The sequence below is a fragment of the Schistocerca nitens genome, chromosome 1 (assembly GCF_023898315.1).
Source record: "Schistocerca nitens isolate TAMUIC-IGC-003100 chromosome 1, iqSchNite1.1, whole genome shotgun sequence".
Lineage (NCBI taxonomy): Eukaryota > Metazoa > Arthropoda > Insecta > Orthoptera > Acrididae > Schistocerca > Schistocerca nitens.
The window spans coordinates 576,967,740-578,121,172 of NC_064614.1; the positions used below are offsets into that span (position 1 = coordinate 576,967,740).

At 42.8% G+C, this 1,153,433-nt stretch overlaps 2 protein-coding genes across 2 annotated transcripts; one reads left to right on the top strand and one right to left on the bottom strand.

The window, feature by feature from the left end:
* Positions 1–105,598: 105,598 nt before the first annotated feature.
* On the bottom strand, positions 105,599–828,588 carry LOC126260842 (peripheral plasma membrane protein CASK-like; the record flags this gene model as incomplete). Its single annotated transcript, XM_049958286.1, has 10 exons — positions 828,420–828,588; positions 737,628–737,733; positions 692,748–692,825; positions 689,383–689,558; positions 677,164–677,235; positions 492,842–493,017; positions 468,878–469,000; positions 460,266–460,455; positions 369,898–370,019; positions 105,599–105,727 (listed from the first exon to the last, which is right to left on the bottom strand). Coding segments are annotated over exons 1-10 (1,341 nt in total), but the record flags the coding sequence as incomplete, so codon positions are not given.
* LOC126255223 (ejaculatory bulb-specific protein 3-like) lies at positions 241,768–274,677 on the top strand. The gene is made up of 3 exons (XM_049955376.1): positions 241,768–242,049; positions 262,604–262,884; positions 274,528–274,677. Exons 1-3 carry the CDS (start codon positions 241,836–241,838, stop codon positions 274,543–274,545), a joined length of 513 nt encoding a protein of 170 aa, XP_049811333.1. The 5' UTR covers positions 241,768–241,835; the 3' UTR covers positions 274,546–274,677.
* Positions 828,589–1,153,433: the final 324,845 nt, after the last annotated feature.

Below are 1,153,433 nucleotides of genomic sequence, written 5' to 3' on the forward strand. Positions count from 1 at the left end.
TCTTTAAAAATTAAGATCTTTCCAATCCCTTGGGCCATCTTTATCACGCTAAAATGCATACGATAAGAGGTGTGAGCGTTTGGTCTGCAGGAAAGGTGTCTTTCACAGTAATGAAGATAAATGAGTGCTCATAGCCCTTCAGGCACACACTTTAGAGCCGATGTCTACTGGGGATTTTCTCTCATTTTGGTCCTTATTGCTACCTCTCAAATAATGGAAAGCAAAGAGTTTGCAGTGGAAGAGATTTGCTTCATGATGTTGAAGCTGAAGAAGTGCTCAGAACTCTTAAGGTTCAAATTGTTGTTCTTGTTGTTGTTGTTATGGTCTTCAGTCCTGAGACTGGTTTGATGCAGCTCTCCATGCTACTCTACCCTGTGCACGCTTCTTCATCTCCCAGTACTTACTGTAGCCTACATCCTTCTGAATCTGCTTAGTGTATTCATCTCTTGGTCTCCCTCTACGATTTTTACTCTCCATGCTGCCCTCCAGTACTAAATTGGTGATCCCTTGATGCCTCAGGACATGTCCTACCAGCCGATCCCTTCTTCTAGTCAAGTTGTGCCACGAACTTCTTTTCTCCCCAATCCTATTCAATACCTCCTCATTAGTTACGTGATCTACCCACCTTATCTTCAGCATTCTTCTGTAGCACCACATTTCGAAAGCTTCTATTCTCTTCTTGTCCAAACTATTTATCGTCCATGTTTCACTTCCATACATGGCTACACTCCATACAAATACTTTCAGAAACGACTTCCTGACGCTTAAATCAATACTCGATGTTAACAAATTTCTCTGCTTCAGAAACGCTTTCCTTGCCATTGCCAGTCTACATTTTATATCCTCTCTACTTCGACCACCATCAGTTATTTTGCTCCCTAAATAGCAAAACTCCTTTACTACTTTAAGTGTCTCATTTCCTAATCTAATTCCCTCTGCATCACCCAACTTAATTCGACTACATTCCATTAGTCTCGTTTTGCTTTTGTTGATGTTCATCTTATATCCTCCTTCCAAGACACTGTCCATTCCATTCAACTGCCCCTCCAAGTCCTCTGCTGTCTCTGACAGAATTACAATGTCACCGCCGAACCTCAAAGTTTTTATTCCTTCTTCATGGATTTTAATACCTACTCCGAACTTTTCTTTCGCTTCCTTTACTGCTTGCTCAATACACAGATTAAATAGCATCGGGGAGAGGCTGCAACCCTGCCTCACTCCTTTCCCAACAACTGCTTCCCTTTCATACCCCTCGACTCTTATAACTGCCATCTGGTTTCTGTACAAATTGTAAATAGCCTTTCGCTCCCTGTATTTTACCCCTACCACCTTCAGAAATTGAAAGAGAGTATTCCAGTCAACATTGTCAAAAGCTTTCTCTAAGTCTACAAATGCTAGAAACGTAGGTTTGCCTTTTCTTAATCTAGCTTCTAAGATAAGTCGTAGGGTCAGTATTGCCTCACGTATTCCCATATTTCTACGGAATCCAAACTGATTTTCCCCGAGGTCGGCTTCTACCAGTTTTTCCATTCGTCTGTAAAGAATTCGTGTTAGTATTTTGCAGCTGTGACTTATTAAACTGATAGTTCGGTACTTTTCACATCTGTCAACGCCTGCTTTCTTTGGGATTGGAATTATTATATTCTTCTTGAAGTCTGAGGGAATCTCGCCTGTCTCATACATCTTGCTCACCAGATGGTAGAGTTTTGTCAGGACTGGCTCTCCCAAGACTGTAAGTAGTTCTAATGGTATGTTGTCTACTCCTGGGGGCTTGTTTCGACTTAGGTCTTTCAGTGCTCTGTCAAACTCTTCAGGCAGGTATGAATTATAGAGCGCATATTTACCTGACATTTTTGCTTCAAATGACCTTTACTGTCATATCTCTGTGTATAGACCATTCTTCCAGCGATACCCTGTGTACTTCACACTATACGCCGATGTATGTATTCATAGGAATAAAAAAATAAAGAAACTGATAAAACAGACGGCTGCCCTAGTAAATTAAACTATGGATTCGCGCATATGTGTATTTATTTCAATATTTTTGTAATATTTAACAGAAAATTAGCGTAGATTAACTATTGTACTGACAAAACTTGAAGAGTCAGCGAAAAGCGAATGTCACTCTCGGAAATTTGAGATAAATTCGGTACGATCTGTTATTTGTATATATGTACAATTAAGAGAAGTATTTGTTAAGGAGTAAATAAAAAGTAGGCGGCCATCTTAGCCAAGGACCGTGGGTCGGAGACTTTTCAATAGAACGAACGCGTATATCTATGAGTGATGAGTGAGTCACGACCTGAAACTGTTTGAAATTTTTCTAGGAAGTCAGGGACTTTTAAGAATACCGCACTTCGGGGCAAATTAGACGTTCTACGGGAGCAGCTTGTGAACTTATTTTCGCCAGTTAAAGCGAGCGGGACTTGTAGTAATTTCTCGCAAGATTGCCTGTCTTCAACTTGTAACAGTTCCGTGACTTAGCGTGAATTGGACTTGCAATAATTATTGACTCTAGTTAAATAGTTTTTATTTATGAAGAAACATTAAGAATAATTTACATAGACTTTTATAGGTATGTAGAAGAGAGAATTTTCGAAAGCCAAGTCAACGATGCACTTAAATCCTCTCAGCAAAACTAGTTGACGAAATCACATGGAAAGTTAGCAATTCCGGCACATTGTTGGCAATGATATTTGTATAGAACTAAACATCGGTCGTGAAACTGTCTTGAACATTACACAAACCTGTTTACTAATAGCTCGATTCCACAAGAGCTGCCGGTAGACCGAAATTCCAAATCTGAAAATAGCTGAATCGGACCGAATTTTGGAAATGTTCATTATAAGTGACAAATTTTGGCCACGTACATCAATAAAGCATGGTAAAGATTGTCGCTGAGGTAAGAGGAGCTCTGTCGATAAACATAATGCAAAAGTTGTCAGGAAAGTGCTACTGCTGTGTGTGGAGGAGTTGATTTGAAGCGTATTTTCTTGTACGAGAAATGGACAAAATCTCTAGTAGTTCTGATTCCTGCATCATGACCAATTAAGCAATGATAGTTCTATTGGCCGCATACAATGTTTTCACCGGACAGAAATTATGGTTTTGATGACATTTGGAAACAGTCAGAAGGAACAGATAGTACATGACGAGAAAATAAGTTAAGCACTCAGTGATATCTAACTGTACTGGATTCTCTTGTGAAGTAACAGCAAAAAGGAAATGAAGTCTGCAGTATCGGAACAACCATCCGAGCCAGCACCAAGGCCGTAATTAGAGAGGTTATGCGTGGATACTGACTAAACAGCAATCGTCTAACTGTACATGATGGAACTCAAGTCTTTGTACAACTATCAATATTTATTTTACAAAGCCATAGAACTTACAAATTTGTAGTTTATGACGAATGAAAGAGTAAACCGTCTAATTTGTTTACATATCTTTGTTGCAGGAAGAAGCTGAGTAGAGGGCACTACACAGCTGTATTTGTAAACTTGTGTCACACAAATAAAAAGACACAGTGAGTTCTGTGATATCACAAAATGTCCAATTACTGTGCAGTGAAATTTTCGAAGACAACACGGAAGAGAAGTACGTAACAGTCGAAACATTGTTGCCTCTTAAGTGAACTTTAAACAGATCCGCAGTACAATGGACCTTCCGCGAACAGGGTGGCATTCTGTCAGTGAACAAAGTGTCGGAGCTGTGCAACAGGCGTCCTTACTGAGCCCTTCCAAATCTACTCGACGGGCATCTCATGAATCAAGGTTTCAGAGAACCACAGTGCCAATAATTCTACACAACAGATTGCATCTGCATGCACGTAAGATCCAAGTAAGACACGCCTAACCTCTAGATGATGGAACTTGTCGAGCATCTTTTGCCACTGAGATACTGGCGGAAATTGACACCAGCAATGACTATCTCCAGCGAATTCGTTTTTTCAGATGAGGCTACTTCCCACATACCAATTAAAGTTTACCAGCGAAATACGAGGATATGGGGTTCAGAAAGTCCCCACGATGGCTTAGATCATGTTTGGGATTTTCTTAAAATCAATGTGTTACCCGGTTTAATGGGCAACAAAGTCATTCGAACTTCCTTTTTTGTCAGAATATTATTAACAGCTAACATTTATCTGGATATTGAAGAACTGTTTGCGGTGCCGCAACTGGAGATTTGCAGCCTGAAGTGATTTTCCAACAAGTTGGTACACCATAGCGTTGAGGATTGCATGTTACAAAAATTTTCAAATGTCTGTGAATTTTTAAGGGACCAAATAGCTCAGGTCATCAGTCCCTAGACTTATACACTACTTAAACCAATGTATGCTAAGAACAACACACATACCCATGCCCGAAGGAGGACTCGAACTTCCGGCGGGAGAGGCCGCGCAGTCCGTGTCACAGCGCCTCACACCGCGCGGTCACTCCGCGCGGCTGTATGTTACAAATTCATCATCATCTACAAAGGTCCCCAAACGGGGTGGCGCGCCCCCCTGGGGGAGCGTGATGATGCTGCAAGGGGGGCGCGGATGAGTTAGTGGTATAAACCTAATATTTCTTTTTAATATCGATATTTTAATAAAAATGAATGTGCAGGTATTAATGATAGATTATGGTGCTAAATGCAATCGTTTGGCGTCCCACTTCCCGCAATCCTATCTCAATAACCCATCCTAGAACATACAGCTTTTGAAGATCACGTTTAGAATGTTACGTTTAGAATAACACACACACAAAACACTCATAATGTGTTAAATTTAATATATCATATTTGTAAACAACTTACTTCTGACAATTGGAAAACAGAAAAGTCAGGTATTAACTATTCCGTACATTTGTACACATGAACTGAACGTAATCATGTTATAACTTTTAGCCGTAGTAGGCTATCTTTATCAGAGTAATAATCACTTATACCGCGTAACTGCAAAAATGCCGTTTTATTACCCTGTCAACCCGCGGATCCCCATGTGATATGCAAGCTCATCCTTCACATTGATTTATTTGTTTGTTTCTTGTCATATGTCTGTGGAAATAATATTTTTATAATAAATAAGTCACAGTATAAGAACTTGTTACTGCGGCACAACACCGAAATGGCGGGAACCACGGAAGCAGACCGTAGAGGAAAACAAGTTCACACCAGCACCATAGATATATAAATCGCCTTATGTTTTTTTAGATCGTATAAAAATGATAATTTTACTCTTTTTTAACTCTGATAAGTACAGATTTTAACCTTGACATCTACATATTTTAATTAAGTATTTTTAATAAAAAATGGTTCAAATGGCTCTGAGCACTATGGGACTCAACTGCTGAGGTCATTAGTCCCCTAGAACTTAGAACTAGTTAAACCTAACTAACCTAAGGACATCACACACATCCATGCCCGAGGCAGGATTCGAACCTGCGACCGTAGCGGTCTCGCGGTTCCAGACTGCAGCGCCAGAACCGCGCGGCCACTTCGGCCGGCTAAGTATTTTTAATATTAAAAAATATCTATTGAATACAGTATGTGCAAATGGAATGTAACAAATGTACCAGACGCCACCTGTCGGTAATAGTGTCATAATTAATATAAATGACGTGCACTCCGCCAACCAATTTTATGTGACGTAGCATGTGGAAGTTGCTGAATTTGGACGGGTTACTCCTGTAACTGAAATATCAGGTACGTTCTAGTACATTTGATGTTGATTAGATAGGATGAAAAAGATTTGCTTCCGTGAAATAGTAAGTTAGTATCATTATTTTTACAGATCTGAACATGGTTCTGAATGAACCGAAACCGGTCATATGAATTAAAAAAAAATTTTGCAATCAAGACAGATTTTAAGTAACATTATAAAATCACTGATTGCTGTTATCCCATAAGACATTATGTCTGTTTTTGCAAAGTTGACATAAATGCCAACCTATGCGCAATGACAATGGGGAGCGCTATAGGCGTACAAATCAGTGATGTTCGTTAACACCGTGACTGAGTGACTATTTTTGATAATGAGTGAAAGTAATAAGCTACACTAAACTTAAAATAATAGCCCGCATCCATAATCTGCAAAGGTCGCAAATATTTTTCCTTGTTTACCAAGGACTTTCTTTACTTTCGGAGTGGCTTATAATCACAAGACTAGACTGATGACGTAATAACTGCGACTCGATACATTAACAGCCCACCGTCATAAATGACGTCACCATCACAAATTTTTCAATAGTTTCTTTATAATTAATAAAAATCTCTATATATGTTTTTTTTGGGGGGGGAGGGGGACACGGAAGTTTTCTTTTCGGCAGAAGGGGGGCGTGACAAACAAAAGTTTGGGAACCTCTCATCTACATCTACATGGATACTCTGCTAATCACATTTAAGTGTATGACAGAGGGTTCATCGAAACACCTTCACAATTCTCTAGTATTCCAATCTCGTTTAGCGCGCGGAAAGAATGAACACCTGTATCATTCCGTACGAGCTCTAATTTCCCTTATTTTATCGTGGTGATCGTTCCGCCCTATGTAGGTCGGTGTCAACAAAATATTTTCGCATTCGGAGGAGAAAGTTGGTGATTGGAATTTCGTGAGAAGATTCCGTCTCAACGAAAAACGCCTTTCTTTTAATGATTTCCAGCCCAAATCCTGTATCATTTCTGTGACACTCTCTCCCATATTTCGCGATAATACAAAACGTGCTGGCTTTCTTTGAACTTTTTCGATGTACTTCGTCAGTCCTACCTGGTAAGGATCCCACACTGCGCAGCACTATTCTAAACGAAGATGGACAAGCGTAGTGTAGGCAGTCTCCTTAGTTGGTTTGTTTCATTTTCTAAGTGCCCTGCCAATAAAACGCAGCCTTTGGTTAGCCTTCCCCACAACATTTTCTTTCTTTGTATTCTTTCCAATTTAAGTTGCTCGTAATTGTAATACCTATGTATTTAATTGAATTTGAAACGTCCCCTTTGAACAATTATACATGACTGTGCTTAAACTGACACACAATATTTTTAGCGCAACGCAATCTGACTTTTAATAACCCTCTACAAAAGAATGGCCCTGACTAACAATAACCTATACCTTTCATAAATCACTTACCTCACAAAAATCTTCGTTACTCAAACTACTGCAATACAGCGAGCGCCACTACTGCCAGCTAAATAAAAGATTCAAACTACTGAAGGCACTAACTACTGATAGGCATAGTTAGCAAATGAAAGATTTTGATAGAGAAAAACAATGTATTTACCTTAATAGTGTTCAAAAGTCATAATATATATATAGCAGTTCATGACATCCAGTCTTACAAATTTACTGTCTCTAATGGACACACGTCCAGATCATCCGCTCTCAAAAATCCGCCATCTCACTTTCCCACATCCACCACTGCTGGCAGCTCACCCCCAACTGCACAACGCTACGCGCTGTTAACATCCAGCTGCCCAACACAACAATGGCAGACAACAATGCAAACTAGCCACAGACTGCACACACCACAGCCAGTGATTTTCATACAGAGCGCTACGTGGCGTTACCAATAAGAAAACCTGAATAGCCTACTTAGATAGCCCCCATGTTCCCCACAAAAAATTTTACAAATTGTTTTGGGCACTGGCCAATACATATTTGTTAAAATGTTTTCACAATTACAATAACAAAAAAATCAAATGCACACACTTATTGATACAATGTTGGTCAAAAGCTAAAATTTTCTCACAGTCCATAAATACAGTCCTGATCATTCATCACAGTAAAATTACAGTTTTTCTTCTTCTTTTTTTTTTTTTTTTTTGCAAAGTCTGAGCAGTAAAAGACAATGCACATGGAAGTAGTGGATTTCAATGCAGTCTTGCAGTCTTGAAGAAGTAGTGTTGTCCTTCCAACAGAAAGACAGTGCTGACTCTTGACATGCAGACAGGTAATGGGCCACAACAGAGCAAACCCACCGCAGAGTCCGTGGAAGTTTTGAAGAATATTTGTAGGGAGGTCATCACAGAGTAGACCCACTGTAGTCCTGGTAGAGAGTATGGTATTGATGAGCCATCAAAGGTGCAGACCCACTGCAGTCCTTGTAGAAATAATGGTATTGGTGTGTCATCAAATGTGCAGACCCACTGCAGTCCTTGTAGAGATGGCCAGCAGCCATCTGCTGTGACTGTGCAGGTGCACAATCACCATCGAAGAGTCTTGTGGACAATATAGCAAGTCCATGAACCACCACTTGTGCACTCACAAAATTTTATTTGAAATGTCTTTAGAACTAGCAATGCTGTTATCCAGTCCCTTGCTGAATTATTAACACATGTGCAAACACAATCAGTCCCTACTTCTCACATATTGTCCATATACTATGACCAACAGAAAGGTGTGCAGTGAAATGTAACTTACAAGTTACTTAATTTGATGAACTGGTGTCAATTACAATTTTATAACATAAGAATATAATAACAAAGGTACAAAATACATCATTAAAGAACATAACAGTACAGATAACATTTGTAGTAACACAGACTTTACAAAAGAATAAACATGCACATCAGTGCTACAAAAATTATGACGTAAGTACATACATAAAGATCAGAATAACTTTTGAAACATCAACTTCACTTATGAGCAACAAAACAGAACAGATAAATAATGTGTTAACATCTTTACAAAGTAAATAACATAGTATTAGAAAAATTCTGCAACATAACTCTCATCAGCTAAACACATAAAGACAGGAAAAACACAAATACACAAGGATACACAAACACATAGCAGAATAACACAAGAGGGAAGGGCAGGGTTTGTTTTCAGTGTAACATTTGGTACTGCAGTCCAACCCAAAATTTCATTCCATATATCTTTCGTCGTATTTCAAAATTTGTTTCCACCAAAAAAATCCAATCCAAGCATGCTTTCCGTATTTATATGTTCACATATTTCTTACCTCATTATTTATTTTCCATTATCTAACCTCATCATTTATTTCCAAGACAATCCTACCTAAACCTGTTGTCCCTAAACCCTACTTTTTTGTTAATATCCTCTTTCAAAATACTTTTTGGCCAAACCATTTTCTTATAGCTGCTCAATGCATTTCTTCCAATTCATCAGAACTCGTTCTCTTATATAGCCTACCCCATCTTAAGCTAACTTAAATCTACTGAGCTCAGATGCTAAACTAAGGGATGAGGCAATGCAGCAGCACAAAAAAATTAACACAAACAGCAATGACAAAAAAATTCAAATTGGCAAAGCAAGCAGCATTATAGAAACTAGCAAAGCAAATACAACTAATATGAGGCAATGAGCAGCAAACAAGAAAAATAAATCAGTAGTAAAACTGGATTAATAGAGTAATACAAAGTGAAATTCAGTAGCACTATGTCTAGCAAACAGCAGCAGCAAATGCACTAACTAATATCTAAACATGACAAAGCTCACAAGCAGAAAAAATAGTACAGTAAAGATGGCCATATCTAATTCCTATGTCACATCTTAACACTAGATTAATGCATCACGATAACTTACTCTACCAAAAAATTACCAAGTAGTTGAAAAGAAAATTATGTATGCAATTACTGTTATTAATCCCTTCTTATTGTTCTTTCCATTCCAAGTGCTCCTTTTTCGAAAAATGTGGATCATAAAATTATTATTTAATAGATCTGTTAGCAGAAAGTGTTCACATTAGCGAATGCATTTAATTTTATTTTATAAAACCAATGTTGCAACACAGCTGAAAACCAGATATCAAATATAATAAGCAACTATGTACAAAGTAAAGCATAAAGATATCATTCAGTAGTCATGAGGCATTTCATAAGTTAGTAGAAATTCTCACAATTCTCGTAGAAAGACACTTGTCATAAACAGGTGTGCAGATGTACGAATATTTCCCATCAATTCATAAGCATTTCAGTAAGTAGCACAAAGTACAAGTAATCATATGTTTCCAAGTAGTGAATGTGTCGTATTTGCGATGCTTTCTACAAAGGAATGTCAATAGCGAGGTTAGTGGCCTATTTTTTTCTCCTTTAATGGCTTTTTCTCCAGGCGTCTGACACAGCTGGCCGCTCAAGACGCATTACGTCAAGGTCACTTGGCTTTCTTACCGAAATATTTACGACAGCAGTTTGCACTACTGTGACAGTCTCATATAAAAAAGTTTCACAGGTCGAGAATTTGCGTTACAGATGAGTAGAAACAAAATCCTATAAATATAACTGTCCAATAAATTTTCGAAAGCATTGAAATACATTCACGCGTTTCACACATTTCATAATTCTTAAAGTATGATTCTTAGTTTCCAACATCCTTTTCCACAAATCAGAGTTCCTAACCACTACTCATTATTCCTTACCTTATTATACATATACATATTTGTCGACACATCTTCAATATTTCATCATAAGAAATACATAGCATAATCAAATTCCTCAGATACGGTAGCATCATCTTATTGATCATAAAAATGCCCCAACAGCATAATACACATCGCCGTCGTAGTAATATCATAACATCTCAGTCAATTCTCAAAATCGTCGTAGCTTCCTCCAATAATTTCAAAACCTAAAAAAAATTGGCTGCTCATTTCAATAGTGTCATCTACCTCAAACGTACTTTAAAGATCATGATCCCATACCAAACATATCATTCAAACCTCTCATAGTATCACAATGGTTCCGAAAAAATATGAACAGCTCACACAGTGCAGACAAAATACAATTTCATAAGTGTGAAGTTATCCAACTGTGTAATTGCGTAAACATGTGTCACTGACGTAGTAAAAAAAAAAGTTTGTTTCTCTGTTAAATAATCGGATAGCTGTGTAATTCTTTGTTAGAGGAATATGGTACCGATGTGTAAAGTTGTATAAGCAAATACCATATTAGCTAGGGCTCTTTGTGCTTGCCAAACACATGGTACACAAAGTAAGCATGTACCCCCCTGAGGATTAATGTAATTATCCCCTCAGGTGTTACAGAATATAGCAATGGAATGAAATGTATCACAGAAAACTTTCTTTGTAATTCAAAAATCTTTAAAAATAAATGTTTTAAGTACACAATTAACCACTCAAATGCGTGTCCTGTAGCGCTAAATTGTGCGTCTTGTTGTAACATGATCTCTGTAATTACTTAAGGGTAAAAAATGTGCCACGTGTCGTAATTATCGTCGCCCATAAGCAAAGTTCTGTGGAAGTCAATGTACTTACCTCGTAATAAACAAAAGCGAAATGCTATGCGTATAGATATCGTAGTTATTACGTACAGTACTGTGATCAAGAAAGTACTACACTGTAACGTATTGTTGTGCTACAAAAAAAAAAAAGGCTGTCTTATTGTAGCTATACCACAAAGTTACTACTAAACCATGTTTTACTTTCCAGAAGAATTCAGAAAAACTGTGCAGATATAAAACAGAAACACCGCAAAAGTAACATTGTAAATTTTCACTCATTAGTAGCGTCGTGATAAAATCGTGTAGCTATCACATAAACTAACAACTGTGTCATCTGGTATCTCACCGAAAGTACTTTAAATCCAGAATGTATTTTCAAGTAAACCAAAATGTTGCATTAAAGTCTCATTAGCAGTACCAGTATATTTCGTAAGTATGTAATCCTGATAGTCGTTACGTAATCGTGCAACACACAAGCAAGAATGTACAAATAACAACATTGTGTCGTCTGTTCACTATAACAATGTATTCGTAATTTCTGTTTAAATAAGATCTCTTGGTTCTTGACTGGATATTTAACTTCAAACATTGTTGCATGTTAACAGTTTCCCAGTGTGACAAATTGTACTAGTAGCGTGAAGTGAAACATTTTACGGCAAAGACTAAGTTAAAAAGCAGATTATCTTTCAATAAACGGTTTTACATATGAAATGTGGTGCAATCTTTTACTCTTTCTAGTATGCAGAGTTTCATCTTCAAAGCAATTGTCATGTTGTATACGTTGGTAAGGGACACTAAAATTTTTCTCAAGGTAACGTCTATGTTAGTTTTCTCTGAGCCAGCTGGCGCACGTGGCTGCCTGCGGTGCGAGTCATTGTCTGTTTCTTTGTTGGCGTGTGTCGTTATTGGGATTAGGAGACCTAACTTCAACAAATTCACCTTGCCGAGAGAGCCCTGCCCTGTTTGAATCCCGCCAATTCTGATGGAATTCAGGTCTGTCGTTTTGTCGGTAGTTTACATAGTTTCTTGTTTGTCGGTCATGGGGTGGAGAATTTCTCCCGGAATCGTAACTGTGCGCTGAACTGTTGCGTCTGAAGTTATTCTGTCTCCCTTGATAATAATTAATTTGGTTCCCATATTGTCTGTTTCTCTGGTCGTCTCTGTGATAGTCATTACTACGGAAATGCGATCTTTCTCTGTAACTATTACTACTCTACCAACGGTTGTCATACGGGTGGTGTCTGTTTTGGTCACGATTTGCGTTGTAAGAATAGCCTTGTCGTGTCCAGTTATTATTTCTTTCATCGCGGAATTGTGTTCCTGTTTTCGCGTTCCGCGATTGTCAGTGTCGATTTCGAATTCTTGTAACAGTCCCTGAAAAGCTTCAATGTCGTCTTTGCAACGTACTGCCAAAATAGTATGTCGTAAATGTTCAGGCAATTTGATTAAGCACATGCGGATGAGTTCTGAGGGGCTGTATGGGTTTGAAAGATACTGATTCTTATGTAACATTTCTTCGAAATATTTGACGAGACTGGAAAATTCAGAAAGTTTGAAATGTTTCATCATTATGATGCTATGTTTTACTCGGTCTTGTGTAGCTGGAGACCAATATGCTGAGAGGAAGGCATGATAAAATTCTCCTTCACTGTGGCAATCGTGAATAACCGATCGCATTCTTACAGCTGGTTCATTCTCTAAATAGCCACACATAAATTCTAATCTGTGCTCTAATGACCAGTTGGGAGGAAAACAATGAGAGAATTGATGAAGCCACGTTTGTGGATGAATGTCGTTGCCAGAATTCTTAAATGTTTTGAATTTACGTGTTGTAATGAACAGTTTATAGTCAAAATCATCATGTCGGTGAGTCCCACGTCGGTCATTGTTACGTCGTTTCGGCGGTTCCATCTCAAAATTCGGTGTACCTTGCCAATTTCTTTCATAATTTCCGAAATGCGCTGTGTTATTATTTTGTGGCTGTTCCGTATTTCTATGTCCCTCTTCCCGTATTGGAGCGCGAGTGTCCTTTGAAATATGTAATTCATGTATTACTTGTGCCAACTGATCTTGTACTTCTCGGATTTCTCTTTTGTGTTGCGTATTAATTTGATTCTGATTTTGTTTGAATTTCTTAATTTGTTCATACTCTTCTGTGTCAGTGAAGGCTACAGGTCTTGTGTCATTCAGATCATCATCTACCTTTGTAGATAAGTTAGTGAACTGATCCGAAAGTTCGGCTACTTTCTCCGATAGTGTACTTATTTCCTCATTGTGTTTTTCTGAACCAAGTTTCAGAGTGTCCATTTGTGTTGAAATCGTATCTACTGTGTCCTTTAAGTTTTCCTGAGTTTTTGCAAGTTGCGTAACCGAATCGGTAGATGCAACTGAGTCAATTTTAGCTTGCAAGGTGTCGTTTTTTTCATGAACAATAGTTTGCAGTTCTTTTACGGATGCTTCGTGATTCTGTAATGCATTTTCATGCTGCGAAAAAATAGGTTGGAAATGCTCACAAATTTGTGTTTTTACGTCATTACAGACTTTTTGACATTTCGATTCGATTTTATGTAACTCAGTAGTTAAATCTTCACGTGTTTGTTCAAGTGTGGTGTCTAACTTTTGAAGATTTTGTTCCATTGTGTCTAACTTTTGTAGCCTTTGTCCCATTTGTTGCATTAACTGTAATAACAATGCACTGGTGTCTGAAACATGTTCCTCAGTGCTTTTCGGCAGTGAAGTTGCACCGGCAACATTCACATTTTGACAAGCAGAAAATGTGTCTTGACTTATTTGAGAAAACGGTGAGGACCCAAAACCTGAATCTGCAGTATTTGCAAGATTGTGTCCTGTCATTCCCGATTCCTGAGGCGGGCTGTTGCCGACCGATCGATCGATAATGCTTCCCTGTTCACTAACTGTTTCACTGTCTACACCATTGTTTGCTGCCCGCTCCATTCCCCTATGCACAATTACCAAATTACTATGTTGAACATTAGTTAATTCATTACACGGTGGCGCCAACACACTGCTTTCGTCTTCACTGTCATTTCTCAGTTTACTTTGGAGCCTAGTGTTATGTTTTTCACACGCCATTATTGTCACAATATTTCACACGACAACACAGAAAAGGACAATTTGAAGAGTAAAAATAAGAGAACACATTAACATAGCACTGAAAATAATATCTAGTTAATTGCAAGCGCAGCTGCGAAATACTTGGTGCAAATCTACATGCATGCCACAACTGTTTTACTGTACAACAATGAAAGACTACAACTACAAAGGAGATTCTCTCTACAATTACGTGCTAGCAATAAACAAAAGCTACACTAATTACACAAACTACAAGAAAAAAATCAGAAGATTCCAGTGAGGTATCCTCGGCTAAGGGTCGACATATGTAACGTCCCCTTAGAAAAATTATTTGCTTTTCAAACAGCTGAGCAAAACTGAACGTACTCAGACATTACTCTCTTTACTTATCCTGATTAACATTAAACTTACACACAACATTTTTAGCGCAACGCAATCTGACTTTTAATAACCCTCTACAAAAGAATGGCCCTGACTAACAATAACCTACACCTTTCATGAATCACTTATCTCACAAAAATCTTCGTTACTCGAACTACTGCAATACAGCGAGCGCCACTATTGCCAGCTAAATAAAAGATTCAAACTACTGAAGGCACTAACTACTGATAGGCATAGTTAGCAAATGAAAGATTTTGATAGAGAAAAACAATGTATTTACCTTAATAGTGTTCAAAAGTCATAATATATATATAGCAGTTCATGACATCCAGTCTTACAAATTTACTGTCTCTAATGGACACACGCCCAGATCATCCACTCTCAAAAATCCGCCATCACACTTCCCCACATCCACCACTGATGGCGGCTCACCTCCAACTGCGCAACGTTACGCGCTGTTAACATCCAGCTGCCCAACACTACAATGGCAGACAACAATGCAAACTAGCCACAGACTGCACACAACACAGCCAGTGATTTTCATACAGAGCGCTACGTGGCGTTACCAAAAAGAAAACCTAAATAGCCTACTTACAAATTTACGGCTTTTAGGTTAGACTGATTTATCGTGTAACCATAGTTTAACGAGTTCCTTTTAGCACTCATGTGGATGACCTCACACTTTTCATTATTTAGGGTCAACTGCCACTTTTCGCACCATTCAGATATCTTTTCTAAATCGTTTTGCAATTTGTTTTGATCTTCTGATGACTTAATCACTCGATAAACGACAGGAAATCGCAAATCCAGTCACATAACTGAGACGATATTCCGTAAGCACGCAATTTAAGTACGAGCCGCTTGTGTAATACAGTGTCAAAGCCTTCCGCAAATCCAGGAATACGGAATCGATATGAAATCCCTTGTCAATAGTACTCAGCAATTCATGTGAATAAAGAGTTAGTTGTGTTTCACTGGAACGATGTTTTCTAAACCCGAAAGGAACATAATTGGTATACTGTCTGGGACCAGAAGACGTGCTTTTATTAAGTGATTTGAGTTGCTTCACAACTCCGAGGATATTTAGTTCCACGTTACTCATGTTGGCAGCTGTTCTCGATTCAAATTCTGGAATATTTACTTCTTCTTCTTTTGTGAAGGCATTTTGGAAGGCTGTGTTTAGTAAATCTGCTTTGGATGCACTGTCGATAGTGTCTCCATTGTTATTGCGCAGAGAAGGCATTGATTGTTTCTTGTCGGTAACATACTTCACATACGACCAGAATCTCTTTCGATTTTCTGCCAGGTTTCGAGACACAGTTTCGTTGTGGAAACTGTTATAGGCGTCTCGCATTTAACTCCGCGCTAAGCTTCGAGCTTCTGTAAAGGACCGCCAATCTTAAAGATTTTGCATCTGTTTAAATTTGGCATGTTTGTTTCGTTGTTTCTGCAACAGTGTTCAAACCCGTTTTGTGTACCAAGGAGGAACAGCTCCGTCGTTTGTTAGTTTATATGGTATAAACCTCTCAATTGCTGCCGATACTATTTCTTTGAACTTAAGCTACATCTGGTCTACACTTGTATTATTAATTTAGAAAGAGTGGAGATTGTCTCTCAGGAAGGCGTCAAGTGAATTTTTATCTGCTTTTTTGAATAGGTATATTTTTCGCTTATTTTTCGAGGATTTGGGGATTACAATATTCAATCTCACGACGACAACCATGTGTTCACTAATCCATGTATCGGTTTTGATGCTGGTTATTAACTCAGGATTATTTGTTGTTTCCTTAATGAAACATATCCAGATTGGTAGATTGGGCGTGATGATCCTACTGCTTGGCCTGTAAGCTCACCAGAGATAACGCGTTGAGATTTATTTTTGTGGGCTACGTAAAGGGAAAGGTTTACACTACCGAAGTACCTGACCTGGATACATTACGAAGGATAACATATGCTGTTGCTGGTGTTACCAAGGAATGTTGTTAAACGTAAGGCGTGAAACTGAATATCGATTAGACATTCTTTGAGCAACAAACGGCGCAAATGTGAAAGTTTATTGACGTCGTAACAAAAACTTGGTAATTTATTCTTCCATTTGTCGCAAAACACAAATATTTATGTTCTACAGTTTTTGTACAATAAATATTGATAATCTTACACAGACTTCAGGCATACCCTGTATAGGGCGTCAAATGCACAGAGTATTGCTGTTCATAATTACGAGTGCAGTCACTAAAACTAACGCCAAAGAGTATACTATGGAACATGGCAACAAAGTACTGGAAATAACATGAAATTGTGAAACGCAACAAATTTTTCTAAGAAACAGTGTGACGTCCTTCTGTTTTAAGGAGATTTCCATACGTAGTTACTGACAGAATAAATCATGACAGAAGTGACCTGATAGTCAAGAAGTGGAACTAAATTGTGCCACGATGTATCAGAAGAAAAGAAGAGGTAGGTCGAAGGAAATGGACCGAGATATCTCCGTAGTTTGCAAGTTGTTCCATTCATCTTGCGTAGTTTGCACAGTGTGGGGGACCGTCCCGGCAGTTAAGGCTCGTAGAGCAAGGGGTGTGAGACGGCACAAGAAGCTGATGGGTGAGGGGGAGGGGCAGACGCTCGGATGCTTCCCCCCCCCCCCCCCCCCCCCGTAGCACGCGTCGCCAGTAGTTCTGGGTCGCGGCTCCACTGACGGCCAAATTGAAAAAGTTGCCGTCTGGCCGCGGGGAATTGTAGTGGCGTGCTGCGTAGGGCGGGGGGGCAACGTGGAGATAACGTCGCCGCTTCCGGACCACGACCTGCTTCAACAACACCGGAAGCGCCATCTGTCAGCTGCATTCACCCGAGGTCTGACCGCTACCACGAAAAGGGAGAATGATGAAGTATTAAACTCGAAAAAGCATCTACCTGTTACTGGACTGTCGCCAGAAAACACCCGTTTCCATAAGTTATTATTTATTTCAAACTGCATTAATTGTTATACAGGGTGGTAAATAGTTGGACAGTTCCGTAGGGCTACATTTATTCCAACACTGAAGATATAAACATGATTATATACCATAATAAAGAAATAAGTTCAATTTTTTAAAATTGTCTTTTCTTGTATGTAGCATGTAGCAAGAAAATGATTCGCTGATGTTGGTCTGGAGCGATCTTAGCGCAGAGAGTAAGCTTTTTTACGACTGGGCTGGCCTAGGAAAGACACTCGTAACGACATGTAGTTCCTGCTAGATCAATCAGAATATGGTACGAATAATTTTGCAACGTAGGATGCATCCGTCATTAACGCATCGGTTGTACATGATACTTTGCAACACAAATCAACGCAATGTGTCTGCTAGTAATATTTAGTGATAACACCAACGAGGAAGATTCAGTGGTAGCAATTGCAGCTGATGCACTGCAACTAACTCCAGCGTGATTAACTATAAAAAACACACGTTTTGACAGAATTATACACCCATTGTCGCTGCAAATCAATGTTCGTATGTTTTTCGTCAATGGGACACCACAGCCGTATATTTGTTAAAGGAAATTATGAAGTTTTCCAGCTCGGTATCACTTAGAATTAAACTTTATGATATCGTTCAGTAATTTGTAATCGCTTTATATGCATTGAAGTTTGGTAAGTGTTTCAATTACCAGCATGTTATGGCTTTCCTTGACGAGAAACGATTTATTATCGTGATTCGATTGTGTACTCCACCCTTAAAAGCCAGGGTTGGCACCAGTTCTATAAGTAAAGGCCCCTAAAAGCGTCAGCTCATCCAAATGTCACTTCCTGATGTACACAGAAAACCGATGAAACTGCAGGAAGTAAAAATCAGACATAAATGGCTTATGAAATGAACTGTTTTTAGATTTAGAACTAAATGAAAATTGTAAATATCTTTAATTCCGGATCATTCCAGATTTTTCCAATAAAAAAAACGAAACGCATATGGTAAAAGAAACACACATACACACACACACACACACACACACACACACATTATATATGCATTCGAACTGATTCTTCCCCAAATCAACTGAAAAATTTAAAAAATATGCCTTCCCTAAAACTGTTGATAGGAAGCGGCATTTAATCAACAAACAATATATTGAATGTCTGGAGCCTGATTTGATAGATACAAGTCGTGTTCACAACAAAATGGACTATTAAAGTGCTAGTATCTGCAGAAGTCAAAAGAATTTCCCAAGTATTTCTTCTTAACCGAGCATTTGACAAACGAATACAATTCAGGTCCTTCCAATCCACGGAGAACAATTAGTTGAAATTAAAAACCTGGGTACAACCAAATACGGAACGCATGTTGACTTCTCTCAGCCCCAGCACGTTCGAATAATCCCGTGATCCTGTTAAGCACTGTTCCATTACGCCCAGTACCTCGCCGCTCCATCAGTGTGTACCCTTTAATTCCAAATGCAGCGCACAATTTTTATGGTTCGTTACTAACAGAGGATTAATTTCTCAAATAGACTGAGAACGGAGTAACCGAAAATAATTCCAAGTAACTATAATTCTTTCACATTCTGTTCAGTAAATCAACCGCTGTCACAGCACGAAAAATCTACTGAAAGAGAGCATTCAATACACTAGCTCCCGAGGTAAAATCTCGCGTTATTTATAAATCATGTTATCTGTTGGGATTATTATGGCCATCATAGATGCGTAGTAGTAGCGGTTAATTGTATGATTAATGAACGTTGTCACAGTAAAAAGCATGATGTTCAATACAGCACAGTATATTCGCAGTTTATGCCTGAAAAGAATCGCGCAGCTATTAAATCTTCATTCTTCCTAGGACTACGAATAGGGATAATGTTCTCGATGACTGTTAAATTACTGCTATGCCGAAGGTTCAGTATTTACAGTATCAATGGCTGACACTTTACGGGTTGTACTATGCAAAGAGTGAAGAAAAAAATTTGGAAATTTGTCCCATGGGACTAAACTGCTGAGGTTATCGGTCTCTAAGCTTACACATTACTTAATCTAACTTAAAATAACTTACGCTAAGGACAAAACACGCACGCACGCACGCACACACACACACACACACACACACACACACACACACACACGAGGGAGGACTCGAACCTCCGACGAGGGGAAGCCGCGCGAAACGTAACAAGGCGCCTCAGACCGCACGGCTATCAAGCGCGGCCGATAAAACAACCTAGAAGATTGTAATGAAGTTTCGTAACTGCGACGTAGGTAATGTAGGATAACCAATGCGTCAAAAGTTTTCTTCTAATTTTTGAAGTTAGACAGACACCCGAAGTTTTATTTAACTCTTTTATCTGTACTGTGTTCCGCAAGCTTTAACTAGCAAAATACCTATTTTTACATCTGTGCTCTACAAATTATCAAGAGTACTGTGGCGCAGGATACTTGGTTTTTACACCACATTAGTATTTCTTCCCGTTAACAGATGTGCTGTAGGACTACCGTTGGTGGAATCTCTTATTGGTCAGTTAGACGGACAAGTCTGTGACCACTCACGCTGCCCTCTTTCCGTGATTTCGATGTCCTTTGTCAGCACATTTATCTTTATTTCTTGTTTTTAATTTTAGTGTGAGCAATCTTTCTATGGATAAACTGCATTCATCCAACACACCACCAATCAATCGACTCCTATAATCTGCCCTACCCGCGAGTGAGACTCTATGTCTTAGATTATGCTTCTAAGATGTGTGATTCATGCAGTTGTGACTTACTACGTATCAAAGGCTACTTTTTTATATTTCTTGAAGTCGACAAATTTATATTTTTCTCTATTAAAAACTGCTGCCAGTCTTTGCATGTGCCTGATGTTTTGGACATTACAACATTTCTAATCGGTGACGCTTTCAAACCTTAACGAAAGGACTTAGCCTCAATTAATGGTGACTGTTAAGTTATTCACTTATAATATAAATATAAATACAATTGAAATTACCTTACTGTCTGTGGAATACATTCTGTTCGAATAATCCCATACGTTCCATTCCTCATGAAATTCTCAATCCAGTTGGTACTCAGTTCGCAGCAGAGCATTTTCTTTCGTGGGTCTTTAGGGAAACGTTTATTAAGAACATGTGTTTGAAACATATCATCATTGTTTTTGGAATTCATGCTTATCCTCGATCACGGAGAATGTTATTCTGTCTCAAGTACGTAATTATATTAGAATTCAAAATAGACCAAAGTATTTTTCTACAGGTGGGAGCGAGTGATGCGAGATGATAATTCTATGAATCAGTTTTGCTTTCTCTTCTGCCGATGGTAGGGCTATGGTCCCTTCTAATCGATCGGTGCACGCTCGAAGCAGATGGAACAAATTATAGTTAGGAATTTATCTGATTCACTTAAGAATTTGGGTTCAGAACTTGACGGGGACTTCATTGGTTCTTGATTGTTCAGATTCATTGATTTCAACTGATTATCGCCACCCATAGTAGCGATACCTGTATCACTGACCTCTGCACATTAACGGCAACTGAACAATCCCAGCATTTCTTTATTAAGATTAGAGAAGGAACATTTTAAAAAATTCACATGTCAACCTTACGTTAGCTAGTGTCTATTTTCGCTGCTGTATCATAAAACTAGTGACTGAATGCAAAGAAAATCATGTTTCTAAAGATGAAATTTAAGTTTATAATTAGCAAATTTGACACAAAGAACGCTGTGAGCAACACTTCACGTTGTACAAAACTTGCAGATAACCATGAAGTAGTAATAGTCTAAGCTTTAGCACCACAATGTGTGTAGGAAATTTGTATTCCTGATTTCACCACATCGTTTATTAACATTGCTTACTGTAGGTATCTGTACTGCTACAGTTCGTAATTAACCACTCTCTCCACTCGTAACAACAACGCTGTATCTGTCACTCCATTTTATTAACAGCCCATTACTCGGTACTTGTTTAGCTGAATATGATACAAGCTAGTGTAACGGAGATAAGACAGGGTACAAATAGTCGCTGTTCCAGACGAATTGCGAAGGAAGCAGCATATCAGTCACATTTCTTGCGCTGAGATCACAAATCGCTTTCCGATATCGTTTGGTAGTGAAAAGCTTTAACCTCTTGGAAGCTATAATATAGCACCAAGATTGTCGAAGCATATAGTAAATCGACAAAAAAGCTATATCTCATCCGAAGTATCCGGACACATATTAGCAGACATTAATATAGTGTGTGTCCATCGTTCGCCTTTATGATGGCTTGAATTCTGCTGGAGACATTTTTAATTAGATACCTGGATGTCTGTGGAAGAATGGCGGCACTTTATTCGTCAAGAGGCGAAACTAGTGAAGGTCTGTAGGCTCAACTGAAGTCGACGTTCTAACTCGTCCAAAAAGTGTTCTATTGATTTCGAGGTGGGACTCTGGACAGTACAGTCCATTTCAGGAATATTAATGTCCGCAAGCCACTGCCTCCCAGGGTGCACTGTCTTGCTGATACAATCAATCATCGACGACGAACTGTTCCTCTACTGTACGCACCACACAATGCTGGAAAATGTGTCCTTCCGCTTTTAGCGTCCTCTAAAGCGTAATAAGTGGACCATATCCTAACTGCGAGAAACATCCGTACATCGTAACATCGCCTTCCCCGTACTACTGGCACTACATTTGATGGTACGTAACCTTCTCCAGGCATTCACTCGATTCCAGTCATACACTGTACAGTGGCGGCTCTCTTTAAGCTGTCTCAAGCGTCGCTTAGCACTGATTACAAAAATGAGCTGCTGGACTATTGTGCCCATTCTTGTTAACTCCCTACGCACAAGCACTGTACTAGCTGGACTGCTGGTAGCTCTTTGGAACTTACATGTGATTCCTTTCGCTGATTTCATGCGAGGTTTCCACAGAGTCCCTTCGCAATGCTCGACGACCCCTGTCCGTCGTTCGTAAGGTTTGCCTAGCCTTGGTTTAGCGGTTCCGTTCCTTCCAATTTCCACTACACATTCACATTATTAACAGTCGACCTTGGCAGCACTGGAAGGACTGAAGTGTCCCGGATGAATCTGTTACTCAGGCAGCGTCAAGTGACTAGTCAACGTTTGAAGTGAATGAGCCCTGCCCTCGTGATCGACGTATTCCGCTGTTACTGTTTCTCTATAGACTACACAATACTCCTTGCGTAATTTATACTGACGAGTCCTCCTCTCGTAACATTCAGACGTCAATTAAGAATTACATAGGGGTGCTCAAATGGTTCAAATGGCTCTGAGCACTATGGGACTTAACATCTGAGGTCATCAGTCCCCTAGAACTTAGAACTACTTAAACCTAACTAACCTAAGGACATCACACACATCCATGCCCGAGGCAGGATTCGAACCTGCGACCGTAGCAGTCGCACGGTTCCGGACTGCGCGCCTAGAACCGCGAGACCACCGCGGCCGGCCATAGGGGTGCCTGGATGCTTTTGATCACATAGTGTAAGAAGCAATTACAGAACGAAATCTAACAATCTGAACACATTATTGGAACAGATAAAGTTTAGTTGCAGTCTTTTCTTTCTGTAGTGCACAGGACGAGTCTAAATTATTGGGAGATTTCATACAGTTTTATTTTTGCAACTCCTTTTAACAGACACCTCAGAGTGATGCAAGTTTCGAACTTCGAGGCAGACACTCTTTGGATATGTCGTCAACTGTGCAAGATGTATGTTGTAGCTTTACAGAACAATCGTAACTGATTTGTACGAGGAGCTAAAACTTGGCATTCTAGGAAATTCGTTACCATGCTGCAGCGAATCATGATTGGTAATGGGAAAGTTAAGAACTCCACCACAGAACACTGATGGACCATGCAGGATGACTTGTGCACCTACGTAGTTCGAGGTATTAATAGCAATATTGTCTATTGCTTTATACACTATAGGACGGGTACGCGTTCTTCTCCCGATCCACACTCAATTACAAGCTGGAATGAACAATTTCACAACAAAGCGGTTATTTGTTATCATCAGAAGTAAGGCAAACCTTAAGTGAAAATTTTATTGTCATTTACGAGTAGTAAGAAGGTTTTGCGACAGAATCGTTATGAGATGAAGCTACTTATCAAGCAGCTGGTATAGCTCAGAGGAACAATGCTTTGATACGGGAATACAGAACCCTTGCGTAATCACTGATATCGTATGAGAGAGCCCAAAAGTAAATACTGTTTCCGCTTGTAATGAATGACTCATTAGCATCCTTTCTCTATACCGAGCTAACTATAACGGGATGGGCGTATCAACCAAGCAACTACGGAAAAAATAGGAAATCTAAATTAAGATGGAATATAGATGGCCAGACGGGATCTGAATCGCCTCCACTCGAATACGAGTTCATTGTCCTGCCACTGCAACAGCTCGGGCGGTCCTATATAAGAATATTTTTCCTGAGAGCTTTGAGATGGAACGACAGCCGTGGAAAAGGCATTTTCAAGGAACGTTTATTGTAAAAATTGTGACGAAGTATGATTCACCCAGGAGGGAAACATTCTACAAAAATTCCTGTTCAATGGTTTGAGATCTATATCATGCAGATTAACGGAATAATCAAATTATAATTACATAATATCTGTTCGATTCGTCACAAGTTTGCTTAATTAGAGCGAGGGCAACAGGGAAAGGACGAGGAGACTCCTTTCGAAGACCACGGCACAGGAAGTACGTCTAGCGCGCGCACTGACTGCCGAAACGTGATTTTAAAGTACGTACACCGTTGTGCAGCGTCGGCGAAACGCGTCTCCAACGCGCCACAAAACCAAAAAATAGCGGAAAGAAATTCCGGGCGACATAACGAGTGTCGGGGCGCGTGGCTGCCCAGCGGGAAGTCGCATTTTGTGCGAGGCCGCAGTGCGGCGGCCCGGACGCGCGTCTGATAAATGCGCGCGACTGTGCCGCTGGAATGCGACTGCCATTGGTCATAGTGCGAAAGCGCAGGCGCGGAAGTTGGGCTGCCGCCTTCTGCACGTGCCCAACATACTGCGCGCTGCTGACAGGTACCTACCGGCATTATGGCCGTTTCCACAGGCTGCTGTTGGGTTTCTGAAGACTGATCACCAATCATGCCGGTGTATGTTCAGATACGATACACGATTAACACTACACCCACGATCACGAATAGCCTAACTGAAACGTAATTCTCTGAAATTATGGCTTGTGGACTACCGCCGTCGAGAGAAAGAATGTGGCAGAACGAAGAAGGCTAGTTGAATATCTTAGAGATTGTAAGAAATGAGTGGGGAAGTTTGCTGAGAATGTTTGAATTGTTACAGATATAATAGCATATTTCTCTACTACATCATTTAATATCCTAACTAGTCCCCCTCAATTCTGGCTTAAGTATTTGCTGCAATAATTTTATTGTTAGCTGTCGTATTCATTCTTCTGTTGTGGACAGTAAATTTCCAGTCCTCCACCAGTTTTGTTATAGTTCCAAATGTGAAGATATATTCATAATATATTGGTAGTAACTTATCTTATTGCGACTCCTCAGTGACTTAATACTGTTGTTACAGGTACCATATTCGTCAATCATCTAAAAATTTCATGATATTTATCATGGTATAATCTCACGTCTTTTGACGTTTAATGATTCCATCTATAACGAACATAACCTCATTTTCCTTTACGTGTAAGTTTTTGGCAGTTATCACTGACTGTAGTGATTTCTGTGACAAAAAAATCGTATAAGCTCTTAACGTCTATAATCGGTCATATGTTACTATGTTCGATTTGAATTCGGCTGGAATCAACTGCTCGTCTCTTTCTATATACGAACTAGTGTTTTGTCAGTTTTTCTAACCTTTATAACAGCTTTCTCGCGATACCACGTAAAATACAGATTCATGTAAGAAAAACCTTATGAATAGTCTGCAACTAAATCCTTTGTGAAACACCTGAGAACTGTGGCGGCCTTACATAACGTATCATCAAGCACAATGGATGTCACATTCTTTCTGGTGACAAACGTCGGTCCAGAGAGGATCTCGGGGTCTAGCTCAGAAGTAAATGTTCAGTCCGTCGCACACATAACGTCCTCCGAGCATAAAAAAAATCACCAAATCAAAAGAACTACATAGTGGTTTCAACATGCAATAATTTTCCATCCATCTGATCTGGGTATAAGGGTATAGACTACAAAATGATTGTGTATAGCTAATCTCTCACAAAGAGAGCTATGTATACTCTGTTGTCTTACTAAAAATATTCGAAACACCCATGTTACGGTCTCTCAGAGAGGTTAAAATAGAGTCAATGGAGCCCCGTCGCCGCCGCAATGCATAATGCGACCGCTAGAAGGGCTCCGTCATCTTGGCGTCATTGTAAGGCTGATGACCGAAGTAAGCGCCAGGTATTGCAACTGATACCTCCTAACGTACCAGCTAGCCAGTAGTAAATCCCCGACAACAGTCCTTCAACTACACTCCTGGAAATTGAAATAAGAACACCGTGAATTCATTGTCCCAGGAAGGGGAAACTTTATTGACACATTCCTGGGGTCAGATACATCACATGATCACACTGACAGAACCACAGGCACATAGACACAGGCAACAGAGCATGCACAATGTCGGCACTAGTACAGTGTATATCCACCTTTCGCAGCAATGCAGGCTGCTATTCTCCCATGGAGACGATCGTAGAGATGCTGGATGTAGTCCTGTGGAACGGCTTGCCATGCCATTTCCACCTGGCGCCTCAGTTGGACCAGCGTTCGTGCTGGACGTGCAGACCGCGTGAGACGACGCTTCATCCAGTCCCAAACATGCTCAATGGGGGACAGATCCGGAGATCTTGCTGGCCAGGGTAGTTGACTTACACCTTCTACAGCACGTTGGGTGGCACGGGATACATGCGGACGTGCATTGTCCTGTTGGAACAGCAAGTTCCCTTGCCGGTCTAGGAATGGTAGAACGATGGGTTCGATGACGGTTTGGATGTACCGTGCACTATTCAGTGTCCCCTCGACGATCACCAGTGGTGTACGGCCAGTGTAGGAGATCGCTTCCCACACCATGATGCCGGGTGTTGGCCCTGTGTGCCTCGGTCGTATGCAGTCCTGAATGTGGCGCTCACCTGCACGGCGCCAAACACGCATACGACCATCATTGGCACCAAGGCAGAAGCGACTCTCATCGCTGAAGACGACACGTCTCCATTCGTCCCTCCATTCACGCCTGTCGCGACACCACTGGAGGCGGGCTGCACGATGTTGGGGCGTGAGCGGAAGACGGCCTAACGGTGTGCGGGACCGTAGCCCAGCTTCATGGAGACGGTTGCGAATGGTCCTCGCCGATACCCCAGGAGCAACAGTGTCCCTAATTTGCTGGGAAGTGGCGGTGCGGTCCCCTACGGCACTGCGTAGGATCCTACGGTCTTGGCGTGCATCCGTGCGTCGCTGCGGTCCCGTCCCAGGTCGACGGGCACGTGCACCTTCCGCCGACCACTGGCGACAACATCGATGTACTGTGGAGACCTCACGCCCCACGTGTTGAGCAATTCGGCGGTACGTCCACCCGGCCTCCCGCATGCCCACTATACGCCCTCGCTCAAAGTCCGTCAACTGCACATACGGTTCACGTCCACGCTGTCGCGGCATGCTACCAGTGTTAAAGACTGCGATGGAGCTCCGTATGCCACGGCAAACTGGCTGACACTGACGGCGGCGGTGCACAAATGCTGCGCAGCTAGCGCCATTCGACGGCCAACACCGCGGTTCCTGGTGTGTCCGCTGTGCCGTGCGTGTGATCATTGCTTGTACAGCCCTCTCGCAGTGTCCGGAGCAAGTATGGTGGGTCTGACACACCGGTGTCAATGTGTTCTTTTTTCCATTTCCAGGAGTGTATATTTTATAACAGATGATACAGCGTCACCAGACTGTGTAACTACTAACTTGGTGCAACTAGCGTACAAACTGGATCGTTAACACGTACTATGTCACGATTCCGTGGTTGGAAATGTGGGTGTTTTGTGTCTGCCGCACGAATCTATCTTGGAGCAGGCCAGTACTGAATGTCATGTGGTGCAGTGTATTTTTAAATTTAAAAAATTGCAGTTACTGTGCTCACTTAGCAACACATGACTGATTTGAAAACCGTGTTCTCTCCCTTCGTATTGGATTCATCCAGAAAATCCTTATCCATCAAACCCCCATGCTGGTATTTCAAGAAAAAATAAGAAAACTCGTGTTACAATATATTTCAGAAAAACGGTTTCATTCAATTTTTAAAAATAATTATCCCACATTCATCAGTATTAGGTTAACGAGAATAAAGAAAAATCATTCGGAATGGTAAAAAGGCGACTTGAATCCCTCCGTTCCCAGGTTTACGTCTTGGAAAATTGCCGCTGTATCATTTCGTAATCTTGATGTAATGATCAAATATCGTTCATATGTATTAACAACCAACGGAAAGGGAAAGTGACTAAGTCCAAAGAATGCCTCAATTTATAACAAGATAAAAAATGGTTCAAATGGCTCTGAGCACTATGGGACTCAACTTTTCAGGTCATTAGTCCCCTAGAACTTAGAACTACTTAAACCTAACTAACCTAAGGACATCACACACATCCATGCCCGAGGCAGGATTCGAACCTGCGGCCGTAGCGGTCACGCTGTTCCAGACTGTAGCGCCTAGAACCACACGGCCACACAGGCCGGCGAAGGAACACACACAGAGCGTGAGCTTTCTAATTGCTCTCCCGAAACTCTACTGCTGACATGTGCGAATCAGTCAATATTTCACACTAAGTTGCGTAGTTCACGCAATAGCAGCTACTCGCAGTCTGCAGCTCACAGATTTTCGTCGCCGACCGCGGTGGTCTCGCGGTTCTACGCGCGCAGTCCGGAACCGTGCGACTGCTACGGTCGCAGGTTCGAATCCTGCCTCGGGCATGGATGTGTGTGATGTCCTTAGGTTAGTTAGGTTTAAGTAGTTCTAAGTTCTAGGGGACTAATGACCACAGCAGTTGAGTCCCATAGTGCTCAGAGCCATTTGAACCATTTTTTTGAACAGATCTTCGTCGTATGATGTTGGTTATCCCCAGAAACTCCATCCGCTTCCTGCGGAGAGCAGGCAATCCGATCTGCTTGACCGGGCGACCAGCTGTATTCACCGTCGGCCCGTGGGGACCACTCCATCAGCCACATTCACAATCGGCCAATGCTAATAGGGCTGCAATTGCGGATAAGCTCCTATCATTCGTGATCCGGACCGCGACGTGAATGACGAACGACTGCACATTAATCACATTCCAGTTCAAGCATAAGCAATTCTTTTACAGATACACGTCCAATTGATTATTGAAACTATAATGTACCTTCCTGATAAGACAGGCCATGATTTGAGGTATGATTACTGCTTAGGATAGTACATACTAATTTTCTTTTTTATGGAACTCTACTACTGCTGGCGATTAGGTAATGCTATAGAAGCTCCGATTTTATTGCGTACTTAAACGTTACTTTCCTTCTTAATATAAAAATACAGTGTTCTCTTCTTTTATGAAGTTTCCAGGTGTTTTTTTTTTAATATAGTGAGACGAAAGATATAATACATTTGTTAAGATTAACTTTTCTTTATTTTTCAGTTATCACGAATAGTCTGTTCACGTTCACTCGAAACACCAATTTATTGCCCAGCAATGGCTGTCTTAACACCGGTAACCTGATATGATGCTGTTCGTACAACATATATTTAGTGATGTATTCCTCCTTTTACCACTAGCTTTGTAGTTAAGGTCGATAGACAAACTCCGTTATACTACACAACTATCGACGGCGCTTAACTATTGAGTAACCAAATCATATCTACTTCTACGTCTACATAGAAACTACGCAAGTCACCGTACGGTGCTTCGCGAAGGATACTCCGAATCACAACTATTCATTTCCCTTCCTGTTCCACTCACAAACACATCGAGGGAAAAACGACTGTCCATTTGGATCTGAATGAACCATAATTCCAAATGGTTCAAATGGCTCTGAGCACTATGGGACTTAACATCAGAGGTCAGCAGTCCCCTAGACTTAGAACTACTTAAACCTAACTAACCTAACTAACCTAAGGACATCACACACATCCAGGCCCGAGGCAGGATTCGAACCTACGACCGTAGCAGCAGCGTGGTTCCGGACTGAAGCGCCTAGAACCGCTCGGCCACAACTGCTGGCGAATCCTGATTTCTCGTACCTTATCTTCGTGGTACTAACGCGCATTGTTTGTTGGCGGTAGTAGAATCGTGTGGCAGTCAACATCAAACGCCGGTTCTCAAAATTTCCTCAATTGTGTTTCTCGAAATGAACGTCGACATCCTTCCAGTGATTCCGATTTGAGTTCCCGAAGCACCAGCGTCCTATATGCGGTGTCCTTTACAGGTGAATCACTCTTTCCGAAAATTCTCCCAACAAATCTAAGTCGCCCATTCGCCTTCCCTACCACAGTTCTCACATGCTAGTTCTATTTCAAATCGCTTGCAGCGTTTCAACGTCTTAAATGTGTTCCTGTTTTAAGTATCGCTAAAAAACTGGCAGAACTGTTACACTCTGCCCCTAACAGTATATGAGGACGCCATAATGACATATCTGGCTTTCGAAATCAGTGAAATACAATAGCAAAAATAGTGCAGCAGCATTCTTACAGTGCAAGAATACCGAGAATGTATTTATGTCAGCTCATAAATTGCAATACGTACGTACGTTGTGAAAAGATATCCTTTTATTTTGATAGCCACGTCATTCCACGACTTTACTACGTATTAAATGGTTCAAATGCCTCTGAACACTACGGGACTTAACATCTGAGGTCATCACTCCCCTATAACTTAGAACTACTTAAACCTAACTAACCTAAGGACATCACACACATCCATGCCCGAGGCAGGATTCGAACCTGCGGCCGCAGAGGTCGCGCGGTTCCAGACTGTAGCGCCTAGAACCGCTCGGCCACCCCGGCCGGCTACTACGTATTATTCATTTTATGAACGTTACATCCTATTTCGTGTTTTCCTTGGCTGTAATACACAAATTTTTTGTGAAACGGGATTATTACTTTCCGTGCGCTACAACCATTATATGACAAGAAATTACAGTACCTGCAAAAGCCCACGACAGCTTCAAACTATGGTCTACTATGAAAAATTTGTGCTTGTCAAATATCGAGAATACTGTGGGCCTGCATTGAGAATTCCGTATTTCATTCTCATTAAGAACACGTCATCAAAAGCATACTTGAAGAAAGTGTGTATATTGTCAAAGAAACTTTTCATCAGATATCCATCGCGATATGTGACTTGTAAGGAGCACTGCTACAACATCAAAAGAAAATGGAGTTTTCATTAGCCATTCTAAAGCTGCCATTTCCGGAAGACAGAGTTCAGTATAGAGGCACACATTTCTCTGATCACTTACCTAACAACACAAAATCTCCGACGGTAGCAAATCAAAATTTAAATCTAATCTGAAATCATTTCGTCAAGTCAACTGCTATTCCATGGATGAATTCTTAATTAAACGCTGGTAGTATTATATTATATTAGTACAGCAAAAAATTGTTTACTTTTCTGTTAAATCTGTTTCACTTGTAACGAAAGTCCAACTGATGTAACATGTTCATTTTCATTGAATTTAGGATTTTGTAATAGTTAATATTCTGTAAACCAGGGCTTAACAACTGGCCGGTTTTGAGCGCGAGTACTCGCGTCTGCTCAGGCATGTGCTCGCGAGCAGGTGCAAGGTCGCGGAGTAGGGAAGGAGGGGAGGGAGGGGAAATGCGCGCGCACGTTTGAATAGGGCCGCAGCACGCCTATTGAATTCGCACCGACTGTGTAACGTTTAAAAGTACTACGATCAGCTCTAACAGTCACTTCGCTGGTTAAGAATCATGTCAAGTCGCCGTTGTGTAACCCCAACCATGCTTTCGCAGTTCGACCCCCATTGGGAGGAATTGTATCTGTTTACAGAAAAAGATGGAGTTGCAAAATGTTTAGTATGTCACAAAACGCTGAATTCTTTTAGGAAATTTAATTTGCAGCGACATTATATGTCGTACCACGCGAAAGACTACGGAAGTGGAAAATGTGATGGACCAGATCGTGCACAGGAAGTTATTAAACTTAAAAGGAAGCTATCCGAAGAAGATCTGGACGACGAAGAAAAATCAACTGAGGCAGCTCTCAGAGTGAGTTACAAAATTGCTTTGCTTTTAGCAAAATCCCTGCGCCCCTTCACTGATGGCGATTTAATAAAAGAATGTTTGGTAACTGCAGCGGAACATTTGTGTCCATCTCAAGTTGAACAGTTTCTGATTGTGCCATTATCTAACATGACCATTATGCGTCGCATACAGGACATGGCAGACGACGTCCAGAGCCAGCTTGCAAATATCTGTAAAGATTTTATGGCGTATTCTCTAGCTCTGGACGAAAGTGTTGATATCACTGGAACAGACAGCTTGCCATATTTATTAGAGGTGTTAATAGAGATCTTCAGGTGAGGGAGGAGCTCCTCGATGTAGTAGCCATGAAGAACATTGCAACTGGAGGTGATATTTTAAGTAGTGTTGAAGAAAGTGTTGAAAATATAGGATTGTCGTGGAATTCTTTAGTTTCAGTGTCTACAGACGATGCACCAGCGATGACAGGGAAAAAATCAGGTTTCGTTGCGGTGTTGAAGGAGAAAATGCAAAAACTAACCGTGCCGAATGAAATAAGGGGCGTTCACTGTGTGATCCACCAGGAAAACTTATGTGCAAAGAGTATCACTCTAAAAAATGTGATGAGTGTTGTTGTTCGTACAACCAATTATAGAAGGAAGCATGGGCTACAACACAGACAATTTAAAAGCTTTCTTGAGGATGTAGAAAACCAGTATGGTAGCCTGCCTTATTACAGCGAGGTCCGCTGGCTTAGTCGTGGCGAATTATTAAATCGATTTTTTTGCCTATTAGATGAGATAAATATGTTCATGGAAATAAATAACATATGTGTTCCTGAATTGAAAGAGCCTTCATGGAAATGTGATCTCGCGTTCTTAGCAGAATTAACTAGCCATCTGAATGCTTTGAACATTTCACTACAAGGTAAAGATCTGCTAATTACTCATTTCATAGATCGAATACGAGCTTTTAAAATGAAATGGACTCTTTGGGTGAGTCAGCTGGAAACAGGAAATCTAGTTCTTTTTCCTACATTACCATCCATGCAAGATGTTCACAAAAACTGTGAACGTTATTCACATAGTTTAGTTGCCCTTAAGAAAGAATTTGATCAACGCTTTCAAGATCTGACAGCACTAGACAGTGATGTTGATCTGTTCTCCTCTCCATATTCAGCGAATATTGAAGAGATTCGTCCTGAGCTGCATCGAGAAATTATTGACCCGCAGTGTGACAGAGAATACAGAGACAAATTTCAGAACAAGAAAAACATTTTGGAATTCTACAGACACTTCCCTCAGCATAGATTTCCTCGTTTGCCCAAACTGGCGGCTACAATAATGTCAATGTTCGGTTCCACGTATGTTTGTGAACAACTGTTCCCTGCAATGAAATGTAACAAGACGCGCCTGAGAAACGCATTTTCTGATCGAAATTTAAATTGCACGCTGCGGCTACAATGCACAAGAACAATCACTCCGAACATAAACGCAATTGTAAAGGGCAAAAAGTACAAGATAACCGAGAATCCCACACTTCAGTGACACCTTTTATTGTGTAACAGTTCACAAATTAATACGAATGTAGAGGCATACACTAAGCTAATAAAATTATTTGGCACGTGTACATTCTCCTTTATCTGTTTCATTTGTCGCAGTAATAATTCGTGAGTGATATCCCTGCAGGTGGCCGCGGATTTACATTGACTGGCGGCAGCTGTTGTGTGCCTCACATGACTCTCCCCACTCTCCGCTCTGGTCCGGTAGTGGGGGTAGCGTGCTCGCGCTGCTCCGTGCTCGCGCCTTGCTGCTCACAGCCTGCTCCGCGAGCACGTATGTTGTGAAGCCCTGCTGTAAACGGACAGCACGCTGCCATACACAAGCAAATTGTGTACACATAGCGTGTACACTGACTCGTTCCACATCATTTCGAAAACCAGCTAGCTACAGAGAGACGGGAATGTTTCCCGTCGGAACCATATGTGCTCAACACAATGAAGTACAAAAATCGAACAGTAATAAACATAAGTGACAGAAGCTGCGACCATCTGCACTGTACTGTGTTAAGGAATGACCGAGATGAGAGAATCGTGCCCGCTGCCCATTTTATAAACAAGTCCTTCATCTAGGCTACAAATTCAACTTTAATTTATAATAATATAACGTCTCCTTGTACTAAAATTCATTGCTATATTTTTAGATGAGCGACGGGATAAGTGTGTGTGTGTGTGTGTGTGTGTGTGTTTACAGCCAAACGCAGAGGCACAGGCTATTGTGAACGTTGTTCTGGAAATTACTTCTTGGAACAGAATATAATCTTCCACTTTTTGTTCCTCTCTTCATTTCGTCACCATCTTGATATGCTGTACGTGCCGTTGTATGTAATTAGAAACGAGAGAAAACAACGAATGGTCGTAATCCCCTCAAGAAAAATAAATGCAAAAATTTAAAAAAGTGACTTTAAATCTACACTTTCTAATCAGAAGAGAAAACTTTGAAAAATTTTATTATGTCCAAGTTCTTGTGTTAACATTTACTGAAGCGTAACCCAACAAGCATCCGCCATATGTTTGAAATCTGACGGAAACATGAAGTGAACAAAGGTTGCGCAGCATGAGTTTGTGGCATGTGACTACGTTACAAAGCTTCGCATGTTCAAGTACGAAAAAACTTCTGAATTTTAAAATCCACAGGGGAGCAAATTTATAACACAACTACTCTGCGTTCATTATGCTTACTCACTCGGCCATTATGAGCTAAGCTGAAAGAAGTAAAGAAAAACGGAAAAAGCACCAGCCTTTTCAGACAGAACGCAAAATAACAAAATCAAATTTCATTTGCATCACTAGTGATCCACAAGAAGAAACTTATTAAACTGTACGAAGTCTTTCACAGTTTATGTTCAAGGCTCACAGGCGTTGTAGAGAGGACATAAACTTTTTCATCAAGAATCCCTATCCCTAAATATACTATTGGTATGTACAATAACTCTGTAATAGGGACTGTGAAAAGTATCATCATCATCTTCTTCTTCTTCTTCTTCATCATCTTCTTCCTTGCCTGTTCCCGTTTCTCGGCGGGGTTAGCACTGTTATATGGGTTTTGGCACATGTTCTTGACATTGGTGGCCGGATACCCTTCCATGACGCCTCCACTTCCCCCGCAACGGACGTTACGTATTGTCCCCTGATGTATGAGTCTAGAGTAGATATGGCGTTTAAGTGTGAGGAAGTTTTCTCAATGTTTACGTAGCGTATATGTGAAGCTGGACGCGGGTACCAAGCCGCTTTTTACCTAGCTGGATGTGGGAAACCGCCTAAAAACCACGTCCAACATAGCCTGCTCACGAACACACGTCGTTAATCGATACTGGGCAGGTCTCCCATAATCCCGGAAGAGGCGCGTTAACGAACTCGGCTATCTAGGCGGATAGAAATTATGAAACAGGGTGTTACAAAAAGGTACGGCCAAACTTTCAGGAAACATTCCTCACACACAAAGAAAGAAAATATGTTATGTGGACATGTGTCCGGAAACGCTTACTTTCCATGTTAGAGCTCATTTTATTACTTCTCTTCAAATCACATTAATCATGGAATGGAAACACACAGCAACAGAACGAACCGGCGTTGCTTCAAACACTTTGTTACAGGAAATGTTTAAAATGTCCTCCGTTAGCGAGGATACATGCATCCACCCTCCGTCGCATGGAATCCCTGATGCGCTGATGCAGCCCTGGTTCTCCCGTAACACTCTCCATACAGTGACGTGGTCAACGTTACCTTGTACAGCAGCAACTTCTCTGACGCTGACATTAGGGTTATCGTCAACTGCACGAAGAATTGCCTCGTCCATTGCCGGTGTCCTCGTCGTTCTAGGTCTTCCCCAGTCGCGAGTCATAGGCTGGAATGTTCCGTGCTCCCTAAGACGCCGATCAATTGCTTCGAACGTCATCCTGTCGGGACACCTTTGTTCTGGAAATGTGTCTCGATACAAACGTACCGCGCCACGGCTATTGCCCCGTGATAATCCATACATCAAATGGGCATCTGCCAACTCCGCAATTGTAAACATTGCACTGACTGCAAAACCACGTTCGTGATGAACACTAACCTGTTGATGCTACCTACTAATGTGCTTGATGCTAGTACTGTAGAGCAATGAGTCGCATGTCAACACAAGCACCGAAGTCAACATTACCTTCCTTCAACTGGGCCAACTGGCGGTGAGTCGAGGAAGTACAGTACATACTGACGAAACTAAAATGAGCTCTAACATGGAAATTAAGCGTTTCCGGACACATGTCCACATAACATCTTTTCTTTATTTGTGTGTGAGGAATGTTTCCTGAAAGTTTGGCCGTACCTTTTTGTAACACCCTGTATTTCAAATTCAAACTGCAGATGATGTTCTCGTGTCCGGGTTCGGGCAGCAGGCAGTGACTCGCACAGGGAGTGTCCAGAGCTGCCTCAGAGAGCGCCTCTGGGCAGAGCTGCCCGCAGCAGGCACAGCCCCAAGCCCAGCGCTCAGCCTCTTATCTGCATCACATTTCAATCTCAAACAGTCCCAAGGGCTCCTCAAGAGGGCACAGAAGTTCTCGAGTGGGGCAATGAAGCGACCGAGACCACAATACGCAAGCACGCTTCGTGCCTCTCACTTTGCCGGATATTCACGTATTATTCAAGAACGTGAGTTACTGAGAAGGAATGCTGCCCATGGTTTTTAGTGGTACTTCACTAAAATTTGCTATTTTATCGAGAAAGACATAAGAAAACAATTTTTATTTATAAGGAATAATATTTTGGTCTCGGATTTAAATAAACCGTGCAGAAATCCTTGAAATACTTTGTTTACGTATCATGTGACTCGTCATGGCTACATTCTAAGTACACTTAGTCAATCTATACTCCCACGACTACTAAAATATAATTAATAGCGTCACAATAATTATTTGTAGACTACCTAATTTGCTGTACAGAACATGGCGTAACTTCTATTACTATATGAGGCTTATTCGGAAAAAAGTCCGATCGGTAGTGAAATGGCAACCATTATGAAAATCAAAAATGTTTTACTTGCAACAGTTAGCTATACCTTCCAGCTATTTCTCTACACAGTTGCCGCTCCGACTTAGACATCTGTAATAGAGTGGTACCAACTACCCAATACCCTCGTCATAGAAGGTAACTGCCTATGCATTCTGCCAATTCTCTACACTGGTCTACAGCTAGTTGTCTGTGCCAAAATGTTGTCTTCACAGCCAGCGCTTTACGTGAGTACAGATAAAACTCGGGGGGAAGGCGATAGAACACTTCCTATCGAAAACGCTGCAAGAGCATCTTCACAGCCTCTGCAGAGTGCGGCCGAGAAGAAGGAAATGCTTGGCAATTATGTTAAGTGGGCTGCATGACATCAGGCGAAATCTCTCACCAGGCCCTCATACTTAGCGAGAGACACTATTTTTCTAGGCATCTTTAAGCTCTCACTGTGTGCTCGGAACTGGAAAGAACGATGTGACGCGATCGGCAGGCATACTAAGGACACTGTAAGTAGGCTGTTAAGGTTTTTATGTTGGTAACGCCACATTGATTTTCATACAGAGCGCTACGTGGCGTTACCAACATAAAAACCTAAACAGCCTACTTACAACATTTCCTAACAGATGTGTCCACAGCTTCTGCAGTTTGTCACTATGGTTTCCATATCGCGCCCGATCGGACCTTACTTTCCGAATTGCCCTTGTATCCTTATAGATGTTTCCTTTGCTGAATAACGTTATTTCAATTTTAGGGCATTTACAATGTTACTAAGAGCAAGTTCTCTTTGTATATAAGACTGGACTGCTTCTTCCTCCTTCTTCTACTTACATTTACATTTAATACATGATGTTGACTCTAAGTCGGTTCGACTTCCATTGTAAGAATAAAACTGAAGGTAGTGAAACGACGGAACTCATTCGAAAATTTACATGGTACGTGATTAAATAACGGCGGAATGAACTAAAATGCTTTACGAAGTAACAATCTCTCCATCTAGAACGTTTTGTTCGAAACCTAATGAAATTTTTTAACGGAAATTACCTGACACAGCGTTCACAACTTTATGTAGCAACATACAAGATCTTGGTATAATTAATGTCACACAGAACATTTGAGGGCACAAGTACTGGAAAATGCCTTTAATTTGACGATGGACAAACGACTCTTCCTATTTGATTAGAGGTCTAATCAGTTCACACATTTATCGCAGAGTTATTGTTTTATGTGTTCTTTTTGCTAACTGAACTATGCGCAAAAAAAGATTATTAAGAACACCACTTACATGGGAAGAGCATACATTGGCCATAAATTACGTTAACTCATTCTGTAGGTGGACACGTCGGTCATTCCACTTTCTGAGTTGTTTCTCAATTCTTTGTACTAGCGATTCTTTCATTTTCCTGGCTTTTAACCTGTATCTTCACACGTGGGCGGCACGTTATTCAGGTTTTGGCTGCGTTATTGGTGGATGGTGGCCGGATGCCCTACCTATTGTCAACCATTCCTACTCCCCCTCCTCCCCCTCCTGCCCTCTCCAACCTCCCCTGGGAGGCACTTAGTATATCTCAACAGTTTGCGTCCATTATTATCCCATCTGAAAGTGTGCAAACATCTTCTAATGTTTGTGAATCGTGTAACTGTGGTGGTACGTGGGTACTAGCTCGGTGTTTAACTAGATGTGGTAAACTGCCTAAAAATCACAGTGAAGTAATACAAGTACTGCTAGTGTCAACTTTACAAATTCATAGTCAATACTATTTGCTCACATCGTCACTACAGACTCTCAAATCAAAAACTGTTGTTTCTCAAGTAACTATGATGTGAAAAAGGTATGGCCATAAGTAGCTGATAGTAAGTAAGTAAACAAAAAAAGTAATAAAAACAGTCATCCTGTGAAGTAATTATTACCAACTTTGTTATCTGGATGTTAATACCATCAATGAGAACATTTCACGTACTTGCCTTTCAGGGAAAGCATTACATAGCAGTACGTGGGTGATCGTTGAGTGGCACTTGAGACCAGTAGTGTTGTAATGTCGGTGGTCAAATACGGATTACACACAGTTCATCATAGGTAGCATGGAATCTAAAGTACGTGAGGTAAAGGAACAGCATCACGCAGCAGAACATATACGTTAAATGTACCCATTATTTTGAAAAAGGTGAACAGATTTTTCAAGGCGTCAGTATCGTTTACATCATGCTACAGAAATACAGAATGTCGCTACCACACGAGCTGTTGCTAATGCAACTAATATTTGAGCAGAAATGCTTAAAGAGGCAATATTCACCACTTCAAAATCGCCGCGAGATTCTGTATGTGATATTTATGGCCGTCAATTCTGAATACAGACAAAAGTTTGTTTCTAAAACGTTATCTTCAGTAACATACTTTCAAATAAGGTATTTACTTTATGTATGCTGTAGCAGTACAAAAATAAGATACTATTAATATTAACAAACTCGTACGCCCTCTCCCGAATTACGTAAATTTCCTACTAATCGATTCGAACGTTACCTTTTACTATCATGTTATCAGATTAATCCCATTAGCTGCAATCTGTCTGGAATCAGCCATCCCTTCTTCCAATATCGCGCATGAAATAACTCCAATGTGATTTGAATCTAGAACGCGAACCTTTCTACAAAAGAAGATTAATAGCCTATTTCGCAATCTTATTTCTGTATTATGCGCATCATAGGCTGAGTCATACACGTGGAGTGCTTGTAGTCTAAACACTAAGTACATCAATGTTGTTTTATTGCGTACTAATCGTACTAAAACATTTTTTTTTCATTCTGTCCGTTGTCTTTACCAAGCTGCAACCGACAGATTCTCAAGATCCATGCTTCGAGTCATAACAAAATACGAGGGCGTGCTGAAAAATAATGCCTGTGACTTTTTCATGTGAAAAATCTTATAGCTTTTTCAATGAGACAAATGTCACTAACATTCTGAATCTCTGTTCTTCAATTCTATTTATTTATTTCTCATCATAGTCATCCTAGCGACGAACATATTTCCCCTAACGATAGACCAGTTTGTTGTTACCGCCACTATAGAATATTTGATTCGTTGACGGAGCCATAATCTCACCTGTGGCTGCACCGCTTCATCGCTATCAAAGTTAGACCTCGCAGGTGTTCCTTAAGGTTTGGAAACCGATGAAAATCGCGCGGGGGCCAAGTCGGGACTGTATGTGTGGAGGGTGATCGATGACAGTCGGATTGCTGCAGATGTCGCACCACACGTGTGTGGTGTGGCGTTGTCATGCTGAACGAGAGGGTGCTCCATGTGTGAACTAAATCTTCTAATTCGAAACTCGATGCTGTTTCCCACGCACTAACACAGTTGCGTTACACACGGCCATGTTTTATTTAAAAATCTTTAAGAGCTTTCACGTAAAACATTATCGGTCACTACTTTTCAGCACGCCTTCGTACAACACGGTTGACACAACTATAGTTTAACAGTTGCTCGTGTGTTATCATTAACATCATTTACTTTCGTGCAATGGAATTATTGGACCGGCACAACAGATTTGTCACCAGCAAAAATTCTGTTCAGATTTTCAAACTTGCTGAACCACATACTTCCATTTCCAAGATTAAACACATGCACATCACATTTGACTTTTAAAGTCTTGCTTAATTTTTATGGGAGAACGCTTTAAAGTTTAGTAAGTTGCAGGAAATAAATATTACTGGAGGTACGCAGAAAGTCATACTACTACTTGCTCAACGCGAAAAAACTGAAACGCAGTAATTTTTATATTCGGAGGTGTGAATGACATCAGTGATGGAACATAAAATGAAACATTGTGGAAATAAGACAATATTACACGCGCAGGTCTCAGGAGGGACACTCAACCACGTGACGTTCCACGTGGACAAGTCAGAATCTGATTTTGTGAATATCTAGTTACATTTGCATTCAAGATTCTTCGATTCGTGTAATTTTTTATATTATGTCTCTGACAATGTTACAAAATAGTCAGTCTTAAACATCTACCTGACCAAGGAAAAAGAGGATCGGAAGATTACTCTCATGTTATTTGGTTGTGATTTTCTTGTATGAGATTATCTGCAAATGTGAAGTGTTTACTTTTACTTTTTAAAGCTCTGAGGTGTTCAGAATATTTAGTTTTAAAACGTACAATGTGTTTCGCATACAGCGGAGTTTAAAAACCACGAATTTCATTACCCAACAAGGAAAAAACGTCCACAGGAGATTCCAATCCAGCAAGAATGATTCTACACATACTTAATGTTCAGTATATTATGGGTGTATGACTGAAATGAAAGACGTGAGTATGGCAGTAATGAAAACATACCCAGCCAAATGGATGACTGATGAACCTAAAGAGTACTTTGTTGTATTTCGAGAGAAAAGACCACGAAGACGATCTAGTGGGAGTTGGATAGATGACATCAGAAGCCATGCAGGAACAGCATGGATGTGTATCGCAATACATGCAGCTAAAGGAATGGAAAAGCTTGAAGGAGATCTTTATCCAGCAATGGGCGTCAGGTGGCTGATGACGATTATGTATGTGCCAGATAAGGATGAACTATTGCGGTATCCCTTAGCGAACACGGTTTTACTCATCTGGGTTGCCATGAGCGCAATAACACTTTTTTAGAGGAAGTCTGGCAGTAACATTATTCGATGTAACCTACCGTGGCTAGAAGAACTCACAGTCTCTTCCTTTATATAGTACAGCTGTGAACTGGTAAAAGATATAATTACCTTAGGTACATACAAATTAGCATTCTGAAAAACAGACAGCGCCTGATACGTAACAATTATCGTTTTAATACACGGTCTACTCACTTTAATGTGACCGCAGCCTGTATTCGACATTAGTGTGCAATAACAAGTCACAGGCTGCAGGTGGCGGCACAAGCAGTGGAGGGTGTATAAACCGTGTCCGAAGGACGCGGAAGACAGTGCAATCATTGTGGTAATGCGGAACGGAGCGATTTATCTGACGTCAAAAATGCCATGATCACTGGATTTCGGGATCATGGTAGAAACTTTTCCGAAACGGCTAAGTTTGTAGAACTTGGTTAAAGTATACTGGTGCATTGCAGAATGGCGCTATTGAAAACCGACGCCGACGCAACTGTGACCATATATGAAAGGATTGGACGACGGTTACGGAGACGTGTGCGGGCGAATAGATGAGCAGTTGCTGGCGACATCAGATCCACATGAGCCAAGAAATGGCCACAGTGTCTCCTCGACGATCGTTCCGTGAAGGTTGCTGCTGATGGGACTCTGCAGCGGACGCCCGGTTCACGCACCCATTCTGACTGCTGTTCATCGGCGACGCAGACCGCAATGTGCACGCCAATACCAGAACTAGACGTCCGCTAAGTGGCCACAGGTGGCCCTTTCAGATGAATTATGTCTTATGCTCCTTCGTACACAAGGCCGTCAGCGAGTACGATGTGAAAAGTCTGAAACCAGACACCCCGCAAAAATTGTCGAAAGGGTGGAGGCCGGGGAAGGGAGCGTTATGGTCGGTAAATGTTTTCATGTCATTACCTCGGTGATTTAGTCATTCTGGAAGGCACAATGGATCAGTAAGAGTATACATCAATCATTAGGGACTATGTATACCCATAAATACAACCTGTTTTTTCCCCGGCACGATAGCTTCTACCAGTAGGACAATGCAACATGCCACAGCTCGAAGTGTACATGCGTGGTTCGAAGAGCACTAGCTTGAGTCTATCGTAGCACCTTGGCCGTAAAACTCCAAGCATTTAAACCCAATCGAGAATCTGTGGGTCCAACCTCGATCGGGCAGTCCGTGCCATGGATCCTCAACCGAGGAACCTGACACTGCTGGCCACAGCACTGCAGTCGGCATGGCTCCACATCCCTGTCGGCACCTTCCAGAACATCAATGACTCTCTTCCTGCACGTCTCGCTGCAGTCCTTTCTGCAGAAAGTGGTTATTCTGGCTTTTGACAGGTAGTCACATTAATGTAGCTGGATAGTACAGTTTCAAATAATTTAAGCTACGTAGAGAATTTGTGACTCGGCGTTTGCGATCGGTCTTAACATAAAATTTTGCTGCAGATAATATCTCGATGTTTCCATTTAGGGGTAAGAATATCATAGTTTAGAAGAGACATCCTCACTCGTGTTGTGGTGTATAACAAGTTCAGTGTCTTTGATTCTACTAACACGAGTTGTAAATGTTTCGTGACTATGCCATAACAACAGAAGTAAGTGGTTGTACTCTTGGAGTCATGATGCAATACTTGCGTTTTAGCAAGCTCTTTTGATCCCTATAAAGGTTAAGTAAGTATGTATACATGTTATATCATTCACGTACATCTACATCTATGTGATTACTCTGCTATTCACAATAAAGTGCCTGGCAGAGGGTTAAATGAACCACCTTCAAGCTGTCTCTCTACCGTTCCCCTCTCGAACAGCACGCGGGAAAAACGAGCACTTAAATTTTTCTGGTCGAGCCCTGATTTCTCTTATTTTAACGTGATAATCATGTCTCCCTATGTAGGTTGGTGCCAACAGAATGTTTTCGCAATGGGAGGAGAAAACTGGTGACTGAAATTTCATGATAAGATCCCGTCGCAACGAAAAACGCCTCTGTTTTAATGATAGCCACTCCAATTCACGTATCGTGTCTGGGACACTATCTCCACTATTTCGCGATATTACAAAACGAGCTGTCCTTCTTTGTACTTTTTCGATGTCATCCGTCAGTCCCACCTTATGCGGATCCCACACCGCACAGCAGTACTCCAGAACAGGGCGGACAAGCGTGGTGCAAGCAATCTCTTTAGTAGACCTGTTGCACCTTCTAAGTGTTCTGCCAATGAATCGCAGTCTTTGGTTTGCTCTACCCACAATATTATCTGTGTGTTCGTTCCAATTTAGGTTATTTGTAATTGTAAACCCTAAATATTTAGTTGTAGTAGTTTAGTTGAATTTACAGCCTTCAGATTTGTGTGACTCATCGCGTAATCGAAATTTAGCTGATTTCTTTTAGTACTCATGTGAATAACTTCACACTTTCCCTTATTCAGGGTCAACTGCCACTTTTCGCACCATACAGATATCTTATCTAAATCATTTTGCAAGTCGTTTTGATCATCTGATGACTTTACAAGGCGGTAAATGACAGCATCATCTCCAAACAATCTAAGACGGCTACTGAGATTGTCTCCTATGTCGTTAATATAGATCAGGAACAGTAGAGGGCCTATAATACTTCCTTGGGGAACGCCCGATATTACTTCTGTTTTACTCGATGAATTTCCGTCTATTACTACGAACTGTTACCTTTCTGACAGGAAATCACGAATCCAGTCGGACAACTGGGGCGATACTCCGTAGGCACCAGTTTGGTTAGAAGACGCTTGTGAGGAACGGTGTCGAAAGCCTTCTGGAAATCTAAAAATAAGGAAACAATTTTACATCCCCTGTCGATAGCACTTATTAATTCACGAGTATAAAGAGCTAGTTGTGTTTCACAGGAACGATATTTTCTGAAAACGCACTGACTATGTGTCAATAAATCGTTTTCTTCGAGGCTCTTCATAATGTTCGAATACAGTATATGTTCCAAAACGATACTGCAAATCGACGTTAGTGATATAGGCCTGTAATTCAGCGGATTACTCCCACTACACACACAGACACACACACACACACACACAAGCCTTGTTGTTAGTTAGTACTACTTGAATTTAACCATTTCTGCAAACGAGAGTTTGTGTTTGGAGTCGAGAGTCAACTGTGCTCTGTTGAACGTGTATTAACCGCTAACAGAAAAGAAAATTACTAAGAAAAGTTACCCGCCAAGAAACCATGGCATTCCAGATGATTCTCTCTCTGAGAAAGTGACGAAATCAAATAAGCATGACTACAAGCGAAGATTTAACTTGTCGTTATGTGGGTGCAACGTAAGGATACCTGATTTTCACCCCAGAAGTTAATTCGTTAACTAATACATAAATTAGGAATCTTGGACATTTGTCCGAAGAAACAAAAAAGCTCGGAAACTCCCACTTACACAAAAATGCGAAACGGAGAGTAGCGAAAGCATACACATTATTTCATTCTTGCCATAAACTGTACTTAATTATGTACAAAACAACAAAATAATTCTTCCTTTTTTCAGTCAAGGGATGCATATTATTATTATTATTATTATTATTATTATTATTATTATTACTGAGAGTGGTTGAAGTTGTTGATGAGCAGTACTGAGCTTAACTATTATACAGCAGCTGCTATTAATTTCGCACTCTCATATTTACGTGAATTTAAAAAATTTTTAATAGCCAGAAGGTATATATACGAGCCGCCACTGCACCTATCATGTAGGACCGGCCAATCTGTTATCTTATCACTACTTCAGTTGCAAATGCGGAACTGGATACTTAGATACGTATAATGATATTAATGTATGGGAATAGAAGGAAATTCTGTGTTATTCCAGTGCAACTGTGATACAGATCCTATTTAACCGTAGCTGATGACTACCAGTCGTTAGAAGTTAGAACTGTTCAGGTGCATTCCAATTACTACCAATATTTGCTATGTGACAGTACCGTAATTCTATTATACCAAGTTTAATTTGGTATCATATCCACTGCTACAAATAAGAATCACATTTTATCATGAACGTGTCTATAATGGGCTTTCACAAAGTCTTTTTACTTTCGTATGAAATTTCGATCATAGCAGACGATTAGTTCCAACAAATGAGTTTTAACTGAATTCAAATTCTTCATTCTACAACACACGGACTAGCTTCCAATCGGACTGAATCGTCGTCAATTCTCGGAGGTTTAGATACTGGAAATGGTGATAACGTGAATTTTAGAGAAGTAATGTGCCTCGGTTGAGGTCAAATGTTAAAAAGATTTTGTAGCATAATTAATTAAATCAAATTGTCCATGATATCAAAAGCAAAATCTGTGTCAGGCCTCGACGATGCCAATTGGGTGGCAAATTTAGCATTTTTTGTAGATTTGACTGCTCATTTAGGTGATTTAAACAGGCATCTTCAAAGCAGAAACCTACTCAGTACAATGCTTAAATTTAAATTATAGCAAGCACAAGTAAGGCAATTTTTTTCGTTTCAATACGTTTGCCTTACTTAGTCCTAAAGATGGGATGAAATATGCAGTTTTTCCGATTTGATGCAAAAATTAGCGAAACGATTCCTGGATTTTCGAAAACAGAATCAAAATTTTTGGATTTACGCGACACCTTTTACAAAATACTATATACAGATACTTTGCCAGAAGGTTTTCAGATGCAATGCATAGAACTGTAGTCTGGCCTCCAACTAAAAGAAAAATCTGACCATGTATCTTCGATGGACTTTTCCAAATCATACCTGCCCCGAGACAAATACCAGTTGCTGCATAGTCATCCATTATACATGCCATCTTCGTTTTGAAGCGTTTGTGAACAGTTATTTTCAAGAGTAAAACATGCGAAGAGTAAAAATGGAACCAAAATCGCAGATGATCATCTTGAGAACATCCTGAGAATTGCAACCACTTTGATCGAACATGGTATTGGTACAATGGTTTCCCAAATTCAAAGTCTGATTAAAACGAAGTAGAATATGAAGGAATGAAAAATATACAGGAGTAAAAATGCTGTAGTTCCAATGAAGAATGTTTGTCGAATTCCATAATCGATAATGATAAGACAATTTTCATCAGTCGTTTTATAAAACTATTTCATAAAAATGGAAAAGTAGGCTTTCGCGAACGGAGTAAGTAATATACAGAGTAATCATTGCCACACACACGTTTTCAACCCCAAAATGTTAAAATGGTTCAAATGGCTCTAATCACTATGGGACTTAACTTCTGAGGTCATCAGTCCCCTAGAACTTAGAACTACTTAAACCTAACTAACCTAAGGACAGTACACACATCCATGTTCGAGGCAGGATTCGAACCTGCGAATTAGCGGTCGCGCGGTTCCAGACTGTAGCGCCTAGAACCGCTCCGCCACACCAGCCGGCCCCAAAATATCACTTCAGTTTTTGTCTTCACAGATATTTGTTTGCTGACACATTTGTGAAACAATCTTTGTAAAATCCATGGTTATTTTATCCATTCATATTCAAGAAAACGTGTGTGAAACTTATTCATTAGATTTTTAGTAGCTCCGTTGTTCAATACTCAGTGTGACTACTTTAAGCGACAAAGGTATCACAAAAATAATGTCCATACTGAGTTTGTTTTACTGTATGTGTGAGCGACCTTTTGATGTCTCAAACCAGAATGAATACAAAGGTTGGATTTTGAGAAACTTCATAGTGTCAACCGTAATAGAACATTAAATTTCTGCGAGTACATTCTAACGCTTAGGTAAAATGAACAACAGGCTAGAACATTTGATTGAAATAGAATAGTTAATGAATTGTAGAGTTGGAATACCAATGGAACTATTCATGTCGCATGTATTGTGTGGTAACACTTATCAGAATAGTAAAAGCACATTCGTCCAGTTTCCGAGAGTCCGGCACGTTTAATGATCTTACATCACTTCACACATACTAAATAATTCGGACGCGTTCAGCGGAATTCCGTCGAGCTCGTCAGTGGTCGACAATTTCAAGTCGTGTAGCGCCAACAATCGTTTCAGTCACCTGTCAGTCACAGTGTTCCGAACTCAGCTTTCTTAGCGCTAACTCTGGCTTCTTTTTAATACCAATTATATGGCAAATGAGTGATTTAGCTGGGGTCCGGGAGTACGGCTTTTTTCACAATCATTTGGCTTCTTTTCTAGCGTTATTCCTTGACTATAGGAAAGCACCAAAATCCACGTTGATTAAAGGCAAGCCTCTAAACTTCATTCTATTGTGTATTCCGGAAGCTTTACATTTTTGAATATCTACACAACTCTCTCTTCGGCTACGAAAGCCATTAAAATGAAACGTTGTACACGCATTCAGGATATGATGCAAAACTCTGTGGAACAGCTGCTTCCTGAATTTCTTGTAAACTCAGTTACATACCTAACATGAGAAATTTCGATAAATTATCTTTCAGGGGCTTGATTTCAAATTAAAACATATTGCTATAAAAACAATATCAGTGTTGATTACATTTTGGCTTGTCTGTGGATAAAACTTGATCAAATTGTTCTGCACACAGTCGGAGTTATACAGGGTGATTCAAAAAGAATACCACAACTTTAGGAATTTAAAACTCTGCAACGACAAAAGGCAGAGCTAAGCACTATCTGTCGGCGAATTAAGGGAGCTATAAAGTTTCATTTAGTTGTACATTTGTTCGCTTGAGGCGCTGTTGACTAGGCGTCAGCGTCAGTTGATGCTAAGATGACGACCGCTCAACAGAAAGCTTTTTGTGTTATTGAGTAAGGCAGAAGTGAATCGACGACAGTTGTTCAGCGTGCATTTCGAACGAAGTATGGTGTTAAACCTCCTGATAGGTGGTGTATTAAACGTTGGTATAAACAGTTTACAGAGAATGGGTGTTTGTGCAAAGGGAAAAGTTCTGGACGGCCGAGAACGAGTGATGAAAATGTAGCACGCATCCAGCAAGCATTTGTTCGCAGCCCAGGAAAATCGACTCGCAGAGCTAGCAGAGAGCTGCAAATTCCACAATCAACTGTATGGAGAGTCCTACGAAAAAGGTTAGTTATGAAACCTGAACGTCAACTACCCGAGGCGATGGATTGGCCGCCAGGCAGCCCGTGACAGAGCACTTCATCACTGGCCTCCAAGAAGCCCTGATCTTACCCCCTGCGATTTTTTCTTATGGGGGTATGTTAAGGATATGGTGTTTCGGCCACCTCTCCCATCACCATTGATGATTTGAAACGAGAAATAACAGCAGCTATCCAAACTGTTACGCCTGATATGCTACAGAGAGTGTGGAACGAGTTGGAGTATTGAGTTGATATTGCTCGTGTGTCTGGAGGGGGCCGGGGGCCATATTGAACATCTCTGAACTTGTTTTTGAGTGAAAAAAAACCTTTTTAAATACTCTTTGTAATGATGTATAACAGAAGGTTATATTATGTTTCTTTCATTAAATACACATTTTTAAAGTTGTGGTATTCTTTTTGAATCACCCTGTATAACAACTGCTACCTTACTGAATTGTCATATTGGCGCTCTTTGTAGACACATTTAGCGTATTTCGTTTTGGAGAGTTGGCAACAATGGTTACACAGCTTCTGTCGCACACCAGTTGTCTACAGCGATTAAAAAGTGGTATTTTACAGTTTAATAACGATTAGTGTTTTCTATGTCGCAATTACAGTGGCGCTGCGCATTGTTATGGGAATGATTTCTCAACCAAGCACCACCTCTCTAAACAAAGTGGAAGTGAAACATAAACATGCTACACTTACGATACGACAAAGTTTTCACAACATTAATCGGGCTGAGATAAGTGAGAATAGAAATAATATTAGGGAAGTTGATTCTTCAACAATCGATGATACTACAAAAAAATCCGAGGTAACTTCAAAAGTTTGCCTCACAGACAGTTACAGGAAAGGCATTGAATCAGGGGAAACTTTGAAAAAGCCGATAGTAGATTAGCTACGTGAAGTTTTGTACGACTTGTTCTGTGCCAAAAGGTTTGTAGGAAAACTTGTAACCGTGTTTATGATTATGGGAAAATGTACACAGTTTCATGATATCTGGGGTTATCAGAAACTGAATGTGTATATTCTTACGGTTGGCTATAACCGATACAAAACTCGTCATGGAATTCGAAAGCTTGATTTAGGTGGAGCGTTACGATCGACAGATTAAAATACAGTACAAGAATAAAAAAACTTCGTAACTACTAGTCAGTTATACAACACCGACAAAACGGGCCTGCCTTGACGCTGTTTGTGTAGTCCCACTTTGGCAGATAGAGATAGGAAATGCACCCAAGGTTTTTTTTAAAGCATCAGTTGATATTTTTACTATATTCAAATGCTTCAGATAACCACATGTTGACTCTTTATGTTATTGGCAAGTACAAGGAGCCAAGAGCTTTTACAGGCCTTTTAAAATTTCCTGTAATTTATGGAGCTCATCCCAGTGCATGTGAGACTTCAGAATTGTTTCAGGACTGGCTTTTCTATAATTTTGTACCTTCTGTGAGAGACAATCAAAGTAACTTTGTTTGCTAGAACAGAGCAGGGTTCTACTATTGCTATATGAGTATACAACGCACCCTCCAGCGTCTGAATTGATTTGAAGGAACATTTCCACCCGTTTTCTTCCAGCAAAAGTTACTTCCCCGATTCAATCACTGGATCCAGAAGTAATTCATCATTTCAAGTTTTTTTTACAAATTTTACATAAAATACAGGGCTATTACAAATGATTGAAGCGATTTCATAAATTCACTGTAGCTTCATTCATTGACATATGGTCACGACACACTACAGATACGTAGAAAAACTCAAAGTTTTGTTCGGCTGAAGTCGCACTTCAGGTTTCTGCCGCCAGAGCGCTCGAGAGCGCAGTGAGACAAAATCGCGACAGGGGCCGAGAAAGCGCATGTCGTGCTTGAAATGCACTCACATCAGTCAGTCATAACAGTGCAACGACACTTCAGGACGAAGTTCAACAAAGATCCACCAACTGCTAACTCCATTCGGCGATGGTATGCGCAGTTTAAAGCTTCTGGATGCCTCTGTAAGGGGAAATCAACGGGTCGGCCTTCAGTGAGCGAAGAAACGGTTGAACGCGTGCGGTCAAGCTTCACGCGTAGCCCGCGGAAGTCGACGAATAAAGCAAGCAAGGAGCTAAACGTACCACAGCCGACGGTTTGGAAAATCTTACGGAAAAGGCTAAAGCAGAAGCCTTACCGTTTACAATTGTTACAAGCCCTGAAACCCGATGACAAAGTCAAACGCTTTGAATTTTCGGCGCGGTTGCAACAGCTCATGGAAGAGGATGCGTTCAGTGCGAAACTTGTTTTCAGTGATGAAGCAACATTTTTTCTTAATGCTGAAGTGAACAGACACAATGTGCGAATCTGGGCGGTAGAGAATCGTCACGCATTCGTGCAGCAAATTCGCAATTCACCAAAAGTTAACGTGTTTTGGGCAATCTCACGGTTTAAAGTTTATGACCCCTTTTTCTTCTGCGAAAAAAACGTTACAGGACACGTGTATCTGGACATGCTGGAAAATTGGCTCATGCCCCAACTGGAGACCGACAGCGCCGACTTCATCTTTCAACAGGATGGTGCTCCACCGCACTTCCATCATGATGTTCGGCATTTCTTAAACAGGAGATTGGAAAACCGATGGATCGGTCGTGGTGGAGATCATGATCAGCAATTCATGTCATGGCCTCCACGCTCTCCCGACTTTACCCCAAGTGATTTCTTTCTGTGTGGTTATGTGAAAGATTCAGTGTTTAAACCTCCTCTACCAAGAAACGTGCCAGAACTGCGAGCTCGCATCAACGATGCTTTCGAACTCATTGATGGGGACATGCTGCGCTGGGTGTGGGAGGAACTTGATTATCGGCTTGATGTCTGCCGAATCACTAAAGGGGCACATATCGAACATTTGTGAATGCCTAAAAAAACTTTTTGAGTTTTTGTATGTGTGCGCAAAGCATTGTGAAAATATCTCAACTAATAAAGTTATTGTAGAGCTGTGAAATCGCTTCAATCATTTGTAATAACCCTGTACGCTATTTCTGGAAATTCTTTGGCATGGAATAAAGTTAAGCCTGCTGCACTTTGGAAGTCTTGGGGAAAACGCTGGCCACACGCTTAGGAAGAAGAGACAGAGTCCACTCTTCCAATTAAAAATGCTATTTTTAAACTGTTAGATGTCGCTCAAAATGAAATAAGAAATTAACCGCAAGATGAAATTCTGGACTGGGTAGACTGGACAATAAAGAACCTTTACTTGAAGAAACATCACACGAACTGCTAGTAGAAAGCGTGATAGGGTCGCAACATGAAATTCAATCACAACATGAACTCCCACAATCAAATATCGAGTCCGATGAAGAAAAAGGGGTTGACGCAACAAACTCAGAACCTCCACCTACCTAGAACGGAGCAGCTGCCGCTATTGATACATTTACGTGTAAGATTTGCTGAAAGCAACAAATCGTACGACACTGCACAACTTGTAAATTTGTCTTCTATACGTAACGAGTTGATGAAGAAAACTTCGAAAAAAAAAGAGAGAGAGAGAGAGAAAGAAAAAAGAAAAAAAACGACGTTAGGGTCTTATTTTAAATGAATAAAATACAGAAATGATGTTTGTACTGTAATATAAAAAATACACAGAACGTAACATCAAATCTCAAAATTACGTTACAGGATGTATGAAATAAAGTTTTTTTCACTTGATCTCTAAAATGTTTTGTACACTATTATAGTTTTTATGGCTTTAACGGAAGCAGAGAACGCACGAGGAACAATCAAAGACCGTTCGCCGGCCACCCAATGTTTTATCTTGGCTCTCACACTCCGTACACAGTTATTTTTAGACGCCGCTCGATAATCCGACATTTTCTGTAGGCAGGTACCGTCGGTTTAGCCGGCTCCTACTTTTATCCCAGATAATGAGCCCCTACTGATGCAGTAGAATGTCGCCCAGGAAATGCTAAGTTTCTTCTAGATATTCACATTTCGAGAACTTCGCGTGATTTGTTCTCCGAGGTGCAAATAGCTCCGATAAAAAAAAGAGACGATATTGCTCACTTGAGTGAACAACAGTCGCTGTGTATCAGTGCGTCATTGTTTTCCGGTCTCGCATTGTGTCCTTAGGCCATCACAAATTTGTGAAAATCGGTGACATCAGAGACAGTGGATGGGCAGTTTAGATAAAAATGACAGAGTTCTTGCGCATCATCAAGGTGCATTACATGCATTAATATTCAGAGTTGTTTAAGGCACGAATACTAAGTGTCTGCACTACACAAGGGAAGCAACTAGTCGGGTAGCAGCGTACTTGTGGAGTGCACGTGAGAGTTTTCTAGGCTAGGTGCTCTGGTGGACACTCGCCAGTCGATATACAGCAACGGAAGTCAAAAGGCATTCAGAAAAAAGACACACCGACCGTCACAACTCTATTAGTAAAGTATCGAAGTATTTGTAATAAAGTTTCCGAATTTACTGCCCTCCAGGAAAGTTCTCGCGCTCAAATTCTTGGGACCGAGACCTGGCTGAAAGTCGAAGTGGGAACCTTTGAGATATTTAGCGAGTCGTGGAACGTATATCGGGAAGACAAATTAGAGGCCATAGGACGGGGAGTGTTCATTGCAGTTGACAAAAATATTGTCTCTATTGAAGTCGAAGTTGAGCGCGATAGAGAAGTCATCTGGTCGCGTATAACAAGTGTAGGTAAAACCACGTTAATTGTTCGATGTTTTTACCAGCCACCTGATCCAAGATCATGCAATACTGGTTGAAGGCGACTTTAACCTGTCGAATATAGAGTGGTATGTCTATGGATTCATTGAGGAGGGGGGAGGGGAGGGGGATACAAACAGACAGCCATGCGAAATACTTTTGAACACGTTTTCTGAAAATTGTCTTGAGCAACTAGGTCGGCAGCCCACATGTAACGGAAATATCTTAGACTTTGTACCAGCAAATAGGCCGCACCTTAATGACAATCTCAGTATAGAAACGGGGATTAGCGATCATGATGTCATTAAAGCAACTACGATCACGAAAGTTAATAAATCAGTCAGGAAGCCTAAGAGAGTGTTTCTGCTAGACAGAGAAAATAAGCAGTTATTTACATCTCACTTAGACAGTGAATTGGCATCAGTTAGTTCCAGTAAGATGGATGTAGAAGAATTATGGGCAAAGTTTAAGAAGATTGTAAATCGTGGTCTGGCCAGTTATATGTCTAGTACGGGGATAAAGGACGGAAAAGACCCACCATGGTTTAATAATGAAATTCTCTGGAGGCTGAGGAAGCAGAGGCCGTTGTACTTTCGGTTCAAAACAGAACACACAAACGATGACAAGCGAATGTTACTAGAGATACAGGATGGATACGGTGTTATGGGCGCTCAACAGTGTAGTCTCTAGCGCCCGAACGGAAACAATAACGGACGAGTTTCAAGTAAAGATACAGGCGTCTGTGAAAAGATCTATGCACGAAGCCTATAACAACTACCACCGTCAAATCTTAGCAAGAGATCTGGCAGAGAACCCGAGAAAATTCTGGTCCTATGTAAAATCGGTAAGCGGGTCTGAGGATTCCATTCAATCCCTCGTTGACCAGTGTGGTGCGGCGGGGATCATAAGGAGGCATACAAACAGTTGTTTTTCCCCGCGCTATTTGCGAGTGGAACAGGAAAGGAAATGACAAGTAGCGGTACAGGGTACCGTCCGCCAAGCACCGTACGGTGGCTTGCGGAGTTTTCATGTATATGTAGATGTTTGATCTTCGAAGACGACAACGATTAAAATAAACATATTGCTAAGTACCTAAATCTGTAAATTAAGTCTCTCTCTCTCTGTCTCTCTGTTTTGTTTCCCTGCAAAGGAACTCATTCATGACATTTTCCACCGAAGTTCTAGAACACTACCTTAAAGAACCTTTAACTGCTGCGTTTGACTTGAATACATTTAGCAGGAACACTACTGATGCATTCTTATGCAACACCGAACACTTGAAAACGACAGCCGCACAGTAACCTAGAAGCATCCAAAAACGGATCAATGGTGTAATACGGCTTTGGAGGTGTGGTGCGTTTTTCTAAGCTTTTAACAGATATCAAAGAGATGAAAAATACTAAAAATATATAATATACACAAACCATGACCAGATTTTATTAAACGGACAACAGAAAAATATCAACTCCAAGAATAATAATCCATTGGTCCTCCGAATTAAGAAAATCAATTAAAGAAATATAATAAAACATTTGTTACGTCCAGAAACGAACGAATAACAACGGTTCATCCGAGAGTGAGGCGTTCACTACTTAGTTTGTGCGATTCATGTAGTCGAAGATCATTTAAGGATTAAGGACAATGTGAGTTAAACCGGAAATTTATGTGAAAAACAGAGTGAATGCACCAACGTTGTATCTCGATATAGATCCAACATTACATCAGCTGAGTTAATAAATACATGTCATTTCAACAAAATGTCTGAAATAAAAGAGTTATCATTTTTCGCAGTTTGATGCCCGGTTACTTGAACCTGACGAGCCCACTATGACCTCATATTGCTACATGTGTACCATAGGATCGTGGAAAACGACTTGTCCTCAGAGTTAAATTCTCATTTTCTCTGGTAGACTTGCTGAGCTGTAAGTCTCAATTTTATTCAACTAACTTGCCCCATTACACCAACTCTTCACACAAAGCGGAAAGATTATGCGCTTAGAAGACGAATTAAAATTAAATGCAAATTACAATCAGTCGGAAGTTCACGAATCTGAATCGTCCTGCAGTGATTACTTTTTCTTTTTAATTAAGTCAGTCTGGGCTTGGTCTTTTACTGAAAAGTGCACTCTCAGGAGTGTGAGATTGCTGACGTGTTCCGACGACTCATATCCATATTTATTCTTGACGACAAGTTCTAACGTAACACCATAGTTTGATATTTATCTCGTGTCTTTGCCATATTACTTTAATATTGATTAGGTTTGGTATACCTTATCGGTGAAACCACTAATTATCCGTTGAAGCTTACGTAACGCGTGCATTATAATTTGCTCTATTAAAGCAATGTTGTAAATCGAATTGTTTACGTTATTAATACCTACAAATATATCTGTGAATAACTGACCCTTTCCTGAGGGAATGATATACTAATACGATCAAGAAGTCACTTCATGTTATCACTCTTAAAACTAGGGTACACACAGACAAAACTGGTAGAACTGCACCAAGTGATTGCTTGGGTGCTCCTGTCCTACTGCTTTGACAATGCAGCGGGTAACAGTGCAAGTGAAATGGGTTACAATTCCACTACGCAGCGCCAGTGACAATATGCAGTATGCAGTATTAAGAATACCCAGGATTATCTGTCACGATCTATCTTACATAAAACAATTTTGGTCACTTGCAGACTAAGGCGCTGCAGTCATAGACTGTGCGGTTGGTCCCGGCGGAGGTTCGAGTCCTCCCTCGGTCATGGGTGTGTGTGTTTGTCCTCAGGATAATTTAGGTTAAGTAGTGTGTAAGCTTAGAGACTGATAACCTTAGCAGTTAAGTCCCATAAGATTACACACACATTTGAACAGTTGAGCATCACTTGTAGAACGCGTTTCAGGAAATGTTTTGGATTTTCAAGTGCAGTTTTCGTGGTGTGTTAGGTAAAAATACACCAGCTAACGGAATTTGCTCGTCAGTCTGCAATTCTAGTCAGTTTGGATTAATAGATACGATGGTGAGTGGTACAATTATTGCGCAACTTATCTCAAATGCATCTTCCCTAAAAAATAATTAAGCAGCTAATTTTTCGCGAGAGCTATATTGTTGTTCTTCCATGGAAGCCTATTTTACTACGGAGATGGGAAACCAGTCCAGGATTTCCGATGTGTGTGTCCGAACAACTATCAGACCGAACCCTGGAACAGACAAACGCTTGCTAATCCTGCACACGTCGCAGATTAGGCAATTTTTCAATGTATCTGCTAATATCGTACGTATATATAACGCTGAGCCGAGTTCTAGATCGCCTTATGATTCTGAGTTGATCACATGATCGTAATGTCTCTTCCAGTTACGACTCCTAAACTAAACACAAACAGTACTTCTACACACACATTTCTACATACATTCATACTCCGCAAGCCACTATAGGGTGCATGATAGAGATAGCTTGTGCCACTCGCAAATAGAGCGATGGAAAAGAATGACTATTCAGATTCATCTGTAGGTTCCCTAATATCTCTCTTCTTCGTGGTCCTGACGCGAGATAAACTCTGCCGATAGCAGAGTCGTTCTGCTGTCCGATGAAAATGGTAGTTCTCTAAATATTCTCAACAGTGTTTTCGAGAAAAGAACGTAGTCTTCTTTACAAGAATTCTCATCTGAGTTCACGAAGCATCTCTTTAATACCTGCTTGTCGACTGAACCTACCGGTAACAAGTATGATTGACTTAGAGAAAGCCTTCAACGGAGTTAGTAGCCATAGCACTCACTACGAGAGGAGGATTTTTTTTAAATTTCTGCACGCAACAAAATATTTACTGCTACCAAATATAAGGTCTAGTCACATTAATGTGACCACAGCCTATTTCGACGTCAACGTGTAGTGACCACACAGAGACGGCACGTGGAAGACACTTCAGCTTTGGAGGGTATGTAAAGCACCTCCGCGGACGTTGGATGGTCAGCGGCAACCTTGCTCAGCTGTTGTGGTTAATTTGGATGTATAAATTGAGGCAAGAAGAGCTCGCGAGCATGTAAATTAGCTTCGGATGCAATGTAAAGTGGTTTATAGACCATGGTATCATTATTGGCACTGTCTGATTAAATTTACGATGCCAAGAAGACTTACATCAGGCTATGGCTAACATCAAGAACCATGGTTCTTTACCGCCAATTTTATAACCACTGTAATTTGCCACAAGCGCCACTACTTCATCAGAACTGTTACCTAAATATTTCCATCCAATGAACCAGGTATTATGTATTGAATAATATTTTTTGTGGAACAGCCGGCCGCGGTGGCCGAGCGGTTCTAGGCGCTTCAGTCTGGAACCGCGCGACTGCTACGGTCGCAGGTTCGAATCCTGCCTCGGGCATGGATGTGTGTGATGTCCTTAGGTTAGTTAGGTTTAAGTAGCTGTAAGTTATAGGGGACTGATGACCTCAGATGTTAAGTCCCATAGTGCTCAGAGTCATGTGTTTTGTGGAACTTCTAAATTACATGTGCACACCCCTGATTATCCCACGTCACATTCCTAGACAGGGTCCTTTCCAAGTGAATTAATTCCGAGTATTCTATTTTTATTAAACTGGTAATTTTGGCAGTGAAACATATTTCAGTTTGATTAATTTTGTGGAGTGTGAAGTGTGGTTAGCTACCTGTACAGAAGTAAATGATTTAGACCACGTATTTTTAATCTCAAAATTGCCTAAAGTGTGTTCAGAAAGGAGCTTTTCATTAAATAAGAAGCTGCCATTAAGGGGAGGTTTACTATCTTTGGTCCGTAAAAAGAATGTTCTTTGAGAATTTATTTCTCGGGATGTGTTATAGATATCAATGACAAATTTGATCAAAATGTTTATTGATATTTCCTCTACAAACTGGAATTTTTTAGACTGGAAATGTCGAAGACCAAAGGTGGAAGTGCCGTCGGAACGAAACAAAATTTCGATGTAGACCTCCACGCGCGATGTCACAGGTCAGCCGGCTCGTCTGAAATCAAAATTGAGTTGACGTTAGGGAAGTATATAAGATTCTTTAGGAGTTGTACCTCGCTGAAGTTATTTGGACCATAGTAAACAGCCGGCCGTGGTGGCCAAGCGGTTAAAGGCGCTACAGTCTGGAACCGCGCGGCCGATACGGTCGCAGGTTCGAATCCTGCCTTGGGCATGGATGTGTGTGATGTCCTTAGGTTAGTTAGGTTTAAGTAGTTCTAAGTTCTAGGGGACTGATGACCTTAGAAGTTAAGTCCCATAGTGCTCAGAGCCATTTGAACCATTTCTAACTTTACCGAGCGAGGTGGCGCAGTGGTTAGCACACTGGACTCGCATTCGGGAGGACGACGGTTCAATCCCGTCTCCAGCCATCCTGATTTAGGTTTTCCGTGATTTCCCTAAATCGCTTCAGGCAAATGCCGGGATGGTTCCTTTGAAAGGGCACGGCCGATTTCCTTCCCAATCGTTCCCTAACCCGAGCATGAGCTCCGTCTCTAATGACCTCGTTGTCGACGGGACGTTAAACACTAACCACCACCACCACCATAGTAAACAAAATGGCGGCCATTTGAAAAAAATAGGGTTTTTTCATAGATTTTTCGACTTCGTCGACCAAGTAAAAATATTTATAGTTGATGGATCGGAATAAAAGTGGTACAACTCTTAGACAATTTAGTTAGCTTCGGCGGAAACAAAGAATCATGCCAATCGGTTCAGTAGATCTGAAGTTACCATACCGCGCGAAATAAAAAGTCATTTCGAGAAATAAGCGTTTGAAGTTTTGACTACATATAAATGCAATATTATGCAACTTACGTTCAATCTGCTATTCCGAGTCCATAAACTAGTCCTTCCTCTTCGTCATAGAGGGCGTTCTGCTCGATCTGGGCCATCCTGCGCTGCTCCAGAGCCGCTCGTACGGCTGGTGACAAGCGGTTTTCGGCCGCTTGAATCCGGTGGTCGTCCGAATGCTTGGCGAACTGCGTCGAATAGCGTCCCAAGGTCACATCCATCGTTGTCATGGTCTTCAGAATTGCTGAATACCCTTCGTTAAAACAGCTCACTACGAGGAAAGTCGCAATCTCCACAGTCTTCGCACCAGAATGCAAATGCTGAGGGGCAACTTCCAAACACACGCGTTCAAACTTTCATTTGAACTTCGTGTGTTTCCTCCCAAGCACCGCTACAATAACCCGTCCTCCGAAAGGGCCTCGTAGATCGGATGAATCACTTTTTGAACTTCTTTCGAGAGCGGCTGGTCGTGTTGATATTCGTGCAGATGTCCGGTAGACTCCGCAATGCGCCACTTGCACCAAATAGTTTCCGCAGCCGGACAATTTTGTTGTTGTGGGTGGTCATCCGTCGAACACTTGTGGAAATACGTTGCCCAAATTGCCGTCTTCATCTGTTCCACCGAATTGGAAAGCCGTCGGATTGCCAAGCCCTAGTACGTCGTAAGCTCCTTGACCACTTTATGAGTTTTAGTCATGGGCAACCACATAGAATAATTTTTCGCGGCTACAAAGTCGAAATTCCCGAAAAAAATTGGTGCGCGAAAAAGGCCCATTTCAGGCAGGTGCATATTTTTGTTCAACCGCGAGTAACAAACATTTCCGTTCCGTATTCGCAAAACCGTTTCAGGGATGGATTCTAAACACTTTTATGGAACCAAAAATGCAATTTAAAAGATCGATTTTTTTAACCAAAAGATAGTAAACCTCTCCTTAAATTAACCAATGACGAAAATATAAAGTGTTTCTAGCTGTCTGTAAGTAAAAGTTACAAAACGACAACAGTTTTGTTTCACTTTGAACATGCTTGTAAACTTGTAACTATCTGTTTCTTTGTATATGTTGTTTCAAAGTAGTTTTTCAGGTTGTGAAGTCATTTACAAAGTCAGTTTGACTTTGAGTCCAATGAGAGCGTAGTTGCTTGTTAACTGTTGGACTAATTTTGCCTTATTCATTATAACTAAAGTTGTTACTACAAGTACTTACCATTTTCAAATTTGTGAGTTATCATCTACAACCGATTATGGTTCTTCAAACCATACCAGTTTAAGGGACCCCATAAGCTATTTAACGTATGTGATAAATGAAAGCAGAAGCTCGCTCTCAGCTACTGCAGCAACCAGTACAATTATTTATTCTGCGTCAAAACGTTTCTCATAAATAATGACTATAAAGTCCAGTTGTATATAATAATTTCATGAGCAGCTTTCTGAAGCCCATAATATTCAGTACTATTTCAAAATCATGATCTTTTTTGTTATAGTTAATTAAATTAACAGTAGTTCATGCTATTGGCAATCAAACTTTGTCAGTAGGTCTACATGCGCTTCTGCATTCTTTTACTATACTGCATAGTAGCTTTTGCCAATAGTAAGTGTTACTCTGAGAAAGTGTACTGCTGCATTTATTGAGCATTCTACACTTAAAAGCCAAAGAAACTGGTACATAAATCCGTAAGGGTACGAGGGCGTGGAGATCTCTTCTGAACAGCACGTTGCAAGGCATGCTAGATATGCTCAATAATGTTCATGTCTGGAGATTTTGGTGGCCAGCGGAAGTATTTAAACACAGAAGAGTGTTCCTGGAGCCACTCAGTAGCCCCTGCTGACAGGCAGGGTCTGTGGATTCATAAGGTTGTCTCCATACCCGTACACATCCATCCGCTCGATAAAATCTGAAACGAGACTCGTCCGACCAGGCAACATGTTTCCAGTCATCAACAGTCCAATGTCGGTGTTGACGGGCGAAAGCGAGACGTTAAGCGTTGTTTCGTGCAGTCATCAAGGGCACACGAGTGGGCCCTCGGCTCCGAAGGCCCATACTGATGATGTTCCGTTGAACGGTTCGCACGCTGACACTGGCTGATGGCCCAGCATTGAAATCTGCAGCAATTTGGGGAAGGCTTTAACTTCTGTCACGTTGAACGATTCTCTTCAGTCGTTGTTGGTCCCATTCTTGCAGGATCTTTTTCCGACCGCAGTGATGTCGGAGACTTGATGTTTCACCGGATTACTGACATTCACGGTACACTTGTGAAATGGTCGTACGGGGAAATCCCCATTTCATCGCTACCTCGGAGATGATGTGTACCACCGCTCGTGCGCCAACTATAACATCACGTTCAAAGTCACTTAAATCTTGATAACCTGCCATTGTAGCACCTGTAACCGATTTAACAACTGCGGCAGACACTTCTTGTCTTATATAGGCGTTGCCCATCGCAGCGTATTCTGCCTATTTACATATCTCTGTATTTGAATACGTATGCCTGTACCAGTTTCTTTGACGCTTGATTGTATGTTGTGCATAATGGTTAGCAGTTGTATTTTTTGCTAGGGCAAGTTGCTGTGTAATATTGAAAGTAACTGTGTTAGAAGAGATCTGTTGGAGTATCAAGTGAGATTAGCTTTATTAGGTGAAGTTTACTTCCACTTTGTCTTAAAACCTGATAGCGTATTGTCTAATTTGGCTGGCGACCGCTTGTATATATAATTACAGTTTACTTTCGTATTAGCAGAACGTAAGTTCAAAACCCATTTGCTTTGCTATTGTTACTGGTTCACTTACTTTGCAATTACGAAATTATAGTCCAATTCGTCGTCGGTAAGTACTGTCACGGCCAGGATAAATCCTTCACAGAAGGTTACCATCATCGGAGATGGCCAATTTGTTAAGGGCCGGTATTGTTACAGGAATAAATCCAGCAAAGCATCGATGCTTGTTGCAGGGAGAGGAAACTGAATCTAATGTATAGTCACACGATTCCATACAAATCATTGAAAGTAGCTATTTCCGTAAAATAGCTACAAGATTGCGTACGGTGCTATTTGACATGGAACATCATAAAATCAAAAGAGAGGTAGATGCCAGGGTGATATGTACTGAAGAACCCTCAGGAAATCTAGTCCGCAACAAAAGAAGTAGCTTAACAAGCACTCGCTCGATCAATAGTTTGTTAATGCTTGTCAGTATGGGATCGGCACCAGATATGGCAGATAGCGGACATAGAGAAGATCCAAAGAAGAGCAGCACGTTTCGTTATCGGTACATTTTGAAAACGCGAAAGCGTCACGGAGATACTTCATCAACTGCAGTGACAGACGGTGCAAGAGAGCCATTCTGGATTACTGTGTGGTCTACTGCTAAGTTCTGAGAGCGTTCACTCCTAGAAGAGTCAATCTCCGCCCCACGCATATCTCGCAAGAAGACCATGAAGATAAAATTCGAGAGACTCAAGCCCACACAGAGGCTCACCGGGAATCGCAGTAAAGCGAACTAGCCCCAACTAGAGCAGGAAAATGGGGAAATGACAGTGATACACTAAATACACCACGAGGTAGCTTCCGGGATACAGATTTCGATGTAGATGTAGAATCTCAACCCAGTTACACAGAAAATCATCAGGCTGCACAAAGAAGACTGTGTTGCTAACCCGAACGCTTTTTGATGTGTAACTTGAATGACAACACCTTACATAGTAATGTGCTGTTTGCCAGAACCTGTGACGCAGCACGAGTTTTAAAGCTTTTTTCGCTTAAGGCTCGTACTGCGGGTGAAGTACGCAACGGCGCTGTCAACTAGGTCGGGAGTGATCAGATGAGCGTTTCCCTCGGCTACAGCCATTAATCCCCGAGGCGCAGAGCGCTTGCGGCCGGGAGGACAGACGGCGCGTCCACTAACGACTGGGGCAGTGCCTGGCCGCGGGCACCAGCGTCCAGAGCGGGCGCCGCGCGCTCATCAGCCGAGTCGTTGCGGCGCAAACTTCGCCAATTAACAATGCTCCGGGCCTGATGAGGTGGCCGCCCGATCCAGCCACCCCGGTGCCTTAGCGCGGCCGACCGTTCCCCACTCTGGGGCCACTGACGAGGTCGGTGGTAATGACAGTCCCGGCTGGGAGCGCGAGCGAGAACTCACGCCAAACGAGGGAAGCGCGTGGACATTTATCAGGTGACCTTGCTACGAAACTGCTTTCGAAGCAACTTCAGAGTTGCATTTTAAATCAAGAATATTTCGGACAGCCGTGTTTCTGAAGCATCTTTACGTAACTGGATAAGCGATTTTTGGGGTAAACTCAAACTAGCGAAAGAGTTCGCAATGGGCATTGCGGTTTTTTTTCTTTTTTCTTTTTTGTGGCAGTCGCCCGCGACTCACAAAGACAAAACCAGTAATTGTATCAGTACGTTATGATCTCTCTGAGCATTCAGAATTCCCAAATTTGAGGATGTGATTTATTTTTTGTGCTAAATCCACCTTCAGAAGGAACTTAACCTTCACACTCATGCAAAGTGTTAACAGTTGCTATTAAAAACTTCATTTGGTAATGGGCACATCAGTGTACAGCGGCAGACAGAATAAAGAACCAAGAAACGAGGATCAGAATTCGATTGCTCGTCGACATATAGGTTAACAGATAGGGCACTAGTCCGGTTGGGGTGCGGCAGAGGAAGGATTGCCTGACATTTCCCCCTTGCGATTAAGGGAAACTTCGTTGTTGTTGTTGTTGTTGTGGTCTTCAGTCCTGAGACTGGTTTGATGCAGCTCTCCATGCTACTCTATCCTGTGCAAGCTTCTTCATCTCCCAGTACCTACTGCAACCTACATCCTTCTGAATCTGCTTAGTGTATGCATCTCTTGGTCTCCCCCTACGATTTTTACCCTCCACGCTGCCCTCCAATACTAAATTGGTGATCCCTTGATGCCTCAGAACATGTCCTACCAACCGATCCCTTCTTCTAGTCAAGTTGTGCCACAAACTCCTCTTCTCCCCAATCCTGTTCAGTACCTCCTCATTAGTTATGTGATCTACCCATCTAATCTTCAGCATTCTTCTGTAGCACCAAAGTTCGAAAGCTTCTATTCTCTTCTTGTCCAAACTATTTATCGTCCATGTTTCACTTCCATACATGGCTGCACTCCATACAAATACTTTCAGAAAAGACTTCCTGACACTTAAATCTATACTCGATGTTAACAAATTTCTCTTCTTCAGAAACGCTTTCCTTGCCATTGCCAGTCTACATTTTATATCCTCTCTACTTCGACCATCATCAGTTATTTTGCTCCCCAAATAGCAAAACTCCTTTACTACTTTAAGTGTCTCATTTCCTAATCTAATACCCTCAACATCACCCGATTTAATTTGACTACATTCCATTATCCTCGTTTTGCTTTTGTTGATGTTCATCTTATATCCTCCCTTCAAGACACCATCCATTCCGTTCAACTGCTCTTCCAAGTCCTTTGCTGTCTCTGACAGAATTACAATGTCATCAGCGAACCTCAAAGTTTTTATTTCTTCTCCATGGATTTTAATACCTACTCCGAATTTTTCTTTTGTTTCCTTTACTGCTTGCTCAATATACAGATTGAATAACATCGGGGAGAGGCTACAACCCTGTCTTACTCCCTTCCCAACCACTGCTTCCCTTTCATGTCCCTCGACTCTTATAACTGCCATCTGGTTTCTGTACAAATTGTAAATAGCCTTTCGCTCCCTGTATTTTACCCCTGCCACCTTCAGAATTTGAAAGAGAGTATTCCAGTCAACATTGTCAAAAGCTTTCTCTAAGTCTACAAATGCTAGAAACGTAGTGGAAAATGCTATTTCGGAACATGTGAAAACTATGTCAAAAAGGTGCAACGAATATATTTTTGAGATGATTTTCACATCTTCGGAAATACCATTTTTCAATATGTTACGAAGATTTAAATATGGGTTTCAGTCCGAAACAAATCATCGAACGAATAAAAAAAAGTAGAATTTGCAACTCTGAACTGGTTTTTCGTTGTATGATACAAGCTGAGATGTTGAATTTTCCTGAATACTATCTACAAATTTTCCTCAGTAAGGAAAATCAAGGAATGGCGAAAAGGCGGCATCTCTTGAGTATGCCGATTGCAGCTCTTGGTCTAGTGGTTAGCGCCGCTACCGCTACCACTGCCGCATATACCGGACTCAATTCTCAGCTGGGTTGGAGATTTTCTTTGCTGGGTGACTGGGTGTTTGTGTTATCGTAATCATTTCGTCTCTTCATCCCAAAGATGCACAAGTCGCCGAAGTGGCATCAAACAGAAAAAAAACTTGCACCAGGTGATCGGACCACCCAAGACAGGGTCTTCCGACCACTACCGCCATACCATCATTCCATTTTTGAGTCCACCAGGTAACGAGCTGGTCCTTTCCATACTGTCTAGTACTGTTTGGCATGGATTCATCAGGGACGTTGTGGATCTTGCAGGTGATGTGTCTTACCGACCCTGGGCGCTGTTTATACAGGATGTTCGGAAATTTTCATTACGAACGTCTAGGACTTGTAAAGAGGAGTGAACAAATAATACTTTGAACCGGAACCCTTGTCTGAAGACGTATCGTTTCTGTGCTACAACCACTTGAAAACATGTTGGTAACGCGACCACTTTTACAACTAACTGATTAGGCGTTGTCCATTATGTCACTCGGTTCACAATTCCAATCATTAATAGCCACAGAAATTGCTCGCGTACTCCGGTAACTCTTCAACGTGATGCAATACGGCCTCTTCCAGTTCGGGTGTGCGGCGTCTCCTTGGAGTAGCATAGTCACACCGGCTGACGGTTAAGGTACCCTTTGTCGAACCTGTTGCGTAATTGTGGCGAAGAGAGTATGCGATGAGTCGGTCGTTGTGGAGAATGATCTTGACAAAGACGACGAACAGCTCTTCCATTACAGTGAGCTTCGTAATTCAGAAGTATCGTGTCGGTGTATACCGCAAACTCGTACTCAACAATGTTGCTGTAACACTCACTGACACGTGAATGACGCTCGAACCAGGTCAGAGGGGGTGGGACAGACGTCAAGTGACATCAGCCGATCAGACGAAACCACCTCCCACCAAAACTACCCAGTTGCATACCTACATACATATGAGACACACATGTTAAAGTATGTTCAAGCTACCTCAAATAATCTTGCCACTGTAGAAGTATTGTTTTATTGGCTGCCTATACGCTTAATTTACCTTCTGCAAAACAAATCGTTTTTAATAAGAAACAAGAATTCTAACATTTCTTCATTAACGTCTGCCTAAGATATCCGACTTCCCGGTTTCTGTCGTAATACAAAGACATTTTAATTAATGGAAAGAAGGCTACATATAAAAGCAATAAGTAACTACACATGAGACAAGTATATTACACCACATAACTCATCTTATGAAAGCAAACACAAGAATGGAAGTCTCATCGATTAACAATCTCAACGGTATTTGGTTACAGAAGTGTTAGTTCTATAAGTTGACAAATACTATCATCAATATTACGATAACCATGCTTGTTCTAGTTAACCTGTGAAGCTGACGGTAGTCTCCGGTTACTGTGCTTATATTGTATATTGTATAAAAGTAAGACCTTGAAGAAATAATTTGGCGACCCTTAAAAAGAAGCGTAATTTCTGTCATGGTTAAATACGAAAACGAATGAATCGATACGATTTGTAGCACGAAGCACGCTATATTACGAGTATGCCACTGAAATAGCCGTGATTTGTAAGAATCCATAATTATTCGTTGTACCTCGGAACCTTTTCTTGATTTGGCCATACCGTTATTCGTAGAACATACATTTAAATTTTGTTTATACTGTCTCGTCTTCATTCAGTGGTCCGCTTCCATGTAATGCAAAACGGAAGTTACAGGATTTCACTCGGTGATCTCATTATACACGAAGGGGGAACAGAATATTTTCAAACACAAATCTGAGTGGTTCTCCTGAATTAATCATGAGTAATCCGATCCAGGTCTCCGCTAACAGTATCATATTACACAAAGAGAGAAACCGCGGCCGACATTTATTAACGATTTACCGTAAGTTACAGCTACACAGCCGGCCTCGGGGGCCGTGCGGTTCTGGCGCTGCAGTCCGGAACCGCGGGGCTGCTACGGTCGCAGGTTCGAATCCTGCCTCGGGCATGGATGTGTGTGATGTCCTTAAGTTAGTTAGGTTTAAGTAGTTCTAAGTTCTAGGGGACTAATGACCTCAGCAGTTGAGTCCCATAGTGCTCAGAACCATTTTTGAACCAAATCGAAAAACACGGCCACAGTCTGGGATTCCCGCAGAAAACCATTCATGACATGGGTGGACAAAGTAACGAGATGGTAAACTGCAGAACGCCGGGCTCGAAATCCACATTGTGCAGTCGTTAGTAAATTGCGAGACTGGAGCCACCATACCAGCCGGGCATGAATCATACGTACCATCACCTTGAAAATATAGCTGGTGAGAGAGTTAGGACGGTAGCTAGAAGGAAGGTTTTTGTCCTTACCGGGCTTAGATACGGGTATGACGGTGGCTTCACGCCAACGTCCGGGAAATGTGCCCTCTTCTCAGATGCGGTTGTATTTTTTAAGAAGAAAGCGCTTGCGGCAAGAGAAAGTTGCTGCAACATCTGAATGTCGACAGCGTCTGGCCCTGGGGCGAAGGACCGGGATGAACTAAGAGCATGATCTAGCTCCCTCATAGTAAAGGCGGCGTTGTAGTACTCACGATTCTGAGAACGAAAGGGTATCGCCCGAGCCGCCTCCACTTGTTTCCGATGGAGGAAGGCAAAGTGATTGTGAAAAGAGCTCGAAATTTCCGCAAAATGGCGGCTCAGGATGTTGGAGCCAGCAACAGGGTCCACGATAAAGTCGTCTGCTACTGTTAGGCCAAAAAATGGCGAATGGATCTTCGTCTCGGAGAGCCCTCGGCCGTTGGCCCACACAACAGAGGAAGGGGTGGAACTGTTAAAAGAATTATTCGATGAAATTCAGCTAGCTTTTTGCTATCCTGAAGAACGCGACGACACTTTGCCCGCATTTGTTTGAAATGAATGTAGTTTGCCATCGTAGGATGACGGTCAAAACCCGGAGAGCACGCCCCCGAGCGCGAATTGCGTCGCTTCATGCCTCAGTCCACCAAGGAACTCGGACACGGTGTGGTAAAGAGGAAGTGCCGAGGAACGGAACGTTTTGCAGCAGTAAGAATAATGTTTGTGAGGTAGTCCACCTGGTCATCACAACTGGGGAAATCCTGTTCTTCGGAGGTCGCCAGGGAGGAGTAAAGCCGCCGGTCAGCCATAGTAAGCTGCCATTTGCGTGTGCACGCAGATGGGGTAGGAGTTAGCAAATGGGAAATGGTCGCTGGAGTAGGTGTCAGAAAGGACGGACCACTCAAGACGATGGGCAAGCTGGGCAGTGCAGAAGGATAGGTCCAACTGGGAATAGGTGTGCTAGGAGTCAGAAAGCAATGTGGGTGCTACAGTGTTAAGGCAGAAGAAGTTAAGTTGATAAAGAAGATCACCTGAGAGGATACCTCTCTGACAAGCTCTGGGAGAAACCCAAAGGGGATTATGCGCATTTAAGTCACCGAGTAGCAGAAATGGGGGAGGTAGCTGCCCAATAAGGTGATGGAAGTCTGCCCTGGTGACATCGAATGACGGAGGGACAAAAATGGTACAAAGGGAAAAGGTCAGGTGGGGAAGGAAAAGGCGAACTGGAACAGCTTGAAGGTGGGTAGTCCGGGAGATCGGTTAACTATGAACGTCATCCCGTATGAGCAGCATGACACGTCCATGAGATAGAATGCCGAATTCAGGGGGAAGGTCAAAACGAACTGGGAAGAAATGTGAAAGCTGAAAGTGGCCATGAGGACGCAATTTCATTTCCTGAAGGCAGAGTACAAGGGGACGCTGCGATGCTAAAAGCAGCCGTAAATCCTCTTTGTGGGACCGAAGGCCATGAACGTTCCATTGGAGGAGAGTCATGATGAGGAACAGATGAAGGGGTGTCACAAGGTGGCTGCCGAGTGACAGACTGTGAAGAGTCGCTGCTACAGGGCACAGAAGCAGGAGGATCCTGCTCAATGTGGTCCACAGACGCATTGGCTTGCTTGTGCTGTCGGTCTGTGGAGTCAAATGCAGAAAAACGGTTGGTGGTGCGCACCGGCGGTACGGAGGCCGGCCGGGTTAAGGTATCACGTGGCAACACCGTCTAAGAGGATCATCGAGTCGACGAAGGAGAAGACCGTTTGCCTTTGGTGGACTTCTTCGAGCCTTTCTAGTTAGCAGAGGAAGACTCAGGTGTTGTTTGGCTGGAGGGACATAGGAAGTCTTCATGGGAGTACTCGTTCTGTTCTTTGCCACCTATTGGTTGTGTAGCTGGTAGCTTCGCCCCTTGAGGCGAGAGTTTGATGGCTTGTTGCACAGTTGGACATAGGGATGGCGATGCTACCTTGACACCTTGGCGATTTCACAACCTCAGAGCTGAATTGAAGGCTGCATGCGTGGGTGGCCATGTCCTCCATCTAGCGAGGGGTAACAAGAATACAACTATAGGTGTCACATGGGAGAAGACAGGGTTTGCGACTACCCAATAACTTGTGAGCGACTGGGTAAGGCACTTTTTCCTTTACCCAGATCTCTTGGACAGCCCACTCATCAAGATACATGGGACAATTCCGAGAGGAGGCGGCATGACCGCCATTTCAGTCGATACAGAAGGGAGGAGGAGGCAGACAATCGCCCTAGTGCGCATCCCTACCACAGGTTACACATTTGGCTGGGTGTCGACAAGATGTTCTAGTGTGATTGAAACGATGACACTGGTAGCAGTGCATCAGGTTCGGTATGTATGGTCTGACAGAGAATTTCATAGCCTGCTTTGATCTTGGATGGAAGCACCACTCTATCAAAGGGTGCGGGTGAGTACTGATGAGGAATCTACCTTTTTCATCGCCCAATGGACGGCAATGACATCCTGATCAGAGAGGTACGATTGGATTTCGGTCTCGATCAGGCCGTCGAGCAGCCTAGTGTAAATAACACCACAGGAAGAATTCACAGTTCTATGGGCCTCGACACAAACAGGATAGCTGTGGTGAAGTGAGGAGACAAGCAGTTGTTGTGCTTGAAAATCAGAAGTAGTCTCCAAAAGCAAAGTGCCATTCTGTAAACGAGAGGAAGATTTCACAGGGCCGGTAATTGCATCAACACCTTTCTGGATAATAAACGGATTGACTGTGACGAAGGACTGATCATCTTCAGTATGTGAGACCACGAGGAACCATGGTGCAGCTGGAAAGGTCTTTGAATCGTCAGCCCCATTGCGTTTACGTTTCATAGGTGTTGATGGTGAAGATGATTGAATTCATTGCGAGAAGATTCCCCATGATTGCCAGCGTTTCCGATGGCGCGCTCCTTCCAACTGGGGGCCCCTTCACAAGGGGGCGCACCTGCCTTACGTGATGTTCACACCTCAGGTCACACCTCCCGAACACCTGACAGAGGGACCAATCGGCAATTTGGTAAGGTTGCAGCTCATGCTGTCACCCCTCCCTGGGCATGGCCTGTACCCGGGGTTACGTGCGAAACCTACCTGTCGACCCGGGGCTGAGAATTATGCTTAACCCAGTCACCTGTTATGCGTCAGACGCGTGGGCCGGCCTTCAGGACCGCAAAGAGAGGAAGAAGAAAAAGAGGAACCTCAAACGCAGAAGCGGAGAAGCGAGAGGAGCAGGGAAACAAAGAAAGGAAAAGGGAGCGAAAAACAAAGGTGAGACTGTTCTTACGTCAGCGACAGACAATGCAGAACATCCCCAACAACAGCCCAGGAATGTTCGCCAAGGAAGGGAAAAGATGCTGCAAAAGGGTGGGCCACCAAAGAGAGCCGAGCCCCCTAGAGGCCTATCCAGAGTCAAAGTGAGGAATAATTACAGGATCTTCTGAATGGAATGAACAATCTACTGAGTGCAGAATACGCACTGAGAGTAAATCGAAGAATGACGTAAGTAATGAGAAGTAGCAGAAATGAGAACAGCGAGAAACTGAACAACAGGATTGATGGTCACTAAGCAGATGAAGTTAAGGAATTCTACTACCTAGGCAGCAAAATAACTAACGATGGAAGGAGCAAGGACGACATCAAAAGCTGTCTAGCACTGGCAAAACGGCATTCCTGGTCAAGAGACATCCATTAGTATCAAACACAGACCTTAATTTGTGGAATACATTTCTGAGAATGTACGTTTGGAGGACAGCATTGTATGGTAGTGAAACATGGCCCGTTGGAAAACTGGAACAGAAGAGAATTTCAGCATTTAAGATGTGGTACTACAGACGTATGTTGAAAATTAGGTGGACTGATAAGGTAAGGAATGAGGAGGTTCTGCGCAGAACAGGAGAGGAAAGGAAAGTAATATGTACAAAATACGGACAAGGAGAAGGTGCAGGATGATAGGACGTCTGTTAAGGCATCAGGGAATTACTTCCATTGTACTTGAGGGAGGTGTAGAGGGCAGAAACTGTAGAGGAAGACAGAGATTGGAATACATCCAGCAGATAATTGAGGAAACAGTTTGCAAGTTCTACTCTGAGATGAAGAGATTGGGAAAGGAGAGGAACTCGTGACGGGCCGCACCAAACCCGTCAGAAGAGTGCTGAGTCAAAACAAAAAAATATTAGCCCACAACGAAGCCGTGGCGTACTTCTTGCCAGCCACGTCGACGGGACGAGTTGCTCCCTATTTGTCTTCGCATAAGCCACAGCCCTATGATGCGTAACTTCTTGCTCCGGCAAGAGGAACCGCCAATGTGTGGCGCTTGTGGCGTACAGATGACTGTGCGCCATATTTTGTTGTACTTTGTTTTATTTTCGGACCTGGGGGCCGCGGCGGATTTGCCAACGGATCTGTCTTTCATTATTGGTAATTTTCAAACGAAAGTGGTTAGAGTTTTAAAGTTTTGTGAATTGTCCAATATTTTTCCCAACATTTCAGGGAGATGTCTTAATAGTGTGACTGGCTCACCCATGTTTTTTGTAAGTTGTCAGCCAGCGACTTTTTCCTGTGCCTTTCTTCTAGCTCCTTTGTCGTTTTACTTGTGTTCTAATCTCACGTGTAGCACCTTTTACTCCTCCTCCGTTGCCCTAGCGCATGTGCTATACAGTGACTGCGTGGTCAATTCGAGTGAGGTCGGAGTGAGCGAATGAGTCATTTTATAGATTTCTCCCTCACTGTATGATAACATTTTCGTAATTTTATCCACATTCGTTTCTTTAAATGTGCGTAAGGGCGCTGTTAACCTCGCCGTTGAGCGGCCATAAGCTTCAAACACAACATATAACTCTGGCTGCTATTTCCGCCGGCTAATTTTTGTGCTGTGAAGTTCATATGAAAGGGAGACATTTATAGAGAAGGAAGTGAGACAGGGCTGTAGCCTATTCCCGGCGTTATTCTATCCAGATACTGAGAGACTAGTAAAGGAAAGCGAGGGGAAATTTCGAACTGAATTAAATTTCAGGAAGAAGAGAGAAACGTTCTGGGTTCGCCCATGACACTGCAGTTCTGTCACAGACGCCAATGTACGTGACAGATAAACTGAATGGAATGTGAAGTACCTTCAAAAGAGATTATACAGGATGCGACAAATAAAGGTGGCCCGAAGAACATACTTCAAGGTGACAAAGAAACACACCAGAGGAAAGGAAATATAGTATTAACATGATTACGCATATGTTGAAAGTGGCCACCATTCATTCATCTCTTGGCACTATTGGGCCCTGGTCAACAAGCTGTGAAGGCGGATCAAAGCTGGACCGCTGGAATAGCCGCATTATCATCTGAAATGTTCTGCTGCAGTTCTTGAAGACTATGGAGCTGTTCCGATACATCGTAGATCTGAGGGCTTGCCACAGAAAGTAATCGCACACTGACGTATCAGTTTACCTGGGTGGCCAGCTAAGGTCGCGACCAGACTAACATCTGATAACAACTGTAAGGCGTGAAGATTATTATATAAGTTTAACTAAAATATTAATAATCTAATGTAATCGAATTAAATCAGACGTTGCCGAGGCAATTAGACTAGGAAATGGTGGTAGAGAAATTTGCTAACATCGAATATAAATTTCAGATTAGAAAGTCTTCTCTCAATTATTTGTCTGGCGTGTAGCGGTCGCGCGGTTCCAGACTGAAGCACCTAGAACCGCTCGGCCACTCCGGTCGGCAATTATTTCACAGACAATAAACAGTACAGATTAGAGGAGAACAGAAGCTTTTGTTACAGAGAGTCGGGGAGAAAAGATCCGTACGGCACAACTTAAGCAAAATGAGGGGCAGGTTGACAGGACACGTCCTGTGGCATCAAGCAACAGTTCTTCTGGTAGTTGAAGGAGCAGCTTGGGGGGGAGGGGGGGGGTTGAAGTAGTTATGGAGAAATCAAGATACTTGTGTCGTACAGTGTAGTATAGAGACCTACACCCAACTTGTCTTCGGACTACAGCTCACCTCAGCACTGTGCATATTTTTCCCTTTAGATATTGTTGTAGAATGCTAATTTACACCAGATTATAAAATCTGTTTGTTCTTTCTAAATTTACATGGTTCCCACAAAAACATTCTTCAAATTTTTTAACGATATATGACTATATTATAAAGCATTGCGTGCCACACAGGAGCTATACATGAGTTTTACATTGATCAGCACCGTTAAATTACAAAATAACGTGAACATATTTTTCATTATTTATTTGATACATTATTACACTTATGATACAATGATTTTTCAACAAGTAGCACAAATGATTGCATGTTGTCTGTTAAAATTATTACAAAATACGCTTGTTTTGCTGCTCGCTATTTTGTAAAGAATATTGTCGTGTTTTTTTATTAGTCCTCCTTTTCTTCTTCGATTTTACTGTGTCATTTCGACTAAGCAAAAGTATGGGAATTTAAATAATATTTTGATCTCTAATTGTAAATGTTTTGTAAGTAATGTAACATGATCTTTTGTAAATGTGGAAAAATACTATCGGTGTGAAATTTTTATTGTTATTTCGAGGTTTTCGTTGCGTTTGGTAATTAAAGTAATAGAAATGGCCACTTTCGTAATAAAATACTACCGCACTGTAGTTACTGTTTAGCGATTTCTTGTAGACATATTTCAACTTCGCTTAAGAAAATTATACCATAACTCTCTTTCCAGTTACTCCTCCGCAATATATACGATAGGTACAGATGAAGTAGGGTAAATGAGGAAACGACGGAAAAAATACGGAGGAGGACCCGGAAACTTTTTGCAACGAGATATCCAATCTAAGAGTGGACTGCCTCTTGCCGCTATGTCGGAGCTTGTTTCCTAAGGAGTGGAGGCTGCAAGCTGGTCCCCACGGTGAACTGCCTCCCTCGAACTTTTTCCTCTCAGAAGTCGCACCCACGGTTTGTCGCGTGCCACTTGCTCTCTGTCTGCACTCTCGATCCGAGTCTTCGGGTCACCACTCTGCAATGCGCCAGGAGAAGAAACACCGCTGTAGAAAAAGACTTAAGTAAAAGTTCGTCGCGTTAGGAATCAAGCTTGAGTGCTCCAGAATACAGTCCAAGTTTTGCTGCTGTTCTTGGCATTTTTTGGAACTAACCGGAGTCTCTGCTTCACACCTTTCGTAAAAAGGCTTGCTACCAACAAAACTATATCCTTCTCCTGGCGTCAAAGGTATTTTGTTCAAACACTGTACTCTATCAACAACGAAATTTCTCGGTCAGCAGTTTCCATAAGTGTATTTATACATACGATGCACTAACTTGAAACTTCCTAACAGACTAAAACTGCGTACACAACTGAAACTCGACCCCGGCACCTTATCTTCCGTGGGCACCGTTGTTTGTGATCTTCAGGCAGATCTCACGACTTGTCACCACAGCTGTTACTCGGGCTTGCATAGTTTAGTCAGTAAGTGTATGCGCAATTCTACGCTCCAGATTGGAGTTCTGGTCCGGCACACAATTTTATCTCCCTGGAAGTTTCAGAACAAGGGTCATTCTGCTACCTAGTAAGAGACTACGTACTGATGTATGATCTTGTACTAGGTGTAACGTAAAAATTTGCATCCGCAAGAAGTTGTCTCGTTACATTAAACCAGTTAAAAAATTCCCTTTACTCGGTGATATCCGGACGGTTTAAAGTAATCACATTCTGAAGCAACCAATAAGTACTTCTTCCGCTTTTATTTATTGATTGCTTCAGTGATAAGAAACATTTAATAATTACAAGACGCTATTGCTACTAAAGTGCATTTTGCAGTATACTGACATGACGATCTTAGGGCCAAAATGTGTCCATGACACGTCACTGAAATGTGAGATCCCAGTCAAGAATTGTTTATCCCGAGGTGTAGCAACGACGACGGTGTACGTTGGACACGAAGTAAAAATTTAGTTGTGGCAAATAGGAAGACTTGACTGTTATATGCAGGATGGTCAGAAACAGTCTGACAGCCTTATGAGGACGTTGCAGGTGAGACAGCGCTGAGAAATAATTGTTAAGAAAAACATTCGCTACACTAAGCCGTTTCCGACTTAATTAGCAATGAAGTTAGCCAATTAGGACGTTGCGTACGCAAATTCAAGCACTTGCATGCACTAAAATGCGGTAATGCTCAGGCTAATGTGGGTCTCTGAGTTGCCACTTGTTGAAATCCTCATTGCCAGTTAAATGTGCCTTTTTCGGAAGTGATAAATTGAAGCTAGGTGAGCAAAAGCTACATTTATTCAGTTTGAGAAAACCAAACGAGGCACGCGTTTGGCGACACCGCCTCTGGCAGATTGCCTGAACTTGTGCGCGCGACGACCTAACTGGCTAACTTCAATGTCAAAAACTCGGAAACGGCGGAAAGTCATGATTTTTTTTTCTTAGCAAATATTCTCAATACAACCTCTCTTGCAACATTCTTATAAGCTTTACAGACTGTTCCTCACAACCCTGTATTTCATAAATGCGGAAGTTGATTGTGTGTGTCTATTTTTTATGTTTGTCACTCGTTCACGCTGAAACGGCTGGACGGCTCTAGATGAACTTTCTAATACCGATAGCTTATATCTTAAATTAAAACGCCTTATATACACACCTACCTACCAAAAGGGGTAGGGATAGGGGTTAATATGAAGAGTAGCCCACGACAGGCGAATACCCATACTTTATTCATCCAGTGTTTGAGAATGAGAGCACTCAGAGAGCAGTACCAAACTTTGTACATAATATCAAACATTTACGAAACCACTTCTCGCTGACGCTACGCCACGAAATGATGAAATGAAAATAATTTATCGTTTACTACATTTTTGCAGTTCGTGTAGTAAAACTGCCGCATTAAGCATGACATTTTAAATTATTACTCAGTTACTACTAAGTGCATTCACGACATATTTTGAACACAGTAGTCGCATATACAGCTGAATGTACCACCAACATTATATCATTGTACAAAACATCGTTCAGGATGTATGACGTCTTAAGCACTGAGAAGAGCGAAAAACTCTCTCATCATGATTGACATTTAAAATAATAATAACAACACCACTATAACGACAATCTGTTAATCGCGAAGATCCACAGCAAGCTGTATTCGAACAAGGGATCAGGGACGAAAAACTAAATTGACACATGGAATAATCGTGCCAAAGTATAAGGGGCGTTCAAAGAGAAACGAGCCGGAGTCTGGAATGCGCAAACCGGTGATAGGAAGGTAATATCGTGGCGTGTGTAACGAGGTGTGGTTCCGACCAGAGCGTGGAAGTTCACAGCCCGTCGCTAAAGAGCACGCTTGCACATCACATGACTATACAGAGCTAGCAACAGCATGCATCAATCGTCCAACGCTGGCAGTCGCATTGCAAACAGTGACATGGAGGCGTCACAAGAAGGGCAATGAGGTGATGTTCGTTTTCTAGCAGCGTAAGGAGTAGAAGGAGCGGACATTCATCGACAAATGTCACAAGCGTACGGCGAACACTGCATGCCCCTTGCAAGGGTCAAGGCGTGGCACAAGCGCTTCAGGAAAGGACGGGTGTCGTTAGCCCGTCTGCAGCACCACACTGCATTACCGATGACATCGTCCAGTTGGTGGATGCACTCATTACCCAGGACCGCCGAGTGACAGTGAAAGCCATAGTCACCGCTGTCAGTTTGAGCATCGGAAGTGTTCACACCATCATGAGGAAACGACTGCACATGCGCAAAATGTGTGCGCAATCTGCACACCAGGAAGCACGTTGAATGGTTCAGTGTCTTGCTCATCCGCAGCGCTATGCTCGGGAAAGGAATGCGTTCCTGGCACGAGTAGTGGCTGGAGATGAGTCATGGTGTCATCACTTCGAACCAGAATCAAAGCAACCAAGTCTCCAGTGGAAGCATCCAGGGTCACCACCACCAAAAAAAGCCAAGGCCATCCACACGAGTGGAGGAAAGGTTATGCTGACGTTCTTCTTTGACCAAGATGGCCCCCTTCAGATTAACTTCCTGCAGCACGGGACAACAGTGATCGCCCAGCGTTAGTCGCAAACCTTGACCACTCTTCGCCAAGCGATCAAATCAAAACGGCCAGGTAATCTCACCCATGTAGTCATTCTGTTTCACGACAATGCAAAGACTCATACGGCCAACACAGTCGCGGCACTCCTGCAGAAATTGAAATGGGAGGTTCTCAGCCACCCTCCACACAGTCCGGACCTCTCTCCCTGTGATTGCGCCATTTTTGGTCCCCTTAAAAAGGCTCTGAGGGGCAAACGATTCACCTCGGACGACGACGTCCAGCTGTACGTGCGGAACTGGTTAACATCGCAGCCCCGGGAATTTTATGAGACAGCCATTCACCGCCTTGTGTCACAGTGAGACAAGTGTCTCAACAGCCAGGGTCAATACTTCTAACATACATGTACTGGTTTCTGTAATTATGCCTCCGGCTCGTTTCTTTTCGAACGCCCCTTATAAGCATCGACCATAAGTATTTTAATACCAAATATTCAGTGACAATTGAGAATCCGTGGCAGACAGAGACTTGAACCCGTATTACCTCCTTATCGGAAGCAGTCGCCGTAAGCAGTAGGCTATCTTGAGCACACTTCTCTACGCCTGGCAGAAATTTGGTCTGGAGATAGCTCGTGCATGTTATATAATGCACAGCTACTTCAATAGCTCAGCGCATAGATGCGCCTCCTGCCCACGCCCCTCTGCACACACTGCTTGGCAGCGACTCTGCACGTGGCGCGTCGGCGTGCACTCAAGCAAACTGGAGATGGGGGGACGGCACACACTGCGAACTATGCTCACCCGAACACCATCACTCATTATAATAAAACAATTGATATGCAAGCACAGCTGTGAGTAATAGCTAGTTAAATATACAGGGCATTCATTTTAACTGAAGGCACTGAAATACCTCGAAAACTACATATCGGATAAAAAAAAATTATAATTCCAATTTCTTTGTCTCGGAGGGGGACATTCGATGATACCACTATCGACCCCTCACCCCACCCCGTGCGTGTGTGGCGGGGGATACTTTTAACTCTTGAGCGGGAACCCCTGCCTTTTAATTGCAGACGACGATTCTACGGCAAAATGTACTTACGTTTTGTCTGAAGCATTTTCTTCGTTTCGCCACATATGGTGCTGTAATTGGAGGAATAGAAATGGGTACACAACTGCAATTTACGACATGCTACTCAACCGCCCTTTGATATCCAACGGCACCTGGGACCCCACGTCCATGCTGCGAGGATAGGACAGGCCAGTACTTCATAACTTATAATTGGAAACCCCATTCTCAACGCTGTACTCCTCCGACCTATCAAACAGGGGACTATTCGACGCGAAACCGTGGCCGTGTAGCGAACTAGGACGTATCATAACATTCCGTACACTGGCCGTGGATCGAGGCGAACGCTACTCTACTTCTACAACTAGAGTAGGTGTTCAAACGTAGTACCGCCAACTTCAATACCCTGTCATCAGACATAAAGGCGCTCACAACCATGTATAACAACAAACGAGAGCGGTCTTTCTCTGGGAAACGCTCGGCATACAAGGCAAAACATCCTCAACATTCCTCCTACATTCTCCGTAAATCAGGATCATTTCAATTTCTTTTTCTTCTGCGGTTGCAGCAACATTCATTATCCCGTTGTTGTCCAAATGATGGTTATGTGTGCGGGCAATAAACACTGTACAAGTAACGATGTTTAGAGCTGCTATCTGTTCCACGTCTGCACGATACATGAGCTCCGGTCGCACTGTACGGGCTGTTATGATACGTCGTAGATCGCTACACGGCCACGGTTGTGCGTCCAATAGTCTCCTGTTAAATGTGTAAGAGGAAACCAACGTTGCGAATGGGGTTTTCAATCGGAAGTTATGGAACACTGCCGTGTCCTACCCTCTCAGCATAGTGGGGTCCCACACGCCATTGGATATTCAAGGGCACTGAGTAGCATGTCGTAAATTACGACTGTGTATCCATTTCTTTTCCTCCGTTTACAGCGCCACCTGTCGCGAAAAGAAGAAAATACTTCAGACAAAACGTATGTAGATTTTGCAGTAGAATGGTAATCTGAAATAAAAAAAGAAAATGGGGGTTCTCATTAAAGATTTCAAAGTTGCCCCCGCCACCCACGTACGGGTAGAGCTGGCTGGTCGAGAGTGGTGTCGTTGGATGTCCCACTCCGAGACAAACAAATTGTAATTATAACTTTTTTGATCCGATAATGTAGTTTTAGAGATACTGAAATGTCTTCAGTTAAAATGAACACCCTGTATATCCCTTTCAACAGGGTAGCCACGGTCTTCAACCTACTTCATTGCCCCATTAGCGCTATTTCCACGTACGAGTACCCAGAGTGAGAACATTATACAGTACTAACCAGAAATCGTATGTGGGAGCATCAGTGAGGATTAAAGTTTGAGGCAGGATTATAGACGATCCCAGATAAGTAAACCGATAAGGTGATTGCTTTTGATGAACAGTCATTCCAGGTTAGATGGCTGTGAGTATTATGGGACTTAACATCTGAGGTCATCCCCTAGAACTTAGAACTACTTAAACCTAACTACCCTAAGGACATCACACACATCCCTGCCTGAGGCAGGACTCAAACCTGCGACCGCAGCTGTCGCGCTGTTCCAGACTGAACCGCCTAGAACCGCTCGGCCACAGTGGCCTCCAGGTTAGAGACTCAGTCTGCCATATTCATTACACTGCAAGTTCAGCATATTTGAAAGATCTGCACCAATATCATTTCGACTCGTTGCGATTCAATGATTTAATCCCCATCAAGCCATTAATTTCATTTTATATATTAGTATCATGAGATATTCAAAGGAAGGTCCATTTTATGGTCGTGACCTATGGCAAAAAATAAAATGAAATACTGGTTCGAGAAAGAAGAATTTGCATGGAAACCTTCAGCTACAACTACGCAACCAGACCTAAATGGTTCGTCACACACTTCAGTTGCCATGTTGGAAACCAAATCACAGTATTTGCCTTTCGCACGCAGTGTGCTTGTTAGTTAAAGTTTCGAAGACTTAAAAGTCTTTCTGGCCAACAGAAGTCCACTAGTATCAAACAAAGGCCTTGATTTGAGGAAGAAAGTTCTGAGTATGTACGAGGGCGGTTCAGAAAGTAACCTCCGATTGGTCACAGTGCGGGTTGTGGGGGGAGTAGCGACGCCATCTGTGCGTTCACGCACTCAACAGGTCAGTCGGCATCAAGCCGTGGTCGAGTGAACGCCGTACCTGCGCTAGTTTAGTTTTTGTGGCAGTTTGAAATGTGTGCTGCAATAGAAAACCCCGCCAAATGTGAAGTGCGTGCTGTCATAAGGTTTTTTACAGCCAAAGGATATTCTGCAGCAGCTATTCATCGTGAGCTTTGTGCCGTGTACGGACCAAGAGTTATGAGTGAATGAGTTGTCCGTGAATGGGTACGTTTATTTAAAAGTGGACGAGAAAACGTTCATGATGAAGAGAGGAGTGGTAGACCATCATTGGTGACTGACGAACTCGTTCAGACAGTTGATGCAAAAGTTCGTGAAAATCGACGTTTCTCAATGTCCGAGTTGTCTACTGGTTTTCCACAGATTTCTAAGACTCTCTTGTACGAGATAGTGACAGCAAGATTGGGTTACCGTAAGTTCTGTGCACGATGGGTGCCCAAAATTCTTACCGACCACCACAAAACTCAAAGAATGGCCTCTGCATTAGACTTTCTGTCACGTTATGAGGACGAAGGAGAACCATTGTTAAACAGAATCGTGACCGGTGACGAAACCTGGATTAAGTACGTGAACCCTGAGACAAAAGAACAATCAAAGATGTGGGCACATTCAAATCCGCCTACCAAACCAAGAAAAGCCTCGCAAGATTTTTCTGCCAGAAAACTGGTGGCAACGGTGTTTTGGGATGCCAAAGGGGTGTTGTTGGTTGAATTCATGGAACGTGGTACGATCATTAATCAAGACGTGTACTGTGAAACAATAAAAAAGTTACGACGGGCTATACAGAACAAACGCCGTGGTATGCTGACTTCCGGTATCGTTTTTTTGCACGATAACGCCCGTCCTCACTCTGCTCGCAGAACAACGGCCCTTCTTGAGTCCTTCAAGTGGGACGTTATCAACCATCCACCTTACAGCCAAGACCTGGCGCCAAGTGATTATCACCTCTTCATGCATTTGAAGAAATGGCTCGGGTCACAGCGGTTTGATGACGACGAAGAGCTCAAAGATGCGGTCACAGGCTGGCTCCAGGCACAAGCGGGTGATTTTTATGCAGAAGGAATTTCAAAGCTTGTGAAGAGATACGATAAGTGCCTCAATCGCTATGGAGACTATGTAGAAAAATAGTGCAAAGATGTAGTTGTAAGATGTATATATTAAAATATTTTTATTTAACTTGGTGTATTTTTTTAAATCAACCGGAGGTTACTTTCTGAACGGCCCTCGTACATATGATGCACAGCATTGTATGGTAGTGAATCATGGACAGCGGGAATCCAAGCGTTTGAGGTGTGGTGCTACTGAAGAATGTTGGAAATAAGATAAGGAATGAGGAGGTTGTCCGCAGATACAGTGAAGAAAGAAATGTGGAAAACACTGACAAGACGAAGGGACGTGTGTTACGACATCAGGGAACAACTTCCACTGTACAATACAGAAGTGTGGACGGTAAAAACTGTAGGGGGACCTAAATAAATAAAAAATTAAGAAAACCTTCCAACTAAAAACATGAAGTACGTAATTACACCAACTGTAGACGAATTATTGATCAGAACAAAAGTAAAATAATGCTAGATAATTGTGACATACGTTTGTCATACATACCGGTAATATAAAGTGAAGGATCGAGAATGGGAGGAGGAAACGAGTTGAGAGTGTATGTGGCGTTATTTCAGCGATCACAGAATGGAGTCCAGTTTTCAATGAACTTGACAATATGAGACATATGCGTACTGTAGTCAGGCCAATCGCGTATCCACTAACACCGCCTGTACATACGGCCCCGACTGGCAGGTTGCTAGTCTCCAGGCGTTGTTCGCCGAAACCAGCCATACGCGGCCCGTCACCCCGTGTGCTTCATAACCTAGGTGGACCAATAACAATAACAATACGCCAATCAATGTGCATGCCCGACGGCAACAGCAACACTGCGCTCTGTATACACTCCAGCCTCCAGCGGGTCCCACAAGATGTACCAGCAACAGCCACCAGCAGCACACGCGTCCGACAGCGGCGCTGCGACCATGACACTACGTTTCGCCCGCACGCCACATGATAAGCATTAGCACTTTACGTGATAACTCACGGAAATCCTTCCGCCGGATTATTTATCCTTCTGACTCCCAACAATACGAAAATTGTGAAAGTTAAATTTTTTCACATAATTAACCTTTATTAACATAGTGAGCAACTGAATACAAGAAGAAACTGGCCAAAATAAAACAACAATTTATTTTTTGGAGGTGGTTTCACTTTGGAATCACTGGGAACACAGTTTAAAACCACCCATCATTTCATGTGATATATCTGAAAGAAAATCCCCGTTTGAACAACACAAAATCACACATCTCGAAACTCAAATGAACTAATAACGCCTAAAACAAATTATAGTCCTAAAAGCACGCAAAAATGGACATAAAATTTAATAAATTTTGCATCAAAACTACATGCTACCCCAGTGGTTTCATTTCGAAGACACAAAAGACCGAGCGAGGTGGCGCAGTAGTTAGCACACTGGACTCGCATTCGGGAGGACGACGGTTCAAACCCGCGGCCGTCCATCCTGATTTAGGTTTTCCCTGATTTCACTAAATCGCTACAGACAAATGCCGGGATGAGAGCACTGTCAACATCCTTCCCCGTCTTTCCCTAATCCAATAGGACCGATGACCTCGCTGTTTGATCCCATACCCTGAATCAACGAACTAACCAACCACTCACAAAAGCAAGAGCACAAACTCAAATTTACGTTACAATCGTTTAGCTGCACTTACTCCACTGTCAATTATCTCCTCAGTACGGGCACTATAAAAAAAAAAACCACGCATATCACCATCTCCTACAATCACTTAGTACTCTGCGCCGAATGTTGATACGAACACTGTAAGCGACTATGCACTATATTCGCAGAAGTACCTCATTGTACCACTAGCTGTCTCCGTCTTGCAACAGCATCGGTGGTTTCATGCTAAAGGCACTGATACTCCAAAACAAATTTAATAAAATGGTGGTTCAAGCATAAGCCACTTGTACTGTAAGGCTTAAGACGCTAAGGGCTTAACTCCGGTTGTGCCTAGCAGCCTATTTGTCGGTCGCATTCATAAGTGGCAGTTCCAGCACAGTCCAGGACTCCGACGAGACGTCAAGTCAGCGCGGCCCACGTACCTGTACATCGCCGGCCTCCGCCAATACGAAGGACTCATCTTCCGGCGGATCCTGACCTCCGCCGATCAAGAGGTCTCACCTACCGGCGGATCCCAGAAGGGACACCATCCTGGACACTGGCCGGGCAATGTCTACGACGCTGTTTGGGCACCAGCTAAGAAAACGGACCAGTACTCCTGTTGAGAGACTTTAGCATTCCACCTTTAGCGGTTATTATTTCTATTATCTCATCAGAATTGCGATTTGTTGATATATGCGTTTACCAATACCTTTCAATGTACCCTGGGAGCCGACTTATTTTAGTGCTATCTTTGCCACCACGCAAGGACAAAGAAATGGAAAGCCTACCATCAGTATGACAGTGCATCCTCCTCCGGCCTTGATGCATACGCTGATTCGGTTGGGAGCCGTCATAAAGCCGTTGTATCCTTTCCTGAAGCAAGGTGACCAGTAACTGCTGTAAATGGTCCTTAATTACCTGGATACTGGCTCTGGAACGGAGTGGACGTCCAAACTGGTCCTCAAACATGTTCTATCGGCAACAGATCTGGGCATCGTGTTGGTCCCAGAGGACCTCGACATCGCACAGACAGTCCATAGAGACGCGAAGGCCAGCGTGGTCTTGTTGAAAAATGGCTCGACTATACTGTCCTATGAGAGGTGACAAATGAGTACGCACAAAGTCCGTGAAGCACCGTTCTGTTGTCAGTGTTCCCTTAGTTACTACCAGCCAAGACCCGAAGTCATACCTATTGGCTCCCCGTATCATGACTGCTGTTCTCCTCCAAACCACTGGAAGTATGGGACCTCTCCCAAGTCGCTGCCCTACTCGTCGATGATGATCGTCATCCGGGATGCGGCAGAACCAGTGTACATCGCTTTGTGCAATGGAGACACCATTCATCAGCCGTCAAATGCAGGTGTTTGCGTTGTGGTGTTAATGGCAGTGTGTGCGCGGGATGATGGTTACCTACTTCGGCTGCTGCTACTTTCTGATCAATGGTGCGGGATGACACAGAATGGTGCACAGAGCGCATAAACTAGTATGTCTGCCTTTATATTCCCATGTAGTACAACATCTGGCCACTGTCGCATGTGAATGCTCCAAAAATCTGGATATCACACGATTCGATCAGACGGCCAAATGGAGACACACAGCGAGGCCCCTTTCTAACTCTCTCCTTCACAGTGTTCACTCTATATTTAAGGCTGTTCACGGCCCTTATGTCGTAACAGGTCTCATGACAACAATAAAAACCAACAACCCTAATGCACTCTGATGTCTGTTCTACCGGTCACAGAGAACTACAACTCCAATAATTACGTACCCAACGATAAGTGTGTATGCATAAGAAGTTACACTGACATCACACCGTGTCTTCCGAGTGCTTCAAGTTTTTGTCAAGAACTGCTGTTGAACATAGACACTCAAACTGCATATGGGGGCGAGTATTTGGATTAATTTTCTGAAGCAATAGAGAACTGAACTAAGTAGCGAGGCAGGCTCTCAACCTAGGTTTCTTCATTATTCTATCTTGGCAGGTCTCCAACATTGAAGAAAAGGCATGCTGAAGAAGAGAAGACGAAGAGTGGGCTAAATAAATTACACGAGAGAAAGATAGCATTCAGCCTTTCGAAAGTATGCCACAGAATTTTGAAAATTACATCATAGCAATGTGAAAAAAAACACACAGCTGTAATAAAACTCAAATTATGGTAGTAATCTATTAAAAGTGAAGCCTAAATCTGTCCAATTAGATTGATACGATGGATGCAGTAAGAACAGGTTTCTATATAACTAACAAAGATGTTTTCAATAAATGATACAGAAGTGACATTCAATAACTTCAGAGAGTCTAAATAACAGAAAATTCTGTGCAATAATGACATTCTAGAGTCGATGAAGGTAAGGTACGATATAATTAAAACGAAACATACACTTGAAAGTTATAACGAAATTAATCAACGACTATTTCAAATAAAGGGAAATTCGTTTAGTAACAGAACCAAGTAACAACTTCTTTCCTATTTGCAGACCCATGATAAATAACAGGGTATTCTGAGGAACATTTTGCGTTGCCGTGGGGTGTATAGTGCAGCTCTGGAAAAAAGGTAACGTTTCTAACACTTTCGGAATTTGTTTTAATATTGGTTTACAGGAATCCTTATTTCATCGACTGTAAATAGTGCAACACAGCTGGCCTAACCGCTAGATAATAGTCAGCGACTGAAGATAACAACGAATCAAAGAGAAAGCATTTACCTTCGTTAAAACACGTCCGCGCGATTTCCCATGCATCGAAACAAAGATGAGTATGCCATGACGCTTGCTGAAGATATTGTACTGGTTGCAAAATCCGAAAATAAACTACAATAAAGACCAAACGTGTTTGAAGTCGCACTCAAAGCATGTTCGCTAAACATAAATTACGAGAAAATAGATACTTTTGCAAGGAGCAATAAGGTTCAGAGAATAATTGCAGTTATAACAGGTGTGAGTTTTCAGAGCTAAGCTAGTCACCTGTATCACTTGCAAAACATTGTTCGCATCATTGGCATAGTATCTGTGTTATAAACACACGGGCAGACTTCCTGAATCACTAAGCTCACAGCAGAATCTGTCTTACAAACACTAACAGCTAAAAAAACAAGTTCCATTAATTTTTTCGCGGAACGCTAAACTTGGCAAAAGGATAACGGTGTCACTGAAATCAACGAAATAGTGTGTGTAGAAACAACCTAACTGTCAGAGAGGTTATACTACTAGTCCACGGTTCCTTTAAGTGACAAAAGTGTACAAGAATTAGCGTTGGTGAAAGAACCAAACCAACTGACGGTGAAACTGGCATCTGAAATAGTCACACAAAGGAAGTTTCATAGAGGCCTTCTTAAATGTAAAGAACCACATGGGAACCGTTGCTTGACGACCACAGACAGCTAAGAGCTCGGCACGTAGAAGAATACGGAGTAATTAGGAACCCAGAAAAAAATTTCCATATCAAGGTAATGGTAGTTCTTAGTGCTATCGTCGAAATTCAAATCAGACGTACTATGGCAAAAGAAGAAAACAAATTTCTGAGAGATCATGTTTCTGTGCAATACTATTGATGGAAGTAGATTGGCCAAACACAATGTTATGATCTTTCATGTCTTTTACAAAAATCTCTTAATTTTCCTATAAGATCTAGTTTCAGCAGTTACTTTTTGTCTGTGATAAGTAAGTTATCAGTATATTTGCTGATATTGGTGACGCTGTCTGATGCGTCTACTGCTATCACTGAAATTCTTTAGTTATGATGTCAAATTTACTGAATAGGAAATGAGATGTGATGTTCCATAGCTTCAGCGACACCCTCTGACGTAACGCTTAAGAACATCGGCAACATTTAGAGAGAGCTTTTACCATATTTTTCGATAGTTGGAATGTATGATCCCCTCTTAGCTTAAGGCATAATATTCCACTTGCATTTTTGTTTCTGTGGAGAGAGTAATTTCATAGCGTTCTACGATAGCCCTATTTTTTTATCTTTCTTAATCTAGCTTTCCAATGTTGCAAGCGAGTCCAAGCATAAGCAATACTGTATACAAGGTGCCACAGGAAGAATGGTGTATGTTCACTGATATGACAGGCACGATCATTCGAAGCAAAAAAAGAGTAGTAAACATGGGCTCTAAAATACATACCTTACGAGCATTGAGCACTTGTTGAGTAGAAGAGACATGTTTCACAATAGTTTAGATGAATAAGTGCTCATAGCTCTGAAGGTATACATTTCCGAGCCCATGTTTACCGGGGATGTTTTTTCTTTATATGTGTCCATACTATCATCTATCAAAATATGGAAACGAAAGAGCTTGCAGTATAAGAGATATGATTCAGACCACCGAATATCAATAACTGCTCATAGCTCTTAATACATGGATTTTAGAGCCCTTGTTTGGCATACTTTTTTTGCTTCGAATTATCGTTCCTGGCATACCACTGAAAACTGATCATTCTTCCTGGGACAACCGATATATACTCTTATTTAACATTACTAGGCTAAACTTTATATGAGTCTCTAACACTGTCTATAACACAACACCAATGGACCTACATTTTATTCTTTAAAAGTCTAGAAATTTGTGACATCAGTAAGTACTTAAAAATCATCATTGGGTCTTCCTCCTTAATGATGTCTTTTCCTCTCTCAACCTTCGACACGGTCACAAACAGAAATAAGTTCAGCCACCAGAAAGGTTTCACGTACATGTACAAAACACATAGTGACTATTTTTCGAGATAATCACCAAGGCCCAACATCTTTCATAATAGTGTATTGGCTAAACTATAGCCGTTGCAAAAATGCCGCTCGTCCGTTGAACCACGTCGCCGGTGTACTCTGCAGTTTCATTTTAGGTGCATGATCAAACCTCTTAACATTTTGGAGAACTTATCCTTTCATCGACAATTATTTTCACACAAACCAAGAAGATGCTATCATCCAATCACTATATGGTGCTGCATGTGTACGTCTTTCACCCGACCTGATGGCCTTGCGTGTTAAAGCTCCCCTTCCGGGATGGGGTGGCATCCCCAGGTCGAATACGCACGGCGGATTAATGACGAAGGCTCGCCGGCCAGCTCGGATGTGATTTTTCGATGGGTTGCCACATCCGAGTAGGTGAATATCGGACTGGTACCCAACTCCAGCTTCAACTACAAGATTCGCAAGCATTTAGAAAACTTTCACCTACTTTCAAATAAGCAACACTTCACACAGACGCTTAGGGAACACAGATTCCGTCCCGAGAGGAAAAGAATGGCGGCAGAAAGGGCACCGGCCACCCCTTAAATTAACCATACAAAATCCGTTAATAGTAGTGCCGATCCTGCGCAGATGCGGGACTAAGGCACATGAAAAATATGTGTAGATCTTTCGGTTGGCGACAGTTTCGGAGGACTCACAGCGCTCTAACTGCCCCTGTAACATCGTGGCTGCTCAGAAATAAATAATGACACGTAGGATCATAATGTTGGGCGGTTTGGATGGTAAGCTGATAGAACCAAAGTTTTGCTACCGAAGGGTTACGAAATCAAAAACAGGTTGGATTCCCAAAATAAGCTGTAAAAATTATTGAGAGGTTCATGTGAAATGCTTCCCTTACGGAGACAAGAGAGATGAATAAAATAACTTTTCTGACGCGTAAGGGAGGAACTGTCGATTTGACTAAGTTTAGCTGTGCGCTGTTTCTATTTTCGTTACCTTTTACAATTGTCTGCGCAGCTCCCTCATATTCCAGAGCTTTCACATGAGCCGCGTGTGACTGAAAAATTCTTGGTGTCCGATCGCGATCGACGACTAAGGCATAAATATTGTACTGGTCGCCTAATGAGAAGTGACTCAGTTAACAAAAAAATGTTCAAATGTGTGTGAAATCTTATGGGAATTAACTGCTAAGGTCATCAGTCCCTAAGCTTACACACTACGTAACCTCAATTATCCTAAGGACACACACACACACACACACACACACACACACACACACACATACATGCCCGAGGGAGGACTCGAACCTCCGCCGGGACCAGCCGTACAGTCCATGACTGCAGCGCCACAGACCGCTCGGCTAATCCCGCTCGGCTAATCCCGCTCGGCTAATCCCGCTCGGCTAATCCCGCGCGGCCTCAGTTAACAGGCTGTTGCTTTTAAATATAGAGAGTGTTCGTGTAATACAACTCTTTCATCAAGTGGATGAAAGATGAGCAGAAAACCAATACGCTCATGCGGTCAACAAATATCGGTGGCTTATCCTATCGAAAACCTTGCTGAATCTGGGAAAGGAGATGGCTAGCTGTGTCATATTTTCAAGTGAGATTGATACCATCTCTGTATTCGGTAAGGCTGATCATCATCGAGCTATATAAAGCGGCGCTCGTTTTGCAAAGCCCCAAAATTTTCAAAATATTGGCAATAACTCATATCCCCGTGGAAACAGAGCCTGCTTGTACACCTTCGACTCATGATATCTATGGTTAACAAGCACGTCTGTGCTCACATTCAGTGAACAGAAGCAGTCCCACAGCACGAACTAACAATCAGCAATAAAAACCACCGGCCAAACGCGGCCATTTTGTCTAGTCCAGTGCACTGTAACAGCACACTCAGTTTGGAGTAAAGTATTTATGTCTTTATTTAGTACGTCCAGAACGCTGGTAGTTCATGTTTTGTGTAATTTTTGAAGCAGTAATTCCTCTTCCGCGCGCTCGCAATGTAAAGGGAACAACAGTTACACTGCATCCGATTCGCGTCAGTGCTGCACAGAGCTTCAATGTTACCTCTGATTTCTGGCAGCTAGTTGTGAGTAGGTAAGTTTAGTTTTGTCCAGTTAAGTGTATGTAACGTCCACGCCAGTTTACATAAATAAACAATGTAACTTCCCTCAAAAGCTTAGACATTCTTACAGAGATGTGGTTAATAACTGAACTACTAAGCATACACGATGCTAAATATTAAAAAGACTTATTCGGACTTGGTCGACTTTGAAAACGGGGGCTATGTCTTAAATGACCAGAAAGCATTGCTCGGCTTCTTGAAGGACCTTCGGAAAACCAGAAAACATGAGCCACAACAATAAATGAATTCGGCATTGCGAATTAGGATAATCGTCTGTTCTAAAGTGGAATGATGGCAAAGAAAATTTGTGCCAGAGAGGGACTCGAATCCCGATTTCCTACTTATCGCCAGCGCTCGCCTTACAATTGGGCTGTCCATGTGCGACTCATGGCGAGATCCCAACTCCCACATGTCGTTAACCACGCGCCTACGAACTCCCCGGATAAATACGATATTGCAGAGCCTGTGCTGTTCTGATTACGATGCATGCATGTCCAATGGAACTTTGCATCGTATTCAGAATAACACAGGCACTGCAACATCTTATGAGCTAAAACAAGTCGACTAAAAAGAGTCTACAGTATACACATGATTTTATTTTGTTGTGGAGCCACTGCCATACCACAGATCACCTGATGCAAATTGGGATGATGTTCGTTTCACTTATGTTTATGTCAGTGGCTGCTTAGACACAGTGTAGCGAAGTTTAAAACCTGCGATTTGGTCATCTTTTTATTCCACAACCATATCAAATGAAGAAGTTACGCTAATTGCCAGTAAATCAGCCTATTACACACACGTTCTCGCATTTAATTTCGACAAAATTGGTTTATATTGCCGAAGATGCACATTTTGACATCTCCTCCTCCGCCAGCACCACCTCCTTCCCGCTACCCAGTGTGGTTTCTGACCATCCTTCTCTACCGATGACCTTCTCCTTCACCTCACTCATCTCCTCTCCCAACAGCTCAACTCCCGTCGATCCGTCATCTTCCTCTCCATCGACCTTGAGCGTGATTACGACCGTGTATGGCATTCCAGTCTCCTCTTCAAGCTCCAAACCTTCGCCCTTCCTATCAACTACGTCCGTCTGATCGGGTCCTTTCTTTCCCAACGTCCTTCCTATGTCACCAACTGTAACACGGATTCCTACACCTTCTACCCCTCCACCGGTGTGCCCCAAGGTCCCGTCCTCTCCCCTCTTCTCTACCTTCTGTATACGGCGGACATGCCACCGCCTTCACCCTCCATCCACCTTCTTCAGTACGCCAATGACGTCGCCCCCACCCTGCAACGCTCCAAATACCTTCTCCAATCCCATCTTGACCGCTTCACCACTTGGTGCAACCAGTGGTTGCTCAAGCTCAATCCTTCCAAGACCCAGGCGATCATTGTAGGCAAAACCACCCCTTCCTTCCGTCTCCTCGACTTCTGTATCACCATTTATGGCGGTCCTATCACCCTCACCCCCACCCTCAAGTACCTTGGCGTCACCATTGACCATCGCCTCTCCTGGACCCGCCATCTCTGGACAATCCAAGCCAAGTGCTCCCGACTCAGTCTCCTCAAGCTCCTTTCTGGCTGCACATGGGGTCTGGACCCACCTACCAATCACTTATCAGCCCTATCCTCTTCAATGCCCACCCTGCCTGGATCTCCACCCCTCCTACCTTCTACAAATCCCTTCAAATCCTAGAATGCCATGCACTCCACCTCACCTATCGCATCCGTCTCCCCTCCATCATGCGGATCCTGTATGACCTAATTCTGTTCCCGCACACCCTCCTTTTCCTCGAACGGATACGGATCCTCTATACCTCCCTTAAACTTGATCTCCCTCATTCGCTTGTCTCTCCCATCCTCTTCCACCCCTGGCCGCTCCCGCGCCTCTATTCCCACGTCCCACCTGCTCTTCATCTCTCCACTCTCCATACCCTCGCCCAAGGTGGCTTCCACCAACTCCCCCTTCCTGATGATGCCCTCATCCCCTCCATCTACCCCTCTTACCAACTTTGATCCTCCCCTTCCACCCCTTGTGTGTTTTCCCAAGGGCACCCTCTCTCCCTTCTCCCTTCCTCCTCCCCCCCTGGGTTTCCCCTACCTTCTTTCCTCCCCCTCCCATCTTCTCTGCCACTTGCTTCTCCACCCTCCCCTCTCCCTCCTCCCCCACCTATTCCCCTTTTGGCTGGTCCCCAGACTCGTACACGTACAGTGAACATTTGCACGCCAGAGATCGTCGCCAATGTTTGTGTGTGCCATCATGTTAGTGATTCAGTGTTTCGTCGTTTGTGCTCCTTCGTTCACGTGTGTTATTTCTGTCGTCTCTGTTAGTGTCCAAGTGCTGCACGTTTTTATTTGGACGCTGCACCTGAATGTATTATCTGTGGCCGAAGAGCGGTGTAGTTTTGCCGCTGCCGGCCGACCTTGTATAAGGTGTTAAAATTACAATAAAGAAAAAAAAAAAGATTTTGACATCTCCAAGCCCTGCCCTCTGGCACGCCTTCACCCTTGTGTCCCCCCTCCCTCTATCTCTACACCCTTCACCTCTTTTCCCAAGGTGGCTTACGTCAACTCCCCCTCCCAGATGATGCCCTCTCTCCATCCATTTATCCCTCCTATTAACTCTGATTCTCCCCTCCCCCTCTCTTCCTCTGTCCTTTTCCTGGGCTTCCTCCCCCCCTTCCACCCTGTTTCTTCCCCACCTACCCTCTCTCTGCCTCCTTTCTCTCCCCCGAGTCCTTTTGCATTTCTCTCCTCTGCCTTTCCCCATTCCCTCTAACGTCTGCCCTTGCCACCCCCCCCCTTGAGCCCCTTCCTCCGTCGTTCCCCCCCCCCTTCGTTTTTCCTCTCCACCCCTCTTTTTTCCCCCCTCATCTGTCCAGGTCTCCACCCCCCCCCATCTGCCCTTGGCTGTGGAGTGTCATCTTCATGCCGACTTTTTAGTGCAATGTTTCCAGTAAGTGTTCAGTGTTGTGAGTCTTTTTCGAAGTGTTGCGAACGCAAATCATACTGTTGCTGGGTGTGATTTTTATATCTCTTGCGAACAGAAACCAGACTGTCGCCGCGTTTTTTTAATTGTCTGTCTACTATTTTACCTGTCTGCTTCCTGTGTATTTTATTAGAATCGCCAACCCTTTGTTTCACGTTTTAACTTTCCACAATTTTCCGCTGTTTTACAACTTAAGACACCGTTTTATCGCCTGCTTTTATTATTTCTTATCTTCTTGTTTTTTAAAAATTCTGTAGGCTGAAGAGCTGAGTATTAAGCTGCTGCCAGCCTGTCCCCTTCGGGGGGGAATCGAAATTCAATAAACGAAAAAAAAAGTATTTTGACGATGACTTTTGTTCTAAACAAGTCTGAAGGGTTATTATACTTTTTACATTTGAGAATGGCCTAAGGCCGAAATCTAGATTGTGGAATTAAACCTCTTGTACAGCAAGGGGCGGTTATATATTTCAAAAAGTATACAGATGAATTGAGAATGACCACTAAATGAGTAAAGCAGGCCAGAACAACATAGAAGAAGTTGGTATCACGGCCCAGAAAACGTTGAACAGAATTGGGAAAAAGAACTGCGCCAAAGTCATCAATAATTTCCAGGAAAAACTACATAGAAACAGATTCAAAGTTTTATGTATCAGAGGCCAAGAAAAAGATAAAAATTGAAAGAATTGAAGTTCTAAGTAGAAGAAAGAGATCGCCAAGGAAACGATGAACTCTATAGTATACACAGACCGACAACGTCGTGAACGCATACGACGGAATGGCGTCTGTCGTCTGTGTAGTAGTCTGGCTGTTTAACGGCAGCATAAAGCAGAACAGGATGACGTCAAATCGCAACTTAACAGCCGGCGAGGGGTGTGGAGCTGTTTAAACATAAAAGCAACATGGCGATTTTACGGGGGTAGTCGTCTCGTTCCGCGCCAGTAGCGGGACACTGATACGTACGAGGACGAAGCGCCTGACGCTTTTATTGTTTTAGGCTTTGGAAAATATAACCTGTAAACGTCTGAAATAACGAATTAGAGGGAATTATTTGCGGCGGCGGAAACGAGACGTTCGGTCCTCATCACACTAATCAGAACGGTCCGTTACTTACGATGACCATTTGTTACGTTTTGTAATAATTCTTCCAACAAATTGTGAGACAAAACGTTATTGCGTGACCAGTGTGACATATTGGTTACATCTTCTATATAATTATTTACTCTGAATTTTACACATCGTATTATTTGTTTTTACACCGAATACCGTTCCACTGTTAAGAAATTGGTTAATTTTAGCCATAGAGCCTCACTGAACTTATTTTTCGTTTCTGAACGCCACCATGCCTGCTCAAGTACATACTTTTCTAAAACAAATATAACAGACAATGAAAATCACACACACTACAGTGAATCCGCACTCGATTGTATTAACAGATAATGCAATCCTAAGATTCCATAACCGTTTGACATCAAAAAATAGGTCACTGTCATCCTATTCTGAGCTAGATTCCAAACACATTTAGGATAAAAGCATCTTAAAATTCCGTCAGGAATGTTATTCAGAAATTGCATCAATACAATCACATGTCAGTAGCCTATGATCTGATCAGCAAATCAGCACGTATGTTTAGATTAACGACGTTTTCCAACATCTGTTACCGCTTCTCTGTCATTTTCTGACCATACACAATAAGATATCTGAGAATATGAGATGAAAATAAGTATCTCAAGCGTAAATCCAAATAACTTACACTAATTTAGAGAAAACAAAAATGATAGTAATCTGGGAAGCACAAAACAATTACTACGAAAGAAGTGAACACTTTTATCACAGTATTTGCACTAAAATTCTATATGTAAACCACAGGCTAATCAGTCCGTTTGTGTCACATGTAGATATATAAAAAAAAGTTCTGCATTACTCCTGTATTTCGAAATTCATGGCACAAAAACTAAAATTGGCTCTGAGGCATGCATATACACTCCTGGAAATGGAAAAAAGAACACATTGACACCGGTGTGTCAGACCCACCATACTTGCTCCGGACACTGCGAGAGGGCTGTACAAGCAATGATCACACGCACGGCACAGCGGACACACCAGGAACCGCGGTGTTGGCCGTCGAATGGCGCTAGCTGCGCAGCATTTGTGCACCGCCGCCGTCAGTGTCAGCCAGTTTGCCGTGGCATACGGAGCTCCATCGAGTCGTTAACACTGGTAGCATGCCGCGACAGCGTGGACGTGAACCGTATGTGCAGTTGACGGACTTTGAGCGAGGGCGTATAGTGGGCATGCTGGAGGCCGGGTGGACGTACCGCCGAATTGCTCAACACGTGGGGCGTGAGGTCTCCACAGTACATCGATGTTGTCGCCAGTGGTCGGCGGAAGGTGCACGTGCCCGTCGACCTGGGACCGGACCGCAGCGACGCACGGATGCACGCCAAGACCGTAGGATCCTACGCAGTGCCGTAGGGGACCGCACACCGCCACTTCCCAGCAAATTAGGGACACTGTTGCTCCTGGGGTATCGGAGAGGACCATTCGCAACCGTCTCCATGAAGCTGGGCTACGGTCCCGCACACCGTTAGGCCGTCTTCCGCTCACGCCCCAACATCGTGCAGCCCGCCTCCAGTGGTGTCGCGACAGGCGTGAATGGAGGGACGAATGGAGACGTGTCGTCTTCAGCGATGCGAGTCGCTTCTGCCTTGGTGCCAATGATGGTCGTATGCGTGTTTGGCGCCGTGCAGGTGAGCGCTACAATCAGGTTTGCATACGACCAAGGCACACAGGGCCAACACCCGGCATCATGGTGTGGGGAGCGATCTCCTACACTGGCCGTACACCACTGGTGATCGTCGAGGGGACACTGAATAGTGCACGGTACATCCAAACCGTCATCGAACCCATCGTTCTACCATTCCTAGACCGGCAAGGGAACTTGCTGTTCCAACAGGACAATGCACGTCCGCATGTATCCCGTGCCACCCAACGTGCTCTAGAAGGTGTAAGTCAACTACCCTGGCCAGCAAGATCTCCGGATCTGTCCCCCATTGAGCATGTTTGGGACTGGATGAAGCGTCGTCTCACGCGGTCTGCACGTCCAGCACGAACGCTGGTCCAACTGAGGCGCCAGGTGGAAAGGGCATGGCAAGCCGTTCCACAGGACTACATCCAGCATCTCTACGATCGTCTCCATGGGAGAATAGCAGCCTGCATTGCTGCGAAAGGTGGATATACACTGTACTAGTGCCGACATTGTGCATGCTCTGTTGCCTGTGTCTATGTGCCTGTGGTTCTGTCAGTGTGATCATGTGATGTATCTGACCCCAGGAATGTGTCAATAAAGTTTCCCCTTCCTGGGACAATGAATTCACGGTGTTCTTATTTCAATTTCCAGGAGTGTATATTGATTCGAAATGTGTCCACATCACCTAATGAAAAATACGAATTTTTGAGTAAGGACAGAATCTTCTGTTACAGGTGGGGAGTTTTTCACGGCATTCCTTAGTAACGTCACCACGAGGTGGACCGCCCCCTTTCTTGAATCCGCTGTGACTTACCATCGATGAGTTCATCACAAGCCAGTCCTGATCCAAATTGTACGTCTCTTCAATCCTGCTTAAGTTGTGGAGAGTACGTGTCATCGTCGACGCCCAAAAACAGTTCGTTTCGGTCGACTCCACAAAGATTCGACTGGGGTGATGTCCGAGCTACAGGCAGGCCGCTCCGTTCTGGTGATCCTAGCATGCTGCAGGAGCATTCTTACGAGAACAGCACGATTATCACGCGAATTATCACCTATCAAGATGAAATTGTCACTGAATGGTTGTTGCAGAATCTCGTCCTGGACCACAAAGCAGTGAGATTGCCCTCAAGATACTTGAGAAGTGTACGGTGGCACCATGGAATGCCATCCCAGGACATCACTCCACCGTTGTATTGTTGAACATTTGGGACACACTGTAGGAGGCGTCCGATATAATCGGCATATCTCCAATTACTGCGATTACTGCGATTACCAGGATACCAGGATACAAACAGATCCAAGTTTCGACTGTAATCTACACCCTACGTCAAATATAGGGCGTCCGTTCTGCATGATTTTTTGCACATCTGTCCACGGTGTTTTGGTGTACGGTGGGGTGCTCGCCATGTTCGTCGGGCATCGAGATTCGTGTCGTGCAATCGTCTCCAACCAGCTTCATGCGATATGTGACGTCCTAGTCTTTTCGAACTCTGATTTCAATTCTGGAGCAGTCATCCCACGGTTTCTGTGACTCAAAAATCACAGACATCGATCATCCCGTGCACCTGCCGAACACGGACGACCTGTGCGGTCAAAGTCCTCAACACTGCCTGTCAATTGGAACCGATTGCATGCCCGCACCAGACCTCTTTGATCCCGGAGAATACGTCGAGCAACTTCATCGGGCGACAAGATTCTTTACGTAATGTGATGATGCTGAACCGATCATTAGCTTCTACTATCCTTCGTGGTATGATGTGTGTTCACTTTATTGTTCAACAGGTGTCTGTAAAGCGTCGCTGCTGGTGCTTTAATTTTAATTAAATTGCTGCAGTCCTTTCGAGTTCTGCGTACTGCCCGCAGGGAGAGCTCATCCTTATTGTGTGTATGTTTATGTTGGAGGTGATATTCCGACGATAATCTAACAGCCACAATAGCAACACACCTGCACGACACACCAGAAAGATGCAACAATTTTGTTGATGCGTGTGTATGGCAAATACATGCATGTCTGAGAGTCTACGGCAGTTGATGCTATGACAGTGAGATAAGGACCCCCATGTAATCCAACACGTCTAACGGCAACAAAGCATCATTTATCTAACGTACTGCAAACTAAATCTGCAAATACAAACAGGGAAATTCCGTGGCGATGTTACAAACCTTCAGGGATAATGGCAAAGCGTAAATTTACACCATGTGATCAAAAGTATCCGGACACCTGGCTGAAAATGAATTACAAGTTCGTGGCGCCCTCCATCGGTAACGCTGGAATTCAATATGGTGTTGGCCCACCCTCAGCATTGATGACAGCTTCCACTCTGGTAGGAATATGTTAAATCAGGTGCTGGAAGGTTTCTTGGGGAATGGCAGTCCATTCTTCACGGAGTGCTGCACTGAGGAGAGGTATCGATGTCGGACGGTGAGGCCTGGCACGAAGTCGGTGTTCCAAACATCCCAAAGATTTACTATAGTATTCAGGTCAGGACTATGTGCCGACCGTCCACAGGTCGTGCATTATGAACAGGTGCTCGAGATTGCTGAAAGATGCAATCGCCATCCCCGAATTGCTTTTCAACAGTGGGAAGCAAGAAGGTGCTTAAAACATCAATGTAGGTCTGTGCTGTGATAGTGCCATGTAAAACGACAAGGGGAGTAAGCCTCCTCTATGAAAAACACGATCACACCGTAACACCACTGTCTTCGAATTTTACTGTTGGCACTACACACGCTGGCAGATGACGTTCACCGAGTATTCGCCATACCCACACCCCGCCAGCGGATCGCCACATTGTGTACTGTGATTCGTCACTCCACACAACGTTTTTCCACTGTTCAATCGTCCAATGTTTACGCTCCTTACACCAAGAGAGGCGTCGTTTGGCTTTCACCGGAGTGATGTGTGGTTTATGAGCAGCCGCACGACCATAAAATCCAAGTTTTCTCACCTCCCTCCTAACTGTCATAGTACTAGCAACGGATCCTGATGCAGTTTGGAATTCCTGTATGATGGTCTGGATAGATGTCTGCCTTTTACACATGACGACCCTCTTCAATTGTCGGCGGTTTCTGTCAGTCAACAGACGATGTCAGCCTGGACGCTTTTGTGCTGCACGTGTCCCTTCACATTTCCACTTCACTATCACATCAGGAACAGTGGACCTAGGGATGTTTAGGAGTGTGGAAATATCTCTTACAGACGTGTGACACAAGTGGACCTCTTCTACTGCTAGCTCATTGCTTTTCGTATCTGAAAGGAGATAGTATGGATCAAAACAGGAAAAAAAGTCCAGTAAATATGGGCTCGATAAAGTGCATACCTTAAGAGGTATGAGCACTTTGTAACGCCGGAAATGCATATCCTTCAATTTCCATCTATTGCACTGCAAATTTTTTTCCTTATTTTGTTACCTGAAGATATAACATTTCTGTGTCTTTGTATATTGTAATTGTTTTACTATATATATATATATATATATATATATATATATATATATATATATATATATATATATATATATATATGCATTTATGTCGATGTATAATTGGTTCGTTTTGTAAATATTATTTGTATTTTACGCTGGGTCTTGCCTAGGGAAAACTATGCTATCGAACGAATACATCGATAGGTCGTGTGGAGAACGAAAGTGTTTAGGATCTTTGGTAGTGTTAACTCTGCCGCGTGGAGCGCGGGCAGAGCAGAGAGAGTCTGGCTGGGGTAGTGCAGTGGAGCAGGTGTGTTGTGTGATGCTCCCGCGAGTTGCCGCGCTTTCGGGGTTGGGCAGCATGTAATTGCGCTCGAGTTGCTATGATAGTTTCTGACACGGTGTCGCGGACGGGAAGCATTAGCTGGCGCACATTAAGAGCACGTTTCGCCTGGTGACCGTGTCGAGAAGAAGGCGCGCCAACATCCAGCTTCTGCAACAACGACGGCCGACAATGAGTGACTGTCGCCACCTCCTCGATCGACGGCTTCAAACCTTCAATCAACCAACAAGGAAGACTGGAAGCACGCAAAGTTTTAGAACTGTATGGCAGACCTCAGCTTTTCACACTTTTAAAATTGTTGCATCACAAAATTACAGCAACTTAGCATGAACCTTTGTTGCTCATTGTCCCAATTGCATTGCCAAGTAGGGTCCCTTCCTTTTCCGAAATGAGCCCGAGTGTCGTTGAAATTCAAACGCCAGCATCATTCGATTTCACTGCTTTAATTTCAAAGTTCAGTTAAGGTATTCATAGCTGGCTACACTATTTAGATTGCACAAGCACAAATTAAGAGTGCGAGTTTTGTTACCGTATTTTAGTTACCTGTGACTGCAGCTCAGCTTGGTACGTACTAAATTTTACTATTGTTAATTGTTCAGAATCATTTAATTCAAGTTCAAAGTTAAATCTCTTATTTCTAAATTGCGTAGATTCAAGTAGCTTTTGAAATGATTGTTGAGGTAGTCCAAGACTAACCGTATTTTACTGAATTTCGATGTGCTTCAGAAAGAAAGCTCACTATTAACTTCAGTCACTAAATTAACTTTCAATTTTCCGGTTTTATTAATTCTTTTGCTAAATTAAGTCAGAGTGTAGCGAAATTTATTACTTCTGACAAACTTTCAGTTTTCACACTACACGTGTCAACCTTCAGTTGCCACGCTTCTAGTGCTAATTATATGTGTAATAACCTTTGTTTTTTCAGTTACTATAGTAATTGTCCTTAGGACTGGCGACCGTAATTTCCCCCAAATCTCAAAATATCTAATTACCGCTAGTGAATTGTTAACGTAACGGCCACACCATTACTCTTTATTAACTTTACCCCTTTTCAAAATTAATTTCCACCAGTTTCATTTGCATTTTTCCTTTCATTTAGATGTAACCCTTTCCTCCATCTTTACCGACAGATTAACTTCGGTGACGATTGCTTTTCCCAAATTTCCATTAGGTACACGCGGTTTAATTTTTCACTGTCATTAAGGTCGATAAGTGAGGGGGAGGTTAGAACTTGTTCATCTTTCATACTGTGAAATGATCTTTTCTACTGAATAACGGTTCTCTAAACTTACCTAGAGGGTTTCCGGTGACAAATCAGGGGACCAGTAAGCCTAGTATGGGATTCGTACATCCCGCAAGATGTTTTTTGTGCGAACTGTAGGGAAGGCTCTTGCATTATTCTGCTGAAATATGGCATTAGATACGATGTTCACGAAAGGGTTTACTGTTTGTCACATAATAGGGAGCATTCAGTCTCTGTTCAACAATCTGGAATTACCCCTGATGTCATATGAAGTGGCTCGCCACAGCATGGCTCCAGGAGAGGTATGGATCTCGAGGATCGTTGCTTCCCGTGAGCTTTTACCACATCGTCTACAGGGGTGCTGGCGTCAATCTGACCACCAAAAACAGAAGCTCGACTCATCACTGAACATTGTACAAAGTCACTCTATATCTCAGCTAACTTCGGCTCAACACAGTGTAAATCTGTCTGTGGTACCATGTCAGTGGTAAACGACGCAGGACAACCTGAGATTTCGACCCAATTTCCGGTGACATATTTCCTCTGTTGACATCAGTCTAGTAGTCAGAGTTACTCGAGCAATCCTACGATCTTCTTGTGTTGCAGCCCACTTAGAAGGACCCGTGCCAGTTCTTCTTAATGCAATGTCGTCCTGGGTCTTGGTTGTGACCACTCGTTCTGCTGTCATTCAACAACAGTCAACTGTCTGCGCGATCTGTCGGTATGATGATTCCATGTCTCTCATTTCAATGATTCGTCCTTCTCAAAGTTCAAAAGATCGCGATGAGCAGAACTGCACGTGCACGTCCTCTGGGCTTGCTGTGCTAAGATTACCAATTGAAATTTTCCAGTATCGTTAAACAAACCCAGTACCTATCACACACTCGCATTATTCTTAATATACAGAACGTTTTCTTTTCGTACCGATAATACTGAAAATAAGCTCCTGAAGTTTTAAACAACATATCCCAAAGAAATGAAAATATTGTTTTGTCAGTTGGTTGCTTTTTTTTCTTCTTTTGTTTTCATTTCCGTCAGTTTATATCCATTCTCTTCACCAACGTGACGTGGTTTAATATGAAAGCGAGCTACTTCGCAGAAAAATGAGGCCTGGGTCCGGACGAGGTACGGTCTATTTTTGGTGTTTGTATCTTTAAATGTGCGCACATCCAAATTTTTTGGTTAGGCAGGTAAGTTCCTCCATACGGCCCAGTAAAGAACGCTTTTAGTCACATACACTCTAACATGCCCTTCAAATGTGTGAATCAATTGTAGCATGTGGCTTTAGGAGTATGATTGGTAGACACTGTCCTAGAGGTTGCACGTGGAAGTTGAATAGTTCGCATTATAAAACACGTAACTAACGCAGCCTCAATGTTTTATAAAAGACAAATGGTTAAAGTGAGAAAGAAATATTGGCAAAAGTTGCTAAATTTGTTGAGTCCAACGCCAGAATAGGATGACTCTGAAATACTCAGGAAAGAGTGGGCGCTCATAACAGTGAATGAGGTGGTTATGCACGGTAAACTATGGAGTCGGTGGTATAGGAGCAGCCGAATAAAGTTGAAAGAGACTGAAATTTATTGGCAAATTAAATCTGTATGCCCGACAGGACTCAAGCCGGAACCTTGCCTTTTGTCGACTGAGCAATCAAGGCACAACCTGCCCTTGCAGTCAATTTTGATAGCTTCTGAGGAACTTGAAAAATTACTTAGCAGGATTAGCACTCGTATAAGAAGGAATATTGGGCTTGACATACATTGCGTAGGGATTATTTCATACAAAATTGTGGTGTAAGATACGTTAGTAGATCAGACCAAATTCATGTGTAGGGTGTCATCTGAACTATAGTGATGTACTGTCCCACAAGTCTCATGAGATATCAAGATCACTACAGCATTTGTGTGTTAAACATACTAAAGTTTACGGGGGATTTAGCAGGACGCCTGCAGTATGACTGCCGCAAGGGCAGTATCCAGTATTACTTTTATTGATTTCGTTCGCAGAAGTCCTATTGACAGAAAGTTAACAAATTAAGCCTGGAATTGCTTCTAAATTAACCAGGACATTCATGGGTGTTAATGCCGGTAGTGGATGACTCTCGAATTGTCGTCCGATAATATCCTTTATGTGCTCGATTGGAGACTGGTCTGGTGATCGAACAGGCCAAAGCAGCGTGTCGATACTGTGTAGTGCATGTTGGCTTACAGCTACGCTACATGGGCGACAGTTATCCCACTGGAAAATATCCCCTTGAACTTTGTTCATGAATGCCACCACAATAGGTCGAATCAGCAGAGTGACGTACAAATTTGTAGACAGGATGCGTGGGATAACCACGAGACTGCTTCTGCTGCAATACGTAATTGCATCCCAGACCGTACCTTAAGGTTGGTTACAGGCGCTCACCATGTCTCCTTCGAACCAATACAAGACCATCACTGCCAACTACTTAGAACAGGCTAATAGTTTCTTATATATTAGATTATCACGATTGCTGACTTTGCTGCAATGTTGAAAGTACTAGTTAGAACAGTCTTTCATCAGAAAACAAAGCAGACCTTCACTCCGACCTACAATGAGCTCTCGCTTGACATCAATGAAGTCGGCCTCTGGCTCGGAGCTGTCATTGAAGTAACCTATTTGTAATTTCTTTGAGTCACTCTGGTGACAACTGCTGCTGGAGTTGCTGCTGCAGACGCAATACGATGCACAACAGCCACACGCCGAATACTACGGTCTTCACTCTTGGAAGTGTCACATGGCCGTTCGGTGCCCTGTCTTCTTGCCACCTTACATTCTCGTGATCACCGCTGCCAGCACTTACGTACAGGTGCTACATTCCCGCCAAGTCTTCCTGCAATATCGCTTTTCGTAGCCGACCTCGTTCAAACTCAGTGAGCTTTTGTGAATGGCGTCTTCGTCTTCTTAAAGCCATTTTTGTCTAACATCAGCTAACTACGTACAATCTCAAAGATAACTAACGCTCGCGACCATTACAGCGCGTATTTAAAGCAAACCTGATTTGTGTCCTCTCGGAGGTGTTACTAGCGCCACTCCTATGCAGCTGGCGCTAAATTTGAATAGACGACATGTTGCAGATGTAGAAACACGTCTTCCAACTTTGGTTTATCGCGCAGAACTTCTTTTTCGTGTTGGGAATTTTTTTCTATCAATGTGTATAAAACACAAGCGACAAATGTTGAGTGACTGTTAAGAGATACATTTTGAGTATTTTGGCATAAGAGAGCCACAGTCTTCGGGAGGTCGTTACATAGTAATACTGTAATTATAATTATTCAATCTGTTACTCAAATCACCCTTGTTCTGTGAAAATACCTTCACATCAGTGGAAAATAATCTAATTAGCAACGTCCAAAATGTTCAACACACAGCGCCGAGTAGTCCAAGAACTCTCAGACAGATGCCAAACTTCTGTGGTGTGGTTGCCATCACTGCGGGAACAGCTCAGCACAGCGTCGTCGTGGCGTACGAGGAGTCCATACACGGGGTGCATACTGGCCAACTCGTCATTAGGTAAGCTATCCATACTGCAGTGTATCGCTGCCATCGCACCACTTCACGCTCCCAAGAAAGCAAAAACGAGACAGAAGCAAGCACTACTGAACTCAAGGTTGAGGCCGTACAGTAAAGTGGACATTACTATTGTCAAAACGAAGTACCGTGAGTGAATGATCCAAGGTGTTGTCGAAACATGGCACACAGTACAGATCGTCGACATCTGCGTTGTTGTTCTTTATTTCCAGTGCAATACAGAGACAAAGCTAACTGGGAGCAAGAAACCAAACGACTTGCAGTAACACCGGAACGAGCTGCCGGAGACCGATATGGTTATAACAGGCAGTTTGGGCAGGACATCGGGACAGGCATCGCTGTGGGAGATGTGCTGGTTAATAATGACAATACGCGGCCGATATATATAACGAATAGTATGTTGCATTCGGTCGATGAGCCAATGCCAGTGGAAATAGAAGGGTTCACGACCCTCTTTCACTTGTAAAAGTAGGCTTCCACGGCGTTGTCACAGTCAATAAAATTCTTCTGGGCTTGAGGCCGCATTGTAATTACAAAATTCGGAATTTTATCATTGACAATGCGGCCTCAAACCCAGAAGAACTTTATTGACTCTTTCACTTGGTTCACTAACGGAAGTTCTCACGCTCTCTGTGATCAATGTGCTGTCTCTGGATGAAGCAGTTCCACCAAATTTTCATGATGTGATCATTATTTAATTCTATGTTCTTTCGACTTGTCGCCTGTTAGCTAGAGAAAAGTGTGGTATCTCTGTAAATATCAGGTTACGTGAAATAATAGTATATGCATTACTGATGTTATACTGAAAAATTACAACTTTAATTATCGACGTTTTGGACGGTACTACGCTGTAGTCTGAAATGAAGCAGCCACCGCTGTCTGAAAAAGAAGTCGAAGCAACTAAATGAGTGAGTAGCTACAGAGTTTAAGAAATGGGCGCGCACTCACCCTGAGATGCGGCCGCGCCAGCAGTTCGCGCAGCTCGGCGATGTCGGCGCGCGTGTCGGGTGTGGGCGGCGGCGCGGCGCGCTCCACCTCGCGCAGGCACTCGCACACCTCGCGACACTTCTGCACCGCGTCGCTGGGAGGCGCGCGCGTCGGGCTCACCACCTTGCTCGAGATGCGGTCGTACAGCTGGAACATCAAACCGCGCGCTGCGTCTAACTGTCTGGCACGGCTGTGTACTCGTCTTCTAGATATATTTATACTTTTGGGCTGGAATAAAATGTAACTTACATCCTCTGTTTCAGCATTATAAGACACTTCTCGTCTAATAAAGACGTTTGAATTTTTCATTACAAGCCAAGTGTTTTGCAAATAATCACACGACCATAAGTAACATCTCTTAGAAATAATTCTGATATATGGAAAATAAAAGACAGTTTCTCGCAGAAAACACTCGAATGGAAATACAAAGAAATAAAAGGCCGCCAGTTTGATGGCCTCGCTACCCTCCCCCTCCCCCTCCCCCTCCCCCTCCCCCTCCCCCTCCCCCTCCTCCCAGTGCCGCGACGAAACGAAGGCTACGCTCTATCCGCAAAAAGGCTATGCCCTATTAAGGACTGAGCGCCACAGACTTAATTTTTTTTTTTCATTTATATCAATGAAAGGATTTAGGGAGATCACGGAAAACCTAAATCAGCCGAACGAGGATTTGAACCGTCGTTCCCCCGAGTGTGAGTTCAGTGTGCTAACCACTGAACCACCGACCTCGGTAATTAATGAATACGTCGAGCATCATGTTTCCATCACAAGTACTCAATGGACAACGAAAGGAGAGAAATCTAATCACTTCCCACTTCGTATATCTTTCTTTGAGGACTTGAGCCATGAACAAAAATTAATAATAATACAATAAATAAATAAATAATACTATGTACAGTAGCTATGCACTGCCGAGTGGCGAAAACAGGTTGGTCACGTGACTAGATGTAGCCACTTTTCAGTTCGAATTAGTTACGATGACTCAGTATGAACAGCGAATGGGGTAAGGCGATGAAAAGGGATTGCGATTCTAGCATATACTCCAGAAGAGAAAATGTAAATTTCTCTGAGAGTTTTCAACACTGATCTACCGCTTTGCCGTCCAATACCATCGCTACACAACCACGACGGCGCGGCTCGTGCTTCTTGCTCGATATTGCGTATCTGGACCTTGGAGTGTTCACTGTTTCTATTTCTGTTCTCATGCTTTCTGAGGGGAGTGCGATGGGGAGTTTTCCTGGTCTCTGCCAATCAACGCGCCGACAGGATGCCGCCACATACTGCCGATGCCGCAAAGCTACTGCGGCCCAGCTCGGCCTCCACAACTGCCAAAACACGCCCTACCGGGTGTCGCAACGCTCACCGATTCGTTTCCTAACGTTACAACAGGACGCGCGCCCATGGCTGTATGTGTTTTTGAAGTTTGTCGTACCCTTACCAGGACGTACCGTCTTATAGACCGGGTGTCGCAACGCTCACCGATTCGTTTCCTAACGTTACAACAGGACGCGCGCCCATGACTGTATGTGTTTTTGAAGTTTTTCGTACCCTTACCAGGACGTACCGTCTTATGGACTGTGGTGCAAGCTACGTGACTTTAGAGACGACCGGCAGCATGTCGTACATGGTCGGTCTTTTCGAATGCGGGAAGTTCTGGAGTGCATTCATTCATAATGGTAATAAATTGTAATGTGTAAAGGTATTACGATATCCCGTTAAAATAAGTTCTTTTAACATTGAAGACAGAAGTGCAGTTGTGCATTTCCTTCTATGTATGTTCTGTAATTACCACCTATGGAATTACTGTTCTTGATTTTCTGATGTTGTATGCTTGCGCGTCTATTAACATGTACTTATTTTTGAATAAAATATTTACATATGCATAAAACTGCATATTAAAGCAAAATTCCAAATATACAATATTTTACGGGAGAAACGAGCTCTGAAAAGTATTGGTAGGACGCTTTGTGAAACGGCAACCAAGGAGTCTGGAGAGAATTGGGCAGACTGACCACTGATGTGTGTGGCGGAATGGAGTGTTCATAGTAGCAGCTTTATAGACTGTGTTAATGAGTGCACTGCGCAGACTGTGAAATACACAGAGGGGATACCTCCTAGTATCGAGCAGACCTCCTGTTGTCCGGCGTAGCGCAGCAACTCGACGTGACACGGACTCAGAAAACCGCTGGAAGTCCCTTGCAACAATATTGAGCCATGCTGGCTCTATACCCGTCCATAATTGCCGAAGTGTTGCCAATGCAGAATTTTGTGTACAAACTGACCTCTCCATTGTGTCCCAGAAATCTGGGTAACCAAATCATTCGCTCGAACTGTCCAGAATGTTCTTCAAAGCGATGATATGCCGCACTATTATCCACTAAAATTCCATCGTTTGTATGGGAACACGAGGTCCACGAATGGCTGCAAATGGCCTTCCAGTAGCCAAACATAACCATTTCCAATCATACATCGGTTCAGTTGGACCAGAGGACACAGTCCATTCCACGTAATCACAGCCCACACAATTATGGAGGCACCACCAGCTTGCATAGTACTTGTTGACAACCTGTGTCAGTGCTTCGTAAGTTCTGCGTCACACTCGAGCCCTACTATCAGTTCTTACCAACCAATATTGCGACTCAACTGATAGTGCTGTTAGCAAAGGCTCTCGCGTCGGTAGTCTGCTATCACAGCCCATCAACGACAAATTTCGCCTTTCGCCGGACTATTGTAATGGGTATGTTTGTGTTATGTCCCATATTGATTTCTGCCGTTACTTCGAGCAGTGTTGCTTGTCTGTTAGCACTGACAACTCAAGGCGAACGGCGCTGCTCTCGGTCGTTAAGTGAAAGCCGTCAGCTACTGCGTTGTCCGTGATGAGAGGTATTGCCTGAAATTTGTTATTCTCGGCACACTCTTGACACTGTGGATCTCCGAATACTGAATTCCCTAACCATTCCTGAAATGGAATGGCCCATGCGTCAACAGCCGTTCAGCGTTCAAAGTCTGTTAATTAACGTCGTGTGGCCATTATCACTTCGGAAACTTTTTCATATGAATCACCTGAGTACAAATGGCAGCTCCGCCAATGCACTGTCCTTTTATACCTTGTGTACTTGACACCACCGCCATCTGTATATGTGCATATCGCTATCCCATGACGTTTTGTCACCTCAGAGTGTAAATGTGGAAGTGTTTCTTCTCACGGACAACTGTTTCACAGAACAATTTGAAAGCTACTATATTCGGAAAGTGGAGTAACATATTTACGAAGAGGACTATTTTTGACACTGAGCATATAAATTTACTGATACGACTCTCGCCATAAACAAATATTTAAGAAAATAACATAAAAAGTTTAACTTTGTAACAGTGATGAGAAAAGTTTAGCACAGTGACGTCGTTAATTTTTTTTTCTGAGTGAAATACGTGTTGGTCTTCATCTCCATCGCCGGCCGAAGTGGCCGTGCGGTTCTAGGCGCTGCAGTCTGGAACCGCGAGACCGCTACGGTCGCAGGTTCGAAGCCTGCTTCGGGCATGGATGTGTGTGATGTCCTTAGGTTAGTTAGGTTTAAGTAGTTCTAAGTTCTAGGGGACTAATGACCTGAAAAGTTGAGTCCCATAGTGCTCAGAGCCATTTATTTTTTTCATCTCCATCGACAGATACTGCAGTCAACGATGAGGCTGTAAATAACTCACTTTCCACTGCATCGTTATAGAAGTGGCCGTTATAATAATGAATACGCTTCTGGTCTCGGGCTACCAACGTGTGACGACGATACCCCATTTGTCCACAGCTGTGTGTCTCATCATCGGACATCATGGAACTCTCTTCTCGTACATCTATTTCCAAAGGAAGTGTTTGATAAACATAGTTTCTCCCAGAAATTACACTTACGATTTCTCCATATTTTACTCAATTCCCGGATTTTTAAACCATTCTTTCAGCAATTTGAAAGAGATAAACAGAAACTAATTCCTTTTATTAAATTCTTTTTCATTGCAAAATATTATATATTTGTGAATATTTTCTTTTTCACATTGCTTCCATTCTTGTAGCATTTACGGGAGCTATATATTCATATGCTTTGATATAAAATATTTAATTTTGTGTTTTCTTCGCCGTTTGCTAAATATATCGAGGGGCATGGTTGGTTCAAATGGCTCTGAGCACTATGGGACTCAACTGCTGAGGTCATTAGTCCCCTAGAACTTAGAACTAGTTAAACCTAACTAACCTAAGGACACCACAAACATCCATGCCCGAGACAGGATTCGAACCTGCGACCGTAGCGGTCTTGCGGTTCCAGACTGCAGCGCCTTTAACCGCACGGCCAATTCGGCCGGCCGAGGGGCATGAAAGAGAGAGTGGTTGAGAAGAGAGTGAGGCACGGTTGTACCCTGTCGCCGTTGTTATTTAATCTATATACTGAGCAAGCAGTAGAGGAAACCAAAGAGAAATTTGGAGTAGGAATTTAAGTCCAAGAGAAGAAACAAAAACTTTGAGGTTTGCGAATGACATAATTCTGTCCGAGACATCTAAGGACTTGTAAAAGCAGTTGAACGGAACGGGCATCTCTTGAAAGACCAAAAGAAGGGATCGATTGATAGGACACATCCTGAGACATCAAGCGATCACAAATGTAGTATTGAAGGGAAGTGTTGGTGGTAAAAATCATACAGGGAGACTACGAGATGGATAAACTAAGCAGATTCAGAAGGATGTAGGTTGCAGTAGTTATTCGGAGATGAAGAGGCCTGCACAAGGTACAGTAGCCTGGAGAGCAGCATCAAACCAGTCTTCGGACTGAAGGCGGCAACAACAAATGTGGATTTACAGATTTTGAGTATTACTCACTTTTTTTGCACGTTTATCAAAACTGCACGTCGGACTGCTGATTTATGTAATGTGGTAGTACAATACGTGCATCGGCCATTAATCCAGGAAAGACTACATGAATTTTCATTGGTGGTGCATTTAGATCACATGAAAACTTTCATGTGACAGACGCGTATTGGTTAAAGTTTGTTTATACCTCAGAACTCGTCGTACCACAGTATTCTAACACCATTAGGGGACCTTTCTTACCTCTTCTGATAAATACCAGTAATTGTTTCAGTCTGAATTAGTGTGATATTCATTGAATTCTGGCAACAGTCAAAACGTTACGTTTTTAGTTTTTCAAAAATTACATATTAGGGATCTATAGTCGTTTCATTAGAAATGTATCAGGTATGTATTTTTAATACTTCTTTATTAAATTCTGCTTCAATTTGGAAGATCGGTTACTTTTATTACCAGGTTTTTTACAGGAACGCCGTCATTTCTGTCATAAGTAATATTAAGGAGGCTCCTGTTTCGTTGTAAATATTCGTTGTAAGTGTGATTTTCTTTTGTCCAACTAGCTGCATAGACTTGAGAATAGCCTAGTGGTAAAGCTGATAACATTATATTATCTCCTAACACTGTGAACTGGAGTCAGCGAACCATGGGGTTTCTTTATTTTATTTGCGTAAATACTACCTTAATACCAAGTGACAAGTAGAATTGTAAGTTATTGAAAAAGAGTTGCCCTCGACTTATTTTCATCATATGTCTTTCTGTTTTAAAGAGAGTCTTAATCAGACACTTTCTAATCACTTAGCAAGCAGGTAATAACTGAACTTCACATCTGCCCGTACCTGTCTTGGATCATACGTAGTTTCTGGCCATATTATAACACGTCAAATGAGGAATGACGCACGCGTATACTTGTGCACGTAATCTTCGCCATTACAATACGCTAAACTAATTAATTTCTGACAAATGGATTGTCAAATGGTCTTTCGCGAAACGTCAGAAAAGTTATAAGACAAACGTCGGCCAACAGCCCGAGATAGAAGAAAACAGGGAATATGTCAACAAACGGACCCGAAAGTCTTAACAATTTTGTAATTAATTTCTATATTTCATCTGTTTGCATAATGTATAGAGGAGACCTCACAGCACCAGATCCGTAATCAAGCAAACGAATATGGAAAAGCTGATCAAAGGAACACTCCTGTGGGCTAAGCATTCTGTACCATTAATCTTTCATTTATTCCGCTTCAGTTCTCGTATGCCATTCTATAAGCGACTAGGTTTAGCAAGGTCTGTAATATTACTGGAATATAACTTTACAGCTCTTCGTAAGAACTGTTTGGAAAATGAGCATAGAGAAACAAGTACAATAAAAGTAAGCGCGGGACCAGGCCCTCAGCCATTTTTCGGCTGATAGCCTCAGTTAACGGCCAGCGTCCAGGCGTGCCGTAATAGCGAGGAGTGCCCCCACCCCCCACCCCCCCTTTTTCCATGAAAGCTGGAGCAGTTACGCATTCGCGCCGCGGAGCGGCTGCGTGCTTCTTTACATTCAGAGCACACGCAGACCCTTCACGCAGCACAGCCGACGCAAATGGAATGTCTGATAGAATGCAGCCAAGAGTCCCCTACGCGAAGCAAGTTAAAGTTGGCAATCTTGTTTAGTGAAGTTCGTTGCGTGCCGCGATGTGCTTCATTAAACTGCATCCGCCCTTCCACTTGCGACCCGTGGCATTCTTTGCCTGTGGGGCAGACCTGCAGTTTCGCAGACAAAGACTATCTTACTCAAAAACAGCTTGCAGAGGAATGCACTGATCTGAACTTAATCCAAAGCGCAGAGAAACTAGTAACTGTAGTATACATAACTCTTAAACATGCAATGCGAGCTTTGTGCCATTTAGGGAACTAATTTCTTTCGTTATTCAAATGACACCATGCCACGATATGACCAGGAAGACACTGCCGTATTTCTTCATGCGCTAGAGCAAACACGGTTATTAAAAGATTGTGTCCGCTACTTTCGCAACAGTTGTACCATACGCAGAACTTCCAGACGAATGTACATCAAAATAAAAATACCACGATGCTCCTGACAGTCCTAAAAGCTGGAAATGTAATGTTCTTGTAGTTCCTACGTTTCAAAAAGGGCAAGTTAGATAGAATTATTTTATTGCCTTTCGTCACAAGTTTAAATGTTCATCGTTGGTGTTGGCGACAGTTGTAGTGAATCAGATAAAAATAAAGGCAGGAAATATCAGGGTTTTAATATCCCTTCGACGAAGAGGTCATTAAAGACGGGGCACAAATCATAATTGGACTGGAATGGGGCATAAAATCAGTCGTGGCCTCACAGAGGTACCTTTCGCAACGTTCATCTTAAATATGTTACGCAAAACACAAAAATCTTAATCTGGATGGCCGAGCGGCGATTACGTATGCCCCCAGGTACTTCCGGAAATGCAATCAAGACTAAGGCGCTACGTCGCCGTTGCTTGCCTGTTCGAGTACAAGACAAGATTCTTTCTTTTTACGACTCTTGCCGTAATGGTCAAATGAAGTAAACCAAACTCACTTGGCACTTATTATTTCGTCAACAACTTTCTTGAACATGTCATTCATCAACAAGGAGAGATAGTATCCGTAGGGAAAACCAAATAAAATGACAAGGACAATTTTCTACTCTGTATCCATCCAAGTGATAAACGAACAGCTGCCAAACTTCAACATGTATCAAATTTATACCACGGTCGACACCCTTGAAAATGAGTCCTGAAACGATTAAAGCATTAATAATACATTCCTAGGTGCAGCATTTGCACATCTGTAGAGAAAGAAGTGAAACAGTAGCTGAGTGTATCACAGGGGTTACAGCAGAAAACGTCCCTCAGTTACAAAGCCTTCATATCTCTAAATAAGTTTGTGTAACACGTCCAGATACATCCCACCAAGTAATTCCAGAATCTAGACACTCTTAGTACTGCAAAGATATGTACTCTTCATCGCTTGGATAACTATATCTATTACCGTTTTTTGCAAATTTTTTATTTTATTTTTAACGCAAGTTCCTTATGCTTGACGCATCTACAGTGGCCTACACAGAAATTCATTATTATTTTAATAATTTTATGCTCGAGTAGTTCGGATTTGGATATGTAGTGTTTCGCAATAGCGCTTTTACGTTAACTTTATATTTCCATTAGTTTTAAGCAACGAAACCCTGTTGCGCCTTTATTTTCATGTCCAGAAGGCATTACTCATGTCCAGGACTTTACAGTAAACACTTGTGGGCTCCTAAGATTCACTGTCCTCTACTATATATGAAACTAATATCTGTGATTTACAACTCAACTGGAACGATTAATTTGCAATCATGCGACGTAAGAAGATCAGTCTACTTTCGCAGTCCGTTGCTACGAAGTGCTGGGATAAGAGCACCCCTGTGCTGCTGTCGGAGAGCGGCCTCAGCTGAAAAACCGCTGAGCGCGAGGAAATCCGCACACAGGCATCGATTCATCTGCCGCTATTAGGGTAACTCACTTACAGCATCCAATTAATCGGCAAACTTGAGGAACTGGAGCCACTCCAAAAGCCTCAGAAACTTTCTGCTAGCTCACAAAATCTGAAAGAGGAAAGAAGATGGAAATTCGTAGATATAAGCGCTGCTGCGGATATATTTTTGGGTAATAGAAAGCTTCACATGATACAAGGGCAATTTTGCGAGATATTGATTCGCAAGTGGTTCTATAAAGCACGCTACTGAAGTAATTACTATTTTGGATATTTGATGTTATTAATTGTCACATGTACATCAGTGTAATGTAAACATGATACCTACATTGAATTATTCGTATTATAATGTGAAGGCCAAATAACTGCCAGACACGGAGGCGGGTCACATCTCAACCGAGTCCATACAACATATAAGCGATCATTGGTCTGGTACGACGACCGGCGTAGGAGTGATTTTGAGGGTGATGACGGTCCGGTGAAACGGGAGATTTGAAAGTGATCTAACCTTCAAATTTATTTCCGTCCAACTGGTACAGTTCTGCTGAAAGAGGGTTCCTTAACACTTTGTCTAGTAAGCCCCTCTATAACGCCTAGAAGCTTGTACTAGGAATTGCGAAGCACCCTGCTTACAGTTTAAGTAAATGGTAGTACCAAGTGCGGCAGTTACTTTTTCTCTGCTTCTTTAAGGTTACTACTCTGTAACTCCTGTACTACCGTCTTATTGCAACAAGTATGATTTTTTTAAAAATTGAATTGCATACTTTAGAGCGGCATTCGAAAGGACTTCGAAATATGAGTACGGATATGCCCTTCTTAACGTAGGCGTCAAAACTTTTTTCTGATTAATTTGTGAAATGCGCTACAATTCGGAATCATGGCGGCTCGTACGTGGGAGGAACTCATACCAGGCTTCGTCACTGAAACTATTAGATACACTGATGCTGCCGAAATGAATGATAAATTACAAAAGGTTAACAGTTTACGATAATTCGCTGCTACAAACTTGTTAGTAACAAAAAGTATATCGTCTGAATAAAGAACATAAGAGCTTCAACACCTCGGTAGTTGAAGAGTTACTAATATAGCAAACGTCAATACAAAAAAGTCACATGAAAACAGCACTGGCAGTTTCAACGCATGCGTCTACGTATTTAGCGAGCTATAAATGCACAAAGCTGAAACATCACATTGACACATGCCGACGCGCATGAGAGTATGCCAAATGGAAAGTCATAAGATCATGTAAGCCTCGGGGAATACTGGAGCCTTATCCATACGACAGACGTTGAATCTGATGAGCAACGGCTGTAAATGATTCATCAATGCTACTAGCCACTGCAGAAAATGTAACGTAGTAGTTACGAAAGAATGTTGTAACTATCTTCTAATTCGGCGAATACTGTGACTTTATTTAAATACTATCCGTATATTGCTTTGATGTAGTTGGTGAAGCACATGAGCGCTGCTGTTTTTGAGAACGAAGTCTGCACGAAGAGCTTTCAACGAGCCAAACCGAAAATCCAGAAAGACAGATAAACCAGGTACAGGGAGTTTGGCAATCACACAGTTTAAAAGTTCTCGTTACAATACTTTGTGGTAGGAAGTTGGTGTGAGTAACTGCTTCTGAGTAACGGGTGTAAACGACTGTATTAAAGAAATGCAACGACGCAAAACGTCCTGCACAGCACCTCCAAAGAAAGTTGACACTTATACCATTATTTCTACCGTTGCTACTGTTACAGACCATTCTTCTCGGGTAGTCGTTACTTGTGATTTGAGGAGAATTCCAACCAATTGCCGAAATTAATAAAATACCTTTTTCATTATAAATTACAAAGTAAACAGGATAACACCCTTCCCAGATACCTGTACATAAAGGAAAAGGTACTTTCTTATTTAATAACAATAAAACAATCAATTCTACGTTACTGGGAAGTTAAAAGCTTATATATTTCATTGATGATTACAATGTCTGTGTTTATACAGTGTCTGTCTCTTCACATCACAATGCCCTTCAGGGATGCGTACATGTCTGAAGGACATTGTAATGTGAAGACACGGACACTGTACACACACATTACAACCATCAGTGATGCCTCAATGCCTTAATGGGCTAAATGGTTCAAATGGCTCTGAGCACTATGGGACTTAACATCTGAGGTCATCAGTCCCCTAGAACTTAGAACTACTTAAACCTAACTAACCTAAGGACAGCACACACATCCATGACCGAGGCAGGATTCAAACCTGCGATCGTAGCGGTCGCGCCGTTCCAGACTGAAGCGCCTGGAACCGCTCGGCCACACCGGCCGGCTAACAGGCTAAATGACGGTAGCAAAATATTTTTCTCCGCTGTGTAGGAATCACGAAAAGTACGAGCATAAGGGTTGTGGATCCGCGACATTTGGAAGTCTGGGTAGTTCCTGCAGGCGTGCTCCAAAGCTGAAGTTGTTAAGACGATGGCTCGCGACAAGCAGGAAACGTGAGTTCGAGTCCCGGTTCGGCCAAAAATTTCCATCTATCACAAACAGCTGAAATTAATCCAGATTCGCATTTTGCGAATCAGTTTCCTTTTTTTATCTTAACATTCGTTTATTACTCGTGTCGTTTACTTACCCCTATTATGACGATATTCTTAAATGCGTTTTCTCCGTGAATGCATTAACAATGGAATATCCTGTTGCAAATTAAACTGTTCTACCATTTTTCATAGTTAATTGCAAGAACTGTTCGCCTGTGTTACTGTGTGACCCTATAAGGTTTATTTCGTAATTGAATTACGTACAGCTGTTACGTTTACACTGAATTGAAATAGACGCGCGAGAAATATTAATTCGCATACTCTGAATTATCCAACTATTTCTTAGAAATAGCATGTATATACCCGCAATGCAGAGTGAATTATGACACGATTTGTAACATAAAGAGAAATGGAGTAAGCAGTTCCACATTTGATTTACCACCCACGAACACTGATTCACGGTCTGCAATCTCACCACGAAAAAGCAGATTTGAGAAACGACAATAATACAATTCTACATCTAATGAGTTATTGACCTTCTAACGGCGACAATTTGTCTGCGACAACATTTCAGGTGAAAGACATCAATATGTGCGCTAACTAGGTTATGTTGAAATATTGTATACTGTGATTGGTATAAGACGTCGATCCTGATGCAACGATGACGACAAAAAAAGTTCTTAATTTATTAGGAATCTGTTATGTAGGCGGCAATATTTTTTTGTTTTTGTGACAGCTGTTAGTCTTTAGCACACCATAATATATTTTTTGTGTAACATTTTACTTGCAAGTACTCAACTTTATTGCAAATATTTACGAGATACGGCTGTAGTTGTTTTCCACATCACGTCACATTTTTCTTTTAAAACTAACTTTGAAGGGGTACATTAACTATCGATAAACTACCAGAATCTGCATCTGTCATCCAATCAACCCGCGTTTCATTTATTTTATTACACGAGAAAGAAGAACATAACAGAGAGAAACTTGAAAATTCAGCTTCAGCTTGCATGTTGTTTTCCAACATGCTGCTTCCAATTATCTTATGAGGAGAGGGTGCTAAGAATTACAGTTGCACTTGTCTCTTAAATATTCAAATTTGTTTTAGTTCACTGAGTATACGTGTTCGGATGCGTAACTGTCAACTCTGTTTGTCCTGTAAGGTATAACCACCACGAAATCTTTTGACGTATCATAGATAGATCGATCTTGGTAATTAATAACTGGCAGTTTTCCTGATGATTATTATTAAAGATACACAAAGGGAATCTGTATAGCAAAGCATGTTAGCGCTCTAATTGGAGCCCAAACGAGCTACGTGCGCTGCTTTAAGCCTTGTTAAGCTTTGGAAAGAAAGATGAAAATATACTTCGCATCAGAGAAAATGAAAAATGGAATACTTCATAGTACCTTTTCTATGGTTTGGTTTATTCTCTACCTGTAAAAGGAATATAGATAACGTCTATGGCACGTTGATTCTCAAGTGTTTCCACAAAGTAATACTGCCTTACCATTTACATACATTTCTTCGTCCGACCAAATGTGAGTGTAATTTATTTACTTTCGCTGATTCAGTATCAGGAAGCCAAGGTATACGGTGAACATGCGCTGATAGCTCAAGTGCAAAATCTTTCACGAAAGAGCAATGAAACTTAATTACTATGCTCAGTGCAAACAGTTTCTATTCGTTGACTTCACAGGGGGATGAGGGGAGCACGTCGTGTGGTGCGAGGAGAAGAAATTTTAAAGCAATACCATCTAACTATTGCAGTGTTGCTGATGACAGGGATGAAATGTAGTGGTACCAAACATTTAAATGTTGCATTTGAGTCTACATTAAATTGATAAAAAGGAATAGCTTAATGGAACACATTTTTTAAAGCTGTAATTTAAAGTACAAATGTTGCACAATGAGAATATGGATTCTTCGCTGCTGAGGTGCTGTTTGACAACAAAGGTTGACGATTCGTGTCACAGGTACGCTGATTCCTGGAGGTTTTCCACTAGAGAGTCTTGTGTCAAGCGGAGAGTGGACTTGGGGTAGGAGCCAACTAACAAACACGCAGATTGTTGGGCGTCGTCGAGCTCATTGGTCAGATGACACACTAGGTACAGTACACTATACAGAGACCACAGCATTCTGGTCGCTAGTTTAATCGTTTCGTTCGTTTGTAACGAATTTCGGACATCAGCAATCAAGGCGACCCAGATGCAGATTATTACAAACACATAAAAAACGATGCTGTCTGTTGGAAGTGGAAAGCTGGAAGTGCGCTCACCTTGTGGTAGCGGAAGAGGCGCCGCCAGCGCGCCCTGCGCGTCAGCCTCGCGAGCAGCAACGCCACCCTGGAGCGCAGCTCGCCCATCGCCTCATTCCACGGGAGGCCGCCGCCACCGAGTCGCCGGCTGCACGCTGCCTGATCGCGGTCTCGCTCAGCCGCAGCGCCCGCAGCTAAACATGCACGCCTAACGTTCACGGCTGATAACGACCAGCTGTCCTATCTACTGAACTGTGCTGTATTCGGTGACATTAATCCATTAATCGCTTTCTCCAGTATGTGTGGCCCTGTGCCCTGTCCCTGCTCTGCTACTTAGCAGGTCACAGCTGTAGTACTCACAAGTCTCAGCACGCTTCGCGGTCTTATTTCCAATTGGGCTCCCCTAATTCTCTTTTCTAAATGGCTCTGAGAACTATGGGACTTAACATCTGAGGTCATCAGTCCCCTAGAACTTAGAACTAGTTAAACCTAACCAACCTAAGGACATCACACACATCCATGCCCGATGCAGGATTCGAACCTGCGACCGTAGCGGTCGCGCGGTTCCGGACTGTAGCGCCTAGAACGGCTCGGCCACCCAGGCCGGCCGGTTAATACATAATTCGGAAACAGTTTACGATGTCACTATTCTTGGAATAGCTACAGTTAACCAAAATTTAACTCTAGCGCAAGCCACTAGTGTTGTCTTGGAACAGAAAAAATAAAAATTGAAGAGATGTTCCACAGTTCGGAAGAAACTTCTATTACAATCTGACGTAGGGCTATTGCCTGCCTTTCTTTTTCAGTGTATTTACAAAGCAATCACATATTCTTTTCCATTAGAAAACACTGCTGGGGAATATTAACCAATCTACAGGGTACCGCAGAAATGTTGCGATAAACTTCGATGGGTTGTTGAGGGCGTCTTGAGAAATTAACTGAGGGTACGGACCAAGGTCAGAAAACATCATCTAACGGCTCTACACAGGTCGAAGTTAATGCGCCGTTGCCTGCCAGTAAGCCACCGCTTCGGCTGATAACACGACTTTGTAGGCTGTCGGACAGTACGTGGACCGTCTCGAAATGTTGTTTGTTATTCAGTGATCGTGCTGGTTGCCACGGGCGCCTGTGGAGAAAACAGAGTTAGCTGCTTTGTTGGCAGACCTTGTCTAACGTGAATGCGATCCTCTGTTGCCTTGGATGATGGCGGTTTCGGACACGGCCAACCATCTACAGTTTATTTTTCTTCTCTATACCGAAGAACACTGCAGATTATATACGGTTGCAACAGAAAAATAAACTACGGATGGAATTGTGTGTCCAAAACCGTCATCCACTAAGGAAACAAGAGCATTCCATTCATAGAAAACAAAGCTTTTCTAGGCAGCAGATAGCGCAATATTCTCCACTGTCGATCGTAGCAATCAATCGCGATCACTGAACAGCAAAAAGCTTTATGAGATGTTCCTCCTACGGTCCGTCTGCGGTAAAGTCACGTTTACTGCCGAAGGGATGGGCTGTATCTTCGACGCTATGTAGCGTCGTTGAATGACGTATCCAGTTATCGGTCCCTATCCACGACTTGTTCCTCAAGACACCCTCTACAGCCCCTCGAAAGTCGCAACGTTTCTGTGAGACCCTGCATATTGGTCACGGAATTCAAGATGATTGTGTAACGACCCACATACATAAATACATACATACATACACACTTCGCAAGGCACCGTATGGTGCGAGGTCGAGGGTACCTTGTACCGCTACTATTCATTTCCTTTCCTGCACTCGGAAATAAAGCGAGGGAAAAATGGCTGTGTACAAGCCAATGTACGAGCTCTAATTTATCTTATGTTCGTCGTCCTTGCGTGAAATGTACGTTGGCGGCAGTGGGATCGGTTTACATTGAGTTTCAATTATAGTTTCTCTAAATTTTCTCCGCAGTGTCCGCCGAAAAGAATGTCACCTTCGCTCCAGGGATTCCCATTTCAGTTTCCGCAGCATCTCCGTAATAATTGCATGTTGTTCGGACTTAACGATAACAAATCTAGCAGCCCGCCTCAGAATTGCTTCCATGTCTCTCTTTAATTCGACCTGGTGGGGATGCCAAACGCTCAAGCAGCACTCTACAATGAGTAGCACTAGAATCTTAAACGCTTTCTCCTTTACAGATGAAACATACTTTCCTAAAATTCTCCAAATAAACCGAAGTCGACCATTCGCCTCACTACAGTTCTTACATGCTCCTTCCATTTCATATCGCTTTGCAATGTTAGGCCTAGGTATTTAATCGACGTGACTGTGTCACGCACCACACTATTAATGCTGCATTCGAACATTACGGGATCGTTTTCCCTACTCGTCTGCGTTGAGTACATTTAGAGCTAGCTAACATTTATCACACCATCTGTAAATTTTGTCGAAGTCATCTTGTATCCTCCTACAGTCACTCTACGACGACATCTTCCCGTACACCGCGACATCATCAGCAAATAGCCGCAGATTGCTGCTCACCCTGTCCCTCAGATCATTTACGTATACAGAGAATAACAGCGGTGTTATCACATTTCTATGGGACACTCTTGAACAGGCTGTTCCAACCGAGCTCCAGGGAGCTGGAGCGCTCCGGAGCGTTCACTGCGGCAGCTCGGAGCCCGCGTGGAGGGGGAAAGCGAACTCACTGCCCCCTGGCCGCATGCAGCCGCAACTGACACAATAATCCGTGTTCAATGACAGCTATGACTAGCCGCGGGAGCCCTGTACCTCTATTGGAGGATACCTTTCTATTCGTTGAGAGGGATTGTCGTCCGCAGTGTCTTGTATGTCATAAAGCATTTAATTCTGCGAAGAGGGACATTTACACGTCTTCACGCAGCGCACTACGATCATGTAGAAGGCGTTGCACGCAGGGAACTGGTAGCCAGGCTTAAGAACGACATACCGGGAGACGTAAGTTTAAAAACGGTTTCGTAATACGGAGGGTATCAAAACATACAACATAGTTAGTGTTCTGTAATGCGTTTATAATTTTCAGGTGAATGAGAGCGGAGAAAACACTACTGAATCTGCAATTCGAGCAAGCTGCAGGGTCGCTCACATCATTGCGATGAGTGACAAACCGTTTTCGGTGGGACTGCTCATAAAATCGTGCATGGTAGCAGTTGCAGAATGTTTATTTCCAATGGAGGTGCAGGCAATTGAAAGGGTTTGCCTGTCGAAGCAAACAATGTCTCGTCGAATCCTGGATATGGCAGCGGATTTAGAGACACAGTTAAGGAAAAAGGCGGAGAGCTTTGTTGCATTTTCGCTAGCGCTTGACGAAAGCAACGACATATCGGACTGTGCTCAGCTTGCAATCTTTGTGCGTGGTGTCGACATGGAGCTGCAAGTAACTGAAGAACTTTTGGATGTGGCACCACTCGATTACACCGCAACAGGACGTGACGCTTTTGAAGCTGTTTGTGAATCAGTGGACAATATGAATTTGCCGTGGGATGAACTCCATTCTGTAGCGACAGACGGTGCACCACAAATGATCGGGCGTCACCAAGGTTTTGCTTCTCGTTTGAAAAATAAACTCAGGGACGAATTCGGGAAAGACATTTTGACCCTTCATTGTTTTATTCACCAAGAGGCACTGTGTGCTGAAACAGTAGAGCTAGGTGACGTAATGAAAGATGTCGTGAAGTGTGTGAATTTTGTGCGGCGTCACGGTATGAATCATCGCAAATTCAAAGGATTCCTGAAAGATATGGAAGCGGAGTATGGAGATATAGCTTACCACAGTACAGTTCGTTGGCTGAGTCGCGGAAAAGTTCTTGATGTTTGCTTTGCCATTCGTCAGGAAATATCCCTTTTTCTCGAAATGAAAGGGGAAGAAATTCGTTGTCTGAAAGATATAAAATGGATATCAGAGCTGGCGTTCCTAGCTGACATAACTATGCATTTTAATAATTTAAATCTGTCATTGCAGGGCAAACGGTAGCTAACCGTTGACATGCACAACCAGATCAAAGCGTTCATGGAAAAGTTACGTTTATTTGAGAGGCAGATGAGTAATGGACATTTAACGTTCTTCAGTCGTCTTGGTTCTTTAAAACTACCTGAAGGTACTACTTTCGGCGATTACCAAGCAAAGTTAAAGCAGCTCATCACGTCGTTTGAAACACGGTTCAGAGACCTCACTAGTTTGGAAATGGAACTTCAGGTGTTCAGCACTCCTTTTTCAGTTTCCCCCGATGACTTGTCATCGTCACTTCAATTCGAGATTATTGATTTGCAAAATTGAACTTTGTTAAAAGAGAGGTACTACAACACGTTGGAATTATCACGATGGTATCGTTCATTACAGCAAAAAACATTTCCCAAGCTTCACAACAATGCCGCTCGGATCATGTGCACGTTTGGATCTACGTATTGTTGTGAGCAGCTTTTCTCAACAATGAAGAGAGTAAAAAGTAAGGAACGATCGTTTATTCAGAATGCAACAATGAAGGCCATCCTCCGCATTAACGCTGCGAACACTTTGACGCCTGGTATTTCCGATCTTGTGATGAAAAGAAAATGTCAAGCTACAGAGGCCCAATAAATTTAGTATGCAATTTCTTGTAAAACAGTTGTTTCTTATTTATTTCCTGAACATCATATTTCCCGGTGTAGCATGTCACCACGTCTTAGCAGCTAAGAGTATGAGGTTGTCGATCTTGTAAGACGCAGCCGGCACCTCAAAACGCTTGCCTTGCCGCCTGCCTCAGCCTGCCGTGCCACCTGCCGGCGTGCCGGCCCACTAGAATGGTCACAGCGAGCGACGCGGCTCCCTGGAGCAGGGAGCGCTCCGCGGCTCACAACGGAGCCGACGAGCTGGAACAGGCTGCTCTTGAAGATCCCCTTGTCTCTGATGAATACTCACTGACTTGAAAAACATATTGGCTTCTATTTCTTGAGAAGTTTTCGAGCCACTCACGTATCAGGAAACATATTTCGTATGCTCGTACCTTTGGTAACAGTCGACAGTGGGGCATCGTGTCAAAAGCTTTTCGGAAATCTATAAATATGGAATCTGCCTACTGCCTACTGCCCTTCGCAGCGCATCACGTGAGAGTATGTTCAGAATACTTGTAATTTTGCGGGTCTCTTTTTATATCTTTTTTGTGCATAGGAGTCACCTGCCCTTTTTTCCAGTCGCTTGAGACTTCTCGCTGCGCGAGGGATTAGCAATGAATGCAGGCTAAGCAAGGCACCAATGCCGCGGAGTACTCTCTGTAAAACCGAACCGGGATTCCATCTGGTCCTGGCGGCTTATTTGTTTTCGACTATTTCAGCTGCTTGTCTACGCCAGGAATACCCCTTACTATATCCTCCGTGGTTGGTTGGTTTTTGGGGGAAGAGACCAAACAGCGAGGTCATCGGTCTCATCGGATTAGGGAAGGAAGTCGGCCGTGCCCTTTGAGAGGAACCATCCCGGCATTTGCCTGGAGCGATTTAGGGAAATCACGGAAAACCTAAATCAGGATGGCCGGACGCGGGATTGAACCGTCGTCCTCCCGAATGCGAGTCCAGTGTGCTAACCACTGCGCCACCTCGCTCGGTCACTATATCCTCCGTACGGGAGTCTGTGACTGCGTAGAAGCATTCGATCCGCTTAGCAATTTTAGGTTGGACCAGAATTTTCTCGGGTACTCGGCAATATCTTTCGTTAAGGTGTGATGAGGGTACCAGTTCTATGCTTCACGCATAGATCTTTTCACAGACACACGAATCCTACCAACTTCTGCTTGTCACCATTTGCACGTTCTCTTTTGAACCGAGATTGCAGCAGTCTTTGCTTCCTCAGCATTTTCTGAATTACGTTGTTAAATCATGGTTTATGGCTCGTAACCATAGTTGCTATAATGACACCACGATCACTTATCCCTGTCTATTTGCTGACGCTGTCGATAAGGTCCAGCCTGTTAGTAGCTACATGGTCTGAGATACTTCCGCTGCGTGTGGACTTCCGAACTAGCTGCTCAAGACAGCTGTCACAAAACTTTGCAAGAGTGACTGACTGTATCCCCTGCAATGAGGGAACAGTCGTCCCTGTGTATACTCGGTAGGTTACAAGTGCTTCCAGCCAGTATTGCATGATCTGGGTATTTACGCGCTACCGGCCGTAACCTTCTTTGAATGACTGTAAAACTGACACAGCGGAATCGGGTGGCCAATAAAAACATCCAACAGTTAACTTGATTTCGACTAGACCTGTTATACACCTCCAGATAACTTCTCAGTCACGCTGAAATTCGAGCACAGTCGAGACAATATTTTCGTCAACTGTAAAGAATACTTCCCCTCCTATGGCGTCTAATCTCTCTTTCCGATATTCGTTTCATGAGTCGCTGAATATCTCAGAGCTTTATACTTCGGGTTTCAACCAGTTCTCAGTCCCGAGAATAATTTTAGCGGGAGGAATTTCTTAGAGGGCAGTAAATTCGGGAACTTTGTTACGAACACATTGACCAATTACTGATAAAAACACGTGTAAGGATCATAAAAGTAATTAAGATGCGAACAGGTACATTTGGACATTTTGTCCGAGTTTCATGCAAGGAAAAATAGGGAAGGTAGAGACGAATAGCAGCTTGGAGCACCCTCCGCTAAACATCCGACTATGCATTGTGGAAACTGATTGTCACTGAAATATGCACTCAAACATTTATTGAAAATAATTCCGATATTCTTTAACCATTACCTTAAAAAGATCGTACTCTTCGTAGTGACGGAGAACTATCTATTCCTAGAATTAATTTTTACGCCTGCAATTGAATAAAAATGAAACATGGAAATAGTTATTAAGTTTTTCGTTGTTTAAGAAGCAGAATGCGTTTTTTAAAATTTCCCGAAGAACAAAACTTAGGCTCTGTGCAGTATGACACGGAATCTAAGGAACGTTGTGCGCTCCTGAGGGTTCGATAATTACATTAGAGCTGCATAAATGTACTCAATTATTAATCCTGCACTGTGATTTATTGTAACCTGTGATACATTATCGAAAATTAATCAAATGTACTATCAATATTCGTACACTGTAAGCTTCTCTACTTGTTCTCAACGCAGAAGCTTGATAAACATCGTTTTTTCTTCGAGAAGAAACACTATAAGCAGAACCGCTACATCGTAAAGAAATGACACAGTTTACTTACTGAAAGCAATCTTAGTACTTTTCTAACCCAAATCAGACACTGTGTCCATTAGTACGAGGGGGGAGTAAAAATGAGGCTGCAAGAAAACACGTTTTGCGTGAGATTCCTGACTTATGATAGACATACCTGTAAGGCAAACGGGAGGTACTACATACATCATACACAATAATTCAACTGGTGACTAACATGATAAACAAGAACTAATTCTGCATGAATCTGTTCGGAAGAACATTCCCAGAATTATGGTTTTTACTGGCAGCGTAGTTAAATGGAAGCAAATGAGCACTACTGCAACTACTAGTGTGTGTGGTGTAAAATAAGCCAGTGTTTCATACTGTTTGGACTCATGATTTTGTATATTCACATTTACGTTTCTACATCTGCATCTACATCAGTACTTTACAAAGCATCTGAATTTGTGTGGCGGTAGGTACTTCCGGTACCAATATCTGTTCCCCCCTTCCCTATTCCACTTGCGAATGGAACGTGGTATGAACGATTGCCGGTACACCTCTGTATTAGCAATAGTTTCTCGACTTTTCTCGTTTTGGTCACTTTTCGTGACGAGCGGCAGTAATAACCTGTCCCTCTCTCGGAATTTCAATGGTAAAACGGTCCGTGGTGCACAACTCCTGTCTTGCAACGCCGGAGATTGTTGACCATATCTGTAACGCTCTCACGCCGATTAAACGAACTTACGGCGAAAGGTACTGCTCATAACTGATCTTCCTTATCCTTTCTATTAGTCCTAAGTGATAAGAGTCCCAGAGTGATGTGCAGTACTCAAGAACAGGTCGAACAAGTGTTTTGTAAGGCACACCTTTGGTGGGTGAGTTAAATTTCCGTAATATTTTTCCCATGAATCTGATTCTAGCACCTGCTTTGTTTTGTGTGTTCATTCCACTGAAGGTCGCGCCGGATGGTTATTACTAGACGGTTTACGTTATGTAATGTTTCCAGCAATTTATCATCAGTAGAGTAGTTGTACTGCAGTGGATTTCTTCTCCTATTTAAAATGTATTTATGTTCAGGATCAACTGCTACTCACTGTACCATTCATCAATCCTCTGCAGGTCCTTTTGCAAATCGCTACAATCTTCTGCTATTGCTAACTTCATGTAGACAACCGCATCATCTGCGAATAGCCTTATAGGGCATCTGACATTTTCTGCTACACCATTTTTACACGCACTGTAAACAGAAAGGATTTTATCACACACCCTGGTGTACTCCTGTAATTACCTTTCATCTATCGACTCTGATCAGTTAAGAGCGACGTTTTGAATTCTGTCTGCAAGAAAGCCTCGAATCCAGTTCTAAATCTGCTTCGATACTCGGTAAGCTCGTATTTTTTCATTAAACGGCAGTGTGGGACGGTGTCAAATGACTTCTTGAATTCTACGAACACAGCATCGTCCTGAGCGCTGTTGTCTACAGCACTGACGATCTCATGGAGCAACAAAGCGAGCTGAGTTTCTCAAATGCATGTTGACTTACATGGAAGAGATTTTCTATCTCCAAAAACGTCATAATACGTGACATAAGACGTGTTCCGTAACTCGACAACAGATTTACATCAGCGATATACGTCTTTAATTATGTGCATCAGTTTCTTGGTCTAATGTTGGATTAAAAAAATCGCTGTCACAACGAGTTTTCAAACTTATCATTGAAAATCGTCTGTGACAGACTCATAATCGCCCATAAACCAGTCGGATGTTTTATCATTTCCTCTTAGCGTCTCGTAATATATAATCTCAAATATTTTGGAGGGTTTTCTCAAGAAATTAACGTAACTACCGTAACCAATAAGCTGCACACTCCCACGCTTTTTGCTACAATTCTAAATAACGTTTCGTATTGAGCCAGTAGCTGCCTGTTTCCCGTTTGTTACAGTCCACAGTGAACGCTGGGCATTAGAAGTGTGTTTCTGGATTACTCCTTTAAACTCTGTCTAGAGGAGAATGTTTCATTACGGTCAGTTTGGTTTTGATGTATCCTATGACCTAGGTGCAGAGAAACTATTGGACACGCAAAGGTCATTGTGTTCCGTATACAAGGGAAAAGTAAGTACGATTATGAGTGAACTCTGTACAGTGTTTTCGTATACACTTTTTAATTACCGTTGATCAATCAACGTTATCGATATGTTCTGTGGAAGAGCAAATTATGTCTGTCATTGTTTCTGTATTTCTTGCTGACTAGCGAAGTAAGGTAACTTAACAATTTATTTTTTGTTGGAAGTGGAACTAAGCTTGAAGGGCGTTGTGTTTAAAGAACGTCAGGTAAACTACCGAGGCGACGATCTTTAAGTGACTGACATTCGATGTTATGAGAAAGGTATTAACACAATAGCAATAATGATTATGATTATAATAATAGTAACGAGTGTAAATAAAAAGTTGCAGACAGTTAGAAAGCGTTTCTCATGCAGCTACGGCGAGGTAGAAGAACAATCGGTCTCCTCAGTTTCTACTGATGATACAAAACGAAATGTCGCAGTGGTGAAGACAAAGGACTTGTAATATGGAAAAAAATAGTTCAATTAACTATACCGATTTGTACTTTTTTCCAGTTTCGCTGTACTGCTTTACCGTTGGAGTGATTATTTTAAATGTAGTACGGAGACTCCTTACTCCATTCTATGACTCTAACAGCTACATATGGACGAGATGATGTCCTGTAACTTCCCTAAAACCCTCTTTCCTTTCCCTCTTCCACCTTCAAAACTACGCCGTTACATTCCAATGCATTTCCTTACCAATCTACAAGAGAGACCAGCATAAGGGGTTTCAGTAAAATGCAGCTAACTGGACAAGTCTGGTTGATAAACACTTTTGTGTAGCATCTGGACCAATGAAGCTATGTTGCAAGCGTCTAGTTTCGCCCCACTACCCCTCCCGATGCACATCCTTAACTCAAACTTGATACTTCTGAAGTTACTGTCGAAGTTTGTCACAAAATGTATATCCAAAAATACCACAAGAGTATTTGAAATGAATTTAGTCACTAGTGAAGAAAGATTTAGATCCACATAAAACGTGTACTCAAGGAATTTCAAAATTCAACATCCATAATTATATTTCAGTTACAAGTCAAAGATAAATTATCAAAAATGTTCAAATGTGTGTGAAATCTTATGGGACTTACCTGTTAAGGTCATCAGTCCCTAAGCTTACACTAAATTATCCTAAGGACAAACACACACACCCATGCCCGAGGGAGGACTCGAACCTCCGCCGGGACCAGCCGTACAGCCCATGACTGCAGCGCCCCAGACCGCTCGGCTAATCCTGCGCGGCGATAAATTATCTCCAAATGCCACGAGACGTAAGTAATAGGAACCGCTCATGATTATTGACAAGATGACAAAGTAGCCTCAATTACGAACACGATTGGTACATAAGAGAGGGAAGTATAAGATTACCGCAAGATTGCAGAAAAGTACATGAAACAGAATTTAGCATTTTAAATTGCGGATGTCCCATGTAGTGACAACACAAAGAACACACATTCTAAAATCATAAATCCGTAAGACGGATAGTATTATGATGCGCAACATCCCAGCATAATCGGCGCTTCTTGATAGAAAAATCTACAAGTTCTGCTTAAAGATGTGAAAAAAGTACTTTAAAAAAGCTGTGAGGCAATTTATAAATCACTATTAATATTCCTCGCATCGATAACTATTTTTGCGACCTCTTTCTTTATATGAACAACTAGCGCATACGGAGGGCAACGCTTCTGTTTGACAGACATCTGTCTGTTACAACACGGTAATGTGCGCCTGTGAAGGCAAGGCGCAGCAACGCTGCCGCTTCATTGCCGTTTGTCTTGGCAGCGTGCACGCCTCGACACGGTTCTTTGCATATAGTCCGCGCACGTTCTCCAGCGACGAGGTAAGGAACAGAGCCACGAAAGGCTCTTCATAATGCTCCTGCCGCCGCCGACGCTGCCGAGAAGAGGCCTCCACATCTCTCCAAGTTCGCTCGCTGCGGCAGCGCAGGTATAAATTTTTAGCAGCGAGCCGCAAGTTAAGGCAGGCACGGGTAAGCTCGCTCTGGGCGCCGATGATATACGGGTCGCGCAGTCAGGGGAGTGCGCTGCAATTTACTAGCAGCGAGGGCTGCTGTGCGGGGGTGGTGCACCACCTATCACCAATGGCGCCAGCACTCTCTCTCTCTCTCTCTCTCTCTCTCTCTCTCTCTCTCTCTCTCTCTCTGCGCCGTTGCTCATCGCAACACTGGCCTAGCTAGCGTCTGCCTATTCGTGCGTCAAGTGAACAGCTCATACACTTTTTCTTCTTTTAAATGAACTGCCTTTTCCATAAAATTACACCTGCTCTTAAATAAAGTCACTGTCTCCCATGAGCAAGTAATTAAATGATGATGAAAAATTGTTCAGGTAACGACAGTGTTTTCCGTCAAATCAGCTTAAGTGTATACTATTTTGATACTATAGGGCAAATCGTCGCTAACAGACATGTAGTCGATAAGTGCGCTGAAACTTATTGCAAAGTGGAAACAATTTGGTCTACTCATTGACCGAGTGTTGTGATAACGTAGGAACGTCCGAAAATTCGCACGTTTTCAATTAGTGCTCTAGTGAGCGGTGTGTATATGTTATAGTGGAAGTGGAAGATTAGGGAAGGTAAACCTTCCCTAGTAGATGTACGCCATCACTAAAATGATAAGTGAGAGCTTACCATAGACAGAAAAAAACAAATCCACTAGGAAAGGTGCACCATTGCTGCTCCCTGATTATTAACGGTGCACCCAAAAACGCTACCAAGCATGAGCATGAATGTAATTGGCGTCAACTCGTTATTTTTATGTTATACAGTAATGCATTTATGGTTGACAGTGCGCAGTTACGGTTTACAGTAGCGCAGCTGTGGGTGACAGTAGTGCAGTTAAGGTTCGCATCAGTGCAGCTATGGTTGAATCAGTAAAGTTCTACGAACATCTTAGAGTGGAACGGGCAAATCTCAGTTATAATTCTGTCTTCATAGTTAGAGGAAAGTACGAGTCACTTACCAGCAAGGCTAAATCACTAAAATCTGGACGAAAGAGGGACGGCGACAACTACAAGTTTTTGAAGAGATATGAAGTGCTGGAAGTGAATGGAGTAACCAGACTAATACAATCTGTAACTGAAGAAGGTAAGATTAATACCATGTTTATGATGAAGCACTGTATGATATTCTGCATGATGCTCATGTAATGACTGGCCACGGTGGACGCGACCGAATGATAAAATGCTTGAAGTCAAAGTTCTATAATATAACATGCAGAGATGTCCAATTTTATCTTAGTTTGTGTGAGCCTTGTTTACAAAAGCAAAAAAAAGTCAGAAAAAAATATTAGTGAAGCCAATGCTGTTCAAGAAACTAAAATCCAGACGTGAAGTTGATGTCATCGACTTCCAGTCGCGAGCAGATGGAGATTACAAATTTGTAATGGTTTATCAGGACCACCTCACTGAATTCGTTGTTCTCAGGTCACTGAAGTCCAAAACAGCTGAAGAGGTATGCGGTAATATTATTGACATTTTTGCGTTGTTAGGCAGTCCCTCAGTATTGCAGTCTGACAATGGTAGGGAGTTCGTCTGCAAAATAATGAGCAGCTCAACTGAATTATGGCCCAATTTTAAGATTGTCCGCGGTAAACCTAGACACAGTCAGAGCCAAGGCAGCGTAGAGAGAGCAAATCAAGACATACAAAATGTGCTAACTACATGGATGCAGCGGTATCGTAATCTGACATAACGGCCGGGAGAGCGGTGTGCTGACCATATCCGCATCCAATAGCGCCTGTGGGCTGAGGATGACACGGCGTCAGGTCAGTACCGTTGGGCCTTCATGGCCTGTTCGGGAGGATTTTGGTTTTAGTTTTACATGGATGCAGGAGCACAACACCGCGGAGTGGAGCCGTGCATTAAGATTTGTGCAGCTAATGAAAAATAGCGCTGTATATTTTGGAATCAAAAATTTCCGTATGAAGCGATGTTTGGCTGCCCTCCTCAACATATTTCGTTTTCAACAAGATTACTTCCTGAAGCACTGATGAACGTTCATTCTGAGGATGACCTTCAAAATATAATTAATGAAGTGAGTGTTAGAAGTGAGACAGGGACAGAAACGTTGTAGGATAACATTCCAACAGGAACAGAGGTCGAGAACATAGAGAAAGAAAGTATTTTTGACAATAATGACAACTGCCTGATTGATTTAGATGAGTCAACTTGTGCTATGAAAAATAAAAAAACTGAAGCGTAAAAGTGCTTACAAGAACAATCGCAAAGAATGCGGCAGTGTTCAGATCGCTGCTTTCCAACAATGGAAAAGGGCTGCACTGTGAGTGTTTCAGTTCCCGACTTTGATAGAGGAAGAGGAGATGCTGGTCGATCTTGGGTGTCGTCCTGGAGACAACGGCCGATGGCTTCTACCGAATCGGGACGAGATTTGATGTGCTGAGCCAGCTATACGCAAAACTGTTTGTCTTTAAATAATTACGGAAGGGACGATACGATAAATCACTGCGGCTACAACTACAACATTTTGCCTCAGATCCCAGTTCAGTACTTGCCCTCTAAGAAAATCTCAGAGGAGGAAGTTCCAGCAGAGTAAACTGTTGCCGTGAGAACAGTTGCGACATCTCAGTCGACGGGAAGTGGCCAAGGATTCTTCAAATGCAACTGCCAGCAAAAATGTCATATTCTGAGATGGGCCGGCCGCGGTGATCGAACAGTTCTAGGCGCTTCAATCCGGAACCACGCAGCTGCTACGGTCGCAGGTTCGAATCCTGCCTCGGGCATGGATGTGTGTGATGTCTTTAGGTTAGTTAGTTTACATAGTTCTAAGTATAGGAGACTAATGACCTCAGATGTTAAGTCCCTTTGTGCTTACAGCCATTTAAACCACTTTTACTCTGAGATGCTTTTGCAAAAATAAAAATGTGCTGTGTAAATGGAAGTACCATGGTGCACGTCCTTGCTGCAGTAAATGATTTTTACGTAATATGACTGTTTTCAAACTACAGATTATAAATGCGAGTTTCGAAGTACGACTGTTTTGTTATTATAGCCATGGTTCACATTCCTTACTTCTTGGCAGTGAAGGTATACATTCAATAGTGATAGTGCACTATCCGTACTCAATGTGTATCGTTTGACAGAACTGAAATCAGTAATCCACTTCCACTAAGTGGGCCAGCGAAGGTGTACTATCACCAGTGATGGTATACTTTCCCTGAAACATCCACATCCTCGATAACATATATATTACATGCCAAATTTTACAATTCGGAAGCTGGAACGAATTTTGAGAAGCACCCTTTGGTATTTGTCTTATTGTAATGAATTCCGAAATTAAAGATAGGCACAAGTCTGGAATGACTAAGCATAATATTAGTTGGAGATGGAAGGCACAGCAATCCATTTGAAGCCTCTGGAAGAAATCACACTGGAAACTTTTACAAGTGAACACGGAAACCGAAATCAGAAGGACCTGAAGGCGATTTGAACCAGGTTACTTCTGGAAATGTGTCGAGTGTTTTAACCACTACGCAGCGCAGTCAGCCTCCACTGTTGATTTTTAATCAGTTACCTCCTGGTTGAACGCCTGCGCAGCAACTCAATTCACAATAGTGAAACAAATATCAAATTGGTTTGAACGGAACTTCATTCTCGCATATGTAAATGCTTAGTATTTCACCGCAACCGGACACAATTGCAGGATTAAAGCTATCCACATTCTACATTCACAGTGTAAGGAAAGGTTACGATGTGGGTTTCTCCTTCATGAATCGGATTTAAATGATGGTTGTTTTGTTTGTGAGAATATCTTGTAAGAACGGCCCCAGCCGACTAGCGCCTGAGAAGTGAGACACATTGTTCCCTCGGCCGTGCAGGATCGTACAGCCACGTCCCGTACCTTGAGTCAGAAAATGGGCTTGTTTGCTACAAGACGAGTATCCACAAGGACAATGCGAAAACGTCTTGAGCGACAAGGAAACTCAGCATGACGAACTTTCATGCTGCTTCACTTAACACGACAGCAGCGCGCAGACAGTGATGCGCTCGATGACAACACTGGCCACAGCAGATCCACCAAGTAGTCTTCTCAGACAAATCGTGGTTCGGGATCCATCACGATGGCTGTGAAAGCACAGAGGCGAACGAGCTTTACCAGACTGTATTCGTCATCGTCACCTGGGGGTAATGAAAGGGAGTGCCAATGTGTACGCAAAGTAATCATATCTGCATTTCTGACGTCTTATGGCCGGTGATTGTGCCTTACCTTCGAAGTCGCTAGGACGTTATCATTCAAGACGATAACGGAAGGCTTTACATTGTCCGTGCTGTCCTCATCTACCTCGATACAAGTCTTCTACGGTTGGACTGATCGGCACGTTCTCAAGCTCTCTGGCCTACTGAAAACATCCCCCAATGGGCTGCAAGAACAGCCTCGCCACAACTCGCCAGCCGTCGTGGCTGATGAGCAATCGCACAGAGCTGAAGCAACACGAAATGACATACCGATATCAGTCACCCAAGCTCAATTCGACTTCATGTCCAGCCGGATTAGTGCCACTAATTACTGAATTTAAGACCCTGCATGGACGCTAATCGCGTGCAAATGTAATCGTATTTTCTTCCTACCTTACTTATACGCAGAATAATTAAAATTTCATTATCTGCTACATTTCTTGCTGTTGCACTTTTAATGGCCAGCAGTGTAGTATGAAAACATTTATGAATATTAATATTGGTCATGCTCGTTTTGAAGTTTGGCTCCTATACGTGGTTGCATTTTTAATCAGCAAAATTGATTCTATGGACGAATCACGCGTATCACTCACCACTGCCATTACAAATGGAGTTCTATACGGTATACTTTCCAGTTGAATAATACGAGCGTCGTTAGGTAAATAATGCACCATTTTTACACAGCTGTTAAAATACAGAACGAGGGAGCTGTGACAGGCCATCCCAGATACATCCAGAATGAAAAATTATATCGAGGTGTGGGTCTGGTCAAGTATAGGGGGCAATGTGGCGAAATTCCTAATGTTCGTAAGTAATTTTTATCGTTTATAGTCGCCGAATTACGACATCGACTACGTTGTTGTTTTCTTTTTTCTAACGGAACTACATAATTTTTCCTCTGGCGTTTAAAGAAGTTTCTAAGAGAACTACATAACACGCATGGGAATTGATCAAACAGTATCAAGATAACAGCGCCGCAAACCACCGTCCCACCGTCAATATCCACAAATGTCTGCCCTATTATACGAAATGTAAGCAGACAGGTAACTCAGGTATAGTTCTTGTGTTTACGTGTGGGCTTGAAGGTCATCAGTCTGTTCTGCTGTTGTAGCAATCAGATAACTTGCTCGAGAAACTATTGAGACAGTCACAATGTATAAGACAGTCGAAAAGTGAACCGCTTATGGCGAATGTCGCTAAACTATTAGACCAGCAGTGCGGTAGACTGCTAAAGAGTATCCAGGCCATGCCAGGCACTCAAGATCTTTCCTTGTAAACATTGTTAAAAACGTTTTATAAACTGGAAGTGTGGACAGTAAAATACGCGAAAGAAGAACAACAACTAATGAAAGAAGTGAAACTAACATTTTAGCAACATTAACACACAACGCGAATGTCACTAACAGCCATTTCAGAAGTACGTGAGGAATCATCCAAATAAGTGTTCTGGAACTCTACATTCCATCGCATTTCATCCTCTTAACATTTCGCTGCATCTACAGCATCATGGTAGTGACTTCCAGAACTGGAGTCAGTTCTCCGAATGTTATCTTACGAAAAGTGCCAAGCGATGCGGCATATCCATACAAAAGTAAGTTTAAGGAAGAAGCATCGTTCACAAGTCAATCCCCGCAAAATGCACTAATCGTCAGTTGAAAATCCACGCAGAATCAAAGAAGTGAATAAGAACAACGTTCTTGATCTATCTACGTTTGGTGCGTGTTTTCAAGACCCGCATTATTGGTTCCTGTTTTATTGATGGGAATCTGAATGCACTCACTTATCTTGAGTTCCTAAGATATGCTGCTGCCACAGTTATTGGGTGACATCCCACTGGACATAAGGCACTCAGCGTTGTACCAACATGACAGATTTCCCTGCTATTCCGCACACCTAATAACAGACCTCTTAACAGAAAGTGTGGAGAAGACTGAACAGGTCGGCCAGGAAACGCGAAATGTTCTGCAGACTCACCAAATTTAACACTTCTATACTTTTATCTATGGCGAAAATTAGAACAAGAAGTCCATTAGGAAACACCGACGACTCTCGAAGGCATTAAATGCCTTGTAACACCGGTATATGCTGCCGTTAATTCCAGATGAAATCCAACGTGCAGTATTGTTTCTCCAGAACCACTTTATAGCCTTTAGCAACACTTTAGGTAAACATTTTGAGCACTTGGAAAAACAGCGGAGATGATAAACAAGCGAACTGTAGGTGAGTTATGTGTTTGCTTACATTTGATATAATAGGGCACACGTTTCTGGAACCTCTTCTCCTGACAAACGGACAGTGGTTTGCGATGCTGTTATCTTTATACTATTTGATGAAGACCTATACATGTCATGTCGTTGGAGTTCTCTTGGAATATTCTTTCAAATGCCAATGAGAAAAGTATATAGTTCTATTAGTAAAAAAACGAAGTCGGTGTCGTTATTCGGTGACTATAAACGATAAAAAAAACACTTGCAAACGTCAGGAAATCCGCCTTATTGTCCGCTATGACCTGGCGAAAATTTGATGCTTCTTCCGCACGTGTGCGAAGTTTCAAACAAATCCGACAGGTGGCACAGCCGCAGTGAACCATCAGAGTGGCGTCTACGCAAGACACTCGTTACAAGCAACATGCTGTAATTGAATTCTTGGTTGCGAAAAAAAAGAAACTGTTTGCTTGCGGTAATGATGCAGTTGAATGAAGAGCTGTTGGGCAATGGCTAAAGAGAGTTACAGCGTCAGGACATGCAGAAACTAAGCCCCTTGAGGGCTACATCCTGTCACAGCCTCATCCACCCGGCAGCCCAGACCTTATTCACCCTAAGGCCAGACCTGGCATCCTTGGAGTTCGATCTCTTTGGGCCACTTAAGGATTATCTACGTATGGTAGACTAAAAACAATCTGAGAGCACAGGACAATAGCTTTTACAACACAGAATACATGCTCCTAAACAACGCTGGCGCAGAACAATAGAACGTGGAGAAAAATACTACAAGAAAAATAAATGTTGACTAATTAGTCATCAAATTTTAAATCTTAAGAGTAAATACGTTCTGAGAAAAAAAATTGTGGGGTGTTATTTACTGAACTACCCTCGAATATAGCTGCGTACTAGGGACTGCTTGTGGTTATTGCTCGACGAAAGTGAATCCTATTTGCTTGTGATGCGTCTCTTCAACTGCAAAAATGATCTCACTGAATTCTGAATGTTTCAAAGTAAGAACAATAAAAACTTCCACAGAAACCATATAGTACATCCTTAGCCTGAACTAGAGCATTGGTTCCATTACTGATCAATTAGTTCAAAAATCTAGCTAATCTATTCGCAGTGCTTCACGAACAATGGAAACAATTACCACCAGTATTTCATCGAAAACTGGTGAAAACTTTTCTCCAGTGATGAAACTGTTTAACAGTTGTAAAAAGAAAGTGAGTTTCTGGAACAAATACGGATAGGTGCCCAAAAACATACGCCGATACTCGCTCTGAGAAGCGTAGAGCACTTTTTTTCTGATGTCAAGCTAATAGTTTCCACGAAATCTAAACTGCGTTGAGATACTCCGCGCCTAAATTCGAATCGGTGGTTTTGTAATATATTTTACTCTTCGGCAAGAACATTGGAGCTGTCGCGAAACTTCTGCATACTACTGCTAAAGGCAGTTCATAACAGAGTAATTTAGTTTCATATTCATCCAATTTGCTTATACAGTAAATAATTGTTTGAGTATTTCCATAGTGTCTTTGGTAGTTCTAAGTTCTGTAAAATATTTTTCAGAAACGACATGCAATGAAAGTAGTATTCTGCCTTTTCTGTAAGTCTTTACAAAACCGTTTTCACGTGTTATCTCAGAAAATGTATAAGCGATAAGTAGCGGACATCTCCCACCAGCCCAATCTAGCATCTACGAAACTGTCGAGCCGGCCAGTGTGGCCGAGCGGTTCTACGCGCTTCAGTCTGGAACCGCGCGACCGCTACGGTCGCAGGTTCGAATCCTGCCTCGGGCATGTATGTGTGTGATGTCCTTAGGTTAGTTAGGTTTATTTAGTTCTACGTTCTAGGCGACTGATGACCTCAGAAGTTAAGTCGCATAGTGCTCAGAGCCATTTGAACCATAGTGCTCAGACACATTTGAACCATTTGAAACTGTCGATTAGTACACATGGGGAATCAGGCTTACAGGTAGTCTTCGAAGTTGTCGCCCTGTGAATGTAAACCTACGGTCGGTGCTGGTTATTCGTGTTGTTCTGAGTTTTTTAATGTATCTAACGATTCGCTAGTCGAAAACGAACATTGGTGCCGCGTATACGCAACGCAGCGCGTCTCCGATGCGGGTATATAGAATCGACATTTACGCAAAGGATTAGTGTGCCATTCGTGTCATTCCGACGTTTCTGCGGTAAATGCGGAAACGTGAACCATGGTGACATTATTACCAAATGCGACCAAACAGAACCAACGTGCTGTTATTGTTTTCTCTGCAAGTTTTGCGCTGGTTGCGATTCGACAAAAGATGTCAGTCGATCGCAAATGTCTTAACGCAAGCATAACATCAACACAAGTGGGGTACACTCGAGCACCCGCCCTATAATCCTGATCTCTCCCCATACCGTTATCACGGCTTAATAAGGTCCCTTAATTAAGGCCTTCAAAGGTCAGCGGTTCCTATAGGGCGGGGATATACAGCAAGCAGTTACGGACTTCTTCACGCAGCAGACACGGTGTTTTCCATACGGGTATCTTCAACCTGCTGCGTCAGTAGGATGATTGCCTCAATGTTCACGGCGATTTTGTCAGACTGTCAAACCGTTTTGGACTGTACGGCCTTCGAACAGAATCTTTTTGGTCGCCCTTAATACAATGGCCACTGTTTTATCTCTAATAATTATCACCCAACTCTGACTGCGTAGGCCACTGGAAAAAGGACTCTAACGCCTCTAGTGTTTTCCTAACAACTCGCACGAAACATGCACTGTGTTTCTGGTCTGGTCGACGTTGTTCACATCGAAGGGCATGCATTTAACAACATTAAGCGTCTTGATTCTGTTTCACCAAGAAGCATATCGGCTGTGTTGTTTCGGATGTGGAGTAGCTCTTTCATCTGGTCACGCTGCACAGAATTCTGTTTACTTTTAGGCTATATCTACTTTTACTCTGTCAGTCGATATAAACTCTTACAACCATGGTCTGCTCGACACTCACGTAATCCACTCATTGACGCGATGAGAGCCCTTACTGTCCCACATGGCAGCTAATTCAAATTTATTTCATCATCGGGAAGTACTTGTTTGAATTCTGATTCTTTCGAGGATAAAGTAATATAAAGATGTACAAGTACAGTCTCAGGGACACAGCGTAAATGAGCCTACTTTTTAGATTTTTTCATTAATAATCATTTTTCATAGACTGATAACAATTATTATACATGAAAAACTAGAACAATGTATGCAACTTTCGAAGACTGACGACTTTCGCGCGAAATAGCGGTAACAGAAGACCTATGTGTGGGAGTTAGCTGCACATTTTACTCCAGCTGGACACTTTAGTTGAAACGTAAGTATTATCATAATTCACCCATTCTCAAAACTGAGGACAGTATCAGGAAGAACGTCAAGCATTCCACGACCCCACGTATAAGTTATTATTTCGTTGGAATTATACTCCAGCTAGCGGAACACCAATGTCGTTTGCTATGGAACAAAGTTGGAATTATGTATAGGTTCATACAAAAAAATAGTTCAAATGGCTCTGAGCACTATGGGACTTAACATCTGAGGTCATCAGTCCCCTAGAACTTAGAACTACTTAAACCTAACTAACGTAAGGACATCACTCACAGGCAGGATTCGAACCTGCGACCGTAGCGGTCGCGCGGTTCCAGACTGAAGCGCCTAGAACCGCTCGGCTACTCCGGCCGGCCAGTTAATACGTAATTCGGAAACAGTTTACGATGTCACTATTCTTGGAATAGCTACAGTTAACCAAAATTTAACTCTAGCGCAAGCCACTAGTGTTGTCTTGGAACAAAAAAAAAATAAAAATTGAAGAGATGTTCCACAGTTCGGAAGAAACTTCTATTACAATCTGACCTAGGGCTATTGCCTGCCTTTCTTTTTGAGTGTATTTACAAAGCAATTTCCGATACAGCTGCTTGATCTGTGAATGGCCGGGATATCTGACACAGGAGGTCAACAACTGCACTTCGTGCGTTACTATGAGAACGACGTGTTCTAACCATCGGTCCTTTTCTGTACGGGATGTAAAGAAGAGAGATTTAGGCCCTGGCAACTCCAGGGGGCCTGCTTAGGTGTGAGTGCTGTGGGGGTCTCGAGTGACGCGTTTATCTGGTTGCGATGTTATCTAACGCTAGCCAACCAGCAAGACCGCGAACGTGTACAACTTCGCTGCACCGTCATTACTGCAGCAGAACACACAACTCAGTTTTGGAATTAAAGTGTCCTCAATGTGGGGTGCAGACGGTATTTCATACTGTATAACAGAAGCAATAAAGCAGTACAACGATGATTATTGTGGAAAGTGGCGTAGAAGATATCCCATTGTAGCTCGTTAAGCAGATTCACATCACCGAAAATGAAGGCTAAGGAAGGTGTGTGAACGAAAATCGAACACAAAGGGTCTTGCGAGGAAGTATTTCTGGTCCAAGCACATCACACCAACAAGAACAACAGCACAATCACAACAAATGTAAAAGCAGCAGTGCCCTGTGAAAACTTTACATCGTTCAATGCAATCTAGAAGAATATTTTGCCTCTGTATGTTACAGCGATATCCCCACACACGCATGCACAGCCACACGAACGATAAAAGGTAAACATCGTTTGGCGTCATTGCCTGGTGCAAATCTCTCGATTCGACTCCACTTCGGCGACTTGCGTGTCCTTAAAACTAACGGTACCCGGTTTTCCCCGAACGGTAACCCATCCAAGTAGCCTACTAGCCGGCTCAGTGTTCCTTGATATTGCTGGTCGGGCGGAAGCGAGCGTCACCAACGTGACAAGGCTGTTGGCTGCATCTGTTGCCATAAACACTATTACAACTAAACGCTCACTAACGAATAGACGAACATGTCCACACGTAACTATGAGCATCCACACAAACGCGTACCATCGGCCACATACAAGAGCTCATGCACATACAATGTGCACGTACACGCGGACGCTCTTACAACACAGTTACGACAAATGAGTTCGTCTTTTTTCATAATCCACATGTTCAACGGCTAACTGTATTTGCAAACCATTGTAGCATTTCCCACGAGAATATAATCTCACGAAAATAATAAACCCACAAATCATGTCTAAGAAAAAGAATGTAACTGTTAATTGTTACGCCCGCGAATATCAAAAGCGATCAGTCGTCTGAATCGATGACAAACAGCGTGATATCTGTGATTGCTGTTTTTGTATTACCATCGATCCTACAACAGCAAAGACCACCACAATTATTATCAAAAAAGGTTCTGACAGCTTTCGCAGATGAGACCTTCCGGTTATACTTAACCGCCTATTTATCGTATCTAATTGATGAACAATAATCCAAGGAATCATAACTCGCCTTTAATGTTTTAGAGGATCTGCAATTCTGGCTATAAATTTACTACATTGCGGGGTGTGGATAGTGGAAGGGAAATACTGTGTAGGTGATATATTATAAGCTGAAAAAAGTATAACGCATTTCTCATTTTTATTGTTTTTTTTTCAGTTTCGTCATAAATCATAATTGGAGAACTACTTCCAACGTTTTTCTTGTTTCCCAAATGCTCAAACGTAAAATAGCATAGTGACGACCAAGTTTTTGCTTGTTTCTTTCAACTTGTTCAAATGGCTCAAATGGTGATCAGTCCCCTAGAACTTAGAACTACTTAAACCTAAATATCCTAAGGACATCACACAACACCCAGTCATCACGAGGCAGAGAATCTTTCAACTTCACAGAAACAAGCCACATGAATCGAGTGCTTCCAATTCGCAAAACTTACTGCATGTCTTAACATTATATGAACTAAGGTTTCACTGTACATCGCTTCATAATTTTCATCTTCTACTTATATAAGTACTTTGTCTCCGGAATATCACTGGCCGGCTGTTTGATTCAGTTTTACAACTGTGTGCCTCATAAATATCGTGGCGCATTTCGAGAACTGTTTCCCAAGTAATATAGTTCCTTCATAGGTCACTTTCGGGGTTCTGATAGCGTGAGCTGCGCTTTTTGACCAATGGATTACTAGTGAATGAACCGTATAAAGTGAACAACCTCTTTACAGAGTATCTGGTTAAACCGGGCCACTGTTGTCGGTCATTCGTCCAATGTAGGTTGCAATGTAACAACTTAGCTTTGCTACCAGAAGAGCTGCTGTAGTTCGCCACTGGGTTTCACTCTCTCCCACATCACCAATAACGAACAAACAATAACTGATACTGCCCATACCTTTCATACACTCATTCACTTGGAACTTCTATGATTAAAAATCAACTTCGGTCGTAACTGATGACTAAGATGCCAAGCAAGTTGCGCAACGTAGAAAGCGTTCAGTTCACCGTTCGACGACAGAACGTCGCTTTACGGTTACACAGTTAATTTAATTACAAAAATATTGTACGAAACGATCTAACCCTTTGTACCTACAGAGTGTGACACTGTGTTCCATTCCATACATACTCACGTTTACACGCCAGGGAAAGGAAATCTGTAGTTTTCCTCACAGGAAACACTCATACGGTACAGTCCACTACGGAAAATAAAGGAGCGCAAAGTGATGTCAATCGACGAATTTTCATTACTTCATGATGAACTAGAATAGTGTGTCAAACCCTGCTCACGACAGTGTGCGCTGATTCCGCTGAGCTACCCGCACAACCTTAATGAATCAAATCAAAGCTTCTATCTGTCAATGTATACGTCCTGCAGTTCCTAGTCTCTTCCACGACCCTTTCGAATTAGCATCTCCAGCATTCGGAAAGAGGAGGCAAGGGAATGGACTGAACACATCCTAAAGATTTATTTTCGAAATTACATGGCTCAAACGCAAAATAATTGGATGAAAAAGTTAGGAACACAGGTTGGATCGTCGTCGTTTCGTGAAAGGGCACAAACAGCGTGATAATCGGTGCAGTGTGCCCGAAGTAATGGCAACAACCCTCACGGCCACCACCACCACCACCACCACCACCACCACCACCAACAACAACAACAACGATGACGACGACGACGAGAAAGCACCTAGCTCGTGCGAACTGGTGATGTGATAATTACATTTCTATTAGGAATCGTGGAGAGCATGAGCAACTGAGTTATAAATATTATGATAAAAATGTAACCTAAGAACCTTAGTCAAAATAGCGCATGATACATACATGTCTAACTCACCACGACACTAAATATTAGAAACGATGGGGTCTTCTAGTTTACATTTTAATAGAAGTAAACGATTCAGACCGTTTCGACAAAACCGACAAGGGCGACAACGTGTAATACACGCATCCAAACACACGATAATATTATTCAGGAAGACCATGAGTGTAATTACACGCGCTAACTTCTGCCGTTTGCGTGTTATGAAAAAGGGTCGACAGTTTATGAAAACAATAATTAAAATGTTTAGTAGCATTAACTGCTGTCAACATATACAAGCACGTTATCAAAGCAAGCAATTAAAAGAAAATACCCTTCATGGCGGTACATACCAGTGTATAGTGTTATCAATATTGAGGAACAGACCGGAGTAAGAAAATCGATTAATCCATGTGATCTTTCGAACTTTTCGTATACTTCCTTTTCTCATAAACTAAATTTTTAGTATGACTGGCGTATACACTCCGTATTCCTGAATGCGAAATCCGATCTAGTATCAGTAGACATAAATACATGCTTCAGAATCCTAACAGGCTAAGAGCAGAGTTTATAACAACGTTACAGCATTATAATTTTATTTAGTTCACGGACTACTTTCCCACGTTTTTGTAAACAAAATTTTAGGCTCTTCGACAGCATACAACGAGGAAGTGTGTGGTAATGAACACTTAGGTGTGACGTTGCAGATTAACTTGATGAGTAATTCTTTAGGGGTGATAACTATTTCTATGCGTTTCAAAAGAATCTCATACCTACACATTTTCACCTCCGACAGGTGTCACCTGACAGTAGAAAAGGAAAGTGGCATAGGTTTCTCTACACTCAATTTTTCGGCTTTACACAGAAATTATTCACAAAACTGAGACACAGAAGTTGCTAAGAGCTGTATAGTTGACAGTTAAGAGACGAAAGTTGCTTGAAAAATTTTATATTTAAAAGTGATCCAAATATACCTAGGCATATCTTACAATAACATGGAATCGTGCGGAAGAAGAAATTCCTGACAGTGGAAGACAAGAATTTTACGTCTCTCATAATCATGAAGGACTATCTAATGGATAACTCCTCTGGCTTGTATATGACTAAAGGTATGTATGGTGTCTTGTCTTCAACAAAAAATGCACAGAAAACCAACAGGCAATACCGTGTGCAGAAAATGTCTCGAAAAATAGTTATACATACGTTCTTATGGCATATTAATATGGTAACGTAAAGGGGATGGGCACACGCTCTTACCGCATACATACCTGCACAGAGGTATGGAAAAACAATGAAACAATGACGATGTAGGGAGTTACATATTCTCAGACAACACAGCCACACCTTTGGTTTACAACAAAAATACTCGGAAAATCAAATTAATGATATGTAATTCTAGTTCTACAAAGCAAGTTAAGTCTGACATAATCTCAAGAGAGTCACTGTGTGTGTGTGTGTGTGTGTGTGTGTGTGTGTGTGTGTGTGTGACTGCAATGACGAATCGCGTTTCTGAATGCAAGATATAAACTGACGTTTCGCCACTGTTCACGACTGGAACTTCCCACGTGCCTAATAATATGATTTAACATGCGTGATACACACGTCCAGTTATATCGCAAACACGACGACAATTACCCTAGGTGCGTCTTGGTAAGGTTCCGCTGTGACACGAGCCTAGCGATAGAGACTGTCACTTCCGGTCGCGGCGAGACAGAGAGAGCTGCGCTCGCGTGGCTTGCGGCGTGGCGTGGCGTGGCGCCGCGTGCAGGCCACGTGCAGTGCGCGCCGCGCTCCGCGCCAGACTGAATGGGGCGCGCTCCCTCCCTCCGCCCCTCTCGGCACGCCACCCGCGCAGCACACCCTGCTGCTGCTGCTGCTGCTGCCGCCGCCGCCACTGCTTCGATCCGGCCGCAGCCGCCCCGCCGCTCCCTCGGCCGGCTCAGCCACTGCCGCTGCGGTATAACGTGTTGCTCTCCGCGCCCTCGCCGCCTAGGTCGGGAGTCACGCAGAGCTTTTCAGCAGGAAATCTAGCTAGTGATATACCGGGCGTACGAATCAGCATGCTTATTTTAGAGTGTTTAGAAGAGATGAAAACGAACCCTTTTTTATGTAACAAAAATATCGGAGGTGCGTCGTTTCCCGCTAGAAATCCTTGAAGGCTTTGGACGCTACATCACCGTCACCAAAATAGGCAGCTAAAGGCTACACCCGCTTCATGACATCTTCATGCGCAAAGCGTTGTGATTGGACCGCTTGACAGCTTTGTTGTCACACACACACACACACACACACACACTGTACCGGCGAAGGGGTTAGAGCAACAGCTGTGTGTTCTACATTCCCGTATCGTGTGTCCAAGTGTGGTTTCAATCTTCCGTGTATCGTTTAGTGAGCGTAATGCAGAAGCAATGGCCAGCGAGTAGTGCTACACCAGTCGGTGCGCGTAAAGGGCGACTACAATTTCGAAAACAAACTAAAATTGTCGTATCGAAACCTACTGAATTTTTTAACTGATCTGCCGACAGTGAACAAACCAGGAAAAATACATATTTTGCACAAGTTCACAAACAGCCAGCCAAAGCTTGTGCGATTTCGGAATCCGTTGTATGCTGTATTAACAGTGCTGTATTGGGGGAATCTCCAACTGTCTGCAAGAATTTTGTTTAACCAAGAAGTAGATATAAACGAGAATGTAAACCTTCGGAATCTGACAATTTTAACAAAAAAAGTAGTGCGGAGAACTGTACATCATTATTACGACGGAGGAAAGTATCCGACGGCTACCAAAGCACAGAGTGATCTCCGCGAAAAAAATCGTTATACTGGCTCAAAGACCTCCGTCTTCGTGCTCTTCGCTCACTTGATCTTCAATTAAAAAATATACTGATGGACGAAACTGTTTAATGAGATGTAGAGACATTGCAGCAGCAACAGCGAAGTTTTGCGTACAATGCACTTACTGTGTGCTGAGGACTTGGCTTGGCTTGTTTTAGGGAAGGAGACCAGTCAATGAGGTCATCGGTCTCATCGGATTAGGGAAGGACGGGGAAGGAAGTCGGCGTGCCCTTTCAAAGGAACCATCCCGGCATTTGCCTGGAGCTATTTAGGGAAATCACGGAAAACCTAAACCAGGATGGCCGGAAGCGGGATTGAACCGTCGTCCTCCCGAATGCGAGTCCAGTGTGCTAACCACTGCGCCACCTCGCTCGGTCCGTGCTGAGGAGAGCAGGCCTGTAGTAGACTCACTTGCTAGACAAAACTTCTGTTTCACAAAAACATGCGAACAAATACATTATGCCCGATTGCAACGGAATGTCCGATTTTTTGCCAATATCTGCACTTACTTTTGTACAACTTATACCGGCGTTTTGGGTGATAAGTGAAGTGATGAAGGGTTAAGCGAGTACCTTTTACTCGTGTGTGTGTAAATCGTAAATACAAACCTGAGAATGTCATCTAAAAACCTAAATGTGCTACTGAGCTCACAGCCACATTACTTACATGAAACTGAAAAGAATCCAGGGTGTGTGAAAACCAATCTCATTCATAAGCAAATAAATAAGGAAACAATTTCACGCTCAGTAGATTTGGTCATTGCGAACCGTTAAAAAAAAAAAAACGTAACTATAAAAAAAAGCCAAACTGTAATGTCGAGCTGTTTAAGAATACGACCTGAAACACACGAAAATTTCTGCACAGACGTATGACCCTGGTAACATAAAGAAACTGACAGAACCTACATTGCGCAGAGGAAACGAAACAATCCGGTACTATCAACCTCACCTGGAAAATGAAGTACTGGCAGAAACAGCATCACAGCAAGACTCCGCAAAAGCTAAACAATACTGCTAGAAACTAAGTACAGTTTTTTTCGTTATGACTGGCAAGAATTCTATATTGGAAAGTACTCAATAACATTTTAGACTAAAAATAGAGGTGTAACTTTTTCTGGTACGACGGTTATTTTAGTGACGGCTACTATAGTGGTGTTGTGTTCAAGACTGCCAAGCGACGAAAACCGTTTTAGGTATGTTGCTGAAAGTGACCGTTTACACTAGTCACAATTGCCATGTGTCTGCTAGCGATTGTATGACACGCTCAAAACAGTCATTTGTTTCACAAACGATGGCGGTAACTTCAGCCAAACGGGCAATCAGCTCTTCTGGAGTGTCTATTGATATCTCTCCCCACACTAAATGACATCCATACGAGTGAGGCAATGTCACGTGGCAGGGTAAACACCGTCCAAACCTCCATGTATTCCTAGCGGGGAAAAAGTGCATATGTGATATTCTTGTCACATGAAAAAGAGTTTCTCTTTATCTCCTTTAAAATCTATAAAATTTTGTATATGTAGTTTTTTAAAGAGTTGTACGTATATGTCTTATTTGCTAGCCGTTCAACGATAGTTACGGTGGCTCCCATGAATAGTTTTTCAGCCGATCGATCATAGTATCGTTTCGTTACAATGATTCTATCAACTATTTATCGTGCATGGACGATCGGAAAATTGGCCAATATAACAATCTACGCAAGACAAATTATCGGCCGATCGTCGCTGTCTTTGGAGGAACGGAGGGAGGGAGGCAGGGAGGGTGGGAGACATATAAAATATTGGACGAGACACTGTTAATAAGGGGTACATGACTGAGGCTGAATGACTACCTATAAATAATAACTGACCGTGGCACTCTGTGGCACATTAGAATCTCACACTCATTACTTTGGGAAAGTTCAGCCTGTGGGAGACCCGAATCAACCCTTAGGTAGTCATATAAAACACATTCATTTAAAATATGTCGTACTGATAGCTGTGTCCCGCATCTGTACATACGGGGGACTCCTCGCAACGTAAGATGAAACCAAGTGTTAATCGGCAATGACCCACTAAGAAGCCTTGTAAGGGACCGTTGTCGATGGAAGGAGTAAACCACAGTCGCACTGAAGGTTTTACAGAACGTAGTTCATTATCCTCACTTCCAGGCAATGAGCCTACCACCAACACATGACCTTACTGGTCACAAATGACGTGACAGTCTGCAGGGGGACTGAACAGCGAGCAGGAGGTGGAAGGGAGCTACCTTCCTTGGCAGCCACATCAGCGAATTCGTTTCTCCCAATCCCTATGTGCCCTGGAACCCAGCAGGAAATGATCTCCTTGTCTTGTCTTTGCAAGAGAAGGAGAGCGTCCTGCACTTCTTGCACCATCCGACCTGCTGGGTACATCTGACCAATGGAGATAACCGAGAAGGCCACTATCAAAATTGGAGCAGATGAGGAATGTTTTGTCAAAACGCCATCTCATCTGCTCCCCTGCTCTCAGGATAGCAAAAAATTCCGCGTAATAAACTGAGAACTGTTCTGGAAGCCTGTCCTGAGGACAACGTCGAGGAACACAACAGATAATCGATAAAATCTCCCTACTTTGACCTACCCGAGTAAACAGGAAAAAAAATCTGGGTTGCGATGTAAAATCTCGTTAAATTTAACCGAAAAATATAGTCTAGAGTACAATGCTTCATCGAAGCCATCAGTTCTGAAAGATATCAGAGCCTCATTAGAAGCCTGAGGGGGAGGGTGTCCTACTCCAGCACTGGCTTTGGTCCTTAATGTTCCCCACCTGTAATAACTCAATGCTCTCCCTTGCACGGATCGCAGATGGCTTCGTTGCCTGTGGATGATGACTCAACAGACGTTTCAGTGGCGACTGTGCAATGTAGATGGATGCTGGCGATGTAGGAACAGACAAGGCCCTATGTGCTTGGCGTATCATGAGCAGAAGACGTCGAATAGACAGCGGAGGCTCACCAGCCTCACAGGCTAGAAACAGAACTCTTGCGATAGGCCCCTGTTTACAGCCTAATACCCTCGTGGTGAGCTGCGCCCCGTATTTTGAGGTATGAAGGCCTTGCTGACCCATGAATCTGGTATCCGTATTCACGTCACGGTCGCACACGTGCCCTGTCGGCTCCCTAAGACCTATGACTGACGGATTTAATCCGGCCATCCTGATTTAGGTTTTCCGTGATTTCCCTAAATCGCTCCAGGCAAATGCCGGGATGGTTCCTTTGAAAGGGCACGGCCGACTTCCTTCCTCGTCCTTCCCTACTCCGATGAGACCGATGACCTCGCTGTTTGGTCTCTTCCCCCAAACAACCTAACCTAACGGATTTAAGGATTTTTAAGTCGTTGAGAAATCTCAGTTACAGTTCTTTAAGGTGTAGCAGCCCTTTTCAGCCTGTCATCAAGTGAGAACGGTATCCCCTGTTTTACAACGAGTAAATTACAAAGAGAGAGGGGTAGGTTAAAATCAACACAAACAGTTTTCTCTCAAGAAAATTTCAAACCTGTGTGTAAGACCATTCTTCCAACCGCCTTATCGTCAGCTACAATTGTCAAGTAGCCGTTACAAGGTTGAAGGATGCACAGAAAATGGAGAAGTCGTTCACAAACGAGTAAGACAGTACGGTAGTCGTACTGCGGACGTAATACTGTAATGGCGACTACTGTGACACTTAAAACACTCCCTTGATGGACACCATTCTCCTGTTTACAACGGTCATACAGGGCATTCCAACTTCGTATCTAAAATATCTAACTTAGAGAGAGGACCGTATGAAGGTGGGCAGACGTCCACAGAAAGCCCACTGATAGAGCTGCAATAAAATATTATGCCGCCAGGTAGTATCGTAGGCATTTTTCAAATTGAAGAAGACACCAATAATGTGTAACTTACGAAGGAAAGCTTGCTGAACTGCCGCTTCGAGCAGGGCCAGGTGATGGAGTGTGGAGTGATACGTCCTGAACCCATACTGGGACCGACTTAGTAGGGACCTTGTTTCCAGAACACACACTAGGCGCCGGTGACCATACGCTCCAATGCCTTTCCTACACAACTTGTCAGGCTAATCCTACGGTAACTACCGGTGTTCGTCCGAGCCTTTCCTGGTTTTGAAACTGGAATTAAAACAGATCCTTTCCACGAGTTGGGGAAGTCTCCCGTCATCCAAATTTCATTGACGAGCTGAAGGAAAACGTCCTTCGAACGTGGTCCAACTGTTTCAACATTCTGTACATTATCAGGTCGTGTCCGCGTGTCGTAACACGAGCTGCTGACAACACAGTATCTAACTTCCACAGAGAGAAACGGTATTTGTATTCCTCCGTGCTGATGGAACGGAAACCAAAATCAGTTTTCTCCTGTCTCTCCCTATATCGACGAAAAGCTGGATCCTGATTAGAATCTGCCGTAAGGGACTTGTACGATTCAGCCTTTGTCTGAGCTATGCCTCTCAGCGATGCTAGCTGACAGACTCCTGCACTCGTACAGCTACAATCAGCGGTCGTGAGTTGCGCCTTGAGGTACTCCTGATGGCTTTCCATGCTTTACTTGCGCAAGTGGGTCTATTGATGCAGTTCATGAACTCTTGGCAAAACCTCTACTTACTCCCTCGAATTATTCTCCTCACCTTTGATGGCACCATACGAAAGGGTGAAAGATTCGCATCTTCAGCGCACCGATTGAATCTGTGCATAGCCGCCCTCCCGCCTCTAATTGCAGAACGACACTCATTATTCCACTAAGGAACAGGTCGCCTCCTAGGTGTTCCCGTTGACCCCTGGCACGGTGAATCGCGGCTGTAATGTGATCCTTCCTGCTATGGACGTCGTCACAGTGCTCGAAAAAAGCTTACTGCCTGTAAAGCATCCCATTACCTTTACTAAACAATCACCTCGACAACTTCCTTTCGAGATCTGCTCCACCAGGCAGATGGATCCAGATAGGGTAGTGGTCGCTACCATGAGGATCGTCGTCCACTCCCGACTGAGAAGTGTTATTGCAGGCGAGCAGGAGGAGAGGTCTCTGGCTGTAGACGAATCGGTAGCAGTGCTGAAATGCGTAGCCTGACGCATGTTCATCAGTATGATATCTGTAGTGTTTATCAGATCCTGATGTATCCGACCCTTGGGGTAAGTGGTGTTTGAAACCCTACCTTGTGTACTTTTAAGTCCCCTAAAAGGAGAAAGGGGCGATGTAGATCATCTAGATGACGTGTGAGGACTTCACTGTCAATGAGTTCATGTGGCGGTAGGTACACAGGGCACAAGTAAGGAGAGGAAAGTGTCCTTGAGAAACACTGCTATACCACCTTTCGCCCTGTCACCAGCAAGGTATTCTTTTCTGTAGAGGTGATAGCCTCCAAGTATACGTGCGTCAGTCTGTTTAAAATGGGTCTCTTGGAGACAGAGGCAAAAAGGTCTGCTCTGTACAAGGAGTCTCATTTGCACCATCCCCCAGATTAGCACTGTGTCCATTCATATTCCACTGGAGTATGCGAGCCATTTCATTGGCGGGGTTTTGATTTAACCCTGTCCTTATGGCAGGGTGGTGGATGAGGCACTTGTAGAGTGAGAAGGGTGGAGGAGTTGCCTGGGTCCGATGATGAGGCATCAAAATCTATAACGTCCTCGTCCTCAGTCAGAATGACTTCTGATGGAGACTGAGCCAGTTTTCGACCTGAATGCTGAGATCCTTTCCATTCAAGGATGAGGGGGGAAAAAGAGAGGTTGAGAGGCACCCTATTTTGAGGACAGTGGGTGTTGTGAGGCACTCTGCTTGTTGGGTGCCTTCGTGATGCTCACAGCGAAAACATTTCTAGTCTATTCTGTCGTAGCTGCCTGGATCGCTATGTCTTTAGTAACCTTGTTTTCGTATGTGCAGCTGCAAGTAAGGGTCATAAGAAGTGGCAAAGACAATAAGTTCTGTCACCTTTACGCCTTTATGGTTTCTGCTTAGGAGATCCAGTTGGTCATTGTTATTTCCTGAATTTTGCGTTCCTCAGCTAAATAGGGCTGACTTGGCTGTTGACTGGGTAGCTCAAGTGCAGCTAATGTAGACTGCTGGAAATGGACAGTCAGTCCCAGCTGTATAGGCTGCCCTTCCATAGTTCCTACATGTCGCTTCGCCTTCGCAAATTAGCGTTGTATGGCCAAAACCCTGGCATTTGTAGCACTGCTTAGGTTTAGGTACACAAGGCCTAACCCTAAATCGTAGGAATCCTCCCATGACGTGCTCAGGCAGCGATGGAGAACTTAAGCTCACAATAAAAGGGGTGGTCTTCTCAGTTTCTCCATTATTCCTACGCGTCCTTTGCTTCACATCCACTATCCCCTTTGATCCCCATTCTTGTTTCAGCTCGGTTACGTCAAGGTCCACGATGTCATGGCACGTAACCACACCCTTGCTGGAGTTGAGGGAGTTATGCAACTCAACAATTATGTCAAAGTCACCAAATTTGTGTCTTTCTTAGTAGTTCCACATGCTTTGCTCGGTTAGTCTCTATCAGTAAGGAACCATGCGCAACCGCTTGATAGGCTTTAAGGTATCAGCAAACCATTCTAAGCCTTTATGGATATAGAAAGGAGAAACTTTTTTCAAACGCCCCCTCCTTCCTCTTGATCACTACAGAACATTCTAGTTTATGATTCGTTTTCAAACGTCCCCTCCTTCCTCTTGATCACTACAAAACATTTTAGTTTATGATTCGTTATCACTACAAAACATTTTAGTTTATGATTCGTTATCACTACAAAACATTTTAGTTTATGATTCGTTGGCCCCCATTACAAAAGGCAAGTTGATTATCGGGAGGACTAGTCTCCCTCATTCGTTTGGAGAGTTGGTGTGAGTACTTCTATGCGGTACATCCATTGGGCTAGAAGAAGGAGAAGAAGATTTCGAGGGTTCCATCTCGGTTCACCAAGCAGCCAAGGATATGAGGGTGCACTCAAGCAGAGGTCTGCTTGCATGAGTAAGCCTTATACAACTGGGACGCGGCACTTTCCACAGAGGTTGTCCGTTAACGACTGGTCCAACTCAACAGCCATGCATCACACAGACGTGCACCACACCTTGACATTGAGTGTTATTTTATAGACATCTGTCCCATCCTTGCGATAGGGCGGTCAAGCCAAGATCCCTGTTTCCTGCACCACACAACGTTCCACCGCTGCGCCGCACGGGGTTGCTGCCGAATGCCCAGAGCTTACAGTGATAGAGGGCTGCCGGCGCTTACCAGTGCACAGCTCACGAACCCCGGTATCGCTAGGTCCGTACCCAGTAAACGAAAACTGAGCACCTGAGGGCTAATATATCGATCCTTTTGACTAACATTCTGGTGTACTTCCAACTTTTGAGGTGCGTGGTCTCAGTTCTTCATGGGACCCGCATAAGCGACGTTTCACTTGTTTCGCACTTATTAATGGATGTGCTCCGTATTTTGTCAGCAGTAACTTCTGTCTCAGTTTTGTGAGGAGAGCGAAAACACTAGCTACCATTTCAAAATCGAATTTTATGGCAAACGTTGACCGACTCATAAATAGGTCACCAGTTCTCACCCAAATTACTAAAACTAGTGTCGCGCAGATTTCTATTAACGGTGGAGTAAAGTACGCCGAAAGGAAATTCGTTTATAGACTTTAAGCAAATTTTGAGGCACAGTGGATACTTGTCATCTAGTACTATTCGGTAGGGTATCATCTTATTAACTAATGATGTTCATGTCTCAGGTTCCTACCCATCAAACGATCACCAAACAAATGTTGAAGCGCATCGACTATCCGTCCCCTACAACGCTTCAACTGGGTGTCTTGTTTCGAAATGGTGATTTAAGGCCCACTTGTCTGAAGTTCCTGTACGACCAATTATTGTATTAAATTTTAACGACTTTCGAGGGAGCAGTGGATTTTATCTCTCAACTTTTTTCTTGGTGAAACTGACAATGTTACAAAGTAGCTGTCTTACAGGTTCCCTTTCATGAAAAAGAATTGTGATTAATCCAAAGTCAGCGGTGAAATAAATACGATGCCAGCCGGTAGAAATAAAAGCTACAGTTAGCAACACACGATTCCACAATCCCTTTCCCGTATTTCTATCCACTACGAAACTACAATAAACACTAGCAGAATACCAGTATGGACATCGCAATTGTTGGAAGTTCTCTCGCTAGTTAATGTTCTTACACTATGTACATTGGCTAGCTAAGAATATGTGTAGGCGTTGAAATTTTGTTCTATAGATTACTTCTGGATCATGTGTTTGTTGTTCCCGAGTGCAAGAAGAAAATTTCTCAGTTTGACAGCAAAAAAGTTAGTTCTTTAGTTATGAATTCTCTTCGATACAGGCCCCAATTATTACAGCAAAACAGATTCGATTCTGCAAATCGTGTTAACACTTTATTTAACTCATTTTGGAACACATACAAAAACAACAAAAATAATCACTGACATAAACCCATCTCAAATTTTTCTTCTTGCCACGATAGTTTCAAGAATGATGAGGGTTCCGGAATGCATTTAGTTCACAACTTACGTTATACGCATCTATTAAATACTTATAATCGAAGGAACGTAACGGCGACACGATACTGTTTACACTATCTAAAACTAATACGTCGTTCCCTTTCATGAAAAAGAAATGTAATTAATCCAAAGTCAACGGTGAAATAAATACGATGTCAGCCGCTAGAAATAAAAGCTACAGTTAGCAACACACGATTCCACAATCCCTTTCCCGTATTCATATCCACTACGAAACTACAATAAACACTAGCAGAATACCAGTATGGACATCGTAATTGTTGAAAGTTCCGACGACTGCATCACGCTCTCATTAACAGGCCAACAACTGCAAAACATTCGCCTGACAGTCACCTCTTTAACTCTAAACAGCTTTTCAACATTTGTCACACAAATTGGTGATGATTCAGTTGTACGTGTTAGGCTGTATCGTTTTGCGAAAGACGCAGATTTTACAACTACTGTTGGGCATTCCAGTGCCCTTATTCTTGAAGGTATTTCTTGTTTAATCAGAAGTGTGCTAGACAACCTGTAATCTCGGAAAAGAGTGAACTACAGACTGCATAAAAAGCGCAACGGAAAAGAAGAAGAAATTGTAATGTGCAACTACAACGTCGCAAAATCAGAGGTGTTATTATCACACGTGGATCAGTAATAGGTTGCAAAAATGGTTCAAATGGCTCTGAGCACTATGTGACTCAACTGCTGAGGTCATTAGTCCCCTAGAATTTAGAACTAGTTAAACCTAACTAACCTAAGGACATCACAAACATCCATGCCCGAGGCAGGATTCGAACCTGCGACCGTAGCGGTCTTGCGGTTCCAGACTGCAGCGCCTTTAACCGCACGGCCACTTCGGCCAGCTTAATAGGTTTACAAAGTAGCTGTCTTACAGGTTCAACCGAATAGGTGAAACCTTATTAAATTCGTCCTTAACAAGCGTTAAAAACAACTGTGATGTTGTTACTGCTTAAAAACTTGTTTTTCACTCGAAATTATGTCAGTAATGTTCCTTCTATTCCTGGAAGGAATTTCATGTATCAAATATCTAAGTTGCTGAAGGAACGATCTCTACATTTTTCTGAACCGACTTAGAAAAGCTCAGGAAATACAAAATCAGTATATCGAAAAAAGGATTTCAACCAACTCTTCCTGAAGAAGCTTTCAGCGCCCTAATCAGTGCAATGTCGCAGATAGTTACTACAAAAAGGACGAGTTCTATTCACTTTAAGGATGTTTCCTAAAACACAGGCGCCATAATTTAAGAGCACAGAGAGGGAGCGGAGAGCTACTGAGAAATAAGGAAATCAACTATAAAGACTGAACGGCATTACAACGTTGAAAAGAGCACACAGATTCTTCCAGCATCATGTCAATAATTAATAATGTCTTAGAGTGTACTGTACAACTATTCAGCACCCGCCAGATGCTATGGGCCAATGGTAGAGCTTCCAAATCAAAGTTCCTCTAAGAACTGAATTGGCATTCAAAACAAGAAGGGTTTAAATACTCCTTCGTCCATCATAATTTATATTTTCTCTGCTTTCCCTTAAATATTCAATATGAATATTCTATAATTTTCCGGTTCCCTCTTGTGCTCCATCTCTAATTACCTCGTCGTCGATGATACGAGAGGTCCTAATAATTTTCTAACTTCCTATAGCGTAACTGCTACCACTGACGAACAAAGCGAAAACTGTCGTTACATATTCTCGTGGCAGAAATTTACCGTTGTAACGGAACCATTTCATGACAACTTGTTTCATTTCGTTAACGACCCCGCTTTGAAACAACTAATACCTCCAAGCAGCACGCCACAGATTAGTGTTCAGTTTTCAGAGTGATGGTACAGCTGAAAATTTCACTTTCAGCTCTGAAGCAGAGCCTTCCCTTTACCATCTCGTCAACATTATGGCCCATCAAGTAACATACACTTCCCTACATCGGTGCAAAAGCCCTGTGTTCATGCATAAATTATCACTAATTTGCGAGGAACAGTATATAAGACCGCTCCATCCTAACTATGGATAACTTCAACGATTACTTTGTCCCCAAACAACTCACAAATCTGACAATCAAATGAAAGTGAATGTATACTGCTTTAATGTTCTATCCGTGTACGAATGCTTCTATTTATTCATTCCTACAGGCACCTGCCGTAAACCTAAATATACAGAGTGGGGCACAAAAATTGGCCCGAACGAATGGATGCGATTGGACGTCGCCCCGTGACGCGAATACGAAGTGTACGCAAGCCGCATCATCCTCATCGGTTCAGAGATTAATAGCACGTTTACACGATCTTCACGCCTGGCAGAGGTCAATCTGGTCGCGGCTCTAGCTGGCCACACAGGTCACCTGATCTGTCAGTGTGCGATTACCTTGTGTGGGAAGCCCTCAAGTCTGAGGTGTATCTCAACAACCCTCATAGTCTTCAAGAACAGCAGCAGAACGTTTCGGACGAGACTGCACCGATTCCAGCAGTCCAACCTCTATCTGCCTTCAGCGACTTGTTGACAGGTCTCGGAAGTGCAAAGAAATGAATGGTGGTCACTTTCAACATCTGCTATAATCACGTTAGTTCTGTGTTTCCCTTCCTCTGCTGTGTTCCTTTGTACCCTGGAACAGTTGTTCTCCGGGCCACTTTTATTTGCCCCACCTTAACTGTGTATTTCCTCACTAACAATAAGCTTTCCGTGGTGCATGTGCAAACTTGCAGGTAAGCAGAAAAGTCGGCTAATGCGTCATACGTTGCTTAATCTTTGAGCTCTGCGTTTTTGACGAAACCTCATTTAAAGAAAGGGGCATGAGGCAGTTCAAAAATGTATTTTGGAACGCTGGTAGCTCGAAGATCCATCACTTACCGTCTCTGCCCACTGGGAGATTTTGACACTTGCAAACATGCCCTGGCAGAAAATTCATAGGCACATGTGTAGTGTTAATGCACAGCAGGAACATAAGGCAAAAATAAATATCATCGTTTCACACAGCAGGATAACATGGCGAATGCAACTCGCATTGACAACTATTAATTCCAAGAGCTCAACAAATGCAAAGGCTGAACGTTCTCCTGCTATCGATAACGCGGTTTAGTAACATACTTGATATCGTATGCAAGCCACCTGTATTAACTCTGGAGGTCTAGATGTAGCTTATAACTCATCGGTACCGGTACTACTCACTGGTCCGCTCCCCGATAACCCCTCACATCCCGTCAGCAACTAATACGCGCGAAAAATGGATTGCCTACACATTTATGTATTAGATACCATTCTTAGAAATATTCAGACTTCATGTCATTACACGGAGTGTATCTCGTGAGAAACAGTTCGATCGTAGATTCGCCGAAGATTTTGAATATTACAATTAGCTCTACACGTGAAGTGCGACATCAAATTCACAGAAACTAATTACGTGGTGCAGTGGTTTGGATACTCCATTCGCATTCTGGATGAGTTGTTTCAAACCCCTATCTCGCCATCCACGTTAAAATTTATTCCATCCTTTTCGGACATACATGCGAAATATCATACAAATATTTTACTGGCTATATGTTTCGTACACAAATTACACCGCCACGTATGATTACAATTACCAGACATTTAACATCTGATAACTACGTTATTAAAAGAAAAACAAATTATAAACGCTCATCTTTCACGTTGTCGGACCAAAGAACGTGCATTAGAGCTATATATCTAGCGGACGCCATCTACTTAGCATTATGATTTTTTGATCAACCGTATCGTATGTTTTAGTAAGGAAGAGACATGTCTCTTTTAATCACGTGGAGTCGACCGCGCCGGCCGGTGTGGCCGAGCGGTTCTAGGCGCTTCAGTCTGGAACCTAGCGACCACTACGGTCGCAGGTCCAAATCCTGCCTCGGACGTGGATGTGTGTGATGTCCTTAGGTTAGTTAGGTTTAAGTAGTTCTAAGTTCTAGGGGACTGATGACCTCAGATGTTACGTCCCGTAGTGCTCAGAGCCATTCTTTTGAGTCCATCCACCGCTTTTCTTGAGAAAAGTGGTAGACAGCTACTATCAACAGAAATTTGGGCAACTTTATGCGTGTAAGAAGTAGACAACGTAAGTAAGAGGGGCCTTCATATGAGAAACTGCTTTATTATCTAATAGGATCTTGAGTGTAAGTTATTCAAAGTATATCATACAACGACAGTCAAATTTCGCACGTCTTTCAGAGTGAATGAAGATCACTATATAATGCTAAACTGATTTCTGCGATTTAAAACAGAGTGTAATTTCTGAATCATCAATGCTGATTGTTTCATTTTTCTAATGTACACACATAAAAAAAAAAAAGTTTTGCGTCACCTCGGTTCCGAGATTCCGGAACCTGTACAGAAAATTGGAATAGAGATCAACATAAACATCATGGTCCAGACTGCTGTACACACCAGTACCGCTAATACCCAGTAGCACACCTCCTCTTGCATTGATGCATGCCTCTGTTCGTCGTGGCATATTATCCGTAAGTTCATCAAGGCACTGTCGGTCCAGATTGTCCTACTCCTCAACAGAGATTCGGTGTAGATCCCTCAGAGTGATTGGTGGGTCACGTCGTCCATAAACACCCTTTTCAGTCTATCCCAGGCATGTTCGATTGGGTTTATGTCTGGAGAACATGCTGGCCGCCCTAGTCGAGCGATGTCGTTATCCTAAAGGAAGTCAGTCACAAAATGTGCACGAAGGGGGCGCGAACTGTCGTCCATGAAGACGAATGCCTCACAAATATGCTGCCGATACGTTTGAACTATCGGTCCGAGGGTGACATTCACGTATCGTACAGCCGTTACGGCGCCTTCCATGATCACCTGCGGCGTACGTCGGCCCCACACAATGCCACCCCGAAACAACAGCGAACCTCCACCTTGCTGCACTCGCTGGACAGTATGTCTAAGGCGTTCAGCCTGACCGGATTGCCTTCAAACACGTCTCCGACGATTGTCTGGTTGTTTGCCGGCCGCGGTGGTCTAGCGGTTCTGGCGCTGCAGTCCGGAGCCGCGGGACTGCTACGGTCGCGGGTTCGAATCCCGCCTCGGGCATGGGTGTGTGTGATGTCCTTAGGTTAGATAGGTTTAAGTAGTTCTAAGTTCTAAGGGACTTATGACCTAAGAAGTTAAGTCCCATAGTGCTCAGAGCCATTTGATTGTCTGGTTGAAGGCACATGCGACACTCATCGGTGAAGAGAATGTGATACCAATCCTGAGCGGTCCACTCGGCGTATCGTTGGGCCCATCTGTACCGCGCTGCATGGTGTCGTGGTTGCAAAGATGGACCTCGCCATGGACGTCGGGAGTGAAGTTGCGCATCATGCAGCCTATTGCGCACAGTTAGAATCGTGACACGACGTCCTGTGTGTGCACGAAAAGCACTATTCAACATGGTGGCGTTGCTGTCAGGGTTCCTCCGAGCCATAATCTGTAGGTAGCAGTCATCCACTGGAGTAGCAGCCCTTGGGCGGCCTGAGCGAGGCATGTCATCGACAGTTCCTGCCTCTCTGTATCTCCTCAAAGTCCGAACAACATCGCTTTGGTTCACTGCGAGACGTCTGGACACTTCCTTTATTGAGAGCCCTTCGTGGTGCAAAGTAACAATGTGCACGCGATCGAACCGCGGCACTGACCGTCTAGTCATGGTTGAACTACAGACAACACGAGCCGTGTACCTCCTACCTGGTGGAATGACGAACTGAACGGCTGTCGGACCCCTCCGTCTAATAGGCGCTGCTCATGCATTGTTGTTTACATCTGTGGGCGGGTTTAGTGACATCTCTGAATAGTCAATGGGACTGTGTCTGTGATACAATATCCACAGTCAACGTCTATCTTCAGGAGTTCTGGGAAGGGGGGAGACGCAAAACTTTTTTTGATGTGTGTAGATTCCAGATGAAGATAATGTCAAAAAATCGTTAATGGCGATTACAGGTCGGAGAAGTAAATATGATTCCAAAGGTTTACTTGGCGTACCAAATAACAGATACTGTGATGTGACACAGTTCATTAATCGATAGCTCGTTTCTGTACAGGAAAACTAAATAAAAATACCGAGTAATGACGACATTGCATCTAGGTTATCTCATTTCTATGGAATGCCATAATTAAATAACAAAAAGCAAAAGCATTTCACAGATCGTATATTTAGGATGGAAGTTACATCTTTACCCTGTTACAAAATACAAAGTCTCCCTATAGACTGACATGTGCATCATCATAGGAAGTTTCTCTAACACAGGAAGATTGCATTAGCGGATCAGTGATCTTCAAGTAATCCTACTGCTGGCTGATTAAAAAAATTAGCTGATATTCCTCACGTTACTGCATGATTACTTGTGTCGGTGTCACCAATACGGAATATCCGATCCACAAGGCGTCCACTTATGTGAGAGACCATCTCTATCGTCATTAAATATTATTTCTTTATTTTTATGGTTCTTGTGACATAATCCTGTAATCTAGCGTCAAAGAAACGTGACAGGACGTAGGATAATCATAGCTGTTTCTTTCAATAATGTACAGCTGTGTGTTGAAAATCGGATCACACTATCGGGCTCCTATATGTTACATCCTGTACATTGAACACTTCTCCTGAATACATAATCTAATTTCCTACGCAGGTATTCTTCGCATAAGGTTCACGTTCGATCTTCTTTGATGTATACAGGGTGTGCATCCTAAGAGTCGTCAGGTGCATTTTGTCTGGCGTTTCGCTAGATATTAGCAGTTTCTTTTTAGCAATGTGTAGCTGAAGTCGTCCAAACGAATACTGCTCGTCACGTCTTTCATGCGATGCCCAGTATCGACGGTAAACGTCCTTTTTTCTTCCATTTGAAAGCAAAGTGCTGTTAAAGTGGAATTTTTTGTGCCCATTTGATAGACCGCTCCAAAATTAACTCTAGGTTGCTATTCATTTTATCGATATGTAGTAAAATGGACAGTTTAATCGATACTCGAGCAGCGACAGCATCGCCATGGCCCGCGCCGTGCTACACTAATTGTGGACGCCTCTGTAGGATGACCGAGCGAGATGGCGCAGTGGCTAGCACACTGGACTCGCATTCGGGAGGACGACGGTTCAATCCCGCGTCCGGCCATCCTGATTTAGGTTTTCCGTGATTTCCCTAAATCACTCCAGGCAACTGCCTGGATCGTTCCTTTGGAAGGGCACGACCGACTTCCTTCCTCATCCTTCCCTAATCGATGAGACCGATGACCTCGCTGTTTGGTCTCCTCCCCCAAACAACCCAACACAACATTCTGTAGGATGGGCACATAAGATATTTAAAAATCATTTTGTTTGCAACGGGAAACAAACTGATGCTGTCCGCCGTATGAAAGATTCGATGGACAGTATCTTTTTTGGATGACTCCGGTTCTTCACTGCAAAATCGAAATTGCAAATGTCTGCCGACACATCTGGTAAGCAGTTTTTGTTGGTGCTGAGCAACAGTCACACAATAATTTTTAAATGAACACACTGGCATTTGACTGTATTATTGTTTATTTAATTACGACCCAAAACAACAATGTGAGCAGGTCATATTTAATAAAAAAATATTAAAATATTATATATGTCTATATAATATTAAACATGACGTGCTCCCACTATTATTTACTGATCTTTTTACAAGATGATGGTTTTACATCTGGCATTTCGTGAGGAGCGAAAAATTTTTCCTAGTTTTACGGCCAATTTTGAGCTTGATGTCCTGTAATATATGTTAATGACACAAACTCAATCATTTGAAAATGACATAAAAAGCCGACACCTTGGTAGTAATTAAATAAGCAACAATACAGTGAAACGGCGATGTGTTCATTTAAAAACATCAGATAAAATGCGTCTGACGCACACCGGGCCCAAGTGCGCTTTCGTCGCCAAATAACATGACTGTTGACGAGATATCGGCGGTGATAATTCAAATAGTGTATTTCATAGAACACGCACAGCGTCTCATTTATTGTGTATGCAGTATGTTCGTCAGAACGTCCATCTACATGTTTTACAGAGGAGCGAATAAAAAAACCTTTCCTTTGACGAGACACTTAAACCTAGCACAATTTTAATATGCTACCTGAACACGAGAAAATCGGCGAAGTGGGGTATCAGGTACGCTTGTACGGACGACAGTCTGCGCACTCACATTCTTTGTTCCCGCAAAGTTTGCTGTGACATGACCGAGTACATGTTCCTATCAACTAATCTGTGAATCGCATCAGCCTCTAATCACAGATCATCGTATCACTCTGTATAAGAATTATGTCTGATTGGTAAAGAGCTATGGGAGAATAAACTGAGTGTGTCGTTGCGTAGGAAACTTTCTAGCACTTGTCCATGTGTATTCTGTAAACCGTGGAAAATCTAAATAAGGATGGTCCATCTGTTCTCGAGCCCTGGTCAGACGAAAACGATTCTAGCATTTCCTCGATTTACAGATAAAGAAAATGTGACTTGTAAATGCAATTCTCTTCGAGGGAAGGCCAGGTATCCCCTCGACAATTTCAAACTTGCCAACAGAGTTCGATACTGCTAAAAAAAGAAAAAAGAAAACCTAGCGTGAAAAAGAGACAAAAGTTGATTGGTGCGCTTTCTGGCTAAACGAGAGGCAAGGAAGGGGGAGGAACTTAATGAGGGCACCAGAGTCCCTGCGGTCGGTGGCTGTTTTCAGCAGACAGAGGCATCGTGGCCACAGCAGCGCATATGATCTGCAGGGAACGAATGTTGCGACGGGATGAATGGATGATCTGGATAATGGGAAAATGCCACCATGTACATCTCTATACATAGCAGCATCATGACTAGAAAGCTAGTATGTATCTATGAGGAGGGAGTATACCGCGACTATACAAGCTGCCACTTTAAGTCATAACTTCTAAGTGAGGCAATGAAAGTAAGAGCATCTGTTCCCCCGAAAACTGAGAACATAGTTGTTAGATGGTTATTAATGTTACATGAATGCGAGCTACATTTTACCTCTTTCAATTTTTATGCATCTTCTTTTATATTTCGATATTCCCTGTTACATCAACGGATACAGCAGATAGAGGACTTCAGAGCGCTCTTATGTTACAACACTAACTACACGCCTGTTTAGGCAGTTTCAGCGTAGGTGAGACGGTGAAACATAATTATCAAGCCCGACACACAAACATTGGGATCTAATAAATCATAGAATACGAACTCATTTAAAGACCAGTAGGTTTTGGTCTCTTCATTCCCGACAAATTGAAAACATCACTTAATTTTTTTCGTGGCTGTTGACTCTATTCTATATCAATTCAGAAGACATCAGTAACATCTTTGGATCAGCAACACCAGAAAATGGACTTGAAAACCAAAACATGGGTTCTGTAAAACAAAATCTACTGACTTTATTTGATACGAAGGTATTAACGGCAGTACGTCTTTTTTTATAGCATGCTTCATTTTTCATTGTGTAATCTACCTCCTCTCAAAACTAGTTCAAGAAGATATCGGTGAACCATTCACGTAAACACGACATTATTCTAAACGTAGTACAAACTGACTTTAACTCTCTTGTACTAGTACACAGTGCAGGTACTCGGGGTGACGTAACTCATCCACCTGCTGCAGTAGACAGGGAAAAAAAATCGAAACACAAGGACAGTGCACACCGGTCATTTCGCCATCCGTTTTCAGTTCAAAGTTAATTAGAATGCGGCTTCCACGTACTACTCGTCTATGGAGGATGTAAGTTACTATGCTACATGCACCCATATTGTAAATAAGAGAATATTATTGGAACTTCTGTTCTTTTAACTTACGTTCGCCGTACACTAGTAGCATTGCTTCCTTGTCTTCGTTGGTGTACGCAGTGGCTCTGAGCACTATGGAACTTAACATCTATGGTCATCAGTCCCCTAGAACTTAGAACTACTTAAACCTAACTAGTCTAAGGACATCACACAACACCCAGTCATCACGAGGCAGAGAAAATCCCTGACCCCGCCGGGAATCGAACCCGGGAACCAGGGCGTGGGAAGCGAAAACGCTACCGCACGACCACAAGATGCGGGCGGTGTACGCAGTACTCACACAAATATTCAGTTGAAGACGGCTGACTGAATGATCGGTCTGCATTTGCCTTTTGTTGCCACTTGTTTATGTCAACTCCAGTACGTGGACGAGTTACATTAACTGGAGTACCCGCACTGTGCGCTACTCCAAGAGAATCTATGTCAGTTTTGCGTTACTTTTTAACGAAAAGGCAACGAAAAGTTATTAGATCTCTCCTCACAATTCTCCAACTAAATTACTCATGTTCGCCAGATCTGATGCAGGGAGATTGTATGTCCTTGCAGTTGGTGTCACTGGATCCACTCTTATGATGTCACATTTTCTGATGAGACAAGTGTCGGGTTTGCAGGAAACACAAATGACGGAGATGGTCCATGTGGATGCAAGAAGTTGACCTGCTTCTTCACATGTTTGTAAGACATACGCAACCCACCAATGACTGTCACACATACAGTCAACAAATCCACGTATATTTGTTAACAGCATTTCATTCACCATAGCAATCAGTGACTCTTCTCTACTCACTAGAGAAGCAGAATATATCCGTCTTTAGTAAACCTTTCTTAACAGGTATTGCACAATGAAGCTTATGCGTACCTGGAATCGTCGTATTTTTTAAATGTTGTTTCAGCTTGGCCGTATCTTCATCATGGTCGGAAACCGATGTATAATGGAAGACACTCGAAGGAATATTTTCCTTGCACCACTCAAACAACTGTCATGACGTCAAAATATGATTTTCGTAAGGTCGCTTGAGGCTGGCACGTCTTGCTAATCTCTTTACAGTCCCTGCTACCCCATCACGAAGTCCTTTACCATGCGCTGTAGCAAAAAAATACCATTCTGCTGTAACATTAAAATCTTCTTGATGGTAGGACAGATTCATAAAGTTCTTTCTGTTTTTGTGCTGGGCAGCACATCCATCAGAAAAGTAATAAATGTGCTTTGGATTTGAAAACTGACATTTTAAGAAATTGATGACATTTATCTGGAAAGAATAAACATACACTGTATCATGCTGAAGGCAGTCATATATTTCTACGTGTGATACATGTCGTATTTCATTAGTGCTTGAGCCCTTAGTAAGCCACAAATGGGTGAATTGTAGCCTGTGAATTTTTCCAATGGAATCCTTATACCTCATCCTGAATGGTGAAGGAGTAATTTTCTGCAAAGTCACTAAGAACAAGAAACTCATTTACTCTGAGACCTTCTTTAGTGATTTTACAGAAATTTAACTGCTGCTGGGAGATAAATGAGTGCGGTAGGAGCTGTTGTAAACTCGATGCAAACACCTCAATGATATCATTTGTTGACGTTTTTATAGCCTCTAGAACTACCCTGCCTGTAGTTAATCAACACTTATATGCAACTTCGTCAATGCAGTTCTTACCAAACAGCCCATACAGATAATCAGTTAGTCTTGTCACGCCTGGACAATAGGGAAATGAACCTAAGAAATATGCTGGTAGTGCAGGATTATGTATAACAAATGCTACACAGTGCTTGTATGATGGTAATGTGTATTCTTCTCTCTCTGTTAGTGCTTTAAGTTTACAACCTTCAATCATTAACTTGAAATTCTGGTGCAAGACACACACACACACACACACACACACACACACACACACACACACACACACACACACACACACACACACACACACACACAGCATGGGTTCCACTGGCATTGGCAAGAACACAGTGCTTTGGCCGCAACTCACAAAATTTGGAGAATCCAATATTTATATCTAGGTATTTATCATTGAAATATGCATACAGTTCCTTCAGGTTGTGCAACACTAGCTGCTTTTGTTTATGTACTGTAATTCCATTTTCTTTCACAGACACAAAGTCTTTTCTTCCTGGCATCATACGCCTCTCGTCATGATCACAGTAAAAATCATGCACACGCGGAACAGTTTTCTCACTTAATGTCTCACCTGGCTTTGGATTTGGTGTCACTAATATACCATGCTCTGCTACTAACTGTTTTGCTCTCCGTACTATATAATCTGAAGCAGAAAATTCTTTCATAGTTTTCCTTATACTCCAACTCTTTGAAAGTACAGTTAGAATTTGTGTTTTCTCGCACACACGGTCTGAACTGTGAAACTTATCTTTCAGCTGGGTAATAATTTTACTTTCTCCATTTTGACACTCTTCTTTTTCCGGTTGTGCCACTTAAGTATGATCCAACACAGCGTCTACTTTTTCAGTTTTTGCTTTGGAATTTTTTTCTCACTCTGAAGCCTCTTTTTCTTCACAGGAGATTCACCTAAATACTGAAGGCTACTATTTAAAGCATCGAGTGCCAGATCTGATGCTACTTCATCTTCACTTAAATCTTCTCTGGAAGTACCTGGCACAACTGAGGCAACATCTGGGTTGGGTTTTGCGATATTTTTTTCTACATTTACTGAAAATATTTCCACCTAACAATACATTAGTATATTTGTTTATCATCCACTCCTGAACATTCCTTAAATTCTTCTGCACTCTTGCATGACCTTCTTCCCTAAACGGATTGCAACAACACAATTTTGACTTGAAATCCATTTTTTACTAAATATTACTTTACAACACATTAACACTGCACTTCGTTGAACAAGCCACAGCCATAAAACATACGGAACAAAATTTGCATAATATATAGAGATCAGTGGATTAACGGTGACTAGTTGCCAATAAGAGTCTCTCTGATTGGCTGTTCTCTAAAACAGGCTAATGTTGATTGGTTGAAATAAAAATCTCTCTGACTGGCTGTTCATTATAACAGGCTAATGTTGATTGGTTGAAATAAAAGTGTCTCTCAATGGCTCTTCACAGCTAGAAATATTAAAGAACTGGTCTGAATAAAAGTAACTACTATTGGCTGGTGTTTAGAAAAAAGTGGATACATAGCTGCTTACTGCATGTTGATGGTGTGCTGAAGTTGACAAAATAATTTTTTGTGCATGATGCTGTGATGTCACCGCCAGACACCACACTTGCTAGGTGGTAGCCTTTAAATCGTCCGCGGTCCGTTAGTATACGTCGGACCCGCGTGTCGCCACTATCAGTGATTGCAGACCGAGCGCCGCCACACGGCAGGTCTAGAGACTTCCTAGCACTCGCCCCAGTTGTACAACCGACTTTGCTAGCGATGGTTCACTGAAAAAATACGCTCTCATTTGCCGAGACGATAGTTTAGCATAGCCTTCAGCTACGTCATTTGCTACGACCTAGCAAGGCGCCATTATCAGTTACTATTGATATTGTGAATCATGTACCGTCCAGACCGACGTTCACCATTGATGGATTAAAGTTACGTATTTCACCAGCTACGTCCTTTTTTCTAAATTCTAATTTCCTTGTCCTGTTCCAGACTTCACGCCAGCCTGCGTGAGCTAAAACGCGTGCCTTTCGGCCTCCTCTAGTAACACGGTGTTGGCTCTCCTGCCAACCAAAACAGATTCCTTTGATGTGCTATCTTGAAATTTCCCATATTTATAGTAACATACTGGAGCAATTAAATATATTTTTTCAAAAAAATTGAAGATGGGGTGTTTTGAGACATTCAAGGTCAAAGGTCAAGATCAATGACCTTTAGTATGAAAATTCTCAGAAACTTGCCATATAGCATATCAATGTAAATGTCTATTCGTTAGCTTTCCAATGGTACCATTTTCATTGCTGTAACTGAATTAGAACCAGAATTACTGTAATTTATGTTGTGACATATACATGTAAATTTAGCACAAATTCTAAACTTTCCAGACCTGTAACTTTCTTCACAGTTGTAATACACATCTGCACACTGGTAATTTTCTATCTCTTATCTGGGTCATTGAATGCACCAAATTTGAAAGAAATCCGAGAGCCTCGGGTTGAGAGGTACGTTGAACTGACATGGAATGACCAATTACTAAGACCTTAATGCATTACCATTATGTCCTATACTTAATTTTTTGCCATGGAAAATATGGTGTTCAGCTGTTGTAAACACGAGACAACCGCCGTTAATTTTGCTAAGGTAGAGCACAATAAAAAATACCTGTCGCTCCCTTGCGTTTTTTTTAATATTGGTCAATTATGTCGGTTTCTCCCGCAATAGCCTAATAGCGACAAAATGCTGAAACACTCCTTCGAATCGTCCTCTGTGATGCCAAGGTGTTGGTCGAAATCTCACGCGTCCACAGCCAGAATCTACGTGCTCCTAGTACCGTACAGTGCGCGAGATGATTTATTAGCAAACAAACCTTTATCGGCGTACTAGAAGAAAACTCGAAACTGCCACACATGTGAAATAGTCTTTGTACTGCTAGCGAACCTCACTTTGAACCAAATGATAGCGTTAAAATAATAACATCTCCAGTACCATGATTAATGCCGGCAACATTTTAATTGCTCTCAGAAACATTCCGAGGCCCGATACCAAGTTGGAAAACGTACACCGCTAACAGTGACATACTGCCTCCAAATTGTTTTTTGCAACTTTCTCAGAAATCTCTACAAAACGTTGAACATCACTACCAGCACAGAATGCTCACAAGTTGGCTCTTAAATCTAGGAGGGCTGCTGATGACTCATAGATTTCGTGTGTTTAATCATGGACTACCGCTTTCAACTTGCTATCTGTTTCCGTCTTGACGATGAACGATGGACATGGTTCTAAGCACTCTACCGCGCCGTGACTGTTTAAAAAACCTGTGAGTACACAACTTTCATTGATATATAGGTCTTTACGGTAATACCCATTTAATTCTCAAGTCACTAGAATCCCGTAATGTTTTAATTTCTTGTACAGATCATCTGAAGATGAATCTCTATTGATGCGAAACCAGTGGTGACTTTTTAATAAAGATATTTTAACAGCAAGGGCAGAAGATTTTATTCACCATGTTCCAAGTAACTCCACAAATTCAGGCATTTTAGCCAGTTAGACCTGAACTGCAGAAATCAAATGTCTGCATTTTCAATTTTCATCCCTTCCCTCCCGCTAACAACTCTTCTCTGGTAGCGCGATGTGTCTTAGAAGGATTTCTCACATTTATTATTTACGATTTATGGCACTGCGAGAAGACTTGACGTCATCGGAAAAACTCTACTAGTCCATGGGGCCTGAAAACAATTCGTGGAAACAACTATAGATGTTGACTGACATTTGTTTTGATGATTGCTAATGACATGTCCGAAGGTGCGGTCATCTATCAGGGTAGGTTCAAATGAAGATATATTTACTGCCTCAGATTTTTTTTTTTTTTTTCGAATCAGATAGCTGCCTTTGCGAAAACACGGCTCTAGACGATTGCAAATGACACGTTAAAATACTAGCATATATTTTGACCATATATTGGTGGAATTCTTCTCGAACCCTCCAGAAGTTTTTCAGAACACCCCATCTGCTAGTACTTTCGGTTACTAACTCATAGTGATGCGTGTGAAATGTTAGAATTGTGACCGCTTCCCTAATCGAGCAAAAACAAAAATTGAGCCTTTTCCAGATTTTCTTCTGATTGTCGTTCTCGCTATTATCGTCAGCTTCATGTTGCATCGTCACTGAAGGGAAAGTAGCTCAGTAGTAGTCAAGCATTCCGGAAGCAGGCTTCAAATTTTAATCGTGTCACCCGCACTAAAGCTGTATATGGTTTCTCTAAATCAGACCTCACAGGGCTATGCATATTTCCAGCCATATCCAGTCCGACCTTGTGCTTAGTCTCTAATGAGAGCATCGTCCTAGGCATGTTAATCGTGAACTTTCTTGAAGTTGTCGATTCTGTGGGTTATATGAAATATTCAATGAACAGAAAAAGCTTATCGGGGTGTTTGCCGAAAAATTTCACACTTTCACTGAGACAATCTTCAGGCGCAACTAGGAGCTCGGTTAAGATCTCTGAAGATATATCCAATGCAACGAGCCAATGAATAACGCGCTTAATATGCGAAGCGCGTCAATTGTTGTTCCACCTTCAACATTTCATCTTACCCAAAATCCGTAAGGAAGTAAATTCATGCATCAGGAAATTTATGTTTACATGCTGCGAAAACATAGCCAAGGAATAAAAATTCTAACATGCAACAGTTTTTTATAATATGAGCAACGACAAAATTGCGTCACTTACAGCGTTCTAAATTTCATTTTATAGTATTTTATTGTACGATAATACATCTCCAAATGCAGCATATATCAAGGATGCCTTTATCGCACTCCGCAGGTGAAAGCGAATTAATCAACTTACCGCCCAAAAAATCGGGGGATGCAGTGTTTTAAAATTTAGGAAGAATCACTGTCAAGCTCTAGTCTAGAAATGAAGTCATAATGCTCTGCATGACAGCATTACAGAAACTTTCTGTTCTCCTTCTGAAGTTCCAAGTCTGCTCAGTGTTATAGAAAAACTTTCTCTTCGGAAAACTCTAGTTCATACAAGAGACCAAGTCAGCTGGAAAACAAAACCGATGAGTAGTTCCTTCCGCTCCACTTTTTTCATACCCGCTAATCCTGTTCTCCGTGTTCGGAAAACCCTAAAAAGGTGAAAGCGATGGAGTATGTAGCTCCAGTGCACGAAGGTAACTTACCAGTATCAGATGGTAAGCTAGTTTCGTATCGGTTTGTGGTAACAGCCCAATGCAAGATGCAATTAGCGTCCTTCCCCTTGTAAATAAGAGTTATCAGCAACATATACGAAATTCAGCTTATTGTAACTGGCTCTAAGCATGAGTACATTTTTCCTCCTACATTATAGCGTGACACAGACACAGAAAATTGCGCTATCCCAAAAGGCACCTTCTCACACACATTTTCACCAACATCTACAGCCAGCGAGTTACTCTATGGTGCGTGAGTGGGTATTATCTGTTTCTATCTTTCCTGTTGTATTCGTAAATTGGACACATGAATAAAGACTGTCAGTAAACCTGCATAAGAATTCTAGTTTATCTGATTTTACTGTCTCGGTCATTTCGCGAAATGTATATATGAGAAAGCAATATACCGCATGACTCTTTTCGGAACTACGCTTTCAGAAATTTAACAGTGAACCTCCCCGTGATGCACGACTACCCGTATGAAGCGTCTGCCAATGGAGTGACGTAAGCGTATTCATGACGATCTGGTGCTCACTGAATGAACCAGCACAGAAACCAGCAGCTATTCTTTGGATTTTCTCAGCCTCTTTCACTAATTCTACCAGTCAAAAGTGCAATACAGACGAGTATTACTCATGAACCGATCGAAAGAGCGTGGGTTACGTCAGGGTTCTTCCATTTATTGATTCTTCCTTTCTTGCAATTACATTTTACGATGTTTTCCTACTTCAAGTCGCTGTAGTCGCAGACTTCTAGACATTTTACGCTTCTGTTTCCTGTAATTCATCGCCAACAAAGTAATCACCTGTAAAGGGTCTTCTCCAGTATTTATGAGAAATGTGTTATTTACGTTTATTAAATTCGACAGAATATCTTCAGTTAACTCACCAATATGACTCATACACGTCTAAAGCCAACAAACTTACAGTAAAACATTTGGCGTGCGTGAGCTGGTTGTTCCGCCTAGAAGAATCTCTCATCTTTTCAAGAAAGCAACGAAAGACTAGAACTTCTCTAAAGTGATCCAATTTTTAAATTTCGGAATGTGCTTCTTTTTTAAGCATTTGGTTCTCCGATGGTTATGCTTCTATTCCGTTGACACGGGAGTAGTATCTTCCTATAATCCGTCCAAGGTTTGTAATGTGTTAACGCTTTCTATTAATGGCAGCGTTGCATATTTTCGTATTTACCATATTGGTTTCCACTGTACGAAGTTTCCTCTTGATTCTACAAGGACGATGCTACAACTGGCAACGAAGTTCTGTATCTGCGCTTCCCATAAATCGCGAAAAACCAGTGACACAAAACAGTTTTTCCTATTATATCCTTTTTCTGGTGCTTACAACAGCATTGACTCAAAAGTCATGAGTGATAAAGGACAATAATATTTCTTCACATTCGTAGTTTCGTAACAAGTGCACTTACTTGGCTAAGGGTTTTTCTCTGAAGTTATTTTGCATTTATTAATTTTTTTAATTCTTCATAAACTGAAACAAGGACTTCAGAAAAAAATTCGAGACTCCTTTAATGGTTTCAGTTTGCTCAATATGACTTTTTACGAATTTCGCATCGATTAGTTGCAGTAATCAGAATGTGTTAGTACTTCCGCGTAATTTCTTTTCCGGCATCTGCACTCCAGTGGTTGCACGAGCGAAATCTGAATTAAGAAATATTTTAAACTGATTATTGATCTGCAGTAAACAGTAGATATCTCTCGTGAGATGTCAATAGGTGCAGGTATGAACCAACACGTCGTGCAGTCCACGCGTATCGATAGCCTGTCAGTGAATACAATTGCAACAACTGTGATGCTAATTCCATTTCGAAGACTAGACTGCAACAGCCAATTTCATATTTACTGTTGACAGCAAATCCAAGATACGTAAACAAAAACGACATGCTCTATTAAGTATGACGTAAATTTCAATGCAAAGATTTTTTGTTAGATTCCTGCTAGGTTAATGGATTAACCTATTTTCAGGTGAAATACTTCGTAGTTAGCCAAGTAAATAACCCATTTCGTTAGACGGTCACTAGACGGCTTACAACAGACAGACAGTAACCACAACGGGGCTGGGATTAACGACAAATCTCTTTGCAAAATTAACTATGTTTAAGAGATCGTTATAGAAAGCACATAACATGTTCTCCCTGTTCCGAAAACAATGTGAAGCAGATGCACGACGCATGTACTGCCGTCGTAGGAAACACCTATGCAATTATACAATAACCACATAGCACCGGAATAATTATACACTTCCATACATTTGCAGAGCTAACTTGTTGTGCACCGCCATGTTACATTAGAAATGTGTATTGGTGGACCGCATCAGTATTGTCGGTAACACGGAAAAACATTGTTTAAACATAGGAGATTATTATTTTAACGAAATGAAATCAGCATAGCTGCTAGGAGAGGTAAGTTACATAAACAGAAACAATACTAACGATATTACTGATAATATTAATTCATACGATTTGAAAGTGATGGTTGCTGTTAATATGATGCTGAAGCAAATGCATTTCTAATGCCCACAGGAATTTTTAGTTCTGTTATATAACAACGTCACGAACATCTGTATATTCAGTTTATTTTTCTAAGAACTAATTTTCACGGGACATTATTTCAGCAGACCGACTAAATGTATGTCCTCTGGTTCACTAATGATCTGTAACAAGAGCTTCTAGTTGTACATAACATTTAGGCAGGGACGACGTTACCATCCGTTTGACATTATAGCAAAAGTACATATTATATCTGCTAGGTACTGTAAACGAAATATGCAAGGTCCTGTCTAAAGAATGATAATCCAAAATATAAATTTCCATGCAATTTAGTAAGGAAATATATGTCTTACGACTGTATTCCTGTATTACAATTGCATCGGAATTACTGTTACAGCTACGAAAGTTGTGACGAAAAACAACATATTTTCTTACTAACTTAAAAGTTAACCACAATTTTACTAGATTACTTTAACTCTCTTCCCCCATGAACCATGGACCTTGCCGTTGGTGGGGAGGCTTGCGTGCCTCAGCGATACAGATGGCCGTACCGTACGTGCTATCACAACGGAGGGGTATCTGTTGAGAGGCCAGACAAACATGTGGTTCCTGAAGAGGGGCAGCTGCCTTTTCAGTAGTTGCAGGGGCAACAGTCTGGATGATTGACTGATCTGGCCTTGTAACATTAACCAAAACGGCCTTGCTGTGCTGGTACTGCGAACGGCTGAAAGCAAGGGGAAACTACAGCCGTAATTTTTCCCGAGGACATGCAGCTTTACTGTATGATTAAATGATGATGGTGTCCTCTTGGGTAAAATATTCCGGAGGTAAAATAGTCCCCCATTCGGATATCCGGGCGGGGACTACTCAGGAGGACGTCGTTATCAGGAGAAAGAAAACTGGCTTTCTACGGATCGGAGCGTGGAATGTCAGATCCCTTAATCGGGCAGGTAGGTTAGAAAATTTAAAAAGGGAAATGGATAGGTTAAAGTTAGATATAGTGGGAATTAGTGAAGTTCGGTGGCAGGAGGAACAAGACTTTTGGTCAGGTGATTACAGGGTTATAAATACAAAATCAAATAGAGGTAATGCAGGAGTAGGTTTAATAATGAATAAAAAAAATAGGAGTGCGGGTTAGCTACTACAAACAGCATAGTGAACGCATTATTGTGGCCAAGATAGACACAAAGCCCATGCCTACTACAGTAGTACAAGTTTATATGCCAACTAGCTCTGCAGATGATGAGGAAATTGATGAAATGTATGACGAGATAAAAGAAATTATTCAGGTAGTGAAGGGAGACGAAAATTTAATAGTCATGGGTGACTGGAATTCGTCAGTAGGAAAAGGGAGAGAAGGAAACATAGTAGGTGAATATGGATTGGGGGGAAGAAATGAAAGAGGAAGCCGCCTTGTAGAATTTTGCACAGAGCATAACTTAATCATAGCTAACACTTGGTTCAAGAATCATAAAAGAAGGTTGTATACCTGGAAGAATCCTGGAGATACTAATAGGTATCAGATAGATTATATAATGGTAAGACAGAGATTTAGGAACCAGGTTTTAAATTGTAAGACATTTCCAGGGGCAGATGTGGATTCTGACCACAATCTATTGGTTATGAACTGCAGATTGAAACTGAAGAAACTGCAAAAAGGTGGGAATTTAAGGACATGGGACCTGGATAAACTGAAAGAACCAGATGTTGTACAGAGTTTCAGGGAGAGCATAAGGGAACAATTGACAGGAATGGGGGAAAGAAATACAGTAGAAGAAGAATGGGTAGCTCTGAGGGATGAAGTAGTGAAGGCAGCAGACGATCAAGTAGGTAAAAAGACGAGGGCTAATAGAAATCCTTGGGTAACAGAAGAAATATTGAATTTAATTGTTGAAAGGAGAAAATATAAAAATGCAGTAAATGAAGCAGGCAAAAGGGAATACAAACGTCTCAAAAATGAGATCGACAGTAAGTGCAAAATGGCTAAGCAGGGATGGCTAGAGGACAATGTAAGGATGTAGAGGCTTGTCTCACTAGGGGTAAGATAGATACTGCCTACAGGAAAATTAAAGAGACCTTTGGAGAGAAGAGAACCACTTGTATGAATATCAAGAGCTCAGATGGCAACCCAGTTCTAAGCAAAGAAGGGAAGGCAGAAAGGTGGAAGGAGTATACAGAGGGTTTATACAAGGGCGAAGTACTTGAGGACAATATTATGGAAATGGAAGAGGATGTAGATGAAGATGAAATGGGAGATAAGATACTGCGTGAAGAGTTTGACAGAGCACTGAAAGACCTGAGTCGAAACAAGGCCCCGGGAGTAGACAACATTCCATTAGAACTACTGATGGCCTTGGGAGAGCCAGTCATGACAAAACTCTACAATCTGGTGAGCAAGATGTATGAGACAGGCGAAATACCCACAGACTTCAAGAAGAATATAATAATTCCAATACCAAAGAAAGCAGGTGTTGACAGATGTGAAAACTACCGAACTATCAGTTTAATAAGTCACAGCTGCAAAATACTAACGCGAATTCTTTACAGACGAATGGAAAAACTGGTAGAAGCGGACCTCGGGGAAGATCAGTTTGGATTCCGTAGAAATGTTGGAACACGTGAGGCAATACTAACCTTACGACTTATCTTAGAAGAAAGATTAAGAAAAGGCAAACCTACGTTTCTAGCATTTGTAGACTTAGAGAAAGCTTTTGACAACGTTAACTGGAATACTCTCTTTCAAATTCTGAAGGTGGCAGGGGTAAAATACAGGAAGCGAAAGGCTATTTACAATTTGTACAGAAACCAGATGGCAGTTATAAGAGTCGAGGGACATGAAAGGGAAGCAGTGGTTGGGAAAGGAGTGAGACAGGGTTGTAGCCTCTCCCCGATGTTATTCAATCTGTATATTGAGCAAGCAGTAAAGGAAACAAAAGAAAAATTCGGAGTAGGTATTAAAATTCATGGAGAAGAAGTAAAAACTTTGAGGTTCGCCGATGACATTGTAATTCTGTCAGAGACAGCAAAGGACTTGGAAGAGCAGTTGAACGGAATGGACAGTGTCTTGAAAGGAGGATATAAGATGAACATCAACAAAAGCAAAACGAGGATAATGGAATGTAGTCTAATTAAATCGGGTGACGCTGAGGGGATTAGATTAGGAAGTGAGACACTTAAAGTAGTAAAGGAGTTTTGCTATTTAGGGAGTAAAATAACTGATGATGGTCGAAGTAGAGAGGATATAAAATGTAGACTGGCAATGGCAAGGAAATCGTTTCTGAAGAAGAGAAATTTGTTAACATCGAGTATAGATTTAAGTGTCAGGAAGTCGTTTCTGAAAGTATTTGTATGGAGTGTAGCCATGTATGGAAGTGAAACATGGACGATAACCAGTTTGGACAAGAAGAGAATAGAAGCTTTCGAAATGTGGTGCTACAGAAGAATGCTGAAGATAAGGTGGGTAGATCACGTAACTAATGAGGAGGTATTGAATAGGATTGGGGAGAAGAGAAGTTTGTGGCACAACTTGACTAGAAGAAGGGATCGGTTGGTAGGACATGTTTTGAGGCATCAAGGGATCACAAATTTAGCATTGGAGGGCAGCGTGGAGGGTAAAATTCGAAGAGGGAGACCAAGAGATCAATACTCTAAGCAGATTCAGAAGGATGTAGGTTGCAGTAGGTACTGGGAGATGGAGAAGCTTGCACAGGATAGAGTAGCATGGAGAGCTGCATCAAACCAGTCTCAGGACTGAAGACTACAACAACAACAACAACTTTAACTCTATAAATGTAAAGCTGTAACAGGAATATTAAGTTGCTGAGGCAGTAAGAGCGGTACGTTCAGATGGAAAGGTCTCAAATATACGTTGAATACACACTTGCAGTGAATTTATGTTACTATTTTAAAACAAATTTAGACTGGTGGATTTGGTCAAAAGAAACACACTGAAAGCAAAATCATTACTGTTACAATCAAAAGTGTGTCTTTTATGAAACAGAAACATGACTAAAACTTAGTACCGTTAATTATTACTAAACTTCTTACTCTAAATCACTTCTAGCCTTGTTTTTGCAGATCTAAATTTCTTCCGTATCTCGGTGCAATAAAAATTGACTGATTCAGTTACTACCACGTTAAGTAAACAACGGTTCCACACTTTCGCAAGACTTCTCTCTCTCTCTCTCTCTCTCTCTCTCTCTCTCGGGCGCATTAGATTCAACACCGCGTTCACGTATTCTAATTCTCTTGGGAGCATTGGCTACGACACCGCATTCACGTAGTCTAATTCCGAAGGTGCGACATCTTTATCACCTTACACTCATCCCAGTTTAGGTCGTATGTGGCTGACTCATTTTATTCCAGGCGTGTTCCTTCAATTAAGTTCGCTACTAACTTCAACGTTTCTGTTTGTCTAAAGTCATCTCTGATCTCGACGTCTACGGGAAGTCCTACTTTTTCCTTTCTAGCCTACTGTACCTATTTATCTGTTAACTAGCGATTGTCTCACATATCTTCTTCATTTAGTAGCAAATGCCTTTACGTTCACTTTCCTGGCTTGGTCTGAAGCCGACTCTGTAACCATTCTTTCAAAAAAAGAAATTCGGAGCGTATAACGGCGGCTTGTGAGATGCGTTCTCAAACAGACAACGCTGTCCTTAAAATAGGGTTCAGAGAGTTGTCACCACCGCTAAGGGAAAAATTATTTCTATTTAGTACACTTAAAAACAAACACAGTGCAGCGTGCAAAATTAGCCTATTACATGACTGATTATAGTCAAGTGCTACGGAGAATAGAAGAGATGAAGGCAACAAATCACAAGGCGATGCTGGCGAACAACTACAAGTCAACAGCGGCGCTTCTCCCACGTTCAGTCACAGCATTACTTCAATATTTATTCGAACCTGAATGGTATCAACCTTTTTCGTTGTCTTATTGGTACATGGCGGAACACAGCTTTCATATCATTGGTCTTATAGCCATACAAGACCTCGAATACCTAAGAGAATATTTCTCCAGAAAAACTAATACACGTATTTTACGAGAGTGATGTGACCATTACTCAAAGCTTACCTTCAGCTGTGACACCTGTGGAGCAGGCAGTAACGTTTTGCCGGCTTCTGCCTAGAACACCAGAAACTCACCAACAAAATTAGATTGGAGGCACCCGGTAGCGAGTGTTCGGACGCTTTGTGCGACCATGTCCGCGAGGCGACTGCGTGGCCCGTGGCCGCAGACGGCGGAGGGTCGGCGAGCGCTCGAGGGCATGCAGGGGACCGCGTGCTCCCCGGGACCGCGGACCGCGATCGGAAACCGATGCGCGCACAGGCCAGGAAGCAGCCGGACGCGACGCTGTCACACACTACCCCATCTCCAGAGCAACTGCCCCACGGGGCTATGCTTTCCACGATGATCGAAAAAATCAATTAGGCCTGGAGAAAGTTAACAGAGCAGTCATATACTAGATATTTACATTGTTCTGCTTCGAGACTAATGTTCCTGATTATGTCACAATAGCTCCTGGCGACGCGCTACCTTACGCAGTTTTGCTCTATTCTCAACGTTTAAGTCGCTTTTTCATTTTCACCATTATACGGGCATCTATCCCTCATTTTTTCTACATTTCTTCTCTCATCCTCTCTTCAGTCTACTATTCTTTTTCTCCGCCTCTACTTTGCTGATTTAGATTCTCTTTTTTGTCTTCATAATTAGTCAATCCTACATTCGTAAAGTACGGTTAAAGATAGTAACAGTATGTTTGCCCTGGCTTATGTCCTATAAGGACATTATCCTATTTCGAACCGTTAGACCTGAATAAAAATGATTTTAAAATATGGAGACGCGGTAGTTCTAACACTCATCAAAGCCATCTGTTTGTGAAGTCTGCATTTGTGTACAATCGATATTTCGACATAAACGGATTTTGAGACTACATACGCACAATTCATCTAAGAAACCATACAGTAAAGCAAGTAGATTGTTTTTAGACATTCGAAACTCTCTGCTGCACGTCGTGTTGATTTTGTACGCTTGCAAAATGGCAAATGCAGGTTACGGTAAAAAAGGGGTATTTCGCCATCTGTCTTCACACTGTTATCTACTACCAATATCCACGTAGAGATACAGAGCTATGTCAATACATGCGTGGAGAAGAACTGGTTACGGCGTTCATGATCCTGTATAGTTCACTTGATGATGTGATCACTGTGGCTTTTGAAAGTCGAGCGCACCGAAAATTATGAAGCCTATCCACATGGTGTCCATGTCAATTGTAAATACTTTACCTCCCGCTGAATTCGCCCATGTCACGTGTGCATACTTTTACCTTCTGCTGTATTTTAATCAATTCACTGAAACTACGTACTTGCACTTTGTCAATAAATATATGGAAGGAACTTCTATTTTGGATGAACCTTAAGTCTATCGACGAGATTTCAGAGATATAGAATAAGAGTGACTCGTTTCAAACTAATTATGAATTATTCGGTTTGTTACCACAATCACTTTTGTTTTTATGCTGTTACCTCTACAACTGTGGAAAAGCCTGTAATATGCAATCACCAACACGTTCAACACGAAACAAATAATTTTTTATAAGATTTCTCGTGGTGAAACGGCGGTCTGTCTAAAGTACTTTACAAATGGATTACAAACAGTCTCGACCGCAATAAAACATTTACTTCAATGGTTACCTGTTTAAGTCAGAATGTGCCCATCCTCAGACCTTTTACACCACGATGATAGGTTGTGGCGGTGAACGGAGCAGGTGTTATGACTCCACAGCAATTGACATTCGTGGAATCATAACACCTGCTCCAGTCACGTCTATCGCCTACTATCATGGTACAAGTGGTCAGATGAGGGGCCGAAACCGGTAACCATTGAAATAAATGTTTTATTGCGATCGACACTGTTTGTAGTCCATTTTTCATTAACCGAAGTGTCACGGAGCATACCCTCGGAAGCATGAATAGCTCAGCGTAGCCCTGTTGTGCCGCTATTCCATTGCATTCAGTGAACCAATAAACGACGAGCATATCGGGTAGCTACTCACCTATAAACATACCCAGACTGCTATTTATCACTCTTTTAACGCGCAGTTATCACTACGAGAACAACAAACCCGAGACAGAACCGAGCAGTACTGTATGAAGCTTATGAATGAAGAGTAAAGTGGGGGAAATGTCAACATGAAGTACCATGAATGATTGGAACAAGTTTTTCTTTTTTTCTCCAAACAACACACAGCGCATACAGTCAACGTTTGCGATGTTTTGCAGATCTTTCCTGTGCAACATACATGCAAAAAAAAACGATGGTGAACAATCAGCCAAAATAGAACTGCCCTGTAACCAGCCACCGGAGACCACTGGTCCGTTGTAATAAAACAATGAAAAAATACCTCTCGACAATATTCGAAATTTTGTTGGTGGAATTCAAGTTCACTCTGCACATAGCGCCAAGCCAATGTTTCTTTCCGAACATAGTATCATTTATGAGTCGTGTAAATCTGTTGCTAGTTATTCTCTGGTAGATTGTATTATTTCTATAACGAATGGTGCTCATGTAATCTTTAGATTACTCACCATCAAATGTCTATTGCACACAAACGCAGAGTGTGTATGATCTTGACCTTGAATGGTTGTAGGAGAGACTTATCTCCGTATTTTAAGACCTTTTTTTTCGTTTTAGCCCTTCGCTTTGGAGTAGTTCCCTTATACGGGAAACTGATTTGTGATTACCTTACTCCGACAATATTTGAAGTACCAAATGTACTTGAGAGAGAGAGAGAGAGACGGACTCAATTCCTCTCTAATAGCACAAGCACAATCCCTACCTGTGTAATGTTTCACCAACATCATGCTTCGCCGGCCGGTGTGGCCGAGCGGTTCTAGGCGCTCCAGTATGGAACCGCGCGACCGCTGCGGTCGCAGGTTCGAATCCTGCCTCGGGCATGGATGTGTGTGATGTCCTTAGGTTAGTTAGGTTTAAGTAGTTCTAGGGGACTGATGACCTCAGATGTTAAGTCCCATAGTGCTCAGAGCCATCTGAACCACTTTGAACATGATGCTTCACCATCGCGAGACACTGAGCGCTGTTTGTTTATCAACGTAAACAATAAAACTGAGCGTAGAGTCAACAGAAGTAGTTCTGCAGGCGACATCCCGCTTGCCGCTGTATAACACGACAGGTGAGCGGGGTGAAGAGTACGAGTCAGAAAAACTAGAAGTAGTAACAATCCCCACAGATCGTGCCTGGCATACAGACTTACCCGTAGGAAGTAGCTTTCGACTGTGCCATCTAAACAGGAAGCAATGCAGTTCATGGTAGCCCTTGCTACAACATGACGATAGTTACCATAATGACACTAGAAAATCGAATACTGTTTCACCTGCTGATTCTTCCCCGTGGAACCGACACTTTGTCTTTGAATGTGGCCTTTTTAAGGAATCATCTCAGTATTCACCTCTAATGATACAGTGATACCACAGTAATTACTTCACTATGATCGGATACGGAATTTAATTTCGTTCCTCGAAAGATTAGCTAAGAAAACAAATTTTCTGTTCAGCAGGCCACATTATATTTCATTTGGTGTACTGTCATCTCACTACCGCAAGACATAAATTCCTGCGTGTACAATGTGACGTACTGAAATATCAGACGAGTCTTATTCTAATAACAGAAGTTTCTCGTGAATTACATCCTCAAAAACGAAGTCAACGCAGAATGCACAAAAAAGAAAGAATTCTAGATTAGTATGGTTAAGAAGGTAATTTTTTTAGAGATTATAACTGAACATATCCGTAATCTTTATCTTGTGACCCGGCGAGGTGGCACAGTGATAGAACACTAGACTCACAATCTGCAGAATGGCGGTTCAAATCACCATCCGGTCATCCAGATTGGATTTCTCTGTATCACTTAAGACAAATGGCAGGATGAGCTGCACTGAGAGGTACACGGTCGATTTCGATCCCCAATGCAAGATTGTGCTTCAGCTGTAATGATCTTGCCGTTGACGAGACGTTACACCTTAACGTTCTTTAACCCTACTTTGTAACTGCAGATTCGTCCTCAGACGCTCTGACACTACTAGCCTTCTTAAACTGCAATTAATAGCATGACAGTTGGAGTGCCTCTTTCGGTGATTCTAAGAACCGCGCGTTACACAGGATGCTATAAATTCCCCTTACAAACTTCTAGCACATGTGGAGGGAGGCAATATTTTGAATTGGAACCCATATCCGGACAGCCGATTGAAAAAACATGTTTGCTAGGTAGGTATGCAATGGGGTGGTGGTGGTATGGGATGCTTATGTCGGATCGGCTGATGTCATTTGGCGTCTGTCCTACCTCCCTGATCTGCTTCGAGCCTCATTCACGTGCCTGTGAGTGTTACGACGACACAGCTGAGAGCACGTTTGCAGAACACACAGACATGATCCAACTGTATGGCGAAGCTCACGGTAATGGAACAGCTCTTCGCCGCCTGTATCAAGATCGTTTCCACATTTCCGACGCCATCGCATACCCTTTTCGCAACAACTTCGAGAAGGGGGTACCACGCCGTCAGCAGACTTGACTGTGGTGCTCCAAGGACACGACGCACGACCGAGTTGGAAGAGGCTGTAGTGCATCACACGTCGAGTTCACTACTCTTCACCGATAGATGTAAGTTTACTAGGGATTGTGTTCTCAATTCTCGAGACAGCCATGTCTGCGCAGACGAAAACCCACGTGCCATGCATGTCCAGAGTTTCCAACGCAGATTTAGTATCAGTGTGTGGGCAGACATTTTGAATGGTCATGTGACTGGATCATACATCCTTCCATTCAAGCTCACGGGTCCCATCTATTTGACCTTCCTACAGCAAGTATTGGGCGTACTGTTGGATGGTGTGCCACTGAACTTCGTCAAGCCAGGCGGTTTTAGCATGATGGCGCGTTGCTTACGTTTGATGTCATGTTCGGAAATGTCGGCACCAACGATTCGGACACACATGAACCGGCCGAGGTGGTCCAATCGCATGGCCTCCACAATCACCCTACTTAACTGCACTGGACTTTTTCCTCTGGGGTCGAATGAAGAGTTTGGTTTCTAGGACTCCTCTGGAGACAGAAGAAGATCTGGTGGCACGAGTTGTGTTGGGCGCTTGAAAGATTGCGGAGACACCAGGTGTGATAGACCATGTGTGCCACATCATCATTCGCAGGTACAATGTGTGCACCGAACTTGGTGGGCGAAACATCGTACCTCACTTGAGGTAGATCTGAATGCTCACTCTCCTTCGTAATGGACAAAAGCGGTTCAAGTTCAGACAGTGAAAATTGGTTAAGTTTCCTTTTTTCTTTGGTTATTATTGCATGGAATTGTAAAACAAGTGATGTACTGGGCCACTCCTAATAAATTACTTGTAAAAGTGGTCGCGTCACCAACCTTTTTTCAAGTGGTTGTAGCACGGAAATGGTACATTGAAAATCATGTTGTGGTGTTGCAGTTCTTCTTCTTACTTCCGTGCTTTCTATGAAAATAGGACGAGCAATTCCGCCTTATGCAAGACACCTTTCCAGTTTTGTTTTACACAGACATGTTTCAGCACATTTTGTGCTGTCTTCAGTTGGTTATTTTTTTATATTATTACTATAAAATTGTTGTCACATATTAAAATTTAGCGAAACTTTTGGTATATAATATTTAAAATTGTGTATGAATAATTATTGTAAAATATTGTACAACACTTATTCATTGTTCACAGTTGAGATATGTATTAACAACCTGATGCACTCTGTGTTGTTTACAACATTATGTCTAAAGTTCTAGTTACAGCTTAATTGGCGAAAGAGTGGACGTATACATTAGTTTACATAGCTTACATGATACTATTGGATATTTATGTTGGTAGCTAGTCTGTTATCAATGTACAACTTCTCATCTGCAAACAGCAAAACGTAACTTTTTTTTATTTTTCTGTTGATTACGCATTTACAAACGGGAATGAGAATACACCACGTTTTTGTGTGTAACTTAACGCTTTGATGATTTAGTGTTTTCTCATAACTTGTTGGCGAGGTGAATAGGCTGATTTCGTGACCTATGGTCACTTGACAGCGCAGTGTTCATTTGTTTCGTAGAGCGCGCGAGTGTGTGTGTGTGTGTGTGTGTTTTCAGGACTTTATATATATATATATATATATATTAGAGAGAGAGAGAGAGAGAGAGAGAGAGAGAGAGAAACTTTCGTGTGGGTGTTATTTGTATAGTTCTTCAATTGTGGCAAAGAGTGTTTTATTGCACACTGATGTGTATTCATTTAGTGCTTCCTTTCCTTTGCTATTGATTTGGATGTGTAACTAAAAACTAGTAGCAGCTTATACCAAAAATTAATTATAGAAGAAAATCAATAGCCCAAGGAAAGGGAGTATTCCTCGTCCTGTAATTTCTATTCAGTTCCTCTACAACTTCTCGAGGTTTGAAAGTGGAATTTTAGAGCACCCCGTACAATAACACCAGACAGTTCGACACAAATTTAATTACACCAAAGTCAGTGTACGAGGTGCATTCAAGTTCTAAGGCCTCCGATTTTTTTTCTCCGGACTGGAAAGAGATAGAAACATGCGCATTGTTTTAAAATGAGGCCACATTCATTGTCAATACGTCCCAGAGATGGCAGCACCGTACGGCAGATGGAATTTTACCGCCAGCGGCGAGAATGAGAACTGTTTTAAATACTTAAAATGGCGACGTTTTCCTTACTTGATCAGCGTGCAATCATTCGTTTTCTGAATTTGCGTGGTGTGAAACCAATTGAAATTCATTGACAGTTGAAGGAGACATGTCGTGATGGAGTTATGGATGTGTCAAAAGTGCATTCGTGGGTGCGACAGTTTAATGAAGGCAGAACATCGTGTGACAACAAACCGAAACAACCTCGGGCTCGCTTAAGCCGGTCTGACGACATGATCGAGAAAGTGGAGAGAATTGTTTTGGGGGATCGCCGAATGACTGTTGAACAGATCGCCTCCTGAGTTGGCATTTCTGTGGGTTCTGTGCATACAATCCTGCATGACGACCTGAAAATGCGAAAAGTGTCATCCAGGTGGGTGCCACGAATGCTGACGGACGACCACAGGGCTGCCCGTGTGGCATGTTGCCAAGCAATGTTGACGCGCAACGAGACTTTCTTTTCGTCGGTTGTGACAATGGATGAGACGTGGATGCCATTTTTCAATCCAGAAACAAAGAGCCAGTCAGCTCAATGGAAGCACACAGATTCACCGCCACCGAACAAATTTCGGGTAACCGCCAGTGCTGAAAAAATGACGGTGCCCATGTTCTGGGACCCGAGGGCGTAATCCTTACCCATTGCGTTCCAAATGGCACTACGGTAACAGGTGCATCCTACGAAAATGTTTTGAAGAACAAATTCCTTCCTGCACTGCAACAAAAACGTCCGGGAAGGGCTGCACGTGTGCTGTTTCACCAAGACAACGCACCCGCACATCGAGCTAACGTTACACAACAGTTTGTTTCTTCGTGATCACAACTTTGAAGTGATTCCTCATGCTCCCTACTCACCTGACCTGGCTCCTAGTGACTTTTGGCTTTTTCCAACAATGAAAGACACTCTCCGTGGCCGCACATTCACCAGCCGTGCTGCTATTGCCTCAGCGATTTTCCAGTGGTCAAAACAGAGTCCTAAAGAAGCTTTCGCCGCTGCCATGGAATCATGGCGTCAGCGTTGTGAAAAATGTGTACGTCTGCAGGGCGATTACGTCGAGAAGAAACGCCAGTTTCATCGATTTCGGGTGAGTAGTTAATTAGAAAAAAAATCGGAGGCCTTAGAACTTGAATGCACCTCGTAGATTCCCATAAAGGCTGTCAGTTCCGTTAATGCGCTATGGTAATGCTGTAAAGTAATTTTGTTCCTTTTAAATGGATCTTTATACAGTTACACATTACAGCATAACGGATAAAATCTCAGTGATATGTAGTTTCAATAGTACCTCTTAGCTGGGATTAGAGTATTTAACTTTTACAACCGATAAGGGAGTTTAAAACAGGACTCAGTCAGCGACCTGAAATATAGGAAACGCTAGAGGATCAGTTTCTTTCCGGGAAGAAGCGGCGGCCTACTCCTTCTCTCTCGGGAATGGGAAGCGCAAAGTGAAGAACATAGTTGGCAGTGGTGGGCCTTGTTATTTACGGTGTCGCTGCCCGCCGCGACCACTCAGTCCATGAAGGGGTGGCGGAGGCAGCTCCCTCCCCCGTAACGTCTCCCTTGCCGCCTTCGCTACGGTTCCCCCCCCCCCCCCCTCCCCCAGCAGTGCTCCCTCGCCTGCAACATGGCCTCTCGCCCGCCAGCACGAGACCCGTGGCTTCGCGGGGCTTCCACAAGACACAATGTGAGAGTATACCAGACGGATTGAGATCAACGCGGCAGTATGTAGGAGCGTCAAACACGGTAGGCGCCACATTGTTCGTGAACGGGGACTCAATTTCACGCCATTACTCACAAGTATTTGTTTAACAGTATTATTCGTTTGAATGAGAAACAAGATGATTATTGCAGGACTGCCTAGTTGGCTCCTTTACCTTTCCTAACGTCGGACTGATCGTCATGTAACAAAACTCAGATGTTCTTTTCCACTATTCTTTATATTATAAGAAGAAGAATATACACTCCTCGTATCATGAAGAGTTATTTTGTGTCTCGTCGGAAACCTTCAGGCGAGAGTACTAATCACCGCTCTACTCACAGATGACAACGATGTTCATGACAAGAGAAACAAGCGTCAGCTTCGACTGTAGATGAATACCCCTACTAAAATGACCGAGGGTTAATACAGTTTACCCAAAAACTGTACATATCGCAGTACAGAAACAGAAGGAACTCAGGTCGGTATGTAATAAAAGCAAATAGAACACAACGAAAGCAATTTTATTATCATCAGAGGTGGAGACTAACACGCAAAAAACGAAAATATTGATATATTTATTGAATCCATCAGAAAACATAAGAGATGGCTGGTTCGTTCATTTAGGCATGGGGACCAAACAGCGAGATCACCAGTCCAATCGGATTAGAAAAGGATGAGGAAGGAAATCTGCCAGGAACTTATCTGTGAATTTCGGAACAGCCACCTAGATGTAGAAGTTTAGTAGAGACGTTTTTAAAGGAAACGTATGGGACAGTAGAGATCAATACAAAAACTTACGGACATTTTGAAGTTATGGTCTCAGAGAGGATGCTGCATTATTTCCGATACCTTTTAATTTAATGACACAAAAAATAAAGCCCAGTTCGAAGAAGACTGGGTAATAACGCAAAAGTCTGCTTGCTTATGAGGACAATGTGGTTCTGTCAAGTTATAGCGAAGATGAGCTTCAGCTCACGACATGCTGCAAGGGAAGAACGCTTACAAGCGTACATGGTCATGAACAAGGCACCCAATGATGGTACCCCATGATACCTGATGAATTCACTTTTAAATAGCAGACATATTTAAATACACTGCCAGAAAAAAAAATGCAGCAGCCTCAGGGACTGTTTTCAGTGACACCAGGCTACCGCACGTGCATAATGAGAGCTTGTAATATTAGTGATTCCTGTGTCAAGTTCATCGGCAATAAGATGGCGCTCTAGAGGCCTGCGTGTGCGCCGTCTATTATGGCTCTGCAGGCAGTAAATGTGCTGAGTTTAGAGGTAAACAGTGTCTGCAACATGCATTCCCGGATACAACCATGCCCCATCGACAAACACGTACTCCTATTGAAAAACATCAGACTTTTGAATGGGATCGTATTGCAGGCGTGCAAGACGCCGGACGGATGTACCAGCGAGCTGCTGCACATGTTGAGCACAATACATCGGTGGTGGGGTCCCTGCTTTCAGCACTGGTCTCTGGAACATTCTGGCCCCAGCAAATCAGGTTCTAGACGAACACGTTACACAGATTTATAGGAAGATCGACGCACTGCGAGATCACCAGTGACAGACGGAATATCAATTAGAGAAGAAATCTGAGCTCATGCTTCACCTGATGTGTCACTATGAGTGACTGGGAACCGTCTCCTTGCAGCAAGACTAAGATCACGTTTAGCTCTGGGCAGGCTACCAGTGATATCACATCGCCAAGCACGGCTACTCTGGTGTCATGAAAAAGTCAGGTGGAGATTTGAATGGTACTACCGTCTTCAGTGATGAAATCACTTTCTGTCGGTTGACCTATTCTGGAGTGTCTTCCCTAAACGCGTACAGTTCCCACCCCAGACTTCATGGTGTGGGGGACCATCAGTTACAATTCGACATTACGTTCTATGTTTCTGGAGGGTAAAGTAACCAGTGCCCGCTATACTACAAATGTTGTCACCCCAGCGATTTGTTCAACAGTAAAATGAGCTTTTTCAGCAGGGCAAAGCACGCCCACATACGGTTGCTATGACTCAACGTGCTTTCCATGATGCACAAGACCTGCCATCGCCAGCAAGATCACCCCATCTCTCGCCAGTTGACCACGTGTCAGACACGGTGAAATGGAAACTTATTAGTTTTCCATAATCTGCATAGCTATCACCGAAATACAACGAAAGGTGGAAGGAGCTTGTGACAGTCTATCGCAGGACGCTATTCAGCTCTTTACGATCATCTGCATGAGAGAATACACGCATGTGTTGCCACCAGAGTGGAGTACACTAGGTACTGATGCGACTGTTTGGGCGTCGTTTACTAAGACATTTGTGTGTCTTTGCTCTGAATTTATCACACCTCCTGCAATGATGATCTACTTGTCACATCACGTATCAGTAAAATGGCATTGTCCTTGAGGGTGTAGAATTTCTCTCTGGCAGTGTATTTGGAAAGCACGTTCAGCGAACAGGACAGAATAGAAATGGAGAACAAGGCAAGAATTGCAACGGCATATAGAGCAAATTTTGGCTTAGGGAACCTACTGTGCAGTAGAGCCTTTCGAGAACTTTTAAAATCAGACTATATCAGATTGTGTATGTCCTCGTAGCTCTACATGGGTTTGAAAAATTTACACTACGGGCAGCAGATGAACAAAAACTGTTAGCACTAGTAGCGCCACTTTGTGGCTGCAAATCGGGTTTCCTTTAAATACACACTGTAACAGTCCTGAGTGTTAGTTCTCTTTGAGATCGGACGTGGTGAGGTGAGGTTAATCAAGAATGCCTTTAGGATGACAAAGACACAATTATCATCACCTCACAGTTTGAACGAGTTCGTGTAATAGGGCTACTAGAAGCTGGATATTCCTTCTGCGACATTGCAGAAGGACTTGGCAGGAATGTAGCTACTGTACATGATCGCTGGCAGCGGTGGTCACGAGAACGTATGGTCGCAAGAGGACCAGGTTCCGGACGGCCGCGTGGCAGTACCGAGAGGGAAGACCAACAGCTTTACGCGTATGGCTCTAGCACATCGTACTGCGTCTTCAGCAGAAATTTGAGCAGCAGTTGGTACCACAGTGACACAACAGACTGTTACAAATCGGCCACTTCCCGGAGAGCTTAGAGCCAGACGCCCTGTAACGTGCATTCCACGAGCCCCAATCCACTGCCACATCTTTTACTTCAGTGGTACAAGTGGCAGCTCTTGGAGGGCACGATGGGGGTTTCTGGCGTCTTCTGATGAAAGATAAATTCTGCTTCGGTTCCACTGATGGCCGTTTGTTGTTTAGGAGGTTGCCAATTGAGAGCCTGCAATCAGCCTGTGCTAGACACACGGGACATATACCTGGAGTTATGGTCTGGGGAGCAATTTCGTATGACAGCAGGAGCACTCTCGTGGTTATTTCACGCATCGTGACTGCAGAACTATACGTCACTCTAGTGATTAAATCTGTTGTGCTGCGATTCATGAACAGCATTACAGAGGATGTTTTCCAACAGGATAACCCTCACCCACATACCGCTGTTGTAACCCAACACGCTCTAAAGAATGTCGACATGTTGCCTTGGTCTGCTCGATCACCAGATCTATCTCAAGTTGAGTACATGTGGCACAACATCGGACGACTACTTCAGCATTATCCACTAACAGCATTCATTGTCTCTGTATTGAACGACCAAGTGCAACGAACAGGTATGGAACTCCTTCCCACAAACTGACATCCGGCGTCTGTACAACACAATGCCTGCACGTTTGAATGCTTGCATTCAACATTCTAGCGGTTACACCGGTTACAAATGTACCAGCATTTCACATTTGCAATGGCGTATCTCGCTCTTACATTAACCAGTGATCTTGCAGTGTTAATCACTTAAATATGTTACCTAGACAAATGTACTCCCGAAATCATTATTCTATAATAGTTATTTTTTGGTGGTGCGATTTTCTTATATCCGTGTACTTCAGTATAGTATCGAAGAGATGCAATATTTAGAAGGGACGCTCGCCATGGCGGAGCGTTAGATCCTTTTCTGCAAGTATAGAAGCATTTCAATGGTGCACGGCGCTGCCCACTCTGGGCGATACAAAATACGCTTTAACTAGTTGATAAGAACACTGCAGTGACAGATTTTAAATGCTTGAAACAAGGCACTATCGTTGCTTATTTCTGATTACTATGAAACTACCTTGATTTTTCTATATATTAAAAGTTAATATACTCATCAGGCTATATTGTTATTATTATTATTATTATTATTATTATTATTATTATTATTACGAGTCGTTTATAGATCAGGATGTAAGCAATAATCGTAATTAGAGAAAGAAAAAAAAACCTTAGTTAGTCACTTGTTATGTTGACGTGTTGTTATAAAAATTGACGTCCGCAGTGCTTCCAAGGTAACGGACCTGTATATGTATCAGGAATAAATAAATAAACAGAATGTTAAGCACCCACCAAATTCACTATGTCCCCAAAATAGTTATGACTGATAATTACAAATCTGTAAATATAATAGTCCATGTAAGAATAATTCCATCATCTCCTGCCTCTTGGAAGGGATACAGTTTGTTATGTTGGAACGAAATAGAAAATTTTGCCTTTTTGTGTGTCTTTAAATGTATGTATTCATGTCACCATTATTCCATGTTTGTATGTATTCATGTCACCATTATTCCATGGTCTCGTAAATGCTCCATCTGTTGAGTATGGTAAAGAAAGCGACAATTTTGTCTTCATTTATTATTTGTCATCATCATAAAGTCCTCTCCCCAATCTCTCTCTCTCTCTCTCTCTCTCTCTCTCTCTCTCACACACACACACACACACACACACAAAAGCGCGTGCTTCAGTATTTAAGCGCTTGTGAGAAGGGGATTAAACAACTGGGCAGGGTCCAATTCCTGTTGCGGAATTCAGCTTTTGGCAGTGAATTCAGACGGAAGTTGTGACTGCTTGCTGCACCACCCAGGGAGACTGCAGTATTCAGCAGAGTAAACAAACGTATTATACTGCCTCTGCGACAAATCAAAGAGAGAAATATCTGAACGTGGGCATACATCAAACTGACTGCACTGCTTTAAGCTGTTGACAGAGTATTAAATCCTGATGAAACGTTAGAAACAGCTTTCATTTTGTAGGTAGTATTAAGAAGTATTTACAACACGTAAATATATCGTCATCCGATGTAACTTCTACCTACAACATTACTCACAATCTACCGACTGCGTATTGACTAAGACTTCGTGCTCACACTCAAAAGGATCGAGTTATAAATACTTGTTAATTCATCTTATTTTTATCTTTTCTACTGCTGTCTTAGTCACTTTGGGAACACGAAGGCTTGCTCTTTCAATTAGTACAATGTGCTGCACCATATTTCTCCGTATTTATCTAGATGGATTGTTTTTCTACATCTGCAACAGCGCAAGGAATCATTAGACGTGGATAGCTTCCTAATTTCGGCCAGAAGTGTTACTGGACGTACTGTTACTACAGTAAATTCTCACTACAAATGATGGTTGTCCGAATTCACATATACGTTGCCTTATTTCAAGGTCATAATTACTATCATCTGCCTGAAAATGTATCCGGAGATCCCTTATCTCCAAATAAAACTCTCTTACTCCTTACCAGAATAATTTTACGACAGGCATACAAAGAATTAGGTGTTCTAAAGCACGTGCTACTATGTCAAAACTTGTAGTACATCTCCTGTGTATTAATGGTGTCGGCATGACAAGTAGAAAGTTAATGAACTCTTTCTTTTATAGGAGCAGAAATAATAAGCAGCGAGATGGAAATTTAACTAGTAGAAGTCTTATAATCATAGCTCCAGAAAATTACGAATAAAGAACATTCGTATTCCACGGTAAAGAACTGAGCAGATGAACAGTCATGTTTAACAGCCACGCTCAAGTGGTAGCACGTACAGCCTCAGGACACTTAGGATACTCTGTTGACATGACAAACGATATTATTCCGATTTTAAGGAAATAATTTATTATTAAGTAGCCCAAATATTGACACATTCTCAAAGACTGTCTCACGTAACTGTTTTACGATTGGAAACTTGGCATAAAATATTTCGAAGGCGAGAGTGAGGTTAGGTTAGGTTAGGTTGAGTGCACAAAGGCACTGCAACTTTAGTGACATTCATCATCATCGCCAGCAGCAGCAGCAGCAGCGCAACCTTAAAAAGTCGAGAGCTCAGCAATCAAATGCGGAGGTTGCTGAGACAGTTTTTCTTGGATCCAAATGGAACGCTCCTGAGGAACATCATACAACGAGGTTCTGCGATCACTTACCCACACAGGGCTGCTATGAAACCCAAGCCAAGCGAAACCTTCCGCTTCAGTGTTTCTTCTTGGACGACAATGCTCCTAGTCCTATCGATCACAGAACCTATTTAACCTCGTCATTTCAAACTGTAGTATACATCTCGAAACATATGCCTAATCTCTAAACTAAAGAAAGAACTGTTTGCTAGAAGAAATTAATTTGAACATTGAAGCTGTGGATGCTGATGACTGGTGTTGCAGAACCAGGATTCAGAAGTATGTTGTTCTGAAACCGTCACGTTGGAAGAACGATGACAACTACGCTTATCACTTGCCGACTGTCTCAACACTGTGGGATTTTCCGTTACTGTTTCGGAAAGAGTGAATGACAGCGAACATATTCTGTAACGTTCGTCCAGTTACAATTAGCACAAAAATATCGCACAAATTACTTCCCACGTAAAAGAAGGACTCATGCATATTTTCATATCATCCAGCTAGTTATTGTCTTTATACAAAGTAAGATCCACCTACAACGCATCGTATACGGAGTACTGAGTACCCGTATTTGCTTTGGTGCGACGTATCATTAATCTCTAAGGACACATATGTATGTTTCTCATGATTAAAGACGTTTGCCCTATGGTGATTTTCGTATGCACAAACAGCTGAGAGTAGAGATTTGCTCACATAACTGGAGATACTTCGCTAAAAATCAGCCATGGTTTTCTTCCTCGGTAGGTCAGATATGGAACCGGAGTAACTGCTGCTGTTTCATTTACTTTACTATGGCTTTCGTTTCGAACTACCAATGTTTTCTACCCTGTCTATTTTATGATAAATAGTTTCGAACAACAGAGACAAAGTTTAACTGTTCTGTGATAAAACTACAGTTCACTCGTTCTGTGATCGCACACTTCGTATGTATCCGTGTCAATGTGGCAATTCTCATAACGTTGTTTGAGGTAGGCATCATCGTTGTTTGAGGTATGCATCATCGCTCGTAATATTGTGCTATAGTAGTTTTGCTGTGGAGCATGGTGTCGTGCTTCTAGATTGTATTCCTGTAATAAGCTTGCCGAACTAGATCCAGGGATGACATCTCGTGCAGAAAGCCTCGGCTGTACCCTGTCAGAAGTAAACAGTCTGAAGGAAGGAAGATGAAGATGCAAGTGTATGGAATTAAATTTAGGAATCGTACAAGACGGAAAAGTACCTACTTCTCCAGCATCGTTGCAACTCCCAGCAACGTTAGCAAACGAAGTCTTACATAACCTTGTATTTCATATCGCGAAGGTACCACTTAGATGTTGCTCAAATACGTTATAAGGAACTCGAAAGGACGAGAAAAATCTGTGTGGAGGAGTAACTGTGTTCATGCAGTGAGAAAATCTACATGGTTAACACGACTGATGAATGCACAGAAACATCACGCTATAGCTTCTCGCAAATGGTACTTCATACGCAGTTCGCTTCGAACGACCTCATTAAAACTGAAAGTGCTGCGCGGACCATTCAGATTAGATTAAAAGCGTTTCCCAGTTCTCCTTCATCAACGTCGCAGCTTTAGACATCGATTTAAATATCATTTTGCATAGCATCTCTAGAAGTTAACAGCTACAATTTTGTAAAGACTCGTTAAGTAAATCTTTAAAAACTGGCGAGATTAAGAAATTCTGGAAAAATTAAAAGCTAAATGAATGCAGTGATTCTTTACCTAAAATCGGGGATTTCTGGAATACTGCATTAATGACATTAAATCAATTAGCCTGCTTCTGCTCATGAAATCATTGCCCTACCAAAGGCTGAACAACTGCGATTTGGAGCAGTTCAGGAACTGGGAACAAATAGTTAAAATTAAAATCGAATTTTCAGTTTTCACAACTCCTTCTGTTAGGTGCAAAGATAAACTAAAAGAGACACCATCTAAGACGTCTTCTCTTCAAGTGTCCTAATGCAGTAAGAGAATAAATAAAGTACATGAATTTATTCTTTCTTTTTCATGAATTCACAAAATCAGTTACAAAGGAAGTGACAGTATAGAAATTCTATACTGTTCTAATTCCAAACTTGAAGTCTAAAAACACAGCTATTTGAGAAGAGTGAAGTTTTCCCACAGTTACAGTAACTAGTTCTATGATTAACTAAAACTACTGAGAACTATTATGCTCATGTTGTTTCCTAAAAGTTTCAGTATAACAAAAGTAAGAAGAACTACAGTTTAACGTTCCGCCGACAACAAGGGCCTCAAGATTCCACGAAGATGGGTCAGGAAATCAACAGTGACCCTTTCGAAAAAACCATCCTGGAATCCGCGTTAAGCGATTCACCAAAAACCACTATCGAACTAAACCTGGATCGCCGGAAGGGGAGCTCCGTTACTCCCAAATGCGAGGCCATTTAACCGCTCCGCAATCTCCATCGGTGTGGCTGATGCAGAACGTCGAGCTATGTCTCTACACTGCCTATCACTTCCATCAAATTTTGCAATTCAAACTCGGTAATCTCAAAATAGGCGTTATATCTAAAATACATTATTTAGTAACGTTTCTAAGGAAAGTGAGATTGTCTGACGTCACGATGTGCGTAACAAGTGGGTTAAAACTTTAAATAGACTGATAAGCAAAATCACTTTCCTCCTCTAGTAACGTGGGTAATTCTCCTTGAAGTTAGCATATGCTACCCAAAATATTATAGTTACCTCTTCTGGACCAGTCTAACCAGATTTTAACTATTTCCTACTACACAGTCATTCTAAACATCGTGTGTTTGGACGTTGGCTCGTTATACAGGGTATATATTTTAAATTCAAACAACTACAAATTTCGAAAACGACACACTGTACGAAAAGATGTTGTAGGTGAAAAGTTAATATTGGTAATGGAGACCACCTAACCACCCCTCCTGCATGGGCGGAGTCAACTTTCTACTTTCAAATGGGAACCTCTCCATTTTTATAGCATGTTCGGATTCTACGCTCAAAAGTACATATCGTTTATTCACACCATTGCTTTCTATTCGTGATAGAAGACGCTGTAATCCACAAATATCAAGTGTGCCTGGTTTTGCAAGCAGAAACCGACGCATTTGATTCTACACTTCATTTACAATGTAAATGCAAACCTTTGTGTTCTAACGGTTGATACTGATATTGAAACGCTACTTGGGTGTTGCAAATGTGATTGTGCACTAAGTTATATGGTTAGACATGTATGGTAATGTAGTTTTTTGTTCCCTAATGGGTAAATTGAGATGGGTCTCTAAACCATCGGAATAGGCTACTTGATTTCTGTGTCCGCCCTCAAACCCCGCCATCACGGTGACTTATTTCGGTGTGTGCTTCCATCCAACCGCCGCACTCTCGCGCTGGTCGCTACATGACTACCGGCGGAACACAAACCACAATAATTCCAGTAAGACAAAATATCTATGAAGTGAAAGTGACAAGCGCAGCTGATATGGACACTCATCGAAATCAAGCACCCCAGTTGTGAGACGCAAGAACACACCAAAATCAAGAATGACAGTGGTGAGAGGCAAGGGGACTTACCGATATCAATCATTCACTTGGCAACAGAAAACTACTACATCAATGTCATTGCTCCTGGATCGCGCTAATCGTAGTTTCTAAGCAGACAGTGAAACGGCTAGCCGTATTCTACTCTCAGTCAAACTAACATCCCTAAAGTAAATGTCAAACATTGAAATCACACAAAGGTTTACATTTACATCGTAAATGAATTGTAGAATCAACTGCATCGGTTTTTAATTGCAAAAAAATGGGGGGAAACCTGATATTTGTCGATTACATCGCCATCTACCACGAATGGAAAATGATAGTTTGATTACACCATACACATTTTTTGTGTAGAATTCAAATATGCAATAAAATGGAGGGTTCCCGTTTGAAACTACGAAGTTGACATCATCCAAGCAGGACATTTAGGAAGTGGCCAGTTGTAGCACAGACAGATGTCCCCTCTACTGTTCAAATGTGTGTGAAATCTTATGGGACTTAACTGCTAAGGTCATCAGTCCCTAAGCTTACACACTACTTAACCTAAATTATCCTAAGGACAAACACACACCCATGCCCGAGGGAGGACTCGAACCTCCGCCGGGACCAGCCGCACAGTCCATGACTGCAGTGCCCTAGACCGCTCGGCTAATCCCGCGTGGCTGTCCCCTCTACTAAATTGAACTTTTCACCGAGAATATTTTCTCGTACGATGCGTCGTTTCAAAATATTTAGTTATCTCAAGTTAAAATAAACACCCTGTATGAGGAGCTGGGACCACACAGTGGGAAAGTTTTCGCTTTTACGTTTTACTCGAGGCAGTAGTAGTGTTTGGCATTACTGGTAATTTGTATCAGCCGTTATCCTCAGTTATAAGACACGCTATCGTCCCTAGCGTTAGTTTCCTTATTAGTTCAGTATACGATCCCCATGCCATAGGACTTAGTTTTCCACTAAATAGCGTCATGAGATACTAATGAATAAGGAGACAGCACATTGGCAGTCTCAAGTAATAAGTGATGCTAGCCATCGTAACAACTGATGTGTTTGGGTAAACTGAAGCCAAAGAGTCCCTGCAATAAATTTCAACCAAATTCGTCTTGTTGTTTCTTTTTAGATTTTTGAAGTCTACCACGGTGCTCAGCAGATATGACTTTTTCCCCCTGTCCTGATTCTAAAAGACAGTACATCGGATCTGAATTCGAGAGTGACTGCAGGTAATGCATCACACTCACAAAACGTCTCGTCCATACGATGCATTAACGAGGTCATTATATGTTCTAAGGCAATGGATAAAATACACGTTATTACCACCAACAGTGCAAGTACTTTTATTAGGATTTAAAGATGAGACTAGAGCCAGACGGGATATCAGCACAGTGTGATTGGTGTGCGGCAAGAAACTGACCATGCTCTTTTAACGAATACAAAGAGTACTCCACGGCATTGGCTCCTTACCTAGCTTCGATTTATCGTGAATCTATCGTCCAGCGCAAAGACCCAAGCGAGTGAAAAAGCGCAGGTGACTCTGGTATATAAGAAAGGCGAAAGAAAGGACCCGCGAAATTGCACACCAATATCCCTAACTTCTGTTTGCACCAGAATCCTTGAACATATTCTGAAGTCGAATATAACAAACTTTCTTGAGACTGAGAAGCTCATACGCACGAATCAGCATGGTTTTAGAAAGCATCGCTCGTGCGAAACTCAGCGTGCTCTATTCTCACATGATATATTGGGAACTATGGATGAAGGCAAAACGCAGATTCCATAATTCTAGATTTCCGGTAAGCATCTAACACGGGGCCACTTTGCAGGCCGTTAACGATGACACGAGTACATGGAATAAGTTCATAGATATGTGAGTGGCAAGAAGACTTTTTAAATAATAGAATCCAGTATATTGTCCTCGACGGCGCGTGTTCATCAGAGACAAGGGTATCGTCAGGAAAGTGTACCAGGACCGGTGTTGTTGGTTGGTTGGTTGGTTGGTTGTTTGGGGGAAGAGACTAAACAGCGAGGTTATCGGTCTCATAGGGTTAGGGAAGGATGGGGAAGGAAGTCGGCCGTGCCCTTTCAAAGGAACCATCCCGGCATTTGCCTGGAGCGATTTAGGGAAATCACGGAAAACCTAAATCAGGATGGCCGGACGCGGGATTGAACCGTCGTCCTTCCGAATGCGAGTCCAGTCCGGTGTTGTTCTCTATGTTATATACATAAATGATTTGACTGACAAGGTGGGCAGCAACCTGTGGTTATTTCTGATGATGTCGTGGTGTACGATAAGGTGTTAAAGCTGAGGAACTAGGAAGATACAAGACGACTTAGATAAAATTTCCAGTTGGTGTGATGAATGGCAGCTAGCCCTAAATGTGGAAAAATGTATGTTAATGCCGATGAGTATGAAGAACAAACCTGTAATCGGCTACGGTATTACTAGTCTCTTGCTTGACACAGTGAAGTCGTTTAAAGATCTGGAAATAACGTTGCAAAGCGATATGAGGTGGCACGAGCATGTGAGAACTGTGGTAGGGGAGGCGAATGGTCGATTTCGGTTTATTGGGAATATTTAGGAAAGAGTGGTTCACCTGTAAACGAGACCGCATATAGAACGCTGGTGCGACCTGTTCTTGAGTACTGCTCCAGTGTTTGGGATCCGTACCAGGCCGGATAGAAGGAACACATCGAAGCAATTCAGAGGCGGGCTGCTAGATCTGTTACCGGTAGGTTCGAATAACACGTAAGTGTTTCGGAGATGCTTCGGAAACTCAAATGGGAATCCCTGGAGGGATGGTGACCTTCTTTTAGAGAAACGCTACTGAGAAAACTTAGAGAACTGGCATCTGACGCCGATTGCCAAACGATTCTACTGCAGCCAACATACATTGCGAGTAAGGATCACGAAGACAGGATACGGGAAATTAGGGCTAATTCCAAGGCATACAGACAGTCGTTTTTCCCTCGCTGTGTTTGCAAGTGAAACAGGAAAGAAAATAAGAAGTAGAGGTACAGGGTAACCTCCGTCACGCGCAGTACGGTGGCTTGCGAGGTATCTATGTAAACGTAAATGCAGATGTAGCTGTTTTGTTTATTGATTTATGAGAACCGCTATACCTAACTCGTAATTTGAAATCATCTTCGACAGAACACTTCGTCACTATCAACACTAAATGCTGTTGTTTTAGACTGAACAGCCAAAGAAACTGGTACACCTGCCTAATATCGTGTGCGGCCCCCGAGAGCACGCAGGAGTTCCGCAACACAATGTGCCATAAATTCGACTATTTTCCGAAGTAGTGCTGGAGGGAAATGACACAATGAATCCTGTCGGGCTGTCCATAAATCCGTTATGCTACCAGAGGGTGGAGATCTCTTCAGAACGTTGCAAGGCTTCCCAAATGCGCTCAATAACGTTCATGTCTGGGGAATTTGGTAGCCAGCGGAAGTGTTTGAACTCAGGATAATATTCCTGGAGAAACTCTGAAGCGTGTGGAGTGTCGCATTATCCCGGTGGAATTGCCCTAGTCCGTCGGAATGTACAATGGACATGAATGAATGCAGGTGATCAGACAGGATGCTTACGTATTTGTCATCGTTCAGATTCGTATCTAGACTATCAGGCGTCCCATATCATTCCAACTGCACACGTCTCACACCACCTTCGACTCCGAAAGCCCATATCGATGATGTTTCATTGAATGGTTCGCACGCTGACACTTGCTGATGGCCCAGCATTGAAATCTGCAGCGATTTCCCGAAGGGTTGCACTTCTGTCACGTTGAACGATTCTCTTCAGTCGCTGTTGGTCCCCTTCTTGCAGGATCTTTTTCTGGCCGCAGCTATGTCCGACATTTGATGTTTTACCGGATTCCTGATATTCACCGCACACTCGTGAAATGGTCGTACGGGAAAATCGCCACTTCATCGCTACTTCGGAGGTGCTGTGTCCCATCGCTCGTGCGCATTCCATAACAACACGTTTAAATTGACTTAGATATTGATAACTTGCCATTGTAGCAGCAGTAACCGATCTAACAACTGTATCAAATGGTTCAAATGGCTTCTGAGGTCATCAGTCCCCTAGAACTTAGAACTACTTAAACCTAACTAACCTAAGGACATCACACACATCCATGCCCGAGGCAGGATTCGAACCTGCGACCGTAGTGGTCGCGCGGTTCCAGACTGAAGCACCTAGAACCGCTCGGCGACTCCGGCCGGCAACGACTGTATCACACCCTTGTTGTCTTATATAGGCGTTACCGAACACAGCGCCGTATTCTGCCGTTTTACATATCTCTGTATTTGAATAAGCATGCCTATACCAGTTTCTTTGGCACTTCAGTGTATTTTGTTACTATGTTAACTTGCGCTTACAGTTTCCTGTCTAGTACTCTTGCAAGTTGAAACATTGGAGACGAGAGAATCTTCTAGCGTTAAAAAAGGTTTCTTATTTTAAGCGCTTCATTTGCGGCTGGTCACTCGTGCAGTGAGATCTCGGTGGCCTATCGGGCGTGACACGTGGAAGACAAGGCGGCGGGACCGGAGTAGCTGGGTGATTGCGGGGCTCCAGCCTTGTGACACAGGGTGCCCCTGGGACGCCGCTTCCCCACGCCGCCACCTGCAGCACTCTGCTTTTCAAGCTGACAGCTGGTACGCCTGATTTACTGGACAGCGTTAGATAGGGGCCAGGGTAAGACAGCAGCTTACAGCGACGTCACCAACAAAACATCTCACACTTCAATTGTGCTGATATTCGACGCACAAAAGTGCCATTGACATTACTACAGAATAATAATAATGGCACTTAGATTAACCAGACTCCGAGACTACCGCAACCAATCTCACAGAAGGATACGATGGGTACCGTACTTACTTCTATGCATGGCGTTTCAACCTTACTGCAAAATGCTGTCCGTATTTTTCATCTAGGTAACCGTAAGGCTCATTACATTCCGCTAGTGCAGTTCAGTCAAAACTACCTGAACATTTAAACTTACTGGCAGATTAAAGCTGCAAGCTGCAACGGGACTCGAACCAAAAACTTTGCCTTGCGTGGGCTGTGTTCATATCGATAGAGCTCCCCAGGCACGACTCGCAACCAGTCCTGAGAACTTCGCATTAGCCATTACCTTCGCCGGCCGGTGTGGCCGAGCGGTTCCTTGCGCTTCAGTCTGGAACCGCATGGCCACTACGGTCGCAGGTTCGAATCCTGCCTCGGGTATGGATGTGTGTGATGTCCTTAGGTTAGTTAGGTTTAAGTAGGTTCTTAGTCTAGGGGACTGATGACCTCAGATTCCCACAGTGCTCAGAGCCATTTGAACCATTACTTTCGATTATTTGTTGCTCAGCACGTATGGAATGCTCTCGTTCGACGCTTTCTTGCATTTAGGTTCCCTCGTCGAACCCTTCAACGGAAGTGCTCTCTGAAATCAATAAATATAAATATTCAGACTGGTGCAATGGCATCCATCGTGATTTGCAAATTTGTTGATCTAACTGGCTTGTGGAGTCGCACGCTAAAACCATCTCAATACAGCGGGCGCTCAATAGGTTTTCTTTTCCAATACGTATCACTCGACTGCAGACTTGCCTTTGTCCTCTACGCTATTTCAACAATACAGGCTGCAACATAGCAGGAATAGGCGGACTCTAACATACATTTGGCCACACAATACGCCAAAAAAGGAGTATCATGCGTCCAGCGCGTAACAGACCCAAACCCTCGACGCGGACAGGTCCAAATTACTTGGCAGTGCTCCAACTTCAGGCAAACACTGTAAACGTAGAAACAAGAACCGTTAAGGCAAGGCACACAATATCGTCATTGCTTCACATGGTTTTGTATTCACCAATCCCTGTGTACGACCCGTTTCTAGCCACACAAGCGTCACTGTGGTAGCAATATGCCAGCCCTGTACTACTCCAATTCCCGGAGGCCAGCCATTCTGCCTCTTACGTCCTCATTCACATTCAGACAGTGAAACACGTAATTCAATGTCTACGGGTCATACCGACACATGCTATTCATGTAACGACTGAGCTTTGCATAATACAGACTTTCGCTATTAGGTTACTGACACCTCGTAACATTATTTCATTGTAAATTGAGTACGTTGCAACAATTTTTGCAGACGTTACTGTGTGTGATAGCCTGGCGACGCTTCTATCACTGGCTTAGTGTAAAGCTCACCTCACTGCATCACACGATGTGACAGAGTCCGTGAGGGTTAAGGAAAATAAATCGCCAATATCTGCTGTTGTCAACGTTTGGCCACGAGCCGTATGTGCCATGAATCAAGTACTTGTGCGGCCCGTGGTTCTTAGGCGTATTTTATAACAGTACGCGTCTGGAAACTAGTAGCCGAACTGAAAAACGTCAAGTAACGTTTAAAGCTTCTTCTGGGTGTTGTTTTCTGCTCAGTAACAAACAAAATTACTTGCGGAGAGAACAATATATTAAGATGTCCTTAATTTTAATTGAGATTGGTGAATTCGGCCGCAAGCTAAGTAAAGTTGGCCGCTTATTTCACGAGGCAGAGGCGTGAGTAGCGCGGCCTCTGTGGGATTACGGAATGTTTGGGGAGAATGCTTTTTTGTTTGTCTTCCGCAACTGAAAACTCACAGGTGTGCGTGATTCGTATCGATCAGCTGCTAGGGTATAAATTTTGACACGGAAGTAACATGGAGTTGTGAATGCGCATTACGGACTATAGTCTTCACTATTGTCTTCAAATGCGGTACTCATTTTTAGCAAGAAATATGAAACTAAATCAAAGCTGCTGAAATACTAAGCGATAAATATTCGGAACATTTAGTAAATTTTTCTGACCGTGTATCATACCGCACAATGCGTTTTAGTATAAGTACAACTACTGTTGTTAATCAATTAACGATTCGATCTCACATACAATACAACACCACTTCTTCAGGCAGTTACAGTCTCGCAACTTTGGTGTCACCGAGGGTAGCAGGAATCATACAGAGAACAGTCGACACGAAATACTCCAAATAGTGCAGATTTTAAACTATCAGTATTTTGGGGCCGGTGGCTAACTTATCGCTCCCGTACTACAGCTGGTCTACTGGAGGCTCATAAAACATACGTGAATCGAGGTATAGGTCCACAATGTCAATATTGGCTCTCTAACAAAAAAATTTTGAAACTCACTGACCGTAACCTCGAGGTATGAAGAGAAAGAAGTAGGTAAATAATTCACACTCAATACCTGTAATTCTGTGAGTGCTATGCTCAATCTGTGCGCCAGCATTCGTAGTATTTGAATGTACTTTGTCTTTTCTTCATTTATGAAGAGCTAAGGCATACAATTTGAGATACTGGTACAGATATTTCGAAGACATGCACACTTAACCACTTAATATTAATGTAAATCTCAGTCCATCAAATGGTAATACGGATACGTAAATTCGTTCGTATGTTGAAAATATTCGCTGTGTAAAACAATGTAGCTGTTTCTGCAGTGGAAACACGTGGCATTATTGTAAATCTACTTCGGCTACATTTCCAAGACCAGCCTCATCACAACTTCACCAAGGACAAATGAATCAGCACAAAATCTCCTACCAAGAAACGACAGTAAGTTATGTAATGAAGATGGATGAGACGCACAGAGCTGAGTCAAGAAGAGTGAGCTGTATACAGCAACTCACAGCGTCAAAAGATCGCATGTACATTCTAAAATACCGTACGACGAAGGTATTATCCGAATAGGACGGAGTGCGGAAGATGTAATTAAGTACTTATACAGATAAACAAATCATTACAATTTCGGAAAAACCAGGTAATTTATTCAACAGAAAGAGCTTCAAAAACTGAGCAAGTTAATAACGTGTCGGTCCACCTCTGGCCCGTACGCAAGCAACTATTCCGTTTGGCATTGACTGATAGAGTTGCTGGATGTCCTCCTGAGGGAATAACTTCTTGCATAAGAGCCAGAAGTGGACCAATACTTTACTGACTGCTCAATTTGTGAAGCCATATCTCTTCAATAAATCATCCAGTTTTTATGAACTTGTAATGATTTATTTGTCTGTACTTGTACGTCATATTTACCGACTTCCGTCCCATTCGAATAAGTTCTTCGTGACGCGTGTTTTTCTTCTCTCCTTAGAGTGTATTACGGGTTTACTACATGTATTCCTTTCGTGTAAATAAATAGCCGGCCGGAGTGGCCGAGTGGTTCTAGGCGCTTCAGTCCGGAACCGCGCGACTGCTACGGTCGCAGGTTCGAATCCTGCCTCTGGCACGAATGTGTGTGATGTCCTTAGGTTAGTTACGTTTAAGTAATTCGAAGTCTAGGGGACTGATGACCTCAGATGTTAAGTCCCATATTGCTTAGAGCTATTTGAACCATTTTGTAAATTTATTAGGATCGACTGGGTAGGTACAGATAAACAAAGATGTTAATTCAAATTAACAACAAGTAATCAACATTTCAGGTCTTTTAGGGAGAGGGAAGGGCTCGCAAACCATGTGACCACAATTATTGGGACTCACGTCTAGAGCTGAAGTGGCCTTTTTCTCATGGCTCTGTCAACTCTCACGCTTTTGACCCGTCCATCTCTACGATGACTTTCAGCTCTATAATCAATCGCAGGTCTTCCATTCTTAGCAAGATCTGTTACCACGCAATACCTGTGATGTTGCGTTTAAAGAACGTCGCATTGTTGTTAAGTCTGCTTGAAACTGAAGCACGGTCCAGACATTCTTCCGTTACTGTTACACTGCTGTTGTGGAAATGACACACCGCAAAACCGCACAGTCGGCACGACGGACAAAAATAATATGTTCTGTCTCATACTGGTGTTCATTTATGAGTACGGCTGTACGCAAAGCATAATGCAAGAAATAAAGTTCTTCGTTATCTTCAGACCTGAGGATGTAGTAAGTGGAGCTAGTGATGTCAGGCATGGATGCATACAAATTTTCGGAATGATCGTATTCAGTATTCGACGTTTTCCGGAGTACAAATATCCGGTCCGTGTAGTCGCTATTGAGTCACTCACACTCCGTAACAACGTTTCACTGTCACATTAGAAGCAATCTCTCGCTTCCAAGTGATACTCGTTTGTCATGGTGACGCCTCACCGCATTTGACCGTTCTGCACTCTTGACATTCCTCACTTACAACAACAGACGCTACCTGTGAATTTCACGTCGCAGGTGACACCCATGTACCTCTGTTTTTATTTTTGAGTGGTTTCGCACTGAATGTAATCGCATTTAATCGAGTATTAAGAAGTACCTATTAATGATCAGATCAATGTTACTCCCTTATTTTGTAATTTCCTTTATTGGAATTTGAGAACGAGTCAGTAAGTACAATGCTAAGTGGATTGATTATGGACAACAGCCGATAGAACCCAGTATGTTGTCCTCGACGGCGAGTGTTCATCAGAGACAAGGGTATCTGCAGGAGTGTCCAAGCAAAGTGTGATAGGACTGCTATTGTTCTCTATGTACGTAAATGATTTGGCGGATGGGTGGGGAGCAATCTGCGGTTGTTTGCTGAGGTGTCGAATTAGAATGACTGTAGGACTTAGACGACATTTCCAGTTGGCGTGATGAATGTGAGCTAGCCCTGAATGTGGAAAAATCTAAGTTAATGTGGATGAGTAGGAAGAACAAACCTGTAATGTTCGGATACTAGTGTCCTGCTCTACACAGTCAAGTCGTTTAAAGATCTTGGCGTAACGTTGTAAGGCGATATGAGGCGAAACGAGCATATGAGAACTGTGGTAGGTAAGGCGAATAGTCGGCTTCGTTTTATTGGGATAATTTTAGGAAAACGTGGTTCATCTGTAAAGGAAATCGCATATAGGACACTGGTGCGACCAATTTTTTAGTACTGCTGAAGAGTTTGGAATCCATACCAGGTCGGATTAATGAAAGACTTCGAGGCAATTCAATTCGGAGGGGGGCTGCTGGATTTGTTACCGATAGGTTCAAACAACACGTAAGTGTTACGGAGAAGCTTCAAAGACTCACATGGGAATCCCTGGAAGGAAGGCGACGTTCTTTTCAAGAAACACTTCTGAAAAAATTTAGAGAACCGGCAACTGAACTGATTGCCACACGATTCTACTGCCGCTAACATACATTGTGCGTAATGATCACGTAGATACGAGAAATTAGGGCTCAATCGGAGGCTTATAGAGAGTCGCTTTTCCTCGCTCTATCTGCAAGTGGAACAGGAAAGGAAATGTCTAGCAGTGGTAAGATACAGGGTACACCCCGCGACGCGCCGCACGAGGGCTTGCGGAGTATCTACGTACACGTACATTCAGATTCAGACTACCACACACCTGTGCCCAGTACCTCGCAGATAAAAACGAGATTGGCAGTAGCAAAGTCCAAAATTTGTGCTGCACAACAAATATGAATTTTTAAAGTTATGACTTAGCGTGGGCGGCAGACAATCAGGTCCGGCTCATACCGTGTTGCTCAGTCGGTATCTGGTGCACGCAGCGAGTACTAAATTGCAGAAGGCAGAGCGCAGCTCGTAATACATTGCCACATCGAGCCGAGCCACAGTCAGGAAGTTTTAAACGGCGCAGTATGATGGCACCTAATGCGTCATTTTAGGAGCCTTGCACTACTGAGCCATAACATACAGCCACCGTGCGCGGCTGCTCCACGTCGTCATAGCACGGACGGGAAGTGAGAAGGCAAGGGGAGCGGGCAGTAACTGAGACACCTCAGGATAGTGAGGACAAATGATCGCATGCCGGCCGCGATGACATTACGTCTAGCTTTAAATACGACCGTTTCTGAAGTCTCACTCTCAGTGTCTGGCCATTGCGTCTCTATCTTGGATTCCGTCAGAGCGATGGTCTCGCTGTTACAGAATAACCTGACGCGAATTTTGATGTGCTAACGGCGAGCAAGAGAAGACTTCGCCTCCGAGACCACAGCCAGCCGCCTGTAGTGGGATCTCGCCGCTGCAAACTGCCACTGCTGTTTGTTCGCTGCCATGATTGAAGACGTGGGCGAGCCAGGGTCTTCCACGGTGAAATGTCGCACCGGGTAAGTGCAAACTTCCGTTTGCAACCTGTTGGGAATGACACCTGTGTACCGCCTGCCTGACTGTAAACTGTGTCGCCGATCTGGGTCTAGGGCTTCAGCCGTCACGACATCTGCCGTCCACGATATGCTGTCGGCACTCGCTTAAGCACACGTCACTCTTGGAGAGCGCCCGGGTGTGCAGCGCACGCAGATAAGCGCCTACGAACTCCTGTTAAGAGCTGCCTGCACAAAATCGCTGCAGGGTCCGGATCGGCACAAAGGACGCAGCCGACGCAGCTTTGTGATTGCAACGCGAATGCGAATCAGCGCCCTTCCACTGCACCGGACAAGAAATTCTGTACTGTACTATCACCAGTGAGAAACATGATTCCAGATAATGCTGCTTCACAGATGCCATTTGGGGTATGACAGTTACCCATCCCGTCTCCTGAGCTCGGCCTCCTACACTAATAGCGTCACCAAATCACCTGCTCAACCTCCACGCCCACAAGAAGTCCTCACCAGAGGAGTGACCGCTACAGTACTTCCAGATAGGAAACAAAGTACGAAAGGTGTCAAGTGTCAGGAGTGGTAATCAGGGCACAAAAATTATGTCTACCACGCTTTTAGAACAGTACTACATAGGTGAATGAACAAATGACAGATCAACTCTATATGTGAAATCGACTCCATTTCTTGCACTGCAACAAAGGGCAGTTAAGTATTTGTTGTTTACTCAAATTTGTCACAGATTTGTCTATAACAGTGTGCAACACGAGCAGTCTGACGGCTGCTCAGTGTTGTTGATTCTTCCAACTAATGTGAAGCCCTCTATCTTTCTATGAAATGCAAACAAACCACAGTTGAACATACATGCTACATCTCATTGTCTTCAGTAATAAATTCTGCTTCTGTTTCCTTCTGACGGCATGAAAAGTCTTCCGTCTCGGATTATGTCTTTGTCTTTGAGGGCAGTACATACTGTCGCTAAGTACGGGGTGACAGTTATTAAACTATGTGAAATAAAATCATAGTAAGTTCTGAAAGGTTTACGTTAGGGCCTTCAAACTGGACGGTTGGCTACGGGGCATGATGGGAATCAGAATGCGCACGTGCCTTGTTTTGCCGTCATTTTTCACGTGAAAATGTCACGGTACAGCATGCCTGAGGGTATAGCGCTTGTGAAGGCTTACTATGCGAGCAATAATAGCCGAACTGCGGCTCAAAGGAAGTTTGCGACCGAGTTCAAGCTGAAGATAATCGGTCCAAGTGTGCTAACAATCAAAAATTTGAATCGCAAATTTGAGAGAACGGGTAGTGTTGGTGATGAGAGTGCTGACAATGTCGGTCGTCCAAAAAGGGTGAAAACGCCTGCAAAACATCGCGAAGACACGCGCTGTGTGTCAAACCAGCCCCATGAAATCGATCAGACGAGCTGCACAACAGGTAGGAATCAACCGGGAGACACTGCGAAAATTGTTCTTGAAGACCTGCATCTCTTCCCATACAAAATTCAAACCCGTCAGCCAATAAGCCCCAGTGCCATGGAACAGCGGTTATATTTCGCCAACACTATTGTCCACAGAATGTGGAACAGGAATTTGATGTGAATATGGTTCGATTCAGCGACGAAGTCCACTTTCATTTGGTTGGGTTCGTCAATAAAGAAAATTGGCGCATGTGGGGGACTGAGAATCCGAATTTCGCGATCGAGAAGTCTCTTCACCCTCAACGGGTGACTGTGTGGTGTGCAACTCCAGTCACGGAATAATCGGTGTGATATTCCTTGATGGCACCGAGACTACCAAACGGTACTTGAAGCTTTTGGAAGATCATTTCATCTCAGCCATCCAAAGTGACCCTGATTTCGACAATATGTGGTTCATGCAAGACTAAGATCGACCCCATCGAAGCAGGAGAGTGTTTGATGTTCTGGAGGAGCACTTTGGGGGCCGCATTCTGGCTCTTGGGTACGCAGAGGCCACTGGCACGGGCCTCGATTGGACACCATATTCTCCGGATCTGAATACATGCAACTCCTTTTTGTGGGGCTATGTTGAACACAAGGTTTATAGCAATGACCCTAAAACCATTACTGAGCTGAAAACAGCCATTCACGAGGTCATCGACAGCATCTATGTTCCGACACTTCAGCGGGTCATGCAAAATTTCGCTATTCGTCTGCACATCATCGCCAATGATAGCATATCGAACATGTCCTAAACTAAATCCGAATATCTGCAGTGACGTTTACATGTTGAATAAAGTCTGTGCACGTCGTAGTTTGTAAGTAATTTAAGCTTTTTTATATAGTTCAATAATTGTCACCCTGTATATTCAGTGCAGCTCTCCTTGGGCGTGGTTGCATGCAGCAGTGTGGTGTGTAGGCACCAGGACGATTTCTGACGTCATAGAAAAAGCAAGGTCAGTTATTAGTTTATTTCATTCCTGAATAGAAAATTTGCGGTAGTGCTAGGCAGCGGTCAGTGCACCTAAGCCGCAGGCTAGCCTTAGACGGTGAAGCGTACCAAGATAGCCATAGTGTTTAAAAGTTGATTCATAATATCTGTATCCATCTTGTATGAACGCAGCATGAACGACGTATGCCCTGGCACGTTCAATAATTATGTCTTCTGCCCGTTATTGGAGCAGTTTCCGCACGATATTATGACAGCGTGACTCGCTGACTTGTTCAGGTGCTCCCAAGTCTCAGGGAGCGTCTGAAAAAGGCAGCGAGTCACGTGTCTAAATATCGTGCGACAACGAAGCTGACAACCGATTATTCAACATGTCAAAATGTCGCTGGGAAAGCCTGAAGAATTAGTTTCACCTTTATTGTAAAATACACATTTAAATAAAATCCATAATCTAGTGTACTAAAGCGTGACAACTTACATTTGTTACAACTCAAATTACCAATCAGTAAAATAATTTATATTACTATTTATAACGTGGAAGGCAACTACAGAATCGATGTTCAGACTCAACTTTATCACTATAACCCAAAACATACCTTATTGTACTTATGTACTACACCCAGTGTTCCAAACTGTTTGTATATAATCTTTGTATGTGTGATCTCAATCGCCGGCCGTTGTGGCCGAGCGGTTCTAGCGCTTCACAGTCTGGAACCGCGGGACCGCTACCGTCGCAAGTTCGAATCCTGCCTCGGGCATGGATGTGTGTGATGTCCTTAGGTTAGTTAGGTTTAAATACACTCCTGGAAATTGAAATAAGAACACCGTGAATTCATTGTCCCAGGAAGGGGAAACTTTATTGACACATTCCTGGGGTCAGATACATCACATGATCACACTGACAGAACCACAGGCACATAGACACAGGCAACAGAGCATGCACAATGTCGGCACTAGTACAGTGTATATCCACCTATCGCAGGCTGCTATTCTCCCGTGGAGACGATCGTAGAGATGCTGGATGTAGTCCTGTGGAACGGCTTGCCATGCCATTTCCACCTGGCGCCTCAGTTGGACCAGCGTTCGTGCTGGACGTGCAGACCGCGTGAGACGACGCTTCATCCAGTCCCAAACATGCTCAATGGGGGACAGATCCGGAGATCTTGCTGGCCAGGGTAGTTGACTTACACCTTCTAGAGCACGTTGGGTGGCACGGGATACATGCGGACGTGCATTGTCCTGTTGGAACAGCACGTTCCCTTGCCGGTCTAGGAATGGTAGAACGATGGGTTCGATGACGGTTTGGATGTACCGTGCACTATTCAGTGTCCCCTCGACGATCACCAGTGGTGTACAGCCAGTGTAGGAGATCGCTCCCCCCACCATGATGCCGGGTGTTGGCCCTGTGTGCCTCGGTCGTATGCAGTCCTGATTGTGGCGCTCACCTGCACGGCGCCAAAGACGCATACGACCATCATTGGCACCAAGGTAGAAGCGACTCTCATCGCTGAAGACGACACGTCTCCATTCGTCCCTCCATTCACGCCTGTCGCGACACCACTGGAGGTGGGCTGCACGATGTTGGGGCGTGAGCGGAAGACGGCCTAACGGTGTGCGGGACCGTAGCCCAGCTTCATGGAGACGGTTGCGAATGGTCCTCGCCGATACCCCAGGAGCAACAGTGTCCCTAATTTGCTGGGAAGTGGCGGTGCGGTCCCCTACGGCACTGCGTAGGATCCTCCGGTCTTGGCGTGCATCCGTGCGTCACTGCGGTCCGGTCCCAGGTCGACGGGCACGTGCACCTTCCGCCGACCACTGGCGACAACATCGATGTACTGTGGAGACCTCACGCCCCACGTGTTGAGCAATTCGGCGGTACGTCCACCCGGCCTCCCGCATGCCCACTATACGCCCTCGCTCAAAGTCCGTCAACTGCACATACGGTTCACGTCCACGCTGTCGCGGCATGCTACCAGTGTTAAAGACTGCGATGGAGCTCCGTATGCCACGGCAAACTGGCTGACACTGACGGCGGCGGTGCACAAATGCTGCGCAGCTAGCGCCATTCGACGGCCAACACCGCGGTTCCTGGTGTGTCCGCTGTGCCGTGCGTGTGATCATTGCTTGTACAGCCCTCTCGCAGTGTCCGGAGCAAGTATGGTGGGTCTGACACACCGGTGTCAATGTGTTCTTTTTTCCATTTCCAGGAGTGTAGTTCTAAGTTCTAGGGGACTGATGACCTCAGCAGTTAAGTCCCAAAGTGCTCAGAGCCATTTGAACCATTTGTGATCTGAATCATTCAACAGAATACCATTTTCGAAATTAATGTAAAATTATTTGCTTCTCTTTTCTATTATCAAATTCAAAAAAATGTAAATGCCGTGTGACTAGGGCGTCTCGTCGGGTAGTCCGTTCGCCGGGTGCAAGTCTCGATTTGACGCCATTTCGGCGACTTGCGCATCGATGGGGATGAAATGATGATGACAACACAACACCCAGTCCTGAGCGGAGAAAATTTCCGATCCAGCCGGGAATCGAACCCGGGCATTCTGTCGCGCTGACCACTCAGCTACCGGGGGCGGACGATTGTTAAATTAATTTCCTTGCATTAACAAAGACATATTTTACTGCGCCCATACACTTCCCTGCACAGTGAGGGAAAAAAAGAGGGCAGGTGGCATTTCTTCACAAACTTGAAGCCGATGTCCGCCATCTTAACTAGCCCAAAACACCATTAGGTTTACCGCATTCATACCGCCATAGCTCACTGCACTGACACTTCCCCGTGACGTCACTCTGTGTCATATTTCTAGAGCAAATACGCGTTCAAAGACAGAAAAACATTCAAAATTCCCTTCCTGACATTATGTTACTCACGTGAGCTCTATAATTTTTAGTGTTTAATACAGTTATTGCGCGCTCACGGCATAAAATTAACAATAAGCACTGGTAAACAGCAGTCTGCTAATGTTTTGGGCTACTTAAAATGGCGCCCACTCTGGCTTCAAAACAACGTACAGAGTAAGTCTGTAGTGCCATTTCCCTTCTTTTTTTTTACCTCCATGCCCAGAATCAGCATCAGTACCACTGTGACATCTTTGAAAATATTGATTGTGTTACTCAATAAAGGCGAACTACAGTTAGCGAACGTTTATCGTGTGTCCTACCATCACAAATAGAACGCTGTGGTTTAAAGTGTTTTCCAGTGAACTGAACAGCACTCACATTACATATGTCCAAAAATGTGTTTGGTTTTGAAATTAATAAAAAAAACACAGAATTACACAGTACATAAGTGTTCACTACATTTCACATATCACTAACTTTAAAACCGTTTGATGAATTTTTCTGAGTAAAGATCCAAAGAACTAGATCCCTCATAAATTAAAAAAACAATTTTGTCTATCTTAGTGGACAATCCAATGACGTATACTAAACGAGGCCCCAGCAAGAAAACCTGTGACAGTCATCTGAAGATGGATTTGTTAGAAATCCGAAACCAGTCATGGTTTGATTGACGTAAGCCTTTTTAAATGACGTCGCTTAAATTATCAACCTTACAGTACTACGGTGTTCAAAATGTGAATTTTCGACATCCCATATAGGAAACGAAATACAATGATTACCATTGATTCCCCTGAAACCAGTGCTCTCATCCATACATAACCACTAGTAAACTCCCAATGTGTCGGAAGTCGTGTGAACCTTTCACTTATCACCACACAAAAATTGTTTAGAGACACTACAACATTAATCTCGTATGTTCCCATCACTGCGCTACAGCACTAGAGAAAATCACTACGAATACCAGAGAAGTCTACAATGTGATCCACTAAACATTCCAACCATGGAAAAATAGATGCTATTATCATCATCTTCTTCTTCTTCTTCTTCTTCATCTGCAACTTCAGTTTCAAGCATTAGGCCTGTTGTGGTTTGCCCGTTAGTTCTTCCTTGCTGCTTCTCCAAACTGGCTTAAATCATTTTACCTGGAAACGCAGTCCTTCTCCACTCATTTTTTCGAGATGTTGATTCCAGTTTCTCCTATTTTCTTGTATTTCAATGAGGTCGTCACATATATCCAGTTTTTCCTAAGTTTACTTATAATTCACTATTCATTTCCGTAAACAAACTTTGGAAATGCGACTGTGTTACAGAATTTCAATCTTGTTTCTCTCCTCGTTTTATTTTTTAGACATACGTATATTGTTCTACATATATTCCCCAACTTTGCTAATTTATACTGTATGTCTTAGTCATACTGCTATGTTGTGTCACAACCTAAGCAGTTAAAATGTTTGATCTGTCCTATTGTCAGCCACAATTTTTGTTCGTACAGCATGTTATCCTTTAAAAGCCATTGATTGTCTTGTTTTCTGAAATCTTCAGATGGTACTCTTCTAAATCTTACCTAATAAATGTATTCCCCTTTGTAGCTCATCTTCATTCTCTGCCAGCAGTATGGCGTCGTCTGCATATGAGAGACAGTTCAGGCAGAAATTTATGATAATTTTAATTCTCCCGTTAAATCTCTTCTTTCATTTCCGAACTGCATAGTCTAAATAAATGTTAAAAAGTGTGGGTGACATGCTGCAGCATTATCTGTTTATGGCTATAGGCCGTGTTCAGAGTACGATTTCTATCGAAAATTACAGTCACATGTTTGTGCAGACTTTTTAAAAAGTTTATTAAGTGTCACGGATATCCTCTTTTCTTCATAATTCTCCACAGATTTTGTTAAAAATATCGTAAGCCCTAATCAAATCAACGAATGCTAAACAGGTTTCCCTACTATAAACTATTTTTTCGAGTATTTGTTAAATTACAAATACGGTATCTGCTGTCAATCTGCCCCTTCGAAATCTGATTTGTTTGTCGCCTAATGAATTCTCAACAATAACCTTTGACCTCTTGTTCACTATTCTCCCATAACTTTTGTACGCAGGTGTCCAGTAACCTGATTCCTCAACAGTTATTGCAGTTATGGCGGTCCCCGTTCTTAATACAGATATTACCTTTGGCTGTTATCATGCTTCCGGAATAGCTCCATTTTCCGACTTTCTCCGTCCAAAGAGGCCTCAGTACGTCCAACGTTACCGACCGACAGCCAAGTCATTCTCAACTGATACGCCTCACTGGATGCGGATATGGAGGGGTATGTGGTCAGCATACCACTCTCCCTACCGTTGTCAGCTTTCGTGACCGGAGTCGCTAGGTCTCAATTAAGTAGCTACTCAATTGCCCTCACAACGGCTGAGTGGTCCCCGACTGCCAACAGCGCTCAGGAGACGGAGACGGTCACCAATCTAGGAACTATATGAAGATGGTATCTGTTCTTTCGGACATGTCCGAAAGAACGGATACCATCTTCATTTGTTAAGGCTAACTGGCCATTGACCTCCTCCTCCTGTGCTGGATGCACACGCTCTACCCTAACTCTTACGGGACTCGGTAAGATTGTCTGCCTGCCTCGAGTAATGAGTGTAATGGTCAGGGGCACTACGAGTGTAGTGTGTGGACAGTAAGTTGAGAATGTGGGTCTCACGGGGAGAGAGCAAGGGATAAATCCCTGCAGTCGCACTATCCTCTGTGCCCTCGGTGGCTCAGATGGATAGAGGGTCTGCCATGTAAACAGGAGATCCCGGGTTCGAGTCCCAGTCGGGGCACATATTTTCTACTGTCCCCGTTGATGTATACCAATGCCTGTCGACAGCTTAGGGTCTTGATTTAACCATCATTTCAATCTAGGAGCTAGCCAAGCGCAACGGCGCCTAACTTCGCTCATTTGAATGGAACCGGAGTTACCACTGCCTCTACATTTGAGCAGTTCAGCGTTCATACCATCCATACCAGCAGCTTTTTTCTTTGTGGAGTTGAGGGTTTCTCTTAATTCATACATACTTAAATTGCCTACACATCCTACTTCAATTTTATCCTCATCATTCCATATGGAGCATGTTTCTTCATACCAAAAGTTACTGTAATGTTCTAACAATTTTCCTTGTTAAGTGTTAATCTGACAAGGGAACCTCCCCATCGCACCCCCCTCAGATTTAGTTATAAGTTGGCATAGTGGATAGGCCTTGAAAAACTGAACACAGCTCAATCGAGAAAACAGGAATAAGTTGTGTGGAACTATGAAAAGAATAAGCAAAATATAAAAACTGAGTAGTCCATGTGCATGATAGGCATCAAGGATAGTCTGAGCTCAGGAGCGCCGTGGTCCCGTGGTTAGCGTGAGCAGCTGCGGAGCGAGAGGTCCTTGGTTCAAGTCTTCCCTCGAGTGATGAGTTTAATTTTTTATTTTCAGACAATTATTATATGTCCGTTCGTCCGTCCGATGCGAGGTAACTGCGCCGTAGCATGAGGACGCTACATCTAAACAAACATCGAAACACACGACGTCAGTCGACTACAGCGCACGGAAGAGAGAGTATTCCTGCTAACGAGGCTCCCTGGCTGGCAGTTGACTGTTCGCTACTTTGAACGAGAGTGCATTAAATACGTGAGATGTATTCCGTGGGCAATATGAATCCAGCAAATATAGAAATATAGCTCGCGACTTCAATAACAAGGTCAATGAATATTTTCCGAACTTTAAGTTTGCGGTGCGGTCGCAGAGACGTCAATGAACGAACGGACAGATCATAACTTTGCGAAAATAAAGGAAGAAAACTTTTCACTCGAGGGAATACTTGAACCACGGACTTCTCGCTCCGCAGTTGCTCTCGCTAACCACGGGACCACGGCGCTCCTGAGCTCATACTATCCTTGTTGTTGGCTATCTTGCGCATGGACTACTCAGTTTTTATATTTTGCTTATTTTTTTCATAGTTCCACACAACTTCTTCCTGTTTTCTCGAATGATCTGTGTTCAGTTTTTCAAGGCCTATCCACTGTGCCAACTTATAACTAAATCTGAGGGGGGTGCAATGGGAAGGTTCCCTTGTGAGCAACGTCTCTTTCTGTTTGACTGAGCATTTTCAATGTTTTATAAACTATCATTTGCCTTCAGTGCCGATTTTCGGCACGATTGTGTTCCGGCCGCGAGTGTTAAGGTCGATATTGGTCTCGCCAGAGATACTGGGGCGCCGAGTTGGCGGCGAGTGGCCCTCTGGTAACGAGGAGAGGAGGATTGGAGAGTACCGAGCGAGGAGGACAGAACGGCCGAGTGTTGGGGGGTCCGGATGGTCCGAATTGTGCATTAATAATTTTGGACGCAATTTACGGCGAGCTGTGCCGATGTCGTTTGTGGGTGTTTTGCTACGGCAGATAAACAAGATAGCGTGGGCCCAACCTGAACATGCTGTGCTGTAGCATGTTCGCCCACAATAAGGATGTCATGATATTGGAGAAGAAAGAAAGAAGAAAGAAAGAAGTACGTGTATTAACCTTCAATGACTTCTGCGGTTTTGGTTTACTTAACTCTGTGGAGATCGAGCAGTAACTGTCACTTTTCAACGAAATTTACGATTGTGTAAAAGTGTGGCCAGTGCCGGATGGGCGTTGTCATAAAGCTATTACATTTCTTATTTGTGAACATAATTTTCTGTTATCAGGATTACTCATTGGACATATTTTAAATTGTCAGTTCTGCGCTGTAGTTCATCGGGTTATAAATACTGGAATTTGACAAATATGCCAACTGTGAATGTTGGATATGTTTTTATAGCTGCGTGTTAAATAAAAGTGAATTTTGAAGTTTGTAAGGTACCTTTCTACCATTACGATTGTGTAAGTTTTTATTTGTAAGTGATGTTTGCTACTGTTATTGGTTGAGTATTTATTACCCTGTTAATCAAAGGAACAGTTCTTTGACCAGGCTTTCTGTGAAGTGTTTTAAGACTTGTTTTTCAGTGAACTATTATTAATAAATTACATAAATCAGTAATGTCGTGTAAGCAGTTATTGAAGCCAATCAATCATGGCCAGTTGGAAACGGGCACTGATGTAACATTAGGGGACTAGAGATTATTTGTTAAGTAGTGGCAACGCTAATCCTGTTGTTTGTTGTCCTTGCTGAAGTGTCTAGTCGCCCCTAAATTAAATACTAATGCTTCCGTGAATATCGTCTTCTGTTACGCTCATCATCCTATCTTAAGATTCTTTATGACCTCGTTTCACTGCTTGATCTGCTGCATTTCTCTCTTCGGGTCACTCAGATTCTTAACATTCTTCGTAACTTCTGGTCTCCAAATTTTTAACCTTTTCTTCCTTCTTATTTTTTCCTTTTCTCCAAATGCTCATTCAGCTGCTTTCCTAACTGCAGTTTCTATGTTTTTCCATTACATCTCTCTCTTCTACTTCTCCTTTCTGCTGTAGTTCTTGATTGAGTCTTCTCTGGTACAGATGTCGTATGCTATGTTCAGTTAGCAGATGTGCTTCGTACAATGTGTAGAAGTATGAAACCGGAATTTGGCTGCAACAATTACACGTCTGTATTTTGAAACCGATAAACAATATTTCATTCAAAATAATCTTCACTGTTATTTATATATTTCTCTCGCCTCTCCGGCATTCCCATAGCTTTCAACCGAAGAGGAACGGTTTTCTGCGTCACACTCAATTGTTCCGCGAGTTCCTGTTGAGTTTGAGCATCATTTTCATCTAATAAGGCCTCTAATTCGTTGTCTTCGAACTTTTTTCGGCGGTTTACCGCGATCGTTGTTTCTCAGGTCAAAATCACCACTTTTGAATTTTTGGAACCACTCGAAACACTGACCGTGTTTTTCCAAGAGCATGCTCGCCGAAAGCTTCGACAAGCATTCCATGCGATTCTCCAGCAGTTTTCTTCAAATGATAACAGAAAACCAATGCTGTCCGCAAATCGTAGTTCGCAGACACAGAACTCGACATGTTCACGAGTTTGAAACACATATCAATGTATGGAACTTGGGTTATTGTGTGGTGATATTCGTCGTCAGCCGTTACAGGAAGAAGACAGCGCTGCAGACGCGGTCTCACGCAAGCTACACTGACGGCTCGCATCATGTAAAGCTAAATTTCTGTCTCATACTTCTACACCTGGTTTATTTCTTCCTTCTTTTCTTCTGTCAACTTTTTTTTGTTTCTCCGTTTTCTGTACATATCTATGTGAGACAGCACGAAGAATGGTAAGAACCTACGTCATATCCCCTGTTCACTCTTGTATCTCTCACTTTGCCTTCTAATTTTTCATTAACGATGATGTAGTCAATGGGAGACACTAAATCCTCGAGCTGACCGTATGTATTTAAGGATATCATTTTTGCAGAACTAAGTATTGATTATCTTCAGTTTTTTTAAAGAAACAACATCTGCAAACAATCTTACGTCGTCTCCCACCATTCCCACAATTTTTGGGATAGGTTTATTCCTTACTGGTCACAAAAAATGAACACACGGAATACAATGAAGAACGCTCTGATTGCCATAATCAACAAAAAGTCACATACATGAAAAATGCGAATGCTAAATTCTTCATAATGCACTCAGTCTCTCAACAAAATGAGACAACGATTCTGATATGCTACCTGGGGAAAGGAAGCTGAAATCACTCTCCCTCCCCTGGTATGGCGACAGATCTGTGATATCATGCGTTTTCGAATTGCATACTGTTATTTTCTATGATAAGAAAACATCCCGGTCATTATGTTGGCCATTTGGCGTAATAACTAAGCATCATGCATTGAATGCATTCCATCTTTCCACTAGCCTGTGAACATAATGGACTAGTTCACAGCTTGCAAATATTTAACAAGTGACAAACGTGCTTCATCATCAGTGACATACAGGTGATGCTGCAATCTGTGATTATTGTCTCTGGAAACCTGAACTTCAGTAACCAGTTATTTACCATCGCATGCACTACCGTGTCTCAATGTTGATTCGAAATGGCTAGTATTGCCACATATTGCGAAAAACAATGTACAACATACAGAAGATAGCGGTTTCCACCAGCCTCTGCCTAAGAGATCCTAAAATATCCATTTCAATCATCTTGAAAGACTTTGTCGCCTCTGTCAACTCCTGTGGCACTCGTCAATAACCTATATCTGGAGATGACAAATAGTTTCTTACATACGGATGTACACCTTGTTTCTTTGTTATCCACCAACAACGTTCAGCTACCTTCCAGCCTGTGATTATATGACCTCTGTGCCCAGATACTACATGACCGCATGTTTCCTTTACTACTACTTCCCACAGTGCAGCAGGCACTACCATGTGCAGCCCAGGCCGTCCTACATTGTGAACAGCAAATTGCAGCTGTCTTATGAATAGCCTACAGTTTGCATCAGCAGCTTGTGCTCTCTGCCATTCCGCAAGGCTAGAACCCAGAGCTCAGGTTACACAAATTGTTCCACTAAGCTCATTGTCATTGCAACGTTTCTTACCTGATCTGTGAATCACTTCAGAGTCAAATTTACTCAGTTTTAAAGCACCTTATGTCAGTCTACTTGATGGAGCTTTCGAAACCAACATCCACTTCAATATTATGTGAGCTATCAATATTTTAAATTTATTCCTCTACAGGAATCATCTAAAGCACGCCACACCATATATTGAGGTTAATATCACGTTCTCAGTGAGAGAGTATTTTGTTCCAGCCTTATTCAACTTTCATGCAAAGTATGAGCAACTGGATGCTCCTTACCCTTGACTTCTTGACTTGGAACACACCTCATGATTGCTATCATCACATGTTAAAATACATTCCTTTTCGAAATCTGGGAAGATCAAACCAGGGCTAGTAATAATACGCTTCTTCCTCAACAAATGCGTGAGTAGTCATTCACTGTATGCAATTCCTATTACAAACTTCCTATGAATATGATCATCATCCCAGTAGAGCTGCATGACTGCCCCACGAGATAGAATGCCATCCTCAGGTGGAAGGTCGAGGCGGACCTGGATGAAATGCGAGAGCTCAAAGCGATCCTGAGGAGCCAATTTTGTCTCCTGGAGGCAAAGGACAAGCGGAAGCTGCGACTCTAAGAGCAGCCGTAAGTCCTCTTTGTTGGATCGAAGGCCGCGAACGTCCACTGGAGGGGAGTCATGACGTGGAAAAAATGAAGGGGTGTAACCTCGGCGGCAGCCGAGTCCCAGCCTTCGAAAACTCGCTGCTACAGGGCACAGAGGCAGGAGGATCCTGCTCCATAAGGTCTACAGAGGCGTCGGCATCCTCCTTCTGTCAGTCTGTGGAGTCCAGGGCAGTAAAACTGTTGGTGGTGCGCACCAGCGACACGGAGGTCGGCCGGCCGAGGGTATCACGTGGCGACACCGTCAGAGACCACCTCTGAGTCAGTGAAGGAGAAGACTGTTTGCCTTTGATTGACTTCTTGGAGCCTTTCTGGCTGGCAGAAGAAGACTCAGATGTCTGTTGGCTGCAGGGACGTAGAAAGTCTTCGCAGGAGTATTCCTTCTGTCTTTTCCTGCCTGCCAGTTGTGTAGCAGGTGACTTCGCCGTGTCAGGCGAAAGTTTGGTGGTTTGTTGCACAGCTGGAGCAGGAGACGGAGACACTATCATGCAATAGGCGATTTCACAACCGCGATACAAAAAATAATGCCGCACGTGTGTATAGCCATGTCCTTCATGGCGTGACATGAGATGTAGCAAGAACAGTACTGTAGGTGTCCGATTGTGGAAAGCAGGATTTCCAACTAGCCAACGACTTGCGAGCGACCGGATGAGGCTCTCTTTCTTTCACCCGAACTGCCTCGACAGCCCGCATTATCGAGACACGTGGGACAACTGCGGGAGAAGGCGTTTATTATTCAGAAAGGTGTTGATGCAGTTGCTGGCCATGTGAAATCCTGCTCTCGTCTAAGAATGGCACTGACCGTCTTCAGTATGTGACACCACAAGGAACCGTGGTGGAGCTGGGAGGGCCTTTGAATCGTTAGCTTCATTTCGTTTAAATTTAGTAGATGTAGACTGAGAAGATGTTTGGTTCATTGCGAGAAAATACTCCATGACATGATTGCCAGCATCTCCGATGGCACACTCCTTCCAACTGAGGCTCCTCAGAAGGGGCCGCAACCGCCTATGTGACTGTTCATATCTAACATCACACCTCCCGAACACCTGACGGAGGGACTAATCGGCAATTGAGGAAGGTAGCAGCTCAGGCAATCACCCCTCCCTGGGCCTAGCCTTTACCAGGAGGTAGGTGCGAACCCTACCTGTCAACCTGAGGCTGAGAATTACGCGTTAGCCAGTTACCTGTTACGCACCAGACTGATGGGATGGCCGTCCGGAGAGTACAAGGAGGAAGAAGAAAAAAACGAAACTCAAACGCCGAAGCGGAGGAAGAATAGAAGTGAGGAGGCTGTTCTGATATCGGCGACTGAATATGCCGAACCCAACAACATTGCAGACACGTTCCCAAGGGAGGGGAAAGAGAACAGCAAGAGGATAGACATGCAGACTGAAGAGAAAAGATGCTGCAAAGGCTGGGTCCACATGGTAGCCAAGCACGAATCCGCCAAAGAGTGGCGAGTCCCCTAGGGGCATGACTCTGGAGAACGCACTGTTGTGGCCATGGGAGTAAGTTTTTTTTTTTTTTTTAGGGAATGGCATGAATTGAGGGGAGACAGCGAAGATTCTACGTTAACCATGTACATATAGAACTCTTTTTTTTCTGACAGAGTGCGTGTATAGCCTGCATAGCGGTACTTCTCTGGCTAAATGGTCTGTACATGCGTCATACAGAGAAATTCCTCTTCTCAGACTGTACATTAGACAGCCCTTCCTCCCTACGGTCTCCCCCCCCCCCCTCCCCCAAACCTCGCACACTCAAGTGCCTGATTTCGTGCCAATGTCTTTTCCTCCAGCAACCAGGTCAGTTGCATTGGAGATGATTAATCTCACATTGTTAAAATACTGCAGATTCTTGGGGGAGATGGGCTGGCGCTACGTGCTCTCCTATGCGGCCTAGGGTTGGTGGCAGCTGCGGTGGCAGTCACAGACACTCGAAGTGCTGCCTACTTTACTGGCAACTCACTGGTAGGGTTTGAGCCACATTTATCTGGTGATTCCACGGGCGAGTTCATTTAGGTACGTATATATGGCCGTGTAGTGCTACGTACATTGTATTTACTTTAATCTTGAAAAAACAGTGTAAGAAAGGGTTAAATTGAAGAAAATATGAAAAATACGAGAACTGATAGAAATATGGAGAATACATAAATAATAGTAAAAGTGTAGAAAGCATGGAAAAATGAGGAAAATACGAAGACATGTGGAAGAATATGGAAAAACTGTAAAATGAAGGAGGTGGGTAGGGGTACATTGCCCATCTAGAACCAGCAGATCCTTCCTCAGAAGTGTGAGCAGGCCTGGACGGGGGGGGAGTGGGTTAACGATACATGAGCAGAATGCATAACCTGACACTCAAGGCCAGGGTGGTGTTGAACCGGCATTGCCTCAAGCGTGAGGGGATATCCAGGAGGGAGAGGGCGAGGACTAAGGAGAGTGACCTTAAATAGAAGTTGCGGAATTGTGTAACCTGACACCAGAAGTCCTTACCACGTTTGCAGGCAGGAGGTGGGTGGAGGGTGACCTTGAATATATCCCATCCATTTGCCTCAGCTGTATCACAACCCTATCTCTCAAGGTCAAATGTGAGCTGACACACTAAGTGACGTCATCAAAGTCGAAGGTCAAGACTGGTACTACTATTCTAATAACAATCACAAAGTTGGTGCTGGTGCTGCTGCCTGCTGCCGTATTCAATAGTTTGTTCCCAAAGGGTATTAAGGAAAACCTTCCACCCTCTGGAAACGACTCACCTTTGAAAACAGCCTGGTCGGGCCTGACTACCTCATTTTAGCCGGATAAGGGGAATCTCGCCCTTCATCTTCAGGCTGGAGAATATCCCCAGTCCCGCAGAGGCTGGAGAATATCCTCAGTCCCGCAGAATCAGGTACTGGCGCTGCCGTTCAAAACAACGACCAGTTCTATAGTATGCATGTAATAAGGTGGCAGCATGATGTGTTCTGCGCAGAATGAGACGGAGAATACTCTGAGATCGTTTCTAATTGACTCTCCCTAACAGAATAAAAGAATTTACATACTCGAAAACTATCTGTGTCATTTCTTAACATATAATTGTAGTGTTTGCTTCGTACCGCTCATGATGTGAGTAATAGTGGCTAAGTAACCTCATAGTGGTTAAACTAACACGAAAATCGACATCAAATGTTCTATGTGCACCCTTCAGTGCACCCTGCAGTGTGGCAGAATGACTCAAGTATCTGGATGGCTGGTTCAAATGGTTCAAATGGCTCTGAGCATGACGGGACTTAACTTCTGAGGTCATCAGTCCCCTAGAACTTAGAACTATTTAAACCTAACTAACCTAAGGACATCACACACATACATGCCCGAGGCAGGATTCGAACCTGCGACCGTAGCAGTCGCGCGGTTCCGAACTGCGCGCCTAGAACCGCGAGACCACCGCGGCCGGCACAAGTATCTGGATCGTCACATGACATCGAAAAAGTACAAAGAAGGGCAGCTCGTTTTGTATTATCGCAAAGTAGGGGAGATAGTGCCACAGACATGATACGTAAATTGGAATGGCTATCATTAAAACAAAGGCGTTTTTCGTTGCTTCGGGATCTTCTCATTAAATTTCAATCACCAGTTTTCTCCTCCGATTGCGAAAACATTCTGTTGGCACCCACCTACATAGGGAGAAATGATCATCACGACAAAATAAGAGAAATAAGGTCTCTCACGGAAAAATTTAAGTGCTCGTTTTTCACGCGTGCCGTTCGAGAGTGGAGCGGTAGAGAGACAGCATGAAGGTGGTTCATTGAACCCTCTGCCAGGCACTTTATTGTGAATAGCAGAGTAATCACGTAGATGTAGACGTAGATGTAGATGGACGCCTTTAAAACAAATGCGTTTTTCGTTGCGGCGGTATCTTCTCACGAAATTTCACTCACCAACTTTCTTCTACGAATGCGAAAATATTTTGTTGACGCCGACCTACATAGGAAGAAACGATCATCATAATAAAATAAGGGAAATCAGAGCTTGCAAGGAAAGATATAGGTTTTCATTTTTTCCACACATTGTTCACTACTGGAGTAATAGAGAAGAACTATTTTGAAGGTGGTTCGGTGAACCCTCTGCCAGGCACTTAAGCCTGATTTGCGGAGTATCCATGTATATGTAGATGTTATGTGTACAACACTACAGCCGATGGGCGTAATTCAGTGCTTACACATTACAAGAACTGCAATGAACTAAAAGTATTCACTGACCATCGTGGCAAAGCGTAAGCCGCACAACATACTACTGATATTTTGAAATTCAATAAAAATAAGAAATGGCTAAATTATTTTAGCATTATGTACCAGACCATCTATGAGATAGGTATCGCATTAGTGTGTACTGTTTTTCTTGAGCCTTGTAAGAGCAACGGCCTGGAGAGAAAAGGAAGCATGCTGCAAGCAACACGTGGATTACACAGGGTGATTCAGCTGCCTCATCATTGTCGTTTTATGCAACCCCCAGTGTTATAGCTGGCCTTCATAAGCAAAGGGTGAGATTTTCAAATTCTCTCGCTCGCTACGTGAAAACAATTAGTCCTACAGAAAAAAAAGAATTGTACCTTTTTTGTAGGAAATTTAATGTAGTTCAATTTAGTACCGGGATACGTTTTCGCTAGAGACCGTAGTTCTGAATCATTCACGAAAAACGTTCAAAAGCGACCTTCAAACGCATCCCTATACCCACATTCAGCTCCCACCAATCAGTATTTCCAGTATGTTTTTCATGGCACTCCCTCCTACCAATATACAAATATTTGCGATTGCACCAATTATTTCCCACATTCGATCCTTTTTTTTAGTCTTCAATGACTGTCCCTGTAACGCCACTGGCTTAGTCGTAATTGTAAAAATTACTTTTGTGTCAACTTCACCTAACAATATCGTGAATTTTAACAGAATAAAAAAACAATTACATCACTGAATTCGTTAGGCCTTCTGACTACGAAACTAATGTGCTTGCAAGGGTTAAGTATGGATCGAATTGTCAACGTAATTAGTTTTAGCGTAAACTTTAACAAAAGTCGTTTTTCTGTCATTACTCTGACGGGCACGTTTAAATAAATTAATAATGTTAACAAAGCAGTCGACTACGCTAGTGGCGTTATAGACCAGTCAATAGAGACAGTTCGTGTAATCGAAAATTTTTGTACAGTGGCAGAACGGAGTGTCACGATCAGCATACGAGAAATCTTGCCTGGTGAAGGATGAGTGTGGGGTGGAGGCGCGTTTGAAGGACACTTGTCTATATGGTTCTTAAATAACCCGAAAACCGTCGTCTCCGGCTAAAACATGTCCCGGTACAAAATTTAATTGTGTTAAATTTTCTACAAAAAGTTACTGTTCATCTTTTTGTAGGACTAACAGTTTCCGCTTAGCGAGCGAGAGAATATGAAAATCTCGCTCGTGATTTATGCGGACCTGCTGTAACAATGGGTGTTGTATAAACCGATAGCGGTACGGGCTGCTGAATCACCGTGTATACTGGCGCGGAAAGAGCGGCGGTACCAAATTCATCAAGCCCAGGATTCCTCAACCATTGTAGCCACTACATCTGTGTTGGTTACTACTAACTTACGTTTCGAAGGAATCAGAGATAACACCAAAGTTGGACCACAAGGTCTTCACTCATTCGACAAACAGTTCTGACACATCACTAAAAACTGGAGGACGTAATTTGACGAAGGCTGCCATTATGCTACTCACACTGTAGTGCTTAATCAATATACAGAACTATGACTTCGACAAATTCAGAATTACAAGGGAATCTCTTGCTCAAGAAAAAGTTTACAGATTGTACATAAAAAGAGAGAGGGAGAAGGTTTTCACAGCCAGAGTGGGACAGGAAACAGGGCTATGTGGGTCTGCGCCTCCGTCCTCCGCATACCGGTCCGGTAATGACAGAGGACAGTAAGTGGGTGAACGGAACATCGATGGAAACTGGTTCCTTTCTCAGAAACCTGTCATTATGTTGGAGAAAATATCCTCTGCCAAACGAGTACTGCAGCAGTCGTTTCGATTTATACGAACTTTCGTAGCAGTTTTCATCATTCTTGAATAACTAGCTTTTCCTTAATGTGTGTCGGCAATATCACTCAAGTTCATATGGTTCAAAGGGCTCTGAGCGCTATGGGACTCAACATCTGTGGTCATAAGTCCCCTAGAACTTAGAACTACTTAAACCTAACTAACCTAAGGACATCACACACATCCATGCTCGAGGCAGGATTCGAACCTGCGACCGTAGCAGTCGCGCCGTTCCTGACTGAACGCCTAGAACCGCTAGACCACCGCGGCCGGCATCACTCAAGTAACAAGCTGTGACACACATCAGTAACCGAACGAAACTTTTTTGGTGCGATGATGGGTTGACCTTGGAGCAGGAGGAGTCTGTGTGATGAGTTCACGGTAAACGATAGCAGCCAAACTGTTCATAATTATGTTGTAAAAATGGAGATGATGTTTTAACTACTGACGACGCCTTTGGCACGATTGTTTTATGTATATCTACAGCAGGATGTGATTTTAGTGTATTTTACTTCTGATGAAGGTATATTTAGAGATACCAAAACCGTGGTCAAGGGTTTTAATAAATCTTTATCCTGCAACTGTTTGGCTGTTATCATTTACCGCGAAGAATTTCAACAGTTGCTGTTTCAGCCATGTTTAAAATCTTAATTTGTGATGAGCTAATGAGATAATTTGTAGCTCTCTAAACTTTTTCTTTTCCGACAATGGCCTAAAATGTAAAATAAAAATTGGATGCAGACATTTAATACAGCTGGATGCTGTAACTTAAATGTTCCACCCGCAAAACAACATTTTATCCAGAAACAAAATTGTCATCTGACTGCCTCAAACAGAGAGCTTTTCTATTTTTATCGAATCCAGATGAATGAAAATCAAATTTCTCTTAATCTATGCCTGGAGAATTTCCATGACAGGCACCAAAAAGATCACAAATACATTGGAAAGTCACGTGAGACTGCAGGTAACAACTGACACATATGAAGATCAGTTTTATTCAAAGAAATGAGATCACGCCGTCACTTATTGCTGTAATGCGACACTGTTTTCAAAAGCAATTCTCCATTCATTCACTGGAACATTAGACCCTTGGAATGTTTTCGCAGGCTGTCGGTCTCATAAAGACGAATTAAAATGTGGAATAGAAAGTAGCACATTTCCATCCATAAGAAATTAATGGTCCGTACGCCTGTGGAAGATTCTTCAACAAAGTAAGTCGCCTACCCTGTTTGAAACGACATCACCATTTCCAAATCAAGCTTTGTGCAGTATCAGTCTTGCTGTTGGCAAAATGTGTTAAGCCACCGTCTTGCCTTGAATCCTCCATTAAACAAAAATAAATGAGGTATGTTTGTTTTATTTGACACACAATGTTTCAAACATAATAGAATTTAACATCTGTCGTATTCATGGTGAATGTACAATTACAATAACACGGCGCCACGAAAGCTGGCAACTCCATATCCACATCCATTGACGACCATCAGCTGAGACTGAAACTGCGATCAGTCGATACGTTTGGGCCATCCGAAGCCTTATCGGACTAAGTTTAGTTTTAGCTTCTGTGTTAGAAGTAAAAACTGTTGAAGATTTTTATATTGGAACAGACTCAATTATAGGTTTCTTTGTAAAACAGACATTTGGTTGTTTCACCAGAAAACTGTTACAAACAAAAGCCGATGACACAAAATTTCTCATCAAAATCGAAATATCAGCACAATGAAATCTGCACGTGACACTTTCAGAAAATCCAAATTTCCGCTGGAGGAGCGTGAAAGTGATTTACACAGTGCTGAAGACAAAATCTTATAAGTGTAGAAGTTGAAAGTGCTGATCGACCAATCTTTGACATTTAGCAACTACGTAATTGGGGGCATTATCTTGGAACACGCTGTCTCCTACTAGGTGTAATGCCGGCGCCACTGGAAGCACATTTAGTCCAGTGAAACTGTCAGAAAAAAAGCGTGTACCTTACAAAAGGTGGGGTAGAAGATGTTATTTTTTTAACTCGTTCATATTGTTGGAAAGGTTAGAAAACTAAGTTTTGACAACAAAATTTCTCTTGGAAAAACTTTCTGCAGTCAAAAAACTTCGAAAATTTCGGACTTTCTTCAGTTTTTTCAAAATATCTCAGTTTCATTTGCTCCTATCACTTTGACGTCTATTTTCTTTTTTAAAGAGCACAAAATTCTCTACAAATTTGATTCTTGCCATTTTTTTCTACTCCCAATATCTAAAGCGCTACGGCGCGTCAAAAAATACCAATTTTTCAAATTTCGAGCAAAGTGGCAAATTACCTAATTTTGAACACTGTTATTTCAGTTTCTATTTGTGTAGTATAAACAAATTACTCATCATGTTATTAATTGGAATTTACCATCTCACTCTGCTGCAGGGCCAGGACAAACAGCATCATATTCAGTAACTACGATCACATTCACGTCGGATGGACATTGGGTATGATTCACATGCAGAACATTTGTGAAGAAATTGAGTCGTATTCCGAAGTGAGCGCAGTAACTTCAGAACAGCATGTAGATGCAGGAAGTTGTCGCATCGAATGAGATGGCATAGACTTGCGTAAGCGTCGTGATTGGTTTTCAGTGCACCCTCCCTTCCCTGAAAGTGATTTTATAATGTCTATCAGCAGTGGTGTTGTCGGAACGGAGGATGTTGATTGTCATATGTGTCACGAAAAGGGGGAAAAGGCATGAAAAGAATAGTTGGTGACAATTTCCACGATGTAAAGTTCCGTAGAAAAGATGAAGTTGTGACTCTCCTTTCTGCGTTCATTTCTGTAAAAGCTGGGAGCACTAAAATTACTCCTGTTGATCCTTTAACTCTTTTCCAAAGGATTTGTTTAATGAAACAAAGTGAAGAAGAGTTAAAAGCCTTTCTGAAATATGAACTTGCTCCTTACCCAATGTCCCTATTCTCAGAAAAAGGCATGCGAAAAGGAACAAGATCTTCATTCTACAATGCCTTCGTTCCAGTGGAAGATGTGAAGTCAAGTGGATCGAGTAAATTTTTTGTCATTGAGGGAGGGTACCTTATCCACAAAGTGACTTGGACTCGAAATGTTTGCTTCAAGTCAATAGCCCAAAGCTATGTTTCTTAGCTGCAACGTCATTTTGGATCTCAATTTGCTATTGTATTTGATGGGTATCCATTTGAGGGAGACAAATGTAGCACAAAGAGTGCTGAGAGGATTCGTAGGTCCAAAAAACATTCTTCGGTTGACGTTGTGGTTGAATCAGAGATGGTGAACCTAGTCCCTCAGGACAAGTTCTTGTACAACGAACGAGACAAGATGCGTTTGATCACACTTCTTAAAAAGGAATTTCTGGAGTGTAGCATTGACGTGCACCAGGCACAAGAAGATACTGACGTTATGATTGTAACATCTGCCATTTCAAGAACCAAAGATTTTGGAAGTGTTTTCACTGTAGGAGATGTTGACCTGCTTGTGCTCATGACCGGTTTGGGGCAAGGCATTGAAAACTTATTTTTCTTAAAGCCAGGAAATGCAGAAGACAAGTCGATTTCCACTGCATCTTACAAGTTTGACAGTGAATATATTCTGTTCACTCACGCCTTTTTGGATGTGATACAACATCCGCTTTTTGTGGTCAAGGAAAAATTGTTGCGAAAACACCTAACCTCAGCGCTTTGCACGTTCAATAAACCACATGCTACCCGTGAAGAAATAATAACAGCAGGAGAACAGGCTACTATCGCATTGTATAGTGGAGGTGTCAGCAGTTCCCACACACTAGACCATTTGCGGTACCAGCTATTCACCAAGTCTGCCACAAAAAGCAAACTGAATCTTGCACGGTTGCCACCTACACAAGATGCTGCACAACATCATTCGTTGCTGACTTACCAACAAGTCTAAAGTTGGATGGGAAACTGGAAACCTCCTGAGAAATGGGGCTGGAATCACAGTGACCACTGTCCAATACCCGTTATAATGAGCCAAGATCCAGCACCTGAAGCACTTCTTCACATAGTTTCATGCTCATGCAAGCTGAACTGTGGCGGAGAGTGATCCTGCAGAAAAGCGGGTTTGAAATGTTCTTCAATTTGCAAGAAATGTATTGGGGTCAACTGAGAAAATGTGCCAAAATTTGTATATGAAGACAGTAAAGATGATGTTATGGAGAATGTTGAGGAAACCGCTGACGAAATCAACGAACTTGCTGAGGCTGACTCGCTGTTTAAAGAAGAGGTCAATTTGGGATCAACTCTATGAACAGACCCTGAATCCGTAACTCAAGGTATTTCTGGTGACACTGAGGAACCTGGCCCATCAAAACGTTGGAAGTGATGCTCATATCTGTCTCAAGTGCGCTAAAGTGCGATATTACAAGTATTACACACCCAGAACTGTCAACATTTTTTAGTAACCGACAATGCATTTTAATTGTAATAAAGCTACCTATTTTTAATGTCAGCTGTGTGGCTTTTATACACAAGAATAATTACCTACCTAATTAGTTTGCCTATTGCAGCTAATAATAGTTCAGTTTCCTGAGACAATTCATTCTGTGTTTGTGTGTGCGCGCGCGTGCGTGTGCGTGTGTGTATGTCTATGTCTCTTAATGATGTATTTTTATATTTATAGTTTTACAAATACCAGGGCTGAGGTGGCCCATACTGAACTTCAGGTAGTGATGTAAGAATCATAATAATTGGGTGCCCAGCAATCCTCATGTTGCATACAGAGAAATTGAATACCTGAAAGTGAGGTGGTAAATTCCAGAATATAACATGATGTATAATGTATTTATAAAACACAAACGGAAACTGAAAAAATAGTGTTCAGAAATAAGGTATCTTGCCAGTATAATCAAAATTTGAAAAATTGGTATTGTTTGAGGCGCTGTAGCGCCTTAGATATTGGGAGTAGAAAAAAATGGCAAGAATCAAATTTGTAAAGAATTTTGTGCTCTTTAAAAAAGAAACTAGATGTTAAAGCGATAGGAGCAAAAAAATGGAATATTTTGAAAAAACTGAAAAAAGGCCGAAATTTTCCAAGTTTTTTGACCGCAGAAAGTTTTCCCAAGCGAAATTTTGTTGGCAAAACTCTGTTTTCTAATCTTTCCAACCATATGAACGAGTTGAAAAAATATACTCTTCTACCCCACCTTTTGCAAGGTATATCCGCTATTTGACTGGACTAATTGTCATCTAAAGCGGAATTAAACGCCTTATCGTTCAGTGTTCCCTCCAAACCTATTATGTAACTACCCAGATCATTTGCTCGTGAAATCGTCAACATGTTTCATAGTTGGTAGGATATCGTCTTATTTTTACGTTTATCCTGGTGTTTTCTATGACCAAACGTATCCTGAGGTAGGAAGTAATGTAGGATATACATGGAATAAAAACAGCCACAGTTGCGGAATGTAGCAGTCAAAAGCTCTTGATCTAGGTTTCAACCCATATAAATGGTCCTCCTTCAGAACTCTTGTTACGCAGAAACCAATACAAAATTCTGAAAGATACATCCATGTATTTGGTAGCAGCACTGGATACCTGGGCAGGTACAAACGTTAGAGTCTTAATAATGGCTGCAACAGCAAATCTGCAAATGTAATATATGGAATAAAATCTTCTAAAATTTTATACTTATTTCTAGGTAATAAGACATATGCGGAAGGCCCCTTTATATGGGATGAAACCTAGGTCAAGAGTTTTTGACTACTACCTGCCGCAACCGGTGGCTATCTTTATTCCTTATCTCAAATTTGCGCAGTTGCTGCTGCCGCCATGCCCAGTTTGTACCATCCCAGGTACCCACGGCTGCTAACAGATACATGTACGTATCTTTTAAAATTTTATACTGGTTTCTAGGTAATAAGACTTCTGAAGAAGTCCTATTTGTATGAGTTCAAACCTAGGTCAAGAGCTTTTGACAACTACCTTCTGCAACTGGTGGCTATTATTATTCCATATCTCACATTTGCACAGTTGCTGCAGCAGCCATGCTTAAAAAAGATTCTAATGTAGTTTAAGCGGATGCCAGACAGATTCATTGGGAGAATCCTAAGGAAATGCAATCCGAAAACAAAGGAAGTAGGTTACAGTACGCTTGTTCGCCCACTGCTTGAATACTGCTCAACAGTGTGGGGATCCGTATCAGATAGGGTTGATAGAAGAGATAGAGAAGATCCAACGGAGAGCAGCGCGCTTCGTTACAGGATCATTTAATAATCGCGAAAGCGTTACGGAGATGATAGATAAACTCCAGTGGAAGACTCTGCAGGAGAGACGCTCAGTAACTCGGTACGGGCTTTTGTTAAAGTTTCGAGAACATACCTTCACCGAAGAATCAAGCAGTATATTGCTCCCTCCTACGTATATCTCGCGAAGAGACCATGAGGATAAAATCAGAGAGATTAGAGCCCACACAGAAGCATACCGACAATCCTTCTTTCCACGAACAATACGAGACTGGAATAGAAAGGAGAACCGATAGAGGTACTCAGGGTACCCTCCGCCACACACCGTCAGGTGGCTTGCGGAGTATGGATGAAGATGTAGAATTTTCTAAACTGTTATTAAGCTCATCGTTCCTTTCGTGCGGTGCTTTTCTTACTGGAGGTAAAAGTTAGTTGCTTACTGAAGGTAACGGTACGTTCAGTTTGACATTCATTATTATTCCCGCAGAAGACGTTACCCCGTGAGGTGTGCACGCTGAACGAACAGCACATATAATAGCTGTAGACCCTTTTCAGTTGCGATTACTGAAGCAAGTAATAAGCGGTCATCTACAATTTACCATCTTTGGAAGACTGTATCGTTCGATATAACTGCAGATCAAGAAAATAGAACTACGTCATAAATGTGATATTGCTACAAACCATTTCCTCGAGATTTCACATCAGAAGGGGAAAATAAAATACCTTATCTGTGTTACATATAGCTCACACATGAAGTTCCAAAAATTACGTATTTATGTTTATGGAAAGATAATCACGCTTTTTGTCCAATGTATGTACACTGAGAAAACTGACGTTTGTCCCCACTGAATGCATCTGACTATAGCATTTTATTTCACTGCAGTAAAAGTCAGACGTCTGCTGCTGAAGTGCCATGAAGGGTTCGTAAAGATAAGGAAAAAGAACGCTTGTTACAGGCTGCAGTTATATCGGCGGAACGGTCATTGTCCAACTGAAAATACGGCCCCATAGACGCACGACGAAGGGTTATATTATTCGGAATTTCACTGTTTACGTGTCTCTGGACTAATTCCTTATTACAACGATTAAAGAGCTTGAACAAAAATTTGTTATTTCATTATCAGAATCAGAAATAAATTATTTCGTTAGTCACATCCCTTATGAAAACCCGAATAAAATTATTTATTTGCCTTTTCTGGTTCTACGGGGAACTTTTCTCGCTTTAGCATTAATGGAATTTAATACGTACTAGTTTACTGGACAGTCAACCGCTGTTGATCATTGTATCCTCGTATGTGGTACATAACGATACCTGTCTCGTTCGACACATATGATGAAAGCCGATGTAACGGAGTGATAAAAGGTGGTGATTGTATTCGGACGTATCAAACGCCATTCTGGGAACGAAGTGATCGATTTCGCAGTTGTAGTGTCACACGTTGTCCTATGTTTCAGCTAGATATGGCAGACATCCGTATCTCCGAGGAGAACTAAAATCTGTAGCCGAAAGATGCTCATCACGAACTGGCGTCGGAAGTATAAGTCTCAGCCTGTGTCTAGAAACAGCTTCAGTATAAGACGGGAATTGTTGAGAACGTCAATGCTGGTCCTTCATAACCAGCATTCGAACGAACACTCCAAAGAGAACAGCATCTTATGGATACTTCTGGCAGAAGAGCACACGGAAGAGCTTTGTTCACTACCGCTCCCAAAGCGATTAGGTTTCAACGGACGGAACCAGATCAACATTGAACCGTGGAAGATTGGAAAGGTTTTATGCAGTCACTGGAGTCACATTCCGTCTGATTATCAGATGCTCCATTTCGTTGATCGTACAAAGACTTCCGCAAGATGTGTTTGCGTGGAATGTTGTAAGCTAACGATCCTGTGACTTTTTGAATTTATGTCAACTACTACGAAACAGATCGCACTGCTGAAGTAATAAGTAACTTGAATCAGAAAGGCTGGGGAAAGATGGTCGACAAGGAAGTTTTGTTGTTTTAGTGAAGACCGAAGCTTTACCAAATTCCTCTTTCATAACGCCAATTCTCATGTTTACGTGGTAAACTGCCTTGCATGAATAGCATTCAGGAGCAATCTGTTCCACCTTACAATTTACGGGATTTAATAACACTGAAAATATTTGGAATTGCCTGGAATAATCCATTAACCCATAGAGAAAGCATACACACAGCCTCACATATCAGCGCGAACTGTTCTGGACGAAATGGTTGAACATCTTACAGGGTGATTATGAACAGTGAGAACGTACTCCGGGAGGCGATCCCTGAGAAAATATTGGACAAGAACATTCTAATGAATAACTGCCCGCAAAAAGTATGGTTCCGTGCTAGAGCTGATTTTAAGCATACCGAACAACAGTCTGTAGACAGTATTTCAATGGACTACAGAAATCAATAAAGCTACCCGCTTCGAGGCGAGGCGCATCAAGCACCGCTTGCGACACATACTGCTTCCCCTGCTGAAACAAGAGATTTTGGTTGTTCGATGGAGTCATGTGGCTACTACATGGTGGTGCACCTTGTAATGGAACTGGTCAATGGCCCTTCTTTTGTCACATACTGGAGTATTCAATACGTGCGATGAATTCAGGACACAATTCCACAGAGTTAAAATTGTGATCTTGCATTTATATTGTTTTAACGATAGGTTTTGTGCACTTATATCCAAAGTACGTGTTCAGGCATAAATGATAATGACTAATTTTTAGAAGCATCGTTTTACTTATTATATATATTTTATTTATTTCAAAATAATCGTAATTACTGAACAATGAGTTCACCTGACGTTATCGAAATTAAAATTATGAATTATAAAATTTCACAGAAAATGTCATCAACAGGTAGGTCAATAGCTACGTAAAAGAATCACTCTGATACGTACGTAATCTGTACTATTTGCTGGTTCTGTGAGGTGGCTGTTGTTGGAGGCTGGTAGCAACGTGCTAAGTCATTGCTGGTTCCGTAACAAGCTTTCCCTGCGTTAGCGGTGTATCTACAATAAGCTTACCTGAAGGATAATTACTTGAAAGCGTGCAATAAATGTGATATTTGTGAACAGCAAAACCTGCAACTTTTATTACAGATTTAAAGAAATTCTACAGTTGAAAAACCTAATATCTTTCTGCATCCATTAGGAATCTGTCTTACCTCTAGACCACTGTGCCTACAATGAGAAGAAAATTTACACGTTTTCAACAAAACGAGATAAGTAAAATTAATTACTTTCACTTTTGTAATTGGAAATAATATAAAAAATGTAACGTGTCGCCTCTGTTCTTCAGTTATATAATACCGCGAGGAGCAATTTCACCTAAACTGGTAGTTGTGTACAACGATGTCTGAAAAGACATATTGAATTTTTGATGATTTTTCGTACTTTGAGAAGCACCGCACAGTACAACCTGGATATCATCTTCCCAATCGATAAACCGCGTAAGGTAATACAGCTCCAAATAAACGGTATGAAGACCTGTATCCAACCCAGGAGTATATGCGAAAAATGTTCTCTTTCGAAGCTCCGAGATACGCAGGCAATGAAAAACGCATTCATGATGTCTATAAAGACATTCGGATGCATGTTGGATGGTAGTTTGGTTTAAAATGAGTGATCAGTGTACGTAGGGGCTTGTGCGTAAATCCGGGGAAGGCAATGACGGCTTCTGACAACACTGAGTAATATGGCGACGCGTTTTACACTGGAAAGCATTGTATAGAATATTACATCGTTTTACCATTTATGTATTTCTTATCCTATCCGTCAACATCTCCCACAGTTTGACCTATTTTTCAAAATCATAGTGTATTTTAAAAGACATGAACCTAGCCTTCGAGCGAAAAAATACTAATCTTTATTTGGTAAGAGATGATTAAGTAGAAACTTATGTCCTCTACTGAAGACAATGAGGAGAGTATGGTTGTCTGAGAAACTGTCTATGCGCATCACCTCGGTGTAGGTCAGCAACACATGGTTGTGGATAGTTTTATTTTCATAGATCATATTGACCCGATAATATGCCGCACTTTTTATCCAAATTTCACACACGGAAAATTAGGGTGCGTTTTATATCCAATACCTTGTCTTTTCAAACAACTGCTGTCCAATATTTAAGCTAATCTCCAACAATACAACAGCCGTTTGTAGCAGAACCTGGCGACAAGGCACTTTATAACGCAACAATGCAAATTTCTACCGGTGTTTTACTGACGTTAACGTTATAAAGGTCTGTCATTATAGTCCGTTAGCTTATAATTCAATTTCAGTTGGATGCTGGTAAGGAAGCCTGATTTATGACATTAACGACTATTCAGAGCGAAAACCACCATCGAGCCAAGTAATTTGGCACAGTAACGATGAAATTTGTAAGTTATGCCAAAACCACAACCAACAGAGAGGCCGGAAGTACGTATGGACTGGACGAACCTAATGAACGACAATGAGTTCCTTCAGAAGAAAAATGGACAGAGGCAATTTCAATGTAAAAGTCGGTCAGGCGACTGAAATGTGGCAAGTAGGCCGAACTTGAAGTTAGGGTTCTTTCCTAAGTGCAAGATAAGAGGAAAGATGGGATGCCAATCTCAAGAGAAATTGTCCAACTGAATGTCTTTAATATCGCAAAAGACTTTAGTGGCCAACAATGAGAATTTCGTGTGAATATTGGTTGGTGTCATCGGTTTATGCGGAGAAATGGCCTTGCTATCCGGCGAAAGTACTACGCTAGCACAAATAATGCCAGCAGATTTCGAGGAGAAGCTGATGAACTTACAGCATGACGTCATCCAGTTGCGATGGTGTCACCCATGCCTTTTTCATCAGATTGGCAATGCTGAGGAGACGCCAATATTTTCTGACATGCCGAGCAATACAACATTACACATGATACGAATAAAAAGTATGTAAGAAGAAGCGAGAATGAAAAAAAAAACAGAATAATTGTGATGTTAGCTGCTACGGCCGTTGGAGGAAAGTTATCCCGTTGCATCACTGTGAAGAGATAAACCATGCTAAAACCAAACTTTCCTAATGGGCTCCGTGATTCATTGCCAAGAAAAGGGCTGGATGACAACGCAACTGATGGATGACTGGTTGTCTAGTGTTTGGAATTGCAGACCTATGGCAACGCTTGCCAGGAAAGTCATGCTAGTTTTAGATGCTTTTAAGGGACATATAACTGCTGAAGTAAAAGATAAATTTGCTGTACATAACACAGATCTTGTCGTAATACCTACAGCAATGACTTCAAACTGCAGGTACTACTCTGAAGAGCCAAAGATACTGGTATAGGCATGCGTATTCAAATCCAGAGCTATTAAGCAAGCAGAATACGGTGCTGCGGTCGGCAACGCCTACAGTATATAAGACAAATGTCTGGCACAGTAGTTAGATCGGTTACTACTGCTACAACGGCAGGTTATCAAGATTTAAGTGAGTTTGAACACTGTGCTATAGTGGCGCACGAGCGATGGGACACAGCATCTCAGAGGCAGTGATTAAGTGGGGATTTTCCAGTACTACCATTTCACGAGCGTACAGTAAATATTAGGATTCCAGTAAAACATCAAGTCTCCGACATCCCTGGAAACAGAAAAAGATCCTGCAAAAACGGGACCAACAACGACTGAACAGAATCGTTCAACGTGACAAAAGTGCAACCCTTCCGCAAATTGTTGCAGATTTCAGTGCTGGACTATCAACAAGTGTCTGCGTGCGAACCATTCAACGTAACATCATCGGTATGGGCCTACCGGAGCCGAAGGCCCACTCGTATACCCTTGATGACTGTACGATACAAAGCTTTATGCCTCACCTGGGCCCGTCAACATCATCATTAAACTGCTCATGACTGGACACTTGTCACCTGGTCGGGTCAATTTCGTTTCAAATTGTATCGAGCGGATGGACATGTGGAGAGATCATTATGAATCCACGGACACTGCATGTCAGCAGGAGACCGTTTAAGCTGGTGAAGGCACTGTAATGGCGTGGGACGTATACATTTGGAGTGATATGGGACCCCTGACCCGTCTAGATACGACTCTGACAGATGACACGTACGTAAGTATCGTGTCTGATCAGTGCATCCATTCATGTACAACGAGCATTCCGAGGGACTTGGGCAATTCCATCAGGGCATGCGACACCCCACCCTTCCAGAATTGCTACAGAGTGGCTCCAGGAGCACTTCCGCTGCCCACCAAACTCCCTAGACATTGAACATTATTGAGCATATCTGGGATGCCTTGCAACGTGCTGCTCAGAGAAGATGTTTAGCCCCCCCTCCGTACTCTTACGGATTTATGGACAGTCCTGCAAGATTCATGGTGTCAATTCCCTCCAGCACTACTTCATTCAGACATTAGCCAAGTCCGTGCCACGTCGTGTTCGGTCATTTCTGCGTGCTCGCGAAGGCCCTACACGATATTAGGCAGGTGTACCAGTTTCTCTGGCTCTTCACTGTAGATAAACAAGCCGTTCAAGGACAACATCAGAAAAATGTATTCAGATTGGCTCCTGGAAGAAGATCACGTCCTTACACCATATGGTGCGAGTGGATTCTTACTGCATGGTCCTCAACATCATCAGAGTCCATCATGAAGGAGTTCAATAATGCGCTGGGTGGCACTGGGGATGACGTACTGTGGGAAGAGACGCACTGCAGGAAGATAATAAAGAAAATGATAGGAGTGAGAGTGATGGAGTGAATACCGGTACTAATAGTCACGAGGGTAAATAATACAATATATGTTACCCATGTGTTGCATCAAATGTTGGAACAAATGTTTATGGTACATACCTAAGTCTTACACGTAAGTACAAATAAATTTTTGGTAGTTTTTATTCTCTCAATCTTTGTGTGGGTTATTTTCATGCTTTTTTGTTTTTTTACCTTCCTCGAAATTTAGCAGTGCGGCTTTATGCGATGGCAGGTTATTTTCGACGCAATACAGTTTATGTAATTTTCATATTCAGTATTTTTCCAGCAAGAAGAATGGTTCAAATGGCTCTGAGCACTATGGGACTTAACTTCTGAGGTCATCAGTCCCCTAGAACTTAGAACTACTTAAACCTAACCAACCTAAGGACACCACACACATCCATGCCCGAGGCAGGATTCGAACCTGCGACCGTAGCTGTCGCGCGGTTCCAGACTGAAGCGGCTAGAACCGCTCGGCCACACCGGCTGGCCAGCAAGAAGATATGGAGCGCACATTTTCTAACTGGCAGACCATGAACCAATATGAGTTAAGTCTTAAACTTCTTCATAGAGTCTCCAGGAGTGAAATCCTATGACAGTCTGCGAATATTGTAATTCTCCAACCCAACAATCTTCGTCGCTACTGAGCTCTTGTCACAACGAAAGACCTATTTACTGTAATATTAAGGTGAAACGAGAATAATGATCCATCAAAAGTTTGTTTAGTGGAAAACTGCGAGATTTAACTGCGAAAAAGACGAATAGTTAATTAATAAAATGTCAAACACAGGAAATCAAGGAACAACACGGAACGTCTCACATTGTCACTGTTCTCAATACTGAGTATAGTCAGTCGCAAAAATGAGGTTAGTTAAATTCTGTAACATTACATCGATGTCGACGGAGCTTTGAAATCTAGCTTTCCTCGACTCCTTTTCAACACGTGGATGTTTCTGATAATAAAAATTGTTGGGACAGAGGTCAATGCTCTACTACGGAAAGAAATGTTACCGTGACGCAGTTCTTAGAATCTCACGATAATACCAGAAAAACTGTGCTGGTAAGGAAAAGGGGGGGAGGGGGGGCAGTGAGGAGGGCAAAATCGCAGCGGACCGGCTGGGAGGCAAGTCGCCTTCTTATTGCGCCGCTCGGCGGCGGGCTGGCGTTAACGGCGGTATAAGAGGCCAGGCAGTGCGCATTCGCCGCTCTTCTGACAGCAGTGAGGATGTGGGCGTGCCGCGAGCTCCTGCCGCTGGCTGCATTCGCCACTGTTGTTGTTGCTGTTGCTGCCGCCGCTGCAGGCCATCAGGACCCGTCTCTCACCGCATTTATCAACGCCGATTGGTCAGCTTATCTGTCGGACCGAGCTGCAGTCGAGCGCCACATAAAGTGTGTCCTCGACAAAATGCCCTGCGACGCCGACGGACTGAAGCTGAAAAGTAAGCATTCCACAACTTCCTCTGCTGCGCGCTTCCTTGAGGCCACTGTCAGAGGGATAACATTTTAATGCAGTCGTAACCTCGCAATGGTGTGGGACAGCTAACGCTACACTTCATTATATGCCTAACTAACAGGTTTCGAGATTCACTGCTTGGCTCTTTTATCAGCCTTCAGTTTATTAATTAGTCAGTAATACTCTGTATTCCGGATTTAGGATATGGAATTACTAAATTGTTACAGTAATTACAGTATATGTTTAGGTCTCGCTATATGCTTATGGAAAGCGACATGTTTCATTGCAGGTGCATTGCAACATAACGTTTGTGAATACACGTAACGCTCTAAAATCCCAATAATAACAAATGCCACATAGCACAACATCCAGAAGACCACACACAACCCGAAAGGGACCAAATATACTCGAGCCATATTTCTGCAAAACGGCCTGAATCTCTTTGGACGAAGTAGTGGCAAATACTTGAAGAGTTGTTTCAATATTTCTGCCGTATTATGTGCTATGTCAGCTTAAATATACAGAACGTTGCTGTTATTTTTTAAAAAAATCGCGTAGCCTTACGCAAAAGCGGGAGTTTATAAGTTTATTTAGTGGGAATGATTTACGATCATATTTACTCGTAATAAGGGACTATCTCCAACACAGTTCTGGGGGTTACTAAGTCCTTAATTTTTATGTTGTATTCAAAATGTTGTTGATATTGAGCTCATTAAAGACGAATCAAACATTAGTCGGGCGACGATAGGAAAAGAAACCGTCACAAGAATCTGACTGTGTATATTGCTCGAATAGAGTAAGTGGACTGTATTCTTTCTCCTCACTAGGCTAGTGTCTTAATTACTGCAAAACATTTTTATGTCTTAATACAATCTGCACTTAATTCCAACCGTAGAATTCAGGACGAGAGTTAATTTCTTTTGTCTACTAAAAGATTAAAAGTAGTGCAACCGTACATCCGTTTAATTAGCTGGAACAATTCCCTCGGTAAATTCAAAAAATATGGTACAGACTATCAGTGGCAAAGTAAGTTAACTGAACACAACAAAAACAACGACAGTTACGAGAACAGTTACGACCACAAATCAACCAGTCAATCAGTTATTCGAGAGTTCAATGTGTCGCCTACTGCTTTCTCGTAAATACGTGTTGGATTTTATTTGAATCTCATAGCTCGTACATACCTATAAGCAGCCGTAGTGGGTCATAAAAACATGACAGTGAAATTTTAGTACCGACTAAATTCGGATACATCGCTACGTACTGCGGCAAAATACGAACTAAGATATTCACACCTCATCGTTACGTCATACTTCTGATTACATATGAACCCACTTATCAGCAGCTCCTCTGCACGCACTCCCACAAACTTGGAAATACGATGAGAAACTTCGCTGGCAGAGAGAATCAACATGTAATTATCTGTAAAATTTGTGAAAATGTAGGCGAAGAGTCTACACTTACTGAAAAAGGTTACATAAAAAAATAAAAGAAACTAACAAATAAAAATTCTTGGGATTGAGCATTACACAGCTGTGGTGCAGCGCGTAAGTTCAGTCGAGCATTGCTTCAAACTAGAAAATCTAACAAGCGTTTGCGGAGTTGCTTGTTGTTGACCTTGGACGGAGCCAGTCCGCAGCTGCAGCGGCGATTCCAATTTCCACGCACGCAAGGCCTGAATGATTGTCGGAAACTGAGAATGGCTCAAAACCTAGACCTTCAAGCGTATCTCTATCGTCCCCTCAATCTATAGTCTAATATTCGTTAAAAAAAAAAAAAAAGAAACATGAATTAGCCCTCGGCCAGCTGTACCGACCGAGCATATTAGATAGGCAAGACTATATCCGAATTTTATTGCACAGCGTCCTTAGTGATGTTAAAGGCCTTCCACAAGAAGTAGGATTTAGCACTGTAGACATGATAGCAAACGTTATTTGAAAGCCACCCATACACGTCTGCTTAACTGCATTACTGAAATACCTTTCTCACAAGGGTATCCATCTCGTTTTCACACGAAGTAGTATTAAACCGTCAACAGATTGATAAACTGCTCCCTGCTCTTTACCGATCCGAAGAATTGCAAGTTCTTACTACTGAATTTCGTTTAACCTCGAAACGGCTTCTAACAATGTCCAGTGAGCTCAACAAACAAATGGATGAAAGTTCAATGATATGGAACTTAGAAATTCACTCCAAAATCCAACATTATAGATTTTACGAAAACAGCACAGTTTATTCCAGCTGCCACAAAATTCGCGAACCACACTGTGGCCCTGTTTTGAGAGACTACGAAGATCCATCGCAACTGAAGCACGTAAAATGACTCCCTGGACAAAAGTTCGGATGGTATAATTACTCCTTCGACAATTCATTCCAATCAACTTGGAAAAGATGCGTTACAATAGTAAATAATAAAATCAGTGCACCATTGAATATAACTTACCCTCAATATAGATTTCATTCTAAAAATGACAGGCAGCCAATAACTGGCCGTTAGGTTGTTAAGTCAACGGCAAATAACTGCACCGTCTCTTTATGCCCGTTGGACGTGGCAGGCTATGTACATCAAGCTGTTCCAATTATTAGCGAAAGTTCTTTTTCGTATAGTCTGAATGTTTGACAAATATATCTGTTGCCCTTGGTATCTTTTTGTATCTTTACGTGAGAGAGCCAAGTTGCCGAAATTTAAAATGCACCTTCCGAGCAGACGTAAGATTACATGAAATGTTGTAGGTTATGAGCGCAACAAAAAATTCAATGTCCATTTCGATTACAAACTGTGCGAATAGTTTTGCGGTATTTCCCGTCATAGTGCACATCTGGCTACTTAGAAGATTTCCGTTTCCATTTCCCTTTCAACTAATAATGTAGCGCCTCCTTTCGAATTGGAGATGTGAGGACTAAGACACGAAAAGCTCAAAATGGTTCTGAGCACTATGCGACTTAACTTCTGAGGTCATCAGTCGTCTAGAACTTAGAACTAATTAAACCTAACTAACCTAAGGACATCACACACATCCATTCCCGAGGCAGGATTCGAACCTGCGACCGTAGCGGTCGCCCGGCTTCAGACTGTAGCGCCTAGAACCGCACGGCCACTCCGGCCGGCACGAAAAGCGATGGTGAAACATATTGGTTCATACTCGCTGAAGAACAGCCTTCAACACACATACATAGTTTGCAGCAAAGTCAAACACACCCCGCGCCATTACCCCTTCTCTCCCTGATGTTTGTGATCGGAAAGAGGACAGGCAACTTTTGCGCACCACGATTACATCCTCATGTCCGAAAGAAGAGCATCTGATCATGATGGCACAGTTCTGGAGCGACATGTGATGTCAAATAGGTCTCCAGGCCCACGAGTTGTGAAACAACAAATGAACATGCTCTAGAACTGAGATGGATGACGCTGGATGTACGAGGGACTAAGCTCGTTGCAAAAGAAATAGTCACCACCTATCCATTTTACACAATGTTCCAATTAATATTCGACTGCACGTATATAATTCTACAATAGCTGCAATGCGTCTCCCAGGCGAACACATTGTCCGCAACAGAGGTTAATGACTAATGGTACTCGTTCTTGCAATGTTTATCCGTTCTCTTAAGTATAAACATATGAGTTACTGCAGAATGTGTGTACAATTACACAATCATTGCGAATTATCTGAAGCAACGTCAGACACGACTGAACAACCTACACTATGTATCCTGTGTAAACCGGTTAAGTAATACTACTAATTAAATGCAAATGCCGGCCGCGGTGGCCGTGCGGTTCTAGGCGCTGCAGGCTGTTCTTCAGCGAGTATGAACCAATATGTTTCACCATCGCTTTTCGTGCCGGCCGGAGTGGCCGTGCGGTTCTAGGCGCTACAGTCTGAAGCCGGGCGACCGCTACGGTCGCAGGTTCGAATCCTGCCTCGGGCATGGATGTGTGTGATGTCCTTAGGTTAGCAAGGTTTAAGTAGTTCTGAGTTCTAGGGGACTGATGACCTTAGAAGTTAAGTCCCATAGTGCTCAGAGCCATTTGAACCATTTTTGAACTAATTAAATGTTCTAGTGTAAGATTTGCTCAGATGGTCACGCTTATTCCAGAAATGCAATGCACTTGTAGGACCGCACCAAAAACTGATAGGAAATAAGTATTTTAAAGCCATCTCCAGGCATTAGGAAAACGGTCCACCCTCGTGTACGTAAGCATACTGAAAGCAGTGCCACTATACAGCATTATATTTAGTGCAGGCACTTACAAGGTAAGTATTTCTCTCTAAGCACTATGGGACTTAACATCCGAGGTCATCAGTCCCCTAGATTTAGGACTACTTAAACCTAACTAACCTAAGGACATCAAACACATCCATGCCCGAGGCAGGATTCGAACCTGCGACCGTAGCAGCAGCGCGGCTCCGGACTGAAGCGCCTAGAACCGCTCGGCCACAACGGCCGGCAGTTAATTATTTGTCCGTCATGACTGTTATTACACACTGCCTGAAAAAAAGTGAAATACACAGATGAAGTTGTTGGATGTCAACGTTACCTTCGTATCGTTCTCTTCATCAGCGAGTATGTAAATTATTAACAGTTGCAGTTCTCTATGACAGATAGAATGGCTATCAGATTCATTAGTACCATTCGTTTTTAGTGTTGTAATCAGGTCTGGTACGATGTACAAGAGGCGTGAAAAGCGTCAGGTGTTAGGTGATCACTACAGGACACTGAGATGCCGCGGCTGGTCGAATAGTGCGTTATAGAGATTTGTGGGGCATTCGGATGTGACAATGCCCTGACGCTAGACTGCATACGAATGTCAGAGCAGGCATACTCGTCGTCAAGGCTCCAGTCGACGGCGTCTGACCAACACAAGGGAGTATCGCCATATTGTGCACCAAGGACATCGTAACTTCTTCACATATGCGCCTACCATTCGAGAAAAAATAATGGACTCCCTGCAACATTCTGTCTCATCTCGCACCATTGGTCGGAGACTAGTAACAATCTACTATGGAATTACCGCCCACTGTATATGCTGCCGATAACACTACAACACAGACTGTTGCGTTTGGAGGGGTGCCGTGACAGGAAAGCATGGACTGTTGTTGAATAGCACCTCATTGTGTTCAGTGATCAATCGTGGTTCCGCACTACCCTAGACGAATATCGTCGGCGAGTATGGCGCCGGCCTTTGGAGGAGGTCCTATTCTTCAAGTGTTTCGGAGGGGCACTGCGATGTTACTTCTGGCGTCATGGTGTAAGGAGCTATCGTTCTCCGTGACTGAGGGAACTCTCACGGCGTAACGGTACGTCACGGACATCCTCCATCCTCACGTGTTAGGTCTCGTGCGGCAATATCATGGTGACATTTTCCAATGGGACAATCCTCGTCAATACAAGACACGTGTCTCTATGTACTGCCTGCGTGATGTCAAGAAACTCCCGTGCCCAGACAGATCTCCAGATCTGTCCCCGACAGAACACGCGTGGGGCCGGCTCCGTCGTCAATTCCGTTGGGTTGTTTTGGCGGAGGAGACCAGACAGTGAGGTCACCGGTCTCATCGGATTAGGGGAGGATGAGGAAAGATGTCGGCCGTGCCCTTTGAAAGGAGCTATCCCGGCATCTGCCTGGAGCGATTTAGGAAATCACGGAAAACCTATATCAGGATCGCTGAACGCGGGATTGAACCGTCGTCCTCCTGAACGCGAGTCCAATGTGCTAACCACTGCGCCACCTCGCTCGGTGTCAATTCCGTCACAGTGCCCGTATCGAGGACATCAAGTGTCACTTACAACAGTTGTGAGCAAGCTTGTCTCTAGAGAGGACACTAAGTCTTTATCACACCCTTCCCAACCAAATCAATACTTACATAGAGGCCAGAGATTGTGCAAACTCCCAAGCTCACTGTAAATTTGACTCCCTACCGTAATCGCTGAAATAACATCACATACCCTTCAACACTTTTAGTTTCATTTTGTTTCTTCCTCCCCTTCTGGGTGCTTCAGTTTCCTAGTGAGGCAGTATGCATCAGTTACATACGAAGAGTTCTGCAGTTATGGACAGGTGATGAAAATACGTTAGGGCCCAAAAGTTGAGCGAAGTCAAGAAAAGACGCAGCAGTGTATTAGGGAAATAATGTGCTTATACTTTCGTTGTGAGCTGAGTGTAGATCCTTGATAAGGTTTACAAAGTAAGGGCACAAAGACGCCCTTGCAGGATACTTTCCTTGTACGATTTGAAGTAGGTTAAAAATTGCAGCCTCAACAGCGTTGAATATGCCCTAATGACAGTTGCGATACTTAAGAAATTTTTGTCTTACGCCAGTACAGGATCGACCAAAAGTGACTGTCATATGGCAAAATCGATACCTAAGCGTAAGTGGACGACGGAGTCTGATGTTGCCGCCAAGATAACTGTTTTCATAAACTGAAGCTACATCGAGACTTGCAGTTTCCTCGAGAGTTGCAGTTTCCTTACAAAGTGTATACTCAATGCTCAGAGTAGATCGGGAAAAAAGGCCACTGTCCACTCTTTGTCTGCTGGGCGACCTCGTCGGAAAATTGCAGGAGACTGTCCCGGCAGCGACTGAGCGCCCTGGGTCATTCGGCTGCAAACTGTGGCTCATGTAGACACGACATTGCTGCCTCGGTTCAGAGGCCATTCTCGGTTTCTCCAGGCGCTGAAGACTCCTACCCCGCCAGGTGGAACCGGAGCTATCGTTTTGCAGCCTCGCTCCCAGAACGGATAATGGTCCTCTGGTTTCGAGCCGAATGGTTGGTCTAAATCAGAGGTTCAGATGATTTAGCGACGGTATCGGACGAAAAATTTTCGATCTCCGCTGTAGGGTGGAGAATTGAGAGGTTCCCTTTAAAAGGCCAGGCATGCACTATACGCAATGGGCGGCTACCTACGGTAGCATAATACGTGTGGCGTGCACATGTTGGTTTTTCAGGACTGAGAATTGCCTCCATAAGCCCGGTGAAATACCTTCTCTGTCCACAGTAGCATTCGTCATCGAAGACCCAAGAAATGTTAATATATTATCAGTTAAGCTCAGGAGCGTCTGTGGAAATGTCTCGTGACTAATCTCGCTTATAAACGGTAACAAAGCCCACATAGTACTACGGACAGAAGCTGGTTGAAATCAGATGTCAGAAGTCATTAGCAATGAAATAGTGAATCCCAATTGGAATATACATCGCAAAGGTAGGTTGACCGCTGGTGGAGAAGACGTGCTTATAGCCATAAAAAGATGATAACATCTGATGAGATTAGTAAATTCTGAATGTGAAATAATTTGAGTGAAGACAAGTATTAAATATGTATCAGTCATTGTCACTGAATCCTTTTACGAACCGTCTGCCTCAGAAACAGTAAAGGCGGAACAGTTAAGAGGAAACTTGGAGAGTACTTAAAGTAAATTTCCTTGTCACATTACAGTTTTTGGTTTAGATTTCAACTCTCCGCTATAGACTGGGAGCTCAAGTGATTAGGACTGGTAGTAGGGACAGAGAATCGTTTGAAATTGAGTGCCTTATCGGAAAATTACCTTGAACAGTTAATCATAACATCGACTCGTGATGATCTTTGACCTGCTAGTTACAAAGAGACTCTCACTTTCCGACTCAGAGTAGGACAGAGAATCAGTGATCATAAGGCCGTTACAACATCGTTGAAAACGGCTGAAAATAAGAATACAAAGGAAGGCAAAAAAAATTTTCTCCTAGCAAGAGCGACAAGAAGCAAATTTCAGATTACCTGAACGGAGAGTGCGAAAATTTCATCTCCAGGGCTTATTATGTTGAGCACCAATGGGCAAAATTCTAGAGTGTTGTACAATACGCCTTACGACGCATATGAACCGAGCAAAGTTGTTAGGGATGGAAAGGACCTGCCGTAGTTCGACAGCCACATTAGGAAACTGCTACGAAGGCCAAGACAGCTTCACTGCAGATTTAAACGTAGCCAAAGCCTCACAGACAAACAAACATTAAACGAAGCTAGAATCAGCTTAAGGAGAAACACGCACGAAGTGTTCAACGAATTAAAAAGTACAATTCTGTCCATCGATTTGTCAGAAACTCCTAAGAAGTTTTGATCTTATTTTAAATCACTTTATGGATCGAGGGCTCTGTCCAGACATTCTGTGACCATAATGGCATTGAAACGGAGGATGACACAGAAAAGGCCGAAATATTGAACTTCTTTTTCCAAAACTGTTTCACAGAGGAATGTCACACTGTAATACTTTCCGTAAATCGTCGCACGAACGTCAAAATGGCTGATACCGAAATTGCTGACATGGGACAGAAAAGCAACTGAAATTGCACAACAGAGTAAAGGCCACTGAACCTGACGGGATACAAATATGATTCTAAATACAGTACGCGAACGAACTTGCCCCTCATCTAGAAGCAGCGTAGAGTAGGTATCTGGAGGATCGAAGTGTTTCTGACTGGAAAAAAGCGACAGCCATTCCCGTTTTTAAGAGGGGTTGTCGAGCGGACGCACAAAACTATAGGCCTTTATCTCTGATGTCGGTCTTTTGTGGAATTTTGGAATATGTTTTATGCTCGCGTATTATGAAATTTCTATAGGCCGAAAATCTCCTCTGTAGGAACCAAAATGGGTTCCAAAAACAATGATCGTAAGAAACCCAGCTCACTCTTTTCGTCAACGAGACACAGAATGCATTAGATGCAGGCGCCCAGCAGATACCGCTTTCCTTGACTTCCGGAAGACATTCGATACTGTTCCGCACTATCGCCTAATGAACAAAATACGAGCCCACGGGATATCAGACAAACTGTGTGACTGCACAGAAGATTTTCTAGGAAGTACAACACAGCATGTTATTCTGAACGGAGTGAAGTCTTCAGACGTAAAAATAACCTCGGTCATACCTCAGGTGAGCGTTGTAGGACCATTATTTTTCGCAGTATATACGCTATGTGATCGAAAGTATCCGGACACCCGCAAAATCATACGTTTTTCATATTAGGTACACTGTGCTGCCGTCTACTGCCTGCTACTCCATATCAGCGACCTCAGTAATCATTAGACATCGTGAGAGGGCAGAATGGGGCGCTCCGCGGAACTCACGGACTACGAACGTGGTCAGGTGGCTGGGTGTCACTAGTATCATACGTCTTTACGCGAATTTCCACACTCCTAAACATTCCTAGGTCCACTGTTTCCGATGTGATAGTGAAGTGGAAACGTGAAGGGGCACGTACAACACACAAGTGTACAGGCCGACCTCGTCTGTTGACTGGCAGAGACCGCCGACTGTTGAAGAGGGTCGTTATGTGCAACAGACAGACATCTATCCAGACCATCACACGGGAATTCCAAACTGCAACAGGATCCACTGCAAGTACTTTGACAGTTAGGTGGGAAAACTTTCATTTCATGGTCTTGCGGCTGCTCATAAGCCACACGTCACGCCGGTAAATGCCCAACGACGCCTCGCTTGGGGTAAAGAGCGTAAACATTGGACGATTGAACAGTGGAAAAACGTTGTGTGGAGTGACGAATCACGGTACACAATGTGGCGATCCGATGGCAGGGTGTGGGTATGGCGAATGCCCGGTGAACGTCATCTGCCAGCGTGTGTAGTGCCAACAGTAAAATTTGGAGGCGGTGGTGTTATGGTGTGGTCGTGTTTTTCATGGAGGGGGCTTGCAGCCCTTGTTGTTTTGCGTAGCACTATCACGGCACAGGTCTACATTGATGTTTTAAGCACTTTCGTGCCCCCCAATTTTGAAGAGCAATTCGTGGATGGCGATTGCATCTTTCAGCATGATCGAGCACCTGTTAATTATGTATGGCCTGTGGCGGAGTGGTTACACGACAATAACATCCCTGTATTGGACTGGCCTGCACAGAGTCCTGACCTGAGTCCTACAGAACACCTTTTGGATGTTTTGGAAGGCCGACTTTATGCCGAGCCTCACCGACCGACAGCGATACCTCTCCTCAGTGCAGCACTCCGTGAAGAATGGGCTGCCATTCCCCAAGAAATCTTCCAGCACCTGACTGAACGTATGCCTGCGAGAGTAGAAGCTGTCATCAAAGCTAAGGTTGGGCCAACACCATTTCTAGCATCGCGACCTCTCTGCATAAAAAAAAACAGCACCCGCGAGAAGTCCCATGGAGCATCCGACGTCATATGCTACGTTGCTGCCATGAATATGCGGCATGTAGCGGAACAATATGCTCTGTAAAAGGTTTGTTGCGATGCAAGAGACTTGCCACTTCTTCTGTTTTCAGAACTTATCGAAAATCACATTTTGTATATTGTTGTTGGCTGCTTGTTCACGCTTGTCTAATGGACACTGGGGTATTGATACCATTAAGGAACATTCACTGATCACTAATCTCGTTACGATCCGAAAGTATGTGAAAGAAAGGGGAGAAAATCTGCTCTTGTCGCAAGCAGTTTTATAGGGCAAGGGGCTTGCTACCGCAAACAAACGCGTACTCAAGTGTCCCACTTCCTCTGAGGAAATACGACAATAATTAACTTCCTGTGACTGAAGAATTGCGGTACGTCATTCAAGTTTAACGTTCTGCTAACAGAGGTCATCCTCAGTTGCATGTCGACACTGGTAGTGTCCTCCACAGCTCACTGTAAGCAGCGAGATTTAGAAGCATTCGACAAGCCACCTGCCTGTTGCCTCAGCGCAGTTCAAGGACGCCTGACAGGTCACACTCGAGAAGCACGAAACCTTGTCGTTTCTTTAGTCAAGCTGTTTCTTAGCCTCGCGAGATTGAACGGGCTATCTATAATGTCTCCTAACCATAGACAAGAAGTACCGCAGAACCAATCAGCTTGACCACGCCAAGCACAGTGAGATAATCATTAGAGGTGACAGGCAATCTCCACAATATGAAATGCTTCAATATGACTGGATGCAGAGTGCGCCGGAGCAGGTTTACATAACTCAACCTACTTCAGGCACTGCATTACAAGACAGATGAATAACTCAAGATTTGCCGTATTACGCGCAGCGATCAAATCAGTTTCAAAAGTTTGTGTAAACTATAACGTCACTGAAGAAGCAGATATGGATGGATAAATATGGTGTGTGTGTGTGTGTGTGTGTGTGTGTGTGTGTGAGTGAGAGAGAGAGAGAGAGAGAGAGAGAGAGAGAGAGAGAGAGAGAGAGAGAGACCGAACTTGCTTCTGTATGAAAACCACGGAGCGTACGGCAATGTTCTTCGAAATAAGACCAATTACAGATCGCATTGTAAGGACATTGTTGAGTGGGTGTTGCTCAAATGCTTTTAAACTGCTACCTCCTGGAAATTAATATGTAGAATCTTCACTAGTAACTGCTTGCAATCACATGCGTCATGCGAAGGACATAGTACCATTTTCCAGAATTTGAGTAATACTGTAAGTATTATTAAAATAGAAACAAAACTGGGTCGTATTCTCAGCAACAACCAAGAGATTACACCAGTTACTTTATTTTCCTTTTTTATTCCCGAACTGCACTGTACAGGACAACACAATCTTTTCTGTCGTTCTCGGATTGGTTACTTGTCAAGTAAGAGGAGACAAAACTGAATTCCTGATTCCGGCAATAGCTTTGAAGCCAAGGAAACTTTTCAGGAAACCTTCAACAGCATTGATATCGGTAAATATATGGAGTGCTTGCTCGAAATATACCCATCATGTTCTATCCTAGCAACATGACTGCAGTCACACTTTAATGTTATACTCTTTCTCCGTGCAATATTGTATGTGCTGCAGTATTTCACACAATGTTGCCACTGTTTCAGGATTGGTTCCAATCATGGTGCTACAGAAATGCTCCCAGTGCACTCTGAGGCAGAGACAGAACGCTCAGATAGTGAAACAGTTTCTTCGCACCTTTTACCCTGGTGTGTGGCAGTCTGTGGAAGATAAGTACCGCGGATGAGCAGCACGGTGCCGACACCAGCGCGCCGTCTCGCTCAGCAGCGCAGACCATCTGTCCCCGCCGTGCGTCACAACCATCCTCATCTTATTTCTTTCGCTTTGTTCGACAATAATATTTATTTTATACATGCAAAAAACGTACTTTTATAAATAAAACATAACGCATTTATTCCACGTGCGAAATTTGAAAAAGTGCAGTTATAATCACGACAGTTTCAAAAACAAACTCAATATAATGCTTCCTCTTCCTTCATACCCTATATCATATGAAGTAACAGAATGGAACTGCCTCTCCACTCACTTTTTCTGAAGCAAAGTATTCTTCGGCGCAACGCTGGTTACTACAGGATCGTTAAAACACGATGATGGTGGTGGGGCTGACACATAGCTATACAGCAACATGAGGTGATTCTTGAAGCAAGAAATCTGAGTAAAGCTACACATGGACGCGAGTACAAACACATAAGGAAGTTATCTCACAACTTCTTCTAACAGTGATGGTTCAAATGGTTCAAATGGCTGTGAGCACTATGGGACTTAACATCTGAGGTCATCAGTCCCCTAGAACTTAGAACTACTTAAACCTAACTAACCTAAGGACATGACACACATCCATGCCCGAGGCAGGATTCGAACCTGCGACCGTAGCAGTCGCGCGGTTCCGGACTACAGCGCCTAGAACCGCATGGCCACCGCGGCCGGCAACAGTGATGAAACACATGTCTTTCTACTATTATTTTCCAGATACAGGGTACTTTTTGTAATGTCCGTGATTCTTACAGTTTTCCTTTAAATATACAAGCTCACAGCTGGAATTCCTACGGCGAAATTACCGCCGCCCCCCCCCCCCCCCCATTTGCGTAGTTGATGTCCGTACTACAATATAGTCGCTAATTCAACATAGTATCACGTGGAACTACTAGACCAGATTGACATTTCCGTGAGTCATTGTATCATTTATGTCAGATGCTGCGATGGTTACATGAGGACGGTAACATCCGATTTCTTCCTCCTCCTTTTCAAAACGTACTAGTTCTCCGTCTATAACAAATGCATGTAGATCTCTTAACTTGTTATTTTTCCCAGCCCCTTACAACAGCCTGAACAGGAATGTGAGTTTTCTTACACTAATGATCCATTGAATTAAACCCCAACTCGTACCATTCATTCAACAATCGCCTTCGCTCTGCTGACGACAGCCACGCGATGATGTGGACGTCACGAGACAGCACAAGCGTTGGGGGAGTGAGAGGGGGTGGGGGCAGGCGGCTTTCTCATCGCTCAAACGCGTCACACAATCTCAACTGACTTCGCGGTGGGAAGAAAGGTGCGCGCACACACATCGCTCGATGGCATCCCAGACGTGCTCAACAGAACTGAGAGCAAACGACCTATGGGATTGGGGCACAAAATACCCGTTCAAGAATGATGAAATGCTGCACTGGGATGCTGAAAGCTTAACTCGCCTGTAGGGTGCTCTAGGCAAACGATAGGATGCACATGATCGGACAGCAGCTTTCTAAATCTTCCACCGATACGATGCGGTTGCAAAGATCCTTTTCACGCCATGTAAACATCACCCTCTCGAGTACAATCTACCATCAGATTGAAAGGGGTGCCCTGTTGGCATGCGGGATGCTTCGTTCCAATTGGTTTTAAAAGTATTTGTTTGCTGCTCACCGGTTGTTGTTAGGCTTTGAACGCTTGGTAAAATGGTTTACTGTTGCTCCTATATTTACTATTACAACGTATTACAACCAACTACTACCACTGGTATCTGTTATTCAGAAACAAATGTCTTCTACATCTGACTTCGGTGACAGTAGTTTTCGCCAAATCCTTTACTAACGGGTTCACCTTTCACGTGCCAGCACGCGGAAAGTCCACAACCGAGGAGACGGAGCGCCGCCTGTACGCAGTAGGCAGCGATCAAATGTGCTGTTATCAAGTGTCCCGACCACAATGCGCTTTACTGTGTCGCTGACGGCCAGTACAAGATCTGTTAACATACCAGTCACTTGACTCACCGGAATAAACCATAGAATGTGACCACACGAGCATCGCTATCTCAAGCACTGCACGAGTGTATAACGGTTATATTTACAAGTCACTCACTGAATAAGATAAGCTTGTGTTCATCCGATAGGATCTAACAGAACCAATCGAAAAAATGTATATTTGAATTTCTTGCAACTCATTCTTCGATTATTCAATGTTCGAAAATTCTGCTGCGGCAATGTCGTCTTCTCATTACCGTTAAGATCACAGCTTTACGTGCTGCTAGAAGTCAATTTCCAGAAAGTCGTAACTCACTATTGAAAGACTATAGCGACTTATTGACAAAAACAGTAACAGTGAAATACACCGCCTGGCAATAAAAAAAAATTACTATCTAGAAGGGGAGGAGGAAATACGTTAAGAAAGTAGGTGATACTGTTTCACTAATTAAAAAATCGAGTAAATTTTACAATGAACTTGGCAGTATAAGCATCCCCTCTGGCCTAGGTACATGCACTGATTCGATTGGGATGGGACACTGTATCCTCTCCAGAGGCAACCTGACCCACAGCTGCTATTACTGGCCCTTGATGGCCTGGATACTCGTATTAGGATGGAGCTGACGTCCACGCTGGCCAAACACGTATTCTATCGGGGAGAGATCAGGGGATCAACATTAAGCAAACAGGTCATAAGACACTTGCTAGTTCTGGGCTGGTACTGACCTGTTAAAACATGGCACTGCAAATGCTATAGCATTTGAGGTCACACATGAGGACACAGGATGTCTGTAAAATACCGTTGTGATGTCAGAGTTCAATTACTCACGCCCAGCCGCGCCCTCAAGTCATACCCAATGGCTCCCACACGATAACACCAAGAGGAAATCGCCTGTGCACCTCCAAGACTTAAGAAGAGTGGGGCCTCTTCACAGGTTGCTGCCACACTCGTCGACGATGTTTATCTGGGGTAGTGCTGGAAAGCGATTTATCACTGATACAACACGCGCGCCATTCATCAGTAATCCATGTTTTCTTGTCTCGGCGCCACTTCAAACGCAGCCGTTTGTGTTGCGGTGCTAACCGCAGCCTAAGCTTATGACGGTAATTCCCTAGTCTGGCTGCTGCTTGTCTCTGACTGGGGTGGGGGATGACACTTCATTACTTGCTGTCGGATGACAGGTGCATGTGTGATGGGGTTAGGATGTTCTTGGTGCAAAATACTGCCATTCTCTCTAGACGCGGAACCTTGACGATGACTCTGACTCTGACTCCACTAATGTTCCTATGTAGTCCAACATGGCGCCAGTCACATCAGAATGCGCCATAAATCTGGATATTGCACGATTCGACCGGACGGTGAAATGGAGACCCACAATGAAGCCCTTTCAACTTCTGTCTGGTGCTGATAACGCTGTTGTATACTAGTATCCGCTATCTCTGTGCCCTTCGCAGTGGTCACTTAACACCTGAAGAGGTTCACGCACGTTATATACCCTATCAAGACTGGTCACAACACTAAACACGAGCAACACTAAAGCATCTGGTGTCTGTTCCACCTGCCACAGAGAACAGCAACTGTAATCATTTACATACCCGCCGAGCTTGCGTACGTGTACGAAGCACGGTGACATACGACCATGTCTTCTAGATGCATCACTTTTACTACCAGGCAGTGTATTTGCACGAAATTACCGCAATTTTGAATGCAGTAAATTCTGAAACTTAACGGTAGAATATACAGTATATTGAGAGAACGGTCATTGTTACCTTGTAACTACACAATGGAGTAGAAATATTTGTAAGGAAGTACGAGTATTTTAGATGTCACTTTTAGAAGTTACTTAAATTTCGTATGGCTTAATTAAACTGCAAAAAACTTTAAACTGGCTCTCAACGTTAATGCAGCAATGAGATGACACACACTCGAAATGTACGAAACTAGAAACAATATCGATGCCAAGAAATGAAAGGAGAAGTGGAAAAATGAAAAAAACGAAAACCTTCACGGCTTTGGTGGCTACTAAAAACAAAATACTGATAAGTAAATACACAGATTAATAGTAAAATACAATTCGTTCCACCCATCACTTTTCACAAAAAGAAAAGTAATCACTGAAATTTACAGGAAGTTATTCTGGCGATTGCTGCGTACAGAAGTTGGTACTCAATGGTACTACGTGCAGTACACAATTAATGCGCACGTTCTGCGTCAGGAAGTATTCATCGTGCCTAACCCTCACGGTTTCCTTGCATGTAAGCGTTGTTGCTTTACTGATATGTTATGTTTGCGTAAATTATATTGTATTTTAAATTCCAGGAGCATGATCATCTTTCCAACATGAGTCGAGGATCATTCTCCTATTTCCGAAAAAATGATTTGTTCAATAAATGTCATTGTACGTGTAACTGAAGTTTACATCAGTAGCTGAGTTGTCAGCAGGGGTTTTTCTCTGGCGGGAGGACTCTGAGCGTCGGTAGGTCAATTGAGGAGGCACTATAGAGAAAATTAACGGCTACATGGTCTGGCGGAGCGGTGTGCTGACTCCGTGCGCTTCATACCGCATCCAAATGACGCCCTAAGGCAGGCAATGACACGTCTGTCGGTCAGCACTGGATGGCTTCTCAGTGCCGGAACGCAGAGCTGGTATGTGTAACTGAAATGTATAACGTAAACATGAAATTATGTGGTACAAGAGTTACACAATACAATTCGTAAGACTGATTACAAATAACGACAAATTATGACTTTTGAATATCGTTTCGTCATTCCCAGGTCCTAACAGTGCATGTAGATGTGTAGTGCGAAAATTATCTAGATTAGTTTACAGCCCATTACGTACAATATTCCCAATCTATGTATTCCTATATTCTACAGAGAATAAAACTTTAAGACTACACCATCTATTTCTTTACCCACCAGAGAGTACTTGAGTGAATGATCTGTCATATGACCACATGTCAACGAGAAGATGAACTTAGTTATTTTTTGCAATGAAAATACAGCAACAGCAGCACCAAGCCTATGAACACACTGGTATCATATGTAACAGGAACTCAACTGACAGACTTTCAGAGTTGGTAATATGCACCAAAGCAAGGGTAAAAATTTAGTAAACATAGCGTCTAAAATGCTCACCTTAAGAACTATGAGCATTTGTTCCGCAGAAGAGATGCGTTCACAGTAGCGAAGATGAACAAGTCTTCAAATCTGTTTAGGTATGCATTTCAGTGCCCATGTTTAGTGGATATGTTTGTCTTGTTTTGGTCCATACTACCACCACTGAAAGTGTGGAGTTCTGTTTCACCCTGCATATACAGGGTGTAATTTTAAGTTAACAAACCAGAATAACTATAAAAATAAGCTTCACACGAAAAAATGTGTAGAATCCAAAGTTGATTAGTTTCGAGGGGACATCTGCTGGTGCTAAAATTAGCCCGCCACCCCAGCCCCCTTGTGTGGAAAATAGTTACAGATAAATAAAAAATACTTATTTACTTCGTAAATTTTGATTCGCTAAAACTAAAACTCTCCCTGTCTCCTCATAGGGTGAGGTTTGAGAGAGAAGAATTAGAGTTTTACAAATGACCACGAAACAAACAAAACTTAGCCGAATCTGCAGAAAAAATTAATATTTGGGACAACATTTGTAAAACTCTAATTCCTCTCTCTCAAACCCCACCCTATGGGGAGAGAGGAAGAGTTTTAGTTTTAGCGAATCAAAATTTACAAAGTAAATAAGTATTTTTAATTTATCCGTAACCATTTTCCACGCAAAAATGAGAACATGGATTTTCTTGAATTACAGCGCCAACTACCAAGAATCAAAACAAATGTTTAAGACAAAATGTACGTAGTTTTTTAAGTCGAATCTGATTCTGCAAAAAAAATGTGGGTTCCCATTTGAAATTTTAAAGTTGCCTCCCACCCAACCCCCACGGGGCTGAGGTGGAGGGCTAATTCTAGCACCAGCAGATGTCCCCCACGAAAATAATCAACTTTGGATTCTACACATTTTGTCGTGTGAAGCTCATTTTTAGAGTTATTCTAGTTTGTCAACTTAAAATTTACAACCTGTATAACAATATCTAACAATTAACACAATTATCGTCAAACAGAAGTATGTATACTGTAAATCAACGTAATTGCTTCATGCTTCGAGCGAACTGAAGGAAGGAAACGTAAGAAAACCTGCTGCGAAACGTACGAACTTCACCCTGTTGCAATACGAATTTTCTGTAGGTGGATGATAAAATCGTATAGCTTAAATATTTCAAACGAATGGTAATTAAATCAGCCGAGTTAGCGAGGATACAAATCGTTTCATTTCCAACAATTCGTGCAGCAACAACTCCTCATTCGCACGGCGATCATTTTAGGAAACCTTACTACAATTGGAGAAGACTAACACTCTTTGTCCGTGAAACACACAGAATTTATTAATGTTAAAAAAACTTTTGGTTAGTATCAGAGTTTCACTGAAAGTTTATGTCCCATTTCGCAGGTGGCGTTTTCTGGATCACCAAATTTTAAGTAGTTACGAATGGTTACACAATATTTGTTGTATGTTAATGATCTATTGTCTCAGCATACTTACATACAGAATGAATCGCACCTTTCTTTCCTTCCTCAAAATTTCAATGCTTATAGCCAGCTCAAAGCTACGCTACCTGTGTTCAATAGAATTCTCTCTCGTTTCAATACTTGGCCATTTTTCTGTTTGTTCTATCTAATGCCTATGTAATTTGTGTTATCAGTGTAACTGCACATTTGAATCTTATAGTATAGAATCACACTAAAGCTCTTTTAAGTTATTATACCCCCCTTTCCTCACACTCATTTCAAATTTTCCCGAACTCTTCCTGAATTTTTTGCATGGCGAAGTCCAGCAGCTCATTCTTGGTGTTTTTAATTATTTTGATTCTTGTACATATTTTTATTTTGTAAATAGTAATGCTCTTCATGATGTGTGACTTCCGAAATTTCCCATACCTCGATGCATGCACCCATTAGTCCTAAACTGAAGTTTGATCGTTTCTACGTGGATTACCGAACCTTTAACTACTCATAGTCCGAATCCTAACAGGAATTCCACCAGTGGGCATCAAAGCCGAGAGAATGGTCGCCAAGTTGATCGCCGATTACTCTTTTATCTTCTACTGTTATTGCTTCCACTCATTTCGTACGTCAACCGTTTGCTTTTTTCACAACTGTTTCCCCGAATCCTTCACAATAAAGGTGAATCTGCCCCCCCCCCCCCCCCCCCCCACACACACACAACACGCCCAACACGCGCCTGACGGCGAATAATGATACCTTCAGCGCGGATGGGGACTACTTCGAACTCTTGCGGGAATCAGACGAAGCTGCGAGCAATGAAGATAATGGGAAATGGAAGCTGCATATACAGTGTATAACAAATTGAGAATTTGGGTTGGACGGAAAGCGTGCGCGAGTAACCGAAGCAGTTAAAGCCACCGCTCAGGCAAAACGAGAAACCGAGGTTCGGCACAAATTTACACTTACAGCCACTGGATTTATTTCAGTGCCCAATTACGGCTGAGGTCTGAATTTCTTTCACATCATATATATTCACAGCTGCCGATTCAGAAAAATGGTGCACGTTCTCTGATACACAATCAAATTATTAGTTTGTAATGAGGTACAGGAAGCCACGAGTCCCTCATGCCAAAACACCCAGGTAATATTCCTAAACAGCCCCGTAAATTTAATCGTTTAACTTCGGGTTCAATCTGTGAATTTCCGAGTACTGCTCTTAAAACATCCATGTGTGATGCATCTCCTTATTTAATTAATTTTTCTCTTCCACTTAGACGTCCTAATGATTTCATGACTACAGTGACAGATTTACATTTAAACTATTTTTTATTCGTCCGAAAATATGATTTACCAATTTTGCCATCTTCCGATGACAGAAGTTGCGCTATTAACAATTACTGGCCTACGATTGTATAGTTGACTAATTTCCCAGTTTTTAGGAAACTGGTTTCTTAGGCATACTGCGCTAGTACACAGATAGAGGAGTGGAGCTGGAATAGTAAATTATTTGAATGTCTCTGAAGGTTTAAACAGAAGTCATCGTGTATAGTACAAATTGCTTAAACTGTTCCCATGAGACTTTTTCATATATTTCTCAAATGCACTTCTGTAGAAACAAGTCTGTCACTAATCGAGCACGTCTTCTTCCAATTCTCAATCCTATCAGTTTTCCAGACGTAATACAAATACAGTTTTTCTCCCTCTTCCTTCTGATCCACGCGCATGCAATTTTTTGCCTTGAAATCTGTTTTTGAAGATTAATATCATGAGGCAACGAAACAAAGGAAATACGATCTATAAACAGTTAAGTTCTAGGTTTTTGTGTAGTGATATGGTTGCTAAAGCTCTGTCGGCTTTATTGAGAGAAGATAAAGTTTTTCGACCCACTAAGATCTTCACTAAATGCAACTGAGGACACGACTAAGCTTCTAGCGTAGATGTGGTGTAATCAATGGAATGGTTAACTTGTTTGAACCCCTTCTACAAGCAGCATGATCTTCGGCAAATGTAATCACTGTCTGAACTAACCTAGTGTGTATAATGTGAGTGCATATTGTACAGGTTTGGTACCTTTCATGATGGACCAGAATTGTAGGAAATGTTCCAATAACGAGAAGCTGTTTACGAGGAAGCTGAAAAGACTGATGGCAAAGCATTACCCGGAAGCCTATCGCGATATGGCACTTTTGGCTCGCCGTCTCCAACGTCAGTCAGCCGCCGCCGCCGCCGCCGCCGCCGCCGCCGCCGCCACCACCATCAGAACAGTTAGCAGGACCACCGACAGGTCCTGTATCTACCGCTGTTCCTGGCATCGTCTCCGACATCGACACGGCTCTGCAATCGTGAGTGGCCGCACACACGAGTAACGTGGACGTGCTCTCATCCAGTCGTCTATTGTAGTCCTTGTAAATTGATCTAGTTAACCGACTTTTCTAATTACCTAATACATGATTTATTAACATTTACTAACAGGAAACTTAATTCCATATTATTCCTAGAATCACTGTTTTGCTCCTACCTACTACCTGTCAACTGTTTTAAGTTGTGTAATTAGTCAATAAAAATGTTCAGTTCACCTAAAAAATTTCAATGACGGCACCAAACATAGGGTCCTATATACTATTCCAAGATTTGAAGATTCCAATGTTTACTTAAAATATTCTCTTGTCTCCAGTGAAAATAAGAATTGGCAGCTTAATACACGGAAAATACTAACGAGCAAAGATTGAGATGTCCAGTCGAAGAAGAGGTGATCACCTCAGATTACGGAAAGACAGAAAAGGAAATGGACCCCTTTGAATGCGTCACCTACAAATTAAGAAATGCCCATTGTAGAAATCAGACGTAGGTGGCCTATGGACCATTTAAATGTAGCGCTAGTTTAAGTTACCAGAAGAACGTAAGTATGTTCTGGAAAACCCTTCCTTGTCGTCGTACGTGTTATATATTCACATTTCGATAAGGCTTCAGGAAACTGTTATCTCTGTAACCAGAAAACACTAAGTAGATTTCTTCTGCCGAAAGAATACACAGGGCCACTGTTGTCAATCATGTAAAAGGAATTCTCCTTACTGATTACTTTTTACAGTGTAAAGCAATAATGGCTTTGAATACGAAGGAAAAAAAAGAACTCATGTTTCATCGAACACATTCCCCCTCACCCCCCCAACCCCTCCCCCCGCGCGCGCGGGCTGCTGTAAATGTTAGATATCCTAATTACTCATCCATGTAAAGAGTGTGCGCCCGCGCACGCACACGCACACACACACACACACACACACACACACAGTCTCACACTCTCACACTCTCACAGTCACACACACACACACACACACACACACTCACTTTACATGGATGAGTAATTAGGATATCTAACATTTACAGCAGCCTTGGTACCATCTCACTTCTAATTATTCTCTAAAGAAATTCGTGGATGGAAACCATTCAGAGTCTGAGGAGTAAATTATCGTACCCGTAGATGGGTATTTGGAGACATTCCAGGAAGTATTTAGGCCATCGGATCTACTCATATGGAAAACATTCGCCAAATTTCGTTAACCTAAAACGAGATTCTGTTGAAATATGCACTTTTAACTTACAAACACAATCTTTCACTGTCGGCCGAGGGAACTTCTCGCTACGCTATTTCACTCAAGTGATTTGTCGAACTGCATGTGTAACAATATAGCACTGGTCATGTCAGTACATATCGTACTCAGCAATTACTACACTTATTCACTGAAGTGACATTTGTTCATCACGGAAGTGATCCGTCTCGGATATGCATTGCAAAGCTGATCAAGTCAGCCCGAAGAATAAGGACAAATATCATCCAACGGCACCAAAAAGATTTCGATGTGATTGCTACATTCAGAGAGGCATCGTGACAGAAAGGAGCTTCCGTTGTTTTGAAGACGAACAAGAGCACGCGCATGAGTGGTTATAGTCAAGTACGTCATAGTGCAGCTTTTTGTGAACGTGCCATCGTCTTTGTGGCTATAATTTAATAGCGCTGAAGCTCAACACTAGAAAATTACATGCCATCGAACTAACTTTTAAATCGCCTAAGCATACAGCAGGGTTTCCTATGGGCATGTGAAACAACAGGAAACAGATAATTACATTTGACGTATTATCATCAGGGCAATGAAGATATGAAGATGATAGCGTCTGCTGAGTAAAACTAGTAATAACTCAAATAACACGCGACCTGTGGTAGTTTATCGGTACATTAATTCCTTACGGTCGCCGTGTTTCCCGGAGGCGATGCACGCACTAGCTAAAAATTACTATACATTTTAAGATTTTGATCTGATCCCTTACATTAAAATTTGAAGATACTGCTGTGGAACATTAGAACTAAAGTGCAGTACACTTAACATAATCTTCTAAAAGATTACAGTAACTACCTCCAGTAGTATCTATTGAAGGGACTGCCTTCATCACGCTAGCCTCTCCTTTTCTGGAGTACTGTTGCGCGGTATGGGATCCTTACCTGACATTTATTTACTTGTTTATCTTTATTCATCTAAGGAGCGTCTCACAATCATACAGGAATTGTCAAGGTAATGCAATGCAGTAAAATGCTTTATGAGAATAGGACACACAGCCAGCATTTGCCGAAGTGATTTAGAAAATACGAGTACAAGGAAAACACTAATAAGGATGGCCGAGTAGAGTAACTCTATCCACCCGAATATGAGGTCATTGTCTTAAAAGCTGCACTGCGCCGTTCGTTTGATCCCTATTGTCCAATGTTCCTTCATATACACATAGTTTGTTTCAGGTAACTTGTAAAATGAAATGTAGTTTCGTTCTTCATCGCCGCACACACTGACACCCGCAGGCGATTCCTTCAGTGTGAAGATGCGACTGTGTCCCTTGCACCAACTCTAGCCTCTTCAGAAAGTCAACCCGATGCCCGAAATTTTCTACTATGCTCCTCGATCCATCTGAAAAACTGAGTCAGCCTCTCCTCACGATGAGCTGAAATCAGGAGAATGACAAGGCATTACTATCGTGCATTTTACATCTTGACGCATAACTTCCTTGTGATCATGTACTGGAATGTGACAGGGTGTTCTAGTTATTCCCTTTCATTACTACCCATCAATCTGAGTCATCTAAGTAGTTCTGTGTAGTATGCCTTACTTATGAAGAACGTTTTAACTGCCTTTTTAAACAGATGTTTCAACAATAATTTTCATTTCGTTTGTATTGCCTTACCAATTTTAAGTGCGAACTGGCTCTTATTCCATGATTATGTATAGAACTATTAGTGAAACACTTAGTAAAGTTTTCTCTGATATGCACAACAGAAGGGTAGATGTTGTCGCTTGGTACGGTGAAGATGCACAATTTTTTAAATAGCTCTTTATAATGAGCCCGACTACGATTACTGGTCATTGTTCTTATGGCCTTTCCAGCAGTTTAACACCCGTGTCCACGTTGTATGCTTCCGCTCTCCAGAAAAAATCCCATACCTAAGAAGTCACCGTATATCACTACAAGACAATGGCTGTTACGAACTGCCGGCCTGTGTGGCCGAGTGGTTCTAGGCGCTACAGTCTGGAATCGCGCGACCGCTACGGTCGCAGGTTCGAATCCTACTTCGGGCAGGGATGTGTGTGATGTCCTTAGCTTAGTTAGGTTTAAGTAGTTCAAAGTTCTAGGGGACTGATGACCATAGCAGTTAAGTCCCATAGTGCTTAGAGCCGTTTGACTTATTGTTATGAATTAATGCTAAACCTCTAAGAGAGTAACTTTTTGATGGCATTTTTATTCATATTAACTTTGTGTGTTCATTCCATATTAGCTGACAATCAATTTTCATCATACAAAGTCTGTGCTTATTACATCACTACTAATTTATCGCCCTTCTTAAAGCGACACAGTTGTGTTACATCTTTATGTTGAAGTGCGTACTGTCTGTTTTTATGTTATTGTACACTGCCCTATCGCAAACATCTTTGTGAGTTTCATTTCTCTTCTCTAATACAAGTTCTGGTGTTTCATCATTGGCTACGATGTTGCTGTGATCAGCAAGGAGAACGTTTTCTCCATGTCTTGTACTATCTAGAAAGTCACTGATACATATTAAGAACAGACCTGGACCCAACACACTACCCTGAGAAGAAAACTATGTTCATATATTTCTTGTCTGACAACTGTTTTACTAAAAATTTATCATAAGCTGACTTCTGAAATAAAACTATATTTTATACCCTGCTCTCCAGGTAAAACTAAAACCACTCGTTCGCTATTATTCTTAACCCAGCGTTCCTAGTTTGTTTAGTACTCTTTTATAGTCAACAGTGCCAAATGCATTCCGCAAGTCTAGGCATACACCTAACCTAACCGAACACAGTCATTCTTGTCAAGAGCTTCGATTACCAATTTTGTAAACGCTGCAATGGCCGATAACGTACTTTTCCCACTATGGAAAAATTACGGTATTTTTAATGTAACTCAACAGTCTATCTTCAATTATTCACTCCCTTATTTTTTTGGAATGCCAATAGCTGTAAAACTGGTCTGTAATTTTCAATGGTTTCCACGTTACTTTTCTTCAGTAAGGCCATAACTCGGTGCATGCATCGTGTACGCTGGAAAAATATGTGAACTACACAACTCATTTATTATGTTTGTTAATGGGATTTGTATGTTATCTATGCACACCTTCAGCACGGAGAAAGGAACCTCACCTATGTCTGCTGAATTCTTATTTTTAGCTGTTTTACTGCCTTCCTGACGTCATCTCTGCTCTGTAGGTCACTGTGTGTGCTGTGCCTGTTTAAGGTAGATTTTGCTCCAGTTTCTCCGCAATGCCAGAAAAATAATCATTTAGCAAATCTGCTAATTGCTCAGGAATTTTTATAATTCTGCCTCCACCTTTGATTTTTATGGTATTACATTTGCGCCTGCCTTTTTTCAGTTTCTTGTTTACCTTTTTTCAGTTTCTTGTTTATAACATCCTACATTACTTTGATTTTATTTTCTGTATTTTTATTTTGGAATTGACTTAAGACAAAGAGAAAGTTCAAAGAAGGGCACCTAGATTTGTGTTGTCCCGAAACTGGGATGAGACTAAGACAGATGTTATAAGTGAATTGGAGTTGCATCATGAAAACAATCGACTTCTTCTTTGCAGCGACATCTTTTCACAAAATTTCTATCACCAACATTCTCTTCCCAAAGCGAAAATATTTTGTTGACGCACATCTACCTACGGAGAAACGACCATCGTGATAAAATACGTCATAGGCCACACGAAAAATTTAGGTGTTCATTTTTCCGGAGTGTTAATCAGCAGTGCAACGATCAAGAAATGGACTGAAAACGCTTCAATGAATTCTCTGCCAGGCACTTAAGTGTGAACTGTAAATGTAGATTTTTGCTAATATTTGTACGTACATTCATGCCACGCAAGCAACTCGGGGCATGACGGAGAAAAAACGTACGAGCGGCTTTTACGTAAATGAAGCGGAATTCCTCAGAATTCAATCTATACTGCCTTATTTTATGGTCTTCCGCCACACACCGATAGCAGGTAAACTGTTTGCAGTGTTCTCATTCGCTGGCTCTCGAAAATTTGTCATTATCCTTGCTCTAAAAACTTGGCTCTGATTCTCCCTGTATGCCGTCAAGGCATTCACACCTGTGGGACAGTATTCAAGAATGGATGACAAGGATAAACTGTTTCCTGAAAGAGTAAACTGGCTGTAAGTCTTGCTGTAAGTGAATCTGTCGTTCGCTCCCCCGCTAAGTTTTTTTTTTCTGTTCTCACATAACATACCGCATAATTATTACCTCTAAATTCTATCGTCGTAACTACGGCCTGAAGTACGGCTGACGCCGCAGTAGAAAATTATTAAATCTTCCCCCGGTTACAGCGCTACCGTTCACCATAGAAAGCAGAAAACTTTGTAATCTTCCAGAGGGAGAAAATTTAATAAATAATCGCATCCACAGCGAATAAACAGACAGAACCTCCTAGCCTGTTATACATGTTCTTATTTAAAGTGCCAAATCATGACATCATTAAGTTCAAAAAATGGTTCAAATGGCTCTGAGCACTATGGGACTCAACTGCTGAGGTTATTAGTCCCCTAGAACTTAGAACTAGTTAAACCTAACTAACCTAAGGACATCACAAACATCCATGCCCGAGGCAGGATTCGAACCTGCGACCGTAGCGGTCTTGCGGTTCCAGACTGCAGCGCCTTTAACCGCACGGCCACTTCGGCCGGCACATCATTAAGTGTTTTTGATCTTCCTGTTTGGAGTTTTGAGAGTCGTGTTGCATAATTGCACATAAAATCAAAATTCCTGTAGTCACCTAGCATCTCAATTAAAACTTCGACTTGCTCGTGTAACCTTAATGAGTGTCCGTCTTCCTTATCAAAATGAAGTCTTGCGTTTTCCGTCCTTATGAAAAATTCTCAGTCCATTTCACTTCCTGGTTGAAGTCATTACGTCAGAAAGAGGAATAAATCAGCTAGCATCGTAGCAGAATGACCAGCTCACCGGTCAAATGACTTTTAAATCACCTCTCCGTGCGCCAAAGGAAACGACTGTTTCTTCCTGCAGCAACAAGCGAGTTGCGCAATCGTGACCAGATAGCTAAGGAACCGTACCCATTGGAGTGTTGCCTGCAACTCCGGTATAAAAGCGCCGCTCCGTGAGCATGTGGCCAGAAAGCACAGCAGAGCGCCATGCAGACGAGCGCGGTGATACTCGTAGTAACCTTGGGGCTAGCGGCGCTGACCAGCGGGCAGCAGTTGCCCTCACTTGGGGCACGCGACATCTCACAGCTGCTCAAGGACTCGCAGCTCGTCAAGAGGGAGATCGACTGCGTACTGCAACGAGCAGCTTGCGATAGGCTGGGCAGGAGCCTCATGAGTAAGTGGTACTTTACTTTGCTCATTTTCTAAGGCAAGCATCTTTCCTGTTACGCATCTAGATTTCTGCTAGCGCTCTCAATGTTAATCACGAGCAAATGTTCAAATTAGTGAATATGGTTTGCAATGAATATTACATTAAGAGATCACTCACGTGACATTTGCGAACCGAAATTTTTGTACCTGTGCCACCTTAACCGAAGGTCGTTTTAAGGCTGCGAGGAGTACTCGTGCTCTGCGGCACCTGGTGAATCTTCGCCATGGAACTCGTGGCCCCTTCCTTGAAGCACGAATTCACTCAGCCATTGACAATTATCGCAGTGTAAAACTGGGAGGTATTGTTCTCTCCTGCGCTGCGTTTTCGCTGATACTGCAGCCCAAATCTTTAGCTGTAACTCATCCACTGACAGTTACCTTTATAAAACAAAATCAGATGACTTTGTTCACCTTTGTCATCACACTCCAAAATTCTTGCTATCCCCTGAAAGGAGCAGGATTGTTCTTCGCAAGGGTAACTCACACTTAGTGCGCCCAGTTCTTCGATGACACAAAACCTGAGACGTATTACTTAAGTGACGGGAGCAATTAGATTTGACAACAAAGTAACTAAACCTGCAACAATACGGCTTTGTTTACAATCATTTCTTGATATGAGCACAAACTAATCGTATACAAATAATGTAATTAATATCAGGTTTTTCTCAACAGCAGAATAGAAAGGATAATACAGACAATGTAGCTGTAACATTAGCAGAACGTTGCCCAACGAAGTTCCGAGAGAAATAAAGAGTTAACTCAAATGATATAAGAAGCGTCTTCATGTTTTGTGTAACTTTTAGTTTTTACCATTCCACTTTCGATAGTTGCTGTCATCTATAGTTCTCACGGGGATCCTCTGATGGTGATGTTCGCTGTTTAGTAACAAAAGAACATTTCGTAAGACCGAAAAGTTTTGTTAACTTACTTCACTGTCCCTGTAGGTTTACGACTTACAGCACGTCTGATAGTCACGTGCTGATCATGAACCCCGTAATTATCTGATAAAATACCTAGTCCACTTGCTTCGATACAAATATGTACTCCGTCATGGAAAAACAGTCTACGTTAAAAAATGCAGACAACCCAAGTAGTTTTCTACAAAAACTACTGAATCAGTCACTAACGCTCGCAGTTTACATTACTGGCAAAGTGAATGACGTAACTGGTGTTTTACCGAAGTTACACATTCTTTTGCTTTTTAACCCTATAACAATGAAGGAGGGAAATGTTACACTGTCGCTAAACCATCGTAAATTTTAGCACTATATACTTTATTCAAAGGAAGTCATAATTTATAATTTATGCACTATAGTTGCGGTCACGAACGATGGCGGTCGAGTTTAGGCTTGTTCTGCGCACCTACGTCACGCATTCTCCAACAGCCTATTCTGAATGCCGTAGCTGATGAGAGCATTAAACGCGATCGTAGCGAATTGTTTAGTGAATTTTTATTCCATTTGCGCGGTGGTCTAGCGGTTCTGGCGCTGCAGTCCGGAGCCGCGGGACTGCTACGGTCGCAGGTTCGAATCCTGCCTCGGGCATGGGTGTGTGTGATGTCCTTAGGTTAGTTAGGTTTAAGTAGTTCTAAGTTCTAGGGGACTTATGACCTAAGATGTTGAGTCCCATAGTGCTCAGAGCCATTTGAACCATTTTGAACCATATTCCATTTGTTGCGAGTTGTCATCGCTGATGGTTATGGTAAGTGATACATTCCGCATAAGCAAGGGAGAGGCATAATTTACAGGATATGCGCTTTCTTCAGGCGGAAATCACGCGCATGCACTTAACGCAACTGTCGCTTGGAATCGTCAACAATGCAATCCTTTTCCCTGGCTCGACATGCGCGAACCGCCATCATTCGTGGATAGGACTATATTTAATTAAGATTATAAGGTCTCCAATGGTATTTCACATACATAGTAAGTACAAAGTGTTTTGTTTTACATCCCACACCGGCAATACCAGATTGAAGGGAACCGCAAATTGATACCAACTGCAATCGTAAGTTTTACGAGGGTTTATTAACCTAGGGTTAAATAGGAATATTGTGGAATAAGAGGGGAACTAAAATTCGCGTTCATGTACAGAAGCAGCACAGCTTAGTTGAATGTCGTTAAAAATAACTGAGCAGTACGAATTTCAGTTCGTATAATAAGCCAGCACATCAATTTACGAAACCATGACGAATGAGCTGAATAACAAGGTACTGGTCCCCATCTCCACGAAATAGCTAACAGATCCCACACTGAAAACTTCACACGCGTCTTGAGGTGAAATCAACACGACTTTTCACCTCACGTTTCCCCAAAAAAGGATTTAACCCAATCACAGTGACCAACAACCACTTATTTTTAAAAAAAACATCCAGTGTAAAACATCACAACAACTGTTATTCAACACTGGTTGAGACTGACCAATTCCTACCTAGCCTTGCCTTACAGATATGAAACTTCGGTAAGTTTAGGAAGACATGTATCCACTTATCACGATTTCCAGGACTGGCACGTATGTTTCATTCTGAACTGAAGCTTTAGTTTAACCACAGAGGCTACTGGGTAGGCTTGGTAAGTTACAGTAAGCCGAAATCTGTTTTCCTCATTCACTTTACTGAATTACATGCAAATAGTGAAGAACGTGGACGACGATATGATGCTTAACGATTATCGTTCATATTGCCTTCCTCCGCAAATGCAGAAGCATGGACAATTTAATGTAGCTTTAAACGTGAAATCTCTCTCCTCATCAAGTCGGTACTATGATAAACCGCAAAGAAATCACATAAATCCTTTGGTGAAAAGTACGCCTTCATCTACATCTACATCTACATCTATACTCCGCGAGCCACCTTACGGTGTGTGGCGGAGGGTACTTATTGTACCACTATCTGATCCCCCCTTCCCTGTTCCATTCACGAATTGTGCGTGGGAAGAACGACTGCTTGTAAGTCTCCGTATTTGCTCTAATTTCTCGGATCTTTTCGTTGTGATCATTACGCGAGATATATGTGGGCGGTAGTAATATGTTGCCCATCTCTTCCCGGAATGTGCTCTCTCGTAATTTCGATAATAAACCTCTCCGTATTGCGTAACGCCTTTCTTGAAGTGTCCGCCACTGGAGCTTGTTCAGCATCTCCGTAACGCTCTCGCGCTGACTAAATGTCCCCATGACGAATCGCGCTGCTTTTCGCTGGATCATGTCTATCTCTTCTATTAATCCAACCTGGTAAGGGTCCCATACTGATGAGCAATACTCAAGAATCGGACGAACAAGCGTTTTGTAAGCTACTTCTTTCGTCGATGAGTCACATTTTCTTAGAATTCTTCCTATGAATCTCAACCTGGCGCCTGCTTTTCCCACTATTTGTTTTATGTGATCATTCCACTTCAGATCGCTCCGGATAGTAACTCCTAAGTATTTTACGGTCGTTACCGCTTCCAATGATTTACCACCTATGGCATAATCGTACTGGAATGGATTTCTGCCCCTATGTATGCGCATTATATTACATTTATCTACGTTTAGGGAAAGCTGCCAGCTGTCGCACCATTCATTAATCCTCTGCAGGTCTTCCTGGAGTACGTACGAGTCTTCTGATGTTGCTACTTTCTTGTAGACAACCGTGTCATCTGCAAATAGCCTCACGGAGCTACCGATGTTGTCAACTAAGTCATTTATGTATATTGTAAACAATAAAGGTCCTATCACGCTTCCTTGCGGTACTCCCGAAATTACCTCTACATCTGCAGATTTTGAACCGTTAAGAATGACATGTTGTGTTCTTTCTTCTAGGAAATCCTGAATCCAATCACAAACCCGGTCCGATATTCCGTAAGCTCGTATTTTTTTCACTAAACGTAAGTGCGGAACCGTATCAAATGCCTTCCTGAAGTCCAGGAATACGGCATCAATCTGCTCGCCAGTGTCTACGGCACTGTGAATTTCTTGGACAAATAGGGCGAGCTGAGTTTCACATGATCTCTGTTTGCGGAATCCATGTTGGTTATGATGAAGGAGATTTGTATTATCTAAGAACGTCATAATACGAGAACATAAAACATGTTCCATTATTCTACAACAGATTGACGTAAGCGAAATAGGCCTATAATTATTCGCATCTGATTTATGACCCTTCTTGAAAATGGGAACGACCTGCGCTTTCTTCCAGTCGCTAGGTACTTTACGTTCTTCCAGAGATCTACGATAAATTGCTGATAGAAAGGGGGCAAGTTCTTTAGCATAATCACTGTAGAATCTTACGGGTATCTCGTCTGGTCCGGATGCTTTTCCGCTACTAAGTGATAGCAGTTGTTTTTCAATTCCGATATCGTTTATTTCAATATTTTCCATTTTGGCGTCCGTGCGACGGCTGAAGTCAGGGACCGTGTTACGATTTTCCGCAGTGAAACAGTTTCGGAACACTGAATTCAGTATTTCTGCCTTTCTTCGGTCGTCCTCTGTTTCGGTGCCATCGTGGTCAACGAGTGACTGAATAGGGGATTTAGATCCGCTTACCGATTTTACATATGACCAAAACTTTTTAGGGTTCTTGTTTAGATTGTTTGCCAATGTTTTATGTTCGAATTCGTTGAATGCTTCTCTCATTGCTCTCTTTACGCTCTTTTTCGCTTCGTTCAGCTTTTCCTTATCAGCTATGATTCGACTACTCTTAAACCTATGATGAAGCTTTCTTTGTTTCCGTAGTACCTTTCTTACATGATTGTTGTACCACGGTGGATCTTTCCCCTCGCTTTGGACCTTAGTCGGTACGAACTTATCTAAGGCGTACTCATTTGCCCTCTGATCTAGATAAAGCGAAAAATAACGATCAAAATGCTATATCCTAGCACTTCTATTTCACATACCAAATCAAATGTATGTATCCACTTTGTTGATTAGTTTTAATTCGAGTAAAAGGTCTCTGTTATCAATACTGCAGTGAGAAAACAGCAGAATTTGATCCGAAAAAAGTGCGAACTCTTAAAACATTTATGATCTATAACTAATGCTTTATATTGTCTCCTAGATAGGGTGATTTTCCTGTTACAGGGGCGATTCCGGAGGTAATAACCAACAAGTGCAGGAGGTGCACGCCCACACAGCTCGCTAATGTAAACAAGCTGAAGGCCTTCCTCCACCAGAACTATCCGGGTGTCTGGGAGCAAGTGGAGAGCAAGTATAGTAAGGCTTGATCGTATTCTGAAGACTGACTGAGTCACACATTTAATTTATTTATAAACAACATTTTTATGTCGACAAATAAACTAATTCTTTTCAAAAATTATCAGTTTTTGACTATAGCACTTAGGCTAAATCGTTTACCCCAAAGTTAATCATCCTGTATCGTGCTACTGTTTCGTACTGACGTTGAGAAAGCTACATGTGAAGTACAGTATTTCTCTACAGCCTAAGTATTGCACTACAAGTACATCCTCTCGCTGAAGTTACAATATTGCCATACAAACGTAAGAAGTGTCTGTTCAATACTTAAGACGTGTGGTTAATTCCTGAAAACTTCCTACACATACACCAATAATGTAACATTTACTCCCTATACGTCTGTGAACAAAGCTCGAATCCCTGTCGATAAATCGCCTTTCGCTTTGGTAATGAAGCTGAGGAGAACACTAACCGGAGTCGGCGAACAGTTATTTAACTGCACTGAGGCATAACAGTGGCATTTAGCCCGTCAGAGCGTAGACATGTTCAGCTTGTTGGCGCTTCTCTTGACAAGTGAAGCGGAAGAGTTAATGTTCATATGTGCAGAGATGTTGATTTGATTTGTAACCTAGCTATCTAATATTTTACTATCCTTGTTTTTATTTGTTTTTAAAGAGAATATTTTGTGATGATTTAATACGAAGTCGAAACCGATCATGATACCAGACATTCAGTCAGTTACGTTATTCACAAAACAGTATCAGTTCAGACTCCTGCGGGATGTGGGATGTAGGATGGAAAGGAAAATATTTATACGCTCAACGTATTTCCCTTTTGTCCTCCACAGAAGTTCGGTACCCTTGTTATGATTTCATGACGAAACCGAGGGAAGATCTTTCGGTTGAAGAGCGTCTAATGGGAAATCCTCAGTCCTTGCTGACACACATTGACTAGTGAATAATAACATGACTAACACAGGAGTCGCTCCAAAGTGTTTGTGTCCTTCAATGGAAAGGGAAACGACAGGCAAAATGCAGCGTTAAAAATAAAGCACCGCAGTGCTTGAACGTCTAACGCAGATAAAACCTACTACTTCATGTTAAGTAAAACTGAAAATCCGATTCGGTAATTCCCCATTACGAAAAATGTTTATTGACAGTTTGTCTTTTAGCTACACTGAAGTCAAGTACCCGTTGTTTCGCGAAGTTGTTAGTCTCGATCCGAAAGATAAATAAAACCCTCAAATTACAAATAAGATACAAATCTCAGCCACAGTTGATACAATTATCAACAACTGACAACATTACTGATAAGGTAAAAATAACATTACACGAAGATAATGCTCACTTACAGTTCCGTGCCGTTTTGTTTCTGTTAGCTGTCTCACCAATATAGCCGAGCTTTATAGATACCATATTTCTCACAAGAAGAATACCTCACAAGAGACACTGACTTCTACCTTGGTCCCAATAACGTATAGTTCACAGTAACTTTGAAACTGTAAAAGCTGAAAATATGTGATAAAAATACTTAAAAGACGCCCCATTAGCATAATTTATAATAAAAGTTTTGCTGTCAAACGGTATGTAAGTTATTGTAAACGGTATGTAAGTAAGTCTAACACGACCTATGTCGCTAATGAGTTTTTAGACAAGGAACCTAGTCTCAGTTTACGAACAGCAATGTTTTTAGCTGCAAATTCACCCGGTCCACTAAATCACTTGGTGGTTTAACATTCCGTTGAAGACGAGCTTATTAAAGACGGGACACAATCTCTGATTAGGCAACGATGTGAAATCATAACGGTCGCGTCATTTTTAAAGGAATTATTCCGTTATTTGCCTTAAATGATTTTGGGAAACAAGGAAACCCCAAATCTGAATGGCTGGACGGGGAACTGGATCGCTGTCCTCCCGAATACGAGTACAGCGGCTAAGCACGGTACCCCAGTGCTACAACCATAACGGTAAAATAATGTATGTTCTATGAAAATCGTTACCATGCAGTGAAGCAGAAATATCATCGAATTATCAGTTGATAACTCAAAATTATATTACTTCAGTGCAATGTGAATCTTGACAGACCCGACTGCGAAGGAGCTAACAATCCCACCGTATTCTGTACGTGTGCTTTCTATGGAACACAACTACCACACTTCAACAGGGTACACATTCTTTGTTAAGAAGCGGTGGTAATGACTGTCGGCGGAAAGGACAGCAATTTGGTAAATGTCACGTGCAACATATTTCTAAATATTCACTGACAGCAAGTATCTGAAGAGTTTGTAATATGCTCGACAGTATATAAAAGATTTTTATTGGCTGGCATAAAGCTGCTGCTGCTTTCATGGGATCGTATGAAAGTGATATCAGAACAGAAATGACTTTTTCATTTATTGATGTACGAGTATTTGAGAAGCCCGAGCGAGGTATGAATCCTCTCAAGACAATACTCTCCGCAGAGTTCGAAACAATTCAATATTTTTTCAAAACTTCAATAGCCTCTCAACAGCCTCTTCATAGAAGTTATCTTCCCGCTCATCTCGATACACTCGGTATCTAATATTTTTGCGAACGAAAATGGCGGCCGCTCCAGCTCCATTGTCTGGGGAAACGCAGATTTAAATGAGTTGCTTTCTCGCGGCTAAAAAGTATGGATGGATTTTGCCAGCCCGGAAGAACATGTCCAGTCTCGTCACAAAAGACGAAACTACCAGTAACAATGGCAACTTATTTGCTACCAAGTTAACTTTTGTCCCTGTAAAACAGCTGAGTATTGATCATTGCTACACTAATGGCGTAGTAGTGTCTGATAATTAAAAAAAAAAGATTCAAAATTATTATTAACTTATTCAGGACCAGAATACTGAAATCTGGCAGAACAAATTCAGTTTCATCGTATGCCTCTGGTAAAGTGAACACATATTCATTAAAACACGTGTACTCGAAATTGTTCTTCAGCGCCTCATTCATGAAACGATGCACGGATGTGTAACTGCTACGGTTTCCTAGAAGAAATAACATTTGAGTAACAAGTACACCGAACGACACAGCTGTAATAGTTTGAGTGCTATTGACTTCGATAAGAATGCAGAACGCAAAGAAAAACATAGCTACTATTACAAAAACATTATTGAAGTTTTGTGCATTAGGGACTTTTCTTACGCTCCCATACATCGCCCAAAAAGCAATGGCGACCGATCTGAGTGTGTTACCAACGCGACGCCAAAAGGAACTAGAAAGTTATGCTTGAACGTCGTCCGATGACATCCAAGAACCGTTATCACTTTCTCTGCGTCAGAAGCCGGAAGCAGCGCATGCTAACGCCTGGTCGTGTAATAGCGTCTACGTAGAACGTGTCTCTCACGCTAGGCTGTCTCACAGGGCCGCGAATTCTTGTTCCAAGCTGTTGAGTACAGCAAAACAACTAGAAGAAACTTAACGATTTAAGAACTGTAGAATACTCTTCCAAATTATATTACAATAAAGTGTGGCAGCATCCGAAGACCTGAGATATAGTAACAGCTCCACGAGAGACGCATTAATTCACCCCGTTCAAACTGACACAGCTGTGGCTCAAAGTACTGTGATTAGGATAATCCAATTTCATACATAATTTTCAGTTCATATTTCAATCGAGTCCTGTTCAAGGTACTGTTTTTTTTGTCTTTTTTATGATTATATTATTTAGCTTGGTCTACCGCGTTTCAAATACAAAGTGAAACGTAGGCAGCTGACCGCGAGAGAGAGAGAGAGACACACACATAGAGAGGGAGAGGGAGTGTGTGTGTGTGTGTGTGTGTGTGTGTGTGTGTGTGTGTGTGTGTGAGAGAGAGAGAGAGAGAGAGAGAGAGAGAGAAATAAAAGGAATGTAAAAACTAAACCTTGTTCGATATATTCAACAGTTCCAGAAGTGTATCAGCTTAACAACTGAAGTTAACTAGAGTCATTGGCAATGCCATTCGTAAGTTAAGCACAATTCCCGAGAATAGCAAGTCTTCTGCCACAATGACTCTCTCAACGAGATGGCACTAAGATTGCACGATTCCCACTTGTAAATCGGTCAACCCCTTATATTCCTTTCTTAGTGCAGATGTGTAACTATACAAGCGATTTTGAACGTTCTTTTAGTCATTTTCTTTCTCTACCCTCTGAACACTTGAATTATGTGTCTGTAAGTAGCCATACCATTCGACAAACATTATTAGTGAAAATGCAACTCTAGAGCTTAATCAAGGCATTCAAATGAGTATCTGTGGTCTCCGTGAGCCATAATCATTTTTATCTCTCTCCTTTATACGTAAGTGTCTTTGCTTTGTTCGTGTCTTCTTGGGTCTTGTGTGCCATATGTGTTATACGTTTGTTCGTTGTATATCATTTAGCATTGAGTGAGTGCAGTAGAATGTGCTGGTTTGTTTGAAGATGAAGTGGTCTATTACAGTGTGCAGCAATATGTCTACCAGTGTTGTCAATACAAGTAGATAATCGGCGGAAAACGCGTGCGACTGCACTCTGAACAGGTTACAACGTTTAAGAGTTGGTTGGTTTTGTGCACAAAGAGACCAAAATACAAGTGGTTAAGAGTTAAGGAATAACGTGTCGTTATCTGAACTCCAGGAAATACTGTTGTTCAAAAGAAGGCTTGTTTTACTCAATGAAGATGACGACCAATTATTTTATTGAAGTGCCGAAGATGAAGTAACATGAGAACTACGGAGACAGGGCAATCAGGAACGTGCTTGTTCTCGAAATACTGGTAAAATGTGTCTTAGAAGTAGCTGAAACAAAGATGACAAGGCTAGAGCGAAAAAATTCTTACTATTGATCAATCTTCACGTATGCACATAAAAGAATCAAAAACTGCAGTGGCCTTGTGGCAGAAACTGGAATCGCTGTTTGGCGACTCTGGTTTTGCAAGAAAAACAATCTTATTTCTAATGTTATTATCAACACACGTAGAAATATGTGATTCAGTGACAAGCTCTGTACATCAATTAGCATGCAATGCTCAAAAAGTATTTGGAATTGGTTTTGCGATTAGTGATGAATGGATTGGGTCATTACTGGTACGAGGATTACTCGAAAAATACTCTCCGACGATTATGGCTACTGAAAATTCATGAATTCTTATTACAATAGATGCAATTAAAAGCAAGCTTCTCGAATGTAAGATGACGTTGCCACTGGTAATGCCTTTAGAGCTAAGAATCGGCGAAATAAACAAAGGTATTTTCGCCAAAATAGGACTTCTGTGTTATCACTGAGAAATAACAATGAACCTAAACTTTTAAATCGTGTACGACACCTACATCAAAGCACGGAAGTTCTCCAGTAAGAGCAAAAAACCAGTACATCCTTAAAGTAAATGCCGCAAAAGAGATGATAATAATAACATCAGACAAAACAGAACTTCAGAAGGCTTCATTCCAACGTTTTTAAGTAGTTCATTTAAAAGAAGTGAATGGTATGTTAATTCGGGTGCTACATGCATCTCAGAGCAAATAAAAATTGGACGAAGGATATAGTGAACAATGTTATCACGTATAAAATAGTGGCAACGAATAAGACTGAAATCCCAATGTTGTGCTCTGGAGAAGATGATTTAATAACAGTAATTAGAAAGACATGAACCACGAAGTCTCATGGGTAGCTGCTTGTTCCGCATCAGCGTGATCCGAATACAGGGGGTTTACGTGGTTAATTCCTATCAACAGAAAACTTTGGTTACTGACTTAGTCAATAATTAAGGTTACACAAAAAAATTAAAGAGAAATTTTCGATTGTAAATTACCTGTAATTTCTACAGGCGGGGGTGCCGTACACATCGAAAAGTCATCCTGCATATGTTACTGGTAAACAGTTTACACAAAGTTCCACTATATGCTACGTCACTCTCTAAGCTGTACACAACTGACGCAGCCACCATCAATTCACGTAACTTGGTATATACGAGGGTAGGGCGGAAAGCTCTTAACCTGGCTCAGAGACTGCGTTGATGTCAACAAAGCTTTGTTTCTGTTATGCATTTGGGCAATCGCTAAGTACCAGCTTGACGTACAACAATGATTAGATTGCTAAACTTTTTAAATGCAGTTCTGTTTTGTTTCATTCAAATATAATTCTACTTTATCACAATATTATTAGTTTTTGGACATTATACCGCCAATTAAAAGTTATCCTTAGTTAGTGGATATTTATAACCAGACTCTTCCTTTATGTAAACCTTAACCAACAGAAGTCTTCATTCAAATGCGAATGTATGTCTATTGAAAATAATTTATATGTGAAGGACGTTACATAAATGTAACCACAAATGGAAAATAACGAGGAACACAGTACATGGCGACCGATGATTAAGGATTTAAGATTTAACTAAATGCTGCAGACAATCAAAAGAAAAGATAACGATATATTTCGCGCGATAAATTAACTGTGAGATAGCTTTGTGCTAGACAATATCGTAAACAGTCAAATACTGAAATAAGCCGGCATTTACTACAACCCAGACAACGGCCCACCACATCACATAAGGGACGGAGTAGCGGTGTGTGGAAGGCGATAGCCTAACACAAAAAATATCTAAGTTGATTTCATCAGCCGGAAAGGTTATTATCGATGTTCTTGGGTCTGTATCAGGGATTATATTTGTTATCCTGCAAATCGGTAAAACATTAACTGGTGAACCTTAAGAAAGACTTCTGGACGGAGTACATAAAAATTACGTGAAATGAGTTCTGGATTGTAAAATAAATCTTTCGTATATACGATGCACTACTTTGACTGTTGGAAAATGAAGGAAGAAATAGGATATGGCTTTGCTGAAATAATAATCCCCTCCGGAACTGTAGTGACTGAACACTTCAGAGAAAACTTGTAGAATACCGCGGATAAATTTCTTGATCATGTTAAGATATCATACTGGTCCTGTAAGGATAGATGCCAGACAAAAGGCCGAAACACTGAATCCCGTCTTCCAAAATGATTTCTCTGCGGAAGATCGTGAAGCGGTTCCCCTTTTCAGCCATCGTATAAAGCCGAAATGAAAGGTATTAAAATAAGTGATCGCACAGCAGAAAATTGACTGAAATCACTAAATATGCGAAAGAAAAATGAAGTTGATGGGATACTGACACGATTCTATGCAGATTATACGAAAATACCTTGTGCTCCGACTAACAATAGTTTATCGAAGGGTGCTGTAGCAACGAAGCGTCCTGTACGATTACAAAGGGCGCTTGTCATTTCCATTTTGAAGAAGGGCCGTCAGACAAATGTACATAATAACTACAAGCATTTATGATGGGCGTTTATTTACCACAAAATTATGAAACACGTTTTATGCTGGCGCATTGTGACATTTTTGGAGAACTAATCCTTGCTTTGTAGGTGTTTACATGGATCCTGTTACCAGCGATCTTATTGAAATCAACTCTATTTATTCCTGCATGAGATTCAGAAAGCGGTAGGTAACTGCGCCCAGATTGGTGACGTGTAGCTTGACTTCAGGAAAATATTCGATAAATTTCAACACTGTTGCCTGCAGAGCAATATATGAACTTACGAAGAATCGGACCAACTTTGTACGTACTCGACACGTTGTTTTTAGCGGCTCGAAACGTCAGATGTAAAAGCAATTTTGGCGACAGCCGAGAGTAAATTATAAGTGCGTCATAGTTTTAAAAATGTATAAACAACATGGTGGATAGCGTAGGAAGTCCCTAAGACTGTTCGCGGTATTTCTGTTGTATATAGTCACGCCACGACATAAGGAAACTGTAGCGACATACAGGAACGTCCAAAGCGTCAACCCTTGGATCAGTAATTGTTAGCTGTTTTTCCAACACAAAGAAAGTGTTCGACACACGATTGGTGATAAATCGCTAAAAACTGCTATAACAGTAAAATTTCAACGAGTATGCGACAGTAGCTATCTGAAGTGGAATGACCACATAAAACCTTGCTGGAAGAGAAGCCAATGCCAGACGGAGATTCGTTGCGCAGAAATCTTACGGAAAAGTAATTCGTCTTCGAAAGGACTAATTTATTAAAGCGCTTGTTCGACCGACTTTTCAATATTTCTCGTCAGCCTGAGACATTTGTCAGGTGGGTACAACTAAAAGAGTAAATAAGAAAAAAATATGGAGGAGAATCACGCTTTCCGTAACTGATTCATTTAGAATGCACAACAGCGTCGCGCGGATGTCTTGAAACTCTAGTGGCAGGCGCTACAAGAGAAGTGCTTTGCATCAGTGAAACGTTAACTGTCAAAATTTTGGGAATGTACCTTCCAAGAAGGTTCAGGTAATATATTACTTTATCCGCGTAGCACTAGTGAAGTCACCATGAAATGAAAACCAGAAAATACCAGCTCACACGGATATTTACCTACAGTCTTTCTTCCGTTCGTGAATACAAAAGGTGTGAATTGACAGCAGTACTTCTACACAACTACGGAAGGCGACTTCCGGGGTACTGACGTAGACAGCACTCGTACAGGCAGAAACGGAAGTCAACAATTTAGTCTCTCGCTTTTGTTTTTACTTACGGCGACGCCCGCACTATAAGTACCAGGGTATAAACGTCCTACACCGTAGGTATCTATAGCTTCAGTTACTAACAAGCGCTTGAGCGGTGATCGGTTTTAATTCAAGTGATTAAAAAAAAAGTCGTGATCGGATCCGGCTGACAAGGGGAGGACACGTAATAGCGTAAAATTACTCATCACAGGCTACGTGTCAACGTGCTGTGTTAATTTCACACGTCTCTGTATGTCTCACTGATCGTGGGTAGTTACCCTACGAACTACAAGAACAACGTGAGTTTTACAGAATCACTATTTAACTATGTGAAGTGGCATGTAAATTCTGCCGAAACGTTGGAAGAGTTACTCTCGTAACCGTTAAAATCAAGCGCGTTCTGGAACATTTGATTTTAGATATGGTATAACAGGAAATATGTACTTCGTAGAGTATATATTAGTTATTTTACTTTTATCTATATATTTGAGGATGGTTTATGTGGAACCGAAGCACGTCATATATAGAAATTAAAGCAATCAAGACTGACAAAATCTGTATTACAGCAAATAATTGTGGATTATCTCCGAAGACAAAGTCTCAATTTTTGCAGTAACTGTGATGTGTGTGTTTGACGGATAATCTATATTTGTAATCCAAAACACAGCGCGTAAAGCACGAATCTGGAAATATTATAAAAAATATTATTAGTTCTTCGTGCACCATGGCCAAATCCGCATTACGTGTATCTTGTTTAAATTTGAACATTTCGTACTACTTCCCAAAAATGCACGAGGACAAAACAGGAACAAAGCATCGTTCACTAGAGCAAATGCAAGGGTAGACAAATCATTCACTTTTATAGTTTCACTTGCATATTCACTGACATATTCTATACATTTTTTAAGTCATCCATACAGCACATAAAATGGCGCAAATCATACAGGGTAGGGAGCATTAAACTGGCCCCGAATACACACTGCCTGTAAAAAGGAGTGAAACAATCAAAAGGGGAAGAGGAAACGAAATTAAACTACAAGGGTTAAGAGAATATGTGATTTTGTTTCAGTGACTAGACTATAGTAACAAATAACTAGGCACTAAGAGCCCATTTATCAGCTTGACGTTGCACCCCTTCTGGCCTGGACGTATGTAATGATCTAATTGTGAAGAGATCACAAAACCGTCGTGTGCTCTCCTGGGGCAAGGTGGCACACAACTGTTGTAACTGATTCCTGATAACCAGGATACTTTCACTGAGATGCAGTTGACATCAGCGTTAGTCCCAAACATGTTCTATCGGGGACGGAACTGGAGATCTTTCTGGCCACAAGAGTACGTCAACATCAAGCAGAAAGTTCATAGAGACACGTGTCTTACGCTGACGAGTATTGTCCAGTTGAAAAATGTTTCCACGATACTGTCACACGAGATGACGATCGACGTCCGTGAAGTACCGTTTGGCCGTCAGAGTTTCCTCAATTCCACCAGCCGTGACCTGAAGTCCTACCCAATGGCCCCCCACTACGACTCCAGGAGAAACACCGTTGTGCCATTCAAAAACATTAAAGGAGCGGACCTCTCCCCAGGTTGCCGCCTGCCGCCGTACTCGCCGACATTGTTCATCTGCGGTAGTGCAGAACCGCGATTCATCACCGAAGATAATGCGGCGCCATTCATCACCAGTCCATCCTTGCCGGTCACTGCACCACTCCAAACGCAGCTATTTGTGTCGTGGTGTTTGTCGGAATCCTACGTGATGGTGCGGGGTGACACAGAATGCTGCAGAGAGTTACTTTCTCTCGAATGTAGGGCGCAGATGTGAAAGGGTTACGACGTGCTTGGTACACAGTACGGCGATCCTCCCTCGTGTCTGATAGGTGTGGTACGCTGGAACCTTGACGACGAGTGGCCTGCCCTCAGGTTTCCATGCAGTCCAACACTGGGCCACTGTCAAAACCGAATTCCCCACCAACAGGAATACAGCACAATTCGATCAGCCGGCCGAATGGAGATAAATACAAAGCACCCGAATACACTCTAGGGGCTATTCCACCTATCACAGAGAACTCCAACAGTAATCGCTTACGTATCTGCCAACAGCGTGTACGTTTACGAAGTTACACTGATGTGCGACCCAGTCTTACAGGTGCTTCACTAGTTTTGCTAGGCAGTATATTTACAGTAAGACTGGCGCAGGATTCACTCTTGTTAATGAATAACACAGAAGATGCTGAAAATAGCCACCGTTGAAGTCGCCCTACGACTTAACCAAACCACTTTGTCTTAAACTCTTGCTCTCTCAAATGTAATGACTCAGCGAAGCACTTTGGACAGAGCATGGAAGAGATTCACATCAGCAATCATGTGACAGCAGCTGACTGGGGCATCGAAATCACTGCTTCCAGTATTTTCTGTGATGGGCAATTCTCTTGTTCATGAAGAAGGCCCAGTTCTGCGTCAGTCTTAAAGTATTTTCCCGGTCAATTTCAATTGGGCTACTGTGTATAAACATTTTTATGTAGTAAGGAGATACTGACGATACTGATAGTGTAATGTAACTAATGTTGCCATGCGAAGACTGACACAATGGCCCGAAATAGGTCATGGCAATAATATAATACTTTTTTTAAACATATTTGTGGCTGGGCTGGTTTCTGTCTCCCTCATCAACTTTTAAGCAATACCTAATTAAGAAAAATGTTGGACATTATCTCATCGCTGAAAGGGAATAATAGAAGCAGTGTTTTCATCGAATTTTCTGGAAAATGAATGGACGTTAGTACTCGTCAAGGACCTGGAAAAAGTCTTCACTTTACGCCTCAGCACAGATATAAGGCGCCTTGCAGACAGTATCGCATGAAAGACTGAGGTAACAGATGTAGTACAAATCCAGTGGATCGAAAAAGTTGAGGCTGAAAAACTTGCAAAACCAAACACGTTACTTCCGTCGCTCGCCTTCTTTTTTTTTCAGAAAAACTGCATACCCATGGTCTAAAGCTATTTTCAAACAAATGTTTCGAACATGCGTTTACTTACGGTTCCCCGTGTCATCTGGACTGCTCACTGTTTGTCATGTTGCAATGCATCAGAACAGTGCGCAGTTGGATAAATAGGTATTCTAATAATACTGTGCGTCATTTTTTGTGATAATTTGTTTTGCAATTTTCGAAGAGTCTAAAAGATGGTTCAAATGGCTCTGAGCACTATGGGACTTAACTTCTGAGGTCATCAGTCCCCTAGAACTTAGAACTACTTAAACCTAACTAACCTAAGGACATCACACACATCCATGCCCGAGGCAGGATTCCAACCTGCGACCGTAGCGGTCGCGCGGTTCCTGACTGTAGCGCCTAGAACCGCTCGGCCACTCCGGCCGGCGAAGAGTCTACATACAAGACGTAGTTTTCCTGCGCACAGCGGTTCGGTTCTAATACAGCTTTCTACCGTTTCTTTTTTGAACAAAATGGGCTGTCATATTAAAGTAACGAAGGCATATGTCGACGATATAGGGGCACGTCTGTTTGGATACTATACAGAGTGTTACAAAAAGGTACGGCCAAACTTTCAGGAAACATTCCTCGCACACGAATAAAGATAAGATATGTGGACATCTGTCCGGAAACGCTTAATTCCCATGACGTTTCGTCAGTATGTACTGTACTTCCTCGATTCACCGCCAGTTGGCCCAATTGAAGGAAGGTAATGTTGACTTCGGTGCTTGTGTTGACATGCGACTCATTGCTCTACAGAACTAGCATCAAGCTCATCAGTACGTAGCATCAACAGGTTAGTGTTCATCACGAACGTGGTTTTGCAGTCAGTGCAATGTTTACAAATGCGGAGTTGGCAGATGCCCATTTGATGTATGGATTAGCACGGGGCAATAGCCGTGGCGCGGCAAGTTTGTATCGAGACAGATTTCCAGAACGAAGGTGTCCCGACAGGAAGACGTTCGAAGCAACTGATCGGCGTCTCAGGGAGCACGAACATTCCAGCCTATGACTCGCGACTGGGGAAGACCTAGAACGACGAGGACACCTGCAATGGACGAGGCAATTATTCGTGCAGTTGACGATAACCCTAATGTCAGCGTCAGAGAAGTTGCTGCTGTACAAGGTAACGTTGACCACGTCACTGTATGGACAGTGCTACGGGAGAACCAGTTGTTTCCGTACCATGTACAACGTGTGCAGGCACTATCAGCAGCTGATTGGCCTCCACGCGTACACTTCCGCGAATGGTTCATCCAACAATTTTTCAATCCTCATTTCAGTGCAAATGTTCTCTTTACGGATGAAGCTTCATTCCAACGTGATCAAATTGTAAATTTTCACAGTCAAAATGTGTGGGCTGACGAGAATCCGCACGCAATTGTTCAGTCACGTCATCAACAAAGATTTTCTGTGAACGTTTGGGCAGGCATTGATTGGGCCCCATGTTCTTCCACCTACGCTCAATGGAGCACGTTATCATGATTTCATACGGGATACTCTACCTGTGCTGCTAGAACATGTGCCTTTACAAGTACGACACAACATGTGGTCCATGCACGATGGAGCTTCTGCACATTTCAGTCGAAGTGTTCGTACGCTTCTCAACAACAGATTCGGTGACAGATGGATTGGTTGAGGTGGACCAATTCCATGGCCTCCACGCTCTCCTGATCTCAACCCTCTTGACTTTCATTTATGGGGGCATTTGAAAGCTCTTGTCTACGCATCCCCGGTACCAAATGTAGAGACTCTTCGTGCTCGTATTGTGGACGGCTGTGATACAATACGCCATTCTCCAGGGCTGCATCAGCGCATCAGGGATTCCATGCGACGGAGGGTGGATGCATGTATCCTCGCTAACGGAGGACCTTTTTAACATTTCCTGTAACAAAGTGTTTGAAGTCCCGCTGGTACGTTCTGTTGCTGTGTGTTTCCATTCCATGATTAATGTGATTTGAAGAGAAGTAATAAAATGAGCTCTAACATGGAAAGTAAGCGTTTCCGGACACATGTCCATGTAACATATTTTCTTTCTTTGTGTGTGAGGAATGTTTCCTGAAAGTTTGGCCGTACCTTTTTGTAACAACCCTGTATAAGGACAATATTTTACATCCATTAAAACAATGAATACAATTAATAAGAAATGAAAAGCACCAGTTTGCTTTTGTTCTACAATATTGGTGCTTTTCATTTACTATTATAATGTTGTTCTACCAAGAACCGACGGAAGATACTGTTAATATGATGAATACAATTTGTCATCTGCATGGGATGATGGGAGAAACGTCATCCCAAATACAGATCACTTTTATAAAAATTATATCTAAGCAGAACAAAATCAATTTTATTTCATTTGACACACAGTCAGAACATGAGAGACTAAAACACAGGATCCAGTGAGGTTTCTGAAAGACGACTTGGCAGTTTCATAAAGAATTCCCGCATTCTGTTTTTCCCATGGTAATTACATATCGGCGCGCTATAGCTTCGTATCAGAGAAAACGAAATGATGTGATTAGTGACTTGGCTACCTGATTTTTGTACGTAGTGTTTCCGGGAGAACCATACTCTTACTCTACACACGGAAGTTAGGCATCCTTGGGCAGTGGTTACGAAAGCAACGCAGCTAACGCCGACCAGAAGTGCAGACAGATTGGGTGCACGTCAATAACTGAGGACTGTGGCAGCAGATGGAGCATAGCCATCCATCACAGACTGCTATCGGAAACTGGGCTCGTATAGCAGATGCGACACCCGGTTCCACTGGCATCATATGAAGTACAGCAGTTCTACGGCACCAAATATATCCATTGGCACTGACGCCGCACAATTCTCCACAAACTGTAGGCCTATGATTTGGACTACCTTCCGTGCTACTACCAGGGAACAATGGTGGGGTACAGAAACGCAGACCATCGGGTACACACATACTTTTATTACCATTTTTTCTAAAAGGGAACGTTGTTTACTTTTAGTTGGATTTTATTAGGATATCATATTGCACATTTATGTCTCCTTCTAATGAGCGAATGAGATTCTACTGGTTTCAACTATCTTGCGTAAATGGGCAGTAAATACCTACGTATAGAGATAGTTTCTGAAGAAATATTTTAATCATTTAATATAACGAGCGCTGGAGATAGAGCAATACAGCACCGTAAAAACGGCCATCTGAAAAGATTAAAAAATGTCGTCTGCTATAAGTGCCACGCTAGAGAAGTTGAGATATAAATATCTGGTTCCTAAAAGGAGTGTCACGAACAATACTGTCGCGCTAATCTTATTAATGACGCAAATCCGGACAATCTATGTACAAATTTTTGAAGGTTTTTGATAGACTTCCGAGTGCTGCGCTGCTCCTCTCCAAATGCATCCAAAATACAATCAAGTTACATATTTAGAAAATGGTAACTCCAATAACACAGAGATAATGTAAGTACCATAGAAGACAAGAGACGAAATGGAAATATTGATAGCAAAGCATACTGTAGCTACTGAAGTGAAAATTTTGTTTGGTGGTGGTGATGACGACGATGAATAAGCTAACGGCGTTCTATACCGAACAGTACGAAAATTTGTTGATGGTAGGTATTAATAAGGACACGAAATTATATAATATGTTATATTGCTGAGGTAACATTTTTTAAGCAGAAAGGCAAAACAAAGACAAGTATTTCTGGACTTCTAGTTGAGAGTTCGGTGCACCTTTGTTAGATGTTCAACCGACAGCAAGCGTGTCAGAAGCAGTAAACTACTGGTAATTCCATAGTACAAGGACGGTCCCAACCATCACTACTCATTAAGTTATTTGGAATCACACACAACGAAGTTAAATCTGGATGTCTGGTGATAAAATTAAACTTGCCTTCTTCCGAACGCAACAAACTCTTATGCTTATTACCCGAGTACATCTTACTCCGACATTCATGTATCGTCGTAGCTAGCTGTATCTGTGTCCACATTACATGAAGGAGTTCCCATTCGCAAGCGCTAGTAGATGGAATCGCCTTGAAGTTAAAGCAGAAAGCGAGCATCTGTCCCACGCTGTGGCTTCGCCAACAGCGCTCAGCACTACACGGAATCGATATCCTTCGGATGGGCGCGTGCTCAGACGCAGCACGCCGGGGGCGCTGGATTCGTGATCACAATGTGCCGCTGTTGCGGTGGCGCATTTCGTGTTTACTTCCCGTGAACAAACAACGCGCTGTGCGCACGCACGAGGCTGTGTGGGCGGGAGGGACAACGCTGAAAGGGATGCCCTGCAGAGTGGAGCAGAAGGGAAGCATACTGCACGCTCTTTGCTCTGCACAGTTTACTGCGCTGGAGCAGGGGCGCAGCTGGCATGACTGAGCGTACTCCAAGGGGAGCACGGAGCGCTGTATTATCTCTCAGACTGCAGCCCGTTGAAGAGGCCTCTAAAGAACGCAGTGTACCTACAACACAGAGATTAACTTGTGGATTCGAATAATATTAACATATTTTATCAATATTTCTTGTAATCATGGCTTCCGTAATAGCACAATGTGGATGTTCGACAGCACTAAGATGTTTCGTGTCAAAGTCATTGAAAGGGATTACTATACGCTATTACACTTACACTTCGCTGTTTTCATAATTTATTATACAAAACTTAGTGACAACAACGTTAACTATTTTCTGATACCGTCTTAGTGGCAATTTAGCAAATTTTAAATATTACTAAGGAGAAGCAGTAAAATATCACAATTTGTACAAGCCGTTGAGTGACACTCACTGCCCCAAATGTGTCATTACATTTTTTCGTGTTCTTTTTGGCCACGTACAGAACGACTTAAGCCGCCTCCTGTCGTTCGCTTGTGACTCCCGTGACGTGTGAATCTCCAGTGTAACTGATCTCTCATTTGTTTCCTTTACTTGAGGATTACCTTACGGCCAGTCACCATTTAGATGTTTGTACCTTTGACTATCACACTGGCGAAATCCGTTTAATCGTAGGCGATATTCCTAGCTTTGGAAATGTTTGATTTTTCTATTGCTATGGTGTATCAGCCACCGCCTGGATGAAAAAATACCTTATGAATGATTGGAAATAGTTTAACAACCTCAGCTTCCATACTATTTCATATAAGTGCTCGATACTGACATTAACAATTTATCATGAGGAACAAAAAAGGTCATAACTAATATGCAGTTCTGTTCACCTAACGGATTCGCAAAAGAAAGCTCCTGTGATTCACGAGTGAGTAACGCTAATTCATTCAATAAATGTTTGTAAGACTCTATTTGGATAATAAACTAATCTAAATATAAACAATGACCATATACTATGAACATGGAACTTGGCTCACGAATTTTTAAATTATGCTGAAGGACAGTATTTCTATACCCTCCAACCATGTGAACCATCCCACATATTTTTATGGAAAGAGTCGTAAGAATACTTGAAACGTAACTGGCATCAACAGTGACCTAAAACCGTAGAAGGAAGAACAAGGATTCCGATCTGAATTCCAAAACTGGTTATGTAATTAATAATTTCTGCAGTTTGTATTAAAACTGCAGGAACGGCCCAGCAGTTATTTATTTTTTACTGCTTATTCTCATCTATAATCGACCCAGGCAGTTATTTCTCACAGATATCTCAAGACACAAATTATTAAGTCAAAATACTTCTCCCTATTCTTCAGTTCTCCACGACGGTATGACGTACCATCTGAAATGGAACCAAAAGACAAACCTACTCAACCTACTTTTTCACCATAGGCCAAAGCCTCGCCTTAAGACGATGTGTCCATTGTTAAACATGCACTTCATTAATTATTTACTAAGAATGTCATGTCAAAATTTTCAATTTTTTGTTGTTTTTTCGGTAGAATTGCTTCCCCTTCCCTTTTTTTCAATTAAAAGTGACGATCAGAAATTGTTTTACACGTTATTTTATCTTTTTCATACAAATTTAAATTTTAATTCTATTCATAACAGCGACACTTTCTAGCTATATTCTTTACTGCCTCCATACTTACCACAGCAATGAGTGAAAATCTTACCAATGCTCCAATGAACCCGAAGTGAGCATAAAACTCTTGTGTAAGACGTTTAATACTAGGCTCCGGTGCGCAGAAAGGGCAAGAGCGAGGAGTCTCTTAGTGCACGAAAGAACGAATATTAGCGTTTGGTTGTTTGGATGATATGGGAGAGGGGATTAAACAGCGAGGCGTCGATCCCATCTGAGTAGGGAAGGATGCGGAAGGAAGTCGACCGTGTCCTTTCAAAGGAACCATGCCGGCATTTCCTGAAGCGATTTAGGGACATCACGGAAAACCTAAACCTGAATGGACGGACGCGGGTTTGAACCGTCGTCCTCCCGAACGCGAGCCCAGTGTGCTAACCACTGTGCCACATCGCTCGGTCGGTTAGGCTTTAACATTCCATCGACGACAAGATCGTTAACGACGAAGCACAGGGTGATGACGGGGAAGGAAACAGACCGTGTCCTTTTCATATTTAGTTTGAACAACACTGACACTGAAGAAGACTGTCACCGATCGATACACAATAGTAAGCCTACTTCGTACAGGTCTGCTCGATCAAGAACATAAACACAGCGCCAGATGTTCTGGTTTGCAGCGTTTGTCAGAAACAGTGAATAACAGTGTAATAAATGGAATTTATTGTTGGAGTATTTTTATAAAATAACGATCACCATCGTCCCTGCTTTGTCAGCTATCACAAAACGTAAATAAGCCTTATCCTTCTTCTTCAAGCAGTAACAAAGACTTATATTTAAAAAAAGAAAGAGTGTAGGCATCCTGTTTGCTTTCGGGGCTGCAAGTGAGCTTCCGGCAACTTCGAACGTCAATTGTGCCACGACACAATTATGCGTGGGAGCCCTTTCTCCGCGACGCAGGTGGAGTCAGTAGACAACTTCAAAATCAATGCCGCACACAAGCGGACTGGGTAATTTCCGGATGTGGGGAGGAAGGCATGTATAGGACAGCTAGAAGCCTGACAAATATTAAAGAACGAGAACGTCTCCATTTGTTCTTTCTTCACTTACAAGTGGGCATTCACTAACATTCCTCCCACATTGTCAAACCTTCAGCCAATTTTGGAAAGAACGATGTTTTAGTCGAGCTAGAGCTAGCATTGTTGATCTGAGGACGACCGATAACGGATGAAATTGGTCATGTCGGTTGAAATTATTGCGATTGTGTTGGCTAAAAAGTTATTTTCAAACCTTCATACAAAATGTTTTTGCCAAGGCGATTCCCCTGCATAACACTGACGACTGTGCCTAATGGGGTTTTGTGTGATAATAGGCCAATACGGTTGCAAGATACAGATATCCCTTAGAGCCATGGTTTTCAACCTTTTTGAAGTCGTGTCTCCCCTGACCAACTACGTTGTTTCCGTGATGCCCCTGTAGGATACCGTGTAAAATTGAAATAATTAATAAAAAGTTACCAATAATATACTACTTACTTCAGTGATACACTTGAGCTTGCTTTTTGCTACAAAATCTGTCAAATCTTGGGACGAAATCAGATACAGCTACCTTCATTTCCTTCACCACAGGAAGCCTTGATCTGTACTTGGTTTTAATAACAGCCACTGACGAAAACCACCTTCGCAAAGGCGGGAGGCTGCAAAAGGAATTAATACCTTCCGTGCTTTCTTGCTGAAGCTTGGAATCTCTTTTCTTACTGAATACCTAAACGCTGACATTGATGAAAACTTCACTTTTAGTGAAGAACCTGATGAATGTTGTAACAATTCCTTCTCTTCTGCAGCACTGAACTTAGTAGGAGAATCTTACTGAAACCTATCACAGTTTTCAGGAAAGTGTTTTTCAAAATGAAGTTCAGATAAATGTCCTTCAATCATCGAAAAAGTATCTGCTGTAACGCTTGTCTCATTATTGTTAATAAAGTGCTGCAAGACGAAAAGCATTTCGTTTCTCTAGACTCGTTTACTTTTCTGCTCCAAAGAAAAGCTTCTCTCTGAAGGCCCAAACTTTATAGATAAGCTGAATGAAACGAGTTTCACTACCTCGCAGAGACCTTTTCAGTGTGTTTTAGTTCTCAAAGATATCATATAAGTACGCGACCTTTAATAGAATGTCAGTGTCTTAGAAGCACTTAACAGTGATACGATTTTCTGCTTCCAGGTAAGTACATACTTCTCGCCCAAGTTAAAAGTAGCGCGTTAACATAAAACAAGAGAGATGTATGTTCACAACCACCATATCGTGACAAATCTGTCTAAAACTTCTAGCTTTCTGAGGACAAATTATTAAAAGTTCACAACATTTATAACAGTATGCAGTACGTTATTTACATCAACACTCAAATACTACGAAACAAGTGCTTCGCCACGGATAATGCAAGGATCCGCATAGTAGTTGGAGCTTTGCCGCGGATAAGTGCTCGTAAACCACTGTAACCATCAGTACACACTGCGGACCATCAGTGCACACAGCAACAAAGTGAGCCCAGTTAATTTGATGTTGTAACGAAGTTGTGCACGGTTTCGAACAAATCTTTGCCTGTCGTAGAAGCATTTATTTCCTTTAAAAAAATCCATCATTCCGTTATTTTTTTCATCAACAAATAGCACAGTGAAAATTAAATGAGCATCTCTACTACTATCAATGGCCTTATCAAGCTGCAAACCAAAACCCTCTCCCATTTTTCCTATAATTTTTCACGAAGATCCTATCTTACTTCTTGAATTCGATGACTAACGGTAGAGTCAGGCAAAACGCTGGGCTAAAGCTGTTTTGTCTTGGATTCTCCAAGCATAATGGACACCATGTCAAATAGCACACGGTAGAATTATTCCTCCTGCAATCGTATGGGCTTTCTTACATTTTGCTACTCGGCAAACTACACTGTAGGTCGATCGATGTGGTTTATTCGAGATTTTCGTCTGCTTAGAAAATGATAGTTTTTCTCCTTTCGTTTGACTCAAGTTTCCTAAAAAAATATTATCTTGGTTTGACCATGTCGTTCTTATGTACACTTTCCAATAATTTTCTAAGTAGCATACGTTCAACAGCGAGTACTTTCAAGCACAAGACCACTGTGGACCGTCTTCATTGTTCAGAACACTGCACGTGAAACCAGCTATCGTTGTTTTTCTGTACATGCGTTTCGTACCGTCATTACCAATTTCCCTGTTGTCCTACGCAAGTTCTCGCTTTTACTTCCTAATGACAAATTTAAGAACTTTTCAATAGTTTGTCGCCTTTATCAGCATACTAACGAGTCTCTACATAACAAAAAATGGTTAAAAGCTCAACAGTAACTGCTGGTGCAAAGTACTAAGTGTAACGCGCGATAGTTCAGATTCGAAGTTGTGACTGCTTCTGCTGGCTGGTTAACATCTGTAGTGCAATTCCAACGAGGCTACACTACTACCTTCTTTGACCCCCAGCTGGGAAACAGATCCACGGCGCCCCAGGCGGTCATCCATGGCGCACCATGCCTGCGCGGCGCACAGGTTGAGTATTACTGCCTTAGGGGAAACACACATTCAGCAACAAGAAGAAAAATGTTAAAAAATAGTCAGGAACCAATGGGACTCATAAGTTACCGCTATTATATAGTATGTTCACCATCCGTGATGGAGTAAAGGCATTTTCGGTTCGTCTCCAGTTCTTTGAGTTAAGCACTGATTTTAAAGGCACAGTTTCACGAAATACCATCAGCTTTACGAAACAGCCAGAGTTACATACAAATAGACCTATTATTCTTGCCTTATTACAGAGGCCAATGAAAAAAGGGAAGTTGACAGTTAACGTTCCATGATATCACTATCACAGATGGAACGCTAGCTCAGTTGGGGTGGATACTGAAAGAATTGGCGTTTGCCGTGCTGCTAATCGCTGAAAATAATTTAGAGAAACTACGGAACACAAAAACATAACGAAGGGGCGAGGATTTAAAACCCACTCCTCCAAAATACGAGGCGTGCTTCTAGTTATTACACCACTTCACGCATAGTGTAGATGATACTAGTGTCTAGTAATATGGCACATTAAATAGTATTTGCCGAGTGAACTGGTCTGACTGGTGAATTTACTCTTCGACTCAACATCTTTGAGTGGAATCCTACATATCAATACACAAAATAGTAGTTAACTCATCTTCATCACCACCACCACCACCACCACCACCACCACCACCACCACCACCCAGCGGACATTCGCTGCTGTATGAAGATCTGTAGAGTTTTCATGTACTACGATTTTCTGCAATCTGCATCCATGTTGCTGCGGTATGTTTTCGAATGCTAGCTACTCATCTCCCATTACATCATTGCCTCAGTCTCTTCTTACCTCTTAGAATCCAATAAAGAACTCCTTGGTCCCTCTACCATCCATTCGTCTGGCTGAAGTACCACCCACGTCTATTTCATTTTCGTTATGGTTAAGTCCACTCCAGTGCGTTCTCTGATCCATTTGCTTGTCTTCCATCTCTCCTAGTAGTCGCTATCTGTATCTCTCCAATGATCTCTGCGTAATCACAACCACATTTGAAAAATGGTAACACACTCTGGTTGTGAAGATACCTTTTCAGATGCACCAAAAGAAGTTGTTACGAGAGCACGCCTGCAATATTTTATTCTTATATTTATTTGTTTTATTTCCACCTCATTACCTTCTAGCCCAACTGTGTCACTTAAAATTATCAAGATGATGGAAGTACGTTAGTTGAAATTGTAGTGTTAGAAGTGGAAATAGGTCAGTTAAAATGGTGGGATTGGCATTTTATTATTCATTTATAAAGAACTACACTGGAGCATACAGTTTTATGAGCGTTGGTGTAGGCAGCATCCACCTGCTGGGAGATAGCTGCTGACTTGGTGGAGGGGAGCGGCGAGGGGTTGGGAGAGAATTAAACACTACTGTGCAGTCGTTGACTGGGCATGGAAGCAAGAGTAGTGGAGGAGCTGACACACTTTCCTGATCACAGCTGCAGTCTGGGACAAGTTTCTAGCACCATCTGCAACTGCGTAGTGCGCATGCATGAGCTGTAAAAACCCAGAACAAACCTGCATTTTTCCCCACACATTCGAATCCAACCAAGCTACGTAACTGCATTTTTCCCATGCACCTGCCTGAGCTGAAAAGAAAAATGATACGGTGAGGTTTGGCTATGTATGCTGCAGGTATCAGCACAAGAATACGTCAAGTGTGACCCTGTGATACGTGGATCATGTTGTGAATGGGGTACATAGTAATAAGATATCCCCATGGGTATGACAGTTTGCATGGTCAAATTATGAACTGTAAACGTGAAGCATGGAGCAGCATTATCATTTCCATTTGCCGTAACATGGCAATAAAAAATAGCCTTCAGACCATATGTAATTATTAGTTTGTGGTGTGTGTGTGTGTGTGTGTGTGTGTGTGTTGAAGTTACTGCTACTGTCGCAGGTGAGTATCATTGACTACCTTCTAACAAAACCACAGTTTAAACCTTAAGTGGGGAAAATGTCACGCTTTAATACAACATATGGTTTGAATGTCTCAAAATGTATACAAAATCTTGTTGGTAAGGCATCAGAATGGCTGATCAATCCATTTGTGGTTTTCGAAAATCCTTGACATTGCTGTGGTTAACAGACACTACCCAGCACTGAGTGGCTTTATTTACGCAATAATTCGATGCTAACTGCAGCCATGTTTGGGAGAAATACTCAGTGGTATTAGGTGACGACACTGTCTGCAGCAGTAACTTTCCACGAACAGTGAAAATAGAATATGACGACACAAAATCCATGCATTTACAAGAACATAACAAGAATGTAATGTATGCTGTTGATGAATGCTTCAGTTGGCAGTCATATGTAAATAGGTGGAGCTTGAGCATCAGAGGATACAGACACAAGAAACGGCCATTACCCAGTATTTTGATGCACGCTTCGTGTCAATACATAATGATAATGATAATAATAATAATAATAAATCCCGTGGAGGCCTGGGAAAAGAATAGGCCTCCGGTATGTTCTGTCAGTCGTAAAAGGCGACGAAAAGAACAAACCACTAACAGGGCTAACCCCCCTTTTAGTGTGATGAGTTGGTTCAGGACAGAACTAAAGAAGTCTCGGACAAGCGCCGTCATGGTCGGGGACGACGCTTGAACCCTATGCCCGCCCCCAATGGTAACAACACTGCTAGCCAACTGGAAACTCATTTAAATCCAAATAGAGGTGTTTTGCAGGATATGCTTCCTGCAACCACCCTAGAAGGAAAACAGACAGAGGATGAGATGGTCAGATGAAGTTAATCGACACCTCATGTTCTGTTATTACCAAGCAACAAACCTAGAAACCAACACAACTGGATACAGATCACAAGTATAAACAACATTTATTACCAGATAACCAGAATTAAAATTTTTAACAGAACAGCGACTAGCTGATCAGATCCGTGTAATAATAAAAAATAACAGGATACCCCAGTCAGAATTAGAAAACATCAAATAACAAGTACAACAAATACTGGAACAAAATGTGCAATCAGAAGAAGAAGAAAATACAGTAATGGACTCAAACATCCCAGAGCAAACAAACAAAGAACAACACGCATCAATTAAACAATCAGAGGAAAACGAAATCTTAAAACAGCCACCAGAACAAGCACAAATAGAACACGAAGTGACACACATGTTAGATATAGAGTAAAAATTTCAGCTAACATATGTAGAATACAAAGACACAAATACAGACATTAGACCATTCTTGCATAGACCGCCAAATAACCCACAAGTCGAAACAACTATAAAAACTATCGACACAATCATACACAACAAAATAAATTAAAACACAGCTACGGAAGAGTTACAACTACTGGTTTATATAGGAGCACTCACTACACTAAATATACACACTAAGCAGAGATCAGAACCAACCAACACACAGAAGAACCCCACAAAACCAGCATGGCAACACAGGCTACAGATCAGAATATAAAAACTGAGAAAAGACATCGGACAGCTAACACAATTTATAAGAAATGAAATGTCAGAAAAAAACGAAAAAGGTTAGGTAAAAATCTCACAGCAAGAAGCGATAGAGCAATTAGATGAAAAGAAGCAGGAATTACAAGCATTGGCCAAACGACTTAGAAGATACAAAAACAGTGAAAATAGAAGGAAACAAAACCAAACATTCAACACAAACCAAAAGAAATTTTACCAGACAATAGATAACACACACATTAAAATAGACAATCCACCAAACATAACAGACATGGAACACTTCTGGAGCAACATATGGTCAAACCCGGTACAACATAACAGGCATGCATGGTGGATACAAGCAGAAACAGGCACATACAAGTTCATACCACAAATGCCTGAAGTAAAAATTTTGCAACATGAAGTCACCCAAGCAATTAATTCTACTCCCAATTGGAAAGCCCCTGGAAAAGATAAAATAGCAAATTTCTAGCTAAGGAAGTTCACCTCAACACATTCACATCTAACTAAATTATTTAACAGTTACATTGCAGACCCATACACATTCCCTGATACACTTACACATGGAATAACTTATCTGAAACCTAAAGATCAAGCAGACACAGCAAACCCAGCTAAATATCGCCCCATAACATGCCTACCAACAATATACAAAATATTAACTTCAGTCATTACACAGAAATTATTGACACATACAACACAGAACAAAATTATAAATGAAGAACAAAAACTTTGTTGCAAAGGAGCACGAGGATGTAAAGAGCAACTGATAATAGATGCAGAGGTGACATATCAAGCTAAAACTAAACAAAGGTCGCTACACTATGCATACATTGATTACCAAAAAGCTTTTGATAGTGTACCCCACTCATGGTTACTACAAATATTGGAAATATACAAAGTAGATCCTAAATTGATACAGTTCCTAAACATAGTAATGAAAAATTGGAAAACCACACTTAATACCCAAATAAATTCAAATATCATCACATCACAGCCAATACAGATTATGCGTGGAATATACCAAGGAGACTCATTAAGTCCTTTCTGGTTCTGCCTTGCTCTGAACCCACTATCCAACATGCTAAATAATACAAATTATGGATACAATATTACTGGAACATACCCACACAAAATCACACATTTGCTGTACATGGATGATCTAAAACTACTGGCAGCAACAAATCAACAACTCAACCAATTACTAAAGATAACAGAAGTATTCAGCAATAATATAAATATGGCTTTTGGAACAGACAAATGTAAGAAAAATAGCATAGTCAAGGGAAAACACACTAAACAAGAAGATTACATAATGGATAACCACAGCAACTGCATAGAAGCAATGGAAAAAACAGATGCCTATAAATATCTAGGATACAGACAAAAAATAGGAATAGATAATACAAATATTAAAGAAGAACTAAAAGAAAAATATAGACAAAGACTAACAAAAATACTGAAAACAGAATTGACATCAAGAAACAAGACAAAAGCTATAAATAGTTACGCTATACCAATATTGACCTACTCATTTGGAGTAGTGAAATGGAGTAACACAGACCTAGAAGCACTCAATACACTTACACGATCACAATGCCACAAATATAGAATACATCACATACATTCAGCAACAGATAGATTCACATTAAGCAGAAAGGAAGGAGGAAGGGGATTTATCGATATAAAAAACCTACATTATGGACAGGTAGACAATTTAAGAAAATTCTTTCTAGAACGCGCAGAAACTAGCAAAATACACAAAGCAATCATTCATATAAATACATCGGCTACAACACTGCAATTTCATAACCACTTCTACAACCCTTTAGATAACATAACATCAACAGATACGAAGAAAGTAAATTGGAAAAAGAAAACACTACATGGCAAGCACCCGTATCATCTAACACAGCCACACATCGACCAAGACGCATCCAACACATGGCTAAGAAAAGGCAATATATACAGTGAGACGGAAGGATTCATGATTGCAATACAGGATCAAACAATAAACACCAGATATTACAGCAAGCATATTATTAAAGATCCCAATACCACAACAGATAAATGCAGACTTTGCAAACAACAAATAGAAACAGTAGATCGCATCACAAGCGGATGTACAATACTAGCAAATACAGAGTACCCCAGAAGACATGAAAATGTAGCAAAAATAATACATGAACTACTTGCCATACAACATAAACTAATAAAACAACACGTTCCCACATACAAGTATGCACCACAAAATGTACTGGAGAATGATGAATACAAATTATACTGGAACAGAACCATTATAACAGATAAAACAACACCACATAACAAACCTGACATCATACTCACCAATAAAAAGAAGAAATTAACACAACTAATCGAAATATCCATACCCAATACAACAAATATACAAAAGAAAACAGGAGAAAAAATTGAAAAATACATCCAACTGGCTGAGGAAGTCAAGGACATGTGGCATCAGGATAAAGTTGACATCATACCAATTATACTATCAACTACAGGAGTCATACCACACAATATCCACCAGTACATCAATGCAATATAGCTACATCCAAACTTATATATATACAACTACAGAAATCCGTAATTATTGATACATGTTCAAATGGTTCAAATGGCTCTGAGCACTATGGGACTCAACATCTTAGGTCATAAGTCCCCTAGAACTTAGAACTACTTAAACCTAACTAACCTAAGGACATCACACACACCCATGCCCGAGGCAGGATTCGAACCTGCGACCGTAGCAGTCCCGCGGTTCCGGACTGCAGCGCCAGAACCGCTAGACCACCGCGGCCGGCTGATACATGTTCAATTACCCGAAAGTTCCTAAATGCAATATAACATATACCGTACAGTTAAAAGGAAGTCACGCTTGATCAAGGTCCGCGTCACTTTCCATTTTTGACCAGATATAATGTCTCAGAAAAGAAAGAAATAATAATAATAATAATAATAATAGTGTATATGACCTCAACATGTCAAGAGTATGCACAGAATTACCATCATATTTAAGCGTGTTCAGATAACAAGCAATAAAAAATATTTTATACTGTATCTAAGCATAATAAATAAAGTGTATGTCTTGCGTTTCTTTTTTTCCTCCATGTAACACCCCTTATCGAAATATGTAGTGGCATAGTCAGTATCATGATTGCATGGATCAAATATCCTCTTAACAGGGATTTCAAAATAACTGACTAGTCCTGCAGAAAAAATAATCGTGCAATTCTGCCTGACAATACAGTTTATAGCTCTGGGCCCGTAAGATTGTGGCAAGATGTATGTTATAACGTCACTGATTTCACATCCTGATGGATTTCGGTTTGGATATGTGTATGTATTTTCAAAAACATTATTATTATTAGAACCAGCTATTACAGTAATTACTGTGAGGCATTGATAGCGAAAACTTAAGTCACGCCATCACAAGAAAGGGTAAATCTGTTGCTATGGAAAACAAGGAAAACATACCAAAATATTTCTGTTTAGGTCATTACATTTATCTGAGTGAAACATCTTCATCGATTCAGAAATAGCTGGTAATGGATAACACAAACTTCTGTAGCTTTCAAACAACATAACATGAATTTAAAATACATTTACATAGCATATGTAGGAACCTACGTAACATCGACAAATTTAGAAATAGATGTAGAGATCCCTGGAATCAGTCACAGTACAGCTTTTTGGTTATTGGTACCACATGATAATACAATGATGCACAATACAGACAAAAATGCCTGCAATATTTTTTTAAAAAAAGATAATGTAAAAAGTATGTAAGTGCATCACTACAAATCTCATCGTACACCAATCTGGTCATGTGACATCCTCTCAAGCTTAAATCCATAACCTTCAGAGCTGAATTAATGATTGCTGTTATAGAAGAGTGGTCGTCAAACTGAAAACCGCTGACTGCATATATGTTTAGCAACTAACATCCATATCGAAAAAAGTCAAATGACGTTAAGGGTTTATTAAGAGTGTGATTTTCCGGCTCAGTAAAAAAGTACTTGCAGAGACAGTAAAATTTTAGGATTTGCTTAATTTTAATTGACGTTGAGAAATTCGCCCGTTTACCTCAGGGACATAGGGGTAACTAACATGGCCACTGCAGGGCTAGAGAAAGTGAGAGGGAGAACGTTTTATAGTCTGCCTTACAGTACTGAACCTCACTAGCATGTGCAGCTCATACCGAACAGCTGCTATAGTAAAAAGTTTCAAATGGAAGTAACTTGAATTCATGAATGCACATTTAGAGATGGTCATCTTCAAATGTACCTGTAGTACGAACAGGTTAACTGGATGATGGTGCTCCAATCTTTCAGAGATGATGGAGAACGGTAAATGAATCAATATGAGGTAAGCGAACCTTCAAAGGTAAACAGTATGCACAAAAAGAGGAAAAATGTACAGTAAACATAGGCTCTAAAATTCATATCTTAAAAGTTATGAGCACTTGTTCATCAGTGATGCTGTGAAACATCTCTTCTAATGCAAGCTCTTTGGTTTGCATACTGTTGGAGGAGATAATATGGACCAAAACAAGAAAAGAATGTCCAATAAATACGGACTCTAAACCGTAAAATGTACCTTAAGAACTATTGGCACTTGGTCAGTAGAGAAGTGTTCTTCACAGCAGCAAAGATGATGAAGTGCTCATAGTTCTTAAGGTACGGATTTTAGAGTCCCTGGAGTGTTTTTCTTATTTTGGTTCATTATTACCACCTCTGAAAGTTGCCTGTTCTACAATCTCAACATCAACAGTACCGACACACGTATTGTATGTCAAAGGTATCAAAAGATATTAACTTATAACTTTCAATCGGGTCATTTCTAGTTGAAGGTCCCTTACCTCAAACTGATACATTTAACCCTCTCCATGAACCTCCAGTTTCTAGCAAGAAAAATTAAAGCTGTCATAATACAGTGTGATAAATAAATGGAAAATGCCATTCAAACATTTAGTTAACACTCCTGATCGTGTCTTATGTTGCGTAACACTTATAAATACAATCACTCTTTTTAATCAATTAATTATCCGCTCACACAGACAACACAACAAACTTCATCAGTCAGCTACTGTGTCGCAACAACGGAGTTGCTGAGGCTGCAGGAATCTGAAACACAACGGTCGAGAAGAAGTGTTCCAAAAGGTACAGACTTTCAACTATCAGTCCATGAGGATGGGGAGGGGGGAGGGGGTGGCGGCCAACGTCCAACATATCACGACCTTACTAGAGCTAGTTCATTGGGGGCTCACAACACTCTAATTTATCTACGTTAACTATTAATAATTAGATCGGTACATATGCAGCCCGAGCTGCCACCACACAGTGTCAGTACTCGTTGATGAATAAAAAAGTTTTACAGTTACTGTTAAAAATTAAATATACTGATGCAAAGCACGAAATCAGCATCCAACAGCTATGAAACGCCATAGGAGAGCTTAATATGTTAATAGGCCAGGTGATACATTTTGAAACTGAACGAGTTCATACACTCAGAATATATCTCAAGGAGAGAATTACACCATAGTACATGGACAAATTTGTACGTGTGTCACACATTCTGCCCGAGAGAATGAACAGACAAGAATCTGTATTTCGCCGTGAAAATTGAAACAATCAGCAAAAGTCTCAGGTATATAAATGTCCCAGTATAAAGCCATAAAAAGTTGTTTATACAAAATTTGACAGCAATGTTCGATACATTAACACAAAACTCAATAAATTCTGAAGTACAATGAACACGTTAGCTGCCTTGGTTGTGGTACTTGAAAATATGCTAGCAGAGGTGAATGAAAGAACAACAACTATGTCTGAGGCTATGTAAGATACATATTGTCCCAGAGTCTGTTTAGCGCACAAGAAACAAGCACATATCGACCATGCTGAGGAAATAAGTCACGGAAAAAAGTAAGGCGATTCGACAGGACGTATGACTGCAAACATTTCTCGCAGTGAAATGTTTAATCCTGTTACTGAAACTCTTGAACGATTCTTGCAAATGACCAACAATGCAAATGGTGGATAAAAAGTAGTGCTGGCGATTTCATTAAATATCACAGCAATAAGATGGAACATTCAGAGCTAGCACAGAAGAACCGCATGTGTTAGGTGTAAGTGTAATCAAGCGAAAAAAACAGGTCGGGAATAGACAATCTGAAAGAACCTTGGTTTACTGAATTTGGTATTAAAAACGGATTTTATTTTTATTTATTTTTACGGGTTTAAAGTCGTTATTGTAAAAATACGGCAGTTATTAGTTTAATGAATAAGAGATTAAATTTTGCCAGTTCAGCATTTACATCTACAGTTAGACTGGCAAAGTTTACAGCAGTTAGAAGCAGCGTGATGTTAAACTGAGCTTCAGCTCACTACTTGTTATCAGTACATGTTGGTGCACTTCATGTAGACTGTCTTATGTTTCTAACTGCTGTCAACTCTAGTGATGTAACTGCTGTAGCACTATAGTAGGACGACAAACTTTTGACGCGTGTGACAAGTGAAAAATAAATAGCATAATGAGTATATCTGAATATGAACAACTTTACAACATGCTTTCACATACCCTTGTTACTTCCCTATGTAATTTATACCAAAGCTGCTGATTCTCTGCGTCCAGTTGCCTGAAGCAGTATCACTGAATAGCTGACTGACAACATTTCCCCCTATTCTGTCCCTCCTCAGTATGGGGACAAAATTCTCCTGCATGCGTTCTCTGCCCTGGCAACTTATATCGACTTGTCTCAATATCTATGGAGTCGAACTATGACGTCTGGGATCATTAAAACCCAAAATAGAAGAATCATGACGTAAACGAAACTGGAATTAACAAAAACTTTAAGGCTGTTAGTGCATTATACTTTCGATCTGGCTTTTGCATTCCAAGATTTCATGCAGTGCGCATGCAACATACATTACCTAAGATTGTGGAAACTAAAAGAATGTGGAATTGCAAATTTAGGTATTCTGAGAGGACCCCAAACTAACTGTGTGGAATATATTAAAAAATGAAATAGCTTCTTCTACTCCAATTCATTTGGAGACCTTCGCCCACCCCAGCAATTACATTACTGCTTTACTAACAGCCATGTATTCTACTACTTTCAACGTTACCAAAATTTAAATACATACGTATGTATACTTTTATCATATTCTCCTGACAACTGCAAGGAAGAATTATATGTATAAAAAGCAATCATTACACCTTCATTCACAAGTTAAGCATTAGGTGTGATGATGTACACACTTGACTTTAATAGGGCAGTCTTCAGTTACACAATCAAATTACGCTCTATCATCTGATTCAAGCGAAGGAGATCAAAGTAACACATTGGCTAATTTGGAAACAGCATTGAAAATATCAAGTTATCAAACAGTAAACTGCATTTGGAAGCTGTGCTAATATTCCGCAGTGTGTATGATACAGATGATTTAAACATATACTAAACATATGTTTAAAAGAGTACGTACATGTTTTTGAGATATGTGCAAGTGTCAAGACACTCAAAACTGAAATGACAACATAAGGGACAGTTGAGTTTGGACAGGAAGGTTCTAAGGCCTCCCTATTAAGTTTCTCGAAGAAACAACGCTAGAAACTGTATCCTGATAAATTTTGAGTCATTTCAACCAGCAGAGATAATACCACAGGTAATGTAGTTTGGAATACTGCAAGAAACGCGTAAAAATAACAATTTCGAGCAACAGTTTCCTTTATCAGGAAGAGAAATTTATGTAAGTGGATGGAGCTCCCATAACAACATACCATCTTACACACAATGCCTTTGCATCCCCGTTTCAGGAAAAAAGATATTAAATGAATTGTTTTTAAATGGATCATATAAGAAATGTGTAACAAACTCTTCAAAGATATGTTTCTGCATCCAAATCAGACCTGAATGGTATAGAAAATACATGATTGTTCAGGGAGACACAAAATCCAACACAAACAAACGAATACAAACACTTTAGTGCATTTTACCATTCAAGTTAGTAATGGTATACATCAAAGATATAAAATATGTTCTAATCAACGTAAATCAAGAACTCGTTCTGGTATGAAGCAGAACACACAGAAACACTAACACACTAGGAGAAAGTATGGTTGTGACTTATGGAATATGCCTTGTATTTCAGTAACTCCGCCAAGTTCTGTGTTGTGTCATGTTTGTAACCATCACGTATCCACAACACCTGCTACAATCTTTTACGTATACAGTTGTACCTGTAGGATCTAAGGTCATTAGTGTTGCCATCATGTCCTTACAGGTCAACTTTGACTCATTTTGAAATACTCTGTAATAACTGAGTGTTAGTCTCAGGGCTGCATTGTCCATCTCTTAACAGTTTTTGTGATGCAGCGTTTGTGGAGAGAGTTGCAGTAAGTTCACCATTCATGAACGCAAAAAATGCTACATCCTTAATTATGAATTGCCTGAATTCATTGTAGAAACCTAGGGTATTAATAACAGTACTTTCGCTATCAGATACTATCGTGAAATGCCTTGGAAGTGTGGCTACAGTTACACATGTATACAAGTTTTTATTCAATTCCTGTGAGTGGCGTACAATTCACCACAGGGTCATTTAATATTAACGCATATGCTGCTTTGTTTGATGGGAAGTTTTCTGACGATCACATTCCACACAAACATTGATAGAACCCAAATTTAACAATGCATTCTGTTTCGAAAAAGCTATTCAGACAGTCGCAGGTAACTTCTTGAATTCCCATGTATTGACCATGCATCTGAATTATTCTTCTTTCAATGCCTCATAGTACGAGGAGTAATTATTTATATATATATATATATATATATATATATATATATATATATATATATATATATATATATATATTACTCCAACCCTGTTGTGAATTATCATATTGGTAAAAATCTGAATTAAGGTAAACTTTGGTGTTCATTCACAATTGTCGAGTCGCTTGAATCATTATCCTGTCAGTTTACAGAGTGAATATGACGAATCCGAGGTATTGTTAGTTTGACTGTAGTTTTAATACTTCACCTTTGCCATTAAGTTGTTGATAGTACCGGATATTCAAAGGGTTCCCATGAATGGATACTTAAAAGCAACTGAAGTTCCACAGCCAATATCTGTAAAGACATGGTGCATTCCTCATTGGTTACTGAAATATGAGGCGTCTTCCACATAAGTTTATGACTCACAACCGTATTTTCTTCATATGTCTGTTCCTTGTATGGAGGTGTTGCTGTCTGTTCTGCTTCGTACCTGCAGCTCCCACTTTCACACGTAATCAACGAAAAAAATCTTTTTTATATTCATGAATGCTGTTTTATGCATAAGGTTTCTTTCCACATGTTACAGATGATGATGACAGTCAGCTACTCCCCTTCCTGGGACGAAGCTGCTTGATAAGAAACTACCAACTTGGAGAACATAAAGGGCACAGAAACATGGGGGCTGTAGGGCCAACATCACTGATCCACGAAGAACGTCTCCAAAAGCATCTGTCCTAGTTCTATAAATGAGTTATTCCTGTTGCTGCTACCTCAATAAAAGTAACGTTCACACGATGCCTTTCTTCTTTTCCCAGGAATTTTGGATGAGTGGGCTCTGGAACCAGCAACCAGCAGTTCATCACCTGTGTCCAGCCTACTGCTTATCTCTTGAACCAATGTCCAGCAGCTGATCATGGACACCAGAACTTCACAACAGACACCCACCAGCTTACTGTATTAATCCATCAGTCAGCAATAGCTCCTCAGCCCACCCAGACAGTGCAAACAATCAAGTGCACCAGTTATGTAGCACCACAGAATTACCTCTTACAGTGATATGGGGTGCACTTGGAGACAACATCTACATGCACAGTTTGAGGATTTGACGGGGGTCAGTCCTATTTCTCAGTGTGTCAAAATGTTTGGGAAGGGAAAATTCCAAGATCCTTGATGATATGTGATATTCTGTTACGAAGTACAAAGTCACATTATGTTTTGACTTCGCTGTCAGGAAGATTGATGTCAAATCGTTGCTGTGTTCATACATTTTTGAGGGTAGACTGGAGTGATATGCAGTCCGTTTGTTGAGTTGTATGAAAAATCTGTTTAAACAAGATACAGACCTGATTCACCGAATCTGAAGAATGAGAGTGAGGGGATCATTAAATTGGGCTCTGTGGTTGGACATTGACATGCATTTTTTTCATTCATTACATGAGGGTTTTCCTTTTTTCCGAGATATGTATCCCTCTTCCGAAAGAGATAGCTTACAAAGGAGCTATAATTAATGCGAAAAATTCCTACTAAGCTTGTTTTATTTGGTCTCTTCTGGCTTGTTTTGAACCGTGTTTAGATATGTGAAGTAGGACGAAAACTATGTATATGTATATACCATGTCTGTTAATATCGCGCTTAAAAATGGTGTAATAGATCAGCAGTACCCTAAGTTCTAAAAATGCTGTTCACTGACGAAGCACCGTAGCACCTGAAGATGAGCCCCCAGAGAGCGAAATGCATCGTGCATTGCAATAAAAAAAAATATTTGTGACTGAAGGCGCCTCGTTTTCGATTTTACGAGAGCTTAAGGTTCGTGGACCCCTCCACTATTCCCCATCGGTAGAACGATGGAAGAATATGCCTCTTTGTTGCTCATCCCTGATAGCATTGCGCGATATTATTGCCGGATAAAAAGCATGTCATGCCTTATTTCTTACCAACTGACCGCAAGTAAAAGTGAATTATAAACAGGGTTTCTCAGGAAGTATAGTCAATATTCAGGGATATGACAGGAACGATCATTCAAAGCAAAAAAGGTCTAGTAAACATGGGCCCTAAAACGTGTTCCTTAAGTGCTATTAGCACTTGTTCAGTAGAAGAGACGTGTTTCACAGTAACGAAGATGAGCAAGTGTTCACAGCTCTTAAGGTGTGCATTTTAGAGCTCATGTTTACTACCTCTTTTTTTTTTTGCTTCAATGGCTGTTCCTGACATATCCCTGAATACTGACCAGTCCTCCTAGAACACCCTGCATTTTTTCCCTTGGTGACTGAATTCGTTTTACAAAAACGCTCAATTGACATGGCACGAGAGGATTTCCCTACCCAGGGTCCTGAACGTGTAGAGACATTTACGTCGGCTCAAAAGTTCTTAAAGTTTAAAAACTTTTCGTACATGGAGCGAGTACCTTTCGTAGTGTATGCTGACTTCGAATATCTTCCTATTCCTGATGCTGACTCTGAGGGTGACCTCACTGCCTCGCATACAATGCTCACACATCATGTTCTGTGTTCGTGGGACTCAACCATAATTATTTTAAATACCGTGACGGGGACAGTTCTGTGGAATAGTTGCTCTCCAAGTTTCAAGCTCTTGCAGAGAAAGTCGATGAGATTAGATATATGGTATCACCATTCCTCTAATTGTAACGCAGAAAGTTCAATCGAAGTATGATAAATCTGGCAAGTGTCGTACTTTTAAGCTGTCACTAGCAAATACCAGAGAAATACGATGTATGGATCACTGTAATTCAACTGATAATTTTGCAGCACAGCACACAATGAATGCAACGTTACAAGCTCCCACGTCACACATTCCTAAGAAGTTTTCGATGGTGTTGTGCCACCGTCATGCAATATTTTTTTAAAGAGTAAACCGCCATTTGACTGTGTATTACCATATTTATCTCCTGTACTATCTAGATTTCGGCTTTTATGCCATTATAAAGTACAATGCTAATAGTTCTTAGACCATTAACGTGTAATATGTTACGACAGATATGCCTTAACAGATATGACATGTTAATGGTCTAAGAACTATTAGCATTGTACGTGATAAAGGCGTAAAAGCCGAAATCTAGACAGTACAGAAGATAAATACGGTAATACACAGTCAAATGACGATTTATTCTTTAAAAAAAAATCGCATATTCGTGTTTTCCATAATTAGAGTGGGTATTATGTTCTCTTCATTATCGAGCACTTTGTTGGGTTTGGTCCAGGCGATGACTAGGTTAGCAGCCTACACGAGAGCACGGATAAATGCATTTCATTTTCGAAGTGCATTACCGAGCATGTAAAATTGCGCTTACACGATTAATTAAGTTCTGTGCAGGCACCGCTTCAGAAGTCTGCTGCAACTTTACATCAGAGGGATGTGCAGCTCGCTCTCAAGCGCCCCACAAGAAAATCTGAATTTGGCGGACAGACTCTACGAAATTGCGCTACCTAATAGTATCTGCGTTCTCCACTAAATTTGAAGGCAATACCACAACGGAAGCAGATTTTATGCATGTGATGTGTGTTTGGCCCGAATTTTAACTCTGACTTACTGTTAGGGGAACATGTAAACATTTACATCGACACATACGTACACTTCCCTGCAGAAGTATTCGAACAGTTCTGGAGTGTCTGTCAGACAAGACACACAGCATGAATTCTGCCTATTAATACACCGACCTTGGGTTATGCTCAAAACTGCCCAGTCGAACTTGAGCTTTTAATTGATGTCGACATCATGTTCTTTGACTACAGGATGCGTGAGGGACTTTAGCCAATGTATTCATTGACACGTAAAAAAAAATAGCCTACAAATGGGTGAATTGTTCAAAAAACATTGTTGATTCAAGTTGCATCCTGTACCTAGTGTTAACAATTTGTATGGGTTCGCCACGCATCGAATTCTACCTACTGGAGGGTTTCGGTTGTCGACTCACGCTGAGATGGAATGGAATCTTCAAATTGCGCTACATGATTCTGGTGTAGCTAGATTCAGTGTATCTAATAACTTGCAAAACTTGCACAGTGCTTTGCTAACTTGTCCAGAGCACCACCTTAGGGACACAAAGAGGTATATTATACACTATAGAAACCTCAGGCAATGTATCAATTCGTTTATAGAACTGATTAGAGACACCCAGGTTATCCAGTTCAACCACAACCGTCGGTTAAAGGAAAGTATAGATTTAAAAACCAGTAAAAGATCAGTCCCATCAAGTGCATTTGCAAAAGATTTTTCGAAACTGATGAACAACTCAATTTTGGCAAGGCTGTGGACAATACTAGAAACGCCACGACATTTAATCAGCGATCACATTGCAATGGGCATAGGAGAGGAGGCCAAGCAGTTGATCACCAATCCTAATTTTAAATTGGGCACCATTTCCTACAAAATATTTGTGGCTCTGTGGAAATGGCGGAGGCTGCAGTATAGTTCGTGAAACCTGTTCATTCTGATATCTGTGTATTGGATCTATCAATGCTCCGCAGGTACCATTTTCATTATGAGTTTGCAAAAACTCATTTTGAGAACACAAAGTTCTTTCATATGGTTACAGACAACTTTATTTACTGGGTGAAGGAATGTGATCCATATAATGTGAAAAGATGCCATCCTCAAGCATTGACACACCAGAAAATAAACCAACAACAAGTATTGCATAAAGCCAGCCAACAGCAGGATTAGCAGGATTATCGGTCGTGTATACTGGACACCTCCAATCTCAACATGTACCAGTTCTACCAGCTTACTGAAACTCATTTTGTGGAACCCAAGTTACTTTATAAGCATACAGGTATCAGCTTCCTCTACTGGGTGAAGAACCGAAATTCATACGAAGTAATGGAGTGTCATGGTAATGAATTCGACACATCGGAATATGCAGCCGATAATTCTTATGGTATTGTTCCTCAGAACAAGAAGGTTATTGGTTTAATGAAAGATGAGGCAAATGGATTACCATTTGTGGAGTTTGTGGGTCTAAGATCCAATATATATGCAAATCATACAATAGATGGAGCCACACTCAGGCGGGTAAGGGTGTGCGACATACTGCATCACATGTCCTCATGGTCGAAGACTAATTGCAGTGCCTGTACGGTGGTGTTTGCAGTTCTCCACCGCAACCTCCGCATATGGTACAGCAGATTAGTTTTCGTTCGAGAAGTCTCGAGGTGCACACTGTGCTTCCATCTGAAGTCAGACTATCACTTAATAATGATAAAAGACCCATTTGTGATGACGGCATAAAAACACCCCTGTACTCACACTATTTACTTGAGGCGAGAGAGGAGTTGGTGGATCCAATAGTGTGTATGTGTGTGTAAGCGCCATTTGCTGGAAAAAATTATAAAAAGTGTAAAAAATTGCAAATCAATAAAAAAATATAGTTTTACAGTATTTTTCTCTTTTCCATTTCATGCGCATGTATGATTGTGTGAATGCACGTGTAAATAGAACAGCTTTTAACTTTCACCTACCACTAGCTGTCCATGTCATACCAGTTTTAAGTATAAGTTTCAATCACTTCATTTTAGAGCAACTATTTGGGACGAAGTTTTTACGGCCATCCACTTCATTGTATTATTAAATTATTTCAGCGGCTTGAGGTGGACAATGTTTAGAGCCACCAGTTCAACGTACAAATTAAGCCTTCTGTTTGGGTGGAATTTCAATACAAATAGTAATAATATTGGTATAAGAGAAATTGTACCTATGCAATACTGTAACCAGTACTGTGATGTAATGTAGAAATTTTCACGAAGTACTATTAGTGACGTAGGAATTTTCAATCAGTACTGGAATGTAAAGTAAAAAAATTTTTCAACTAGTACTATTATTTGTAGAACAAGAACTCTTAATATAAAAGTAGTATTACTTAGTGTACTGTAAAAACATGTATGTGAAAGTAAAGGTGTGTTACCACAGTGAATATTTTTGTCTGAATAAAAAAAATTGTTACTAGTTAACGTAAGTCTTTTTTGTGATTTTACAAATCCCTACCCTCACAAATGTATACAAAGACTGAGCTAAATACACAGCATATCAATTTGAAGCATGAAGGAGGTGACGTTTAAGATGGAGGAAAACAAAATATATGCAATGGTTGCATGGGATTTCGCGTATCGTGCTGCATGTGTAGATTTTTGGGTACACATGGTGAGTGATCGTGTGCCTTCCAAAGATATATAGCAAACATGTCTGAAATTGTATTACCTGTGCTTGAATAAGCCACAAACGTAGGATCTGTGGAAAGCTACATACCATCTAAGTAGGAGCTAGGTAGAAAGAAAGAAAGAAAGAAAAACCAGAATGTTACGTTAAAAATTCATTTATTTTCATTAATCCAACTTAAAATTAATTTTACATTTTCATAAGCAGACACTACACTACACTATTTTCACATATATTCTTCTTCTTGAGCTTATGGACAGTAGGGCACTCATGAAATTTCTTGTTTTGAATAGATGCAAACTTGAAGATTTGTCACATCGATGTGATTTTCTCCTCACATTTGACACGCGCGGTGGTGTCTGGATAACATAACATTGGAAGTGACATCATTTCGTCGTAAGGTAAACCAGGATCGTCCCAGTGGAGTCCATGGAAGAAACATGTTAACCACTTTTCACTCCTCCGTGTTTTAACACACTTCACATCCTTGAAAGAACTATGCAACGCAATGTTTGCTGATGATGTCTGTATTATACCAACATCAGCATCATCTGTGTATGCCATGAATGCAACATCTTTAAATATGAATTGTCTGCACTCATCATCATAGAAACCTTTAACGTCAGCAATGACGTTCACACTGCAATTTATCATTTGAAATGCTCTGCGGATGCTACAGCACTTGGTCGTTTAAACAGTGCGTTGCACAACACCAGTAAGTGGGCAACAGTTAATCACACGGTCATGTAGAACTAGAGCATACACTGCAGTGTGTTCTGGGAAATTTTATGAGGATACAAATTTGATCGCACATCTACTGGTCCTCAATTATTTCATTCTGCTTAGTACAGTCTATCACGATGAATGGTGCCAGCTCCTCGAATTTCCGTGGATTGAACAGGCATCTTTCGTCTTCAACACCTTGATAGTAAGAAGCATGGAACCTCGCATATGTCAAATGCTAGACTATACACATTCTGGTCCCATTGTAGCAGTAATTTGTCATATGGGTAGAATTCTGAATCCAAGTACACTCTGACAATAGTTAAATTACAGTTGTCAAATATGGTGGAATCATTTGCTAAATTCCCCCTTATATTGGTCTGAAATGCAAATATGACGATCCTCTGTGTTTCCAGCTGCACGGAGATTTTAATAGCCCATGTTTGTCTGGTCGCCGTCGGTAGCACCGGATATTTCAAAACCATCCAAGAGTGGAAAGTTACTGGCAGATATATACCGGTATTCAGAACTTTCAAAAGCTTCAAATGCTCCTCGTATGTCACAGTGATGTGCTGCATTTTGCATATAATTTTATTGAGGATGATATAATTTCCTTCAATGTATGAGTTCCTATCCACTGCACTCCATACCAGAATACGTTTCTGTTTAGCATTCATAATAATTCGCTGCATGTCCTCAAAGCATTTTTAGAGGTATGCTTGCAGTAAATCGGCGGTATCCTTCTGCTGTTCTGCCCACAGGCTCATCTACGAGCCATCCTCCATTTTCTAAACTATTCTCTTCAAAGGGTGACGATGAGACATATGTTTTAAGGGTTGATGCTATGTCTACACTATGTACATGGTCAATATCCACCCCATTCAATTCACAAAGTATTTTCTGCAACAAAAATGCTAAAGCATTACGTGTAACGCTTTGATCCCACTGCCTGAATACCGTCCTTTTCGTTAAATGATCCATCCAAATACATGAAAATCTTGCGTGGAAAAGTTAAAGCATCTTGGTGCTGGATGTCAATCCTGATTTCGTCGTTCTTGTTAAATGTCACTGAAGCATAAGATTATGCGAGAAGTATTCCTGGCATACGATTCCGGTGGGTGAGATATATTGAGCGACAACGTCACTGCGAGGTTTCAAGCCTACTAATTACAGAAACTCTTCGTTCATGTGTGTGATCACCTCGCGGTTCTGCTGCGAAATGTTGTGCTGTGCTGTGCTGTGCTGTGCGCTGGTTTTATGCCTTATACCCGTTCTGTCGTAGAAATAGTCGCACAATGATTTCCTGAACATGAAAGTCAACAAGTTGGTTGTTCTGGTCCACAATACGCAGCTGCTTCAGGTAGTCCAATATCCGAATTGTCACTGAAAGGTACACAGTAGTGGTAGGTATCTCAGGAGTCTTATACCCTATTCGAACTGATGGGAAGAATCTGCAAATTGGATCAATCAATCTATCTATCTATCGTTGAGATATGAGTTCGTTGCTGTTACATTCAACAAGAATCGTATTCACAGAGAGAATATTCACTGTCTAATCAGATTTGTAAAATTTGCTGGGATCTGTCTTCAAAACCTGCCCCTTTGTGAAACCCAGTAGTGGGCCTACTGAACCTTTCTGTTAAAAGTCAATCGATGCATTCGCCATCCTTATTTCAGATTTAAGTGTACTAATGTTTGTACGAAGCTCAATCCCTTTTCTAGACTCCTTCGTTTAAATCGTTAATATCATATGCACCAGGTTCAATTTCCACAATTTCGTTTTTGCCATTGATTTCTAGATGCAATTTATTGTTAGCCTCTGTGATATTTGGGATGGTATTGCACGTCTCCAGTCCAATCAGTACGATACTCCAATCTCCAATGCTTAACACAATTGGTGGGAAGTAATTTGCACGTAATACAGACAATAGTTTTGTTAAAGTCAGAGTGTACGACATTGCATCTAAAAATCAACTGCTGAACGTGTGCTTAATACCCGTTCTTCCATATCATTCGTAAACGTTAGGATGAACATGATGCATTCATGATCACACAGGAATGTTTAAGTCTTGGTAGCATCGAAAATTGTTGAGTACATGTCTTCTGCCTGTGAAGTATCGTTGTGATTCTTTTGGGGATTGCAGGACGCCGAATGAGTCCAAACAGTAGACGTTATTTGTATTTCTTTTTGTAACATATGCTACCCAGTGAATTCCAGGTCGTCCTGCTACATCCAGATTCACAACTCCACATTCTCCTGATTTTCACATAGTCTTCGGTAATTTATTTCATATAAGCACACCTCAGAATCTTGGATTGTTGAATTTCTTTTTAACAAACCAACTTAAGCATATCTGAATTTGGAAGCGCCCTGTCTGGTAGGACAGCTAAGTTGTTTGTTTGTTTGTTTGTTTGTTTAGAGAGAGACCTAGTCCTTCCTTGTATGATTTCAAGTGTAGTCTTTTTCCGATGGCTACTGCCTCCATCATGCTGTTATGTCTTTGTGCCTCCTGCAGTTGCTCCTGGCAGTTTTGTGCATTCCTCACTGTCCCGGCAACAGTCACAGAACTCCCAGCCGAAGACCGGCTAGGGCAGGAACTGGGTATTGGTAGAACTCTGGGTGGTTTAATTGGTCTTATTCTCGCTCCTTTCTGCTTCAGGGCGCTTTTAGCTACATATATCTGTCAGGATGCAGTTTTACATGCATCCTTTGGTTGTTTTCTTCTTCTTCTTCTTCTTCTTCTTCCTTAGCGCCCGACTTGCAGCGCTCGTAACGTGGCTGAACTTCTTCACATCCAAGCCCAACTTAACTTAATCAAGCATGCTTTTTTCAACTGTAAATGCTGCAATGCGTTGACCTATTACGAATATCCTTTCTCGCATGTATTACCTTAGCTTTACAGCTAAAATTATATCTGCCGTGTGACGATCTTCATTTGCTGTGTACGCGACGTCGTGCTCCATACACGCTTCATCAGCCAGATTTGTCTCTATCACCGCGTACCAATCGCTTCTGAAGTTTGTTCCATGTCCACAGTAGTTACATTCAGGAATGTTAATTCGACTGGTACTTTATAGAGAATACCATCACCTCCTCTAAAGCATCTCCTATCACGCATGTTATGCTACTGAGTTGATTATTGTCTGCACACCCTGTTATATAGCACGTCGTCAGCGCCTATCCAGCTGTTTTCTGATACGCGAAAACCAAGCCATTTAACTAATGCTCTATTCCCTCGACGCTGAATGACTCTCTCTATGAGATACACATCTGGTTCCGAGCTCTTCTGTAACTCTTCTGTGAGACAGCTTCCTGCAATTCCTGAAGCACTGCTGTCCTGTAAAAGGTGAGTTCCAAGATTCGTTCTCTGCACTTTGGGAACTGTGAATATCTTAGAATGAGATTTTCACTCTGCAGCAGAGTGTTCGCTGATATGAAACTTCCTGGCAGATTAAAACTGTGTGCACCGATCGAGACTCGAACTCGGGACCTTTGCCTTTCGAGTCTCGGTCGGTGCACACAGTTTTAATCTGCCAGGAAGTTTCCTATCAGCGCACACTCCGCTGCAGAGTGAAAATCTCATTCTGGAATCATCCCCCAGGCTGTCCCCGCAGTATCCTTTCTTTCAGGAGTGCTAGTTCTGCAAGGTTCGCAGGAGAGCTTCTGTAAAGTTTGGAATGTAGGAGACGAGATACTGGCAGAAGTAAAGCTGTGAGGACCGGGCGTGAGTCGTGCTTCGGTAGCTCAGAAGGTAGAGCACTTGCCCGCGAAAGGCAAAGGTCCCGAGTTCGAGTCTCGGTCGGTGCACACAGTTTTAATGTGAATATCTTGGTTGACCAGTGTGGCATATGTGAGTTCTCAAATACCATGTTCTGTTTTGAAGTATGTGCTAAATCACCTACATTAAATTGCTCTTTGAGTGAATCTAGCATTTTAATACGCTGTGTCTACGCGTCCTATCACAAACATTGAGTGATATCATTTTTACTGTGCAATGTTTGGTTCAATTATACTGCGCTATTATTTGCGGAAGAATATCGGTCGATTTGTGTGAGCCACGGACATTGGGTCACATCCACATTTGGGCTTTCACTGTTCTGTTCAGGTGTTCCATGATACTCGCCTTCAGGTTGGTGAATGGCGAGTAGTGACGTGTTCCATACTTCTCCATCACGTAGTATCTGTTGTAAAATTCGCCGCCGGGATCTGTGTGAACGTCGTCTGGACTTCGATTCGTCCCCGTCTGCAGCAAACGCTCGGACACATGCGCGACATCCTTGCCCATTTTCGCTTTCATGGGTAATGCCCAGGCATGTTTAGAGTAAGTGCCAATTACCATGAAAATGTATTTAAATTCGTTAATCACACGTGAATATTCCCTCATGACAACATCTGCCTGTCACAGGCCATCGGAACATTTATTCACAACGTATCTTCAAGGGTACGTTTTGTGTTCTAGTTTGTGTAGTTCTCGAACTACAGTCTCCATATTTATTTGATCATAACTTTGTCTCTAAGCTCAGAAATTATTGAAACAACTTCACTGAAATGAGATGTATTACCAGTGGCAGCTGATGCCATGAACAGTCATTGCCGATCTATCACCTCGTAGGGGTGGTCGTAAAATATATACTGTGGGAGTCGACTGCCCACTTTTAAGCTGATGTCAATACCAACACCGCGCTAGTTTTTTATCATCAAACATAGGTTTCATAAGGGATTTGTATTAGACATCGCTTCAGTTTTTCATATTCTTATGCAGATCAGTCAAATACAATATTTCACGATATATTTCCAGATCTTTAGGCGAATAATTTACAGTTTTGGGGGGTCTTAGAAAGATAAGGTTCCGTAGACCAGGTGTTCTTTGGAATTCCTTATCCCGTATCTGTATTCGTTTTTCATCTGAAGTACCCAACAAGTATGGTTTCTCTGTACTGAAACCGAATGTCTTGTCTATCCTAGCGTCGCTGTGATGGTTAATGAAACCGGCAATAGCGTCATCATCATCATCGTTGTGGAATTTCGCTGATAGTTCGAGAGATTCAGTAACTGGTTTAAAGCTTTCTCACGGTGTCTGCTCCCGCTTCAAATGCCTTAACCTCAGCAACCGTAGCTTCTTTATAACGGCGTTCCGTGCCTCGATGACTTCAAACTTAGTTGACATCTCGGTGTATACTAATAGGACTCCCGTGCAGCATGAGGTTTATCCGCAAGGTAGTTATAAAATTTTATGGTTACCAAATAGGAAACTTGCAATTACATCATTTTTCGACACAGGCTCCTTGCGTTTCAACGCACTTGGTCGATCGTTGTACAAGCTTCCCGATTCCCTCATAAAAGATTCTCGGTTGAGCTAGAGCCAGGAATGCACTGTTTCTTTCACTGCTTAGTCCGAGGCAAATCGACGGCCCCGTTATACCTTTTTGAGTGGACCAAACAAGTGATAGTAAGAAGGTGCACGATCGGGACTTCATGGAGAATGATCCAGTAATTCAAATGAGAGTTTCTGGAGCGTTTCAGCAGTGTGCGGACGGACAATGTCGTGCAACAACACACCACCTTTTGATAGAAATCCTCGGCGTTTGCTTCTAATTGCAGGCTTTAGCCTGGCAGTAAGCATCTCACTGTAACGTACACTGTTTATTGTTGTGCCCCTTTCCCGATAATGGTCCAGTACCGGAACTTGTGCGTCCCAAAAAACCGTAAGCATCAGTTTTCCTGTGGATGGTTGGGTCTTGAATTTTTTCTTGCACGGCGAATTTGGATGTTTCCATTCCATAGTCTGCCGTTTACTCTCCGGTTCGTAATGATGGATCCATGTTTCGTCACTAGTAATGATCCTGTCTAAGAAGTTGTCCCCTTCGTAACCATAGCGATCCAAATGTTTTTTGCAGATGTCCAAGCGCGTTCGTTTATGCAACTGTGTGAGTTGTTTTGGGACCCATCTTGCACAAATTTTATGAAACCCAAGTCTGTTGTGGATGATATCTTAGGCAGAACCGTGACTAATTTGCAGATGATTTGCCATTTCGTCAATAGTTAATCGTCTGTCTAAGAGAATCATTTGACGTTAACGCTCAATGGTTTCTTCATTTGTGGCGGCAAACGGTCGTGCGGCTCCATCGTGCGTAACACTTGTGCGACCATTTCCCAATTTTTCAATCTATTCGTAGACACTCCGCTGTGGCAAAACACTGTTCCCGTACTATACCGAAAGTCTTCGAAGAATTTCGGCCCCTGATATGCCTTCCGACCACAAAAAACGGATCACGGAACGTTGCTCTTCTTTGGTGCAAATAGACAGCGGAGTAGACATGATTAACACGAAACTAACCTAGCAGCTTCAAAATTGCGAAGATACAACAGCAAATAACCATAGCATGCATCATCAACGTAAAACCACCGCCCACAAATCATAGTGATACATAAGCGCCTGTGGAGTTTAAAGTTCTGTTGCCTTCATTAGGGCTATTAGTAATTTTTGAGAACATGTGTCTCCATGGAGTACACCGGTTTACTTATTATTTAAAAATGCATATAAACAGTCACAACCGCAATACACTTTTTTTCGTGTAAGGTTAGCGGTTTCAGTCCGTTTTAGACCAACTTCAGACCCACACCATGATGATAGATGGTGGCTGTGAACGGAGCAGGTGCTACACCTCCACGAACGCTAACTGCCAACAGTGGAGGTGTAGCGCCTGCTTCGTTCAGTCACCCCTACCATCATGGTGTGGGTCTGAAAAGGGTCTAAACCGGATCGAAACCGGTAACCTCACACGAAGGAAAAGCTTAGTGCGGTTGTGACTGTTTATATGCATTTTTAAATTATGGACTATACTGACCGCATAGGAAAAATCTGCTAGACAGATAACGTGGTAATCTACAAATCCACCGGAAGATAGAAAATCATCTAAAATTGGCCAAGGACGCTCGCAAACCGATGTAAAATGCAGAAATTTATAGGATTCCGTGCAATTGTGAGGAAGTGTACGTAGGTACCACGAAAAGAACGGTCAAAACACGACTAGAACAGCACAAGGGTCATTGCAGAGGGGGAAGATTGACTGTACAGCTGTTGTGGTACATGCTTTGCAGCCAGGAGACCACCACATTCATTTTGACCGGACTCAAGTCCTGGCAGACACAAGCTGACACCATGAGAGGCTATAAAGAGAGGCCATGGAAACTGAAAATCCCCCCAGAAATTTCATTAGGAAGGAGGAGGTCGTGAAATTGAATGACATTCGTATCCCGTTGCTGGAGAAGATGTGTACCAGTCTTACACCATGGGGTGATAGTAACAGCAGACGACGGCAGTCGACAACGGTCAATTGCGCTCGGGTTTTCAAAACGTGTGACGTCAGGCCACTGCGCTGAAGCACGCATAAACAGAATTTTCCTGCACTCAGTAGTGACCCAGGGTGTGAATCCGACACTCAAAGATTGTCCGCAGTATGGAGCGAAATGCTGGTTTTAAATGTGAAATCCATTCGACCACGGCATAACAGCCCGAAACATTTTATTAATTGATATTCCACGCGGTGAAATTTACATTTCACAACTACTCTCAAATTAATTTCCGATTTTCCTGCGACCGTTTTTTTTATCTGGTTACATACTATCCCTGTTGCTTAATGAATCTACGTTCGAATCACGTTTACAGCTATATGCTCTCCTTTTATCACTTAATCCTCGAAAATGATTAACGAGTGAAAAGTAATGTTATGTATTCGCAGTATCACTACAATAGGACAGTACATTCAGGATTTATTATCAGTGCTGGGTTCGTTTCTTTCTAATTTTTATTGTTACTCAAGTGTCACAAGATATAAAAAGATTGTAAAGATGTGATTAAAAAGCTGGAGCTTCTGAAAGATATCTCTCCGTCTTCCTCTTAATTATTCTGCCTATTTATGCATGAAATAATAAAGCTTAGATAATGCGTTTCTGAGAAGATACACAGCTACAGGGTTAGAAGAGACTGAAAGAAAGGAATATTTCGCAAGCGCTCTAATTACTGTCTCTTATCTGCTTCTTCCGTACTGAATAAACCACGATACGCTCGCCTGGCAGAGAACTTCCCCGAGTAGGCCGTCGCTTGTATCGCAGAAATCCCTTCCCTGAGAAAGCCTGGGGCGTAACTTGAACGTGTATCTCTCAGAGGAACGAATCTCCCACCAGTCCCTTAAAGAATTATTCTCTCTCATAAAATGCATGATGCTATAACGAGCCGTTCTCTCCAATAAAAAGCGTGTGGTGTAAGACTGGTACACATCATCTCCAGCAACGGGATACGAATGTCATTTAATTTCACGACCTTCTCCTTCCTAATGAAATTTCTGGGGTGATTTTCAGTCTCCATGGCCTCTCTTTATAGCCTCTCATGGTGTCAGCTTGTGGCTGCCAGGACTTGAGTCCGGTCAAAATGAATGTGGTGGTCTCCTGGCTGCAAAGCATGTACCACAACAGCTGTACAGTCAATCTTCCCCCTCTGCAATGACCCTTGTGCTGTTCTAGTCGTGTTTTGACCGTTCTTTTCGTGGTACCTACGTACACTTCCTCACAATTGCACGGAATCCTATAAATTTCTGCATTTTACATCGGTTTGCGAGCGTCCTTGGCCAATTTTAGATGATTTTCTATCTTCCGGTGGATTTGTAGATTACCACGTTATCTGTCTAGCACATTTTTCCTATGCGGTCAGTATAGTCCATAATTTAAAAATGCACATAAACAGTCACAACCGCACTAAGCTTTTCTTTCGTGTGAGGTTACCGGTTTCGATCCGGTTTAGACCCTTTTCAGACCCACACCGGCACGGCTGTTAATTTATTTCCTTTTCTGTGTAATTTTCTTCTTTTAAGTTGCGTTCCACCACCGCTTTATACCTTCCCATGTTTTTTCACATTTGAATTCTATTGAAACTTGCTGTTAGTACAAAAATACATAATCTAGACTTTATTCGTAACAATTTAATAGAAGATGAAATTGTCACCAATGAAAATGACGTGCTTGGAGACAAGTAGAAGTTAAGAAACAACGTAAAAAGCGCATGATTGTTTGCTAGAACACTAACCCCAACCTAAAGATGCGACAAGGGTGCAGATAAAAGCGACAATTTCATTTCCCTTAACGAACACAGTAATGCTTTATTGAAATGAATTTCTGTGAGAAATGAGTCAAAGTTTCATTTGTTGATAGGTAAAATATCTAGATATACGTATCTCAGAAAATCTCCGTTGTAATTTAGACTGAAAGTAATTGTTTGTAAGTGTTTTGTGGCATTGTTAAGCACTCTCATTAGTTTTTCTTTGATAACAGAACCACACCGGTCAATGTGTACTTGGGCGTCGATCACAGATTCACTCAAGATGGAGGAGAAAGAACCAGCGATACAGGGTATAAAGGTACTGGGTATACCGCGATCGCCCGGCCGTAGCATAGATCAAGTATGTACAGACGTCAACATGAAAATGTGGGTCAACACTAAAATTTAGTGGAGTGCCGCCGGGAAGACAGACAATTTTTCGTGGAGCTGCCGTTGATAAGACGTAGTGGAGCGAACGGGCGCGCAATCGATTTCTACCCAGCCGATAGCCGCCTGTAATGAGAAAGAAGCCAGAAGCCAGAGCACTCACATATCGCCTGTTCTCCGTCACAGAGAGAGAGAGAGAGAGAGAGAGAGAGAGAGAGAGAGACGACGCGGCACAGTCTGTGGCGAGTAACACATCAGCTCACAGCCAGAGGAGACAATTAAAGCCGCCGGGTAATCGATTGCAAAAAGCATCCCAATGAAATGAAGTTGTGAGGAAAGCCGTGTAGTTACACGTCTGCACTAAGAAAGGAATGCTTCTATATTCCGCCTATGACGCTGTCACAATTTTTCTGTTTTCTTTGATAAAAATCCTTTCCACATTTTCCTTTCACACACCAGGAGGAGGACTGACACCAACTTTGAGGGACAGAACAGTATCTAAACACAATATAGCTTTTCAGGCTTATTATTGCCACCGAAGTACATTCTGAAATGGCATGCAGGCTGTGCTGCATAAAAAATTGAACGTCAAAGGAAAACATAATAATAGCGTACTTGCTTCTCGCCATGATGCTGCATCGTGGGTATTCATAATTCACTGTGGTGTCCCACATCTATTTTCAGATTTTGATAGCGAGTTAACGCTCTTACTGACGGTATTTCACACTGCAGACTAGGTATCTTTTTTTTGGAATTTTTGCAGGTATCGGAATTCTCTCGCAACAAACACAGGTTTGTTTTCCTACCCGCCATCACTTCAGTTTCTTTCCTTGTATAACCGTTTTTATCGAATATAGTGTATAACTGATCAACAACTAATGACAGCAAATACACTACGGACGCACGAAATAATCACTATGACAACATAAAAACATGGAGACTAACAGATTCGCTGATGATTCTCTTCATAATGTCCAAACACAAAGGTAAGAAATCGAGAAGTGAACATGAATACAATGTGGATACATCCTGCTTTAACAGTGTGGTCCTCTCAGTCATTGGACATTGACATTGAGACGTTTGTGCAACTAGCACCTAACGTTTTCGCGAACTGCGAAAGAAAATCTGCTCCAATGAAAATAGAGCACCTCCAATAATGGAAACTACACACAGACAGCTGATTCTCTCTCGGAAAGCTTAACGTGTACTGCAACGCGGGAGAGGCTGGCACTTCCCCTGTGCAGGTACAAGTGGTGTATCCATCAGCCATATACAATGCCGTATGCAATTTACTAATTGCAAAAAAAACCTTGGCCTTCACTATGAACAACACCACATATCCTTGCAGCTTGGAAATTGGGCAGAGAAACAGCTGAAATAGAACCTGGATCAATGGCAACGTCTTCCCTTCACCGACGAGAACACAGTATATCTGATGCCTCATGATCGTCTGAAAGGTGGCTACACTGAGCCACAGCGCCAGAGATCGCTAGAGAGCATTGTTCCGCCGCCTCCACGGGCTGTCATTATTGAGATGTGCTAGAGGTCACTGCTTGGGGAGAGCTCGTAGTAGTCAGTTGGTGTTCAGATGTGCTAGTAGGGAGTGCTTGCTGAGATGTGATACTGAAAGGTTCTTGTTCAGATGTGGTAATAGCGAGGCGGTGTGGAGATATATTGTAATTATGAGAGTGATTTTGGTCAATATATGAAGGTAACGAAACTTGATTTATTTTTCATTATTTCCATGTTTTAAATAATGTGTCATTACAGGTTCAGTCAACAAAGCATCTGGCTTGGGTTCTTGGATTAGAGTGTAATTGTGGTTCTCTTGAGTAATTATGGTATTTGTATTTTCTTTAATTAATTCAGTATAATGTTATTTAAAAATTGTTGTGTTGTTGAAGAAGAACCGTGCCAGATGCGTACGTTGAGTCACACTCCCACACACAGAACAGTTACTCTTGTGCTTGTTGTTGCGTTGGTTTTATAGTTGCTGGGGGCTTAATTAATTAACTGTGTTAATGAAAATTTCCATTTCATTCTTTGTTATTGTTCTAAGCAGTCAGATTGCGTAACAATAACAGTCAGGGCCAACCGTTACGAGACTTCGTAATCGGACAGACAGCTACTAAAGCAAAAAAAAAAAAAAAAAATTAAAAGTATTTGCATTAATATTTTTAATAAGCCCCCATGCACGTGGCGACCCTGCCAGGATCGTCCCTTGGAATTCTTCTGATTGTAGAAATAGTAGACAGTAGGATTGTTGTAGTAATTTGTAGTTAGTAATTGTAGTCTATATTGCATGTGTAGATTTGGTAATTAGCATTCTTCTAATGGTATTTTTCAAAATTTAATTTTTCTTGCCTTGTATACGCGTTTGACAATTTAATGCAATTATTTCAATTGTTCGTTAATCGTGTTTGAGGGAAGCATTTCGTGTGAAGGGTATTGTAGGAGATAAAGAGTCGTTGTGTGTAATTTTCATATAGTGACGAGTTTTGTATATTTTGTAAATGATTACGCGATCAATGAAAAAGGCAAAAATGATGAATAGTGAGAATGACGAAATTGTTGACATGGCGAACTCGCCAACACACGAGAACAGTATGTTGAATAATGAAGTGGAAATCAATTTAATAAGTCGGGAAAGTAGTCCGGAACCATTTCAAAATTTTTCTCAATCAGAAAATTCACAGAATACGAGATTAACGATAGAAAATTCTGGAATAGCATCAAACACAGATAGCTTTACAGCTATGACGAATGAAACTGGTTTTGCGGGAAATGTTAGGGGCGAAAGGAATTGCGAACAAGCTAATATGGAGCAGTTGATGGGTGCAATATTAAATTTGGGATCACAAATAGGAACAATTAAAACACAGATGGGAACAATGGAAACACGGTTAGACTCACTGGGATCACAGTTACGATCTGAATTAAAAACAGATAGGGGAACAATGGAAACACGGTTAGACTCACTGGGATCACAGTTGGGATCACAAATAGGCACAATTAAAACAGAGATGGAAACAATGGAAACACGGTTAGATTCACGAATAGGGACATGTTTCAAAAATATGAAAGATGAATTAAAGAAAGAAATCAGAGAAGATGTACAACCGATTTTGAATGCTCACAATAATAGATTAATTGCAGTAGAGATTAGACAAAGGGAACAGGATAGAGAACAGGAGGAGAGAGATCGCGTGATAGTACAGAAATTTTCAGAGTTAAATTTACAACGTGCACACGATAAGGAAGAAATATTTGAGAGAATCGAGGAATCCGTACCAAATGACAGAATAAATAAACTAACACAACAATATGAACAGTTAACTACCAAATGTGTTAATACTGAAACCCGAGTCGCGACACTTACGGAAGACGTAAATAGACAGAAAGAACAAATAGGTGATTTATCGGAAAGAGTTGAGGAGATTTCAGATAAATTGACAAGTCTTAGTTTAAATGGGGATAGAGATTCAGATGATACAGCTCCATTACCATTTGCAGAAACCGAAGAGTACCAGAACATAAATAAGCATGTTGAAAATCAGGGAAAATTTAATGAACGCGTTAAAAGGGAAGTTGAGGCACTACGAAAGCAAGTCAAACAAATTGAAGGCGAAATCGTAGGAAAAGACAGCAGAAGAAATTTAGAATCACAGATAGCAGAGGGGTTTGAAGAAAGTAATTTATTTGATTTACGGGACACAACAAGAGAGCGCCAGGCGCGCGAACTTGACAATAATCGACATTCAAACTGGGACAGACGCGGTAGGTCTTTGTCGCCACGAGGCGAAAACTTTGACTATAAACACTTTTTGACTGTTCGGAAATTTAAGATCTTCCGCAATTCTAAAAATGACATACATCCATGTGCATGGTTAGATCAATTTATGTATGCACTCCCACCAAATTGGCCACTAAGTCACAAACTGGAATTTATGTGTGGATATTTAGAAAACGAACCGGCGACGCGGATGCGTGCACTCATTAGAGATTGTAATAATCTGAATGATTTTTATCATGCATTTCTATCGGCATATTGGTCCGAAAACACGCAAGACAGAGTCAAACACAGTCTTATTATGCAGCGTAATTTCAAACAGTCTGAATTCCGCACGCCAGCAGAATATTTTGAAGACATGATTCGAAAGAATCAGTTCCTTTCCAACCCTTACAGTCCGACTGAATTAATTCGCATTTGTTTAACTAAGCTGCCATAATCCATAAGACAAATTGCTTTAGCTGGAAGATGTAAAGACGACATTGAGACTTTTAAGACTTTGTTACAAGAACTTGAGTATGACAACGACGACGGGACTTCTTGTAATTTTTTCAGTAGCAGTAATTACAATACATTTTCAGAGAAAAGGGATAGTGATCGGAACGGACGTTATTTGGGTAACTTTGAGAATGACAGACGTAACAGACAGGACAATAGATACCAGCCTTATGACAATAACAGACGTTCTAACAGAAATTACACAGACAATTATAATAACGGTAATTCCTACCGGAATGATCAACCATACGGAAACAGTAATCGGTATCATCAAGATAGAAATTATTCATACAGTAACAGAAATTCTTACTACAGAAATAACCAGGGTAGTAGATACAACAATAATTTCAGAAGTGACAGTCGAAATTACACAAGAAGTAGTTATGCAGACAGACAGGAAAACAGAAATTTTAATAACAGACACAACCAAGAATTTGCATCTAACAGACAGGAAGGACCTAATTGGCATCCTCCACGTGACAGAACTTCAGAGAGACAAGTGCAATTAGTAGAAATTGATCCGCGAAATGACGCGAATAATCAAAGACGTGACGCAAACAATCGACAATGACTAGCAGCTTCGGCTTCTGGCAGCAATATAGACGGTTCAGAAAGTAATGACACTTCGACTTTACACTACGTACGACTGGAAGACATGAGAGACATTTTGTTAGACGAAAAGGAAACTAATGTAGACGCATTTTTACATCCTGTTATTGAAGTATGTGTGGGTAAGAATAAGTTCACTGCAGTTTTAGATTCTGGGAGCCCATTGAACGTCATTAGTGAATCAGTTTTTCGTATATGTGAAAGAACTATTGCCTGTCCCGTGTTACCTATTTCTAAAACTACAATTCGAGGAGCGATTTCTGGAAAAGGTGTGGAAGTTAAACAACAGACCAACCTAAATTTCATTTGTCAAGGATACGAATTTTCTGCTAATTTTATTATTGTTCCATTACTCAGTACACAGATTATTTTAGGTATGGAGTTTCTTAACGCACATAAGGCAATTTTGAACTTTAAAGAAGGAAGTGTGAATTTGACTGTTGCCGGAATGCTGAAATGTTTGAAATTTTTCGAGTGTTTAGCAAGATCTGAATCAGATACAAAATCTTTAAGGTTTCTTACTTCTGATGCTTTTGTTGAGCATTATGACGACAGTGTGTTTATTCATGACAATGACAATAGATACAGGGACGCGATGGATGATGTAATTAATAGCGAAGAATTAATTAATGAAAAGGTTAAGAAAGCTGAAGTGCCAGATGACGTTGCAAGAGAAGAGCTGCACCATATTTTGACTTCACATGCTACAGTGTTTAGTCATCACACAGGAACTATACAAGGCTTACAATATTTATTTAAAGTAAAAGAACACACACCATTTCGCGGAAAAACGTACGCTATTCCTTTGGCTTACAGAGACAAGGTTAAGAATGAACTTCAATACATGTTAGATCAGGGCATTGTTGAGCCAGCAGTCAGTCCTTATACCAGCCCATTACACGTTGTTCTTAAAAAGGATGGGTCAATTCGTTTGGTTCTGGATTCCAGACAGATAAATAATATTATTATTCCTGAAACAGACCGTCCACAAAATTTAGATGAACTTCTTCAACATTTCCATGGAATTAAAGTTTTATCCACGATTGATATGCGCGCAAGTTTTTGGCAAATAGAACTCCACCCTGATTGTAGAAAATATACTGCCTTTTTAGCCTTTGGTAACTGTTACCAGTTTCGGAAATTACCGTTTGGACTTACTGTATCTTCTGCAGCATTTATTCGCAGTTTAAATGAAATTTTACCTGTTTATCTTCGTGACAATATTACTTCTTATGTTGACGACATTCTTATTGCTAAACGTTCTTGGAGTGAGCACAACAAAATTTTGGATTCATTATTACGTATTTTTGCACGAGTTGGCATGACAGTGAACTTGGAAAAATCAGAATTTGGTCGTTCTCAGGTGAAATTTCTCGGTCACATTATTTCTACAGAAGGTATTCTCCCTGATCCAGAGAAACTAGACGCTATTCGTAATTATGCTGTTCCTTCCACAAAACGTGATGTTCGTAGTTTCCTTGGTGTTTGTAATTTTCTTAGACGTTTTGTTAGATTGGACAATTTGGCCACACCTCGTTTATGTGAATTATCTGGAAAAAATTCTAATTGGTGTTGGGATGAGGAAGCTCAATCAGAATTTGAACAACTTCGTGATGCTTTAGTTGCTGCTCCACTTCTTTCACATCCGGATTTATCTAAAGATTTTTGTTTGGCGACGGACTCATCATACAAAGGCCTAGGTGCACATTTATTTCAAGAGATAGAAGAAAACGGCGTTGTAGTACAGAAAACTGTTGCCTTTGGAAGCCGTGTTCTCTCTAAATCAGAGAAGAATTATTCGATTACGGAACTTGAAGCTTTGGCTGTTGTATGGGCCTTCACAAAATTTCGCACATTTTTGTTTGGCAGACATACTAAGGTTTACACCGATCATCGAGCTCTGGAATTTCTTATGTCGACAAAATTAACTCATGGCAGATTGTCACGATGGGCGTTGTACCTACAGGAATTTGATTTTAGTATTGTTTACATACAGGGATCTTCAAATATTGTTGCTGATGCTTTATCACGTGCACCTATGGGTTTGAAACAAAGTGCCGAAGAGGACGGCAAAGAAAACCATTATTGTTTGATGTACATTCAAGGTGTTGCGTTTGAGAACTTTATTTCGTCTTCGCTCCAGGACATCGCTAAGGAGCAAAATAAGGATCCAATCTGGAAGGACATTAAGGAGAAGTGGAGGAGAAAGGAAAGCGTAGCGATCAGACAGTATTATTTAGTTCGCAATGATATTCTTTTCAAACGAAAATCGGTCGACAACTCTGTTTGGTTAGTTTGTATTCCTGATGAGTGGGTCAATAAATTGATTTGGTACACACATTTCAGTTATGCGCACTTTGGTCCCAGAAAATGCTTTCATAAATTACGAGAAAATTGCTACTTCAGTAATATGGAAAAACGTATTCGATCTGTTCTTGCCAAATGCAAATTATGTCAAAAGGCTAAGCCGCCAACAGTTTCTCACAGAGCACCGTTGTTTCCTATCATTCCAGCGAAATTAAAGGAGATGGCTGCAGTCGATTTGTTCGGTCCAGTGGTTCGTTCTACTAATGGTTTTGCGTATATTTTCGTAGCAGTGGAATTAACATCAAAATATGTGTGTTTTACACCTTTACGCAAAGCAACAGCTCGTTCAGTATCTAATGCTTTCATCAAACATTTTCTTAAGGAAGTTGGTCATGTTGATAAGGTTATATCAGATAATGGATCACAGTTTCGCTCTAAAATTTGGCTTCGTACTCTACGGCGTCGTAAAATTAAACCAATTTTCATTTCACTTTTTCACCCTCAATCTAATCCTTCAGAGAGATGGATGAAGGAAATCAATAAATTGTGTCGTCTTTATTGTCATCAGAATCACAGAACGTGGGATCAGTATCTTCATCTTTTTCAAAACATTCTGAATGAACTTCCTAATGATTCAACTTCTTTACCGCCTACACTGATATTAAAGAATAAAGCACCGACAAATCGCATTTCTGAAATCGTTCCTTTTCCGCCTTCACGGAAACTGCGGCATTCTGAAGTTGTCAACCTGGCTCTACAAAATATTGCATCGGCGGCTGCTAGAAGAGAGAAATCAGCGAAACGTCCTGGTCGTTTAAAAATCTTGTCAGTTGGCCAGAAGGTGTTAATTAAGTCCCACCGTTTGTCTCATAAAGGAAAAGGCTTGTGTCGCAAATTTTTTCTGCTTTATAACGGTCCATATAGAGTTCGCAAAATTATACATGATAACACTGTTGAAGTAGAAACTCTTAAATCTCGACGCTCTAAGGGAATACATCACATATCTAACGTAAAAATTTTTGTGGAATGACATACTTGTGAGAAACCAACAGTTTACGTAAACATGGAGAGAGTACAAGGATACCGCGCTGTGTTTGGCGGCGGCACATACTCAAAGCAACAGTCAGTCTGCGCGCCGCACAAGGCAGTCGTTGACCGCAAACAATTACCTTCCTACGTCACGCGCCTACAGCTGATCGAGCGCTCAGTGCGAATGCACTGACAGACGTAAATAAATACACAGTTTAATTTCTCCGAATAAATTCTGTATAAAGCTATAAGGACTTCATAAATTATGTTATTAACGTTCAGTATTTTTCAGGATACGGTTGTATAAAGTATTTAAGACCTTCAGGTAAATTCTGTGCGTGTCCGACGTTAAGACGACTTGCTTTGGAGAAAATTTTCAGGAAGAAGGTCATTTCGAAGATGAAACTAATAAACTAAAAAGGGTAACTATTAATTGAGTTTATTTTTCAGGTAACATAATTTCACTTAGGTACGTACTTTAGACGTAATTTGCTGCTCGCGATTACGTGACTCATACTTTGTGCTAAATTTTATGTTCTATGAAATTACTTGTGAAGCGACGTGCTTGTGTACATTTACTGATTTTGACAATTATTGATTAATGAACAGTGTTATTACTTGCGTATATTATGCATCGCTTGGCTGCTATGCTTTTCCACTGACGTCATATTTTTTTTATTATGTGCCTGCTGTGCTTATTTATTTAAATTATAATTGTCACCTGATTAATTGTGCTGATGTGGTTAGATATGTAAGTTATACTTTGTGATTTATCTGCTTGCGCCTTCATGTTTACTTATTAAGATTACATATGAAGATTTATTTGCTTATGGCGATGTGATTCTAATGACCTGTTTATTGTGTAAGGCATGTTTGCTGCTGTGCGTATGGATTGCATATTTACACATTTCTGTTTTGTTGTCATAACTACTCTTCAATCTAGTATATAGAAATGCTGATATACTGTGTACAAATATAGAGTTTAGGTTACACTGTGGTATTAATTATAGATTGTTCACTTGGCAGAGCCTCGTTGTAGGGATTGTGCTGCATCCACTTGTTGACATTCTGTTCTCTACTGGTATATTTACTCGCTATTGCATGTTTTGCTTACGCTCAGTGCCTTATATTTTTAAGATAAGAAAATGAACTGCTATAATTCGACGAACGACATTAGTAAAAGAAAGTCATAGAAGTCACATGAGCTGAGGTTTTATGGAAGCTGTATAAATTTATGCTAATAGGAAGGAAGCTAACGACATGACAGACCAAAACTAGGTTTAGACCATTGACAGTATTACACTGCATTTTCGTGAGCAATTGAAATAGGAAGTGACAATTGACACAAAAAATACTCCACATGTTTGCTTCTGCTATGATTCTTGAAGTGGTGTACACACTGTGAAATATTATGATTATTCACACTCCGTAATCGTACTTAATTACTGAGAGTTATTCGAACTAAGTCTGTTAGAGGTCATGTATGCATTTCTTTTATTTAATGATGGACAAGGAACCAAAATGTATCTTATAATTTATAATGAGTAGAAAATTTGGGTCAGATGGAATACACAGAGGTTGTGTGTGGACAATGTGTCTTCGGACTGTATGGGATGCTGAATTGAAGTTGCACTAGGATTTTATCTGTACTTGTTCGAGGAGACTGACTAGAGGAAAGAGTTGTTATGGAAGTGAAATGATATTGGTGCTGAGGTTTATATGTATCGACGTATTATTGAAGTATTAAGATTAAGTGATGATTATTGGAGTTTGGTGGATAAGAGGTAAAGTAAGTGAGGAGCATATTTTTTTTTTTTTGTTGGTCCATATGGAACAAGGAGGATGAAGATGGCAGACTAGAACACTCAAGTAGAAAGAAGATTGCCTACACACACACTTTGTTAAATCAATAAGCAGTATACATTTTTTTTTGAAGAGAGGAAGTATTTGCATATCTTGGCTCACTGACAGTTGTTCAGCAACAGTACAATTTGATCTGGCTTGGCAAACATTGGTCTTGACATGATGATTATGACGTTGACTAACTATTATTGACTGTTATACATTGCTGCCACTACTACTTGGTACACATGATGAACATCAAATCTTGGACAGAGTTACATTTACACAGTTAACACTATTCAATTACACAGTAGCACTTAATGAGGATGAAAGATGAGTGGATGTGTTTTGTGTGTTTTCCTTTCCTAATCCTACCCACCTATCTCCTAAATATTATTTTATTTGTTGGTAGTGGCTTGCACTGACACCCATAAATATTATAGGTTAACTGTTATTGTGTACTGTAATAGTTAATGTGACAATTAACTGATATCATTTGTGTGTTTATTATGATTTGTATGTTTAGTGTAAGAGCATTGATTATATTTTGTTAAAGAAATTGTATGTGCATTCAAACTATTGTTCATGACTGAACTGTCTCAGTAGTTATGGTGAATAGTATGGACTGTTACTTGCACTTTTTCTACATGATTGGTGCCACAAGGACATGTTTAATTTCTGCTGATGAACTGTGTGATCAGTGATTGTAAAAAAAAAATTATGGACTGTTACTTGTACCTTTTCTACAATATTGGTGCCACTAGGACATGTTTAATTTCTGCTTATAAACTCTGATGAACAGTGTGATCAGTGACAGTGTATTTTATTGAACTGCTTCTGCTGAGAAATGTGACTTGTTGCTGTGTGTACCTGCTCAACATTGCTGGGTACCACTGATGGACTGTTTCTACTGAAAAGATGTCACCTGTTGCTGTGTGTACCTGCTCAACATTGCTGGGTACCACTGATGGACTGCTTCTACTGAAATGGTGTTACTTGTTGATGTCTGCACCTGCTCAACATTGCGGGGTACCACTGATGGACTGCTTCTACTGAAATGAAGTCACTTGTTGCTGTGTGCACCTGATCAACATTGCTGGGTGCCACTAATGGACTGCTTCTACTGAAATGGTGTTACTTGTTGGTGTCTGCACCTGCTCAACATTGCTGGGTGCCACTGATGGACTGCTTCTACTGAAAAGATGTCACCTGTTGATGTCTGCACCTGCTCAACATTGCTGGGTGCCACTGATGGATTGCTTCTACTGAAATGAAGTCACCTGTTGCTGTGTGCACCTGCTCAACATTGCTGGGTGCCACTGATGGACTGCTTCTACTGAAATGAAGTCACCTGTCGCTGTGTGCACCTGATCAACATTGCTGGTGCCACTAATGGACTGCTTCTACTGAAATGGTGTTACTTGTTGGTGTCTGCACCTATTCAACAGTACTGGGTGCCACTGATGGACTGTTTCTATTGAAAAAATGTTACTTGTGGTATTTGCACCTGTTGACCATTGCTGGGTGCTACTGCTGGAACTGTCAACTGCTTATTCTTGGGCTATGGAAAGCGTTTATGTGAATATTTGTATAAACTGATTTATTGTGTATTACTGTTTGTGGAAAGTTATGAGACTCTTACCTGCACATATTCGTCATTGCTGACGCTATTGATTGAACTGTTTAACCACATAATACTTGTATAAACTGTTATGTAAAGTCACATGTATGAAAGAATTTGTATTGCTTACTGTATTCTATATAATAGGTTATTGAAAGGTCAGTGCAAAGCCAAAATTTTATCTAGTTATATGATATTTACGTATTAATATTATCTTTTATTTTTGTCTGTATTTTTTTGACGAATTTGGTGGTATTTTCACCACCAATGCTGGCAAAAATACCATCAAATTCTAGCCGTGGAGGAAGGGCATATGAAAGGTGGCTACACTGAGCCACAGCGCCAGAGATCGCTAGAGAGCATTGTTCCGCCGCCTCCACGGGCTGTCATTATTGAGATGTGCTAGAGGTCACTGCTTGGGGAGAGCTCGTAGTAGTCAGTTGGTGTTCAGATGTGCTAGTAGGGAGTGCTTGCTGAGATGTGATACTGAAAGGTTCTTGTTCAGATGTGGTAATAGCGAGGCGGTGTGGAGATATATTGTAATTATGAGAGTGATTTTGGTCAATATATGAAGGTAACGAAACTTGATTTATTTTTCATTATTTCCATGTTTTAAATAATGTGTCATTACAGGTTCAGTCAACAAAGCATCTGGCTTGGGTTCTTGGATTAGAGTGTAATTGTGGTTCTCTTGAGTAATTATGGTATTTGTATTTTCTTTAATTAATTCAGTATAATGTTATTTAAAAATTGTTGTGTTGTTGAAGAAGAACCGTGCCAGATGCGTACGTTGAGTCACACTCCCACACACAGAACAGTTACTCTTGTGCTTGTTGTTGCGTTGGTTTTATAGTTGCTGGGGGCTTAATTAATTAACTGTGTTAATGAAAATTTCCATTTCATTCTTTGTTATTGTTCTAAGCAGTCAGATTGCGTAACAATAACAGTCAGGGCCAACCGTTACGAGACTTCGTAATCGGACAGACAGCTACTAAAGCAAAAAAAAAAAAAAAAATTAAAAGTATTTGCATTAATATTTTTAATAAGCCCCCATGCACGTCTGAGCCAGAATTTACACTTCCCGTGATGTGATGCGATGCGACGCGAAGCTGATTCCCCAAATCAATGCGATGCAGTGAGCGTTCACACTGCGTACGATGCAGCGCGATCTGCCCAACGGAAGCAGTAGTTGTTGAGCTGTCTTAGAACGATGTCTTTTTTTCCACGACCCAGTGAATCCGCTTTTAGTAGAAAACATTGTTCTCAGAAGTCAAGACAGTCTCGGAACAGTGCATAAAACCAAGAACGAGAAGAGGACTGTAGGTTAATTCCATAGTTTGTTTAGTGACTTGAGAAAATATGATAGTAAATTTTGGGATTACTTCAGAATGAGTGCAAACAAATTTGATTATACAGTGTCGTCTTTCTGAAGTAGGTTTTAGAAGCGGAACACGAATTTCTGGAAGGCTATTACCTGACAAAATAAACTTATCCATCACGTAAGTACACATTAAGTTCACAAACACTTTTTTGTTATAAAAATTTACAATTTGTGTTGTATTCACCATATTTTATAAATTATAACGTAGCTGAATGGGAGTGACAGTTCACTTTGGGGTTGAAATGACGATTTCAGTTTGAGGTTTTTCAGGCTCCTAACACGTCATGGAAGGACGTGCAGTGCAAGGTGTTGAAGAATGTTGCCGTTCTTCCAATAAAATGTGTTGCATTTCAAGTCTAGTTCTCAATTGAGCTTCAGGCGATAGTTTTCGCATAATGGGTAGAAAACTCAGTACAGAAAGATAATTGTCATCTTGCGTCTCCAATTTTGACATTTTTTTTATTTATAAGCTCCAACTTTTGTTTTTCCATATTCACCAACTTCATATTTGTAAATTTCCTTGGTCTTTATTTTGGTTTTCCGCGTATGGGCAGAGTGACGATCGAGGCAATGAAAAACTGCCCTTTGAACTTTCTGACAGCCTTGAAGAGCTGGCTTATAATGGACAGTGGTACTCTCGTCAGCTGAAACAGTCTGTCCATCTCTAACAGCCGTTGGCAACTGTACGTCGTCGTACTTAGATGCGGTTCTTTCCTATGTAAAATATTGCTTTGAGTTTGCCGAGGAGTAACACTGTCTCTCAATAACATCAGTACCTCGTACCACGGTCAACTGGACTGGAACGCTGGCGAGGCACCTTTGTCTCCTGAACGTTTTACAAGGGTCTTTTTCAATTGCGAGTGGAACGTGTGCCATGAACATTTCCACTTAGTCTTCACCACTTCGCCTGGAAACACAAACATGAAGATATGCATAAATAATTCACAGGACTTTATACCCAACACAATTTTTTTCCCTAGCACATTACTGGAAACCCTGAAAAGACACTTTGCATTGTTCATCTCTTTTCATTATTTTTTAGATATTTGTCTTTCAATGCACGTCAGTCATTTCGGAGGAATCTAACTACAGTGGCACGAAACGTGCGCTACAATACGGAAAATTCAGAGCCCTGTACACCTGCCTCCTCCTACCACACAACAGTTTCAAATCGTTGCACAGCACTTGTATGCCAATTGAAATTTTCCGAGTTGTGTGGGGCCACTGGAAGTAAGCACTTTCGGGTTATGTGACTCCGCCGCCCCCCCACCTCCCTTCCTCCTCACATTCTAGGACAACGTACTACAATTGCAAAATAATAATAATTTCGCTCACTTTAGTAGTGTAACCGATGCTAACTGCTGATTAATGGCAACTGACGTTGGAAGTTATGGCGAGCCATCAGATGGCAGGACATTTAGCGCAAGTTATTTGTACATATTTTGAACGTTCCGCAAAACTGGCCACCACTGAAAGAACTATCCGGTACTTCAGTACAGTCCTGATATCTGCTGACTGGATATGAAGGCTTTCCCTATTGGAAAATTTGATGCAAATCTTTCCTGGACTGGACTATCGAGGGCAACAACGGTGGTGGACAGCACGTTCTCAATTATGACCAGCAAGTGGCTTCTTTGCCGAAGTGAAACTGGAACTTCTGTAGAATATGCTGCCATTATTATTCAGAGTATATTCGTCCTGCCCAACATAATAATCGATGAAGATGGACTGGACGTCTCCCTTCACTTGTGTGCTGACAATTACATAGTCGAAAATAATGCTTTGGTAACATGATTTTAAAATGACAGATCATATAGTAGCGCTTCAAGAAGAGCGACGAGTATCAGAGGGGCGTTCATAAACTATGTCAACAGTCATTAACGCAAACATGTTTAATGACAATTTATTGAATACTTTACCTATTGTGGCCATCATTTCATTACGAAAATGATGAAATCTGTACGTAATTTATGTATGATACGTTTTGTGTTACTTATTTGTAGTATTTTGGTAGTTATTTACTTTCTTTTTTTTTTACTTACCGTCCGTTCCATGATCTTAAGCTACTTCATTCCAAGCTTGATGCAAAAAATTCCTGCTGTGGTAATGTTTGTTTTTCTGGTCCCTCAACATGGGACGTTCACGCTCGTTATTATTGAGCCTTTCAACGTCCATCGCAAGAAATCGCTGGATAAGATAGAACTAAACACGAACTCGCTTGCGATTAGATCGCACCGCATCGCTCGGCTTAGCCTACAGTCCAAACGGATGCCGTGCTGTTCCATTGTTAAGCAGAGCCCCTCCACTGCCACTTGAATTCAGCGTCAGCGCCCGACTCTGCATTGCATTGCATTGCATTGCATTGCATTGCATTGCATCGCGCACGGTGTAAATTCAGCCTTAGAAGAGTGTCGAGGCTGCCAGGCGTGAAATACCGCAGGTTCAATAGGAAGGTGGGTCGGCCACGTTTTGAGTTGTTATGATGTTCGGATATAGAACGCCTTTCGTTACACTCTAAGGTAATCTCAGAGTTTGAGCAGTATAGGGGCAGGCTTTTACAACCTACTGTCTAGCTCTGCAATAAACATTTCGACGAAGGGTTCTTCTATGAAGACGATAACGTACGATCGTGCTACAACCACATCGCGAATGCCTTCCTCCAAGAGGCGAGTATCAACCGAATGGAATTGCTTGTAGTGGTGTGATGATGCAAATATATCCCTTGTCGCCATGTATTTTAAATAAACAAGGAACTGCTTCTAAAATGAGTACGGAGAAGTACAAATAAACTTTTCCTGTCGAGTATGGAAGGACAGCCTTGTTTCTTTCTTGCAAATAATGGATTTTCTCGGGAAATGCAATTTTGGAACCCTGTATACGATTGATAGAATTCTACAGTTTGCTTACAAACGATAACATACATATTCAACAAATAGCGTCACTAAAAGTACACGTCAAATGGTAGTTTTTCGTGTGTGTACCTTTGTATTTTATAGTTTATAAAATTATATTACTAATCGACAATAATAAGCCAGAGCATTATCAACACCGACCTACTACCTATGTAAACAAGTCCAGGTGATAGCAGCGACACTTGGCGAGGGATGACTGCCTGCACGGTGCACGAATATTAGTGAGCGCGCTGACCGTATGTAGAATGGGGAAAATGCGCGGACTATCTTGAGTTTGACCGAGGGCAGATTGTGGTAGCCCGGAGGCTCGGCACGACCATTTCGGAAACTACACGACTTGGCAGGTGTTCGAGCAATGTTGTGGTGAGTGTCTTCAACACGCGAAGGAACCAAAGCGAAACCACTTCCCGACACCGTGGGGTTGGGCGGCTACTCCTCATTGCATATGTCGGACGCTGTAAGCAGGGCTGACTGGTAAACTACGACAAGCGGCGCGCTATGAACATCAAGACCTTCATGCTGGGCAAACTACAAGGGTGTCTGGACTCTCAGTGCAACGGAAACCCATAACGATGCGCTTCCGCAGCCGAATACCCATGCATGTGCCAATGTTAACACCACGACTGAAATGGGCACGTGACCACAGACACTAGACGGTGGCGCAGTGGCAGAGCGTTGCATGGTCTGATGAACCCCATTACCTAATTCATCATCATGCCGATGGGTGGGCGCGAATCCGTCTCTTCCAGGCTGACAGCTCCTTTTTTACCTGTGCTGCGGGACGGAGACAAGCTAGTGGCGTCATCATTATGTTCTGGGGAACATTCACGTGGGCATCCATGTGTCCAGTAATGGTCGTGCAAGGCGCCACAACGACCAAGGAGTATCGTACACTGCTTGCAGACCACGTACATCCCTTCATGACTATCATGTTTCCCGACGGCAATAGCATTTTTCAACAAGATAATGCGCCACATCGCAAGGCCAGGAACGTGATGGGGTGGTTCGAAGAACACAGTGGGTAGTTCCAATTGCTGTGCTACTCCCCCTCTCCCCACCCCCCAACTTGCCACATCTGAACCCGATCGAACACACCTGAGATGTGATTGAACGTGGCGTCGAGCTCATCGCCCCCCCTCCCCCTCCGCGGAATTTAGAGGACTCAAATGACTTTTCTATGCAGATGTGGAGCCAACTCCCTACAGCGACCTACCAAGGTCTCATTGCTTCAATGCCACGACGCGTCGTGGCTGTTATGCGTGACGAAAATGGACATACCGGCTATTAGGTAGTTGGTGACAATGTTCTGGGTGATCAGTGCATATTACTAAGCGTCTATTCCGAAACCCAATCCCACTTTATGTTATCTATCTAACGGCTTCCAGGGGCAACAAAAATTTGATTTCCATTATTTCGCGTGGGTATTAACCGAATTTACAAACTGGAAATGCCGTCAATCAACTCATTAGGAGGTATAATCTTACGTTAAAAGTTTAATACAATAAATATTACAGTTAGAAACTGTCTTTTTTTTTTTTGCGTAACTGACGATGTGCAAATACCCATGTATATAACAGCTTCAGACGTCTGGTTACTTTCCAAATGAGTTAATGTGTTAAATATTTGACGTTATGCATGTAAGCGAGAAAAATCTTAGAAGAGATTTGAAACAATGCTTTAAGTAGTGGGATGTCGCTAAGAGCTCTCATTATGAAACACTGGATGAATGTAGTGTGGGTAAATTGTGCTCCATGTTAAGCAAAAGCATGCCGTACAATGATATAATTCTGAATGTACATTCAATAACATTCAGGCTTACCCAGGAGGAATGGTCAAAATTCAGAGATGACAGGAACGATCATTGGAAGCAAAAAAAGTCTCAAACATTGGCTCTAATGTGCATTACTTAAAAGCTATGAGCACTTGTTCAGTAGAAGAGAAGTGTTTCACAATAGCAAAGATGAGTAAGTGCTAATAGCTCTTAAGGTATGCATTTTAGAACATACTTTCTTGCTTCGAATGACGTTTCCTATCATATCCCTAAATACTGAGCACTTCTCCTGGAGTAGGCTCTATGTAGATAATGTCCGCAAAGTGTGTTGCGAATACAGTTAACAGCAAAGATTTATAAATAAAAACTTCATGACTAATGCTGAACTTTTACCGCAAGAACGGCGAAAAATAGTAAGCGATAGAAGTTTTTCCTGTCATTTGAAGGGTGCCAGCGAGAAAAAGTTTCACGAAGGTTTGAAATTCTGTGTGACGTTTGTTGAAAGTCGGTAAGTGCTCTGATTCTCAAATACTGGAGTTCCAGTCTTTAAAGAATAGAGGGTTTGCTGGTACGTACTACGGTAGTTCTGTTACCTCTCTGTCTTTGCAATTAGGAGAGGATTTACTAAGATTCTGTATTGCCGCCATTATGTTCTCTGAAACTTTAGTCCAAAAAGTACCTCTCTCTTCTTTCCCTTCTTTACTTCGTCAACATGCAAATTAAACCCGATGTAGGCGAGCGACAATCTTACCTTGTTGTTTTCCTGATACAAAAAAAGCAAGTACTGTTCCGTGTAACCGAAGTTTCGTGGTTTTACTGTTTCTGAAACTTCCTCGCATCATGCACTTACAAAGTTATACCAAGTCTTGGCCCGTGTTACAAGTGCGTTCTGTTGAACCAGTAAACCCCCAGATTCTGTGTATAAAACAGATCCAAACTTATTACTTCACAAATGAGTCAAAGCTTTAAATATCTGATGTTAAGCAAGTAAGAGAGAGAAAGTTTAGAACAGGTGTGAAATTGTGTGTAAAGTTTGTTGGAAGTCGCTAAGTGGTTTCATTACCAGTGTACTCAATATCACATATATTAGAGAAAGAGAGCACAAGCATTTCTCAGGATCTAAGAAAGAACCGACATATCATTTAGAAACAGTTATGTTACAGACTAGAAATGACGACGTTAGCACCAAGTTTTCAGCGAGACGAGAAACGAACAGCTAATATTGACGACAAAACAAGAGATTGGAGTGCAATAAAGGTGTCTGACCTTGCTGCTCCAAATGCTCGATATTAGTATTCTGCGCTCTCACTACATATGACAAAGGGCAGATGTTCCGATATTAATCCAAGGTACCGGCATACAACTAGAAATCGGGATCTACGTTACGTCATCTCCTTCCTTGCCCGCTAAAGAAAATTCTGTCGTCCGCACATATGCAGGACTCGAATGCAATTTTATCAAAATGGTTCTGTTATCTCAGCAAGAAAGGTATTGCTGAATTTACATATACAGAGGGTATAAAATGAAATTTCCCACAGTCTTAAAGGCTAGAGTACTGGCCGAATAGAGAAAAAAAATCTACAAATTAATGTCCGGAAACAAGTGCTGACTGAGGTGTGGGCCAGTCTGTGGCAGCTGTCTGTCTGTCTGTCGATACTGCAGGGCATATTCGATGCGGTTACCATTCATTCCTACTAGCCATCTTGCAGACCCTCCCCCCCCCCCCCTTTCCTGTGAATCCACAAACTAGTACGAAAACACCTGGCTAGTCCCTGCGTTCTACGGATGATCTGTCACGCAGATGTTTGTGATAAATTGGAAACAGTACCTGTTAACTTGTCTGGTAACATGAACGGCCCTTTTAGTTCGTCACCCACAGTTCGTGCTCGTACTCACACAAACACACAAACACACAGAGACACAGACACACACGCGAAGCTGTTGAAACTGTTGTTTTGTTTCCATGATCGCTATAGAATTTTCATCTGTCCGCACGTAGTTACTGTGTTCATTTATTATTAAAGTTTTAGCGGATGTCACGATGACATGGCCTTGTTGCATGTCGCGATGACGATGCAGGAGGTTTGGAGGGGCAGCGGGTACTGGAAGCCAAGTGAATGGCCGCCGTTATTTATTCTTTGCACACAGCACAGCTGTTGAAAAATTGTCTTGCTGTGGTAAGCGCCTAGGGACGCTCTTAGGCCCAGGGCGGTGATGTGTCCTTAGCTCAGCACGCGGCCTTGGGGAAAGCCAGCGCCCGAAGTCGCCACGCCAGGTGGGCGGCAGCCGTGACGAAAGCTAATCGTCAGCACCTCGGAGGGGCGTAGTGCTGCGTCAGTCCTAGTCAGCGTGCTACGTAACAAGTTGGTCACATCGTATGGGGCAGATGAGCAACTCCAGGGTGGAGGCGAACCAAGGGCCTCACCGCAGAATCCAACGATAGTGGGCCACATATAGAAGCCTGCCATATCAGATTGTGTGCACGCAGAGCAGGCGGCTGCTCGGCAGCAAGTCTGGGTCAGGTACCAACCATGGACTCTCACGTAGGCGCCCTGAAGTCGGCTCAAGTCTGCCGGCAGATGGCCCCCAGCTGCAAGGTAACAGTTCAGCTCCTGGTGGCACCAGGAAGAGGCGCAGTCTGTAGGGCAGCAGGTAGCAGAGGCGGCGTCCAATAGCAGTGTGTTGGGTGAATCGCATCAGGTCGATGACTGGCGTGGAGTACCTCCCTGAGCTGGCTGCAGATTGCGACAGGCAATGCATAGCTGTAAAGGGTGGCATTTAAGATAGTTCGTCCCATTCGTGTTATGACAGGACATCACTCTTCCTCACGTAGGCCAAGGAAGTAGTGCAGTTCCATCAGGCTCGGACGTACAGTAACTCGGGTCACCACTGAGATAGTCTGGCCCCCACACTTTGCTCTGTCGACAGTTTTCCGGCCCTGTCAGCAGCATCAAGGGTGTACATGTGGTAATTGACTCTGCTATAGTACCAGGGTGGAGCCTTCTGTCACCTCAGCTCGGCCTCTCTATAGCTTCTTGCATCAGATTGCGATGACATCTTTCAGTTTGTTTGGTCACAGGTTGCAAACGTCAATTTAGAAGGCAGTGGAGCAATAAATATATGCAAATGCAAATGATGAACTGTAGCTCTTCACTGCTTCGCCTAAGAATACATTGGCAGAAATATAACCTGACATGGTGTTTTCCTGTGATTTGCCCATGCTGTAAGTAAAATAGATGGAGTAACTGCTAGCACAGAACACGCCTCGTCAAAGTGTTGTTCATGCCCTCAGCAGCTCTAATTCTTGTTATTGTAGATCGTCTGGTACTCGTCATTACGACAAGACTTTTACATATCCCTAATGGCTATAACATACAGATCCAACACTCGTGCGCAGATTACTTCCGGTCGCGCTTCTCCTTAGATCAACCATGTTCTCCTCGCGGCCATTTCAGACAACACATATAAGAATGCTCGGAGGCCTACGGAGATCCACTGATCCCCTACTGCATCTGGGCCGTACTACTGTGGCTTACTGAACATCGTTCAAAAATGGTTCAAATGGCTCTGAGCACTATGGGACTCAACTGCTGAGGTCATTAGTCCCCTAGAACTTAGAACTAGTTAAACCTAACTAACCTAAGGACATCACAAACATCCATGCCCGAGGCAGGATTCGAACCTGCGACCGTAGCGGTCTTGCGGTTCCAGACTGCAGCGCCTTTAACCGCACGGCCACTTCGGCCGGCGAACATCGTGCGAAGGACAAACAACCGTTCATCAGGATGATGTTCTCAGATTATTCCCATTTCTTGTTAACAAGCGTATGTGGGAAGTAACAATGAGAGTAGACGTAGAGTGCTAGTGCGGGAAGTATCATGAGAAATACAAGAATACCTCAGGTTTCTTCACAGCAATCACAGGAGAATGGTATTGCACCAAGAAAATTGGAAGATATACTCGGCTCTTTACCGGTGCAGTCAATTCTTAATTTAAATTTAGAGGACACCGACCATCCATATACATCAGCCAACGTTGATGTGAGACTAGTTTATGAGAACATCTTGCACACAGGACAGTGTACAAAATTACCCAGCTCAAAATTAACTAAATGCGTGGGACACTATTGATAGACGCGTGGCGAGGAGGATATCATTACCTGGGAACCATAAGGACATTAAAACCATTTTGAGGGCAGAAACGGGGTAACATCATCGCAAAACTTCTGAACCAACTCATCTTCGAAAAGATGTAGGTCGTACACTATTATCCGCAATGGATGCATTACTTAATGATCTGTTAGCATTTCCAGCTGCAATTTTTCTCATTACAAGATGTTGTGTGAGTACAGCTTTTTTATGTGGTACTATATTTACTCAGACTTCCTCCTCAAAACCTGTCTTTCTACTGTTGGTTGTCCCACGTTCATTACTGGTGGCCAATTAATCAGGGAGTACATACGCGTCAGGCACAATGCCAGGAATTTTCAGAAGTGCATTGACTCTGACGGAGTCGAGGTAACTAGAAGGTGATTCGCTTAAGACCAATGGGCGAAGCGTTTGTTCTGGGCAACGTATGATTCACGAGAGCGATATGGATATAGTTCTGAAAGAATGTTTGCCTACCAACAGAACTAAGCCACTAACCTCAGATGCAAGATGCAGCTATTGTGGAATTCTTTACGAGAACAATACAAATTTAACAACAGTCTTTATTTTGGTGACCTCTTACAGGATGCATCACTTTTTAGAATCAAGTTCCAGTTCGAGTGAAAAGTGATAAAAACAGGAGAGATCTTTACTGCATTATTTGCAGTTTCTATGTTAGGAAACAAGCGATAGGTACTAAGTTTACGAACGGAGCACTGTAGACCTTCGTCGAGAAAAAACTATCAAAACTCAGCCTTCCCGACAAGGGTTAGTCAATGGACAGAATCTCCTGAAAGGATCCACTGAATTTAGGAGAAGTTTAACACACAAAATAGGCGGAGTAGATTTTTTTCTTTTTGTACCTCCTGTCAAATATGGCGTAGACGCGAAAAGAGCTCGTCGGTGAACGTATTGCTGTGGGCGAATCTGATTTATTTATTCCATGAAATGGGTCCTGATAAAGTCTTTAAAAGTTATACATATCAGTCAAAAGAATGCAATGGAAGGACCTTAACTGCTTGCGTATTTCATTTACGTAATATTTAAACTTAAGTATTCTTACATCTTTCAGGCGTTGAAAACGAGGATGGCGCGTTCACAGGTTGAACTGATATCTGGCTCTGGGGGCAATGTGACTCCAATCCAATGTGGGGATTTTATGAGAGATCAAAACAAAAATTGGGAGGAACTTCAACTAAAACACACACACACACACACACACACACACACACATGCACGCACGCACGCACACGCACACGCACACGCACACGCACACACGCACTGAACACGACGTAGAACAACGGATATGTTTGGAGAAATGTATAAAACAACGTCGCTACGGCAGTTTGGCGTTGCAGTATCTATTTCAACCAAGACTACTATGCAATAAACATTAATTTTCCTGGATGGCTGCCAAATAGTTGAAGCATAACAGTGGTGCTTTTGACTGTGGGAGACAGGCTCTATAGTAATGACAGTAAAAGTTCATGAATATAAGAATTTTTCGGTAAGCCATTCTCCTTTAACGCAGTCCTTGATTTCGGAGCAGCATCCCTGCCCTTGCAAGCAACAGCTCGAGCTCACGTGCTCAGAATCGAATCCCCTGTGAGCGTCATCCGCAATAGAAGACTGTTGTCGCTTATAGCTCCCATGTGGTCGTCATGATTTACTGCAGAGGGACCTGAGACGGAAAAAAAGACCAGAAGAAAAGACTAGCATTGTAAACGACATAAAAAATTGACAGTCTCGGAGCCGAAAGACGCTTACCGGCAGTGACGAATAATACCTCCCAATTGCTCAAAAATGGCTCTGAGCACTATGGGACTTAACGGCGGAGGTCATCAGTCCCCTAGAACTTAGAACTACTTAAACCTAACTAACCTAAGAACATGACACACACATCCATGCCCGAGGCAGGATTCGAACCTGCAACCGTAGCGGTCGCGCGGTTCCAGACTGAAGCGCCTAGAACCGCTCCGCTCGGCCACACCGGCCGGCCCTCCCAATTGTGGTTTCTGCATATCTAAGCGCGCAGTGGCCTCCATAAACGTAAGTAATCGCCGTGTCATTAATGTAGACTCTTTTTCTTTGTAACTGAAATGCGAGAGCGTTTTCAGACGTATCTGCAGAGCAGGTCTTTTGACAGAGTTGGGGAATTCCGAATGAAGCATGACATCTAAGCTACATTTTACAAGAATTTGATCGTACTTACTAATGAAATAGGCGTTATAAATCTGACTTTCAGTTACAAACTACAACAACCTCCATTATTTTCTGACAAGTGAACCCCGTAACACTTCTTTCAGTGGAACTTATCCACATAAAGAAATGTGTTATTTCAATAGCTGTGCGTTGTTACTGCAGATCTTTATTTTTTTTAATAAAGTCATGAAGTGTAAGTTTAGAACAGTTTTCGGAAAATAAAAGCCACTAGGTTTGCAACAATCTACCGACTCGTTAGTTACGCCGGCTCTGAAAGCGAAGTAGTAGGGTAGAATTTATGCTAAACCAAAACTCCATTTCTGTCGAATTCGTCACACAAAATTCGTGGTTTCTAGTGAAATTTCTCTCAGCAGCAGAAGGGACAACAGATTTTTTTTGTCAATGATAACAGCAACAGTGACATATTTTGTATATTAGACTCTTTCCGATGCTATCATCGCTGCCGCCTTTCTTCTCCAGTGCTGTCTGATCCTAATTCTACGTCCCTGCGTACGTATCACTAAGCTATACATTTTTATCCGAACTGTTACATTACAAGTAGAATTAGGGTATTTTGGTTTCAATAAGGACTTAAAATCAGTGTATTAACGCGCATCACACTCGTATTACTCGAAATCCCTTTTTTGATACCGGACGAATATTTTTTTATTCTCCGTAACACAGCGCTAAGAAGCGATGAATGCGTAGTCTTCAGCGAAGCTTACACAGTCAAACTGAAGACAAATATCTGCGACACCTAACTGAATGTTTTTCGTAAGTAATTTTCAAGCACATTACTAATAGTGCCGGAAATTCCATATCTGTAAATGGAAAGAGACAAGAGACAACGAATATAGCAGAGTTAAAGTGTCACCGCAAGTAAGTGCAGTTGTGTTTCACAAAGTCATCCTTCAGTAACATTAAAACAAAAAAGCTATTGTTCTGCGCAAACCTATCGTGTTTCTCTCCCTTCGGCCAGTTATAATAAAAACCATTATACAGACGTAGCATTAAACCACATGCATTCGCACCAGTCTCTAAACGGTTAAACATAGATAAGCCTGAATGGTTGAAGAAAGCGACTATTTTACTGTTTTAAAATAATTATTTGTTGGTCTCATTAACTTCGAGCCACACGGTCCGCCCACTTTCTTCCAATAAAACGGATTTCATCTAATCTATCGATAAGGGATCTAAAGTGATGCACTACGTGATTGAATCATGAAGTTAAATTTTGGTAAACTAGCGTCTAGTCATTCAGAGGAGTAGGGCCCTACATAATAATACTGCATGACATTGCACAAAAAAAAAGAGAGAGAGAGAGAGAGAAAGCCAAGTAATCGATTTGAGAAATACAAAATAAATAAATGCTACAACAATATACGGAACCAAACGATGCAATATTATTTGGCGTCTGCGTAAAGTCTTTTCGTAAGACACTGAAACCTCTTGCTCTTAGCTACAGCCGTTCACAAAAGGGTAAAGCTCTAGAAGCTTTTATCCTGATGAAAGACTTAGGGCGCACTTCACGGAATGACGCACGTCAGACTGCTGGAGTAAACTGCAAACGAAGCCACATTAAAGGAAATGTATTAGAGATGTTTTAAAGATGTGCGAAAAAACGACGGACGAGAATCGTGAAGATAAATGCATTTTCCATGCAACTGATCTACAAACTTAGATGGCAGAAATACAACTATGTCTTTGCTTCCTTTTCAAGCGCTCCCGCTAAAGATACGGCAGGATAATGACATGTTCCATTTAGTGTTATGCTTGTAATATTTCCGTAAGACTTTCCATTTCCCGTGAGTGAGGCCGACGAGGCAAGTAACACAGCGCGATGGTGCAGTGCTTACTATCTTCACGTTACTTTATTTTTCATGTAACGATATGATGTTTTAATAAAAACATTTTATTGAGACAAAAGAAATACTTGAGAAAGTTTGAGAAAAAAAACTGCTTGTCAAGTTTGCTCTTTCGCAAGAATCTTAACAATATTTAAAAAGGTGACACTTTGAACATGTACTATAGTACAGCAACTGGCGTAAATCTGATGATAAAATCATGATGTTATGCAGGCGTATAGTAATAGAACTACGATATATGAACCTTGAATTCATATTGATACTGATACTTCGCAAAGACAAAACTACTATCTGGAAAATATACGTTTGATTTAATATGGAGTCATTGAAGCAGATTAGGGAAACAGTGATGACACGACGATGACAGACTCGTTGCCACAAGTATTCTTTCAGTTACAATTTACTAAAGTTATTGCTCCTATGCTATCACTTGGTAGCATGACGGCTGTTCGAAAGCAAGGGCAGTAAGTCGCTATCGTGCATGGCGCTGCAGCTACTTACGAGGAAAGCGAAAATTTGCAGCAAGTCAGATGCGAGCGACGTGTTGACGATGAAGAGACGCTGGTAGTAGTGCAGCCCCATGATACGTGGAGGGCTCCACGTGCGGCGTGCGCCGTCGTCATCCATGTGCCACCTTGAGGCGACGCGTGGCGCTCGCACGGGACGGGATCAATTTTCCGTGCACGTACGTTCCCCCGCTTCCATCACGCGTGTCACTCAAAATGTCAGCTGCCATCGTACGTGCGGCAGCCAACGATATTAACATAGCTCTACAGGCGTCACCTAGTTCTGCTCTTAACGATGCAGCAGACAAGTGCAGATGAATACTCACGGGGGCAGAAGTGACATGTGAAATCCTGCCACTATCACTGTAGTTCTGTTATTTCGAGAAGATAGTTTTCCCTTACATTAGGTTATCTTGAAGTAGCATTCTGTGCACTATAATGTAAGTAACATGCGGCATACGTCCAAAATATAAAACATGATAGTCTTTTCACAGATGTATTCGAAACAACCCAATTCCTCGGTTAAATTAACTCCGAAATTTGAATTTTGATGTGAAACGAGAAGCTGTAAATGAGCGTATACGCTACAAGTTTTTTACAAATTCAATTACACTGATAAGTTGTATAAAAAACTGTACGAGCGAACAATATACGGCGGATATATTGCACAGTAAGCAAAAGTCACACAAACAGGTGATACAACAGAGGTGTAACAGAAAGGCACTTCTGAAACTTGCGAACGTGTTGTCACATCATCACGTTCAAGTCGCTGCAGCATTTGTAATCGTTCCTGTTGCAAACGGACAACGCGCAACACAGCCACGCAGGTGATCCGGTATCACCGTTACGCACATATCGCAACGACTTTTGAAGCTGATGCACAGGAAAACACACACGTTACAGGGCGCAACGTCGCTCTGACTTCGACGGCGGTGCGCAGGAAGCTTCTTCGACACAGCTCGCACAGAAGCAAGTAATTAATCAAGCCGGGCACAATAACAAAAGCTCCGTCGGCTGTTCCACATTTCGCGGGGTAGGAAACGCCACAGCACATGCGCGTTGGTTTACGATGAGGGGCGGGGCGACGTCGGCGGCGGCAAGGACGCAGCGCGCGCCAGCACGTCCGGGCGGCGTCGTTCGGAACTACTTCGCTGTGAGAGCGGAAAGCAGCGCCTGTGACGTCACCTGGCCGGGCTCGATGCGACGCGTTGGAGGACGCCGAGGGAAGCAGAACGCCGTGTCATCCCCACGGCGCTTACAGCAGCATAGCAGCTCGCTTCCAACCCTTAGCCGACAGCGTTCGATCAATCCGATTGGAGAGCTCGCTGTGCTGCCCCGGGAGGAAAGGCTCGTTGCCGAAATAACGCTACCTGTTGAACACGGTCGCTCATCCTTTCGACCGTTCCTCGCGCAAATATGTGGACAGATAAACAAATTTATGTGCAAAATAAAATGATTTAAGCGGCACGTTTTCAGTCTTCCGCTGCAACTCATTTTTGTTGCCATTCCTGGGGAAGTACGCAGCCAATTTTCTTTCCGATCACCCCTTTCCCCCTCGTCTTCCACCTGTTAATAATAATAATAATAATAATAATAATAATAAAATAATAATAATACTACTATTGTTACTACTGCTGCTGTACAAATATTAAGTTAGGCCACAGCCTGTTACAATTACTATTTCTTTTTCAATCTTCGATGATCCTTTTGGAATACAATTCGTGGTTACTTCTTGAAATCAGTACCCTGGCATCATTCGCAGATATTCATATCATGTTCTGTTATTTGCTTATATTTCATACAGAAGTGTTTCCACTAGAAAGTCTCACGTACCAACTAAGTTTCTCTTTCCATTAAACAAATCACAATGTAATAGTGAAATGAGGTTTGGAAGCTTTTCGTTGACACGACTTACATGTACATTACACAAGTGACTGGATATCTCAAACTTTCCAAAACAGCATTATGTGTATCAGTCAAAATCTGTCGCCATCGATTTCCAAGACGCTGGTAAGACCAACACATGCAAGGAGCCCACAAAGGAGGTTAATAGTGGAGAGGCCCTGTGAGGTCCGTTTCACAACAGAGTGCATTTTAGATTGGTACTGTTGAAGCACAACTTTACTCCGAAGAACAGAAAGTTAACAGGGCACATCGGTAAGTTTAGCAAGTTATGGTTCACTTGACATCGATATCCTCAATTACATGTTAAGAATATAATGTAACGAGTTTACAATGTTTGTATAGCGTGACAAGTTCTCTTTCATCCCCAGTGTACCCCCGATCTCTGAACCAGACGTAGAATATGTATAACATTAGCCTCCTTGAAAACGCAACAAGAGACGTTCTCATTCTCTACTGATGTTCAGGAGTTTCTAAAATGCGAATACTGCAAAGTGACACAGCTAATGTCTACAAACATGTAGAGTCTAACCAAAGAATGAACGTGATTATAGAAATCAAGGTGTTTGTGAAGCACAAAGGCTTCGTTATTGTGAGCGCCTACAGAGCGTAAGCGCCTACGAACATCGACATGAGCTTTCTAATACTCTACCATTCCGCTTTTTTTAATATATTTCCTTAAATATAACATTACATAGCACCCCGAAATAAATCCATCATTGAGTGTATTCCAGGGCGAGAAATGATATCTGTTTCAACGTTAAAAACATCAACATTATATCAGTTTCATAGTAAAAATCATGGTATACTGAGCCTAAAGTGTTCGTAGAATTCAGTACCGAGATCTCTTACTTCTGGTAAACAACACGTCGTTGAAGACATGCATACATGGGATTTCCATGTCTTAAGAACAGCCGAATTACCCTTAGGATTATTTTTCTGTCTATCCATTTTGTCGCATTTACTATATCCAGAGCAGGATTACACCTCCGTGCCGCCCGCATTGTCCTCGCTGCTATTGTGAGAAGGTAATATCTTGCAAGCCCCACGGCCAGCCTCTCTTTGTAACACACCACATCCAGTGAGCCAGAGATTCGTTGCTGGAATGCGTTCCTTCTCTTCAGAAGTGAACATTTCTATCTTTAGGTGCATTAGTCATTCTCTGATCCAAGGCAGCTTAAATATTGCGGTTACTTCATACCTAACATAAAATTTCAATATGACAAACATGAGTTGCGTTGTTCCTAATAAAGGAAGTGAAAAAACCTCTTATTCAAAATTTTTAGCAAATTATTTCATTTCGACGATTCATTTACTGTATTATACGCAATGTTTATGTTCTTACAAATACAGTTGTTCATTCAGTTTCTTCACCAGTCAAACATACCAAGGGAACCTGCACAACTACTAGTGATACTATTTTTTGGCAAAATTCCTATTGAAACTGCAATAGTTGCTGCTCGTAATGGTGACCTGACAACATTTGCATGAAAAAATTATAACTTCAGTTTCGCGGAGCCCAGTGATTACTTTGGGAACGCGTCAGTACGGATATTAAAAATACATTTTTATGAAGTATTAATATGTAAATGTTTAAACTTTCTAAATTTAGGTATTCGCTATTTGCGAAAAACTCTTGAAACTGCACGTTCTTGGGACTTGATTCAACGTCAAGTCGAGCATCGTTTTGAAAACGACAGTAGTCCGTAGTTTTTGTTTTCTTGTTATACTTTTCCTGTCTTCAATCGGTATTATTGCAATATACTGTATGGTCTGTAATAGTATTACCCGTTCTTAACGCGCGTGATGTCGTGTTCTTTCCTCAGTCCTATGTAAAATAACTACATTTTTCTTATACAAGGACCCAGTTTCAAGTTTTCCATTAGATACCGGCAACGTGTAACCCTATAGTGGAACAGATTCATCAGCTTTTATTCGCCACTTTACTATAACAGTTTACTATTCGCCAGTTTCCACCTGAAGTCATGGTATTAAAGTTGCTGCCTATCGACGAAGAGTGAAACGTACTGGCTATTTTAATTAGTACGGGAACAACTGAATAAAAACCAGTTTTTTGTTAAAATCTAAAGAAACAAGTACGAAAATTTTGTATTTTTCATGTTCTACCGTTATTTGTTACTAAGGACGCCGAAAAAAAAAAAAAAAAAAAAAAACTAACTGTACGGCTCCGGCAAAGTGTAACTCATCCTCTACTGTTAACTATGACGCATTGCCTGGAATCCAGTACGGACGTTCATATAAATGCTTGTGAAGTCTAAATTTTCCTACACGATGACAAAAAAGTTTTCGAAACTGACGATACTAAAAAATTTGATCTCAACGTTTTTTTATTTATAGTTTTAGTTGACTTTACCGTTGATTCTTGGTGAAACATGATTACAACAAAAACACTCGCTTTTTGCCACTGTTTCACTAATTATTTATTATTTTTGCTAACATTATAATTTCATCATAGCGACAGACAATGGGCTAATAATACGACACTTAAATTAGCAAAAATAATAAATGACCAGTGAAACAGAGGCAAAACGTATTTTCTCTCTGTTTTTCATTCGTTCCTTTTATATTTACATCAGAAAACGAAGTAAGATAGTCTTTTCTCAAAATGTATGAATCTCTCCCAAATAGCGAACTTTAAGTATTGCACGAAACTTTTCTTCGCACCGCTTGCCAAAGATCGAAAGAAAACGATGATTGACCACACATACTTTCTGAAGTATCTTTAACTCATCGATCGAAATACAAATAGTTAAATCTGACAGGAAATACCCACACAAATACGTTTGGGAAGCATAGCATGTGTTCACATTTTGGCAACATTCGTAACAGGAACAGTTCACACTAGAGAGAGGAGGAGAATAAGTAACAAATTCCTCCCGTGGGAAGATCACTACGTGATGGGCGTAATAAAACTGGCCCGGAAAATATTTCGTGGACCATTCGATTGGCAATCCAACTTACATTACCTGCCCCTGGTTTGGATGATATAAGTTGGGTTGCCTGTCTTAAGGTCGATAAACTATTTTCTGGGCTTGTTTTATTACGCCGACCCTGCAAAACACTAGTTGGAAGTGGTGGTGAAAGGCATCGACACTGATCGACTTGAAAGATCTGTTACAGTATTGTTTTAAGTAGTTCACGAAAATGATGAAAAACATATACAACAATGATGGGGATGAGTGTTCTCGATTACTGCCTAGTTCGTCTTTCACAGTACAGTCTCGCTCGATACCACCCACGGCAATTTCGAATGACAAAAGTTATTTGAGATTCTTCATTAACCTTCGTGGCAGAGTCACAGAAAGAAACCCCAGTTGGAAAGGGAAACTGATGCCGCGTAACTTAATACGACTGAACTACTGTCCACTGCCTTTTCTAACACTGAATTGCCCTGTATCCAATTTACGTGATGGCGAAACACAATGATGGCCTTCCTTAGACCGATATTACACTATCAAATTTCCTTTGAGAAGAAAATATGGCCAAATATTCATCATATTTTATTTGACAAAGATATCTGACTTGGCGCTAACAGGAGTATTACACTGTCATCAAATTGCCTTTGACAAAGATCTTTGACGACATAGTTCCTTCAAAATGGCCGACAAAGACTTATTGCTGCACTGTGGTCTGCAGTTGCGTGTACTACAACTGCAGTGTATTTGCATTTTCAACAGGAGCAGAAGAACAGGAAACGGGAACGTACTTGGATTGGTTTTAAGGCGAGATGCTAAAGTCATCCAACAGAATCTGTCACGGATGTTGCAAGTCGAGGACGTTGTTTGAAAATTGCTTGCGAATGGACGAGAGTACATTTCAATGTGTCCTCAAGAACGCGGCCCATCATCTTACGAAGCAGAATACACACCTCACACTTACCTTGAACACTGCGATTTCTTGCAACAGGAGAAAGCTACTCTAATTTCTAGTATAGCACTCGAATACCATAGCGCACAACGACGAAAATACTAGAAGCGTGTGTAACTATTTATATAGCAGTGACAAAAAACTGTTTGGCACATACTGCAGGCATTAAGAAATATTTTGATTTCTACAAAAGCTACAGATTTTCTCCTTTATATCCCAGGGGTACACCCCGGCCGTAATGGCTAAAGGCTTCCGAAATTTTTATAGCTCTCACTTCTATTTTTATATTCTGGATGCCGCAAATTATAAAGTATTTCACTTGTCTCGTAAATTTCTATCAATTTCGTTGCAGATACGACGCACCATATAAATTTCGAAGCCGTATTGATAAACATTGTATTTCAGGCAGCTACGGCGAAGCTAACGCTCCGTCGGTTACGTTTCTACGTGCAACAAACCGAAGATGAACGCTTTCTTTTATCAAATCGAAGACGAGGCGCTAGATTTGAAGAAAAATTATCCGTAGCCTAACTTTTACAAACTTCCTTATTATAGTATCAACAAGTTGGGAAGGTAATACCGGCCGTAGAGTCTACCCGCGATGCATACATGTGACAAATTGTCGTTGGAGCCTGGGTATACGGTAGTCATAAGCAGCATTCCGCAAATATCAGCACTGTCAGCCAACAGCATCTGTTTATTAACTTTTCAAAGTGCGGAGCGCGTTAGAACTTAATCGTCTACAGACGAACGCGACACCGATAAAAGACACACACCTTGTTGACCGGTGGCGACAGTGCGGCTCCGCGGACAAGTCGCAGATAACGTCGCCGAAGCGCCCCATGCAAACAACAAATTGGGCCTGCAAGCCGCGTCGCCACGTTTTCGACCGTGCCTCAAGTTACGTATTGTAAGTCGCTTCGACCTCTAATTCCTCAGCAAAACGGTTACCGCGACGGTCAGATGGGATTCAATCTAAAACAAATTCGAGCTTAATCCCTCCGACTGTAGTTCCGGCGAGTGCGTGAATCATCACCTAATCTAAACTCTTGCTTCTTCTCGTCCTCAGCAGGATCCCTTCTACAACGGAGTAGTTATTCTGCAGAGTAAAAATTGCCTGTTGCACATCGGTCTAGTGACATCACTACCTGCTGACTTGAACTCTATGTCAGGAAAAGAAGTTTGTGGACTCTCAAAATTTTTGTCCCTAGCCCCAGCTCATTCGTTGTAGTCGTTGCAAAGTGAGCGTCTTTAAATGAGATGGGAGAATTATGGGAGCAGATCGTATTGCCAAATGCTTAAGTTGACCAGGGATTCGTCTCTAGTACCAGAACAACTGAAACATTAAAAAAAAAAAACCGGCTGTCCTGGAAACGAATTATCGTCTTCGGATAGTAACATCCGCATATCCTGTTCGATCCCTCGTTCCACAGATTCGTCGACATGCCCTGTTGCCAGCAGGCTTGGCACCGCTTTCGTGGACTCTTCTTAGGGCTGCTACCACAGCCCAAGACTTCGAATGCTATCGCAAAAACGCTTAAGCTACCGCCATCGATCCCACTCACGATGTGTACAGGCCACAGTAGGGCTGCCTTGCATCAGGCTTCGTGCGGATATACACTCGTGTTCAGTAAAAAACAGAAAACCTTGAACGACATGTACATTATTACTTTCTGCAGAAATGATTAGCATTTCAGTCACCTCGATTCAGCTTATGTCTTGTTGCCTTGTGGGCGCAAGGTCCGCCATGGACGGTGATAACTTGTTCTATGCTTGATGGCATCGACGCGTATAAGGCGCGAATGGCGACGCCTTGGTATAGCCATACTTGCTGCATTCACTTCTTTCCATAGGTCATTTGTGGTGGTTGGCACTGGATCACAGCACTGCACCCATTTTCGATCGGCGACAGTTTTAGTGATCTGGCAGGCCTGGCGAAAAGACTGACATCCTCTGACACCAAGAAGCCAGTGTTGGCGCAGCAGGCACTGTCTTGCTGAAAATGGCGTTGGGGGTGTTGTACAGAAAGGTGAAGGCTACGGGTCGCAGGATGTCATTCTCGTAGATCACCCTGCTCACAGTGCCCTGGACATGCGCGGACTGTGATTTGTGGTTGTATCCAATAGCACCCCACACCATCAGGCCTTGAGCTGGCGCTCTATGTCTTATGCGAATACAGTCACTGTGATGCCGCTCCCCCTGTCTGCGGCGAATCAAAATGCGACCATCATTTTCAAACAAACAGAACCTGGATCCGTCCGAAGACACTATCTGATGTCATTCCTGTCCCCTGTGACGTCGTTCAATACACCATTGTCGCATAGCATGATTTTGCTCATTCGTCAATGATAGGCAGAGGAGTGGGCGACGTGCACTTAACCCGTGCTGTAATAAATGGCGACTGACTATCACCCTTGATAGTGGACGATGTGTTACACTGTTCTACTGTTGCGCCAGAGCCGAGGAGGACGCAGATCTGTCCCGCAATGCCATTCGGACGAAGTGTCCATCTTCTCATGGAGTGGTCTGGATGGTGTGACCTGACGCATTGCGTCGTGTTCTAAACCCTGCAGTGAACCATTCGGCACACCCGTTTCACTGCCGAAACACTTCGTCCCACACGACCAGCAGTTTCCCGGATGTATGCATCACATTCTCTCACACCAACAATGCGCCCTCTTTCGAACTAACTTATGTGACGGTATGGTTCACGCATACGTCGTGAAACATCCTGAACGTTTGTTCAAGTAAAATTGATCCACTATCTTCGGTTTATGGAGACAACGGGAGCTCCAGGCACATTTTACCGGTAGGTGGTGTTGCGACGCGATATAAAGGATGATCATGAATCCGCGGGCCGACATGGTTCAAATGCTAATCATTTCTGTAGAATATACTACTGTATATGTCCTGTGAATACGTATGAACTTCCTTCATCTAGTGGTTCAAGGTGTTCTGCTTTCTCTGAACATGAGTATATGCAAGCACGACGGGTAATTTTCATCTACAAAGAAATGTCAGTTACCAGAAGAGCAAGAAAGCAAGAGACATACATGGGTTGGACAAAAAGCAGTGGCAACACTGTTCACACCAGACTATCTACAGACGTTCACCGTATTACATGCCGTCAACATAGTCGCCCCACATCTCGATCACGTTGCGCCATTCAGATGGAAGACGTCTTACACCATCTGCACGTACATCTCTATCGATGACTCGAAAAAACCACCATCTGGCAGAGATGATGCTTTCTCTTGTGTTGTAGCGCATGCCACGAAGAGGTTACGAACAGGTCGTAATCGCACGGACTCATGTCGGATGAGTAAGGTTGATGTTCCATTATTTACCACCCCAATGTACTCAGGAGCGCCTTCAAGGGGTTCGCCTTGTGGCATCGTGTATTGACATACTGTAAGGGATGATGGGATGCAGTGCCAGAGCCGGCCGGAGTGGCCGAGCGGTTCTAGGCGCTACAATCTGGAACCGCGCGACCGCTACGGTCGCAGGTTCGAATCCTGCCTCGGGCATGGATGTGTGTGATGTCCTTAGGTTATTTAAGTAGTTCTAAGTTCTAGGGGACTGATGACCTCTGAAGTTAAGTCCCATAGTGCTCAGAGCCATTTGAACCAGAGCAGTGCCAGAAGGTGCCGTCGCTTTCTTCTCAGGGCGGAACGAAGGTGATGTCGCAAGAAACTGCAGTAGTAGTAGGGGCCGTCTGTTAGGGTGCTTCGAGTGGCCTTCCGCACTTCAAACAGTACACACTGCAGCTGACTCAAACACAACAGTTGCTCACTGCACTACTTCAACTGACCTTCCGCTATAAGCTATCGACAGCGCACATTCCATCTGACGCAAAACCTTGATGTTACTGTGGTGTTACTATTTTTTATCCAGCTCCAGTACTCGTCTATCATACACTGACTACAGAGACACTTTCTCTTAAAATTTACTCTCTGCTTAAAAGCACAGTTCCGTGAAACAGTTTCTAAAGAAATTTTTGAAGCCTTCAAGAAGGTACTTCCTCTTCTCACGAAGGAAACGAACCCTCTAAATTTTTAAATTTTCTGAATGGAATTGAGTCCACCACACAGTTCTCAACTAGCAAAGAAGAAGATGATTTTGCGGCACAACGTTTATATAGAGGCCACTCTCATGGACGGGTCATTCTCATCAGGTATTTCACGTACACTGTTGGACACAGGCCTCCTTCAAACTTTTACATGTCTTATAGTTTTCAACAATATACAACTTATACAAAAAGGCCAAAGCGGGAGAGAGGAATAATGAAGTCACTGGTGGACTATAAGAATCTATGGTCCACGGTACTTGAAAATACAAATAAATCATTTGGAATTTGCCTGCCAAATAAACGATTAATATGAAAAAATATCATGAATCCCACTTACGAAAAATGAATTGTTAAAAGAAAGTTTATCATTCGTTGAACTACCACTGATTTGTTGCAGTTGTTTTAAAAAAATATATGACTGACGCAGTACTCAGATAGACAAAAATGCAGTAAATATTTTGAAACTTCCTGGCAGATTAAAACTGTGTGCCCGACCGAGACTCGAACTCGGGACCTTTGCCTTTCGCGGGCAAGTGCTCTACCAAGTGGTAGAGCACTTGCCCGCGAAAGGCAAAGGTCCCGAGTTCGAGTCTCGGTCGGGCACACAGTTTTAATCTGCCAGGAAGTTTCATATCAGCGCACTCTCCGCTGCAGAGTGAAAATCTCATTCTAGTAAATATTTTATTTCGGTAAAGGTCTGCGCCCTTCGCTGACTACTATGTGGAATCCCTTGTCAATGTAGTTACTTCTAGGAGTGTCCATAAATCTCCGGTATCATTTCAAAAAGTCATGCCTTGGAAACTCTTAGAGAATCGTAGTTTGTAGTTAAACATTTAGCATTTCTTAAAGTTCTTGTCCTTTGTCTTTTGTCGTAGATTTGTCTTGGACTGCATCACAATGACGACAGACCAGAAGGCGCAATGTGACATATGCTATGCAGAATCTAAATCTGTGACAACGGTACTGCGGAATTATCGATGGCTGTAAGAGAAGATACCATCGGCAAAAACAAGCAGAACGAGGTGGTTCAAAAACTAAACAATGTCACAGAACTTAACCGAAGCGGATGTCCCCCTGTGTCTGAAGCACAAACTGCACTTCAATGTATCCCCCCAGAAGTAAATTCGTCGTGCATCATGCACATTGCAGGAAACATGTCAACTGTCCACAAACTTTTTCATAAGCAGTTACGCCTTTTTTGTGTACAAAATGCGAAAAGCCCAAGCATTGCAGAAATGATGGTCCTCTGCGCCATGCATTCGCGTGATCCGTGCTGACCTCGATAGGACTCGACTAATGTCTGAATTACTGCTGGAGGAAATTGACGACATGAATCCTGCAGGACTGTCCATAAATCCGTAAGAGTACCGGCGGTGGGGATCTCTTCTGAACGCACGTTGCAAGGCATCCCAGATATACTCATAATATTCATGTCTGTGTAGTTAGGTGGCCAGCGGAAATGTTTAAACTCAGAAGAGTGTTGCTGGCGCCACTCTGTACCAATTCTGGACGTGTGGGGTGTCGCATTGTCCTGGTGGAATTGCCCAAGTCCGTCGCAATGCGCAATAGGCATGAATGGATGTAGGTGATCAGACAGGATGCAGACGTACATGTCACTTGTCAGAGTCGTATCTCGACTCATCAACAGTCCTATGTCTGTGATGCGGGGCTCAGGCGAGGTGTAAATATTTGTGTCGTGCAGTCATCAAGAGTGCACGAGTGGGCCTTCGGCTCCGAAAGCCCTTACCGATGATTTGTTGAACAGTTCGCACAATGACACTTGTTGATGGCCCAGCATTGAAATCCGCAGCAGTTTGCGGAAGGGTTGCACTTCTGTCATGTTGAACGATTGTCTTCAGTCGTTGTTGGTTCCGTTCTTGAAGCATTTTTTTCTGGCCGCAGCGATGTCGGAGATTTGATGTTTCACCGGATTCTGATACTTACGGTACACTTGTGAAATGGTCGTACGGGAATATCCCCACTTCTTCACTGCCTCGGATATGCTGTGTCCCATCGCTCGTGCGCTGACTGTAACACCACGTTCAAACTCACTTAAATCTCACGTTCAAACTCACTTAAATCTTGACAACCTGCTGTTGTAGTAGCAATAACCAATGTAACACCTGCGCCAGACACTAGTTGTCTTATATAGGCGTTACCGATAGCAGCGCCGTGTTCTGCCTGTTTACATATCTCTGTATTCGAATATCCGTGCCTATACTAGTTTCTTTGGCGCTTCAGTGGATGCTATAATACACAGACCAGTACAGTATAATTTCGTGTAAACTCAAACGTTGTGGAACAATTTTGTACAGTCCACTGTCTGTGATATGTTGGTCCTCGATGCGGATATCTGCGACCATAGCGAATATGTACATCGTATTGAAAAGTTTGATGATTTTTTGCTAACAATGCCGTAAAGCACGTTGGCAACGGATGAGCACTTTTAGACAGTCTCATAAAAGGACTGTAGTCAATCAAGTGGTCGACGTTTCTGTTTCACCAAGGACTTGACGTCTGAGTATTTAACCATCCGTATAATCTTCAATGATATCTCGTACAGCAGCATAAGGAACTTTCGGCAGAAATTATGCCTACCCTGAACAAAGGAGACCTACAAACATATGACTTCACGAAAAAAAAGCGAAAAAAAAAACAATCAAGTCTTTAACATCCGTAACCCTCATTAAAGATATCATCTACATCAATTTAATCTGTAAAGGAGAATTTACAGTTGTCAAATAAGAAGGAGAATTATTTTCCTTTGACTGTGTTGTCTGAACAAAAATATTTCGATAAACAAAAGAGCCAATGTTCGAAAAATGATATCCAATATATCTGAAAATGCCTGGCGCAGTTTAAACTTCAATATAGTGCAACTTTAAGGTCGCAGGAAATATTTTGCAGCGACTAGGCGTCTGTCTGACAACTCTTTTTCTGCTCGTTATTGTTCGAAATTTATTCCATCCCTTATTGAATCACAGTTGCACCTAGTACATTGACATTGCTAAACTTTTCACGGTTCTCCTTCACGAACCATTACGACAAGATGTAACAGCAAATTACTTTTTCCAAAAAGTAGCTTTTCCACGTCTGGACGACATATTTATCTTGCATACGTTAACTACGGCAACGTATAAAACTGTACTTTGATAGGAAAGGTAGAGGGTCACCATGATATCATCCTGCTGCCGCGACCGCTACGGTCACAGGTTCGAATCCTGCCTCGGGCATGGATGTGTGTGATATCCTTAGGTTAGTTGGGTTTAAGTAGTTCTAAGTTCTAGGGGACTGATGACCTCAGAAGTTGAGTCCCATGGTGCTCAGAGCCATTTGAACCATTTTAGCCATCCTGCTGCAAATACCACACCAATTTTCATACTAGATCTCTAAGGAATAATAAAAAACTGCTACGAATTAAAGAATTTCAATCGGTGGTAAACGAGGCTTTTAGTTCGAATGTATGTCATGCGGAACAATATTACGCTTCGGACTAGCTTTAAAATATCGCAGCCTCCCCAAGCAATTATCGCAGCTTCTCAGTCTGCTTCTTTGGCTGACTAATACGTCTTCCTTGCTATCTAGCCCATGTATCATAACTTACGAAAGAAATAACAGGAAAAAGTATTGGTTTTGTATTTGCTTAGAGATTATCGAGTCTTCTAGCACATATATCACAGTTTTCAACAGCACGCAGTTCGTAATAGATTTTCGATTTTAAGCCATCAGAACATTATAATTAAGAAACGACTGTAGCTTATGATCATGTACTCACTGAGGTAACGACATTGGACGAAACAGTTTGCAAGTACTATAATATGTACTTTCATGTAGAAACCGGGAAACGTAGTTTCATTTCAGACTATTGACTGCACGTCAGTAGATGTTCGATAACTTTATTGTCAAAAGCTAAACGTAAGAAAAAAGAGAGGTTAAATTTTAACTGACGATACCAGCGTCGTACAATAAATAAATTCATCGAAAAAAGTAATAGACCTTTTAAAAGTAGACAAAATAAATCAGCTATTCTATGACGGATATCTGAAACATCGATCCCTCTTTTTTTAGACTGTTACATCATGAGCATTTATACAATTCCGGGAAACCAATGCAACACCTTCAATGATTGTGTTCAGTGGCATCTGGGTATAATACGTGTGGTGTTACTGATTCATCTGTCATGGTCACTGGCGATCAGAAGGTGCTCATGAAGCCTGCCAGTGCACCCTCTATGTTGACTCCGCAGACAATAACTGTGCTGAGTTCAGAGGTGACCAGTGTTTGCAAAAATCATATTAGGGTACAACAATGCCCAGCTAACGAGTAAATACTCCTGTTGAACAACTTCAACTATTTGTAAGGGGTCGCATTAGGGGCTGCGAGAAGCTGAATTGGCGTATCGACAGACTGTCGCACATGTTGGACACAATGTATTGGTTTGTGTTGCTGATTTCAACAGTGGTCTGCGAAACATTCCCACACTAGTGCACCACCTTTTGGACGCCTTTGCTTGAACAGACGTACGTCAAATTCGATGCATTGTGCGAGAAGCGATGGCTGACCGACCATCATCCAGAGAAGTTGGGCCCATGTTGAAACTGCCACTGGGAACCGCCTGCTTGCAGCAGGACTATGATCATGGATGCCTCTGGCCAGGCTACTGCTGACATCACAACACCGTTATCACAGGTACTCTGGTGTTGTGAAAGAGTCAACTGGAGAGTGGAATGGCTCTGTTGTTTTAAGTGATGAAAGTAGCTTCTGTCCGTATGCGAGTGATGGACGTTCACTTGTACGGCACCTGGTGAGTGGCTTATACCGAAGTGCATTCGCCCAAAACCCACAGGTCCCCTCCTAGGCTTCATGGTATAGGGTATCCATCACTTACAACTCGCAGTCGCATCTGGCGTATCTTCAGGGTGAAGTAACCAGCGCCTAGTCTGCACACGTTGTTCCTCCTCACGCTTCTGCCCTTTCGTAACAGGAAGGTGATGTGCTTTCTCAGGATCACAATGCACATTCACATATGGCTGTTGCGACAACTTGCTCTTCATGGCGTACAACAACTGGTCAGGCCAGCAATCTCACGAGACCTCTTGCCATCTGAACACGTACGGGAACTTACTTTCCAGCGTGCAAGAACCATTGGCAAACGGCAATGAAGAGTGCAAGGGAATATGTGCAAAGCTTTTGGTAAAGAGGATCAGGTTATTGTAGTAGGTGGAGCAGGAAACAGTATAACTAAGAACAGAATTTTACAACATTCAAGTGACCTAGAAGAAATAGGAGTAGCAACTACACAAACAAATGTGAGTTTTGTGGAGGTCCTGTAGCGCCATGACTAGTCCTGGGTTAACCCTGCTGTGAAATCTGTGAACACTGAGTTGAGCAGACTGCTGCTGACTGAAATGAAATCCCATACACGTGCAGTGCAGTGGGAGATGAGGATATACTAGACATGGCCTACATCTGAATAAGAGTGGCACAGATAGGTTGGTTAAGCTTCTTGCATAACATACAGGATAAAGGGGTGGGAGTGGGGGTGGGGGTGGGGGGTAGGAACAGGACCATCACACAAATCAAGATCCTTGAGTAAGGTTAGCTTATTTCATCAATGTATCGAGGACTGAGTAATAAGGTAGAAGAGCTTCTTGCTGTTTGGACAATTTTGAGACCTGTGGAAAGATGGACATCTGTGACTGTCTGAGCACCACATAACCTAAAGGGTTAGAGGAGTCGCACATGAAAGATTACGCTCTAGCAGCTTACTCATGCAGAACTAATGTAGGAAAAAGAGGAGTTGTTACATATATTAAGGCAGAACGTAAGTCCAAAAATATTGAGACAATTAGATTTTGTAGTGATCAGGACACAGAAGTATGTGCTGTGAATTAATACTGAAAAACAGTTCGCTTTTAGTTGTAACCGTGCGGTTAAAGGCGCTGCAGTCTGGAACCGCAAGACCGCTACGGTCGCAGGTTCGAATCCTGCCTCGGGCATGGATGTTTGTGATGTCCTTAGGTTAGTTAGGTTTAACTAGTTCTAAGTTCTAGGGGACTAATGACCTCAGCAGTTGAGTCCCATAGTGCTCAGAGACTTTTTTTTTTAGTTGTAACTGTATTCAGATTCCCACTACGAAATTATGAACTTCTTATGCGGAATCTGGAGTCCTTAATGTGTTATCTGGTAGACAGCAGCAAGCAGTTAATAGCCTGTGTTGACTTCAACGTAGATTTTCTGATAGATTCTGATCGGAAAAATGACCTGTAAGTTTTATTTGAATCCTACAATTTGATCTCAGTAATTAACTGTAAATCATGGGTGGATAAAGACACTAGGACACTTACTGATAATGTTTTCTTTGGTGTAGCTCAAAGAAATAAAATAACTGGGTAACCAGTAACAAATGCTCACTCTGATCACGATTCACAGTTAGTTAGGATAAATAACATAGTGCCTTAAAGTACAAATACTTGCCAGGGGAAATCAGTTACAGTAATAAATGACTCCAAGACAAATGTCTTAAAAAGTAGTTTACAGGAGATGACCGGGAATGAAATTTACAGTGAACCAAATGCTAACACAGAATTTAATCTGTCCCATGATAAATTTACATTATTATTAGAAAATAGTTTTCCGCATAAGCTAATCAGTAAGGACACTAAACAGTCACATAAAAACAATGGATCACTAGAGGGATTTAAGTATCTTGTGAAAGGATAAGGGAAATGTATTTTTTGGTACGAAGAAGTGGAGATCCTGCGGTAGTTACATACTACAAAAATTACTGAAAATTATAAAGAAAGGTTCTTATAAAAATCAAGGAACACGCACGTGATGTCAGTGGAATATAGTGGAATGAGAGACAGGACAACCAGCCACAGAACGGGATAACATCACTACTGAACTGAATGGAAGATTCACAGGTAGCGAATGTATTTCATAATCATTTCCTAAATAAGTAGAAAGCATAGGGACAAATAATTCACGATAAAAATCACAGCGCTACGTTGAAAAAGTAACTCGCATATGATTCAATCATATGACTATCACCAACTTCTCCATACGAAATTAAGAAAATTATATATTCCCTCAGTTCTGATGGTGTTTCCAATAGAGTACTAAAGATTTTATCTGAAATATGTAACGCATCACCAACTCAGGGCCTTTTTCCAGAGAGACTGACATGTCACTGTCAAAATTCTTTAAGAAAGACGATTAGAGAGATGCCAATAACTAATGACCTGTTTCACCGCTGACATCATTTTCCAATATTTTTGAGAAGGTGATGTATTACAGAACAGTATCTTACCTTAGCAACAATAATACCCTCAGCAAATCACAGTCTGGCTTTCAGAAGAGTTGCACTCTTGAGAAAGCAATTTACATGTTCACTCACCAGATTTGACAAGCTTTAAGTAACAAAATAGCGCCAATTGGTATTTTCTGTGGCCGTGTGAATCACACTGTCATTCCGGATAAATTAAGTTTTATGGGATTGATGGCACAGCCAGTCAATTGACAATGCCAATTCATACCAAAAGAACGCAAAAAATTGTGCTCAGTAATAAAATTAATAGAGTCCAGAACATAATTCTGATGGGTCAATATTAGGTTCACTATTGTCTGTCACATATTTAGATGATCTTCTGTCCGATTACAATAAATAGAATTAGATCTTTTTGCAGATGACACTAGTATTGTCATCAATCCAAGCATACGCACAGAAACTGAAGAAATGGTAAACAAAGTTCTTAGAAGTATCATTGGCACATGCTGGGGTAAAACACCAATTGGAAGTAGAGCACAAGGAGACGAAATAATAAATACAGCGGGAACTTCAACATTCTTCTGTGTCCATATCAATGACAATTTCAGGTGGAAGAAGCACATTTGGGAACTCGTAAAGCAACTTAGTTCAGTCACATCTGCACTTAGAATCAGTGCAATTCTCGGGGAGCGACGAATCAGTCAGTTGACATATTCTCATTCAAGAAAGTTATATAGAATAATGTTCTAGGGTAACTCATATTTAAGAACGAACTTCGTCGTTGCTCAAAAACGTGCAGTAGGAATAATATGCGATGCTCACACATACCATCTTGTAGATATTTGTTTAAGGAGTTGGGCATTCTGACTACTGTTTCATGGTATGTTTATTCCCTCATGAACTTCGCTGTAAATATTCCACTGCAGTTCAGAAGGCGCAATGATGCACTTAATTGTAACACCAGAAGGAAAAATGACATTGATTACTTCACATTAAGGTTGTCTCAAGCACAAAAAGAACTTCAAAATGTTGCAACAAAACTTTTTAATCGCTTACCCAGTGAAATAAAATGTCTGACAAAACTGAGAAAGTGTGTTCTTGGTAACTCTTTCCAATCCACAGAAGAATTTCTGTTATCGTGATGGGTAAAAGCTGATGGGTAGTAACTACTAACTCACATGTGTTTATTTTTTTCCTATAAAAATCCTTAGAAATGTCCAGCATACATACAAATCAATTTGCGATATGAGCGTAAAATGACTCATTCCAACTCATTATGATTTATCGCGTAAAATGATCCCTGGAACTCTGAACTACCTCACTAACTAAAGATGCCTGGGACTATCTATCACTGGGTGTCATTCGGCAGCTTTATGACCGTTTGCATGCGAGAATACCCATATGCACTGCCGCCAGAGGAAAAGGGGGAGGGGGGGGGGGGTACACTGTGTACTGATAACGACTATTTGGACACTCTTTACTGTGACATGAGCGTTTCATTTGGTCTGAACTTACTACTGTATAGTCTTACAATTATGAAGTATGTGTCACATCATTTGTCAATAAAACGACCTTTTACTTTAGTGCGCTGCATTTTTTTCCAGCAATGCGTGTAGATTCTACAATGAATCATCCGTCCAAATTGTAAAAGAAAAATAACAGCAAGAAACTGTACTTTATCAGTTCTTTTGTACCGCCTCTCAATAATTTCTAACAACATATTCCACAAAATATAACTCCAGCAGTACATAATGCAAGCTATTGACAGAAGGAATACAATACATTCAAATGCAGTGGATCACACGAAAGAAGGAAATTTCGTAACACAAATACTGCTCTTCACTTGGTTTTACACTGAACACTCCTTCGATAATGACGTAAATCATACCACGCACTCAACTGCGAAGACTACGTAAAACGCAAAAAGAAAATGTTGACGTCTACTCATGGTAATTACATGTTACGTAGACAACCGATAATATGCAGAGAAGGAAATAAGGCGCACTTACCTCGAGCAGGGCGTGCAGTTGCCGATCCTCCAGAACCGAATGGAGGAAGTCACGGTCATTGAGGGGCGCTTCTTGTAAACAGTGGATGTCGTCGAGGGAATCGAGAACCAGGCTCACAGCTCCTTAGGGAAAGACAACACTCATCTTACAAAGCAGTACTTCAACATCAGTCAAGAAAAATTAGAACTAAAGCGTCGCAGTAGCCACCTCAAACGCTCAGCGTGAGCTCTGAAACACACAACGAAATTACCGTAAATACTTCACATGTGAAAATAGCGCAACTTTAGGTCATTTCTTGTTTTTTATTTACACATACACACTAAAGAATCTACAAATAACACAGTTTAAATCATTCATATCACAATCTGTTCACGTTACTTTGACTTTTAGCTGCCGACCGCTATTCCTACTGGCGGTAAGAAGTCCTAATTTCACCATTCGTCCACTTAAAAAGGCTTTTCTCCCCTATGCCATAGGCGAAATACACGCCACACTCATTTTTTATCATCCGGTTCCTATTTTTTTCTTGATCGGGCGACGAGTTCACATTATTGGTCACTTTTTGATGCATTTGGACAGAGAACCCATTTCAGCTTAACTTTATAAGTTATCATCAGATCTTAAAAAGAGCAACGACGCACTTAGATGTACTCAGTATGCGAAACGGGGTATCTCTTCAGATAAATCAAAATTTGACTAAGACTGTGGATTCTAACGTTTATTTACATATTAAAGTTACCAACCTACTCTAATAGTCCAAGGGACCTCACTTCAGGAAACTGCCTCCTTGTTTACTTTCGTCTCGAGCTTCTGTAATCTTTGTCTGAAAATAATGCAGCTGTTAGCATTAATGGCTTATTATTATTATTATTATTATAGCCGACCGCTGTGGCCGAGCGGTTCTAGGCGCTTCAGTCCGGAACCGCGCGATCGCTGCGGTCGCAGGTTCGAATCCTGCCTCGGGCATGGATGTATGTGACGCCCTTAGGTTAGTTAGGTTTAAGTAGTTCTGAGTTCTAGGGGACTGATGACCTTAGATGTTAAGTCCCATAGTGCTCAGAGCCATTTGAACCATATTACTAGAATTTCACGCAAATTTTATCTGACCTTTCCAATTTCATATTCTCCGACGGATTCTCGAATCCTGAATATTTAATATTTCCTTTCTTCAAAAAGATGTTCGGAACTTTCAACTCACTTTGTGAGTGGATGGATAAAGCATTGATCTTCGTCTATTTAAAATTTTCCTTCAAACTTCTCTATTTCTTCGTATATGACCAATTTTCTATTCTCCTTTTTACATTTTACAATACTGAGTCATTTGCCGCGTACTTTTAACGACTACAGGAAATTTCCGTATTTCCTTGATCGTTGCCTGCGTTGACACTTATGACTACCACCACTGCTCTTCCTGATTATTACTTTTATACTTCCTTATTTTGTGCTCTGTACTCATCACTAGAACACGCTCGCTTTTTTGAACACTTTCATTAACTCTCTTTTTATTTCTTTAGATCTAAGTCTTTGGTTTAAAGAAAAACAATATTTCGTTTCACCTGTTGACACTGTTCCTCTTCTCGCAAAATATCCTCTACTACTGCCGTCTATGCCCTTCTGTATAGTTCTATTTCGTCTCTCCACGTTTATTCCTTTTTTAATGATATTATTTATTCGCCATTTGAATGAAATTCACTAAAATAAAATAAACCGAATCAGAGGGGTGAAAAAAAATGTAGGTGCAACAATATGAAATAAGTGAGGTAACAGGTAGAAATGCTGAATTTGCAGTGTAATGAATAAGTTGTGACATACTAAAATTTGTGCCAGAGCAGGATTCAATTCCAGATTGCCTATTTTTCGCGATCAGACGCCTTAACCATTGTTAGGCTATGTCATCACACCTCAGTGTTACACTGATATTTTCACTGACGCTCATATTTCCTCCTACTATTTCCGAATACTGCTGCCAGAACTTCTCGTATGGAGTCTGTGGGAACACACAAATCTTCATTTCTTCTAACATCACTCATCTACTGCACCCTGCTTTAATTTGAACCCGCATGCTTTGGTCTCACTACAAAACTTTTATGCTCCATACGCTCCTCCACTACCATAGTAATTCTTCCTTGATGTCTCAGGCTGCATTTTATAAACTTATCCCTTGTTTTATGCCATGAAGCTCCTTGATCACCAATCTGATTACACACCTGATTAGTAACTCGATCTATCTACCCATCTTCAGCACTCTTCAGTACCACGTCATTTAACTACATCATCTATACTCTGAACCACTGTAAACAGTTTCCTAGAATCATCATTTATAGCTGGTTCTTTATGAAACTTTGAACGTAGGCTTTCTTGGGATAGTCCGTCTGTTTTCAATACTGCTAGTTCAGTTTCTTCAGCATCTCTGTGACTCTCGCCCTAACGTCAAACAAACCTGTGACCATTCGTGCTGCCCTTCTCTGTACACCATCATTATCCTCTGTTAGTTCTATCTGGTGCGGGTCCAACGCAAGTGAGTAATGTTCTAGAATGGGTCGCACGTGTGATCTGTAAGTTATCTCCTTTGTAGACTGATTGCAGTTTCCCAGTATTCTACCAGTAAGCCGCAATCTACCACCTGTTTTAGCTTACCCGCGACTAACCCTATGTGATCACTCTACTTCACAGCACTAAAAAGTGCGACACCGAAATATTTGTACGTGTTGATCATTCCAACTGTGTCGGCGATTGCTACGCAAACACTGTCTCCACGTACGCGTACACCATAATTACTATACCACGCAAACATTTTGGGTTACACTCGTCTGGTATGAGACGTTCCCGGGGGGCCTACTGTGAGTGGGGGCCAAACCACCCAATAACCCTGGGTTCGGTGTGGGACAGTGGTGGGATGGGTGGACTGCTGTGAACCACTGAGGGCTAAGGCGGGACGAAGCCTCTCCATCGTTTCTACGTCCCCGGTTTAAATACACAATACTTAGATACTGTAGTAATAGGATATTACGTTTTTTCTTGTTTTGTGATGTGATGTATACAGTTCTACATTTCTGAACAGTGGAAGCTTCCAGTCTCTGAACCACTTTGAAGTCTTATTAAGATCGGACTGAATATTTGAGCAGCTTCGTTCAGACTACTTCACTGTAGGTAACCGCATCCCGCAAAATCATTAACATACAGCATGAACAGCAAGGGATCCGACACACTTCCCTGCGGTACACCCTAAATTAACTACATTTGTCGATGACTCTCCATCCGAGATGAAATGCTGTGTCATCACCATTAAAAAAAAATCCTCAATCCAGTCACAAATTTTGGTTATAGCCCATATGGTCGTACTTTTAATAGTAAGCGTTAGTGTGGTACCGAGTCAAATGCTTTTCGGAAATCGAGAAATACTGCATCTACTGAGTGTCTTGATCCTTGGCTTTCAATATGTCATGGGAGAAAAGTGCGCGTTGTGTTTCACATTATCAGTGTTTTAGAAATCAGTACCGGCTGGCATGGTTATGTTCAAGATACAGTATTATGCTTGAGCTCACGATATTTCTAAGATCCAACAACAAATGGATGTCAAGAATAGTGGACGGTAGTTTCGTAGGTCACTTCTGATGCAGTTCAGGTAGACAGATGTGACCTGTTCGGAATAGCTTTTTGTTCCAGGGATCTTTAGTGTACGATGGTTAAAAGATGAACTAACACAGCCACAAATTGAGGACAGAATCTGATGATGATGTTTGTTCACCAATTATGATGATGTTTTCCAAAGCTCCACAGGTCCTGTCGTCCAAGACTGGTTTTGTGAGCACGAGAACGAATTGTCGCATCTCTCCTGGACACCACAGTCTCCAGATCTCGATATTATTGAGCATTTGTTTGGTTTGGAGAGAAGGGAGCGTAATTGCTACCCATTTCCATCGTCTTTACCTGAATTTGCCACTATTTTGGACAAAGAAGGGGGTAAGATTCCCTTGAAAACCATATACGACCTTTATTTACCCGTCGTAAGACCACTGGAAGCTGTTGTGAACGCCAACGGTTTTCCTACGCCGTATTAGGTATGGTAATGTGTTGTGTTTTTGGTGTTTCCATATTTTGTCTACCCTCTTAGCTGTCGGCAGCGGGTTTCAGCCTCTCCCTTCTCTCATACAACACAATCGTCCCATTACACCATACACGCATCCACAACACTCAGCTGCACTCCATTATTACACGCACACTATACAACTTTCGTATACACACATGGAAAGAGGTCAATGTTAGCGGCGGCAGAACGCCACATTTCATTTTCTGGTAACATTTTCATGAGTATTCCCTTCCCTATTTTACCCGAATGGGAGACTAATTTTCCTCGGAAATATTTTACCCCGTAGGCAGCTGCCAATAGTTAGTCAAACAGAAGCGTTACATTTGTTTGGGAAATGGAATAGCCGTATTTCCCCCTGCTTGCAGCTCTGTCACCGGCACAACATAACAAGGCTATTGTTACAAGGATAGATCAATCAACTAAGCTGCTGCACCTCTTGAGGAGCCATGTATTAGTCCGACCTCTCCTTATATATGCTTGGCTATATGTAACGTCGAAGCACATGAGCCATGCTACCGTGTCAAGATTCTTGGTTTGTAATAACAGGGGGGGAGAAGTAATATCAACACGCATAAAAATAGTCATTCCTGTCGAATTAAATCCGTAAATAGCGCAGCAAGAAACTTCGTATCATACAATAAGAGGTACACTTCAATCTTACAGTTGTTTACGGCGAACAGCTACGGAAACGCATACACTTGCTGTCTTAATTGGTCTCAAAAGACTCCTCTGTTATCTGTTATAGGGGGCGTAACGTTCAACAATGAAACTGAATCATCCGTGCAGTTGAAATATTTACGTTTCTCTTATCACTACGCCAGTTAATATGCCTTCACCACAAATCAATAGAAGTCCACTACTGATGTCCTTCTTCCGCCTATTCCAGTCTGAGTTTGAGCTCCATCTGTAACGACGATCTGTAATAACCATTCTTTCAACTCACTCTATTTCTCCCTGCGTCATAGATAATACTGACTTTGTACTCATAATCGAAATTGACAATTTTCATTTACAAAATATTCAGCGTTGTAATGTATTATTTTATAAATCTTACTGCTATTGAATTATATTTCATGAACTATCTCATATTGCAAAAGGAAGGCAATGTGGCTAACGTAAAATACCCTCTCTTTTGTGGCTGTATTACTGACAATGTGGTTGTAATCTTGAGTATTAAGATTGGTTTGATGCAGTTTCCAAGCTAGTCTTTCCTGTGCAAGTCTCTTTAACACTGCGTAACAATGGTAACTTAAATGCATTTTAAGTGCTTTCTGTAGTCAAGTCTTAATCTCTCTCCACAATTCTAACCTCCTCCTAACACTTTCCTCTATAACCAAATTAACTTTCCTTGATGTCCGGCCAGTCAATCCCTTCCACTAGACAAGTTGTGTCATAAGTTTATTGTCTCCTGAATTCTATTCAGTACCTACTCATTAGTTTTCCAATTTACTAACCTAATCTCTAGCATACTTCTGTAGAACCACATTTCAAAGTCTCCTACTCTCTTATTGTTTGAACTGTTTATCATCCACGTTTCACTTCTGTACAAATCTGTACTCCAGACAAAAACCCTCAGAAAAATTTCCTAACTCTTAAACTTATATTTACCAAATTCTTTTCCTCCGAAATTCTTTTCCTGGTGTTTTCAGTCTGCACTTCATGTCATCTCTACTTATGACACAGTCAGCCTGCTGCCCACTTTCAGTGTTTCATTCCCTAATCTAACTCCTTCAGCATTCGACTACATGCTATCACCCTTGTTTTGTCTTTGTAGATATTATTCATCAGATAATTTCTTTCTGTGACACTGTCCATTCAACTTAACTGCTCTTCAAAGTCTTTGCAGTAACTGATCAGATTGCAAACTCATAAGAAAACCTCGATGTTTTTATTTTTTCATCCTGATTTATCATTTCCTTTCCAGATTACTCCTTTGTTTATTTTACTGCTTGTTCGATGTACTTACTGAGTAACATCCGGAATCTACTACAATTTTGTCTCGCTCCCATCTCAGTTACCGCTTCCTTTTCACGTCCATCTGTTTTAAAGCAGTCTGGTTTTCTTTACACTTTGTAGGCAACATTTCGCGGTCTCTGTTTTATCCCTGATACAGCCAAAAAAGTCGAGTTTCTCCTCTAAATCTACAACTGCTATAAACGCTGGTTTGCCATCCTTCAGTCTGTCCTCTAAGGTAAGTCGTAGGATGAATATTCCACGGTCTATACCTTCATTTCCCAGATTCCACACTCATCTTCCCCGAGGTCGACTTTTAGTCGGTTATCCATCTCCCAGTAATAATTCGTGTCACTAATTCGCAAAAAAACATTGTCTGATGATCCTGCAATATCCATATGTCAGCACCTGCCTTTTTGGAACTGGAATTATGACATTCATCTGTCTCATACATCGTGCTATCAAAGGTGTGGGGGGGGGGGGGGGGGTTCAAAATGGTTCAAATGGCTCTGAGCACTATGGGACTTAACATCTATGGTCATCAGTCCCCTAGAACTTAGAACTACTTGAACCTAACTAACCTAAGGACAGCACACAACACCCAGCCATCACGAGGCAGAGAAAATCTCTGACCCCGCCGGGAAGCGAACCCGGGAACCCGGGCGTGGGAAGCGAGAACGCTACCGCACGACCACGAGCTGCGGACCATCGTGCCATCAGGTGAGACATGTTGTCATTGTATGTTTTCCCAAGGATCTCAGTAATTTTGCGGCAATGTCATCTAGTCTAGTGACTTGTTTCGATTTAGGTCTTTAATGCTCTTCTTCTCGCACCTATTTCATCTTTATCTACTTCCTCTTCCATTTCCATAATATAGTCTTCTAGTTGGTTTTCTTGGTAAAGCTACTCTATATACTCCTTCAACATTTTGGCCTTCCTTTTCTGTAAGAACTCGCTTGCCATCTGAGCTTTTGACATTCACACGGTTGGATTTTTCTCCCGCAAAGGTCTCTCTAGGCAGCATCTATCCAACATTGCCAAGCATGCTTCAACAACTTTGTATTTCTCCTCCAGCCATCTTGCACTTTCTGTAAATCCGTACTCCCTTTTGCTGGCTTCATTTTCTGGATTTTTATGTTTATACTTATGTCAACTGAATTCAGTATCACGTCGTGTGCTGTCCAAAGAATCCGGCTGGACCCTGCCATTTTGATCCTCTGCTGCCTTCACTCTTTCAACTATCGAAGCTACTCATTCTTCTATTATATTTCTTTCTAGTGGTTCAAATGGTTCAAATGGCTCTGAGCACTATGGGACTCAACTGCTGAGGTCATTAGTCCCCTAGAACTTAGAACTACTTAAACCTAACTAACCTAAGGACATCACAAACATCCATGCCCGAGGCAGGATTCGAACCTGCGACCGTAGCGGTCTTGCGGTTCCAGACTGCAGCGCCTTTAACCGCACGGCCACTTCGGCCGGCTCTTTCTAGTGTTTCAGTCAGTCATTGCCTAATGTTTCCTTTGGAACTCTCAACAACTTCTGGTTCTTTCCATTTATTCAGGTCCCATCTCCTTAATTTCCAACCTTTCTGTAATTTCTTTTCTTTTAATCAGCAGTTCATAACCACCTAATTATGAATAGAGTCCACATCTGCCCCTGACAATATTCTGTCTCTCATCATTATATAATCTACGGAAAGCTTCCGATTACTTCCAGGCCATACTTACTCTTACTCTCCTGGCCCCACAAACCGAAGTCAGATTTTGGTCTCGTCAAGTATCTTCTTCCACAGTATTCTGTCTTCGGCATTGTCTTTTCTTGCTCCCAGTACCTGGAGATCCTTGGCAACCTAATCTCTCCGTCTTATATTTGGCCTGCCTACAGGTCTTCGTCCTTCCAGTTTATTCCCTGAAACTTCTCTCAGTGAAGATCCCTGCTCTCTCCTATAGACAAGGTCGACATATCTTGTCTTGGCTTCCGAAACAACATCTGGCTCATTGTATAGCTACATGTTCTTCCTTCTTCACCATTCTCCTCCCTCATAGATTGGTCCAAATATCTTTGACGCGCGGTCTCAGGCGTCTATCACGGTCCGTGCGGCTGCCCCCGTCGGAGGTCCGAGTCCTCCCGCGGGAATGTGTGTGTGTGTGTGTGTGTTTCGTCCTTAGCATAAGTTAGTTTAAGTAGTGAGTAGGCTTAGGGACCCATGACCTCAGCAGTTTGGTCCCATAAGACCTTACCACAAAATTTCCAAATTCCAAATATCTTTCGCGAGATTTTATTTTCGAAAAATTTTATCTTTCTCTCCGTGTATTTATCTACTCTCCATATTTCTGCCCTATATAGTAGTACTGGTCTTATTGTGGTTTTAAATATTCTTACTTTGGTTCCTCTTGAAAAAATGTTAGATGGTGGTAGTTTGTTGAGAGAATATGAAGGTCTGGATACAGCTTTGATCATCGCCTCTATTTCTCGCTTCTTATCGTTTTTGTTGTTTACTACTACCCCCAGATATTTGAACTCGTCTACTTCTCCGAACATGTCATTACCGATTTGCAGAGGTTATCGATCTGCAGAGTTTCCCGTCTTTTTGTTCTGTAATTTCTTTCTATCCTCATGAATTTTGTTTTCTCACCATTTACTTCCAATCTAGCTTCCTTTGCTTTTTGAAAGAGTCTTTTTGCCGGTATTTTAAGGTCATTCGGATTTTCAGCGAATAGTGCTACATCATCTGCAAAGGGCAGTACATTTCTCTTTGTTCCTATTTTAATCCCCTCTTACGATTCACTTGCTGCGTCCAGCGCTTCCTGAATTACAATGTTGAACAAGAGGAGTGATGTTCAATCTCCTTGCATGACTCCTGTTTTTATGTCAAACGCCTTCGAGTATACTTCCATTTTCACTACCCCTTTCGAGCCTTTCAGTCTCACTTTCGCAAGGTTCATAATCTTCGTCAGTATTCCACATCTCTGCATTTTATTCCGTAACTTATGTTGTGTAAATCCCGCTTGTTTCTTATTTATTACCTCTTTTAAATATGGTTCTAATTTTTTTCTGGGGGATCTTAGAGAAAACTTTATACGCAGTGCTAATTAATGAGATGCCTCTGGAGTTCCTGCATTGTTGTTTATCACCCTTTTATGAATAGGTATTATTATCGCTTCGGTCCACTCCCCTGAAAATCTTTCTTCTTTCCAGATGTTCCTAAAAAGTTTACTTGTTTTCCAGTTTTTATTCCTTCCTCCTTAAACAATTCTGTTATTATGCCATCTCTCCCTAGCGCTTCGTTGCTTTTCAGTATTTTGATTAAGTCTATTGTCTCGTTCATTGTCGGTTCCACAAAAGGATCTAGACTCTGATACTCATCTTGTTGCTCCATTTCTGCCCTTCTGTCTTCAACATTTAGAAGCTCCTCAAAATATTCCCTCCAAATTTCCATACCTTTCGATCTTTCCAAAACTGTATTGGTACTTTTCATACGCTCGTTTACTTTCGTTGGAATCCTCTTGTAGGTGTTTTTTCTTCACTGCTCTTCTCGCTTTCTTTCACTTTTTGCCCACATTCTTCTGAAAACTATGGATTTTTCTTCCTTCTATTTCTTTTTCGGCATACTTCCATATCCATTTCTACCATTTCCCAGTGCTCTTCAATGTCAAAGTTGTCTTCCATTGTTAGAACATCAAATTTGCTTTGCAGCTTAATGATAAACTCCTGTGCTTCGCCGTTATCCTTCTATCTGTCTATGACAATGTTATGGTCTTAAATGCTCTCCTCCTCCCCCCCCCCCCCCTCTTGGTTTTTCAATGGTTATTCTTTGGCGCACCGCCGTTATGATTAGATAATGGTCTATGCCTGCCTCCTCTTCCCTTATCGTTTTCACATTCATTATACTGCTTTTATATCTTTCATCTACCAGGGCATGATCTATTTGGTTTTTTTGTTCTTTCATCTGATGATACCCAAGTTACCTAGAGAATGTCCATCCCAGGAAAGTGTGTGCTCATAACCCTTAGGTCGACTGCAGTTGCACAACTTAGTGTCCTCACTCCATTATCATTACTTTCAACATGTAGGCTTTCAGTCTCAGCTATTGCTTTCCAGATGATCTCCCTTCCAACTTAAGCACTGGAATCCCCCACAATGAGCTTCGTATCATATCCGTGTCTTACCAACTGCCTCTTCGAGAGTTTCATAATAGCTGTCTTTCTTCTCGTGTGCCATGTGTTTCCAAAGTCCTAATGTTCCACATTCCAAATCATAATTCCTTGTTCGTAAGCCGTTTTCTCTATTTACATTAAATTTATCGTTTTCCATGGATCCCTTGGAGAGAAGTCTCTGGGTACAATCCTTGTGAAGATTTTCATCGATGAAGTAGGACTCGTTGGCCAACAGGAAGATCTTTAATTCACTCTGCAACCGATCTTTATCACTTACAAGACCTTCGATATGCCCTGATAAGTTACTGAATATATGAGTAACTATGTATGTGACTGCTTTTTGTACTGATGTTAAGCTTTTATAGTCCTTATACAGATTGTTTTTGGTTCTGGTATTATAATCATGTTTTTCACTATTTTGTGTAAAAAGAGACATATTGGAAACGACAATGGATATCAGTTAGTACGAGGTGTGACATTAAAGTATTGAGACTGACGTGAAAAAAAATTTTTCTTGCCGTTTCAGTCACGTTTAGTGTTCTCCCCTTCAAAGCAGTTCCCTTCTGATTGCACACACTTTTTCCAGAGATTCTGCAATTTATGGTAACATTTCTGGAAATCATCTTCTGTAAAATCCTCCAAGACCCTCGTCACAGCTTTTTGGACATCTTGTGTTGTTTGAAAATGGTGTCCCTTGACCGCCGTTTGCACTCTAGGAAATCTGGTAAATAAGGTGGCTATGGTAGTACTGAAATTTGTTTTGAGGTTAAAAGTTGCTGCACTGACAGATATTGGATGGTGCATTATCGTGATGCAGAATCCAATTATCAGCAATGTTGGCACAAAGACGAAGAACTCTTTTATGAAGGCTTTCTAAAAATTTTTTGTAGTAATATTGGTTAACTGTTGGTCCAGGAGGCACCCATTCTTTATGAACAATTCCCTTGGAATCAAAGAAGCACACAAGCATGCATTTCACTTTTCACTTTGACATGCGAGCTTTTTTTGGTCTGGGTTATACCTTTGAGCACCACTGCAAACTTTGGCGTTTTGTCTCTGGATCGTACTGAAAAAAAAAAAAACCAACTCCCATCATCAGTGATAACACGGCTCAAAAATTCTGGATTTATTTCCGTTTGCTCTAACAGAACGGCTGCCTTATTTTTCCGTGTTTCTCGCTGTTCTGGTCTGAGATTTTTGGGGACCATTTTTGCACAAATCTTTCTCATACGAAGATCTTCAGTTATTATGAGATGAACCGTTTCTCGATTGATATTCAGTTCTTCTGCAATCAATTTCACCTTCACTAAACATTTTATGCCAACGAAAAACTTGAGCTCTTGACATAACCTCCTCTCCGAAAGCCTTCTGAAGCTTACCATAAGTTGCTGTAGCGTTTTCATCCAGTTTAATGCAAAAAGAAATGGCATACCATTGCGCAATATTATGCAGTTCCATTTCTGTGATGAGAGACACAAACACGTGTTAAGTTATTACAGCACAACACAGGAGTGAGCAGTTGCATCGATGTGCCGCTTGGACTAGAAGCAGCTTATAGACCAAGGTCAAAGATATTGTGCCTATGCAAGCCTGCAGGGTTGCCACATCTTGCAAAGAAAGTAAGTTACATATGTGTACTGAGAAGTAGTAGTTAGAATACCAAGTTTCTTAAAGAGGTCTCTGCATGGTGATCAAGGATTGACACCAGATATAATTCTATTTTGAAAATATTCTTTTTGTGAGAGGAGTTTCCCCAAAAGATGATTCAGTAACTCATTAGTGAATGGAAGTTGGCCAAATAAACTTTTTCATTTTTAAATCACTTATTTCGCCTATCATGCATACTGCAAATGTAGATTAACTAAGGCGCTTCATTAAGTCTAGAGTGTGAGTTTTCCAATTTATTTTGTGGTCAATTTGTAGCCCTAAAAATTTGACTGTCTACAGCTTTAATTTCATTGTTTGAATACATTATACTTATAGGGTCTGGTATTCTTTGTGAGGTGAGGTACTAAACTGTATGTACTGGGTCTTGTCAAAATTCAGTGACAATTCATTTGCTGTGAACCAGTGGTTTTCTTTGTGAGGTGAGGTACTAAACTGTATGTACTGGGTCTTGTCAAAATTCAGTGACAATTCATTTGCTGTGAACCACTCATTGATACTTACAAATATTTAATTAGCTGATTGCTCAGTGAGATCAATGGTGCTGTTTTTTTATACCAATACTTGTATCATCTGCAAATAAGACAAAATTTCTATTTTGTGACACTGCATATTGAAGGTCATTAATATATACTAGCAACAACAAGGGACCTAAAATAAAGCCCTGTGGCAACCCTTGTCTGATGGTTTCATATTTTGAATGACTATTGTTATGTGGTAAGCCTGATACAGACACCAACTGTTTTCTCTTACAAAGATAGGATGAGAACTATGAGCCTTCTTCTCCTGTTATCCCATAATATTTTGTATATCATGCTTAACACAATCAAAAGTTTTCATCAGATCACAAAATATTCCAAGTGGTAATAATTTTTGATTTATTGCTTTTAATATATCATCTGTAAAAGTGAATATAGCTTGATCAGTTGACAACCCTTTCCGAAATCCAAACTGATTGCGAACGAGAATATTTTACTGTACTAAGTGTTTATAAAGTCTATTGTACTTAACCCTTTCAAACACTTTTGGAAATATTGCCAATAATGAAATGGGACGGAAGTTTTCCACTGATGATTTGTCTCCTTTTTGTGTAATGTTTTGACAATAGCATATTTAAGCCTATCTGGAAAAGTGGAGGGATCGATTACATAACTCAGTATGTCACAAAATTCTGAAGAGCAAAATTTAATTATGGTGGTGCTGATTTCATCATAACCACTGGAAGATTTGTTTTTGACAGTTAATAATATTAGAAATCTCTCTCACTGAGGTAGGATGTAGTTGAATTTTGTCAAACTTTTGTGGAAATGCATTTCTTTATATTTTAAGCTGTCGTCTGAAGTACTATGCAAACCTAAGTTGTCTGCTTCTTAAAGGAAAAAGTTGTTGAAAGTGTCTGCAATTTTGGAGGTATCCCTAATCAACTCATTATTTACACTTAACATAATTTCCTCATTTGCCTGATTAGTTTATCCTGTTTCACTTTTTACTATGTTCCAAATAGTTTTTATCTATTTATTAAAGGCATTTTTTTTTGAAAAGAAATACATTTTGAGGTTCTGATTACTTTGTTTAGAATTTTACAACATAAATTGTGATTTAGCTCTGTAGTCACCGTTTTCCCTTGACATTAAGAACGACCTTCTTTTTCTTCTATTCCTTGTTTCTGTTTTCCCCAGACACATTTTCTGGACGTTTCGTAACAAGTTCTTTTTTACGGGTAGGGTTGTTAGCCGGTGCCCAGCCCCAAACCTGGAGGACCACTCCAGTTTTTTTCACAGTATTTTATTTCCTCACCACTCTTCGACTCCGCTGGCGGCAGAGCCAGCGAGATTTCCCCCAATTTCAATGCGGAACCGCCCGACGGAGGTAACTGGCAAATTGCCACACGGCCACGTGCAACCACTAATTCTCTACAAAAATTGGTTCTTCTTCGAATAGTAACAACGTAGTAGCAGTACAAGTGGGAAGTTCTATGCTTTTCTTACAATAGATAATGCTATCACCTGAGCGTTAGAATTCAGCAATTTCTTTTCTAGAGCGAAACCAATTCAACTGCCGACGTGACATGCAGCGTGTCTATCTCCATTACTAATCTTTTACTCTCCAGCTGTGGAACAGACATGAGTTGTGCCTGGATACGTCATTTGATAAAAGCATTGCCCGTGAAAGGCAAGAGTTGGAGTCCGAGACTGTGCTTGCCACGAATTTTGAAATACACTATCGATAATTTCGTAACAAATTTAACGTTTTGAACATCACCACATGTTTAGAAGTAAGTTACCTAGGGTGCAAGATTTATCAACAGAGAAGCTATAAATAAATACGAGAGTATGAATACTGATTGAATTTGTTAAAACTGAAGCACTCGAAAATTCCACTTCCGTAATTCACTCATGTAACATCTCATTTCCTCGAGTGGGAAAAAAACGGCATATGATTTACTGCATCGTCCACTGATATAGTAAATAAATTAGTCCATCGATCGTCACTTGAACAGCCACGTTTCCGTGACAATTGCTTGTTATAACAAGCGACACATTATTTAGAAATCTTTTCTGTAAATGTAAGGATTCTCCAAGGACCGTGCACGCCTTTTACACATTATTATGTAACCCGTCAGATTAAACCAAATGAAATTTAAAATCGTCAGATTTCCCGAGCTTCTGCAAGTGTCTCGCCACAAAATTAATAGGGATTTTGGAGGTAATGCTCGTGATCGCTCTTTCACATGGCGTTTTAACGCTTCTACCAATCTGTGGCTTCTTTCAGCATGTATGAGAAAGGGTCTTGTTTACTCAAAATCTAACAATTATGCGGCTGCGATATTCCGGTGGCACGTGTGTCTGAACACATGCTGCCCTTTTTACGTACACCTTTTCCTCAATAACCAATAGCTAACAGGATGCGATGATCGTTGTTGAGGCCAGTCAACTATCCAATCATCAAAAACACTTTGTATTACTGCCACACATGGGAGTACTGAAAAGTAATTCCTCCGAATTTTTTTATTCTGCTCTCAATACAGACTGAGGCATTACATGTGAGCTGTTAGTTCCTTAAAAAGCAGTTTACTGCTTAGTGTGTACATACCTATCAGAAGTTATTGTTTCATGGAATAATTGAATTCCAATCGCACTAACTGCATACCACACTTCTGTTTTCACGTCATGCAGAGGTTTTTGGCGTGTTTTGGAAATTCCAAGGTCGACTGTTCCGTGAATTTATGTACCCTAATAAACACAGTCATGCCTCATCAGAAGAACGAGCATTTTAGGAGCAACCTCCCCATCAGGCACAGAGTGTAACAGTCAGTTGCAGCAATGGCGTCGAGGAACACAATCTTAGTCAGTCAGCACTATCGTTATTTTGTATGGTTTCAGTTTGAGTTTGTGCACGCTCTATGAGCAGATACTGCTTACACGCCAGTCTGAAGCGCTCAACGGCACAATGATTTTCTGAAGACTTCTTTCGAAGGCCTCTCCTACCTCGTCTAATTCATTGTGAGTTGCAACACTTGCTTCTCTAGACATTCGTTTGTCTAACACGGATCCAGTCTCTCGAAATTTCTTCACTAACATACATATCAATGAATCTCTCAGAATTCAAACACCGGAAAATTTTCGTATGAATACAAGCCGAAATTCCACGTAGGATTCTCGGTTTGAACTATGAAAAAACAAACACTCATTAATCCTTTGAGTATACCATAGCGAATGGAAACTTAACAAAAGAAACTCAAGAAGAAAATTCCCCTACATTCAGTCGCGCGTATTTACATCATGAGTGGACTTCGAGCTACTGTATCTGTTCCATGTGAGAGGCGGCGGCTCGGGCAGAGTGTTACTGTTCGAGGACCGCACACAGTGACATAGGGCAGGTGAAGCCCCAAACTCAGCACAGCAATCGTGGGGCAGATGCAGGGGGCAATAGCCGGTGAATCTTATATAGTTGTTCTGTGGGTAAATCCCCTGCGCGTGCTGCGGGCTACCCCAGTTGTCGTACGTGGGATTAGGAACTGTACGATATCAAAACCTAGTAATACGTAATTCTTTACAATGTAGTCCATCTCTTGTCTCGCAAACCAGACAATTAATTATGTTTTCCTATCCAGTAGCCATGAATATACAATATAATAATGTGAAAATTACTAACTAAATTTAATATTACACTAAGATAGTCAGTAACCTAGTATATTGTATTGATAATATACTGTAGCAAAAATTTTATACGTTCTTACGTCAAAAAATATATTAATTAATTACACAAATTTATTAACAGACATAATCACATAAATAAATAAACGTCATACAAATGTAGGCAAATGTTACATCCAAAAACTAATAAAAATTTACGAAAAATACCAAATTTCTGAAGCCAAGAAGCTATTAATTAAAATAAAAAGGCCTGGGATTTTTGGAATATTAATGTCATCGAAACGTGTCAAGTTCATGTTCTAACATGAAAATTTGTGAAGTCATTTAAAGGTTTAGAATGACTTCTCGTGAAGTTTGAAACAATGTAAACTGCTGTAATTGTTATTGTGCTGTACATACACGGCAGAGGCAACTGAGAACTGTTTTTTGGTTATTGGGATGGTGTGACTAGAATAGGCCCTAAGGCTAACCATGTAGTGGCAGAATAAGATGATGATGAAGAAGAAGAAGAAGAAGATTATTGAGTGATGGATTTAGATGAGGATAGAATGCTGAAAACCCCACTCCTACAGTATTTAAATTGCATACCAACAAGTGAGCCAAGCCAATGAAGAAACAAATTCCTGTGATGCAGATCCTCGTTTTTATCTGATACAGGTAATGTTCCTCTAACACTTCTTCTATTGGACCGTAAGTTTCTATCTATATATACAGAAGCATTTATTTGAATTTACAAATTAAATAATGGGATACTATTTTGTTCAGCTTTTCCAAAGCCTCATATCATGTCATTTATTTTATTTATTTATTAATTTTTGAGTTCCATGAACCCTGAACAATTGGTGTATTGCTAGGATGTAGAACATGTCAGATTATTACAATAACAACCATAGGTAAATGGTCATGAGGCTTGCAATCATCATCATATGTAGACAGATACATGAGGTTCAGGTGTTCAAGTAACAACAGATTACAGTAGTAATCATGGTTAAAAGAAACAAATTATACATCTTACATTCTAATTCATATAAAAAGCATTTACAACAATTGATATACATTGCTACATAGTCATTCCTTATAGTAATGCTTAAATTAAACACATTTCACTGATTATTACATCATGTCAAAAAATTCCTGTATAGAGCAGGAAGGACTATTCAGAAGTTCTATTTTTGAAATAGGCTTATCCCCAATAAACTATTTAACACGACTGTAAGTTTATGTACACTTTATGTTTAATAATGTACTCCTTTCCGTACCATGCTGAGATTTTTTATATCTTTGTGAAGATCATGTTTACTTCTCGTATCATGGTGACTGTGGAAAATAGATTTGACCTGTTGCTTCAGTTAGAAGCTGGTGAGCCTCAAGCAGTTGCAGGTGTAGACAGGGCACAACAAACTTTCAGCAGCAAATTGAGAAGTACGAATGTAGGGAAATCAGTAAAGAGAAAGAAAGTGTTGTTGTTAGGTAGTTCCCATGGGAGAGGTGTGGGCCAACTTTTGCAGAATGAACTAGGATCAGAATACCAGGTCACCAATTTTTTAAAACCTAGTGCTGGTCTGGAGCAGGTGACAGAGGATTTAGGATCACTTTGCAAAGATTTCACTAAGGAAGACACCGTGGTTATAGTGAGCGGAGCAGGTAACAGTATTGACAGAGATCCTGGGTACAGTATAGAGTGTGACCTGGCGAAGATTGCATCAGCATCGAAGCATACTAGTGTTGAGTTTGTATCTGTTCTTGGGGGCCATGACCGACCTCATTTGAACTCTTCTGTCAAGAGAGTTAATTTGGAGCTGGAACAGCTGCTCATGTCGGGTGCGGGGTCACACATTGGTGTGGTTCATGTTGATTCTCTCAGTAGGTGGGATTATACTAGGCATGGCCTTCACCTCAACAGGAAGGGGAAGGGTAAATTGGCTGGGGAAATAGCAGGAAAGTTAAAGGGGGGAGGCACTGACATGAGTGGTAAAATACCAGTGGTTATAGGATTCAGAAAAGACCCTTTTTTAGGGTAGGGAGGACAGAAAGAAAGCAAATTTTAAGAGAGGTTAGAACTGAGACAAACCTTCAGTTTGAGAAAGAAATCAAAAAACATAATTCCAGTTTATTACATCAGCATAAACAGCCATTGGTTAAGAATTTTCAACTGTCAGCAGATATTTTAACTCCACCCAATTTTAACACAGTCAATGAGAAATGTCAGCTATCTTTATTGCATCAAAATATTCGAGGACTGAGAAATAAAATTAATGAATTAACTATCTGCATAGATGAATGAGAGTCTTCAAACCCAGCTGACATAATCCGCCTCTCTGAACATCATGTGACCACTAGTATAGAACTTTTAAGTGTTACAGGGTTTAGGTTAGCATCTCACTTTTGTATATCAGAAATGGAGAAACGAGGAGTTGCCACATTCATCAGGAACTGTCATAAATTTAAGAACATAGACATTCATAAATTTTGCCTAAAACAGCATATGGAAGCATGTGCAACAGAATTAGATTTTCACAAAAAATCCTTCATAATATTAAGTGTATATCGAGCACCTGCAGGTAACTTTACTCTGTTTGTCAACCACCTTGAAGCTGTACTGGCCCATTTAACAACCAAAAACAAGAAATAGTGGTTGCTGGTGATTTCAATGTAGATTTCCTTAAAGACTCTCCCAATAAGAACTTATTTGAGTTAGTAACACTATCATTCAACTTAATTCCCACTGTAAAGTTCCCCACTAGGATAGCCACTTGCTCACAAACAGCCATTGATAATATCTTTATAGAAAAGTCCAATGAACAAAATTATATTACAAAACCAATAGTCAATGGCCTCTCAGACCATGACATGCAGTTCCTTCTGTTAAATGTTAATACTGAACAGGATATAAAATCTGTTAAATCTGAGCTCAAGAGGGTAATCAGTAAGCCAAAAATTGATTATTTTAGGACACTCCTCAGAGACATTCACTGGACTGATGTTTACAGTGCTCATGGCATGAATGAAAAATATAACATTTTTGCTAATGAAGTGCTTACCTTATTCGAACACTGCTTTCCCCCAAAACTTACCAAGGTTAGAGCAAAGTCTACAAAGAAGCCATGGATTACACGAGGAATAGGGGTATCTTGTAAAACAAAAAGAAAACAGTATCTGTCAATCCGAAACATTTCCAATGTTGATGCTATAGCACATTATAAGAAATACTGCAAAATATTAAAGACTGTAATACGGATGTCAAAGCAAATATATTACAAGGAAAAGATAGTCATATCAGATAACAAAATAAAGACAATATGGGATATAGTGAAGGAGGAGACCGGTAGAACCAGACATGAAGAGGAACAAATAGCATTAAGAGTAAATGATACATTGGTGACATGTGTATAGTGTTGCAGAACTTTTTAACAAACATTTTATAACTGTTACTGAAAAGATGGGGTTGTCAGGTTCGGTAGATGCTGCTATGGATTACCTTAGACCAGACATTTCAAGTAACTTCCATAATATGAATTTGACCCTCACTACCCCAACAGAAATAATGTCCATCATAAAATCTTTAAAATCAAAAACATCTAGTGGGTATGATGAAATATCAACAAAGTTAATTAAAGAATGTGATTCTGAGCTAAGTAACATATTAAGCTATCTGTGTAACCAGTCGTTTATTAGTCGAATATTTCCTGAATTGCTGAAATATGCTGAAGTTAAGCCACTGTTTAATAAGGGGGATAAAGAAATAGCATCAAATTTCCGTCCAATTTCACTGTTGTCAGCATTCTCAAAAATTTTTATAACCATCTTACCTCAAATAACATACTGTCAAAGTCACAGTTTGGATTTCTAAAAGGTTCTGATATTGAGAAGGCTATCTACACTTACAGTAAAAATGTGCTTAATTCATTAGACAAAAAATTGCAGGCAACTGGTATATTTTGTGATCTGTCAAAGGCATTTGACTGTGTAAATCACAATATCCTTTTAAGTAAACTAGAATATTATAGTATAACAGGAAATACTGCAAAATGGTTCAAATCTTATATCTCTGGCCGGAAACAAAGGGTGTTATTTGGAAAGAGACATGTATCAAGCTATCAGGCATCATCCAACTGGGAACTAATTACATGTGGGGTCCCACAAGGTTCCATTTTGGGGCTCTTACTTTTTCTTGTGTATATCAATGACCTTTCATCAGCAACATTACCAGATGCCAAGTTTGTTTTGTTTGCCGATGATACAACCATTGCAATAAATAGCAAATCAAGTATAGTCTTAGAAAGATCAGCCAATAAAATATTTGTGGACATTAATCACTGGTTCCTAGCCAGTTCTTTGTCACTAAACTTTGAAAAAACACACTACATGCAGTTCAGAACTTGTAAGGGGTGTCCCAAGAGTATATGTCTAACATACGATGACAAGAAGATAGAAGAAGTGGACAGTGTTAAATTCTTGGGATTACAGCTTGATAATAAATTCAACTGGGAGGAGCACACCACAGAACTGCTGAAGCGTCTTAACAAATCTCCGTTTGCAATGCGAATTTTGTCAGACATAGGGGATATAAAAATGAAAAAGCTGGCATACTATGCTTACTTTCATTCCATAATGTCATATGGGATTATTTTTTGGGGTAATTCATTAGCCAAGCTAAAGTTTTCTGGGCACAAAAACGTGCAGTGAAAGTTATATGTGGTGTGACCTCAAGAACATCCTGCAGAAGCCTGTTTAGGGAACTAGGGATACTAACTACTGCTTCCCAATATATTTATTCCTTAATGAAATTTGTCATTAAAAATATATCACTTTTTCAAACCTACAGCTCAATTCATGGAATCAGTACTAGAAATAAGAATAATCTTCATAAGGATTTAAAGTCACTTAGTCTTGTACAATAAGGTGTGCATTATTCAGGAACACACATTTTCAATAACTTGCCAGCAGCCATAAAAAGCTTAACAACCAATGAAATTCAGTTTAAGAGAAGCCTAAAGGATTTATTGGTGGCCAAATCCTTCTACTCCATTGATGAATTTCTTAGTAAAACCAACTGATTTGTATATAAGTACAACGTAACTTCTGCACAGTGCAGTAATGTGTTCATTGAAAATGTGTGTGTGTGTGTGTGTGTGTGTGTGTGTGTGTGTGTGTGTGTGTTAGTATAATCTAACTTCTGCACCATTTCAGTGCAGTAATGTGTTTATTGTAAATAAGTATTACAGTAGTTGTATTACCTTATAAATAAAAAACTTTTTTATTTTAAATTCAGTGCATTAGTATTTGTAAAATGACTCTTAGTGTTCATTAAAAAATGACGATCATTCCACTTGGGACCTGTGGAATGGTACATTAGCTTATTTGTTTTAGTTGTAAATATTTGTCATGTATTGTTGTTTTTCTGACATGTTCCACATCCTGGAGGACCGCCTCACTACGGATCAATTGGAATGAAAGTAAATCTAATCTAATCTAATCATGATCATGATATTCACCATCGGTCCTGTACAATGTATGATTATTGTTTGCAAAGCACATTCATTAAAAAAATGTATTGGCACGTGGTGAGGATCCCCAGTTGTTTGAATAAGTTTCTGCGAAATCATCTATGGGGCACTCTACCTATAATTCTGATGACACTCTTCTGTGCAATAAAGACTTTACTATATGAATGCATGATGTCGGTTCTGATCCACCTTCTTCAGTGTAGATGCATGGATATGTCCGACCTCCTATGGGAATCTACGAGTAGCGAGCATGGAAGAAACAGACAGGGGCCACGGGTAGCTGGCACTCAGTGGGAGTGTGGGTCGGCCATGAGGTATGCCGAGATAGTCCAAGCAGTTGCGATAATAACACTGTGTCCCGGATTACCTGCCTAGTAAGCAGGAGATCACGTGTTCAAATGCTGGTCCGGTACACATTTTCCCTAGTGAGTGCTGATTCCACATGATATCCTGATGCAGCTGACATCAATACTCCCTTATCTTTTCTTTCCTTTCCTTTCCTTTCCTTTCTCTCCCCCCCCCCCCCCCCCCACTCCCCCTTACATTTACATATAAAGACTTTATTTGCTTGTGACTGGTTCCCCCAGAACATGATGCCATGTATCATAAATGAATGGAAATATCCTAAGGAGGCAGCTTTGAGTGTTTCCGTTTTACAAACGGATGAAATTGAGTGAATGGCAAATGCTCCCAAATTCAGTCTTTTACATAGGATGATGATGTAAACTAACCAGTTGAAAGTGTTATTGTGTAATCCCAAGGAGCACTAAGACTCAATTCTCAATATGTCTTTGTCACCACATTTATTTCAATATTTTCCAGTTTTTTGTTTGGTGTCAAACTGAATGAATTGAGTCTTGTTAAGACTGAGGTTTAGACCATTAGAAGTTAAGCAATCTAAAGCTTTTTGTAATACAGTGGCCGCAGAGCTAACTAGAATGCAGAGTGGTACTTCCCCCTATCATATTTGTAGTGTCATCTGCAAATAGGGTGAAGTGTCCTTTTTGTGTGATACACCATGGCACGTCACTAGTAAGGATTAGGAAAAGTAAGGGACCAAGCACCGAGCCCTGTGGTACTCCATATTTCATTGTGCCCCAGTCATAGCAGGCAGGTGCCATTGCAAAATTATTGAATACTACCTTCTGTCTTCTAGATATGATTCAAGCCACATCCCTGCTTTACAATATAGCCACAGTGCTCAGCCTTTGCAAGCAGAATTTTGTGATCTACACAGTCGAATGCTTTAGGCAGATTACAAAAGATTTACACTGTTGACATTTTATTGTTTGTTGATTCAAAGTGTTTGGTGACAAATGAGCAAATGGTGTGCTCAACTGAAATACACTTTTGGAACAAAAACTGATTTTTATTATGGGTTTTATATTTATTACAATGATCGATTGTTCTCTTGAATATAAAATTCTCTACGATTTTAGAATGACTTGTTAGCAATGAAATTGGCAAGTAGTTGGAAACCTCAGTTTTATTACCTTTTTTGAGCAGTGGCTCAACAACTGCATATTTGAGTCTATTGGGAATAGTACCTTCATTTATAGACTCATTAAATATGTGTCAGAGAATTTCAAAAATAAATTTGCGGCAGTGCTTTAGTACATTCATAGATGTATTATCCACTCCAGAGAAATTTTTATATTTTATTTGGCTTATTACATTCTCCATCTCACTGTTTGTAATATAAGATATATGCACCTGACTAAAGTTGTTCTGCACCGCATTTTGAGCAAGGTTCACAGTTTCAATCACAGATCCTTTACAACAAGTTTGATCCACCACTGTCCAAAAATGGTAATTGAAGATGTTGGCAACTGTATCATCTTCATTTATCATGCTTCCATTATGACAACTTCAATACTGATGTATCTTTTGAAATTTTTCCTGTCTTCCTTTTAACAACTTTCCAAATAGTTTTTATTTTACTGTTTGAGCTGTCGATTTCAGATTTGGTAAACATGCTCTTAGAATATCTAATTACATTCTTTAGGATGTTACTGTATAATTTGTAGTGCTACCTACGATGAGGTTGGTGAGAATTTCTGAGTGAAACAAAAAGCACTCTCTTTCTTTACAGGATGTTTTGATCCCCTTAGTGAGCCATGGTTTCCTATGATCACTCAGTTTGGTACTTATTTAAATGCTCTTAGGAAATGTGGCTTCAAAAATTATAACAAATTAGATAAAATTTATCACTGACATTTGCAAGAAAAACATATAATCATGAGCACCAAGTGTGGCATTGCGCCGAATTTCTGTAGATTAAAAATGGTGGGTTGCCGACCTACGCAACAGTAGTACTCATGGTTCCTACTGGCATCAGCTATCCAGGGTTAAAATTTCATGACACAATTTTTCTTCAATAATCCTCTCTCGTATAACAATTGTTGCACATAAACAAATGTAATCTAGATTTGAACGCTGTTTTACTGCACAGATTTTATTTCTATAGCTGGAGTGTCAAAAAAATTCACGAATTTCTATGCCAGACAAATTCACCATAATGTAGTGCACAACATTTTTTACTTATAATACTGAGATGGTGAATATCTCTAATACTCCTAACCTCAAAATTGGTAATAGATATCACCTGTGAATAAAGCTACTATGGGTATTTAGGTAGTAGTCCCAATAGCGTCACAAAATGCTTACAAGTTACATTTTTTTGAACTCCATTCATAATTCTAATTACTTCCTTTGTGTACTATTAATACCTTTTATGTAAATGAAGGGCTACTCTACAGTGTTTTTACATGTGTGTGTATGACACCAATGAATGGAAATACTGAAAGCAAGCTACCGATTAGTAAACCGGGAAATATTCTTATGGCAGAAGTATCTCAATAGAAACATTTTATCAGATCCCCTATACAATTTTTCAAATTCTATTAGTATTCAGAAGATGAATTTATAACTTTTGCCTTGTTTACTTTGTTGATAGAGTACATTAGTTTGAATTCACAAAACTGGATGGGCTGTACATTTTTACTTTATAATTTAAAGCTAATCCATTTGTACACAAACAGATACTAATATTAATTAAACATCATTTCCTCTTTTCTCTGATGATGATTCTTTACTTGGGATGATAATTTGATTCATATAAAGTGGAAATTATGACGTTTGTGGTCAAATCCTGCAGAATACTTATTGTATTTTGTCTTCCAACAAATGCGGGGGTGGCCCTCTGTGGGTTACTTCAACAGCATAATATATAAAAAAAAGTGACTAATCAAATAGAATAGTGTATGTATAATAACCACCTTACGGGAGTGATTTTTCTGAAGCCTAAACAATAATAAGTAAACAATTACTGTACATGTGAGTGGTAACCTTCGGGTACAATGACTTTTGAAAAATTTTGGTAAGTAATGTAATGTGAGGCCAGTCAGGAGTTACTGACAGCTGTGGAGTCACCTTTCTTATAGACAGGACTAATAGTGCAATGTTCGATCTATCTGGGGAAAATATCCTGAATTAATGATGTGTTACTCATGTCACCAGGAACATAAAAATTACAGGAATACAACTTTTTAGCATCTTATTAGAAAAATCATCTCTTTTTCCTTAGCTTTAAGCCATCAAGAACAAAGTACATGTCTTCAGGAATTTGCAAATTTCAATTAGTGTTTAACTTTGTGGCTGGATGCCCTTTCTTATATTACAGGTGTCAAGCAAACCTAAGGGAGCTAAGTTGAGTGCACAATCTGGCTGTAAATCATGTAAGCAATGTTCTGTGTGTTATTGTATTTTAACTGTTTGTGTTTAGTACTTTCTGAGGTGGAATTTGGGGATCAGCCCAGCATTTGCCAGAACAAGTGTCGAAAAGCCATACTCAACAATGTAAGGAAAAGATATATTGCTACTTACCATAAAGATGACACAAGTTGCTGACAGGCACAATCAAAAATACACTTACATATTAGGTGTCAGTCACAGCCTTTGTCAGAATGTCTGAGTTGCTGGAGATGGCAGTCATACGTGTGTGAGGTGTGTTTGCTTGTGTGAATGAATGTGTGCGTGTTTCTCTTTCTTTTTCTGTTGAAGGGTGTTGCCGAAAGCTAATGTGTAAGTGTGTCTTAATTTTGCCTGTTGCTAACTCAACATGTCATCTTTCAGTAAGCAGTAATACATCTTTTCCTTACACTGTTGATATTCCAACCTGGACCTTCCACTGTTTGGTAAAAACATATCCGGACTGACGTATGTTCTGCTCACCTTCTATCTCACAAGCGAGTGCGTTGAAAATTACTATGAACAAGTTTGTCAGAAAAATTGTCAACTCTAATAAACATGTATTTTTGAGGATGTTGACAGGTTTCCCATATTTTGCGTGACTGTGTGTGAGAAATTTTTACTTTAGTAAATTTCCTCTGTGTTGCTTTTTTGTTGCACTCTTTGCTTCTCTTATTATTTACACCAGTTTTCTTGCATACTTTTAAAATTTAATAATTTAAAATACCTGCTAAACATGAATTGTCCTGGAGACACCAAAAAGTTTCAGATGCATTATATAATGGTAAGACAGAGATTTCAGAATCAGATTTTAAACTAAGACATTTCCAAGGGCAGATGTGGACACTACCCACCATTTATTGGTTTTGATCTATAGATGAAAACTGAACAAACTGCGAAAAGTTAGGGTTTGACTGAGGGCAGATTGTGATGGCCCAGAAGCTCGACATGAAAATTTCGGAAACTGCACAGCTTGTCAGATGTTCAAGGAGCACTGTGGTGAGTGTCTTGAACACCTGGTGAAACCACGTCCAGACCTCGTGGGGATGGCCATCTCTCATTACAGATGTCAGAAGTCATAGGCTGGGCAGACTAACAAAAAGAGGACCGGTGGAAGTAACATCAGACTTTAATGCTGGGCCGAGTACAAATGCACCAAACACTCCTAACAAAGGGCCTCCACAGCCGATGACCCATGCAGGTGCTAAAATTAACACTACAAAATTGCTAACTACAACTGAAATGGGCATGTGACCACTGGCACTGGATGTTGACACAGTGGCAGAGCCTTGCATGGTCTGATGAATCCCAATACCTTCTACATCATGTCAATGACAGGGTGCATATCCTTTGCTTTCAGGGCAACAGCTCCTTGACACCTGCATGGCAGGATGGAGACAAGCTGGTGGCAGGTCTATTATGCTCTGGGGAACTTTCACGTGGGCATCCATGGGTCCAGTGGAGCTTGTGCAAGGTACCATGATGGCCAAGGAGTATCGTACATTGGTTGCAGACCACGTAAACCACTTCATGACGATTGTGTTTCCTGACAGCAGTGGTGTTTTTCAACAAGATTATGCGCCATGTTTGAAGGCCAGAAGACTGCTGGAGTGGTTCAAAGAACACAGTGGCAAGTATGAACTGATGTGCTGGCTCCCCAACTCGCCAGATCTGACTGGATCGAACAAATCTGGGATGTGATTGAATGTGCTGTCGGAGCTCTTCACCTCACTCCCCAGAATCTAGGTGAATTGGGTAACTTGTGTGTGCAGATGTGGTGCGACTCCCACCAGCCACCCAACAAGGCCTCACTGCTTCCACGCCATTATGTGTCGCCACTGTTAACCATGCCAAAGTTCGCCACACCAGCTATCAGGTAGGTGGTTGTAATGTTCTGCCTGATCAGTGTTTGCACGACTATAGAAGCACGTTTAACTAGGGGAAAGATACACACCACCTGCAGAAAAATTAGAGAGATTTTTGAAGAGAAGTGAAGCAGCTGTATGAATATCGACATATCAGATGGAAAATCAATACTTAGTGAAGAAGGGAATTCTTAAAGATATAAGGACTACACAGAGGAGCTCTACATGTGAAATGAAGTTTAAAATACACACAGCAAAATAAGTTTTGCATCACCTCGGTTCCAACAGTTCCAGAACCTGTACAGAAAATTGGAGGAGAGATCAACATAAACATCATTTCCACCCTTTTTAATGCTCATGAAAACCACACATTGCATGTTGTACCATCATACAGCGAGACCTTCTGAGTTGATGGTCCAGATTGCTATACACACTGGTACCTCCAATAACCAGTAGCATGTCCTCTTGCATATGCAAGCCTGTATTTGTCATGGCATACTATCCACAAGTTCATCAAGGCACTGTTGGTCCAGATTGTCCCACTCCTCAATGGCGATTCAGTGTAGGTCCCTCAGAGTGGTTGGTGGGTCATATCGTCCATAAACACCCCCTTTCAATCTATCCCAGACATGTTTAATAGCGTTCATGTCTGGAGAACATGCTGGCCACTCTAGTCGAGCGATGTCATTATCCTGAAGGAAGTAAGTCATTCACAAGATGTGCACGATGAGGTCGCAAAATGTCACCCGTGAAGACGAATGCCTCGCCAATATGCTGCTGATATGGTTGCACTATCAGTCGGAGGATGGAATTCACATATCGTAAAGCCATTACGGTGCCTTCCATGACCACCAGAGGTGTATGTCGGCCCCACATAATGCCACCCCAAAACAACAGGGAACCTTCATCTTGCTGCACTCACTGGACAGTATGTCTAAGGCATTCAGCCTGACCGGGCTGCCTCCAAACACATCTGATGATTGTCTGGCTTACGGAATATGCAACAGTCATCAGTGAAGAGAATGTGATGCCAATCCTGAGCTGTCCATTTGGCATGTTGTTGGGCCCATCTGTACCGCCCTGCATGGTATCATGGTTGCAAAGATGGACATCGCCATGGACATTGGGAGTGCAGTTGTGCATCACGCAGCCTATTGCGCACAGTTTGAGTCTTAACTCGACGTCCTGTGGCTGCATGAAAAGCATTATTCAACATGGTGGTGTTGCTGTCAGGGTTCCTCTGAACCATAATCCGTACGTAGCGTTCATTCACTGCAAGAGTAGCCCTTGAGCGGCCCGAGCGAAGCATGTCATCGACAGTTCCTGTCTCTCTGTATCTCCTCTATGTCAAAACATCGCTTTGGTTCACTCTGAGAAACCTGGACACTTCCCTTGTTGAAAGCCCATCATGGCACAACGTAACAACGCAGACGTGATCTAACTGCGGTACTGACCATCTAGGCATGGTTGAATTACACAAAACAAGAGGCACGTACCTCCTTTCTGGTGGAATGACTGGAACTGATTGGTTGTTGGACCCCGTCCATCTAATAGGCACTGCTCATGCATGGTTGTTTACATCTTTGGGCGGATTTAGTGACATCTCTGAACAGTCAAAGGGACTGTGTCTGTGATACAATATCCACTGTCAACGACTGTCTTCAGGAGTTGTGAGAACTGAGGTGATGCAATTTTTTTTGTGTATAACATTGAAAATAATATTACAGAAAGGGAAGAAGATGCAGATGAAGATGAGATGGGAGATATGATACTGCAAGAAGAATTTGACAGCGCACTGGAAGACCTACATTGAAATAAAGCCCCCAGAGTAGAGTTACTGAGATTCTTAGGGAACTAGCAATGACCAAACTATTCCACAAAGTGTGCAGGATGCTTGAGGTGGCAAAATATCCTCAGATTTCATAACGAATGTAATAATTACAATTCCAAAGAAGGCAAGTGCCGATAGGTGTGAATATTAATGAACAACCAGCTTAACAAGTCATGGTTGCAGAATACTGACATGATTATTTACAGTAGAATACAAAAACTTGTAGAAGCCAATTTCACGGAAGATCAGACTGGGTTTCGGAGATATGTAAGAACATGAAAGCTAATACTGAACAAGACTTGACTTAGATGCTTTGATCAGGAAAATCAAAACTATGTTTATAGAATTTGCAGAAGATTTTTTGTAATGTTGACTGGAATAAAGTTTCTGAAACTGTGAAGGTACCATGGATAAAACACATGGAGCAAAAAATTATCTACAACCTGTATAGAAACCAAACTGCAGTTGCAGGAGTGTAAGGACATCAAAGATAAGCAATTGTGCAAAAGGAAGTAAGGCAGATTGCAACCTATTCCTGATGCTATTCACCCACTTCATTAAGTAAACAATTAAGGATACCAAGAAGAAATTTGGACACGGAATCAAAGTTCTGGAGAAGAAATAAAACTTGGAGATTTGCCATGACATTGCAAGTCCATCAGAGATTTGGAAGAGCAGCTGAACAACATTGATAATGTTTTGTAAAGAGGCTACAAGGTATCAACTAAAGTAAAACAAACATAATGGAATGTAGGTGAATTAGGTCAGGCAATGATAAGGGAATTAGTATAGGAAATAGGGCACTAAACATAGATGAATTTGATGCCTGACATAAAATGGATATGAAGTGCAGAGCTGCACTAGCAGAAAAGCTTTAGTGAAAATATAACTTTCCAGTCTTTAGAAGACTCTCCTGAAAGTATTTGTTTGGAGTATAGCCTTAAATGTAACTGAAATGTGAATAATGGACTACTGAGAATAGGAGAACTGAAGCTTTTGAAATGTGGCGTTACAGAAGAAAGCTGACTGACTAATTAATGAAGAGGTGTTCAATCAAATCAGAGACAAAATAGTTTTATGGCACAAACTGATTGAAAGAAGGAATCAATTGATGGGACACATCATGAGGCATCAACGCACTGTCAATACACGACTAGAAGAAAGTATGGAGAGTCAAATTGCAGACGGAGACCAAATCTTAGCTACAACCAGCAGCTTCAAATGTATGTAACCTGCAGTAGTTTAACAGGAAAGAAGAGCTTGTACAGGATAGACTAGTGTAGGTAACTGTATCAAACTGTTCTTCACACTTAAGACCAACAACAAAAACAACATGTTGGAGATGGCGGTATTATTGTATACAGCACATAATATTTCCTAGAAAGATTTTTATGAGTGGATTTTGTTGTTTTCAAGAACAGTTCTCTCCAAGCAATATATCTGCCTTGAAGTTTTTATCTTTGAGTTTGGGAATTCGATACTGGTATTCTCCATTCTCATTTCATAGAGCTATCATTACGTTTTCACAGTCTCCTCACAAGCCATTTTGTGCTGTTGGGTTTGACTTTTCCCACATATCAAAGCTGTCGTTCTCAGTATCAATATTTTAACTTTTGTCCTACATTTTCTCTGCATGACTGGATACATATAATGTGGAAACATACCCCTTTTGGTAACTGCTTCACATCTCAGCATAGATCCCAATAAAATACCCCACAATAGTAGACTATAGACTAATTCCTGTGGGACATCTTAAAAAATTATTCCAAAGTATTTAAGACTACATGTCAACCCTATATACGAGGTGTGTTCAAAAAATTCTGGGACTTCGTCCACAAAATTTTTCTACACTTACCTTTTCCTTATTGTGCATGGTGTCCTTTGAAATACCCTCCTACACAATTGATACACTGCTCCCAACGCTGTTTCCGCTTCCGGAGACAGACTTGGTATGCCTCTTGCTGGAACGTGCGAAGTGCCGTCTGAGAATTTTCTTTTATCTCATCCATCATTGCAAATCTACTTCCTTTCAATGGGGCATTCAACTTTCAAAATAAGAAAAGGTCTGCACGGGCCAGGTCTGGAGAGTATGGAGGATGAGGCAGTACACTAATTTCGTTTTTCTGTGCAATAGTAATGCATCAACAGGAATGAATGTGTATGCACATTATTGTGATGCGAGAGCCATGAATTGTCTCACCACGTTTTAGGCCATTTCCTCCTTACATTTTTTCGCAAGCTTCTTCCTTCCTTCTTTCTCAGGTGATTTCAGTCCCCTTCATCTCGTCTTTTGTTCGGTCACAACCAACACATTAGTCATAATGGAAATGTCCCACAGTACTACTTATAGATTTTTGTGCATGGTCATTTATTGATTAGTGTTGAACATGTCTGTATTTTGATACACACATAAATTGAAACAATATTTTTTTGCTGTGCCCTAGGTAACACAGGAAATTTTACAGGACATCATTATTCTATATGATGAATTATCATATTGGAATTTTTTTACAGTTACTGAATTTTTTTTATGCTCCAGTTCGAGCTGCCAGAAATTGTGGTCATTTGTGTGCGAGGTGTGCTTGCTTGTGTGAATGTGTGTGTGTGTGTGTGTGTGTGTGTGTGTGTGTGTGTGTGTGTGTGTGTGTGTGTGTGTGTGTGTCCTTTTCTGACAAAGGCTGAGGCCTAAAGCTAATGTGTGTCTTTTAGTTGTGCCTGTCTGCAACTTAACGTTTCATCTTTATAGTAAGTAGCAATTCATCTTTTCCTTACGCTGTTGACAATGCAGTGGTTATAATACTTTTCACTTATTTTGGAGTAAAGTTTGTGATTCACTAACATTAATTTATTGGCAACTGGAATTCATGAACACAATAATAACTATATTAAATGAAATGTTAAACCACCACTGTGCCATATGAGTCATATGTGACACAAACTTTAAGAATACCTCCACATAGCAGTGACAACTCCACCCTTATCTACACCTTTAGACTACCAACAGAAGATGAAGTTCATTAGCCTGTGATGTCACTTGCCACTGATACCAGAGAAATGGAGGCACTCTCTCTGTCTCCCCTTTCCATCCTTTCTTTCTGGTTCCCTTTATTCAGCCAATGCCAGGTGTAGGGACTGGTATCCACACCTCCAATTTTGCAGGGAACCAACCATATCTATATATAGGCTATTATGATCATGAGATAACCACTCCCAAAGATTTTAGAAGTACTACTACCCCCCTCCCCCCACCACCGCAGTGGGATAAATCTGAATCTGTGCATCCCTTTGTCTTTGTTTAGTGTAATCACATTGTCAGATATGGTTATCAGCCCATTATTTACCTACGGATATGGAAAACCACCTAAAAACCCACATCCAGGCTGGCCAGCACACTAGCCCCCATAGTTAATCTGCAAGGTGGATTTGATCCAGGAGTCGTACGGCTCCCTGTGTCCCAGAAGCAGGCACTTTAATGTACTCAGCTATACGACGAAGTGTGGAACACACTAAAAACCAAATATTGAGGAAAAAAATTGTTTCTTCAAGACAACAGTTCAATATATATACTCTTTGTTAGTGAAATGTGATCAGCTAACGTTAGAAAAGTGTGTAGTAATATATATTTATGTTTGCATCACTTTTATCATCAACACCTTTTTAAAGAGTTTGATTTCCTTAATTTGTTCTTTTCCCATAATACACCAGTAGATATCTGTGACCATTTTTGTATCTTATTCTATCTGTGTGTGGTGCAAAAGCAAGATGACCGTCAACATGCATTCGTATGCAGATCCGCATCTTACTCTCTTGGTTCTAACAGACAATATTATACAATGGTTGCAGACAATTTGTTTCACAGTCATCTTCTAATACGAGCTCCCTCAATGTATGTAGCAGATTTTTATGGGAACAATAATGCATCCCCTACTAAAACTGACATTTAAGGTTCCTGGACAACTCAGTTACAATTTTGTATGGCTACTGTTCATGCCTAAATTCTTTCATTATCTGCTGACATAGCTACCTCATAATGTTTGCAAATGCTGGAACAGTAATCTAGAACATGTCACACTAGCAGTTCCACACAGTGTTCTTTAAAGTAGCACCATACTTTTCCCACAACCCTCCCAACAAACCTAAGTATTTGTGTCACATTCCCTACCACTAATGTAAATGTTTGTTCCATTTAATTTCATTCTGTAATACCAAACCCATATATTTAAACTATGAGAGCAGCTATGGAACACAATGTGAGAATATCATCCAAGTCGATATGCATTTCTCCATAATCATACATGGATGACAGCTCCTGCCACATTATCGGCCTACTATCTGCGAGTGCTGCTGGCTCTGTTTAATACATCACTTATGTGCATTGAGAACATACATAATTTCCATTTATGGTATGTCAAAACAACACTGGAGACACAAGAATGGCTGTAAGCAGGAAAGACCAGAAGTAGATAAGAGCGAGGGAAAAAGCAGTACATTTCAACTGCAGATGACATGGAAATAATCTGTAATTAAATACAACAGGCAACAAAATTCCAAATGACTTCAAAAAAATTAAATTAACTGGAATACACTATATGTACAGCCCTCAGCATGCCATCTATTTCTAGTTTTGGAGGTATTTTGTGGCTCAGACTGAGGAGGAAAAGTCTCAGCTATTAAAGTGAATATCTATGTAGATAAAATATACACTTTAGTGCTTAAGAGAATTAGGGAACAAGGTTTAGCTGCTAACAGAGCTTGTCACTTTTCTCCAAATTACAGTGAACCTCTGAGTTGTAAACATGTCTCTATTTCTTTCAAGTTAAATGGCTTGTTATCAAACAAACATGAGGTCATGTAATAGGCATGAAATAGTCTGTTCTTTCTTTTTCTGTTTTTTAGTCTCTATGAGAAAACATATCTAAAAATTGTAATAAAATGTATTCTGAGTGTAGCAACACCTCTAGCAACCACTGTACTGTAGTTAACAGTTTGGTCACACATATACACTTGAATGCACCTGAACACTCAGTCCATCACTACAATCATGATTCAGTTCTCTGGTTTCAATTATTACTGGAGACACTTATACTTTACTGCATTTGTGATACAAAATTTTCACATGTAATTCACTGTCCTTATAATGGTTCATCATGACCAGAATTTTAATATACCCACATAGAACTGTCACAAAAGCTTTCACACACCCAAATAATCTGACATTAATATTTTTTCAGTGTCATCAAGACCAATCGACAGCTATCCTGTTTATGCATTTTTATAGTGGAAACACAAAAGCCACTAACTCATTATTTTGCAACCATTTCAAATACAGAATACCATTAGTGCACTTAACAAACAAAATAAGCATTCCCTATTTTAAAAAAGATAGTTATTAGGGTATCAATTAAAGTAGTATATACTGTAATCATGTTTAATATTTACATTTATTTTGTTTCTGTTCTCAAGTGGACTGGTGAAATTCATTGGCAGTAGTTGATCTTTTGTCTGAGTTCAGCCTCATCTGCACTGAATACACGAAATATGTCACAGACACTAAGAAAAGCTGTGTTCATTTGCATTGTATCTGAACAGCATAACTACTACAGCTCACACAGTTAGTTCTCTGATGTCAATATGCACCATCATGCATAACAAGTGGTAATGCCTAGGGTTCAAACTTCTTGAACCAGTAAGAGCGAAGTAACCAACTCTCATGGCAGGATATGACCAAGAGTTTTAACATCACTATTACGATTATAAAACTGCCAGTTTGTTATTAAACTAATACAACACATAAAAAATAAAATATACCTTGTATCAGTAAGGTCATCTGGCCACCAAATGACACATCGCCACAACTCATGTCACAATGCCAACTCCACAGGGAAAGTAAAGGCGAAGAAGAAGAAGAAAATATATCACAAATAGAAGATACGCCATCTGATTATTGCACAAATCCCAACAAAAAATAGTACAGGAGATGTATCTGGACTGCTGTGGTAGAAAACATTTCAGCTTCTAACAAACAACCTCATAAAAGTTTCAAGAGTGATTCTAGCACCTGCACCACTGATAAACATTATTTCAATGAGGGCAGACAAATCTAACAAAATCATTAGGTCACTAGAAAGTTGTAAAATTCTTCTGGTCATGAAGGTGTATCTAATACAGCATTAAAATGTCACATACACTTGGTACATGAACCTTGACCTATCTTTATAATTTAATATCTGATGTAAATTAATAGAGGGAAACATTCCACGTGGGAAAAATATATCTAAAAACAAAGATGATGTGACTTACCAAACGAAAGCGCTGGCACGTAGATAGACACACAAACAAACAAACATACACACAAAATTCAAGCTTTCGCAACAAACTGTTGCCTCATCAGGAAAGATGGAAGGAGAGGGAAAGACGAAAGGATGTGGGTTTTAAGGGAGAGGGTAAGGAGTCATTCCAATCCCGGGAGCGGAAAGACTTACCTTAGGGAGAAAAAAGGATGGGTAAACACTCGCACACACACACACACATATCCATCCACACATATACAGACACAAGCAGACATATTCAAAGACCAATATATATATTTTAAACTGGATGTCACATTATTAAAGTAAAAATACATTGTTTGCTTTCCAACAAAATCTTTCCTTTGTTAACCACATGCCTATTAGTAGTTAGAGCCTTCAGCAGTTAGGACATCACACACATCCATGCCCAAGGCAGAATTCGAACTTGTGACCGTAGCAGCGCCTAGAACCGCTCGGCCACCGAGGCCAGCGTCCATTCCTATACAACCCTTCCTCCCAACCTTCTGCCACATGGCTCATATTGCTGTAATACACCCTGATGCAAGGCCTGTCCTGTACATCCTCCCACCACCACCTACGACAGTCTGGTCACAAGCATCACGTATCCCAATGAAGACAGGGCTACCTGTGAAACCAATCATGTGATCTGCAAGCTAAGTTGCAACCACTGTGCTGTAGTCTACGTCGACACAACAACCAACAAGCTGTCTGACCACATGAATGGCCACTGAAACTGTGGACAACACAGTTGCTGAAAACGCTATCCAACACGATGTTCTTCTATCAATGACTGCTTCACAGCCTGTGCCATCTGGATCCTTTCCACAAACACCAGCTTTTCTGAATTGGACACGGACATGTTTGTTTTGGTGCATGGCAGGAAGATCTTTAGTGTCACCATGAAGAGAGAGTCAGATGAATGTCAGTGAAATACACAAAACCAGAAGATAGATAAAACAGCACATAAAGCACAGGTAGCAAAAGTTGGAAAACTATGTGCTTACCTGCACAGAACCAAGGAATGAAGTACTGGGTCAGTTACAAAACATTAACGACACATGAAGAAAGTGGTGTAAGGAGCTAAAACAACATAGCAGATGGATGTGGCTGGCTGACCACAAGAATAAAAGAAGCAGAAGCCAGCCACTCTGCAACACAATAAAACCTCCAGCCTAAAAGTTTAGGCCAGAGTCCAGGCATGTCACAAAACTTTAAAACCTTAGTCACACTTGTCTCATCAGCAGCTAAAATAGAAGGCAGATCCCCACCAGTATTTGCTTTTGCACTTCCATCATGATATAAAATGCACTCCGTTAAAATATGGCAGATACAGATACAGATGTGCACACCACAAACGGGGGGCTCCTCTTGCCCTAGTAAAAAGCTGTGTGTGAGAGGGAAGTGACCAATTCTAAGACACGTGAGGGTCACTTCATCCCACCTCAGCAACTGGTAGGAGGAATGCCACGGCTGGGTTGTCGACTTCACCAATCGCAGCTTATTGGCCGTCACCACCAGCCATTCCTCACCCCGCAACTGCACGCATTTCCTGTGTAGTGCAGAAACGACAGCCTGTAAGGGAATAGGACTCCGTGCCACATCCTATCCTCTGCAAGCCTCCTTGGCAGCCCCATCAGCCTGTTCATTTCTCCATATCCCTATACGAGCTGGCACCCAGCAAAATGACACCTGTTTACCCTGCCATTGGAGCAAGTACAGTTGGCCATGTATCAGCCGGACCAGCTCCTCAGCTGGGTACAGGTTCTGTAACAATTGTGTGACACTAAGGGAATCGGAGCAAATAAATCGTTTGCCCTGAATACAACGCATCTGCTCTAGTGCCTTCAGGGTTGCATAAAGCACCGCTGAGAAAATGGTATACTCATCAGGAAGGTGAATCCTGGTGACAGGGTCAGGGAACACAACAGAGCAGCCAAGGGAATTCCCTTGCTTGAAGCCATCAGTGTACCCAATTGTGAAACTGTGATGCATATCTAGAATGTTAAAAAACAGATATTGAAATGTAAAATCTGATGTACAATCTCTCTTAAAATTCATCAAGTCTAAAATAAGTCAGGGCCTCCGGAGAAGCCAAGGTGGAAAACTGCTCCCACCACGATGTGAAACATGAAGACCGGCCACTCTCATCTCCAGAAGGCAGTCCCATGCACAAATCCCATAGGGCCTTGTTGCCTGTTACTTTCTCAATTGTGTAGGTGGGAACTCTTCTACAATATATTCTATGTTCCCGTTAACCCTCCTAGCCTCAACCTTCATTATCATTGCCCTTTACCCACCTATCCCATTCCAGTACTAAACAGCCCTCTATTTCGACAATGTACCCACAGTCTTTTTACTTCTCCCCCCCCCCCCCCCCCCCGCCCTTTCTGCCCTCTGCATCTAGCTGCCCTATCCTCTTAACCTCGCCCCATCTCGTCCCTGTATGTTTCTGTAAGCAGCACTTTACCGTCCACCACACTTACCCTGCTATGCCTCCCTCTCCCTACTGCAGCCTCATTTGCACCCCCACCACCCAGTTTGCTTCTCCCATCATGTGCTGCTGCTCACAGTCTGGCCTTGACAGCTGGAGACTGTGGTCATGTAAGTGTGAGTTGCATTTGTGTGTGTGTGTGTGTGTGTGTGTGTGTGTGTGTGTGTGTGTGTGTGTGTGTTCATGTTGTCCAAAACTGATGAAGGTATGTTTGGCCAAAAGCTTCATTTGTCAGTCATATTGTTGTGCCTTTTTGCGACTCACCATCTCCACTATGTGGACAGTAGCAACTATCCTTTTCATAATACTGTCAAAAATTTATAAAATTTTCTTACACTGATCACATTACTGCCTTTAAGGCTGGCAGAGGTCAGCTATTGTTTATCATACAAACAATGCATGTGACAATTGGTACTGCTAAGAAATTTGTTGATGGAATAGAAGTGTGATGCCAACAAATTAGTTAGGTGGCTCTTAAACATCATTTCATTAATAGCTGAACTATTACACTTGTTTGCAAGTTATTAGAAATATCCACTGAGGAGATGACAGCCATGGGATGGCGATATTATCAAGAAAGCAAGATATAAAAGGGCAGTGTACTGATGGAGCCATTATTTGTATTCAGATGAGTCACATGACAAGATTTTCGACGTCATTATAGCCACACAATGGGAAATAAAGAGAGTTCAAACATGGAACGAAACTTGGGGGTAGATGCATGGGACATTCCATTTCGGAAATTGTTAGGGAACTCAATATGCAAAGATCCACTGTGTCGAGGGTGTGCCGTGAACATCAAATTTCAAGCATTACTTCTCATTATGAACAACAGCCTTCACTTAACAACTGATAGCTGTGGCAATAGTGTAGAATTGTCACTGCTAACTGACGAACAACACTGCATGCAATGACTGCAGAAATCAATGTGGATCACATGATGAATTCAACGGTTAGCACAGTGTGGCAAAATTTGGAATTTAACAGGCTATGGCAGCAGACGACTGACTGAAGTGCCTTCATTCACAGCATGACATCACCTGCAGCACCTTTCCTGGGCTTGTGACTATATCAGTTGGACCCTAGATGACTGAAAAACCAGGGCCTGCTCAGATGATTCTCAGTTTTAGTTGGTAAGAGCCAATGACAGGGTTTGAGTATCACGCAGATCCCATGAAGCCATGGACACAAGTCATCAACACAGTACCGTGCAAGCTGGTGGTGACTCCAAAATGGCGTGGGCTGTGTTTATGTGGAATGGACTGGGTCATCTAATCAACTGAATCTCTTGGACACCATTTGCAGCCAGTTGTAGATTTCATGTTCCCAAACAATGATGGAATTTTTATGGACGACAATACACCATATCATCAGGCCACAATTATTCGTAATGGTTTTGAAGAACATTCTGGATGATTCAGGAGAATGATTTGACCACCCAGATCATCCAACATGAACATTTATATGGCATAATCAAGGGGTCAGTTTGTGCACAATCTCCTGCATGAGCAACACTACTGCCATTAGGAATGGCTATAGGGACAGCAAGGCTCAATATTTCTTCAAGGGACTGCCAAAGACTTGTTGAGTCCATGCCACATCGAGTTGCTGCACTATTCTGAGCAAAAGGAGGTCTAACATGATACTGGGAGCTATCCCATGAAGTTTGTCACCTCAGGGTATGTTCCCAAATAATGGAGAGCTTTCTGTGCAACAGCAAACACTTTAATTATCTGTGTGTAATGGTATTAATTCCTAGGATTTATTTTCGCCTACTTGTCTGTTTGTTAAAGGCACATACGTATGACTCAAAGAAATAATTGCATCTAGATTCAGTAGTTAGTATATCAATTTCTTTTAACTGGTTTTGCCTAGACTTACTGATGTCGCATCATAAATAATTTGCATTACACACTTTTGAACATGGAAAAATATAGTAGTTTGAAGAAGTACTCTTAAATGTAAGATGTTATGACATTGAGGAATTAAAGTATGTGAAGTATATATATTGTCTTCATTTCACCTAAAGACAATGAAGTATCTCAAAACCAAACTCATTCAATCCAATAGTTAAAATTTGTTCATCTCAGAGGGGGCACATCCAATGACACCATATTCAACCTCCTATCCGACCCTATGTGTGGGGTTAACTTTGAAACACTAACTGAAACCCATGTTTTTCGTTTCAGAAATGGATTCTGTGGAAAAATATATGTAAGTTTTGCCTGAAACTTTTTTTTTTTTTTTTTTTTGTTATGCAACAGATGATTCGGTAATGGGAAAAATCAAAATGGGTAGAAAATCATTTGTTTCAGAAAGCTGTCCACTGATACTTGAATTAAGCTTCCCTCCCCATGGTCGGAGGGTAGGACAGACAATCATGTCATAACTTTTAATGGGACTGCACTGTCTGTTGCAGAAATCAAAGTTGTCGACTCCTCCCATAGGAGTCTATTAAAAGAATTTGAAGTTGGCATGTTGTTCCATATGAACATCCTCACGTTTTAAGCATATACTGTATCAAATCCTCTTGCAGGTTGTCAACTACGAATAATGAGACCTTTTCTTTCAATAATGGCTACAATTTATTAACATCCCTGAAAATTTTATTGATAACACTTCCTAAAGCTCTGACTTTCTATTTATCGAAGTATTTTTGTCATGTGCAACTAAATTAACTAAGCACCTGGTTGCAGGCTTGGAAAAATGGAACATTGGGGTACGTCAAGATCACTATAGATAGCACAATTCACAAGTGCAACATAAAGAACCTTACCTTATGGCAAGATACAAGTAACTTTTGGTTCTGTGATAAGGTTTCTTTTCTTTGACATGATACGAAGATATTGTCAACATCTTTACTGGGTGCATGGTTCTACTCTGGGTGGTTTCCTCCAGGAATTAAATTTTATGACTATGTTATTGACTAAAACAAATGGATACTGCAAAAGTTTTTAAGAAAAGTTACAGTAGAAATCAGTGGTAATTACTGTTTCTGTTTCTTTCTTTCTTTTTTCCTTCCTTTTCTTTTCTTTCCCTGTTCTGTTTACCAGTATAGTTTCAAGAAGATGTACAAGTAGCTCAAAATTTTCTACAGAAGTAAGACACTCACCGAATACTGTGGCATTTAACATATATGTACTAGTGGGCACATGGTACCCAAAAGTTATACTGGGTTAGATAAATGTAATCTGTTAAGACTTATGAACAGTTAATTAAGTTTCGTATCCAATCTCTAAGTACCCGTGTGCTTAAGCAGTAGGAACTACTTACATTACAATTTGGTCGAGTTAGACCTGAAGAACAAAATTTTTCTGGTAATGTCTGTACATTTCCACAGGGGCTGTTTGTATGAAGGCTTTATTTCAATATTAACCTCTCTTAAAACTTAATTTCTTTCTACAGTGTAGGATAAGACAGATTGCTAGTTACCATAAAGATGACACATTAAATTGCAGACAGGCACAATTAAAAGACACCTACACATAAGCTTTCAGCAACAGCCTTCGTCAGTAAAAAAGAGAAACATAACCACTCATTCACACAAGCGAGCACATTCACGCACACATAACCGCTAACTCCAATAGCTCGGGCCACGTATTGTGGCCTAAACTGCTGAAGTTAGCAGTGTTGTGCATGAGGTGCGTTTGCTTCAGAGAATGAATGGTGTGTGTTTCTCTTTTCTGGCAAATGCTGTGGCTGAAAGCTGCTGTGTAAGTGTCTTTTAGTTGTGCCTCTCTGCAACTTAACAGATTGTCTTTACAGTAAGTAGCAACCTATCTTTTCCTACATTGTTGATATTCCTACTTGTAGTTTCATGAGAAATGGAGCTCTCGTTAGATGGACAAGGTTCGTGGGAAAATTTGGCCGTGAACTTTTTTTAAGTAATGATTCTGGCACTCATCTGAAGAAAGAGGGGAAACACTAAATGCAAAATTTGGAGGCAAGACTGGGATTCGAACATTTTTCTGCCCAAATACACAGCCACAAAAATTGTTAAATTTTTTTCGGTGCAAGAAGAGAAGAATGTTACAAAAACCACAATATATTTTTAGTTACTAAATATCATTTTTCCATCAGGAAACTGCCCATCACATATTTTAAACCAATCTTCTGTTTCATATGTCAACATCTCATTGTCCTCTTTTACCACTTGTGACAGTGGCCTTCCCCCTAAGTTTTCCTGATTAATTAAAGCCATGTTTAATGTAATACTATCGGCTGAAAGAACCCACAGGAAATATATCAATGTCACATTGATTTCTGTCAGATCAGATAGAGGTCAACAACAAGTGAACTTTTTAACAATAAAATTCACTACAGTCAAAACTCATGTAAAACATCTATATGGTTACAGTTTAGTGGTAGGAGTTCCACATATATGCTGATGCTCAACACCTTATGTTATAATCAGAGTCAAGTGTCATTCCATGGGCTACTGAAAGTGAGTGTCAAGTTAAAGCTGGTATGGCTACAGAAATATATTGTACAAGTTGTTTTGGCAATACATGTTAGCGACAAAAGCAGCCATTAAAAAGAAAAAGAAACCCCACAATCAGGCTGTGATGACCACACAACAGTCAACTGACCATTGTCTTATCCTCAGCCATTCATCATTGGGTAGGGTATGAAGGAACATCGGGTTAGCGTACTGCACTCCCAGCAGTTGTCCATGTTTCGATCTTGGAGCCATTACCTCTCAATCGGTTAGCTCCTCAATTGACATCATGAGACTGACTGCAGCCAGGTCCAGTCCTCCCACCAAAGAAAGTTCTCAAGCAGTACCGGAAATGAAGGTGGACTGCATCAACCACTTGCCTACGAGTAGCCACTCTAACACAAAATAATCTCTTTTTGCCAAACACGTACAATGGAAATGACCATAGTAGTGCCTGACAGACACAAAATCTATGCTGGAAAGTCTCGATGCTGACGGCTCACTTCAGCACCTTATTATCTAGTGAATGCTTAGGTATTCCAATGAAAACCACAATAAATGCCTTAGTTGCAGCATTTTCAAAAATTCAAGTAAATGAACTTGCTGCTGATATTTGTATATCGGCCTTTATAGTGAGCCTACTACTGCTTCAATTTATCCTGGTCAACTACTCCCCCTCCCGACAGCAAATTTAGTTTTCATACCCCTGTTGGTGATACGTATACACTCTTTGCAATAGTATATACAAGAAACCGAAGATCTTCTGCCAAAGGTGTGTTCAGTTCATCAGAAATGTATCAGTTCTGATAATCTTGAAACATATCACATGTCATATTTCATTCAAAGGCTCAGGGCATTGTTTAGCCAGTTTAGTTTCCTAGCAGCTAATGTATCTTGTCTTAATAGAAAGAAAATTCCTCTTTTGATTGAGTGTTGTGACACTGGAAAATAGACAGAGAAGACAGAGAAGATTTCTCACAACCAAATTAACAATAGCAAGGACTATGTTGTTATCTAAAAGATAATGAGGGCTTACTAATTAACAAGATGAACAAAGCTTCTCTTCTGGAATGTTTTGGAGATTGAGTATATGATTTCTTAGTGTTATAGTTTTAACTCCACCCTATTGTTAAAAAAGCTAAACATGAACTATGCTCAAAAATGCAGCACTGGAAGAATAATTCAAAAACAACAAGGGACATTATTAAACAATAAACATACTAAAAACAGTGATGCAAATGAAATCACATTCCTAGAAATTATCTGTGGTAGAAATGATAAATTGTAATCACCACCACGACATTGAATGATTACTGCTCTGGAAAGGCAGCAAACATTGCACCCACTAACAAACAATAAAATACAGACGCGCCAGATTTTTATCAACAGACACAGATAGACATGATTGAAAAATAAACACATAATGAGATCGAATTATTCATTACATCACTGTTGTTGTTGTTGTTGTGGTCTTCAGTCCTGAGACTGGTTTGATGCAGCTCTTCATGCTACTCTATCCTGTGCAAGCTTCTTCATCTCCCAGTACCTACTGCAACCTACATCCTTCTGAATCTGCTTAGTGTATTGATCTCTTGGCCTCCCTCTACAATTTTTACCCTCCACGCTGCCCTCCAATGCTAAATTTGTGATCCCTTGATGCCTCAAAACATGTCCTACCAACCTATCCCTTCTTCTAGTCAAGTTGTGCCACAAACTTCTCTTCTCCCCAATCCTATTCAATACCTCCTCATTAGTTAGGTGATCTACCCATCTAATCTTCAGCATTCTTCTGTAGCACCACATTTCGAAAGCTTCTATTCTCTTCTTATCCAAACTATTTATCGTCCATGTTTCACTTCCGTATGTGGCTACACTCCATACAAATACTTTCAGAAACGACTTCCTGACACTTAAATCTATACTCGATGTTAACAAATTTCTCTTCTTCAAAAACAATTTCCTTGCCATTGCCAGTCTACATTTTATATCCTCTCTACTTCGACCATCATCAGTTATTTTACTCCCTAAATAGCAAAACTCCTTTACTACTTTACGTGTCTCATTTCCTAATCTAATCCCCTCAGCATCACCCGATTTAATTTGACTACATTCCATTATCCTCGTTTTGCTTTTGTTGATGTTCATCTTATATCCTCCTTTCAAGACACTGTCCATTCCGTTCAACTGCTCTTCCAAGTCCTTTGCTGTCTCTGACAGAATTACAATGTCATCAGCGAACCTCAAAGTTTTTACTTCTTCTCCATGAATTTTAATACCTACTCCGAATTTTTCTTTTGTTTCCTTTACTGCTTGCTCAATATACAGATTGAATAACATTGGGGAGAGGCTAAAACCCTGTCTCACTCCTTTCCCAACCACTGCTTCCCTTTCATGCCCCTCGACTCTTATAACTGCCATCTGGTTTCTGTACAAATTGTAAATAGCCTTTCGCTCCCTGTATTTTACCCCTGCCACCTTCAGAATTTGAAATAGAGTATTCCAGTTAACATTGTCAAAAGCTTTCTCTAAGTCTACAAATGCTATAAACGTAGGTTTGCCTTTTCTTAATCTTTCTTCTAAGATAAGTCGTAAGGTTAGTATTGCCTCACATGTTCCAACATTTCTACGGAATCCAAACTGATCTTCCAAGGTCCGCATCTACCAGTTTTTCCATTCGTCTGTAAAGAATTCGCGTTAGTATTTTGCAGCTGTGACTTATTAAACTGATAGTTCGGTAATTTTCATATCTGTCAACACCTGCTTTTTTTGGGATTGGAATTATTATATTCTTCTTGAAGTCTGGAGTATTTCACCTGTCTCATACATCTTGCTCACCAGATGGTAGAGTTTTGTCATGACTGGCTCTCCCAAGGCCATCAGTAGTTCTAATGGAATGTTGTCTACTCCCGGGGCCTTGTTTCGACTCGGGTCTTTCAGTGCTCTGTCAAACTCTTCACGCAGTATCTTATCTCCCATTTCATCTTCATCTACATCCTCTTCCATTTTCATAATATTGTCCTCAAGTACATCGCCCTTGTATAAACCCTCTATACACTCCTTCCACCTTTCTGCCTTCCCTTCTTTGCTTAGAACTGGGTTGCCATCTGAGCTCTTGATATTCATACAAGTGGTTCTCTTCTCTCCAAAGGTCTCTTTAATTTTCCTGTAGGCAGTATCTATCTTACCCCTAGTGAGACAAGCCTCTACATTCTTACATTTGTCCTCTAGCCATCCCTGCTTAGCCATTTTGCACTTTCTGTCGATCTCATTTTTGAGACGTTTGTATTCCCTTTTGCCTGCTTCATTTACTGCATTTTTATATTTTCTCCTTTCATCAATTAAATTCAATATTTGTTCTGTTACCCAAGGATTTCTATTAGCCCTCGTCTTATTACCTACTCGATCCTCTGCTGCCTTCACTACTTCATCCCTCAGAGCTACCCATTCTTCTTCTAGTGTATTTCTTTCCCCCATTCCTGTCAATTGTTCCCTTATGCTCTCCCTGAAACTCTCTACAACCTCTGGTTCTTTCAGTTTATCCAGGTCCCATCTCCTTAAATTCCCACCTTTTTGCAGTTTCTTCACTTTCAATCTGCAGTTCATAACCAATAGATTGTGGTCAGAATCCACATCTGCCCCTGGAAATGTCTTACAATTTAAAACCTGGTTCCTAAATCTCTGTCTTACCATTATATAATCTATCTGATACCTATTAGTATCTCCAGGATTCTTCCAGGTATACAACCTTCTTTTATGATTCTTGAACCAAGTGTTAGCTATGATTAAGTTATGCTCTGTGCAAAATTCTACAAGGCGGCTTCCTCTTTCATTTCTTCCCCCCAATCCATATTCACCTACTATGTTTCCTTCTCTCCCTTTTCCTACTGACAAATTCCAGTCACCCATGACTATTAAATTTTCATCTCCCTTCACTACCTGAATAATTTCTTTTATCTCGTCATACATTTCATCAATTTCTTCATCATCTGCAGAGCTAGTTGGCATATAAACTTTTACTACTGTAGTAGGCATGGGCTTTGTATCTATCTTGGCCACAATAATGTGTTCACTATTCTGTTTGTAGTAGCTAACCTGCACTCCTATTTTTTTATTCATTATTAAACCTACTCCTGCATTACCCCTATTTGATTTTGTATTTATAACCCTGTAATCACCTGACCAAAAGTATTGTTCCTTCTGCCACCGAACTTCACTAATTCCCACTATTTCTAACTTTAACCTATCCATTTCCCTTTTTAAATTTTCTAACCTACCTGCCCGATTAAGGGACCTGACATTCCACGCTTCGATCCGTAGAACGCCAGTTTTCTTTCTCCTGATAACGATGTCCTCTTGAGTAGTCCCCGCCCGGAGATCCAAATGGGGGACTATTTTACCTCCGGAATATTTTACCCAGGAGGACGCCATCATCATTTAATCATACAGTAAAGCTGCATGTCCTCGGGAAAAATTACGGCTGTAGTTTCCCCTTGCTTTCAGCCGTTCGCAGTACCAGCACAGCAAGGCCGTTTTGGTTAATGTTACAAGGCCAGATCAGTCAATCATCCAGACTGTTGCCTTTGCAACTACTGAAAAGGCTGCTGCCCCTCTTCAGGAACCACATGTTTGTCTGGCCTCTCAACAGATACCCCTCCGTTGTGGTTGCACCTACGGTACGGCCATCTGTATCGCTGAGGCATGCAAGCCTCCCCACCAACGGCAAGGTCCATGGTTCATGGGGGAAGATTACATCACTAAAAAGTAGTAATTCTACAATGCACAATGGTGTTTCTAGTAAAGTATTCAAATCTTGTCCTGAAGTGATTGGATTACCATTAAGCTATCTTTGTACTCAGGACATACATCATGACAGACTTAAACATTCTGTAGTAACACTTATTTATAAAACTAAATGTAAGCAAACCACCCATAATTGCATACCCATTTCAATGTTTCCAATCTTTTCAAAAGTTTTTGAAATAGTTCCTTATGACACAATATTGACTCATTTTTCTGATCAGAACTTTTTAGCTGCCTCACAACTTGACTTTCATAACAGAATCTCGACAGAGACCTCACAGCTAAACAGGGAAAATATTTTGATGGTATGTTCTTTGACACTGTCGAGGTCAGGAATGTATGGACCACACAACTTTACGTACTACACTGAAATGTTCTGGGATTGGAGGCACCCTTCACCCCCTTCCATGATGTAGTCTAACCTTCATAAAAGAAAGCAGTGGGTCTCACTGACGGACAGTGTCACAGATATGGAACTAACAGCAGAATATGGGAACAGAACATGTGGGATCTCATAACAATTGTTACTGGGCCCACTTTTGTTCTCAATTCCAATAAGTGGTCTTCCTGTTATTTTAAAAAGCAGCCAACAAAATTTAATGTTTGCTGATGACACCAACATACAAATCAAGAACCAAAACTCAACCTCACAAGACAGTGCTCAGATGACAGTTGAACAAGCTTACAATTGGTTCCAGCAGTTAAAGTCTTGATCTCATGAAGACTTATAAAACAAAGTTTCAAAAGAGGGAAGAATACATGTAGCACCAAAAACATAAATTAATGAACATATCCTAAACGAAATATTACTGAACTCCTTAGTATTCCGCCGGCCGCGGTGGTCTCGCGGTTCTAGGCGCGCAGTCCGGAACCGTGCGACTGCTACGGTTGCAGGTTCGAATCCTGCCTCAGGCATGGATGTGTGTGATGTCCTTAAGTTAGTTAGGTTTAAGTAGTTCTAAGTTCTAGGGGACTTATGACCACAGCAGTTGAGTCCCATAGTGCTCAGAGCCATTTGAACCATCCTTAGTATTCCAAATAATCAAGAAGCTCAGATTGAGGCATCTGTCATAAGGATACAAAGGCAAGAGTTTTGATATTATGAGTAGTTGGCTTGTGGAGCAACAGCTGGTGGAAAGTGTGTTAACTGTCAATGCAGCAGCTGAGCAGGAATGGTCCCAGGTAAGAGTGACTGGTGGATGCAGGATTTTCCTCAGGAGGTCTGAGGTGATGTGGTTGGAAGAGAGGCAATGGTGACTACAGTGAGCAAAATATAAGATGTGTGTGACATTTTCAGGGAAACTACATTGCAGACATTACAAGCATGACAATAAAAATAAATACACCAAAAAATTGTGATGATGAGACAAGCTCATTGCAACTGTAGGCACGTTTCTATAATAATTATTAAGAATTTTAAGCACTGCATGCATCCAAAACCACAGTGCTGTGAGCACAACACTATGTTGCATCCACATGCCACCTAATGGAAATCCTCCCATTGGATTATTTAAGATGCCATGTGAGCACTAGCCAACAGCATTCTCTCATGTTCTTGATTCGATGCCGACTGCACCCTCAGTCTGTCTATGAGTAGTGTTCACCAACATCAGTCCCAGTGCAGACCAGGATTCTGACCAGACATCAACCTGCCATGCCCTAGGACAAAAAACATGAAAGTTGATGACAAGACAATCCACCCCTGCCCGCTATGCACCAGTCCACAAAAACCCCACGTATGCCACCTCTTCTGCAATCACTGTCCAACCTGGTGGCAGACCTCAATCAGCTGTGGCCAATGCTGCTCTCGTTTTGGCCATAAGCCTGAATCTGTGGCCACCCTTCCTTACGTGGGTGGCTCAATATCCTGGACTCCACCAAATGTTGGTAATGAGGCTTCCATTGGCATTCTAAGGGCACTCATATGGCACTGTCACCTCTGCCAGATAAGCTATTGCCATGCCTTCTCCAGATGTGGCTGCCTGGCCAAACCTTTGAGGCCTGTTTTAAACAATAAAGTGCTTTGTTTAGCTTACCTAAAGTACCTGGTTCTACATTAAATCCTACTAGTATTGTTAAACAAATTTCTTCATTTCAATTTTCATGAAAAAAAAAACACCTTTCACATTCATTTCCTTTCCAACCTATTTTTCATTATTACCTCAAGTAATGTTCTCAGAAATGTTAAGCTTGCAACAGGAGTGTATGTTTCATTATAGTCAAACCCATTTATTTGACAACGACCATGAGCAACTAGTCTAGCTTTGTAACTACTAATGTCGCCTAAACAATCATGTTTCACTTTAAAAACTGACTTAGTGTCAACAGCCTTCTTGTTTTTTAAATAGTTCATAGGCTGGTCACTTCTTGCTTTAATTAATTATCTGTACCTCTCCTGCTACAGCATGAACCCATTCTTCTTTATCTGTTATGCTGTAGATGTCACTGAAAATCTTCAGAACATCCTTAACAAACATTTCTGCAGTTTATGCTAATACAGCACAGTTTTCCATCCATGCCAGATAATTTCTCTCTCTTACACATCTGCATATTTCATAAGATTTTGTATCTCCAGCTTCGTTATCACTTGATATAGAGCAAATTCTGCCATCACTGGTATTTTCTTCATTAATGACCTTATCATTATTTCTGTATCTTTTGCAAGAGAATCAGTATTCATTATAAGAATAAAAGTGGTTTTCATCAAACTTATCACCTCTTCCAAGAATGAAGCATCCCTTTTCCAGACACCATAGACAATATTCACTAACGTAATATCCAACCATGATCTCTTTGGAGGATACCACTGTGTAGAAGCACTGTCCATGCAGAAAGTGAGGCTTGCATGTCCACAAGAAGATGAAGGCTATGCCAGCAGTTGCCCAATTGCTTTCAATGTCTCCCATGCCAAACAGGACTTAACTGATGAACCACGAGAAGAGTTTCCCCACAATGACCCATCTCTCCCCTATACACTCCCATAGTCCTTCCCAACTCCTCAGATATACAATCCAAGGTGTGATGCGATCTGTGCCAAAGGGAGCATGGCACACAGAAAGACGTGCCAGAGAGCCTCAGGGATACTGGGCTACCTCACTGAGTGAGTATCCTTGCATCATGTGGGGTTCCATGGCGTCAACCAAATGGATGGCCAGTTCTCACGGAGCCAAAATAGGGAACATGGAAAACAAAACAAAACAAAAACTGAGGAACCTGATGAAACCCCAAAAACGCAAGCATCGAGATTGGAACCAATGGAAGCTGTTTCCACAACGGAATGGGGTGACAGACCAGTCCAGGAAGTGGAAACTTACTGAGAAGTTGGACCAGGTAGATCAAATATCAAATTCTTGTCAGTGGCTCAGAGAATGAAACTCTTCAATGAACAAAGAGAAAACAAAGGTAAAGAATGCTTCTTAAACATAAAGTCAGGGAACTAAAAGGTCTTTAAGCTGAGACCTAAAAGAAAGAAAGAAAGAAAGGAAGAAAAGAAGAAGGGGAGAGAGGGAGAGCAGGAGAGACAGACAGACAGACACTGTCTCATAGTGAACCTCTAAGATCCACAATAAAAACAAGTCAAGAAATAAGCAAACTGTCCTACAGCACAGCAATCTCAGAGCTGTTATCCAACAGGGATATCCCCTGCCAACATCAAATTGCAGCAAATGGAGCTTGTTCAGATGGCTCTCTTTTAGAAGTTTAGGACAGACGCAAGTACAGGGCCCAGATTCAGGAGGGTCTATTTGGATAGATGTGATCTGTGAGGGGATAGGAACAGTGGACTGACTTAAGGAAATGGTGGCCAAGATACCTATGTTGGGGGATTTGAAGCTGCAGATCAAGACAGCAACTGAGCTCTTCAAGGCCACAAATTATCAATTTGGGTACCAAATCATCTCAAGGATAATCCTCCACAGACTAAATACAAGAAAATAAGAGAGCAGAACCAGAAGGTCTTGACAGAGGATTGGAGTGCAATCAACCAGTAGGCTGTATCAGGTGGCTAAACCCTTTTGGTTGAAGTAAGTGAAAAATCCCTGGCAACAATCCAAGAACAGGCATGAAATTGTAATTAGGGTTCTTGCAAGTTGCCACAAAGATAATCAAAGACATCACAAGTGACCACAGCAATAAGATGGAGGCTGCAACCGTTACAGATAAACCTCAAACATAGTAAAGGGGCAACTGCTGCCCTTAGTCATCTTCTGGGGAGATAGGAGATGGACGTGGCCTGATCCAGGAGTCCCACACACATAAGGAAAGCATTTCAGACCTCCAGAGGAATTGGAGGTAAACTGATTTATTCTAGAAATCTAAATAACTGCAGAAAATGCATGTATGTTAAGAATGGAATTTCATTCACACCAATTGTGGACTTTGGATTCAAGGATGTAGTGCCAATCACAGTGAAACAACATGAGGAACAAATTGTACTGACAGCTCACCTTCCTTGCAAGGTCAGTACTCCTCCTTCCATGAAATGAGGATCAGGTAGACTGTTACTGACAGCAGTATGAACAACGAATGGTTGATTGTGATACCAATGACAACAACCTGGTGTGGGGAAGCAGTGACACCAACAGCAAAGGTGAGTACCTACATGAATTTCTACTAGAAAATTATCTGGAAATCTTGAATAGGGGTAGGCAATCTACTTTCAAAATAGAAGAGAGGAAGAAATGATGGATGTAGCTTTTGAGTCCACTTTAATGGGTAATTATGTCAGCAGTGGCATGTGACGATGGAGCCATCCTTATCTGACCACATGTATGCTACATTTGATGTTGGAATGGTTGTTAGACAGACCCAAGCCTATAGGAATCCTAGGGACATAGACTGGGACTCACAAAATTCACTCTCTAGAAGGTATTCTGTGAGAAAGTGGAAGGAACAGGACCATGCAATAGACTTCATATAATCCTCACTAGAACACCAACTAATCCAGGAGGTACTTTAAGGAATGAGTATAATAAGTATACAAAGACAGCGAGTATGATGACAGGTGTGCTCCTGAAGACTCACTTCCTTCAATGCGCTCTGGAGGTAACACAGACCAGAATTCAAACATTGGTCTACAGTGAATCAGAGCAGAAACTGAGAATCTGTCAGAGGATGTGCTGATTTCAAAATAATCCCGTGGGTGATGTGAGCATTTCAATCATTCAAGTCACCAGGCACACATGGTATCAGTCCAGCTCTACTATAACAAGCCAGAGATGATTTACTTAGGTTCCTGTGTTGACTGTTTAGGGTCAGCCTAGCAACAGGAATCATTCCTAATGCTTGGATGGCAGTGAGGCTTGTTTTCATTCCAAAGACAGGGAGAACTGATCATACCAAGTCAAGGCCTGGCCTCCTTTCTTCACTTGTGCAGGGTGTGCTGACTGTGTATGAGCCAAGGCTCAGCTTGTCTTGGCTTTACTCAGCCCTTCTCTGAAGTTCACGAAACAGCACAACCTTTCACTAAGTACTGCGGTGTGCCATTTTTTGGTCGGCACAACTTCCTTCAGTTCGGCAGAATCATGGTGTAAATGCTGTATACCCTTTGGTATTTCTTCATAGTATGACTGATGATCACTGATCCAGTTTCTGTTTATACAAAAAGAGGCAGTATAGCAATCTGCCATCATATGCCTTTAAAACTGAATGAGAATGACTGAAGAGACGAGTGAAAATTCTCAATATGTATTACGTAGTGGCATAAGCGGTGGGTATTGCAATTTGCTATGAAACATCTTTACAACACCACACAGAAATAATTTAAAGATTTAGTTGACAATGACACAAAATAATATTATGATGACGGACACACAGAATTCATTGTTTTATACATGAAGAAATTTTCCAGCATGGTGCTCATGAAGAAACTGGTGGTATGAACAGTAAAATTTCTAAAGTCACACACTTCATTTCACTGTCAGTTGCAATAATTTGCAATAAAACTGAACAAAGAGAATGGATACTTCAAGTATTACTACTAACAATGAAGGTTGAGTCTAGAATGATTTTCAATTGAAAACTTGATACTGTCAAATTTGTGAAGGGAAAAGGAGTGCAGAATGAAAATTAGAACATCCATCTCACATTTTAAGTGGACTTGATTGCAAACTTCCCACAGTAAAGCATTGCAAAGTGAGAAATAACTTCTTTCTGATTTGATGCATTGCATTTAAAAGAAAAATCACGTTGTAGTAGGGACGCAGTCTGACAAACACAGATCAGTGTCCAAGTTCAGTGGCATTAGAGAGAACACTGTTAGGCATTAGAGAAAATATGATGTTTAATGAATTCATTGTGGCCTTGAGAGAATTACAAGGATAGTTTCCTAGACACTTTCAATACAGTTGGTCATTTTAGTTGAAAGTGCCCCTGTGCCCATGAAGATGTAACCGAGTGATCTACGAGGTAATTCCCATATCAAAGACAGGAAACCAATATTGTTTTCCTTATATAGAGTTTCCAAATCTCCACAGTGGGGTTGCAGAAGTGCTACAACATTTCAACCAACATGCGTGCACAAAAGGACTTGCTTCTGTTATGAAACTTAATATGTCATGATTATGTGGCAACCTGAGTGCAAATGTCTATGAAACTGTCTTCATCTGTCTGTATCCTGACAGTTCAGCATGCCAAAAATAATTAAATAATACTGCAAATTTCTTCTGCTTTTAATTTGTGTTGTTGTAAAAGGTGAAATATAAAACCAAATTGCATGCAACGTGGCTGTATTACCATTTAAATGTGGCACAGTCCTAGTTTTTCCGTCTTCCCCCTCCTCGCGGTCATGCAGTGCTATGGCACTTATGACAGGACATTGCTCATGAGTCAAATTCTTGGCCACCCCTGTTCTAAAGACGTTAGGAAAACTAGTTAATGTATAAGTCAGGGAAGAAAGTTTGATTGAGGTTCCTTTATATGTGGACAAATATGCATATCGACCAGGTGAATCATGTTGGGAGGATAAAAAAAGCTTATTTAAGGAAGTAACTATCTGCATCTTCCTGGATATCAAGGGGACTTTTAACAATACAATCTTTGAATCCATGTTTAGAGCTGCAGAACAGCAGAGTACTGAGACCACCATATGCAAGCAGATTAGGAACATGTTAATTAGAAGAAATCAAACAATGGAAAATCCAGGATGGAATGTAACAATACCAGAGAAGGCAAGTTGTTACTCACTGTATAGCAGAGGTGCTGAGTCGCAATAGGCACAACAAAAAGATTCACACAGTTAAAGCTTTCGGCCATTAAGACCTTTGTCAGCAGTAGACACACACTCATACACACGCGCGCGTGCGCCCACCCATCCATCCATCCACACATCCACACACACACACACACACACACACACACACACACACACTGTTCGCAGTGTGGTTTCAGCAATTATGGTTTCAGACTGAAACTGACTTATGTGCTTGTATGCAATGATATTCTGGGACAATTCTACATTTTACACGAAATATTAACACCACAAAAATGTGTAATAATGCATAAGAAGAGTACTCATAAGCCTTCTGACAGATATGAAGCAGGCCACCACAAATTCCTCTCTTGTGACAACTTTTTCATCTTACAGTAGCAATTGCAACTTGCTGTGTGTATTCCAGTCTGTGTCTTCCCTGCATGCAGTTTTTACCCTCTACAGCTCCCTGTAGTACCATGGTAGCTATTCCCTGATGTTTTAATAGCTATACTACTGTCCTGTCCTATCTTCTTGTCAATGAATTCCATATACTAGTTTCCTCAGTGATTTTGCATAAAACCTCTCATTCCTTACCTTATCAGTTCACCTAATTTTCAACATTCTTCTGTAGTACCACATCTCAAATGCTTCGATTCTCTTCTGTTCCAGTTTTCCCCACAGTCCACGATTCACTGCCACTGAATGCTGTACTTCAAATGTACGTTCTCAGAAATTTCTTCCTCACATTAACGCCAGTATTTGATTCTAGTAGACTTCTTTCAGCCAGGAATGCCCTTTTTGCCAGTGCTAGTCTGCTTTTGACATCCTATTTGCTATGTTCATCATTCGTTATTTTGCTGAGTAGGTAGTAGAATTCCTTAACTTCATCTTCTTCATGACCATCAATCCTGATGTTAAGTTAATCACTTTTGTAATTTCTAATACTTCTCATTACTTTCATCTTTCTTTGATTTAATCTCAGTCCATAGTTTGTACTCACTAGACTGTTCATTCCATTTAACAGACCCTGTAATTCTTCTTCACTTTCACTTCGGATAGCAATGTCATCACCAAATCTTATCACTGATATCCTTTCACCCTGAATTTTAATCCCACTCTTGAACCTTTCTTTCATTTCTGTCACAACTTCTTCGATGTATACACTGAACAGTAGGGGCGAATGACTACGCCCCTACCTTACCCCTTTCAATCCCAGCACTTCATTCTTGGTTCTCATACATGTTGCATATCACCTGCTTTTCCCTACTTTTCTCAGAATTTTTAACATCTTGCACCATTTGATACTGTTGAATGCTTTATCCAGATTGACAAATCCTACAAAGGAGTCTTGAGTGTTCTTCAGTCTTGCTTCCACTATCAACTGCAACGTCAGAATTGCCTCTCTCGTGCCTTTCCCTTTCCTAAAGCCAAATTAAGTGTCATCTAACACATCTTCAATTTTCTTTTCCATTTTCTGTATGTTATTCTTGTCAGTGACTTGGATGCATGAGCTGTTAACCAGTGTGAACAGTCATTTTTTTGCCACTTCCCCAATGATTATAGAAATTCTGATGTAATGTTATCCATCCCTTCTGCCTTATTTGATATTTAGTCATCAAAAGCTCTTGTAAATACTGATTCTAATACTGGGTCCCCTATGTCTTCCGTATCATCTCTGGTTTCTTCTTCTTCAATCACGTCACCAGACAAGTCTTCTCCCTCGTAGAAGCCCTTAATGTACTCCTTCCACCTATCCACTCTCTCTTCTGCATTTACAGTGGGATTCCCATTGCACTCTCAATGTTACAGCACTTGCTTTTAATTTCACTGAAGGCTGTTTTGACTGTTCTACATGCTTAGTCAGTCCTCCTGACCATCATTTCTTTTTGGATTTCTTCATATTTTTAATACAGTCATTTTGTCTTAGCTTCCCTGCATTTACTGTTTATTTCATTCGACATGACTTGTATTTCCATATTCTGAATTTCTCTCAACATTTTTGTACTTCCTTCTTTTGTGGATCAACTGAAGTATTTCTTCCATTATCCATGGTTTCTTCACAGTTACCTTCCTTGTATCTACGGTTTTCTGCTCAACTTCTGCGACTGCTCTTTTTCGAGTTGTCTGTTCTTCTTCAATTGAACTGCCTACTGAGCTATTCATTACTACCGTAACTATTGTTTCAGAGAACTTGAGTGTCTCCTCATTCTTTAGTACTTCTGTATCCCACTTCTTTGTGCACCGATTCTTCCCGACTACTCTCTTGAACTTCAGCCTACACGCCATAGTTACTAAATTGTGACCCGAGTCTTTATCTACTTCTGGGTATGCCTTACAATCCACTATCTGATTTCGGAATCTCTGCCTGACCATAATGTAATCTAACAGAAATCATCTTGCATCTCTGGTTCTTTTCGAAGTATACCTCCTCCCCTTGCGATTCTTGAACAGAGTATTTGCTATTACTAACTGATATTCATTGCTGAACTCCATTAGTCTGTCTCCTCTCTCGTTCCTACTATCAAGCCTGTATTCCAGTGTACCCCTTTATTCTACTCCCTCTCCACAACTCCATTCCAATCCCCCATGACTATTAGATTTTCTTCTCCCTTTACATACTGAAGTTCAGTATTCTCATATGCTTTCCCTACCTCTTCATCATATGCTTGCAACATAATGACGCAACCAGTCGCAAAAATTTTTAAATGTTTTATTTTAGTACCATACCTAGTTTTAGGCTACCGTGTCCATCTTCAGATGGCTAACATTTTTTGTTACATAGATGTTTTGATCAACAGCATGTCATCCGCTCCACACTGCACAAAAATGTTTGAGTATTTAGCGCCAATTTCTCAGTTGTTTCATTGATAAAAATTTGCCGAAAGTGCTTGCACGTATATATAAGATGCAAAATGGTTGTATTTGCTTACATGTGTTCCAGTAAAAGGTGATTTGTTTTGTTGTGGTCCATGTGGCTTTCTAGCTCAATGTATAGGTTCCACCACAGCACACTTATTGTAATAAATTACTGTGGCACATTTCATAATATTCATAAAATGCATGTTGGGCATTGCACATGTGTTATACACTTCATGTTTTGTTTACAATGTAAAGATTATCATTAAGCAAAGATACAAAGGTATCATTCATTAAACATTGACCAAGGTTGAAAACAGAGCAAAGATGATGTGTAGGATGTGCAAAATGTAATATGTTAATAACAGACGACTGTTTGCACCTTAAGCATAAACCTATTATTAAAAAGAGGGTACCAATTTTCTTGATCTTGGAATAAAAGATTGAATCATAAGCATACTTTGAAATTAATAGAAAACCAACCACACAGATGTAATTATAAATAATTCTTCATACCATCCAACACAGCACAAAATAGCTTATTTTAGATCCACATTAAACCATATGAACAAAATTCCCCTGATCAGCCAAGGAGAGAGAAATCAATATTATTAAAACTGTAGCTGAAATAATGGCTATAAGCTATGAATAACTGACCACTTATACAATAAAATTCAAGATAGTAAGTCACATGCAGTAAATTCACAACCAGTAGAATAAAACGAACGATTTGCATGCATTCTCTTCCTGGATGCAATCATTTTCGAAGGACAGGAGTTCAAGGAAGTTTTAGTAGCAAGAACATGTACAACATAACATTATCCACGCACCAAAAACATCAGCCTATGCCTAGAAAAATCAGCAATTCGCCAAATTAATTGTGACAATTGCCCCAGCTTTTATCTTGGACAGATTGGCAGGAGCTTCAATATAAGATATTGGGAACATGGGGATGCCTTTAGACTAAAAAATTTAAACATATCTGCAATAGCCACTCACACGAATGGGCAAATTGTTCCTAACACTAATGAGAACTTACAGATACTACAAACCACAAACAAAGGCAGGAAAATGGACCTCTTAGAGGAACTATAAACACATATTCACACACTCAACTCACCCCAATATATTCTGAATGAGCAGCTGGAGCTAGCCACTAAACATTTTCTAAATAATTTCCTTGGGCTGTTCACAGAAATCAAACACAAATTGCACCACTAACAGTCATACCACTGAAGTTTAAGATACGAGTATATAATTGTATAAATACCAATTACCATGATGAACAAATGTGTTCCTCTCATTGCACCTCCAACTTTTTAATTTTGTATTTCCTGCAGTTGACTTACATACTGTAGTGATGAAATGAAATGCGCGTTTGGCGTCATTGGCCAGGAGACCCCTCGCAGGCCAGGTCCGGCCACCTTTGTGCATGTCTTATTACAACTGATGCCACATTGTGTGACCTGCAAGCCGGATGTGGATGAAATGATGATGAAGACAACACAACACCCAGTCCATGAGCAGAGAAAATCTCCAACTCAGCTGGGAATTGAACTTTTAGTGTTAATCACATATATATTAATGTGTGTACAGATATGTCTACTTTATAATACGCAGTCGACTGGTTTTGAAGTATTTCATTGACAACTCCCACTGACAGTATAAAAAAAGATACTACTAAAAACAATTTATCCAACTGTCTTAATAACAAGTTTATGCTGAAGGTGCAAACATTTTTCTGTTAGTAACATGTTACATTTTGCACATCCTATGCATTACCTTTGCTCTGTTTACAACCTTGGCCAGTATTTAATTAATGATAGCTTTGTATCTTTGCTTAAGGGGCTCCGGAAAGGCTCAAAATCATGAAAAGTTTAATTTTTACTTTTTTGCGTTTTCTGAATCTGCAGACTATTACCTTTTAATAGATATATAATTTATTCAATTCCGAAGACTACAACTATTTTTAAATTTTTTTTGAAATGTGTTCTACATGGGCGTGACCCACTGTGGCGCTGTTAAACTGCTGTCAAATGGTGTTATTATTAACGTCCGTGTTCATCAGGTACATTTTAGTGATGTGAGATAAAGTATGTGTTGTGGCTAACCTGTGATGGTTCAATATATATCGCTGGTGTGATTGTAGATTGTTTCATGTTTATTTACTCTGTCGTTATCTCGAAAATATTCGTAATTAATTCTGTTTCTTGAGTCTCTGTTTTGTTGAAGTATAATAGTGAGTAAAAGTAAAGTTATTAGAAATCCTCTGAAGGCTTTTAAGAAAAGGAGAAATGTTGGAAAGCCAAAGGTATGCGTTATTACTGTAAACAATAAAGACGATGAAAATCCCCAACATAGCTTGTGTCCCAAAGAAGAAGACAGTTGGTGTAAATATAACAAAGGATTGCTAACTGGTGAAGTGTACACTCATAAGCATAGTCTGCCTCATGCAATAATGGAGGTGATAAAACCTATTTTCAGAGACTTAGCAGCACCTGAACTGTTGAAAAAGTGTATTCACGGAAAAACTCAAAACCCCAATGAAAGTGTAAATAGTGTTATATGGTCGAGAATCCCCAAGACTGTATTTGTTGGAATAGAAACACTTCACTTTGGTGTGTATGATGCTGTTGCGATTTTCAATGATGGCAACATTGTAAGGTGCAAGGTATTTAGAAATATGGGAATGAAGATAGGTTCTAACATGGTACGAGCGATGCTTGCTTTAGACAAGGAACGCCTTCGGGCTGCAGACAGGGCTGTAAAGAGTCTAGAAATACAAGCAAGAGTAAACAGGAGGAGGAACAAGAGGAAGCTGGAGGAGTAGTTTGCAGAGGATGAAGATAATCCATCCTATGGACCTGGAATGCACTAAAGTTAATCCAATCTTTGTCGCTCGATTCCCAAAACTTTTATTTTCTCATACTAATTACATGTTTTCTAAGGATCTTCCAAACATATTTGTTTCAAACTTTCAGTAAATGTTACACAGTACCTTCTGCATAATTTAACATAGCATTTTTCCAAAAAACTGTATATTTTTGAATATATAAATAAAAAATTGCAAAAAAATGTTGTGAATTTTCATTACAATTGAAAAAAAATAATCTTTAATAGCTGAACTAAAATTTTGTAAAATCCCTGTGTTAAGTTGTAGCCCATATTCCAATAAATAATCTGTAAAAAGTTCAACTTCCTACCTCAAACACTTTGTGAGGAAAGATGTAATTTATAAGCGTTATTTTAACATTGCAAGTATAGGGCGTTCCGGAGCCCCTTAATGGTAATCTTTGCATTGCAAACAAACACATCACATGCATACCACATGTGCAGCTCAACATGCATTTTAAGAATATTATGAAGTGTGACATATGTCGTGCTACAGAACTGCATGCACCACAACAAAACAAATCGCTATCCACTGGAAGGTATATAAGTGAACACAACTATTTTGCATCGTATATACAAAATGCAAGCACTTTAGCATATTTTTATTAATGAAACAACTGATAACATGGCACTACATACTCAAATATTCTTGTGCCATGTGGAGCAGATGACATGCTGCTGACCAAAACATCAATATAATGAAAAATATTAGTCATCTAAAGATGGGCATAGTAGCCCAAAACCTGTTATGGTACTAAAATACAACATTTAAAAATGTTTGTGGTTATTTGAGTCAGTCACTCACTGTATTAACAGCCACGGAGCTTGCAAGAACCAACAGGGATAAAATAAAGTTGAGCTAGTGTTGTCGGTGTTGGATTTACTGTCCATTCTGATAAAAAGAATCCTATCCCTGAACTGTTCACAGTAACTTACTCTTTGCCATATCTCCCTATTCATAATGAATCCTACTCCAGTTCTACCATTTTCTGCTCCTCTTTCTATTACCCTTCACTTGTCTGACCAAAAATCCTTGTCTTCTTTCCATTTTGCATCACTGAACCCCACTATATCTAGTTCGTGAAATTTTCTGATTTCCCTACCATGTTCAAACTTCTGACATTTCACACCTCAACTCATAGAACATTTGAAATGTGTGGATATAAGATCACATATTTTCTTTACTGATAACCAGTTTCAGCTCATTACCAGGCCATCTTCAATTTACATAACGAACTAAGATTTTCACTTTAGGGTTTTATTTAACTAGGGTGACTTCCATCTAAAAAATATGACAACGAGTAATGAGTTTCACACATTGAACAAAATTTTAGACTTGATCTGAAGACGATTCAGTAACGAGCTGAAACAGGTTATCACGAGAGAAAATTTGCAATTTTGACACAGGATTTTTATCCATATTTTAAATCAACATATCACATATCTCCCCCCACTAACAATATCAAAGAATAACATTATAGAACATTACCCTTTCATTGGTTATTCAATCTTTTGCTCATGGTCACCTCCCCCTTGGCAGTCCCCCTCCTGGAGATCTGATTGGTGACTAGTCGAGAATCTTTTTCCAGTAGCGAGATCATCATGAACTTTTTCCAATTACAGGCCACATGTCCTATGGATACACATTATCTGTCTATAATGTGGTGGTTTGCATTGCCTTCTGCATCCTCATGCCATTGATCATAGCTGATTCTTCCACCATTTAGGGCAAGTCTCACACCCCAGGGGTGAGCGTGTGCCCTGAACCACTATCTGCTCCTGCCCCTCACTTTGACAAGGCTGTTGGAAGAACGAGGGTGACTTCTTATGCCTAACATCATCAACCACCATTGCTGGTGATTTGTATTCAAAATTTAAGCATGGCAAAGTTCAAACCTGGAATGAGGAAGTTTTTATTACTAGTCAAAGATGCTATCCCTCAGATCTGCTGCACACAACACTTTCATTAAGAATACTTGTATCAGCTGAGCAATGATATTGCAATTTTATAAAATTTGTTAGTTAGCTTCATGTACCACAGGTAATTTGTATGATAAAACCACATTATTAAATTTCTCTTACTATTTTTATTTTCATTACACTTTATATATTTTTATTTATTACATCACACTGTTTACCATTTTTTTCCCCCTTGTTCTTCATTCTCATCTTATCCGCTCTCCTCCTCCTCTAGTTTTCCCAAGTTTCTAATTGCACTCCTCATTTTACTTATTTCTCTATTCGCATCATTTCCAGACTCAAACTAGCACAGCACTTACCAATGTACATCCTTTGATCTTCTATTCTCTCAGACAATGGCACTCTCGTTCTTCATCATCTCCCCTCATCCTCACAACACGAGGGTGCCGGTCTTTCTGCATCTAAGCACCCTGCCCTTCCTTTTTAACATTCCCAAATTTAACCCTCTCTCCTCCCAAAGGAAGGACCTAGTGCCATCCAGTACTGGGCTAGTGTCATACATCCTTTTTTAAGTATATGGATTCACGAGGTTGTCTCTATATCCATACACGTCCATGTGCTCAATACAACCTTAAATGAGACTCATCTGACTAGGTAACATCTTTCCAATCATCAACAGTCCAATGTTGGTGTTTACAGACCAATGCAAGTCATAAAGCTTTCTTGTTGTACAGTCATCAAAGGTACACGAGTGGGCCTTCAGCTGTGAAAGCTCATATCAGTGATGTTTCGTTGAATGGTTCACACGCTGATACTTGTTGATAGCCCAGCATTGAATTCTGCAGCAATTTGTGGAAGGGTTGCACTACTGTCACGTTGAGCAATTCTCTTCCGTCGTCATTGGTCCCATTCTTGCAGGATCTTTTTCCAGCCACAGCAATGTCAGAGATTTGATTTTTTACCGGATTCCTGATATTCATGGTACACTTGTGAAATGGTCGTATGGGAAAATCCCCACTTCATTGCTATCTCGGAGATGCTGTGTCCCATCACTCGTGTGCTGACTATAATACTACATTCAAACTCACTTACATCTTGATAACCTGTCACGGTAGCAGCAGTAACTGATCTAACAACAGCACCAGACTCTTGTTGTCTTATGTAAGCACTGCCAACAGCAGCGCCTTATTCTACCTGTTTACATGTCTCTGTATTTCGATATGCATCCTGTACCAGTTTCTTTAACGCTTCAGTGTATATTACAGGGAGAGTAACCCGACCTGCAGAGTTCAGAAAATCTGGCACAGATAGGAAGGGCCCAGATGGCACAGTCTGTGAAACAGGTATTGAAGTGAAGCACATTTTATTGGACAACATGTTCTGTAACTGGGTGGTCCTACTATATTTTGACCACAGTGTGTCAGTGGACATTCATATGGACAAGTAAGGTGTTAGTTATTGGTAGTAAGCGGTACAGCGGTTGAAGGTTAGCTTGTAGATCATATGGCTGCTTTCACAGGTTGCCCTGCCTTTGAAGGGATATGAGACGTCTGTGAGACTGGACTAGAGAGTAGTTGGTGGGTAGGTGGGTAGGTGGGAGGGTGGGGGTTGGGGATGCATGGGACAGGTCATGCATCTACATCTATTTCAGGGAAATGAGCCATGAGGAATGGGGATGGAAGCAGGAGTGGAGAAAGGATGGACAGGAATATTGTGTAGGTTTGGTGTACGGGAGGATACCATTAGGGGTGGGAATGATGGTTGGTAGAATATGCCTCATTTCACAGTATGATACAGGTAGTTGAAACCTTGGCATCAAAATTGGTTCAGTTGCTTCAGTCCTGTGTGGTACTGAGTCAAGAGGGAAGTGCTCCTTCATGGCTGGATGGTAGGTATGTGGGAGGTTGTAGGTGATTGGAGTGACAAAGCACAGCAGATCTGTTTCTGTACAAGGCTGGGAGGATCGTTTCAGCATGTGGGGGGCTCAGTGGGACCCTTGGTATATTTGTAGAGGGACTGATTGTCAGTACAGATGCAACGATTGCATTTGGCTGGTTTGTATGGAAGGGATTTCTTGGTAGAGAATGGGTGACAGCTGTCAAAATGGAGGGGCTGCTGGTGGTCAGTAGGTCTGGATATGAACAGAGATACTGATGTACCCATCCGTGCGGTGGAGGTCAGTATTGAGGAGGGCTCCATATTAAGAGCTCAATATTAAGAGCTCAATATTGAGGAGGAACAAACAGTGAATAGTTAAGAACGTGTTGAGGTTCTGGAGGTCTGTGGATATGGTGTCCTCACCCTTGGTCCAAATCATGAAGGTGTCATCATTGAATATGAAGGAGGTGAGGATTATGGATTCTGGGTGGTTAGGTGATCCACGAATAGGTTGGCATACGATGGATCTCTGCAGGTGCTCATTGCTATATGATGGTTTTGGTTACAGGTGATGCCTTCATAGGAGAAGTAATTCTGTTGAGGATATAGTTGGTCATGGTGACCAGGATAGATGTTGCAGGTTTGCAATTGGTCAGGCAATGGGAAATATGGCAAGACCATGGGTATTGGGGATATTAGTGTATCAGGAGGTGGCATCAACAGAGACAAGCAGGGCACAATGTGGTAAACGGACAAGAACTGTGGAAAGTTAGTTGAGAAAATAATTGGTGCCTTTTATGTACGAGGGTAGATTACAGATAATAGACTAAAGGTGTTTGTCCAGTAAGGTGAGATTCTTTCAGTGGGGGTACGGGACTAGTTAGACAACTGGTGGAATCCCTGCACCAGAAAATCTCTGGGCTCAAGCCTTTGTCGGCCAGTAGGATTGTAATATTCTGATTAGTTTTTAGGTGGTGAATTGGAGTTCTTTCTGTCGATGTAAGGTTGGTTTCCATGGGGATGACAATGAGACAACTTTCGAGGTTAAGAAATTCTGGAATGCTGTCAGTGGTTGTGCTAGAGGCAATAGGCATGAATAACAATTTGATGGAGGGCCCAATATTGGTTTTCAGTTGAATATGATTGGAGGCAAGGTTTCTAAAAAGTCCAGCATTATTTAATTTTGGTAGAGGGGCAAAAGGTAAGGCCTTTGGAAAGGACTGATACTTCTGTGGTACTAAGAATTTCAGAAGAAAGGTTCATGACTGTGTTTTGGTTCTGTTTAGGTTCTGGATTCTGTATGGCTATAGGAGTGCATTTTTGAAGATGTAGTGCATGTACTACATCTGTGAGGCAGTGTTTGTCAGCTATGAAGAGGTGCAGGGGAGGTTTAGAGATAACAGAAGATGTATATAGTGGTAATCCAGGGACGGAGCAGATGGTAGAAGTTGGAGGGTTTTTGGAGGTTATGTTGTGCATGCTGCTGTAGTCCCTGGAGGGCAAGATTTTAATGTGAGATATGGGTGCAGGAATTTGGGACTGCAGAGCAGGAGAATTTAATAGGTGGATAGTAGATATTGCAAGGATGCTTGAGCCTAATTTACATGGTTTTGCAGGGCTAGGTTGGTGAGGGCTGTGGACTGACAGAATTTAAACAGATAAGAGGTCATTATGGAAGAAGGGTTGCAGCTGGAGTGGAGTAATTTGATGGTAGGCCATTCGGGGGGATTTCATGAACTAGGCATCAATGAAGGAACAATATGTAGGACTGGGTTCTTGCTAGGGATACAGAAACTTTGATGTATATGGGAAATGGAAGGAGCAAGAACCGCATAGTGGAAGGGAAAAAAAAAACCACATTAAAATATGCAAAACATGTGAGAGAAGCTCACACAAGTGACAGAAATGATTAACTATACAAGGAAAAAAAATGAAAACTGAGAGGGTGTGGCTGATAGTGGGGGAGGGGAGGGGAAAGAAACAGAGACAGAGAGGGGTGGGGGGTATAAGGTTGAGGGTCAATAAGTTTGTGTGGCTCAAGAGTGATTGTGATTTGGAAGGTGACAAAAACACGAGAAAAGGGGCACCTCCAGGGCACCAATCCTATGCCAACTTATTCATGGGCCATCAAAATGAATTCTTGCTAACCTCCGAGAATCCCTACCCTTCACTGGTTTCACATTCAATGATGACACCTCCTTCACCTGGACCAAGAGAGAGGACACCATATCTACTGTCCTTGAGAACCTCAACACATTCTTAACTATCCGTTCCACCTGTTCCTCCACAACCCAAGAAGCCATCCTCCTCAATGTCGACCTCCACCTCACGGATGGCTGCATCAGCATCTCTGTCTATAACGAACCTACTAACTGTCAGCAATACCTCTACTTTGACAGCTGTCACCCATTACATACCAAGAAATCTCTGCCATACAGACCAGCCAACTGCAATTGTCACATCTGTACTGACAAGCAGTCCGTCTCCAAATATACGAAGGGTCCCACTGAGCCCCTCACAGAATGAAATGATGCTCCCAACCTTGTACAAAAACAGATCTCCTATGTCTTGTCACTCCAGAAACCTACCACCTCCAACATAAACCCATCACGCCACAAAGAAGCACTCGACTCACGATTCAGTACCACACACGACTGGAGCAACTGAATCACATTCTCCATAGGGTGCAACTACCTTTAATTGTACTCTGTAATAAGGAATAGCCTATCTTTCCCACCCCTCTTCCAGTGTTATTCCAGTGCCCACCAAACTTCTACAATATTATATCCATCCTTACTTCAGTCCTGCTCCCAACCTCTTTTCTCATGGCTCATATCCCTGACAGACCTAGATGCAAGACCCTCTCACTAATGCTTACTCCAGACCCGTTTCAGTCATCTCCTGTACCTTCAAATGCAGGGCTGACTGTGAAAGCAGCAGGATGACTGACAAGCTGTCTGTCTGCATGAATGGCCACTGACAAAATGTAGGCAAAAGATGGCTGGAACACTCAGTTGCGGAACATGCTGTCAATAAGTGCTTTACTTCAATACCTGTTGCACAGACTGCATCATCTGGATCCTTCCTACCAACACCAGCTTTTCTGAACTTATCAGGGGGGAACTCTCCCTGCAATATATCCTACCTTCTCGTAACCTCTCTGGTCTCAACCTTTGCTAGTCCCTGCCCCCCCTCCCCCCCCCCAATCTACCCACCTACCTATTCCCTTCTCCACTTCCCCACTCCCACTTCCACTCCCACTCCAGCATTATACAGTCCTCTATTCCACCAACACTCTCACTGCCCTTTTACCTCTTCTCTATTTCTCTCCATTTCTACTCCCTTTTGCCCCTCCACAAACCCAAATCTCCCAAGTACAAAAATGGTTCAAATGGCTCTGAGCACTATGGGACTTAATAACATCTGAGGTAATCAGTCCCCTAGAACTGAGAACTACTTAAACCTAACTAACCTAAGGACATCATCACACACATCCATGCCTGAGGCAGGATTCGAACCTGCGACCGTAGCGGTCGCGCAGTTGCAGACTGTAGCGCCTCGAACAGCTCGACCACACCGGCAGGCTCCCAAGTACATGTGACCACCAATAAAATGTTGGTTCCACTATGTTAGTTATTGTCAGTTATTACCCACTGTGTTAGGTCTATTAATTTACAGGTATTGTCTGATTTTTCTTTCAAGAAATATATGATTATAGCATAAAAACCAACAGCAAGTGACTGGGTTGTCATGTTACTGATCATATCAATGATCCTCAAGATCTGAAATATTTTTCTTTCTAGGTTTTTGAAAACAGATTTAAGTCACAGTCAGTAGTTTTTATTTTGCAAACGAACAGGAGCATCATCAGAATATACATTTTAAAGTTGCCTGATAGCACTAGATTAAACTGGTTGTACTATAGTACTTAAACTTGCACTTCAAGTGTAGCAGTGAGTGATAACCAGTTTAATCTGTAGTGCTGTCAGCCAACTTTTAAGTGTATATTCTGATGACAGTGTTGTTCATTTGAAGAGTGGAACTAGTAAATAAAAAATAGTAACTGCAACTTCTCAAAAATTTATTATTCACAGTCACTTCCACTGCAGGCAATGCCTGCTCTTGTTAAACATTACTTTCACTGACACTATCCTTACAAACAAAAAGTTAATGACTTGATGCATTAGTACCTTTGCACTTGTTGTTGGATATTATGCAACTGATACATAATTGTAAGTGTTAATACTAATATTTGTATGCTGTCCTTTTGCTCTGACTACTCAAAAAATTATTTTTACTTCACTCACATTATTATTCATTCACTATAGATCCTAACAAGGATGAAAATTTTTAGGTGTGCTCAATGAGTTAAAGTACAATTCATGCAGACTAAGTTGCCCGTGTGGTCGCTGATGAGAGCAGCCATAAATGGGAAATGCCTTTAGGGTCACTCACATCATCCACTACGCCAAGTGTGAACTTAGTTTGTGCCAACAGTATAGTACATTACAGACTGAATCTAGATTTACCAACACAGTATCACTGCATTGCTTGTGTTAATCATGCTTATGCCAGCTAAATTTCACCAAATACATCAGAAACAAAGATGCTACTTTGAAAAAAGCTGTTGCCTCCTCAGTTATACCAGATCACTGCTCTTTATCTGACCCTGGCAACTTGATATTTACTTAATTGCATTGGTATTTTTAAAAGACGATAGTTACCTACACCTGCAAACACTACATCCTGTTCACTGTTTACCCCTTGTCATGTAGCTTTAAGAGCCAACACTGCTACTTGTGATGTGGCTAGCACAACTTTTTGATCTTGAATCAAGATACTCAGGTAATTTGCACAAAATTGGCTAATGTAATATGTTTTTAATTTTCATTTCAACTGGCTGAAATTGTAAATTTCTAAATTTCTCACTTTATAGAAGTATATTTATCTAATCTTTTCAGACATATACAACAACAATATTTCAAATCTTTCTATGAATACCTGAAAATTTTCTAGTGGAGATTTACGTGTAACTGCTGAAAATGTGGCATTTAACTATCGTCACATGTTTCTTTTTGTTGTGCCACAAACAAATTAATTATAAATTTAGTTATAATTCATGGTTACTTCTCACATACACGACGTCTTTCTCCAAGCAGCTACCGGAATAGTATGCCGTTAATTTATAAACTTCACCATTTACCACACCTGTAGGGACATTTATACCCATTAGGGTGGTCCTTATTTTTCAAATTTTTTGTTTCTTTGTGCACACATCTCAGTTCTTTTTCTTTTGTTTCAAGGACATTTTTGGACCTATTTTGTTGAAACTGGAGTAGAGTAACCCATGCCACAATGGTTGTGAAGTGTCATGTTGCATCGTGCTTTACTACTGTCACACTACCCACTTTCAGTTGAGTGTCAGCTTCCATTCAATGATACTGTGAATGTTTATTTACATAATGGCAAATAATTTAAGAAGCATTGATATAGGTAATTATTTAGTCCGTGAAGAAAACTATCAGATCAGTTGACATAGATTACCATCTAATTGACAGGTTTTGTTGCTCTTGTTTTACAGCATACATGACATTGTACTCACTATAAGTGGAAGTGTTAATTTAGTCGTCTGTGTATGTGTAAGATTTTGGGAGAAGACTAGGAAATCTCTTCACTGTTGCCCACGCTGCTTTGAACGTGATAAAAATAGAGGAGGATAAATTCTTTTCATCACATCAAAAAAAGCCTGACTGTTGAGGTTATCTTGGAGACGGTGTGGACTGAGAGCTGGCAGCAAAAGAGAAAAGGATGATTATAGTTACAAAAGAGGGATCCATGTAGATGAAGGGTGGTGATAACTCACTGTTTTTGGGAACTACTACTGATTTGTCTGAAGAAACCACTGAAGTGAACAATTCTGAAAATGGTACTATTTCTACAGACCTCTCCACAATCTCAGCTTCAATTTCTTGTAGTGAAGCAACCATAGATGAAAATAAGTTAAATTCAAAAAAGGAAAACAAATATGGACGAATATATTTCCGACATCAAAACTAGCTGCTGTTGCAGATAGGTGTCATTTAAATCAGAGGGGTGCTGTCCTTGCGGCTACAGCTGAAGCCTTTGGGCATAATAATAATGAAACAGCACTGCAAAGTAATTAAATTAAAAAATGTTGAGGGAATTCACAAAGAAACAGGCAGAAAATACTCAATATTTGTTTAAACAGAAGAATCCAACTTAAGTGCCTGTTCATTGGAACAATAGGCTAGTACCAGTGTTAAATGCCAGCATGTCAACCATCTGAAACACTACCTGTCACCTTAACTTATGGAAATCAGGAACCATTAAATGGTGTGCCTGCATTACCGAATTCTATTGCAAAACAACAACATACAAGTTTGCGGAGTGGACAAGAAGGTTCAAATTCTTTGTTTTGACATCACCGCATCCATCACAGGTTATTTCAGTACAGCGGTTACTTTGCTGAAACAGGTTGCGGCAAGAAACCTGCTGTTTTTCTCTTGCTGTCATTACATGTCCCAGCTAGTATTATGGAGTGTGACTGAAAGAGAGTTATCAAAAGTTGCAGTTCGTGTCAAAAAACTTAAGAGGAAAGTAATGGCATGGAATCATGACATCAAAATTGATGAGGCACTTTACTACTAAAAGAAGAAAACATGAAAAAATCATTATCGTGAGCTTAATGAATTGTGCATCATGTTTCTGGGGACAAATGTGGACTTTCATCTGTAAGAAAGACCACCTGGAGCTTTCCATCACACAAGGTGATGGATGGACAAAGGAAGTTATTCGTTGAAGATGTTCTCTCTTTCTCAACTATCTCTTAGTGTTAGTGAATTGGGTGTCCTGAAGAACACTAGTTTGTTTGTGGTAAAAGTATATGCAAAATGGTACACCTTATAGTGACTTTCCCTTTAAATTATGTAAAACTCTATGAGAACGTAAATGTAACGGTTTCTTTGAGTGTTCTAAAGATGTTTTGTCAGCACTTACGAATTTTAAATAGATATGTGTTTTACCACTGTTCCGAGACAACATAAACAATGATACTAAACACATAGGGTTAGAAATCTGTAGCAGAGAACTTTGGGGCCTGAAAGGTGGTACACTGTTCTACCTGTTCCAATTACAGAACTTCCAAATTTGCATAGATTACTGGGAATGTATAAAAATATTTACTAACCGATAGTGCTTTGCATCTCTATGATACGGCAGAGAGAGGAGTGAGGTTAATGCAAGACTTCAGTAGACTATAAATGGCTAATGAAGAACAAAAGGAATTATTTGTCCTAAAACTAGTAATGATTTTTGCTACATTCGTAGATCTTTTGTATTGTGTTAGACAGTAATGCTTAAATTTCTCCCAAATCGAGATATTGAAGCATATCTGGGGTACATATAAAGGGTGCTTTAAATTGTTTGTGCCAACAGAAAAAAACACACACTTTTTTCAGTATTTAAATCTTACTTAGATACTGAAATCCATTGCAGCAAGGATTAAAATTAATCAATTGATATGAAATTTGGCACATTATCTAAATATCAAAAAAAGAAGGGGAAAAAAGAAGAAACAGGGTGGTGTGCATTCAAACCGCTTGATATTTTATGTAACCCTTACATAAATAAAAACATTTATTCATCATCTGTGAATAAACATATATTTGAAATCCAATGACATTTATTGTTCCAATTCTTTGTAATTTATTAAACAAATGTAGTTTCTGTTGCTTTTAAATTCATTTTTAAAATGACTCCTTTTCCTTTTTTTCCCAAACATGTCATAAGAAAGTTTTTTTGATTTGCAAAGTTGTGTCATTGTGATACATTAAAGAAAATACATTCTACTCATCTAAAGATGATAATATTGTGTTAAATCTCCTAAAACCATATTTATTTCAGAATAGTGATAGAAGACTTTCCAATCAAAATCATCTTCAGCAAAAATTGATAAATCTTCAATTCTGCCCCCCCCCCTTTTTTTTTTTGTAAATTATTCGAATCAAGTTCAAAATAAAGTTTTCTTTTAACGACATAATGTCCCACGATTCCCACAACATTTCTTTGGCTATTATATGACTGTACTTTGTTGTAAGCCTCCCTAGGACATGGACAGCAAAATAGGTGAACTATTTGTTTTTAAATCTTGAGTAATTGCAATTGGCACAGGAAGGCGAAGAAAGTCTTCCAGTCATCTCTTGACTCTTTCTTGATGAAAAAGTTGCCAGTGTTCTGCAATATTATGAACTCTATTGTATCCAAACCCAGTGTCTATTCGGGAATTTTTCAATCTCAAAGCTCTGAGTAACTGCGTAGATGCATCTCCCGTTGAAAAACTACTCCATCTTTAACAGAAATCTTACTCTGTGTTCATCCTAAAACATTTTCAAATGACTCTCGACATTCAGCTGCATTTAATAAGCATTTTAAAAGACATTAGATTAGAAGTCAGTCGGTGTTAGTTGCTAGCAACCACTGAGTTCTTGCCTGGTTCACGTATTTTGTAGCACTACAGCACTACAGACTATCTCAAGTAGACAACCATATTCGATCATGTTAGCAATTTAAGGAAGGTGTTGAAGATTAAGATCTTTTGTCGGCTCCATTTTCGTTTTTGGCTACTTACGTAGAGCACCTGCACACTTTAACAGTGGGAGGGCAGAGGGGAGTAGGTAAGTACTGGTAGGTGCAGAGTAAGCCGAATTTGTCTGTGTCAGTAGTGTAACTGCTAAGACCAACTGCAAATTAAGTATTTTTGTGTTTCATTTGTTATGCCCTTTCCCCTCCTCCCACCAAAGATATTGTTAGAAGGGAACCTACATTTCAATATTTACTCTGAAACACTATGCAATTTCATTAGGCATTTTTGTCATGGTTAGATGGGAAAGTGATACATAATGAAGAAAAATGCAGGAAAAATCAAGGATTGAATACCAACCTTTAGTTTTGTAGGTTGGAACTGAACCCACTGAGGCAAATTTCTGTACAAACTATAAATAAGTTGTTCATCAAACACGAACTGCATGGAGCGAAAGGAATAAACACTAGTTACAAAATTCTGTACATGTAGTAAATAGACAAAATACAGTGGCATTCTATGTTATTCATTATTTAAGTTACAACTAATTTATCCACAAATCAATTTGTTTGAATGATGTACTTACTCAAATAATCATCCAGACAGAAATTTATTCAAATAATGCCCATCTCTGCTTACCACTGCTCCTCACACATACAACCTCTTTGTGGTCACTGCAGATAATATTACTGACAGAATCAAGTCCTATTAAGTCATTTGCTCAATTTAATGTGAGGGTCTACAGTGTAGCTAGACTGAAGCTTGTTTGTTCCTTATAAACAAATTTGACATTTATAATCTGTTGTTGTGCTTTTCAGCATGAATCTCTTTCATTTGTTCTGTTCTAAATATGTCTCAATGTCAGTACAATTTTAGCTATCGTCTAAATGTCAACATTAGTTCACCAGGTTTCAATTCATCCAAATTAAATTGGTAACCTTCAATAACATTCAATATCGATTATCACTTCATGTTTCATTATACAGGATCATACTCAGTTGCTGTGGTAACACTTCATGAATCTGAGGTATACATCATTCACACTTACTCCTAACATAACATGGAAAATCAACAGCTAAAAATAAGTCCTTACTCTAAATGTATTCAAATGCTGCCCATGCCCATTAGTTCCATTACATTGTGACAAAGCTGTATAGAGTCCATGTTTCTTTAGCTGCGTGGCAAGGCCGTGTTCATTGCCACATGGATGCAGTGATCTACAGTAGGACAGTGAAAAGGATGTGCTATTCCTACTGACATCATGAATGCCTAGCATGGCCAATGAAGTCATTGGGTGTCAGCAGGATAAAAAGATAGTGGTGGATCTTCCACCCTTATAGGTGCAAAGGTTTCACTTTCATTGAGAAATGGAAGACATAAAATAAAATGAACGAACTATGTGTGATTCAGATGACTATACATTATGACCTATATGAAGTTATGAGCTTTGAAAAAGTTAATCTGACAAATCAACAAGCAATCTGCTTATTAGCACCCTCATTTAAACATTTCATACTGCATCAGCAGCCATTTCAAAAACATTTAATGTTAGGGGGAAAATATATTTCATCTAAAACATGCCAACCAGCTGACCTTAACTCACATGTCATACTGATCATTACTTGTGATCATGTACTGATAGCTGGTGCAATCTAAAAAATCATAGTTTTATAGGTGGATTTAATTTAAACAACATTATACAAGATTTGTTCCTTTTTTAAACGCTGTTCACAATGTATGTATGAGCTTTAGACATATGCCCATATATGTTGCACAGGAAAAGATATCCAATATTGATCACAAAAAGTAGCAGTGACAATTATACACACATCAAAAGAAGTTTTGCATCACCTCCGTTCCCAGAATACCTGTAGATAGACTGACTGTGGATACTGCATCACAGACACAGTTCCTTTGACTGTTCAGGTATCACTAAACCTGCCCAGAGATGTAAACAACCATGCATCAGGAGAGCCTAATAAATGGAGGGGTCCAACAGCTGATCAATTCGTCATTCCACCAGGAATGAGGTACACCGCTCGTGTTGTCTGTAGTTCAACCACAGTTTGACAACATGCAGCACAGTACAAACGGGCCCAACAACATGCCAAATGGACCGCTCAGGATTGCCATCACGTTCTCTTCACCGATGAGTGTCACATATGCCTTCAACCAATCATTGGAGATGTGTTTGGAGGCAACCCGGTCAGGCCGAATGCCTTAGACATACTGTCCAGCAAGCGCAGCAAGATGAAGGTACCCTGTTGTTTTGGGGTGGCATTATGTGGGGCCGACATACACCTCTGGTGGTCATGGAAGGCACCGTAATGGCTGTACAATACGTGAATGCCATTCTCTGACCGATAGTTCAACCATATCGGCAGCATATTGGCCAGCATGTTCTCCAGACATGAACCCTATCTAACATGCGTGTGAAAGATTGAAAAAGAGCCGTTTATGGACAACGTGACCCACCAACTACTCTGAGGGAACTGTGCCGAATCACCATTGAGGGGTGCGACAATCTGGACCAACAGTGCCTTGATGAACTTGTGGATAGTATGCCACAACGAATACAGGCATGCATCAGTGCAAGAGGACGTGCTACTGGGTATTAGAAGTACTGGCGTGTACAGCCATCTGGACCACCGCCTCTGAAAGTCTTGCTGTATGGTGGTGCAACATGCAATGTGTAGTTTTCATGAGTAATGAAACAGGCAGAAATGATGTTTATGATGATCTCTATTCCAATTTTCTCTACAGGTTCTGGAACTCTCGTAACTGAGGTGATGCTAAACTTTTTTGGTGCGTGTAAATCAAACAACGATAAATACAGGATGGCATAATGTGAACATAGCAGACATTTTGAGTCGCAGATAGGCCCAAAAAAGGCAAATTGTTTGGCAGTCTTTTTGTTGAGTCTGTTTGTGACTCAACATGTTTGGGAGTATTTTTGTTGTGCTTATTTGCAACTCAATATTTCTGCTGTATGGTGAGTAGCAATCTTTCCTTTTCATTACAGTTATAAATCGACATGCCACAGTATGAATTACCTTATCTGACATGTCATTTGATAGAAAAGGATTGCCACTAAAAACAGGTACAAAAACATTTTATCCCTGTGTTCGACCTGCATATTGCAATATATAGGTATTAATTGTGTACTGTTAATGATTTCTATGCTAATATAACTCTACAGTATACAGCAGAAGAAACAACAAAATATTAATAGTAGAACTGGAAAACAATCTTTCATCACCAAATCTGTTGCTAACCTAAGATATTTATCTGTATTATTTCAAGTGCAATTAAACTAAAACACATTATCATTAATAGAAGTTAACTTTTTTATATGCCTTTCTTGTGTAGTTTATGGCAGCGAAGTGTCTCTTTGCTAAATTCAGGAACAGCACACAATGTTGTGCTCTTTCAATAATACTGTTTCTCTCTAATATTCTGGATAGGCTGGTGTATCCATAAATGACTGAGTATTACTGTAGAATTTTCCAGAAAGGCAAAGCTGCAGGAGAAGCTTAATTTGGTACTTGCATTAGACAATATTGTAATGACAAAATATTGCAAATCAAAAGTTCTGTTTCAAATTAGAGCACTTGGCTCTGCAGCTGTTATTTTTATGGAATAAGAAAATTTTCTAGCATTAATGAATAGTTATTAGTTGATAAACAATGTATTTAAGTACCAGAAATCAGAAAACCACATTAGGTAGCTCCATCGTTTAGAATAAGCAGTCATCTTCCAGCTAGACACAAATTGCTAATAATATATGCTGTTCCCACTACCGAGTCCACTCTTTCCTTCTCGGTTCTATTTATCTGTCATTTTATATTAGTAAGTGAAAACATTTCTTGAGGACAATTGAAGTACCAAAATTATCAGCACCAGAGACATCGCAACAAAATTAATGAGAAATAAAATTTGCAACAAAATTACTGATCCCTTTTCTGTAAGACTATACCCAGTCAAATCAAATAAATAGAATATATCCCGTTTTGTACCGCATGGTTCACATATGGTCAATTAGAGAAAAGCACTAGTGGTAAAACTAAACACTTTTTACGTGGGTATTGAAATGTAGACCACAAATAGTCTTAACAATCATCCTTAACTGTTTATTTTCTGTGAGTAACTACCAATTTTCTTAGTGACAGTGTCAGAAAGTTAGCTTATTTTGACTAAAACTCTCTTAAATCCACATAGGGTAGTGTTATTAGTAGATTTTACAAACAGTATTTGTAGCACAAAAATATGCACTATGAATAAAGTGTGTTGTAATCTTTAGATTTCTTAGAAATGTTATCGAAAGTATCACATACAATACAGTGGTACAGAATGGTACAAAATGTTCGGTCATGAATAGTTCAACCACATCCAAAATGAATTAAAAGGTGCTGAATGGCTATAAAATGATTTTTTTTAAAAAACAAAATGTAATGTGTATGATGGGCATGATCAGGCAACAAACTTAAACATATCTATAGGTTAGCTCCAGAATAACTTTTCACTCTTAAACATAGAGTGTGGTGATTAAAAATTTGTTCTAATATTGATATTGTGTATAGAACTGACGTTCAAATGCAGAATGTTTGCCAGTTGCAGGCATATGTTCTATGTTCTAATATTGAGATTGTGTATAGAACTGACGTTCAAATGCAGAATGTTTGCCAGTTGCAGGCATATGTTCTACTGACTGAGCTACCCAGTCACAACTCGTAACTTCTCATCATACCTCTACTTCCACCAATCTCTCTCCCCTACCTTCCAAACTTTACAGAAGTTCTCTTGCATACCTTGTGGGACTGGCATTCCTGGAAGAAAGGATACTATGAAGAAATGGCTTATCACAGCCTAGTATAGGTTGTCCCAGATCGAGTGCCTGCGTGTTAGCAAACATCTGACACACCGGAAATCAGGCAGCCTGGCACACGGCCTATGTGACCATACTGTCCCAGCTGAGACCCCCCTTCCACAGATAGCCATGTGACTTCAGTATGCACAGAATGCATGCAATAGGGCTGCTCCCTGGGCAGTCTACACTACCTGCACATGCCTGGGAGTGAGCTGAGGGGCTTTTGCAAGTTACTGAGCCCCATGGGGCAGCAATGGAGAAGTCTGGCCTGACGGATTGTATCCATAATGAATTTTCACTCTGCAGCAGAGTACATACTAAAGTGAAACTGTGTGCTTGACCAGAACATAAACCTGGAACATTTTCTCTTTGAAAGCAATCTCCTATCACAAACTATTTTATATTCTTGGGAACAGCTGCTGTTGAAAGGTATGATGTTAGGAAGAAATTCGTTTACAGCTAGTAAAATTGTTTTTTATTAAAACATGACTGGTTTTGTGGATTTGAGCCGCGTCATCAGGTAAATCTACATGGTAAAAAGCATAGTACAGTGTCACCACATTTTTTTGATATTAAAATTTCAATATCCACAAAATGTGGCGACACTGTACTTTGGTTTTTACTATGTAGATTCACCTGATTTTGTGGCTTAAAGCAATGAAACTGGTTGTGTTTTAATAAACAACAATTTTACCACCTGTAACTGGAATGCTTCCTCACATCATACAATCCCCTACATTTTTGCTATCTGTAAGTAATTTCTCGGTAATATACTTTTTTTCCAAATGTGCTAGTCCCACAAGGTATGCAGGAGAACTACTATGAAACTAAGATGATAGGAGAGAGGTATTGGTGGAAGGAGAGCTGTTTCTGTTGGTAAGGCATTTGCCCATGAAGGGTAAAAATTCTTGGTTTCAGTCCTAGTCTGGCACATGATTTTCATCTGACAGGAATTTTCAGTGTCACTTTTTTTTTTTCATCAAATCACATGTACTGCAACATTCTGATACACTACAAATGTGACTCATACAACATCCAAATAAAAATAGTGTCGCTCATTTGTTTGCAGCTCATAATGGCATGTAACAAGTTAATTTACAGGTCATCCACTACTGAATATTTTTGTATATGGATATGGATATGTACTGCTTAGTTCTACATGAGCAAATAAATATTCATTTCATAGCTTCATTGAGCATGTTATCTCTTTACACTTCAAGTTTCTAAAGAAAAAAAAAAAGGAAAAAAAAGGGATCTGTGCAAGAGAAAAACAAAAGGAGAAACAAATTCCGTTGGTTCTTTAATGTTTGATTTCACTCAGCTACTTTACATCAACAAGAGATCAGAATGTCTGGTAGCATCAGGTTTATAATCATTTACTTTGCAATCCTTTACCATGCAAACATTTCAAAAATTGTTTTGGAAGAACACAATTACACAATGTTATCAATTATTTGTCTATACATACAGTGCCATAACAATGAAAAAAAATCAATTTTTGACAATATAATGTAATCAAAGAGATAACAAAAGTATCTACTAACCAAGCGGCAGCATGGGAAAACACATAAAAGAAGATTATACTTATGCAAGCTTTCGTAACCAATATCTCCTCTTTCCAACAGAAGTGTTGAAGGGGAAGGAAGAGGGGTGAAAGAAAAGAACTAGAGAGGTTTAGGGAAAGTGGTAGATTTCAGAGAAGTCACCCAGAACTGCAGGTCAGGGGAGACTTACCAGATGGAATGAGACCTGTAAATCTTCCCAGACTTCCCAAAATGTATCCCTTGTCCTAAACCTCTCCAGGCCTTTTCCTTTCACCCCCTTCCTTTACCTTTAACCCTTGTGCTGGAAGAAGGAGCCACTGGCTCTGAAAGCTTGCAGAAGTATAATAATCTATTATGTGCATGTTTACCTGCTGCCACTTGGTGAGTAGATTCTTTTATCTATCCAGTTACATACAGTACCATGTTTCATAAGCTTCTTTACGCTCTTAGGCAATAGAATACAATGCCCCAATAACATATTTGACTTCTATCACAAACTCAGTGATTCACAGCAACACATATGATGAAATGAAATAAGATTTCAAAGCTAAAGTACAAAATACATTCCATTTTTATGTGCCTGGCCTCATTTCAACATCGGCATCATGAGTGAATTTAACCTCTCACTCCCAATAACATGTGTAATATGTAAAGATATTGCAGGTATAATATTCAGACAACAGTAGCATATTGCCATTCTTTACCAAAAACATAGACGAATCCCGAATAACATGCCAAACCCCTGAAGATGTGGGTTAAGACCCATTCTCACCAGCCTGCACGTGACTGGAAAGATATGTAACAGCAGTACATCACAAAATGGGACTTGCATGTGAACCTGGATCAATAATCACCAGGGCCCGAATTTTAATTACCTAAAAAAACAGTGAAATATGCAAGCATTTATGACCTAAAACTTACATAAATATTACCTTAAAAAATAAATTATGACTTAACAGAAGTTTATTTAAAGCATTCTTGTTTGTTTATTTAATTTTTTTATTCACCATAAAGTAATACAAAATTCACTTCTCAAAATATCGTAAGTATAGTTCTTTCTTTCTGTAGGGTTTGTGGCTAATTTGCACCTACCGGGTGATCAAAAGGTCAGTATAAATTTGAAAACTTAATAAACCACGGAATAATGTAGGTAGAGAGGTAAAAATTGACACACATGCTTGGAATGAGGGTTTATTGGGGGGGGGGGGGGGGGGGGGGAGAAAAAGAGAGAGAGAGAGAGAGAGAGAGAGAGAGAGAGAGAAAGAAATAAATAAAAAGGGTATTGCTAGACGCGTGAAAGATCTCTTGCGCGTGTCATATGGTGATGATAGTGTGCTCAGCCGCCACTTTCGTCATGCTTGGCTTCCAAGGTCCCCAGACCTCAGTCCATGTGATTATTGGCTTTGGGGTTACCTGAAGTCGCAAGTGTATTGTGATTGACCAAAATCTCTAGGGATGCTGAAAGACAACATCCGACGCCAATGCCTCACCATAACTCCGGACATGCTTTACATTGCTGTTCACAACATTATTCCTCAACAAAAACTATTGTTGAGGAATGATGGTGGACATATTGAGCATTTCCTGTAAAGAACATCATCTTTGCTTTGTCTTACTTTGAAATGCTAATTATTGCTATTATGATCAGATGAAGCGCCATCTGTTGGACAGTTCTGGAACTTTTCTAATTTTTTTTTGTTCTAATAAAACCCCATGTCATTCCAAGCATGTGTGTCAATTTGTACCTCTCTATCTATATTATTCCGTGATTTATTCAGTTTTCAAATTTATACTGACTTTTTGATCACCCGCTATTTTTTGAATGTCTGAATGTTTTATTTTCTACAGACAAAGTACAGTGAAAAGATCATCTATCAAAACAGTAACACAATATTTTTATTTCTACATAGTATTTAAAGTGTTTCACAATACTTATGTCAATTTTCAGTACCTGCAAAGTTGCACTGGATCACAAGGTGCATTTTCAGGTTTTCCATTGTCAAAGATCTACGGTTGTCACTGAGGATTGTTTTGTACGTGGAAAAGCTCCTCTCCACTTCACAAGACGTCACTGGAGCGTATTTGAAGACAGCCAGGTCACTGGAGTTCAGCTTTGTTTCACTATCTTCAAATGTTGCGGCATTCTCTGAAAGACTGTCACTAATTTTGCACAGTGTAGAATATCCAGGATTCCGTTGGAGAACACTTTGCAATTTGGTTTTCACTTTTGTCAGCCACATGACCATGAGCTCGACCCAACTCACTCTGCACATGTTGCACAATACTCAGGGCCTCACATAGCTGAGTGCCAACAGCTTCCAGTCGTTTGATGGCTTTTGATATCACTGAAAAATTGGCGTTTATGTATGCCAAGTTTCGAGACAATGTATCTGTAAAAACTTCTTTCACAATTTTGATAGCACTTGATTCATCGCTATCAAGCTCACAAAAGGCTGTCTTTATTTGGGTGTAGTTGGTGCAGTAACACTCAGCAGCATTAAGCCAAGAATCCCATCGTGTAAGAACAGGTTTAAGTGGGAGGGGCGTTGAAGGTGCTTGTTCCTTGAATTTCTGCACCCGTAGCGGAGCCTTCACATAGATGTTCTTGCCACAGGAAATTAATTTGTCCACATCAGGGTAATTTGATCGCACCTCTTCGGCAACTCTGCGCAACTCATGTGCAAGGCAAGTGTCGTGCACCATACGGGGTATAGAATCTGAAGCCCTTTGGCTGCTTTAGGCATATGTGAAGCACCATCTGTTACAAGCAGCAAAATGTCGTCTCTTTTCACACCATCCGGCCACAGTAGCTTCAGAGAGTTGTCAAACAAAACAGCAATCGTCGAATTGTTCACTCTATTGAAAGCTTCAAACGTTAGTAGGAACATGTCTCCTGGGTCATCAACTTTTAGAACACCAACAACATTTGCAATATATCGCCCACTAATATCCATAGTTTCATCTATCGACAGCCACATCTTTTGGTCAGCAATAGTATTTCGTATTTTGTTGGGCACATCATTGTAGCACACGGATAAATAGTTCTTTCTCAGTGAGGATTCATCTGGAACTGGATGTGTTGTGTACTACTCCAAGAACCATCTGAAGCGTGGATTCTTCAGCTTTTCCAATGGGATGTTGCAGGACACCATCATCTCACACAAATCCTTGCAGAATGATTGCACGGTTGACGATTGACCTGTCTGTTCTAATAACAGCGTTTGCCTGCTGTTATTTTCAGCACTTCGTTTCACACAGCTGCTGTGTTTATCGGTATTACAGTTGCTGCACATTAAAGCGCTTTTCGGCACTAACATTAACTTCACACAGTTCACAAAATAACATTTTCCCATGAGTACTAAAGAATTTCACTCCAAATTCTCAAACATATCCTTGCAATCAAAATATCCCCGGGTGTGCTGCCAGTCTATAGTGTCCAAAGGGCACAATATTTCGGCGATCATACATGTCGCCATCATCAGGTGAACTGACGGACTGAACTCCTGTGAACGTGCCGGCATGGAGATCAGTTCGCTATGGCTGCTCAGAGGGAACTGTGTTCGGTCGCGGCGGAGGCCGATTTAAATACCCTCCGCCCGCGGCGCGCTCCATCCGCCGTCCGCGCCCCGCGCCACAGTCGCGCGGTGGAACAGATAGCGACGGCGTCTGAGATGACGTCGTTGTGATGGCTCTGTCCGCCGTGGTCGTTACAACTATACGTTTGCTCGATTTACTCTTGATTAACCCAATCGCTGGTTCCCAAACCTTGCAAAGATTATAGCCACAGTCACGGTTTATGAGGTCGTCATTGGTGCGAATTTCGATGGCCTCTCTAACAACGCTGTCCCAGTATCTCGACGTCTGTACCAGAATCCTCGTGCGGTCATACTCCATAGCGTGATTTTCCGACAAACAATGTTCAGCGACTGCCGACTTGCTCGGATACATCAGTCGAGTGTGCCTCTGGTGTTCACGGCATCGATCCTCGACGGTACGCATCGTCTGACCAATATACGACTTGCCACATTGACACGGAATCTGGTACACGCCGGCCTTCCTCAAACCGAGGTCATCTTTGGCGCTCCCCACTAGTGCACGGGTTTTATTCGGAGGACAAAACACAGTTCCGACCCGGTGTTTCTTCAGAATGCGGGCGATTTTCCCCGAGAGTGCGCCTGTGTATGGAATAAATGCAGTGCCTACCTCCTCCCTCGTGACTTCATCCATCTCAACAGGTTGTGCTGCGGTGGTTGGGCGGAGAGCACGTTGAATCTGCCACTCTGAGTACCCACTTTTTCGAAATACAGTTCTCAGATGTTCCAATTCCTGGGGTAGACTCTCTGCGTCAGAGATAGTGCACGCCCTATGTACTAGAGTTTTAAGTACCCCATTCCTCTGTGAAGGGTGGTGGCAGCTGTCTGCGTGCAAATACAGATCAGTGTGCGTTGTCTTCCGATACACCCCATGACCTAGGGTGCCGTCAGCCCTTCTCTTGACCAAGACGTCAAGGAAAGGTAATTTACCCTCCGTTTCAGTCTCCATAGTGAATTTGATGTTGGGGTGTATTGAGTTTATATGTGTAAGGAAGTCAAGCCGATGAAGTCAAATATCAGCAGTAAAGAGAGGGCGGCCATTCGTGATCTGAGGGAGCGCTCTGAAATTGTTGTCTTACCGGCTGACAAAGGCAATGCTACAGTTGTTGTCTCCCATAAGGACTACACTGATAAGATGCAGAGCCTGCTAAATGGCGATTCCTACCGGAAGATCAGCGTTGACCCTACAAAGAAGGTGGAGGACAAGACGAGGGCGCTTCTCAAGGACGCAGATTTACCGGAGGGTGACGCTAAGAAATTGTTACCCCAAGGTCCGGTACCGCCTAGACTATGTGGACTCCCGAAGGTTCACAAAGAGGGGGTACCATTACGACCCATTGTCAGCAACATCAGGGCACCTACATATTTGTTGGCCAAATACCTGACGGGAATATTAAGTCCTTATGTGGGTAAATGCCCTCATCACATCCGTAATTCCGTGGATTTTGTTAAACGCCTTGATAGCTTCAGGTTGGATGAGTCAGATATCATGGTGAGTTTTGACGTCGTTTCGTTGTTTACGAGGGTACCCCTGCGAGTGTCACTAGAATTGATTAAAAAATGGTTCAAATGGCTCTGAGGACTATGGGACTTAACATCTTAGGTCATCAGTCCCCTAGAAATTAGAACTAGTTAAACCTAACTAACCTAAGGACATCACACACATCCATGCCTGAGGCAGGATTCGAACCTGCGACCGTAGCAGTCGTGCGGTTCCGGACTGCGCGCCTAGAACCGCGAGACCACCACGGCCGGCTAGAATTGATTAGTCAGAAGTTTGACGGTAAGACCACTGAACTTTTTAAGCATGTCTTGACTTCCACGTATTTTCTTTTTAATGGAGAATACTACGAACAAACGGAGGGAGTCGCCATGGTTAGCCCACTCTCACCGGTGGTAGCGAATTTGTACATGGAGAACTTCGAGGAGGAAGCCCTGTCGTCATCCATATGGAAACCTACTTGTTTTTTCCGTTACGTGGACGACACGTTCGTCGTCTGGCCACATGGTATGGATAAACTCCTTGACTTCCTTACACATCTAAACTCAATACACCCCAACATCAAATTCACTATGGAGACTGAAACGGAGGGTAAATTACCTTTCCTTGACGTCTTGGTCAAGAGAAGGGCTGACGGCACCCTAGGTCATGGGGTGTATCGGAAGACAACGCACACTGATCTGTATTTGCACGCAGACAGCTGCCACCACCCTTCACAGAGGAATGGGGTACTTAAAACTCTAGTACATAGGGCGTGCACTATCTCTGACGCAGAGAGTCTACCCCAGGAATTGGAACATCTGAGAACTGTATTTCGAAAAAGTGGGTACTCAGAGTGGCAGATTCAACGTGCTCTCCGCCCAACCACCGCAGCACAACCTGTTGAGATGGATGAAGTCACGAGGGAGGAGGTAGGCACTGCATTTATTCCATACACAGGCGCACTCTCGGGGAAAATCGCCCGCATTCTGAAGAAACACCGGGTCGGAACTGTGTTTTGTCCTCCGAATAAAACCCGTGCACTAGTGGGGAGCGCCAAAGATGACCTCGGTTTGAGGAAGGCCGGCGTGTACCAGATTCCGTGTCAATGTGGCAAGTCGTATATTGGTCAGACGATGCGTACCGTCGAGGATCGATGCCGTGAACACCAGAGGCACACTCGACTGATGTATCCGAGCAAGTCGGCGGTCGCTGAACATTGTTTGTCGGAAAATCACGCTATGGAGTATGACCGCACGAGGATTCTGGTACAGACGTCGAGATACTGGGACAGCGTTGTTAGAGAGGCCATCGAAATTCGCACCAATGACGACCTCATAAACCGTGACTGTGGCTATAATCTTAGCAAGGCTTGGGAACCAGCGATTGGGTTAATCAAGAGTAAATCGAGCAAACATATAGTTGTGACGACCACGGCGGACAGAGCCATCACACCGACATCATCTCAGACGCCGTCGCAATCTGTTCCACCGTGCGACCGTGGCGCGGAGTGCGGACGGCGGAGGGAGCGCGCCGCGGGCGGAGGGTATTTAAATCGGCCGCCGCTGCGACCGAACCCAACACAGCACAATACGCAGATGACACTGCATTCTTCTCCTGCTCGACAAACAGGAACCTGGTTACAAGGCGTCTGCAAACCGCCCTAAACAGGATGGAAAACTGGGCCAAGCAGTGGCGCATCACTATAAACTCGGAGAAGACACAAGCCATGCTGCTCACCAGACGCTATGGGAAATGCCGACCCCCAAGAAGACCATACCAACTGCTGCGATTGCAGGGGCAGAACTTGCCATAGAGAAATCCTGCGAAGTACCTCGGTGTCACACTTGACAGACGCCTGACATGGAAGTGTCACATAGAGGAACTTCGCAGAAAGGCTCACGCCAGGATGCAGATTCTGTACCCTGTATTGAACAGCAACAGTTCCCTCCACCCCGCAACAGGAGTAGCGATCTATTGAAGTCTAATTCGACCGATACTGGAATATGCGTGCCCTGTATGGGGCTACGCAGCCAGATCGACGATAGATCGCCTACAGAAGGCTCAAAATAGAGCGATAAGACGGGCCTTACACGTCCCCACGTGCTTCCCCGTGGCAGACCTGCATGAAGCTGCAGACATAGAGCCACTAACAACACGATTCCGTGCCCTGGCAGAGGCTTTCTACGCCACGGCGCGGAATTCGCAAAACGAGCTAATAAACACCCTTGGGCAATATGACCAGCATTGGGACAGATATAAAAGACCCAAGTCGCTACTACTGCAGTAGCACAAACAGACAAATTAACAACTCTAAAAAAAAACAGCAACTCACAAAAGCACAGCACAAACAACAACACATAAGAAAAGAGGAGGAAATGTCCAAATGCGACAACAACCTCCAACAACACCACCTCTAACGGTAGAGGACAAAAAAGAGAGAGAGAGAGAGACCGAACCCAGTTCCCTCTGAGCAGCCATAGCGTACGGATCTCCGTGCCGGCACGTTCACAGGAGCTCAGTCCGTCAGTTCACCTGATGATGGCGACATGTATGATCGCCGAAATATTGTGCCCGTTGCACACTAAAGACCGGCAGCACACCCGTGGATATTTTGATCATCAAATACGCCGGGAGAAACTCAAGAATTTGCAACTTCACGCTGTCAGAGCACTTTGCTTTAGGCATGTTGAACAAGGCAAAGGCTGTATTCAAACTGGTTACTGGGATCACCTGTGCAACTGTAATGATTATTACAGCAGAAGCCACTTTTGTTGGCTGTGAGAGCGTATTGTCGACTCTGCGCAAGTGTTTTATGTTCATGAAACGACTGTTGTGGTATGCCAATTTTCTGCTGCAGTCCTGAGAAATAAAGCTGCGTACTAATTTATCTGTTTATCTTTTATAATAACACATTAAATATTGTCTTGTGATCAACATATTCATTTTCTTATTCGTGTGTCCCGTAAGATACGAAAAAAACGGTACATGGATTTTTGGCAAAAGTTGACGGAAATATGACCTATTATATTAAAAGTTAGCCTCAATATGACCTATTACTAAAATTTGTTGAAATATGACTTTATATGCACAATCAAAATACATTTTTCGACACTAAAATGTCTAGATTTATGTATAAATTGTTCTAAAATTCACCCTATAGTTCAGAAAAAAATATAACTTGTCATTAAAATCCGGGCCCTAACAATCACAACCAGCTATATTTATACCTTTTAATACCAAACAAATCACACTGCACACGTAACAGTACACCATTTCTCACAATGAACATGGTGTGACCATCTATCAAACTATTAATTCGTAACATAAACTTTGTAATGGAGCTACTATGAAATGAATCAAATCACAAGATTTAAAGTAATTTGGCTAGTAGCTGAATTTTAAACTCCATACTGGAAGGAAGTAAATGGAAATTCTCCAATTAGGTCACATATTGTCATAGGGAAATACAAGGACCTGAAAGTAATACAACACTTTTATTTTTCTGCCAATTTTGGCTGAAGAAATGAATTTGTTGTGAGACATTGTGGAATATTCCCAATTCAGCCCCTATAGTTTCGTGAAGTTCCAATAGGTGACAGTGGTATACATAGCCTTGTAACAGAGGTGCATTCTAAGCACAGAGCTGTGATTAAGTTTCTTGAGGTGGAAAGCCAGATCATCGCAGATATTCATATGTGCTTGCAGAATGTCTGAAGCAAACTAGCAGCGAACAAAACCATGGTGAGTCATTGGGCAAGGTGTCTGTCGTCATCGCAACAAGGTCATTCAAACCTGTCCAATTGTCTGTGTGCTGGCCAGCCACACACAGTTGTTATGCCTGCATTGTTGAAACATGCAGTAACTCTCATTCAAGGTGATTGACAGATCACAAGCAAACACTTTGTTGCACAAATGGACATCTCTGTTGACAGTGCTGACACACTTGTACCCCAGTTGGCAACTCAAAGGTGTGAGCCTCCCTGGTTCCTCACTGCCTAACAGAGGACCATAAAGACCAATGAATGACCATTTATGTGGAGTTGCTTGCATGTTATAAGGCTGTCGTAATAATTTTTTGTCATATATCGGTACAGACAATAAAACATGTGCTCATTATTTCGAACCAGAAATAAGAAGGCCCCTTGGAGTGGCGCCACAGCACCTTTGCTCCAAAGAAAAAGTTCATAGCCACACCCTCAGCCGATACAGTCATGTCAAAAGTCTTCTGGGAGTCTAAAGAGGTTATTCTGTTTGATGTCCTCCCTCATGGTGCAAAAATCAACATGAAAGTATACTCTGCTACCGTCAGAAAACTGAAGAAACGACTTCCGCATGTTTGTCACCACAAAAATGCAAATAAACTTTTCCTTTTCCATAACAATGCATGGTCTCACACTAGTCTGTGCACCAGAGAGGAGCTCACAAAACTTCATTGGACTGTTCTTCGTTCTAGGGGACTGATGACCTCAGAAGTTAAGTCCTATAGTGTTCAGAGCCATTTGAACCATTTTTTGACTGTTCTTCCTCTTCCACCCCACTGCCCAGATCTCGTACCTTCCGACTTCCACCTGTTTGTCCCAATAAAGGATGCACTCCATGGGAAGCAGTACAAGTATGATGGGGAGGTTATTGATGTAGCAAGATATTGATTCTTATGTCTACAAGTACGATGGTACCATGAGGGGATACAGGCGGGAAGGTGGTGTAAGGCCGCTGCACTGAATGGAGATTATGTTGAAAAATAGTGTTTTGCAAATAAAAGAGTGGGGAATAATATTTTGTATAGGAGTCCTGGATAGAACCACCCTGCTTGGAAAAAAAGTGTTGCATTACTTAATGCAAGCCTCTCATAGCTATACCAAAATAAGTCGTGAGATGAGAAATGAAGCTTACATCTAAATGAAAATATGACATCTAAAGCAATGACATACAGTTCATACTGGTTAAATAATGATAGTTTAACCAGTTTTAGAACTGTACACGCAAAGAACAGGTGACTATCACAATTTCTTGGACGCTAGGTGTTTCTGCAAAGTACAAATTTAAAGAATTGTTTCTGGGTTTTGCTAAATATTTATTTCCTGATGAAGTTTGTTCCTTTGATCTGCAGTGCTTATTTAAAACAATGCTGTACTTAATTACAATACCAGAAAGAAAACAATGAGATTCATTACTCCACATTACGGCTGTCTTTGGGACAAAACAGGATGCACAACACTGCAACCAAAATTTCTGGTAAGTTACCCAGATACATAAAATATTGGACGGAATCAAAATAAAATTTGCCAACAAACTGAAAAAGTTCATCTTTCACAACTTCTATTCCACAGAATAATTTCTATTATTCGAGTGTGTAAAAAGCAGTAAATAGGGATTACAAACTCACATCTGTATATTGAAAAAAGGGAAAAAATCATATAAATGTCCAGTATGTAGCCATATTTGCAAATTATTTTGTGATATGGATGTATGATGACTCATTCCACATCATTACAATTTATTGTGTAAATGATTTATGGAACATGAAACGAAGTAGGCCTAGGTAAGTAAGTAGCCAACCACAACCAAAACTTAAGTTACATTGCGACACACTAGCTTACGTCCACATTTTTTATGTTTTTTGACTTTTTCAGTCCTCATTTGCAAATTAATAATCAGTTGTTGACTTCATGCTGTCGTATGGTGCACACTTAAAATTTGTAGCATTATTTACACTGAATAAATTTCAATTTTTGTTTAAAAAAGATATCCTCCTCATTAGCCAGAAATTATTCTTTATTTGTAACAGATTCCTTTTACTCTAGTTATCTCTAAGTCTCATGTAATTTCCAGCTGTTGACTACACATTATGGAATTAAAAGCCAAATTTGCATAAATATACATTAGGAACTTCAGCCACACAAGACAATAGCACAAAGGAAAAACAGAATGAACCAAGCTTACATCGTTCTTGAACTCTCTAGAAGTACTCTCAGTCCTTTATGAGAAGCTGGGTAGGACTACTACTGTTGCCTCACAGTGTGGTTAGTAATGTCAAAGCGTCAGGCAGAAAATAAAAAAAAATAAATAAAAAATAAAAAAAAATAAAATTGAAAAACCTTCATTGATTTGTGAGCCACTGTCCATCTCAGCCATATAAAGCCACAAACTTCCCATTGAACTAAGGAGAGAAATACAAAATTTTGGGAGTGTCTCTGAAGAGCCCACGTCGGCGAAGGTATTCTCTTTTGTTCACTGTGAACTTTATCTTTGGGGGGAGAGTGGTGGGGGTAACAGTCCATGTAAATACTGAATGGTAAATGGAAGAATGGGTAGCAACAGCTGATGAATTTGGTTTTAGGATTACTGGAATGTTAATGTGGGGTAACAATAACGATATTTTAGAATAAAAATGACATCTTGAACTGCTCGGACTTACTTTTTTTGTACAGTTAATTGCAATCAATTTCATTATTTGCCATCATACAAGTGTGATGGACCTCAAAATATCCAGAGCTGTTATAATTCACTTGAACCTGGAATGACTCACCCGAAGATGTAACTTCGTCCTCTCCAAAATCTGAGAACCCATCACTGTTTGGATCCGAGTAAAAGGAAGTCCACTTTGGGGAAGACACAGCTGCCAAGACTGCTCCTTTGAGCTTTCTCCTGGCATTGAATTTTTTCATTTCTTCCACTGTATCCGCTAAATGTATTTTTGTAGCACTTTTATCTCTGTCCTGTTATTTGGAAACAAAATCAAATAAGAATTACTTCACTGGCTGTAACTATAACATTCCTGCAGAGAGATATTATCACAGTTCACATATAAGAATACAGATATACTTTTCACTGTGTTTCTTGGGACTGAACAACAAGGAATGAGAGAATATTTTGTGTTCTGCATAATACAAAACTCAATCTACAACAGATTTCAAACGAAAACATGAGGGTCATTCCATGCCAAATCATCCAGCCAAAAGTAGATATTACACTCAAGGTTTTTGGATTTGTTCCAGAATTTATATGTGAAATGTATAAATAAAGTTAAGAAAATATCCAAAGTTTCATCAAATTCTAACAAGTAGTTTCTGAGTTATCACTGTTTAAAATTTTAGGCTAATTGTATTTTCGAGTGCGATTAAGACGCAACTAAAGCGTGCATGCTTTTACAGAATCTGAAGCAAAATTGTTAATTTTGAAGCTGTAGCCTTGAAATTTTCACTGTTCTAAATTGAACACTGAAACTGATTGATCTATGAAATTCTCATTCATATTGAAAAACTCTACTGAAACTAAAAATATTGTTAATTTCAAAATTGAGATGTACGTGTAGAAAATTATGAATAGCTAAAATCTCTCTCCAAATAAACCAATACAATCATATATTTTTGAAAACAGCATAAAACTGCCTTTCAAATGGTGCAAAAAAATTGGTGGAGTTCTGTGTTTTAACAATTTTATCTTATACTGAAGTAAAAACAAGTTTTATCTATTCGAAACGTGTGGAATGGCTGTTTTAACATTCAAAATGGTTATAGTACAGGTTATATAGAAGTAAAAGGTTTTAAAACTATAATTTGGAAGATCAGCTACTTAAAACAGTAATTTATCAGTACATATTTTGTTATTTATTTTTAAATTGGGACAAAGATTTTACTGTAGTTGTAATTTTATTTATCTTGTTTGTTTTATTTAGCCGATGTTAAAGTCAAGAAACATATAACATTTTTGGGGTCATGTGAAGTGTGTTGAAGTTCAGATATGGCAGTACTACTATGCAAGTATGTACATGAAAAATTCGCCAGTCAGCAGTCTGCCTGCTGTCTTCCGTGAAGACATGAAATTCAAGTCACGACATGATACCCTCCCTCCCCCCACAGCGTGACTGTACTGCAGGTCTATAAGTGTGCATTTGGCTCTGTTGAAGTTAACTGCCTAGTGTTTTGTGCTTAGTGACATATTAAATAATTGTTATATAAACACAGTTATAATTTAATTTTTAAAGCTATTTGTGTGTGTGTGTGTGTGTGTGTGTGTGTGTGTGTGTGTGTGTGTGTGTGTGTGTTTTCTTACCATGGAGGTAAGAGCAAATTCAAGTAAAGATGAAACTAATTTTAAGTGTTCAGGAGGTTCATTACTATATTTTTCATGCGAAAATACTTTGCCGACAAAAAGCAAAGACATTTATTTAATTTCATAAAAATTATCTAAAGAAGAAGTTGAACTTTTAGTTTGGTGTACTAATAAGCAGTACAGTGAAACAGATGACATTTGTTCCCATCATTTGTGTTATTTTTTGAAGCATATTGAAAAGAACCAAAAATCCTGTTGTGATCCATTTAAGAAACATTCTCTACCTTTAACAAAGAAGGAAGATTTGAGGACAATTACTCCAAAAAAGCAAAATAAATATGTTAAGGAAAATAAGAACATTATTTTAGTGCCAGGAAAGCTGGTGTGCAGTACACATAAAAAACTGTTGAAACAGGCAACACCTATTTTAGATCATGAAGATATTGCTCTACTTGAAAGTGATGAAGCAAATGAGAGTGAATTAACCAATGCAAAAAGAGTAGTAGAAAGAGAAAAGTTGAATGACACTCTTTTAGGGTTGGATGTTACACCACTTAAACTTCAGTCATTATCTACCCCAAAGGAAAAAATATGGTAAAAAGAAGTTTAAAATGGCAGAAGGCCAGTTGTCATTTGTTTTGAAAGTACAAGACAACAACAATTAAAGTGAATCTGACAGTACAACTCAAGGTAATGAATTGAAGACATAATCTGAGGATCTTTATTATTTAGTGGATGCTATAAAGGGGTAACTCAAGACAAACTTAACCAAATCGGAAAAATACAGATATTAACAATCACTCCAAAGTCTTGGTCTCGCAGAAAAGCACAGGAAAAAATTAATTTATCAGAATATTTAGTGCAAAAAGCCAGAACACCTGAAAACAAGAAAGGTTTTTTGGCTTTAACAGAACCCAAACATGGCAGAACCCTTCACCTAGAAACAATAGACACTTGAATCCTACCACTGGGGCCACTTGAGCTACTCAGTTCATCCAGTAGTGTTTTTTCTAAAAACGAAGATTCCACCATCATTTCTGATGACCTGAAGCATGATGTACCATTTGTTTATGCAGTACAAGAAAAAAACAATTTCATAAAACAAAACTTTCCTGATGTTGACCAAATTGAGTATTTTACTGACGGTTGCAGGGCTCAGTACAAAAACTTCAAAAGCATAAATTTATGTTTTCATTATAAAGATTTTAAATTAAATGCAAGCTGGTCATTTCATGCTACAAGTCATGGTAAAACAATATGCAATGGGATCAGGGGCAAAGTCAAGAGAACTGTTACAAAAAAAAAACCTTTCAGAGCAGTAGGCAAAGTGAGTAGATAATAAACGCTGAACAAATATACAATTTTTGCTAAACTTTATTCTCAATAATATATATTTTTTTCTTATTAAAGGAAGAAGAAATTTAAACTAAAAGAACAATGCTTGAAACTAGATTTCAAATGGGTCAAACAATACCGGGTACAAGAAGTTTCCATTATTTTAATCCAGCTTCCTGCAAAGAAATTACAGCCAAACAGGTGAGTTCAGACTCTGAAATTTTGTTAAAACAAAATATTTTTTATGACTATCCCAACTATTAAACCTAGCCTACATTCTTTCGTTGCATTCATTTACGAGCAAAATTGGTGGACAGGAATGGTTCTGGATTCAAATAAGAAGAAGGGGACTGGACCAGCAGAAACTTTCTTTTGGCCTGTTCCATGTGTAATAGCTCCTCCAGAGGTAGCATCTCAGTTCGGCAGATCGTATAAGATTGATGCTAATTCCTGAAAGGAAATCAGCAAAACATGGAACAATTTCAATGCTTTATTGTAAAAAAACATTAATGGACATTTAAATTTAATTATTGCACACACTGCTTCATATGAACTTTGTATCAACTGAATAATTATTGAACCTTAAAGTCATCAAAAACACTTCGTACGAAGGATTTGTTTGAAAACGAATAATTACTAACTTGTGTACATTCAAATGTAAGTAAACCTATTTTGTAAAATTCTCAATGTATGTATCTTTTATTTTAAAATAATTGATACATAAAACTTGAGTTCGTCTGGTATTTTCATAGTTGTATTGACCTCAAATACTAAATTATTGTATCAAACATGTATTTTACAAAGTAAATTACAAAATTTGACTTCAATTTGTTATGAAATTGTTACAACTCAAACCACACCCCCCCCCCCAAATTTTGTTGCACTATTTGAAAGGTAATTTTATGTTGTTTTCAAAAATATATGGTTTTATTGGGTTATTTGGAAAGAAATCTTAGCTATTCACAATTTTCTACACCTACATCATAAATTTGAAATTAACAATATTTTGAGTTTCAGTACAGTTCTTCAATACAAATGAACATTATAAATTAGAATTTTCGGTCTTTAATTTAGAACAGTAAAAATTTCAAGACTATAGCTTCAACAGTAACGATTTTGCTTCACATTCTGTAAAAGCATGCACGCTTTAGTTATCTATTAATCGCTCTCAGAAATACAATTAACCTAAAACTGTAAATGGTGATTAAATCAGAAACTACTTGTTAGAATTGGATGAAACTTGGAATATTTTGCTGTCCGTATGCATACAATTCAAATATAAATTTTCATAAACATCTGTGACAGATGGGTGTAGGGCCCTGGATGACTTAGTATGGAATGACCCAGTATTCTTATCAGAGTATGTTCACTACAGCACTGTTAACCATCACATTATAAACTTTCAATAGTAAATATAATCTGCCAGCTTTATAATAATAAATAAGTATCTCCGTGACACAAGTGCTGTTAGCGTTAATTCTCCAGATATTGTATTGATCTGACTAAGCATGTCTTACCATCACTGAAAATAAATTGTAAGTCAAATACCAAGTAAAATACAACTCTTCCAGTTAATTTAACAAAATTCCGTCTGAGAAAGCCTGCTTGGACAAGATGAAAACTGAAAGAAAATTAATTATTCAGATATCATTCAAAATATCTATAGGTTTCGATGAATGCAATCACTAACTGGGAAAAAATCATCATCATAAGCTTAACATGTAGAAGCAGACTGAGAAAATCAAGTATGACATACATGCTGCAAGTACTTTATCAATGATGACGAAAACTACAGAAGACCAAACTATCATGAGAGAGATACACAGCATTAACAAAATTCCTGTTACCTACAAGGGAAGTAGCAGCATTTATTTTAAATGATACATCAGAAGTATTAGTACATTTTAAGCAAGCATCTGTTGTCAAAAGTGAGGGAATTATTTTCTTTGAGCATCTCTTAGGTATTTGTGAAAATGTTATCAATAGATGATTGCAAGACATAGAAAATGATTACAGGAAAAACAATTCCCAAAATTTCTGCGGCGTATTCAAACAAAGGTTAACGACGTACTCTCCTCCACCACTCCAATTCAAAATGAACGTGGGGAAATTACCCATACCAACATCGAAAACTGTTAAATTCTTGCAAAATACTTTTCTAAATTACCAAATTGTGGAAAGCCTGCAGACAAATTTGAGTTCCATCATACACAATGAAACGTAGACTCAAAGCCACCACGTTTACTGGAGATTAAAGAGATAATTCAGTCACTGAATAATAACAAATCATCAGGAGAAGACCAAATCATCACAGAATTATGGAAAAATGCAGGAGAAAATCTTATTGCAAAACTCAAAGAAATTATAGATGAAATCTGCAAAACTGAAAAACTGAAAAAAATCCCCACAGATCGGAAGACAGCAATCATACGTCCTCTGTACAAAAAAGGAAGTGAAACAGACCCCGACAACTAACGTGGAAACTTATCAATAACATACAAAAATTTTTCTGAAGCCTTACAAAACCAAGCAGAACCTCAGCTGGATTTAAAACTATGTGAATACGAAGGTGGATTCAGGAAAGATCAACAATACGTAGAACAAATGCTTAGCTTGAAAATCTCGATGAAATATTTGCATAGCACAAAAGTTATGTCATCACGTTTGTCGACCTTAAAAAAGCATACGACAGTACAGACCGAGAATCCCTTTTTGAAGTGTTATCAGAATTTGGACAAGATCAAAAGACGACAAACATCATAAAAGAAACATTCACGGAGACCAAATTCGAAGTAAAATTTATGGGAGAATTGAGCACAGAAGTTGAAACAGACACAAGAGTACGACACGGGGATGGACTGTCCCCAGTGCTCTTCAATTGTGCTCTTGAAAAAGTTGTTCGAGAATGGAGAAAAGAAGGTGAACCTGCTCACAGACTGGGACCAAAATGTAAGAGCATAAAATTATACTGTTTAGCATTGGCTGACGACACGGCACTGATCGCCTAAAACATTACTGATGTGCCAAAACAGCTAGAATTATTACAAGAGCAAGCTGCAAAAATAGGATTAGAAATTTCATTTGAAAAAACAAAATTTATGACTAAGATCAAAAATTCACCTTCTGATCTCAAAATTGGTATTAACTACATCTCTCAAGTAAAAGAATTTAAATATTTAGGTGAATAGATTGCAGAAAATTGAAATGAAAAGAAATCTGTCAGATCAAGAGACCAGAAAATGGGGACAGCGCTTCAGTTAACAAAAAACGTTTACAAGAAAAAGAGTCTCTTGTGGAACTGCAAAATATGACATTACACAACAGTAATTAAACCCGAAGCTCTCTACGCTTCTGAGACACTAAATCTTCAACACAGGACACTAAAAGGGGAATTGGAAGTGACAGAATGTAAAATAATTAGAAAAATCCTAGGACCAAGAACTAAAGATGGTGTGCACTATCCAAAACCCAATGCAGAAACATATAACAATATCTGCAAAATAACAGACACAATGTGCATGAGAAGAATCGAATTCATGGGGCATTTAGAAAGAATGGATTCAAACCGGTTAACGCACAAAATCCATACATTCTTAAAGAAAAAAACCACAAGACCAAACTGGTACAAACAGACGGAAAAATACCAGAGAGAATTAGGGTCTCCAAATCTACATGACAGAAATGAAGTAAGAGAAATCACAAACACACGGGGTTTTGAGGAAAAAAGACAGAAAAACTAACCGACATATGTGGTGTACGCAACGAAAGCTAGTCCATTCATTGCGTATGAAGGAATACTGGACGAAAAGGAAGGCCAACCACTCTTGATTACACATGGTCCTAAGTGATCCAATCGTGAAGAAGAAGAAAGATGATTAACAACAGCTATTATACACAGCTGAGGAATACATAACCTTTATTGGAAAGTAGCAGCCTGCTTCTCAAAGTACTATGTTACATTTAACTCTTACAATGACAAATAATACCTAGCAATACAGTGACAGTCTCTCTCTCTCTCTCTCTCTCTCTCTCTCTCTCTCTCTCTCTCTCAATCGGGCTGCTAGAGCTGCAGTGTTTTATACAATATATCTGTGTGTGTGTGTGTGTGTGTGTGTGTGTGTGTGTGTGTGTGTGTGTGTGTGTGTGTGTTTGGGGGGGGGGGGATGAGTTATTTACATTTGGTGCATTGCATGGAAGTTAAGGATTGTTTTAAATTTTGTTCATGTGCCTATTGACAGCTGAAGCCCCAGCTATATGACAAGCAGTTACCGTCATTGTTTTCAAAAACTGCTTTAAACTGCACAGGTAGCTGGAGTATATCAAAGTTGTTATGTAAAGAGGATATTTTGTATTCTAATGGCAGCTACGGTCGTTGAAATAATTATGAGTTTGGCACAAACACTGGTTTCCACCTTACACGATTCTCACTTCTGTTCAATTGTTTGTAAAGATAGGGTGTCTGTCGTCAACGTTAACATAATTTCGCACTTCAGCCGTACACTACCAAACGAAGTTCTGACCACAAGGGTAGTTTCTTACTTCAAGATAACACTTGATTCAAGAAACGAAAAAGTTCATTTGAACCTACATTACGCAACTGTGAAACATCTCTATTACTGAACGAAACCTCACAGGACGAAGGTTTTCATTCTAGAACTCACGATTAAAAACAAAATGAAATAATAGAGGTACGTGAAAAATCAACCACTAAACTAATATCTGTGATTTTGTCAGAAGTGGACCTCAATTAACTTCATACTTCCTACTGCAATACGATGTAATTCTCAAAAGAAATCGAAAAAATCGACTTTTAACATTGCAATATTTCCTAATGTTATTATCTATAAACATTTCTCAAAATTTAACCAAGTAAACACCGAAGTGTGAGGACAAGAAACTGAAGACGCTTTTCAAAGTCGCGCTAAAAGCGACTGTTTTTCTATCTTTATTTTAGTTATAAACTTACTATCAAATGGAAATGTCAGTTAAAAAATACCGAATCATAATTTTTAAAATAAAATTATGATCTTTTATTTTGAATTATCCACTGCATGAAAATAACACTGATACAGGCATGCGAAATTCCTTATTCTTACATGAGGAAATTATGTTAATCAGTGAGACTGTTCTATGTCCAAACATTAAAACAAAATAATTTATTTTCTATTCCATGTTTTGAAGTCTTGTACCAAATTATGTGTGAATAGTGTACAGGTATTTTCGTACGTTGAGTATGATAATTAAAAATAAATTATTATTATTTAAAAACGAATGATTCAATATTTGTTGATAAACATTTTGATTTTATAATGAAGATAGAATTTAAGTAACCGCAAGGAGAAGTCAGCACTGCTGAGAATCGTACCAACAACTTCACAGGCACTAGCCTTGCACACTAACCGCTCACCTGCCCCGTAATTGTTGTGTCAGTAGCTTCTAAATGTTTTGTACTTAAACACGCTAGGAAATCTTAGAGGCCTTATCTTCACAGGCGACGTTTTTGAGTTTTTCTTTTTTGACAATAGCGTCTTACTGCTTTGGGAAAGCGGTGTGCGAGAAGTGACCCTCATATCCCACTATTAAGAGGAAAATTACAAACGCATGCCAAGCGCAAATGTCTGCCACTTACTTGGTAGCCTTTAATGTCTTTCGCTTATGACTAAGACACAAAATTGGTTACAGCACCTGAAATAAGGAACAGTAAATTGTGGTACGTCTACTTTCAAAATATATGGATTCATAGGTACCTACCCTTAGCCACCTATGATTTAACACTTCTTGTATTGTTATTCTTTGCGTATGGTCCACTGTCAGCATTTTTTGAATGAGGTCTTTTGCCGCGTCACTAATGAATTCCCACTGAGGTGAATCCAGCTGTAACATAACACAACGACAGTTGCATCAATTGAGAAATAGCAATTTACAATAAAAGCAAGGTTGAGTACAAACACTATAATCTCATCGTTTTACTTGCAAGCATTATTGCAATCTCCTGTTGTAAAAAGGACACATGCAAATGTTACTTTTGAACAACACTCAATTCTGCACTACTTGCCAACTTTCTACTTAATACACTCAGATTCTAGTAAAAAACTGAATGCCGTCAAATGGGACACAATGCGATATAACAGTACTCTCTGCCTCCTCTCTTCCAAACAAGAGATAGAAATAAATAGCTGTAATTAAAAGACTGGATTTTCGCTTTACTTGAAGATTATAATCATAGAAATTTATATAAATTTCTGTACGACACAATCACAAAAACAAATGATTTTGTGTCGTCAAGTCCTCTTAACAGTAACGTATTAAAATTTCACTATCCGATTTAGTATATAACGACTCTTTATCATCATACATTTGTTGTAACATCTCTGTCCACACTGTTTTCAGTGTTCTGCTGCTGATCACTGTATAGTTTGATGTTATTTCTGGGTAGATTTAAAGTCACAAGCCGGCGCGGCAATTCGCGACGTGCATTATTCATTGTCTTGTATTGTCGTCTCTGGCATAATGTGAATCGTTGTTATTGTTGTACTAAAAATTGCTGTTATTTACTTAGTGTATGGCATAACAAATCACTTAATATCATACACAGAGCACAAAAAATTCTTAAAAATGAAGGTATAAAAGTGCATATAAAAACAAACAGTGCGTGTTGGCAAGCAAACTTTTTTTTTCTTTTTTTATAACAGACTGCGTCTTGGGTTATAGTCAATAGGTTAGATCGCCCGCCACTGTATAACCATGAAGGGCATTGTGCTGTCACGGAGTAGAGCGTTTGCCTGCAACGCCACACTAACTTTCTGGAGAAACAGCCTCTTCGTGAGGTCAGACATACGTCATAGTTTGCCCGCATGATCGACTTTCTCCGGGGCAAATCGAAGCCTACAGTTTTTTTTTTTTATCCACATAACGTCGTGGCCACAAACTGCCGAAGACTATTCGCACTGTTTTTTACACGTTTCGACAGTGTGCGATTTGCAGGGGGGGGGGGGTGATTTCTCCCCCTCTGCATCAGACCATCCCCTCCTCTGGTTTTAGTTTATGCATCCCAACCTCGGATGTAAAACTTTACATATAATTTAAATTTGTGGAGCCGAACACGGAAAGTTTTTAATAAGTCTTACTATTAATATGTTTCAGTTTTCTATCATCAGAATAAGTACAGTTTTTCACAAATGTGCCTCTACTTTTTGAATTCCCCTCGTATACCTGTATGTAGATGATTTTGTAAATAAGCTTTACCTATAATGTACTTTTAAAGATATAGCAAGGGATGGCTTTTCTGATAGTGCATACGCGTGAATAGTGAGTTTCGGCAGTAACATCTATTTATAAATAGCTGTTTAACCATGCGTAACGCCACGGTCCAAGCTAGTAACATATATAATTCTACTAACCCCCTAAGACATCCCCCCCCCCCCTTCTGGTAAAATCACAGATCGCACCCTGCGTTTCGATGAAAATGAAGTTACCGATTTCCACAGCATCTTACTGATGGTAAATTGGGAGCAAACTATTATTCTGTGTTTAAGTGTATATTTTGACAAGAACAGGATCCCGGCGTATTTAGCGCGCTTGGTAGGAATGTGAGCGAATATGATTAACTGCAGGAAGCTAGGCGGCGTAGATCTTACTGTTCCGGATATTATACGCATCTTAGACCATAGGTAACATACAGGTGGTCCCAGGAGGAACGGTCAATATTCAGGGATATGGCAGGAACGACCATTAGAAGCAAAAACTCTAGCAAACTTGGGCTCTAAAACGCATACCTTACGAGCTACGAGCTCTTCATCATCTTCGTTACTGTGACACACCTCTTTTCTACTGAACAAGTGCTCGTAGCTCAATGGCATACATTTTAGAGCCTACGTTGTGCGCTGAGACTTATATAACGTTGGACAATGTTGAGCAGCTCCTCATAAGCCACACATTTCTGTAGTCAATGCTACACGGATGCTTGGGATGATGTCGCTGGGCAGAGGACGACTGGAAACGAGTAATTTGAAACGATAAATCATGCTAGACCCTATGGAATCCGATGGAATGGGTTGAGTTTGGTTAATGATCTGGAGATCATTACTTGCCGTCAAGTGTGGCGCCATCAGTGAAGTCTGGAGGTGGTGGTGTTGCAGTATGGAGGCGGTTTTTTCCTACCCTTAAGAATATGATAAGTGCGGAAGGATACGAACACTTTCTCAGCACTGTGTACTGCGTACAGTAAAGGAGCACTTTGGGAACATAACTGGCTGTATCAGCGTAACAATACATCCAGTCATCAAACAGCATATGTGAGGCTGTGGTTTGCGGACAATAACATCCCTGAAACGGACTGGCTTGCCAGAACCCAATAAAACATCTCTGGGACGAGTTGGGATGACGTCTTTGCTCCACACTCAGTGTCCCCAAACATCCAACCTTCTCTTTCGTCGCTTGAGTAGTAACGGTTTACCAATCCTCCAGAGACATTCAGGCACCTCACTGGAAGTGCCCCCAGTTCAAGCAGTTACAAAAGGAGAAGGGTGGAACACCCTATTTAATTAATGTCTGCTAGTATGTGTCAAGACTACTTTGATCAGATGTGTGTTTCTCGCATACGTTTGTGTTGTAATTTGGCTTAATATTCTCCCTTTTAAAAGCAAAAATCTAAGTAACGTTTTAGATCTGGTAAGTACCGGGTCAACAAATGTTGTTGTTGTTACTGTTGTTGTAGTAGTCCTCAGTCCAGGGACTGGTTTGATGCGGCTCTCTACGCCTCTCTATCCTATGCAATCCTCTTCGTCTGCAAGTAACTCTGCAACCTACGTCTTTCTGAATCTGTTTAGTGTATTCATCTCTTGGTTTCCCTCTACGATTTTTGCCCTCCGTGCTGCCCTCCAACACTAAATTGGTGATCCCTTGATGCCTCAGAACATGTTCTATCAACCGACCCCTCCTCCTAGTAAAGTTGTGCCACAAGCTCCTCTTCTCCCTAATTCGATTCAGTACCTCCTCATTAGTTAAGTGATCTACCCATCTAATCTTCAGCATTTTTCTGTAGCACTACATTTTGAAGACTTCTCTTCTCTTCTTGTCTAAGCTATATATCGTCCATGTTTCACTTCCATACATGGCTACACTCCATACAAATACTTTCCGAAACGACTTCCTGACACTTAAATCTATACTCGATGTTAACAAATTTCTCTTCCTCAGAAATGCTTTCCTTGCCATTGCCAGTCTACATTTTATATCCTCTCTACTTCGACCATCATCAGTTATTTTGCTCCCCAAATAGCAAAACTCCTTTACTACTTTAAGTGTCTCATTTCCTAATCTAATCCCCTCAGCATCACCCGATTTAATTTGACTACATTCCATTATCCTCGTTTTGCTTTTGTTGATGTTCATCTTATACCCTCCCTTCAAGACACTATCCATTCCGTTCAACTGCTCTTCCAAGTCCTTTGCTGTCTCCGACAGAATTACAATGTCATCGGCGAACCTCAAAGTTTTTACTTCTTCTCCATGAATTTTAATACCTACTCCGAATTTTTCTTTTGTTTCCTTTACTGCTTGCTCAATATACAGATTGAATAACATCGGGGAGAGGCTACAACCCTGTCTCACTCCTTTCCCAACCACTGCTTCCCTTTCATGCCCCTCGACTCTTACAACTGCCATCTGGTTTCTATAAAAATTGTAAATAGCCTTTCTCTACCTGTATTTTACCCCTGCCACTTTCAGAATTTGAAAGAGAGTATTCCAGTCAACATTGTAAAAAGCTTTCTCTAAGTCTACAAATGCTAGGAACGTAGGTTTGCCTTTCCTTAATCTGTGTTCTAAGGTAAGTCATAGGGTCAGTATTGCCTCACGTGTTCCAACATTTCTACGGATGTTCCCCGAAGTCGGCGTCTACCAGTTCTTCCATTCGTCTGTAAAGAATTTGTGTTAGTATTTTACAGCCATGACTTATTAAACTAATAGATTGGTAATTTTCACATCTGTCAACACCTGCTTTCTTTGGGATTAGAATTATCATATTCTTCTTGAAGTCTGGGGTTATTTCGCCTATCTCATACATCTTGCTCACCAGATGGTAGAGTTTTATCAGGACTGGCTCTCCCAAGGCCGTCAGTAGGTCCAATGGAATGTTGTCTACTCCGGGGCCTTGTTTCGACTCAGGTCTTTCAGTGCTCTGTCAAACTCTTAACGCAGTATCACATTTCCCATTTCCTCTTCATCTACGTGCTGTTCTATTTCCATAAATTTGCCCTGAAGTACATCGCCCTTGCTTTGACCCTCTTTATACGCCTTCCACCTTTCTGCTTTCCCTTCGTTGCTTAGAACTGGGTTTCCATCCGAGTTCTTGATATTCATATAAGTGGTTCTCTTTTCTCCAAAGGTCTATTTAATTTTCCTGTAAGCAGTATCTATCTTACCCTGGTGATACATGCCCATACATCCTTACATTTGTCCTCTAGCCATCCCTGCTTAGCCATTTTGCACTTCCTGTCGATCTCGTTTTTGAGACGTTTGTATTCCTTTTTGCCTGCTTCATTTACTGCACTTTTGTATTTTCTCCTTTCGTCAGTTAAATTCAGTATTCCTCCAGTTACCCAAGAATTTCTACTACCTCTCGTCTTTTTACCTACTTGATCCTCTGCCGCCTTCACTATATCATCTCTCAAAGCTACCCATTCTTCTTCTACTGTATTTCTTTCCCCCGTTCCTGTCAATCGTTCCCTAATGCCCTCTCTGAAACACTCTACAATCTCTGGTTCTTTCAGTTTATCCAGGTCCCATCTACTTAAATTCCCACCTCTTTGCAGTTTCTTCAGTTTTCAACAAATAAATCGAATAAGATGAACATGGATTTTTATTTAATAAACACATACCACTTAATTATATACAGCAGGATATCCTGTAAGTTCAAGAAAATGCTCAATGGAACTTTTTTTTTTTTTTTTTTTTACGAGAACCAACCAAAGAAGAAAAACACCAAGCAAATCACTAAGTTTCTGTTCATAAAAAGTAAGTTTGTCCACCTCTTACATATTCTTATCACTCCTACTTAAGTCTCGTACAAATGTCTTGAATGCTTCAGATATTGACTTCCTGTGCGTCTGAGGCTTCATCTTCGGTACGAACCTGCTGGTCCTTGGATTCAACGTGTTCTGCTACAGCTTCATTCACCTCGTATTCAATTCGCGCAAAATGATAACGCACATCAGTGTGATTAGCTCTGTGATGACAATCTTGGTTTTTAATAAGCTTCACTGTACTTCAATTTTCAATGTTGTTTTTATGTTGTGGAATAAAGCAAAGTTTTAAACAACTCTTAACCTGGAGAATTTCTATCCCTGTTTCACAGGCTGCAAAAGTGTTCAGTCTCAGATGTAGAGAGCGCTACCGTTATTTTTGTTGAACCGCATGTACTGTGTAACAATGGACTCACCAAGCATTAACAGCGTAACAGTTGTGGATTTCCTGGTTTCCAAATTATATTCTGCACCGCCCTAGGCCTGAAAGCTATTTTCTTGTGTTGAAGGAAAATAAAATCCATAGTTCATAGTGACTTTAATGTATTTCATGGTCCTTATCATAGCATTCCAATGCATCTTCAGTATTTTCTCAAGATGCTGACGCATTTTTGGCTGTGAAGGCAATTTTCGACCATGTCTCTGGTGACAAATACATCAAACTACCCACAGCTTGCGTGTATGTAACATCGGACGTGTTCTTATGTTCATTTTTGTTCATGTGTACACACATCTGATTATGCTGGTTATTTGTTGGCACAGTTACAGGGTTTGTCTTGCATACTCAAGCGGCGTAGAATCTTCATGACATAGGCCTATCATGCAGAAAAAATAGAACTATCTGCTAAATGTCCCGCCTGCAGGCCCAAGTAAGTACCCAATTTTATGGAGGTGATGTAGTTAATTCAACAAAAAGTAAATGGTAGCAGGATCTTTATGAGCTAGAAGACCATCCATCATTATCATGCACTGTCAAAATTAATAGATTTTTTTGCGTTCTGGTTGATGAATACACGTGGATCGGCAATTTAGGTGGAATCTAAACCTGTGAAAAACCTCTGAAATGATGATTCAGGCCATAAAAGTGTTGATTTCGTTTGCACACACGCAACGTCCCATCTTCAAGATCGTTCATATAAATTATTTTTGTTGAATTTCCATGTAGAAAAGCAGTACGGACGTCAATTTACTCAAAACATGTTTCTGAGGCTACAGTGGATAATTTTATTCGCACTGAATCAAATCTAGTCGCTTGACTATAAGTTTCAAGATAATCCATGCCAGCAACTACCTTGAAACCTGTATCACAAGTATTGCCTTCAAACGTGCTGCATAATCACTAACAGAATATTTGATTATTACACACAACGGTTGGCAGTAACCTCTTGAAGTGGATTCACAAGTGTCCAGGTTTCGTTAACTTTGAAGAAATTAATTTCATTATTCATTGCATTTTTCCATTTTCTGCTTCATCACGTATAACTGCTTCTTCGTATGTTTCTGGTTCGACAATATATAAAATGGAATCATTATTTTCGTATCCAAATAGCACTTTTGCCGATCTACCATCTCTTAACTGATATTTCTGGTTAGATTGAACAGCTTCATCAGCTATTGCTTCCTGTTCGCTGACATCATCTGAATTTGCGTCATCATCCCTCTCTTCACAGATCTCTGAATAATTTTGAACTACAGGAAAGTTCTGAAGTACGTCTTCTGCAGATGATCTCTTATTTGCAGGAAGAACAAAATCAATTGCTTTTGACGTTGGTGTTTCTTCCGTGCTGCAATTGTCCGTAAACAGTTTTCCGTAAAAGTAACATCTCGGGAGTTGTCGCTCGTCTGATAACCTAGCGTGTTTTGGTCGTAACAAAAAAAAATTACCGTTATCAGCTACTGCATCCCATTATTGCTTTTTTTCTTTAGGTACACGGAAATAAATTTCTTCGCTAAAAGTTCTGACGATTCTTAAGCTTGGTTTCCTCCCTAACGGCAGCTTACATGACACAACTTCGCTTTGTCTACTTGTCCCAATTTAGTGAGCGTGAATACTACGTAAGTCATAGCTTCTGCCCACATTTCAGTGGGCAATTCTTTTCCGTTCTGACCAGTCCTGGCCAACTCGACAATAGTTCTGCCTTTCCGTTCAGTGGCTCTGTTTTGTTGTGGGCCGCATGGCACTTTTTTCTGATGCAAAATGTCGTGCATGGTAATCCAATTGTTAACCTCTTGATTACAAAACTAATCCGTTTAGCCTTTGTTCACTCATTCCAAAAAAAATTCTCAAACATTCAGCTGTGTGATTTATTCTTGACAACAATCACCTTTCAATGTCACGAAATATCTTGCACCACCGACAGTGCATTCTTGCAGTTTCCTCTCACGAAGCTGCATGCATAAGCTCACCTATTCGTTTTGGTTTGTTATCACTTGATGGAAATGCAGTTTACACGCTTTGCCAGCTGCGCAGTCTTCGCACGTCGTCTTCTGATCTTGAAATTTGTCTTGGCAATCAACAAAGCCTGTTTGACTTAGTGATATCCTGATACGCAGTCCTCTTAGAGCAGAGGAAGAGAGCTTACAACCAGCAAAACACTCACGATCCGACATTTTAAACAGTTTGTCACTGTAACAATGCTTTCGACCTTTGAAGGTTATCACATTTTACTGTCGGAATGATGTGTTATACATCAAGGGCTGTAGGTCGCCAGAACTAACAAAACATTACTGATGCGATTTTCTTACCATTCCTTTCGAATATAGACCAGAATATTAACGTCTCGGGATCCAACAGCAGGATTGTATTTTCCATCACCAACATGAACAAGTCTTGTCCAAGGGAATTCTTCGTAGCTAGTGAACCAAGAACGTTAATTGAACAACTGATCAGTTGCCCGTGAATCTATGTATCATGCTTCTCCAGTTATACCTGAATCACTTGTGGTGGAAATTGCTTGTATAATGAGAGCTTCTCCACTGGTTCATGATTGATCTACTATTATGGCTTTTAGCTTCTTTTTCACAGATCCAGTGGTCTGGCTCACAAGAACAGTAGTAGGTACCTAATTTTACAAAATGCTTGGGTTTTTACACCGTATTTAAGAAAGCTGTTACTTGCTGCACATGCTAAATTTTCCATTTGCTGACGGATATCGAAATTGGCAAAGCATATTCATAAAAAAATTGTTAAGTCAGTAAAACAAAAATCCTATTCTGCGCACCTAAATGTTCAGTCTAGAATATCTTTGGTCTATGTGGACACACTATTTCATCGACGTGCTGTCAACAAGTGAAACGTAACTTGGACATCACTCCATCCTTCTGGGCGTTGGACAGTAGCTGACGTCTTAATATGCAGCGTTTACAGCCCTAGTTATATTTGTGGTGGAATCGAACGTTCTCATTTTGATATATTGTGTACAAACCAGCATAGAACAATCTTAAATATCAATTAATACAGGACAATTTTGCATGCTACTGCCGAACTACCATTCCTCAGTGTAGCGTTGCCACAGTGCTCTCCAAGTTTTCGATTCGCCTCCAAGCAGTCCTGCAGCAGAGCCCAAAATAATAACACGAATAACTGCAAGGAATACATCACATGTGCAGATCTAAAGCATATTCGTTCTAGTTCAATTTACGGTATCTAACAGAAGCCACCTCATAAGTGTAACGCTTGAAGCAGTCTACATAAAATACATTTAGAATGGGTAGTGATTTGTAATCAACACGTACTATCTCGTGTCAAGTACAACAACAAAACTTTAACAATTGTGGTGACGAATAGGTAACTTTTGTCAATAAGTTCTATCACAATTACCAAACGGTGATCCGTCCTCTGTATGTTATATTAAAATATGTACAGGCGAAACCATATATGAAACCTACACGGTGTGGCAGAAAAACGGGCTGTTTTGATTAGTCTCAAAGTGGAGTGCTATTAATGGCAACGTTGAATGTTTGAGGTAGGTATGCCGTTTGCTGAGATGGAGCGCTGGAGTGGATCTGAAAGTGCTGTGTCTGTGAAAGCATTTTACAAAAACGGAGACTGTGTTGGCTGCTGCTGCTAGACGGGGAATACCGCCTTTATTTCAGCCTTAGACGGAATGATCCCGTGCCATTAGTACATGCAGTCAGGTTATGGGTGTAAAACTTTGAAGCGAGAGGAAGTGCGCATAAGGAGATCGCGAGGAAAGTCCAGAAGTTGTCGCTCACAGGAACGACTAGAGGAGGTGTAAAATGTAGAAACCAACAGCTTTAACCGTTCTGTGAGACAAAGTGCGGCAGTAGCGGGAATATCCAATAGTCTTGTGCGAGGAATTTTTCGGGTTGATTTTGAAGTTACCAAACAAGATACAAGTTGAGCAACAGTTATGTGAAAGTGATTATGAAAAGCAAATGACTGTTTGCTGAAATGATGACAAAAATTAGGGACAATGAAGGTTTCTTAAATTTACTATGGGTGGATGGTTAATGCAACAAGCATAACTGTCGTCACTGATCAGAGGATAATTCTCATAAACTCCATCAACGTCCATTACAAAGGCAGAAAGCCATAGTGTGCTGCCCTGTCTCTGCAATGGGCATAACTGGCCCTTTCTTTCTTACACGTGCCTCTGTGGTCTGGCCATCCTCAGCTGTTTTATTGCATTTTATAGCAAGGACTCCGGAAACAGCCGTAACTTGAACCAATTTTGGTAAGGCACTACCGGTTTCGTGGCTTGTAGTCACATCATCGGATATATACCCATGTTCAGAAAAAAAACCCTCTAACGACTAGAGATTCATATTCACAGGAGATGTCCATCAATACGTTCTGCAGAAATGATTAGCATTTGAACCATATCGACCAGCGGGTTCAAGGTCAACATCGATATCGCCGCGCAACACCACGTACCGATAAAATGTGCCTGCGGCTCTCGTTGACGCTATAACCCTAAGGTCATGGATCTTGTGATTTGAGCAAAAGCGCAAGATGCGTTACAGGCATATGCGCGAACCGTACCGTAATGTGACGTGATGCGTCCGTCCGGGAAATTGCAGCTCTCGTGGAACGAAGTGTTTCGGCAGTGCAGCGGGTGTGTGCCGACCGACCCCCCGCCCCCCTTCCCGAGAAGATCGACACTTCATCCGAATTGCACTGGGGCACAGATCTGCGTCCTCCTCGGCTTGGCGCAACAGTGGAACAGCAGTGTAACACATTGGACACATCACGGGCCACAGTCAGTAGCCGTTTATTACTGTATGGGTTACGTGCGCGACGTCCACTCCTCTCCTACCTTTGACGAATGGGCAGAACCATGCTAGAAGGCAGTTGTGTATGGAACGACGTCACTGGGTACAGGAATGACACCAGATAATGTTTTCGGACGAATCCAAGTGCTGTTTGAAAATGATGGCCGCATTTCGGTACGCCGCGGACGGGGGGAGCAGCTTCACAGTGACTGCATTCGCACAAGACATAGAGCGCCAACTCAAGGCCTGATGACCCCACGGTTGGTGCGTCTCCAGGGTACTGTGACCAGTGTGACATACGTGAATGACATCCTGCGACCCGCAGACATACCCTTTCTGTACAAAACCCCAGACGCCATTTTTTCAGAAAGAATGCACGACCACATGTTGCTGGGCGAACGACCACATGTTGCTGGGCGAACACTAGCCTTCTTGGTGTCACAGGATGTCAGCCTTTCGCCCTGGCCCACCAGATCACCAGACTTTTTCGTTTCTAAATCTCTGGGTTGCCATTACATAATCCATCTGAAGCTTCCAATGTCCCTACGTCTCTTCGGGTAGAAAACCTTCTTTCGTGATGACTACACCAAGTGTTTGCTATGGATAAACTGTGCTCTGACTTCTGCAGGCGGTTTCTCCTCTCATTCCCTTGCACCCGTGTATGTTGTGGCATTACCTTGATTTCCCTTCCTTTTCTGAACGTCGAATTTCAGTCCCCATTCAAATTTAAATTATTTGGTCTCTTACATACTGAGTACTTTATTTTATCTCTTCACATATTTTTTTTCAGTCTTTTCACCATCCTCGGAGCTAGTACGAATAAATACTGTTCACAGTAGTTTACCCATATTTCTACTTTCTTGTTTATTTTTGGAACTACTCCTTCATTGCCACTATCTGATTTTGTGTTAATAACCCTGTACTCACCTGACGAGCAATCCTATTCTTCCTGCCACTGCACTTCACTTATTCCCACTGTAACTTCAACCTACCCATATTCTTTTTAGGTCCTGTATCCTAGCTATGAAAAGATTTGACTCCGTACCATTTCACTGGAGACGATGCATGGGGGCTTAATTAAATGAAATTAAAATAATTTTAATTTTTTGCTTTAGTAGCTGTCTGTTCGGTTACGAAGTCTCGTAACGGTTGGCCCTGGGTAGTATTATTACGCTATCTGACTGCATAGAACAATAACAAAGAATGAAATGGAAATTTTCATTAACACAATCAATTAATTAATTAAGTCCCCAGCAACTATAAAACCTACGAAACCAAAGCACAAGTGTAACTGTTCTGTGTGTAGAAGTATGACTCAACGTACGCATCTGGCACGGTTCTTCTTCAATAACACAAGAAATTTTAAATATCATTTATACTGAATTAATTAAAGAAAATAAAAATACCATAATTACTCAAGAAAACCAGAATTACACTCTAATACAAGAACACAAGCCAGATGCTTTGTTGACTGAACCTGTAATGACGCATTATTTAAAACATGGAAATAATGAAAAATAAATCAAGTTTCGTTACCTTCATATATTGACCAAAATCACTCTAATCATTACAATATATCTCCACACCGACTCGCTATTACCACATCTCAACAAGAACTTTTCAGTATCACATCTCAGCAAGCACTCTCTACTAGCACATCTCAACAAACACTCTCTGCTACGAGTTCTTAACAAGCACTGACTACTACGAGTTCTCAATAATCACTGCCAGTGGAGGCGGCGGAACAATACTCTCTAGCGCGATCTCTGGCGCTGTGGCTCAGTGTAGCCACCTTTCAACGATAAATATCATAAATACAAGCGTATGTAGCATTGTGTTTCGTGTCTGAAGGTTGGTTTGAATACTACAGTGCTTTACTAGACATGGTCCTATTAGACGTCTTATGTCCCTGCCTTCGTCTAATCTTTGAACTGACTTACCCACCAGTTGTATGCGGATCTGTAGTCTAACATGCTTCCGAGCCATGGCGCAACTTACCGTTTCTCATCTTCATCTATATCTAAATGACTACTCTGCAATTCACAATCAAGTGCCGAGTAGAGTGGTTATCGAACCACACTCAAGCTCTTTCCCTACCGTTCCACTCTCCAACAGCGCGCGGGAAACGAACACATGGATCTTCCCGTGGAAGTTTTGATTTCTCTTATGTTGTTACAATGATAATTTCTCCCTACGTGAGTGGGCGTCAACAAAACGTTTTCGCAATATTTTTACATTAAAAATCACTGCCAAATGTGAAAGAAGCGGTAAGTGACTGATAAATATCGGTACTCTCTAAGGTTAGAAACCTAGGTCTTCGTCTTGGTAATCTGACAACAACAACTTAACTATGGACCCACTAACAACTCAAATTGGCTATTATTGTAACTTATCTTTCGTGATGGAAAATACTTTCCATTTTCGTAGCTTTTACTCGGGGAAGAGTATGTACTCATTATGTAATAGCCTTTTACGGGCTTCTTCAGATCGCCACCAACTTTCGAACATAACTTTTAGGGAAGCTAATAATACAGAAAAAATAGTTAGTTCACTAGTATCCCGACGCTAATGCTTAAACTAAACCAAAGAGTCCAGCCGCAACTTACATTCGCCTAGTAGAAAAACACCAGTGGTTTGTTTCGTGAGAAGAATCTGACACGAAATAAAAAAGACTGAGCACTATGGGACTTAACATCTGAGGTCATCAGTCCCCTAGAATTGACACGAAAAAATAATTCTTTTGTGCGCCTAATACGACTGTCTCTTACCAGATACCTGAAAAGACAGCCAGCAAGAACACTGGGAGTTCACATCAACAACCTGCAGAACAGTGACAGAAGGCGATGTTATGCTCAGCAGAACTGATAGAGAGGTGTCTGTTTAAAAGAACAGAATCTGAATGGCAAAGATATGTGACCTCTTGGCTCCAGTAAAGTAATTCGCGAATATCGTCAGATATGGGACACTTCTCCATAATTAGGAGGATGACACGCACATGGTGTTTCAGTTTTCGAACATTTTATAGACAAACGTAAAAAATTTATTCAAGTTAACAACAGATTCGTGTCGATGTATATTTATGTTAGCAGAAATATTGGGTCAGACTAGTGTTGCGAAACTCAATTTGCAGGATATCGCGACTTAGGTACATGGGTTTAAAGTATGGGCTGGACAAGCACCTAAAAGTCAGGTCATAAAAAAAACCAACATAAAGTTTCCATCATTAGGTAAGTATTTCCTTAACATACACTATCCGAACGGGACGGAAATCGTAACTACGATGTACATGTACAGACAAACAAATGATTACGATTTCAGAAAAAACTGGATGATTTACACTAGAGAACGATATACACAAACTGAACAATCAATAGTGCGTTGCTGCACCTATGGATCTTATGCAAGCAGTTATTCGGCTTGGACTTGATCGATAGAGTTGTTGGATGTCTTCCTGATGGATATCGTGCCAAATTCTGTCCAGAAGGTGCGTTAGATCGTCAAAATCCCGAGCTGGTTGAAGGGTTCAGACCGTCTCTATTTGGAACAGATCTGGCGACACTGAAAGCCAACGTTATGTTTGGCTAGCACAAATACACACATCGAAAAAAGTTTTGCATCACCCCGGTTCCCAGAACTCCTGGAGATAAAACGTTGACCGTGGGTATTGTATCACAGACACAGTCGTTTTGACTTTTCAGTAATATCACTAAACCCGCCCAAAGATGTAAACAACCATGCATGAGCAGCGCCTATTAGACGGAGGGGGTCTGACAGCCTATCAGTTATAGCCATTCCACCAGGAAGGAGGTACACGGCTCGTGTTCTCTGTACGCGTCCGCATTGTTACTTTGTGCCAGGAAGGGCTCTCAACAAGGGAAGTGTCCAGGTGTCTCGGAGTGAACCAAAGCGATGTTGGTCGGACGTGGAGGAGATACAGAGAGACAAGAACGGTCGATGTCATGCCTCGCTCAGGCCGCCCAAGGGCTACTACTGCAGTGGATGACGACTACCTACGGATTATGGCTCGGAGGAACCCTAACAGCAACGCCACCATGTTGAATAGTGCTTTTCGTGCAGACACAGGACGTCCTGTCACGATTCTAACTGTGCGCAATAGGCTGCATAATGCGGAACTTCACTCCCGACGTCCATTTCGAGGTCATCTCTGCAACCACGACACCGTGCAGCGCAGAACAGATGGGCCCAACAACATGCCTAATGGACCGCTCAGGATTGGCATCACATTCTCTTCACCGATGAGTGTCGCGTATGCCTTCAACCAGACAATCGCCGGAGACGTGTTTGGAGGCAATCCGTCAGGCTGAACGCCTTAGACACATTGTGCAGCGAGTGCAACAAGGTGGAGGTTTCCTGCTGTTTTGGGGTGGCATTATGTGGGAGCGACATACGCCGCTGGTGGTCATTGAAGGCGCAACAACGGCTGTACGATATGTGAATGCCATCCTCCAACCGATAGTGCAACCATATCGGCAGGATATTGGCGAGGCATTCCTCTTCATGGACGACAAATCGCGCCTACATCTTGCACATCTCGTGAATACCTTCCTTCAGGATAACGACATCGCTCGACTAGACTGGCCAGCATGTTCTCCAGACATGAACCCTATCGAACATGCCTGCGATAAATTGGAAAGGGTTGCTTATGGACGACGTGACCCACCAACCACTCTGAGGGATCTACTCCGAATCGCCGTTGAGGAGTACGACAATCTGGACCAACAGTGCCTTGATGAACTTGTGCATAGTGTACCACGACGAATACAAGCATGCATGAATGCAAGTGGACGTGCTACTGGGTATTAGAGGTACCGGTGGGTACAGCAATCTGGACCACCATTTCCGGAGATCACCCTGTATGCTGGTACAACATGTGATGTGTGGTTTTCATGAGCAATAAAAAAGGCGGGAATGATGTTTGTGTTGATCTCTACTCCAATGCTCTGTACAGGTTTCGGTACTCTCGGCACTGAGGTGATGCAAAACTTTTTTGATGTACATACAAGAAGTAGAAACTCTCGCCGTATGTGGGTGGGCATATTTCGCTGAAATGTAGGCCCAAGATCGTTTGTCACGAAGGACAACAAAACGTGGCGTAGAATGTCGTCGACGAACCGCTGTGCTGTAAGGCTGCCTTGGATGAAAACCAAAGGGATCCTGCTATGAAAAGAAATGGCACCCTCCATCACATCTGGTTGTCGGGCCGTATGGAGCGCGACGGTCAAAGCTGATATCCCACTGCTGTCCGTCTTCAGACATGTCTTCAACCTGGAATCTTGGTAACTGGAGTAGAATGACCGTCAGTGGGGAGTCCCGCGTAGAAATGAACCCCCATGGCTATCGAAGACGTGTTTGGACAAGCCCTGGGCAGCAGGAGGATACCAACCTGACTGTCTCCCGCCATACGGCCCGACATCAGGAATGAGGGCCTGATGTGCCACTTCTTTTCAAAGCACGACCCCTTTGCTTGTCATCAGCGGCACCCTTACAGCACAGACGGTACGTCGACAACATTCTGCGCCCCGTTTTGTTGTCCTTCGTGACCAACCATCCTGGGCTTACATTTCAGTAAGATAATGCCCGCTTGCACACAACGAGAGTTTCTACGGTTTGTTTTCGTGCTTGCCGAATCCTACCTTGGCCAGCAAGGTCGCCGGATCTTTTCCGAATTAAGAACGTTTGGAGCGTTATCGGCAGGATTCTCCAACCAGCACGGGATTTTGACTTTAACGCCCCAGTTGGACAGAATTTGGCACGATATCCATGAGGAGGACATCAATCAATGCCAAGTCGAATAAGTACTTTTTCAGAAATTGTGATCATATGTTTGTCTGTACATGTGCACCACATCCTTCGTGGTAAAACATCCTTCGTGGTGCGTTGTTTTTTGTCTTCGAGTCTATGGAATGATCAAAGTTGGTACTCTTGGTAAAATTGCACTAAAGAGTACTACTTCGTTCATCAAAAGTATCAATTTTAGCTTGGCAAGCACAATTCAGCAAGGACCGCGAATTTTCTTGTCACGTCTATCAATAACTTGTTGAATTGTGCTTGCCAGGCTAAAGTTGAGATTGATAATTATACAACAATGGAGCCACGCAGTCAAAAGTGTTTTCGAACATGCAGCTCGGGTATGCGCTCTGGCGTCCCTCTAAGGCATCGGCTGATCGCAACTTCCTGTGTCAGAGTATTCTCTTTCTTGGTTACCGTCAATTGACGCGTTCAGAAATTCACTCTGGAACTTTCATGTAGTCGACCATTTCTGAAGTGTATACGCAATATATTCAGAATCATTAGTAGCGCCAAAAATTCGGGATATCTGGCATGCCCCTTATGCTTACATGGGACGAGTCATGACACCCCTGAAAATCGGGGCATCCTGCAAATGTCCGGATGTCCGGTAACACTAGGTCAGATTCTCACGACTTCCTGAAGAACCCTGTAAAAAAGATGTTACAGAGCCCTCACATGTGGTGCTGACCTTGTCTTCTTGTCTTCCCGCTGACAGGTTCTAGGCGTGCCAGACCAACGTAGCATATTAACAGCTTCACGGCATTCGAGATGCACGTTAAGTTTCATGGAAGGCCACGTTACCCATCAAAGATATGGGGTTTACAGCGGTACTAGTACAGCAGGCGCTATGAAAATATCTTTAGGCGATAACTGCCAACAATCACGACTGTGGACAGCCTTTTTTCCTATTTGCATTTCTCAATAAACGCCAATTTCGTGAAGTCGTTACTTTCAGTTTCGCAGCAAGCTATAGGATATGAATACTTCCTGTTTCGCAGAAACCTATAGGATATGAATAAACGGAAGCAGTTCTTATCTAGTAATGTCTTACTTACTCATATGGCAAAGCAGCTGGCGACTCAGAGGTAACTGCGAAAATTTGGAGAAGGCGAAAGGAAGAGGAGGGAGAAGAAAGTCTTGCCAAGAAGCTCGAAGAACTAAAGCAACGACTTGGTATAAGGTAGGTCATTTCAGATACCAGTGTTGAGAGTCATTTCGTATCAGCTAAAGATTTGGACAGAAGTCTATCTGGCAGTGAGTGCATTTACTGTCTACGGACGCCTTCATCTGCTGCCTTCCATCACCACACACCTGCAACTAAACAAGCAGATACATCTCGTCGTCGAGTAGCACTGAATTTATTGCATCTCCAGTAGTTCCTAGCTGACAAAGAGTCTGGGACTTGGTCGTTTGGTCCATCAAAAACCATTTTTGATCGGATGCGGATTGTCATCCGCAGCCTATCTTTATGGAGATCCGATGGCAGTTGCTGCTCTCCAAATCATATAGTTAACCAGTCAAAAAGTAGATGGGTAAGCTTGGCTGTTTAGGGTTGGATGAATATAGCTGGAATAAGATACTGGCTGAAGTTCCATTCACAACGGCCTCAAAAGAACGCGGACTACAAACAGTTCGGTCTCCCTACCCAAAAGAGCATACTTTAACATTTCTGGCTCTGTGAGCCGCAGTAATCACTCACAAATTCACTTAGTAATCGAAAAGGATAATATTCGCTGTATTGTGACGTAAGAGATGCAGTGAGGTACAGATATTCCTACGTTTATTAACATTTGTTTAAGATATATGAAACAGATCTGATTGATAGTTATCACACTGACACTCAACAGTAAGAGATCGTTATACTGTATTGAAATTATCTGTATTATCAATTTTCTTAAATAACTTCTGCATGATGATGCAGTGCAGACAAAGCACTTCGTATACTTTCGGCACGTCAACAATGTGAGCCGAACGAAGCGTTTCGGGCTCATTGTAGCAATTAAAGTCGCTTGCTAGAGATGTGATCACACGGTACGAGCGGCTCTACGTTTCGATTTAGTGGGCAATGCCGACGTGTAATATCTTACTTGTTCACCGAATATGTAGATATTAGTGCACCGTGACTCTGCGTGCAATGCGGAGTAGAATGTGTAAATAGGAAGTTATTCTGTTAAGTTATCTATATGGAGTTTTACTGAACGCATATTAACATTGTTAACTTTAAACTGTATTGTGTGGGACGTTGTAGTCGATCATTTATTATATCACTTGTTAGCAACTTAGCAATTTGTGATTTTATCTGCTACGTCATTTCGCTTATTAAAGACCCACTCCCCTCCCACAATTTAAATAAGGCTTCTTATTTAGCAGCCTTAGCCCAGTCGCTACTAACTTTAATTACAGCCTTACATCAAGAAAGCCGAACTCCACGAGCTACGTGCTGCTTCTTTGCAAGGACATCAGAAGAGGACACCGGATTGCCGGACAATTATAACATTTGTGGTCTGTCTAGATGGGGGCAGTGCACAGCTATGGTCCCTCGCATCTCTGCATTCAAAGTGCAAAATTCGCAAAGGCGCGTGGAATCTGTAGTAATACAGAGGAGGGAGTGCACAGGACTCTAGGGTGTATTTTGTGACGAACACTTACTCTTGTTTCAATTTAGTTGCTAGGCTTAATCGGTTCTCGAACACCCACCAAAAAATTAACCCCTATCGTATTGTTTTTGCTGCAAGATGTGAATCATCCGCTTTGCGCACGACAACAACAGTCAGTATACATCGAAGGCAACCAAAAATTGAACTGAAGATACGCCCAGAAGAATCTGAACTGAACTGACCCGAAAATGCAACCGAGAATTGCTGTGACGTTGGACTGCGTGCTGTAACAGAAAAATAATCAAAAGACTCTTCGGAATCATATTTTTTTCTACGTGGAACAGCAGTAGGCGACGTCAGCATGTTCGTATCTTGCCCGTCTCCTGGAGTTCCAACGACTCAACGCAATATTGGACCCTGAGGGTTGGTGATCTTAGTAGTAAAAGTGCGCCTTTTATCTAAAATTTCATCCTTATCACAATAATTTATATTATAGTTACAAAATTTGTGTACTATCCCATATATTGGCAAAATTGCCGTTAACTTTCCGACTACAGACCTATATATTGTACTAACAGCAGCACAGCTTAATTAAATTTGAAAGATAAAATGAAACGCTTAGCACAGAGTAGCACTTACGAACACACCGGAACACTAGACTGGTCAGTCATGCAGAACTGTGGCAATTACGTTATCAGAATGTGGGAAAAGATGGAGACTAGGTGAGGCAGATTCAATTTTTGCAAAAACATTTTGTAGAAATCCACCCATACGTGTAGATTGTTAAGTTTTACTTACTGGATGGAAAAGCAAATAGCTGACACTACTAGAAACTCTTGAAATCAATAAACATGTGACACAGGATGCCAGTCCAGTTTTAAATGAGCATCTGCCAAGTAAGTTTCAGTTATACAAATATTAGATTACAATTGTAAATTCAAAAATAGTTCTGAACTTTTGTTAACTCTTAAGATTTCCACATAACATTAAAAACTTTATTTTTTATTTCTGTTGAATGTAACGATTTCTTGCGTATTATAGAAACGTAACAAGTTTCTAAGTAAAAATTCTGTACTTCATCATTCTTCTGTATCTGTATGAGAAATATCTGTAAAACTCGCGTGTCATTTTATCTGTGATGTGGCATTCAGTCGTCGCCAGAGGGTGCGATTCTTAATCAAATAAATAATACTTCGCAGAACACCAGGAAAGTGTTTCCTATTTAAAACTTATATGATTACTTTTAGTCCGCAAAATAATGCTGTGACTCCGACATTCTTCGAGCCACAACCTAGTTGTAGACAACCACTGCTGTCAATCTACATCTACATGGTTACTCCAATTCACACTTAAGTGCGTGGCAGAGGGTTCGTTGAACCATTTTCATACTACTTCTCTACCATTCCACTCTAGAATGGCGCATGGGAAAAAGGAACACCTAAATCAAGACAATTCTCAGCCCCGCCGCCCCCCCCCCCCCGAAAAAAAATAATACGACCTAACGCAGCACTGGCCCACTAGCAAACACACCACCATAAAAACAACATGGTCAAGTCCGGGACAGTTTCACTGAAGATAGCAGTGGCCGCAGCAACCAACGCTTAAACGTACTACGTTATTCATTGTGTAACGATTAAATGTCACTGTGGCGCTTCTGTCCTCATTGTTGAGAACAGAAGACACCATATCGAATGGTGCAGAGTGCACTGGCTGGAGGGAACTTGACAGGAAACTCGTTCTTAGGAACGAGTGATAAACAGGGCCAAGAAAAATTCCGCACTTAGAGGTCGGCAGGCGATCCCTCATCCCAGTTCAAGACTGAAGTGTATCTAGCAAAACCCAGTCCCGCCAGTAGGTTTGATAGAAATGCGACTTATAAAAGACGAGTCCCTGGTAACAAGACTGGTGACCATAGATGTTAAGTCCCATAGTGCTCAGAGCCATTTGAACCTGGCAACAATGTAAACGCATGCAGCGTGGTCAAGAACAACTAGCACGAAATCTACGCTGTGTCGGAGCTGTCCCATTAACTCAGCGAGACGAGGCAGTGTCGTAGGGAACTCTCCTATGTTCGAGTTGCCTTCACGCCGAACATTTTTTTCAGTTAAAGCATCAAACAGTATCCAGTTTACATCTCCACAATGCAGTATACTTCTGTTACTGTACATTTATTTAAACATTATGACTTAATATGAACTTCTTACAGACGTAAACGACCACTTCGTTTCGTCCATGACCCAACTAAAGCCAACAGAAAACAATCGTGGATAGAGTAAAGTCGTCTGATCCCATGAAGTACAAATAACGCAATAGGCAGATTACATTAGATTGTGCATTGTGCTACGCACAATAATTCCATTCTGTCCTGGCTTATCTTCATAGAGCCGCTATGTACACGTACGAGCACAGTTCACCTTGGAGAAGATGTTCAAAACGACCACATTGCTTTTGCTAACACATCTCCACTCGCTGGACCGTATGTAATCCACCTGCATCCACCACTGACGGAGTAGCATGCACACGAGCTATTAGGTCGGTTAGATCCATGGGTGGAGTGCTATAAACTTGTTCCTGTAAGAGTTCCCACAAATAAAAATCTAATGGATAAAGATCTGGGGAACGTGGAGGCCAGAACATTGGATCTCCACGACCAATCGATTTCTGTGGAAGCATTTCATTTAAATAGTTAGCCACATTCATTTCAAAGCTTGGCAGTGCACCATCATGGTGAAACGATAGCTGACGCCGAACTCTAGGTGGAACTTTTTCTAAGTCGAAGTATCGCCAACAAACGTACGATACAGGGGCGCATTCAACTTGTCAGGAATACGTAAGGGCCCAAAAGTATTCCTACCGCGAGTTCAGCCGACAGATTTATGCATTGTGTCGTGGTATGGATGCAGTTCTTCATTGTGCAACACTTTAACAACCAGTCTTTGAGATTACTAGAACTGATTTGAATATCACGGGTAATTCGCCAAGGTAATTGGTGGACGGTTTCAAGGATCGCGTCCTCTGTCTGTGACCATTACTTCTGGGCGAAGATTATTGCTTCCCGAATGCGTTCGTTCAGGCGATTACAAACACTGTTATCGGCTTGGCGCCTCTGAGGGTACCGGTACCTTCCATCGGAAGCCACTCTACACGAACTTAACAGGACCACTTATGGCTGTGCACTGCGCGGTTGTTAGACGTATGCATGAACTTAAATTTTTAATAGGATAGGATTCACCGACAGTGAAGTGAGTATTCGTAATTCATTTCGATTTTGTACAGCAGTAATAAACCTTTCGGTTTTACAGCAATGTTTTTTCTACTCGCGATTGAAATTTCAGTAGTTTCAAACCTGGTAACCTGTCATTTTAATAGGTAGATTGAATTCCGTCTCGCAACCTATTACGCACAGCTAGGTCCATGGGCAGGACGTTGTTCGCACATCTGAAACGTGCTCGTTCCTTGAGAACGCTCCGCTGCAGTCGCGGCTCTTAAGTAGTTCCGTCAAGGGTTGTGTGTTACTAGGGCGCCTGTCACGTCGTCGTTCCCTCGGAACTTGACACTCCATCGCAGTCGTTATTCATTTATACATTTCAGATCCACTCGGGAGGGACTAGCTCGCTGCTGGAAAGCATACTTCCCTTCGCCAAGAGGTAAAAAAAAAAAAAAAAAAAGGATTGCCGGGTGCCGAATCGTTCGACTGAACAAGCAGTTGCATCTTTCCAAAGTGGAGGCGGAAGTCCTGACACATTTAGAACTCCAAGGGCGTCGAGCGTTTTTTACTGCAGGCCAGTACTCGTGCACTATGCAAAGCAAAGTATGTTAAGTTTTCATTCAGTTCTCTGTGTAGGTCCGTATGGTGGTCATCAATAAATGAAAGAAATGTACATTACCTAGTCACATTAATGTGACTACCTATCAAAAGCCTGAATGTGGTCCCCAAGGACAGATGCCTATTTGTCTTGATCCACTATGTCCTCCAGAAGAGATCATCCAGGGAATGCCACGAAAACACTCCCGAGACAATGACGCTCCCTCATCCGGCCTGGGCTCTTCCGACAATTGTTGTAGGATGTTCGCTTTCAGACGTGTCACGCCGTACACGCCAACGTCATTATGATGGAACATGAAACGTTATTCATTTGAAAAGACCGCTTGTCGTCACTGTGTGGACGTCCAGTTGCGATAATGGCGTGCAAATATCAGCTTTCGTCGCCGATGAACGGCAGTCAATATGGGCGCATGAAGCAGGCGCCTGCTGCGGAGGCCCAAACGTAACAACGTTCGCCGAACGGTCGTTGAGGAGACATTGTTGGCAGCTACTCGGTTCGTCTGGGCAGTTACACGTGTAATAGCCAGTACACAGCTCCTCAGCCGTCGTTCACCTCTGTCATATATGACCCGTGGTGCACCGCAGTCTCCTCGGTGCCGTCTTTGGATAGTTCCATTTTGCCATGTGCGGCATACTTTAAATAGGGTGGCACGCGATCAGTTTACAAACTTAACAGTTTCGTAAATTCTTCCACCCTAGGCCCGAAAGCCAACGATCTTGCCCTTTTGAACAACGTCAGACAAATCACTCCCTTACGACATAGACTGCACCGTTTCCGCGTCCCCCCGACACGCTTATATAAACCCTACTACTAGTGCTTCCACTTCCCGCCCGTGAGTGGTTATTATACGTTGACGTCGAAGACAAGCGGTGAGATTAGAACGTGTACTTACTTGTCAGGATATTTTGCTGTGCTGTAACACATTAACGTAAGAAAATTGGAGAGTGCAGTGTTTATAGTCAAACCTTACGTTTCAAAACTTTTATGAGGAAACTGGTATGAAATGTACTGTCACAGCTACATAGCGTTCATTATATTAAGTTGTCAATGTACGTATGTGTGGTGGAGCCGAGGCTTTCGAGAAGGTCTCAGCGTCCTTCACGGCCTACAAGGAGCATATTAAATCATCGATTAGTTTCTGGGAGCTGTCACCTGACTGGAAGTGGAATACTGTGACTAGAAGGTTAGCCTCTGGCGAGACAGAAGGGAGCGAGTACTCACGTGGAGGCGGCCGCGGCAGATGCACTCGTAGAGGCGGTCTCGCGTGCCGAGGAAGGGCAGCGTGCCGGACAGCAGCACGTGCAGCAGCACGCCGGCCGACCACACGTCCACCGGCTTGCCGTACAGCCGCCGCGCCACCACCTCGGGCGCCATGAAGTGCGGCGTCCCGATGCGCCCTGCAACCATCGCCACCCACCGTCAGCCCACCAATCGCCATTTGATCCTGACGCAAGTGTAAGTGTAATTCACTCGGGGAGTAGCGCAGCAGTTAATCGGCAATACCGATTCATTTAAGATATTGAACACCAATACACACAACGAATGTAAAGTCTAGAGCGGAGTTAGAGACAGAAACAAAGGTCTGGGAGATGTAACACAAGAGAGGGGATCAGTGAAGGGGAAGATGCCGATGATGTTAGAGGTCTGAACAGACGTCAGTAACCCCAATGCAGACGCTGTGTGTCTTGTGATGTATGCAGAGGTGACAAAAGTAATCTGACAGCGATGGTATCATGATGGCGGTGGTATCGCGCACACAACGTATAAAAGCGTAGTGCATTGGCGGAGCTGTCATTCATACTCAGGTTAATTCATCTGATAGGTTTCCGACGTGATTATGGCCGCACGACGGGAATTAACACACTTTGAACGCGGAAACGTAGTTAGAGTATATTCATGGGCCACTCCATTTCGGAAATCGTTAGGGATTTCAGTATTCACACGTCCACAGTGTAAAGAGTGTGCCGAGGATACCATATGTCAGTCTTCATCTCTCACCACGGACAACGCTTTGACCGACGGCCTTCATGTAACAACCGAGAGCAGCGGCGGTTGCGTAGATTTGTCACTGTTAATAGACAAGCAACACTGAGTGAAATTATCGCAGAAATCAACTGCAACGTAGGGCGAACGTATCCGTTAGGACAGTGCGGCGAAATTTGGCGTTGGGCTAAAGCAGCTGACGACTGACGCGAGTGCCTTCGGTAACAGCACGACATGGCATGCAGCTTCTGGGCTCTTGATCGTATCGATTGCACCCTACACGACTCGAAAACTGTGGCTCGTCAGATGAGTTCCGATTTCAGTTGGTAAGAGCTGACGATAGGGTTCAAGTGTGGCGCAGACCCCAAAAAGCCATGGACCGAGGTTGTCAACAAGGCACTGAGCAAACTGTTAGTGTCTCCATAATGGTGCGGGCTCTGTTTGCATGGAATGGACTTGGTCCTCTGGCCCAACTGAGCCGACACTGACTGCAAGTGATTATGTTCGGCTACCTGGAGACCATTTGCAGCCATTCATGGACTTCATGTTCCCGAACAACAATGTCATGTCACCAGGCGACAGTTGTTAGCGACTGGTTTGGAGACTCTGTGGGCAATTCGAGCAATTTATCTGGCCACCCAGATCGCACGACATGAATTTCATCGAGCATTTATGGGACATAATGGAGATATCAGTTCGTGCACAAAATCCTGCACCGGCAACACGCTCGCAGTTGTGGACGGCTATAAAGGCAGCATGGCTCAATATTTCTGCATGTGACTCCCAACGACTTACTGAGCCCATGCAACGTTGATTGCTTCGCTATGCCGGGCAAAAGGAGATCCGACATGGTATTAAGAGATAGCCCATGACTTCTGTCATCTCAGTGTATTATTGACGTTACAGTGACTACGGCAAAGTTGTACCCAGCAAGGTGCAGGGTAGGCCAGCTGCCTCCACCCTCTCTCCTCTTTACAACAAAATCGAGCAAACCGAATCTGCATCCTGTAATTCCAATTCGAAAAAGGTATCAATTCAATCAGTTTGACGACAACAATGTGTAATGGATACTGTCTAGCAGCAAGTGTGTCTTGAGTTGTGATGTCTTGAAACTACACTCCTGGAAATGGAAAAAAGAACACATTGACACCGGTGTGTCACACCCACCATACTTGCTCCGGACACTGCGAGAGGGTTGTACAAGCAATGATCACACGCACGGCACAGCGGACACACCAGGAACCGCGGTGTTGGCCGTCGAATGGCGCTAGCTGCGCAGCATTTGTGCACCGCCGCCGTCAGTGTCAGCCAGTTTGCCGTGGCATACGGAGCTCCATCGCAGTCTTTAACACTGGTAGCATGCCGCGACAGCGTGGACGTGAACCGTATGTGCAGTTGACGGACTTTGAGCGAGGGCGTATAGTGGGCATGCGGGAGGCCGGGTGGACGTACCGCCGAATTGCTCAACACGTGGGGCGTGAGGTCTCCACAGTACATCGATGTTGTCGCCAGTGGTCGGCGGAAGGTGCACGTGCCCGTCGACCTGGGACCGGACCGCAGCGACGCACGGATGCACGCCAAGACCGTAGGATCCTACGCAGTGCCGTAGGGGACCGCACCGCCACTTCCCAGCAAATTAGGGACACTGTTGCTCCTGGGGTATCGGCGAGGACCATTCGCAACCGTCTCCATGAAGCTGGGCTACGGTCCCGCACACCGTTAGGCCGTCTTCCGCTCACGCCCCAACATCGTGCAGCCCGCCTCCAGTGGTGTCGCGACAAGTGTGAATGGAGGGACGAATGGAGACGTGTCGTCTTCAGCGATGAGAGTCGCTTCTGCCTTGGTGCCAATGATGGTCGTATGCGTGTTTGGCGCCGTGCAGGTGAGCGCCACAATCAGGACTGCATACGACCGAGGCACACAGGGCCAACACCCGGCATCATGGTGTGGGGAGCGATCTCCTACACTGGCCGTACACCACTGGTGATCGTCGAGGGGACACTGAATAGTGCACGGTACATCCAAACCGTCATCGAACCCATCGTTCTACCATTCCTAGACCGGCAAGGGAACTTGCTGTTCCAACAGGACAATGCACGTCCGCATGTATCCCGTGCCACCCAACGTGCTCTAGAAGGTGTAAGTCAACTACCCTGGCCAGCAAGATCTCCGGATCTGTCCCCCATTGAGCATGTTTGGGACTGGATGAAGCGTCGTCTCACGCGGTCTGCACGTCCAGCACGAACGCTGGTCCAACTGAGGCGCCAGGTGGAAATGGCATGGCAAGCCGTTCCACAGGACTACATCCAGCATCTCTACGATCGTCTCCATGGGAGAATAGCAGCCTGCATTGCTGCGAAAGGTGGATATACACTGTACTAGTGCCGACATTGTGCATGCTCTGTTGCCTGTGTCTATGTGCCTGTGGTTCTGTCAGTGTGATCATGTGATGTATCTGACCCCAGGAATGTGTCAATAAAGTTTCCCCTTCCTGGGACAATGAATTCACAGTGTTCTTATTTCAATTTCCAGGAGCGTATTTTGTTATTCACCGCAAAACTAACATTAGCCGCCCCCTCCCCCACTCGTCATTTTTTCAGGGACAGGTAAAGTTCTTCTGCAACGGAGAAATGCTTGAATATTATTTCATAATTAACGCAGAAACACTGCAAAAATCAATGAAGTGTTATGCAGAACACTTACTTTAGTTTAATAGAAATACATTAGTAACTAGAAACAGTCGTTACAATTCTTTGCAGATGAACAGGATAACCTGTGTTCTCTCGAGTCATTTAATAAACGGTCAATTAATTGGAATATTTAACGTCGGGTAGGTAAGTATTATTAAATAGATTTTGTGTGTAAACCGTACTGAGTTGCGCTAACTCTAGAGTTACTGAGCTATACACTAATTGGAGGACTATTTACACTACAAAATACAATTACTGTACAAAGGGACACTATTTGTAGAAAAGGTAAAGGTAGTTGTAAGTTTACACTTACTTATTTTTGCACTCAATGAGGCAAACCTCGAAGACAATCGAACTAGCAGCAAACTGAAGGTAACAACATAAATCTACGTACGCGAAAGCATTAGAATCGTCTTCATACATTCCTTTTTTACAGTTACTCTTATTTCAAATTATTCCTATTTATGTAGGGTCGTTAAGTTGTATTGTATGAACTAATATCTTTAGTATTGTATTACTAAAGGTAAAGCTAATAATTAAAAAAACATGTCGACAATGTTGAAAGTAGGAATGTACTGTAGGGCCTGCTTTAAGTACTCACGACAGGAGGGCAGGTTTTCAGAAAGCAATAAAAAAGTAAATCTGTTCCGAAAACTTTTGATAACTGTTTTACATTATGTGTTCACTAAAAAGAGTCCACCAAACACAAGCAGAAATAACTAACTTAAGATTCCAATATTTTGAGAGGAAAGTCTTCTGTATATGCCTAATGTTCATTCTGTAACACAATTACCAGCTGGATACTACAGGGCACGCCGATTGCTCATGCGTAATGGTAGTTGCCGAGAGTGAACAGAAACTGAGTGGGTGTTTAACGAAGTGGAGCAGGTGCCAGCTAGTGGCTATAATATGCACATGCACAGAAGGACAATGCGAGGCAGGTGGACACGTCGTATGGCTAGACGCTGAACTCGGACGAGGACTCTTGAAGAGGTGAACTAATTTTGCTGTCTAGGAAGGAAAGATGCAAGAAGGACATATTACCAAAATATTCACAAGTCGAAACGTCTTCAAAAAAACAGAATTATCTACTAGCAACAAAAAATTTAAACCTGAGGATCATAAAAAAGATTATTTCAGAGCAATGGTTGCAGCACATCTCTATAATGGTCAGTAACGTCGACAGTGGATAATTTAGAAATAAAATGTTTCGAAGTGCGACAGAATACGAGCTCAGATGCATTCATCGAGAAAGGAAAGATAATATCCTGTGTCGAATCAACAAGAAAAAGTACCAAACAAAAAACACTAAGAATCGAAAGAATTAAATGAGTGGGCGCCTGCTACGACAGGAGCCGTTCTGGAAACTGTAGTGGAAGGGGCGAAGGAAGGGACCCCAGACATAGCCCTACACACGAGGGAATGCACGACAGGTTGCGTTACCAGAAGGTGTGGGCCCACAGTGTTCCGAAGCAGCTCAGCGAACGCAAAAGGAATTCATGATGGGGCTAGAAATGCAACCCCTGTCCCTTTATCAATAAGACCACGCTTTTGCCGGAGCGGGTCGTCGCCGGTGACGACAGGTGATACCATCACTCGGAGCCGGAGACAAAGCGGGACAGGATGCAAGGGAAGAATGCGTCGTCGCCTCCCTTAAAAAATTCAAAGCTGCGCCCTCAGCAGGCAAGATGATTCCGATAAAGTGCCTCCACATGTCTGCGAGGTGATTAAAAGTGAAATGGCCAAATTGAAGTGGGAGCAGCTTGAGCATCCGCCCTACAGCCCGGACAGATCGCCCCGCGACTACCATGTGTTTGGTCCGCTGAAAACATCTCAAAGGGAACCGTTGCAACTTGCACGACAACGGATGACTAGGGTCTGTCACAGTAAGAAGAAGTCTGGGAACCGGGAATCCTTTGGCTCGTTAAACAGTGGGGCAGGTGTGATCAGGCCTCTGGTGATTACTTTAAAATAAAGGGTTCAACTATACTCGTAATGTTTTTTCGTATCTTTTCTTTTCAACGTCCCTTGTATTTATTATATTTAATAAGTACTGTTTGCACAGTTTATTTCAAATCCAGGAAGCACCAGGAAGTGTTACAGGTCATTACTTTTCACAATATACGAGGGTGAGTCAAATGAAAACCTTCAATATTTTTTTAAATATTATTTATTGTGCAGAAGTGGTACAAAGCTGTATCACTTTTCAACATAATCTCCCCCACGCTCAATGCAAGTCCTCCAGAGATTACAAAGTGCATACATTCCTTTAGAAAAAAAATCTTTTGGTAGTCCGCGCAACCACTCATGCACCGCGTGGCGTACCTCTTCATCAAAACGGAACTTCTTTCCTCCCATTGCGTCTTTGAGTGGTCCAAACATATGGAAATGACTTGGGGGCAAGGTCTGGTGAGTATGGTGGATGAGGAAGACACTCAGGATGAAGGTCTGTGATCGATGCAACTGTTGTACGGGCAGTGTGGGACCTTGCATTGTCATGTTGCAAAAGGACACCTGCTGACAGCAATCCACCCTTCGATTTGATTGCAGGCCGCAGCTGATTTTTTAAGAGATCTGTGTATGATGCACTGGTGACAGTGGTCCCTCTAGCCATGTAATGCTCCAAAATGATGCCTTTTTCGTCCTGAAAGAGAGTCAGCATTACCTTCCCTGTTGATGGTTCTGTTCGAAACTTCTTTGGTTTGGGTGATGAGGAATGGCGCTATTCCTTGCTCGCTCTCTTCGTTTCCGGTTTGTGGAAGTGAACCCAGGTTTCGTCCCCAGTAACGATTCTTGCAAGGAAGCCATCACCTTCTCGTTCAAAGCGCCGAACAAGTTCTTCACAAGCATCAACTCGTCGTTCTCTCATTTCAGGAGTCAGCTGCCGTGGCACCCATCTTGCAGACACTTTGTGAAACTGGAGCACATCATGCACAATGTGGTGTGCTGACCCATGAATAATCTCTAAACATGCTGCAATGTCATTCAGTGTCTGTCACTCGGTCAATTGCTGCGATGTTCTGTGGAGTCACAACTCGTTGTGCTTGACCTGGACGAGGACCATCTTCCACTGAAGTCACACCATTTGCGAACTTCCTACTCCATTCGTAGACTTGCTGCTGTGACAAACATGCATCACCGCACTGAACCTTCATTCGTCGATTAATTTCAATAGGTTTCACACCTTCATTACCCAAAAATCGAATAACAGAACGCTGTTCTTCCCTGGTGCAAGTCGCAAGTGGGACGGCCATCTTTATACTGATACTGCGACGGTATGTGTGCATCTCAACTATGCTGCCACCTATAGGCCATTCTGCACGCTCTTTTTAGCACGTTTACCAACTTACAGGATAACGGCGAGAAATTTCTGTTTGTTATTACATATTTAAGGTTTTCATTTGACTCACCCTCGTATATGGGGTGAATCACGTAAGACGCAACACCCCTTTTATTTAGTGAACTGTTACAGATCTCGAAATACGGTTTTCGGCAAATGTTAGAGCGTCGAGGGGCAGGTATTTTTTGTTTGGTTAATGGTTTTAGCGCTGGTATCAATGGAGATATTGAATCAAGTACATGTTTTTTTTTTAATCGAACTCTATACTTTTTATAATTGCATTCGATAGATCTTGAGAAGACAATTACGGTGATATAGCGTTTGTTAGTGTTGACGTTGAAACCTGTCTAAAAAAAAAAATCGAGAAATTTCCTAGAAATTGAGATCACGGTGGCTGAAGTCGGCATTAGTGGTGCAGATACCGTCAAGCAGAGCTCTCGTGCTACGCTGTGTCAGAATGTGAAGACATTTGCCTGTTTACTTGTCTCCACTGCAGGCCGCTCATTTCTGCTTCAACATTCGTTGCGTGCAGACATGAACACCAAAGACGAGTAGTTTGATATACTCTTATATGGTGAATGTAAAAGAAATGCCATAAAAAAAGTACACCGGTGTAGGGCTATCTGTCCGGATGGCCAATGTCCGATGCGCCAGGCAGTTGCTTGAACTATGAAGACGCTAGTGCGGACAGGCTGCGTGAAAATCAAAGAGTGTACAAGAAAGAAGACTGCAACTGACAGAGAACCGAAGAAGCTGTTCTGGCTACGGCGCTAATGAACCCGCACAGTGGTACGAGACATATTGCCAAGGAATGTGGAATCAGCCAGACGAGTGTCATTCGCATCCTGCATCAACAGAGTTTCCGTCCCTATCGTCTGTCACTAAAACACGCATTCGATGACCGGGATTTCGTACGGCGTACAGAATGTTGTCGGTTTGCCCTTCAGCAACTGAGTGACTACCCTGCATTTTTCCAACGTGCGCTCTTCACCGATGAAGCAACGTTTATTAACCACGCTAATGTAAATTTGTATAACGTGCACTACTGGACAGCCGAAAATTCACCCTGGCTTCGTCAGGTGAAGCATCACCGGTTGTAGAGCATAAATGTATGGTGCCTCATTGTAGGAAATTACATTGTGGGACCTTATTTCAACTCAGGCGTTCTAAATTGACATTCGTACGCGCACTTTCTAACGAACTGTCTGCCTGTTCTTCTAGAAGATGTACCACTGGATATTCGACAGTTGGTGGCTGCAACACACATATGTCCATCTCACTCGTCCCGTGTTGCGACGCAAATACTGAATGAGAACTTTCCTGGACGTTGTATAGGACAAAATTCTGTTGTCAAAAGGTCTGCGAGGTCCCCCGATTTGACTCTTGATTTCTTTCTTTGGGGTGCACACAAAGCTGCAGTCGATGACGCTAAACGATATGTGTCGTTGAATCGCCAGTGCATGCTCTACCATATAATCCATTGTAATTACGCCTGTTCATAGTTATTTCGAACGGCGATTGCAAATGTGCCTTTCAGTCCATGGTCAACAGTATGAACACATGATGAAAGAAAGGATGACGTCTTTTTTAAGACGGAATACATGTTATGTGATTTGGGTAGGAACTAAATTATTGTTAGTAAAATGTTTACTGCATTTACGTGTGTACGAAATTGCTTTGCAATGTGAAATAAGCCGACAGCATGTATTGCACGTAGCTGGTAACACCGTCATTACGCGCTGATATTCAGCATGAAACGACGTTTCGTTAAGAAGAATATTTATTTTGCGGTGTACAGGTGGTCATCAAAGTTTTTTAATAAAATGTTTAGTTCAACGAATGTATCCCACACGGTATCATTTAGAGCAGTGTTGGTAGAGACAGTTCTCTGACAGCACGTATTTTATCTCTAAGAAGCACACAGCCACGTACAGGAAAAGATAGGTCAAATCTTCCATCTAACATTTAGATATTTACTACAGTAGTTGCTTTTTGCAGCATTTAAGATCTCTCTATCCTTGAAGAATGAGCAGGTTTTTTTTTTTTTTTTGTGGTTTTAGGGCGCACAACGTCAACGGTCATTAGCGCCAGGACTACTTTAGGAATGCACCGCGAGTCACAAGTTTAAAACAGCAACGAAACGGAAAACACGATGAAAGACATACTGACAGGCATAGGATTAAAAAAGAAAACAGCATAATCAAGTGTCCTTCGAGAGGGTTGTCAAATTGATAAAATGAAGAACGCGAGCAGCTGCTCGTGGGTCATCCGCTAAAATGGCTTCTACAGTACATGGCAGGCCAAGATCGAGACGCAGGGCGTTAAAATCCGGACACGACGTTAAAATGTGGCGGACCGTCAGCAATTGCCTACATGGGCAGAACGGCGCCGGCGCAGCCGTCAGCAGATGGCGATGGCTGAACCGGTAGTGGCCAATTCGCAACCGGGCCAAAACTACCTCCTCCCGCCGAGAACGGCGTGAGGAGGACGTCCAAGCCACGGGAAGAGCTTTCAAGGCCCGAAGCTTGTTGTCTGGAAGTGCAGCCCAATCGGCATGCCACAGCGAGACAATGCGACGACAAATTACCCTGCTACAATCTGACCAAGGGACACAACAAGAATCTGTCCGAGGCTGGAGGACCGCAGCCTTGGCCGCGGCATCTGCAGCTTCGTTACCAGGGATACCGACATGGCCAGGAACCCACATAAAGCTAACCGGAGAACCGACGTCCACCAGCTGCTGAAGATAGCGTTGGATCCGGTGCACGAAAGGGTGAATCGGGTACGGATCACCGAGGCTCTGGATAGCGCTCAGGGAATCGGAGCAGATGACATATGCAGAATGTCGGTGGCGGCAGATGTAAAGGACAGCCTGGTAGAGGGCAAAGAGCTCAGCTGTGAAGACCGAACAATGGCCATGGAGCCGATATTGGAAACTTTGTGCCCCGACAATAAAAGAACACCCGACCCCGTCATTGGTCTTTGAGCCATCTGTATAAATGAAGGTCATATTAATGAACTTCGAACGAAGTTCGACAAAACGGGAGTGGTAGACTGAACCGGGGGTAACCTCCTTCGGGAGCGAGCAGAGGTCAAGGTGGACGCGAACCTGAGCCTGGAGCCAAGGTGGCGTGTGGCTCTCGCCCACTCGAAAGGTGGCAGGGAGTGAAAAATTAAGGTGTTGAAGGAGGCGACGAAAGCGAACTCCAGGGGGTAGCAGGGCGGAGACATACAACCCGTATTGACTGTCGAGAGAGTCATCAAAAAAGGAACGATAAGACGGGTGGTCGGGCATTGCCAGTAGCCGACAGGCATACCGACAAAGCAGTATATCGCGCCGGTAGGTGAGTGGCAACTCACCAGCGTCAGCATGAAGACTCTCGACGGGACTAGTATAAAACGCTCCGATCGCAAGTCGTAAAGCCCGATGTTGTATGGAGTTGAGGCGGCGTAAGATGGATGGCCGTGCAGAGGAGTATACGAAGCTCCCATAATCCAGCTTGGAGCGGACGATCGACCGATATAGGCGAAGTAGGACGGTTCGATCCGCTCCCCACGACATACCACTGAGAACACGGAGGACATTGAGAGAACGGGTACAACGGGCAGCCAAATAAGACACATGTGGAGACCAACTAAGTTTCCTGTCAAATGTAAGACCTAAAAATTTTGTTGTCTCCACGAATGGGAGAGCAACGGGACCGAGTCGTAAGGACGGTGGGAGAAACTCTTTGTAGCGCCAGAAGTTAATACAGACCGTCTTCTCGGCAGAAAAACGGAAGCCATTGGCGACACTCCAGGAGTAAAGACGGTCAAGAGAACGCTGAAGACAGCGCTCCAGGAAACACGTACGCTGCGCGCTGCAATAGATGGTAAAATCGTCCACGAAAAGGGAGCCTGATACATCAGCTGGGAGGCAATCCATTATTGGATTGATCGCTATGGCGAAGAGAGCGACGCTCAAAACTGAGCCCTGTGGCACCCCATTCTCCTGGCGAAAGGTGTCTGACAGGACAGAACCCACACGTACCCTGAACTGTCGATCCATTAAAAAGGAACGAATAAAAAGAGGGAGGCGACCGCGAAGGCCCCATGTATGCATGGTGCGGAGAATGCTCGCCCTCCAACAGGTGTCGTAAGCCTTCTCCAAATCAAAGAACACAGCCGCGGTCGGGCGCTTCCGCAAGAAGTTATTCATAATGAAGGTCGACAAGGTAACCAGATGGTCAACAGCAGACCGGCGCCTACGAAATCCACATTGTACATTGGTAAGGAGGCGTCGAGACTCGAGCAGCCAAACCAATCGAGAGTTAACCATTCGCTCCATCACTTTACAGACACAGCTGGTAAGCGAGATGGGTCGATAACTGGAAGGCAAGTGCTTGTCCTTCCCCGGCTTAGGAATCGGGACAACAATAGACTCGTGCCAGCATGCGGGAACATGTCCCTCAATCCAGATGCGATTGTAAGTACGAAGAAGAAAACCTTTACCCGCAGGAGAAAGGTTCTTCAGCATCTGAATATGAATAGAATCAGGCCCTGGAGCGGAGGACCGTGATCGGCCAAGTGCGTTTTCGAGTTCCCGCATGGTGAATGGGGCATTATAACTTTCACGATTCGAGGAGCGGAAGTTAGGTGGCCTAGCCTCCTCTGCCTGTTTGTGGGGGAGGAAGGCAGGGTGGTAATGAGCGGAGCTCGAAACCTCTGCGAAAAAGCGGCCGAAGGCATTGGAGACAGCCTCAGGGGCCACAAGGACGTCATTCGCGACCGTCAAGCCAGAAACTGGTGAGTGGACCTTAGTGCCAGATAGCCGGCGCAGGCTACCCCAGACAACAGAAGAAGGAGTAAAACTGTTGAAGGTGCTTGTGAAAGCAGCCCAGCTGGCTTTCTTGCTTTCTTTAATAATACGACGACACTGTGCACGTAATCGTTTATAATTGATACAATTCGTCACTGTAGGGTGGCGTTTAAAGGTGCGTAAAGCACGTCGACGAGCACGTAAAGCGTCTCTACATGCTGCGGTCCACCAGGGGACCGGTACGCGACGTGGAGAAGAAGTAGGGTGAGGGATGGAATATTCAGCAGCAGTGAGAATGACTTCCGTGAGGTGTGCGACCTGACTATCGCAGCTTGGGAATGTTTGATCCTGAAAGGTCGCCCTGGAAGAGAAGAACCCCCAGTCTGCTTTGGAGATGGTCCAACTAGATGAGCACGGAGAGGGGGTATGATGCAGGAGATGGATAACACTCGGGAAGTGGTCACTCGAATGTGTATCAGAAAGTGCATACCACTCGAACCGGCGTGCAAGTTGGGGAGTACATATAGAGAGGTCTAAATGGGAATAGGTGTGAGATGTGTCCGAAAGAAAAGTAGGGGCGCCAGTATTGAGGCAGACAAGATTGAGCTGGTTGAAAAGGTCTGCTAACAGGGAGCCCCTCGGGCAGGATGCTGGAGAGCCCCAAAGGGGATGGTGGGCATTGAAGTCTCCAGTTAACAAAAATGGTGCAGGTAGCTGAGCAATAAGTTGCATCATGTCTGCCCTGGTAACGGCAGACGACGATGGAGTGTAAACGGTACAAATGGAAAATGTAAAAGTGGGGAGAGTAATGCGGATGCCAACTGCCTGCAGGCCGGTGTGCAACGTGATGGGATCGTAGTAAATATCATCCCGGACCAGCAACATAACCCCTCCATGAGCTGGGATACCTACCACAGGGGGTAGGTCAAAACGCACAGAGGTGTAGTGTGCCAAGGCAATTTGATCGCATGGGCGTAGCTTCGTTTCTTGGAGGGCTACGACGAGCGGACGATGCAAGCGGAGCAGCAACTTCAAGTCCTCTCAGAATGAGCAGTTGATACCTGTGCGTCAACTCACGTAAAGGTGGGAGGATACACAAATGTAAAATAGTTTTCCTAAATTCTTTGTTATACCCTACATTCTAGCCTATGTCGTATTTCCACATACAACATTCGTAGGTGAATCTGAATCTAGGTCGTTAGTTGGTTCAAGGGGAAATAAAGCTTTATTCTCGTAGCAAGGGCCTACCTTACGATATACAATTGTACAGCCTGGTCTGAGACACCTGCTTGGCAAGTATTTGCACCGCAAATGACGTTGTATAAAACGCATGTTTGATGATCAGCTGCTTATATTTTAAACCCAAATAACTAGTTTGAATCATGGACCATCTTCATGGGTAAGGGTTAAAATGGTTTTACTCACCACATTACATTTGTCATTACTCAAATAATGTGTAGAGCATGTCATGAAGATCAAATACGACAGAGAACATGTACAAGCAAAGATACTAAGTGTAAACAGAGCACTACTGAAGTTTCCGGGAACGGTGCTCTCACATTCTAGGACACTTTTCGATACTTTTTTTTACGACAGGTTTCAAGGTGAACATTAACAAACGCTGTATCAGCGTAACTATCTTCTCAAGAGCTATCGAATGCAGTTATAAAAAGTATAAGGTCTCATTTTTTTTAAAAAATGTGCTTACTTCAATATCTCCTGATAGTAGCGCTGAAAGAATTAACCAAACAAAAACATACCTGCCCCTCGACGCTCTATCATTTGTCGAAAACCTCGTTTCGATATGTGTAACCGTTCGCGAAACAAAAGTGGTGTAGCGCCTTATGTGACTCTCACTGTAGAAAAGACCTATCGATAATGGCAGAACTTGCATTAGTCTTTTCTTGTTTGGTGCTGTTGTATACAGAGCAGCAGACCTGCTGAAGATCGGAGCTTGGTGCCGGGTCTGGCAACGTGACCCTGAATAAACAAACCAGTAAACCCCCGATTTCTTAAGGAATCGAACTCCCCTGTATGAAACTGCTTCAAACGTCTCATTACCTTACAAATGAGTTAATGTGTTAAATACTTGATTTTAAACGTATAAGCAAGAAAACGTTTTGGAAAGATTTAAAATTACGTGCAAAGGTTGCTAAAGTCGCTAAGTGGTTTCATTCTCAAATGCTGCATGAATAAAGTCCGCGTATTTACGCGACACACACACACACACACACACACACACACACACACACACACAGTTCCTAACTGTAATACTTGTCTCATTGTGTTAAATTTTTAACTAAGATTATAACTCAATGTGTGGATTATGACGACATTTTAAATTTTTAAATCGTGTGAAATATTGATTGTCAGTTTTTTTTTCTTCTGAAAGCGTTACGTACGCAATCTGCAACGGGTTTCGGCGTAGCGGTTTAGTAACGCGCGCGCGCGCCCACACACACACACACACACACACACACACACACACACACACACAGTGTAGCGTATTGCGCATAAATAGGAAGAAAGGCTCGTTACTGTACGATTATGCCACAGTAGAACAATCACTGGAAGCAGTCACATCCATTAAGTATTTGGGAGCATGCTTAAGAAGCTATTTAAAGAGGGGTAGGAGATTAGTGTTTAACGTCCTATCGACAACGAGGGAATTAGAGACGGAGCACATGCTCGGATTAAGAAAGGATGGGGAAAGAAATCACCCGTGTCCTTTCAAAGGAACCATCCCGGCAACTGCCTGAAACGATTTAGGAAAAGCACGGAAAACCTATATCTGGATGGCCGAACGCGGGTTTGAAACGTCGCCATCACGAATGCAAGTCTAGTGTTCTAACCACTGCGCCACCAGGCTCGGTGGGAGCGATTAAAGTACAGGGTAGTTAAAATCTAACTTTCGCTACTTGAGAGGGCCTCCATGAAAAACGAGTGATCGTAGGACAATGAAACTTTGTGGAAACATTCGTGTTTGGACACGCGGAAGAGAAATAACAAGTAAAGTATTGGAGGAAACTCATTTTAATTTCCACGTGAGGGGGTACCAAATGGCTCTGAGCACTATGGGACTTAACATCTGAGGTCAATCCCCTGGAACTTAGAACTACTTAAACCTAACTAACCTAAGGACATCACACACATCTATGCCCGAGGCAGGATTCGAACCTGCGACCGTAGCGGTCACGCGGTTCCAAACTGAAGCGCTTACAACCGCACGGCCACACCGGCCGGCCGACAATATATGACACTAGCACTAATAATAATGTAAATCCTACAGTGCATAATCTTGCCGTCATTCCTACGAAATTGGGTACCCATACGGTAAATAGTTTACCTTCTACACTGGCTAAAGTACAGAAAGTTTAATTATAATCACCCTGTAGAACGACCACATAAAACAAATCGCAGGTAAGGCAGATGTCCGACTGAAATTCATCGGAAGAATCTTCAGGAAGTGTAATCCATTCACAAAGGAGGCAGCTTACAAAATTCTCGTTCGTTCAACACTTTAATATTTTTATCCGTACGTCCATCTTTTCAGAGATGGTCGTGAGACTCCGCTGTTCAAAACAGGATGTCAAATCAAACACCTTTCTAGTTTTCAAAATTATTTTATTTGGCTAACAGTTTCGGCGCTTTACTACGCCATGTTCAGGCACCTGACCGACCTGTACAAAGATTTCATCTCGGTTCTGGTCGAAACAGGGGCCATCACTCGAATTCTAGTATCTGTAGATTTCTGCCTGCTATATCGATCACTTCAACCATAATCTGCCGGCTGTTAGATAACCACTGGAGTGTATCCAAGGTTCTCGGATGTCCAGCCGGATCCGATCGTCGAAGTTCCACGATATTTAGGCGAATAACCGTTCCGCCATCATCATGTGGTGCTGATGATGGCGGAACGGTTATTCGCCGAAATATCGTGGAACTTCGACGATCGGATCCGGCTGGACACCCGAGAACCTTGGATATAGCACATTCGCCGGGAAAGCCTCAGAAAATATTGGAGTGTTTATCTAACAGTCAGCAGTTTGGAAACTAGACGGCTGAAAGGTGTTTCATTTGAGATCTTTAATATCTTTCCTCAGTCGGGGATCCGTACTAGATAGAACTGACAGAGGAAACAGATAAGATCCAAAGAAAAGCAGCGCAATTCGTATCAGGACCGTTTAGACAGCGCGAAAGCGTCACGGAGATGTTCGACGGCCACAGTGGCACATGCCGCGAGAGAGGCGTTCCAAATTCCGGAGGCGTACGTTCCCTCAAGTTTCAGCCGATGTATTACATCCTCCTTGTGGGTATCTTGGGAAAAGATCATGAGTGTAAAATAAGAGAGATCAGAGCTCACTCGGATCATTCAGCACTGGCGACAGAAATAGGAAAGAGAAGAAGTGACAGTGGTGGCCAAAGAACCCTCCGCTAACATCTAAGGTCGCTTGTGGAATACAGGCGTAGAAAGAAAAAAAAAAGAGGGGAAAAAAAGCAAATAAACTTGCTGTTTGACTGACCTTGATACTCATTTTTGATAAAGCTGGAAACCTTAGACTTAACTCCTAGTCATGTGTCGGTGAAGATGGGTTGTCACTGTCTTCACTCTACTGACCTATGTTTAACCGTAAATGCGGAAGACTTTTCTGAGTGCATGTGCAATGTAGTGTTGTTGCAGATAATCATGGAATAGAAAGAAATGAAAGCGTGAAAACAGGTATCTGCTCATAACCTGCTCTTCTCCAAATGGGCTGGAAGGGTTTTCGTAGTAAATGGCCTCCTTCGACGGTATGATACCATAAAGAAGTCCAATGTCCACACTATCTGAGATACACAGTAGAGGTTTCGGTTTTGTTGTACGACGCTGGTACACAGTTTCGATTAAATAATAGTATTTCTTTGTGTTTTTATTTTCCTGTAACAGCTCGTGCAAAAGAACAGAAGGTGAACCCAAGTGGAATTAAGACTACTTACAAAAATAAAAACAAAATCGTCATTATTCCTGTGGTCTCCCACAGCCAAACTGTGGCTGTCTGGAAAGGAAAGTTATTTGGTTCACTGTAATAGCAAGATTCGATACCACAGTCCCTTTCAAGACTCAAATAGTAATGGCTTCCACGAAACAAATCCGAACCTGTAAGTCTCCCTTCTCTCTTACAAATGCAGGAAGCACTTGGCGACTCTAAACCAGTTTTGATTTTCACGAAGAACGTCATCACATTGTGCGTCAGCGATGTAGGTAGTCCGAGGGCGCAGTTACAGGGTAAGACATGTCTAAAGATTCAGCTCTTCCCCATGCCGCCCTCTTTCTCGCTGTCCAGCAGAAAGGAACCACGTCGTAACTGTACGGTGCTCAGTACAGTTTATTACGCCCAGTAACTGCAGTGTGCTGGTGAGAGTTCTGTTATCGTGCGTCAGTAGAGGGCAAATGTAACTTGATACTTCGTCATCAATTTTTTACATACATGTAAGAAAAAATGTTGTAATTCTAACCAGTAAATTTGAACAGTATGCACTTATTTGAGTTATTTACTTGCTTAACGAGATTTTTGCATACGCGTTTTCCCATAACTCTAACACGAACAAAAAACTAGCCCACCGAACATGACATCGATCAGTCTGATTTTACAAATATTTATTCATCAATTGTAACGCTAAATTAAAAACTAATAAATGCATTTGAAAACGTCCGCCGAATCTCATTTAACACAGTTTCGAGAGAACATTAAATTATGGGCTTAATTCAGCTGCATGATTTCTAGCAGTGTACGCCTCACCACGATTTCACTCGTCTGCTATGTGAATAATTGGACAGGAACTATAAGGACAATGGATATGCAGGGCGTAAAAAAACTGGTAGATTTATTAAAGGTCATAAGAACATACTAGTTACGTGACACAAATACCTCAGGGTCCACCCCGTTGGGGGCCCATTAAGATTTTGACGTTCGACTTCCCTTATGCCAACACTGAGTTGTTTTGACTGCTTCGTATGCAATACGTTGACAGTGGAATATGATCTGTCACACAATTACAGCTTATTGCTAGATGGGGTAAGTTTTAGTTACAGTTACCTTTATATATATGTGTGGTGTGTTCTTTAACACGCATATACATAATTAAGGCGAAGACGGCCAATGATCTCTTCAACGCGGATTCACACCAGGGTCGAACTCTTACGAGAATCTGCAAAATACCGCGAGTACTGAGTACAATTAGCAAGGGGCACTACATCAGTAATGTGTGGATAAGTTGAGAATGTGGGTCCGACGGGAGGCGGATGGCTAAGTGGTCAGAGCATTTGCCTGCTAGCAGGACATCGGGTTCTAATCCCGGTCCGACACAAATTTTCAACTTCCCCATTGATTTAAATCAGTGTCGACTCAGTCAATATTTGTAACTCCCTAGTATCTTAATACAGTTAGCAGTGTCCATGTCCCTCGATAAACATTTACATTATTATTATTATTATTATTATTATTTCTTTCTTGTCTCAGACGTTATGTCTGGTTAAAAATGGAAGGTGACGCGGACCTTGATTAAGCGTGACTTCCTTTTAACTGTACGGTATGTGTTACATTGCATTTAGGAACTTTCGGGTAATTGAACAAGTGTCAATAATTACAGATTTCTGTAGTTGTATATATAAGTTTGGATGTAGCTGTATTGCATTGATGTACTGGTGGATATTGTGTGGTATGACTCCTGTAGTTGATAGTATAATTGGTATGATGTCAACTTTATCCTGATGCCACATGTCTTTGACTTCCTCAGCCAGTTGGATGTATTTTTCAATTTTTTTCTCCTGTATTCTTTTGTATATTTGTTGTATTGGGTATGGATATTTCGATTAGTTGTGTTAATTTCTTCTTTTTATTGGTGAGTATGATGTCAGGTTTGTTATGTGGTGTTGTTTTATCTGTTATAATGGTTCTGTTCCAGTATAATTTGGTAATTTGTATTCATCATTCTCCAGTACATTTTGTGGTGCATACTTGTATGTAGGAACTTGTTGTTTTAAAAGTTTATGTTGTAGGGCAAGCTGTTGATGTATTATTTTTGCTACATTGTCATCTCTTCTGGGGTATTCTGTATTTGCTAGTATTGTACATCCGCTTGTGATATGATCTACTGTTTCTATTTGTTGTTTGCAAAGTCTGCATTTATCTGTTGTGATATTGGGATCTTTAATAATATGCTTGCTGTAATACCTGGTGTTTATTGTTTGATCCTGTATTGCAATCATGAATCCTTCCGTATCACTGTATATATTGCCTTTTCTTAGCCATGTGTTGGATGCGTCTTGATCGATGATACTGGTGCTTGCCATGTAGTGTTTTCTTTTTCCAATTGACTTTCTTCGTATCTGTTGATGTTATGTGAGCTAAAGGGTTGTAGAAGTGGTTATGAAATTGCAGTGGTGTAGCCGATGTATTTATATGAGTGATTGCTTTGTGTATTTTGCTAGTTTCTGCTAGTTCTATAAAGAATTTTCTTAAATTGTCTACCTGTCCATAATGTAGGTTTTTTATGTCGATAAATCCCCTTCCTCCTTCCTTTCTGCTTAATGTGAATCTTTCAGTTGCTGAATGTATGTGATGTATTCTATATTTGTGGCATTGTGATCGTGTAAGTGTATTGAGTGCTTCTAGGTCTGTGTTACTCCATTTCACTACTCCAAATGAGTAGGTATAGCGTAACTATTTATAGCTTTTGTCTTGTTTCTTGATGTCAATTCTGTTTTCAGTATTTTTGTTAGTCTTTGTCTATATTTTTCTTTTAGTTCTTCTTTAATATTTGTATTATCTATTCCTATTTTTTGTCTGTATCCTAGATATTTATAGGCATCCGTTTTTTCCATCGCTTCTAAGCAGTCGCTGTGGTTATCCAATATGTAATCTTCTTGTTTAGTGTGTTTTCCCTTGACTATGCTATTTTTCTTACATTTGTCTGTTCCAAAAGCCATATTTATATCATTGCTGAATACTTCTGTTATCTTTAGTAATTGGTTGAGTTGTTGATTTGTTGCTGCCAGTAGTTTTAGATCATCCATGTACAGCAAATGTGTGATTTTGTGTGGGTATGTTCCAGTAATATTGTATCCATAATTTGTATTATTTAGCATGTTGGATAGTGGGTTCAGAGCAAGGCAGAACCAGAAAGGACTTAATGAATCTCCTTGGTATATTCCACGCTTAATCTGTATTGGCTGTGATGTGATATTATTTGAATTTGTTTGGATATTAAGTGTGGTTTTCCAATTTTTCATTACTATGTTTAGGAACTGTATCAATTTAGGATCTATTTTGTATATTTCCAATATTTGTAGTAACCATGAGTGGGGTACACTATCAAAAGCTTTTTGGTAATCAATGTATGCGTAGTGTAGCGACCTTTGTTTAGTTTTAGCTTGATATGTCACCTCTGTATCTATTATCAGTTGCTCTTTACATCCTCGTGCTCCTTTGCAACAGCCTTTTTGTTCTTCATTTATAATTTTGTTCTGTGTTGTATGTGTAATTAATTTCTGTTTAATGATTGAAGTTAATATTTTGTATATTGTTGGTAGGCATGTTATGGGGCGATATTTAGCTGGGTTCGCTGTGTCTGCTTGATCTTTAGGTTTCAGATAAGTTATTCCATGTGCAAGTGTATCAGGGAATGTGTATCGGTCTGCAATGTAACTGTTAAATAATTTAGTTAGATGTGAATGTGTTGAGGTGAACTTCTTTAACCAGAAATTTGCTATTTTATCATTTCCAGGGGCTTTCCAATTGTGAGTAGAATTAATTGCTTGGGTGACTTCATGTTGCAAAATTATCACTTCAGGCATTTGTGGTATCATCTTGTATGTGTCTGTTTCTGCTTGTATCCACCGTGCATGCCTGTTATGTTGTACCGGGTTTGACCATATGTTGCTCCAGAAGTGTTCCATGTCTGTTATGTTTGGTAGATTGTTTATTTTAATGTGTGTGTTATCTATTGTCTGGTAAAATTTCTTTTGATTTGTGTTGAATGTGTGGTTTTCTTTCCTTCTATTTTCACTTTTTTTGTATCTTGTAAGTCGTTTGGCCAATGCTTATAGTTTCTGCTTCTTTTCATCTAATTGCTCTATCGCTTCTTGTTGTGAGATTTTACCTAATCTTTTTCGTTTTTTGTCGGATATTTCATTTCTTATAAATAATGTTAGCTGTCCGATGTCTTTTCTCAGTTTTTCTATTCTGATTTGTAGCCTGTGTTGCCATGCTGGTTTTGTGGGTTTCTTCTGTGTGTTGGTTGGTTCTGATCTCTGTCTAGTGTGTATATTTAGTGTAGTGAGTGCTCCTATATAAACCAGTAGTTGTAACTCTTCCATAGTTGTGTTTTCATTTATTTTGTTGTGTATGATTGTGTTGATAGTTTTTTATTGTTGTTTCGACTTGTGGGTTATTTGGTGGTCTATGCAAGAATGGTCTAATGTCTGTATTTGTGTCTTTGTATTCTATATATGTTAGCTGAAATTTTTCTTCTATATCTAGCATCTGTGTCACTTCGTGTTCTATTTGTGCTTGTTCTGGTGGCTGTCTTAAGATTTCGTTTTTCTCTGATTGTTTAATTGGTGCGTGTTGTTCTTTGTTTGTTTGCTCTGGGATGTTTGAGTCCATTGCTGTATTTTCTTCTTCTTCTGATTGCACATTATTTTGTTCCAGTATTTGTTGTACTACTTGTTTGATGTTTTCTAATTCTGACTGGGGTATCCTGTTATTTTTGATTATTAAAAAAATGGTTGAAATGGCTCTGAGCACTATGGGACTCAACTTCTGAGGTCATCAGTCCCCTAAACTTAGAACTACTAGAACCTAATTAACGTAAGGACATCACACACATCTATGCCCGAGGCAGGATTCGAACCTGCGACCGTAGCAGCAGCTTGGTTCCGGACTGAAGCGCCTAGAACCGCTCGGGCACCGCGGCCGGCCTACCTTTACAGCAGAAGGAATTTTCAACAGGCACAGAAGCTATGTCTGGAAGTTAGGAAATCAAAACTAGCTGGTGCGTTCCACCATGAATAGATATTTACCATAAATTTGTGGCCTCGTGTTGTTCATGATTATCTGAATGGGCCTGATCTTCAGCGTAACACGCTCGATAGAGGAAATTACCGCATCTTTATCTGTGAAGTAAGACTGGAAATATTGAAGATGGTCCCGCAGGCTCTCAGGAACCGAATATGGTTCCAGCCATACTGCACTGCCGATGTCCGAGAACTTTTTTAGACATTATCTTCTCCAACTTTTGGATTGGGAGTGGAGGGCAATTACGGTTGCCACTGCATTCTCTCGACCTCCTTCCTACTCATTTCTTCTTTTCTTTTTTTGCGTGTCTCTGTGGAGTGGGGGGGGAGGGGGGGGGGGGGGAGAGCACCGTTACGCGCTCTGTAAGATCTGGCTGTCCATCTAGCTGAAGCCGCAGCCATTATTCGTGAAATACCTGGCTGCTTCGAGCGTGTTGCCTACTCATTAGCACGCGATGCCAGTTGTGCATTAATGTAAACCGACGACATTTTCAGCAACATGTTTACAACAGTTTGACACTCGGCGTGATCACAGTCCTGAACATCATGGACCCCCAGCTGGGAGACGGTGCGTCTTGTCATTTTTGTCACATAAAAATGTTTTTATTTCCTCTAAACACATTAAAATTTTGTACGGCGGGCTTTTTTTACAATCCCTTTAAAGTTCTCTGAACAACGGCAGAAAGTCATCATCGAAATACTATACTACAGATGACCCATTCAGTAAACTGCAGCTGCTTAGTAATAAAAACGATGGGAACAGAAATCCCGCACCGACGGCTTATTAACGCGTTAAAAGTCACGCGTCGCATCTGGAGGGAAGGTGCAATACGATTTCCGGACCCAAACATTGTGGAAAGATACCGATATCGAGAAGAATCCCTAATGGTGTGGGCAGGGTAACTGGCCATTAAAAATGCTACACCACGAAGATGACGTGCTACAGACACGGAATTTAACAGACAGGAAGAAGATGCTATGATATGCAAACGATTATCTATTCAGAACATTCACCCAAGGTTGGCGCCGGTGGAGACACCTACAACGTGCTGACATGAGCGAAGTTTCCAACCGATTTCTCATACACAATCCGCAGTTGACCAGCGTTGCCTGGTGAAACGTTGTTGTGATGCCTCGTGTAAGGAGGAGAAATGCGTACCATCACGTTTCCGACTTTGATAAAGGTCGGATTGTAGCCTATCGCGATTGCGGTTTATCGTATCGCGACATTGCTGCTCGCGTTGGTCGAGATCCAATGACTGTTAGCAGAATATGGAATCGGTGGAGGGTAATACGGAACGCCGTGCTGGATCCCGACGGCCTCATATCACTTGCAGTCGAGATGACAGGCATCTTACCCGCATGGCTGTAACGGATCGTGCAGCCACGTCTCGATTCCTGAGTCAACAGATGGGGACGTTTGCAATACAACAACCATCGGCACGAACAGTTCGACGACGTTTGCGGCAGCATGGACTATCAGCTCGGAGACCATGGCTGCGGTTACCCTTGACGCTGCATCACAGACAGGAGCGCCTGCGATGGTGTACTCAACGATGAACCCGGGTGCACGAATGGCAAAACGTCATTTTTTCGGATGAATCCAGGTTCTGTTTACAGCATCACGATGGTCGCATCCGTGTTTGGCGACTTCGCGGTGAACGCACATTGGAAGCGTGTATTCGTCATCGCCGTACTGGCGTATCACCCGGCGTGATGGTATTGGTTACACGTCTCGGTCACCTCTTGTTCGTATTGACGGCACTTTGAACAGTGGACGTTACATTTTAGATGTGTTACGACCCGTGGCTCTACCCTTCATTCGATTCCTGCGAAACCCTACATTTCAGCAGGATAATGCACGATCGCATGTTGCAGGCCCTGTACGGGCCTTTCTGGATACAGAAAATGTTCGGCTGCTGCCCTGGCGAGCACATTCTCCAGATCTCTCACCAATTGAAAACGTCTGATCAATGGTGGCCGAGCAACTGGCTCGTCACAATACGCCAGTCACTACTCTCGATGAACTGTGGTATCGTGTTGAAGCTGCATGGGCAGCTGTATCTGTACACGCCATAGAAGCTCTGTTTGACTCAATTCCCAGGCGTATCAAGGCCGTTATTACGGCCAGAGGTGGTTGTTCTGGGTATTGATTTCTCAGGATCTATGCACCCAAATTGCGTGAAAATGTAATCACATGTCAGTTCTAGTATGACACATATGTCCAATGAATACCCGTTTATCATCTTCATTTCTTCTTGGTGTAGCAATTTTCATGGCCAGTAGTGTTAATGAAATTGTACGGGTGAATCGGCAAGGTTTAACTGCTGTCAGGTATCATGACGAGATCTTGGGACCTCATTTGCGGTTGTTGCGAGATGCTGTAGGCCAAGACTTCGTATTCAAGGACGATAATGCTCAACCTAATAGAGCATGGGTGGTTGATGTTTTTTTGGAAACGGAAGATATTACTTGCATGGTGTGGCCTGCTCGCTCTCCCGAATTGAATCGCATGCAGCAAATCTGTATGCACTAGGGACACGGGTTGCATCACGTCATTTGACTATCCACCAACCATCTCCAATACTGCGAGCATCTCTGCAGGAAGAACGGGCATTAATGCCTCAATATGAGACTGATGACATCGTTCACAGCATGCCCCATCGTTGTGAGGCCTGTATTGCTGTCAGAGGGGGTCACATCGCATACTCAGCACAGTAACTAGATGTCGGAATCTGTCTGAAAATCCTGAAGTTGGAAAAAACGAAGGACATTTTTGTCTACTGTTATGCATGTTGCAGTTGCTTACGTTCTGAATTCTTTGCATTGTTTCTACCGTACTATCACCTGTTCATACTATTTTATGACAAAATAAAAGCAACCTTGCAAAATTTCCGTTTTTGTTTTAATTTTTGACACCAGTGTATTTCAGTAATAGTCCCATCTGAGGCAGACAGATGTTCTCCACATTTGTAATACCTCTGAAGAAAGTGTATATGAAGCCTCCAACTACTTTCCGCGTGTTCATTGTCATTGGCGCGCACTATTTGAATGATGCTTTGAACCGATACGAACAGAATTTCCTTTGATAAGGTGTGAACGTACCCTACTCAATTACGTGAGGTATACCAAGTAGGCAAAACCAGAATCACCTTATCTTGATCAAGTTTTAATTTACGTGTCTCATACAGTTGACTGTATCAACAGTTTTTCATTTGCAAAGGAAGATCGCTGGAACACTACGTTACTCAACAAATACATTAGGTATTTCTTTTACTTGATTCACAAATGAAGACTTCTACGCGTTAGGAATAAGTCTCCAGCTCCTATTCCTGCATCAAATCCACTTTAGTCTTGAAGATTACATCGCCATTAAGATACCATCTCAACCGAATGAAACACGCCGTGTACAGCATGGTAAGGATTTCAGTATGTTCAATAACGACAGACTTATTCAGCCTCAGGTATGCTGCTCGTTCGAATGAATCTCCTGCCCCATAACATCTTGTATTTGACATCGATGACAGATGTTACTCGAGCTAGTTCTCGCAGGAACTCGGACTTCGTTCTATCTGTAACTAATGAGATGCAGTGTTCCCGCAAACTAGCCGTCATAATGCAAGACCCAATCAAAACACAACAGGGTACTGCTGGAATAGGACCTTGTAATTGTTACCTTGGAGAATGGGAGGGCACCTTGGGAATTTTGGCCACGTTTTAATGATTGCTGGGAGCCACCCTGCTGAAGGTAATCAAATAGATGCAATTTTTATTGGGTCGGGAACAAATGACATGAAGAATAAGCAGCTTATATAGAACCACATACAATGGCACAAACAAATGCCTTATTAATTTATACAGTCTGTAAGGAAATCAAACATTTTTCCGCATATCTCAGAGTCGTCTACACTGGGGAGAAGAATTATTGTACATTACAAATGCTTACCGATCAGCTGCGTAAGACGCAGGCCGGTCTGCTTACACTGAAAGCAGTCTTAAGAGAATTAGGCTGTTAATGTTGTAATTGTTCCACGATTGTTAAAATGCCGTAACTTATGGTATTATTTAATTATTCGATGTCAACATGGAAAGTCTAAAAATGCAGCGGTTACGTTCGTTAGAGACTACTACCGAATATGAAAATCAGAATTAACCTAGCTCTGTATAGGTGGCACACAAGCATTTTTAATTACTCCTTAATTCTAAATTTGCAAGTAAATTCTTCTTTCCTACTCGGTCAAGTACATTATTTGAAGTGAGCAGAAAATGCGAACTGCGGCCCGAATTGCGTTTTTCACAGATTATACAATCTTTGCCAGAGGTGAGGGAAGTGATACGTATTAGGAAAAATCCTCGATCGACGTAGTGATGACATTCGGATTTATAGAGGAACACTTTTGTTCTTAACCAACAAGCCACACGGAAATAAAAGAATGAATAAAAATTCTTTGGCTGAGATTCAGTGTTTATAAACAAATAAATCTCGAACACCTTATTAGCATTGGAAAAAAGGCGGATGAATTTCTAGTTACAAGCTCTTTAACAGCCAACGAATTTTTACTAACGCTTCTGGTGTAAACGTTCCCTTTTCCTTATTATATTCTGAAACTGAAGCCCTCCCTATCTTTAGTACCTCTCTTGATAAATAGGTTGTCTTTTTCCAGGGTTGGATTGAGGAAATTCTTCCACATAAGCAACGAACAGTGGAGTATTTGTATCGAAATCCTGGCCAAAATTCTGTCATTACTTTTTTAAAGTTTAAATCGCTGCTGTTGACTTATCATAATTTTAATAGTAAATCGGCTTGTTTCACTTTAAATATTCGTAAATATATACTTACTTATTTACATTTATTTATTTTTATTTAACAACTAAATGTAACATATAAATTTGCGTTAACACTTTTTAATGAGAAAATGTTGGATTTATATATATATATATATATATATATATATATACTTCCAAACAAAATGCAGTTAAGATAGAAATATGTACAACTTTATTCGTTTGTGCAAATATATATACATATATACATTTGTAGCAATAATTTTAATCTGATTCTTCAGAACTGAAGTCTCTGTCGCTCTCTTCTTGTTCACCTGTCTCGCTCTCTTCTTGTTCACCTGTCTCTTCTTGTTCACCTGTCTCTCTTCTTATTCACCTGTCTCTCTTCTTGTTCACCTGTCTCTCTCTCTCTTCTTGTTCATCTGTCTCTCTCTCTTCTTGTTCATCTGTCTCTCTCTCTTCTTGTTCAACGTGAGGGTAGCCATCAGACTTGTCGGAAAGAAGAAGTTGTAAGGTATAGCTACAGTAAGGCTTGCCTCTTTTTACTGACCGTTTTCTAGAGCAGCTGATGTAAGGATCGCTGCTAAAAAGTAGCCCGTTTAAAACAGCTCTATTGCAATGTTCTCTACTGTACTTTCTAGAATAATTTGTGCGGTACATTCCAAAGTGGTTATTTCTAGCTTCAGCGGCTTCTTCTGAGAGCTGACCAATTGGTACTATCGCCTCTTTCATTACAGTGGCCCCATGAATCGAAAGTTTATGCATTGTTGGCGTCATGAGGTGCCAACTGTAAAGTTCGATATACAGTTTTGCTGTATATGCTTGGAATTTGCTCTCGTCAATGTTAAACCCACTGGTCACTGTTTCCAAAACTACTTTCAGCTTTTTAATTAGTTGTAAATCTACTCCAGTAATTTTTTAGGCAGTTTTTGGATCTGAAAATAAACGTCTGGCGCTGTTTCGGTCATTCGTATTCCCAAAGCCTGGCTCTGTAACATCAACATGTAGTCCTAATTTTCCTTTGAATCCTTTTGTTTTCTTCACTTCGTGCTTGCCACTTTCGAATTGGAAGTCTGTATGATAAGTGAAGTATTGTCGCAAATAATTGTATGCGTGTGTGCAAATTCGATAAACCAAACTTTAAAATATCACGTTTTTCCGGTAAGCTTTTATCTAGGTTACTGAAATCTTTTGAAGTAAGCCCACAGATATAGCACCTCATTATTGATGTAGTGCCTGTTGCAGCATTGCAGATTTTTCCGTCAACCATTGTCAGCAACGAAGTTTGTTTAATTTTTTATCAGTTCTCCGGTAACTGCTACTTCTGTTTTGTTCAACATGTTTACTTGTCCCTGTATGTATTTCATTTCTTCCTTTGTAACGTCTGATGTTTCATGCACAAAGCGGATGCGGATTGTTCAACAGAATCTTGTGGAGGAAGGTTTGGATTCTGCCACAATGTTCTGTTTTTCATTAAAATTGGTAAATAATTTAATGGGTACAAAGGAACTCTGAAATATATTAGCATCACTCTCACTTAAATTTTGAAATTTTTGTTTAAATTGTGACTGCTGAGAGCCATCGCAACCCCATTTTGATATTAACTGTAAGTTGTGCTTTTCTTCTATATCTATGACCTGCAACTCCTCTTCTAAACACTTCACAATCTTAATGTAGTGTGATCTAACAATCCTTGCAACTTTACTTTTGCTGATGTTTCAGTTACAGTAATTGAGTCTTCTTTAGGATAGCATTGCGTTTTCGCGTTTCTTAGTAATGAATAGCACTGGTATACAGCCTTGTTTGCACTATGGATGACTTCACATTGCGTATTTGTCAGCTCTGCATTAATAAAAATTGCCAATGCTTCCTCAGGAGTATGTTTTATTATCTTCTCTTCAGACGTTGAAGACGTTATTTTTGTGGCCCTTGTTGAAGTTTCTGTTTATTTTTTTTTAATCATATCGGCCACATCGGGGTTTCCAGCAGTTCTGCGACTCATAGTTGCAGCAAACGTCAGCTCTTCATGAGTTGAATATTGTCGTAGGGCTTCAGTTTTCCTGCGTTTGCTCCTTTCACTTGACTCACTGAAATCTTTTTGAGGGCGACCTGGGCCTGCAGCAGTGAAAGAAAACACAGGTACTCTTTCGAATAAAAGGTTTAAATATTGCTAAGGCCACCTCAGATATGAAATTATCAAATTAAAATCAAGACTGATTATTGACAAAAATGAACTTCATTACGGTTCTGTTGTAATATGCAAACAACACAGAGAAAATTTTGCAAATATTAAGAACGTGTTAATCCGCGGGGTTAGCCGAGAGCGCTATTACGCTGCTTCCTGGACTCAGGTAGGCGCGCCGGCCCCAGATGGAATCCGCCCAGCAGATTAACGACGAGGTCCGGTGTGCCGGCCAGCCAGGATGTGGTTTTTAGGCGTTTTCCACATCCCACTAGGTAAATACCGGGATGGTTCCCACGTCCCGTCTCAGTTGCACGACTCGTGGACATCTGCAGCACGTTCGCACTATTTCATGATTTCCACTAGACGCAGACTGCTAGGGTGCACTGACTCCGTCCTGGAGGGTACAGGGTGGTGGCAGGAAGGATATCCGGCCACCCCTTCAAACTAACCTTGCCAAATCAGATTGTAACCACGCCAAACCTGCACTTTCTGCGGGACAAAGGCGTATGCAAATAAATTAAGAATGCGTTAACTTTCCAATGCTTGAACTCCAAAAACAACACAGAAACGCTCGTTTTAAATCCGTTTCTCAATGGCAGCCATCACAGCACACACAACAGTAAGGTAATGGCAGTAAAACTAAAAAGGGAATATCTTCTAAGCTCTACACGCAGTAATATTTAATGCTTTCTATGTTGTCATCAGCTATGCAGATTAGATGTGTAACAGTAAGCTCATTTTTTAACATCAACACACTTGTAAGTACTGGGAAAATAAGAAAGTTTCGTGGCATTTAAAAATTATACATAAAAATGGCGCAAGTTTGCGCAATTTATTATTTCTGAAATGGGCTCGCAATGCTACACCAATTGCGACTGTAATTTAGACATGGAGCGACAAGAGGCTACACACCTTTAAAAACGCTTATCAAAATGGCAGACAATCCAAAATCTTGTTTAACTGAACTTTTATCATAACATTTCAAAGTATTTAAATTAATACATACGTTTAAAAAGAAGCTGTTACCTTCCTGTAACACGCAAACCTGTTTCTAATTCGAGCCCTCACTTAGTACAGTCGCAAAAAATTTAGATTCAAACTGATTACTCCGTCGACAAATGCGTCGACTGGCAGAAAAAGCAGATCTTCAAACGAGGCTAGGAGTTCCTAGATATGCGTCAGCCTCCTGAAAATGTATCCATCGACCCACCAGTTAGTCAGTTATTACAAAATGCATTTTCTAACATTTTTGGGCAACCTTAAAATTTTGCCTTCTTTGGACAGGATTTCGGAGCAAACACTCCACTGTGCGACGTATCTTTCGAGATGCCCTCCTCCCCCCCCTCCTCCTCCTCCTCCTCCTTCTCTCACATTCCCTACCTCCTTGCCGTTCCTTTCAAAATAAATCGAAGCGGCCGCTCGTGTCGCTTGGGATTTAAACCGGCTCCGATCTTTTATCAGTATCAACACAATGGGAAGTAAAACTCTTAACCTTCCTTCCGTTACAGTCACCTACTACTATGGTGCCGAGAATACAATTAGCTCTATTAAACAGCAGGGAGCCCTCTTTAGAAACAGGGGGTGTTAGGCCGTCCAGCAGCTGTGTGTATGACATGCATATTGCAGGAGCGCAGTGGCTTGCAGTCGCAAGGTATTAAGCGCCTCTACCCAAGTCCTTGCGAGATGATGTAATTTAAATTCCGCCCTTACTGCGCTTACTTCAGCGCGCGCGACCCGCACGCAGCGCCGACAAGCGACGAGAGTTGAAAGCTACTTCGTTGCAGTTCACGACGCTGCCGCTAGAGGGAAGGTGCTGCCACATGACGCCCCGTAGCAGAGAGAGAGAGAGAGAGAGAGAGAGAGAGAGAGAGAGACGTTGCACTTGGTTGTTGTTCATCATTTTGGCGCGCTTTGCGATTTGCACTGTTTCTTAAATGATTATTAATGTGAGGGTGTTTAGACACGTTACGGAATGTGCTTCTCGAAGTAAAGCGAACTAGTGGCGAAAACTATGCAAAGCAACGGAAAAGACTATCCATTCACGCAGTTTGTGTAACAAAGAATACAGATAGGTCTCAGCTCTGCAGGAATGTCAAAGATCCATGCTGGAAGGTTATCTCAGCACATTATGACTTGCATTGGTTGCAGTAAGGGTAGTTCACGGGTATGGTAAAACTTTTCAGGTCATAGGGCTTAATTATTTTATGGGGCACAGTTTATGGAGAAAAGAAACTGAAATAGAGGCTATAACTTCATACCCCAGATTTAGGAATGTTGTAAGATGTAAGCAAAGGAATCAAAATTTGCAATTACGACCTCATACTTCTGGTATGTACACATTGGTGTCAGCCACAAAATAATACAAGAAGACAGAGAGTAGGATCAGAGTCAAAATGTTTATGTTACAAGACCTACCATTCTTTTCATGGCAGTCGTATGAATTACAAGTGGTTTTGCGGTCATCTGCATCAGCATGAGTGCATAGAAATTAATAGAAAAGTTGCTTCTCATATTCGTGTCGAAACAGTCTTGGATGAATAAGAGTTAGCTTCCATCTTATTCGTCCACAACTGGATTTCGATACACTACAGATAAATGAGTTTTAATTGTGATGTTATTAAGCTTCAGGTCCACGGAACAGGTGTCTGTACACGGATGAATGAAACACAGGAGAAACTCACATGGAGCGACTTTCTTCCCTCGAAAATAATGAAGTGTTAATAGTACGCTACGGTCGCAGGTTCGAATCCTGCCTCGGGCATGGATGTGTGTGATGTCCTTAGGTTAGTTAGGTTTAAGTAGTTCTAAGTTCTAGGGGACTGATGACCACAGCAGTTTAGTCCCATGGTGCTCAGAGCCATTTGAACCATATTACTAGAATTTCACGCAAATTTTATCCGACCTTTCCTATTTCATATTCGCCGACGAATTCTCGAATCCTGAATATTTAATATTTTCTTTCTTCAAAAAGATGTTCGGAACTGGGTGTTGTGTGATGTCTTTAGGTTAGTTAGGTTTAAGTAGTTCTATGGGACTGATGACCTCAGCAGTTAAGTCCCATAGTGCTCATAGCCATTTGAACCATTTGTTAATAGTAATAATAATAATAATAATAATAATAATAATCAGCAGAAACGCAGTGGTGACTGAATCTATGTGTATACTCACAGCCGTATTTTTTGTCATGTACTTGCCACAGACAAACGAAAAAGCTTCCAATGCGTCGTTTGAATACCAAACAGTACTCACTAACCGTTTTGTCCCTATGTTCGAACAAATCGCTACAGAAACCATATGCATTTACCTTCTATGCATTCAAATATTTTTATAACTCGTGGAGACTCCACTATTTTACAGATGACATGCCGGCTGATCATGGAAAAAAAAAAAACACTCGAAAGTGAACATACATGCGAAGCTAATGAAAATGTTTAAGCTTGCTCGAACGATAGTGTAACGAAGGATCGTGATTCGTTTCTACATTCCTTAGAGGGCAACATGACACACTTGCACAAAGCATCAGGCATTCCGAGTTCCGTAGACTGTTTTCGAATTTGTTTTTACACTTGTCTGAAAGCTATGTGGACATTACTTGAGACTGCATTGTGGTTTTAATACGAACATGCGGATATAACCAATGATTAAAATTGTTAAGTATATTTACTTGAACCATAAAAATATGAAGTAGATTGTAAAGTTATTCATGGAATGCTGACTTTCATGAGAAAATTTTGACCAGCTTGTTGCCACACAGAAGGGATAAGCTACGTTTAAGATGTCTACCTTCAGACAAGGGATAAATATAAATAGTTCAAAATAAAGTTTCGATTGTCTCGCGTATCTGAGAATGTGTATGGAGAGAAGGAAATAAAATAATGAAGCTTACAGAGCCAAGAAGTACCTTCATCGGGAAATTAAATAAAAAAATAACTAAAGTAAAGACTGCCTGAAACTTACTGGCAGATTAAACCTGTGCCCGACCGAGACTCGAATTCGGGACCTTTGCCTTTCGCGGGCAAGTGCTCTACCATCTTTTCTTTTTATTCTCATTTTGTTCGCTTTTGTTTGTTGCATCTGCTCGGGGCGGACGTCGTAAGACGTCTGTTTAAGTTCGTTGTTTATCGATTAACTCAGTTTTTTTTTTTTTTTTTATTACAGAGGGCAGCTAACCCTCTGACCGAACACGCTGAGCTACCGTGCCAGCAACCATGTGAGCAACCGAAGCACGGCTCACGCACGGTACTCACAGCTTTACTTCTGCCAGTATCTCGTCTCCTGCCCGCGAAAGGCAAAGGTCGCGAGTTCGAGTCTCGGTCGGGCACACAGTTTTAATCTGCCAGGAAGTTTCATATCAGCGCACACTCCGCTGCAGAGTGAAAATCTCATTCTAAAGACTGTGTCAGAAAATTTGCGCAAAAATATTTAAAAATCAAAATTTTCTACTGGGTAACGTTTTATACTGTGTTGCTCCATGCAGGGCTGTATCTACGGCTAGGCAAGACTAGGCGGCCGCCTACGGCGACGAATGACGAAAAGAACAGAGCAAATGAGGAGAAGAAATGAAAAATGGGAAAAATTAAAACACCAAATTGATAAAGTTGTTAATAAGTCTTTACTTACTTTGACGAAAGTAAACAGATTGCCTCTATTTACCTCAAGACTAAAGCAGCCGCTACTGAGACTTTCGACTTAAGGCTTAACGAGCACCGGAGCAACTCAGTGGGCTCTAACCAGCCGCCCGTACCTAACTTAGGGCCACTGAGTCCAGGGGAGAGAGACGACCAACGCCTGTAGACAAACACGACATCCATGCCTCACCAGGATTCGAACACGAGCCAGTTTCGGACGAATGATCAGAAGACAATCGTTTGGAGCACTGCGCCACCGGGGCGGTTAACAGAAGCTGGAGAATTCTCCATAGAAAATGCAAAGAAGGTGTCATTTATTTATTTAATCGCAATAAAATGGCTGCTGAAAAACATGAGATATATTTCTCATTCTAAAAATATTTAAATTAAAACAGAAACGTAATAATAGCACGATTATCCAGATGACAGTTTGATTCTTACCGATATCTATCACCAGAATAGCATACAGAAAATACTTCCACGCCTTTATTAGTCAACTTTCCCGCAACTGAGCAAAGTAAGTAATTGATGCGAAATTTGCTTGAAATGGTATATTCAGTTGAGTATTTTTTTAAATGTTCAGTACTTTCTTCCTAAATCCATCATTTTGGGAAACGTCAAAAACTGAGTACAAAAAGTAAGAAACTGACGACATTTCTTGTTCTCAGTAGGTTTTAAAGGAAATGAGGATAAAGCATGGAAATTGAGAGCTGTCCCCAGAAAATGAGACTGTCTGGTCACGTTAGTTTAATGATCAAAAATATAACACAAGATTTACATTATTGTGCCGTTGGATATTCGTGGTGGTGGAGGGGGATATTGGGGAGACCGAGGATAGTGGAAAGGAGGGGGGGGGTCATTTTTCAGTTCTCGCCTAGGGCGGTGAAACACCTAGCAACGGCCATGGCTCCATGCCGTGCAATGGTTGGGGGTCTTTTCCACAAGGTGGTCGAAACGTTGCTGCTCAGATTTGTCGCACACCCCAACGCCGCCCCTCCTGAGGTCATCCAGTGACGAGGGTTCCAGCGAAGAAACGATGCAAGTTTCAACTGGTCTCAAGTATGCTCAGTCGGCATTAATCAGCAATGCAGGTCGATTGTCTCCTGCTCCCTAGACGAAAATGTTCAAAAGGTGGACGCAGTGTAATCATGCTTATCGTCTTGAAATAGGAACTCTTCTCTGAAATGTTGATCGTACGGCTGGACAGTTTGCTTAAGGATCATGACCTGATATTGCACAGCACACAATTTACCATCGACTTTGATGAACTTATTTACCTATGATAACCGCCCAAAAAATGACAGCGCCACCTCCCCGCTAAACCAGCGAGACACTATGGCTTACAAGGTATGTAGAGCATGACTAGGACTTTAACTTGTGTAAAGAGGAAGGCGCAACTCTCAACTGTTTTCGAGAAACCGAGTGTGAAAGTATTAGGTATGCGTACATATACTATTGTGTGATCGCCAGCAAGCAAGGAGTCCGTAGCCAGCGCGACGTCTCTGGATCGATTCTGGCTGTTGGTGCTTTTCTTTTTAGTCCGCCGTAACTGTAACAACAGATCTACACTGAAGCGCAAAAGAAACTGGTATAGGCTTGCGAATTCAAATACAGCAGGCAAAATACGGCGCTGCTGTCGGCAACGCCTATGGAAGACGACAAGTGTCTGGCGCAGTTGTTAGATCGGTTACTGCCGCTACAATGGCAGATTGTCAAGATTTAAGTGAGTTTGAACGTGGCGTTATAGTCGGCGCACGAGCGATGGGGCGCAACATCTCCGAGGTAGCGATGAAGTGGGGATTTTCCCGTACAACCATTTCACTTACGAGTGTAGTGTGAATATCAGAAATCCGGTAAAACATAAAATCTCTGACATCGCTGCGGCCGGGAGAAGATCCTGCAAGAACGGGACCAACGACGACTAAAGAGAATCGTTCAACGTGACAGAAGTGCAACCCTTCCGCAAATTGCTGCAGATTTCAGCGCTGGGCCATCAACAAGTGTCAGTGTGCGAACCATTCAACGAAACATCATCGATATGGGCTTTCTGAGCCGAAGACACTCCTGTACCCGTAATGACTGCACGACACAAAGCTTTACGACTCGCCTGGACCCGTCAACACTGACATTGGACTGTTAGTGACTGGATACATGCTGCCGGCCGTTGTGGCCGAACGGTTCTAGGCGCTTCAGTCTGGAACCGCGCGACCGCTCTGGTCGCAGGTTCGAATCCTGCCTCGGGCATGCGTGTGTGTAATGTCGTTAGGTTAGTTAGGTTGAAGTAGTTCTAAGTTCTAGGGGACTGCTGACCTCAGAAGTTAAGTCCTATAGTGCTCAGAACCATTTGAACCATTTTGAACCATGGATCGTGCATGTCAGCAGCGGGCTTACAAGCTGGTGGAGGCTCTGTAATGGTGTGGGGCGTGTACAGTTGAAGTGATATGGGACCCCTGATAGTCTAGGTAGGACTCTGACAGCAGACACGAACGTAAGCATCCTATCTGATCATCTGCATCCATTCAGGTCCACTGTGCATTCCGACGGACTTGGGCAACTCCAGCGGGAAAATTCGACACCCCACACGGCCAGAATTACTACGGAGTGGCTCCAGGAACACTCTTATGAGTTTAAACACTTCCACTGACTACCAAATTCCCCAGAATTGAACATTATTGAACATATATAGGATGCCTTGCAATGTGCTGTTCTGAAGAGATATCTACCCCCTCGTACTGTTACGGATTCATGGACAGCCCTGCTGTATTCCTGGTGTCAGTTCCCTCCAGCACTACTTCAGACATTAGTCGAGTCCATGCGACGTCGGGTTGTGGTACTTCTGCTTGCTCGCGGGGGCCCTACATACGATATTAGGCACGTGTACCAGTTTCTTTGGATCTTCAGTATATAATGATTGTCCAAATTATCAGAATTTAATGATTCATTTATTATTTGCAAAATATTTATCCCTTTCAGACGGCAGTTTGAATCAAATAAGTATATTAGTTTATTGACATTATTACATTTGTGACACGGATGGAGCACTGCACGAATCAGAATGATACTGATCGTGGAAACATGTAAAACAATGAAACTTCCTGGCAGATTAAAACTGTGTGCCCGACCGAGACTCGAACTCGGGACCGAGTTCGAGTCTCGGTCGGGCACACAGTTTTAATCTGCCAGGAAGTTTCGTATCAGCGCACACTCCGCTGCAGAGTGAAAATCTCATTCTGGAAACATCCCCCAGGCTGTGGCTAAGCCATGTCTCCGCAATATCCTTTCTTTCAGGAGTGCTAGTTCTGCATGTTTCGCAGGAGAGCTTCTTTAAAGTTTGGAAGGTAGGAGACGAGGTACTGGCAGAAGTAAAGCTGTGAGTACCGGGCGTGAGTCGTGCTTCGGTAGCTCAGTTGGTAGAGCACTTGCCCGCGAAAGGCAAAGGTCCCGAGTTCGAGTCTCGGTCGGGCACACAGTTTTAATCTGCCAGGAAGTTTCATATCAGCGCACACTCCGCTGCAGAGTGAAAATCTCATTCTGGATGTAAAACAATAATTAATGTGGTGTACAGCAAACGTAATGAACACCGAGTGTTTGTATGAGCGTGGTTTTTTTCGATGTTAATCGCAAAACATACTTCGTTTACGTTCATAAACGGTTCTCGGTAATCACACTGTTTTGCGGCGCACCGCGCGTATCTGCTCGAAACACCGAAAATTTCGTCGTACAAACAGGATTCGTTTGTCCTCCACATGAATCGAGGAGCAAAAGAAATATTTCTTCTCTCACGTACGGCTTCAAGACGTCAATTAGAAATTTCCTGTATAGTATTGTCGGGAGTTTGCCGGACTTCGAAGACGTTTTCGTAACGTTTTTGGATTTGTGTGCATATCTACTAGCTTCTTTTTGCATCCTTGGTCCAAATGAGCCAACGGTCCCTTCAAAGCAAACGAAAACCGCTTATAGTAATTTCCAGATAAGATGACAGCACACTGTGCAGCGTCAGGATTGTGTCACCTTGTGCATATCCCTTCGCTGCAGAAGAACCACCTTTGTTCCGCGTCCGGCTAGAGTTCGGTCCTAAGTTAACTGGTCTTGACACCATAGAACAAATTAGCACCGTATGGTCTATGAAAATAATACTGCAATGAGTGTAAATGAATCACGTACTTTGATTTGTAGTACCTATTTGATCGGAGTTAACAACAAAATCCTCGTCGTGTTTTGGTATGAGGGGTCGAGTCTGCATTGGAAACTTCCTGCTGAACCATGCACTTGTTAGACTAAAGCGCTTTCCCTCTCGGATATAAATCTGGTGATTTTTCTTTGATAAATCCGCTGTCTTCGTTTGAAGAGCACGACCTACGAGTCAGAAGCTTGAAAATTTGAATCCGGGAATTCGCTAGCAGCAGCAAGAGCCCATTGCTGCAGGCTTCTCGTCGTAACCTGCTGATTACATTCTGGAGGTTCTATGGAAGGATCATAGGTCCACGAATCGATTATTTTAAGTTGTTCATGCCTTGTTCCACCTTGTTTTTATATATTCTTCCTATCTTTTCAAATCTTACATGCTTTTGCCGTATGAAACTGTCCTGCGAAGAGTAGCTAAACTCCATCCTGGATGCTCTCTCGCTAGACTGACGACCCTAATCGATATCCATTTTCGACTTGATTTCTTCGGCCTCGCAATCGTCTGATGGAGATTAACATGAAGCTAATTTTCAGTTTCTTCGAACAAACTCTCCTCATCGATGTGCTGAGAGGCAATTAGCTCGTCTTGCAGCGAGAGTTCTCTCTCCGCACTTTGAAAATTCTGCGAAATATTTCTTCACCAAATTCCACGTGTTCGTGTGTTATTACTGCAGACGGTTTGGAAGAGGTAAGATTGTTCTGGAGAAGGTGGTGTTCACCGTACACAAGGGCCGTTTTTCAGCGTACTCTTGAAACTTCACTCTACAGCGATTCGGCTTCACAGTCAGGTTCACGTTCTCTTGCTGTCGAAGTACTAGGCACATCAATACATTTACTCGTAAAATCATACATCTTGGTGCGTTGGCATGTAACCACCTCGGAGGCTAACATACGAGTTAAGTATTTTTCGTGTCTGTAAACGCTGTTCCATTTCTGCCCTCACCAACCGAAAGTTGTTTCTGGTTGAGTAGCTGTTTCTGGTGGGTCAAAACTAACTGCAGGATAACCGGGGAGATGGGTCCATATGGTGAGTCATACCGTACATGTACATATACCGGGAAAATGGGCTCATGATGGATTGAAATGTACCTGAAGAAATACGATTATAATGGGAAACTACTTACAAAATGTTAGAAATGGTTCAAATGGCTCTGAGCACTATGGGACCTAACATCTATGGTCATCAGCCCCCTAGAACTTAGAACTACTTAAACCTAACTAACCTAAGGACATCACACAACAATCAGTCATCACGAGGCAGAGAAAATCCCTGACCCCGCCGGGAATCGAACCCGGGAACCCGGGCGCGGGGGCACGACCACGAGCTGCGGACAAATGTTAGAGAAAAAACCCGTTTTCAAGATGAAGATCACGTTAACAATAAATGATTCCTTGGATACTGACAATTTGCAGAATCGTAATAAACATGTTATTAGAATTACGTGGGACTGAAGGAAAAAAAAAAAAAACAGTATTGAGAGCGATATTCTATCCAGAGCTCCCCCATCTTATGAACCCAAGCACTTACTCGGTCGGCTACGGACTGGTTGGTTATTAGCGACCACACGTAAGTGCACATTCGCGCAGCGCTCCATACGCGTCAGAAATGTAGGTACAGTAATGTCAATAATAATAATAATAATAATAATATATATGATTTTTTTCCACCGTGTACAAACTCCAGGGATTGATCGATAGGAGGATAAGATACAAAAAAGGTCTAATGAACTTATGTCCGGAAATGCATCGTTTCCATGCTAGAGAACATTATTCAGTTATAAATTGTTACAGAGACTGCGGTCTAATACGCGCTGTACCATGCAGCCACAGTTACAGTACGTGTTGAAAATAGTTTCCATGTGCCTCAATGCATGCGTGTATGGGCCGTAGCATGTTCTGTCTCAGACGTTCACATCGTCCAGGCTGCATCCAAACAGTGTTAAAGGCAGCATGAATACGCAACTCCAGTGTCTCCACATCTGGAATGGGCTCTGCATACACGATACTTTTCAGATGACCACATAACAGAAATCGCACGGGTTGAGGTCCGGTGGACGAGCACGCCATGTAACTGCAACTCCTCTTCCGATCCATCGACCACAGAAGACACCACAGAGATGGCGTCCGGATGTTAAGGGACAAGTGGGCTGGAGCACCACCATGTAGCAGCCACATAATCCTTCGAATCAACAGCGGCACTTCTTCCAGCACCGGAGGCAAAGTCACCCGCAGGAAACGGCGATAGTTCTGGCCTGTTAGGACGACGTGGAAGGAAGACTGGTCCCAAAATACGGTCGCCTATTAACCCGCCCCACACATTCCGGCTGCACAGATGCTGGTGATTCGCTGTCACCATACCATGGGCCTTCTGTATACTATCCCACAAATGACTGTTATGAAAGTTGAACATAACACTCCGCGTAAAAGTGGCCTCATCTGTGAACAGGATGGATGACAAAAATCCCGGAATAGCGGTTGCCTGGTGGAGAAACCAACGACAAAACTGCTCTCGATGTGGAAAGTCTGTCGATAGTAAGCCCTGCACACGCGGTAAGTCATAAAGGTAGTAATAATTATCATAAAGAATGTCCCACACGGTCGCCTGATTCATCCTGTACTGGCGGGCCAACTGCGTGGTACTGACACGACAGCAGCCTTCCACAGTGTTAAATCACATTTTCCTCTATGCCTGGTGTCGGAACATTTCGGATACGTCCTGCATGATTTCCTGCTTCCTGAAACGGCCCTGTCTCAGACAAACGGCGGTACACTGTTGCTAACACTGAATGATGTGCTTGTTATCGGTGGGGATAGGTCTCCTGATACTATCTTGCTGCACGTCGCCCGTTGCCATTTGCCTTCCCGTAAGTAAACACCACATCGGCAAGCTCTCGATTCGAATGCGGAACCGTTGTATCACATCCGCTGCAAGGTAGTCAGCAAGAGAAGTGAATCGGACACGACATCCGCATTTTCTATGGCAGGAGGGGGCGCTAGGACATGACGTATGAGGAAACGCATCGCCCTCAGGGAGGAAACCATGCATACTGTAACTGTGGCTGCGCGATACAGCGGGTATTAGTCCCCAGTCTCTGTAACTAAGTACGAGCCCATAAATGGTTTCTAGCATGGAAACCATGCATTTCCGGACATGAGTTCAATACACCTTTTTTTGCTCCGAATCCTCTCATCCATCACTCTCTAGAGTTTGTACACGGTGGAAATATGCCTAAAATTTCCAAAGTCGATTTCTTCGAAAAAGGTTGAGAGTTGTGCCTTCCTTTTTACATATGCTGGAGTCCTAGCCTTGATCTACAAACCCTTTCAACACGAATCAAATTGGTGAGGGAACACAAACGGAGCCGGTAGTCTGCAGGCACGCTCGTTGCGCTGCCCAGCGCAGTTATAAGCTTCCACGGATGCACACAGAGAACGCTGGTTAACTGGCTAGACAAGGCGCTGCAACGCCACTATGAGTGAATGTTGTATGGGCTTCACCTTGTCTTCATATTTGCTCACACGATTCTACTGAATTTTACAATGCTGCATATGAAATTTAACTAACATATTGGTTCAAATGGCTCTGAGCAGTAAGGGACTTAACATCTATGGTCATCAGTCCCCTAGAAATTAGAACTACTTAAACCTAACTAACCTAAGGACATCACACACATCCATGCCCGAGGCAGGATTCGAACCTGCGACCGTAGCGGTCGCGCGGTTCCAGGCTGAAGCACTTAGAACCGCTCGGCCACTCCGGCCGGCGCTAACATAATGAATTTTTCTTTACAGTTGAGAGGTAGTCTCATGTATCTCCAGTAGCGAAACGACAGACTTTTTCAATGCAATAGTGCTATTTTTCACGGGTCATGCACAGCTGTTGAAATGAACATTAGTGTGGCTCTGTAATATAAGTGCACAAATTATACGTTAATTTTTATGCTTTTTCATACAAGTGATTATCGCAAAGTCTTTGCCCCAATTGTTTAACTGAAGTAAGGTACATACTGGTAATTTCAAATATAGGGTGAACATTAATAAAACCGACGAACTGCAGGAACGGATACCTGACGGGAAATCGTTGCCACGGTAGATGGTGCTGACGAATGGAAGTTCCCCTGACCACGTGCCGTGCGTTTCTTGGGGTGTTGCAGGCTTTGTGGTTGACGCAGCATACGGTAAACAGCAGAATGGTCCGGTATTTATGTTGCGAACAAGCCTAGATGGTATTTGCGTACGGGCAAGCAGATGGAAACGGTCGAGAGGCTGCACGGCAGTACCAAATCAAGTAACCTCACAGCAACCAACCACATCACACAACATTTCAAGCCTTTTTGGGCATTGGTGTGATCATGGTGTAAGACGTCGTGGTCTCCTGACCTTCATTGCTTACATATTCCGCCCTCAGAATCATATTCCGCACATCAAGACACTTCATTCGAACCCAAACTCGATAAGATGAAGTGAATGTTGTATGAATTCATGTAAACGATATGCAAACACACACATTCCAGACACGACAGTCGCAGGGGCTTTTAGTTCGGGAGAGGCTATCCACACGCCAAGAGGCCGATCCCTTGAGAGGACGAGACAACCTATTTACGTTGGATGGTGACCGCCTGTAGAGCAGACAGCGTTTGCCCGAGTGAAAGGCAGAACGACCCCGTGTTCGGCTTAAAAGCAAATTCCGCTACATTGTGTGGAAGCGCCCAGCCTACGCATTCTATACAAACATAGCACGCAGTTTCAGAGGTTTTCACAGGGAGAAAGCAAACGCCTAACGCCGATTCTACGGATTTCCGGATTGGTCGCCTTAAACGAAACGTCATTCTCTCGTTTTAGATGAGCACTACTGATTCGCAGACGATATTCCTGTCGCCTTGAGCTGACGGAGTAATGGAAGAGACCGAAAGATATACCCCTTCACGTCTGGAGTGGAGAGGGGCCGTTCCGTTGTCGCTCTTGGAGCGAGAACACGTAACAAGAACGTGTGCACTCGTACGTGTACTCGAAAGAGCGAGGAACAAGTTTCTCCTCAGTACTTCACTGGGAGAGCACCTCTGTCGAGAGCGAATCGGAGAGCGACTCAATATTGAGTCCTTGCGATTAAGCGTTGTTCACTGTGTTGGCTGCCACACTTATTACGCATTGTGAACGGACAGAGTTCGCCTGCGAGCGAATTTTTGAGTGGCATCGTGGTGGACTGGTTATATGACCGGTGTACCACGCCAATAGTTAGAATAGGGGCGAATAGGAGTCCTTGACTTCATCAAGGCATAGGGAGAGTTTGATTGGCGAAGGTCAATCCAGATAGAACGAGAGTTACCTTATTTGTCAGCAGCGAGCGGCGCAGACAGCAGTCATCGCAGCTTACGGTATTGTGCGCTACAGCTATTGCGAGCCCCATATTTCCTCCACAACAGTACACTTCACTGCATTTCACACGCGACAGCCTCGACCGTACCTAGCAACATTCTAAAGGATAATTATTCAAGTTGAGTAGGCGTGCCTCTCAGCCATTCTGCCAAGGCAACAAGCATCTTAAACTTTGTATAGAAATTTCATTAGCGAATCCTATCCTTGAGAGGTAACTTCACATTCCGAAAAGAACCAGGATATAACTTGTTCAATTCATAACTAAAAGTGCCATTGTGATTTCTCAGAATTTGGCAAAAATAAATAATAACTTTCGTTAGTTTCATGTTTTTCTTACACTAACTAGCACTACTTCAGTACCCAAGTATCCCAATAGTTACGTAAGAAATTTGGTAAATTTTTGTGTCATTTCCTTACAGCCGACGACTCCAGAAGATATTTATTGCTGAAAGTTCCTTAGAACGTTGGGAGCGTCTGTCTGACTTCTGTAGTAGTGTGGGGGTGGAAATTGCATCTAGCAGGAGCCACAGGGTAAAGGGTACATCTCAGATTAATCCGTTGCACAGAATGACAATAGGAACCCACACGCTCACAATGGGTGCTTTCAGATAGACGAACTTGTAGGGAGGCGACGGACTGTGCATACAGGATATTCAGAGGACCGGGATCTACATGATACAGGATACGCCAACATGGTGTAAGCCGAAGTACGATTATGTGTATGTATCCTGCACGGCAACCGTTACTATGCCTATCACATGCAATCCCATGGAGGCTGCTCTGAACATCTGTTGTGACGTGGATGTGACGCCGCTATGTACTGTGTTATGGGACGATTTCTTGTCGTTTGACGCACAAGGTCCATTTCCGGCATGTGTCGATAGGACCTTTTTTTCCTTCATTTCCAGTCAGGAATCCGTCACTGCAGTTTGTCGGTTTTATTGATGTCCAGCCTGTATATGTACTATACTACATACCTTACAATATTTTTGCACATAGTCCCCATACCGGTTCAGACAGTTGTTCCATTGGAGCTCTAAAACTGAGATGCCACTGTGGTAGAATTCGTCTGGCTGAATGTAGAAGCACCGTCCACTGCTACTGTCTTGACTTTATTATTGCACGTAATTTGCTGTCGTTCCAGGAAATGCTTCATTATACTAAAAACGTGGAAAACAAATGTGTGAGGTTCAGATTGTAGGTGTGTGGTCCTAACTCTCCCGGTGAAACAGCCACAGCTTGTCAGCGGTTCTGACGGCCCCGAGTGGCCTCTCGTTGTCGTGGAGGACACCCACCCGGTCCACATCGAGAACACCTCAGCAAATTTCTGATGGCATCCCAGAGACGTGACTGTGTGAAACACTAACTGTCGGCATTGATGGTTACCTAGTGGTACAAAACCCAGCAGGAGCGGTCCACGGCGATCCCGTAAGACCATTAACATCACTTTCCCAATAGATGGCACTGAACGGAATTTTTTTCTCGCAAGCGAAACACGATGCTTTCTCAGCATGCTCTGCTCTTCCACGCTGGTGTGAAATGCGGTATCCACTAGAGATGGGTAGTTCGTGAACTGACGGGTCCAAAGGAAAGGTTCACCAAGATGAACGAAAGGACCGAGGAACAATAAATTGTCGGTCTCGTTCCCTCAACGGCACTTCGGCCGGTCTCGTTCATGCCTCGGTCCCGTTCTCGTCTGTCTCGTTCTCCCTCGGCCGCATTCGTAGTTAGTTCAGTATCCAGTTGTTCGTTTCGTTCACTGCGCTCGTCCATTCTAAATCTGTTTCAAACTGTTCTTGAACTCTGGTCCTGGCTATTCAGCGTCCACGACCGGTAATTAAAAAGTATTTTATAGTTACGTAAATTACATAAAAATTACGTTGTATGTAATAGGTACATCTTTTCAGGTAACGAAAGGGCAAATTAGCTCACTTCATTATTTCGATAAACAGCAGAGTACGTACTCATAAAAAGGCAATTTTTTTGTTTTGTTATTCATATACTTTTTAGTTTCATCGACTTGATTTAACAATTAACTTTCAATAATTTGCTTAATTTGTAGTGTAAGAAAATTCATATAAAACGATTTTCGTGCGTCTTTCATACATAAAACATTACATTTAGAAAGGCTCTAATGTTTTTTTTTTTTAAGTTTAGTTGTTTCCAATTTGCATTACCTACTAGTTTGGTCTCTTTGCAATAAATAAATAAATAAATAAAAAATAAAAGAAAAAACTTTGGGTCATTTTCGCTCAGTAGGAAAAGGGGGTTCCTATCCATTTGAAAAGACGAAGATTGCCATAAAATTGTATTTACTTATTACCTCAAAAATATTTATTCAGGCGGGGCTCTCAAACCATAAACTTTGTTACCGTGAACTTAATTATTATTATTGCTGCATTAACTTTAATAATGCAACATAAAAACCTACTTTTTACTAAGCGTGTGAGGCAAATATGACGAGAAAACCACATTTTATCTTAAAACTATTTATTCTTCCATGAAGTCTCTACTTCGCCTAGGAACTCAGAAACAACGTGAAGTATATATAGTGTGTTAAAGATTATTGTTTACAGCGTAGCACAATTGTGTAGAGACAGTCGAGACGAAGAATTTTATAAAAGACACACCTGTTTCCCAAGACTACTTGAGCTATAGCTCATGCGCGTAGCGTGAGATTTTCATGTTCTCTTCTCCAGCAAACTAGTAATGCTGAAAAAAAATCAATAGGACCTTTTTTAGTAGGAAATTTAATGTAGTTAACTGTTATAGCGGGATACGTTTTCGCTAGGGTCCATGGTTTTCCACTTATTAAAGAAAAACGTAGAGAAGTGACTTTGAAACCTTTTCCATATTACGTTAAACGCGGTTATCAGCATTGAACTAGTAATAGATTTCGCTTTCATTTTATTCTCTTATACATCTGTGTAAAGTTTATATTTTAAGTGCAGTAAAATGTAATTGTAAAATTTCATATTCGTTTCACTCTCGTCTGTTAATGTCTATCTCACTGCTCGTGCTTGCTCAGAAGGTATCTTTCTGAAGTAAATGATGACTGATTCCATTCACGAACCCTTCCCCCGTCTTCCTTCATTTCACTTCTAAAGTTAAGACGATATCCCAGTATCTTTATGTAGTTGCTGCTGTTGCTGATACAAAGCTTCTGATTTTAGTATGCCGTTTCTCAGCTCCTATGTCGGATGTCATGATTTATATAAATTTATATAAATTAATCTTCCATTCCCGCACAGTTAGTATGACACTTTGATGCGTAGATAATGTGATGTAGACACCAGAAAATTGCGAAAGAAAACTATTAATGTTGGTTTGACAGACGACTCTTTACTGGTCTCGTATTTCATGCGAGTAATTACCTTGCGAATGTGAATTATTATGCGTAAACGAACAGAAAACAAAGACGTTGCACTTGCTACGATCTTCCCCCGAAAGCGAAAGGCGATTGTGTTCTGGGGTGATCGTGCTGGGTCGTAAACAGGTTTTGGTTCCGTAAATCCGTACTTCTGTCCGCTGTGAGCTTGCTGGCCTATCTGTTACTCTTCACCTGACCTTGTGGCCACCGAGCATCTTTGTCTGCTTGTAGTCACTGGCCTGTCACACGAATATTGCAATGCGAAAAACGCATTCAGCTAAGAAAGTCTAGGTAAACAATCTGTCTACATTATGCAATCAATGAATTTATCATGCAGTCGTGCAGAAGTAATACTCGGGTGGACTTAATATTTTTTCAATGTTTTCACATTTTTATGGTCCAGGGGCCTTCCTTCCCCATATCTATTGAGCTCAAATTTCGCAGCTCGTTTCTGCAAGCAATGGAGCCCAGTTGGGGAAAGGAGAGAGAAGGGTGGTAGCCCAAGAAAAGAAATCATAACTTTTAAACTCGTCATAAGAGCAACCATAACGATATTTCGAATCTTTTTATCATTGACTTGATCAACACCATCCCCTGCTATTTAATTTCCAACTACACTCCTGGAAATTGAAATAAGAACACCGTGAATTCATTGTCCCAGGAAGGGGAAACTTTATTGACACATTCCTGGGGTCAGATACATCACATGATCACACTGACAGAACCACAGGCACATAGACACAGGCAACAGAGCATGCACAATGTCGGCACTAGTACAGTGTATATCCACCTTTCGCAGCAATGCAGGCTGCTATTCTCCCATGGAGACGATCGTAGAGGTGCTGGATGTAGTCCTGTGGAACGGCTTGCCATGCCATTTCCACCTGGCGCCTCAGTTGGACCAGCGTTCGTGCTGGACGTGCAGACCGCGTGAGACGACGCTTCATCCAGTCCCAAACATGCTCAATGGGGGACAGATCCGGAGATCTTGCTGGCCAGGGTAGTTGACTTACACCTTCTAGAGCACGTTGGGTGGCACGGGATACATGCGGACGTGCATTGTCCTGTTGGAACAGCAAGTTCCCTTGCCGGTCTAGGAATGGTAGAACGATGGGTTCGATGACGGTTTGGATGTACCGTGCACTATTCAGTGTCCCCTCGACGATCACCAGTGGTGTACGGCCAGTGTAGGAGATCGCTCCCCACACCATGATGCCGGGTGTTGGCCCTGTGTGCCACGGTCGTATGCAGTCCTGATTGTGGCGCTCACCTGCACGGCGCCAAACACGCATACGACCATCATTGGCACCAAGGCAGAAGCGACTCTCATCGCTGAAGACGACACGTCTCCATTCGTCCCTCCATTCACGCCTGTCGCGACACCACTGGAGGCGGGCTGCACGATGTTGGGGCCTGAGCGGAAGACGGCCTAACGGTGTGCGGGACAGTAGCCCAGCTTCATGGAGACGGTTGTGAATGGTCCTCGCCGATACCCCAGGAGCAACAGTGTCCCTAATTTGCTGGGAAGTGGCGGTGCGGTCCCCTACGGCACTGCGTAGGATCCTACGGTCTTGGCGTGCATCCGTGCGTCGCTGCGGTCCGGTCCCAGGTCGACGGGCACGTGCACCTTCCGCCGACCACTGGCGACAACATCGATGTACTGTGGAGACCTCACACCCCACGTGTTGAGCAATTCGGCGGTACGTCCACCCGGCCTCCCGCATGCCCACTAAATGCCCTCGCTCAAAGTCCGTCAACTGCACATACGGTTCACGTCCATGCTGTCGCGGCATGCTACCAGTGTTAAAGACTGCGATGGAGCTCCATATGCCACGGCAAACTGGCTCACACTGACGGCGGCGGTGCACAAATGCTGCGCAGCTAGCGCCATTCGACGGCCAACACCGCGGTTCCTGGTGTGTCCGCTGTGCCGTGCGTGTTATCATTGCTTGTACAGCCCTCTCGCAGTGTCCGTAGCAAGTATGGTGGGTCTGACACACCGGTGTCAATGTGTTCTTTTTTCCATTTCCAGGAGTGTATATATAGAGTTAACAAACCACTGTATTAGGAGCTTGAGGTGTTTTAGATTTGCTTAGCAGCAGTGAAGACATTAATCACCAATCTGTTATTCAGTTTGTGAAGTAGTTGAATAAACTTAATTCTGGACTTTTAAAATTGAAGCTGATGAACGTAATTCTTCAGGAAGCGCTTATATACAATATAATGTGTATTTTTCTGGTTTATAGATAATGGAAAATTAATTATTTTTATTTAATAAAGCACCAGATATGGTTACAGTATACCCCAATGTTCACGATGATATACCTAACTAGTTAGCAAAACTGTACAATCACAAATGCGCTACATAAATTTCATTTTCTCGAGACCGCAGACACACACATACCTTCTCGCAAGTTTTAAGAAAAAATCAGTATATTAGCTGAATTTCATAAGCAGCACCATTCACAAAATCATAGTGACCCCTATATTTCTTTGTAAACCTTTATAAATTTTCCGCAGCTTGCTACTTACATGCGAACTATCATAATGATGACCACTGACGAAATGGTAGCTACTTCACCATGAAGCAGACAAGTAAAACTATAAGCAAGAAAAAATACGATTTTTACTGAATTATTCGCGTAAAGTAAATTGAGAAAAATTCTAGAATGTGCGCTTCAATTGTCAACGCAGCGTATCGTTCACTGGCAATGTCGACGGTGACAAACAATGTCTCGTACATTTCAGCTCACCAACAGTTACGTGTCTGCCCTTATCGCTGGCGCCACCCAGCTACCTTTGTGCACTGCCCCATTAGAGAACGAGGGGGTGTCTCCGCACTGATTCAAGCCGCTTCGCGCTGGCCTCTGCTACGAAGGTACCCCGCTCTCTCTCTCTCTCTCTCTCTCTCTCTCTCTCTCTCTCTCTCTCTCTGTGTGTGTGTGTGTGTGTGTGTGTGTGTGTGTGTGTGTGTGTGTGTGTGTGTGTGTACAGACAGACATGCACTGATAACTGGCAGGCACCAGATTCAATGCAATGCCGTATAGAGGTGCTGCTGAGTTTGCACTGTTTTTCACAATGAACACCTAGAAGGTAATTTTATCGTTGTGAGACAGCTACGTTACGTTTGGGTCTACACTACCCTCCTAGCTGCCTCCAAAAATACAGCGCACAGTTCTGTTCTCTTTAACTCGAGCTATCTCAAGCTCGTAATATGTGTATGTTGCAGTCATCAGCTGCTGTTGCTGCATTTGCTGCTGATGATTTTCAGTGTTTTTTGGTCTCATGATAGCAGCTGAATGGTTGAACTATGTCAATGTGGTGCACGTCATTTCGGCTGGCAACTTTTAATTCCGACAACCCTTCCTGGAAGAAAGGAAAAAAAGATTGGGTTTAACGTCTCGTCGACATCGAGGTCATTAGAGATGGAGCACAAGATCGGATTGTGTCACGGATGGAGAAGAAAATCGGCCGTGCTCTTTCACAAGAACCGTCTCATCATCTGCCCAGAGCACTTTCGGGAAATCATGGAAAATCTAAATCTAGATTGTCGGACACTGGTTTGAACCGTCGTCCTCCCGAATGCGAATCAAGTCGCTAAACACTGCGCCACCTCGCTCGGTAACCCTTCTTGGCATTAAATGGCAATGCACGTAAGGTCTAAGCTTGAACCTGCCAAGCACGTTGCCAGACTTAACAGTACATACCAAGTTCAATGCCCCACTCACTATTGGAGAGACAGCACGCCCCGCTGAGCTGCACCGAGGGAAGTGGCGCAGTGGTTAGTACACTGGACTCGAATTCGGGCGGACGACGGTTCAAATCCGCGTCCAGCTATCATGTATTAGGTTGTCCATGATTTCCCTAAATCGCTTCAGCCAAGTGCCGGGATGGTTCCTTAGAAAGGGCACGGCCGACTTCCCTCCGCATCCTTCCCTAATCCGATGGGACCGATGACCTAGCTGTTTGAGGTCAACATAAACCTGCGTTCTCAATGCAGTTCAGTTGGTTGATCCGGGCGGGGGACCAGTTACACAGGCAGCGATTTCCGATGCTCAACAGGGTACAGGTAGAAAAAGGTTTCTGACAAAAAAGAAATCCAAACCATGTCATGATGCCGAAATTTTTTTTTTCCTGCGATTCAGAATTTAAAGACAGATAACTCTGGTTTCAGACGGTGACGGTTGTTCGAAAACTGCCTCCCTCTAAAACGGAGTAAATATACAAAACGGAAAATGTTATCGAGACATGATAATGGAAAAGTCCTCATACCAAATGCATGGCACATAGTACTAATTAATTAATACATATGGAGCTATTGCAATTCCTCAGTTCTACATATGGCACAGATAAGCAAATGAACTAAGAAGGTCCAATCTGTGGAGGGAATCAACGCAGCAGTACACTAACTAGAGGCATTGAATTAATTTTTGTCAGTCGATGAGAGCATTTGACGGCAAGAGTCAGCGTTGGTTTGCAAGTATGTGATCTTGGAGATTAGTTAGACCAAGTACTGGCAGCAGTCTCTTGCAGTTCCGCATTGATGGAAAAAAGATCTACCTGTGTACATTAATTTTTATGTGTGGTGCTAGAAACATCAAAATACCTTTAACAAATGATTATTAGTGAATGTGTTTAGGGTTTAGGATTTTTAGTACTTATTGCGAACATTTGTGAATTGTGTTACCTGTAGTTTCATTTTAGTTCATTTAGTTCGTAGTACGTTGCAATTATAAGTAAACGAACGAGTGCTTCCATCAGGCAAATTTTCAGAATTATATATACAATTAGTAGAAGTAATACTTAACTGTATTCCACTCTCTACTATATTAGTGCACTAAATAAACAAACTTTTTTGAAATCAAGTTTGCACTGAAAGAACCAGCTGACCACTTATTTTAGTGAAATCCATTTACAGAATTATGTCACTACAGTGACGCGCATGAATATTCCCGTAACCATACCGTCTTTAATGACTCGTCATCGACGGTATCGCTAAACCATAATCTTCCTCCATATTCAAAAGAAAAAAAATGCTATGAAGTACGGGTCGACGAGAAAAAATTATTTTTTTATTAAAATTTTTAATTTTTGCAATTCTTTTAATTCACAACAAATGTGCTTGAATACTTTTTCAAATTTGCATAATTACTTCCTTTCTTTGCCACAGTAATGTTAACATGTGAAATGTGGACATGTTTTTTGTTTCTTGTGTCATGTGTCATAAACATGAATTAAAGGAGTGTTTTGAAACTGGAAATACATTTCGAGGTGTTCGTTATTGTGCAACATTGGTTGGACAGTTGCCTACGTGAGTGTGAGGATTGCGACTACGTACTGTCTCTTAAGACATCGTTATCAACGGGAAGCTGATCTTCCTTTTTTCTCTTTACTTCCAATGTTTATATGTAACATCCATATAAATGCCACCTGCTTTCTAATAACTTTGCCTCTTTACAACTCTCAAAATTAATAATCCAGTAACTTCTTATGCTTGTTCCCAATGCTGGATAGCCTCCAACGTGGCTGCTAGTTTTGCCGTAACTGCTGTTCGCTTTGTTCGTCAGTACAGTTTCAACTCCAAGTATACTGGATCCGTAAGGGCTCTTTTGGAAGCCTGATCAAAATTTCTGTCATCAACATATAATCTTATTGTTTTACACCTGCTACCGAACACACACATAATGCTTCTGTAGTCATTGGCGGCCACTGCGCTGGAGCGACCAGCACAAACTTCAAGTCCAGGTGCGTAATTCGTGAACGCAGCCTGATACCAATGTAGATAAATGGTACTGACCGAACTGAGGCATATAGTCAAATTATTGGTGAATTGAAACTTCCTGGCAGATTAAAACTGTGTGCCGGACCGAGACTCGAACTCTGGACCTTTGCCTTTCGCGGGCAAGTGCTCTACCATCTGAATTAAAAAATTTCCGTTCTATGTTGCCACACAGCTTTTATTTCGTCTGAGCATTCGACAGGACATTTTTCGGACGTAAATAAATGGTTTGGTAGCATGTTACGCAAAATATTTTATTATAAACGTACTTTGAATTTCACATTACCATATTATAAACTTACGCACAGCAAACTCGTCCACGAGTCTCGGAGCATGCAGTTGATAACCTGTGTTTGCAGTTCGCATCCTGCTGATAAATGCAAAGGGAGTACGAACAAGATAATATCGACCTCTCACATGAACAAAGAGAATTAATTGTATTGCTCAGATTGAGTTTTTTTTTCTTTCAAGTCTTTAGATGAGCGATAACGTCACCAATTTGATCTGTTTTACACGATTCCACCAGCAGGAACAGGATTAATGCAGATGTTATTACCTTCAAATTGAGACCATTATCTCAATACTCAGCTTTCAAAACACGAATGATGCACATTGTTCTGCCCGATATGATGGACATTTCATCGATATACAAGACAGATTTGCCTAGATGATACACTGGAGCACTGATGTCGACTAACCCTTGCTTCCCACTAAGTAAGCGACTGCGACGAAACGCGTCCCTGAAAGCGAGACGTTAGCTTTTACCCCTGAGCAGCAGCGTCTCCTTTGAAGGAGCAATTCCGGTCGATGCGGCTCGCACAGTCATAAATCACCTGGCACGCTGCCGTGTAATAATCCCGCTGTTGGAGGTCTGCCGGCCAGGTAAACATTCGTGAACTGTAGAGCTCCAGGAGCTCTTATGTAACTGCCCAACATCCTCCAACGGCTGAACGCATTTCAAATTACGCGTAATAAACTTGGTAGCCGAATGTGGAATAAGAGGAACTATTAGATGCCCTTTGTTAATCTTACCTAACTTCGTACCAGGGTACGACTCAAAGTAATGTCTACCATGTATTGTCAGACCAAACTCGAATATAACATTGCGAGCCAGCGACCTGTTTCAGGTCTTTCTCCTCACATTCATCCTATTTTTATACGAAATTTGTGTATTAGAGTATCCTGATCCGAACTTCTAGTTGGTGAGCCTATTTGGACTCTGAGCTAGTACCTGTTTTTCTCGACTTCGTCCATTTGCTAAGTCTTCGGAGTTTCACTTTGAACTTACGAGCATCCGCGGTGAGTAATCAGGAGGATGATGGTGAGATCCGCTATTAGCAAACTCAACACATCGGCTCATCCCAGGTACAACTGACTGCGGCCGCACTCCAGCACAGCCCGACTTGTCGGCAACCGCTTCAATGGCAGTCACGGTAAGACTGCATCTGCAAGGCATACTCCCGACTTCGGGAATCGCGATGGATAGACGTAGGAGGAGTTCATTAATGGCTTCAATTTTTTATCCTTTCTACCTGGATCGATGCAAACCAAAACATTGCATCGTAGCAAGTGTCATGTTCATAGTGATGTGAAATGTGGGGGGAAAACCGCAAATTGGCATTTAGAAGTAGTACAGCAACACCAAAAAGGCGACAGGAGCGTAATATGTAGGAAATCGTTCACGCAACCTGCCACTGAAGATGCCTTACAGAAAATAAGGCGAAATGCATATGGCACTAAAACTGTGTTTCATTCAGCTGCTGTCAGACGGTCCATGAAGTGAAAATTGGCAGTGTACCGTAATATTACAAGCCACTGAGGAAGACAGGACTACAAAAGTTGAAGATGTTATGTGTGTGTTGAAGATATGAGAAAATGGTCCAGAAAGAGGAAAAAGCCTTTGATTTGCTGTTCCTATGATATGGAAGGAGCCAAGAAATCATTCCGATGATTGCTACTTTTGCAGTGTTGATATTACTGGCCATAATTCGAAAAACAAGAAGGTAATAAGCTACCCTAACCTTCCGTCCGCCATCCGACCAGTAGGGCATGGTGTAGATTTGCCGGTTCCTGAACCACCAGATGATTCAAATTCTGCTCCAACAGAAGTATTTTCTGATGTACAATGTGATTTACATGAACAAGATGATGGTGAATTCCATTGTAATACAGAAAGTCTAGAGCCCAAATTGTTTACTCAGACCGAGCTTAACGATTTGGTTAGGGTTCTGGGCTTAACGAAAGAAAAAGCTGAATTCCTTGGCTCTAGATTAAAAGAAAAGAACGTCCTGGCAGTTGGAACCAGCATATACATGTATAGAAAGAGAGAGCAGCAATTTTCCAAGTTTTTTCAACAAGAAGGTGATTTAGTGTCCTGCTCTGACATTCCCAGTCTGATAAATGAGTTTGGTATTTAAGAAAAAAGGAAGACTGGAGGCTGTTTATTGGTTCATCCAGAACTAATTTAAAGGCTGTTTTATTACACAATGGTAACATGTGTGCATCTATACCTGCTGGACACTCTGTACGTAAGAAATAAAGCTATGAAAACCTAGAAATAGTGTTAAATAAAATGGGCTATTCTGCTGAAAGTTGGATGATATGTGGCGATCTAAAAGTAACATGCATGCTCCTTGGTCAGTAAGGTGGCTTTACCAAATTTCCATGTTTCTTGTGAGAATGGGAGAGTAGGGCTAGGGATCAACACTGGTGCAGAAAGAACTGGCCTGTGAGGGAGTCTTTAAAACCTGGCAAGAAGAATATTTTACGCAAAAATCTTGCTGTTGTTGTGGTCTTCAGTCCTGAGACTGATTTGATGCAGCTCTCCATGCTACTCTATCCTGTGCAAGCTGTTTCATCTCCCAGTACCTACTGCAGCTTACATCCTTCTGTATCTGCTTAGTGTATTTATCTCTTGGTCTCCCTCTACGATTTTTATCCTCCACGCTGCCCTCCAATACTAAATTGGTGATCCCTCGATGTCTCAGAACATGTCCTACCAACCGATCCCTTCTTCTAGTCAAATTGTGCCACAAGCTCGTCTTCTCTCCAATTCTATTCAATACCTCCTCATTAGTTATGTGATCTACCCATCTAATCTTCAGTAAAAACCTTTTAGATCCAAAAAACGTACTCCTACCACTCCTACATATGTTCGGCCTAATGAAACAGTTTGTAAAGGCTTTGCCTAAAGATAGACCATGTTTTAAGTATCTCCGCGAAAAGTTTCCACACCGTTCAGAAGCTAAACTAGAAGAAGGCCTCTTTGTCGGAACTGACATTAGAAAATTGGTGTTTGATGTTAACTTTGAATCCACTATGGCCTTAAATGAGAAATAAGCAAGGGTATCATTCAAGCAAGTCGTTACAAAGTCCTTAGGGCATGAAAAAACCCAGAATATGTTTCTATTATAGCTATAATGATAAAGAAGTTTAAAACTTGACGATGTTTAACGAGCCTCAAAGTTCACTTTTTGAACAGTCACCTTGATTACTTCCCGGACAATATGGGAGATGTTAGTGAGGAGCTAGGAGAGCGTTTTCACCAGGACATTGAAGTGATGGTAAAACGGTACCAAGGCCGCTGGAACACCAACATGATGGGGGACTACTGTTGGTCACTTCACCGAGAAATTCAGCAAGCGACTCATCATAGAAAAAGCTACACATGAAGCTTCAACGAAAAACGAGAAATAAAATACCAACCAATTCCAGCTGACAAGCGAAACCTCTTTTAACACGTTATTTTTTTAAGTAGCTTACTGTAAATACAAACCATGCTTATGTTGTAACAAAGCGTTTCATTAATTTTCACTTTTACCGTATAGCACAGGATTTTTATACTATATAATAAAAAGCATATTGCTCGAAATCTATGCGTGACACAAAAAACTAAGGCTAGATTTGGATTCAGCTCATAAAAAATCTATAAAAATCAGCTATCGAAGTAAAAAAAGATTTAAAAAAATTCCGTTGGCAAATCTTAGCGTATTCAACAATGGTTAGCAGCTCTGCCATACTACGATTCTGACCATTTTCGCTTCGAAACTATCGCCTGTGCTGATGCTACTGTCTGTCAATCCGCTAATAACAAAAGAAAGTGCTTGAACTATAAAAATATTACGGACTGGGGCAAATGAGGGATTAACTTACGCAAATCATACTGCTCATTTTTAGAATTTGAAATATTTTACAGTTCTTATTACATATTAACGACTTTGCATTTTATAGTGATAAACGGAAATAAACATTTTTACCCCTGTAACTATACACCTTTCGAACGACAGAAACGAAGTTATTGATTGGTTTTCTGCTTGATAAACTAACATCTGACTTTGAAAAAACGCCAACAGTTTAGATATTCCCAGAATGAGATTTTCACTCTGCAGCGGAGTGTGCGCTGATATGAAACTTTCTGGCAGATTAAAACTGTGTGCCCGACCGAGACTCGAACTCGGGACCTTTGCCTTTCGCGGGAAAGTGCTCTACCAACTGAGCTACCGAAGCACGACTCACGCCCGGTACTCACAGCTTTACTTCTGCCAGTACCTCGTCTCCTACCTTCCAAACTTTACAGAAGCTCTCCTGCGAACCTTGCAGAACACAACTGGCACTGCTAAGAGTATCCTACGACTTCCACATCGCTGGTAACGGGTTACACACAATGCTGGTGACTGCTTTAAAAGTCAGTAAAACTTTGAAACACGTATCTGTTTTGTACGAGTTGTAAATAAATAGTTGCCACTACTGAAGTTCCAACCATAGTATTTATTTTTTTCTTGTAATAGCGTTTTTACGCCTTTATACATTTTTTATATAACAATTTATAATATATGCACTGAAAATCATGCATTTAAAATGATTTTTGGTGTCAGCAAAAAACTACACTCTGGAACACAAGTCAAGGGTCTTTTTTGAAACAATTGCGACGCTTAAATTTGAAATTCGGCTAAAATGTGCCTACAACCTTCCTCTGTAACTGTGCAAAGTGTGGCGCCCTGCGACATCCCCCCTGGTTCTGCGACGCTTGAAACAACAGTGTCGAAACACCCAAAAAAACCTCGCCGCGACGCCCAGCTTTGAAGTCACGCGGTTCGCTTAAGGGTTGCCGAGGAAAACATTTCAGACGCACTGCCGCTCAGAATTGACACGAAAAGGCCTCAGGGGGTGGCACAGGTGATGTGAATGAAACTACCCCTTCCCTTAGGGCGTTCATTTAAACTCATTTCGAGGTTCAAAACGACAGTTCGCAGTGCGATGTACAAAAGAACGACGTTTTCGACAACGTCAAATACAGGTGACACTCCCCAGACGATTCAACCTTGTGTAAGGACATCTTGGGGCTGTAACCACATTGCACGGGATCTGACCCCTTCGGAGTGTAACGCGACCACAATTATTGTTCTGATGCACAGGGTGGAAGCACTAGAGTTCATTCAAAACCATTCGACGAAATTTGAACGTGATTTAAAGCAGCAAAGAGTGTTTATGTTCATTCAGCGTTCCAGTATCGCACCCTCCTGTGACATGATCACTGTCCGCAGCTCGTGGTCGCGCGGTAGCGTTCTCGCTTCCCGCGCCCGGATTCGATTCCCGGCGGGGTCAGGGATTTTCTCTGCCTCGTGATGACTGGGTGTTGTGTGATGTCTTTAGGTTAGTTAGGTTTAAGTAGTTCTAGGGGACTGATGACCATAGATGTTAAGTCCCATAGTGCTCAGAGCCATTTCTGAACATGATCACTGGACAGGGGGGGGGGGGGGGGGGGTTGTGGCTTTGTCGACAAATGCTTGAGTGAACGACACGTGCCTGAATGAAACGGCAAAGGGTACCTCTAAGACACCCTCCCCAATTCCGCACTTTCTGGGGCCTTTAAAAAGATTTCTGTGCCTAGACGGTCAGTCACTGATTCATAGCCGCTGATGTGGCAGGCAACCATTTCCACAAACTAACGCTGAGTGGCGCTGCGATGCTGGATTAGTACATGCTAGCCACATGCAAAATCTGAGGGTTATCGAAAGGCACGCCTGTCATACCGGCGCCAAGTAATCAGTGAATTGCTAATTGCTGTCTCTGTACGGGGACATTTCAAAGCGCCCTACAAAGGTGCGCGGAAGGTGTTGTCGAACTGGTGATGGCGCGAGGAGGGGGGGGGGGGGGGACTCTCTTCGCCGTTTTATTCGCGTATGTGGCTATGTCAGAACCCATACGATCAGGCGACAGGAGGGCTGAAAAAGTATGAAGCACACTATTTACTGGTTCGGATTATGTCCAAATTTCGTATAAAGGTTTTCAATAATCCCTAATACAGTAAAATTTGCTGAAATCAGCACGTGTATAATTCGGAAATCTGCCCAAACTGTAGACGTGTTTCAGTCCCGACGCATTCAGTGCGCTTTTTATGATGATTTTTTGTATAAAGCGGAACGTGCCTTACGCGGAAACGGAAAGCAATTCTTAGAACATACTTAATAATTCACTGTATAACGCGGAAAAGAGCCTACATAGTACTACTGTATTACAGTTCATTAGTTATTCAGAACTCTACAAGGACGTCACTTTTAACACCTCTGTTAAGCGGCGCAAAACCAAGAAAAGAGGTCCAGCGCAGCGCGGCGTTGCTGGTGTGGACCTAAAACCGCGCCGCTCTGTGCTACAACGAATAAGCTTCACTCAGTGTCGGTACGCTTCGTTCATCAGAGCTCTGCCTGTCGGCTTCCTCGTTTTCCTCATTGCTGACGCACGATGGAGCGGACAAGAACATTGTTGTGCATCTACCAACACTTTGCTGCAATGTGCGCAGTGAAAAACGTGGATATTGTTCCGTTAAACAATGGTTTTACCCGGCAAGGTAATTATATTCTGACATTTTCCGTTGATTACTAGCACTTTAAGAGATACAGTAACATGATGTCCAACAAACGGTATGTGTCGTTAACACTTAACTAAAAGATTAATGTAATCGAGGCGACTGAGAAAGACAAACTCTCTGTGCGCGAAATTATGTTGTGTTTCAAATGCGGTAAAACACAAATTTATGAGACTTCAAGGAACAAGGATAGGATTCAGGACGAATGGATGAAAGGGAACGGGCAGATAAAAAGAAAGGTGAAGAAGACCGGAAATGAAGAAATTAACGAAATAGTGTGGGAATGTCTCGTAAGTGCGCGGACCCATGTTGCAGAGTGATGCTCTCAAAGTCCCTAGAGCTTGGAATTACGGAGTTTAAGGCACCCACAGGATGGCTGGACAGTTTCAAAGCTAGGCACAACTAGGTGTGGAATGAAGTGTGTGGGGAAGCTAAGGATGTCCAGAAAAGTGTAGCAGCAGAATGGAAGACAATACTGTCCAACTTTATTGTGAATTATGACCCGAAAGAGGTGTTCAATGCAGGGACTGTTTCATCGTGCACTGCCTTCAAAATCGCTAGCAATTCGAGGTGAGAAGTGCACTGGCGGAAAAATGTCCAAGGAAAGACTCACTGCACAGGTGTGCGCAAACATGTTAGGTGAAATAGAGAAGCCACTGGTGGTTGCAATGGGGGCAACGGCGTTGTTTCAAAAACATAGATGTCAGTAGGTGTCCAGTCACAACGCGAAGCAATAAAAAGGCGTGGATGTTGAGTGGTCTTATGGAAGAATGGCGGGGTTCTTTCAATGCCAAAATGAAAAAAGGAAATCGCCAAGTTTCTTAGACAATGCAACCTGAGACCCGAAAGTAACGTTATCAAACGTTAAATTGGCTTTGTTCCCTTCAGGTTCAACCAGCCTCACACAACCCAGGGACCAGGGGGTTAATTAAACGTTGAAGTGTCATTATAGCCGATTACTGATGCGATCTCTTATTCTTAGTGTTGAAGAAGCCGAAAAATGCGTTTGCTCTTGCACGGTCCGTTTCTGTCCTGGATACAGTAAAAATTGGATTGGATTGGCAGTAAAGGAAATAAAACGCGAAATTGTCACCGTGTGGTTCAACAAAGCGGGGTTTAGGGGTCAAGAACAAGACGCTTCTGTGGCCATCGAAGTTCAAGAAAATGCAGCAGCAGTTGTTGAATTGATGAAAGTGATAAACATTTCATGTAGTGCAGATGATTACATTCGCAGTGATGACTTTATTTCAACTCCACTTTCACTTTAGCAACAGACTTAATAGAAATCTGCAACACAGATGATGATGATGAAGAAACAAGGAAGAAGAAGAACAGGAGGAGCAACATGATGTCCCTAGAAAAATTACTGAAGAAGCCATTGCGTGCATAAACGATGTTATGTAATTTGCAGCACACACAAATTCTCCCAACTTGTTGAAACTATTGTATGAAGCAAAAAATTGCCTAGAAAAAAAAATTTAAACAGAAAATTAAAAAAATTTCCCTCCTTGATATGTGGCGAAAAAAGTGAAACAAAGCAAATCAACACTATAATAATATGTATGTACGTACAATAATAAACGAATTTAAAGTTCGAGTAAAAATATAGAAACGCCTTGTTATTTATCAGTTAGTGTAATAATCCAGAGTTCTGTTGTCCAATAGACAATAAATGAACATTTACTGTGCTGGAGTGAAGGTACGTAAATACAGTATATGCATAGTTAAAAATTTTTACTGTACTTTTGTGCATGGTACCTGAAAAATTTTACATAACCGAGTAAATTTGTGTAATCCGGAAACTTGCCCTGTTTGGAAAATTGTTTTAGTCCCGTATTGAGCAAGCTCAACTATAGTTCTTCCCCATCCACCAGAACAAGTACTGTGGTCGCACTGCACTCCAAATGGGTGCGATCATGTTCAGTGGGGTTTCAGGTCCTTAGCGAAGGGTGAAATCGTCTGAGAGGGGGGAGGTGTCAACAGTGTCTAAAGTTGTCAAGAACGTCGTTCTGTTGCACATCGTTCTGCACTCTGTCGTCTTTGGAAGCAAAATGTGAGGGAATTGACACGGAAGGGAAGGGGTGCTTTCATTGATGCCCATTAAAGATCTACATCTACATTAACATCCATACTCCGCAAGCCACCTGATGGTGTGTGGCGGAGGGTACCTTGAGTACCTCTGTCGGTTCTCCCTTCCATTCCAGTCTCGTACTGTTCGTGGAAAGAAGGATTGTCGGTATGCTTCTGTGTGGGCTCCAATCTCTCTGATTTTATCCTCATGGTCTCTTCACGAGATATACGTAGGAGGGAGCAATATACTGCCTGACTCTTCGGTGAAGGTATGTTCTCGAAACTTTAACAAAAGCCCGTACCGAGCTACTGAGCGTCTCTCCTGCAGAGTCTTCCACTGGAGTTTATCTATCATCTCCGTAACGTTTTCGCGATTATTAAATGATCCTGTAACGAAGCGCGTTGTTCTCCGTTGGATCTTCTCTATCTCTTCTATCAACCCTATCTGGTACGGATCCCACACTGCGGAGCAGTATTCAAGCAGTGGGCGAACAAGCGTACTGTAACCTACTTCCTTTGTTTTCGGATTGCATTTCCTTAGGATTCTTCCAATGAATCTCAGTCTGGCATCTGCTTTACCGACGATCAACTTTATATGATCATTCCATTTTAAATCACTCGTAATGCGTACTCCCAGATAATTTATGGAATTAATTGTTTCCAGTTACTGACCTGCTATATTGTAGCTAAATGATAAGGGATCTATCTTTCTATGTATTCGCAGCACATTACACTTGGCTACATTGAGATTCAGTTGCCATTCCCTGCACCATGCGTCAATTCGCTGCAGATCCTCATGCATTTCAGTACAATTGTCCATTGTTACAACCTCTCGATACACCACAGCATCATCTGCAAAAAGCCTCAGTGAACTTCCGATGTCATCCACAAGATCATTTATGTATATTGTGAATAGCAACGGTCCTATGACACTCCCCTGCGGCACACCTGAAATCACTCTTACTTCGTAAGACTTCTCTCCATTGAGAATGACATGCTGCGTTCTGAAGGCTGTAGGCACTTTTGAGCCCAATTCCCAACTTCAGCGTCACAATGGCAGACAGCTACTGAGTTTCGAAAAGTGACCCTTTAATTGTGTTGCACAAGGTATTTTCCAACCAGCCACAATAGGACAACGAAGTACTCTTTGAAGCAACAATATACAATACTGGCCATTAAATTTGCTACACCACGAAGATTACGTGCTACAGATGCGAAATTTAACCGACAGGAAGAAGATGCTGTGATATGCAAATGATTAGCTTTTCAGAGCATTCACAAAGGTTGGCGCCGGTGACTACACCTACAACGTGCTGACGTGAGGAATGTTTCCAACCGATTTCTCATACACAAACAGCAGTTAACCACCGTTGTCTTTTGAAACGTCGTTGTGATGCCTCGTGTAAAGAGGAGAAATGCGTAGCATCACGTTGCCGACTTTGATAAAGGTCGGATTGTAGCCTATCGCGATTGCGGTTTATCTTATCGCGGCACTGCTGCTCGCGTTGGTCGAGATCCAATGACTGTTAGCAGAATATGGAATCTATGGGTTCAGGAGGGTAATACGGAACGCCGTGCTGGATCCAAACGGCGTCGTATCACTAGCAGTCGAGATGACGGGCATCTTGTTTGCTTGGCTGTAACGGATCGTGCAGCCACGTCTCGATCCCTGAGTCAACAGATGGGGACGTTTGCAGGACAACAACCGTCTGCACGAACTGTTCGACGACGTTTGCATCAGCACTGACTATCAGCTCGGAGGCCATGGCTGCGGCTACCCTTGACGCTGCATCACACACAGGAGCGCCTGCGATGGTGTACTCAACGATGAACCCGGGTGCACGAATCGCAGAACGTCATTTTTTCCGATGAATCCAGGTTCTGTTTACAACATCATGATGGTCGCATCCGTGTTTGGCGACATCGCGGTGAACGCACATTGGAAGCGTGCATTCGTCATCGCCGTACTGGCTTATCACCCGGCGTGATGGTATGGGGTGCCACTGGTTACACGTCTCGGCCACCTCTTGTTCGCATTGACAGCACGTTGAACAGTGGGAGTTACTTTCAGATGTGTTACAACCCGTGGCTCTACCCTTCGTTCGATCCCTGCGAAACCTTACATATCAGCAGGATAATGTACGACCGCATGTTGCAGGTACTGTACGGGCCTTTCTGGATACAGAAAATGTTCAACTGCTGCCTTGGCCAGCACATTTTCAAAATCTCGCACCAATTGAAAACGTCTGGTCAATGGTGGCCGAGCAACTGGCTCGTCACAATACGCCAGTCACTACTATTGATGAACTGTGGTATCGTGTTGTAGCTGCATGGGCAGCTGTACCTGTACACGCCATGCAAGCTCTGTTTGACTCAATGCCCAGGCGTATCAACGCCGTTATTACGGCCGGAGGTGGTTGGTCTGGGTACTGATTTCTCAGGATCTATGCACCCAAATTGCGTGAAAATGTAATCACATGTCAGTTCTAGTATAATATATTTGTCCAATGAATACCCGCTTATCATCTGCATTTCTTCTTAATGTAGCAATTTTAATGGCCAGTAGTGTACTTTGGCCCGTTCCTCAGACTTTGCCAGTTAGCTAATACATGATATCATGCCCATCGCATCTGCTAGCCACACCCATCCCCCCCTCTGTCCCCTGCTCTCTTCCCCTGTATCACCGAACCCACCTCCCCCTGGCCCCCTTTACCTGCCGTCCCCTACCTCCTAACCCCTCTCCTCCCACATCCCTTCGCTCGCATCTTAATCAACCTCTTTCTAAGTCACACCTCATTTTTAGGAAGTAGGTCAATCGGAATGCTTCTACGCCAAAACATATTTATCCCTTCCAGTCACAACTGAATATTTTACCGTCATAAAAATGGAACAACCTGTAGGAAAACTTCCTATGATAATAATGGGTGGACGACATGAAATCGTTCTCATCCCATGGTGATGGCGACAGTAATTTCCGGGAATGATTATACACCATGCAAGTTATATCACGTCACTTCAGGATGTGTATATGTAAGGACTTAAGGAACTGGCTGCATGCAGGCAAGTGAAGTGTGTGTCTGATCCACCCTGCACGGCACACAGTTCCTTGGTTCAATTGGTTCAAATGGCTCTGAGCACTATGGGACTTAACATCTGAGGTCATCAGTCCCCTAGAACTTAGAACTACTTAAACCTAACTAACCTAAGGACATCACACACATCCATGTCCAAGGCAGGATTCGAACCTGCGACCGTAGCGGTCGCGCGGTTCCAGACTGAAGCGCCTAGAACCGCACGGCCACACCGGCCGGCCACAGTTCCTTCGCAGGTATTATGCAATTGCTGTCACCGCAGGATGAGAATGGTGTCATGTCCCCTTGTCCATTCTTAACAGTAGAAGCTGTGGGATTGGCTGTTTCATTTTTATGGCAATAAAATACGAAGCTGTGATTGGGACAGCTAAATGTGTGCGTTTGCTTAGAATCTTTCTGACTGGCTTATTTCCATAAAAGGAGCATGGCTTGGAATGGGGATGGAGAGGGGACAGATGTGGGTTAGGAATAGGGGAGGGGGAGGGGACTGGAGGGTGCGGGGGAAGGGAGGCAGGAGGGAAAAAGATCCTCTCAGGTGCTAGTCATGTGAATGTGGTCCAGGGACTACTTTGCAGCCATGTTTATTGTCTCAAATACTAGAGCTTAGTCTTCTTAGAACTTCCAGTTCCATTATCAAAAGCGTATCATTAGGTATGATGTAATTAAAAGAAATTGTTAGTGTAGTGCCACTTATCGTGTAATGTGAAGCACTTAACGGAATAAACTGAACGCCTTTCTTATGAAAAATACACATTGGCGAGATGGTGAAATACTGTAGTGTAGCGTTACATGAAAGTGGAACTTCGCTTGGCGAAGCTCTGTGATCTACAGTTCACTTCTTTTTCCGACTGTCGATTCGATTAACGGCTGCTGATAGTGGAAATAGGAATAAACCATCACATAACTTTGACATTACGAACTTCAACTACGATATAGTTACACAGAAATAGAAGCAAAAATCAAATATGAGAGGAGGAACTTTTATTATTTGATTTTCAGGTTAAGTATAACTGCCTACAACCGTAAATTTAGTGAGTCTTCGAAAGAATATGTAAAACTGAAAGTACTATTATTATTATTATTATTATTATATTATTATTATTATTATCATTATTATTATTATTCTTTACTTTCTCGGACGTTAAGTCTGGTTAAAAATGGAAAGTGACGCGGACCTTGATCAAGCGTCACTTCCTATTAACTGTACGGTATGTGTTATAGTGCATTTAGGAACTTTCGGGTAATTGAACATGTATCAATAATTACGGATTTCTGTAGTTGTATATATAAGTTTGGATGTAGCTGTATTGCATTGATGTACTGGTGGATATTGTGTGGTATGACTCCTGTAGTTGATAGTATAATTGGTATGATGCCAACTTTATCCTGATGCCACATGTCTTTGACTTCCTCAGCCAGTTGGATGTATTTTTCAATTTTTTCTCCTGTTTTCTTTTGTATATTTGTTGTATTGGGTATAGATATTTCGATTAGTTGTGTTAATTTCTTCTTTTTATTGGTGAGTATGATGTCAGGTTTGTTATGTGACGTTGTTTTATCTGTTATAATGGTTCTGTTCCAGTATAATTTGTATTCATCATTCTCCAGTACATTTTGTGGTGCATACTTGTATGTAGGAACTTGTTGTTTTAAAAGTTTATGTTGTAAGGCAAGCTGTTGATGTATTATTTTTGCTACATTGTCATGTCTTCTGGGGTATTCTGTATTTGCTAGTATTGTACATCCGCTTGTGATGTGATCTACTGTTTCTATTTGTTGTTTGCAAAGTCTGCATTTATCTGTTGTGGTATTGGGATCTTTAATAATATGCTTGCTGTAATACCTGGTGTTTATTGTTTGATCCTGTATTGCAATCATGAATCCTTCCGTCTCACTGTATATATTGCCTTTTCTTAGCCATGTGTTGGATGCGTCTTGATCGATGTGTGGCTGTGTTAAATGATACGGATGCTTGCCATGTAGTGTTTTCTTTTTCCAATTTATTTTCTTCGTGTCTGTTGATGTTATGTGATCTAAAGGGTTGTAGAGGTGGTTATGAAATTGCAATGGTGTAGCCGATGTATTTATATGAGTGATTGCTTTGTGTATTTTGCTAGTTTCTGCTCGTTCTATAAAGAATTTTCTTAAATTGTCTACCTGTCCATAATGTAGGTTTTTTATGTCGATAAATCCCCTTCCTCCTTCCTTTCTGCTTAATGTGAATCTTTCAGTTGCTGAATGTATGTGATGTATTCTATATTTGTGGCATTGTGATCGTGTAAGTGTATTGAGTGCTTCTAGGTCTGTGTTACTCCATTTCACTACTCCAAATGAGTATGTCAATATTGGTATGGCATAAGTATTTATAGCTTTTGTCTTGTTTCTTGCTGTCAATTCTGTTTTCAGTATTTTTCTTTTAGTTCTTCTTTAATATTTGTATTATCTATTCCTATTTTTTGTCTGTATCCTAGATATTTATAGGCATGTGTTTTTTCCATCGCTTCTATGCAGTCGCTGTGGTTATCCAATATGTAATCTTCTTGTTTAGTGTGTTTTCCCTTGACTATGCTATTTTTCTTACATTTGTCTGTTCCAAAAGCCATACTTATATCATTGCTGAATACTTCTGTTATCTTTAGTAATTGGTTGAGTTGTTGATTTGTTGCTGCCAGTAGTTTTAGATCATCCATGTATAGCAAATGTGTGATTTTGTGTGGGTATGTTCCAGTAATATTGTATCCATAATTTGTATTATTTAGCATGTTGGATAGTGGGTTCAGGGCAAGGCAGAACCAGAAAGGACTTAATGAGTCTCCTTGGTATATTCCACGCTTAATCTGTATTGGCTGTGATGTGATATTATTTGAATTTGTTTGGATATTAAGTGTGGTTTTCCAATTTTTCATTACTATGTTTAGAAACTGTATCAATTTAGGATTTACTTTGTATATTTCCAATATTTGTAGTAACCACGAGTGGGGTACACTATCAAAAGCTTTTTGGTAATCAATGTATGCATAGTGTAGTGACCTTTGTTTAGTTTTAGCTTGATTTGTCACCTCTGCATCTATTATCAGTTGCTCTTTACATCCTCGTGCTCCTTTGCAGCAGCCTTTTTGTTCTTCATTTATAATTTTGTTCTGTGTTGTATGTGTCATTAATTTCTGTGTAATGACTGAAGTTAATATTTTGTATATTGTTGGTAGGCATGTTATGGGGCGATATTTAGCTGGGTTTGCTGTGTCTGCTTGATCTTTAGGTTTCAGATAAGTTATTCCATGTGTAAGTATCAGGGAATGTGTATGGGTCTGCAATGTAACTGTTAAATAATTTAGTTAGATGTGAATGTGTTGAGGTGAACTTCTTTAGCCAGAAATTTGCTATTTTATCTTTTCCAGGGGCTTTCCAATTGTGAGTAGAATTAATTGCTTGGGTGACTTCATGTTGCAAAATTATCACTTCAGGCATTTGTGGTATCATCTTGTATGTGTCTGTTTCTGCTTGTATCCACCGTGCATGCCTGTTATGTTGTACCGGGTTTGACCATATGTTGCTCCAGAAGTGTTCCATTTCTGTTATGTTTGGTGGATTGTCTATTTTAATGTGTGTGTTATCTATTGTCTGGTGAAATTTCTTTTGGTTTGTGTTGAATGTTTGGTTTTGTTTCCTTCTATTTTCACTTTCTTTGTATCTTCTAAGTCGTTTGGCCAGTGCTTGTCATTTCTGTTTCTTTTCATCTAATTATTATTATTATTATTATTATTAGTATTATTATTATTATTATCAGTAGTAGTAGTAGTAGTAGTAGTAGTAGTAGTAGCAGGAGCAGTAGCCATCCATTCGTTCACCAAGGATGACTAAGTGACCCTCTGATTTGATTATCAGAGGCAAGCCATAAACAGCTCAGCCCCAGCCGTTGTGTCCGAGTGGTTCTAGGCGCTTCAGTGTGGAACCGCGCGACTGCTATGGTCGCAGGTTCGAATCCTCCCTCAGGCATGGATATGTGTGATGTCCTTAGGTTAGGTTTAAGTAGTTCTAAATCCAGGGGGGCTGGTGACCTCAGATGTGAAGTCCCATTGTGCTCAGAGCCATTTGAACCATGAACAGCACTAAAGGTGCGCATTCTTTCTACATGAAACCTTTTCAGAGAGTTCGTTGAGACTTCTGCTACCCTATGATGCTTGAATTTCAATTCGCATACCCTCCCCCCCCCCCCCCATTGCCCCATGCACATTTGACTGAGCAATATAGTTCCACTGACTGTGAAAACTGCATTTGCATCATACCCCTAATACACTCATCCCTGAAGTAAAGGTGAAGGCCCGTCTAACATAAGTGTTACAGCAAGTCATTAGGAAGTCATCCACCATCCACGCATCTAACATGACCTAGCCACCGCAACCGGCGCTGAGTTAGCGAGCTATACATGTGGGTATGAATGCCTGTTCCCTCCACGAGATCTCGGGGACCCTTGCGAGACAGGCCGTGATGAAAACCATTCAGCTTACGTCGTTGCCTAGCGATGGTTATCGAAGCTTCGCTGCCGTACATAACTGTGGTGACTATATGCGCGACATTTTCTGTTATCCATGTTTTGTCCCCGGCAGAATAAGGCGTTGTGGACGGTAATGCTTATATAAGCCAACAAGTGTCTGGCGAAGTTGTTAGATCTGTTACTGCTGCTATAATGGCAGGTTACCAAGATTTAAGTGGGTTTGAATGTGGTATTACAGCCGGAGCACGAAAGACGGCGCACATCATCTCCGAGGTAGCGATGAAGTGGGGATTTTCTTATACGTATATTTCACGAGTGTACTGTGAATATCGGGAATCCGGTAAGACGCCAAATCTCCGAGACGCCAAATCTCCGAGACGCCAAATCTCCGAGACGCCAAATCTCCGAGACGCCAAATCTCCGAGACGCCAAATCTCCGAGACGCCAAATCTCCGAGACGCCAAATCTCCGAGACGCCAAATCTCCGAGACGCCAAATCTCCGAGACGCCAAATCTCCGAGACGCCAAATCTCCGAGACGCCAAATCTCCGAGACGCCAAATCTCCGAGACGCCAAATCTCCGAGACGCCAAATCTCCGAGACGCCAAATCTCCGAGACGCCAAATCTCCGAGACGCCAAATCTCCGAGACGCCAAATCTCCGAGACGCCAAATCTCCGAGACGCCAAATCTCCGAGACGCCAAATCTCCGAGACGCCAAATCTCCGAGACGCCAAATCTCCGAGACGCCAAATCTCCGAGACGCCAAATCTCCGAGACGCCAAATCTCCGAGACGCCAAATCTCCGAGACGCCAAATCTCCGAGACGCCAAATCTCCGAGACGCCAAATCTCCGAGACGCCAAATCTCCGAGACGCCAAATCTCCGAGACGCCAAATCTCCGAGACGCCAAATCTCCGAGACGCCAAATCTCCGAGACGCCAAATCTCCGAGACGCCAAATCTCCGAGACGCCAAATCTCCGAGACGCCAAATCTCCGAGACGCCAAATCTCCGAGACGCCAAATCTCCGAGACGCCAAATCTCCAAGACGCCAAATCTCCGAGACGCCAAATCTCCGAGACGCCAAATCTCCGAGACGCCAAATCTCCGAGACGCCAAATCTCCGAGACGCCAAATCTCCGAGACGCCAAATCTCCGAGACGCCAAATCTCCGAGACGCCAAATCTCCGACATCGCTGCGGCCGGAAAAAGATGCTACAAGAACAGAACTAACGACGACTGAAGAGAATCGTTCAACGTGACAGAAGTGCAACCCTTCTGCAAATTACTGTGGATTTTAATGCTGGGCCATCAACAAGTGTCAGTGTGCGAACCATTCAACAAACCATCTATATGGGTTTTTGGAGCCGAAGGCCCACTCGTGTAACCTTGATGACTGCACAACAGAAATTTTTACACCTCGCTGAGCCCGTCAACACAGACATTGGACTGGTGATGACTCTAGATATGACTGACAGGTGGAATGTACGTCTGCATCCTGTCTGATCACCTGCCACGTCCATAATAGGTACAGAGTGGTGCCAGGAACAATCTTCTGAGTTTAAACTCTTCCGCTGCCCACTTAACTCCCTAGACAATGAACATTATTGAGCATATTTGGGATTCCTTGCAATGTGATGCTCAGAGGATATGTTTAACGGTAATGGAAGAGCGAGTGTCCCGTCCCTTGCACCGTAATGTCAATTTTCTTTACTTTGATAGTAAAAGAAAATGTTTTGCAGGCAACTACCAACGACATCGTACTATGATATTGTGTAATGTTCAGAAGCCAGGAATGCTTAAAATAACCAAAAAAGTTCCCAAGATTAGACGGCAGAATCATATAAAAGGCCAATTTCCTTCATTTGCATCCTGAACCTCACAACTACGACACTTCGCCAGCATTGTTCCTTGGCTCTCTGGCGCGTGTTCTTTGAGCATCAGAGACCGCGAAGACGTGTAGGAAGTTTTGGGTCAGATTTACCGGAAATAATTTCGTTCCCAATCTAAGTTTGTTGCTGCTGCAGCTGCAAGAGGTGGAGAAGCCAGCAACGAGGGGCTGATACCCTGGATGGGCACCGAAGGAGGGGAACGCGCCAGCCCGAAAGTGGAGTTAGTTGTCCTGCGAGCGTAGCAGAAAGCTTTCGACTGCCGGTTCCTGTGACTTTTGGGCATTTTCACTGCGGCAGAGCATCAGTAGCTAACTGTCAGATTACAATCGCTAAGGCTCGAGATTCGATTCCCGGGCACTGCTTAGGCTGCTTCTGCTACGTTAAGTCAAAACTACCTCACGTCTCTGACCTGGCTCGAGCCTCATTCACGTGTCTGTGAGTGTTAGAGCAACAAAGTTGAGCACAGGTTCGCAGAATGCACCGACATGATCCTTCTGAATGGCGAAGCGCACAGTAGCGGAAGAGCTGCTCGTCGTCTGTATCAAGGTTGTTCTCCACAACGTCTGACTCCAACACACACCTTTTTCGCCACAGTTACGCAACGGCTTCGAGAAAGGGTACCTTCACAGTCAGCAGCCGTGACGTTATGGTGCTCGAAGGAGACGCCGCACACCCGAACTGGAAGAGGCCGTGCTGCATCACAGTGAAGAGATCCCGTCGGCGAGTACACGAGGAATTTGTTTTACTATTAATGAGTGGAACTGTACAACAGGTGATTTACTGTGTCACGCGTAACCAGTTACTAGTAAAAGTGGTCGAGTTACCAACATGTTTCCAAATGATTGTATCTTCCGGACAAGCGTTCCAATTCAAAATATTGTCTACCCACTTCCTCTACAATTCCTATTAGTCTCTAACGGGAATTTCTGAACATCCTGCATAAGCGGGACAGAGACGAATGGGGAATCATTATAGCGATGATACGTCCCATAATGGGGAAATACACATAATCAGTAGCGAGCCACGGTGTAAATTGGACATTCAAAGAATCTATGATACCGCTTGAAACTGTCCTCCGCAGATGGGAACGAAACGTTGGGTTTTAATGTGAAATACGTCCGTCTTCGGTATAAATACCCTGAACACTTTATTAATTGTGACACTTTCGGCCGTGAAAGTTTACGTTTTACGACCATGAAGGACTTTGACAAAGTATAGAAAACGGCTAAGCTGGTCAGCCGTTCGCTTGCTACTGTAGTGAGCACATGTGGAACGCAGTTAAAGGACGTTGAAATCGAATCCTGTCTCGGGCATGGATGTGTGTGACGTCCTTAGGTTAGTTAGGTTTAAGTAGTTCTGAGTTCTAGGGGACTGATGACCTTAGAAGTTAAGTCCCATAGTGCTCAGAGCCATTTGAACCATTTTGAACAGAACGTGAAGGTCAGAGGCTTGCCTGCTCTGGAAAGCAGGACAGGCGGCGATCTATGACACAACTGACGACGGAGTATAACTTTTCTGAGCACACCGTACGGCGCACATCGTAGTACACGGGAGTTCGCAGCAGACGACCCCTTCGTATTCCTAAGTTGGCTCAGTGTCACCATCGGATTCTTCGCAGTGGGCACGGGATCATCAGGATTAGGCCTTGGATCAGTGGAAACGTGTCAACGAGTAGCGTTTCATGTTACAGCAGATCGACTGTCGTCTCCGGATATAGATCATCCAGGCAAACATTTGCTCGAAACAAGTACCGCACCACTGAAGCAGGCCGATGCGAGCAGTGTTATGCTAAGCGGATACTTACCTGGATTTCAGTGAGACCTGTGGTAGTAATCGAAGACACCATGATAGGTGGAAGAATACGTGAACATTCATTGTGAACCATTTCCGTCCATTCGTGCCTGGTATCTTCCTCGACGACGACGGAATCGCCTAGCAGAACGTCCGTCAGCGTCACAACGCCAGGATCTTACGACAATGGTATGAGGAGCACGGCAGTAAACGAACGTTCTTGTCTTGGCAACGAAATTCGGCTTATATGAATCCGACTGAACAGATCTGGGTCGCTATCGGACGCTAGCTTCACTATTGGAAACACTGGACCGTAAGCGCTCACAAACCACCGGATCGTAGTCGACGAAACTTGCGTGACCTGTACGTAGACATTTGGCGCCACATTGCACCAGAAACCTACGAAAAACTTCCGTGCCACATAGAATTGCTGCTGTATTGCGTTCCGAAGATGCAACTACAGCCTGTTAAGCAGGTGACCAATGACCTGTCTCCTCAGTGTATACTTAGCTGCACCGCCTTGCTCTGCGTGTTATCCGATAAAGCTACGTTTTCCTAGTTGCGAAAATTTGTCACAGCGTGCTGCGAAATACGCTTGCGTCTTCCGCTGTACGATGCGGGTCGCAGGGTGATGCGTGAAACTTTTTCCTATGTGCGGCGCGGTGAGCGTCAGAACCTGAAAAACGAAACTTTTTGTTTGTTTTAGAATTTGGCAACTGCACCTGATGAAGTGATACGAGAATTACTTCCTGATACCTTTTTTTTAACTCAATGAAAATTTTGTGCTATTGAAATAGATCAATATTTAATGTTTTAAGAAAAGTTGATTTTTCGCGCTACTCGATATTTATCACGCCATATCTCCTAAACTAAGAGCCGACAACCACATAACTTTATAGTTGCCTTCAGTAGTATATGTCGATAACGTCTGCAAAAGTTCTCGCCAACAGAGTCGGTAATAGTGAAGTAATAAATTAAAATGTAACGTCTGACTTTTCCCGATACATTTTTTGTGAAAGGGGGGGGGGGGGGGGGAGTAAAGGCGAGAAAAAGTTTCGGAAAGCTTTGAAACAATTTTTGCAGTTTGTTGGAAGTCTGTGGGTGCTATAGCTTCCCCTAGACGAGAGCAGTTTCTAGTGGTTCGTTGGCGCGACGCTATTTGCTGCGCACTGCGAGGAGCTTTCTGCTAGCCGCGGGGCAGTGTAGCCCGACAGCAGCAGCGGAGACAGTGGAGGCCAAACGTGCAGCGCAGTGCTCGAGCTTAAAACTGTTAATTTTGGCACTGCGAAAGTACATCGAAGTCAGGGAATAGGATGAGGAGGAGGAGGAGGACTGTATGTTATTGGAAAGAGTACTCAGGAAGCGCAATGCAGTGAGACAAATGTTCTTGCATCGTGAAGAAGAAGCACATAAAATTTTAGTTACAAAACATTTGCTCGACGATGCGAAGAAGTTTATGGCATTTTTCAGATTCACACTCAACCAGTTTCATTATTTTCTTTCGTTAACTGTAGATAAACTGAGAAGTAACTCCTGTAACCGAGTGCCGAAATGTATTACAATGGACATAATAAAAGACATCTACATCTACATCCACAAGCCACCTAATGGTGTGTGGCGGAATGTACTTGCGGTACCACATCTGAGCCCTCCAACCCTGTTCCACTCGCGAATAGTTTTATTAATTTTTCATCCGATTTCTGACCAAATTAACTCTTTTTTCATTTGATTTTTCCACTCGGCGTCGGCCATATTCCACCAAATTTGCTTTTTCGGAAACCAGTTCGCTAAGTTGCTCATCCTCTGAGGCAGAGAAGCGGTCAGACGACATTTCTGGTGATTGTTTCTATGCCGGCCGATGTGGCCGAGCGGTTCTAGGCGCTACAGTCTGGAACCGCGCGACCGCTACGGTCGCAGGTTCGAATCCTGCCTCGGGCATGGGTGTGTGTGATGTCCTTAGGTTAGTTAGGTTTAAGTAGTTCTAAGTTCTAGGGGACTGATGACCTCAGATGTTAAGTGCCATAGTGCTCAGAGCCATTTGAATCACTTTGGTTGTTTCTGTAACAACTCTGTTAAAAACTGTCTGTTGTTGCCTGTGCGCGCGCAAAAAAAAAAAAAAAAAAAAAAAAAAAAAAAAGTGGAGCTGTCGTCTCACTGCCGAGTTCGACTTCTCCCGATCCTCCGGCCAAGTAAATCGCTGTGACGTGCGTGACAGACTCCTCCTAAAGCACGCAAGCGTTTCTCGCAGGCGGAGCCCGCTGCGGCACTGCGTTGTCCGCACCCTAGGAGAACTGTCTCGTAATGTTTGCATTGTTGGAGTGAGCAGCGGGGTCTCGCACGCGTTTTACGCAGCACGCTGCGGGTAATTTCCGCAGCTAGGAAAACCCAGATTGTGCGTGAGCCCATCTCAGGTCGAACAGAGAATACTGTTACAAAAATATGGCTTTAAAATATCTGACGTGTCAAACAACACTGAGGATTCATGGCTTTTACCTAATGTTTAGCACAAAGTGATGCTGATATTTTCGTAAACGTAAATAGCGGTAATATTTAAACTACTTTCACACTTTCTCAAATCCCGAAACACAAATGAGCCATATTGTATGTAAGCAGGTATAAAATGTCTCATCAGGGCCAGTGTGACAAGTAATTAAACTACACGCTCATATTAAAAATGGTGAACAATTTTGGTAAGCATACGCCCCTGCCCCCAAAAGTGGTATCTCTGTCAGTGATCGACCTCTTTTGATAATAAATATATTTTATCATACAGAGACACAAAAATTTATCACGCAGGCTTCTTAGAAAATTTGGGAGAATGTAAGACACTGCTTATGTACCTCCGAACGCAAGCGCTTGATCTGTTTAGGCGTAACATGACGTACGTACATTTAGTTTAGTTTTCATTAATTTCCACAGGGGGTAGAAGATGCTGCCAAAAACTTCCGTTGATTTGGCGCAGCAAGGAGACTAATTCTGTAAGTATTTTTTTTTAAACAAGTTTTGTCATTATGACGCTGGAAGAAACATGCATGTTGCGTTAGCACTCATTCAAAAGGCTAAGTGAATTGTAACGCACGCGAGAGTACCGTTATCTGCAAATTATTTAACGTTTCACTGCCATCCGCAGTTATTCGTAAGATTACAAAAAGTGTGTTCTCCACTTTTTTAAACGGAAGACACAGCAGAAATCTAAAGAAGACTTGCACGATTTATCAAAAATTATTTAGTAAGTTTGAGATTGTCGCAAGAATACTGAACAGATTGCAGTAGGAGAGCCTGCACTAAAGATACTGTGCACCAACAACACAACTCCGCTCACTGGTTACACACAGAATCCGTCTGGTCACCTTAAATTTAAATTGGCTTTAATTTTGTGATGTACTAAAATGTTACATGCCATAGGTTTGACAAAAACTGTAAAATGATGGATGTCGAATAAGAACACAAACTTCTGAATCAACTGCTTAGAACAGTCAACTAGGCTAATTTATTTAACTTTAATGAAGTGTTATTGGTTTGTGAAAATACCAACACTTTTTTCACACTGTAAATGTGACAAACTGAAATATGATAAGCTATGCAACTCTGGAGAGAAATGTATGCATCCAGTACCCCAAGTCAAACTGCAGCAGGGTCCTTCAGGAAACGCTTATTTGACGAATACCGTACCACTGCTCCACATTCAACGGTATATCTACATTACAAACCTACATCGCATGCCAACATACGGTGCATGGCGCAGAGTACACTGTACCACTGATAGTAATTCCCTTTGCCCACAAATAGACTGAGGGTAAACCACCTGTGTATACGATTCTGTATGGGTCCTAATTTCTCTATTTTTTCTGTTTTCACGGTGCTTACGCGATATGTACACTGGTGGCAACAGAATCGTTCCGTAGTTTGTTGTAAATGCCAGTTTTCTTAACGACCTCTACAGTGTTTTGCGAGAACGGCGGCGTCTTCCCTCCAAGGATTTCCATTTCAGTTCACGGAGCATTTCCGCAATATTTATGCGTTGATCGAACCTGCCAATTATAAATCTAGCAGCAGGCCTGCTTATTGCTTAATTCCAGACACTCCAACAGTACTCAAGAATGGGTCGCAGGGTGATCTGCGGGCTGTCTCCTTTATAGATGACTACACTTTTCTAGAATCATCCAAATGAATCCAAGTCAGCCATTCGCCTTCCCTACAACCACCTTTACGTGCTCGTTCTGTTTCGTACTGCCAAGATATTCAGCAGACGTGACTGTGTCACGCAACACACCACTAATACTATATTCGAACATTGCAGGACTGTTTTTCAGACTACTGCACCATTTTTTTTTCAAGCTTAGAGGAAGCTGCTATTCATCACAGCCAAATACATATTACGTCCAATTCATTCTGTATCCCCGTAACGTCACTCACTGCGGATAACTTTCCTGTATAATACAGGGTCATCAGCGAACACTCGCAGATACCTGCTCACAATATCCGTCTGTTTGTGCCTATGGAGAACAAAAGCAGTCCTTTTACACTTCCCTGCGGCAGTTGTGTCGATACCTTTGTCTCTGATGAAAACTCGAAATCCAGTACAACGTATTACTTGAAAGTCTCAAGGCACTCACGTATCTGAAAACCTATTCCTTATGTACGATCTTCGTTAACCGTCTGCGGTATATCACTGTGTGAAACGCCTTCCGGAAATCAAGAAATATTGAATCTGCTTTTTATCTTTCGGCCATAGTCCGCGAGCAACGGCATAGTTGAGTTTCGAACTGATTTCTACATCCATGTTGTTTTGTGAACAAAAGCTTTTCTCTCTCAAGAAAATTTATTATATTCTAACTTATAATACGCCCAAGAATGCTGCAGCAAACCGAGGTAAGGACGCAGGTCCGTAATATTGCGGATCTGTTCTTTTACCATTCTTATCTACGGTTGCCATACGCGCTTTCTTCTAGTCGTTTGGGACTTCGGTGGAATAGAGATACGCGGAAAATGCGAGGTAGGTATGGGGCCAACGTGTAGCAGTACTCACTGAACTGGGATTCCATCCGAATCTGGCGACTTATTTTTTTCGAATTCTTTCAGTTGCTTTAGCTACGGACGATGTATGTTACAAAAGTGGCATACACTTTGTTGTAAGGAATTTTTTCTAATTAATTTATTGGTGCAGTCGCAAATATTGTAATTTCTTCTTTCAATTGCTACACGCAGATACAGAATATTAATTAGCATAATCCTTGAAATTCATCTCTCCAATATAAAAATTGCGATACTACAAACGAAGCGTTATTTGAAAACATTCAGAAGCGCTATCATATTACCTCATTACCGGCTCAGCGCGTGTAATTACAGAACCGCTAGAAGCGGTAAACCTGTTACCGTAATTAATAAATTAATTCATTACAATACCAATAACAGAGAATTCACAGGAACATGCAACAACTGTGGCAGACAAAGCATGGAGTAGATTTGAGAATCAACATATAAATATTTCACCCGTATATTCTGATTACTCACAAATGGTAACTGCACGGTCACCATGTCAGTTAACAGTTCTGCAATGGATTGTAAGACGGAGATGACAGCCTGCATTTTATTTACGGAAGAGGAAGGAATCTCTCAGAAGGTGATAATATAGGATGGTTACAAATTAAACTTTCGCTACTTGGGCCACTGTAGACAAAAAACTATTTATCGCATGGGTACCCAACATTATATGGTTGATGATCAGAACGTACGCTACAGGATTTACATTGTTAGTAGTGTTCCTGTCATGACTTGTCTTTACGCGCCGCTACTGGCAGGGCGGCGTAGCGTTGCAACGCAACCATCAGAATGCATTACAGTTGCAGATAATCAAATTGGGTCTGAATGAGGTGAGCATCGTTTTACTTGTAAAGCTGTTTTATCAAAACAACAGCAACAGTGCAGCTGCTCTTCGTGACCATCGCCGCGGTAAAGAAATATGGAGAGGTCCTCTTCCCGCACGGGGATTGAAGAACACTGTTGGGAGATATGAAATAAATAGCGATTTGGAAACTGTTCCTGGGAGAGGACGTTAATGATGTAATGGCAGAGTATGCTGGACGCAATGTGTGATCTTCAAGCAGCGCAGGAATTTCGACAGCCGAACATTCCATGGTCCAGCTTTCGAAAAGTGCTGCGAATAATTGTGATATGATATTCTAGTGCAGTCCCAGGCTGTCGTCGATGCGGATAGTCGTCACATTTAGCAACGTTTGTGATTTGGAATGTGAACACGGTACGCAATTAATAAATGTTACGCTCTCAAGTAGAAATTAAAATTTCTTTAAGTAATTTATTCGTTATTTATCCTCCGCATGTGCTCAAAAATATTTTCCCGAAGTTTTGTTGCCCTACGACCACTCGTTCTTGATAGGAAATCCCTCAAGTAAAGAAAGTTTAATTACAACCACCCCGTAGATCAGCACACAAACTATGTATGGGCCGATTCACATCTCGAGCGACTGCAAGCAAGGCATATGTGCGGGCAGGTACTTTGACTGACTGATTCTTAGGGCTGTACACACACACACATGCCCGAGGGAGGACTCGAACCTCCGCCGGGACCAGCCGCACAGTCCATGACTGGAGCGCCTCAGACTTCTCGGCTAATCCCGTGCGGCCTGTACACTTCACGGCGCAAATTAACATGCCCTGTTTACCAATTTCGGCGCAACAAATTAACTGCGTTATTTGACAACGTGACCCATACAGAAAGAACGGATGATTTATATGCATGACAGAGCATCACTCCATTTTCTATAACTCCTACGACACAAACGTTTAATGGATGAGCGGTCTATCGAGATCCTACAGCAAAGCTTACTGGTTCACTTGACCTTCATCTCTTAGATTTCTGGCCATGGGAGCATTTGAAGGCATTGGTCAATTCCGCCTCCATCGACAAGGCGCTGACGTTACGGGGACGTGTGGCACATGCATGTCACCAAATCCGGGGGCTCGTTATTCTTTGAGAAAAATATTGAAGGTTGTTGTAGAGCGAATGGTAATCTCCTGTGCCGGTGTCAGATGACTGTCATAGTACAGAATACTCCCGTTTCAGAACTTGTTTCCGGATGAATTGTGTAACACCTTTCTAGTTCTGACTTGCGTTATTTGCTATTCTGCCAGTGGAACCATTCCTAATTAGGTCACCAGTGGCTCTATGGCCAACGAACACGTTATTACCTGTTTCAAAAGAAATATCACGCGAAAAAAGACAACTTCCGCTAAGCTGCCGCTCTTTTAATGAAGTGTACATAAGCGAAACGTCTGTTTGCTTAAGCCGCGGAAGGGGAGAGGGAGAATGGTGGGGTTTAGCAGCAGGAACAGACTGTGTATTCAGTTCCAGCCAATTAACACTGCGGTAGTAAATTGTCTCGCAAGAACAAACCCGCCACGGAAGAAAGTACTGCTTTAAACTGGTCTCAAACTGGTCTCAAACTGTGCCACCAGCCATGCACAGCTTGAAATCTTTTTCATACAGCTGAAGCACGGAAAGTGGAAGAACAGTCGAAATAATCCGTTGGACCTGCAGGCAAGAGAGAAAACCGACTGCAACGCACCTTTACTGGGAGCAAGTTTTTTCATACTTTTATTGCTACAGGTGATGTCTTTCAGTCCAAGACGACAGCGGTGTTGCTACAGACATAGCACACCTCCCGATCAGTGGGAGCGAACGATAAAACTTTCTTTTGTATTGTTTCACCTTAAGAGACAACTCGTGTTGATTGAGCTTCTAAATAGAGCCAGTGCATCTTTTAGCTCTCTAGTCTCTTTTTTCACTCGGTATAAGCAAAAGTCTCCGCACCGGGATGCACTAGCGTAGTGCCATAAATGTGATCCGCAATCCTCTGTTGGAACTACTTCACTGGCTCTGGACGAAATTCACGTTTCGCTGACCTGGAAACCTATCTCGTTTACAAAGTTTGCTTCCGTGTCGGAAAAAAATCGCAAAACCAAAAAATCATTAATGTAGAGCAATGAATTTCAGGAATACATTCGTGTAGATAAAATATGTAATCGACTATCACTGCAAGATCATATGTTAATGTAAGCTCCAGATAAGCTACTGCAAATGTTAAATGCCGGTACATTAATAACCGGCTGAACCACCAGAACGTTGAACGCAAGCACGCAAACGTGCAAGCACTGTGTTTTACAGGTGCCGGATGTCTGTCTGTGTAGTGGAATTGCATGCCTGTTGTACTTGGTCAGTCGGTACAGGGACTGTTAATGCTGTTTGTGGATGGCGCTGGAGTAGTTGTTCGGTGGTGTCCCACATGTGCTCGACTGGAGACACATCTGGTGATAGAGCTGGCCAAGGCAACATGCCGACACTCTGTAGAGCATGTTGAGTTTACAACAATGGGATGTGGCCTGGCGTTATCCTATTAAAAAAAACAACTCCTGGAATGATGTTAACGAATGGCAGTACAAGAAGTCGAATCACCAGACGGACGCAGACAGGTTGGCTGCAGGCCCTCAACGGGCCGCTTCCTAATCACCACACGGCCATCACTGGCACCGAGGAAGAACCAGATTTCATCAGAAAACTCAGCAGACCTCCACCCTGCCCTTCTATGAGCTCTCACCTGTAACCACTGTAGTCTCAGATGGCGGTGGTTTGGAGTCAGTGAAACGCTAGCTATAGGGCGTCTGGCTCGGAGCTCTCTTTGAAATAACCGACTTGTAACAGTTCATTGTGTCACTGTGGTGCCAACTGCTGCTCAAATTGCTACTGTAGATGGAGTACGATGAGCCAGAACCATATGCCGAACACCATGGCCTTCCCTCTAGACAGTGCCACGAGGTCGTCCGGAGCAGTCTTCTTCCGGTCATACATTCTCGTGACCACCGCTTCCAGCAATCGTGTACAATGGCTACAATCCTGCTAAGTTTTTCTGCAATATCGCAGAAGGAACATCCAGCTTTCCACAGCCGTATTACAGAACCTCGTTTGAACTCAGTGAGGTGTTGATAGTGGAGTCTTTGTTGCCTTAGAGGCCGCCTCGAGCAACGACAACTCACTCCGGCCAATCTGAAAGGTAACTAACGCTCAGTACCATTACAGCGTGTATTTCAAGCGAACCTGATTTGTATCCTCATAGTGGCGCTACTACCGTCATTCTTATGCGACTGGCGCGTCATTTTAATAGACGTCGTCTCTCAGCTGTAGAAACATGCCGGCCAACTTCCGTTCATGTTGCAGAAATCCTTCTTGGTGCTGTGATTTTTTTTTTCTGTTAGTGTATTTGTGACGTCATATGAGGAGAAAAGCTGTTTAGCCACTCTTACTTGGTAAAGTATGTTAGAACTCTGTAGTGTTCTAATAATTTCATTAGCTGACAAAGTCATCTGATGCCGTCCTTAGGTCGTCTAAGAGGTGAAAGTCCAGTCGAAGTCAAGATGATTAGATAGAGAACATTACTTGGTAGGAAGGATAGGGGATGAAGCCGGCCCGTCTTGTCGAGGAAACTTGGGCGGAATTCGCCCAAAAGCTATTTTGGAAACCACGGGATACGTTATTAGGACAGTCGGGTCCGCTTTTCAGTGTCACCTGTGCCCTTCAAGACATAATGATTCCACTTTCTAAGCAATGGTCCATATTGGTCAGTGATACACGAGATAGAAAAACAAAGACCATTTTTCTGGCTAAAATGCACGTGGCCGTCAAGTCAGCTTATGCTGGAAATTTTATTTACGGGTTCAGCTGTGAGAATGTTATAGTCTGCAACTCGAGACAGCGTTCACCAGGCGAGGTGACACGATAGGTAAGGCAGTTAACTTACGTTCAGGTAAGAGTGATTAAAATACCAATCCACGTGTCAAGAAGTATATTCTCCCTGGTTTTCTGGAATATACTCAACGCTATTGCAGGAATAGTTCCTCGAAGAAGCGTTAGAGCTTCCTTCCGCCACTCCCATTTGGTCTGGTGTTCCGTGTTTAACCGCAGCACTAGCGACGGCAAGTGTAACTCAAACATTCCTCCTCCTCCTCCTCCTCCTCACTGATCGTAACTGACATTATGAAACTGGTCTATAAACAGTACTATTTTGTCGTACCTTACAGCGAAGAAAAGTGTTGCTGCACGCTTCGCCGACACTTCCACTTAAATGTCGCGTTTTAAAACTCTTTGAAGTACTGAAACACGTCGCATTAATTACGTTTATTTTATTTACAACCATGATATAACAATGAAGACACACGGCAACGCGTGACTGTGTGTTTTGATTGTTTTAACGTGGCTGAATGCTAACTAAATATAATTATACATATTATAAAAAGAGCGGAAATGATGTTTATGTTGATCTCTATTGCACTTTTCTGTACAGGTTCCGGAACTCTCGGAACCGAGGTGATGCAAAACTTGTTTTGATGTGTGTATTATATTAATATTCAAATGTCATGCTCGGTAGTGTGTATGTCATTAACGAAAAAAGTTTTACTTCTGTGAAATGATTACAACTGGAAAACAGCAGAATTAAGTAAGCGATAAGTTAACCAATGATGAAGAGAAAGGTAATGCATCTTCGACGGCCGGTGTGGTCGAGCGGTTCTAGGCGCTACAGTCTGGAACGGGGCGACCGCTACGGTCGCAGGTTCGAATCCTGCCTCGGGCATGGATGTGTGTGATGTCCTTAGGATAGTTAGGTTTAAGTAGTTTTAAGTTCTAGGGGACTGATGACCTTAGATGTTAAGTCCCATAGTGCTCAGAGCCATAACCGACCCATGTAGGACAGTCGTTAGCTACTGAACTCTTAATTGGGAAGACTGCAGTTCAAACCCGCTTTCGGCTTTCCTGATATTTTCTAAATCGCTTCAGGCAAACGCCGGAATGGTTCCTTTGAAAGGGCGCGACCGGTTTTTTCCCCATTCTTTCCTAATCTGATGGGACCGGTGACTTCTCTGTTTGCTCCCCTCCCCCAAATCAACCAACCAATCAATCACGAAAAGTAACACAGTTTTAGGGGAAGGTGGCCATGTTTGTATTCCAGATGAAACAGCAAATACAATGTGGAAACATTTTGTCAGTACAAAGGAGCGAGCAAAAGAAACAGATGCTACAGTTTCATCAGTTTACGTTGAAGAAGTAGGGCAGTTCTTCAGTCGAGGTTAAGGCTTTGTAGCATCGTCACCATCACACTGAAGTGCGAAACAATCGTTACCCCGGATTCAGCGAAAAATACAGAACCACACATTTCCCATCGATTGTGGAGGATTATTATTCCAAGAAAATAATTTACTGATGAATGACGGTAGCAGTTTTTTACTTGCAGAGGATAACGGATGACCGAATCACAATGTACTCGTGTTTGCCAGCGAAAAGGGAAAAAGGTGTTTATCAAACCGTGAATCATTGTTTGTGGACGGAACATTCAACAATTCGAGCAAGCAGTCTGGACAGTTGTTTATACTCGATTACGACCTTAATAGTTCTTTGGAGGAAACAAAACCCTTGCAGTTGTTTAAGTTTTGCTGTCAAATTAAAAAGTGAGACACATATGAACTTTTTTTTGAAAAGATATTAGAACTAATGTGCCTGTGTGGACACTTGCATCTCTGATGACAGACTTCGAGGCTGCCATCGTCCAAGTAACTACCCATTTGTTTTCTAGAAAAGAGGTTACTGGCTGCAGTTATCATGTTAATCAGTGTTTGTGGAAACTAGTTCGGTGTTACGGCCTTGTTCTAGTTTATAAAGGAAAGCGAGGAAATATGCTATGACATAAGAATATGTTCTGTTCTAGCACATCTTACATTGCAAATGTTGCATGACGGTTGGCTTTGTATTCAGGAGAGCACGCCTGAAAACCAAAAGCTTCGGGACATCTATGACTATGTAGTGGACCAGTGGCTCGATAACGAACACATGCCAAGAGAGATGTGGAACTAGAATGGAAGGCGCTGTCAAACTAATGACGTCTGAAAGGGATGAAACCGAAGAATAAATACATTAATATCAAAATCTCATCCGGATGTTTACTCATCGGCGAAAAGTCTTCGAGAAGATGCACAATACCACGGAAGCCAGTTTCACTGAATAATTTTAAACTTTGATGGGAAAAGAAGAAAAAAGTCAGCAATAAAGACTGACGAAACGATTGAAAAGGCTCTAACGAAACTTCGAACGGATGGGATCTTAAAATCATTTGTGACTTGTGTGGCCTACGCACAGAATTGCATTGACGACTAAAACGTTAGCGTTAGTGGAAAGTTCGTAAATATTGAAAAGTACTTAAATATAATCGTTTGTGATCATTTAAATATTGTAAATAAATTTAATGAGTACGAAAAGAGACTATCTTCTCGTGGTGTTCCCTGGAATACGGTAAAATATTCTGTAACGAGGATTCAGAAGATTATCTCAACGGTTAAGTCTTCTCTAAGGAATAATGGCAACATTAGCCTTGAGAAGTCCTCAGAATCAAAATCTGTATGAATGGACATCGAATAGGATATCTTTGCAGCGGAAACGCAGGCAAATGACAAGAATTAACTTTTCTTGCCGATAACAACCAAATTTTAAAACTGTGTCTATTATGTAAAGATGGGAATTGTTACAAGTTTTGAAGTCCATAGCTCGATGGTTTTCGACTTTTGAATTTTTAATGTTATTTCAGTGTGTTATTGAAAACCAGCTTTTGGTGCTCACACCACAATTTTCACGTTCTAGATTTTGAAGGTACTGTATATTCACAGGACATAGTTCAACGCTGCATTTATTTTATGAGAAGTATTAATAATTTGTTTTCAGAGCTTTTTTCAAATTTCAGCCTTAAATTTTCTTTAGTTATCGATACATAAACATGTTCTTGAATAAATGAATTACATTGTTGATAATATTAATCATAGAAGGATCTAAACACATCAAGACTACTTCCTGCAAAAACTTCATTGAGGTTGGTTAATATCTACGATACGAAATTGTCTCTCAGCTTAGAACAAACTTATGGTAAAGTGGATTTTGTTTTATCAAAAAATAAATGATGTTTCAAGACCTATACCCACTAAAATTCACCGGCACCATAACGTTCTCTCTTCCTTCTTAAATGAGACCGCTTCTTGTAATTTCAAGATCAGAGTAGCCATTGTATTTAATTTTCTGAATAAAAATCTATTTACCGTCTTCTCGAGGAAGTGCAGTGGTAAGGACTGACTGTATTGAACAGGACTCCAGTGTATTTCCTAAATTTATATTTATACAGTCAGCAGGCAAAGTAATTGATTTCCAGTGACTGGCTGCGAACTGTTTCGCTTCAGTTTTCCTGGGAATCTTGCAATTTGATTTTCCAAACTTAAGTTTATGCCAAGGTCTGATGGTGACAGAAATAAAAAATTATCTTTGGCGTCTTTCGGTGTACCCCAGCCGCTCACGCAGTCAGCATTTCAAACATTTCTTAGACATACTTGTAATTCCAATGCAGCCAAACCCTTGTAGGATCTAAGAGAAAAACTCCGAAGAGATGAAATAGCCATCAACTTTTTTTTTTTTGGAGAAAAAAAGGGGTTTCAGAGTGAAGTCTCCCCTTAAAATCAAGGGATGAAAAGTAACCTGATAGTCGAGTTATGAACCTCAAAGCGGTCAGACACATCAACATCTACCTATCATTGCAGGATTCCCAGGCTCTATGTTTATTGTATGCGATGTTGCCTTGATACGCTTACAGTTCTATTAATGCGATTCAAAACCACGAACAGACGAAAAAAATCATTTTAGAACAACATTACAATTGATTTCCATGCAAAATATTGAGGACACTTAGAGGGTGAACAGCGAGAAGCCGAAGTTCAGAAGAAATAATAATAATAATAATAATAATAATAATAATGATAAACTAAACTTTCAAGCATATGACTGAAGAAAGTCTTCATCATATAGGAGCACAGAAACAAACGTCTCAATAATATTTATAACGTCTTCACTATGATAATATATTTTTGTTTTCAGAAGGAACACTCAACGAATGAATCTGCAGTTAGATCAAGTTACCAATATTGCTTTCCAGATTGCAAAGGATCGCGCATTTTTACTGATTTTCGGGGCATGCTAACAGTGTGGAAAGTCTGCTACAGTTAGGACTTGCACATCTACACCGTGGCGTTTGCCTGATTGGTTTCATAGCAAATTTAGTGTCGTAAACTCTTGTTCACCCAAAGTAAATTTTCACGACTTAAGTCTGTAGCTACGATTATATCTATGTTTAGACCTACATGTGCATGCTGCTTTTCTACGCAATGAGGACAACAAAATCCACACACAGAAGCTCGCTGGCTGACTTCAACTTAAGAGCCTTTCTTCGATTTAGCATTACTCGAAAAGTGGTAACAGACGCTGATCGTTTAGTCAAAAGCAAAATAAGTAATATTAATTGACAATCTGTGTTTTTATGTTTAAAGTTTAAATAAATTTGTCAATTTAAATTTCGTCCTCATCATAAGGCTGCAACACTAGAAAGAAATATCATGTTTCTTACTGAACTGCCCTCCCCCCTCCCTGCCCCCGTTCTTTTCATCATCAAAATGTTAAAAAGAGACTGTGAATTTCAGTGTCAGTTCTCATTAATGAGCCACTCTGAAGCGATGCATGGTTGCTCACTGCTGTGGTGTGAGCTCGTGCCAGCTCGCACGAGCTGCTATGCTGAACTGCTGGACTTCTTAGTGTGGATCTTTCTTTCTTTCTTTGTCCGAGACGTGTCCCGCAGTTAAGCAGGATCGGCCTTGGTTAATCGGATGTGGCATGGTAAGTTTAAGGGGTGCCCGGATGCCCTTCCTGCCGCCATCCTGTACCCCCCGGGAAGGAATTAGTGTACCCCAGCTGACTGTGTCTAATGTAAGCCATGGAATAGTGCGAATGGGTTGCAAATGTCTGCGAGTCGTATAAGTGAGGCGAAACGTGGGCACCAGCCCGGTATTCACCTAGGGGGATGTGGAAAACCGCCTAAAAACCATATCCAGGCTGGCCGGCACACCGGCCCTACGTCGTTAATCCGCCAGGCGGACTCGATCCGGGGCCGGCGCGCCTACCCGAGTCCAAGAAGCAGCGCGTTAGTGCTCTCTGCTACCCTGGCGGGTAGACTTCTTAGTGTGGATGAACCTGCGAAAAGCCGGTTAGCCCGGCAAGAGCCCCAGGCTCCGTTCAAGTGTCATAACCCCTTCCAAACATCGCCTTTGAATTCCGCCTTTCTCCAGTAAGACAGAGGTCGCCCCCTGACAGTCCGGTGACGCCACAACTGTACAGTACAACTTCCAAATACCCAAGACCTGTGTTAGCGGACTACTGTGAAAACCTCACATTCGACCAATATAAAAAATATCCTCTCTCATAAATTTCTATAGAAATGGAAATCAGTATATACCAAAAGGTAACAAGTTTAAATTAGTTATACAATAATTAATTCCGAGCGGCTGACGGCCTGGTATACGTCTGGCAGAAGGCACTTCGGTGACACGAGTGGCCCTAGTCTACCCCGACACTGGAGGAACGGGACCTACAGATGTACGTGAATACGATCCTCGTGTTGTTCCCGGTGAACCTTCGAGAGGTGAAAGCTAGGTTAAAGACAAATCGAAATATTCCGTTGCCCGACCGGAAGTGAATCACGCAACCTTTCTGTTTCCATACACGCACTTCACCACTAGACCACCTGATGTGACAGTTATGCAACTGCGAATATATGATGGACAGATGGAAACAATTAACTCAATTTTGCATGGGTCTCATCTTCAAATAGGTGAAGAAGTCACTGCACGAAAAGTTTATCACCAAGATTTGATTAGAAGAAATGTTCTGCAACGGAGGCCGTTAAACACCGAATGTTAACAATTCTGCGGCTCCGGTCGATTGATGACTTCATACAATGTCTTTGGAACCAATGTCGCAAGTCTTAAGAGCGGTTATGAAAAAGGGGTGTGGCAGACCATGTTTTGGCGGATGTCATTCCATGTCCTCGACACGTCCTGCCATTGGTTTGGACCTCGCTTTAGTTTCTTCCTTTATTGCGCTAATATTATTGTACATGTATGCAAAATCGTGTATACATATTTAATCAACGTATTCCGTAATGGTTTATAATGAATCTCCATACGATTTCCCCTGGATGTTTCTGTGTTATGTACCTTCTTCAGTTTACAATTTCTCACGAGGTTCTTTCCTCGCTCTTCATTTTGTACTTTATCTGTCCAGTTGATTTTAAAACTCTCATGCAGCAACACGTCTCAAGTATCAGAAGTTTTTCTTCTCCAGTATTCTAGAGTCTCATTCAGATGCATCACAGTGCTCCAGCTAACAGTCATTCCATTACTAGACATTTTAACTACCCAGATAGTACCTGAGTTAACGTCCTCTGCATGGACGAGAATTGTCGGTTCAATATAACCATGCTGCGTCCTTGTTCTTGTGCGTTCACGTACCGTTTGAATGCAAAATGGCAGCGCTAGTTCTGTAGCTGGCACTGGTTGCCGTGGAAGCAAACAGTTGCGTTCTGCAGACGTACTCGTACGTTCCATCCCCAAACAAGCGCACGTATCCCTCCCGCTGGGCCCTTTCGGTGACGTTTCGCCTGGAACGTGTCCACGGTTCTCCTAATATCGGCACGCATCCTGTGCTAAGATACAATCAAGCAGCGCCAGTCACACGATCCAATACATATCTCCACCGCCTATTATAAATGTTCCATTCTGCATAACCGTGCCACTGGTCTCTCAGCGAACAGCCCACTATCACCGAGAAGTCTGCGTACCGTCCTTTGTTATTACTCGCAGGTGACTGGCACAGCACATGCACGCGAATGATTCGATGTGACATATTGCTACTTGGACCTCTCTAGCGCATAGACGTATGATCCGTGGCCGCTAGCCTGCACTGAAGATTGCGTGGCATTTCGCGTGAAATGGAAGTCCCCGCACGGTCTGCAAACAACAGACACGAAACCATGTTGCGCAGTCGCTTCATCTGTATCCACTCTGAATATTCCACTTAGGTATCATTGGGATTATGAGCGTACAAATGTTAATTGCTCTATAGTTAGACTGTATTCCTGCAGCAGTGCACTACATGAGCATTTTAAAGCTAGAGTCCACTATCTGTAAATGGAAGGCCTGGATGTCTATAAAATTTACAACGGGGCAACATAGAATGAGTATTTTAATTTATTTCCACATTTGTTCCTTCATTTATAACACAAAGCACATCTCTGTAAATGAGGACTTGAACATAAAATAAATGCGAGAAGCGACGCAGAGTATTGTCCAATTAAAAGATGGAAGTTGTTATTAAGCAAAGGCTACGCAATAAGTTTGGATTCTCGCAAGAGGAAGCCAAAAAAGTCGATTTCATATGTAACAGAAAGAACAACAACAGAGCTGTATTGATCCACATTAAAGGGGAGTAAACGAGAGATGAGACTTCAGAAACACTTCAGAATTGCTGTTCAAGATTATTTTTCCACTCCTGTGAAAAATGCGACCGATAGTACTGAAAGATAAGAAATTTCATCGTCTAAATATACGAGTATTTCTGGTTAACTGTAGTGCGACAGTACAGGAAGAAAATACTTACAGTATGCTATGAAAATATTATAACTATATTTACGTAAAATTGTTACGGTGTAACAAGCAAGTTTATTTTTAATGGAAAGTACGTACTGGTGCTCTACCTACCTAGATGTTGCGTTGTACCACAAACAGCCTCCATCGCAAGACATCACTACCAAACCATCGTCGTAGGTCCTATATGGCTCTCGGAGCACATCGTTTTCTGCTGAAACCACTACTGCCAGGCCACTGTCAACTCCATACGATGGAAATTGTCAGTGGCACTGGCCGCGGGGCCAGCGATGACAATACGCGCTTCGAGTCGTGAAGAAGGAGAAGCAATCCCCGTAGCGCCCATTGGCACAGCGAACGAGGTCTAAAATGACGTGCTGCGCCTGGTGACCTTCCTTTGATGTCGGAGCGGCTGCACCGAAATACTCGCCTCGCCGCCGCCGCCATCGCCGCCACAACCACATTCGACCGCCCAGAGTTGCGACCGCCACGCAAGTAGCGCGCACCACACCCACACCCACCCATGTCCCTGCCTGGCGGTTAAAAGGCGCGGCCAGCCAGTCTCTACAGCCCGTCGTAGCAGTGCATGCGACTACCGGCTGGTAATAGGCTGTTATGCAGCACTGATGGTTTTACTTGCTGGTCATGTCGGTACAGCTCAGCCCGAAGGTCGATCTCAACACGGAAGTGTGCTACTGGACGTCGGATGCCCTTGTCTTCCTCCAACCGTTGAACAGAGCGACAGGGTCAGTAACAAGAGGTAGTGCAGTTTAACGTTGACACCGAACCACGATGCAACTTTGCATTTTTCACCCTTGCAACGCAACGATAACATTATTCAATTACATTTCATACCATCAGCCCGTACTAGTTTTAATTAATGTAAATCTTCAAAAATTTACAGTGGACTTTGCTGCAGTTCTCATGAGTTATAGTTTTCTCTTGAACTACAGTCACCGAAAAGCCTTGATGTTGTGCAGACAGTGACGAAGAATAAACAAATCTGTCGTAATAGTAAATAACCGATCGATAATTTCGTAACTAGTCTCGTATTTTTGCTGGTTTCTGGTGGACAATACTGCCGAATGAAGTCTCACTTTTGGCTGAAAATACAGAGCTGCACGAACTGCGCCGCTCTGGAGTTGTCACATCTTGTGCTTATATCAATGTTATTCCGACGCAATAGATGATCATCGCGTGGACGAATATCAACTACTGCCAATTTAGCACATGGGCTGACGAACTATCCCCTACAACTGCATCTAAACTATACCCGTCACCCTACGGTTTGTAACGCAGGGTATTTCGAGTACCAGTATCTTCTTCTCCCCCTTTCCTGTACCATTCACGAACGGCGCGCGAGAATAATTATTGTCGATAAAAACTCTGTATGCCATCTAATTCCTCTGATGTTCTCGTCACCACCGCTTCGGTACACATAAGTAGCAGGATGTAGTATGTTGCCCAGTTCTTCTTGGAACGTACGTTCCAGAAATTTGAAGGGTAAATCTCTCTGCATCGCACACCACCTATCTTTTAGCGTCTGCCATCGGAACATGGCCACAATGCCCTGGCGCCGGGTAAATGATCCCGTGACAGAACGCTCCGTTCTTCGTTTGATCCCCCCCCCCCCCTCTCTCTCTCTCTCTCCTATTAATCCTACTTACCAGCAATGATCAATGAATCGGTCGGAGCACTGTTTTGTAAGCCACTGGCGTAGAATAATTTCATTACCTTAAAATTCTGTCTTTGATGGTCAAAGCTAGCGAGTCGAGTTTCTCAAAATATCCTTTTGTGGACTCAAAGTTTATTATTAAAGCAGATTTTCAGTCATAAAACGTGTTCCATAATTCTAATACATTCGGCAGCTTTTTCAGGAAGAACAACACCCACTACCTGTGGAGGTCACAGTACATACAGGGGTTGGACAGAAATACGGAAACACCGCGAGAAATGCATGCTTCAACATAAATGCAGGTTGCGCTGTCGTTTTTGACCACAAACGAGACCTGTACTGCAATGACCTCAGTACTTTGTGTCAGTCATTGGCAGAAATGTGTGCTGTGTGGCTACGAGTGCATTAAGTCGGAGCTAAGTACACTACTGGCCAATGAAATTACTACACCACGAAGATGTCGTGCTACAGACGCGAAATTTAACCGACAGGAAGAAGATGTGCAAATTATTAGCTTTTCAGAGCATTCACACAAGGTTGGAGCCGGTGACGCCACCTACAACGTGCTGACATGAGGAAAGTTTCCAACCGATTTCTCATACACAAACAGCAGTTGACCGACGTTGCCTGGTGAAACGTTGTTGTGATGCCTCGTGTAAGGAGGAGAAATGCGTACCATCACGTTGCCGACTTTGATAAATGTCGGATTGTAGCCTATCGCGATTTCGGCTTATCGTATCGCGACATTGCTGCTCGCGTTGGTCGAGATCCAATGACTGTTAGCAGAATGTGGTATCGGTGAGTTCAGGAGGGCAATACGGAACGATGTGCTGGATCCCAACGGCCTCATATCACTAGCAGTCGAGATGACAGGCATCTTATCCGCATGGCTGTAACGGATCGTGCAGCCACGTCTCGATCCCTGAGTCAACAGATGGGGACGTTTGCAAGACAACAACCATCTGCAAGAACAGTTCGACGACGTTTGCAGCAGCATGGACTATCACCTCGGAGATCATGGCTGCGGTTGCCCTTGACGCTGCATCACAGACAGGAGCGCCTGCGATGGTGTACTCAACGACGAACTTGGGTGCACGAATGGCAAAACGTCAGGAAAAGGATGAATCCAGGTTCTGTTTACAGCATCATGAGGGTCGCATCCGTGTTTGGCGACATCGCGGTGAACGCACATTGGAAGCGTGTATTCGCCATCGCCATACTGGCGTGATATGGGGTGCCATTGGTTACGCGTCTCTGTCACCTCTTGTTCGCATTGACGGCACTTTGAACAGTGGACGTTACATTTCAGATGTGTTACGACCCGTGGCTCTACCCTTCATTCGATCCCTGCGAAACCCTACATTTCAGCAGCATAATGCACGACCGCATGTTGCAGGTCCTGTACGGGCCTTTCTGGATGCAGAAAATGTTCGACTGCTGCCCTGGCGAGCACATTCTCCAGATCTCTCACCAATTGAAAACGTCTGGTCAATGGTGGCCGAGCAACTGGCTCGTCACAACACGCCAGTCACTACTCTTGATGAACTGTGGTATCGTATTCAAGCTGCATGGGCAGCTATACCTGTACACGCGATCCAAGCTCTGTTTGACTTAATGCCCAGGCGTATCAACGCCGTTATTACGGCCAGAAGTGGTTGTTCTGGGTACTGATTTCTCAGGATCTATGCACCCAAATTGCGTGAAAATGTTATCACAAGTCAGTTCTAGTATAATATATTTGTCCAATGAATACCCGTTTATCATTTGCATTTCTTCTTGGTGTAGCAATTGTAATGGCCTGTAGTGTAAATCAGAACGTGGGCAAATTGTCGGTGTTCGTATGGTGGATCCTTCCGTAATCAGTCCAACGAAAGTCATGTGTGTTTCAAAAAGTACCGTATCGAAGGTTGTATAGCGCGTATGGGGAATGCGGAAAATGATCATCCGCTAAGTCACAAAGCAAACGAAAGTGTGCATAGAGTGATGGTGATAAACGGTCATTGAAGAGGACCGTGATGGAAAATAAGAGGACGGCTTCCACAAATGTCACTGCGGAACTGAATCCCGCCACCGTGGCAGTAGCAAAACACGAGTGGAGCTCTAGAAGCAGCGAACTGTAGGTCGAGCTGGAATTCCTAGACCTCTCGTCAATGAGGCAAATGCCTGTATCAGGAAAACGTAGTGCCGAAGCCATGGTTCCTCCTTAACATCGGATTACTGCCAGGGATCACAAGGATGAGGCCGATCACATTATATAGCGTTTGTTCCGTAATGGTGATGCTGTATTCCAAGACTACAGTCCATCTGTGCACACAGTTAACCTCCTCCAGGGCTGCTTTCATGAGCACGAGGATGAATAGTCGCGTCTTCCCTGGCCACCGCAGTCAGCAGATCTAAAAAATATTGAGCCTTTGTGGTCTGCATTGGAGACAAGTGTACGTGATCACCATCCACCTCCATCGTCGCTACATGAACCTGCCACTATTTTGCATAAGAATAGTGCACGGTTCACTTGAAAACTGTCCAGCAAAAGTCACTTTTATTTATCCATTCCGAGACGCTTGCAAACTCTTTCGAATGACAACAATTTTCCTATACTGTATTAGGCATGGTAATGTATGCCTCCTCGATCAAATCATAGCTCGTATTTATGTTGCAGAATGAGATTTTCACTCTGCAGAGGAGTGTGCACTGATATGAAACTTCCTGGCAGATTAAAACTGTGTGCCGGACTGATACTCGAACTCGTGACCTTTGCCTTTCGCGGGCAAGTGCTCTACTATTTGAAGTTTGGAAAGTAGGAGACGAGATACTGGCAGAATTGAAGATGTGAGGACGGGTCGTGAGTCGTGCTTGGGTAGCTCAGATGGTAGAGCACTTGCCCGCGAAAGGGAAGGGGAAATCAGCCACAGTAGTTCTGAAGGGACCATGTCGACAAATTGATTCCTGTACTGACTTAAGCAAACCACGAAGAACATTAAGAACATTCATTCCATGCAACATGTAAGGAAACGATGCTTAGTCACTATTTTTGTTGATACGTTGAGCCCGGAGCCGATTTTACTTTGCTTTCCGCTGAGGCGGCAGCTCCGCGAAACCGACGGCCACTTAGGTGTGTTGAGTTAAACGGGCGCTTAATGGTACGCCTGCGTGCCAGCAGCCCACCCGACGGCCGCGCACTCCTTGCCACCTAGCACACAGGCGTTACTATCGGAAACATTCACTCGGCAACTGCCGCCGAGCTGGGCACGTAAACAAAGCGTTCAGTTCACCACCTGACGGTTGTTGAGGCTGAATATAAACAGGCTTGGTGTGATACGAAGACAACCTCCAAGGCAGTACCAGTCAAGAAAGCCACTATTGTGTAAGGACGGACTAGTTTCACAGCGGTTATTTGCACAAAGCTGTGGTTGCCTATGTAACAAAAATGTCGCAAAGAGAAGACGGTGATTCATCGAGTGCGTTATTTGTACCCCGTAAATGTCGCCGCGTACTGCGATTGCCACCATCCGAAAGTGAGAATTCATCTGATGGTTCAGTAAAAGATTAAAGTACGTGGTTTGATCTTCGAGGCAACCAGCCGAACAGTGTGCATTTCATGAGTGTCGTGAGTCATGAAAACGTACCGAAGTGTAACAAAATCGAAGAAATTCCCAAAGAAACTGTAACGACCAAATCGAAAAGCTGGGATGTGATAGAAAAGACAGCAGTCAAGGAGTTACGGTCCTGAAATGGGAAGACAGAAGTGGTTTTAGTTGATTCCACCAAGTATTCGAGTTAAATGTAAAGCGTGACAACAAAGAGAGACGTTTATCGAAAAACGAAAATAATTACTGAATATAATGAGGGAAAATCTGATATTGACCTTTCTGATCAATTAACGGTATATAGCAGTCCACTGAGAAGAAATGTGAAATGGTATCGAAATTTAGCAATCGATCTTTTTTGAACGCCGCAGCTGTTAATGCATTACATGTATTCAAAGATGTGACAGGACGGAAAATGTTAATCACAATATACAGGAAACAGTTGGTAGATGCTCACACGGCATTTACATTAAGGGACTCCTGTCAGTGTAGACATAAGAAGAAGCAAAAGCCAGTCGGACACGAAGGAAGGAAAGACACAAAATTGCGTAGAAATTGCTGTGAATGGTACAAGACAAACGCAAGAACATTCAGGTGCAATCCCGCTAGACAATCAACTAAACAGGTGTTTGCTGTTTGTAATACGGCAAATCGAAATCCATCTCTTTACTGAATGTTTTAATATACATAACTAAAATCACATTTTGTTTTTAACCTTGACACTTCCGTTCCCATTCGTTGATGTCTTCCAGATGAACTGTGCACAGATCGTCCCCACCGATTGCCTTCGTCCAAACGAAAACTACGTTCGTCAGGCCCAGGGTAGTGACGGTGCCCGAATAAGGCGCCCGCTGTCGGGCCCACGGGACTAACAGCGCACTTTACTTCTTAATCATCTTCCGATGTCGCATCGTGAATGACAACACTCGAAGTCAATATCTGTGTGTTCTGAACATAGCCGCATTGCCACAAAATTGTGCTCTACAGAAACTACTTAATTGTTCACACACAGATGGCACATAGAAACAAGACGAAAGGACTACTCAAACATAGAAAAGAGGAACAGATATGTTAGTGTTTGTTTTCAGTATAGACGATCAATAACACAAATAAATGCTGTAATGCACCATATAGATGGTAGGCAATGAAAACCTCGTAATTCCAGAAACCAGTAACTCCATTATCAAAGGGAGTTTTGATAGTGCGTGAATTTCTTACTCTGTCAGGAAGTAGGCTTCTACTATAGCGTTACACATGTAGCAACATTCTGAATCACTTTATACTATTTTTTAGAAACCATTTTTGCTTATACTGTACGATTTAAGAAAAATGGAGCTACAAGGTTTTCATTTCCCACCATTTGTACGATATGCTAAATCAAACGGGAATCTAACAAAACGAAACAAAAAAAGGCTCTAAGCACTATGGGACTTAACATCTGAGGTCATCAGTCCCCTAGACGTGTAACTATTTAAACCTAACTAACCCAGGGACATCACACACATCCATGCCCGAGGCAGGATTCGAACCTGCGACCGTAGCAGCAGCGCGGTTCCAGACTGAAGCGCATAGAACCGCTCGGCCCCGCGGCCGGCCCTAACAAAACAAAGACTGTGAAATTACAGATGACATTATCCGTGATGTGGTAGATGACATTGTTACAAACTGCCTATTGGCTTCTGTCTGTTCACCACCGCCCAAGCACATCGTATCTACGACAGAATGGAACGAGCTTTTCTTCGTGAGCGAATACATACAACACGGAGAGACTTGGCACGAACGGATCAGGAACTTCCGGACATTTTCTATCAACTAAGTAGCAGAATGCATCGAGACGACTGGGACAAGATCGACAGCATCACTCACAGGAGCATGCAGAACGAACTCGAGCGCTGCACCGAGCGGCAGAAGAAAAAGTTTGAAAGATGACGGAAGCAGACCGACAAGGCGATTCCCGACATGTCACACACAGTGGTCAACCTCACTGAACGACAATTGACCGAAGAGGAAGTGTCTGTTCTTCAAAAAGGAGGGAATTTCGCTATCGTCCCGAGAACTATACCTATGGAGGACATCATTGCCAACACCGAAGCAGCCATTCGAACCCTTCCTTGTGAAAGGGCAGAGGAAATACGCACTGAAACAGCCAGGATACTGCGCCGAGCAAAGACACCAGCTTGCAACCTGAAGAAAGAAGAGGTACAAGCCATTAAGAATCTCAACGCCGACAAGAGGATATTGGTACTGCCTGCCGATAAGGGGAATGCGACCGTCGTAATGAAGACCGAAGATTATGAGCAAAAGATCCGAGACCTGTTAGATCCGACGACGTACCGAAAACTAAGTGCAGATCCGACGCAGCGTATCACTCGGAATACGAATCGATTAATCAAGGCGTCTTCTCTGCCGGCGGACATACAGAGAAACCTGCGCAACACAGAAGCCCTACCACCTCGGCTGTATGGATTACCCAAGATCCATAAGAACAACGTTACACTGAGACCGATCGTTAGCGCTCCTGGCTCACCAACGTATCAACTGGCAAAACACTGGGCCTCTCTGCTCCAGCCACACGTGGGGAAGACCGACACATACATTAAGGACTCAGGACATTTCATTGAGAAGCTGAAGGATCTGAAACTTGCACCAAACGACATACTGGTCAGCTTTGATGTTGTTTCGTTATTTACGAAAGTGCCACTCAGTGACGCTCTGGAGCACATCGGTTCCATGTTCCCGCAAGACATCAAAAAGCTCTTCCATGCATGTCTCACCACGAGCTATTTCACGTGAAATGGTGATTTCTACGAACAGCTGGAAGGCGTCGCCATGGGTAGTCCTCTCAGTCCAGTGGTGGCCAACTTCTTCATGGAACAATTCGAAGCACAGGCACTGGACTCGGCGACTTGCAAACCTAAGGTGTGGTACAGGTACGTCGATGATACTTTCGTGGTGTGGAGCCATGGTGAAGAACAGCTCGGTGACTTCCTAAGGCACTTGAACAGCCTCCATGCCAACATAACATTTACCATGGAAGTAGAAAAAGACAAGAAACTGCCATTTCTAGATGTGCTGGTCACAAGGGACGGCGAAAACCTGGGACACAGCGTGTATCGAAAACCGACACACACGGAGCGATACCTGCACAAACTGTCAAACCACCACCCGAGCCAGAAAAGAGGCATGATTAGTACGCTCGTAACGAGAGCAGGACGAATATGTGAGCCGCAACACCTCAAACGAGAAATGCAACACCTGGAAACTGTTCTGAGGAGCAATGGGTACTCCACAAATTACATTAGAAGTGTAACTGAGCCCAACACTCGGCGAAGTAAGGAACCAGAAAAAGAAATGTCGGGTACGGCCTTTCTGCCATACATTCCCAGAGTGACGGACAGAATCGGCCGCACATTGCGCAAACATGGCGTAAAGACGATTTTCAAACCGACCAGGAAGATCAAAGAGTGTCTTAGATCGGCGAAGGAGAAAAGAGACCCCACTTGCAATGTCGGGAATATACCGTATACCATGCACATGCGGAAAAGTTTATGTCGGAATGACTGGAAGATCAATTAACACCAGGATCAAAGAGCATAAGCGACATTGCAGGTTGGGGCAGGTGGAGAAATCGGCCGTGGCAGAGCACGCACTGAATGAGACCGACCACGTAATAAAATTCGCCGACACGGAAGTTCTGGCTGTAGAGAAGCACTATCACACGCGCTTGTTTAGAGAAGCTGTAGAAATACAAAAACACGCGAACAGTTTCAACAAGAAAGAGGAAAGCCTTAAGGTCAACGGATCCTGGCTTTCCGTACTGCAGCGAACGACCGTCGCAGGTAGCAAGAGGAGAACCGCACCGGAAATGACCGCGGAGAAGCCCTCGGACGTTGGCGCGCCAGGTACATATAGTCTGCGGCCGCGAGCTCGGCTCCAGTTCACCACCGGCAATGGAGGGTGAAGCTTTGACAATGCCAGCCACTCGTGCTGGCGAAACGTCAGAAAAATCATTAGATGAACGTCGGCCGAAGAACCCGAGACAGAAGCCAATAGGCAGTTTGTCAACAAGTGGACACGAAAGCCGTAACAATTTAGATGACATTGTGATTGCGACTGCATTCATTCAAATTTTCTTTCGTAATAACGCGACACGGTCAAACCAAAGTGTAACAACAGTTGCAAATGCAGGGTTTCCATTAATACACCAACTAGGCCGCTGACTTTTGAGGAAGTTTTCTTCATTCTACTAGGACGTGCTGGAAAGTGACGTGAAACTTCTTGAAGCTCCTTAAATAAAACAAACGTTATTAACATTTTACATTTTTATTCTTCATGTCCACATATTTATTTCCCAACACGGTCATCCTGGCGACAAACACATTTCTCCCAGCGTGAGATCAATTTGTTGATACTGTCACTGTTGAACGTTTGACTTCGTTGGCGGAGGCACAACCTCACCTCTGCTTGCACCGCGTGATCACGACCAAAGTGAAACCGTTGAAGGTATTAAATGAAAAGTTCTTTTCCAGACGTGTTAAGTGATCGAGATTGCAGCAGTTTTCGGCCAAGAACTCTTAAACCATCGTCAGTAGTAAAACTGCCGCTGGGACGCAGTTATGCCCTTTGTATACAGTAGTTGCCGGCTGTGACGTCACTGGTACTCGCAGCATGGCCGTTTATGGGCATAGTGGCTTGTGGGGCGGGTTATCAGCGTCTGATATCATTCTCGCACGATGCACTAAAGTTTGCAACATAGTACGCCTCTGTGACGGTCAATGGTGACTGATGGCGTTTAAGGACAGATCGTTTTGGGTGGGTTTCCTATAGTCGCTTGACCATGGCATTAATATCGTTAGGTGGGACGAAGACGTCGAGAAAGGGCAATGCGTCGTCTTCCATGGTGAACTGGATTAAGTGTTAATACCAGCACATCACGGCGGGGGATCCTGAGACAGTGCGGTTGAAGGGTTCAAATCGAACACAGAGTCAACGTATGCCCATATACGGCGACGCTGCGAACACCAGTGGCTTCACAGCCGGCAGCTGGTGTACGTAAGGGGCGTAATAGCAGCCCACTGGCAGTCATACTACTGACAGTGGCCAAGGAGTTCTTGGCAGAAAACTCTCGTAATTTTTATCACTTAACGCGGCTAGAAACAGGAGAACTTTTCATTCAGCCTCACCGCTTCGCGTCTCTGCAGTCTTACCCAAGGCGTCGGACTGTTGCAGATGTCGCAGCGTTCGCATGTGGTCTAGCATTGTCATGCTGAAGGGGAGGGTGCTCCATTTGTGGAAGAACTCTTCGAATTCGAAACCCTATTACCCACGCTGTTCCTCACGCACCGACACACTTGACGTTACACACCGCCATGTTACACGCTACAATTCGGTGCCCTCTAGCGGCAGAGGACTGGGTTTAGAGAGACATGGAGAAAGAAGATGAATATGGAGAGTGTTAATAACGTTTGTTTCACTCTAAAAAGTTTTAAGAGTTTTCACGTAAAAAATTCGGAGGCATTATTTGTCGGCAGCCCCGCCTACAAAAATTATATACTGAACACTTTAACAACAGACTATCATGCTTAGGTGTGGTTTCAATTACATCGCAAGACACAGTTTTACTATGCAGTTCCAGGTTTTCATTCCAGATCGATACACCGATTCACTCCATCATCATTGTTCAACTCAGCGAATGTCCCGCTTAATAGGAAAGCTATTATTTTTCATTATTTCAGGCTATTACTTCTGATTATTTGATAATGCAATTAAATACCCTTATCGGCAATACACGGAAACCTTATGAGGAAACATAAATTGGACATTTCTTTGATTATCACACATAGAAGTCACTAGAACATTAACTATGACTTACCATTAAACTTGGCAATGTGGTGGCTGTTTTTTTTTGGGGGGAGGGGGGGAGGGGGGGAGGGTAGCGGATGCTGGTTTACAATATGGCGTTCTTTAAAAGCTTTTGATCACAATATTCGCTCATGGCGACGGCGGCCTCGCCAACAACAATTTATGCTACTTAAGTTTCTTTTATTTTTTGGCTCCAGTACGTCCCCAGGACTTGAAATATTTCGAGTGAATAATATTTTCTGACTAACGTTTCTACTTAGGAAGCAGCAGTGCAAAGACTTAGAAGATGTCATACAGTAGTTGGAAGATTAAATATTTTCGAGCACAGTATAGTTTCCGTAGTTTTAATTTTAACATTACTGGCAGTTGTAAGCTAGGACTTTACTTCAATGGAGGCTCGAACTGCTTGTCAAATAAATAGTGTGCATATGAAGATGCGACACCTTGAAAAGAAGTTCACAAAATTTTAGTGAATTTATGCAGATTCTGAACTTTGTTTACATTGAGTTGCGCTGGAAATTTTTTCGTTACTATTTTGTGGCAATTCAGAAGCATTGCTTTAGAGTGTCTTACCGTGTTTTCCTTTAGTTTGTGCTACGAAAAATATAGATGTTACCTTCGTCCACTCAGTGCTTCAGAAGACGCAGCTTGTGGTTAATATTAATAGTTTTGATCACCCAGATATTAAATGCTAAATTAACGCCTGTCATTCATCTTATTTTAAGCCACGTACGTACAGGTCCACAGCAATCTATTTCACATTTTGCAGGAGGTTGCTGCCTGAACACTAGGTACTTAATATGGCACCACCACACGAACAGTTACTGTACTGAATGGAGTGGAGTGCTCATTGTGCTACCATTTGGCGGGTAAATCGGCAAATCAACAAATCAGTACTTGTACTCCCACAAACCAACGTCCTAATGTATCAAATGTTTAGGCAGGGCAATGGTGCGGTCCTCAAACAGAGTTACACTGTGCCAAGGCAACACTGCTTCACGCAATTTTGCTGTAAATGTTTCCTAAATTTCTTGTAAGTCAGTGTAGGAGCGCGAACACTGCAGTACTCAACTGCGGCCTGCAGCGTTCCAAAGGCGTAAATCTTCACACAGATAAGCGGACTGTCTGCATACTGCAGTGCTTTCATCTTCTTTGAGAATGCGCTACCCAGGTTAGTGGGGTAAATTTCAAACAGGAGAGAAGCCAAAACTGTAGTAATAGTAGTGGTAGTGGTAGTGGTAGTAGTAGTAGTAGTAGTAGTAGTAGTAGTAGTAGTAGCAGCAGCAGCAGCAGCAGTAGGGAGGAGGAGGAGGAGGAGGAGGAGGTAGTGGTGATGAGTCCTATCAAATTGTCCTCCCTTTCGTCAAGTTCTGAGATAAGCTTCGTTTCTCCCTGATTCGACTTAGTACTTCTTCATTAGTTATCCGATCAACCCATTTAATCTTCAGCATTCTTCTGTACGACCAGATTTCAAAAGCTTCTAATCTCTTACTGTCTGTACAGTCTATCGTTAGCGTTTCTATTTCACGTAAGCTTACACACAAAACATGCTAACACTTAAATTTGTGTTGAAGGCTTACAAATTTTTGTTTCTCAGAATCGCTTTTATTGCTACTTTAGTCTGCTTTCCATGTCCTCGCTACTTTGGACATGACAGTACATGTGGTAAGACATCGTGGAATAACCTCCATTGTACTAGAGGGAGCTGTGCAAGATAAAAACTGCAGGGGGAAGACAGAGATTGGGATACATCCAACAAATAGTTGAGGACGTAGCAAGCAAATGATACTCTGAGATGAAGAGGTTAGCGTAGGAGAGGAATTAGTGGTAGGCAATTGTTGAGATTCATCTCCTAACCTCGTTTCAATACATTGTCCATTCAGTTGAACTTACGTTCCAAATCCTTTGCCTTCTGTGACAGAATTACAATATCACTGGCAAACCTCCAAGTTTTTCTCCCTTCTCCCTGATTTTTAATTGAATTTCCAAATTCCCCCTTGGTTTCCTTTACTAGCTGCTCAATACGCAGATTGAATAGTATCAGGGACCATCTACAATCCTGTTTCACTCCCTTCTTAATCACTGCCTTCCTTCCATTTCCTTCGAGTCTTAAAACTATAGTGTTTTGGTCCCTGCATTTTACCTCAGATAACATCAGAATTTCAAAGAGCACATTCTAATCAACACTGTGAAAAGGTCTGTCAATCGATCTTCTAAGGTAAGTCGTATGGTAAGTATTGCCACTCCGCACGTTTTCGTACCTAAGCTGTCTTCCTGCAAGCCAATTTCTATCAATCATAGTATCTAACGCTAGACAAGACTAGCAACTTAATGCTAATACAGTAGTGCTGGTTAGCTGTGTGCGCAGTGCATTAGTCTCTGAAGGGAAGGCTGGAGTACTCTGTGTGAGTACGTAACAAGTTCGCCGCAGAGGGAGCTGTTCGGCGGAGCGCATCATGGGGGCGGGGGCGGCTAGAGTAGTAGGGGGGGGGGGGAGTGAAGCGGGGGTGTGCGGGCACACGGCTACGCAACGAGGCGCGTGCTGCGTTCACTGCGTGCCGCGGCCGCGTGATCGATAAGCGCGAAGCCGTGCCTGCTGACGCTCGCCGGCTGCCTGCACTTGCCCAGGTGATCACTCCAGGACGTCGCTGCACCCTGCCTCAAACCGCAGCTCATGGCACTTCCCGCATGATGACTGCTGACCCGTCATAATGGTTACATCGATCAGTTAACTTGCGCATTGTTTTTAGGGAAGGTCGATACAGCACGCTACGATTAAAGAAATTCTGAAGAGCAGTGTCCTCTAGAGAAGCCCACGACTGGTTTCCCGAATATTACTTAAAAAAAAAAAAAAAAAAATTCGCATGCGGTTTCACGTCAAACTAGAGACGGAGTTAAGAGGGAAGCCTTGCAAACGCTTACATAGCTTTTCGACAGAAAAGTGCCCGTTGTTCTTTTCTAGCCCGTAAATCCTCACACGTTCTAGCATTAAATTGGTAACTACAGCTGAATTGCTGCGATATATTCACCCGGTGTGTCTAATGCTGGCGCCGGCCGAAGTGGCCGTGCGGTTAAAGGCGCCGCAGTCTGGAACCGCAAGACCGCTACGGTCGCAGGTTCGAATCCTGCCTCGGGCATGGATGTTTGTGATGTCCTTAGGTTAGTTAGGTTTAACTAGTTCTAAGTTCTAGGGGACTAATGACCTCAGCAGTTGAGTCCCATAGTGCTCAGAGCCATTTGAACCATTTTCTAATGCTGGCAGAGATTCAAGTACTGGTCTTGCAAGTCGTGCGGTCTTTAACTGTCACAATCTGAATATCATGTCTGAAAATGATCAATACAGTAATTCCTCAAGTCGAGCAAAAATCCATCTTTTTCCGACGGCATCCATGCGTTAAACGTTATAGGATTAGGTTCCGTCTAGTTGTTGCAAAACACTTCCACCACTTGATCTGAGCACATGTGTGCCATCGTCAAACGGTCCTTACTGATATATTACATAGTTAACTGCATTTTATTTATTTATTTTTTTTTCAAGGGACATCGTCTGTTTTTGTTGGGGTATCCTGCCGTAGTCCTTTCCGCTTGTATGTTGTTATCTTCATGCAGGCGTCTAAATAAAGGCAAAAAAGCAGTAAACTTTTATTGAAGACACCAAGCGTTAGATGGGCTCTAGCTTTTTGAAACGCTGTGTTCATGTAGTCCCTGCAAGCGTTTGTGTGCAATCGCCCGTTTTTCAAAGTTTCAAGAAGCAAAGGTGCGTGGAGACGTGCGAACGGATGAGACTATACATCTTTGATGTTTCATCTGAAAATTACTGGATGCTTCCGCTATGGTCAGTTTCTACCCTAAGATTATTTATGCATATCAGTATGAAAGGACCACATGGGTAAAATATTTTTTATGTCATTGATTGATATTAATTGATTATATTTCCTTTCAACAGATTTTAATTTCCGATGAGAAATTTGACGTAGCATGATATTTCTATTGGTGACGGAATTTTTAATAACCGTGACACTTAAGCTGAGCTCCAGGAACTTGCAGCTCTTTATTTATCCTACAAGATGTATTTAATGGTGTAGTTTTATTGTTACACGACTAGCAAACACACCGTCTGAAGCATTCCATTATTCACCACAATCTGTTTCATCTCCTTAGCCTTCCCCACGATTCCTCCCTTTCCAAAAGCTACAGAGAATTTATGATAGGTGAATGAGGTAAGACCTGTGGTCTAGCAGGCAGAGTCGCCATCAGCAAACGCGAAGCACCCGATTGATTTCCGGTAGTCATCTCACATTTTCCTGCTGTGGAGAGGTGTAGAACAGGCTCCACCACGCCCGGGATGAACAGCTCCAGCGCACGTTCGGTCCTGTTCTTACACGCTCCGTCGCCATTACCCCCAGCTGCTGCTCGCAATTATGTTTCGTGGGATCTCTTTTTACATACTCGATCATGTCCACACGTGGTACTTACTTGTAGCAAATAGTATGAAATTAAGTCAGTTCTGATACCAGTATTCAATGAGCAAGAGAGTAATTGCATTTAAAATATACAGGGTGGTCCATTGATAGTAACCGGGCCAAATATCTCACGAAATAAGCATCAAACGAAAAAATTACAAAGAACCAAAGTCGTCTAGCTTTAAGGGGGAAACCAAATGGCGCTATGGTTGGCTCGCTAGACAGCGCTGCCAGAGGTCAAACGGATATCAAATGCGTTTTTTTTAATAGGAACCCCCATTTTTATTACATATTCGTGTAGTACATGAAGAAATATGAATGTTTTAGTTGGACCACTTTTTTCGCTTTGTGATAGATGGCGCTGTAATAGCCTCAAACATGTGGCTCACAATTTTAGACGAACAGTTGTTAACAGGTAGGTTTTTTAAATTAAAATAAAGAACGTAGGTACGTTTGAACATATGGTACGCGTGCAATCGATGTTGATGCAGCATTCTCAACACCGACGTTTTTGAGATTCCCGATTCTCGCGCAATTTGTCTGCTACTGATGTGCGGATTAGCCGCGACAGCAGCTAAAACACCTACTTGGGCATCATCATTTGTTGCAGGTCCTGGTTGACGTTTCACATGTGGCTGAACACTTCCTGTTTCCTTAAACAACGTAACTATCCGGCGAACCGTCCGGACACTTGGATGATGTCGTCCAGGATACCGTGCAGCATACACAGCACACGCCCATTGGGCATTTTGATCACAACAGCCATACACAACACGATATCGACCTTTTCCGCAATTGGTGAATGGTCCATTTTAACACGAGTAATGTATCACGAAGCAAATACCGTCCGCACTGACGGAATGTTACGTGATACTACGTACTTATACGTTTGTGACTATTACAGCGCCATCTATCACAAAGCGAAAAAAGTGGTCCAACTAAAACATTCATATTTATTTACGTACTACACGAATATGTAATAAAAATTAGGGTTCCTATTTAAAAAAACACAGCTGATACCCGTTTGACCTATGGCAGCGCCATTTAGCGGGCCAACCATAGCGGCATCTGGTTTCCCCCTTCAAGCTAGACGAGTTTCGTTCTTTGTAGTTTTTTCGTTTGACGCTTATTTCGTGAGATATTTGGCCCGGTCACGATCAATGGATCACCCTGTATATTTAATAACACAAACAATATAAACCAGTTCTGCAAGAGAATAATAAACTGAACCGAGAGTATAGTAAATTGGAGTAAAAGAAAATCAGAATCAAACCAAAGTTTGACGGTAAATCAGACTTTAAAATCAGTTGCAGATGCAAGATTTCTTCGCCTCACGATGCCATTTAAAGTAACGCCCAACAAAGCGGCAATACCAACAATAAACCATTCACTGCGACGTGACTGCTGCAGCACCACATTCTGGTACTTTGCATATGTTGGCAGCAGCTGCAAAGCGGCACCACAACATTCGAATAATCACCGATAAAACCTGGTCAAAATATCGTCAACGTCACAAGGTGGATCACTCCAACGGCCAAGGCGGCGACAACTGATGAAGTGAGGGGTGGGGAGAATACAGTCCGACATCCCTGAGTCCTGCGTTCGTCCGAAGCAAACTGCTTGTGGTAAATCCATTTTCTTTGATATTACACAGACACTACTTTCATAAATCAGTTTTCTCACTTCAGTTTTCTCACTTCCATTTTACTTTAAAAATAAAGAAACGTAAGAGAATAGTTTTAAATCTACTTTCCTACCACCACCACCACCACTACCACCACCACTACTACCACCACCACTACTACCACCACTACTACCACCACCACTACTACTACCACCACTACTACTACTGCTGCTGCTGCTGCTAATACCACGTAATCAGGCTCCGTGGACCGCACCCTTCTACAAGTTTCCTCCTACACTGTATTCTGTCGATTGCTGCTATCCGCCATTCGTCCACATCTATTGACACTTGGTTTAAATCTTCATGGAGTCCATCCCTCCAACGCATCTTGGGTCTCCCTGGGGGGTCCTCTTTCCTGTGGGTGTGAAATCCAGGAGCTTCCGAGGCCGTCTGTGATCCTCCATCCGGGCCACACGGCCGGCCCACTGCATTCGTTTGGCTTTGACATTTCCTGCTATGGTGGGCTGCTGGTATAGTTCCTCAAGTTCTTGGTTGTATCTGATCCTCCATTCCCCTGTATCTGCATCCAGAACCGGACCGAAGATCTTCTGAAGCACTTTTCTCTCAAAAACGAGGAGCTTATGGAAGTCCTGTTTCCGGGTACTCAATGTCTCACAGCCATATAGAACAACAGGATGATCCAGGTTTAGTACAGTCGAATCTTGAACTGTCTAGAGAGATATCTGGACCGAAGCAGTTGTGCTAGGTTGTGGTAAGATCGGTTTGCTGCTTGTATTCTGGCATCGATCTCTGCTTCACATGACGAGTTCTCAGTGGAAAGTGCCCCTAGGTATTTGAATTCTTGAACTCTCTTGTAGGACTGGTCCCCAACCTGCAGTGATTGCAGATGATCAGCAGTCTGACAATGACCACGCGTCATAACGAAGTACTCTGTCTTGGCTTCGTTTATGTTTAGCCCAAATTTGCTGGCAGCCTCCTCTAGTGTTTTGGTCATTTGCTTCAGCTCCTCTTCCGACCTAGAGAGTAAACAGATGTCGTCTGCATAGGCTAAGTATGCCAGTCTCTTTCCTTCTCTTTCAATCCCTTCGTTCGCGCGTACGATCTTCTCGAGGGCAAAGTTGAACAGGATAGGGGACAACCCATCTCCTTGCCCGAATCCTGTTACAATTTCAAATTCCACGGTTACGCCATTTCCCATCTTCACCTTTGCACATATTTCGTTCAGACAGATCTTTATCAGATTGATGAGTTTCTCTGCTATGCCAAACTCCCTTAAACAGTTGAGCAGGCTCTTGCGATGTATGCAAATAGGCCTTCTTCAAATCAACGAATAGAATATGCAAATCTTTACCATATTCACCCAGTTTCTCAGTGAGCTGCCGGAGACTGAAGAAGTGATCTACTGTTGACCGTCCTGGCCGGAAACCTCCCTGGTACTCCCCAATCACCGATTCTGCCACTGGCTGAATTATATGTATGAGGCAATTGAGCAGGATCTTATATCAGACGTTAAGCAGGGCGATTCCTCGATAGTTGCCACATTTCAGTTTGTCGCCCATCTTATGTATTGGACAAATCTGACCTGTTTTCCATTCTGCTGGTAGTTCTTCTTTGGTCCATATTGCCTGTATAAGTGTATTCTTTCTGCAAGTTTCTATCCTCCTGCCAGGATCATTTCAGCCTGTATTACATCTTCACCTACACTCTTATTCTGCTTAAGGTGTCAGATTCCGGTTTTTATCTCATCAGGGCAGGTGGGGGATCATCTGCATCGGCTGTAACTGGGTACTGGAAATCAAACTGCAGTACGGGTTCATCACAATTTAGCAGCTATCGTTCGCCAGGATCTTATCACGGGAATTTTTGACAAATTTCTGCTTGGCCTGGTTACCTTTGCAGAGTTACTTCACCTTCAGAAACATTTCCCTAGTCTTTTGTCGTCTGAAGTCTGTTTCTGCTTCAATGATATCCCTTCTGTATTTCCTCTTTGCTCTTCTCAGAGTTGCTTGTGTAGTCTTTCAGACCTCCTCAAATTGTGCTTTGCCCTGTGTCAGATTTGTTCCCTTCAGCCACTTGCTCCTGGCTTCCTACCTCCTTTCCAAGGCATCTGCACATTACTTTCCAAACCAGATCTTCGTGCCCACTGTGTTTCCCGTGAGTGTTTCCTTTGCTCTATCCATAACTGAGCTCTGAATATTTCCCCACAAGGTTCTAGGTCCTGATTCGCGTCCATTTCACTGAGTGCTTCGAAGCGGTTAGTAAGTTGCACCTGGTATCCGGTCTTCGTTGCTTCAACTTTTAGTTTCTCCACATGGTATCTTTCCACTCTTTTTAACTTAGGCCCTGTTATCCCTTTGCACTCTATGTTTAAAAGGCCTCTGCCCAGGAAATGATCACTCCCACCTTCGGCACCCCGCGCTGTCTTAACGTGTAACACCCACCTCTTGGCTCTGAGATCAATGGCAACGTGGTCTACTTGATTTATAGTTCTACATCAGTACCTATTTTGTTTACTTCTACGTTAACGACCTCAAATGTCCTTGCAGACCACCAGCGGTAGGCGTACCACCGTTCGGGAACCCTGGAGTAACGTATGGTAAGTAGTAGTCATCATGAGAATGCTGGGTGGGCCAGCGAGTCAAACTGCAGTTTTGTCACAAATTTGTCACGAGAGATGGCACTGGATGAAAGAATAGCGTAAATGTTCCCAGTGTTTGGAGTAGACTGTTCTCGTCACTCTAACATACTCATACGGCCCACAGTTTTAGATAGAGTAGCGTTACCCATTTAAAACGTTCCCCACTCTGGTCGACGTTCTCTATCAATCACTGAAGTAAATAATTCTCGGGTACAAACCTGTCACAAATACAAATACTTTCATGTCTCTGCCGCTATCTTCATACCTTTCTGTAAGAGCACAGTAAAAGACTGTCTTTTCTTTTTGGGTGCCACAGAGGAGCAGGAACGGAACCACGATCGTACTCATGCGTGCACCTCCTCGTCCGAAGCAAATCGGCGGTCATGAATGTCTTTTTTCGGGGTTCCAAAACCACGGAAATCGCACGGGGAGAGAACGAGGCTATATGGAGGATGTGAGGATGGGGCTTCCCTGTGGAACTTCTGCAGCCTAATTGAAACAACTTGCCAACAAAATGCCTGTTCCAAATGTTGCCAAGTTTGTTTCGACTACGCTATAGAAATTTCTGTGGGAAGCCCTAACATATCCTCCATACGGCCCTGATCTCTCCCCACGTGATTTCCATATTTTTCGAGCCTCTGCAGAAAGACCTTCGTGACTGTCGATTTACTTCCGACAAAGATCTGCACGCCTGGGCACAATCATGTTTCTACATCTACATCTACACCCGTACCCCACAAGCCACCTGACGGTGTGCGGCCGAGAGTACCTCGCGTACCTCTATCGGTTCTCCCTTCTATTCCAGTCTTGTATTGTTCGTGGAAAGAAGGATTGTCGGTATGCCTCTGTGTGGGCTCTAATTTCTCTGATTTTATCCTCATGGTCTCTTCGCGAGATATACGTAGGAGGGAGCAATATACTGCTTGACTCCTCGGTGAAGGTATGTTCTCGAAACTTCAACAAAAGCCCGTACCGGCCTACTGAGCGTCTCTCCTGCAAAGTCTTCCACTGGAGTTTATCATCTCCGTAACGCTTTCGCGATTACTAAATGATCCTGTAACGAAGCGCGCTGCTCTCCGTTGGATCTTCTCTATCTCCCCTATCAACCCTATCCTGGTACGGATCCCACACCGGTGAGCAGTATTCAAGCAGTGGGCGAACAAGTGTACTGTAACCTACTTCCTTTGTTTTTGGAATGCATTTTCTTAGGATTCTTCCAATGGGTTTCAGTCTGGCATCTGCTTTACCGACGATTAATTTTATATGGTCATTCCATTTTAAATGGTCATTCCATTTGAAATAACTCCTAATGCCTACTCCCAAATAATTTATGGAATTAACTGCTTCCAGTTGCTGACCTGCTATATTGTAGCTAAATGATAAAGGATCTTTCTTTCTTCTATGTATTCGCACCACATTCACTTGTCTACATAGAGATTCAATTGCCATTCCCTGCACCATGCGTCAATTCGTTGCAGATCCTCCCGCATTTCAGTACAATTTTCCATTGTTACAACCTCTCGATACAACACAGCATTATCTGCAAAAAGCCTCAGTGAACTTCCGATGTCATCCACAAGGTCATTTATGTATATTGTGAACAGCAACGGTCCTATGACACTCCCCTGTGGCACACCTGAAATCACTCTTACTTCGGAAGACTTCTCTCCATTGAGAATGACATGCTGCGTTCTGTTATCTAGGAAATCTTCAATCCAATCACACAATTGGTCTGATAGTCCATATGCTCGTACTTTGTTTATTAAACGACTGTGGGGAACTGTATCGAACGCCTTGCGGAAGTCAAGAAACACAGCATCTACCTGTGAACCCGTGTCTATGGCCCTCTGAGTCTCGTGGACGAATAGCGCGAGCTGGGTTTCACAGGATCGTGTTTTCCGAAACCCATGCTGATTCCTACAGAGTAGATTTCTAGTCTCCAGAAAAGTCACTATACTCTAACATAATACGTGTTCCAAAATTCTACAACTGATCGACGTTAGAGATATTGGTCTATAGTTCTGCACATCTGTTCGACGTCCCTTCTTGAAACCGGGATGACCTGTGCCCTCTTCCAATCTTTCGGAACGCTACGCTCTTCTAGAGACCTACGGCACACCGCTGTAAGTAGGAGGGCAAGTTCCTTCGCGTACTCTGTGTACAATCGAACTGATATCCCATCAGGTCCAGCGTCTTTCCAATTTTGAGCGATTTTAAGTGTTTTTCTATCCCTCTGTCATCTATTTCGATATCTACCATTTGTCATCTGTGTGACAATCTAGAGAAGGAACTACACTGCAGTCTCTCTCTGTGAAACAGCTTTGGAAAAAGACGTTTAGTAGTTTCCGTAGGTAACGGCAAACATTTTTCGATGAAGGTATTGACTGAATAGTCTCACAGTTGGGTAAATGTATTAACAATCATGTCAATTAATTTTGAAATAATAAACAGTTTACTTATTATTTCTATCTGTCTCCCTTTATTAATACAGTACGTCACCCGTTTCAAGATTCTCCACCATTTGTGCCTCCACTCTTATTGTACACCACCAGTGGGGCGTAAAGGAAACAATTATTTTGTCGCAGCACGAGTTAAATTTTGTAATGCGGATGGCTCTCTTGCTTATCTCCTCGGCACCTTCCAATGGTTCACCTTCACAAAAGCAGGAAGCCAACGTGCTACTGCGCGTGGCCAATCAACTTTTGAAAAGCAACAGCTGTCGACCTTCCTCGCTGTGTGACGGTGATGTATTCATCTCCTCTGGAGAATGCCCTTCACCGCACGTGACTTACATACTCATGTTCTCCGTAACTCTGTAGCGCTGCCTGCAGTGTTCCAGTGTAGAAGGATGGTGTTGAGGAGATCACGAAGCGACCAGCGACGGAAGGAAAGCCCAAATATATGGCAGCGATCGTAGAAAACTCTAAATATGTCTGTGCAATAACTTATCTCAGAAAATGGCTTCATTAAATTCGTGTACTTGTTGACTTTCAGATTGTTATGTACGTCACAAATTGACAGTACCGAAATAAGGGGTTTTAAAACATTCAGAGAATGGGTTTCACTTGTGCAGTTAGTGATACGAAATAATAAACGAACCTAAGTCGGATGCAACGACGAATATGAAAATCAACCGAGTTAATCCAAGTGACACTCTCGTCAGTCTAAGTATGGACACAACTTCCTAATGAGACGTTTAATGATATTTGTGAGGTAGTTCTACGACAGATTTATTAGAATATTTCTGCAAAGAATTGAAACGGCTTTTAATTAGGATACGCACCAAGCGACGTACACAGATGGCGATTTCAGTATAAAATATCGTATTCACATGCTAGTCGAAACTGAATTTGCAATACCCAGTTTTATCTAACCCTCTTGCTTCAGCCGATGCCACACTTTCCATTGCCCGCAGCCGCACTGCAGCGGTTCGGCACAGGGAGGGGCTGTAGCAGACTGTACAACCAGCTACCTAAGCACCACGGTTCTCTCGCGCGCATTAGCCGCAGCGGCGCACAAGAATCCCACCACTATTTGCCGCAGTTTTCGCCACGTCGCCGTGCAGACGAGAGCCCACGCGAAATGTACCAACACGGCCGGTCTGCCGCTTCATAAGCACCGCCACTGTTAAATGAAAGTCGTGGAAACACCTCGCGTTTCTGGGCAACGTGGAGGAGTCTTCGGGAGGCGGGTCACGCGCTCCACAGCCTGGAGACCTGCACAGAAAGTAAGGGAAGCAGACTGCGAGATCAGTGCGAGCTCCATTGTGTCGGAACGTGGAAAAAGGTGCAGAAGGGAGCACGAATTTCTCTGCTTTGCTGGTGCTCGTTACGCTGCCGATACGTGCCTAGTGAATACTGTAAAACGAGAGGCCTCCCGCGTACAACGTGGAAAATTAGTACGACTGGGAACGCTGCAGTCAGAATTTTAATCCTGCACGTGTGATGATACTGTCGTCTTAAACAAGATATAAAAGATGCACTAAGTACTGCTCGTAAATTTTTACAGAAAATCGTATCTATGTAATACCGAAAATTGATGATAAATCCTTCTTTTATTTTTTCTAGTTTCGGCAGAACTGGTATCATCAGGTAAGGTCAATAGCAATGGAAAGTATACAGGGTGAGTCACCTAACATTACCGCTGGATATATTTCGTAAACCACATCAAATACTGACGAATCGATTCCACAGACCGAACGTGAGGAGAGGGGCTAGTGTAATTGTTAATACAAACCATAAAAAATGCACGGAAGTATGTTTTTTAACACAAACCTACGTTTTTTTAAATGGAACCCCGTTAGTTTTGTTAGCACATCTGAACATATAAACAAATACGTAATCAGTACCGTTTGTTGCATTCTAAAATGTTAATTACATCAGGAGATACTGTAACCTAAAGTTGACGCTTGAGTACCACTCCTCCGCTGTTCGATCGTGTGTATCGGAGAGCACCGAATTACGTAGGGATCCAAAGGGAACGGTGATGGACCTTAGGTACAGAAGACACTGGAACAGCACATTACGTCCACATGCTAACACCTTTTTATTGGTCTTTTTCACTGACGCACATGTACATTATCATGAGGGGTGAGGTAAGCGTACACACGTGCTTTCCGTTTTCAATTGCGAAGTGGAATAGAGTGTGTCCCACTGGAAACGCGTCGACGTATGTGGTATCAGCATGATGGTGCACCTGCACATTCCGCAATTAACACTAGGCTGACCCTTGACAGGATGTTCGACGGGCGTTTCATAGGACGTGGAGGACGCATAAATTGGCCAGCCCGTTCTCCTGATCTTACACCTCTGGACTTCCTTCTGTGGGGTACGTTAAAGGAGAATGTGTACCGTGATGTGCCTACAACCCCAGAGGACATGAAACAACGTATTGTGGCAGCCTGCGGCGACATTACACCAGATGTACTGCGGCGTGTATGACATTCTTTACGCCAGAGATTGCAATTGTGTGCAGCAAATGATGGCCACCACATTTAACATCTATTGGCCTGACATGTTGGGACAGGCCAATGTTCCTCGTACCACATTACTGCACTAACAGCTTACATCCGTGGCGCGGCGCATCTTTCGAGCAGCCGTTCTCCTGGATGATGGTGTATCCGGGAATGACCATCGATACAGTTTACCTACAACGCCACGTCTCCGAAACGCTAAAAGCCGTGTCAACGAAGGACAAGAAAGGTCGGATATGGGGAAAAAATCGTGAGGTCATAAATATTTGTACAGTGGTAGATGGGAGTGCAAGCATGGGCGTGGGAGTGGTAGGGGGAGAGAGGGGGGGGGCTTTGAATGTCACTTTTAGAGATTTTTCTTGAATATTTCGAAAGCCGCGGCTTCTGTTTCGCAGTACGAAATTTAAGTGCACTGAATTTGCTACACAGAAGGCCCAGACGGAAAATCGTAGATTATTAAAATGGGTCGTTTAATGGTATGCAATTAACGTTCATTGTTAAATAAACTGGTATAAGAACAAATATTAAATCTGTGTAACACATAGAAGTGCAGTAGAACCATATCAATGGATAAACTGCTTTTTCAGGATACAGCGGGGGGAGTGAAGTCACGTGAGGGAAGGCAGGTCTTCGGTTTGTGGCAACGCACTTTCCTCGTCTGTAGGTCTTTGAACAGAAGAGCGAGCAGGCGATTCCACACCCTCTCTTCCCCGCTACGTGATCATTTCGTGATCGAACCGATAATGGCGGGCCGGCCGGTGTAGCCGAGCGGTTCTAGGCGCTTCAGTCTGGAGCCACAGGTTCGAATCCTGCCTCGGGCATGGATGTGTGTGATGTCCTTAGGTTAGTTAGGTTTAACTAGTTCTAAGTTCTAGGGGACTGATGACCACAGATGTTAAGTCCCATAGTGCTCAGAGCCATTTGAACCATTTGATAATAGCGGAAAACTAAAGCATAAGCCATTAGACCTGTATTCAGAATAAAGTGGGGTGAAGCCTGAATCCTGTCATCTCTATTTCCCTTTTACTTTCAGTCCATGCATCATCTTCCTTCATAGCTGGCGCTGTAGTCATCACGAGATGCCACAGCTAATGTCTTCTTTATGTAACATATTTGTACCAAGCTTTTAGTAGTCTTGTCAGAGGTGTAATTGTTCACTTCCTTATTCCAATCTGAAGAGTAATTTTACGTGCATCAGTTGTGGTACGAGGTGTAGTCACTGACACGAGCGTGAGCATCGCCAGATTTTTCAGACTTCTGAAGCTGGGGTACTCCACGTACCAGCTGGGGTACTCCACGTACCACCAGACTTAATCAGTACCCCAGCACAGTAAGACATCTGGAAACCTTCTAATGCCGAGTGTATACCATGCAGGATACCCAGGGACTAACTAACCTTAGTTCCGACCAGTATGCAGATGGCTTCCAGTGACATCACGGAAATTTACCTCGTCAGAATCATAAAAACAACCACGCGTCGACTGATGTCGCCACTTGATTGAAATGCAAAACGCGGACAATTATTTTCTGGAAAGAAAATCATCACAAGTGACGAAACTTCGTGCTATGGACACGAAGCTACCACAAAATGATAAAGTGCAGAACTGACATGAAGGGTCAACGCTTTGACGACAAAAGACGTTAAAGCAAATACACGGTGGTTATAATTAAACTTCCGCTACTTGAGAGGGCCCCCCATGAAAAACGAGTGATCGTAGGACAACGAAACATTTTGGAAACACTTGTAACGACATGTGGAACACAAATAAGAATAAACCGTTGAAATAAACACATTTCAGTTCCCACGTGAGAGGGTAATATTTGCTAATTGCATACCATATTTAAGTTTCAGGCTACAAAAGTTGTTCAATGTGACGACCATCCGCATCCACGACAGCGAGCCACCGCAGTAGAGATCGCTCTACGAAACACCTCAGGTGGAATGTTGGCTAACCCCTCGCTATGCTCGTCTTCAACCAGCAGCGTGTGTTGTATCCCGCTGATGAAACCTGTCTTTGCCGCACACCACAGCCGGAAGTCGCACGGGTAAACCTAGCCATTCTGCCGTCTCTCACTGTTAACGTACAGTCTTAGACATAAAAACTGACCGCCAGCCGTCTGCCACCGAGACTAAGCCCGAGTCGTTCACTTAAGGTCGCCAATAAAACTGACCGCCCCTGACAACTCCTAAGTCCGGCCAACTGCACAATCTGGCAACACTGTAAGATGGGGAAGTGTTAGGAAGAAGTGTTGTCTACTTCCGAGTTGATATGGATGGAGTGAGCCCGTGGTCTTGCGGTAATCCTCGTGCATTCTAAACTTATAGTCACATGTTCGCGTCCAACTGTGTTATTTTTTTTTTTACCGCTTTTCGGTAAAGTTATGAGTCTGTTTGTACATCAAAGACAATTCGCTTAACATTCTACCCACCCGCAATAACAAGTATTCCAGAAACAATTCCGCAGAACAACTCGTGGCTGCGTCGCGATCATAACAGCTTACGCTCGAGCGTTTCCTCGTGCTGCAGCGGCTACCGGCCACCGGCCAAACTCCACCCGCCGCCTGAAATCCGGCGCCGCCCATGTGAAGGCGGCGCCACGCTGTCAGTGTATGTATCAATGCCATTTTCGAATTTGAAGTTCTAGTTATCATCTTGCAGTAAGCGTTGGATTTTGCATACTTGAAAATCGTGAACTACAGTTAAGCAAGTGGAAAAAGGTGTAACATCTGCAACACAAAATTTACTTTTGGTATAACAGAGGGGTGAATGTAGAGGAGGCAGCTAGAAAGATTTGAACTGTGCGTGGAGCGAGTGCTTTTGGGGAAAATACGCCAGAAAAATATATTCTTGTTTCAACAAAGATCGTTCTGGCATGAATGATATTTCACATTAAGGAAATCTCGAATACTGATATATGTGACATTTTACCATTTTACCATCATGCGACATTTGCATTCAACAGGCAACGTTCAGAAGTCTGGTGGAGGAGCACTGCATGCTCTAATTCGAAACAACAAAAATCAACGGAGTGACTATTATTGAATGTCATCAGGACGCTCATTGAGCATTCCTATGCAGTACTGTTACTGGTTACGTGTTATGATGCCTTTATCGTTAACTTCCTAAGAAGAAATGAAAGGCAGAGCCGGCCGGAGTGGCCGAGCGGTTAAAGGCGCTACAGTCTGGAACCGCACGACCGCTACGGTCGCAGGTTCGAATCCTGCCTCGGGCATGTATGTGTGTGATGTCCTTAGGTTAGTTAGGTTTAAGTAGTTCTAAGTTCTAGGGGACTTATGACCACAGCAGTTGAGTCCCATAGTGCTCAGAGCCATTTGAACCATTTTTTTGAAAGGCTGAGCCCCACCAAAAGACGTCGACTAGACCAAAGAGTAGTGTGAACATAATATTTTACACTTGATAGCTCCATAAGTGTGTTTTCCACTACGAATTCTGCCCCAAGGGGTCTGTACAACGCTGCTGGAATTTGTTGTCAACAACAGAGACACCTTTCGGTCGCAGTGTAAGAAAGTCGAGCAACAAAACTACATCACCTGTGCTACTGCATGATAACTCACTCTGTTGATTTGAGAAACAAAACTATCCAGGATATTGATAGAAAGTCGTCTCTCAGGCACTTGTATTGATAGGGAAGCCCTCTCTCAAGCACTTGTCCCTCTCGTCATAAAAAAAGGCTCTGAGCACTATGGGACTTAACATCTTAGGTCATCAGTCCCCTAGAACTTAGGACTACTTAAACCTAACCAACCTAAGGACATCACACACATCCATGCCCGAGGAAGGATTCGAACCTGCGACGTTAGCAGTTACGCGGTTCCGGACTGAAGTGCCTAGAACCTCACGGCCGCCGATGCCGGCTCTCGTCATATATTCGTAAAATTTTACGTTTCCCGCTCTTGAACGATCAACCGTCAAGGCAATTCATTTCTAGACGAAAATACTCTTAAGACTACTATGGTTTAATGACATCGTTAAAACAAGTAGGTTTCTACGGGCGTAGAATTTGTAAACAACTGTTGCATTGTCAGATTGTTGTGGATATCGCGAAAGAACATTCAGGTGCTGATTAATTTCTCGTTGATGATTACTGTTGCCTTTAGTAAACTAATGGAAAATGTAAATAAATTGTTCACTTTACTAATACAAATTAAATTCAGCTTACTACAGAAACATGACGACGGCAGTCTATCTTAATAAAGCATTAAGTTCAAAAATGGTTCAAAGGTCTCTGAGCACTATGGGGCTTAACTTCTGAGGTCATCAGTCCCCTAGAACTTAGAACTAGTTAAACCTAACTAACCTAAAGACATCACACACATCCATGCCTGAGGCAGGATTCGAACCTGCAACCGTAGTGGTCGCGCGGTTCCAGACTGTAGCGAAGCATTAAGTGTCTGTAAGACGATTGATCCTATTTTAACACGAATTAGTAGGATATTACCGACTTTTGACTTAGAAAAGATCTGTATTCATTTCCTGTATCAGTCGCAAGTATTATGAAAATATGGCATTTCATAGATAAAATTATGTATTCACAACAACAAAAAATATGTCGGCAGGAAACAAAAGTGGCATTATGAAAGTGGCAGTACCGTAAGGTTTTCGCTCTGACAGTAAGGGTTACTGAAAGTACCAAGACGAATTTTGCTCGAGCACTGTCTTACGATTCCTTTATTGAGTTTGTGTCTGCCTGCTTGTAGCTCTACTACAAAAGAATAAAAAATCTGGCTTTCAAGGTGTCTATAAAGGCGAACGAAAGCTTGAACCTGGTAGCCAAGCATGTTACCTGAGAAGTGGTATTTTCCTAAAGTGGGAAGACATTCTTTTGTGGTTGAATTGTTGGCAAATATCAGTCAGACGTGTGCCGTTGGTCTAAGCGTTCGGTGTGTTGAATTTGTACCAATGATTTTTCTACAGGGCTTTTTCTGTCCCAAATAGAGAGTTGAAGTCTCCCTTTGGTATTTTCACGTCATATTGGTGAATTTTTCTCATAGTATTTTCGAGTGTGTTCCAGAATTTTCGACATTTTTGGTGTTTTCCTTATTTTCGATGTTGGTGGGGCCATGTGCATTGATGAGTGTTACTTTTTACTGGGGCTCTGAATGAGCATAGTCATAAGTCGATTGTTGATGGGTGTGATTTCTTTGACAGAACTGATGATACACTCCTGGAAATGGAAAAAAGAACACATTGACACCGGTGTGTCAGACCCACCATACTTGCTCCGGACACTGCGAGAGGGCTGTACAAGCAATGATCACACGCACGGCACAGCGGACACACCAGGAACCGCGGTGTTGGCCGTCGAATGGCGCTAGCTGCGCAGCATTTGTGCACCGCCGCCGTCAGTGTCAGCCAGTTTGCCGTGGCATACGGAGCTCCATCGCAGTCTTTAACACTGGTAGCATGCCGCGACGGCGTGGACGTGAACCGTATGTGCAGTTGACGGACTTTGAGCGAGGGCGTATAGTGGGCATGCGGGAGGCCGGGTGGACGTACCGCCGAATTGCTCAACACGTGGGGCGTGAGGTCTCCACAGTACATCGATGTTGTCGCCAGTGGTCGGCGGAAGGTGCACGTGCCCGTCGACCTGGGACCGGACCGCAGCGACGCACGGATGCACGCCAAGACCGTAGGATCCTACGCAGTGCCGTAGGGGACCGCACCGCCACTTCCCAGCAAATTAGGGACACTGTTGCTCCTGGGGTATCGGCGAGGACCATTCGCAACCGTCTCCATGAAGCTGGGCTACGGTCCCGCACACCGTTAGGCCGTCTTCCGCTCACGCCCCAACATCGTGCAGCCCGCCTCCAGTGGTGTCGCGACAGGCGTGAATGGAGGGACGAATGGAGACGTGTCGTCTTCAGCGATGAGAGTCGCTTCTGCCTTGGTGCCAATGATGGTCGTATGCGTGTTTGGCGCCGTGCAGGTGAGCGCCACAATCAGGACTGCATACGACCGAGGCACACAGGGCCAACACCCGGCATCATGGTGTGGGGAGCGATCTCCTACACTGGCCGTACACCACTGGTGATCGTCGAGGGGACACTGAATAGTGCACGGTACATCCAAACCGTCATCGAACCCATCGTTCTACCATTCCTAGACCGGCAAGGGAACTTGCTGTTCCAACAGGACAATGCACGTCCGCATGTATCTCGTGCTACCCAACGTGCTCTAGAAGGTGTAAGTCAACTACCCTGGCCAGCAAGATCTCCGGATCTGTCCCCCCATTGAGCATGTTTGGGGCTGGATGAAGCGTCGTCTCACGCGGTCTGCACGTCCAGCACGAACGCTGGTCCAACTGAGGCGCCAGGTGGAAATGGCATGGCAAGCCGTTCCACAGGACTACATCCAGCATCTCTACGATCGTCTCCATGGGAGAATAGCAGCCTGCATTGCTGCGAAAGGTGGATATACACTGTACTAGTGCCGACATTGTGCATGCTCTGTTGCCTGTGTCTATGCGCCTGTGGTTCTGTCAGTGTGATCATGTGATGTATCTGACCCCAGGAATGTGTCAATAAAGTTTCCCCTTCCTGGGACAATGAATTCACGGTGTTCTTATTTCAATTTCCAGGAGTGTAGATCTGTGTTCGAGAAATGCCATGGCAAAGATTGGTACGCCTTTCGCTGCCTTTTGCTGCATTTTGCTCTTGAAGATGCAATGGTTTCCGTAATGCAAGGTTTCATTGTCAGTTAGTCGTGGTTCTTGAAAAGCAATGATGAGAATTTTTTCTCGGTCGATTTATTATGTGAGATTATTTAGTTTTCGTATTTGGATCAATGTATCGATGTTCGTATATATAAAAAAAAAGTTCTTATGCGTGTTAAATCTTGTGGGACTTAACTGCTAAGGTCATCAGTCACTAAGCTTACGCACTACTTAACATAAATTATCCTAAGGACAAACACACACACACACACACACACACACACACACACACACACACACACACGGGAGGACTCGAACCTCCACCGGGACCAGCCGAACAGTCCATGACTGCTGCGCCTGAGACTGCTCGGCTAATCCCGCGTGGCGTGTAGTTTTCAAATGCATGTTTCTGCTTGTAGGGAAATTTACAAGAGATCTTCAATATTCTCTGCCGCGCTAACCTGGCCTCACCAGAATCCGAAATTCCAACTGCCGCCTGTCGACAGTTCGCACAGTTCATGTTTGCTTCCGTGTCATTGGTTTGGCCTGGGTGATTCCAGGACCGGACAGGACCAGAGGGTGTTGAAGCCTTTCGAAGAAAATATTTTCAGCCGAGCTAATTGAGCTAACAGACGGTGACCAGAGTAGCGGTAGTTTTCACCCAGACATGCGTGGATTTTGAGTTGAACAGGTTGAGTAGTCGTTGATTTCCTCGGTACCACCCATATGGGGGAGGGTTTCCCCTATCGGCCCCACGGGATTATTATTATTATTTCTTTACTTTCTCAGACGTTAAGTCTGGGTAAAAATGGAAAGTGACACGGACCTTGATCAAGCGTCACTTCCTTTTAACTGTACGGTATATGTTATATTGCATTTAGGAACTTTCGGGTAATTGAACATGTATCAATAATTACAGATTTCTGTAGTTGTATATATAAGTTTGGATGTAGCTGTATTGCATTGATGTACTAGTGGATATTGTGTGGTATGACTCCTGTAGTTGATAGTATAATTGGTATAATGTCAACTTTATCCTGATGCCACATGTCCTTGACTTCCTCAGCCAGTTGGATGTATTTTTCAATTTTTTCTCCTGTTTTCTTTTGTATATTTGTTGTATTGGGTATGGATATTTCGATTAGTTGTGTTAATTTCTTCTTTTTATTGGTGAGTATGATGTAAGGTTTGTTATGTGGTGTTGTTTTATCTGTTATAATGGTTCTGTTCCAGTATAATTTGATAATTTGTATTCATCATTCTCCAGTACATTTTGTGGTGCATACTTGTATGTGGGAACGTGTTGTTTTATAAGTTTATGTTGTAAGGCAAGCTGTTGATGTATTATTTTTGCTACATTGTCATGTCTTCTGGGGTATTCTGTATTTGCTAGTATTGTACATCCGCTTGTGATGTAATCTACTGTTTCTATTTGTTGTTTGCAAAGTCTGCATTTATCTGTTGTGGTATTGGGATCTTTAATTATATGCTTACTGTAAATCTGGTGTTTATTGTTTGATCCTGTATTGCAATCATGAATCCTTCCGTCTCACTGTATACATTGCCTTTTCTTAGCCATGTGTAGGATGCGTCTTGATCGATGTGTGGCTGTGTTAGATTATACGGGTGCTTGCCATGTAGTGCCTTCCCCTTCCAATTTACTTTCTTCGTATTTGTTGATGTTATGTGATCTAAAGGGTTGTAGAAGTGGTTATGAAATTGCAGTGGTGTAGCCGCTGTATTTATATGAGTGATGCATTGTTTATTTTGCTAGTTTCTGCTCGTTCTAGAAAGAATTTTCTTAAATTGTCTACCTGTCCATAATGTAGGTTTTTTATGTCGATAAATCCCCTTCCTCCTTCCTTTCTGCTTAATATGAATCTTTCTGTTGCTGAATGTATGTTATGTATTCAATATTTGTGGCATTGTGAACGTGTAAGTGTATTTCGTGCTTCTAGGTCTGTGTTACTCCATTTCACTACTCCAAATGAGTAGGTCAATATTGGTATAGCATAAGTATTTATAGCTTTTGTCTTGTTTCTTGCTGTCAATTCTGTTTTCAGTATTTTTGTTAGTCTTTGTCTATATTTTTCTTTTAGTTCTTCTTTAATATTTGTATTATCTATTCCTATCTTTTGTCTGTATCCTAGGTATTTATAGGCATCTGTTTTTTTCCATCGCTTCTATGGAGTCACTGTGGTTATTCAATATGTAATCTTCTTGTTTAGTGTGTTTTCCCTTGACTATGCTATTTTTCTTACATTTGTCTGTTCCAAAAGCCATATTTATATCATTGCTGAATACTTCTGTTATCTTTAGTAATTGGTTGAGTTGTTGATTGGTTGCTGCCAGTAGTTTTAGATCATCCATGTATAGCAAATATGTGATTTTGTGTGGGTATGTTCCAGTAATATTATATCCATAACGTGTATTATTTAGCATGTTGGATAGTGGGTTCAGAGCAAGACAGAACCAGAAAGGACTTAATGAGTCTCCTTGGTATATTCCACGCTTAATCTGTATTGGCTGTGATGTGATATTATCTGAATTTGTTTGGATATTAAGTGTGGTTTTCCAGTTTTTCATTACTATGTTTAGAAACTGTATCAATTTAGGATCTACTTTGTATATTTCCAATATCTGTAGTAACCATGAGTGGGGTACACTATCAAAAGCTGTTTGGTAATCAATGTATGCGTAGTGTAGCGACCTTTGTTTAGTTTTAGCTTGATATGTCACCTCTGCATCTGTTATCAGTTGCTCTTTACATCCTCGTGCTCCTTTGCAGCAGCCTTTTTGTTCTTCATTTATAATTTTGTTCTGTGTTGTATGTGTCATTAATTTCTGTGTAATGACTGAAGTTAATATTTTGTAGATTGTTAGTAGGCATGTTATGGGGCGATATTTTGCTGGGTTTGCTGTGTCTGCTTGATCTTTAGGTTTCAGATAAGTTATTCCATGTGTAAGTGTATCAGGGAATATGTATGGGTCTGCAATGTAACTGTTAAATAATTTAGTTAGATGTGAATGTGTTGAGGTGAACTTCTTTAGCCAGAAATTTGCTATTTTATCATTTCCAGGGGCTTTCCAATTGTGCGTAGAATTAATTGCTCGGGTGACTTCATGTTGCAAAATTATCACTTCAGGCATTTGTGGTATCATCTTGTATGAGTGTGTTTCTGCTTGTATCCACCGTGCATGCCTGTTATGTTGTACCGGGTTTGACCATACGTTGCTCCAGAAGTGTTCCATGTCTGTTATGTTTGGTGGATTGTCTATTTTTATGTGTGTGTTATCTATTGTTTGGTAAAATTTCTTTTGGTTTGTGTTGAATGTTTGGTTTTGTTTCCTTCTATTTTCACTGTTTTTGTATCTTCTAAGTCGTTTGGCCAATGCTTGTAATTTCTGCTTCTTTTCATCTAATTGCTCTATTGCTTCTTGTTGTGAGATTTTACCTAACCTTTTTCGTTTTTTGTCTGATATTTCATTTCTTATAAATTGTGTTAGCTGTCCGATGTCTTTTCTCAGTTTTTCTATTCTGATCTGCAGCCTGTGTTGCCATGCTGGTTTTGTGGATTTCTTCTGTGTGTTGGTTGGTTCTGATCTCTGCCTAGTGTGTATATTTAGTGAAGTGAGTGCTCCTACATAAACCAGTAGTTGTAACTCTTCCATAGTTGTATTTTCATTTATTTTGTTGTGTATGATTGTGTTGATAGTTTTTATTGTTGTTTCGACTTGTGGGCTATTTGGTGGTCTATGCAAGAATGGTCTAATGTCTGTATTTGTGTCTTTGTATTCTATATATGTCAACTGAAATTTTTCTTCTATATCTAACATGTGTGTCACTTCGTGTTCTATTTGTGCTTGTTCTGGTGGCTGTCTTAAGATTTCGTTTTCCTCTGATTGTTTAATTGATGCGTGTTGTTCTTTGTTTGTTTGTTTGCTCTGGGATGTTTGAGTCCATTACTGTATTTTCTTCTTCTTCTAATTGCACATTATTATTATTATAATTTCCTTCCCTTTCTCAGACGTTAAGTCCGGTTAAAAATGGAGTGACGCGGACCTTGATCAAGCGTCACTTCCTTTTAACTGTACGGTATATGTTATATTGCATTTAGGAACTTTCGGGTAATTGAACATGTATTAATAATTACGGATTTCTGTAGCTGTATATATATGTTTGGATGTAGCTGTATTGCATTGATGTACTGGTGGATATTGTGTGGTATGACTCCTGTAGTTGATAGTATACTTGGTATGATGTCAACTTTATCCTGATGCCATATGTCCTTGACTTCCTCAGCCGTTGGATGTATTTTTCAATTTTTTCTCCTGTTTTCTTTTGTATATTTGTTGTATTGGGTATGGATATTTCGATTAGTTGTGTTAATTTCTTCTTTTTGTTGGTGAGTATGATGTCAGGTTTGTTATGTGGTGGTGTTTTATCTGTTATAATGGTTCTGTTCCAGTATAATTTGATAATTTGTATTCATCATTCTCCAGTACATTTTGTGGTGCATACTTGTATGTGGGAACGTGTTGTTTTATAAGTTTATGTTGTAAGGCAAGCTGTTGATGTATTATTTTTGCTACATTGTCATGTCTTCTGGGGTATTCTGTATTTGCTAGTATTGTACGTCCGCTTGTGATGTGATCTACTGTTTCTATTTGTTGTTTGCAAAGTCTGCATTTATCTGTTGTGGTATTGGGATCTTTAATAATATGCTTACTGTAAATCTGGTGTTTATTGTTTGATCCTGTATTGCAATCATGAATCCTTCCGTCTCACTGCATATAGTGCCATTTCTTAGCCATGTGTAGGATGCGTCTTGATCGATGTGTGGCTGTGTTAGATGATACGGGTGCTTGCCATGTAGTGCCTTCCCCTTCCAATTTACTTTCTTCGTATTTGTTGATGTTATGTGATCTAAAGGGTTGTAGAAGTGGTTATGAAATTGCAGTGGTGTAGCCGATGTATTTATATGAGTGATTGCCTTGTGTATTTTGCTAGTTTCTGCTCGTTCTAGAAAGAATTTTTTTAGAAAGAATTATTATTATTATTATTATTATTTCTTTACTTTCCCAGACGTTAAGTCTGGTTAAGAATGGAAAGTGACGCGGACCTTGATCAAGCGTCACTTCCTATTAACTGTACGGTATGTGTTATATTGCATTTAGGAACTTTCGGGTAATTGAACATGTATCAATAATTACGGATTTCTGTAGTTGTATATATAAGTTTGGATGTAGCTGTATTGCATTGATGTACTGGTGGATATTGTGTGGTATGACTCCTGTAGTTGATAGTATAATTGGTATGATGTCAACTTTATCCTGATGCCACATGTCTTTGACTTCCTCAGCCAGTTGGATGTATTTTTCAATTTTTTCTCCTGTTTTCTTTTGTATATTTGTTGTATTGGGTATGGATATTTCGATTAGTTGTGTTAATTTCTTCTTTTTATTGGTGAGTATAATGTCAGGTTTGTTATGTGGCGTTGTTTTATCTGTTATAATGGTTCTGTTCCAGTATAATTTGTATTCATCATTCTCCAGTACATTTTGTGGTGCATACTTGTATGTAGGAACTTGTTGTTTTAAAAGTTTATGTTGTAAGGCAAGCTGTTGATGTATTATTTTTGCGACATTGTCATGTCTTCTGGGGTATTCTGTATTTGCTAGTATTGTACACCCGCTTGTGACGTGATCTACTGTTTCTATTTGTTGTTTACAAAGTCTGCATTTATCTGTTGTGGTATTGGGATCTTTAATAATATGCTTGCTGAAATACCTGGTGTTTATTGTTTGATCCTGTATTGCTATCATGAATCCTTCTGTCTCACTGTATATATTGCCTTTTCTTAGCCATGTGTTGGATGCGTCTTGATCGATGTGTGGCTGTGTTAGATGATATGGGTGTTTGCCATGAAGTGTTTTCTTTTTCCAATTTGCTTTCTTCGTATCTGTTGATGTTATGTGATCTAAAGGGTTGTAGAAGTGGTTATGAAATTGCAGTGGTGTAGCCGATGTATTTATATGAGTGATTGCCTTGTGTATTTTGCTAGTTTCTGCTCGTTCTAGAAAGAATTTTCTTAAATTGTCTACCTGTCCATAATGTAGGTTTTTTATGTCGATAAATCCCCTTCCTCCTTCCTTTCTGCTTAATGTGAATCTTTCTGTTGCTGAATGTATGTGATGTATTCTATATTTGTGGCATTGTGATCGTGTAAGTGTATTGAGTGCTTCTAGGTCTGTGTTACTCCATTTCACTACTCCAAATGAGTAGGTCAATATTGGTATGGCATAAGTATTTATAGCTTTTGTCTTGTTTCTTGCTGTCAGTTCTGTTTTCAGTATTTTTGGTAGTCTTTGTCTATATTTTTCTTTTAGTTCTTCTTTAATATTTGTATTATCTATTCCTATTTTTTGCCTGTATCCTAGATATTTATAGGCATCCGTTTTTTCCATCGCTTCTATGCAGTCGCTGTTATCCAATATGTAATCTTCTTGTTTAGTGTGTTTTCCCTTGACTATGCTATTTTTCTTACATTTGTCTGTTCCAAAAGCCATACTTATATCATTGCTGAATCCTTCTGTTATCTTTAGTAATTGGTTGAGTTGTTGATTGGTTGCTGCCAGTAGTTTTAGATCATCCATGTATAGCAAATGTGTGATTTTGTGTGGGTATGTTCCAGTAATATTGTATCCATAATTTGTATTGTTTAGCATGTTGGATAGTGGGTTCAGAGCAAGGCAGAACCAGAAAGGACTTAATGAGTCTCCTTGGTATATTCCACGCTTAATCTGTATTGGCTGTGATGTGATATTATCTGAATTTGTTTGGATATTAAGTGTGGTTTTCCAGTTTTTCATTACTATGTTTAGGAACTGTATCAATTTAGGATCTACTTTGTATATTTCCAATATTTGTAGTAACCATGAGTGGGGTACACTATCAAAAGCTTTTTGGTAATCAATGTATGCGTAGTGTAGAGACCTTTGTTTAGTTTTAGCTTGATATGTCACCTCTGCATCTATTATCAGTTGCTCTTTACATCCTCGTGCTCCTTTGCAGCAGCCTTTTTGTTCTTCATTTATAATTTTGTTCTGTGTTGTATGTGTCATTAATTTCTGTGTAATGACTGAAGTTAATATTTTGTAGATTGTTGGTAGGCATGTTATGGGGCGATATTTAGCTGGGTTTGCTGTGTCTGCTTGATCTTTAGGTTTCAGATAAGTTATTCCATGTGTAAGTGTATCAGGGAATATGTATGGGTCTGCAATGTAACTGTTAAATAATTTAGTTAGATGTGAATGTGTTGAGGTGAACTTCTTTAGCCAGAAATTTGCTATTTTATCATTTCCAGGGGCTTTCCAATTGTGCGTAGAATTAATTGCTCGGGTGACTTCATGTTGCAAAATTATCACTTCAGGCATTTGTGGTATCATCTTGTATGTATCTGTTTCTGCTTGTATCCACCGTGCATGCCTATTATGTTGTACCGGGTTTGACCATATGCTGCTCCAGAAGTGTTCCATGTCTCTTATGTTTGGTGGATTGTCTATTTTTATGTGTGTGTTATCTATTGTTTGGTAAAATTTCTTTTGGTTTGTGTTGAATGTTTGGTTTTGTTTCCTTCTATTTTCACTTTTTTTGTATCTTCTAAGTCGTTTCGCCAAAGCTTGTAATTTTTGCTTCTTTTCATCTAATTGCTCTATTGCTTCTTGTTGTGAGATTTTACCTAACCTTTTTCGTTTTTTGTCTGATATTTCATTTCTTATAAATTGTGTTAACTGTCCGATGTCTTTTCTCAGTTTTTCTATTCTGATCTGTAGCCTGTGTTGCCATGCTGGTTTTGTGGGTTTCTTCTGTGTGTTGGTTGGTTCTGATATCTGCCTAGTGTGTATATTTAGTGTAGTGAGTGCTCCTACATAAACCTGTAGTTGTAACTCTTCCATAGTTGTGTATTCATTTATTTTGTTGTGTATGATTGTGTTGATAGTTTTTATTGTTGTTTCGACTTGTGGGCTATTTGGTGGTCTATGCAAGAATGGTCTAATGTCTGTATTTGTGTCTTTGTATTCTATATATGTCAACTGAAATTTTTCTTCTATATCTAACATGTGTGTCACTTCGTGTTCTATTTGTGCTTGTGCTGGTGGCTGTCTTAAAATTTCATTTTCCTCTGATTGTTTAATTGATGCGTGTTGTTCTTTGTTTGTTTGCTCTGGGATGTTTGAGTCCATTACTGTATTTTCTTCTTCGTCTTCTAATTGCACATTATTTTGTTCCAGTATTTGTTGTACTTGTTGTTTGATGTTTTCTAATTCTGACTGGGGTATCCTGTTATTTTTTATTATTACACGAATCTGATCAGCTAGACGTTGTTCTGTTAAAAATTTTAATTCTGGGTATCTGGTAATAAATGTTGTGTATACTTGTGATCTGTATCCAGTTGTGTTGGTTCCTAGGTTTGTTGCTTGGTAATAACAGAACATGAGGTGTCGATTAACTTCATCTGACCATCTCATCCTCTGTCTTTGTTTTCCTTCTAGGGTGGTTGCAGGAAGCATATCCTGCAAAACACCTCTATTTGGATTTGAATCATTTTCTAGTTGGCTAGCAGTGTCGTTACCATTGTGGGCGGGCATAGGGTTCAAGCGTCGTCCCCGACCATGACGGCGCTTGTCCGAGGCTTCTTTAGTTCTGTCCTGAACCAAGTAATCACACTAAAAGGGGGGTTAGCCCTATTAGTGGTTTGTTCTTTTCGTCGCCTTTTACGACTGGCAGAACATACCGGAGGCCTATTCTTTTCCCGGGCCTCCACGGGAATTATTATTATTATTATTATTATTATTATGTCATCAGCAAATCCGATATGGTGCATCTTCCCACCACTGAAATAGATGTGCATTGTTCGACTCAGTATTTCCATCACATAAATATGGGTTATAATTACGTTACATTGCTGCTAGTAGACATATTTCTCAGTTTTTCTTGGACAGTTGCTACCTGTTACTCCAGCATAGGAATTTATGTGCGCAGCATTGTTGCAATACAGACGTTCAAATTATCCGATTTCTGTAATTTCATTTCGATACCAGATCGTTCTAATCGGATTCAACCAGTCAGGCTTAATGTGGATATCCGGATACGACTCTCATCATTTGATAGACTGCCGCGTGGGATTAGCCGAGCGGTCTAAAGGCGCTGCAGTCATGGACTGTGCGGCTGGTCCCGGCGGAGGTTCGAGTCCTCCCTCGGGCATGGGTGTGTGTGTTTGTCCTTAGGATAATTTAGGTTAAGTAGTGTGTAAGCTTCGGGACTGATAACCTTAGCAGTTGAGTCCCATAAGATTTCACACACACACATTTGATAGACTGGGTAAACCACATTCTTAATCGGACGGTTGAATCTAGGTTACTTATTTATGACAGGGCCTTAATTCTTAAGCACTGTGGAAAATAATAGTACAATGTGCTTATTACTAATATTTTATTTAAATATAAATATAATAACGAACGAGATAACAGTTTATTTACAGGAGCAGAGCCCCATCCATCATAGCAGAGCGAGATTGGTTTCAGGGCCAAGAGAGGATAAAGCTGTTGCCGTTTGTTCCACGATCATCGAGCATCAACCAGATAAGTTCCTCCCATCTGGTCTCCATGACTATTACCAAGTGCTGTACTTGTTCAAACAAAGTACTGGGAGAATATGTGGGCAGAGGTAACAAGGTCATTGCCATGTGGACCTACTTGCAAACTACCTTTGGACGAAGATAGAAAACGTATGGTGGGAAGTAAACCATCATGCTACACTGTCGACGACTTAATGAAATCAATGCCCCTACTCCTTCGAGAAATCTTACGTAATGATCGTGGGTGGGTTGGTTACTAAAAGTATACTCGTCCACAAAACCCATGTGGGTAATTATCTGATAGTCGGTCAGGCTTTGCTTTGTCACAGCTCTTTAGATACAAGTCCATTTACTTTCAGTATCCTCCTTACAATCCTTGCAATGCAAGGTAATTGAAAAATCTCATCCACTCGACGCCAACTGAGGAATTGACTGGTGCATGTGTTGTTCAACACACAGCAGTTGTCACCCTCACTGGAATCAATGACAGTTTGTGTGTGTGTGTGTGTGTGTGTGTGTGTGTGTGTGTGTGTGTGTGTGTGTGTGTGTGTATGTGTGTGTGTTTTTTTTTTTCGTGTTCACGCACTATCCGAATCAATACTATTAACATTAGAGAGACAACCAACAATAAATATTGCATCAAATATGACTGTAAAGTATTTTAATGCGATGCAAAGTTACAAACTGAATGTTTACCCAACCCACGACCTGCACATTACGTTACGATAAGTAAGATGTATTAACTCCATAGTATCGTTAGCAGAGACAGTGCGCTCTTGTTGTCGAGGCTCGCGACGAGTGCAGCGATTAGCCGTGCTCAATGCCGCCGCGATTTGTTTGTTGGCTGAGCGTGGACAGTGAGCAGACGCTTCGACATAAACAGAAAGAAATCACCTTGGCTCTGACTGCAGTGAGCGGATATCACTGCCTGCGTGTTCCTATAGTAACCAACGTGAGACGCTACTCACAGGTGCCATGGAGCAATTGCAACGGGTATCATGTCATTAGTCATCAGAATATTGACCAGTGATGAAATGTCCACTCTATTTGAATCCCACAAGAATGTGAGGTGATATCAAAATTCATCCAACATACAAAAATTAACTGCAGGGCTTTCATGTATGCAGTAGTAGCACACAAGGAAATATTATGTCTTGGAAGCGTATATTTCATTTCCTCTTCTGATATTAACGCCCTTGTTTTAGTATGAAGTGGGAAAATAAACACGAAAAACTAAAGTTCCTGAGAAGCATATCAGTCATTTCCTCTTCTCATATCATAACTTTTGTTTTAGTATGAAGTAAAAAAATAAACAGTTTAAGGTTGTGAAGCATAATATGACACCAGATTCTTATCATAGGCGCTATCGGAAACGCATAAAGCAGGGAGCTGTCCATTCTTTTGTCCAACAGTCTGTCTCCTTTCTTGCATTACTCGCGCTAGGAGATTCTTATTTAAGGACTTGTGGGCATCAAGTTCTTCAGCAGAACAAGCCTTATGTTATTGTACTAATTACGGTATGGAAAAAGTGCAACAAATACGATTTCCCCTAAAGCAGTGGGGATATTTGCAAATGTCTGTATTCAGCAATGACTGCCAGCTGCCACAACACTTCACAGAGTCCATGCGGCAGGCAACACAACTGTGCGTGCACTTCAGACTTCATTCAGTAAGACGTCAGGAGATGGATGGAAACGTCAAATTAACGTCGCGTTCCAAGCCGTATTCAATGCAGAATGAGGTGTTATTAAGGTAGTTGAGCGTTCTAGCAATTACACTTTTGTAATTCCCGTATGAGTATTCCGATAGCCAAAAGAACCCGTTAGTGTGAAACTATCGCGAACTGCATTAATGTCAAACTGCAAGAACTTGAGACAATACGTGGACTCTTCTCTTCGCTGGGTGACCTATTGCTGTTATTTAGGATTCTCTCCGTCCTAGACGTAATGCAAATGGAACTTCAGGGGCGCTTTCCGCTATTCTTGACAAACATCAGCAACTTTTAATCACTGCTAATTACAACTGCGTGATGATATTGCTCAGGTTGTCAGTAGTTATGGTGGTGTTATGCTGTCAAACTGCTTACAGTAACGTTAGTGGTGGCACACATAATTTAGCGCTGTCTACCAACTTAAGTAAAGATAGTGTTGTGGCGTCGTCGCTTCTCTTTATTTGGCCTCAGCTTGAGTAATCCGATTTAACGAACATAGTACTCCATTCGCGGGCTGCTAATGATACAGTATGACTACAGAGATCATCGTGCGGGTATTACATTAATTCTGCAATGAATTGCTTAACAAATATTACCCTCAGCTATGCAGCTGGAATGACTCATTACACTGTGTGGCACTTGGTTAAGGGATCAGTTCGCTGCAATCCTGCTTCTACTGTTCGTAAATACTTGTATACTTCATAAATGGTTCAAATGGCTCTGAGCACTATGGGACTTAACTTCTGAGGTCATCAGTCCACTAGAACTTAGAACTACTTAAACCTAACTAACCTAATGACATCAGACACATCCATGCCCGAGACAGGATTCGAACCTGCGACCGTAGCGGTCGCGCGGTTCCAGACTGTAGCGCCTAGAACAGCTCGGCCACCCCGGCCGGCATACTTGTATACTGACCATTCGTTATTTGACTAAATATGAATTACAATCTGATTCGCATATATATGTCAAGCGTTAGCGCCGGCACAAAGCAATGACTAAGGGTTGGATGCCGTTGAAGTCCCGTTACACTGATGGCAAGACAAATGTTCGCAAATCACCTCTATTGCCTCAAAAAACAATTGCATCTTAAAATATTGAAGGACCGACGTCCACACTGTCACAGCGCGTTGAAATACAGCTAAGACGGCAGATGAATATTTGTGACCGACTGGGATTCGTACCTGGACCTCCTGCTTACTAGACAGACATGCTGATCACTGCACTATTATTTTTTTTTAAAAAGTTTGAGAAGACTTTCAGCACCAGGTAGGCGGAGGCAAAGAGGGCAGGGGTCGAAGATCCGAGGCTTGCCCTCAATGCCTCCCCCATACCTGTCACTGAGCAGCTGCATTATTCCCATGTATTCCATGTTTGCACCCATATATACCTTAAAATTGTGGAACAAAATTGAAGTAGTAATTAAGGTAATATAAATTACAGATTGCCGCCTCCAATGGCGTGCGTTCCTTGTAGAACATAAATTATAACAGTGAAAAGGGTGACGGAAAAGTACATAACAAACATTCATTCAGAAATATATTCACAATTTAAGTTATTATGCTCTTAACCACAATCCGAGTTGTAGCCTCTCTTCAGTTACAGCTAACCAGTGCGCTCCTATTGCACTATTGTAAGAACCGAGATGCAGTATTTTGGATTTAAAATTTCGTAAATTCGTTGTAAGAACTTATGAGACCAAGCTGCTTAGTTCATCGGTCCGTAAACTTACACACTACTTAATCTAACTTAAACTTACTTACGCTATGGACAAGACACACATCCATGTTAGAGGGAGGACTCGAACCTCCGACGGTGGGCAGTGTTGGAACGCAGCAGCCAACCTCTTTTCAGCACCTATCTACACACGCTCCTCGTCAAACACGAATTCTTATCTTTGCCGCGTAGCACATGCGCGGATCTTTCGGGAATGTCCGAAAGTAAAGACACTACGAATCCGGGTTCGAACCTGGTCAGGCACAATTTTTATCTGACGCCGTTGTTCTATTTTAATGCGCATGACAGCCTGGACATCTGTCCTTCAATCTTTTATTGATTAACAAGGCTGTCTATTTCGATTCGTAGTGTCTGTTCTTTCGGAAATGTCCGAAAGAACAGTTCACACACACACACACACACACACACACACACACACACACACACATACACACACACACAATACACACACATTTTTATCTTAAGTGCCATTCGGATAATGTTTGGCAACTCAGTGATAGCGCCGGACTGGAGCTGCATCAACCTACTCATTTCACTAGATATAGTTGTAATTTTCTGAACAATTCCTGTTTAATAAGTGAGAGCGACAGTGTTTCTCATCGTTTACTTTGTCGGAAACCTGCTTCTCTCCGCCCTAGCCTATACTGTAACAATGAGTGATTGCTCACATTCTTGATACCTCACTGGACATGCTACTGCAACTGTAGCAAAAAAAAATGGTTCAAATGGCTCTGAGCACTATGGGACTCAACTGCTGAGGTCATTAGTCCCCTAGAACTTAGAACTAGTTAAACCTAACTAACCTAAGGACATCACAAACATCCATGCCCGAGGCAGGATTCGAACCTGCGACCGTAGCGGTCTTGCGGTTTCAGGCTGCAGCGCCTTTAACCGCACGGCCACTTCGGCCGGCCTGCAACTGTAGCCAAAGATTCAAATCCCGCTGGAAAAGTATGTATCAAGTCAGATGGTTTTGCTCCTCCCGTATTGTCATTGAAAACGATCACAAATAAATTAAGTATAGGTATCCTATGAAACCCTTGCGTTCATACTGTGGTGCTGTGAAGATAAAAAAAGTAGTTTTTCACAATTATCAGATGACAGATGGAATTTGTCAGATTCCACTAATTATGATTGCATTATTAATTGTTGATTCACAGGCGCTTTTCTGCCGCTTATTGTAACTGTTATTTGAATGTTAGAGATGGAAGAATAGTAACATCAAATTTTCGCCGTATGGAATGTTCGAATTAACCCTAAGTCTTCACGTTTCGAACAAGGGCAGAATATCCGTCAGGAAGGCTGACAACAATAAGCCAGGCCATGCCTGTCTTCTGGTGGACGTGCCAATGACAGTGATCTCAATAACAATATTGTACAGCAAATATACATCGCCAACTCTACCACTGGAGAAGCTCCAAAACTGTGAATCGCGTCTGGTGATACGCTTTCAAGGTTTCGGTCCGATGAAGACAGTAAAACACAAATAATTGTCGCAGTATTAATTTATGACATTTAGTTTGAATTCAGTGCATTGATGTATTACAAGTAATTGCACTCTAGCCCCTAAACCTAATTACAGAAATGCGAATAAGACTCATTGACATATAATGAGGATCTTGCGGCCCTTGCCACCCGCAACTTTGAAACGAAGCTATAGTCACTTCCGAGGTCACTCACAGAACACATCAGCTGGTATCCTTCCTGGCGGTATAACTGAAACTTGGCAACAGCGCAGAATATGTTTGGCAACTCTGTGACCGACGAGTAGCTTCCTTGATGGCACAGTACTATCCTGCTAAATTCACTTGATGTTATCGTGTCATTTCAATTTAATACTGAGTGATTTTCGCTTGAGACGTGACATAAGGATATCAGTTAATCCTTTTGAGTCCACGAAAGTCGTTCCACATGGGAAATACAACTACTGTCGCCTCTTATGTTGCGGTTTATCTGCCATAGCGCTTACTGGGTCAATAAGTAAGTGGCAGACACCGCGCCTATTCGCTAGCTCGTAGGTAACGTGCTTGCCTGTCAGGTGCATGCTGCCTCTGTTCGCCTTTCGAGCCTCGCCGAAAGCTAGATTTTTAATTGTTTTGTAGCAGAGCTACAAGCAGGCAAATACAAATTCAATGAGGGAATCGTAAGACAACGCTCTAGCAAAATTCGTCTTGCTTCTTTTAGTAACCCTTAGTGTCAAAGCGAAAACCTTGAGGTACTGCTAAATTCATAATGCCACGTTTTTGTTTTCTGCCGACATATTTTTTTGTTGTTGTGAATACATAATATTATCTATGAACTGCCACATTTTCATAATACTTGCGAAGCAAATCATGTGAGGTAACACTTCACCAACTTGTTGGGAAGGTGGAAAAAGCACTACCCTTTCTGGATGCTCTCTGTCTCTTCCTGGATGTCGAGTAATACGACCTTCGAGTAAATGGTTAGAGATGAAGAACCTAGTGGTGAATGAACTCATAGATGAGCTGAATGCGGGAGACTACTCTTGAAAAGAATAAGTAAACGATCTATTCACAGTAAGACTTAGAAAATTTGCTAGTACTGTTAAACCTATGTGCACTGAATATTGTGAACAAGTATTTAAAGACGAGCCCCACGAAAACTGGTGTAGTATTATTTATGGGGAAGCATATCCAGCACACATACTGAAAAATTATGTTTCTCGATGAAACTTTAGAGAGGGTTGTAGTGTATCTAGAGGTAGTCCTGGATGGAAAACTATTATGAACACCTCACATAAACAATATGTTCCACTGCGAAAGATAATCTGATAAGCACTAGAAGCTGCTGTAGGGTAAACTGGGGTCTAAACCCAGTACTTACTGAATATACACCTCTGCAAAAAGGCAAAAGATAATTTATTGGGCTATAATATGAAGAAAGTCGAACAGAGGGTGGCTGCTAGGGAGTCTGGCAAAGTGCAGATACTGGCCTGCTTTCATAAACAGAGGGAATTAGCAGGACATCCACTCTCGGAATGGATATTATGCTAGACATGCCCGCCTTACATCTGCGGCTTAAACTGGAGGCAGTTGCAGGGACATAAAGGCTAAAAATTGGAAATAACTGGATATAGTTAGCATATACGGAATCCCAAATCAGTAAGGCGATGGCTGGGGAAATGCTGACTAACTACACAATAACTTCTAGCTGTTTCAATAAACTTTGCCATGTAATAGTTGGAAGCAGGGAGCAGTGGAAAAACGAACCACAACTCCGTGCAAGAGACATAATATAGTGTTTTACTGACAGGTCGAAAACAGATGAAAGTACCAGGTCTGGTGTACTGCCTAGAATCTCTTTAGGGAAGATGGCCACAGTATTACACGTTTTTTTCTCTCAGCATGTGCACGGAGGAAAATTAGAGTAGACCCTACAAAAATCGTAGCATCTACTTTTATTCAGACAGCCAAGCAGCTCTGAAATCTGTATCAGCCCCTGCAACTAGATCGAAGGTCGTTGCAGAATGCCATGAAGCAATTTCTTTCGGACATGTCCGAAAGAACAGACACCACAAATATATACATATACAGGGTGTTTCAGGAGGAATAGTACATATTTTAGCAGGTGGTAGTACAGACGAAAAAAATTCCATATAAATGCGTCCACTTTTTATTGAGTACAGAGATACAGCTGTTAGTACGTAACGCTAACAAACTCAAAGCAAAGGCAAATGAGGACATTCAAAAGTTGATTTTCAAAAATTCACCAACCAACTTCAATGCACATTTGAGTTCTCTTGATAACACCACGTGTAGCTCTACTGAGGTCGTCTTTGCGTTCTTTTATGAGGGCTGCGCTATTCATAACCCGAACGATCAAATCGGCTCTTCGGTTTACTTTTTATTTGTAAACTTCGCCTTTAACCATCCCCGCAGCCAAAAATCCAAAGAGATAAGGTCCGAGGACCTTGAAGGCCAAGAAAAGTGCCCATATCTAATGATCCACCTTCGGGGAAATGTTACGTTTGGATAATGTGTCACCTGACGACTAGAATGTGCAGGAGCCCCGTCATGCTGGAGGAACATACGCATTCTTGTAGCCAAATGAACCGGCATCTCGGTTCTTACAATAGTGCAACAGGTGCGCACTGGTTAGATGTAACTGAAGAGAGACTCCAAGTCGGCTTGAGGTTAAGGGCGAATCCCAAGCGTATGGCCACGAACAATTGGGAGCGGAAACTTAATGTCATCGGAACCTCGTTGAAGGACCATGACTTGCGATTGTTAGACCGACTGCAGAAAGTTCACTTTATAAATACATACATACTTAGCAAAATATATCATGTCACAGCAGTCTTACCGATAATGCAGGTCACTGCATATTAGCTGTAGCCTCTGGGTATGTGTGGAAACAAAATACCTTCAAAGTATCCCTCCACAGGGCGACTTTGCAGAGGCAAAATGGAGGACTTGGAATTAAAGACGAGCTTTTAAACTAATACATGCCACTAAGACAGGCATCACGAAACTTCTGTTCCTCTCGTTAGATCCTGGGGATAGAAACGCTCCTGTTAATGTAGCATGCCAGCCTAGATTACGTCCGAAAGCACTATGGCGATTGGAGCTGTATAAGACTTCCACCAGCACAAACCAACACTAGAACCGTCTATGATTATATTACCACACATCGTCTTCACAAACCAATTCCGGTAAATTAACCTACAAAAAACTGGAGGAACGTCTGGAAAAATATCAACAATAAAATTCTATCAACTAGAGTCAGTGCCGTATGGTGCGACGTTCTGTGGTGTGGGGTTGATCTGTTGTTCTGCGCAACGGATTAATGTGAGATGTACCCTTTACCCTGTGGCTCCTGCAAGATGCAATTTCCACCCCCACACTACTACAGAAGTCAGACGCTCCTAACGTTCTAAAGAGAAATGCTTGAGAAACTTTCAGCAATAAATATCTTCTGGAGTCGTCGGCTGTAAGCAAATGACACAAAAATTCACAAAATCTCTTACTTAACTAGTGGGATACTTGGGTACTGGAGTAGTGCTAGTTAGTGTAAGAAAAACATGAAACTAACGAAAGTTATTATTTATTTTTGCCAAATTCTGAGAAATCACAATGGCACTTTTAGTTATGAATTGAACAAGTTATATCCTGGTTCTTTTCGGAATGTGGAGTTACCTCTCAAGGATAGGATTCGCTAATGAAATTTCTATACAAAGTTTAAGATGCTTGTTGCCTTGGCAGAATGGCTGAGAGGCACGCCTACTCAACTTGAATAATTATCCTTTAGAATGTTGCTAGGTACGGTCGAGGCTGTCGCGTGTGAAATTCAGTGAAGTGTACTGTTGTGGAGGAAATATGGGGCTCGCAATAGCTGTAGCGCACAATACCGTAAGCTGCGATGACTGCTGTCTGCGCCGCTCGCTGCTGACAAATAAGGTAACTCTCGTTCTATCTGGATTGACCTTCGCCAATCAAACTCTCCCTATGCCTTGATGAAGTCAGGGATTCCTATTCGCCCCTAGTCTAACTATTGGCGTGGTACACCGCTCAGATAACCAGTCCACCGCAATGCCACTCAAAACTCGCTCGCAGGTGTTTAACTATAACTCTGTTCGTTCACACCACACAGTAAGTTCAAAAATGGCTGAGCACTATGGGACTCAACTGCTGTAGTCATAAGTCCCCTAGAACTTAGAACTACTTAAACCTAACTAACGTAAGGACATCACACACATCCATGCCCGAGGCAGGATTCGAACCTGCGACCGTAGCAGTCGCACGGTTCCGGACTGCGCGCCTAGAACAGCGAGACCACCGCGGCCGGCCGCACAATAAGTGTGTCGGCCAACACAGTGAACAACGGTTAATCGCAAGGACTCAATATAGAGTAGCTCTCGACAGAGGTGCTCTCCCAGTGAAGTACTGAGGAGAAACTTGTTCCTCGCTCTTTCGAGTACACGTATGAGCGCGCACGCTCTCGTTACGTGTTCTCGCTCCAAGAGCAACAACAGAACGGCGCCTCTCCATGCCAGTCGTGAAGGGGTATATCTTTCGGTCTCTTCCACTATTCCTTCAGCTCAAGGCGTCAGAAATATCGTCTGCCAATCAGCATTGCTCTTCTAAAACGGGAGAATGACGTTACGTTTAAGGCGACCAATCCGGAAACCTATAGCTTTGGCGTTTGGCGTTTGCTGTCTCCCTGTGAAAAATCTCTGAAACTGCGTGCTATGTGTAAAGAATGCGTAGGCTGGCCTCTCCCACACAGTGTAGCGGAATTTGCTTTTAAGCCAAACACGGGGTTGTTGCCCCCTTTCAACTCGGGCCCACGCTCTCCGCTACGGGCGATCACCGGCCGACATGGGCGGGTCGTCCTCTGAAGGGCCTGGCATCCTGCTGTGCGGCCTCTCTCCTGAACTAAATGCCTCTGTGACCGTCGTGTCTGGAATGTATGTGTACACGCCAGCCTCGACTATTTCAACCGCGGTGCGCTCACTTGTCAATTGCATATCGTTTACATAAATTTATACAACACTGACTTGATCTTATCGAGTTTGGTTTCGAATGAAGTGTGTTGATGTGCGAAACATGATTGTGAGGGCGGAACACGGACCACGACGTCTTACAACGTTGTAATCGAAACCATACCCTCAGCGAAACGATAATGGAAAATCAAATTCAGATCATCCCCATACTGCGAAACTTGTAGAAACTGTAGCGCACATCTTCTTATGTGAAAATAGAATCAGAATTTGGAACTGGACTAGGAAGAAATTAGCAATATCAACCACTGAAAGTCATATACCGATAACTTAAGATTTACAACCCGACTGGAAATGTTACCCGTCCGCAAAAAATAACAGATATTCGTGGCTTCTGGGACAGTTTGTGTTCTACATCGTAACGAACAGAACTTAGAAGAGTACAGGTTTTATATTGCAGAAGAACATTTTACGCTGATAAAGAATAACAAATATAAGGAATGGTTTCAATTTTTTTTATCTATTGCTTTATGTGGGCTAAGAAGAGGTGGAAAGTTTTTTGATTACAAGCAGAATACTATTTTTTCACTTTTTTTATTCCTGGAATATTCTTTTACGTTGGTTCTAAAATCAGAACTGTTCTAATTTGGCAAAACCCCTCCGGCTCCGAAATTTTTTTCATTTGTGGAAAAATATATGGCTTCCTTAAAGACCTAATATGCATCCAGTGCAAAATAACTTAAATTGTGAATATATTTCTGAATGAATGTTTGTTATGTACTTTTCCGTCACCCTTTTCACTGTTATAATTTATGTTCTACAAGGAACGCACGCCATTGGAGGCGGCAATCTGTAATTTATATTACCTTAATTACTACTTCAATTTTGTTCCACAATTTTAAGGTATATATGGGTGCAAACATGGAATACATGGGAATAATGCAGCTGCTCAGTGACAGGTATGGGGGAGGCATTGAGGGCAGGCCTCGGATCTTCGACCCCTGCCCTCTTTGCCTCCGCCTACCTGGTGCTGAAAGTCTTCTCAAACTTTTTAAAAAAAAATAATAGTGCAGTGATCAGCATGTCTGTCTAGTAAGCAGGAGGTCCAGGTACGAATCCCAGTCGGTCACAAATATTCATCTGCCGTCTTAGCTGTATTTCAACGCGCTGTGACAGTGTGGACGTCGGTCCTTCAATATTTTAAGATGCAATTGTTTTTTGAGGCAATAGAGGTGATTTGCGAACATTTGTCTTGCCATCAGTGTAACGGGACTTCAACGGCATCCAACCCTTAGTCATTGCTTTGTGCCGGCGCTAACGCTTGACATATATATGCGAATCAGATTGTAATTCATATTTAGTCAAATAACGAATGGTCAGTATACAAGTATGCCGGCCGGGGTGGCCGAGCTGTTCTAGGCGCTACAGTCTGGAACCGCGCGACCGCTACGGTCGCAGGTTCGAATCCTGTCTCGGGCATGGATGTGTCTGATGTCATTAGGTTAGTTAGGTTTAAGTAGTTCTAAGTTCTAGTGGACTGATGACCTCAGAAGTTAAGTCCCATAGTGCTCAGAGCCATTTGAACCATTTATGAAGTATACAAGTATTTACGAACAGTAGAAGCAGGATTGCAGCGAACTGATCCCTTAACCAAGTGCCACACAGTGTAATGAGTCATTCCAGCTGCATAGCTGAGGGTAATATTTGTTAAGCAATTCATTGCAGAATTAATGTAATACCCGCACGATGATCTCTGTAGTCATACTGTATCATTAGCAGCCCGCGAATGGAGTACTATGTTCGTTAAATCGGATTACTCAAGCTGAGGCCAAATAAAGAGAAGCGACGACGCCACAACACTATCTTTACTTAAGTTGGTAGACAGCGCTAAATTATGTGTGCCACCACTAACGTTACTGTAAGCAGTTTGACAGCATAACACCACCATAACTACTGACAACCTGAGCAATATCATCACGCAGTTGTAATTAGCAGTGATTAAAAGTTGCTGATGTTTGTCAAGAATAGCGGAAAGCGCCCCTGAAGTTCCATTTGCATTACGTCTAGGACGGAGAGAATCCTAAATAACAGCAATAGGTCACCCAGCGAAGAGAAGAGTCCACGTATTGTCTCAAGTTCTTGCAGTTTGACATTAATGCAGTTCGCGATAGTTTCACACTAACGGGTTCTTTTGGCTATCGGAATACTCATACGGGAATTACAAAAGTGTAATTGCTAGAACGCTCAACTACCTTAATAACACCTCATTCTGCATTGAATACGGCTTGGAACGCGACGTTAATTTGACGTTTCCATCCATCTCCTGACGTCTTACTGAATGAAGTCTGAAGTGCACGCACAGTTGTGTTGCCTGCCGCATGGACTCTGTGAAGTGTTGTGGCAGCTGGCAGTCATTGCTGAATACAGACATTTGCAAATATCCCCACTGCTTTAGGGGAAATCGTATTTGTTGCACTTTTTCCATACCGTAATTAGTACAATAACATAAGGCTTGTTCTGCTGAAGAACTTGATGCCCACAAGTCCTTAAATAAGAATCTCCTAGCGCGAGTAATGCAAGAAAGGAGACAGACTGTTGGACAAAAGAATGGACAGCTCCCTGCTTTATGCGTTTCCGATAGCGCCTATGATAAGAATCTGGTGTCATATTATGCTTCACAACCTTAAACTGTTTATTTTTTTACTTCATACTAAAACAAAAGTTATGATATGAGAAGAGGAAATGACTGATATGCTTCTCAGGAACTTTAGTTTTTCGTGTTTATTTTCCCACTTCATACTAAAACAAGGGCGTTAATATCAGAAGAGGAAATGAAATATACGCTTCCAAGACATAATATTTCCTTGTGTGCTACTACTGCATACATGAAAGCCCTGCAGTTAATTTTTGTATGTTGGATGAATTTTGATATCACCTCACATTCTTGTGGGATTCAAATAGAGTGGACATTTCATCACTGGTCAATATTCTGATGACTAATGACATGATACCCGTTGCAATTGCTCCATGGCACCTGTGAGTAGCGTCTCACGTTGGTTACTATAGGAACACGCAGGCAGTGATATCCGCTCACTGCAGTCAGAGCCAAGGTGATTTCTTTCTGTTTATGTCGAAGCGTCTGCTCACTGTCCACGCTCAGCCAACAAACAAATCGCGGCGGCATTGAGCACGGCTAATCGCTGCACTCGTCGCGAGCCTCGACAACAAGAGCGCACTGTCTCTGCTAACGATACTATGGAGTTAATACATCTTACTTATCGTAACGTAATGTGCAGGTCGTGGGTTGGGTAAACATTCAGTTTGTAACTTTGCATCGCATTAAAATACTTTACAGTCATATTTGATGCAATATTTATTGTTGGTTGTCTCTCTAATGTTAATAGTATTGATTCGGATAGTGCGTGAACACGAAAAAAAAAACACACACACATACACACACACACACACACACACACACACACACACACACACACACACACACACACACACACACACACACACACACAAACTGTCATTGATTCCAGTGAGGGTGACAACTGCTGTGTGTTGAACAACACATGCACCAGTCAATTCCTCAGTTGGCGTCGAGTGGATGAGATTTTTCAATTACCTTGCATTGCAAGGATTGTAAGGAGGATACTGAAAGTAAATGGACTTGTATCTAAAGAGCTGTGACAAAGCAAAGCCTGACCGACTATCAGATAATTACCCACATGGGTTTTGTGGACGAGTATACTTTTAGTAACCAACCCACCCACGATCATTACGTAAGATTTCTCGAAGGAGTAGGGGCATTGATTTCATTAAGTCGTCGACAGTGTAGCATGATGGTTTACTTCCCACCATACGTTTTCTATCTTCGTCCAAAGGTAGTTTGCAAGTAGGTCCACATGGCAATGACCTTGTTACCTCTGCCCACATATTCTCCCAGTACTTTGTTTGAACAAGTACAGCACTTGGTAATAGTCATGGAGACCAGATGGGAGGAACTTATCTGGTTGATGCTCGATGATCGTGGAACAAACGGCAACAGCTTTATCCTCTCTTGGCCCTGAAACCAATCTCGCTCTGCTATGATGGATGGGGCTCTGCTCCTGTAAATAAACTGTTATCTCGTTCGTTATTATATTTATATTTAAATAAAATATTAGTAATAAGCACATTGTACTATTATTTTCCACAGTGCTTAAGAATTAAGGCCCTGTCATAAATAAGTAACCTAGATTCAACCGTCCGATTAAGAATGTGGTTTACCCAGTCTATCAAATGTGTGTGTGTGAAATCTTATGGGACTCAACTGCTAAGGTTATCAGTCCCGAAGCTTACACACTACTTAACCTAAATTATCCTAAGGACAAACACACACACCCATGCCCGAGGGAGGACTCGAACCTCCGCCGGGACCAGCCGCACAGTCCATGACTGCAGCGCCTTTAGACCGCTCGGCTAATCCCACGCGGCAGTCTATCAAATGATGAGAGTCGTATTCGGATATCCACATTAAGCCTGACTGGTTGAATCCGATTAGAACGATCTGGTATCGAAATGAAATTACAGAAATCGGATAATTTGAACGTCTGTATTGCAACAATGCTGCGCACATAAATTCCTATGCTGGAGTAACAGGTAGCAACTGTCCAAGAAAAACTGAGAAATATGTCTACTAGCAGCAATGTAACGTAATTATAACCCATATTTATGTGATGGAAATACTGAGTCGAACAATGCACATCTATTTCAGTGGTGGGAAGATGCACCATATCGGATTTGCTGATGACATAATAATAATAATAATAATAATAATAATAATAATAATTCTTTCTAAAAAAATTCTTTCTAGAACGAGCAGAAACTAGCAAAATACACAAGGCAATCACTCATATAAATACATCGGCTACACCACTGCAATTTCATAACCACTTCTACAACCCTTTAGATCACATAACATCAACAAATACGAAGAAAGTAAATTGGAAGGGGAAGGCACTACATGGCAAGCACCCGTATCATCTAACACAGCCACACATCGATCAAGACGCATCCTACACATGGCTAAGAAAAGGCACTATATGCAGTGAGACGGAAGGATTCATGATTGCAATACAGGATCAAACAATAAACACCAGATTTACAGTAAGCATATTATTAAAGATCCCAATACCACAACAGATAAATGCAGACTTTGCAAACAACAAATAGAAACAGTAGATCACATCACAAGCGGACGTACAATACTAGCAAATACAGAATACCCCAGAAGACATGACAATGTAGCAAAAATAATACATCAACAGCTTGCCTTACAACATAAACTTATAAAACAACACGTTCCCACATACAAGTATGCACCACAAAATGTACTGGAGAATGATGAATACAAATTATCAAATTATACTGGAACAGAACCATTATAACAGATAAAACACCACCACATAACAAACCTGACATCATACTCACCAACAAAAAGAAGAAATTAACACAACTAATCGAAATATCCATACCCAATACAACAAATATACAAAAGAAAACAGGAGAAAAAATTGAAAAATACATCCAACTGGCTGAGGAAGTCAAGGACATATGGCATCAGGATAAAATTGACATCATACCAAGTATACTATCAACTACAGGAGTCATACCACACAATATCCACCAGTACATCAATGCAATACAGCTACATCCAAACATATATATACAGCTACAGAAATCCGTAATTATTAATACATGTTCAATTACCCGAAAGTTCCTAAATGCAATATAACATATACCGTACAGTTAAAAGGAAGTGACGCTTGATCAAGGTCCGCGTCACTCCATTTTTAACCGGACTTAACGTCTGAGAAAGGGAAGGAAATAATAATAATAATAATGTGCAATTAGAAGAAGAAGAAAATACAGTAATGGACTCAAACATCCCAGAGCAAACAAACAAACAAAGAACAACACGCATCAATTAAACAATCAGAGGAAAACGAAATCTTAAGACAGCCACCAGAACAAGCACAAATAGAACACGAAGTGACACACATGTTAGATATAGAAGAAAAATTTCAGTTGACATATATAGAATACAAAGACACAAATACAGACATTAGACCATTCTTGCATAGACCACCAAATAGCCCACAAGTCGAAACAACAATAAAAACTATCAACACAATCATACACAACAAAATAAATGAAAATACAACTATGGAAGAGTTACAACTACTGGTTTATGTAGGAGCACTCACTTCACTAAATATACACACTAGGCAGAGATCAGAACCAACCAACACACAGAAGAAATCCACAAAACCAGCATGGCAACACAGGCTGCAGATCAGAATAGAAAAACTGAGAAAAGACATCGGACAGCTAACACAATTTATAAGAAATGAAATATCAGACAAAAAACGAAAAAGGTTAGGTAAAATCTCACAACAAGAAGCAATAGAGCAATTAGATGAAAAGAAGCAGAAATTACAAGCATTGGCCAAACGACTTAGAAGATACAAAAACAGTGAAAATAGAAGGAAACAAAACCAAACATTCAACACAAACCAAAAGAAATTTTACCAAACAATAGATAACACACACATAAAAATAGACAATCCACCAAACATAACAGACATGGAACACTTCTGGAGCAACGTATGGTCAAACCCGGTACAACATAACAGGCATGCACGGTGGATACAAGCAGAAACACACTCATACAAGATGATACCACAAATGCCTGAAGTGATAATTTTGCAACATGAAGTCACCCGAGCAATTAATTCTACGCACAATTGGAAAGCCCCTGGAAATGATAAAATAGCAAATTTCTGGCTAAAGAAGTTCACCTCAACACATTCACATCTAACTAAATTATTTAACAGTTACATTGCAGACCCATACATATTCCCTGATACACTTACACATGGAATAACTTATCTGAAACCTAAAGATCAAGCAGACACAGCAAACCCAGCAAAATATCGCCCCATAACATGCCTACTAACAATCTACAAAATATTAACTTCAGTCATTACACAGAAATTAATGACACATACAACACAGAACAAAATTATAAATGAAGAACAAAAAGGCTGCTGCAAAGGAGCACGAGGATGTAAAGAGCAACTGATAACAGATGCAGAGGTGACATATCAAGCTAAAACTAAACAAAGGTCGCTACACTACGCATACATTGATTACCAAACAGCTTTTGATAGTGTACCCCACTCATGGTTACTACAGATATTGGAAATATACAAAGTAGATCCTAAATTGATACAGTTTCTAAACATAGTAATGAAAAACTGGAAAACCACACTTAATATCCAAACAAATTCAGATAATATCACATCACAGCCAATACAGATTAAGCGTGGAATATACCAAGGAGACTCATTAAGTCCTTTCTGGTTCTGTCTTGCTCTGAACCCACTATCCAACATGCTAAATAATACACGTTATGGATATAATATTACTGGAACATACCCACACAAAATCACATATTTGCTATACATGGATGATCTAAAACTACTGGCAGCAACCAATCAACAACTCAACCAATTACTAAAGATAACAGAAGTATTCAGCAATGATATAAATATGGCTTTTGGAACAGACAAATGTAAGAAAAATAGCATAGTCAAGGGAAAACACACTAAACAAGAAGATTACATATTGAATAACCACAGTGACTCCATAGAAGCGATGGAAAAAAACAGATGCCTATAAATACCTAGGATACAGACAAAAGATAGGAATAGATAATACAAATATTAAAGAAGAACTAAAAGAAAAATATAGACAAAGACTAACAAAAATACTGAAACAGAATTGACAGCAAGAAACAAGACAAAAGCTATAAATACTTATGCTATACCAATATTGACCTACTCATTTGGAGTAGTGAAATGGAGTAACACAGACCTAGAAGCACGAAATACACTTACACGTTCACAATGCCACAAATATTGAATACATAACATACATTCAGCAACAGAAAGATTCACATTAAGCAGAAAGGAAGGAGGAAGGGGATTTATCGACATAAAAAACCTACATTATGGACAGGTAGACAATTTAAGAAAATTCTTTCTAGAACGAGCAGAAACTAGCAAAATAAACAATGCATCACTCATATAAATACAGCGGCTACACCACTGCAATTTCATAACCACTTCTACAACCCTTTAGATCACATAACATCAACAAATACGAAGAAAGTAAATTGGAAGGGGAAGGCACTACATGGCAAGCACCCGTATAATCTAACACAGCCACACATCGATCAAGACGCATCCTACACATGGCTAAGAAAAGGCAATATATACAGTGAGACGGAAGGATTCATGATTGCAATACAGGATCAAACAATAAACACCAGATTTACAGTAAGCATATAATTAAAGATCCCAATACCACAACAGATAAATGCAGACTTTGCAAACAACAAATAGAAACAGTAGATTACATCACAAGCGGATGTACAATACTAGCAAATACAGAATACCCCAGAAGACATGACAATGTAGCAAAAATAATACATCAACAGCTTGCCTTACAACATAAACTTATAAAACAACACGTTCCCACATACAAGTATGCACCACAAAATGTACTGGAGAATGATGAATACAAATTATCAAATTATACTGGAACAGAACCATTATAACAGATAAAACACCACCACATAACAAACCTGACATCATACTCACCAATAAAAAGAAGAAATTAACACAACTAATCGAAATATCCATACCCAATACAACAAATATACAAAAGAAAACAGGAGAAAAAATTGAAAAATACATCCAACTGGCTGAGGAAGTCAAGGACATGTGGCATCAGGATAAAGTTGACATTATACCAATTATACTATCAACTACAGGAGTCATACCACACAATATCCACTAGTACATCAATGCAATACAGCTACATCCAAACTTATATATACAACTACAGAAATCTGTAATTATTGATACATGTTCAATTACCCGAAAGTTCCTAAATGCAATATAACATATACCGTACAGTTAAAAGGAAGTGACGCTTGATCAAGGTCCGTGTCACTTTCCATTTTTACCCAGACTTAACGTCTGAGAAAGTAAAGAAATAATAATAATAATCCCGTGGGGCCGATAGGGGAAACCCTCCCCCATATGGGTGGTACCGAGGAAATCAACGACTACTCAACCTGTTCAACTCAAAATCCACGCATGTCTGGGTGAAAACTACCGCTACTCTGGTCACCGTCTGTTAGCTCAATTAGCTCGGCTGAAAATATTTTCTTCGAAAGGCTTCAACACCCTCTGGTCCTGTCCGGTCCTGGAATCACCCAGGCCAAACCAATGACACGGAAGCAAACATGAACTGTGCGAACTGTCGACAGGCGGCAGTTGGAATTTCGGATTCTGGTGAGGCCAGGTTAGCGCGGCAGAGAATATTGAAGATCTCTTGTAAATTTCCCTACAAGCAGAAAACATGCATTTGAAAACTACACGCCACGCGGGATTAGCCGAGCAGTCTCAGGCGCAGCAGTCATGGACTGTTCGGCTGGTCCCGGTGGAGGTTCGAGTCCTCCCGTGTGTGTGTGTGTGTGTGTGTGTGTGTGTGTGTGTGTGTGTGTGTGTGTGTGTTTGTCCTTAGGATAATTTATGTTAAGTAGTGCGTAAGCTTAGTGACTGATGACCTTAGCAGTTAAGTCCCACAAGATTTAACACGCATAAGAACTTTTTTTTTATATATACGAACATCGATACATTGATCCAAATACGAAAACTAAATAATCTCACATAATAAATCGACCGAGAAAAAATTCTCATCATTGCTTTTCAAGAACCACGACTAACTGACAATGAAACCTTGCATTACGGAAACCATTGCATCTTCAAGAGCAAAATGCAGCAAAAGGCAGCGAAAGGCGTACCAATCTTTGCCATGGCATTTCTCGAACACAGATCTACACTCCTGGAAATTGAAATAAGAACACCGTGAATTCATTGTCCCAGGAAGGGGAAACTTTATTGACACATTCCTGGGGTCAGATACATCACATGATCACACTGACAGAACCACAGGCGCATAGACACAGGCAACAGAGCATGCACAATGTCGGCACTAGTACAGTGTATATCCACCTTTCGCAGCAATGCAGGCTGCTATTCTCCCATGGAGACGATCGTAGAGATGCTGGATGTAGTCCTGTGGAACGGCTTGCCATGCCATTTCCACCTGGCGCCTCAGTTGGACCAGCGTTCGTGCTGGACGTGCAGACCGCGTGAGACGACGCTTCATCCAGCCCCAAACATGCTCAATGGGGGGACAGATCCGGAGATCTTGCTGGCCAGGGTAGTTGACTTACACCTTCTAGAGCACGTTGGGTAGCACGAGATACATGCGGACGTGCATTGTCCTGTTGGAACAGCAAGTTCCCTTGCCGGTCTAGGAATGGTAGAACGATGGGTTCGATGACGGTTTGGATGTACCGTGCACTATTCAGTGTCCCCTCGACGATCACCAGTGGTGTACGGCCAGTGTAGGAGATCGCTCCCCACACCATGATGCCGGGTGTTGGCCCTGTGTGCCTCGGTCGTATGCAGTCCTGATTGTGGCGCTCACCTGCACGGCGCCAAACACGCATACGACCATCATTGGCACCAAGGCAGAAGCGACTCTCATCGCTGAAGACGACACGTCTCCATTCGTCCCTCCATTCACGCCTGTCGCGACACCACTGGAGGCGGGCTGCACGATGTTGGGGCGTGAGCGGAAGACGGCCTAACGGTGTGCGGGACCGTAGCCCAGCTTCATGGAGACGGTTGCGAATGGTCCTCGCCGATACCCCAGGAGCAACAGTGTCCCTAATTTGCTGGGAAGTGGCGGTGCGGTCCCCTACGGCACTGCGTAGGATCCTACGGTCTTGGCGTGCATCCGTGCGTCGCTGCGGTCCGGTCCCAGGTCGACGGGCACGTGCACCTTCCGCCGACCACTGGCGACAACATCGATGTACTGTGGAGACCTCACGCCCCACGTGTTGAGCAATTCGGCGGTACGTCCACCCGGCCTCCCGCATGCCCACTATACGCCCTCGCTCAAAGTCCGTCAACTGCACATACGGTTCACGTCCACGCCGTCGCGGCATGCTACCAGTGTTAAAGACTGCGATGGAGCTCCGTATGCCACGGCAAACTGGCTGACACTGACGGCGGCGGTGCACAAATGCTGCGCAGCTAGCGCCATTCGACGGCCAACACCGCGGTTCCTGGTGTGTCCGCTGTGCCGTGCGTGTGATCATTGCTTGTACAGCCCTCTCGCAGTGTCCGGAGCAAGTATGGTGGGTCTGACACACCGGTGTCAATGTGTTCTTTTTTCCATTTCCAGGAGTGTATCATCAGTTCTGTCAAAGAAATCACACCCATCAACAATCGACTTATGACTATGCTCATTCAGAGCCCCAGTAAAAAGTAACACTCATCAATGCACATGGCCCCACCAACATCGAAAATAAGGAAAACACCAAAAATGTCGAAAATTCTGGAACACACTCGAAAATACTATGAGAAAAATTCACCAATATGACGTGAAAATACCAAAGGGAGACTTCAACTCTCTATTTGGGACAGAAAAAGCCCTGTAGAAAAATCATTGGTACAAATTCAACACACCGAACGCTTAGACCAACGGCACACGTCTGACTGATATTTGCCAACAATTCAACCACAAAAGAATGTCTTCCCACTTTAGGAAAATACCACTTCTCAGGTAACATGCTTGGCTACCAGGTTCAAGCTTTCGTTCGCCTTTATAGACACCTTGAAAGCCAGATTTTTTATTCTTTTGTAGTAGAGCTACAAGCAGGCAGACACAAACTCAATAAAGGAATCGTAAGACAGTGCTCGAGCAAAATTCGTCTTGGTACTTTCAGTAACCCTTACTGTCAGAGCGAAAACCTTACGGTACTGCCACTTTCATAATGCCACTTTTGTTTCCTGCCGACATATTTTTTGTTGTTGTGAATACATAATTTTATCTATGAAATGCCATATTTTCATAATACTTGCGACTGATACAGGAAATGAATACAGATCTTTTCTAAGTCAAAAGTCGGTAATATCCTACTAATTCGTGTTAAAATAGGATCAATCGTCTTACAGACACTTAATGCTTCGCTACAGTCTGGAACCGCGCGACCACTACGGTTGCAGGTTCGAATCCTGCCTCAGGCATGGATGTGTGTGATGTCTTTAGGTTAGTTAGGTTTAACTAGTTCTAAGTTCTAGGGGACTGATGACCTCAGAAGTTAAGCCCCATAGTGCTCAGAGACCTTTGAACCATTTTTGAACTTAATGCTTTATTAAGATAGACTGCCGTCGTCATGTTTCTGTAGTAAGCTGAATTTAATTTGTATTAGTAAAGTGAACAATTTATTTACATTTTCCATTAGTTTACTAAAGGCAACAGTAATCATCAACGAGAAATTAATCAGCACCTGAATGTTCTTTCGCGATATCCACAACAATCTGACAATGCAACAGTTGTTTACAAATTCTACGCCCGTAGAAACCTACTTGTTTTAACGATGTCATTAAACCATAGTAGTCTTAAGAGTATTTTCGTCTAGAAATGAATTGCCTTGACGGTTGATCGTTCAAGAGCGGGAAACGTAAAATTTTACGAATATATGACGAGAGCCGGCATCGGCGGCCGTGAGGTTCTAGGCACTTCAGTCCGGAACCGCGTAACTGCTAACGTCGCAGGTTCGAATCCTTCCTCGGGCATGGATGTGTGTGATGTCCTTAGGTTGGTTAGGTTTAAGTAGTCCTAAGTTCTAGGGGACTGATGACCTAAGATGTTAAGTCCCATAGTGCTCAGAGCCTTTTTTTATGACGAGAGGGACAAGTGCTTGAGAGAGGGCTTCCCTATCAATACAAGTGCCTGAGAGACGACTTTCTATCAATATCCTGGATAGTTTTGTTTCTCAAATCAACAGAGTGAGTTATCATGCAGTAGCACAGGTGATGTAGTTTTGTTGCTCGACTTTCTTACACTGCGACCGAAAGGTGTCTCTGTTGTTGACAACAAATTCCAGCAGCGTTGTACAGACCCCTTGGGGCAGAATTCGTAGTGGAAAACACACTTATGGAGCTATCAAGTGTAAAATATTATGTTCACACTACTCTTTGGTCTAGTCGACGTCTTTTGGTGGGGCTCAGCCTTTCAAAAAAATGGTTCAAATGGCTCTGAGCACTATGGGACTCAACTGCTGTGGTCATAAGTCCCCTAGAACTTAGAACTACTTAAACCTAACTAACCTAAGGACATCACACACATACATGCCCGAGGCAGGATTCGAACCTGCGACCGTAGCGGTCGTGCGGTTCCAGACTGTAGCGCCTTTAACCGCTCGGCCACTCCGGCCGGCTCTGCCTTTCATTTCTTCTTAGGAAGTTAACGATAAAGGCATCATAACACGTAACCAGTAACAGTACTGCATAGGAATGCTCAATGAGCGTCCTGATGACATTCAATAATAGTCACTCCGTTGATTTTTGTTGTTTCGAATTAGAGCATGCAGTGCTCCTCCACCAGACTTCTGAACGTTGCCTGTTGAATGCAAATGTCGAATGATGGTAAAATGGTAAAATGTCACATATATCAGTATTCGAGATTTCCTTAATGTGAAATATCATTCATGCCAGAACGATCTTTGTTGAAACAAGAATATATTTTTCTGGCGTATTTTCCCCAAAAGCACTCGCTCCACGCACAGTTCAAATCTTTCTAGCTGCCTCCTCTACATTCACCCCTCTGTTATACCAAAAGTAAATTTTGTGTTGCAGATGTTACACCTTTTTCCACTTGCTTAACTGTAGTTCACGATTTTCAAGTATGCAAAATCCAACGCTTACTGCAAGATGATAACTAGAACTTCAAATTCGAAAATGGCATTGATACATACACTGACAGCGTGGCGCCGCCTTCACATGGGCGGCGCCGGATTTCAGGCGGCGGGTGGAGTTTGGCCGGTGGCCGGTAGCCGCTGCAGCACGAGGAAACGCTCGAGCGTAAGCTGTTATGATCGCGACGCAGCCACGAGTTGTTCTGCGGAATTGTTTCTGGAATACTTGTTATTGCGGGTGGGTAGAATGTTAAGCGAATTGTCTTTGATGTACAAACAGACTCATAACTTTACCGAAAAGCGGTAAAAAAAAAAATAACACAGTTGGACGCGAACATGTGACTATAAGTTTAGAATGCACGAGGATTACCGCAAGACCACGGGCTCACTCCATCCATATCAACTCGGAAGTAGACAACACTTCTTCCTAACACTTCCCCATCTTACAGTGTTGCCAGATTGTGCAGTTGGCCGGACTTAGAAGTTGTCAGGGGCGGTCAGTTTTATTGGCCACCTTAAGTGAACGACTCGGACTTAGTCTCAGTGGCGGCCGGCCGGCGGTCAGTTTTTATGTCTAAGACTGTACAACCACCACTGCGGGAAAAACAAACTCGAAACACCGCTAACAATACAAAATGCAGGACTAGGGCACTACTGTTGTCAACAGTAATTACAACGAGTGAATGGAACAGCTTTGCTTCCTGACAAGACAAAATGAGCATATAGTCGACGCTTCCACTGTAGTGCAGCAATTTTCAGTGCAATACACATACAAAAATAAATCAGGTTAAGAAATTAAACGAAATAGAGTTAGTCTATAGCATGGCACCAGAGACCACCGGTTCCTTGTACCGAAATATTCAGAAAATATCGCTGAACAACTTCTGCAAGTTTGTTGGGCGAGTTCGACTCCACGCACTGCGCAAGAATAGTTCACGATTTGTTCTTCTTTCTCTTCACCTTTTCCCCAGTGTGGACACCATCAGCTAATGACAGACAATCGCAATGGTACTTATTATCACTATTATCATCATTTTAAATCTGGGATCTGATGACCTTTTTGTCGCCGCGATCGTAAGATACTGCATGGATCATGCGACTTTGCTGTGTGTGCATTCTTATTTTAACTGTTATTGAGTTTCGTTTCTGATGTGGAGATGGCGAACAGGGGCTATACTGGCACTGACGAGAGTGGAAAACCGCTTACACCCACAGTCGGCCTGGCTGGTGTGCCACACGGATGGTCGACTAGCAGCCGCTATGAAGCCAGGCGGGCCTAACCCACCTTGTTTTGCAAGCCAGCGATCTGTGGCCATGATACGTCTTATCAAACTATTCGACTTGAAAAAGGTTGTCTAAATCAAGTGCATGTTTCAGGAGACAGTGCAGCAAAAACGGACAGTAAAAATGTGTCATTACTGTCTGAATGTTTAAGATGGCTATGAAGATACAGGATACAATTACGATGCGGGACAGAATTATCTGCACGCTATGTTAACAACAGTATTTCGTAAACTGCACCTGCCTCCTGATAAGGAAAAATGCATTAGCCAGCAGTAAAGTGGGCTATGAGCTGCAAATTAATTTCTGCCATTGTCCAGTAAATCTTTTGGGGGTTCAACAAAGACAGTTTGTTCGATTGTAGGTCGTTGTCCGGATAAACATGGGAGGAAGAGGAGTATGGTTTAACGTCCTGTCGACATCAATGTCATTAGAAAGGGAGCTCTGGCTTACGTCACGAAAGGATGGGAAAGGAAATTGGCTGTGTCCTTTCCAAACGAACAAGCCAACAGTTGCCGTAAGCGATTTTAAGGGAGCCACGGAAACATAAATGGGGACATACGAAGACGAAAAAAAAAAAAAAAAAAAAAAAACAACACCAAACAATAATTGATGTATAATTATGAAATTTCTCGAATACGTTTGTCTAGGTAACGTATTTAAGTGCTTAACATTGCAAGAGCAAAGGTTAACGTTAGCGCGATAGAAGCCGTTGCAAATGTGAAATGCTGCTACACTAATAACCCTTGTAAACGACAGAATGTTGAATGCAAGCATGCAAATGTGTATGCATTGTATTGGACAGTTGCCGGATGTCATTTTGTGGGCTGGAATTCCACGCCAGTTTCACTTGGTCGGTCTACAGAGGGACGGCTAATGCGGCTCGCGGATGACGCTGGAGGTGTCGTCCGATAACGTCCCATATGTGCTCGATTGGAGACAGGCCTGGGGATCGAGCAGGCCAGGGCAACATGTCGACCCACCATTCTTTGTAGAGCATGTTGGGTTACAACAGCGGTTTGTGAGCGGCGTTTTCCTGTTGGGCTGCATTACAAGGGGTGTTATCCAACAGGCCGAATCACCAGACGCTCGTACAAATTTTCAGTTACGGTGCGTGGGATGACCACTAGAGTGCTCCTGCTGTCATACAAAATCACGCCCCAGACCCTAACTGCAGGTGTAGACTCCGTAGGTGTAGCACACAGACAGGTTGGTTGGAGGCCCTCAGCTGGCCTCCTCCTAATCAACACGCGGCCATTACTGGCACCGAGGCAGAACCAGCCTTCATCCGAAAACGCAACAGACCTCCACATTGCCCATCAATGACCTCTCGATTATCACCACTGAAGTCTCAGATGGCGATGGTTTGGAATCAGTGGAATGTAGCTTACAGGGCGACTGGCTTGGAGCTGTCCTTGACGTAACCGTATGTAACAGTTCGTTGTGTGACTTTGGTGGTAACTGCTGCTGCAGATGCAGTGCGATGCGGCACTACCATATGCCGAACACAATGGCCTTCCCTCTCGGTGGTACCACGTGGCCATCCACAACCAGGTCGTCTTGCGGCCGTACATTCTCGTGATCACTGCCGCCAGCAGTGGCTACGTTCCTGCCACGTCTTTCTACATTATCGCAGAAGGAACATCCAGCTTCTGGTAGCACTATTGCACAAGCTCGTTGAGACTCAGTGAGATGTAGATAATGGAGTCTTTGTAACGTAAAAGGCATTCTTGACTAAGATCAACTCTCCGCGTACAATTTCAAAGGTAACAAACGTTCACGACCGTTACAGCGTGTATTTAAAGCAAACCTTATTTGTTTTCTCACAGTGGCGATACTAGCGCCACTCTTATGCGACTGGCGCGGGATCTGAATAGGCATCATGTTTCAGATTTAAAAACACGTCTACCACTAAACGTTTATGTAGCGCAACTCCTCCATGGTGATGCCCTTTTTTTCTGTCGGTGTATAATTATGGAGGACTGCTGTGTACTTCCGTAGCACGAACAACGGCATTCACTCGTGTTAAAGGCGTGCGTGACCCGTGGCAAGATATCTTCAACGGAAAGCAAGTAAGGTAAAAACCAATCCTCAGCGATAGGTATTCACCCAGATAAGCGCAGCAGTTATTACAAAGGACTCGCCTTCCGAATGATGGAGATTCAATTCCTTGCCCAGCTGTCCAGCTGTCCAGAATTAGGTTTTCGCACCTTCCCTAAATCGCACAAGGCAAATGCCGGGATGGTTCCTTTGAAAAGGACATGAGAAATTTACTTCTCCATCTTCCTCAATTCGAGTTTGTGCTTCGTTCCTACTGATGTCGCCGGCGAAACGAGAATAATCCGTAACTTCTTACTTTCCTATCTTCAGTGATAGTTTTTCGCGAACATTGAAGGCTTTACTCACGAAGAACAGGAAGTTAAAGCAAAGTAATCGATTTCAGGATTCTATTTGCCTCTCTAACAACTCTTTCTGTTCCATTCACAGTCCGAATCAAGATTGATAAACCGAACATGTACAGCCGGTCTCCTTATTTCTGGTCGCCTTCAACACCAAATTAACAAATGCTGTTCAGACTATTCAACCAGCGAGTATAGGGTAAGAGTAGCACAGTTCTGTTAGTCATTCTTCTAAAAGAAAGTAGCGCTTACTTAAGGTGAAAATGCAAATTTATTTTTTCATCGAATCGCCTAGTTCTCAATTTTAAACATATACCCGTACCTGGTTCCAGAGTAGTAATAATGCCTATCATTTATTTTATTGTTACTCTTCAATAGCAAATGAAATAGGTCTCAAGTGGAATGTTTGGTGACGAAGTTCATCTTACGTTAAAGCAGTTGTTCCCTAACAAGGATACCATTGTCCAGTTCACACTACTCTCTCCATTCGCGCACGGTTTCGCGAACGTTAACAAAAAATTCACGAGTAGCAGCCATCCACTCCGCAGTGCATCGCCGATGTACGTCAGCGCCTGAGCTACCGTAGCAGCATATGCAAAAGTTAGGCCGCCCGGTCGATACGGAGTCTGCCGCCCTCCGCCTGTTGTCCGGAAAGTCTGCAGGCGGCGCTGCTTCGCCTTTGGATACACATGGCCACCTCAGGAGTGTGAGCGCTTAGCCCAACTCTGAAAGCGGAATTTTGCGTAATGCAATGACTTCACTTCAAGACTGGGACCTAGGAAGCCAGTTATCCACTAAAGCTGCACAGATAATGTAATGCACACTGATATTGACCTAGACAGCAATAATTATCATAGACTCGGAACTGGCGACTCGACACCACGGCAGTTTTCTCACAATTCCTGAAGTCTGAGAAATGTTTGAAATTTAATTTCGAACGGGAGCTGCAGCGCATGAACCAAGGATCAGAACACTGAACGCTCGCCTTTTTTTCCGTCGTCAGTTTCCTGACTTTCTCTCCTGCATCAACCTCTTCATCTCGGAGCAGCCCTTACACTGATGAGCCGAAACATTATGACCACTGACCACCGCGAGGTTGAATGCCTCCTGGTGGTTTTGCGGGCGTATGATGCAGTAAGGAAAGAATGTAAGCCGAAGAGAGACAAATGGGCAGTCTTTATAGCGAAGGTAAGAGCCGCAAATGCGGAAATGCTCTGACAGAAACGATTTTGACAAAGTGCACATTGTTCTGGCGCTGCGGCTGGAAACGAAACTTCTTAAACGGCGAAGCTGGTAGCCTGCTGGCGATCTCGTGAGCACCTATGGAAAGTGGTTGAAGGATGGTGAAATAGCGAGTAGGCCGTTTGGTGTTGACGACCAAGTCTCATCGTACAACTACAGGTCAGAGGATCCCTCACCGAGAAATCCAGGATAGGCAGCGATCTGTTGCAGAGCTGACAACAGAGTACAATGCTGGTGGATGCACAAGTGTTTCGGAGCTCCACATCACACGACCCCTACGTGTTCCTGTGTTGACCCTATGACATCGTCAGCTAAGACTGCAGTGGGCACAGCATCGCTGAGTTTTCACCGTGGATTAATAGAAATGTGTCGCCTGTCGAATGAATCGCGTTGCTTGTTATACCAGGTGGATGGTTGGGTCCTTACACAGAGACATCCAGGCGAATGACTGAATGAAACATGCAGGCCGGTGACGGCGGAACTATGCCATAGGTTACATTGAGTTGGGCATACATGCGATCTGTGGCGGTAATCGAAGGAATTATGACAGCAGAGAACTATGGGAACATTACTGCGGACTACCTGGGTCGCTTCGTCCTTGAAGTCTCCCCGTACGGCAATGACAAACGTACTCCAACCTCTGTCTTTCCTACATTTTTTCCATCATGAAAATTGTTCCCCGATCTCTTAACACATGTCCCGGCTGCCTGTCCCTTATACCAGTCAGTGTTTCTCAAATATTCCTTTCCTCGCTGATTCTAATAAAGACGACCTCATTAACTTACTTAATCAGTTCAGCAGCCTTCTGTAACATATGGCTTCAAATATAGCAGCATTCATTCACTTTGCTGCTCGATTTTGATTTTAATTTTATTGCTAATCACATTTATTCTACTCTTCATTACTTTCCCTTTCTCTGATTTACTTTCAGTCGATTTTCCGTGTTCATTAGACTGTTGTTAAGCTCCACAGGACCTGTAATTCTCACTCAATTTCACTAACGATAGTAGTGCGATCAGCGCATCTTGTGACAGATATCTTTTCCTCCTGAATTTTAACCTCACTCGTGAACCTTCTTTTTATGTCTGTCACTGTTTGTTCGACGTCTAAGTTAAACAGCAAAGCAGAAAGAGTGCATCCTTAATTTACACCGTTTTAAATCCCACCTCACTACTCTTGGTCTTCCAGTCTTATTTTTCTCATTTCATTCTTGCACGTTCCGCGTATTATCCGCACTTCTCCATACCTTACACCTCTCTTTCTGAGAATTGCAAGTGTCTTCCACTACTGTACCTTGTCGGACGCCTTTTCCACATCAATAAGTCTAATGGACGTGTCTTTATTTCTCCTAAATCTTGCCTCTTGTTATCAAGCCCACGTTCAGAACTACGTCTTGACCTCTCCTACCAAACCGAGTATCATTTCACAGAGCCCCAATTCTCTCTTTCATTCTTCCGTACACTATTCTTGACAAAAACTTAGCTGCAAGAGCTGTTAAACTGATAGTTCATGCTTTTATCTGCCACTGACGGCTTCGGAACTGTGTGGATATATTCTACCGAAAGAGCGATGTCGTGTCTACAGTCATAGAATTCTGCATACTAACTTCAGTAACCGTTTGATTACCGTTTCCTGCCGAGATTTTTACAACATAGGAAACTGCTTACAACGGTGTAAGAAACATCTCTGGCAAGGTTCACGAGTCTGAAACAGTGTCATGTGAAATATCGAATAGCATCACACGTTGTGTCATTGTCATGGATGCTGCGAATGTGGTACGAGGGATCCATAATGAAGAGCAATGTTGCTTCTGTCAGATTTATAGGAGAAACAGTTGTGGTTTTAACTCTTATTTCGTGGTACGCTCTGGTCAAATTGTTTGTTGAAAACTGCGATGGAACATTAGGTGAGTCACTGCTTCACATACTTTGTCAACTCAACAGAACTGGCCCGTTTCATTTGCAGCGAGAAGTGAGGTGAGGTCCCTTGACATTCATAACAGAACGCTTTAAAACAGTATAAAACGAGGGGACTTAAAGAAGTAAGGTACACATTATTATGGCACGCCAAATAACTTTTATTGACTGCTGCACTACAGCTCAAAGTGACATTATTTTGCAACGCAGTTACTGAATTTCTGTAAAGAACGTCCTACCTGTCGTTCAATTCCTCCATGATGCAGGAGCCACTGAAGAACCGCTGAGTGAACGTCATCACTGGAAAATCTATTATCTCGTGATGTTTCAGCTTGCAGGAAAGATGGAAATCGCACGGTGCACGATCTGAACTGCACGGCGGTTCAGCACCACACACGCGTGTGCGGCCTTGGTCAACTGCTGGCACAGTTTCACTACGGTTGCAAGCGCACTTCATTTGATGCATATACCGCCACTTCAGACGTTTTTCCCCACAAGATTCGTACTGTTCCACACTTCAACTTTGGCGTACGTTCCCAGTTGCCCCGCTATTTCACTCGCACGCTGTGGTGCACCTCTCACCCGTACAGCAGTAGAGCTGTGCAGGAAACCCAGAGCATATGCTGTCTTCTAACACTTGTTGCGCCTTGCTCTTAACGTGGGACGCCACGTGTAACTTGCTTTCTGAAGTCTCCACGGAGGAAGGAAAAGCTGGAGATCACTTCTCATGGAGTTTCAGGATTACGTCTTCTCGCTCTCTTTACGAATAAACTAAATCAGGACACGACTTTGCAATATAGCCACTGTGCTGTGCCGTTCTATTACCTGCGCTCAAAACTAGGCGTCACGTTTTTATTCACATCAATAGCAAAGGTGATCCACCCGATTTCTGTCTTTCGCTTTCAGTCGCATCTCAACTGAATGTGGTAATTAAGAGGGTTGGGTTGTTTGGGGGAGGAGGCCATACAGCGAGGTAGTCGGTCTCATCGGATTAGGGAAGGATGGAGAAGGAAGTCGGCCGTGCCCTTTCATAGGAACGATCCCGGCAATTGTCTAGAGCGATTTAGGGAAATTACGGAAAGCTTAAATCAGGATGGCCGGACGCAGGATTGAACCGTCGGCATCCCGAATGCGAGTCCAGTGTGCTAACCACTGCGCCACCTCGCTCGGTGGTAATTAAGAGTCATTAGTCTTATAGAGTGAAATTTATAATAAAAGACAAAAAATTTTAAAAATACTGAAACTTTCTATACTATCATACTACTGTGCATCAGTAGTTATTTGATTGGGAGAAAAGTAATTGCGTTTTGGCATCTACAGTCGCGACTACCTGATGAAGATGCCTGCTTTCTGATTTATCGCACATCGTAGTGTTCGCTGTTTAACTTACACAAGTGATTAACATATACGTGTTTGACACGGAAACTGCAGGTATAGCAAGTACCTGCCGCTTCACAGCGGATAAATCTACGCAATATTAATGTATTCTATTTATCGCATGCATTCATTAAAAGTTATTTCGAAATATGTTTTCTTAACAGATTAAATTTATACAATCGGTTTTCACAGTCGAACATAATTTTATAAATGACAAGATATCAGTCTTGAACTAATATTATGATTTATTTTCGTCGAACTCTGCAATTTTGACTACAGATCAAGTGAATTATCATACCGCTTCATAATGACTTTAGTTAGAGTTTGGGATGGCAGAAGAAAAATAAAACGTAACCGTTTAATGCGGTCACGTTGTCGTTTACAAAAATAATTGATAGGATTAAACAGATTTAGACGCCTTCTTTCGTGGACAGATCGCGTAACTTGGAAAACGTGGAATTTGTGCATATGAATAAATTTTCAGTTGGTGTATTTTAAAGAGCCCACAATACGTCTCCTCACTTACAACTGTTAACTGAACATGCTATTGTATGTATTTTTAAATCCACCCGATGATACGATAGCTACAGACAGATTCGAGCCATTCCTATACACAATCAATATAAAACAACAGTGAGCCATTGTTGAGTGTGCAAGAGAAATAATAAGACGAGGGAAGGTAGAGACTTTACAGAATGAGAACGCAGCAGCAAGACGGCGCATTCTTGATCTAGAGGACTACAATTAAATGTTAATTGAATTACTGTGACGGTTATTCAGAATTAAGACGGGTGAATACGAGGGTCAAAGAAGACTAAAGTTTCTCCAGTTTTCTGCCATTTTAAGCGAGTGCTTCGTCTGCAGCGAAACAGCTGAAACCAGAAAATAAAAGTGCGGCACTGAAGTGCTCTATACAAAAGGGATTCGGCACTCCAAACGGAACTAAAGGGCTAAATCAGAGCACTGGTGGTACGTATCTCTATATCTGGTAATTTTCACTTTACCTTAGAATGCAACGCGACGCTGAATAGTCGCACGGACGTACCTGCGTGGAAAAATTGACACCAACTTTACCCCATTTGCATAAGAGGCAGTTAATAAACTTATATTGATTCTTACTCCGTGTACTACGCTCATGGAGGAGGACTGGAGGACGAGATAAAATGGAGATGCTGTGTTCACACAGAAATATTTCACGTTTTACATGAGAAGACAATGAAATATTGTAAAAAATTTTCTAAGAGTAAACGCGTGCCGAAAGGGCATCCCGAACCATTTTACATACTTCCTCGTGCATCTCCTGTCAGGATGAAAGCAGAGGAGGTGCAAATATCAGTGTAAGCTTACATGAATAAAAGATATTGCCAGAAATTTAGCAACTACGCTAATGTGAAGCCATCGCTGAATTGTACAAGGTTAAAGTAAAGCACGATTTCCATTTATTTGGTTGTTATTGGTCTGGCGAATCTACTAAAGTCCCAGAGGTGTATATGCATAGTTTTCCAGAACATACAGAGAAGCAAAGATTATTATACGAAGGTGAGTCAAATGGAAACCTTGAATATTTTTTTAAATATTATTTATTGTGCAGAAGTGGTACAAAGCTGTATCACTTTTCAACATAATCTCCCCCACGCTCAATGCAAGTGGTGGTGGTGGTGGTTGTTGGGATGTTTAAGAGGGACTAAACAGCGAAGGTCATCAGTCCCCCAATGCAAGTCCTCCAGCGCTTACAAAGTGCATAATTCCTTTAGAAAAAAAAATTCTTTTGGTAGTCCGCGCAACCACTCATGCACAGCGTGGCGTATCTCTTCATCAGAACGGAACTTCTTTCCTCCCATTGCGTCTTTGAGTGGTTCAAACATATGGAAATCACTAGGGGGCAAGGTCTGTTGAGTATGGTGGATGAGGAAGGCACTCAAAATGTAGGTCTGTGATTGTTGCAACTGTTGTACGGGCAGTGTGGGGCCTTGCATTGTCATGTTGCAAAAGGGCACCTGCTGACAGCAATCCACGTCGCTTTCCACTTGATTGCAGGCCGCAGATGATTTTTTAGGAGACCTGTGTATGATGCACTGGTGACAATGGTCCCTCTAGGCATGTAATGCTCCAAAATGACGCCTTTTTCGTCCCAAAAGAGAGTCAGCCTAACCTTCCCTGCTGATGGTTCTGTTCGAAACTTCTTTGGTTTTGGTGACGAGGAATGGCGCCATTCCTTGCTCGCTCTCTTCGTTTCCGGTTGGTGGAGTGAACCCAGGTTTCGTCCCCAGTAACGATTCTTGCAAGGAAGCCATCACCTTCTCGTTCAAAGCGCCGAAGAAGTTCTTCACAAGCATCCACACGTCGTTTTCTCATTTCAGGATTCAGCTGCTTCGTGAAACTGGAGCACATCATGCACAATATGGTGTGCTGATCCATGACTAATCTCTGAACATGCTGCAATGTCATTCAGTGTCAGTCACTCGGTTCTGTGGAGTCACAACTCGTTGTGCTTGACCTGGACGAGGACCATCTTCCACTGAAGTCACATCATTTGCGAACTTCCTACTCCATTCGTAGACTTGCTGCTGTGACGAACATGCATCATCGTACTGAACCTTCATTCGTCGATGAATTTCAATAGGTTTCACACTTTCACTACGCAAAAACCGAATAACAGATCGCTGTTCTTCCCTGGTGCAAGTCGCAAGTGGGGCCGGCCGTTTTTATACTGATACTGCGACGGTATGTGTGCATCTGCATTTTGCTGCCACCTACAGGCCATTCTGCACGCTGTTTGTAGCACGCTTACCAATTTACAGGATAACGGAGCGAAATTTCGATTTGTTGTTACAAATTTAAGGTTTTCATTTGATTCACCCTCGTACAAGTAAATATGTTTACTTTCCTTTAAGAATGTGGAAACGTTTATGTCATTGTTGGCAACCGTTAGCGAGTTGTTTCAGTCGTTTCCTAACCTTGAAAAGAGTTAGTTTTATGTATTGTTCAGTGAAAGAACATAACAACAGTGTATTTAAGTGAAACCACATAATAACTGTTGTAGTTTGTAGATTATTTAGGAAACAGGGGTGCCTTTCAAATTTACAACAGAGGAATGCGCCGATGTGGTGTTTATTTATGGCAAATGCGATGGTAATGCTACGGCTGCAGTTAACAAATATCGCGTACGTTTTCCAACTGGGAGGATTCCGATTGCACGGAACATTAGCGGAGTATTTCGAATCTTACGGAGAAGGTTCTCTATCTAGCGTTCATAATCAGTACGAGCGCTTGATACTTTAAGACGATGATGAAGATATTATGGATGCTGTAACATGTTTTATTAGATTCACCAGATCAATAACAACAAAATAATTGGAAATCGTGCCTTACTTTAACCTCTTACAGTTTTGCGATGGCTTCATATTACCGAAGTTGCTAAATTTCAGGTAAAATTTTTTTGTTAGCCGTAACTCCGTAACGAAATATTTGCGGACCTATGTTTATATGAACATTTTTCTTTAGTTTTACTTGTAGAATAACATATTAAAATATTTGCATATCTTTGTGAATCATCCTGTACATTTTTTTTAGATTTCTTCAGGATTTTCTATAGATCCTCAGTGCTTACACTCAAAGGCAGAACCATTTGCCTCCCTTTGCATTCATGATTTGAAATTTATTTTGTGTAACTGTCTAGTGGTAACAGCTCGATCATCGGTCTGATGTGCCTCGGGGGGTGAACTGCAAAGCCATTCGCGCGCTTAGCACGAGTTCTCCTTTCGAGACGGTCCGTCATCTTCATCTTCAAGGGGTATAATGTAAGCGGCACGGTAGTCCTCCATACATATTTAAACAGTAACTGTGATGTTTGTAATATTTGGCCATTCTCATCCAAGCGTTTTTTAGAGTGGTAACTCTGTTATTCCTAATATTTGATCATCCATAGCACCGCTGTATTTGTTTATTATTTGAAGTTAGCTAGGTCGGAGGTTTACGTCATTCACCATTGACTTGTGACGGGTGACCTAGAGGTATATGTACATGTTGTTAAATGTCATATTTCATTATTAGCAAACATGTTGAGTGTACAGTTAAACAGACAGAGCTTAGAACACAGTATATCCGACATGATGGAACTCCGGATATCTGGGCGGTACAGCGTTCTGACAACTATTTGTTGAGTGTGTGAGGTGTTGGGCAGTTACGTAATTGTCTCCGTTGCGAAGGACTTGGCCGACGTAACACGCTGCTCGGCACTTCCGCAGAACAGCTACATGATGTAACGACGTGAAAGACCCGGTATTCTACTTTGTTCCAACCTGGACCTCTGCCACAAGTGAAGACCATTTGCCTGCACCTTTGTATGAAACGTTTATCATCATACATATATATAGCGCAACTGTATCACAATGCGAACTACCAGTTAGGTACACAGTCAATTGTCAGGTAATGATGAAAACAAAAAGGAGTTTCAGTAAATTCGTTAAGCTAGCAGTCAAATTTTATGAAGAGAGCTGTTAATATACGAGTACACTCGGTGAGATGATTAAAAAAAAATATTCAAGTGAACTGAGTCAGATGGATACTACTGATTTACCGTCACTCGATAGTCACTACTACTCACTACTTCTCATTTTCAAACGATCGTAATATTATTTCGCTTAAAATATGAGTAAACGCAAGTGTTCCCTGGCATTACACCCCCTACACTGCTGCAACTTTTATTACGTGTTAAGTACGGACACACTGTAATCAGTTGATTATTCACTAAGAGAATAATCCGGATAGGCCATGGGCAACGAAAGCCACCAATAATCGATAGAACAGCAATCTGGAACGTAGTCCTGTTGAAATCCAGTTACCAGCCAGGTACGCTATTTGCAAGGTAGGGACTTTGGCACATCGCAATTCAAAGTGTCTTGCAGTCGTCTGCCGGCCGGGTTTTATCTCTGCCTTTACGTCAGTGGCCATGTCCATGAGATGTCCCGCTGGCGCCTCTTACCGGCCGCCAGAAGAGTCATCTATAGCGGACATCTCAGGGCACTGACCTCGTTCTCGGATGGCAGAGATACAGGATCCCTCTCCAATCAGCGCGTAGGGCCAGAAGTGCCCCTGTCGGTAGTCGGTATCGTGACCGCCGCACCAGTAGGGGGGAGGGGCGGAGTGGGTAAGCATCTTCATGTTTTCGGGGTTTCAGCTTGGATAAATCACAGAATCCGGCGCTTTCTTTAATAAACTCACGAAGATGTCCCTAAAGTGCAGCTAATAATGATGCATCAATATCCCAGCTTGCATCTACCGTCTAGATACAGACTCAGATCACGTATACTTTTTACCGCCAATGAATGTCTTTGGCGCTGAGGTTGGAAACTAGGGTAGGACTGTTGAAGCTTCAGTCTCTCGGTTCACCATGAAGATGGCCGAAATATTAGAGAAAGAAGAAATAAGTTTACACGGCTGCCCTCCCGAAATGTAATGAATGAAGATAGGTAAAGTTTCGCTGTGTGTCGCCATGGTGTCACTGTGTCCTGTGTTGTAGTTGGTTCCTGGTACTGATACTGATGCTGGCCTCCGGGTCCGTGCTGGAGGTCAGTGTTGCTGGAGGTGGAGAAGTGTCGCATTGCATGGGGAAACCGCTCCGACGGTGCTGAACCTGGGGAAGTGGGTCTACTGGGCGTCTAATGTTTTATCACGCTTGCTCTGGGAACGGTGGCGAAGGCCTTGAGGGAAAAGCCACTAAACATGTGCTCTGCCGGTTGGTGTGTTGCACCAAGAAGGCGCTATTAGTCTCCACATTTATTGTCCGTGGGCGGCTCTGATGACGTCTGATATCCGTCGTGAGACTCCACCAAAGGTGCGAGCCCAGACCTCTGCGGGCAGAGAGTAGTTCGGGCGACAGTCGGGCCGGCGTGGGGGTGTTGTTGACCTTAGAACGTCCCGTAGAGTACGGTGTCGGCGGTGATGAAGCAGTTTAGCCGGAGTGCGCTGCTGTATCGGCGTCGTGGAGGACAGGAACAGCGTCAGGATCTTGGTTTCAGATGCGGCTGACAGCGTCTTCTGCATCTACAGCTTAAAGCGACGGACAGACCACTAGCCCTCTCTGCTGGAGGCTGGGTGGAATGGCGTCTCTTCATGTGTATTACGCTGCCCAGAGAGCAGAAGTACTAGAACATACGGGATAAAAATTGACCATTTTCCAAAACGATTGTTTCGGTTCGTCTTCAATATCAAATATTTGCAGCAACGCGCTTATCATCATCTTTGCTACGGTACATGCCATTCGAACTACACAAGGAAACTTGGAATATGATTCTATGACGATAAGCCTCATCTCTCTGAGGAGGGGCCAGCGAAGTCTTGATGGCCGTGCTTCCACTGGTGCTGTATGTTGGCCAGTCGTAGAACTGCTGTGGAGGTGTTGCCCGTGCTGACGCGCAGGTCCCTCAGTAGCGTGCTGTCTTCTCGATGTCCCGTATGACGCGGGGCCAATAGGCAAGCCGCCTTGCGAGAGCCTTCAAGAGTGTCGTCCCCAAGTGATCAGCGTGCTGGAGGTTTATGTACGACGCAGTGACGCAGTAGCGGCAGGATTACCACTTGGCAATTGTCATACAGGTTGTTTCAAAATGAATATCCGGTTTTTAAGGCTTGATAGCATTTATACATTCAACTTACAATACAATTATAAATAATACATCAAATGGAAGCTCAACTGAAACGGTTTTCTTTGTATACCCACGCGCAAAAGTAGAGTACTTAACGACCAAGAGTGACTCAAGAACGTCCTGAACAAGTGATTATCTTTCACGCGTAGGTCCAAGAAAACAGTTCGGAAGGCTAGTCGTGAATTAGCAGTTCCAGTAACGTCTGCTGGGACGCTCCAACTTCGAAAACGAAATGTTGCTGTACGATGATGAAGATGTTCTGGATCGTGTCATCTTCAGTGACATTTCACGTAAGTGGAAGTGTGAACGCATGTAATGTGCGCGTCAGCAAATCGTCACGAAATGGTGCAGTCAAGTGAAATTGATTTTTTTTAGTGCCATATCCCGGCGGAAAGTTTATAGGTCTTTCTTTTTCGACACAGCAACTGTAACTAGTGTTTGTTCTCTTCCTACACTAGAACTATGTCTCCTTCCTGGATTGGAAGAGGCTGAATCACAGATCTTTATCTGGTAGCAAGATCGTGCGCCGCGTCGCTGGCCTAATTCAGTACGCGATGGGTTAAACGGTGTTGTGCCCGATCGCTGGATTGGCCGCAAGGGGCCGAATGACAGAGCATGTTTTTCATGACGTCGACGTTCACACACGATCCGACGCCAAGCGATTTTTACCTCTGAAGGCTCAAAGAATCGTCTGTATGTGCCTCTGCTACTCCAGACACAGCTATCAAGGTTTGGGAATAAGAAGCCTGTCCACTCGACTCTAAGAAAAATTGTTGAATAGGTCTTTCACTTGACGTATCATTTATAATTGTAAGTTGAATGTAATAAACACTACAAAGCCTTAAAATCCATATATATAAATTTTGAAACACCCTGTTCTATGTCAGCATCAGTACTCCATGCACTATCTGGACTTTGCTTTTTTAATGACAAGTATGTGCGGAGCTCTGGAAGAGAATGAGGGGAAGGGGAGGGGGGGGGGCACTGCGGCCAATGCTCCGCCCAACATCAGCGAATGTGTTTGATAAGTTGCTTGTGGATAAAGTTCTCAACTGTATCCTTCGCCATACGGATACAGTGACAAGAAACTCTGATAGGCGGGTTTGTTAAGGCAGCTGAGGAAGCGCCTAACATTGCACTCATTGTGACTTCTTTCTGGAAGGCAGTTTTTAAGGCCAAACTGTAATATGTCTGGCTTTGCAGCCCTCATATTCAGGTACAAGAAACTCTTCTTAGAGCAGTTGAGACGGCACCAGTTGCAAGATGACGTAATGTGGTGTGAGGTACCGATGACAGATGGTTTGTTAGGTACGGGTATCGTGAGAAAAGCCGCCTAAATTGTGGTCTTTCTCCGCCATTTGCTGCTGCATTCGGAAGTTGCGCGCCAAAATGACAATCCTCTGTTATTAATATTAAGCAAACTAGACAGCGTATTTACTTGCATTCTATATTTAAAGTATCTCTTAATAGCGAGCTATCTTTCCATTATTTCACAAGTATTAATAAACAGCAACTACTAAACGAAAAGGCACACTAACCACTTCGATGGTCTTCCGATCGCGCCTATGTATGTATGTATGTATGTATGTATGTATGTATGTATGTATGTATGTATGTATTTATGTATTGAACTGGGGACCTAGAAACGATGGAGAGGCTTCGTCCCCGCCGTAGCCCTCAGTGGTACACAACCCCACAACAGGCTACAGCAGTCCACTCACCCCACCGCCGCCCCACACCGAACCCAGGGTTATTGTGCGGTTCAGCCCCCAGTGGAACCCACGGGAGCGTCTCATTCCAGACGAGTGTAACCCCAGTGTTTGCGAGGTGGAGTAGTTATGGTGTATGCATTCGTGGAGATAGTTTTTTCGCAGCAATCGCCGACATAGTGTAACAGAGGCGGAATAAGCGGAACCAGGCCGCATTCGCCGAAGCAGATGGAAAACCGCCTTAAAAACCACCCACAGGCTGGCCGGCACACCGGACCATGCCACTAATCCGCCGGGCGGATTCGTGCTGGAGACCGGCACGCCTTCCCGGTCGGGAAGCAGCGCGTTAGACGGCTAGCTGGGCGGGCTAGGAAAGATCGCGTCTAGCTTGGATGGCTGGCGAAGTGGTTTGGCTGTAAGATCAGAGCTGGTTCCGTAGTGTCGGAGGACAGATATGTTGTCTGCCGCGGTCAGTGTCAGTTAAGACTTCATTAGTAATCCATGGTTTGTAAGATAGAGCTGATGCGGCAGTGTCGGAAGACAGACATGCAGTCTGCCGCGATCGGTGTTAGTCAACACTTTATTAGCAATGTGTCGTTATTTGGACATATAGTTGAGAACAGTGTGGTACTAATAACGGAAATATGCAGTTCATTAATTTGTTGAAGAATAGGAATCATTTGTGACTCTAAAAGGAAGGTAATTGTGCAGTTTCTCGTGTTCTGCCAATAGAAAGCTAGTGGCATCCCATATAAACAAACTGATCGGAAGTTTAATCATTTATAAAATAAACACTTCCCCACTAAGAGTTTCTTGCAGCCTCAAGATTACAGATTTATAATCTACATGCTGTTTTCAGCGCAGGGGACAACAACCGTAGAAGACTGCAAGTTGGTGGGCATTTATTAGAGCGTATGTATTGCACCCAGGCTGGTGGAAGCAAATAGGCTGCTCGCGTGGATTGCAATCTTAGTACAAATGGGATCAGTGACACGTTATCTGTGGTAACACAGAGGAGGTATGAAAGAGAGAAATTTTTGTGAGGGAAAGGGTTTATCATACGCACGTATATATCACTTCTCACAATCTCTCCCTCTCATGCTCACTTTTTCAACTTGCCGTAAAACGAGGAAATTAATGGTTTATGTTCCGTTATGAGGCGAAATTTTGTGCTGTAAAGAAATGTATGGATTTTCTGAATGCCAAATACGACAGTCAGTACCTCGTTCTCAATTTATGGATTATTAATATGAGAAGTGAGCGTTTTACTTGAGTATGCGAGGAGTCATTCAAGCCCTTCATCACGTCTGTGAGAAAGAACGATCCCGACAACATATTGAGATGCGTCCGTGTCCAGGGTAAGTCACTTTGAGGAATCGTAGGTCGCCAAACAAGCAACAGACGTTAGTTAGTGTTATAACTTATGAAATGCCTCCTGACATAGGTGTTACTACTCATATTTCACACCTTTGTTGCAAAGATTATTAAGGACTCTGGCGATATGAGCAACATTCGGCATGAATTTTGGGTAACAATTTGTTTTGCGAGGAATAGCTGAAAACCGAGCGAGGTGGCGCAGTGGTTAGCACACTGGACTCGCATTCGGAGGGAAGACGGTTCAAATCCGCGTCCTGCCATCCTGTTAATGTGTGTGGAACAGTAATGTAAATTTACAAGATGTTGCTCTCTTGTAGCATCACTAACGTATCGTCCACGTAATTGACTGTGCTCGGAATGTTTCGAATAAGCCGCTCCGGAAAGTTTGGATAATGGGCGTCCGTTGACTATTCCGAAATGCAACTTCTTGTACCTGTACAATCCAAATGTAGTGTTTATCATCATTAACCGGTAATGCTGTTGGTCTAATTGCTACTGTAAAGTAACTTTGTATAAAACAGTTTCAAATATTGTACATCTTATTGTCTTGAAATGAGCTCTTCTGGTCTTGAAATGGAATAGACGGCAGTCTCTGAGTTTGCGTTTATAGTTGATTACCAGACGATTTACTTGAGACGTGAGGTCGTCCTGAACTGCTACTGGTACTAGTACAGCTCTGGAAGAGCTAGGTGCTGCAGAACGCTTTAGTTGAATGTGTAATATGTAATTATTTGCACACCCTAAACCTTGTGTAGGTAAGCCTGATAATTCGGTGCACAGTGAATCAAGATAATCAGAGGGTGTAACTGCTGATGAATGTTCATGTCATTTGTTATTTTAGAAGAAAATATAAACAAGTCTATGTTCCAAAACGTATTTGGTGTCCGACATGGCGGCCGAACTAAGAAAGTAACCGGATGGTTGACTGTTTTCCACCACGCCCTAAATCTAAGCTTACGGCTCAGCCCTTTGATACAAGCTGTCCATGTGGCATACGATTGACGCAACTTCTTGTGAGAACGAAAAAATGCCAGGCTAGCTCTACAATGTGTGTTTTCTGCTCGCAATACTTGAGAGAGCAAACTATGAATTTCAGCAAATCTTCACACTCAGATTTGTAGAGAGGACTTAATTTTTGTATAAGATCATTTGGGGGTAGTAGATAGCATAAAAGCCCCATGTTTTGCAACGTCTGTGGTATGAGACAACTCTTCGTTTTCTGGATTAAATGGCGCAGAACGGTAGCAGTGGAGGCTGTTCTCGCTTGATGATTTTCTGTAGTGTAAGCTGTTGCTGCTATTGGTCCATAATCTGCTTTTATAGCTCTTGTTATCGCACGTAGTCTTGCAGCTGTGGCTGTCACAGTTTCGTGAATTGCGATCAATGATTACAGAACCTAGTCCATTGTCCTCACATGCTCTCTCTCTCTCTCTCTCTCTCTCTCTCTCTCTCTCTCTCTCTCCCTCTCCCCTTTTAACAAAACCCCCCATTACTGTGTGTGTGTGTGTGTGTGAGAGAGAGAGAGAGAGAGAGAGAGAGAGAGAGAGAGAGAGATGTAGGCAGAATTTTATGCAGGGAAACTTTGAATAGGTGCACAGAAATAAGACAGAGGCTCCCTTGAGCCAGGCGCAGCTGGAGGTTTAAGAACTGCGCGGCCCCCGGCCTGGCCGCCTAAGCCGGCGAGGCGGCGTCTCGGTGACGCCGGAGCCCTGCCAGGCACGGCAAACCGCGTCCAAATCCGATTTGGCCGGCTTGTCAGCGCCCGCCAGCCTCCCGTGGCCACGAGAAATCCTGCCACCACAGCTCACTTTCTGCCGCACTGGTCTCTTCACTCCTTCCTCGACACTGAAAGTCATCTTATTCTTTCTCTGGACAATAACTGTTAGGATCACTGCTATCGTCTTCTGTTAATCCAGAATGCTCCTTTCGTAACAGGGAAAAAGCTTTGGATCAAACACGAACAGAAATTCAGCGCCAGCTCCATCTGATGTATGGGTCTGACATAGGGACAAAACAGGTAGCGTGTTGTTTCTATACGTAATGCGCCGAAAGCCACAAAATATGCAATATGAAAAGCACAGTAGGTGGCCGTGCCTCATGAATGATCACCTTATAGTGGAGGTGGCTGCAGCGTAGTGTCAATAACAATTGACATACGATTAATGAATTAATAGCTATTTCCTTCCGATACGCCGATCCCGGACGCTGTCACAAACCATTCAGAATACGAGGCGCGCGATGCTCTGTTCGAAAGTGCTGATCTGCGACAACTCTGACTGCAAATAACACATTTTCCGCAGGCGTCACGCAGGGAGATATTTGGCTATCGTCTGAAGTACTAACCGTACTGTCACCAACTCCCGTATTTTCTTTTATAGACCCGGTCAGTATTTTGAGAGCGACGGAACTTATGTAGAGGCATGTCGCACGACAGTCCAATCCCTTGAGGCAAAATAGTTCCATACAGGAATAATCGCCCAACATGACAAAAATGATATTTTTTTCGTCAATTGCTAATCAGTAGCTCAACGATTATTTTGTCAAATAAATGTTTCCGCCTAACTAAGCAGCTTTACATCTCTTTACCTAACAGGAACCGACTTTTTGGATAACCCTAGTGTTACAGGGAAACTCATAGCATACCTCATCAAGCTGCCCCTTACCATAGCAAGAATTTTCCACAGATTTCTCTCACACTCTGTTTAAAATAATACCTGTCCATTAAGAAATTTCTTTCTTCACTTTGTTACTAAAGGCCTTCTGTGAAAACACGTTTCAAACATTTCCAGTTTCTTTCTTTCTTTTATTAGATCATGAAGAGCTAAAACATACTTCTTTCTTATGGAATCAGGAAATAGTCACATATTTAAACATAATAATTTATTACTGTATCACTGCCCTTAAGAAAATAAAATTAATGTAACACTGTTAGTTTACACAAACAAGTAGATTTCAGAAAATATGACAGCATCTTACTAGAGTTTGCACTATAAATACTCCAAGACAACACAGAAAAATATGAAGTCCAAAGAAATTACGAAACTTTTCAGATTTACTATACTCCTTAAGTACAGTTTCGCCGTTAATGACATATTAGCACTTAAAGTTTTCAAATACAGGTCTTCATACCACAATTACTCTCACGGCAGAGTGGTCCTTATGTGTAAGTATTTCTCTTCCTTCTGTATTTTGATGGGCGTAACTTATTTCGTAACACGCTAAGCGACACGTGGCTTAAGTGGGCAATGGCTCAATAGAAGTTAAAAGTGTACCTCGTTAAACGAATACTTGTATCATCTGGAGCGAGTTATTAAAAAATAAATGTTAGTTTTACCAGACCGTTTAACTACAGCAGTAACAATCTATTATTCCCTTTTAGAACCTCACCGAATACAAATTAATGTTGTTCCATTTTTGTAATTTAGAAGCTAAATAAATTCCATCGATATCCTTTTGTATGCTCCTTTATAATTTCAGTCAGGAAATGCAACCCCGACTGTTTTCTTATTTTTTATTTTAAACTGACGTACGTTGCCATCGCCGTCATTACCCACGTCCATGTCATGTAATCGTTCAGCACGGTGACTAAACCGTTTGTAGTAGTGTTAGTGTAAAAGAAGGCACTGTTGACGTCGCGTTTATCAATGCAGTTGGAGAGCGATGGAGTATGCCACACTGACTCATACGTTGGAAATTTTTCGTTATGTTTTTCGTTTTGACGTACAAGTAACAGAAGTAAATCATTGAAGAGTTGCAATCTTCTTCTTTCTCTTTCGAGTGCAAGATAATTAGACTCAGAGCACTAGGTCATTTGTGAATGAATGATGGAATGAGAACGAGGATGCTTTTCTTAAGGAACGATCTCCGCACTCGCCTGAAATAATCTAGAACAAGCCATAGAGTAACCTCCTCAGACAAGACATCAACGTCGGAGATTCAACGTGGCGCCCCTCTTCACAACGAGGTGTTCATGCAGTCGAATACGAACAGGAATGTTTACTGCGAAAGAGATATCTTGAGCGAACGTGTTAAGCTAGTGGTGGTAGTCCAAAACTGAGGATTCTTCTTACAGAAGTGTTGGCTCTCGCTAAGTAATGATTATATCTACTACGAACATTTCGCATTTACCATCAAACTGCTGAAAACCTACTGCCACTCGCCGGTAACAGATTGAAACAGTATCACCACTGTATTTGAGTTTTTGAATCTGTTGCTAGTCCCTCGTTCCTGGTGATATCTTTGTTGAGTCTGATACCTGTTGATTGATAACAGAACTTAGGCACCTAAAACATTTAACACAAAGCGTGAAGCTAACAGGCGTAAAATTAGGTGTGCGGTTACAAAAATTAATTGCATGAACTGTTTTGTTTTCACAAGACATAGCGTTGAAACTAGAAGGGACCCCCGTTCAGGACGTCTAGACAATGAAAGTTGACTGGTACCCGCCCATACTGCTTGCCAGAATTTGTTACCTCGTCGGAAAAATTCTGAAGCCTAGAAAGGAGAAACATTAGGTTTTAATCGTCCCATCGAGGACGGTGACATTAGCAACAGAACTAGAAAGCGCATCGAGAGCGACAGACCCTTTTTCTCTATTCCTGTAATCTTGTTTAGATAATTTCTTGAAAACAAACTGTGAAAACTGGCCAAACTTGCGTTAGGTGATTTTTTCGCACATTTAATTATTTTTCTTTTCATTATTCTCAGCATTCATTGCCAGTAGCTGTTGTAGAATCAATGGCTGCCCTTTCTTTCAGTAGCTCGCGTGTCGCATAATTTTCTTTGACTTTGCTGTGCTCCCGTTAATTGTAGCCTTTGTTTAAAAAAAAAAACCATACAGGGTAATGCGTTTAGAACTGACATACGTACGTTATGTTCACCTGAAGATGTGGTAGTAATGTCACGAAACCGTCAGTGAGTCTAATGAAAATGATTTTCATACAGCTGAAGTGGTTTTCTAATTCCCAAGGTATTTAAATAAAATTTTTCCCTGCCGATAAATTACATGAAGTATATTTGAGGCGGCGGCCCGATCTTATGTATGTGTCACAGTTGTTTGTCTGATGTGGTGTCATCCGCAGGTCAGACGAAGCAAGACACGACTCGAAGCTGTGTTTTCATTAAATGTCACAATGGATGAAACTCACTCAAAATACCCAGCTTCCCTCACGCAAATTCTTGATGAAGCATGGAAAACAGCTCGAGTGATCCGCAGCACAGCTGTCTCCCGCGGGTTGCCTACTCGTTAGGCTACACCCAGCGCTGGCCACGCGAAGGACTGGACAGTATGCGTGCTAAGTACAGGCGAATCAAGACGACTGTCATCTGTTGCCGTGGAAAGATTTTAACAGATCTGGATACAAAAATGTGTCAGAAATTTTCCTATTTACGTGGAAGTTAGAAATGCACAGAAATCGGAAACTGTTTAAAATACACTCCCATCTTTCGCATGTATGAAAATAAAGCTTTCAAAATCGTAATACTGAATAATGTATAAAACTGGCTTTTTGTTTAGTATGATGCAAGTAGATTATATTTTCTAAGAGGACGAAATAGAACTATATGGAAATGCGTGAAGATCCGAATTGAATTTAAATTAACACGAATATTGTTAGTTTTGCTGTATAAAGCAAAAATAAAATTAAGAGCAATGAAATTATGTTATACTATGTAATAAGGAAACTAGTATTTCCTCTGGCCGATTAAATTAAGAGAAAACATTTATTTACACTGAAGCTGGTGTGATACACAATAAATGATCTTCGTTTCTACACAGGAATGAAAAAGCTTTTTGGTTGTATGCTTTTTAAATAACTTCTACACATTTCATCTTCATTTTGACGTAAAAACATAGAACTATCTTAAGGCTGGTTTGATCACCTCACTGCTTTACTAGGCATGATGCTGTTGCCCTCTGACTATGCTCTTGCCCTCCTCCTATCTTAAAAATTACTTACCCTGTTCAGCGTGGACTCCGTGCCACTGTGAAAAGAGAGTTTTCATATTAACAAATCATTACCAGGGGGAAAATAAGTGGCAAGTTGAGACATGGAGGTGATACGTGACCTCACTGACCAGGTTTATTTTCAGTTTGTCAATTTCTTTAATAACAATAGTTTAAGATAAGAAGGAAGGTTGGAGCATAGTTGGAGCATACCTTGTATGTTTGCATTCTTTTATTTAAGCTCAACTGGTGTAAACGTCATCCTGTACTAACTGAGGATCGCGAGGTATTTCAGTTTTGATTAAACGCTGCAATCTGAATTCGCTGTAACACACGACGGCCGAAGGCATTCACTGTCGCGCGATGCGACGCCTGAGCGCTCGAGAACGGAAAGTCAGATAGCGGTCTCAGGAAATTCCTGGAGAGCTGTCGTAAGAATACGATGGGCAAGAACTAGAAGTCCGATGCAGTTTTTAAGGGCAAACACCCCTTAGCAACACGCTGCTAGCCCTGTCTCAGACCTTCAAGCCCACGTTTAAAAATAGTCCATTCCAGAATTACGTTCTGTAAGGGTTGGCATTAACAGAAAATTACTTCAAGTGGAGTTTTGAAAGAGGCTCCACTGTAGGAACCGACATACGACACTGTTACTGGAAGGTAAAATATCAGTAAAGCGGCTTTACTGACGTCACATGGCAGTTCCACGTAAGTTTTGTAGTATGCTTTATATTTGTTCATTCTATGTCGATGAAGTCTTGTGTCGCGTAATGCACCATCACTCAACCAGCTGTGGGTAAGTTGGATGCTGCTCATTGTATAGTTGGATACTGTCTCACTGCTCCTAATAGATCGTCGCTGATGACGTACTGGTCGCGACTGAGCAGTAGATTATTTTGCGTCTTTGAGAATATATTAAAACTTATTGCCAGCAGACCTAACAGTATCCTGCGTTTCGTTTCTGAGTCGCGTGGCAGAGAAGCACTGTTACGGCAATTTTATAACAAAGCAAATATTTTGGTAAAGGCACAAGTGCTTGGCAAGTGGAATTAGATTTCGGTCGTGTACGTTCCGTGAATTCTGATTAGTGCCATCTGTACCTTTGCGTAATTGTTGTAACGCACGTGAAACAACCAAACTGGAGGACATAGTGCGTCAAAAAGTATTAAGATTTTACAAGATTAGCTTGTTACTTAAAAAGGGGCAGTCAAACGAGGACAAATGGAAAAAAGTAAGTACACTGTTAACTATTTCAGACGCTATCACCATAACTGATAATATATTTATCGCACTGTGAGACAAGATGGTCAGTGCCTTCATGGAAAATTATTCGCGGTTGCCTAAGGAACTGTCATTGCAACCTGGCATGCAGCTCTTCGTCCTGAGCAAATCAACAGGCACTGATGTCTTTCTTCATGGGCTGGGGGGGGGGGGGGGGGCTCCAACAACATGGAAATGACATGGGGGAGAGATCGTGAGCATATGGAGGATGTGTAAGCTTCCCATAGAAACTTCTGCAGCGCACACGAAACGACTTTGGAAATATGTGCGCCCGCACGCTTTGTCTTGCAGTGGGATAAATGTACTAACAGTTACGGCGGTTACTTTTTAAATAATAAGCAGTTTACTTATTTTTACCATCTGTCTCTTTTTCATTTGACTGCCCCTTATATTTTATCGTGCACAAAATCCTCCCAGAGTGCTGCGGTGCTAATTCAAAGATTAATCAGGTCTCTAATGTCGGAGTGCAGCATAGGAACATGTGGGTACCAGGTAAGAGCAGATAAGGTTAACAGGTCGAGTATGTGCGTTTGACCTTAGAGGACATAGCGTAGAAAGAAAAGGTCTGGGTTGTAACTCAGCTTACTACACTATGTGATCAAAAGTATCCCGGATACCTGCCTGAAAATGACTTACAAGTTCGTGGCACCCTCCATCGGTAATGCTGGAATTCAATGTGGTGTTGGCCCGCCCTTACTCTTGATGACAGCTTCCATTCTCGCAGGAATACGTTCAATCAAGTGCTACAACGTTTCTTGGGGAATGGCAGCCCATTCTTGACGGAGGAGCGGTATCATTGGCGATCGGTGAGGCCTGGCACGAAGTCGGCGTTCCAAAATATACCAAAGGTGTGCTAAAGAATTCAGGTGAGGACTCCCTGCAGGCCTGTCCATTTCAGAGATGTTATTGTCGTGTAACCACTCCGCCACAGGTCGTGCATTATGAACAGGTGCTCGATCATGCTGAAAGATGCAGTCGCCATCCCCCAATTGCTCTGCAACAGTGGGAAGCAAGAAGGTGCTTAAAACATCAATGTAGGCCTGTGCTGTGATAGTGCCACGCAAAACAACAAGGGGTGCAAGCCCCCTCCATGAAAAACACGACACACCGTAACACCATCGCCTCCGAATGTTACTGTTGGCACTACACACGTCTCTGCTCCGGTGAAACGACAAACTGCTCCGCTTGCTCCAGCCCGCCTTCCACTTCATCGTCGCCTGTTACGGCAGTATCGGAGGTAACCGAACGCAGCGCACTACTCGCAAGCCGCAGTTATTCGCTGGTTAATAGATTCCTTGGCCAACCCTACCTGAGCCACACTTAAGGGCGGCCTAACTTAATGACTGTTGATCTCAAGATTTCAGTTACTTGCAGTTCCATTCCAAGTTCATCAGTAAGTCAGCTGAAATGGAACACAAATAAATGATTGTAGCATTCGTAATGTATTAAACCATTTCTAGTTTGTTTCGCTCTTAACATGTTTGCCAAAACTAGGCTACAGATCCAGTCAACAAATGTCAAAGACTCGCATGTTATGGAAGTGCAGACTGTTTAAGTACATGACTGTACGCTGACCTCTACAGCCGCAGCACCTTATGAGGCTATGAGGCTACTCTAAAGACGCTAACAATGGGTACAACTTGGAGCTGAAGCACGACAATAAACTCCGTGCGTCCACCTGTATGGAAGATGGCGAACTGTATAAAACCCGTACCTCTTTTTCAACAGTCAACGTGTAAAAAAAAAAAAACGCTTAATAGGTCTTTACCCACCAGTACGATTCACTCAACATAAACCTTTCCCGTATCAAGTAACGCACCATGTCAGTCCACAGTAAGTCCGGTTTCGACGAAAATGTAATATCCAAAAAAGCTAACTACAAGAAGTTCCAAAGCGTACTGGATAATCCAGTTACTGAAGAACACGGCCAGCACAGATCCTACGACATATCTGTGGAAGTAGGGTAAGAAGCTCAAGACAGTACAAAAACGAGAGACTATAGGTGCAGCTAAATCAAAGGTACCAAACTGGTTCGCAAATTGCGAATCTCATTTGACGTCATCTGCACAATTTATTAGTGACACATGAAAATTTGTGCCAGACCGGGACTCCGATCCGGATTTTCCGCTTATAGTGAGCCGTCGCCTCGACCACTTGGGCTATCCGTCCACGCTTCCCCCACCGATCCAAACATCCTGATGCCACATTATCCAGAACCCCTAAAGTTCGCTCATTACGTGATTTCTGCACAGGGAGAGACAAGTGATTATCGTCGTTTTAGTCTCTCTAGACATGTAACACGACTGTTATTTTACAATGTGTGTATGTCGTATTACGATCTAATTCAGACATGCATGCATGCAGGTTATTATGTGCATATTCAGAATTAGCTCGCTCGCAGTTACCACTGCAGAGAATTGCCATCTAATTTACCTAAGCAAGTTTATTTTAACTGGTGTCGAAAATGGATTAAATTTGATGTTTAAAATTAAAGAATATGTGTGTGAATGTGATGATGGTCCTCGTTTTTGAGAATCTCGCAATAACATTGGCTACAAATATATGCATTTGTTCTACCAGCCATAATTCAAACTGATATAACCGCGCACTGAACTCTATTCGGAAAGTTACCAGAGTCAAGCATCTTCCCAATCTAGGTAGCACTCAAGAAGCATTGGAACAGTTTACACCGTATTTATGCCACTGATACAGCTAATCGATTACAAGTGTGTCACGACATTTAAGCCACCTTAGAAGTAGTTCTGAAGCCACTGAAGAATCGGATCCACTACACGAGATGGAAATTTCTCATTCTGTTCGTCTTGAAATAACCACACTGTTAAACAGTCAACTAATAGCTGTAGTAACATAATACAACAGGTACTAGCTGCGCTATGTAAATAAACAATACCATATAAGAAGATTAAGTTGACATAAATCTTTGAGTTCAACTTATACCACAGGCAAAAGCTTCTCTAGCGAGGAACCAAAAAACTGTTTCAGAACAATGGAAAAATACTCATCAAGGCATACTTGTTTGCATATATAAATTTATGTTTAGCATAAAATGCAGATTTGTTGCATTCCATAAACAACACTTACTATAAAATAGTCCAAAATAAATTCTTTCTAAGGTGGGATCTATATTATGCTGTAGTTATTCTTTATTTATCATATTTTGTGTTACTGATTTGTATTTACGTCTTCATTATTTTAGTGTTATTGTGTAGGAGTTATTTGCTCATTGCTTACAAGTAATACAACATAAATAAAAGCTCATATGGTATCAATACAGCTGCTGAAAACGTGTAGGCACATACCCCAACCCAGAACAAGCACAGAAGCAGAAAATACACAAAACAACCCTAGCCCTTAGTTATTATATTAGCAGGAACATTGCGACAAACGAACAAATAAGGTGTCGTATGCTCAGCGCATTTTCAGGACTAAGTTTGAGAGCGGCATAATGTTATGCATGTAGAGTAGTTAGTAATAAATTAACAAGTCCGCCTTATTACAGAGTTTATTCAACGCCACACGAGGACTAATCCGCTATAGGTACCGAATGTCTTACATGACAGCCAAATTGATATTTTTAAGTTAGTGTCGAAGCATTGCGATACTGATCTTTGAACTCTATATTTTCATTCGTCAAATAGCGAACGCCTTACGTCCTATCAGTATTACTGCAACCGACGGAATGCTGGAGTTCAGGTTCTCGAAAAAGTATGTAGCAATATTGAGATATTCGAACACTGCGCGTCTCAATCTTTGGATGCCGCTAATTGTACAGGTAAGACTGTCGAAATGTGTCGGCAATCTGTAACAACCGTAATTACGCTCACTTGTGACCACGTTAACGCTGGTATAGCAAGAAACACTGTGCCGCCTGCTGAATCGCAAACATAGGAGAAAATGATGTTCACATAAAGAGAGCTAAACGTCATCTGAAATAACATTCTAACTGTCGGCAGTATGTCTATCCTACGACATTTATCGACATGAGAGTGCCTTACTATGCTTATTCCAGAGTATTAACAGAAAAACTATTCAGTCGGATATCGTTCATAAAACTGGCTAGCGCCGTGGAAACGCAGGTATAGAATGTTACTAAGCACTGGTTCTGGTGTTGTCCATAGGTCCCGAAGATTACCCAGATAGCAGCAGCTTATTAAGAGAAGAAAATGAAAGCGAGGATCTTTTGAAAATCCATCTACGTAAAAAATGAACAGACACACACGCAGAGTTAATAGTGAGAGAGAGAGAGGTGAGAAATAGTGCCCAATAGTAAGAAGTTAGGTGTGATACAGTGAAGGTGTTCCACAAAGTGCAGGAGTAGAGGAGGCCCAGAGGGGCAGAGAACCGCGTGCGTGACGGCGTGCCTCATACACATACACCACAGGAAGAGGGGCCGAGGACAGGACAGGCAGAGGCAGAGGCAGAGGTGCGCACGGTGGGGCTTACCCTCGCGGTCTGCCTTGTAATACAGCCGCCCCATGGCGCTCAGGCCTGGCCGGCTCTCTCTCACAAGATTCTCTGTGGGCAGGAAAACACACCAGCTCAGTTACCACTCCAGCTTACGTACTTCTACTGTAGCTTAACTCTAGTACTAGTACTAGCAGTGGCTACCCAAGCCAGTCTGTTCGTGGCAAGAAAGATACAAAACATTGTTAACATACTACTTAAGGATCGTTCCCCACTTTCAGCGAAACTGGGCCGTTTGACTCTACGGATATCAAACGTCTGATTTGACCCATGACATAATTATGCTGTGGCGTGTCATATCGTAGGAGCACAAACAAGTTAGAACAAAACACTGACAATGCCGTTTGTGCTTCTGTGTTATTTTTTGGAATTTAAGTTGCGTTAACAAACTGATATGAAGCGTAGCCCCAGGTCTAGGTTGTGTTTAAAGGTACCAGTTTGCTTCAGAGTTGGTTAAGCAAATGAAAGGGACATCACGCGAAGAAATCGATTAATTATTGCTACGGCGCTATTTTAAGAATAGTGGTGAGATCATAGGTCAAACCAGACAGGTGGTATCAGTAGGTTCAGGATTTGTGTGGGACATTCATTTACTTGAAACAAGGAAATGTGTACATTGCTTTAGGGGAAAATGGTTATAAGATGATCTAGCAATCATTAATTATCAAATAAAAATGGCCAAATTTTATGAAACTTAACTTTATAATTACGTACTGCAATTTTACCACCATCTTCATTACTTTGTACACTAAGTAAATTAAAAACAATGACTGTAATTTATGTGCTAGAAAAACTGTGCAACTAATTCTTTCCCATAGATCTGTTGCCTCATTTTGTGAGACAATGATAATATCTAACACGCAATACTTATTATCATGTACGGTATGTCCATATGGACTAATCCTCACGAAATATATTAATTCAAATGGTTCTTAATTTATGGTCGAAGTAGCGTAACCCGTATACTGCTGACCGCGGCAGACCATCCAGCGGAGTATCAAATTTCTCTGTTACGATGTAACACAAACATTAAGTGAAACCTATTTGAGAGACTATTTACATCCTGTCAGCAACACAACAATTCTAAAAACTGTACGATGAGCGATAATGAATGACTTGTAATGAACACTAAGTACTTTACAAAGACGAGCGGAGGTACTTCGTACTTGGAAGGAAGGAAGATTATGATCTAACATCTCGCCAACGACGAAGTCATTGTACATAGAGCTCAAGCTCGGATAGGCTGGGGATGGGAATAGAAAAGGATCGCGTTCTTTTTTAAGAAATGATCACGGCATCGTCCTTAAAAGGTTTGTGGAAAAGACCGATAACCTAGCTCTTGGTGGGCGCAGGCGGCTTTTGAAACGCACTCCTCTCGAAGGCGAATGCAGTGGGCTTTAATGGCTGAACAGAGATCTTGTGCAGCTGCTTCTCATTGTCATTTCCAGCCAAAGCAGTTTTTTCCTTTCCACAAGTTAACACTTTTGTTTTAAATTGTTTATTGTAACAGGTCTGGCACATTAGAACCACTGGCCTGTCAGCCATTTCACTTCAGTGTTCAGCACATGGCTTTGAATTTTTGCCCTTAGTTGTGAATTCTGTTACCAATTAGTAGCTCTTCGCTACGCGCGAACTAGTAGTCCTACAGAAAAAATCGAACAGGACTTTTTGCAGGAAATTTAATTTAGTTAAATTTTTGTACTGGGATATATTTTCGTTGAAGGCCACAGTTTACCATTTCTTCAAGAAAAACATACAGAAGTGGCTTACAAACGCATCTTCATCCCCACACTCATCTCTCACCAGTCAGGATTTCTATTATGTCGTTCGTGGCACTCCCTCATACCACTGTACGAAAATTTCCGACTGCACAAGCTATTCCCGATATTCTACCTCTCTTGGTTTCTATTGCTCTCGCTATTACGCCACCAACATAATCGGCTATTTAGTTAACATTGTTAATTTAAAAGTACCCGTGAGATTAATGAAAGAAGAACGACTTTTGTAACGTTACGCAAAAACCAATTACGTTGACAATTCGATCCAAACTTAACCTAAGCAATGTCATAAAGCGTGACGAATACAATACGAATAATAGTTTATTTTACGTTGTTAAAATTCACAAAATGTTCGTTAAACTTTACAAAGTGAAAAGTGAGGTCTGTCTAAGTGTTCGGCTATGCCGGCGGCGTAGTAAGGGCATTCAGTGAAGACCAAAAAAGAAGATTGAATATCGATAATAGTTCTTTGTATCGGAAATTCGTGTACAGTGGTGTGACGAAGTGTCACGAACAACATACTAGAAATCCTCACTGATGAGAGATGAGAGATGAGTGTGGGGGTGAAGGTGCGGCTGAAGGTCGCTTCTGTGAGTTTTTCTTCAACACCTGGAGAAGTGTGGCCTCCAACGAAAATTTATTCCAGTACAAAGTTGAACTACATTAAATTCCGTTTTGTAAAGAAAAACAGCCGTTTCTTGCTGCTAGGAAAAGCGGTTTTAATTTACAAAACGAATATTTCTGTGCTTGCTGCGGACGATGGCCATGCATGCAAACTTGATATCAAATTTCCTACAAAAAGGTCACGTTCATTTTTTCTGTGGGACCAACAGTTTGCGAGTAGCGAGCGAAAGAATACGAACATGTCGCACGTGATTTTTGGAGGCCAACTACAATATTGCGAGTTGCATAAAACGGTATCGGCAGGGACAGCTGAATTACCATATATAATCACAGTTTATACACAAGTCCTTATTGAAATGGAGCGTGTTTTTCTGCGTTGCGTAAACTAACACTCATTTAATTACGTTAACACTTATTTGTCACTATTAAATTTGCGTATAATATTAACAGATATATTTTATAAATATTTGATTACTTGCCACTTACCTGCAACAACATTACAATTTACCTTAACCACTGAACGGTGTGTTCGCAAGAAGAGGAGACCATCGTACAGAAAGTGGAAAAAAATTGTTCAAATGGCTCTGAGCACTATGGGACTCAACTGCTGTGGTCATTAGTCCCCTAGAACTTAGAACTACTTAAACCTAACTAACCTAAGGACATCACACACATCCATGTCCGAGGCAGGATTCAAACCTGCGACCGTAGCAGTCGCACGGTTCCGGACTGCGCGCCTAGAACCGCGAGACCACCGCGGCCGGCACAGAAAGTGGAAAAATAATAGACTAAAATGAGATGACAGGGTAAGACATTCAAGTTAAAGAAAAAACTAACTATAACCAAAAAGCGGGTGTACTGCTAAGAATAACAATACATTTGATGGAAGGTAGAAGTAAAAAAGGGAAGGAAGATGTTTAAGTGACACGATAAAGAATCAAATTGGGAGTAGTTTGCTAGAGGGCGTTGCCTGGTGCAGCAGTGCGAAAGTTGTTAGGATTCCACTACTTGGCACACTAAGAAGTTGTCCGTTGCCCGTTGATGGTCAAATAAAGCAGGCTGCCATTTTTATGAGTATCTCGTGTTCCGAACTTCATCGCGAAGGCTAGTTGGCCGTCACTAGCAGAGTTGGTTCTACTTGAGTGTTTGTGAATTTCAACATTAAACTTTCAAATGAGAAGTTATCATGCCTTGTCGAACACGAGTGCACATTTCTCATAGCCTGTGTGTAGGCGGAGCTACGTAAAGAAGCGTCACAGTTTAATTTTCAGTAACATCTGACATAAATCTGCAAGTGAATAGTCGACTATTAGCACAAGCAAACAATGCCGTTCGATGAAATACGAACGGATTAACGGAACAGTCTGTCTTTTGGTTGGGGGAAAGCATCGGTTGTCGTTTAGACAGCCGTTCGCTGGGTTCTGTAAGGTCGACGGATGTATCAATAACTGCCATTCTCTGTAACGGTAAAATCAATAACCACGGGAAAGAGATTAGAATTATTTGTAGGACAATTTAACAAATCAGTGGCCTGTATGGTATACCGCATGCAGAATTCATGATGCTATAGCCTCAAAATCTAAATTTTTGTTAGACATGTAGGTAACAGCAGCATGCGGAAATACAAAAAGTAATTGTTAAGTTTATCATTTTTGCTATCCTGTACAGAAAAGGAAATTCATTTAAGAATTGCCCACGGTCTAACGTTTGAGACATTTTTAATGCAATACTCGTATTCTAATGCTGCACTGGACTGAGAAGCCATTTAGATGGGAAAAAGTAGCCCGGTCGCTGTTACTCACTATTCTTTAATTTTAGATATAAACATTGTGCTGTTTTGTAACTATAATGTGTGTGTTCGCATCAAGGTCCAGTAACTGTGCTGACATGAATACTTGAATGGATGAGTTCTGTTCCGCTACTGTTGTCAACTCAGTTTCTTGGAATTGGTGTATACGTGGAAGTGATTCCAATAGCGTTGCTGGGATGTACAGTGTCTTGACTGGTTTTGACCAATCGATTAAGTGGGTTGTGCATCATTAGCTATCAACCTTTTAGATGCACTACCCATGGTATTTTCGTATTTTTTAATGTGGTGATTAAATTTCTTACACATTCAAAGACAAAAAAAGACGCACCACGAAGCAGTAATCCGAATGGGACGGAAATCAATAGATGTGATGTACACGAACTGACAAACAAATGATTATAATTTCAGAAAAATTAGATGATTTATTCAAGAGAAAGAGCTTCATAAAATGAGCAAATCAATAACGTGTTGGTCCACCACTGGCCCCTATGCAAGTAGTTATTCGACTTGGTATCGGCCGGCCGTAGTGGCCGAGCGGTTCTAGGCGCTTCAGTCTGGAACCGCGCGACCGCTACGGTCGCAGGTTCGAATCCTGCCTCGGGCATGGACGTGTGTGATGTCATTAGGTTGGTTACGTTTACGTAGGTCTAAGTTCTAGGGGACTGATGATCTCAGATGTTAAGTCCCATAGTGCTCAGAGCCATTTGAACCATTTTTGACTTAGTATTGATTGATGGAGTTGTTTAATTTCCTCTTGAAGGATATCGTGCCAAATTCTGTCCAACTGGCACGCTGGTTGGAGGGCCCTATCCAGAATGCTCCAAAAGCTGTCAGTTGTGGAGGGAGCCAGCGACCTTACTGGTCAAGGGACGGTTTCGCAGCATGAAGGCAAGCAGTAGAAACTCTCGCCGTGTGCAGGCGGGAAATACCTAGCTGAAATGTAAGCCAAGGATGGCTTGCCATTGAAGGCAGCAAAACGGGTCGTAGAATATCGTCGACCCTGTGCTGTGAAGGTGCCACGGCCGACATCCGAAGAGGTCGCTCGCCTTACGGTCCGACAACCAGGACTGATGGTCTGGTGTGGCATTAGTTATCACAGCAGAACTCATTTTGTTGCGATCCGCAGCCCATGTGTACGCCTTGGCCAACGAGGCTGCCGGATCTCTCCCCAATTGAGAACTTTTGAAGCATTATGGGCAACCCGAGCTGGAATTGTGACTATCTAACGCGCCAACTGAACAAAATTTGGCACATTATCCCGCAGGAGTACATCCAAAAACTCTATCAATCAACGCTAAGCCGAATGACTCCTTCCATAAGCGACAGAGCTGGACCAGCACATTATTGACTTGCTCAAATTATAAAGATCTTTCTCCTGAAAAAAATCATCCCATTTTTACTGAAACTCTAATCATTTGTTTGTCTGTACATGTACACCGCATTTACCGATTTCCGTTCCATTCCGGTAAATTTTTCGCAATGCGTCGTTTCTTTGTCTTAAGAGTTGATTCCTCTAGGGAAAGTTACCTGTGCGTTGTTCGGTTAATCCTACCCGCGAGTAATTCGACTGCCGATTATTAGAAGTTGCAGGCCTTTTAAGCGGTAGGACTATCGTTGGATAGTGTCACTTCTCAGAGTGAATATCTTATTTTCATGTCCATGGTGATAGGTCCTCTCCGCCCTGCTTCAGCACTATTTCGCGTAAAATTTTTTAGTTTGCTTTTTCGGGTACGCACACCGTACATACGCCGTAGTTGGCAAGTAATATTTTGCACTAAAAATTCAGTTACAGATCTTCCAAAACGAACTGTTCTGTCGCAAAGCTGTCATTGTGGTTACATCGTCAACGCCCCTGAATGTTTATCTGTTCACTTTATGACCCCACGACACTCGCATTTCATTTCATATGCTTTATGTACGAGGAATATTATACCGGAAGTATTATGAACCGGTTCTCTTTTCCCACACCGCTGTGATCCTGACTGCCCTCCTTCTGCCAGTTTCGTCTGACAAATGACAAATTGGGAATACGTACTACTGCGCCCTCCTTGGTGATGTGCTGACAACTTACAGATAATAACGTCGAACTTCTCCAATGAGCCCCTTGGCTGACAAACGTTAGCAATTTCACCAACATACGTTGCATACTCTGTCACATGATGCACTACCCTATTGACGATTATCGCATCTATTATTTAACATAGAACGTTTGTTGTTACCATACTGGACCAGGCTCTTCTTCCTGACACGAGCTACAAATGATGGAAAACTCTAGTTACCACGCGCCTTTTATTACCCCATTCTCCCTCACACCTTACTTCTTGAGTGTTCTGGCACCGTTGCGGAGTTAGGACCACTGCAGTAGTGTGTAACGACAATCTGCAACGGAAGTTATAATATAGGAGTGTTATTTTTAAATGACAACGAGTCTAAAGACAATGGCGTATGGAGAAGAACCCTGAAGCAAGGTTGCTTCGACTTATTTGTGACGTGGCGGATACGTACCAATAAACGGGCCGGCGACGACGTGGGCTCCCCAGCGCAGCGACCATAAAACAGCTTGCTGTTCACTTTTAACGCCTGCCCGCGCCCCGCTCGCTTTCTGGTCGTATATTTGACCGTCGCGGCAGGAAGGCCGTTATGTATAATGGATTGACTGCGAGCTGCTGAACTGCCATCCGGTCGGGGCTCGAGGCCGCGGGTGCCACAACTCGAGGAACGCGGCTGGTGTGGGCCTGAAGAGGAGAGGTGTGCCCAACTTCCAGCCCCCTATTTGATGCTGAGCCGGCGCGCTCCGCTCTGAATGCACGCTCTTTATGTCTTGCCGCGAGGCCGAGTTATGACCGGTCTTAACAACGTGTACTGTAGGCACTCCTGGACAGTGTTGAAAATCTCTTAAACAGACGACAAGCTTATCGCAAGTAACACTGATGCTGTGGGTGTTTATCCAGTCCTTGTATACACAATAAAGGCGAACAACACACTTTTACGCTAACGTATCACATAGTAGCAAGTCTTGCCAGAGGGACTGCCTTCTGGTAACTCACGATGTTTATCCTAGTCGGACAGAGATTGGCAAGTATCATACTGCAGACAATACTTAGCAGTTTCCGATACCTGCCTTGCTATAACGCGTAGATAACTTTTGCAAGTGAAAAACGCAAAATTAAAAAAAAAAACTGTCGTCACTTGAAAAGGAGTAAACATCCTCGTGAGGTCCTCAAAATAAATACCAAAAATCATTTTTATTTACAGGACACATCATCATAAACAACTTTCATATTCGTGATGCACATTACGCTAAGATGCTGCTGCAGTTCTTTGACGCATCTATAGTTGAATTCTTCACGTGTGTCTCGCATGTGATAAGCTGGTAATCGCAGTGTGAGAGTCCATCGACACTTAAAGGTGTCAAGCAGCACACAACGTCAGTCATTTTTTCCGTCCGTATGTCATGGACGTTGCTGACGTTTGCGAGGCGCTCCTCCGAAAAGTTAACGGGCTGGAGTGGTCGATATGCTGACGCGGAAATCACCGGAAGTGCCATAACCTGATTTCCCAGGAACTTCCCTCAGTTGCAGAGGAACCAAAATAAGCGACTAAACCGTTTCTGAGAAAATAGCCATTAATGTTTTCGACGTATTTTAGATGCATTTTGGAGAGTGACAAGCCCACGCCAGCTCGTGGCGCACTTGCTGGACTTTCGGCCTCTCACTTTTGCGTCCAGTATTGGAACACGTTTGTTGTTTTTATTTATTTTATTTTTTCATGTATCTACCCATGCCCGTAGAAGATTTTTACATGAATGTTTCTTATCAAGTTGGAGGATACGAGGGCACTGCATTAATTGTAAAATTACAGTTGATTTCACAATAAGTGTTACACACCCATAAGTGTTATACACTCATAAGTGTGTACTATATTTTCAGGGGTTACGATCTTTCCAAATTGTCATATTCTTGGATTTCACTTTTATATCAATTCTTAATTCTTAGATTTTATTTTTATGTTAGTTCTTCCCGAAGATTTCGTGTATTCCTCTGATGATACCGACTGTAGAAACATTGGAAGCGTAGAAATTCCGAACACCAAGATCGAAGCAGGCTTGCCACAGTGAGATTTCTTCGTTGGAATCTCACTCGGGAAAGATTAGTCGTTAACACTGCTCAAGATTCCATACTTTCGCGGAAAACCGCGCACAATGGATCCCTTTTCAGCCAACTGGCGCTTGTACTTGATTATGAATCACGATACACAACAAGATTTCACCGAAAATAATTTCAAATAATTTTTACATTTCTTTACTGTTTTTTCCTTGTTTTGTTTAAATTCATTCATCACACATACAGATGGTAGACGAATAAGGACACCGTTATTCCTATACAGGGTGTTACAAAAAGGTACGGCCAAACTTTCAGAAAACATTCCTCACACACAAATAAAGAAAAGATTATGTGGACATGTGTCCGGAAACGCTTAATTTCCATGTCAGAGCTCATTTTAGTTTCGTCAGTATGTACTGTAATTCCTCGATTCACCGCCAGTTGGCCCAATTGAAGGAAGGTAATGTTGACTTCGGTGCTTGTGTTGACATGCGACTCATTGCTCTACAGTACTAGCAGCAAGCACATCAGTACGTAGCATCAACAGGTTAGTGTTCATCACGAATGTGGTTTTGCAGTCAGTGCAATGTCTACAAATGCGGAGTTGGCAGATGCCCATTTGCCGTATGGATTAGCACGGGGCAATAGCCGTGGCGCGGTACGTTTGTATCGAGACAGATTTCCAGAACGAAGGTGTCCCGACAGGATGACGTTCGAAGCAATTAATCGGCGTATTAGGGAGCACGGAACATTCCAGCCTATGACTCGCGACTGGGGAAGATCTAGAACGACGAGGACACCTGCAATGGACGAGGCTATTCTTCGTGCAGTTTACGATAACCCTAATGTCAGCGTCAGAGAAGTACAAGGTAACGTTGACCAAGTCACTATATGGAGAGTGCTACGGGAGAACCAGTTGTTTCCGTATCAGGTACAGCGTGTGCAGGCACTATCAGCAGCTCATTGGCCTCCACGGGTACACTTCTGCGAATGGTGCATCCAACAATGTGTCAATCCTCATTTCAGTGCAAATGTTCTCTTTACGGATGAGGCTTCATTCCAACGTGATCAAATTGTAAATTTTCACAATCAACAGTGTGGGCTGACGAGAATCCACACGCAATTGTGCAATCACGTCATCAACATAGATTTTCTGTGAACGTTTGGGCAGGCATTGTTGGTGATGTCTTGATTGGGCCCCATGTTCTTCCACCTACGGTCAATGGAGCACGTTATCATGATTTCATACGGGATACTCTACCTGTGCTGCTAGAACATGTGCCTTTACAAGTACGACACAACATGTGGTTCATGCACGATGGAGCTCCTGCACATTTCAGTCGAAGTGTTCATACGCTTCTCAACAACAGATTCGGTGACCGATGGATTGGTAGAGGCGCACCAATTCCATGGTCTCCACGCTCTCCTGACCTCAAGCCTCTTGACTTTCATTTATGGGGGCATTTGAAAGCTCTTGTCTACGCATCCCCGGTACCAAATGTAGACTCTCTTCGTGCCCGTATTGTGGACGGCTGTGATACAATACGCCATTCTCCAGGGGTGCATCAGCGCATCAGGGATTCCATGCGACGGAGGGTGGATGCATGTATCCTCGCTAACGGAGGACATTTTGAACATTTCCTGTAACAAAGTGTTCGAAGTCACGCTGGTACGTTCTGTTGCTGTGTGTTTCCATTACATGATTAATGTGATCTGAAGAGAAGTAATAAAATGAGCTCTAACATGGAAAGTAAGCGTTTCCGGACACATGTCCACATAACATATTTTCTTTCTTTGTGTGTGAGGAATGTTTACTGAAAGTTTGTCCGTACCTTTTTGTAACACCCTGTATACGTTGGTGGTAATCTTCTACGGACTGGGGTACATAAACGAAAAACAAAAATTAAAATATAAAATAATAATCGGGTTTAGATCATGGGGCGCAAAAGTGTGAAGACTCGACGCTACCACTGTACCACTGCTTCCGTTGGAGGCACATGAAATACCTGTAAAACTTTGGCCGTAGTTTTTTCAGAAACGGTCGAATATTTACGTATAAGCACACACACGTATTTGCTTATTTTGACACGTCTCCCAGCTAAGAAAGTTGCTAGGAAATCGGGTTATGGCACTTTCTGTGTTCCCATGGTGAGCTGGGCCCACACCGCAGCGAGATTGTCTGCTGGAATACAGGCTAATTATAAAGTATATAGAACTTTTAACAAATCCATGTAGGTAAATGGCTAAACACAATGTAACAAAACTCTTACGTTTTTTGTAACGTGGTGCCGACACGTTAGTTAGGAAAACAGCCAACTGGGGCGTCACCGACCGTATGTGCTGAAAACAGCAGAGGAAGCATTTTGTATAGTAGAATTTGCCCTATGCCAGTCAGTAATGAGTATGCAGAGAGCTTTCCGTGACAAGTTTCACGCGACACCTAATGTTTGCCGCAGCACAGTGAAATGTTAGAAAAAATTCGAGGAGGATAGTTATTCGTGCGATTCAAAACTCTGCGGCCGACAGCCGTGACGTTGGGAAGGGCCGAAGTGAAGCGACACTGCGAAATCCCACAGGGTCTAGCTATCGATCTGGTGCAGAACGGAGCATCTCTCAGCTAGTACTGCGTAAAAATCCTTCGGAAGCGTTTGAGCGTGAAGCCATAGAAAGTGCTGCTTCAGTAAACCATAAGCCACGATGACAATGCAGCTATGCAATGATAAGGAGAAACATCTTGAAAATATTTACTTCACACATAAATTAATCCTCATTCATCCTTCGGGAAACGTGAACCGACAAGACACGTGTATGCGGGGGTCAGAGAATCCGGACGGGATTTATCGAGAAAGTTAACGTGTTCTGTGCCGCGTCCAAAATACAGTTTATGGACCCTTCTTCGCATCAAGTACTTTGATATGCTGCCTTGAAGTCTCCCGTGAGAACGTGACACTGATAGCAGGTGTCTCATACTTCAACAAGATGGCGCGTTTCCACATTTCCACAACTATGCGCGAGAATACTTTAATGAGACGCCACACGGCTGCTTAGGCAGAGTTGCAATCGCCGGCCCGGCGCTACGCTAGTGGCCACCACACCTGACACTTTGCCGCTTTTTCCTGTGTGGGTACACCACGGGTAGCTTTATGTTCCACCTCCGCCACAGAACCTGGAAGACTTGCGACAGTATATCGCAGCAGTTAATGTTTCAGTCACTCCTGATATTCTTTGTCGATATCGGTGGAAATGGAGTATCTATTATATGTTTGTCTTGTTACGAATGGTCTACACGTAAAACTTTTATGAATGTTATAAAAAAATGACAGAGGTTGTGTTTCACATACTCTATCGTTTGTTAGCTTGTTCTTCGCCATTTGTCTGTACCGATTTCTTGAAACGTTTCACGGATTTTATAATTAGCCTGTGTAACAGACCGCCGTCTGTGGTGCGGCGGGCTGCACTCATTTCTCCAGCACGACGGGACAGGCGAGCCAGCGTGCGAGACGCAGGCTGGATGGGCTGAAACCTGCACTGTATATGGCTGTACTCATGGTAGAGGTTGACACGATCGGCCGGGAGGAAATTCTTGTTTTCATTAATTCCAGGACAGAGTACTCAGTGCATCTGGCCCAGGTAATGCGGTCGCGATGAAGTAAGCTGTGACGTTGTGTGCGCGAATATCATTTGAGTGGCCAGTGACAGTAACGGGACTACGTGCCACACCAAGGTAATAAGTACACCAAGGTGACTGCACTGGGCGCTCTTCTTATGGCCTCTGTCTTCAGTGCAGTTGTTCGTTGGAGCACGAAGCAATATACTTCTGTAAGTGAGCTGCGAATTACTGCAATAATCAGCAAGGCGCATGGAGTGTGTGTCGTGTACTCACCGCCGTTGATCATCTGGCCGTCCTGCAGCTGGATGGCGACGCCGAAGCCGCCCAGCTTCACGGGCGCAGAGTTCTCCTTCGTGGCGAGCAGGACGCAGTGCGGCTTGATATCCCTGTGGATGATGTCGTTCTCGTGGCAGTAGCGCAGCGCCTCCAGGATCTGGCGCATGTAGTGGCTGCGAACAGGCGGCGCCGGCTGTAGTCGGCATTACTCATCATACCGTCTTCACGGTTGCTCGAAATGAAAATCTGGATCACATTCGCGGACGCATTATAGGAAAAAATGTATTGAAAAGTGTGGTACTGGATAATCACTTACGCGATTACAAGATGAGCACAGTGTTGTGTGTTGTTCATTGCTGAAAAACAGGATTTTTGCCAGCGAACTACCTCGCCATCTAAATCGAGTAAAAACTGTTATCTGTCTCTACGTATCGTTCTTTACTGATTTTCCTCTTTGTCTTTTTTCCCCTCACCTCTTCTGACCTAATAAAAACCCAAAATTACAGTATGTCTCTGTTCCATCTGTGTTCGTTGGAAGCCCTTTTTTCCTGCTTTTCCTCCGGGATTCGTAATACCTTCAGCACGCTAGCACGCTGCAATTTTAGCCACGTATTATGGTCAGGCACGCTAGCGAATTCAGTGCCCCTTTCTGTTTTTCTGCCTTTAAACCGAGGCACAGTTTCGGAACAAGAGAAGAAACGAACAGAGGCCATCGCTGAGCAAGATCGCAAATAACTGCATTTTTTCCTCCACACTGTGGACAATCGAAAAGCTGAAAAGGACCACCACCTTGCTTCCTGAGGTCTCTGACGCAATTTTTTCTGGGATAAGCTACCTCGGGCATACATCTGAGCTTTTGAACACACTGCATTTTTTCCGCACAAACATTGAATCGCAGGATACGTTTCATCGATCTACTCTGGGCGATCTCTTGCCAGTTCCACCACGTACCTGGTGCCTTTAGACCTTCTGTCAGATTAGCCATTCATTCGCCTGCCTACTGATTGCTTTCCAAATGGCGCCGTGCTTTCAATTATTTTTGGACACTCTTACACGTTCGTCTTATTTACTATTTGAACAGATTCGCCGCGGGTACTGTAGTTGATTCGCCGCGGGTACTGTAGTTGATTCGCCGTAACTTCAATGTCCGTCATATTTACTTTTGTTCTCTAGTTGTGGAGTCTCCTCCGTTCTTCGATGACTGAAACTGGGACTGATCGATTGAATTTACTTGAATTTGTATTTCAAACGTAAGAACGCATTCAAGGTCTGATAGGTTTCATCCAACCCGAATTGCAGTACACACTAGCATTTTAGTAAGGTGGCCACAGAACAACTTACTCTCATCTTCTAAACTGGCTTTTCCTTACATGTCATTACGTCGCTGCATCCAAATATGTGACTTCTCACATTTATTTATATTTGTCTTCAGGAAATATCAGTTCGAGCACGTACTGCCTGTATCTTTCTATCACCACATGCTTGGCATTCTCCGAGACGGGCAGCCATTATTCTTGTAACTTGTGCATGAACCTGGTCTCTTCGTTTCCAATTCCTGGTAACAGGCTAGCGCTTGTTTTTATTTTCAGGTAGACTCTTACATAATTTCTCTAATTTGGGTACAAACTGAGACATTCGTCCTTCCGTCTAAGCTAATAGATACTGCCTTAAACAATATATTTGACAAAATGCTGGTGGTATTTCTATGGTGCCTAAAAGTGTCCAGTGACTTGTGATTCTAATCTGTGAGACATTTAAATGAAGTTCTATAAATCATAAAATCTTCTCTGAAATTCTAAGGCGTCCAGCGCGTTTTGGCTGCAACCCTGTGTGTGTTTTCGTATGTTTTCTGTATGTCTAAACAGAAAAGAAAGAGCTCCGAATCAAGTTTATCAATTTTTTCACAAATCTGTTTTGGGACAATTATTTCTTAGTAGTACGTCGCACTCATTGGAAATCACATTTTCATTCGCAAATTATTTCCGGTTTCTACTTCATCCACTTTAACAAAAGACCTGGAGAACACAGTTTGTACACGTTTAACACGTTCAGCTTGTGGGGCTGTCGTCTGCTAATTGCTGTTTATTGTGTTATGTGGGTATTTTATCACTAGGCGCTCAAAAGGTTAACTCTTATTTGTGACGATTATAATGACACAAGTAACTTCGGATGTTCAAGTAGATCACGGATACTGTTCATACTAGCCATATTGTACAGTAATGCCTTTGTAATGTATTATATTAACACCGCTTATAGTTTCACAAGTGACCCATGTAACATTTGACAATGGGATTTGATATCTGGAGGTCGGGAATATCTTAGTAGTAAATGGGTGTCATTGGTGGTCGCCAGATAAGTGATTCCCACTATTTTTAAAATAAAAATGCTACGGGTCCCACCATAATCATCATCATGACGAATAACATCCCATAGTAAGATATCGCTACCTCCCCCTCCCCTTACTGTTGTTCTTGGTGATGGCGCTGTAATATGTTACAATCATACCTTTTTCCAGCCGAAAAGGCCTTTTTGACAATATAAACACGTTTAAAAATTTAAGTATTCGCTTTATTCGACGACATAAATGCGTTCAATTATATCTCGTTCAAACTTTCCTCAGTTACATGCACAGACAAACCGGATACTAAGCGCACATGTTTTCAACTAGGACGCTGCCCTAGAAGGAAACAAAGTGTTGGGATACTCCGGTTTAGACCAACGACTTACAAGACTTCCTTTGGTTTTCAGGGAAATTTAACTATTAATATCCTACCACATTTTCTCAATTCAGAATTGTTATCCTTGAATTAATTAATTGGAATTTGGCAAAAATAAATGAGCTACACTATGTTCTAATGTGCACACTCCAGCAGAAATACCGAAAAAATTGGTATCTTGTGCCTAGTGGAACATATTGCGATTGATTGTGCTGAAGTATTTTACTACGAAACAATTAAAATCGCTACTTAATAATGTACGTCGATGCTGACTGAATCTGGTAGTCACGATACGTTTTTTTTAAATATTGCCATGTACTCAAGTCCTCCACGACGACTCATCTGAGAACGTAACTAGAACTTCTCATGTGACACAATACTATGCAACACTGAGCGGACTAACAATCGTAGAAAAAGTCTGACGACGATTTTATTCACTCAAAACCGGTTACATGTACACAAGAAGTAGTAATTTCAACTGTATTAACATGTTTCGCCTAGCTTTTACTGCATGGTTATAAAATGGCAGATATGCTGGACAATGGATCAAAATAAAATTGTTCACTTAGCAGTAAAGGCTCTTCAATATTTATTGACGTCCACTCATAAACAGTACGGTTAGCTTTTAAAGTTACTCATTCTTACCTGGCGACCGCCTCGCTGTAGACGAAACCCGCCATGGCTCGACGGACGACCTCGAAGCACAAGTCAGACCCGTCCATGCTGGAACACAAGCACATGCTGTGTTACGACAAATGGAAGCACTAGTGTTGCTGAGGATGACTCTGCATCACATTTCATTTCATTGCCAACAGGAATGCTCTTAGCAGGTATCTGATTCTCCTTAACGACAACAAGGAAGACTGTACTCGCTGCTGCCGTTCCTCAGTTTCTTGCATTCTGGCCACAAATAAGAAGTAGACAATACGCTTTTTCTGCAGTTGATACCTTAGAATAACTTACTGAGTATGAAATATAGAGCCGACTAAAGGCCGGATGTACGCTGCCCGTGTGCTAATAAACTCTCTGTAAACGGGTGATGACTCAGTGTAAAAACAAACACGAGAGACTAAATGAAATTACGGTACCTAACAGTGATGCTGGTATTGTGATACAGTTCGTCCAAGAGTAGCATCCTCCGCCATGTACTCTAGACTGCCTTGGGGAGTTCATATGAAGGGATCAGTCTCGGACATTTCAATTGAGTGAATTACACAACAGATTGCAACACACTTGGTAAATTTATTGTAATAATCATGTTCGTGAAATTGAATTCCGGAGACGATGATGATGGTACATATTTTATTTTTAAAGAAGAAAACAATTCGCGACTCTGCTCCTTTAAAGACCTAATTCTCTCCTTTAAAGGCCTAATTCTCAGTCGTTCACCAAACACGCAAAAATGCATCATGGACTAAAAGATAAACTGTTTCCATCCAAACCAAATCCATTGACTAGATCGACATTATCTCAAGGGGTGTGTTTAGGATAGTGATAGACATAGTAAGTGTTCCCAATCACTACACAGTCAGCATGGTTGTGAGAATTAAATGCTGCACTGAGCTGTTTTGCGGCTTCCTGTGCGGTTGCGGGTACTGCACTGTCCGCTGGAAATCAGGCGCTATTTATTTTAAGATTTATTTCAAGATGATGCTTCATAGGACTGATCTGTGAATCCATTTCCCTATCTCATTCAAGAGTGTCCATAGAAAGAAACGTCCAGATCATAATTTAACTTTTCCTTGTCCTTTAATCTTGTCACTCTGAATAGTAATCGTTACTTCAGTTAAGCTAATTAATTTAGTAATTAAAATAAGGCTGTTCATTTTAATTTAATCACATATCTCAGGCTTAATATAAATGGAATAATGCAAATAACTATTATTTAACAAAATAGTTCACAGGATAAAAATGTAAAATTCAGCATACAAAGAACGTGCAAATCCAGCCAAAAAAGCTCTGCCATCAAAGCCTATTTTCAGCTGTGATGTGTTTCTTTCCCATAATCAGGCCAGTATGGAGTTACTCGTGCTCGTTACCAGTCAGAGCTCGTCATATCTTAATGCAATAGCAGCTACAATGACTTTAACGAGTAACACAGGAACACACAGTGTCAACGTAAGGTTATTTAACCCTCTATTGCATGACTATATTTAGGGAACCAATTTTAGTGAAAGAAAGTTAGGTGGTATGGTCTGACACAAAAATACCACGGAACAGACTGAACGCAGAAATTTTCATTTAATTTTTATTTATTCAGTGGTTTAGGTTAGTTGTCATGTGCTAACAAAACGATGATGCTGATTAATCTTTCAGTTACAGAGATATGGAAACTTAATCTGCGTTAACATTAAGCTCATTTTACATACCTTAAAAATCTAATAGATGTGATCTAAGTAGCAAAAATAATTCACCCTTTCAACTACTTTCGCGCGTGTGATTACGTACACTCGACCTTTATGTAAGATTATCGTTTTGCAACTGCTCCTGCCAACGCAATGATAGCTGGATTCAGGCAGATTCTGCGTGTTGTCAGGCGGAAACTTTATGCATATGAAAGTGGTTTCCGGAACACACGTAAAACTTACGCTTTGTTGTCAAATAGCAGCACCATGCAATACGCGGTTAACACTTTCTTGGTCCCGCGCCGACTTTCCTTTTTAATTTTGTTGCGAATAATATTCCCTGCGTATCTTAGCATGGGCGTTTAGACTGCAAGATGCTCTTGCGCATGTGCAAAACTATCCAGTTTTGTAACATTGGTGCTAGACGATTCGTCGGCATACATTAAATCTAATTCCGCACGCGTACGTCTTTCTACTAGGAAAATATGTGGCTTTATTTGTGGAATATTACTGGTCTCCGCGTCCGAAGGCACGCTCCAAATGTTGCCGATGGAATTCTCGTGGTGGAAGAAATGTTCGTCACCAGAGCTTAACCAATAATGGAAGGAGACATGACAATTATGATCAACGGACGGTGAGTGAACAGTGCTCGCTGTCATCGCTTTTCAGCCTCTCTGCATTTCCTTTCCTTTCATTTCACTTCATTTCATTTCATGCTGGTCCACAGCAACATAAAAGTAGGTCAGCGCACACTCACTCAAGGCGTTCACTCTTACTACACACGCAACACTCGGGACACTTCGTCACAAGTTTCAGCCGGGCAGCGCTCAGCCGTCTCCACTAGTATCATGTGAAGGACAGAACAGTGCGATTTCGTTGTTGATCGCTCACTTATCAGATACCACTTGATTTCTTTCCCGATATCAATGGGTCCTTTCCCTCACCGTAATCGTCCCTTTAATCCTCTGCGTGCGGTTAATGATAGTCCCATTACATACGTAATAATACTCAAGACGAGGAACGGCTTCCAAAATAGCGCAGGCGGGTGACAGCTGGTCTTCTTCTTACGTCTGTTTTGAAACATACTTCATTTTGTTCTTTATATCTGACAGAATTCTAAATCTGATACTACCGCTCAGAAATCTAGGAGAACGTTGTAAGGATAACCAAGTGGACGACCATTGTGAGACAACATTAAGATAGTGTAGCATGTAATGTGGTATGCCAAACTACCGAAGTAAGCTGTGCTGATTTAATTTATTCGCGTCGCAAACCACCTGAAAGGATAACTGTATTTTAAGAAAGTTTTTCCACGCATTACGACGAAACGGCAGCACAGCCGAAAAATGCCGAACAAAGTTATTGTCGATTTAGCGGCACTGCAGTAAATATCCGAGAGTTTTATTTTGTCTTTAAAATTGCGAAGGAGAATACTACTCTTTGAATAAAGGAATCTGCGCACAGCGCTTTATAGGGATGCCTGCTTCGTTATTCCCGTGCCGACAGCTTTGCACGGCTTACTCCAACTTGTTCAAGCGTATGCGCAAATGAAGACTAACGGCCGCGGCTGGTTGCGCGGCTCGTAAATGCCGCCGCCTCCTGCCGAAATTCTCATCTCGGGTGCATGGGGTGAAGAAAAGAACAACGGAACAGGGCGAGAAAGCTGACCAATCCCCGCGCGCCTTCCGCGGGCTGCCACTCATTTTCTTTCCGAGCCGCAACTTTTTAATGAACAGCTCGCTGTGTTCGTGACTAGGCACAACCGCTAAGCGCCTGTCGCAAGGATTCGCTTGCTTGTACGTCATCCAGTACAAGATGAACAGCTGCTCCGTATTTCCTTTATTCCCAGTACGCTTCGTACAACATTCTTGTGTTCACCCCTACGTTTCCTTGTATACGGTTAAGACTTAAATAAAATGTAAAATCCAAAAGATTTAAAATCTACAAATCATGCAGAAATATTCATTGAGGACTCCAGACTACCGGTTAACAAGACATGGTACGCGGAAACTTTGCTCCGTCACCACTGAATTAATCGTATTATTTCATCAATTTCATTTGCAGTTTATCCTGGAAATCAGTGAAAACTTACGATTAGAGATGGAGGACTTACCAGTTTCGCAAGTATGCAGAATGAAGTCGCCATCGAAATGCTAAGAAACCATTCGAGAATTCGTCAGTAATTTAAGAAAACTGCATGGAAATTTTGTTAGTAAACTCCGATAATTCGTCTACGTCTACTACAAGGTGTTAGTCAGAGTGGCAAGTATCAAGGCATTAATCACTCGGCGTTTTTATATACGCTCACCTCTTGCTTCATTATCCAGACAACACGTTGCAGTAGTAGTATTACATGATACATTGGCAAGCCGCATCCTTGTAAATTTTTTTTCTTTTTTTTTTTACGTTATGAGGGGGAATATCTTCCTTCAGTTACGCATACTTTTTAACAACTACGTGTTTCATACACGTACCATGTTAGCCAGGTTTTAATTGTTTCATCCCTTATCGTTTTCCACTTCTTCACCCGTTAGTGTGTCTGGTGATTACGTGTACAACTCTAATTCATGGATTTGTGTGTTCATAATCTTCTTGCGTGGTATGAAGTATGAAACTCCTGGTATGCTGCCCTTTTTTAGTATGATTTTGCGCCTTCTTTTCATAATTACAGGGTCGTAATTTCAATGCATATTTGCAAATTTCCTTTATACCGTGTCTTACCTCAGTCTTCAACTTGCACCATGGGCTGGTAAACGTGTACAGAATTGCCCTGTTATGGTTTCTTTTCCGTTATGTAAAGAAGGTGTGTACAGACTTGCTAACACCGCGGTCAACATATCTTTCACTTAAACTACTTAAGGACCCGAAGTTCGAAAATAACGTGGCGTGAGACAATTTATTATCCCGAATTTAGTCTCCCTAACCCAACGGTAGCTAGATGGGGAACAAATAACTTAAGTTTTACAATGGCCCGGTTTCTTCTTCTTTCCGAATAAAAAAAAAAAAAGAACGAACACTGAGGGACGGGCCGCCAGCAAACGAAAGGGGGGCCACACATGGCCCGGAGATTACTGTTTGTGCATCCCTGCTATGAAGATCAATTCAGTTGCTACGTTGTTCGCAGTACATCGCGCAACGTCCAACATTCCACTTTGTATTATCTTCAATGCCTCTCAAGTAAGTGACTAACGAAGGGGTTCCTACACTAAAATTGAATTATCAGTTGCAGCACGACAAACACATTCGTAGCAGTCCACACTCAGATCGTGAGGAATATTAGTCATTAACTTCTTGGCAATTTCCTTCTGAGAAGTCTGCATCGCTTGACGTAACGAGACGACTCATTTACCCCTACAGTCCCTTTTCTAAAGGGACAAATCAACGTGAAGTTACGTAGACAGCGTCATCTGGTGCATCTATAATGCACTCGTTCATGTTTTCTTTTGGAAATTTGGATAATAGAAACATGATGCCCGTAACACGGTTGAGGAACCCGAAAATATCTGATTACAAGATTAGTAAACATGTGGAGCACGTCACATCGCCTAAGTATTTATGGGTAATACTAAGAAGCGATATTAAATGGGACGATCACGTCAAATCACTATTAAGGAAGGCAGTTGGAAGACATATTTGTGGAAAGGGTTTCTGGGAACGAGCAGAACATCTTACAGGGAAAGCATTTGCAAGACGCTAGTAACAAATTCTAGAGTATTGTTGCAGCATTTGGGATCCTTACCAAGCAGGCATGATAGCTGACATCAAAGGAATCCATGACGCTCTGCTAATATCGTAACAGGACGGCTTAGCTCATATGGAAGTGTATCCGATATACTCGAGGAACTTTAATGCGAATGACTTGAGTAAAGGCGACCTAGCTCTTGCGAAACCCTGTTGAGTAAATTTAGGGAATGTGTGTTCGATGAAGACTGTGGGACCGTTCTGCTGCCGGGCGAAACCGGGGAAACTTTTCATTCTTATTTCACTAGATAAATCACAACACCAGCAACGTGGAAATCGAAAAAAATGCTTATATTAACTGTTTTTACGAACATTTTTAAATGCGAACATTTTTTAGGTTAGGCTTTACCGTGACTGTTACTGACATTAAATGAAACAACAAGTTCACTGTTACCAGTCACCGTTTTATTTATTTCCACGACGCGTTTGGGGTGACTGGTTCATGCTTCCATATGCCGTGGAAATTGGCCCCAGGATATCAATGAATTGCTGTAAACCTTTTTTAGACACGTTGTCTCATTAACAACACAGCCTCACGGCGTAAGAGTACATTGAGTGCGTAGCGACTGGAGAATTTAAGAAGGTATGAGGGACCTCAGCTGTCGCCACGTCTGCACGATGGAGAATAAAACGGATGACTTACTCCGGAACACGGTATCCATAACGGTCAGAGAGGATCACTGACCTGCTAAACGTGCTCTCCCTGGACTGTAAAGGCGTCTGTGTTCATCAGGTACTGCAGGTGTTTCTCGTAGAATTAATGAAGTAATTAATAGGACAACGACAGTGGGAAATTTCCAGCCAATGGCAGACAACAAATAAAATTAACTTGAATATACTGAAATTCAGACAATAAAACGTTATTTCTAGCTCACTCACAATTTTAAGTGCCTTTTCGAGCTACCATCCTACCCCTGGATAGATAATTAGACAAGAAACAATTATCAGATTCACACTGAAGGAATAATAATTTACCCCAGTCCAGAGAGAGAGAGAGAGAGAGAGAGAGAGAGAGAGAGAGAGAGAGAGAGCAGGAACCGATTATAAGAGAGGAACCATGAAAACGGGTACTCGCAAACCATGAGTTCTGAAACGATCACAAGGGCATGAGCGGCTTTTAGAAACTTCACCGGTGTAGTCGTGATACTGAACCTGTGCGGTACAGTACGCTTGATTTGCACGGTAGCAACCAATGTACTTATTGCTAGCTTCCTACCACGAATCATACTGTACGATACCAGCAAATCTTCACACGAAGCTTGTCCCATGGATGGAAAACACCGCAAGCGTTCTAACTTTCGCGTTTCTGCTGTCCGCAAAGAGACAGTCTGACACCTGTAACAGACTGCGATCGAATGAGGCCCAGAAGGCGTCTCTCCGCACTTTTGTGAACTGCGGCGCCACCCAGTAGGGATTCCACGGGTACCAAACAGTCCCCTTAGATAACATAACCGTGGTGAAAGCGGTAGCGGTTGGTGTGGCTTCACACCGGTAGGCCGGCGCGCTCATAAAGGCCGATCCTCACTACAGCGCGGCAACGCCAGCGCGAGCGTTTCCCGCGGTGGCTCGCGGAATTGGCGTTCCCAAATGGCTGGTTCAAATGGCTCTGAGCACTATGGGACTCAACATCTGAGGTCATCAGTCCCCTAGAACTTAGAACTACTTAAACCTAACTAACCTAAGGACATCACACACATCCATGCCCGAGGCAGGATTCGAACCTACGATCGTAGCGGTCGCGCCGTTCCAGACTGAATCGCCTAGAACCGCTCGGCCACAGCGGCCGGCTTGGCGTTCCCACCTGGAAGCGGCAGACGCTAGCGGTAGCCAACGACGAACCACCACTGAGGCAGTGTGCGGTTTGTGCTTTTACCAGTGGGGGTGGATGTCTTAGGGGGTTAGTATAATTACATATGTTACTAGCTTGGACCGTGGCGTTATCCATGGTTAAACAGTTATTTATAAATAGATGTTAATGCCGAAACTCACTATTCACGCGTGTGCACTATCAGAAAAGCCATCCCTTGTTATATCTTTAAAAGTGCATTACAGGTAAAGCTTATTTACAAAATCATCTACGTACAGGTATACGACGGGAATTCAAAAAGTAAAGGCACATTTGTGAAAAGCTGTACTTATTCTGATGATAGAAAACTGAAACGTGAGTTATTTTTCTACGTAACCTCCCTGGACTTCAATGCAGTTTTCCCGACGTTTTACGAGTTTTTTTTTATTTCATCAGAAAATACGTTTTTCGGTTGAATGTGTAACCAATTTTGCACCGCAACAATGACGTCTTCATCACATTCAAATCTTCTTCCCTATAGTGCTTCCGTTCAGGGTCCAAACATGTGGAAATCGCTTGGAGCCAGCACCTCGAATCTCAAGTCCTTTATTGCGTCGGCTGTCCGTTTGGCAGAATGTGGGCGAGCGGTATCTTGTTGCAGGATGACACCTCTTCACAGTTTTCCACGACGTTTGGATCTGATGGCAGGTTTTAGTTTCGTATGCAACACATCACATCCACCATACAATACAGACCTGGCTCTAAAGCCACGTTTACGATGGGGCGACGTCTTGCAACATTGTGGCATGCTACGGAAATGTGGTGTGCGTCATCTTGTAGCATGCTACAACAGGCAACATCTTGCGGCGTATGTTGCATGCGGCAGGTTAATTTATACCAAAGCAACAGGATTTGTGCCACACGTGTGTCGGTCCTGCAGTATAAAGGATCGTAAAGTATCGCAGCGGCGGCCTGCTTGGTACTTGCACATGCAGCTAACAACGGAAATGAAAGCCAAAGGAAAAGAAAAGGATGCTAGAAGAGAAGAGTATATAAAGAAGGTCCACGAAGTAGTATCCTAGGAACTAGAAGCAGACGATGGTGCGTTATTTAGTAATGTGTGCTTTCGTCCCAGGCGCGTTACTCCTCGCCAAAAGGTGGCCTAACGGTAAATGTTCGCACAGGTACCGGGCCGGTCACCACCCTGTGTCAGGGCCCGGGGTGGAAATTTCCGCCCCCAGCTCACTCAACTCTGCGGTACGACTGCTGCGGTATGACTGACACACTACTTTCCTCGCAAGCTCGCAAGTAAACGGATGACGCACCTTAGACGAAAGCAACAATGACAACATGAGAATGATGACTTAGTTCTAAATGTTTTGGAATGCTTAACTACTACATAACACATTTTCAAAATTAATAAGCAAACACATTAATAGTATTAATAGTAAGACTGTATTAAAAACTTTCAGAGTTCGGCTCCACAAATTTAAATTATATGTAAAGTTTTACTCCAATGCGTGGGAAATAAACATCCCAGGTTCGGATGCATAAACTAAAACCAGAGGAAGGGATGGTCTGATGCAGAGGGGGGGAAATCCCCCCCATCCCCCCCTGCAAATCGCACACTGCGCTGAGGTATGGGGGGGGGGGGGGGACCAACTGAGAAGTGCGATACATTTGACTCACTGTACCGTGAACCACGAAAGAATGATGAAGTTGGGTGTAGACATATCAATTTTTTATTCTCTTTATGATATATTCTTTCACAGATCTCGTTATTCATGTTTTCTTATTTCACCATAAACAAATCTGAAGATTACCAGTCATTATTATTCCCTACCTGACTACGTAGTCGACAACATTTAGAAAACAGATCGTCCCCTAACGAAAAGTGGCTGTGACTGTCATAAAAACCTGTAGTGCTGCTAATAGCAGTACCTAAATACAGTTTATTATAATGGTACTACATTAACTTTTATGCGGTATGCATTTATTTATAAATGAGAATGTCTGACAGTTGATCCTCAGTATTCGCAGTGTTAACATCACGTATTTTAACAACTCTGTGTTAGCTACTGAAACACTCAATGAAGTATTATTACAACACTCTGCTCCATCTCTAATCAGTCATTAACATTAGTTAGTTATGTGTTCCATTGATCAGTCTTACGGTAACTGTTATTATGTGGAACGTGTCAAGTGCATAAGAAATGCACACATTAATCATAACCAAGATAGAGATAAAGTTAACACCCACACCACAGTGGCACAAAATGTACAGGGTGACAATTATTAAAATATATTAACTAAAATCGTCGTAACTTGTGAACGGTTTGCGTTAAGACGTTCAAACTGCACGTTTGGCCGCGGGGCATGATGGGAATTAAGTATGCGCATGCGCAGGGGTTAAGCGACGAAGCCCACTTTTATTTACAGGAGTTCGTCAAGCAAACTTAGCGTACTTGGGAGACTGAGAATGCGCATTTCGCGAAGGAGAAGTCCCTTCACCCTCAACGGGTGACTATGTGGTGTGCAATGTCCAGTCACGGAATAATCGGGGCGATATTCCTTGATGGCACGGTGACTAACGAACGGTACTTGATGGTTTTGGAAGATGATTTCATCCCTATTATCCAAAGTGAACTTGTATCGACAAGACTGAGTACGACCCCATCGAAGCAGGAGAATGTCTGATGTCCTAGATCAGCTATTTGGAGACAGCATTCCGGCTCTGGGATACCCAGAGGTCACAATACACGAGACTCCTTTTTGTGGGACTATACTGAAGACGAGGTGTACAGCAATAATCCCAAAACCATTGCTGAGCTGAAAACAGCCATTCAGCAGGTCATCGACTGCATCGATGTTCCAACACTTCAGCGGGTCATTAAGAATTTCGCTATTCGTATGCGCCACATCATCGCCAATGACGGCAGACATATCGAACACGTCATAACCTAAATCCGAATATCTTTAGTGACGTCTACTTGTTGAATAAAGTGTGTGCACGCCGTAATTTGAAACTAATTTACGTTTTTTTCATATAGCTCAATAACTGTCGCCCTGTACATGCTTACCTGCACCATAGATGATGAACATCTACGATAAGCTAAAATAAATTATTAAGATAATTAAGCTAAACAAAAATTTAATATGTGATAGACTAGAATTCGGTATGAAAGATAGGAAGAGAAAATCGTAGGAAAACATGGGCTCAGGGGAAGGAATGAAAGATGAAGCCATTTCCTAGAATTTTCCATGGAGCATAATTTAATCATCGTGAACATCTTGCTTAAGAATCACGAAAGAAGGATGCGTATCTGCAACAGATTTTCGAAAGCAGCTTTTAAATTGGAAGACATTCCAGCTACAGATGCAGAATGACGGTAATTTACTGGTTATGAACTGCAGTTTACAACTGAAGAGATAGCGAAAGGTAGAAAATTAAGGAGATGAAGCCTGAATCAGTTAAGATCATAAGTTTTACGATCATCTTAAACCGACTATTAGGTAACGACTGACAGAAACAGAGGAATGAATCTACTGCAAGACGAATGGTTACCTTTGAGAGAATAAGTAGTGAAGGCAGCAGAGGATGTGAATAGGAAAAAGGTACAGTAGAAATCCTTATATAACACACAACATACTGAATTAAACTGACGACAGGGGAAACACTGAAAGTGCAGCAAAACAAGTAGGCCATAGCGACTCAAGTGTCAAAAAAATGACATTTACACAAAGTCCAAAATGGAAATTACGCTTTTTCACTTTGAAAACATAGATGACGAAATTAAACTTTTAAAAAATGGAGGAAAGGGAAGCAACTGTACGAATATCAAGAGCTCAGACGGGAAGCATAACTAAGTAAAAAGGAGAAGGTTGAAAGTTCGAAGGAATATCCTACAAACTAACATGAGCACCATGTTAGATTCCTGTGAAATGAGAGAACACGTGTAGAAATGCTGATTTTACTACCTGCCCTAGTAAGACTGAAGAAAGGCAAACTTGCGTTCGTAGCATTTATAGATTTTGACAATGTTGATTGAAATACACTCTTTGAAGCTCTGGAGGTATCAGGGATAAAACACACGGACACAAGATTATATACAACTTTTACAGAAACAAAACTGCAGAGGATTTGAAAGGAAAGTATTAGTTGAGAAGGCCCAAGTAGAGAAGATATCAAATGCAGACTGGCAATAGAAAAAAAAGCGTTTCTGAAAAAGTGAATTTGTTGACACAGAATATAAATTTAAGTGGTAGCAAATATGTCATGAAGGTATTTGTGTGGAGAGCAAAGTCCTGTGCCGAAGTGAAACGTGGAAGATTAACATTTCTGTCTTGAAGATAATGGATGCTTTCTAAATGTGGTGCTAATAAAGGATTACATATGTAGATCTTACAAGTAATTAAGAGGCACAGAATCAAGCTGAAGAGAAAAAAGAAATTATGACACATCGTGTCTAAAAGAAGGGATTACTTGACAGGACATATTCTGAGGTATCGAGGAATCGTGATTTGGTAATGGAGGCAAAACTGTGGAGAGAGACACCAAGGCCTAACAGCGATAAACAGATCCGAATGCTCGTAGGATGCAGCAGTTATGTAGAGATGACGAGGCGAACACTGAATAGGCTAGTATGGAGCGCTGTGTCAACACAGATCACAGCGAACATATACTGAGGTGAATTGTATTTTTAATTAATGCAACCCAGGAGCAACTATCATCACCTTTGATTAGCTAGGTCAGTTGCGTATTTATTGCCAAAATATTTATGTCATATAGCCTCTAGCACACATCACTTGTGATGTATTTTTGTACACATCTGTATTTCTCACTGCAAACAGCTTTATATTATTTTCTTATGGCGACTGTCAGCAAATAATAAGGCTGAATTATCTTTTGGCCATTCTACCATTTGTGGAATTTTGCGCAAGACATGAATTGCTTCATGAACCAACAATCAACCACTGTTTACATATTTTCCATGACTTTCGAATGCACTGGCAGTTCTGAAACTTTGTACAAGTCATCGATTGCAAATATATCGTAATGCAGTTCTGCATACGCTGCCATACTTTTTTGTGCAGGGGAGGCTTTTCCACTGAGTTAAAATATAATGTGACCATTTTCAGGCTTATTTAAAGGTTCACTAACGTCATATAAAACTATTTTCAATAATCGTTTGTGTCGGGGAAGCAAGTTAATCAAAAAAATAAATACATCATTTTGGCAACGAAATATCGAATCGACCATTGGATCCTAACAGCTAAACTGGTAACTATGAAGTTAATTATTAGGACTGGACCCTCATAACTACCTGCAAGACTGGACTCGGTGAGAATGCTTATCTAATATGATACACTGTCCTCGCAACAACGCAGAGGTCACCAGGAAGTGGATTTTAAGTCCGCCAGACGGCACGGTCATCAAAGGAGGAGTGCAAGCTCTGATCATATAAGAGGTGAGGAGGAAATCCGTCGTATCTCTTGAAAGAATCCATTCTATCAATCGTCTTAAATGTTTTTTCTAAAACCAGGCAGGATCAGCATCTGGGTCGCTGGGCGGAGATTTCAGCAGAGTTCCCTTGTTAAGCTGGCTCTGAATATTGCGATGAGAAGCTCTTTTACTCTCGCTGATTTCCCGCATACCCTCACAGTTTGCTCGGGATGTGCACCAACTTGACCGCTCGGTAGCTGAGCATATGAGTAAGACCCAGTGCGACTGAAGTAAACTTACCCGTAATTACAGCAATTCCTCAGAATGGCCTCTGCGACAAGAGCAGCCTGGCACCAACTGAACATATTTTCGAACACTTGTCGATTTCAGGCAGACGAAATTCTTGAAATACAAATCGAATGCTGTCTGCTAACTCTCTAAGATTCCCTAAGAATCATGTGCACCGTATTTATATGTGAGGAGGAAACAGGCCGGTCAATCACCCTTCATAAAAAACATATAATACTGTCACAGACGCGTTAGTGATTTGTGGTCTTGCACTGTCGTTGATTACATAAAGGTAGGTATTTTCGTTAACTGTTAGCTACATTGTTCAAAAGCATTAGGGGAACACATGTATCAACGTCCGGTATATTCTTCTAATTTGATATAGGTGGTACCTGTTGTCTTATTACACGGATTGAGATCTTAGCTTCCAATGTAGGCAAAAATTGAAATCATTCGCCACTATTGACTGTGTTGTGTAGTATAGAGTCAAGTGACCTCTCAGAATAAAGTGTGTACTGGTGTCCCAGCGTTTTCTAGTGACGTACGTAAATGCCAACTGTCATTTGTGGAGGTGTATTCAACCAAACGCATGCAAGTTGCAAGAGCGGTCTGTTTGATAAAAAAAGAATGGACGTTCGATCGTGTTGCTGCAGATGCCAACGCCTCTCCATGAGTCATCCACTGGTTGTGGACACACTAAAGGAAGACAGTCAATTATAGAAGGTGGGTTGAACAAGGTCGTTGACGCATTACAACCCCACTCGAAGACCGACTTCTAGCCTTCCCTGCGTTGCAGCGTGGTACGAATACCGCCAAAACACTGGCAGACGCCCAAAATCATGTTCACCTAATACGTTTGAGCAATGTGTCTGAAACAGGGTTGCAGTAAATTGTTCATACAACCACCGATCGAAAAGGGATGGTCCAGGAACTCGTGCTACACAAATTGCAAACCGCAGTGTTGTTTCCTCTTGGTACAGGGGCTCATGATTCACTACTGAGGATTTTCAGACCGCCAAAGTTCAGAGATGGTTCCGCGAGTTCACGTACTGCGATAACTGCAGTCGTACTGAACCATAAAAAAGAGCATTTCAGAATTAAACTCTCTGTCATGGACGGACTGTGATATCCAGCTGCAGAACTGACGTCGAGCAAAAGTTATATGAACTGATCAATCGACGCAATCCCGCAGTAAAGGTTTCAGAGTGAGTTTGGCAAAGGCGCTACAGACAGATCAGTCTATACTGCTAAAGAAGACATTTCTGAGGTCACTCCCACTCGTCTATTTTATTCTCGGCTGAAGCCGATACACCTGCCACAGTTCAGGCAAGGGGGCCGGAGAGTCATGTGGTGATCGCATCCCGTCTACAGGAGTACTTGTCCCCGCTAAAAGGTGGAGACAGCGCTTGAGTTTGTGGTCGACAGCAGCAAGTTAGGTACATGGGACCAAGGCAGGTCTACGCGCAAGTTACTAAATCATCCGACAGCTGGTCTTTCCTTACTTAACTAAACTTATCCACGATACGATAGGCTTATACTTCTTTTGCAGTTTTGTAACTCTTACGAGGACAACACGGCAACTACCATAACCCGATTTCTCAGAAACTTCTCTCAGTGCAAGACCAGTCAAAGTAAGCGAACACGTGTCTCGGCTTATCCGTAGATACAGGGCAATTTCTAGATACTCCGAAGTTTCTGAGGAAGCTTTTCGCCGCTGTGCAGCTGCCTCTTACGCATGATAATGTCAGTGGGAATAATGATGCAGTCGCTAGCGTTGTGGCCTGTCACTTTCGCGCCCAGTCATTTATGTATCTAAGTCGTAGAAGGATACTACAAGAAGGTTTCTTATGAACTTATCGAATCCAAAGATGTTATATTAGTTGCAAAATTACAACTGGGTTTCACAGTAAGTGTCATACTTTTCTCATTATTCTCCAGACATACCATTAGAGGACGAATAAGGACAATGTTATTTCAATACACATTGTGAAACATTCGTGTAGTAATCTACGGGCATGGGCAGAAAAATGAAAACTAAAATAAAAATAATAATCGGGTTTCGAACACGGGCGCAAAACTGAAGTGTCAGCAGCCACGGTGCCACCGCCTCGAATTTTCTAAGAAAGAACCAGATGATCAAATGTAGTATGGATTGTGTAGGAGCGTCGCTGCTCAATTCCGCAGCTCGTCGTCTAGTGGCTAGCGTTGCTACCTCTGGTGTCCCGGGTTCGATTCCCGGCCGGGTTGGGGATTTTCTCTGCCCGGGGACTGGGTGTTTGTGTTGTCCTTATCATTTCATCATCCTCATCACTTGTGAAGCGTCTAGATTAAATTGTGAGAAAAATGGACTGTGTAAGAATTGGGAATTTGTACCGGTGTTGATGACTGCGCAGTTGAGGGCCCCACAAACCAAGGATCATCATCATCATCATCATCATCATCATCATCATCATCATCATCATCATCATAGCTGCTCGACAGCGATCGCTAGTTCAAGGTGTGTGTAGAACTCACATCCAATGATTTTGTAAAGCTAATTGTTAATGTATAATCAGTTTATTGTGTGTTAATTGTGAGCATTATTAATTTTCAGAGTCAAAATACGAAGATAGTGCCACATTGTTACAAGTCAACACGAGACACCATATCCATGTCGTTTTTGATTAAGTATTTTGCTTAAGAAGTTATTGTCTCAACCACATTCGATTTAATTAAAATGTATGCCAGGCAACAGCCTTGCACAATAGCTGTAAGCCAATAAACAATTTAAAGCACTAACTGATACCATTGCGCAGATAAAGGTAAGAAATTTTATTGTTTCAGATGCAGCAGTTATTTAGCACAAGGACCATTATTTTCAAATTGATGAAGTTTTCTTTTATTACCAGGACCAATTTCGTATCAATAGAGTTGCATCAGATACAGTGTTTGTGTTACGTAAATTCATGCAGTTTTGCTTTGATTTGAAGTTATTGACAGTTTACATTGTTGCAGTCAGAAAAGTTCAGTACATGGCAAAGCGCGTAAATGACGAGATAAACTACACGTTCGCATGCCATTCCCATTCTAATAGTTATGTTTCACTTTGCGTACTGTCAGTTACGTAATTTCAATCTTATGTCATACGTACATGGTTCAACATGATCGCTTACTTTGACTCCTCTTTCACTGAGCGAAGTTTTCGGGAGATCTGGCTGTGGACCTTGCCCTGTTCTCGTTCGTCTTGGCCAGCCCGTTAAAGGCAAATCTCACACCGAACGTTCAGATGCCCACTGACGCTCATTCCGCCCTCTCCCCTCCCGCACCCTACTCTCTCTCTCTCTCTCTCTCTCTCTCTCTCTCTCTCTCTCGATGATGGACACTTACATGAGTACAACTAACGAAATAAGCCTTTTTTTGCTAACGAGAATCACACATGTCATATAAACACACGAACCAGGCTATCACACGAAACTGACGTTTAATATGCTGGCTAGGTAGCTATCTTGTACCAACGATACGATGACTCGTTTCGGAACGAAAAATAAAAACTGGCAGCAACCAATACGTTTACACACTTTCACATAGAGTAGTCAGTTTGATTGAAACCATAAAATAAAAGCCGGCAGCCTGCAATCAAGTTAGACAGGATCACGCAATTTAGCAGTTAATCGCAAATGAGAAACAAAAATGGGAGATGGCGCGACGCAAACAGCCGGCTGGGGGGCCCTTAACTGGCGCCGGATTAGCCGTTAATCGCGTTAGCGACAAACCACGTTAAAACGAGTGGCGGGGGTGGGGAGGAGAAGAGAGCGCACGGCGACCGGGCTGCCTGTAATCCGGCGCGGCGCATTTGCATATCAGTGGCGGCTGGCGAGTGCCGGGTGGACGGGGTGGCGAGCCCCGCGGACGTGCCTCGCGAGGGCTCGCGACCCGCTGCCGCTGCCACCGGCGTCTCTCAGTGAAAATGCGCCTCGCGCCTGCCTGCCTGATGCCCCTAGCCGCCAGCGCCACGGTCCGCTTCGGCAACGCACCGACCGCATCCGAGGTTGCCCCGAGGTTGTCCAAAACAGCGGCAGCCACAGTTAACCCAGTAGATTTGTGGTCTTCAGGGAAGTGAACTGACAATATGATCAATAATTTAGCAACGAGTTGCAGTCTCCTGGTACCGTATCTGCTACGTCTATACTAGGTAAGAGAATACGTCCTGTACCATTGTCAGCCATGGCTTTCTTATTGAAGCCACTTTCGTGCGGAGGAAGAACGACTCTGTCTCGGAATTTTAAGTCATGTAAAGTGGCTCTGTTATAGTGTCTACAGCTCGAACTGGATGAGCACCTCTCTTGACGCTTTCACGCTTACGAAATGCGTTACTCTTTTAGATCTCTATTTCTTCCGTCAGTCATACTGATGAAATGCCGAAGATGAGGAGCAATACGTAAGTATTGGTCGAACGAGAGTTTTGTAACGTACCTCGTTCTTAGGTGGATTACACTTCATGAACGTTATTTCAATAAAGCGCAACCCGGCATGCGCCTTTCCATCCATTAGTTTATATGGTCCTTGTACTTTAAAACGCTAGCTGTGCATAAATCCTGGATATTTAATGCATACGGCTGGTTCCAGTGCTCGGTCACAAAGCGTGTTATCAACCAGAATTCGATCTTTCCGCCTATTTACGCCCACAACGTTACAAACGTGTATGTCGGGGATCAGCTGCATCATCGTAGTTTTTCTGCAGGCCTATCTACATTCCCTAAAATTTCCTAACGTTTCGCCCCTCTACATAAACAGGACCATACAGAAACAGTCCCACGGAACTTTCACGTTTCTCATTCGATCGGTTACATATACAATGAACAGTGTGGTCCTACAGCGTTACCTTGTTGTAACTCCAAAAGTACTTTTACGTCTGAGAATCTCTTTCTTTTACGAAAACCATGCTGTATTGTATTTGATAGGAGTTCTGGCGAATCACAAAGGCGGCCTGATGTCCCTCACACTCACTTTCAGTTCATTAGATAATAGTACAGAAATTAAAGTACGTGTTACGGAACTCAAGAAGCAGCACCAAGTCTGAATACTATGTCTGATCAAAGACATCCGCACACCTAATAGTGGACTTCAAGAGAGCTTGAACTTTCCTGAGAGACTCTTTCGATGAGATGTCTAAAAGTCTGTGGGGAATGGCGGCCCGTTCTTCCTGAAGATCCGACATCACAAAAGGCAGTGATGTTAAAACTATATGCTGATAAAATGACTCCATATTTAGCAATTAGAATTCCAGAAGGCTTTCCACACCGTTCCTCACAAGCGTCTTCTAACCAAACTGCGTGCCTACGGTTGGTTGGTTGGTTGGTTTGGGGAAGGAGACCAGACAGCGTGGTCATCGGTCTCATGCGTGCCTACTGAGTATCGCCTCAGTTGTGCGACTGGATTCGTGATTTCCTGTCAGAAAGGTCACAGTTCGTAGTAATTGACGAAATGTCATCGAGTAAAACAGAAATAATATCCGCCGTTCCCCAAGGAAGTGTTATAGGCCCTCTATTGTTCCTGATTTATATTAACGACATAGAAGACAATCTGAGTAGCCGTCTTAGATTGTTTGCAGATGATGCTGTCATTTACCGTCTTGTAAAGTCATCAGATGATCAAAACGACTCGCAAAATGATTTCGATAAGATATCTGTATGGTGCGAAAAGTGGCAATTGACCCTGAATAAAGAAAAGTGTGAACTTTTTCACATGAGTACTAAAAGAAATTTAGATTACGCGATAAGTCACACAAATCTGAAGGCTGTAAATTCAACTAAATACTTAGGGATTACAATTACAAATAACCTAAATTGGAACGACCACATACATAATATTGTGGGTAGAACAAACCAAAGACTGTGATTCGTTGGCAGAACACTTAGAAGGTGCAACAGGTCTACTAAAGAGGCTGCTTACACCTCGCTTGTTCGCCCTATTCTGGGGTATTGCTGTGCGGTGAGGGATCTGCATCAGGTGGGACTGACGGATGACATCGAAAAAATACAAAGAAGGGCAGCTAGTTTTGTATTATCGCGAAATAGGGGAGATAGTGTCACAGACATGATACGTGAATTGAAGTGGCAATCATTAAAACAAAGGCGGTTTTCGTTGCGACGGGATCTTCTCATGAAATTTCAATCACCAGTTTTCTCCTCCGATTGCGAAAGCGTCCTGTTGGCACCCACCTACATAGGGAGAAATGATGATCACGATAAAATAAGAGAAATCAGGGCTCGCACAGAAAACTTCAAGTGCTCGTTTTTCCCGCGCGCCGTTCGAGATTGGAACGGTAGAGAGACAGCTTGAATGTGGTTCATTGAACCCTCTGCCAGGCACTTCATTGTGAATAGCAGAGTAATCACGTAGATGTATATGTAGGTGTAGATGACGTCGGGACTCGACAGGCTAGTCAATTTCAGTAATCTTACTGCACACAAACCACTGCCTCACACTGCTGTTTTACGACAGGATGGATTGTCATACCGATAATCAATTATCTTTTCCTAACTGTTCCTCTATTGTACGCACTACACTATGCAGTAAAATATGTCCACATCATTTCGCATAAGCGTTTTCTTAACCGCAGTAAGAGGACGGCATCCTAACCACGAAAAACGCTCCCGTGCCCTAACGCCGCTTCCTCCGTACCTCACTGTTGGCACCATACGTGACGGCGGTTGCCTTCTCCACGCATTTGCCGAACCCAAACCCTTCCACGGGGTTGCCAAAGGGTAAAGCGTGAGTCATCATTCCAAGTCACTCTTTCTTCAGTCGTCCACTGTCTAGCGACATCGTTAAACCACCTCAACCGTCGCTTAGCAGTGACTACAGAAATGTGTGGCTTATGCGGAGGTGCTCAACCGTTTTGCCCTATTCTTTTTAGCTTCTGCGCACAGTCATAGCGCTATCTGGCCTGCTGGTGGCACTCTGGACTCCCGAGTTATTCCTTTCACTGATTTCATGCGATTTTTCACAACCATCCTCTGCATTGCTCCACGGTCTCTGCGAGGTGTCCGGATACTTTTGATCAGATAGTGGACCTCTATACCGTACGCAGTATTCAGAAAGCGAGGTCTGCGACAAGGCAATAGCCGGAAGACTTCGCACAGCAACGAGTTCTACTTAGAACATTTTAAACTCTCCTTGCAGGTAAGTATAAAACGACGTCCACTTAAAATATGTCACCCAGGCTTTACAATGTTTTAAATGAAGACGACAGTCATCAATGAATTCAATACGGTGAGTTGTTTCAGTCACAGTGAAGCAGGCTAGCTACTTCGTGTACAGTAAAAGACAGTCCACACATTCTGCAAATTCAAATGTGAAGGAGAAGCCGGTGCAGTAGGAGGTGGCAGAGTCTAAAGCACAGTAAGTTATTAAACCTATACCAATAAATTTAAAATATTTGCCTTACCTGCTGGTTGCACACTTTATGGAAGCCAAGACTTGTATTTGTTGAAGCTAGACGCATCACGAGCCTATATCGGTGCTCTTCATTAAAAGACTTACAGAAAGGTGGGGAACCGGTTGCATCAATCTCCATTCCGCATTCCTCACCAAAAATATTGGCATGGGAACATATTCGTGCTCTCTTAGTACAGAACATTCTAAATCCTTTTATTCAGACTCTTTGTGATTAAGCCTTCACACTCAGCACCTCTCTTTCACTGCCATGTATGTCTATACGCATGTCTCTGACACTGTCTCCTTTTTCTTCCACCGATTGACAGTATATCCCACTGCCACTGTGTCTTCTCTCACTTACACTAGTCCCTCTTGTTTTTCTATCACACTGCCACTGTCTCCAGCATACCGTGGCAGCTCAAAAATTCTGGGCGGGCTCCAACATACTTTTCCGCTATACCCACGAATTTAAAATTTCGGTACAAAACGCGACCTCCTCTATACCTACTTACTAAAGTTCGGCGATCTGGGAAGATCCACACCCGTCAAGCCTATTTATGGCCTCTACTCGTCTGTATTTTTCATTTCCACTGAATTCCCTCTCTTTTGCTCCCACTAAGTCTATCTCCATCCATGCTTCTTTCACTTTTGCTGCCACTGTCTCTCACCGAGCATCACTATCTCTTCCCTCTCCCTCTGGAACTCACCCCCCTCTCTTCCACCGGCACAGTCTCTCTGCTACTCTCTTTCAGCACAAAAAGTGCGAATCTGTTCGCGTGCCCAAAATTTTGGTGAGGAAGGTGCAATGAGGATTGGGACAGCTGGCTCCCCAGTTTTTGGTGAGTGTCTTATAACGAGAAATGTATGTTTGCTTTTTTTGTGCTGCGATAGGAGCATCCTTCCGCTGGTTCTCATCTTTTAACTGTTACAGCAAGGTTGCTGCTTATATAAAACGAATTTCATAGGCACGACCGACAATAGAAGTGATGAGGGGTGGGGGGTTGGGGGGGGGAGGGGAGGGAGCAAAACCCTCGGGGCCCAAGCCTCTTGGGGGCCCCAAGCCTTTCAAGGATTCAGATTCCCCCGAGTTGCTCACTTCGCTATCATGAGACTGATATTGCAAAATAAATTTTGTATCGTATAATAGAAGAAACTGCTGAGATCATCGGTCCCTAGACTTACACACTAGTTAAACTAACTTAAACTGACCTATGCTAAGAACAACACACACACACCCATGCCCGAGGGGGAACTCGAACCTCCGGCGGGAGGGGCCGCGCAATCCGTGACATGGCACCCCAAATCGCGCGGCTGTGAATTTATAAGATTTATTCGAGACAAAGGTTTTTTTTTTGTCATCATTGACAATATAGTGTCGAACTTGAAAACCCTAGAATGAAATTTTCACTCTGCAGCGGAGTGTGCGCTGATATGCAACTTCTTCGCAGATTAAAACTGTGTGCCGGACCGCGAAAGGCAAAGAAGGTCCCGAGTTCGAGTCTCGGTCCGGCACGCAGTTTTAATCTGCTAGGAAGTTTGAGGACCCTATATGAAACAGTGATGATTTTAGTTGAAACATTTGGGTTGTTTTGGAAATACTCAAAAGCGACTGACGATTAGGTCACTGAGGCATGCAAGTTATTTGTCATTGAGTCACAAGATATTTATAAGAAAAAATTAAATATCTGAAAACAAGTCGTGCTTCAAACTTCGAATACATTACTTCGGAAACATTAGACCGATCGAATAAGATGCACGATCTAAAAAATGTCAAGCTTATTTCCGAATGTATGTGTAGCTATACGCGTCTTTTACACTTTACAAATGACCGTAGCTGAAGCAGGATTATCATTCAGCACTCTGGCTCGCGTTAAAAACTGTCTCAGGTTAAGCTTCAAAAATATCTCACAGATTTGGGGAACTTTAAAACTGAATGAAAGTTGGCAGGGCAACTAGATTTTCATGGTGTATCTCAATCATTTGCTGAACGAAAGGCTCGCAAAGCACCGTTGACACTTTTGTAAGCGAGTAGGTTATAATATTCTACCCCCTTGAGCAACTCATTGCAGTTTACATTTGAGTGCACTGATGATATTTGGCCATGCCTGGTAACGAGTGGGGACAGAACACTCAATAACGCAGCCCTACTGACACCTAACATTGTTGCAGAGCACAAATTAGTGTAATGGTTAGCCTTTGGTTTTAAAATGAACTGAAAGTAAACCAAACCAATTAAAAAATTAAATTAAATGGTGCGTGTATACATTTGACAGTAATTGGAAGTCGAACTTTTAAGTACTTCAGTCGTATCAGCTTTCTGTCTTGTGTCTACGTCTCGGACAAGCTATCTTCCATTTCCCTCGCTGTGGTGGTCCTGGGCTCCTAATAACTGTCTTCACCACTACTTTTCAAAGTAATACTTCTTACAAGGGAGTGATCGAAATGTTTCAATTTGAGGGCGATGTTGCAGCGTATATGGAACGTACCACGACTCCGATGTGATTATATAAGCACCGATATGAGGGCAAGGAATTAGAGTGGTTGGTCGGTTGGTTGGTTTGTAGTGAGGGGACCAAAGAGCGAGGTCGTCGGTCCCACATCGGATTACGGAAGGATGGGGAAGGAAATAGGCCGTGCCCTTTCAAAGGAACCATCCTGGCATTTTCCTAAAGCAATTTAGGGAAATAACGGAAAACCTAAATCAGGATGGCCGAACGCAGGTTTCAGCCGTCGTCCTCCCGAAAGCGAGTCGTGTGCTAGCCACTGCACCGCCTCGCTCGGTGGAATTCGCGTCTTTCTGACTGATTGCAGTAAATGCGGAAACGTTAAATATGGTGACGTTATTACCAAATGCGTCCAAACAGGACCAAAGTGCTGTTCTTTTCTTGGCTGCCGAAGGAAAAACACTCTTAGACATCCATAGAATTTTTTGATCTCTCCCGACCAGGTTAACCGCCTTCAGTTCCTTGAAGTAGTCTGTAAGGGTCGACGATTCCCGTCGGACGAGGATGTGCAGCAGGCAGTTTTACGGACATCTTCACGCAGCAGGACACGGCGTTTTACCAGACGGTTATCTTCAACCCGCTGCGTCGGTGGGATGATTGCCTCAGCGCTCACGGCAATTATGCCTGACTGGCGTACCGTTGTAGTCTGTAAGTCCTTCAAACGGAAACTTTTTGATGGCCCGTTATTCTATTCTTTCAGTCTCCTACTCCATGAAAACGTCATGTAGTTGGTACTGTTCCTCGATATATTTAACCTTTTCACACTCACTCATGATTCATCTCGTAAGTCTGTTAGTTTCTTCACAGCACAGTCGGATTCTGGAGACACAGTTTACGACTATTTTTTGTTCCACTACATTCCAAATAATTATTATTGTTATAGAACATAATACAGGTGTTTCACATTAAATATCTCTAGTTTTTGAAACAGTAGAGGGCATGGAACTAAACATTTTTCTTGATAAAGCAGAGTCCAATAATGAGTCGTTTTGAACTTCTACTGGGATGAAAGAAACTGTGTATTCTAATGACAGTGCTGGAAGGATTTCACTTCAAAACGAGAGTGACATTTAGAGCACAATATTGGCAATGGCACATCACGCAAGCATGGTACGAACTGTTGTCCTTTCGAGGAAATTATTATAATTAAATATAATAAAATTTGCAAATATGTTATTGTTGTTGTTGTTGTTGTCTTCAGTCCAGAGACAGGTTTGATGCAGCTCTCCATGCTACTCTATCCTGTGCAAGCTTCATCTCCCAGTACTTACTGCAACCTACATCCTTCTGAAACTGCTTAGTGTATTCATCTCTTTGTCTCCCTCTACGACTTTTACCCTCCATGCTGCCCTCCAGTACTAAATTGGTGATCCCTTGACGCCTCAAGAATATGCTCTACCAACCAATCCCTTCATGTAGTCAAGTTGTGCCACAAATTTCTCTTCTCTCCAGTTCTATTCAATACGTCCTCGTTAGTTATGTGATCTACCCATCTAATCTTCAGCATTCTCCTGTAGCACCACATTTCGAAAGCTTCTATTCTCTTCTTGTCTAAACTATTTATCGTCCGCGTTTCACTTCTCCATACAAATACTTTCAGAAACGACTTCCAAATATGTTATAATTGTTATTTACATCCGTAGCTACCGCCATATATTCTAATTCTGAAAGAAAATGTGTGTGAAAATCATAAATCTGATTGTGGAAAATGCTACTGGAAAAAAATTATGTTATCGAGGAAGGAAATTTCATTTTCAGTGTCAGTTCTGTAATTAAGAAGTCTGTCTTTCTATCCTTTAGCAGAAAAAACAATGTTACGTATTTTAATAACCGAAACTAAGTAAAGAAATTTCACAGAAGATATTCTGTGACTTAAAATAACAAACTTGAGCAGCTCAATGTTTCCATGGTAACAATATCAGCTGAAACAATAGCATCTAAAATCTAAGTGATGAGCACGATTCATTTACAGACACTAAATCATTGACAAGTAATGTTCGTGTCCTCTACGACATCACAAAATTAGGAACAGTTACTCTGGTACACCTGAATATAAACTTCCTGCTCTGCGTCGGAACGCTTAGCGCGATTTCTTCGGGGGCACCTGCTTCCTAATACAATGCAGTGTCAGATATATCTTTATAATTTCCTCAAATGTTTACAGGCTCTGTAACGTAGTGGAACACCTTTTCAACATGCAACCGAACTTGTTGTTGTTGTTGTGGTCTTCAGTCCTGAGACTGGTTTGATGCAGCTCTCCATGCTACTCTATCCTGTGCAAGCTTCTTCATCTCCCAGTACCTACTGCAACCTACATCCTTCTGAATTTGCTTAGTGTATGCATCTCTTGGTCTCCCCCTACGATTTTTACCCTCCACGCTGCCCTCCAATACTAAATTGGTGATCCCTTGATGCCTCAGAACATGTCCTACCAACCGATCCCTTCTTCTGGTCAAGTTGTGCCACAAACTCCTCTTCTCCCCAATCCTGTTCAGTACCTCCTCATTAGTTATGTGATCTACCCATCTAATCTTCAGCATTCTTCTGTAGCACCACATTTCGAAAGCTTCTATTCTCTTCTTGTCCAAACTATTTATCGTCCATGTTTCACTTCCATACATGGCTACACTCCATACAAATACTTTCAGAAAAGACTTCCTGACACTTAAATCTATACTCGATGTTAACAAATTTCTCTTCTTCAGAAACGCTTTCCTTGCCATTGCCAGTCTACATTTTATATCCTCTCTACTTCGACCATCATCAGTTATTTTGCTCCCCAAATAGCAAAACTCCTTTACTACTTTAAGTTTCTCATTTCCTAATCTAATACCCTCAACATCACCCGACTTAATTCGACTACATTCCATTATCCTCGTTTTGCTTTTGTTGATGTTCATCTTATATCCTCCCCTCAAGACACCATCCATTCCATTCAACTGCTCTTCCAAGTCCTCTGCTGTCTCTGACAGAATTACAATGTCATCGGCGAACCTCAAAGTTTTTATTTCTTCTCCATGGATTTTAATACCTACTCCGAATTTTTCTTTTGTTTCCTTTACTGCTTGCTCAATATACAGATTGAATAACATCGGGGAGAGGCTACAACCCTGTCTTACTCCCTTCCCAACCACTGCTTCCCTTTCCTGTCCCTCGACTCTTATAACTGCCATCTGGTTTCTGTACAAATTGTAAATAGCCTTTCGCTCCCTGTATTTTACCCCTGCCACCTTTAGAATTTGAAAGAGAGTATTCCAGTCAACATTGTCAAAAGCTTTCTCTAAGTCTACAAATGCTAGAAACGTAGGTTTGCCTTTCCTTAATCTTTCTTCTAAGATAAGTCGTAAGGTCAGTATTGCCTCACGTGTCCCAGTATTTCTACGGAATCCGAACTGATCTTCCCCGAGGTCGGCTTCTACCAGTTTTTCCATTCGTCTGTAAAGAATTCGTGTTAGTATTTTGCAGCTGTGGCTTATTAAACTGATTGTTCGGTAATTCTCACATCTGTCAACACCTGCTTTCTTTGGGATTGGAATTATTATATTCTTCTTGAAGTCTGAGGGTATTTCGCCTGTTTCATACATCTTGCTCACCAGATGGTAGAGTTTTGTCAGGACTGGCTCTCCCAAGGCCGTCAGTAGTTCCAATGGAATGTTGTCTACTCCGGGGGCCTTGTTTCGACTCAGGTCTTTCAGTGCTCTGTCAAACTCTTCACGCAGTATCGTATCTCCCATTTCATCTTCATCTACATCCTCTTCCATTTCCATAATATTGTCCTCAAGTACATCGCCCTTGTATAGACCCTCTACATACTCCTTCACCTTTCTGCTTTCCCTTCTTTGCTTAGAACTGGGTTTCCATCTGAGCTCTTGATGTTCATACAAGTGGTTCTCTTATCTCCAAAGGTCTCTTTAATTTTCCTGTAGGCAGTATCTATCTTACCCCTAGTAAGATAAGCCTCTACATCCTTACATTTGTCCTCTAGCCATCCCTGCTTAGCCATTTTGCACTTCCTGTCGATCTCATTTTTGAGACGTTTGTATTCCTTTTTGCCTGCTTCATTTACTGCATTTTTATATTTTCTCCTTTCATCAATTAAATTCAATATTTCTTCTGTTACCCAAGGATTTCTACTAGCCCTCGTCTTTTTACCTACTTGATCCTCTGCTGCCTTCACTACTTCATCCCTCAAAGCTACCCATTCTTCTTCTACTGTATTTCTTTCCCCCATTCCTGTCAATTGTTCCCTTATGCTCTCCCTGAAACTCTGTACAACCTCTGGTTCTTTCAGTTTATCCAGGTCCCATCTCCTTAAATTCCCACCTTTTTGCAGTTTCTTCAGTTTTAATCTACAGGTCATAACCAATAGATTGTGGTCAGAGTCCACATCTGCCCCTGGAAATGTCTTACAATTTAACACCTGGTTCCTAAATCTCTGTCTTACCATTATATAATCAATCTGATACCTTTTAGTATCTCCAGGGTTCTTCCATGTATACAATCTTCTATCATGATTCTTAAACCAAGTGTTAGCTATGATTAAATTGTGCTCTGTGCAAAATTCTACCAGGCGGCTTCCTCTTTCATTTCTTTGCCCCAATCCATATTCACCTACTACGTTTCCTTCTCTCCCCTTTCCTACACTCGAATTCCAGTCACCCATAACTATTAAATTTTCGTCTCCCTTCACAATCTGAATAATTTCTTTTATTTCATCATACATTTCTTCAATTTCTTCGTCATCTGCAGAGCTGGTTGGCATATAAACTTGTACTACCGTAGTAGGTGTGGGCTTCGTATCTATCTTGGCCACAATAATGCGTTCACTAAGCTGTTTGTAGTAGCTTACCCGCGTTCCTATTTTCCTATTCATTATTAAACCTACTCCTGCATTACCCCTAATTGACTTTGTGTTTATAACCCTGTAGTCACCTGACCAGAAGTCTTGTTCCTCCTGCCACCGAACTTCACTAATTCCCACTATATCTAACTTTAACCTATCCATTTCCCTTTTCAAATTTTCTAACCTACCTGCCCGATTAAGGGACCTGACATTCCACGCTCCGATCCGTAGAACGCCAGTTTTCTTTCTCCTGATAACGACATCCTCTTGAGTAGTCCCCGCCCGGAGATCCGAATGGGGGACTATTTTACCTCCGGAATATTTTACCCAAGAGGACGCCATCATCATTTAATCATACAGTAAAGCTGCATGCCCTCGGGAAAAATTACGGCCGTAGTTTCCCCTTGCTTTCAGCCGTTCGCAGTACCAGCACAGCAAGGCCGTTTTGGTTATTGTTACAAGGCCAGATCAGTCAATCATCCAGACTGTTGCCCTTGCAACTACTGAAAAGGCTGCTGCCCCTCTTCAGGAACCACACGTTTGTCTGGCCTCTCAACAGATACCCCTCCGTTGTGGTTGTACCTACGGTACGGCTATCTGTATCGCTGAGGCACGCAAGCCTCCCCACCAACGGCAAGGTCCATGGTTCATGGGGGGGGGGGGGGGGCAACCGAACTTATTGCTACTTATTGCTGGATATAGTGGATCGATGATACACGTATGTATTCCTGTCGCAACCACTGTCTCAACTAAGTGCGCCACGAACAATTGTCCTTTCCTCGAATTTTGCCGGTAATATCTCGTGCAACGTATAGTATGATAGTATAAATTACATTTGTGAAGTAATGTTTAGTGTTTAATAAAGAATTTAGTTATTCTATATTTCATCCCAATGACTATCTTTTGTGCATCACCAATATTCCACCAGCCGCAGTGGCCGAGCGGTTCTAGGCGCTACAGTCTGGAACCGCGTGACCGCTACGGTCGCAGGTTCGAATCCTGCCTCGGGCATGGATGTGTGTGATGTCGTTAGGTTAGTTAGGTTTAACTAGTTCTAAGTTCTAGGGGACTGATGACCTCAGATGTTAAGTTCCATAGTGCTCAGAGCCATCTGAACCATTTTTTTTAAGCCTCGCTTGTGATCTGTATATTGAAATAGTAGAAATGTTCTTTTACTGAATTCGCAGTCTTTCCAGTTTTACATAATTTTTAGCAGTCATTTAAGTACTTTTCATAGATCTTAAGACTCTTTTTAGCCCATTTGTGTCACGAAAGTACCAATATGAACATCTCTGTATACACCTGAAGTGCCCACTATACAAACAGAGCGCGTCATAGCGTTTTATTGGTGAAAAATGGCGACTAAAAACATAGTTTGGTTACCTCATACCCTTGCATGCCACAAGCACCCTTCCTGTGCGTTCACTACGTCAGTTAAATCTACATTCACGCCTCAGACTGGATATTACGCGCAAATTTTACGTGTATACGTACGGCAACTTTGCTCCTCTGCATCTGATCTCAGTAACGGAAAATGCTATCGAAAAATTTTAGAACATCAGCTTAAAAACATGCGGCAAAAAATTTCTGCGATTTTCCATGAATAGAAATTATGGAAGTGCCAGCCCCGCAATTGGTACTTTTGGAACTCAAAAATCATGCTTACTCAAGGTTTTCTCAGGAATCGTACATTGAACAAATGATGCTTTTACAAGCTGCCTAAGGTCCACCCAAGACCATACCCAAAACTAAAGAAACTAACTATTTGGCCAATTTGTCTGGCGTGGCGCAAGTGAGTAATGTTTAACTTTTGACGCTGTGCTGTAGGAAAGCATCAGTATGCCCATTCTTCCGGTGGGAATACTCGTACGACTGGTCGCTGGGCCACGAGCTATCAAACCACTTGACATCGTATCTGCGTGATCAATGGAATCCGAAATATGATCCACTGATAAATACCAGTTTCGCGCGAGGCTTTTTGGAATATATTGGTACCATGTACTGTCGTGCACCGCTAGATTGTCTTCGATAAATAGGACGAAAAGTTGATAGAGTTTGTCCAGCGAAGCAAAATGATTGCTGAATCAGACTAGGTATGTGACTTCTTTACTTCGTAACTACGAGCAAATTTACTAACGGAGAGTTTTTTTCGTATGCCGGTAATGTTGGCAACTGGGAATGTGTACCATCGATGACTACTTAAAAACCGGTTTTTCTGTTGTTATATGTGATTAACAAACCGTCAGCAAGAGAAGCTGATATATATACCTACGGATTCACGTCGTATAAACGCGTGCTTAGATTGGCATGTCACGCAGTTTCCACTCTGAGCGTATGACGCGACAGCAATGTTAAGTTTTCGCCCACGTGACTTTTACATCTGCACCTGCACTCTGCAATCAACCGGCAAGTGCTTGTCAGACGTCTCCCCATCATACCAGCTTCTGGGGTTTCTTCCCACTCCATTCGGGTGTGGAGCACAGGAAGAATGAGTGGATAACTACGTCTATGCGTGATGCATTTTGGCTAATCTTGTCTTCGTGATCATAACGGATATTTTCCTCGATTACTCCCTTAGTACTAGTTCTTGAAACTTTTGTAAATTGGCTTTCGCGGGACAGTTGTCACCTAAGCACAGGTGTCCGCCAGGACAGGTGTTCCACCACCATCTACGTGATGCTCTTTCAAGGGTCAAACAAAAATGTCACCATTTGTACTGCACTTCTTTGCATAATACGTTCATCATCATCATCATCATCATCATCATCATCATCATCTTTATTATTCTGTATGGGTTCCGGACACTTAAATAATGTGTTACTAAGCATCGCAGAAGTGTTTCGTAAGCGATCTCTTTTAAGGAATTGGAGCCTTTTCCCAGTATTCCATCAATGAATCGCAGCCTGCCGCCTGCTTTACCTACGTCTGAGCCTGTGTGTCCATTCTGTTGCACATCCCCACAAATTTTTACACTGTGGTATATGTACGATGTATGTATCACGTGACTCTCTCTAATTGTGATTCATAGATACTGTAATCATGGAACGCTACGATTTTGGCTTTCCTGAAATGGAAAATTATATATGTATGAATATTAAAGCTGATTATTTGTGTAGCCTTTTCGAACAGTGCTTCATTATAAGTAACTATCATCTGCGAAAAGTCCGAGGTCAATATCAGTATCCTCTGCCAGGTCATTAGTGTATGGGTCTCTACGCTCCTTCCTAGGCCACACATGAAGTTATTTGAACATTTGCGGTGACTAGATTTGTGATGACATGCTGCAGCCTGCCTCTCAAGATCTCTCCAGTTGGGAATGTCGTTTCATAACCAACATGCTCATACTTCGGTTAATAAGGGTCAATAGATTTTCAGGTGTCAAGAAATACTGCAACTACTTGACTGCATTGATCCTTGGCTTTCCGGATGTCATCCGAGAAAATCGCGACTTGGGCTTCACATGACCTTTGTTTTCAGAATCCATGTTGGATGCCTCCAAAGAACTCGTTCTGTATGAGGGAGCTGGTTATGTTTAAAGTGAAAGTGTGTTCTAAGATTGTAGTACAGATGCACATCAGAGGTGCTGGACGGTAACATTGGCTTCAGAAGGAAAAAAAGAGACTAACCAAGACTGCAGCCACTGGCAACTTAGCTAGTCGTCCTACTTCCCTGCTTCTTGTCTCTCAAAACCAAGACTGCTATCTATTAAAACTGTAGCACCATGAAGGTGGCATGCAGTAAACCTCCGAATGAGACGCTGTGTTCAACATGCCAGGACATGCAAATTATTAGCGTTTCAGCGCAGCCACAAAAAGATGGTAGTAGTGGCGACATCTGCGTTCTGCAAGGGGAGATTTCAGTATCGTCGCCGGATTCGGTAGTCGATATCGAGATGAATTCAGCAGCACTGGCCGTCCCGAGCTGTATGGTTTCGCGGCCGCACTGCGGGCGGGGTGAACACGGCGTCAGTTGTCAAGACGCTGTGGCGGCGTAGGCTAGCAGCAGAGTGCGCGCGCGTTCCTCTGCTAATTGTGTTGGTGTATCCGAAGCTTTCCGGTCGCCGACGTTGCTGTTAACTCAGTGACACACTTTTTCTGTGTAATTTTTCTCTGCTTGTCCGTAAGCTATTCACATTCTTGGCTTCACATTTCCCTTCCGCTCGTTTTGTCCACTCTGTCTCTTTCCTGCCGCTTACCGTTTTCTAGAGATACCGCTTCATAGCACTCCATCACCTGGGTGGCGCCTTACAAAAAAGGAATGTTAGATGCTATAAACAAGGGTGTGTTATGACTCGCGTAAGAAGAAGAAAGCTCTAGCAGCACGTGTCGTAATTCGACAGCGGCAACATCGAGCCCCAGTGAAACTTCGGTTTATCGTTCCGCGATATTGCTGGTCGCGTTGATCGTGTATCACCCCTGTTATGCGAATATGGGATCCACGGGTTCAGAAAGCCAAGTGTCTACTCTAGACCATGCAGGATCTCAGCGGCCTCAAGCTGATTAGCGCCGAAGAGGACGTAATATTGTTCATTCGGGGAAGCAGGACCGTGCCGTCACGTCATGTACCTTGAATCGAAAAACAAAAATGAGCTTGTTTGTTGCTAGGCAAGCATCCATACAGACTGTGCAAAGAAGTCTGGAGGACCACATGCTATCAGCACGGTGTCCATTGCTGCATCTTCCCCAGACGAAACAGCTGAAATAAGCACACAGACAGTGGTGTGGTTGGTTGGTTGGTTGGTTGGGGCGGGGGTGGAGGAGACCAGACAGGAGGTCACCGGTCCCAACAATGGCGTGGCTAACGACAACGCTGGATACGGGAGTGGTACCATGCCGTTTTACAGACGAATCCCGATATTGCATACAACACCAGGATGTACGTATCCGCATCTGTAGTATCCTTGGAGAACGAGCTTTGCCAGATTGCTTTCCTCATCGGCATACGTGTCCAACGCCTGGCGTGGTGGTATGGGGTGCCACTGGGTACACAACACGATCATCTCTGGTCCGCATGATCGTTAATTTTTATCTGTGACCCATGCCCAGTTTGGCACGATACCCAGCAACGTTCGAGATGTTGCAGTTGCCAGGAAGCGCAGCTCTGTTTACTAAATTTCACATCTTCTGTACCCGCAAGCCTCGTACAAATTTGATCACGTATTTTCCTGCTTCACTGTATAAGAACATCGTGAAATATTTTATTATTTTCTATCCTCCTTGATGTCAGAAGTGTGCCGGGAATGTTTTCACGGTTTATGTAAAGAAAAATTTAATTTTCAGAGTATTATATTAACATCACTTAAGAAACATTCGCCGGCCGGAGTGGCCGAGCGGTTCTAGGCGCTACAGTCCGGGGTCGCGCGACCGCTACGGTCGCAGGTTCGAATCCTGCCTCGAGCATGGATGTATGTGACGTCCTTAGGTTAGTTAGGTTTAAGTAGTTCTAAGTTCTAGGGGACTGATGACCTCAGCAGTTAAGTCCCATAGCACTCAGAGCCATTAAGAAACATTCGGGTGCTGCGGATAAAACAAAAATGCTTTTAATTCAGTTCCCACCAACAGTTACAATAGTGCACCTATTCTGCCATACTTTCCAATAAATGACTTATACAGAAGCAAAGTACAGCTATATTTTAGTGCAAATTTGTACTTATTTACAGAGAAGAACATTCAAGGGAAAACTATACGCAAGCTTCAGTAAACTTAGAAATTCAGCAGTTACACTGAGAGATCGTACTGTACGAGGTGTACGAGTTTGGAATATATGTGATATTACAATTTTTGTATTTCTTTTAATTTTGTCGGCTCATCATACTATAAAAATAGTATTTCTAAACCATGTACTAAAATACAGAAAAATGTTGTGAAATCTGCTATGTAGTTAGTATTTCGTATGAAATATGTAATCAGTCAGTAACCATGAAATTCTTTTAACGAGCTGGTTTATTTGCAACGCGTACAATTAACGCAGAAGGCGAATATAATGCAACGAAGCAGCGGTAGAGGAAGCTTACAGAGTTCGGAATACATCATACATAAACAATGCACAATTTGCGTCTTTGACTGACGTTCAATTCCAACAAAACTTCAGCTCCTCTGACACTCGAGAGTAACAGTGTGGGAGTTGGCATTGGACGAAATGAAATTGAAAGTTTCTGAGAACAGTTCTAACTAAAATGCCGAATTTGTTTATACGCTATTGAATTCGTCTTTGTTTCTTTTTTGCAAACATTTGTAGTCGCAAGATTACATCGTATGCGTTTTTCAAGATTTCCTCTGCTTGTGTAGATCTAGTTAACTAATAAAAGGAAACATTTCTAGAGTGAAATGGAATCGTTGGTCCATTTTTACGCACTGTATACCGCCGGCTGATCAAGTCCTGGTCTACGGCGTCCAGAGCGATTATGCTACACATGTTCGCTGTCTAGATTCTAGCCCGCCTGAAAAGTTATCGGCCACGCGCCGCTATTTATAGTTAAGTTCGATACCCAGCACTGGCCACTAGCCATAAACTGTGGTCTTTGTGTCCATAATACACGCATTATGCTAGTTATAGACTACGCAAATGCAGTTTCAGAAATCGCTGGACACAACATCGTAATGTAATCCGAACACCTACAAAATGAAGCCCTAGAATAGGTACTGCATCTGTCTTCGGTATGTCCTGCATTTGATCTGGAAAGAAGAAGAAAAACAATGGAGTAAGTTTTAATCAAGAACAGAAAACAAAGAAAAACTGCACACAAACTTCTCGTCCTCGAATCTGGATAAAAGGAATACATGAAGTACTAACGTAATTTAACAGAAAAAAAATCTATAGAGAAGACACCGAAGCACAATGAACTATCCGGAGCACAACAACATGCCTAGCCAAATCCAATAACAATTACAGATCGTAATCTCCAGAGCAGTTGTTATATATCTCAAAAAAGGATTCCATCGAAATCTTATCGTCTGGTTGGACTCAATATAGCTCACACATCCAGAATTATCCTCGCTGCGTATGATTATCTTTCCTGTTTTGTGTGTTTGTGGCTGTCAATGCGCCTTATCGCTTAAAGCAAGAAATTTATTTCGATCCGTCAGATTCACAAGAATTTTCCTTTTCTAACGGACTAGAAACGGGTCATTTCAGTCTGTGAAAACAACTGAAATTGACTCCGCTTCGAAAGAGAGATTTTTGTAACGTATGACGCTGCAGTAGCAATTAATTTCAACAGACGTTGAACACACAAGCATACTTATCAGGAAATAAAATTCGATACAGCAAGAAAGGAAAAAATATGGAGGGTTCGCCCTCTCCGTCTGTCTCTCATAGGCAGAAGTGTAATTCTTCTAGCCGAGTTAATTGTATCACGGAAAAACAACATCCAGAATAAGAAAAGAATTACATACTTGATTCACCGCTTCCATCGAACCAATGAGGTCAATCTTCTGTGATGTGTGTGATGGTTTGGGCTTCAGTAACGAACAGGAGACTGTAACCAGCCCCACAGATACAGAGCATAAACACTTCCACAGGCACCACTGCATCTCCTGTTAAGTTTCGTCCAAGTGGGTGACGGAGGTTAAAGCCCGACAGTTTTACACACTGGCCATGGATGATGGTAAGGCTATAGCGGTATAGTTGAGACCATCGTTGTCTCAGTGCTTCATCAGGTGTAGAAAACATGTCAGATAATTCTCGAGCCATTTCTTCTTTTTTAAAAAAAAAAAAGGAAGAAGGAAGATCAGGGTTTAACACCCAATCGTCAACGAGGCTATTAAAGGCGGAGCACAAACTTATTCTTTCAAGGATGTGAAAGGAAATCCACTAAAGAGACAGCTTACGGATCCTTACCAGGTGGGGTTGACGGAGGACATCGAAAGGGTGCAAAAAAGGGCAGCTCGTTTTGTATTATCACGTAATAGGGGAGAGATTGTGGCAGATATGATACGCAAATTGGGATGGAAGTCATTACAGCACAGACGTTTTTCGTCGCGGCGAGATCTATTTACGACATTTCAGTCACCAACTTTCTCTTCCGAATGCGAAAATATTTTGTTCAGCCCAACCTACATAGGTAGGAATGATCATCAAAATAAAATAAGAGAAATCAGAGCTCGAACAGAAAGATTTACGTGTTCTTATTTCCCGCGCGCTGTTCGGGAGTGGAATGGTAGGGAGATAGTATGACTGTGGTTCGATGAACCCTCTGCCAAGCAATTAAATGTGAATTGCAGAGTAGTCATGTAGATGTAGATGTCAGCACCTGCTTTCTTTGGGATTGGAATTATTATATTCTTCTTGAAGTATGAGGGTACTTCCCCCGTCTCATACATCTTGCTCACCAGATGGTAGAGTTTTGTCAGGACTGGCTCTCCCAAGGCCGTCAGTAGTTCTAATGGAATGTTGTTTACTCCTGAGGCCTTCTTACGACTCAGGTCTTTCAGTGCTCTGTCAAACTCTTCACGCAGTATCGTATCTCCCATTTCCATCTTCATCTACCTCTTCTTCCATTTCCATAATAGTGTCCTAAAGTACACCACCCTTGTATAGACCCTCTATATACTCCTTCCATGTTTCTGCTTTCCCTTCTTTGCTTAGAACTGGGTTTCCATCTGAGCTCTTGATATTCATACAAGTGGTTCTCTTTTCTCCAAAGGTCTCTCTAATTTTCCTGTAGGCAGTATCTATCTTACCCCTAGTGAGATAAGCCTCTACATCCTTACATTTGTCCTCTAGCCATCCCCGCTTACCCATTTTACACTTCCTGTCGATCTCATTTTTGAGACGTTTGTATTTCTTTTTGCCTGCTTCATTTACTGCATTTTTATATTTTCTCCTTTCATTAATTAAATTCAATATTTCTTCTGTTACCCAAGGATTTCTACTAGCCCTCGTCTTTTTACCTACTTGATCCTCTGCTGCCTTCACTACTTCATCCCTCAAAGCAACCCATTCTTCTTCTACAGTATTTCTTTCCCCCCATTTGTGACAATTGTTCCCATATACTCTCCCTGAAACTCTGTACAACCTCCGGTTTAGTCAGTTTATCCAGATCCCATCTCCTTAAATTCCCACCTTTTTGCAGTTTCTTCAGTTTTAATCTGCAGTTCATAGTCAATAGATTGTGGTCAGAGTCCACATCTGCCCCTGGAAATGTCTTGCAATTTAAAACCTGGTTCCTAAATTCTGTCCTACCATTATATAATCTATCTGATACCTTCTAGTATCTCCAGGATTCTTCCATGTATACAACCTTCTTTCATGATACTTGAACCAAGTGTTAGCTATGATTAAGTTATGCTCTGTGCAAAATTCTACCAGGCGGCTTCCTCTTTCATTTCTCTCCCCCAATCCATATTCACCCACTATGCTTCCTTCTCTCCCTTTTCCTTCTGTCGAATTCCAGTCACCCATGACTATTAAATTTTCGTCTCCCTTCACTATCTGAATGATTTCTTTTATCTCATCATACATTTCATCAATTTCTTCATCATCTGCAGAGCTAGTTGGCATATAAACTTTTACTACTGTAGTAGGTGTGGGCTTTGTATCTATCTTGGCCACAATAATGCGTTCACTATGCTGTTTGTAGTAGCTTACTCGCATTCCTAGTTTCCTATTCATTATTAAACCTACTCCTGCATTACCCTTATTTGATTTTGTGTTTATAACCCTGTAGTCACCTGACCAGAAGTCTTGTTCCTCCTTCCACCGAACTTCACTAATTCCCACTATATCTAACTTTAACCTATCCATTTCCATTTTTAAATTTTCTAACCTACCTGCCCGATTAAGGGATCTGACATTCCACGCTCCGATCCGTAGAACGCCAGTTTTCTTTCTCCTGATAACGACGTCCTCTTGAGTAGTCCCCGCCCGGAGATCCGAATGGGGGACTATTTTACCTCCGGAATATTTTACCCAAGAGGACGCCATCATCATTTAATCATATAGTAAAGCTGCATGCCCTCGGGAAAAATTAGGCTGTAGTTTCCCCTTGCTTTCAGCCGTTCGCAGTACCAGCACAGCAAGGCCGTTTTGTTTAGTGTTACAGGGCCAGATCAGTCAATCATCCAGACTGTTGCCCCTGCAACTACTGAAAAGGCTGTTGGCCCTCTTCAGGAACCACACGTTTGTCTGGCCTCTCAACAGATATCCCTCCGTTGTGGTTGCACCTACGGTACGGCTATCTGTATCGCTGAGGCACGCAAGCCTCCCCACCAACGGCAAGGTCCATGGTTCTTGTAGTGAGGCCTTTAGCAGTAATAACAAGAATAAAGGGTCGTGTTGTATTGATTAGCAAAAATATCTGTTTTGAGAGAAGGAGCAAGTTAGGAATGTCTGGGACAAGAATATAAATAAATGGATCATGGGGCAGACTACAGTGTGTGATACATTAGTTTTATTAAGTAGTTAAGTTACAAATAAAAATAAAAATCTTGACTCCCATCTCGACGGAGACAAGAGTGAGACAGAATTTACTTATCACTCATACTGTACAAGAGTAACTTCGGGTCAGGTTAATTTTAATGCAACAAATTCCAAACTGTAGTTATTAATGGTCCCCTACTATAATGGTGTTTGAAGGAAGACGTTAGAAGTGCACGTCTACCTTCCTGGGATGTAGCTGGCGGTTAGGACCATCCAGATAATGATAACCTGACACATCTGCAGAGCTCCACCAGAACTCGCTTGTAAGTCAGAAGCAGTTTTCTGTTGAAAGTCCACTTTCAAATGGTTCAAATGGCTCTGAGCATTCGAACCTGCGACCGTAGCAGTCGCGCGGTTCCGGACTGAGCGCCTAGAACCTCGAGTCCACCGCGGCCGGCAAAGTCCACTTTAAAGTGGCAAAATAAAATAATGCCAAGCTTGACAGCCTGCTGTTTTCTTTTCGTGGTCGACCTTTTAAACGGCACCGAGCAGCGTGATCCAGGCTCAATTTTGTTAGTGTCCTGGAGCAGTCAAAACGTAGTGCTCGCGTATTCACTGTCCCCCACAGAGGATCTCGTGATGGACGCCAGGTTGGCGAAAGTGTGGCTCTACGCCCTCACAAACTCGTAAGAGCATGTGAGAAACCTAGTATGACGCTCCCTATTGGGGTGATTACAGGATTCACAGGACAGTATACAACCACTGCCTATTGTCTATGTAACCCGTTGAGATGCTACGCCTACACGCTAGGCAGCACGCCATCCTAACCCCATTTCTCATCATTGCTAGTATTTTGCTCTATCACGCGTCTCAACCATATAGTGGCTTCTTTCATGTCATTTTGTACCTTCTACTTTATTCATCTGTACTGAACGCTACAGCACTCTTTCCTCCCGATTACAATGCTTAATATTAGTTTTCTTGTTTGTGAATCTTAAAAATGCGGAATACATTGTAATTGGTAACCCATGTTTGGGTTCCTCCCACTGTTATGACTGTGGTACAGTCCTTCCTGTTTAGTTACGTCTCCATGATAAACTTAGATTAATCGATGTTCAAATTGACTGCTTGATCCACAACTGTAGGATCGTGTCAGATGTTTACAAGGCCACACAGAATTAGTCGTAGGACTAAGAGATAATAGATTCAGTCTGCATTGTTGCCACATTTTCCCCTCCCATTCCTTCTACATTTCTGTTGCTCTATGTATTAAGTGGCAGGAAATTCAAAATTTACTGATTAAATCAAAATAACCCAATTGTGCTACAGGTTCTTCCCCCCACCACTCTTATATGTCAGTGGGGAAGTAGGGCACTTGTTCTAAGTGTAAAATGCCAGGAAATTAGAAAAACATCCAAGATTGTTCACTGTTCTATTAGTGTGAAGTCAAAAAACATGGCGATCTACAATGGTGGCTCTGCAGATACAGGTGCAGCCTGCATGGTTGTCAGATTTCTCCAGCTTTATGACATTAGAAACCAGTACGGTGTATCTGTGAATATTGGTGCAGCATGCATCATTCCCCAGGTTCCTTGTGCTAAATTTAAAATGATGGGAACTTCGTAAATCATCTTTTACCTATCATGTTACAATACACTTGCTGGTTGCAATACACTTGCTGAAAGTCTAAAGTGTCATTAGACAAAATGTCCAAACTTTAAATAATTTACCCCCTCCTCCAACTTTTCTGTCACCGTAATTCGTACAACAGTCGTCCTAAGCTCATTTATGCTAGGCTCATACTTAACAGTTAATATTTACAGTATGATAGGTTGCCAACAAGTGTGTCATTATTAAAAACAATGTCTCCCACCCCAGTTCTCTTAAGTTTGGAACCCAAGAGCTAGTTTGCACCAAGTTCGAAATGGCGAGAAATTCACATACCTTAAATGTAAAATGGCGGGCAACCCTCTGATTCTCAGAACTTGACCACTTGTCCTGGCTTTCATCCACAGAGCTCACTGGTGAACCACGTATGGACACTTGTTACTTTTGTGTGTAGCAGGACAGGACTGGGATAGATATGCAGTTGTGTCTTATTTAAGCACCATGCCATGCCACATTAAGCTGAAGGCTCACAGGCCCAACTCGGCAGCTGCACTACACTACCCGCAACCAGGTGCCATGTCACAGTGTGCCATTCACCACGGCTTGATATCACACTCAATGCACTGCTATAGGGAGACAGCTTTTACCTGTGTATCAGAGCTCAAGTTGTGTCATCAGTTAGGAATGCAGGCAACTGTCTGTCCTCTGTTGTTTGCTAAGGCAGTGCGCCCCTGCCACAGCTGACGTGAACCGACACAGCTTTCAGAAGCACTGTGAAGACTACAAGATTTTACAGTCAAACAGTGTCTAATTTTAAGACTAGGAAGGTTCTGGCTTCTTACTTATATGAAATATTTACAGCAATGAGGCGTTACTAACATTCCAGCATCCCGACAAAGTATCTCTAGCATGTTTCTTTCGTACAGAGCTCCATACACTTTGGTCATAAACTTTAAGAGGATGAAACTCCTGTACAGAAATCACATACGGACTGCTATGACAACACACTTCTTTTGTCACATGACATTATTATTCTTTAACTAACGTCATTTTTCTGTCATATGTAGGATTTGGTGGGATTTAAATTTTAGCAGTAGTCATATCCAAGGAGAGTACGATAACATGGATAGCCAAAGTGGAATTCTCATTAACAGCATGTGGTTCCACAGTCTGTGCAGTAACACTTGGTATGTTTCTACATATATGTGGAATCAAATGTTTACAAAATTCCTGCTAATTGTGAATGCAAATCTGACGTCCAGTACCATAGTATGTGTTTGGATCAAATGAATCATAGCTGAAACTGTTTCATCACGTGTGTAGCCGTTTTTTACTTATGAAAACAATTGTTGTGAACATCGCAAGGCCACAGCATCCACTGATGTGAGGCCACTGGAACTGTGGGGTGAAAGCATCAGACAGTAGCAGAGTTTATTGTGCCGCAACCTGTCTTGGAGTGGAGAATGCTGCAGGTTGTGAGCCTACACACCATCTCCACTAGGCCCTGTCACAGAAACACAGCATCATATACTTCTGCACTTCTGACTTAAATGCACACCATATTCACATTCCGACGCCATGACTGTTGTTCCACAAAAACGCTAAGGGACGCCACAGCCAATCCACACTAGCTATGAGACACAAACATTCTGACTGCACAAGCATGGTGCTATTAAGAGCTCCTGACCCCATTAGTGCATGCAGACCCATCAGACAACTGTGAAGGAAGTGTCAGTATCCCTTCGCGTGTAGCATACTGTTGGCATACCATGTTTTTAGCGAGCTGTATATGAATCGTCATAATGACACTCCATTTGATTATAGATTTTAACTTTCATATAGCCGCGCGGGATTAACCGAGCGGTCTTGGGCGCTACAGTCATGGACTGCGCGGCTGGTCCCGGCGGAGGTTCGAGTCCTCCCTCGGGCATGGGTGTGTGTGTTCGTCATTAAGATAATTTAGGTTAAGTAGTGTGTAAGCTTAGGGACTGATGACCTTAGCGGTTAAGTCCCATAAGGTTTCACACACATTTGAACATTTTTTTTAACTTTCATAATGCTGTCGTAAAATGGTTCAGTAACTGTTGCAAGCACATTCATTCAGATCTTTCTTGATAAGGACCCTGAGTTTTTCAATGTATTTTATGCTACCAATGTAAGTAACTTGGCTTCACCTAGTTTTCATCCAAAGAAGTCGAGATATGTTAAGCACTTTAGGACAGGACCAGTTGACACTTTCAACTACCAAAGAGTTCAAATTATCCCATGAGACACGTAACCAGGAACTGACTACACTTGCTACAAAAAAGGGTTAGCTCAAAAAGTAATGGATAAGTGAACCATACAAGTTATCTGTGGGATAGAGGGTTGTTTAGTTAAACGTGTAGGCGACGTGCCGAACATTATGGTTCTTGTAAGACAGCCTTGTGTTTCTTCATCATCATCATCATCATCAATCATCTCCTCCTCCTCCTCGTTTCATAAATACATTGTTTTCTGTGGCTTCAGTGTCTTCATCTGCTTCATCTTGGTCTGTCATCTTCTACTTCCTGAATAGCAGATATTCTTAAATTAAATTTTGTTGAGGTTGAGAAGTGGATTTAAATGCCTTTTCCAGCACAGACCCAGTTTCACCTTGCCGATTTTGCAGCAATTAGTTTCTTGTGGACATTTTGTTAAGATTTCTACAAAACTGACTTAATCGATAAAAACGACTTGCTACAACGTTTCATAAAAATTTCGACGTCAGGATGAAAAAATGGAAGGGTTTATCAAAATAGCAAGCATCTGGAAATGTAAATAACTATGCTCACAGATTTCCGAAAAGGAGACAGGCTTAGCGTTTCGAAAATTAATGATTGTTAGAGCTTTAATCTTCAGCTACGGAAGTTTATGCTAGGCGAGCCACTGTTTTCTTCCTGGGAAAAGACAGTCATCCTGATAATTTTTTTATCGGTAGTGTCTCTCTCGTCATTTAAGACCGTTCAAAACTCACTGCAGTACTAGTATTTAAATGCCTGATTTTAAGTTAGGCTTCATCGTGAATTTTATTGGTATCTGAAGATACATCAAGTTTACTGTTAGCAGTCACTACATACTAACATCCACAGCGTATTACCAAGGTTTAAACCTTTATCAGGTGAATTTATACGAGTATTTGTTAATACGACTCGTTTTTGTTGTATGACGACCTTGGCACTGTCTTGTGGCGAAACAAAACCCTTTTTCGGAAGTTGGCTCTTTGAAGATCTTGACTAAAAATTAAATGTAAAAATAAAACAACTAAAGAAGAGTTCTTCCCTTGCTGCGTTCTGTGCCATTATACACTACATCACATATAAACTGTCACACTTCGTAAATAAAGACTGTCTTCAAACTGCTAGGCGCAAAGAACATATACAAAAAAACACTGTTTCAAAGTACAAAAAACATATCAAAATACCACAATTATTTTAGAGATTAAGTCTTAAAGTATTGTGGAGATCTTTGGTTGAGTTGATGAACACGTATGTCGGAGAAATATTTGAGGTGGCATAGAATTCCTTTTCTGCCAGATCCACGAAAGCTTAAATTTAATACTCGTTTAGGTTACCAGGTGACATGCCGAACACATTGCAATAGTTATGTTGCCAACAATGGCAAAATTTTACATTAATAACAATTTTGGCTGACATTCAGAGAGACAATGGAAAAAACGAGTGCGTGAAGGAGAGCAAAGTTTTGGATATACTACGGCTGTGAGATTGTTAAACTTACCTTTGTTGCATGTTATAACTAAGCAAATGTTTAAGTAATACACTGATACTGAATTAAAGATATGCAGATAGATATATTCCTAATAATATAAAAAGATATATGTAGAATCAGGCTGACATATGGTACAAACTGTTGGTTCCACTTTGCTGGACCTATTGAGTTTTTCGTGATTTAGGCAAGTGAAATTATATAATATTGATAGAAAAGGATCTGTACACAATTTGAAATACTTACTTTGACAAGTGTATTCATCAACTCAAACAAAGATCTCCACAGTGCTTTAAGACAACTCTGAAATAACGTAGAGATTTGCTATATGATCTTTGTACTTTGAAACAGTGTTCCTGTATTTGCTATAATATGTTCTTTGAACCTATTAGTTTCCAAATACCATCGTTTTTTATGAAGTGTGACAGTTTATATGTGCTGTATTACCACAGAGAAAGGAGTCTGTGACCACTGGAAGTATTCTATTTTAGTTGTTTTATTTTCACATTTACATTTATGTTCAGTTGTAAGTTAAAAATCTGCAAAGAGCCCTGTTCTGAAACAGTGTTTCGTTTCTCCACTAAACAGTGCGACAGCTTACCGCATATCATAACAAAACACACAGCCATGCTGTATTAACACATGTAAGTCCACTATTAACACATGTAAGTCCACCTGATGGAGGTTTAAACATAATAATAATAATAATTATTATAATTATTATTATTATTATTATTATTTTCTTTCTTTCTCAGACGTTAAGTCTGGTTAAAAATGGAAAGTGACGTGGACCTTTATCAAGCGTCACTTCCTTTTAACTGTACGGTATATGTCATATTGCATTTATTATTATTATTATTATTATTATCAATGACGTGACGTAGCACCCATAATCATCATCATCATCATCATCATCATCATTTGTATCTATAGAGGGAAATTAAAAGCTCGTCATAATAATGAAGCGGTGCGTTTCGTCAAATGAAGAGCAGGGCATCGAACACTCAATACAGAGCCAGAAGAGGGTGTCCCTGGTTGCGAAAACTTAGAGAAAAAGAACGCCACCTAATCAGGTGTCGAGCCTGATACCCTCTCCACGTTGAGTCCGGATGTTGACCATTCAGATACAGAACACTGACGGAACTTTTTCTATTTAGTTTCGATGGCGTGTATAGGTAGTGAGAGCGTATAATATTTGTATTCCTGGACTAACTCTAGAATACTGATAAGACCAACGTTAATCCCAATGTAAATGGAAATGTTACGCGTTGCGTTCCACTTGCGTTAGTGCTGTAGAGGACTTCTCCCTCTGGCGATCAATTTTGTTGTTGTTAACGGTATCAGACAAGCTAATGAACTCTGCTTTGGTGAGGGGTGTGCCAACCGACTAGCTCTGTCACTGCCTGCCATCAAAGAGGGAGAACTTTGTGAGGTTGGGTACTTACTACTCGAAGACCATGTAGAGCATGCCCTCGGAGCTGTACGTCTCCAGCAGCTCCACGATGTGTGGGTGTTTCAGCATGTGGCAGATGGTCGCTTCCCGCTTCAGGTCTGAAACAGAAAAAGCACGCCATTACCCAAGTGTACAAAAAACAGATACTAATACAACATGTACACATTTGTAACATATGTCGTGTCATTTCTTTCGGACGTGTCCGAAAGAACAGACAAAATTTCAAATCTGCAGCCATTATGAAACAAGGCACAAAGGAACTTATGACGTTTACCTTCTGGCGGACAATGATTTACATCAATGAGGAAAGCTGAAAATTTGGCCAGACTGGGATACGAAACCGGTTCTCCGGGTCATTAGGAGATGCTCTGACTGCTAAGCCATACAGACACAGTAGTCATCGCAGCTCCACGGACTATCCTAGCACGCCTCCCGTCAGACCCAAATTCTCAACTTTTGCACACACCAATAACGTAGTGCCCTGTCCATTATCCTCATATACACATCATGCTCGAACTCTTACGGGACTCTGCGAAACGTCGCGAGTAATGAAGATAATGGGCAGGGACGCAACGTCAGTACCGGTAGTGTGTGGGTAAGTTGAGAATTTGGGCCTGACGGGAGGCGTGCTAGGATAGTGCGTGTGGTTTAGATGACCACTGTGTCTGGATGGCTTAGCAGTCAGAGCATCTAGTAATGACCAGGAGAACCGGTTTCGAATCCCAGTACGGCCAAATTTTCAGCTTTCTTCATTGATGGAAGTCAATGACCACTACCAGCTAAGCGTCATACATACTTTTATAACAGTCAGGAACATGAGAAAAGCAACAGAGCTGTGGAGTCAAGTCTCATCAGAGTGCAACATGCTTAGAAATGTAACGTGTAGTGCGAGAACTGGCAGAAATTTTACAATAATTTTGTAACAATGTCTTAGTTTGTAGTCTGTTGTACAGATACGGCCCCACACAGGCCTGCGTTATTCCTTGGATATTATTTACACAGTTTAAAACATATGGAATGTTCATTTTGGTTCATTTGTTAAAAATTAGTGGTGTGGAGAATGATGAAATTTCTCGGTGTATTTCTATTGTCAGTCTACTGAGCTCACAACATCAATAAAGTTTACTCAGCCTTTCATAACAGAACATAGCTTCTATTATCCTTCCATCCACAATGCATCTATATCAAAGTTGCCCCGAAGTATTTTTAAGACGACCATCGCTTATAAGACAGAATATTCTGCAGGACAACTTCAACACAATCAGTAGTCTCCAATTAGCATTTTGAAGGTGAGAAACTTTACTTCCTACAGTTTTATAAAAGCTGAAATGTACTCTGCAGGCATCGATCAAAACCAGCAGCCTCGTTAGTGCGGAAGGTCAACAGAAGTCGATCGTGGCCATAACGCATAGCACGTTGATTGAACGGTTGGCCTATTACTGGCACTCAAACGAATTTCATACGTCACATAAATGAACACTAAGGCATTTATCATCTCCACTTGCTATTAATAACGATGCATGAGGAAGGATCACAACTTACAAGGGAACCTCCCCATCGCACCCCCCTCAGATTTAGTTATAAGTTGGCACAGGGATAGGCCATGAAAAACTGAACACAGATCAATCGAGAAAACAGGAAGTAGTTGTATGGAACTATGAAAAAAATAAGCAAAATATACAAACTGAGTAGTCCGTGTGCAAGATAAGCCACATCAAGGTACGTGTACAATGAGGAGCACCGTGGTCACGTGGTTACTGTGAGCAGCTGCGGAACGGAAGGTCCCTGGTTCAATCCTCCCTCGAGTGAAAAGTTTTAATTTTTTATTTTCAGAAAATTATCAAAGTTCATGCACTCAGACATGATCAACTTCGCTCTCCAAAATTCCAGGACATCTTCAGATTTGCTTGGACACATGCAGGATTTGACGGTCTACACACGAAAAAACTTGGAAACGTTAAAAACGTATGTTTTGATGGAGCACAGGGAAAAATGTGCGACTGTGAAACTGTTGCATTCATTTGTTGCCATTTATGTGACAAACTCTTATGTTTTCATCACTTTTTTGTGAGTGATTATCACATCCACAAGAAAACCTAAATCGGGCAAGGTAGAAGAATCTTTTTACCAATTCGCCAAGTGTGCAAGTTAGGTGGGTCGACAACATATTCCTGTAATGTGACGCACATGCCGTCACCAGTGTCGTATAGAATATTTCAGACGTGTTTTCCTGTGGAGGAATCGGTTGACCTATGAATTTGCGATCAAATGTTTTCGGTTCCTATTGGAGAGGCACGTCCTTTCGTCTACTAACCGCACGGTTTTGCGGTGCGGTCGCAAAACACAGACACTAAACCTATTACAGTGAACAGAGACGTCAATGAATGAACGGTCAGATCGTAACTTTGCGAAAATAAAGTAAGTAAAATTTTTGTTTGAAGGAAGACTCGAACCAAGGACCTCTCGTTCTGCAGTTGATCACTCTAACCACGGGACCATGGCGCTCTTCAGCTTACATAGTCATTGATGTTGCATATCTTACACTTGGACTACTCAGTTTGTATATTTTGCTTATTTTTTCATAGTTCCACACAACTTCTTCCTGTTTTCTCGATTGATCTGTGTTCAGTTTTTCAAGGCCTATCCACTGTGTCAATTTATAACTAAATCTGAGGAGGGTGCGATGGGGAGGTTCCCTTGTTAGTGTGAAACACTTAGGCTAGTGAAGTATCGTCTTTTAGAATTATACCAGAAGGCGCCAGTGAATCGAGGAATTAGGCAAAGTCAATTAGGCGCAATGGCTTTTTAAACAAAGTAGAAAAGGAATGCAGAGCTGCGCTGTTCAACAACGCGTCAAAGAAACAACTCCACATTAAAGGGAACTACTTGGACGTATCATACATATCTGGCACCTGTTTCACGAAAACAGCTTTATCAAATTTGCAGAAATGACGATTTCAGTTTTACTTGATAGGGAGATGTTAACTGTTGGCTCTTTGGAAGCTTAACTGTTTATGTTACTCTAGAATAATATTAAGTACGTACATGCTATCGTCTGAGAGAGTCAACATCTTTTCAGCTCTAATACTATAGTTAACTGAGCTACGAAGATATCCGCAACCTACTTCAAAATTTTTCGAGTAGTCTGTTGATGCTTACCTGTAACTCCAAAGAAAGATAGTTGCAAGACAACTGAGTTTATTGTGTCTGAGTATTCGCATATCCGTTTTCATGAAACCTATTACACAGAAACATCACGTCTCATCATGATAGGCTGTGTCTTATCGTCTTAAACCCGTTCGGTAAGAAGATTAAACCTGCAAGTAAGCTATGCTACAGGCATCGATGCTTAAGTGGGAATCGGAATTGATATCGAATCGTGGTAGCCGGGATCAGCTAGTTCCTCCTCCCTAGACCAATGTCGTTTTAACTACTGCTTCACCCTGCTCATTAATCCTAGAGATTTGAGAACGGTACGCCGAAGCAATATTGCCATAGGGTAGTATGTGTTATCAAATAGAAATCAAGTAGCACAAGGTTTCTTTACCCTTTGCAACAAAACCATCCACATTTCTGTATAATTTATTTTTAGACGTTGGAGAGTATTTAACTCTTTTAGTTTTTCATTATTTTCACCAGTAGCTATTTCGCTCACGTCCAATGTCTGTTTCTTGCAGTCTGCCATTTTAGCAAGGTATATGCTTCACAAAACTCTACTGTCGAGCAACAAAGTCTTACTGCCGAGCGAACCATAGAGGTGAATGCCTGAGCAATCCACAAGAACAGCGCAGCAAAAACTGTAGATTACGAATCAGCTTTATTCGCTGCTATCTCATATCGATCAGCGTCTCTGCTGAACATCCTGGCCCCGTAGGAAAGAGTAATTTTATAAGATTTTTTTGTTTTACTGAATGATATTTTATGACCGTAAGTGCCGACAAAAGCCGCTCAATAGAAAAATCACGGTTGATTTTTTGTGTTTCCAAGAGGCTTATGAATTCTAGAACTCCATGTCGTGTCACTCTCTTACAGCATAATTTGAATGGAGTCTGTTTTCTATCATCACGATATAACTGCAAAGAAAGACTTCCGAACCTCAAGGCCGATAACACTGTTCAATTTCAGAGTCCGCATGGCGTATGGCGTGCCAAATTTGTTATATTTGCAGTAGCGCTATACAAAAGGGAAAAGAGCATCAGCGACTGGCAGTAACAAACCTATGACGTGTGTGTGTGTGTGTGTGTGTGTGTGTGTGTGAGAGAGAGAGAGAGAGAGAGAGAGAGAGAGAGAGAGAGAGAGAGAGAGAGAGCGAGAGCGTGAATGACCTGTGATCAGTGTCCACCTCATCATTAACAACACTCCGGCTGACCTGGAACACGCTGTGCCATAACAAACATATCGCTTCGAGGAAAACAAACCCACTGCGGCATGTAACGAGAGAAATGGAGTGGAACAAAGTGGGGCGATCGACAGCCTGCTTTGGGCTGCTGTTGCTGCTGCTGCTGCTGCGCTTCACCTCTGACATTCCGCGATTTTCACCGCACAACGAATTCACCGCGAGCGCGGAAAAGCTACATATCGTGTTTGATATCCAATACACACTGAATTAAAATCGTCCTGTACATTTGAATTTTCCACTGCATACATGATAATTAATAAAACCATTAGAATGTATCCACTATAAATAGATGAATTCAGCTATTCACCTTTGTCTTGTATTTCAATAAACGAATCCCAGATAACAGAAATAAATATTCAGACTGCGTATGCTGCGTATGTTTGTGTTCGAAAAACTAGAAAAGTAATCGGTCCATTGACTTGAAATTTTAGTACAACGTTACATTCACATACGCGCATGTTTCTGTATACCTGATTTTTTTCTTTTTGAGTATATGTAATAAAAAATAAACTAGGTTAACACCCGCTGCTTCGCTTGCGTAGACTGCATGCTATGCCTGGATTGTTTTGTTTGTCTTTAATTGAATTTTTATGTTGTTCACAAATTGCAACGTCTTTTAAACTTTTCACGTTCATGAGGCCACAGAAACATGGACTTTTGCGAATGCACTTGAAGCTGGAGTCACAGGTCTTTGTTAATCCTGCCGTTTGAATTCTTTTGGTGACATTTCCTTAGAAACTCATCCCCTAACACACATTTCTTTAGAAGTCAAATACCAGTTCTCATAGACTTGGCTTTAAAAGTGTTTTAATATAAAGAAGTATTTTCATTAATATTTTCATCTGTTGTTTTCCCCTTACGGGTTGAATTTCGATGAACACTGAAAGATGTGTATTTCTAACTGAGAAGTCACTTATCAGTTTCCACAGATGCAGCTTTAAAAATGTTTTTAGTAGTTTAAAACTGATCTATTTTCAAAATAAACTTTCACTCATTATCTTAACCCCCTGGAGGTGGTTGAACTTCGTAACACGCTGAAGCAAATAATTTTTTTTTATTTCTTACCGAAAAACCAATTCCAATTTTCGAATTTCTGGTTTCAAAATTGCCTTAATAGAAACACATTTTTCTAAAAGCTTTTCATTTCCTATTTCACCCCCATTAGGGATGGAATATTAAAAAATCACTTCTTAAACGAAGCCTATAATGTAAGATCAACACTCTCTGCAAATTTCAACTTTCTATTCTCAGTAGTTTGGGCTGGGCGCTCATGGCTCGGTGAGTGAGTGAGTGAGTGAGTCAACCAGTCAGTCGATCAGTCGGGACATTGCTTTTATACACTGAAGAGCCAAAGAGACTGGTACACCTACCTAATATCCAGTAGGGCCCCCGTGAGCACGCAGAAGTGCCGCAACATGACGTGGCATGGACTTGACTAATGTCTGAAGTAGGTAGGACTGGAGGAATTGACACCATGCATCCTGCAGGGCTGTTCATACACGTGTAGGAGTACGAGGGGGTGGAGATCTCTTCTGAACAGCACGTTGCAAGGCACCCCACATATCCTCAATAATTTTCATGTCTGGGGATTTTGGTGGCCAGCGGAAGTGTTTAAACTCAGAAAGGTGTTCATGGAGTGACTGTAACAATTCTGGACGTGTGCGGTGTCGCACTGTCCTGTTGGAACTGCCCAAGTACGTCGGAATGCACAATGGACATGAATGGATGCAGGTGATCAGACAGGATACTTACGTACGTGTCACCTGTCAGAGTCGTATCTAGACTTTCAGCGGTCCCATATCACTCCAACTGCACACGCCCAACACCATTACAGAGGCTCCACCAACTTGAATAGTGCCCTGCTAACATGTAGTGTTCATGCATTCACCAGGTTGTCTCCATACCCGTACACGTCCATCCGCTCGATACAACTTGAAACGAGACTCATCCGACCACGCAATATGTTTCCAGTCATCAACTGTCCAATGTCGGTGTTGACGGGCTCAGGCGAGGCGTAAAGCTTTGTGTCGTGCAGTCATCGAGGGTAGGCGAGTGAGCCTTCGCCTCCGAAAGACCACATCGATCATGTTTCTTGGTTCGAAAGCTGACACTTGTCGATGGCCCAGAATTTAAATCTGCAGCAATTTGCGGAAGGGTTGCACTTCAGTCACGTTCAACTATTCTGTTCAGTCGTTGGTCCAGTTCTTGCAGGATCTTTTTCCGGCGAAGCCATGTCGAAGATCTGATGTTTTACCGGATTCCTGATATTCACGGAGCGTTCGTGCCAGGGTCGTACTGGAAAATCTCCACTGCATGGCTCCCTCGGAGATGCTTTCGCCCAGCGCTCGTGCGCCGACTGTAACACTACGATCAAACTCACTTAACTTCCGTTAACTTGTCACTGTAGCACCAGTAACCGATCTAACAACTGCGCCAGACACTTGCCTTATACAAGGTGTTACAAAAAAGGTACGGCCAAACTTTCAGGAAACATTCCTCACACACAAATAAAGAAAAGATGTTAGGTGGACATGTGTCCGGAAACGCTTAGTTTCCATGTCAGAGCTCATTTTAGTTTCGTCAGTATGTACTGTACTTCCTCGATTCACCGCCAGTTGGCCCAATTGAAGGAAGGTAATGTTGACTTCGGTGCTTGTGTTGACATGCGACTCATTGCTCTACACTTCTAGCATCAAGCACATCAGTATGTAGCATCAACAGGTTAGTGTTCATCACGAACGTGGTTTTGCAGTCAATGCAATGTTTACAAATGCGGAGTTGGCAGATGCACATTTGATGTATGGATTAGCACGGGGCAATAGCCGTGGCGCGGTACGTTTGTATCGAGACAGATTTCCAGATCGAAGGGGTCCGACAGGAAGACGTTCGAAGCAATTGATCGGCGTCTTAGGGAGCACGGAACATTCCAGCCTATGACTCGCGACTGGGGAAGGCCAAGAACGACGAGGACACCTGCAATGGACGAGGCAATTCTTCGTGCAGTTGACGATAACCCTAATGTCAGCGTCAGAGACGTTGCTGCTGTACAAGGTAACGTTGACCACGTCACTGTATGGAGAGTGCTACGGGAGAACCCGTTGTTTCCGTACCATGTACAGCGTGTGCAGGCACTATCAGCAGCTGATTGGCCTCCACGGGTACACTTCTGCGAATGGTTCATCCAACAATGTGTCAATCCTCATTTCAGTGCAAATGTTCTCTTTACGGATGAGGCTTCATTCCAACGTGATCAAATTGTAAATTTTCACAGTCAACATGTGTGGGCTGACGAGAATCCGCACGCAATTGTGCAATCACGTCATCAACACAGATTTTCTGTGAACATTTGGGCAGGCATTGTTGGTGATGTCTTGATTGGGCCCCATGTTCTTCCGCCTACGCTCAATGGAGCACGTTATCATGATTTCATACGGGATACTCTACCTGTGCTGCTAGAACACGTGTCTTTACAAATACGACACAACATGTGGTTCATGCACGATGGAGCTCCTGCACATTTCAGTCGAAGTGTTCATACGCTTCTCAACAACAGATTCGGTGACCAATGGATTGATTGAGGCGGACCAATTCCATGGCCTCCACGCTCTCCTGACCTCAAGCCTCTTGACTTTCATTTATGGGGGCATTTGAAAGCTCTTGTCTACGCAACCCCGGAACCAAATGTAGAGACTCTTCGTGCTCGTATTGTGGACGGCTGTGATACAATACGCCATTCTCCAGGGCTGAATCAGCGCATCAGGGATTCCATGCGACGGAGGGTGGATGCATGTATCCTCGCTAACGGAGGACATTTTGAACATTTCCTGTAACAAAGTGTTTGAAGTCACGCTGGTACGATCTGTTGCTGTGTGTTTCCATTACATGATTAATGTGATTTGAAGAGAAGTAATAAAATGAGCTCTAACATGGAAAGTAAGGGTTTCTGGACACATGTCCACATAACATATTTTCTTTCTCTGTGTGTGAGGAATTTTTACTGAAAGTTTGGCCGTACCTTTTTGTAACACCCTGCATACGCGTTGGCGACTGCGGCACCGTATTCTGCCTGTTTATGTATCTCTGTATCCGTATATGCATACCTATACCAATTTCTTTGGCGCTTCAGTGTATATGTAGATATGTAATACACTATGTGATCAATAGTATCCTGACACCTGACTGAAAAGGACTCAAGTTCGTGGCGCCCTCCATCGGTAATGCTGGAATTCAGTATGGTGTTGGCCCACCCTTAGCCTTGATGACAGCTTCCACTCTCGCAGGCATACGTTCATTCAGGTGCTGAAAGGTTTCTTGGGGAATGGCAGCCCGTTCTTCACGGAGTGCTACACCTAAGAGAGGTATCGATGTCGGCCGGTGAGGCCTGACACGAAGTCGGCGTTCCAAAACATCCCAAAGGTGTGCTGTAGGAGTCAGGTCAGGACTTCGTCCAGGCCAGTCCATTACAGGGATGTTATTGTCGTGTAACCACTCTGCCATAGGCTGTGCATAATGAACATGTGCTTGATCGTGTTGAAAGCTGCAATCGCCTTCCCCGAACGGCTCTTCAACGGTGGGAAGCAAGAAGGTGCTTAAAACATGAATGTAGGTAGGCCTTTGCTGTGATAATGCCACGCAAAACAACAAGGGATGCAAGCCTCCGCCATGAAAAACACGACCACACCTTAACACCATCGCCTCCGAATTTTACTGTTGGGACTACACACGATGACAGAAGACGTTCACAGGGTATTCGCCATACCGACACCCCGCCATCGGATCGCCAGATTGTGTACCGTGATTCGTCACTGAACAGAACGTTTTTGCACGCTTTTGTGCTGTACGTGTCCAAGTTTCCGCTTCACTATCACATCGGAAACAGTGGACCTACGGATGTTTAGGAGTCGTGAAATCTCGCGTGCAGACGTATGACACAAGTGACACCTAGTCACCTGACCATGGTCGAAATCCGTGAGTTTCGCGGAGCGCCCCTTTCTGCTCTCTCACGATGTGTAATGACTACTGAGGTCGCTGGTATGGAGTACCTGGCAGCACAATACACCTAATATGAAAAAAGTATGATTTTCCGGGTGTCCGGATACTTTTGATCACATAGTGTATCTAAGGGGGAAAAGTTGTTACCAAAATCTCGGAAAGTTCTTGACAGATTTACTTTAAATTTTTACTTGGTACTGTAATGAACATTCGGAAGGACATGGGCTACGTATTTCTATTATACGAAGATATATCCAATATATGAAGGGAAACATTGATACCGAAACTCTCGAAATATTCTTGACAGATTTAAGTAAAATTTTACACGATACTCTAATGAACATTCATACGGACAAACGCTACATACTTTAATGTATGTAATATATAAATGTATCTGTGGTGTAGATACTGGAGAAACATTTTTACCAAAAAGTCTCGAAACGTTCTTGAGAGATTTACTTCATAGTTTACAAAATTCTGTTAAACATTGGAACTACAGTATCTTAATTTGTAGTAGCAATGAACAAGGTTCAAGGTCAGAGAGAGGGGAGAAGACGAGACGGAAAGAGAGAGGGCCAGGAGGAAAAGAAGAGAGAGGGGTGAGGAGAAGTTGGACAGACAAAGGCGGGAGGAGACGATGGACAAGGAGAGAGGGAGGACGAGATGGGTAGGGACAGGGATACTTATTTAGCACTTTTCCATTTAGCCAGATTGAGCCACAGGGGCGAGTGGCCGGGTACAGCTAGTTCATGCTTATTAATAAGCCCCTACAGTAGTGTAGGCGCAGACGAGTGGGCATGCGGCAGAAAAATGTTGTCTCTATGTTGTAAGTCGTAAGCAGCCTGGCAGAAATGTGGCTGGTGAAGACACACTATGCTATTGATCATGCGTTAACTTCCACCTACCTCGTCTGGCGCGGCATGTTCTCCTGCTCTGCCAACAGCAATCGGCCCCGTAATTAATGACTGTGCGCCGCGTTTAGGAAAGGGTACACTTTGAAATCACTCACCCGAGGCTCTAGAGGAACAGTGTGTCTGCTGAGACCAAAATGATATATTTACATGTGAGCTGCACTTTCGCATTCTTTTCTAATTACACAGAGGGAGAGAGTTTTCCATGTAACAGATGTTTTTCGCTCTTTATGCACAGTTCACATTAACTGTCGAACAACGGGTTCCTGCACACGAAGGCCAGCCTAGCCTTCGCGATGCGGATGAAATTAACCTGCACGGCAACTAAACGTAGCCGAAGTTCAACCACTCCCATCTACATAGTACCCACTGTGTCTTACATCCAAATTTCACACGAAGGTGCCAAGCTCGCGTGTGCTGACCTTTCGCGAAACCGTCCCGGCACGGGCGATTCATCGTCCCCACGACACGACACCCAATAATATTTATGTGACAGTTCATACTCTTGGACGGCCGGGGTGGCCGAGCAGTTCTAGGCGCTTCAGTCAGGAACCGCGCGACCGCTACGGGCTCAAGTTCGAATCCTGTCTCGGGCATGGATGTGTGTGATGTCCTTAGGTTAGTTAGGTTTAAGTAGTTCTAAGTTCTAGGGAACTGATGACCTCAGATGTTAAGTTCAATAGTGCTCAGAGCCATTTGAACCATTTGAAGTTCATACTCTTATTCCTGACGTATTGTTGTTTGGTTGGTGACTTCACTATAAGCGACGTCCGGTCGCTACCACGTCCCAATACTCACTACAATTTAACAGTAACTGCTGCACTCAACAATTACATCCGCGCTGCCAGCGTGAGTACGGTACTGACTTGGGCACCGGGCAGCGGTACTGCTGTATGCTGACAAGGTTTTTGGAGCTCGTTGGGCCGGCTAAAGGCGTCACCAGGTGCACTGATGATGGCAACGTGGTCGATTGCCGAAATACTGTGTCCTATGCTCACTCATACCAGGCTGTTCACCCGAGATTTATTTCATCAACAAGGGAATGGTCCAATCCGACAAGTCAAAACCCACCCTGAATTTTTTTTATCCAGGAAGAATTCAAAAAATAACTGCACAGACAAAATTTTAGCTACTAAAACACACTGCAAATGTTTTTTCTTTATATTGAATTTACTCGTTTCTGTCGCACGAAAAACCGCTTATGACAGCACTTTTTAGCCCTTCCTGCGTAGCGCACGATCAGCCTTCAAAGAAGGCGCGTACCGCCGCGTAGTGGGAATATCCGGCGTGACACAGGTGAATTTGTAGCATCTAAACCATACGAAAAATATCACGTATTATTAATGTTTTAAACAAGAGGCAATTCATATCGACAGCGAAGACTGTGTTTGGTGTTACCTTACAGACGACTTCTAGCACTCGTGACTTTAATTTATTGAAATATTTTTTCACAAACAATATTTTACAAAGTTCGTATGATAATTTCTGAATACGGTATATTTTAGTAACAATGAAATAGTTCCTTATATGTTCCCCATAGTCGTCACAATACAGCTAAGTGTCCTTTGAATGACGAAAACTAACATTTTCCTAACACCAAGCACTGCTGACGAAAAAAAAAAAGTTAATTCTGTCACACACTTCACAATAATTAATAATTTTGTTTAGACAGAATTGCGGTAGAGTAAGAAATCGTCCTGTCCGCTGCTCTGCTTATTGTGCTCCATACCGGTCACACGACTACCTGAAGCAACTCGTAAAACGTGCCGATGTAAACTGATTACGCACAAATGACTGATACTAAAGAAGACTGTTCTCCTGAATAACCTCAGATGACACAGAACTACCTGAAACTACATTGTCCAAGATCTTCTTTAAAAATGTATCCACAGTGGAATAAATGCTTTATCGGAAGTCCCATTGCTTGTTAATGGTGGAATCTGAATTATATCAACAGTCTCTTCGTCGTCCTCCTGAAAGGCAGAGGTACCCCTATATACAATGTGAGTGTGTGAGAGAGAGAGAGAGAGAGAGAGAGAGAGAGAGAAGAAATAGTATCAATTAATTAGTGTCTGCAACTGTTTCTAAATAAATTTTTAAAATTATTCTGTCCATTTTTTCATATCTTGATTGGTCGATTATAAGATTTTCGCTATTAAACAGTCTTTTCTTTATTTTTCGTTCTAATATGCTTTGAGGTCCCCGAAGACAGATACAAAGCTGGGCAAACAGTACTCTTCTCTTACTTACCACTGTCATTTTTGTATATGAATTTGTCATAGCATATATCAACTTCACAGACACACACACTTTTTTTTTCGCCTCGAAATGATGAACTCCGGTTTGCTCGCAGTTATTTCACGAAACCTGACTGACTGGCGTTAGACACAGTGCATGTCGTGATAGCAGCATGCTTGATCTTCACGTCAGCTACGAATTAATGGCATCTCCTCCACACCTTTACTTGAAGTAGGTTAAACTTCGACCTAACCACGTCGAAGAAGACTTGAAACCAGCTACGTTCACCTAAATTGCGATTCGGAGGGCCTGTCTCATACATCGCCATTGGTAACGGTACACAGCCTCTCACGAGCAGCTCCACGCGGTTCTTATCTCAAGAAATCACTTCTGAACAACTATTGTTCATGTTTTTCTAGTATTAAAAACAGAGTCTCATTCGCATCCGATTCATCAAATCACTTCCGTCGAATACAAAGATGGGTCCCTCCTAGTGGGTTCGGGCTTCCTCATTCTATCTAGACCAGCCCCAGATTGTGCGCGGTCTGCAACGATCTCCTTGTCAACGAGATGTTGAATTAAAACGTCCGTAGCTTCTTTCCGTGGTTACACAGCGACCTTATTATCAGCTCACCAATTACTGCCACAGAAGGCGAAGAGACGTTGTCTGTACGATGACAGGCAAAACCGCCAGTAGATTAGTAAAAAAAATTCTGAAGTTGAGAATGAGGAAATAATACTTGCAATGTATTCGTATTCTGTTTTGTGAAAGAAATGCGAAAAGAGAATTTACCCAGTGTGTGTATTCAATGTACTAGTAATTTCGTTGTCAGACATTTCAACAGGGGCTCTCCTTGGCTGCAACTTTTAGGATAGGAATATCTTTGTTACTGACACGTCATCGTCAGTCACAAAAATTATTTTCTTATTTCGGTGCGGCGCGTTTTGTAGCTTCAACTTCTTTGTCACTGTACAATAACGTTATTTGGGCGATTCATTTGCTTCAGTGTATCAGCTAATCATTCACGGCGCGGTTCTGAGCATATTGTACGACAAACTATGGGAAGAATCATATACAGCTACTTGGTGTCATGTTGACGTACTAAAAATATGATGTAAGCCTCTGATACAATGCTATTATGGTGCAGCAGAATTACATCGTAGGAAGAACACTGGTGCGACTATGAAGAGTTATTTACAGGTATTATCAGGTAAGAATCTTACTAATTCTTACTTACAGATTGCAATCAGCCAACATATTACTTGGCTCTGAGGCTGAAACATAGGTTCAAAATTACCAGATCAATATGACACAAGTAAGTAAAAATTGCAAATTCTGGTAACATATAGGGCAGTTAAGACGAACGATTTTACGTCATCACTTTGTTTCTTAGTGGACAGTTGATGTGTCGACTTCTAAGGGGCTGTTCTGGACACTGTTGACTCCATTTTGCGTTGTATTTTTTCTCGATACGGCTGTAGGAGCGACGTGTGTGAACCTCAGATCCGGCGGCAAACGCGGTGCGTCGTACGGGAACCTAATATACCTTCCGTAATTGTTGTGAGAGCTTACTGGCGCGACAGCTCGGCGCCTGCTGCCTGCTAAACCGCCTGCTGGCGGGCGCGCCCCTGGGCTGGCAGAGGACCTGCGCTGCGCGGCCCGCTGGGAGAAACCCGATCCGCGCGCCGCGGCAGGGGACGGGCCGCCGCCGCCGCCACTTCTCACCCGGCCCAGGCCTAGCCCTGGACCAGTACATCGATATCGACGCATCGTGTCGAGTGTCACTCCCACGAAGATCTCGGTCGCTGCTGCACCGATGTCAGGCAGAAAATATCAGGCAGCTCGCGAACACGTCTCAATTAGTGACCCGAACGAGGCCCTGCAGACACTGTCAGCGCAAGAGCCCTTGACGTGTGTGTTGCATGCATCGAACTGTCATGATGGACGGTATGTCCAGATTCCTTTCAAAAAATTGTTCAAATGGCTCTGAGCACTATGGGATTTAAAAGCTGAGGCCATCAGTCCCCCCAGAACTTAGAACTGCCTAAACCTATCTAACCTAAGGACATCACACACATCCATGCCCGAGGCAGGATTCGAACCTGTGACTGTAGCGCCTAGAACCGCTCGGCCACCCACGCCGGCGGTTCCTTTCAGCCTGTCTCAGTACAGGATGTTAATAGTTTACTGCGTTCCTTGTTTTTATACAAACTACCTCCTCAGCACACAACCAGAACTGACTTAAATTTATTTGTATACAATTTATACAATTAGACTCATTTAAAATACCGACAATTCTATTTGGATTCCTTATCTATACAGGGCGCTTCAAAAAAGAACCAACAGACTTCAGTTGTTTATTACAGACAAACGATAAAAGATATAAAATACATTGTTCATGTGACTGCATGCAGGAAGGTCCAACGTTTTGATACAGCTGAGCTGTTGTTCGTTTGTGCCAACACGGCGGCTACAACGCAAGAGAAATCATTTTGTGTGTTGGCATTTGCGCGAAATCAGTCCATTGTTCGTGTGAAACGTACATTCCGGCATCGATTCAGCAGTAACCTACTTCTGCATAAGCAGATTTATGACTGGCATAAAAAATTCTCCGAAGCTGGTTGCATATGCTAAGGAAGATCAATGGTGAGCCACGCTCGTCTGATGAAAATGTTGAGAGTATGCGAGATGCTATCACACGAAGTCACCGAAAATCCACAAGACGAGCAGGCCAAGAAATTCAACTTCCTCAAACCGGGTATGGCGTCTTCTGAAATAACGCCTGCATTTCAAGCAGTACAAGCTGCAGCTACTGCAACAATTGCATCCCGGCGACCGTAACAGAAGGTAGGAATTTTGCATTTCAGTTCTCCAGGACATGGCAGAGGACACTTTTGCGACACAATTCAGCTTTTCGGACGAATCAACATTTCATCTATAGCGTGAAGTAACCCGCCACAACGTTTAAGATTTTGGCAGTCACCAAATCAAGGCGTCGTCGTTGAAAATGAAACAGACGCACTAAAACTGAATGTATTTTTGCCGTTTCTGTTCATGAAGTTTATGGGCCTTTTTCTTTTGCGGGGGAAACTGTGACAGGAATGTCATACCGTTTCCTCAACTTCACGAAGACTCCAACAATTTAATTTTCATGACGACTGTGCCCCGCTTCACTTTCACCTTGGAGTACGGTGCTATCTCACCAACACCATCCTAGAACGTTGGATTGGAAGGGGTGGACAACAACATGTTGTTCATTATTTTCGGCCTCCCAGGTCACCAGACCTCACACCTTGCTGTTCTTCAAGATCTGAGAAATCTAATTGTTGAAGCTGTCGGTTCAATAAAGAGGGACCCTGTTGATTCACGCGTTGAATGAAATGGACTACTGTTTCTCGAGCAACGCTGATGTTCAAGTGGAGTGTATGTGTGTGTGTGTGTGTGTGTGTGTGTGTGAGAGAGAGAGAGAGAGAGAGAGAGAGAGAGAGAGAGAGAGAGAGCTAGAGAGAGAGAATATCAAACTTCGAACCTCCTTCTATCCAGAAACATGCGCAATGAGATTCTATCTTTCACAGTCTGCCTGTAATAAACAACTGAAATCTCTACCGACATCGTAACGGAAGTTGTTCGGGGATAACTTCTGGCACATTGACTCTTTTGAGATGTTTCCGCGTTGACGGCCATTACCTCCCAGAATTTTGCTTCTGCCTAAGGGTTATTCCATTACTCTGTGTTTCGTGTTGCACGTTTTGATGATTACACATTACGAGTTCTAGGTTTTGCAGTAAGTATTTTCAGAGAAATAATGGTAACTGGATTAACAAATCGAATAAACCAATGTATCATTACGACGTTACGAGCCCCTCGCATCACAATACTCATAAAATGTCCCTGCAATAATTCCAAAATTTTTAAGTTTTATACATCACTAACCTATGATCTAAAATGCAAAACACAGAGAGGTACTCTATCTGTCTGTGAGTTGCTAGCTTCTCTTGAATCATTTTCCATTTACAGCTCACGGTGTGCGCAGTACGACACTATTAATTTTTATTCCTGAACACTGATACTACCAGCATCTGTATTATCTTCCTACCATTTGTTGGCTCCCCATCCATTGAGCTCAACGAGCGGCATAGCAACCACAAATTTGACACGACTACTGACACATACATTCACTTTGGTTTTGCTTCCTTTCTGCTCAAACATTCACAGTTCTACCGATTTGTTGGAAGATAAAAATTAATGCTTAACGCCCCGTCGAGACGAGGTCATCATAGATGAAGCAGAAGCTCTGACTAGGAAAGGACAGAAATGCACATCAGTCACGCCATTTCAAAGGAACCATTGCGAAGTCTTAAGCGATTTAGCAGAACGACAGAAACCCAGAATTTGGCTTGGCGGACGGAGATATGAACCGCTTCTCCTAAAAACGAATCCTGTGTCTTAACCTCTCCGGCCTCGCGAGTCACAAGGAAAGTTTCTCTCGTTACCCGTCACATTCCATTTTGATAGGTTTATTTTACATTTGGTCGATGTAACATGTCTTTACAGTTATTAATGGAGCTATGTTTCCTAGGTAGGTCAACCACTTTTAGCTCCTAATAATAGTTTATTATAGCGACGGTGGCACGTCATTTGTAAGAACGAGTTTTGGTCTACTTCAAGATTTTCAACTTTGTCGTCACCACTAAGGGTTCAGTTACAGTAAAAAAAATACCACGAATCACACCCTGTGACGATCACAAGTATTCAGATGCTTGCTATATTACTACTAACGTGCAACAGCGACGACAATAAACGATTACGTTCGTACAGTACTACCGTCCGGTGCATTTCTGTTCTCTTAGAAACCTTACAGTACAAATCACAGAGGGACATTCCCTTTTTCTCCTGTCATCAGTCATATTTTGATGCATAGTAGTTTTTGGTACTTCTAAAGGCTCCTTGACGAATTCTGCGGAAACACATTGATCTCAAAGAATTTCAGCCAAATTTTATACATTATTTTCGAGGAGTCTTTTCCTCAACTTGAGCAGTCATTGAGCGGCTTTCGTATCCTCCCTGCTGTTACGATGTTACAGCGGTTAGGTCACTGCAGTATACATTTTTCATCAGTTCGTACGTTTGTCTGTCAGTTTTACATAATGGGAAACAAAAAATTTATCTTTGTTGCAAGTTCGACCGCCTTTTCCCATTATGTGTCGAAGTACGGTTACATTCGAGAAAGAATACTAGCTCGACTGATGCTTGTGCCATGAAATTGGGCACTACAGTCGGTTCTTCAACTACCTGAACACATGAACTCGCCGAGATAGTAGCTCTAGGAAAGAAGAAAATGAATATAGGAGGACACCGTTACTGGTTGACATACGCGTAGTTCCGCCGAAGATGCGTTGAAAGCATAAGCGCATAAGGATGGTATTATTTTGCGGCTGACCACGGCGATACTATCTTCGCGTCAAAAACGAGCGTGGTTGTTATTAACGATAACCAAGTTGACTTTACAGGTTGTTGCAGCCGCCGACAGAAGCTACAGCGACTCTGACGACACAGCTTGTCAGATCGGCCCGCGGCGCTACAGGAGGCGGGCACAGACCCCAGCTGCACGTCCCCGGACTCGCTACCAATTACTGTGATAGCCACATTCTCGGTTGCTGCTTAGCGACTACACTGAGGTGACGAAAGTCATGGGATAGGGATATGCACATAAACAGATGGCGCACCCAACGTAAAAAATAGCAGTGTATTGGCGGAGCTGTTATTTGTGCTCAGGTGACTCGTGTGAAAATTCTTCCGACGTCATTTTGGCCGCACGATGGGAATGAAGGTACTCTGAACGCGGAATAGTAGTTGGAGCTAGACGCATATGAGGTTCCATTTTGCAAATCGTCAGGGAACTCAGTGTACTGCGTTCCAACGTGTCAATAGTGTGCCGAAGATACCACATTTCAGGCATTACCTCTCACCTGGTCAATGCAGTAGCCGATGGCCTTCACTTAACGACCGACAACGGCGGCGTTTCCGTAGATTTAGCAGTGCTAACAGACAAGCAACACCGCGTGAAATAACCGCGTAAGTCAATGTGGGACGTACGACAGAGGTACCCGTTAGGACAGTGCGGCGAAATTTGGCATTAATAGGCTATTGCAGCAGACGACCGATGCGGGTGCCTTTGCTAACAGCACGACATCGCCTGCAGCACCTCTTCTGGGCTTGTGACCAATAGCGGTTACACCCTAGGTGACTGGAAAACCGTGGCCTGGTCAGATAAGTTTCAGTTGGTAAGAGCTGAACGTAAGGTTCGAGTGTGGCGCATACCCCACGAACCCATGGACTTAGGTTGTCAAGGATGCACTGTGCAAGCTGGTAGTGGCTCCATAATGATGTGGGCTGCGTTTTCGTGGAATGGACTGGGTCCTCTGGACCAACTGAACTGATCGTCGACTGAAAGTGTCCATGTTCGATTACTTGGAGACCATTTGCAGCTATTCATTGACTTCATGTTCCCAACCATCGATAGAATTTTTATGGATGACAATGCGCCATGTCACTGCGCCACAATTCTTCGCGATTGGCTTGAAGAACACTCTCGACAATTCGAGCGAATGATATGGCCACCGACATCGCCCGACATGAATCCCATCGAACATTTATGGGACATAATCGAGAAGCCAGTTTGTGCACAAACTCCTGCACCGGTAATACTTTCGCAGTTATGGACGGCTACAAAGACAACATGGATCAGTATTCCTGATGGGGACCTCCAGCGACTCGTGAGTCAGTGCCACGTTGGGTTGCTGTACGACGCCGGACAAAAGGAGGTCCGACATGCTATTAGGAGGTATCCCATGACTTTTGTCACCTCAGTGTGCTACGCTGGACATGATTAGGTGTACTGGATCAGTCCTTTGCGTAAATTTTTCTTGTGTCTAGTGTTGCACAAGTTTTCTCTAAGTAAGTTTTCTGCTAAGTAAGTCCTGAAGGGCTTCAATGAAACACCATTAAAGTAGTAACCAGTGTTTTTATCGCAGAACGTGAAAGAGGAAGTTAAATATGTACTTATGAAGTGGTTAGTGATTACTGTTCCGCCAAGACGGGTTAGTTTTGGCGCTCATCTTTTGAGAGAAGCTGGACTGCGTCAGCAGGCGAGTCTCGGCGGATGCGGTCAGCGGTAATCTGGCGGTTTTAATTAGCGGCGTCATTGGGAGGCGTCGCCTGATTGCCCGGCGTCGCTCAATTAAAACGCCGACCGGCGGGGGACTGGTCCGCGCACGCCAGCAAGTGGCTGCACGCCGTGGCCCCCTTGCGCTAAGCGCGGCCCTCCGCTTGTTATTCAGGGGGCCTCTCCTCAGTAAACAGCACCGCATGGCGAGCGCTCACCTCCGTGTCGACATAAACTAAAGCCAGCGCATGAGCCCGGCCCCCACTGAAAACTTCTGACGCCGATATCTTGTTCACAACAATGACTCTATACCAGAGGGTTAACAATTGCCAGTTTTATAGATACTTCCTTGCAAATTGTATGCTAGTAGAAAATACGCTTCTAAAGTCTGGAAGCAACCACTGTAGAAGAGGTGGTGGTGGTGGTGGTTAGTGTTTAACGTCCCGTCGACAACGAGGTCATTAGAGACGGAGCGCAAGCTCGGGTGAGGGAAGGATTGGGAAGGAAATCGGCCGTGCCCTCTCAAAGGAACCATCCCGGCATTTGCCTGAAACGATTTAGGGAAATCACGGAAAACCTAAATCAGGATGGCCGGAGACGGGATTGAACCGTCGTCCTCCCGAATGCGAGTCCAGTGTGCTAACCACTGCGCCACCTCGCTCGGTCCACTGTAGAAGATTTTGCAAGGGAGTAGATACGGGTTATTTGACAATTCAAGTTACACACATCTAGAATTTGTAGAGGGGACTTCGTATATCACGTTTTACACAGGAATTCATGTCTGGAAACTATATGTTTCCATGTTACAAGAAAAACAAAATTTACACATTTCACTCCTATTTATTTTGGTATTACAACAACTGTTCGGTAAGAGGACAACGAAATTCGGTGCACACAGTGTACATACGCAGTTAAGTTTGCATAAACTCTGTCTAGTACGCGTAGTATATGGTTAATCACTTCTGCCTCAGCCGAGATCCGTGCAAGCAGACCTTCCTCCGGCTGGACTCGAGCCTCGTAAGCAAGAATCTTTATGTGGCCACACAAAGCCCAACAGTGATAAATCTGGGGATATTGGTGGCCAAGCATGTGGTCCACCTCGCTCGATCTCTCTATCCCCGAAGACGACTATCAGATTGTTTCGGACGCTAACTGCAGTCATGCCGTAACCACAATTCGTGCCGAATGTCCAGTGGTAATCTTCCAAAAACTCCGTCAGCACTTGTTGCGGGAGTTTTAACTACTTGGTACCCGTTTGGTGGGGAGGAAGGCCGTACGGCCCAATCACACGACCACTGCAGATACCTGCCCAGACACTGATGCCGAAGGTATGCTGAAATCTTCGTGTACATGTGGCTTTGGGGTTTTCTTGATCCTTAATGTGCCTGTTTGGGGCGTTCAGAACACTTTTTTCTGTTGAAATGCGCTTCGTCAGTTAACAATATTCGTCTTGAAAACTGTAGAAAATTGGCACAGTGGTGTAGAAACTAAGTTCAGAAATTGACCCGTGGCACAAATTCCGCCGGGAACATGGCGTGTGCTTTCTGAGAATGCAATGTATGTTGTTACTGTTCATGCAGGACGCGCCAGACAGACGAGTGAGGCACATCCAAGTCACGTCCAATGGCTCGAGTACTCCTCAATGGGTTCTCTTCAATTTCATGAAGCACTTCCTCTTCCAATATGACAGTGCGCCTTCTTGGAAAACCGCAGTTTGCTCCATCGCTTCAGAATTTCCCACTTTCCCCGCAGTCGTTACTCTACTCTGGCAAACATGGGGTGGGATGAGACGCAGTCACAAGCTTTGGAAAGTACTCGTGGTAAAAACGTTGAACTTCTCTTCCATTACAGCGAGCTTTACCGTAAATGAGCAACATACCGGTGTGCTCTGCGAACGTGTACTCGGGCACCCTGTTACTGCAGTACTAGTCACCATAATGTCAACTGACCCATCACCAGGCAGCATGAAAACATCGGCAGATACGTGACACCACGTCATTGTACCACTCATGTATGTGGGCAGCCTACATTAACAGGCGAAATGCATAAGAAACTGAGTAGCTCTTGTTTTCCTTGTAACGTGGAAACGAACCGTTTCCGGACATCAGTTCGATACAAAAAGACTCCTCTACAACTTCTGGAAGCGTGTAACTCATAATGGGTAACGTATCTTACGTTGACTGTGTCAAACATCGTAGAACCTTAATTGTACATAAACTTAGAAAAATTTTAAGATCAACAACAATTTTCTCCAAGTTGATGAAGACAATGCACTGGATCCGAACCCGGTAAGTGAATACTAAAAGCTAGATTTTCACATTAACATGCACACAAAATGCGAACACCAAAATCGGTGTCAAAGTCAGATGAGTATGAACTTATAAAACCAACAATACGTGCAAATTCTAATGATTTGTTCTCTTTTCGTGTACATATCTGTAACGATAATATCGATAACATTTGAAATTAACTACCAACCTCGAAATTGGTAACAAATAAATTGACTTATTTAACCAGTGTTGCTGTGGATATACAAGGTGGTCCATTGATCGTGACCGGGCCAAATATCTCACGAAATAAGTGTCTAACGAAAAAACTACAAAGAACGAAACTCGTCTAGCTTGAAGAGGGAAACCAGATGGCGCTATGGTTGGCCCGCTAGATGGCGCTGCCATAGGTCAAACGGATATCAACTGCGTTTTTTAAAATAGGAACACCCATTTTTTATTACATATTCGTGTAGTTCGTAAAGAATTATGAATGTTTTAGTTGGACCATTTTTTTCGCTTTGTGACAGATGGCGCTGTAATAGTCACAAACATATGGCTCTCAATTTTAGACGAACAGTTGGTAACACGTAAGTTTTTTTAAATTAAAATACAGAACGTAGGTACGTTTGAACATTTTATTTCGGTTGTTCGAATATGATGCATGTATCTTTGTGAACTTACCATTTCTGAGAACGCATGCTGTTACAGCGTGATTACCTGTAAATACAACATTAACGCAATAAATGCTTAAAATGATGTCCGTCAACCTCAGTGCATTTGGCAATACGTGTAACGACATTCACATGCGGCTGAACACTTCCTGTTTCCTTAAATAACGTAACTATCCGGCGAACGGTCCGAACACTTGGATGATGTCGTCCAGGATACCGAGCAGCATACATAGCAGACGCCCGTTGGGCATTTTGATCACAATAGCCATACATCAACACGATATCGACCTTTTCCGCAATTGGTAAACGGTCCATTTTAACACGGGTAATGTATCACAAAGCAAATACCGTCCGCACTGGCGGAATGTTACGTGATACCACGTACTTACACGTTTGTGACTATTACAGCGCCATCTATCACAAAGCGAAAAAAGTGGCCCAACTAAAACATTCATATTTCTTTACGTACTACGCGAATATGTAATAAAAATGGGTGTTCCTATTTTAAAAAACGCAGTTGATATCCGTTTGACCTATGGTAGTGCCATCTAGCGGGCCAACCATAGCGCCATCTGGTTTCCCCCTTCAAGCTAGACGAGTTTCGTTCTTTGTAGTTTTTTCGTTTGATGCTTATTTCATACGATATTTGGCCCGGTCACTATCAATGGATCACCCTGTATAACTTTTCCTGTTCGCAATTATAGCATTCTGACACAATACGCCGTCTTCAGGAAGTAGGAGAAAGCTGTAGTCGCTGTTAAAATAGTTTCACAGTTTGTATACAATAGATGTTCTACTATGCTCTAAACAATCTACCGAACAGAAGTTGACCGTTACGGCTAATCGCCGTTTATATCTACTCTCTTGCAGTATCTTCTACAGTGGTTGCTTCCAGACTTCATAAATATATGTTCAATTAGCATATAATTGGCAAAGATGTACCTATGAAACCGGCAATGTGCTTTATTGTGTAAAGTGAAAAGTACTTTTCGCCCTAAATCTATGGTGTAAAGTGTTCCGAGTGAATAAGATGTAGCCCTCGAAGTTTTCAATGGGGAGAAGCTGGTGTGTTGGCTTTAGTTTTGATTTATGTCGGCGGAGAGGTGGGCGCCCGCCATGCCGACAGAGCGCGGCGTCTGATTTAGACACCAGATTTCAGCCCTGATTATATTGGACAAAGTAGCTTTACAAGATCTTAAATTTACGACACATTTCGATAAATAAATGAGCACATTACCATGGAATGCGGCACTTATGAGCTGAAACTCGTCTGGACTTGGCCCTCTCTTGAAAATTTATTTCCAGACGCTGAGTTAAATAACTGGTAAAAGGAAGACCTAACTGAAGCTTGAGTAACTTATCTGCCTTAGAAAGAGGGAAACTTCTTCCTGTGTGCTTAGTCCTATTCCACTACGACTTTTGCCGGCCGAAGTGGCCATGCGGTTCTAGGCGCTGCAGTCTGGACCCGCGAGACCGCTACGGTCGCAGGTTCGAATCCTGCCTCGGGCATGGATGTGTGTGATGTCCTTAGGTTAGTTAGGTTAGTTAGGTTTAAGTAGTTCTAAGTTCTAGGGGACTAATGACCTCAGAAGTTGAGTCCCATAGTGCTCAGAGCCATTTGAACCACAACGACTTTTGTTTGCAGTCCATAACGAAAACTGTTGCGTGGCAACTTACATAATCTGTAAGGACCACGAAAACAAATTACATTAACTACAGCACGCAGGGAGACTCTGAATGCTTTCGTTCTTCCCGTGCTCCATTTGCGACTGGAACGGGAACGATCCTACCACGTAGCACAGTACTACGTACCTCCTGCCATGCACTTCATAGTGTTTTGCAGAGGATCTACGTAGCCACAGAAGAACGCATGACATATGACACATATTATGCGATACGATGAGAACTACTGTCCATACTCAGCCGTATTCGCTGAACTGGATATTCACGGATAACTCCAGTGGTGTTTCGGGTCTTTACAGATATGCAAATTACCTCACTTAAGAAACGCTGACACGCAGTGCTGCAATGTAAACGTGATTCTCAAGGACTATTTTATGTCAGTATGAATTTTAATTAGCAGAGATGCGACGCTGCTTAAGATAACTAACTCCGTAGCAATTTTAGCAACCCTCCAGAAAGGCAGTGAGGAAAGTGGAGAACGGATACTGTCTTATTTAAATTGTATGAGCTGTAATTCCCCGAGCTTCTCTTTTCTTTTCATTTAGTGAGACTTCGTGTTCTTTCAGTTGCATTCAGAGCCGCTCTGTTCTTTGTCTTTTATTCTCTCTGGTTTCCTGTGCCAGTATTAGGTAAGACAGAGTGGAGAATGGATTTTCCTCGTGTGACAACTACTGTGCGTGTTATTGCCTTTCGGGATTAAATACGACTCTGCCCATAACACAGTTCATTGTGTCGTAAAAGTGCACCTCTTCTTACGTAGGCTGTATCAGGGAAATCGTATGAAGCCTTCTTCCACGCAGACGGTAAGATGCAATGATAAAAAAATGCAGACGCTGTCACTGTCAGGCGAATTCAGTTACCACATCTCCAAGACGTACGTATGAATTGGTATGCCAAAAGGCTTGAGTGTTTCATGTGGCCCACCACGAATTCATCTCCTGTGCTAAGCTTTTCTCCTCAGAGTAACAATGGCAACCTACTTTCTTAATGATATGCTGGATGTATTTCAATTTCTGTCTTTTACAGTTTTAACCTCTACTAGTTAACTGTACAAGAGTCAATGCAGAATACCTTCCCTGGTTCCAACGAGAAGACCGAAGTCATGAGAAGCTGTGGTTCAGTCGACAAATGTGGTTTTTTCCTATGCAAATGCCCAATGAAGTTGAACACGCCAAGGATTTAAAGGTGGCGTCTGTAGCGTTGATACGGATACCTGCCGCGAAGAGATAATATCCTACAACACATGCTTGAAACTCATACAAAAGTTTATTAAATGCGGTTGGAAAGGAATATTACAGCGTAATCGTGTTTCACAGTACTTCGGAATGGCGTGCAATACAATGTCAGCGAACTAAGTTCAATAGCTTCACGGATTCTGGTATCAGAAATATAAAATTTGCATCTGATCAATCGATGGTATCAACTCTTAAATAATTACGAAGACGTCGTGATTTTGTAACAAGGGTGACACAACGCCTATTAACCGCAGTGATACTCCAAGTAGTAGTGCTTTTGCTTTTGTATGCCAAGGACCAAGCTCTTTTAATGGTATACCGTCCTTTGCTTATACCGACGGTCTGGTAATTGTGAACACAAGAATGTTACTCCAGGCGTATAAAAGGAAACCTAGAGCTCAGTTCCGTTACACAGGGGTCAGCTTTCCTAATCTCGTTGCACTATTTTCTTCGCTGGTATGCCTCTTGTTCGACCAGATCCATCTTCTTCATATCCTTTAGGTAGGATCCAAGTCGCACAGCACGAATTCTGATCTAGTTCTATTGACATCCATGCCAACATTCTACCACTGCTCACTGCTTCAAGGTTTCTCCAATTTAATGTTTGACTTTTGATACTGACGCCATATCATCACCGTATACGAAGTTCCAGGAGGTGGGCTTTTGTGTTGAGAGCGACGCTTGTATGTGTCCTAACACTTAACTCCACGCTCTGCTGTTCTCCATTTGGGCTGCTGACACGTATCTGGGCATTGTTGAACGTTTCTTCAATAATGTTTGCACGATATTCAGGTAGTCTACACTGTGTGGTCTCAGAGCCTAGCATTTCAGCAACCGAGGCACGCGATCGAAAGCCTTCTTTGGATCTATAAATACTAGCCATAGACTGTTTCTTGCTGAGTGCCCCTTCCATTACCGTTCTTGCTGTACTTACAGCATGTACTGCACCTATGACCCATTGCCTGGGCTACGTCAAGGATGACATGATGTTCTTCAACGCTGGAATTCAGAAGATTCCTTGCGAGTGTCACTTTCAAATATCGAGAAGATGACTCGTACTGTGAAGAGAAATTCACGGAATACTGGAAGCACACTAGCTTCTACAAACCAATAAATCAGTTGTTGTAGAGTGCTGAATCGACACTGTTCGATAACGTCCATGTTCTAGTGTCGACTTCATCATTCAGAAGCGCGGCTATGAAGGAACATCTAAATGCGTTTGGAGGACGATTTAATTTATAGAGATAGTAGTTTGAGTCATCAACAACTATGGAATCAGACACTCTCTCTGATGAACTCAAAGACGTCACAGCAGTGTAGATCCTACTGATGCATCGATGTACCAGCATGAATCGGGCGTCGTCATTGTGTATTTTGTAACCGCAAGCTCAGCAGCGCGGCTTCGATATTTTAACTGGCGGAGGCGAGTAGTGCAACAGCCTTGGTGTACGACCATAACATCAGGTGAAGAAATCAAGTACCTGCTGCAGCACGATCGATATCAAATGAGTCAAAGTAATTTATAGATTATTATAATGTCCTGCGATCGAAGGAACTATTGTCGCACCCGATCCTGAGTTTGACAATTTTATCTTTCTTTCCTTGAATTCTACCAGTTTCACCGAAATGGCGTACTGGTTCCATTAACAACGCCACAGTCGATTCTCAGAAGCTCCATTATTCACATGCGGTAACGAGCGTTTCTGTTGTGGCGGTACAGAAAAGAAAGAGAAACATTCTGTTGTTCGCAAATTTGTCGGGAGCTGGAAGTTGCTTGAGAAATTTTTTTTTTGCTAGGGAGTGTTACGTTAGTCCACTTGCGGCTGTACACGAAGGTACTTCCGAGCGCAGATTTCAATTGCTAATGGTATGCCTTCACAACCTCTGCATCAGATAAGCCTCGGCTGCTTACGCTAAACGGTTTTTGTTGAAGACAAGCTGTAGTCAAGTACACTACATCCCACGTATGAGATCTTTTCCAAATCGTGAAAATTCTGTTAAAATAAATGATGGAATTATTCCAATATGAAGCAAAGATCTACCAGTCTCCACTGGATCTCCATTTGCTGGGGTTTCTTAATTACGATGAGACAGTAACACAAATTATCAAGCTTTTCATTCCGTCCTACAGAAGATTTATGTTTTGTCCCACGCAAGTTTCTTGAAAATCGTCGCTCTAGACGGTTCCTTTTCATCCACATCAATTTTCAATCCACAAGTTCTTCCTGGCTCCCCTTGTATGTTAAACTTTCCTCTTCGTTTTTGTTCTGTTTCAAATGTTCCACCGTTTGCAGTGGATTTATTCCAACCTTCACTAGGCGTGACTGTAACATTCGTATCGTATGCCTTGCTGTATAGCATATCTCAAGATAAGGAACACACAAAATTCTTTTATCCGTGGTCAGGTCATGGGAAGCACCTTCTTTCATCATTTGAATGATCACCACCACCGCCATCAGTTATTTGACTCCTGCTCGCTTCGTTTCTGATCTCAAGGCACCGCCACGGAGCCCATTGTACACGTGTGTCAGTACTGTCGATATTGTGATATTTCATGTCATATACAGAAAAGTTTTATGTAAATAAAGCAAATTTTTTGAAGTTAGTTACTCAGTCAACATTTTTCAGAATTAAAAAAAAGATAAGTTTTTCTTTTTGCTATATACCATTCCTCCAGCGACTTAAAGAAAACTATTCGTTAAAGACACTGGTGTTGTTGTTGTTGTTGCGGTCTTCGGTCCTGAGACTGGTTTGATGCAGCTCTCCATGCTACTCTATCCTGTGCAAGCTTCTTTATCTCCCAGCACCTACTGCAACCTACATCCTTCTGAATCTGCTTAGTGTATTGATCTCTTGGTCTCCCTCTACGATTTTTACCCTCCACGCTGCCCTCCAATATTAAACTGGTGATCCCTTGATGCCTCAGAACATGTCCTACCAACCGATCCCTTCTTTTTGTCAAGTTGTGCCACAAACTCCTCTTCTCCCCAATTCTATTCAATACCTCCTCATTAGTTATGTGATCCACCCATCTAATCTTCAGCATTCTTCTATAGCACCACATTACGAAAGCTTCTATTCTCTTCTTGTCCAAACTATTTATCGGCCATATTTCACTTCCATACATGACTACACTCCATACAAATACTTTCAGAAACGACTTTTTGACACATCTATACTCGATGTTAACAAACTTCTCTTGTTCAGAAACCCTTTCCTTGTCATTGCCAGTCTACATTTTATATCATCTCTACCATCATCAGTTATTTTGCTCCCAAATAGCAAAATTCCTTTACTACTTTAAGTGTCTCATTTCCTGATCTAATTCCCGCAGCATCACCCGATTTAATTCGACTACATTCCATTATCCTCGTTTTGTTTTTGTTGATGTTCATCTTATATCCTCCTTTCAAGACACTGTCCATTCCGTTCAACTGCTCTTCCAAGTCCGTTGCTGTCTCATAATTACAATGTCATCGGCGAACCTCAAAGTTTTTATTTCTTCTCCATGGATTTTAATACCTACTCCGAATTTTTCTTTTGTTTCCTTTACTGCTTGCTCAATATACAGATTGCATAACATCGGGGAGAGGCTACAACCCTGTCTCACTCCCTTCCCAACCACTGCTTCCCTTTCATGCCCCTCGACTCTTATAACTGCCATCTGCTTTCTGTACAAATTGTAAATAGCCTTTTTCTCCCTGTATTTTATCCCTACCACCTTCATAATTTGAAAGAGAGTATTCCAGTCAACATTGTCAAAAGCTCTCTGTAAGTCTACAAATGTTAGAAACGTAGGTTTGCCTTTGCTTAATCTTTCTTCTAAGATAAGTCGTAGGGTCAGTATTGCTTCACGCGTTCCAACATTTCTTCGGAATCCAAACTGATCTTCCCCGAGGTCGGCTTCTACCAGTTTTTTCATTCGTCTGTAAAGAATTCGTGTTAGTATTTTGCAGCTGTGGGTTATTAAACTGATTGTTCGGTAATTTTCACATCTGTCAATACCTGCTTTCTTTGGGATTGGCATTATTATATTCTTCTTGAAGTATGAGGGTACTTCCCCTGTCTCATACATCTTGCTCACCAGATGGTAGAGTTTTGTCAGGAGTGGCTCTCCCAAGGCCATCAGTAGTTCTAATGGAATGTTGTCTACTCCCGGGGCCTTGTTTCGACGTAGGTCTTTCAGTGCGCAGTATCGTATCTCCCATTTCATCTTCATCTACATCCTCTTCCATTTCTATAATATTGTCCTGAAGTACATCGCCCTTGTATAGACCCTCTATATACTCCTTCCACCTTTCTGCTTTCCCTTCTTTGCTTAGAACTGGGTTTCCATCTGAGCTCTTGATATTCATGCAAGTGGTTCTCTTTTCTCCAAAGGTCTCTTTAATTTTCCTGTAGGCAGTATCTATCTTGCCCCTAATGAGATAAGCCTCAACATCCTTACATTTGTCCTCTAGCCATCCCTGCTTAGCCATTTTGCACTTCCTGTCGTTCTCATTTTTGAGACGTTTGTATTCCTTTTTGCCTGCTTCATTTACTGCGTTTTATATTTTCTCCTTTCATCAATTAAATTCAGTATTTCTTCTGTTATCCAAGGATTTCTACTAGCCGTCTTTTTACTGATAGTTTCGCTTAATATCGTCTCCCACCTCATATAAAGAACTGGCAATCGTTCCAACATTTAATGCACAGTTGAAACCGCCACAGGTGGATTATTATTTCATGTTTAGCTCGTTTCATTCATCAATCGCAAAAATGATCAGATATTCATTGCTGTGACGGCATCTAAAATTGTTCGCGTCTGCTAAGCAGAACTAGCAGTAGTACGCGACCTGTGGCGGTTTATCTGTACGTTAATTCAAAATGTGTTCATATGTGTGTGAATTCTCAAGGGACCAAAGTGCTCAAGTCATCGGTCCGTAGACTTATACACTACTTAAACCCCCTTACACTAAGAATAATACACCCACACATGCCCAAGGGAGGACTCAAACCTCCGGCGGGAGGGGTCGCGCAGTCCGTGACATGGAGCCTCAGACCGCCCCGCCACTCCGCGCGGATTGTTAATTCCTAACCGACACTATGCCCCCTGCAAGTGAAGTCAGCGTTTGTTGAATTTCCGATGTTTGTCGTAGTTATTATGAAGCTCCGAAATTAAATAACGCACTTCACGTAATTCGAATATTTTGTTGTGTAAAATGTAGTTGGTTTAGCAACAGATATTACAACAGAATTTTAGAGAGCTTAAGAATTAAAATGAGAACCAAACAAATTCGGTGTTCTCTTCAGAATCTTCATTCAAAATATTTCAACCTTTTGTATTGTTTTATAATTAAAGGATCAGTTCTTATAGAAAGTCCGTCTGTTATACTGACGCAAATGTGAAGTATGCGTACTGAAAATTGTATTAAACATTCTTCAATGCAGTGGTCTTGTTTTCTATTGTAAAACGGTTTCCGTAGTATGGGGCAGATGGAAACAAATGAAACGGTAAACTCATCCAAGGACCGAAAACTTTTGCGAGAGAAAGTCTCAGTTTTCAAATGAAACAGAGGAGGAGGAAGGAAAAGGAAATGATGATTGGGAAACAGGTGACTTCCAGCCCCCCAAGGGCAATGCGGTAATGTAACAGCGGAAGCTTCGTTTTGGTCTCTAGTGCTGCAGAAACGAGTCGATCCGCAATGTCGAGCGGGAGGTTTATTCTCCGGCCCGATATTTCAATATTCGACCGGAGTTCTGTAAAACAAGGCGAAAACACAGGAATCGAGAACTGTGGAGCTGACAGTCCTGCGATTCCACAGTACTGCTGTGTCGCAAGCGTCTCTGCGCAACTGTTTCCCGAAAACCGGTCAGCCCTAGAGTCGCGGAAGCTTCAGAACAAGCCACTCCCGACTGCAACAGGACAGGAGTTAGAAGGATTGGCACAGCACTTCTGGCGCAGCCACAGGTGTTAAAAAGTGTGCAGGCAGCAGGGCAGGAGTGCGTGATGCGGGGGGGAGTGCGAGGCGGCGGCGGGTCGATGCTCACCCGCAGCGCGCGTGCAGCCACGCCGGGTGGCTTTTCGCAGCCGCGTCTCGTGTGTCTGCTACGTACAGGCCACAGCCACAAACACATACACGTAGACAGCAAACGTCTATACTACTTGAAGCGAAGGCCACGATTGTTCCGCGATAAGGACACGGCCTTTTTCCTTTGCCATACTTAATCTCTCTCCAGATACTACTGAGACCATGAGATGCTGAACTGTAACACACTGTAAAACCCTGCTACACTCGCTGGACAGTGTGTATAATGCGTTCAGCCTGACCGGGTTGCCTCCAAACACCTCTCCGACGATTGTCTGGTCGAAGGTGTATGCGATACTCTCGGTGAAGAGAACGTGATGCCAATTCTGAGCGGTCCTTACGGCATGTTGCTGGGCCCATCTGTACCGCATTGCATGGTGTCGTGGTTGCAAAGATGGACCTCGCCATGGACTTTTGATTAGTTCCCGTAGGAATGGCGCTGATTACTTTGCAGCTTATTGTCACCGCGGGAAGCTGTATACAACGTTATTATTTCCGGAAAGTATGGTACTATGTTCCTTCTGAGAAGACTAAACATCATACAGTCAGCATACAGCTGAGTATTGCCTCACTGCATTAGCACTGTTATCTCTGCAGCACAGACAGTCCTACTAATTCCAGTGACCACCACAACGAGCCACTTGTGAAAAAGATTTCTGGAAATCCATTGCCTTAGTTTGTTTTCTGCGTTCGACAAGAAGAAGATTAAGAGATTATCGTTTTGTTGGTGGCTGGCTCTGAGCACTATCCGACTTAACTTCTGAGGTCATCAGTCGCCTAGAACTTAGAACTAATTAAACCTAACTAACCTAAGGACATCACACACGTCCATGCCCGAGGCAGGATTCGAACCTGCGACCGTAGCGGTCGCTCGGCTCCAGACTGTAGCGCCTAGAACCGCACGGCCACTCCGGCCGGCGGTTTTGTTGGTGCATATTGTACCACCATACAGCAAGACCTTCAGAGGTGGTGGTCCAGATTGCTGCACACACCGGTACCTCTAATACCCAGTAGCACGTCCTCTTGCACTGATGCATGCCTGTATTCGCCGTGGCATACTATCCACAATTTCATCAACATACTGTTGGTCCAGACTGTTCCACTCCTCAACGGCGATTCGGAGTAGATCCCTCAGAGTGGTTGGTGAGTCACAACGTCCATAAACAGTCCTTTTCAATGTACCCCAGGCAAGTTCGATAGGGCTGATGTCCTGAAGGAAGTCATTCACAAGATATGCACGATGGGGGCGCAAATTGTCGTCCATGAAAACGAATGCTTCGCCAATATGCTGCCGATATGGCTGCACTATCCGTCGAAGGATATCCTTCACGTATGGTACAGCCGTTACGGCGCCTTCCATGTCCACCATCGGCGTACGTCGGTCCCACATAATGCCATCCCAAAACAGCAGGGAACCTCCACCTTACTGCACTCGCTGGGCAGTGTGAGTAAGGCGTTCAGCCTGACTGGGTTGCCTCCAAACACGTCTCCGATGATTGTCTGATTGAAAGCATACGTGACACTCTCGTTGAAAAGAACGTGATGCCAATCCTGAATCCATTCGGCACGGTGTTGAGCCCATCTGTACACCACTGTATGGTGTCGTGGTTGCAGAGATGGACCTCGCCATGTACGTCGGGAGTGAAGTTGCGCATCATGCAGCCTATTGCGCACAGTGAGTCTTAACACGACGTCCTGTGGCGGCACGAAAAGCATTATTCAACATGGTGGCGTTGCTGTCAGGGATCCTCCAGGACATAATCCGTAGGTAGCGGTCATCCACTGCAGTAGTAGTCCTTGGCGACCAGAGCTAGGCATGTCATCGACAATTCCTTTCTCTTTGCATCTCCTCCATGACCGAACAACATAGCTTTGGTTCACTCCGAGACGCCTGGACACTTCCCTTGTTGAGAGCCCTTCCTGGCAAGAAGTTACAATGGGGACGTGATCGAACCGCGGTACTATCTGTCTAGGCATGGTTGAACTACAGACAACACGAGCGTGTACGTCCTTCCTGGTGGAATGACTGGAACTGTTTGGGTGTCGGACCTACTCCGTCTAATAGGCGCTGCTTATGCATTATTGTTTACATATTGCCGGCCGCGGTGGTCTCGCGGTTCTAGGCGCGCAGTCCGGAACCGTGCGATTGCTACGGTCGCAGGTTCGAATCCTGCCTCGGGCATGGATGTGTGTGATGTCCTTAGGTTAGTTAGGTTTAAGTAGTTCTAAGTTCTAGGGGACTGATGACCACAGCAGTTGAGTCCCATAGTGCTCAGAGCCATTTTTTTTGTTTACATATTTGGAAGGGTTTAGTCGCATCTCTGAACAGTCAAACGGACTGTGTCTGTGATACAATATCCACAGTCAATGTCTATCTTCAAGAGTTCTGGGAACCGGGCTGATGCAAAACTTTTTTTGATGTGTGTAATAACACAAGCAAACATTTAAATAACACAGTATATCATTAAACAATTAAAAGATAAAGACATCGTGAATCGTGCATAAAATGGTTATTGTGTAATAACATGGTTTTCAATAACAACTCGTTAATTTGGTATGTACTACAGTGAACCGGCAGCAAGGAGGACACAATGAACATACTATATATCAAAACGTGTACTGTGAAAAATTTAATTTTTTATTAAAAGATAACATTCTTCTCCAATAACAATAAAAATAATTCGTTAGTTGTGTATTTACCTTATTAATCATTTATTTGTACATTTTACATATTATTGAATCAAAGCATATTAAGTCCAACACGTTCTCCGTAAGTTGCAAATTGATTTCACTTTTTCATGTTTCCAGACACAATAACTTCATATTTCACAACTGGTGAAAAATTCAGCAGTTTAGGAGTAATCCGTTTCTTGCGTCTCCTGTAAAATTTTGTTTTTTTTGACATAACGCGATTAGAAAGAATGCTCCTCAAACGTCTATTACACAATATTTTATAATGTTTTATAGCCAGCTGTATTATACTGGTAACTACAGAACAACACAAGCAAATGAGCAGTTAACAACTTCTAACCAGTTACAGACAACACGCTATACGCTTCTTTGCTAAAGGCTTCGTTGCCGTTGACAGTTGTACTATAACGTAACCAGTACACCATAGGCAACGGCCTGCTTGCTTTAATTGTGCGTAAGAAATTAAAAATCGTAAGAATCCCTAGAACCTTCTTCTCTAAGAAATTGTTAGGCACGATAATTTGCAACTGCACTGCACGTTTGTGCCGCCGTGAAGAAAGGTCTAAGGAGGCGGTCTCGTAGTGACACAGTATGCAGGGTTGTTTAGTGAAAGTCTTGCTTCAGTCTTATTTTAGGTTCCGACGGCTCTTATACATTACCCGGTGAGAAGTATCGGCTGTAACCACACTTCGCCTTTATAACAGATCCAACTTTGCTGGCGACACTTTCATGAAAAGGCTGCATATCTGAGGAGGAACTGCAATCCACTCTTCCTCAAGAGCAGAAACCACAGAGGGTCGTGATGTCGGAAGCTGGGGGTCTGGAGCGAAGTCCAAGTTCTCCAGGCATGACAGTCCATTTCATTTCAGCTGTGTTAATATCTACGAACATTTACCTCACAGTTTCTGCTTTGTGACACAGTGCATTACTATCCTGATACAGACAATCAGTGTCTCCGACCTGTTGCTCTGCTGTACACAGTACACAACGCTGTAAAATGTATTCATATCCTTCAGAATTTTGCGTATCCTTAAGCGCAATAAGGGGAGACCACATTCTGACTACGAAAACCATCTTCATATAGTAACACCATCTCCCCCATACTGGATAGTCGGCACTAAACATGATAGTAGGTAACCTTCAGGCATTCGCCAAACTCAGACCTTACCATCAGGTTGCTAGTAGCACCTAGGAACGAGAACTACATCCCATAAGCAAGGTATGTAAATGAAACGTGGATTATCCTTCTAGTACACAGGGCGCCCTTGGCAGTAGACGGGTGTCCCTGTGGGTGTCAGATCGACCGTATTCCCACCGCGAGAGGCTGGTGAACGAGCCACGCCCCCTCGCCAGGAAGGCAGCTGCAGCGGCAGCGGCAGCCTCTCCGCCAGGACACGCAGCCTACCGGCCGGCCGCTTTGATGTGAGGCGGTGGCGCGCCGACTTTGAAGTGCGGCCGCTGCCCTCCCCGCCCCGCCCCTCCCCACCCGCCGGTTATTTATTTTGCCGCGACAGATAAAACACGCGGCGTGGGCGGCGGCCAGTGAATGAGCCGGATCCTGCGCCCTCTGGCGCACGCCGAACGCTGCGCGCGCCTCACTATACACCGCTCCCCACACCAGTACGTCACGTTCCGTAAGCTGCTGCCGTGTCGTGGCGTGAGGTACCGCACTCCTGCTCTTACCCATTCAGTTGTCACTGTACTGACACTGAGAACCTTGCCTCAACACACCTCACCTCACGTTTTCTTTGTTCTCATCTGTCGGAAAGCTCGTTTTCCACACTTCGAGGCTGGAGTTGCTGTGTCTCTACGTCTGTGAAAATTTCTGTACTTGATGGCGGAGGGTTTGAAGGAAGATTATTACTGTGACAGTTACTTCACAATCCCGTAAGGAAACGGTTGTCTTCCTCGTCCAGAGTTGAACAGACAACCAAGCTGTTCTGGTTACAAACCTGTTACCCTCACGCTGCAGAGTACGGCTTTAACATTGTAGATGGCTGTTTTACGTGAATCGAGGAAGGTGCGGAGCCAGGTTCGATTTTGGGTTCATTATAGCACCACTGGTGCCTCAGATTTCAACAACAATAATAATAATAATACATATAAACTGTTATAATATAGTAATAATTTTTTACGTCAGTACTTAACACATCCAGAAATTGTAATTCAGAGACATACATCATTTGAAAAGCTTTCGTACGAAAACTGAAGACCTAAATTTGTCGTCTACTTCATTTAAGAACCGTAACAGCAGCGAACACTCACAACTTTGACATCACACTCTGCAAACAATTATCTGTATTTTGAAGAGAGTTTCGGAGTCTGTGGCTATGCAGTCGCATAAAAGAGGCAAATTCTGCTTCTTTTAGTAGTTTCCGCCTTCGGTCACGAAATTTGGTCTACCATTTTTTCTCAGTGGACCGTCTTTCCGTCTTGCGTTACTCAGCTCCTTGTGGTTTGTCCGTTCTACTTATGGTAACAAGAACTGCGTCTGATTTGTTGTAGGCCACAGCTGTAGTGAGCCTGACCGTTTTTGGATGGAGTGTATTCTGCAGCTAAGCAGGTCACAGACCTACGCACGTGATCTGGCCCTTAGGAAAGTAAATTAATGTAAAGATAGATGTTCATTTTCTATAATTCTTGTTATTTTTAGCGATTCGAAGTTTTCATGCTACTTCATTCAAGCGAACTTAGCTGAGGATTATGTATGTTAAAACATAAACGTTTTTAGTAAATATTCTTTCAGTCTCCCCATCCACCTTCCCACACAGTACCTGAGCCAGTTTCTTGTTTTCTCCTGAAGCTTGTTTTCCATATATATACACTGCAATAGCTGTCTTTCTATCTCACTCCAAGTCGCGTATCTCTCGTGCGACGTTTGCGTCTCTGTCCCGTTAACAAAAAAATTGTTATTCGCTTCCAGCGCTGAATTTCTGAGCGACCTGCAATACTGTGGACAACTTGTCTTTGACTGTAAATTGGTGATGTCAGTCTTACGCGAATCGAAGGAACTGAAGACAGACTTTTGGCATTGCGTCGTGTGAATCGCCGCTGCCGCCAAAGATCCGGAAATGCAAAGATCTGACATTCCCGTTGGGATCACATGTATTATAGTGGCCGGATGAGTTCCTAACCCAGACCACACCTTTCTCCTTCCTATGACATTTTCGCCATCGGCGCTTATGTACAACTGAACAACGTGACGGCTAATTTTATTGAAGTCACTGTCCATTCCGAGCTTGGGCCCAATCTCTAATTATCTCGTCGTCGGTGGGACGACAATTGAACACTAATCTTCCTTTCATTTCGCCTCCTCCTCCCCAGAATTGTAGCTACATCCAACTCAATTTTATCTCAACACAGGCCACTATGTATTTTTCGCTTGTTGCATCTCATGTATTTATAATTTGGCTGACAAAGCATTAAAAATATAACATACATTGTGCAGACCTATGAAAGACTCCAGGTACACTGATAGAACACAAAGAGGCAAGCAGTGGATTGGTGAAGGCAAATTAGACATACACCAGTACATACGCCCCGGTATTGCAAATAAGGAAGGATTCTTAGATTGAAACTTCCTGGCAGATTAAAGCTGTGTGCCCGACCGAGACTCGAACTCGGGACCTTTCCCTTTCGCGGGCAAGTGCTCTACCAACTGAGCTACCGAAGCACGACTCACGCCCGGTCCTCACAGCTTTACTTCTGCCAGTACCTCGTCTCCTACCTTCCAAACTTTACAGAAGCTCTGCTGCGAACCTTGCAGAACTAGCACTCCTGAAAGAAAGGATATTGCGGAGACATGGCTTAGCCACAGCCTGGGGGATGTTTCCAGAATGAGATTTTCACTCTGCAGCGGAGTGTGCGCTGATATGAAACTTCCTGGCAGATTAAAACTGTGTGCCCGACCGAGACTCGAAGGTCCCGAGTTCGAGTCTCGGTCGGGCACACAGTTTTAATCTGCCAGGAAGTTTCATATCAGCGCACACTCCGCTGCAGAGTGAAAATCTCATTCTGGAGATTCTTAGATTGTGATTTGATGTTGGTATTTACCACCAAGTATCGACGTAACTAAGGAATTCCACAGGTGCATGTGAAGCGAAAATTCTGCTTGTAATGCTACGGGTGATTACAAAACGATAGGAAGGAAAGGAACAAAACTCAGTAAGGGGGGGGGGGGGGGGCAATCAACAACAGGGCCTCGCTCTGACAAACAGAGGAACAATTATCACCACTTAAGTTGCAAGCCCTCATACCAAGACACAACAGCTCAAAGTGTGGCGGTCAGATGCTGTAAAGCACTACTATTACTCCCTTGCCGCCGGATTACTGCAAAACTAGAATTACTACTGACAACAGGTATCGAACCGGCTACCTTTCTACTTGTAGCGTGGACTAAGGAGACCGGCAAATACTATTCTACCACTCAGCAGTAACGCGAATTGCAACATGAAGTATGTTTTCTACTAATGAGTTAAATTTCAAAAATTCGATCATTTCTTCAATATACATTGGTACCTTCAGCTGCGGCTGTTTTTCATTTCTACAGATTGTGTGACACTTCGTTTCTTGCCACTCTGTCTTGAAGAACGCTAGAGAACACTGAATGCTTAGGCTTCCGCAGCCGTTGTCACAGTCAATGAAATTCTTCAGGTTATGTGACCGCATTGTCCACGTGTAAAATTCTCCAACGTTTCGGCCACTGTTGCAAATGGCCTTTATTAGGATGTTTTTAACAACAGAAAAAGAGAACACCCTGAGGAACGCCATTTACAACAGTGGCCGAAACGTCGGAGAATTTTCTACATTGACAGTGTAGTCACATACCCAGAACAATTTTATTGATTATTCCTAGGATTATTTACAAGTGCCTCGTGCCAAATAGTAGACAAGGATGTACATACAATAAATGGCACAGCAAACGTAGTTCTTTGGAGCTCACTCAATGAGAGTCGTTACAAAAAACGCGAACTGAGAAAGATCTGCAAAAACTGCTAGATTTTTGTTAACAGTCATCACCTGTGTTTAGTGAGGGGTTGTAGCTGTGGTTATTCGTGTGTCGCGTTCATTGTGTAACAAACGCCACGCCGGCCGCGGTGGTCTCGCGGTTCTAGGCGCGCAGTCCGGAACCGTGCGACTGCTACGGTCGCAGGTTCGAATCCTGCCTCGGGCATGGATGTACGTGATGTCCTTAGGTTAGTTAGGTTTAAGTAGTTCTAAGTTCTAGGGGACTGATGACCACAGCAGTTGAGTCCCATAGTGCTCAGAGCCATTTGAACAAACGCCATAAAACAGGCCAGCCACTGTGCACTGTGCTCTCCGCAGGCTTTGCCGGCGGTCACTGTGGTGCCATGAGAGGTGAACAGTTCTGAGCAGAGTATCTTCCGTCATGATTTATGCGCTGCAATGATGCTGTGTTGTGTCAAGAAACGAGTCTGCACGTAGCCATGATACGATGGCGCCTACGTGCTCCAGTTATGCTGCAGCCGTTTGAAAGACACCGCACTGCAGGTTTGCGTGTAGCAGACGGGCCTGTCAGCCTTGTCACGTTATAGCCGTTGCGTGACGCTGTCTCCAGCAGCGGTCTGTGGAACAGATGCATCTATGTACAGCACGTTTCGTATCGTACAGACATGCATCGAGAATAGTAACATATAGTACGAGGCCAACGTATTACCCCAAAATCATCTATCGGAGATCATCTGCTCACAATCGGAAGGCAAATGTTGTTTGCTTCTGGCCAGGTCATCTAGTGCCGTTAAACTGAATAATGCAGCAGGGTATTTGTTAATGAAAGCAGGCTCCGCCGACATGCATGTGATGTTATTGGCTTAGATTGTATTTGTCTACTATACAAAATCCATCTATTGCTGAATGTGTCTTGAGGGCTGACTTTTTCGCCTTTGTTACGTTTGATCGTGTGTCAGACTGTTAACCCGTGCTCCTTAAACATGCAAAACTATGTACGGTTTCAGCAGGAAGATTAGCATATGCGTAAAGTTCAGGAACCTCCTATGCCTCTCCACAATAATTACGAAAGGAGCAGGCCAGGGCACCAACCTACTCTGTCTACAGACCCAACCACAACAGGTACCAAATATTGGCACCGTTTGTTGGTGGGTATAGTCGTCTACTTGCGAGAATAGAGTCCTGCGACCGTAGCAGTCGCGCGGTTCCAGACTGTAGCGCCTAGAACCGCTCGGCCACTGCGACCGGCCGATTCTGAACAAAGGAATACTGTATTTACATTTTTTTACGTATATCACATAGATCGTGTGCGTGCTATTGCCACAGAACTTTGCTACTGCGGGTTTCACTAAACGACAGCAAATGATGAGATCATTATGAATGCTGTAACTAGAAATTTGAATACCTAAAATAAGAGTCATACCTATGGTCTTCCATTCTATTTAAATTCATCCAACGCGTTAAACAATTAACAGTACACAAAAGTATATAGTACAACGAAATAGGCAAAACATGAAGGAAAAATGCTTCAAAGATAATTTTGCGTAACAGGCTGACAGAAAACTTCAAGCAGTGAGCAGAAACTGCAACAATAAAAAATATTGCATCTTGAAGGCAGAGGTATGGATCTCGACGCAAAATTAAAGTCTTGATAATCTGTATATTGAGCAAGCAGTAAAGGAAACAAAAGAAAAATTCGGAGTAGGTATTAAAATTCATGGAGAAGAAGTAAAAACTTTGAGGTTCGCCGATGACATTGTAATTCTGTCAGAGACAGCAAAGGACTTGGAAGAGCAGTTGAACGGAATGGACAGTGTCTTGAAAGGAGGATATAAGATGAACATCAACAAAAGCAAAACGAGGATAATGGAATGTAGTCAAATTAAGTCGCGTGATGCTGAGGGAATTAGATTAGGAAATGAGACACTTAAAGTAGTAAAGGAGTTTTGCTATTTAGGGAGTAAAATAACCGATGATGGTCGAAGTAGAGAGGATATAAAATGTAGACTGGCAATGGCAAGGAAAGCGTTTCTCAAGAAGAGAAATTTGTTAACATCGAGTATAGATTTAGGTGTCAGGAAGTCGTTTCTGAAAGTATTTGTATGGAGTGTAGCCATGTATGGAAGTGAGACATGGACGATAACTAGTTTGGACAAGAAGAGAATAGAAGCTTTCGAAATGTGGTGCTACAGAAGAATGCTGAAGATAAGGTGGGTAGATCACGTAACTAATGAGGAGGTATTGAATAGGATTGGAGAGGAGAAGTTTGTGGCACAACTTGACTAGAAGAAGGGATCGGTTGGTAGGACATGTTTTGAGGCATCAAGGGATCACAAATTTAGCATTGGAGGGCAGCGTGGAGGGTAAAAATTGTAGAGGGAGACCAAGAGATCAATACACTAAGCAGATTCAGAAGGATGTAGGTTGCAGTAGGTACTGGGAGATGAAGAAGATTGCACAGGATAGAGTAGCATGGAGAGCTGCATCAAACCAGTCTCAGGACTGAACACCACAACAACAACAACAACTGCTGGATGATGGAAAGCAAAGTAAGATTTCGTCAGAAGAAAACAGCTTTTTCCAGTGATTTTCAAATTTATTTTTCAGTTACTTGGCTGACAGGATAAGTCTTACAAGTAGTAAATTATCACCCCAAGTGTGTAAGCGGGCCGGCCGGAGTGGCCAAACGGCCGGCCGAAGTGGCCGCGCGGTTCTGGCGCTGCAGTCTGGAACCGCGAGACCGCTACGGTCGCAGGTTCGAATCCTGCCTCGGGCATGGATGTGTGTGATGTCCTTAGGTTAGTTAGGTTTAACTAGTTCTAAGTTCTAGGGGACTAATGACCTCAGCAGTTGAGTCCCATAGTGCTCAGAGCCATTTTTGAGTGGCCAAACGGTTCTAGGTGCTACAGTCTGGAACCGAGCGACCGCTACGGTCACAGGTTCGAATCCTGCCTCGGGCATGGATGTGTGTGATATCCTTAGGTTGGTTAGGTGTAATTAGTTCTAAGTTCTAGGCGACTGATGACCTGAGAAGTTAAGTCGCATAGTGCTCAGAGCCATTTGAACCATTGTGTAAGCGTATAATAATTTGAGCGTCAGTTGTAAACGGCCAAGGAGGGAGACTGCATTACCCGATACTATCGTCAATGTTCTGGGCGTATCAGAAGTAGTAGAAATAGGAAAACAAATGGGGACCTATCGTGAATACACAGTTCTGCAGAACTTATCGACGAAATAGATAATGTAACATAAAATATTGAAAAATCGGTGGAATGAACGACAGCGCGGGAGCGTGTTGTCTGAGTCTCCCAAGACGTGCACACAAAGCTGGACGTGGCACGGCATGAGGTAAGCGTGATTATACCGTCAAATGGCGTAGGCTCCATAACGCGTGGCTGTTGAAAGGACCGAGAGAGTGTGTGTGTGTGTCAATCAACGACGACGAACCGTTTTTCATAGGAACGGGTAGACTTACCAAGCTGAAATTTGTCACGCAATAAGGTCTACAGTCCCTTGGCGGTACAATAAAAGTTAGCTTCCAAGTCAGTGCACTGAAAATATGCGGCCATAAAAAATATTTTTCATTTGTTATCCGACGTCAATCTTTAAATTAAAACAATCAGCAGTTCTGCAATCAGGCTAACTGGGTCGCAATGGTAAAATCAAACATCAGAAAAGAAATGACTTTGTTGTTCATACGACGCGTTCCGAAATTTCTCCTCCATCAGATACCCAGGAGCGATTATTGCTCGTCGACATGGCGTTTTAAGTCGTATGTGAAACAAAAACCCGCGGAATAGCCAGCGAATTCTCGTAATCTGTGTTTACTGGTACATTAACTTCGTCAATCATTAACTTCAGTTTGCAGAAAAATAATATCTCTTCATCACCTCCTTCGTAAAGGACCCGCAACTTGAGTAAACCGACTCCTGGATTTTGCGAGCTCCAAACAACTCGTGAAATTGTGTAAACATTTAGGCCTTTCATCGAATCGGGGCTGAGGTGCAAAATTTATGGTTTTTACTCAAATACTGGGATTCGTATCGGTCATGCACTTTCCCCCGCGAATAGCATATCTCCGGTGAATGCTGCATGCTGGCGTCAGCATTTGCTACATAATACTATTGGGACAATACCTTGGGTCATCGAAGGTGTCTAACGCTTCAGCGAGACTATTAGTGATCACCACAGCATTTGGCGTGCCATGTGTACCTCGACTACAAATCATTTTACGCTGATACGGGATTCCAATCCGTTAGCAGCACGCTGCGATCTCGGATCTGGCGGAAACTTCGTCGGACGCCATGTCTTGCGTCATTGACACCCGAGATCAAGCCGCAAAGCCGCAGCTGATTGTCAGGTCTGACGAAACAAAAGGAAAAATACTTGGCTCATTTAAAATACAGATCGAATAATTGCTTTTGCGAACACTCGTTTCTGCTGGCTCCGAAATGGTGTGTTACAGCTTGGGAGCAAATGTAGTTCGCGAATACAGTTAAAAAGACTGTCATCACTTCACAACACTACCCAGAATTTATTCCCACATCTTACTGTTGTCAGCCAAATAGTCACTAATGAGCCACTTCCCGGTCGTACTAAGAACGGGGGCTCGTAGTTGTAAATATCACTATTTTCCAATGAAGGCTTACTGGGCCTGTTAGACTTCAGGTAGCCTAGGTTCATTACTTATAAATTTTAGCAGACATCATCCTGCGGATGCCCTCGTAAGTCGAACAGTATTGAGTGACTAATTTCTTCCTTAAAATGGATTTTATGTCAATTGGTTTCGTATGTTGTAAAAAAGGAAATGCTGCTAAGTCAAAATATCAGGTCCTTTCTTGCAAACGGTTAAGCTTTTTCCATCCTCGTAAGTTACCATACTGGTCATCTCATTACGTTTATCGCGTAATAAAAGCGGTGAGTAAAAGGCAGATAAGTCGTTCGATGGTACTGGATTGCCCGTATGTTGGAAAGAAACTATTTTCCGATTTCAGCGAGCCGAGTCAGGCATTGTGAAATGGAGCGTGTCGTTACATCTGTGGACACAGCTACGCGGACGATTCCGAGAGTGGCGCCGATACTGTGAGTGTTGGCTTTGTATGGTGAGAAGAGGGGAGGGGAGGGGAGGGGAGGGGAGGGGAGGGGAGGGGAGGGGGGGGCGTTGGAGTGTAGCGGGCAGAGCAGAGCAGAGCAGAGCAGATCGTGCGCGCGCCGTGAGCGTCCGCCACCCCCATCGATCGCCGCCGTCCCCTCCCCTGTACCTCTGTTCTCGCCAGCGCCTTTGTTGGTGAGCCCAGGAGGGACCATCGCCATCGCGGAAGGCTAGCACTGCGACTGATTTTCGCTCCGGCCTGTTTCCGATATCTTGGGGGCTCCTGTCGCTGCTTAACGCCCCACCACGGCACTCTGCCGAGGGGGGAGTCAGCTGCAGGGGCCTTCTACTGGGCGCCCACGTCATCGCTCTTAATGACGAGTGGGCTCTCTGCAGTAGAGTTCGCTACGTTATTACGAGGCAAACAATATGATCAATTTATTGACACAGTGTCTTCGTGCTGATTATGCTCCGCAAAGTTACAGCTGTTTCATTTAAGATGACTGTAAACTTTCCGAAATTCTCAGTTGCACCAAATACGCACATTTCAACTTATTCGCGGGAAACAGATTATGTCTAATGTTCACCAAATCTGAGTCTACACACAGGTTTACTTAATACAGCACCACTGCACTCATCAGCTGAAGATACTGCAACCTGCACAGATAAATTTGGACAGAATTGGACATCAAACGAAAAAAGGAAATGAAAACATTCTTAGTATAAGGCTATTAAAATGCAGCTACGGCTGACGTACAACTACTCAGCTTATAACAAGTATGCTAAAGCCATAGCATTTATCACCATGATGGAAACAGTTATAAGTAACGCTACAGCTACTGCTGCAGATGATACCAGTATATTGTGTGGAGTGCAATGTCCAGTGATGGAATAATCGGAGCGATATTCCTTGATCGCACGGTGACTAACGAACGGTACGTGAATGTTTTGGAAGATGATTTCACCCCATTATCCGAAGCAACAGATGTGGTTCATGCAAGACGGAGCGCGACCCCCTCGACGGAGCCGAGTGTTTGATGTCCAGGACGGGCATTTTGGAGATCGCATTCTGTCTCTGGGATACTCAGACGCCACTGGCATAAGCCTCGATTGGCCATCAAATTCTCCGGATCCAAACACACGTGACTCTCTTTTGTGGGGGTCTATCAAAGAAAGTTTACAGCATTAACCACAAAACCACTGCTGAGCTGAAACAGCCATTATAAGGTCATCGACAGCCTCGATATTCCGACACTTAAGTGGTCATGCAGAATTTCGCCATTCGGCTGCGCCACGCCATCGCCAATTATTGCAAGCATAACGATCATGTCATAACCTAAATCCGAATATCTGTAGTGACGTTTACATGTTGGATAAAGAGTGTGCAAACCACGGTTTGTAACTAATCTACATATTTTCATATAGTTCAATAATCGTCGCCGTGTGTATGAAGTGGATATATTGTTACAATAAAAATCATGGAAGTACTTATGCAAATTACTTCGCATTTTTGTACAACTCTAATGAACGTTTGGAGTAACGTAAGACAAATTTGGAAATTTATGGTAAGTTCCTATGGGATCAAACTGCTGAGGTAATCGGTCTGTATCCTTACACACAACTTGAACTAACTCATGCTAAGGACAACGTACACACACCCATGCCCGAGGGAGGACTCTAACATCCGACGGGGAGAGCCGTGCGAACCATGGCAAGGCGCCCGAGTCCACGCGGCTACCACTGCAGCTAAGACAAATACTTTTAAATATATATATCACATAAAATATATAATTACGAAACCTGTTAAACCTTTTTAGCATCATCTCTGCAAGTTCTTTACCGACTTAATTCAAATTTTAAGAGGAACATTAATTCAAACTAAAATGTACACTTTTGATGTTAAAACGGACTGCAAGAAACAAAGCGGTCTGCTATAAAAATGTGCGGTTTTGTTCCCTTCGTCGCAACCAGTTTTTACGACAATAGTTGGACATTTAAGCCAACAAACAAACTGTTTCTCTCATATATATTCTCTCTCATTATATGTATTTTTAAACATTAATTGCACACACAAGAATGTGCTGTTTTGTTTTCTTCCTCACAGGTTTTCACACAAATCCGCTAATACTACAGAATGCGAATTTGCAATAAGAATAAAAAAGGCTGAAGGCCAGAGAGGGGGAGGGTGAAGAGAGAACAGAGAGTTGGTAGGAAATTGACAGAGAGCAGAAAGCAGGAGATGGGTTGAAACAGGGGGCAGGAGACCATGGACAAAGAAAGGGGTAATATGAGATCGATGGAGACAAGGCGGTAGGAGCAGGGGGGGTGGAAGGCACGGGGAGGAGCAGGGGAGGGTTGGAAGGCACGGGGAGGAGCAGGGGGGGGTTGGAAGGCACAGGGAGGAGCAGGGGGGTGGAAGGCACGGGGAGGAGCAGGGGGGGGGGGGTGGAAGGCACTGCAGGAGATCGCGAAGTCATCGATAGAGAGAGAGCCTGAGACATTAGGTGGAATGCCATCCATAATTGGATTGATCGCGATGGCAAAAAGGGATACGCTCAAGACGGAGCCCTGGGGCACCCCGTTCTCCTGGAGGAAGACGTCGGACAATACGGAACCCACACGTACTCTAAACTTTCGATCTGTTAAAAAGGAATCAATAAAAAGGGGCAGGCGACCGCGTAGGCCCCACCTGTGCATAGTGCGGAGGATACCTCCTCTCCAACAGGTATCATAAGCCTTCTCCAAATCGAAGAACACGGCTACCGTTTGGCGCCTTCGCAAAAAGTTGTTCATGATGAATGTCGACAAGGTCACAAGGTGGTCAACAGCGGAGCGGCGGCGACGAAAGCCGCATTGGACATTGGTAAGTAGCCGTCGAGATTCAAGAATCCAGACTAACTGAGCATTAACCATGCGCTCATCACCTTACAGGCACAGCTTGTAAGAGAAATGGGGCGGTAACTAAAAGGAAGGTGTCTATCCTTCCCGGGTTTGGGTATAGGAACAACGAAGGCGTCACGCCAACGCATGGGGACTTGACCTTCGGTCCAGACGCGATTGTAGGTACGAAGAAGGAAGCTTAAGCCCGCTGGAGAAAGGTGTGCCAGCATCTGAACGTGAATGGCATCTGGCCCCGGAGCAGAGGACCGGGACAGTGCAAGCGCACGTTCGAGTTCCCGCATAGTAAAGGGGGCATTATAAGTTTCCAGATTCAGCGAGTGGAAGGAAGGTCGCCGAGCCTCTTCTGCCTCTTTCCTGGGAAGGAAGGCAGGGTGGTAATGGGCGGAGCTTGAAACCTCCGCGAAAAACCGGCCGAAGGCGTTGGAGACATCCACAGGATCAACAAGGACTTCATTACCTGAAGTCAGGCCAGGTACTGAGGAGTGGGCCTTAATGCCCGACAGCCGGCGCAGGCCACCCCATACGACAGAAGAGGGAGTAAAACTGTTAAAGGAGCTGGTGAAAGAGGCCCAACAAGCTTTTTTGCTGTCTTTGATGACTCTACGGCATTGCGCTCGGAGTCGTTTGTATCCAATACAATTCGCCAACGTAGGATGGCGGCGAAAGGTGCGTAAAGCACGTCGTCGAGCGCGGATAGCGTCTATACAAGCCTCATTCCACCAGGGGACGGAAACGCGACGTGAAGAAGAGGTAGTACGAGGAATGGAACGTTCGGCAGCATTGACGATAACAGCCGTGAGGTATTCGACCTGACTGTCACAACTGAGAAAATCGTGGTCCGGAAAGGTCGCCAGGGAGGAGTAAAGTCCCCAGTCAGCTTTCGGTATGTACCAGCTCGAAGGACGTGGGGATGGGATGTGGTGCAGGAGACGAACGACACAGGGGAAGTGGTCGCTCGAATAGGTGTCAGAAAGGATATACCACTCGAACCAACGGGCAAGAGTGGTAGAACAGATCGAAAGGTCCAAGTGGGAGTAGGTATGAGTAGAGTCCGAGAGGAAAGTCGGGGCGCCAGTATTGAGGCAGACAAGATTGAGATGGTTGAAGACATCCGCCAAGAGTGAGCCTCGTTGACAGGATGCAGGAGAGCCGCAAAGGGGATGATGGTCATTGAAGTCGCCAAACAATAAAAACGGCGGAGGAAGCTGAACAATCAGGTGCATCACGTCAGCCCGACTAACTGCGGATGACGATGGAGTGTAGATGGTACAAACTGAAAAAGTAAAAGCAGAAAGAGTAATACGGACAGCTACTGCTTGGAGTGGGGTGGTCAATGGGATGGGATGGTAATAGACATCGTCCCGAACGAGCAACATGACCCCACCATGAGCTGGGATACCGTCCACAGGGGTGAGCTCATACCGCTGTGTAGTTGGTAAAGGCAATACGGTCAGTTGAGCGCAACTTGGTTTTCTGGAGACCAAGGACGAGCGGACAGTGCAGGCAGAGGAGCAGTTTTAATTCTTCCTGATTAGATCGAATACCTCTTATGTTCCAATGAAACAACGCCATCGTTAGTCAAAAAGTTGGGGGAACGAGATGGGGGGGAAGAGCTGGTCACCTCGACGGCTGTGGAGGGCCAGGTTTCGAGGGAACAACGCTACAACCGGCGGGAGGCGGATCCTGTTCCATCGAGTCGTCGCCAGCTGCGGCCGCTGTCCCTGGTGGTGTAGGAGGGGCAGCATCATTTGCCGACGAGAGGCCAGCTGAGCGCCTGGCAGCAGAGCGTCCCGGCGAAACTGAGGACGGCCGGGAGCAGCGACTCACGGATGGAGCGTCAGACGAAACGCGCCGGGGTGGAGAGAGGGATAGAGACTTCTTCTTGGAGGCCTTCTTGGAAGTCCGAGGAGGCACAGGGATGGTGGGCTGGACCCGAAGAAGGTCCTCACGCGTCGGGTCCGTTTTGGAACGCCGGACCTCTGAAGCTGGGGTCCGGAACGTGTCCCCGATGGACGCCTGAGAAGAGGATCGCTTCTCAGGCGGCGGGGGGGGGGAGGAGGAGGAAGGGTGGCCCCTGGGGCAGAGGGGGCAGGGGCCGCGGGAAGGAGGATTTGGAAGGGAGGGATTTGGGAGGCGGAGGCATAGACCCCGGAAGGGGGGAGGAGGTGGAGGGGGGACAGGATAGGGGTGAGGATACTGTGGAAGGAGTGGACACGACTGAGGCAAACGAACTGGCCAACGTCACGGGATGGAGGCGGTCATACTTCTTCCTGGCCTCAGAATAAGAGAGACGATCCAAAGTTTTATGTTCTTCAATCTTCTTCCCATTCTGATACGCGGGGCAGTCTAAGGATCTAGGCGAGTGGATGCCAGGACAATTAACGCACCGAGGTGGTGGGGTGCATGTATGTTCCTCACGAAGAGGACGTCCACAATCGCCACAAAGGGGCTCAGCCTCACACCGTGACGACATGTGCCCAAAGCGCAAACACCGAAAACAGCGCATAGGAGGCGGGACGTAAGGTCGCACATCGCACCGGTAGCACATCACCTTTACCTTCTCTGGGAGAACGTCCCCATCGAAGGCGAGGATAAAGGCCCCGGTGTCGATGCGACGGTCTTTGGGGCCGCGCTGGACTCGCCGGACGAAATGCACACCTCGGCGCTCCAGGTTGGCCCTGAGCTCCTCATCAGATTGCCGCAGGAGGTCCCGATGAAAAATAACCCCCTGCGTCCTATTCAGTGCCAGATGCGGGACAATGGACACTGGGATGTCCCCTAGTCGGTCGCATGCCTGGAGCGCCGCCGACTGTGTGGCGGAGGTGGTCTTTATAAGAACGGACCCTGAACGCATTTTACTGAGAGCCTCGATTTCCCCGAAGATGTCCTCGATGTGCTGGACAAAGAACATGGGCTTGGAGGTGGCGAACGTCCCCCCATTGGTCCGAGAACAGACTAAATAGCGGGGGAAGTACTTCGCCCCAAGCCGGCGGGCCTGACCTTCCTCCCAGGGAGTGGCCAAGGGGAAGGGGCAGGAGAACCAGAACCAGAGACAGTACTTTTCTTTTTAAAAGACTCGTCCGCAGAGCGACCCGATACATGTTGAGGTTTCATCTGCGAAACATCCGCCCCGATACCACCCACTCCGACCAGGGGCTCTCCCCACGGGCGCCACCCAGCCTCAGCAAGGACCACCTGGCAGGATGACCATTGCCAGGAGTCCTGATGCCCCAAGGAGATGGGCATCTACTCCTTGGCCGATGTGGGGAGGGTGCAGCTCAGGTATCGGCAGTACGATCCCTGTGTTGTCAGGGGGCTACAACCTAGAGGGTACATGACGACCCCACCACAACGGGCTGGCTACCATGCTGGATTTCGGGTGCCATGGAAAGTCCATCACGATCGTAGGTGCAGATGGGGACGCACTATGGGCGTAACTCTTACAACCCATCAGGCGTTTAGGCCCAATTTGAGGAATAGTGGGTATGGTTACAACGTCGTTACAATGCTGAGTGCCAAGGTCTTAGTGCACTGAGGACCAGTGGTACACCACGTAAGGCGTCCTTCCCCAAAAGGCTCGTACTTCTGTAGAATTTTGAAAAATGGAGGTCAAACCCCAAGGGGGACCATCACATGGAAGGCCGAAACGGTTGAAACTCCTTTTAGTAACCTCTTACGACAGGTAGGAATACCTCGGGCCTATTCTTACCCCGGACCCACAGGGGGGGCACGAAGAGGAGGAGCAGGAGGGGGGGGCACGAAGAGGAGCAGGGGGGGGGCACGAAGAGGAGGAGCAGGGGGGGGGCACGAAGAGGAGGAGCAGGGGGGGGGCACGAAGAGGAGGAGAAGGGGGGGGGCACGAAGAGGAGGAGAAGGGGGGGGCACGAAGAGGAGGAGAAGGGGGGCACGAAGAGGAGGAGAAGGGGGGCACGAAGAGGAGGAGAAGGGGGGCACGAAGAGGAGGAGAAGGGGGGCACGAAAAGGAGGAGAAGGGGGGCACGAAGAGGAGGAGAAGGGGGGGCACGAAGAGGAGGAGAAGGGGGGCACGAAGAGGAGGAGAAGGGGGGGCACGAAGAGGAGGAGAAGGGGGGGCACGAAGAGGAGGAGAAGGGGGGGCACGAAGAGGAGGAGAAGGGGGGGCACGAAGAGGAGGAGAAGGGGGGGCACGAAGAGGAGGAGAAGGGGGGCACGAAGAGGAGGAGAAGGGGGGCACGAAGAGGAGGAGAAGGGGGGGCACGTTGAGGAGGAGAAGGGGGGGCACGAAGAGGAGGAGAAGGGGGGGCACGAAGAGGAGGAGAAGGGGGGCACGAAGAGGAGGAGAAGGGGGGGCACGAAGAGGAGGAGAAGGGGGGGCACGAAGAGGAGGAGAAGGGGGGGCACGAAGAGGAGGAGAAGGGGGGGCACGAAGAGGAGGAGAAGGGGGGGCACGAAGAGGAGGAGAAGGGGGGGCACGAAGAGGAGGAGAAGGGGGGCACGAAGAGGAGGAGAAGGGGGGCACGAAGAGGAGGAGAAGGGGGGCACGAAGAGGAGGAGAAGGGGGGGTACGAAGAGGAGGAGAAGGGGGGGCACGAAGAGGAGGAGAAGGGGAGGCACGAAGAGGAGGAGAAGGGGGGCACGAAGAGGAGGAGAAGGGGGGCACGAAGAGGAGAATGGGGGCACGAGGAGGAGAATGGGGGCACGAGGAGGAGAATGGGGGCACGAGGAGGAGAATGGGGGCACGAGGAGGAGAATGGGGGCACGAGGAGGAGAATGGGGGCACAAAGAGGAGCAGGAGCGGGAGGAGGAGGAGGAGGAGGAGGAGTGGGAGGAGGAGGAGTGGGAGGAGGAGGAGCGGGAGGAAGAGGATCGGGAGGAAGAGGAGCGGGAGGAAGAGGAGCGGGAGGAAGAGGAGCGGGAGGAAGAGGAGCGGGAGGAAGAGGAGCGGGAGGAAGAGGAGCGGGAGGAAGAGGAGCGGGAGGAAGAGGAGCGGGAGGAAGAGGAGCGGGAGGAAGAGGAGCGGGAGGAAGAGGAGCGGGAGGAAGAGGAGCGGGAGGAAGAGGAGCGGGAGGAAGAGGAGCGGGAGGAAGAGGAGCGGGAGGAAGAGGAGCGGGAGGAGGAGGAGGCCAGATGATGATGTATATCCAATTCCCATCCAATGCAGAAATGTATGCTTTCTCTTTTATTCCATTTGCATTTGAACAGACTGGTCTACAACAATGCATGGCTGTGTACAGCTAAGACAATAATACAATTATACACAACAAACCTAGATGACTGCATTTTTCAGTACTGTCATAGTAGCCTGAGAATGTCCTGATACCTAATGGCAACGAATGCGTTATAATGATACTTGTAAAGTTACGCCGAAGTCGGAAGGAATGCAGTTGAATCAGTTCCATTTATGAATCGGATGTTCTTTATAAAACGTGTAAAGGACATTCTTATTAGCACAATGACCCTATTGCCTAGAGCAGTCTGGAGGGTGAAAGAAAGATCCCGAAAGGTCTGTTTCTTTACTTCCTCAGGACGAGAAAAAAATCTGCCGTGTCCTCTAGAAGTTTAAGGGAAACATCCAAAAAACGAAGTGCACCGTCTACTTAACCGACAGTTAAAATACAACTTCCAGCTATAATACTGTCTCTTGAGACACAGAAACTGCATAGACAGTAAACTTCCATACTCTAAATAAAGTGGTTTGTAGTACTTCCAACCGTCCTGTTACAACGTACTGTGAAATAAATCAAACATTATGACACATCATCTCAATGCGAAGCAGGTTACTTATACATTCTGAAAGAACCACAAATGTGTGAAAGTAGTACCGGCCAAGTATCTGGAAGTATGAAGGGATATGGCAATTCTCCGAAGTGCCAGGTCTGCTTAACACAGCATTAAAAATGTCAGTGTCATGTTGAACAGAAACAGTCCCCCCTGCTTGCTACATACTGGCAAACAAAACATCACGCGAGCGCGCCGGGTAGCAAACCTTCTAGGCGAATACATTAACACACTAGGCTATAAGGCTGCCAAGCCATTACGCTGAAGCGACCATGCCATCCGTATATACACTATGTGATCTAAAGTATCCGGATACCTGGCTGAAAATGACTTACAAGTTCGTGGCGCCCTCCATCGGAAATGCTGGAATTCACTATTGTGTTGGCCCACCCTTAGCTTTGATGACAGCTTCCGCTGTCGCAGGCATACGTTCAGTCAGGTGCTGGAAGGTTTCTTGGGGAATGGCAGCCCACTCACGCGGAGTGCCAAGTTTTCTCACCTCCCGCCCATCTGTCATAGTACTTGCAGCTGATCCTAATGCAGTTTGGAATTCCTGTCTGATGGTTTGGATTGATATCTGCTATTACACATTACCACCTTCTTGAATTGTCAGCGGTCTGTGTCAGTCAACAAACGAGGTCGACGGCCTGTGCGCTTTTGTGCTGTACGTTTCCACTTCGCTATCACATCGGAAACAGTGGACCTAGGGATGTTTAGGAGTGTGTGAATCTCGCGTACAGACGTATGACACAAGTGACACCCAATCACCTGACCACATTCCAAGTCCGTGAGTTCCGCGGAGCGCCCCATTCTGTTCTCGTTCAAATGGCTCTGAGCACTATGGGAGTCAACTTCTGAGGTAATCAGTCGCCTAGAACTCAGAACTAATTAAACCTAACTAACCTAAGGACATCACACACATCCATGCCCGAGGCAGGATCCGAACCTGCGACCGTAGCAGTCGCTCGGCTCGAGACTGTAGCGCCTAGAACCGCACGGCCACTCCGGCCGGCGCATTCTGTTCTCTCACGATGTCTAATGACTACTGAGGCTGCTGATATGGAGTACCCGGCAGTAGACATCAACACAATGCACCTAATATGAAAAACGTATGTTTTTGGGGGTGTCCGGATACTTTTGATCACACAGTGTAATTCAGCTGACTTGCTGGAAGCCATCAAGCGAGCCAGAAGGAAACTACCCACTAAAGCAAGCAGTGCGAGACTCTTTACATACCCAACCACCTAACGTCGCCAACTGGATTTTTTGTTTGCAAAGTACGTGCCTGGCGGCAAGTGTAGTTAAAAGGTTGTGCGACGTTAGCTTTCGAAGAAAAACCAAAGGAATTAATTTATAGAGAGAAATTTAAAACTGGAATGCTAACATTCACGTTTATGGATCCTATTATTACACCTTGCAACGAGGGCACAGAATTGAACAAACAAGGAAACTGGGAAATCGGGACTAATTCCTGATTGCACCATTGTCCTGCCAAGCTCACACTTCACGTGGTCATGTTACGACCTTTCCATAATGGACGGTATGTGTCGTCATACCACTCGCATGTCACGATGGCACATTAATCACATTATAGAATGATACCCTGTATAAATTAAATCTGGTGATATCAGCTTCCCGGCAACAATTCACAATGATGCCCTACCCTCAACAGTACTCTCGCTTGCTCTCGTAAGGAACTCCTACGGCAAGGACACCCGTACTTCACCCAACCTATGGACACTCTTAGAGGCGCCAGCAAACACAGTAATCTACGTAAAAAATCATAAAATAAGGAACGGACCCATCAATCGATCAGTACCGCTAGCAAAGCTTTCTATAGTAGTAACAGTGGTTCTAGATGTTCTGCACGCATTCTTTCTCAGACTGCTTCGGTTCATTCCTCACAGAAGATATCAGTACTCTGGTTACGAACTAGACGGCAAGCAGCAGCCTCCAGTATCCGATAGCTGAAAAACTGTAACTCTTGTAGCTATAATCTTCCTCCCTGTACCTCCCGATGCTTATCCTGCTCTTCCTAGCGCGTTCCTACATGCTTCCAAGAGCTGACTGACACGTCACCAATTCACAACATCTAATATAGCGGTTTATCTTACGTCTTATCACAACACACGTTTTAACAACTTTTTTCCTTGAATACCTAAAGTTTTGTTGTATGTCCCACAAACTGGACATGATGCCAAATATTTGATATTGCCACTCTCCGTGATTCTGGTCATTTACTATTTTCCATACCCGCAAAATTCCTTCTGATAATTAGCTCCGATTTGACCTCTATAGCCGCTGAATCAATACTGTAAACGTAGAGCCACCATAGCTGCTCTCTCAGCCCAATACTGCAATTAAGTGAAGTACAACACTTATTTCACCAAAAATCTCACTGCCAACGACATCGCAACTCCCCACGAAGATAATGGCATTATGCATTAACAGCTGCGACAAGAGCAAATAAACAGGGTTAACTTCATCAGTGATATCAACTTTTCATTTAATGTCGTGAACAAATTATGAAACTAATTCAACGTTACTAATTCTGCGATCACTTGTAAACATGCCATATCTATTTTCGTGAGAGCTCTGGAGAACGGGCATTATCAACTGCTCTCTAGAATACGTCCCTGAGGAGACACGAACCTGTAACAAAATGTGTTGTGATCATTGCGTAGCAATATTCATCAACACTAGGAAGAGTCTTGCACAAAATCACACATTATGTTACTCATATTTCCTTACTTTCTCGTATTCCTCTTAATATTGCTTTCAGTTCTGTAATGTTTAATCCAAAAATATCAACAATATACCCTAAGAAGAGACTACATCCACATCTTTTGTTCGAATATGATTGTGCACTTCGTAATACACTGGTATAGAAGGTAGAGTAAAGGGTTAGTGGTGTTACTAGGAACTCACTGAAATAGTCATACGTTTCGTGATAGGCTGCAATGGCTTCTCTGGCATTTGAAGTCTTGTTCGTAGCACGTCAGGTATCCAAATTTTCCATGCGCCCTGAAGGCAACCCACTTAATGCACATGTGCCGGGACTTACCCCAGTTCACTGCTAGCAGCGCCACGTCACTAGAACGCGTCTTCGGGTAGCACACAAGTAATGCACCATAATGTAAGAATGGAATTAAAAGTTAAAGTTGCTTTTCCAAACTTTGTTGGCATGTGCTTTAGTATATTAATTTGTTAACTCTCGAATCTCAGAATGATCAAGTCAATAATTTTCCGTAAGTACATCGTTTTAAGAAAAAAATAAATGGCCCTAAATAATAAAGCTAGAAACCCAAAATTTGGTCATAATGTGCAGACCTATGTCAAAATTAACTGGTGCAAGTCTCAACGTAATTGAATAAATATTTTGGTCAGAATGGGCGTTTTTAAGGAAAATTGAAGGCGCTTAATATTAGACTTATAAATATGAAAATTTGTATGAAGCTTCAGTTCAACATAAAAACATTAATTATGTAACCCCGTTGAGCTATCTCTAATAGCTTTAGAGTAACTTGCAGAAAACTAAATTTGGAACTAAAACGTCCTTATTTGTAGTAGATTAAGTATCTGTTATATTAATGCTACATGTTTTGGTTACAGCACGTGATGAAACCTGTAACAAGTTTCAGTGCGGTGTGGCAAGTGGTAACAATTATTTTCCACTTTTGTGGCGAGCAATTTTTTGATCGTCAGAAGTCAGGGGGAAAGACAATTTAATAGGAACTTAAACCGTAGAGGTCGCCTCTAAACTGCTCATGGTGCTGTTTAGGATACAGAGATTTACTGTCAGTTTGAACATAATGAATATTACAATGTAGAGCATGTAAAACTTTACCAAATATATGTATCAATTAGAACTCAAAATCTTCATCTATAATCGTCCTGATCCTGCCGAGCTAATAGAGAATAAAAACATTTCTTTAAATGGGCTGGACAAGAATGTCGACTTGCAGACTGGTAACTATGGTCAGTATGTTCTCCATTGCTTTCTGGCTGACCACAGAAATAGTTTCCAGACTCTCGTAAATGACGGCGAACAATATTCCAATATTTACTGTAATTCAACAATATTCTAAAATTTCAAATATTTTCTCATATTACCACTATTATTTCTTTCTTTTTTCAGACGTTATGTCTGGTCAAAAATGGAAAGCGACGCGGACCGTGATCAAGCGTGACTTCCTTTTAAGGGGATACGGAATCACCTATCCCCGCAATGTTAATATATGCCTACTATAGGGAACATTTTCTCACAAACTACTGGAGACAGAGAGGTAAAAATTTTACTGTATGTGCATTCATATGTTACAACAATACTGAAACAACAGTTTATTGTCAAAGTATTTTCTTACAGAGATATTGTACATTTATTTTTAAGTAAATTTTTTCCATCGCTTTTTACTAGACTATCACCCCTAAGTCTTTTGTAAATCAAGTAATTAAAAAATCGTTGTTTCAGTATGTAATAGGGACCTATGTCACTACGTCATAAAAATTTCAGACTTCTAGGTTGACCAGTACCTGAGATAATGTTCCTAGATGAAGTAAAAAGTAAACTTACGGGAAACGGAGAAAGAAGATTAAAACATTCCTGATCCGTAGCTAATACCCCCTTCACAGTCTTCATAATCATCTTCAAGTCTTCTTTTGGCACCCCTCTGCACCTGTCTTGCTTTTTTCACTAATGTCTTGATTATATTATCAGCATGCCTTAGTCTGTGCTGATCTAAAAAGAACATAGCACGTACCGTACGGGAACCAACACACATACCCAACTTTTGAAGGACCTGGCATTTAGTTATATTTCCAAGATTGAAGGTTGCCACAGCATCATACACACCAAAATGTAGTGTATTAATTCCGACAAACACTGTTTTTGGGAGACGATGCCATATCACACTATTCAAGCACTCGTTGGGGTTCTGCGTTTTTCCGTGAAGACATTTCATCAGAAGACTTCTGTCAGCCAGATCTCTGAAAATGGGCTTTATTTCTGCCATGATGGCTGATGGTAGACTGTGGTGGTGAATGTATTTCTCTCCTGTTGTTAGTCCCCTATTGTATTTACACCAGCTGTTTTCACCTTTGGGGCACAAACCATGTTGTGGATGCTCATCCGTGGATGCGGTGTGGAAATATAAAGCCCATATAGCTCTCCTCATTTCTTCAAGATTGCCTGTATTTTGCCTGATTGCAAGGCCATAGCAGTTCTGAATGTGGTCTATTATGGAATCAGTCAATCTTCCTCTGCCATCCAAGGTTTTCCCATCATCTAGTTTTTTTCCCTTTCATAACTGATTTTAACCTTCTCAGCCTGGCACCCATTCTCTTCTGCACATGTCCTATACATTCAAGTTTGCTTATATTTACACTGTTCCCATATGGTTTGCTTTCCAAAACTTCTTTGAATGCTTTAGAGTCACCATCTCCCAGATATTTGACATAGCGAACATTATACCACTGTGAAGAGCGCAATACCCGATCTCACAAATATATAAAAATAAAATAGTTATAATTGTAGTAGAGCTATGTATGATACGTCATTTTAAAGAGGAAACATGGCAGAATATAATACGCCAATAAAAAAAAATTCGATTTTTTAACCCAAAATCCGATTCCGTATCCCCTTAACTGTACGGTATATGTTATATTGCATTTAGGAACTTTTCGGGTAATTGAACATGTATCAATAATTACGGATTTCTGTAGTTGTATATATAAGGTTGGATGTAGCTGTATTGCATTGATGTACTGGTGGATATTGTGTGGTATGACTCCTGTAGTTGATAGTATAATTGGTATGTCAACTTTATCCTGATGCCACATGTCCTTGACTTCCTCAGCCAGTTGGATGTATTTTTCAATTTTTTCTCCTGTTTTCTTCTGTATATTTGTTGTATTGTGTATGGATATTTCGATTAGTTGTGTTGATTTCTTCTTTTTATTGGTGAGTATGATATCAGGTTTGTTATGTGGTGTTGTTTTATCTGTTATAATGCTTCTGTTCCAGTATAATTTGTATTCATCATTCTCCAGTACATTTTGTGGTGCATACTTGTATGTGGGAACGTGTTGTTTTATAAGTTTATGTTGTAAGGCAAGCTGTTGATGTATTATTTTTGCTACATTGTCATGTCTTCTGGGGTATTCTGTATTTGCTAGTATTGTACATCCGCTTGTGATGTGATCTACTGTTTCTATTTGTTGTTTGCAAAGTCTGCATTTATCTGTTGTGGTATTGGGATCTTTAATAATATGTTGCTGTAATATCTGGTGTTTATTGTTTGATCCTGTATTGCAATCATGAATCCTTCCGTCTCACTGTATATATTGCCTTTTCTTAGCCATGTGTTGGATGCGTCTTGATCAATGTGTGGCTGTGTTAGATGATACGGATGCTTGCCATGTAGTGTTTTCTTTTTCCAATTTACTTTCTTCGTATCTGTTGATGTTATGTGATCTAAAGGGTTGTAGAAGTGGTTATGAAATTGTACTGGTGTAGCCGATGTATTTATATGAGTGATTGCTTTGTGTATTTTGCTAGTTTCTGCTCGTTCTAGCAAAAATTTTCTTAAATTGTCTACCTGTCCATAATGTAGGTTTTTTTATGTCGATAAATCCCCTTCCTCCTTCCTTTTTGCTTAATGTGAATCTTTCTGTTGCTGATTGTATGTGATGTATTCTATATTTGTGGCATTGTGATCGTGTAAGTGTATTGAGTGCTTCTAGGTCTGTGTTACTCCATTTCGCTACTCCAAATGAGTAGGTCAATATTGATATAGCGTAAGTATTTATAGCTTTTGTCTTGTTTCTTGCTGTCAATTCTGTTTTCAGTATTTTTGTTAGTCTTTGTCTATATTTTTGTATTAGTTCTTCTTTAATATTTGTGTTATCTATTCCTATTTTTTGTCTGTATCCTAGGTATTTATAGGCATCTGTTTTTTCCATCGCTTCTATGCAGTCACTGTGGTTATCCAATATGTAATCTCCTTGTTTAGTGTGTTTTCCGTTGACTATGCTATTTTTCTTACATTTGTCTGTTCCAAAAGCCATATTTATATCATTGCTGAATACTTCTGTTGTCTTTAGTAATTGGTTGAGTTGTTGATATGTTGCTGCCAGTAGTTTTAGATCATCCATGTATAGCAAATGTGTGATTTTGTGTGGGTATGTTCCAGTAATATTGTATCCATAATTTGTATTATTTAGCATGTTGGATAGTGGGTTCAGAGCAAGGCAGAACCAGAAAGGACTTAATGAGTCTCCTTGGTATATTCCACGCTTAATCTGTATTGGCTGTGATTTGATATTATTTGAATTTGTTTGGATATTAAGTGTGGTTTTCCAGTTTTTCATTAATATGTTTAGGAACTGTATCAATTTAGGATCTACTTTGTATATTTCCAATACATGTAGTAACCATGAGTGGGGTACACTATCAAAAGCTTTTTGGTAATCAATGTATGCGTAGTGTAGCGACCTTTGTTTAGTTTTAGCTTGATATGTCACCTCTGCATCTATTATCAGTTGCTCTTTACATCCTCGTGCTCCTTTGCAACAGACTTTTTGTTCTTCATTTATAATTTTGTTCTGTGTTGTATGTGTCATTAATTTCTGTGTAATGACTGAAGTTAATATTTTGTATATTGTTGGTAGGCATGTTATGGGGCGATATTTAGCTGGGTTTGCTGTGTCTGCTTGATCTTTAGGTTTCAGATAAGTTATTCGATGTGTAAGTGTATCAGGAAATGTGTATTGGTCTGCAATGTAACTGTTAAATAATTTAGTTAGATGTGAATGTGTTGAGGTGAACTTCTTTAGCCAGAAATTTGCTATTTTATCTTTTCCAGGGGCTTTCCAATTGTGAGTAGAATTAATTGCTTGGGTGACTTCATGTTGCAAAATTATCACTTCAGGCATTTGTGGTACCATTTTGTATGTGTCTGTTTCTGCTTGTATCCACCGTGCATGCCTGTTATGTTGTACCGGGTTTGACCATATGTTGCTCCAGAAGTGTTCCATGTCTTTTATGTTTGGTGGATTGTCTATTTTAATGTGTGTGTTATCTATTGTCTGGTAAAATTTCTTTTGGTTTGTGTTGAATGTTTGGTTTTGTTTCCTTCTATTTTCACTTTTTTTTGTATCTTCTGAGTCGTTTGGCTAAAGCTTGTAATTTCTGCTTCTTTTCGTCTAATTGCTCTGTCGCTTCTTGTTGTGAGATTTTACCTAACGTTTTTCGTTTTTTTTTCCGAGATTTCATTTCTTATAAATTGTGTTAGCTGTCCGATGTCTTTTCTCAGTTTTTCTATTTTGATCTGTAGCCTGTGTTGCCATGCTGCTTTTGTGGGTTTCTTCTGTGTGTTGGTTGGTTCTGATCTCTGCCTAGTGTGTATATTTAGTGTAGTGAGTGCTCCTATATAAACCAGTAGTTGTAACTCTTCCATAGTTGTGTTTTCATTTATTTTGTTGTGTATGATTGTGTTGATAGTTTTTATTGTTGTTTCGACTTGTGGGTTATTTGGCGGTCTATGCAAGAATGGTCTAATGTCTGTATTTGTGTCTTTGTATTCTATACATGTCAGCTGAAATTTTTCCTCTATATCTAACATGTGTGTCACTTCGTGTTCTATTTGTGCTTGTTCTGGTGGCTGTCTTAAGATTTCGTTTTCCTCTGATTGTTTAATTGATGTGTGTTGTTCTTTGTTTGTTTGCTCTGGGATGTTTGAGTCCATTACTGTATTTTCTTCTTCTTCTGATTGCACATTATTTTGTTCCAGTATTTGTTGTACTCGTTGTTTGATGTTTTCTAATTCTGACTGGGGTATCCTGTTATTTTTGATTATTACACGGATCTGATCAGCTAGTCGTTGTTCTGTTAAAAATTTTAATTCTGGGTATCTGGTAATAAATGTTGTGTATACTTGTAATCTGTATCCAGTTGTGTTGGTTCCTAGGTTTGTTGCTTGGTAATAACAGAACATGAGGTGTCGATTAACTTCATCTGACCATCTCATCCTCTGTCTTTGTTTTCCTTCTAGGGTGGTTGCAGGAAGCATATCCTGCAAAACACCTCTATTTGGATTTAAATCATTTTCCAGTTGGCTAGCAGTGTCGTTACCATTGTGGGCGGGCATAGGGTTCAACCGTCGTCCCCGACCATGACGGCGCTTGTCCGAGGCTTCTTTAGTTCTGTCCTGAACCAACTAATCACACTAAAAGGGGGGTTAGCCCTACTAGTGGTTTGTTCCTTTCGTCACCTTTTACGACTGGCAGAACATACCGGAGGCCTATGCTTATATTATTATTATTATTATTATTATTATTATTATTATTATTATTATTATTAACCCGCTGCCCCACAGACAGATCGCTAGACTGTCTCGTTTAGTTCAGTCAGTCACTGGACCTGCGAATATCCTTCATACCACTAACCAACAGCGAGAAAGAGCTTTTATGTCACGATTCTGTTCAACTGGAGAGAGTTGTGCCGACTGAAAAATGCTGCGCCGCAGTACGAAATGAAATTTCACTTTGTACGGGGAACTTCCGAGTAGAACCGAGTAAAACCGATACAAGCCGAGCCTCGGCCGCACTGGCCCACACGCCTGGCCTGCGTGCTGTTTGACATGGCATAGCCGGCCCTGCCTTAAGGGAAGGAGTAAGACGCCTCCAGCAGACGCTGAGGAAATTTCTCACAACACCAGCCTTCGCACTCTGCACGTTTGAAGCTGAATATTGTCTTTCACATAAAAAGTATTGTTTCGCCCTTTATCAAACCAATTCCAGGCCATCACCTGTACTACTTCTCTACCATTGTAGAAATGATGTTGCTGTGCAGACAGAGAGAAAGACTTAAGACTGCACAACACTGAGTGTTACGAAAAAAGTGCGGTCGAACTCTGAAGATACATTTCTCAAATAAATAAGTATGCTATATAGACACGAGTCGATGAATGATTTGTTTCTATGTTATAACTTATTTTTCTAGTGCCCTTTAAATTGCAATAATTATGCGACACACACAGGGAGAGAGAGACTATCAGTTTCTTCAGACACACTCCGGTCAGGGCATATTCGTTCTCGAAGTACGCGTATGTGTCACTGCCAAGTAATACAGCTCGTTGAACCCACGACCATATATGGAAAGGGCTGCTACAATGCAGTAAAGGAGGTAACTGAAGAAGAGTGTCATTTCTGTTCGTCTCAAAGCTCATTTGTTTCAAAGACAATTATTACACTGAAGTCACCGCGATTTGTTATGATCACTTGCAAATTATAAAATGCGAACATGGTTCTTAATAGGGCGTTTAAACATCATGGGTGGCAGTGCGTATCTGCAACTTGCTCCCATCCTGGCTACAAGGCTGGTACGGTGTTCTTAGGGTAGGGCATTCCATACGACCAACAGCACGGTTAACAACTGCTAGACGGTCGTTCGTGCACGTGGACGTACTGCAACAAGTCTCCCCAACGCATCCCATACGTGCTCGGTGGGATTTAAGTCTAACGAACGGGCAGACCAGTCCATTCGCCTAAGATACTCTCGTTCCAAGAGCCTTCCATCAGCAGTGTTCGAAGCGGTCGCGCATTAACATCCATAAAAATTCTCTCAGAGTGGAATGCATCCTTGGAAAGACGCTCGTGGCGGAGAAGTACAGTGTCACAATAATATTGACAGGTGAGATTATCATATTCAAGGGTATGGAGATCAGTAGATCCATGCAGCACTATGCCTTTTCACGCCTTAACACCAAAACAATCATGTTCGACAATTTTCTAGATAAACAGCTACATGGATACTCTGCAGATCACTAAGTGTCTGGCAGAGGGTTCATCGAACCACCTTCACAATTCTCTATTATTCCTATCTCGTATAGCGCGCGGAAAGAATGAACACCTATGTATTTCCGCACGCGCTCTGATTTCCCTTATTTTATCGTGGTGATCGTTCCGCCCTATGTAGGTCGGTGTCAACAAAATATTTTCGCATTCGGAGGAGAAAGTTGGTGATTGGAATTTCGTGAGAAGATTCCGTCGCAATGAAAAACGCCTTTCTTTTAATGATTTCCAGCCAAATCCTGTATCATTTCTGTGACACACTCTCCCATATTTGGCGATAATACAAAACGTGCTGCCTTTCTTTGAACTTTTTTGATGTACTCCGTCAGTCCTACCTGGTAATGATCCCACACCGCGCAGCAGTATTCTAAAAGAGGACGGACAAGCGTAGTGTAGACAGTCTCCTTAGCAGGTCTGTTACATTTTCTAAATGGTCTGCCAATAAAACGCAGCCTATGGTTAGCCTTCCCCACAACATTTTCTATGTGTTCTTTCCAATTTACGTTGTTCGTAATTGTAATACCTAGGTATTTAGTTGAATTTACGACTTTTAGATTAGGCTGATTTATCGTGTAACCGAAGTAAACAACCGAAGACGGCTGCTCAGATTGTCTCCCAAATCGTTTATATAGATAAGGATCAGCAAAGGGCCTATAACACTACCTTGGGGAACGCCTGAAATCACTTATGTTTTACTCGACGACTTTCCGTCAATTACTAAGAACTGTGACCCCTCTGACAGGAAATCGCAAATCCAGTCACGTAACTGAGACGATATTCCAGAAGCACGCAATTTTACCACGAGCTGCGTGTGTGGTACAGTTTCAAAAGCCTTCCGGAAATCCAGGAATACGGAATCTATCTGAAATCCCTTGTCAATAGCACTCAGCACTTCATGTGAAAGAAGAGCTAGTTGTGTTTCACAGGAACGATGATTTCTAAACCCATGTTGACTGTGTTAATAGACCGTTTCTTCGAGGTAATTCATAATGTTCGAACACAATATATGTTCTAAAATCCTGCTGCATACCGACGTTAACGATATGGGCCTGTAATTTAGTGGATTACTCCTACTACCTTTCTTGAATATTGGTGTGACCTGTGCAACCCTCCAGTCTTTGGTTACGGATCTTTCGCTGAGCGAACGGTTGTATATGATTGTTAAGTATGGAGCTAATGCATCAGCATACTCGGAAAGGAACCTAATTAGTATACAGTCTGGACCGGAAGACTTGCTTTTATTAAGTGATTTGAGTTGCTTCACTACTCCGAGGATATTTACTTCTATGTTACTCATATTGGCTGCTGTTCTCGATTCGAATTCTGGATAATATTTACTTTGTCTTCTTTTGTGAAGGCATTTCGGAAGGCTGTGTTTAGTAAATCTGCTTTGGCAGCACTGTCTTCGATAGTATCTCCATTGTTATCGCGCAGAGAAGGCATGGATTGTTTCTTGCCGCTAACATAGTTCACATACGACCAGAATCTCTCTGTATTTTCTGCCAGGTTTCGAGACAAAGTTTCGTTGTGGAAACTGTTATAGGCGTCTCGCATTGAACTCCGAGCTAAGTTTTGAGGTTCTGTAAAGGATCGCCAATCTTGGGGATATTGCGTCTGTTTAAATTTGGCACGTTTGTTTCGTTGTTTCTGCAACAGTGTTCTAACCCGTTTTGTGTACCGATGAGGATCAGCTCCGTCGTTTGTTAGTTTATTTGTTATAAACCTCTCAATATCTGTCGATACTATTTCTTTGAATTTAAGCCACATCTGGTCTACACTCATATTATTAATTTGGAATGAGTGTAGATTGTCTCTCAGGAAGGCGTCAAGTGAATTTGTATCTGCTTTTTTCCTGAGTGCGTTACGTGTTCCAAACTCTCGTCATAAGAGACTAAGTACTGCATTGTCGAATATGATCGTTCTGATGATTCAGTTGTTATGGTGTGGTGAGGCATTATGTTGCATGAACGTACTGACCTCCGAATCTTTGACCACGGTACACTCACCAATCAGAGTTATTGTGAGGCTGTACGTCTTCCCCATGCGCATCTTTTCACAGGTGTATTCGACCCTGACTTCACGTTTATGGACGACAACGCACGACAGCATCGAACAGCTCAAGTTGTGCAGCTCTTGGATATTCGAAGAATTGACTGGTCTGCTCGTTTCCTCGACTTCAATCTCATCGAACACGTGTGGGATGCGTCGGCGAGTCGTATTGCAGGAGGTTCACATGCACCGACGACTGCTCAGCAGTTGTTAACTAGGCTGGCGAACGATTGGAACGCTGTGCCACAAGATCCCGTCACCAACACTGTGTGCAGCAGGGGAGCACGATGCAGGTCATGTACTGCCGTCCGTGGCGGTAATACACCTTAGTGAGAACCATATCCCGTCTTTTGCAATGTCTAGTCTAGGGGGATCACCATACATTGCGGTGACTTCAGTGTAATGGTTGCTTTTGAATAAAAGGGTCATTTCTTTTCATCTCTTTGCCTATTTCTTTCAGTTGCCTTCTCTACTATGCGGTAGTAATTATGTTTAAATATGATTCAGTTTTCGTCGAGCTATGTTACGCATCAAGCGGAAGTTATTTTCGCCCCTAAGGTTTGCACGCCAGTGAATCTTGCGATACAAACGCTGAGCGACAAAGCCGAACCGCAGTGTAATTCATACTTCAAGCGGGCATCTGCTGACACCGCAATTTATGTACACTGCCACTGTGCGAATGCAAACCAAGCCAGCAGTCAGCATTGGTTAACAACTGTGTGCTCACCAAGTTGGTAATGGTCTCTTATACAGCCCATCCTAAGTATTAATGGGACCATGAAGTAAGTCCCAAGTCAACAGCATATTCGGTGAAATCGAACGTGAAACGGTGTACCAAAGAATTTATACTTAACAACATGTAACGAACACAGCATTTTAATAGCTGGTGTGGGGAAGATTTCTTATTTAGTACGCAGGTACTTCCTGTTTCTGGGTGCTTCCGACGACAGAGGTACTATGTAGAGTTGTTGAAAATGAGATCTAAGATGGAAATAATGTTTGGCGTAACTTTTCATTGCATTCTGTGTAGTCATCAACCACTAGCCTCAAATTCCATTCACGCCACAGCTCATTAAAAATAACTAAGAAGCCGAGTCACTTCAAAAATGAAGAGTCGGCATCCAATTATTCACTTAAAGATCACTACCTGGTTTGTCGAGTCTGGGAACGCAATGAATCGATTTAGTACTTAAGTGCTAACATGTTGACACCCGAGGTATATACAGGACGATAGAAAATACTTCCGTGAAGGAGAGCTCCAAACGCCTGCAATGATTACAGAAATTGTGTATCCCTGCACGAATTGTGATCTGGTGACAGTAGTTATTATTGGAAGAAAGCTTAATTTAGATGCAAAAATGAAAATAGCTGAATCTGTACGTAAATAAAATTAAACGACGCGTATGTTCGTCCCCATCCATTTACTTGCACTACTGCACGTACATACGTACGTATGTATGTACTTTGTGTATATGTACTTTGTGTGTAACGGGGAGAGGGAGAGGGGGGGGGGGCGGGGCGGACACGCGGTTTTCCGCCGTACGTAAAGGAATTTCGTTGGGATAGATTTCGCTATTGTGGGTGAAACGGGAGCGAGAAGTTTGCGACCCTACTCTTGCCTCCGTCTCTTCCTGAGTTTAAATGGTGTGAACCTATACTTCGAAGTAAATCGTATTCAAGATCTGAAATGTTGGGTGAATTCCTGGACTGTTTTCAAGAGTTATGGAAATTTCAGCGCTATTCTCAAATATTATGGAATCTAAATTGTGGCTTTTGAAAAGTCGTCGAACGCTGCTTCTTTGGTCCACGGACGTCACTTAGGACAATCTTGTGGAAGCTGCACAATACTTCAATGAGACAACTACTCGTTATCTTCAGGTGCTTAATGACGTGTTGCCGTAATGGCTCGCCAGTATATACGCTGATTCGATAGAAAAGCGCAGGCGCCAGTGGATGGCGCTATAAAGTCATCGTAGACGAATCATAGACCACGGCGACATCTAGTGCCCCCTGCCTGCGAAACGGGCGACTGTCTTCGCATTCGTGACGCGAGAAAATGGCGGCCACAAATAGCGGCCCAGCGCGCGTGAGGGTACAGCCTTGGCGTCCAGTTTAAGTGTGCCGACTTCGATTCTCTGTCTGTGTTGCCTCAGATTCGTTCGTCTGCGGCCGATGATGCCTTAGAAACTCCAGTGCTGGTTCCTATGTTTTGCTGAATTGGAATCCCGTGTATTTGTTGATTAGGTCGTCACTTACACGTATTTCTACTGCTTCTTTAATGACGGAGTCCCAGTATGTGGAAGCGGCAGCAGGCCGTCGCGTGTCAAACTTCCAAGTTCCAACTCCTTACACGCCAATCACCGCAAGAACGTGAACCACGCAGATGTACTGTGTTTAATTTCACAGATAAACAACTGAGTGACGCTGCGGCATCGGTGTTGGAAAAGGGACTAAATTTTGCGCCCAGGCCGAATATCTTGCCCATCAAGAATTTTGTCAGTGCCGTTGAGCAAGGTGTCTTGAAACTCCCGGGTGAGACAGCTGACGAAATAAGCCGAGGGGCTTGCAGAGCCATAACCAGGATGTTCGCACCGAAGCAGAATCAACACCGAAGAAAGGAAAGCTCTTCGTTCCTTAAGAAGACAAAGAAATAGTGATTTTACCTGCTGACAAGGGAAAAAAGGATCCAATTGACGAAGTACAAAGGAAGACATCCGCGCTCCTCAAATCCACCGAGGCTTCTGTACATCTTAAGAGGAGCTTAAGATTACAAGCGCCAGTTCCACCACGATTTCATAGGCTGCCTAACATCCTTAACGAAGGTTCCTCTTCGCCCCATCGTGAGCAATACAGGAGCCCCAACATATTACCTAGCAAAACATGTGGTTTCTCTTCTACGCCCACTGGTAAGAAAAAGAACATCACATTCGAAACTCAGAAGATTTTATACAACGACTGAGGACTTTGCGTCTCGAACCAGCTGACATATTAGTGAATATCGATGTGATCTCTTTGTTCACGCGAGTATCTTTGGTGGATTAATTAAAAATTATAGAAACTAAGTTAGAGGAGGACATCTTACATCTATGCAAGCATGTTCTTAACTCGACTTACTTTCTAGTTAATGAACAAGATTTTGAGCACACTGACGGTGTTGCTATGGGTAGTGCTTTGTCTCGCATAGTAGCCAGTCTTTTATGGAAGACTTCGAGGGAAAAGCACTTCATCAGTGGTACTGAAATCTCAGTGTTTCTGGAGATATGTGGACGACCCTTTTCTAGTTCGGCCACGCAGAGCACCAACGCTTCCTGAATTTCTAAAACACCTTAACTCCCTCCATTCCAGTTTTTGCTTCACCATTGAAGCGGAGAAAGACGAAGACCTCCCGTTCCTTGATGTCGTAGTACGCAGGAAAGAAGATGGTTCCTTGGGTCACAGTTTCCCAAACTGACTCATACTTACCTGTATTTACGATCTGCGAGCTGCCATTAGCCATCTGAAAGCAGTGGCGTATTACGGACTCTCGTACACGGGACTAGAATTATCTCAGGTGTAGGGACCACATAAGAAGAGCTTAATTATCTTCGCTATGTGTTTAAAGCGGATACTCTGATAAACAGATCCGTAATGCATTTACATGTGCACGCACTGAAGCCCAAAAGAAACGGAGAACTCCGCAAGGATGGTTTTTCTACCATATGTTGGTGGCGTGTTCTTTAAGTCTGACAGGCTGTTGTAGAAACATCAAATAGAATGTCTCTTCTGCTCTCCACTACGAGTGCAAACTATGCTGGGTTTTGTCAGAGACAACATAGGAATAAGGAGACCAGTGATATATGAAATCCCGTGTCAGTGTGGGAAATCATACTTTGGCCAGACGTGTCGCACTGTTAAGGATAGTTGCGCTGAACATAGACGTCACACCAGACTGTGGCTCAACACTGTCTTGACACGGGACACGGCATGAACTGCGAAGAGACGAAGATCCTACCGTCCGCTTCCACGTACTGGGACTCCGTCATTAAAGAAGCAGTCCAAATACGTGTAAGTAACGAAATGATTTCAACTCAGCAAAGCATGGGAACCAGCATTGGCCGTACTAAGGCATCGTCGGCCGCAGACGAACGAATCCGAAGCAACACAGACGGAGAATGGAAGTGCGCACATTTAAACTGGGCGCCAACACTGCCTGCGCGCAAGCTCGGTCGGTATTTGCGCCGCGCTTTTCCCGCGTCGCCAACGCGAAGACAGTGTTCCCTTTCTCCGGCATGGGGCACTGATTGTTTCCGTGTACTACGATTCGTCTACGATGACATTTTAGCCCCACCCGTTGGCGCATGCGCTTTTCTAGCAAGTCAGGGTATATGTTGGCGAGCCATTGTAGCAACACGTCAGTAAGCAACCGAAGATGACGAGCAGCTATCTCGTTGAAATATTGTGCACCTTCCACAACATCCGTGGACCAACTAAGCACTTACTACGCCGAAGAAGTCTCAAACAGCACATACTGAACATTCTTAATGTTGTGAAACTATAAATCCATAATGATATGTATTACAACTTTCGAACTATCTGTGAGTATCAGGCGAAATCTGCACGACTGCGTACAAAATAAGTGGCAACTCATCTAGGTGAGAACTGTGGAAGTGAAATACAGGAGTATTATCCAGTTTTGAGAGTGGACGCGCAGAGAGACGAGCAGACCCGATAAATGAAAAGCACGATTTTCTTCAGAAAGGAAACAATATCAACAAACAGTAGCGAGCAACAGTGACAAAATGTGAACAATTCATATGACTCCTTTTCACAACGATACGTAATGTATTGGAAACAATTAAGGAAACGTTAAGTACCCAGACCCAAAAAGTTTAAATGATGTGCACGCTCGCAATACAACACAAAAAGTGAAGAGACATTCGAAAATAAAAGAATGAGCGAATCGTGTCGACATCGCCTAAATAAAGCAAATATCTTTACGAAGACGAGGGTTTTGTTGTCACACGTCTGGTGTGTGGGCTGACACCCGCGGCCGCGCCTTGGGTTTGAACAGCAGGTGGAGAGCGAGCGGCGAATAACGAGTGCGGTCGGCCCTTAGAACCGCCGCCTCCTCACCTGCTCACACTTCTGCACGCCCAGTTCCGCCCGCCTCCTGGACGCAGCGCTCCCTCCAAGTTTCTAACGGCTGCCACGCTCTCAGCTACAGCGGCCGTTCTGACTGCTTTTGAAGAGGCCTATGTGGTTAATGTGTAAGTGGCGGTACCTGAGTGTCTAATGGTCAGTTAATGTCATTCTTTCTTGCCGTAGGTAGAGGAAAAATGTATAACGACGTCTGCCACAACTAGTTTAGAAACGTCTCATGATCCGTGAGGGCACGGAAAGAAATCGGCGGCGTTCTTTCCGAAGCATCCATCCCCGCATTCATCTTATGAACTTTAAGGAAACCATGGAAATCTTAAACTGGATGTTTCTGATGAGGTGCAACAAGCTTGAAAAGAAACGTTGTTAATGCCGTTGCAGGCAAACGTTGGAACAGGCACATCATCTATAAATGTAGGCGAGTGTATAGTTTCATTATCGGGGACGTTTTATGGGAGTTTATTTAGATACACAACACGGGAAACTTACATCAGAGTAACCGTATGAAGTTTGAACCTCACTTGTCCCTAATATGAACTTTACCGCTCTACCACGTTACGAGTGTCGCTCGTGATCTAGATCAGTGGTGGAATGACTAACAATGCGAGCCTAGCTGCTTAATACCGAGACACAACCATTTATGGGAGTCACGGAATATGAAGCGTTTTAATACTCTTAGTTTTTGATTCCTCACATCGACTTTCAAGAGCCACTTTCCGGTTTTTGGGATGGACAAGGAAAATTTTTATTGTACATCATGATGTTTACATACCTAATACTACCACATTTTTTTGTCGCTTGACTATAACTTTATCACTACACTAGAAGAATTATATGCAGGACAGGGACGGATCTGTCCTGAAAAAAGATAACATCAGTCTCTGCTGAAAGAATTAGATTAAATATTGTGACAAGTAAAAGTAGCTGACGAGTTTTGCTATTTGCGCAATAAAACTGATCATAGCTGAAGTGTACACGAAAGAAAATGCCGACCGGCAATAGCAAGAAAAGTATTTTTTTACAATAGATATGTGTTAACATCAAATAAAAATCAAAGTGTTAGTGTTTTCTTAAGGTATTCGTATGTAACGAAGTGAAAGGTGGGTGACAAATCATGTAGATAAGAAGACAATAGAAACTTTTATATGTGGTGCTACAGAAGAATGCTATAGATCAAATGGGCAGATCGCATGACAAATGAAGCACTGAGTCGAACTGGGGAAAAAATTATGGCACAACTTGACTAAGAGAAGATATCGGTCGATGGGACATATTCTGAGGCATCAGGAAATTGTCAGTTTGGTAGTGAAGGGAAGTGTGAGAGAAAAACTGTACAGGGAGACCGAGGGATGAATACAGCATGCAGGCTCAAATGGATGTTGATTATATAGCTACTTGGAAATGGAGAGGCTTGTGCAGGATAGCTTGCGTAACTCAGTTGGTAGAGCTGGGAGCTCCATCAAGCCAATCTTCGGACTCAAGAAACAGCAACAACAAAACAACGACAACAGAAGCAACAACGACAACAACAATAAGAACATGCAACGTAAGCCAACAAAACTTTAAATATGGGAGAGAGTACCATATCTTGGTGATTCCAAAGGCAGTCGCCGCACAAGAAGGCAGAATGATCCATTGATTATTCAGAACAGCATACACACCTATGATAGGAAGCTTCGTTTAGCATTCATCTCCTGTAATAAGCCTTAACTTAAGGTTTATGATTGATGGAATACTAACAGCGGTATCAACTGGAAACTACTGCTCACACTGATCGTTTCTGTGTTCTCCAAGACTTCACAGAAGGCCTCGCGCCTACAGTGCAAGAGTAGCACTTGCGTGGAGTATGGAAGGCAGGAGATGAGATGGTGGAAGTACAGTTGAGGGGATGGGTCGTAAGTCGCGCTTAGAAAGCTCATTCGATAAAGCAACTGCCCGCCAAAGGCAAGAGGTCTCGAGTTCGAGTCTAGGTACGGCACAAAATTTTAATTTGCCAGGAAGCTTCTATCTTCTAACGTATTTGGTAGACCACGAACATACTTCATCGGGAGAAATGATCATCATAATAAAATGAGAGAAATCTGAGCTCGCAGGGAATGATTTATGTTCTCATTTTTGCGCGCCCTGTTTGAGTGTGGAACGATACAGAAACAGCTTAAAGGTGGTTCGATGAACCCTCTGTCAGCCACTTAATAGTGAATTGAGGAGTAATGATGTAGATGCATATGAAGAACAATCTGTGACAAGTGCATGGTCCACTTATAGACTGTTCACTTTATCTGTAAGAAGAACAAGAAACATAAAAGACAAGAGAAAAACCTTCCGATAAATGCTTAATAAGCAGAATAAATTAACACAAAACGCATATTTTTCTGTGTGTTACTTAGACTAATTAAAACTTCTGTATTCCGTTTACTGTGTACATCATTTTTAAGCTGTGTATGCAACTTGCGTCATGTAGCGGCGAATATATTAATAAAGGCAACAAATACCTTAAACGAGATTGCTTACAACCGCGTCTCGATCACATGATGTATTTTCATCTTCCACTACACGTTTCGACTACTACCATCATCACATCTGATGAATGGGAACATTAAGCGACTGAAACAATATTATACACAAGAAAGGAAATAAAATATGAAGAATTATGCTGCTGAATCGAGTCGCCTGACCGCATGAATCCCGTTTATTACTAAACCAGTTCGATGGTCGCGTCCAGACACGCTGTCATCAAGATAAACAGCTGTTCGAGACATGCAGCGCGCCACGGACACAGGCTGATGAGAGCAGTATTATGTTGTGGGGGACATTCCACTGGGCTTCCACGGACCCTGCGGTGATAATCGAAGGCACCATGACAGCCGTGGACTACGCGAACATCCTTTGGGACCACCTACGACCCCTTATGCTTGATGTCTTCCCCAACAGCGATGTCATCTTCCAGCAGGATAACTGTCTGTATCACAAGGCCAGAATGCTGCTGCATTGGCCTGAGGACCACGACAGTGAATTCAAGTTGATGTCTTGGCCATCAAGTTCGGCTTACCTGTATCCGATGAATTCCAACTGGTACGCTACCAGGCGCTAGCACCGCTCCACAAATCAACCACCCGTGAATTACGAAAGTGCGTAGGGATCTGGTGCCACAAACCTCTGGAAACCTATTCAGGTGTTGCCGACTCCATGGCACGCAGAATCACTGCTGAATTGCGTTCCAGAGGTGGACCAACACGCTTTTAAGTAGGTGGTCATAATGTTTTGGCCAATCAGTCTATGTGCAGAAGTTGCTTCTCCAGAACATGTCTCTGCTTTTAGACGTTGCATTTTATTGATACTTCTACAACAGAGTTTGAAGTGTGCTTTCAGGGTAGTGTACCTGAAAACAGGTATGTATTTCGTTGCGCTTTCGTTATCTTCAGTTTTGATCTCTTACTTTTTTATTTTTTTCCCGCACAGTGTCTTTTCTCATGTGTATGCGTTACATACTGCTGTCATCACTAGTGCTTTGTACGTAGGGTACAAAGGAACTAAGTATACAAAATTTTAGAGTGTGTAGAGGAGATAAAAATAAACACTTTTGTATGTGACAAAAAGTCACAGTTCGACACTTTTTCCGCTAGGAGCCCATGAAGTGTTATTCAGAGACGTTGTTCAGAATTCCGTTTGATGAATATTGCTTTAGAGATGCTGCTGAACTTCTACAGATTTCCCTTTGAGGGAGGACTTAAGGCGTTTGTTTTGTGTATGCGGCACCGACAGACACTCCAGAAGAAATTGTTGCCAGTTGGCTGAAACTGCAGCCATCATTCGTGAAAGCAACTGGATGTTTTGAGTGTGTTGCACAGTCTTTAGTATGCAGATTCCATTTGTGCATTAATGCGAACGGTGAACATTTTCGGCGACATCTCATTCTTCAGTGCCGTCTCTCGGCATGTCTTCTGGACCACTGCACCGGACGAATAGGTGTCATCATTAGTATCGACCGCGACTGCATGAGCTAATGGGTACATCACAGAAGCTGTACACGTGACGTCTTACGCTTACATATTTAGACGGTCTTTAGTGTTATGTTCGAACAAGACAATATCATTGTCTGTACAATATCTAGTCCACGTTTAGCATAAGCTGTTTTACTCTTTATCCTGTTCGTTTCACAAAGGCTCTAAGCACTATGGGACTTTACATCTGAGGTCATCAGTCCCCTGTTCCACCAAGGACGTTGTCAGATGAACATATACAGTCTCTAAAGGAAATGTATTCGCAGTTACGAAAATGGACAAGCATCAGCGGTATAATGAAAATTTGTGCCCGACAGGGAGTGGAACCCAGATTTCCCATTTATCGCGAGCGGTCGCCATACCATTTTGTAAATTTTTTTTTATCCGAGCACGGCTCGTGGAGAGACCCTAACTTCAGTTTTTCGCCAAAACGCATCATGTACGAAGGAACATTGCGTCGACTCCACTGTACGGGAATATACACAATGGATTAGTACAAGCTGTAGAGGCATGGATGACGTCATATGGAAGTTTGGGTCTGGCCGCGAGTCGTGCTCGGATAGCCACATAGTAAGGTGACCACTCGCGATAAGCGGCAAATCCGGCATCGACTGCCCCTCGGGCACAAATCTTCACTATCGTCGTTCCATATTCCCAACTGCGAATACAATTCATGCATTTCATAACCGCTGTAGTCACCGCAATGCTTATTCCTATGCCCGAAGGAACATTGCATCGTAATGCAGAGTAACACAGGCACAGCAATGTCTTTGCAGCTAAATTCGACTTCTGTCAGAGTTGTCACTTGCATAAAGCTCCTAAAATTATGATAACGGAATTATCAACCAATCCAGTGCAGCTGCGGTGATCAGCACGTGATTACGTCGAGTCAGTAAGTGGCAGAGGCATCAAAGGTCAATCTTTGTGAATACAAGGAGATACTTCAGCGAAATGTTCTGCCCAACCTTAACAGTTCCAGTTGTAAAATGAAAAGAAGATATTTCGGTTAATGGAACAGCTGAAATGAAATTACGTCTGAAAGAGAATATCAATTTCCCGTAAACGGCGGCCTGCCACTACAATTTATTCAAAATACACTCCTGGAAATTGAAATAAGAACACCGTGAATTCATTGTCCCAGGAAGGGGAAACTTTATTGACACATTCCTGGGGTCAGATACATCACATGATCACACTGACAGAACCACAGGCACATAGACACAGGCAACAGAGCATGCACAATGTCGGCACTAGTACAGTGTATATCCACCTTTCGCAGCAATGCAGGCTGCTATTCTCCCATGGAGACGATCGTAGAGATGCTGGATGTAGTCCTGTGGAACGGCTTGCCATGCCATTTCCACCTGGCGCCTCAGTTGGACCAGCGTTCGTGCTGGACGTGCAGACCGCGTGAGACGACGCTTCATCCAGTCCCAAACATGCTCAATGGGGGACAGATCCGGAGATCTTGCTGGCCAGGGTAGTTGACTTACACCTTCTAGAGCACGTTGGGTGGCACGGGATACATGCGGACGTGCATTGTCCTGTTGGAACAGCAAGTTCCCTTGCCGGTCTAGGAATGGTAGAACGATGGGTTCGATGACGGTTTGGATGTACCGTGCACTATTCAGTGTCCCCTCGACGATCACCAGTGGTGTACGGCCAGTGTAGGAGATCGCTCCCCACACCCTGATGCCGGGTGTTGGCCCTGTGTGCCTCGGTCGTATGCAGTCCTGATTGTGGCGCTCACCTGCACGGCGCCAAACACTCATACGACCATCATTGGCACCAAGGCAGAAGCGACTCTCATCGCTGAAGGCGACACGTCTCCATTCGTCCCTCCATTCACGTCTGTCGCGACACCACTGGAGGCGGGCTGCACGATGTTGGGGCGTGAGCGGAAGACGGCCTAACGGTGTGCGGGACCGTGGCCCAGCTTCATGGATACGGTTGCGAATGGTCCTCGCCGATACCCCAGGAGCAACAGTGTCCCTAATTTGCTGGGAAGTGGCGGTGCGGTCCCCTACGGCACTGCGTAGGATCCTACGGTCTTGGCGTGCATCCGTGCGTCGCTGCGGTCCGGTCCCAGGCCGACGGGCACGTGCACCTTCCGCCGACCACTGGCGACAACATCGATGTACTGTGGAGACCTCACGCCCCACGTGTTGAGCAATTCGGCGGTACGTCCACCCGGCCTCCCGCATGCCCACTATACGCCCTCGCTCAAAGTCCGTCAACTGCACATACGGTTCACGTCCACGCTGTCGCGGCATGCTACCAGTGTTAAAGACTGCGATGGAGCTCCGTATGCCACGGCAAACTGGCTGACACTGACGGCGGCGGTGCATAAATGCTGCGCAGCTAGCGCCATTCGACGGCCAACACCGCGGTTCCTGGTGTGTTCGCTGTGCCGTGCGTGTGATCATTGCTTGTACAGCCCTCTCGCAGTGTCCGGAGCAAGTATGGTGGGTCTGACACACCGGTGTCAATGTGTTCTTTTTCCATTTCCAGGAGTGTAGTTTATGTACAAGCCTGACATTTTTCTTCTGAGTCTCTCCTACGTTCAGCCGAGATAGTGCTGGTCTGTTACCAGCACAGATTTCCGCAGACGAAACCCTCTCAAGAACGTCACCTGTTGCGTCTCCTTAATCGGTGAGATTCCTCTATGACGGTTTCAGTAGTCTAGAAAGTAGCATTTTTCTGTTAAGCAACCCATGCGCTCTCATCATTGTCTACTTCGTACCAGAGAACTTAGAATCTATTTTCGTTTCTAACTTTCGACCGAAAAGACCTTAAATGTGAACGGTTCCAAACAAAGCAGTGAACATTGCAAAGAGGCGGCAATGTAGCAAACACTCTCATTCTACAAGTATCGCATGAAAATGGAAGTAAGGTATGTTGTCGAAAAATCGTGTTTCGCCAACGACGGCTCCCGGCTGGTCACCCGAGAGCAATACTAACATCTGATTCGCCGGGAAAGCAGAAGATCACACATCAGAGTCCTCTACGGGGAATCGATGTATCAGAGACTTAAGAAGCTGGATAAACTTTGTGACAAAATATTGTCTTCTCAGCTCTCTCGCCCTCTTCATGAGATATCGTGACCACAGCTAATAGCAACATTTACGAGGACGGAATGTCATGAATACTGCGACAGCCCACTAACACAAAAAGACCAAGTCTTGCCCTTCTAAGTGAAACGATTCGTACACCCGTCGGCAACTTGACAGAACACCTAAGGAATTACTCGTACTCCACTTAGGCTTGTTTGCTCTTGCCTGGTTCTTGGGAGTGGGGTGACGCCGTCTCGTGAGCTAATGCTGAGCGATGGTGACGAGTTGCTAAAACAAACTTTCCCCAAGTTCGAAGATCTGGCACCAAGAGAACAACCAAGATGACAAGAGCAACGTCGAACTGGAATGAGTCTCGCTTGAAGAGGGGGGGGGGGGGGGGGGGGGAGAGAGAGAGAGAGAGAGAGAGAGAGAGAGAGAGAGAGAGAGAGAGAGAGAGAGAGAGAGAGAGAGGGGGGGGGGGATTCATGGATTCATCCGAAGTACGCAGGGATGGGGAAGGAGTGAAAACTGCCTGCAAATAGTGATGTAAGAACTAAAATAAGGGATATTTCCTTAAACGTAAACCTGGTACATACATGGTAACAATTATTGAACCATATGAAAAAAAATGTATCTTAATTATGAATACGGCGTGTACACACTTTATTCAACATATAAACGTCAGCCGGCCGCGGTGATCTAGCGGTTCTAGGCGCGCAGTCCGCGGAACCGCGCGACTGCTACGGTCGCAGGTTCGAATCCTGCCTCGGGCATGGATGTGTGTGATGTCATTAGGTTAGTTAGGTTTAAGTAGCTGTAAGTTCTAGGGGACTGATGATCACAGATGTTAAGTCTCATAGTGCTCAGAGCCATTTGAACCATTTGTAAACGTCATTACAGAATGACGGTTTTCAGCTCAGCAAGGTTATGGGGTTATTGCTGTAAACATTGCCTTTAATATAGTCCCATAAAAATTGGTCACATGTGGAGAATGTGGCGGCCAATCGAGGCCCATACCAGTGGGCTCTGGGTATCCCAGAGCCAGAATGTGGCACCCAAAGCGCTCCTCCAGGACAGCAAACACTTCCCTGCTTCGATGGGATCGAGCTCCGTCTTCCATGAACCACATCTTGTCGAAATCAGGGCCCCTTTGGATAATGGGGATGAAATCGTCTTTCGAAACCTTCAAGTACCGTTCGGTAGTCACCGTTCTATCACGAAATATCGCATCGATTACTCCACGACTGGATATTGCACACCTCACAGTCACCAGTTGAGGGCGATGAGACTTTCCGATCGCGAAATGCGGATTCTCAGTCCCCTAAATGCGCCAAATTTGCTTACTGATGAATCCATCCAAATGCAAGTGCGCTTCGTCACTAAACCAAACCATGCATGCGCATACTAATGCCCATCATGACCCGCGAACAACCGTGCAGTTTGAACGTCCAAACGCGAACTGTTCAGAAGTTATAACGATTTTATTTGATACAGTTCAGTAATTGTCACCCTGTATCTTTAAACATAGGGGCATAGTTTTAATGGCGGTACAATTTACGCGCGCAGTGGTACAAATTAGAAAACCCGATACTTAATTTTTAACACTTGCAGACGTTTAGAAAATTAAGTGTAGTGACGGTTTGTTTTTCTCAGGATTTTCGTTCTTCATATCAGAAATCAAAGATAACATTCTGCTCTTGAATATGACATTGTTTAAATAATTTTGTAACTTCGAGTTTCGGCTCTAATATGGGCAACAGTCAAAAGAAAACTGAACACCCGCCACAACAGGACCATGGAATGGTTCCATTCAAAAGTAATCAGCAAACGCGTTACGACAGGTACTCCACTGGGAGGCGAGACAATTCCTGTTTCATAGATCGCAGTTGGCCGCAGACGGATCCATAACCGCATCCACTCTTGTACTTCCACGTTCGTCTGAATCCTTCGTTCACGCATGTCTATCTTGGGGTCGCAAAAGATGTGAAAACCACACAGTGGAAGATCCGTGCTGTACCGAAGACGTTTCAGTGTTTCTCAGCCAAATCGCCGAAGTGTACGCTTCGTCCGATTGGCAGCGTGGGGGCAGGCATTATCGTGCAACTGGATGATTCCGTCCGACAACAATGCTACAGCCCGAGGGCAAACGACAAGGCCAACAGTGGAAACATCCCGCATCTCACGCAGCCAAAGAAATCCAGAGCTGTTCACATATGTTCCGACAAAGTCATCATGACCTCTTTCAACTGCAGGGGCCCTCCGTTCAATTCCTCGAGCGTAAGACAATACCAGTGCGCAGAGCTATGAGATACTTTGCAGAAACTGCGGTGCGCCATGAAGTCAAAACGCCCAGGATGCTGTCGGGCGGACACAATCTTCTTGTGGCCGGTTTTGACTACCCCTTATAAATAAAATCTGACAAGTGGTACAATTTAGGCAACTCTCCCCTACAACTCGTTCCAGGATCCACAGAACTTCTACGCCAGTAAATGTACGGCATTATGAGATACAGCATGTACAGGAAAGCCACGCATACTAATTTTTATCTAGTCGCCTCCAGCTGTTATCTTTCACGGCGTGAAGGTCTGCTACGTAGCTGGTCTATAGGGTCCGTGCAAAACCGGACGAACAAACTATGCCAAGGAAGCATATATCGAAAAGAATGGATGCGGCAGAGAACAAATCCAAATGGATTTCATGCAGAAGGTAGAGACCCAGTAAATATAACACGAGGAGGAGATAAAAAAAAATGGCGCATGTGCTGTATGCCGGCAAAGTATCGAAAATATCGACAGAATATTGGTTTGTCGTAACATTACGGGATCAAGGCTTGAGGTAGCGAGCTGACAACTAAATATTGCAGTGATGCGCACAGAAACAAGACGTGTGGCGAGACGATGCGCAGTGCGAAGAGCGAATCACACTCCAGTCAGAAGCGTCATGCTACCGGCTTTGTCCGTAGCATGCGTTTCAGGATGTGTGTAGGACATTTAGCATTGACTTCAATTTTAGTTTTGGTATGAGGAAAGTACTTCGCCTCAGTAGCAATCATTGCGAGTGGCATGAAAAAAACAATATAAGCGACAGTGACAGTTTTTGCGCATATAAATTCATTCAGTGACAGCTAGAAGTATAAACAGTGGTCCAATAAGGCGCTTACGCGTGCGTTGCCAACTATGGCATTAGGCGATGTTCTCGAGTGTGGCGTCAGACAGGGAGCACACTGGTGAGGCCGGAAAGTATGCCTCGGTCCTCTGTTCGCAGAACCAAAGCTCTTTCAGAGGTGTTAATATGCGCCAAAACAGAGAAAAATGTATAGTAAACATTCATCTTCGATACTGTGAAATGCATCTCTTCCTCTGCAGGCTCTTCAGTTTCCGTATTTTTCGTCGGGGTATTATGGACCAAAAGAAGAAGAAAAATCCAATAAACCAGTGCTCGCAGTGCATAACTGAAGAGCTATGAGCACTCGTTCGTCTTCCACGCTGTCAAAGACATCTCTCCGACTCAACGAGTACCCATAGCTCTTAAGGTGTTCATTTTAGAGCCCACGTTTACTAGACCATCTTACTTCTTTTGGTCCGAATTACCACCTCTGAAAGTTGCTTACGCAACAGTCCTTCGCAGCACAGTTTCTGCTGTCAGAGCTATGAGAACTGTTTTCTCTTCTAGCTTCTAAAACGGTTGCTCCCCGACAAGGATCCATCACCTCAGTTTGATAAATTTTCCCTAGTTTCATCATCCCTGAATGTTTAGAACGTCATCATGGAATCGCGCTGTATATGAAACTGTTTCTCAAGTAACGGCAACGAGAGAAGTGATACACTTTTGAAATTTCAACGTCTAAATGCCAAATTATTATATTACACTCCACGTCAGTACAGAAATCACTGAAAGTGACAGTATCGTACGTTAAGTGATGTTTGATGCTATTATGGTGATGGTATCAGCTCAGTAATAAATGAAAGGTGCTCGCAGAGAACCGCGACAACAGTTTACGGTATAATTACGTGCAGCTACACGCCTCCTAAAAGCTTCGAAATACACTTTTTTGAATCCAAGTTGGGAGATGCAACTGATCAGTCAACAAGGTTAACTTCCTGTTGTTGAAGATATTACTTCATTAAAGGAGTCTTTTGTGCCTAACGGCATATTAAATTATCCGTGGGCATCGCTTTCAAGGTTGGCTGATGGATTTATGGGGTTTCTGATTCTCGGCAAATCAAAACACGCCTCAAGTTCTATGTACTAAGCATTCACCTCCTTCCTTCCCCCTCTCTCTCCCACCCCTCTCTCTCTCTCTCTCTCTCTCTCTCTCTCTCTCTCTCTCTCTCTCTCTACAGAACGTGAAAGGCTGAGAGCACGGCAGCTGGAGGCGGCGATCCCTGGCAGTGGGCTGTATTATTCAAGGCGGACAGAGGGTTGCCTGGCGGCAGGTCAATCCCAGATCTGAAGGGAAGCGCGCTGGGAGGACGCGGCAGTAATAAAACATCGCAGTCCACAGGCAGCCTTGTCCAGTGCCGGACTCGAGACGCCGTGGTAGATACAACACAGCACCTCTGTCTTGTTATCTATCTTCACGATTCAAGTTGTCTATTCCGTCGCTGGTCGAGGACGGCCTGCTAGCTCACTTGTAGATACAATGACTCCATGATTTCCAAAGCCGAAAAGGCAAATTAATTTTCAAGTCCTTCGTAACAGCTTTCATCAAATTTTCCTCTTAGACCACTGTCTGAATTCAGTGCTGACATCCTTTTTCAGTGATGTCCAATTTAGCTCATTTTAAGCCAGAAACATTGTTACATTACACGAAATCTTTAGACAAATTGTCCTTAAGGGAAAAAATCTAGAAACTCATTTTTTCTCCTGTTTATCCCACAGCTAGTAAGTGAAGCACACATCGAACGAGTAACAGATTTCTTCTCGTCTTTCGCACGACTATAGTACATACATAAATGTAACGAATGCTGCTTTGGTAGTATACGCTTCCCAAGCGATTTCGAGAAATCGAAGTTCAAAGTTTTAGGAATCCGCTTGAAAGTCTCTCGGGCAGGCAGCCGGATTGATTGATCGTTGTAGAACGAAGTTTCGACTGTGGACGTGCCGTCATCATCAGGATGCTCCTGCTGACTGACCGATGCGCCGGCCATGGTGGTGGGGGAGTCGACTGGTGGTCCTCATTCCGCGCTCTGTCTTCGCCGTGATGATGATGTTTGGTTCGTGGGGCGCTTCAACTAAGCGATCATCAGCGCCTGTACGAAGTCCCACTTTCTACACAGTCCAATTTTTACACAATCCATCGAGCACTGATGATGATGATGATGATGATGATGATGATGATGATGATAACATAAACACAGAGTCCTCGGACACAGAAAATCCCCAGCCAGGCCGGGAATCGAATACGGGACCCCGTGATCCAGAGGCAGCAAAGCTGGCCACTAGACCACGAGTTGCCAACTGTCTTCGCCTTGCTCGAAGTTCCGTTTCCGCTGTGTCTGGATAGTTTTCAGTGCCGAAGCCCACCCTTGACTAAATTGAAATCCGTTGCCCTTGTTGATGAGGTTCTCATGTAGCCAGATTTCGATTGCCTCAATGTATACACAGTCCCAATAGTGGGTTGTGGTATGCAAAATTTTTTTTTTATCTTCGTATTTCATTTTGTGGCAGGTTTCAAGGCAATGTTTAGCAATTTTTGTAGCCTTCCCGAGGTCAGCATGTCGTTTGTGTTCCGTGCACCTTTCTTCAATTATGCGAATAGTTTCATACATGCGTTCTGGCACTCAAATTGTACGTAACACTCTCCAGAATCCCGGAGTCTCAGGTCGCCTTTTATCGTTCCTAAATCGGATTTGGTCTTTGCCGGCTTCGTAGTTGCCTGTGGTGTGGCCTTTTGCTTGAAAGCACATCGAATTTGGTGGTCGCTATATGTTCCCTCGAACACGCCCCTGAACTGGCCCAGTTCCGGTTTTAAGCTTTCTTTGTCGGTAATCACACGAGCTCTGTGGACTCGCTAGTTTAGCACTCATTCCATTTGTAAATGGCTCCTGACAGCCACGGGCGAGAAGTTATTGGTCGTGTGGCTTTTCTCCTGATAGAAGCTGTGCTCCAGTTTTCCAACCGATCGAAGAAAGGTGCATGGAATATGAAAGGCATACCAACCTCTACACAGCCGTCAAAATCAGCAGTTGCTGAACACTGCCTTGAATCCATCAACAAAGTGAAATGCGAAGAAGAAAAACAAAAATTTAGTAATTAATTAATATGTATAAGACATCCCAGTATGGGGACTTTGTATACAAAGGAAAATTCGTTCTCCAACCATTAATCTATCGGGCTGCATGTTAGAGAGAATTTCAAGCGGCATAGTCGCCGGAAAACGTACGAACACACTTTTAGGAGCCTGCTTAATTACACACCAGAGCTCAACCGTCGAGCAACGGCATTAGCGAGCCCGGCTAAGTTGGCAAATTATAAGACTGCACGTAACGTTTCCCACTCACGTCATTTTTTCTGATCTCCCACCAATAATTGCACTAAAATAATAATAATAATAATTATTATTATTATTATTTCTTTCTTTTCTCAGACGTTATGTCTGGTCAAAAATGGAAAGTGACGCGGACCTTGATCCAGCGTGACTTCCTTTTGACTGTACGGTAAATGTTATATTGCATTTAGGAACTTTCGGGTAATTGAACATGCACCAATAATTACGGATTTCTGTAGTTGTATATATACGTTTGGATGTAGCTGTATTGCATTGATGTACTGGTGGATATTGTGTGGTATGACTCCTGTAGTTGATAGTATAATTGGTATAATGTCTACTTTATCCTGATGCCATATGTCTTTGACTTCCTCAGCCAGTTGGATGTATTTTTCAATTTTTTCTCCTGTTTTCTTTTGTATATTTGTTGTATTGGGTACGGATATTTCGATTAGTTGTGTTAATTTCTTCTTTTTATTGGTGAGTATGATGTCAGGTTTGTTATGTGGCGTTGTTTTATCTGTTATAATGGTTCTGTTCCAGTATAATTTGTATTCATCATTCTCCAGTACATTTTGTGGTGCATACTTGTATGTGAGAACGTGTTGTTTTAAAAGTTTATGTTGTAAGGCAAGCTGTTGATGTATTATTTTTGCTACATTGTCATGTCTTCTGGGGTATTCTGTATTTGATAGTATTGTACATCCGCTTGTGATGTGATCTACTGTTTCTATTTGTTGTTTGCAAAGTCTGCATTTATCTGTTGTGGTTTTGGGATCTTTAATACTATGCTTGCTGTAATATCTGGTGTTTATTGTTTGCTCCTGTATTGCAATCATGAATCCTTCCGTCTCATTGTGTATATTGCCTTTTCTTAGCCATGTGTTGTATGCGTCTTGATCGATGTGGGGCTGTGTTAGATGATACGGATGCTTGCCATGTAGTGTTTTCTTTTTCCAATTTACTTTCTTCGTATCTGTCGATGTTATGTGATCTGCAGGGTTGTAGAAGTGGTTATGAAATAGCAGTGGTGTAGCCAATGTATTTATATGAGTGACTGATTTGTGTATTTTGCTAGTTTCTGCTCGTTCAGTAAGAATTATCTTATATTGTCTACCTGTCCATAATGTAGGTTTTTTATGTCGATAAATCCCCTTCCTCCTTCCTTCCTGCTTAATGTGAATCTTTCTGTTGCTGAATGTATGTGATGTATTCTATATTTGTGGCATTGTGATCGTGTAAGTGTATTGAGTGCTTCTAGGTCTGTGTTACTCTATTTCACTACTCCAAATGAGTAGGTCAATATTGGTATGGCATAAGTATTTATAGCTTTTGTCTTGTTTCTTGCTGTCAATTCTGTTTTCAGTATTTTTGTTAGTCTTTGTCTATATTTTTCTTTTAGTTCTTCTTTAATATTTGTATTATCTATTCCTATTTTTTGTCTGTATCCTAGATATTTATAGGCCTCTGTTTTTTCCATCGCTTCTATGCAGTAACTATGGTTACCCAATATGTGATCTTCTTGTTTAGTGTGTTTTCCCTTGACTATGCTATTTTTCTTACATTTGTCTGTTCCAAAAGCCATATTTATATCATTGCTGAATACTTCTGTTATCTTTAGTAATTGGTTGAGTTGTTGATTTGTTGCTGCCAGTAGTTTTAGATCATCCATGTACAGCAAATGTTTAATTTTGTGTGAGTATGTTCCAGTAATATTGTATCCATAATTTGTGTTATTTAGCATGTTGGTTAGTGGGTTCAAAAAATGGTTCAAATGGCTCTGAGCACTATGGGACTTAACATCTGTGGTTATCAGTCCCCTAGAACTTAGAACTACTTAAACCTAACTAACCTAAGGACATCACACACATCCATGCCCGAGGCAGGATTCGAACCTGCGACCGTAGTAGTCGCGCGGTTCCGGACTAGACCACCGCGGCCGGCGAAAGTGGGTTCAGAGCAAGGCAGAACCAGAAAGGACTTAATGAATCTCCTTGGTATATTCCACGCTTAATCTGTATTGGCTGTGATGTGATATTATCTGAATTTGTTTGGATATTAAGTGTGGTTTTCCAATTTTTCATTACTGTGTTTAGGAACTGTATCAATTTAGGATCTACTTTGTATATTTCCAATATTTGTAGTAACCATGAGTGGGGTACACTATCAAAAGCTTTTTGGTAATCAATGTATGCGTAGCGACCTTTGTTTAGTTTTAGCTTGATATGTCACCTCTGCATCTATTATCAGTTGCTCTTTACATCCTCGTGCTCCTTTGCAACAGTCTTTTTGTTCTTCATTTATAATTTTGTTCTGTGTTGTATGTGTCATTAATTTCTGTTTAATGACAAGTTAATATTTTGTATATTGTTGGTAGGCATGTTATGGGGCGATATTTAGCTGGGTTCGCTGTGTCTGCTTGATCTTTAGATTTCAGATAAGTTATTCCATGTGTAAGTGTATCACGGAATGTGTATGGGTCTGCAATGTAACTGTTAAATAATTTAGTTAGATGTGAATGTGTTGAGGTGAACTTCTTTAACCAGAAATTTGCTATTTTATCTTTTCCAGGGGCTTTCCAATTGTGAATAGAATTAATTGCTTGGGTGACTTCATGTTGCAAAATTATCACTTCAGGCATTTGTGGTATCATCTTGTACGTATCTGTTTCTGCTTGTATCCACCGTGCATGCATGTTATATTGTACCGGGTTTGACCATATGTTGCTCCAGAAGTGTTCCATGTCTGTTATGTTTGGTGGATTGTCTATTTTAATGTGTGTGTTATCTGTTGTCTGGTAAAATTTCTTTTGGTTTGTGTTGAATGTTTGGTTTTGTTTCCTTCTATTTTCACTTTTTTTGTATCTTCTGAGTCGTTTGGCTAAAGCTTGTAATTTCTGCTTCTTTTCGTCTAATTGCTCTGTCGCTTCTTGTTGTGAGATTTTACCTAATCTTTTTCGTTTTTTTCCGAGATTTCATTTCTTATAAATTGTGATAGCTGTCCGATATCTTTTCTCAGTTTTTCTATTTTGATCTGTAGCCTGTGTTGCCATGCTGGTTTTGTGGGTTTCTTCTGTGTGTTGGTTGGTTCTGATCTCTGCCTAGTGTGTATATTTAGTGTAGTGAGTGCTCCTATATAAACCAGTAGTTGTAACTCTTCCATAGTTGTGTTTTCATTTATTTTGTTGTGTATAACTGTGTTGATAGTTTTTATTGTTGTTTCGACCTGTGGGTTATTTGGCGGTCTATGCAAGAATGGTCTAATGTCTGTATTTGTGTCTTTGTATTCTATATATGTCAGCTGAAATTTTTCTTCTATATCTAACATGTGTGTCACTTCGTGTTCTATTTGTGCTTGTTCTGGTGGCTGTCGCAGGATTTCGTTTTCCTCTGTTTAATTGATGCGTGTTGTTCTTTGTTTGTTTGCTCTGGGATGTTTGAGTCCATTACTGTATTTTCTTCTTCTGATTGCACATTATTTTGTTCCAGTATTTGTTGTACTTGTTGTTTGATGTTTTCTAATTCTGAATGGGGTATCCTGTTATTTTTGATTATTACACGGATCTGATCAGCTAGTCGTTGTTCTGTTAAAAATTTTAATTCTGGGTATCTGGTAATAAATGTTGTGTATACTTGTAATCTGTATCCAGTTGTGTTGGTTTCTAGGTTTGTTGCTTGGTAATAACAGAACATGAGGTGTCGATTAACTTCATCTGACCATCTCATCCTCTGTCTTTGTTTTCCTTCTAGGGTAGTTGCAGGAAGCATATCCTGCAAAACACCTCTATTTGGATTTAAATCATTTTCCAGTTGGCTAGCAGTGTCGTTACCATTGTGGGCGGGCATAGGGTTCAAGCGTCGTCCCCGACCATGACGGCGCTTGTGCGAGGCTTCTTTAGTTCTGTCCTAAACCAACTAATCACACTAAAAGGGGGGTTAGCACTATTAGTGGTTTGTTCTTTTCGTCGCCTTTTACGACTGGCAGAACATACCGGAGGCCTATTCTTTTCCCGGGCCTCCACGGGGATTATTATTATTATTATTCTTTACTTTCTCAGGCGTTAAGTCTGGTTAAAAATGGAAAGTGACGCGGACCTTGATCAGGCGTCACTTCCTTTTAACTGTATGGTATGTGTTATATTGCATTTAGGAACTTTCGGGTTATTGAACATGTATCAATAATTACTGATTTCTGTAGTTGTATATATACGTTTGGATGTAGCTCTATTGCATTGATGTACTGGTGGATATTGTGTGGTATGACTCCTGTAGTTGATAGTATAATTGGTATGATGTCAACTTTATCCTGATGCCACATGTCTTTGACTTCCTCAGCCAGTTGGATGTATTTTTCAATTTTTTCTCCTGTTTTCTTTTGTATATTTGTTGTATTGGGTATGGATATTTCGATTAGTTGTGTTAATTTCTTCTTTTTATTGGTGAGTATGATGTCAGGTTTGTTATGTGGTGTTGTTTTATCTGTTATAATGGTTCTGTTCCAGTATAATTTGTATTCATCATTCTCCAGTACATTTTGTGGTGCAAACATGTATGTGGGAACGTGTTGTTTTATAAGTTTATGTTGTAAGGCAAGCTGTTGATGTATTATTTTTGCGACATTGTCATGTCTTCTGGGGTATTCTGTATTTGCTAGTATTGTACATCCGCTTGTGATGTGATCTACTGTTTCTATTTGTTGTTTACAAAGTCTGCATTTATCTGTTGTGGTATTGGGATCTTTAATAATATGCCTGCTGTAATACCTGGTGTTTATTGTTTGATCCTGTATTGCAATCATGAATCCTTCTGTCTCACTGTATATATTGCCTTTTCTTAGCCATGTGTTGGATGCGTCTTGATCGATGTGTGGCTGTGTTAGAAGATACTGGTGCTTGCCATTAAGTGTTTTCTTTTTCCAATTTACTTTCTTCGTATCTGTTGATGTTATGTGATCTAAAGGGTTGTAGAAGTGGTTATGAAATTGCAGTGGTGTAGCCGACGTATTTATATGAGTAATTGCTTTGTGTATTTTGCTAGTTCCTGCGCGTTCTAGAAAGAATTTTCTTAAATTGCCTACCTGTCCATAATGTAGGTTTTTTATGTCGATGAATCCCCTTCCTCCTTCCTTTCTGCTTAATGTGAATCTTTCTGTTGCTGAATGTATGTGATGTATTCTATATTTGTGGCATTGTGAACGTGTAAGTGTATTTAGTGCTTCTAGGTCTGTGTTACTCCATTTCACTACTCCAAATGAGTAGGTCAATATTGGTATAGCATAAGTATTTATAGCTTTTGTCTTGTTTCTTGCTGTCAATTCTGTTTTCAGTATTTTTGTTAGTCTTTGTCTATATTTTTCTTTTAGTTCTTCTTTAATATTTGTATTATCTATTCCTATTTTTTGTCTGTATTCTAGATATTTATAGGCATCTGTTTTTTCCATTGCTTCTATGCAGTCACTGTGGTTATCCAATATGTAATCTTCTTGTTTAGTGTGTTTTCCCTTGACTATGCTATTTTTCTTACATTTGTCTGTTCCAAAAGCCATACTTATATCATTGCTGAATACTTCTGTTATCTTTAGTAATTGGTTGAGTTGTTGATTTGTTGCTGCCAGTAGTTTTAGATCATCCATGTATAGCAAATGTGTGATTTTGTGTGGGTATGTTCCAGTAATATTGTATCCATAATTTGTATTATTTAGCATGTTGGATAGTGGGTTCAGAGCAAGGCAGAACCAGAAAGGACTTAATGAGTCTCCTTGGTATATTCCACGCTTAATCTGTATTGGCTGTGATGTGATATTATTTGAATTTGTTTGGATATTAAGTGTGGTTTTCCAATTTTTCATTACTATGTTTAGGAACTGTATCAATTTATTATTATTATTATTAATTAGATACATGATTCGTTGTAACGAGACAAGCATTTGATTGAAGATGATAAAAAAGTGATGTGACTCAAACGCAGTACGTGAAGCAACTGCTGTTAAATGCATTATTGTTAATATTTCTTCAGTCAGTGATGATAACGGGCTTACAAGGCTTTCTTACCCACTCTATACATATTTTAAGTTACAGTGGAATTAACGGTACGGACCGTGGAAGACTTGCCCACTACTCTACAAAGAACGTTGCGAGCTGGAGAGCTGGTTCAGGTTACTGACCTGCGGTGCTGAGGCCGGGGCTGGAAGTGAACTTGGCGACGTCGACGATCTTGACGGCGAACTGCTGGCTGGTCTGCCGGTGGATGCAGCGCCGCACCACGCTGAATGGCCCCCTGTGGACATAGAGAGACGCGTGGTGAGCCACCGCCACTGCAACACCTCCTTGCATCTTATCACAACGACTGCAGATACTCCTTAGCTCTCCATCAGAACGACTGTCTCCTTCAAGTAGACAAATCTGTTCACCATTTGTTCTGTACTATTTAATCTTTAGATTTCAAAATGTTCAAAATGTGTGTGAAATCTTATAGGACTTAACTGCTAAGGTCATCATTCTCGAAGCTTACACACTACTTAACCTAAATTATCCTAAAGACAAACACACACACCCATGCCTGAGAGAGGACTCGAACCTCCGCTGGAACCAGCCGCACAGTCCATGACTGCAGCGCCTTAGACCGCTCGGTCTTTAGGTTTCGCCGCTTTTCTCCGACATCCGTCATATAAAAAGTCCTTCGAACTGGCGAAGCGCAAACACCTTGTTACATGAGATTCATCACACCGCATGATTTACTTTCAGCGATGCTGGAAGCATATGAACGCGTGGTGTCTATTGTTTCAGTCATGTCCGAAAGAACAGGCACCACGCGGAATCCGCATCTGTGGTACATATTACGTAAACGGAAGGTGGAAGGGTTAAGGCAACGGTCTAGTAAACCGGAGATCCCGTGTTCGAATCCCCGTCCGGCAAACATTTCCACTCTTCGCCGCTAATTCCCATGAAGTTCCAAAGCAGCTGACATCAATAGTCCCCTTTCCTGTCTCCCACCTTCTACCTTCAATTTACATAATTTGCTGGAAGTCTTACGAGAAGGGTAATTTAATTAGATTACATTACATTACTTTGTACTGAAATTCTGGAAGTCTCTTTATGTCAACTGTAGAAAATTTCTTTTTAAAACCTATAATTACGTACCGGTGCTGAAAAATTCGAGTTGAGAATGGTGTGCCATAAATAGCATGCTATGCTGTAACAATATCTTTCATCATTTCTAATATGTACCCGCACCAGACATTCGAGTCAGTCGATGGGGGCTGTAGAATAATGTTTGTCTGAGTTAGACGCAGACATGGTCGCATGACCTCTAGTGTCGATTATCTGTGAGGTGAGGAGGATTTTTATGATGATGAAATAGCATGCCCTATGGATCAGAATTTTCTACGGAGAGTAGAAATTAGTGTTTCAGTTGACGTCACAAACTGTTTTATACAATCATTATCTAGTGTCAAGGAAAAGCAAGTTCACTTACAACGTATGTATCTTTCTTCCAAAAAGAAAAAAAATAGATGCCAACAGGAATAGTCTCACATAAATTCTAATTACAGTTTCGGCGATGTCGATAGTCTGCCATTGCAGATAATGTTAACGGTCTGCAAGGACACACGCCCCTGGAAATTTTTTGAGAGTTTCTTACTCCTGAGTCACTTAACAGTCTTATGAAAGAAACTGAAAAATATGCAAAACAGTGCGAAAACAAGCGTGATACCACACATTGCCAAGCTAGAGAGGTTATAGGTCAGAAGATTACGATCTGGTTGTGTCGCATGTACAAAATGCCTTACACGTAATATGTAGCTTGAACTGAAAGTAATGTTTCATTTTGTGAATAACAAGGAAGCGAATGTCATTAAAAGTAACCAGGGGTTCAAATTCAGGCGTCTGTCACTATGAATAAAAACTTGCAGGAGCAGGGAATTTTTGATGAAAATGTTTCCATCGATGAAATGACCTTCCTTGGACAATTTTCTAAAAAGGAAAGTCGTCAAACTTGGGTACAGAGTTTAAGCTGTGTCTGGTACTAACGTCTACTGTTATAATTTTTTTCTGTAGGAAAAATGTCCCTGAAAATTCTCAACCTTGGCGAACTCCACTGTGAAAAGAATAATCGAGTCTGTCGTTCACCTGAAAGCCGTACCACATCTACTGATGCGATTCCGTGCGCCAGCTAGAAGAAGACAGAACAGAAACGCAAACTGCCCTCCGAAAACAGAGCAGATGCCCGCCTGTTTGACTCACACAACCAAGTCATGGTAAAATGGAATGACAACACTTGTGTAACAACGGCAAGAAATTTTGGTCTAATTGTGCCTCAGATCTCAGTTTCTAGACGACAGAAGGAATAAAAATGACAGTACCTCACCCAACAGCCGTAAGTTGTGAGACAGTAAATCAAATATATGGCAGGCGTAGTCCACCATGACTTGTGTTTGGAAGAAAACGTATGTCCGTAGTTCGTGGGGAAAAAAATGGCCTACTCCAATTTTCATTACAATTGCTGACATAGCTGTGATATACTTGAAAACAATGGATCTCAAGAGACCACAAGTATCAAGGGTATTCGAAGGAACATTGACACCTCATGTTGAAATAGAAGATGCTTATGCAGACCAGTACCATGACACGGTTCTAGCAAGAAAGTTCTAGATAGTCTGTGTTGGATAGTGGAAGTCATTTTGTTGGAGAAAGAGGAAAGCAGATGACGCCAGTTTCAAAAGTTTTCGAGCAAACCACTAACATTTTGTACTAAAAGTTACGTAACTTTATTCGACTGCTTATTTTCCGTAAGTTTCATAAATAAGCCTGTTTTCCATTTTCTACCAATAAGGCGAAGGCCTCGGACACGGCCAATCGATTCAGCTCATGTGTTTCTGGTAGCTTGTACACAGCCTAAAATGGAGGGTAAGATATTTTGCTTTTAAAGATCAGATGTGCAACAGACTCAAAACTGACGAGATCGATAAATAATTGTAAAATGAACATTTTTTCGTTGTCATATATGGGGCGAAAACGTACATTTTCCTATAAATCGAGGAAAAGTTCTCTTTTGACTGCCGCCGATGTATCCGTAAGGTGAACGATGTGCAACGAAAGCCCCGCTGGCGTAACGACCAAGGCGTCTGCCTAGGGATCAGAGAACCTATGTTCGATTTCTAGGTACATTCATTTTTATTTGTCTTTTACGTTTCGAAATCGATAGCAACAGGACGCTTAATAAGGTAAGTGATTCAATAAATAATAACAACAAAGTACGCAAATAAATTTCTAGAACGGTTTGGTTTAGTAAAGAATTAAAAATTAAATCCTGGTCGCTTCACAACTGTCTCTTTTACTCACTGTTACATGTCCTCAATTTCCTTCCAACAACTAGATGGATATTACTTGCCATATACACATTCAAAGCAAATAAGCTCGTGACACCAAAAACATCCAGCGAGTGCCATCTTCGCGCAATTACATTGTTTCTTTCGAAGACTCGGCAGAAAACATAGTTGGTTTATACTTGAAAATATTGTTTTGGGGGAATTAATTTTGATATGTACCACACATGTGCCTGAAAAAGAGGTGCTGAAAGTTGATCATGAATTATGGTGTGAATCGCTAAGGCGACAGCGCGGTAGTGCAATTCCCGCTGCGTTTGCTGATGCAGATTTAAATTTTAAGCCTCGGAATAAAATTTTTAATTTGGCGGAAAAAATAAACATATGTGGCCGTCACACTGACTTGCAGTTTGTGAATGTTACTTCCACCATGAAAGTCAGTTGACCTTTGTCCATCTATGATCATGCCATCATACATGACAGTATTATTCTGCCCATCTCAGGATTCCAGTTTCAGAAAAAATCTTGTTGTCAGCAACATACGGTTTCACAATGTTCTCAAGATATATTTTAATTTGTCAGTTTAACGGATTTGGAGCAAGTGACACAAACTTTTCTAAGAATTTCGTTCAACGATTAACCTTGTCTACACGCCGAGGACCAAATTCATTTTAAGTTGCTTGTACGTACAGAAAAGCTTTAGGCAATAATTTTCCCGACGCTGTGATGGAATATTGCGCCATGTAGGAATGCGTTATTTTATGCACACTACCACTGCGACCCGGGCTTTTTTTCTCCCTTGTGCGACAACGTGGACCGAATGCTCATCTTCGCGCTCTCTTACTCGGCATTGTTTTTATACAACGAAGCTTAATTTTAATTCGTTACCAATCTGAGAAAGTTATTTCCCTGCCTTGTTGTTATTCCTTCCGATTTAGCCTGCTGACCTTATTAACACCCCCCCCCCCAATTCCTACCAATTTCGAGAAAGAAAAAAAAAATTATTTGGGAATCGAATCAAGCTCTCTGCTGATCAGCCGAATGCCTTGGTCGTTACAGCAGCGGAGCTTGCTTTGCACAGCGTTAACTGCATTGGTTCAACAGCGACAGTCAAAAAAAGTTTATTTCCTGGATTTCTAGAAAAATACGCTTTTTCGGACACCATATATAACGAGGTACAATGCTCAGTTTTCAATTATCTATCGATCTCATATGTTCTGTGTCGATTGCGAGTATCGGAGTGACGGGGGGTGGGGGTGGGAGTGGGAGGGGAGTGAGCCAAGTTATCTTAGTGTCTTCACTTCAGGTTGTAAACAAACGATTTGGCAAACGTGATCCGAATCGGCTGGCGGTGGGTGACCCCTTCGCAAGTACTGTGACCTAACTAATGTTTCCATTAATACCTGTTTTGCGACATTTATATGAACAATAATCAGATTCAAGATTTCTTACAAGGTTTAATAACTCTTAGGTCTGTGGGCTACAATCAGTAACTTTTATAGATACAATTACCATTTTCTATATATTTGTGTCACAGAAAATCAATTTCAACTGCACCTGTAATTTATTTTACACCTTTTTAACATTTCGCTGAACAATTTTAAAGAAATTCAAAACTTATCGGATTTTGGCGCAAATGAATTTACTAATATCAGAAGAATGTGGAGGAGTGATGCCTAGACAGGAGTGATGCCTAGACTAGACGGACAGTTGTGTGACCCTTGCGAGCAACCATTGAATTCTTCTGAAAATAAATATTCTTCTAGTTCACCTGATTTAAGAATTGAAAGTGATGAGGGCTGATGGTAGATCAGTAAAGATACTCCTCTATGAACGTTTTTGCTACAGTTGAAAAGAACACAGGAAAGGAAACTATCAAGATGGGATATTTAAAGAAATTTCTGCTCTTGTTCTTACTTCAAAGGGTAACTTAACATATTTGATACGGTTCAGTAAATAAAAGATGGAACTGAAGAAACGCCTGTTATAAACCCACAAAAACTTAGCAAAAATAGCTTAACAACTTGCACGTGTTAATCAGAGAAACAAACATGTTGAAAAAATATATAATCACGCATATGTACAAAAAATAAAATTTTCTAACGAACTCATGGTTAATTTGTCCTGTGAAGCGTCAGAAAGTTGTGTCCAGAGGAATATGAGTAACTTTGAAGACAAATTGCAGGTTCTTCAGTGCACAAAAATAGTAAATTCTGATTACTTTCTTCATACACAAAAATCTGGTGTATTTTTCAGGGTAATTTATTTACTGTTCTGAAGCTAAGCTACTGTCAGCAGTATATTGGCTGATAACTCATTGTTTTAAGAATATTTAAGATGATAGCTTGTTTCAATCATGTCCAGAAAAGTGCAGCTCATTCGCTTTACTTTTTTCAGTTTAAAGCAGTTTAATAGACCCAGCCCGTCACTACAAGGCTTCCAACTGTCATCCTGCTTTTTTTGTACTGAAAAAATCCAAAATAAGGCCCAAAGTCAGGTTCCAAGAGAAACTGTACCTGACGAAAGTAACTGTGCAAGCCACTTCAAAGATCCCTGTAAAATAATATCATAGCATTTCAAAGGGGAAGAATGCGAAGTTTAGTTTTAATGTCCCTTTACGCCGAAGTCGAGCACTGCCTCTATTTGGATAAGAATAATATACGCAATCGACCAAGAGATTTGCTGAACAAACCACCCTAGCATAGGATTTATCGTTCGTCTCTCGCACTGAATAAAGCCCACGTAACTGGAGAAAGACGCCAAGTCAGTGAAATTAACAGGAAGGTTATCAAAACACGTGTGCATAATTATACATTCATTTCTTGCAGACACATGGAGAACATAATGACAATCTTGGTGGAAAAATTTCTCAACAACTTCAGAAAAAAAAACGCTGGTGTGAAACAGTTCGCTTTATTCACACATTATAGCTTGAAAACTACGGATTCTTCTGCTCAGTCGAATATGAATATTTCGTGCTCATAGTTTTACAGAAGTTGTTACAACCGCCATTTAGTCCCACCCAAACATTTATTTTGTACGTTTAATATACCGGCACATATTATTTCTGCATAAACATTTAAGCTCAACAGCCTAAACGGCAACTAACAACTATTATTACTTGCCGCAGTCTTCCTCTCTGGTTGATGGTGAAAAGGAATAGACTTGGGAAGTTTTAATCTAACATAGGTGTAGTGGCACTTGCTCTTACAATTAGAGTCAATAACAAATTCTGCATCATAATCAACGATTTAGTTACTTTTTTAATTTTCAAAATGTTAACAGTAAATCGTGCACGAGCCGCATCAGCGGTAAAATATTTACATGCTCTCTCCCCTACCCCTCCCCCTCTATCCCGTCCTCCTACCACCAACCACATCATCTGCCAGTCTCTGATGCAACGTTGATGGCAACCCTAGGTGACATGTCCAGCTGTCATCTCATACGGTGTGACTTCACGAACACATTACCAGCGTTAATAATATTTGAGCGTAAAAACACAGTACGTTGTACTAGAAGGCAAATGCTCAACAAAAAGTAGCATCGGATGTGCAGTAGAAAGCAGGAGAGGACTGATAATGCAGTAGTCAAAAGATATAAAGGGTACGTTAGATAGGGTCAGCGTTTCTTTTTATTTTTTTTTCTTTCTTCAAGTTGTTTATTCATGACTCCGTTAGCTGCCTGGTATCTTTGCCGGATGACTGGAAAGAAATGTGACCCACTCTCGCCTAGTGAGGTGGCGCATTAGGGAGCACACGGGAATCGTATTCGCGAGGACGACGAAATCCCCACCCAGCAATCCACATTTAGGTTCCCCATGATTTTCCTAAATCGCTGCTGGCAAATGCTGAGATGGTTTCTTTGAAACAGTACGGCCGATTTCCTTCCCTATCCTTTAAACACTTCGAACTTGTGCTCCGTCTCTAATGATCTCGTCATTGATGGGATACTGAATACTAATCTTTCCTTTTAAACGAAACTCATAGGATTTCCGGCTCGTGTGTCGAATACTCATACTCTTTAAATGTGCTTGGACGCCAGATAATGCCCATAGCAAAGGGAAATCACTTTACAAGATCAGTGTTGAATTTCAATGTAACCTCCAGTACACCATCTGAAGACAAGGTTTGGAAACCGGTTCATGGATTAAGTAACTATTTCAAGAAAGTGATTGGTTGCAGTTTTCCGTATTTAGATTGATTAAACATTCATGGGTTCTTAGACATCTATAATGAATAAGCTTAATCTGAGAAATAGCCAAGAAAAAAATAGATACTTCGCGCCATTTCCGAGCTAATTAGCATTAAAGCTAGCCAATCAGGCCGTTGCGCACGCAAATTCAAGCGGGCCACTAGATACAATTACTGTCAGTTGTTCTCACGGCGTATGTGATGGCGTACGAGACTGCTCGTGCTCTGGCTCATGTTAGACTCTTACTACCGCCCCATGTCCAATCCTTGAATCGCTCTCATTTTCCGTTTTAGGAAACCAAACGAAGAGCACGTTTGGCGACACCATCTCTGGCGGGCCGCCTGAACTTGCGTGCGCAACCGCCTGACTGGCCAAATTCAGTGCTAATTAACTCGGAAACGGCGTGATGTATCGACTTATTTTTCATAACTATTACACCTTAGCACAACCTACATCGCAAAATTCAAGCTTTTCACACTCTTTCTGATCACCCTGTATATGACGTAGATGCCATGAGAAAAGATGAGAGACAGCGAGGCGCACATTGAACTACATACATCTTTTTCTTCCCTCTTGTACATACACGTCATACACTTACTTTATAGAAGCCGTTTTGTCCACTTCATACTTCATGCTTACGCCTGGATCCTACCCCTCATACATATGCAGGTTTAAGTGTAAAATAGATAAATAGATGCCCGCTGTGTGTATGTGTGTATGGGGGGGGGGGGGAGGTTGCTCAAGTTGTAACACCTAACACTTCATTGTATGAGCACATATTCCGATAATGAACACTGCAGATCCGTTGTTCGAGGAAGTGCACGTACGAAAAGCAGCGATCGAGAGAGGCGTGTGAAGTTTTACGGCGTGTTGCATATATTCACTCGGAAAATGAACTGCAGAGACTTATCACTGCTAGGTGTGCAACGTGATACTCTGAGGACGACGACGTGTAAAGGAGGCAGGAAATTCGCGCGCCTGCCACTGCAAGGAAGCTTCGCAGACAGCGCGGACAGACGACTCGGCACTCGCGTAACGGGAGTCACAATCCCTGAAGTGCAGTGTGATCTTCTGAGCCGCCTCGTCTCAGCCTCTGACATGTGGTTCTCGTGGAGGATAATTCCGGGAAACCACGGCCACACCGAGAGGGGCAGAGGTTGGACAAAAATATGGCAACCTAGCGAGAAACGCTTGGTTGAACAAAAACGCAAATTCTAGCCAAGCGTGCAGGTTTATCTGTTGTATTTGACCAGCAACGTCTCCTGTGCAGTGTCCTGAATATGTTTTCAGTTGTGGTAAGAACAGAGTTCTGCGTAGTTGTGAGTGCATTATGTCGGAGCTAAGTGACTTCGAATGTGGGCAAATTGTTGCTACTCAGTGTTCGGCGTTTCAAGAAATACCGTAGCGAAGATTTATACTGCATACAGAGACAGTGTGAAGACATCAACCACTAACTCACCACGGAGAGGAATGCGCGCATTGAGTGGTCTTCGCAGACGATCATTGAAGAGGATTTTGAGAAAAAGTACGACGACGAAGACAATGAATTTCGCAATCGCGAATGACGAAGAGAGATCCATAAGAAGGGAAATGCGGGACGAGCTGGAATTCAAAAACCACGCATCAGTGATGCAAACGTCCGTAACAGGAAAACGTGGTGCCGAAGCTATAAAATGTGTACAAAGGAGCAATGGAAGAATATCATTTCGTCGGATGAGTCTTGTTCCACACTGTTTGCAATTTACGGCTGAGTTTACATCCCACGAATGAAACATGGAGAGCATACGGTGATGATTTGAGCAGTCATACCGTGATATTCCGTGGGTCGCATTAATGCCAAGGATTATGTGACCATTTTGGCGGATCAAGTCCATCCTGCGGTAGAATGTTAATTCTCCAGTGGTGGTGGTGGTGTGTTCCAAAACGACAGTGCCCCTCTTCACACAGCTCGCATCGTCGGGGAATCTTGCTGTGAGCGTGGGGATGAAGTGTCGCATCTCTCCTCAGCACCCTCCCGCCCCCCCCCCCCCCCCCCCAGCCACTAGGGCTCCTCAATATTATTATTGAGCTTTTACGGTCTACTTTGGAAAGAAATGTGCTTGGTCGCTACCCCCTTTTTATCTGAAGTTGTCCTTCTTTTGCAGGAAGGTTGTTATAAGGGTCTTTTGAAACATTGCAGGACCTCTCTTTATCTATTCAGAGATGACTGGAAACTGTTTCGAATGCCAACAGGTTTCCTACAACGTATTATGCATGGTAATGTGGTGTGTTTCCGATATCTCCGTACTTTTGCCCAACCTCTGTAGCTTGAAGCGAACTCAGAATGAAGCGTAGCACTGCGAGGAGAGAAGGTTTGAATGAATATTCCTGTCCCGTGCCAGATGTATTTATCCTTATCTGATGGCTTCACAGTTTAGTGCAACAGTATCACAGGCATCGACTCCAGTGGTTAGACAGTACGCTCTTGTCAACCGGATAGTTGCTGAAACTGAACACTGTAGAAAAATCTGCACGCATTTCGAGAACCTATTGTGTGCTACGCCATGGTCGCATAAAAATATAAGGTTGGTTTATAAGAATTAGTTGCTGAGTGTTAACGAAATTATTACAATGTCACATAAATTAAGTGTAGTATATTTAATTCATTAACATACACCGGTGAGCAACAAGTTTTTAGCACTCCCCATCGCGAGGCTGAATACCGCTTGAAGTGGCGACCTGTGGCAGATCTGCCGACTGAGTGCAATGCTGGTATAGGCACAAGTGTTTCGCGCCAGAGGTCCAGCGAACGTTGTTGAATATAGGGCTCCGCAGCAGGATGTTGGATGCTTTTAACGGCAACCCGATTCTGCTGCGACGGTTCTACGGCCTATGGTCCAGATCATGCAATAGAGGTTGGGGTCGACTTTAACCTACTGGGTATACACTGGGACGTCTACGAGTTCATAGCAGGGCACAGCCAGACAGTCGTGCGAAGTACTTTTGAACACATTTTCTGAAAACTGCAATACAATGGACATGTTTATAATTCACAGTTACAAACGGGCCAGACCTTATCGACAGCGTCAGTATAGAAGCGGGAATTAGAGATGATGAAGTCATTAAGCAGCTACGGTTAGGAAAGTTAATAAATCAATCAAGAAGGTCAAGGCAGTGTTTCTGCTAGGAAGAGCAGACAAGCAGTTGTCAGCATCTCACTTTGACAGTGAATCGACATCACTTAATTCCAGTAATATGGACGTAGCGACACTATGGGCAAAGTTTAAAAAGACTGCAAATCGCGATCTGGAGAACTATGGCGCTAGAAAGTGGATTGAGGACGTAAAAGACCCACCATGGCAACGAAATTCACTAAATGCTGTGGAAGTAGAGGCTGTTACACTCTCGGTTCAAAAGAGAGCGCGCTGATGGCGACAGACAAAGATTTGCAGATATTCGTGTGTCTTTGAAAATGCCTACGCGCGAAGCATACAACCACCTCCACGATCATACCTTAGCAAAAGATCGGCCCAAGAATCCGAGTAAATTCTGCTCGTATATGAAATTGCTATGCGGGTCTAAGGCTTTCATCCAGTCACTCTTTCACCAGTCTGGTGTGGCAACAGAAGATAAGGAAAATGAAGCCGATGTTTTAGATTTAGCCTTTAAGATATCTTTCAGACAGGAGAATCGTACAAAAGTACTGTGGTTTGACCACTGACAGACTCCTATATGGACGACAAAGTAGTAAGCATCCCTGGCGTGGAGGAACAACCAAAGGAATTGAAAACAAGTAAGTCGCCAGGTCCGGATGCAATCCCACGTCGGTTTTACAGAAAGTACTCTACGAAATTGTCATTTTACTTAGTTTGCATTTATCGCGAATCTCTCGCTCAGCGCAGTCACAAACGCCTGAAAACAGGCGCCGGTGACTCTGGTCTATACCAAGGATAAAAGGACTGTCGCGCAAACTTCGGTGCGCTGCAGAGCATGTGAACGTATTTCAGTTCGAACGTAATGAATTTGAACAGACACCGAGGCGCTTATGTCCACGGATCATTTATCCCTGCATAGGGATAAATAATCACAACAATAAAGTAAGAGAAAACATAGCTCGCACGGGAAGATTTAAATGTTCGTTTTTCCCCGCGTGCTCTTCGAGATTAGAACGGTAGGGAAGTAGCTTGAAGGTGGTTCGAAGAACCCTCTGCCAGGCACTTAATTGTGAATTGCAGAGTATTCGTGTAGATATACCTATATCAGCTGGAATGAGGCCGTGTCCAGAAGAACAGCATGGCGTTCAAATTGACGAATGTTTTCGTGGACTAAATGACGCACATCGAGCACGCGCGAGGAGCGGGTTCACACCAGATCGATACAGAAAATCCAGTTGTAACTGTGAGAGCTCTTCTTTTGCCCCGGAGCACAAAACTGATGTGTAACGTGACGCGCCGGTCAGCCGTGGCGGGCAGTGCGGCGAGCCGGGCCGGCAGGTAACGGGGGCGGAGCGGCCTCTTCATTATGCGCCGCGTAATCCGATAAACGCGGCGGTGCGTGCCGCCCCGGCACCGGGCACCAGAGCGGGCCGCGCTGTGAAATTCGACCCGCGGTGTTAAATGTTGGCCGGTAGCGGCGTAAAGGGATTAGCCGACCACACGGCCGCTGCACAACACGTGTCGTGCCCCGGTGATGCGACAACCCAATCGTTCCCCACGGCTCGTTACCGATTTAAACTAATTTGGGACTCGGGGAAGCGGCAGGATGTGAAGGCGTGCAAACTGGAACGGATTCAGTGCTGACCTACGCACAGTAGTTCCTGGGCAAGTGGTCTCTCAAACAGAGAAATAATTGCATGGCTGAGACGGTGAACTTCGGAGTCATACACTGAGCTGACAGAACTCATGGTATACCCCCTCATATCTTGTCGGACCACCTTTCGCCCGGCAGCCACTCTATGCGACATGGACTCAACAAATCGTTTGAAGGCTCTTGCAGAAATATTGTGCCATCCTGCCTTTATAGCCGTCCATAACTGCTAAAGTATTCCCGGTGCAGGATTTTGAACAGGAACTGACTTCTGGATTATGTCTATAAATGTTCGATGCGATTCACGTCGGGCGATGTGGGTGGCCAAATCATTCTCTCGTACTGTCCAGAATGTTCTTCAAACCAATCGCGAACAATTGTGGGCCGCCGAAACGGCGCACTGTTATCCGTAAAAATACCATCGTTGTTTGGGGACATGAAGTCCGTTAGCGGCTGCAAATAGTCTCCAAGTAGCCGAACATAACCGCTTTCAGGCAATGATGGGTTCAGTTGGACCAGAGGACCCAGTCCATTCCATGCAAACACAGCCCACATCATTATGGAGCCACTACCAGCTTGCACAGGGCCTTGTTGAAAACTTGTGTCTGACCATGTCTTCGTGGGGTGTGCGCCACACTCTAATCCTACCAACACCTCTTACCAACTCGAAACAGGGCTCATCTGATCAGGCCACAGTTTTCCAATCGTCTAGGGTCGAACCCGTATGGTCACGAGCCGAGGAGATGTGTTGCAGGAGAAGTTAGACGTTAGCAAAGGCACTAGCTTCGCTTGTCTGCTGCCATAGTCCATAAAAGCCAAATTTCGCTGCATTGTCCTAATGGATACATTCGTCGTACGTCCCACATTGATTTCTGCGGTTATTTAACGCAGTGTACCTCGTCTGTCAGCACTGACAAATCTACGTAAACGCCGTTGCTCTCGGTCGTTAAGAGAAGGGCGTCGGTCACTGCGTTGCCCGTGGTGAGAGGTAATGCTTGACATATGGTATTCTCGGCACACTATTAACACTGTCTATCGCGGTATACTGAATTTCCTAATTATTTTCAAAATTAAATGCCGCAGCGTCTACTTCCTACTATCATTCCGCGTTGAAAATCTTAATTCCCATCATGCGGCTATGATCACCTCGAAAACCTTTTTCATTTGAATCTCCTGAACACGAACGACAGCTCCGCCAATGCACTGCTCTTTTACACCTTGTCTGAGTGATACTACCGCCATCTGTATACGTGCATATCGCTCTGCCTTGAATTTTTTAACCTCAGTGTACTCCAATGTTTTTTTCGCGTCTGCTTAAACAAAGCAGGACGAATGTTGAAACTGAGTTTCATCTCAGTACATTTGTATACTTAATCGATTCTCGGTCAGAGCTGGCGTAGATCAACACTCTCTCTTCCCCGCCCCCTCCCTCTTCTACGTAGCACGTTTCAGTAGAGCCGTTTGTACTGACGTGAAAACGTCTATTCGCTCATCGGTCAAACTTTGTTGTAGAACCTTCAGATACGAACCGACAGTCAGGTACGAATCGCTAATAACTACGAGACTAACAATAGGTAAACGACTGTTGAGCCCGCAACGAATAGATCTTGCCTGTACGTGACTATTGCGAAGTATTTATTTTGTCTGTGATGTCATCGTATCAAAGTAGCCGCTAGAGCGTGATTATAAATTTAGACAAAGTTAATTTGTAATAAACTTTTGTTAGGCATAAGTGGATTCAGCTAGGTCATTGATGTGCGTGTCATATACACGTATTTGTCTGTATATAAATGAAAATCGGCATGAAACTGAAAATAAAAATTAATGGAAGATACCATCTCATGTGAGTCGTAAATATGCTCGGAATTATAGAAATCTCCAGACAGAGGAAAGCTCGCACCGAAAGAAACCCAAAGGCTAAAAGGTCCAGTTCTGAACGAATGCGAGAGCAATGACAGCGTTGAAATGGAAATGGAAGAACGGCACAAAGCGATGACGTAGCTGGCCCTGGAGCACACAGCGGCAGCTCCAGTCACAAACTTGTGACTCCGCTCTTGTGTAACTATCTGCAAAACTTACGTACGAAAGTAAATTTCTCATGACGTGCCAGTGCCAAATAACATCGCTCGATAAAACTAGGGCTATACATAGAAGAACTGCTACAGTAAAGTACAGAAGAATATTGAAAGAAAAACGCAATGAGACGAACAGAAATTACACTTTTTTCTAAGACAATAACACTGACATGAGTATTTCGTGATGGTCCTCTGGACATTACAGAATGCGAGAAATGATTTTTAATAGGGTGTCTGATCAAGGAGAGCAATGTATGCTCTGCAACGTGCTCCCATTCGGGAAGCAAGGTTGGTAAGGAGTAGTTGTGTTACAAACATCTCTGTACACCCAAGAGGTAGTATAACGTACCTTAATACATTCTCGTAAGAAGTGCGATTAGTCTTGGTGACTGAGTCGACCCTTTTCACCTAAGTACGATATGGCACCGTACATGTATTTTGCGTTATTGTCAAATTCGTCAATATATATATATAGTTTACGAAATACGTATATTGGAAGAGTATGATATCTTATGAAATCCGAATGATGCTCTTCTGTTCTTGGAAGGACTATACTTTGCTTGCAATTATTATTACCAATGCCAATGAACGCAATACGGAACTCAAATGTAGGTGCGCATTTAGTGTTTCTTCTTTCCCGAGTGTAAGGATTGCCATTTTACAGAGAACTTAACCATTTGAAAATATGTTCGTAATTTGGAAGGGAATGACTTTTGGTTCAGGTCAGTGTTCTCGAGTTTACATCTCAAAATTTGAGACTATGTGCACTGACTAACAATTATGTACTGTTCGACGTTGTACAGTGAACAGTTCCAGCGTATGGTGGAACAGTGTGGGAGAGGTTATAAAAGAGAGTGAAGGTATTGCTATCGGAAAATCCTTGACAACCAAATTTTCACGGGCCTGTAAAATTCTGGAAATCGCATATCAACATTCACACTTTCTGGGCATACTAAGACTAGGCCAAAGAATGCTACAAAGGAAATGGAAACATCATAAACATGACATGCGCAGACCACTGTTAAAACTAATACTAATCAACAAGCTCAAATTAAGTTCCTCAAATGATTTAGAAGACATGAAACAAGAAAGGTGTTTAAGTTAGTAGAAAGCATCAGATAGATACAAAACTAGATAGTTTTCTCTAATGATACAAATTAACTTAATAGTGCCATTTTTGTGTAATGGCGACTCGGTAGCGAGATCATGAGAAACTGAGTATAACAAATGGGAGGACAAGCACGTTGCAGAATATTGTATACGTATTTTAAGGAACCGACCCAGCACTCACCTAAAGTGATTTGGGGACATCACTAGAAATCAATATAGTACGACGATAGTTACAACTCGGCAACTTCCGAATACGAATCCAGTTCACTAACTATTACGTTACCACGATCGGCAACACTTCATGACAGTATTTTGGAAGATAAAAATACTTTCTCCATCTGACCGTACTAGGTAGAGGCACGCAGCCGTATCTGTTTTTCCACTTTTATGATGCTGGTCGCTCATATAACATATACTACCCACTTAGGAAAGTTCCCTTACCAGATGTTTCTGGGAAAAAAAATCAGATCTATATCGATTCAGTGAAGTACGTCCACGAACGGATAGCTGATAATCACCAGTATCCTACCATACTACGTTACTATGTCGGTCATTAATGACGTATGACTAGGGCCACCCGTCTGGTGGACCATTCGCCGGGTGCAAGCCTTTCGATTTGACGCCACTTCGGCGACTTGCGCGTCTATGGGGATGAAATGATGAAGATTAGGACACAACACCACACCCAGTCCCTGAGCGGAGAAAATCTCCGACCCAGCCGGGAATCAAACCCGGGCCCTTAGGATTGACATTCTGTTGGGCTGACCACTCAGCTACCGGGGGCGGACAGCACGTCGGTGAAATCACGTAAACAGTGCATACGAAACGCAAACTGAACGTAGAGCGTACCAACTATAACTAGTCAGTCACGGTCAATTTGTGAGTCGCAAGCGCTGTAAAAGGAAACAAAACAAAATTAATCGCACAGATTCACTTGATTTTACGAACGTGGTGAAAGGTATGGCATGGTTCCAGTGATAATTGGCTACCGATGCAAGGACGAACCTCCTGTGGACGTCTGTAAGCTTCCACACAATGAAGTAAACTAATTGCTTTGTCGTGTCAGTATTCTAATTCCACCCACACGACGGAAAACTGTCGCACGAGAAAGACACAGAGTCTGACAGTATAACGACACCGTAAAAATTGGAAGTCACTATGGTTTTGAGTTGAATGTCTGCGAAGAACAGTGCGCTCTTAGTTTGTACATCACTGGGCACTAGGGAGAGCCTGGCCTTCGATATGTGCTGCTCACAGCGTGGAGTGTGGCTGAGAGGGGGCCCCTGGAGGGCGGTGCTTTCAGCCCGGTCTCTTTGCAGCGTGTCGTGACCGCAGGGCGGCGGCCAGTAAAGGGCTCGTGGGCGCAGGGTCCTGGGAGAACGCTGCCTCCCTTAAAGGGTGGCCGGGAGCCGCAGGCCTGGCGCCGCGCTACGCTTCTGGAGTGGTCACTCCCGACTGCGCTGCTGCCGCCCACCTCCCGAGAGGTTCTAGACGCAACCCGGCGGGTTAATCAGCCGCTACAGGTACTTCCTCCGTCAGCTTTAGGCTCGCGTTTCCGTGCTGCGGGGAGCAACGCAACAATGTTCGTTAGTTCGACGTTCGGATCTATGCTGCAGAAGGCTTACCATAATAACTTAACTACAACCCAGCTGATAAAAGTCTATTACAATCAGCACTGTCGGGACACTTTCGTGTACCTTCAACAGCAACTGGTGTCAAATTGTCAGAGTAACGAAACTGTCGGCTGCATATCTAGCTTCAGTGTCGTATGGCAACGAAACTGAAAGATCCACCGAGGCTCTAACATTACTTAGTTATGCAGCTGAAACTGTTTGCCATTTTCTATTGAGAGTACTCTCGGTTGTCCCAACAGTGCCGATGTAGGTTTCCAGTGTATGAGAGTGGCGGCAAGTTGCTCCCCAGCGGAAGGGGTTTCTGTTTACACTATGAATACCAACCCGAAAAGTGCGAATATCGGGAAGCAGCTCTTAAGCTTTCTTCACACGGGACGGGTTCCCATCGCAAAGCGTGATTTTCAACGTGGCTGCTCCACGCTCAGAAATTAGCCGGTGGATCACATGGAACTTGTTCCTCATCGTGATTCTCGAGCACAATAATCACCATCGGCAGTTCTCGGCAATGTCTGGCCTGCCGGAATGGCCGTGCGGTTCTAGGCGCTGCAGTCAGGAACCGAGCGACCTCTACGGTCGCAGGTTCGAATCCTGCCTCGGGCATGGATGTGTGTGATGTCCTTAGGTTAGTTAGGTTTAAGTAGTTCTAAGTTCTAGGCGACTGATGACCTCAGAAGTTAAGTCGCATAGTGCTCAGAGCCATTTGAACCATCGGCTATGTCTGACTTGTGAGACACCGATTGTTTACGAAAATGGGCACGCGTAAAGTATCTACTTCAGTTTTCGAAGCAAACAGCCTTGCCACGATAGACACACCGGTCCTTGCGTGATTACCGAAGTAAAGAAACGACTAACCTGGTTATTACTTGGCTGGGTGGCCGTTTGGAAACACTGGGTGCCGTTGGATCAGAGGCACGTAAATTGCTGGAGTGGAGTCCAATTGAAAGACTTGCACTAGGCTGCTGAACCATAAGATAATAATAATAATAATAATAATAATAATAAAGCAATGATATAAGTATGGCTTTTGGAACAGACAAATGTAAGAAAAATAGCATAGTCAAGGGAAAACACACTAAACAAGAAGATTACATATTGGATAACCACAGCGACTGCATAGAAGCGATGGAAAAAACGGATGCCTATAAATATCTAGGATACAGACAAAAAATAGGAATAGATAATACAAATATTAAAGAAGAACTAAAAGAAAAATATAGACAAAGACTAACAAAAATACTGAAAACAGAATTGACAGCAAGAAACAAGACAAAAGCTATAAATACTTATGCCATACCAATATTGACCTACTCATTTGGAGTAGTGAAATGGAGAAACACAGACCTAGAAGCACTCAATACACTTACACGATCACAATGCCACAAATATAGAATACATCACATACATTCAGCAACTGAAAGATTCACATTAAGCAGAAAGGAAGGAGGAAGGGGATTTATCGACATAAAAAACCTACATTATGGACAGGTAGACAATTTAAGAAAATTCTTTATAGAACGAGCAGAAACTAGCAAAATACACAAGGCAATCACTCATATAAATACATCGGCTACACCACTGCAATTTCATAACCACTTCTACAACCCTTTAGATCACATAACATCAACAGATACGAAGAAAGTAAATTGGAAAAAGAAAACACTTCATGGCAAGCACCCGTATCATCTAACACAGCCACACATCGATCAAGACGCATCCAACACATGGCTAAGAAAAGGCAATATATACAGTGAGACAGAAGGATTCACTAAAGATCCCAATACTACAACAGATAAATGCAGACTTTGCAAACAACAAATAGAAACAGTAGATCACATCACAAGTGGATGTACAATACTAGCAAATACAGAATACCCCAGAAGACATGACAATGTCGCAAAAATAATACATCAACAGTTTGCCTTACAACATGAACTTTTAAAACAACAAGTTCCTACATACAAGTATGCACCACAAAATGAACTGGAGAATGATGAATACAAATTATACTGGAACAGGACCATTACAACAGATAAAACAACGCCACATAACAAACCTGACATCATACTCACCAATAAAAAGAAGAAATTAACACAACTAATCGAAATATCCATACCCAATACAACAAATATACAAAAGAAAACAGGAGAAAAAAATTGAAAAATACATCCAACTGGCTGAGGAAGTCAAAGACATGTGGCATCAGGATAAAGTTGACATTATACCAATTATACTATCAACTACAGGAGTCATACCACACAATATCCACCAGTACATCAACGCAATATAGCTACATCCAACCTTATATATACAACTACAGAAATCTGTAATTATTCATACATGTTCAATTACCCGAAAGTTCCTAAATGCAATGTAGCATATACCGTACAGTTAAAAGGAAGTCACGCTTGATCAAGGTCCGCGTCACTTTCCATTTTCAACCAGACATAACGTCTGAGACAGGAAAAAATAATAATGTTGTTGTTGTTGTCGTCTTCAGTCCTGAGACTGGTTTGATGCAGCTCTCCATGCAACCCTATCTTGTGAAGCTTCTTCATCTCCCGGTACCTACTGCAACCTACATCCTTCTCAATCTGCTTAGTGTATTCATCTCTTTGTCTCCCTGTACGATTTTTACCCTCCATACTTCCCTCCAATACTAAATTGGTGATCCCTTGATGCCTCAGAATATGCCCTACCAACCGATCCCTTCTTCTGGTCAAGTTGTGCCACAAACTCCTCTTCTCCCCAATTCTATTCAATACCTCCTCATTAGTGATGTGATCTACCCATCTATTCTTCAGCATTCTTCTGTAGCACCACATTTCGAAAGCTTCTATTCTCTTCTTGTCCAAACTATTTAACGCCAACGTTCCACTTCCATACATGGCTACACTCCATACAAATACTTTCAGAAACGACTTCCTGACACTTAAATCTGTACTCGATTTTAACAAATTTCTCTTCTTCAGAAACGCTTGTCTTGCCATTGCCCGTCTACATTTTATATCCTCTCTATTTCGACCATCATCATCAGTTAAAATGGTTCAAATGGCTCTGAGCACTATGGGACTCAACTGCTGTGGTCATAAGTCCCCTAGAACTTAGAACTACTTAAACCTAACTAACCTAAGGACAGCACACAACACCCAGCCATCACGAGGCAGAGAAAATCCCTGACCCCGCCGGGAATCGAACCCGGGAACCCGGGCGTGGGAAGCGAGAACGCTACCGCACGACCACGAGATGCGGGCATCATCAGTTATTTTGCTCCCCTAATAGCATACCTGCTTTACTACTTCAAGCGTCTCGTTTCCTATTGTAATTCCCTCAGCATCACCCAACTTAATTCGACTACATCCCATTATCCTCGTTTCGCTTTTGTCGATGTTCATCTTATATCGTCCTTTCAAGACACTGTCCATTCCGTTCAACTGCTCTTCCAGGTCCTTTGCTGCCCCTGACAGAATTGCAATGTCATCAGCAAACCTCAAAGCCTTTTTTTGTTCTCCATGAACTTTAATTACTGCACAACCCTGCCTCACTCCCTTCTCAACCACTGCTTCCCTCTCATACCCCTCGACTCTTACAACTGCCATTTAATTTCTGTACAAATTGTAAATAGCCTTGCGCTCCCTGTATTTGACCCCCGCCGCCTTCAGAATTTGAAAGAGAATATTCCAGTCAACATTGTCAAAAGCTTTTTCTACGTCTACAAATGCTAGCAACGTTTGCCTTTCCTTAATCTATGTTCTAAGGTAAGTTGTACGGTCAGTATTGCCTCACGTGTTCCTACATTTCTCCGGAATACACACTTATCTTCCCCGAGGTCGGCTTCTACCAGTCTTTCCATTAGTCTGTATTCGTGTTAGTATTTTGCAGCCGTGGCTTATTAAACTGATCGTTCGGTAATTTTCACATCTGTGAACACCTGCTTCCTTTGGGATTGGAATTATTATATTCTTCTTGAAGTCTGATGGTATTTCACCTGTCTCATGCTATGTGCAAAATTCTACCAGGCGGCTTCCTCTTTCATTCCTTACCTCCATTCCATGTTCACCTACTATTCTCTCTCTCCCTTTTCCTACTATCTAATTCAAGAGTCCCACGACTACTAAATTTTAGTCTCCCTTCACTATCTGAAAAATTTCTTTTATCTGATCATACATTTCTTCAATCTCTTCGTCATCTCCGGAGCTAGTTGGCATACAAACTTGTACTACTGTGGAAGGCGTTCGATTCGCTCCTATCTTGGCCACAATAATCCATTCACTATGAAGCACGTAGTAGCTTACCCGCGCTGCTATTTTTTATTCATTATTAAACCTATTCCTGCACTACCCTTATTTGATTTTGTATTTATAACTCTATATTCACCTGAGGTGAAGTCTTGTTCCTCCTGCCACCGAACTTCACTAATTCCCACTATATGTAACTTTAATCTATCCACTTCCGTTTTTAAATTTTCTGATCTACCTGCCCGATTAAGGTGGACGCCGACTTCAATTATCTTCTCTGCATCTGCATAGTATGTTTTCTAGCCTGGGTGGCAGCACGATGACTTATGGTTGAGTGCCTCAAAGCCTACCTTGGTGTTTCTGGATACAGCGGCTGCAGTATCGTCCAAGACGCGTCAGGTCGACTCGCTTCTTAGTGCTGCTGTGAGATACCGTATACTTAACACCTGACGTCCGTTACCCACTGCATCTTCACAGAGCGCGCAGTTCCGCAAAGTGTGTTCTGTTATGCCCACACAGCCGCAGGCGCAGCTATCAGTCATCTATTTTCTCATTTTGTGTAGATACGTGGCGTAAGGGCTATGGCCAGTCAGATAATGTATCAGTCCACTCCATGGGTTAAGTAATCTCATTTTCAATCTCTCCCTGATGTTGGGTAGAAATTCTTATGTTCTCCTGCCAGTCCTGTAAGTCTCCCATTCATTTTGCCACAATTGCAATGTCTGCAGCGTGTACGAAGCATATTTTCCGTTTCCCCATATATAGTGCCTCGGTGTAGGCGTCCCTAGATTGTTTTTTTTCCTTCGTGCACGATGCGGCGGTACTTACACGTATTTTGGGTGTGGTGTAAAGAAAACACAAATAAATGTTAAAAAAGAAATTTAAAAAATAAAAAAAAATTTTCCCACCAATGATTTCCCCTCAACGTTCATAATACCTTGACGGCGAAGGGGCCATTGTGGCCAGGCCTCAGGTGACGACCCCTGCCCACTCTGCCCTTCTCGCCCTCCTCTCCATGCCCCCATTTCTATATAGAAAAGAGTGTTTATGTCTTGATGGTCCCTATTTGGTTAATATTATTTGTTGCTAAGAGGTCAAGTATGTTCTCGCAACCATTTCCACTGCGGCTGAATTTATTTCCGACTTCAGCCAGCTTTCAATACGTTAACTATTCGAGATTCAGTGCTTTCTGCTAATTCTTGGAGCTCTGCTTCTTTTCCAACAAAGCTACGGCCGTTTACAACTATTTTATTGATTGTTCTTTGTCTACACTCTTCCTGTGTTCGTCCTGCAACCTTTGAAACTGAAGCCCTGTCTGAGCTTTCCCGAGACTATCTAAAACCGCCAAGACCCCTCCATACAGCCGTAGCTACACGTGTTGCCGCTTCCTGCGTGTAGTGGACTCCTGACATATTTAGCGGAACCTGGAAAACCCACCATCCTATGGCGCAAGTTGTGGAATCTGCAACGTACACGGTCGCGGAACCGTTTGAGTCTCTGAATCAGACCCTTCACTCGACTCTGTATCGAAGGACCGCAGCCGGTTCTATCGACAATGCTACAGATAGTGAGCTCCGCCTTCATCTCGCAAGCGACTCCAGAAGAAGCGTTTGCTGACAGTTTCCGTAAGCTTAGCAATCGATGTAAGATGTGTGTTGTAGCTAATGGTCATTACTTTCAATGCCTTTCGTTTTTTGTGACATTTGTTTCCGTTATTTTCTGAGGCCTTTTACCTTGTGCATGCCAGAGGCCTACACGTACAAAGCCCTGGTATGAGAAACTGACAGTGCGCACTATCTCCGATTGTGAATGGTAACACAAGGCGCTCGTGTAGTATAGTACTACCGAAATCAGATCTCTCTGAATCGGTCAGAGGAAACGACTGAATACCATTGTGATTCTGTACGGTCAAGTACAGTTCATCAGAGGTCTATCTGTTGCAAATCGAGACGACGCTGTTTGCATTTGAGCTCGTATCACGGTTGTAGTTTGTGGGTCGATTCGGGGTGTTATGAGAACGTCGTATTCGGCGTACCTTTTAAGTTAATACTCGTAACGTAATGTTCGCGCGCAATACTTCTAGCATTCTTTTCCACGTACATACCTGTGTATAGATGTCGTAGTAGATAATGTAGGAAGATGCGTTATAATGTTCGCGAATAATGCTGCCGCATATAGAGACGTTAAAGGGCTAGCAAATTGTAGCGAAATGCAGAAGACGTGGAAAGGGTTGACGCTTAGTGACTGTATTGGTAGTTGATTTTCAACACTAACAAATGTAACGCATTGCATTTAAATAGGCACAACGATCCAGTAATGTATCATTACACGATTATCGAAGAGTCACTGGAAGCAGTCTTTAAGTATGCACACTGAGCAGTTAGAAGTGGAACGACCACATGAAACTCACCTTAGAAAAGTTAGACGCCAGACAGATTCCCTGGAAGAATCCTGAGAAATACAGATCCACGCACAAAGCAGGTAGCCCACGAAAGCTTCGTTTGACCGATACTTAAGAACAGGTCGTCAATCCGCGACCCTTACCAGGCAGGAGTGACAGAGTTTATAGGGAATATCCAGAGAAGAGCACCGCATTATTTTACTGCTTTATTTACTAAGCGCGAAAGCGCCACTGAGATGTTCAGTCAACTGCAGTGGGGAAAGCTACAGGAGAGGCGTTGTGTATCATGATGTCGTTTACAGTTAAAATTCCGAGAGCGTACATTCCTTGAAGAATCAACCAATATATTGCTGCCTACTACATACTGACGTGCTGCACCCTCATTTTTATCTTAGTAAGCCTTTTTTTCATATTTTGTAACCGTCCTTGAGATCAACGCATGAAAGATTGGTAATTACACAACTGTTGAACATGCGACCGATGTCTGACATAGACAATGACCAAAAGAGTCATTGTTCGGAGACGAATGACCGAATCATTTGTAACATCTCTTGCTTGGAATGATTGGAAGATACATTAAAACTATCGGCCTTTGATCTCAACGTCGCAGATTGCTATGACCAAGTACGAATTAATGAAAGCAATACGCGTTCGGTCATTGTGTCACTCCGCTTGATAGCACGGAAAATATATATATAAATTAAATTTAAAAAAATAAAAGACATAAATTATACTGTTGGGAGAAGGCAAATTTAAAATTATTACGAAAGTTCTTAACAGCTATTACATGTAATTACTTTAAAACCACCAAACAAAAATTATTATCAATATTATTATTACGACTAGTATTACGTAACTTACACAGCAGATCTGACTTGTAAAGCAGACTACGAGAGGAAGACAAAGTAAATGAGATAACTTGCAGTCTTATGGGGATAAAAAAAAAAACCGAGAGAAAATTTTTCTACACTCCATTCTGTTTCAGCAGCAGACGATTTCAATATCGCTGATCATCGATAAAGCTCTAGTACGCTTTCACAGAATACAATTATTACCATACACAAAGACTCTTACAGAAGAAGGATACACAGGGTGGCCATTTTTGAACTATATGAAATAAAATCGTCCTAATTTTGGATCGGTTTGCGTTAGGACGTTCAAACTGCAAGGTTGGCCGCGGGGAATTGTGGGAATTAGTATGCGTATGCATTGTTTGGTTTAGCGACGAAGCCCACTTTCATTCGGATGCGATCGCCAACAAGCAAGATTGGCGCATTTGGGGGAATGAAAATCCGCATTTCGCAATCGAGAATTTTCTCCACACTCAACGGGTGACTGTGTGGTGTCCAGTGTCCTGTCACGGAATAATCGGTACGATATTCCTTGATGGTACGGTGACTACCGAACGGTACGTGAAAGTTTTGGAAGATGATTTCATTCTTGTTATCCAGTGACCCTGATTTCGACAAGACGTGGTTCATGCAAGGCGGAGCTCGACCCCCATCGAAGCAGTACAGTGTTTGATGTCCTGGAGGAGCACTTTGGGGACAGCATTCTGGCTCTGGTGAACCAGATGCCACTGGAATGTGCCTCGGTTGGCCGCCATATTCTCTGGATCTCAATGCATGTGACTCCTTTTTGTGGGTTTATATTAAAGACAAGGTGTACAGAAATAACCTCAAAACCATTTCTGAGCTGAAAACAGCCATTCATTAGGTCATCGACAGCACCGATGTTCTGACACTTCAGTGGGTCATGCAGAATTTCGCTATTCGTTTGCGCAATATCCTAGCCAATGATGGCAGCGATATCGAACATGTCATAACGTAAATCCGAGTATTTGTAGTGACGTTTACATGCTGAATAAAGTGTGTGCACGCCGTGGCTTGTAGCTAATTTACGTTTCTTTCATACTGCTCGGTAATTATCGCTCTATATGTACTTAAGCCCGGTTCTTTAAAAATATTAACGAAATACATGGTTCCTCCACTAACTAACGCTTCAGTGTATTTAGCGAAAAGACCGTGAAGGAAAAATTAGAAAGAGACTAGTTCACATGGAGGCTTACCAACTACCATCCCTCCCGCAAATGATTTGCGACTGGGGAGGGAGGGAGGAAAGGGAGGGAGGGAGGGAGGAAAGGGAGGGAGGGAGGAGAAGGAAGGAGGGAGGGAGGAAAGGGGGGGAGGAGGATGAGTGAAGGGAGAAGGAGGAGGAGAGGACAGTCTTACACTGAGTACCCCGTCGCCGTACACCGTATAGTGACTTACAGAGCGTAGATGTAACATTAATTCTGATGGACACCTACTGCGTTTACCGTGCTCCGTATTAATTTATTTCGCGCCTGAGTCTATTTACTGTGCAGCAACACGTTAATTTATGACTCGACTGCTTTGAGATATATATGCATATTTAACGTATTTCTTGTTGTCCTTGTCGTCGTCCTTTTTTGCCTGTGGCTGTAAAAACTGAGTCCTCCAGGCAGGCAATTTTTGTGTCAGGGTACTGGGAAAAAAACTGATTCTGTAGAAAAAGAACTGGTTGTTAATAACGTCTAATGGAGCAAGTAGTTAGTACTGAGCAGATGTAATTAGGAGGCTGTGCTGCGTGGCGCAGTGGCACGCGGCGGCCCTGACAGGTATGTAATATTCCGCGGCCGGCAGCGAACCTGCACCGGACGTCAGAAATCACTGACCGGGAAATCCAATAGCAACAGGCCACGCACAGGACCGGCCCACCACATAGTGGCAGCTGCGGCTGGCAGGCGGCGGCGGCGGCGGCGGCGGACACGTCTCAAGAGAACTGCTACCGTAGAGGGCTACACAACTAATAGCAATCTACTTCATCGCCGGAAGTTTCGTTTTTGTATTATAAATGACAATTTCCTTATACTTACTTAAGCAATTTTTTTAAGTCCGTAGGCTTTCACATCCGTTGCCATTGGAAGTGTAATCATCTAGGTTGTTGTAAAGCGTTGTGTTGCTCATCGAATTACTTTTTCACAAGTCGTTACGACCCCCTCTACTGAGATGTTCAACACTTGTGATATTTCCAGTAAGCTGCCCACTCAGGAAAGTCCTGTAAGAAGATCCCAGCCCTGGGTTCTAAATTTCGTCTTGTGAGGAAGAAATCAGAAGAGCAACACGACGAGTCGTAGCAACGTAGAAGATTTTACTTTCAATGAGAATTTCATTTGCGAGTATGTTTTGATCTCTGAAGTTTCCATTCAGTTTCTGAGGCAAATTTTTGCCACTTGAATGTCTATGAACCTCTTATAGTAAGAAAGAAGTACTGGAAGAAGTAAAACTGTGACGCTAAGCCGCGAGTCTTTCTTGCAAGGCTCATTTGGTAAGATAATCGCAAGCGAAGGGGAAGATTTTGGATTCTTTGCCGGTCCGGTCAAGAGCTGTAATCTCCCAGCCCATTTCAGAACAGTGCACATTCTGCTACAGACTGAAAAAACGATTCGGCACGAGTGACGTTGCTTGACAAGAACATTCGTTCATAGTATGGATTTTTTGAACTGGAAACAGATAAAAGGTATGTACGAACAGCAAGCAACACTTCTGGCTTCTGCAGTTGTTCTTAAACTACAATAAATGTTTAGCATAGGTCGCAATAATATCAACCGGCACTCAGACAACTACAGCTAAACACGAACCTTATTATTTTTATGATCTTACATTGTCTATTCTATTTGATGAATTAGACAGCTAGAGTCAGCACACATCACAGTGCTTTAGTAGCTTCAAAATGCTTCAACAAATGTTGGAGGTATGTGTTAAAAAACGCTTTAAGTCACAACTTTTCGTGTTTCGTTAAGTACACGATGCGTTTCGAACCCTGTGGGTCGAACATCAGGTGTAATTCGTCATAATATATGCTTTATTTTTTCTCTTGTATGAGGTGAAATGCATATTCCTGTCATGAGGTTATGAATTTCGTAAGTCAAACGCGGAAAAAAAATGCGAAATAGTGGAAAAGATGAACAGTGTAAACTTGCCAAATAATCCAAGAAAAGAGTTTTTTAACGTTTTAGCACCAGCATACATTCTTTTTTCCATCGTTTCCGCACATATCACTTTCTTTAAGAGGCACATTGGCATACACACTGCACACATGTTTCTGTACATGGTTTGGTCAAAGAGGAAGTTATTCGTAGTGCTAAAGATATAATTATTGAACAATTGAAATATGCAAGTAGTAATTGAAATATTCAGGAAATAACTTCAGAATAGGTCTTTAAAATCACTGAAATAACTGTGGCCTGCAAAATCTATTTGTTCATTTAACATAGATTGTGTTGTTTTTATTTTGTGGAGGTGTATCTCCAGTTTCTTTAACAGATTTAGGGTCTTACCATTGGCTTCGTTATGTAGTACTACTAAATGCATCGTGTTCTTAATAAAACACGTAAAGTTGTGACTGAAGGCCTTTTTTAATTCATATCTCCAGCATATTGAATACAGTCACGTTTGAAGCTGCGAAATATGAATAAAATTAAATTCAACAAATGTGTTTCACAGTTACCGCTACCCTTTACTTAGCCACAGGCGCCGAAGCTTATGTGGCTACAGCAAGTGGGGTGGAGTATTGCGTTCATGTCGGGGAGGGGAGGGGGCGAGGGTGCCACAAGCAGGTACCGCTGCGACGACCTCGTCTGTTGTGCCGGGCCCAACCACCTAGACGTTAACTACAGCTGACCTTCCTTCTTTCCAGCCTTCTTGCCTTTTACCCACTAATTACAATTATTACTTTGTCAAATCTTTCTAAAGCTCAAGGAGTGTTTTGTGATCCACCGCGAAGACGTTAAAATTAGCAGTGCAAGCACTTATGTGCCCTGCATTGTTCTGCCGATAATGGATTTATGAGATTAGGATCTAAGGTCCTCTAAAATCCATACTGAATGTCTCAAGAAGAACTGCAAGCTTTCTGATACGTAGCTATTAAACTATGGATATCTCATACTGTGGTACATGAACGCAGGCTTAGTTTTTTGTACATATATTTGTACACTGCGATCTCTTGATTTAATGTGTATTTTCCTGCCTGTACTGGCAGTATTTTTAAGAAATTCACCTCTTCCTTCTTTCTCTTACAATGTTGGACATCGGCCTTTCCTTCTTGGGCGCGCACAACTGGTATCATAACGACCCTTTCTCTTTATCCTCTCCTCATCGTCTGTGTAAAGCGCAGAACAAGGTATAAATTCGCCAAGCAAAGTCTGTGAAAGTTATAATTGAATACATAATGCATTACAGTGAAAATGAGATGTCGCTTAACCGTCGGCACGCAGAAACTTCGTGATCGAAATTTGCCAGGCGAATCACCCCGTTACGAAACGGGGAAGAAACTTTGCAAAATCATGATTATAAATAGTTTGTAATATCAATGAAACGTTATTTAGCTCTACGTGTATGAAAAACCATTACTCGTATTATGCGAAACAGAGGACAGAATGCCACTGATATAATATGCGAATTTAGGCGGTAATCATTTAAACGAAGGTGTTTTTCGTTGCGGCAGTATTTTAATCGAATTTCAAATTCTCCTCCGAATGCGAAAGTATTTTGCTGGCGCCCACGAACATAGAGAGAAAGGATTATCATAATAAAATCAGGGAAATCACAACTCGGATGGGAAGATTTTGATCTTCTTTTATACCGAACCTCTGCCAGGCACTTAACTGTGAATTGCAGAGTAATAATGTAGATGTAAATGTGTAACTACGATAAGTATTATTTTTTAACTAACTGTTTCATTCTTATTTTTTCCGGAGAACGCTGCACCTTTGCAAAAGGTGGGGGAGGATAGGAATGGAATTCTCTGAAGATACCGTTTTGCAGAAATTGAAGTCCACTCGATACAAAATCTGTTCCAATAATTCCACGTTTTTGTTTTGACCAGTTGGGTGCACCGTAATATTTACTTCCCGTGGTTATTTCAAAACGGAAGATTTACTGTTTTATAACGACCCTGGAAAGAACTTTAAAACACCATTTAGTGTGGTTATCGCGTCCTGCCTGCTTCTAAGGTTGAACCAATTTATCCAGCCGTATCTGTATGTCAAAGGTGACTGCAACAGGATAAAAATTCCGTCTACATTTCTGCAAAGTGACTTAACACTTTTGGTGTCCTCTAAGTGATGGTGAGTACGACATATGGCATCTTATTAGGTAGGAGCTCTATAAATCAAGTTAGCTATAGTACTTTTAGCGCTTATGAAATCGTTTCTGGAGTATCAGTGCGTAGGCCATTAGAAAGCTTATCGTCGTAGAAACGAAACACGTAGATGTCCTGTCGTCGTTTAAACGATATATGCGGATTATATTTCTTCTGTCTTACTGTTTGATAAAGTGACGACGCCACTCGGTTTAACATGTACGCTACTAACAGGAGCTGGAAGGTAAGTGTATATACGTTTATACTTCGAGGAATGGTCCGGAGGGACCTTTGTGGATCAGTATGAGAACGTGGGAAACAAATGTATTTATCAGCTGAAGAACCCTTAACCAATGGCTCACAAAGTAAACTACCTCATATATGATTGTACATTATCGTTGAAACGAGGAACTTCGCTGTCATTGAGCGACAACACAATAAAGAAGTTCCTTATCTATGAGGCTTCCATAAGCCTAAACTACTGCTGAAAATTAAAGCGAAAGCAGAAGGATACTAGGTTGTCCCTTTTCAATACAGTGATCTGGGCATTATGTTTATACCTACATACACAGATTGTAAACGATAGCTGCTTACAACGTACCACAATGGTGAAGACAAAGTTTACATCAAGCATTTGCTTACAGACCGCTTGTGATGTACAAAAATCCAGGAAACTACCTTAAATTGGCTTACAAAAACCATCTGCTACAGCGCACGCGCGTCGCATGGGATTCACAATATCCTGTCGCTCTCTACATGCAAAATATTGCTCCTAAAGAAAAAGGAATACGATCTTTTTGATAGGGAATTTAATAAACTTTCTTTTGTACCTCAATACGTTTCAGCCAGAGAACATTTTTCGAATTTTTTTCACGAAAAACGTACACAAATGACTTTCGAACGGATCCCCACCTATACACTCACCTCCGACGGTCAGAATTTTTTGTTTGTTGTTCGTTGCACTCCCCCCTACCGCTTGTTTCATTTTCACTGACTGCATTGTAGTTACGCCACCGGCTTAGTTTTCCACATATTGTGGAAACTAATCTTCGTGTAATTTTTACCTTACAATTTTGTGAATTTTTACTGCATAAAACTAACAATGAAATCGGTTTGCTTGTCTGGACTTCTTACTTCGAGTGCTTGTCAGGATTAAGTAGAGCTCGATTTGTGTATATAATGAGTTTGCGCCTGAAGTTTACTTCAGTTTTTTTTTTCATTTCAGTACCCTCACGGGAAAGTTTAAGCTAATAATTGTAACGAAACAGCCGAATAACCAGTTGGTGGAATACCCCAGTCAATGAAGAAGGATAGAGTTTAACGTCTCGTCGACATCGAGGTCATAAGAAACTGAGCACAAGCTCTGACTGTTTGGAGGATGAGGAAAAAATCTGTCGTGTCATTTGCCTGGAGTGATTTAGGGGAAGCACGGGAAATCTAAATAAGGATGGCCGGCTGCGGATTTGAGCCATCGTCCTCCTATATGCAAGTCCTATGTGCTAACCACTGCGCCATGTCGCTCGGTCCAGTCAATGAAGACCAGAAAGGTTTAATAGGGAAAATAATATTAGTAATCGCAATTTTTTGTACAATGGTATGAGGGAGTGCCACGAACAACATACCTAATATAAGTTATGACGCGTAGGATGATGCGTGTTGGGATGGGTGTGCGTTTTAAAGTAACTTTTGAAGACTTTTCTTTAATAATTCTAAAGAAGTTGCCTTTGGAGGAAAGGTATCCCAGCAAAAAATAAAACTACACTACATTTCCTACGAAAGAGGTCCTATTCATTTTTTTTCTCTAGGTCCAGTATTATGAGCGCATAAAGCGAAACGATATGTGAAATATAGCGCACCGCGATTGTGTTATACCTTATGTGATATTTGTTAGCCAATTTGCTGGATGGACCGTAAGTGTCCCATGTCAAATCTCTCGTTCGACTCTCTTTACCCCAGCGTGGTAAGTTGTAAACTGTTATCGTTTACACCCTGTGTACTCAGCAAGAAATTTTACAGTGTACAGGCAAACGATGTATCGTACCATTATTGTCATTTTTCTGTCCTATTTCGTTCTCGTACTGAGCGTGGAAAAAATAATCCTCATCTCATTCTATGATCCCACACGAAAAATACAACGTTGGCAGCATTATGGTCCCACACTCTTCTTCGAACGCACTTTTTCTTAATAAGTATCCAACAAGGTGTCGCGAGAAGTGTCGTCTTGTTTCCAAGGATTCCCATTTCTGCTGCACTTTCGTATGGGCAATACCGACGTCTTACGATCCCAGTAGCACATCTCAGAATTCGTTCAATTGATAAGCACTTCCGGCATTAGAACAGTAATCTAGAATTGGTTGCACCGGCTTCTTTTTCTACGATTTCCTTTACACATACATTACTCTTTCGATAAATTTGAGCCTCCCACTCGCCTTCCCTTATACTGACTTTACGTGGTCACCCCATTTCACATCGATTTTACTATTAGCCTAAATAAATATATACTGTGACGTGCTGAAGATGTTCACCACTAATCTTGCAATCGGATTCAGTCGGGTAAACCCAGTGGAAATTTTGTCTTAGTTTTTCTCGAAGTTCTTAAGATCGTTCAACGAAGATATTTTCCCGTAGACAACGGCTTCGTCAGCGAACGATCTTGTGCTGCTGATCCTTGCATTTGCAAGAGATGCTTCGTACGGTCGTATCTTGGTGTCACAGCAGAAAGGGAGTTCACATATTTGACCAGAGAAGAGAATGACTCGCCATTACGCTGTCAGCATCTAGTACCCCGGTTCTCCCCGATGACGTTTGCGATGCGTCGTGGGGTTCACTCTGTGAGACACTGAAAGGCCACCCTGAATCACGTTCCACCAACTAGCCTTATCGAGACCGTTAAACGACCTAATGACGTAAGCAGGAAGGATGGGAAAAAACTCTCGACGACTTGCCTGCTGGTAAAAAAATGGTTCAAATGGCTCTGAGCACTATGGGACTTGACTGCTGAGATCATCAGTCCCCTAGAACTTAGAAGTTCTTAAACCGAACTAACCTAAGGACATCATACACATCCATGCCCGAGGCAGGATTCGAACCTGCAACCGTAGCGGTCGCGCGGTTCCAGACTGTAGCGCCTAGAACCGCTCGGCCACGCCTGCTGATAAATCACAGACCAAACGACCGTGTGTGGACACAACAGAACTGCCGTGTAGGAAAACACTGCTGCCGGGCAGAAGCCGCATTCGCTGCTGCTCGCCAGTCACCTGTGGTTTCCTGCATAACCGCCCTGCCACAAGCGTTTCAACTTCAGCCAGTCCAATGACGTCCTATGAATGTTAGGTACGCTGTCACGTTAGGATCAGAATATGATATAACGCACAGGCACGATCAACTTCAGGATGCTGAAACATCTTCAGATGTTAAGACTACCGCTGGCATTCGATCGAAACGTCATCTAATGCCAAAAAGAAATTTTCAAATGCACACCGCGACGCTCCGCTCAGTGCAACCTTCATTGCTCGTTTTTGATCCCAAAATATATCGTGAAACTAGGACCTTTTCAATGACTGTGGCTGCTGAGAAGCCAGATGGACTACGAGTTAGGGGAACAGCATGTGCTAATTTTTGCTACGAGCGTTACAGAAGTCGTGTGTCACAGTGACCTTGCAGCATCCTGATGTACCGAGGGAGCTCACAGTACAAGGGGCGATCAAAATGTTTCCGTTTAAAACGTTGCTGCAGCGTGTATACAACGCAGTACGACACCGGTGCGGGTATGTGAACACCGACATGCAGGCAAGGGATTTCTGTGGCATTCGTGTCTTTCCAACATGCGTGCTGTAGAGTGGGAAACGCGGACTATTGAGGAGTTTGGTAATAACGTCGCCAAATAGTAACAACGTGCCGTTATTCTCTTCTTGGCTATCGAAGGGCAAACGCCGGTGGACATCCATTGCAGAATGAAGAATATGTAGGGGCAGCACGTCTGTCAAAACCGCCGCTGTGCTCGGGTGCTGCTGCTTCATGTTAACACGCGTTCGCAAATCGGAAATGTCGTAAAGCAAAAGTGTAGGCACTAGAGCACTCACCCTTTAGTACTGAACTCTGCATATGCGGTTAGAACGACTTTGGCCCTTGAAGTCCTTGGAGGGCGCAAGAGGACGCGAGCGGTCACTTACGACATCTTCCCGCAGCATGACACGGTGTTTCACCAGACGCGTATCTTCAACCTGTGTATCGGTGGGTTGATGGCCTCACTGCCATACCGATTCTGGACTGTAAAGCCTTCCAGCGGAATCTTTTTGATCGCCGTTTATACCCGGCAAGAAGATTCGCGAACAGCGACCGCCGGGACTATAATCCCGACCGCGAAAGAGTTTCGCCAAGCCATTGCCGAATAATAAAGACTATGGAAAAGACACTATCATTCAGTTTTATGATGAGCACTGCATTGTATTCTGAAAGACTAATGCGCCAGGCAGTGAAGCATCACTGAACTGTATTTAGTACTGGACTGAAAGGTATCGAAGGGCTCAATAGGTGCACTACTTATATTGATTTACTTGAGTTGCAGCAGTTCGTGATTTTCGTATTTATAATCTGGTGTTTATTGAAGCAATATCATTCTGTGGTGATTGTTTACTGAAATCTAGCTTTGAAGAGTTTTATTTAATTCAGGGTGGAGAAATTATTACGAAGAAATGCAAGTTAACTATTCTTAGGGATTTTTGTAATCTAACTTAGATAGCGCGCAGTGCTTAAGTTAATCACAATACGCTGTCGGAAAAGTTTTTAGTTAGTTCAGACGCATTTTGAACATTGCGCTTTCACTGGAGATTTATTCTAGGCCCCTTCTCCTGGCGTCTGCACGTGGTTCAAACTCTTCCTGTGTGGCGAGGGCCGGGAAGGGTAAGAACATGTCTCTACATACACCTCCCGATAGGCAGATCGCCACAACACTGACCCCAGAAGCATAGGCATTAAATGAAGGGTGAAAGTATTTTACCCTTACAAGAATTCAGCGAAGAACTTCAGACCAACTGCTGCGTTCGTTTTCGAAGTGGAAGAAAAAAAAATAGAATCAGTACTTTTCACTTTTTTGCAAGCCTGATATACTCCAAAGAATATTCGTTCCTGGTGCCTTCACCGAAGTTCAAAGGAGCAGACGAGGGGACGGCGGAAGCTGAGAGGAAATCGGCGATGGCAGCACCGGAGGGAGGCGTTGATTTGATCCCAGAGCGGGAGACGCCAGGGACCGTATGAGATCGGCCGGAAGCTGAAGAAGCGAAGCGCAAAGGCCACGCCAACTGTTCAGAGTGGGAGAGACTGCATACGTGACTGCTACACCAAAACTTATTCATATATTTTGATCTTCGCTACTTTCGATTATGTGAAGCAAATTTTATCTAATCCTCGATTGAACGCGTGTAACACGTAATAGATCCAATATGATGCACCCTTCTAAACGCAGTGTAATTTGTCAACAACGCAAAGAAGGCAAGTTAATCTAAATCATCAGCCCTGAATGCATACTTCATGAACGAAAATGTCTCAATCAACATTTGTAGCAACAGAGATCGTTTTCGGAAGAAGTCGTTTGTAGCAGTCGTGCTTAGTGGACCGAGTTAATTGTCATCAGATATTTCTAATGACTAACACACCTGCACATCACTTTGATAATTCAAACGCATCGCACGCACAACTAACGGACACAACATGCGGACTCTTCACATCACAACTGATTTACAGTCACGTTTCTAAGTTTTCTTCACAGATTCTAAAACCAACAGAGAGCATGACTCAATGCTTTTTACGCATTAGCTACTCTTCCAGTTTTATTCCTTCATGGAGAGTGACAAGACCAACTGTTCATACGACCCTTCCTGAAGTATAAGCCGCCTCCACGTACCTTCGCGATACTCAGTAAGCGGTAGGTATCTTAAAATTTTTGCGAGGCAATCGGTATAACGGACCAGTCTCATCGAGTTTTCTGAATCGTGACCGCGACGTACTGGTTGAAACAGCCAGTTTAAACGGACTAAATTCGAACGAAACAAAGAAAAATTATATGTGACTCAGCTTACTTTACTTAATTATATCGAGCTTCTAAGGAAAATGCAATCCACCAGCAGCTGCAAGTACGTCGAAGCACTTGGAGTTATCGATGTTCTTATGTTCTTGGACGCTGAATGGATGCATGTCTAGTACAATTAAAAACTCACTGATGTGGGACACAATGCAGCCTACTATCCGTTCATGTCATTTATTTCCTGTTCAGCTGGACGGCAAAAATCTTAACTGTTGTCATCAGCTTCACTGTCGTTAGAAAACGGGGGAAAATGCTCCAGCCGGAGCGCAACAAAGGCGAGTATGTTCCTCTTTAAATCACACCGACAGAAAGGTGGGGAATCAGCTGCCTATTCCGCCTTCCTCGTCAAAAATTTTGGCATGCGAACATATTCGCACTGTTTTAACACGGAACACACCATCATTTCACCCAGTCTCTCTTTGAATTAAGCCTTTACACTCAGGATCTCCCTCTCATTGCCACTGTCTAAATAAGTCTCTCTCTCTCTCTCAGTTTTCTCCCATTGATTTACATTAAATCCCACAGTCATTTTCTCCTCTCTGACTTACACGGTCTCTCTTTTCTCTTTCTTTTCCACTGCCACGGTCTCCACTGTAACTCAGAACTCAAAAATTGGGGGGGGGGGGGGGGAGGGCGGATTCAACATATATCCCCCACCTATACCTATGCGTTTAAAATTCCAGTTCTTAATGTGCCCTCTCTTATATCTAAGGGTTAAAGTTCGCCAGTCTGGGAGCGTCCAGGATCCCAAACCTATGTATGGTCTCCACTTATCTGTATTTTTCATTACCACTGTTTCCTCTCTCTTTTGCTCCCACTGATTTTGTCTCCATCCGTCTGTTTCTCTTTTTACTACCACTGTCTCATTGACCATCAATCCGCCAATCTCCTTTCTCTCTGTCGTCTTTATCTGTCTTCCTCTTTCACTGCACTTTCTACTCTCTCCCACCATCACTGTCTCATCTGATCTCCACATCATCCCCACCTCCTCTCTCTCTCTCTCTCTCTCTCTCTCTCTCTCTCTCTCTCTCTCTCTCTCTCTGTCCCGCTCCCTGCCCCTCCCTCTCCTCCTTCCATCACCGCACACTCCCACTGGGGCTGTCTTCCCTCTTGTCAACCGCCACTGTCTACTGCTCTTCTCTTTCAATACAAAAAATTCGCGAATATGCTCACATACAATTACACTCCTGGAAATGGAAAAAAGAACACATTGACACCGGTGTGTCAGACCCACCATACTTGCTCCGGACACTGCGAGAGGGCTGTACAAGCAATGATCACACGCACGGCACAGCGGACACACCAGGAACCGCGGTGTTGGCCGTCGAATGGCGCTAGCTGCGCAGCATTTGTGCACCGCCGCCGTCAGTGTCAGCCAGTTTGCCGTGGCATACGGAGCTCCATCGCAGTCTTTAACACTGGTAGCATGCCGCGACAGCGTGGACGTGAACCGTATGTGCAGTTGACGGACTTTGAGCGAGGGCGTATAGTGGGCATGCGGGAGGCCGGGTGGACGTACCGCCGAATTGCTCAACACGTGGGGCGTGAGGTCTCCACAGTACATCGATGTTGTCGCCAGTGGTCGGCGGAAGGTGCACGTGCCCGTCGACCTGGGACCGTACCGCAGCGACGCACGGATGCACGCCAAGACCGTAGGATCCTACGCAGTGCCGTAGGGGACCGCACCGCCACTTCCCAGCAAATTAGGGACACTGTTGCTCCTGGGGTATCGGCGAGGACCATTCGCAACCGTCTCCATGAAGCTGGGCTACGGTCCCGCACACCGTTAGGCCGTCTTCCGCTCACGCCCCAACATCGTGCAGCCCGCCTCCACTGGTGTCGCGACAGGCGTGAATGGAGGGACGAATGGAGAAGTGTCGTCTTCAGCGATGAGAGTCGCTTCTGCCTTGGTGCCGATGATGGTCGTATGCGTGTTTGGCGCCGTGCAGGTGAGCGCCACAATCAGGACTGCATACGACCGAGGCACACAGGGCCAACACCCGGCATCATGGTGTGGGGAGCGATGTCCTACACTGGCCGTACACCACTGGTGATCGTCGAGGGGACACTGAATAGTGCACGGTACATCCAAACCGTCATCGAACCCATCGTTCTACCATTCCTAGACCGGCAAGGGAACTTGCTGTTCCAACAGGACAATGCACGTCCGCATGTATCCCGTGCCACCCAACGTGCTCTAGAAGGTGTACGTCAACTACCCTGGCCAGCAAGATCTCCGGATCTGTCCCCCATTGAGCATGTTTGGGACTGGATGAAGCGTCGTCTCACGCGGTCTGCACGTCCAGCACGAACGCTGGTCCAACTGAGGCGCCAGGTGGAAATGGCATGGCAAGCCGTTCCACAGGACTACATCCAGCATCACTACGATCGTCTCCATGGGAGAATAGCAGCCTGCATTGCTGCGAAAGGTGGATATACACTGTACTAGTGCCGACATTGTGCATGCTCTGTTGCCTGTGTCTATGTGCCTGTGGTTCTGTCAGTGTGATCATGTGATGTATCTGACCCCAGGAATGTGTCAATAAAGTTTCCCCTTCCTGGGACAATGAATTCACGGTGTTCTTATTTCAATTTCCAGGAGTGTATTTTTGGTGAGGAAGGGGGAATGAGGATTGAGGCAGCTGTTTCCCCGCTTTTTTGTCATAATTTTTTAAACAGGAACGTATTTGCCTTTTGTGTTCCGATGGGAGCAATTTTGCGCTGATTCCCCGCTAGAGTATGGTGTACTGCTTACATAGAAAGAATTTTACAGGTCAATAAAGTTTCTATAGTTTATATACTTCGGCACAGTTATAAACTTTGACACATATAAATAACGAATATCTACGCATAATAGAAAGTTAACACACAATTGCCTGCTTCACATTTTTCTCTGGACACTTTGCTCATTGTCGAAAACGCCCAGCTTATGATTTCTGTCTTAAAACAATAAAAATGTTCTTACAAATACTTTACTGAATTCGCTTTCTTTCCATTTTACATAATTTTTTGCAGTCATTTAAGTCCTTTTCGGGAATGTTAATCCCCGTTTTAGCACATTTTCGTCACTGCAGTACCACTTTAGGCATATCTGTATAGCCGTGAAGTCCTCATTACGCAGAGACAGCGCGTCGAAGTTTTATTGGTGAAACAATACCGACTGAAAACTTAGTTTGGTGACCTCAGAATCCTTGCGATGACCCTAGAACTCTTGCCGTGTGTTCAATACATCACTTAAAACTATATTTAAGCCTCAGACGGATATTACGTGCATATTTTAGTGCGTAAGTACGGTAACTTTGAGTCTCTGGATCTCTGTAACGGATAATGATACTGAAAGAAGTTTCAATGGTCCCCAAGAACATCGTCTTAAGAATATATCGTAAAAATTTTGAACGCTAGACCACACCTAATGCAAAAGAACCAAAACATTTTCTCTATTTGCCTGTGCTGGAGGAAGTACGTAATGTTGAAATTTCGACCCTGTACTGTAGGATAGCTACAGTATACCCGTTCTTCCGAATAGGTACGCAATTGGTCGCTAGATCAAGGACTATCCAAAATACTTGATCCTTTGTTCTGTGATCAACAGAACCTGAGATATAATCCCCTGAAAAACCGTGTTTTCGCACGCGGCTTTTTCGAATTTATTGGTACTGTGCACTGTCGAGCGCGGATCAGTGGAAGACATTATTAATTTTTCTAACTTTTAGCTTAGCTGTCCAGTGTACGGAGTAAGATTACAAATGTGACTCAACTTCTTGTAGGCCTTCTTAGAAACTAGCAGCTGTGTGACATATCACACGGAAGTAATCGAAGTCATGGACATACATTTCCTGCCCCTTCAATTAGTTTTTAGACAATTAAGAGTATATATGTTTTCCAATAACTTCTATGGCGTTTCTGGCATTGTTATGTACATGCGACGTATATACCTGATATGAGAGGAGAAATTGCTTGTGGTGCAAAGGTCTCACAAGACGTTCAAAGGTCTCACAAGACGTTCAAAGGTCAGGGATATTGTTAAAAAAAAAGAGAAACAAAATGAAAGAAAAAAACTGACGTCTTTATTAGTCTCAAAATTTAGAATTCGTTCCTCAATATTTACTGGCGTTTGAAACTAACTGTAATACGTTTAATTCTCTTGTCACTTGACGTTAATTTCCACCTATTTGAATGTAGCACGAAAGGTATCAGATGCACAATTACAATGCAACGAAAAAAAAAAACTTAGTAAGTGCAGCCAAGATCTGGTTCCACTGATGAAATTCACAAAACTTAACAAGGGATTTAGTGCTGCAGTACTCCAGAATTGTAACTGAAAGCACTTCACTTTTTATACTCTAGCACTGGCCACTTTAATTTACATATTAGCCGCACGGGGTAGCCGCGCGGTCGAGGCGTCTTGTCACGGTCGGCGCTGCTCCCCCCGTCGGAGGTTCCAGTCCTCCCTCGGACATACGTGTGTGTGTGTGTGTGTGTGTGTGGTCCTTAGAGTAAGTTCGTTTAAGTTAGATTAAGTAGTGCGTAAGCTCAGGAAACTATGACCTCAGCAGCTTGGTCCCAGAGGAACTTACCACAAATTTCCTATTTTACGTGGTTTGTTTCCGGTCACACAGAAAACCTTAGCGACACCCAGTCCAGATTTTTATTTGAACATTCCGTGTGGTATGGCAAAATATCTGCAAGGTATCATTTGAATGCTTACGATCGTGGACGAGCAGTTAGACAGCTCGAAGCCGGTGAGCGTCACCACTGTGGTTACAGTAACGGATGTGTCCGAAGGTGTTTTCTCGGTATTAACACAGGCTGCTGGAAGTGGAAATGCTATACGAAAGCATGCAGATGGACGCAGACGGACCACCACACGGCAAGACTATCGATATCTAGCCCTGGTGGCGAAAAAGAAGTGACATTCACTCCTAGGCAGATCACTGCAGACCTTGCTACCACTACCGGTACACGTGTGTCTGCCAGAACTTTTTCGCGGCGATTAGATCAGGTCGGTTTCCACACTCGGTAGTCACATGCATCGCCCTTCAACCACGCCATCGTCGAAAGTACGGTGGTGTAGGGAACGTGTTGGTCGGGGTCAGCAACAGTGGTCCACAGTGATGCTCTCCTACGAATCCCGCTTCACTTTAGCAAGTGATTTTAGCCACCAGTTCGTGAGAGGGGAGAGAGAGAGAGAGAGAGAGAGAGAGAGAGAGAGAGAGATGAGATCACGTTTCATATTACAGAATGTTCATGAACGTAATCGATACGGCCTGCGTACTTCTCGGACCTAAACCCTATAAAGCATGCCGGGGATGGTCTTGGCAGACCTGTCTCTCAACGAAAACCACCTCCCAGAAGCATGAAAGAAGTAAAAACCGCCTTGAGAGAGTAGTGGGACATTATCCCCCCCTCCTCCCCCCCCCCCCGTCCTCCCTAACGATTTTAGTAGGCAGTTCGAAAAATAGGTGCAAAATGCCCATTAGTGTCCGAGGAGAGTATCTTCCTTACCGAGTCTCCGAAATCTACCTTTTGTATTAGGAGTCTGACCTGTGCCGAGATGAATGTTATGTGCGTATGTTATCCTGCTTTCCTAAGTGGTGAAATCTGTACTATTTGTCGTTACCAATACACCACGGCACCTCTGTTACATACGTACTCTGTTTCATGTCCAACAATGTCTCTTGCTTAGCGACTGTCAAGCAGTGTATAAAGCTTGTTTGGTATTACAGGATAACTCAGTCCAAAGGAATCTCACGTAACACTCAATTCGCATATCGAACAAAACAAATTGTAAAAAAAAATAATAAACCTCGCTTAACAAGCGGGGACGATTTTGTGTGACGTCATCAGCCTTTCGCGCGTGGCGGGGGAAACGTGGCTATGAGGCATTTGAGTCAGTACCTGTGGAGCCCGTAGTCAACGAGATTGTGTCTTTGGCCAAGAGCATGGTACTAGAAGTGGATAGCGATATCTAAGAGCCTGTGGAAAATCAGAGCCAAGAAATGACCACCGAATAGCTTATGGAGATTCAGTGTGTTTCGCATCGGGAACTTATGGAGAGTAGTAGTTCAGAGGAAGGGGAGGAGGAGAAGGAGAAGGAGGCGATAACAGCAAAGCAGCAATCTTCTGTAGCAATAAGAGGAATGCTGAAAACCTGGGAATCGATTGCATCGTACATTGAAAATCATCACCCCAATAAAGCAGTGGCTACGTGCGCTACAACTTTATTTGACGATAATGCTGTGTCGCATTTTCGCCAAGTGTTGAAGCGCCGGCAGAAACAAATGACTACAGACAGCTTCCTAGTGAAAAAGAATCAGTGAATCGTGAATAATAAAGTACATAATATTGTATGTATAATTTTTCCTATTCCAATCATGCTAGCAAGCGGTGTGGGGCTTGTCAAACCTGCCGGCAGTACTTCGTTTATGGTTACACGTTCACGAATCACTTTCCCGACTGACACTGTGCGACATGTCTCAGCTCGGTGTTGGGTCTAGTCTATTCCTGCCGCGGCAGCTGGGAGCCGTCAAGCTGTCAGGGCCATGTGGCGAGTGACACGGAGCACGGAACGAGCAGCAGGCCATAGCAGGACGCGTCACGAAGCACGGAGAAGAGAACGCCGGCGGCCGGCCCTGAGTCACCGACAGGGAAAACCGTCGGCTCAGGGCCGCCGCCAACGCAGCCCGTCCCACCACCCCCACCCTCAGAAGCCAGCTCTCAAATACCTCGCTTCTCGTACAGTTAGACTGTAAGCTGTTACCCCAGCTGGCAATATGGCGTATGCCGATTTAAGTAGTGAATTATGACGGATACTTAGACGAACGAACAGCCGCTACATACTGGTTCTGGAGCGTTCGTAACCAACCGTAATATGGAAACAGGTTCGGACCCAGCATGTCGACTAGGTCAACGATCCTGTCTGAAGACTTTACCACAAATTCATTTTTTTTAGGGTTTTAGTGTTGATCGCAAAATTTGCTTGTCGGCCGCGGTAGTATTACATAGCAGTAGGTCATATTTGGCAAGATGACCACAGAAATCGCCCTTTATGAAGCAATCATCAAGCCAGTCACCTGAGCTGGGAAAGTGCAAAAAACATGAAGTATGATAGCGAGACGGCGATTTGAATCCCACCAGACCCAAATAAGAGGCCAATGTCATAACGAGTGCAACATGCCACTTGCTGACAGTAATCACTAGAACACTTATGGACGCATACTTCTCAGTACTGAAACATTACAATGCATATCTTAAGGACTGGTAATCATAGTTCTGCGTGCGAAGACAAGATGATTAACGGATCATGTAACAAAAGGGGGTGGCACTTGCTTACTGTATCAATGCCGGAAGCGTCCTTAAATGCCAAAGTAACACTGGAAGTATTCGGGATAGAGCCCCTAAACAATCAGACAGTAAGCTTAGCCATCAAATGCGGTTTAAAACTTTTAAAAACCAAAATACTCCCAGTAAAAGTTAGCGAGACAGGATATCCCTAATTATCACGATAGAAGCTGTCGACTTGTGTCGATGTCTCAAATAATAATAATAATAATAAAATTATGAACAAACATTTGAAATAAAGAAAGATTCGAAGGCAGAAGATACCGTTTGAGAGTAACAGCAAGAACAGTTAGTGTTTCTCTTTTAGGCAACAATCATAATATCATGCAGAATGCAGGAAGAAGTAGTGTACAGCTCCTCGCTGCAGCTTATTAATAAAAAAAAACTGACACTTTCCAGTGGATTTGAGGAGACTAAAATTTCTGTGGAAGTTGTCTGTTGAGCTGGAAGTGTAGTAATCATGTTTCAGCTAAGGAATGATGTGGATGAACGAGGTAACAAACGTATTCACTGTACTGACCTACAGACAGCTTCTTTCGCCTCTGCTACCAATATTCGTGAAATACGATGAACACAGGAGTTCAGTAAAGTTCTACTTTATTTGCTTGGACATCCTCCGCGCCAGCATAGAAATATTTGTTCTGTACATAAAATCCGCACTTTCTTGCTGCACTGTATTTCATTTCTTCCAAATGCGTTTCGCCTTGTTCACTTTAAGGCATCACGAGTGGATCTAGAATGATACAGTTTTGTTTGGATATGTGTTATTTGTAGATTATAAAACAACTCACGTCCCATTTTTAATGTAAATAAGTGATTACTTACAGTTCTTCGAGTCTGTGACTGGCATCTGCATTTTTTCTCATCTGGTCACGTGCTGGGGGTTGCACTACTGCTCCATTTACGAAACAAGCATGCATGTTTCATGTTCCGAACTTTTTTCTTCACATTCTCATCTTGTTTGGCCTTAACAAGATGAAAACTGGAATCCTTTCATTGCAGTTCTCCTGTTCGCACAAGGCTGAGATTTGGCACGAAGTGGCAACGTTTCGTGGACTGGGTCCTAATCACCTTCTCATTCCGTCTTCATAATACAAACTGAAGGGTTTCATAAATATTACATCCAGGGGCTGAAGTTCACGCGAGCAATGTGGTGGTAAGGACAGTAAAGTAATACCGTTGCTCTGAACTAGTTCGATCACCTCCAAGATTTTGGTATGAGAGGCATACCCGTCAAGGAGTAGCAGAACAGGATTTTTTATTTTTGCATTAGAAAAATCGACAAATTTGGGGAATAAGCGTTAAGAATGTTTCGCTTGTCATCCATCCATATACATAAGGTTCAGCCCAACATACTGGTGGCAAACCGGATTTAAATTCTTGCAGTTTCCTTTTCCTAGGATAGATAAACGTCGCTGAACTACAAATTTCAGCTGTCCCTGTGTTTCCACGTTCTGCAGATGTGATCACTCGAACTTCACGAGTTTATTTACACTAATTTTTGAGTCTGTTCCGGTACCACAGTTACACCGGTCTCGACACAGCTGTAAATTCTTGCTCTATTTATTTTTGTTTTTCATCGATAACTTTAGTCAGTAAGTCAAAAAAACTGCGAGAGGCTATTGCAACTTTATTGAATTCCAAAGCACGCGCCGTGGGAGTGTCTTCTGGTTTCCTGGAACTTGGTCAGAATGGCGAGCCAGAAATGCAAGGCTCCCATCTTCCGCAGCCATTTCCGTTACGTTGTTGAAAGGATGCGGCCATCCGTTTCGTTGAGCGAGTTTATAGGCTAATCTGCGCAGTTATTTCATAATCATACCAAAAACTCGCTTTTGCATGGCTCTAAGATATTTAACAAATTCTAACTCTTGTTCCTTATTGAAAACGCATTGATATTTTCCGCATATTTGTGAGTGTTGAAAGGGGCTTCTCCCTTTTTATGTATCGTTTTAAAGTTGTCAAAGGTACGAGAAATTATTTCGATGCTTGTTCGTGGGTCATCGTTTTATTCATTACCGGTTCAACAGCTTGTCCCATATTTTTCGTGAACCAATTTTGCCTCTTCGTTTTCCGTACCATCTGCAAAACAAAAAGATAAAACGTGCGGCACAGTTCGTCGAATGAAGAATAATACGCGACCGGGGCGAAACGGACTATACCGGTAGAGCATTCCGTCCCAAACACATCTATTGAAAAAATATTCAGCAACCACAGTAAACATTTTTTTGTCGGACTGCATGCTCACAAAGATACTTAAGAACATGCTGATTCATATGGACTAAACGTTGATTGTGAAGAAAAAAGTATGACAGAGTAACCAAATAGTTGGAAACTGTCCGTTAAGTTATAACAGAACAGCGAATTCGCTCACTTTTCTAGGCAGATTACGTAACTGGCGCGCGACAACAGTTGCAACCTTACTAAAACATAACAGATATAGGTTTGGTATACACTTGTCAGTATGAGCGCACTAGGCGTCTCTAAATGAAATTACATCATCGCGACCGTTCTGCTCCGGTAGTCCATTCCGCCCCGTCTCCCCTTCTGGATTTACCAAGGGCTATCGCAATCCGCATCTCACGGTCTTCGTTTACATTCATTATTACGAAGACACGTGCACGTGGAGGAAATAAATATTCAACACGAGTAGTAAAACGATAACCTATTGGAAGTCTGCCTACTATCTTATAAGCCTGCTACCAGAGCTACAGAACCTGTTGCGCTGAGCAGCCATTATGTTTTCCTCTCCACCCCTAAGCAATGAAGATCTGCTCTTTTTCTCATCTCTCTGTTCGAACAGTAATTTCAAAAGGTAAGTAACTCTGAAGATAATGTAATGAATAGGTATACTATTTTAAAACTTTAATATCAATAACGCATTCAGCACTTTTAATTGAAGTACCGGACGTTGAACAATCTTAACCAGAAATGCCGAAATTTTACCGTGGATGCGATTTGCTTTATGTCATGCACGGATTTGGTAAGAGGTAGCATTTAACATGATGCCTAACGAGGTTCAGAACGAAATTTCATTCATTTACCGGGCTGTTATTTGCAGACTTCTGCGCCCTATTGTTCTCATGCTTGACTTAATGTGAAACTACGAAAAAAGCTCAGATTCAAGAAAATCAACATCCGAATTAACAGCAGCATGATCAGTTCAAATGGTGCATGTTCGAAGACAAAAAGTATCACTGACGCACTGTTCTGAAGTATGTTCTTGACCACAGTCAGTCTCCCTCCATGGTTCATTCTTCACTTTTCTCTGTTTTATATTTCTCTCCACGTGTTCCTCCTCCTTGCTCTGGTTTTGCGTTTCTGCAAAGTAACGCGAGTAACACTTTATTTATCACATGCAAAATGACGAAACTGCTGTACTTTTACAAATTGATAAATATACTGTGGTAACATAAAACCGCGTGTTTACAAATCACGGATGGAAATTAATCTCAAATTCATCATACATAAACGGCGTTTATTATTCATCATTACGAAGCAGATAATAACTTCTGAAACTTGCAGAAATGAAGACATGTGAACAACGCTCGTTTAGACACAAAACCAATTGAACGTGACTATTCATGTAGCTGTCTTCCGTACTTAAGGTACCCACCGCCACACACAGTCAGGTGGCTTGGAGAGTATGGATGTAGATGTAGACCTTGAGCTCTCGAACTGTTCAACTGGGTAGTACGTAACGACACCCCGTACCGCAACACTAAGAGAGACAGAGAGAGAGGAGAGAGTCGGTTAAGCAGAAAGAAAGACAGAAACAGTTAACACTAATCGATATGTTTCCTTGGAAAGCGGATAGAATGCACCTCCGAGACAATATTCGTCTTGGAATATTCGTGTGAAGTTTTGCGAGCCACTGACCTGTCAAGAGTACTATCAGTTAAGAACAGTGGTTTCGCAGAGACAACCAGTTCTCGGTTGTGTCATTTTTTTCCACGCCAGTTTAACATGACCGTTAAAACCGCTCAAAATAACATAGTTCCCAAATAACCTATTTTCTTTTTCTTATTCCTATTATTTCATGTAATAAGTGCAGCAAAGATTGAAAATTTCGACTCCTCCTTTCAGGATACATATAATCAAACCATTAAATTAAATAGGCAAATAAAAGAAAACAGTCCGTTCACCGTTCGCTGCTGTTGTCGAAAAGTGATAAGTGGTTGAATGTTATTAAAAAATCACCCGTATTCTTCTAATGATCTTTTGAAATTCTGCTCTTCAACCATGTTTTAATCGGAGATCATGGCACTATTTGGGCACTGCGAATAGTCAATGCCACATGGTAAAAACCGAGGCTGAAGAACTGTTTTTTGTGTTATTTTAAGGTTTGAAGGGCTACAAAAATGGCTCTGAGCACTATGCGACTTAACTTCTGAGGTCATCAGTCACCTAGAACTTAGAACTAATTAAACCTAACTAACCTAAGGACATCACACACATCCATGCCCGAGGCAGGATTCGAACCTGCGACCGCAGCGGCCACTCGGTTCCAGACTGTAGCGCCTAGAACCGCACGGCCACTCCGGCCGGCTCAAGGGCTACAAGCAGTAATGGCATATTATGCTGACACAGGCAGCATATCAGCTACACTCTGTTTTTATTGTACGCTATGAATGAATTATTATTATTATTATTAAGGTTTTAATTTATCACTGTACTAATAATTTCCTTCCTCATTTAATAAAAACGGCACAAATCTTTAACGTTTTAAAGCAAATGATGGATTGTACTTCACTACTATGTCACTTTGTAAAAAAAATTTCCAGACTAACGTTCGTACAATTCCGCAATACAACCGATGTCCGGCGGCGACAGCGAGAAACTACCGTACAGATCAGGTGCTAACGAGACCTGCATGCTACGCGTACCGTCATCCACGGCACACGGCAACAGAGACCTTATTGCCTCAGCTACGCTCTACCAATTCTTATGCCACGATTTTCTCGCTCGTTTCTGTCCGCACTGTTGTTAGAATAGCACTAATCGATTTCCCCATTTTCTAGAACAAGACAGTTCAAACCAGTCCAAACTTTAGGAACAAAAACTACTCATTGTTTTAAACGGTTCATTTAAAAATTATTAATTTTAGTACTGTTGCTATAGCTGATTGATATTTCGGTTTGTTTCACTCGGTTGTTAATAGAAGATACCTGTTATAACAGAGACCAGATAAACACTAAGAAACATCGTTTATTCAGGACTGAAATACCGGTATCGTTTCGTTTACAACCGGTCAGTTTTTCCCGTCCAGTCCCTACTGTCCTTCTCCTCCCGCGTATGCAAGATGATCTATGTGACTGCGACTGGGTTTTTACCGCATTCCTGAACAAACACCAGAAGTCAGTTACGCTTCATCAACGTAAATCTGTCTCTCGCGCTTATAAGCTACTGTGACCTTATTGTCATGTCTTGTTTTGACTTCATGTAAACGATTATTAGACGTCTATGTGTCGTCTTACTTGCTGCACTTTCCGCCAAAGAGACTAATTAAAGTTATTTTACCGAGGCGACACGCTTATTTCAACGAATGAGTATATGACAATCTTTCCATATTTCAATTCAAATTAATCGTTTCTTGCTACATTGAGGCCGTGAAATACATTTCAGTTTCCAGCGGAAATCAAACCCTATTTGTAATCACAAAAATTCCGTTTTATAGCTTTTTTTCTGTCTTGCGGTGTGAGTACCTTTGTAGAGCACATTAACGCTGCTACAATGGCCGCAAGTTCTCTCTCTCTCTCTCTCTCTCTCTCTCTCTCTCTCACACACACACACACACAGCCGGCCGGGGTGACCAAGCGGTTCTCGGCGCTTCAGTCCGGAGCCGCGCTGCTGTTACGGTCGCAGGTTCGAATCCTGCCTCGGGCATGGGTGTGTGTGTGTGACGTCCTTAGGTTAGTTAGGTATAAATACTTCTAAGTTCTAGGGGACTGATGACACCAGAAGTTAAATCTCATAGTGCTCAGAGCCATTTGAACCATTTTGTGCGCGCGCACAAAAAAACACACACACACACACACACACACACACACACACACACACACACACCACCTGCGGCATGACAGGACAGGCGTCCACGCTCAGATGGTTACCGTCAACTTTTATCTTTCAAGACTTCTATCCACCCAGTGTTTGCCTATCAGTGGATTTAAAACAGAAAAGAAAGGCATGTAGTTTTGGAGCTCCCGATGAATATGAAAGATATCCATCAGAAAAAGATTTCTGCAGAACTAAAGATTACGGCACGCCATTTCGCAGACGCTAATTCAAACGATTACTGTTTGGAAATGGAATAGCTGTCGATATTGTTTTCTAGTTTTGTATTCTTTCCATCCTTGGGTCATGCACGCTTTTCCCGTTGCACGCTTATACATGTCTACAGCTACAATTACATTAGAAGTAAAAAAAAAAAAATCTCCACGACCCCGTGCGACGAAACAGAGCATCGAACTTTGCAGCCGTGTCAAGGGTGTTAGTCCATGCACTGCGTTAGTGTTCAATGCTGTTCATTAACGACAGGTTTGATAGTCACCTAATATATCGGATGATAATGTCTCGCCTGACGACCAAAGTTATCGCGAAATTCAGAAGCTTCGTTCACGTTTGTCTTTACCTGTTGGATAAACGTTAATTCATGTCCGTGGTTCTACTGTTCTTGCACGGCGTACAGGTGACACTTCAGAGTCCACGTGAAGAGTTCGCCCTAGGCAGGAAGAAGTCTGTACTTGATTTACCAACCTTCAGCGTACCACTTTTTTGGTGATTCCTTGAAGTTGCTCAATCCACGGCTACTATGAGTAAATGAATAGGGTGGCCGTCTCTCATAGTTCTATTCGGCAGTGCTGCCAATTGTAATTGTGCATGGCAGACACGGAGTTTCGTAAGATCCTGTTTTTTTTTTCCCCCCTATCATCCAGCATAATAAGCGGTAACTGGCCTACGGAGAAGAAAAGCTCGCAAAGCCGGCCACTCGCGCCACGGCGTGTGACCAGGGCCATTTTCCGCCGCGTTACGCCTGCCTCGCCCCCCTCTCTCAACTCTGCTCACTTCTTTGCTACAGAACGCACTACCCCGTGTCCTGTTCTGTCTCCATTCTGTTAGACAGTAAACAGTTGCCCCTTTTCTGACTCCCAAACTTTCGTGCAATTATGTAAAGCAAAGGAACGATAAGGTAACTACGGACACAGCAGAAATGTCACTGTTTCATCATAGCTGTGCTATCACTGGAATAGAGGTAACTTTGTAAAACTGTAAAAAGGGTAAAGCGAATCGATGTAAGCGACTTCTTACTGAGAATACATTGTTGAACTCTAGTTTCTTCCGTCCGAGGAACGTTCTAGATTGTTTGTATCACATCTACATGTACACTCTGCAAATCACACTTAGGTGCCTGACGGAGGGTTCACCTAAACACCTTCACATTATTTCTCTATTATTCCAGTCTCGTACAGTGAGCGGAGAAAATCAAAGTCCATACCCCTCCGTGCGAACTCTGATTTCCCTTAGCAGATCTGTTACATTTCCTGAGTGTTCTGCGAATAAAACGCAGTCTTTGGTTTGCCTTCCCCAAACGTTTTGCGTGTGTGTGTTCTTTACAATTTAAATTGTTCGTAATTGTAATGGCTAGTTGAATTTAGCTTTTTTCATTACCCGTCTCTTCCTCCCTCCCTCCCTCCCTCCTTCCTTCCCTCCCTTATCCGTTTAGTCGATTCCGACTCCCCGTGACCCTATGAACTAAAGCATGCCTGGTCCATTGTCCATCATTTTCCTCCGCACACTTTCCAGGTTGGAATCCGTTACTACTCCTAGGCCATCCTTTGCCACCCTCTTCTCCTTGAGTCTTAGACCTTCCCCAGCATTACCTTCTTTTCCAGCGACTCGTGTGTTCCATAATGGACCCAAACTAGACCGGTTTTCGTTTCAGCATCAGGCCTTCCAAGGAGCAGTCTTAAGTAATTCTGACCTATTCGTCCATGGAAATCTAAATAAGGAGTTTAGTCCAAAACCACAATCCAAAGGAGTCTACGCCATTCGGCCTTTCTTATGGTCTAGGTCTCTCCATCATACATAAGAACTCGAAAGACGACAGCCTTCATTATACGGACCTTTGTTGTTTAAAGCTGTGTGTCTACTCCTCAAAACATTGCCGAGACTGGACATTTCCTTTCTGCCAAGTAACAAGCATCTCTTGATTCCGTGGCTGCAGTAAATATTGTACCAGAACAACAAAATGCAAGATTAATAGAACAACAGAAAATCATGGGTGAATTGTAAACATGGTTGGAACACAGTTTCAGTTAACTCTTGGCGTGTGTATGTATCCGTATTTTAACATCCCTTTCTGTGACTGTGTCTTTGTTTTCCCTCAAACGATTGTTTTAAATGAAATGTCATTTAGATATAAAGCAGTGCTTTAATTTCCGAAAATTAGTAAAATATCATTTTCAGTTAGTACAGGGCTAAAGTGCAGACTCAACGAAATACACAGAGAGAGTCCTGACAGTGGCTGAAGGCATTTACGTAGCAGCGGGCTTTCGTACCTTGTTCTATTTCCCAAACTCAGGTTATGAGTTTTCGTGACTAATTTCTTGTGAATACTGAAATGTTCGCTTTTGTGCTTGCTTTCCAAGGCTGATTTTGTTCCTCATCTTCATAAAGTCCGAGCTCACCCCCCCCCCCCCCCTCCCTTAATAACACCGATGTCGATGGGACCTTGAAATCTGAAGTTCCCTTGTTTCCTTTCTTCCTTCCCATCGAAAAGTACAACAGGTACGATAGCCAGGGTGTTCTGTCGAAATCAGCAGCTCGAAATCAAGCTTTGACATGCTACTCGTACGAGGATGTGAATACCGATTGCAATAAAAATTTTAAATGTTACATAACCGCCCTTCTATTTATTTGTGTGTTTTTTAGTCCTGACCCTTTACCGTCAAAACTATGAAATACTGTACAGAAGCATTTCATCTTTGCATAACAGTGCTAAAGCAACTAGAAACAGTGGTACACTGCAACACAGACATTTGTTTTAATTTATGTACAAATCACAAGTGTGTCCTGTCAGTGTAGATTTATCGTGTCTGATCGAGTTATTTACTTATTGCGTGAATAACCTCAGTTTACAATAATTGAAACAGTACAGAACCAGGCTATAAACATCAAAACACTCACAGTAATGTCCTTTCACGTTAGGTGGGCTCGTAAACAGTTACGACGAAATGAGCAACACATTGGTACAACAGTCTGTTGGTTTTTTCTTTTGTCCTCTGTGGACAGAGGTATTGAACCACAGCCTGACTTAACACTCGCGGTATTACGCCTCGAGTTTTTTTTTTGTTTGTTTTTTTGTTTTTCACCCACTACGATAACAGCACACCAAGCGGCCAGCAAGCTACACTTCTGATTACGATATTGGACGAGTGGAAATATACCGGTATGGTTTATATTAATTTGTAACATAGTTTTTACAATAGGAAACTTACACAGTGCCATAAAAATCACATTAACTTAAAATAACGCTACATTTGTCTTTCTTTAGTTCCTTACGACTTTGGGAGGCATGGAATGGTACAGTACAGGACAGTATATTTACCATTCTCTTGTAAGGTAAAGATAATTACTGAAGAATATCATTTTCCTTTAAGAACAAAAAATGGCTAGTAAACAACCGAAGACCTAAACTGTTGCAGGAAGACGTATTTTTACCCAACTACGTGAAGTTTAGTTCGCTACACTTTCAGCCAAATCACCGAGTGGGACATAGGAAACTTGTCTAGACTGTAATATCTACATTATTTTATGCACCAAAGAAGTCACCACATCTGCAGCTGCAGGAAAAACCACGAAAACATGATAATACACCGTCCTTACGATCTACCTCATTGTTATAATGGATGGAGCTTGATGACCTAATTTACTGCCATTATTGGAGTTACTGTATCACGTGCTACTATTATGTGTACCGGGCGTTCTGGTCTAACTGCGATCGCTAAATGAAAGAGAAACTGAAGCCGTGACAATCGACGTATTCCGTAAACTTAATAGAAATTCTAAGTTAAACTCTGATAAGACCTACTGGAACTACAACGAGTAATTAAACAAGAACAACGAAAAAAACAAAGATAATGAAAGAACTGCGCTCATGAACACGGCGATGTTTACTCGTGTGGACCGTTCTGGTTCGGTATGGCAGAGCCTTGTTTACGGAGGTTCTGCGTCCCGCTCGGGCACGCCCTTGAGACGCCACAGCGGCGGTTTTTGCCGGTCCGGCGCAATGAGCGTCGCGCGCTCACATTCCGCGAGTCATCTTTCTCTGGCGACAGCGCAGGCTCAGTTTGTTCCTCGCCTCTGGGGGCCGGCTCGTTCAATGTCTCTACGATAGAAAAAAAAAAAAAAAAAAAAAACTTCTCAACTTCTCTGAACGATAAGTTACCATCTGTGTCATCTCTTACACTCTGTGAAGCTTCACGTCTTCCATACTTCGTCTTGCTTGCTAACTGATCAGGAAAAAGGAAATTGTGTCTGCTCCTGTGCACATTTCTTTTGAATGATGCCATTTGTAGGTTATATGTTCCTAAAATTTGTTTAGTTTGAGGTAACGAGCTGTTTACACTTTTTATTTCTGGGTGACAGGATGGGACTTCGAAAACCACCAGCAGTGCAAAAGCTCATGCTTTCCACATTAGGTAATTACAAACCGAGTAATGTTTTACGCTTACTACTCCTAGCCCTATGTCGCGTAGCTGTCAAAAGTGTAAGTTTATGATACAACTGAATGACTGTCGAGGTTTGCGAACGTTGTCAGCATTATTATTTTCTACGTATGTCTATTATTTGTTTATTACACGATCCCTGAAATTTTGTTTTCCAACCACGACTATTATCTGTTAATGTGACTGATAGCTCTGTAACGCAGCTACCTTACCGATAAAGTTTTCTTGATTTAATTTTTTGATACGTTGATGTGCACAGTGCCTTCGGCTGTCACATGAAATTCCCTCTCTAATAAGAAGTTGCTTATGCAATGGGTGAAGATAAATTCTATCTGTAATATGGTTGGTTTCATCAGTACTCGGCAACGCCATCTGTCATAACTCAAATAATGTCTCTGTACAGTCACCGCCAAATGTCTGACACACTATTGGAGCCTGAAGTGTTTCAGGTTTTTGCAACTGCACCCAAGAGAGGCTGTCGTTCGTTACTACTTTAGCCACAGTAGACGGATCGTTCTCCGTAAGTTTTTAAAATTAGTCACCATCCTGTGCACTACAAGTACTACTACCAGCTGACCTTGGCTTTACAGCAGCTCCACACATCTCGGCTGGCACCCGCCGCGCTGCTGCAGCCGGGCGAGGTCAGCAGCCGTAACTCGCGGCGGGCGTCATGTTCGCATTATGCAGGCCGTCCGGCATATGCATGAAGCGCCGGACAACCACGTCCCCGATGCTTGCGCTGGCCATCCGCGACTCTAACTTGCGAAGTTATGGAAGGCATGTAAGGATACCGTGGCAGTACAGTGTACGATTAACAGTGCAGATGTGTGCAACGTCGGATCTACAGAAAAAACAATAGCTGTCTTTACGTGTTCTTACACGGGGCTTTGCGATCCTGCGACACTAAGTTTGTTTACGATTCCTCATCTAATCAAAGATTCTGTCATTCACACAGGCAAATTTCTTGGGAATGCACGCCCTGAACTCGAAGATACGAGTCGTCATGTAGTGAATCTCATCCGACGGAACTGAGGAAAAAATTATCAGTACGAGATATCTTGCGATCGTTTTAGATGGTAGGAAGTGGAAAACAGTTGCAGTGCTATGTGGTACTAAATTATATTTATGGAAAATTATTTATAGCAAGCCGGCGACCTTATTTGCCTTCAGAACGGTGGCCACTGATTATTCAGTCAGCGACAACTGTCGCTCAATTTACTTGTGCTATTAGACAATGTTATCGATTAAAGTGACAAAAAAGCAGCACACGAAGAACAACTCTTGAAAGACAAATCGTTAAAGATGACAAACCGCGACACAAGAGAGTTCTAATTCCGTAGATGTACAGAGATCTTTTCCATCTTCTCTCAGAAGTACCAACATCTATCGACAACTGATGAACCACTTTGCAAAGACGTAAAATGGAATGATCATAAATGAACAGTTGTCGGTAAGGTAGGTGGCTAATATCGGTTCTGTACAACCTGCAGTTGACCTTAACGAAAATACTTCTGACGAACTGATAGCAGGGCTCCATCACAGCTTTACTCCTCTCTATGCCTCACCTTTAATAGTTCTGTGGGACCTGTAAATTTTACTGCGTGATTTGCGTCGTAATAGTCGTTACAGTAGTGGTGATCAGCTGAAATACATGGGTTAAAACTTTGTTTTTACCTCCAACACAGAAAATTGTTCCTCAGTTTCTGTTATTACTATTGTAACGCTTTTGCTGTTCTTTGTGTAGGGTGATTCGCTTTCCTTACCATAGTGACTGAACCTAGTCAGGAAGAACATTTCTGAATCATTACTGATAATGGGTCCGAATTTCCTGACCATCGGTCCTTTATTAGCTGCAGACAAATTTGTTGCGATTTCCCTTAATCACTGAACGCAAATGCCGTGACAGCATTAACGGTACTGGGTGTACGTATTTCCACGTGTTCAAGCCCCTTAATATATCGTTTCTGCAAATGTGCATCAGAAAACAAAGCACACAAAATCTCTTTATTCCAGAAGCGAATAGTAAGTAAAACGCACACAAAATCTCTTTATTCCAGAAGCGAATAGTAAGTAAAACGTTAGTTACTCAACAGAGCATTTGGAGAGATGGCAATTAAGCTGTACTGACCACGGTACTACCAAAAATTAAACCAACAACCAAGATTGAAGAGAGAGATCTTCCTCGAAGACTCATAAGTGAAATGCTGACGGCGTTTATAATCAGTGATACTGTGACATTATGGCTCTATGGGCAGATGACTTTTTCGACCTCATTCGGTATAATATCGATACTGCTGTTGATAAACGGGCCGACTGGGCTGTAGAGATAAAGAGTCCGATCAGGCTGTACCGCCTGTGTGTGTGTGTGTGTGTGTAAGAAACCCGCAATGTGAGACGATATACAGTGAAGTCACCGTACCAGCAGTCAACAAGAACAGACATTCGCTAAGCAAAATACTGTGATGACTGCACTGTTACAGATGCTGAAGCTGATGTAAAAGCAAGTCTATGAAGTTCAAGCGAGTGACGGCTTGCCCGTAGTTCGCAGGCTAGAGCAGCCCAGTGGTGCTACTTCATGAAATCTTCTCTGGTAACACACCGGCTTTGTTTCTGCAACTCCAGGTAAAGCCTAGCCTTCAAATGTACTTCTCGGGTTTGCCGCTGGATAACATTGCCCTAGTTACATAAATTTTCTTCAAAGGAACTACTGGACATAGTTCTGGTGGTTACGCCAGTCAGCGCTACATGCCGCGTCTAACAAAACGTTACGCGGCGCCAACACAGAAGTGTACTCGCAACAGATCCACAGGGAAGCCTGAAAAAGTCACAAGAACGCCTATCTTCTAGCTTGTTCGTCAACCTGAACAACTCAATCAGATTCAGTCTTTACGAAAACTGCAGATGTTTAGTAAAACCTGTGTGTTCCAACTTTACTCTGTTCGTTTTCACTAAATCAGTTCTTCTATGCTGGAAAGTTAAGTATTCGTCCTTGCAATTTTAGAATATCGATGTGAAAGATTGTGCATACTTACTAGAATTGTCATTGCGTTACTGTGGTGAAATAATGTTTCGCGCTGCTCTGCACTACACAGCTTGTTTTCATCAATTTTACGTAAAACAGTTGACGCTACTCGCACAATCGTGGTTGAGCTACACGTTTTCGTAGTTACTTACAGCCGGCGTGCTGTGATTTATGGGTACGTGTCCGTATGGAGTATGAGTGTGCTGATAGGTTTTTATGACTGAGAATGTTTTCTCAATTCGCTTCTTTCGAAGCCAACGTGATTTGGATGTTTATACATTAATTTGTAAATATCTTACAGGGTAATCTTGTCATGTTACATCGTGTCGTCCTAACAGTCAGTTTACCTGTAACAGTTCGATTGCACTTTTGAATTGCAGGTTTCCTTAGCTGTTTGGTTAACTACAAACTGTGTTTCGCCCTGGAATTTTTTTACTTTGTTTAGTCACGCTAATGGCGTCAGTTGCTCCCTGCATGCCGAACTCTGATCTGAAGTTGTTGTTGTTGTTGTTGTTGTTGTCTTCAGTGCAGAGACTGGTTTAATGCAGTTCTCCATGCTGATTTGAAGCTATATTTAGCAAATGCATTTCGTACCTTGAACACTAACAAAACGTGAAATGAAGGGGGCTGTTCCGCTAAAGTAGCCATACGCTAACATTGTATTGTTTTAGTGCACTTGCTGTTACTTACAAGGGGACCCCATAAACTCTCGTCACCGATTTGATTCATATTGACAGGGTGCGGAGGACTGTACTACGACTTAAACATACATAAACAATAAGACTTAACTCTCAACCGATTTCGAGACTACAGAGTTGGAGAAATTTTGGCGTACTTTTATACTTCGGATGGCCGCTATTATTCAAAGAGTCCGCAGCCGCGGGAGTAAGCGGTTAGTTTCACACGTGCGAGATCTCTGGATCGAATCGCTGTGCCGGTACTTTGTTTCCTTCCCAAGCAATTCTAATAAAAGATTTATTATGACTTTGCAAATATCAGTATTTAATGATTCATTTGTTATTTTCATAATGTTTAGCCCGAAAAATGGAGAACAAATGTTTTCGTTAGAAAACTGGAAATAAAAAGGTGTGCGCGAGAACTTTCAATCAAATAGATGTAGTCGTTTTATTTCTATTACTGTATCTACATCTGTAACGAGTATAACATGCAACCTATGGCCACCCAACGAATCAGCTGATCCGAAAAACATAGAAGACAATAATTATTGCGACGTACAGCGCACGTAATGAACGCCAAATTTTTGCTTGTGCATGGTTTTCTCAATCTGTCTAATGCAAAACATACATGAACCGTTCTCAGTCATTACACAAATTCAAGGCGTACACTCATCTCTAAACATGCACTATGTGATCAAAAGCATCCGGACACCTGGCTGAAAATTACTTACAAGTTCGTGGCGCCCTCCATCAGTAATGCTGAAATTCAGTTGGTGTTGGCCCACCCTTAGCCACTCTCGCAGGAATATGTTCAGTCAGGTGCTAGAAGGTTTCTTGGGGAATGGCAGACCATTGTTCACGGAGTGCTGCACTGAGGAGAGGTATCGATGTCGGTCGGTGAGGCATGACACGAAGTCGGCGTTCCAAAACATCCCTAAGGTGTTCTATAGGATTCAGGTCAGGACACTGTGCAGGCCAGTCCATTACACTCCGCCACAGGCCGTGCATTATGAACAGGTGCTCAACCGTGCTGAAAGATGCAATCGCCATCCCCGAATTGATTTTCAATAGTGGGAAGCAATAAGCTGCTTAAAAAAATCAATGTAGGCCTGTGCTATGATAGTCCCACGCGAAACAACTAGGAGTGCAAGCCTCCTCCATGAAAAACACGACCACACCTGAACACCACCGCCTCGGAATTTTACTGTTGGCACTACTCACGCTGGCAGATGACGATCACCGGGCATTCGCCATGCTCACACCCTACCATCGTATCGCTACATTGTGTACCGTGACGCGTCATTCCACAGAACATCTTCCCACTGTTCAATTGTCCACTGTTTACGCCCCCTTACACCAAAGGGGTCATCGTTTGGCATTTACCAGCGTGATGTGCGGCCTATGAGCAGCCGCTCGACCATGAAATCCAATTTTTCTCACCCCCCACCTAACTGTAACAGTACTTGCAGTGGATCCTGGTGCAGTTTGGAATTCCTATGTGATGGTCTGAATAGATGTCTGCCCATTACGCATTACTACCGTCTTCAACTGTCGGCGGTCTCTGTCACTCAACAGACAAAGTCGCCCTGTACGCTTTTATGCTGTTCGTGTCCCTTCACGTTTCCGCTTCACTATCACATCGGAAACAAAAGACCTACGGATGTTTATGAGTGTGGAAATCTCGCGTACAGACGTATGACACAACTGACACGCAATCACCCGACCTCGTTTGAAGTCCGCGAGTTCTGCTCTCTCACGATGTCTAATGAATACTGAGGTCGCTGATATGGAGTACCTGGCAGCACAATGCACCTAATATGAAAAACTTATATTTTTGGGGGTGTCCGGGTACTTTTGATCACATAGTGTATCACCGATATTGCTGCTGACAACTGATGGTATACGGTTGATTCCATTTTTTATTCCATTTTTATTAAGTCTTCTCTGAACGATGATGTGCACGCAATCTCGTATTCGTTTTATAAAGTTGTTTGCCTTGCTGTACAAATAAGCGTTTCAAGCGGCTCACCAGCGTAATACATGTTAGAGAAATTACTGAACATTGGAACACCATCATTAAAACTTTCTTCCTTCAAATCCGCCTTAGTTTGTCCTCTCCATGAACCGAGGAGTAAAAGAAATTGACGTTCTCTCACGTATGGCTTCAAGACATCAGTTGGAAATATCTTGTACAACACTTTTCTGAGTTTACCGCATTTAGGAGGTATTACCGCAACGTTTTTTATATTTGCGTGCGCTCTCATCAACTGATTTTTTCATCCTCGGTCCAGATGAGCCAGTTTTCTCTTGCAAGCCTTTTTTTCACAATACAGGGTATGAAAATAATAAACGGATCCTTAAACATTGACAACATGCACAGTCAAAGGATCTGTTGATATAATTACGTGGCAACGAGATTCAATGCAGCACCTCGCGCTTACGAAACGAATCGCTTACTCGCACGACTACTAACTGCTTGAATATTAACGAGCGTACGAAGTACATAGGCATGCCTAAATTTTCGGATTCGATTTTGTCGAACACGATTGGGAGTTGCGCCTTCCTTTTGACGTATGTTGGAAGTTCTAGTCCTGCCATACAAACCCACTTATTATGAATTGAATATGTGAGAGGAAGTTCATACGGTCTCGTTGTTAGGGAAATGTGGGTGAGAGACATCTACTTGTGTGAAGTGCGTGGAAAAGGAGATGGACTGTCAGCTTACGTTTTAACTCACCACTGTAAGCGAAAAATAATTTAATTAGGTAATTGTTTTGACTCTTGATTACATTTGACTTGCCTGTGGAAGCTCTTGACTCCAGAGATAATTCATTCATCTTACATAAGTGTAGGTTTTCAGAACAAGAGCTTGTTCCAATAAAAGTTGTCTGACAGTGTCACACCGTTATAAAACAACAAACATCTGACCTGCTGTTTCATGCAGCCTTTATCTAAATGACGGCTAACGGAGAACCTAGGAAATGTGCTACATTACGATTGGCTTGGAAGCATTTACGAAGAGTGATAGCTGAACTGTAAGATGGATAAATGATCAAACCACTCGCAACAGTTCATTGAGATTAACTTAAAAAAGTGAGCACTTCAAGACATTAGACATTCGTGTGGGTTAGCATACTTGCAACATTTCGAATATCGCCTCACTGTAGCCGTGCCGGCTGGAGTGGCCGAACGGTTCTAGGCGCTTCAGTCTGGAACCGCGCGACCGCTAAGATCGCAGTTTCGAATCCTGCCTCGGGCATGGATGTGTGTGATGTCCTTAGGTTAGTTAGGTTTACGTCGTTCTAAGTTCTAGGGGACTGATGACCTCAGATGTTAAGTCCCATAGTGCTCAGAGCCATTTTCACTGTGGCCGTTACACTAGTAATGTGCGGGCATGGTGCTATCTGACATTCGTTAAAGTTGCCGACAATGTGTATGGAACACCCTACCGCAATCTCGGTAACTAAGTTTCACTTAAAAAGGTATTAATTTCGAATCTAAAAGTCAATTCTGTTAACAGCGGCGACTCACCGTCGGATTTAGTGCACTACACAATGTAAGTGTGGAGCAGGCATTCTAATCGACTACCACTTTACAGACGAAGACAGGAAGTTTAGGTTTCACGACCGACAGACGATGAGATTGCAGACGCACCTCAGTTGTCAAAAATGGTTCAAATGGCTCTGAGCACTATGGGACTCAACTGCTGTGGTCATTAGTCCCCTAGAACTTAGAACTACTTAAACCTAACTAACCTAAGGACATCACAAACATCCATGCCCGAGGCAGGATTCGAACCTGCGACCGTAGCAGTCGCACGGTTCCCGACTGAGCGCCTAGAACCGCGAGACCACCGCGGCCGGCCCTCAGTTGTCGCCTAGCTTTAATTAAAATGGGACAAAGCAGTAGTACACTGGGCGTGCTTCAGGCTTCGCAGTGTATAGTAGATAGATACTCAATATGCAGTTGATGACAGACACCCTAGTGTCTTCAGAGAACTTCTATACTTGCGGCGAACTATCTTGTTAAATGCGGTTGCTTCAAGCAGCTACTGCACGCGAAGAAGCTGTTGGACGTTATCCGTAGACAATACCCTTTGTTGTTCAGTTGAGTGGGGTGAAGGCATACATTCAGTACGAACATTTCAGATATCAACAGCTTGAAATGTGCCGTGCTAACAACAAGAATATATCGCCTCATACGCTTTTTTAACTCACTCGCACGGTGCGAGCGCTGTACATCCCTCTACTCCGTAGTCAATTCAGATTTCCTGTGTCCATTTCATTATCTGGGTCTTGCGGTATACCGTATGTAGAGGCACTCGAGTAAGATAGGCGCTTCTTTATTTCACAGCTTGGAGGTAACTGCTTAATTCTGTTTTATCTTCGCAGCCATTACTGGCCATTATTTAACTGGCCAATGAGATGTTTAAATTAGCACGGTCGTTCCGCTGTTTACTACATACACTCGAACCAATGTGAAAGCGGGAGAATCTTGCCTCCGTCTCGTTTGGAGGGTGACAGCGAAATGAGCCTTACACCGATGGCGTCGCCTCGGATAAATGCGCAGATGACACTTGAGTTACGCACGCTCACGTGAACGCGACTGCAAGCAGTTCTCAGAAGCGAAATGCCTTTTACTGTAGCGACATTCGTGTAAAAACCGGGGTGATGCGAGACGCAGATAATCACTGAAGATTCGTTACGATCTAAGACTAACTATTCATCGATTTGTAGGTGTCATTCTTGTCTTTTGTTCATTTCACAGGAGGACTTCCTCATAACCTCGCAGAGCACAAGCTATTAGACGACATATCAGGTTCAGAGAAGCTAGATTGTGTTTCCGCTCATCACCACCAATTCGTTTGTGTTCAAATTCTCAACACACAAAAAATTGCACTTTGTGTGAGAAGAAATTAATTCTGCCTGGTGGCGTAAGGTAACCACAATCTGCTACCTTGGAAGAAGACTAGGAAGTGGGGAAAACCCGAACCGAAAAAGGCTACGCATTAACGACCTTGGGCTGGTGCATTGGGCAACTAGAGTGTTGTTTTGGGTAGTTTCCCAAGCTCGTTTAGCCAAATGCTGTGCTGATCCCCAAATTCCGCCTCAGAGAACACGATACATGAACAGCACAAATAGGTTAACACAAAGAACTAAGTTTACATAACTGACATACGAAAGGCGCCCACGACTTCCCTCCCTTATATTAGCTTTACTACAGTGCCACCAGGGAGGGCTTCCAACCACTAAATTAAGTCATTAAATAAAATTTGCAGAATTCTGAGAAAGTGGACCCAGTACTAGACGAGGTGCAAAAAGAAGGAAACTGAGAAACGGTAAATTCTCTTTCTTTCTGTTTGCGAAATTTTTAATGTTTTGTCTGCAGCTTCTGAAACATAGATAAAAGAGTAAAAAGCCTACTGTTCTCGACATTCGTGTTCTTACCTCTATTTTTTAAATGTTCTCACGGAATAGACAATATTTTATAAAAAACCAAATAGGAAAACATTTATCTTTTTCCAAAATTTTGCTGTACCACTTACAATGTACACTGCCATCTGCTGGTCCGCAGTAAATAACATGGTCATTGTTCGCCAAGAATAAGAGTAATTGCTGTCTCAGCATTAATGTTTTCAATAAACAAAGTGAGTGTGGTCAGTCACAGGTTAGATCCCTTATACGAGGTCTGTTCAAAAACTTTCGGGACATTTGTAATTTCGCACCAGTGGTGTGTTGGAGCGAAATGCGGTTGGCAAGGCTGCACACGCCTGTCTGTAATATGTAACTGCCGTAAGTCTCATTGTTCTGTGTCTGTTGCTACATTGAATAGACCGTTGTGCCGCCCAGTTTGCGAATTTCGAGATGGCAGAGTTACAGGAGCATCGCGGCTGCATTCAATTTTGCGTGAAATCCAAGAAAACTTTTACAGAGACACGCCAAATGATGCAGGAAGCCTACGGTGGTGAGTGCTTAAGCTGTGCTCGGTGTTACGAATGGTTCACACGGTTTTAAAATGGCTGGACGGAAGTTAAAGATTACCCTCGTTGAGGACGACCTTCGACCTCTACCATCAACGATCGTGTCTGGAACACCAATGAGATTGTCCGTGCCAGTCTAGACTGACTGTCCGAGAGATTGCAGCAGAATGCAACATTTCAGTTGGATCAGGTCATGAAATCCTGACACAGCACCTTGGAATGCATCGCGTTGCCGCCAAGTTCGTCCCACGGCTCACGAGTCAAGACCAGAAAGACCCACGACTCGCAATTTGCGACGAGCTTTTAGATCGTGCAATTGAGAATGAGACGTTCCTTAAGAGAATCGTAACTGTTGAGGGGACGTGGGTCTACGGTTAGGATGTGGAGACCAAGGTTCAGTCTTCACAATGGGTCGCGGTTTGGTTTTTCAAGACCAAAAGAGCTCGCCAGGTCAAATGTCAAAGCAATGCCGATAGTTTTCTTTGACTTTGAAGGATTAGTTCATCACGAACTCGCGCTAGAGGGACAAACTTAATAGGTGGTACTATCGGGACGTGTTACGACATCCGGAAAAAAAAAATGTGAGACGGAAATGGCCTGATATATGGCGAGATAATTCATGGCTCCTGCATCATGATAACGCACCTGCAAATTCATCCCTGTTGGTGCGTAACTATTGCACAAAAAACCATATCACTGCACTGCTTCATCCTCCTCACTCTCCACACCTGACACCTGCGGACATTATTTATTTCAAAAGTTGAAAACGCCCGTTGGAGGGACGAAGAAGTGCACCATAGACGAGATAAAAGAAAATTCGCAGATGGCGCTTCGCGCGATCCAGCAAGACTGTTTCCGGAAGTGGAAACGGCGTTGGGAGCAGTCTGCCAGCAAGGCTCGAGGTACTGTTTTTCCGATCATATTCGGCGGACTTCATGCCGTTAAACCTACAGGAAGCTTTTAGATCGAAGGACGATAAGAAGGTGATGTTTTAACGTGCAGTCGACTACTGTGCTATTACAGGCGGAGCTCTGTACGAGCATGCATTACGTGTACTTTTCAGTGGACCTATCAGGGCATTTACTTGTTTCCAAGTACGGGAAACGGCGGAAAACCTAAATCTAGAGGCCCAGACGAGCATTTGCAATTTATCTCCTCCATAACGCCAATTCCGTGCCTTAACCAATGCACCGTCTCCTCCTAGAAAAACAAAATACTAAGTAAAACGGCTTGAGTATGCCCTTTTAAAAGTTTCTCACACTTCATTATTTTGCCACATTGCTGGCACCAACTCAGGCAGCACACATAGGCGATCCTAATCCATGAACTCGGTAAGAGCAAATCATGTGTGCGTTATTTTTTTAATCTACAGCAGTCACTCTCACAAGACCTCACACAAGAGGCCATAAACAGCTCCTGCACGAAGAAATTTTCTTACAATATTATTGCTTTTAGTACTTACCTCTAGAGTTTCGATGTTACGTCAGTTAATAGGTATGTGCGTCAGCCTGTATTTGTATCTCATATTGCTCGTATGGCTGTGAGATGAGAGTGACAGTGCAATAAAGGGAAACATATTGCACTCCAGCAGGTATCACCGCCGGTGAAACATCCCCGACTCCCGCTGCTGGGTCAACTTCTGTGAAAGCTTTCTCGAAGAAAGTCAAACTTTGTCGCCATCAGAAAATTAAATCTCGCCAGAACGCCCGGTGTCCCGCGACTCTCTCCTCCTCCTCCTCCTCCTCCCTCCCCCCCCCGTCCTTGCAGTCAAAGGCGCCGGCCACCTCGTTCGGCTGTTGCGCTGCAGGCACCACAATACCTAAGACCTCACGGCGCTACCAGAAAAAGTTTGTTTTCTGCTCAGGCGCGTGTATAGCGGCAGCATACGTTCCAGCAGGCAATGCGTTCTCCGCCAATGAAGCTCATCACCCACTACCGCACTGCAGGCATTCACGCCTACCAGTCCGTGGTTCTTTGTACCATGGTGCTGTTGTGGAGTTAATGGAAACCCGTCACGTTGTCCTATAGCGCGAAAGAGTTTTTAACAGCGTATCGAAAGATATTCCTCTCTTTCAAGAACCAAAAACATCGGACCGCAATGTCGAAAGAAGCAGTGTCAGCGCGACGTTAACTGCAACCTTTCTTCCTCTGAAGGCTTGCTCGTACCGAAACGTACATAGCGGCGGTAATTGTCACATAGGCCGATAGACTCCTTAGCCTTTTCCAAATATCAACAGATACCAACAAAAAGACCCTCCCATAAAATAAACCTGTGTCTTACTCCAAACACTAAGCACACAAAATGACAAAAAAAATGGTTCAAATGGCTCTGAGCACTGTGGGACTGAACTTCTGAGGTCGTAAGTCCCCTACATCCTAGAACTACTAAAACCTAACTAACCTAAGGACATCACACACATCCATGCCCGAGGCAGGATTCGAACCTGCGACCGTAACGGTTGCGCGGTTCCAGACTGTAGCGCCTAGAACCGCTCGGCCACACGGGCCGGAAAAATGACAAAACCAACCATAGATCCAGTACCTCGAGAAACGGCATTCATTAGTTTAGTTGCCCGTTTGTTTGAGAAACTGATTCAGATACTCACTTGCCATAGTCGTGGCGTAAGCCTCATAAACGTATGGTGTTTCAGCCATAACCATAATTGTCTTCTGCTAATGTTTCACCTGCAAAACGTTCAGCCACCTATGGGTGAAGCCAGGGTGACTGGCGGCACAGCGCTCTCGTTCACCACACCGTTGTCTAAGAGAGTCAACGATTGTAAATGGCCGGCCGCGGTGGTCTCGCGGTTCTAGGCGCGCAGTCCGGAACCGTGCGACTGCTACGGTCGCAGGTTCGAATCCTGCCTCGGGCATGGATGTGTGTGATGTCCTTAGGTTACTTAGGTTTAAGTAGTTCTAAGTTCTAGGGGACTTATGACATAAGATGTTGAGTCCCATAGTGCTCAGAGCCATTTGAACCATATTTGATTGTAAATGGCGGATTTCACACTTTCTCGCAGTTAAAATCATCATCATGGTTAATAAAACCGCCCATCAGAATAGAATGTTTGGTACACATTTGCAGATCACCTCTGACAAGAAAACTACCACTAACCCTACATGAGAACCTTTCCAAATTCAAAACGCAACAACAATAAAAATTGACACACAAATGACCAAGCAAACGTTTACAATCAAACGTTACGTTTACAATCAAACGTTAATTAAACTAATATGTCTGTACAAGAACGGAAAGAATGACTTAAGAAATGGACAACAAAACTGTGAACATCGATTATTATTAAAGCTCTTTACAGTGATAACTTAAAGCATCAAAACTTTTCATGATACTAGCGAGCAAAATTATAGGAAAAACCCTATTTTACAGTGACCACAGAAGATGCTTTAAAATAAAGCGAAAAGCATTTGATTTCGATAAGACTTTTATTATAGTCGCAGAAAATTGTATTTAAACCATGTAACTTGAATAACGAGATGGTATGAATGATAATTCGAACCAATAAGTTTCTTCAGTGGGCGATGACACTGAAAAATACGTAGAAGTTAGGTAGAGACGCGCATCGTACCCGTAATGGAGCCATTGAGAATGCAGTGGCTGGGACAGTCAACGTACTTATTTACGTGTATAGGTTTACAAAGTAGTGAGTTTCTCAAGTTTGATTGGCCACGTCCAACACTAGACTTTATGATTATTTGTATAGTATATACTGGTATGTCCGGCAAAATGGTACAATGCAAAAATTGGGACAGTTGTCGCGTCATACAGAAGTTAGTAACCCAGAAGTTATACAACTTAGCACTGAGTTATGGACATGCGGATGAAAACCTAGGAACAAATGCTATTATTTTAAGAACATAATCTTTTGATTAGTAAAAATATTCTCCTAAGTGTGTCAAATTCCCCCAACCTCTTCTAACATAGTTTTATTAGTTTGCATTCAAAACTAAAAACAAAACAGGAAGGATCTTGATAGCGGCAGTCTATTTTCCAGTTGTTCGCAAAAGTAACTTTATCTGAAAAGGTAGTCAGCCAGCATTAGATAATCAAGCCAGAATTTGTCGGCTCACTGCGTTTTGACGTTATTTTGTATAATTCTGTATTGGAAGCAATACCATCCTTATTCATACTGTATGCCACTTTCTCAGGCCAACGTGACAGAATTCAGTATGGCGTGAAGCACCTACGTTGCTGCGAAAATAGCCTGGAAGCAAAGGGAATGTGAGTATGTTCTTGTGGAACTTCCACGCCTACGAACCATATCACAGGGGTGTTAATGGGCGTCGTGTCAAGTACTGGTTGTTCTTGCAAGAAGGCGGACTGGCCGGTCATTGTCCTGCAGGAACTTGGGAACCAGTAACTAGCACTCCAAAACTTTTAGTACTTGATATTCAGGCTTCCCTCAGTCATAGCAGTTCACATATCGTATACATAGCGCCGAAGTCATCAAGCTTAATGTTTCTTTTATTACGCCCTCGACAGCACAGGTTGACAAACTGTAGTCAGCATGGAACAGAGTAACATGAATTGCCGACGCGTCAAGCAAACGCTGCATTTCGCCACAGATCGCCGTCGCCGCCGAAGTCCAAGAGCCGACTGTATGAGGGGACTTCCAAAGAGAAGTTACACATTATTTTGACAGGCCAAGTAATTTTGTTAATGCTGCATTACATATCGGAGCTACACATATACAATGGATAGGCAAAATAATGTGAACACGTGTACTGACTTTGAAGTGGTTTATCAGTAAGATGTTGGACCCCCATTTGCCCGTAATACGGCTGTGACTCTTCTTGGAATACTGGCATATAATGATTGTACGGTCTCCAGTGGAATGTTATGCCGCTCTTTGATCAGCACCTCTTCTAAGTCCTATTATGACGAGGGAGGCGTAAATCTGCTCCCGAGTCTGCACTCCAATACCGCTCACAAGGGTTCGATTATGTTCAAGTCCGGGGACTGTGCTGGGCAGGGAAGACGCTGCAGTTCAATTGCATGCTCCTCGTACCACGATTGCACTGTCCTGGATGTGTGAATGGGTGCATTATCGTCCTGAAATATGGCATCATTGTTGGGGAACAATATCTGAATCATGGGGTGCACTTGATCACCTAAAATGTTAATATCATCGTTGCCTGTAACACGGCGTTTGAGAGTAATGATGGGACCAAGAGTATATCATGATACGACTGCCCACACCATCACATTTCCACCTCCGTGCTCAACCATTGAAGTGAAGCAATCAGCATTGCAGACTTCTTTTGGCGTTATCCAGACATAAGTCCGGCCAGATGTTGGAAATAACGAAAACGTCGATTCGTCGGACTATATGACTTGTTTCCACTGATGAGACGTCCAGGATTTATGCCCCTGCCACCATGTTTTACGCTTCTTTGCGTTTGATTTCGTCACTAATGGTTTCGGTATAGTGGCTCGTCCATAAGATTCGCTTTATGGAGTTCTCGGAAGACTGCGTCGACGGATACGAGGTCTCGAAGATTGCTATCGAGCTCTGCAGTCACTTCAGCCGCCTTAGTTTTGTGTTGTTTGGACACAATGTGTTAGCCTACGACCATTTCTGTCATTTAGTTTTGATTTGCGCCCACTAATACGTTTACACGATGTCGTTCCATGTTTTGTGTCTGTTGTCATGACTATTGAAAAAGTTGCTCCTGGTTCAAATGGTTCAAATGGTTCAAATGGCTCTGAGCACTATGGGACTCAACTGCTGAGGTCATTAGTCCCCTAGAACTTAGAACTAGTTAAACCTAACTAACCTAAGGACATCACAAACATCCATGCCCCAGGCAGGATTCGAACCTGCGACCGTAGTGGTCTTGCGGTTCCAGACTGCAGCGCCTTTAACCGCACGGCCACTTCGGCCGGCAAAGTTGCTCCTGCAACATTCAATAAGTTGGTAGCCTTGGTTACTGATGCTCCAGCTAATCAGGCCCCCACAATCTGCTCTCTTTGGAACTGTGATAGGTCTTTTATTGCCGACCTCGGCCTCTTAACGCAAATACGAAATGTGCACTACTAGTAAACAACCTGCACCGATGCCTAGTCCGTACTGAACATACACAGTCCAGCCCGACACGTGTCTTGCCTGCATTGTTAATCGTCAAACACGTCCATGCCACTACTATCTATCACTCTTCACATTATTTTGCCCAACCGTTGTACCACCTGTCGAACTCTTGGACGATTGAAATACGCCCCTCTGTCATGGAGCCACGTGTGTGTGTATGTTGGGGGGGGAGGGGGGGGGCGGGCTTGGTCGAATTATTATCACCGTTTCACTGTGGCTGGATGCGACATTGCGTTTAGTGCATACACCGCCAGAATTTCACGGTTAATCCGTGTGCAGTTTACACGTTTTGCTCACAGTCGTCTTAATGACCCCTGTACTAGGCCTCAGAGTACGTTCCCTGTTGCCATGTCATATAATGTCATGATGATGCGAGGTGTTAACCGTACCGCAGCAGGAGTGTGTCTGCAGAAAACTAGACACAGAATATGTACTCTATTCTGATAAGGCGCCACTTTTGTTGCACAGTTATCTTAGCGTGGGACGAAATGTGTAACCCACTTTTTGAAATAGCTTCCTAGTCTGTATAAGTGATTTGTGACCAACTGTAGATGATGAAATAATCTGGGTGTAACCAAAATGCCACGCAGCAGAGGAAGTGAATCGTCGACGGAGAGAGGTCGATGCCCTCTATATTGCTCCAGCGACAAACCAGTACTGTCGACGAAGGTATACAACCGATTGGGGCCACGTGGGGAAGACAAAGTACGGTCAGATCATCGTTGGGTAAGGGACATTGAACCCATCAAAATCCTTCAGATAACAACAGGACAGAATTAACCGTTGTCAAGCTGGTTGTGCTAGACGCGAATGTTTTGTGATGTTCACTGGGTTATGCTTGAGTATTAAAACAACTACGCTAAAAGTACCGTTATGCGATTAATCCCGTATGATAATTAGCTGCGTTGCAGAAACGCCATGGTCCGGAGAACAAATTCAACTGTAGGACAGTCTCCAATTGGCTGTGTAATTCAATTCGAAGGACGGAAAAAGGCCAAGACGTGTCACTTATAATAGGACGATCCTTAGCGAAGTACGATGGAGTGCGAAACAGCCTTCAGACCGAGGACAGCTTTACCCCTCTTACTACACAGCGCTGCCACAAACTCCTCTCTCCTGTGATGTTTGTTATGCACGCAGTAACTCTGCCGGAACATGGTTGCTTTCACGAGAAGAATCATCTCAAAGCGAAGTATGAAGAATAGGGTAAATGGATGACATGTTTGTGAAATGTATAAATGAAGGCAGTATTTCATTACGAGCAACTATGAAACAGCTTTTTAGGTGATTAACTAATCACATTAAATTACTCCACACGCCCGGACAGCTGCGGACGTTAGCACGCCGCTTCCGGAATTGGGGGAGGCGCATCGGTCCCGGATCGAAGAGTCCCGGTGTGCCCGCCAGCCTGGACGTGGTTTTTGACCATTTCCCACAACTGATTAGTTGAACACTGAGCTGGTACCCACGTTCCGCCTCAGTTACACGATTCGCAAACATTTCCAAACATTCTCGCACTTTCACATGGATAGCACAAGATGCAATTGTTTGTACACACAGTTTCCATCCAAGGGGAAAGGGACGGCGACAGAAACGTCATCCGGCGAACCTCAGCCATTAACATTGCCAACTCCAGATTAAACACCGCCCCTGCGATGATACTGGGTAAGGCAAGGAAAATGAAGAAAAAAAATCGTATCAAATTAAAATGGTATACAGCATATTATTTTTATTTGCAGATGTGCGCATGTTCAGATAGTAGCTGACGAGACAGTGTGGTATACTCTGATCATTAGAGTTTAATGTCATGTTAATACAGACGTATTAGAAGAAGTATGTATGTTTTGACTCCCTAGTCCAGAGGACACTGAGGCCACAAGAAACGGGGAATTAAATCTTTCAGACATACAACCGAAAGCACCTGGTTGTTTCGAATCGCATATTCTCCGAATACGAGCCCAACTTCTTAGCCACCGCACCACCTCGCTAGGTGCACAACACATTTTGTTTGGGAAGAGTGAGACGCTAACCTGCCCCTATTCGGCATTCTCACGGCGTGTTTGTAAAGCACATAGTCAATTCTTGGCGGTAGATATCGTCAGCCAAAGAAATGGGAATGAGCGTATGGCGTCATTGGCCGGGAGGCCCCTATTCGGAGAAGTTCGGCCGCGAAGTGCAAGTCTTATTTCATTGGACGCCACATTGGGCGCCTTGCGCGCCGGTGCTGAGGATAAAATAATGATGAGGACAACAAAACACCCAGTCCACGAGCGGAGAAAATCTCCAACCCGGCCAGGAATCGAACCCGGGCCCGCGAGGCGAGCACGTTACCACCCAGCGAAGCAGGCGGACTGTCAGCCGAAGTAGGAGTTACTATACTTAAGGTGGCGCCCCGAAGAGTTGCCTGGTGCGCTTCCGTCTCGCTTTTGCAGTCCAGGTTCAGATTTTGTGAAGTGAGACTGCCAGGCAAAATAGACTGGCCATTTTCTGAGGGCCGTGTCAGGTCGTCAAAGTACCTAGAATACGATTTGGCCTCGGAAGAAGCGCTAGCAAAGGCGGAGGGGATGTGGACATTCAGAACAGGACAGATTCAGTACAATTAGGTAGCAGGCGTTGTTTTCGCAAACGTCCAGCTTAATATTGATTGCTATCATGAGACATGGGCGTTAGAACACAGCGTGTACCTTTGGTATCACTGGTTTTATTTGCCACTACGAATTGAGAATGTTACGAACATAACCAACAACAGTGGCTACGTCTGGAAACATATGAACTGGAGATCTCGGTTCTCTCTTCTAAACTTTTAACATATTTCCATACCACAGAACACCGGAAGTCCTTGGGTTCGACGTTGTACAGGAAACTGTTTCTTCCACCGATTATCATCAGTGTATGAAACATGTCACTAGCTCCTGCAAGGAAAATAATAAATATACAAATAAAGTTAAATTGCAGACTCTGATCAGATGAGCTTCGTAATAATACATCAATGATACAAACGCGGCTCTTTCATTTCGCGTCCTTCTGTAAATAAAGTCTTACAGCACCTCGGAGTAGCATCATCAATATTTTCTCTTGACGGTAGCGTATTTGTATTTATCTAGAACCCCAGTGTCGCTTTGTATTACGATGATAGCTGTGTAATATAAACTATTTCTGTTGTCACAGTTATCCTTAACAGTGTTTTAACTTCTACTGTTGCGCAGGAAGTTAGGGTACGTATATCCATTGGCATCACACTTGCTAGCTATATCCTGATGAGTAGGATTTACGTAGCTGTAAAAATTTCACATCCTTGTACGGATGAGCCCTGCGTTTAATTTAAAGGATGTGTTCTGAATTTTTCGAGTTGAGTTATCGCTTGGACAAAAGTTAGGGAGATACTGCCGAGTCCAAAAATCTCTGCTACTTTCGGACGAGTAATGCGAAGGGTAGCCTACAGAACAAATCTCTAACCATCTGCTCAGCTACTTGGTCACTGTTAGTTCAAGTCAAACTAAGACCAAAGTAATCGAAGAATTATTTTTGGTCGGCCGTTGGTGGCCCAGCGGTTCTAGGCGTTTGTCTGGAACCGCGCGACCGCTACGGTTGCAGGTACGAATCCTGCCTCGGGCATGGATGTGTGTGATGTCCTTAGGCTAGTTAGGTTTAAGTAGTTCTAAGTTCTAGGCGACTGATGACCTGAGATGTTAAGTCCCATAGTGCACAGAGCCATTTTTTTTAAAAATTATTTTTGTATTAAGTTCAAATGGCTCTGAGCACTATGGGACTTAACAAATGGTACAAATGGTTCAAATGGCTCTGAGCACTATGGGAGTTAACATCTTGGGTCATAAGTCCCCTAGAACTTAGAACTACTTAAACCTAACTAACCTAAGGACATCACACACATCCATGCCCGAGGCAGGATTCGAACCTGCGACCGTAGCGGTCGCGCTGTTCCAGACTGTAGCGCCTAGAACCGCTCGGCCTTGTATTAAGTGACCAACACATTTCTTCTAAGGAAACCCTAGACGATCAAAATGTTTTATGGGGTAGGTAAGGTCCGCGACACACAATGAATATGCCTGTCTTTGGACTGTTGCAAAAAGTACGGTTTATTGTAATTGAAAACAGTGTAGAGATGGACCTCGATAACAATACATAAAACCGGTCAAAGACGTGGACATTAGTGACATAAGGCGAACACACTCTGTAAGGTAAACAGTCTTTTCTGTAGCACGCAATGATACTCAGGAGAGACTTCTTCTACACATTATTTGTTTCAAATATCATCATATTCAGATTTTTTTTCTTCTGGTAAGTATTCACCTATTGCTGGATTCCATGTTAAAAATGGCTCCGAGCACTATGCGACTTAACTTCTGTCATCAGTCGCCTAGAACTTAGAACTAATTAAACCTAACTAACCTAAGGACATCACACACATCCATGCCCGAGGCAGGGTTCGAACCTGCGACCGTAGCTGTCACGCGGTTCCAGACTGAAGCGCCTTTAACCGCACGGCCACACCGGCCGGCGGATTCCATGTTATGTTAAATAAATATGGGCATTTCGTGTCCTTTATTGATACCACATAATCTGAAGTTGATGGTTACTGAATAGCGTCATAAGTAAAGAATTAAAACCCAACGATGAAGGTTTTCTTCATTGTCTTTGAGAGGTGAAACGAATATTAATTTTGCAAAGATTATGAAATCTGAACACATCTCGATTCTCACCGAACAGCCTGATCCGTTGAGGAATTCGTGAGTTACAGCACTCTACAATCGTACGGACGAAACTGTGACGACAGCATATTTTGATTAAACGATGGCGTGGTTTATCTGCGTCTCCGTGCCCTCTTGTCGCCAGTGGTAACTTGGGATGAAAATAAGTGAAAAGCAGGCATCGTTTGTAGGCAGACATAAGCAAGTGAGGGCGGCGGCTCCACCGGAGGGAGGACGCGCAGGCGCAGACCGGCGCACGGCCTCCACAAAACCTTGCCTTCCCCTGCACGCCCAGCACACACCTTTGAGTGTGCGAAGTGACTACAAAAACAATTAGGGGGAAGCGAGAACAAACTCAGGCGCGGGACGCGCTGACTGGGCAAACAAGCAGAACGTAAGTCAGGAGCTCGCAAGTTCAACTTAAACAGCACGACCAGAACGTGTTGGCAGATACGATACACCAACCGTCGTTCACACTGCAGGTTTCCGGTACGCGGAAACAAGGAATAAAAATGAAACGATTCGCACGTCCATGTGAATTATGTAAAACGCAATTTTAGTTCAAACGGTATTATGGAATATCCACAGCAGAGATAGCAACAACGGAAAGCCCTTGACAAGTATTCAGTGTTACATAACTGTATCTGTCCTGGTATCAGTACAGAAAAATCGATTCTGGGTTAGTACCCCGACAGTATTTTAAATCGCCAGCGAATTGAAGTAACTCATTACATACGTCTGGCACATTTACGAAGGCTAGTTGTAAAACAGTGTTGTGTGTGGGCCACGCATAGATGATCAAGGATTCGACATCCTTTCTCCTTGGAAAAAAACTGTATTGACACTTCTCCTCGTGCACTACAACTAAACTATTCTGCACTGCAGTGATCGCTCGCTTCCTCAATGGCCTGCCCTTAAACCTGTTCAAAAGGTGGTACTTCGTCAGTTTGCGTGTTGTTTGAACACACACCTGTATTATAAGTTTTATGGAATGCTATTACTCAGGAGAATATTCAGGCTTTGTTTTTGAATTGACGATACGCTGCTTTCAGGCTGTTATCGTAGCACGTGGCGGTTTCATTATATTTCTATTTTGCGTATGTGGTAGTTCAGTAAACCAAATTTCAGTTGGTGTTCTAGATTCCTTCTTACTATTACTCTTATGTTCCATAAATATAATGAAGAGGGTCACGTGCAGCCAGAACCGAGAGGAAGAAGTCACTTAGGAAACTTATAAAGGATCAGCCATGGGCAGTAGAGAACAGTCGTAAGTTCATTAAGTGGTCATTAGTAATGCATCACCTAGCTACTTTGGCGGATTATCATCCCTGTCAAAGATCCTTCTTTGTTCCCAACACCAACATTAAGCCAACTAATAAGGTTCTACTCCTTCTGGACTCAGTTAAACAGATTAATTAGAGGATAAAGGAGACAGCAATACTGGTATCACGTCTCGATTGCGTCCACGAAGGTCAACCCAAATCTACACTGACAGGAAAAAAATCGCAATACCAGGAAAGAGTCGTGTGACAAGCTAAAGTTGGTAGGCGTGTTTCCATATCTGGAGTGTCTACTCAAATATCGCGTCTTTCACGTAACAGTGGCGCTAGCGAGGATGCAAATCGGGTTTGCTTTAAATACACGCTGTAATGGTCGTAAGCGTTAGTTAGCTTTGAGATTCGACGCGATGAGTGGATGGTAGTCAACAATGCCTTTAAGGCGACAAAGACGCTACTAACAGCTCACTGGGTTTGAACGATGTCGTGTAACAGGACTAAGAGACGCTGAATGTTCCTTCTGCGATAGTGCATAAAAACTTCACAGGAATGTAGCCGCTGTACATGATTGCTGGCAGCGGTCGTGACGAGAATGTACGGTTGCAAGAAGACCGGGCTCCGGACTGCTCTACCGAGAGGGAAAACCATCCCGCTCGGCGTGTGATCCTCGCGCACCGTACTGCGGCGACAATTTGAAAAGCAGTTGGCAACATAGTGACAACGAACTGTTACAAATCTGTTACTTCAAGGGCAGTTCTGTGCCAGATACCCCAAACCACGGCCATTTGCGACTCTTCAGTGGTGTCTAGGGAGAGCTCGTCAGAGGGCAGGATGGAGATCTGCTGTGTTTCCTGATGAAAGCTGGTTCTGCCTCGGTGTCAGTGACGGCCTAGTATTGATTACAAAGACGCCAGTTGAGTGTGTGAGGTAACGGGAAAGCTGTGGCGCCCTGAAAATATTCTAAGTTCGGAGTTGGCGTGGCCGCGCGGGGACCGCGGCTCGTCAGCAGCCGCATGCTGCCACACGTTAGCCGGAGCAAGAGGGGCAGCCTCAGCGCGTGGTCCAGGCCGACTGCGTGGCTGGCAATTCCATGTTGACGCTGTGTCGAGCACCGTGCTTCGTGTCCATGAAGGAGGTTTGTATGCCGAGAGTGCCAAAGATGCCGGACTTTGTGAAACCCCTCATGGCAGACATTTCACAGCTCATGTAGAAATTAGTAATAGCCTTAGGAATCATGATACCTTAAAAAGAAACATGTACGTTCCCATTATTTGCACGATAATTCTGATGGTGTAATCAGATTTTCAATATCTTTATTAGTTTAAAGTTTAGTATCTGACTGCAAATTATACAAGTAACACCCAGCAACGAGTTTCAAAAATCTAAACGGTTCATCCGATTTTGTCGATCGACATGTCTTTACGAAGTTTTTAGTGTAAACATAAATTGGTATGAACTACAGGTAAACAACTTGGATAGTACATGAGTTATTGGAGGTCAAAGTGGCCGATTACTATTGATCGCGTCAGGCCATAAGTATTCCACAGTTACACGAAAAAACGGTAGCAGCATGTTTATCAATTTATTTATTCGTCTATGTCTTTGTTTATATCCGATATATACTATTAATGAAGAATTGGTTAAATGTTTACCGTGTTTCAGGAAGCACAGAGACATTAGGCTACTGGCCTACCTTTTGTTTCTATTCCTTTGATGTATGTTTATTTGTTTATGTATCTAATAATGTGTGTTAAAGCGTGTTTATGGTCCACCCGTAGGAATATTTATTTAATTTCAAGTTATTTAAGTGTAAATCCAGTATTTCGTATGTGTTTCAATATGTTTGTGGGTGTGCATTGACTTTAAGAAATGGCGGGAGCGCTCTAGCCAGTCACAGCGCTCGTTAATAAGGAGACGGGATGGAAGTGGGGGAGGAGTGCTGGAAGGACAAGGAGTGCTATACGGGGAGCACGGCAGGTGGTCGCAGGAACTACGTTGGAGAGTGGGGCAGTTTGCGCGTGGTCGCAGGAGATAGAAATATTTCGTAGTGCCGGCTCGTGCACTTGTCAGATTTCCGTGGATTCTGCAGGGAAGACGTAGTGTGCGTTCAGAAGTGAATATCTCGCGAGCTATGTTGTTGTTCATAACTAATTACGTGAAGTAGGAATCTATTGTTTCCCTGTTGTTCAACTTATATTTTATTTAATTGCTGGACCATCGACACCAGTAAGTGTTTTGCAGAAATAAACGGCATTTTTGAAGGTACTTCAGCGCTCGTACTCGTCATTTAAAGTCGTTAAAAATAGTACCTGCAGGTTTTGGTTCAAATGGCTCTGAGCACTATGGGACTCAACTGCTGAGGTCATTAGTCCCCTAGAACTTAGAACTACTTAAACCTAACTAACCTAAGGACATCACACACATCCATGCCCGAGGCAGGATTCGAACCTACGACCGTAGCGGTCTCGCGGTTCCAGACTGCAGCGCCAGAACCGCGCGGCCACTTCGGCCGGCCACCTGCAGGTTTTATTCAATTGCAATCTTTCATTTAAAAATTTCAGTGTCACATTCAAAATTCGCAATTTCCGAGTGATAGGCACCTTAGACCATTGGATTCCAGTATATATTCATATTGTACACTGTAGACCCAGCAGTATTTGGCTTTTAAAGCGGCAAATGCGTATCCCAGTCTTTAGACAACGAAACCAGCCAAAACTTTCAATATTTCAACTCTGAGTCAGAGGGTATGTAGCTGAGGGCCACTCATCACATTTTATCTGAAAGCCCGCAAGAGCCTGCGACTGACATGTGTGCATGGGATATACACTGGACCTACACCTCGAGTTATGGTCTGGGGTGCGATTTCGTATGACAGCCGGAACACTCTTATGGTCATCCCACGCATCCTGAATGAAAATTTGTACGTCCGTCTGGTGATTCGACCTATTGTGCTGCCAGTCGTGAACAGAATTCCAGGGGGCGTTTTCCAACAGGATAACGGTAGCCCAAAATGGTTCAAATGGCTCTGAGCACTATGGGACTTAACATCTATGGTCATCAGTCCCCTAGAACTTAGAAGTACTTAAACCTAACGAACCTAAGGACATCACACAACACCCAGTCATCACGAGGCAGAGAAAATACCTGACCCCGCCGGGAATGGAACCCGGGACCCCGTGCTCGGGAAGCGAGAACGCTACCGCGAGACCACGAGCTGCGGACTAACGGTAGCCCACATACCGCTGATGTACCCAACATGCTCTACGGAGTGGCGACGTGTTGCCAGGTCTGTCTCCAGTAGAGCACATGTGGGACATCGTCGGAAGACAACTCCATCTGCAAACAGTGTTAGCCGTCCTTGTATTGACCAAGCAAGTGCTGCAGGCATGGAACACCATCCCGGAAAGTGACATGCGGCAGCTGTAAAACATAACGCATGCATTTTGCACATACTGGCGTTTACACTGGTTATCAATGTGTGTGTGTGTGTGTGTGTGTGTGTGTGTGTGTGTGTGTGTGTGTGTGTGTGAGTGTGTGTGTGTGTTTGTGTGTGTTTGTTAAGACAGGTGGCGGTAAGAGAAAATGTATCAGTTGTACCGCGAAAGAACGGACACGAAAAATCTCTACTTTCTATTACTAATATTCAACTACGACACGATACGCGTCGCATTTAACGTCTCTGCGATGCCGTTACTAAAAATGACAATAGCTTAACATAGTACGGAATGTCATCTTGTCCAGCAGCTGTAATACACCCGTTAAGACCAATGACGTAAATCTTTCTTGGGCTATCGAGATGGTTTCGATTAGCTGGGCGGAGAGAAAGAGGGAGTGGGAGGTGGACATAGGAGCTGACTGCTGCGCTGGATGCAAGCGGCCGGCCGCTGACTCGCGCAGCTGAGAAACCGCGCGGCCGGCGTGCTGCCGTGCCCTAATGTAATGACATTAGCTACATCGATCGCCGGCGTCCGGCCAGTCGGCACCGGGGCCGTCACACGGCGGAGATTGCCGTCGCCGCTCTGCTCGCCTCGCCAGACGTCACGGCGCCGGTAATAACTCGGCGCGAGTCGACGTGCCCCCTAAGACACGCGTCCACTTCAGTAGGCAAAGCGCGCGGCGGGCTCCCGCTCCAGATCGTACATTTACCAGCGACCTGGACAAATTCTTTCGCATAATGGGAAGCCCACGCAGAGACTGTGTGTACTGTAGTGTGGTGTGGTCCTACAGAACTGACCATTAAGCATTACTCTGAATCCTAATATGTCAATCTAGTCTCTTCTAAGCGCTTTCATTGACATTTTTTTCCGACAGTGCGACTCTTTTAAGGTCTCAGGCTACATGTTAAGATGCGTACACAGTATGCCAACCAAGGCCAACGAGCGACAGAAACTGGATTCGGCCGAACGTTGGTTGGTCGCCAATGCACTGGCGTTAGTTCTCGCATCCATACCAAACGAAAGGACTTGGGACCAAGGGATTCACGGAATCGCTGTTGGCTCTGATAACTTGCCGGAGTTGCTTCCGTTTGTTATTGTTAAGTAGCGTTTAAATCACAATTTTACAGGCCATTATTATTATGGAAGAATGGGATGTTGCAGTTGTCGCATGTGCAGTATTTATTTTACAGCAAGAAGCTGATAATCAGAAAAAGAGGAGGAAGAAACGGCGCTGGTGGACTATATCTTTAAGGTGCAGGGAGCAGTATGGTGGGACAAAATTAATGTCTGCCTTGAAGCTGAACTGCAATATTGGGTATTTGCTGAACTGGATTATGGTGTACTTTTGTTTCTAACGGTTCAAAAAATGTCTCTGAGCACTATGGGACTTAACGTCTGTGGCCATCAGTCCCCTAGAACTTAGAACTACTTAAACGTAACTAACCTAAGGACATCACACACATCCATGCCCGAGGCAGGATTCTAACCTGCGACCGTAGCGGTCACGCGGTTCCAGACAAACGCCTAGCACCGCACGGCCACACCGACCGGCTTTGTTTCTAATAACATCTCTTTTAGGAGATTTGCATCTGCAGCAGAAAGTTAATAGTAACTTCCAATATTTTCTGTTTTTGTCTTTCACTGCGAAACGATGTCAATAAAGACACTATTTTCTTGTTTTACATCGTGCATATCACTTTCTGCTTGCTAGTTGAAAGATTGTAACTCTAATTTGCTTTGCTGAATAGCGTAAGATTGTGACTTGAATTTGGTATGCTGAAATCGGGTGCTAATTAGACCATGAAAGCGGTTTAAAACTGTGAGCTGTCTTGGGAGGTTAACCGTGCGTTTACTGGGCCACTGTTTCACGACTGGGTAACTAGTCTAGGTTTACCACATTACCAATCAGACTATCATTGATTATAATCTTTTTACAGTCATACAACAACCGGTAATATATCTATATAAAAGGAGAATTTAAATAAAAAGAAAGAAATCAGTTTATATTTGCAAATTTATTTTAAAGATTGTTCATTGAAATTTCAGCATATTATACGTGAGTTATAACTGAGCTGGTGCCTTATTTACGATTGTGAGACTGTGAGATTGGAATATTACGGAACACATAAAATATGGAGCCAAGATTGGGAGACTGGATACAACACTGCATTCATAAAACAACACACAAAGAACATTGAAACGCATGCAAGAGAAAGTTAATCACTACAAACAGATTCAAATTTTTACCCAAAGAATTTCCGTTCGAAGCACAATCCTGTCCGTCATGTAATTACCACACACTGGTATACTAAATTCACATTAAATCTTTGTGAAATCTTCCCAAGAAGAATAGCTGATGGCTACTTTGGTGATTACACCACATGCTCCACGTGGTCAACTTGATTTACAGAAAGCGTATAACTCCACAATAATTTAGATAATAAAAATACATTCGATCGAAAAGCAAATTACAAAAGAAAAACCTCGAACTGGTTACTAACGTCTTACTACTAACCTGATGGGTCAAACAGTTATATAAGCACGTGGTACTGGTCCCACAAAGTACACGCCACGTGGGTTGAACATAAAGAAAAGTTGGTATATTCAAAATCTTTTCAAGACGATACGTTATAATCACACAAGCATTTGCATTTAAGATTGATCTTACTTAGAGTTACTGACCAACACGTGGTTCCACTTTACTCACAAAGTAGTAACAAAGCAACTACCGCCAATTAATCTGAACTGGACACGAGAATTACACTCCGCTGCAATTAAAGATAACCTTAGCTATTTTAAAGCTAACCCGAAATAAAATGATTAAATTCTCAGTTAACCTGAACTTAACAAATCCATTGTCCTATGGACTTAACAGACACGCGCTTGGCCGGAGATCTTACCACTTCAGACGCTCGGCTGCAACTCTCCAACTGCTTACTCTCCAGCTGCCAGACTCCCACTGAACTACCCAGCGTGCTCCCGAGAGTCGCTCACAAAGACCAACGGAAGGCGCCAGAGGGGCAGCTTCCTATACCAACATGACAGGGGACGGACCGGACCATACTAAGAATGGAAACCTCTCTGCTTTTAGGAACCGTAGCTACCTGTTTCAACGTTGGTCCTACTGTTCTCTAGCAGACAGCCTTGTCTGCTACCCTCAAGCATGCAGCTACAAACACATTTGATCATTCATCCTCTCACACAGAAGGGAAGGGGGATGACAGTATCTTATCATACACAGTATATAAAAGAAAGCGGATGTAGGTTCCGTATGAGACTGTGTGACATGAATTACATATAAGAATTACATATAAACTGTGCTTTAAAGTGTAGTAGTGTGAGAGATCGTTCTTGTTTACGTGTAAAAGTAACACGTTCCACTACTCAGTCTCCTCCCAGATAGTCAGAAACGCCACAGTAAATTTAGAAGAGGAATTTATTCCTTAAAAGACAACAAATTTGAGAAATTAAACATGAAAGGAATCCAACAGAGACCTTTCATAACCCCAACGCTCCGGGAAAAGACTGTGCAGGGAATTTTCTGGCCATGCTAGGACATTCCCAAGCAGGCTTCTCACACCCTACTTAAACCAAAAGTGTAAAGAAAAAGGCAAAAGGTCACCAGCTACTTGCTAAAACACAATAATTTCAAACATCTTTACAATCTACCAATTTCAAAGAGAGAAAAAAAAAACACACAATCTGTGACACCTATTTAAAAGGTCGTGTAGACCTAAATCGGTCAGCAAGTAAAAACAATGGTTCCTGTGTCATTGATATGAAAACAATTTCTGGTTGTTACCCTTATGGAGTTCACCAGTATTTGCTCATTGCAAGAGCCAACTGATCACAGGCAAATTTATGACTGTTTATTAACAAGCAAAATTTATGAAAATAGCAAAGGTGCCACAGCAATTAAAAAGCAACAGGAAATAACATCAGTATTACAAGGCAGAACATTACAATCCACAATCGGCAAAAGCAAAAAAATGATAAGAGAAAAAAACATGTTTTACAAAGCGGTTATCGCAAAAAAAATTCTATATCTTACAAAACTAATAATCTGTAGAATTAACCTAACTATGTGGCACTAATTTAATCACTCTACAATATTTCAGTTAGTTAGCAAACAAAGAGCACTGTGTCATTATACTGAAAGTACAATAATTGTGTGATTGTTACCCTTAAGGGGTTCCTCACAATAAATATGCCCCATGCAAAGGCTAATCGATCACAGCCCAATGAGAATGAATAGCAATCTGACTGATAAAGGAAGCAGTGCCACAGCAATGAATTTACCAAACAAAATAACACAAATCTAATACCTAACACAAGAACAAACATTGATCAATAAAACAGTACAATAGTCAACATCTAAAACAAAACACCAATAAATAAAACACCTGCAAAATACAATAGTCAAAGTTTAAAAAAATATAGAACACCTGCAAAATACAAGAGTCAGAGTTTAATAAACACCAATAAATCGAGTCCCTGCAAAACACACGAGTCAAAGTTTCTGTGACAGAAACACACGTATATGCATTGAACTAAGAACCGTATAATCACTGTTCACTTACACACTCACTAGTTCCACTGTTCCGTGGCACAATATAAGGGGAGGGGGAGGGGGTTCGTCGCCGCAGCTGTCAGTAGGGATTTTTGTCCATCTGTTGCGTGCGATCCCGCCGTCTCTGCCCTCTCATGAAGTTTCTCTTGTGTCACGTACATCTCGATTTTGTTCCATGTTTGTATTGTCAAATTCGTGTGGTATCCTCTATTGACATGCCAGGTTGATATTCTTGGGCAAGGATGACACTTCAATGGCTCTTCTTTTGTGTCACCCTTAGCGACCAGAGAACATCGAACCATGAATTACTGTCGCTTGACAGTGGGCATCCGTCAGGAAATGTCGATAGGCGTCGTTGACGTCTGCAAGTTTCTTTGGACAGTACCTGTCAAAAGGCTCCACGCCCTTTGTGTTGTTACACCGCAGCCGTCTCGTCACGGTCGCGTGCGTGAGGTGCGTTGCCAGGAGATGGATTTCCGCGCGGTGGACCGCTCGCCCATCTCAGGTCATTCCCTTCAGCTAGGGTCGCGCGGGGCGGCCGCCCATTAGCTGCAGGTATACGGGAAAGTGTTTGCGGCGTAGGGTCTTTTGTTGTCGGCCGCGCTCCCGAAGTGGCCTGGCTGACAGCGTGTCCCGCTGGGAAACCCGCCAGTTTACAACTAGCTGGCTGCTCCCGCTGTCTCTTAAGAGTTTTGCCGGTTCGCTTTCACGTTCTCAACTGCATTCACAGAAATTTTTCATCATCCTTATGTGATTACACAATGTCATACATAATACCACTTAGTATTGTCTTTCACAATTTTTAAGAACAAAGTTACATGAATCGACAATATAAAATTAAAAGTTAAATGACTTGACAATATAAAAAATAAAAGTGAAATGACTTTACAATGTAAAAATAAAAATTAAATGAATTGACAATACAATATTTAAATTCACATCACTAATGTGGTTCACTTGTGTTTTTATAAATCAAATGCCACTTATTAATTCACTAAAATGAATAGGGTTATGCCTTGCGCAAGTATAGGTTAGGAGAGCATGGGGTTCACATGTTATTTACACACACACATGCACACCTGTTGTCTATTCTACAAACTAACTACCCATAAACATGCATTACTCAAAATTCTACTTCTATCCACTACTAATTAATCCCACAAGCCACTTCAATGCTACTTCAACGAAGTGTTTACACCACTACCACATTGTTCTATTTCGTCCTCTTCTTGACGCTCGCCGCATATGTCTTGTCATATAATGAATATGGAGACTTTCCTTAAACATACACATTAAAAAGAACAATGGTTATTTACACGCAAAAACATTTATACCAGTTCGCACACCTGAAAAGAGACTCGCAATTATACATTTATCATACCCATATATTCACACATAAAACAGTAAGACAATTTCATCTAAAATTACGTTATCACTAGAATTAATCACACAGATGGCTCTGAGAAGGTTAAAATGTCTGCACTATACAGGTTATACTACATTTTCTTACCCATTTTGCTGCGATTTCGTTCCTTCTTTAAGTTACCTTTCGCTTTCAAATCAGTTATTTCGCCTGTGGTGGTTATTCTGGACTCATTTCTCATGAATGGCAAAATTGTGGTCACCTCTATTCTGTAAAACAGTTTCATCTTTTACATATTTGAACTTACAACAGACACAAAAGATCCGAATCCTCCTGTGGTTTAAATGACAAATGTTTTGCTTCATCCTTATTACCTTAAACCAAGCTTTCCTTCGTTCCCATAATCAAAATTATTTAATCATCCTCTACCTTCAGGAGGGAAATTTCCTCAGTACAAATCCTATAGGCTGCAGTGCATCCCGCACCAGCGAAAACAATAAGCTGCAATGCTCACAGCATCAGCAAAACACATAAACGTCGCTTTTCTAGGACAAGTATTAACGCAGAATAATTTTTTGGGTTTTGGCTCAACATCAATCAAGACTACAAAAAGGATCCATATTTCCGTTCCATCCTCCATTTGCTGAAAAAACCGCTCGTATGACTACCACAATAATATTTCAGGGCCACGTAAATTACACAAACCACAATTCTTCTTTCACCTTGAAGGGAATCAATATACTTACGAGATCCACAGACATCACTTTACGTACTCAGCTATAAAGAACAAAAAAAACATATATTATCAATATTAACATATCATCGCATATTGGGAAGCCAATGGTTAAACAATCGTATTATCGCATCCTGTTTTCACGATTCCAGATTTACTCATTCCTTTCTCAGAGTTCTCCTATCTTAAAATATTCATACAGCACGCATACTATAGTAAGAGATCCTCATTTATACTGACAGATATAGAATAGTAATAGATAGATAGTAGCACTGAAAACAGAAAATCGGAAACACGGCTACTAACAGCTGGGGACCTGGGTTTGCCAGACCCATAATATCCACAGATCGGATATTCCCCTGAGTTTTTGCAATTTCAGCAACGATCTTGCTTCTCTCAGGAGCGACTCTTTTCAATTGACACAAAAAAAAGCATTTCACTTGTTCACAAGGAAACCTTTTATCTTTACGTTTGAATCAAACTAAATCCTAATTGCACAAGGAAAGAAAACAAATTAACAACATCACTTCAATCAATCACATAAAAATATCTTTATCATTATTTTTACTAACATATTATTCAAAATTCATACGCCACAAATTTAAACTAATCAATTCATTCTCCTCTCTATAAATCCTATGTACTCATTTGCCATGTCGCTCATTTGTTCCGATTGGCGCCTTCTGGGCTGATCATTTGTCATTGCCGGTTTCGTTCATTCCCATTTGTTGGATTATGTCTGGGGTTGGCCGGCCGAATTTCGACATCATGTGGGGCTCCTCCTACAATTCTACTCCCACCGTGTTCATCGTAGTAACGATGCTGGTTGCCGTACCTGTTGCGTTCACGATCTTGTCCCCATCCTCGATCATTTCTGTTGCTCCATCTGTGTTCGCGACTGTTACCCCAGTTTCTATACGGCCTGTCTCGATTATTGTTTCGTTCGCGTCGCGACGACCAGTCACGCCGTTGATTAGTAACACGGTCACGACTGCGATCGCGCTGCTGTGCCCCGTAATAACTTTGTGCCTGATTAGGCGGGCATTCTGGTGTATTGTATTCCAACTCTTGGAGAAGCGTTTTAAATGTTTCCACGTCCTCTTTGCATCGTCCCGCAAGAATGACGTGCCCCAAGTGCATCGGCAATTTGGTGATGCATATCCTAATTAGTTCCGCAGGTCCGTATGGGTCGTATAAAAATTGATTTGCCTGCAGCATGTGGTCGAATAGGCGTGCAGGGCTGCCGAAACCAGACTGGTTCAAATTTGGCAGCATAATTATGCCATGTTTGACCCTATCTTGTGCCGCTTCCGACCAATAGGCGGAGAGAAAGGCTTGTCGAAACTCCCGAGTGGAGTTGCAGTGACGCGCTGCCGACCTCATACGACTCGCCGGTTCGCCTTCCAAATAGCCACACATATACTCTATTTTATGTGAACTTGCCCAGTCGGGAGGAAGACAGAACTCAAATTGCTCGAGCCATGCTCGTGGATGTATGCCTTTTTGAGAATTTCGGAATATCTCAAACTTTCTTACCGTAAGGAAATGTTTGAAATCAAATCCCCGCATTTCCTCCTGGCGAGGCCCTTGAATGTTTCTATTTGTCTCATGTCTGCCCCTTAAATTACATTTTTCCCTGTCGTCACAATCTCCCTCGTGGCCGGAGTCCCTCTCTGCACTGTTCGTACGGCTATTTTTATTGCTATTGGCGAGTTCGGAATCACACGCCATGCGGTTTTCCAGATGCGCCACGCGTTCTTGTAAATCGCCTGTTACAGCTTTGTGCTGTCTGTTCACTTCAAACTGTCCCTTCTGGAATTTAAGAAGCGAACGCACTTCTTCGGTCTCTGCGGCCGCTACCTGTGTGATATTGTTCTCGCTTTCCGTCAGCTTCATCGTGCCTACAATGTCCGCTAATGCCGCGATCTTCTCATCTATTTGTCTCTTGTCCTCCGCCCCAGTCTGCTTCAATTGTTCGACCTGCAGTTCCAACGCGTGGATCGCTAAACTGTTGTCCGCTATTGTGTTGCTAACGGCCGTGGGACAATGCGTTTCAGCCACTTGGACCCTCGAGAGTACCTGCTGACGATCTCTTTGGCATTGTTCTCTCAGCTCTTGGAAATTCCTAAGTAGCCGTTCTTCGCTTTCTTTAGATTCGGCCTCGCCACTGCGCTTGCTCTGTTCTAACGCTTGCAGACGGTCATCGATCTGTTCAAATGTTCGGCCTAATTCTTTCATAATATCGCTTTTTATTTCACTTGCCAGATTGTTTATTCTTTGTGAGATATCATCGGACACTCTCTGCATCGACTTGTCGACTTTATTTGTCTGCTGGATTAGTTTTTTGTCTATTTGTTCGCCTAGCTCTCGGATCGATTTCTCAGATTTTTCTGATTTCTGTGTCATTTGTTCGCCTAGCTCGCGGATCGACTTTTCGGATGATTCTTTTTGTTCTCGGAACAATTCTTTATTTTGTTGCAATAAGGCTTTCATGAGTTCCGCCAAATCAATTTGGTTAGTTGGAGGCGAATTAATTTCTGGCTCTGATGTGAGCCCGTTCGTGCTGTTTTGCATTTCGTCTGAAGTATTCCCCATTGCATTTTCGGAACCGCCCGACGCGTTAATATTGGAAATCAAATTATCCCCTTGGTCCATGTTGCTTAAGTTGTCGGACCGCTTACTTTTAGCTTGGTTACGTGTCAGCATTAGTGCAATTTACACCCAGTACGTAACACACTAATCACAATAAATGTGTCCCCCAAAAATTACGACAGTCACAAGAAAGATACCCAACCTAGTACGCAATTTTTCATACGCAAAACAAATTTTTATCTTTGTTCGAAACAGTGGAATTTACAAGCGAGAAAAAAAACACACATATATAGAACAAACAAATATAGAAAACAAAACAAGACAAACAACACAACGCCGCTCAACAACGCCGTGAATCTTTTGAACGTCTGCTCAGAAATAACGCAAAAGTTGTTTGAGCGCTGTAGGGAAAAAAAATTAAGATTATACAACGCTTGCAATCTAACGTCTCAGAGATTCCAGAGTCTAGCGGAATCACAGAACAGGGTCGCCATGTGAAAGATTGTAACTCTAATTTGCTTTGCTGAATAGCGTAAGATTGTGACTTGAATTTGGTATGCTGAAATCGGGTGCTAATTAGACCATGAAAGCGGTTTAAAACTGTGAGCTGTCTTGGGAGGTTAACCGTGCGTTTACTGGGCCACTGTTTCACGACTGGGTAACTAGTCTAGGTTTACCACATTACCAATCAGACTATCATTGATTATAATCTTTTTACAGTCATACAACAACCGGTAATATATCTATATAAAAGGAGAATTTAAATAAAAAGAAAGAAATCAGTTTATATTTGCAAATTTATTTTAAAGATTGTTCATTGAAATTTCAGCATATTATACGTGAGTTATAACTGAGCTGGTGCCTTATTTACGATTGTGAGACTGTGAGATTGGAATATTACGGAACACATAAAATATGGAGCCAAGATTGGGAGACTGGATACAACACTGCATTCATAAAACAACACACAAAGAACATTGAAACGCATGCAAGAGAAAGTTAATCACTACAAACAGATTCAAATTTTTACCCAAAGAATTTCCGTTCGAAGCACAATCCTGTCCGTCATGTAATTACCACACACTGGTATACTAAATTCACATTAAATCTTTGTGAAATCTTCCCAAGAAGAATAGCTGATGGCTACTTTGGTGATTACACCACATGCTCCACGTGGTCAACTTGATTTACAGAAAGCGTATAACTCCACAATAATTTAGATAATAAAAATACATTCGATCGAAAAGCAAATTACAAAAGAAAAACCTCGAACTGGTTACTAACGTCTTACTACTAACCTGATGGGTCAAACAGTTATATAAGCACGTGGTACTGGTCCCACAAAGTACACGCCACGTGGGTTGAACATAAAGAAAAGTTGGTATATTCAAAATCTTTTCAAGACGATACGTTATAATCACACAAGCATTTGCATTTAAGATTGATCTTACTTAGAGTTACTGACCAACACGTGGTTCCACTTTACTCACAAAGTAGTAACAAAGCAACTACCGCCAATTAATCTGAACTGGACACGAGAATTACACTCCGCTGCAATTAAAGATAACCTTAGCTATTTTAAAGCTAACCCGAAATAAAATGATTAAATTCTCAGTTAACCTGAACTTAACAAATCCATTGTCCTATGGACTTAACAGACACGCGCTTGGCCGGAGATCTTACCACTTCAGACGCTCGGCTGCAACTCTCCAACTGCTTACTCTCCAGCTGCCAGACTCCCACTGAACTACCCAGCGTGCTCCCGAGAGTCGCTCACAAAGACCAACGGAAGGCGCCAGAGGGGCAGCTTCCTATACCAACATGACAGGGGACGGACCGGACCATACTAAGAATGGAAACCTCTCTGCTTTTAGGAACCGTAGCTACCTGTTTCAACGTTGGTCCTACTGTTCTCTAGCAGACAGCCTTGTCTGCTACCCTCAAGCATGCAGCTACAAACACATTTGATCATTCATCCTCTCACACAGAAGGGAAGGGGGATGACAGTATCTTATCATACACAGTATATAAAAGAAAGCGGATGTAGGTTCCGTATGAGACTGTGTGACATGAATTACATATAAGAATTACATATAAACTGTGCTTTAAAGTGTAGTAGTGTGAGAGATCGTTCTTGTTTACGTGTAAAAGTAACACGTTCCACTACTCAGTCTCCTCCCAGATAGTCAGAAACGCCACAGTAAATTTAGAAGAGGAATTTATTCCTTAAAAGACAACAAATTTGAGAAATTAAACATGAAAGGAATCCAACAGAGACCTTTCATAGTTATTTGGCTCCAAGCGCCTAATCTTTTCAGTTTGCTTTTATAGTCGCAGTTTGTAGGGGCCCATGAACATTCCAGTTCACGATAAAACTATCAGCTTTTCTTCTCTGGCACTGGACTCTGTACTACATTGTTATTGAACACAATAAACACAAACCCTTAGCGACAGCTGTCATTGCCTGCTGGGGAAACAGCGGCTGTTTTAATTAAGTATTCCAGGACAGCCACAAGTCTCACTCTGCATAGTTTATTTACTGGTTTCGATCTTTAATATAACAGCCAACTACTGTACTTTAAACTGTAAATACCACGGTTTCTGATGACACGCTTGTCAAATTAAAGAGCGTAACCGGTCAAAAAAACGTACTAACAATGACATGTGGCTGTCGTACAAAGCTTAATTACAGACCCGTTCTAGGGACACAACAATTGCGACTGGACCAACGAACATTCGATCCGGCGTCAACACTAGGGCAGGGGGTCCCAACGCCCACCAAACGCCAACGCTTTAATGTTACAGCCTGCAGACCGAACCGCAACCAAGGCCAATTGCTTCGTTGGCTCCGATCTTCCGCTCGTAAACGCTGACCAAATCTCGGCGACCGAAGCGGTTGGCTGTAGTGTGAAAATTTTCAGATGTGTGTGAAATCTTATGCGACTTAACTGCTAAAGTCATCAGTCCCTAAGCTTACACACTGCTTAACCTAAATTATCCTAAGGACACACACACGCGCGCGCACACACACACACACACACACACACACACACACACACACACACACACACACACACACACACACACACACGCCCGCCCGCCCGCCCGAGGGAGGACTCGAACCTCCGCCGGGACCAGCCGCACAGTCCATGAATGCAGCGCCTAAGACCGCTCGGTTAATCTCGCGCGGCGGTTGGCTGTAGTCCGTTGGCCTAATGTGTACGCACACATCACAGTGTGTGAAAAATTACGGTAAAAGCAATGTTTACGATATTCCACTGCCCGTTTGTTAAGAATAACTATATAGTATTCTTTCTGTCATGCATGTCTCCTTGTTAACAACACAGGCGCTGTAGTATGTTGTTTATCCACAGATACCAGGCGCAACTTTCAATTAAAACGTCCTTCCCTGCACGGGAATTACATTACGAGTACAAGTTGTGACGCAGGAACGACGACATGGAGGGGTTTGGGTCTGGTCATGAGTCGTGCACTGATAGGCGAAGTGGTTAAGGCGACATGTCACACAAAGCACGAAATCCGGGTTAGAATACCGGTCCGGCACATATTTCCGTTGCTGTCATTTTCTTATACAGCAGATTGTAGTTCGTACTCACAACACGAATACATTTCATGTACAGCAATGTTTGCTCTGTTCCCATCATGAACTGCTGACGCTCCGGCACACTACACTGCCCTACCCCAAAAGTTACGCTTTCCTCTGTTTTCCTTTTCGGGTAGGTTTCTTGAACTACCCTTTAACAGTAGTCTGAGCGTTGCAGAGGCTCTGGTACCTTACGTTAGACGGTGTCAGTAAACCTTACGATCTTTCGACGAACTAGTTGCTCATGTCCAGGCGATGACGTCAGCTCTTAAACGAAGACCCACCAGCACGGTTTTAAACTGTCGTGGCGAAACCCGAGTGTGCACGCGTAAAACCTCTGTCTTCACCTTCCTGAATTGCATTCCACGAGTGCGCGCCAACCGATGAGTTTCCAGCATAGCACTGGCAATAGTAGCGTCGGTTGCCGAAAGTCTGCCAAATTTGACCTGATTCCTCACATTTAGCAGGGCATCTATTTAAAACCTGGCTACAAAAAACTTAACAACGCAGAGCTCATGTTTATTTCTTTTAGGTGAATTTCCTTTCAATTTTGAGTTTTTTAAGTATTCTAACATTTCGGACGTAGAACAACAGGGCCAGTCTTTTGAGACCCTGTGTTTCTTTTGATTATTTGTTTCGAAAGCGTACGTAGCATATGTAGAGTAGCGGTCCCATACTGGTAAAAACTAGTCCACAGCTGACTGAACTCTTTTCGTCAAGACTCAGACCGAAATAGTTCTAGCTGTATTTATAACTTCGTGAATACTTATTTCCACTCCTTTGTATTACTTTCGCCGCTTGGATATGAGGTGCTGTATTCATAAACGTGTTGACTGTTTGACTTTGGTAAGTGCAAGTAAATATAGAACTGTAACTCAGCTACAATTGTTCAAACACTGCAAAGCTGGAAGTAACGCTTGGCCCCTTTAAGCCGCAGTCTGTGTCATCGCAAAAAAAGGAATATTTCCAAAATACGTTTTTATTCTTAGGCATAGTATGCAACAACTAACAACGCTGAAACGACACCACCTGTGACTAGACTGTGAAGTGCGATTTATCCTCTCACTGTTAGAAAGTTCTATAGCCAAATTAAGTCGGACGGCAGGGCGCCTGTTCCAAAACACACAATCTTCATCTTAATAAACAGGCGCTTGAGAAGAGGCGCTGTTCGTGTGTCAACGTCTTTATTTAAAACGCTCCACATTTAGATCGTCGATATTATGAAGTATGAGTCTGCTCTCACAAGCCAGAAAGCACAACGATCTTATTAAACATTCAGGTAGTATACACTATATTAACGATAGAAATTCAATTATCCGCACACAGAAAATAAATTACATGTGTCTTCACAACAATGAGTACACGTTTCGTAACGCTTCTGATAAAAAAAGAGGAATTACTTAATGTCACCGTTTCTTCCGAATGTTGCATTTTATGTTGTTATAACATGCATATCATATTGAGTGCCATGCAAAATATATGGAATGACTGGTTAGATGTAAGATAGGAGCCTGATGTCCATAATCCCGTCAGGTTACATAAATAAATAAAAATGTAGGTCATCATTTGGAAGTCTTGTATGCGGCATTTCATGCATTTTGCGTATCTTTTTTGGCGGTTAGTGGTTACCTAAATATTAGGCTACAAATGTGGGATATTCTTTCCTACAAATACAATTGTGGGGACTTCGCCTCCGACAACTTAAAAGCGTAAAAATTCAGTGTGAACGAGTTGTTATCTTTGTCAGACATTCTTTGAGTTGAGATTATCGGTGGAGTGTTGGCAGGGAGTGCAGTCTGTTCTTTGCCTTCGACAGTCACACACTGTTTTCTTGTTTTGCACAGTTATACGAATAAATACCGTCAATCTTTACCTGCAATGAACCTGAGTGTTATTCCCGGTACCCACCCACATGGGAATTCCGACACAGTTTCAGCAGGTTCACTTAGTTCGAAGGCAGACACGACGCAAAATCTTTCCATAAACTTTTACATGGATCAGAGGGCGGGTAAGGGAATGGAAGGGATGGAAAGGAAAGGAAAGGAAAGGAAAGGAAAGGAAAGGAAAGGAAAGGAAAGGGTTCAAATGGCTCTGAACACTATGCGACTGAACTTCTGAGGTCATCAGTCGCCTAGAACTTAGAACTAATTAAACCTAACTAACCTAAGGACATCACACACATCCATGCCCGAGGCAGGATTCGAACCTGCGACCGTAGCGGTCACGCGGTTCCAGACTGAAGCGCCTTTAACCGCACGGCCACACCGGCCGGCGAAAGGAAAGGAAAGGAAAGGGAAGGGAAACTCTAACTTCCAGCCGCACAGGACGTTGTGGTAAAGCAATGGCGAAAGTTGAAAACTTGTGCCGGACCGAGGCACTAACCTTGATGCACCGCTTCTCTAGAACGGAAGCCTTAACCGCCTCGGCCATCCCGACACGCACTTTCCGTCCGACCCAAATAGCTGACCTATATGAGCCACATACGTTTCTCACCTATGAGCATCTAAAAGCGATTTTTCAATTGGAAATCTGCAACAATTCCTATGCATACTTTGTGATGTCACGTTTAAATAAGAGCCTCCTCTCCCCTAGTCACCTCTTGTCAACAACAAATGCACAGTCCATCTCCTCTTGAATTTGTAATGCTTTTTATGGAGAGCCCCATTACGAATGACGTTAATTTCGAATTTACAAACTGGTATCGTAACTGCCTTTTTTTTTTTTTTTTTTTTTTTTTTTTTTTTTTTTTTTTTAGAAATAATCTCCCCGTGTTTTGTGGGAAACGGACTGTGCTTAAGCTAATAGTGTAATGAAATCGTATACTGGCGGAGTGTAGTAATAAACTACGCTTTGGTATTCAATTGAAACTGAACTATTAAAGCCTGACTAAATTTTATCATTTACTGGATTTTCGTGTGCAGCAAGTAGCGGCAGAGGTTGACTGAAAATATGGAAACAAGGCCTCAGCTTAAACGGTGGAGTCAGAATGAGCGAAAGGGGACGAAGAAGGGCCGCGCCGGCAGAAGTTAAGTGCCGTGAAACTCGTGCCCGGCGGCTCCGCTTTCCGCCGCAAGTCAATTACCTGCGCGAGGCAGCCGCCGAGAAATGCCATTATGCAAACGAAAGGTAACCTGCGCTAAGAACGAATACGTGAGCCGTGTTCACATCTGGGTAGTCACACAGCGAGGAGGATCAGACGAAGCGGCAACCGCGTGTGTGGAGTGCGCGTGCGCTGGCGACGTTGCTTGCCATTTCTGTGGGGTTGCTGGATGAAGGTCGCAGAGCGTTTTTTCAGCCTAACGACTTCAGCCTGTCCATTATTGAATACAGCTGTGTCCTAATCTAGTCGATGTCCTAATATATCAATGAAGAGCGAATAAATCTTGCCTCTAAGATAGCATGTTCTGCAGTATTTAAAAAAATGAAAGGAGTTGATTAAAGATTAAATTAAACAGCTGAGTACTTCGGAAGCGACAAGACAAACTTCTTGACATATCCAAATTGTACGCCGTCCCAGGAGAGGAAATACGAAATTTGCAAGGCTGAAACTGAGACTAAGTTTCAACACAGCTGACACTCCGCTACAGAGTGAAAGCTTCATTCTGCAGCTGTAGTATTCCTGTCGCAGGCACAGTTTTTTAAAATTTATGGTAAGTTCCTATTAGACCAAACTGCTGAGGTCACCGGTCCCTAGGCTTACACACTACTTAATCTAACAAACTAACTTACGCGAAGGACAAAACACACACACACACACACACACACACACACACACACACACACACACCAGAAGGACGACTCAGATCTCCGACAGGGGGGGGGGGAGAGGCCGCGCGAACCGTGGCAACGCGCCAGAGACCTCGCGGATACCCCGCGCGGCTCAGTCACAGTTGCCGAACAATGGGGCTAGGACTAGACTTCAACTTAACTGTTTCCACCTTGAAACAGAATTGTCCTGTTGTGCTCCAAGTACAAAAATATGCTGAATCACCTAGAAGTAACGGTGCAACATAGAGCACAAGTGCAATAACGAAACATAGCCTAGTTAAAAAATGGTTCAAATGGCTCTGAGCACTGTGGGACTTAACTTCTGAGGTCATCAGTCCCCTAGAACTTAGGTACTTAAACCTAACTAACCTAAGGACATCCATCACACATATCCATGCCCGAGGCAGGATTCGAACCTGCGGCCCTAGCGGTCTCGCGGTTCCAGACTGTAGCGCCTAGAACCGTTCGGCCACTCAGGCCGGACCACAGCCTAGTGAACGCTTGTTTTGTTTAGAAATCTTTACGTTGGCTTGCAGGTCATCAGCCTGCTGATGGAAGCTACACAAAAACACGAACCCGCGTGTTACGTGCCGAACGCCTCAGTTTTCACTTACATGTCAGATTCACGGGAAGCAGCGAGATTTAACGAGACAGCGGTACTATGTCGACAGCAGACACGCAGTGAAAATTGTGCCGCCATTCTACAACGTGTAGCGACTGCGCTGCAGACTTAAAGCGACACCAATTTTGGTGGCACCGAACACTGACACCACGTCGCCACAAAATGTGTAAATTGCACAAGGAAAGCCAAACCTCTGGCTAACGGTTGTGTGGATAGGGTCATAGATATTTTTATCGTACAAAGAACAAAGAAAGACGAAAATTACGCAAACAAGATGTCCAGCAGTTCTTCGAAATCAGTATTTGACTTCACAGTATTACAGTGCGATGTATGTAGCTTCTACTGGTGAAGAACAATTGAGTAATTCCAAACAACATTCTCTGGACTACATATTAGAGACAGAAATCTACGAAGAGGTGCTTCCTTCGACACAGAGGTCCCAGTATAATACGTTTCTGCCAGACAGTCGCAAATATCTTGACATCAACATAACTGTGTTTCATAACACTGTCAGTCTGTCAGATAGGAGTATGCATCTCAACGTCAAGATATTGTCGTTGTTATTCTTGTTGCTGTTGCTATTATGGTCGTACGTCCACAGACTGAAGTCCAATTAAATGAACCAGTTATTGATAGGATTTTTTTTAAAGGACAACTGAAGTGTTGCGCAGATAGTTACCGCCAATTTCTGTATCTTATCTCGTTCACTGACTACTACACGTAGTACTGATATAGATTTCGTCCCCTACAATTTACAATGGTCAGGCAGAACTATATGACCATCTGCTTAATAGTGCGTTGGTTCCGCTTTCCGAACACAAAACAATACCGATTCTTTGTAGCATGCAGTCCTTGGCAGGTTCCCCAAAGTATGTGACACCAGATGTCTGCTACGTACAGATAACCCCATTTTCCTAATTTATGGGCCGGTGATCTCGAATTTGATGGCCCAGACATCCTGACTGAGGATCATGTACTTCAAACCACTGTAGCACAGTTATTCCGGTGTGACACGGATAGTTAGCCTGGTGGAAGACGCGATCTCCTTCGGGGATAACATCACGCATTGAGGATGCAGGTGGTACGCAATATTGTTTACGTAGTCAACAACTGTCACAGTGCATTAGATTACTGCCACACGGCGTATGAAGCCTAGATAAACGTCCCACATAGCACAATACTGCCCCCTCCAGCCTACGTCCACGGTGGGATGCGTGTTTCAAGCAGCCGTTCGCCTATATGACGGCGCAACCTCACACTGTCATCGACCTGGTGTAACAAGAAACGTGATTCATCCAGTCAGGCAACCCGTTTACATTGATCCGCGGTGCAATATAGATGATGCTGTCCACACTTCAGTCGCATTTGACGACGTCGTTGGGCCAATTTGTTAAGACGCACGACCCGTCTGCTGCGGAGCCCCACGTTTAGCAACGTGCGCTCAAAGGTTTGCTCCGCAATAGTTGTGCCTGCACCAGCAGAGATCGCCGTCTATCCTGATTTACAGAACGGGGAAACCTCCATGTTCTGTGATGATAAGTGGACGTCCCACGTCCACGTCTTGCCGTCTACTCGTCGTTTCACCATCCTGGAACGGCTTTCCACAGATGTTTATGACAGTAAAAGTCCATCATGTTAGCCCTTTCCGAGATGTTCATTCGCACGCATCGGACCGTTTAACAATCGGTCCTTTGTCCAAGTCTTCTATGTCGCTGCACTTCCCCCATTTACCGCTGTGTGGTCCATAGAATGATTCCCCACCATTTGTCTAAGCTTAGTTACTACTCGTACATATTCCTTACAGAGTCACGTGCCCGCAACGCCACCAAACGGCATTCAATGTCGCGAAGCCAGTGGTTGGTTGGTTGATCGTTTCGGAGGAGAGGACTCAGACAGCTACGTCATCCCACCAGATTAGGGAACGATGCGGAAGGAGGTCGGCCGCGTCCTTTCAAAGGAACAATCCCGGCATTTGCCCGAAGCAATTTACGGAAGTCGCGGAAAATCTGAATCGGGATGGCCGGACAAGGGTTTGAACCGTCGCCCTTACGACTGCGAGTCCAATGTGCTGACCACTGTGCCACCACGCTCGGTGAGACCAGAAGTCATAACGTTTTTGGGACAGCAGTGTGAAGTTGGGTTACAATTAAACTTTCGCTACTTGAGGCACTGCAGATGGAAAACTACATTGAAGACCCAAAGAAACTTTTACACCTGCCTAATATCGTGTAGGGCCCTCTGGAGCAAGCAGAAGTGCACACGACGTGGCATGGACTCTACTAATGTCCGAAGTAGTGCTGGAGGGAATTGACATCCTGCAGGGCTGTCCATAAATCCTTAAGAGTACGAGGGTGTGGAGATTTCTTCTGAACAGCACGTTGAAAGGCATCCCAGATATTCTCAATTACGTTCATGTCTGGGAAGTTTGGTGGCCATCGGAAGTGTTTAAACTCAGGGGAATGTTCCTGGAGGCACTCTGCAGGATTCTGGACGTGTGGGGTGTCGCATTGTCCTGCTAGAATTGCCCAAGTCCGTCGGAATGCACAATGGACATGAATGGATGCAGGTGATCGGACAGGTTGCTTACGTACGTGTAACATGTCAGAGTTTCTTGCAACTCAAAATAAAAAGAGATTGGTTTAAGTCACGACACCGAAGTTTACGAAATTTCCATCGCTGATACTTTGTAGTTGATGGGGGGGGGGGGGGGGGGTCAGAGTGGGGCCACTTCGTCGCACCAGTAGCACTAACTGCACAGTATTTCGCACGGAAAGAATGAGCAAAGTGAAAAACTTGCGCAAACAGGTAAAATAAATACCTGAAATCCGAATAAGGCGACGAAAGCAAGCTCCTCTCTCGTAGACTGTGGCAGGATATTCCACTTATCTTCAGCACGTCTCTCTTCGCCGCTGAATTTCACCGCAGTCATTTAATTAACGAGTGGGCGTACCGTGTCGGCATTAACGTGCGGAACTTAATACGAGGGGACCGTAAAATTAGAGGCGCCTGCCGCACTAAACTGTGGCGGCCCGTGCGGCAGGCTGAGTAGACTGAGCGCAGTAGATCATACCGGGATGGGCGCGGTCACCGCGCCCGTGACAGCGAGCATGCGCGCCTCTACAAAAACCAAGCCGTCTGCTCTGCAATGGAACCATCCACACGTTAACCAGTGAAGTCTGGGAACAGTCCTGTAGAACCTGTAGGACAGCGTTGCCGTTGTGTGACACGGTCATCACAAAATTGTTTTATGTGTCTTGTTGTCCCATGTTAACTTTTAGGTATTTCATTACATTATTACCTTTGAGACACCTACACAAAAGAAAATTTTTTATGCTGCTCGTTGCATTAAGACTGATGTAGTCAGGTAAATGCGTGGGATTTGTTGTAATACACGAAAAGTCCTCAAAGCAAACGACGACCACTCTCGACAGACTGAGAAAACTTGTAAGGATTTTGCACTGGACGTCACCTGAGCCGCTTGAACGTCAGATGTTTTTAGTGTAACTGTCCCGTGAAGGTCACTGTGATGAGTAGTGTAGTTTCGCAAATGTGATGTTATCGTAAATGGTGGTGGTGGTGGTGGTGGTGGTGGTGGTGGTGGTGGTGGTGGTGGTGGTGACGGCGAGGAGAAAGGGGGGGGGGGGGCGGGGACAAAAATCCTACTCCTCTATAAAGTGGCCAACGGACGGACGAATCACAATCAGGAGTGTCACATTCCCTTACTTTTTGGATGCCTTCCAGGACATAGGCGCAACGTCTAGTGACCAAGAGCTGGACACCATCACCACTTCTTCTCTCCCTAGCCAAATACTAGAGGCGAAAATTTTCTTCTATTTTCAGGTTTTGCACTATCTTCCCCATCGAGCACAGCATTCGCCAAGTCCTCGACCACGGACGACGGTGCTTCTGTATTACGCAGGCTTAATACTAACACGGTGGAGAATTTTGTCCAAAACATTCTAAGACACCCTACACGTACTCTAATAGTAAGAGGGCAGTGTGATGATAATCCATTTCCTTCTCGCTGGTGATTTTATTTTGTGTTCCATAATGCTGTCTATTGTTCTACTACCGTAGCCGTACATAAAAACAAAAGGAAATAGTACGCGTATCCGAATGAAGTTCCGAGCGTCAATACCCGGTCTTTCGTAGTTGCAAGTTGGTGACCCGTCACAAATTCCTGTTGACAGCCAGTCTCCATTTCTTCCGGTCTCGTGCCTCTCGAAGTAGCTGGCTCCGTGTTTGGTGTGTCTTCTCCTTTATCTGGTCTACCTATCCTCTTGGTGGTCTTCCCTGCAATCTTACCCTCCAACTTTGCCTTTGATGATCGTCTTTCCCATGTTATCCTTCTGTCGTCGAATTATGTGACCCAAGAACTGTATGTTTCGCTGGAAACGTATACTAGATAACCTCTCCTCGACCCTGAACTTTTGAAGGATTTATTTACTGGTTCGTTTGCCCATCCATGATATGCTCAACAACCCGTATGTCCGCATCTAAACAGCATAAATTCTTTTGCTGTCCCCTTCAGTTACTGTTCACGTTTCGATGCCGTAAAGGAAAACTGGAAACACCAGAGATTTCAGCACTTCCAATTTAGTCTGTCTGGTTGGGGCACGGTCTTTCCAAATCACTGTCAGCTTTGATGCAGCATCCCTACTCAGAACAATCCTATGTCGGATTTCCTGTGTAGAAGCACCCTCTTTCTGAACCACTGAGCTCAGGGAGACAAAGTGATTAACTCCTTCGTGTTCTGACAGTACATCAGTAGTTGGTAATGACTCACCTCTGTCAATTATCATGATACTGGTCTTGGCCGTTTTCTTATTCACTCGCAATCCAAGTTTCCGCTTTCTCTCTTAGCTGAATCCAGTAGTTCCTTAATTTCCGCTTGTGATTCTGCGCAAGGTGCGGTATCAGCAGCGAATCTGAAATTAAGTATTATTCGTGCTCCGATTCGGATCCCACCTGTCCAGCTATGGAATTTTTCTCGCAACATATTCTCCCCAGATGTTAAAGTTACGTGGTTCAAAAGGACTTTAAATAGTTTTATCTAGTCTAATTACTGCCTTACTATCAGAATAGGGACTTCTAATAAGGGCAATGAGGTGATCAGGAAGGCCCTTCTGCTTGTCCGCTCCACAGTTCTTTCCACCGAACATAGCCTAAAGCCTTGGTGTAGTCCAAGAAACAAAAAACTAATGGGGTATTGAATTCCCTACATTTTTCAATTAGTTGTCTGACAGCGAGAATCTGCTCTCAAATTTTTTTTTATGTACAAAACCAGATTGCTCAGCTGGTATTTCTTTATCTAAGTAGGTTCTTAGGCGTTCATGGATGACATTTAGAAGACGCTTGCTGGCACTGGCGTTGGACTGACTTTGTCCAGTCCTCTATCCATGTCCCGTTATTCCATATGCTGTTACCGAGCGAAGTGCCGCAGTGGTTTGCACACTGGACTCGCATTCGGAAGGACAACGGTTCAAACCCGCGTCCGGACATCCTGATTTAGGTTTCCCGTGATTTCCCTAAATCGCTTCAGGTAAATGCCGGGATGGTTCCTTTGAAAGGGCCCGGCCGACTTCCTTCCCCGTCCTTCCCTGATACGATGGGACCGATGACCTCGCTGTTTGGTTCACTCCCCCAAATCAACCAACCAACCATATGATGTTACGTATTTCATGCTTGATTTTTAAACCGAAATCTCCAGATGCTGAGATTATTTCAGCAGTAATAAGATCAAGTCCTGGTGCTCTGTTATTTTTGGATTTAGCAATAGCTTTTAGAACAACTACTTTTAAGATATTAGGTTCCTTCTCAATTGGAATGTTTGCACGACCAAGTTTTCCATGTTGATAGTTCAAATGGCTCTGAGCACTATGGGACTTAACGTCTGTGGTCATCAGACCCCCAGAACTTAGAACTACTTAAACCTAACTAACCTAAGGACATCACACACATTCATGCCCGAGGCAGGATTCGAACCTGCGACCGTAATAGGAGCGCGGTTCCGGACTGAAGCGCCTAGAACCGCTGTCGTACTCTATTCGGGAACTCAGCGAGGCAACGACTGTATCTGCGCCTCTATAGGCGATCTGGTCTCTCTCACACATTCTTACAATCCCTACACGAGATGTACTATGGTTCAACAATGGAACTTATTGCTATGAATTTCATTCAGCGACGTTGTTAATTATTTTCCTTACTTCGTTTAGTAACAAAGATTGCTGAAGATTCGCAGCTGTCACTCCTCAAGAACCCTAATTCTCTCGTGATCCATTTTGCAAGCAACTAATCCGACAGCGAAATACGATATTAAGAACCTACTGTAAAATCTACTAGAATGCTATAGTTACGACTGGATGTGCAACGCTGGTAGATGTGCACCTCAATACAAGTGGACTTCAGTCTCCCGATTGCTACTGGTTGTCTCTGAGGCCACAGATCAGGTAAAATCTCGGCAAATACAAAAAGATGACTGAATTGATGACTAAGTTGCTACAAGTATACAAATTTATCTTTTCTCTGTCATCTCTGTCATCTCTGGTGTCCACAATAAGCCGTGGGACTACTGTTTTAGTAAAGAACTGCGTCGCCTGTCTGTTGCAGTGCAGTTGCTCAGGCGCAGATGAAAGTTGACTTTTCTCTTACGTATGTGCCGTTCGATATTGCCGTGTTTCTGGTCTCACTGTCTGTCGACACGCTTGCCGCATAGCAGTCATCGAAGCGTTTTGGAACACGTAAACGACAACCGAAGTATAAATCGTAATTTTTGTTATCCCTGAGAAGCAACGTTCCCAGTGTAAAATTAAGAGTACTCTCTCCTGGGTTTCAGGTTTACTAATACAGTGCTTTTTTGAGAAGTGTCAAACATTTTTTTGTGCGAATGGTCGTTTGCTGATAATACAGGAAAAGCAAAACTATAGATTGTCGACTGCTACTTCTGTTTGCAAAGACACTGTGTGTCGTCGCTTTCGCAGCCGTGATTCGCTGTGCATTGTGAACATAAACCTATCATTTACATCAGGGGTCCCGGACTTTTTGTCACAGCGTACAACTTGACGTTTTTAGAAATTTAGGTGCACCACTACAGCGTGATCACTTTTTAATGAGCCCCAGAAGTGAGGGAGGGGAGGGGGTTGCCAAAGGTTGAAGGACGACTGTCGCAGGGGTGAAGAAAGGTACAGGGGGAATAATTTTCGACACCACACATAAGATTTTTGCGTCGTGCCGATCAACTAATATGCGTGGTAGAATTGTGACACACGAAAGTAATAACGTTTCGTGGAAGCATTTTTTTTACACTCACGTTCACAAGTGTTTCTTATCTGTAGCAAGAAATTTGAAATTAAATTCAGGCAGTTCTGGTACAAAAATTCAGTGAGTAAGAGAGAAATGACATTTCAAATATTTACCTGGGCGCGTACCACGTGAAATGTCCTTTTGCGTACCACCAGTGCTATAGGTGCCACCGTTTGGGAACCCCTGATCGTGATAAATACCCGGCTGCAGTCTGGAGCTACATTTTACCAGCGAGTTTGGCTGCGATGTCCTGCAGTTTTCAGTTGGAGACTCATCTACTGTGATATCGTCTCAGACAGAATCTTACGAAAAAATAGATTCACTCATTATGTCGGTACTATTCGTGAATAGCACATCTGCCTGAAAAAAGGTAATATACTTCCGAAGTTTTTACATTTTGTCGTTTGAATTTGAAAATTTCCGCTGCCTAGTAAAACATTTATGCAAATCGTTCGTAGTACACTGAAAGTAACTGCACGACGTATTACTGCTCCTTACTGGAGAAAATACTGAAAATTCACTCACCATTTATTGCTATCCAATAATCGATATTTTATTGATCATAGTCTCGCAGTGTTTCAGCAACTGGGAAGCACGTTCCGGCACTATCTCCCAGTTCTTCTGGTCACCGATCAACCTAGTAAATTTGACACACTGTCGAACCTGTTCCGGTAGGTATTTCCTGTGGCCCTTTCATATGCGAAACAACGACTTTCACCGCCCTGAAACACGGGTGCCGCCCTACTTGGGTACGTGACGCTAAGCTTAGCCGAGTAACGCAGTACCTATTGTTACGCTACTTAATACAAATTACGTGAAGTAGCCATGAATACTTACTTGCCACTGGAAACTAACCTTATCTCGGATCGATTTCCAAAAATACTTTGCCTAAATACACTGGCTCTAGCAATCAGCCTAGCACATGAACATACGCTTCACCCCTTGAAACTGCTGAATGCGACATAGAGCGGCAGATTACAAGTCCCTGCTGTCTCAACTGCAGCTGCTGCTCACCGCCATTTCACGTATCGGTCATTGTCGGCTGCACTTCTGGGCCACTTTCTGCTGAAGTTCTTCGTAAACGAAATTTCTCAGCCATTAACAGTTAACGAGATGAATTACAGGAATCAGTTTTTGGGTATCTTCGCAAACAATTTTTTTTTTAATTTGTTGTCAGTAGTTTATTTAGTCGGTGGATTGTCAAAGTAACTTTAGAAAGCCATAATCTTAAAAAAGACTAATATTTCAAAGAAGAAATCATTATTGAAATTGCTGTAAAATTTAATTTCGGAAGAAACACCGAAAAGTTGTTTAAATTAGCCATAGCGTGACGTTTATGTAGATTCTATTGTTGGGAACTTAAGTCGGATGAAAGTTCCTGGCAGATTAAAACTGTATGCCGGACCGAGACTCGAACTCGCTCTGGGGACGGGTCCTGGAGCCCTATTCTTTTTCTTTCCATCATTTTGCACATCGGTTCGGAACGCGAGTGCACCCAACGGTCTTGTTTTCGAAGGAGAGCTTCAAACATTATTCTGTAAGCATTTCGGAAGCGATGTCGAACGGTCCTAGACAACCGAAACGCTGTAGTCCGTTCTCCTCGTGCCAATCAATCAAAAGTAATCTGGCTCAGATCGACGGATGCACACTGCAGCGCCACAGCAGCACGAACCCGAAGCGGCTAGCAGCCGGCACAGGCACGCTACTCTTCACAGTACCGAAAAGTGTGGTTCGAGTACGTAATACTGTTCAAATTTCGCTGACCAGGTGGTTCTATGAATGGATGATAGCGATAGAATACTGACTGTCATAAATGTCACATTATGTCATTTTATTCTCATTCACATCGACGTCTTGTTTTGGATTTTACGTTTCGGAATTTGAGTTAGGAATGGAGTGTTACTACCACACTGTACGAATAGATGTATAGAAATACCCGAAAAATTCGTCATTTTTCCTCTTTTCCGTCATTCCTTAGTTGTTGTCTATGCAGCTAACTGATGGCAGTTTGTTTATTGCCATACTCGATTTGCTTCTTTTGTTCGTGAAGATTATTCGCAAATAAAAGAAGCGAAACGCGTATGGCAATAAACAAGCGGTTTTAATTAGTTGTCCAGACGGAACATACGTCCACGAGCCCGAAAAATTGTTTAAGAGAGTGTCAAAATTGAGAAGATTGACAGAATGTGGTGGTAACTAGCTCCTAGAGATCCAAATGATGAGGTAACCTACTTCTCTACATTATACGTCAACGATTTGGTTCAAAAAAACAAAATTTAAAAAAACGCCTTTTCGAGAGCGTGTGGCGAGTGCAGCCATAGAAGTTCGTGGTATTATAACATGCATCTGATGAATCAAAATGTTTCGTATATGGTGGTATAGTGTGAAAATATTGTGGCGGGCATCTTTCATCTTTGTGTACTGCTGTTAAGGATTCGATAGCAGATAGATAGTTGTGACAAGCTATAGTATAAAGATGCATGCTGATAGTTTCTTTCGAAGTAATTGAGGTTGTGCTCTTAGATTCCTGTCTGATCACACTCCCAGAAATCGATACGTATTCAGAAAAAAATTGTGAATTATTTGTGACAAGAAAAAGTATAAATGTCACTGTCAGTTGTTTCACTAACAGCAATTTCATCTTTCATTTCTTAAACACATGGAAGTCATGAAATCAAAGATACGCGTTACTGAGAAAGGGCGCTCTTACGTGAACATAACAACGAATATTTCAGAAAAAATGCTTAACTTTGACGATTAACGAAGTTTCAGAATGTGTTACAAACACGAAGAGGGAAAAAAAAAAAAGAAATTTGGTATCATGCGGTATGCGAACCTGCGACCTTCGAAACGGCAGTTCGTTGCCTTCCGAACTTCCCTATTGCAACTCGCATTTCTTTAGAGCTTTAATCCACGTAACACTCCAGAAAACCGCAGGCAGACTTCGTTGTCGAATGACGCGGGCGTTGAGCCGTAAATACATGAAATTGTGGAAGGTTTCCTCTATCAGGCTACACAAAATTCCTTTGCACCATTACTTAAAAGTTTTAAACACGTTTATATAATTAATAAGTAAACCATTTGCGGAAAAAAATACGTGAAGTCACTGGTAATTTCAGCTAACACACTATGATATACATACGCAGAGCCGACCTTTTGAAATTTAATGACTTTTTAAACTCGAAATTACGTAAAACTAATTATTTTATGAGAATATTGACCGAAACTCTTTATGTTACAGTCATTCACAGTAACAACAATACAAACCATATTCCTACCAGAGGAAAATAGTCTATTATGAACTCACTTTCCACCCAGACATGTCCTGTTGATTCTTGAGTAACACTCACTAAATCCGAGGCTAAAACCGCTCAATATGTTTCACATAACAAATTCTAAATGTACATAAACCACACCGAACCAAACGAGAGGGCCATACTGAAATCCGAAACTTCTCGGTACAACTGTCGAAAAATCGCTAGGAGGACCGATCGGTAACAGGTCTCAGAAGCTTACTGATTAGGATTTTCGGATAAAGAACCGAAAATGACTTAACTATCGAGGCTAATCCACTGCACAGATTGGTATGAACGATACAGAATACGGCCCTTGAGTCGTGCTTCGGTTGATCAGTCAGTAGAGTGCTTGCCTGTAAAAGGCAAAGGTACTGAGTTCGAGTCTCTGTCTGGCACACAGTTTTAATCTGCCAAGAAGTTTCGTATCAGCGCACACTCAGCTGCATAGTGAAAATTTCATTTTAAAGTCGAATGTCAGTATTTTTTCAAACCTAAGCCTAGGTGTTTTTTGGAAATTTGTGGTAAGTTCCTATGGGACCAAACTGCTGAGGTCATCCGTCCCTAGGCTTAAACGCTACTTACACTAACTTACGCTAAGGACAACACACACACACCCATGCCGGAGGGAGGACTCGAACCTTCGACGAGGGAAGCCGCGCTAACCGTGGCAAGGCGCTTAAGACCACGCGGCTACCCCACGCAGTTGGCGTGTTTTTGGTGCAAGGACAGTTTATTATATTAAGTTAGTATATCAGTGCCGTGTGTTCTGAACAACGTTTTGTATAAGGGGGCGATCAAAAAGTTTCTGTCTGAGTGCTTTTCAGCAGCCTATATGCAACGTAGCACGATTCTCTTCCAGGTATATAAGCAACTATCTGTAGGCGAAGGATTACCGCGACATTTTTATCTATCCGACGTGCGTACGGTAAATGGGAAACGTGAGCTACAACAACATTATCATCAAATGCGCCGAAATAGGACCAACGTACTGTTTTTCTTTTCTGAGCAGCCGAAAGACAAACACCGTTAGATGTCCATCGAAGAAGAAGGAGGATGCGTATAGGGAGCATGTTTGTAGAAAAAATGCTGTTGTGGAATGGTATAGCAAGTTCCGTGTTGCTTGATGATAATGACTTCCTTATATCGCAAATGTGTAACGCAGAAGTTAGGTCAACTCAAGTGGGAGACACTAGAGCAACCGTCCTACAGTTCCGATCCCTCCCATGAGATTATCACGTCTTCGGTACCTTACGAAAGGCACTGAAGGTTCGACAATTTCTGTTAGACGAGGATGCGCATCCCACAGTTACAGACTGCTTAACGCAGCAGGGCTCGCTATTTTACCAAACAGGTATCTTCAACCTCAGTGCTTACTGTATGGCTGGCATACCGATTCTAGACCGTACGGCCATCTAACGGAAACTTTTTGATGGCCCTTATTTCTTCACCGCGAGGATTCTTGCGAAGGGTACCAGTTCGCGGGAGTGAGACGTTCCTCCTCCGATTTCAAGTCACCCGAAATGCTCAACAGCGCAGCTTGGCGTCTTAGGTGGGAAACATGGATAAGCTGAAATCCCTTATCAATGGGAAATCGTTCCCAGAGCAATATTCACACAATTTATAGGCAGTCGTCATGGAGGTTAGACCGAGATGTGAGGCCCTACCTAACAGCCTTGAATGTGAGGATTGTTGTGGACGAGGTTTTAGCAGAACTGGTGCTGCTGAGTCAAGTTAATGACATAACCGGTCTAAACTACGTTAATTTGGTAGCATATTACTGTGCGTTTATGTTTTGGAATGATCAAAGCGAAAATTTTTAACACGAAATTCCGCTAGTAGACAGTAGTAAAGCACCGTGTTGGTAAATTTCTACTAATGAAGCCGTGCCTGCAAGTGGATGACCTACGGTTAAGGTGTCTGGTCCGGTGCAGCAGGCTAGCAGACCAAAGCGAGATAATTAACTGACTACACACGGCGGCAGGCGGCGAGTGCCCGGTGTCTCGTGTGACCCGAGTTACGCTAGTCTGGCCGCAGTCGCTGTGAAATTATACAGTTGCCTGTTTTACGAAAGAGGTACTGCATGCCACTAACCTTCGCTACACACAAAAAGTACTGGCGCATCATCAACAGCCTCACATTAATTTAAACAATGCTTCGCGTCCAGTACCCAGTTTATTCAGGCATCGCGGGCCATCACATCCACCAGAGCGAGGAAACATTGAGAGAATGTCCGTTTGACAGAATATCAGTGCGGGATCTGAAAAACAAAACAGCATCAAAGAGCGTAGTGAACGTCTAGATTCGAACTCGTAGTCAGCTATATAGAGGTGCCAGGCTAACTGTAACTCAAAGCCTGGGTGGAGTACAGGCACCCAACAGCCTAACTCGCAGGTGACTGCGTCTGTCGTCGAAATATTCTGCATGAAATGGGAAACACCGAGTCGGACCATTAACCGATCAGGACAAGAACACTTGCGAGATCGCAACTTAACTGTAAGCAAGCGCATCTAGCACGTGTAGAAAACTTCTCCCTTTCCCCCTTCCCCACTTCCCAGCCTGAAGCTCCAACCTTTCGAACGGAACAGTAAGCTGGAATTCTGCAATCAGTAATATCTCCGACGCGGATGGCCCGCTTCGCCGATAGCATCTGCAATTCTGTTTTGCTTGTTGTCGTTATGTGCCATCATACAACGAAAATTAACCGTTTGTTACTAGTTTTGGAATAGTGTTAATAGTTCCTGCATGTCATAACTTTATCTGGAATCCGATACTGTGCTGATAGATTCTTTCACTTGTTTGTGGTCGTGTATCAAAAACTACAGCTCCCAGCTCCGCTGCTAGAATAATGATGCCCGGTGAAAGCATAAAATACATCTGCATCCATTATATCCCCCGCTCTTGTCTAACTGATTAACCGTTCAGTCTCTAATTGTCTCGACATTGACGGTATATTAAGGTTCACCCCTCCTTGCTTTTGGAGAGATGTCGACTGTCTTATATTTAGAGTATTACACCATGTTGGACATACTAAAATGAAGACGAGCAGACGCAAGAATCTCTGCCTCGTGATGACTGGGTGTTGTGTGCTGTCCTTAGGTTAGTTAGGTTTAAGTAGTTCTAAGTTCTAGGGGACTGATGACCATAGATGTTAAGTCCCATAGTGCTCAGAGCCATTTGAACCATTTGAACACGCAAGAATGGTTTCCTGTTAGCACTCCCTTACCAACAAATAACTCAGTCACAATAATCAACATGAGCAGCTCGAAACACTATGAAATGACAACACATATTTTAGACCCTCATCTGCAAATCGAAAGCATTTAACACTGAAACATTCACGTTATCCATTCTGATGTCCTAAATTCGGCATGCACGAAAAACATACCGATAGAATCAGATATTTAGTTGGCTACATCGTCTCGTTGTATGACACTGTGTGAAACTGCTCTTGAAACATTCATTAATAGACTCACGCAATATTAACTTCCCCGTTTCATCAACGAAGAGATGGAACTCGGGCGAAATACGTACGAATTTTTTACAACCCATGATAACATAGGAGCGGGATTAAATGATGACTGTAGTGGGATCCTGTCGAATCAGCAAGGAGGGGATAACACGAGTAGCAGACCACGCGCAACCAACAGTGGCTCAAATGGTTCAAATGGCTCTGAGCACTATGGGACTTAACATCTTAGGTCATCAGTCCCCTAGAACTTAGAACTACTTAAACCTAACTAACCTAACGACAGCACACAACACCCAGTCATCACGCAAATAAATCTATTCTTGTATAGAAGGAATGGAAACACTGAATGGTTTGTTGAAGTGCAGTGGATCAACAAAAAACATGACGAACCACAATCGCGAACTACGGTATTTTACCGACAGTTGTGAATAAATGCGCCTCAGAATCCTCCATTATCTGTCTGCTGCTGAAATAATACCAGTAGATGACGAAGGTAGCAAAGAGTGTCCCCAGCGAAGCCACAGATCCAGTGTGTACCTTTGTCTAGAAAGAAGTTTTAACCTTTCAGGGGCGCCCAGTTTCCAACACACTGTTCCGTATATTCAATTTTTTGTGAGATATCAATCACAAAGCAGGTGCTTCCACAGTCTTGAGCGTACTTTTCCCGAAAAAAGTGATTTGAGTGAATGGAGGAAAGCATTCGTACTTGCCTCCAGTGATGTTAATTCGGGTTATTTCTGAAAAGAATGCAGCTCGGTTAGAGGCGCCATGTCACGGATTTCGCGGCCCCTCGCGCCCGAGGTTCGAGTCCTCACTCGTGTGTGTGTGTGTGTGTGTGTGTGTGTGTGTGTGTGTGTGTGTGTGTGTGTGTGTGAGCACAATTTAGTTTTAAGTAGTGTTTAAGTCTATGGACCGATGACCTCAGCAGTTTGGTCCCTTAGGAACTCACACATATTTGAACATTTTTTTTCTGAAACGAATGTTCATCTCTCATCAACAACGTCGTGGCTGATACCCTACTATTTCCTTCTCCAATTTGTGCAACACCTACCATCTTCACTGGCCTCTGCCCACCAAATAAATGTACAGGAGATAGTCAAAATTTTTAATTGTAATTTACGGAAAAATCAAACTGTGACCTTGAAACTTTTAGACGGCGTTAGTCCTTCTACACAAACTGACTCTTCAGTACGAGACTTTTTCTCCGACGATGCATGAATTGGACGGAGACCTTGGTTGTTTAATCTGTAGTTTGGCTGTTCACGTCGGACAGAGCTGCAACATTTCCAGCACGGCCTCCTTAAAGGAGTGTAACTAGCCACGGAACGCAATGGGTGGCGCCATTTGTCACGTTTACGTGACTGATTTTCAATTTTCCACTCGATTGTGATACGCCGGTCTGCCAGCTCCAGCGCTCTTGCAACTTGTGTAGAAACCCAGAGGGGTCGTCTACCATTGCGTTCTTCGTTACTCAGACATCTCTGACCACATTGCGAGTGGATTGTTGCAGTGTTGTTCCCAATCATTGTAGGAAACCTATTACCGCACGATACTACACTTCATCGATAAGATGCGTCATTTTGTGATGGCTCCTCTAGCAACGTGCTATGGTGTTGAGGCGCGAAGATTTCCTTATGTACCAGGACTACAGACATATGTGTGCAACGAAATATACACATACTTACGTAAGTATTTTTTCTGTGTGTTTGTTTGAAATCTTAAGTTTTCCTTCCTTCCTTCCTTCCTTCACCCAGCGGCGCTATTCAAGCAAACTAAGCAAGACAACTCCATTCGAGCTGGAAAGGGCTGAAGAAAGGCACAAACATATCTAAGGCCATGAGCTAGAGTCTGCAAAAACAACGAAGGCGGTCGAGTCACATTTCATTTCTGCAGACGGATTCATTTCCATGTGCAGTCCATGCCACAGTGCACTTTCATTCTTATAGAATACAGTCGAGTGCTTATATTTCAGTTTCATACCAGAAGCTGATTTAGATGCGAATAACAGAGGACTGAGCAAGAGTTGTTGGACCCACTCTTCATAACTAAATGGAGTCGAAGACAATTCCCTCTTGATTTTGGCTGCCAGAGATGAGATAGAGGCGCGAACCAGCACCTTGTTGTTGAGTGGTATGCACACTAGTTTATTAGTGGTGTGTGTGTGTGTGTGTGTGTGTGTGTGTGTGTGTGTGTGTGTGTGTGTGTGTGTGTCATTAGCTGTGGCTAATCACGCGGGACTGTACCATAGCGCTGTGGGCAAACAGCTGTCTGACGCCTGGCAAATGGTTCACGATGACCTGTCTGCACAGTAGCAAAACAGCCGTCGGGTCAGCGAAGTTGTACGTGTACTATTATAGTCAGAACTTCTGGCAACTTTATTCTCTTGATGGTTAAGAGGAGATTGAGCATTTTATTTGAGAACTCTCAAACAGTATCTAATAATCGGTGGCGATGTTACGACTACGGACTTAGTAAAGAATAGCCTGCACCACGAAACACGATGCACTAATTGAGAATAAGACTAATCTGTAAAACGTTGCACAAGAATCAGAGTCATTAAGGCCTCCCACAGTAAATTACCAAATGGCTCTGAGCACTATGGGACTTAACATCTGTGGTCATCAGTCCCCTAGAACTTAGAACTACTTAAACCTAACTAACCTAAGGACATCACACACATCCATGCCCGAGGCAGGATTCGAACCTGCGACCGTAGCGGACGCGCGGCTCCGGACTGAGCGCCTAGAACCGCTAGACCACCGCAGCCGGCAGTAAATTACCATCAGCATTTAAACTCCCGCAGAACATTAATGTCAGAAGTAACGAAACACAGGGAGACGCCAGCATTTTCATGTGGTTGGAACAGTTCGCTGTCATTGCCGTTTTTTTTTATGTGAAACGTATTACAGAATGAAATAGAACGAAACATATTGCAGTTTTATGTAAACATGAATTCGACTCAAACTTCTACCGTGTTCCTGAATTCTCTATAAATATGGTTCCTGAAGAGAGGCAGCAACCTTTTCAGTAGTTGCAAGGGCAACACTCTGGATGATTGACTGATCTGGCCTTGTAACACTAACCAAAACGGCCTTGCTGTGCTGGTACTGCGAACGGCTGAAAGCAAGGGGAAACCACGGCCGTAATTTTTCCCGAGGGCATGCAGCTTTACTGTATGGTTAAATGACGATGGCGTCCTCTTGGGTAAAATATTTCGGAGGTAAAATAGTCCCCCATTCGGATCTCCGGGCGGGGACTACTCAAGAGAACGTCGTTATCAGGAGAAAGAAAACGCGTTCTACGCATCGGAGCGTGGAATGTCAGATCCCTTAATCGGGCAGGTAGGTTAGAAAATTTAAAAAGGGAAATGGATAGGTTAAAGTAAGATTAGTGTGATTTAGTGAAGTTCGGTGGAAGGAGGAACAAGACTTCTGGTCAGGTGACTACACGGTTATAAACACAAAATCAAATAGGGGTAATGCAGCAGTAGGTTTAATAATGAATAGGAAACTAGGAATGCGGGTAAGCTACTACAAACAGCCCACACCTACTACAGTAGTACAAGTTTATATGCCAACTAGCTCTGCAGATGACGAAGAAATTGAAGAAATGTATGATGAAATAAAAGAAATTATTCAGATTGTGAGGGGAGACGAAAATTTAATAGTCATGGGTGACTGGAATTCGGCAGTAGGAAAAGGGAGAGAAGGAAACGTAGTAGGTGAATATGGATTGGGGGTATGAAATGAAAGAGGAAGCCGCCTGGTAGAATTATGCACAGAGCACAACTTAATCATAGCTAACACTTGGTTCAAGAATCATGAAAGAAGGTTGTATACGTGGAAGAACCCTGGAGATACTGACAGGTTTCAGATAGATTATATAATGGTAAGACAGAGATTTAGGAACCAGGTTTTAAATTGTAAGACATTTCCAGGGGCAGATGTGGATTCTGACCACAATCTATTGGTTATGACCTGTAGATTAATATTGAAGAAACTGCAAAAAGGTGGGAATTTAAGAAGATGGGACCTGGATAAACTGACTAAACCAAAGGTTGTACAGAGTTTCAGGGATAGCATAAGGGAACAACTGACAGGAATTGGGGACAGAAATACAGTAGAAGAAGAATGGGTAGCTTTGAGGGATGAAGTAGTGAAGGCAGCAGAGGATCAAGTAAGTAAAAAGACGAGGGCTAGTAGAAATCCTTGGGTAACAGAAGAAATATTGAATTTAATTGATGAAAGGAGAAAATATAAAAATTAAGTAAATGAAGCTGCAAAGGAATACAAACGTCTCAAAAATGAGATCGACAGGAGGTGCAAAATGGCTAAGCAGGGATGGCTAGAGGACAAATGTAAGGATGTAGAGGCTTATCTCACTAGGGGTAAGATACATACTGCCTACAGGAAAATTAAAGGGACCTTTGGAGAGAAGAGAACCACTTGAATGAATATCAAAAGCTCAGATGGAAACCCAGTTCTAAGCAAAGAAGGGAAAGCAGAAAGGTGGAAGGAGTATATAGAGGGTCTATACAAGGGCGATGTACTTGAGGACAATATTATGGTAAAGGAAGAGGATGTAGATGAAGATGAAATGGGGGATATAATACTGCGTGAAGAGTTTGACAGAGCACTGAAAGACCTGAGTCGAAACAAGGCCCCGGGAGTAGACAACATTCCATTAGAACTACTGACGGCCTTGGGAGAGCCAGTTCTGACGAAACTCTACCATCTGGTGAGCAAGATGTATGAAACAGGCGAAATACCCTCAGACTTCAAGAAGAATATAATAATTCCAATCCCAAAGAAAGGAGGTGTTGACAGATGTGAAAATTACCGAACTATCAGTTTAATAAGTCACGGCTGCAAAATACTAACGCGGATTCTTTGCAGACGAATGAAAAAACTAGTAGAAGCCGACCTCGGGGAAGATCAGTTTGGATTCCGTAGAAATGTTGGAACACGTGAGGCAATACTGACCCTACGACTTATCTTAGAAGCTAGATTAATAAAAGGCAAACCTACGTTTCTAGCATTTGTAGACTTGGAGAAAGCTTTTAACAATGTTGACTGGAATACGCTCTTTCTAATTCTGAAGGTGGCAGGGGTAAAATACAGGGAGCGAAAGGCTATTTACAATTTGTACAGAAACCAGATGGCAGTTATAAGAGTCGAGGGGCATGAAAGGGAAGCAGTGGTTGGGAAGGGAGTGAGTCAGGGTTGCAGCCTCTCCCCGATGTTATTCAATCTGTATATTGAGCAAGCAGTAAAGGAAACAAAAGAAAAATTCGGAGTAGGTATTAAAATCCATGGAGAAGAAATAAAAACCTTGAGGTTCGCCGATGACATTGTAATTCTGTCAGAGACAGCAAAGGAAAGTGTTTCTGAAGAAGAGAACTTTGTTAACACCGAGTACAGATTTAAGTGTCAGGAAGTCGTATCTGAAAGTATTTGTATGGAGTGTAGCCATGTATGGAAGTGAAACATGGACGATAACTAGTTTGGACAAGAAGAGAATAGAAGCTTTCGAAATGTGGTGCTACAGAAGAATACTGAAGAATAAATGGGTAGATCACATAACTAATGAGGAGGTATTGAATAGAATTGGGGAGAAGAGGAGTTTGTGGCACAACTTGACCAGAAGAAGGGATCGGTTGGTAGGGCATATTCTGAGGCATCAAGGGATAACCAATTTAGTACTGGAGGGCAGCGTGGAGGGTAAAAATCGTAGAGGGAGACCAAGAGATGAATACACTAAGGAGATTCAGAAGGATGTAGGCTGCAGTAGGTACTGGGAGATGAAGAAGCTTGCACACGATAGGGTAGCATGGAGAGCTGCATCAAACGAGTCTCAGGACTGAAGACGACGACAACAACAACAACAACAACAACAACAACAAGACTGCTTGTGTAATCCTTTGATACAAATACTGTGCCAGAACTTCAACGATAGCAGTGCTGCTACTGCTGTTGACAGCTTTGTTGAGGTTCTGCTTTGAAACCCCCCCCCAACAGTCCCTCAGCTATCCCAATCAGACGTAACGGACCGTAAGTTTATAAGCACAGAATCGAGTGCAGCCTTTTTGGGCCTCAACACTCAACATCGGAGGCGGAACTTTGTTGAAGAACATTATATAAGTGAAATATACTTCTGGATTAAAGTTAGCAATTGTATCCCCGTTTCGTGAACACTCGATCCTGAACATCAAAGCCATGTTAACTAAGTTCCTTCTGGTGTGTGTGATACCATTACTTTTTCTTTGAGTGCTTGTATTTCACCGACAACAGTATTTGGCCATTCTTCAGACATTAAACACACCACGTGTCGTTCGTCAAGTGTTAGAATATTCTATCACCTCTTTGTTATTATCTTAATTGAAGGTGGCGTGGGGAGACATGAACGGAAGGGTAAGGAACTTCATGCGAAATCAGCGGCGACGAATGAAAATGTGTCCCGGACCAAGACTCGAATTCCGGATCTCCTGCGTATTAGTCAGCCGTGTTAACCACTGTGTCACCCGGACACAATGTTTATAGCGAATGAGCGCACTATCTACGTACACTCCTCGGCTGACCCCACACTCCTCCATGCCCACTGGATGTCTAACATAAATGTTCATCCGCAATGAAAGTTGTGGATTAATTGGCCATTGATGCGAATGAATTATATGAATGAGATAGTCCGCACATTTGCGATGAACAGAATGTTCGTATGGCGCAGTGGTTAATTCAACTGCCTAGAAAGCAGGAGACTGCCGATTAGAGTGCTGGTCTGGCACACATTTTCACTTATCGCCAATCATTCCTTTCCCCTTTCCCTTTTCCTACCCTCCTCCCCCCTCCACTTTCAATTTACATGGTATGTATCACAGCTGCGGATTCCGCGTAAACATTCATGCAACCTTTTCCTTAATTTTGTCAAATTGAAGTTTAAGGACGTCCCGCCCAGAGTGACCTTCCAGTCGTCGAAATGCTTCGAGGAACGCCTCGGCTCATGTGCACAGTGGTGGGGACGCACTAGTGTGTGACACGGGAGCACGCGGCTCGCTCGTGACACCGCGAAGGCAGGCAGCCGGCCCATTACGGCGTATCAGGTGGCCGGCACGCCATTACGGCACAAAATTTAAGTGCGCGGACGGGCGACCGCAGCACGGCCCAGTACAACACAACACGACACGACACGACAGTGCGCACAGGGCGCGCAGTAATCGCGCTCCCCATGCCACTGCAAGCTGCTTTAGCTAAAAGCGTGTCACTGATTAAGAAATCTCATATACACTGCCCAGTGGCTATTTCTTTTAGTAATACTGCATCATGCGTCATGAGTCATGCTCCACAACAAAACAATAGTGAAGTTCGTTGACTTTCACCGCCAGTATCCCTCTGGATACAATCTTGCTTGAGTGTTACACAACGTCAATATCAAGCCCTAAAACAACTATACAACCGACGTTTCGACCATCTTTGCAGCGGTTCTCTTCGGGGCGAGTGAACTGCTAAATTCTAGGGATTGCCTTTCCTACACATTCCACTTTATTTCGGTTGTCGACTCACAACCGCTGTTGCTCTGATTTGTTACTGAACTGTTCGAAGTCAAGTCGCCTACGGAGAGAGGGCTTCACGATAGAGCTACTCTGGCAGGTGGATGGTAGGCAATAGATCCATAGCAGGTAGCCAGTGGCTGGGTTTTCCGGTAGCGGAGGGTCGATGTCACACTGAGTCCTCTTAGGGCCTCTTGTTTATACCTCGGGTCTTGCGGAGCTGCTGGGTGGCTAATACTCGCGGCCCCATGGACTGGGACAGCTGGCGGCCAGAGGGTTGGTAACCTGCAGTCATCCTCCCTGTTCCCGTTGTTGTGGAGGGGGAGACGATCGACGAGTCGGAGATCGGAGGTTTGGACGCCCTTTCGGAGTCACGGAGGAGGAGCGAGATGAAGCTGCCCTGACAGCAGCCACGACAGAGGACGATACTAGCCCCAACCTAACTTGCCAACAACTTGCATCGAGGAAGGAGCTCAGTCACGACCTATCGCCTTCTAACTGGAAGGCAGTTAACGAAGATCGCTTTTATAGATATCAGACGTCGCTGCGAAATCTGCAGAAAAAGACACATGCTGGTTAAGGCTCTGCAACTGTGAAGACTGCCGACAGCAGTGTGACAAGTGGAGCGGCTGCAATCCATTTCGAGGAAACGTTCAAGTGTGGGTCGTACTAACTACGAAACGGTAACCGAATACCTTGGACGTCACACTGATCATAAACTTCGATGGCAGGCACACATCACAACAATTGTCGTAAACTGTGAAAGTCTATCAATATATTACATGCTGCAATGGGTATAAGCTGGGGAGTGGACTTACAAGTAGATACTGGAAAAAGATTATTCGACTCCTAATACGATTAAATGCCTGTTTTGTTCTGCTCCAGGCAAGTCTAAGTCGACTAGATGAATTATTAGTGTAAAGCTCCCAGACTGACTCTGGGGGCAGAGAAATTCACGCCGGCCGGAGTGACCGTGCGGTTCTGGGCGCTACAGTCTGGAACCGAGCGACCGCTACGGTCGCAGGTTCGAATCCTGCCTCGGGCATGGATGTGTGATGTCCTTAGGTTAGTTAGGTTTAATTAGTTCTAAGTTCTAGGCGACTGATGACCTCAGAAGTGAAGTCCCATAGTGCTCAGAGCCATTTGAACCAATTGAACCAGAGAAATTCACACTGACTAACGCTCTCTCTGTCGAGACAAATTAGGCACCTTTTCACTTACATCTCAAGTATCTGAGTGCATAATTTTAAAACGCCCTCAGTTCAAACAAAATACGGTACGATAATCATTTGCCGGCCGAAGTGGCCGTGCGGTTAAAGGCGCTGCAGTCTGGAACCGCAAGACCGCTACGGTCGCAGGTTCGAATCCTGCCTCGGTCATGGATGTATGTGATGTCCTTAGGTTAGTTAGGTTTAACTAGTTCTAAGTTCTAGGGGACTAATGACCTCAGCAGTTGAGTCCCATAGTGCTCAGAGCCATTTGAACCATTTGATAATCATTTGTTTTCTTAACGGATTTTTCCTTCATGACCAGATATTAGCTGACCTGAAGTTTAGCTTCCGTTGTACCGATGTGTTAGAAAATTAGTCCGTTTATTGAAAGAAGTTTATCTGCACAAGGGAAAAGAAGACCGAAGCACTACGAAGGAGTTATCCCAATGGGACGAAAGTCAGTAGATGTTATCTGCATGTACGGACAAACAAATGGTTACAATTTTGAAAAACTAGATCATTTATTCAAGAGAAGTAGCTTCACCAATTGACCAAGTCAGTAACGCATTAGTCCACCTCTGTCGCTTATGCATTCAGTTATTGGGCTTGGCACTGATTGAGTTGTCAGATGTCCTTCTCGGCGATCGTGCCAAATTCTGTCCAATTGGCGCGTTTGATAATCGAAATCCCGGGATGGTTGGCGGGAGGCCCTGCCCCTAATGTACGCGACCTTGCTGGCTAACGTATGGTTCGCCAAGCACCAAGTCAAGCAGTAGAAACACTCGCCGTTTGTGGGCGGACATTATCTTCCTGAAATGTGAGCCCGCGATGGCTTGCCAAGAAGGGCAATAAACGGGGCGTAGAATATTGTCGACGTACCGATGCGCTGCAATGGTGCCGCGGATGACAACCAATGGTGTCCTGGTATTAAAAGAAATGGCACTCCTGGTTTCCGGGCCGCGTGGCGAGCGACAGTGACGGTGTCCGACAGCCGTCTCCATACACGTACTCGCCTGTCATCGCAGCTCAGTGTGAAGCGGGACTCGACAGTGAAGACATTTATAATCCAGTCAAAGAGATTCCACGCCGAAGATGTGTCTGGAGACGCCTCGAATAGCTGTTGGATACCAACCTGACTGTCGCCCGCCATACGGCCCGACAACCAGGAGAGATGGTCTGGGTGTCCTTTCTTTGAATACCAGGATGCCCTTAGTTGTCATACGCGGTACCACTATAGCAGAGCGGTACGTCGACGATATTCTACGACCCGGCTTGTTGCCCTCCATGGCAAGCCATCCTGGTCTTACATTTCTGCAAGATAATGCCCGCGTGAACGCGGCGAGTCTCTACTCCTTGTCTTCCTGCTTGCCAAATCCTGCTTAGGCCAGTAAGGTCGCCGGATCTCACCCCAACTGAGAACATTTGAAGCATTATGGGTAGGTCTCCTACAACCGTCTCGGGATTTTGACGATCTAACGTGGCATCTGGACAGAATTTGGCACAATATCCCTCAGGAGTGCATTCAACAACTCCCTCAATCAATGCAAGCCGAATAATTGCTTGCACAAGAGTCAGACATGGACCGACGCATTATAGACTTGCTCAATTTGTGAAGTTCTCTCTCTTGAATAAACCATCTAGCGTCTCTGAAATAGTCATCGTTTGTTTGTCTGTACATATACATCACGTCTACCGATTTTCGTCTCGTGCGAATAATTTCTTCGTAGTGCGTCATTTTTGTGTCATAGAGTGTATATCAGAAGATCAGAGTACTGGTTCCACATATGGCTTTATAACTTTACTTTGGCTATGGAAACTTAAATTACGGCATTTTAAATAGACTATAAAAGCGCTACGTCTATCTATACAGACGCTTCAAAAAATTAAAATTTATATGATTATACTTTTGAAAGAGATCGAGCTGCTGCCGAAAGAAGTAACGATTATGCCATTTGAGCTAATGGCTGAGGAATGAATCCTTTAATAAACTGAGAAAACATCTGGACGATTCGATTGTTAACAAAATGGTTCAAAGGGCTCTGAGCACTATGGGACTTAATATTTGAGGTCATCAGTCCCCTAGAACTTTTAAACTTAACTAACGTAAGGACACCACACACATCCATGCCAGAAGCAGGATACGAACCTGCGACCGTAGCGGTCGCGCGGTTCCAGACTGAAGCGCCTAGAACCGCTCGGTCACACCGGCCGGTCGATTCGATTGTTAACCTCTCTGCTGTTAGTTCTTGGATATTTCTACGATTGATGAACCGATCACCCATTATGGATCTTATGTCAAAGATAAGAATGCAGAATTATATACACAAAAATTATTCTGTGTTCAATACAAACCTTTAATTGAACATGGAGCCGGCCGCTATGACCGAACGGTTCTAGGCGCTCCAGACTGGAACCGCGCTGCTGCTACGGTCGCAGGTCGCAGGTTCGAATTCTCCCTCGGGCATGGATGTGTGTGATGTCCTTAGGTTAGTGAGGTTTAAGTAGTTCTAAGTTCTAGGGGACTGATGACCTAAGATGTTGAGTCCCATAGTGCTTAGAGCCATTTGAAATCTGGAGAACAAACAACTACCATCAAAGTTGACCTCAGCATTAATACGTTCATACATATTATGGTACGTGTTCCCTCTTAAACCTCTCGATCGATTTCAAACGAAACGTTATACACGTATTACTAACTACCAGGAAAGAAATACTGTTAAGGTAAGATCAAGCAACCACCCCCGTAAGGTGAGGATGATAAGGTGGAGAGAGAATGGGGGAGGGGGAGGTGGACAAATAGAGGAGAGGGGGGTGAAAAGATGGATATGGAGGAGGGGAACAACTGTGGAGGCGGGAGAGGAGGATATGGACAGTGAGAGAGGGACGGAGGAGATAAACTAATACAAAATTAGGATAAATACATACCCAGGAATGCATGCATGTCCAAAGGAACTCTGCATTGAATTTTACATACGCTGTTAAATACATACACTGCACTAATGTATTTCATGCCAAAGCAACCAGACAAAGAAAATTAATTAAGTCTCTGCCTGTGCGGAAATCACATAACTGTGCGAGAACTATGGGAAGCAGGCACTACGACGTACGGAAGTTTGAGTCTGTCCGTGAAACGTGCTCGGACAGCCGAAGCTGTAGGCTGCGTATTACACCGTATGTTGCTGCGTATGAAATTTAGCTAACATGCTGAATTTTTGTTTAGACTTGGGAGATCTCTATCTGCCTCCGATATCGAGAAAATGGATCCCATGTAGCGCGCTCACTTCCGATCTCACGCCCGCGAGAATGAAATACTCGCAACATCTCTCATATCTCCTAAACTGCTCGAGACATCGAAACAAAAGTTTGGCGAATGATAGCACACAAGGAGGAGAGTGTTTTGCCAATTATTAAACACACGGAACTTTCTTATCTATGGCGATGTATCACTACTTTTTTTTTATTTATTTCACTCCAGTGACTAATTTTTTTAAGAGTTATCGTCACCTAGCGAAACAAGAGCTTCTTAGTATGAAAATAAACATGAAATTTCTTCTTTTATGTTACTGCAAACCGATACTATGAGGTTTTTCGTAAGCTATTGAGCTCTGTGATTGCCAATTACTTGTTTAATGAGGCTCTCCGTTTCGGAATTCTGTCTCAATAGCTGCTGTGAGATGAGTTTGCAAATTACATTGTGACAAAGGAAGTACAATTAAACCAGTCACCAAGAGAAATGTGGCTTTTACTCATAAATGGTGATGCTTCTTCGAATGAGAAAAGGTTAACAACTCATACAAAAACAGATTGGCAATTCTGTTGGAATTTTTGTGGAATCCGCGTAACCCATTGTATTCGTAACACTGAGAGACTGGAATGGAAACTTACCAAAGGATTTTATTCCTTCTCTTGATCTGAGCAGTATTAAAATAATGACGAGCGTTCCTTCAGGCGGAATGATAGGCACATGCCAGATACTGTTTACTCACCTAGGACTTGCCAAACTGACAATGCGTGATCGCGAATAAAATAGTTGTTATTGAGAAAAATAAACAATTGAGCTGTCGCACAACATAATGGTCAGTATATCGTCAGCAGTGAAGGATAATGCGCGCGACAGGAATGCACAAGCTAGCCATGTGTGCCTTGTGAGATGGAGTTCGAAAAACATTGTCATGAAAGTAGATCTGCCTTTGTCAGCAGCACATTTCAACAAATTAAATATATTTAATCATAACACTGTTTTAGGATATTCCTACTTTCGTAATAATACCGACCATTTTCTTCATTTGTGTAGCCTGTAGTTATATAGTTTATTAATGCTGATAATGTCCATGCAACAATTTAAATGCTTTTTCTCATCACGGCGAACCAATTAAAACATTGTTATTTGTGACTGCTTTTCGACTGTTTCTAGCTTGCAGTGGAAATATGTTGTTCACATGCATGTACTACAGTGTGTTGTATTACATTATTACATCCATATCAGAGTAATCACAGTGAAACTTCTATACTTCAGATCTTGGACGCTTTTTACCACAAGCACAAAGGGATCACACCTGTAGAGATTATCCCTTTCTAAATTTTTGTAACAGATCGTACGGATACGCTAGCTTACTAGGCAGCGAGAATATAACCTTGCTTTACTTTCCTGCCTTGATTCTTAATCACATGATTTTATAATATTCCTTGCTTCCCTTTCCCTACCCTCTGTCCCTTCTTGCGATCTGAAAACATCGCGTAGGCATATGGTGCAATTCCAGCGGCCAATGGCTCATCAGTTACTGAAGTATACATTTTTCTTGACAGAAGAAAAACAAAACAAAACAAAACTATGCAGATATAAATAACAGAAAAGTATATCATGCTAACGAAGAAAGCTGGAGCGTTTAAATGGCGAAAAACGAAATACTACCCAAAGACAATAAAATTCAGTACACAGGAAGGCAAAATTTATCGTATTGGCAATGCTGATATGCGCCATTCCGATGTGAGCATATGGCCGGGCTACTTTTGCGCTCCCCGCCTCAGATTTCCCACGGTGCTAGCGAGGCAAGCGCGACGCGAGAAACTGTGCCTCAACCACAACGCCGCGCGACCTGGCGGCGCATTTGAACCTGTGATGTTACAAAAACGCGCGCTGCGCAGCGTCGCGCCACACGCGCTATACGCGTCTCAATTTGCGCCTAGCCTTTTAGGGCTAACGTTCGCGTGAAGCAGGGAATCCAGGTTCGAGTCAAGATCCGGCACAAATTTTGTTTCAGTTAATTGTATAGTTGTGGTGGCACCGCAGTCACAAAACTTTGCAGGTGAAGTGTAGCAACGGGAAGGCGACTTCCTTGGTCGTAGGTGTTTACATATTACGCAGCTTTTCACCACGTGCGAAGATAAATGTCCGTAATATTCATATCTGGGCGGTCAGGATATCCTCATGAACTTTTAACTTTGGGGAATCTATCTGATGTAGAAGTTTCCTCCGCTGTGTCCTACGTCAAGTGTACGAACCTTTATTTATTTACTTTTTTGCTGAAGCTCGGTATAAGGGTGGCTTACAAGGATACGTTGTAAGAATGGGTCTTTCCGCAATTAGAAAGTGAACCTGAAAATTTTATTTGGCAAGAAGATGGAGCCCCTCCCACCCCATTAGCAGCTTGTTGTACGAGAGTGGTTGAACGCAGAATTCCGTCGGACTGGTCCTAAGGGCCAATACGGTAACAGCTCGTTTTCGATGGCCTCCACGTTCAACTGACCTCATGCCACGCGATTTTATCCTTTGGGGTTGTATAGAAGATCTTGTCTATGTTTCGTCATTACCTTATGATTTGCCAGAGATGAGACACAGAACTAAAGAGGCTATTGCTTCCACTATTCCGGACTTGTTAGCCAAAGTCTGGGAAGGACTGGATTTTAGATGCGATGTATGCCGTATAATTAAAGGTGCGCTTGTTGAACATGTTAGAAGAAGTAGGTTATTCTACCTTAACTTCGATGTATGATTTGTTTTCGATAGTCTAACGTAAACTGTTATAACATACCGCTGGAACTATAACATTCTTTTCTGGGCACCCTGTATTGCAGCTATTCTGCCAGACACTGGAAGCGTAAGTTTCTCTCTCGACTTTTCACACGAAAAAAAAAAAAAAAAAAACGGTGGTAGCCTAGCTGTTTCTCTCTTCGTACGTTAAATCGTATTTGAACTATCTGTTTTACAGTAATATGGTTACTGGACAGTTAACATAATACTGTCACAGGGAAACTCCAATTTGTTTCGATCATGAGGTACATATTCTGGACAAAGTTGTATTTTATATTATAGAAGTGTCTTTTGTATTCAAGCACAACATAAGAATAAATATACGAAATGGAGTGGACTAGGTCGTAACTTAACCTTGTAATGCTGTGACAGAGAAACCTGAATACCGCTAAGAACAACATATGTAAGTGTCCAGAAGGTTTGAAATAGAGCGGCTGTCTACGCTAACGTTGCAGTCGCAAACTGTATTTCCTGCAGTATAGCGCTCCCCAGAGAGTAATTTACCGCAGCGTGCCTCCTGCAAAGTACAATCAGTGTAATACTAGAAACACCTGGTCCCCGCAGCGGGAGAACACGAACATGCTAGGCTGATAAAGCTGTTTATCCCTGGGAGAATATATACAGCAAGCCACGACGGCGGTTATGTCGAACACACTGGTCGATATTGAGGTCATTTGGACGAAACGTACTTTCGTTTGAACAGCCCTATCTAATGAAGTGCAGTGCAACAAGAAATGGAAGATGCACGTCTCGTTTCTGATCTTATTTGTGAGTAAACAACTCACGTAACTGTTAAGGCGACATGATCTTGTTAAGCTACCCCTGGCGGCATTCTGGGCAGAACGCGTCACAGTTATAAAAATAAAATAAAATTCTGCGTTATTTTAATTAAAAGTCGCACTCCTCACAATATAGGCCTTAATAGAAGTAGCTGATGTATTACAGTCATGCAATGTGTGATCTTACTCGACTTCAAATGAAATGCATACATTCAACAGAGAGAAACTTTTGCTAGGGAAGAGAATTGTAGTACCCTTAGTAATGCATTCTCTGGAAGATGACCGGAAGATAAGGCGCAGTATCAGTCAGCGGAAGATTCAAATGGCTCTGAGCACTATGGGACTTAACATATGACGTCATCAGTCCCCTAGAACTTAGAACTAATTAAACCTAACTAACCTAAGGACATCACACACGTCCATGCCCGAGGCAGGATTCGAACCTGCGACCATAGCAGCACCGCGGTTCCGGACTGAAGCGCCTAGAACTGCTGGGCCCAGCGGCCGGCGTCAGCGAGGAGCGTGCTTCACATCCTCGTTCAGCTATCCTGATTTCGGCTTTTCCGATGTTTCCCTGAATGGCCCATCCTTGTCCAATCGTAGTTCGTGCTCCGTCTCGGATGACCTCGCCGCCGACGAGACCGTACACTACTGCCATGATTCCATGCTTGCTTACTTGCTTGCTTCCTTCGCTCCTTCTAATGAAAGTACTCTAGCATCAACAGCTAAAGGCGAATAAAAATTATTTGAAACTACGGAGATGTGTCCTACCAATCACATTTATCCCCAAAAATATACATTCCTATACGATCGATGCACGCAAATTTACAGTCACAATGAAGTGATTAAAACACAGAGAAGTGAAACGGTATGCACACGTGACAAGAACAATATGTATACAAGACACATCTTTTTCAATGCATCCCCACTGCAGTGGTCGACTATCAAAAGCCACAGTGCTCACATTATACAGATCTGTCCCATTTCAATTTACTTGAATCGTTTCACTGGAACTCTAGAACTGCTCCTCGAATACGAATAAACGAAAAACGTAGAACAACACAGAAAATTATATTTAGTAAAATGCGACTCCGTAAATCCTGCACAGGTCAACATTCATTGTTTCTAGAAAATATTAGGTTCTACAAAGTAAATACTTGTTTACCACTCGTGTGAATTTGCTAGTCGTAACTGTCTGCTGTACAGTGTTGTTTGTGAAGAGAACTCTATTCTACTCGTTATCCTTCGAACATCGATTTACACAAATTCGTGACCTTTATGAGTGGTGAACATACAGCATTTTAAAATAATTTTAAAGCAGTTACAGGCCTTCGAGCTGCGAGACTTTCCTTGCTTGTAAACTGTTCGAGTTGTTGTGTAACACATATCTGATGGAAAAAGTGCTGCGACTGAAGTGCACCACAGTCCCTCTTTACACATATTCGGAGCGTTTCTGGAAGTGCACGAGAAGGTTTCGCGTGACGATGCAGACATCTCTGGAACTTGCCCCCTTACTAGTTTGCATTACCATTGTACTAAGCGGCAACCGAGAAATATTCGCCAACTGTGGTTGATTCAGAGGTTCCACCCGTGTTCTTAGTCCGGAAGAGCGTAGTGTGTGAGCTCCTCTGAGGTGTCAGGATGTCCGTGCCGTGTTAGGACGAGCAGAGGCGTCTGCATGCTGCTGCAGCATTTCAGTAGAATGCAGTCCGCACGGTTTCCCCCACAGGTGAGAGGCGTCCTCCACCTCAACCTTGAACTACGAGATATATACCTCTAAAAATAATCTTTCACTCTAAAATGCAATTCCAAAGGAAACAATTTCGCACGTATCTTACTGACATTTGGACGTGCAACCACTCGGCCACCCCGGCCGGCGGGAAATCTTATTAACTGAGTAAGTATGTAACTGAAATTTTTAGTGATGATTCTTCTTGTACAATATTCATGTTTTTGAACTTTTTACTCCCACTATATACACTTTAATGAACATGGTAGTATTATCAGTTTATTTCGGCGATGAGTGGTTAACATACTGGACTCGCGTTCGGAAGGACAACGGTTCAAATCCGCTTCCGACCATCCGGATTTAGGTCTTCCCTGATTTCCCTTAATCGCTCCAGGCAAATGCGGGGATGGATCCTGTGAAAGGGCACGGCTGATTTGCTTCCCCATCCTTGACACAAGCTGAGCGTGTGCTCCGTCTCTAATGACCTCGTTATCGACGAGACGTTAAATCCAATCTTCCTTCCTTCCTTCCATTCATTTCAGCTACCCGTTATACAGTCTAGAAAGTAAGAAGAAATTTACAACAACCAATCGGTTTTTTGTTAATATCAACGTTCTATTTAGCTAGCCATCATGAAATGACAGTTTCCTTGTTGAAGGGTATCGTCAGTTTTGAAGGGCAGCAGAAATATCTCACTTGAGTTCCATTGCTGATTTTCGTGTGTGACATCAGGCTAATGACGATGATGCGCATATTAATGAAATTCGTGAGAAAGAATTTTCTACTTCCTATAGTTTCACTGCACCAACGTCCAGACACTGCCTTTCGAAGGACAGCCGTAAAAATAAAAAGTAGTTCTTTGAAGGTTGCTATATTTTTCTGAAATTCTGAAGGCATTTGAACCACTACACAACCGAGAGATGAATCGCCAGCTACGACTGTTGACGAGTCCGAGCCTTGGAGCAACAGCTGCGCCGTGTCGGGAGGTGATGGCTGCCACGTTCTTCTCTGGACTTAATCATGGCTACCGTCCAAGCAAAATCTGTCTCAATACAGACCGCTTCTCTCCCACAACAACACGTCGGTTTCAAAACAGTTTTAACAGTGTTACCACGTAGACATTACAACTGTTTTTCTAATCTCTAATGACTACGAGAAACGCACAGCGGGAAGGTTCGTACTTCGTTCAGGTTAGTGACGTATACCTCGTGTCCTGCCTAGATGGACAGTAGCGTAATGTAAAACGTTAACAGCAGCTTCACGAAGAAATGAAGAGATATAAACGAACTACATCAAAGATTTATACACATTGTCATCATATTGGTGTATCAAAAACTAGTCAATCCCTTTGTAATATCATTTCCACTGTCAGTCGGTCATGATAGCTCGAGAAATTTTCATCCTCCTCGAAAATCGGACTGCACAAGTAATAGATCGTTTATTGGAAATAGTAATTCAGCTTAGTCAGTATTAGACGCTTAAAGAAGACAATTTAATCGAAGCGAATTGTCGGTTCTACAGTAATAATTTTTTCCTGAAGTACACAACTTCACCCGTTAAAACCATTGTGGCTAGAGGAAAGGGTGGTCCTACTAAGCATGATCTGTTTTCACCTGTTTGTTAAGTATAATCTGCTAAAGAGCAGAATTTGTCTAAAAAAATGCATCCTGGAGGAAGTACTGCATTTTAATGTTAAATTGCAACAGCTTTGAAATTACAGAACGGCTGTTGAATGCATGGTAACAGCTTCTCATCAGTTATGCGAAGATGAGGCACTGCTAAACACCTTAACATAGGGAAACATGAACGACAAGAGATGGGTGTCGCCGTATGGATTGAGTCTCGTGCAAGTCTATAGGAATCTCGTGAATAAAACCAGAAAGGCCAATACACCTATACAGAAACGTGCAGGCCAGAAATTTGCCGGTGAGAGCGGATGTTCTCTACTGCGGCCCTTACCGAGGCCTCTGGTACCGTTCCTGACAAAAATCTTCCTCAATACTGTTCTCAGCCGCCCCATTCAGCAAAGTGATACCTGCCGCATGTTCTCAGCATGTAACGTTGTGGAAAGAGTAGCCAGAGGATGGCGACACAGCGCAGCTGCTACTCGTTGTGCTGCCTGCATCTGACACTGAGGTTCAGTTCTTTCTGTGCTTATTCACATACCATAGGTGATCAGTCAGATCTCACTGTTTTGTCACTTTCTTCTGTCCTCATCCCTACTCCCTTTTGTTTTAGCTACGGCATTAATACGAAGCATGTTCAGAAAGTAAGCACCGTTTCGCAAATAAAAGAAAACCTCAAAGACGTTTTTAAACAAATTTATTTTTACAAGAAAGAGCATATCTTTAACTATTTTTCTACATGGTTCCACCACAGTTATGACATTTGTCGCAGTGGAAAGCCAACTTTACCATGCCCTCTTTATATATAGTCGCCGACACACACACACACACACACACACACACACACACACACACACACACACACACACACACACACACAAAAGCGCGCGCTTGCTTACTATTACTCACCAGTTACTGTAATCCATGCTAAAGAAATTCCATCGGAAACGCCTATTTATTGCAATCGATACGCTAATGCCCGTATCTGCGTCTTTCATTTGGCATCTCCGAATCTCCTGGGCGAAGGACCCTCACGAAGAGCAGCTGTACAAACTAAGTGTGGATGATACACCCTCATTCCATGAATTTTGTGGTCTTCTGCAAGATTTACAACACGCCCCCTATGTCTTTGGCCCATCTATTTTGTATTTGCGCGTCTCTCTTAAATTTACAACCACTTAAATCTATAAATTCGGTATTCACGGCTACCACATTCTCGTAGAGTAACTGTCGCCCCCTTTCAAACTCAGTGGTTTGGTTTTATTGGGATATTTAACATCGGGGAGGCGTTGTAATCCCTCACTATACACAGTCCTGGCAGACAACGCTATCAAAGATACCTCTGGCCTCAACACGCCGGAAGTGTAACGGCTGCTGTCCAAATTACCGGCTATGGAAACAGAGGTGGTAATTTTGTGCATTTGGTGGCATCCCATATCATGACAAAGTGTTGGGCGCGGACGACAGTGACGAAAGCCGTCTGCTAACGTTCGGTCTCCCCGGAGCCTCCACACATGGATACGCCTATCATAATGCTGTAGGCACAACCAGGATTCAGCTGACAGTACGAGGTGCTCCAGACATGACCGTACAGTCCGTGTGGATACTTGTCTTGATGCAAACAAGACCAACTCTTCACTGAGGATACGTGACGCGGTCGTACGACAGTACTGGTATGGTGTCTTTCAGAACCTGCAGGGCATGGAGTATGGCATTCCTGAACAAATCGATGGCCACATTCCGTCACAGTTGTGGGACTCGGGCCAATGCGAACCGCCGTGTAGCGAAATGGTAAATAGCTGTCTCAACAGCTGTCCGCCACGTACTGGTAGACGTCTCTCCTCCTTACTGGAAGCCTAACACAAACAATCAACATGAATATATAATGTATGAACTAGAAAACGCTCACTGAACTTTCCTTACATACAGATTGTAGACGGCGTTACGAACACCTATTTTTCGTGGTGGTGCTGAAATGACAATTATTTGCATGGCCAAGCATGCAGTACACTTAATGCCATTTTCATATATTCCCCATCCTGCTTTCATGGTGAAGAAGCTTTAACGGCTAGAAGTGGGTAAGATCATTTGCCCCATTCCTTCATGGTGCAGCACTTCCCGTAACAGTTGTTTTTAGGATTTCACATGTGAAAAAAACTAGTTACATCTCATTAATTCTTCGAGATTAAGAAACAAAGTATTTCATGGAGAGAGTCCTCGAAGAGTGATTTAGTTACAGTGTTGTTAATATTCGTGACATTTGTTTCTCGGATAAATTTAAGCAACTATGCTTTCTTTACATAACAGATGCATTTTCTTCTAATTATGTATCTAGAAAAAAGTGGAACAGTGATGTAAATCATGGTAACGGTAGCAGCGAAACATTGTGAGGCCTAAGTAACAATTCGGGTTTATTTATTACGTACCACCAGTCTACGCCTTCATTTTTGTTCATCGATGAGTCTTTGTCCAAAAATTATGTCAGAACTTTGACAAATATTATGTAGTTATTAGAAAGGGTATAACAAAGGTAAGCGGTCTTTTCGCCCTATTGTTCAATCTATACATTGAAGTAGCAATGACAGAAGTAAAGTTTCAGCCGGAGGGGGGGTTAAAATTCCGGTTGAAAGGATACGTGCTAAGGTTCGCTGATGACATTGCTGTCCTCTGTGAAAATGAGGAAGAATGGTTCAAATGGCTCTGAGCACTATGGGACTTAAAATCTGAGGTCATCAGTCCCCTAGAACTTAGAACTACTTAAACGTAACTAACCTAAGGACATCACACACATCCATGGCCGAGGTAGGATTCGAACCTGCGACCGTAGCAGCAGCGCGGTTCCGGACGGAAGAGCCTAGAACCGCTCGTCCACTCAGGCCGCAGGCCGGCCAAAATGAGGAAGAACTGCAGGACCTGGATTGTCAGTGTAATAAGCAAACACGACAGAGACTGACGTGGAGAAAGACGAAAGTAATGAAGAGTATCGGAAATAAGATAATCAATACGCATCACAATTGGGGACCACGAAGTAGACTAAGTGAAGGAATTCTGCTACCATGGAAACAAAAGAACACAAGGAACGACACAATGGGGAGATAAAACGCAGGCTAGCGGATTCAGAGTGTGCATTCCTGGCAAAAAAGGGGTTCTTGTTCCAAATGTCTGCCTTAACTTGAATATGAAATTTCTGCGAATCAACGTTTGGAGCACAGGCATTGTATAGCAGTGAATCATGGTCTTTGGAGAGGTCGGAAAAGAAGAGAAACGACGCATTTGAGATGAATGGTTATAGAATGATAATGAAAAATAGGTGGACTGATAAAATAAGAATTAAGGAGCTTCTCCGCAACCTCGGCCAGGAGAGGAGCAAGAGGAAAACATTGACAAGAATATATTGATATATTAAGTCATCAAGGAGTAACTTCTACGGTATTACAGGGTAAAAACTGTAGGGTACGACACAGATTTAAATAAATAAAACAAATAATCGGTAATGTTGGGTGCAAGGGGAACTCTGAGATGAATGGGTTGGCACAGGAGAGGGATCAGTAAGAAGACTGATGACGACGTACAAAAAAATTACAACCATTATCCGTCTTTGAAGGAATTATGGAACGCAAGTAGAAAGTTAGTGTTAAAGCGTGTCATCTTGTTTGTATTTAACAGAGAGGTTAACGTGAAACCATCGTGCCCTACAGAATAACGCAAATTTTAGGATTCACTTTAAAAGCATAGATGAGATTTTGAAACCTCTACATGAAACGCGGCAATTACCTGGGATGAAAAAGTATTTATTTCTGGCAATAACTAGTAGTCCATAAATTAACTGAAATCAATTCAACATACACCATAATGAAGAGGGACGGGGGAAACAGTTTCGTTTTCGTCCTTAGCAGGTAACAGTATTCAGAGTCTTGTCACGGGATGAAGTACGATGCGAAATCTTTGCGCAGGTGGTGATACGAAGTCGAAATGTGGCTGGAAGCCATCCATATGGGAACACTGTACAGGGGGCCGAGAATGTTGTAGAACATTGGTGCACGTGGACGTCCTGCTTCCAGAAAATCTGAGACGCAGTCTGTGAACCCACACCTCAACCGAGAAGATAAACTGATTTATCGAAGTGAACTAGAGGTAAAAGGAAAATACAGAATGAAGTAGAAGTTTTTCGGAGAAATAAATAAAGACAAAATTCCGAGACTTGTAAGAGAAGTGTTAATAACGGACAAATCTGCGCTATTCACAATATACGTAATGACGAAAGACGTAACAGTGGCTGGGCCGACGTAGTAATATAGTGGCGGTAATCGACTGTGCGGGCACTCTGCTTAGGACGGCGTAGCGACTGGACTGGAGATCGACGGAGAGAGACGTTGGCACAGCCAGCAGGGACGCCCTGTGACCGTCGTGAATTCCAAATGTACGCAGTCCGATAGAACTCAGACAGCTTTCACAAGTTTAGATTGTTCTCAAGTAACCTTAAAAGAGTCAACGATACCTTTAGAGATTAATTTGCTCATTGAATACTTCGCTTCTCTCCAGACAAGTAGCCGACGGTGGTGACCAAGTGGTTCTAGGCACTTCACTCTGGAATTGCGCGACCGCTGCGGTCACAGGTTCGAATCATGCCTCGGGCATGGATGTGTGTGATGTCCTTAGGTTAGTTAGGTTTGATTAGTTCTAAGTTCTACGGGACTGATGACCTCAGATGTTAAGTCCCATAGTGCTCAGAGCCATTTGAACTATCCAGACAAGTAAGAACTTCATTCTCTTTGCTTGCTTCGTTTACGTTTCTCAGAGTGAGTATAAAGTTGATGACCACATTGTTGCTGTACAGCGCAGAATTTGAGTGCATAATATTGATTTAACTTCATGATGATAATTTTTTTGTGGTAGATGCATTATTCTAAACCTTGTGAAGTTTTGTTTAAAAAACTGAGTGGCAGAGAAAGTCTTCGAATCTTTCACTTTATTTCGTTGGTGCGCAAGTTCGAAGCATTCCTGTTTTGCATATTGGTATTCCGCTTGCCATGGGTTTATTTATTGTTTGTCATTTATTATTTGTAGTTCATAGTTGCTATCTGAGTTTACATATTGTCGTTTTGTCATTTGGAGATAGTGAGTGGAGATGTCGACGCTAGAGAATACAGTGCAAAATGGAGAAATCTGAACATTTCCCACATTCTCTCCTGTTTGAGTTCAGTAGAGGGTTGGCAGCAGCAGCAGCAGCAGCAGCAGCAGCAGAGATAGCCACAAGTATTTGCGCCGTGTGTGGCGATAATGCCACTGACAGAGCATGGCAAGAAAAAGGTTTCATCGTTTGGAGGAGAATCCTTTTGACATTAATGGCTCTCCACGTTCAGGAAGACCTTCGGGGTGTGATGAAGATCGTTCTGACGCGTAGTCTTATTTTTAATATCGCATTGACAACTACGTTATTGGATAGCACTCAGGACCATCAGCCGACACAATTGTGTACTGAAACATCATAAAATTTACCTGAAATGTCTTAGGGTAGACATGAGAAATACCAGGATGCACGCATCTGGATTAGGAGGAAAGACGTTTCCAAAGAAGGATCAGTGTTTAGTTCTGTTACTCCCCCAATCCTAAGCAAATTTGAAATATTCATCACAGTAATGCAATCCTTTGCGGCTTTTTCAATTACATCACCCGCTATCTTCACAAACGCGAACAGAAGATGAATTTAGTTTTGGAGTCAAGGCTTTTAAATCTGTATTTTAATTAAAAAGTTCTGCTAAAAAGGTATTGTATGACTTCTAACCTTTATGTAAGCTATCGAGCTATCCCTCTACTGCAATACCTTCTGATGAACTCATGTGTCACGGGGCAAAAGGTAGCAGTTAACAAGATATGACAACTTCTGTCATTTTTTAACACAAGGAGCTAAATGATCAGGAGAAAACTACGTTTCCTCTTTCATGTGAGGAATGAAACCTACTCGATTCGAGTGCCGTTCTGATTCTTGATATTTACATCCGTTATGTTTGTGGATATTTTTATGACATTCAGCAAGAGGAGGCTGTGCTTTTCTTTCTTACTAGGAACCCCTGGAGTGCGACGTCGCAAAAGGTTAATGATATTTACGGCATTCGACGCTCCAGATACTGTCTACCGTGCAACCACAACATTCGCTGCTAATGGCAACAGGGGGCGGGACTGGGGGTATCCAATGATGAGCACAGCGTGAAGATACTCAGCGTAGTTGGACTGCTCAGACGACGAGTAACTGACAACAGTGCTACAATGCTGGTGGTGATGATACAAAACAGAGCAATGGCAACGACGAACAAAGCAAACATTGCATTATATCTAAAACAACAGTTGCCGAAGTTGACATTTCGTCAGACACGGACTCAAGGAATTTCGCAGAGTGAGAAAGAAGTGGCAGATGAAATATTAGCGTTTCTGAAAGATGAGCCAGTGGAATGTATGGCTTAACTCTGCGAATTACCGTGTAGTGCATAATAAAATCTAAGATCTCAAGGGAGGACTAGGCAACAAAAGCTGGTATTTTCGCGTCTGAAGGATGCTCTATACAGTTTACAGGATGTATAAAGAAGTGACCTACTACGTTATGCACATCGAACTGCGCGCGACGTAGAATACAGTGATTTCCATGAAAGCAGTGGTTTGTTGCGTAACTCCAAACAATGCTACAGAATTGGAAGATGTAAGATAACGAAATTTCAAACAAATCGTCAACTTGGCGATGCACAGCAAACTGCGGAATCGCCCCGAAAAGTCGTATACGAGACAAACTTATCCCATTGTTCAGTGGCGGCCGCTGTGGCCGAGCGGTTCTAGACGCTTCAGCCCGGAACCGCAGCAGCTACGGTCGCAGGTTCGAATCCTGCCTCTGGCAGTTCTAGGGGACTGATGACCTCAGATGTCAAGTCTCATAGTGCTCAGAGCCATTTGAACCATTTGAAACCATCGTTCAATAATGAATTTGTTTTCAACTCCGACCAATCGGTATTTGAAGAGGAAATGCATATGAAAGTTACCCTGGAAATTAGAGGTACCAAAAGCGTTGTAGCAAGATCAACTGACATCAACGCCCTAACACATTCATATACAATTATGCCTACTGATAACGTGGACGGCAAACTGGCTGAGAAATTATTTATTGTGCAGCGAGAAACAGGTGCTCTACCCCCTATGACTCTCCATCGTGTGCGTGATCTTACAAGAGCAGTATCAAATATTTACGTCACAGCAAGCAAGAGTGGGGAAAATGGGCGTAAGAGAACGATAACTATGGTATGGTGTGGAAACGAATAAAACCCATGACAATCGCTTCGTAAAACTTCGACAAATTACAATGCGCTGTTAAAGTCTTGACATACAGTTGTCCAAATATTCTCTGAATCTGGCATTCTGAATAGATTATTTTATGCGTTTCTTGTATGAAGAAAATGAGAGAAGCAACCACACCGATCTTAAGTGAAATGGCCACGTAACAGAAATAGTACGAAAAGCAGATGCCAGACCGAGTCATAGAAAGGATCTGAAGGAGAATGGAACTCATCCATCAAAGAAATGGCTTACAAGGCGCTTGTTCGCCAGGGTCTTTAGTACTGTTCATCGACCTGAGACTCTTACGGCATGGGACTGACAGGAGAAATAGAGGAGACCCAAGGAAAGGTGGCGCGTTTCGTCACGCGTTCGTTTAGCTGGCGCGATAACGTTACAGAGATAGTCAACTTACTCAAGTGGCAGGCGATATAATAGAGGCGTTGTGCATCATGTAGAGGTTTACTGTTTAAATTTCGAGACAGTATTTTCCGGAAAGAGTCTAACAATATATTACTTCCTGCCACAAACACCTCGCCAAGAGACCACGATCACAAAATTCGAGAAGTCAGAGCTAATACAAAGGCTTACACACAGACATTCTTCCCATACGCCGTTCGCGGTGTAACAGGGAAAGGGGGATCAGTGTAGTGGTACCCGAAGTGCCCTCCTGCGCAACACGCCGACAGGTGGCTCGCGAAGTACTGATGTAGATATACGTGTAGATCTAGAACAGATTATAAGAGCTTAGTTTATTATTTGAAAAAGCTAAAATATTCAGATACGATGTACTATATGCGATGTGATATGTTCACGTCTACGCCATAAGCGCGAAAACGGCAACACCGCGAGTGAAGCAGTTAATGACATGGAATCTACTGAATTCTCATATATGAAAGCGGAAGTATGAAGCAAGTGACTGAAATTACTGGGCAGCGAGGTGCCCTCTCAGAGGCAGGACAGACTCGCATACAAAGCGGTATAGACGGTGCTAAGTGTTGTACGAGAGATCTACATCTGTATTCGTACTCCGGCAGCCACCTGCGATGTTCCTGTACCATTCGTTAATGGTACGCGAGAAGCAGGTCTGTCACTAAACGTCTACGTAAGCTGTAAGTTCTGAGATTTTTGCGACAGTGGGCACTTTATGAGATATTTGGAAGAAACTAATACATTTAGTGACTCTTATTCTAACCTGCGTTCTCAGCACATGAACAATAAGTGTTTCGGTGATGCATAATACAGCGCCTGTCAATGGAGGTGGATCAGCATCTCCTCGACGCGCAGTTTTTAGTCCATTACGACGATACGAACGTGAGAACAACGTAACACCCAGTCCCCGAGCGGAGTAAGTCCCCGACCCGGCCGGGAATCGAACACGGACTCCTGTCGTTAGCAACCAGCCATGCTGACGGCACAGCTATCGAAGCGGACTCACGCGCACTTGTTCTTCAAATATTTCCTACCTTTTCCACAAATCCTGTCTGATAAATATACCACAATGACAGACAATATTTAAGGATCAAACGGGTAAGGATTTTGTAAGCTCCATCATTCGTTATTCTTCCAGTCGACTTCAGTCTGGCGTACTGCCGCGGGCTGTGCTGCGTGCCGATGTTGTGTGGAGGAGTGTTTAGCGTTGTTCGGGTGACATTCTGCGGGTCTCCAGTGCAAAACCCGTCACCAGCAGTTATTGTTTGGAGTGTATCATTTCTCGGTGGTTGTCGACATTTCTAGCGTTTCCATGTTAGTATAAATAACAACATTTTCAAGAGGAGGCTGGTCTGCCTGCACGTTGGTTCCAATAATAAACGTGCTTTCAGTGATGATTATTGCACTTCACTGGCGACTACGCTTTCGGATTCGGACTTCATTGTGTTTACAAAGTGTCAATAAACCTTGCCTCCTACTTTATGGCAGTTTTATTTTAAATCGTTCCGAACGTAACCCTACGTCTATTATGATTGTGACTGATGACAAATGGTGTAATCAAATAACTGCGTCTTTTCTCCGCTAGGAAAGATTTACTAATTGTATCCTCTACAAAATCATCCATCAGTCACAAAGCTGGACTTGTATTTTCAAGTTAGAATTTCCTTCACCAAGTGATAGTGTTGATGCGTAACTACTGTCTACCGAAAATTAAAGAACACAGTCTTAACCTTGTCCCAGCTATCTCATAGCTCTCTCTTCTGGATCTCTTATATGAACAAAGATCTGAGTCTCATAGGACCACTACTTGAGGAATAAATATTGATTCTTACAGAGGATATTTTTGGTTTCGACGAACATAACAATGCACAATCATAAAACGTGTTAGATTATTTAACAACATATTAAAAATATGTCTATGACCCTTCTTTGGAACTGGAGTGACCTGCAACATTTGCCAAATGCTTGCAACGCTACGTTGCTCCAGCGACAGACGATTCATGCTGCTAGGAATCAAATACAGTGTGGCGCACGAGATGTGTTACCGTTTTGTTTTTGAATATAAACTTTATTGTCAATACAATCTGAAAGGAACATATACTACAATGAGGAGCTGTCCATGTAGATTTGTTCTAACTCAGCACATGCTCGATATGTCCTCCATTTCGTTTCCTAACTGTCTTCAAACGAACACTGAAGTTAGTGATTACCCTACGGCACATGTCTTCCGTAATTTCACTGCAAGCTTGAAGAATAAGTCTTCTGAGCTCCATTAAATCACGTGGACGTTTCGGGAAAATTTTTTCCTTTAGGTACCCCCTAAAGAAAAAAGTCACATGGATTGAGGTCTGGACTATTGGGGGGCCAATTTTTTCCCGTCATTGAAGCGACCTGGAAACCTGAGTGAAATGATCCGCTTGTCGAAATGCTCGTGTAAAAACTGCAACAGTGTTTGCAGTATGTGGCCTTGCTCCATCTTGCATGAACCACTGCGTGTTGAAGGGCAAGGCAGTAGCAAGAAGCTGTGGAATTAAGCTATTGCGAAGCATGCTCAAATAACGCTCGCTGTTCACAGTTTCTTCAAAGAAAAAGGGTCCAATAAGTCGGTGAATGGAAATTGCTGTCCACGCTGTAATCCTCGGAGCATGATGTCATTCATGAAGCACTTGTGGGTTTTCAGTGGCCCAAAAGCGTACATTTTGTTTGTTAACCACACCGTCTAAATGAAAATGCGCCTTGTCTGAAAACCAAACGTTGTTTAGTTTCTTCCCTATCCTCCGCCCACAGAGCAAACAGTAGTCTCTGCTGCTTGTGTTCTTCAGCGAGCTCCTGTGCACAGGTCATCTTGTATGGGTACATATGGAGGTCACTTTTAAGAATGCATTGAACGGAGCGTCAGGATATTCCCAGTTGCACTGCTGCCTTTCTACACGATTTCCCGGAACTTCTCTGTACAGCAACTCGTACCGCTTCAATATGCTCCGGCGAACAAACAGGCTTACGCCGTGGTTGCTTCGCTTCCAATACTGTTCCTTCTGTTCAAATTTATCGTACCACTTGTGGATGGTCTTCTTGCAAGGGACCCATGGTGTGTTAAACTGTTGTCGAAAACGCCTCTAAGTCACGACAAGGCTTTTCGTTTCGCGAAAAAGTAACACAATTGCCGGTCGTTGCTGTCTCGTCAGTCTTCCATTGTCAGTCATTGCTGCTTACTAGTCTCCTAGCGGCAGAATCGTGAATTACACGTTATTTCGTAACTCATTTGTTTTTCCAAGCTCTGCTGGTGCTGCTGTAGAGATCCCAGCGGGATATCTAATGTGCGTCGTAAACTGTGAAAGAAACAACTGGTAACACATTTCGTGTGCCACCGTATAGATACATGATGTCCACTAATCATTCCTTCACGGAACGTAGTCATTTACCTGTCATTTCAGTGAGCGTGCGACAGTTGGAAAGGGGAGCCATAGCAAAAAAAAAATGGCTCTGAGCACTATGGGACTCAACTGCTGAGGTTATTAGTCCCCTAGAACTTAGAACTAGTTAAACCTAACTAACCTAAGGACATCACAAACATCCATGCCCGAGGCAGGATTCGAACCTGCGACCGTAGCGGTCTTGCGGTTCCAGACTGCAGCGCCTTTAACCGCACGGCCACTTCGGCCGGCGGAGCCATAGCACTACGCCTTATGGTCGGCCGATTTCGCTGTTCGAATGTCAGCAAATATTCGTCATTCTAGATGTCGTTGCTACATGGCAAAATTAACGCAGATCCAGTATGTTGCGTAACTGTACTGAAATTATGTGGGTTAATTCCAATTGTGACGCCTTATAATGAAATGAGACATTAACGTGCAATAACAAGCGCTAAATTTGCAGTGAAGACGAGAACCACAAATTACCACCTGGAGTACTGGATCGATGATAGAGACGTATCTTGTTACCTCTCAGATGTGATCTATGGCCGCTGGGCCATGAATTGTGCGGTGGCATTCACTCCAAGGACCACATTTACTGCAATAACCAAGCCCTATGTATATTTGTCCGCAATTCTCCCATTTACATCGCTCTTAACACTTGGCTTGCATTGTTTCTGTATTCTACACCGGCTAATTTCTGTTAATATTAAACTGAAAAACCTACTTTTCTTTATAAGCAAGCATTCCCGTTTTGCACATGCGTTTCTGTAAGAGGGAATTTCTGCGACGTCCCTTTTGCTTTACAGTACACTTGGCACCACCGTTAACTCGAAACCAAACGGCTTGAAATACACTGTTTAATCTAATTGCTAAAACTTTCATTGTTTGTAATCTCCAGGTTTTCTGTATATATTCCACTCTCTTCTGAAGTAATATGAGACTTCAACTCGGGGCGGAAACAAACTGCACAACGACTGCCTATTGCTCTCGAATATCGTCTTCCGTAACTTCACTCGAATACAGGCCGTCAGGAGAAACTTGTGTTTATTGACATGAAGCAGATTCCATTACTGACGTAGCTGCTTGCACAACCTGCTTCAGTTACCTTGAGTGCGCTGAGCAAGCCATTGCAGGCAGATGTTCTGCCGTATAGTTCCGTGTCTGGATTGTTGATCTGTAGTAAAACGAGGAAGTTTAACAAAAACATAATATCTCTATGGCGTGCACAGTGGTCTGTGACACGTACGTAACATACTTTCGCAATGAGTCTGTCTATTAGACCATGCAAACATTTGAACTTTAAAAAATAAATTAACTTTGTTAATCTCCATCTCCAAATGACACGTAAGGAGCAACGCCGATTAAGGTTTACCCTCCCGTCGACATCCAAGCGACAACGAGACGGAGCAGAACTTCGAAATGGGCGACAATAGGGGAAGGAACAAACGTTGTCTGTTTCAAAGGATAGAGACAAGTCTTTGCTTTACGTGATGTTACGAAAGCTAGGCAAAACGTCAATCAGGGTAACACGCAGCTACAATAAACCCAACACGAGAGACTACTGCCAGTCTCTTTCAAATTTACAATGCAACTGAGGATTAGTGAACTGTGACGGGTTACTTGCCAACAGCTTAGAAGCTCACAGGCGGCAAGGGCACACAGCATTTACAGCGAAATTTCTGTTTTGGAACCTTGTCACGAGATGTGGAACAAGTATACAAATCGTCACTAAAGGTGTGTGGCTTCCTAGTTGACTAAGTAAATGTCGCATTTGAAGTCAACATAGTCTGGGTTCGACTCTTAGCTGTTTCTACGATTTTCATCTCTTACTTGACAGCATTCTGTCTGACGACTCCTTGTGTATGTAGAAATATAAAGTGAGCAGAAAATATGACGCCGCTCCAGGAAGTAGATGTCTGAGCCAGTCATAGGTGGGATAAAGGTATGGCCGTACCACACGCAGTAGCGTAATATCTAGTGCCATGTGAGACAGGACCTTTTCAGACCTACGATTATTCTTAAATTATGTTAGATGGACGTAAGTTTTAGAATTAAATTTATCGAATGTGTATCAGACATGCCAGATTCATGGATCCATCTAGAATGCTGCGATCGCTTGCTGCCGCAGCGTAACAAGAACACGCTTACAATAATACTGTTCACTACCCTAGAGAAACAGTTCTGCTAAACTGACAGAACCGTAAACACAATTATATCGAGTCCCAGAACAGGCAGGCAGCCTGTTATGTACACACACACACACACACACACACACACACAAAATGTGCGAAAGCGACAGCTGCGATCCTCGCTAACTGCGGCTCGTCAATCAACCGGCGCACGGTATGCAAACTGAAAGAGGCGTCAGATATAATGACAAGCGTGCAGAATCCCATTTGGAAGATAACAGCCTTGCGGGCGAATGGCGTTGCCCAGCTACCACGCAGGCGATTCGATTCAATTCAATTCACGTCTGTTAAGGGTCTGTATTGGCGCACGGAAACGGAGTGCACGAAGAAAAATGGTACAAAACTGTACACGCACTCAACTTTGCAGAAGTAAATATCATTAAACTACCAATACACACACACACACACACACACACACACACACACACACACTATAGGATGAATAAAAAACTGAATCATTCTTCAAGTCACTATTACAACGTTGACACAGAAATGCAATTCTAGTTGCTTTTTTCTCATGGAACAGATAATTGTATTGAGAACTTAACAAATTACTGCACTACAGAAATTTTACCTCGTGCTGTGGTTCGAGTTTCTCGGCGTTTTGGGTCATTACAGTTTTAACCGACCACTGTTGCGACTTTTTGCTGTATTGTAAAGCATTTCACAGTTTGTGGATTTATAGTAAGTTATATGATAGCACTAGGATGCATGATTATGAATTAAGTAAGTAGTGTTTTCGGATTATGAGAATCACAGCCTTTACGGTCTCATCATTTCCAGTATGTAGATGCAGTTTGGGGTTGATTTTGCGCGAACTGACAACGGCTTGGGAAACACTTTGCAATCTTACTCCACAATAGGGATATACCAATATAAAAGTCAAAACCGAAAATATTCCATGCAATACAATACATTATCGCCGACGGATAAATCTTTTGTTACGTTCCCGTGCTATTTACGAACGGAGGACCTCATGTCAACGGTGCGCCGACGCCAAGGCAGTGGGCGGACACGTGAAAATCATTACAAATGTGAAGCAAGAACCGCAATAATGGCAAATTTTTCCAGCTATCTCAATATGGTAACATGGCACATGCAGACGAAGTGGCACTGATTACAGCAATGACTGGAATCACAACTCTGACATCCGATACCTCGAGGTATCTACTTAGACGTCAAGGAGGCAGGAGCCAGACAGATAGTTAGGATGTGTCTTAAAGTGCAGCTCACCCACAAAGAACGTCTTTTACAAACACCACTTTCCGCCGATTGTTGAGCAGTTTTCCTTAGTCTGAGAACCAGAGAGAGAGGAGCTAGCTGTGCTATTCGTCACCGGGTTTTTCAGCTAGAGCGAAACGGTCCGCAGCGGTGAACGCTCAAAAAAAATTTGAAACATTGATAACTTACTGTTAACATACCGTCTGCACAAGTTCCAAGACGAATCAAGGAACATATTAGTTTTTCGCCTACCTATCTCACATAACGCTCAAAATGCCAAATTTGAGAACTTTGCGTCTTACAAATAGGCATACCGACAGCCTTTCTTCCTGCACATGATATGCGGATGCAGCTAGAAAATGGCTAAATTATTTTGGTGCAAAATGTGCCTTGTCCCAATTATCACACACTGTGTTATGTACATCTGCATCTGCATACACACTAAGCAAGCCACCGTAAGGCGCACAGCGAAGGATACCTTACAGCACTGCTACCCTCGCAATTTCCTATTGCACTCTGATATGGAGCGCAGGAAAAATGAATGCGTGTGCAACTTCGTACTAACCCTGATATTTCCTATCATGTCTTCGCGGTCCTTAGGGGAAATGTACACTGGCATCAGGAGAATCTTTCTGCCGTCAGATGGAAACGTCTGTTCTCTAAACTTCCGTAAGAGCGTTTCGCGAAATGAATGCCGTCTTCTCACCAGGGATTTCCATTTGAGTTCAAGAAGAGTCTCTGTAGCACTCACGTCTTGATCGAATCTAGCTGCACGTTTCTGAATCAATTCTGTATTTCCATTAATCCGCTCCAGTGGAGATTCCGAACACTCGAACAGTACTCAACAGTGGATCACTAAAGTTTGGAGATGAGCAACACTTTCCCGAAATTTTCCCAATAACCCAAGTCTACCATTCGCCTTCCCTATTACCATCCTAACGTGCTTGTTCTGTTAGATATCGCCTCACAGCGTGGCCTCTCGCATAGCAGTTTGATCGAAGTGGCTGTCAAGCAGCACACTTTGGACATTAGGTGGTGTTTTTCCTACTTATTTGCATTAAATTACGTTTTCCTATATTTAGGGAAAGCCGCCATTCATCACACCACATAGATTTTCTGTCTAAGCCATTCTGTATCTTTCTATAGTCACTCACCGACGTTGCCGATTACACAATTATATATAGATGCATTTAGATGATTTTTACGTCAAAAAATAACGATCAGTGCAATTTTACAAGACAGACACTGAAATATCCCCACTGAAAATCTCATTACATAGTTACATGACCAAATAGGGAAACATTCAGTATATAGTGGACAGAACTCTGCCAAAGGTCCGTTCCTGCCTTAATAAACGAAGAAGATCGGTATAAGAACCAATAGAGCCGTGAATAATTTAAGCACCACTGTGGCCTTTGTATATAGGTGTAACTGTTAAGGGCCTGTAGATGTCATACAATCTTTCGTAACGTTTTTTACTTAGAGATCCTTAAGCATTAGCCCTGAACTGTAATGTAAATGGTTCGAATGTAGATGGTGAAAAACATTCTGTCAACCCTTTTACGCTGAAAAATGGATGAGCGTCAGTGTCCTAAGTGATATTCCAATATTCCCCGTAGTGTCCTACGTGGCATGTGACTCAGTTGGAGGTGATCCGTCAGTCGGATGGGAACGTTAAGCTCTTTATCGCTTTTAGTGATGCTTCGTGATAGAAGTCTGGGTATCCACTCTGGAAACATCCCCCAGGCTGTGGCTAAGCGATGTCGCCGCCATGTCCTTTCTTTCAGGAGTGCTAGTTCTGCAGGGTTCGCAAGAGAGCTTCTGTAAAGTTTGGAAGGTAGGAGACGAGGTACTGGCAGAAGTACAGATGTGAGGGCGGGGCGTGAGTCGTGCTTGGGTTGCTCAGTCGGTAGAGCACTTGCCCGCGAAAGGCAGAGGTCTCGAGTTCGGGTCTCGGTCCGGCACACAGTTTTAAACTGCCAGGAAGTTTCATATCGGCGCACACTCCGCTGCAGAGTGAAAATCTCATTCGGGAATAGTGGGATTTCCGCACTTCAGGATAAACTATGAGATACACTCTGTTCTTTTACATACTGTACTATTGTGTGAGGCGGGGGAGGGGGGAGGGAGAATGTGTGTTTAGCACGCTTCCTTAAGACATGGTGTGATGATTCTCAGAAATTCCTCCAATGCATAGTCGGGAGCTATAGTTTGCAACCTGAACAGCCTGATAGGTGAACACCGCAGTTTCACGACTATAACAATCAGTTACGTAGCTGTGCAGGTGCCTGTTTTAAGGTGTTTTTATACTGCTAGTCTAGTTCCATACATGGACTCGACTGAAGAGTGAGTGAGTGAAAAGCTTTCACGGGGAGAACTTTTTATGGGACTACAACGCAAACTTAAAGAGACTGGCATTGCTATCTCGTGTAGAGGTAAGATCAGGCGGAAACAAAACCCTTGCCTCACCTGAAACACAAGTGGGCACAGGTCTGCACAAACACTAGACACACATCTTTTGAAGACTTCTTTAATTATTAGTATCTGTGATAGATTTTTATCAAATGAGATTTAGCTTCAATTTCAACCTTCAGTGATCAGCACAGAACAGGTTTGAGTGAACTTTTTTATTCCGCTCTGAATACAGTGACACTGAAATATGATTCAATGGTAACGCAAGACTAATGGGATATAAGAAACTAATGAACCTTAGGCATGCACCGGAAATGTTTCAATGAGTGCGGCGTGATTCGTGTGAACTACGGAAGACATGAACGAAAGACTTAAATTATGGGTCGTGAGGCCGCATATGATAATCGATCACAAACCGACTGATAGTCTTACAGCTATAGTCTGTTTTATTCCAAGGGAAAATGCGAATCTAGAGTTCTCTGCACACTTTACATTGATTTTGAATATCCACACGTGTCCACGAGACGAAACGTTCAGAGAATGGCTCTCCAGCTGCTGGAACGCGCTGTGCATATTGAAGCAGCACGGTGCTCTTGACTGACAGCTGAAATCTGTTTTTCATTTAAAACGCCACCGGAAAGCTAGCCACAGAATGGCGCACTTACTTTTCTCTTTGCTTATTGCATTGTCCAGGGACGAATATTACAAACCCAACGAAAGCTTTTTTTTTTTTTTTTTTTTTTTTTTTTTTTTAGCCAACTTCGTATATTTGATTCGGCTGGGATTCCCTTTATCTTCTCTTTCTTTTTACCACCTTTCAACATAACAGAGAAACAAGAGCGTTTGAGGATAAGATATGGAAGAAATTATTAATATTAATGAGCATACTGAAACTTAGAGTCTAAACTACGTTACAGATATCACTATTTTCGAACATTCTAGATTTGAACCCAGACTTGAAGGAAACCTCATCTAACTTTGCAGTATAGAATATATATGATTCAGAAATGACGGTAACATTATTTTGATACCGACAGCTGGATTCAAAATGGCATGATGATGTAAGAGCGAGAACACAATATTGAAAAGAAATTTCTTGATCTGTCCTCGCCACTTTTATCATTCAAAACTTTATCTCTCGACTTTTCGAGTGATCAACAGTACTATGAAGGTCACGTTTAAAACAACTCACATTTTACCACAAAAACTTACTTATTATCAACACTAAAATAACAGTATACGCCTTATTTATCCGCACTTTCGTTTACTTCTCGAATCAGTCTTCCCCCTACGCCCAACCGAGAGTAGCTCAGGTTTAAACAATCGACCAGTTCATCATGCAGCTATTCTGTGACGGCTTTCTAGAAGCTCTTCATTCAGTGAGCAAGACGCTCTTTTATATCTGTAAAAGGACTAACAAATTTCTGTGTTGTTCTGAACATGGCTAAACACCTTCCTGTGGAGTTCGTCGCGTAATGTGACCTATGGTCGGCGCCGGAATGTGGGTATGCACAACTATACCACTTGTGTTCCTCCCTGTGCGGTGGTCTTCAGAGCTGGAAGAATATGTCGTTGGCAGAATAACTCCCACGGAGAAATCTTGTGTGTCATGCAACACCACCTAGTACGACGCCACCATTATCCAGAAAACTGGGGCGTTCAGTTTTCGGGAAGAAGCTGTTGCTTTTTATCTATAGTGTGTTGATGGCGACTGCGGATGATGTCATCCTCTCAAGTGTCCTATCTTTTCGCTTATTTTGTACCATATCACAAGCGTCCAACTTTTAAACAACTCGCTGAGAATGAATAAAAACGTCAGTTTGTTGTTGCTCATCTCTGCGCGTTCGTATCACTGACGTTCACAAATTTTACTTGTGTTTTGTCCATCTTCAGCAACTGTAGCCTTCGAAAATGAAATGAATCGGTAATTGTAAAAACAACACATGTCCACTTTTTGGCAAAAATTAGATATATGCAGAGAAGCCTTCAGGATACTTAGATGCAGCATCTATGCAAAAATCACACTTGTCCTAAACATATTAATGCTTTTACAAGCATACAGTTTTTCGTGGTATTTGCAGTAACAACATGAGTCCAGGACTTATTATTGCAAGAAATGGCAGATGGCAGCACCAAACGAACATACTCGGATCTTGTTTCATGTAGTGAATAGAATGCATGCCAGATGGCAGCACATATGACGCCTGTGATCTTGTTACTTGCGTGCATTGTTGTAGCAGCTGCGTATACATTGTCGTTCAGTTTTGTTTATAGAACACGCTTCTTTGGATTATCTATGCACAATGTCGAAGAAGAGAGGTGCACAACCGGAACTATATGAAAGGAATGTCATAAAAGCTGCTGCGGTAGCGTTCTCGCTTCCCACGCCCGGGTTTCCGGGTTCGATTCCCGGCGGGATCAGGGATTTTCTCTGCCTCGTGATGACTGGGTGTTGTGTGCTGTCCTTAGGTTAGTTAGGTTTAAGTAGTTCTAAGTTCTAGGGGACTGATGACCATAGATGTTAAGTCCCATAGTGCTCAGTGCCATTTGAACCATAAAAGCTGCCTGAACGAAGGGAATTGGTTACGTGAATCACAGTGGAAGAGAAATTAATGCTGTAAAAACAGGACCTGACTGTGGGTAAGTTCAAAGGCTATGTGAATTAATCTCTTGTCTATGTATTTTTTACTTCTTAGAGGCTCCCATCTGTTCTAAGTTTTATGGTACGTAAATATCATATGGATAATTTACTCTATCAATAAAAATAATTGATTTTACGTAAATAATTTTTTTGCAACTCTTTTTACATTTCCTGACATTGGTATTCGTATATTAATATGTTTCAGATGTAAGAAACTGTGTTTCAAGAGGATCTCTGAACATGAACAGATAGATATTTCACTAAATTTCACGATTTTGAGAGTAAGAACACACAAGATGGTTACCTTGCAGGGCTGATCGAAAAAGAAGACGTGGTACGAAGATGACCCCGGAAAACTGATGGCCAGCCTAAGCCAAGAGCACTAAATTATCGATATCACGTGGTAACTGGAGATGCTGGGCGGGTCGAAGTGTGCAAAAAGCCATTTTGTAGCCTTTTTGGCGTTACAAATGAACGTGTGCGACGTATTTGTAAGTGTGTGAAAAATAATGTTCGCCCATGTGACAGAAATTGATGTACTGCTTCAGCCAATGCAACACCACAGGAAGTCCTATCGATAATTGAGGAGCATATTAAAACTTTCCCTACGAAAATCTCACATTATTCAAGCACAGAAATGCACTATTTAAATCCTGAATTATCTGTAAAAAGTATCTACGAACTGTTCATGAAGTTATATCCTCATACCAGAGTGTCATATGGAATTTATTTAAGGGTTTTCAATGAGCGTTTTAACTTGCGCTTTGGGCGGCTGCAAATCGATACTTGCTGCTCTTGTGAGTCACTTTCAGTGAAGATTAAGAGTCCATCATTGAACGATACTGCAAAGCGTGTGGCTGTAGCGGAACTCATGGTACATAAAAGAAGAAGCAAAAAATTCTATTTAAAGATGGACGCTGTTAACGAGAAGTGTGCAGAAAATGAGCATGTGGTAGCATTGTGTTTCGATTATATGCAAAATCTGCAGTTGCCTAAGTTCCCAGTACAGGAAGCTTTTTATTTACGGCAAATTAACGTTAATGCATTCTGTATTACAGACCTAAAGAGCAATAAATCCAAGGTATATCTGTACCACGAAGGTACTGCCCACAAAAGACCCAACAAAGTATGCTCGTTTTTGGTTGATTACATCAACACAGAGATACCTGATAGTGTTACTGAATTACACCTGTTCTCGAATGGGTGCTCTGCGCAAAATAAGAACAACACAGTGCTTAGGGTAATGAACTGCCTTGTAAGTTCTGGCAGATTCAAAGATATATTCCATCATTTTCCTGTGCGTGGCCATTCATTTTTACCGTGTGATCGTACATTTGCTTCCATAAAGCGGGTGATAAGAAGAAAAGACAGAATATATTCTTTGTATGAGTATGTTCAATGTATGGTGACATCATCCAAAAAACAAAATATTAATGTAAAGCTTGTTACCACGGAAGAGATTTTGGGTTACAAAAAATGGTGGCCCAAATTTTATAAGCGATCCTGTTAGGCTGACGACAGTTATGGGACGAATATGGACAAAAGCAGTAAAGTGAAATTCAGTGTCCTCATTTATGAGCTTCCATCACAGTGAAATGTTTCCAGGTAAAGCTGACTGTTACTATCATATTGATGTTCTCGTAAAACACCGCTTTTCATTGCGACATTCATTACAGACAGAACCAAAGTTGCCTGCAGAAATTGCCATCCGGTGTGGCCGTGCGGTTCTAGGCGCTCCAGTCTGGAACCGCGAGACCGCTACGGTCGCAGGTTCGAATCCTGCCTCGGGCATGGATGTTTGTGATTTCCTTAGGTTAGTTAGGTTTAAGTAGTTCTAAGTTCTAGGAGACTGATGACCTTGGATGTTAAGTCCCATAGTGCTCAGAGCCATTTGAACCAAACCTGCAGAAATTACATATAATAACAAAGTTGCAATCAGTGTCAAGAAATTGAAATATGTGGGACACTTAATGCAATATATTCGTGTTGAGCAGAAAGCCTTTTATCTGGAATTGACTGAGCGGTCTTCTGTGGACACTCCTGAAGATTATTCATAATAAATTTTTCGTGTAAAATAACCTGTATAGTGTAGTGTTAATCCTTCATTGTCCTGTTAGGTGAAATAAGAAATTTAATTCCTAATGTCACGATTTACATCGTCATATCTTTAGTCTTTCCATACAGTGTGTGTATACATTAACAATATTTTTCAATTTCTCTGTAAAACAATATTAGACAATGTACAAGTAATATTGTATATTAAATTTATACAGTTAAGTAGTTTTTGATAACATAAACAAATGTTGATGTTAAAATGTCAGTCCAAAATGTTCACCCTGCAGTAACAACATAAGTCCATACAATTAAAAGAAATCGTTCTTGCGAAGTTATTACATTTAAAGTACTTTGTTTTATTGTTAAAGCTTACCTAACATACACAGTCAATATTAAAATTAATGGATTTATCCTACTGTCCATTATTTAGCCTGTATACAGTTTTTTGCTTCTCCCGAAAAATTTACTTTTTTGGACTAACGTTGTTTTTACAATTACTGATTCAAATAATAAGCAACGAGTTGCATATGAGAAATTTTATTTCTTGACCAGTTTCAGGCACTTTGTGCCCTTCTTAAGAAGGTTATGCCTATCGCATTACTTGCGAGTGTCTATAATAAAGTGCACACAGCACAATGCCATAGTCATGTATTCACAGTGTCTGCAGTGCCTTTTTTATGGAGAAATGTGAAAACATGACCATGGCATTTTGCTGTATGCACTTTATTATTGACACTCTCAAGTAATGCGACAGGCATATCCTCCTGAAGAAGGGAACCGCAAGTGCCTGAAACCGGTGAAAAAATTAAATTTCTCAGATACAACTGGTTCTCTCTCTCTCTCTCTCTCTCTCTCTCTCTCCCTCCCCTAAAGTAGAATACACAGGGGGGAGGGGGAATTACACCCGACTATAGACAGATGAAAACTTTGCTAGAAAAACTGATACTGCTTTACTCTATCGCTACCCGTTTCCTAACCAGAAAGTGACAGTCACGGCACTAGCTAAGTCCTGACGCCAATTTTTCTATTACTTTACGATCACGTGCTATGAAAGTTTCATCCAATTGGTAATTAATAAACCAGAAATATTTTCGTGGAATATCTAGTATTTAACTAAGCGCGATGGTTTAGGTGAGCTGGTAGTGCAAAATTTGCGCAAACAAGGGAGGAGCGAAGGTGGGTGCAAGATTTTGTTCCAGAAATGGATGGAAATCTGAAGTGAGGGGAGCCCTTAAGCAGTGGTTAAAGTGGAGATCGATTGGAGACAAATTCAATTACCGGAATTTATTTGCGGCCTTCGCGACTGGGATAAGTGAAGTGGCGGCTAGAGGAGGAGAGAGGAGGCGGGCCACGTTTGAGCGGCCGGCCCCCCGCCAGCCTGGGGCCTTCCCGGCAGTGCCGCCTCACACCGCGCTGCGCGGTGCTCTGCATAATCAGGCGGCGCTGCCACTACACCTCAGGGCCGAATCGTTTACAACGCTACCTACCGTGTGTCGTGTGCTTAGAGCCTAGGGCGAGCGACAAGGCTGGGAAATACATCTTTGAGTTACACTTCACTGTGCCTCATTGTATTTATCGCTGCAATCACAGTCGCAAATGTGAAGCCAGGCTAAGATAAAGTCTGGAACGAAAAGAACACAACCTAACCGTAGGTTTTTTTCTATAACGATTCTGTACATGCACAGGCGTAACCCAAAGAGCAACAAGAATGAGGCTGCGGAAAATGAAAGTGGAGCACAAAAAGTTATGTATAAAAAAAGGTACTAAACTGAACTGACAAGAACAACAAGCCAAGTACCATACCCCGATTTCCCAGAAAATTCACTCAGTAGAAGAGGAATCAAAATAATTCAAAACGTGTCTTGGCTTATCCGTAGAGGCTCGAGCGTTTCTCACGAGCCGGCCGAAGTGGCCGTGCGGTTAAAGGCGCTGCAGTCTGGAACCGCAAGACCGCTACGGTCGCAGGTTCGAATCCTGCCTCGGGCATGGATGTTTGTGATGTCCTTAGGTTAGTTAGGTTTAACTAGTTCTAAGTTCTAGAGGACTAATGACCTCAGCAGTTGAGTCCCATAGTGCTCAGAGCCATTTGAACCATTTTTTGTTTCTCACGAGCGAAACCCCCCATAGCATCCCTTCAGATTTAGTGGTAAGAGAGCCCAGTGGCCAGCCAGCCGTTCAAAAACTGAACACACATCACGCATGAAAACAGGAAAAAAACGTGTACTGGACTGTGAAAAAAAATGGCAAAATTGAAAGAGTGATCGGCCCAACGACAAGAAGTGCAACATAGAGCAGTCGCGTAAACAAATCGCGTCGTGGTTATGCCGGCACGGTAGCTCAGCGTGTTCGGTCAGAGGGTTAGCTCCCTCTGTAATAAAAAAAAAACTGAGTTAATCGATCAACAACGAACTTAAACCGATGTCTTACGACGTCCACCCCGAACCGTGTTCAAATCCCCTTGTGCCAACTTTGTCAGAAAACGACCGTTAAAGTTTTCGATGCAACTTAGATGCCTTTTAGCGCAGATTTTTTTTTTTTCAGTTATCTACGCATGTTCGTCTAAGGTTAGTACACGAATGTTCTCGTCAACTAAGGGTACACAATGTTGTTATGTTAACTGTAAAATTACGACTAGGTTTCACAGTAAGTCTCATGTTTATTGAATATGTATTGTGGTATTGTCAGAGGCTACTATCTTCTTAAATTCTCATTCTTACATTTCATCCCTATATCAGTTCATAATTCTTATATTTTATACTTATGTTTATTCTTCAGGAAAATCTGCTGCATCTCCTCGATGACGCTTACCGTAGAAACACTCTAAACACAGAAATTCTATACCATACAAGCACCGCGCGAAGGTATGTCTGCCAGAGCCACGTTTCTTCGTATCTCACTTGGGTAAGAAACGTCGATAACATTGATGAAAATTTCAAGTGTCGGCAAAAATTTCGCGGCAAACCGCGCATAACCGATCACTTTTCTGGAAACTGGCGCTTACAACTGATTATGAATCAAGATACGCCGCAGGAGTTCCACCAAAGACGATTTCATATACTTTTTTCCATTCATTTATTTTCTTTTTAATCCATTCCCCATATGATTGTTTGACGAGTAAGAATAACGTTCTCACAATACACGTTGGGAAACATTTCGTGTAGTTATCTTCCATGGGCATAGGTAAATCAATGAAAATAAAAATAAAAATAAAAACAAAATAACCCGGTTTCGAACACGGGTCGCAAAAGTGTGAAGCCACGACGCTAGCCACTGTGCCACCACTGCGCTTAAGCTACTTGCTCGCTGAAGGCACATGTTCGCTTATTTTGAGACGTCTTCCAGTGAGCGATGCTTCTGTGAAGTCGGGTTGTGGCACTTGCCGTGCTCACTTCCTGAGTACACCGACTAGGCTTTCCTCCGTCACACCGCGGTGAAACGCTGCGCGGTACTAGTCTCGTCGCAGAAATAAAGTAACAGACGCAGATGGCTACATCGTTCGGTTTCGGTACATGTTGGATTTTTCCGCAACAATTCATGTCGACTTACGTGTTTTTATTTACGCAAATGGTAGCGACCTAGCAGTTTTAGCGTGAAAATTGCGTGGTGAAGTTAAACGATGCAGTTTCTGTAGCGCCGAGCGCCGAATACGTCGGCATTTCCCCCTCACACGTCTCCGCCCACGGCAAAGATCAGTCTTGTCATTTAGATTTTTGTTCACCATTTTCAGTAACTGTTTTTGAAGAACGATTATGTGAAGAAATAGCACACTAGTTGCATTAAAACTGTTTTTTAACGTAACTGGTGTGTTATTTCTTCACACTGGAAACGACGTTATTCCATTCATGTTTCCCCCACCCCCACCCGTGCAATCTGACTACTACTTTGTGCCACCTACACTTGCACACGCAGTCGAAGAGGAAGACTGAACGTGATGATAGTTCAAAAAGTAATGAGACTTCATCACACAGCGAAAGTAAAATTGTGTTCAACTATAATTTCGAAAGAACAGTTTTAAATTTATACCGAAAACTGCGAAAAAATGTAATGTAAAATAAAAATAAAAATATCGGCACTCGATATTGCCATTTCGATGTTCATATATCAAGGAAAATAATATCGCCAATGTATATCGATTCCTTTAGGAAAATATATCGCTATTTCGTCAACAGCGCTAGACCGCACCAGCCGCGCGTCGCAGCCGAAACTCGAATTGCGCATGTGCGAGGAGAGGCCCCTTTCGTCACGGGGGTTCCTGTCGCATCTTGGACAACATACCTGCAGTCAGTCGCCGCAGGAGACCTCGTGGCCAATTAACTTCAGCGACGTATCAGTGCAAGAGGCTATCTTACACTCTTCAGGTGTACATTAATACGCATCTTTGTGCCATGAAACATGTAACCGGCAGAGGTACTCCCGTAGAGCCGTCGCTTTTCTGGCTCTCGTTAGAGGAGGAGGAGGAGGAGGAGGAGGAGGAGGAGGAGGAGCAGCAGCATCGTTTGGCTGTTGGTAAAATAGCTTCACAGTTCCTTCGTCTCGAATAACTTGAGTTTAAATTTCTGTTTATCTACTTGATTTGTTTCAACAGGGTTGCTCCACATCTGTGGACTACTGGACGGCGACCGCGGCGGTCCGCAGACTGCTGCCCATAGTAATTATCGTAATTTGACGGGGAGTTTACGTGATTTATGTTACCGCGTATCGTTGATATTAGGGCCAGGGGGTAACTTAGCGCAAGAGCGGCTCGCTAACTGGACTGTTCTTTGCCTCTGATCTCGATAACAACGTCGCGATTATGTACCGTCGCCTTCGAGTACGTATCCTGTGCGTCAATCTAAGACAGTCAATAAACGGATGAAATCACGAGTTATCATGCCACTGGCAGTTTCGACTTAAAGTAACATTTCAATGAATTTTCTGCTAGTCATCTTGAGGTGCTGTAGCCAATATACAATCGTGTAACAGACCCTACTTCTACATTAGTTTCATTTGCTCTTGAGAAATGTTGGCTGAAGAAATCAATCTGTCGTCTCAAATGACCCACTACCAGCACCGAAATTTCATCTCTGGAATGGTTGTTCCATGCACTGGTTCCTGTTCCTCGCTGTCCAACGAGCGTGACATTGGACAGCACATCAGAACACGGAGGAATATGTCATGGATGGTTGTTCACAGCTGAAGCGATCATTATACCCCTGGGTAAACGGCCTTCGGACGCTTGACCACGGATGGCAGCACAACAAGCAGCAGGAAGCCACTGGCGTAGGTTATGAGACAACACTGTGCTCAACGGAAGGGAGGTGAACGCGTTACACAATATCAAGTACTATATGCAAATTTTATGGCTCGTTGTTCGTCCCTCAGCACCCGGGGGGAGCCATCGATCGCTCAAACGCGAACCCTCTGCATTGGCGTCTACGTTCGCTCTCCTTCATGCTGTACCCTTGAAGCAGCTCTTACGCGAAAACAAACAGAAAATGGCTTCAGAGGATACTCTTTACCACGAAGTCTGTTAAGAACTTTTCTTTCTCACTCACATTATGAGACTGAAGAGGATTCTAATGGAGTCTAGTGATCAGATTACTGGGTATTTTACGCTAATTGACTTGAATTCAGTGCATTACCCTTCGTAACTTGCGCCGCAAGGAATCTATTCTCGAAAAGTACAGACGATTTTTAGTGAAAGTACATACTAAATGTGTCAATAATATATATTACACACACACACACACACACACACACACACACACACACACACACACAGAGAGAGAGAGAGAGAGAGAGAGAGAGAGAGAGAGAGAGAGAGCGAGCGAGCACGTTACAATGGTCGTGAATTACAACTGTAACTCAGAGCTGTTACATTTTGTGATAGCACTGTTAATTTGTGTGTTTCACAAATCATTGTTTCACTGATACTTCTCCACGACAGGGTGCATTGTTTCCGAAAAAAATGGTTCAAATGGCTCTGAGCACTATGGGACTCAACTTCTGAGGTCATTAGTCCCCTATAACTTAGAACTAGTTAAACCTAACTAACCTAAGGACATCACAAACATCCATGCCCGAGGCAGGATTCGAACCTGCGACCGTAGCGGTCTTGCGGTTCCAGACTGCAGCGCCTTTAACCGCACGGCCACTTCGGCCGGCCATTGTTTCCGAAATGTACGCAATGCTGTAATATGCGTTCGTATCCACCCGCATTTTACATTTTAGGAAGTGCACAAAATCGAACAATTTCTTAACCACGAAAAATAACCCCCTACCATAGCTCCACCTCCTCCGTACTTCACTACCGGCACTACACATGATGGAAGGTAACATTCACCTGGCGCTCACCAAACCCAAACGCTTCCATCGGATTTTCACAGGGAGTAGAGTAATTCACTACTCCGAATTGCTCGTTTCCAGTTATCCGCTTTCCAGCGGCGTCGCCCTTTGCGCCACCTCAGCTGCCGCTTACCTCTAACTACAGAAATGTGGGGCTGACAAGAGCTGCTACACCGTTCTACCCCATTCTCTTTAACCACCCACGCATAATCACTGTGCTAGCTAGACTGAATGAATGAAGCGCTTTGGAGCTCAGAAGTGATTCCTTCCGCCGATTTCAAGTAATTTTTCTTCTCTTAATACAGGTTATCCGTCTTGAGCTGACTGCAATCTAATGAAAAAGAATTACATCACATGCGTTTCTCTTTTATTTATAAAGCGTTCTCCGTGGTTATTGGTGTTCCTTTACACAATCTGCTCCTTCCCTTCTTGCTAGCAGTGGTTGGCGTCGAAAGGAAGCTGTTTGATACATTCCATTTCACAAGCAACGCTACTGTTAAGTCTTCGATGAACGTATCCATATTATGATGTAAATACGAAAATTATCCACCCAACTCTTATTTCTGAACGATAACATCGTTAACTCCGTATCATACTGTTGTATATCATCCTGTTGTACAGCGAGATTACTACGAGGGCCGTTCAGAAAGTAACCTCCGGTTGATTTAAAAAAATACACCAAGTTAAATAAAAATATTTTAATATATACATCTTACAACTACATCTTTGCACTATTTTTCTACATAGTCTCCATAGCGATTGAGGCACTTATCGTATCTCTTCACAAGCTTTGAAATTCCTTCTGCATAAAAATCACCCGCTTGTGCCTGGAGCCAGCCTGTGACCGCATCTTTGAGCTCTTCGTCGTCATCAAACCGCTGTGACCCGAGCCATTTCTTCAAATGCATGAAGAGGTGATAATCACTTGGCGCCAGGTCTGGGCTGTAAGGTGGATGGTTGATAACGTCCCACTTGAAGGACTCAAGAAGGGCCGTTGTTCTGCGAGCAGAGTGAGGACGGGCGTTATCGTGTAAAAAAACGATACCGGAAGTCAGCATACCACGGCGTTTGTTCTGTATAGCCCGTCTTAACTTTTTTATTGTTTCACAGTACACGTCTTGATTAATGGTCGTACCACGTTCCATGAATTCAACCAACAACACCCCTTTGGCATCCCAAAACACCGTTTCCATCAGTTTTCTGGCAGAAAAATCTTGCGAGGCTTTTCTTGGTTTGGTAGGCGAATTTGAATGTGCCCACATCTTTGACTGTTCTTTTGTCTCAGGGTTCACGTACTTAATCCAGGTTTCGTCACCGGTCACGATTCTGTTTAACAATGGTTCTCCTTCGTCCTCATAACGTGACAGAAAGTCTAATGCAGAGGCCATTCTTTGAGTTTTGTGGTGGTCGGTAAGAATTTTGGGCACCCATCGTGCACAGAACTTACGGTAACCCAATCTTGCTGTCACTATCTCGTACAAGAGAGTCTTAGAAATCTGTGGAAAACCAGTAGACAACTCCGACATTGAGAAACGTCGATTTTCACGAACTTTTGCATCAACTGTCTGAACGAGTTCGTCAGTCACCAATGATGGTCTACCACTCCTCTCTTCATCATGAACGTTTTCTCGTCCACTTTTAAATAAACGTACCCATTCACAGACAACTCCTTCACTCATAACTCTTGGTCCGTACACGGCACAAAGCTCACGATGAATAGCTGCTGCAGAATATCCTTTGGCTGTAAAAAACCTTATGACAGCACGCACTTCACATTTGGCGGGGTTTTCTATTGCAGCACACATTTCAAACTGCCACAAAAACTAAACTAGCGCAGGTACGACGTTCACTCGACCACGGCTTGATGCCGACTGACCTGTTGAGTGCGTGAACGCACAGATGGCGTCGCTACTCCCCCCACAACCCGCACTGTGACCAATCGGAGGTTACTTTCTGAACCGCCCTCGTATATTCTGGAGTAACAAAGTAACTTTTACTTCCGGTGACATAGTTATGCAGTTAACGAGGGTTCCACCTTGCTTGATACATGGGTATTGTCCATCATTATTTCTCGCAATTTAGACGAAGGCATTGTTTAATATACAACTGGTACGTTGGTGACTACCACATTTTGTGCTACCCCACTGTTTTCTTTTTTTGAAGGACATCGTCCTTCTAACGTTACCTATATTATTTTACATTTCAGTACGCGGTTGCACTTTCCTCGTGTCCTGACATGGTGGTGATCGCGTACGGACACACATATTTGATAGGAGTTTTATTTAAAAGTCTAACTATTATACCACCCAGGCTTTCTTGTCAATGGATTGGTTAAAACGCTGTTTTAAGCACTTGAAAATTGCCGAAGAGCGGATAATTTCAACCGATTTCTGACAAACAAAACGTTACCGTCTACGGCGGAAAGATGATCTACAAAAAATTGTTACGGTTGCGGATCCCAGGCGCCCAGGTCTCGCAGTGTTTAGTTCCTATTTCCGCAGCTGCACCAGAAACCAATGCGGAAGTTGTACAACGATATACTGTGTGGAGGTTGTCTGAATGAAATGTGTGCCGCTTGAACAGTCGCACCAGCTGCGTGGTATGTTTCCTGCCAGAGTGTGGAGGGGGGGGGGGGGGGGGGAGGGCGAGTGGCTTGTTTTCCTCACGACTGATCTGCGTTTGACGTGCTGTCCGTATGATAGCGGCGGTAGCTTAGTTTTAATTACCTCAAATACACAAAATCGCATGTGACCTACGATTCAGTCTTTTCTACTGTAGCATGTTCAGTAAAATAAGTGACAAACCCCGTGTGCGGGACTCCGTTGGACTACAAGTCCTGGTAAGTCACTGCGACAGGAAAGAGGGGGAAAAAAAACTAACACAAATTGAAACGTCCTCTTTGAACAATTATACATGACTGTGCTTAAACTGACACACAATATTTTTAGCGCAACGCAATCTGACTTTCAAAAATCCCTACAAAAGAATGGCCCTGACTAACATTAACCTATACCTTTCACAAATCACTGACCTCACAAAAATCTTCGTTACTCGAACTACTGCAATACAGCGAGCGCCACTACTGCCAGCTAAATAAAAGATTCAAACTACGGAAGGCACTAACTACTGATAGGCATAGTTAGCAAATGAAAGATTTTAATAGAGAACAAACAATGTATTTACCTTATAGTGTTGAAAAATCATAATATACATAGCAGTTCATGACATCCAGTCTTACAAATTTCAAAACTCCGCCATTTCTCTCCCCACATCCACCACTGCTGGCGGCTCACCTCCAACTGCGCAACGCTACGCGCTGTTAACATCCAGCTGCCCAACACTACAATAGCCAACAACAATGCAAACCAGCCACACACAGCCAGTGATTTTCATACAGAGCGCTACGTGGCGTTACCAATATAAAAACCTAGACAGCCTACTTACAAAATAAACACGTGTGATGTTGGTTAGGCTTTCAGCGGCAGAAAGGCTACTGCTGGCTCATAGATACTCAATATGCACGCTTCATTGCACTCCTTTACACGCGAAAACCATGACTGCTTGGGTTACTAACCTTCAACACACAAATTGGAAACAGAATTATTAAAACTTACCGCAGTCACACAGAGCATACTGCTATCTAAATATTTCCATTTAATCACAGCGGCAGACCGAAGGTAAACGAAATATGCGCAATACTGTCCATTTGTGTTAGCATTTCCCCGGAACAGATACACGAAAATATGATCTGCTAGCATTTATATACACCAATTTCGCTGTAACTGTCGAATGCTAATGCATCGCTTTTAGTTATTTAAAATCCTTTCAGCATTCACAATTTGAATGCCTGCGTCAACCCAAATATCGGTTTTTATTGCTTTGGAACGGACTTCAGGATTTGTGTCCGATTTCGTACGCCACTGCCAAAGCTAAAGCGAATGAACGTAACTATCAACTACAGCTGACGATAAGGGAAAGTGCCAAGTCTAAGGAGAAACCCGTAAATGCACCCAATTGTAGCATGTCGTAGTGCATCAATTCTATGATCATAATCATTACAAATGCATAAACATCCGCGAACAACGGGTACCAGCATGAACTTGCCCGCCCCCCTCCCCTCCCTACAGTCCCCGCTGGAATCTGGAGTACCCAATTTTTATTCATGACATAATTTTAAAAGACTTCCAGAACCAATTTCCTGTGACTCCGCTGTATCTCTTGTTTAGCTACTTGTAGCATTGCGTGGCTGATCGCAGTCCGATATTACTATGACTTATGAAAATAGTGTACAGAATACGTATCTTACGTCATTGTTCCCCTCTGATATATGGCCCTCACATGTTTTAACTGGACAGTTGACGTTTATTCCTGTTCCCTGTTATTTAGTTACTCATTTCTTTCTAAATTGCAACATTCTGTTACGTAATAACGCGCAGCGCTGTAGTGGCCGAGTGGCCGCATCTACCACTGTTCATGCTGCAGACGTACAGTCTCTCTCTCTCTCTCTCTCTCTCTCTCTCTCTCTCTCTCTCTCTCTCTCCAGCTCTTCTGCGTCGCTAAGACGTATGCGTGCCTGAGCGCTTGTCAAAGTACATCGGTAGTGTTGAAATTACAGAGGTACTGTACTAATAGTTAAGAGACACCGAGTATATTAATTGGATTAAATGTGCTAATCTGATGCGAAAGTGACGAAGGAACGACGAGAAAGAGGGATCTTTCAAGTATTGCCTTGGAACGTTCAGCACACTTCTTGTATGGAGGTACAGATTTCTATAATAGCAATGATTATGACCGAAACATTAATGCATTGATGTTTCAGTAGTTTGACAGTTGCAACAGAAAAAAATGTAGGTAAAAACAGTAATAACGTTTCTCCTTCCAGCTGTAGTTTTTACCTTCGATTTGCGACGAGAGTAAGTAAAAATATTCGACACCTGGTTGCCGCATTAGGGGCATACCCTTTCTATGAAGGCAATCATACAACAGAATCCTTCCACTAGAGAAACTGCATTCTTTAGGAACAAAACATGCTCCTTAACAGCACAAACTGTCTACATCCACCCAATATCTTGCCAGTAGACGTTGAGTAGCAGAAAGAAAGAAGTCATATATTACCTGAATAATTAACATGACATTTACAACGTGGGGCAGTCGATAATTTGATTCAGCGTATGATTTGTTTTTCCATCCTCAGAGGAATACGAAAGATGTGTTCCGATGCGTCGGAGATCTATACAGAAACAATGTAGCACTGATAACATCCGCGTTTGTAGCACACGAATCCACATATCATTGCTAGTACATAATTAACTTGTCGCTTTATTTGGCACTGTTTTAAAATTCTGAGTAAAACATAAATTGTTTTTACTGTAATGCATCTTCCCAAATAGAATTAAGTATTTACATATTTTAAAAAATATGTATGCTGTTCGTCAACAATTAAAGCTTTCCAGTGCCTCAATGCGAACTTGCCATTGTACGTTTTATAACTGTGAAATTAGCGAAGTCTGCATGAAAGCCTTCTCTCGTGCACCAAAGAACAAACGCAAAGTAATAGAAAGAAAGAAAGAAAGCCATCCGGCAGTATGGTTTTGGCGCAACTACCTGTCCGTCGTCTAAGTATGTGAGACATGGCGACAGTACTAGGGATGGACTGTCCAATACCAGGCCTGATGTTACGACATTGCCGGATACCGGACAGTAGGTCAACGCCTGGAACGTCCATTACAATAAAAACATGAAAATTTCATAACATCAATTTTATTTAATTCACGTGTAAATACTCGAAACACATCTTCAAAACAAAAACATTGTCTTATTATGCACTTTAACAAATGAATAAACTAGTACTTATAATGAACTAGAGCCAAATTATGGTGAGTGAATACCAATTTCTTTGCACTATGAGACAATGGCTGTTTTGCTTATCTTCGTAGTTATCAAGACCATTCTTTCGCTATATACACAGCTACAAGGACCTGAATGATAAATTCTAGCAAACTTTGTAAAATTCAGTTAATGTGTCGCATTAGCTGTCGAATAAATACGAGTCGCGATTGCGGTCGATTAGAACTGACTTCAAATATCAGTTGCGGTTGCAGCTGTGTTTGTTCCTTGACCGTCACACTGACTGATATCGTTTTCGTTTGTCACCTTGTCAAGGCCACCCGAAAACGTGTCATGAGCTTTGAGAGTTACAGCTGATTCAGTCTACATATTTTGGCAGATAATTGAGATGAACTACTACTACTACTACTACTACTACTACTACTACTACATCAAACAACATTGATAAGACGTCAAATTAGTAGCCGTATCGTGATCTGCCACATGCAGTGAGAAATCACATACTTGTTCCAACAGGCGCTCCACCGCATTCGAGGTGGAATTCGACCTCGAGCTAGTATCTTGCACCAAATGATACTCTGGTAAATTTAACTCCTTTTGATTGCCAGCAGTATTTCTTGAGCTATGCTCGAATGACTGAAGGGCGTTACGAGATGTCAACCAGCGGCTATGATTCCTGCTACTTCAGGCTGCACCTTCAATGGCGTAGTTGCAATCAGCTGAAGCGAACGGATGAGACACCTAGCAGAATTAGATTCAGCCACCACGTTAACGCCGCTGTCACGAATCGATGAACTTATTTTGCTTTCGTCTATATAACAGCGACCTCCAATAGTATCAACCACTCTTGCCGTATCGTCTCCATCGTGGGAACCTAGGAAGGCGTCATAGCATGGGCTCTTGTCTCCTGAATTTCAGATAGAACACAAGCAAGGAACAGTGAACGTCAGGAAGCTTTCATTGATATGCAAACAGGTCCATTATCAGAATTTACAGTAACTGCCAGAGCACCTGAAATATTTCTTTTCATTTTTCATAAATTATGTCGTAGGTTTCAGGAACTATTTTTGGGGGATTGTACATACAACTTGGCTCTCTATAGTGGGGTAAGGTTTGTTCTACGAGCCTTGTAAATCCGGTCCTGTCTACGATGGATACTGGCTCGCTGCCTAGTGCAATCATTTGTGTTATTAAATAATGGTTTATTTTGAATTTTGCGTCCTTTGCTTCCCAAAGCAATTTCCTTTTAAACGATCCCGACATAGTCAGTTACTTTCCTGTGCATGTTTAAGACGAATTCGTACCAGGGATATATAAAGATAGTGTAGGCATGGCAGGAGCCGTACGTTTGTTAATAACTTTTAATTTATCTGGATGTATATCTTTCAAATGATATTTTTAACTAAAGTGCCTTTTACACAAATAAAAATGTTTTACTGGCTTTTACGTAGATCAGGTATTTTCTGTTAGTTTAAATAGTTTTTTGTAATTGTTTCTCTGAAATATCTGCAGTCCCAGACAGGCTTAATTAAACCGAATATTCGATAAATACTTAACAACATTAATTATCATATATAGAGATAAATATCTTGGTGAACAATGCAGATTTCCTTTCTTTACAAAATAAAATTCACCACCAAAAATCTCGATTTCTTAATCCAGTTAACATTTCGTGAGATATTCTCACCACTGAAGTAGAATTTGCTGTAGTATTTACAATAGGATGAAAGTTTACAATAGAAGTAGTATCTTTGGAAATTAACACTCACAATACTGTGAGAACAGTACATATGTTCATGTTGGACAACATAGACTTTGGTCCGCTTTTTCGCATGAATATTACAGATGCGTTCTTCCGCCTCCCAGTCCACGCAACTGAAGCAAAATTTTGGAACTGCGCTGGCGGTAACTTCTTGGAGGATTACAGAATGTAAGAAGCTCATCACAAAATTTAATTAATGGGGCACCAACATTTGATTACAGTCGCTGAAGCATCGAGGCGTCGCAGTTTTCGATTACGAGTCGGTTGCAGTAACAATTCTGATGAGAAGCCGATTGTACGAGGCTGGTGAGTGAAGAGCGGGGGTGAGGGGAGTGACGACGAAGTTTGGAAATAGAAGGGGAACGCCCGGATAATGTCGATGCGGAGAGGTAGAAGTAGAAAGTGAGGAGGGGGGAGGTGGAGCGAAATGGTGCTGGTGCGCCGTAATTACAGCGGATGGGGAAATAACACAGAGGGGTAACGGTCTGTGCGCGGGGGAGGGGGGGGGGGGGGCAGACAGTGAGCACTGTGAAACAGATCTCCCCTCCCCGTAGGTAATGAAGCAGGTCGGCGAACGCAACGAGTGAGAGCATTACGTGAGCATTTGGCGCCCGCAGCTCTCGTAAGGCAGTGCTCTCCCACAGGGCTCACTTCCACAAGCCCACTCGCATTCTTTCGACTATCGGTGATACAGCACATTTGTGTCTCGCCACATAATACTATTTTGCAGTGATCGTGTATGTCTGAAAGTAGTCCTCACTGGTTTAAATGCACTCGCTCATTTTCTCTGGCACTCTCTGCGTGCAAGCTTTTTAAGCATATTTCGTAATGAATATTGCAGGCGTCAGTGTTGCTTTTGAGACAGAAAACCTCTCATTACTACGAAAGACAATGGCAGATAGGGCCATTACGTACAGTGCTGAAAATTGTTGCAAACTGAGTTCCTCATTCTCTGAAGACAACTAGAAGTAACGTGCCCTCGGCAACTATCGCGATATAGTATCTTAGCAGGATACGTGGAGCTTTGCATTTCATATGATCTTATACAAATTAATAATTCCCTATCAGACATTTGTCATGTAAGTTGAACTTGCGCAAGCATTTAGTAATTTGGTCGTGAACAGTATACACTGGCGAAAAGAAATTGCAACACAAAAAATAGTTAACAAAGAGGAAAGAAATTCTGATAAAAAGTTTGTACAGGTAACATTTAACTGATTAACATTTCAAGATCACGGGTAAGTGCGTGGTAATCCACTGCAAACCTGAGATGCTTGTACAGAATAACGGGTGTAACCGCCAGATTGTTGAAGGCAAGCATGCAAACGTGCATTCACTGTGTTGTATATCTGCCGGGTGTCAGTTTGTGGCATGGAGTTTCGCGCCTGTTGCACTTGATAGGCCAATACATGGACGGTTGAAGCCGTTTGTGGATAACGCTGAGTTATCGTCCGATGATGTCCCATATGCCCTCGATAGGGCACCGATCTGGCAATCGAGCAGGCTAACGCAACATGTGACACCATAGAGCATGTTGGGTTATAACAGTGGGATGTGGGCGAGCAATATCCCATTGGAAAGAACCACCACCTGGAATTCTGTTCATGAGTGGCAGCACAACAGATCGGATCACCAGATTGACGTACAAATTTGCAGTCAGGGTGCGTGGGATAACCAAGACAGTGCTCCTACTGTCATACGAAATCGCACCCCAGACGATACCTACAGCTGTAGGTCCAGTGTGTACAACTCAACTGGCCTACTCCTAACCAACACATGGCCACCACTGGCACCGACGCAGAACCAGATTTCATCAGAATACACAACATACCTCTTACCTGCCCTCTAATAAGCTTTCGCTTGATATCACCGAAGTCGCAAATGGCGGTGGTTTGGGTGTCTGGCATACACGTTACAAGGCGCCTGGCTCGAACTGTCCTTAAAAGTAACCGATATGTAACAGTTCGTTGTGGTACTGTGGTGCCAACTGCTGCTGTTGCTTCTTCAGATGCAGTATGGTGTGCCAGAGCAATTCGCCGAATGCGATGGTCTTCCGGAGCCAGGTGTTCAAAAATGGTTCTGAGCACTATGGGACTTAACATCTGTGGTCATCAGTCCCCTAGAACTTAGAACTACTTAAACCTAACTAACCTAAGGACGTCACACACATCCATGCCCGAGGCAGGACTCGAACCTGCGACCGTAGCAGTCGCGTGGTTCCGGACTTCGCGCCTAGAACCGCTAGACCACCGCGGCCGGCTGAGCCACGTGTTCTGGAGACTGTACATTCTCGTCTTGCTGCCGTTGCCAGCAGCTATGTACAGTGGCTCCATTCCTGCCACGTTTTTCTGCAGTATCGAAAAAGGAACATCGGGTCTCGTCCTTTTACACGGTCAGTGTCAGTGAGGTGATGATAATGGCGTCTTTGTCGCCTTATCGGCATTCTTGGCTAACATCAGCTACCACGTCCAATATCACAGGTAAGTAACGCTCACGACCGTTACAGCGTCGATTTAAAACAAAACTGATTTGCATCCTCATAGTGGCACTAGCAGCGCCAGTCTTATGCGACTGGCGCGTAATTTTAACAGACATTATCTTTCAGATGTAGAGACACTCCTACCAACTTTGGTTTACGTCGCACAATTCCTTCTCGGTGTCGCTTTGCTGTCAGTGTATTTCAGAGCTCTGGATACAGCAGATCCGATACTGACTGGTCGGTAATGAGATACTGGTTTTGGGGTTTCGTTATCATGGATGGATCAGAGAACGTCTCTTTTTCCGCTGAGTGCAGAATAATTAAATATTTTGTTAAGACATGTAATGACGTATCTGCAACATTCTTGTTGAAGGTTATCCTGGCGTTTTCGTTGCCAGATGCTTCAGGAGACATCATCGTTACTGCTTTTCTTGTTGTGTTTACTGTAAAGTGTTTCAGTTGGAATGTGTTATATTTCACTATGTACTGTAGTCTGCAGAGTTAATGTGGACGATAGTTGTTTACAGCATAGGGATTGACTGGTGCTGAGAATAAGGTTTCATTTTACTAGCTGAAAACTGAATGAGAGGTCTTCCGACTCCCCGTCTACGGACATTGTTCCACAGGATGACGGTTGTGGCATCGCTGCACATAAAGGAACGGTCGTGTCTGATTTTGGCATTGCGCACGCAATGCTTCGCCCTGTATCGCAGCTTTCTGTGTTCTGAATAGCGATGTGAATGTAACAGGCTGCAAGGTAATTCCGTCAAAGACATTAGATCACTGTTCTTCGGATCGTTGCATAAACACTCTTCTACCTGTGTGGGAAATGAAGCGAAAGGAAAGACACAAAAGATAAAAAAAGGGAAACATTATTATTATGATAAATAGCAGCGGATCCGTTACTAAACAACCACGTAACAGCAAATAACCGGAAAGTAAAAGTAGTGAAACAATTTAAATACCTGGAAGAAACTGTAATATACAAATTGGACGAGAAACCTTCATGGCAAGAAACAGCTCAGCTCATAAAATAAAAGTTCAAAAATTAAGATGCTCTACGTACAATAAAATACCTATCTATGGGCAGTAAATTACAACGCTACTAGACGGTGGTTCATACAGAGGTGGCACTTGGAAGTGAAGCTTTTCGATGTCACTCAGAAAAACGGGATCGACAATTCTGAAAATAGAGGCAGAACATGCGCAAAAAGAAACATCAAAAGCATGGAAAATGGCGGATAGGGCCAAATGATGTACAGAGAACTGGAGCGCATTACAGATATTATGTTGAAGTAAAGTATCTCTTTCTTCGGTCGCATTATGAGGACTCCGAAACAAGTTTACCAAGAAAAGTTTACCAAGAAAAGTTTACCAAGAAAAGTTTACCAAGAAAAGTTTACCAAGAAAAGTTTACCAAGAAAAGTTTACCAAGAAAAGTTTACCAAGAAAAGTTTACCAAGAAAAGTTTACCAAGAAAAGTTTTAGAGCAACGTGAAGCAACAAGTAAGATAGATAAATGAAATCAGGGAGAATACGAAAGAGCTCTGCACGATTTGCAAAACAAAACAGAAAATTTAAAGAAACTGAAAAGGATAAAATGTAAACAAAAAATGCGACACACAATAAAAATGGTATTTACACATGAGGAACGACAAATAGGATCAGAACGAATTAAAAGGTACTGGGAAACTCAGAAGAAAAAAAAACTGATTGAAGCAGATGATTAGAAAATGATTGACTGAAGCAATACAGTGCGGCCGTAAAAGCAGAAGAAGAAGAAGAAGAAGAAGAAGCGTAGTAATCGAACAAAGATTGAAAAATTTTTACTCCTACAGTTTCAAGAAACGTAGACCAAAAACGCTAAATTAAATAGACAAATAAAAGAAAACTTAGTCCGTCCACCGTTCGCTCTTTTTCTCGATAAAACGGTGAGTGACTGAATATTACGAGAGAACCTCCAGTGTTTTCCTATCAATTCTAATTTTTTGAAACTCATGTGGTAATCGAGGATCGTACAATTGTTTGGACATTGTGAATAGTCATTGCTAACGGGAGAAAACTAAGGTGAAAGAACTCCGTTTTCCATGTTCATCTGTCCATTTTTGAAGGGCCAGAAGCAGATAAAAGGCATGTTATGTAGACACAAGCGGATCAGCTACGTTGTATTTTTAATGTTAAGCGTAAGTTGTTACGTTTCAAGTGTTCTCCTTACATGACATCGCAAGTTTGTTGTGGTTCCTCTAGTTTTTAATGTTTTAAAGCAAATGGAGCATTGTACCTAACTGATACTGCGCTTCGTAAAATAATTCTGGACTACGCATGGTGCCTTTATGTAATGCAGCGGGTATCAGGCAACGCCAGCGAGAAACTACCGTATACTGCATGTCCACCATCTAACATGCCATGCTGTATGGTAACAAGTACATTACTGTCTCAGCAATGCTGTACGAGTTCTTATGCCATGTGTTTGTTGCTCGTGTCTTTTGGCATTGTTATTAAAATAGTACATCACTTTTACAGTTTTCTATAATAATGCAATATTTCGAAGCAATGGAAATCTTAGGAAGGAAATGATAGTAAATCTGACTTGTACATCATTTACGGGTGAATCGGAACACAGCACTTCTGGGCGCACATTTTCATCGTTGGACGTCGCTGAATCTTCGAGTTCATGTAAATCTCAGTATCTTGTAAGATTCTGTTTGAAACTTTTGTGTAACTAACTTGGGTCACTTGTAATACTCGAGCTGCGTACTCGCAGTATGTTCTTGCTCGACGTTACGGTTTTAACGTCTCCGCACACGTTGTTTCAGAGCCCCGGTTACGTCGAGAGGCGTTGAGAGAAACACGCCAGCAGCTGAAGAGGGAGCTTCACCAGCGCGTGACGGAAGCACGCGAAGCTTGAGCGGGGGCGTGTGACTCCCCGCTGACAAACAGTCGACATAAATTTTGCTCCACGCAGCAGCAAAATGCCTAGTGCCGTCTGGAAGAGCCAAGGGTGGAACCCCCATACAGCATCCAGCTGCCACTAACACTCAGCCAGAATTTCACACAGCGGTGGCTGCTGCTTGCTACTTTGAAAGACCCGAGAGGCGGTTTACTTCACCTCCCACGTGAGAAACCGTACTGACATAAGAGGAACAGAATCTTTGCAGCAATATGGAACTGCTGCTGTTGTCGACTGATAACATCTGGCGCAGAGACAACTCGATTCGCCTAACTTCGTCACAGAAGTAAAAGAAACACAAGGGTTAAAATTCAGTAATAAATTTTCGTTGAACTTAGTTACTGAACTGCAAATTTGTTTGGATGACAATGTCGCGAACGTCGTACCAGAAACACCGGTAATTTCAAGAGACTGTTTTAGGCAACCAGAAAATAATTTTCACTGAAACAATGCTAGTAAGTTTGTATAATTCCTGTTAACTGCAAGGGTCTGAGGCCGCGATATACGAATCAAGCTACTACTAAATAATTTACAAGTATGGCGTGGTATGACTACAAAAACACCTATAATTTTATAGGTGATTGGCAACTGAACGTACTGCCGGACGAAGCATTATTTCGATAGTTCCAATAATACGAGAGTACGCCACGATCTGCAACTGCAGATTGAAATTAACGTTTCACGGCAAACTGATTAGACTCAGGCAATCTTATTGCGATACGTACTTCCAAGAAATACATTCCGGGAGCTTTTTCTTACAGCAGTAACGTGCCGGGGAAGGAAAGACTCGTTTACACGTGTACGTCGCTAAAGGGCATCATTTCTCCCATTTTCATGCATGTCGCGCTATCTGTGGACGCCATTAAAGGCATTCCAGGACATTTAGCCACTGCGCGGAAAGTGGTCGTCTTTTTTGTTTATGGCATCATTCGCACTGACGGTTTACAGTAGCCAAAGCAAGCGTGCGTGTACACACACACACACACACACACACACACACACACACACACACACACACACACACACACACACACACACACACACACACACCACTTGCGTTATCAGTTGACTGTACTGCATAAATACAAGAGAGAATTTCATTCCAGAGCGTACCGTCTCTTCCCTGTGGCAACAGAGCAGCAAGGACAACATGGAGACCATGAAACACAGTGTTCTCATGCAAATGAATTCATATATAATATACAAACACAGTTATGATAAAACATTGCCAAAGTTGCCTCGAAGTTTTGTTCGTCATGAAAGCCCAATATATATTCCCTTGTTATATTTATCTTATGAAAGTGACAAGTATATAAATTATGGATTTTTACTTTCTTTAGATGATACGAAACATTTCTTCCAGAAAACAAACTCATATAAATCAGTCTCCTTCGAGAAATCACATAGTACTCTAATAAATTGTGCCGTCGGCTTAGTGACGCAGTTAATTATACACTGCAGTGACAGAACTCAGGAGATACCTCCCGATAACGTGTCTGACTTCCTTTTGCCCGGTTTAGTGCAGCAACTTGACGGGACATGGACTCAGCAAGTCGTTGAAGTCCTCTGCAAAAATATAGAGTCATGCTGCCTCAAAAGTCGTCCAAAATTGCAAAAGTGTTGCCGGTGCAGGATTTTGTGCACCAACTGACCTCTTGATTACTTCTCATAAATGTTCCATGGGGTTCATGTTGGGCTATCTGTGTGGCCAAATCATTCGCTAGAATTGTCCAGAATGTTCTTCACACGCATCACGAACAGCTGTGGCCGAATGAAATGGAGCATTGTCATGGAATCATTAAGTCCAGGAATGACTGTAAATGGTAACCAAACTTAACTATTTCCAGTCAATGATCGGTTCAGTTGGGCTAGAGGACCAAGTCAACTCCATGTAAACACAGCCCACACATTATGGAGCCACCACCAGCTCGCACAGTGCCTTACTGGCAATTTGGGTTCATGGCTTCGTGAGCCTGCGTCACACTCGAACCCTACTATCAGCTCTTAGCAACTGAAATCGGGACTCACCTGTCCAGCTCACAGTTTTCCAGTCGTCTACGGTCCAACCGATATGGTCACGAGCCCAGGAGAGGCGCCGCAGGCAATGTAATGAAATGCACTCGCTTCGGTCGTCTGCTGCCATAGCCCATTAACGCCAGATTTCGCCGCACTGTCATAACGGATACGTTCGTCGTACGTCCCACATCGATTCCTGCGGTTATTTCACGCAGTGTTGCTTGTCTGTTAGCACTGACAACTCTACGCAAACACCGCTGCTCTCGGTCGTTAAGTGAAGGCAGTCGGCCAAAGCGTTGTCCGTGGTGAGAGGTAATGCCTGAAATTTGATATTCTCGGCACAGTCTTGACACTATGCATCTCAGAATATTGAAGTCCCTACCATTTTCGAAATGTCACGTCTAGCTTCAACTACCATTCCGCATACAAAGTCTTAATTCCCGTCGTGTGACCACAATCGCGACGGAAACCTTTTCACGTGAATTAACTGATTACAAATGACAGCTCTACCAATGTACTGCCCCTTTTGTACCATGTGTACGCGTTATTGCCGGAAGGTTATCTTCCCCAGTGTTTGGGCGGCAGGGGAGCTTCAGCTGATGGCCGGATCATCATACTGTAGGTCACTGACCTTGATTAAAGGCCAGAAGTGTACACAGCGTCCCCCACGCTGACGATATGGTTATCTGTCGGTCGGCACAAGTCGTTTAGCCCATTCCCTCCCGTCTCATCCCATCCCCCTTTCACTGGTTTATTGACGTGAAAACTAACCATGAGCCACAAAAGCACTGAACAAACTGATCTATAGAAATCTGGTACGGATCTGTATTGTGGCTATCAGGTCGACAAACCTCCAGTAGTATATTTCCAGTAGTATATTTCCAGAAGAACGTGATGGACTGTGTCACCAAGTCGCTATAGTCAGCCGGCCAGAGTGGCCGAGCGGTTTCAAGTGCTACAGTCTGGAACCGCGCGACCGCTACGGTCGCAGGTTCAAATCCTGCCTCGGGCATGGATGTGTGTGAGGTACTTAGGTTAGTTAGGTTTAAGTAGTTCTATGTTCTAGTCCCACAGTGCTCACCGCCATTTGAATTCGCTATGGTCAGTCATGCTACAATAATTTAGTAAACCACTTCTTTTTCAACTGCTATTTATTTTTCGTAATAGCGTAATGAGGACGTTGTAATTGACTATCGTAATTTCAAAATTTTGTATTTCTGCCTAAATTAAGTGTTATCGGTCTATGTCTGGTGGAAGGAATACGTGCTTGTGATTTTCGGAGTGAATATGAGCATGTAACGAAGGACAACTTTGTCTTCGGAGAACCATTGCGCGTGTTCAGTAAGTAAAATCAAAACCTGATATACGTCCCTAGCAGTGTAATACAGAAAGAGCAGCAATGAACTGCAGCTGTGAAAATACAAGGCTGGCTGATTTCGACAACTAATGGGCAATATAATAGCGGTGATGATCTACTGGCTGTTTGTCCATCTCCAGTTTGCATAACAAAGGAATGCGGCAATTAACGGAATAGTCTCAATTACCTGGTGTTCGAAACTTAAAATGAAACAAAAGAAATGAAGGCCTTCCGTCTTTGCACTTGACACACCATCTGGTGTCGTCACCGTGAAACAGCTTTGGGGGTGGAAGACCCTGCCTCCCATGAAATAGTACACTGAACGAAGAAATTTGGTAGTCGTAATTCTACAAGTATTGTAGACTTACTTTATTCCCGGCATTACTTAGAAAACTCTGTCTGCAAATAATTATTAACAATGACTTTATGATAATATGCTTACTAAACTAAATTAATCGAGGCTCGCGGTAGTCAAGAACTCAGATGCAGTGGCCGAGCAGTATACTACGGTCGTGTTCCGTTCTCGCAATGCGGCTACACAGACTTACAGGAGAAGACACACACGACCGTTTTTACCAGTGAAAGTAACGGGTTCACACGAGTGTGGCTAACATTGATCCAACACTGAAGGCGACCACCACTAGATGAACGTGTCTCATCATCAGAGCACAAATTTATCGTCTCTGTTCATTTCTTGAAGAATTAAGACGCGGTATACAGCTTGGCATCTCAATGAAACCATCATTTAACGCTCTGAATGTTATCTTACTGCAGGGACGGGAACATTAATATTACGGCCAACGATTGTTTTTTCTACACATAAATACTTTTTGCTATCTTTAACTATGTCTATCGGACCAGTCTGTCATATGTGAGACTCCAGTGTGCTTTCGTTAAAGTGTCAGTCTTGGTATGCAAATCAGTAAACACACAAGCCGGGTGAGAGACCGAGCGATCAGAGCAGCAGATAATCTTCAAACTGCTCGAAAGACTCAACAGTGTATGTAAAACCGGGTGATTCATGTTTGGTGCAAAAATATGCAATACAGAAGTACACTTGACTATCGCTAATCCAGGCATTCCTGGCACATATGGGTGCCGGATTAACTAACGTTCCGGATTATTGAGTGACTGAAATTTATTTTATTTATTTTGTTTTTTTATTGGTTTTGGAAACATAGGGGTTGTAGTGTACTGTACTTTATTAAACTGAAGGATACAATTTTAAAACATGGAGGATATACTTTATTAAATCCAAGAATACATTAATTTTCATAGGAAACTTATACCTTGAGTGTATACTGTATATAATTTCACAGTAGTATCACTCACTATGAAACATGTTCCTAATTTTTAACTTTCGCAATGATGATACGCGACTGTGGCATGCTTCATCACGCAACCGCCTTACAAGCATTACACCGGTACTGCATGTATCTGGTTGTTGCATAAGGTTCTCCAGGAAGACCTCGGCAGCTTCAGCACCAACAATGTGAGTTATCTTCATGCTCTCTCCCCCTGTGTCTTTTTTCTCATTACTCTCTTGCACGCTTTTTATTATTTCTTCATCTGTAAAAGTTTGGTCTGTATCACACTTTTCCTCATTCAGCCACTTAGAAACATCATCATCAATTTCTTCTCCTCCTGGAAGGTTGTGCAACGCGTCAGTGTACAAAGTAATTGATAATTCCGAATTAACTGGCTCATCGCTGTCACTCACTACATCGGCTACTTGGACACCATTTGCAGCCATTCACGAAATTCATGTTTCCATGATAATGCGCCACGTAACCCGTCCACAAATGTTTGATTTGTTTCAAGGACATCCTGGACAATTCAAGCGATCGCCCGAACTGACTCTCATCTGACATTTATGGGACGTAATGGAGAGGTCAGTTCGTGAACAACATTCTGCACCGGCAGTACTGTCGCAATTATGGGCGGCTGTAGAGGCAGCATGGCTCAATATTTCTGCAGTGAACTTTCGACGACTTGTTGACTCCATGCCACGTCGAGCTGCTGCACTACACGGTCAAAAGGAGGCCCGCCATAATACGAGGGGATATCCGATGACGTGTCAACTCAGTATAGGGTGATAGAGTTCTGCTCTGTGGGCGGGACGAACGACCCTGTCCCGTGTAGCGGCAACTGCTGGCTGGTAGGTGCTGCGGGGCTTGCGTGACCCCTTACTCCGCCCATGCTGCCTGGAGCCGCGACCCCGCTGACCCTTGTCGCATCCCCCGAAACGGCAGACGGCACCTCCTGGTTTTATGGCCATGTCACAGGGCCATAGCAGCCGACACCTGCCGGTGCTCTGTCCTGCGCCTGTTGGACTTTTTATGTTAACGGGTGTCCTGCAGGTAGCCAGCCGGGAGCTGTCTAGATCCACGCGTCGTCGGCATACTATAAGGCGCCATTGGAGGAGTGTCCTTTCACTCGTGATGTGCAGATTCCTGAAGGCAGCAACAACACTAATTCGTCAATAACCTGAAAATACACAGGCTGTTTCAAAAAGATGCAGCTGGCTTCACAAGACTAACGCTCATTTTCCCCAGTGCGTGTAGAGTCAAAATAGCGATTACACAGCAGTAAAAAACGATATGCATTCTCCTTTCTAACAGTTGCGATTCAGTTACCACTGTTTGGCGTAATTGTTGTCGATAGTGCGGCACTTAACCACTTACAGCGTAAGGGATGTATGGATTCTGCATTGCACCGTTGGCTTTGAAGGTCACCTGTTACTGTTGAACATTCCTTGTACCTAACCTACTAACTGTTTTGAGTGAACTGCAACGCTCCACAGCATGAACATTGAATGCACTAACTCCAGACACACTCGCGAAAGTGTGGCACGAGAGTGACTATCGTCTGTATGTTTGTCGTGCACCAGGCGGAAGACACATTAATGCTAAACGTATAAAATGAAAGCACTCCAAGGTTGTCTCGTTTGTGTGTGAAAGATATACCCATGTAAGACAAGATGGTACCTTACGAAAACAAAAATTCTTTATAGTCCTACGTGTAAATTAAATTTATCCCACGTTTCTGTCGTCGTTCCTGGAGAAGATACAGTCTTGTGAAATCGTGTGACTCATCTTGAAACCCTTGAGGATTTGCTGTAGTTGACTTGTCGCGTCACTAAAGCAAAAATGGTTCAAATGGCTCTAAGCACTATGGGACTCAACATCTGCGGTCATCAGTCCACTAGACTTAGAACTACTTAAACCTAAGTAACCTAAGGACATCACACACATCCATGCCCGAGGCAGGATTCGAACCTGCGACCGTAGCAGCGGCGCGGTTCCGGACGGAAGCGCCTAAAACCGCTCGATCACAGCGGCCGGCTCTAAAGCAAACAGTAAGGGTTTTACGGGCCGTACGTTGTATAAATTCATAAACCTCACGGGCGTCTCTAACGAACTGCGGATTCGGTGACATCTCAGTGCATGTATTCATTTCAGGGGTTTTTGGTTGATAGCATGAATCTGGTTGGTCGGTTTAAAGGCGGGAGAAGGGAAAAAACTACGAGGTCATCGGTCCCTTGTTCCTAATAAAACAATGCCAAAAGTGTGAAAATAAAATGGACGAAACATGTAACACAAAACGAAAAGAAAGGAAAGGAAAAGCAACAAGAACGAAGGGAACGAAACGAACACTAAAAGGAACAAAAAAGGTCAAGAAAACAACAGAGACGCTAGAAACAGAAGAGAGTAAAACATGAAAGCAGATTACAGTGGCTGGCCAACCACGAGAATAAAAAGGGAAAGCCAGCCACTCTGCAACACATTAAAACCTCCACCCTAAAAGCACTAGGGTGGAGGATACAGAGGGACAAAGGACACGCGCTAAAAACTTCATAGAAGTATTAAACCCACTCTCACGGATAAAATGTAAAACTAAAGCTGCTGTGGAGGCACTGTCGCCCAACAGCGAAGGCAGGGTGCTGGGACAGTTAAGTGCGTGCCGCAGAGCGGCTAAAAGTGGGCAGTCCAGAAAGAGGTGGACGACTGTCATTTGGGAGCCACAGCGACACTGAGGTGGGTTCTCGCGACGGAGCAGGTAACCATGCGTTAGCCACGTATGGCCAATGCGGAGGCGGCAGAGGACAAGTGATTCCCTGCTAGAGGCCTGCATGGGAGACTTCCACAAATTCATAGTCCCTTAATGACACGCAGTTTATTGTGCTTGCTGGTATGCAGTTCCGTCTCCCAAAGCCGGAAAACCCTGCGGTGTAAGATAGAACGCACGTCAGCTTCGGAGATGCCTCTCTTTAGAAGCGGTTTCCGCGTCGCCTCTTTGGCCAGCCCATCGGCAAGTTCGTTGCCGGGGATTCCGACATGTCCTGGGGTCCACACAAACACTACGGAACGGCGGCACTGTTCCAGGGCGTAGATGGACTCCTGAATGGACGCTACCAGAGGGTGGCGACGGTAGCACTGGTCGATAGCTTGTAGGCTGCTCAATTAGTCAGTACACAGGAGATAACATGAATTTGTTTCAAAGAAACAGCAGCAGCATCCGGTCGGTTATCTCAACACCGAGGAACATTTGTAGCTACTGTTTAAGTGATTGTGCAGTATAGGCTTCCGGAAGAACTGAAAGTTGTTAGGAAGAAATCACTGATTTCCAAACGCAAGTCCTTTTCTCCTGGCGTATTCATTGCATTCCATCTCTATTAAGCAAAAAGTAAGTTGAACTGATTAACTAAAGAAGACTTAGGATTATTTAGCGGATATATCTACCTTAAGGTTTACGAAGGTTTTCTTTAACCATTACAGGCTAATTCTGGAATTTTTCCTACTGAAACTTTTCCCTTTAATGCCCCAACATTAAAATTTATAAAATGAAGTATGTTTTACACAGTATAATAATAATAATAATAATAATAATAATAATAACATTGATTACCAAAAAGCTTTTGATAGTGTACCCCACTCATGGTTACTACAAATATTGGAAATATACAAAGTAGATCCTAAATTGATACAGTTCCTAAACATAGTAATGAAAAATTGGAAAACCACACTTAATATCCAAACAAATTCAAATAATATCACATCACAGCCAATACAGATTAAGCGTCGAATATACCAAGGAGACTCATTAAGTCCTTTCTGGTTCTGCCTTGCTCTGAACCCACTATCCAACATGCTAAATAATACAAATTATGGATACAATATTACTGGAACATACCCACACAAAATCACACATTTGCTATACATGGATCATCTAAAACTACTGGCAGCAACAAATCAACAACTCAACCAATTACTAAAGATAACAGAAGTATTCAGCAATGATATAAGTATGGCTTTTGGAACAGACAAATGTAAGAAAAATAGCATAGTCAAGGGAAAACACACTAAACAAGAAGATTACATATTGGATAACCACAGTGACTGCATAGAAGCGATGGAAAAAACGGATGCCTATAAATATCTAGGATACAGACAAAAAATAGGAATAGATAATACAAATATTAAAGAAGAACTAAAAGAAAAATATAGACAAAGACTAACAAAAATACTGAAAACAGAATTGACAGCAAGAAACAAGACAAAAGCTATAAATACTTATGCCATACCAATATTGACCTACTCATTTGGAGTAGTGAAATGGAGTAACACAGACCTAGAAGCACTCAATACACTTACACGCTCACAATGCCACAAATATAGAATACATCACATACATTCAGCAACAGAAAGATTCACATTAAGCAGAAAGGAAGGAGGAAGGGGATTTATCGATATAAAAAACCTACATTATGGACAGGTAGACAATTTAAGAAAATTCTTTATAGAACGAGCAGAAACTAGCAAAATACACAAAGCAATCACTCATATAAATACATCGGCTACACCACTACAATTTCATAACCACCTCTACAACCCTTTAGACCACATAACATCAACAGATACGAAGAAAGTAAATTGGAAAAAGAAAACACTTCATGGCAAGCACCCGTATCATCTAACACAGCCACACATCGATCAAGACGCATCCAACACATGGCTAAGAAAAGGCAATATATACAGTGAGACAGAAGGATTCATGATTGCAATACAGGATCAAACAATAAACACCAGGTATTACAGCAAGCATATTATTAAAGATCCCAATACCACAACAGATAAATGCAGACTTTGCAAACAACAAATAGAAACAGTAGATCACATCACAAGCGGATGTACAATACTAGCAAATACAGAATACCCCAGAAGACATGACAATGTCGCAAAAATAATACATCAAAAGCTTGCCTTACAACATAAACTTTTAAAACAACAAGTTCCTACATACAAGTATGCACCACAAAATGTACTGGAGAATGATGAATACAAATTATACTGGAACAGAACCATTATAACAGATAAAACAACGCCACATAACAAACCTGACATCATACTCACCAATAAAAAGAAGAAATTAACACAACTAATCGAAATATCCATACCCAATACAACAAATATACAAAAGAAAACAGGAGAAAAAATTGAAAAATACATCCTACTGGCTGAGGAAGTCAAAGACATGTGGCATCAGGATAAAGTTGACATCATACCAATTATACTATCAACTACAGGAGTCATACCACACAATATCCACCAGTACATCAATGCAATACAGCTACATCCAAACATATATATACAACTACAGAAATCCGTAATTATTGATACATGTTCAATTACCCGAAAGTTCCTAAATGCAATATAACACATACCGTACAGTTAATAGGAAGTGACGCTTGATCAAGGTCCGCGTCACTTTCCATTCTCAACCAGACTTAACGTCTGAGAAAGTAAAGAAATAATAATAATAATAATGGACTCAAACATCCCAGAGCAAACAAACAAAGAACAACACGCATCAATTAAACAATCAGAGGAAAACGAAATCTTAAGACAGCCACCAGCAAAAGCACAAATAGAACACGAAGTGAACACATGTTAGATATAGAAGAAAAATTTCAGCTGACGTATATAGAATACAAAGACACAAATACAGACATTAGGCCATTCTTGCATAGACCACCAAATAAACCACAAGTCGAAACAACAATAAAAACTATCAACACAATCATACACAACAAAATAAATGAAAACACAACTATGGAAGAGTTACAACTACTGGTTTATGTAGGAGCACTCACTACACTAAATATACACACTAGGCAGATATCAGAACCAACCAACACACAGAAGAAACCCACAAAACCAGCATGGCAACACAGGATACAGATCAGAATAGAAAAACTGAGAAAAGACATCGGACAGCTAACACAATTTATAAGAAATGAAATGTCAAAAAAAACCAAAAAGGTTAGGTAAAATCTCATAACAAGAAGCGATAGAGCAATTAGATGAAAAAAAGCAGAAATTACAAGCATTGGCCAAACGACTTAGGAGATACAAAAAAAGTGAAAATAGAAGGAAACAAAACCAAACATTCAACACAAACCAAAAGAAATTTTACCAGACAATAGATAACACACACATAAAAATAGACAATCCACCAAATATAACAGAAATGGAACACTTCTGGAGCAACATATGGTCAAACCCGGTACAACATAACAGGCACGCACGCTGGATACAAGCAGGAACAGACACATACAAGATGATACCACAAATGCCTGAAGTGATAATTCTGCAACATGAAGTCACCCAAGCAATTAATTCTACTCACAATTGGAAGGCCCCTGGAAAAGATAAAATAGCAAATTTCTGGCTAAAGAAGTTCACCTCAACACATTCACATCTAACTAAATTATTTAACAGTTACATTGCAGACCCATACACATTCCCTGATACACTTACACATGGAATAACTTATCTGAAACCTAAAGATCAAGCAGACACAGCGAACCCAGCTAAATATCGCCCCATAACATGCCTACCAACAATATACAAAATATTAACTTCAGTCATTACACACAAATTAATGACACATACAACACAGAACAAAATTATAAATGAAGAACAAAACGGCTGTTGCAAAGGAGCACGAGGATGTAAAGAGCAACTCATACTAGATGCAGAGGTAATATATCAAGCTAAAACTAAACAAATGTCGCTGCACTACGCATACATTGATTACCAAAAAGCTTTTGATAGTGTACCCCACTCATGGTTACTACAAATATTCGAAATATATAAAGTAGATCATAAATTGATACATTCCTAAACATAGTAATGAGAAATTGGAAAACCACACTTAATACCCAAATAATATCACATCACAGCCAATACAGATTAAGCGTGGAATATACCAAGGAGACTCATTAAGTCCTTTCTGGTTCTGCCTTGCTCTGAACCCACTATCCAACACGCTAAATAATACAAATTATGGATACAATATTACTGGAACATACCCACACAAAATCACACATTTGCTACGCATGGACGATCAAACTACTGGCAGCAACAAATCAACAATTCAACCAATTACTAAAGATAACAAAAGTATTCAGCAATGATATAAATATGGCTTTTGGAACAGACAAATGTAAGAAAAATAGCATAGTCAAGGGAAAACACACTAAACAGGAAGATTACGTATTGGATAACCACAGCGACTGCATAGAAGCGATGGAAAAAACGGATGCCTATAAATATCTAGGATACAGACAAAAAATAGGAATAGATAATACAAATATTAAAGAAAAACTAAAAGAAAAATATAGACAAAGACTAACTAAAATACTGAAAACAGAATTGACAGCAAGAAACAAGACCAAAGCTATAAATACTTATGCTATACCAATATTGACCGACTCATTTGGAGTAGTGAAATGGAGTAACACAGACCTAGAAGCACTCAATACACTTACACGATCACAATGCCACAAATATAGAATACATCACATACATTCAGCAACAGAAAGATTTACATTAAGCAGAAAGGAAGGAGGAAGGCGATTTATCGACATAAAAAACCTACATTGTGGACAGGTAGACAATTTAAGAAAATTCTTTCTAGAACGCGCAGAAACTAGAAAGATACACAAAGCAATCACTCATGTAAATACATCGGCTACACCACTGCAATTTCATAACCACTTCTACAACCCTTTAGATCACATAACATCAACAGATACGAAGAAAGTAAATTGGAAAAAGAAAACACTACATGGCAAGCACCCGTATCATCTAACACAGCCACACAACGATCAAGACGCATCCAACACAAGGCTAAGAAAAGGCAATATATACAGTGAGACGGAAGGATTCGTGATTGCAATACAGGATCAAACAATAAACACCAGATATTACAGCAAGCATATTATTAAAGATCCCAATACCACAACAGATAAATGCAGACTTTGCAAACAACAAATAGAAACAGTAGATCACATCACAAGCGGATGTACAATACTAGCAAATACAGAATACCCCAGAAGACATGACAATGTTGCAAAAATAATACATCAACAGCTTGCCTTACAACATAAACTTATAAAACAACACGTTCCCACATACAAGTATGCACCACAAAATGTACTGGAGAATGATGAATACAAATTATACTGGAACAGAACCATTATAACAGATAGACAGAACCATTATAACAGATAGACAGAACCATTATAACAGATAGACAGAACCACATAACAAACCTGACATACTCACCAATAAAAAGAAGAAATTAACACAACTAATCGAAATATCCATACCCAATACAACAAATATACAAAAGAAAACAGGAGAAAAAATTGAAAAATACATCCAACTGGCTGAGGAAGTCAAGGACATGTGGCATCAGGATAAAGTTGACATTATACCAATTATACTATCAACTACAGGAGTCATACCACACAATATCCACCAGTACATCAATGCAATACAGCTACATCCAAACGTATATATATAACTACAGAAATCCGTAGTTATTGATCATGTTCAATTACCCGAAAGTTCCTAAATGCAATATAACTTATACCGTACAGTTAAAAGGAAGTCACGCTTGATCAAGGTCCGCGTCACTTTCCATTTTTGACCAGACGTAGCGTCTGAGAAAAGAAAGAAATAATAATGTTTTTGCATTTAACAGACCATTTCATTATACTGACTTTTTTTTTTAAAAGTTTTACATGTGATACGAGTTGAACTTTCACCTTGTGGCACTGCCTAGTAGCCATTCATATCAATTTGGAAGTAGTTTTCACAACATTCGAGCAGATACGTAATTTTAATGGTTTCCACTCGAAAACATATCGCCGTATATGCAGTTTCCGACTCGTGACGGATGATTATTTCTACTTTATTGTACTACTTTAGTTTTATTTGGTACGTCGCTTCGAACGTCTTCCAGTTTGCAACTGGTGCACTGGAGAATGTCTTCACTGCACCAGTCCTGTTTGTGCTTCCTCTTGGCACTTTTTAAACCAAATTAGCGCAGAAATTCTTGGAGATGTGCGCAGTGTTCCATAAGACTAGCTGAGCACACAGCGTTCCCTGGATATGAATTTACTCAAATTCCATCAACCGATCCCCTGGTCCCTCCTGTTTCTGTGGATCTCCTCCACCGTCATATCTGTGTCCATGGCCTCCTTCCCCCTCCACGTCTGTCCGTCTCTTACTTTCCTCCCCCCTCCCCCCCCCCATCCCTCCACGCTTCTCTCCATGTTATCATGGCCACCCCAGAAGAAGGTTGCTGGTTCTTGTCACCACAGTTATTTCTTCTCAGATATCACGTAATGTGTGTACCAAGTTTGGCTGACGTCGATCGACGGATGAAATAGGCGCTCTTTACCCGCGGCTTTGCGCAGATACCCACACGTCTCATTGATTTCACTTACTTTTAACATATTTCACATACATTATCACATGTATTCATTTGTACCTCTATCGGATTTCGCCCTGCAGTTTCGATTTCACGCATGGAAATGTTTATGGTGTCGCGTCTCCTGAACTGTTTGTCGTACAATGACACATTGTTGCAGATGCCTGTATATACCTATCAGCCAGAACATGATGACCACCGACGCACTGTGGATATAAACCCATCCAGACGATAGCAGCGTCACATGGCGAGGAATGACTGCTAGTCAGACATACGCACGGTGCATCAGTTATCAGTGAGCGTGCTGTCCGCGAGTAGAACGGGGAAGGAGTGTCATCTATCAGAGTTTGACGGAGAGCAGATTGTGATAGCCCGGAGGTTCGGCAGAAGCATTTTGGAAACTGTACGATTTGTCTGATGTTCGGGGGTTGCTATGGCGAGTGTCTTGAACACGTGGCGGAATAAAGGTGAAACTACGTGCAGACATCGGTGGAGTTTGGCGGTCATCCCTTATTACAGATGTTGGACGTCATACGCTCGACAGACTGGTAAAACAGGACAGGCGGCGAACTGTGGCGGAACGAACACCAGACTTTATTGCTGCGCAGAGTACAAGTGTGTCTGAACACACAGTGCACCGATCACTCCTAACGACGGGCCGCCGCAGCCGAAGACCCGTGCATGTGCCGATGTTAAAACGACGACGTCGGTAACTGCGACTGAAATGGGCACGCGATAATAGGCACTGGACGTTGGCGCAATGGCAGAACGTTGCGTTGTCTAGTGAATCCGATCATGCAGATTAAGTTCGCGAATCCGTCGTGTTGTAGGGGAACAGTTCCTTGACATCTGTATTCCGGGACGGAGACATGCTGGCAGCGGCTCCATTATACTCTGGGGAACATTCACGTGGGCGTCAATGGGTCCAGTGGAGTTCGTGCAAGGCACCATGACGGCCAAGGTGTATACTACATCAGTCGCAGACCACGTACATCCCTTCCAGATGAACATGTCTCCCGAGCGCAGCTGCATATTTCGACAAGATAATGCGCCATGTCACAAGGTCATGAGTGTGACGGAGTGGTTCGAGGAAGACATTACGCAATCCAACTGATGTGCTTGTTATCCAACACGCCAGAACTGAAGTCGATCGAACACATCTGCGGTGTGTTTGAACGTGGCGTCAGAGCTTACGGCCTTCAGCCCCGTAATTTACGGGAATTAGGTGACTGGAATGTGCAGATCTGGTGCCGACTCACTCCAGCGACCTACCAAAGCCTCATTGCTTCCATGCGTCGCTACTTGTATCCGTGCCAAAGATGGAGCTACCAGCTATTAAGTAGATGGTCATAATGTTCTGGCTTTAGATATTGTACACAAAATGTGTTTCGAAGAGAGTTAGTGGAGAAGAAGTATTGAATTTAGACGTCATGACTGATGAGGCACAGTTTGACTGCGGTAACGGGGAAAACGTTTTGAACGACAAACGTTTTCCATTTCATCATTCTGTGGCGGTTGTAAGCGAAGGAAGGTCGCGTAAAGGTTTTAAATGATGTGTGAAGTTTGTTGCAAGTCACTAACTCATCTCATTCTCAAATACTGGATAAACAAATTCTGGGTATTTACGAGTTGTGGCCAAAACTTTGTTTTTCACTCCCCCCTTCCCTTCCTTGGATAGGTACGTGGTTCTTCATCTACAGTGATTCTTTCCTAACAGTAAGTAATACGACAGCATAGTAAGTTTGGTTGAAATCAGTCCAGTGGCTTAGCGGGTGTGGGGAACACACACACAGACACACACACACACACATATATATATATATATATATATATATATATATATATATATATATATATATATTGACTTTCTCGTGAAATATCTGACTTTACATCTTCAAAAAAGTGTAACGGATATAAAGAGGACGATGTAAAACTCTTGTGGCTGGCTGACTTTACAGAGGCTGCCCGGTAATACGGAATTCAATTCCGTAGTCGTTCCTTCGAGGAGGGGTGGTGCGCCATTCACGCGAGACATGAAAGCCGGCGAGAGCAGTGTCAGGCTGCAATTCAGCCGTCAGACAGCGCCGTTGGGACCCGCAGCAGCAGCAGGGGCGAGGAAAGCCAGCAGATCAAATCACCTTGGCGGCTGCAGTCGCGCGCGAGAGCAGACTGCTCGGGAAAGCGGGCCTCAGTTGCGGCGCCATTAGGGAAGACGCTTTTCAGGCGGTCGACTGCCGGCGCGCTCAAGCGGCGAGATCTCGCAGAGGGCCAGACAGGGCTCTGTCGTGCTCTTCCACTTCTCGTGTCGGTACAGAAGGAAAGTACGGACAGTTGCCACTCCGACTCAACGGCCGCAGTATTACTGCTAGGGATTCGACTTCTGTGGAGACAGCGAGTTGTAGCACAGTATTCTAAATTCACTAAAATATATGATCGGTAATACAGTATTTTATGTCACCCAACACATGCGTGATGAGGTCTTTTTAATGAGGAAGTGAAAAATTTCGGAACAGCAATAACTCAAAAAAATATTCAGCTGTTAACAGAACAGTTGAGGCGAGTTATCACAGTGAAGGTACATAAAATTACGCCTGGGCAAGCGTCTACACCGCAGCACGCTTCTATGCACAGCAAATAGTTTCATGTTTGAGACTAAGAAGGTAACATCATCATGGATTCACTTAGCCCGACGGCAATACAGTTAACGTCGGTCAAACTGAGATACGGGTGGCCACGGCGATAGACGTCCGTTTGTCTGCTCTTCACAGACTCTGGCAACAATTCCTAGCCAGAGGTTCGGCGTCTAGAACGTTTTGCGACGATGGTCGAGGACTACAAAGCGCCTCTGCGACTGTACTTTTCGTCTGGCATTGGAGAGAAAGAACCAACCGATTGCTACCGTCGCAGTCCCCAAAAAATTACGACGTCGAATAACGTGCGCTGATAGTTCCACGCTGAGCCAACTGCCACGTGAGAACTGGCCATATCTTGGCACCAGGCAAGCACTGCACTGCACTGCACGGTAAATCGAGGAAGGGCCGTTTTCTTTGTGGGCGGTTCATTCGGTACCTAGTCGCTTAACACTATAAACACTGATTAACTGCAACTATGTCTGTGTCTTGCGTAATTTACCTTTTCGTAATTCACGTACTACATTACGCGCACCACGATGTGAAGGGCTATTTAACACGTTGTTGGTGCTTCCGAACAAATAGCTGACTACGAAATATACCCCTCTATCAAGTTACCTTCCACTAGGAATGTGGATGCACTCGACTGCGGTATGACTTTCGAAATGATGGCGCACAGCAATCAGTCGTCCTTTCCTTTCAGGTTTTATTAAGCAAGTCTGAATTTCGGCTAGTGCCTAGCCATCATCATAGTGTCAATGCATGTCTTAGTACGTGAGTCCCCTAGTGTTCCAGCTTCCGTCTGTCACTAGTCTTGAACGAACTGTGATTGAAGCCCCCAACAACAGGGGACTAACGTACTAGGGCACGCATCGATACTGTGATACAGTATAATGATAATGGCTAGGCCCTAGCCGAAATCTAAATTTACTTAATAAAACCTCAAAGGAAAAGACGACTGATTGCTGTGCTCCATCATTTTGAAAGATATACCCCTTTGAGTTTTCAATAGAAGACGCACTGCTGTTGAACACTTCCGCCAGTTCCAGAAGCTACAGGTCATTCTCTTTTATGCCATGAAATAACGGCGCACGGACTTCGAATCTTCAAATTGCTTTAACATAGACTTTGTTTATAAATGCAAGCAGAACATAGCTCATTTGCAGGGAACACACCCTATAAATCTGCACTCTAAATTTCGTATGGATTGATTCACAACAGCGATAAATTTATTTTTCGTCATTCATACGTCAGTAGTTTTAGGACTCTGTAATGCCATGACAGGTTAACGTTGCTTAACTTCTCCACACTGAATCACATACTCCGTATTACGTCTACATCTGCATCCTTACACCCACCTATCAAGATACCGTAAGGTTCATGGCGGAGCTAACCTTGTATTAATGTTAGTCATTTTATTTCCTGTTCCACTCCCAAACAGAGCGAGGGGGAAAAACGACTATCTATAAGCAACCGTAGGAGCCCAAATTTCTCTCGTCTTATCTTCGTGGTCCTTACGCGAGAGGTGGCAGTAAAATTGTTATGCAGTCTGTGTCACCAATTCCGCTTCTATGTATTTTCTCAATACTATTTTGCGAAAACAGGGATTCCCATTTGAGTTCACGAAGTATTTCCGTAACACTTGCGCGTTTGTCGAATCTACCGGTAATAAATCTTGCAGCACGCCTCTGAATTGCTTTGACGTCTTCCTTTAATCCGATCTGAACCTGATGGGGATCCCAAACACTCCAGCAGTACTCAGGAATGGGTCGAGCATATGTTCTATACACGTTCTCTACTGTAAATGAGACACCTAGAATTATTCAATGAAAAACTAAGTCAATCTGACGCGCTAGTTCAATTTCATATCGCTTCGCAACGTTTTATCTAGACATTTTACCTACCTGATACGGACTGATACTATGATATAGCGCATTAATAGTGGCTAAGCACTGGCCGAAATCCAGGTTTACGTGTTAAAACCTCGAAGAATAGGACCACCGATTGCTGTGCTCCATCATTTTGACAAATATACCCGCCATGTCGTCAATAGTGCAAGGTATGTGGCCGACGAATGGACACTGTGCACTGCAACTGGCCTGCGTATAACATCCATGTAATATCTAATGCCCTCTGTTCAAACTAACGAATTCTTTACGTTTTTTTTTTACAGTAAGTAACATTTATCGAAATTTTAACCTGATGTGAAGACGTATTACTTTCCACGAGCCTTGAGAGGAATTTATCCTGTGATACAACAACTAATTTGATAAAATAAGGGGGGTAGCCGATTGGTTTCACAGTTACATAGAGTTTTTTTTCACACATTATTTGACGAAGATACGAACACTGCACAGGAAACAATCACTCCTATTTGGTTGCTTTTAGGAATTAAACAGGTAACATTGTTTTCTTCTTTTCATATCATCAACAAAACTATTTCGTTTCCTCTTGGTCACTATAGGCAAAGTACTACGGTAGCTCAGGCAAAATCCAACGTTTTCAAGCGCTCTATTACAGATATGAAGAAATGCCAATGAATCCTATTACGACAAATGACGATGTCTTATACGCAATGAGAGACAATTTGTAAGGCGTCAGGCAAATCCAACACCTTCCATGAAAACCCTGACATGATAAGCAGATACAGTAGTGTGTCACATAGCTCCGAATAAATCGTGACAGTAAATTAACCAAAGTAATACGACTAACGAGTGAGCAAATGGAATACCACAGACTAACACAAGAATGCCTAAATGCATGTCATACCTTCCCACCGTGGGACAGACGCAGTTCTGAGGGGAGAAACGAGAACAGAAGCCGAGAGCAGAACCGTGTTAAGCTAACCGCTAGGACCACACCACCCGCAAGTTTAGCGTGAGACTTTTTCGCGTCTCTGTTACGTTGCAAACTTTAAAAGCATTGCCCCATCACGAAAAGTATAACGTTTCTCATTGGATAGACAGAATTTTTGTAGGCGGAGCTTAAGGTTAACAAAAAATGGTTCAAATGGCTATGAGCACTATGGGACTTAACTTCTAAGGTCATCAGTCCCCTAGAACTTAGAACTACTTAAACCTAACTAACCTAAAGACATCACACACATCCATGCCCAAGGCAGGATTCGAACCTGCGACCGTAGCGGAAGTGCGGTTCCAGACTGTAGCGCCTAGAAACGCTCGGCCACCCTGGCCGGCTAAGGTTAACATTGAGACCCTGATTGGTCAGATGAAAACACAGCCAGATAGTTTTTTTTAAACCAAATTCGGTAAATTGTAGTAAGGAGAAGTTAGGAGAGAGTTGCTTCCGAGATGGCGAGGTGAGCGGAGCTGTGCTGCCCGCCGCCCCCTGACGAACACCGACAAGGTAATGAACGCACGCGATGCCGCGTAACAGCGCATAAAGCTTCACTCAGAACTGCAACAGTCTCATCTGTTACATCCCCTTTTTACGTAATACTAGTGTCGATCGTCAATTAAATCTCATGGTATTCACATCTGCTACGTAATTTAAAATGTGAAACGCGATGATTTCTCTGTTACATAATTATTGAGAAGCCACATCAGCCACTGTAATTTACGACAAGTTAGATAAATAATTAAAGATAATTGAGGGTCACTGTAGACCATTTTGATAGTTTTCTCTTTTGTGAAACTTAATTTAAACCTAGATTATAGATGTGATATGGCATAGGTCATCCTTAGATCCATTGTAGAACTTGGAAATTTTTGTTGAATGTAGTTGGTTTTTACCATCCTGTATTAAAACATTTCCTTTTATCAATAGTGCAATTTATAAACGATGTTTTGTGAGTAGAATAAAATTTCCAATGGTAAACTTAACTGCTTTTTCGACGTTATTTTACCTGCTAACTAAAAATAGGAAAGCCTTGAACCCCTTCCACTAAATTTAGTTAGTATTAAGATTCTTTTACAGGGAGTGCAGTGGAGCTGACGCTGAAATCATTAAGTATTTGGTTGTATCATCGCTAGTCTCACTGAACTCTTCTGAATTCTGCATGTCATGTGTGGTCTGACGTCTCCTTACCAGCAACAGGTCCCAGGTTCAAACTAGTCAATTCCCTAACACACACGCTCAGAGCGTCGTTGCGCGAAAGTGGTAGGGAGACACGATATAGAACAAACAGATACCACGCAGAATGTTAGAAGTTTATGAGGCAATCAACCCCAAATAATTTTTTTTCAGCAAAATTAATATTTCGAAGTATGATCTACAATGAGCCAAAACGCTATTTCTGAAATGTTCAAACATGTTTAACACCATGCGCAGTTACCAGGAGACGGGTTGTTTACACATTTCTGAACAAGTTGCAGAGCTACGAGTTTTCTTGTGTTGATTGCGAATTCTGCCACTGTTGCATCGCCCACGAACGAAGTTGAGGTCAGGAGTCCCGGTACACATTCAGGCCGCAAATTGTCTGTATTATTGTGCTGGAATCCTGCTGCGCACTTCCTTCATCAGAGATTGCAGTCCTTCAAATAATCAATTATGTGACCTAACTAATAAATTGGCGAATGAAGTCTCGTCTTTACTCCTCTAGGAAAGTTTTAACATCACAACACCTTACCCTAAACCAATGAATATTCAGGGTCACAAAAAAGGTTGCATTCTGCTTCGTACCCTGCTCAGCATTGCTTCCTTGCCGATGTAAGACCCTGAATAAGGGCTTTGGCGTGTCTAGGATGTTTCCTTCCGATGATATTGAGGAGATGGTAGTATGTATGCCAAGAGTCGTTTTCGTGTGAAAATATGACTGTGATAACTTTTACGTCCAGTTCTTCCATCAGAATCTCAACATATGAATACTCTTGATCCAGCACCATAGAAGGCTAGTGTGGGTGCGGAGTGATTTCATCCAGAAATTGCGATAGTCAACCTGCTGCTTGTTTACAAAGTTTCCTTTCTAATCGATTTGCATTACGACTTTAAGAGAAGATTGTTCACGCTGTGGGTAGCTGAATTATAGTAACGAAGTTGTAATGTACGGTAATACCTTTCAATAAAGATACTCGTAATTTGATGTACGTCCCATAGTTTCACAACATTGTTTTAGTAGTGTGATTATTGTCGAAGTAGTAGGCGATCATAGGAATTTTCGACATTTCGAAATTTTAGGATGCCAGATATCTTCACCTGGTCGAGAGAAAGTTTAGTTTCCAAGTGACAACCATCGACGATAGTGTTTGTATAGTTCCCGTGTTTTATTTCCCCAGTCCCTCACGATTGACATTCCGACAGATGAGATACTTTTGGATGGCATATGGGCGTGCAGCTATTTTAATTTGTTGGAAGCAGCTTTCCTCTTTTTTTATTTTTCTGCAGTGGAGAATTTAGCGATATTTGAGTGCTGAAAAGGAATATCATGATGTCGAGTGATCCTGCGAGAAGAACCTCCTGATACGACAACACTTACGGTGGTATGGTACGCCTATATTTCTTCTGTCTACGCTCTTCATCACTAAAACGCCCCCCCCCCCTCCATCGAAGTGTTTCTGTTGCGTTATGGGATAACGGAGTAGATGCCGTTTTGTTTTTGCGTGCACGAAGTGAGAGCTGGCGCCGACTTTAAGAGGAGCAGTTTTTGCCCTTTCCCAAGCGAGCCATCGACCAGCAGACGCCCAAATTACCGCGCTTTACTTGCCGCGGCGAGAGCAGCAGCTCACGGGTCAAGGGGTCACGAGCGAGCCGCGTCAGCCCCGGGTCAGTGCTGTACCGGCCTCGCGCCCGCTGGTCCACTGCACAGTGCCGACGTGCCGCCTACATGAACCTCACACTCTACCGTTTCTTTACTTCTTGTTTATTAGTCAGTTATTTTTAAGTGTTAGGAGCATTATCTACTACCTGCGCTGATATATGTATCGACACGAGTATGGAATGAATAAGCTGACTTGTCTGACTACATGTGGCTTCTGCTAATTTGCTGCTTATGACTTCACAAACCGTACAGAGAGACGAGACATGCAGATACTAAATGACTACTGCTCCACAAATTACCCCTTTCTCGTAATCCGGCGGAACAGTTGAGCGCGCTTATTTGTTCTGCGTCGTCTTGAGGTATCTGCGCACCACTTATTATCCGTTACGAAAATTAGCAGTGATTGCATGACACGTTTACAAAGTTCAGTACATATGTGGACTGGCTTAAATGATTTAGGCGACTCGGGCGGGGATCGACGTCAATTTTGAAGAGAGTTTATTTTACTCAACATGAATCGGAGTAAACATTTGAAACTAGGGAGTATCGACTTCGCACAAGCAGGTGCATGTTAAAACAACAACGAAAAGCTCCAACGAATATTAAAAAAGTCGTACTCAGTTCAACTAAATTACACCACCATGATTTTATAGGTATGCTAATCAAGTGCCATAGTCCCAGTACTATCGTCAAACTAACTTCATTGTTTCCAGAATGAAATATTCACTCCACAGCGGAGAGTGTGCTGATATGAAACTTCCTGGCAAATTACACTGTGTGCCGGACCGAGAATCGAACTCGCGACCCTTGCCTTACGCGGCCACCAAGTGCTCAACCGACTGAGCTCCGAAGCAAGACCCACGGCGCGTCCTAACAGCTAGCAGGATGTCTCTGTCCCAACTGAGACGAACTTCAAGAAGTTAATCAGTCCACAAGATCATTTGAGTATAGACGGTACTAGCGAACGCGGTTCATTCGCTGTCAAAAGGAAATAACCAACCGTTGATAGCGCTTCCGCAAAACCAACCGGGCTGCATCCGCAAAATTAACTAGTCTCGTAGCTTCCATATCTTGTGACGTCACAAACTGAAACAGAACGCATATTACCTGTGCAATACAAATTATCTAAACGAAGCATCTTTCACACGCTTTAAACGGCGTTGCATGCGCGCTTCCAAGACAAGGAGAACAACAGTAATCGGTAGATTCAACGTTGATTGATGCACGAGACTAATAGTTGCTCATGTTTTTCATAATAGCGCAGATTTACCTTTTTAAGAAACATGTGTCAGTAATTTTCTGAGTAAGTCCACATTTGGCACGGGTTACAATGGCGACGCGTCGTGGCATGGAAGCAATGAGACCTTGGTAGGTAGCTGGAGAAGATTGGCACCACGTCTGCACAAAGAAGTCACGTAATTCGCTTAAATTACGGGGAGGGAACCGTGAGTCCTGACGCCACGTTCAATCACATCCCAGATGTGTTCGATCGGGTCCAAATATGGCGAGTTTGGGGGCCAGCACATCAACTGTAACTCGCCACTGTGCTCCTCGAACCACTCCATCACAGTCCTGGCCTCGTCACATGGCGCATCATCTTGCTGAAAAATGCCACTACCATAGGGAAACATGGTCCTCATGAAAGGCTCTAAGTGGTCTACAACCACTGCACGATACTCCTTGGCCGTCATGGTGCCTTGCACGAGCTCCACTGGACCCATGGATGCCCACGAGAATGTTCCCCAGAACATAATGAAGCCGCCGCCAGTTTATATCCGTCCCGCAGTACAGGTGTGAAGGAGCTGTTCCCCTGGAAGACGACGAATTCGCGCCCTCCCATCGCCAGGATGATGAAGGTATCAGGGTTCATCAGCCCATGCAACGCTCTGCCACTGCGCCTACGTGCAGTGCCGATCGTCACGTGCCAGGTCCAATCGTAGTTGCCGATGTCGTGGTGTTAACATTGGCACATGCAAGGGTCATCGGCTGCGGCGGCCCGTCGTTAGGAGTGATCGGTGCACTATGTGTTCAGGCACACTTGTACTCTGCGCAGCAATGAAGTCTGGTGTTAGTACCGCAACAGTTCGCCGCTTGTCCTGTTTTACCAGTCCGTAGAGCGTACGACGTCCAACATCTGTAATAAGGGATGACTGCCAAATCCCACCGATGTCTGCATCTTGATTGCGCCACGTGTTCGTGACACTCGCCATTGCAACCCCCGAACACCCGACAAACCGTACAGTTTCCGAAATGCTCGTGCCGAGCCCCCGGGCCATCACGATCTGCCCTACGTCAAGCAGATAGATCGCGCGCCTTCCCCATCCCGCACATCGACAGCACTCTCACTGACACTATATGCACCGTGAATGTGTCTGACTAGCACTCATTCCTCACCAGGTGACTCCGCTACCGCCTGGACGGGTTAATATCGACAATAGATCGGTGGTCATCATGTTCTGGCTGATCTATTTATGTGTACTGTCCTCCTTATACAAAACTGTTACCTCTCCCTATTCTAACCATTCTCTCGATATTTATACATTGACTTAATATTATTATGTATCACTTTTTTGTATAAATACATTGAAGGGTCAATGAAACTGGTACATTTACCTGATATCGTGTAGGGCCCCCGCGAGCACGCAGAAGTATCGCAACACTATGTGGTATGGACTCGACTAATGTCTGAAGTAGTGCTGGAGGGAACTGACATGATGAATCCTGCAGCGCTGTCCATAAATGCGTAGGAGTACGAGGGGTTGGAGTTCTCTTCTGAACAGCATGTTGCAAGCCATCCCAGATATGCTCAATGATGTTCATGTCTGGGGAGTTTGGTGGCGAACGGAAGTGTTTAACTTAGAAGGGTGTTCGTGGAGCCGCTCCGTAGCAATTCTGGACGAGTGAGGTGTCGCATTGTCCTGCTGCAATTGCCCAAGTATGTCGGAATGCACAATAGACATAATGGACGCAGGTGATCAGACAGGATGCTCAGGGGTTCTGTATCATTCCAACTGCACACACCCCACACCTTTACAGAGTCTCCACCAGCTTGCACATTGCCTTGCCGAGATGCAGGGTCCGTGGATTCATGGGGTTGTCTCCATACCTGTACGCGTCCATCCGCTCGATACAATCTGAAACGAGACTCATCCGACCAGGCAACATTTTTTCAGTCATCAACAGTCCATTGTCGGTGTTGACGCGCCCAGGCGAGGCGTAAAGCTTCGCGTCGTTCAGTCATCAAGGGTACACGAGTGGGCTTTCGGCTCCGAAAGGCCATATGCCATATCGATGATGTTTCGTTGAATGGGTCGAACGCTGACACTTATTGATGACCCAGCACTGAAATCTGCAGCAATTTGCGGAAGAGTTGCACTTCCGTCACGTTGAACGATTCTCTACAATCGTCTTTGGTCCAATTCTTCCAAGATCTTTTTCCGTAAGCAGCGATGTCGGAGATTTGATGTTTTACCCAATTCCTGATATTCACACTACACTCTTAAGTGAAATAGTCGTACGGGAAAATCTCTCCTTCATCGCTACCTCGGAGATGCTGCGTCCCACGGTTCGTGCGCCGACGATGACACCACGTTCAAACTCACTCAAATCTTAATACCTGCCGTTGTAGCAGCAGTAACCGATCTAATAACTGCGCCAGACACTTGTCTTATATTTCTCTGCCTCGTGATGGCTGGGTGTTGTGTGCTGTCCTTAGGTTAGTTAGGTTTAAGTAGTTCTAAGTTCTAGGGGACTGATGACCATAGATGTTAAGTCCCATAGTGCTCAGAGCCATTTGAACCATTTTTGAACTTGTCTTATACAGGCATTGCCGACCGCAGCGCCCTATTCAGCCTGTTTACGTATTTCTGTATTTCAATACCCATGCCTGTATCAGTTTCTTTGGCGCTTCAGTGTATCAGGATGTTATGTTTCTTGAGAGTATCTTATGATGCATTAGTGCTTTGTTTGCTTGACATGCTGTTGACTGTCAATATGTTTCTTACTTCTAAACGATTACAGACTAATTATTTGCATTGGGAGATACTGTCTTTTTAAGGTTTCTGTAGTTAGGATGATCAGTGAAAATCGAGCATTATTCGTATATGAAAAAAATTTTGTGAATCGATTTAATCATCTAACGTACCTAAAACAACTGTGTGGATATCTAACTCATTAGAGTTTCAATAAGTGATCTGCAAACCTATCAAATTTAGCTTTTGGGGTTCTGTAGGCGCACGCGCTTTAAATCACTGGACAAGTTGTATCAAAAATAATGATTTTGCAGTCTTGCCCCTCTTTGGTAAATTTCTGCGGACCGCAATGCTGAACTTGTTTCTGCGTTTTACGTTTCATATAAGCCAAATTATAACGTAACACACCGCTACTGTAATTTTATCGTGTCCTTCTGTAATATTCTATGTCGTATTCCGCTCATCTGCCCCTGTTTTGGATGGAAGCCTTGATGCCCTTTCGATTTCTAGAGCCCGCCGGACTCCCGGCACCTCACTGCTACTACACTCCTGGAAATGGAAAAAAGAACACATTGGCACCGGTGTGTCAGACCCACCATACTTGCTCCGGACACTGCGAGAGGGCTGCACAAGCAATGATCACACGCACGGCACAGCGGACACACCAGGAACCGCGGTGTTGGCCGTCGAATGGCGCTAGCTGCGCAGCATTTGTGCACCGCTGCCGTCAGTGTCAGCCAGTTTGCCGTGGCATACGGAGCTCCATCGCAGTCTTTAACACTGGTAGCATGCCGCGACAGCGTGGACGTGAACCGTATGTGCAGTTGACGGACTTTGAGCGAGGGCGTATAGTGGGCATGCGGGAGGCCGGGTGGATGTACCGCCGAATTGCTCAACACGTGGGACGTGAGGTCTCCACAGTACATCGATGTTGTCGCCAGTGGTCGGCGGAAGGTGCACGTGCCCGTCGACCTGGGACCGGACCGCAGCGACGCACGGATGCACGCCAAGACCGTAGGATCCTACGCAGTGCCGTAGGGGACCGCACCGCCACTTTCCAGCAAATTAGGGACACTGTTGCTCCTGGGGTATCGGCGAGGACCATTCGCAACCGTCTCCATGAAGGTGGGCTACGGTCCCGCACACCGTTAGGCCGTCTTCCGCTCACGCCCCAACATCGTGCAGCCCGCCTCCAGTGGTGTCGCGACAGGCGTGAATGGAGGGACGAATGGAGACGTGTCGTCTTCAGCGATGAGAGTCGCTTCTGCCTTGGTGCCAATGATGGTCGTATGCGTGTTTGGCGCTGTGCAGGTGAGCGCCACAATCAGGACAGCATACGACCGAGGCACACAGGGCCAACACCCGGCATCATGGTGTGGGGAGCGATCTCCTACACTGGCCGTACACCACTGGTGATCGTCGAGGGGACACTGAATATTGCACGGTACATCCAAACCGTCATCGAACCCATCGTTCTACCATTCCTAGACCGGCAAGGGAACTTGCTGTTCCAACAGGACAATGCACGTCCGCATGTATCCCGTGCCACCCAACGTGCTCCAGAAGGTGTAAGTCAACTACCCTGGCCAGCAAGATCTCCGGATCTGTCCCCCATTGAGCATGTTTGGGACTGGATGAAGCGTCGTCTCACGCGGTCTGCACGTCCAGCACGAACACTGGTCCAACTGAGGCGCCAGGTGGAAATGGCATGGCAAGCCGTTCCACAGGACTACATCCAGCATCTCTACGATCGTCTCCATGGGAGAATAGCAGCCTGCATTGCTGCGAAAGGTGGATATACACTGTACTAGTGCCGACATTGTGCATGCTCTGTTGCCTGTGTCTATGTGCCTGTGGTTCTGTCAGTGTGATCATGTGATGTATCTGACCCCAGGAATGTGTCAATAAAGTTTCCCCTTCCTGGGACAATGAATTCACGGTGTTCTTATTTCAATTTCCAGGAGTGTATATTGCTTGTTACCTTTCGAAGATCGCAGCAGTTTTCAGTCTATTAGTGTGTACTCAAGAGAGCCTAGTTCCCTGACAGAACGTGCATAGGATTCGCCAAACTTACATCCCGTTCTTGCAACTAATCTGTCACGTTAAATGTTTCCCAACTGACGTGATGCAGTTGCCTTGCGACATTAGGAGTTTCTTCGACTTGTGTCGGTATCACACTGTATTGCCATTGATGTACGTTTTTCTTTGTCCTTGGTTGTGCTACCGATTTTGCCAAGGTATTTTATGCAACTGCACGTGGGAATTTTTTTTATCCTCCACGACTGTAGCTTAGTTAATCGTGGCTGCACTTTTTCCGACTGATTGGTTGGTTTGTTTGGGGAATTAAAGGGACCAGATTTCCGACTGAAATTGTTAATATTTAGGCCTAGTCAGCGTATCACTGCGCGAGCAGGTTTTTTGAAACAGATGATTCAGTATTGACGGCAGCTCATTGTGGGCGTAACACACTCTAAGGAAAAAATGTCTATGCACCACGAAGGAATTAGGTTGATGGGGCGGAAATCGGTAGATGTGATTTACGTGTACAGACAAACAAATGATTACAATTTCATAAAAACTGTATGAATTATTGAAGAGAAAGAGCTTCACAAATTGACCAAGTCAATAATGCGTTGGTCCACCTCTGACCCTTAAGGTAGCATTCCGAACGCAGCGACAGCGACAGACAGAAGTGTCGCCCGGTGACAGCACACTACTGGTTCATATTATTTTGTACCTGAGCCAGTAGGCAAGGCGCGACAGGTGTCGCGCTGCAGATTATGTCTGTACCTGTCGCGCACGCGACGGTCGACACTGCTGCTCCCAAACCAGTTGTGACGCGTATCGCCGAGCGTAAATATGGATTTTACTCGCGAAGAAGACGGAAATCAATCAGTTTGATCTGTGTCAACCGCTAGCTATATGACGTCAAATTAGATGCATATAAAAATACCCTTGCGAAGGGCAGCATATGGAAAGCTATAGGGATGGAGCTCTATAAAAACAGTGAATATTATCCTTTATCTACCCACTTTATCTGCCGTTTACGTGCGTTTATTTTAGTATGTAGAAACACGATATATTATCATATTTTTGTAAATACGGATATACATGTAAATATCTTTATGTATGTTTACTTGTAGACAGTATTCAAATTAATTACGAAGATTAATTACGATGATTTCTAACATTACTCGGGGCGGGGGGGGGGGGGGAGGGGGGGCATTGTGTTGCTAACGTGTAGGCCCAGGATGGTTTGACATGAAGGGCAACAAAACGTGACGTAGAATATCGTCGACGTGCGGCTGTGCTCTAAGGGCGCCACGGATGACGATTGAAGGGGTCTTGATATGAAATGGCACTCCTGAATGTCAGGCCCTAGCACGTCTTCGCTGGTCATCGGGACTCAGTTCGAGCCAGGACTCTCCACTGAATGCATTTCTCCTCGAGTCAACGAGATTCCATGACAAAGACGTTTCTGGAGACGCCCTGGACAATGGTGAGATACCAGTCTGAATGTTACCCGCCATCCGGTCCGCATACAGGAATTCTTGTCTGGAGTGTCACTTCTCTTCCTAGCAGGACCCCTCTGGTTGTTATTCGCGACACCCTTATAGCACCGCGGTACGTCGACGATATTCTGCGCCTCGTTTTGTTGCCCTTTACAGCAAATCATCCTGGGCTCACATATCATCGAGGTAACGCCCGCCCGCACGCGACGGGAGTTTCTCTACTGCTTATCTTTGTGCTTGCCAAACTTCCTTGGCCAGCAAGGTCGCCGGATCTCTCCCAAATTTAGAACATTTGGAGCATTATCGGCAGGGCCCTCCAACCATATCGAGTTTAGACGATCTAATGTGACAGAATTTGGCACGATATCCCTCAGAAGGACAACAAGCAACTCTCTCAATCGATGCGAACTGCTTGCTTAACGACCAGAGCTCGACCAACGCATTACTGGCTTGCTCAATTTATGATGCTGTTTCTTTTTAATAAATCTCCCATTTTTTTCTGAAATTGTCATCATTCGTTTGTCTACAAACGTTGATCACATTCACCTATGTCAGTCTCATTTAGATAATTCATTAGAGGTACGTCTTTTTTCTTGGAGTGTATTGCAGATAAATTTCCAAGAAAAGATTGTAACGCGTACAGGAGAACTTCGTATATAAAATTGGATACCTTTGTTATTTTACGGTTGATGACTTACACGTGCTAGAGTGACACTCTTCGTAAAAACAAAAATTTTTGTAAGGGTGTTTTCCGTTTCCCATACTCCGATGACGTAATACGTACAGTATATTGCCGTGAACACAGCGACCTTTGTTTGAATCCTCGTTCTAGACTTTTCCTTCACCTTTCATGCAAATATTAGGAGATACAATATATTAAAGGTTATTAGATTTTCTGAAAGACATAACCGCCATTTGACTGTACAACAGGTTTTATTTCACAGTCTAGTTTTCGGCCCTAGGCCATTATCAATTGTTTGAAGTCTTACAAATCATTAGACTTGAACGGAACACAATACAGATGTTTTGACGTTTAGCACTTGGTAATGGCCTAAGGCCAAAATCTAGATTGTGAAAGAAAACCCATTGTACAGGTTCTCTCTTTCAGAAAGTTTAAATGACTATGGCTCCATACAAAAGTACAATATTTTATTGCTTTTATTTGCATTTTAAGTAACACAAAAACTGAAAATAAAAATGCGGCTTCCATGTAGACAATCGACGCCACGACCCTCGGATTACCGTTGTGTAGCGTTTTCGTTGTGCCAAAAGCTACCTGGAAGCTAACAAACAGGTAATGCCTTGCCCGACCCGCACCGAAAAGGCCATTTTTTTCTAGACGCCTGGCCATCTGGAGTTTTCACTTCTGTCGCCTTCATTTCTCTCTAGGTCCTGCGTATACTATAAAAGTGGAGGATGAAAGTGACGAGAAGAAAGCGACGTCCCCTTGCTAATACTTTTAAGGTGGATTGATACCTAAACGGTATGCATATTTCAATAGTTTATGCAGTCTTTTGCTATCGTTAATTCAACAATTTGAAATTACGTCATCATGTAATTGCATCTAGCGTATCCAGTGAGTTATGGTAAGCAGGTAGAAAATATTCGAAAAAAAAAAATATTATGCTTCAAGATGTTATGTTAGCGAAGGTAAAAATCTGAAATATAAAAATTCATGAAGAATGAGAAAATCCTGTTCGGTGCTAGCGAAAGAACAAACTAAAATGCTTCTTCAGTTGTCACTGAAGTAGAAGAAAGGAGAATGAACTAAAAAACAGGCAATATTCAGTTCGACAAGGGCTGTGTGAGAAAAGCAGAGAAAAGACTGAGGACGCGTTCTGCAAAGTTCCCAATCGATCTTGACCGCAAAGCAGCGCCGAATCTGTTCTAGAGATCGGCATAGTTTCCCGTGTGCAGTGCGCTAACCAAAAAAATCTAAAGGGTATAGTGGTTGCTAGAGTTAGAGCAGTCAGCAATGTCGAACATGTAGTTCAATAGAATCACTGATATAAAGGTGCGGGAATTCTATAACGAATAGAAAAACTACATATTCCTGGAGGGGTTGAGTGCTAACTTTTGCACGCCCCCTCCCCCACCCACTCCCCTTATGGACGTCAACAGTGCGCCACACACTCCTTAACGGAAACAGGAGGAATACCTGATTTAGTTTGGAATATTCAGTACCCTCTTACACGAAAAGCAAATTTGGAATGTGTAATTTCCACGCGGAGCCATTTGTTCCATCTGTTGGTGTTGCATCATGGTGGTAACTACCCTCATCCTTACCTTGACGCGATATAAAAATGTATTTTTAATAAAGAATGAAGTGCAGTATCAATAGAAGGAACAAATGGATCTGCGCGGGATGCGAAATTAAGGTCAGAGGAAACACTATTATAGCCTCGGCGTGTGGCTGCGTTAACAGAACGGGTCGTACGCAGGGTAACGACGCCGTGCGGTCGCTACCTGGGGCCTGTGCTGTGCTGTGCTGGCTCATCTCTCACGGAACGCCGCGCATGCTAATGAGGTGACGGCAGACCACGGAACGCTTCGCGGGTTGCCTGCCCGCAGGCGCCAACCTGAGCTGTCCGTTCTGAGGTGCTACACCGCCATTCCGGCTGACGATATGCTGCACATTAGCTTACTCCCGCTTCCGACTCCATTCTCAGAAAATGTTAGGTAGCTAACAACGCTTGGCCTCCTCGCTCCGAGAGGTGTCACTTTCCTCTTCAACGCTAAAGAAGGGCTACACGTCGTAGCTACACTCTTGAGCAGATGAATAAGAGATCGTTTGTTTTTCGGATACAGTTTGTTTGCACGTTAAATGGACTAGACTACGTATTCTGCAGATGGGGGCAAGATAACTGAGGTCGGGGACCACCGAATGAAATAGTTTCCGAAGTATTTACACTGCGCTGTTGCAAGTCATCATGGAATTATGGACTTTAAGACACAAGACTAATGGGCGGAATTGCTTGCTATATTGGAAACGCTACTGACGTGCTGCCCAACGCCCAAGGAATCTAGCAGACAATGGCTGTTGATCGGGATAGTATGAGAGCGGATGCAGTATCGCAAATAACTTTCTACAAGTTAGATATGCCAAAATAAATGATCAAACAGAGGACAGGTCCTGCAGTGCTGATAGCTGGTTAATTGGTTGTTTATTGGAGTTTTGTATTAGTAAAAAGTAGTTGTAGTCTGTCGCCAATTATAGCTGGCCAAGATGCAACCAATCATTCACTAGTTCAAAATGATCGGCAACAGGATCTGGTGGACAGCTGCACCATGCGCTAACAGTTCCTCAGTGTAGCGTACTTACTCCACCGCCCAATACGTGTATCTGTGACTACGACGAACGGAGAGCAGCAAAAGAGTAAGAAAATACGTCCATGGAAGAAAAGTCAGCCAAACTCGTAAGTCGCTTTCCATATTGGTACACATTGATACGTCGAAAAGTATTGGACGCGATGCATTCCGTTAACCACAAGGCACAGTTCAGTCGGGTGTGGTGGTGTTCTGACGTGGGGCACTTTTACGATGGTGGAATGTTTTCCTTGATATATCTGCCATTTCCCCTTCACCGATTAATGCCAGAAGAACCAAAGGCCGATCGTGTGCATTCGTTTCTTCGTTTTCAGTACCCCACATGGTATCTGTAACTTCAGGAAGTGAGTGCGCCGTCTCAAAGCTTGTTGATTGTGACAGTGTAGTTTGAGATACGCACACAGACATCAGGGGACTTGCACGGCTCCCGACACAATCTTGCAGATGTGTTACTGTTGATCTGTACAGTTTCGCGGTGTCTCCTGCGACGTAGAGAACGTGCAAGTGTTACTTTTGTGCAGGACAGCTTTGCTACAACAGCAAAAACGTCGAACATGGCTTCAACGAGCTCTACATTATAAACAGCGGCTTCATATCAACCATTTACACGCTTTTCGTGAGTCTTACACCTCTACAGTTGATTTTTTTCCATCCATTTTATCCTTAAAAGTGTAGTAAGTGGTTATCGTTCATTATTCGACCAGGTAAATAAATTTTTAGAAACTTTTCCTCGCTGCAAAGCACCTGCTATTACATAACGTGGCAAGAATGGCACGAAATTACCCGCGTCAACCCATATACCATTGTCAACAACGACGCGGCGGAGATCTAGCAGAATATCTGTGTTGTCATTTGTGATCATTAAACGTTCTGTTTCGATGAAACAGACAGCATAATTAACGGTACCCGGTCGCCTTCTAGATTCCAGCAGCAAGCGCAGCCCGACCTGCGCCAGCCGCCTGCCGTGCTGGAAGCAGCAGGAGGAGGCAGTGCGGCAGCGGCGCGAGCCCCCGCAGCAGGCGAGATCACGCCACGCCACGCGACGTGTGTATCGAGCGCTGCAGTGGCCGCGAGCGCCTCTCACCGACTCCGCCAGTCACGGCTCTCACGTTGACGGCCGAACGACGTGCACTACGGGAGCCAAAGCATCCGACCTAGTCGCATCCAGCCACCACCAATAGTTCAGGTGCAATCGTCCACTTGCAACAGTACAGCCACTAGAATCTGAAAATCTCGTGCACCGTAGATTACGACCATTCTTGAAAAACGCAGTTCGTGGGCTGCACACGCATTTGGCAGCTTAGAAGAATAATGAACTGGAATAATCTCTGTCTGTTTAAAAGCAATTTGTTTGGTCTGTTTTCATAGGTAAGGATTCATGTACCGAACATTATCTCTTAGTGTACGCTCCTTTGTTGTCAGCGTGACTCGACACACATCCTTAAACACTCCTCAGTTATTTGCAGTTAGATATACAGGCTATTTCAGGACGAATAGTCGATATTTTATGAGGTGGTCGTATGGACTAAGTCGAATAAAACATCTCCTATAACATGTGTTTAGTTGGTTACTGATACACCACCTGTTTCCCACACACGTCTCCATTCCGAATGTTGATACTCCACTTGCTAGGAGACTTTATCGACAGTCATATTTATTAAGTTCTAAAATTAAGCCCGAGCTTACAAAATTTAATTTTTCTACTTCGATTGTGACTCATTTGTTGGCCAATTCTACTTTGTCGTTTAAGCACACTGGACGTATGCTGAGTATGAAGATATGGTAGACCCTATTTGTGTATCGGTTTCGTGCTGGAAGGACTGCTGGTCCTTTTAGACAATACGATACACCATTTCCTAACAACATAGTACGAGTACAACATTCAAATGTGTTTACTCGTGTTTGCACTTACCTCCGTGATAATGATGCAGTGCTCAGCAGTCATATTTCATCTGAACGTCACAGTGAACAGACTGTCGATGAAGCAGATGACATTATTCGGTTGGCAGAACAAAGCACGTGCAAAATACGTACACTTGTCTGTGTTCCACATACGAGAATATGGCGGATATTCACGGCTCCTACCCTTGTTATTTGTAACGGATTCAATAGCTTCGAGAAGCAGATCATGATAGTCAATGGTACATTATTGGAATTCTGTGGTTCGTCAACTGCAGATCTCATTAATACTGTTTCTTGACGAAACAACTCTCACTAGTCACGGTAACAACACCAACTAGCATGTCTTTGTGGAGACACGTTGCTAGTAACACTTCTCTACAAATATGTAGTGTAGTATTATAGACGATCAGTTGAGTGGGGCCGCTGCCTCACCGCATCGTCTTACAGCTCCGTTACCTGGACTTTCTTGAAAACAATGTCCCAGCATTACTGGAAGAGGCTGCCTACAAGGATGCGTTCGTTCTTCCTGTATGACGGGGCTCCTGCATATTCTAGTCGTCAGGTGACGCATCATCCAAACCCGACATTCTTTGCAAAATGGCTCAGCAAAAACAATGAGCTTTGGTTCAAATGGCTCTGAGCACTATAGGACTTAACTGCTGTGGTCATCAGTCCCCTACACTTAGAACTACTTAAACCTAACTAACCTAAGGACATCACACACATCCACGCCCGAGGCAGGATTCGAACCCGCGACCGCAGCAGTCGCGCGGTTCCAGACTGTAGCGCCTAGAACCGCTCGGCCACTCTGGCCGGCAACAATGAGCTTTCTCCTCGTCAAAGCCTGTGAGGACGATTGAAATGCGATGCCTATCAAGAACAACTAAACGCAGGAAACTAATGAAGCTTTCTGTTTGTGAACAGTGCTGACCCCATAAACGACTGCCAATACGACTTAGAAAGAGCTACACGTGGCGTTACCAAGATAATTCGAAAGTGCGTTTAAGTCAGAGGTGGAAATTATGAAAAACTATGAACATCACTTGCCTTTGCTTTACACATTCTGTAACTATTTGTTAGGGTTGCAGTGTAACAGCTGCATCTCGGCAGCCAGTAAATATGGAAACATGTAACACGCAGTGTTTTGTGCGAGTTAGTCTACACTATCACCACGTAAATATTTACGACTAGCAGACAAACCCGGCGTAGTCAGGTTATTCATTTTGGAAATTTTCTGTTAGAAATCAAAACAAAAAGTATACTGTGTTTGTAGTCATATTTCGAAAAAACTATGATAGGTACATGGTTCTTAACCCCCACAACGATTATTGCCTGACAGTAGGGGATTTGTGTACCAAGTTTTGTTCCAATCGGTCCATTAGTTTAGGAGGAAAACACACACACACACACACACACACACACACACACACACACACACCTGAAATGAATGTGGATAATGAGAGGGCTGGTATAATAGGTTATAGGAAGCATATTTCACATAGCAACCCATGTCTGCATCCCTTAGCGTACGGCGCTATGCGTCGCTGAACAGCGTCGCGAGCCGTCAAGAGGGTAGGCACGCGACATGCCATCCAACCCGACATGGTAGCAGGTCTGCAGAGTAATGCTCTGAATGTATTTATGATATCAAGGTAAAAGAGATGTCGGGTTGAAATTTTATGACGTTTACTTGCAAACGCAGTAATCGACGTAGTTGCGGATATTCCAGACGGGACAACATTACGGGTTTTCCGCTTCTTACTGGGACGTGAACGCGTTGCTTTTGGCTGTGCAAATACCTGTTTGATAGGTGTTGCATAGAGGGCAGCACCTGTGCACACTGCGGAGTCAGGTTCGCCCTATGTCAGTTTGTCATCCAACAGGTACACTCTTGTGTTTGTTACTGTGTGCAGCGGGACAGGAAATGGAACGCTATTCTTGGGAGAAAAGGGCGGACATGCGCTGTACTTACGGGGTGGCGGATTTAAATGCTCACGCTGCCCAATGTTTATAAGTTCGGCGGTTTGCGAATCGTTGTGTGCCACATCCACACATATTTACTGCCGTCCACAGGCCATTGCGGGGAGATCGTCAACGCACAATGCATACACCAGGACTTGCAGAGGAGGCGTTAGCATTGCTGGGAAATACACCCTCAACGAGCTAGTGGCGTGCTGCACGAGAAATGGGTGGAAGCCACTCCACGATTTCGTGTATATGTTCATATGACATGAAGATGATTTCCACTCCTGCCGCTTTCAGAAGGTTCACGCACTTAACCCAGACGATTTTCCACGTCTAACTGAATACTTACAGTGGTTTTTGCTAAGATGTGCCATTGAACAGGGCCTTCCGAATCGTGTACTTCTTACGGATGATACATCCTTTACATGAAAGGGCTTGTTCAACAGCCACAATCAATAGGTATGGGCACGGGGAAGTCCGCATGCTGCCTTCGTTCGTGGTCACGAAGATGGCTTCGCTGTCAACAGCTGGGCCGGTTTGGTAGGCGGTAATCTGGTCGGCCGATACATGTTCCCTCGGCTCCTGAAGGCAGATACTTAATCTTTCTATGAGAAACTCTGCCAGAGTTGTTGGAACATGTTCCACTCAACGTGCGACAGCGAATGTGGCACCACCACGATGGTGCACCTGCGCGCTTTTCATATGCAATCTAACGCATTTGGACGAAACCGTTGGTGAGAACAGGATAGGGCGCGGTAGGCTGATGGCATGGCCTGCACGTTCCCCCGACTTGATGCCGATTGATTTTTTTCTTCTGGGGCCACCTGAAATCTGGTGTGTGTGTGTGTGTGTGTGTGTGTGTGTGTGTGTGTGTGTGTGTATGTGTGTATGTAACACCCATTGAAAGTTATGAACAGCTGATAGCGCACATTATGGCAGCGTCCTATGCAATTTCCACTCTGCCAGGAGTTTCTGAAAGAGCGCAACAGTCACTTCAGCGTCGCCGCGCATGCGTTCAAGCAGGAGGTTGCAATTTCGAGCATTTTTTTTAACTGCTCATTTACCTTGATGCCACAAATATATTGGTTGGTTGGTTGGTTGGTTTGGGGGGATTAAAGGGACCAGACTGCGACGGTCATCGGTCCCTTTTTCCAAAAAATTAAAACCACCCAAAGAGAATAAAAACGAACAGCAGGAAAGACGTCAGACGACACAGGACAAGAAATACTCCTACAGAGATCAGACAAAACAAATTAAAATCACACAGAGTGTGACGGTGGTTGGCCGACCATAGAGATAAAAAGGAAAAGCCAACCACCGAGAACACATTAAAAACTCAGCGTAAAATCGTAGGCCAATGGCCAGAATCAACACAAAAGAACAGAACAAACAGAGTAAACGATAAAAACCCCCTGCCCGAATAAAACGTAAAACTAAGCCAGCCATAACAGGGTCATCAGATAAAAGGGCAGGGAGCGTATCAGGCAGCGCAAATGTCTGCCTGACCACAGCTAAAAGGGGGCAGGCCAACAAAATGTGGGCCACTGTCAAAGCCGCCCCGCAGCGACATATAGGAGGGTCCTCCCGGCGCAGTAAATAACTGTGTGTCAGCCGGGAGTGGCCAATGCGGAGCCGACAAAGGACGACTGAGTCCCTGCGGTTGGCTCGCATGGATGACCGCCACACAGTCGTCGTCTCCTTAATGGCACGGAGTTTATTGGGCGTGATCCGATCGCGCCATTCAGCGTCCCAAAGCGCAAAAACTTTTCGGCGGAGGACTGCCCGCAAATCAGTCTCTGGGAGGCCAACATTCAGAGGTGGTTTACTCGTGGCCTCTTTCGCCAGGCGGTCAACATGTTCATTGCCCGGGATACCGACATGACCGGGGGTCTACACAAAGACCACAGAGTGGCCGCAACGGGCAAGAGTATGCAGGGACTCGTGGATAGCTATCACCAGACGAGAACGAGGGAAACACTGGTCGAGAACTCGTAAACCGCTCAGGGAATCGCTACAGATAACGAAGAACTCACCTGAGCAGGAGCGAATATACTCTAGGGCACGAAAGATGGCGACCAGCTCAGCAGTGTGAACGCTGCAGCTATCCTGCAAGGAACGTTGTTAGGAATGGTCCCCTAGAGTGAGCGCATACCCGACACGACCAGCAACCATCGAACCGTCAGTGTAAACAATGCCAGAGCCCTGATACGTGGCCAGGATGGAATAAAAGCGCCGGCGGAAGGCCTCTGGAGGGACCGAGTCCTTCGGGCCCTGTGCCAAGTCGAGCCGAAGGCAAGGACGAGGAACTCACCATGGGGGTGTATGCAAAGTGGCCCGGAAAGGAGGTGGAACAGTGAAAACCCAAAGCCCGGAGAGAAGCTCTTTGACGCGGACCGCGATTGTACAACCAGACCGGGGCCGACGTTCTGGCAGATGGACGACCGATCGCGGGAACAGGAGACGATAGTTTGGATGCCCGGGCAAGCTTAAAACATGGGCAGCATAAGCAGCCAGCAAACGTTGGCGCCGTAACCGCAGGGGAGGGACACCTGCCTCCACTAGTATGCTGTCCACAGGGCTGGTGCGGAAAGCACCAGTGGCAAGCCGTATGCCGCTGTGTAGGATTGGGTCCAGTACCCGCAGCGCAGATGGGGATGCTGAGCCATAAGCCAGGCTCCCATAATCCAGACGAGACTGAATTAACGCCTGGTAGAGCCGTATCAGGGTAGAGCGGTCGGCGCCCCAGCGCGTGTGGCTCAAGCATCTCAGAGCATTTAGATGCCGCCAACACGCCTGTTTAAGCTGCCGAATCTGAGGCAGTCAAGTCAGCCGGGCATCAAAAACTACACCCAAAAACCTGTGGGTCTTCACCACAGCAAGGAGTTCGTCGGCAAGAGAAAGCCGCGGATCAGGATGGACTATTCGGCGCCGGCAGAAATGCATAACGCGGGTCTTGGCAGCCGAAAACTGAAAACCATGCGCTACAGCCCAAGACTGCGCCTTGCGGATAGCGCCCTGTAGCTGACGTTCAACAGCTGCAATGCCAGTAGAGCTGTAGTAAAGGCAGAAGTCGTCAGCATACAGGGAAGCGGAGACAGAATTTCCCACGGCCGCAGCGAGCCCGTTAATGGCTATTAAAAACAGGCAGACACTTAAAACAGAATCCTGTGGCACACCGTTCTCCTGGACGTGGGAGGAACTATACGAGGCCGCGACATGCACGCGGAAGGTACGATACGACAGAAAATTGCGGATAAAAATCGGCAGAGGACCCCGAAGACCCCATCCATGAAGCGTAGAAAGGATGTGATGACGAAATGTCGTATCGTACGCCTTCCGCATGTCGAAAAAGACAGCGACCAGGTGCTGACGGCGGGCAAAGGCAGTACGGATGGACGACTCCAGGCTCACCAGATTGTCGGTGGCGGAGCGGCCTTTACGGAACCCACCCTGAGACGGAGCCAGAAGGCCCCGAGACTCCAGTACCCAATTCAAGCGCCGGCTCACCATCCGTTCAAGCAACTTGCAAAGAACGTTGGTGAGGCTAATGGGACGGTAGCTGTCCACCTCCAGAGGGTTCTTTCCAGGTTTCAAAACGGGGATGAAAATGCTTTCCCGCCATTGCGACGGAAACTCCCCCTCGACCCAAAGACGGTTGTAAAGATCGAGGAGGCGCCGCTGGCAGTCCACTGAAAGGTGTTTCAGCATCTGACAGTGGATGCTAACTGGCCAAGGAGCGGTATCAGGGCAAGCGGCTAGGGCACTGCGAAATTCCCACTCACTGAATGGAGCATTGTAAGATTCTGGGTGGTGGGTGCGAAACAAAAGGCTCCGACGTTCCATCCGCTCTTGAATGGGGCAGAAGGCCAGTGGGTAATTGGAAGAAGCGGAACTAAGAGCAAAATGCTCTGCCAGGCTGTTGGCAATTTCGCCGGAGTCTGTACAAACTGCTCCATTCAGTGAGAGCGCAGGGACGCTGACAGGGGTCCGATAGCCATAGAGGTGTCGGATCTTTGCCCAGACCTGCGATGGAGAGACATGGAGGCCAATGGTGGACACATACCGCTCCCAGCACTCCTGCTTGCTTTGGCGGATAAGGCGGCGGGCCCGCGCACGCAGCCGTTTGAAGGTGATGAGGTGTTCAATGCAGGGATGTCGCTTGTGACGCTGTAGCGCCCGCCGGCGATCTTTAATCGCTGCAGCGATCTCAGGCGACCACCAAGGCACAGTCCGCCGCGGAGGGGACCCAGAGGAACGGGGAATGGCAGATTCGGCGGCAGTAACGATGCCGGTGGTGACCGATTGAACCACCGCATCAATATCATTAGATAGAGGCTCAATAGCGGCAGTGGAGGAGAACAAGTCCCAGTCAGCCTTATTCATAGCCCATCTGCTAGGGCGCCCAAAAGAGTGACGCTGTGGTAGTGACAGAAAGTGGTCACTACCACACAGGTCGTCATGCACACTCCATTGGACAGACGGTAAGAGGCTAGGGCTACAGATTGAAAGGTCAATGGCGGAGTATATGCCATGCGCCACACTGACGTGTGTGAAGGCACCATCATTTAAAATCGAGAGATCGAGCTGCGACAATAAATGCTCAACGGTGGCGCCTCGACCTGTTGCCACTGACCCACCCCACAGCGTGTTATGGGCGATGAAGACGCCCAATAGCAAGAAAGGTGGCGGCAATTGGGCGACCAGTGCAGCCAGGACATGCTGCGAGACATCACCATCCGGTGGAATGTAAACACTGTAGACGGTAACAGCCTGTGGCGTCCACACGCGTACAGTGACAGCCTCTAAAGGCGTCTGGAGAGGGACAGACTCGCTGTGCAGACTGTGAAGGACATATATGCAGACGCCACCAGACACCCTTTCATATGCTGCCCGGTTCTTATAATAACCCCGATAGCCACGGAGGGCGGGGGTTCGCATTGCTGGAACCCAAGTTTCCTGAAGAGCAATGCAGAAGAAAGAGTGAAGGCTGATAAGTTGGCGGAGCTCAGCTAGATGGTGGAAGAAACCGCTGCAGTTCCACTGGAGCATGTTATTGTCCATTGCGGAGAAAGGCGTGACGGGACTGGGAAGGCAGATTACGCCGCTGGGTCACCTGCTGCCTCCGATGGAGCACCCGTGCAAGTGCTATCCATTGCGTCTGAGGGATCGGCGAGAGCGAGGTCCTCAGCGGACGCAAGGATCTCCACCTCATCCTCAGACGCAGAGCTTTTAGGTAGCGGTGGAGTAGGTGCCACCACAGGTGTCTTGGACTTACGGGTCTTCAAAGTCGTTTTCTCCCGCTGTTCCTTTGGTTGCTGTTATTGAGAGGGCTTATTGGAGTCAGTCTCTGGGACCGAAGAGGATCGCGAAGCCCGTCGACCAGCGACCTGTGGCTTCTTCAGCCACTGGTTGGTGTCTGCTGTGCCGCTGGTAGGAACCTGGGAAGGGAGTGACCCAAGGGATCCCTTCCGAGCGAGAGAAGCCGAAGAAGACTTACGCTTCTCCGGCTTAGAAGTGGGGACTGGTGTCCCCAGTGGTTTAGTGGGTGCTGCTCCCGAGGTAGATGGTGTGGGAGCAACAGCGGGAGAAGGGGCCCCCATCGGCAAGGGGGCAGGTGAGGTCCTCTGACTCTGAGAGCTGACTGTATATCGTGCAGCTGAAGGAGATGGAGCAGGAGTGACAGTGGAGGCATAAGATGACATCATGCGCACGGGATGTAGCCGTTCAAATTTCCGCTCAGCCTCACTGTAAGTCAGTCGGTCCAGGGTCTTATATTCCATGATTTTGCGTTCTTTCTGTAAGATACTGCAGTCCGGCGAGCAAGGGGAATGAGGCTCTCCACAGTTGACACAGACGGGAGGCGGAGCACATGAAGTATCGGAATGAGATGGGCGTCCACAATCTCGACATGTGAGGCTAGAAATACAAGGAGAGGACATGTGACCGAACTTCCAGCACTTAAAGCACCGCATCGGGGGAGGGATATAGGGTTTGACGTCACACCGGTAGACCATCACCTTGACCTTCTCTGGTAAGGTATCACCTTCGAAGGCCAAGATGAAGGCACCGGTAGCTACCTGATTGTCCCTCGGACCCCGATGAACACGCCGGACGAAATGGACACCTCGGCGCTCTAAATTGGCGCACAGCTCGTTATCAGACTGGAAAAGAAGGTCCCTATGGAAAATAACACCCTGGACCATATTTAAACTCTTATGTGGTGTGATGGTAACGTGAACATCCCCCAAGCCCGCATCTCGTGGTCGTGCGGTAGCGTTCTCGCTTCCCACGCCCGGGTTCCCGGGTTCGATTCCCGGCGGGGTCAGGGATTTTCTCTGCCTCGTGATGGCTGGGTGTTGTGTGCTGTCCTTATGTTAGTTAGGTTTAAGTAGTTCTAAGTTCTAGGGGACTGATGACCATAGATGTTCAGTTCCATAGTGCTCAGAGCCATTTGAACCATTTTTGAACATCCCCCAACTTGTCACAAGCAAGTAACCTGCGTGACTGGGCAAAGGATGCCGTTTTTATCAAAACTGACCCAGAGCGCATTTTGGACAATCCCTCCACCTCCCCAAACTTGTCCTCTAAATGCTCTACAAAGAACTGAGGCTTCACGGATAGAAACGAGTCACCATCAGCTCTGGTACAGACGAGATACCTGGGCGAATACAAGTCACTGTCATTCATTGCCTTTCGTTCCTCCCATGGTGTGGCCAGGGATGGGAACGATTTGGGGTCATAAACGTTAGCTTTAAAATGAGCCCTCGAACGCTTAGAGACTGCTGGTGGCTGGCCGCCAGCGAGAGATGATGTACCAAGCTTCATTGCGGGTCATCCGCCCTGATGCCACCTACTGCGACCAAGGGCCCTCCCCACGGGCGCCACCCAGCCGCAGCAATAGCCACCTGGCAGGATGGTCATTGCCGGGAGTCCTGATGCCCCAGGGAGATGGGCATCTACTCCTTGGCATACGTGGGGAGTTAACGACGCAGGCATCAGTAGAGCGATCCCCGTGTTGTCAGGGGGCTACAACCAACAGGGTACATGGCGGCCCCACCACAACGGACTGGCTACCGTGCTGGATCTTAGGTGCAAAATGTCCAAGGTCGTCGTCGCAGTTAAAAGCAACACTGCAGAGTGCAGCGTGGTAATCGCACCCAGGGACGTATCCTCGCCCAAGAGATGGAAAACGAGCGGGACACCATTGCAACGACGAAAAAGCCGGCTAAAGGTCTCAATGCACGACGGATACAGTGCACCATGTAAGGCGCCCTTCCCCAATTGGCTCGATCTTCGGAATAATTTAGAAAGATGGAGGTCAAACCCGAGAGGGGACCATCACATAAGGCCGAAACATTTGAGACTCCTTTTAGTCGCCTCTTACGACAGGCAGGAATACCGCGGGCCTATTCTAACCCCCGAACCCGCAGGGGGGCCACAAATATATTGAAAACGTTGCCCTCCAGACTTGTTGCCATGACGACTCTGATGTGCCTACCCTCTTGACGGCGCGCGACGCTGTTCAAAGACGCGTACCAGCTTATGCTGAAGGATGCGGTCATGATTTGCTATGTGAAATAGGCTTGTTATGACCCACTCCATCAGCAGTCATATTTTCTACATTCATTTCAGATACACCTTGTATATATCCGGAAAAATATTTCCACGAAGTTTCATTGTTCTACGATGTGGGCAATACGTTCCTCAATTCAGAGAAGTCACGAAACTTCTTAAGTGAGTATGTTTTCGAGGAATCACGAAAAATACGTGCTTTTCAGCAGCAGAATACCGCGGCTACCATCAGATGATATGCTAGACGTAAGCGTTGAACTGATTTCCTCTAGAGGACGCAGTGTTGCTGATTAATGTTGAAACAGCAGAGAGAGAGAATATATATATATATATATATATATATATATATATATATATATATATATATATATATATATATGTGTGTGTGTGTGTGTGTGTGTGTGTGTGTGTGTGTGTGTGTGTGTGTGTGTGTTTTCGCGTATTCTCTTAGACGAGCCATTACTCAATCTGTAGCCATCAGCTACTTTTTACAGTGAGCGCCGTCTCATCTTTAACAATGAGAAGAAAAACGCGTGTCGGCTTTATTAAAGCAAACAGATGTGTACGCAGGGCGGCCAGAAATAGTCGCCACGGCGCGGGCACGACACGGCTGGGGAGAGGAGGGGTGCGCCTCCCAACAAGTGAACGTCGTCTCTGGAGAGCCAGCCTCCTGTTCACTGCTTCGGGCTTTAGGTGTGTCAAACGTGTCGGGTGCTGCGATCGGAACACTGTAGGTGAAAGACTTGAGCGAAGTGACAGTAAAACTTTTCCTTACATCCAATTATGAAAACAACGGAAGCACCTGTGTGTGGGATATAGCACCACTATGGGCAGTAACGTATCATTCGTGCGCGGCGACTGCCCCTTTGGAGCAGATTCACTGAAAGAAACCCATTGTTTGGATTTTTTCTTTAGTTTCCAAGTGTACTAAAAATCCGTCGACAGTGGTAACTCACTGCAAAAAATCCTTCGGATTTCGTTTAGTGTTCATCAAACACAGCATCGAAGTTAAGAAGCTTCTTCGCACTTTATTTGCTCAGCATGAACAATCGTGGCTCCCATGGGCCAGATAAATTTTCCGTATTAGAAATTGTAAGACATTTTCAGTGGCAGATATGGACTCTGATCACAATATATTGTTTATCGACTGTAAATTACGACTAAAAAAATTTCAAGAGGATAGGGATTTAAAGAGATGGTACCTGGCTAAACTGAAAGAACCACAAGTTCTTGAGAGTTTCAGAGAGGGAAATACGGAACTATTGCCAAGAACAGGGAAAGGAATACAGTATAAGAAGAATGGACAGCTTTTACAGATGAAGTACTCAAGGCAGCAGAGAATCAGGTAAAAAGACGAGGCCTACTAGAAATCTTGAGTTGTTGAATTTAACTGATGAAAGGAGAAAATATAAAAACGCAATAAATGAAGCAGGTTAAAAATGAGATTGCCAGGAAATGTAAAACGGTTAAGCAGGAATGGCTAGAGGATAATTTTAAGGATTTAGAAGCATATTTCACATGGGAAAGATAGGTGCTGCCTAGAGGAAAATTAAAGAGGCCTTCCGAGAAAAGAGAAGCAGCTGCAAGAGTATCAACAACTCAAATGGAAGACCAGTCTTAAGCAAAGAAGGAAAAACTGAAAGATGGAAGAACTACACATACAGTGTCTATACAAGGGAGATGTACTTGAGGGCAATACTGTAGAAATGGAAGAGGACGTAGATGAAGATGGCATGGGAGATACGATACTGCAAGAATAATTTGACAGAGCACTGAAAGGCCGAAGTCGAAACATTCAGTTATAAATATTGATACCCTTGGGAGCGCCAGACATGACAGGGAGAGAGACGGACGGACGGACGGAGGGAGAGAGAGAGAGAGAGAGAGTGAGAGAGAGAGGGAGGGGGAGAAAGAGAGAGAGAGAGAGAGAGAGAGAGAGAGAGAGAGAGAGCGCGAGCGAGCGAGTGTGTATCATCTGGTGAGAAAGCTGTATGAGACAGGCGAAATACAGTGAGACCTGAAGAAGAATGTAATAATTCCAGTTCCAAGGAAAGCAGTTGCTGACAGGTGTGAAAATTACCAAACAGTCAGTTTAATAAGTCGTGGCTGCAAAATACAAACACAAATTCCTACAGAGGTATGTAAAAACTGGTAGAAGCTGACTTCAGGTAAGATCAATTTGGATTCCAGACAATGTAGAAACACGCGCGGCAACACCGACCCTACAACTGCTCACAGAACACAGGTTAGGGAAAGGCAAACCTATATGCATAGCATTTGTAGACTTAGAGAAAGCTTTTGACAATGTTGACTGGAACACCCTCTTTCAGATACCAAAGGTGGCAGGGATAAAATATAAGGAGCGAAACGCTATTTACAATTTGTACGGAAACCAGATGGCAGTTATAAGAACTAACGGACATGAAAGGGAAGTAGTGGTTGAGAAGGAAGTGAGAGAGTGCTGTAGCCTCTCCCCTGAGTTATTCAATCTGTACACTGAGCCAGCAATAAAGGAAACAAAAGAAAAATTTGGACTATGTATTAAAGTTCTCGGAGAAGGAACAAAAATTTGTGGTTTGCCGATGACATTGTAATCATGTAGGAGACACCAATGGACTTGGAAGAGCAATTGAACCGAATGGACATTGTCTTGAAAGGTGGGTATAAGATGAACATAAACAAAAGTAAAACGAGGATAATGGACTGTAGTCGAATCGAATTAGGTGATGCTGAGGAAAGTACGTTACAAAATGAGACACTAAAAGAAGTAGATGAGTTTTGTTATTTGGGCAGCAAAATAAGTATGATGGTCCAAGTATAGAGAATATAAAAGGTAGACTGGCAATGGCAAGGACAGCTTTTCTAAAAAAGAGAAATTTGTTAACATCAACAACAGGTTTAAGTGTCAGAAAATCTTTGTTGTGAGTATTCGAGTGAAGTGTAGCGATGTATGGAAGTGAAACATGGACCATAAACAGTTTAGAAAAGACGAGAATAGAAGCTTTTGAAATGTGATACCACAGAAGAATGCTGAAGATTAGATGGGTAGAACACACAACTAACGAGGAGGTGCTGAACAGAGTTGTATAATTAAGACATTTTACAACCTGGCTAGAAGGGATCGGTTGGTAGGACATTCCGAAGCATCAAGGAATAACGAATTTAGTACTGGTGGGAAGTGTGGGGCGTATAAATCGTAGAGGGAGACCAAGAGATGAACACAGCACGCAGATTCGGAGGGATGTAGGTTGCAGTAGTTACTCGGAGATGATGACGCTTGCACAGGATAGAGTAACGTGGAGAGCTGCATCAAACGCGTCTTCGAACTGAAGACTACAACAACTCAAAAATGGCTCCGAGCACTATAGGACTAGACATCTGAGGTCATCGGTCCCCTAGACTTACAAATACTTAAACCTAACTAACATAAGTGCATGACACACATCCATGCCCGAGGCAGGATTCGGACCTGCGACCGTAGCAGCAGCGCGGTTCCGGACTGAAGCGCCTAGAACCGCTCCGCCACCGCGGCCGGCACAGTAGCAACTACTCATAGGAAATATTAACTACTGTTACCGTTGTTTTGTGTGTGGCCTCAGTTACTTCAAGCACATAACATCTTTGACTAGCAGGCCTCATGTCATGTACCTGTACTTCTTCAATGCTTTCATCGGAAACCATATCCACTGGGCTTCCTGGATAATGGGTGTCAGAGTAGGTTCAAGTTCCTTGAATCAGGGCTTGTCATTGGTGCTGAAGGGTCACCATAAACAGCATCCAGGTTCAGATTTATCTTATTTAACGTTTACGCATCCCTAGAACTCGGCGAAAATAGTGCAGCCTAACTTACTGAAATGGCGGCTAAATCCAAACCATCGTATGAGTCGTGTGTGTGTGTGTGTGTGTGTGTGTGTGTGTGTGTGTGTGTGTGTGTGTGTTTTGTGTGTGTGTTGTCCATAGTGTTAGTTTAAGTAGTGTGTAAAATAAGGGACCGATGACCTAAACAGTTTGGTCCCATAAGATCTTACGAAAAATTTACAATTTTACACTGAGGAATAATGTGGTGTGTTGTTATCCTGAATAAAAGCAACGTGCTTTCAGAAGAAAAAAGTGTTGCATTACTTATTGAAAGTATTTATTTTGAGTTTCGCTAAAATGTCCACTGATTGCGCTGACCCTATCCTCAAAGAAAGTGAACAGGTGGGGGCGTGAAAGCGTGAGGGAAGAGCTCGATGCGTCAACGAGCCGGCCGTGTATCCAGGAAGCGTGGCGGGTAGTGAGTGGTGACTGGCGCAGGGCCAGCCGTGGATGCGGTGCGGGCAGCGGACGCTTTATCGGTGCAGCGCGGCCACCGCAGAACACTGCCCGCCACACCCGGCGGGCATTCATCACGTCACACACACACACACACACACACACACACACACACACACGTGACGCTAATAAACTGTTCGACTCTGCAACTGACACGTTGTGCATCTATGGTAATATCTGTACAACTTTTTTAACGTAATTTCCCTCACTGTGTATTACAGAGTACATGCAGCTGGTATACTGACAGGCTAGAGGAGATTGTGGTTTATTATTACAAATATTTTACAGTGTTTCTACAGGCTCTGTAAAGGCAACTCAGAGTGAAACGAGGAGGTGATGCATGGCCAAATCTAATCACAGACACGCACTGACGACACCTTGGGGTAACACATCGGCAAGCCTGTATGAGTTATTCAGAACGTTTCCCCTCACCCACTTAGGTACCCGACCGTCTGTCTTCCATCTCCACGAAGTACACACACAACAGAACGTGTAAGACGTGAGTGAACAATTTTTCTTCTTTTGTCGCTTACAGTGACGATGATGGTACTGGAATTACTCGTACATTGAACGAAAAAGGTAATGATACCAACTTCAGGCCGGGCCGATGTTCATCGTATGTGAATGCTCATAGTGAACACACAGCCACGTGAGAACAAGCTATTAATAATATCTTCCTTTTTTGCCTCTGTTTCTTGAAATAATGATTTAAAACGTTTTCGTATACCTTTTCGAAGTTCAACATTATGACTCTTAGCGCCGCAGATGCTCTGTTTTGCACACTGAATTATTTCGAATGATACTTACAACACTACACCGTCGAAGAATTCCTCAGAGTGGAACGCCTGAAAAACTCATTATGGGCGTTTAACGTTCCCGGAATATTTGCGAGATCTCAACGAAATGGTTCATAGATAGTAGCGACAAGCTAATGCAAGCCACGCCGACAGCGCATGGAATGCAGTTTCCAGAAACGTGCAAAGTTAGACTACTCGTGGCGAGCGATTTGAACTGCTCGAAGTTTGCTGGTAAAATCTGCGTCACAACGTCTGCTACTCTAAAGTTCATATGCGAAGTGTATCTGAAGTTTTCACTCAACCCAGATGCACGCTAATAGTCGCATATCGTCTGCACAGTCACACGCCGAACAAGATAACTTTTTTTCTTAATAATCAGATTGGTCACAAGACTTGGTATCGCTTCTTTAAATATGAAGTGAAGAGGCGATCTACCTAACGATGCTTCCACAGTTCAACGACAAAGAAGACACCTGTATCTGTATTCTGGAGAAATGTGTGATTTTGTCAGTAAGCGAAGGGAATGAGGGCTTTTTGGAACAACGTACCAAAATAAACATGAAATGATAAATATTAGAGCTTCTGCAACGATGTGTCAAGAAGTAAATCCGAACGGAAGTAAGGTAACTTCGGCAACACGATAGTATGCGACTTTTCTGGCACTATAAGAATGTTGAGAACTTTACTGCTACAGTATTTTTATACTTGATACGGCAAATAATATCCTGCTTATGACGTGACTCTAAATATTCAAGGTAGCATGTATTGGACCTACGGAAACTAATTCCCTCCTCAAGTGTTCCTCGAAAGCATTCACCTGGCACACGGACAATACATTGGTAATGATGAATCCTCGGATCCCGTAGACCAAACTATCTTGAAATAACTGAAGACCGGTAACCACAAAAATTACCCACTTTTTCAGTAACATCAATATGATATTATATTACCGGATCCTGTAGCACGCACTTCGTTTTTGGTAAATGGATTTGTTATCTCCTCTCATTCGCTGAGTATCTACTTCAGCCAGTCGCAAGAACATATATTAATACAATGAAACCACGTTTAACTTCATTTTAACTTTTAAAAATCTTCATTCTGTCGAATAGTATTCTGCCAAATGGTGGTAAATAGTTTCGCATGCATTTATGGCGACTTCACTTTAAAAACTCCACTGTGCGTTTATAATTATTACTATCGGTCTAAAGCAGATGCACACGAAGAGTTTCTTGTAATCTCTCCAGTTTCCTCGGCGTGAATGATTAATGATGAGCTTACGGGTGTTCACCCGTATTTTTGATCTCTTTTTTTATGACCAATATTTGGACAACGCACCCACGCTTTGTCTTCAGGTTTTGCGTGCCCGCTGGCTGGATTCCAACCACTCTGGTAGCGACTAAGCAAACACAGCTCCCTTCCAACACTTGGAAAAGACGACTGGGTCCGTCGTCGAAATAATGTACATAAATATGCAATTAACAACTCGGATGAACACACGAAATTAAAGCACTGAACGACTTCTTCCTGGTCTTGAATAAAATTTTGGAACTTCAGCAAAACGAGCGTATGGTCACAGCGCACGGGAAAGTTGCGAAAAAATTTATAGTTTCACCTCAGCATCTTTCAGTAACTATTCGACGTGGCGTGAGATCGGTGTCGTGCCCTTTTCGTCCAGTTTTGCTTTCCTGTGTTATTGATTCAATTTGTTAGTTTTATTTTGTTAAACATATCTTCCTCGCAGTGTTTTATGACTTGTTCGTGGAAGCTCTGCTCTAAACCACAGCCGTATTTTACGCACAAGATTAATAAAATTTAAGCCGAAATCTTCGAACTAATTGTTACATGTTTCCCCATACACATGCGACGGATGCTCTACAAAAATTACGAGCTCCACAGAACAGAAATCTGTTACAAGCCGTGGCGCCCGCTTTTGCAGTGCGGCAGTGAGCGTGGTAGCATGAAACACGACGCCCCACTGCACTGTGTGTTGGCTCGGAAAGTCGTCTGCTGTCTGCTGACGTCACTCGCCAATCCACTCACATGTTCGGATATTTTTTTGCCTCTTCATTGAGTAAATAGTCACAAGGAAATTAAATTTTGCTTTCGGTCGGAATGTGAAATGCATATCATCTCTCTCTCTCTCTCTCTCTCTCTCTCTCTCTCTCTCTCTCTGCCTAGCTCATTACGTGAACACACAACGCTTTGATAAAAAATTCTATTTCTCGATCAACGAATGCAATTAATCTAGATAATTGAATACAGAACTACAATCCGCAAACATGCCACGAATCTATAAATAGAAGAATGGCTCGAAACAGAATCACGTACCAAAAATGGAGAACACGCAGTGAATTCGAACTGTGAATTTCACTGTACTCAAGCCGAAAATACTTGATGCTTTTCAGTATTGTCTATTTCGGAATATTTTTAACGAGAAAACTGTCAGTTCCTGTGGTATCAAGGGAGAGGATTGCTCTCTGAGATGCAGTTTTTGTTGCTTCCTCTTATCTGTTTCTTGGGCAGTCCCAGTTGCTTTCGAGGTAATGGCCGAATTACAGATACGAGGCTTCCAGTAGAATAATTATTTGAAACTAGCCACAGTATCCCTGGAATCACTGCAACACACAAGACACCGACAATTTATGGATGTCACAACAGATAGGGGCAATGTGCATCACCAGAACAAAGCGATAGACTGCAAGTGATGTAAGATACTTTCATAAACGGTATGCCCCACCAACGTGGTTCTGTTGGCGTAGTAAAGAGGCAGCTCCTATCGAGTGTCTACTCTTATAAACAGATGAATTCTGGCCTTGTTTTAGCCTGGTCGAAGTTCATTGTCATGCATTGTACGATACTAAGACAAGAAATAAGGTAATGTTACCGCACACGCGTCACTTGTTCAGGTGAAAAAGGATAATGGAGTAAAGCTTGGAGGACCTTTGGCTAGCGTGGAGGAAGTGTGATGGAAGCGGAGGTGTACAAATTCTGGTTCCAGCCTGCCTTCGCCTGTCTACACTGCAACCATTAAAGCAGCTCAACAAGAAACTGTAGTACATGAATACTGAAGCACAGTGGCCAAAGCAGACCAACATGGGTTTCCACTAGCGTGGCAATCTGCAAGGGACCCGTTCAGCGTGCTGCGCCTGCCAACACGTTGTACTGTCAACCCAATGTGACTAGCCAGGTATATGGCAGCTTCAAATAAATCGGTTGATGTCTCGCAACGCAAATTGCGTAAAAAGTTGAACACTCATTTGGGATCCTCGAGTATGTTAGGACATATCTGGAAATCTGACCAGCAAATGGTTCAAATGGCTCTGAGCACTATGGGACTCAACTGCTGTGGTCATTAGTCCCCTAGAACTTAGAACTACTTAAACCTAACTAATCTAAGGACATCACACACATCCATGCCCGAGGCAGGATTCGAACCTGCGACGTAGCAGTCGCACGGTTCCTGACTGCGCGCCTAGAACCGCGAGACCACCGCGGCCGGCTCTGACCAGCAGTTTGCTCACTCCATAACTATTTCGAAAGAAGAAAAAGACGAAGTGACTGAGAAGTGTGGATATTTGTGCTACGGTCTTTAGGCCATTTAGCAGTATATAGGCTTTCTAAACTTAGGGCAAACAGTAACCGACATAGAAAAAGAAATTGGCTCAGTGGAAACTAAAGCCAATTTCTGGTGGTATGCAGTGTAGTGCGAATAGAGTTTACTTTGAAAAGAAAAGCTTCTTCTTTCAGATATGTACTTTTGAATTAACATAATATGAAAAATGAAATTCGTGTTTGTTAAAATGCATTTGGGGAATTCAGAAAGAACTATTTTCGCCAGTTAGAAGAAATTCATCTAATCCGCAATACATATCCTGAAAAAAGAAATTAAAATTGATGGAATTGGAGTCATATTTGGCTGGAACACGCGAAGCTTACAGAAAATAGATGTCCAAAACCGTACTTTACTTGGCATTACAGTGTAAAAGACTGTCTTCAGGTTTTTAGGTGCAAAGAACTTTGAGATGTTTCTGTTTACTACAGAAAACCTGTATCAGCAGTGACCTCATGATGATTCGAATTGAGAAGAGGTTGAAGTTGCAGAGAAAACCGTATATATCGATATAAATAAATAAACCCGAAATATGCCGGAAAGGAAAAAAAAGGACAAATAAAATCCATTTTCTGGCCGACAATGACGCAAAATGAGTATTTCGTTGAGCATCGTCTTGTGACACGCAGGTATTTTCATCAGCTTCCGAATGCTGGCCATAATACTACAATGAAAGCGTACAGAACGAACTGCTACGTAGAGTAGCACAGCGGGAAAATGGGCAGGCAGGCAAGCAAGACTACTGTAGTCTGCTTGTGTTGGATGGGAGTAGAGCAGCCTGCTGGTAACGTCCGGCAGCTTGCCTACCTGGCTAACAGGCAAGCAGGAGCAGGTTAAAAGCGGAATACGGACACATCTGGAGGGGGGCGCCGCGTGCGTGGTTACTGATTTCTTTTAGAGTAGAACAGCCATCGGTGCGCTAGCTTCGTTATATATGGGAAGAAGCAAAAAACGTCAGTCGCGCCCATGAGACAATTTGTCCCTTTACGGCTGCTGAAGAACGTCGGAAACATCGTACTGTCTTTCGAGAGACAGAAGTATGTACAACGTGAGGCGATTTTAACAACACAGGTCAGGGCTACGGAAAGAAAGCATACACTGAGTTGGTAGCACTGAGCAACATTTCAAAATTTTTTATATATACAGTATATTTGCAAGTCCTGTTTCGAATACGCCGGATGAACTTCACGGTTACAGTGATCGTAGGCTACAATCTTATAATGTGCTGATCCAGCTGAACACAAATTTATCCACACGCCTACTTGAAGATTTTTGCCGAGTCTCCTCGCTCATATGTCTTTTCCTGCACTCTGGACAAGACTCTCCCGCCCGCAGCCCGCACTACTCGCGCCCCGCGCCACAGTGGACAACATGGACAACACTTCATCTGAACCAAGACCACTCTAGCTTCTTCGGCAATGCTGCAACAGCCTCATCAATGCGTTACTCCACCAATCGTTCTCAAGCTATACAAAAGCACATCTATTAATGTGAGACAATGTGAAGTACCACTTTAGTGCAGTTTTTGTAAGAAACGTCTTTTAAGTGAACACGACTTTTAACTGGACGATTTTATTAATTTTCAGAAGGTTCTGAAATTACGTTTTTTAAATTTTATACTCCTGTACATGTGCATTTATAAGACTGGAATTAACACTTTCATCTAAAAACTATTCCTTACGTGTAAGACAGACGCAACTGTAAACTCATGTTAAGTACCACCTATTTGTCTCTTCTCCGTTTGGATGTATGGCTCCAGGGCAGTATTTTGATCCATGCAGCCATTCATGGTGACGAATGTGGCGTGTTATATCGTTTGACAACCAATCGAGGCACAACCCATATATACAATATTGTTATATATACACTCCTGGAAATTGAAATAAGAACACCGTGAATTCATTGTCCCAGGAAGGGGAAACTTTATTGACACATTCCTGCGATCAGATACATCACATGATCACACCGACAGAACCACAGGCACATAGACACAGGCAACAGAGCATGCACAATGTCGGCACTAGTACAGTGTATATCCACCTTTCGCAGCAATGCAGGCTGCTATTCTCCCATGGAGACGATCGTAGAGATGCTGGATGTAGTCCTGTGGAACGGCTTGCCATGCCATTTCCACCTGGCGCCTGAGTTGGACCAGCGTTCGTGCTGGACGTGCAGACCGCGTGAGACGACGCTTCATCCAGTCCCAAACATGCTCAATGGGGGAACAGATCCGGAGATCTTGATGGCCAGGGTAGTTGACTTACACCTTCTAGAGCACGTTGGGTGGCACGGGATACATGCGGACGTGCATTGTCCTGTTGGAACAGCAAGTTCCCTTGCCGGTCTAGGAATGGTAGAACGATGGGTTCGATGACGGTTTGGATGTACCGTGCACTATTCAGTGTCCCCTCGACGATCACCAGTGGTGCACGGCCAGTGTAGGAGATCGCTCCCCACACCATGATGCCGGGTGTTGGCCCTGTGTGCCTCGGTCGTATGCAGTCCTGATTGTGGCGCTCACCTGCACGGCGCCAAACACGCATACGACCATCATTGGCACCAAGGCAGAAGCGACTCTCATCGCTGAAGACGACACGCCTCCATTCGTCCCTCCATTCACGCCTGTCGCGACACCACTGGAGGCGGGCTGCACGATGTTGGGGCGTGAGCGGAAGACGGCCTAACGGTGTGCGGGACCGTAGCCCAGCTTCATGGAGACGGTTGCGAATGGTCCTCGCCGATACCCCATGAGCAACAGTGTCCCTAATTTTTCTGGGAAGTGGCGGTGCGGTCCCCTACGGCACTGCGTAGGATCCTACGGTCTTGGCGTGCATCCGTGCGTCGCTGCGGTCCGGTCCCAGGTCGACGGGCACGTGCACCTTCCGCCGACCACTGGCGACAACATCGATGTACTGTGGAGATCTCACGCCCCACGTGTTGAGCAATTCGGCGGTACGTCCACCCGGCCTCCCGCATGCCCACTATACGCCCTCGCTCAAAGTCCGTCAACTGCACATACGGTTCACGTCCACGCTGTCGCGGCATGCTACCAGTGTTAAAGACTGCGATGGAGCTCCGTATGCCACGGCAAACTGGCTGACACTGACGGCGGCGGTGCACAAATGCTGCGCAGCTAGCGCCATTCGACGGCCAACACCGCGGTTCCTGGTGTGTCCGCTGTGCCGTGCGTGTGATCATTGCTTGTACAGCCCTCTCGCAGTGTCCGGAGCAAGTATGGTGGGTCTGACACACCGGTGTCAATGTGTTCTTTTTTCCATTTCCATGAGTGTAGATATAAAATCATGCAGTAGACATTCTGACACTATATTTTTTGTGTTTTCTACAAGATGAAACCGAACTACAACGGAAACTTTCGGACGTTGTTCGGGGCAATTTTTTTAGTATTCTGGAGGACATGTTCTGCACTGGCTCGATACAAAATAATAATGATATTTTGATCTATTCGCTTCAGTACCCTAATACCTTCACGACAGCCAAAAATCCTCACAGCGTCGTGCCTCTCTTACACTACACTCATTGAATCCGTAGCCAAGTCTTCATCATCATCAAACTTGTACATATTGCTGTGTAACACAGTTAATGTTAGACAGAACCGAGCAGTACTGAAGGCAAGCTTGAGGGCTAAGAGCAAAGTGGGCGCTACCGTTGCCGGCAGCAGGCGCCGTGTCAAAGTGGTGCATGTTTATCTCAAAGCCACAAGCACAGCGTAACGTCGTCATCTGTACTGTTGTGCGGGATTTTCAAAGCAATGCAGACAGTAAGAGAAACGACATAAGGAATCAAACTAAATGCTGCTGTTCTGTACCGATCTACGGGACACCACAGATAGCTTACACCAAAATACTCAGAAAATATCCCTGGACAACACTTTAATTTTTTCCATGGGATTCAGGTTCACTCTCATGGTCTGAAGGTGGGCCCTAACGGGTCGAACCACGCATGATCTCACGTATCATCTGGCCGTTGACGCAAACAAATAAAAATCAGTAATTCGTTAGCATGCACTCAGTCTCTGAACCACTATTTTTCTGCACTCATGCAAAAGTGAGCCACTTTAAAGAACGAATTTGGGAGATTCATTAATGTCTTCTCGCCATCGGCACGACAAAAGAACTGAGCGACATAACGGTTAACCTAGCAGCAATAAAACTAACTCTTGTGTCCGATCTCTAACGGAACTGGTCAGTAAATAGTGTTTAAGTAGCTCAGACAATTAGTAGTGTTAAAGTAGCTTAGACAATTAGTTCGTGCCGTCTGCTTCAGAGGCTCGCGTAATTCAATTTCTTGGGCGTAACGTATCGATGATATAGTTTGGTGTTTTCTTGACGTTTACAATTCACAATACTATCAATAACAGATGATCTAAGCACATTTAATTGTTGTGAAAACAGTCGGGCCGGATGGGCAATGGTTGGCGCCTGCAACCATGCCTCGATCTAACTAATTCGTTCCTCCTGAAATGTGAAACATGTGTCATGTTGGCGCACCCTCTCTCAGGTCTGAACACTGTTGCGCAGCCTCACGCGACACGCGACACAGTACACTGAGGCGACAAAAGTCATGGAATACCTCCTAATATCATGTCAGACCACCTTTTGCCCGGCGTAGGGCAGTAGCTCGGCTTAGCATGGACTCACAAAGTTGTTGCAAGTTCCCTGCAGAAATATTGATCCGTGCTGCCACTATTGCTGTCCACAACTGCGAAAGTGTTGCCAGTACACAGTGTTGTGCACAAACTGACCTCTGATCACGTCCTATAAATTTTCGATGGGATTCACGTCAAGCGTCTGGGTGGCCGAATCATTCGCTCGAAATTTCCAGAACGTACTTCAAATCAACAGCACACAATTTTGGTCCGGTGACATAGCTAAGTCATGCATAAAAATTCCGTCGTTGTTTGGGAACACGACGTCCATCAGTGACTGCGAATTATCTCCAAGTAGCCAAATTTCCAGTGAATAATCGGTTCAGTTCAATCTGAAAACACAGCCCATTCCATGTGAACACAGCCCTCACGATTATAGAACCTCCACCAGCTTGCACAGTGCCTCGTTGAAATCTTGGGTCCATGCCTTCGTGGGGACTGTACCACACTCCAACCCTACCTCTTACCAACTGAAATCGGAACTCATCTGACCAGGCCACGATGCTCCAATCGTCTAGGGTCCAACCGATGTGGTCACGAGCCTAGGAGAGGCGCTGCAGGCGATGTCGTGGTGTTAGCAACGGCACTCTCGTCGATCGTCTGCTACCGTAGCCCATTAACACAAATTTCACTGCAGTGTCGTAACGGATTCGTTCGTCGTACGTCTCGTATTTATTACAGCGGTTATTTCACGCAGTGTTGCATGTCTTACCACTGACATCTCTAAGCAAACGGCGCTGCTGTCTGTCGTCAAGTGGAGGCCGTCCGTGTTGAGAGGTAATGCCTGAAATGTGGTATCCTCGGCACACTCTTCACACTATGGATCTCGGAATATTGAATTCCCTAACGATTTCCGAAATGGACTCTCCCATGCGTCTCGCTCCAGCAACTATTTCGCATTCAAAGTCTCTTAATTCCCGTCGTCACCTGAGTCCATCAATGCACTGTCCTTCTATGCCTTGGTACACGATACTACCACTATTTGTGTATGTGCACATCGCTATCCCATGACTCTTGTCACCTCGATCTATGTTAGATATTTGGAGACTTCCTGTTCCATGGTATAGGACTACTGCCGATGCGTAATGCAAACCTGTAAAAGATGCTTTGAATTTATGTGAAGCGTTAACACCAGTGTAGGAGAAAACGTGTTTTGTAAACATCATCATCATCATCATCATCATCATCATCATCATCATCATCATCATCATCGACACTGTTCTTTTTTCACGAGGTTCAGAGGGGCTGTCAAGTAAATTTTCGCCTTTGGTTTAACTTTCAACTGTTTCACAATTTACTATTTAATAAATGAAGTACGTACTTATGGATTATCTGGAGACGTAAGGAAAAGAAGAAAAATTACCGTCTCATGTTTAGTCGACAATGAGGTCATTAGAGACGGGGCGAAATTTCGAATTGGGAAGAAGGAGAAGGAAATCAGTCATGACCTGTAAGCGATTTTCTGAATCATGGATTACCGGTCTGGGTCCTTCCGAATGCGAGTGTAGAGTCCTCGCTCGGTACGGCATGGAGAAACAGGACTGATGATATCATGAAGGTCAGAATGGACAAACGTTACAAACATGTTGGTGCGACGGCCATTACCACCTACAACCAACATTATACTTGAAAGATTTGATTAACGACGTCTTTAACCGACTGAGCAGCTCTTTCGCATTTATGGAGAGTCTCTAGGAATCTGTTTTAGAACGTTGAGCGACATCTCAACTCTGTGCGGTGGGCGACAACTTGTACTGTTACACAGGTCTCTTTTACACAGGCCGATCGCTGGCAAACGCCAAACAGGGATCGCCTGTAGCCCAATTCCACAGCAGGCTTAAACTACTGCCGCAAACGCCTGCCTGTCCTCAGTGGCGCCCTTTATCCAAACCGATGAGACTCTGAAAATGCGATTCCGTATGCAGAAGTCGGAACTTCGCGTGGGAACGGCTTTAAGAGCGCCTTCTCTGAGTTCCCGGCCCATGCTGACCGTCGTACATGCCTGAATCCGTTTCTCCTATCGGTTTCCATCGTTCACACGCGCGATCGAGGAACTAGTTCCCACATTCTGCTTCAACTACTCTCTCAGACGTAATAATGTTCACAGTCCATAAACATTTCTATCTCGTTATGGATCACATCTAAAGCTTCCTTCGAGGATAAGACTTGATGCAGCGATATCAGTTTTGTTTGGTGTTAAACTTCCCAATTATCGTAAAAAAACAATAACGTAATGTTTTACTTGCTACAGATAAGCTGTCAAACATTCCTTGATCGTAACACTATTATGTACGTAAATTCGTGTTCTTTTGTCGTCGCTGAAGAATACAAAAAGTCGCCAGCAGGTCGTTTACTTTTTACAGAACAGAGTCCTGATGTAAGTGACTGTTCACCAGGGCGGAAACACTGTTTATAGCTTGGGAAGTAAGAAGCTTAAAATTAACTCTTCCCTGCTGTCAACACGACATGGAAGGACCGTAATTCATCTCCCACTAAGACAGTAAATTATATAACGTCAAGACCTCGATGACAAATCGGTCCAACCTTTCTACAGTCCGACCAACAATTCCATCAGTCTCACACGGGTGCGACTGCAAAATATTCGTTGAGCTATTCTGCAGATGCATATTTCCAAACCCATTCAATAGTACCGAAAAGTTAACTCACGTTATCAAGTAGCCACTAAAGGTTTGCAAATATTCATGACATCGGTTTGTTTGACAGCTCAAGTGATTCAGTGGAGTCAGTGCTAAGCTGGTACGACGCACAGAGAAGAATAATCCGCAATCATCAGCGTATGTTATCTTCCGTCAAGTAGCAAGCTGCCAGAGAAACGAACATCTGAGAAGCTTGTACGTTGATTTTCTGCTGCAGACGTCGAGTGTGCTTAGCTTCCACATAGAGGCAGCTTGACAACCGCTATTAAATGCCGGAACTGTAGAGTTTGTTTTTTTTTTTTCTTTTTTACTTCTGAAGTCGAGCTGACACTGGAGAACACTGTTGTAGTCTTAGAGAACAGAATTTGAAGTTCGCACATCTTTGGTCCCGGAAGAAGTAAGTTAGATGATTTCCTAGGTCTTCTAATTGAACTCACCGTAACTGACTAAATAGCAGAGATTGCCAATACCGTCCCTACGAAAATTATGTAGACGATTCACTGAAATTTATAGCTTGGGAAGTAAGAAGCTTAAAATTAACTCTTCCCTGCTGTCAACACGACATGGAAGGACCGTAATTCATCTCCCACTAAGACAGTAAATTATATAACGTCAAGACCTCGATGACAAATCGGTCCAACCTTTCTACAGTCCGACCAACAATTCCATCAGTCTCACACGGGTGCGACTGCAAAATATTCGTTGAGCTATTCTGCAGATGCATATTTCCAAGGCTGCGGAACCTACGCGCTGTTGTAGGAGAAGAATAGGGACGAAAACTGAAACTGCCAGCGACTACAGAGATCGTCCATAGAAGGGACCGATGGTATTCCCGCGGAAAGCCCGCAACTAGTGGTACTCGAGCAGACTGGAGCCAGCGTTATGACAGAAGAACGGCCGCCGGAGCGAAATGCACCGACCTACTCGTAGCTGTTAATTAAGGTCCGCCTCTCGCCTCAGACGACGTGACAAGGAATTAATTTCGGGCGGAATGGAGAAACGTACAATGGCTTCCTCCCGTGCCTCTCTAGCAAGGCCTCTTTACTACGCCGAACTCAAAGGGGAGGGGGAATTAATAAAGAAAATAGGTTTCTACATTTCGTATTTCTCTCCCACTTCAGATCAAATACGAAACAGTTTCCAATCTCCCTACTACTTCTCAAATAATAATAATAATAATAATAATAATAATAATAATAACAAATATTAAAGAAGAACTAAAAGAAAAATATAGACAAAGACTAACAAAAATACTGAAAACAGAATTGACAGCAAGAAACAAGACCAAAGCTATAAATACTTATGCCATACCAATATTGACCTACTCATTTGGAGTAGTGAAATGGAGTAACACAGACCTAGAAGCACTCAATACACTTACACGCTCACAATGCCACAAATATAGAATACATCACATACATTCAGCAACAGAAAGATTCACATTAAGCAGAAAGGAAGGAGGAAGGGGATTTATCGATATAAAAAACCTACATTATGGACAGGTAGACAATTTAAGAAAATTCTTTATAGAACGAGCAGAAACTAGCAAAATACACAAAGCAATCACTCATATAAATACATCGGCTACACCACTACAATTTCATAACCACCTCTACAACCCTTTAGACCACATAACATCAACAGATACGAAGAAAGTAAATTGGAAAAAGAAAACACTTCACGGCAAGCACCCGTATCATCTAACACAGCCACACAGCGATCAAAACGCATCCAACACATGGCTAAGAAAAGGCAATATATACAGTGAGACAGAAGGATTCATGATTGCAATACAGGATCAAACAATAAACACCAGGTATTACAGCAAGCATATTATTAAAGATCCCAATACCACAACAGATAAATGCAGACTTTGTAAACAACAAATAGAAACAGTAGATCACATCACAAGCGGATGTACAATACTAGCAAATACAGAATACCCCAGAAGACATGACAATGTCGCAAAAATAATACATCAACAGCTTGCCTTACAACATAAACTTTTAAAACAACAAGTTCCTACATACAAGTATGCACCACAAAATGTACTGGAGAATGATGAATACAAATTATACTGGAACAGAACCATTATAACAGATAAAACAACGCCACATAACAAACCTGACATCATACTCACCAATAAAAAGAAGAAATTAACACAACTAATCGAAATATCCATACCCAATACAACAAATATACAAAAGAAAACAGGAGAAAAAATTGAAAAATACATCCAACTGGCTGAGGAAGTCAAAGACATGTGGCATCAGGATAAAGTTGACATCATACCAATTATACTATCAACTACAGGAGTCATACCACACAATATCCACCAGTACATCAATGCAATAGAGCTACATCCAAACGTATATATACAACTACAGAAATCAGTAATTATTGATACATGTTCAATTACCCGAAAGTTCCTAAATGCAATATAACACATACCATACAGTTAAAAGGAAGTGACGCCTGATCAAGGTCCGCGTCACTTTTCATTTTTAACCAGACTTAACGTCTGAGAAAGTAAAGAATAATAATAAAAAGGAAAGATATGAACGCGGACAAACTGAGTCTTTCGTTGTATGGAATAGAGAATCCGAGGTGCGTGAGAAAAGTAGAGAGACTGATTTTTTTATCTTTCAAAGATTTTATGTTTTTCCAAACAATAATATTTTTCCTTTCAAATTAGTTCCCTTCGATAGCTATACACCGGTTGAGTCGTCATTCCCTGTCTCGGTAGCAGCGCTGAAAGGCTTCAGCTGATATAGCCTTTAACACGTCGGCCACATTCTTCTGAGTATTTTCCCGGGTCCCAAAATGACGTCCTTTCAAGGTAATTTTTCGATTTCGGGAAAATAAAATAGCCACAAGGATTCAGATTTCATGCAAAATATCTGAAAAGTAGTAGCTGATGTTCTGCCTCCGCAACTGACAGTTGTGAAAAATCTGCGTGACACGTAAATCTGTTTCTTTTCATTTGACATAATCGCCATATCATTTGCATCTCGTGGTCGTAAGTTTAAGGTGTAGAAAGCTAGTCGTATTACTAGAGTCGAGAATGGAAATACACTGCCTGACGAAAAAAGTTCTATACCCACAATGGGACGAGGAAACGAAACCTAGTTTCACAGGTTAAGAGGATGTGCTGTTATTGTGGTGACTACAAAATCGAGTCTCATATAAAAATAACTTGGCAGTATGCGCCCAGTTTTCAGTTGCACCCCCGTCTGATCAGAACGCATGCACTTACCCGGATAAGAAGGGTGTCGTAATGCCGTTGTTTCTTCTCCTGAAGCAAAGTGGCGCACGACTGTTGTAATTACTCCTTCATATGTTCTCCTCCATATGCTCGATACTAGCTCAACGATGGAGTTTACGTCCGACCTCGTCGCACACTTTCTATCGGCGAGAGATCCGGCGACCTTGCTAGCCACCGGAGTATCTCAACGCCACGCAGAGAGTTCATTGACACGTGTCATTTATGGATGAGCATTGTCCTACTGAAAAATGGCACCACGATACTGTCGCATGACAGCCAACACATGATGAAGCAGGATGTCCGGGACGTACCGTTGTGCCTTCATAGACCCCACTACCACTTCCAGCCGTGACGTCAAGTCGTATCCCGTGAGTCCTCACAGCATGGCGGCAGGAGTAATACTGCTGTGCCTCTCGAAAACATTGGAAGAATGAAACCTCTTTCCATATCGCCGACGATGGTCATTCGGGGTAGAGTAGACCCTCAATTACCGCTAATAAAAGTTCGAAGCCATTCATCAGCAGTCCATACTTCCGGCCTCTGCACTACTCCACACGGAGCCGTTTGTGTTGTGTTGGTAACGACAGCCTGCTCATGGACCGGTAAGTTCCTAGTCCATCAGCTCCTCGTCTCCGACCAATGGTGAAATCAGAAATCTTACAAACTGACAAACTGACAAGAAACAGTATTTGCATCCAATGAAATAAACACCGAGAAAGCAAGCGTTTCCATCCTCCTTTACATGGTTCTCCGAAAATTAGAGAGAGATGCCATAAAGATATTAGTATGTGTTTAATACATCATTCCTGCAGGGCGCTTTGGTCGGTATCGCCCTGTCACGTCAGCACCTTCCGCCTTCGAGAGGGCTTTACTGTCATCTCCAACCGTTTGACGTGCCCAGAGAGTGGACAGAAGGTGGATTAGGAGAGTCTTGCGAGTTACCATTCAATCTTTGGCTGGCTGCTACTAACATCAGACTCCTGATACCATAGCAGCTCATAGTGGCTTGCCTTTTCTGCATTCTTTTTTATAAATTTTGCGACTAAAGCTTTATCGCTCGACTTTTAGTTTAATACGTGACATGGCAATTCGAGAGTTTTTTCTGATAAAGGCACTCATAGCAGTGCCGAAACCTAAGTCAAAAGGACTCCTTTTTTGCGACCGAGAGCTGCTATTTCTGTTTATTTTACTTTGTAAACGGTCGCTGACCACGCTGCCATGTTCAAAACTTTAATGTCATCAGACACCGTTCGTACTCCTCTGAGCCTCCACAGACGGTTACGCCCATCGTGATACTGTGAGTAGAGCCGAGACTTGTCTGTGAAAAAATGACGCAGTGTCACTCCTGTGTCTGATTTGGTCGCTGCTGCCACGTCAATAGAGGCCGTGGTAACGGCTGACAGTTCGTGGTGTCCCAATCGTCATCGCACTGTCCGTGTGGATGTTTGTCTTGCTGGAATCAAGCGCACCGGCTGACTCAAGGGCGGGCGAACGACAGTTTACGTCTGCTCTCCGCGGAAGTAGCCGTGCAGAGCTGAGATCTTCATAGGCACTGATTACAATCTTCACGAACCCACTGATTCCATATTATCACCGCAGCCGTGGTATCACGAGCAACAATAGCAGCAATACTGTGTAAGATAAGGTACAGTCTCGATAAGCCACGATCCTGTCGTTGTCACATTCCGTAAAGTGTTGGTATACCGACATAAAAGAAAAAGATCTTAGCACCAAGAATGAGTTGTGCGTCACAAACGAAAGTTGGTAGGCGTATTTCCACATCTGAAAACTGATGTCTACTCAAATTTCGGACCAGTCGCATTAGAGTAGCTATACTAGCGCCACTATGGAGGATACGAATCAGGTTCGCTTTAAAAACATGTTGTAATGGTCGCGAGTGTTAGTTACCCTTAAGATGGCACGTGGTGAGATAATGTTAATCGAGAATGCCTTTAAGGCGACAGTGACGCCATTAGCACCTCACTGGTTTTGAACGAGTTCGTGTAACAGGGCTACGAGAAGCTGGAAGTTCTTTCTGTGATGTAGAAAAACATGGCAGGTGTGTAGTCAATGTACATCACTGCTGGCAGCGTTCGCCACGAGAAGGTACGCTTGCAAGAAGACCAGACTCCGGACGGCCACGTGGGACTATCGAGAGGGAAGTCGATCGTGTTCGGTGTATGGTTCAAATGGCTCTGAGCACTATGGGACTCAACTTCTGAGGTGATCAGTCCCCTAGAACTTAGAACTACTTAAAACTAGCTAACCTAAGGACATCACACACATCCATGCTCGAGGCAGGATTCGAACCTGCGACCGCAGCGTTCGCGCGGTTCCGGACTGTTGCGCCTAGAACCGCTCGGCCACTCCGGCAGGCTGTTTGGTGTATGACACGGCGCATTGCACCGCATCTGCAGCAGCATTTCGAACAGAGCACCACAGCCACACAACGAACTGTTACAAATTTTTCACTTTAAGGACAGCTCCGAGCCACACACCATGCAGCGTGCATTCCCCACTGACCCCAAACCACCGCCATTTGCGACTGCAGTGTTGTCAAGCGAGAGCTCATTGGAGGACAAGGTGGACATCGGTTGTGTTTGCTGATCAAAGCTGGTTCTGTCTAGGTGCCCGTGATGGTCGTGTGTTGTTTAGAAAGAGGCCAGTTGACGACCTGCAACCAGCTTCTCTGTGTACTATATACCAGGTGCATTCAAGTTCTAAGGCCTCCGATTTTTTTTCTCCGGACTGGAAAGAGATAGAAACATGCGCATTGTTTTAAAATGAGGCCGCGTTCATTGTCAATACATCCTAGAGATGGCAGCACCGTACGGCAGATGGAATTTTACCGCCAGCGGCGAGAATGAGAACTGTTTTAAATACTTAAAATGGCGACGTTTTCCTTACTTGAACAGCGTGCAATCATTCGTTTTCTGAATTTGCGTCGTGTGAAACCAATTGAAATTCATCGACAGTTGAAGGAGACATGTGGTGATGGAGTTATGGATGTGTCGAAAGTGCGTTCGTGGGTGCGACAGTTTAATGAAGGCAAAACATCGTGTGACAACAAACCGAAATAACCTCGGGCTCGCACAAGCCGGTCTGACGACATGATCGAGAAAGTGGAGAGAATTGTTTTGGGGGATCGCCGAATGACTGTTGAACAGATCGCCTCCAGAGTTGGCACTTCTGTGGGTTCTGTGCACACAATCCTGCATGACGACCTGAAAATGCGAAAAGTGTCATCCAGGTGGGTGCCACGAATGCTGACGGACGACCACATGGCTGTCCGTGTGGCATGTTGCCAAGCAATGTTGACGCGCAACGACAGCATGAATGGGACTTTCTTTTCGTTGGTTGTGACAATGGATGAGACGTGGATGCCAATTTTCAATCCAGAAACAAAGCGCCAGTCAGCTCAATGGAAGCGCACAGATTCACCGCCACCAAAAAAATTTCGGGTAACCGCCAGTGCTGAAAAAATGATGGTGTCCATGTTCTGGGATAGCGAGGGCGTAATCCTTACCCATTGCGTTCCAAAGGGCACTACGGTAACAGGTGCATCCTACGAAAATGTTTTGAAGAACAAATTCCTTCCTACACTGCAACAAAAACGTCGGGGAAGGGCTGCGCGTGTGCTGTTTCACCAAGACAACGCACCAGCACATCGAGCTAACGTTACGCAACAGTTTCTTCGTGATAACAACTTTGAAGTGATTCCTCATGCTCCCTACTCACCTGACCTGGCTCCTAGTGACTTTTGGCTTTTTCCAACAATGAAAGACACTCTCCGTGGCCGCACATTCACCAGCCGTGCTGCTATTGCCTTAGCGATTTTCCAGTGGTCAAAACAGACTCCTAAAGAAGCCTTCGCCGCTGCCATGGAATCATGGCGTCAGCGTTGTCAAAAATGTGTACGTCTGCAGGGCGATTACGTCGAGAAGTAACGCCAGTTTCATCGATTTCGGGTGACTAGTTAATTAGAAAAAAATCGGAGGCCTTAGAACTTGAATGCACCTCGTACACCGGACCTACACGAGTTATAGTCTGGAGTGAGATTTCATGTGACAGCAAGAGCATTCTCATAGCTATCCCACGCACCGTGACTGCGAATCTGTGCGTCAATCTGGTGATTCGACCTGCTGCGCTGCCATTCACGAACAGCGACCCAGGTGGTATTTTCTAACACGATAACGCTCGCCAACATACCGCTGTTGTAACCCAACGTTATCTGGAGTGTCGGCATGTTGTCTTGGCCTGCTAGATCACCAGATCTGTCACCTATCAGGCACATATGGGACATCATCGGACGACAGTTCCAGCGTCATCCACCAACAGCATTAAGCGCCCCTGTTTTGACGGACCCAGTGCAACAGGCAAGGAACTCCACCCTACAAACGGCCATCCGGCACGTGTACAACGCAATGCATGCACATTTGCGTGCTTGCATTAAACATTCTGCCGGTTTCACCGATTATTGATGTACCATCATTTCACATTTGCATTGCCGTACCTCGCTCGTAAATTAACCTGTGATAGTGCCAAGTTAGTCATTTAAATTTGTTACCTAGACAGATGAATTCCCGAAATTGGTTACTCTACAGTTAATTAGTTTTTGGTGTTGCGACTTTTTTCCCGTCAGTGTACTTTCCTTGTTACACAAGTCTTAACAAGGTTTTCTCGCGAAAACCATCATTTGAATGTAGTTTCTGAGTAGGAAACCCGCATTGTAATCGTTCCCTATACGCAGAATGCAGACGGCTTTCTTCCTAAGTACTTCGTACGGTTACGCTGAAATGTTGATACCAGTTTTGACATTTGTCGCATCCCTCCTTCATGGTGTTACAATTTTAGTTACTAGCCGAGTACGTGAACACAGTCGTCGCTCACCTGCAGGATGTCAGGGAGTATTTCGTATTTGAACATAGGAGGAAGGTGCAAACGACCACCCGTTCATATAGTACGTTGCGCATGTGTGGTCACACCGGAGAAGTGGCTGAGCAGACAGAGCGGCCTAATGCGAAATCAATCTTTTGCTACGTCGTAAGGGACTCTGAACAACCGCTTCACGGCAGTCTCACACTCATATTACTGTCACTGAGGTCGTACGTGAAGAATGGAGCGCCACTGTCTGTGAGACCTTTATTCCTCCGATAATAAAGGGACGCTCACGTTAAGTAAATGGCTGGAGGAACTTGCACTACACAGTACTTTTAACTTGCAGGTAGATCACGGTGTGTACAGGAGTCGAGGGCGTGGTGTGTGTTCCAGCGTTGGGAGGAGGTCGCGTCCCGGCGGGCTGTTTGTATCCAGAAGGCCGGAGCGGCGCTGATTCACCGGCCGTGAATAGCCGCGGAATAGCACGTACACGTAGCCGGGCTCGAGAAACCTGGGAAGAGGACCCACGCCACGCGAACAATCGAAATCAAAAGAAAAGCTAAGCTCCATGTTACATCTACTGCTAACATACGTGCACAAAAGATCCCTATCAAATTAAATACGAGGTGTGTTCAGTAACAATGTAGAACTTTTTTCTGAAAGCAGGTTGGTTTTATTCAGGATTCCAGTACTCAATATTATTACCCATTCTTTTGACTGCGAAGCCGTATTTTTGCAACGAAATTTCCGTTCAATGCGACGGTCTTACGGCACCACACCGGGAGGCCTTGCATTCCCGCATGGTACCACTACTGGACGGCGTCGGATCCACCGTCTCGTTACATCAATAACCTCACATCATAAATGTACAGTTTCCCACGGAGTGCATGCTTCATTGGGTCAAACAGATGGAAGTCTGAAGGTGCGAGATCCGGGCTGTAGAGTGAATGACTAAGAACACTCCAATGAAGCTTTGTGAGCTGCTCTCGGGTGCACACACCTGCGAGAGGCCTGCATTGTCATGGAGAAGGAGAAGTCCCTTTGCAGACAGATGTTCCTTCGTTGCTCTTTATGGTCTTCCGTTAGGCCGGCACACACCGTTGAGTACCCCAACTGATGAACGAGTGTATCACCACTACCAACAGAGACGTCCACTTGAGTAGCGAGGTGTTTGTGATCCGCCGATTATCTCGAGTGTGTGTGTCCGCACGTTACAACATTACGTCACAGCTGTGTGCAGCCAGCCGGCACGCGACAGAATGGACACGTTTGCGCGACCTTGCTGTAGTGACGACAGACGCCTCGCCCCAGCGACTCACCTTGCTTTTGTTCACTGAAAAGTCTCCGTGGACATCCTGCAAGCGCCTATGAATATCTATCTGCTTTGGTCTGGTTTATCGCCAAAAGAAACTCAGAGCCATCTCTCGGCTTGTAACGCACCTCCGTTAGAGAAGCCACTTTGAAGGCTACGTATAGTGCCTTCGAATATTTTACCTGGAAACTATTGAAGTTTTTTAAATAAAACAAACGTTATTAACATTTTACATCTTTGTTATTCGTGTCTATAAGTTTATTTCTCCACATCGTCACCCTGGCGACGAACACGTTTCTCCTGCCGGAGGTTCGAGTCCTGCCTTGGGCTTGTGTGTGTGTGTGTGTGTGTGTGTGTGTGTGTGTGTGTGTGTGGTGTTAGCATATTTAGTTTAAGTAGTGTTCAAGTCTAGGGACCGATGACCTCAGCAGTTTGGTCCCTTGGAACACACACACACACACACACACACACACACACACACGTTTCTCCCAAAGAGAGACCAGTTAGTTGATATTGTCGCTGCAGAATGTTTCACTTTGTTGGCAGAGCTACAACCTTACCTCTGCTTGCACCGCTTCGTTACCGTCAAAGTAAATTCCTCGAAGCGTATTCTTTACGTTTTGGCAACAGATGAAAATCGAAGGTGGTCAAGACGGTACTGTGTTGGGGATGATCGATGACTGAACCCATGGTGTCGGATTGTTGAGTATGTCGCAGCGCTAGTGCGTGGTATGGCACTATCATTCGGAAGGAGAGGGTGTTCCATGTGTGTATGAACTCTTGGAATCGGAAATTAGACTACAGCACACTATTTCTCATGCGCTAACATAGTTACGTTACACACCCCCATGTTATACGCTACAATACGAGCCCTCTAGTGGCAGAGGGCTGCAAATATGAAGACATGAAGAATAGAGATGTAGAATGTTAATAACGTTTGTTTTATTTAAAAAGCTACAAGAGTTTTCACATAAAAATTCGAAAACATTCTTTTCATCAGGCCCTCAGATGAGATATTGGTGTAACACTATAAATCGGTAATCGATATAGGCCTTATGTTGTATATTAACAGCAGGGTAAATCAGGGCGTATTTATAAATGTATGTTATTCACATAGATTAATCGCTGTTATCTGATGTGCCGTGTAGTTTTAGAAACGCAAAGGACGAAATGGTACCAAAGTCCTCAAATCCATCCATCCCAGAATATCAGTAGCCTTTCCGTGATTATACTGTCTATTGTCTGATATCCGTGTGGTTCGTGTAACTATCTCATGGCGAACTCATTTTTTCCTCTCTCCAATGGAAGTACTTTCTCGCCTCTGATGTACTGGCGTCTACAATGAAAGTTAAGGCTGTATTTGCACATCTCACATTATTCGAAAACAGTGGGTTGCCTATTGACAACTTGTGAAGCCCCAATTGATATCTCACCCTAAACTTTGGGCATGAAACATCAGAGGTGTAAAATTTTCTGAGTTCAAATGAGTCACATATTTCTTCCCATGGATCCAAAACTCGTAGATTCAGAAAATTTTATTTATCTTGTTTGACAACAGCCACGAAAACATGCAGATTTATATAAGAAGAACCAGCGTCAAGTATGCTACTCGACAATTACTGCAGAGAAGAAATCCTTTTTTATTGTACTGTGTACCACTCAGAGGTACAGAGAAAGTGAGACACAGAGAGAGAGCATAACGCTTTAGAGCTGGTCAGAATCGCATGAAAGTAACAGCTTTATACAGTGTGTATTCGACTTCGTGCATTACATACGATTGTTAACTACAGAAGTATGACGTACGGCCTGTCAAGCGTTAGTAATATTTTATGATGATGATTTCTATTTTTTCACTCATTATTCCAATTTTTTGCACTAATCTTGTTAAAGCAAATTGTCTGAAAATGAGTAATTCGCAGCTTTCGGCGTTTCGCATAAGTTGTTCAGCCACCACGAAGTTATCGATGAAAACGCTATGGCAGGGAAAGCCACGCTTATTAAGCAGCTGGTGGAGCTGAACACCAGCCGCGATCAGACGCGAGGGTCGGTATTAGAGGTGACCCGGGGCCGGAGCAGGCCGGCGAGTCCGGAGGCAGCCGGTCGGCCGTTTTAATTAACGCACCGCCAATTCATTTCCCCGGGCGCCGCGACTTTTCCGGCAGCGCCGCCCACCCCCACCCATCTTCCTGCCCCTTCCTGCCTTTTTTGCGGGCAGTGTCGCGGCCGTACTTATTAATTACACGCCTCGCTGGAAAGAACGCGACCGATCGACGGAAAGCAGCGACATGGATGGAACGCTACAATAAACACGGAAAACCTTTGTCTCATTCGTACAAAGAAAACGTTTGCAAAGGCGGAAACTTCCCCGCTCGCTGTCTGTGAGAGGAAAATCACAGTCGTAGCGAGTGAAGAGTGCTTTTAACTGTGAGCGAAATAATTTCGCAGACAGCTTCTCGTGCAGCGGCCAGTGAATCTAGCTTACCAAGATGGCTGGTTCTCTATAATGGCCACCCTCTGCGCAGGGCTCAGACTACCACACGTCCGTGTCGATGAACTCCTGGCCGCCGGACAAGATACTGCAACAGTTGAAATCCAGTCTGCTACGTACGATCGTGGTCGGATTAATCAATAGTGAAGTGTCTTTGACAACAACCTCAGATGTGTGTACGAACAGAAGAAAAATGCAAGTACGTGCAATCAGCCGCAACGTTGGTAATGGCTTGGCATCTCCGACGCATGCTTGAAACCAAGTTTTCCGCGTATTCAGTGGAAGGGACCTCGGAATGTGCCGAATCTTCGTTGAAAGCTCTTACAAAGTGAAGATCGTTTTTCTTTAAGATTTCTTTTTTATATAAAACGATGCATTTTCGATAGGATTAGTGGTTGAGGATAGGTTTTTCGAAAAAAGGCTAATAATTATTTTGCTCACTTTTCGAATAACTTTACCGGTTCAACTACGTTCTTCCAAGTTATTCACGTTTTTAACTAATTTATAGCGTGTTACCCCCTTTTACCCAAATTACTTCTATTTCCCCACAGATTTAGACGCCGTGGCATAACTCTTTTCGGACCTTCGAGGTGGCTATAGAGAAAAACAGCCTCAAAACGCGACGCGTAAGCTGCACTCCTGTCTCTTCTTGTGTATCCCAGTCACGAATTGAAACTGAACTAATGGTTAATGAACATTGCATGAAGGACATAGCGTCGCTCTATCGGTTTGTGAAAGAACTAGGGCTGTATCTTTTACATTCTGTGGGTAATGCCGACGACACTCTTATTTCACAGACTATAGACGGAAAAACAAAACAAGGTTTAGAGTTTGTCATATACGTGTTGCATACCTGCTTCCACATACAGCGAAAAAAACATTCGTCAGAAACTATCATGAACGTAATTCGTGTGCGGCGTCCATAATCAGAACAAACTATGCGGGGAATGAAAGCGATACAGCAAGCATTTCCCTACCAAAATCTAACTATGAATTAAGCTGTAACTGCTTGAACCCTCAAAGTGCTGAAAACGAATAACAACGATGCATACAACCTAGAAACATTCGCGAATTACTGAACTCGATCGCAGGTTAGTTGTTAATTACAGTCAAGAAACTCATCACCTCGCACTCCAAGGGCGGTTGTTGTAAATGTCAACGGCATCTTGTCCAGTTACAATGGCACTCGTCGCGGGGTGGAGTCGTCCCAGTGTGAAGTGGGCCACACTATTTTTAACAACGCTCGCGCTACTCAGAAGCCGCTCAGTCTTGTGCTGTCTATTCTTCTCTGGCCAGCCTACTGGAGCAAGTACTAACTCCCTGCCTGTTCTAGTCGAGTGTGGGGCCATAGTCGTTGCCACTTTTTAAGGACTGAAACACGGACAAATTATCAGAAACGTTAAGTAATATTATTATGAAGCTATACAGGGTATATTAACAAATAACAAATCACCTTTAATATGTTCTGCAGGACAACAAGGTGGTCAATTTTCGAGATATAAGCCACAGGCGTGCACAGATTGGTCGCCGTGTAGCGTCAAAGTTGAAGAACGGTGGCGTCAATGCTCCTCTGATTGTTTTTGGTAGTACACAGACTACTAGCCATCAGTGTAAACTGGATTTATGGACTACAGTGAACAACATTTCTGTGCATGTGCTGCATTTCCCTATACTGACCTGTTCTACTCGACCGTATCTGAAAAGGTTAACCAACAACAATACTTAACTCGACGATCGCAGCAAATGAGCTAAGATTACCAGAGACTAGATAGCATCAAATACGAGTAGGTGTTACGTTTACAGGCTGGAGTCGTTCCGAGATCGTAGCGTGTACGCAGAGTAAATTGTGTTTCCTGTGCTTTTTACATTTTCTTGTACATACGGAAGTGCTGTGTAGTACTATATCTCTCTCCATCCGAACAAGCCTTGAAGGCCCAACGGCACCGACCGACCGCCGAGTCTTCCTCAGCCTACAGGCGTCACTTAGTGCGGACACGGAGGGGAACGTCGTCAGCACATACATCTCCTGGCCATTAACAGCTTTCGTAACCGGAGACGCTACTTCCAAATCAAGCAGCTCCTCAATTTGCCTCACAAGAGCTGAATGCACCGCGCTCGGCAGCAGCGCTTGGCAGAGCTCTCCACGTGCTAACTTAGTCCGCAGCGCGTACCTTCGGTGATCTGATGGGAACCTGTGTTACCACTGGGACAAGACTGAGTATTGATAGATCTTCTGAATACAATATCAGCTATTCGGCATCTCTGTCCGGTATTTGTTATCAAAAACAGTTCACCACATGTCCAAGCACTTTCAGAGGGTTGCCTTTAGAGAGGAGTTCTGGAACACTGCGAAGAGGAACTCTCCACCAGCACGTGCCAAGCATTGTAACTGTTGTTTACATCCAAAACCTAAGTGCAGACAATAGTCCGCGACAAGTGCTACGTACATACCGTCCGTATGAAGTCCACGCAGACGGTATGTACGTAGCTCTTGTCGCAAACTGTTGAGCTCCTTGAAATGGAATTTGTACTCGTAATGGTAGTCTTCAGTCTGCACAGTGGTGTTTACAGTGCTGCACACACTCGCCGCAGTTTTCGACTTTGGTGCTATTTACCGATGAATGGACAGTATTTGAACCAGCACGAAGTTCATACTTGTACAGGCAAAAATCCTCGTGTTGGAGATGTCAGCAGTGTGAACGTATGCGTATGTGCTGGAATAATTTGTGATCAGCTGACGTACACTGAAGGTGAAGTGGGATCAGAGGAAAAGGATCAGAGGAAAAGGATCAGAGGAAAAGGATCAGAGGAAAAGGATCAGAGGAAAAGGATCAGAGGAAAAGGATCAGAGGAAAAGGATCAGAGGAAAAGGATCAGAGGAAAAGGATCAGAGGAAAAGGATCAGAGGAAAAGGATCAGAGGAAAAGGATCAGAGGAAAAGGAAATCAAAAAGGAAAGCAAAAAAGAAAAGTAAGGAATGCATGTCATCATCTGCATCAGGACGTCATGGAGAGTCAGCGGCGACGAGTGAAAATGTGTGCTGGACTGGGATTCGAACTCGGCATCTCCTGCTTACTAGGCAGTTCCGTTAATCACTGCGCCACCCGGACACAGTGTTTTGTCGCCATTGCGCGGATGTTGGTACGTCGCTCGGCCGAGCCACATTCCCATTTAACGCTATCTATTCGCAGTCCCCGTCCATGTCTCCACTGTTCGCTACTTTGATATTCCTGAAAGAGATCGAATGTGACTGAATTCGCACTGAAGGTGGTTGATTCATAGCCCATCGAAGCTAATCAATTATATGAATGCATATTGTCTGTTCCTCGACGCACATGCGAAAGGACAGACACCACGCATTTCTGTATGTGATCAGACCATTGGGCGGAACCGAATTCCGGACTGACAGGACCCACCTACCCCATTTTTCTGGCAATGGCTTCCTACCCTGTCGGATAAGGTACCACTACGGGTTTGTCAGATAATGTGGCTACAAAGCGACGGTCTTGCAGCTGAGTACGACCCAAACGTGTGACACCAGACGAACGTCACATACACAGGTCAATAAACTAATAGAAGTGACCTGTTCCACACCGATCTCGGTGACTATCTTCCATCTTTTGACTATTTTCTGCGGGTCAGTAGGACAACTATGATGTATGCTACTTCTTTATCACCTGACGAGGACTTATCGGCGCAACCGCCCTTTTTTCACCATATGGCCTCTGCTCCGCCGATGTACACACTGTGTTCAAGTAGGTGGACAGTGACTTGACCGCTTTGTGTAATGTACTGCATGGCGTGATTACCTTTTTTTTTAACATACCTCATGCTGACCCATAATCACGACCCAACAGTTGTCTAACTTTGAAGCCCGCTCCCCTCCTCCCCCCCCCCCCCCCCGCGACCAAACCACGAATTTCTGGACATTGATTTCGTCTTGGAAAATTATCACTTTTCGATCATTCTCTACATACTAATAGGTTCGCAGTAACTTCCCGTGCATCCTTCCACCTTACACTCCTAGCTAATGGGTTGTGTAACGCCGAAAGAAGCTCTCAAATTTCGATACCCAGAGCGCAACAACTACACACTTCCCGACGCGAGTTCCCGATTGAAAGATAATTAGTTTTCCGTCTCTTATAACACACTCAGCGTTTTGTTTCTTTAAATGCACACTGCACGTGCTGTATTATGTGAAAGGCGTGGCGCGTGATGGGTTGGGAGCAGCGTCGTGTTGACGCTGATTTCGCTGCCACGTCGCGCTGGATGCCTGCAGTAACACGGCGGACGCACCTCACGCGAAGCAGCCCGCGGCCGGCCCAGCGACGCGGCAGTGGGACATGTTTATTGGCCAGCCGCCAGCAGCGACCGCCGATGAACAAGGGACAGCGCCACCGGCTGCCGTCCACAAACACAGACCATTTAAAAGCCGCGCCGCCCACAAACGTCTACACAAAACGCTCATCATTCGCACCGCTCTGCCCGACGCAATCAATTTGTCGCCGGTTTTCATGTACTAAGCCTACTAAGCCTCTGGCGTGAGGTCAGTCGCCTGACGGCGCGTTTCGGGTCCGGCGTGAAGTCAGTCGCCTGACGGAGCGTTTCGGCGCGGGCCCGCCCGTTGCCGGCGCGCCGTAAGGCACGGAAGCTCGCACTGGGGCATATCGCTTCCAGTCGGGTGTGCCGCGGTAGTCCTCACTCGGGGAATAGCCTCTCTTTCCCAAGTGGCTCTTTCCGCCTTCCCGTGGTGCCAGATGTTAAGCTCGGCATTCTGCCTTGCGACAAAAGGGAGAGCTGCGACCCAACCCGATGCGAAAGCGAAGGGTGCGTGGCACAGGGAGAGCTGTGTCGAGGGACCGAACATCAGTCCGTTCTGTTCGCAGGGCACAGACCAGCAGGTGCTCTGCATGCCGGCGACTTCGTTTGTCGGCGTGGGATCACGGCGCGAATCGGCAAGGGTGCTTCGCCGCGCCCCTGGGTAACCGGGGCGTGTTCTGCCAAACCCAGGAGGTGGTGAAATCGCCTGGGCTAGGTTAGATGGGTCCAGACCGCTGAACGACTGGGTGACCGACCCACCACCTGAGTAGGAGTGGGTCCTTGGCCGAGAGGTGGAAGCTCGGGCTAGTAAGCGGCGAAGGACGAGCGGTGCATCCGCCTCTCCGGAGTGCGGGGTGCACTTGCCGAGAAGCGTCGGGTGAAATCGACGATGACGGAGCCACCGAAGGGGACCAGTGCGCTGGCAACGGCGCGCTGAAACCTGCAGTTCGAAGAGTGCCCTTGGCCTTGGGGGGAGGCCGGTGGGCGAGCTGCAACAGTCTTCCCCCCCCCCCCCCCCCCCCCCATGCCAGAGGAGCCGATCCGGGGTAAAAGACGGGCTCCCAACCTTTTTTCACTCTTCGATCAACGTGGCCGAACAAGAGACGAGTGATTCGAGTGCGACTTCGAGGGCGAGTATGCCTACCGTCTCTACCTCGCAGGAGGAAATGGGACATGACGATGAAAATGTGTACGACAGACACTGTCGTATCAGCCAAATTTTAGACTCCAGCATAAAGAATGGTAAAAGAAGCCAGGCTGCGGTCCTGGCAATAAAGAATGAGCTCGCTGCCTGGGCTATTGCAAACGCGAAGCTTGAGGGGCGTCTCGAAGAGCTGGAAAAAGAAAATGCCAGACTAAGACAACAGCCAGTCAATACAAGAGCCAGTCAAGACATGGGCCGGAGTGGTGGCGCAAGCCGCCACGAAGGCTCAAACAACTAAGGAAACAATTGCCAAGATCTCGAAGAAACCAGACACGGCAGTCTTTTTAAGACCCCTGCCTGGTCAGACTATCAAAAAGGTGCAAGAGATCTTCACAACAACAATCGACCCGGCAAGAGACAAAATCAAAATCAACAAGGTAAAAGCCACAAAAAATGTAGTAGTTTTAGATCTTGCCACCGAGGAAGACAGGGACAAAATATTAAATAACTCTAAACTAAACAAGGCTATCAAATGTGATCCACCAAAGAAAAGAAATCCTCTGGTGATATTGTATGATGTACCTGTGGTCTTAACTGAAAGTGACATATATGAAACAATGTACAACCAAAACTTTTTGGACATTGAATGGGAAACGTTTAAATATGAATTCAAGCTGCGTTTCAAAACGGGACCTCGGGAACGGGATGTTGTCCATCATGTCGCCGAGGTCTCCGGCAAGATGTGGCGTAAACTTACCGCTATGGGGAAAATTTATATGGGATTCCATGCAATCAATGTTAGAGACTACCTAGTAGTTCCCCGATGCCACAACTGTGGCGATCTGGACCATGTCCATAAACACTGTGATAGGAAGCCGGCCTGCTCCAGGTGTGGGGCAGAGGACCACACAAGAAAAAATTGCAATAAGAACGCAACCTGCATTCCATGCACAAAAAGGGGAAGGGAACTCTGTAACACCACTGGTAGGAACTGCCCAACGTACAAGATGCTAGAACAAAGATTAATTTCTCGAACTGACTACGGCTGAGGCCATATCTGAACTCAGGAAGCCAAAAAGGAAATCCCCAAGCAAGAGGCTGAGGTTCGCTCTGAGGGCGAACAAATTCAAAGAATTTATTCAAAAAATCACGCAATCACGATCTCTGGCGACAACAATGAAAGACGTTTTCATACAAACTGACCCATGTGAAGAAGACGCTCCCTCTCCTCCCTGCTGGGGACCTAGGTCGAACCAAGAGCATTCTCGACCACGCAGGCATCCTGTACTTGGAAGTTCACAACCTCACTGCAAAGAATTAGTAACCACCGAACATGTCCAATGTAATGAAGTGAGCAGCTCAAATCCATCCTCTGACTCACCATCCCAGAGAGGAATGGGAATTGATCCCCAACGAATATACCCCAACCTGGAGCATGCATTGCAACTATCAAGATCCGGGCGGTCGCAGAGGGTGGGCTTACTGGTAGTTGGGAGCTCCAACGTCAGGCGCGTAATGGGGCCCCTTAGAGAAATGGCAGCAAGAGAGGGGAAGAAAACCAATGTGCACTCCGTGTGCATACCGGGGGGAGTCATTCCAGATGTGGAAAGGGTCCTTCCGGATGCCATGAAGGGTACAGGGTGCACCCATCTGCAGGTGGTCGCTCATGTCGGCACCAATGATGTGTGTCGCTATGGATCGGAGGAAATCCTCTCTGGCTTCCGACGGCTATCTGATTTGGTGAAGACTGCCAGTCTCGCTAGCGGGATGAAAGCAGAGCTCACCATCTGCAGCATCGTCGACAGGACTGACTGCGGACCTTTGGTACAGAGCCGAGTGGAGGGTCTGAATCAGAGGCTGAGACGGTTCTGCGACAGTGTGGGCTGCAGATTCCTCGACTTGCGCCATAGGGTGGTTGGGTTTCGGGTTCCGCTGGATAGGTCAGGAGTCCACTACACGCAGCAAGCGGCTACACGGGTAGCAGGGGTTGTGTGGCGTGGACTGGGCGGTTTTTTAGGTTAGATGGCCTCGGGCAAGTACAGAAAGGGCAACAGCCTCAAAGGGTGCGGAGCAAAGTCAGGACATGCGGGGACCAAGCAGCAATCGGTATTGTAATTGTAAACTGTCGAAGCTGCGTTGGTAAAGTACCGGAACTTCAAGCGCTGATCGAAAGCACCGAAGCTGAAATCGTTATAGGTACAGAGAGCTGGCTTAAGCCAGAGATAAATTCTGCCGAAATTTTTACAGAGGTACAGACGGTGTTTAGGAAGGATAGATTGCATGCAACCGGTGGTGGAGTGTTTGTCGCTGTTAGTAGTAGTTTATCCTGTAGTGAAGTAGAAGTGGATAGTTCCTGTGAATTATTATGGGTGGAGGTTACACTCAACAACCGAGCTGGGTTAATAATTGGCTCCTTTTACCGACCTCCCGACTCAGCAGCGATAGTGGCAGAACAACTGAGAGAAAATTTGGAATACATTTCGCATAAATTTCCTCAGCATGTTATAGTCTTAGGTGGAGATTTCAATTTACCAGATATAGACTGGGACACTCAGATGTTTAGGACGGGTGGTAGGGACAGAGCATCGAGTGACATTATACTGAGTGCACTATCCGAAAATTACCTCGAGCAATTAAACAGAGAACCGACTCGTGGAGATAACATCTTGGACCTACTGATAACAAACAGACCCGAACTTCTCGACTCTGTAAGTGCGGAACAGGGAATCAGTGATCATAAGGCCGTTGTAGCATCCCTGAATATGGAAGTTAATAGGAATATAAAAAAAGGGAGGAAGGTTTATCTGTTTAGCAAGAGTAATAGAAGGCAGATTTCAGACCACCTAACAGATCAAAACGAAAATTTCTGTTCCGACACTGATAATGTTGAGTGTTTATGGAAAAAGTTCAAGGCAATCGTAAAATGCGTTTTAGACAGGTACGTGCCGAGTAAAACTGTGAGGGACGGGAAAAACCCACCGTGGTACAACAACAAAGTTAGGAAACTACTGCGAAAGCAAAGAGAGCTTCACTCCAAGTTTAAACGCAGCCAAAACCTCTCAGACAAACAGAAGCTAAGCGATGTCAAAGTTAGCGTAAGGAGGGCTATGCGAGAAGCGTTCAGTGAATTCGAAAGTAAAATTCTATGTACAGACTTGACAGAAAATCCTAGGAAGTTCTGGTCTTACGTTAAATCAGTAAGTGGCTCGAAACAGCATATCCAGACACTCCGGGATGATGATGGCATTGAAACAGAGGATGACACGCGTAAAGCTGAAATACTAAACACCTTTTTCCAAAGCTGTTTCACAGAGGAAGACCGCACTGCAGTTCCTTCTCTAAATCCTCGCACAAACGAAAAAATGGCTGACATCGAAATAAGTGTCCAAGGAATAGAAAAGCAACTGGAATCACTCAACAGAGGAAAGTCCACTGGACCTGACGGGATACCAATTCGATTCTACACAGAGTACGCGAAAGAACTTGCCCCCCTTCTAACAGCCGTGTACCGCAAGTCTCTAGAGGAACGGAGGGTTCCAAATGATTGGAAAAGAGCACAGGTAGTCCCAGTCTTCAAGAAGGGTCGTCGAGCAGATGCGCGAAACTATAGACCTATATCTCTGACGCCGATCTGTTGTAGAATTTTAGAACATGTTTTTTGCTCGAGTATCATGTCGTGTTTGGAAACCCAGAATCTACTATGTAGGAATCAACATGGATTCCGGAAACAGCGATCGTGTGAGACCCAACTCGCGTTATTTGTTCATGAGACCCAGAAAATATTAGATACAGGCTCCCAGGTAGATGCTATTTCTCTTGACTTCCGGAAGGCGTTCGATACAGTTCCGCACTGTCGCCTGATAAACAAAGTAAGAGCCTACGGAATATCAGACCAGCTGTGTGGCTGGATTGAAGATTTTTTAGCAAACAGAACACAGCATGTTGTTATCAATGGAGAGACGTCTACAGACGTTAAGGTAACCTCTGGCGTGCCACAGGGAAGTGTTATGGGACCATTGCTTTTCACAATATATATAAATGACCTAGTAGATAGTGTCGGAAGTTCCATGCGGCTTTTCGCGGATGATGCTGTAGTATACAGAGAAGTTGCAGCATTAGAAAATTGTAGCGAAATGCAGGAAGATCTGCAGCGGATAGGCACTTGGTGCAGGGAGTGGCAACTGTCCCTTAACATAGACAAATGTAATGTATTGCGAATTCATAGAAAGAAGGATCCTTTATTGTATGATTATATGATAGCGGAACAAACACTGGTAGCAGTTACTTCTGTAAAATATCTGGGAGTATGCGTGCGGAACGATTTGAAGTGGAATGATCATATAAAATTAATTGTTGGTAAGGCGGGTACCAGGTTGAGATTCATTGGGAGAGTGCTTAGAAAATGTAGTCCATCAACAAAGGAGGTGGCTTACAAAACACTCGTTCGACCTATACTTGAGTATTGCTCATCAGTGTGGGATCCGTACCAGATCGGGTTGACGGAGGAGATAGAGAAGATCCAAAGAAGAGCGGCGCGTTTCGTCACAGGGTTATTTGGTAACCGTGATAGCGTTACGGAGATGTTTAATAAACTCAAGTGGCAGACTCTGCAAGAGAGGCGCTCTGCATCGCGGTGTAGCTTGCTCGCCAGGTTTCGAGAGGGTGCGTTTCTGGATGAGGTATCGAGTATATTGCTTCCCCCTACTTATACCTCCCGAGGAGATCACGAATGTAAAATTAGAGAGATTAGAGCGCGCACGGAGGCTTTCAGACAGTCGTTCTTCCCGCGAACCATACGCGACTGGAACAGGAAAGGGAGGTAATGACAGTGGCACGTAAAGTGCCCTCCGCCACACACCGTTGGGTGGCTTGCGGAGTATGAATGTAGATGTAGAAGATTAGAGGAGCCGGCAATCCTCACTACCGCATTGAGAAATGTGGTACGTGTCGGCCACGAGTATGGTAGAGATGTCACCTTTCCAGTAATGGAGGCTGTGGACAGAATCCAGCTCAAGACAATGAATCTCCCCACCGACTTCGGAGCCCTGCGAGAACTAGTCAAAAAGGTTTTCGAAAGAAGAAATGAAAAATTCGATATAGATGAATTATACTATCAATCAGAAATAACTAACGGCAGAGTAGCCCACGACTGGTCCAAAAACTGGCCAGAATCACACATTCATACGTATTTCCCACGTGAGCCAACTAAACGTGGGTCAGATAAACACCCACAATAGTAAACTAGTCTTGCAGGAACTTCGGAAGGTGGTGGAAGAGAAGAGTCTAGATGTACTCTGTTTACAGGAACCGTACTCCCAAGCGGGGCGGATCCCATTCATGGCTGCCAACTGGCAAGTAATACACTCTGACAGAGCCAAAAGCTGCAGTGGTAATTATCAACAGATCATTTAGAGCCACAGTCCTTGCGCAGTTTTCTGGCGAACACAGCAATGTCGTGGAACTGCAAACACCTATAGGAGTGATATACATCTCCAACATATACTTCCAATATGGAAGGGAAATAGACGAGTTCTTGGAGACACTTATACAAGTTGCCACGGCATTGCGGGGACGCAGGATGCTCGTGACGGCAGATATAAATGCAAAGTCCCCCCTATGGTTCAGTGGCACGCACGACGATCGGGGGCTAAAGGCTGAGGAGACAATCATGGCATTGCAACTGGTGGTTGCCAACCAACAAGGGAACCACCCCCACCCCCCACCTATCCTGGCGGCGGGAGAGAAGGCACAAACATTGATGTTACGTTAGTAACACCAAACCTTATCACGAAAGTCGACAACTGGAAGCCCGCATCTCGTGGTCGTGCGGTAGCGTTCTCGTTTCCCACGCCCGGGTTCCCGGGTTCGATTCCCGGCGGGGGTCAGGGATTTTCTCTGCCTCGTGATGGCTGGGTGTTGTGTGCTGTCCTTAGGTTAGTTAGGTTTAAGTAGTTCTAAGTTCTAGGGGACTGATGACCATAGATGTTAAGTCCCATAGTGCTCAGAGCCATTTGAACCATTTGACAACTGGAAAGTGTGGGACAAAGCAACCACCAGTGATCATAACTTAATCACATTCACTATTGGGGAAAGGGAGTGCCACTGGGACATGGGGTGGGAGCTGCAGCTCAATTACATTAAGACCAACTGGGACCGTCTCGTGGAAGAGTGCAACATCCCGACATTGCTGGAGGGTGACGAAAACGTGGAAGAGTGCGCCGAAGAACTGGTACAGGCGATCACCAGGGCGGTGCGAGCTGCTGTACCAACCAGGAGTAGAGCCGTTGCGGCCACCCCCACACCATGGTCGGTCGAATTAGGACAGATGCGCCAGGCTGTGAGGAGGGCAAGGAGGTACTACCAGCGGAGTGTCGTCTGGGGAGAAAAACAAAGATGGCTGCAGATCTATAGAGAAAGCAAAGATCAATTTCAACAGGAACTTAGGGCAGTCAGGTTCAGAAGCTGGGAAAACTACGTGAAAAGCCAATTGGCTACAGAACCTTGGGGAGTCTCGTACAAACTGGTACGGGAAAAAATAAGATCACCCATGGTGCTATCCACCGTCAGGGACGGGGACCGGATGACGGGCACATGGCAGGAAACTGCTGAGGCCCTCCTTCGGGTCCTGTTACCTGACGATGTGGAGGAAAATGATACAGAAGAACAGAAAAGAATAAGGAGAAAAGACCGAAGGGATTATGACAATAATATTACAACTTATCCCTTCTCTGAGGAGGGGGTTGCTGCCCAGATCAAGGCCCTCAAAAGCGGAAAAGCTCCTGGCCCGGACGGCATTACTGCGGAAGTGGTGCAATTCCTTGCCCCCAAGCTCGTAGCTCCTCTCACTGAGTTATACAACGACTGCCTGAGACTCGGGAAATTCCCAGCAATATGGAAAAAAGCAAATGTAATTATCATCAAAAAGGGTCCAGACAAAGATCCAACCGAAATTAAGTCCTACAGACCCATCTGCTTGTTAGACATACTGGGCAAACTTTTTGAGAGGCTACTGGCAAACAGACTGACAGCACACCGCATGCTGTGCGGGATGAGTGACAGGCAATTCGGTTTTCGGTCTGGGCGTTCTGCGTCTGACGCAATCGCCCTGGCCGCCGAGGTCTGTGGCTCCACCCCGCACAAGTATGTCGTCGGCATCATGGTGGACATCAGTGGCGCCTTCGACAACCTGTGGTGGCCCTCACTCTTTTTCCTACTTGCGGGAGAAGAACTGCCCAGGGCTACTATATGGCTGTCTGAGGAGCTATTGTGCAGACAGGGAGGTCTGGCTATCGGCCCCTAGCGGCATAGTCATGAAGACTGTGAGCAAAGGATGTCTTCAAGGCTCTGTCCTAGGACCTCTCTTTTGGGACATCAACATGGAGCCACTTTTGGAAGACCTGAAGAACTGTGACGATGTGCTAGAGGTCATAGCATACGCAGACGACCTCCTCCTGCTGGTCGGCGGCCGAAGCCGCGAGGACTTAGAACCCAAAGTGGAGAGAGCCTTAACTGTACTTACATCATGGTGTCATAAAACCAAAATGACGATTGCGCCCAGTAAATCTACATACCTACTTCTCAAAGGCCAACTGGTCAGAAACCCTACTGTAAGAATTAATGGCACGCAAGTTCTTCGGCGCCGCGAGGCCCGATACCTAGGTGTAATCATCGATGAGAGGTGGAAATTTGCATCACACATTGATACCGTATCTCAAAAATCTTTGGTTTTATTAAACAATCTCATTGGAATTGGTCACAAGCGATTTCACCTTCCACCCAACTTGATCAAATTATACCATAACAGTATCTTGACCTCAATAGTAGGATACGGATCAGGGGTCTGGGCACACAGACTCACGAGGGTCATGCCTGCCATGGCCGTAAGAAGAGTGCAGCGGAACATGCTTCTACGTTCAGCAGGGACTTACAGGACAACACCTGGGGGAGCGCTTTTAGTGCTAATGGGGATCTGTCCACTGGACATAAAAATTCGTGAGCAGGGCGCCTGGTACTGGGCGAAGGAGGAGAACAGGGACAAAATTAGGGAGATACTTGGGGTTTATGCTGGGGATAAGTACGCCATCAAAAAGAGAGGGATCGAACTGTGGCAGGAACAGTGGAACAATGAGGATACGGGACGCAGAACCTATGAGCTGCTACCGGACATAGAGGAAAGGATAAAACTTACATTTTTCACGCCTACGAGAGGAATGCTGCGCTTTCTTACTGGACATGGACCATACCCAACATATCTATGTCGGTTTGGGAAGCAGGCTACACCAGCGTGTGACTGTGGTGCTGTGCGGGTACCCCAGAACATGTGGTGTATGAGTGCCACCTCTTCGATGACGTAGCCCATGACCTAAGACAACAGCTACCAAACAATGACACGTACCACTTACAAAGGCACGACAACACTTTTAACACCTTAAATAAACTCACTGATGAAATATCTAAAGAAGTCCTTAAGAACTTTTTTAAGGGACAATCATTAAAGGCAAAAACTTTCCACCGACTTAGACTTCGTGCACCCTTCCTGTACCGCCGGGTAGGGACATGGCCAGCCGCTTCACGGCTGGAATCCGCCTTGCCCTGGACTAGGAGGTAGGGGGGTACATAAACACCGGACTGGAACACGCACCGATTATGACGTATGTAATTTAGATTAGATGTAGAAGATAGGATAAGACTGCAACGATACCAAGTTAAGGGCCAGCCCAGTGCCAGGGGCATGCCCACTGGGATTAGCTCAGTGGGCCCGGTCAACACCCAGCAGGTTTATAGTAGCACTGGCACACCTGTAACGCTGCAGGTAGCATGTAGTTTCCTTGTAGATTAAGTAGCTTAGAACCACATAGCGGTAAGATTAGAGTAATAATAATAATAGTGTAGAATAGAAAGCTGCATTTTCTTTGTATCATCATTAGGACCCACTAATGTAGTCAGGTAGTGGGTTAACATGCATGAATTGAATAAAAAGCCTACCGAAATTCCTGACACAGTATCGGTGAGTCCTCATTTTGACACACTTGATGCTATTGATAACATAGCGGTCGTCCTATACGAAAATATTTTCATGGTTATCTTATGTTGCATCTAAATATAAACTAACATATTTGAGAATTTTAACACGAAAAAAAAAATCCCTACCGAATGATAACTGGGAGACTGAGTACTTGTGCAAGCGATGCGTAATTACTTTACTGTTGCAAGGAAACGGCGAACTTTTAGAGCGCTCGCCTTCCTTTGTGTCACTGGAAAGGGCGTTAGTGCGGGAATCTAGGACAGAGCAGTCATTAAACGTAATGGAGCCGAGTAAGTAAGTGCCAGTACCACGGTCAACATGAAAGGGATGCTTTTAACATTTTCCACCCCGAAACTCTATCTCTAACTCTAGCAGAAAACCCAAAGAGATTGCACTAGCGTCAAAACATAATACCTCGGTGTTCCAAAACTCCTTCACTAGAGAAGATGCAAGTCATTCTCAATCCGAACGAAGAACAGCTGCCAACATGAGTAACTTACAAGTAGACATCCACGGTGGAGCGAAGCAACTTCAGCCACTTAATAAAGGCAAGTCTTCTCGCCTAGCCTTTATACCAATTAAGTTCCATTCGGAGAGTGCTAAAGCGAAAGCTCCGTATTTCACATTCATATAAAACCGCTCGTTCGACGAAAGATCCGCAACTGAAGAATGGAAAAGTTCCACACGTCACACCATTACTCAAGAAAGGAAATTGAAGTAATCCGCTGCATTACACACCCATTCTGGAGTCCATTTGCAGTAGAATTTTGGAACATGGACTTTCTCGAACGTTAGGAATTGCCTCGAATAAAACTGTCTATTGCCACATATCATCACAGATTTAGAAAATACCGCTCTTACGAAACACAACAGGTTCTTTATCCACTGGAAGTACTGATTGCTATCGACAGAGGATCTCAAGTTCATTACATGTATCTAAATTTCCAAAGTGCTTTTGACATCGTTCCTCACAAGCATATTCCAATCAAATTGCTGGCCTACGGAGTATCGTCTTAGTGGCGCGATTGAATTTTTGATTTCCTGTCAGACATGTCACAGCTCGTAGCAACTGATGGAAAGTCATCAAACATAACACTAATGACATTCGGCGTTCCCCAAGCAAGTGTTATAGGCCCTCCGCTGTGCCTAATCTACGTAAACGATTTAGGAGACTTTCTGAGCAGTCCTCTTGGATTGTTTGCAGATGATGCTGTCACCGTCTATTAAACTCACCAGAAGATAAAACCAATTGCAAAATGACTTGGACACCATATCTGTATGGTGCGAATCCGTTAAATTTCGATTACAAGACAATCCACACAGATCGCCATGCTCTCAAATCAACTAAATAACTGGGAAATTTGTGGTAAGTTCTGTGGGACCAAACTGCTAAGATCATCGGTCCCTAGGCTTACGCTAACAACAACACACACATCCATGAACAACGGAGGACTCGAACCTCCGACGGGGAGAGCCGCGCGAACCGTGGCAAGGCGCCCGAGACCGCACGGCTAAGTATCTTACGAACAATTTAAATTGAAACAATCACATAGATAATGTTGTGGGAACGGTGGAGCAAAGAATGAGATTTGTTCGGAGAACTCTTAGAAGATGCAACAGATCTACTATAGAGACTGCCTACACTAAGTTTATCCGTCCTCTTCTGGAGTACTACCGTGCGGTGTGAGATCCGCATCAGATGGTATTGACGGAGGACATCGAAATAGTTCAGAGGAGTGAAGCTTGTTGCGTATTAGCACCACGAACAGGGAAGAGTGCCAAGGATATGATACGCGAACTGGGGGGCGGCAATCATTAAAACGAACGATTTTTGCATTGCGTCAGGATCTTCTGATGTAATTTGGAACACCAACCTTCCAATCTGAACGCGAATATGTTTTTCTGGCACTAACCTACATCATAATAAAGTATGAAAAATCAGACATCGCACGGAAAGATTTAACATTTCGTTTTTCCTGCGCGCTACTCGAGATTGTATCTGCAGAGAAAGAGCGTGAAAATATTTCGATGAACCCTCTACGAGGAACTTCATCGTGAATCGCCCAATAGTCACGTAGCTGTAGAAGTTGGCGCGGTAAGCATGCTCGTGCTCTATTTTGGCCTCCATAGATAATGTAACGTCCTGAGGAAGTGCCTGTTTCCAGATTTAACAATGTTCTACACTTCTGGACATGTGAATCGCCACATTAGGATTTGGCGCTCCGAAAACACGCACGACACACGCAAATACACCCGTTAGAGACCCAAGCTTAATGTTCGGTGTGGCCACATTCACGTCTGAGTCATTAGCCCATTTTTCTTCGCAGAGAAAACAATAACGGGGAACACGTGTGTTTCTCGATAGGGTCCGCCTTTAGCAAAACACAATTATGTGTTTTAACCCAAACATGTTTCACTGCAGTTGCAGCATCTTCAGTGGGCTTTTATTTTTATCTGTTGAAGGTAAACGTTGTTCTATACTGTTTGTATAAATGTAACTGTTAGTTTTTAAATCGTAATTACAGGTATTTGAAAAACACATAAATTATGAGTTCATACCTGTGTACCATATGATGCGGTTTTTCTGATGTGTTGGGTTTCTACAGTGACTGTTTTGTTCCCCAGTTTGTCGTCTGCAACCACTTATACCTTTAAGTGGATAAATTGTTTAAGCCAAAAATTACGATCTGAAAAATTGTTATTTCTATGCCTGAAATTATTTAATTCTCTCTCTCTCTCTCTCTCTCTCTCTCTCTCTCTCTCTCTCTCGTCTCTCTGTGTTTCACTTATATTTTCTTTTTTTCATCTTCATCACTCTCAAACACTATATATTGAGTTGTCACTGTCACTGCGTCTCTGTCAGTGAAACATTACGTAAATAGACACACACTATATATATATAATTTCAGGCATAGAAATAAAAAATTTTCAAATCGCAATTTCGGCTTAAACAATTTATCTACTTCAAGGTGTAAGTGGTTGCAGATGACAAACTGCGGACCAAAACAGTCACTGTAGAAACCCAACAAAATGGTTCAAATGGCTCTGAGCACTATGGGACTTAACATCTGAGGTCATCAGTCCCCTAGAACTTAGAACTACTTAAACCTAACTAACCTAAGGACATCACACACATCCATGCCCGAGGCAGGATTCGAACCTGCGACCGTAGCAGTCGCACGGTTCCGGACTGCGCGCCTAGAACCGCGAGACCACCGCGGCCGGCAAGATGATTAATAACGGGGAATGTTTACCAGGATACGTTAGAACAGTTCCTGCTCCCATAGATCGAACAGCTGCAGCCACCCATCATCTAGCATGGCAGTGCACCTCCACATTCGAGTTTGAACGTGCGGAATGTGCTGAACGACACGTTTCCAGAGAGATGGGTAAGTCGAGATAGTCCCATCGCATGGCCCTCGCGCTCTCGCTTTGTCACGCCATTCAATTTCTTTTTGTGGTGTTATAATAAGGATCGCCTGTACACATCGCAATTCTGTCATGACAGAAACAAACTTCGAGAGATATTAAACGTTTTGCAACAAACCACGATGCTCTAATAGCTCCTAAGTTATAAATATGTGAAATAGCTTCACTATGGACACACTGTATTCATCCTTCAGTGAAATCACATCTGATGACGGTAGATCCACAAGTGTGACCAGAATTAACTCTTGATTGTTGATTATTGTTCAGAATATTTTACGATCTAGTACTGCAATAAAGTTTGGAAATACTGGCGTTGTACTGTTGGTAAACATGACTAAACACAAAAGTCTGGTTCAGTTTACTGATGTTACTGAAGTTTCTCTGTGGTATGGTCACAAAAATCTTGATGATAATTCACGTTCGAGTGCAGGTAACTACACTTTCCAGTTGTTAGTACAGTACACTTCTACAGATTACCTACGTCCGATTCTTCACATGATTCAAACCAGAGTGCAACAGAGCATCAGCCGCACGTTCCGCACAACGCGGTTTGCGCTACGACACGGAACTATGCAGCTGCTTACGCGTGTTCCGACAAACGCTGCTTGCCCACTACTTGCTGTCCTTGATGGAAATTATGACCCACACCACCGACAGTATCACTAAGCAATTTACAAGCACCGGCACACAAATGTTCAAATACTGCGCAACGTCGGCTGACAGTAGCCTCACAATATTTCTAGTGGGAAAATGTATACCTAAGTCCCTCAGCGCAAGTGAATATGAAACTACAATTCATTTAGCACCCTTTCACTTCCAGCTGACTCACCGTATAATGAAACCGGTTACAGGAAATCGTAGAAAGCTCAATGATGACTTTAGAAATTGTACAAGGGTATCTTGGAGATGATGTTGCAGTGCCTGAGTTGTTCAGAAATACGATGGAATGCATACGTGTCCAAAGCAACGTACATTGCGGCAACTACAGCTGTTATGAAATGTGTTCGCAGTTGCGAATACGTACAACCATCAGCTGTATAATGGAATGCCGACAATGAAAATTTGTCCCGGATCGGGACTCGAATCCGTATTTCTCGCTTATTGCGTGCGGAAGCCTTACCACCATTACATTATCTCCATGGCCAGACCGAAACTTCCGTGAGTCGTCGACTATATGTGTACAACCTATACCCTTACATCCATTATGTACACACATCACAAAAAGTTTTGCATCACCTCTGTTCCGAGAGTTCCCGAAACTGTACAGAAAATTGGAAGAGAGATCAATATAACATCATTTCCGCCTTTTCTACTGCTCATGAAAACAACACATTGCATGTTGTACCACCATACAGCGAGACCTTCAGAGGTGGTGGCCCAGATTGCTGGTACCTCTAATACCCAGTAGCACGTCCTCTTGCATTGTTGCATTGATGCATGCCTGTATTCGTCGTGGCATACTATCCGCAAGTTCATCAAGGCACTGTTGGTCCAGATTGTCCCACTCCTCAACAGCGATTCGGAGTAGATCCCTCCTAGTGGCTGGTGGAACACGTCGTCCATAAATAGCCCTTTTCAATCTATACCAGGCATGTTCGATAGGGTTCAGGTCTGGAGAACATGCTGGCCACTCTAGTCGACCGATGTCATCATCCTGAAGGAAGTCACCCACAAAATGTGCACGATGGGGGCGCGAATTGTCGTCCATGAAGACGAATGCCTCGCCAATATGCTGCCGGTATGGTTGCGCTATCGGTAGGAGAATGGCATTCACGTATCGTACAGCCGTTACGGCGCCTTCCATGACCACCAGCGGCGTACGTCGGCCCCACACAATGCTACCCCAAAACAGCAGGGGACCCCTGTCTTGCTGCACTCGCTGTACAGTGTGTCTAAGGCGTCCACAGCCTGGCCGGGTTGCCCCCAAACACGTCTCCGGCGATTGTCTCTCTGAAGGCATATGTGACACTCAACGGTGGAGAGAACGTGATGCCAGTCCTGAGCGATTCATTCGACATGTTGTTGGGCCCATCTGTACCGCGCTGTATGGTGTCGTGGTTGTGAAGATGGACCACGCCATGGACGTCTCATGCAGTCTATTGCGCACAGTTTGATTCTTAACACAACGTCCTGTGGCTGCATGAAAAGCATTATTCAACATGGTGACGTTGCTGTCAGGATTCCTCCGAGCTGCAGTAGTTGCCCTTGGGCGGTCTGGACAAGGTATGTCATCGACAGTTCCTGTCTCTCTGTATCTCCTCCACGTCTGACCAACATCCCTTTGGTTCTCTGAGACGCCTGGACACTTCCCTTGTTGAGAGCCCTTCCTGGCACAAAGTAACATTGCGGACGCGATCGAACCGCGGTACTGACCGTCTAGGCATGGTTGAACCACAGACAACACGAGCCGTGTACTTCCTTTCTGGTGTAATGACTGGAACTGATCGGCTGTTGGACCCCCTCCGTCTAATAGGCGCTGCTCATGCATGGTTGTTTACATCTTTGGGCGGGTTTAGTGACATCTCTGAACAGTCAAAGGGACTGTGTCTGTGATACAATATCCACAGTCAACGTTTATCTTCAGTAGTTTTGGGAACAGGGGTGATGCAAAACTTTTTCTGATGTGTGGATATTCCCGTACAGGGGGGACATTTTAACTGATAGTTACTTGTCGAAGGAACACTGCATAGTATTTCTGAATAACACAGGCACTGCAGCATCGTATTCAACCGCTGACACCGGGCAATTAAAATATCTTCCCTGTACGGCGATATACATACTGGATGTACGAGAGCACGTTGTAGACACATAGCTGACAACATATGGAAGTTTGGGTCTAGCCGTGGAGCGCACTCGGATAGCCTAATGATTAGGGGGCAGCTCGCGACGAGCGGGAAATGTGGGTTCGACTCCTGGACAGGTACAAATTTTCAGTGTCGTTATTCCATTATAAAGCTGATGGTTGTCCATATTAGCAACTGCGAATATTGTTCATATTTTGGAGATGGTACATGGGTCCCTCTTGAGCGACAGAAAAGTCTTGAACAAAACATAATGACGTAATAGGAGTCTACATCGAAAAATAACGAGCATTTTTCACTGAGACACCATCTTCACTGTGAAGAGAAGGAATGTTCCCTTTGTTCCTTTAGACTAACTTTCGTGCGACGGTCTCCATTTTCCGAGGAATTCGATGAAATTTTATGCGTACCTCCTATGCTCGTAAATTATATTTTGGCCAGCAAGCATAGAGCAGCGGCTAAGGTTCGAGACTGCCACACTAGCGTTCAGGGTTCATATTCTCCCCGTGTGATCTTATTTAAATTTCGTATTAAAGAATATCATTAAATAGCATGTCATGCAAAATTGTTCAAAAATAGTAGTTTTCGCCTTAGTAACTTCATTAATTAATCAATCGTTACAGCAAATTTCGTTCAAATGCGTATTCCCGTGTGGTTCGTAGCTAAAATTCCAAATATTTGGACGTCGTTAGCTTCGTGCGTTTCCTAGGCATGACCATGCCTCTTGATGCAGCCTCTCCTGACGGACCGTTACAGAATTTCTAGGCCCTGCCAACCGACAGCTGACATTTGTCGCCAGCATCAGTTGTTCGGAATGCGTCGTCATCGCAGTGTGTGCCAAAAGACATCAGAGAAATGGAAAAAGCAAGCATTTATACCGAGGGACGGACAGAAGGAGATAAATTGGAAGTAGAGGATTGTGATGAACAATCGAAGGGTGAATTCACTAACGTTACCATCAATAACACAGATTTCTTCACTTTTTGAACCTCGTTACAAATACACCTCTGAGCACGATTTCTGCTAATTCCATTGCAACTGGAGATGTGATGTGCATTGGAATACAAGATCTGTTGGCAGAAAGGCGAATCATTATTAAAAGTGATTTAACATGCATTATCAATTTTGTAACAAACGGATTACACATCTGAAGAAAGTCCTCCAGGATTTGTTACAGGTGCCGACCGAGCGCAAAACAAACCGTTTCCTGTCCACTGAACTGTACGTGGGAACCAATGGGAACTCGTAGTCATGTTGGGCGCTGGGGCGAAAGTCGATCTCATGGTTATACCCGCTTGAAAACAACGCTCACCACAGTAGTAGCAGCAGCGCTGTCTTTTCTGGGACGCTAGACCCAAGTCCAAAAATCGACATTAAATATGTTTGTGGTCGCTCAACAGATGGAATTTCCTGCCATACACATGAAAATTCTCTGACCAGTGCATTATCGCTAAAGCCGCCGCCTCAATTTGGGAACAGCTTAGTTGCGGCGCTGTTAATATTTAGGATGCATAAAGGATTGTTCTTTCAGAGCCGTCCGAGAATTGATGGGACAAGACCGCCGCAATCCCGTACTGGGTCGCATCCGCTGTGAGCTTCCACCGCAGGCCCGGTGCATGTGTTATCACGCATTGCGCGGTTTTTGGATAGTCCTTAAGGCGTTGTAAAGGAGGGCAACCACACAAATTTCACTTCCTTTTTGCGCACCTGATCGAGCGCCTGCGCGATTTCCGTCATTTTGGATACAAACTTTCAGAGTGTGTTACTTTGCCAAGAAAATAACCAGTAGCAGCCTATCCTATTTTCTTATCTGGTAAGGATCCCTTACTGCATAGCAAATGGTTCAAATGGCTCTGAGGTCATCAGTCCCCTAGAACTAAGAACTAGTTAAACCTAACTAGTTAAACCTAACTAGCCTAAGGACATCCCACACATCCATGCCCGAGGCAGGATTCGAACCTGCGACCGTAGCGGTCGCGCGGTTCCAGACTATAGCGCCTAGAACCGCTCGGCCACCCCGGCCGGCTTACTGCACAGCAGTAATCCAGAAGAGGACGGACTAGTGTAGGGTAGGGTAGGCGGGCTCTTTAGTAGATCTTTGGCATCTTCCAAATGTTGTGCTAATAAAACGCAGTCTTTGATTCGCTTTCCCAGAACATTATGTATGTGATCGTTCCAATTAAGTTATTAGTAATTGTAATGGGTAAGTTGGGAGGTTAATTGGTTGATTTTCGGGGAGGGGATCAAACAGCGAGGTCATCGGTCATATCTGATGAAGAAAGGATGCGAGAGATTTAGGGGACTCACTGAAAAACTGAATCAGGATGGCCGGACGGGGATTTGAAACGACGTCCTCCCGAATGCGAGTTCAATGTGCTAGCCACTGCGCCACCTCGCTCGGTTATCTAAGTATTTAGGCGATTTCACACCCTTAAGTTTGTGTGATTTATCATGTAACAGAAATTTAGCGTAGTCATTTTAATACTCGTGTGGATTACTTCACACTTCTTTATTTGGGTCACTTGCCACTTTTTGCAGCATCAGGTGTCTTGTCTAAATGATTTTGCAATTGGTTTTGATCTTCTGACGACCTTGCCGAAACAGAATTGCTTATTTGAGAACAACAATTCTTTTGATTCGTTATCCCACGAAGTTGTATCGATTAGCAATTTTTTAAATGAAATCCTGAATAATATCACCCTTCGACTAGTTTCATTACCAAATCTTTTGGACGAGGCACAGACATCGATATCTGACTGAGCTTTGATATGTGGCTTAAAATCGCTTCTAATGCGTAATTTTTTTTTGCCCCGTTAGGCTTTTTTAAATAACAACAATAGTCATTGCCCATTGACTGGATGAGTGACATCCGTGATGAGGCCTAGCACTAGCTGCACGAGCTCGGTCTGAACAGCATCTGTAACAGTCAACAGTAGAGTTCGAGCTCTCTGCGAGACTGGTACTGCTCACGGTTTCGTAGATGTAAGAGGAACAAAAATTATTTGCACACCCAGCGATGGTTCGAAAATATTTTTTTTTTGTACTGCAAAGAGAATCTAGATCAAAAAATACCACTGTTTCGGACATTAAATTTACACGGTTTTGAAGCCAAAAGTCGCAAAGCTTTCCAAGTCGGAAATGTTAACAGCGTCAGGTGATTTCGCTACTAGGAAAGTTAGTAAGCGCTCGACGTTTTTGTACTTAGCTGTAAGTGACAGTTCTCCCCCTTGCAGTTGAACTGAGCCGAACCGCAGATACTTTTCACTGATTAATAACACTGCATCTCCGGTGTCCAGCTGGGGCTCCAAGGGCTGGCTGGAGATAGCAGGAGCCAACGCCAGCTTCCGCCGTTGTGGCGGAACTGCGTGGTCAGCTGCTGTGACTGCATCCAGCGAAGCGCTGTCACCCGGCCCTGCAGGCACGGGAGGACGGCTGGCAGCTTACAGCTTGTTGACACACGGCCGCCAGTTAACAGAGTTTTCCACACGCCCAACAGTGCGCAGTGCGGCGTGGACATCATCTCGAATGACGCCTACCGCAGTCTGCACAGAACTGGAACTTCGTGAGCTTGCGTGGGGAGTGTGTCGACGCCTAGTGGGATGGGCGTCTCGAAAATAGTGTTTATTCGATGCTGAGGGCCATCATTAAGATCGAGATACTTCAGTCTCTCACCTGACGATGATTCTGGTGACCCCGTACTCTGAGAGTTATGTACATAAAAAGAAGATAATGAATGAAAACCATTAGCTGAATCCTGCTTGCAATGGCGACTAACTACTTTTGACGCATTAAATTACATTACTGAAAGTAAAATGAACTTCAGAAGCAACCAGCGAAGATTTAGAAATATTAAAAGCTTCACTAAGACCAGAATGCGAGGAGGAGGAGGAGGAGAAAAGTGTTTAACGTCCCGTCGACGACGAGGTCGTTAGAGACGGAGCACAAGCTCGGATTAGGGGAAGATGGGAAAGGAAATCGGCCGTGCCCTTTTAATGGGACCATCCCAGCATCACAGAAAATCTGCATCTGGATGGCCGGACGCGGGTTTGAACCGTCGTCCTCCCGAATGTGTGTCCAGTGAGTTAACCACTGCGCCACCTCGCTCGATCTAAAATGCGATGTGGCTTAATGCTTTAGCCGTGACTTCCCTGATGGCGCTGGGCGGACAACCACAACACGAATTAATAAATCCTTTGCCCTTTAAGGTGGCAGCCCATTTTGCGTAAATCTGTGAATGTTGTTTATGACACGGACTGAATTTTAGCCTAGCTGTAAGAAGGTGCATCAAACGGCCGCAGCAGTGAGTTAAAAAGAGCACATAGTTCATTGAAAGATACATCATTATGGTTCGAGAGTGATCGCGATTTTTGCACCGCTTCGTACAAACGACTGTAGAGGACTACAGTAAAGTACTTTGTTACTTACCGGAAATGTTATAAGCAGGACAATGCTGTGGCTTCAGAGAGATGGGAGGTATTTCTCTGACATCTTGAAATGCAAAGCAGGCAAATGACGGTGGTGACATATCCGTGACCATCGACTGATGCTGTTACTGCTGTTAAGAGATTCCAAACAACAGCTTGCTGTTCTTGCTGTAGTCTTTGTTGTTCCTGTTGCCGTTGCTATTGCTACAACGACAGCTGTAGTTGCCGAATTTCCAGAAACTTCGTGCCCATAGTGCCACCAATGGGTATGAATGTGTTGTGGACTGCACGAAAGGTAAGTCGTTATTTATCTGTCGCCGCGAGCGGTAGCTGCGCGGTCTCGGGCGTCTTGTGACGGTTCGCGTGGCTCCCCCCGGCGGCGCTTCGAGTCTTCCCTCGGGCGTGAGTGTGTTGTCCTTACTTTAAGTTACTTTAAGTTACTTTAAGTTAGTTTAAGTAGTGTGGTAACTTAGGGACCGATGACCTCAGCAGTTTGGTCATATAAGACCTTATTACAAATTTAAAAAATTCTGTTCACCCCTGATATGAAAGCGTAAATCGTACACAGAACAAGATTCCTCATATGCCGTGAAGTTACGTACTGAATGTACATATACCAATGGCAAAAACCAGACAATCCAGAAAATATGCAGGGGCCGCTGTATGCATAGCAATATGATGGGACACTGAGCACTTCATACGGCAGGGACCAAGCGATTACTGTCGATCCGTGTACTCCTGTTCCGCTCTTGCGGCATGAAGTGGCGACTGTCGTAATAGTAAAGTACACTAGCTCTGACTCACTACAGATACCTGCTGTAGGCAGGGATACTAAAATGTCAGCGTGGTGTAAATGTTTTTTAACGAATAAACTAGCTTGAACACTTGATAATAATTTTGAGAAGTTACAAAATTCAAAATTGTTAAAGCTTTCGTGGCCACTTGTTGACAAATTGCCTGTTGGATTCTGTCATGCGTTCTTTGGCCGACGTACGTTTGGTGATTTTTCAGACGTTTCGCCAGCACGAGTGGCTGGCATTGTCTAAGTTTCACCCTACGTTGCTGGTGGTGGACTCCGCCAACAATGGAGGGTGGAACTTTGACAATGCCAGCCACTCGTACTGACGAAACGTCAGAAAAATCAGACGTACGTCGGAGGACGAACCCGAGACAGAAGCCAACAGGCAGTTTGTCAGTTATGTAATTATTTGTTTATTATTAAATAAACCAGTCAAGAACGCAAATAAACAGTACGGCTGAAGTCGGCGGTATGAAGGACAGTTGTGTGAAGTCAATTCTTACCTACTCCCCGCAGAAGATCGTTGTTTGTGGACTGGATATGCCGAGACGGAACCTGAAGTCCATCACAAGCATGCGTTTCTATCACTGGAACTTTCCCAGGCCCCTGCACGGGAGAGGCGCCGGGAACTGGTCACCACATTTCTGTGGTTCAGTATCGGGAGGTGATTTAAATAACGCATTACTTTAGTGTGAGTGGTATTAAAATCACTATTTGCAAGCAGTTACTAAAATGAGACGTCTCTCTTCTCGCACCAGAAAATCTAACATTCAGGATCAACATAGGTAATTAGAGTATTTTTTCTGATAATGAGAAGATACCCTCCGTCACGCACTGTACGGTACCGTGCGTTGTAAGAATGTAGATGAAGTTTTGTCGATTCAGTGTCAGGCGACAGCGCTATATTGTTAGATCTTTATTCTAGGGAACCTGTCAGGGCATTCTCTGTCCTGACATGGTGTAACAAGTTTAATAAGTCACCGGGAAATCCTTTTTTTTTCCTCTCCTCCTGTACACTTCGCCATGAAAAGGGAATGATGGATGTATTGGAACGATGTAACATACTGAAATGGAAACGAAGTAAAGTTAGCTTAAATAAAAGTAAGGTGTGGGAGAGGAATCATTTAAAATTGTCCTTTTCTGTTGGTTGGTATGTGACTACGTTTGGTGCGGAGTGCTGAAAGACGCTTTTGCCAGCAGATGGAAGTGCACACTCTAAGGTAAGTCACGAAATAAACGAATGCAAAATGAATACGGGTAGCGCCAACAGGGAGCAGCACATGAGATGGTGGTAATCATGATTTGCAGGCGGAAATTTCGAACTCTTCGCAGAGCAACCTATTGCTCACCTAAGAGATACTGAAGTAAAAGGATTCTTCGTGAGAAAAACGAATATACGGGGTGATTCCGTGATAATGTTACAGACTTTTTGGGATGTCGGAGAAGGGTAAATGTATCGATTTTAGTGAATACAGCCTGGTCCGGAAATAACCGAGTCGAACGTTTTAAGTGAATATCGTTCGTCTGTACCTCTGGCAGTCGAATACATGTACCGGTACTATTGTTGCTAAGATTGTAAGATAAGCAACTTTCAGAGCAGGTAGCAAAACAAGAAAAAAATGCATACCTTAGGAGCTATGGAAGTTTTTCAGTGTAAGAGACGTGTTTCACAACAGCGAAAATTTCCAAGTGGTCATAGCTCTTAAGGTATGCGTTGTAGAGAGCCTTTGTTTACTTGGCTTTTTGTTTATTTGTTTGTTTTGGTCCATTCTGAAAGTTGCCTACCCTGCAGTCGTAGCAACGACAGTATCCGTACTTGCATTCCACTGGCGGGAGTAAAAAATATTTTCCCTTGTAACTTTAGGCTCGTCCTTCGCGGAGCGGGGTCCCTTATCTCAAATCGACGCATTTACTATTCTCCATCGTATCTGAAAATTTTTATCATCATCACGGAATCACGCTGTATATCTAAGTTGTTAATGTGTCCATACTGTGGTACTGTGTTCGGATTCTAATGGACGTCTTAAAAAGAATTCTGTGTATGGAGAGCAACAAATTGGTGATGTTAAAATATTAAGGAATTCTTTCTGTCAGTACGGATACAATTCGAGCTGAAACAGAATTTATGGATGATAGTTATCTGTGTTAGTTAAATGATAATCATTTGCATTTCTTCGTTTCCACGGCAGGTGAAGGCAGATGCAATTTCCTAATTATTAGTTACGAACGTTACAGTGAATCGGAGATTTTTCTTCAGCTCAATTTAACGCACTGCACTTTTGGCTGTGAGGAATATTTCGTGAGTTTCATCACATTGCACCTTCGTGGTAGAACGTGTGAAGCAAAGTTGCGGTGAAATGTAATACTCACAAGGGGAGGCCGCCAATTGTGAAATTCAGATTCGATTCATACTGCGCATAATAAAAGCTCATGGCCAGAGGTGTAATGTGGCAAAGCACCAAGATGCACTTCTCAGCCGTTGTCAAGAAAATCGACAGTTAAAAGAAACCGTTGCGATCAAATACTCTCTACTGTTAATAATTTTCTACAGCGTCGTGGCGCAGCGGTAAGCGCTCGGGCTTGTGATCCGAAGGTCGCCGGATCGAGTCTCGCGCCATGCAATTTTTTTTATTATTAGTTTTTTGTAATTATTTTTTTAAAAATCTTATTATCTCCAATTGTAGTATGAACTTCCAGCCCCTGATCTGGTTTTTGTACGACTGAAGTGATAGTAGTTTACATTTAAATGCAATTTGGCGATAAAAATACTAAAAAAAGTTGCATGGCGCGAGATTCGATCCGGCGACCTTCGGATTACGAACCCGAGCGCTTACCGCTGCGCCACGACGCGGTAGAAAATTATAAATCGTAGAGAGTATTTCACCGCAACGGTTTCTTTTAACTGTCGATTTTCTCGACAACGGCTGAGAAGTGCATCTTAGTGCTTTGCCACATTACACCTCTGGACGTGAGCTTTTATTATGCGCAGTATGAATCTAATCTGAATTTCACAATTGGCGGCCTCCCCTTGCCAGTATGACAGTAGACACAACAATCATTTTATGGAAAGTCTCTTAGGAGAATTTGGTTCTCATCTTTATTACTAATGCAGCCGCAAAAGTACACATCACAGGCGCTAATAGGGATTATGTGGACTTCGTTTATATGTCTAGCGATGAGTATCGGCAAGTTCCATTATCACTATTTTCCTTGGCAACGATGGTCAGGCGCGCTAGGTAACAGCAATGACTGTCACGTTCCATTTGACAACCAGTAACTTCATAGTAAATCCTAAAGATTATGTCGGAAACTCACATCAGAATGAAAGTATATTTTCATCGTAATGTTCGTTCTTTTCTCAGAGATCTAAAATAACTATTTGTTGCCAGTTACCATGATGTACCATCACGACTTCTCGTAAGCTGCAACATGTTCTTTATCCTCTTACATAAATTTCTTTTAATCAAACGATGTGTTACATATGTAGGTATTTATTAATTTTACACTTCACTTTAGAGTACTGACACTTTATTTTCTTGATATCTACAATACGAACTGATCGACAGCAGTATGAACACGGTTACTACGGTTACTAGATGTAGCACACACTCCGAAGCTCGCGCCGCGGTAGGTAGAGGCCGACTGGCCACTGCTGAGCGCGGTCTTCAGGCGTTGGTCGTTCGCGACGTTGCAGACCGGTTAATGTAGAGCGACCGGCGAGCTGGGGGTCTCTACACATAGATAACATGGTGCTGGCTACAGGCTAAGCACGCAAAAACGGTAATAATTATAAAAATGAAAAAGATAAGGAGGGGATGATTCATTAGAGTTGCCCGTCTTCAATTTCCCACACCATTCTCGTTCAATTCGAACTCGCCATTGAAGACTGCTACATCAACGTTAACGAAGTGTTATACCCGAAACATACTTTCTTTACTTTCCGAATTCGACGTTATCAAGTTTCAACGGCCAAAGTATGTAAATTTTTTTAAAAATCTTATTATCTCCAATTGTAGTATGAACTTCCAGCCCCTGATCTGGTTTTTGTACGACTGAAGTGATAGTAGTTTACATTTAAATGCAATTTGGCGATATAAATATATGTTAGTACTTCAGTCACTACTAAAAAGCCCACAAATTTTACGACTACCTAGAAGACACAGAGCACAACAGATGTGTATCGTGGCACTATTCATTGCCCCTAACAACGAGAGAGAAAAACTACCGCCCAACATCTGCTGCTGTGCGCGGTTTACTGTACGAACTGCTTGCCGTCTGTGGGTCAAGTGAAGTCAATGTTACACAGCCCTCCGACAAGAAACAATCCGCACCGCGACCATTTCCTGACTTATCTCCCCGACGTGCTTAACACCAAAGAAGACCACTTGTCTCCGACTTCACTCTGTAATCATATGTTTCTATATCATCGACGTCTATTTTTTTATGTCCACAAATACCTTTATTTCTTTCTTTTTTTCCTATTAGTTTATCTTCCACTGAGTTAAGCTCTGTCAAATCTGTACTCACAACACAAGCCAGTGAAAGGGGGAAAAGGTAATACGAACGTTTCCCCTTCTACTCAACGTTCCACCTACGAACCATCTCAATCAGAAGTTCCTAATATACAGGGTGTTACAAAAAGGTACGGCCAAACTTTCAGGAAACATTCCTCACACACAAAGAAAGAAAATATGTTATGCGGACATGTGTCCGGAAACGCTTACTTTCCATGTTGGAGCTCATTTTATTACTTCTCTTCAAGTCACATTAATCATGGAATGGAAACACACAGCAACATAACGTACCAGCGTGACTTCTAACACTTCCGTTAGCGAGGATACATGCATCCACCCTCCGTCGCATGGAATCCCTCATGCGCTGATGCAGCCCTGGAGAATGGCGTATTGTATCACAGCCGTCCGCAATACGAGCACGAAGAGTCTTTACATTTAGTACCGGGGTTGCGTAGACAAGAGCTTTCAAATGCCCCCATAAATGAAAGTCAAGAGGGTTGAGGTCAGGAGAGCGTGGAGGCCATGGAATTGGTCCGCCTCAATCAATCCATCTCTCACCGAATCTGTTGTTAAGAAGCGTAAGAACACTTCGACTGAAATTTGCAGGAGCTCCATCGTGCTAGAACCACATGTTCTGTCGTACTTGTAAAGGCACATGTTCTAGCAGCACAGGTAGAGTATCCCGTATGATATCATGATAACGTGCTCCATTGAGCGTAGGTGGAAGAACATGGGGCCCAATCAAGACATCACCAACAATGCCTGCCCAAACGTTCACAGAAAATCTGTGTTGATGACGTGATTGCACAATTGCGTGCGGATTCTCGTCAGCCCACACATGTTGATTGTGAAAATTTACAATTTGATCACGTTGGAATGAAGCCTCATCCGTAAAGAGAACATTTGCACTGAAATGAGGATTGACACATTGTTGGATGAACCATTCGCAGAAGTGTACCCGTGGAGGCCAATCAGCTGCTGATAGTGCCTGCACACGCTGTCCATGGTACGGAAACAACTGGTTCTCCCGTAGCACTCTCCATACAGTGACGTGGTCAACGTTACCTTGTACAGCAGCAACTTCTGTGATGCTGACATTAGGGTTATCGTCAACTGCACGAAGAATTGCCTCGTCTATTGCAGGTGTCCTCGTCGTTCTAGGTCTTCCCCAGTCTTCTCTGCCTCGTGATGACTGGGTGTTGTGTGATGTGTGATGTCCTTAGGTTAGTTAGGTTTAAGTAGTTGTAAGTTCCAGGGGACTGATGACCATAGATGTTAAGTCCTATAGTGCTCAGAGCCATTTGAACCATCTTCCCCAGTAGCGAGTCATAGGCTGGAATGTTCCGTGCTCCCTAAGACGCCGATCAATTGCTTCGAACGTCTTCCTGTCGGGACACCTTCGTTCTGGAAATCTGACTCGATACAAACGTACCGCGCCACGGCTATTGCCCCGTGCTAATCCATACATCAAATGGGCATCTGCCAACTCCGCATTTGTAAACATTGCACTGACTGCAAAACCACGTTCGTGATGAACACTAACCTGTTGATGCTACGTACTGATGTGCTTGCTGCTAGTACTGTAGAGCAATGAGTCGCATGTCAACACAAGCACCGAAGTCAACATTACCTTCCTTCAATTGGGCCAACTGGCGGTGAATCGAGGAAGTACAGTACATACTGACGAAACTAAAATGAGCTCTAACATGGAAATTAAATGGGGGACACATGTCCACATAACATCTTTTCTTTGTGTGTGAGGAATGTTTCCTGAAAGTTTGGCCGTACCTTTCTGTAATACCCTGTATGCTATATTTCTATTAGTCACCTTTACATAAACTTAATATTTCCGAGCGAAAGGAATGGCAAACGAACATGCACTATGTGGAAAATTCATATTACATCTTATGTCTCATTACGCTCTTATTCAAAGCTTTCAACAACTGTCTCTGTTCTTGACACGAGCAATTGATCCAGGACCTTGAAACTGTCGGTCAGCTAAATAATACGAGGGACGTTTACTAAGTAATTAAACACTTTTTTCTGTAAGCAGGTTGCTTTTATTCAGAATCCCAATACACCGTATTATTCCATCCTCTTTTGACCACAAAACCCTGTTTTTCAACATCATCTCGGTTCAATGCGACGGCCTTACGGCACCATACTGGGAGGGCTTGCATGCCCGCGCGGTACCACCCTACTGGACGACGTCGGATCCAACGTATTGTTGCTTCAGTAACCTCACCACTATACATGCCCTGTTTCCCGCTCAGTGCATCCTTCATTGGATCAGACAGATTGAAGTCGAAAGGTGCGAGATACGGGTTGTAGGGTGAAGAAAGAACAGTCCAACCAAGTTTTGTGAGCTGCTCTCGCTTGTGCAGAGTTGTTTGAGGCCCTGCGTTCTCTTGGAGGAGAAGTTCGTTTACACTTTTGTGGGGATGAAAACGCTGAAGTCGTTTCTCCAGTTGCCTGAGGGTTTCACAATATACTTCAGAGTTGATCGTCGCCCCATGAGGGAAGACATCAAACAGAATAACCCCTTCAGATTCCCTGAAGACCGTCGTCAAGACCGGTTGAGGGAGCGGCTTCAAACTGTTTCTTCCAACAGACGTCATATCTGTGTGCGACCGGCCGGCACGCGGAAGGTCAGAGAGGTTTGCGCGACCTCGTTGCGATGACGACGGCGCCTCGACCAACGACTCACCGTGCTTTTGTTCACTGCACAATGTCTCTAGACATTATGCAACCTCCTATGAATATCAGCGAGGCTCTGGTTTTGGGCCGTAAGAAACTCAGTGAGCTCTCTGCCTGGAACACACCCCCGTTACAGACGCCATTTTGAAGGCTACGTTCAGCGCCGCCAACTATCGGAACTTCATGGAACTAGACAGGCTGAAGCGGGAATATTCCGCAATGCCCCACAACAAACACCATATTTTTCAACCGAAACTGGCCGAGAAAAAAAGTGTTTTACATTACTTATTGAACGCCCCCGTAATAACAACGTCGCTTGTGCGACCTATCTGTTTCAATATTTTGATTTCATTTCCGGCAGTATCAGTCGTACGCAAGCATTCCCAGGTGTTTGCTGTTTTTAACCACCATTCTCAGTGAACATTTCTACGACAGCAACGATAAATACACAGTTGTAAGTAACCAACTTCGACTTCAAATCCCTCTTGATGACAGTCGCATAAAATCTAAGTGTACAATGTTCAACCATAGCAGCCGAAAACGAGACGGATTTCTTGGCATATCCTTGTTTAGTGAAGCCTTTTCGTCTTTAATGGCTTTCTGTGAACAGAATGCTATTCCCGAACAAAAGATAGCTGTGATCATGTTTTTTTCCCTGGAGTAACACAAAATCAGTTTCGTGATAGGTCGTTTACTCGTAATAGAGATTCCGAAATAAAGTGTTTACTTTGTTTCCTTATTGGGCAAAAATAGAAGATGTGTCATCTCTTATTAGATTAGAGGATCGGCTGTAATCCTTAGTGTATGTACAGTTGGACGTCAAGAGCAGAACGGAACGACAAGTTCGTAGCTTTCTTTGCCGCTACCGTAATAAGCTTTGCATCTGTAGTCCTTTCATTTTGATTTAGAGTTTAGGTCTATTTCAGACAAGGCAGTATGTATGATTTCTCGATTGTCTGTCTTTGTCTGTCCGTCTCTTAAGCCCTTCTTTCAGGGACGTGAAAGCGTATCGTGTTGAAATTTATGTAAAATACTAAGCTCTACAGTTCCTTGGCTGTGGAAAATATTGAAGCTTCTTAAGTCAATGCAGTCATAAAATACGGGCATTTATTTCATATATTTTGTTACTTGCAAATTCACTCATCAAACCCTATAGCTGAACTACCTATGTAGGTACACAGAGAAAATACGCAACCCTCAAATTTCGTGAAGGTTGTAGACAAGACCAACCGCTTTTTCCATCATATCAGGTGCGAGAATATTATGACACTTCGTCAAGAACCAAAGGCGCCGGTAGATGCTGATATACAGCGAAGTCTTTAGTGACAGAACAGTATCTCGTTGGCTAAGGATGGGGATGGTTCAAATGGCTCTGAGCACTATGGGACTCAACTGCTGAGGTCATTAGTCCCCTAGAACTTAGAACTAGTTAAACCTAACTAACCTAAGGACATCACAAACATCCATGCCCGAGGCAGGATTCGAACCTGCGACCGTAGCGGTCTTGCGGTTCCAGACTGCAGCGCCTTTAACCTCACGGCCACTTCGGCCGGCCCGGATGGGGAAAAAGTTAGGTCGTTACATTGTTGAAGGAATCATTCAAAGACCCGGAATTTGGGGGAAATTGTGTTACCTACGCGTAGGTACCTGATGCCTCCGGAAACCTATCAAGGACTTATTGAGTACACGACACGCACCATCGCTGTCCTATTGCGTTCCGAAAGTGGACCAACACGCTATTAATCAAGCTGTCATACGGTTTTAGTCATCAGTGTGTGGGGGGGGGGGAAGGGGAAGGGGGAGGGGAGGGGGGGGCAGATTTCAGTCAATTAACTGCGTAACACCTGGATGCATGTGACTTTCCTAAGTAGAAGTTACTTCATTGCTCAGGGACAAGATGAAGTACCAGAAACATATCTTCTTTACTCTAAAGCGTTTTAAAGGATCCGTGAGACATCCATCTAAGGCAAAGAGAATGTTCGAAGAACGTACGTGGGAGTTCCTCCGGTTTTTTTTTTTTTCAAGGTAATAGAATGAGTGTTTTTATTGCAGCTCTTAATTTTTTGCTGCCAGAACAGACAAATGCATGATTTGAACAGTAAGCACAAATAGGTCGTCTGTATAATTATGCGTCGATACTCATTGAAGTTTACACAGCAGAATATAGGAGCCAATTTCACTGGATGCGAAAAGAAAAAAAGTGCCAATCTTAATTTACGAGTTACCACTCACCTTAACGATGTTAATGGAAGATGGGAACACTTACCTGAAAAAGAACAAAAACAAAGATTTATTTAAGAATTTTACTCACTCGAGTGAATAGGCATAAATATACGAGAGAGTTCCATATATAAAGGAAACTGATTTCAATACAGAGATTGAATTCATGTTGAAGAATTTTCATAGTTCTGGAGAATCAGTTATTCAAACTAATTATTCATAAAAATATTGTATCATATATACATGTCACATTGAAAGAGACTTCTTTGGGCGTTCTGAGTACTAGCACACCGCAAGGTGAGAACGGAGACGTCTGTTGTCAGCTCTCGTAATGAACATAGTAAGCCAGAATTCGGTCGGTATGTTTCAGAGGGATCATGGAGAGCTTAAACTCAGGTATCACTGAACTTTTTAATCCAGCTACTACCACTATACTTTACTCACTGTAAAGAAATATAAATAACAAAGAACTTGCCTCTGAAATCTGAAATTCATGTTCCATGCGAAGACGCTGCAGGTGACTGGGTCGTTTATCGAAAGATAGACTTCTGTTTGGGCTTGGCAAGTTTCCAGTATGAATTTAGCCTGTTCTGCATGGACATCCCATCCTAATATTTACCTGCAGGGATTTCCGAGAAATAAACGTCCTCACAATGCTTCTTGGGCAATCAAAGTGACTCTCGCACGAAGCCGTTGCTAGCCTTACCTCAATGCCAAGCACTATAGTGGAACTGCCTGAAATTTTACATAACCATTCATACCATGTTTTACATAATAAGAGTAGCAGAAGTCAGTCAGCTGTACTGATACAATTCTAACTAAAATACGCTTGACGGAAGGAAATTCTCTCCTTGTCTAACGAAATTTTTCACTTTAGTACTCACACTGGAAAGCTAAGTCTTCTAGTGTTTATGAAGATCTTTATTGATTTCAGTCACAAAAGCAACCTTTGTTATTTCATTTGCAAAGAAGCACTGACAAACGGTAACAGTAAATGCTGTGGTCACTTGAGATAGTTGTCAGCTACTTCTCTAGTCACTCAATTTGCTTTTTATACAGTAGTATCGAACAGTGGGGACTGCATCAGCGTACGTAGTTTCATTTCGTTGGCTACGCATTTCTTACAAAATTCGTAATAATTTATAGACGTTAGATAGTTTGAGAATGCTGAGAACTAGAGTGAACTAGAAAAATGGCCGCAGTTTTTTTGCTGTGTTTCGGAATTTGCACAGGAAAGCTCTAGGCTAGTATATGATTTCTTGCCGACTGAACGAGGTGGTACAGCGGTTGACATGTCAGAGACGCCTACGGGAGGATGGCGAATTTAATCACCCTCCGCTAACATAGATTTAGTTTTACTGCGATTTCCCTAAATCATTCATTGCAAATTGTGGGATGATTCCGCGGATAAGGGCAAGGCCAATCCTCCTCCAAATCGAACATTTGCTCCGTTTCTTAAGAACTTGCAGTCGAAACGCAGAAGGAAGAAAGATAGTGTCCAGCAGTTTTAGTTATCAGTCTTCTCTCCGAGTAGTACTTGCAGCCTCCGTTCATAATTATTTGCTGGATGTATTCCAGTCTCTGCCTCCTCCTTCAGTTTTTAACCCCCCCCCCCCCGCCCCCAGCCTCCTCTAGTATCATGGTAGTTATCCCTTATTTCTTAACAGATGTCCTATCGTCCTGTCCCTTCTTCTTGTGAATGTTTTCCCTTCCTTCCTTCGTACGCTGAGTTCGATGTGCATCACACGAGGTTGCCCCCATACCCGGACACGTCTACCCGCTCGTTGCAATTTGAAAGGAGACTCGTCCGACCAGGCAACATGTTTCCAGTCATCAACAGTCTAATGTAACAGGTCTAGGCGAGGCGTAAAGCTTTGTGTCGTGAAGTCATCAAGGGCACACGAGTGAGCCTTCGGCTCCCAAAGCCCATATCGATGATGTTTCGTCGGATGGTTCGTACGCTGACACATGTTGATGGGGCCAGGCATTGAAATCTGCAGCAATTTGAGGAAGGGTTGCACTTCTGTCACGTTGAACAATTCTCTTCAGTCGTCGTTGATCGCGTTCTTGCAGGAACTTTTGCCGGCCGCAGCTATGTCGGAGATCTGACGTTTTACCGGGCTCCTGATATTCACGTTACACTCGTGAAACGATCGTACGCAAAAATCCCCACTTCTTTGCTACGTCTGAGATGCTACCTCTGAGATGCTGTGTCGCTCGTGCGCCGACTATAACAACACGTTAAAACTCACTTAAATCTTGATAAACTGCTATTGTAGCAGCAGCAACCAATCTAAGAACTGCGCCAGACACTTGTTGTCTTATATAGGCGTTGCCGACCGCAGCGCGGTATTCTGCCTTTCAATTATCTCTGTTTGAATACTCATGCCTATACCAATTTCTTTGTCGCTTCATTGTAATAGCAATTAGAGTAGATCGGGGGGATATGCCTATCGGGGTGAGATACCGAAAGCTGGCATTTCCGCCGGCTCTCAACAGATCGCGATACCAACCTGCACGGCAATTGCTAGCTGTAGTATGGGGCGAAAGCAGCTCCGTGTATTGCTGTGGTAATTGTTTCTCCGCTTTGGAAGCAAGAAATACAAGGTAAGAGCTAAAACCGACGTCATCTTAATAGTGCATAGCTATTTTCAAGAGCGTACGAGCGTCTGAATAATGCAGTAGAGCCAAATGCTGCACTTGTTGAGAGTAGAAGATACGAAGTATCTTAATTTGCCACCCGCCGTTGCCACACAACGGCCATGTTGTGCCAGTCACAGTAAGTGGGGATTTTCTCTGCCTCGTGATGACTAGGTGTTGTGTGATGTCCTTAGGTTAGGCAGGTTTAAGTAGTTCTAAGTTGTAGGGGACTGATGACCATAGATGTTAAGTCCCATAGTGCTCAGAGCTCAGAGCCACAGTAAGTGGCATCTCACCCTGACCCTCTCGAGAGACACCACTGTTTTCTCGGGGTAAGATGCCGAATGGTATCCCTCAGGTACACAGACTTTCTTTTCGTAGGAAATGCCTCGAACGTATACTTTTAAGGACTGGTGGAATGAATTGTTTTAGAGCTTCCCAAGAATATGGGATCCCATATAGAACTCTGAAACGACGTCTGGTTAAGAAAGACAGAAAGAAGCATGGCATGGGCTCACAAAGTAAGTAGTATTCTATTAATTATCATGTTTTCTTTGATTGTGGAGCAAAATGAGAATAATTTCTAACTGAAATATTAATTCACCTAAAAATTAATGATTGAATTACACTTTAACTCCTCAAACTTTTTCAGTGATGAATAACTATCACATTATAATTATTGTTATTATTTATGGGTAGCGTTGGTGAAGAGAATGAGAAAAAATTGCTCACTTACATAATGAGAGATGGCAGGAGGCCCCTCTCATATTTCTATCTTACTCTGAGTAATTCGATTTTCCTCTCTAATTGCATGCGGTGAAAAGTTGCTATTCCTTCACACGCGGACTTCCCACGCAGCATCTCTCGTCATCTGGGTGGTCCGGTGACAGGCGAGTTCTGCTGAGCTTGAAAGGGTTAAGCCGACGCGTGTGGGAGTAGAGTGGATGCTTTCCAGACGCCGACATTGTCATAAGAGCGGCGGCGACACGTCCACAGGGGCCTGACGGAGCGGCTGGGCTAGAGGTTCCGTTACTTCGCAGAAACTTAGTGAAAACACTTTCTGGCGGGCTACCAGAGAGGCGTGGGAATGACTTGTGTTCCCAGGCAGTCTTGGTGGGCAAATTCCCGCGTTTTCTGCAAAACCGTAACTGTGATTGGCTTGCTCAGCGAATAGCTCCGTGACGTAGCAAAATCGGCGCAGAAATTGGCGCTAAGTATCTCCATTGATGGAATAGTACTGCGTCGGCAATAGAGGGGTATTTTCCGCCGGTTTTCGAGTTGCTGATTGGAACATTTAACTACGGCCACTGTCGTGGGGGCGGGAATGTTCTGTGTTCGGTTTGTACGGATGCTCTTGAGACAGTCGGCTCTCGCCTTTCGGTCGGAGTAGGTTACAAGACTGAGCTCTCGCTGCTCTGGACAGCCTGCCTTCTGTTGGCTGTCTAATATACTTTCATTTAATTGTAACTCTTTGACGAAGTTGTTGAAGTTTCGACTTCAACGTAACTTTCCAAGTACAGTTGACAATTGAGCGTTCTGCGTACAAGCGACCTATGTTGCCCGTCTTGAGCAGTTTTGGCTAAAGTTGACTGTATCGGACTTACTGTGTGACTTCGCTTGTTAAAATCACTCACTGTACCTTCAGTGATTGTGTAGCAAGCCTTCTTCCTCTCCCTCAGAGGCGCATTTGTGTTGCTAGGAAGTCTTTAGTCTGGAACAACCAGACCACGACAATTTGTTTCGGGCTATACTCGCGACATTATCATCACCACGACGGGACATCGAAGCAACCAGCCACTGCCTCCGGTATGCCAGATCGTGTCCTTGCAGTTAAGAAGACAGCTTGGTAATGTATGTCCGCAGCACCGGCAGATTAGGGCATTTTACTAGGTGATAATCAGAGCTCAGCAGAGCGCGCCTGTTCGTCTTTTCTAACTTTGTTCTGTCTTGGGTGTTCATTGTCTGAGTTCTCCTTACTGTAGCAGCAATTAAAGTTGGGTTGACTGGGTGTTTCTCTTAAGATTTGAGTTGCAAGGAATTGGCTCCACATACCACTTGCTCATAAATGTCACAATCTAGTTTATGGGCAACTTCACTTTCACAGCATTTATTTGCGTATACAATTTGATGTATTGTAAATGTTTCATGTGTTTTGTTTATTATTTTGAGTTTAGTCATAATAAATCAAATTGTTATTTTGGACGGAACTTTCATTCTGTTAACCGGTAGAGCAACCCTTTCATTTCTCACTACGTTAATGAAACTTTCCTTTATCTAAGTAATTTCTATCCAATTAGATTATTGCAGGTGCCAAACTCTTTTCTACTCCACTTGCAGGGTCGATTACAGTCAGTTCGCGTTTCTTCTTAATCCTTATGCAACAGCAAAAGTCGGAGTTAGAAAAGGGGGGGGGGGGGGCTTAGAGCATCATTTACATATGAAGATTCGAGAAGAATTTAGTGTTAAATAGACTGCTAGCTCCGGCACCTCGCAATAAGACAGTTGAAAATGTGTGGATGTCCACCAACTGGAGAAACTGTTCGTAGGCTGGTATTCCAGTTTACGGAAAGAAATGGAATTCCTCATAGATTTTCTAAAGAAAATCAAATGGCAGGTTAGGACTGGTTACAGTCCTTTCTGAAACGTAAACCACAGCTATCTATGAAGAAGCTACAAGGTCTCTCTACTGATAAGGCTATTGGAATGAATAGAGAAGCTATTGCAGCATTTATTTCTTTAGTTCTGGATGTCTTAACACCAAATTCTTTACTGGATAAGCCTGGCCGCCTGTACAACATCGACGAAACTGGGTTTCAGATAACTCCTAGGCCAGACAGAGTGATAACAGAAAAATATTCTCCTTCTTTGTATCAAGTAACTTCCCAAGAAAAAGGGGAAACCGTAACGGTAATCACTTGCTGCAATGCTGAAGGCAACTTCATTCCTCCAGCATGCATTTTAAAAGGTGAACCAAAGCAGTCTGAATGGGAGGATGGACTTCCGAATGGTTCGATTGTATTTATGGATGAGAGATCAGGGTATATCAACTCTGATATATTCATGAGTTGGATGAAGGTCACTTTATTCCCAGAAAACGAGAAGGAAGAGTAGTTCTGCTTCTCGATAAGCACTCCTCACAGTCTACTGATCGTGATGTGCTTGATCTTGCAACCGAAAATGATGTGATCATGATTTGTTTACCTTCGCATTCAACAAACTACCTTCAGCCTCTTGACAGGTGTGTTTTCAAATCAATGAAACAAGCTTTTTACAGGACGATGCGAAACTGGACGTTGTGTCATCTTGGACGTAAAGTCTCAAGAGCACAGTTCCCAGTCTTCCTCAGCGAAGCCTGGAAGAAAGCTGCAGTTCCATCCAATGCTCAATCTGGATTTTAAGCTTATGGCTTGTACCCATACAACCCGGAAAGAATTCCAGAGGAGGCATTTCAAATTTCTGATCTGGTTGCTACTGGTGTGGCATACAAGAATGAAGGATATAACACCGACTGTAGAAGACGTGCTCAGGTTGTTCTCCCAAAGAAAGGCAATAGAAGACTTGAAGCACAGTTTGATAATGAGCCGATACCAGGAACATCGAAGAAATTACTCGTATGCCTGTCATGGATCCATTACCATCTAAGCGCAGAAAGAAAACTGCGGAAGTTCTCACAGAAGGGAGTCGACAAGAAGCAGCAAAAGCTAGGTCACAGCGAATTAAAAGTAAAAAATCAACTCCAAGTAACTCAGCAAATGACAGTGATTATTGTGCTCAGTGTGCCATGAATTACTATGATAAAAATGGACCACAGGTGGGTTGGATTCAGTGTGTCATTTGCAATAAATGGTTGCATGAAACCTGTACAGAGGAAAAAAACATGTGCAATAACTGTGCAAATGAATTCTGATTTCATTTGGATGTTTTCTTGTCATTTGCTGATTCTTAAATTTATTTTATATTTGTTTTGTATTCTATTCATTAAAAAAGTAATAAATTTGCTTTCTGAATTACTTATGTAGCTATGTTGTATCATAAATGCACAGAACTAGTGCTGAAATCTCCTTGCAATGTAACTGTGATCTCACCCCGATGCCTGGGTAAGATGCCTACACGACACTGTTCATAATAAAATTAAATACGCATATAATTACAAATGGTTTCGTAACTAGCCTTTACATAGAAAAATCTCATCAGTGAACAATATTTCAGTGCTGATCCTAAATCTCCAATTCTAACTCGTCTTTTGACCTCCAAACCTGAAGTATGGCATCTTCCCCCGATCTATTCTACATAGTTAATGCTGTCTTGTGATCTTAATTAGATCCTTTATTGTTGCGGATTGAATAATGAAGCAGTTTCTGGTCCATTGTGTGAACAACATACAACTCTGAGAAGGGATTTAGATGATATATTTAAGCATATATGTATCAATTTTACTGTCACCGATAGATGACACAAAGTTTATAGGAGAACTATGTGAGGAACAAGGAAAATGTTGTTCGTACATTCGTTTCAGAAGCTGTAACCTCCACCAGACCGCCTCACGCGTTAATGGTAGTATATGGAAAAAATGTAATTACAGATAACTTATGTAATCATTACTACATTTTTACGAAGTTGGTGATGGTAATAATAATAATGTTTTGAAAATGTTCAGCTTCGAGACGCAAACATAACTAAACCTTTTTTTACCCCTTAGAAAATTTAATTTTACACCTCATGGTGTAATTACCCCTAAGTTGGGAACCATTAGCTTAGGGGACTCTCTCGCGTATGAGACAAGTTTCTGGGATCGTTTAGCAATCCAGCGCATAGCTTTAATCTGACACGAAGTTCCAGGCGTTCGTTAATTTATAGAATCAGAGTGTGACCATGTAGCAAAATTTATTGTTTTATTAAACCGTGCAATACTAAACGCCGCTAACTATTTTTCCTGACGTCTGCAGGCACGAAAACTGTCAAAGGGGCACAACTGGTGCCTAACACAATGACAGATAGTAATATTAATGAACAGCAGTCCGTAACTATTCGCAAAATCTTCATAATACAAAAGCTTTACTGGCAGCGATACGTATCATTATCAAATCTACCAAGTTATGTGTCGTCGTGTCCTTCGGTAGGTTAGCGAAGAGAGGAGTTCGTTTGAACCACTCCGTAACCATATTTAGGATCTATGGAGTGAAGTACCGTCTGTGTCAGAAAGCTGCATGAAAGCTTCATGCCGATGTGTGTGAAGGTCTCCTTAGCGGCGATGAATATTTCCACAGAAAAGTAGCACGTAGAACGGTCATCATCCACTCTGAGCCATAACAAGGTCGAGAGGAGTTGTGGTGCTAGTATCCTCTTTCCTTCGAACTCTGAAGTCGTGTGCAGTGTCTCATTCGTCTTTCCCTTGCGGTCAAAGACTAATGCGGTCACGTTCGTCCATTACCATGATTGTAAGAGGTTACTTTAAAGTAAGCTGTAACAACATTCTGCAAATCAGCGCACTGCACCGTAGCATCAGCATTGCTTACCGTACAGGTCAGAAAGGTTTAGTTGAAATAGACTACAGGTATCACTTAGCCCGTGAGCGAAATGAAGTAAACACGAATAAAACAATGATTAATCTCTGTTATGTCATCACGGCTAGAGGAAGAAATGATTAAGCTCAACGGAAAAAATATTAGGCACCCCCTGAAAGAGCAAAGCTGTCGCTCTGGAGAGCTGTCGATGGGGTAGATCTGCTACCAAGCGGTCATGTGACCCACCACCGCAGGCGGAAGTGAAGTGGTGTGGTGTGGTGTGGTGTGCGCCTGTCAGTCGGTTGTATGCAATCAGCGCACTGATGTGAGTCGACGAGGAGACGTCACACACTAGCAGAGAGCAGCCTTTGACTTGTATCAAAGAGGACTATACCACGCGTCTGTGATGACAGTTGTTCCACATGTAGCCATGCAACATACGGCACGCTAACAATGGCCGTGAAAAATCCCTAACCAACAGCGACTCGAGGCGACCGTCCGGCCTCTTCATTGGCACTCTTTCCGACAGGAATCGCTGCTGTCAGTGAATGCAGCTCCGGAGCGAACATTGTGAATGGAACTGCAGGCAATTGACATTTGGAGTCGTGTACCTCGGTAACGGTTATTGCTCGGAGCAGTACATAAAGCGGTCCGAACAACGTAATAACTTAAATTTGAACGATCACATAGATAATGTGGGGAAAGTAAACCAGAGACTACGTTTTATTGATGGAACACTTAGAAGATGCAATACTTCTACGAAAGAGACTGCTACACTACCGTAGTTCGTCCTCTGCTTGAGTAATACCCCCGTTACCATATAAAACTGTCGGAGGACATATAGAAAGTTGTAAGAGGGGCAGCCCGTTTTGTCTTATCGCGAAATAGGAGAGTGAGTGTCACTAGTATGCTAAGTGAGTTTGGATGGCGATCATTGAAACAACGGCGTTTCTCGTTGAGGCGGGATATGTTTTGGAAATACCAATCACCAACTTTTTCCTCCGAGTGCGAAGATACTTTGTTGACATCCCCCTACAGAGGGAGAAATTATCATTGTAATAAAAAACGAATAATGAGACTCACACAGAAAGATTTAAGTGCTCGTTTTTCACGCGCCGTGTTTTGGAGTAGAAAGGCAGAGGTATAGTGTGCAAGTGGTTCGAAGAAACCTCTAGCAGGCACTTCACTGTGAATTGCAGAGTAGTGATATAGACATAGAAACCACCCTGTTCAGAGGTCTGCAGAAATACGATCCAATATGTCGAACATTCAGGCACCCTACTGCTTAATCACCGTATCTTAAGCCATAGAAATGTTCGGGACTAGCCAGAAGAAACCTAGCACTGAACTTTCCTGCGAACTACTATGATTAGTAGTTACATCAAACTCGAATTAACTTATGAACACTCTTCCTTGGCAAATTGAAACCACTGTCGAGGCCAAAAACGGTTCTACATGGCGTCAGCGCGGTGTCTCCTGATGGTGATTAATTATTTCGGTCGTTTTGCTTATTTTGTGAGACAGTAACTCGTATGAAATATTAAATCCTAGGAGAGAAAACGTTTGTATATTTGTCTTTGTAAATGCGCGGAGGTTTGGGTTGAGTATTTCGTCAATGATGGGGTCACGAGTAACTGTGTATTAAGTGAAATGTATAATTACGGAGGAAGTAACCCTCCACAGCACAGTTTCAAGACCATTCTTGCGTTCGCGGGACAGGAATTCAATTAGTCCTGCGAAACAAGAATCACGATAACATTATAGCGGTAGGATAATTGCGAACGTGGGAGGAGAACCCTCTGTTTGCTTCTTTACATGACTACCCAGAAATGGAGTTGTAGAGGTACTATTCACAAGCAGCCAACTATCCTGAAGCCGAAATTTTCTGAATGCGAAATATGTTTACTGATTGGAGGACGTGCGTCAGCCGTACACATTGCGACAGCCTGCGTAACATGCTATCACCGGTCGTGTATCATCGAGAGAGGAAAAATAAACAAGAATCGACATTCTGCAAATCCCTACGTGATGAGAATTAAGTTCTGAGCCAATAATGATTTTAATTGAAATAGATCGCATTGACTCGGCAAGCTGGACTCATTTGTGTGCTGCATACACATGGGCATTGTAATCGGGCTTCTCTAAAGCCTCGAAGATGAATGAAATGATACAACACAATTTTTGCTCACAACGTTAGTAATGGATGGCTTATACTGTTCTTTATTCTTATTTAAAACCGAATATTCTCTATCTTGAAAAACGTAAAATTTTAAACAACGAATTCGGTTGTATATGTGAATGTATTAGTTACTTTGTTAGTGCGACTGTTTTTTATTACACTAAGGTGACAGAAGTCATGGGATACCTCCTAGTATTGTGTCGGACCTCCACCAACTCTACGTGGCATGGACTGAAGTCGTTGGAAGGCCCCTGCAGAAATGCTGAGCCATGGTGCAACCTGTAGCCGCCCATAGTTGCTAAAGTGTTCCAGATGCACGATTTTGTGCACGAACTGGCATCTCGATTATTTCCCATAAATGTTCGATGGGATTCATGTCGGGCGATCTGGGCGGCCAACTCATTCGCTCGAACTGTTCAGAACGCTCTTGAAACCAATCGTGAACAACTGTGGCACAGTGGCTTGACGCATTGTCACCCATAAAAACGCAGCCGTCACTTGGGAACATGACGTCCACAAATGGCAACCAATACTCTCCAAACCACCGAACATCCAGAGGACCCAGTCCATTCCATGTAACAACAGTCCACGCCATATGCTTGTGTAGTGCTTTATTGACAACTTGGGTCCACGACTGTGGGATCTGCGCCACACTCGAACCTTACCTTCAAGCTCTTACAAACTGAAATAGGGACTCGTATGACCAGGTCACTGTTTTATAATCGCCTAGGTTCCAATCGGCATGGTCACGAGCCCAGGAGAGACGCTGCAAGCGATGTCGTGCTGTTAGCAAATGCACTCTCGTCCATCGTCTGCTACGCTGTGGATCTCGGAATATTGAATTCCCTAACGATTTCCGAAATGTTATGTCCCATACCATTCCGCGCTCAAAGCCTGTTAATTAACGTCGTGCGTACATGCGCCGGGAACAATTTCACATACTCAACTGAGTACAAATGACAGCTCTGCCGATGCACTGCCCTTTTATACCTTGTATACGCGATACTACCACCATCTGTATATGTGCATATCGCTATCCCATGACGTTTGTCAACTCAGTGTAAATTCAGAGTAAGGGATATAAAATCCTTTCTCTCGTCTGTGTTATTTTCCATGTTTATTGACAATGTTGTGTGCATTTATAAAAACGGCTCTAAGGTAGAATTTTGATTGTATTACTTACAAACTGTGTTGGGGAGGACTTTAATACTTCACATTACGGTTTACGAACCGATACTCTACTGACGTAATTGCCCGAAAATTGAATGATTTATACGATACGTAAAAATTAAAAAGCTTGTCTCTTGTTAGATAATGATTCAAAACGTTAAACTCATCTTCAGTAACTTCTAGTACACGGATTTAAGAAGAAATGAAACATTAGGTTAGTGACATATTTATGCTTTCAGTCGTCAGAGCATCACCGTAACAGGTGCGTGATCTTTCGGTACGGCTTGCGGCGGCTGAGCGTCCGCTACCTGCAAAACGGCGCACCAGCAGCAGCGGAAAGCTGATTAAAGAGCTCCGCATCGGCGCATTGTGGCAGCGGCGCGCGCTCGTCGCGGCAGCGGCGCTTCGCCCCAGAGTGACAAGCGTCGGCCAACAGCCGCGCTAATAAATAAAATCGCACGTAATCTCGGCGGTAATGCCGCCTGCCGGCGCGGCTGCCAGTGTTACAGCTGAGCCCAAAAGCCGCGGTGAGCGCCGCTTACTTTTTATACGCCTCTGTAAATGGAGCTTCAATCGCGAATTAAAACGGCTCTTTCAAAACTCTGAAGTACCAAGAGCGATAAGGACTCGCTGAGGCGAGGAACACTCCAGAGGGATTTTTTTCCAAATCCCTATTTCTGCTGCAAGGAGAACACGAGCGGAAATTCGTACAACCTTATATCGCAGATCATACGAAAATAAAAGCACCGTATGAATACTGCACTGCGGTGGAACAAATATCTGGGATGGGGGCATAAATCTCGTGTATCTGAACTTTAACCTTTGAAGTGTTGGACTTTGCTAGTAAAAATAATCTGACAGTGATTAGATAACTGACGAATTCGAACTGCAGCTAGCGCCGTCTCCTAACGTGTATCAAGCAGCGGACGATAGTTGTGCGTCAAGGATTTCTCATTTCAGTACTTTGGAACCAAATTCGGCTTCTAGCTGAACACTTCGCAGATTCTGAGAACACCGGCGCGAACTTTTTCTGTTGCCGAAGTCCCAACGAAGGTGAGTAGCTAGCGGGTCGGTATGGTGGGCGATATGTGAGGACGCCTTTCTTCGGATGTCCTGACATGGGTGAAAGTCCGTTCCCCGATTTCAAAGGAAACATTTTCTTATGCAAAATACCTTTTTCTTCAGCATTTCAGTATTGTAAATAGTTGAGAGTTCTTTCAAAAACAACGAAATTTCGTGCTGAAAGGATTGTTCCGCGAGAAATTTCAGCCCAGATTCAGACTTAAATTGCGAACTTCCCTTCATGAGTTTGAAGATTTGACAGATTTAGAGAGTAAAAACGAAATTACAGCGCAGCGTAGCTGCAGATAAAGGATACAGTAGACTTCAATCAACGACGGAGTATTTGTCACCTACTGTTCTCGCGCACTTTATCGACCACAGAGCCTTTAACTTCTTGCAGTGGGAAGCTGGTTATAAAGCCATCGCCGTCGCCTTGTGGCAGCGCCACTCGCTCGTCGTGGCAACGGTGCCCCACAGCATGTTAAGAAAGCACACTGGATGACATCTTGGATATTCGGGAATCCAGCCGGATATTCGCGTCGTTCTCGCACGAAATTTCAACAGCGTGCCTCGCTGTCTTCTTCATGTGCTACCTGAGACTGATCCTTGTTTTTTTTTTTTTTTTTTTGTACTTTTCATTCCCTTCCCTGAGGGAGAAGGGCGGGCTGTTCTAGGGCGTGCTCATTGCTCTTTATCAGCCACAGGGTTTGGTTTGATTCTGTTTTGGCACAGTTTATTTATTTTTTTTTTGCTGGGGGTCATGGGAGGAGGGGGGGGGGGTTGTATTCTCCCAATTGGGAATTTATTTGCAGGAGTATGTTGGGGATAGTTCCGGTATTCACCTTAGCGGCCAAGGAAAACCTGTAAAACCCGGCCAGAACTGCTTGTGAGTTTCTTCTCTTTTAGTTGCCGTTCTGCCAGCGCTGGCGCTGGCGTTCCCGGCGGGCAAGAGCGGCTTCGCGTCTTCTGTTACGCTCCTCTTCTTGCCTCCTGTCTTTCTCTTCTTGCTCTCTTCTATACTTCTCCTCTCGGGCTTCCGCCTTTCTTCTTATGAGCTCCCTGCTTTGCAGGAAGCTCATCTGGTATTCGTCGCGGTCGGCCACGTCCGGGTTGGTGATGTCCAGGATTTCGCTGTTTACAAGGCTGTCCCTGTAATTAACGAACTCCTTGGTCTCGACGCTTGCGTCCTTACGTGTTGCCGGTGCTCTGTTAGCTTCCGACGAGGCCTGCGTGGCTCGGCTGATGGTCATCCTCTTAGGCCAGGCCGTTTGTGTGGCTTGGTTACGACTGGGGTCAATCGTGTGAAGTATTTATTCCTGGAAGGAGCTGGGCGTTCCGTCTTCGGTCCGCGCCGAGTCGAGTGTTCCCTCTGTGGTCCGCGCCCGCCACACTGCTTCAATGGACCCCTCCAGTCGCCCATGTTCCGACTGCCGTCCGCGCCCGTTTTGGCCGTCCCCAACCGTTGTGGACGTTATCTGAGGTGTGTCAGACCCGATCTGAGATGTCGCGTACTCTGTCTCATGACTGTTACTATGATTTCCACTTCTGTTTCGTGCTGGGCGCTCCATAATCGGTCCGCGCCGTGTCGTGTGTTCCGTCTGCGGTCCGCGCCCGCCAGACGCGGCTACATTGGCCCTGTCTGGTCGCCGTTGTTCCGACCGCCGTCCGCGCCCTGCCTGGCCGTCGAGTTCATGCTCTAGGGTGTATCAGATATGGTCTCTAATATCCGACACCTTCTCTCACAGCTGTTATCTCGGTCTCCGCTTCTGTTTCTTGTAGAGTCCTGTAGTGTCCTGCGTAGAGTTTTCGCAAGCTCAAGTGCTGGATTCCAGACAGTGCTGATTTGGTGTCCCGAGTCACGGTTGATTAGATTACCTGTGACCTTAATCTCAATGGATTCTTTAATGACACTGTCCCAAAATCTTGAGGTTTGGTCACAATCTTGGTGTCATTGTAATCCATTGAGTGACCAAGTTCCAGACAATGCTCTGCTATGGCTGATTTAGTTGCCTGTCTGAGTCTGGAGTGTCTCTGGTGTTCTTTACACCTGATGTCCACAGTTCTGGTGGTGTGGGATGTCATACATTGGCCAGACCACCAGACCTTCATACATTGTTTTATAATCCAGTAACACAGTCAGTGTTCGACAGTTGAACATTGCACTTACTTGTGTCACATTCCGGCATAATTGATACCCACCAAAATCTGACAGCACTACCTTCACATAAGTAAATCGTATATTTTCAAAAATTAACATTACTTTGATCTCTCGATCCGATGACAAGCTTGTAACAACAGAGAACATTGCCACCTTCATCAGTGCACTATGCAGTGTAAGGGGCTCAACAATGGCGCAGATTTTGGAAACAGCTGGAACTCAAGCCCTGGAAACAATACACTAAGGCCTGCTACAGCGTATTGGGATGTATCATGGAACTTGCCTGGAAACTGTTGTGCGTGCTGTTCCAAACCATCAGCGAATCAGTCTGCATGCTGTGTTGACTTCTGATTTTTATTTGTTCTTACTACAGGGTGTGCATAAAGTCTGCGTACATAAAGAACTGTAATAAATATTCTACATTCTATGAATATTAGAAAATAAACAATAAATAAAACAAATTCTAATAAATGTAATAAATTTCTTTTTTTCCAGACTGAATACGGCTCTGTCTAAAGAAGAACGAATGGAGTTGGTATTCTTAAATTGACGAGAAGGATGGATGTATCGCATAATAGGTGGAGAATTTCACCTTCGATAGCCTGATCGTCAACCTGTTTGTTTTACTGCTATCGGGAAATTAATAGCCAAGTTTAAAGAAACATGTACTGTGTTCGACAAACTCCGTTCCGACGACCAAAGACTTCAGAACAAACGATACAGGCTGCCTTGGCCAAGGTTTATGCTAGCTCAAGGAAATCGCTTACTTGTACATCCACGGAGTTGGGTGTTTCAAGGTCAACCACCCACAAAATCCTGAAAGAGTGAAGTTGGACGGTAATCTCACATTCGAAGATCATTGCCAAGAAACAAAGTTAGAAGTATATGCACAGAATATCATTATCCGTGAACTTACTGGCACCACATGGGGTCCACAGCCATATGTGCTCCATATATCTGGCCAGGCACTATGCTTCTCCGCAGCACCATTTTGGTAAAATTCCACAAATGCCCAAGAGTGGACACGCCACTGAATGAGACTGGACGCAATGTGAATGGCTGCCTACAACCAACTCCTGTCACCAAAATTAATTTAATTATTGGTGCAGCGCCAGTCAACATCTGTAGAAGCAGGAAATCGATCCCATTTACTCTCCGTTGGGATATTAATCACAGAAGCCTAGGTTGCGACCAAGGAAGAGCTCCCTATGTCAGCACCTGGATCTCACTGAACAGAGCTGTGGCGAAAATCATTAACAAAAAGGTGTGGAGAGAACATCAAAGAGGAACCTGCTGTGGGCTTTCATCTCCTGTATGTGACACTTAAGGCACTAAGTCAACTGAGGACATGAGTGTTATAACGGCAGGAAAACTTCACAAAGTGGGGCCTCATGACTTAAGCCGAGTCCTGCGAGTGTGGTGCAGGAAGCACAACATTTTCTGGTCGGCAGAGAAGTGCCTGATGCTTGCGCCACAGAATATCTGTACGCAGCAAGTGATGATGCGATCAAAGCAGCAGGATTCTGGATCTTATGTTCCTTCTAACAGAAAATCAGCAGTGCCAGCAAGAGTTTTGTTTCTATTGTTTTGTAATATTTAAATCCTGTACACGTGAAATAAAGCAAATAAGTAAATAAATAAATAAAGCCAGCTCTGGTGAGCCACACTGTTCATAGCATACATAAGTGACTGGCAACTGCCACATTACTAACGACATGGCTTAATGAAAAAACGTACTGATAGCTCTGACACACTGGTGGAAGTGAGGTTCAGGGTACGAGAACATTGCACTTCGTCCTGGGGAGCACAGACTCTGCTACCACCTCAAGCCTGCAGGACGCCGCTGCAAAGATGTGCAGCAGGTAGGGAGGCGCGGCGCGCCGCCTGTCGGGGACTGCTGCTAGCACTGTGACTGAGCCACGCTACGTTCCATACTATATGACAATGCATCCCAACTAGCGGATCATCATATACAGGGTGTTACAAAAAGGTACGGCCAAACTTGCAGGAAACATTCCTCACACACAAAGAAAGAAACTATGTTATGTGGACATGTGTCCGGAAACGCTTACTTTCCATGTTGGAGCTCATTTTATTACTTCTCTTCAAGTCACATTAATCATGGAATGGAAACACACAGCAACAGAACGTACCAGCGTGACTTCAAACACTTCCACGCATCTCGTGGTCGTGCGGTAGCGTTCTCGCTTCCCACGCACGGGTTCCCGGGTTCGATTCCCGGCGGGGTCAGGAATTTTTTCTGCCTCGTGATGGCTGGGTGTTGTGTGCTGTCCTTAGGTTAGTTAGGTTTAAGTAGTTGTAAGTTCCAGGGGACTGATGACCATAGATGTTAAGTCCTATAGTGCTCAGAGCCATTTGAACAATCTTCCCCAGACGCGAGTCATAGGCTGGAATGTTCCGTGCTCCCTAAGACGCCGATCAATTGCTTCGAACGTCTTCCTGTCGGGACACCTTCATTCTGGAAATCTGTCTTGATACAAACGTACCGCGCCACGGCTATTGCCCCGTGCTAATCCATACATCAAATGGGCATCTGCCAACTCCGCATTTGTAAACATTGCACTGACTGCAAAACCACGTTCGTGATGAACACTAACCTGTTGATGCTACGTACTGATGTGCTTGCTGCTAGTACTGTAGAGCAATGAGTCGCATGTCAACACAAGCACCCAAGTCAACATTACCTTCCTTCAATTGGGCCAACTGGCGGTGAATCGAGGAAGTACAGTACATACTGACGAAACTAAAATGAGCTCTAACATGGAAATTAAGCTTTTCCGGACACATGTCCACCTAACATCTTTTCTTTATTTGTGTGTGAGGAATGTTTCATGAAAGTTTGGCCGTACCTTTTTGTAACACCCTGTATATATGTGCAGTTGAAAGTGTCTTGTTACGGCTGTAGACGGGTCCCCACTTGGCGTCAGGCACTTGTAGAAGCTGCTGACCACGAGCCAGCAGCGAGTCATGGTCGAATGCAGGGCGTGGGGCTGTGACAGCAACATGTGAGTGTCTTAACTGGTGCGACGCAATGTGAGTCTGTGAGTGGCACTGTACGACATGTTTAAATAAATAAAAAAAAGGTGCATACTTTTCCCATTCCCGTCCTACGACAACAGTGGCAAGTGTGCAACACTCGCACCAGTGAGCTATGTAGTTTTAAAGTTAGGACAAGTGGTCTAATTCTGCCAACCAGTGGGGTTCCCCTAACTTTAAACTTGGGATATTAGATCCTCCCACCATTTTAAATTTAGGGCAAGTGAAGTTTTAAATTTCCTGTTACCTCTAACGTGAAACAGTTCAATTTTTAAATATCCCGTCAGTTTCAATTTAGGAGACGTGGGCACTTGGATTTGTGATTTCGCAGTTTTGGAGAAGTTTAAACACTAAACATGAGCATAGAACAAATAAACAAACTTGAGGCGCGTGGGCTGTGTACTGTAACATTACACGAATGGGGAAAAGCAATCAATTTGAATTTCCAACGATTTTACAGTTAGGATGTGATTCTAAACTTGGAATATATGAAAGTCCCTTGTCCACAATCTTTGATTTAGGTAAGCTGGCAACCATGCAGACAGACATCCTACCTCCAGGTCACCGTCTCGGATTGTGATGTTAGAGAGGCTGCCGTCATATCTCCAACATCGCTATCTTGAATTTTTGAATCTCATACCAACAGGACAACTGCTCATATCGATTTTTGTTAATCTGCCGACACTTTACACTTATGACAACTGCCCATCTTCCACACTGTCGTCGAAGGAGTGGGTTAAACGCTGTACGCAATTGGCCTATGCTCAAGTTCCCACCAATTTTTGAATTTGACCGCCATTTTATACATAAGCCAAATGGCCTGTCAGAGGGGTGGGATGAGAGTGACGGATCTGGCAACAGCAAATAATCACGTCATCGGAAATCTGGCACCGATGCAGGCTGTCCGAGTCTCACAGCTGCACTGCTCCTGCATGGAATAAATGAGATGTTAGTTTGTGTCTGACGTAATAGTAATTCTGCTGTTAATATTTATCATCCACTAAAGTATGGAACCATCCAATGAGTTTATACTCGTGACTAATTTTTTAAAAATATCATCTGCTTATGTGGTCAGAGTTCCACACGTTAGTTATGGCATCTTTCATAGAAACTCACTCTTACATTACCAGGACACTAATATCATCCCAGTCCTAAATATGACAGATGTTAGAAAAGTTTTAAGGCCAAAATGTAAATGCTTGGTAAGGAAAAGAAAAAAATTCAAAAGACACAGCATTAAACCAATAGTAGTCATAATTAAGTCATTATGATATGCTACCAACATACGTCGAGCATGATGTTTTTCTGCGTGAAATGCGTGAACTTCTTTCAGAGTTATCCGAAGAGCCTGCTTGAAGGCGTTAACATGGAAGCTCAAGGTGGTGCTTACCGTTCTTGACACGATATTTAGCGGGGGAACGGTAATGTGATGAGGAGTGTGGAGATATGTTAACCTGCACCGACCGAAAATAGTTCAGCAGAGGCAGCGAGGACATGACGCGTATCATCGCCGAGAATAGGAAACTCTGCCTCTGTACAGAGGCTGCAGCACCCGCCAACGGAAGCAAGCAGAGGAGAATATGTCGTCATGTAACATCTGAGTAGTTCCTGTCCGATTAAGGTAATTATATTCTGACAGCGCGTCAACGACGACATCATTAAAAATGGAGCGCAAAGCCTGCGAGTAAATAGATAGATGATGAAACAGGCCCTATCATTAACACAGGACAATCCCGACAGTCGCCTTGATCAATCCTGGCAAGCAACGACAGATGTCATTATAGTAAGGCGGACCTCCGACTGTGAATCTGTGCCTAAACCACTGCGCCGTTTCACCCCGTGTTGCCTTGGCAAGTGAGGGCTATTACCGTCAAGTACTGAACAAGGATAACAAACCCCCCGATTGCATATTCTTTGTTAGGCTACACTGTTTTACATTATGAGATTACGTAATTTGTCGTGTAGCTCAAATGCGGTATGTTGGGCTTTTCGTTCACTGGATAGGCCATGCCTCACTGCCTTTAAAAAAATCACACCATCACATGGGACCATTCCTGTTCCCAAATAAATAAGTATGGAAGATGTGCAACATGATAGCTCCAAAGCTTCAAGTCCGTTACAGTGTTTCTTTATCCCCGCTTGTAAACATTGCCTAACGGACCAGAAAAACTGTTCTGTGTCGGCAGACTTTGGATTAATATTTATACATTTTTCAAATCTTTGTTCGAAACATGTTTCGCTATGTAACTTACCCATCGTTTTACGATTTGTCTAACAACTGTTTCATTTAAAGAATTATTAGTTGTTTTTATATCATGGTAAAAATCCTTCGTATGTAAAACGTGTATCAAAAATACTCTTCCTATTACGCACTATCACAAAGGGAAAACCACTTTCCTGAGTGTGTTACCGCAAAGGAAATTTTAAGGTGTGCACATTACGTGAAAACTCTCCCAACATATTTTGTCACAAGCGAACAGTTGCACAGTAAGACATCAAAGGTGTAAAAGGTGATTTTTCCCTGCCAACTTCCCGTCAGCAAAGGCATTACAATCTTCGTGCAGAATGGACGGGCGGGCCTAAGTCAAGCTATAGGGAAAAACATCCTTTGGCTTTACTACTTTTTCTTGGAGTCGTATAAATAATGTCGTCACTGGTCTCTTGAGCAACGGAAGTAACTTTTATGGAGTGGTGAGTCACGGTATACGAAGTGACAGTCAAATGGCCTCGTGTAGAGACAGTGGACACTCAGTAAAAGGCATTCATTCGAATTTCATGTAGTGACCAATCAGTTAGAAACCGTACGATGGCGTGGGGCTATAGGAGTAAACACTAAATTACAGGCCCGTATCATTGTCGTCGATATCCGACAGGATTTTGGAACATATATTGTGTTCGAACGTTATGAATTACCTCGAAGAGAACGGTCTATTGACACACAGTCAACACGGATTTAGAAAACATCCTTCTTGTGAAACGTAACTGGCTCTTTATTCACACAAAGTTTTGAGTGCTATTGACAAGTGATTTCAGATTGATTTCAAATATCTCTAGATTTCCAGAAGGCTACTGACATTGTACCTCACACTTGTCCGCCTGCTTAGCTGCGTGGTAACGTGCTCGCCTCCCCATGCAAGCGGGCCTGGGTTCGATTCCCGGCCAGGTTGGAAATTTTGCCCGATCGGGGACTGGGTGTTGTGTTGTGTTGTCATCATCATTTCATCCTCATCATAGGCGCGCAAGTCGCCCAGTGTGGCGTCGAGTGAAATAAAACTTGCACTTGGCGGACGAACTTCCCCGGGTGGGGGGGGGGGGGGGGGGGGGGGGGGGCTCCCGCCCAACGTTGCCATACGCTCACTTCCATTTACCTCACACTTAGCTTTTAGTCAAATTGCGTACTTAATGGAATGTCGTCTCAGGTATGTGACTGAATTCGTGATTTCCTGTCAAAGACGAGACAGTTCGAAGTACTTCATAAAAAGTCATTGACTAAAGAACAGTGATCTCTGGCGTTCGCCAAGGTAGTTTTATATGCCCTCTGCTGTTCCTTATCTACGAGGGTTGGAGCTTAAATAGTGGGAACTATTTATTCACAACCGATACAAAAGAGTTACCTGTTACTGTCCTTCAAGGTAGTCACAAGCGTTGTGTAGAACCCATTGTCAGCGATGTGGAAGGCGTAATATACCGATAGCAGAGCCTGTTCAGTTGATGGTGCGAATGGAGCGGTCTACTGCCTGTCGAATCCCTGGAACAGTTCTGAAGCGAATGCCACGAAGTGGTTCCTTCATCTTTGGAATCAAATCAAAGTCACAAGGCCTTAAGTCTGGAGAGAATGATGGATGGTACAGTACTTCCCAGTCCCATCGACCGAACAGAGCAGCCACAGTTTGCGGTGTATGCGCCAGCGCATTGTCGTGCAAAATGATGGGTGGGTTGCGCAGAAAGTGTCGCCGCTTCTTCAGCAAAGCTGGTCGCAGATGATGCTCCAAAAACGAACAGTAATACTGTGCATTGGCCGTGAAGGAACGTAATGCTTTAGTGTAAAACCATCACAGTCGTACACGAAAATCACCATCACTTTCACCATACTGCAGCTCTGACGCACTTGCGACTTTAGCGGCGACCCATAATGACGCCATTCGTTGGACTGGCGTTACAGTTTTGACTGGTACGATGTGGATCATGTCTCATCCAGTGTTGCGATATGGCGTAAGAAAGCGCATACAGCGCAAGCTGTGGCCGCTCTGTTTGGTCGATGGGACTGGGAAGTACTGTACCATCCACCATACTCCCCGGACTTAAGTCCTTGTGACTTTGATTTGATTCCGAAGATGAAGGAACCACTTTGTAGCATTCGCTTCAGAACTGTTCCAGAGATTCGACAAGCAGTAGACCGCTCCATTCGCACCATCAACAGAACAGGCTCTACTAACGGTATACTACGCCTTCCACATCGCTAGTAACGAGTTCTACTCAACGCTGGTGATTACTTTGAAGGACAGAAATAGGTGCAAACATGTAACTCTTTTGTATCGGTTGTGAATAAGTAGTTGCCACTATTTAAGTTCCAACCCTCATACATAAACGACTTAGGAGACAATCTCAGCAGCAAAATTGCAAATTTGTGGTAAGATCTTATGGGACCAAACTGCTGAGGTCATCGGTCCATAAGCGTACGCACCACTTAGTCCAACTTTAACATACGCTAAAGACGAAAAACACACACACACACACACACACACACACACACACACACACACACACACACACACACACACATACACACACACACACACACGCGCGCGCGCGCCCGAGGGAGGACACTCGAACCTCCGACGGGGAAGCCGCGCGGACCGTGACAAGACGCCCTTGACTGCGCGGCTACCAATCTAAGCAGCCATCTTAGGTTGTTTGCAGATGATGCTGTCGTTTATCGTCTAGTCATCAGAAGGTCAAAATGAATTGCAAAACGCTTTAGAAGACATATACGTGTAGTGCGGAAATTGACAGTTGACCCTAAATAATGGAAAGTTCACATGAGTGCTAAAAGGAATCCGCTGAACTTCCGTTACACGATGTATCAGTCAAATCTAAAGGCCGCAAATTCAACTAAATACCTAGGGATTACAATTACAAAGAACTTAAATTGGAAGGCATACACAGAAAATGTTGTGGGGAAGGCGAACCAAAGACTCCGTTTTTTTGGCAGCACACTTAGAAGATACAACAGGTCTACTAAAGAGCCTACCTACACAACGCTTGTTCGTCCTCTTTTTGGAGTATTGCTGCGCGGTGTAAGATCGTTACAGATAGGAAGAACGGAGTATATCCAGAAAGTTAAAAAGAGTAGCACGTTTTGTATTATCAAGAAATAGGGGGGGGGGGGGGGAGTAATTGACATGATGTGGGATTTGGAGTGGACATCATTAAAACAAAGGCGTTTTCGTTGTGACGGAATCTTGTCACGAAATTTCAGTAACCAATTTTCTCCTCCGAATGCTAAAATATTTTGTTGATGCCGACCTACATACAGAGAAACCATCTTCATTACAAAATAAGGGAAATCAAAGCTCGCATGGAGATATATAGGTGTTTGTTTTTTCCGTGCGTTTTACGCAACTGGAGTAACATAGAATTTTTGTAAAGGTGGTTCAATGAACGCTCCGCCAAACGATTAAATGTGATTTGCAGAGTATCCGTGTAGATGTGGATGTATATTTCTGGTTTCAATTCGGAAAATTAGTTAAGGTAGTCTTTAACGAAAATGCAAGGCGCTTCAGAAAGATTCATACGATTCGACATGACTATCTTCTGCATTAATGAAGACAGAAATTTGACCCGAGACTTCAACTTAGGCATCGAATAAAAGTTGACTTTGGTACAAGTTGCCGCAACACGTCGTTTCCGTTAAGGCGTCTCAGTAACCAATGTTTGTCTAGTTGAGACGGCGGTAACACCACAGTGAACTGCGTTTTGCATTCTCCGCTTCAGAGCAGGAAATTCAGTTGTAACTGCTTGACTTGATTCCCGCCGAGAGTACAGCACTGTGTAAGGGCCACCATTGCCAGCGAGACAGTATCATCTCGTGGTTCTGTGATTATTTTTATTTTTTTGGGTGTGTAGAGGGTTTTGAAAGACTACATCTAGCCGGCCGGAGTGGCCGAGCGGTTCTAGCACTTCAGTCTGGAACCGCGCGACCGCTACGGTCGCAGGTTCGAATCCTGCCTCGGGCATGGATGTGTGTGATGTCCTTAGGTTAGTTAGGTTTAAGTAGTTCTAAGTTCTAGGGGACTGATGACCTCAGATGTTTAGTCTCATAGTGCTCAGAGCCATTTGAACCATTTGACTACATCTGTATGTTACTTCCCACAACTTAGGGTTGACAGCGACTGCGCGTAGCAACAGCGGCGAATTCAGTAACTGCAGGCAGGCTCACAAAAGTATGGGCCGAGTTTCACTATCATATGGACGCTTGTCACGCGTCCAGTGGAGGGCATACTGAATATTTGTGCAAGGCATATGAAAACCCCAAAATTGTATGTGAATGAATATAAAATACGTCGCAAAATCTTTATCGTTCTGTGTCTCCACGTGTGAATAATGTGTTAATAATAATGATAAAAAAACGCAGCCGTAGTTCAGGTAAGCTTATTAAAATAATGATGATTGGCAACTCCATGGAGTGCTGTGTGCACAACGACCATATGTGAAATTAAAAGGAAGGTCAACGTTGGCCGTAATATTGATGGTTTATTGATAGCAAACTCTATTTTCAACCACATAGTGATCATCTACAGTGCTGTGGTGTACGAATTAAACTCTTAGGGACTGGTATCAATTTATTATCAGTAAGCAAATCTGAGAAACTATCACAATAACTATCAATAAACCATCAATATTACGGCCAACGCTGACCTTCCTTTTAAAATGATGAAGGATATTTATATTTTAGGTATTTTTGACTGATGATACCGGCACATTTCTGTCACTTTGTGAGAAATAATTACGAAGACTTGGTGAATTTTTGGTCACCTGCAGAACTTCATTTAAAACGAAATGGGATGTGGCATCATAAACGACAAGAAATTATAATTTTCTAGTACAATCTGACTGCTATTTTGAAAGTATAATTGTAAACCTTTGAGTAACTTAAAATCTTCTTTCATTGATGTGGAGGATACAGTCTCGTTATACGGGATGAATCGTCTTCAACCATGGAGTATCTACGAGTAGGTAATACTAGGATTCCTATACTCCACGAGAGATCTGGACAGGATCTTCTCTACATCAGTATGGATCGTGTCACTGTATTGCGGCTCCACAAAAATGGGATACATTTATTACACAGGAATAATCGAAGCTATGTCTTCATCCCCTTGGAATGAACTACGGTTTCTGTTAAGCATCGATTCAGTTCGTTGAAGAACCTATCAACAACTGTTCACCATCTTGCAGGAAGAATAGAAATAAATTTTATTTGCAGTGTACGTGAACGCAATGGGATACCTTTCCTGGAAATCAAACACTGTGTTGTTAGCAGACAGAAGGTCCTATACGCTGTTATTTGTTCGACCCAAAGCAGGGACCTTAGGCATCACAATGAAGTCCCACCGCCCTCGGGGTACGTCTTGGACTTGTGTCAACAACTGGACCGTCTGGGACACACTTGCAGTCACAAGCGGTGCACCGCTGCTCACAGGAGCAGGCACATACTATAATTCAGCAGATAGTTAACACTGTCTCCACAAAGTATCAACATTTGGAGATCTGTCCCCGGGATTTGTGCCATCCATCCTATTCACAGGTGAGGCCACTTTTACCCGGAGTGGTATCTTCAGCTCTCATAACAGTCATCTGTAGGATAGTATGCAGAATCCCCATGATATGGTGACAGTGAATCATCAGCATCCGTACCCCCGGAAAGTGTGTGCCTGGATAATTGGCGGGTGTATTCTGGGACCGGTCATCCTTCCACATCGCCGAACAGGCCATACCTACCGGCGTTTTTTGAGGGTGACTTTGCATCCCTTGCTGGAAGATGTACCACTGATGATTCGAATGGTTATGTGGCTGCTACATGATGGTGCTCCAGCCCACTTCGCTGTTCACGTCTGGACGCGTCTTAGTCGTGTCTTCTGTGGTCGATGGACCGGACGAAGAGTCCAGTTGCATTGTCTGCTCGTTCACCAGATCTCAACCCGTGCGATTTCTGGTTATGGGGCCATCTCAAAAGTATTGTGTATGCAGAGCCCATTCCAGATGTGGAGACACTGGAGAGGCGCATTCATGCTTGCTTTGACACATTGGGGTGCAGCCTGGCCGATGTGAACGTGTGAAGCAGAACATGCTACGGCACGTACACGCATGTGTTGAGGCACATGGAAACCATTTTCACTACGTACTGTAACTGTGGCTGCGTGGTGCAGCGTATATTAGACCGCTGCCTCTGTAACAACGTACAACTGAGTAACTGGTCTCAAGCATGGAAACCATGCGTTTCCGGACTTTTTTTTTGTTCCGTATCCTATCATCGATCAGTCCCTACAGTTTGTACACGGAGCAAAAAGTCACTCTGTATAGACGCCTCCTGCAGGAACAAGCTGCTTGATATCCCTTCTCGCACATGGAGGAGAATGTGTTGAGCAGTTTCTGGGGCGGTGGTGGTTGGATGGTTGCAATGGGGATCAGACCATTTTTTATTGTCCTCTATTTCCATTTCATTGCATCCAGCTGATTGTTCCTACAGATCTGAACCTGCAAGTATGGGCCATTTTTAATCGTGGAAATAATTTACTATCATGTAATTCAGAGTTATGGGGCGAAATATCTTAACACCCTACACGTCAACGGGATAGTTCACCTGTTTATGCAGCCGTGGTGGTTTAAGCCGTGTATGGCTTTCCTTTCTTCACTAACGATAGAAAGCTACGGCAGCCAGTATAAACTAACTTCTATTAATTTAAATTATTGCCATTATTTTGTCACTCTTTTTCTACAGTAATTATTGATAAACAGAACAGACGATTTATATTTGTTCTATAACTGTACTTCGAACCAAGTTCCTCTTGTATTTCTCCGATTCCGTGCAAGCAGAATTACCGAGTCTATGCCACAGAATCAATAAACAGTACAGCAAGCGGATACTTAGACAGCTCTCGTAATGATTGCTTTTAATCTAGAGCAGTTTTAAGTTACTCGACACTTTGAAATCGTTGGATGATTCCGAATAACTTATCTCCAGCTACGATGATGATGATGTTGTTGTAGTAGTAGTAGTAGTAGTAGTAGTAGTAGTAGTAGTAGTAGGAACTAAATTGTGTGGTAAGTGTGCAGCACCTACGTACGACTGCAGGACAGTAACAGGTGAAATGCAATGACTAAGCCAGCCTTTGAGCATCGATTCCGCTTTAACGAGAGCAGGTGCAGCAGCAATGGCGCTATCAGTAATTGCTTGTCACTGGCGGCATGTTACGGCAACGCCAACTACTCTCTTAATACCTGCACTCAGGTGCCAGCAAACAACTTTTAGACATAGGTTTTATAGTTCCCCGCTTGCGGTGAGCTGGAGGGGAACAGGGCACTGGTTTCAATTAAGTAACACACTTGTTACGATATGACAGTAATAAAAATGAAACTTCAGTAAGTCATTATTTATTTTTGTCACTTTCATCGCGAGACTAAGTCTGAACACCGGGTGTAAATCCAATTTTCTTAACAATTCTTTAATCCATTTCAATAATGAGCAGCGTCTAGCGTCTTCAGGACACCCGGCGACTGATGGGAGACGAACAATACCGGATTCATCTTCCACCAAAAGTTATTGCATTAATCCGTCTAACACAGCAATGTCATATCTCATCGCCTTGCACAGAAGTTATATTTTATATATAATTTATATTTTGTACTTATCAGTTGTAACACACAATAGGAAAGAGCTGCCTGCCACTGTCCTCGTATTAGTTGTCGGTCCTACAAGGAAACTGGTAGCATTTCGGTAAGAGAGTGTTTGTATCTTTCACCCATTAATGTTTTCTCAGTGAAGTAAGCTCCAGTCACGTTGTCTTTAATAATCTCGACCCAAAGTTCACTGCCTCTGCCTCTGATGTTTAACTTGCCTCAGCCACTGCACACTTTCAGCGGACTAACGATGCATATCTCTTACATTCATTTTCCCATTATTTGCAAAGGCAGCACGTAAAATACCGCGCACCTGCGGTGATTTCGGTATTTTCTGAAGAAGGGAGTGCTACGTTGCGATCAACACTTTCCGTTGTCAGTCAAATTCAACAGACAGTTTAACACTATTGAAAAAAAATTGTTCAAATGTGTGTGATATCTTATGGGACTTCCCCCATGAACCATGGACCTTGCCGTTGGTGGGGAGGCTTGCGTGCCTCAGCGATACAGATGGCCGTACTGTAGGTGCAACCACAACGGAGGGGTATCTGTTGAGAGGCCAGACAAACATGTGGTTCCTGAAGAGGGGCAGCAGCCTTTTCAGTAGTTGCAGGGGCAACAGTCTGGATGATTGACTGATCTGGCCTTGTAACATTAACCAAAACGGCCTTGCTGTGCTGGTACTGCGAACGGCTGAAAGCAAGGGGAAACTACAGCCGTAATTTTTCCCGAGGACATGCAGCTTTACTGTATGACTAAATGATGATGGCGTCCTCTTGGGTAAAATATTCCGGAGGTAAAATAGTCCCCCATTCGGATCTCCGGGCGGGGACTACTCAAGAGGACGTCGTTATCAGGAGAAAGAATACTGGCATTCTACGGATCGGAGCGTGGAATGTCAGATCCCTTAATCGGGCAGGTAGGTTAGAAAATTTAAAAAGGGAAATGGATAGGTTAAAGTTAGATATAGTGGGAATTAGTGAAGTTCGGTGGCAGGAGGAACAAGACTTTTGGTCTGGTGATTACAGGGTTATAAATACAGAATCAAATAGGGGTAATGCAGGAGTAGGTTTAATAATGAATAAAAAAATAGGAGTGCGGGTTAGCTACTACAAACAGCATAGTGAACGCATTATTGTGGCCAAGATAGACACAAAGCCCATGCCTACTACAGTAGTACAAGTTTATATGCCAACTAGCTCTGCAGACGATGAAGAAATTGATGAAATGTATGACGAGATAAAAGAAATTATTCAGGTAGTGAAGGCAGACGAAAATTTAGTAGTCATGGGTGACTGGAATTCGTCAGTAGGAAAAGGGAGAGAAGGAAACATAGTAGGTGAATATGGATTGAGGGGAAGAAATGAAAGAGGAAGCCGCCTTGTAGAATTTTGCACAGAGCATAACTTAATCATAGCTAACACTTGGTTCAAGAATCATAAAAGAAGGTTGTATACCTGGAAGAATCCTGGAGATACTAATAGGTATCAGATAGATTATATAATGGTAAGACAGAGATTTAGGAACCAGGTTTTAAATTGTAAGACATTTCCAGGGGCAGATGTGGATTCTGACCACAATCTATTGGTTATGAACTGCAGATTGAAACTGAAGAAACTGCAAAAAAGTGGGAATTTAAGGAGATGGGACCTGGATAAACTGAAAGAATCAAAGGTTGTAGAGAGTTTCAGGGAGAGCATAAGGGAACAATTGACAGGAATGGGGGAAAGAAATACAGTAGAAGAAGAATGGGTAGCTCTGAGGGATGAAGTAGTGAAGGCAGCAGAGGATCAAGTAGGTAAAAAGACGAGGGCTAATAGAAATCCTTGGGTAACAGAAGAAATATTGAATTTAATTGATGAAAGGAGAAAATATAAAAATGCAGTAAATGAAGCAGGCAAAAGGGAATACAAACGTCTCAAAAATGAGATCGACAGAAAGTGCAAAATGGCTAAGCAGGGATGGCTAGAGGACAAATGTAAGGATGTAGAGGCTTGTCTCACTAGGGGTAAGATAGATACTGCCTACAGGAAAATTAAAGAGACCTTTGGAGAGAAGAGAACCACTTGTATGAATATCAAGAGCTCAGATGGCAACCCAGTTCTAAGCAAAGAAGGGAAGGCAGAAAGGTGGAAGGAGTATATAGAGGGTTTATACAAGGGCGATGTACTTGAGGACAATATTATGGAAATGGAAGAGGATGTAGATGAAGATGAAATGGGAGATAAGATACTGCGTGAAGAGTTTGACAGAGCACTGAAAGACCTGAGTCGAAACAAGGCCCCGGGAGTAGACAACATTCCATTAGAACTACTGATGGCCTTGGGAGAGCCAGTCATGACAAAACTCTACCATCTGGTGAGCAAGATGTATGAGACAGGCGAAATACCCACAGACTTCAAGAAGAATATAATAATTCCAATACCAAAGAAAGCAGGTGTTGACAGATGTGAAAATTACCGAACTATCAGTTTAATAAGTCACAGCTGCAAAATACTAACGCGAATTCTTTACAGAAGAATGGAAAAACTGGTAGAAGCGGACCTCGGGGAGGATCAGTTTGGATTCCGTAGAAATGTTGGAACACGTGAGGCAATACTAACCTTACGACTTATCTTAGAAGCTAGATTAAGAAAAGGCAAACCTACGTTCCTAGCATTTGTAGACTTAGAGAAAGCTTTTGACAACGTTAACTGGAATACTCTCTTTCAAATTCTGAAGGTGGCAGGGGTAAAATACAGGGAGCGGAAGGCTATTTACAATTTGTACAGAAACCAGATGGCAGTTATAAGAGTCGAGGGGCATGAAAGGGAAGCAGTGGTTGGGAAAGGAGTGAGACAGGGTTGTAGCCTCTCCCCGATGTTATTCAATCTGTATATTGAGCAAGCAGTAAAGGAAACAAAAGAAAAATTCGGAGTAGGTATTAAAATTCATGGAGAAGAAGTAAAAACTTTGAGGTTCGCCGATGACATTGTAATTCTGTCAGAGACAGCAAAGGACTTGGAAGAGCAGTTGAACGGAATGGACAGTGTCTTGAAAGGAGGATATAAGACGAACATCAACAAAAACAAAACGAGGATAATGGAATGTAGTCAAATTAAATCGGGTGATGCTGAGGGGATTAGATTAGGAAATGAGACACTTAAAGTAGTAAAGGAGTTTTGCTATTTAGGGAGTAAAATAACTGATGATGGTCGAAGTAGAGAGGATATAAAATGTAGACTGGCAATGGCAAGGAAAGCGTTTCTGAAGAAGAGAAATTTGTTAACATCGAGTATAGATTTAAGTGTCAGGAAGTCGTTTCTGAAAGTATTTGTATGGAGTGTAGCCATGTATGGAAGTGAAACATGGACGATAACCAGTTTGGACAAGAAGAGAATAGAAGCTTTCGAAATGTGGTGCTACAGAAGAATGCTGAAGATAAGGTGGGTAGATCACGTAACTAATGAGGAGGTATTGAATAGGATTGGGGAGAAGAGAAGTTTGTGGCACAACTTGACTAGAAGAAGGGATCGGTTGGTAGGACATGTTTTGAGGCATCAAGGGATCACAAATTTAGCATTGGAGGGCAGCGTGGAGGGTAAAAATCGTAGAGGGAGACCAAGAGATCAATTCACTAAGCAGATTCAGAAGGATGTAGGTTGCAGTAGGTACTGGGAGATGAAGAAGCTTGCACAGGATAGAGTAGCATGGAGAGCTGCATCAAACCAGTCTCAGGACTGAAGACCACAACAACAACATCTTATGGGACTTAACTGCTAAGGTCATCAGTCCCTAAGCTTACATACTACTTAACCTAAATTATCCTAAGGACACACACACACACACACACACACACACACACACACACACACACACACACACACACACACACACACACACACACACACACCAGGGAGGACTAACCTCCGCCGGGACCAGCCGCACAGCCCATGACTGCAGCGCCCAAGACCGCTCGGCTAACCCCGCGCGGCAACGCTATTGACGAACTATTCATTGTTGATTGCTAATGCCAGATTGCTTGCTCTGTTGAAAGTTTTATCAAAATCGACCAACTCGGGCGCAGCAGACAATCAGTTTACTACAGACTTGGTCTTGCTCTGTGACACGAAATTAACGAACACTGATATGGCAGATTTCTGTAGTAATGTTCACCTTCAATATACAACCCATATGAATGCACACACGTCTCATTTATTCCTTTCACTGTTCCAAACATCTCTGCCTGTCGTGCCCCGTGAGACTATACAGCAGCTCCATCGGTTTTGGCTTCCGGCGCATTTACCTATGATGGGTGTCAAATGTAATAAAAATGTTCAGAGCAGCCTTATCAACCAAATCATCACCGTACAACATTTCTGATGAAGAGGTATTGAAACGGTCATAAATCGTCTCGCTCGCGTTGAAAGCTAGTGTTGGTGGTTTTTTTTCCTCGTTTGTGAATTAAATTTCTTTTTTTCCAATTCAGTCTGGAGCAAAACAATGTATCTTTTTTATTTACCCAGATGTGTTTCGACACCTACGTGTCATCCTCTGTGGGTATTTACTTATTTAATTGAAATATCTTACAAAGCTCATGCTCGTTTTTCTGTTTTAAACTTAAAAACTGTACCATGGGCAGTTTTGTTTACTTTGCTTCAATTGTTCACCCGGCATTACATTACGAGTGCTTGTGATAATGGAATGTTACACGTCAGCTTGTTTTGTGCCTTTCATCGTTTTGACAGCGTGTCGTCTCCGAAGTAGTCCTGAAGAAACGTACTTATTTCTGAAATACTTTTTGTGACTAGTGGCTGTATGTCACTGTACTTATATTTTCCGTTCAGTTGTAGGTAACTGGTGGTTTTTGATTCCCCATTGCTACTGTATACACTGTCCTCCGTACATTTTTCTACTTCACTTTTTTTCCACAAGTATTTTACACAACACGAGATCTGAGCCAATGCTTCGGTCACCATACTCGCAAAGAGGCGCTATGTTAGTGCCGCGACTCGCTTGTAGATCGTTTTATTTCTTTTCAGTGCGGGGCTAATTTTCAATGTTTATTGAAATCTATTCACGTGTGTGTGTGTGTGTGTGTTGGGGGAGAACTGGCCTGAAACTCCCGAAGCTAGAAGAGTTTTCTTTCTTTTGTGTGTGCATATGGACAGCTCAACGCTTCTGTTTTTCGGTAAGTGGTCTCCTTTAATCAAGTATAGTCTCTCTGGCTGGCTCTGAGCACTATGGGAGTCAACTTCTGAGGTCATCAGTCGCCTAGAACTCAGAACTAATTAAACCTAACTAACCTAAGGACATCACACACATCCATGTCGAGGCAGGATTCGAACCTGCGACCGTAGCGGTCCTGCGGTTTCAGACTGTAGCGCCCTTAACCGCTCGGCCACTCCGGCCGGCCATAGTCTCTCTTTCCTAGCTACATTAATAACAGAAATATCTGAGTCAACTTCGCTTTTTTTTTTAATAGATCTGTAGCATTTTCTGCTGCTAGCATTCAAGTTCTAAACACATGAATTCAACGACATTTCACTCTTCAAAAAATGATTACTAATTTTGGAGTAATCACAATATTTAGAGCATGAAACCTATTCAAGAAAGGAATTTAAGACTTAGCTGCCAGTGAGCATTTGTATCAGTGTGACGAGTTGAAAATTTGCGCCGGACCGGGATTCGAACCCGGGTCTGTTGATTATTACACTGCCAGCTGAAGTCTTTAATTCCTTTGGGTCTTGTTTCATAGTGGCTGCAGGATCAAAAATCGTGTCTGTTCTTTCGTATATGTCCGAAAGAAGAGTCACCACACATAAACATGAAACCAAAGGTTTTCTTATGCGGAAGTCCGTTGTTTCATAGGCAAATAAGGAAATCCGTCAAGTTGGATAAATAAGGAAGAAAAAGAATGTCGCACCGCCGCGATACCAATATAAAGGGGAAAACAGGAATCCAAGCTTTCATTCTGAAATATCTTTCATGTGGATGGAGTGTTTGTTGGTTTGTTTGTTTGAGGAAGTAAACGTCTTTCAAAAACGAAGAATAACTGGATATTCAAATCCTTTACGGAAATTCAGAAGGAAGCCAAAGAGAACAGTTGAGTTCTACGTACTAAGTTATTGGAAGGGCACTGGAATACGAGGCAGAAGGCAAGGAGCAGGTCTGCAAGGAGCAGGTCTGCAAGGAGCGGAGCGAAGTAAATAGGTGTTTGGGCAGCTACAGCTTATAATCCACGTGTTAGCTCCAGTGAAATTGCGAGCGCTAGTGGAATAAGTCAGACCAGAGATCCTCGCATTTTGCGCGCGAACAGCTCCCCATCTGTACCATGGGTCCCCTCTCAAGCAGATTAACCAGCAGGACTGCAGGAGCCGCACGGAACTCTGTCACTCGTTTCTGATGCAACAACAGTACAATAGTTTCTTTCTTGAAAGTGTTTTCTTTACCAATCAAGTTACCTCAACAAATCATGGAGAGCTGAATATACGAAATATGCAGTATTGGGCCGCTTAGAATCCTCACTGGCTGCGGAAGCTTGAACATCAAAGGCCGTGAAGTGTGAACGTTTGGTGTGCCATTATTCGAAACTGTGTGACTGGACCATACTTCACTGAAGAAACTTTAACGGGTAGAAGATACCCTTTCTTACCGAAGTGCTACCGCCTCTCCTACAACAATATCGTTTGAAATATATAGATGTGGTACCAACACCAGGGATGTCCGGCTCACTAAGCCTCGTGGCCAGAAAAGCTCTCATCCAGGTCTTTCCTGGCCGCTAGATAGTTCGTGGTGTTATCAGTTGGCCGTCACGTTAGCCTCATTTGAAGACACTGGGCTCTTGTTGTCAAAGGTAAAATCTAAGACGCAGTCTATGCACAAGATTTGAAGACCCGAGAGGATTTAGAACGTCGTATTGTTGCGGTATGTGCAGTGAAACCGAAGGAATCTCTCCAGTCTGCCCAAAAGTCCCTGCACCAGTAATTACAAACGTGTATTGTAGTATATTGTGGGCATTCAGAGCACTTTTTGACATACATGAAATTTTAAAGAAGTGTTGATGCTCACTTCCTTTCGTCATTTCTTTTTGACGCTGTTGCCGATTAATTTTGCAGGGTGTGCCGTTTGACAAACCCAAGACGTGAAGTTAATATTTAACAATAGTTCTACCTAAATCCCAGTTTTACGAATCAAATCAATTTTTGACGTGCACCTTTGTTTCAAGGCTCCCATAGAAACAAAAACAGAGCTGTTACCGTAGCTAACAGGTGAATCATCTTTAGATGCCATTTCCTTTGCCTCCCAGTTGGTGTAACGGTCCAGCAATATGTAGCGAACTGCGATTAGTGTCAGTTTTAAATGAAACGTTTGTCCACTATGCCGCTTTTTTAAGTAGACGCTCTAAGGAACATCAGGCTGGAGCATACCATCAGTCTGAGGTGACAGTTTTGCTCAACACCAACTCCCATACAAAGCTTCAATCGTTTTCACGTTCAAAACATGTAATACGAAAATCCTATATATTTCTCTGGAACTACTAGTCGGATTTTGGAGTAGTACGCCGTTGAATTTTTCTCTTTGAGAACTACGATACTCACAGCAGAAATTGGTATAGTTCCACTTGAGAAAAAAACGCAGTTGATACCCATGTCCCTGTAATTAGAACAGCTATGAAAAGGGACTATATGTCGTTTAATGAAGACACTCTCATTATTAGCCGGCCGCCGTGGCCGAGCGGTGCTAGGCGCTTCAAATGGCTCTGAGCACTATAGGACTCAACTGCTGTGGTCATAAGTCCCCTAGAACTTAGAACTACTTAAGCCTAACTAACCTAAGGACATCACACACATCCATGCCCGAGGCAGGATTCGAACCTCCGACCGTAGCGGTCGTGCGGTTCCAGACTGTAGGCTAGGCGCTTCAGTCTGGAACCGCGCGACTGCTACGGTCGCAGGTTCGAATCCTGCCTTGGGCATGGATGTGTGTGATGTCCTTAGGTTAGTTAGGTTTAAGTAGGTATATGTTCTAGGGGACTGATGACCTCAGATGTTAAGTCCCATAGTGCTCAGAGCCATTTGAACCATTTAAACCACTGTCACTATTCATGTAACTGAAAACAGTATTAAGATATCTTATACGGCTCAGGAAAAATCTGGAATGAACAGATTAGCTGTATACCCAACATATCACCTTTGACACTGACGATAATGAAGACTGTTGCATTAGGAAATATTGGAGTCAGGAATTTTAATATTTGGAGTGTACGTTCATAAACAAAATAATACCAATAGATTACAGAGAAGTCTAGCGTAGCGTTGGCGCGGTTACGTAGTAGCATAATGAGAACGACGGCGACACTTGGCCGTTTTCTGGCTCTCTGCTCCAAGTCCAGCTGCTTGGCTGCGATGAAAGAGGAACCAGTTGTCGGGCAGGGGACGCGGAATTCTAACAGACGTTCCACCCGGTGCTGTGTCCACAAACATAAGAGCGCAGCGGGACAATCGATGGCATTGGGGGACGCAGTTACCTAACAGGTGGCCTGCCAGCTAGCCAGCCGCGGGGACGGCGCCCAAGCCCCGAGAGGACTAGACAGCAGTCAGCCGCGCCTTCTCAACACTTGTCTACGGCTTTGTTTTTCCCCATCCTCCCCATCGATCACTGTGAACTACAAACAAAGTCAACAGTTCAATAACAATGAAATTTTTACGAAACAAATGCCTGAATTTGGAATCCTATTTGATGCTTCGATTTTTGTTGTATGAACAATTCAATTATATTCGAAAGTGATCAAGAACATTGAAGGGAAAATCTATCAGTGAGTGCATATTGTCATGTTTTTAGTTTAAACCATATCGTCCCGCAGTAATATCACACCGCCAATGTACTGATATTACGGTTCATGTACGCAATATCCATTGTTAGTTAGACAACCAAGCTTCCAAGATCAAAGTTCATGTAATGATTTTGGAAAGAGTACCGTCAACGAACCAATTGTAATAGATATACGAGGGCAGTTCAATAAGTAATGCAACATTTTTTTCTGAAACAGGGGTTGTTTTATTCAGCATTGAAATACACCAGGTTATTCCCCAATCTCTTAGCTACACAACACTATTTTTCAGCGTAATCTCCATTCAATGCTACGGCCTTACGCCACCTTGAAATGAGGGCCTGTATGCCTGCACGGTACCATTCCACTGGTCGATGTCGGAGCCAACGTCGTACTGCATCAATAACTTCATCATCCGCGTAGTGCGTCCCACGGATTGCGTCCTTCATTGGGCCAAACATATGGAAATCCGACGGTGCGAGATCGGGGCTGTAGGGTGCATGAGGAAGAACAGTCCACTGAAGTTTTGTGAGCTCCTCTCGGGTGCGAAGACTTGTGTGAGGTCTTGCGTTGTCATGAAGAAGGAGAAGTTCGTTCTGATTTTTGTGCCTACGAACACGCTGAAGTCGTTTCTTCAATTTCTGAAGAGTAGCACAATACACTTCAGAGTTGATCGTTTGACCATGGGCAAGGACATCGAACAGAATAACCCCTTCAGCGTCCCAGAAGACTGTAACCATGACTTTACCGGCTGAGGGTATGGCTTTAAACTTTTTCTTGGTAGGGAAGTGGGTGTGGCGCCAGTCCATTGATTGCCGTTTTGTTTCAGGTTCAAAGTGATGAACCCATGTTTCATCGCCTGTAACAATCTTTGACAAGAAATTGTCACCCTCAGCCACATGACGAGCAAGCAATTCCGCACAGATGGTTCTCCTTTGCTCTTTATGGTGTTCGGTTAGACATCGAGGGACCCAGCGGGAACAAACCTTTGAATATCCCAACTGGTGAACAATTGTGACAGCACTACCAACAGAGATGTCAAGTTGAGCACTAAGTTGTTTGATGGTGATCCGTCGATCATCTCGAACGAGTGTGTTCGCACGCTCCGCCATTGCAGGAGTCACAGCTGTGCACGGCCGGCCCGCACGCGGGAGATCAGACAGTCTTGCTTGACCTTGCGGCGATGATGACACACGCTTTGCCCAACGACTCACCGTGCTTTTGTCCACTGCCAGATCACCGTAGACATTCTGCAAGCGCCTATGAATATCTGAGATGCCCTGGTTTTCCGCCAAAAGAAACTCGATCACTGCCCGTTGTTTGCAACGCACATCCGTTACAGACGCCATTTTAACAGCTCCGTACAGCGCTGCCACCTGTCGGAAGTCAATGAAACTATACGAGACGAAGCGGGAATGTTTGAAAATATTCCACAAGAAATTTCCGGTTTTTTCAACCAAAATTGGCCGAGAAAAAAAATGTGTTGCATTACTTATTGAACTGCCCTCGTACATGTAGCAACACTACCGAACTCGGCAATGCTTCGCAGGGGAATGGATATACATCCTGTTCTCCTCCTCCCCTCTCTCAGTATCCCTCTTCTCCTCCCCCCACCCTCTTTGTCAATCTCTTCTTCCTCTTCCTCCCTCCTCCTCCTCTCTGCCTGTGCCCATCATGTTTGTCCCGCTCCCTGTACGTTCCCAACTCGTCCTCCCTCCCCCCCCCCTTTTCACTCTGTCTATATCCTCCACCTCCTCCTTCTTTATATCCATTTCCACCTTATTGTCATTGCAAGCGGAACCTCTATTGGCAATAGAAGTCAAAACGAATGGGTGAATCGGTTGGTATAATTTGTACACGGGGAATCAGAGACCTTTTCAGCTGTTGGATCTGTGAGGGTAGGTAGCTCTAGTTGACAATATTCCTCACGCTCTTAATCTACGAAGATGCAGGATTATGAAGTTAGCTATGAACACAACTTCACTGTTTTCCATTAAAAATTACTGTGAAAAGGGAAAAAAAACCCACACTTCCACAGCACAGTCCAGCCTGTTCTTTCTCACAACCGGCTTGAACAGGAGGTATTTACTGTACAGCGCCGGCCACTGTGGCCGAGCGGTTCTAGGCGCTTCAGTCCGGAGCCGCACTGCTGCTACGGTCGCAGGTTCGAATCCTGCCTCGGGCATGGGTGTGTGTGATGTCCTTAGGTTAGTTAGGTTTAAGTAGTTCTACGTCTAAGAGACTGGGATTTAACCTCTGAGGTCATCATAGTGCTTAGAGCCATTTGAACCATTTTACTGTACAGCACTTCTACGTCTCTCGTGGTTTAGGCTATGCGTTGTCTTTCAGTGAGTTGGTCTAGAAGAGTTCAGTCTAATCGAATCTTTCCTTGTATTTGTGTGAAATTAAACAAAACAATTACAGTAAGATCATTAGTTTACTGAAATGAAATACATCTGATTTCACTGTTTTGACAATCTTTTGGTGGTTTTAATGCGTTCCTCGCAACGCTTGGTGGTGAGTCTTTGTCCGGAAAGAAAACGAATAGCGTCGTTGGTTTACCGACTCCTGAGTACACCACACCACTCCCCATGGTAAAAAAGGCAAGTCAAGGTTTATACCACACACTTTCAACTGAATGTTTGCAGCACACTGAATTGCCACGAACTGACATGAATTCAATCTTTGTAAGATGGACATGTCCGAAAGAACAGACACCATAACCATGTAAGTACATAGTTATGGCAATACCGGCCATGATCATCTTCCACGAGTAATGAGTGTGTTGGCGTGGGACACTGCAAATGTATTGTGTGGACATACAAGGTGAGAACGTGGGTCTCGCAGGATGCGTGCGCGAGATAGTCCCTGCAGTCGCACCATCCTCTGTGCCCTCGGTGGCTCAGATGGATAGAGCGTCTGCCATGTAAGCAGGAGATCCCGGGTTAGAGTACCGGCGGGGCACACATTTTCACCTGTCCCCGTTAATATATGTCAACGCCCGTCAGCAGCTGAGGGTATTAATATAATTCTAATTTTGTCTGAAGGAATGTACACGGTTGACGGCAGCCAGCAGATTCCATAACAAAGCAACAGACTAGTATATATATTTGAATATCTGCCATTATTACTGAGAACATTTCCCGTTTCATGGCACTTTACCTCGTACTTTGGCCTCTCATTGCGCACTTTTCCCCTCTGCCGGTGCAACACGGTTATTACGTTTGAGAAGCGATTACCCACTTTCTGGAGCAAGCATCAAGTAAATGTGAAAGTTATCAGGTGTGCAGTGCAACGAACCTGTTTTGCTGCACTGGAAACTACGGGCTGACACGCGGCTTCCCCTTGATCACTTAGGTATACCCAACGCCTATCAGACGTGGTATGTGAAAGAACAGCGTACACGCTGTTTAAGCAATTCGCATAGGCTGCTATGATTTCGTAACAGGAAGGCTAACTGAAGAATGTAGTCCCACACTGTTCCTGTGCTGAAATCAGTAGCTAGTTGATGTGTCCTGGACACTGATCTGCGTACGTCAGATTTCACCTGGAGTTGCTTCATAATAACCAATCCGTTCCACTTGTGGGGGGGGGGGAATAAATTTAAAGAAAATAATTAAGGAACGATATGGGTTTGATGCAATATCTATAGCCGAATGTGAGACCTGTATATCGCATATAAAGAATAGGCAACACTTCTATTGAGCAGCTCTCGTTCCGCACTTGCGGAGAGGAAGACCTTCCGGCAAGCACGGCTGCATTACGACACCGGTGATGAACGTCCACCGGTAAGTACTGACCCTGACTTTCCGTCGGTGAATAAGCCACAGCCTTTGCCAGTGGACGGCAGGCAGCGGCGTGGTGCGGCCGTCAGCAGCAGGCGCCAGTGGAGGGCCAGCAAGTGCCATTAAGCGCCGCCAACTTGGCTGTCCGGCGGCGGTCAGCGCGAGGTCGCAGGCGGCAGAAGCATTGCCCGGGTTTCACGCCCGCCCAGTTTGCAAACTGCCGCAGGTGCGCGCGCGTGACCGCCATGTTATATACGAGTAGAAGCCGCGCCGTGTCCGTCACCTGCACGCGATTAAGCGACGCCGCTACTGCCCGTGAAGTCTCTCCCTGAATTGAAAACAGCAAAACTACTCCTCAGTACAGAATCCCGTCAAAACGAATAAACATGCAAGAAAGATACTGCATCTGCCTACGCGCGCATATCTAGAGTTCGGTTGTAAGGATAATCACAATAATAATATAACTGCTTTGTCCGCGCCAGGCCCCTTCCGCCGGAGGTTCGAGTCCTCCCTCGGGCATGTGTGTAGGTGTGTTTGTGTTCTTAGCTTAAGTTAGTTTAAGTAGTGTGTAAGTCTAGGGACCGATGACCGCAGCAGTTTGGTCCCTTAGGAATTCATACACATTTGAACATTTGTTTCACCGCGCAAGACGCAGCATACAGAGAGAGACTTCGAAGAGCGCTACGCACACCAGGGTGAGTCACCTCCAAGATGGTGCACATACTTATAACTACTTCACGCTGCCACTACAGGACATTCAAGTAGTTCCTCCGCCACTAGTTACGTCTGCCAGCCGGCCGCTGTGACCGAGCGATTCTATGGCGCTTCAGTCCGGAACCGCGCTGCTGCTACGGTCGCAGGTTCAAATCCTGCCTCAGGCGTGGATGTGTGTGATGTCCTTAGGTTAGTTAGGTTTAAGTAGTTCTAAGTCTAGGGAGTGATGACCTCAGATTTTAAGTCCCATAGTGCTTAGAACCATTTGAACTTTTTTTTTTACATCTCCCACCACAGACGGCTGAAACCTGTAACTATCTGGTTCCTTTACCATACAGACCAGTGTCGCATATTCGTTAACCAGGCACAAGATTTAATTTAACGCACCCCGACACACTGCCAGGTCTCTGCAGTTGCCTTCCATCATTGGACAGTTCTCATCTGCAGTCATCGGCTAGCGACAGCTTCCGGTCGTCTTAATAACAAACGCAAGCTGTCGAAGGTTAGTCGAAGTGATGGACTAAGTGTTAATGTAGTGAGAGATGGAGCTTATGAAGACACTAATGCAGTCCCAATTGCACTTCCATTTGATTAGTCACTCATTACCTACGTGTTAGGCTAGATTAGGTTCAAAACTTTTGCATCAGTGCTACGCCCTCTCTTCTAGCAAAAGCTGAGTGTTCGATGTGCACTGTTTTAACAAATGATTGCTGAGGTTTCTCATGTTTTGCCCCAGTCATTTTGTTTCAGGTATATTACCCTGTGATGCGACCGTGGTAAGCGTGAAGGAGGCCACTTTCCTTTAGCCACGGAACTCTGTCGCTGGGAGTCGCTTTCTACTACCTTTATATTGGGCACTCAAGTTGTTGGTGAATACAACAACTGCCATTATTTTGCAACATTTTTTATATAGCTTATTTACATCAGTGCTTGATATATCGCTTCTGCATAACGTACAATAAATCTGTAGTCAAATAAATAGACCATTTGAAAACAATTTGTCCAAAAATTCGGAAGCGCCTGTCGTCATGCTATCGTTTCGAGATCTGTGACAACGCAGAACTTTCTCAATTTTGACAACATGATTTATAAAAAGTATGTGTGTACTCAGCATTGCCAGTATTTCACTTCGGTCTACCACTGAACACAAGTCTGCAGATTACAGCTATGTGACGACGTAAGTGGGGTATCACTGCACGTTTCTGCCATTTCCGGCAACGTACCGGGTAGTCAATCTTGCTGTCATTTCTTTTCCGTAGTCGAGCGGTTTGCTTCTTCTGTCTTGCCTTCTCTGAAGTTTGTGCAGTTTGTCGGTTCCACCTGCGGAGGCACGTATGGTATCATACTGGGTATGGCAGCGGGTACGGTCAGCCTGTGACTATGCGCGTTTTCCTGGCTGGAATGTTTTCCGCAACCGATCAGGCGGATAACTAGGCCGCGTGGGCTACGCCTCAGGAACCCAACTGGGAAATATCGTGCGCTGAAGTAATCTCGCCTTTTTTATGGGCTACGTGAAAATATAAACGCTTTTGGTAACACGATGTTCTCACAAGGGAACCTCCCCATCGCACCCCCCTCAGATTTAGTTATAAGTTGGCACAGTGGATAGGCCTTGACAAACTAAACACATATCAATCGAGAAAACAGGAAGAAGTTGTGTGGAACTATGAAAAAAATAAGCAAAATATACAAACTGAGTAGTCCACGTGCAAGATAGGCAACATCTAGGAGAGTCCGAGTTCAGGAGCGCCGTGGTCCCGTGGTTAGCGTGAGCAACTGCGGAACGAGAGGTTCTTGGTTCAAATCTTCCCTAGAGTGAAAAGTTTACTTTCTTTATTTTTGCAAAGTTATGATCTGTCCGTTCGTTCATTGACGTCTCTGTTCAGTGTAATAAGTTTAGAGTCTGTGTTTTGCGACCGCACCGCAAAACCGTGGTATTAGTAGCCGAAAGGACGTGCCTGTCCAATGGAAACCGAAAACATTTGATTGCAAGGTCATAGGTCAACCGATTCCTCCACAGGAAAACACGTCTGATATATTCTATACGACACTGGTGACGGCATGTGCGTCACATGACCCACCTAACTTGTACACTTGGTGAATGGGTAAAAATATTCTTCTACCTTGCCCAATTTACGTTTTCTTGTGGATGTGATAATCACTCCCAAGAAAGTGTGAAAACATAAGAGTTTGTCACATTAACTGCAACAAATGAATGCAACAGTTTCACAGTCGCACAGTTTTGTCTGTGCTCTGTCAAAGCATATGTTTTTAACGTTTTCAAATTTTTCCGTGTGTAGACCGTCAAATCCTGCATATGTCCAAGCAAATCTGAACATGTCCTGGAATTTTGGAGAGCGAAGTTGATTATGTGTGACTGCCTGAACTTTGATAATTGTCTGAAAACAAAAAACTAAAATTTTCTCCCGAGGGAAGACTTGAACCAAGGACCTCTCGATCCGCAGCTGCACACGCTAACCACGGGACCACGGCGCGCATGGGTTCATACCCACCTGGATGTTGCCTATGTTACACATGGACTACTCATTTGTATATTTTGCTTATTTTTTCATAGTTCCACACAACTTCTTCCTGTTTTCTCGATTGATCTGTGTTCAGTTTTTCAAGGCCTATCCACTGTACCAACTTATAACTAATTCTGAGGGGGGTGCGATGGGGAGGTTCCCTTGTCAGAAGCAGCTCATAACATTCCGCGAACGGATCCCCGCCTGCATCTAATATAACGTGCAGAAATGTTTCAGTGAAAGTATAGAAGCTTAGTGTTATATAAATGAATCATTATGTTATTTTATTATTCCTGTCTGTAACATTTCGTGGTGGTGGTGGTGGTGGTTAGTGTTTAACGTCCCGTCGACAACGAGGTCATTAGAGACGGAGCGCAAGCTCGGGTTGGGGAAGGATTGGGAAGGAAATCGGCCGTGCCCTTTCAAAGGAACCATCTCGGCATTCGCCTGAAACGATTTAGGGAAATCACGGAAAACCTAAATCAGGATGGCCGGAGACGGGATTGAACCGTCGTCCTCCCGAATGCGAGTCCAGTGTGCTAACCACTGCGCCACCTCGCTCGGTGTGTAACATTTCGTCTGTGATTCATATTGCCATTTGATGAAGTACGGACACAGAAAGGAGTGAACTGTAACATTAATTCCATTGTTGACTCTAATTTTCAGAAGGTCACGAATATTGTTCATTATTTTACAACTTTGAATTACATACGGTTGAAAACAGCTATTTTGAAAATGTAATTGGCGATTTTTTGTGTTATACTGTAACTACGAATTATTGGAACAAATGCCGAGATAATTACTATATTTTCTATTTATATTACAAATTAAAGCAGCCGGCAAGTTTTCCTGTCTGTATGTGTAGTCTAGTCTCGGGAACTATTGCAATAATTTTGATACGGTTTAGACTAACAGACACACTGATTCACAATGAAGGTTTGTGTCACCGATCGATACACATGGCAAGTCCTTCGACCGTGCGAAGTCAGAGCGCGTCGCTAGTGGTGTACTGACCATTTTTGTAGTCGGGGACTGCTAATGTACACCGTGGAAGTTCGTGATGTTTCATAGAACAAAAGCTATATTGTAATAAGAGTCAATATCTCGACACTTACTGCATCTCAAGCTGAGTAAAGTATTGTCTGTCTTGATAGAAAATAGGCGTCTTATAGCCATTTTAACACGTTGCAGGACGTCATAAAAGAAAAAGAATGTTCAAATGTGTGTGAATTCCTAAGGGACCAAACTGCTAAGGTCATTGATCTCTAGACTTACACACTACTTTAACTTATGGTAAGAACAACACACATATCCATGCCCGAAGGAGGACTCGTACATCCGGTGGGAGGGGCAGCGCCGTCATAGAAGAGTCGCTTCTACAGTGGAATTGTAATGTTGGATCTCACATTTAATGTGACGCAACTGTGTCTTGGTTAGTGGTGCGACGATACCAGCATCCCATTCGAGTAAACCACCTATGGTTACTCGTACTTCAGGCACTTGTGGTATGCACAGCTCTGTTTAAAGTATGGCTCGACGTAGTCATAGTCACGTCTGCTTTCAAGTCCCGCAGCTAATTAGCTGCAAATAATAACTCGCATCTGTGAACTGGCTACAACTGCGAGTTAATAAAAAACACGGAAATACGAAATAAAAGTTAAATGAGTAATTTAATAACAATGGTTCTATTCTGAAATCGTTAATTCATGTAGACGAAAAAGAATTATGTTCAATAATGTTTACTCAATAAAGGACGTCTCAAATAAACGAGAAGTGGACGTACGATATTCAGTTAAAATACAGCAGAAAATACCCTTATCAAATGCAGTGAAGATACGTTGAGAGCTTACCAGAACGATGGCAAAATCCCCAAAATAAGTAGTCATCAAAGACTCGCGAAAACTAAGGCCATTTCGGGATCACAACACACCGAAGATTCTCCAGCTCAAAATAGTTCAGAGTTCAGCAGGACGACTCACATATTAATACACGTGATACAAATAATAGCTCATATTCGGTGTATTCTCAGTTCCATAAATCAAGCCGCGAATGTTAGAGTCCCATTCTGGAACACACTCAGACCCGTCGAAATATGAAGTCCCTTCAGAAGCGAAGGTATGGTAGCGGCCGTTCACCCCCCAAAATCCATCACCTACACGACTGAATCACGCACGTTACCGCAGCGAGTCTGCCTTTTTCAAGTACACGTCATAAAGCGTCCATAATCGCTCCCTTGAGATCTTCGCTCGAAAAGTTCCAGTCTCCACTTGTCTCGCGTAGCGTTCCGCTACTGTATGCTTTACCATTGGCTGAAAGCCATCCTCACAAAAAATACGTCGTTCTAGATATTATCTGACTCATCTTGCCCACTTCCCGGACTAAACTAGTATACACTGAAGCGCCAAAGGAACTGATATAGGCATGCGTATTCAAATACAGACACACGTGAACAGGCAGAATAGGGCACTGTGGTCGGCAACGCCTATATACGACAAGCGTCTGGCGCAGTTGTTGGATCGGTTACTGCTGCTACAACGGCGGGTTACCAAGATATAAGTACGTCTTGACGTGGTGTTATAGTCAGCGCACGAGCGATGAGACGCAGCATCTCCTAGGTAGCGATGACGTGGAGATTTTCCCCTACGATCATTTCGGGAGTGTACAGTCAGTATCAGAAATCTTGTAAAACATCAAATTTTCGAAATCACTGCGGGCGGAGAAAGATCGTGCAAGAACGGGACCAACGACGGCTGAAGGAAATAGTTGAACGTGACGGAAATGCATAGCTTCCGCAAACTGCTGCAGATTTCAATGCTGGGCAATCAACTAGTGTCAGTGTGCGAACCATTCAACGAAACGTCACGGATAAGAGCGTTCAGAGCCGAAGGCTCGCTCGTGTACCCTTGATGACTGCACGACAAAGTTTTACGCCTCGCCTGGGCCCGTCAACACCGACATTTAACTGTTGATGACTGGAAACCTGTTGCCTGGTCGGACGAGTCTCG

What these genes read in the sequence shown, in the direction of transcription:
- LOC126255223 (XM_049955376.1), top strand. Translation starts at nt 241,836, where the DNA reads ATGTGGGCGTGCCGCGAGCTCCTGCCGCTGGCTGCATTCGCCACTGTT. An exon ending in CGACGGACTGAAGCTGAAAA is followed by an intron (nt 242,050 to 262,603) that starts GTAAGCATTCCA and finishes CATATTGTACAG; the next exon opens with GTTTGGTACCTTTCATGATG.